This window comes from Stegodyphus dumicola, chromosome 3 (genome assembly GCF_044657685.1).
Source record: "Stegodyphus dumicola isolate Sdum_Otavi_A_Nest chromosome 3, ASM4465768v1".
In the NCBI taxonomy this organism is placed as follows: Eukaryota; Metazoa; Arthropoda; class Arachnida; order Araneae; family Eresidae; genus Stegodyphus; species Stegodyphus dumicola.
The window spans coordinates 153,182,892-154,336,324 of record NC_140770.1 but is presented as its reverse complement, the minus strand read 5'-3'; the positions used below and the strand labels follow the sequence as shown (position 1 = coordinate 154,336,324).

At 33.6% G+C, this 1,153,433-nt stretch overlaps 3 protein-coding genes across 18 annotated transcripts; 1 reads left to right on the top strand and 2 right to left on the bottom strand.

Annotated features, from left to right (window-relative positions):
- Positions 1-13,016: 13,016 nt before the first annotated feature.
- Positions 13,017-152,526, bottom strand: LOC118194378 (uncharacterized). 7 transcript variants are annotated; one of them, XM_085813509.1, is made up of 14 exons: positions 152,238-152,517; positions 151,373-151,432; positions 151,219-151,278; positions 132,364-132,468; positions 130,710-131,243; positions 125,752-125,831; positions 116,922-117,702; positions 109,124-109,256; positions 97,415-97,550; positions 96,934-97,055; positions 90,988-91,975; positions 59,178-59,301; positions 36,921-37,011; positions 13,017-14,753 (listed from the first exon to the last, which is right to left on the bottom strand). In XM_085813509.1, the coding sequence occupies exons 1-14, from the start codon at positions 152,320-152,322 to the stop codon at positions 14,738-14,740; spliced, it is 3,315 nt and encodes a 1,104-aa protein (XP_085669635.1). In that variant the 5' UTR covers positions 152,323-152,517; the 3' UTR covers positions 13,017-14,737. The 7 variants fall into 7 exon arrangements, with proteins under 7 accessions (XP_085669635.1, XP_085669636.1, XP_085669638.1 ...); XM_085813513.1 differs by lacking the exon at positions 13,017-14,753 and adding an exon at positions 41,628-41,691 and having other exon boundaries at positions 36,922-37,011; positions 152,238-152,526; XM_085813510.1 differs by lacking the exon at positions 59,178-59,301.
- Positions 152,527-152,961: 435 nt separating this feature from the next.
- Positions 152,962-308,771, top strand: LOC118188176 (uncharacterized). Of its 4 annotated transcripts, XM_085813507.1 has the most exons (16): positions 152,962-153,276; positions 227,707-227,847; positions 255,222-255,489; positions 266,515-266,638; positions 270,349-270,530; positions 272,512-272,612; positions 274,333-274,548; positions 281,659-281,722; positions 288,501-288,657; positions 288,993-289,242; positions 293,088-293,310; positions 295,590-295,881; positions 300,473-300,838; positions 303,252-303,819; positions 305,948-306,034; positions 306,960-308,771. In XM_085813507.1, the coding sequence occupies exons 3-16, from the start codon at positions 255,327-255,329 to the stop codon at positions 307,023-307,025; spliced, it is 2,859 nt and encodes a 952-aa protein (XP_085669633.1). In that variant the 5' UTR covers positions 152,962-153,276; positions 227,707-227,847; positions 255,222-255,326; the 3' UTR covers positions 307,026-308,771. The 4 variants fall into 4 exon arrangements, with proteins under 4 accessions (XP_085669633.1, XP_085669634.1, XP_085669632.1 ...); XM_085813508.1 differs by lacking the exon at positions 227,707-227,847 and having other exon boundaries at positions 295,602-295,881; XM_085813506.1 differs by lacking the exon at positions 227,707-227,847.
- A 43,086-nt stretch (positions 308,772-351,857) lies between these two features.
- Positions 351,858-1,080,694, bottom strand: LOC118188177 (uncharacterized). Of its 7 annotated transcripts, XM_085813502.1 has the most exons (11): positions 1,080,518-1,080,694; positions 878,417-878,443; positions 816,272-816,387; positions 801,154-804,073; positions 702,777-702,826; positions 456,514-457,154; positions 437,680-437,845; positions 373,429-373,553; positions 372,041-372,208; positions 363,685-363,823; positions 351,858-354,058 (listed from the first exon to the last, which is right to left on the bottom strand). In XM_085813502.1, the coding sequence occupies exons 6-11, from the start codon at positions 456,569-456,571 to the stop codon at positions 353,938-353,940; spliced, it is 777 nt and encodes a 258-aa protein (XP_085669628.1). In that variant the 5' UTR covers positions 456,572-457,154; positions 702,777-702,826; positions 801,154-804,073; positions 816,272-816,387; positions 878,417-878,443; positions 1,080,518-1,080,694; the 3' UTR covers positions 351,858-353,937. The 7 variants fall into 7 exon arrangements, with proteins under 7 accessions (XP_085669628.1, XP_085669629.1, XP_085669625.1 ...); XM_085813503.1 differs by lacking the exon at positions 816,272-816,387; XM_085813499.1 differs by lacking the exons at positions 801,154-804,073; positions 816,272-816,387.
- Positions 1,080,695-1,153,433: the final 72,739 nt, after the last annotated feature.

Here is a 1,153,433-nt window from a genome sequence, read left to right as displayed (position 1 = left end):
TCTCTGATTTTTCTTTAAATGAAAATAGATGGATGAGCACATGGACACCGAGTTTGTGGAATTCTTTGATGTTTCTCGAGCGAATGCTGATCGTTGTGTAAAAGGAAAAACGAGGTTGGGTGTGATGCCGAGCAGGAATGTAACTTTATTTATGTTCAATGTTTAACATATCATTTGTGTATTTTAAATTTGTATTGTTGTTTTAATTGTGAAATCATTTTTCATTTAAATTGTATTTTTAATTTTTTGTTTTTGATATGTTTATAACGCTTATACGTATATATCGATAGCCCGACGATCTACTCAACAGTAGCAAAATTGTAAATTTTAACTCTTTAAGTAACGTTTACCGCATATTTTAATACGTAGTGTTTGGTATCGTAATTGCAGTTGATAATATGAGTTCATTGATAATATGTGTGTGTGTGTGTATGAAAAGCATTGCTTAGTGTTCCAAGTTTGTAGTATTTATTTTATTATATTATTTTCTTTCATTCTGAGAAATTAGAATTTTTTTATTTATTAATGCGTAGAATTTTAGTATGCCTACATAGAATATGGAGTGATTTAGGAATTTTAGAAACTGATATGAAAGCTGTGTAATGATGTTGATATGCAATAAAAAATATTCTTCTTTTTTTATTAATGTAAAGTTCAAAAATTTTAGAAAATAATGAAAATTGTCTAATTATTGGCATGTAAGGAATTATGTCGTTACGTAGCAAGAAGGTAATTTGTAAAAATGATAAAATTGAAATGTTTTACAATATGAATTTAAATTTAAAAAAATCTTTTTTTATTTGTATAAATGCTTTAATAAAAATCTTTGAAAATATTGAAGCTCTACAAGTATTAGAGACTGCGACGTTGTTTATCGTTTTAATAATTGGCAGAATTCGCTCACTGTATCATGGTAATTTTAAATATAAACAATTTATTATACTTATTATCAGTAACGCTTAAGCTTAAATGTTATAAATGTAAATTAAAAGTAAAGAATTTGATATTAATTTACAATAATAAAAAATATTATTGTTATTTTTAAGAGAAAATAGAAAGTACGTGTAGTGTAAATGCGAGACTACCATGGACATGGGGACTACATTGTGAGGTCACAAGTTTAGTCCCACCCATTTATGGAAGTCACACAGCTCTGCCTACTGAACTTTGTTGATGCAGCCTATTCTGCGCTTTTACCTGAGTTTTAATAAAATTTGTAGTAGTCCGAATTTTTATAAGTATTCAGAATTACTGAAATAAAAAAAGCTAAAATTTTTAGAATTTCTTTATCAAAGTATTACATCTTAGGCCAGCAACACCTGATTAGTAAAATCTGGGAAAGGATTCTATAATTGTTTAGTAAGAAGTAGAAAAAAAAAAGTACTCTAGGTCTAAGCAGGAAAAAAAAGCTTGCCCCTCTATCGAAAATTGTTACGTATGTTAGAAAAGATTTTGTTAATATTTTAGATCAAACATGATTTTTTTAAATTTAGTCTCTTGTTTTGCAGATGGTGTTCAAGCATTTTACCATAATTTTGTTTTCACATGTGCAGAATTTTTATATTTTTTATTGATCGCTGTATTTTTAACTTCCATAGCATAAATTAAAGAAGTACACATAGCAACTTCAGCCATAAACAGATGACTTAAGAGAAATTTGTTTTGACATATTATGCGAAAGACTAAATAAATATTAAATGCTTTTGCATTTATGTTACATGACAGTAATTAGAAAACAATAACTGTAGATGTGCAAAAAACCTGTACTTATAACGTTCTGTATTTTTAAAGTACAAAATAGTTCAGAATAGCAGATGGCTTTGAGATCATTCAGTAATGTCATCGTAAGTATATTCTCTTCACGTTTCGGAAGAACTGCAGTAGTTCAGATTTGTCGTAAAAGAGTAATTACACCCCTGGGGATTGGCGTACTTACGGAACGGAAAAACAAGCTTTGAAACATACTCATACAAAAGTCCTACCTTTTCTTCGACAGATAAAAGACTGATGTGATAATTTGATCACATGCTTTCAATCAGTTGTTTCCTTCTAACAAAGCGTCTTACCCAGCTAGCAGAATCCTAGCAAAGTGTTGTAACATAGTCTCTTGTTTTAAATATGCTGTGTTCGAACTCAAATTCAAAGACAGGCATTTAAAGATTTTATTAATGCTTTTCTTTTTTACATTCGACGATTCAACATTTGTTTAAAAAATAAACACATAAATAAACTTGAATAGCAGATCAAAATTATGTTGCTGTGAAAATGTTTCATCAAAAGTTATTAGTAGTTATTAGTAGTCCATGGAGCTGATATTGTAAAAACAAATTTTTTTTTAAATTTCTAGTTTCTAGTGAGAAATGTTTGTAAAAGATTGGCTTCGCGTTAGATTCTAGAGCTAAAAGTTTTCAACAAGGTCGTTTTAGACCTCAGTTTCAAACTAATTAACTCTGGCGGGAAGTATGTAAGGATCCTAAGTTTTACTAACGTTTATTCTATTTTAAATCTTTACTATCACTTCTTATTTTCTACTTCCGGCCAGAATTATAAGCGTTAACGTATTTATGAAAAGTTTGTCTGGCGAACGCCAAGTACTTAAGTTGTGGCTTTTTGCCAAGCGAAAGAGAGGAAGCAGTTAGTCGAAGCAGGCCGCTTACCTTAGAAGTTTTACTCTTGCTGGTTGCCTTCCAGGCCAGAGGTTTAATCCTCTTGATAGTTTTAAACGTATCGTAGTTTTAGCAGCTCTCTGTACTACATACGGCTTTTTGTTAATTAACGGCCAATCTTAAAGTAGACACTTGTATATTAATCCAAAGTTAGTTTAGTTAGAGCTTTAGTTAATATTTTTATATTCTTACGTTCAGACCACAAGTGGTTGGTCTCTGTATTCCGAAGTCCGGAAATCTCTGTAAAGATAGAAAAATAAAGGGTTTCGTATACCCTTCCTGTGTGTATTGTCTACTTCACAATTTATTGAACATAGCTTTAGTAAGCTCCCTGTTTCGAGTCAGAACAGTTCATGTTTCCGAGGCAAGTAAAGAGGAATACCAGTCCTGATAATATTACTTGAAAACAAAATTAATACTGAGTAATAATACAACAATAATAGCACAAAAATTAATCATAATAACTCAAAGACATAAATTACATTATTCGTGATTTTACAACTCTACCACTACTGGTGGTGAAAGGAACTTGCTCATTTTGAGTATTATCTATTATATTATCCAGTTCCAATCTAAACAATCTCTGTATTGGTCTCAAGAACTGTGATTTATTACTTTTTACAAGAGCAACTCTTATGTTGCCATCTTGACCAGGGATCACTCGAATAACGCGTGCTAAATTCCAATATGAACGGTTTTTATTTTGATCCTTAAGCAAGAAAATTTCTCCTACAGAGAGAGGTTATTTTTGTAATTTCTGGTAGACTGCTGTCTTAACTGCCCTAGATACTCAGAGCGAAATCTCACTCTTAACAATTTTCTCATTCTCTGGAGATACTTCGCTCTTCTACTCAATTTTTCTTTGTCCACATTGTCAATATCAGGTACACCCGACTGTGGAGTTTCGTGCAGAAATTTTTCTGGAGTTAAAGGCAAGAGATCTTCAATATCGTCAGACACGTACGTAAGTGGTCTTGAGTTGACAATTCTTTCACAATCACACAAGACAGTGAGTAACTCTTCATAACCAAGAGAAGCACGACCTAAAATTTTTCTTAATATTTGTTTTACTATTTGTATTAAACGCTTCCACCATCCACCCCACCAAGCGGCGGATGGAGGATTAAATTTCCATTGTATTCTCTTTTCAGCAGCCTTAGAGCAGAGGCTGTCCCAGTCAATGGTTTGCAGAACTCTCTCTGCACCCACAAAATTTGTCCCATTATCGGAATATATGGTGGTAAGGCGTCCACGACGTGCGATAAAACGCCTTAAAGCTTGAAAAAATGATTCAGTTGTTAATGAGGTAACCAGTTCCATATGGATAGCACGATAAACCGCACAGGTGAAGAGCACAATATACGATTTTCGTCCATCCTTTAAATGCAAGGGTCCGGCAAGATCACACCCTACGATTTCAAAAATGGCTGAAACACGAACCCTATCATTTGGTAAAACGCCTGGGACTGTCTCACCTCTTTTAGCCTTAAATCTCTGACATGTTACACATTTTCTTATACAGTTCCTTATAGTTTTACGTGATTTTAAGATCCAGTATCTTTCTCTTAAATGCGACATCAATAATGTAGTACCTGCATGCAACAAATCTTTGTGTGCACTTAATATCAATAATTTGACTACTGGATGCTCAGAAGGTAATATGATGGGGAACTTAAAGCTGCTAGAGTCGTCACGATAAGCAACATTAGACTTAGCTCTTATTAGACCCTGACTATCGACAAATGGTCTGAGTCGTCTTAGCTTATCGTCTGTTTCACCATTAAACGACTCTTTTTGTATTAATAGCATTAAAGCTATTTCTCCCCTTTCTATTTCAGATACAGTCAAATCCTTAGAATGGTTGTTATTATTATTCTTACGTACATTATTATAAAATCTGAATATCCATGATAACATTCTTACAATTTTCTTAAATGATGAGAAATCCTTATAGTACCATCCAATACAATTATCACTCTTTCCCAACGTAACAATAACTGTCTTACGTATTTCTGAATTAACCAAATCCTCATCTGGTTCATCATTAGATTTAGGCCAAATTGCCTCATCTTCCCGTAACCAATCAGGTCCCTCCCACCATTTTCTTTCTATTAATTGATCTGCATAACAACCTCTAGAAAGTAGGTCAGCAGGATTTAGACTACCAGGGACATGTCGCCATACAGTGGGGGAGGTCAACGACCTGATTTCCTGTACACGATTAAAAACGAATGCTCCCCAACGTTGATTTCGCCGTATCCAACTTAAAGCCGTCGAGGAGTCAGTCCAACAATGAATACGAGCTTCATGTAGGCCAGTATCATTAATAACTGAAGACAATAACCTAGAACCAATATTACAAGCAAGAAGTTCTAATCGAGGAATCGTAATAGGTTTTAAAGTAGCTATTCTCGATCTTGCGTGTATCAAACTAACCTTCACCTTTTTGCCACTCTGTACTCTTAAAAAGACGCATGCACCATACGCACTTTTACTACTGTCACAAAATAGATGTATACTCACAGTTTCATTAATAGATTTGAGACCTACCCATCTAGGTATTTGGATACTGGATAGCTAGTACAACTTTTTCAGCCTAAACCTAAACTTTTTGGTTAATTCATCGGGAAGAACATCGTCCCATTTAAGCCTTAAATTCCAAGTTTCTTGTAAAATTAGTTTTGGAATCAACATTACAGGAGCCGTATACCCTATAACGTCAAACACCTGATGAGCTACTGCTAAAACTAGTCTTTTAGTAACTGGGTCATCCAATTTTATATCTTGACTTATTTTGCAAGATAAGGTATCTGTAACTGTATGCCATACAAAACCCAAAACAGACACATCTCCTTCCGTGGAGGAATCTTCCTCTGGCACAACACTTCTTATATTGGATTTCCAGAATCTTAAATTAAAATGACCCGAAGCCACAATTATTTGTGATTCATTTACAAACTTTCTCATTTCTGAATCCATACTAGCCACACAGTTATCTACCTAAGAGGATGTTTTCAAAATCTCCGCTGTATGACTTAAGCTTTCGGGAACTACACTCAAATGATATTGTATTCTAGCGGCCAATAAATACGGACTACACGTAATAACAAAAACTACCCTTGCATGCCGATACAGATCAACTTGTTCTTGATTATCCCTACTGAAACACATAAATCTCAAAAAGTCTCGAACTTTTTCCCTTATTGATATTTGCAAGAACGCTTTTTCTATATCTGAAGTGACACCAACGTAATTCTTGCGAAACCGATTAAGAATCGAAGGTATAATTTCTATTAAATTTGGTCCAGTAGATAAACAATCGTTCAATGATGGGTAACCAGGCGAATGAGAACTTGCATTAAACACCGGTCTTATACTCGTGCTACTATTTTCTTTAACAACTGCTCTATGAGGTAAATAATGTGCACCCTTATATTTATTCTTATCCAGTACTTTTTCAATTATCCCGAGTGCTAACCAGTTACCAGTTCTGGAAAACGTCTCCGTAAGCGTCAAAATTTCCCGTAGTCATTAATTTTCTTTTAGTACTTACAAGACATTTTTCTGCTATCCTTTTGTTTTCGGGTAAAAGCGAGCTATCCGACACCCACGGTAATGCTACTTCGTACCTTCCCTCTGAATTTACCGTAAGAGTCTCTTCAAAATATTTTTGCGTATCCTCCTGTAACTGAGTTTTGGTTTTATTTACCGAAGGTTCACTAATACTCAAAACATCTAACTTCCAGAGATCACTTATACATTGACCCTTCACTAACAGAGAAGAAATTAGGAGGGATGCAGTATTTATCGTAGTTGGCTCAGTGCCAGTGTATTTACCCATAACAATCCAGCCTAACTGCGTATGCACCGCGCTGACGCCGCACGTAAGGGGAACAATTTTTCCAGTTAGCAACTTACCAGCAAAATCCGCACCAATTAGTAATTTTATCCCTTTATCTACCTTATATGTACCATTTTCTAAATCACTTAAATTGATACCATGTGACTTAAGTTCGCGTAACCACGAACCAGATGAGAGTTGCTTAATTTCAGAACAAATTTTGTTTTGACCAAGTACCTCTAATTTACACTTATATTTACTATATATATTTCTTACTTCAATAACATAGTTTTTATATACATTTTCTGAAGTCTCAACTCCACCAAAAAGAAATTACTTAATTTTTGCTTCACCAATACACTTCAATTTAACCTTTGAGCAACATCATTACATAAATATGATTTCATAGAACCACTATCATAAATTGCTCGTACAAACATTTCTTTAGAACCATTCTGAATTTTTACAATTAAAGTTTGAAGACATACATCTGATACCTTAACATAGTTATTAAGAATGCCTGTTTTATTTTCGTCATTCCCTAACTTTGTGACACTTTTTGTTTTGTTAGAAGGCAAATCAGGGCACATAATCACAAAATGTCGATTTTTACATAAGGTACACCTATGTTTAGCTGTGCACTGATTTGCTCTATGGTTTTTCTTAAGGCACACAAAACAAACATTCTTTTTCTTAATAATATCTTTCTTACATTCTAAACTCATTAAAGATGCATCTTTACAACTTTCAGACAAATGGGATTTTTCACAAAAAATACAAGTATCAGACTTTTTAGACTTTTGAAAATTATCATTACACTTACTACTATTTGCAGTAATTAGTTCACATGCAGTTGGAACAACAGGTTTTGTGTCAAAAAACTTATTTTTCATATTATTTACTTTATCAGAACCCAAAATATCACGTGTAAGTTTAACTCTAAATTCAGTTTCTACTTCCCTTTTTAGAAAATAAATTAATGACTCTAAATCACTCTTACCTGTTGTTTCAGGAGACACACCTCGTTGTCTTTTCCAAATTTGTATTAAATCAGCAGGAAGTGCTGATTCCACTAAAGGAAATAAAACAACTGCAAATTTATCTTTAGTTAAACCGAGTGATTCCAATGCACGTAGTTGAGTTTGCAACTTGTCATAAAGAGTTAATAAGTCTATCTTTTGTTTGTCATTGATTACCAGTTTTAATAGCTCTCTAACATAAATATGAATTAAAACATTTTCATTTCCAAATCGTTCTTTGAGATACTCCACGGCTTTTTCGTAATTTTCTTCCGTAGCAGGAAAACTCTCCACTATTGCTCTAGGCGCAGTCTCAAGTTTCGTAGATTGTAGTAGATAATGAAACTTGTCTCTCTTGTCGATGCGAGTATCTTCATGTATTTTACTAAACCTCGTCCAAAATGTCAACCACTTTCGGGAGTCTCCATCGAACTTCACCAGTTCGATCTCTGGCAATTTCTGTTTTGCGGCTGTAACTATTCCTGATGTAGAACCGCTATTCGTTGACCCAGTAGAAGGCTGTGAACACTTATCCTTTTTCCTGTTGGCTTTTACTTTCAACGTAGATAATTTATCGTAATATTCTTGAGCTGCACTAAATACTCTTTCGTATTCTTCTTCAATACAGCCTTTTTTCTGTAGAAGTTCCAAAAAAGAGTCATCCGTATTTCGTAAAGTTTTATACTTCTCTGAAATTTGATCTAAATAAATTTCTAAATCGTCCAAATCCGGAGAATCTGATCGTATTAGTTCATCTAACTTATTAGCTGTTTTCGTAAATACACTCCTAATTGCTTTCCGCTTCTGTTTTAGTGTTTCTAAATCATCCATGTTTGCACCTAGGAACTTCTCTTATTTTCGTAAATTATCAAGTGTCGAAATCGATAATGTCACCCTGTGACATCAATCCTGGCTGGCTCGCCAAATTTGTTGCTTAACAAGTAAATCATAGGTTCGAAAATCTGAGCCGACACTTTTTAAAAACACCAACATTTATTTTCACGCCATTTCTAATTCTACAAAATCTTAAATGCAACTACCTATCAAACAGAAAAGCAGACGTAGACGTAACGATGCATCATCTGGGCACGTGATCCTCGTGACAGACGAATTCTTTAGGGTTGCCACAGAAAGGCAGTGTGTCGCCACACTATAAAAGCCGAACTGCCTGATCTCATTCATCAGCCACTTCATCTATTCTGCTGTTGAGTTATGCGATATACATGCAAAGATACGTACGGACATACGTCGCACTAAAAATAGTCATAAGTCCCAAATATAAAATTTCAATATCTTACGTTAAGTTATGCGACATACGTACGTGTAAACGTCATGATGGAACTATTCAAAATGGAAATTTCCTTTGAAATATGAAAATCGAAATGTTTCGCGATTACAATACTTTATTTCTCACAAGTCAAAACGGTGTCATAAATAACTAACTACTAATAAATTTATGACGCAATCTAAAGAATTACTTAAATCTAACACTTTAAACTGGAATAAACTTATAATATTTGAAAATTAAATATAAACATAATACAGTCAAAAGTTCTTAATCCGGACTCGTCGGGACTTCCGCGATTCCGGATTATAGATAATCAGTTTAAATCTGGGAAGGTGGCATGCAGAAATTACAAAATTAAAAATATGAAACCATAATTTATGAAATAAAGAACAATTATGATCTAAAGGGTATCAAAATTTACAAAAAGAAAAAGCTTAATATTTATTTGTTTACTTTATTAAACATTTATTTCAATTTCAAGTTGTTTCGTTTCATGTAATAACTTTCTCTTTAATTCTATTAAACAGACATAATTTCTTGCTTAGTTACAAAGTTCCGCTGTTTAAGTCCTATAATTGCTGTGTCGAGAATACCGACTAATTTGTCAATCAAAATTTTTTCGTTTTCAATAACCTCTGTTACTTTCTTCACTATCGGAAGCGAATTATAATGACGAGGAACTTGTTTTAAATCATATCAAAGACGGAGTACATCGAGATGAACTACTACATTTGGTAAGGAATTATAAGCCAAATAAAATAAAAACATCTGCCCTGAAAATAAGGATAGTGCTGACAGATCAACTTCCAATTCATTGCGCGGCGCCGCGTCCCCCCGCCGAAATTGACAAACAGATTTCGGATTTCGAAACATACTTTCGCTTTAGATCCTTTACATGTTAACAAATATATATAGGAAATTATATTTGATATAATCGAAAGTTTAAGCTTACTTTTATAAAATTGCTCCAACAGTCTTCAAAAAATAATAATCCGGATCCAATTCGAAGATTAAGGAACAACGCAATCTGCAACATTAACTGAATTAGAGCATTTTAGCTTAGCTTACATCGTCCGTTATACATTAAACGCGCATGCGTAAACGTTTTATGAGCATGCGCACAAGCATATTCGCAGCCGTAAAGGTCTTACGCGCACACGTAAACGCCTATGCGCATGCATCAACGCGACACACGCGCAGAAAGTGTGTAGCTTTGAGGTCCGGATTATAGATCATTCTGGATTATGGGTGTCCGAATTAACGACTTTTGACTGTATTAAAATAAGTTGCGAATAATTTCTATTCGAAAAATTGGAACACGAGAGAAAAAAAATTCTCAAAAATTCCCTTTGTATATTAAAAAGTATTTCCTCAGAAAATAAGGATAAAAAAAATGCAAGATTAATTTTTCGCCATTATCGAAGCAATTCCTTAAAGAAACTGGAAATTTAAAGCATTTTACGTAGTTTCTCTTACTGATGTATATTGACTAACTTTCTGTATTCAGCACATATCTCTTGATTTAAGGTACGAGTAATATACAGCATATGTGTTAATTTGCAAATTACAAAGTAGCCAAATAGGAGATAAAATACTATTTTAGCAACCAGTCTTGTGACAAAGATACCATAGATAGAAAAACTAATCTCACTCGCTAAATTCAACGGAGGGGAGAATTAGCTTAATTATATCCACACGGTAAGGGGGGCCCGCTTTTGAAGTAGTTTGAGTAAAAATGCTTGACGTTTTTAAGACAGATCTGGTAAGAAAACACGATATTTTTACATCGTTTCCTGAAAAAACCCGTAACACTCCGGGGGGGGGGGTTAAATAAAATTCTGAACATTTTCTAAATTTTCACTGTATAAACAGTTTTCCCTTAACAGATATTGCAATAATTTAAGTAAAAATAATTTAACAAAGGAACATTTTTGAAATCAGAAGATGGGAAATTGCTTCATGCAATCATCCTTTAACAATAAAAGCTTAACTAACTGGCATACTCGGAAATTGCCGAATATCTGAAAATTCCGGATAGTCGAGCGCAACTGGAAAAAGAGAAGGGGGTAGATTGTAGCCGTTCTTTAGATTTTTCTGGTAAATAATGCTTTTGACATTTCGTTATGTGCATCATATAAAAATAGCTCAATGGAATTGAAAAATGATCCACTTAACAAGCACAGTAAAACTTTTTTTATCTCTGCAAAATATCACAAACGCTATTGCACAACATGCAAACCTTCATTCTTCGGCAAGTGACCAATGGAACCAACAGCTTGCGGTATTCGGAGAAAGGAAAACGCTCCTTTGCTTTGTCCGGTTTTCACAGTCGTGTACCTATCTGGCATATTTATCATTGAGCAGGACACGTCACGCTCCGAACGATATCCCTGCCATACTCATATTGATTGAGAAAGAGACTTACAAATCTGGGGCGTTTTTTATTCTAATTTTGAACAGACTGCGTTAAATTTCCGGAATAGAATCATTCTTCGCTTGGGTTGGTAGACCACAGAACTTTTAGTCCTATTCAATCCAGATTGGAAAGTGACAAAAAAAAAAAAAAATGTCCATTGCTTGCTTTGTTGCGAACTGCAATGGTTTTAATATTCGAGATTTTGCGGAAAAAAGGGAACCTCCAAACTTCTGTACTGTATAATGCATCTGAAAAAAAAATTTTTTTTCATTATTCGATTACTTTCCCTTATTTATGCCATTCCGAATATTATTCCTTAGAAAACTAATCTGTGTTAAAACACACACATATTTAAAGTTTATCTATACTTCAGCAGTTTCTGCAAATACATTATTATAAGCATTCATACATATGTTCATAATATATGCATAACAATAATAATAAACACAAATATGAAACGAAACACGTGGAACGAGAATGTAAATTATTAAAATCTTGATAGAAATTCAAACGTGTGTAGTATTGGGCGGGAGGAAAAGAATATGGAATATACCAGAATTTTCTACTGTTTTTGCAATTCTTTGACCAATAGAACGACGTGAACTTGTCTGTACTCGTGCGCACCAAAGGTTACGTTAATGCAGAGAAACGAGCGAAAAGCCATTTCCGGGAGTATGATTCACCATCTGACGTTCCATATAAGGAAGAAAAGTTGTTTATTTAATTTTGGCTCTGGTATGAGGAAAAAATGTGCGTTGGTAAAACAAAAAACACTGAAAGCAAAAATATAAGCACCTTAGAGAAAAAGTAAACACCTATGAGGGCCTTTATATTTTATTTTCAAATATAAGGACTGCTATGAACCCTGTTTAAGTTCCAATGAAAACTGCTGCACATCACTTTAATTCTTTTAGCATGGACTTTCGGTATAGTTTTCTGCAATATATGGAATATATAATATTTATATCAAATATGGAATATATCATTTATTCTCTCTTATCTCTCGTCTTTGTCAATTGAGATGATCAGATGAATGTGGTGGGGACTTAAATGCATCTCTCTGTCCCATCTAGTGTCTGCAAATTTGCACCCAAGCAAGCTATACTTAACTAATCCCTAGCTCATGTACATATTATGCAACTGATTTCTCAAGTGAACATATTAACTTTTTCAATATCACACCTCATGAAATAAAACTTGTTGAATAAGATCTTCCCATACAAGGTTGCATGTGTTTCAAATTTATATTACAAAGATTTACTGGATGTTGTGTTGCAAACTCACACATCCATTTACTTTATATTTAAGTAATGTTCTCAAACTTCAAATAATACTTTTCAAATAACAACCTTGAGCTAGCCAATTTGATTAACTGCCATATGTCAAATGTTCATTTTAAAGTCATGTTAAGTAATGACATCTGTTGAGAGGAAAACATACTACATAACAATATCATCATTCAATCCAATTTTAAAATGGCCCACAAATATCATCTGCTAAAATATGAAAATGCCCTTTTGGAAGACTTTGCATTAACTCTTGTACTTGAAACCGCTAAAATTTTTTTTACTTAGAACACATCTATGATCCCTGTAGTTACCGTTTTACTCTCTTATTTGAAACCACTTTAACAAAATTTTAGTTAGAACACATATATAAGCCCTGTAGCTACGCTGTACAATCTCAGTCACTAAATTATCAATATTTTCCCAATTTTATAAACAATTGTTATTTTGTGTTGCAAAATGTTATGTTCTGCTAGTTAGAATACTAAGAGAGGCTAACATATAGATAAATAATATTTATTATGTACAGAGCATTTACAAAAAGTTTTTTCCTTTCTTTTCAATACTAACAATATTTTAATCATATAATACATTTTTAAATTATATATAGCTAAACTTTGAGTAACTTACATACAAACCATCCATCAGATGAAGGTGAAACAAATAACCAACATGAAATGTGCAAAAACTGACAGACAATTGCTCTGGTTGAGAAAAAAAAAAAAAAAAAAAAAGCAAACTGTCCATCTGTTTGTAAATATTAAAATAAATAATTACCTAAAATTTACAAATGTCTGTTTCTCATCGACTATCATGCACAATACAGATATAACATAAGGGCTTTATTTTTTAGAACATTTCATCTTTACAAAATAAAAACAACACAGACAATTTATTTAATAAATTAATCAATTAGTATTTGCAATTCATATATTTTTTCCCAATAGAACTAAACAACTGCAGCATCACAACTGACAAAAATATTGTAATAAGATACGTAAGTACTATACATATTTATAAAAGTTTCGAACATAAAATACAATACTATGAATAATAGTCTATTGACTTTTTCTAAACTAATGCATACATAGGAAGGTCGGGAAAAAATATACAGTGCAAGTACTTCTATTATGAGGAAAAAAAGTATCTATCTTCATTGAGCAACTGATACATTCTCAGTCATTTTGAACTTAAGTATCTCTCTACTGCTAACCACATAGTACTTATTAACACAGCACAAAAATTAATTTACACAAATCTGTGATTATATCACAGCAATAAAACAGGCAGCAAATATCACAACCGTAAACTTAATTAAAAATTAGTTGATACTTTTTATGAGCAAGTAATTTTTCAACACAACAGAAGTAATCACTTCAGTCAAAAAATAAAACAATAATGCATAAATGAATAACTTAACATAATTTATTACAGCTCTAATACTCAGTTGAAGTCAAAATGATTATGTTTCCTATTTTCCCTAAAGCACTTTGACACAAGGCAAGGAGATTAACCTGGAACAAATGTTTACAAAAGATATAAAAGCCCTGAATAACAACTATGACTTTATGATAAAGGCATCTGTGTAGTAAGGAGTACACTATAAATTACATCACACCAGTTAGTGGTTTTTCTCATTACATGTGTCTATTACAAGAAAATTATGAAAAAATTTATGAACAAGTATATTATAATAAAAAATTTATTTTCTAGTATAAAAATTATCAAAATATTACTTTCACCAAAAGAGACAAGCTAAAAGTAACTTGACAATACCGTTGAAAACAGATTTTGGATTTAGAAACAAGTTGGCTGAAAAAGACTCCCAGAAGTTATGTTGTCTTAATATTTTATATAGCTCCAAAAACAGACAATACATAATAATAAACCTGACTAATACAAAATGTGTGATGCCATTTATAATGACTTCTAATATGGGAAGGAGTCGGAACAAATGTATACAGCCTCATACAATTTAGTATCCATTTTTCCATCTAGTTCACAGTTTTTTGTAGCATTTGGTTGCTGCTGAAAATATCTCACGGCTGCTAGTAAATTTCAGCTGTGATTTCTTTTATTATGGAACACCATATTTTTTCTCACTCTTTCTAACGGAAGACTGACTGCTTTTAACTTCCATTACAGTGGAGACGGACTTTTAATAATATTCCACATCTGCAAAGCTGTGCTATTTTTTGCAACATTAACAAGGAGCAATTTGTCATTGGGACTTATTCCTAGAGAAGAGAGATATCATGATTACACCTTCAGATATTACACTAAAAACACAAAATATTCTCAAATGGATAATTGAAAAACTCTTAAGAATCACATAAAACACAAATCAGCATTTCTCAATGTGTGGTTCTCAAAGCCTGCTCTTCTGGTCCTCCTAAAAAAAAAAAAAAAAAAAAAAAAAAAAGAAAAGAAAACTGCATATACCACCCTACAGCTGAAAAATCTCAGAATTTTGAAATTAAGTATGGGAATTGTAAGGCTTTTTCTTCAAATTCTAATATTTTATGAAATTTATTAGTGGCTACCTTATCCACTGACTTCCTACTCTAGTCTTACCAATAAAAGAGGGATTTAAACACTATAACTGTGGTGTTTCTTGCCAACAGACATGCAAATAAAGAACAGCTATGCAAGAATTGGCAGGAAAATCCATCTCATTAATATGAACACGAACATTTTTAAAACTTTTTCATAAGATAAATATTATCCTACCTAACCCTAAGAGCTTTGAATTATTAAACATAAATGTAAACTTTCTTCTATTAGCTTAATTACTTAATACTAATACAAAATTAAATGAATTTTAATGAACTATTTTAAAAATACAGGTACACTTGGACTAATATATGCAGAAAAAATTGCTTTTCAAGGGGTAGGAGTAAGGTAACGTTTTCCATTATAAGACAAATTCTTGCCTGAAAAAAATTTGAGAAATGCTGGCATAAACAATAATAAGTTTGATCATGTTGCAAGCTTAATGAATTTTGGCAATTCAATTTATGTGAATATGGAATACATAAAAGAGAATTTCCACAAAATTAACCCTCCTAAAACTGACTGCTATTCTGATTAAATTTAAAAGATACCCAAAACAAATTAGGTTACCTTCACATTGCATAACTAGTGAGACATAAAAATGGACTATACAGTACAAAGTCTCAGATCTTGAATATTTTCTGGACTTTTGATCATCAATTTAATCTAGTAAATATTATATGCTGAAATTATATGATTAGAAATATGATACGTGTTTGTGAAATAATAAATCATATAATCATAAGAAAACTAAGGGGCCTATGCAATGTGCCAAGCTCTGGCAAACATGCACATAACCATTTTTCTGGCAACCATGTTCATAATAGTCCTTCAATCAAACAATGCCACCATTTTCATATGTGTTCTATTTCGTTTTTTTACCTATATAGCTGCTATTTGCATGAAGCTCAGTCTCTGCAGTTCTCTGATATTTTTTAAAGTGAAAGCAGATTGCTGTGCTTGTACGAAATTTCTTACCTCAGTACTTATTATTCTGTATCACAGTCACTTCACAATCCAAGTTGTCTTCCTCTTCATCAGAGGAAATAATCAAAGATTTTCATAAATCTTCAATCAAACCACTTTTTCCAGTAGTCATTTTCTATATGAGTGCAGTGCTTCTTCCATTTTTCTATCATTACGCTTTCAAAAGTTTCTTTTGCAATTTTTAATAATTTATTCATTTCCATGTCTCCAGTTCCGAACAAGTCGCTTTATTTCACCCCATACGAATTCAATTGCATTAATGTTGCAGTGGTATGGGGGCAGACGTAGAGCCGTAAAACCCAGTTTTTCGAGCATTGAATCAAATTTATACGACTTTTCTTTAGGAGCATTTTGTTTGACAAGCTCCATTAACTCACTTTCCGCAAAACTGGAGAGAACTGTACATTTTTGTTAAGTAACCAATGAATAATTTCTTCTTTTCAGCTTGCCATAGTTGGACATTTATTTACTTGAACAGTGTGGTAGGATGCATTGTCTAGAATCACTACAGCATTTAGTGGAAGATTTGAAATGAGTTTTTCGGAAGTCCACTTTTCAAAAACAGTAGAATTTATTTGCACACGATAGTCCCCTTTGCTTTGTATACTAGAGACGTATCAGGTAAAAATCCCATATCTCCTCCAGCAAATAAAACAATTCTTTTCAATACACTGCCACTCTGCATGATGCCAAAAACTGCGTCAAATTGCCAACACTTTGAAAAATGTTATATTGTTATCCACCCAGGTTTCGTAAAAGTAAATGAGAGGTCTTCTTTCACAACGAAATTGCCTCACTTTTCTAAGATACTGCATTCTTTTTAACACAATGTCACTTCTTTCAATTAAAACTTTTCTCTTGTTTAGGCTTTTTCTCCATACAAATCCAATACTATGCAGTACATTTCTTAATGTTTCTCTTTTCCATTCAAAATCAATCTTTTCCCCCTTAATATAAAATTCATAAACAGTTCTTTGAATCACATCACATTCAAAACCATCTAAACCAATCCTGTTTAATACTTCTTTTTTTGGGCTTTTTCAAGGAACAAAAACTGGCTCTTCCTCCCTTTGTGTCGGTGAAATTTCTTTATTGCCATCAGCGATACTCCTGCAATGCTGCTGGCTCTTTTCGTGGGCTGCGAGATGGGAATGCTAAGTTCTCCATTCTCGGCTTCGATGTCACAAAATGTAATGACATTATGCAGCAATTTCTTAGGATCACTGTGAAAAGCTTTTTTTTACCAACAGAACTCATTTTAACAATAAAAGCAAGCTATTCCCAATGCTTACATAAAAGATCGCAATATTGACAAATGTTAAGTAAACAATCAACCATGATCTAAATAAATTCTGTGTAAATGCGGTGGAAACCTATTGATCGTTTTTCTTTCTTTATGACAAAATAAAATACATCCACTAAAGGATATAGTTCCTTGATTTTAGTGACCTTATCTTTAACCCTTTGCACTCGAGGTGCTTTTCTGTCGGGTGAACCAGCAACTCGAGAGTAATCAGCCACTCCCGCTTATATCATGAGTTCCTTATTGTTAACTTAAAATAATTAATTTAATAATAATTTAGACACAATAAAACACTTTAAACTCGTATATTTTAACATTATACATATTTTTTTAACTTAATGAAATATATGTATTAAATATGTTCTAAAATTAATTTTGCTTTGTATGATATTTTACAAAACAATCTCCAATATGCATCCTTGGCTTGCCGGGGCATGTGTCACAGTAGTATACAGTTTGTCGCTTTTGGGACGTTCTTTGGGAGCAAACCTTGCAATCTTTTTTGCCTCATCAAAATAATATGCAGCTTCCCATTTAGTCAGATCGCTTCAGAAATGCTGTGTGAAGTAGAAGCTTTGCTGGGTTGTTTTTGTCGAAAGTCTACTCTCAGTTGATCCACTAAAGTTTTCAAATATTGTAGGTGACTAAGCGACCGTTCGTTTCTCTGCTTCTTTACTGATTTATAAAGAATGTATGAATTGATGGAGCAGATCTCCAAACCTCCCAAAAATAGTTTTCGCCACCATTTTACGGATTTTCTTCAATATGTCGAAGCCAGTTGGTCAGCTCGATCAACACTGCTTATAAATTTGATGTAATTTACAGTAACATTGGGGTTTTTCATAACGACTTCAATACTGCCTTGTAGAGTTCTTCTTACAGGAGTTATTCCCGCATTATTCCAAGTAGTCAAAGCCGTCACAATCCTCTTGTCCTTCCATGCAAGAACCAAAATATTACCTTTAAGATATGCACATGTGGTTCGATTCTCAAATTTTGGCATTCGTATTTCACATGGCAGGTGCTTTCTATTTGTCATGATCGTCCCAATTAAGTGGCACTTTTGTTTGCATAATTCTTTAATTAATTTGTTTGCATAAAACATTCATGCACATTTTTCATTATTTAGTTTCTTTAAATATAATGCAGGGCTTTAATATTTGGTGGCAATAATTTAAAAAGTGATACGCCATTTATAGCGATTCAACTCAAAATGCCAAAACGAAATTAATAGCTCTTCTGGGCTAAAAAAAAAAAAAAAAAAAAAAAAACACTATCAACATTTGCTTCAGTCAATTTTTTTTCAACATAAGTCACTTAAGCAATTTCAGTCTATGCATTAATATTTTCTCTAATTTTATAGACATATACTTTTTGTTCAGTTACAAAGCTTCTTTATTTAAGTTCTATAACTGCTGTATTGATAACTGATTCTGAATTCGACCGCTGAGCTCACAGAGGTCCAATTTTGCTTGCCTTAGTAGTTAGTGTCTTGGGGATTACTCGAGAGGATACCTGGATATTTCATTTGTGCGAAGATTGGTAAGCTCTTTTCTTTTGTTCATCTTGCAGCATGCACTACCGAGCCAAAGGTTAGGTTTTAGCAGCCTGTAGTGAGCATGGAGGATAATATTGCAGCATTCGCTGAACAGATACGCGAGAGCTAAGTACGAAGCTAAGTTAAGCTGTAGACTTATAGGTTTACAACAAGAGATTGCAAACTTGCGCCAAGCAAATACCCCTGAAAATGACCCATCATACGTGGAAATGTTAAAAAAAAAAGTGAGGTTTTTAACTTAGAAATGAATAAATGAAAAATCAATATGGATGAATTAATAAGTGAGCAAGTTAGTAGTTCACAGTCAAATTATGATAAAAATCACTTCTTAAAACCAAATAACCCAGAAAAGGAAGAACACAGAACTAACAATTTAAAACGCACATCCAGTGGGAAAAGCAGGAAAAAGAAAATCATTGATAATGAGGGATTTACCTCACCTAGGAAAACACATAAAAGAAATAATTCTCAACCCGAAATTAAATACTCAACCCAAAAGAATACTTTTGAGCCTCTCGAAAATGAAGTTAATATGGATGAGGGAAATCAAAACGAAGCCCCATTCGAAACACCTAAAAAGACAGCTGGGCATATACTGTAATATCTTGTTATTTAATAAATAAGTATAATTATTGTTGAAGTGGCAACGACATATTTGTATCAAACCGTTACTCAGCAACGAGATATATTATTTAAAAAGATTAGTATTTTGAAGATTTTGCAGCTAGGAGTAGTATTAAAATTTTGCCACTTAAGAATTGTATAAAATTTGTCTATCACCGAGAACTAGAAATAAAATTTATGTTCTACCAAGAAGATTGTCTGTTTTGTAACTTACTGCAAAATACATTACAGTCATTAATAAATTACCTCTCCCCCCTCCAGATAAACTTTAATTTATATTTTTAGAAATTAAAGTTTACGTTTTTTTTTTTTTTTTTCTTTTCCAAAACAACAATATCAGCACAATACAGAATTGAAATACAAGATATAACATAATAAGATACACTGAGGAAGAGAGGAAGGAACAAAATATTTTTTTTATCTACATAGAGAAACAAATTATTTAATCAGGCCAGGGAGTACGACTTAATGCGTCTACATTTTGATGGTTTTTACCACTTCGATGAACGATCGTGTAATTGTAGGGTTGTAGTGCCAGTGCCCATCTCATAAGTCGTGGATTTAGACTCACATTATTTTTGAGCCAAACTAAGGGATTATGATCGGTCACGATGAGGAATTTAGTATGCCCGTCTGAATAACATTAAAGTTTCTTTACAGCAAATATTATGGCGGCGCATTCCTTTTCTGTGGTACAGTATTTTTTTTCAGTTTCTGTAAACTTCTTACTGAGGTATAATACTGGATGTTCATTGTCTCGTTCATCTTTTTGAGCTAAAATGACACCCATACCAGAGTTTGACGCATCAGTTTGCAAAATAAACTCCTTATTGAAATCAGGTGCATGTAGTATAGGCCTTTGAGACAGTCTCTCCTTTAGCTCTTCAAATGCTTTTGTGCACTCTTCTGTCCAATTTATTTTCCCTTTCTTTAAGTTTCCTTTCAAAGTTTCTGTTAAAGGTAGATGAGGGTGCGATAGATGAGAACATGGGAATGTAATGAATATAATATCCCGCTAACCCTAAAAATGCTCTGACTTGACTTTTTGTGGATGGCACTGGAAAATAAAGAATAGCTTTTACTTTCACTTCACTTGGCATTCTTATACCACAACCTACAATATGTCCTAGATATTTTACTCTATCCTGAGCAAATTTACATTTTATTGGTTTAATAGTTAAAGCAGCGTCCTTTATTTTGGACAAAACGGCTTTCAGGTGACTTAGATGTTCTTCCCAGGTGTTTGAAAAGATTGCCACGTCATCTAAATATGGAACAGCAAAGTTTTCACAACCGTGAAGGATTTCGGCCATCATTTTACTAAATGAAAATGGTGCATTTTTAAGTCCGAAAGGCATCCGTAGAGGTCTAAATGTGCCAAAACTTGTAACAAAAGAGGCTAATCTTTGAGCATTAGGTGTTAAAGGTATTTGCCAGTATCCCTTTGTTAAATCCAAAAGAGTTATATATTTTGTGCCTGCTACCGTTTCTACTCGTTGTTCGATGTTAGGCAAGGGGAAGAATTGTGTTTTAGTCAATTTATTCAATTTTCTATAGTCGATACAAGGTCTTGGATCCCTCCCTGCTACTTCTACTAAAATCATAGGAGAAGTGTAATCTGAATCTCCTATTTCAATTATTTTATGCTGAAGCATTTTATCGATTTCTGTTTTTAATATATCCGTTTGTCTAGGAGACATTCTGTATGGTTTACAGTGGATTGGGGTGTCTTCTGTCAATTGAATATCATGCATTATTAAATGAGTTTTTCCAGGTTTATTAGAAAAGATTTTTGAAAACTTCAGCAGCATATCATGCAATTCTTGAATCTGTTGTTCATTTAGCTTATCACTTAAGGAGCTGTTTTCTTTGATGTCCTCAAAATCGAACAATGTTGGTTCAGAGTCAATTGTTGGGAAATTTTCCTCCATATCATCAATTTCAGACTGATCTTCTGTAATCATAAGGTTAATCAATTCTGCTCGTCTATGATAGGGTTTTAGCATGTTAACATGGTAGACTTGGTTAAAGTCATTTTTTTCTTTGAAACTCACAACATAATTAGTTTCGGATAATTTCTTCTCAACCTTCCCAGGACCTTTCCATTCAACTGTTAGTCTGTTTGGTTTATTTGTTGATACAACTAATACTAAATCCCCTTCAGAGAATTCTCTTTTTATAGCTTTACAATCGTATCACACCTTTCTTTTGGTTTGCATTTCCAGCATTTTATCTGTAGCCAGCTCTTTGCATCTTTTTAACCGATTATCAATTGAAAAACGTGTTCAACAACATTATTTCCTTCGTCTTCAGGATTCATCTATTGTTCATACAATAATGTTACAGGTGTTCTAAGATTTCGACCATATACTAATTCTGCAGGTGTAAATCCCGTACTCTCGTGCGTTATTGTTCTTAAAGCAAATAGAGCTGCGGGAACTTGCTTCTCCCACTCAGGGGCTGCTTCGATACATAAAACTTTTAAAATTCGTTTGATTGTTCGGTGAAATCTTTCAACAGGGTTGCTCTGAGGATGGTGTACTGAGCTTCTAGTTACTTTTATTCCAAATTTTTCTACAAATTCTATGGCTAGATTGCTCATAAAGGAGGTACCTTGATCAGTTTGTATTTCTTTCGGGAAACCCATTCTACTAAATATTTGTAACATGGCTTCAATTACTGACACTGTGCCAATATTAGGAACAGGTACAGCATCCGGATATTTTGAAGCTAAACAAATAGCTGTAATTAAATATCTATTGCCATTCAGTGTTATTGGTAAAGGACCGCATGCGTCAAAGTTAATTTTTGAAAATACTTCTGCAATAATAAGTACTAAAGCCAAAGGTGCTTTGGCTTTATCATTAGATTTTCCCACTCTTTGACATGGATCGCAAGTTTTAACATACTCTTCTATTTCTTTACAGCAATTAGGCCAGTAAAAGTATCTTGTTAATCTATCTTTAGTTTTGATGACACCTAAATGTCCAGATGTGCTATCATGACATAATGACTTTATTTGATCCCTATATTTTTCAGGAATAACAATTAATTCCCTTTCATTTCCATTTTTATCTATTTTCCTTTTCACCAACAATCCATTTTCTTTTACTTTGAAATCATTTGTCTTGCTGGAATTTTCATTTTTAGCTTCGTTAAGCAATGACGCTAAATCTCTGCTTTGATGCTGAGATTCAATTAATTCCTTTGAATTAACATTAATCACTTTCTTAAGTTCCTTGTCTTTCTCATCAGCTTGAGGTAAAATATCTTCGTCAGTTTCAATAAACTTCAGTTCTTCTAGTTTCTCCATTTCAATTTCTCTGTTTCGATCATCTTCATGAGATCTTTTTACTTGAGATCGTGTCAAAATTGCATTTATTTTTTCTAAATTTCAGAATGATTTACTTTTGAACAATTGGGCAGTTTTGTTACCCAATACATATCTGCCTGGATCATTTGTAAAAACAGCTGCCTTTGTCTTTATATGACCAAGTTCGCAATTAATTTCAATGGTAGACACACTAAGTGGTCATTTAAAAGATATTGTACCCAGACATGTTCTCCAGTCATTTTTGCGTTATCTATGTATTTCCGAGAAATAACATCAACAGTGGCTCCTGTGTCTCGAAGAATAGGCATTTCATGCCCATTAACTAAACCGTTAATTGTATATGTCTCTAACAAATCATCATTCGAAGATATGCAATTTACCTTTTCATTTGGTTTTAAGCGAGGACACTGAGGCTTAAAATGTTCGTATGATCCACACTCGAAACAACGTGGTCCATACCTTTTGTCATATAAATTTTCTTGGTTCTTGTTTTGAAATTGACTTCTTTGTCGGTGATCTTTCTGGTATTTTGAATCGTCCCATTTATCAGAATGCTTAAAATGAGGCGGATGCTCTATTTTTTTCACAAAATTATCATAACGCGGTTTAAATGATCCTTTGTTAATTTTCTGAGTCTGATTGACAGAAAATTTCAGTTTTATTGTTTTCCTCACATCTTCAAAATCTTCAATTTTCTTAACTATTTCAGTAGGTGAAATGATGATTGTCCATTGATCCATAAAATGTTCTTTGAAATCAGGAGAGGTACGTTTTTTTATTTGATCAACCAGCATGAGATCTTTTAGCTGTTCAAAAGTTTTAATGTTTAATCCGTTAAGCCATCCTTCTAAATAATTCTTTAATTCATAGTAGAAATCATACCAAGTACTTTCAGTAGATTTTTGGTGTTTATTAAACAGTTGTCGAAATTTTTCCGCACTTAATTTAAATCGTTGTAACAGTAAAGTTTTTACATATTCATACTTTTTCGCGTCCTCTTCTGGTTCTCTAGCAATAAGCTGAACAATGTCGGGAGGCAGCAACGAAATAAGTTGAGTCACTTGATTTTCAGCAGGTATACAGTCAAAAGTCGTTAATTCGGAATGATCTATAATCCGGACCTCAAAGCCAAAAACTTTCTGCGCATTTGCCGAGTTGACACATGCACATAGGCGTTTACGCGTGCACGTAAGACCTTTACGACTGCGCATAGGCATGTGCGCAAAAGCAGAATACGTTTTTACGTGCGCGTTTAATGTATAACGGACGGTATAAGCTAAAATTATCTAATTATCTATTTCAGTTAATGTTGATGATTGCGTTGTTCCTTAAACTTCGAATTGGATGCGGCTTATTATTTTTTGCAGACTTTAAGTAAAGTAAACTTGAACTTTCGATTATGTCAAATAGAATTTCCTATGCTGGAGCTCCCAAAGGATCTACAAAACGAAAGTACGTTTCGATGTCCATCAAACAAAAAGTGGAATTGCTGCAAAAAATGGATACAGACATGAAGAAGGTGACAGAGAGGTTAGTGAAAACGAAAAAATTTCGATTGACAAGTTAGTCTGTATTCTCGGCACAGCAATTACGGGACTTGAACAGGGGAACTTTGTAACTGAACAAGAAATTATGTCTGTTTATAGAATTAGAGAGAAAGTATTATCACATAAAACGAAGCAACTTAAACGACTTACATTGAAAGAAATGTTTAATAAAGTAAACAAATAAATATTTAGCTTTTTTTTTTTTTTTTTTTTTTGTAAATTTTGATACCCTTTAGATCCTAATTGTTCTTTATTTCATAAATTACGGTTTTATATTTTTAATTTTAGAATTTCTGCATGCTATCTTACGAGATTTAAACTGATGATCTATAATCCGGAATCGCCGAAGTCCCAACGAGTCCGGATTAACGACTTTTGACTGTATTCATTATTTTAGCTTGACGCTCAAATAACACCAGAAATAAACTTATTTCATCTTCTTTAGGGTTGAAACGTGGCATGACATCGTGAAGTCTGACTTTTAAAGCCTGCTCAGGTAACTGCGTAGTTTCTACCGGCTGTGCTGTTGCAGCCATTGCTTCCAACTGAAGTTTCTGTAGCTCAAAGGCTCTAATTTGCTCTTCTCTCTCACGCTCTTCTTTTCTTTCCCTTTCTTCTCTTCTTTCTCTTTCGCGTTCCTTTTCTCTTTCTTCTCTTCTTTCTCTTTCGCGTTCTTTTTCTCTTTCTCTTTCTTCTCTTTCGCATTCTTCTTTTCGTTCCCTTTCTTCTCTAATTGCAGCCAGTAGTTCTCGAGTAAACTCCTCACCATAATCGGGACTTTCAGTAATCAGTTTATGCAACTGAGCAATCTTAAATTCAGGTTTCACGGTTAAACCTAATTCTTCTGCTAGTACTTTTAAATCCTGTTTTTTACTCCTAGCTAAGAATGACATGTTGACACAAGTTACTTTTAATAGGCTTCCTTCTGAAATTCAATCTAAAAGCTCGTACTTGTATTAAAAATATATAATTTCTGGCGAGATTTAATTTCTCGAATACGAAATTCACACTAACCAATTGGAGAGAATTATTTAAACAACTTTGCCAGGTTGGCACAAAATAAGTTAATACTACATCGGGTTGACGTTTTAACTCACTATTCACAAGCCTCGTTAGCTATAACTATATAAACACCTTTGCCAGTTAGGCAATACAATGGAATTTTACCAACGTCAGTTTGACGATTTTACTATCTATCTCCACGCCTGGTTGGCAATAACAAAAACAATTTTTGCCAGTTTGTCAATACAACTTTTAGAATATACAATCTGTAATACGCCGGGATCACGTTACTATCTACCACACGCCTGGATGGCGAGAACTTAGACTTTGCCAATTCTGCAGTATAATCAATTCACTCTACGTCGGTTTGACATTATTACTTATTTTCACGCACTTGCTTGGCAACAAATTCAAAAACTCAGCTAGCAGTTTTATATATATATATATATATATATAAACGCCGGGATGGCTTACACATATCAATTACTAACATAAAAATTCAATACAAACAAAAGTAAAGCATAAATAATAATTTTAAAGTACTTCTTTACCACAAATATCAATTATAAATTTAAGCTGAATATTTTTAGTGTCAGTTATTTTAAACAAAATCTTACACGATAAACTATAATTCTGAAACAAAGTATTAAAATTCAATAAAAGCTTTTTTAAGAAAACTAAAAGTTAATCTTATCTTCAGAGATCACCAGTATCCTGTTTTTGACAATTTTTTTCTCGGATGAAAGTTATAGAAGCACAGAAGATAACCTTAATGATTCGCTTCAAATCTTTCTTTAAAACGGCAGACTTCTTACATCCATTTCTCCTTGAAATAAACAAAATCGGCAATTGGTATTAGCAAACTTGTTCTAAAAAATTCAGCAAATTTCTGGGATTAGGAGACTAGCATCATCGAATTGATAATTGCACTCCTAATTTCCAGTATCTCGGTGGAACCTCCAATTTATTAATGACTGTAATGTATTTTGCAGTAAGTTACAAAACAGACAATCTTCTTAGTAGAACATAAATTTTATTTCTAGTTCTCGGTGATAGACAAATTTTATACAATTCTTAAGTGGCAAAATTTTAATACTACTCCTAGCTGCAAAATCTTCAAAATACTAATCTTTTTAAACAATATCTCTCGTTGCTGAGTAACGGTTTGATACAAATATGTCGTTGCCACTTCAACAATAATTATACTTATTTATTAAATAACAAGATATTACAATACCGTCCATAGTGTTAGCCGACTTCAACGAGAATTGGGATAAAATGAAGGATAAAATCGAAGAAGTTTTAGGAATCAAAAATTACACAGGAGACTTAAAGTGAGGGAGACTAACAATTAGAGTCTTTGACTCTGACCATTATAAAACCATTACTGCTTACTTCCAGGGGAAAAAAAAAAAAAAAAAAAAACTGAAATGTTTCAGATTTTAAATTACGTCCAAAGGGGTGTTTTTTAACATTTTGTGTGTTACCTTTCTTTATTAAATATCATGTTCCTCGCACTTAACCATAAGATCCAGTGCAACAGCAATATCGCAAAATAGTTTTAAAACGAGCATATCTTTAGAATTTCTGATACAGAGACTCACGCGCTGGAGATAAAAATGTTTTTTCTGCACAACGTTGCCATTGCTCGCTTTGAAATCCTTGAGTTTGTTAATCAAAAATTCGTCAAAGTTTTAAAAAATAGGTAATCGATCATAAAACAAATTTCAAATTTGGTCTTCCACATGCTCATATTCGTTGGAGGATTACGTTATTCAAAATTCGATGACTCTATGTACCGTTGTTTTATCACAATACGAGAAATATACATACGAGGGCTATCCAGAAAGTAGATTACGTTTTGGAACAAAAAAATAAACAAAGTATAGGAAACAAATTTTATTATATACAGATGAAAGCCACACTCAAATACTACTTTTCTACATAGTCACCATACAAATTAAGGCATTTATCGTAGCGATGTACGAGCTTGGAAATTCCTTCGTCGAAAAATTCGGCTGCCTGCGCCTTCAACCACTTCGTTACCTCTTCTTGCCTTCCATCTTGCACAAAACTTGTGGTAACCAAGCTTTTCGCTGATGATTTCGTGCAACAAACTTAGCGAAATTTGTGGAAAACTCAAAGAAAGTTCCGTTATTGTGAAATTTCGATTTTCACGGACTTTAGCATCGACTTTTTCGAGAAGTTCGGCGGTCACTATGCTGGGTCTCCCACTTCGATCTTCGTCGTGAACATTGGTTCGGCCATTTTGAAATCTTATGACCCACTGACGCACTCCACCTTCAGTGATAATGTTGTCCCCATACACTTCACGAAGCTGCCGATAGGTTTCTATCGGTTTACAGATTTTTGCAGTCAGAAACCTTATTACTGAGCGCACCTCGCGGGATTTTAAATTAACGCAGACATTTCAAACCGTCACAGTATCTGAACGGAGCACAGCATGAACCTCTCACTAGCACGGCTAGATGCAGACTGAGCTGCGCAACGCTCTGACCCCAAGATGGCCGCGCTAGCCCCGCCCCTAGCGGACACAGACGGAAACGTAATCTACTTCCTGGATGGCTCTCGTACATTTATGCAGATTTTTCATTATTTAATTTCTTCAAATATAATGCAGGACTCTTAACATTTTGTGGCAACAGTTTGAAAAGTGAACCGACATTTATGAGTCCGACGCAAAATGCCAAAACGAAACTAATAGTCCTTCGGGATTCAAATCCCTTTGGACTAAAAAAACATTCTGTATCATACCTTCCAAATGAACTCGAAAAAACCCATCCAGGCAGTGATTAAAAAACTTGCAGCTACCACTAATATTGAAACTCTCCAAAAGGAGATTAAAGACATAGGAATTCCTGTTGAGAAGATAAGACAAATTACTGCTATCAGAAATGGAGAAATAGTCAAATTACCAGTTTTTCTGGTTGATGTGAAATGGAACGAAGACGGTAAAGATTTTCAGCGTCAAAAAACTTAAGACTTAATAACTTAAGACTAAATATCCTAATTGCTAAATACAAATCACGGCCAGGTCCCATTCAATGTCATAAATGCCAAATGTACACGGGACCTGTGTCATTACACACCTAGATGTCCGAAATGTGCTCAGATGCCTGAAACGTATCTGTGCAAGTCTAAAAAAGAAACCAACCCACCAGTCTGCATGCTTTGTGGTCAAAGTCATGTTTCTTCTTACAGAGGTTGTAGTAAGAACCCTGATAATATTAAGAAAAAAATTGCTGCGCAAAAAGCCGAACAAGAAAGAAAAAGGCCTCAAATCCCGAATTTAATTTGCAAAGCAAAGAATTCCTGAGTTTCCCTATGCGCAACCTGCAGAACATTCCAAACCCTCCCACGGCGTGGAATACTGGCAATTCCACCAATCAAGAGACACCCAGCTTTTTCGAAGGGGTAAAAAATGCAATTAATACAAGCCAAAGCATTTTTCACAAAATTTATGCCCGCTAAGACTTTAATGGAAAAATTTGAGATCGGTATGTCAGCGATCAACTATTTTATGAACCAAAATTATGAATTTTAGAGCAAATACTTATAATCCTAACTTGATAGCAAATACCAACAGTTTTCTCAAAAATGCATTTTTTAATGCAAATGGAATTAATAAACAGAAGCATGAACTTGCAAATTATTTGAAGAAACATGACATTGAAGCTATGTTACTTAATGAAACTCATCTGTATCCGAACTTAAAATTCAAAATCCAGGAATATAATGTTCTGAGGACGGATCGCACCCATAACAGCGGAGGCGGCACAGCCATTCTGATTAAAAATCGCATAAAATTTACCAAATTCAACATACCAAGCACAGGAAGAGTGGAAAATACCGCTGCTTTAATTTACACTTGTTTTAATGACCCTTTCCTCTTTATCTCGGTGTACAACCCTCCTCAAAATAATTTAACCAACGCTAATCTGGACAATCTCATAAAATCTAATTTTCCGACTTTATTTGCCGGGGATCTGAATGCCAAAAATACTAATTGGAATTGTAATCTCAACAACCGTAACGGAACTACTCTTAATAATTACGCACTCGGCAGTAATATCATAATCATCGCCCCTGAAGTCCCTACAAGATATCATTACGACGGAAGAGTCGACATCCTTGACATTTTAATTCTCAACAAAATTTATTCCACCTCTTATCTTGAAGTGACAGAAGAATTATCTTCACATCACCTGCCTATTAAATTTGATTTTTATGGGATTTACCCACCCCTCATGCGGCCAAAAATTAAAGTTAACCGGAATATCTACAAAAACGAACTTCTCACCGTGTCGAGCAGAGTTATCATGCGCCACTCTGAAGAAATTGAGCAAGAAACCCATAATTTTAATATTAAAATTCAAAAGCTATGGCTACAGCTTCCTATGTCCAGAAGAATGGTAATAATTAAAATCTTCCTCAAAACATTCTAAGTTTAAACCAGGAAAGAAATAGATGCAGTAAAAATTGGCAAATGAAGAGACCCATGTTAATTACTTAACAAGAAGGATCTCCAAAAAAATTATTACTTATCACTCTAACAAATGGGACACTCTCCTAGAAAATATTGATTTACACTATTTGGAAAATTGCAAGTTCTATCAGATCAAAACGTTCTAACCAACTTCACCCTATTATGCACAAGTGGCATACACATAACTCAGAACAGGAAATCGCAGAAGTAACGGCGAATAGTTTAGAAGTTTTCGAACCGCACTCAGCCCTTTCAATTACACAATTAATAATGAGACTGAAGAAATCAGACTTCGAAGAAACAGAAATTTCGTAAATTTTACCTCCCCCAGAGAAGTGCGTGAAATTATCAAGAAACTAAAGAAAAAGAAAGCACAAGGTCATGATAAAATTAATAATGAAAACCCTGCAAGCTCTCCCCAAGAATTGTATTGTTCTCCTCTGCAATATTTTCAATGCATGCAAGAGACTCTCTTATTTCCCAAGAAATTGGAAACACTCCATTGTCATTTTGCTCCTAAAGCCAGGAAAAAATCCTCATAATGTCACAAGTTATCGCCCTGTTAGTTTGCTCCCTGCTATTAGTAAAGTTTTTGAACGTATCATAGCAGCAAGACTCGGCACCTTCACTGATCAATTAAAAAATACCGATGACCAGCAATTCGGCTTTAAAAGAGCCCAATCCACTACACATCAAATTTAAAATTTAATGGAATTCATCGCATTAGAATTTCAAAAGTAGAAAGGAATCGAAGCATGCTACCTCGATATCGAAAAAGCATTCGATCGAGTGTGGCATGCTGGTTTCATTTATAAATTATCTAAATTAAAGCCTCCCGACAGCTTTCTGAAACTCACGATATCCTACTTAGCAGATCGCACTTTTCAAGTCAGATGCGGAGATGCCCTTTCAAATAAGAAAAAAAAATTTAGAGGAATTCCTCAAGGATTGGTTATCTCTCCAGCAAATTTTAATCTGTATGTGAGTGACATGCCTAAACCCATAGATGCAAAAATTTTGAAACATGCCGATGACACAGTAATTTCATCTAATTCACTGAACCCTCAACATGCAATAGACAAGCTTAAAAAATCATTGAATTATGGTGCAAAAGATGGAAAATTAACCTTAATCCTGAAAAATGCTACACTGTAATGTATCAAAGATACAGAAAATATTTCCCCGTCAACATTGACATTAGAATAGATAATGCACTCACCCCTACCACAAGTTCCTACAAATACTTAGGTATTTTCATTGACTCGCAGCTTACCTTTCCAGAACACATTAATTATGTGACAAACAAAGCAAACGCCACCTTTATAGGTTTGTATCCACTCCTCGGAAGAAAATCCAAATTAAATGTACACACAAAATGGACTCTGTACTTGACTTTAATTTGCCCAATACTTTTATACGCTGTGCCTGCTTGGGCTACTGCCTGCAAGACTCGCAGGATAAAATTAAGTGTTATGCAGAACAAAATACTCCACTCTATGACTAATGCAAGTTGGTTCATCAGGAACACTCAAATTTATCAGGAAATGAAGATCCCTGAAATACAAGAACAAATCTTAATTTTCTCACATAAATTTTTCAACGTCATTAATTCGCCGCATAATGCTATAAAAATTTAGCAAACTACGACTCCGTAGAAGAGAGTATGGTTAAACGACCACGATCTATTCACCACAATCCAAAGTTGTGAGTATGTAAATATTTCTTCATATTTCTTGCATTTACCCGCATTTATTCATCTTACCAAATTTCAACTCTGTGTTGTGTTTTGTGTATGTATTTTTATCATATTATTTGCTTTTGGCAAAGCATCAGACTATTGTGAACAAAAAGGCTTTTTAGCAGATTATGGACTTTGCTTTATTGTATAAAAAACTGTTTTCATAATTCAGTGTATCGTTGACTGACTCTGCTTAAAAATGTGTCTCTGCGATCGGCCCATGTGACTTCACGCCCACTTCTGTCAGTTCTGAAGATTTATCAAGTTCTTAAAGTATTTATTTAAATTTAGTGTTTAAACTCAAGAAATGCTTCCCATTTATGACTCTTTTTAATTGCTATTAAGGGATTATGGACTCATTTGAATTATTTAAAAATGATTTATTACTTCTGTATGATCGACCAATCAGATTGAGACTCTCGGTCACATGTACGTTAACTACTCTCACGTATCCATGCTCATTCTCAGTCGACGAAGTTCCTCGTTAAGATAAACTGCTCCAGCACCTACACATAATTTTTACGACCATTTACTGATCTTTTAATGTGAATTAATTCAACAATTACGAATTTCTTCCCCGTATGACTTGCCACCTCTTCAATTTCACCTGCGGGCACGGTGCACCCTTACTAAACATAAATTTTAAAATGTGAGCTGCCACCGGCCTTACTTGAACTATAGGCTAAAACTCTTATGTAGTTGTAACCTAAAATATGAAATGACAATTTTCATTATCATTATTGATAATTTCCATAATCAACGGGAATCTTTTCATTCTAAAAAACCTCTTTATCTCTTCATGACTGTCAGTGAGACTTACAAATTTAAAACTGTAGTACAGGTTTTGGGGGACCACTAACTGATTGATGACTGGGGCAATGCTATCACAATATATACTTCAGCTACATCATCATTTCCCCCATTTCTACACATTTCATTAATTGGAAAAATGTATACTTCTTTTTGTTTGTAGCATGCCTGGTACCAGTTCGTAAGGTGCCTCAACGTTTGCAGCAGTGTGACCATTACTTCGGCTTCCCTTGACAATGCAGCATAGAGAGAGATAGTGACTCTGGCCCGTCAAACGAAAAAGCTGGGTACATGAGTGGCATAATGTCGGCTTTTTTTAAAACGAGTCTACATGCAAGTATTCTGATGGCCGTAGGCTAGAGTGTCCGACGAGATTGCATGTTGCCTGCTTGCATCTGATATTGGCATAGGGCCCTGCACCTGCTGTGATAGTTGCAGCCATTGGGCACACAACATGTTTGGATTGACAGTCATTTGAACTCAGATGGGTGCATTTCTGACATCTTACATCTCTATTTCCGAGGCCCCCAAACACCATGTTCCAACAAGATAATGCAAGACCACATGTTGCATGTCATGTTCTGACCTTCCTCGATACACTGGTATTTGATTGCTGGGCTGGCCCGCACTGTCTCCAGATCTGTCATCCATTGAAAACATATGGTCATGGGTTGCTGAAAGACTGGCTCACCACCCTTCTTCAGCTAATACGGTTGATGAAATGTGGGATGGACGTGAAGACACATGGAATGAGTTGCCCATTTCTGTCATCCAAGCCCAGTTTGATTCCATGACTAATGGTGTAAGGGCCATGTTAGCTGTCAGGGTTGACAGCTATTTCTATGAATTTCACACCCCTGTAAACCTCCAAAAATGCTTACAAATTTAATAATTTTGTTCTCATGCCGTACTGTTTACATGCAATAAGTATCTTTTTTTATTTGCTTTCCTTCATGGAGTTGCAGGTTTAATGGCCACCAGTGTATAACGAGGAAGCTCCGATTAATTTAGAAGTCAAATAACAAAAAATAGACATTATATTTGCGAATTTTCACAGGACTAGTTTTGATGGTTTAACCAAACCATCAGCCTCAGCTGCCAAAGTGCAAATACAGCTCTGAGTTTTGCTTGTTGATAATCTGGGCGATCTTTGCCACCAGATGCCAGTGTTTTACCATAAACATGCATAAGGTTTGTGTATTGTTATTGGGACGATTTCCATGTGTATGAAATATTGTTGCTGCATTAGAAGCTCCTGCAAACACTAAATACATATCTTTCAATACCTCAACAGCACACCAGCAGCCAAGCAGTAATGTCGCTAACACTTATAGTACAACCTTAGGTCGATTCCATGCAAATTGGGTGGCTGCATTTCCCTTATGAAGCATTCCTCCCCTTAGGCAGAGAGTGCTTGTTTGCTTTGCTGTAATCAAATAAACTGAACAAAACTAAATTTGTTAGTCTCAATGATCATAGATAATATATACATTGCATCAGTATTGTGGCAGCACAGTTAGTTTATATTTCATTTTAATACTATTTATACCTTCGAAATGACCTATTTTCAAACAATTTCCATTGAATGGAACTGATGATCTTTAACATATTTTTCAAATAATAATTATACTGTTTTACAAAATTGATGATTTAAAAGCAATAAATGCATTATTTGATAACTTAAATCTTTATTTTTTAATCGTATATAATTGATATAAATTAAAATACATTCATAACGCATTCAGCTAGAAATTATGAATATCTGCAGCTTACTGTAATGAATAAATGTGCCTATGTATTACATATTACATAGTTCGGCTCAGAATCCATTAAGTTTTTATGTTTCTGATGACAGACATAATTTTCAATGCAGAGTTGACTTTCTCTAGCATTTAATATTCTTGACAATTAAAGGATTTAGTGCATATGGACTCATCATGTCTCATGTAAACTCTAAAGAACCACCTTACATCACTAATGACAGTGGATTTGCAGTTTTACAACTCATCATTTATTCTTCAAAAATATATGGCTTTTCTAATGTATTCCCATCTATAAATTTATAACCTTTAAAAACCACCTTGCTGATACTGTGGTAAGAAAGCCAACTACCATAACTCTGGGCTTGAGTATGAATCCCATCATAACTCTGGGCTTGAGTATGAATCCCATCATAACTCTGGGCTTGAGTATGAATCCCATCATAACTCTGCGCTTGAGTATGAATCCCACAGAAAGGATAAACGTTTGCAAGTGTATAGTGTTTTTGGATCACAGTAGCACTTAAAATACAGTTAAGCAGATAGTCTTTTCGAAATCAAGTGGCAAGAGAAGAGTATGTAGAAGACTCTTAGATTCATCAAAATTCACATGGAATTGATAAGTACCCAGGATTTAAGCCAATGACAGGTACAATCTTGTTTCTTTCACACAGTGAATTTTTGGAATCTATGTTCAGATCAGGAGGATTAGTCAGAACAGCAGACTATCCACACCATTTTTTTCCCCCTACAGTTATTATTAAAATTAAGACAAATGTCACAAAAAGGTAAAAAAAAAAAAAAATTAATTCTTTTAGAGGATCATTAAGTGATTAATTTTTGATTTCAGTTCGCTAAGACGATTATCAGTGGCTTTATTACACAAAATAGCAGCTTCAAGGTCAGTCAACAATTCTTCATCTAAATTAACACTGTATTACATATCAAAAGCAATAAAAGTTATTGCTTTTTTACAAAAGCTTTACAGTATCTATCATGGTGCAAATAATATTCACATTATCAGTATTTGATTCACTTCATTTCACTGTTTACCTGATCAAATAGTGTCCATTAATACACACATTTTTTGCTGGTGAGATCCCATAAATTTGAAAATAATCTACTTCTTGTTATTCTGTAGAACGCAGGTCCTCAGTTTTATTCATTTTTTTTCCAAAGATGCAATGAAAAAATACAGTAATAACAATTAATTTATATCCTTGTTCATAAAAGTAAAAAGTGGCCTATCAAGAATAAACCCAGGTAATGTAAAATGAAAGTGGAGGTGTTACGAGTGTGCTGTTATGTTACAGGTATCCATAAATGATGCTAAGCTGCAGTGTTTGGCAACAATTTTGTAATCAAAGGGATAATACGCAAGCACCTAAGATATCCACAATTATAACAAAAATAAAAGAAACTTAAATTGAGTTGCAGCAAGATGAAACAAAGACTAACCTATACAAGAAATTAGCTGACTGTATCTTTGAAAGAATTCAAGCCGTTATTAAGGTACAGAACAGTCTAATGTGACTTTTAAATAAAAATGTATCATAATTATTAATTTGACTGATCAGTTTTTAATTTTCAACAGGGTGATGGCACTGAATATTTACATTTTAAATTATTTGCAAGCTTACATTCTTTTTAAAGATTTAATTTTGTTTACAATTAGTAAAATTTCTACTGATTTTATGTTTTGAATGTTCATTAATGTATTTTTATTAATTATATTCAGGATTGATAAGGATTCAAAAAGTTATTAATTCTAGATTAATGCTGTTTATGCCATTTTCATGCATGTACCTAAATAGTAGCTAATTTTGCCAGTACACAAATATATAACCTACTTACTCAAGCTGTGGTACACATACTTTTATATTTTCATAATCCTCAATGTTTAATGTACAATGTTTCACGAATTTATAAATTAAAAAAATCACTAATATATACAGTAATTTAGAAGTTACTTGATAAATTTTATAAGATTTAATTCTTTTACTCTTTAATTATATTTTATTATTATTTTAATAAAAAATTAATGCACAGTTAAAATTTTCCCATATGAATGGAAAGAACTGTAATAAAATTCATGCTTCATGAAGATACAGAAAATCAATAAAATTAATACATTATATTTCCATATATAAGCTAAATATTTTAGCAAATTTTTACTATTAAAGTTTAGGGGTCACCTGATACTATAGACATTTAAAATTATTTATAAATAATTCAATAGCAAAGTGAATAATTAAAAATATTTTTATCTTTTTAATCCTAATATATATTAGTCAAATCTCTAAATATCACTATTAGATTATGAATTAAACAATTTTTGGACTACAGCCAAGTCTGGATGAATGGCATCATCCTGTGTTTTCCAATTAACATCCTGACCTCCTTCTTAGGATGCTATCTTCAATTCTGTCCACTGAATGTTTTTTTAATGTCCATACAGTTGTTTCTAGCCTACGTTTTAAATGGATGAGTAGTTGGCACTTAGGTGTTAAGTTAAATGACTAATTTACTTGAAATGCCAATGTGTATTTGAATTTAATTAATGGACAATTTAAAATTCGGCATATACGAGTTTATACTCATACCATGTATTTGAAAATACATGGTACTTAAAATTATTAATATTCAAAGTATATATGGCTATGTAATGTTTAGATACTCACTGCCCATTATTTCTTTGTGCATAACGAATGACACTGGGATCAACTTGACCATACTTTTGTGACAATGTCCAAGTTGCACTTTGCCCCAAAGCTATCATAAAAGGAAAAAAAGACAATGGTTTACAGTAACAGTTAATAAATTATAAGTAACAATATATTTTTAATATAAATGATATATATAAAAATATTATCCAGTTTAGTTTTATTAGTCTCTTGAATATGAGTTATTCTACTGAGCCACAACACTGGATAAAAAAACACTCTTTTGTGATGAAATAATGTGCATTATATTGTGATTAACAGAAAAATAAAGAGATCATGTTAATTAAAATGAGTATAAACTAAGTATGAAAAATTGGAAAAACATGAAATGACGACTTAAAAACTTTTGGAATGACATAAATTAACTTTACCAATTCTTGCTAAAATTAAATGTGACTCATAATCAGCTTATATTTGAAATCAAATTATGTATGGTGAAATTCTTAGAAGGTTGATCAGTTATCTGCATATGAAATGAATTTCACACTACATTCATCCATTTATTTTCAGGATTTATGTCTATCGAAAAAAGTACATACAGATTTTGTGAATTTATCTAATAAGATAACTATTCCTATAGTAATGTGTTCACCAAATGAGGGGCATTTTTACTATTATTTAAAAAGTAATAACTTGCTCAATGTCTTCTGTATATATCCCCTTGTAGGGAAATCATGGCTCATCACTTACATGGACAAACTTCCATCCCAACTTAGTGTTTTAACAATGACTTTTTAATTTGAGAATAACAAGAAAGCAGATTACTAGTTATCTTGACATCCTTTACATAAAAGATGCAGGTTCACATTGATGGTTACACAATGATCGCAAGGAATACCTCAGTACGGTTGGGATGACTACTTAGTTCCACCGAGTGTATAATCACAGATATCATATCTGTTGCAGTTGTAGTTTTATATTTTCCTCCTTTGCAGCTCCTATGTATAATATGATAATTATGAAATCATTTTTCAAAGTTTATGAACTGAAGACCGCCTTGTATTCAGCCCTGACCTAGACCGTCTTCTTAATTATGCACATATTTTTAAAATCAAAATGCAAAGATATCAAGCTAAAATGTTTTTAGCTCAAAATGACTTTTCCATAGTTTCAGTTGCAGATGAACATATAATTCTGAAGAGGCCCCTCTTTGACATAAATTTTCTTGTAATAATAGTGCCACTTTCTAACATACAAATGCACTGGTTTAATATCACAATTTACACAACAGGCTGATTCTTAATACCTGTGATTATATTTAAAATCTTTGTTTAATTTCAAATCATTTTCCAACGAATAAAAATTTATACATGCAATTTTCAATATGGTTGTGATTACTATCAAAATTTCATGCAAATACTTTTGGTTAGGCAACATGGAACATCAATTCAGTTAGTTGCTGGAGTAATTTCTTAAACTTTTTCTATATATTAACTCCCTAAATATGACATTTTTTTCCTAGAAATTTTTAAATGCATTCACATGGGAAATGATACTCAAATCTAATGGGACTGTCACATCCAATGGCACATGAGGCTAAAAGAAACTCTTCCGAACAACAAGCTTGTATGTAACTTACAATTCAAAGGTTCTTAGCTGAAACATGTTTTGTAGAAAACTATGTTCCTGCTAGCAATGTGGAATTTTTTAAACTGAGCTGAAAATGTTTCTTTTGAAGCTCCATTACTTACAAGATTTCTCCAAAGAACTAGTTTTCACATAAGTCAACTAATCTGATGTGCTGTTGAGAGTAGCTCATAGATATGATACCATTTTTAAGTAGCATATAATTATTTCTATCAAACTGCAAAATATAATAGGCCTAGCAGGAAGGTGTAAAATCTTAACAAGCATAAATCACATCTGAAATTCTTTCTTCATATCAGGAGAAACTTTTTGTAATTGTTTAACTTATTAAGAATTTCCTGGCTTATTTAAAACAGTGAAGTGATTTTCTTAAACTCAAGTTATATTTTTTAAAATTTAATGTTGAAATGACATTTTACACATATCTTTATTTAAGAAACAAACTTAAAAATTTCAGAATTTTACTGTTTGCACCATCAGACAAAGTAGCATATATTTTTAACATTATTTCGGATTGTTCACAAAGCTTCAAAAACTGTTCAGTTTTTTTAAACTATCTGACATCTATTAATTTAAAATTTCAACATCTAAAAATGAATCAGTTATAGTTTTAAAATTTTCGTGATTACAAAACACTTAATTTACCTTCTTTTAAAACAAGAATGATAAAAATATATCAACTAGATGATTTTTAATAATATTTATATATATATAAACTGTAGCTTGAAACAGAAAAGGGAGGTACTAGTTTTTCCGTTGCCATCATTTCAAAATAAACTTCAATGATGATGATGTCATTCTATCACTTCCCTTCCAATAAATAATTACTTGCAAAGATATTACGCTTACTACAGATGCCTTCTGCCATTTTAAAAATTCTATTTCTTTCTCTTCTTTTATTATATACAAATTCTGTTTTTATAGAATTCATTTCATTGATTTAAAAATACAACAGAGAGACTGATTAGTGTTTAAAATTATTTGCAAAGACATCTGCCATGTCATAACTTTATAAATATTTCCCCCAGCATTTCATTTGAAAAGCTGATTATATTATATTCTTTGATGGTACTTTAAAACTCTGACACTCAAAAATATATCTGTTAAAAAAAATTGAACTTTTTAACAGTTACAAAACCAATTCTTTGTTTTGTTCAGGATGATACAAAAGTATTAATTTCTAGACTTTATAGAATATCTAAAAAATAAGCAACATTTTTATAAGTTTTTATTTAACTCCCTTATGCTTGTCACTATGGTCAAAATGTTGCCTTGATTCTGAAATTATTTCCTGATAAGCTATTACGAAAATTTTGCATGCACACTCATCATAGATTAGAATGTACTTTGATGTGGGTGTTTAAACAATAAAGTCTATTAATTGAGCTGAATTGTTAAAAGCCCTTATGTTTAGAAATTTATCAAGGATATCCCATGCTTTTATTATTCATGATATAAAACTGTAGATGAATTTTGTAAAGAGAATAATTTAATCTATTGCTCCCATTAAACTATGACAAATGAACTTTCTTTTTAATTAACAATAAGTTTTATATAAAAGATTATTTTATGAATAAAATATTTTTATTATGTCTGTTGCTGCATTACATTCAGTATGAATCACAAGATCACTCATACATTTCAATTGTTGCTTGTAGGAGCAAATTAATTTTTACAGTTTTTCAATCTTAATCTTTTTAGCCACTGTGACATATTTAATTGGTTAATAATAAATTGCCTACTGACTGGAGAAAGAGATTTTTGACTGACTTATTTTTAGGCTATTTCAGCATTTGCTTTTTAGAATTGCAGATTATATATTAATCTCTTGAGGTAAGACACTTGCATCATCACTAGCACACATTCGCTTCTTATTTTTAATAACTTTAAAGCACAATTTAAAAATTCAGTTAAAACATTGCAAAATCATTTAAACTTTGTTCAGTTTTAGAACTACACTAATTTTATGAAGTAATAAAATGATTCAGTTGAAAACTCATATTTCTGTGATAAAAATAACATAGGCCTCAACTCTTATTATTTAGATAGCGTTTCACAAATTGGGCAGCACATATTGTGAATTAATAGGCATTTGCAAGTTTTGCCAAATTTCTAATTTTTATACTGTCACTGTGAATTTTCATTTGCTTTTTGGGTTAAACAGAAATTAATTTATAACCTTTCTTAATCTGATGCTTTTAATAATATCTTACAATGGGAAAAAAAATTAAGTACCACATGAAATCTCGATGGATTAATCTTTTTATCCTCTCTATTTCAGAGAAATAATTTAATAAATAAATTACATTCACATATTAGATTTACACAGATGAATGAATCACTCTATAGTTTAACTGCTTATCACTTTTATCTGTAAACTAACTACAGTGTATCTAATGAGAATAAAGGATTATCATTTTGTTATTTAAATGTTAGTCTCAAGTTTAATTTGTATTATTGCAAATCTGATCTCAGAAACAAGCAAAGCAAGAGATGGCATTATTGATAAACTTAAAAAAAAAAAACATACAGTGTGTACATACGTTAATTGAGAATAACAATAGTATTTAAAAGTTATAAATCAAAATGAAGTATAAAACCTTAGGATTTAGATCTTATGTATATTTTATTCGGTCTTTTAGATAACTTCTGAATTAATGTCTTATACATGCACACAACACACAGATTACATGAAGTTTCTATTGATTATATTAATAATAAATATGTTTTTTTATCTGTATGCATTTGCTTAAATTTATGGGCATGAATTGTGCAATGCATATATATATAATTATAAATTACTTGGCATTAAGTAAATGTTTCATAAGGGGGAAAAATGTGTTTAATAATAAAAGTAAGGTATTTACAAATCACCTCTAAAACAGGTTAAATATGGAAATTTAGGAAGCATCTAGAAATGCATATATATAATTTACATATACATGCAAGCAGCTTTTAAAGAACAGTTTTCCCTGAATAAAATAAAAAATTACGTATTATATTATAAGTTCATAATAATAAATTAGGTACGCCTAAAACAAAAAGCACAAGATATAGGTTTACAATTAGGATGCATACCTAGGACTTTGTGAATTTTCAGAATTTTAATATGATTAAATTTGTAGTTATTTGATCCTGCAGACTGAAAAACAGAAATGCCACATTTAGAAATTAGTAACTGATTTATCAGAAAGACATGAAAAATTAAATGTAGCATTACTGCACTAGGCAAAACCACTTTAAAAATGTTAGCTGGATAAAATTTTCCAACTACCTCAATTACTTACAATAATAATTTGCAAAAAGTAAAAAAAAAAAAAAAATTATACATATAAAAAGTAACTGCACACTTGCGTGAAGAAAATAATCATGGAAAGATATAAACAGAGAATAATCATTTGGCTGTGAAATGCTTCAAAGCAAGATTCCCCTTTGTGTAACATAGTACACACACATATATATAAAACAATTGAACATACACGCTGTTCACAACAATCAATTTGTTCTCGGCCAGCCTTTAGGTTTTTTTTTTTAATGTGGCAAAATTTTTCATCAGGCCACTATTTTAAGCCAAAGGATTAAATACAAACAGAAAATAAAACTATATTATTACAAAAAAAAAAGCATGTTTTTTTTTTTATTTTTTTTTATTTTTAAAGCTAAAGAAACGATTAAAATAATACCTATATAATATATATTACAATAATATTTTATAACCGAAAAAAGAACAATTACATTCAAAACATATATGGAAATAAATGGTGCATTCAAACAGAAAACACATTGGGGGAGGGGAACTACACGTGAATGCAGATTATGATTTTAGCAGTTACATTATTACAAGACACTACAGCAAATACTAGAAAAATGTTATTCTCGCTCCCTGCTTTGCCCTAAAACAGGCCATGCCTTTTTTGGACCTTCAATTCAAGTTTAAAATTTTTTTTAGATTTAGAAAATACAGTCAAAAGTCGTTAATTCATACACCCATAATCCAGACCTCAAAGCTACACACATGCATATTACGGCTGCGAATATGCATGTGCGCATACCCAAAATACATTTACGCATGCGCGTTTAATATATAACGGACAGTATAAGCTAAGCTAAAATTATCTAATTCAGTTAATGTTGCAGATTGCGTTGTTCCTTAATCTTCGAATTGGATTCGGCTTATTATTTTTTGCAAACTGTTAGAGCAATTTTATAAAAGTAAGCTTGAACTTTCGATTACGTCAAATAGAATTTCCGATATATATTTACTAATATGTAAAGGATCTACAAAGCGAAAGTATGTTTCGAAGTCCATTAAACAGAAAGTGGAATTGCTGCAAAAAATGGATAAAGGCATATCCTTTGATTATCTAATCATTCTGAAATATGTTTATCAATTTCACGCTGCTCTGCGGGGGAAAGGAAACGACGCGGCGCGCAATGAATTGGAAGTTGATCTGTCAACACTATCCTTATCTTCAGAGCAGATGTTTTTATTTTATTTGGCTTATAATTCCTTACTAAATGTAGTATTTCATCTCAATGTACTCCATCTTTGATACTTAAATCAAATTCCTCCTCATTATAATGCGCTTCCAATAGCGAAGAAAGTAAACAAATAAATATTAAGCTTTCTTTTTTTTTTCAAATTTTGATACCCTTTAGATCATAATTGTTCTTTATTTCATAAATTACGGTTTCATATTTTTAATTTTATAATTTCTGCACGCCATCTTACCAGATTTAAACTGATGATCTATAATCCGGAAAAATCGATAATCCGGAATCACCGAAGTCCCGCCGAGTCCGGATTAATGACTTTTAACTGTATTCATTTTTGTAAATCACAGCTAAGTACATGAAAGTTTTTCACATACAGATCAAACATTTATTAATTAATTCAACTATATAGTAAGTTTTAATTTCTTCATTAAAATATGTACATAATTCTACAATAACCTTCATCAACAAAACAAGCAGACATGAAAATCTCATTAAGAACCATCTACCTATCAAAAGATTAATAAATATGTGATTTATAAACAGAAAATTAATTCTCATAACTTGCTAAATTTAAGACAGTAATGGGTAAATAGCAAAAAAATTCTGAATTTGCACCATTTTTGGTACAGAAACACATAATATGCAACAAGAATGCATACTGTTTTTGATATGAATAATAAATTGTTTCATTGCAGGTGAAATAAAGATAAATAATTCAAGAGAAAACTGCAACATACAGAACTTGTAGTGCCATTTTAACATTTTTTTGTTTCACCTCTGCTAAACAGCTTCAGATTTTGCAGTAGTAATCAACATATCTTAAATAAGTTTACTCACTGGAAAGTCTGGTGGAAGAGCTAATTAGGGTAACATACTCAACACAGTAAGAATTTTCAGGATATTAAGATATTTTTGCTAATGAGTAGACAAGAACAGTCTTACTAAAAAACATACCAAATTGCTAAGCAATTAGAGCAGTGGCCATCAAACTTTAAAAATATATTAAAATAATGCAGATTATCTTAAACATTTTAATTTTAAATGATATTCATACATTCTAAATCATCAGACATATAAAATGTTCTTATGTAATGATACTACAGACACTGATACACATTTAATTACAGTTAATAAAGAACTATACTTGCGCCTACCATCAGTTTGCCCAATGGAAAAATAGAAAAATTACTGCTTATTATTGCCAAATGCTCTATTTTGTTCCGATTTCACATGACCTAAAACTGCTTTTTCTCATGGCGAATGATAACATTGAATGGATCGCGAAACAACAAGGTCTTAACCCCTAACCAGCAAGGTTGTATACATGCATAGCCTAGAATATTTTCTATGATGTCTATATGTTCTACAGACATGCATCTTAAAATATATTCTTGCATTTTAACATATGTTCAAGAAATTAAGGCAATATATTAAAAAACATAAATCCATCCATAAAGTACCAGAAGCATTTCGACATTAAAAAGGAAAAATTAGTTCTTTCTCATGCAATTTTAGGAAATTTGCGCTTTCTTAGAGAAAATCTGGGCCAATCAGAAGGTTCAGAAGTGTTTAACTAATTGTCAACAAGTTTGAATAGTTACAACATGTGCTACATTTAACAATTTAAGTGCTGCTAGCTTCAACATGAAGATAAACTTAATATTTTATTGTCACTTTCAGGAAATGATACGTTCTCATACCATGACAGACTGTGAGCTGCTAATTAGTTAAGTGATAGAAGAATAAATGTGTTGCAGCCATATTTTCTGTGTCTCTGTACAATAATAATACTTTATGAACCAAAAATAACACCACTTCTGTATGTTTAATAATTGAAATACCACAGTAAAGACATAATGGATTACCATACTAAACGTCAAAGTGACATTTCAGTTTAAAAGATCTGCCCGATTTTTTTATACACTTCCACAATTTGCAATATTAACATTATTTCACAATAAAAAGATCAGTAAACTTTTAATCACTTGTACATTAGTAATCACAGCCAGGTTTCTGAAATTACACTTATGAACTGGTATGTTAACTGAAAGGATACGTATGAACAAAAGAAATTTGCAAATATGCGTAAACACTGTATAAACAGGTAAATGATTAACAGTGCATAACATGATAGATAATACCCTTTCAAAGTGACGTAACAGGAGACAAATATAGCAAAATTGAAGCATCAGAATAGTATTCATTCATAAACCTTCCATATCGATGGCTAGAAGAGGTTCGATCAAAGGCTACAGAAGTGATACAACTAGGTTTCAAGCTTTAATCAAACAGAATTGCTTCCCCCCCAAAAAGGTTTTTTTTTTTTCTAATAAAATACCATCATTTGTGCTGAGTGAAATCAGACTACAATAATAACAATATAATATCAGTGGTTTGGTAGTAAAACTGACACGAGGGACTGCAATGGCCATGATATACAAATGAAGGAACAAACATTATACGTACATGGCTATAAAATGTGATAATTTATTCAAATCAAAGATTATAATTCAACAGGTAGAATCTGCTTCAAGTAAGATTAAATGTCATTTGCAACAGCTTCTCATCTTTGCAAGGTGGCTATTGCTGTAACTAATATGACTAAGTACTTATTACCGGCAACGACGACCTTTTTTTCACAATGGGTTCAAATTAGCAAAAAGCGTGTACAGTCAAAAGTCATTAATTCAGACACCCATAATCCGGAATGATCTATAATCCGGATCTCAAAGCTAAAAACGTTCTGCGCATGCGCATAGGCGTTTACGCGTGCGCGTTTTATGTATAACAGACGGTATAAGGTAAAATTATCTATTTCAGTTAATGTTGATGATTGCGTTGTTCCTTAATCTTCGAATTGGAGACGGCTTATTATTTTTTGCAGACTGTAAGAGCAATTTTATAAAAGCAAACTTGAACTTTCGATTATGTCAAATAGAATTTCCAATGCTGGAGCTCCCAAAGGATCTACAAAACGAAAGTATGTTTCGATGTCCATCAAACAAAAAGTGGAATTGCTGCAAAAAAATGGATAAAGATATGAAGAAGGTGACAAAGAGGTTAGTGAAAACGAAAAAATTTTGATTGACAAGTTAGTCGGTATTCTCGGCACAGCAATTAACGGGACTTGAACAGCGGAACTTTGTAAGTGAACAAAAAATTATGTCTGTTTATAGAATTAAAGAGAAAATATTATCACATAAAACGAAGCAACTTAAACAACTTACATTGAAAGAAATGTTTAATAAAGTAAACAAATAAATATTAAGCTTTTTTTTTTTTTGTAAATTTTGATACCCTTTAGATTATAATTGTTCTTTATTTCATAAATTACGGTTTCATATTTTTAATTTTAGAATTTCTGCATGCCATCTTACGAGATTTAAAATGATGATCTATAATCCGGAAAAATCGATAATCCGGAATCGCCGAAGTCCCGACGAGTCCGGATTAACGACTTTTGACTGTATTAAAAAGATGCTACAAGTCAATGGTATTTTAATTTTAGAACAGTCTTTCTTGGTGAATAATAAGATAAAATTTACTAAGAAAACTACATTATGCTTTAAACATGAATACAGTCAAAAGTCGTTAATCCGGACAAATGGTACCAAAATTTCATTTTACAGCACCAAACTACTAACTCTTAATTTGAACTTGCGCCGGACTTTCAATTGATTTTTCATTACTACAGATGCCAGACAAGCAATTATTGGTATTAATTTCTTGACACATTTTCACCTTCTAGAAGATGTCAAGAAGGATTGCTTAATTGATGCTACAACTCAGCTGACATCAAAGGTCCGAGCTTCTCACATATCCAAGCACACCAATGAACAAAACTGTTGTGTCAGATATCACACAGTTTCACCAATTATTAACACAAGCTTTTCGCATATCAAGCGCACCAATGAACAAAACCGTTGTGTCAGGTATTGCACAGTTTTCCCAATTATTAACACAATTCCCCAGCATTTCAAACCAAACTCAACCTGGGCAACATACTTATCATCCAGAGGTGTATCATCACATTGAAACACATGGCCCACCAGTATTCTCCAAGTTTCGTCGCCTTTGTCCAGAGATGCTAAAGGCTACCCGCAAAGAATTTGAATTCATGCTAGCACAGGGAACCATTCGTCCATCAAAAAGCCCCTGGGTCAGTCCACTTCTCATGGCCAAAACTTCAAATAGAAACTGGCAGCCTTGTGCAGTCTACCGTCGACTTGATGCCAGTCCCCGACAGATATCCAGTGCCACATATCCAAGACTGTATTCAACTCTTTCATCGAAAACACATATTTTCCATGCTCAATCTTGCAAAAGCATATCATCAGATGACAGTGTATGCTGAAGACGTGCCCAAGACTGCAGCGACTACACCATTTGGTCTCTTTGAGTACTTGTACATGCCATTTGGCCTTCACAAATGCTGACTAAACATTTCAATGATTCATACACCAAATACTATCTGGTCTTGATTTCTGCATTTTATATCTGTGCCAGATTTTTACTCCCCTTGAAAGGCATGGATAAAACTAAACCTATCCAAATATGTACTTGATTAGCTCTCAGTTTCCTTTCTTGGATGTTTTATCACTCAGAATAGAGTCACGGCCTTTACCTGAACGAGTCAAAGCAATCAATGACCTGCTTCAACAGAAAACCATCTCTGAACTGAAGAGTTTCTTAGCAATGTTGAATTTTTACAGATACTTTCTGCCCTGCAAAACACAAGCCTGCCTGTATGAGTTTCTAAAGGATGTGAGGGAGGAGGGATCAAAGAGCTATCCCTTGGACTGAATCTGTGCATATACAGCATTTGAGCAATGCAAAAACAATCTGGCAAATGCAGACACACTTTATCACTCACCTAGTGATAAGCTCTCTATAATGGTAGATTCAGTTGACTCATCCACAGAAGCCGTGCTTCAAGCCCATACCACTAAAGGATTTTTTCCAATAGCATTCTTCTCCAGAAAACTTACTACCACCACAGAAAGGAAATACAGTACATATGACAGCAAGTTGCTTGCTGTGTACTGTGCTATTAAATACTTCTAGCACAATTTGGAAGGACATGACTTTTATCATTTTCACTGATCATCGACCATTAATTTTCGCTTTTAGAAAAAACTTCATGTTCTCCTCGTCAGCTTCGACAGTAGGATTTCATTGCTCAGTTCAGAACAGACATCAGATATGTCTCTGGTACTGATAATTGTGTCACTGATGCTTTATCTAGGGTAAACAATATCAACCTTACCACTTCAGATTTTTCTGAAACTGAAATGAACCAAGACATCACAGAATGGACTCGTTCATGCATTGGATGTCAATTGTATAAAGTATCTCGGCACACTCACAGTCCTATTCAACAATTTAACCTTCCAGCAAGACGTTTTGATCATGCGCACATAGATTTGGTAGGCCCATTGCCTCCTGCAAATAGTTACACTTACCTTTTCACTTATATTGACAGTTTCACAAGATGACCCAAAGCTACTCCTATTGAAGATATCTCTGCTGAAACTAGCTCGAGCCTTCATCTCCCATTGGATATCAAGATTTTGTATGCCTACTACCATCACTACTGACCATGGCCGACAATTCGAACCTCATTTATTCTCCTTCGACGTTTGCATGATACTATGAGTAATATCTCGGCAACCCCAGCATCCACACATAACAAGGCAAGCTATTTTGTACATCCCGCACTTGAGGCATCTTCTTATGTATTCATGCGAAATCGTGTCATTAAGCCATCTTTGAAACCTTCATTATGATGGCCCATTCAGAGTTGTCCAAAAACATTTCACTATCATCTGCAACGGCAAACAATCAGTAATTGAAATTGATCGTCTCAAACCAGCGTTTCTGATGCAAGATCCAGTAACTTCCCTATCAACACCCACAGAAGAAGGCTTAAATCCCATTAAAGACCAACTTAAAACTACCAGATATGGAAGAATGATTAAATTTAACCCAAAATATTTATAACATACCAATGGTACTTGGGGGGGGACACTGTGGTGTTCTCACAGATACTTTAACTTCTATTCAAAAGATGGTGCCACTTATCAAATCCAGTTTGTAATCTGAGCAGTGAAGGAACATCAGTGGTCACGCAGACTTCTCATGGGAAAATTGTATGCAAAGGTGACATGAACTGTGTCTCAAACCAGTCTTCAGTTTCAATGTATTTTTGATTATAATTTAGTGCTTAATATATGCCTCTGCTATAGTTAAGATGACTACTCTTGTTTCCTTAAATTATATTATGCAACATAAACACAACCACCAAACATTTCTATATATACAGAATTTTAATACTGCCTATTGCATTAAAAAAGGGAGGTGCACAACCAGATGTTATAAAATTTCAAAGCTCTACAGATAGTATGTACACAGAAATGTCCAACCCAAAAATATCTTTTGAACCCATTTTGGGACGGGGGAAGAGTCCTTTATTGTCCGTAGGTATAAATGTCAAGTAAAATAATTATTCAAATGTATTTTTGAGCGGTCAAAATGGATACTGCCATTGACATACCATACACGAAATGTTTCGCAACTGAAATACTTCCTTTACTTCATACAAGAAAGTAAAAACATTGCATATATTTAACAAAAGATCTTTGAAAGCTCAATATGAAATCTTTTGAAGTTGCAGCTCTTTCAGATGTTAAAACAGTTTTGAAAGAATATTACGGAAATTTTATCTAATCCACATGGATTATCAGTTAGGTTTTAGAGAGACTCGCATAACTTTTAAAAAGTGAATAAACATAAGTTTGTTTAAAAAATGTTGACTATTTTGGCTATAAATTTCGAAACAAATAACTCAAAAACCATATGAAGCTTGCAAATATTTTGATCATTTAAGTACTATACATTATTAGACACTGATGACTATGGCAATACAAAAACAAAAGGTGGTGAAAAAGCATAGTCCAAGAGAATATTTTTGCATTTCAGTCTTCTTATGCAACAAGTCAAAGCATTTAAAATTGGCTTCTTCGATGCTTGTTTTAGAAATAAATATGTAACAAAGCATGTTTTTTTATATAGGCAATGATATCCACTTGTTTCATATATATGTGGGATATGTACAGATGTAAATAGATATATTAAAAAACTCTGAACATTAATTTAAAGATATAAGATATATCAAGCAAAATTCGAAGTTTAATTTACAGCAATTTTATATCTTCCCTTTCTGCCTAAAACTGCTTATAATAAAACTCTCAGAATTGCACCACTGCTAATGAAGCAGCTCTTACATCAATAATTTAGTTGCTAATAACTTTAGAAAATAATAATTAATTGACAGAAATTTAAATTGTAATTGAAACTAAATCATCTTGACTGAGGCTTCCTCTTGAACACATTCCATTTGCTCTCTACTTTTCTCGCTAGATCTGCTGCTAGCTGTTACTGTAACATCTCCAAAATTGTACAAGTGCTTATTATGCCACTTTATTTGTGTTAGCTATAAATTGTTTGTCAATGAGAATAAAGAATAGAAAATCGGCCATGACTGCAAGCTTTGTTTTTATGTCAATATTTTAAATTACTATATATATACATGTGCACGCGTGTGCATGTATGAATGAATGTTCAGCACATAAATGTCAAATATAAATTAACATTTGAGAGAAGATATAAAATAATTAAATGAGGCCCTTTTCTATAGTTATTACCATTTAGTTCCAAATTATTATCGTGCAACAAAAATCTCGTTTTTAAATATATAAAATCGGCAAATACATAAGTAGTAATCATTTTTAGTATTGCTCAACAGCTACTTAACTATGTTACTAAGAAAAATAATAAATTTTTGCAAGAATACAATTATTGCAATATTTCATAAGTACTTAACCACCTTTAACAAAAATATACCAATAATTGAAAGTACATTAGGTTTTTTTTTAAAAATATAAACTAAAACTGAAAGATTTCAGGAGGGACTATTTTAAAATAATCTCATCAATTCTACACAATTTTTTTCACATGCTTACAATGAAAATACTTACAGCTGTAAATTACTAGCATCCAATCTCAAATTTGGAGTAGACTTTCTTTAAACACCCATGCATACCACATAATAAAATAAAATGATCTTACCATCTCAGTTTTTCTCCTCAATGAAACGTATTAAAACAAATTTTTGACTAAAATTAATAATGCTTACCAAATGGAATATAAGATCATCAGCTGATTGTATAATAGACTATGAGATTTAACGAATGTTTCTAAGGAGTTAAATTTCAACTTAGAAAGCACAACAAAACATGTCCTGCTTAAGGTTTCTGCACCTAATTTAGAATCACATGCAAACTAAACACCCAAACTTTTCTTTCGTAAGTCAGACATATTTATTAAAAAGGAATCAATAATAATCAACAGATTAACTTCCCTGCAAATAACACAGATAGGAGTTACATAGTAGTACATAAATTTCCGATAAGAATATGTGGCAGATATTCTGACATTCATTCACACATGGTGATTCTATAAGCCAAGTTTAAGCAGTTCAAGGTTTAGTTTAGAATGCAAATAAGATACATAACAAATAAGTTAACAATAAATATATTTTTCCGTGAAATTTGACATTTTTCATACAGATAAAATAGCTAAAAAGATTGAATCAAGATAATGGTTTATCTCAATGGGTGGTGTGAAGATGTTTTAATTACTGACATTTAAGTCTAGACTGAAAGATTAAAAGAAAGATTCATATGCTCAATATGATGAAAACAGGTAAGGCTTATCAGTAAAAGTAATAAAAACAGATACTGGGACTGCTATAAAGATAAAACAAGATCTTAAATTTATATGAGCTTTTACAATACTCAGGAAAAAAACTTTTATATTAGTTTTATGTCAAAGCACTAAAGTAAATTAATATAATAATTTTAAGAAGCCATGTCAAATTCTTCAAAAACTTTATGGCAGTAAAATTACTCTCTAATAAATACAAATTTTAACATGGAGTTTTTATTTCAAAAATTTTACCAAAAAGACAAAAATTGGCAATAGTTTAAGATGAAGCAAATTAAAAATTGATACATTAATCAGTGATATATATATATATATATAAAAGATTGAATTAATTATTTAAAATTCATTGAAATTGAAATAAATTTCCTAATACTTGCACAATAGCTGCAAAGTAAGATAATAATAATTTATTTACTAAAATAATATTATCTCCTACTACACTGACTACCAATAAGTATTTCGACACCTATGCAAATGACGATATTTGCGGTCCTAAGGTATGTCACGAATTCGCCGGTATATATCGTGTCGGAAACAGCATTGGCTTTAGTCGCATGCAAGATGCCTAGCAGTTCGGAGCTCTCTGATTTCGAGAAAGGTATAATTATTGGGTATCACAAATGTGGCCGATCCTTAAGGGACATATCTAGCGATCTGAAGTACCCAAAATCGACAGTGGCCTATGTGATTAAGAAGTGGAAGGTGAGCAGTGATTGTCGGAATGTGCCCCGAGTCGGCAGACCAACGAAACTGAAAGATAGAGACCGACGAGTGCTGTCCAGAGAAATTCGGAAGAACCACACCCAACCGATGGCCCTCATCCACGAGGAGTTTCAACAGGCATTCGGGAGTACTGTTTCAATGAATACCATCCATAAGGAAGCACATCTGCTTGGTTTTCATCGTCGTGCTGCTGCCCATAAGCCTTTGATCACGAAGTCCAACCGCGCTGCTTGGTTAATGTGGTGCAAAGCACATCGAAATTGGACCGTAGATCATTGGAAACGGGTTCTTTGGAGTGACGAATCAAGGTTCACCCTTTACCGTTTGGATGGCAGGGTCTGAGTCTGGCGTCTATCTGGAGAAAGTCTCCTGCCAGAATGCATTGTGCCAACAGTCAAGTTCAGCGGAGGTGGAATTATGGTCTGGGGGTGTTTCTCCTGGTATGGGCTGAGGGTCTGGGTCTGGCATCTATCTGGAGAAAGTCTCCTGCCAGAATGCATTGTGCCAACAGTCAAGTTCGGCGGAGGAGGAATTATGGTCTGGGGGTGTTTCTCCTGGTATGGGCTGAGACCCTTGGTCCCCATTCATGGTAAGCTCAACTCCGATGCCTACTGCACTATTTTTGATGACAATGTGCTTCCTACGTCGTGGCAGTCTTACGGGTTGGACCCCTGTTACTTTCAGGACAACAATGACAGTTGTCATGTTTCGACGTTAACCAAGGCTTGGTATGGTGCCAATGGAGTTCATCGAATGGACTGGCCTGCCCAGAGTCCAGACCTGAACCAAATTGAGAACCTCTGGGACGAGTTGCATAGCCGAATTCAGGGGTTCACTACCCGTGCAAAATCGGTGAGGGGACTTCTATGTCTTCTCCAAGCCGAGTGGAAGAAAATACCACTAGCTGTCATACAAAGACTTGTGGAAAGTATGCCCCGGAGGGTCCACGCTGTAATTACCTCTCATGGAGGCTCTACCAACTATTGATTTTAAATAAAGTTAGTTTTTCTTTTCTATCACAGGTGTCCAAATACTTATTGGTAGTCAGTGTATAAAGTTAGTAGAATATATCTGAATGAAGTAACCCAGAAACATTGAAATTTAATCCTGGAAATAATATTTTTAAAGGAACTTGAATTTAAATCATGAAAAATAGAAATGGAAACTTTTAAAATGAAAATTAATAAACCAAGTAATTATCGTCATTGATCGGAAATTGGTTGACTTTTCAAGGGGAACAAACCAACCCCCATTAAATTAACAATAATTAATAGTGCTTCTAGGTTACTTCATTCAGATACATTCTACTAACTTTATATTAAGAGATAATGTAGTCAATATTACTTTAGTAAATATATATGTACACACACACACATACATATATGACTGATTAAATGCATCAAGTTTTAATTTAGTTTAATTATCACATATATATTAGTATTCAAACTTCAAACATTCAACACAATTTAATAAGATAAAATAATGGCAATACACAAACACATATACAGATGGCAATACAGTATTTGAAGCAAACAGACCAATTAAATGGTGACCTCAAGGAGCACAAAAAGGAAAAATCTTGGAAATTTTTGCAGTGTAAGTGCAGGTGACATGCACCAGTTATATGAAAATAGGGAAGGGACACATTTTATAGTTACAGTTAGTGCAACAGTATGACAAAAACTTCCAATACAAATACTGGGATTTTTAAGATGGCATCACAAAATAGCATAAGTGTGCATAAAATAAACAGAAAATACATCAGTTTCTAAATAGTCACATGGAGGTACTATTAAAATAATAAAAGATGAGCAAAATAGGGAAAAAATTACCACTAAAAGTGAGGAAAAACTATAGTAGATGAGAGTATAAATGTTTATTATGCCCATCACTGTTATTAAGGATATACTGCATGTATCTAATAATGGAGAAAGAAGTTGCATGATGCATATTAGCTGACATATTCAGTGCATTCCTCATAATGCTTTTCTTTTTCAACCATTCATTGACATATCTTCATAGACCCTAGAATTAAGATAACCTAAGAGACTGAAGTTCATCAACATTAATTCAGGAAAGTGGAGATGTCACGCAAATGGAAAATCTTGAAACTGTTTCCCACATGCATCTAAATATTTTACAGAAAATATCTGGAGATAGGTAGAGCACCGTCCTACATCAAATATTTTCTGTAAAACATTTTATATTAGCAATTCTATATAGATAGCATTGATTAATAGCTTACAGCTACAGCCACTGTGAGGTGCATAACAAATGGGTAAGTGGAATATTTTTAAAATAATAGGCCTAAAAAAAGTCAGCTGTCACTCTAATCTGTGCATAGTATTGTGCAAATGCACTGAAAACAAGTGGTGAAGATTAGTGTCAAACCAATAAACAGTTTTTTATTTTTACTTGTTCTATTAATGTAAAATATCACCCATTGGGTTTTAATTTGCTGCACTTCTGAAAAGCAGCTAGCTTTCAATTTATCTGCAACTTCAGTTCCTTGACCACAGACCCTAGTGCAAATTATCTATTCAATATAACGCTTCCACAACATAGCATCACGAGTTCATCATAAAAGTTATGCCAGTTTCCTTTTCTGTGACATTTTAAACCACTCAAAAAAAATAATTTAACACACACTATGATTTTAGTTATGCTGCTGCTACATTATCTGAAAATTTGTATTTTAAACTTTCCATCATTTAAAATATGATATCTCTATTTTTTTATTCTATTCTTATTATTTCAACAACTCATTTTTTTTCTGACAGGTTGATTTGTAATGTAATTATATAAACTTGTGAATTCAAAGAAAAGAAATCATTCAATAACAATTTTATGCTGAAAAAAAAAAAAAAAAAAAAAAAAAAAAAAAAAAACTTTTTTTTTACATTATAAATTTTTAATCATGAAAAATTATTTGGTATTTTCTATTTATTTCTTTAGCTATTACATTTAAAATCAAAAATACAATAATTCTGAATATTTAAGCACTGAATAATGATTTAAAGTCCCAACTTACATTTATCTCTTAAACTCATTAATCTTTATGATACTTAAAATGTTCCAAATCAGAGTCCTTTTTAATATGAATGTAAATGCTTTATAATTTATTAAATAAATGTATTAATTTCAAAACAACCTATACCATACACAATTTTTATTGTGTATGGTATAGGTTTTTTCAACAAAAAATTCCTCATTGAAACAAGTGAAACTATAAGGTATTCCTCCCACTTCCCTAGCGTGCCTTGATGGTGTAACAGTAGCACGCTGGGCCGGTATTCCAGAGGTCCGTGGTTCGATTCCCGGCGAAGGCGTTTGCTCATTTTTCATTTTGCTTGCTTCCCAAAAAAAAAAAAAAAAAAAACCCAATGACTCTACAAAACAAATATGTAAAAGTAATGGCAGCTAATTACTGTTTTATTCTTGTTTAATTAATCAGTTTTAGAATATCAAAAATCTTTAAATTCATAAAATTTTTTAATAAATTTAATAGCAAAATGTAAAAACTTGAAGAAAGTAAATGCATTATTTGCTGAATTTTCTGTGATTAAAAGTTGTCAAACTCTTACAATAGCATATGAACTGAACAACTAGTTATTAATTGTTAATTAAATTACAGTAAACAAGTGAAGAATTTCAAAGAAAAAATTAATGCAAATCAGGAAAAATTTATCGCTGATTACAGTCTTATTGGAAAGTCAGTCCAACTTTATTTATTAATGTTACAGTGGTGATGGCAGAAGTTATAATGCTTGAAGTGGAAGTCTTAGCAACTCATCTCTTTAAAACTCCCACTATTCTTTCTCCTTCACCAGCTTCTACTGCATTAACCATCAGAACGGTAGCATTCTAATAAAGTTAGACCGAACTGAATTGAAACTGCAATCAGCAATAAATTTTTGCTAATTAAGTTGCTATAAAATTTTGCTAATTAATTATAAAGTTAAAACTCTTCATCTGTTCACAATTCAGCTGCACAAAACTATTTTCCTCATGCAATATCATATAACATTCAATCCTATGTTTTTTAAAATGGAAATTAAATTCTTTTATTTTTCTAGTTACATAATTAAAAGAGATGCTAGAGAGAGAAACAGTAGTAATTACAAAAATTTGAACAACATTAAATGATAAGCTGACCTATCTGTCTAAGAGGATAGATGCCTTTGTGGGCGAACTTCCGAGGGAAGCTGACTCATATTTATGTTACATACAGGGAAAATCGCAAAAACCAACCACGACACCAAGCCAGGTCGAACTACCAGCATTCACAGCAGTGTTAACTATCCAGAAACTGGTGAAGTCCAATTTCACAAGAGAATGGAAGGAAGGATTTTATAAAGAGCATGAACAGTTTGAAAACTACAAATCAATGATAAAATGACTTGGAAAAAGGCTCAGGCTTCCATGATTGGACTGTATCAATACTGACTTTAACATTATTAAAATTACCAACTGGTAAACTATAGCCAAATTGAAAGAGGACAAAAAATTATTAAGATTTTAAAGAAGGCTACGGCCTACCCTGGAAAGGTGCTATATGCTAATAGAAGAATAATGAACAATTTGAAAAAAAAAAAAAAAAAAAAAAAAAAAAAAAAAAAACCTTTTTTTAAACTTAAATATCTCAAATTCTAAATAATCATTCACAAAAGCCTCAAAAGATTTTATAATATTGCAGAGAAAATATGAAATTACTCACTTTAATACTCATACCTTATGTATTTTTTTTCTATACAAAGATTTTTAATATTTCAGTATCCATAAGCAATGGAAGTTATACCTCCTCGAACAACAGGAAAACAAATTTTACAAAAATGAACTAGATTTTGTTTTATCATTCCATGATTTAATCTAACTGAAGATCATTGCTGATTGTGAATTTTCAACTCTATCGCTTTTAACTTTGTAAATATAAAATAACCAAAAAATGCAAAAAGAAACCACACAGAATACAAAACATTAATTTGTTGCACATAGCAAGTTCAGAGAAGAAAAACTAATGCTACAAATTAGATACAGCATCTAATTTACACATCCCCTCTCCCAGTATTCTGATTAAAGTTACTCTAACAATGTATTTATTTAATTGATTAAAATTTTAATCATTATCACCAAAATAAAGGAAAAAATGGAAATATGCTTCCAGGACAGTACTTTGTTAAAATCAACAATTACTTAGATTCAAGGAAAAAAATCATACATTTTTATTTCTTGGAGCCTTATAGTCAGTCATGCATGTATTGAGTCCTTGTAACAGTCTTCTCATTTTCTTAACAGATGTGAATAGAATTACTTTCATGTAGTTTACAGTGGCAACCATATTTATAAAAAGTATGCTAAACAAGCTTTAAAGTTTAGTATAATATTTATTTCTTGCTTAAAAAAGTTTTATTTCCTTATTTTATGTACGAAATAAAACTAAAAGTCATCATTTGCTTGTGAAAGGTTATCATGGACACATTCCAATTGAAAGAAGTTTTAGAGATTAGTTTCAACTAAAAAAATGAACGTGGAAGGCAAAGGATTCTTTTTTGGTAGACTGAAAATATTTGAAGATGAAGAATTTAAAAAAAAAAAAGTCAAACTTAAAATTTAGCATTTATTATTGAAACGTTGAATATTCATCAATTCTATGTTAGATGATATTTGAAAGCAAAAGTAATGATTTAGAATTAAGGAAATTGGAGCTTACAAGAACTGAAAGTGGGGAAGGGGGAGAAGACACTGTGAAATGACTAATCGCATAAGAAACTTAACTTTAAGGACCAAAAATGAAAAGGATGTTTAAATCGAGATGTATCGGTGATGAAAAACGGATTCGCAATAATAATCAAAAAAAAAAAAAAAAAAGACATAAAACTAGATGAACAGATTCACCTGTGCCAAAACAGAATATTTAAGAAAGCACAGTTATGCTGTATATCTTTTGGGCCAGAAGGATGTAGTCTATTATAAATTCTGCAATTTAATCAGCTCATCAATGCTGAATGTCACTAATATTAACTGAAGAATTTAAGCTGAACATTAAGGCAAAAATGTTCAAAATATGTCAAAAGCCATGGCAAGTTTAATTTTCGGCATGACAATGCCAGGCTATATATTGCAAAAGCCTACCAAAGAAACACTGGAAGTTTTAGCTGGGAAGTGTTATCTTACCCACTATACTCATTTGATGTTGCTCCTCCTTATTACCCATTTGTACCAGTCTGTGCACAGCATGGCCTTGCTTCCATTCTTATGAAGACATCAAAAACTGGCTACATAAATGAATTGCTTCAAAAGAACAATCACAGAATGCACTTACTGCCTGAAATATGGGCTACGGTTGAAGCTTTCAAAACAGTACACCCGAGAAAAGTTTCTTTATATCATAATATAAGAAAGGAAATTTTTATTTATCTAAAATTCTGCAAAGACTTTCACAAGGATACAATACAATATCAGAATATCAATGCCAAAAAGATCTTCAACCCATATACTCCACTTGCTAAATATTTTGCATACCTTACCTTTTCAAGTCCTCAAACATTTGCAGCCCATAAATGAATTAAGTATAAACCTGAAATATATGAAAAAATAAATATAAAATCAAATGAATAATGTTACCTGCTATGCTGACTTTATCATCACAGGATTTCTCTGTTGTGCTGAATGAACAGTGGGGTGGTGAAGGCTCTAGAGAGTGATCAAATCCATTGAAAGTATGATAGGAACCAATCGCGGTAGATTCCTGTAGATCCATTTGTCTTGTTTATTAAAACATATATAGATTATAATATAAAGAACAGAATAACTTCAAAATAAGATATATAAATACAAATAAAAAATCAGAGAATACAACTTTGTGCTCTAAAATTCCTCTCCCCCCCATACTTGAAATTATAATATTTTGTTCAAATAAAGTGCACATTTGTATTTCTATTTACTTCTCTACTCAAGTCCTGAGAAAATACAATGGAACAAACAATCAATAATTTTGCATTTCAATAACTTATTTCATTTACAGATTACATTACATATATATTACATCTATGCAAGAAATTTTACCTGTACATAAAGCTTACTAGTTCTTCATATCTATTATTTTTAAAAATGCAGTAAATCAAAAATGCTTTGATTTTGACAATGATTCCTTAACATAACAAGATGTTTTCAGCTTCACTGAAATGCAAAATGAATTTAGTGGCCATTAGGAACGTTTATTTTGCCGATACTGCTTCATTGTCAGGTGCAGAAGGAGACTTTTTGGAAGTTTGAGTTCCACTTCAACTTCCATATCACCAGAACTTCAAACTTTCAAGTGAGCTGCGATTTTGACTCCTAGGTTTTTCAGAAGGACTCTTAGATAATTTCATTATATTATGCTGATTTTGTTTGGTACTAATTACTGGCATTTATTATTTCTGTTAATTTGCACCGAGCTGCATTAGTTTCACTTTGTTCTTAACCATATTAAATTCTATTATTTTGATTTTAGTAGTATTTTAGAATTCATTATTATTATATTTTTTACAGTGAATATTTAAGATTGGTTTGCATTCCAATCACATTAAATGTTTCTGCAGCATTAGCGTATGAAACTTCAAATATTTTGGCTCACTGAACAGGACTGCAAGTTTGTGTATGAAAAAGGGTGACATCTTTTAAAATTATGCCTGCTGTGATATAATGAGAAAACAAGGTAGCAATTTTCTTTCATTCTCCTTATTAGCATTTGCAGATTTTAATATTTTTAAATCACTCCGTTTAAAAACTGAAAAGCAAAACTAGGAAATGTTATAGCTAGCGCAATAATTTTGTTGTGTTGCAAATTTCCTTAATTTATGTCTGTTCCTCAATACTACTTCAGTTAGAATTTCTCAGAAATGAAATCCTAATCCAAAGTTGAAATCAGATGACTGAATTTTGAATTTCAGCAAGTTTTGCGTATTTCTGTTACTTCTGGAATACAAGAGAAAAGAGTTTCCAAAAAGTTAGATAAAGTCGCTCTTCGTTATCAGTCAAGGATTTTGTTGCTGAACTGTTAAGTTTGCATTATTTTCTGGGATGCAAGGTTCAAAGTAGCCACAATGAAAAGAAATTTAGACTCAGCAGCCCCACCCACTACAGAGTCCAACAAAGAGGATGCAGATTCCTGCACCTGGGCTAACTGGGTCTATACACAAACTGATGTCCCACAGATGGCATCCAAAAAGCTTAACCCAAAGCTACCAACACAAGGACTAGTGACTAGCCAACTGCCTTCTGTTTTGATTGAATCAGAGGCCAAAGAAGTATGTTGGGGATAGTACCTTGCCCTGAACTACCAGGTACCTTTTTTCCAGCCATACGGATCACCATACACAGCAAAATTGTAGGCGATTTTCTCTCCGTGAGAAACTAGAAACAAAGGGCTGTAACAGCATCTTATTACGAGACCCAGCCTTAGAAAAGAAAGACTACAAGGGAGGGAAACAAAAGGGGAAAAGGAAAAGAGGAAAGATCACTAGGCCCCTTGATCTGATCCTCATCTCACCAAGAGGATGATCTCTTGAAGGGCTAGATTACCTCAGGAATGTCACATCCACACTTGCATGTCATCTGGTCAGATTGCTGTAGTATTATCCACAAAGAGCATTAGGAGAAAGGTAAAAACCCTTGACAGTAAGGTGTATAGAAAGATGCTAGTCTGCATTGACGCTGCTATCACGGAAAACCGTCAAACTGAGTTCTAGGACAAAAAAGTAATGTTCCATCAAGATAATGCAAGACTGCATGTGTCTGCATTCACCTGCTGGACTTGAATGGGATCTTTTGCCATACCCTCCCTGACATCGCTTCTTCGGACTTCTACCTTTTTTCATGCCTGCAGCTACATCTTGCTGGTGCTATCTTCATTCTTCATTAAATAGGGGTTGGGCTGCGAAACTGGCATCGAAAATATGCGATAAGAGGTAAAGAATAGGACATTTTTCTTGTCTGTGTATGCTCTAGTAATCGTGAAATTGTTTTCCCGTTCTGTAATGAAAACCTGGCCACTGGGTGGTCTGCAGGAAGCGGTGTTTTCACTTTAACCCCTTGAGTACATTTGACGTCTGAGACACATCATTCACTTTTTTCCCCTAGGGGCGGATGACGTGTCTAAGATGTCAAACCAAAAATTAAACTCTTGGATACATTTGGCGTCCGAGAGACGTCATTGATTTGTTTTCCCTAGGAGCAGATGACATGTCTAAAATGTTATTTGAGGTTAGGCACAATTCTATTTATTTCATTGTAGCTTGTGTCAGTCATAATAGAAGAGGCAGTTGCAGTATTTCGGTTAACATTATTTGCGATACACTGCCCCATTATGCCAAAAATAACGAATATATTTTATGATAGTGATAGCAAAAGTGACTTTGAGAAATCTAAAGAAGAATTTGTTTAGTGATTCTGAAATTGACAATTATAATGAAATACAAAGCGAAGGTGATGAAGACGATATTGAACTAGAAAGTGATGGCAATTGTAATATAATATGAAGGTTTCGAAGATGTACAAGATGTAGATCGAGCAGTGATAGTGAATCTTCTCATGAACCAGAAAATGATGACAATTTTAATACAAAACCAAGGTTTCGAAGACGCACAAGACGTCTATCGAGCAGTGATAGTGAATCTTCTCGTGAACCAGTATCAGACGAACGGATTTGAGAAGAAGAAGAAAATGTAGCTGATATAAAAAAATTTTCTGAAATATCCGGAATTAATCATTTGAGCCTGCGTAGACCTGGTGGTAACCTTACGCCAATAGATGTTTTGAAAGAGGTTTTGAATAAAGATTTTTGGGACACTATAGTAGAAGAGACGAATAGATATGCCAGACAAGCGACAGAAAAAGAAGGTTGTGTAACAAAAAAAAGTTGCATTCTTTAAAGGGAACTACAACAAGATGTGATATTTGTGAATTTCAGGAAGGGCTTTAAACTTTGAAAGTGCCTATAACAAATATATGCAATATTATGATCGATGGAGCACCAAATATGACAGGGAAAAAAAATCTGGATTTCTTGGACTTTTTAATAAAAACCATTGCGGGAACAATGTTATTTTTCTACATTGTGTCAAATATCAAGATGCTCTGTGTAAATCTGCATGGAACATGAAACCTGAGTTTGATGCAGTCGCGAAGCTTGTAAATACTATTCGATCTCTAGGCTTACTCACATGCAAATTTCGATATTTTCTTCAGTCTGTGCAATTTAAATACTCTGATGTACTGTATTACACAAAAGTAAGATGGCTTAGTGCAGGATGTGTTTTTGAGTGAGTTTGGCAGACATTGAAAAGATGACATTGTGTTGTTCTTCCATGAGAAACAAGTGTTCTGAAGAGTGCGAAATGTTAGAAGATACAGCATGGCTTTTAGACTTTGCATTTTTCAAAGAGCTTCTTTGTTATATGAATAAACTTGAATGTCAAGATGCAAGGGAAAAATCAATTTATCGACGATATATGGGCTCATCTCAAAGTTTTTAAACTAAAACTTAAATCTGTTTGCTGGGCAGGTACTTATCTCACTTCCTCAGCTTAAATTCAGTACCCTCAGTAAATGAAGAGAAGCTTAAGAATTATGATTATGGAATGAAAAAAACCGCATCTTGAGTTCGAACACAGATTTCAAGATTTCGGTGCCATTCAAACAGAACTGGATATTTTTACCATGCATTTCAACGTAAATTGTGAAGCAGCGAGGTCAGATTTGCAATCTAACTATCATCAAGCAGCTGTTCCTAAATATGCCAAAGTTAGAGTTTTACAAATCATTATCGAAAGTAAGTTTCCCAAATTCAATTTTTCATGCCCAGAAAATCAGTGCTATGTTTTTTTATTTTATATATGTGAAAAAGCGTTTCCACCTGTGAACCTTAGAAAGAATTATTTCAGAAATAGACTGACAGATGAGCATTTAACCTTGTTCCTTGGAATCAGTACTTCTCACTTCGAACCTCAATATAAGGAACTTTTAAAAATAAAATAGGAAGTTAATTCATCTTGTAAGATTCCTAAGTGTTTTAATGTAAAGTTGAGAAATCTTAAGAACTGGTAAGTGAATAATCGATTGAGTTCGTGATACAGAGAACAAAACGTAAGAAGGGTGAAATTGCCCTTTATTATTCCAATAAAGTTTTACCAGACGACTCTTTTCTTGAAGTTACAATAAAGCCTCCACTTGGGCTTGAACTTAGGAAACTAAGAACCAAAACTTAACTAATCTTAACTAAAAAGATATAGCCGAAGCTATCAAGATTCTAACAGAGTTGGCTCCTTAACGCTAATAACGGCGAAGCTATCAAGGACCTAAAGTGCGGCCAAGCGTAATTAATAGCTTAAGAGAGAGAGTAGCCTGAAAAGATGAATGCGAGCTAGTCTCTAGCTATTTAACAAAGTTAGTAGAACTTCATATTTAAATACTTCTCCTCATTTGCATTCAAACAAGATAAAAAAAATACGTTCTGGCCAGAAGTTGTAAGCTTGAAATTAAGAAGAGACAGGAAAGTAACTTTAACCTTTAACTCAAAATTTAATTGTTAGATAAATTAAGATAATCATTACAATCTCATTAACATATTTGAATTATAATACTTGTATATTGTTTTTAAAATTTTAGAAAAATTTATCTTGGCTCGCCAAATTTTTTTCTTCTTATTTTTAGCCTGCGACCAAAAAAGTTTGCCCCTCCCCATTCCAAAGTCTAATTCTGATGTTTCCTGGCTCGCTACAGATGCAGCTGGCGATGACATGCCCTAAGTGCAGGAACATGCTTGTAGGCCCATATAGCAATGTACACTGCACAGTGTGTTGAGAAACACTGTCTGTGTCGCCATTGTTGTAGTTTTTGGGCCCCGGCAAACGATGCATTGCAAACTCTGCTCTCCTCTCGAATTCAATGCACCGTCGACGACATGTTGCTGCCCAGCGACTTGGCGTTTCATCATCCATACACTACTTTCAATATGCGCTCACAACAACTGCATGTGAACAGCCTACTAAATGCACCATTTTGAATACTGCCGTTCCCAATCGCAGAGCCATAACGATTTGACCTTTATCGAAGTCTGAAAAATCTGCTTTTCCCATTATGTCACTAATTGTGCTATGTTTGGAAAGACAATGCATAGCCACTTTATATACTCCAACATCAGACACGCATGCACAGTGGTTTTCTCCTGGGTGAGCCCATTGTTATAGATGGAGGGTGGTCATACAGGGTTCGTACACATTTCTGCACATGGAAATTAAGTACTTTTAAGGACCATTAATGAAAAAAATTAAACAATGATGAGCAAATGGAAACTGAATAAATTCAATTAAAAATATTATTCTACGCTTGAATTTCACTTATGTAATACCATCCTAAAAATAAAATAGATCCCTAAGTAGTATGCATTATTACTAAACATGAATTAACATAATAATTAATAAGTTTGAGAATAAAATAAATTTCATGCAGTTTATCAAGTAGCATTAAATATTTTACACTTATAATAGTTGGACATATTTAAAAGAAAATAAGTGACATTTACATTTTACTAATAGCTTTATGCTTTTTTTTTTTAATGTCTAATTTTGTCACATACTTGGTCAGTCTAGAGGTTTAGAAAATAGTAGGGAGATTTTATGTCAAACAGCATAGGTTAAAATGAGAAGTGAGATCATAATCAGCACAATTCATAACAAAAGACTGAATGTTGTCCCTCTGCCGCTTGTCTATAGAGAGACCTGCTGATTGGAACAAACCTGAAAGGCCTGATGTAGGCAAAGTTGGCAAGTGTTGAAGTTAGTCAAGCTCTGCTTAATGCAGTTAATGTCATAGCTTTGTGTAGAGTTCCAGGGGTTGTAACCCAGTTAATATACACTCATGTCCATAAAATAAGATAATGCAAAATCAGGCAAAGGAAGAGTTAGAAGCAAAACAAATTTCACTTATTTGTAAAGCTTATTTATTAAACAAAAGATAAAGAGCAAAAAAAGATGCTATATATTTGATATTATTAAAAAAATCAGCGATTTTTTCTCCCTGGAGCAAATAACAAAAAACCAATATTACATGGTTGGTATGATTGTTAATACATTGTATGTCTCCCAGACGATGCAAAACAGTCCGTACAACGCCTAGGCATGCTGAGTATCAAATTATCGATCAGATCTTGGAGGATGTTTTCTTGGTGGTTACACCACTCAAAAAGCAATGCTCTCCGAAGTTCCAGTAGACATGTAGGAGGAGGTTGAAGGGGTGCAACTTGTCGGCCAAGTATGTCCCACACGTGCTCTACTGGATTCAAGTCCGGTGAGAATGCTGGCCAGTTCATACGGGCGATATCCTCCGAATGAAGGCTATCGCTTACGACATTTGCACGGTGAGGACGGGCGTTGTCATCCATAAACACAAATTGTGCGCCCATGGCGGCCCAAAACAAACATACATGTTGTTCCAGAATGACATCCCGATAGATTTGGCTTGTCGTGGTTCCAATTTGAACATGCAGGTCAGTTCTGGAACCCAGAATAATTCCACCCCAAACGAGCACTCCTGCACCACCATAATGGTGTCGTTCAATGATGTTTTCTTGGTGGTAACAGGCACCTGGAGCTCTCCATATGAAAGTCCGGCGAGAATCAGACTGCAAGCTAAACTTGGACTCATCGGAAAACATCACACAAGCCCACCGTTGCGGTGTCCACAATGCACGCTCTCTACTCCAGGCTAACCGCAGGCGACAGTGAGTTGCAGTAAGTGGAACGCATCTGACAGGTCTACGAGCATATAGACCAATCTGCCCTAAGTGTCTGTACACGGTCTGCCTTGAAATTGTCGTACCAGTGGCTGAAGAGAGCTGACGAGACAGGTCTGAGGCTGTGCTCCGCCTGTTTCTTTTGGCAGTAACTGCCAAATACCGGTCCTCATTCGGCGTTGTAACTCTGGGGCGACCTGTGCTGTAACTTCTACTTACATTACCATCATCCTGGAATCATTGCTAAAGGATGACACTCTGGGCAATTCCAAGTTCGTCTGATACTTCCAGTTGGGTAGGCCTACATTCCAGAAGGCCGATAATTCTACCACGTAAAAAATCATCCAAATGCGTCCTTTGTGTCATAACTATTCGGTTATTGCACTGAAATGCTTATAAAGCGCCTGCGAACAATTTTACTTCTTTGCCTGTATTCCTTATATATCAGTCTCGTCATTGTGACGTACAATCGGTGTCATCTGGTTACTTCCTGAAATTTGCATACGATTCTTGAAGATGTGTGTAGTGATTTTACAGGTGATATATTTATTTCAGAGTTCGATTTCCATGCGACTCCGAATTATCCTTAATTTATGGACATGAGTGTACATTAAGGTTCCAATAAGCCATTAAAGCGACAAAGGTGATAAGTTGTTTTATATGCAAGTCTCAGTAGATGCAAAAAATAAATTTTACTTGATGATGTTGTTGGTTATTTGATGGGTGATGGTTACTTGATGGGTTCTCCACACAAACGATTTGGCGATTGGATTCTCTAAAAACCCCAGTTGCCATTTAAAGGGGAAGTATATAAGGTATATTTCCCACCTTCTTGGTGACCCTTCGTGGTGTAGTGGTTTGCACACTGGTAGCGGTATTCCAGAGGTCCATGGTTCGATTCCCGGCCAAGGCATTGTTAATTTTTTATCTTTCCTGCTTTCAAAAATACCTAATGTCTCTACAAGCCTTTCCAAACATTTTGGCTAGTTTATATCGATTTTCTTCTCTTTAATTATTGATCTTTCCTGACAATAATTGGAAATTTGTCTCAATATGCAAACCAATGTTCTCGCTAGTTTCTGTGTGCTTTATCTCCTAACTTGCCTCTCCACAATGTACCTATGAGGGTTTACTTGATCTGGTAACAGTTAAATAGTCCCTCCCCCCCCAATAGACGTGAAGCAAATTATCACTGTATCTGAAAGTAAACTACAATATCAGACAAAGAACTTAGAACATAAAGGCATGTTCTGATGCTAACAGAGTCATTACAGCTCACGGTGACATAATTAAACAAGAACAGTCAAATTCAAACTAAAAATGTGGAATAGTGGTCAAAGATAATACAATTTAATTTAAATTTAATCTGGCTCAGTAACTCTATCATATGAGAAAACAGAAATGGGAAATTATAGTAAAGGCTAAAATGATAAACAATTGGGTAATTTACATAATAATAACTGCACATATCTTTGAAGAATAATTTTCTTTATGTATTTGGTTTCTTTCTTCAACGTGTTTCCTTTTAATTTTAGAATTTTTGGATTTAATTAAGGATTTCTGTTATTCTAAAAAACACTAAATGCATTTACAATGTACAGAAAAAGCGGCTAATTTAATTCTTTAGTAATATGAACATTCAAAAGAAATATGAAATATATAAGGTAAAGGCCGGTTACAGAGCAGGTGTGGCAGAATTTTTACAATTTAGTGACACACAGAACAACAAAATCTAAAAATTGCAAAATTTTTAGAATTTAGAGCAGGCATTGGAAGCAGAATTTAGATAGGCACTAGGCAGCAGAATTTAGGATACACAGAGATTGCATCAGGTGGGAAAATGCATAGCACTAGCTCTGTGTACGATGCATTTAGACACATTAGATTAATCTTTTAAATTGTAAATTTTCAATTTCTTTATTAATAAAAAAATCTCTTTCTATAATGCCTGCCCAAGTGATAAGATTAAAAGCATTGTTACGTTTTGACTAGAAACTTTCACTATGCCGATGTTCCGGTTTGATTAGGAACAAACTTTTCTCTGCCTCAGAATGGCAACAGTGAGAACTTGACTTTCGATTTGTTACGACGCAGCTAGAACGCTGCTCCTGAGATGTAACATTAGATTCGATTCTAGATTAGATTAATTTTAATATTTTAATAAATCCTTTTAAAACTAGATTGAGTGTTTGATCATAGAATTATAGCTGAACCACCGCTTGCAGAAATTTAGATGTGGCATTTAGATACGTCGTTAGATAGTTACATGCGTAGGCAGGGACATTCATGATTCGAATAGTGTACATCAATGCGTATATAAACATTTTTTTTTGGGGCATCGGCCGGAAAGCCGGCTAATACTCGAAAATATGGATTCGTAAGTATGGATGGCACGGTGTGAAGTCTGCAAAGCCTGCAAAAGGTAGGATAAGTTTTCTATTTTAAAGTAATTATGGAAGATCCTGTCGCTAAGCTTAAATCGAAATGCAAAGTAGTAAGGGCCGCAATGTCCAAGGTACTAAAGAAAATTGAGACAGAATTAAGCAAAGATGACGTTGGTATAAATGTAATAGAAGACACTTTAGACATATTAAACGAAAAGGCAAAAACTCCGAGTGTTTTAAACACTCAAATAGAACAGGATTTGAAGGTCCGAGAGGATGAATTTGAAGTTTCATCCGCTCTAGAATATGAAGAAAAAATCCAACCGTGGCAATTTAGAGCAAGAAAAAAATTGAGGGAATTACACAAACTCGAAAATTCGGATAAGGAAAGTATGAACATTCCTAATGAAACCGTTATAGATTCCAAACTTGAAAATAATAAAATTATTCGCCTTCCAAAATTGACTATCGCTAAATTTTTTGGTGATTCTAGCAATTGGCAGGAATTTTGGAGTCAATTCGAGGCAGCTATCCATAACAATGACTCATTATCGAAAGTAAATAAATTCAGTTACTTAAAGTCATTACTAGGCGGGGTAGCTTATAATGTCGTTTCCGGACTCTCGCTTACAAATGAGAACTACGATTCGGCTATAGAACTGTTAATTAACAGGTTTGGGAGAAAAGATTTGGTAATAAATACTCACATGAATAAAGTGTGAAATCTTTTCCCTTATAGAAATGTAAGGGATATAGAAAATCTTAGGAATTTATATGATCAGTGTGAAACTCAAATTAGATGCTTAAAGTTAATGAACGTCGTATCAGAAACTTACGGTAGTTTACTTTGCCCAATATTGTTAAAATTAATTCCATCAGAGATAACATTAGAATACAGTCGCAGTAGAAACAGTGAACAAACATGGAACGTTAATGAATTAATGGAATTTATTCGTAAAGAAATAGAAAGCCGCGAAAGAGCTACGCAGTTAAATGAGAGTAGAGAAACAAAAACAAAACACCGAGCGGAAATGATTCATAACTGGAGGCATAAATCAAATGATCCTCTCCACTCCGCTCATGATAATGTAAACAACAAGCGCAGTAAACAGTTTGAAAGAAGTTCGCCTAAAACGTATGAATATGTTGCTCCAGTCGCTAGCAGTAAATGCATATATTGTGATGAACTACACGATTCGGAGCGCTGCAAAATTAAAACCGTGGAGGAGAAAAGAAATATTTTAAAATCTCAAGCTCGATGTTTTTTGTGTCTTAAATCTCAGCATAAAATTAAGCAGTGTAAGGAAAGAAAAATGTGCAAAATATGTAATAAAAAACACAATAGGTCTATTTGTTTCCAACTCCAAACCAAATCGGAGAAAAACAAGGTCGTGTCGACAATTCCATCCAGTAAAGAAGATGTTCAGATTAGTCAATTAAAAACAGAAACTTTCCGCAGTGCATTGCTACAAATGTGTACTGTGATGATACGTCCATTTTCGGAGAAAGATAATTTAGAACCAGTTCGTATTTTATTAGACAATGGATCGATGAGAAGTTTTATAATTCGGGACATTTCAGAGAAGTATAAATTACCTGTTATTCGAAAGGAGACTTTGTCCGTATTTGCCTTTGTGGTTAACCAGGCAACAGAACAAACTTACAATGTTGTGACAGTCAAACTAGAAAACAGAAGTAAACCATCCCTAAATATAGAAATTGAAGCTTTAGAAACTAACCAAATATGTGCAACTAATTTACCTTTCCCTGATATCCCAGGTTCCAAAATTAACAAAGAGTTAATAGGACTACAATTAGCTGATTCTTGTGAATTCAGTGACAAAAATATTGCTGTTTTGATCGGAGCAGATTACTATTATGAAGTAATAACTGGTAGACTTAAACGTTTTAAAAATAATCTTATAGCTTCCGAAACAATATTTGGATGGTGCCTTCAAGGCCGGACTGATTCTAACGGTGAATTGTTAAACATGGACATTATTGTTGACGACAAATTGGTCTCAACACGGTTAAAGCAGTTTTGGGAATTAGAAACATTGGGAATAGAACAAGGGAAGTAAATTAGTAAAATAGATAATGACATTTTAGAGAATTTTAACAGAACTATCAAATTTAAAGAAACGCGATATGAGGTTAAACTCCCTTGGAATGAAAATTCGTCTGAATTAAAAACGAATTACGTAAATGCAGAAGTTTGCTTTAATAAACTGATTAAAAGGTTGAGAAATGATCCACTGCTCCATCAGCAGTATCAGTCAGTTATAGAACAACATTTAAAAATGGATATAGCTGAGGAAATTGATCCAAGTTCTGAAGAAACAGGAAGAATTTATTACATGCCTCACCAGCCAGTTATTCGACCTGACAAACCCGTGAGAGTTGTATTTGATGCATCCAGCCATTCGAAAAGTGAATACTCTTTAAACAATTGTCTCTATTCCGGTCCTAATTTAAATCCACCATTGTTAGAGATATTAATACAATTTCGTACACATAGCATAGCATTTACTGCCGACACTGAACAAGCCTTTCTTCAGATTTCTCTGTCACCTGAAGATAGGGATGTTGTAAGATTTTTGTGGGCAAATAACCTTACCGATAAGGATGGGAAACTAAACACGAAAATACTTAGGATGACTCGCGTTTTGTTTGGAGCTACATCTAGCCCATTTTTGCTTGCCGCTACTATCAAACATCACATAAATACCTTTAAAGAAACCAATCAGAAAGCAGTTAAACTATTGAACGAATGTTTATACGTAGATGATTTAATAGGTGGGGATGAAGACTAAGCCAAACTCATATATGAAGATATTAGATATATTTTGAAGGCTGCTGGTTTCAACATGCAAAAATGGAAAACAAATTGTGGGAATCTGCAGGAAGTTTTTGACGAATACGAAAATGGTGAAATCCAGAAAGTTCTGGAACAGAAGGTATTGGGATATAAATGGAATTACAAGGAAGACCTTCTGAAGATAGAATCACAAAATCTAACTAATCAAGGAAAAACAAAGTTAATCACAAAAAGAGAAGTTCTTAAAGCCATTGGAAAGCTTTACGATCCTATTGGATTTATAAGTCCATTCACTGTTAGGGCAAAAATACTAATGCAGGAAATTTGGTAACTTGGAGTAGATTGGGATGATCCGTTACCATTGGACTTTGAAAACAGAATGAAAAAATGGATTAATGAAATGTCAGCGATTCAGGATGTAAACATTCCGCGACATTACTTCCGAAAGACTTAACAAGTCTGAATTGAGAGATATTCAAATGCATTGTTTTACCGACGCAAGTCAGAAGGCATATGGAACTGTGATATGCCTGCGATACATCACGACGGACAGTGAAATAGGAAGTAGTTTTGTCATTTCCAAAACCAGAGTAGCTCCACTGAAGAAGCTGTCCCTTCCAAGATTAGAGCTGATGGGGGTGCTCATCGGAGCAAGATTAGCCTGAAATGTCAAAGAACAGTTAGAGAAAAGACTCTAGATGAATGTATATTTTTGGTCAGACTCTTCTGTTACGTTACATTGGATAAAGGGCAATTTAAATAACATCCAACATCAAGTAATGGTAATACGAGAGAAAACATCACCTGAGTTCTGGAATTATTGCCCTGGAGATGAAAATCTGGCTGATATGCTGACCAGAGGAACAAAGACAAATTCCACGAAAGGAATAATGTTATCTGAACTACGAAATAGTGACATGTGGTGGCATGGACCTAAGTGGCTATTACAGAGCATCGATTCATGGCCTAAACTTGCAGAATCAGTAAGAGATTTCAAGGATCATGAAGAGCTTGAACTTCAAAGGGGAGCTGTAGTGAACTCAACAGTCACAGGTGAAAATTCCATTGAAAACGAATTCATTAAAAGGTATTCGTCATTCAGCAAATTGATTAGAACTACTGCATGGTGTTTAAGGTTTGCGAACAACTGTAGAACCAATCCATCATTAAGAAAAAGTTTTTTTGAGTGCTTCTGAACTACAGAATGCAACAAAGGTGCTAGTCAAATGTGTACAGCATTCTGAATTTCAACCTGAAATTAAGTGCCTGCAGTCGAATCGATCACTTTCAAGGAATAGTAAGGTTTTATCCTTAAATGTATTTCTGGATGAAAATGAACTTTTACGAGTTGGTGGGAGACTACGTTACTCCAATCTTTCAGAAGACCAGAAACATCAACTTCTTTTACCCAAAAGACATTTTACTGAATTACTCATAGATTATTATCACAAAAAATCTTTTCATTCGGGCGTTTAAACAACACTTTCTCTTATTAGACAATTATACTGGATAGCTTCCGGACAAGATAGAGGAGTTAGACGCGTTATAAGTAAATGCATGACATGCTTTCAAACAAGGAACCAAACCATAAACCAAATGATGGGAAACTTACCTAGAGATAGTGTTGTAATAACTAGACCATTCGAAAAAATAGGACTGAACTTTGCAGGTCCAGTTATCACCAAGCCTAATTTGAAAAGATCTAGAGTTACGTTAAAATTATACATAGCGATATTTATTTGCTTTAGTACAAAGGCTTTAGACAAGTACGATACTACTTCATCTAGAAGTAGTATCGTACTTGTCTACTGAAGCCTTTCCAGCATGTCTTAGAAGGTTTATTGCCAGACGATCTAAACTATCCATTGTTTGGAGTGATAACGCTACGAACTTTAAGGGAATGAAGAATGTTCTTGATAAACTCTTTAGAATTTGTAGATCGGATCCTATTCAACGCTTTAGTTCCGAAGAAGGTATAACATGGAGATTTATTCCTCCTTCTTCCCCACATTTTGGCGGATTATGGGAGGCTAATATAAAATCAATGAAGAGAATTTTGACAAAGGTCGCGAAAACGACAATTTTGAACTTTGAAGAGCTGTATACATTAATTACGCAAATAGAAGCCTGCTCGAACTCTTGACCTCAGTCACCTATTTCGGGTGATCCAACAGATCTTCAGCCTTTGACTCCAGGTCATTTCCTAATAGGAGCTCCACTTTTGTTGATACCAGAACCGAATGATTCTGCAGATTCTTTGACCTTGTCTTCTAGGTGGAACTAAATTAAAAAACTTAGAGCTAATTTCTGGAACCTTTACAGTGTGGAATATCTTAATCATTTGCAGAACCACTCAAAATGGAATCAAGTGAGGTCCAATCTCAAGGCAGGACAACTAGTCTTGTTAAAGGATAAAAACAAGGCACCCATGAAGTGGACACTAGCTCGCATCGAGGAGACCTTTCCTGGTCCAGATGGACTAGTACGAGTCGTAGACGTCAGAACTTTAGATGGAATCTTTCGTTGAGCCGTCTCCAATATCAGTCCACTCCCATTTCCAAATGATGTTGGACAATCGTTTAATGGGGGCCGGGATGTTCCGGTTTGACTAGAAACTTTCACTATGCCGATGTTCCGGTTTGATTAGAAACAAACTTTTCTCTGCCTCAGAATGGCAACAGTGAGAACTTGACTTTCGATTTGTTATGACGCAGCTAGAACGCTGCTCCTGAGATGTAACATTAGATTCGATTCTAGATTAGATCAATTTTAGTATTTTAATAAATCCTTTTAAAACTAGATTGAGTGTGATCATAGAATTATAGCTGAACTTGCAGAAATTTAGATGTGGCATTTAGATACATCGATAGATAGTTACATGCGTAGGCAGCGACAATCGTGATTCGAATAGTGTACATTAGTGCGTACATAAACAAGCATTTTTGTTATTTTCCCAGCTTTTGTCTAGTGAAAAGTAGAGAAAATAAAGGGAAGATAAACATGTTAAGAAAAAATGATTCTAGTATCAGGAGTAAAACATTCAAATATTACGTTTCCATTGTTCTTGCAGACGTTCTCCAAAAAGTAAGAAATTCATCGCAAACTTTCTGTAAAATGCATCCATTATGTGTTGATATGTTCATACCATGGAGACATTTTTCATTTTGTCACATATTTCTCGAATCTTCTAGAATCGTGGGTCTATAAATCTTGCCTTCAAATCCTTCTAAACTTTCCATGCTGCAATGTTAAAAATACTAAAGAAAAATTATCCCAACCAATTCTGTAACAGCAAAAAGCCAGAAATATTTTGAAAAAAAAAAAAAAAAAGGGGGGGGGAAGGAAAAAGTGTAAAATTAATTTTATGGAGAAAACTGATGCATATTCTGATAATTTTGAATAATCTGAGACAATTACATGGGAAAAACGCTTACTATGAAAAAATTAAAAAGAAGACATTTTAATTAATTACATAGCTAATTTTGCTTTTACTAAGAGCTGTTTCGTAAATTATGCTTTATAGCTATATAACAAGTTGCCAAATTGAAACTTTATAATATGACAGCGAAAAATAAAAATGTTTTATTTTAATGTTATTTTTTAAATATAATTCTAATATATTACCATTATTTCAATGAAATTTATCAATGTTATGATGTTTTAAAAAAACTGCCGAAAAATTCTCAGATCTCGGAATTAAAAATTTTCTATAGAAACTGATCTTAAAATCGCCAAAATGTTGACAAATTGTCAAATTTAGAACCATTTAATAAAAGAATTTACAACCCCAAAAGCGAAAAGTTGTTTAAGAGCTCTTTATTAGAAAAAATGAATTTTGAAATGCTTATGTTTCACTTCTTGCTTAGGAACTCGAGTATCCCATCATTTATGTTAGAAATAGAAACAAATTATAACCCATGAACCCATTCAAAAGATAACCATATACGCCAGTGATTTGCCAAAAATATTCCTCCAAAATGCTAATTCACACTCAAAATGGCAGTCGTAAAAACAGAGAGAAATTTCAGATGATTAAAATTAAGGACCTTCTACTGATTTTGGCCAAAATTAAGGACTTTCAAGGACCAAAAATCGATTTCAAAAAATTTAAAGACTCTTAAGGACCGTACGAACCCTGTCATAATATAATGGCTTTTCACTGTATATGTTTGCCACTCAAATCATTTGTTTTTCTTTGCCAGTCAGTTATACTGCACCCAGACACATAAATTTCCTACAATCTACAATTTTAAATAATTTCTTGTAATATAAATTTTATTTTAATAATTTTTTTTCACGATTTAGATGAAATACTTTAAATGCTTCTTGATGATGATGATACTGACTTATTTGTGGAACAGATTAAAAAATTTTTTTTTAATGAGGAATTTCAAACAACCTTTTAAAGAGAAAAGGGAAATAAACATAAAATTAATCTTTGGCTATGGAAGAATAAAAAGAAGTAATGCAACTGCTCAATTGCCAAGTGTAAAACAAATGCTCATTAATTGATATACTTTGAGCATTGATGAAACTGAAGAATCTATTTTTGCTACAGTATTTAAAAGTTTGATAAAATTCAAGAAGAGGATTAAGAACAGTCGATTGTTGGCAGATAAATATTTGATAAATTTGTTGAAAATCCCCCACCCCCAAATTCTTTTGGCTGTGAATGTAACCATAATTCAGAAACATCTAAGATTTCATAATAAATGTGATTTCAAGCAACATGCATCACCAAACTTGCAAATATATGCTATACAAAATTAAGTGAAGGTATTCACAATTATGGTGTATTGTAACGTGGAGATATATGCTGGAAAGCAATTGCAAAGTTTCCCCACATACCCTAAGCAACAAGTCACCAGTCCTGCAAAAAAAGTTTTTATCTCATACAGGGTTCATAGCCACATTTTAGTTAAAAAAATAAGCACCTATAAGCACTTTTCAAGCACATTTTAAGAAAAAAAAAAAAAAAATAAGCACCCGTTTAATTGCATTATACACAACTGCATAACCTTAAAAATTAGACTCTTAATTTAAAATATGAGAAATGCAGTATTTATTAAGAGAGAATAAGCATTACCTCAACCATGGAAAATAATTACTTTTTTTTTTTTAAATTTTAAATAACAGTTCAATTTACAGAACTAGTTTACAATGAGAGGGAAAAAAAAAAAAAAAAAACTATGCAGAACTAAACTATATTACAAGATTTAATGATGAAATTTCAGTTCAAAATAGAGGAAATAAATAATAATAAGGCATATTTATTCTATTCACTTGGAACTTAATAATAAATACAATTTATTTTTCCACTCTTATTGATATTTAACTAATTTAAATCTAAATTCTGAACATTTTCTAAATTTTCATCGTATATCAGTTTTCCCTTAACAGATATTGCAAGCAAAGTAATTTAAATAAAAAAGAGGAACATTTCTGAAATCAGAAGACAGAAATTTGCTTCATGCAGTCATCCTTTAACAGTAAAAGCTTAACTACCCGCATACTTGAAAATTGGCGAATATTCGGACAGCGGAGCGTAACTTGAAAAAGAGGAGCGGAGGGGGATAGACTGTAGCCGTTCTTTAGATTTTTCCGCTAAATAAATGCTTTTGACATTTCGATATGTGCAAGTTCCATTCAAACAAACCAACGGAACAGAAAAATATTCTGCTCTGCAAGCACGGGAAAACTCTTTTAAGTGTTCATAAACAAATCTGGGACCGAACATCAAAATTAATTATCTCTGCAAAATATCGCAAACGTTATTGCGCAATACGTGCGCCGTAATTCTTCCCTACATGATATTACGCAATCGGATTCAACAGCTGCCGGTATTGGAAGAATAAAGAAAGAGACTAATCATACTAAAGAAAGATACATTTCTTTCATACTAAAGAAAGAGACTTACCAGTCTGGGATGTTTTTCATTCTGATTTTCAACAGACTGCGCTAAATTTCAGGAATAGAATCATCCTTCGCTTGGGTTGGTAGACCGCAGAACTTTTAGTCCTATTCAATCCAGACTGGAAAATGACAAAAAAAAAAAAAAAAAAAAAAAAAGGCCGTTGCTTGTTTTGCAGCGAGCTATAACAGTTTCAATATTCGAGATTTTGCGGAAAAAGGGGAGAACCTCCCAACATTCGTACTGTATAATGTATTGGCCAAAAAAAATGAAATTATTTTGACTATTAAATTACTTTCCCTTTATTTAAGCCATTCCGAATACTATTCCTTAGAAAGCTAATCTGTGTTAAAACGCAACCATTTTTGGAAGTTTACTATACTTCAGCAGTTACTGCAACTATGTTATTATAAACATCCATCCATATGCTCATAATATAAGCATAACGATCATAATAAACACGAATATGAACTGACCAAGCGGAACGAGAATGCAAATTATTAAGATCTTGATAGAAATTCAAACGTGTGTAGTATTTGGGTGGGAGGAAAAGAATACCGAATGTACCGGAATTTTCAACTGCTTTCGCAATTCTTTGACCAACAGAACGACGGGCACTTGTCTGTACTCTCCGTGCAGACCAAAGCTTATGTTAATGCAGAAAAAGAGAGAAAAGCTATTTCCGGGAGTATGATTCACCATCTGACATTCCATATTAGGAAGAAAAGTTGTTTATTTAGTTTCGGCTTTGGTACGGGGAAAAATTACGCTTTCATTTAAAAAAAAAAGCACTGAAAGCAAAAAATAAGCACTAAAAAAAAAAAAAAAAAAAAAAAAAAAAAAAAAAAAATAAGGGCTTTAAAGAAAAAGTAAGCACCTATAAGGGCCTTTATATTTTATTTTCAAATATAAGGACTTATAAGCACTTATAAGGACCGCTACGAACCCTGTCATATACATAACACATTTCATACTAGAGTATAATAAATACGGAGAGCTGACTTTGAATGCTCAACTAACTGAGGATTTTACATGACAAATTATCAACTGTTCTAAAGTGCTGTCGTGTTCTAGGATTGGGTATTCCTTCTTGTGTGCTACATTCATGCTCCCAACACCCCAAACCCAACTCAATGTACCAAACCAAAACTCAATGTACTGACTAGTGCTTTAGGGAGGTTAATACAAACTTCTTGAGCTCATCTACAAATAGCTTAATCCCAGTATCATTATTGCACCTAGCAGAAACAAAATAAAACTTCAAACATGAGTTTTTGGCTTCTTTTCTAATTAAATAAACATTAACAAAAACGTGCTATACAATCACATCTGAATTGATATTATGCCAAAAAAGCAGACAAAAGGAATTATAAAAATCTAAAAAAAATATACAGCATAATAATACAGTAGAAGTCCAGAAATCCGCAAAGCTTGGGACCAGAGGTTGTGTGGATTTCAAGACAGAAAAGATAAATCATAATATTCAGACTAAAAGTGCAAAATAAATAACGTGTATTAGATGCATTTAATTAAATTATTATATACATTATTACAATAATTCATTGCATGCATTAAATTATAATTACACATATAAATTGATTATATTATATTATTCATTTATATTAGGCTCCTCTGTTTTTAAATCAGCATGAATCTGCTTCCTCTTTTCTCTCAAGAGCGGTCCTGAAATTAGTACCCCACAACAATAATCACTCCTACAAGACAGCAACCAAGGTTTGCCGATTTTGCCTCATGCAAAGATTTCCGGTTTTGGATTCCGGTGTTAGAATCATTGTTGCTGTAAAATTTCAACAGCTTTTCTTTATTTTTCCGTATATCACACACAGACTGTGTCACAATTCCATACGATTCTGCTATAAATTGAGGAGTAGCACCTGCCTCTATCATTCGCAGAATTTCCACTTTTTGCATTACCGTCAATGCAACGTGTTTAAGTTTTTCAACGTTGCAAGCAGTAAAACCACGAGTGTTATCTTATCTGTTAATGTATTAAACAGCGCTGAAATTTAAAATATTCATAATTTATCCTCAAAATATCCGGATAAAAAAATGGCAGTACTAAGCAATCTCGTGAAATAAAAAAACTCAGAAAATACAAAAACGTGAATCATGAACTTGAAAGAAGAGTTGAGTAAATCATCTGCTTTTTTACCTTGATGCAAACTGGAGAGGAAAAGACCTTTTATCCTGATGTCAAAAATTTTATATTTCCATTATGACTCATTATTATTCGGTAAGTATTTTTTCTTCGATATTTCGTACTCCATGTTGCGGTTTCCGCATCCTATAAACTGAATGTTTATATTTTGAGAGGCAACGCGGATTTCAGGTCGGCGTATTTTCAGTATTTGACTGTAATAAAAAAGAAGACAAATTGGGAAAAATGACCAGACAAATACAATTAAATGTTGTTATTTTACTTGTGACATTTTACAGCATATTTCTCCAAAATAAGGTGATCCAGAAAACTTCTCAAATAATGTTATAAATATTAAACTCTTTAACACTGCAAAAGGCATGACTTATTGCCTAAATGTTTGCCACATTTTTTGTTTTATACTTTCACATAACATTTTGCTCTCTTAATATTTTTAAGCAATATCTGAAATCCAATGTCACATATCCAGGATAATCTAATGTCCTCACCAACAGTATGAATAATAATAAGAATAAAAAAAGATTCTCCTCTTCACGAAGTCTAGGGATGAAGAATATAACAAAGCAGGTATGCTGTATATGCAACTTTTCTTCCCACCGAGATTCCTATATGCCACTTTCAAACACATTCTGCCTAGGCAGACCCATGATGGCTGCTGACAATACACTGATTGACATTCTGATGCTGGTCAAGATCCGCAATGCCTACATGTCATCTTACAAGATTTAAACCGATGGTCTATCCGGAATCACAGAAGTTCGGACGATTCTGGACATGACTTTGTGCGGTATAAAATTACTCTATAATCAGTAAGTCATGGGGGGGGGAGGAATTATTCATTACAAGGGATCATACACAAACGAGAGTTGCAAAATTTGAAAACAAAACACATAATCTTGAATACTGCCTGTGAACATATTGCGTAAATAATCTTCACACCAACAAATTCAATCAACTATCATATCATTCATTCAAAAATGATACATATAAAATTTTAAATTCCAAATTTATTTTCATTTTCAGGTTCAATATTTATTATTTATACATTGCTAACTTTCTCCTTCATTACCACATATTTCAAAATTAATGGAGATATTAATGTGTGTCATTTTTGATGCACGATTAAAAAATACAAAGCAAGCAAGTATGTAATTTTGGCTTTCAGAGAGACAAGAGTTCTTGAAACCTGCACCGACCCACTTATTATGCAAAATTTGAATTTATTGGAAACAGAAACAAACCTGACTGAAGTGACTAATATCCTATGTAAAGAACATAATCTTTCAGTAAGTAAAGAACATAATTTTTCACCTTTTGATGAAAACTTTTTAAAAAAATGTCAATGCTTGTACTTACAAAGCCTTATTCTAATATTTTCTTAATACCAAGATTCTACATATTTTCTAACACTGAAGGAAGTATCATCCAAATTAGTAAGCACTCAAATTACCTTTGCCTTTATCTCAATAACATTTTAAATAAAAATAAATTAATTGATAAAGCCATTTAAAATGTACATTCAATACAGTATTTTTTATTCTATACCTCAAGTAAATCAAAAAAGGTAATAATCTTCTTCAATTATATTAAATTTTGTATTTGTAAATATTTTTTGTTTTAACATATATAATTATTATACCACATTGTATCACATAGTTTCATGCATATTAAAACTTTTAAATAGTTTATAATACTTAAAATATATTTATTTCAACATTTGGTAAAATTTTGAAGGATCTTAAGAAACAATCATGGGTTGTTTCACATGTTGATTTTTTACATTAATGATCAATCGCTTCTTGCTCATTGCCCATTAAAAGAGCATTAGGCATAACTAATCAGCTTACTTTGTGGACTGCACTGATTTTTTTTCCAATGAATATTTTAATGTACTTTTGATATTGGATAATTTGAAAGCAGTAATTATAGACAATGAAGTGAATTTTGAACAGATGGAAGCTGCAATCCTTCACAGAACTTAAAACAACTTTAAAAGGATTGGTAGAATTCGCAGAAATATACAAACCATTACCTCCAAACCTGAAACAAACACCTTCAATAAATATCCTGAAAATTTGAATCAGGTGCCTGAAAAATTTCTTAAAGAGACACATACGAATGATTTCAATGAAATACATATCTAACCCATTATCTTATTCTGGAAATATTTTAGAAAATTTTATTTGGATTAACAATGCCTCAATGATGCAGAAAAGCTATATTTTGCGCAAGACCAACAATATACTGGACACGAGAAAGGTGTAAAAACAGGTATCCTCTTTAAAAAACAATTGCCGGTACGGAAAGACAATTTATTTGAACGGGCACAAAAAGTTATTGTTTATCACATAAGAAAAATTGTGATAATCTACAATATACTGTTTTTAGTAGTGCAAGTTCAGTAGTCAAGTTTCCATTCTGAAAATATTTTGACAAGACTGTTTTATAAACCTTAGGACTCAATGAAATTGATCTCTTTTTTATCAACAAAGTATCTACTCAAAAATAAATTCCAACAGAATCAGCGTAAATTTTTTAAATTATCGAAACTAGTACTGCACAAAATTTAAGCCGATTCTTAATGTTGGACTTTATTTTTGGATTGTTATTCAGTGTGATATTTAAATTAAATTAAAATATCTACTCTTAAGATTGCAAGCAACAAGTTAATGCTGAGAATTTGAGAAAAATTACAGATTTTACTTGTACGTTACAAAAGATAGCTCAGCTGCAACAGGACCAAGGAAGCTAAAAGTCTTATGCTAAAGCATACTTTATAGCAGAAGCAGCTCCATTAAATAATTCAGCCAAAATTATCAATGCAATAAACAGATAAAAGATTTATTAAACAACTACCAGCGCCTCTGAATAATGGTGAATACTTACAGAAACTATAAACAGCTTAAATAAAGTTTAGCCAAAAAAATTTTTTAATTTTAAGTGGAACTGCCAGTCAAGGAGAGGATTTTTCATACGTTTTTTAATTTTGTGTGTACAGACTAAAAAATAAGAAAAGATGTAAATATATATTTTACTATTATATTTTTTATTATATAATATAGGTTTTTTTAAAATTTTTTTCTTTTCTTTAATGGTGGGCCCCAGCCATTTATAAGCATTGGTCACAACTAAGGCCAGAAGCAGTGGTCTCTTCATTATGGAGGCACCTAAATAGGTGAACTACTTTTGCCTTGTATGAAGGATCCATGTCTTCTCTGAGATTCAAACTTGGGCCCTTTAGTACAACAGTCAGAATCACTAACCACTTTTTTGGACTATAAATTTGCATCATGATTTCCATGATAAAAGGGCTTTTAGTAACATTTCCAGGGATATTGATCTCCATTCATCTTCCACTACTTTCCAATCATGATAGGTTTGCTTTAAAAAAGAGCTCCTTTCAAGACACCATAACCACAATAGTCCATAGGCGAAACATCATGGAACTTTGCAGGAATATGTTGAAAAGGTGTATTTGCTTTCTGGGACAATTTTTTCAAGGAATGCAGTGGTGTTTTTGGAAATATGACTTGTTGCTTTGTGTTGATAAAATTTCATTCTTTGAAAGCAACTTGGATTTAAAAAAATGGAATTTCTTCATTAAATATCGGGCATAGAGCATTTTGTTGATAGTACACTGATTTTAAAATTTTTTCCACTCTTATTATTTTAAATTTATATTGTAAGGAAACCTGCAACAATTATAAGTCTCTTATTGAAGCTTTCTTTGCTTTGAACTAGGTTTGTACATCTTTTCTTTCTCTCCATTTTTGATAATAATAGATTCTGTTGTAGTCATTTAGGTAAGTCCATCCTTTAAGAAGACTCACAATGTATTTTTATTTATCTTCAGCTAAATAGCTTTCATATAGGGTTTTACATATTGAGTTGAGCCACATGACTGAGGAAAAGCTGGTGAAAGTTATGTTTTTTACACTTTTCTTTTCTTTAATTTGCAAATCTTGGTTTACTTTTTTTTTTTTTTTTTTTTTTATAATTTACTGCTATTACAGATGTAAAGACTTTGCAACTGATTTCTGCATTGGAAAATTATCTCTTGTTAGCAATGATTTAACTTTAGAAACAGTACATATGTTTTTCAGGAATTCTTTTGAAGTCTTCTTTTCATGTAGAAGTGTAATGACCAACAGTTTTCACCTTTACGATTAATAACGTTGCTTATTTTGCACTTAGAATTGCTAATACCATGCATTTAATAATGTTTTGAATTATGGAATATTAATTCAAAAAGCACAAAAGCTAACCCTTCTGCATATATGCGACATTTTGAAAGAAGAATACAATTAAAAGTAGCAAGTGATATTTCTCATTTCAAATAATAAGCTGTAGCCTGAAATTTTTATTCCATAACATTTAAAATTCTTTATCGAATTCCTTCTAAAAATGGGTAAACACCCTCTGTATACTGACTTTCAAAAGATATTATTACATTGACTAGTCAAAATATTGCAAAGTTTCCAATAAATAAATAATAACAAAATCATCAAAATTGGTCAAACATACATTTCAGTTATCTGCACTAAATGGGTAAGAGGCTGAACCGAAAAGTTCAATAACCTTAATTCGAAAACCAGCTGGCCTTGAAGTACTTTTTTTTTTTTAATCAAAACTAATTTTGAATAATTATGTTATACAGTACAAAGTCCGTAATCCGGACGTTCATTATCCAGACCTCAAAGCCACAAACTTACGCATGCAGGTTTGATGTGTGCGTTCGCTACGCGTGCACATAAAGCCAGTAAAGCATTTACCCATGCGCACTTCCGATAGTGAAGAAAGTTAGTGAAAGATATGTTTAATAAAGTAAACAAATAAATATGTTTTTTTTTTGTAAATTTTGATACTCTTTAGATCATAATTGCTCTTTATTTCATAAATTACGGTTTCATATTTTTAATTGTATAACTTCTGCATGTCAACTTACCAGATTTAAATTGATGATGTATAATCAGGAAAACCCCTAATCCGGAATCGCCGAAGTCCCGACGAGCCCGGATTACGGACTTTGTACTATATACAATGTGTCCACAAATGTCTTAACAGCCTTTATTTTGAAAGCCATTGGTCATACACTTTCAATTACAAATGTTTTACATGATGCAAAGATTCATATTTGGGCATTTTTAAATTTAAAAAAATGATTTCGTAAAAAATTATAGAATCTTTATATAATCTTCCAATCCCTATATTTTTGTTCAGAAAAATTTTATAATAGTAATAATAATAAAAAAGGTTAGATCAACAAATGATGAAAACTGATCGAGATATTTAATTTCAGAATATTTGACATCATTTTCAACTTGCTTTTTAAGGACTAACAAATTAATTGGAATAATTTGACGTCTATCCCCCTCTTAAATGCCATTCAGCAAGATTCTTCTGTGATTTACTACTATGCAAAATTTTACTATAACTGGTATGCCAAAAGAATTTTCACATTGGAAATTTATAAATTTTTCAAATATTAATAATTAGCTAATTTTCATACCAAAATTTCATTAAACTAAAATTATTTTTAATTTATGCAAATAATGTTATGAGTTAATTATGTGGCAATATCTGCTGTAGTTTTTTTCTACAACACAAAGTTTATAATTTTGTGAACACTATCTCCATTTTAATAAAAAGTAAAGTAAAGATGGGAATGTAGTATACAAAATTACATTTCATAATTTTCTAAAAGTGACAAAACATGGATATTTGCATCATTTGAGATATTTCTGTAATCAGAAATGCATACCTATGACCAATGTTTGCAAAAATAAAGGCTGGGTAAGTACTTACATGGACACAGTGTATATAACAATCGGATTAATTAAGTATTCAAATATATGTTTAAAAATTAAATTCTGAAACAATTCAAAAAGCTAACAAGAATGTCTTTTAATTCAAATTAATAGCCGTGGAGAGAATTAATAGCAGTGGTATCAAATTTTACAGTTAAGACTTAATTTTAGATTAAAGGAATATAAGACAAAGCCACTAATATATAAAATAAGCTTACTCAGCTACAGCCATCTTGTTATAAAACTATTGACCATATTCAGGCACAGAAGGGTAGGCATATACCAATAAGATATAATTTCAGTATCTAGTCATATTTCAGTAAAAATGAATGATTTTGAACACATGTGATAACTTTTCATACTAAGATAAGATGCTATCAAAAAAGAAAAAAAAAAAAAAAAAAAAAAAAAAAAAAAAAAAAAAAAGGCAGAATGAATTTGAAATGTTTTTTTCCAACACAGCAAAGTTCCTTCAACAATGGTGCAACAGCACTGCATGGGCTTGATCTTCCCAAGACTCCTTGTAAACCTGACACTGTCTTCCAGTTTATGATTTCAGGATATTAAGGTCTTTCAAAGCATCTCACTGTCGAATCTTTTAAATTTTATGACTTTTTATATCTGATTCACTGTATATTTGATAAATTTCTAAATCTAAAAAATTCCTGATATTATTTACATTCTACTGAATGTTCTTCACAAGATTCTTCTATGAAGGATTCCAAGGGCTATTTAATCTCTCTAGCTAGTGTTTATTATTTTGGATAAAATAGAAACACACATATGATTAAACTTTTAAAAATTATTATTATTTCTAATAAGGGAAGCACATGACCTCAGTTTCACAAATTCAGCCCAAATTTTTAATAATTATGGGGAATTTAAAGATGGATATACTAAATACATTAAGGTTATATTTAACAAAATTAAGCAAAATACCAAAGCTAAATTTCTCATACTATTTATATTACCTGAAATTCCTCATCTGATTATTAATGTACAAAGCTACTAACTTCAAGAAAATTCCAATCTAACTGCTCCCAATACTATTTTTATTGGCATTAAAAATTTTTAAATGCTACTTTATTTTGCAAGAAAATTTCTCCATGAAAAATATTTTTAAAATAAAAAAGAATATATGCATTAGAAAAACATCTTATAAAAATGGTTTTGGTACTATTCGGTTTTGAGGGCCGTAAAAAATCGCCAAACTATTGTTGATGCCAATGCTGCCAAAAATAATTGCGGCAACACTAATGCAAGAAAGGAAGTATAATAGTAAATAACTATTTAAGATTGATGCTTTAACTTAGTTGAAAAGTTACTTTAATATAGTACTTTTTTATTAATATAATTTATATAAAAAAGGCTAAACATGACTGAATGGAAGCATAAGAGTAAATAAATGTTTCAGATTATTATTTTATTTTAGATAAAAAGGTTAATTTCACATCTTACAATTTTTTATTATTATTATTTATATAAAAAAATTTGATGTATACACCACGACTTCCTTGTATTGGAATATTAAATTATACACATTTTTTCTTGCATTTCATTTAAACTTATTGGATTGAATTAAATCTACTTCGCCAAAGCGCATAAACCACAATGGAATAAATGAATTCTTTAAAATTCACTCTAGTATTTGTTTACCATAGCGACACTCTGGCGCTAGATTCACTTAACAGTATTAATAATTATATAACAGTTAACTTATATAATAATTATACAACGGAAATTAAGTTAAATGTTATATAATCCAATAATTATATAACAGTTAACTTATATATTTCGTTCATATTATAACTCATTATGCACAAAATTTATATAATTTAAAAAATAGAATTATCTAATCGTTGCCACATGTTCTATTCAAATACCATAATAAAGCTAGAATGATGTATAAAAGAAATTAAGCAAAGAAAACAAAAAAGAAACAGTTTTTCACAGACGATTGAGTATTTCTCATTTAATTAATTCAGTTCTCACTTCGCGAGAAGGCAAAAATACATAAAAACTCAAAATATCTATATTAAAAATTACGAAGTAAATCTCAAACGCTTATTTCCTCGAAAAAATTCCAGAAAGAATTAAGCATGATTTAATTGGCAATAATAAATGAATGCGTTATCTTTGTTGTTGCGAACCTAAGTTTCTCTAGATTGGCAACAAATCCACTAGTCTCCTGTTTCAAATGTAAACATCAATGGCCGCCATAAAAAAAGGCTTAGCAGCAATTAAACAACTTTAAAATTGCTGATAATTCTAAAAATATTGCAAACAGATTCATTAAAGACATAAAATCCTTAACCGGAAGATAAAAACAACATAATTTAATCATTTTTTAAAGCAAAAAATGTACAATTTACAAACATATAAGAGTAAAGAAACTGAGATCATGGAGCCGGGTAATAGAGTGGATATATATATATATAAATATATTTATATACGTTTGGTGCGGCTGATTGCAACCAAAATACGAGGTGCACAACTACATGTTATTGCAGTCCTATATACAAAATTTCAACGTTCTGAGGCTACTCATTTTTTAGTTATGCGAGATACGTACGCACGTACGTACATACGTTCATACAGACGCCACGAAAAATTCTCTTCGGAATTAATTTTAAAGCAGTTTTATAATTTTTTTGAAGGAAAAGAGTATTTTATTTTGTCCTTACGTACAGATATCACGCAAAAACATCGTTAAATTGCATTCGATAGCGGTCAAAATGGACATTTTCGTTGAAATATGCTGCCTGAAAATTTTCGCGATTACAATACTTCCTTTTTACTTCGTACAAGGAAGTAAAAAGGCTAAAATAACTGAATGGAAACATACTCATTACAGGTTTCTTTCCTGCACCGCCATTTTGCTACCGAGTTATCGATAAAGCATAATTTCACCTCCTGATTGTTCAAACATAATTTTCTATCATGAATGATGCCTTTTTTTTTTTTTTGAAAAAATTCTATTGCAGACTTTTCTTTACTCGGCAAATCCCAAATTGTAAAATCCGTAGTTTTATCAAAAGAGAATTAAAAAATTAAACTAGTATTTCAATGGCGACTTACAAATATAGAACTATCTAAAACTTATGCAATTTGAAATCAGTGTGTTCGCGAGATTTGGCGTGCTGTTTAATGGGCAAGTTTGCTAGATTTGGCACTTTTGCGCATGCATTTTCGCTGCAATTTTTTACGGTCTCCGAAACTGAATTGTACCATGGTTTTTAATCCATTTTGTTCTACCAAATTTCATTTTTAAAAGTTTTTTTTTTTTTATGAAACACATAAAATATGGCTCAAAACATAAGTGTTTTACAATCCTTAGGTTAGAGATTTATTAAGTTCTCTATGAAGAAAATGACTCATTTACAACTGATGTTTATTTAAAATTAATTTACAAATATAGCAATTAACAGTAGCAGTATTACACACTTTGAAAGATATTTAGTGTATTTGAAGAAGTACGAATTAACAGTACAAACATGCTTTATGATACAGACCCAACGCTCTAATTGTAACAGAACAAAATTCCTACAGTGCTTGCTACTAATTAAAGTACCTCAGAAGAATAATCTTCCCTTTTACTTACAAACCAAGGAAAAAAAGGTTGCAAAAAATATAACACACAGAAGCATTCAGTCTACTTGATCTAGAAGAAATTAAAGAACAGTCCAAAAGCTGAATGCTTTTGTTAATCATGAGGATTTGATACCCAATTAAAATAAAATTTAAGAATTTTAAATAGAAAGTGACCTTAGATTGAGAGTTTCGATTGTTAATTTATTGTCAGCACAAAATAAACATGGAATTTTGTAGACATTATAGAGTATTATTTTATTATAATAAAAATCATGTAAACAATATTTAAAAAATATTTTTCAATTAAAATTTTCCCAATTAAACTTGAGATTACCTATAAAGTGATACTTCGAGTTCATGAGGTCATAAAAGAATGTCTATTATTACATTATACTAAAGGCAATTACAAGTTCACTTTTAGTAAAGCATGTCTAAAAAAGAAACAGATTTTATTTCCTTATGCAACTGTTATTTCTCATAATACAAAATGTGCTGTAAACTGGCTGATAGATAAAAGGAGTCTGCTGGGATATGTGGTTCTCATACGGCCAATAAATATTACAGAAATAGCAAATTTTAAGTTATGGATATTTTGGCTGCATTAGAATGTGCTATTGCAACAAAACATTGCAAAGTTCTAAAGTCGTACACTGGAAAACAGAAAAGATTCCTAGAAAATATCTTTGGCAAATCACCAGAGTAAAAAAGTCTGTAAAAAGTAAAAACATAAAAACATTGTTTCATTGAACCAACATTTGTTTAACCCTTCATCACAAAGCACATGAGTGATATTTACCTAAGGGACACATGCTTTCATGAAGACTTATTAAAGGAACTGATTTGTATTTACATTATGTATAGGGAAAATTATAAAATTCATGCACCTATCAATTTTCAGTGATCTTACCCACTTTACTGCCAGTGGATGACCTAACACCAAACATGAGTTATATTCATATCCAATTACTCTGGGATAATTATGTTCAAATAACATATATTGAATGTGGGAACATAATCTTTTCTCTTTCAACTGATGGAAAACACAATTTTGTATTGCAAGTAATGTACAATTTTGCAAGCAAACAAAATTTGCTCCATTTTTTTTTTTTTTTTTTTTTTAAGAACATTTAGGTATTTAACAGCCACTGAACTCACATTTGCTGCTGAATTGCCAATACAAAAGTTTTGAAAATACAAAATTCCTTGAACTTTTAATTTATGCAGTTTCATGAAATACATAAAAAGATAGTAGAGTTACCTGGATTGAGTAACACAGAACGATTCTCCATATTACACATCAGATCTGAGATTTTTACCGCATTCAAAAGATGCAAAATCAAGTTGCTCCTATTACATAAAGCAAGGACTAAGGGTATATAGTATAAATATTTTTGTCTACAAATATTTTAAAATCCATTCTCTACTCTAGTAATAGCAAAATAACACTGCAGATAACAAAAATCTCTTATATAAATGTTATACAAGATGTAAACTGTATTAAAAATGATGGTGAAAAGGAGATAATAAATAAAGAATTTTCACATATAAAAGACATTATGCTTAAGTAAATTACTAAATTATTTAATTTTTGGAAAAAATGTAGACTTTTTGCTTTTAAATGTGCAAACACAGTGAAAGAAACACATGAATAAAAGAGATAAAATCTATGACTTAACAGCGAATACTGTCTTTAATTTTAATATAAATATGTAACTAAATGAATGTATTAAAAAATTTCAGTTATTCTTAGAAATTACGTTAGATTCATTCTAGTTTCTGAAATGAAAAACGACATAAAAATAAACAAGAATCATTATAAAAAAAAAAAAAAAAAAAAAAAAATTGTTACCCAAGACCCAAATGTTTAAAAAATGCACACACAAGCGTACACACACACACACAAAAGAAGCATGTCTGAAATAACATAACACAAACAAGATCCAAGTATAAGGGATAGGAAGCATACTTACTGAGTGCGTTTTATTTTCAGATGTTAAAACAACAGATGACACAGAACTACGATTATATGATTTAGAAGGAACCGAAGAAAAGGATGAATGATTTTCGGAAGTCCTAGAGACTTCAAATGAACATTCTTCTGTCCTCTCAATTTCTGTATTTTCACACATATTTAATGTTCTCCTTGGTGAAGTTACATTAACTTTTGTATTTTCTAGTTCACAGGGACCACTAAAACTGCATACAAATTGATTTTTATTGCTAACTGGAAATCTTGACTTAAAAGAACATATAAAACCTGTATGATCCTCTTCAAACCCACCTACGTAAGTCAACAGTGACTTACGGGCAGAGTTTTCTTTTCTTTCATTATTGAGCTTATTTATTTCAAAATTTGGAAAACTTTCTTTAGGATGAGTTTTGGCATGCACAATATTATTAAACGTGAGAGGTGCTATTAGATGATTCAGAGCCTGAGAAGAAAAGGTAGACGCACGAGTTAAATGTCTTGTGGAAGATTCTGCAGCAGGCTCATAAATTTGTGGCAAACTGAATCTTATTCTTTTAGATGGAGTTGCATTTTCTGGACTTTTGGCAGAACCTGTAACATAAGAAGGATTTATATACCTCTGCACAATTTTCGGAGTAGTTCTATCACTATTTTTTGATATGCTTGAAATTGGAAAAGCTTTAAGGTGACTATTAACAACACTAGTTCCAGATGAAGTAACAATATTCCTAAGAGTCTGTAATTTATTAAAAGACACATGTTCATTTCTAAAGGCAGATGTGTATGACAGAATATCAGATCCTGTAGTACATATTATGTCAGATGGTTTAGATGCAAACGTCGATACAATGTTTTTTTCAGGAACATTGCATGATAAAAGCTCACTTTTGGGCACAGCCTTCCTGTTTGTTAATGAATGCGTAAGCTCTGAAGACATGGCAAGTTCACAGGCAGGTTTAGACTTCATGCTGAGGTCAGAATTTTCTTTCCTAAGAGAGAAAAAATTAAAATACTGAATTAAACTGACCTAAAATGGCTTCCCTCCCCCCAATAAAACCTTGAAATTTGTGAATTTCAGATCACCGAATAACATCTTATAGAGGAATCTGCCATTAAAAAATTAAATAGTTATATATATTAGCCAGAATATTATGACCATCTTAGACCATGAGAATGCGCTTACCAGAAAAATGCAGATAACATGTGACAAGATGTTATTTAATGACTGCCAGGGATAAGCGGCACAGTGTGTCTGGTCTAGACACACCTAAAAATTTCCTTCTGTATGCACAGAAAAATTGAATGAAAAAAAGTTATAGGTTACTATGAACCTTCTTTATTTATAGTAGATGGAAGCTCAACATAAACTAGTCCATATATTTTAGCCATGTTTAGTTTTTTAAAACCCTCATTTTTCAAAGAAATCTTCCAGACTTTTTTTGAAGGGTGTAAAAGGAATTGTTTGAAAAGAAATTTTGATGTTATTTTTATGGCTGAATGCTAATTTCCTTATTCTATATTAGTTTTAAATTTTTACCTTGAAATCTTGCCCAAAATCAAATGGCGAACCCTAGGTGTGCCCAGACCGGGCTTGCTCACCGATAATCTAGGACAACTGAGAGTCTGTATTCTTTGTTTCTCCGCATCTCATCGGTCAGTTCATTGACAACAATGCTCGTTTCAGCATTCTTTTTTGAAGCTCTATTCAAACCCACAGAATTAAAACGATAAGTGCTATCTTCACAAATTTTTACTTGTGTACTCCTCTAGACCTAATTAGACTGCCTATCTTTTTTTTTTTTTTTTTTTAAATCAAAACTCCGACTTTAAAAGGTAGCGTGCCAAAAAGGCTTAAATGAGAATCTTCGAAATGGGATTTTTTGTTTAGTATTCGTAAACTTCCACTCTCGATAACGGTGTATTTGTGTACACTGTTCACTGTTGGATAAGTGACATGACATGCATGTCTGTACGTTACAACATTGCATTTACTCTACATTTATAACATTAGTAGGGCTGTGAACTTTGTGAATGGACCATGCAACAATAGAAAACAGCTGAAACAATCGATTTATCATGATTTCTTTCATATCACATTGATATCTGTGCTAGGTATGCAGTCCTATACGTGAATAGTTGGCCAACACATGTTCAGGAAGTAAACAGGGCAATTGTCGAGGTACGCCCTGGGAAACATTCTTCTGAGTGTTTTTGGGATCAATGGTTATTATAAAACATACTATGACTTCTGTGAGCTATGTAAACATCATCCCTGACCATTTTCATGGCTTCTGCCTTCTTCAATAATATATGGATTCTTTCAGAAGGACAATGCTTTTGATAACAAAGTGAGAATTATGCTAAAGTGGTTTGAGGAACACAATCTGTATCTGCAAATCTGACATAAATTTTCTCTTGACATTTATCAAGAACTTACAGAATCCATGCTATGATGGGTTTTAGCTGATCTGCACATCAAACATGGTTATTAGGAGGTTATATCATGATATTTTGGCTGATCAAGATAGATATATGTATGAAAAATCTTAACGAAATTTCCTCTCCCCTTAAATTAATAATGTAATATTTAATGTTGCCAATTTATGAAAATAATTTTTTTACTCTTGAATATAGAGCAACTTAAAAAATTTAATTTGAAAAGTTTCAGCACTTGTTCTTGTATGTAATAATATAGTACAAAATATTAAAAAAGTGTATTATGTATGTTGAAACAAAATTAAAAAATACATATGGCAAGATATAAAATATGAAAGAAAACTACTAACTTTAATTTAGCCATGATCTTTTTTATTCCTCCTTTTATTTTGGCTATTTCTCCTATCCCAGGGGTCGGCAACCTGCGGCTCTTTAGTTCCATACGCAACTATTATTTATTTTATTTAAAAAAAAAAAAAAAAAAAAAAAAAAGAAGAAGAAGAACTGAAGAAGAGCATCGAGAATTCAATCGGGATTGGACGCAGTCGTTCGCTTTCATATGCAACTCAGATGGCCTTCCAACTTGTCTCATTTAACTCGCACACAATAATAAATCAAATTTAGAGAGACACTTCACTAAAAAACATACTCAGTTTGCTAGTAAATATCCAGCCGGTGAAGAACGGAAAAAAGGATGTTGACGAGCTCCAAAAACAAAAACAGCAATCAAGTTCCATGTTAAGTAACTGGACGCAATCCACAAGTAATGTTAATCTGGCAAGCTTTGCGGTATCATTAGAAATTTCAAAAAAAGGCAAACCATGCACAGATGGTGAGTAGTCAAAGATTGCTTCATACGTGCATCTGAAGAATTGCTTTGTGATTTCAAAAACAAACCAGAAACTTTGAAAAAAAATCAAAGATTTGCCACTATCTGCTAAAACAGTACAAGATAGAATAGCTAAAATGTCTTCAAATGCAAGATATTTGCAGGTGGAAGATATTCAGCCTTCCTATACTTGCTATAGACGAGTCTTGCGACATAAAAGACACGGCACAAGTTGCCCTTTTTGTGAGCTTTACGTCTTCCCAATGCTCTCGGGACAAAATAGAGCGGAAGATATAGCGAATGCCGTGCAAAAATGCCTTGAAGACAATAAGATCCATTTAAATAAAATCGTTTCAATAGCAACTGATGGAGCCAGAAGTATGACAGGGAAAAATAAAGGGGCAACAAAGATTCTTCAGAGAAAAATAAACCATAAAATTCTTATGTTTCACAGCATAATACACCAAGAAGCGCTTAAACATTTTTGGCCGAAATAGTTGAGGTCATGAATTTGTTAATCAAGATTGTTAACAGCATCTTGTCAAAAGCACTCTACCATTGTCAGTTTAAAGAATTCTTAAACGAAATGGAGACTCAGTATTCTGACCTTCTTCTTCACAATAAAGTGCGATGGCTTTCAAAGGAAAGGTGCTGAAACGTTATGCTTTGTGCTTGAATGAAATAAATACATTCCTAAATGAAAAAGGCATTAATCACCCTGAATTAGAGAATGACAAATGATTGCAAAAATTTTACTTTATGGTGGATGTCACAGCGAAATTAAATGAGCTGAATCTACAACTGCAAGGAAAAGGAAACACAGCCTATGTTTTGGTAAAAGAATTGGTTTATTTTGAAGAAAAATTAATTCTTTTTGCAGAAGATATTCACAGCGGTAAATTGCTTCGTTTTCAATTTCTAAAGCAATATCGCGATAAAACCAGTGCAACTGTTGACACGAACTACTTCAGCACAGTTATAAAAAAATTAAAGATGAATTTGCTGACAGATTTGAGCAATTCAAAACCAACAAAATCACTCTAGCATTCATAGTAAATTCTCTCAACACAAATAGTAACGAAATTGACCCATTTGGAATCGATACTGGATCTCTAGAAATGCAATTGATTGATTTAAAAAGTAAAGCTTTGTGGAGTGGAAAATTACAGAGATGAAAAGCAAGTTGGAAGAGTTGGAGGTCCAGAAATGTATATACATAACACAACAAAAAGCTTTAAAAGACAGCTTTAAAAGAAATACCGCGAGTTGAGGGACTTGTATTCAACATATAGAATAGTCTTCCAGATTGCTACAGTGAGGTGAAGAAGTTGGCATTTGGAGTGCTGACTATTTTTGGATCGATATTATTCCTGTGAGCAAGCATTCTCTTGCATGAATATAATTAAAAGTAGAGTAAGAGGTCAACTAACAAATAAAAATTTAGAGTCGTGTTGGAAACTTAAAACATAACGCTATGAGCCAAATTTATTCAAACTTTCTAAAACTATGCAAAGCCAATGTTCCCATTGAATTTGTTTGCTCAAACGTTTTTTTTATTGTTTTTTATTGTTATTGTTTTTTTATTTTAAGTACAAGTTACATTGTTTTGTCAAGTTTAAATTTTCTACTTGAATAACCATGCAAAGTCATCTCTCCCATTGAATTTGTTAGCTCAGTTGTTTGTTATAGTGTTGTAAGTAAATGTTTAATTTTTTACTTAAATAATAAAAAAATTATCTAATAATGCCCTACATATATTACCTAATTTGTTGTGAAAAACACTATTTATATATGAATAAATAAATATTTTTTTCTTATGAATAAATGGATTAGTTTTTTTTTATCAAAAAACTTTATGAGAGTAATATTTATTGTTGGCAATAAAACATTTTGTGGCTCTTTAAAAACTTTGAAATTTTTGACTCTTTCGACTCAAAAGGTTGCCGATCCCTGTCCTATCCTATTTAATCCATCATCTCAAAATTAATATATCACTGTGGATACTTTTTATACAATCAAAGATAAAAGTTTCAACAAGCAACTGGCAGTATATATTTTGCTGCTTCCAAATGCATACTTACTTTCGGCTTTCGTCTTGCTTTGCCAGCACATGCCATTCACCTCTCTGTGTCCTCTATTAACTAAAGATGTAATAACCTATATAAAATTGTGGGGGTGCATATCACACTCGCAATGACTGCTGATTGAGGACGTGTATTCTGTGTTGCTGCAAGTTCTAATGTTTAATGAAGTAAAACTAGCATTACAACAGCAACTCTAAGCTAATTTACTTTACACAGGAATAAAAAGGAATATTGCCAAATTAAAGTTAGTAGTTTTCTACTAACGGGATGCACACCATTAGTGTACACATGAAATATAAATTTTACAATCAACCAATTTTTTTAATGTTAGAAATCTATTTTATTTATGACATTTATGGTATAAAATAGTTGTAATTAACACCCTAAAAAAGATTATTTCTTCAAAATGTAAAAAAAAAAAAAAAAAAAGAGAGAGAGAGAGAGAGAGAGAGAGAGCGAGAGAAGAGATATCCTCTTGATATAAATTTCTGAAATAATTTCTTTATATGAGTTTTAAGAGACTTTTTGTTATGAAAATAAGTTTCTTTTTAAAGATCCCCAAATTTTTAAGACTTTTCAGCTATATATAAACACATACCGTCTTTGCAGATAGAGTTTTTCTTCTTCAATAGCTTTTTGCAAGGCTTCTCTCACAGAATCAGAGCGGTAACTGGTCAAAACTAATCCATGTTTAGTTTCTCTCATGCCATATGTGCAAATCTAAAAATCAAACAGCACAACTTAAAGACATTTACAGTAATTTCAAAAAGATGAAATGTGCTTCCGAATGTACACAGGGTATACCAACCTCAGTATTCATCCTGCAACATCTTTAGCTAAGAAAAGTGACTACCCATTTCTAACATTAAAAGACAATATGCGTATAACTTTATAAAAAAATGCACTTACTTTTTCTTTTTAACAGAACTCAACACTTGTTTATGAAAACTTACCTTAGAATTTCCATCCAAAGGAACTGTTATTTTTTTAAGATATACACATATACAAGAGGTGTTTGACGAAATTAATATAAGTCAACTGTAGAGGTATGATAAACATATAGATAAAACAATACATACAGCGCTAGGTCTCGGATGATATATAATATGAGGCATTTGTGATGGTTTCCGAATTAAAGCTGCTTTCGTTTCGGGACGATCCTTGAGCATGCACGAGTCAGTGACAGACTCACCTCCTGCTGAAGGTGACGATGTTCTACAAAGAAAAGGATTCCCTATGTAATTATCACACTTTCAGGCGATGCCACTACATAAAGAAAAGGATTTCCTACACAATTCAAAAGGCTACTAAATGAAAAATCAATATATTTTTCTTTTATCAACCAGTATGGAACTCAAGCATGATTTAATAAAAAAATTTCGTATTAAATACTTCAGAAATAAACTTCAAAGGAAGAACTGTGATGGAAGATCAGCACCAATGATAATATTTAATGTGAAGTTAAAGCAACATTTATTTTCCCTCAAATAAAACCAAATGCCAAATTATTTAATGGAAAACCATTTACAAAAGACCTAAATATGTGTTGCTTTTATCAGAAAAATAAAAATATATCATCAAAATTTTATTAGGAAATACAAATATAAGTACAAAAAGATTTTAACAATATTAAAAAAAAATAAGGGGGAAAACTAATAAAGTAATGAATGCCTTAAATATTAATTACATAATGACCTTAAGAGAAATTGAACTTCTAAATATGTCATTAACAACTACACTTAATAAAACTTAAATAATACTAATCATAAAATGTTTTAATGATAGCTCTAATAAGCTCATCAAATTTTAGTACATGGTATGCCTTTACAGAAGATTCTAAAGGAAATGAAATCATACTCAGGTTATACATGGGAAAAACACAAAGATGAACTACTAGCATGCAATGATTTTAGCAGGTAGAATGACAATCAAGAGAAATTTTGTAATTTTAATTACAAGAGCTGTTAGAGAAGTTTTCAGGCTCAAGTCTTTTATTCAGAATCGCACGAATAAATAGCTCCATATTCTCTTATTTCCAGACTAGAGTCCTTCACAATGAACTGCATTTTTTATGGCATTTTATTATTCAATTCAGAAACAAATAAAAATTCTATTAGTACTGTAGCTATAATGTTTTCCCAATTTCTCCTCTACACATGACCTTTTTTAGCATAATTGGTTGTCTTTTAATGTTCAAAGTGCCCAGAAATCTAGAGGCACTAAACCCTCCATGTGCCGTCCTATAGATTTCATACAATGATAGCAATACAACAGTAACTAAGCCTGGGTAAGCTTTGTCTTGGAGCAAAAGTCATTGTTTCCTGAGCAAAGCCAGTTTCCCACCCCCCTTCATGTATTTATGCAAATGAAATTTCAGGACATTTACTGTCCATGTGGTAATACTGTTAACCATAACAGTAGTGGACGATGTGTAAGTACATGGTTCATTCAGCACCCATATATTTACATTTTTTGAAATGGCATCATTAACATTAGGATGCCACACATTTTGAATGTTACATTATCACCCTTCTAAGTTTAATTTAATACTTAATCACATCTCTGACAAATTACGATTTATATATATATATATATATATATATATATATATAAACCCACTAAAGGGTTTTCAAGTCTAATATCAATAAGAGAAATAACGACAGTCTTTAAACTTTTCAATCCATGCACGGCAGGAAAAAAAATTAGCATTCAAAGAGGAATTGAATGGATACACAGGAATACTCCAGCATCCACATTCCAAGACTAATACAATTATGTAAAGCAGCAAATAATGCAAATGAAACATGATACTAGGACATATAATCGGTCTACTAGAAAGTTCTGTCTGTTTCATGACAACAATTTTTGACATGCAAACACATGTTTATTTGGCGCATGTTGGCTCTGTTTTTATCGTTTAATGTATATATACTGATGTACCAAATAAACTAAAACAAAGTTGATTCATGTTAGTACTAAGTGTGAAGCAATAGTATACATATGGCGACTGATAAAGTTTATTTGGGCCACTGTATTTTATACAAATTTCAACAAGGAAGAAATGGTGCAGAAGTATGTAGAAATTTATTGAAAGTATTTGGTGAAAGTATAGTTTCTGATAGGACTTGCAGAAGTTGGTTCGAAAAGTTTGAAACAGTTGATTTTGATCTTTCTGATAAGCCACATTCTGGGTGAACATCTTTGATTGACAACGATGCTTTTACGAGCATGCTGGTGCAAGATCCTTTTCTGACAACATAAAAGATCGGAGAAAGGCTTAATGCTGCTGATAAGGGGTGATCTTGATCAAAGTTAAAGTCTTTTCTGCTCACAGTGTGTAATTCTAGCATGTGCTATGGCATAATATTTCAGTGCAGTGCAAAGAAATCAGAAACCAAAACTTCATTTTCATCATATTAAGCTTTTATATTAAAAAAAAAGAAAAAATTCTACTGAGACTGCTTGTAAAATTTATGCGATATATGGACAACACAGTTCTAAAGTGGTTTCAGAAACGTGGAAATTTTGGCCTTGAAAATGATGTTTTCATCAGATGAACATCCTCTGTAAACAATACAACACTGTTATACAGTTCAGGAACTATCAACAGGTTAAATATCTAAAACAGTACAGTACATTTCCATTTCAAGATTTTGCATGCAAGCTGCTATGATGTATGCATATCGCACACTTTAACAGAACAGAATACGTTTGCTGGAATTACAGCATGAAATTCTTTGCTAAACGGAAAAAAAAAAAAAAAGCTTTTTTTTTAAATGGCTTATTACCGGAGATGAGAAGTGGATATTAAAAATAACGTTACAAAAAATATCATGGCCTAAGCCAAAAGAATGGTAATATTTAGAGAGCAGCTGCAACCCCCAAAAATAATTCTTGTGTATGATAAGATAATAATGAAATCATATACTCTGAACTGATGCCACTAAATTAGACAATAAATTTTAAAAAAATACTGCTCTCAAATGGCAGTTCTAAAAGTATAAATAAAAGAAAATCACACAGAATTGACGAATTCTTGAGGTCTTATCTACTTCCATGATGACACTAATTGGCCCCACATTTTGATGAAGATCTGGCAAAAACTTTTTGAGTATGGTTGGGATGTTTCATGCCACTCCTCTTCATATTCATTAGATCCTACCCCCTTGGATTTTCATCTCTTCAAGTCATTTCAAAATTTTCTGACTTGCCTGGAGTTAATTTTTTTTTTTTTTTTTTTTTTTGCACTGCCACATGGCATACAATAACTTCTTTACAAACAAAGATAATGGCTTTTTTAAAAGAAGAATACTGCAGTTGTCTCGGAGATGGTTTTAGAGGAATTTTTTGGTTGTTGGGGAGGTGGCAAGAAGTTATATAACAAAATGCAGCTTATATGATTCACTGAAATTATACCTTTCAATGCTGAAAGGCACAAATCCATGATATGTAATGAGATATTTATGTTTTGAGATTATACCAACAGCTAAAATTTACTGATCAACACCTATAAAAGTGACCATATGGACTATTTTAATAACTTATTTAATAATTACTTACACAAGTTACTAAAATAAAGAAAGAAAACACTGATATTTAGCCACATATCTTACCAGTATTTTTAGGATATGATACAGGAACTTGATTTATTCCTAAGATCACTCCTTACAAGAACAAACAATTTTTGTAATTTCTTAGATTCATAATTTTTACAAATACATTTCCAATATCCATTGAAAATGCACTTGTTTGTCTGTTGAAGCCTCAGAGTCTAAGCAAAGGCCAAAATTTTTGCTTTTCATGTTGGGAAGGGGGGAAAGAGACAGAATTTCAAATTACAGTAAATTGCTACATGGGTAATTGGGCAACATTTAGTCCCATTTCCATACTTGCCAACCTACGACACTCAAAAATCAGGAGATTTTTTCCCAATGTTAAAAAGACTTTTTAAATGATAAAAATATAGTTTTTAATAATGAATTAACTTTAAATCGTAACTAATTCTTAAATGCAAGTAACACAAAAATACCTTCACATAAAAAACATTTTTATTACTTGCATGGTTTAAGGGAAAAAAAAAAAAAAAAAAAGACACTTTAATCAGTTTTCGTACAAATGTTATAAACAGTGGCAGATTTTGCTTTCTTTAAGAAAGAAACTTCATAATTTTGTTCACAGCAATTGCCAAGTAAGCCTGCTTTCACTAATAAATTTTTTCTAATGTGTCATCACTAATATTAGATCTAAATTTAGTCCTCGTTTTCGCAACAACACTGAGAATCCTCTCACATTCTACATTACTATGGGGAACTGTCAAGATGCCCAACACAATTCTAGACAGTTCACTATATTGTAAAATTCCATCAGCACCTTTCAGCTTTCCAATTAAACTCCACTGGGTGTCGATCCTAGCTGATTTTATAATTTCATCCAAGTTTTCTAATTGTAAACTGCTGTTATGCAGCTGTTGGAACTGTTTCAATTTTTCCTTCCTTTTAGAACTCCTTTCAAGATAATAATAAATATCAACAATGTGTTCATCCACATTTATTGGTAAAGAAGCTGCCCCTTTTTCAGCTGCTAAATTTAAGAGGTGACAAGTGCACCTCATAATCTGAATTTTCCTTTCTTAAGATGCCTGCAACACCAGTCTTCCAAGCCTACCAATACTGGTACATTATCGGCACCAAGTGCTAAGCAATTATCCAGAGGGCCTGCATTTTCTTTTTAAGTTTTAATAATTAGCTGTGCTATATTAAAGCCTGTCAAATGTCCTTCTAAAGTGGGAACATGAAGTAAACTGCATTCAATTCTGAAGACTCTGGATCAAAAAAAGAAACAACAATTGGATACAGTTTTGAATCGGTATTATTGCTTCCATCCATAGAGAGGCAAAACGGAGCTGTTTCAATGCAATCAATAACTGAAGATTTACTTTTCAAACCCATTTCTTTAACAATTGCTCCTGTTTTGATTCTTGCACCTTGAGTATTTCTTAGTGATTTCACTATCGGGAAAACATTTTTCTAAATAAAGCTGCAGTGTGATCCGATGCATTCAGTGGCAGGTTGTGTTCCAGTAAAACGGCAGAGCACAGACATTCTGCATTAATAACTTTTTGGTCCTTTGTTTCCGATGAAAAATTTAATTTTTCGTTTTTTTAAAAACAACTCATGTTATCCTTGTGTTTTTGTGTACGCACATGTTTGAAAACATCCGCCCTTACACCACGCGAAATCGAAAAATCGCAACGACAGGCGGTACACATTGCAAATTTATTACATTTTCTTGAGGAAATAATGGAAGGAAAGTCAAATGCGTACGATTTTTGAAACGTACACGAATATTTCACCTTTCTCGCAGATGTAACAAAAGATGATAATTTCTAAAACTATTTCCCTAAGGCATGTGTACTCACACAACTCAGGATAAAATGAACGAAATAGCTAAAGAATGTCCAAATAACAGCTTGCTTTGTCCTCATTGGCTAATATATGCCAGCTGACACGCAGTGGAGCTCGAAGCCCATTGGAGAACTAGAGAACGACGTTTCTGGATACGTATAATGCTCTCACTCACAAAGCAGAAGCTATCTGATTCGCAAGGTTTTTCTTTAGATATAATGTAGAGAAAATTCAATTGCTTTCAGACATCCAAAAGCACTTTTTTTTATTCATATAACAAAGTATTAAGCCAAGTTGCATAAAAATCGTGAGAAATTTTAAGAATAAGAAAAAGTTGGGAGAAATATATTGTAAATCGGGAGAGTTGGCAACTCTGCATTTCCATCTAGCGAGTCAGATGGTTAAAGAAAAACAGTAGAATAACAAAAAGCGTAAACTGGTTGTTTGGAGATGAAACGATGGAATGAGTATAGCAAATAAAGACTGCATTCTCTAGAATGTATTCAAAATGACAGAAGAAAATAAGACCTTTATTTTCTTAATCTTGCTCTATTTTGTAATATGTAGAATGTATACCACTCTTTCTGGCCAAAAGTGCTAAGCAGTTGTAAATATCAAATGTAACTATTGATCTTCGGATCTATTTCTAGCACACACAATATTATGGGTACTAGTGATACAATTTTCAGCTATTTCTACAATATTTGTATCTTATTTTTATGGTTAATTTTACGTTCAGACAGTATATTATTTTTGAAAATGAAACTGTTAAGTTAGTCAATGTACTTTCTACCTTTTTTCTGCCAATGAGAAGATGAGGGTGCTCAGAGTTATGATACAGATCTAATATAATTAGTATTAAAATATGCTGAAACGAATGAGCAATGTTAAACCTAGTGCAAGTCAGATGAAATGAACAAATCTCAATATAACTATTACAGGAAACAAACAAACAAACAAACAAACAAAAAAAAATCAAAAAGAAGAATTTTTACAAACCAAAACTAAAAAACATCTGGAGACTGATCACGAAGTGTTAAATTATGCAGCATCATAAAATATAGAGTAATAATAATATCAAATTTACTTGCATATATTCCCTATAATGTCTTTAGCAAATGATTCAGAAGCTTATGATTTATAAAAACAATGTCAAAATTATTGACAGATTAATAAAAAAAAGCGGGGGGGGGGGGGGAGGTTCGGGGATGCGAGTAAATATGGTAACAAAAACAAACTAATAAGAGTAATGCTAGTACATTTGTTTATATATTTTATTAATCATTAAATTCTTCCTTTCCCTCCCTTTAACTGCAAGTATAAAAAAATTTATAGGCTGTGAAATTATATAAAAAAAAATGAAGACTACATAATTAAATATGGTACGTACCATCAATGATTAAAAATGCATTTAATTTCCTATAGTGATTTGAACTTATTTCAAACCTCTTACATTCTAGCTTAGTTATAACAAGGAGTAAGGTATATTTAAAACAGCTCAAGATATCAAATATTTGCAGTGACTAGACTATTTACAGCCTACTGTTTTCATATCTTTCAATAGCATGTTATACATTGACATAAAAAATTTTGTCTTTTTTTTTATGATTAACTTTGCTAAACCATTTAACATATAACTATCACTTACTATGCTATATAAAAAAATCATGCTAAATATCTGCTGTTTATATTAAATAATAAAATGCACAAAAGATCTGCAAATGAGACCAGCTGATGTTATTGTCAGACAAGTTAGATAAGTCACAACACGCATAGAGAATTAAACTTGTTTCAGCTCATTTTTACCAGTTAACACTGACCAATACTACAGGTGCCACAAATTGTTAGCGAAGGTCAGAAGTTTGCATATTTTGTCTAATAAATGTAGATCCATTTACATTTCAGATTTTCAGTACATGGCATTGGTAAATGTCAGGACATATTAGAAAATTGTTAAGCTTCATTTATTCAGTACGATGTACACTTCAACAGATATAAAAATTTTAAACTTTCATAGTTACTAGAAAGCAAAATATCATTAAAAAATAATTACGTAATTAAAAGTTAATGTTCACATGAAGGAACACAGGTGCTTATTAAGACAACATTAATGCAGTTTATTAAGATAATGTAGTATAACTTATGAATAAATATATGTTGCAGATTTTTTTAAATATTTTAGCAACTTAGAATGATTATAATAAAATACAAGCATACGGACAAAAGACAATTTCAGTTATTGAAAATATAGTAACTTCATAATGCTAGCAGTAATTACAAAATTAAATCCTACTAAATTTAAAAACTAAATACTGCTAAAAATAATGCAATAATATATTATTTTTTTTTACATGTTCATATCAAAATACTTTATATACACTTTACCCTGAAAAGGACACACACTTAAAATGCTGTATTCATAAATTATATTTATAAGATAGACGTAACTAGTTGATATAAGCACATGTATTTGCAACTGATACAGCTAACACGATATTCCACATCATACATGTAATATGTGCAAGAAATAGTTAAAATAGCAGTTTAAATGAATTATACAACTCTTTAGGAATGAGGGAGTTTACCAAAGAAATGACTTTACCATTTCATGTTTTAACAGATTTCATTTGCAGAATAAAATGCTTTTAGTCACGGCCAATTTATAAAATTGTAGGCTTGGGGTAAAACTCTTATGGGGACTCCTCCTTCCAGTTTTTTTCAATGTTGTAAAAATTACTGATATAAATTGTATAAAGTACTTCATGAAATAGCCTTATAATTCAATACTTTTCTTTATAAAAATTAATTTAAACAAACAAAAAATTCCTTTTTTTGTATATGTTTTGTTTTTTTATGGTTTCAGGTTACTTAGAATGTATAAAATACGAGTTTATACATTTTAAACCATCGGATGCGTTTTTGTGGAAGAAAATGTCAAAAAGATGAACTCAATGAATTTTTCTGGTTTTGTTCCAATTTTAAGGAATTAAATTACAAAGATAAGACAAATTAGAAAAGACAAAAAGAAACTGTTTATCAATATAATAATTACACGAATAAAATGTAGAATTTAAGAATTAAATTTGTTTTCCTCGTGAAAGAATTTCTTTTGCAGATTTATTTTACCATCCAGAGAAGCTTGCCTTTCTTGCTTTAAAAATTGTGAAAATACATATGAATTTAATGATATAAGCCCATACTTGTTTTTTGAAGAAAGAAATGAAAACTAAATCAAGATACTTAAAATTTTGTACCTGTTTTTGGTTAAAAGTCTGAAATGAAATTTAAAAAACATAATAATAAATATTAAAAGGACTATTTGGAGGCCCTTCAGACTTCAGAAAGAAAAGACTCGGGCACGCCCTGCTTGTCCATACATAAATCAGATATTAAGCACATCCAAATTTTAGCAAACGAAGCAACAAACACAATTTGAGTATAATAAAAAACCTGACTCAGTATTCTTAAGGAAACATGAAAATTTTTCATAATATTTAAGTAAAAAAATAATCAACAGAACATAACACTGTAGATATAACACACTCTGACCAATTTACTTCAGAGTTCATCTACTACAGTGCCATGCTAAAAACCACCTGCTCAAAAAATAAATTACAATGTGTTTAGTAAACAACTATTATAAAGAGGTTGCCATCACAGAAAAATTAAAACCTGTATATTAACAACAACAATAATGGAACAAAAACGCTAACTTATGTTCCAGTGCCCATTAATTTGGTAACCAAATTTAACTTTAATAGGGAATGAGATAATCTTGCCCCCAAAATCTTGGTTAAAAAAAAGAGTCACTATTTTAAAGATTTTATAAATACGACCCGCATGTGCACATGCACACATGTATAAAATAGAGAGGAAAAAAAACATGAATACTAAAAATAGGGGGGAAAAAACTAATACTGAGATATTGCCCTAATCTATGGCTTCAGTTGATAATCTTTAAAAAAGCTGCCAATAATTTCTGCTTCTTTAAACCTCAACAGAAATGAAGTGGACTGGCAATGCCAGGAATAAGAACATACATACTTACCTACATGATTTACACAAACTGCATCAAGTAATTGATGCAAAAATAACTACAAAGTCATAGCAGATAGGAATAAATCAAAGGAAAACTATCTTTACTGTAATAAATTAATTCGAATATTGCATATCTTCAGTCACCTCTAAATTAATTAATATCAAGAAGAATATAAATACAGAAAAATTCTAAATTCTTCAATAAATTCATAAATTAATGAAAAAATCTTATTTTCTTTAAAATATCGAACGCAGTACACCTGTGATAACAAATGATATTTATTACCTTAATTTTTTTGATGTTTTATGCCGTTTATTTTAGCGTCGAGTATTTGCCAACATTTCATGTCTGCTCGGACCATGAAAGCTAATTTTAATCGACCAATTAAAAACAGAATTAGCGAACTTCTGTTTTATCAATTTCAAATAGATCTACATCAAGGATGGTTTATACTGAGACACTATCTTACAATGTACTATAAAGATATATCAGGAACTATTTCAAAACCATATATCACTACAAAACTCCTGGCAAAATTTTTGGCACATTTAACTAAACATGTGTAGCTCTTAAAAACATCTTCATATTATGAGACATGTTTGGGAGATCCAATAATACCTTTTTGATAGGACAAATCTATATTGCATTCTCATCACACAGATAACAACTTCTCAAAACAACTAAGGACATAAGCAAAACTCATTTAAAATCAAAAGACAGTGCTCTCTAGCACAGATAAGATGTATTAACACATTAAGCACTGAGTCTGCTTTGTCTACATTTAGCCTGCCATATCTGATTTCATTGATATGCTGGGGTCTAAAGATATGTGTAGAATTTGATAGAATATAATTTTAAAAATTATATATCATCAATCAGCAGTGTTGAATGTGATCTGAATGAAAACTACAATATCAGCCACCAGCGACTGATGTAGCCTAAAGAGAAAGTATACTGTCAGTTACTAGTGACCCACGTAGCAATCAACATGTTAATGCCATGTCACCCATTAACACATTATAAACTTGCACTGACCATTGATTACCACAAACAAAAGCTTATCCTCCAAAAGTCAAAAGTAAAATGCTACAAACTGTTAACTGTGAGCAAGGTAGAACAATGTAGATTTACCCATTTCGCATACTTGCCAACCTACAACACTCAAAATTCAGGAGAATTTTTCAATAACAAGAAAATTATTTAAATAATAAAAATATGTAGAAAGAAAAAAATATTTTTTAATGATGTATTAACTTTAAACAGTAACTAATTAATATCTGAAAATAAACACGTTTAAAAACTTTATAGTTTTTAACTTTAAACAGTTTTTGTCCTTGCACTTTTTTTTGCGGACAAATTAACGAAGTATTAAGCCAAGCTACATAAAAAAAAACGTGAGAAATTTTAAGAAGAAAGGGAAATTCATTAATCAGATTGGCGGTAGTATGGTCAGAAATCGGAAGAGTTGGCAACTCTGCATTTGGATTTTAAATAACCACATTCATTAAAATTTTTATAACCATATTTTCCATCATCTAAGCATATTACAGTAAATTAAGCCTAATTTAAAATATAAATTTATTTATGAATCTGCTCTTAATTTAAAAGAACACATCTATTGTTACACAGTAATTTCATTTCTTTTTTATTCATATACATTCAGTACAATATGTACGATAATAGTATAATGCTAAACATTCATTTACAAAGCTTTTGACATTCTGTTTAATTTTATAACCTAAAAATTCAAGGTTCTCTATCAATACTGATATAGAGTTAAGAAATGACACAGCTGAAATGCAAACATGCTAAAACATCAGCTAAATAGTCACCTCCATAGTCAAAGTTTAAAAAGTTGACAACTGCATGTGATTGATATGAATAATATGCAAAATAACTTCAGTTTTTAATAAATTAGATACACACTATATTTTACTATATAAAGTAGCTTTTAGCACAATTACAAACAAGAAAGTTTTATATTTTCAAATTAATTCAATTTAACATTGATTATAATAATTTATTGAACTAGTATGAATTGAAGGGGAGGTGTAATGATTTGCAAGGGTATAAATCAACTCTCAAAAACTTGGATCACTTAAAATAGCTTTTACGTTTAAAAATCAGTTTTTTTTTTTAAATCTACAGTTTAAATTTAAAAAAATATATATATATCAGTTTAACTTTATCTATCTAAAACAGCTGAAATAACACTTACCAAAATCATTTATACTGGGGGCTGAGTCAGAAGAGATTGGTGCAATACCTACCAATGTTTGGAGGACATTCATTGTTAATAATTGAGATTAATGTTAGAACTAAAAAAAATGCATAAATCAACATACCGGTTCCAGGAAGGGGCAGGGCTTGGAGATTTAACATCAGCTTGTGAAGAAACTGTAGGTTCTATTTCTGGTAAGTTTTCTATTTCAGGTATTTTAATACTATTTTCTGTACAGTTGTTTAATTCACAGAATGCTAATAATAAAATTTACAAGAATAATTATACATAAAAAACTACATTTACAAAAGTATTTAAAATATTTACATACTGAAAATAAAAGACAATTTATAAATCTGATAAAGGTATGCTTAAAAGTTAAATAAAATCTTAAACTGGCACCAGCAGATGTGTCAACCTACCAAACTAATTAAAAAAAAATTTTTTTTAGTACTTTCTGATTATTCTCACCACCATGAAGATGTGAAAAATCATTGCCAATTTTGGAGGGCATTCCCAAATCATTGGAGACTATTATTTTCATTTATGCTAATGTGACAAAACAAAAGTTATTTTCAAAATGTCGCCGCACTAAGAATTTGACAAAAAAGCAATTAATAAAATTAAAATACGAGAAAATTCAGTAAAAAAAAAACCCTTTGAGAAAACCTGTAATCTTCTGCACTGTTGTTCTTCTCATGCACACAAGGATCAGTTTTCACTAAAAAAATATCAGAGAACAGCATAACTTTATTGCTGCACATTAGTCAACTATAAATAAGTAAATAGCTGTTATTAAAGACATATGGTTATCTTTCAAACAACTTCCAATTCGTATTATAATACTTACCGTTTTACACATTGCACTTGGCGGTTTAAGAAATACAAATATGCAACTTCATAGAATGTGAAACCCCCTTTTTTTACACTAGATAAACATTCCATTTTCCTTATTTACACACACACACACAAAAAAAAAAAAAAAAAAAAAAAAAAACATTATATAATCATATAATTGATGCAAGAAAAGAAACAATCAGAAAAATAAGGGTTGAATTTTGAAAGTGCACATAAACAAACTTGTGGTATGCACATACCTGAATTGCCATTTAAATATTTTCTGGCACCACTCTATTTGGGTAGGATATGTTGCCCCATGAATATTTTCCACCGAATATCAATGATGGATATGCAGTGGCTCCCAAAAGTGCTCGTACACTTATGGTTTTCATTGAAATAGGGCTCTATCCTTAATTTAAAGTAAACTTTCCGAATGAGATTTTAATAATCAGATCTATACTCTATTCCTAACAAAATTACATGAAATATTTAAAATACAGGGAAACTTTATTTTTAAGAAATTAATAATAAAAAAATGACAAACGTTTTATCTCACAAAAGTCTTCATACACTGAAATATTTTTGGATAAAATCAAAATTGGAATTACCGTTTGCCGCTTTTTAAAATTTTTGCATTGTGGTTGCATTTAAAAAATCATTTGCTTTAATTTTTTATTGTTTACTTCATAATATTCTATTTATTATTGAAAAATGGGTCGCAGTCGTAAAGAAATTACAAACAGCATTCAAAAATTGATAATTTTTCACCACAGTAGTGTTAAATTAATTCGAAATATCGCTAAATTAGTTAATTTATCCTATTGTACAGTGCAGTATGTGATAAAACACTTTAAAGAAGAAAATCGGATTGAAAACAAGGTAAGAAATGGTCGACCGAGAAAGTTAACTAAACGTTATAAGAGATTTATTATTAGAAAATTTGTGAAAAACCCATATTCGTGTGCTGTAAAAGTTTCTGCAGAATTTAATGCAAAGTTTTCTACTTCAATTTCACCTGAAACTGTTCAACGAGTTCTCAGAGAAGCTGGATTACATGGGCATTCTGCCTGTAAAAAAAATTTTTGTTGGTGAGAAAAACAAAGCTTAGGCTTTCATTCGTAAAATCAATGATAAATACACCCGAAAACGTACTGGAATAATGTCCTATTTGCTGACTAAAGCAAATTTAACATTTTTGGTTCCGATGGTCGAATAACTGTATGGAGAAAAAAAAAAAATGAGGAACATCATTCTAAGAACTTAATTGGAACAGTTAAGCATGGCGGTGGAGGTGTTCTTGTGTGTGGATGCATGGCAGCATCAGTACTAGGTAATATGGTATTTATTGATGGCATAATGAATCATTCTCTTTATTTAAATATTTTAAATAAAGAGACAATTTAAAATTATAAGCCCGAAATTTGGGTATTGGAAACAACTTTATTTTTAATCATAAACTTTATTAATGAATTTAACTTTATCAACTTTATTAATGAATCATTCTCTTTATTTAAATATTTTAAGAGACAATTTAAAATTATCAGCCCAAAACTTGGGTATTGGAAACAACTTTATTTTTAATCATGATAACGATCCTAAGCATATGGCTCTCAACGTTCACCTGTGGTGTCTCTATAATTGTCCACAGTTTTTAAAAACACCACCTCCGTCGCCAGATTTAAATCCCATAGAACACATTTGGAAAGAACTGAAGGTTAGAGTATAAAAACACGACATCAAAACGAAAAGCGAACTCAATGGATGAACATTCATTCTTCCATCATCTTTTGAGAGATAAAATGTTTGCCATTTTTTGATTATTATTTTTTAAAAATAAAGTTTTGCTATATTTTAAATATATTTCATGTAATTTTGTTATGAATAGATTATAGATCTTATTAAAATCTCATTCATAAAGTTTACTTTTAATTAATGTATAGAGCCCTATTTCAATGAAAATCATAAGTGTACGAATACTTTTGGGACCACTGTAGGTAATCAGAAAGTACAAAATTTTTAACTTACAAAAGCATACAGAAAGAATTTTTTTTTTTTTTTTAATAATGAACTAACACTAAATACTATCTAGTAAGTAATTGAAATCAAAATTTATGCTGCTATACTTTTAAAACTGCAAAAATAATTTTTAAAATAACTCTGTTATCGTATATTTAATATTTCTGCTTAGATCATGAAAAAGAATTTTCAGATTTTTAACATAATAAAATAATACCCATAAGGTTACCAAAATGGCTGGTGTCATGGTTAATCTTACATTCATTCTTAAACATCGGCTAATTTTGCATATAATGGTATAGAACATTTCATATTTAAATTATCAAAGCCAAATGAATATTTACTGACTGGAACTTTGCTTAATAAAGAATATATAAAAAGATGAATTTTAGAGGCACAGAGCTATCTTGCTCACAACAGTGAATATGCAGTGTCACAACAATGAAAATATTTTCATAAAACTTTCTATATTGTTTCCAGTAACTAACAGTACACATGTAGGATCAATACTTAAAGAAATAGAATCTGCAGACACCTTTTTTAAACACCTTGTACAGGAACGACAAACCACTCTCATTAAAATTTCTCATTTCATTTATTTTAAAGATACACAACAGGATAAATCTAAATCGATATTGGTACTCATGATTATCCAGGTTCAGATTTTTTGGGTGACATTTTTCTTGCCAACAAACAAAACATCAGGAGTAGGTGCCAAAGTGAAAGCAAACAAAGTAGTTAAGCAAACTTGAGTTTACTTCAAAAGATAACATACAAGAAGAAAGGATGATTCATAACATTTATACTTTTGCTATCACATGTGAATGTAAAAATGAAAATAACCATGCTGGAAAGTTATAATTCAAACAAATGGATTATTAGTGGCATATATTGTAAAACAAATGCCAAAATGTTTTTTGAAAATAGCTAAAAATAAAACTGAAAAAACTTTGATGGAACCAAATACAGAAAATGTGGCTGTCAACTCAATAATATTCACAAATTTGTTTGAAAGAATATTAGATGCAACTGTAAATGAGGATTGCCAAAATACCACTGAAGATGCCAAAACAGACTTAGTGTCAAGCAAATTATTGGCAATAAAACATTAATTGGGATAGCTGGTAAGTACCTAGATGCTTATATTTGATGCAGTGATGGCAGCTTATATCTAGATAAGAAGAAATATATCCCCAAATGTTTTCATTCAAATTCCTCAAAACTTTTATTTAAAAGGGTAAAAAGACACTTTTGTAGATCTTAATTCTATGTATGCAAAAATACTACTAATAAAGCTTTTACTAAAAATCTGTTACTTTTTAAATAGACATTTCAGTGTTGTAACAACCCTTCATGATTTACAATCATAACAGAAATCATCACTACACAGAAAAAATTATAGAATTTGATCTTTTTTTGCAGTAGTCACTCCTATGGTTGAGTCATGGTTAGAAGAAAGAAACAGCACTGAAGTGACTATTCTAAAATAACACACTATAGCAAATCATGATGAATAATCTATTCATCAAATACTATGAAACTACTGAAAGATATGCTACATTTATTTTCTAACCTAACTGAATATAAAACTCATCTTATTCCCCACTTCTTAAATGAAATTAGGAATATTATAGCCCATACTAATCAATGTTGAATGTTTCAATCGTATTCAGAATCTTTAAAGTTTTATTGGGTAAAAAGGGGATAAATATTCACTTACTTGAATTATAGTGCATTTAATATCTACTGTACAACTTTCGCCACCTCACTTGTAGGACATTTATTTAATAGCTCATAAGTGTGTGTGTGTGATTATGGCAAAGCCTCGAGGGCTATCAGCCTAAAGGGAGGGATGCCTTCGTGGAGGACTTTCTAAGGGAAACTGGCTCGTATACACGTTACACATGGGGAAAACCACGAAAACACCCATGCAGCCAGCCCGTTCGCGGGATTCGAACCTCGGACCGAACTACCAGTGTTCAGCGACTTTACCTCTCGGCCGCTGGTGGGCGCTTAATAGCTCATAAGTAATATGAATGAAAGTTTACAAGGGAAATTTTACTACTACTACTGTAAAATACATTAAAACTAAAATTATAGTCAAAATGCTGTGTTAAAAATGCCTTTTTATTCTTTAACAAAAACTAACTTGACGGCTCAATAACTTAACAATAACTAAGTACAGTTCTACTGTACTACATAACTCAAAAGCTTTTTTGCTTCAAATTTGACATGAAATACTGAAGTAAATTAAAGTAGCAAGTTGGATATAACATTCAGAAAAATTTTGATAAAACAGTATAAACTCGTCAGATAAAAAATTGTACCATCAAGCAGAAGAACATTTATTAAACTCCTACTTATGAAGGTGACATAACTAGCAAAGGAAATTCTGCATTGTTGCAGAATTCACTTATATAAAGTAGCACTCAAGAGCAAGCGACCATTATTTTATTTGGTTATTTTTTTGTTAAGATGGAGAAGTGGTAAGATGTGACTAATAGAAATGGGCTGTGATGATTACTACACAGTCAAGTTGCCAGATCAGTTGGAGTTTTGATGCAAACTGTTCAACATGTCTTCAAGAAGTAGTTTAAGACTCATGACTATGAAACATGACAGAACTGTTGTCAGAAAGAGATTCTGAGCCAGATGGATCAAAGGCAAATTGTATGGCTTGTAGATGCAAATAGCTTTCAAGCCAGGATAACATTTGCAGCATTCTATGAGTAGAAGTCCATCCCAACATATTTCCAAGCAGACACAGCAATTGGAATTGCATGCGATGAATATGTGGAGAGGCCCTTGCTCCGACAGACACACACAGATGCACATCTTGAATGGGCTAGGAATCGCTGATCTTGGACATTCAGTGAATCACGATTTTGTATACTTTCAAGTGATCTATGACACTGAGATTACTGAAAGTTCAATGAAGCTTTTTATTCTAAATGTGTCTAAGACTCAGTTCAAGCCAGTGGTGATTCTGCAATATTTCGGGAGTGTTTTTTGTGTCACGATGTGGACCCACCTGTCAAGTTAGTATTTGCATAGATTATATTAGCATGTTTATTTAAACATTCTCAAAGGTCACATGTTGTCCTCAGTCAACACCTTCATGAAGAGTATGCTATTGACATTTTTTTGCTTCTAGATAACAGAGTTCACAGAGCTGCACAAACATGTGACTGGCGCATGATGAACTAGATGATCAAATCTTCAGCAAGGGATATAAGCTAGATCTGATATACATGAAGAAACTCGTAAACTCCCTTCCCAAATTCAGGTTATCATGGCCATAGGCACAGGTCATACATTATAATGGAATTTTGCTAGGGTTGACTAATTTTTTAATCCAGTGAATTTATATAAACCCAGAAATATGTTTATATACTTGTATGAATGTACGAAATGTTATAAACCATATTCTAAAATATTACATCTCAACTACAGAGAAATGACAATTTACACAGAAAAAACAGTTAATTTATGGGTTCTAAGGTATATTATAGTTAGAACCCAACACAGTTTTCTTAAAAATGCCCAAATACAAACTTTTATACCAATGTCTTTTTTTTGTACATTTTTTTTTAAATATGCCCAGTTTAAAACCAACTTTCAGACCTTATATATAAAAATATAATAGCAAAGAAAAAAAGTGATTTTACCATAATTTATGATATTACAAAATATTTAAGTTACATAAGCATTTTAAAACTGTTCATACAACTAACAATACAGTGATGTACAGACAGAATTTACAAGACAAAGAGATATTTCATTTATCTGAATTCTTAAATTACAAATTGATTAAATTTAAAAGAGAAAAATAAATAAGCTTTTATGAAAGCTGCCCAAAATATACAAGATCAGCCTAACAGAAACATATCAAGTACTATTTATAAAGAGAATTTAAATTTATAACCTATTATTCTTGTTTATTTTCATGGTACTGCATGAGCACTCTTGACATCAGTTGAGCAATATGGCTGCTAGCAAGATAGGAAAAGCTTTTTAAATGCTTGAATAGAGAAAAATCCTTTGCTACTGTTGCACAGCATCACTTTGGAATATGCTATGGATCCAAATCTGCCTTGTTTTGGACAACTTGTTCAACAGATCAGAATTTGGATTTCACCCCCAATGACTACTTCATGTGGGCATACACAAAGGACCAAGTTTTTGCAGTACTTGCATGTTAACAGGAGGAAAAAGAAAATTTGCCAAAGAAGAGTGAGTAATTGCCAACTTTGGCACCATAACGGAAATGAATCACTACTGCAACTGTCTACAAGTTTTATGAACAGACCTTTTTTTGGAGGGGGTGAGGAGGGAATTGATAATTCAATCATTGGTCTACGAGATTTATCAAACAATGAAGTGATGCTAACTGACAATGTTCCACTTTGCATGAAATAACATTTTATTTGAGTCAATCAAAGAATGCATGGAAATGTTAGCAAGACACACTATCGAAAAAAAAAAAAAAAAAAAAAAAAAAAGAGAGAAGGGGGTGACAACCATTTATTTTGATTTCTCAGTCCCATATCAAACAGAAGAATTTCAAAATGCCAGTTTTGCACTTTTCGAAGTGAACTATAAATTAAATTTTGGCGATCCACATTTTAGAGTTAATACTCAAAATATTAAGTGGGTATGGGGTTCTTCAAAAATAAAAAGGCTTAAATGAAAATTTTGCTGCTAATGTGAAATGCCCTAAAAATAAAATTATATTCTTTAATAAAAATAACTGTGCTCAATAACTTTATATATAACCTTTTAAATAACTGACTATAGCACTGATATCTGTAATGCTACAAAACAACATACATAGAATGTTTGAATTTCGCGATGTAAACTTCGGGAAATATTCTAATCATGTAAATATTACTTCCATGCTATTAAACTCTTATTTCCATAAAACACCGGAAGTATCTCTTCGGTATTCTCCTTGTATTATGTAAACCACATATTTACAAAACATTACCATTCCTTTAATGTAAATGAGAAAAATCAATTGGAGGAAAATAGTTTCCATAATTAAAAAAAAAAAAAATACAACTTACTATCACATGTCTCAATTTGGCTAGCACATGAAGAAGCTAAACAACCCGTTTTAAAATCTCCACAGTCTAAAGAATTTCTCAGTTCTTCTTGAGGAATGGAATTTGGCAATTGATTTGTGCTTTCAGTTTGACATATTGTTGGCTCAACAGAAGATTCATAATGTATTATTGACTCTGCAAGAGGTCCATAATCTATTTTAGGCTCTGTAGGAGTTTCATATTCTATTGCTGGCTCTACTGGACATCCATAACCTATTGCTGGTTCTGCTTGACATTCATAACCGATTGCTGGCTCTGCAGGAGGTCCATAGTCTATTGCTGGCTCTGCAGGAGGTCCATAGTCTATTGTGGGCTCTACACAAGGTCCATAGTCTATTGTGGGCTCTACACAAGGTCCATAATCTATTGTGGGCTCTACACAAGGTCCATAATCTAAAGGCTGAACACTGTCTAGAGCACTCTGATTACAACTGTCTTCAGTAGGCAACAGCAAACAACTTTCATTCCCATTTCTAGAAAAAGGAACACAGTTTGTCCTTTCATAATTTTGAAGTTCACTTGGTTCAAGACAGATTTTAATGCAATTATTAGGTATGCAATTTAGAGACTGAAATTCCATTGATGTCCTTTTTTCATTTTGAAAATTTACAGAGTTTGCACAAGAATTATTTTGCATCAATTTAGTTGAAGCCACCTTTCTCCGAGCTTTTTGTTCTTTGATGAGAACATCTAATTCTTTTGATCTACCGGGAACAGCTCTTCGCAATGCACTACGGTGTTGCTGTAAGTTAAAAAAATAAAACTATTTGCAAGGCTATTTACTTATAATAAACAAAGTGCCATTTTCATAAAAAACAGTAAAATATGATTGTTGAGTAAAAAATATAAGTGATAAAAGGAAAATCATATGGAAATGAGAATTTCATTACAAAATATGGACAATTTGCATCGATTTCAAGAAAATGGTATTTAATGCAAGTTTACTGTAATTTTGTTAAAAAATACAGCTGACTTTCATTAGCAATTGAAAAATTTTTGCCATGTGATTTTTGATGGTTTATATTTTTCCCAGACTATCTTTTACTTCCCCAACTTTCCAGGTGAGTGAGAACTCTACATTTAGCCAAAAGAATTATTATTAATATTATTATTTAAATTTCATACTTATAAGTTTTATTTCAAAGTTTTAGAACAGGCTGCTGAACATTCCCTTGATGGTCTTTAAATTGAACTCTGATTGATGAAATAATTTCAGAGACACTTTTTTTTTAATACCTTTTAGAGTTTGACAATGTCATTAATGTCTCATCAGCTGCTTAGAAGAAATGTCAGAATCGTAATTTCATTTTTCTCATCTGTCAAGAATTTTTAAATTACAAGGTGAAACTTGTAAAGGTAAATTACAAGGTGGAGGTTTTATGCACACCAGAAATTTCTCTTCAAATGGTCATTTTAATTTAAATTTTCTATTTCTGACTGCTGTGACAAGAAATACGCTTCATTATTAGCATGTCTGATTCTCCAATAAGAGAAAAGCTACAGAGCAGCAGAATCTCCATACAGTGTATAAAGAGCAAAATGATATGTATGTATTACTTTAAAACAGTTTCAAGCTTCCTTAACTATTGGTAATGAATTTATGTATATATTTTAAAAATTTAAGTACAGCACAATGACTTACCTGCATCTTTTGTTATAAAGTTGTGTGATAACATACATAAATAGTTTTTTCTAATGATGCTACTTTACATTAACTTTCAACACGATTAAAAAAAAAAAAAAAAAAAAAAAAAAAAAGACGAGGTGCTTTAATTCAGCCTGTATAGAAACCATAATTCTTGCTTCAGGAAGAATAAAATGTAGCACTACATGGAATAACATTCTGTATTTATAAAAGAGTTAGAAAATCTCAATTCTTTCAAATCTTTTTGCAGCATTATGATATATATATATATATATATATATACACGAGTTTAGGTAGTAATTAGTAGTAATACAGATGAACTGCATTTATCACTTATTTTGTTAATAAAATTTGAAAATCTTCTGTTATCAAGACTGGATTCAGAAATGCAAATTCTGAGTATTTTGATTAAATTTCAAAAAATACTTTATATTTTGCCAAAATGGAAAGACACTGCTTTTAAATGGTTGATTCTATTAATTAAAAAAATCAAAATTCAGGCTTCAAGGTACACATGTTTAGAAGGTAAACTTTTCACAATCTGGTGGCTTTCGTTACTACTGTTTTTTTCCCAGTACAAAAAACATACATAAATGTAAATAGATTCTTTATTATTTAACAATAAATATAATAACTACACTTAACACGATATCTCTTTGAAATCAGAATTGGAAACGTTAAGAAGAAACCTATCCAGATTAACACAAATAATAGAATGAGTAATAAATAATATGAATTTCATGAATTAAAGCTGAAATTTCTTCTATTTCAAGAAAGTTTATATCCTGCATCTTTGCTTTTATATGCTAGCACCTTTCTTCCCTCACAAAATATTTTGATTTAAGAAAAGGGGAAACAATATAAGGAAGGAAAAAGAATTAATTGCACGAACAGGACAGACACAAACGATTTTTTTCCTCCTTTGTGTAAACTTTAAACTGTTTTTTGATTTTCCCACTTCAGATTAAGTACATTACACATAAAAATGTATTAAAAAATGTACAATTGTTAGAATAAATTAGTGTCACTTTTGCACAATGAAACTCAGCAGAGTCAAAAACAAATAAGTGCCTAATGATATATTGGCGAGAAAGGATTCTACCTACGTTTTTGATGAAATGATCAAAATGAATCTCTTATAAGTTTTTTTTTCAGCACTTCAATTTAAATTTTTGTGAAGACTGTTAATTTTAATTTGTGTTACACTTGAGTTAACCCTTTGGGTACACATTTATTTGAAAATTGTTTTCACTTGGAGCATATTTTACCCTTTGGCTACATTTCACGTATCAGTATGCCATGCAGTGTTTGGGCAAAGATGCACATGACGTTCTGATACATCACTGAAACCGAGACGAGAGTTAGCTAGTTCATTCTGGTTTATTTCAAAGTAATGTGTATCTGCTGTAACAGAACAAATAATTTCAGTACTTTGGTGAACCTTGTTCGGGATACACAAACCCCATAATGATAAAAATAGAGAATATATTTTATCAAAAATGATAGCAACAGTTTTAATGAAAGTAGCAATCTTGAATCTGATAAAGAATTTTATAATGATCCTTTAAGCAATTAAGAGGATGGAGTTGTGTATCCTAAGCATGGTTCATCAAACTACTGAAATTATTTGTTCTGTTGTAACAGACACACATTACTTTGAAATAAACCAAAATGAACTAGTTAAATCTTTTCTCAATTTCAATGATGTATCAGAATGTCATGTGCATCTTTGCTCACACAAATGCATGATGTACTGATATGTCAAATGTAGCCAAAGTGTTACGCAAACTCTAACTTGTTAAATAAAGATTTTATAGTAATTTTAACAAGATTCCTTTATAAAACTGTGCTAAACAGAGGACAATGTACTTAAACACAACTGTTTTAAATGCACGACATTATCAATATTTAATATTTTTATGGGTTTTAGTATTTAGATTTTATGCATCATTCAACAGTTTACTAGCCGGTTCATTTTCTAGCGATGAGAATGTTCAAAACATTTTCCAATACAAAGGAATGGCCATATTTCTTCCTTGTGCCATAGCTTATGAAAGATTTCACAAAATGCTCTACATACATACTTCCTACCCTAAATAATTTATGAAACTTCACTTGCATTTGACAGAATAGAGTATTATTTTATATACAAATGTAAACTAGTGTGTAAAACTTGCACAACTTTACCGATTTTGATCACAATTCTGAAAAAAAAATCAACTGGGAGACATGAAATTCATACTTCAGAGGTACGATGTACTGCTTAAAGATGAAGGTATAACAGCAAAAAATGGACAGTATATGTACAGTATTGAAATGAAAAAAAAGAATTCATTGAGACAATGACAAAGAAACTGTCTGGCCAAGAGGAAGAACAACAAACCAAAGAGCTTAGTAAGGGATATAACCTTTTTTAACTCAAACTTGCCAATCATTTTACCACATGTAAAGGCATCCTGATGTTTCTTGTAGCCATGGTACACATACAATCTCACTTTCACAAGAATGCCTGGAAATGAGTCTTGCTTCCTTCTTTTCAAGTTGTTTATACTGAATGTGCGAACTCCTTGCGTTTTGCATGCCCTGATATATCCTCCAATGTCATGATGGTGGTAACTGCATATGCTTCATCTTTCTAATTGAATTTGCTTCATACTCAACGTTAAAAGCCCCTTACAATAATTTCCTCGCTGCATGTTGAGAAATAAATTTGTTGCTTAAGTTTTGCACACCAGTGTACATTCAGATGATTGAAAGGTTAGTCAGATTACAAGTTGGTTAAATTTCAATAAGAATTCTTTAATTATGCTCTGATACTCGAATATTACTTTATTAAAAAAGGAAAAAATATGTTATTGTTAAATCTTTATTCAGTAAATAACCCTTCAGTATAACACTGAATTTTAAAATGATTTTCAATTTTTGGACTTAAATTTTTTGAAAATTCATTTTTAAAGTTTTAGTTTCAGAAAAGTTTTAGAGAAGAATTTTAGTTTTTTTTAAGAAGAGTTAAGTAAAGAAGAAAAATGTTAGGGTAATCTTGGAGGTGAAAGAAAAGATTATTGAAAAGTATGAAGATGGCATGCATATCCAGAACATGGCTGTTGCAAACCATATACAGAGCGAGATGATGTCCATGATAGTGAAAAACAAAAGATGTTATTAAATCAAGTAATGTTCCAAAGAGTGTAAAATCAATTACCAAACAAAGATCAGAGATATTACAGTATGATAAAAAATTGTGTTTGATCTCGATAGCAGAAAAAAATTATGTACAGTATATATTTTACTCATTGCATATGTTTTTAATATTAAACAGTGTTATAACAACAATGAAAATAGGATTTTTTAAATAATAACAGATTAATTAACTTCTTTTTATTTCTGATTGGAAAAGTTTATTTGGAATACATCAAAGAATCGAGAACAGATTAATGAAGTACAGCCATTTACCAATGTACTCAGATATTAGCTAATATCTGTCGATACCTCACCAAAATACACTATCCCTGTTTCTGAAATCCAGAGTCTATCCAGATTCATCTATAAAGACCGGATTTTTCATTTTTATTATCTATTTTTAGGAGACGGAATACAAAGAAAAGATGACAATGGATTCTTCTCTCTATTTCCAATAATGATATCAGCACTGCATCAACTTTTTCGATAACCTTATCACCAACAAAAAAGTTCTTGGAACAAGCTTTGTTCATTCTGAGTTAATTTTTACTCCATCATACATTTTCTAGTTTGCTGAGAAATGAAGCAGGAGCAGTTCATTTGGGAAATGATTCGACAAAACTCATTTGCCTTCTTAGTCAGCAGAATTCATATAAAGTACAGACTGCTACAGAGAATAAAAATCTGATGAAATTTTAAATTGCCAAATAATACTAGTAAAATAAAAACCTGCCTTATTGATCTGCCAACCAGGGTTTGGTAAAGCTCGATGATTTGAAGCTCGGTTAAGCTTGAGCTTGATTATTTTTTCAAGCTTTCGAGCATTTGAAGTTGACATACATTATCAAAAGACTTATAATGGGCTTATAATTAAAATAATATTTTTTAGAAATTTAAAAGAAACTTTTTCTTCACTTATACATTTATTTATGCATTTACATTAATGAAAAAATATTTTAAAAACACAAGTGCATGTAGTGATATATCCGACAGCTTCGACCTAATTTTGGTGCAAAAATTGTTGGCCATGGAAAATACCCTCTCAGAATCAAGCGACGTTGGTTTTATACTGTAAATAGCTTCAAGTAACCGCTTTAAATTTACAGTCAATTCACCATTACTTTTTGACAAATTCTTGACTTCATATTTTAAAGTGGTCACTTTCCGGTAGTTTGCTACTTGGAGCTTCTAATAGTACTCTTAAGTTGTTCTTCAAGAGAAGCACCAACTTTGATAGTTGTTTCTGCTTCACTGCTTGATTTTTCATTTGATGAATAGGGTGATGAATCTGGTGACGGAAATAAATGCTTCATCAAAGCAGCTGCTAGTTCTATAGAAGCTTTTGATGATGTTTTATTTAAGTTGTTTAATGAATCCATGAAATCTATGATATTTTTGTTGATCCTGCTATTGATGTAAAAAATCGATATTTAGAGAAAGAGAACTACTTATTTCAGATTCTTGTTCAGTTAACTTCTCTCGTATAAAGTTGACAGGAATATACACTGTTCGTAAAGCGCTTGTTTTTCACCCATAGCGTTAAGTGCCACTTCAATTGGTTTTAACGTCAAGACTATGGATTTTATTAATTCCAGGTTTAAATTTGTTAAAAGACGTTCAGGTCCAAGTTCAATGAGTACATCCTTTGTAACTTCATACAATTTTACAAATGTTTCAAGCATTTTCAGCATTGAATTCCATCTGGTTTTACAATCCAGAGAGAGTTGTAGCTCTATCTGCAATTTTTCTCTGCATTTAGACTTGAACAAATCTGAACACACAACAGAATTTTTGAAAAAAATTGCAACTTGTCTCACAATATTTATGTTTTCCTTGAACGATTAATTCTGTAATTCAGTTTCAATAATGCTCAAACCATTATCAACATCATCAAAATCATCAGTCTTTCCTGAACTTTTTTCCATCCCTGATTTTTCTTTATAAAAAGTTTTTGTAACAGCCAAATGCAAAGCATGTGCAAGATATGTTTGATAAAAAGCAGGTGATTCTTTCCCAAACTTGATCATAACACTTGCTCCATCCCCAATAGTGGATACAATATCGTGATTAAATGATAGACTAAAAGATTCGAGGTGCTCATCTACAAGTTCTTGCATTTTTTTTTTTTTTTTTTTCCATTACAACTTTCAAAAATTCTTACCAGTCCAAGATTGATGCTTTTTTGGCAGGCAGTATGCAGATTTATATTCAGGAATCTCTGGTTACCGATGCTGGTCTATTCATCTTTGTTAAAGGATAATTTCTTTGATTCGGCAATATCTTTTTTAATATCATTTTTGAATTTTTGTTTCACAGTTTCCATATGGTTATGAACAAGAGTATTAGATTTTTCGTTGGCTAGAAGCTTCATACCCCTTAAGGCCAATGATTGTCGAATAAACTCTGACCGAGTGATTTGACGAATTGATAAACCATATACTGCAGCCATTTTTGCAACAATTTCTTCAATTGATGTTTTGATTATGAAATTATCCAAAGTATATGTTTTTTTTTAGCTGTCGTTTCTGCCTCTGCTTTGTCAACATCAATGTTATGAATGCCACTTAGATGACGACGCATTGTTGACTTATTTCCATTTAAAATAGAAATTTTTTTATTGCATTCATTGCAGCATGCATAATTTTAGTCTGCCTTGGTGAAATGACTCCAAACGGTTGATCTTTTGTTTTTCGGCATGATTACTATTCTAGAAAATACCATTCTAGAATATGCGTGTATTCACGGCTGTAACTCCAATAATATTAACCATTTTTACCAAAATATTGCTAAAATTTTGACTAAATTTGTGTTGAGATGTTAGTAATCGCATTCTTATTGGTTAAAAAGAAGCATAGCTTTCTGTCAGGTCTAAAGTATTCCGAAACTTAATTCCATTCTATTTGCTTACGATTTGTTAAAAAATGATCTGCTTGTATCTCTGCGTGTATTTCTCTGTAATAAATGTTTGTTTTGTGAAACACGACATTTTCAATGTTTAACAATTTGTAATTTTGTTTTTTTACCGATACTAAGAAAATAAATATTTAATATTACATACACGTTACTACTTAAAAGTACATTGCTTCTATCAATAAAGATTAAAAATTCTTGCCTTTCTGTGTACTGTATTGTATGTACTGTAGGTCGCAACAAATTCATCTCTTTACCAAAACAAGTTTCAACACTGTTAAGGTATAAAAGTACTGGTAAAAGTAAAAGCATTATTTTACTGTATACATTTATAATCCTTTTATTGTTCCCACTTTACTTATCCGTAATACAATTACAAAAGTTTTGGTTTTTATATACTTAAAAAGGAGCAGTTTTATAACACCAATAAAATGTCTTCTAGGATTCTTAAGAAATATCTTGACAAATAAATAAAATGCAGAACGAAAAACATTTTGTATGTACAGACCTTGAAAGCCCATCGGGCTTTGATTCAAGTATCAAGCTCGAGCCTAAGCTCGTTCCAAACCCTACTGCCAACATCTTAAATACACTCGACGTCAAAAAATGCCAACAGATTATTGATCCAATATAGGTACCAGTTAATACCTAAGTGCCAATATAACAAACATATTCTCAGTTAAGAAGATTTATAAACACACTTTTTATAATATTTGTAAAATTTCAAATTAATTACAAAACAAATTACTTCTTTGAACAATATAAATTAAAATTTTTAAATACGTCTACTCATTTGTATATTTTAGAGGCTAAATACATAACATGGAAAACATCAACCAGTTAACAGACATAACCACTTTTCAAAAAGATCTCTTTTGCAATTAATGGCATATTAAAAATAATAAAATTTTTAAAGATATCAGAGCATTCTACTTTTCAGCATTCAACTGTTTTATATATAAAAAAGCACACTATTTTTAATGACTAGAGATTAACTATAAAATTTATATTTCATAATTATACAATAAAACAGTTTAAATAAGCAAAAAAATTTACTTTGCAAGTAAGAGCTTTCACACACGGATTTCCATCTGCCAAAGGAACTCCACAGTGCTGATCTGGATTGAATTCTTTGGCTATAAAATTAAAATAGATTAAAATATTTATATGAGCAAGTAAGTGTTGCAATGATGAAATTTATTACAACTATTTTTTTTTATTCACAATTATATATTCCTTTTAAAACCTTGTTTTAAAATTTTTTTAAAAAATATTTTATCATAATATTCTGTTTTAAGATTAATCAGGTATATGTTTTTATGTAAACATAACATACTACTTTAATAATATATATTGATTAAATTATTTTTAAAATATCATGCAAATAAAAAAATAAGATGTAAAAGATATAAGTGTTTACTTCAACATGCATTTCTAAAAACAATGCATACTTTATATGTGCAGCCTAATATAAAAAATTAGTATTTAATTTAGATCACGTGACAGAATTTTGCAGATCATTTATAAAATGAGAAGTTTTTATGCATAAGCACTCTTTTTCCTTATAAAAAGCCTTTAAATAAGAATTTTTTTGAATTACTGATATTTCAAAAGGAAATTAATTACGAGCATAAATGTCTTAAATACATAAAATTAGGAACTACGCGAGTTGAGTTCCTACAGTTTAATTAAATACTCATTACGCGTTAATTCCATTACAGCGGAAAAGATCAAATACATAAAAGTGACCAACCACATAAAACATCTCTAGCACAACACTATCACTATATAGCTTTTTCAATTTACCTGCATTTGCAGTCAGCAGTTGTTTTTGGCCTTTGAAACTTGTTAATTTCGAAAGACAAAACATCCTCCTTTTATCAAATACATATTTTTAAGCAGTATATTTATTATTTTATTAAGTATATACTTTTTTGCGTAACTATTTTATTATTTTGAAGTATTTATTTTTCAAAAGTATGTATTATTCATTATTACATTTCTATAAACAAATACTTCAATAATTTTTCCTGTGCACACGTATTTCCGATAATTACCACATACATTGGCAGTTTTGTACGCCTTACATGTGCTCATTTAATATCTGTAAACACTTCTGGTTGATGAGGTAAAATGACTTCCAATTCACTTAGTAGCAAGAGTGGTGTTTTCCGTAGAAACATACTTTACTTAGCTTACAGGCCACATCTAAAACAAAATTCTGCTATTCTGCTTTTATAATTTACACTTCCTTTACAAAATATCTAGTATTATTCAGTCAAAATCCACTCCATATTCTACTGGTTTTTTCATCTGGTGAAACTTGAGTAAACAAATTAATTTAACTAAGTGAACAAGAATTTTTTTATTCCCAATTTAGCAATAAGGTTAATACAGTCCTAGTTAAAAACTTACAGAAATATATGTCTTTTTGTTTGAAAGAGTTCTTTCCTTGCATGACTGATTTTTCCAACAAAACTAATTACCTTAGTTTACAAAAAAAAAAAAAAAAAAAAAAAAAAAAAAATCAAGTAAAGAAGCTGTTTACCATGATATTTCGTCTTATTTTATAACAAGGCTTATAATATTCCATTCAGGTTTGTAAGTATCCAGATGAGAGAAACTTATTTTTTCAGCTTAAAAACTGGACTATTTTAAAAAGAGATTTAATAAAAGAAGAAACTCCTTTCTCTATTAGTTTCAAAGTTTTGAATGAATTTAATGCACAGCAAAAAGGTTTAATGAAGGGTGCGGTAAGACCATTTCAAAGGGGAGCACCTGGTATAAATATCAATAAAAATTATGGATTTCAGAAAGCTTTAATTATACAAATATGTATATTACTATGTTTCTTATTTATTACAGAACAGTTTGCATGAATCAATAGCATACACAGCAAATTAAAATGTTGGTTTTAATTTAAAAACAATTTTCAATGAAAGCGTTCCATACCTCCAAAGAATGACGAATCTTAACAGATCTAGGCGATTTCATGCCAAACTACAATTATCTCATCATTTTAAACGTGCCTGGAGCTTTTGTTTCACGGTCAAATTTTGAGCCAATCCCATGACACGACACAAACTCAAAACAGATAGGTCTATAGGATTTTTTAATTTCTGGCTCTTATGCACATCATACTTTTCATGTGTATGTGATAAAATGTAACTGATATAAAAACCTCGATAAAGTACATGGATTTCCAACAGTTTTTTTATTCACTGCATAAGATGTTAGTCAAGCTATTTCTCATACAGTATTTTAAAGTGGAAATTTACTTGAAGAAACGGAGTCCTCTCTTCCGCAAGGAAATGATATTTTGGTACTTTTCCATTTCGCCAGCGCAAATCTCGCCAAGCAGACTTTATTGGCAACAACATAAAGTATGCACATAAAAAATGTTAACAAATGTTAGTTCTAAGAATTTTTTATTTTAAAGGCATAAACATTTTAATAGCATTTAAAATTTTGTAAAAAGCCAATAAATTTGTAAAAAGACATTAATTTAAGAATTTACTATGCTTTGATGATTCAACATCCTGAGATGCCGGTTTGTATAATGTGACCCCAAGTGATCTCATTCCACGTAAACTACGCTACAAAAATCTAATTCTCTCAGTAATTATTTACATTAATTTCAAGTTAAATCTTAGTTTGGAATACAAGTTCCAGCAAGGATATTCCGTTTGGCACCAGTTGTACCATTATTGGCGACTTTATCACCTGCGCCAGCAAAACGGAAAAGTACCGATTTTTTTTTCTTCTTTTAACTCTTTTGATTACATTCTCTTCATCCTCAAAGTTTTCTTAAAATGCAGTAGCATAATTAATCTTTTGTCTGGAAAAAACTGTGATCAAAAGTTTATGTTCTAAATTTCTTTTGTTTCTTTAATCAATTTCTCGAATTCTTAGAATCAATTCAAGATATAAGTAAATAAGGAGCTTCTTGTTTCCTTTTGAAAACAGATGATAGAATGCTATGCTGATTTTTCACTGGATAAATAAGACGGCAATTATGTACTAATTCAGATTTACTCTTGATAGGTGGAACAATCCAATTATCACTAGATGAACACATTTCTTCATCACAAACAGCTTCCAAACTAGAATTAATATCTGATTATGGTTATAAAACATTTTAAAATTTCTTCTGCTGATAAATATTGTATTATTCAAAGATCTATGCAGCATACTTATATAAGGATATAACAATCTTTAAGAAAAAAATAAAATAAATAAATAAATAAATAAAAGAGGCATTAATTTTATGCCAAGTACTTTAACAAAATTCTATCTAAAATAAAATATTAAAAAGTGGTTTGCACATATAGTAGTACTATATTCCTATTTCTCCCTCAAACCAGTTAACAGGTTTCTTTATGACTGATGTTACAAGAATTGACCTACCATCACGGACAAAAAAGCTAAAAATAGACAAAATGAGAAATTTTCAGGAGAGTCTGAAAGATCACCAATTTCAAGTAAACAAAACTGCAGATACAAAAATTACTGTTTAAAATGGGAAACTATACTATTCCACTAAAATGAGAAATTTAGGAGGGGTGGACTTAGATGTTTAAAAGGAAAATATGTCAGTAATTTAAAAGTAAAATGAATAGTAACTAAAGTAATATCCAGGCTTCTCTCTAATATAGTTCAGAAGAACATTTATACGAAACATGCAAGAATGTCTAGTAAAAGTATCATTCTGCAATATGACAAACAGGACTACCATATAACACCTATACAGCAGCAACTACTGACCAACTGCATTGACAGAAATTGCCACATCTACCCAATATCCTCAGATTAGTTTCCTAATAATTCTTCGTTCTCTGTCTCCCTCCAGTGAAGAAGTATCTAAGAACAGGAAAGTTTGCCATTCTTTAAGGATCTGCTAACAAAATTCTACACTGCTGTAATATAGAAACACGCTACTAAACGGTGGCAATAGCAAGGAACTTTATCAAAATGGATGTCCCTTCCACCATACATATGTAAGTGCATACGTTTTTGATTTTACTCTGCGTTAAACCAATTGACACATTGCACATTTTAATATATTCACAGACACTATTCAAATCAATTTCCTTTAAGCTCTGATACACTTTTCCTCTATTTATGCCAATAACATCCATAAAATTATGGCGATTCTGTAATTTTTTGATTCCTCAGTTTAAATCTAGGTGAAGACATGTAAGCATGGCAAAATTGGAGCCTCCACAGAGCTGGCACAAACTGAGAGGGGGATGGCATATTTATTACATTTTTTGGGGACTGGTGGTCTGGATATCAGATTTTGGACTATATATATATATATATATATATATATATATATTAAGTAAGAGGAATGTTAAAAGGATAATGCTAAAAAATACATTTGACACTATAGTTCCTTAGCAAAAATGTAAAATCATGTAACAACTAGAAACAATATTATAGTAAAAGCTATCTTGTAAAAACTAAATGTAAAAATTACAAATTAAGATGACTTCAAAATTTAAAACGGTGAGAAAAAATTAAGAAATTTTAACTCTCAAACAAATTTAAAAAGAACTCTTGTAAAAATTAAATACATTTCAAATATACAGTAAATATGTACAAGAAATTGCAATAAATGTTAAAAAGCTCATGTGCATGTGTGTGTATACGTACATAAATTATATATATCCATATGTATAAGAATTTCATTACTTTCATACTAACACTGTGATTACATTAATAAAGACTTATTTTTTACACATGTGATGGTACAGTTTTAAAGACCATGGTCTCGGAAATGCTTACTAATGAATATGTGAATCCTGGTAAAAATTTATTTGATATTCTAAAATGCAAGTGAACTTACTTCAGAGTTAATAAAAAGTATAAATGAGAATTTTTCATATCTATTCATATGTTAACAGATGATATACAATACACACTCGTAAGAATTACATTAAATTCACAGAAAAAATACTAACAAAATATAAGCAGAGTCTATACATTAAACAGATTATTAAGTAAAAATTTACCTTTAAATTGTTTTACCAAATTTTCTGTTTTTATTGTTGTTAATGCAGAATTAATAGGAATCGTGTTATTCAAAACTACTACTGGTGAAATATTTGATAGAGTCTCTGAACTAAAGTTTTTTATATTCACATATGAATCTGATATAATACCAGAATTGGAAAATCGAAAAGTTCTAGAAATGGAATGATCCCCAGGTCCTGGACCTGATGTGGAAGGCAAGTACTGATAATGAGGCAGAACAGATGAATTGCTTCTAATACTTTCTTCTATAGGACTCAATTTCTGAGAGCTATTTTTAATACTTTCTCCTGTAGGGCTTAATTTCCGAACTACAACTTTTGCTGAGAGTATTTGGTCAATAGAATGATTAAAAGGAACGCCATTATTAGATGATGATGAATAAGTGTCCTTCTTATCATTCCTTCCTGTATTTGAAAGTTTGGCCCCTTCAGATATCCTGCTGTTGATTTGATTGATTTGAGTTAATGATGCACTTGTTTTATGTGAATCAGAAGAGTTTGTAATACATTTTTCTGCAAAAGAAGAAACTGCTTCAGTAAATAAATAATATTAATTACATTTAGATACAATATGAAATTTTTAAGCATAAAGAAAATTTGAATTAAAAAAAGCTTTCTTTCTGAAACAGCAAATTTGAATCCCACTTTCTTTCTTTCTTTTTTTTTTTTTTTTTTTATTAAAACAATAATCAAATATTGGCACTTGTCTTCTGTGGCGGCCTGGTGGTACATACCTGCACTGGCGAGAAAAAAAAAAAAAAAAAAAAAAAAAAAAACAGTTACTGGTCTGCATATGCGCTAGAAACAAGCGGTAGCCAATTTACACACGTACAAGACACAGACAATTATCGATATGCACGTATGCAAGAAACAGTTACCGATCTGCTGATGTGCGAGAAACAAAGTTATGATTGACCCATATGCGAGAAATAGTTAATAATCTAATTGGTTTTTCATATATTGCTTTATGCCAATATAGTGCTTCACTGTCAAATAAATACTCATTCTTCCATCAGCCAAAACGGAAAATATATTTGATGGCTGAGGTACTGTTAGCAGTAACTACTGACCTGTTACCTTTCTGCTGGCCACCAGAATGATTCTTTAAAAAAATATTTTTGGATATATTTATATACGTTATTTTTTTTTTCAAACTTCTAACAAAACTGCATTAAATAAAAGAATAAATAGAATTTTCCAGTGTGTTTAGAATTTTGCAGCACGTTTATATATGTTATTATGTTAAATAACTTGATTATACGTAACTGTATTAAGTACAATAATTAATTTACATATTAATGAAGTTCTATTAAATTATGCTATTTTAAACAAACTACATGCAAAATTGTAAAAAAATAAATACAAATTCATATCAAATTCCTTCTATATATATATATTAAATACCCGTTGTGTGTAATTATTGAACGAATTACTATTTACCATAGCCAATTTCATTTTCTTGCATGCTTTATATGATTTGGTAACAAACTGCTCTATCTTAATCCTGAATTGCACCAACAGCTTTCTCTCACCAAGGCTCCCACAGAAGACCAATACTCAAAAAAGCAGATAGAAGAAGTAAAGAAAAATTTCTCTGAATTAAAGAAAATGAGCAAATATAGCAGAAACATACTTCTATGCGACTCTATAGCTTGAGGTTTTATGCTTCTACGGCAGTTATTACAGATGACTAGGCAGACATCGTCATACACAGGACAGTAGCCAAATAAACCCATATCTGCAAATATTAAGCAGGAAAAGGTATTAATATAATTATTCAATCTACTTTTTAAAAATTTCAAAAGAAGCAATATAAATTAAATTTCAGTAAAGAACGCGTAAGATAGTAAGGTACTACCATTCAGGACACACATCTTCATTTCAGGTATATTTCTAATACAAGATGAATACATTTCACATTATGTACTATAATTTATCAATTTGAGCAAATTTATTATTTAAAGTAAAATTTAAAATACACAAAGAAAACTTTCAAATAATATCAGTAGTTAATAGTATTAACATCATGTGCAAGGTGAACTATACTAGAAATGAAAACCACCTATACATAATTTAAAAAAAGCTAAAAATGCTTCAACAATTTATCCCATTGCAAAATATGCCCTCTAGCACATGATTCAGTAAGAAGCATTTTCTGCTCTAAAAGACTAAGTTAAGAGACTACTGGAGGAGTTAAAGCAACAAGAATCAGTATAACAGTCATAAATTTGCAGGACTAATTTTTAAACCTTTGTAATTAGTCCAACAAATTTATGAATATTACTACAATTCTTGTTCCTTTAACTCCTCCAATAATTGTTATTCAGCGTGTTATTTTAACTCAAATTCCACAGGATACTGACTGCTAAAGGTTAATCTGCATTGATTAGGTTAAAAAATGGAAATCATAGCAATAGAAGATATATTTTTCTTTCTTTACCCCATAGTGCTACCCTCGACGCATATTGTTTCATGTTTAATGATTAGAATACTATTTGAAGAACTGCCATCCTGACAATACAGTAGCTTTCTGCTAGTCTGAGGAGGAAAAAATACTGGATCATTTGAAAATAATTATGAAGTTATCTACAAGCATGTAAAGTGTCATAGGTTTATGGCAAAATCACAAAACACTGTGCCTATTCACTTACCCTCCTTCAATACAATACGAGATGCTTTGCATTCAAGATTGTTGGGATTGATATTTCTGGATATCTCTTCCTTAAAAATTGGACTAAAGTCTGGACTTATACATGGGTGTTATTTATAGAGCTGTGGATTTAGAACTTATTGCTGTGTTATTTAGAGCTGTGGATTTAGAACTAAGTATACAAGCATTTACTCAGTCACTGAAATTTATAGCCCAATGTGACAGACTGTCTACCATATGTTCAGATAATGGTACCAATTTTGTTAGTGCTTATAATGTACTGACAAATATAAATTAGAAAGATATCAAATGTAATGAAAACTTGAAACCCCACCAGCACTACTGAAGTTTGACTTACTGCTGATGGAAGGTGGATGATGAAAGTGCTAATTTACCTAGGTTTGAAAACACTCTGATGTGTCTTTCCCATATATGCATGCATATACAGTACAGTCTTTAATCTGGACTCGTCGGGACTTTGGCGATTCCGGATTATAGATCATCAATTTAAATCTGGTAAGATGGCATGCAGAAATTATAAAATTAAAAATATGAAACCATAATTTATGAAATAAAGAGCAATTATGATCTAAAGGGTATCAATTTACAAAAAAAAGCTTAATATTTATTTGTCTACTTTATTAACCTTTTAACTGTCATGCCTGAAAATAATCTCGGGCACAGCACTGGTATTCCAAAATGTCACGCCCGAATATTACTCGGGCTAATTTTTTTTGAGTGCATCGTATTGTTATACCCAAATATATATCGTGAGAAGTTTCTTTCAGCTTCAGTTCAACAGATGGCAGCATTTTACTGAAGGTTTCAAAGGATAGAGGTTAAAGTTCAAAGTGTGCGGCATTTTTTTAATTTTTTGACTGCAAGGCAAACATTTCATTTTTGAAATAAATAAATAAAAAAATTTACAATTTATGCACCCAAATCATCAAAATAACTTGACAGTTAAAAGGTTAACATTTCTTTCATTACGCATAGTCGAAATTAGAAAATTGCAACCAGAAAACTATTTGATGCGTATTCGTGATATTTATAATGACGAGGAAATTTATTTAAATCATATCAGAGTACATAGAGATGAAACACTACATTTAGTAAGGAATTATAAGCCAAATAAAATAAAAACATCTGCCGTGAAGATGAGGATAGCGCTGACAAATCAACTTCCAGTTCATTGCATGCTGCGACGTTCAATTCAATCTGCCATTTGAATTGAATAAAGATGTGGAATCAAAACAGCTAACTTCTTCTTCGTCGTCACTGGATTCCACATTACATTCAGCCAACACAATATCTGGATTTTGATGGCAAGCATTGTCATCCTTGTGCCTGACTGCCACAATATGACATTACAAAAATCATTACAGTACAAAGTCCGAGATCCAGACTTGTTGGAACTTTGAAAATGTGATTTATGAAATAATGAAGCATTTATGATCTAAAGGTTATCAAAATTTATAAAAAAAGCTTAATATTTATTTGTTTACTTTACTTAAATTTTTTTTTTTCAATGTAAGTTATTTAAGCTGCTTCATTTTTCGTGCTAATTTTTTCTTTTTAAATCTATTGCCTGTCACTTCCTTCACTATTGGTAGCAGTATTTTCTGCATACAGAATCACACAACAGATTTCGCTGTCCATTTATTAATTGGATGATTAGGGCATTGTCATCGCTAAGAAAAACTTCTATCATATCACCTTCATTTACTACAGCTTCTCCACAATTCGTTACAAAATCCATTAATAGGAAAATTTCATCTTTGGTTTGCGATATCCAAAAACCTTTAAATTTGTGGCTATTATTTTCATCATTCTCATCATGAAATATGGTTGCTGGCCATAAATTATGCAAAGAATTTTTTAAAGTATCTGGAGACATCCTCCCATGACCTTGCGATGCTCCACACAGCAGATTTTATGCTAAAATATTTCAAAAATTCTTGAACAGCCTTGCCATTATTCAAGAAATTTAACGTGGATTTTAAAAATGCTACTTTATATTTGCATTTCAGTGCATAATATTTCAATATCCATAGGCTAAATGATAGACATACAATTTGGAGAAAAGAATGATATGGATACATTACCTTTGATTAAAACTTTAAGTGAAGTACGAGCCGAACAATTGTCTATAATCAGGACAATTTTTGCATCATCGGGTAAACTGAAATGTTGCCGAATGTCGGGTATGATATGATTTTAAAACCAATCATTCATTAACGCTGGTGTTATCAATGCTCTTTCATTTGGACGATATATAACGGGGATAATCTTTACTCTTTAATGTTGTGTATTTTTTCTAATTATGAAAAGTTTACATTCGTGTGTTCCTGCAGCATTTGCGCATGCCAAAATTATTAGTCTCGCTTTTGAATCTTTGACACCAGTTGGAGGCTTTTCTGTAGATGTTGCCAAGGTATTTTTTGATACATACTGCCTGGAAAGACTAATTCTATCAACATTGTAAATTTATTCTGAAGATACCTTTTACCTATTAATGAATTCATCCGCAAATTGTTCAGCAGTTTCAGTATCAGCTGAAGCTTTTTTACCTGAAATTTTAATTTGTTTATTTTTAAATTTGGTTAGCGAACTTGTCAATTATATGCACTCAGTTTTTAAGTTCATTTCTTCATGAAATATTTTGGCTTCAGTCATTAGCACTGGACTTGTCAATGGCATGCCCTTGCTGCAATGTTGTTTGACCCATTCAATCATCATTTTGTCATGATTGTCACTCTTAGAATAATGGATATTTTTTCTGTTATTCACTGCTAATGGGGTGTCAGAATCCACACACACAGAAGAAAAGAAAAGAAAAAAAAAGAAAAAGTTTCTTATGTCATAAACAGTTGACTGTCCAATGTTTCCAATAACTTCCAAGCCATTCTCCTTTTTGAGACGGGTATACCTTTATCCATTTTCCACAGCAATTCCACGTTTTGTTTAATGGATGTCGAAACAGGCTTTCACTTTGTAGATACTGTTGCAGCTCCAGAATTAGAAATTCTTTTCAACATAATTAAAAGTTCAAACTTTAATTGCTATAAAATTGCTGTAATAGTAATGGCCTGCAAAAAATAACAAGCTGGATCAAATCAGAAAGATAAGGAACAGCACAATCTGCTATATTAACTGAAATTCCTTTGGAATCAGTAAAGCACAATTTTAGCCTAGCTTAATAGCGTCCACTATACATTATTAGCTATGGATCATGAGACTGGCGACAAAAGACAAGTTGTTCTGCTAAATTTTGTTTTGTTTCTTCGCCCATCGAGACAAGTAAGCCTGAAGTGTATTAGTTATTTATTATACTTACATCTATATCTTACACATGCTTAGGCTTACCTGGGTCCTGAATAAATACATTCCCACATACACTAAAGGCTTATCAAGTGCTGGCATTAGATATCTCAGTGCCCCTGATGCAATCTCTATGTGTCTTAAATTCTGCTATCAAGTGCCTCTTAAAGTTCTAAATTTTTGCCAACATACAAAAAATCAATTCATACCAAAAAAAAAAAGTTGGAAATTGCTTTGAGGTCCATATTTTAGATCATTCCAGATATTGGATTTCTAGATCTTGGACTTTGTACTGCATAAATGTTAGAAATTATTTGAAAGGCAAACACTTGGCAACATATTTTTTAGCCTTATTAGTATCCATGTGTTATTTGAAAGATGATACGTCATAAAAGCAAGGGAAAGTTATAAGCATTATTTGAAAAGCGATACATTACAAAACTTATTTGATACAAAAGTAAGGATAAGTTATAAAGCACTATATGTTACTGTTTGAAATGCAAACATTCAACAAGAACACATTTTTTAGCATCACAAGCCTCCATGCATTACAAAAATATACATACCACAAAAGTTCAGATAACGTCGTTCAGAGCATTGCAAGTAATATGTGTTATGTTTTGAACATTTGCATGTTGGACGATGACATTTTTTAGCATCATAAGGATTATGAAAATAGAGGTAATTTCCGATTACCAGCAACACCACTGAAAAGTTTATGTACTCAGCAACTTCAAAGAGCATTTCCAAATTTAGTGAGTACTTTGGAACTGAAACTTTGGTTTCTGAACACATTATTGGCTTTACAGAAACACTTGTTTGGGTATCTTTACATCTATTTAAAAGTTGCATCCTGTGTCTTTGAAAGCGAGACTTCACCAAAGATAACTGAAACTGCAAAACTGGTTCATCGCTCTGCTAAAACACCGAAATTCTCGTAGGAGAAGATACAATCTATAGTCACACTGCCAAAAATACTTGTGGGCAGCAATAGGAAAGAATGATACATGCAAATGTAAATAAACATTACTTTCTTGTCACATAGTGGGTTATCGCAAAAATACTGCTGATGTGGTAGGTTGGATCAACAATACTTTTTGCGACCTTTTGGTTGAGGTGCGCATAATCAGAGCAGGTGAGTTATAAGCGCCACTGATATAATTTAAATATTTACAGAAATTTACTACAATATTCTATAAGCAATTTTATAGCACAAGTATGGCCAACTTCTATATATACAGTAAGACAAATTATAAAGAGATAATTAAATTAAAATCAATTGCTTTTCCTTTAACATTAAATCCCTTTCTTGATTATACAGTGGCTCAAACAACTGAGAATACATACCTTTACTTGATAAATCTAACTTTCAATATAAATAACACATTACCAAGAAATGAAAACATGTTTTTATTTTTACACAAAACAAATGGTTCAATTTAAAGTGAAAAAGAATAATCAACCAAAAAATTCTCAAATGAAAAAATTCAGAAGCATTTTAAATACACATATGTAGATTTTTGCCTAAAAAAATTAAGAATACACCAATTAAATTTTTGCGATAACACATTAAAAAAATGTCGAAATTTTTTTCGCATGTCCTTTGGTTTTAATGATCCATTCCAAACGTCGAGATCATTTCACTTACATAGCGGCCTGAACTACTAGGAGTTATTGCCACAACAATTTCAGTGTGCCCTAGGGCAATTGCAGTTGTAAAAGGTTAAGGGATCATTATCTCGCAACTAAGGCGAAAAACATGAAGCGAAGTAAAGTCAAGGGTGGAGTAAAATTCACAATTAGCGAAAATCAATTAAAGTTCTAAGATTTAGGTAAAGAAGAAAGATTATTTGTCGAGGCCAGTCACCCACCCAAGTACTGCCCCCGAGAGCGACTGCTGCATTTTATCATTCAAGTCCAAAGTAAGTGAAGATTTTCAGCAAAATAATCTAATTGTTCAAAAATAGTTCTCTATTCACTTTCTGCGAATTTCATTAGTATGAGTGCGGCATTAAATCCAGAGGTTTACTTCTCTGCTGGAGATTTTACATTACAAGTTTTCTGTATGTGAGAAATTATGTTTCCAAGGAAATTGTTGATAGTTAGGTCTTGTAACTTTTATCTTACCCTTTTTTTCCCAGTCTTTGAAGAAATCCTCTTTTTTTGCCTTAGATTGCGTCCATTTATTCGAGTATTCAACCAATCTTTTGTCGTATCTGAAGATATTAAATAACAAGCTGGATCAAATCAGAAAGATAAGGAACAGCACAATCTGCTATATTAACAAGTTTATCCCATTCTTTTTTTAACACGTTTTAAATGCACTTTTTATAAAAATTTTGAGTTTTTGGACCCGTTTCGAGTGTGGCCACAGATTTTTTACAACATTGATGTCTGGGAACTGTGGTGGTGTATGTAACTGTTTACAATGAAAAAGACATCCCATTTTGACGTTATGTGCCATGTGCTTGGGATCATTGTTGTGTTGGAATATGAAATTTTGATCTAAACCTAACTTTTTAACACTTTCTTTTAGATTATTGTGGAGTATATTCAAGTAAACCATATGATTCATAATGCCATCTTTAAAAACTAAATTTCTTATCCCAGTTGAAGCCTTATAACCCCAAATCATGATGCAGCTAGCACGTTTAACTTTAAGACTTAAATTTTTTGGATCCAAAGCGGTGTTGGGCTTTCTCCATACAGTATAATGCCAAAAATGTTGAATTTACTTTCATCATCGAATATAACTTTCTTTCAAAAGTTATTCATCTTCAACTGATAGTTTTCGCAAATTCTAAATGATTTTTCTGATTTTCCAAGTCGATAAATGGTTTCTTTCTAGCAATTCTACTTTTATCTCCAGCTTGCCTAATTACATTTCAAGCAGTTTCAGCACTTCTGCCAATGATTTGAGAAGTTTCTGCAGCAAGTTTAACTGCACTTACTTTAGGATCAATCTTCACATCTTTCAAAATTTTTCTTTTTTCAACATGAGTCAGAATACCTTTTCTTCTTCTTCTACTTTTATTTTCAATGAATTCACCACTTTTAAATTTTCCAATGATTTTTCTGGACACACGTGTGACTTCTACCAACAATTTTAACTATTTCACAATAAGATTTTCCTTTTTTATATAATCTTAGTAGGAATTTCCTTACATCGATACTGGTTTCTCTTTGAGGAGCCATTTTCTATTTAAAAGTATGGCTTTAAGTTCATATAACAAACCTCATCACAAAAGTGAAAAGGTTTAAGATACGATTACATAACATTAGAAAAAACACAAGCCATATACAAAAAATGCAGTAGTAGTTAAACATATTTTTTATTGGTGTATTCTCAATTTTTTGAGGCAAAAATCTGCATATATTTATTTAAAATGCTCCTGAAATTTTTCATTTTATTATTTTTTCATGAGAAAATAATAAAATGGGATTTAACCCCTTAACTGCGGCGGGCGTATATATATGCCTTGCTCAGCCGATGCGTTAACTGCCCCAGGCGTATATATACGTTCTTCCAAACTGCTATCATTTGCTTTGCGCTGCTACACCTAAAATTATTCGCAAAGTTAACGCATCGGCTGCGCATCTGGGGCAGTTAATGCATCGGCTGAGCAAGGCGTATATATACGCCCGCGGCAGTTAAGGGGTTAATGTAGCAAGCCTCCATGTGGTGGACCCTGAATAATGCAACGTCTGCTACTGCCGCTTTCCTCGAATCTTGCGATTCATTCGAACTGTAGTGCCAATAAAGGATAAGGATTTGCAACGACCGAGAGTTCTCCAGTGAAATGCTGGCAATATTTCTCACGAAAAAGAAAAATTCAATTGCTGACTATTCTAAACTTTAATGATATAGATGGTTTTATTATTGAGGCTAATTTATCTCATTGTAAGGATTATGTTAATTTTATTAACAGTTAAACTTTAAGTTAAAGTTGCTTTCCTGTCAAATTCTTAACTTCAACTTACTACTTCCAGCCAGAAATTAGTTTTAGAATCTCAGCTGAATACATAATGAGGAAGAGCAGTATTTAACCGCAAAGTTCTTTGGTCTTAGCGAGAGAGAATCAGAGTTTCCGATTTAAAAGCGTCTGCCTTTTGGCCACTCTCTCTTTCAAAGCTATTATTATGCTCGGCCGTACTCAGGCCCTTGCGAAACTTCGTAGTCAAAGAAGTTAAGGGGCCAGCTCGATTTGAATCTTGATAGCTTCGGCTATATTTCTTTAATTAATCTTAGTTTTAGTTCAATTCTTAGTCTCTTAAGTTCAAGCCCAAGTGTCGGCTTTGATTGTACACTCCAAGATGGAGTTTTGTTAAATCTTATTGGAATAATAAAGGGTTAATTACCCTTCCATCTTGTTGTTTCTTGTCACACGAACTTAAGCGATTATTCGCTAACTAGTTCTTAAGATTCATCACTTTAATAAGTAACTGAGAATTACACAAAGTGAAAATCGGATAGAATAGACTTTAAGGTACCCCTTGTATTATGGCCCTTTCTTTGATTTATCGCCAAGTTGTTGTTTCATTTATGGTAGCTTGAGTAGTTGAATGTTATAGAAACCCTATTGTGACGTAATCGGGTGCACGATTCTGGGAAATTTTGAATCATAGGATGTTTTGTAAGCATTTTTGTGGTGTGTGTTGGTTTGATTCTTTAGACTGTAGAATGGCCGAATGTGGTAAGATAAATTTAAATTTTCTGTACGATTTGGAGCGAAAGGAGAAAAGAGCTTTAATTGACTGCTGTGTAAATGAAAGTTTACTTAGTAGCCATTATAAGTGTCCTGTATGTTGGAAGGATATGCGTCTAGTCGAACGTAAAAACCGTTTAGATGGATTTGAATAGGTTTGTAGGAAGAAAGGTTTAGATGGTCACTACGTGAAGCATTCGATCAGAAAGAGTACCTGGTTTGAAAAAATGTCATTTGAGTATGATTGATATTTTGATTTTTACGTGGCTCTGGGTGTACGAAGCAAATTCGAAAATCATGGTAAGTGAATATTTGCTTTTGGTAGTGTTGTAAATATGTATAACATGTTTTTCCTTTTTTATGTTATTTTATTGCTTGGTTTAAAATTTATTTTATTGAGATTATGTATTTTTTGTTTGCCTACATTTTAGAATTTGGTGCTCCTTTGACGTTTTAAGTGAAAATATATCGATGTATACGTGGACAAAGTAAAGGGAGTGCGCAATGCAAGTTTGTGCAATTCTGGGATTTTTTTTTTTTAAATGAAAATAGGTCGATGTGTACATGCATAAAGTTAAAAGAGTGCACAATGCCATTTTTTTGCAATTCTTTTTTTTTTTTAAGTGAAACTAGGTCGATGTGTACATAAATAAAGTCAAAGGAGTGCACAGTTTAATTTTTGTGCAATTCAGGGTTTTTTTTAAGTGAAAATAAGTCGATGTATACATGGATAACGAGTTTCTGCAATTGTTTGTCTTGTTATTTTGGCTTTGTGTAGCGGCGATGTTTGGTGCAAAAATCGCCGCTTCGCAAGCCAAAATAACGAGTCGAAGAATTGCACAAAATCGGTATCCATGTACCGCCAAAAATCGCCAAGGGGTACCCTAAACTATACTTTTACTGTGAAAATCTTACATCATGAATCACTGAAATTCCACACTTTTGGACCTTATTATTTTTAAATTGTTCCCAAATCCAAGAGAATCGCTAGTGGTATTTTGGTTTGTGTAAAAAATGGCCAGATTTCTGATTTTCATGAAGTTAGCGATCTCTCCTCATACAATGGAGCCGAAATAGTAAAACTGGATGTGTGGAAATTGAAGAAACAATTTAAAATTAATGGCTGTTACAGTCCACCGAGTAACACCAAACTTGACTGGCTCCAGTAGAACAATTCTTTGTAGCGATTTTAATGCTGCACTTTCAATTTTACATCTATGAAATCACTAAGGAATTCTGTTACACACAGATGGAATTTTACTAACACTAATTGGAATGCCTTTACTCTACATCTTGAATCTATTTTTGGATCTACTTCTAGTTTCTGTGAAGCAGGTGAGAGTACTGATTGCACCTTTTCTAAATTTTTTTATCAAGACCATAATACAGCAGAACTTATAGAAGCTTTTAGATGTGTCAGGAGTGGCAAGAGCCCTGGTTCATATATTTTCCATTAAGATTTCCTGAGGCACTTGGCAGAAATGCACTCTTTATTATTGGAGCTTTACAACTACAGTTGGAAAAAGGCGATCATCATTCCTATACTTAAAAGTAATAAACCTCTGGATAATTTAAATAGCTTTTGGCCCATTTCTTTAACTAGCAGTTTATTTAAGGTCATGGAAAAAATAATTATACCTCGTCTAAGTTGGTTTCTCTCTAATAACCTTATTTCTCCAATTCAGACCGGATTTAGAAAATGGATGTCCACAAACCAACAAGTTATCTTCCCGAGTCAGTCCATAAAGGATGCTCTCGATCAGAGATATTCCGTTTTGGCTGTGTTTGTGGACTTTGAGGCTGCTTTTGATAAAGTCTGACGACTCAAATGTATCCAGAAATTATAAAACCTGGATGTGTGCAGTATGGATCAGAAGTTTCTGCGCCACTCGCTTTGGTGATTCTGTGTCCAACTTCAAACAAAGTGAGATTGGCTTCCCACAGGGCACGATGATCAGCCCTAAATACCTTTATTGATGACCTACAGAGCATCTTTACTTCTGATGGATTGGCTAACGCTGGCCTTTTTGCAGACGATCTTGCTATTTTGTGCTACGCAACTGAAGATGATTAATCCAAGCTAAACACTGTCCCGAATAAGACTCGAATAAGTCTAAGAATAAGACTCTCGAGAGGCTAGAGAGCTGGAGTTAGAAGAAAAGACTTACTAGACTTCCAAATATTTCTTTATGGCGTGAATACGATTGTAACGAAGTACATAATCTAAAGGCTTAGAAGGACTTCATTCAATGAATCCAGGAAAACAATATAATGTCATTAATGACAAGGCTTACGAATTGTTAACTCATATCAATCCACTGGAGTTTATGGCTCCCGATGTCAGATTGGACTTTGAATGAGAGGAAAAACAACCTATGCACAATTGCTCTTCAAGACATCGCTTTGCAAACCCTTACAACTTACTATTCTGTTGGTGAATGGCCTCAAAATTTACACTGATGGCTCCCTTTTAGATTTCACAAAGGGTGCTTGTTTCTTCTGTCATCTGTCATCTGTTTTCCTTGTACCTACATTTGGCTCTCGTACAGATTTGACGATTTTGATGATGAAGTTGAGGCCATCCGTTTAGCCCTTCAAAAGCTTTCTGCCCATCTCTTTCCTTTTGATAAGGCTGTAATTTTATCGGACTCGTTCTGCTCTTCAGGCCTCAGCAAGTAACCTAGGAAAACAAAGTGCTTGTGTCCAGAGCTGCAGGGAGCTATTGAGCAGAATTCAGACAAAGGTTGCTTTCCAGTGGGTGCCATCACATTATGGCCTTTGAGGAAATGAGATGGCAGACCTTTCGGCAAAAAAATGGGACAGATAACTCTCCAAAGGTTTTCCAAAGACCTATATCTTCACTCTGCTAAACTTGAAATCAATAGGATTTATAAACAATTCTTTAATAATGCTGCTGTTAGTGCTACTGAATAAGTCACAGAGGCTGCTATTAAAAACTGACTCGTGTCTTGGACTCTCTTTGTCTTACTACTGTGGCCGAGTTTAGACTATTCACTGGACATAATTGCCTTGGCGCCGGTTTGTTTCGTTTTAATCTGACTGCCTCACGTTTATGTGCTTTGTATGATTCTGGACAAGTTATGGATGCTGCTCCTCTGGATGTATGCTCTTTATTTAAGAGTTTAGACCATAGGTGGGGAACCTGCGGCCTCCGCGAGGTTCTTGTGCGGCCCTTTGCGACCTAGTACAAAATGGTAGAGTTCGTTTCAAGCAACTATTGTACATCAACACCATGACAGTTACGTGAAAAATCCCACCAAAGACAGTCATATTGTAACATGACGTCAGAATACTAGTCTGAAACGGACTCTAACACGCATGAGCGAGGCTCTGGCCCACAGCTAGCAGCGCCAACTACCTTGTCTAAGAAGTAAACAAAACTTGGTTTCAGATCTCCCATTTGAGTGTCACACCTTGCTTTGGCTTCTCTGACTCGCATCTCTCAACGCTTCCCCATTGCGATCTTCAGCTAACTGTAGTTAACAGTGCGTGCTTATAACAGGTACACGGTTTTATTGTATTTCTAGAAAGTACACACTTTGTTAAAGATATTATGTGATATTCGTTTTTTTATCCATCATGTCAAATAGTAAGAGAAGAAAATTAGGTGATGAAAACAAAACATTTAATGTAGAATGGGAGTTAGATTTTTTCTTTACTGCTGAGAAAGATAAAATGATGTGTTTATTGTGCAATACAGTTTTAAATACTTTAAAAAAAGCGAATGCAAATAAACACTATTTGACTCATAAAGAACATAAATATTTCACTTTAGAAGGTGAATCACGAAAAGCTGCACTTCAAAAGTTGAAAAATGAGAAGCATCATCAGCAGGCATCTTTTAGTGCCTTTGTAAATCAAAATTCCGCTGCAGTTGCTGTTACGTATAAAATAGCACATATGCTTAAAAAAAGGGGCAAACCATTTAGTGACATTTAAATAATTAAAGAATGTATTGTTGAAGCAGTGAGTATGTTAGATCCAAGAAATGTCGACAAATACAAACAATTACCTCTTTCAAGAAGAACTGTAACAGATCGACAGCACGAATTAGCGCAAAATGTAACAGAGCAACTTCATGCAATTATACAAAATGAAGATGTTTATTTTTCAATTGCTTTAGATGAAAGCACTGATAAAACAGATTCGGCACAAGTTTTATATTTTATTCGTGCTATAACTAAAGATTTTAATAAATAAAAAGGATCCCATAGAAATCTGGAAAAATGCTGTTGAATATCCATGCCTTCGAGAACATGCTCGCCGTTTATTTTCCTGCTTCAGAAGTACCTACTGTTGTGCGAGACAACATTTTCTCTCAAGTCAAAAATAAAAACAAAATTTAAGAATGCAAATTACAGATGCACATTTAGAGGATCAATTAAAGCTGTGTGTTACGAAGCTTGATCCAAATATACAATTACTGTCAAACAAAAAACAAAGCCAAATAAGTCACTAAGTGAATAAAAAAATATTTTTTATTGTATTTTTTTATAACATTTTTATATTATTTTATATGTATATTATATTTTAAATTTTGTAGTATTATATTTTATTTTTTCTATATAATGCAATAAATTGTTAAATCTATAGAAAAACTATAATAATTTCACAAAAGTCACTTTCTTAGGTCAATCAGCTTATGCGGCCTCTCTTATTGCTGCCTAATTTAAATGTGGCCTCTAATGGTAAAAAGGTTCCCCACCTCTGGTTTAGACTGTATTGTCAAGACGTATTAAAGAGCTCATTGTCTAATGACCTGATGGTCATGGCCAGGCGTTTTATAAAAAATAAAATCAATTGTTATGTGTAAAAGTAACATGTGTTGGCTTCTCGGTAACGTGTTATTTATATTGAAAGTTAGATTTATCAAGTAAAAGTAAGGTGCATTCTCAATTGTTTGAGTCACTGTATCCAGAATCGTCTGGTGATAAAAATTTTTGGTTGATCTTTGGATTACAGTAATTTGGCGACCAACTCTGCTACACCAACACTCTATTTTTTTTCGCCACCATTTTGTCTTCACGAAGTAAAGACATGTTTCTTTTCTTTTTATTTACTGAACACTTTTTCCAACAATCTACTAGCCGAATTACACTTATGCTAGAAATTTTATGGAACAAAACTGCTTAATCATGACAAATATTAACTGCAAAATTGGGAAAAAAAAACAATCGCAAACTCCTTGCACATTTTTCAGAATAGCACATACACATTAAACCATTTACACGTCGACTTATTTTTACTTAAAAAAAAACATCCCAGAATTGCACAAAAATGGCATTGCACACACTCTTAGTTTTATCCATCTACACTGCTATTTTCTCATAAATTACAAAAATTTGCAAGAAAATGCAAAAAAATTCTGTGAATCTTTAAACTCGGTAAAAAGCAAATAAATGAAATTACCTGATCGCGAAAAGGTATATACCCTTTCCAAGGATGAACATTTCTACGTATAAAATAAATAAAATATCCAAAAACTTTTACCTATAAATTATCTATTATATTATAAATGTCACCAACGAATTCATACCGCAAACATTACAAATACTTAGTGTCAAATATTTAAATTACTTCCATGCACGTTTACTTTATCTGAAACGTATACCAAATTCCTACAAACATAAAATTCACAAAATAACTATCATTTAATTAAAATATCACTAAACCATGTACACGTCGACTTATTTTTACTTAGAAAAACTTCGCAGAATTGCACAAAAATGGCATTGCGCACACTCTTCACTATATCCATGTACACTGCTTTTTTTCTCATAAATTAGAAAAATTTCATGAAAATGCATGAAAATACTCAACGTATTCTACTCAAATGTATTCCAAAACACTACAAACATATAACTCACAAAATCATGATCATTAAATTAAAAAACACTACTTAAAATATAAATAAGCACATACATTAAATTAATAAAAATTAGATTACAATCCTAATTACTTTAAACTAAATCATTGCTAACAACAATTTTCCAATAATATCATATTAATTTATTTACTCCTTACATTTAGAACAATGCATAAAAATAATATCCTCAAAGGATTAAAAATACTAACTTAACTAATCTTCAGAATCTTCATTACGTGGCATGCACACTTCCACTATTTCACACAACACACAATGAAGCTTAATACAAAATAATATAGTACTACAGTTTTCCAAATTCCCCCCTTTTCCGATTAAAGAACTGTAATTCGTCCATTAATGTCACATGACATATCTTATGATCTCTCATTTCCCTCACATAAGATAATGCGTAATCAGAACTAAGTACTTCTCACATTATTACCAAAGTCCTAGGTAGTAACCTTTATCGCCTCCAAAATGTCGGCGAACTACCAGTTACCATATTCCAAAGATCAGACAAATTTTCTATCTGGGTCTGCTATTTTTAAAAAGGACAATTAATCAGCAACCAATTTAAAAAAAAAAAAAAAAAAAAAAAAAAACTATGACTGTTCAGTATGCTGTACTAATAATTCAGTACAAAGGGATCTGAATGTACGCTTACAAGAGGACTAACAGGAAAAACTAAGCAATATCATTGAGAAATGAATTTGCAAAAAGATAGTTGTTTGTTTTCAGACAGCTCACTTTTTGCTAATTCATTTAGAAGGAGAAGGAATCTATAAAACAGGACAACAGTCAAACAAACTTATTTGAAAAAATTTCAAGCACTGATAATAATGATTTCAAAACAGAAACTTACTAAATACAATTTATTTAATAATGAGTTTGACTCGAATTTGCTTGCAGTATTATATACAAGTTTTTCGGCACTTAGAAAGTGGATGTTCGGCAGAAAAAGAGAAAATAGTTGCCAACTTTGGCACCATGAAACAAAAATCACTACTGCAACCACACGATGGTGTTAAGTTTTAAGAATGCCTATATGCAGCAGTTTTAAAAGTGTAGTTTTTTTTTTTTTTTTTTTTTTTTTAAACAGAGTTTATAATTTGATCATGGTTCTATGGAATCTACTAATCAATGAAAGTGACACCATTAGTTTCTTACAAGTATGCATTATATTACTGAGTAATTGTCAGTGTTTCAATTTGCACATTCTGGAGTTCATACACTAAATATCAAGCCTGTATGGAATTTTCGATATGGCAGAAGGAACACATGGATACCGAAAGGCACCATTTGAATTTGCGCTTAGTGAAGTGCATTTAGAGGCAGAAAGTTGTAACACAGGGTAAAAAACCCTCCAAAGCTACAGCCAAACATTTTCCACCCGAAATAAAAGAAAAAATAATAGTATCAAATTACTGCTGAAGTTAGTCAATCATTCTCTAACATATATATAAAGTTTTTTTCTCCCTTTCATATAGAGTAACATGAAAAAAATCACTGCATACTATTTTACAATTTCAGCTCAATAATCCAACATAACCAAACCTTGAATATTCAGAATTATTGAAATTTAAATGCACAGTGCACAACATAAAATGGTGCTTATAAATTTTCTCAGAGACTGAAGTTTAGCAAGATCTCACAAAACTTGTAACAACAATTTAGCTAAATATATGGCTCTTTGTTCAGTTAAATAATCAACAAATACAAGTTACAGATATAACATAAAAGAGGAGTAAAATAAAATCGGATCGGAAATCTTAAAATTTACGTGGAAATAACCCTTTTTTGATGAACAAGAGAAATTTCCATTACAGAAAATGCTGAAAATGGCTACCATTGACATCAATGTAATACTCTGCTCGATTTATCAAAGATGCATATATAGCAGCAATAGGATTTTCAGTATTCTGCTGCAGTTTTTCTACTGTCTGTCACCTGACCTTTCAATCTGACCCACAGGTAAAAATCACAGGAGAAGAGATCAAGCGATCAAGTTGGCGAGGAGATTGCACTGCCTTTGCTGATTATCATCTCCTTAACCAAACATTTCATGCACTCGTGACAAGGTGGTCATGGCAGTGTGCGATGTTGATCGAGATTATACAATGGCTCTTCAAAATACTGAAGGGGATTTTTCTGATGCATAATAGTGCAGGTTATGCTAGTACACATACCACAACAGGCTGAACCTGGCATCATCTGCAGAAATGAAAAACTGAGGAATCATAAAGACTACAACAATTCAAAAAAGGAACAATGCTATTCTCACCATAAGATAGCTTGGATTGACATCTCATCATTTCGTAACTGGTTTCTTTGTTTCAGTCGTCGAATGATTGCTCAGAATACATATCTCCTTATTACACCAGGCAGGTATACAGACCATAACATACTTGACCTGAACTTAACCGACATAAAGGTTAACACTTATACCTAAATACAACAAGCAGTCTTCAGCTTTTGAATCAAGGCATTATTGCAAGCAACTTGCAAGAGCTGCAATTCCCGCTGTTGAAAAGGTGACGGAAATGCCCACTTGGAGTGAGCTTGATGCGACAAAAGCTATTGTCACACTCTGGAAATCCAAGTCATCACAACACATATAAAACTGTTTTAGCAGAGCCCCGAGACATGAAGCTGCTAATCCTGTTAATGAGTTTAGACTACGGCACTTCTAGGTCACCACACAAATGGAAAAGTCTACAAGACATTGTGAATCCTGATGTTAGTTTATGAGGAGTTTGTTAATGCAAACGACGATGTTGTTTTATGTGTGCTCTATTGGAATTCCATGTATAAGCTGTTGTATGCGAGGTACAAAAAATGTCACCAACAGATAATGAGAAGAATATCATTTGGGCCCCCTTCCATTGAACACTGAAGAAAGTTTTGCTGTAACCTACAAACTGACCACTGATTTTAGAAGCCATGAGTGATGCGACAAAAGCTATTGTCACACTCTGGAAATCTAGGTCATCACAACACATATAAAACTGTTTTAGCAGAGCCCCGAGACATGAAGCTGCTAATCCTGTTAATGAGTTTAGACTACGGCATTTCTAGGTCACCACACAAATGGAAAAGTCTACAAGACATTGTGAATCCTGGTGTTAGTTTATGAGGAGTTTGTTAATGCAAATGACGATGTTGTTTTATGTGTGCTCTAGTGGAATTCCATGTATAAGCTGTTGTATGCGAGGTACAAAAAATGTCACCAACAGATAATGAGAAGAATATCATTTGGGCCACCTGCCATTGGACACTGTAGAAAGTTTTGCTGTAACCTACAAACTGACCACCGATTTTAGAAGCCATGAGTGCAGTTACCAGGTGCTTTTGTTCTGTCTGTGACAGCACAATATACAGGAATTTTTTCTCACAAAATGATCTGTGAGTGTATTTTTTCAAGTTACAGTAATTAATGTAGTACTGTAGTGCTTTCTACGATGACATACATAATACATTGTAGTAATTATGTAACTATGTACTATAAATAGACAATGTGTTAAAAAAAAATCAGAAATAAAATGTAGTTCACAGTTAACATCAGCTTTCGATTTTTCAGATTTTTGTAATGAGGGTCTACTGTATGTTATTTGATTTGGTGACATTCATTGAATAACCATGAAAGAGAAGCCCAAAACATACAAAATGTACTTACAGTGCACAGAAATGGAATTTAAAATACTGAAAATACTAAATGCAATATACATTATATTTGAGCTTTAATATCTTAAAAAATCAACTTGTACTGACAAAAGAATTAAACCAGGAAAAATTTCGGAATTTATATTCTTGCTTTCAACAATGAGATAACAAATACATAACTAAATAAAAAATATAACAGTACAATATAAAGTTATCATAAACATGATAATCCCACAATTAAAATAGTTAAAGACAGGGTCTTACCTTTTGTTGGAAGCTTCATAATCTCAGAGTTATCACATTCTTCTTTAACTATAGGAGAGGCTTTATGGAGGAAAGAAACATCAAAATAAATCATAAACATGATATCATAAACATGATAATCCCACAATTAAAATAGTTAAAGACAGGGTCTTACCTTTTGTTGGAAGCTTCATAATCTCAGAGTTATCACATTCTTCTTTAACTATAGGAGAGGCTTTATGGAGGAAAGAAACATCAAAATAAATCACAGAAGAATGAACTTACACATGACAAATGCATTAATCAACAAATTAAAATGGTATGCGATTAGTTGAAAATTTCTCCTATGAAACACAAGCATACAAACATGTAACAATACAGAATGTTAATCTTCTCACAACTTTTACCATGGAAATACAGCTTATATAATATTCATTTAATGGGTTTCTGTCAAATTGCCTTCAAATATTCAATAAAATATTGTACAATTCCTTATTTTTCGAGGCAAACATTAAACAGAACAATATATTTATACACTTATCATCCATCATGAAACTTTATCGTAAAGAAACACTGCGTATAAACGATGTAAACAACTCACGATATGCGAAACAAAAATTCATTTTGAAAGACCCGAATTTTTAAAAAATTTAAAAAATAATATTAACCACATCGCTCTTCTGGCTGGTTTCTGCTATAGCAAATCAGATATCGTTTAGTTCATAGTTACAAAAAACAAGGAAAAATTAAAGATGCAAATTGTTTTAGAACGTTGTCCACACATCTCCGCACACCTTCATTATAATATTAAGTGTTTGACCATAAACGCTTCACTTGGAGTGTCCCAGTATTTGTAAAACATAATGTAAGCAATGGAATTCATACAATAAATTTACTTTGATTAATGCACAAAATTAACATGATCGACAGATATAATTGTGTTGCTACGAAGTATTACGATTTTAATGAAAAAAAGATATGAATACTATAAGCGGCATACTAAGGACCATCACTATGCATTCATGAACTTCAGCACTTACAAATTAAATCTTCAGTTCCAAAAAATGAAGTATACGGACTAAATTTCAGCTCCTCGACCATCGCAGTTCTCTCATCTGTCGCCATCTTGTAAGCTTCGTAGCCGTTTTTTCACGAGCTTGGCCATAGGCTTCACTTATTCTCAACCTACAACCTGACGTCAATTGTGAACTGAAAATCCCGTTCTTGGCAAAATCAGCCCTCTGGATATGACATGTAAATTTCTTTGATAAACTTTATGCAAAAAATAGTTTTGCTTCTAATTGCATGTACAGCAGCTTGAAATATAAAGACATTTTACATTGTTTCATCAATCACATCAATTCACATTAGATAGTTTGACATTATCTATTTATTAAAGAGATATTAAGCTTCAGAGTACTTCATGTGAAGGGAAAAAAGTCAGAAATCAAGATATTAAAAGCAAATAACTTAAAATAACAAAGAAAGTTCTTTTACTATACATGAAATGGATGAGAGAAAAAGAAAGACGATATTTTAAATATTTTGTTCGACATTAGGCATATTCATATAAAATTTTCCTTCAATGAAATTGAAAAAAAATTCTTATCATCATATTTATATCAAAATCTGTCTATAAATATAATCTTCAGTTCCAAAAAATCTGTCTATAAATATGTTGGAAATGTAGTTATAAAACAAACCTCTTAAATTACATTGACTGAACCGAATATTTATTTAACTGTAACTGTGGAAGCAATATTTGTGATTTAGACAGGGTACGTCATGTTGAGCACGTAAGTTCATTGCCATCTGATCGATTGATAGAGTTTTACCTCCGAATGTCTCACATGTATCGACTGCAGTTTCATTAGAAAACGTTGCAACAATCAGTTTGTACACTCTTTCTTCAAAGTTGTGTGATCCGTTTTAAAGAAGCTTCACTCATATTACAAGGTTCTTCTTCAGTCATTACGTAAGGTAAATTTTAAGTCTTTGTGGAAGTAGGGAAAGAGACTGTTGTCAAAGCGGTATTTTTTTGCTGTGTTGATGGAAGAAAAAGTGGCTGAAATTAATGAAGTAAATTTATAATTTTTCTTCTTAATTGATGTTTATTTTCTAGTATGGCCAAGCATTAAAAGTACTTTTAATTCTATAGATTTTGAAGATGTTATAGGTTACATGTTATTTATTTATTTGAATGTAAGTTCGATACAAAACTTTGAAATTTAATTTTTTAATTATTTAGTTCGATTTCCATTCTTAAGTGCATCAAATGTATCCAGTAGCCTACTTAAATGTTTTATAAGAAGAATGTTAGTTAAATTTTATATGTCATTTAAATGTCATAAATGTAATTACTTTAAGTTTCCTGTTTTAAATGTTATATATTAATGATAAATTAATATATATTAATATTTAAATATTAAGTTGTTTAAGATGTATAATTCTTAGCTTAATCTATCATGTTAACTGTCTAATAAATTATTTCAATAGGATTGATTTTAATGTTCAGTCAGTGTTTTAGAAGGAATAACTCTATTTTTTTTTTAGGAAAGATGCTGTTATAAAGGCATTGTATTTTTATCACATAGCAAATTTTAGTAAGAAAATGTGGTACTTCCGTACTATAGGGGCCACCAAGTTGAATTACTGATCCTCTGAGATATAATTGGATAAGAACATGTGGAACATATCTCGGTTGATTAGTGATTCAGTCTTGGGGGACACTATGGTTAGAGTAGACTGAAGGGTACCCCTTGCATTATCGTGAAGTTGTTGTTTCGTTTATCTCCAAGTTGTTCTTTCGTTTATCTCCAAGTTGTTGTTTCATTTATGGTAACCTGAGTAGTTGAATACCCTATTATGACATAACGGTTGCATGAATGTGGTAAATTTTGAATTATGGGATTTTTTAAGGGCTTATGGTGTGGGTTCGTTAAGAAGTGCATTGCTTGTTTTGTTGTTTAGACGGTAGAATTTCTGAATGTAGTAAGATTAATTTGAAGTTTCTGTACGATTTGGAATGAAAGGGGAAAAGAGCATTAATTGACTGTTGTGTAAACAAAGGTTTACTTAATAGCCATTTTCCGAACAGTCCCGAACTACAGAGGATATATTTGACTCTTATTTATGTGGCAACGCTGATATACGGATTTGAGTTCAGATAATTTTAGAAAGTTTCTGGATGCTGTTAAAGAATTATGTGTGCCACAGACTGAAGACAAAGAAATTTCTAAATAAGGGAAGTGGATATTTGCTTTGTGTAGTGCTTAGATGCATAAGAGGTTTTTCCTCTTTTATGCTGTTTTGGAACTACTCTTATATGCACCCTCAAGTCACCAAATTAGGCAACAAATTTTTCGCCAAACATTTTTGGCAAGAAACTCCACAGTGCCATATTACTATGTAAATTTTTTGTCTGCATTTCGAACTTTAAGTCAGAAATGTCTCCAAAAATGCTGTTTTCGCACATGCGAAAACCACGTTTTGAACACACAATTTAAGCTAAAAATTCGAAACAAAACCCAAAAATTTAGATAGCAAAAACGTAAAATTTCTAACCAAAGATATTTGACAAGAATCCATGTACACAGCAATATGTTTTAACTTTAAAAAAATCTACGAATTGCACAATCTAGACAATGAATGAATCTACAAACTACGCACATCTCACTTTAATAAATTAACATAACAACAATAAATTTCAAAGAATACCATGTACACAACATTCTGTTTAAACTTTAAAAAAAAAATATCTACGAACTGCACAATCTAGGCAGCGAAAGAATCTACGAGTTACGTACACCTTGTTTTAATAAATTAGCATATCAACAATAAATTTCAAAGATTTTCCATGTACACAGCATTCTGTTTAAACTTTAAAAAAAAATCTACGAATTGCACAATCTAGGCAGTGGAATTTACGAACTACGCACACCTTGCTTTAATACATGAACAAAACAACAATAAATTTCAAAGAATACCATGAGTTTAATCCTAGTATCTTGTGCACAAGGGATTTGGCTACTTTTGGCGACTTTATGATGAGCAGTAAACGGGGACATGTATGATGAGTAGTTAAACGAGCCATTTTGGCGTTGGCGATAATTTTCAAAATCGTGCCAAGGCTGCACCATATACTAGGATTTTACCGATACCATATACACAGCATTTTGTTTAAGCTTAAAAAAAAATCTACGAATTACACAATCTAGCCATTGCGCAAAAATCAGCAAAATAAACTAAAATAAATTACAAACAATTCAAATAACGACAGAAATTGGTTGATCTTTACAATATGGTAACTGGTAGTTTGGCGACATTTTGGAGGCGATAAAGGTTACTACCTGGGACTTTGGTAATAATGTGAGCAGTACTCAGTTCCGATTACGCATTATTTTGTGTGAGGGAAATGAGAGATCATGGGATATGTCATGTGATATTAATGGACGAATTACTGTTCTTTAATCGGAAAAGGGGGGAAATCGGGAAAAAATCTGGAAATTTTGTATTTGGCTTTATTCTGTGTTGTGTGAAACAGTGTTCGTGAATTTTTGGATCCCATGGCCGTAACTAAAGTGAATTCGAAATGGGTATTTATGTATGTATTAATTTAATGTATGTGCTCATTTATATTTTAAGTAGTGTTTTTGAATTTAATTATATTTTAATTAAATGATAGTTATTTTGTGAATTTTATGTTTGTAGGAATTTGGTATACGTTTTAGTAGAAGTAAACGTGCATGGAAATAATTAAAATATTTGACACTAAGTATTTGGAATGTTTGCGGTATGAATTCGTTGGTGACGTGTATAATATAATAAATAATTTAGAGGTAAAAGTTTTTGGATATTTTATTTATTTTATATGTGGAAATGTTCATATTTGGAAAGGGTAAATACTTTTTCGCGATCAGGTAATTTCATATATGTTCTTTTTACTGGGTTTAAAGATTGAGAAAATTGTCATGTATTTTCGTGAAATTTTTCTAATTTATGAGAAAAAAGCAGTGTACATGGATATAGTGAAGAGTGTGCGCAATGCCATTTTTGTGCAATTCTGGGATGTTTTTTTAAGTAAAAATAAGTCGACGTGTACATGGTTTAGTGATATTTTAATTAAATGATAGTTATTTTGTGAATTTTATGTTTGTAGGAATTTGGTACACATTTAAGTTGAAGTAAACGTGCATGGAAATAATTTAAATTTTTGATACTAAGTATTTGTAATGCTTGCGGTATGAATTCATTAGTGATGTGTATAATGTAATAGATGATTTAGAGGTAAAAGTTTTTGGATATTTTATTTATTTATATGTGGAAATGTTCATATTTGGAAAGGGTAAATACTTTTTCGCGATCAGGTAATTTCATATATGTTCTTTTTACCGGGTTTAAAGATTGAGAAAATTGTCATGTATTTTCGTGAAATTTTTCTAATTTATGAGAAAAAAGCAGTGTACATGGATATAGTGAAGAGTGTGCGCAATGCCATTTTTGTGCAATTCTGGGATGTTTTTTTAAGTAAAAATAAGTCGACGTGTACATGGTTTAGTGATATTTTAATTAAATGATAGTTATTTTGTGAATTTTATGTTTGTAGGAATTTGGTACACATTTAAGTTGAAGTAAACGTGCATGGAAATAATTTAAATTTTTGATACTAAGTATTTGTAATGCTTGCGGTATGAATTCATTGGTGATGTGTATAATGTAATAGATGATTTAGAGGTAAAAGTTTTTGGATATTTTATTTATTTATATGTGGAAATGTTCATATTTGGAAAGGGTAAATACTTTTTCGCGATCAGGTAATTTCATATATGTTCTTTTTACCGGGTTTAAAGATTGAGAAAATTGTCATGTATTTTCGTGAAATTTTTCTAATTTATGAGAAAAAAGCACTGTACATGGATATAGTGAAGAGTGTGTGCAATGTCATTTTTGTGCAATTCTGGGATTTTTTTTAAGTAAAAATAAGTCGGCGTGTACCTGGTTTATGTGTATGTGTTATTTTGAAAAACGCGTAAGGAGTATGGTATTGTGCACTTTTTCCCAATTTTGCAGTGAATATTTGTCATGATTAAGCAGTTTTGTTTGATAAAATTTCTAGCGTATGTGTAATTCGGCTAGTAGATTGTTGGAAGAAGTGTTCAGTAGATAAAAAGAAAAGAAACATGTCTTTACTTCGTGAAGACAAAATGGCGGCGGGGAAAAAAATAGAGGGTTGCTGTAGGAGAGTTGGTCGCCAAAAAATCGCCAAGTTACCATAATGTAAAGATCAACCCAGAAATTCATCTAATGAGGTTTATCTCCAATAAGGTAATAATGCCTTTCAAGAGATTTTGCAGCTTTCATAAAAGTGTAAATGAAGCATTCTTTTATTTTTTCTCTTGTGTGTACCTTAATTAAAATTATGTATTTAGAAAATTTTAAAAAAGGAAGAGAGTTTCAGGTTTAGTTCAGCATTTCAATTCTGCAAGCTAACTATTAGTATTTGATATATTGGGAAATTTGTGTTGTTTCATTGCTTTGAGAGCTTCTGTTTAGTACTTTTCTTCAGTAAACAAAGCAGAACAATCCAAATTGGTTGCTTTGTAAGCTTAACAAATATGTATAAATTATCTGCTATCTCATCAATATTGAAATATACCATGACCCATGAGCAATTTTGAAAGCTATGTTCTTACATATTTTTAGAACGCCATTCTGAAATTTGCTCTCTGAAGTTGAATAAGGCAATAAGAATCTTTCAGCTTGTGGAAGGATATTCTTGAATTTAAATTCAGATTGATATAAAACTTTGTAGCTTCAGTGATATTAAAAACATACCGTTGCTTGTGATTTTGGCTGTTATATATAATAAGTATTCCATGAGTTATTATGTTACCACACTTGCATCCATATCTTTGTGTTTTTTTCATGTATCTGCCTGTAATTTTTATCTCAGTATTTATGAATATTATTTTTATATGTTAGTAAGAAAATAATCTAATTGTAATATAATAGGTATTTTATTTAATATACATATTTTAAAAATTGCAATAAATTAAGACAACGAAGCATTGTTTATTTAACAAGAATTTGTAATATATAGCAATTTTATATTTGCACTGTTTTGGGGTGACTTCTGTAGAGGAAAATTTATTAAAATTAATAAAATTATGCTGTTTTATTGTATCAAATGTAGTTATAATCAACACAGATATCAGATCACTTATAATGAATGAAAAAAGTACGTATAATTTCTGCATTTTCTAAGTTTAACACATCACAGATATAAGAAGTAATCATTGTAAAGTGAGAGTTTTTTAGTTTTCTGCTATAAATGTGTAATGACAATGATTTTAACTTATTCCCTTGTAATGTCCATCTGTTATAATAAAAGTAGAAATGGGTTTTTTAACAATCCCAACTGTTGTAGTCATACTTAGGGAACTTTACAAACAATAATCTTTCTGCTATCGAGGTAATTTTTTAGGCACTTCACTGTTTAGGTGGCCATTGTGCTGAGTTGTTCAAAAGTGCAAACTTAGTCCCGAATCTGTAATGTCTAAATTTCAGATGTTACTAAAGACTTTATATAGTGGCTGTTTTAACAAGAAAGTACTATTTCGCAATTAAGTCTAAAAATGGTAATAAAAGACTTATTTTTGCTCTTTCATTACATCAGAATTCTAATATATATGTACATTTTTATTACCCTTGATTGAAGCCATGCCTATGCAAAACAGTGTTAAAGGATGTGTATTTTTTCCTGACAGTCAGAATTCATTATAAAAATTCAGAAGCATCTGAAAAATCTGAAACATAAGAGTTGTTTTTTTAAATCAAATACCGTTGTAAAGTGAATGAAATAACATTGATTTAACTAAAACGTTTATGGTTTCTTAATTTACTAAACAATAATATTTAAGACATTAGTCAAAAATGGTCTTTTTAGCACAATTCTTTTCTTTTAAGATTAAAGTACTTTTCTGCAGATTATCAGTTAGAGTGAATAAGCTCACAATACTAGTAATTTTATACAGTCAAAAGTCGTTAATTCGGACACCCATAATCCGGACCTCAAAGCTTCAAACTTTCTGCGCATGCGTCGCATTGATGGCTTGATTCTCAACCGTAAGGCCTTTACGGCTGAGAATATGCTTGTGCGTGTGCACAAAATATGTTTACGAGTGCGCGTTTAATGTATAATGGATGGTATAAGCTAAGCAAAAATTATTTAATTATCTATTTCTGTCAATGTTGCAGATTGCGTTGTTCCTTAATCTTCGAATTGGATCCGGCTTATTATTTTTTGCAGACTGTTTGAGCAATTTTATAAAAGTAAGCTTGAACTTTAGATTATGTCAAATAGAATTTCTGATCTATATTCATTAATATGTAAATGATCTACAAAGCGAACGTATGTTTCGAAGTTCATTAAACAAAAAGTGGAATTGCTACAAAAAATGGATAAAGGCATATCCTTTGTTTATTTAAAAACTTTAACGTTTGTTTATGTAAACTTTGTTTATCTTTAACGCCGCGGCGCCGCCCAATGAATTGGAAGTTGATCTGTCAGCACTATCCTTATCTTCAGGGCAGATGTTTTTAGTTTATTTGGCTTATAATTCCTTATTAAATGTAGTATTTCATCTCGATGTACTATATCTTTGATATGATTTAAATCAAATTCCTCGTCATTATAATTCGCTTCCGATAGCGAAGAAAGTGACAGAGGTTATTAAAAACGAAAAAATTTCAATTGACAAATTAGTCGGTATTCTTGACACAGCAGTTATAGGACTTGAACAGCGGAACTTTGTAACTGAACAAGAAATTATGTCTGTTTAAAGAATTAAAGAGAATGTATTATCACATAAAAAACGAAGCAACTTAAACAACTTACATTGAAAGAAATGTTTAATAAAGTAAACAAATAAATATTAAGCTTTCTTTTTTTGTAAATTTTGATACCCTTTAGATCATAATTGTTCTTTATTTCATAAATTACGGTTTCATATTTTTAATTTTATAATTTCTGCATGCCATCTTACCAGATTTAAACTGATGATATATAATCCGGTAAAATCGATAATCCGGAATCGCCAAAGTCCCGACGAGTCCGGATTAACGACTTTTGACTGTACTGAGTTTCATTTCTTATTGCTGAATGAGTGTTTCTACGCTTTTCCTGCATGTAATTTAAATTAGTTAAGACAAATAAATACAGTTATATGTAGGAAATCTTCTTTGATGGGATAATCAATAATATATTTTTGAAGCAAGTTAAATCTAAGCAAGATTTTTAAAGTACAATAGAAAAAATCTGAAGTACCGTATACTTCAAAATGTAAGCCGAAAGTGTATTTTTTCTTCAAAAATTTACCCAAAATTCAAAACCCATATGTAAGCTGAAATAAAAAAATATCCTGGAGCATTTAAACATGGCACTATGATGGCAAAAATGCCATTCAGCAGGTATTGTGGGTGGATAAATCGTTGTAAGTAAAAAAAAAAAAAAAAAAAGAAATTGTAAGATGTTTAAGATGATGGTTTTAACTTTAGCAACGTACCTAAAGGTAGCACATGTATTCTATTCCTTTGTTTTCATGTATATGATGTGTGGTATCAGCTATAGTCTTATCTTCTGTGCCGTATTATTTTTGTCTGAAAGATGAGCGGGGAGAAAATTTCTAATATGATGAATTTCAAACTACAGATGATCACATTTGATGAAATTTCTAACAAAAGTACGACTGCTTGGTATTTCTCCATAAATGGAAAACAAGTTCAAAAGTAAAAAGTTGGGCACAATTTTTGCCAACAACGGATCTTTCATTTTGGTGATGACATACCAAACCATTGTAAACAATTTCGAAAATAAAACAGCATATTCTCATAAAATGAGTAATTTATTTCATTTTAAAATTAATTTTTATCATAAACTTATGAAATACAAACTAAAGAAAAAAAGTGATATTTAGCGATTTATTGCTTGCTCCTGGCTAATGGAAAAGTGCCTGCATTTTTGTGAGATGCTGGTTTTTAATGCTATATGAATGAGGTTATTGGATTTATATATAAGCCAACTCCGTAATTTAGCTTTAGAAAAAGTTTAAAAAAAAAATTCTCGGTTTATAACCGGAAATTTACGATATACACTACTAGCTTAAGTTTTACTACAGAATATTTCAAATTATAAGGTATAAATATTTCTGCATGTGAATTACTTTTACATTTTGCTGATAGAAAGTACAGTGAAATGATAAAATACACAGGGTAATTTTCTGTTATCATTACCAGATTCAGAGTGTGTATGTAGGCATATTGGATGTATGTCGTGATTTTTATGTATGTGTATACTCATACACACACACATCCATAGACATTTCTGAATCTGGTCCAAATAATAGAAAAGTGCTAACACATTTGAGAAACTAAGATTATTTAATTATAGTATATCAGATGAATCAAAATATATTTGGAATACAGTTTGTGAATCTTAAACTGAATTATGAAATGAGGTAATATTTGTATATGAAAATCTCTATTAAATTATTAATTAGTATTATAAATAAATATTCGGTTGATCTTTGGATTATGGTAACTTGGCGAAAATTTGGCGAAACTCTGCTACAGCAACCCTCTATTTTTTTTTTTTTTCGCCGCCATTATGTCTTCACGAAGTAAAGACATGTTTCTTTTCTTTTTATTTACTGAACACTTTTTCCAACAATCTACTAGCCGAATTACACTTATGCTAGAAATTTTATGTAACAAAACTGCTTAATCATGACAAATATTAACTGCGAAATTGGGAAAAAGTGCACAATCGCAAACTCCTTGCGCGTTTTTCAGAATAGCACATACACATAAACCATTTGCACGTCGACTTATTTTTACTTAAAAAAACATCCCAGAATTGCACAAAAATGGCATTGCACACACGCTTAACTTTATCCATCTACACTGCTATTTTCTCGTAAATTACAAAAATTTGCACGAAAATGCAAAAAAATTCTGTGAATCTTTAACTCGGTAAAAAGCACATATATGAAATTACTTGATCGTGAAAAAGTATATACCCTTTCCAAGGATGAACATTTTCACGTATAAAATAAATAAAATATCCAAAAACTTTTCCCTCTAAATTATCTATTATATTATAAACGTCACCAACGAATTCATGTCACAAATATTACAAATACTTAGTGTCAAATATTTAAATTATTTCCATACACGTTTACTTCAACTGAAACGTATACCAAATTCCTACAAACATAAAATTCACAAAATAACTATCATTTAATTAAATATCACTAAACCATGTACACGTCGACTTATTTTTACTTAAACATCCCAGAATTGCACAAAAATGGCATTGCGCACACTCTTCACTATATCCATGTTCACTGCTTTTTTGTTATAAATTAGAAAAATTTCACGAAAACGCATGAAAATTTTCTGAATCTTTAAATCTAGTAAAAAGAACATATATGAAATTACCTGATCGCAAAAAGTATATATCCTTTCCAAAGATGAACATTTCCACGTATAAAATAAATAAAATATCCAAAAACTTTTACCTCTAAATTATCTGTTATATTATAAACGTCACCAACGAATTCATACCAGAAACATTACAAATGGTTACAAATACTTAGTGTCAAATATTTAAATTACTTCCATGCACGTTTACTTCAACTGAAACGTATACCAAATTCCTACAAACATAAAATAAATAAGCACATACATTAAATTAATAAAAATTAGATTACAATCCTAATTACTTTAAACTAAATCATTCCTAATAACAATTTTCCAATAATATCATATTAATTTATTTACTCCTTACATTTAGAACAATGCATAAAAATAATATTCTCAAATGATTAAAAATACTAACTTACCTAATCTTTAGAATCTTCATTACGTGGCACGCACACTTCCACTATTTCACACAACACACAATGAAGCTTAATACAAAATAATATAGTACTACAGTTTTCCAAATTCCCCCCTTTTCCAATTAAAGAACTGTAATTCCTCCATTAATGTCACATGACATATCTTATGATCTCTCATTTCCCTCACATAAAATAATGCGTAATCGGAACTAAGTACTTCTCACATTATTACCAAAGTCCTAAGTAGTAACCTTTATCGCCTTCAAAATGTTGCCAAACTTCTAGTTACCATATTCCAAAGATCAGCCAAATATTCATAAATTTTATGAATTTAAGATTTATACTGTAGTTCTCTATTGTATTTTGCCTAGCAGTAGTATAAATAGGTACTTCCATATTAAAATGGGTAACCACATAGACCTTTGTCAACATATGAAATTTGCATGTTATTATTTGGGCATATACTATTTTGCAATGCTACCAATCATCTCTTAGTCCTCCTCTCAATTGATTGCTTTGTGAAAATTTAACAAAAAAGAATTCTGTGACGAAAATTCAGTGCTATTTATTATTTTTTTTTTATTTTTATTTTTTAATTATAAACCTTTTCCCCAAAACAAGTGAATAAAAATTTGATGGAAGGTAAACTTTTCTTTTTGTGTAAAATGAATGATAATTTAGATCTGCTTATAAATGTGGATGGTTATAAAATGCTGCAAAGGATTTATTCTGTAATGATTTGCCGAAATTCTAGATTAATTTATGGCTTTGAGTATTAGAGGATAAAATGTTGTGTTATAAAAGCTGTTTTTAATTTCTACATTCCTAATTCACTTTTTGTTTGATTTTATACTTTTTATTTTAATTCTGTATTTGTGAAATGAATCAATGCCCAAGAGTTTTACTTCTTAAATTAAAATAAATAAATGAATAAATAAAATAAATATCAGATAAGGAACTTTGCAAGTTACTCAGTAACATAAGTATATATTCTATGCATAGCTTAACAGTTTATCAGCTACTGCAGCTATATTTAATTGTTTTCCTGTTATAAAGCTTTGATTTTTTATTCTTCCTCATAAAGAAAGTTGTTATGTCATGTTTTTGACATTAAAACTGCTTTTTTTTTTTTTCATTCTAATATTGCCTTTACTGCTTTCATGGATAAAGATGCATGATTTTTTATGGTTGCTCATAAACTCTTTAATGCTATTTCTAAATAGTTTAAGAGATATGGTATTCATGCTTAATACAGTAGATATAGAATATTATAATAGATCTCCATCTGTTTGCTTGTTAAGGTTATTATGAATAATTGATTCTTGTTGGTGCAAATAGTTGATTATAAAATGAAAAATTAGATTATTTATGTGATATAAGGAACAGAATACTGAACGAATTTCGATTTACTAGAATCCTTCTTGTTTTTTAATGAAATGGATGTTTTCGCCGTCCTTAGTAGCCCGGATGCAGCAAAATTGGCATAAACATATTTTATAACCATTACGCTGATGACTATATTATGCATTCGCTTAAATTCGAAACAGTGATTATATGCCTTTAATTTGTCCATTAAATCATCTTATAAAAGGCAAATATACTTTGAGATTATGAAATTAGGTCTCAGGCAGATCGTTTGCTCTCGATTCTGAGACTTAAAGTTATAATCTTTTTAATTTGTTTTTATGGGCTTAGCGAAATTCTTAAATCGTCGAGTGGCGTAGCTTAAAAGCACTTTTCTTCGTTGATCATAACTTACTTACCTGTAAAGGTTTCTTTCTTACATTGGTATCGAAGTTGCAAGGTAAACCGTTCTACAGTAGTCGTTGCAGTAGTGGTTCTCAACCTTTAGGCTTTCGCGTACTCCTTAATGAGAAAAACTGTAATTATAAAGTACCCTAACCTCTTCTTTAAGAGCCTGTCACTCCTTAGGTATTATCGTAATATATCTTAGAATGCTTTTACTTTATTACCGGAGAATTAATAAATTGCAATGGATAAAAATCAGAAAAGTTAAAATTTCTCCCCCCTCCCTCCAGAGAACGTTAATTTTGAGGATACTTTAGAGGGATCCAATTGCCCTTCTCGTTCCGTTTTTTCCCATTAATGTTAAGAAGTAATTTCTTTATTTATCCATTTTTTTTTGCATAAATAGCACTTCACAATTCGCAACTTTAAAAGAACACGAATTTAAAACAAAGCTGAACACTCAAACTGGTTTGAAAATCGATGTTTAAAGCAAGAGAGTTTTGTAACTGATTTGATTATTCACTAAATGCTGAAAATATAATAAGCCTGTATGGCATGTTATGTCAGAACAAGAAAATGAGTGGCTAGATATGATGCATACTAGATCGAGTAATATGACAAATGTGAACGGTACCAGTGAAAACTAATTACATAGCTTTTTAAACGCATTTCGAACAGTATCATTCACATCAGAATTAGTCAAATTCATTTTCTTTCTAATTAATGTTAAATTAAAATTTTTTGAATATTTTGATTTTATCAGTATTTATTACAAAACTTTGTTACTTTTTATGTAATTTCTTAATTTTTTCACCCAAAAATTCCCTTTTCCATCGACGGTAAACAATTCGATCTCCCTTTGATGGTTTTCTTTCTCTCTCTTTCAAGTCCTTAAATCTGTTATGCATCCCATAATACTTGCTTCTGCCTCGTTCGCTCCAGAAGAAGGATTGTTCATTTACAGTAGGGCGAACATAATGTTATGTTATAGCAGGGACGGCCAAATTTGTTGCCGAAATCGAACTTTTGAAGAAACATTAGTGGCTACCTACTTAATGAATTTGAGGAAATTAAAATATTTTTCAATGTCTTCCCTACCTTAGAAAAAACTAAACTCAGTGGCTCAACAGTGCTAGTGGGCCACGGCCTGCAGTGCCCTTTTCTTCTGCTTTCTTGACCTTTGGGCCCCTAGGTGCATCAGCATATGCCTTGGACAAGTGGTCAACTTGTCGCAGGACCTCCCCCCGGTGTTTAACCCCAAGCGAACTTGGTACTCATTTTATGAAACCAATTAAGCGATAAAGGCTGAGTCAACCTTGCGAATTCCGGAGAGCGAACCCTGGACCTGTGGTGCAGCTGCGCGACGCGCTAGCCACTTGCCCACCGGCGGTCCTTCTTTAAAAATCGAACATATTAATTTCAACCGCAATGTTGGCACAAAAAACCTAACGGTTTTGCGTAAACAGTTTTAATCATTTCGTGATTCTCTATTGTTCATTTCTCTCATTTTTAACAAACGTTGATATTATAAGGTGTTTCTCCCGCCTTCTTGGCATGCCTTCGTGGTGTAATGGTCAGCACGCTCGGCACGTATTCGAGAGGTCCGAGTCCCGGCGAAGGCATTGTACATTTTTCATCTTTCCTGCTTCAAAAAATCCTAATGACTCTACAGTGGCACTCGAACTAAAAAGATGGCGGATCATGATTCTCCACCACCAGGATTTGGTTCCCTAATCCCCAGTCGCCCTTTAAATGGGGGAGTGTGTAAGGTATTTCACTCGGCGCTTTTTAGGGAGGTTCGTAGTTCGAGTCCCGGCGAGGGCATTGCTAATTTTTCATGTTTCCTGCTTCCAAATAACCTAATGTCTCTACAGTATTTATTCTTTAGTCCAGCATTTGTCAAACTGTGCTCCGTTGAATACTGGTGTTCCGTAAACAGTCACGAAGTGTTCCGCGAAAGATTATGAGACTGAGGTTATAGACCAACGAAGCATTGCCTGCTTTATATTTTTAACATATTAAAATAACTCGTAAAAGAAATTGAAAGGGAAAATATAAAACGAAATGGTTTAAGTCGCACGCGTTAGAAATTTAGTAATGTAACAACACTAGAGATGATTTACGGTGGTACTCAAATACGTGCAAAATGCATATCAGTTATGTGTTCAAAAGTAAGGAAGTGTTTCAGTGTCAGTTTAGTATTTTAAAAGCGTTAATGTTGTTTAGACATTTTACTTTTTTATTTTATCTTCTGTTTGAAATTATCTTCTGGCCTAATATTCTTTTCGGAAGTATTGAAAAATGAATTATATAACATTGGTTCATGATTTTCAGAAGCGAAAATCAGTTTGCGCATTTTGTTTTCATATTTGAAACGGTTCTCAAGAGTTTTAAGAAAGTATTTTGATTTTTGAAGTATTAAAGTTATTTACAAGTTATCAGATGTTTTCAAAAATTTGTATTTTGTTTTCGTATTTGAAACGGTTCTCAAGAGTTTTTGGGAAAGTATTTTGATTTTTGAAGTATTAAAGTTATTTACAAGTTATCAGATGTTTTCGAAAATTTGTATTTTGTTTTGGGGGATATTTACGATGTTTGAGAAGATAAAGATTAATAAAAGTAAATCATTTGTTTAATCAAAAAGTACTTTTCGCCCATTCATTTCTATTTCAAAATAAAGTTATACCTCAAATTAATACTCTGCGAGATCTAGGGAAAGGGGTAAGAGTTTGGCTTAAATGCTAGTTAATTTTTTTATTTTTCCAGTTATAGTTAAGGATGAAAGTTTCAATGAAATTCTCTTCATCTGTAAAGGTATAATCGATCGTCGTGTAACTACATCTTTTCTCACGCATTCTGTGTTGCATGAAATCAGTGAAATCATCCCTTCATTTGTCCTTGCTTTCCAGAAAGTGTGTCATTCTATTTGAAACAAGGTCGTTGTGCAGTCTTTTTCTTTCCTGTTTTCTCACGAAGCAGAAGTTATTACTTTGAGCTCCGTATAAATGTATCTACCTAAAGTTTTGGTTGGCGTGCTCGTTTGCTTCTACCACTAGACGAGCAGTTTGCAATTATGTGTATCGGTTTCGACGCCACTTTTTGTGTCAGTGTAATCTAACTGACAGGAAGTAGGTTATGCACTCAATTTATGGATTTTGCTAGTTTTGAAAAATCCGAAATAGTTAAAAAAATTCAGTTTGGTAAATTAGATCTTTAGTTTGGGAACTAACCCTAATTGTTCCTAATTAAGAAAGATTTTTTTAAATTTTTTTTTAAGGAAAATGTTTGAAGTGAGTTTTTGTCTTATGTTTAAGTAATGAAAAATGTGAATTATTTATATCAGAGCGCACATAGTCCTATGGTTGAAACAAGATATAAATTAATTTATTAGTTACACTTGCTAACATTTAAAATTGCTACAAAGTTTCGATAATTATTTCGATTTTAGATGTTAAATTACTTGAAGAAATTAAGAGTAAAAAGTGGAGAGATTCGGTTTGTAATATCCAGGTCTTTCTCAGAATCATCGCAGTTGCAGCGTTCCGTTTGCAGACCGGACATGATTTCCTCGCTGAATATCTGCAGCGCACTGAGAGCCCCTTGTGTACTCTGTGAAACCAGAATTTTGAGATGGACAGACATTATTTGCTAAAATGTTCCTCCTTGAAGGGAGAAAACATATGCAGTCGATAATTGGCGGGTTAGAGATTTAATGCAGTTGACATTCAGCGACTAATTTTCCTTTTTACATTTTCTAGTTATGATGTAGTTACTGTGATAAGGTTAGTTACTCTTTTGTCTTTTTGTAATTCTATTTTTGTATTCTTTTTCATGCTCCAGTCTCGTGCATCTTTGATGCATTGGGGCTAATGATGTATAATACAGTTAGGATTCGTACGGTCCTTAAATGTCAGGTTCTTTGAAATCGATTTTTGGTCCTTAAAAAATCCTTAATTTCGACCAAAATCGGCAGGAGTTCTTTAATTTTAATCATCTGAAATTTCTGTGCGTCTTTACGACTGCCATTTTGAATGTGAATTAGCGTTTCGGAGAAATATTTTTGGCAATTCAAAGTCAAATATAGTTATTTATCTTTTTAATGGGTGAATAGGTTCATGGATTATAATTTGTTCTATTTCTGATATAAACGGTGAGACACTGAAGTTTCTGAGCAAGAAGTGAAACATGAGCATTTCAAAATTATTTCATTTTTTCTAATGAAGAGCTCTTAAACAACATTTCGCTTTTGGGAATGTGAATTCTTTGTTAAACGGTTCCAAATTTGGCGATTTTAAGATCAGTTTCTGTAGAAAATTTAAAAATGGGAAATCTGGGAATTTTTTTACGATATTATTTTTAAAGCATTATGACATTGATCAGTTTCATTAAAATAATGCTAATATATTGAAACTGTATTCAAGAAATAACATTAAAATGAAACATTTTTATCTTTCGCTATCGTATTTTAAAGTGACATTACTTTCCATTTTTGCCCTTATTATACACTATTTTGATTTTGAAAAATTAACAAGGTAGTAAATGCATAAATTACGCTTTAGCACAATTTACAAAGTTTTTCCGCGTAATTGTCTCCATATGCATGAATTTTCTCTATAAAATTCATTTTACACTTTTTTTTCAACATATTTCTGGCTTTTTGCTATTACAGAATAAGTAGTGATAGCTTTTCTTTAGAATTTTATACATTGCAACTTGGAAAGTTTGGAAGCAGTTGAAGGCAAGATTTATAGAGCCACGAATCTAGAAGATTCCAGAAAAATGTCTTCATGGTATTAACACATAATGCATGTATTTTACAAAACGTTTATGATGAACCTTTACTGTTTGGAAACATGTTTATCTTCTCTTCGTTTTCTCTACTTTACATTAGACACAAGCATATATACAACAATATAAAAAATGCTTCTAATCTTATAACATGGGCAGACATTTATAGAAAGGAATTTTTCTATTAATAAAGAAATTGAAAGCTGAGAATTTAAAAGATTCATCTTGCATCATCAGTCCTATAGCTAGGGGGGACATCTGTCCCCGGGCGTAGCATCCATGGGGTTCCAAATTGATATTGCAAAACTTTAGAATGACATGCTTTTCATTCTTGGCATACAGAAAAGGGGGGCGCAAAATCTTCACTTGTCCCCGGGCTCTGAAAACCCTAGCCACGGCTCTGTGCATCATACAAAGGCCTGGTGCTACGCATTTTCTCACCGGATGCAATCTCTGTGGATCCTAAATTTTGCTGCCTAATGCCTTCCTAATTTTTAAAATTTTGCCACTTCTAGATTTTGTTGCTCAGTGTGTCACTAAATTCTAAAAATTCTGCTACACCGGCCCTTACCATATATCATTTCATATTTATTCTGAATTTTCATATTACTAAAGAAATAAAATTAGCACCTCTTCCTATACATTCTAATCTTTTGAATAGGTGAACAGGTTCATGAATTATAATTTGTTCCTATTTCTAATATAAACGGTGTGATACTCAAGTTTCTAAGCAAGAAGTGTGTACAGTTGCGCGCCTCCAACCTGCTCGCAACCAAGTGGTGACAGCTGAAACTGGAAATTAGACAGAGTCTTGCGAAGGGTTTAAGTCCCTTTTTATTCAACTTAAGAAATTACAATTGCGTGCTCTTGACGCTCACAAACTACGCCGATCCGGCGGTAAAATAAAAATAAGAACCTGAAAAGAAATAATAACAAGATTCTAACTATGAGGCTCTCTAAACGTAACTAATCTCACCGCGTTTTACAATACCGCTGCTAATTCAGCAAACTTTGAATATCACGTTGAACGATTAACAATTGGCCGAGACAAGCACAAGCCGAAACGCGTGGTTCTTCAATTTCTGGCTAACTACCTCCGCGCTCGTGAAGTAAGAACAGCACATCTCGAACTCGTTTCCTTTCTATTTAACTCAGAATACTTCCGCTGATAATTTGAATCCTTGCGCGTTCTACTAACATTTACATACTCTGGCATTGGCAGTTCCAGGGGAAAGATAGTTTAAACTTAAGATAAATGTTAGTTAAAATAAATATAAACCCTACATTTGCCACCACCATGATTTGTTAGAATTCAACAACCAAATAGACACACCTTACTCGACATTCTACAACTCGATGAGCTACTTTAACATTCTTAAAATTCAGGTGTAGGTGGAGAACCCTACAAAACACATTCATTCTAACTTCCCCCTCATTCATCTTTAGACATGCAGGCTTTCGCTCTAAAGCATGATTTTATCTACAGTTTAATACTTAAATTTTGAATTCATTGCTTTTGAGCATTTACTTTTAGCATCTAAAATTTTATGCTTTTAGACTAAATTCTACTTTTACATAACTTTCAAGTATTTACGTATATTTACAAAATTTTAATACATATGATTTTTACAATTTACCATAAAATGAATAAGAGAAAATAAATTTTTACTTTACTTATTCTTCGCCAAGCTGGCGGCACTGAAACTAAAGTTTTTATTAATACAAGAATTCGAAGTTATTTTTATCTTCGGCCAAATTTTGGCTCTAACATAACAGAATTAGTCTTTCGACCAACAGAAACTGCTTGTTCTTAGATATTGTACTTAAAGAAAATAATACTTTTGCCTTAGCTAAATAAAGTAAAACAAAACTAAGTCTCAACCGAGACATATTGACTTTCGTCAAAACATAGAACTTCGTACTTACGCATAACATTTCGGAACAAAAGAAAAATTTTATGGAAGATTTTAACTTATCTTTGAGTGTTCGATGATTGAAACTCCGTCATTCTTTTCTGGCAGAATTGTTCCCACGTTATAGGTTTCATGGACGTCAATCTTCTCCTTACTGACCTCCGAGTGTCCTCCACATTAGTTTTTCTTTTGCGTCCTCTGCATGCTGGCCTCTTGGCGTAGCAGTCGTCGGGTTGCTGTCTTTTTCGTTTTTCCCTTGGACGGCTGGTCTTGACGTCCTCCGGTCTGGAGTCCTTCTTGAATTTCTTCTGTTGTTGCTGTTCTTTTCGTTCCTCCTGTTGTCTTTTTAGTTTCCGGAACGGCGGCCTTGTTTGCACCTGACTCTCTGGCCGTAGGAGCGTTCTCCTTGATGTATAATTTCTACTGCGATACGTTGTAGGTGGTGTTTTCCTTTTTACCAAGGTTTCTTTACGCGGTGGCTTTGCATTCTTGTTTTTCTTAAATGCTGGAGTCTGAAAATTTTCGTTTTTTCTTTTCGGTACCGTCGCCTGGGTTGTAGAAGGGCTAGGTCTCTCTTCAGTTCTCTGCTTCTCGGGTGGTGGAACGGGTGACGTTATTTCGGGACCTTCTACTTCTTTTACGCTTGAGTCCTGCAAGAAACTTTTAAGGATTTCAAAATCATTTTGATTATAGTATTTTTTCACCTGGTCGGGACTTTCTTTACAGATTTCCCCTCTCTCGTTCTTAAGACATAATACTACTCCTTTGATTTCCTGAATTACATAGGGACCTTCAAATTTTGGAGCTAGCTTTGCCGTAAAATTGTCTGGGGCACTTGATAAAGAAAATTTCCGCTTCAATACTTTATCCCCAACTTTAAAATCTGCTTCACGGCGTTTTCTATCGTAATATATTTTTTGCTTATTTCTTGCCGTATACGAGCTTTTAAGCGCCTGATCAATAAGTTTTTGCACATCTTTCTGTTTAAACTCTTGCTCTCTTTGTTGCACAAAGAATAATTTATCTAAAGGCGTAATTAACTTTCGGCCTAAAAATAATTCTGCTGGGGTTTTTCCCGTAGTATTGTGATTTGCCGTTCTTAAAGCATAAGCTAATTCATTTATGTAGCCATCCCAGCGCTTGTGATGTGTGCTAATGTAACTGCGAATTATTTTTACAATGTTTTTGTTCACTCTTTCTGCTATGTTTGCCTGTGGTCTATACGGAATCATTTTGATATGGCGTATGCCAAGTCCAGTGCATATGTTTTCAAATATTTGACTAATGAATTGTTTTCCGTTATCGCTAATGACTTTTATCGGTGCACCATATTTTAAAATGTATCTGTGTAAGAATGCATCTGCGACTGTTTTGGCTGACGCGAGTTTAAGTGGAACAATTTCTGTCCATTTTGAAAAATGTTCTACAATTACTAAAAGAAAACGATTTTTATTTAACTCGCTCTGGGGGAAGGGACCAAGCAGATCTATGCCTAAAATTTCATTCGGAAATGTAGCGTGAATGCTATTTAAGTACCCGGCCGGGCTGTAATTAATATCATTTATTAACTGACATTGATTGCAGGACCTGACATACGCAGTCACTATTTTGTATAATTGCGGGAAATATACTGCCTCGCGTACTCTTTTTAAAGTCTTTCTGACCCCTAAATGACCCGCTGTTTTCGCGTCGTGTAATTCCTTCAAAATGCTTAATCGAAGCGAGGCTGGGATGACTGGTTTGTACTCGAGATTTTCGTTTGTTGTTTTCGTATAAAATAATAAATTATCTATTATTTCATAGTTTTCTGCTCTATTTCTTATCGCATCGATATCTGTGTGCTCAAAGCTTTCGGGGTCTTTCAAATATGCATAGATACTTCCAAATTCAGGATCAGCTTTCAGTTCAGCGATAATTGTATCTCTAGAATCTAAAATTTTTGAAGTCAACACAGCACATTTAAGTTCGTTACCTTCATCGTCCAGTTTTATACGAGAAAGTGCATCAGCTACATTGTTTTCCTTACCCGGTATATATTTTATTATTAGATTATATTTTTGGAGTTTTGAAGCCCATCTTATTAACCTGGGCGTTAGGGTTTTCCCCGAGTAAAGTCTACCAACAGCCGCATGATCCGAAAAGACTGTTACTGGCGCTTTAATACGGCTAATGTTTCTCTCTCTGTAGCTGTATAATTCCTTTGTGTAGGGTTCAACGGTTTACTAAAAAATGCCAAAGGATGGCCATTTTGCATAAGAACCGCACCCACAGCATAGTCCGACGCATCTGCTGCAATTTCCAGGTTTTCGTCCCCCTCCGGGAATTTCAAAACAGAGGCATTGATAAACGCTTCTTTTAACCTTTCGAATGCGGTATTTGCTTCTGCTGTCCAAGTGAATTTACTTTTCTTTCTTTTAATTACTAACAAGGGTTCAACAATATTAGCAAAATCTTTTATGAATGACCGATAATAAGAACATAACCCAAGGAAAGAAAAAAGTTTCTTGGCGGTGTTGGGAGGTGGGAAATTCTTGATTGCTTTTATTTTTGAATCTTGAGTTTCTATACCCTTTTGCGAAATTTTATAACCCAGATATTTAAGTTCTTTAGTTGCGAACTTGCATTTTGAGGCGTTAAGGCCGACCTCTTTTAATAATTTAAACACTTCTTCTAGATCTTTAATATGTTGTTCCAACGTACTACTCGTTATAATTATATCATCTAGATAGATTAATGTCGATTTTCCTAGGACAGGCTTTAGAACAATGTCGATAGCTCTCTGGAATGTTGATGGGGCCCCACACAACCCAAAGGGCATGCGTAAAAATGCATAAGTGCCCGATTTTGTTATAAACGCGGTTTTATGTATGTCTTCGGGTTTCATAGCTATTTGATAGTAGCCAGACTTCATAGCTATTTCAAAGTAGTCATGTATCTAGTAGATTTAATGTTTCTAATAATTTCCTCTATAACCGGCAAAGGGTAAACTGGGAATTTAATAATACTATTCAGTTTTCTGTAATCGATAGCAAACCTCCAAGCCCTTTTATCCGGAGGAAACTCGTTCTTTTTCTTACATAGTACGACTGGACTCGCGTACTCACTATTTATGGGCGTTATTATTTTGTTCTTTAACATTTCCTGAATATGTTCTTCGATGATTAGGTCTTTTTGTTTATACGATACGGTTTAGTCCTACAAGGTTTTTCGGCAGTTAACTGTATCTGATGCGTAACTATTTGACAGCTACCAGGCTTTTCTGAAAACAAGTTAGAAAAATTACTCACCACTTGCTGGATGGCTTGACTTTCATGGTCATTCAAATGGCTAATGTCAACTTGCGGTTGTTCCACAGGTTCCACCACCCTCTGGTCCATCTCCAGCACAATAGAACTGTCCTGATAATTCAATTTGGCTCTCGCGGCCCTTAAAAACTCTATACCTAAAATCAGAGGATTTTGCAGATGTTTTACCACAAAAATCAATACTTTGAGGCTTTCCTCTTTTACTTGTATGTTTAATGATACTTTCCCGATGCAGTGACAGGTTTTTCCTTGCGCCGCTATAATTTCTGTGTTATTGTTTTTAAATAATCGTAACCTATAAAAATTCTTTTTGAAGAATGTATTACTCATAAAATTACCTTCTGCTCCTGTATCGATGAGGGCTTCTACTGTTACATCGCCAACCAGGACTTGTATAATTGGTAGATGTGAGTTTTTTACGATGACCGTATTTAAATGTCTTTTTGAGGGTTTTTTTAAAACTTCCGGGGTCTGGACCCTCGCTTTCACAGCCCCCTCTACTCGTTTAAAGTTTTCCTTTCAACTTCTGCCTTCTGGGTACGCGGATGTTTGTTTTCGAATTTCGTTTTTGGGCCCTGACCTTCGAGGTTCGATGAGTTAGCTTGATAGCTCTTTCCCCAATAAGAGCGGTTTGCATTTCTGGTTTGCTCATTTGAAGATTGTGTTCGGGTACTTTGAGAATACGATGCCCCTCTAGCTTTTTCCGCTATTAAGAGCGGTTTGCATTTCTGGTTTGCTCATTTGAAGATAGTCTTCGGGTACTTTGAGAATATGATGCCCCTCTAGCTTTTTCCGCTATTCTGCGATTTTGAAACTTCACCTCCAATTCGAAGAGCTCCTGCAATGTGCTTGGGTTTCTAATTTCGAAGTAGTCTTGAACAGCAGGTAACAATCTTGGTAAGATTATTTCAATAATCTCCGCGTCGGGTTTCTTCCCATACAGCATATCCGTCAGCTTAATTTTTCGCAGAATAAAGTCCGTCAACTCTTCTATATCCCGTTGATAGAAACTATATAGTTCGGCTTCTAGCCTTGCTCGATCTTTCACTATAGGGCAGGCCTTTACTAACGATTTTTTGAAATTTTCAAATGTATATGTCTGGCCTCCAAATTACCCTAATAAAAATTTGCCTATATTCTTCCACCATAGCGCGGCCTGTCCTCTTAGTGCAGATGTGGCGATGGCAACTTTTTGTCTTTCAAGCACAGGGTAGAGCTGGAAGTGATTTTCTAGGCCTTCTAGAAATATCGCCACCGAATTTTTTCTGTCGAAATTGACGTTTGGCTTAATTGACGCTCTCGACGTCTGGACCAGGTATCCAAATCCTTCCAATTGGCTTGCCATTTCTTGTTGTCCAGCAACTTCCATCCAATTTTCGGCCATTTCAGTTCGACAAGTGTTCGGGCGCCAATGTAATGTTGCGCGCTTCCAACCTGCACGCAACAATAGTGGTGACTGCTGAGAACTGGAAAGTAGACAAAGTCTTGAGAAGGGTTTAAGTCCCTTTTTATTCAACTTTAGAAATAACAAATGCGTGCTCTTGACGCTCACAAACTACGCCGACCTGGCGATAAAATAAAAATAAGAACCTGAAAAGAGATAATAACAAGTATCTAACTACGAGGCTCTCTAAACGTAACTAACCTCACCTCGTTCTAAGATACCGCTGATAATTCAGCAAACTTCTGAATATTACGTTGAAAGATTAACAAACTGCCGAGGAAGCATACAGGCCGAAACGCGTGGTTCTTCAATTTCTAACTAGCCACCTCCACCCTCGTGAAGCAAGAAAGCACACTTTCGAACTCGTTTCCCTTCTATTTAACTCAGATTACTTCCGCTGACAATTTGAATCCTTGCGCGTTCTACTAAAATTTACATACTCTGGCATTGGCAGTTCCAGGGGAAAGTAAGGCTTGACAGGAAAGATAGTTTAAACTTAAAATAAATGTTAGTTAAAATAAATATAAACCCTACATACTTACGCCTGCCCTGTCTGGGGGTATACTAATGATACTGCAATCAAAAGACTCCAAGTACCGCAGAATGTTGTATTAAGACAAGCTGTGGATTGTCCGTGGTTTATTAGGAACTCGGCAATCCACAGAGAATTTAAAATACCAGAAATTCATGTCTACATGGCAACTCTTGCCGAAAGATTCTTTAGTAAAATGACATTAATTCAAAACCCCAATATCCAGATGTGGAATTATGACTATAATGACGGGGCAAACAGAAAGCGACCGCTTGCGGTACTTAGGCATCTTAATTAATCAATATAAACATCATATGAATGAGAATGAACTAAAAAAAAAATGAAAAAAGAAGAAAAAAATCAATAAATATAAATATATTATCTCTATGAATACCTCATATGCCTCAATTATTATTATGCATACTTCATACTTTGTGCTTATATCCATGTACCCATCACTTTACTATGTACACTTTGTATACACTTACGTCACGCCATTTGTATTTTATCATATATTTCCCATATCTTGTTTTTGCTTTGTATAATGTCGTTAGTTAGATTTATTTATATATGTATATCACACATCTGACTCTCTGACCCTATCGCAATTACTGGCATTTCTTTTACTTTGCACGGTACCGTTGTAAGGATCCTAAGTTTTACTAACGTTTATTTTATTTTAAATCTTTACTATCACTTCTTATTTTCTACTTCCGGCCAGAATTAAAAGCTTTAACTTATTTATGCAAATTTGTCTTGCTAACGCCAAGTACTTAAGTTGTGGCTTTTTGCCAAGCAAGAGAGAGGAAGGAGTTATTAGAAGCAGGCCGCTGGCCATAGTAGTTTTACTCGTTTGCTGGTTGCCTTCAAGACCAGAGGTTTAATCCTCGTGATAATTTTAAACGTATCGTAGTTTTAGAAGCTCTCTGTACCACATACGGTTTTTTGTTAATTAACGGCCAATCTTAAAGTAGGCACTTGTATATTAATCCAAAGTTAGTTTAGTTAGAGTTTTAGTTAGTATTTTTATATTCTTATGTTCAGACCACAAGTGGTTGGTTTCTGTATTCCGAAGTTCCAGAAAGCTCTGTAAAGATAGAAAAATAAAGGGTTTCGTATACCCTTCCTGTGTGTATTGTCTACTTCACAATTTATCGAACATAGCTTGAGTAAGCTCCCTGTTCCGAGTCAGGACAGTTCATGTTTCCAAAGCAAGTAAAGAGGAATACCAGTCCTGATACCGTTATGTACTTACTCACGCCTTTCTCCGCCTGGATTGGTTGAGCGGCTACAGCCGTAGCACACTGGTCTCTGTCGTCTCGCATATTTTTTCGCCAAGGACTATCCGTAAGATTATGCCTATTTTTGCTACATCTAAGCCTGTCATCTGCAACTATTTTTTAGGAATCTTACTCACGTTCGAAGCATCAAATAATCGAAAATCGGCATCTAGATACTCCGGGGTAGCGCCAAGTTGCCCGGGTACCTACACTGCGAACGAAATGTTTGCCTGAGCCGACGGTAGCGAGAGCGAAGGTTGTTAACCCTAACTCAGTAATAGAAAGGGTTGTTAATAGTTCACCAGCAAGAGAATAATTTGCAAGTAATAATTATCAGTTACAAAGACGAGGTCAATCTGTATGAATGGTAATGTTCAGGAAGGGATTAGATAAAATAGGGATTTAATGATAGTTCTAATTGCAAGCGAGGACGTGTAATTAGTTAAAAAATTCTTTAATGCATTGACAAAAAGGCTACAGAAATTACTTAAATTCTTTGATTTAACTGAGGAATTTTTATGCAAACTTAGACTTTAGTCTAATAGCATAGGACTGTCAGAACTTATTATTCAATAAGAAAACTTACTGAACATTATAATATTCTTATATATTCGTCACTTTTTCAGTATCCACACATGTTTATAGGTTCAAATGACATATATCAAAATCAAAGTTATTTATGAAATAAAACCCTAGAAAATCTGATAAATCATTTGTATGTGCAAATTTTTAAATCAAAATCTTTGACATTAAATTATTTCTGTCTTTTAAATTACATCCCATTATTTATTTCAATTTAATTTAATAATGTGTTTGTACTAATATTTCAAACGTCTTTGAAATACCTTTTGTGTCCTGAAAATGCCAAGTATTTCCATAAAAAAATAAACAGGCTTACGATATTGTTAATAACCAGTATGATATGATTAATTATTCATTTTGTAGTTGATTTAATCGCTTTTAACTTATTTCATGTCTAAATTTTCTACACAGAAATCCTCTGTCTAATTTTTACTATATTTTCTTAGACAATTTTCAAAGAGGAATGAATTAAAGTCTTGATTGTACAAAACACATCTTTGACACTAAATGTATTCTAAGAAGTAAAAAGAAAAAAAAAAAAAAAAAACATGTAAACAATATTGTTGTCCCCCTCCCCAAATCAATCATTTAAACTATTCCAACCGTTCAGGAAAACGATAAACTTTGTGAACATAAAAATCTGCCTTTTTTATATATATATACTTTAATAAAAGGAAATGTGTTCCTTCTTTTAATATATATTACATTAATAATATATATATATATATACATTATTAATATAATATATATATATTCATATAATATATAAATTTAAACAAATTTAAATTTTAACAAACACGTATAAAAGTAAAAAAAATTTAAAGCCAAAATTTAAAAAAAAAATGCCAAAATAATTTAAAAAAAATTTTAAAAAATGTGCAACGCTTGCCTGCATGAATGACGAAACACGAATTGAATAATTGGAGAGTTAGGTTTGGAGGCAACTTTCCCTTGATAAGTCTGTCTCCTGCCTACTCAACAGTCATTCACTTATGCATTTTAAAAAAAAATTGTTTGGATTAATTTTAATTTGCTAAACTAGTGAATTTATTTTCATGGATTAGTTTTGCACTTGATTTGCTTATGCTTCTGAATTTAAATGATATTGTAGATTAGTTCGAGAATTAAATCTTTTCTATGTTTGCACATTTTAAAAAATTTTTTTTAAAATTATTTTGGCTTTTTAAAATTTTTTTTTTAAACTTTTATACGTGTTTGTTAAAATTTAAATTTAAATTTGTTTAAATTTAAATTTCATTCCTTGCAGGAATTCATAAGGAATATTTAATTAAATTTATTATATTTCGACGGGACAGACCCTACAAGTGAAACATTAAGTATTTCGAAATTATTTAATTTTTTTCTGATGAAATGTTCTTAAAAAACTTTTTTTCTTTTGTTAATTCTTTTATTAAACGGTTCTAAATTTGGCGACTTATCAAAATTTTGACGATTTTAAGATCAGTTTCTATAGAAATTTTTAATTCGGAACTCTGGGAGTTTTTCGACGATATTTTTTTAAAACGTCACCAGCAATGATAAATTTTATTAAAATAATGCTAATATATTGAAATCGTATTCATGAAATAACACTGAAATGAAACGTTTTCATTTTCGCTATCGTATTATAAAGTGACATTAATTTCCATTTTGGCGATCAGAAAAATAAATAAGGTAATAGATAAGACACAATAACACGCCGAATAAATACTACTTCAGAAGTCAAACAACAAAAATCAGCGTTATACCTACAAGATTTTGTAGGTATAACGCTGATTTTTGTTGTTTGACTTCTGAATTAGTAAAGGTAATAGATGCTTAAATTGTCTTTTTAGCACAATTTGCGAAACAATTCTTAGCAAAAGCAGAGTAGCTATGTAATTAATTAAAAATGCCTTCGTTTTAATTTTTTCATGGGAAGAGTTTTTCCTCAGAATATGCATAAGCTTTCTCTATAAAATTGATTTTGCACTTTCTTCCCCTGATTTTTTTTTCAACATATTTCTGCCTTTTGCTGTTACAGAATTGGAAGTTTTAACTTTTCTTTAGGATTTTAGACAGTGCAACTTGGAAAGTATAGAAGGATTTGAAGCCAAGATTTATAGACGAACCTAGAAGATTCCAGAAAAATGTCTTTGTATTAACAGGTGATGGATGTGTTTTACAGAATATTTGTGGTGAATTTCTTACTGTTTGGAGAATTTTTGGAAGAACAATTGGAAACATAATATTTGAATGTTTTACATCTGATACTAGAAGTCTTTTTCTTAACAGGTGTATCTTCCCTTTATTTTCACGACTTTTCACTCGACACAAGCATGGAAAATATCGTAAATTCTTTTCTATTAATAAAGGGATTGAAAACTGGCAATTTAAAAGATTCATCTTATATATCAACAAAGGGCTGGCGCTAGTGATGCAGTATTTGTGGATCGTAAATTCTGCTGCCTAGTGCGTTCCTAAATTCTAAAAGTTTTGTCATTTCTAGATTTTGTTGCTCAGTGTGTTGCTCAGTCAGTCAGAACACACAGTTTAGAATTTATAGCTAAATAGTGTGTTTTACACCAAAATCGTATTATGGATATTCGAACAACCTAAATCTTGCATTATAAAGTGAATTTAGGCATAATTAGTTGAGTTCTTTTGAAATGGCACTGCCGTGCATCACGAATCTCCCGGAAACTTCGGTTCTGGGGAGTGAGAAACCTCCCAGTTTTTCTTATTTTAATGTTGACTGCAGTATGCTTATTGCAGTCAGCGTTAAAAAAAATTTAAAATAGTGGATAAACTAAATGATTTTTAAAGACACTGCAGAGGACAAAAAGGAAAAGCAGTCTAAAATTACTTATTTTTTTTTTTCCCCATTTGGAAAGTTTGCTTTATGCACGGTAATTTAGGTAATTGTTCTGTATAATATGAGGCAAATTACTATTCATAACATGTTAATGTACAGTAAAAAATAAGGAATTTTATAAATCCTTGTGATTGTTGCTATATAGCTTTTATCAGCCGAAAATAAATATTGATCAAAGAATCTATTTTGGTAACAGTATTTTTAAAAAAAGGGGGGATAAATCAATTTTAGTAAGACTTTTTTATGCAAATTTATATTTTTTTTTGGGGGGGGGGGAACCTGAAAGATTTTAGATTTTAACGATCGCCCAAAGGGCTTTGTTAAGGTTGCTTACGTTCTCGTTGAGCTCGCAACCAGTCTGCTGTTGCACTCACTCCAGATAAACCAGTTTTGTCTTTTTTAGCTTTATTATTAAGCATAATTTTCTTCGGACTTCCGCCATATACAATTCAACAACAAGATGTTAAAATCAGCATAGCAGTTTACTTTTAGAATTCCTGATGCAGCATTAAGTGTTGGCGTACATTTTTTCCCCAGTCTTTTCTCAGTTTATCGTATTAATGTTGAGTTTCGTACTAAGATGGCTCAACAAAACGTTTTATTATTAATGCTTATCTCTTTTTTTTTTTTTTTTTTAATTAAATAACACGTTCTTGGCGCTTACGCTACATGAAATTCGATTCAACAGCAAAATTACAAAATATTTAAAAACAGCTTATCTTTAGAATTTCTGAGAGACAGTCTTGTCCGTTGGAGATAAAAATGCTACTTTCCGTACAGTGTTGCCATTGTTCGCTAATAAAAAATTCCTACAGTGCCGATATTCGTTTGGAGGACTACGTTATTCAAAATTTGATGGCTCTAGATAATGTTGTTTTTTCACATTGCGAGAAACATACATTCATGCAGATTCTTCATTATTTAATTTCTTTAAATATAATACAGGGCGATAGTATTTGGTAGCAACAATTTGAGGAACCGTGGCAAAATGCTGTTTCGAGGTTTATAGCCATTCCGTGGTAACGGCCCTTTGGGGGGGTGGAAAGAAGAAAAAAATTGAACGTTCCTTCTCCCCTTAATTGTCCAAAATAAGGAGAATTGGTTTGCGTTGGAAAAATTTACTAACATTTAATCTCCTCTCATTGCATTTACTTTTTTGCATTTCTTGCTTTTCGTAAACTCTGTTCCCGGATTTCTACCACGTTTTCTTTCAGCTGTTATTCCAGACTTTTATTTCTTTAATTCAGTATCTGGATTACATACGAGTAAAAATCTCTTTTTTTTTTTTTTTTTTTAATTTTTTTTTTATTATTATTTTTTTATTATTATTATTATTATATCATTCCTAAATACGCCATTGCCGCTAAGCATAAAAGATGTGTGCCTGCAACTGAAAAAGAAATTACACTTTAAATACCTAATAATTGTTGCATATACGACTTTGCGCAATGTTTGAAGCCATTTTTTGATTGTAGTCGTACTAAGGCCCAAATTCCCGATGTTAACTTCATTTAAATTGATATGGGTATTGGTAATGTACCTGTTACAAAAGTTGAAAAAATTATGCTGACACCCACATGATACCAAGGCATTTGAATCATGACCTTTTGCGCTTTGCTTTTTATTTATGAATGAGATTTATGCATATATGGGTGTAGATCTCTGCTATGTATTTCCCAGTGAGATATGTTGCTTTGAAAGTATGCGTATATATCGTGAAATATTATTTTGTATTATTACCTGCTATTTATCACAATATACAATGCGTTTATGTTTTATTATATTATGCTCACTTACGAATGCTATTGAATAATTAAATTTAATGCGCTTATTCTTTGATCATAAACGCTCCATTTAATCGGAAAGCGCTTTGATGTTTGGTACATATGTTTTTCATTCTTGTTTATGTGGTGCAAAATTTAAAAAGTTTAAGAAAACTAAGGAATCTTAGTAGAATTGAAGAAGTGATACAGATGTAAATGACTTTCCTCTCATGTTTTAGCCATGGAGTAAGGTAATAGACACGTAGGATGGATATCGGAATTAAAATGAAATCGAACATAAAAGCCTCATTCGTTCTAGGAGAAAGTTGCTGGAGTTTTAAGAAAGCAGAGGAGAAACAAAAAATAGTGAAATAGTAGACTTAATGATGAAATTTTAAGTTGCGTAGAATGTATTCATGGTTATATTGGGAATGGAGGGGGCAACATTGAAAACTGTTATTTTTCAGGAGATGGTAAAATGTTTGCCATTGTGGAACAGAACGGAGAGATCAATGAAAATGGATCAAAAGACTAAGAAAGAAGTCAAAGGTAAAGTTAAAAAGACGATTCACAGTCTGAAGGACTAAAGGCCGCTAAAGGAATGCTCAGTTACTTCAAAGTGCATCTTACTGTGGATATTTTGTTTTCTCGTCACCCACGGAAATAAGTTGACGAAAAACGAAATGAATTTGAAAGACACTAGATTTTTTTTTTTCCCTTACAAAGAAATGTTTGTCATTTTTTCTTTTTAAATTTCATGTGTAATTTTTTTTAAAAAAAATCCTTTAAACAATTATTTTAGGCTGTTTTGTATTTCACCTGTTATTTTCGTTATTCCGCCCCTTATTTCTTAAAATTCGACATTTTTTGGTAACTCGTCTTTCTTTCAGTCCACATTAGGTCGAGTTTGCAGGACTCTTCTGTAATTTTTTTATCCACCCTCCCCAAGCTGGATTATGACGACACCACTGGATATTGCGTCTTCACTTTTTTTCGCGTTGTATTAATTGAATTCTCATTAGGCGGTTAGTTTCCATCTTCATACTCTTTTTGCTCATAATTTAATTCCGACATAATAAATTACTTGACGCAAAAAAAGTAATTTGCCTATGATGTATTTCTCCTGCCTTCTTAGCATGCCTTCGTGGTGTAACGGTCAGCACGCTCGGCGCGTATTGGAAAGGTCCGTGGTTCGAATCCCGGCGAGGGCATTTCGCATTTTTCACGTCTCTCAGCATAAAAAATCCTAATGTCTGTACCCGCCATTGTGCACAAAAATTATAGGTAGGTGTTTAATTATGTTATAAGGTATTTCTCCCGTCTTCTTAGTGTGCCTTCGGGGTGTAGTGGTCTCCACGTTGGGCGCGTATTCCAGAGGTTCGGGGTTCAATTCCCGGCGAAGGCGTTGCTCATTTTTCATCACTCCTCCTTTAAAAAAATAACCTAATGTCTCTACAATGTAATCACAGGTTTCTCAAATCTAACAAAATGATGCGTATTAAACTTAATATAATCGTCTAGCTTCGAAGCGTTACAGATTCAAAGAAACTCAGTACGTTTACTGACTACAGCGAATGAAAGGTCCCCGGTATCCGCACAACACTCACAGCCCCACTCTCGTCCAGTCATTTCGCTTCGAGGTATTATATATTTCGTAACGCTCTGAAACTGAGTTATCCTTACTATAGCAATTTCGCTTCAGAAACATTTTACGCTGCATGGCTCATCAAAACGATTTTATCAGCTTCACATCAGACGGACAAGAACCGGATAACATGCGATTTTAAGCGCGAAGGAAGGCAAAATGTTGTAAATAAGTTTTGGTGTCAAACGCGTGAGTAAATTTCGGACAAGAGGAGAGGGGGGGGGAAAGAACCTCTTACGAATTGAAAGACTGGCATTTCTTCTTGATTGCTGAAACAAAGTCTTTGTGATAAAATACTATGACACCTTTAGCCCCTTGAAATGGATCTCTCTCATCAAAGCACAACAAATTGAAAATTGAGAAATCTGGCCAACCACGACCAATTTGCAAATAAATATGTGCCATACTTTACACAAATCATTAATCACACCCATTTTGTTGACAGTGTCAGATGAGTATTAAAGAGTTTGAGTTATTTTAATGTAGTTTGTTATGTAGAGTAAAGTATAATCGAATTTTAATAAGTCGACTATGTAGCCTCACCGTTTGGCGGGATTTGAACTGCGGTCTAAATTGCGGTCTCTTATGCATTTGGCCACAGTTGTGGACTATCATTTAAAAGAAGCAAGGAATCGACAAAAGTCAGATAAATTCCTTGAAAGGATCGACATTCAGGCAACTTTGGAGATCTCCTGTTTGATCTTTTAATGATATTTAAAAAAAGTTAGCTTACATTGTAAGAATTTAATAGAAATATTTTCTCCACAGCGATCCCATGTATTAGTATAGCTACTGTATTAGGTGAATCGACTTTTGTTTCATTCGTAATAGTTGGTGTTAGGAAAGGACCGTATTGGTCTTAATGATTAGCGTAATTTCTAAAGCCTATTTTCTTGCTTTTTGGAATAAGATAGTAATAATAAGTAGAATTATTAGATTGCGGCAAAAGCGGGTGGAGGCTATCTGCCTAAGAAGAGAGATGCTTTCGTAGGGGCTTTTTCAGAGAAGCTGTTGGTAGTCATATTACACATAGGATAATCCACGGAAACACCCATGCAACCCCATTTGCCTGGGTCGAACTACCAGCTTTCACTGCTACGTCATTGGTAGGATTATTGCTTTCTGAGTCAGGATCGAGAAGTGTCATGTTCTCAGTTCCTCACCTAACAAATAAATCCGAATTCTTATTTAAACAGGGTCCCACCTGCGGCCCAGCGGTAAAGTCGCTGAACGTTGATATTTTCTACCAGGGTTCGATTCCAGGCGAACGGGCTAGCTGTTTCCGTGGTTTTCCCCAAGTGAAACTTGCATCCGAGCCAGTTTCCCTTAACCGCTTCCCTTACAAATTTTTTTGAAAAAAATTGCAAAAAATCATCACATTTTTTTTAATTTTATTATTAAATACATCAAAACGAAACAAATCAAAATATGTAGGTTTTAAGTTGAATTTTTAATTTTTTGAAGGTGTAAAAGCATTCATTTTTAATATTAGTTTACTATCCCGAGTTATCTCGGGCAAACGGAAAAAAGTGAAATATTAATCTTTGTATGATAGTTTTTGAAACAAGAGACAACACAGAGTGATGCCTGACATTCTACACTGGTATCTGGTTTCTTTTCTTACTGGCTTACCGCTGGAATCTCATTCACGGGAGCACAGAGTACACTGTCTCGTTGGATTTTTTTTTTTTTTTTTTTTTCCCACTTTTCATAATCACTATCTGAAAAATTATCGCTTTTGCTATCTTGCATCATAGCCATCATTTTATTTTTTTCAACGCATGCATCCTTTTTTATACATAACTAATCCACAAGCCAACATACACTATACAATAGGGAAACACGTGACCAGTTCCTCCAAAAGAATCGCGCAACCAACAAAATTTGGCAAATTGTCAATAAAAGCTGAATATTTCCTTTCATTTCCTCCAGACTGAATAAAACCGTGATAAAAGAAATCGTACTAACAAATTCTGCTTCGCCCGAGTTTTCTCGGGATAATAATTAACTGCAATATATACGAACCCGAGATAACTCGGGATAATCAGGCAAGCGGTTAAAAATCCTCCACGAAGGAAAATACCTCTTATGTGCTTTGGAGCCCACCAGCCGCCGAGCGGTAAAGTCGCTGAACACTAGTAGTTCGGTCCGAGGTTCGAATCCCGCGAACGTGCTTTCTGCATGGGCGTTTTCGTGATTTCCCCCATGTGTAACGTGTATACGAGCCAGTTTCCCTTAGAAAGTCCTCCACGAAGGCATCCCTCTCTTAAGGCAGATAGCCCTCGAGTGCTTTGTCGTAATCTAATAAACCAAACCAAAACCAAACATTCGAGTTCTGAGGAAAGAGTAGAAGTTGATAAATCGTCTCTTTCTCCAAAACGACAAGATAAAAAGTTTTCTCCAGCCTTGAAAAACTTTGAAACGAAATCTGGTGTTACTAACTGCGACATTATGTTTTAACGTTTATATCGGATCGGTTGAAAATAAAAGCAGTCGTCTTCCATTGTGAATTAATAATACAGATATGTAGTAATGTGATTAAGTTATTGAAACGTATTATTGAACTTTTATTTAATTCGCTGGAGGCAGCGAAGTGCGAAGGGAGCTGGCCATTTCTGTATTCGGATCATGTTCTTACTGCGTTTCCACGAAACTTTATTTCCCCCCCCCCCTGACCCGCACTGACAACTTCTTTATTACTTTCAAGGCCTGTTCCCACAAGATTCTTTATTTATTTCCTCGCTTTTCTTTTTTCTTCCCCCCTTTTTTTAGCATGGCTTTATCAATTTTTATTTATTTATTTTTTATTTTAAGTGTTCGTTGAACTCTAAGAAATGTAGCCGATTGCTCAAGAAAATGATGGCGTTTTCTCTCCTGTTCTATAGCTGCTGTTTATGTTCTCACCATTTCTTGCTTCCATCATTTTTGAAACGAGCTTAGTTCATAAGTGGAAGCTGACTATAAAAAGTGATATTTTAATTATTAATTTAAAATTATAATGAAGGATTCAGAGATGGTCGAATCGGATACTAAAAACAGTTAGGCTTTGTGGTTTTTATTTGAGGATGTGAGAAGGATTTTATTGTGACTTAGGATTTTAAAGGATTTTAAGAAGTGTATTATTTAAGTTACAAAGCAACTGAAAGCTACTGTTATTATCGTAATACGCCTGATTTATGTCTTGATTCGATTTTAGGTAGCCGAAGTATGTTGATGCATCCCTCTCCCAGACTCAGTGTTAAAATATGAAGGTCATACGGAGCAGTTGATTTTAGCTGGGAAAAAAAAAAAAAAAAAAAAAAAAAAATGCATTTATTAACTTAACGAAAATTTTAAAATAAAGAGAATAAAACTTCATTGCTATTGTTGGTATACAAATATTATCGTACTTACAAATATGTATAATTTGCTTCATAATTATGAATTAAATGATCATTTTTCAATGAGAGAGAGAGCCTTTGAAGGAAATATTTTACGATGAAATCTCGGCTCACAGACTATCTCTTACTCCCCTTTAAAGCTTTTTTAGCAGAATGGTGCCTTGAATACAATGTAGTGGACTTTGCCCAGTTTCAGTTTTAAAAGAGAGCATCCGGGGGCGAGTCTGAGAGTCTCCCACCTCTCTACCTCTACCACCCCTGAGAACTTTTGGCTTGTCGTATATTTTGAGTGCCTCCATGCCTATACATTTAAAAACATGTATGCATTCTACGGGATTAGAATACCAGTTTCTACCCACTATGTCCGAGTGGCTAAGACGAACCAAAGAACTTATACATGCTTTGGCTATACATAGTTTGATATAGTTTCAGATCTTGGCGAGCGAACTGATTACATAGCGTTTTCATATTTTCTCTTGCCTGTTGTGAATACATGCCAGTTTTCCTTAAAAAAAAAATCCTCCGCGAAGCCATCTTTTCCTTTAGAGTAAGGGATAGGCAAAACCCGACTTGGGTGCCGAATGCGGCTCTTCTAATTGCTTATTCCGACCCGTAATGAATTCCTGTGCAGCGATATTTTGAAATTTTTCCTACCCGATTTCGTACGCAAGCAACCAACATCAGCAACATGAGTGCGCATCTGTTGATGCGGTGTATATGCGCATATATACGCATGACTATACTAGCGATCAAACGAAGCTGAGAATGGTAGATATAGAAATCATGTGCTTCCGAAGAATATAGTCTTATCATTTCTGGCAACTGTAATTTAGAAACTGAACAACGAAATACGGAAGTGGTTGAGATAAAAAACACTAATTAGAAAAAAGACTTTTTCTAGGGAAAGAATATTTCACCTCTAAATTTGTATGTGAAAATGAAACAGCGTACATTTCAGTCATTTGATGACCAGTAGGAATAGAACTCGTTTCTAGCGTATTTGCAATTTTTTATAAAAATTATTTTCTACTACTGCGGATTGCTATTCCTCCCCCCCCCAATAGCGTCCTGCAAACTTGTATAGGTAGAAGTGGTCGAGATGTTGGAATGTCATCAGGTATAGTTTCGTCACACGAAATGTGCAGTCCCGCAGAGGGACACTGCACATATCGTCACAGCCCCTGCCGGCACGATGCACTAAGATCTTTTCGGACCATGGTTAAAAGTATTTGCGCACCCCTGCTTCAGGCATATACTCTTTGTGTGCTAATCCAATCTTTTCTTTACTGCACCAGGCACTAAAATAGTCCGAGAGATAAATTTCTTAGTTTTTATTTTACCGGAGCATACGATTGTTTTTTCTGTATTTATTATTTTTTTATTTTTTAAAAATTTTTTATTTATTTATTTATTTATTGAATAAATGGCTAAAATACTGTTTATAAGAACACCTGCAGTATTGCATTCACAAACAAAACTATAGAAACAAAATTACTATCAAAATTATGTGATCCCGTATCAAGCTTTTTTATGGATAAATTATGTGGCAGTCTGTAAAATTTCAGGTATTAGTATTAGAAAATAATTCATTTCGGATGTACTAATAAGAATAAAATTGAGATAAAACAGTGCAATTCAAAATATTTAATGCTTTTTCGGTATTTGATGTTATCATGTAAAACATATTTGATATTTTTGATATCTAACGTTATCATATTAAAGATATCTCTCATTTTTCATCTGTGACGTATCCAGAGTTTTGGATTTATTTAAGTTATACAGTAAAATCTCGGTTCTCGAACGCCTCATGTCGCAAGCAATTTGTTTCACGAACAGTTTTTTGAAAAATAATCACCTCGGGTGACGAAAGGTGTCTCGAATTACGTGATTATCTTAGGTTATTTGAATATAGCAAAACCACGAGGGCTAGCTTATCAGGATCAATGTTCCATCTAACCTTCTTCGGGAACATGCAAGGACCTGACTCGGAACAGAGAGCTTACTAAAGCTATGTTCAACAATTGTGGGAAGTAGACAGGATACACAAGAAGAGAATACAAAACCCTTTATTTTTCTCTATTTACAATAACTTCCGTACTTCGGAATACACAGACCCGCTACTTGGGGTCTAACGTGAAAATATAAAAATAGCACTAAACTTTAATTTAACTTTAAAATAATAAACGTGGAAGATTGGCCTTATATTAACAGGAAGCCGTATGTAGTACAGAGAACTGTGAACACTACAATACGTTTAAAAATTATCAAGAGGATTAAAACCTCTAGCCTGGAAGGCAACCAGCAACTGAGTAAACTTCTAAGGTAAGCGGCCTGCTTCGACTAACTGCTTCCTCTCTCTCGCTTGGCAAAAAGCCACAACTTAAGTACTTGGCGTTCGCCAGACAAACTTTGCATAAATACTTTAATGCTTATAATTCTGGCCGGAAGTACAAAATAAGAAGTGATAGTAAAGATTTAAAATAAAATAAACGTTAGTAAAACTTAAGATCCTTACATACTTCCCGCCAGAGTTAATTAGTTTGAAACTGTGGTCTAAAACGACCTTGTTGAAAACTTTTAGCTCTGGAATCTAACGCGAGGCCAATCTTTTACAAACATTTTTCGCTAGAAACTAGAAATTTAAAAGAAAGAAATTTGTTTTTACAATAGCAGCTCCCAGGACACAATTTTTTCATCTGTACTGCATCTAAACAGGAGCTTTTATTCAAATCTGGTTCCTTCCAGAGAACTAGTTTAATGAAATGTTACACAATGAAATGGCAAGTAACATGTATAATTATATTTCTCTTAACATTCTTATTTCATTCATGACTATTTTAATTATCTCTCCCCGTGCTCTCTGACATGTGTTGTAAAAGAACACCAAACACGAATGTGTTTATGTCTATGTGTTCAACACTTCCTCCTACAATCAAAACACTAACGTGTTAAAATTCAACATATCAAGACCTCGTAACACACCCTAATTTCAACTCTAAACCCTGAGGTACTATTCTGAAAGTGGCTAACTCTGAAGTGTAGCGTCTGAGAGCCTAACTACATCATTCAACCTTTAACACATATTCACCATGATTTAGTCTTTTTACAGTCACACGAATAAAAAAATTTTAACATTCACTTTTACCATATCACGGTATTTCTTAACATTTAAAATCACAGTTCATATTGTATATAAGAACATATCAACATGCCGTTAATTTTACACATTTGAAAACATACGAGTAGTACATTGTTAACTTCTATTCTTTTCAAAGCAAGTGCCAATTCTTTCTACATTGAAATAATACATTTCAAAAAGGCTTTCAGACTAAAACTTCTTTCTTGCCAGAATGTTTTAAATAATATTTATACAATAACTTTTTACAATATTTAAGTCTTTACACAACGCTATTATACATCAACTTTAGTTTTACGCGCGAGTAATTGAAAAACATAATACCAAAATCGGTAACAACTCATTTCTCGCCCTTTTGGCGATAAAGGTAGACCTCGCATGAGGTAAAACTTCTTGAAATCTGCCACTTGCAGTAAGAATGAAAGATTAACTTAAGTTTGCAAAGTAACATAAAATTTTACTTATCTTTATGATATTCGGACATTCTTTTCTGTGCCCAGTCCTGAAAGGTAGTGCAGATTGTTGTTTGATTTATCCTTCTTCTTGTACGGGCTCGCCCTTCAGTGCCTTCCTCTAGATGCTTTCTTTTTTCTCCAGTTCGGTCACCCTTGAATACCTTCTTTTTCGCTTCTGCCTGTGGTCTTGGTCGTTGAAAAAATTTGGCAGTTTTATCTTCTGGTGCTGAAGAAAGTGAATGCTTAATTTTTAAAACTTCATCCCCTACTTTATAAGTTACTCCCCGTCGTTTCAAGTCATAATAGAGTTTTTGTTTTCTCTATGCTACTTCAGTATTCTTCTTTGCTTCCTTAATTAGTTTTTCTATATCACTCAATTTAAATTCTGGGGCTCTTTGTTGCACATAAAATAATTTATCTAACGGCGTTATAATCTTTCTGCATAAAAATAACTCAGCAGGAGTTTTACCCGTTGTATCACGTTTTGCGGTCCTAAGGGCGAAAGCAAATTCATTGACATAGTTATCCCAGCTTTTATGAAAATTTTTAACATAACTACGGATAATTTTCACTATATTTCTATTGACCCGTTTCGCTATATTTGATTGCGGCCTATACGGGACCATTTTTAAATGACGTATGCCCAGTTTTTGGCACATGTCTTCAAATACATTACTTACAAATTGAGGACCATTATCCGATATAACTTTTAGGGGCGCCCCGTATTTTAAAATATATTTATTTAAAATAGAATCAGTAACTAATTTCGCGGAGGCTCGTTTTAAGGGAACAATTTCGGTCCACTTACTAAAATGATCAAACATAACAAGGAGATAGCGACTTTTATTTAACTGACTTTTTGGGAAAGGGCCCAATAAATCGATGTCAATTATTTCATTTGGAAATTCGGATTTATTACTATTTAGAAACACGGCCGGGCGGAAATTAATATAATTAACTGCTTGACATGTTGGGCAGGACTGGACATACGCCTTTGTTAACTTTTGCAGTTCAGGAAAATAGACTGCCTCGCGTACGCGTTGGATAGTTTTTCGAATACCAGCATGAGAAGCTAACGGGCTGTCATGGAGCTCCTGCAGGATATTTAATCTAAGACTAGCTGGGATAACAGGTCGAAATTCGTTGTTGGAATTCGTATTTTTTGTATAGAATAATAGACCATCTATTAGTTCGTAATGGGCCGCCCTATTTCTTATCGCCACAATATCTTGGTGGCTAAAATTTTCAGGATCCTTTAAATACTCATAAATGCTTCCAAACTCAGGATCCTTACCCAGTTCGGTTATTACAATTTCTCGGGAATTTATTGTACATGCTGTGAGCATTGCCACCTTTACAGTATTACCTTGTTCATCTATTCTAATTCTTGATAGGGCATCTGCTACGATATTTTCCTTTCCGGGGGTATGCTTGATTACCAGATTATATTCTTGTAGCTTGAGTGCCCATCTTATTAACCTTGGGGATAAGTTTTTCCCTGAGTACAATCTAGTTACCGCCACATGATCAGAGTACACTGTTATTGGCGCCTTTCCAAAATAGACTCGGAACTTTTGCACTGCTAACAGAAGTGCAAGTGCCTCTCTCTCGGTCGCGGAATAGTTTCTTTGTGTTTGATTTAAAGTTCGGCTAAAAAATGCCACGGGCTGCTGATTTTGCGAAAGTACCGCTCCTACCGCATAATCCGAAGCATCCGCTGAAATTTCTAAATTCTCATCCTTTTCAGGAAATTTCAACACAGGGGCTTGCGTTAATGCTTGTTTTAATTTTTCGAAAGCACTATTGGCTTCGGCCGTCCACGAGAATCTTTCCTTTTTAATTTTAACAATGGCTCAGCGATAGCTGCAGAATCTTTTATAAAGGACCTATAATATGAACAAAGTCCTAGAAAAGAAGAGAGCTTCTTCGCCGTGTTTGGAGTCGGATACTTTTGTACAGCAATTATTTTTGATTCGTTTGTCTCTATTCCTTTCTGAGATATTTTGTAACCTAAATATTTTAATTCAAGGGCTGCAAATTTGCACTTTTCGATATTAACTTTTAGACCGGCCTCATTTAATAAAGAAAACACCTGTCTTAAATCCTGTACATGTTGGTCGAGATTATCACTAGTAATAATGATATCGTCTAAATAGATAAATGTGGACTTTCCAAGAACAGGTCTTAACACAATGTCCATACATCGCTGAAATGTTGCCGGGGCCCCTGAAAGGCCAAACGGCATACGCAAAAATGCATAAGTGCCAGACTTGGTTATAAAAGCAGTCTTAGGCACGTCCTCAGGCGTAACCCCTATTTGAAAATAACCAGTCGTTAAGTCTAAAGTCGTCATATATTTGGTGGATGTTATGTTAGAATCTCCTCAATAATAGGTAACGGATATACCGGATATTTAGTTATGGAGTTTAATTTACGGTAATCAATCGCGAATCTCCACCTTTTTGGATGTGTCAACGGATAGTCATTATTTTTTTACATAAAACCACCGGGCTAGTATAACTCCTTGAGATGGGCGTTATGATCTTTTTACGTAGCATATCGGTGATATGCCATTCTATAATTTTTTCCTTATTCTTATCATACCGGTATGCTTTGTGGCGAACTGGCATTGAATCTCCGGTGTCAATACTATGGTTAGTAACCTGAGTAAATCCTGGAATATCACTAAATAACGAAGCAAATTCACTTACCACTTGTCGGATTCTTCCTTGCTCGTTATTAGGCAGGTGGTCAAGATTTAAGATCGGCGGTTCAGCCTTTTCTGCACGAACTGGTTTCATTGTCAGCTTAAGGGACGCTTCATTAAAATCCAGTGTTGCTTGTGCTTCTGAAAGAAAATCTATTCCTAAGATTATATGTGCTTGCAGATTCTTTACTATAAAAAACATCACCTTTACTTGTTCGTCCTTGATACGGACATACAATGGTACTTTACCTATACACTTACATTTTTCTCCTTGCGCCGCTAACACTGTTGTATTATCCGAATTATATATGCGGTATTTCCGAAAATACTTCCTAAAAAAATCTTCTGCCACACAGGAACACTGCGCGCCTGTACAGGAGTGCGGTGGCTGGGATATTATTCACCAACACTTCAATCTTCGGAAGAGTCAAATTTTTCACCATTACTGTATTTAACTTGAAGGAAGAGGGGTTTTCTTGGCCTTCGGATTTCCGCACCCTCCCGTCAGCAGAAATCCGTTTTAGTTTAAATTATTTTTCATTTCCGTGCTTTCCTTCTTTTTCCCCTGGCCTTGAGACTTTTTTCCTGGATTGCTATTGAACTGTCGACGTTCGCCGGCTGTTTTTGAATGCTCGGGTTTCCTTGCGCACTGATTCGCTTTGCTTCCGTAGTCGTGTGCTTGAGTTTGCTGTAGTCTTGGCGCACCAAATTGGTTTCGCTGTTGATATTGGCGTCTTCTTTCAATGTCCGCCGTTCTTCTACTTTCAAACTGGATTGCTAGCTCAAATAACTTTTCCAGTGTAGTCGGATTTCTTAATTCAATAAAGTCTTGCACTTGGGGCAGTAACCTCGGCAAAATCACTTGAATTATTTCAGGATCCGGACGGTTTCCATACAAGAGTTTGAAGACGTGAATTTTTCTTAAACTAAAGGTTGAGAGATTTTCGATTCTTTGTTGATATATGCTGAAAAGTTCCGTTTCTAATTTCGCACGATCCCTTACGACAGGGAAGGCTTTTACTAGAGCAGTCTTGAAATGTTCGTAAGTATAGGTGGGACTTCCTGCTTGACCCAAGAGACTTCTGCCTATACATTTGAACCAGTTAAGCGCTTGGCCCCTCAAAGCGCTGGTAGCTAAGGTAACTTTTTGAAATTCGTGCACGGGGTAGAGCATGAAGTGGTCATCCAATTTTTCCAAAAAACTGGTTACCGGTGGGTTTCCATTAAATGTTGCTTCTGGTTTCATCGAAGCGCGCATGGTCTGGACGATGTAACCAAATCCTTCCAGGGCGGCAGCTGGCATTTCTGGATTCTGAGTCGCTTCTGCAGGCAGCACAGGTTCTTCTTGAAACTCCGGCATGGTTATTCTTCGTTGGGCGCCACTATCAGGATCAATGTTCCGTCTAACCTTCTTCGGGAACATGCAAGGACCTGACTCGGAACAGAGCTTACTAAAGCTATGTTCAAAACTGTGGGAAGTAGACAGGATACACAAGAAGGGTATACAAAACCCTTTATTTTTCTCTATTTACAATAATTTCCGTACTTCGGAATACAAAGATGCACTACTTGTGGTCTAAACGTAAGAATATAAAAATAGAACTAAACTCTAACTTTGAAGAAATAAACGTGGAAGATTGGCCTTATATTAACAGGAAGCCGTATGTAGTACAGATAACTGAGAACACTACAATACGTTTAAAAATTATCAAGAGGATTAAAACCTCTGGCCTGGAAGGCAACCAGCAACTGAGTAAAACTTCTAAGGTAAGCGGCCTGCTTCGACTAACTGCTTCCTCTCTCTCGCTTGGCAAAAAGCCACAACTTAAATACTTGGCGTTCGCCAGACAAACTTTGCATAAATACTTTAACGCTTATAATTCTGGCCGGAAGTAGAAAATAAGAAGTGATAGTAAAGATTTAAAATAAAATAAACGTTAGTAAAACTTAAGATCCTTACAAGCTATCTAGCAGGAGGAATGTCTTCGTGGAAGACGTTGTAAAGGAGGAGAGAAACTAAGCTTGCGTTCACATTACACATGAGAAAAACAAACCATACAGTCAACCCGTTCGCCTGGGTTCGAACGCAAAGCGAGCCGAATTACCAATATTCAGCGGTCTTAGCCACTGGACTGCTAGTGGGGGGCCTCTAGTTACGAGCACTGAGGGGGGCAATCTGTTATTTTTAAATGTGTTTCGAGGAAAATTATAACACATAATTAACCTCAGGGACTTCTGGAAAGCCCATTTTAATATTTTTGTTTACTTAGGTCTCATTAACAAAGCCTGATAGCAAGCGAATTAATTGCAGGACCACGAATTCGGTGTGAAGAAAATTATGGCCAAGTTAGACTGAAAACAGACACTTTAAGGGCTTTGACACTTATGACGTCTTTAGTTATCTGTGCTATTGTGTCCGAAGACAAAGCCATGGGCTAGGAGGATAACAATAAAAACGAGAAGTTACTAGAAGATCGTAAAACATGAACTTAACAAGAAATACAACTTGAGAAGCAGTAACAAAAACCGACTGTGGAGGAAATATTTTAAGAGAAAGAAGAAAAAAGGAAAATGATTCTAATTTGCTTATCTGCGTAATTATACAAAATTTGAGGATCATCTAATGATATCACCCGATAAAACACTAGCAAGCTACAATATAAGTATTTTGAATAAAAATGTTTTGTATCACTGTGCCAACATTTTAAAACGCAAGGTACAAGAAATCACGTTGGACAAATTTTGAGGGAAACAGAGGCTTAGTGAGTCTCGAGGAAATTCAAATGGCGGGAAAAAAAGAAATAAAATTACCGTAATGAAAATGAATATTTTAACATACAGGAATATTATATGGAATAGGAATACTCAGTTATTAGATGCTTTTCGTATTCATTATTTATTAAATTATTACTATTGTGTACATTTCCCATGTTTTGGCAAGTTTAAGAATGCAACTTGCAAATAAGAAGAGGGGTAGGAGAAAAACATTCACAATGACATTAATGTCCAGATCTGAATTTGCTAGTAGTATGTAATATAAAAAATAACTACAATAATTTGCCCATTGTGTTGTTTGGCTGTTGATTGTCATATACCACTCACTGTCTTATAGCTGTTGCCAAGTTTCCTGCTGAAATCAGGTTTTACTTCGCAATGCGCAATGCATTGGTATTATTATTATTGATTTTAACTGGAATGTTACAAAGAAAATCATTTTAAGAATATGTTTGGCATAACAAAGTTGGAAAGTTTAAAAAGATTTTATCGATTACCCCCTCCTTGATTGTAATCTTATGTGGGAAAATTGTTTTTTATTTACTTTTTAGCTGATTCTCTACAGATTTTTTCCCCCTTCATTAAACACACACAGGGAAAGAAAAAAAAAAAAAATACCTTTAAGAAAAGGACTAAAGATGGAAAAACAGAGCTTAATTAGTGTTTTCAAAATGTTATCATGAGCGTAAGTTGCTTTTACAAAGAGAGGCGGCATGTCAATGACCTTTCCTAACGTTATTCCGGCTGTCAAAGAAAAATCTTTAAATTCGTTGCAGATGGAAAGAGGTGGAGAATTCGCGCATCGAACCTCGATGAATTGGAAGCATCACTGAATTCGCCTTTTTCAACTGGCAAAAATCATCAGTATTCCAATTTTTGTAAGGTATTTCGCGTAAACAAAGCTAAATAGAAAGCTTTTTAAAAGTAAAGTACAAATTATATGTTTTACTCTTTCTGTATACAAAGTTTGAATTTAATGAGAGAATTTCGTGGATCTTTTTAAAATCCCCCATTTTTACTTCCTTGTCCGAAGTAAAGGAAATATTGCAATAGCGAAGCATTTCAGGTGTGCTATTTCACAGAAAATATCGTTTGTCTGCCGCACCGAACATCTCTTTCTCTCTATATATATAAAAATAAAAGCAAAATGGAAAGTATGATTATTTTTAGAATCCTGTGCCTTGGCTGCAAAGATTTAGTTAATAATCAAATTAATGAAATGGACAATCAATTATCGCCAGACAATTTTTCTTTTTACTTCCATTTTTGATGTTTTTTCTCTTTTACAAATTTTGGTTCTATTAAAAAATATTTTTTTCAGTTTATTTTTGTACTTTTTGGAATTGGTAGTTAAATTGCTTTGCTGATTGTAATTGGAATTCCTAGTTTTGGCTAAATTTGCTCTTTTGATAGAGTATTTCCATTTCATTAATTTGATTATATATATAATGAAATATATATATTTATACATATATACAAAACATTTTACTCCACATATACCTACATACAAAACATATACCAAACATTTCATTTATTTCAGTGTCTTTTTACCGAGTGGGACAGAAAGTAAACTTGCAAGTTTGTGCACCGAATAATCTGTCTTTCTGCCCACCAGCCGAAATGCTTGTTTTGGCATAGCATTTGGCATTTTAAACTGTTTTTAACTGTATTTTGTGTTTTATATTTTTCTGCATTTTACAATTTTTAGTGAAGATTTTTTGAATTTTTAATGTATTTTTACCTCGCCGTAAACTTAGAACTGAATTAATTGAATGAGAAATATATCTCTAATGAAATTCAAGGAAATAAGTTTAAATGAAATGCGGCAAAAATGTGTATAATTTAATAAGCCGTCCGAGGAAGTCATGCGATCTCCACATGAGATATTTTTTTTTAGCTTGTCTTAGTATGTTACTTTTTAGTCAATTCCAGAATGACTAAAAAATTGACGATTAAGGTAGAATTTGCTTAAAGAACATTTTATTTTTAAATCGCTCTAGCGGATTTAAAAAAGTAAAGTACATTTTTTTTTTTTTTTGTCTGTATTTAAAGACCATTTTGGATTATAGTTTGCAATCCTAGTTTTTAATTTAAAAGATCATTTATGGTACAAAATAACATTTATGACAAATTTTTCTTTTTCTCAGATAACTTTGCGAAATCATCAAAATTCTGACCAACGAACGATAAAATCATACCAGCTCCAACTAGTTTCTTCTTTTGTTATCACTACTATAAATCACTATAGTTCCTTCCCACTCGACCACATCGTATCCTGCCGTAAGGTTCATTTTATGCCTTCTGCGTTCTATACATCTCCGAGAAATAAGAGGCACCAAATTTTAACAGTTACAAATGAGGATGTTTTTTAGAACGATGTTAGAGGAAAACTTGTGCGAAAACCGCTTTCCTTGACACAGAATTCTATTTCTGTAGACAATTTCTCGATTCGTAAGAACTCGACAAGTTCAGCTTTATTTATTACAGAGAAATGTTATCAGGTTCAATGTTCCGTCTTACCTTCTTCGGGAACATTCAAGGACCTGACTCGGAACAGAGAGCTTACTAAAGCTATGTTCAAAACTGTGGGAAGTAGACAGGATACACAAGAAGGGTATACAAAACCCTTTATTTTTCTCTATTTACAATAATTTCCGTACTTCGGAATACAAAGATGCACTACTTGTGGTCTAAACGTAAGAATATAAAAATAGAACTAAACTCTAACTTTGAAGAAATAAACGTGGAAGATTGGCCTTATATTAACAGGAAGCCGTATGTAGTACAGATAACTGAGAACACTACAATACGTTTAAAAATTATCAAGAGGATTAAAACCTCTGACCTGGAAGGCAACCAGCAACTGAGTAAAACTTCTAAGGTAAGCGGCCTGCTTCGAGTAACTGCTTCCTCTTTCTCGCTTGGCAAAAAGCCACAACTTAAATACTTGGCGTTCGCCAGACAAACTTTGCATAAATACATTAACGCTTATAATTCTGGCCGGAAGTAGAAAATAAGAAGTGATAGTAAAGATTTAAAATAAAATAAACGTTAGTAAAACTTAAGATCCTTACAATGTTATCTAAGCGTTAAATTGTAAATTTTTGAAAAACAATTTGAGTAAAATTGTCTCAAACTGAAAAATGAGATTCGAAAAATATTTGGAAAACGCCAAAGAACTCCTCCGTAGTATAGGAATTAGATTAGTAAACATTATTTAAAAAAATATAAAAATATACATTATACGTAAGTACACACATACGCATATACACATATATATAATCTGAAAATAATTTAAGGCAGAATTCAGTTAAAAATTCAAATATCAACAGTAGGAAAGAGATTACACTCATTTATTTATGATTGATTTCGGTTGGAATTGTGAACCTTATTATTTATGAAATCTGTTCTTTGAAGACCATCAAGTAACAACAGTTTGGATATTCAAGTAGAGAAAAGTTTCAGTTGTTCTTGTTTGTTCTGCAGAGAAAGGTTATTACAATATAACTGGTGTGCAGTTGTGTATTTTGTCATATTTAAAGTACAATAAATGTATCAGTCGCATTCAAGAAAACAGTCGTTGAAAAACCTAAGAAAACGAACAGGGTTGCTATTAGTATTAATATTTTCTTTCGTATGGTGAATGGGTAAGGCAAGTTAGTTGAAGAATAAATGAGTTCAAACAGTTTTGCTTGTTTAAGGGAACAAAGTCACAAGAAAAAAACTAGGAAAAGGCTGAAAAAGAGTAAAATATCTGTTGGTGACGGGAGGTTAAAAAATGTGTACACTAGAGAAGCAGAATTTTATCTAAGGCTTTCAAAGATTCATTGGGTGTAAAAATACCATTACTCTTAGTTCACAAGAGTGATTAAAAAGAATATTATTAGGCTAAAAGATTCGCGGAGGGGGTCACGGAAGCTATATCTTAATCTATAGAGGCACAGGGAATAAGTGCATTGGGTAGAATAACGCAAAGAATAAATAGAGGATCTGTAGGCAGTAATTTATTTGAAGTGTTATTTGAGTTTAACGATAACGTAATTCCATAGATCAAGCTGAGCAGCCATGAGAATAAGGATTTTTCAGAATCTACCATGTAGCCCATGAGTAGTGGATCTCGGTTTGAATCGCCATAATTTTTAGTGGAAGTGCATTCTCTTACGATTTAATAACATGTAGCAGTGTCATACTGAAATGCTCTTTGCATGTTTAAACAAATACTTCGATGCTACTGACACTGTACGGGATATGATGCGGACACAGAAGAAAAAAAAAAAAAAAAAACTGCCAACACGTTCGAGAACAAAGAGCGGCTGCAGCAGGTATTAACTTCTTCACCCCTAATCCAAATCAACACGCCGTCTGTCCACAAAACTGCCAATTTCGAGAACATCATTACAGCAAATGCTCTAACATATGAAATTAAAATCATATCCGAAACTCATTAGTAGGCTTAAGATCCTTATAGCCACCTGCAGTTTGCTAAAGAGTGATTCATCAACATCAACGATTAGAGCAGAATGTGGAAGAGCATCAACGATTAGAGCAGAATGTGGAAGAGCGTCAACGATTAGAGCAGAATGTGGTGGGGACTGATGAATCCTAGTTTTACCTATCCGGTAGTGTTAACTCTGCAGAGGTATTACCTATCAACATGTCAATGCCATTTCTTTGAAAATGGTGTCAATGTTGAGAATTATCTCATTCGTCAGGGACACCCTTTACTGCAATATAAAAACTACTTTGATCAGTTGTGCGGGCAACAGAGTGGAGCACCTGCCTCATTATGCCACAATTGGTTGGAGAAGCATTCCAGAATCGTTGTATCGGACGTCACGGCCAACTGAATCGTCGTCCTAAACTCCTAACCTCACCCCCACCAGACCTTTTTCCTGTGGGTGTGTGTAAAGGATAATATTTATTCTTACAACATCAACACGCTACAGGTCCTGAAGGATGTGATTACTGAGGATATTGTGTGAAAATGTGTCTTTGCGATTACAGGCCTATATTGACGCTGATGGCATGAAAGATGACCACGTAATGCCGAACCGATATTAAAGAATGTTTGTGTTGTAGAGACATTAGGTAATTTTTTTTTTTGGAAGCAGGCAAGATGAAAAGTGAGCAATCGCTTTCCCCGGGAATCGAACCACGGACCTCTGGAATACCGGCCCAGCGTGCAGAACCACTACACTACGAAGGCACGTTAGGAAGGCGGGAGAAATACCTTATAGTGTTACAAAATAGTCCATCTTTTTTTTTTTTTTTTTTTTTTCCCATTCCGACTGTGCTAGAAGTTATGGCGCGTTAGGTTAGGCTATTTAATTACGGCAAAGCCTCGAGGGCTATCTGCCTAAGGGGAGGGAGGCCTTCGTGGAGGACTTTCTAAGGGAAACTGGCTCGTATACTCGTTACACATGGGGAAAACCACGAAAACACCCGTGCAGCCAGCTCATTCGCGGGATTCGAACCTCGGACCGAACTACCAGTGTTCAGCGAGTTTACCGTTCGGCCGCTGGTGGGCCCTACGGCGCGTCAGAGTATGGTGTACAGCTTATAAGTTCACCTTGTATTTCTTCTGTGGACTTGATAACGATCACCTTTCAGAAATTAACAAAAGTGCACTTTTTCATTATCATTTTTACCTTTAAATGCATTGGACCGTCTTTAATATTGCTTTTTCAGACTCGTTTATAAAGAACTTTGAAATGCATTTTATCAACTAAACTAGTTTTTATTTAAAATGGCGCCTTGAATTACTTGCACGTTATTCTTAAACGCTGTGAATACGAGCAGCGTTTAATGATGACGCGGAGCATTGTTCCCAGTATTAGAATAGTGAACGATCCCTAATATGTTTCCAACATTAGGTGCTTGAATATAGGCTTGGTTTGTTGAATTATGGCAAAGCACACGAGGACATTTGCCTAAGGAAAGGGATGCCTTCGGGAGGGCTTTGTAAGGGAAACTGGCTCGTATACATATTACACATGGGAAAAACCCCGAAAACGCCCATGCAGCTAGTCCGTTCGCCTGGAATCGAACCCAGGTCGGAGTTACCCAGTATTCAGCGACTGTACCGCTCGCCTGCTGGATTTGTATGATTGAAGCGAGTTACCATTTATTTGATTTAGACATTATAATAAATATTTGTTATCGTTAATTTTCAAAGAGTTTTTATTATGTAATAGTATGGAGGAAACTGAGAATTGTAATATCTTTAGTTAAATAATTTCAGTTCTAAATGTCCTAAGTTTACACTTTTTAATTAGCTTACTGAAGTATTTACTCTTATTTACTGAATAGTTCGTAACCGCTAAATGGAAATTTGTCTTCAAAAATTTTAACTACTACTAACTACTTGTTATCCTGGTGCTTGAAACCTGTTTGACTTGTAAAATTAGATTATTTTAGATGCCACAGTAAGACGTAATAACTCGCATTCTTCATAATGAAATTAAATTCGCCGTCGAAAAATTTTTACGCCAATATTTTATGCATATCGGTACAGTCCATTCTGATAATATGTGCTCCTGATAATTTTTGTTGCTTCAATAAAGTAAAAGATTGCGGAAGATTTCGCTCTTGGAAGTAGGTCAAAGCGGTAATTGCAAAAGACTACCCGTATTCTTCCTTCTGTATTACTACTTTTAAATCGATTGCCTTAATTTGTTCGTGTGTTCGTAGGCGAGCTTTAGGCATTGTTCACAGAAATGAAAAAGGGGGGGGAGATAGATATAAGGAGGTGAGCAAGCGCAGGTGACGTCATGAAGTGATTCCCCCCATACCTAAAATCATTCTATTCTATCTCGTGATGTATTTCCTGCTGCTTGGAACTCCAGTCTCGGTATGTAGACTCGCAACTTCAAACTCCTTGCTTTCATTTTGATTATATAAATTACCAGAATTTTCAATATTCAAATCTTTTTGCTATGAGGTGTCAGAATCCAATCACTCTAATATTTACGTAGGTCTGACAACAGAGTTGGGAATGATAAAATTTCCCATAATCACTCGATTTTTGGTTTACTCTTCTTCTCCTTCTACATTTATAATACTTTCAAAAATCCACCAAGTTTTTATCACAATGGAGTAAGAAAGTTTTTTTGTGGCGAAAAAAGGTAACTGTTGGGATAATTTATAGGATTTTATGTTAACCAGTTATTATCATTTAAATTTTTACTATAACTATTTCTTTATGTTAGAGTATTTAAGTCAAGGGTTGAAATGGTTTTGAATTAAAACTTTTGGTAACCTTGCTTTCAGTTTACATCCTATCGCCAACGCTGACGAAGATTATTTCGGCTTTAGCCATTTTTCTAGTTGACGTTAATTATTTCAGCCAGCTTTAGATCACTTTGTATAAACTCCGACTACATTATTTGAATTCACACGCGGCCGATTGCAGCAAAAAAGGGAGGTACACAATTCTCGTTTTTGAGTTTTGCGAGTTATATACGTTCGTACAGACGCCACGAAAATTTCTCTTCAGAATTCATTTTAAAGCAGTTTTATAACTTTTTTGGAGGAAAAGAGCCTTTTATTTTGTGCTTACGTACAGATGTCACGCAAAAATATCTTTAAATTGCATTCGATAGCGGTCAAAATGAATATTTTCGTTGAAATATGCTGCCTGAAACTTTTCGCGATTACAATACTTCCTTTTTACTTCGTACAAGGAAGTAAAAAAATGAGAGAGTCCTTTATTTTCTCCATACATACCAATATCACGCAAAAACATCGTTCAGATGTATTCGAAAGCAGTCAGAATGGGTATTTTCGTTGAAATATATACCCGAAATTTTTCGCGACTGCAATACTTACCTTTTCCTCGTACAAGGAAGTAAAAAGAGGGAATGCCACAAAATTGAAGTGTAATGAATTAAATAATAATGTGAAAGTGATCAAAACAATATTTTAACTATGCAGCTTTTTAATTTTGCTGTAAGTAATTGCTTCATTTCCTTTTAGAATGCTCATGTTAATTAATTTTAATATTAATTACAAGCACTAAGAATGTCTTAGTTTCCTCTTTGAAAGCCGTTTCTTACATTGTATCGTTGTTTGAAAGCTTAAAATTGTAAAAAGGAAATAACTTCAGTTATTTTTTACAAGTATTAAAGTTTAATTTAGAAATCGAACAACAAAAATCAGCAATATATTGACGCTGATTAATGTAACGCTGATTTTTGTTGTTTGCTTTCTAAATTAATACTTGTTCGGCGTGTTATTGTATCTTAAGTATTAAAGTTATTTAAACTTTTCAGGAAAATTAGTGTTTTTTAAAAATAATGAATACGTATTTTATGAATGGACCCATTGTAAAGATTGAGTGGATTAAGACATAGGAAAAAATTTTAATGGTTTTAAAATGTCCATTGGGGCAGACTGTTATGACATCAGTTACAGAAAAAATTAACCGTACTGAAATTTTTTGAAACTATGCATCTAAATATCCAGATTGCCGCAATTATTAACTTCTGTTAACTAACAAAATTATCCATTCAAGCTAATTTATGCTCTGTTTTAGTACGTCATGTTGCGAAAGATAATAAATTAAATTTGTGTGGAATTCCAGCAGTTTGCAGCAAATTAGGTAATGAATATTTTATATTGTTCCCATGGAAATAATGATATTAACAGTTTCACTTCTGTAGCGTTTATTTTTGCTTTGGAAAAGCTGGAACTCTATATTTAGAGAATAACTGAAAGCTTTTAGTTAAATTAAATTGCTCATTGAATTTCTTTTCATATTAAGTTAATCATTCTCGCAAAAAATATTTCATTCGAAATACGAAGATTCAAATTTTTAATTTTGAAATGATAAAATAACACTAGTGTGTACTCAGCATTGTAGCATGAAGGTAAATATTCTTGTTTTATATTTCGACCTCGATGCTCTTAGTACTGTTGAGGGATCGGGTACAGGAAAAGGGTGGGAGACTATCGGATTCGCTACTCCGAGTGTTCTACGAAACTAGGACGAGGCTGCACACTTTTACTGCGGTGGGACTAAACGGTGAAGGGAAGAAATTTTAGTATCCTTGTATGGTTTGAAAATAATTAAAACTTTTGTGAAGAAATTTTAATTTGAAATATGCTGATTCATATTTAAATGAATGAAATGATCACTGAAAAGTATTTTAACACAATGAACGTGGATATGTAAGAAAAGTAAAAGCTATCTATGCATACAGTGAAAAGAAAATGAAGAGAAAAATTATTCGTTCTTATAACATCATATCAAAACAAAGAAAAACGTTCTAATACCTAATGCAATATCCTTTCGCAATAATAACGGCTTGAAGGTATTGAGGCATTGAATTTGCCAAATTCGAACCTATTCCTTTCTTAACTTTTTTAAAGCTTAAACTAAATTATGCGTAAGGTTACGCGTATTTAGTTTTGAGCCCTTTTGAAGTTTTCTTTTCATTTTTTCCAAATATATTTGATTGGGTTATCAGGACTTGTATTTTGTCCACAATATTACAGGTGCTCCCGGCACTTCGGGATTCAAAGACCAACCACTTGTGGTCTGAACGTAAAAATATAAAAAACTACTAACTAAAATTTTAAATGAGATCTAACTTTGAATTAATTTACACAAATGCCTAAACACTAAGACTGGCCTTTTAAATTATTACGTATGTAGTATGCAAACTGCCGAAACTGCAATGCGTTTAAAAAAGCAAGAGGACTAAACCTTTGGCCTTAAAGGCGGACAGCAGCTGATTGGAAAATCTCTTGCTTTTGACCGCGTCTGGCATGAAGGCCTCATCTATAAGCTCATACAACTGCATATCCCGAGATAACTCGTCCTCATTCTGAAGTCATTCCTCGAAAATCGTACCTTCTCAGTTAGGCAAGGTGATTATTATACTAATCCATATCCTATCCTGGGAGGGGTCGCCCAGGGTAGCATTTTAGGACCCATTATCTATAATATTTGTGTTCATGATTTTCCAACCTTCCCTGAAGATGACAACTTTCAACTGGCTTGTTACGCGGATGATACCGCGCTTATACAAAAGTCTAGAAAGCCTAACAACGCTATCGCTCAACTACAAAATAAAATGCAACAGGCGGAAGAATGGTGCAAGAAATGGAGAGTAAACATAAATGCGGACAAATCCCAAATTCTACTCATCCGGCTCTACAAGAAACTGGATAATATCTCCGCCACAGTGACTTTATTTGGAAAAACAATCCCGCTTGTAACCCAAGCTAAATATCTTGGCATCACATTTAATCGAACTTTCACCTGGTCAACACACATAAACATTACAAGGGGAAAATTCTTCGGAATTATGTGCAAGCTTTTTCACCTCCTAGCTGAATCCTCAGGTCTTAGCCTAAATAGGAAGAAGAGAATTTATACGGCGATCATAAGACCTATTATTACTTATGCATCTCCAGTCTGGGCAAATACCAAACCGAACGACATTAAAAAGCTACAAGTCATCCAAAACAAGTTCCTCAGGATTATTATCACAGGAGCCCCGTATTACATCAGAAATAAAAACTTGCACCGCGACTTAAAAATTGAATATGTGAAAACTTACATCAACAAGCTGAATGAAAATTTCTACAGAAAAGCAAATCAAAATAGCATAGCGGACTTTTCAAATATTTTAAAGTACGAAATCATAGAGGATGACTATTACAATAGGCCTTTCACTGCCCACACCATCAATATGTTGAATTTGCACACCTAACTCAAGCAGCATCCACTCAGGTCAACTTTCGGGAGGGTGACCACCCACCAACCAGCGACACTTGCTCTCCTCTGCCAACGCTGCCTCCTGATTCGCCAGCTCCTGATCCCGGCTTTCCACCTTCGGACTTCGAATATCTTTTAGCCTACATCACCGCCGGGGAGACGGTATTTATCAGAGGGCGACACATCTGATTGCACGCTATTTTCTTCTTTTCTTTTCCTTCCACTCACTGCTCCCTCCAAGGAATTTATTCAGGAAATTATCATCACCATGCCCATTGCGGACTTACTTCAGGTTTACAGGGAAGTACTGCGAATGCAGTAGAACCCCCTGTATAAATACATATGTATCAAAGTATGGAAAATCTCGTGTAATACAGTGGCAAGACGGCTCACTTTCTCCCTCTCTAACTCTTGGCAGAAAGCCACAACTTAAATACTTGGGTATTAAATACTTTAACTCTGGCCGGAAGGGGAAAATAAGAGAGGATAGTAAAGTTTTAAAATAAAATAAACGTTAGAAAAACTTAGATCTTTACAGGGTTAATGTATGGTGACTGTTGTGAAATCTCCAGAATATATGGTTGGCAACCATTCCTTTATTGTTCAAGCTTTATATTCGGGATCATTATTTTGCTGAAAGTATGGATTTCCGGAAAGACTGAGTTTCTGTGGTCTTTGTTCCAAATTGATTTTTAAAGTGTTCAGGTAACCGTATTTTTTTAAAACATCAGCAACTGTACAAGTTTCCAAAATCACTTGCAGCTATTTGGTCCATTATGTATCCACTGCTGTCTTTTGCCTTTACTTGTATATTTTCCTCGTTCAAGGCTTCGCCAGCTTTCTTTGGTACTAATTTACGTCTATCTGATTGTCGAACGTTAAAATGACTTTGATCCGAAAAAGCTATTTGATGTCAGGCTTCTTTGAAAAATATGGATATTGTGCTCGAATACTCGACGGTTTTCGCTTAGCTAGAGCTGGACGACAGTTGTTCATAAGTAAATCTAACAGAGAGAAAATATTAGAAATTTCAAAAGCAGTTAAATAATTTTCTATTTTTTGTATTCGGCACCATTTTATCTCCACCGTAATGCTTTCAGTGAGGGGCGAGGGGGAAAAAAAGGCCACTCCTTGGGAAGCTGAAGCAATGGGAATGGAAAGGAAAATACAAATTACTTTTATGTGTGAAAAACAATGTACATATTTTGTGTTGCATCAGCTCTTTCTGAACACCCAGTGGCAGAACAACAAACCATTGTGTCATTTCATTTCATTTATTTTTATTAAAATATCAAAATTATTGTGGAGAGTATCATCGACGCTCGTAGCATCCCATTGTAATGAGAGACTAGACGACGGCCAATAAAAGAAAGAGACTGCGGTGTGAAAGTTGGGTCGTTTCCGACCTGAAATTGGGGGCACGACGTTCCACTCCATCAACTTCTTAGTAATAAAGGCCGTTATTATCATTTAGAAAGCGTACTAGAATTTGTTTAAAAAATAATTCCTGAAATTTTGGAGACGCGCTATATAATTATATAATAACCCGTTTTTATTTTGTGTTTTAATCTATAACTTAATAATGTAATACTTTGAATTTAACCTCGACTTTTAAAATAATTGTTTATTTCATACGTTGACATACGGGGGACATGAGTAATTAAGTTTTTCTAAGTACTTTGCAAGATTTATAAAAGCGAAATAGGTTTTTAATGACATTCCAAAATTCAGATGTTCCGGTAGTGAAGGCCTTACTGTATTTTACGTCTTTCGTTAAAAGCAAAAATAGTGGAACATGATTTTTAGAATGTGTCGCAAAAAAGGTCTTTAATCTTAAAAAATCTTGATTATTTGGCACAGCGCTTCTCTGCATTCGGAGCTCTGGACGTTTGCCTTGCCCCCTTCCCTTAAAGTCTCGTTTGTGAGTTCAGGCAGGATGCGTAGCTTGTATCCAAAAATTTATGTTGCATTTACATACCTTGATAGAAGAACTTCAACCTATTTCGCTAATTATCTCAATATTGCTTTATTCTACAATTCTGAAAACAGAAAAATATTAGTACGAATCCCAATCATTTCATAAACAGTGGTTGCGGTTTCCTTTGCTAGCAACGGAATCAACAAATTGTTACCAAAAACATAAAACCGGAGCACTTAATTTCGTGGAATGTGTTAGGTTCTGCCAAGCTAAATAGCTGCATTTACTCGGAAATAGTTGTAGGGGGGTTTATGTCATACGCCTCACCGGAATTTCATACGTGCCTTTAATGGCAATGGACCGAAGATCGTTTGTTGAACAGCGCTGATTGCCTTTTGCCAGCGTGATATTAACAAGAAATGGTACTTCCGCATTTCGAGCAATAGTAACGTTGGTTTAACCTATCACTTTATTAATTATCTGATGAATAATACATGCCTAAACAAGCATTAATGGAATTGATCTGCGATGTTTATAATCGTTTTGTTGTGCGAAGCGCCGTTTTGATTTATTATTCGTCTAGATTTTTCCCTCTTTATTACTGTATGCTGCTGTATTACCTAAAGATGGATAAACAGCTGAATAAATTTTCGATCAGGAGCTTTGAAATTTAAATGGGTACTTACGTATTAGGCCAACGATCCTTTGAGCAGTTTGGCGGGTTTTTTTTTGCGAAAGCAAAAGAATAATGACCAATAATGGCGAAAAATCGTTTGTTACATAATACAATATATACATTTTTGGGTTTTAATTGGGTATTTATTTCAAAATTTAATCAATAAAATTACTTTTGCTAGTTTTGTTGTGTGAAAACTTCATGGTGATCGCTTTAAGAATTGATTCAAATTAATCCACTCTAGTGAATATGGGACGAAATACTGTATTTTTACAGAAATTTTTCCGCAATTCCCTTTACTGGAAATACAGTGTGCAAATTTTTATGTTTTTGAACTTTGTATGCTTATAGAAAATGTTACGTTTCGCAAAATGCAAACTTGTATATATCATTTTAAAGAGAATTTATTACTGAATTCAATACAAAACACAAAATTCAATTATTTGCAATACAAAAAAAGTTATATGTACTTTAATATAAATAAAAAAACACAGTTATGAAGTGGTTGTAATGTCTAGCTTTCCTGGCCAATCACTGTTCTTGTTCTGAGAACCAACCAAATGATAGTAACTGCCAGTAGAAGCTGACATCATGTTTACATTTGAAACAATTCATTATTTTGCTTTGTTCTGTAGAAGGAGGACCTGTTTCTTATACACTGCAATTACAAGTATGAATTTTTGTAAAAATTTTTAATATTTAGTCAAGAAGCAATGACATCAAATAAAAGATTATATTGGACACATAGAAAGAGATGTAATATTATTGTGTTACGAGAAAGGGGTCTTTCCTATGCTGAAATTGCAAGACAGATGGGTGGTTCAGTGACTACATCTGGAGTTCGAAAGTTTTGTTTACGATATCAGGAGACAAATTCAATAAAAAACAGAGAAGGAAAAGGCCGAAAAAGGTGCACCACATCTATTGATGACAGAAGAAAAAAAAAAGACTATGTCTCCAAGATAGAAAAATGTCATCAGCGGCCATCAGCAGTGATTTGAATGATGCTGGTGTTTCTGTCAGTTCAAGAACAATCAGGAGAAGATTAACAGATGTTGGACTGAGAGGTAGAATTCCACGAAAAAAGCCTTATCTTAATTTTCAGCAACGAAAAAAAAAAAAAAAAAAAGACTTCAGTGGGCAAAGGAACACATTAATTGGACAGATGATCAGTGGTCACAATTTATATGGAGTGATGAAACTAAGATATCGTTATTCGGTAGTGATGGGCGAAAATATGTAAGACGTAGAATAGGAGAAGAGCTACATCCTGACTGCATTCAAGCAACTGTGAAGAACCCAGTTAGTGTTATGATTTGGTCATGCATGTCAGCAGATGGTGATTCAAAATATTCTAAGATCTATAAATCGACATCAATCACTTTTTAAATGTAACTTTTAATATGTACAATATTTACAGATCATAGATCAAACATGGTGGTTCAGTTGACAAATAAATCTATATGCTTTCATAATCGAAAATCGAAATCAAATAGGAACCGAAGTGTTCCTAATCAAATAGTGTGCGAACCATCAGACATCCATCTATCGAACTGCCGGTGGAGAGTCTATGGAAATTCAGAAGGCACGTCGCGTCGCCTTAACACGCTACGCTAGCGCCATCTATCAATTAATCAAAATAATTTCCACACACTCCCCACCTGAACTCTGTCAAGAGTTCTCATCAATCTAACAAGAATCAAATTTATAGCAATAAGTATTTTAACACATAATTATAAAACAATTGATAAGTATATTAAATGAACAGAAAATATATTCAAACTATAATCACTATACTAAATTCTAAAAAAGGTATGTTATCATCAAATATAATTTGACACTCAGTAAATTTAAACGATTTTTAATCTAATCATATGAAACTAAATTATCAAAATAAACAATTGCATAAAACATATTCAATCTTATTCATATTATTAAACAATAAAAATTTTTTTTTAAGTTCTAAAGGATATAATAATTGAACTGGTCGTTTTATTATTGTTCCATCAGCAGTTTTTAGTTCACAAGAACGAACTTTGTTGTCACGACCACGAAAAACGTTTATCACTCTACCACAATTCCACAAAAGTTTGCACTTATTGTTGCCTTCAATTAATACAAGATCATCAACTTTTAGATCATCATAAACGTTAGAATTTTTTAATTGATGAGCTGTCCGAAGATCCATCAAATATTGTTTTTTCCATTTAGTCTACAATTGCTTAACCAATAAATCTTGATAAATCTTTCTTTTAGTCAGAGAGGACTTGGTAGAGCCATCTTTAACAATGGAATTAAAGTTGATAGGTAATGTAGAATCTTTGTTTCCAAAAATCAAAAAATTGACTGGCTTCAGTGGCAACGGTTCCTTGTACACATATGTCAAAGGACGAGAATTCAAAACAGCTTCCACTTGTGCTAAAACTGTTGACAATTCTTCAAACGTTAGTAAAGCTTTACCGAGAATTTTTCGTAAGCACTCTTTCACTGATTTTACTAATCTCTCGTAGAAGCCTCCCCACCAAGCCCCTCGTTCTATTATAAACTTCCAACTGATTCTTTCATTCGACAGAAAATCTTGGAATTTCTCATTCGACAATAGTTTAGAGAAATGTTCGAGTTCTTTTTCTCCCTTTTTAAAAGTTTTTGCGTTGTCCGAATAAATTACTCGACAATTGCCTCTCCTAGATGTGAATCTTTTGAATGCCATCAAGAAAGAATCTGTAGAGAGATTCGGTACAAGTTCCAGATGTATGGCTCTAGTGATAGCACATGTAAATAATGTTAGATAGGCTATTTGACTTCCTTCGATGTTTTTTACGTAAATCGGTCCAGCAAAATCGATGCCAGACACGTAGAATGGTGATGTCTCATTGATTCTGTCTTCTGGAAGTTGAGAAGTGGTCTGGTCAGCAGACTTCAATGAATATCTTTTACAAATAAGACACTTGTTTATTATTTTCTTGATAAATTGACGTCCTTTTGGGATCCAAAAGCGACTTCGAATTTCAGCTAAGGTCGTTGCTATTCCTCCATGCATCATTTTAACATGTGCGCTTTCTACTATCAAATTTGTTAGCCAGGAGTCTCTTGAAAGAATTGCCGGATGTTTTTCATCATGTGACAAACTAGAATGTTCTGATCTTCCACCTGCTCTCAGTATCCCGTTCTGGTCTAAAAATGGGTTAAAAAGATATAAAGCTGATTTCTTTTCGACTTTATTCGCTTTCTTCAGAGACTCAACTTCTTCGGGATAAAAACGTTCTTGTTCAGATCGAATCCAATAATTTTTGGCATCTACTATTTCTTCTGTCGTTAATGGACCTGTCAAATGGTTTGTTTTCCTAATTTTACCGATGAATCTCTTTATCCAACCAGTTATTCTCAACAATCTTCTTAAATTACTATATTTTGAGATGTCTATTACCCTTTCTTCAACTGCCGTGCATACAAATTCATAAATATCATTAATATTTTTGCGGTATTCTAATTCTTCTTCAGTGACAGGTTTCTCTTCATTCTGTCGAGGCCACAACTCAGACGACATTGTAAGCCATTCTGGTCCTTGAAACCAGATAGGATTGTTTTTCAAATCTGGAAGTTTAGCTCCTCTCGAAGCCAAATCAGCGGGATTACATTTACCGGGGCAATAATGCCAATTTTCTGGGGATGTCAAATTTTGTATTTCCTGAATACGATTTTTAACGAAAAGCTTAAATTTCTTTGCACAGTCTTTTATCCAGAAAAGTGTGATTTTCGAATCAGTCCAGAAAAAACAAGAAGGTTGTAACTTCAAAACTTTATTGATGCTAGTGCCTAATTTGGCTGACAAAAGAGCTCCCATTAGTTCCAACCTAGGTAAGGTGAGCGGTTTTAAAGGCGCTACTCTAGTCTTTGAAGCAACAAAAACCGTAAATATTTGTTCATTGCTAGAAATTATACGTAGATACGCTACTGTACCATATGCCCTTTTGCTAGCGTCAGAAAAACAGTGCAGTTCAATCCTTTTCACATCACTATTACCGATTGCAGAAAAGTAATATCGTGGAATACCGATTTCGTCCAAATTGGAAACTTCTTTGCACCATGTTTTCCATACAGAACATAAATTTTCTGGTAGTTCATCATCCCAATCTAAAGCAAGTGTCCAAATTTGCTGCAATAAGATTTTGACTCTAAGTACAAACGGTGATAATAGACCTACAGGATCAAAAATTCGTCCTATTGCTTGTAGGACGAAACGTTTAGTATTAACTTGTTTTGAGATAAATGTTATCAAATTTTTTACATCAAAGTAAATTATGTCACTTTGGTTGTCCCAAGCGACTCCTAACACTTTCAATGGAGGATTTCCAGCTTCCGAAACATGACTAGATTCCTCGGATTCAATACCTTCTTTAATCCATAATTCGCGCCGTTCTTGAGAATTGGTGTGCCATTTATGTAGAATCATACTAGCATCTCTAAAAATGCTGACGCATTCTAAACTGGTATTGAAAGCAAGTTCAACGTTTTGGTGTCCTCCAATGATGTCATCTACATAAATGTGATCATTTAGAAATTCGCAAGTGGCAGGGTAGGTTTTCTCATATTGTTTCAAATGGTATTTAATGGTTGCAGCCAGTAAAAACGGACTGCTATTTACGCCAAATAACACACGTGTGAACCGATAAGTTATAAAATTTTGTGGATCATCGAATGGGTTTTTAGTAAACAGAAAACGCGTTACATCTCTGTCCTTCTCATCTACTTCTATCTGAAGAAAAGCCTGCTTTATGTCACTTGTAAATGCTACAGGGTGAAGCCTGGAGGCCAACAGAAGTTCAAGAATGTCAGGATACAAATTTGGACCAATATGTAAGCAGTCATTTAACGAGATTTCACCAGGTCCATGTGAAGACGCGTCGAATACGATACGTAGTTTACTAGTAGTTCGATCACTACGAACGATTTCTCTGTGAGGCAAATAAAACGTGATTTGAGATTCACTATCAACAGTGTCTGGAACTGGTTCAATGATGTTTTGTTGTAAATAATCTTGTAGAACTGTTTGATACGAATAAGAGTTCAGGGTTATTCTGAAATCGCTTTATAAGTTTCTCAAATCGTTTCAGTGCAATCGCTTTATTGTCATGTAACTCATATTGTCTATCAGACTTCCATGGCAGCCTAACCTTGTAACGGGAATTTTTGTATAAAATTTCCGATTCGAATTTTTCCATTATAGTATTGTCTAATGGGGTCGGATGATTCATTTTCAGGTTTAATTCCTAAACTTTCAAGCTCCCAAAATTTCTTCATCTGATCAGATATTATATCTTCCTCAACTACGATATTAAAGGCTGTGGCATTATACGTTGTACCTTTAGTGTAACCTAGCAGAGACCAACCGAATAACGTTTCAGCAGCTACTAAATATTTGTTTAAACGCTTAAGTTTCCCAGTTACTACATCATAATAATGATCAGCTCCTATCAAAAGAGTAATTTTTTCTTTGCAATCCCAAGAATCTGCGAGTTGTAAACCTTCTAACTGTTTGCCTAAAATGTGTCTATCCAGATTAGGAGGTGGTAAATCAGAACTTGAAATTTGTTCAGTCACGAGAGCTTCAATTTCGATTTTCAAATTCGGTGTTTCCTTGTTCTGTAATTTTATCTTAACAACGTCAAATGTTTTTCTAATGGGTGTTTTATTTCCAAACGTAAATACCGAAAGAGTCTCTGTTCGAATAACAGGAAGCTTCAATTTATCCGCGATTTCTTTTCTTAGGAAGGAACGCATACTACCTGAATCCAGTAGAGCTCTAATTAAAACCGACTGCGTAGTTGTTCGAAGTGTTACGCAACAAGTTTGAAGTGAAATAGTTTTAATTTTACTGCGTGAGAATGCTGAAAGAACATGCGAATCTTCTATACTTTTATTTTTTTCATTTCGTTCTTTCTCAGCGCGAAAGCATATTGAACGGTTATGTCTTTACGGTTATGTCCTGATAACTTTGCACTTGGAGCAGACGAGATCGCTTCGACACTGCTTTAGGCGGTGGTTTAATTTCAGGCAAAGGTAACATCGGGAATGTTTACGTAATAAATTTCTCTTCTCATCAACTGTCAGTGATTCACAGTCTTCAGTAACATGTTTGGATGTATTACAAAACAGACAGCAATTAGTAGTTTTGTTTTCTTTAACCGGCGCCAAGAGCTGGTAATTGGAATGAACGATACTTCCCTTCCCACCCTTCTCTTTATAAACACAGGAAGTGCTTTCTGATTTATGAGTGCAGAGCAAAAGATGGCTTCTCTCGCGACTTTCCAATTCTAAACGAACAAACTGCAATAATTCGTCAACATTAAAAAAGGATGACGAATCCGTTTTACGATTGAATTCTAAGGTTATATCAGACGGCAGAGTTTTCATTATGGCTGGAATCAACATATAACTGTATTTATCCGATGTGACTTCTAATGATTTCAAGCTGCGTATTTGAGTTTCGATAGTGTCACAAAGTTTGCGAAGTTTTAAAGTGTCACTGGATTTGGTTACTGGGGTAAGATTCAGGAGTTTTTGCTTGTGTGAGTTTATAATTATATCTTTTCTGCCAAACCTGTTTTTAAGTATTTCGACAACTTCATCGTAATTTTGTTCCGAAATGCAAAAACCTTCTATCGCGTTTGCAGCGTTGCTGCATAAGTACGATTTTAAATAATTAAATTTTTCGATCTTTGTTAAAGATTCATTATCATGGATTGCTACCTTGAAAGAGTTCCAAAAACTTGTCCACTGGGTGTAATCTCCATAGAATTTAGCGATGGTTAATTTTGGCAGACGCGTACATTTATTGCTTTCGATTTTAGAATTAGTTTCGTTAAGAGAGTTTTCATTATCCGAATTTGTTACTTCATTCAATTCTTTCAATTTTTTATTTGCTCTGAATTGCCATATCTGAATTTTCTCTTCGTATTCGATACAAGATCGAATTTCTGTTTCAAACTCTTCTGCCTCTGATTTCCAGTCACGCTTTATCTGAACATCTAACTCACTCAGAGCTTTTGATTTCGTGATTAATTGATCTAAATTTTCTTCTAATGTACATGTATCAATTTCTTCTTTATTCAACTCCGATTCGATTTTTTTTAGAATCTTGGACACGGTGGTCCTGATAACTTTGCGTTTCGATTTTAATTTAACAACAGACTCTTCCGCCATAGTTACTCTACAAATTAGAAAGTTTAGCCTTACCTTTTTTGCCGACTTCGCACACTTGCAACGTGCTAAATCCAATTCTTGGCGGCCTAATGCACCAGCTGGTTCAAAATATTCTAAGATCTATAAATCGACATCAATCACTTTTTAAATGTAACTTTTAATATGTACAATATTTACAGATCATAGATCAAACATGGTGGTTCAGTTGACAAATAAATCTATATGCTTTCATAATCGAAAATCGAAATCAAATAGGAACCGAAGTGTTCCTAATCAAATAGTGTGCGAACCATCAGACATCCATCTATCGAACTGCCGGTGGAGAGTCTATGGAAATTCAGAAGGCACTTCGCGTCGCCTTTACACGCTACGCTAGCGCCATCTATCAATTAATCAAAATAATTTCCACAGATGGTATTGGTCGCCTTCATGTCATCGATGGGACACTGAATGCCATAAAATACATTGACACTATTCTAGAACCAAAACTTCTACCTTCCATCAGAGATCTCTTTCCCAACAATGCTTCGTTTATTTTTCAGCAGGATTCTGCTCCTTGCCACACGGCCAAAATATCCAAAGAGTGGTTTCGTACAAAGAGCATTAAATTGTTGTCATGGCCAGGAAACAGTCCTGACTTCAATCCTATCGAAAATTTGTGGCACCGTTTGAAAACTCTTGTCCGAATGAGGTGCCCATCAAATAAAAGGGAACTAATTGAGGCTATAATTATTTCCTGGCATCATATAATAGCGAAAGAAGAGCTTAAAACTCTTGTCAGTTCAATGAAACGTCGATGTGAAGCTGTAATAAAAAATAAAGGGTACCCTACTAAGTACTCATAACTCACTGCAATCATCACTATCTAATGTATATCGATAACTATTATCGTTTAATTTTTTTTTTGTATTGCAAATAATTGAATTTTGTGTTTTGTATTGAATTCAGTAATAAATTCTCTTTAAAATGATATATACAAGTTTGCATTTTGTGAAACGTAACGTTTTCTATAAGCATACAAAGTTCAAAAACATAAAAATTTCCAAGTGTCCACAATTTTGGCCACCACTGTAAATACCGCAAGCACATCTTTTAAAATCGAGTTAAAGTGAGGGTGGGAGTATTTAAGACGATAGTGACTTATAACTGGTACTGTCTGTAGGCAGTGTTAGAAGTGTTGCGAATGCATTCGTATAATTCGTTCATAAAGCATTCGTTCGTAAAGCCTTCTAATTCTGATGGGTGTTGCTTGCCCATGCATAGTGGATGCTGACTCATATGAAATTATATTGTTTCACGGCAGTGGGTACATAATAGAGTCATTTACCACTCCACAAATACACTGCTTATTGTTCTAGAGGCGTCCAACAGTGGGCGAGCTGTAAAGTCGCTAAACTTTCGTAGTGCGGCCGAAGTTCGAATCGCAGCGAACGGGCATGCTGCATGAGCGTTTTCGTGGGTTTCCCATGTGTAACATAGATACGAGCCAGTTTTCTCTGTAAAGTCTTCCTCGAAGGCATTCATTCTCTTATACTTGGGGAGGGAGGTTCGCCTTTCTTCCCTGTGCTGCCCGCCACTGAGCGACGTGAAAACACAGAAAAACTTTGAATTGAAAATTTTGAAATTCAGTCCTTGAATGTTTTGCCATAACCAAACAAAAAAATCTGATGTGTATACCACATGACTTCCTCGTACGGGTCGTTTGGAATCCTTTTACGGAATATTAAATCATTTCGCAGGGGGACCGTGGTGAGTGAAGGTCGGGTCTTATTTCGCTCTTCAGTCAGGTTTCCGTGTAACGTCCGATTACGAGGTAGGCGGAGTCTAACTCGTGTGCCTCGTGCTTCTGGTTAAGCCTACTTTGGTTTTCGCCGCGATTGCCTATAATTGTCTTATCACATGCCATTAATTGCTGGTTTTGGTGATTGATTTTCCCGATATGATTGCTTATTAAATTCATTTTTAGTAAGTAATTAATTCCGTCTTTTCCAAGTTATTCTAACTTTAAGACTCAGTGATTTGTCTGGATTTTGGATTGCTTATTCCCGCATAGTTACCCCCAAGCTTTCGCTTCAGGTGATTGTCAGGGGCCTTGCGGGAATTTTCGCCAACACATCCGCCTGTTAGGACACCATCGAGTGGGCCTAATTCCGGGGTGTTGTACTCCTATGTTCAGGGCGCAGGTTTTTGTTTTTCGATGCGAAGATGGATGCAGTGCTAGGTGCAGTGAAAGCGCAGATTAGCGAGCTCGATCATGTCAAAGAGCAAAATGGAGAATTCACTGACACAGAAGGCAAACTTTACACATTCTTGCATAGTCTTGTTGATATGTTGAAAGTGTTTAATGAGCAAATTATTCATGAAAAAGGAAACACTAACGAAAACACTAATACCTTAGTGGATATTAGAAATACGAGTCAAACTTTAGAGGATAATGATAGGGGCAGAAGCCCAATCAAGATTAATTATTTCTCACACCTAAACTCAGATAATGAAAAACGCTTGATCAAGAAACTAGTTCAGAAGACGAAACACAAAACAGGCGTAGAGGAGATCAAACTGTAAGGACTAGAAATCACAGATTGCAGTATAAAAAGCAAAAGATAAGTGATAGTCAAGTTATCACGTCCAATGTCACCACTGCTTCAGATAAAAATGCACAATCAAGCACAGATAGCTCAGTTACGAAAATCACAGAGCAAATTAACAAAACTCATATAGATAATCATGATATGGACACAAATGACGCAGATAGTGTTCAAAATGACACTACAAATATTGCTAAAACCTCAAATAATAGTGTAAATTCATCTCGTACTAAAATCCCACCCATTACTCTCAGGGAGACTGATTTGAACTGGGGAGAAATTAGTAAAGTTTTTCACAGAAATAAATTAAAATTTTTTGGTCGGCAAATTCCAGATGGAATTAAAGTTATTGCAGAATCCCCCGATAATTACAGAGGTATGGTAAAAATCTTAAATGATCTAGGAGTTGAACATCACTCATTTAAACTGCCAGAAGAGCGCAACTTAAAAGTTGTAGTGAGAGGACTAACTTACAGAACTCCAATTGAGGATATTAAAAGAGACCTGGTAGAATTACACTACAAAGTAGAGGATGTTAAACAGATGACCCGCCAAAGGGAGGGTATTGTCACAAAACTACCTCTGTTCATTATCACGTTGCCTAAGTCGGAAGACTCAAAGAAGATTTATCATGAGCAATTTCTTTGTGATATGAAAATTAAAATCCAAGAGTATAAAAGACGTCAGGGGCCCTTGCAGTGCTTCCGATGTCAAGGTTTTAATCATACTCAGGAAGGCTGCAAGTATCCTCCAAAATGTGTCCGATGTGCTAAGGATCATTTCTCTAGAGATTGTCCTGATAAAGGAAAACCAGATGTACCATTATGCTGCGTAAACTGCGGAAAAGAACACACCTCAAGTTTTCGCGGATGCGAAAGGTTCCCTAAACCAAAAATAGTCAAGGAGAAAGTTTTCAGCAACAGAGTTGTAGAAAATAAATCTTATGCTAAGGCTCTCTCAGCTGGAATCTATCAAGAACAACTCACCGAGGCTAAAAAAGTCTTCGCTGATCTGGCGGAATTGGTGACCGTCATCAAAAGCGCAGGCTTCCAACTTACTCAACAGGTCAAACAGTTATCGCAAATAAGTCAAGAAAACATTCCCTCCAAATCTTCTAACAATGGGGAAAAATAGGAATTTAAAAGCGCCTTTAAATGTGATGATATGGAATGCTTGTAGCATTCATGGAAAATTATTGGAACTCACCGACTTTATTCAAAACAATGATGTTGACATTGCTATGGTAACAGAGACACATGCAAATCCTGGTATTAGTATTAACATAATGAATTTCAGATGCTATCGCACAGATACTTAGTCACCGTGGTGGTGGGGTAGCGATATACGTAAAGAACTCTCTCCAATCATGCATGATTTAAGCAGTACAGAAGTAATGGGCAAGAATATGTCACTGTCTCCGTGTTTCTTCCAGGTTATGGAAACACATATTTCACAGCCTTCTATAACCCACCCAGATACCCTTTAGAAGCTAAATTGTTAAAGGACATATTATTTAAAAAATTTCCTGTTATATTAGCAGGTGATTTTAATGCGAAACATGAGGAATGGAACTGTCGTAAAACAAACCCAAATGGAGAACAACTCTTTGAATTTATAAACAACGAACCTGTTTATTTCTTTGCGCCTGAGGAATACACTTATCTTGCACACGACCCGAACAGAGGGGACATTCTTGATCTACTACTTACCTCCGCTTCAATTCCAGTATAACTTGAAGTTGTTAATGATCTAAGCTCGGATCATTTACCTGTAATGGCCACACTTGGAATCCTAAAAGACAAAATGACGCAGGAGAAAAAGTTCACGGACTGGAAGCAGTATAATCTAATCTTAAGTAATAGTAGCTTCCTGAACACAGCTTTAAGAACCAAGCAGGACATAGACTTAGCTGTGCACCTGTTTACTAATAGTATCATTAATGCAGTCAATACTGCCACCAAGAGCATTCCCATTAAACAGACATCTGGCAGACTTGCCCCCCCCCACATCAAAGATAAAATCAGAGAAAGAAATAGATTAAGGAAAGCCTGGAATCGAACATGGAACCCGAGTACTAAAACGGAAATTAATAGACTGAATCGTGACATCAAGCAATCAATTCGTCAGCTCAGAAATGACCTTTGGGACGAGAAAATCATGAATTTTAATGAACCAGACAATGCTTTCCGGTCATTTGTCAGAAATCTAAAAGGAAAGGCTGTAGCGAACAAACCACTTCACTTCAATAATTGCGTGGCTCTCACTAATAAAGAAAAAGCAAACGCCTTTGCAGAACATTTTGAAAATCAGTTTAAACCAAACGAGAGTCCTTGTGACATAGCTTATGATGTAAGATACTGCATTAATGACTGGTTTACCTCACAGGAGGACTTAGAAGACAATCTGGAACTCACCTCTCCACTTGAAATCCAAGAAATCATACGAAAACTAAAAAACAGGAAGGCTCCAGGCTATGATGCAATAACCAACCTAGCGATCAAGAACCTACCGAAAAATTGTATTGCAAGATATGCCAGTATTTTAAATGCTTGCTTAACTATCAGATACTTTCCGCTTGCATGGAAAAGAGCCAAAATGATTGTCTTACCTAAATCCGGCAAGGTTACCACTCGCCCATAAGGATTTAGACCTATCAGTTTGCTTCCCATTTTGGGGAAAATTTTTGAACGCATCATTTATCATAGAATCCATCCATACTTAGAGAAACTACCAGAAGAACAGTTTGGTTTCCGAAAAAGCCTTTCCACCACGAAACAATTGGTCAGACTTTCTGAGTTCATCGGTAGCGCATTACATAACAGACAAATTGTGGCTTTACTCATGCTAGACGTGGCCAAAGCTTTTGACCGCGTCTGGCACGAGGGTCTAATTTTCAAGCTCCGTTCCCTTGACTTCACCAAAACTTTAACGTGTCTCATCTATTCATTCCTGAAAGGCAGAAGTTTTCATGTTTCTATTGGAAATGAGATATCTGAAGTCAAAAGAATTCACGCCGGCGTCCCGCAAGGGTCTATTTTAGGTCTGATCTTATATCTTTTCTTTGTGAATGACTTCCCTAAAACAGGCTTTAACTACAATTACTTCATTGGCTGTTATGCAGATGATACTGCGCTTGCTGTAAAATCTATGTGTCCTAATCAAGCTGTCAGGAAATTTCAACAAATCATGCCGCAAATAGAATTTTGGTGTACCAAATGGCGTATTTCAATTAACGCAGATAAATCCAAGCTGCTCATTATCCGAAAGAACTCTGCCACTGAAATCACGGAAAAGCTTAAACTATTTAATACAGAAGTTCCTAGAGTACGCAAGGCGAATTACCTTGGCGTTATTATTAATGATAAATTTTCCTGGAAGGATCACCTGACTCATGTCAGGGGATAAACACTAGGAGTCATTCAGAGTCTCAACCCACTTATTAACGAGCACTCTAAACTAGACTTAAGAAGAAAACGGCACTTACACATCTCTGTTATACGGCCAATCTTCACGTATGCTTCCCCTGCGTGGGCATCAGTTAGAGACAGGGACATATCTAATTTACAAATTACACAAAACAAGTTGCTGCGCACCTTCACGAATGCGCATTATTTTGTATCTAATAGGACTTTACACAAAGATTTGAAAATTGAAACTGTCATAGAGCATCTTCATCGCCTAAACTCCAGCTTTTTCCAGAAAGCAGTTACATGCCCTCACATGACAAAATTACATGTATTTGACTACATTCCACTACCGGAAGATAAAGAGTTACGACCGCTGGCAGCCCACCTAGCCAGAGATCTGAACTTTCCTACATAAAGTAGAACATTCCTGTATATACGTAGTTGCACATATTGTATATAGCTTTTATGAATACTTTTCTTATTATTTCATCGAAACTTCTATATGATTTCTGATCTTCCAAACTGCATTTTTGTCACTGTAACTCTATATTTGCAAATGTATGCCTTTGAGAGTTTGTATTCTTACAAACTCGTTCTGTCATGTAGTATACTTTCACAGTATCTTATCTTAAAAACGGTGTCCGCCGATAACATCGCGGCAAAAACATCGCAGACGAAAACGTCGCGGAGAAAACAACGCAAGGAGAAAACGTCGTGCTACAAAACATCGTGGGAGAAAACATCGCAAAGAGAAAACATCGCAGTTCTAAAACATCGTGGTACAAAACATCGTCGTCGAAAATAAAGCGGTTCAAAAACTTCGCAGTTTAAAAACATCGTCGTTGAAAATATCGTGGTAAAAAATGAAGTATCTACAAATCATCGCATGACAATAACATCGCAGACATTTTTTTTGCAGGTTTTAATAATTGGAAATGGATATTCCCATAATGATTTGTGAGCGCAAGATGTAAAGAAGGATAATTTTTACTTTCACAATTTTTTAAATAACTAATAAATTTTTGCTGAAAAAGTAAAAAGGAAACTTAAGCATAGATAATTAAATGCAACTTATAGCTTATACTTTTCATGAAAAATGACCAGTGAAAGCATTACAAAAATTATTTATTAATGGCCTTTGTTAGTTAACTATGTCGGTTTAAAATTCCATTAAGTGCTATAAGTTGCATTAATTTTCTATGCTTAAGTTTCCTTCTTATTTTCTCAGCAAAAATTTATTAGTTAATAAAAAAATATGAAAGTAAAAATTATCCTTCTTTCCATCTTGCGCTCACAAACATTATGGGAATATAAATTTACAGTTTTTAAAGAATGTCTGCGAAAAGCATGTCTGAAAAAAGCATATCTGCGATGTTATCGTCATGCGACGATTTGTAGATACTTTATTTTTTACCACGACATTTTCGACGACGATGTTTTTAAACTGCGAAGTTTTTGAACCGCTTTATTTTCGACGACGATGTTGTGTACCACGATGTTTTAGGACTGCGATGTTTTCTCCCACGATGTTTTGTAGCACGACGTTTTTGCCTTGCGTTGTTTTCTCCGCGACGTTTTCGTCCGCGATGTTTTCGGCTGTAACCCTTAAAAACTCATTATTGCTTTACCTTGCACAGCTCCGTTTGCGGCGCGTTTTCTTGTCTGGCCTAATTCATAGGCTTGCGGCATCTTGTTCGCCCCCCTTCTGCCTCACCTCATTCTCTTAACTCCTACCACGTCAGACTTCCTACCGTCATGTGCCTACTGGCCAAAGAATCTTAGAGATTCTTTGTACTGGCTCTCCTCATGAGCTGGAAACAGCGCGCTTCGCGCGCTACTTGAGCCATACTTGTTCGGATCGGAATATTAAATTAAATGCATTTTTTCCTGCATTTCATTTAAATTTATTGAATCGAATTGAATTAAATCTACTTCGTCGATAGCGCATAAACCACAAAAGAATAAATGCACTTTAAAAATACACTATTTTTATTTACCATAGCGACACTTTGGCGCTAGGTTCACTTAACTGCATTGCATCTCATTTATTTTATAACTCACAATGTACAAAAATGATATCATTTGAAGAATTATCTAATCGTTGCCACGTGTCCTATTCAAATACTATAAATAAATCTAAAACTATGTATAAAAGAAATTAGACAAATAAAAAAAAGAAACAGTTTTTCCACAGACGATTCAGCGCCGTGCAACTTGTAAACATTCTCCTCTGTCCGAGACAGACTGGCAACAATATTTCCTCCTAATACGAAACATTTTTTTTTTTCTCGAATTTCATTCGAGATACATTTCTCATTCAATTAATTCATTTCTCACTTAGCGGCAAGGCAAAAATACATAAAAACTCAAAATATCTTCATTAAAAATTGAAAGCTATAGAAAAACATAAAACACCAAATACAGTTCAAACAATTTTTACAATTAAATTTATAGTTTCTGCGCAAAAACAAGCAACTCGGCCAGCAGGCAAGAAGGCAGATATTTCTGTGCACAAAACTAAAAGTTTCCTTATGGTCCCACTCGCACTATTCGGCTCAAATATAAACAAACTAACAGCTTCGCTGCCAGCCTTCGTCTGGCTTTTAAATGTACTGTAAGAAATTTTATGTGGAAATATATTTTAATCTCCAAAAGAGGGCGTAAATCTTTCATGATGTATATATACTTCTTGTTCTTGGATCTGGCACAGCCAGTTGAATGTGTGTTAGACGTGAAGAAACTTGGCAGTTTAGAAACCTGATTCGTAGTGTTCATGTATTTTGATGTTATGTGTGATTTGAATTAGTGTTTTTTTAACCAAGATATCTTGCAATTCTTGACAAAAAATATGGTACAGCTTGAGTATAGGACCCCATTGGCGATTTTTGGCTTGGCGCACTTTTTGGATGGTTGTTTTTCTGGTAACCCAGTAAATTCTAGAATACTCCACTTTGGCAACCCTGTCGCAAGTGTCATTTTCTTCGAAGGAGCAAACTATTGATGTATTCAACAAATTTCTAGAAATTATAAGGGACATATATTGAGCAGAGTATAGGATTTCTTTATAAATTTACTATGATTTTTTAAACTTTACTAAATTTCCAACATTTCTTTTATTTTTAATTTAAACATTTATTCTGAACTCCTGTTTTCAGTTTTATAACTAAAAACTTGCATTTTCAATATTGCTGCTTAAAATATGCCTCTATGTACTTGTGTATTTTCAAACTTTCTCTACTTTTAATTTAAACATGCATTCTTAACTCCTATTTTCATATTTTTAATTTAAACATGTATTCTGAGTTCTTATTTTCAATTTTACAGCTTGTAATTTGTATTTTCAGTATGACTGCTAAAAATATGCCTCCATTTATTTATTTATTTTCAGTTTCACTGTTTAAATATATATTCTAAATTTGTATTTAAAATTTTTCTTGTTAAAATGTGCATTCTAACATCTATTTTCAATTTTAACTGCTTTTACAATATGCAATAAAATATAATAAATTTACAATTTAACTTGCCAATATATTTTAAAATATGCCCCTACTTAGTTATGCACCTTCAAATTTGCTGTTTAAACATATATTCTGAAATTGTTTCTGGTTAAAACGTGCTTTCTAACTTGCGTTTTCAATTTTAACGCCTTTTCCATGGCTTGGCGACATTTCTGGTCGCCAAACCAAAAAAATCACCAATGGAGTCCTATACTCAAGCTGTTCCAAAAATATAATATTTTTGCTGCCCAACAGTTGCGCACGAACAATTTTTTTTTTTTTTTTAATTTAGACTGTGGTGTTTTTCGTGTTACTGAAAAATTATTCCTTTGCACTGAACGTGGCACGATTAATGTTCAGAATACTTGTGAATGTGTTTCACCAAGAAAGTGAGTTACTAAATTAGGAATTAATCATTTGAAGCCTGCACCAGGTAAGAGAATAAAATTACTTTTGTTCTTATTATGGCAGACGATATTATTAAATTGAAATCTGCTAGAAAAGTTCTGAGACAAGCTATTTTTATAATAAATGTTGTAGATTCTGAAATTAAAAAGGGACATTTGGGATAAGAATATGGTAGAAGAAAATGTGTTTTTACTTACCTATAAACAGTCTGCGTTGAAAGAAATTAATGAAAAAATATTGGATTGTTTTAAAGGGGATGAGTCGGAAATTGAGAAAGAATGTAATACTGTGTTAGAGTATGAAGAAAAAATAAGTTTATGTATTTTTAGGGCTAAAAAGAAAATTTAAATTCTCAGAGAGTGAGCATTGAAAGTGAATCGCCTGGTAAAACCATACTGCTGCTGTAAAGGTCGAAAACAAAACTAACATTCGATTACCTAAAATTTCAATTCCTAAATATTATGGTGATCCTAGTTTATTTTTGGAATTTTTATAATTCCTTTGTAAATGCTATTGGTAATAATAATGAGTTAACAAAGGTCGAGAAGTTTACCTATCTTAAATCCTTACTCGCAGTACCTGCTTTAAGTGCAGTATCCGGGTTTGCACTATCTAATAAAAATTATGACGCTTCTGTAAGTTTAATTAAAGATTTGGACGAACAGATTTGGTAATATCTTCGCACATGAGTAAACTCTTGAATCTTGAACCGGTTAGAAGTTCGTCCAATGTGAAAGCACTAAGAACTCTATACGATTCCAGTGAAATCAATATAAGAAGCTTAAATTCATTAGGTATTGTGTCGGAAGCTTACGGAACCCTTTTAGGACCTGTTATTTTACAGCTTACGATGTGAATCTGGAGTTTAACAGAAAAAGAAACTCTAAACTGCAATACAGTCAAAAGTCGTTAATCCAGACTTGTTGGGACTTCGGCGATTCTGGATTATCGATTTTTCTGGATTATAGATCATCAGTTTAAATCTGGTAAGATGGCATGCAGAAATTATAAAATTAAAAATATGAAACCGTAATTTATGAAATAAAGAACAATTATGATCTAAAGGTTATCAAAATTTACAAAAAAGAAAGCTTAATATTTATTTGTTTACTTTATTAAACATTTCTTTCAATGTAAGTTGTTAAAGTTACTTCGTTTTTTATGTGATAATACATTCTCTTTAATTCTTTAAACCGACATAATTTCTTATTCAGTTACAAAGTTCCGCTGTTCAAGTTCTATAACTGCTGTGTCGAGAATACCGACTAATTTGTCAATTGAAATTTTTTCGTTTTCAATAACCTCTGTCACTTTCTTCGCTATCGGAAGCGAATTATAATGACGAGGAATTTGATTTAAATCATATCAAAGATATAGTACATCACATCGAGATGAAATACTACATTTAATAAGGAATAATAAGCCAAATAAAATAAAAACATCTGCCCTGAAGATAAGGATAGTGCTGACAGATCAACTTCCAATTCATTGCTGCGCGTTAAAGATAAACAAAGTTTAAATAAACAAACGTTAAAGTTTAGATAAACAAAGGCTATGCCTTTATCCATTTTTTGTAGCAATTCCACTTTTTGTTTAATGAACTTCGAAACATACTTTCGCTTTGTAGATCATTTACATATTAATAAATATATATCAGAAATTCTATTTGACATAATCTAAAGTTCAAGCTTACTTTTATTAAATTGCTCTAACAGTCTGCAAAAAATAATAAGCCGGATCCAATTCGAAGATTAAGGAACAACGCAATCTGCAACATTAACAGAAATAGATAATTAAATAATTTTTGCTTAGCTTATACCGTCCGTTATACATTAAATGTGCACTTCATCCTTGCGAATTGTGTAATGGTTTAAATCATAATAAGCTATTTTGTAAAAATATTCTTCCTAAAGTGGAAACAGTTTCAGATGTTAAACAGAAAGTGGTTACAGTATCAGATTCTAAGCAGAATGTAGTTGCATCCCTGTTGTTTAACTCTGGGACTGTTTCTGAAACTGCTGATAAAGGTGTATATTTACAAACTTGCACTGATTACGCTTCAGATACAGATAATACTAGAAGCCAAATAGTAAAAATCTTAATTGATGGTGGATCACAGAGGTCATTTATTAGATCTGATTTGGCTAAAGAACTAAAATTAAGGACTTTAAGGAAAGAAAGGTTATATATTTATTCATTTGGGTATAGCCAAGGTAGACTAATAGAATATAATGTTGTTCAAATTACCCTGAAAAGTATGCATTTCCCTAATGACTCAATCACTATTGAAGCTCTTGTTACAGATACAATTTCTGGAGCGATCATAAAAATTCCCTCCAAAAACATTTTAGAAATATTAAAATTAGAAAATCTAAAATTAGCTGATAATGGTGAAGCAGCTGAAATAAAAAGATTGTTAGGATCTGATTCATGTTGGGAAGTGCAAACAGGCGAAAAGAAAAGAGTAACTAATAAATTATTTGCGGTGTCTTCTATATTTGGTTGGTCCTTAGTTGGATCTTTAGAAGGTGATCAGTCTAGTGCCTGTATTTTTACAACTGGTGCTTCTCATTACTTGAAGGAAGATAATAATTCAGTTAATGACTGTTTGTGAAAGTTTTGGATTTTGGACCATTTGGGTTTAGAGGAGAACAAGAATCCTGACGATAAATCAGTCATTGAGAAATTTGAAAAAGAATTGCATTTTACTGATGGTAGATATGTAGCTCATTTGTTATGGAAATCACATCATGCAAACTTGGATATTAATTTAGAAAATGCCGAGCGACGTCTAGTATCTTTGGTTAATAAACTAAAAAGTGATGAATGGCTTAGGGCGAATTATGATAGCATAATAAACGACAGTTAAAAAATGAAATAATTGAAGAGTGCGAAATTGAAAGTTGTGATAGTAGTAAAGTGTATTACATGCCACATGCTCCAGTTGTAAGAAAAAATGTATCAAAAACTAAAGTCCATATCATGTTTGATGCATCTTCGAAGTGTAATGGGGTATCTCTGAACAATTGTTTGATGTCTGGTCCAAATTTGAATCCTTCTGTTTTGGGCTTGATATTGCAGTTCAGACAATACAAACATGTGTTCTCAGCAGACATTGAAAAGGCCTTTCTCCAGATTGGAATCTCTGAAATTGATAGAGATGCATTACGGTTTTTATACTTTGATAATAATTACAATTTGAAACATTATAGAATGACTCGCGTTCCTTTCGGTGTATCATGTAGCCCTTTCATTCTTGTGTACACTATAAAAAAGCATATAAAGAAAATAGAGTTAGAAAATCCAGATATTTTTTAGATGTTGAACTGTTCGATCTACGTAGATGATGTTTTCTATGGTGCAGATTCTGTGGAACCGGCTTTTAAGTTAAGTACTGGAGCCTATTGCATGATTAAAGATGTCGGAATGAATTTGCTTCAGTTTAATACAAATTCCGAGAAACTAAAGAAACTTTGGGATGATTGTGGAATAATTAAATCAGAAATGAACTAAATAGTTCTTTAAAAGTATTAGGGCTTAATTGGTGTACGAGTAAAGATGTAATTTCCTTGAACATAGACAACTTGTGCGAAACATTAAATAGTTGTAGAAAAACCACAAAAAGAAATATATTAAAGGTGACTGCTTTTAGATCCAGTAGGTTTCTTGGCGCCATTTGTATTACATGCAAAATTGATAATGCAAAACCTTTGGCAGTTTGGTTTAGAATTTGAGGATGTAGTTTCAACTGAATGTAAGCAGTTGTGGTGCAAGTGGAGCGGTGAAATTGAAAAGTTAAAGAAATCTGAAATTTCTCGAGAATATTTCCCCGGCAAATTGAATTAAAATAAGGATATCGAACTTCATTTATTTTGTGACGCATCTATTAAAGCTTATGGTTCAGTTGCATATTTTAGGTCAGTTGAAGAAGAACAGGTAGCATTCATTATGGCAAAATCTAGAATTGTGCCAATAAAACAAAAACTCACACTTCCAAGGTTAGACTTGCTAGAAGCATTAACATCAGCAAGACTTGCTAAACATTTAAAAGAGCTGTTTTCAATTCATGAAGAAAATATTTATCTGTGGACTGACAGTATGATAGTGGTTCACTGGATTCATAGTGGTCCTGAATGATGGAAAATGTTTGTAAAAAATCGAGTATCTGAAATACAATCTTTAACTTGCCCAAATAACTGGAGACATTGTAATGGGAAGTCCAATCCAGCGGACATTTTATCTCGAGAATGTTCAGCCAAATATTTGTGGTCTTCAAGATTATGGCAGTTTGGGCCAGACTGGTTGGTTAGTTGAATCAGTGAGTGCTTGGCCTAGTAAATTTATCGTGACAGTGGAGTTTTCTGATGCTGAATTAGAGCGGATAAAGTGCATAAATGATATGACAATACTACCGTCTATTGCAAAAAATCTAATTCTGTGTTGAATCTTGAAAATTATACTAAATTAATTAGAGCTATTAGAGTAACTGCATGGATATTTAGGTTTATTCACAATCTGAAAAATAAAACTGACAAGAAAACCGGACCCTTGATAGCAGAAGAACTTTTTGCCGCAGAATTATATTTGATAAAAGAAGTTTAATATGAACATTTTCCTGATGAAATTAATAGTTTAAAGTCTGGACAGTTGATTTCAAAAAGCTCAAACATTTATGAACTAAATCCTTTTCTAAGTGAGGAAAGGGTTTTGTTAGTAGGGGGAACACTACAAAAATCAACTTTAAGTTTTCATGAAAAGCATCCTATAATTATTCCTTCAAAAACTCATTTCACAGATCTTCCAGTACGTGATGCACATGAACGAGTTCTTCATACATGTGTAGCTAGTAGTCTCATGTTCCTCCGTGAAAAGTACTGGATAATTAGATCCAGACAAAATGTGAAACGTGTTATAAGAAACTGTGTACTGTATCAGCGTTATAACTCCTGACCAATGCGACAAGTTATAGCACCATTACCTCTATCTAAATTCCGAGTGCTAAGAGTATTAATATTGCTTGTATTTCTTACTGAAAATGTAATCGGAATGCTACTAATGTTGTATCTATTTTATTTAATTGCTATTTAAAGTACTGTATATTTAATATTTAAAGAAAATTTAAATTCTTAACAAATACATATAAAAGTAAAAAAAGCAAATTTAAATTCTAAAAAAAAAAAAAAAAGCCAAAATAATTTTAAATAATTTTAAAAAATGTGCAAACATGTAAAAGATTTAATTCTCGAACTAATCTACAATATCATTTAAATTCAGAAGCATAAGCAAATCAAGTGCAAAATCTATCCATGAAAATAAATCTACTAATTTAATAAATTAAAATTAAATTAAACAATTTTTTTTTTTTAAAATGCATAGTAAATGATCGTAGAGTAGGCAGGAGACAGACTTATCAAGGGGAAGTTGCTTCCAAACCTAACTCTCCAATCATTCAATTCGTGTTTCGTCATTCATGCAGGCAAGGGTAAAAGTCAAAACCAAAAGTAATTCCAATAAAGTGGTACCCTTAGAAATTAACATTTAAGAATTAAAGTTCAAAAAGGAAAATACTAATGAAGTCTTTCGAGTAACAAGCAAGTAAAGTCAAGAATTAAACTTTTTCTTAAAAAATTAATTTTTTATAAAATAATAAAAAAAAAAATCTAGAAACCAATGTATTTTAGAAATCCTTGTCTACAGAAACTTCCCCTACACGAATATGCATATCAATAAAAAGAAACTATAAAAGAACTATACATAATCCATATAAACCAATAAGAAACAAAAAGAACTAATTCACAATTTTTAAAAAACAAATATATATTTAAAAATATAATTTCATATTTAGAAAATACTTAGATACTACATAAAAATTTTAAAAAAAAAATACTTAAAGCAAGTAAATAGTAAGTTTTAATTCTAACTTACCTACTATATGAGTGTTGGGGTCTGCAAAAGTGTTGTGAAAGAGAAATAAGTGTGTTCTTCAAATTATATAGATGGCACTTATTAAGGTAAAGTTGAGTGTCAAGTTGCTATCTTTGTTATAGTAAAAAATTTTTTGTAAACATTAATATTAAAAATTAAATTAAATTAAATTAAAAATCCTAAAGGTAGTAATATCAATTATTTAGGGAGTTAAGTAACTGAGCCAATCAAGAGATGTAAGTTTGCTTGAAGGAAATTAAAGTGAAGTGGTATGTGAAAAAAAGTAAACTGTTTGTAATTTGAAATGTGTGTTCTGTTGAAACATTGTGAAAATTGTTAAAAAAATTAAGTGAAAGATATTTTGTGTGAAAATTGTAAAAAATTAAAGTAATTAAGAAAAACTGAAATGTTTTAATATTAAAGTTTTAAAGTAAAATTTCCCAAAATTTTTTTGAAATGAAGTCCTTAAAAAACCTCTAAAAATTCCCAGAAATTTCTCAAAAATTCCTTTAGGAAGTTAAATAAAACTTAAATTTGATGAAAGAAAATATTAAAAGTTTAATGAACTTGATTTCAATTGGTATATCAAAACTTAACTAAATACTGGCTAAAGTATGGAAAATTAGAAGAAGATTAAAATCTTCACTCAATTCGGGCTATAATTGAGACTTTTGAAAAGAGTTGGCCCTTTATTAGTAAAAGGAAAGAATCCAGCATTGATTAAATATACATATTTACAAAATATTTACAATAAAAATTTACAATAATTTCTCTACTCTTTTATATCCTTCATTACCCTCCAGCTAAGGTTTAAGGTAATGTTATCATATCCAAAAGAGCCAAAAAATTATAAAGTAAAGTTAAGGCGTGCCTTTTTAATATATAAATTAATAAATTTTGGTGGTACTTGGTTATCAACTTGTACATTAATTAGTTTTATGATTTCTTCCTTTAAATCATCATTTTCAGTGCATATATTTTTTATTCTGATAATTTGGCTATGAAACGTGTTTTCTATTACTTTTCTAGAGATATTAGAGTTCCAATTAATTAGTTTAATAGTAGGAAAATGGAAATTCCTTCTTTTATCAAATAATTTAATTTTGCTGTGTTTAATAATTTGCAGGTCTAGGAATTCAATAGTATCTTGATTCGTATTCGTTTTATTAAGTGTTAAACTATTTGGGTAAATTGTGAATTGCTCGAAAGTAGAATTATTATTGAAAGTTATAATATCATCCATGTATCTAAAAGTATGAGCAAATAGCTTTAATTCATTTTTATTTAAACTGAGTTGGAATTTATATTCAAATGTAAAAAGAAATAGGTTACAAATTTGTGTAGAACTGTTTGCTCCCATAGGAATTCCTCTAACTTGCTGAAAGTCCTTGCAGCAATGGCGCAAAGAATATTTAATTAAATATGTATTTAAATTTAATTTTTTTAATTAAATTCAATTTATTCTTATGAAACAATTTAATATTTAAAGAAATGTATATATTAGAAAATTTAAAGGTTGTAGAAATGTATAAGTGTATTTAAAAATTTTAATATAATTCTGAAAAAAAAAAGACAGGTTTCTTGTAAGAATTCTAGTATTTTAGTTGAATTATGATAATCTTGATTTTGAAATCATTTGTTTAATATTATCTTGAGTTATATAAATTCTTGATTTAAATCCTGATGCTTGAATAGGAATGTTATGACAATAATTCTTGATGAAATTTATTTGAAAATTTACTTGATATTCTTGAAACATATGGTAAGTTTTACATGTTCTTGATATTTATGTGACATTTCTTTATTACAAAAACTTGAATTTGTATTGAAATGCATAATGATTCTTGAAAATAATTCTTGAAAATGTTCATGTAACACTGATAATCTTGATTGTTCTGAACTACAGTTCAGCCAGGCCAGTGTGTAAGAAATTTTACGTGGAAATATATTTTAATCGCCAAAGAGGGCGTAAATCTTTTATGATGTATATATACTTCTTGTTCTTGGATCTGGCACCGTCAGTTGAATGTGTGTTAGACGTGAATAAACTTAGCAGTTTAGAAACCTGATTTGCAGTTTTCATGTATCTTGATGTTATGTGTGATTTGAATTAGTGTTTTTTGAACCAAGATATCTTGCAATTCTTGACAGTTAATATAATATTTTAAATGTACCGGAAAAATGGCTGAAGGGAATACCAAACGTTAGATTTAAAAACTGCATAGAATTTTACTCTGTAGGAAAACTTCATAAAAAAAAGCTATTACGTATAACAAAATTACAATGAAATAAGCAATATCCCTTAATACAAATATTAATTATCCTAATAAATAAATTAACCAACTTCCCTTTGCAAAATCTTAAGAACTCAAATGGTATAAAGGAGGTTAAGAACTTTGTTTCCTAAAAAAAATCACTCAAAACTTTTCAATATCTTAGAAACAGTGAAATGAGCAATAAATAACATAAAAGAATACAAAAAACAAAAAATTCTGAAAAGCAAATTATAATTAATGATATTTTATGTTATATTTTCAAGAGAAAAAAAATTAGGTGCTACTTTGGTAGAGGGTTGCACGGATTTTTGGCGATTTACATTGGCGCAATTGTTGGTGCAGTTTTTACAGTCATCAGCCATCTTGAAAAATGCTGTTTTTATGTATTTTACGCATATAGTAAAGTATTCGAAACTTTAAAAAAAAAATATCGTTAAAAATAATGGATTAATTTTTTGTTGAAAACATTGTTTTTTAAGATGGCTGGCAAATGTAAATAAATACATTTACTAAGATTATAAAATGCTAAAGTAAAGTTAAATTATTACTTTCATATAATAGAATAAAAACACCGCTATAAAAACATTGCAGAACATTTAATTGGATTAAAATATTACTTAAATTGAATATCGAATTAAAAACATCATACCAGCGTTTAAAAGAATTAAAATATTACTTAAAGACTTTAAAATAAGTTTTATAGGAATTAATTATTTAACATTAAAACATATGTGGCAATAAATATCTCAGGAATTTTTGAAAACATTGTATTAGTTTTTTAATAAAAGTTGAAGTATACAATTATAAAGTGAAAGAAAATTATCGACTTACATTTTTTAAAGTATTTTACCTGTCGTATATTGATAAGTACCACAAAAAAAGGGAGGGTCTTCTAACGATCTTTCATCTGTGATCCACATCTCTCGCACTTCATCGAAGAAGCAATTAGCGAGGTTTTCTCAAAAAATTTTAAATAAATTTCATCTGACGTTATTAACAATTTATAAATAAATCTTTGATTAGAAAAGCCAGGTTAGCCAAAATAAGGTCTCGGAGGTCAATTTTTTTATTCCAATACCACTAATTCTTGGTAATTACCAATAACAACATTCATCTTCGAAACAGACATATCCATTCCATTTGAAATCTGAGGAATTCGAAGAGATGAATAATAAAATTTTAAAATGGCACGGTAATGCACAAATATTCAGTAACCAATCAGGGAGCTGATTACATCATGCATAGAATTAAAATTATTTAAATAATCATTCATAATAAAATCATTTTGCATTTATGCATTGTATTCATTTTTGCGCAATTATGCTTTTGTCATCGTTTAAATACAAAATGCTGTCTCTTATTTCTGAATTTCATGTCTCTCAGATGATATCTCGTGGATTTATGTCAAAAAGAACACCTGTTGCTTAAGTTTTGCACAACAGTGTACATAGGGTGAAGTTCTAGGCATTGAGCTTAGTTCAATTCCTAGAACATAAAGATGCCTGTAAAGGTTGTTTCTTTGCTGTTATCATAATGTCAAACAGAAATCAACTTTACATTAACTTTGAGGTAATTTATTAGCAAAGAGTGAAAACAATTTATTTATCAAACACTAGCAGCTAAGCTGCCAGCCTTAGTCTTAACTGAACCGGAAAAGTGCCTGAAAGGAACACCAAGTGTTAAATTTAAAAACTGCGCAGATTTTTACTCTGGAGAACAACTTCATTAAAAAAAATTATTATGCATAATAAAATTACAAGGAAATAAGCAATATCCCTTAATGCAAATATTAATTATCCTAATAAAAATATTAACCAACTTTCCGTTGAAGAAAAAAAATCATTCAAAACTTTTCAATATCTTACAAACAGTGAAATAAGCAAAAAATAACATGAAAGCAACTCAACAAAAAAATTCCGCGCAGAATTTTCCTCTGCAGAACAACTTTATAAAAAACAATCATTAAAAATGTATTATATAAATATAAAAAATTACAAGGATATATGCCAATCTCTTAAAAACAGTGACATAAGAAATACGCTGAAAAATTGTTGCCAAACCCATATTTCTAAAAGAATCAAACTATTGAAAATGATGCGATTTCATCAAAAATCTATCAACAACGATAAGCCGGGAAAATTGTTGCCAAAATCCTTTTTTAAAAGATGTGAGGTGTGAGAAGTGTACTCGGAAGCTCCATTAAAAAAATCTTTTAAAAATACTAAATATTATCATTTTTCCAAAATTCTTTTTGTAAAAGCAGTCGCAAGGATGAAAGTTTAGCTTGTCCGAAAATCAAAGAAAAATAAACTGTACAATTTTAAAAATAAACTTTTTTAGAAAAAATCCCGTTGAAAAGGAATTAAGGCTCCCTTTGTTAAATAAATTCGTATTGAATCGATTTATTGAAACACGAAATTTATTTTAAGTTCGTAAAATAGCTAAGTGCCTACGTTTCATGACGATATGAAAATGGAGTGTATAGAGTAAAATCTCGCTTTCCTATATACAGCCCATTATGTCTCAAAATGACGCAATTTCGTCACAAAACATAAAATATAAAACTTCTAATTCGAATTTTGAAAAAAATTCCTTCGAGGTGCACTGTCTCTTGTCTAGATGTACCTATGTACCAAATTTCGTAGCCGTGGGTCTATTAGCTTGCGCGCAGCGTGAACGAAAGACACACACACACAGACTCTTTATTTTATTATATGTAGAGATTGCACACTTAATGCACTACGTTTTAAAAATTCACTCATCGCTGAACCGATCAGAATATGCTTTTTGAAACTGCTAAAATCGTTTTTTATTCCGGTATTGATTTAAAAATTGCCATACTCACCAGTGGAATTTTTGGAAAAACTGATGTTTAAGATTTCTGCATTAAAATTAAAATTTCATCTAGAAAAGAAAGAAAGAATCCATTAGGGAAATTTAAGGCTTTACCTTCCAGGATAGAGCCATACCTCAGTATACGTCTGCTGTAATGTAAACGTATCGGTTCTTTAAAAGTAACTTTTACTATATACACCTTCCTGTAATTTCGAGAAATGGAAGTTACTGAAAATTCCTTTGCGGGTGGAGGGAAACTATATAAGAATAGGGACAGCATCAGCTCTCAACTGCTCTTCTGGGTCAGAGTTGACTTCAGAATATTAAGAGATCTCTGGGAAGGTTTCACTCTTTAGATGCTCTTCGCATCGGAGAGGAGGTTCTTACTAGTTTGATGTGATTACTACTGATTGTGCTCTGTCATACTCAATAGATCTGTGAGAATACTTTTGTGGAACGTTCCAGAACTGTTATACGGTATTTCTTCCGTCTTCTTAGCGTGACTTCGTGTTGTACCGGTCTGCACGCTGGACGCGTATTCCAGGGTTCCGTGGTTCGATTCCCGGCGAACGCTTGCTCATTTTTCGTCTCTCCTGCTTCAAAATAACCTAATGTCTCTACAGTAACGCCAGAACTATAAAGGGGGTGGATGATGATTCTCCACATCCAGGATTTGACGATTGGTTTCCCTAAAAGCCCCAGTCGCTGTTTAAAAGGGGGAGTATATAAGGTATTTCTCCTGCCTTCTAAGCGTGGCTTTGGGGTGTAGTGGTCTGCATGTTGGGCATGTATTCCAGAAGTCTGTGGTTCGGTTCTCGGCGAAAGCATTGCTCATTTTTCATTTCTCCTGCTTCGAAATAACCTAATGTCTCTACACTGTAAAGTGTTTCTTTGGGGAAATTAAATTTTATCTGCTAAATGTCATCAGCTTTGGCTGTATTCAATCCATTACGAATCAGTGTGCAGGCAACACTGTATTTCACTTATTCTGTCATTTGATTTTATCTGTCATTTGAAGGTATTCTTTCAATTTAAAAAATCCATTCTATAATATGTAGGTATCCTTATGCAATCCAGTTGATCACCATGAGGGATATAATTCCCCTGTTTTCGTATACGAAAGAGCGGATCTTCGGAATTCGATAACAATATCCGAATGATAACATTAACCGCAATTACATTAAGTGGCGCATACTGTATAAATGCATAAATAAAGAGGCCAACAAGTAAAAATAATGAATATGCCGTGCCAGTGTGTTATTATTTTAATCACGCTTAAGAGATAATACATATTCATTCCGAGAGACTAACTGTAATCTTTGTAAATGCCCGATCAACTGTACCTTAGTCTGTGCAATAATCTAACAGACAGTGCCGAAGGCGGCGATTTCTCGGCTAATATCCATGCAATGAACATCACGAAATGTGTGCAGCAAGAGAATTTTGACAAGCTTCATAACTCTTAGTAGATAACATGCCCTACTTTGCCTTACGGGCTGCATGTTGATCCTTAGTCCGATGTTATCGGATAGATTGTGATTGTAATATGGATTCTCACTCAGCGTAGAATAACTCACACCATGCATAATGTAAGATGGAAGGACAATTCAGTTGGTTCTCTAGTTTGTATGGCTATTCTTATACGCAACGGAATCATTTACGAACGAGAAATTTAAGTTATTTATTCCGATAAGTGAGGAAATGCAGAGAAACGTTAAACATTTTGATACAAAATGAAATAATTTGCTGAGATTTAGCTATCATCCTGTTTCAAATTCAGTAACGGATGTTTGTTCAAGTTTGAATACTGTTGTAAATTTGTAGTGATGTTTGCTTTTATTTCAGTGCGTTTTGCTTTTCATTTACTTTGTGGTATTATATATTGGTTCCATTTCCTTATTTCTTTATGTGTAGGTTTTTATATAATTTCTTAATTGCGTATTTTTTGCTTAATAGGATGTGTGACCTTTTATTGCACTAGGAATTCTTTGAAAGTTCTACGAATTTAGGTAACATTTTTTTATTTCGTCGGTTTTCACCAGAATTACAGGGAAGCTTTCCAATATTATCCTGATTTAATCAGATATATTTATCTCAACGAAAAACTAATTTTTTTATCCTTGGAAAAAATATTTTTCTGATATCATCTCAATCCACTTATTTATGTCATCTTTCACAGTTGTAAAAACAGTGCTATAAAAATGTGAGGTTATCAGTCAGAAAAACTAAAACATTTTACTTGGGATAGTTTCATAAACATGTCAACACTTGTCTTTGTCGATAGCGTTGCCTATATACATACTTAAGTTCACATAAGTTCCAAGAACAGAACTAGAGCTCAATTTATTCAATTCCGAAAACATCCTAATTAAGAGTTCGTTTTATGTAGGGTACTACAGATTTTGTGATTCTGTATCAATCATCGTTACAGTTGGGAAAATAGCTCCGTTAGAAGCCAGCCCAGACATAGATAAAAAATCACCTGACTTTTCTTGGCAACACTCGGCAGTTTATTGCTAACTTAAGGACATTCTGGAAGATTTGATAAAGGCATTTTTGAAGCCGTAGGAGAGATTTTTTCTGAAGCTTTGAGAAGGCTGACAACCTATACATATGGCTATGTTTGAACCATGCGGTTCCATAGTAAGGCCGGAAGTGATGGTCACTTTATTATCGTGGCACCAGATAGTTGGGCCATTGTTGCCTCCTATAAAAGGACAGACACTTTATATCTATTCCTTCGGTACGGCAGGCAGAATTACTAGCCATTTTGTCAGCAAATTGTGGAACTACTGTCTTAGTTTAATCTGTAAGTAATATCGGTGATCCGGAAGATTCCTTTTGAGATTTCTGAATCAGAAGTTTTTACGAGAGGGAATTGGCCTTGCGCTCACCCCCAACCTGCAGGGCCAGACCTCCAAATTTATAAGCATTCTGGAGGCAGGGGTGCCCCCCGGACACTGGGTAGCAATTTTGTCGCCTTTCACGACATTCATGAGCTACATTGGGACTATTCTTTCACACCTGCATTTCCAACCAAAAAGATAACCTTTTAGAGAATTGAGGGAGTAAGATGAAAAGGAAGACCACCCACTAGGAGGAGGATGGACAGATGATGTTGAGCAAGATTTGAGGTTAATTTAGAGTAACCGATGGAAGGCTATTGCGCCGAATGGAGTCAGGTCGAGAAAACTTGGAGAGACAACCATTGGCCTGTAACAGGCTGTGGAGCTTATGAAAAAGAATATCGGTGATCTGCGATATTTCATACGTAGTAAGGGTGATTTACTTTTGAGCTCTTTCTTCTGTTTTAAGCTACTAATTTGTTTTGAGCTGTTATTTATTTCAATAAAGGGTCCACTTCTTCCTATTCATCTGTCAGGGATATTAAATGGTCTGCACGAAGGCATAACTCTTAATACACTGCTCAAAACAATTAAAGGATATTGCGGTTTTAGGTGGATCTTGTGGCTGGGAAACGTTTTAGCTGATTGGTACAGGGTCGACAGACGTAGTAGGTTATATGAGAATAAATTACACATGTTTGGCAGAAAAAAATGCATTTTATTGCGCATTTGTGTACAAAAGGAAAAAACACAATTTGTGCATATGAGAAAAAAAAAAAAAAGAATAAAGAAAGGTGTTTTCTTCAAAGGAAATCATTTTCAGTAGGGGGGATGGTTTCCACGGACGGCCAGCAGCGTTGAACACCTTTGAGGCATGGAGTCAATGAGGCTATTAATCACAAGTTGGGGTATTCTGTCGCAATCTTCCAGAAGAGCTCTTTCCAGTTCTTGGAGAGTTTGTGGGGGTGGTTGGCGGCCAGCAACTCGTCTTCCTAGAGCGTCCCAAACGTGCTCTATTGGACTCATGTCTAGAGAACATGCTGGCCATTCCATTCGTACGATTCCTTCCTCGAAAAGGAAATCCTCCACCAGGTTAGCACGATGTGGCCTGCAGTTATCGTCCATTAAAATGAAGTCATCTCCGATTGCTGCAGCGTAAGGGACTACAATAGGTCTGAGGATCTCATCCCTATATCGGCGACCAGTCAGAGGTCCATCTCGAATGATGTAGAGGTCTGTGCGCCCGTCAATGGAGATGCCACCATACATCAACACTCGCCCACCGCCAAATCTGACACTTTCGTGCACGAATGCAGGATTATTCCTACTGCCATGGTCCCTCCAGATGAAAATACGCCTATTATCAGGATGAACAGAAAAACGGGACTCGTCAGAAAAAAGAACATTGCTCCATTCATTTCTCCTCCAGTTTACATGCTCTGTTGCCCACTCCCTGCGGTCACGATGATGCCTTGATGTTAGTCTAACACATACCATTGTTCAGCGAGCATACAGACTTACACCATGGAGCCGGTTTCGGACAGTCTGAGTTGAAACCCCGGTGCCAGTAGCCGAGTGAAGGTGTTGTTGGAGAAGAATAGCATTCATATTTCGGTGTCTCCGAGCCGTTAACACTAAATAACGATCTTCATTGGATGTTGTTGCCCATCTACGACCTTGCCCTGGTCTTCGGCCTGCACTTTCAGTTTCCAAAAAACGGTTCCAGATCCTGGAAATCACACTTTGTGACACTCAAATGGCTTGCGCTACTTCGGCTTGAGTTTGGCCCCCTTCTAACCTACCAACAACTCTCCAAGCTTCTGAATTGGTTAAATAAATGACTTCGCTGAGACATTGTACTCATCGAAACAAAGCAGTCACTGAATGTCGATCATCCTTGTCTTCATTGTCGTTTATTCAGTTGAAAGTCAAATTTCATTTGCTGCCGCTGAAGCGACGTTATTGACGTCAAACTCAAAATTAGCATACTCCACAGTTTGAAAATCAGAAAAATTTGCATTTGTGATTCTTTTCTTCCATTTTTGGCAAAATAATTTCGCTTATATTTTTATTTTATATAAAACTTACGATATCCTTTAATTGTTTTGAGCAGTTTAATACCGAGTTATGTTAAAGGAAGAATAAGTACCATAAATTCATTAATATGTCAGCTTTTAGATTCTCTTAAGACCAAAACATTCTATGACAGGAAAGAACAAAGCCGGAATTAATTCCTGTCTTAAGTCGTACAGTTTAGCATAATGATAATGTAAGGAGTTAGAAATTAATTTAGGGGATGAATTAATTTGATTAATTTTGAGGCAATTTATTTTTAGCTTTGTAGAGTTATTATATTACTTTAAATAACTAGTTATTTACAATTCCATCTGTACTGTCACTTTTATTTTCTGCTTCCTCAGCAGAATACAAATCTGATTAGATAGTATTTAAGATTTTACTCTCATAAAATCCCCGAGGCTAAACCGGGACACCAGGTCATGTCTCGGAGACCATCAAGAGGCAATGCAAACTACAGACACCTGGGGGTCTGACCTGTCGTCTAAATGCTCGCCTCCAGTACTATGCAAGTTGCTCATACCAGCTGAATTACCAGCGCCATCGGTACTAACACTTATGGCACTCCTTCTCCCTCGAACTGTACAGAAGATCTTTCCTCGAGTTCTGGAACCACATGGCTCTTTTTTTTATTCCGCGGTTCCAAGACTGCCTGTTGCCGAGGTACAGATCCAAGCCAGTACAGTAAACGACTGCCGGTTGGGTTTATATAGCAGTATGTCTACTAAATCATTACTTGACTACTACATTTTCTTATCGGAAATTTTAAATGCTTTTTGGTCAAGGCACATTTTTTCCCTATGCGCAATGCATTTTAGCTTAGAATTAATTGACCAATCGATTTCAAATTTCACACAGATGTTTTTTTTACTTATTATTAGTACAAGGGAGCTTTTTCCCTGAACGACTATTGTTTTCGTTTTGCGATTTTGCGTTGAATCACTATAAATGTCCATTTCACAGGATGTCACAGATCCATGCATACACAGATTGGACTTTTTAAGGAAATACAATTTTTCCTTTATATTGTTTATTATTGTAATGTAATGCTTATTAATGCATTTATGCCACAGTTGTAAGTTTAGCTTCCTGTCCAGGGATTGTACTGCCCGGGACGTGCAGTCCTTGGGAAGGGGGCAGTGTTACGAATTTGGTATTTAAAAAGCTAATGTTAGTTCAATTATAAATTAAATGGTTTTATTTCTCGCGCAGTGCAGCGCGTGACGAATATTAAAAGAAAGCTAAGCCGGAAAATTGAAAATACAAGAGCGCGTGCATTAAATAAATAAATATCTCTTTTTGATTTCGAGAAAGTACTGGAAAATTCTAGCGCGTGATTTTAAAATCTTATAAAAGGAGGAAAACATCTCAGTTTGTAGTAGTTGCTTAGTTTGTTGTTGTTTAGAAAACTACTGTTGTTGATTGTAGCGAATTCGCGGATTAGCGTTCTTTAGCTGTTTTGAATTACGTTCTATTGGACATTTGAGTAGTTAAAAGAAAACTACTGTGAGATATTGTAATACTGCATGATAATTTGAGAAAATTTAAGCATTTTTGTTGTGATAATAATAAATTTTTGTTCATTTTTCTTCGGACTTGTGCATTCATTTCATAACGAACCCCTAGGCACGCAACAATATATTGGTTCTATTTCCTTATTTCTTTATGTGTAGGTTTTTATATAATTTCTTAATTGCGTATTTTTTGCTTAATAGGATGTGTGACCTTTTATTGCACTAGGAATTCTTCCAAAATTCTACGAATTTAGGTAAAATTTTTTTATTTCGTCGGTTTTCACCAGAATTACAAGGAAGCTTTCCAATATTATTCCGATTCAATCAAATATATTTATCTCAACGAAAAACTAATTTTTTGATCCTTGGAAAAAATATTTTTCTGATATCATCTCAATCCACTTATTTATGTCATCTTTCGCAGTTGTAAAAACAGTGCTATAAAAATGTGAGGTTATCAGTCAGAAAAACTAAAACATTTTACTTGGGATAGCTTCATAAACATGTCAACACTTGGCTTTGTCGATAGCGTCGCCTATATATATACTTAAGTTCACATAAGTTCCAAGAACAGAACTAGAGCTCAATTTATACAATTTCGAAAACATCCTAATTAAGAGTTCGTTTTATGTAGGGTGCTACAGATTTTGTGATTCTGTATCAATCATCGTTACAGTTGTGAAAATAGCTCCGTTATAAGCCCAGACATAGATAGAAAATCACCTGACTTTTGTTGGCAACACTCGGCGGTTTATTGCTAACTTAAGGACATTCTGGAAGATTTGAGAAAGGCATTTTTGAAGCCGTAGGAGAGATTTTTTCTGAAGCTTTCAGAAGGCTGACAACCTATACATATGGTAGAGAACCAAGCCAGTACAGTAAACGACTGTCGGTTGGGTGTATAATAGCAGTATGTCTAGTAATCATTACTTGAGTACTACATTTTCTTATCGGAAATTTTAAATGCTTTTTGGTCAAGGCACATTTTTTCCCTACGCGCAGTGCATTTTAGGTTAGAATTAATTGACCAATCGATTTCAAATTTCACACAGATGTTTTTTTTACTTATTATTAGTACAAGGGAGCTTTTTCCCTGAACGACTATTGTTTTCGTTTTGCGATTTTGCGTTGAATCACTATAAATGTCCATTTCACTTTTCAAACTCTTGCCACCAAATGCTAGAGCACTGCATTATATTTGAAGAAATTAAATAATGAAAAATCTGCATAAATGTATGTATATTTTCCACATTGTGATAAAACAACAGTACATAGAGCCATCGAATTTCCTACTGCAAATCCAAGCCATGTTGAAGCTGAAATTTGGAATTTGTTTTATTATCGATTTCATATTTTGTAAAACTTTAATGAATTTTTGAGTAAAAAACTCAACGATTTAAAAGCGAGCAATGGCAACAACTATACCGACAATGTCAAATTGGGCCATTTTCATCAATGTACCTTTTCTCAAAATCTGTTGTAGATACAAGCTTGAATTTTTTTCTGTAATTGAAGTATACCTATCTGATTATACTGAAATGAGCTTTTGAAGCATTTTGAATTTTAGAGTAAATTACAGAATATTTTGTTAGGCATAGTAAATTTTTCTCACACAAAAAAATAAAAAAAAATTTTTTTTCTAAGTTTACTTCAAAAAGCTCATTTCAGTAAATATTAGGGAACCTAATAAATAAGCCATAAAAAGTTCAGATACCTGTGAGCAGTAGTTCCTGAGAAAAGGTACATCGAGTATAAAAAAATCACGTTTGGAGAAAAACGCGTTTTTATGTAAAAATCCTCATTGATCAAAGCAGTAGATGTCAAATTAAAACTAGATTTTTTTTACAGTTCTAATTTTCATAGAGATTAAAGAATGGCATTTTTAGAAAGATTAAAGTGTAAAGAATTTGAAAATGCAAAAATACAAATTCACAATTTTTTGAAGATTTTGGAGTTTCAACACCCCTTAAAAAACGCCCCTTTGGACTTAATTTAAAATCAGAAACCTTTCAGATTTTTTTTTTGTTTTTGTTTTTTGTTTTTGTAATATATCTTGAAACTAAAGCACCATTCAAAAATCAGTAATAAATATTGTTTGCAATAAACTGTTTGTAAAAAAATAATTCGATTAAAGAACCTTGAATTATTTTTGTTTTAGAATGTTAAGTTTAGCTTCAAGGTCTGTGCGAGATCTTATTTTAACGGAAACATTTTGAGTTTTTCATTTCAGATAATTAGAACGATCTGTAACCAGTGCGGCATAGGAAAAAAAATCAAGTCAACTTTGAACAACTGTAATGTTGCGTTATTTTCATATCTTATGACACAAAAGATCAGCTTTTTATAGAGTTTATCGTCAACATTATAATGGGTTTTACCAAAATGTAATAAACCTTTTCATATTTTATAAATAAATTTGTAAAAGATGCCTGCTTGCAAGGACCCTTCTTTCTGAAAGTCTTTACGAAAGAAATGAATTACTGTTATTTAATTCAAAACATTTAAAGTGTTATATATCTTTGAAACACAATTTTTCACAGACATAAAGCAGCATTTCAACACGAAGATAAGCCTGAGAAAATGCAAATAAAGGGAGATTATTTGAATTTCATCGACCTTTGCGAATTTCCCTTTTCGCAATATCTAATAATAAGAGCGTACATCCTCCAAAAAGAAAAAAAAGAATTTCCTTTCAATAAATTGAGAAACGCTTCCTGTAATAAATTTCTGCTAAACTCATTCATGCTATTATCCTTTGGAACAGAGCCAACAACGTGAAAAACAAATGTATGAATTGCAAATATATATTATCCTTTGGTTCACTTTTTCTTCTTTTTCTTGAGGAATGAATGTATTTTACGCGAGCATTAATGAAAGGATTGAATGAGCTTTATTTTGAATTCAAAAGTTGTTCTATACAGCATTTAAATATTGACTTCGCTTGCAAACTTCTACGTGTTGTTTTTGGATCATGAGGGATGGTTTGCTTATGTAGCATTTCTTTGTTTCTGTTATTTACAAAAGAGCTGTCTTTTCATTGCTTACAAGAATCCAACATATTTTGAACTATTTTTCTTAAGCACTTAGTCTCACTTGTTTTGGCAGCATACACTAAATATTTAGCCAACCATTTACCTGGAAATTTGGACATTTCTTATATTGTTCTCTACAGACACGTCTTTCTTTGTCTTAATTTTCACCCTACAGTTGAAGTGAAGGTTTTATTACTTCCTTGTGGGAAGCACAAAAAAAAAGTATTGTAATCGCGAAAAAATTCAGGCATCATGTTTCAACGAAAATATCCATTTTGACCGCTATCGAATACAGTTTAACGATGTTTTTGCGTGACATCTGTAAGTCCTTAGTCAAATTAGCCCTCACATGCTTTGGTGTAATCATATGACGCGAACCAGAAGAATTATTTTGGCTTCTCTTTGAGAGCAGCTTTTTGCTAATCTGATATATATTGTCTGGATTAAATTCAGAAAAATTCTACACGAAACTGCAACACTGTCAACCTAAAAAGCTTCTACACTTATCAAATGTGCCTAACAAAACGGCGTTCAATTTCTATTCCCATATGTAGATTTTTAGGCAAGAAGGCGACACAGCATCACCTACGCAGATTGCCGAGAAAATTTCTTTAAATCTGTGGATTGACGAAATATGGGCTGCAGAAAAGGTAAAGGAAGGCAACTGACATAAAATTTACCGTTAAAACGTCCTGAATCATAAACTCCTCAACGTAAAGGAAAACAATTGTCGTTATGCTCTTTGTTTTAGTTGAAAGAGCCACTAGTGTTTAAATGCGTAGGATTATTCACGGAACTATGAGGATGTTATTCAACAAATAAAACACACATATATTTTATTTTGTTTTCATTTATTGCATTGATTTATTCAAAATGACCAGTCGATGATATGAGAAATAGAATACATAATTTAAGATGACTGCACTTATGTTCCTAGTGAATGTTGATCTATGACTGATTGCCGAGTGTCCTTCGATAGTTACTTGGCACCCTGCTGAGATTGAAATATTTTATGAAATCAAATGCCTTTTTCATTTCGTTTGACGTCTAGATTGAAATCTCTCATCAAACTAATAGGAACTTCTTTATCTTCACAAACGCTTCATCAGTAATAAAGTACTTCAGTAAACCCTTCATCGATCAATTAGTCTCAAAATATTTCATGAATAAACTATGATCTTCAAATTTCCTGAATTAACAGCTGGATGAATATATACAGATGCTAAATAAATCTGGATTGTGTGTTAACTCTTTGCGGCACAGTGTGTTCGGTCTGCACACACCTTAAACTTTTCTTCTGTCGCACAGAAAAATTGAATGAAAAAGGATTTATAGGTTACTTTAGGTTACTCAGAACCTTCTTTATTTATAGTAGATGGCAGCTCAACACAAACCAGTCCATATATTTTAGCCATGTTTAGTTTTTTAAACTGTATGAAAAATGTATGTAAATGTATATATATATTTACATACATTTTTCAAAGAAATCTTCCAGATTTTTTTAGGGTATAAAAGGAAGTGTTTGAGAAGAAATTTCTATGTTATTTTTTTTTGGCTGTATGCTAATCTCCTTATTTTATATTAGTTTTAAATTTTTACCTTGAAATCTTGCCTAAAATCAAACGGCGAACCCAGGTGTGCCCAGACCAGGCTCACCAATAATCTAGGACAACTGAGAGTCTGTATTCTTTCTTTCTTCGCATCTCATCGGTCAAATCATTGACAACAATGCTCGTTTCAGCACTCTTTCCGAAGCTCTATTCAATCTGTATGCCACTTTGGGCACACCCACAGAATTAAAACGATAATTGCTATCTTCACAAAATTTGACTTGTGTACTCCTCTAGGCCTAATTAGACTGCCTACCTTTTTTTTTTTTTTTAAATCAAAGTTCCGACTTTAAAAGGTAGCGTGCTGGAAAGGGTTAAAAATTACATCAACCGTACAATTATCGCTGCTTCTGAATCCTGTATTATCTTACGTTGCTTAACAGTAAATGTGTTTGGTACACAATCAGCTATACTCGTCAACTTTCTATTATTCGCAACACCATTAGCTCGGCCAAATAAAATAAAATAAGGCAAACACCACCTGAACACACTGAAACACACTGACTGTCTCTGCTCGACTGTCTACCAGACGAACGTGGCACTCACAAGCGCTCGCGCATGCTCATGGAGCTTTGACTTTACCAAAATTTTGACGCGTTACTATGCGTATACCTTACGTCCAATTTTGGTTTTTCCTAATGTGCTTTTCATCTATCTAATAATGTGTTTAGACTGATTGTTACATTTGTTAAATAAATTCGTATTGAATCGATTTATTGAAACACAAAATTTATTTTAAGTTCGTAAAATAGCTAAGTGCCTACGTTTCATGACGATGTGAAAATGGAGTGCGTAGAGTAAAATCTTGCTTTCCTATAGCCCATTATGTCTCAAAATGACGAGATTTCGTCACAAAACATAAAATAAAAAAAATTCTAATTTGAATTTCGAAAAAATCGCTTCGAGGTGCACTGGCTCTTGTCTAGATGCACCTATGTACCAAATTTTGTAGCCGTGGGTCTATTAGCTTACGCGCAGCATGAACGAAAGACACTCACAGACTCTTTGTTTTATTATATGTAGAGATATGGCTGCTATGGTAAGAAAAATTAAGCTTAGCCATACTTAACCAATTTTTAAATTGTTGTTAATTCTACAATTTTTGCATGCAGATTAACTAAAGGCATAAAACCCTTAACTAGAAGATAAGAATAACATAATGCAATCATTTTTAAAGCAAAAATACACAATTTACCAACATATAAAAATTTAAAAAAAAAAAAAAAAAACTGAGCTCACTGAGCGGAATAACAAATTGGGCATATATATATAAATATATACCCAATCTGTTATATGTATAAATTATATATATATATATATATATATATATATATATATTTACATACTTTTGGTGCCACCAATTGCAACCAAAATAGGAGGGGCACAATAACATGTTATAGCAGTCCTATATACAAAATTTCAACGTTTTGAGGCTACTTGTTTTTGAGTTATTCGAGATAACATATGTACGTACTCACATACAGACGCCATGAAAAAAATCTCTTTTGATTCCATTTTAAATCAGTTTCATAATTCATTTGGAGAAAAGGAGTCCTTTATTCTGTGATTATGTACATATGTCATGCAAAAACATTGTTAAAATTGCAATTAATAGCCGTCAAAATGGATATTTTTTTGAAATATACCTAGAATTCTTTGTGATTACAATACTTCGTACAAGGAAGTCAAAAAGGAATCATATCTATATAATTAAATCATAAAAAAAGGGAGGATTTATCTATAAAGATTTTAGAACGTTGAAATACAGCAAGAAAACATGTAAAAATGACAAATTATTTGTGAAATTGGATATCTTGCACATTGTTGCCAGATTTTGGCGTGCATTCTAAAAATTTGGCAATTTCTATTAAGGTGGTTGCGCTAATATTTTGTAAGTGCATTTGGATCACCTTTTTAACATGTGTAATGGATTAACCTTTGAAGTTAGTAATGAAACTGAATTTTGGATCAGAGCTCATTTTTTGAAATCAAAATTTTGGAGTCCTAGTGGGTCATAGAATAAAAGTCAATAATAGAAAATAATAATTAAATATCAAAGATCAAGTAATGTAATGCTTAAAAAAATGCTACTTTCAAATTAAAAATTGGTTAAAAATCAGTCATGTTATAACATAGGCAAGAACTGTATGCATTATATGAGGCATTATATAATTTGTTATTAAAGTATTCTCTCTTCTTCGGTAAATAAAATCCTTACTGAGTTTAAGTTCTCAGGAATTCTATGTGCATCTTCTTTCACATAAATGCAGTGACCAGATAGTACTAAGGTGGTACTAAGTTTCTATAGGTGGCAGAATATTTTAAATCTTGAAAGAAAGAGAGAAATCTGTATCTGCCTCTTCTGAAATATACAGAATTTTTTTATCAATCCTTGTCAGTCTAAGGCTGTTTTGTTTAATTTTCAGTTGTAATCATAAATCATGGGAAAAAAAAAGCAGCTCTTTTTTTATTTTATTTTATTTGCGAAAGTAAGGTAAGTTCTGAACAAAATGTAATATCATGACTTGTAAAAATGCAAACATTTTTATAATTTCTTTTAATGTAGTCATAGTCTTAACGCCAGTCTGATTTTTTAATAAAGATTAAATTATGCCTCATTTTTTGTACAAATTATAACATTGATAGCAATAAAAACATTGAATTTAATCAATATATGCATTAATTAAAAATTCAACTTCATTTTTAAAGAAAATATTGTTGTGGGCTACGGGTTCATTGAGACCTCTTTTAAATAATAACTTCAGGTAAACATTAAAAAATTAACAATTTGTTATTAAAGTTAATTATATATAGTAAAATAAATAATAGCAAATAGCTTAAGGAGAATCGGATATACAAGACATTTCATCAATTGCCATTATCACGTACGAAGCAAACTTTAAATTTACAATTAATACCATGTGGCGAAGTCGAGATTGGATAATTTCTCTTCATGAAAGATATATGGATGCAAAGCAAAATTGAGAAAGTCAAGATGGTTCATCGTGATTCATGGAATCTATAATATGCCAGTGACTGGACAAATGCTTCAGACAAAGATCAATGAATCTACCAAAAATGGGAAAGATTGTCTTTTTGCTCTCAAGTAACTGGCTGGACTGGTTTAAGGAGTAAAATGTTTCTTCAGAAAAATTGTTGGAGAATCATAGTGTTTCAGAATCTGCTTTTGAAATATGCGAGCAATTAAATTTAGTTTGATGTTCGTATTTGTTACAATCGAAAACATAAATTCTGCGCACATGAAGCTACGGCGTGTTTTGCATAATGACGCCATTTTCGTCAGGCGATGAGAGTGATGTTAGAAAAAAATGTCATGTCTTATGTAGTCAGCTTAGACATATAAGAGCTAAGTGACAATGGATATGATGTCGCCTTCATGCTGGATTCATGTAACGTTTGGGACTGATATCCACACCACCACGCAGAACATATAGCCGACTGTCTAGAGTTGGCTGTGGCTGAATGGCACAGTATATTTTTCACAATTTTGTTTTCTGCTATGGCAATGCCCCCCCCCCGCCTTTTTTTTTTTTTTTAATTTCACTGTAAAATCTTGACAGTAGCTATCTAAATCTAATTATTTTCCTGCCCTCTATAAGGCAACGTAAAATGCCAACATACTGCCAGAAATTTGAGAAAATAGTCTTTGCTCTCAGGAGCTTGTTGGCCTATTATCTTTGTTGGAATACCCGCTTATAGAGAATAGCATTGTAATCAATTTTGGATAATTGCTGTTAATTTTTGCAGTTGTTTCTGTTCACTTTTTCCATTTAGTAAATTTGCCGTTTTATTTTTCATCTTGTATGACTGTTGAATAATGATAGCAAATGCAATATTTTGTCATAAATTTTTCAAATGCTTTGAGTAGTTAAAATTAAAACAGGAAAAAGCTGAGACCCCCTATCCATAATAAATACACGTTTTCTCAAATGCAGAACAAATCTTTAACCTGGTGAAGACATGGATGTAAATTTTCTGTCCCTTCATAGGATGTAACAGTGGCCTGTAGGCCACCATTACATCTTTTTATGGATGCACCTAATAGGTGCCTCGATAAGACCATCACTTCCTGCTTTGGTAGTAGTAATAGTAGTAGTACATAAGTAGTGGCCAACACCTTACCAGTAGTACTTAAGTAGTGGCCAACAATTATAATGGCTAATGCACGCTATTGGAGGGGGGTAATTAACAATTGTTAAATGTGTTTTTAATTATTTGTATAAATTAATGAAATTAAATATTAATTTGTGAAATTAATAAAAATGAAAAATTATGAAAAAATTAATGAAAAAATATTTGAAACTTCATTAAGCATAAACTGATACTAAAAATATTTCTAAGTGTCTACAAGGTCACAAGAGTGCACTTCTTAAACTTTCATGAGAATGTAATCATAATTAATAATAAAGTAGTAAATTTTATGGAACTGGAAAAAGTTTAAAATTCATATTTGAAGATTTTGTTGTTAGCTGAGAAAAGAGACCAGGCGATTATATGTGAATGCTCATTTACATTTTTGCAGATAATGAAAATAAAGAATTTTAGGAAATATTCATATATTTTTGCAGTATTAATATGTAAAGCAGTATTAATATGTTGCGGTATTAATATGTAAAGCAAATTTTCTGTACTAAGTATATGGGACATACAAAGTGCACTGAAAAAGCAAAAGTTGGTATTCATTTTAGATTCGATTTCAAATTTTGTAAGCAAGTAATTTTTCTATTGACTGTGGAATTGATTAAATTTGGATTATTTAAGTCGTAGTCTGTAAAGTAATACGGTATAGAATATTTTAAAACAGTGTGATTGATTGTATACACATAAAGCAGAACTATTTAAAAAAGAATTAACTTTCAGTACTATTCCAAACTCAGGACTTTAAAGGGAATGTATATATTAAGAGTTATTTCAAATCCAAAGGATCAAAATAGAAAATTTATCTAGGTATTGTGTTCTTCATCTAGTATTATTTTACTCTAATTTTATGCATTTCATGTTCATAATTTTTTCTGGCATATTTTATATTAATTTATGAATTGTATATAGAAATTTAAGGATCAATTTTTGAAAGCAAAAATCAACTTCTTTTCCACTTTCATTTATTATTAATATTAAATATATTTTTTAACTGTATATCGGTGCTAATATTAGTAGTAGAAATTTTAATTGATAACTTGCTAAAATTAAATTACGTATTACGATTGAATGTGTGCAATTATTTTAGTAAAAATATTTATTACTAAAATTTTGATAAATTTCAGGTTGACAGGATGGGATTTAATGAGGATTTAAATATGCATCATTGCCACCACTTCATTTTAAAGCAGCTGTAAAGTTGTGAGATTTTAAATATGTGATATTTGAGAATGGTCCGTCCTACTGGAGATGAATCAAGACAAGTGCCAATTGCTGAAGTTAAACCTGACAGCTGGGGACACACTATTTCTCAAGATCTCCAAAAAGATGATACAGTAACTCTTACCAAATCACAGTTTCAACAGATTTTAGAAGCTATTGGACAAGCCCATGGTAAACAATATTGGCACCTTGTTAAACAATATCTTTAATATACTTTGAAATGTTGTGTATTGTATGAAAAAATTTAAAGAAAAAAAAATCTGTGAAAAAATTGATAAAAATGAAGAAATGTAAAATTTAATTTGTTGATGGCAAGATGCCTATGAAAAGTGTGCATTGTAAAATTCATTATTTTTCATACTTATGTGTTATTGCAACCCCTGTAATAAAAATCTTTAAATTTTCAGAATGTGAAAAACGATGTGTATAGCCATTTTTAAGGCAACCATGCTCGTAACAATCCTTCAGTCAAGCAATGTTCCATTTTCATATGTGTTCTTTTTGTTGCATCCAGAGTTAGAATGGCTTTTATCAACAAATTGTGATATTTTTAGCCTTGAACTTAATTTTAAAATAGCTGTTTGTAGAACTTGGTAATAATGTAAGAATTTGGGATAAAATGTTTGCAAGAATACAGAACTTTGCAGCAATGTCTCTGAAGGGAACAGAAAGGACATTTGTTTGCTGATGTTGTTGAGGTTTGTGGATGCTGAATCTCTGCAGTTGTGTGATTTCTTTTTAAGTGAAAACAAACCACTGAGTGCTTGTAGAGTAGAAGAACACACACACACACATACACACACACACACACACACACACAAAAAAAAAAAAAAAAAAAAAAAAAACTGCATAAAGATTTGGTGAGGAATGAGTTTTAATTTTTTAATGTGTCACATAATAAATAATAAATAATCCTAATAATCATAATTTGTATTTAATAACTAAAATTGCTAAAGTATGTTTTTTGGTACCTAAATATTATCTTGTCGACCTTGAAATTGTCACCAAGCAGTGGAATTTAGGTTCAGTTATAGATAAGCATGACATAACAGCACACTCAAATACATCTGGGCTTTCGTTTGATGCAACCCGATTGATTCTTGATTTGCTACCTTTTATTTTTATGAACAATGATATGAATTGACTGTTAATACTCTATTTTTTACTTGCATTTTTTTGGGGGGCAGAAAAATAAAATTTGGCAAGTCTTTTCTGGAAAACAAGTAGTGGTTTATTTTTAAAGGTATGAGATTCCACCATTAAAAAAACAGTGCATTCATTTATACGATATGGTCAGCTGAATATGACTGACAAAACAGTAATAGATTGAAAATTACCTGCAGAAGGTTTGCCCTCTTAGTGCTCTGCAAGAACTCCCTGTAAAATTGGAAGGCTTAACATAATAGTAGAAATTGATGGAAGCTATTTATGAACTGGATCAAATATTGTTTGCTTATTAAATAAAGAGTCATTAGTTCCTTCAGAATTCCCCAGAAGTGATTAGGGCCATCCAGTGAGTGAGTGGTAAAGTCGCTGAACATTAGTAGTTCCGTCCAAGGTTCAAATCTCGTCAAGCAGGCTGACTGCATTGGTGTTTTCTTGGTTTTCTCTGTGTGTAATGTGTATACAAGATAGTTTTCGTTATTAACCTTCTAAAATCGGGCCGAAATTCTCATAATATAGCCTTAAGACCGGCGCGATCTGAAACAGTTTTGCCCCCTCTTTGACATTTTCCTAATGAGAAAAGTCGTTAGTCCCCCCTCCATGGATGAAGTAAAATTTACATGTTTGTCGGACGCTTACGTCCCATAGTAGAGGGGTTGCTAGATTTGCAATTTTTTCAATGATTATTTTGCTTTCATTTTAAATGAGGTTCTAAATAAATAGTGCATAAATAAATATGCAGTACTGGATGCATATCCAGTGCACAATTTATTTACAACAAAATGTATGCAATGTTTATATTTCACTCACTATTTCTGATCAATCTCGTAAATAATTTGTGAATTTTTTAACTTTGTTTTCACTTTTCATTTATATTTGCGTATTTTCATATTAGAAATTAGAAAACCAGAACAAAATTTAACAAAATATAGTAAATACGGACTAGCTTTGTAAGTCTGCAGGCTGGAATGCAATTTTTAATAACATATTTTCATTAACAAAATAATGGTAATGACTAATTTAATGAAATAATAATAATAATATTTATTACCATTAGATGATTAGAATGAGATTCAATACAATTAGATTCTAAGATGAACTTACAGCAATAATAAAGCTTTACATAACAATAACAGAGATTTAAGTCTGCTTTTTTTGATAATTTTGTTATTATAATATAAAAATCAAAATCCGAGATACATTGGTTGCGCTTCATCATTTAACTTTAACAAATATTGCATTGGACTATCAGGCAAAGGAGGTATATCTTTAACAAGAATTTTTCTTTGTAAAATTGGCTTTTGTTTATGTTAGCAAAGAAAAAAAATCCGTGACCTACACATGCAATCATCAAAAGAATTTTAAGAACAGTTTTAAATGTTCATGAAGAATTAATTATACGTCAATTTCTTTTCATAGGTAGAAATTTCGTCTAAAACCATCATTATATCCAAAAGTTGAAGTCTATTTCATTTTCAACGAATATTCTATTTGCACATAATATATTTTCTAATTTATTTTAGAAAGAGTAATCTTTCACGTTTTCAAAAGAATAAGGAAATACTGGGTGTTGACCCAATGTAGTAAATCTGTTTTTCATATTTCTTCCAGTAATGAAAACGATTACCCTGAAATATTTTCAAAGCAAAATTAAGAAAACCGTTGATGCCAAATTTTGCATAAAGTATCTTCTTGTGTATTTTTTTATTTAAAGTGTGAAATTTTCTCTTTGAAAATATAAAAAATCATGAACAGAGCAAAATTAATTCATGAGAAATAACTTTGAAATGCAATAATTCCATCGTAATATGAAATAGTAGAGAAAAGTGCAATACAGTTTATTTATTCACAAATAATCCCCTCATATGCATAATTTGTGTACTGTTGATTGAGAAATATAGGTTAGTAAATTAAACGGTTATTTCAATACTTTTCCTTTATCAATATTTTTACGGGCTCTTCAGTAGAGCGGTAAAGGTGGCTGAACACTTGTAGCTCACTTGGGTTTGAATCCCGGCTAAATAGTTGGATTCATGGTTTTTGTGTAACGTAAATGCAAGCCAACTTCTCTTAGAAAGTCCTCCGCGAAGGCATAACTCCCCTTATACAGATAATTGTTGTGTGCTTTAATGTAATTCAGTAAACAAACAAAATTAATCCAATCAAACCCGAAGAACGGCGTGATTGCATGTGGAGTTTTCCACCAGGAATGTAAATGCGAGCAATTTTCTCTTAAAAAGGTTTACACGAAAGCATCCATCCCCTTAAGCAGATAGCGTTCGCATGCTTTTCCGTAATCCAATCCTAATTTTCATACATTTAATAGTAAGTTGACATACACCTTATTACAGACAAAATAACAACCTTTTTTAAAGATATTTTTTATTAACTTGTCTGAATTCCCTTTAGGAATCTCTTGAGGAGTATAAGAATTTCAGCAAATAAAACTGCCCAAAATTTTATACAATGTAACTGATGTTTTGATTCAATTTAGAAGTAACGTGAGCTTTACTGATATTTAAATACTTTTTGGCAGATCTCATCCTAAAAGAGGGTTTAAAGATAAATTGATTTTATTTAATTTACAATTAGTGAAAATCATTGAAAGCAATCACTGAATGAATGAAAATCACAAAAACTATTATGCGTACAATTGTCTCTTATTTATCTCCTGATAAATCAGACAAAATTGCCCACATAATAGAAGCACTTTGAAAGAGTTAACAGTTCTTAAAGAGTTTTATGCACTCCACAAAAAAATGTCAAAATAAAATCTTATTATTCATAAGTATGAAAAGGAAGTAAACGATAAAAGCGGTTTTACCTATTTTCTAGAAGGATATTAAATCTAAAATATTAACCTATTCTTATTTGCTATGATTAAAAAACATTAAATATGGTAATCTTAAAGAGCGTGCAAAATCGCTGACGTTTTAATCATAGCAAAAGTCAGTACTAAAAAAAATTAGCATTAAAATATGAGACAGATTGAGAGAGAGATGGCCTCTATTTGATTTTCAAGTATATTGGCACGAGACGAAACCTGCGGTTTTTGCCAAAATGTAGCCAAACTGATAAGAAGAGGGAAATAATGCGTAGCCAGCAGCTACTCTGAGCAGCAACAATGGACCACCCAGACAGAGATCTACAGATAAGCGATTCTCTAAAATAGGGAGGGCATGGATGGTACGACAGTTGTACCAACGCCGGCGTCTGAGAAAGTCATTCTCTTGGTACAACTGCTGTACCAGCCGGCTTCAGAAAGTTAACACCCCCACAAAGGCATGTCTCCCGTTTGGCAGATAGCTCTTGAGTACTTAGCCATAATCAAATAAACTAAACCGTAGAAGCAATTAGCATAATTTTGGCAAACTTCTGCCAACATTTATGGTTTGATGGTAGCCAGCTTTCACGGTCGAAGGGATAATATATAAGTACCTTCTTTTCATATGTTGATAATGTCTGTTGTTGGACTTCTAAATTAATAATGTCTACTGAATAATAAATATTGATAGTTTGGGAAAGCTTCTAAAAAAATTCAGGGAAATCACCAGCTTGCACCTATAAGTAACTTTTACCTTTTCAGTCTTGGTAATGGTAAAAATCACCAAATTGCACCTAGGTAATCCCATAATATGTATACAGTCAAAAGTCGTTAATCCGGACTCGTCGGGACTTCGGCGATTCTGGATTATCGATTTTTCCGGATTATAGATCATCAGTTTAAATCTCGTAAGATGGCATGCAGAAATTCTAAAATTAAAAATATGAAACCATAATTTATGAAATAAAGAACAATTATGATCTAAAGGGTATCAAAATTTACAAAAAAAAAAAAAGCTTAATATTTATTTGTTTACTTTATTAAACATTTCTTTCAATGTAAGTTGTTTAAGTTGCTTTGTTTTATGTAATAATACTTTGTCTTTAATTCTATAAACAGACATAATTTCTTGTTCAGTTACAAAGTTCCGCTGTTCAAGTCCCGTAATTGCTGTGCCGAGAATACCGACTAACTTGTCAATCGAAATTTTTTCGTTTTCACTAACCTCTCTGTCACCTTCTTCATGTCTTTATCCATTTTTTGCAGCAATTCCACTTTTTGTTTGATGGACATCGAAACATACTTTCGTTTTGAAGATCCTTTGGGAGCTCCAGCATCGGAAATTCTATTTGACATAATCGAAAGTTCAAGTTTACTTTTATAAAATTGCTCTTACAGTCTGCAAAAAATAATAAGCCGGATCCAATTCGAAGATTAAGGAACAACGCAATCATCAACATTAACTAAAATAAATAATTAGATAATTTTAGCTTATACTGTCCGTTATACATTAAATGCGCATACACATATGCGCAGTCGTAAAGGTCTTATGCGCATGTGTCAACGCGGCGCATGCGCAGAAAGTTTTTAGCTTTGAGGTCTGGATTATAGATCATTCCGGATTGTGGGTGTCCGAATTAACGACTTTTGACTGTATATCTTTTTTTCTATTTTATTTATGTATGTCAACAGCAGTCATTATTATAATTTGAAATGTATTATGAAGCCATGAAACGCAATAAATTCCTTTTTAAAGTGTGTATCTTATTTTCTTTCAAAATATATATGCTTGGTAGAATTAGCTGTAAAGGTTAAATGAAAATTGCTAGAAAATAGAATGCATGCAAAATTACTTTTGAACATTTAAGCTTTATTAATGTCATCATCTTAATCATCAGCAACATGAAAAATTTGCTTTTTAGCCTTTTCTGGCTTCTAAAAAGTGTCGAGTATCTTATCTGGGGTCTGTCACCATCTCTTTTCCTTTTAGAATGTAATAAAGATATCTTGAATGCCACTTTAATTTTTGTATGTTTATCCAGTCTGGACAAAGGTTATATATGTAATTATGCTCTTTATTTAAAATGGAAAATTGGTTATTCATAGTAATAAAATACTTACTCTAAATTCTAAAGATAATTGAAAATGTAAATATGAAATTTTATTGTTGTTAATTGTTCTCACACTCTTTTCTAGAAAATAGCATTTTTTAAAAAAAAATTCCTTTTTGTGTAATATATTGAATTAATAATGGTTGCGATTTCAAGGCTTGCTTTTAATAGACAGTAAAACTGTTAAATTAATGCCTATCTGAAATTTAGAAATATCTTTGTTGCATAGAAAAATATTTGTTGCGTTCAGAATGGGATTCAGCATTGAGGAATATAAAGACATGCTTAGGCCATCAAGGGAAAGAGGCATCACAACATAGTCTTTAAATATCAGGAAAGGAGATGCTAAAATATTTCCCACTACCATGTTTACCATCAAATGCATGGTGCAGCTAAACCAAAACCAAGAGATAGAAGAATGAAGAGAAACTGGCGTAAACATATGTGGGAGCACCAAAATCTTTTTTAATACTTTAAGGACCTTTAAAGATCTTAATCTAGCACTGGTTGCTTGCATAATAACTTTGATATGAAGATTTATAGTAAATGTGCTAATCTTTATAATTAAAATATATTATTTTTATTCACGTCTAAAAATTTCAAAAATATATTAAAACATTTCCAGAAAAAATGTGTAATAATAATAAATTAAATTAAAAAAATTATTTAACCCAAAACCTCATACAGTTTTCACCAGATTTTATCATATCTCTGCCATCATCAAATCAGCATACTGTTTAAATTTTTTTTTGTGTGTGTGTGAAGCGAGTAATTTATGTTCTGGTTGGTCAAGATAATGGTAGAATCAGATTAATATGATGATGATGATGATGACAGTGAATTTGTCTTTTTAGGATGTCTTGGGTAAACTTTGATAACTTTGAGTCAGGTGATGTATGTATTAAAGTATTAGACTGTGGAATGGTCCCTAAGTGGATTCCATGTCTCAAAGATTGAGTAATGAGATGTCTTGAGAGGTAACTAGTTGTAAATTACTCATATTATTAGTTATTTGCAGCCACTTTTGATGTTTGGAAAGTTTCCTGAATCAAGTATCTACATGAAGCCAGTGAGTAATTTCTAAATCTCCCACTTACAACAGAGAAAAGAGCACTCAAGCACATACAATTGATTGAAGACAATGGAAGTCTGAGCCCTTTCCAGATGATTCTTTATTTTGCGTACAGAACAGTTTTGGGTATTGTTTGTAAATGGAGAAAATCAGATGTCATTTATATCAGTAATCTCAGTCACATCAATAATATATATTAAAGTAATTGCTATCATCCAAATTTCATGTATATTTGAGAGTTTCATGTACATTTTCTCAGATAAGCGAAATGGCTGTCCAATGGAAAATTTAATGTTAAATTATTTAGCTAAAATTTTTACACAGATACTGTAAGAAAAAAATTATATTACAAGAAATTGGCATTCATTAGCAAAACAGTGACCATGGCATTTAAAATGATGATGATAAGATTGTAATTTCATATTATAGCTAATTGAACATTGTTGTGAATAATTAAATCTATTTGAATTGTATTGATGTTTCATTATGTCATTATTATGCTATGCAATGTTTTATTTATTTATTATTTATTTGTTGAAATGTTTGTGATAATTTTAGGGTGTATTTTGTGTAATTGAATTTGCAGCATATATTTTACTCGTAAGTGTTTGTTTCTTGTATGAAGTTGTTGGGTTTTCTGATTTTGGACCCATCAGATTTAAACCATAAAAATAGCACAACTAGAAACTAAAATGCAGACAGATATGATCCTAAAAGGCCTAATAGGATACAAGGGTAAGACACAAAGGAGTTTCATATATTTAAATATTTTTAATAGGTTTCAGAAGTTAAGCATGCAGAAATGAAAAAGTAAAATTTTCTTAAGCACCAAATTGTACATGAATGTAGCAAAGGTATTCATGATTGAAATAAAACAAGCATTATGTAATGTAATTAAAATAATACTTACATTTAATAAATTATATAATGATGTTGCATTTGGATCATTAACAGATTGATATTTAAAGCTAAAAAACAAACAAACAAAACTTAAGGTTTCTGACCATCCCAAACCTTCACACAAACTACAATTGCTGATGCTTTCACTGAGGTGATCAGCCTCCACAGATGCTACTAATGGCCATTTCTCCATTAGGTCAGTTTCCAACAATCTGAGACTTCTGAAGAGGTAAACATGGAGAGCCAGGCCCAAGGCATCCTAAACATTACAACTGGATTAAGGTTGGAAAAATATGGCAGCCACTCTATACAAAAATAAACTCACTCTCCAGTTATATGCTAACAATGTTGGTTCAGTGGGGATGGGCATTTTCTTCCACAAGAAGGAAATTTGGACCAGTTAAGAGAGGTATAGGACTTCATCCTGATGCTGCACAGCTGTCACAGAACCCTCTTTAAAGATGTGCAGCTGGGTGCAACATCCTATTAAAATGCTAGCTGATGCTGCACAGCTGTCACAGAACCCTCTTTAAAGATGTGCAGCTGGGTGCAACATCCCATTAAAATGCTAACCCACAGCATGGTTACTGCCATTTCTGAATTCATGATATTCTGCTATGTTCTAGACCTGGTACAGTGTGCCTCATTCTCTCCAAATAATTACATACTTAACATTTTGAATCCATGGCACCTGTGGCATAATTAGGTTGAAGAAGGGGATACATCTGCCCTGGCTGCAGCATTCCAGAAAGCCCAGAAATTTTAGAATGAAATGGTTTTTGTTCTTGGCAAGCAGAAGGGGAGAGTGAAATCTTCAGCTGTCTCTGGGTGAGCTACAGCTCTGCAGACCAATCTGGACTTGTCTGTAAACAAAACATCATCCCAGTCTGAGAGAATCCATTTGATATGTTGATAACACCACTTTAATCTTGCTCCTCTGGGATGAATGGTTAATGGAACTCAAACGCTTGGTACTCAGGTGTACAGCCCAGTTCCAGCATCACTCAGTAAGACAATATTTGTCAGGTGTACTGACAAATATTGTCTTACTGAGTGATGCTGGAACTGTGCATGTATTAGTTGTAGAGGTCATTTTCGTTGATTCTGCTTAGCTACTGTAGAAGATGTACTCAGAAGGGATGTAACTCTTGATCAACCAAGCACAAGTCTCCACAGAACTGTTTTGGTTTATGTGGAAATATTTCCACATTCTAGAAATTACTGAATAATCAGTGTCAAAGAAAAAAGGAACATCTTTGATCAATTGTACTGCTTTAATGGATCTGACAGTATGATATTGCTCATAGTTTGCCATTGATTTTTTTCAGCCATAGAAACATGAAAATCATTAACGATTATCCTTTGAATATTATAATACTCCTTATTAGCATTTAAAGGAATCTCCTTAAAGCTTCATAATACTTCAATAATCTCCTTAAACCTGTAGCAAAAGGTTTACTGATATGGAAAAAGGAAAAGTCAGGGATTTAATCAAGAAATGATAAATGAAGAATTAGATGATCTTAAACACTAGCTGACAGTAAACGCAGAGATGATGAAGAAGATAAAACACCTAATTGCAATAAGTTAAACAAATTATTAAGATCACTTAAGAATTGCCTGAATTTGTAGTGAAAATTAGTCTAAAGGAAGAAACAGAAGGACACTTTATGAAAGGCATTCAAAAACATGGTGCTGCTTTACCATGAAACTTTGAGTCACCTTAGTCATTGTTTCAAGCAAAAATCAACAGCTTCATAAAAAAGTAATTGTGTCACACATTTATCAAGTAGTAATAAATATATTTTCTATTAACATTTCACTTTTTCTTTTAATTACAACTGTGTTTAGGTTTGTTTAAATTACACATAATTTCTTAATTTAAATTATGCCTAATACATTTTATCCATAGAAAGTTAACTTTGTAGAATGAGATTTGAAGTATGGGCAATATATTAATAACTATGGTTATTTAAGCTTTGCAGTTAGTTATAATTTTTGGAGGAAAAATTTTAAGTTTCAATAATAGGTAAGGTTCCACTGAGTATTTAAAAATGAATATTTAGGAGTTCAACCTGGGATCAATTCCAGACAAATGGATCAGCTGCATGGTTGGTTTTCAGGGTTTTTCCCATGTGCAAAGTGACTATGAACCAGTTTCCCTCGTGAAATCCTCCAGAAAACAATTCCTTTCTTTAGGCAGATAGTCATTATGTGATTTGGCATATTCAAATAACCTAACCCAACTTAAATAAAAGATCTTTGGGAAGGAAATTTTTTCCTAATCTTTTGTTCACAATTATAGTATTTTGCTACTGTTTAGTAATCATTTGTTCTTATTGTAGCTAATTGTCTTCGTTTTGGTTGAAAACTAGGAATTTTGATTTCGATTAGTTTTAAACATGCCTCTGAGTACCGTAGACTGTAAGCTAGATAATTTCCTTTCAAAGAATTCCTTAATAGTTTAAAAATCAAAATATTGTACATGTTGAAAAAAGTGTTAAAACTCGAAATGATTCTATAATTTTTTGTTGCAATTCAACATCAGTGATGTTTTTAATTTTAAGTGTCTGATGTATGAAAACTAATGTCAGATGGAAAAGTATTCTAGAAAAAATATTCACTTCCTTTCACATCAGTTTATAAAAATGCATTGTTTTTATGTAATCTAAATAAAACTAGCCTGTATGTAGCTTTTAAAATGTGTTTCAAAATTTTGATTTTGATTTTCAAAATGTGTGATTTATTATATTGTAACAAATTAAGCTTAGGATTAAATATATCCTTATGCTGAGATGCTATTCTAGAAAAAATATTCACTTCCTTTCACATCAGTTTATAAAAATGCATTATTTTTATGTAATCAAAGTAAAACTAGCCTGTATTTAGTATTAGCTTTTAAAATGTGTTTCAAAATTTTAATTTTGATTTTCAAAACGTATGATTTATTATATTATAGCAAATCAAGTTTAGGATTAAATATATCCTTATGCTAAGATGCTCATTGAAATAACTTAATGCATTTTAATCACTAATGCTAAGTTTTCTTATATCATAGATTTTTGTGTAAAAGTACATTTCTCTCAACCTCTCTGAATTTTTTTCTTGATTTTATTCTTTGTTAGGTGTAAATGGCTCTGAGAAAATATATCCTTGCCATGAAAATGAAGATCAACTTCATGCCAAATCTGTGTCTGAAAATAATTGCATTGATTCTAGTCCAAAGAAAAATATGTATAATAATGTAAGGTAAGTAGTTCACTTTAAATACATTTGTTTTTACATACATTAGTTGTTAAGTAAGGTCCATTTTGTGAGTAGCATTTGAAATTTCATGCATGTATGATAACAACTGTGTGTGCAGATGCATTCTTTACACAGAATCTGATGCCAATTTCATTCATGGCACTGGCTTGTACATATCATGTTCAAGTACATATCTTGTTCATAATGCGAAAGATATTAAGGAAATCTTTGGGCTTCATAATCTTGCCCTACCAGCTGTGTAATACAGTCAATTCAATTTTTAACAATAAGAAATCTGAAAGCTGCAGATATTTATCAACGTATATGCGAAGTGTATGGTGACAACAATTTGTTAGCTTTTTTTGCCTTCTGAAGATCTTCCTGACCTGCAAGTATTTAAACACTGATGTGAAAACGAAAATGATTGCAAGTGGTTTTAATCACAAGTGGTTGGTCACCATACGGAGCGTATTCAGAAATTTGTTGTTCATTACATTAAATATATAAAATGACAAGAAAATTATGTAGAAATATAAAGAATTACGTATAAATTCAGAAAATAAATGTTTTTTTGAAGAAAAAATTGATTCATTTTTTACTTTACATATGAAACCTCGTATTTATAAAAATTTTGGTGTTAAAGATGTTGCCTTTTTGTAGTAAACAATCATTCAATGAATTAAAAAAATAACAAGCTGATATTGTTTAAAGTTCTTTAGAAATAATACATTTGAATTTCACTTCAAAAAGTGGACTTCATTTTTAAAAATTAGTGTTAAAAATTGATATAAATCGTAAGCAATTTTTTAAATGTTTTCGTGAAACTATTAAAAATTTTCACTATAAATATATGTCAAATGCATTGAATCCTCCCTAAGGTGTCATTGATGGCTGCAGATGATTTTGATCTTGGTTATATTTATTTTATGTTCTCCGAAATATTCATTGATTTCGATTTATTTCGTTATAGTAAAAGCTTAACTATCCAAACAGCTTGTGAAATAGCATATTTCGTACATGCAAAAATTCGGGATATTAGGGCATATAAAAAATTGGAATTTGGGCTAGAAAAGTCAAGTGAAGAAATTTACGGTCTGAAATTATAAAAGCAGTCACCTTTGTATCTTACCGGCCTGAATATCAAAACACACTTAAGCCTATGTATTTCATAGGCCTTAAATATGAAAGTAAAACATATCTGATTGTGAAATCGTATTGAATATGAAAGCCAATGTAGATGTCACCAGATTTGCACGAGTTATTCTGCCAGAAGTTTAATAGATCATTCTTTAAACAAACTGTGGATATAGCTTAGGGAGACTTAAATTGCTTAGTGCAGTTTTTCACCTTGCATCACCATCATTCATTCATTTTCAAATAAAGTTGCACATCGTCCCTTTTTTTTTTTTTTTTTTTTTTTTAATGCCACTATTCTGTAACTTAGAAACTACCCTATTGCATGCTGTCTCATGAAAGCTGACCTTAAATATTAATCATTCTCCCCCCCCCCAAAAAAAAGGGCAGAAGTTTTTTTTTTTTTTTTTTTAATTAAAATGGCTTATGAGGAATTAATTGGATTTGTATGAAACCAAGGCAAAATTCCTTATAATTGCATTACAACATCATGCTTATCCATATTTGGCACTAAATCACAGTATTTGGTGACCCAATGTGTACTAGTAATATAACTAGCTCTGTAGTGCTTTTACAAATTTTATTTAATTTTTTGGGGGGAAAATATATTTTTTTAATCCTAAATTTTTAATCCTGTTTGCTTGAGCTTTCTGGTTAGTTGAATGGCAGATATTCAGACTTTTATGTATACTACTGTTATATTTTGTTAAACTGAATTTTATTTCATTTAAGAAATAAATTTCATTTTTGTGATGTTAATTATTTTAAAATCTTCATAGTGGAATCTCTGTGAATGATATGCAGTACAAAATCCTAGATTCAGACTCAACAAGAGTTTGGCAGTTCTAGATTTGAGAATTTTCTCGACTAAAGATCATCAGTTTAAATCTAGCAAGATGACATGTAGAAATTATAAAGTTAAAATTCTGAAATAGTTGTTTATGAAAGGATGAAGCATCATAGCCTTAGGGAAATCAAAATTTGCAAAAGACAAACCTCAGTATTTGTTTGCTTTATAAAACATTTCTTTCAATGTAAGTTGTTTAAGTTGCTTCTTTCTTTTGTACTAATACTTTTCTGTTTTATTTTACAGATAGATATAATTTCTTGTTCAATTACCAAGCCCTGTAATTGCCATATCGAGAAATCTCACTAAATCGGGAATCAAAATTTTTTTCATTCTCAGCAACCTCTGTCACTTGACTATTGGTAGCAGTTGTTCAGGGTTTGAAACTATATTATAGATTTTGCCGTCCATAGGTTGATAAATTATTGGGGCATTCCCTTGTAAAGAATTTTTATAAAAGCTGATAGAACTTTATAGGAATTCTGGAATACTTCTGTTATACCATCTTCATTTATTATCAGTTCCCCACATTTCTTCACAAATTCCATTAATTGAAAAATTTTGCTTTTTGTTTTAAATATCCCAAAACCTTTCAATTTGTGACTATCATAAAGCTTAGTGAGCATTCACAATACATTACTGGGGATGTATTGTGAGATTGGCGACTGAAGCCACATTGTTTCACTAAAATTTGTCTTCCTCTTATTGCATGCTGAGGAAGTTAAGCCTGAATTATATTAGTCTGATTATTTACTTTTTGAGTTTCATTATACATCTATTTCTTGCATATGCAGGTTTTTCAGAGTCCCAATGAAATAAATTCTGACACATATTTAAGGCTTTACTTTTCCATTATATACCTGCCATGTCTTTTTAATTGTGCCATGGATTTTTTAATCGTAAATAATTTCCAGTTATAAGAATAGTTTATATAAGATGGCAAACACATACATACACACACACCATGTGGTAGGTGATTGGAACAACAAATCAGTTTTTCATAAATCAAACAGCACTAAATAGCTTATGAATATAATTTACAACATCTATTTTTATGAATGCCTGCTAAATTTCTCCTCATCAACATATTTCACACTTTGCAATGCAGTAAGTTGAAGTTTGCAATCCAAACACAAAATCAGCATAAAAGGTTAATGTGCTTTTTGGTATTCAATTACTGATATTTAAACAAAAAATGTTTTAGACATTGCTGTGTGAGGCATTTATCAAGCTGCGTGAGTTGATAGTCCTGGTGACTGATTTGCCAGGTTGGTGTAAGGCTTGTATGATATTCACTAAAATCAACAAGCTTTTCTAGAATGTTTTGGTTTGAGATGTATGCCAAGTAGTAACGACGTTACAGACCCAAATCATTGATCATGGAGGTTAATGCTGATAAATGATTATTTCTTCCATCTTAGAATAGTTTTATTTTGTGGTGAAGTGAAATTAAGAGTCAGAATCCTCCACATGCTTTATGAAGAACTGCCTACTTTGCATGTGTGAAACATTAAGCATATGTTACTCTCAAAATCTAATTTCCTTTTTTTTTGCGAAAATTTTCTAAAAATAAAATTGCTGGTGGTCAGGAGATCCAAATATTAGATCATTCCGGATACTGGATGTCTGGATTTTGGATCTTGTACTGCATTGGTAATTATTTTTCATAGTTTGTTTTACATTTAAAAAATAAATACAGAATATGGTATTTAAAAAATACTTTTTCATTCAGTACTTGTGTGCCATCATCTGAAGAAAGCAGTAATAAACTTCATGTGCCTTGTCCTCTTGATGTTGTTATATCTTGCCCAACTTCATTAAGTTGGTCTGCTCCTCAAACTGATTTATCACCATCAAAGTTATCCCCACTAAGTAAAGTTGAACAGAAACGCCTTCAGTGGGAAAAAGAAAGAGGTAAAATTAAAATATATTCTTTACTGAGTTGCTAATTTATTGGATATGTTATCAGTTATTGCTTTGATACAGAAGTGCATACAAAATATAAAATGTTGAGATTTTTCACATATTATAAAACTATTCTCTCGTAATGGAAAGACTGGAAATGAGAATCATACCAAAGGATAATTAGGTCATTTTCTAGAATTTTCTATTAAACTAAAAGTAGGCTGGCCAATTGCAAGGCCAGCCTTCAGTCTAGCATCAGTAACTCACCAGACTAAAAGTTGAGCAGCTAGTGTTAAGAATTAGAAATGTATCTCCCAGTTTAATAAGTTTTCTAGGTACTTTTTCATTTCACCAGCGCAAATCTTGCCAAGCAGACTCTTTATTGGCAACAACACACAGTATAGACATAAAAAATGTTAACAAATATTAGTTCTAAGAATTTTTTAAATTTACAAATGGGTCTTTCATTTCTCTTCTCCAAATAAATTTGAGATAACTTTTCACATAAAGGCGTGCCATTCCTCTGTGTTCCTGATTTGGCGTTCTCATAGTCTTTCAAATTTTTATGTGTGCATTCCAGTTTCCAGATCAACAAAATTGTATTTATAGTTCACTTTGAAATGTTCGAAACTCCCGGTTTTTCAATGCAGTATGATTTCCACGAATCCAAATATATTATAGCTCCTTTTCCGATATTTTCCTTAGTTAATATAATGCTCATGGATCAGTTTGCCAGCTTCACAAAAAAACATTTGTTGTTTCATTGCAAGCTCTACCAAATACCCACTGCTGCAATAGAATCTGCCCCACATTGTTTTTGTGCTTCGGGATCATACTTTCATCCACTTTGACGATCATACCAGGTCCTCCAATTTTCTGCTGTTTACATTTAAGCCAAGAATCCACACAAACCTCGCACATGTAGTTATTCCAGTCCACAATTGTTTTGTGACCGATTTTTAACCAACTGATTTTTCACACCATTTAACTAAATTCTTCACTCCAGCCATAAATAAACTTCACACACTTCAAGAAATTCAATTTCAATGACTCAAACCATAGGTCTTTCCAGATACTTCTTTTACTGGCGACAAAGTGAAAGGTTGCAGCGCCACTGAATTTGAAATACAATTTCATTTCATGATTATTATCACAAGCAGCAATTTTAGGCAAAATTCCTTTCCCTTGAAAGAATTTGACTGATTCTTCCTCTGCTCTGGGTAAATCCAAAATTTTCATTGGTTTTTCATATCAGTTCTATAATTTTTGGCGATTTTACCATCTGCGCCGGCAAAATGGAAAAGTACCATTTTCTGGCACCCTAGTGATAATTTTGTTCGTGTCCTTGAACAGAGTAACTAACTCTTAAAATGATTAAAAAAATGCTACTGCTATAAGACAATGTAAAATAATAACTATGTAAACAAATAACTGATAAATTTGTATTTATCCCAGAAGTATCATCTGCTTTTTTATTTGTCATGTTGCAGTAGTAAGGTTATTAAGGCAACCAGCAAAATGTCTACATACATAATGGTCTCAGGAGGTTAGCGAGTGATTATCTTAGAGAATAGTATTATAATTATCAGTACCCATGTTTATTTGTGTTAACGGAAATGCTGGTCACTTTCTGAATGATCACCAAGTAAAACTTCTTTGTATTTGAGAAATATTTTTATTTTATTTATTGATATTTTTATTTATTATCTATTGCTTTGCTAGCTTTAAAGATTTCAGAACTAAATGCATTTCTTGGAAAAGCAATACATTTATTTACAAGTGTTAAGTATATTCTTTTTTTTTTTTTTTAATAAAGTTGAATTATTTACTTTCCAGTCTAGAAGTTAAATCTTTTAAAATATTGGGCAATTATATTAAGAAATTCTCGACAGATATAGCTCAGTAAATCTTCATTTCTATTTGCTTGGAATGTTCTCTTGAAGATACATCATATTTCTTAATTGAATGAATATGTTTTGTCATTAATTAGCTGAAATGATTGATTGGAATCCCTGGGGAAAACCTGGTGCAGGTGCACCAGCAAAGAAAACTCAGATAGTTGCTCCAATTACTCCTAGAGCAAATAATCAGGTATCTAACCAGATTTTGTTTTTAAAATTTAGTATATTTCATTTAAAGTAATTTTTAAAACACTTATTAATATACAGTTAGTTTAAATTGTTAGGCCTAGAACATCTATAGAAAGTTTGAGTCTATTGTTTTTACCAAACTGGATTAATTTTTTAAATACATCTCTAATTCTTTCATATACTTTGAAGAGAGCTGAAAGATTTATATAAAATACAGAATTTTTATTATTGGCAGGAAAAGGAGTAATTTTGTTTAATTATCTATCACAAAATGAAGAAATTGATTTTAAGGTATAAAACATATAAATTTGCTCTTTTTATTGTTTCAAATTATAAAAATAATGTGATGATTTTAAATGATCATTTTCAAATTTTATTTACTTTGTCAATACAAGAATAACAGTAATAAATAATAACAGATGATATTTTTTAGTATATATGAAAAATATTTGTTATTGGGAGTACAGATAAGTCTCCACTGTTTGACAAAAAATAGTGCCACTAGTAAGTTATGGTCAATTATCTGAAGTGAAATGTCATATCGTTAGCAGGTTGGACATCTGCTAACAACATAACTTTGAAATATTAGCGATTTTATAGTAGCTTCATATATTTGTTTTGTCAAGTTTTAAGTAGAATGAGCATCATTCGTGGGAACTTTTGATTTATTACTTTAATATGAAGAATTCTGCAGCTAAGGCTCATTGTTTGTAGAAACATATGGTAAGGCTGTCTTAAGTGAGAGAAGCTGTCTGAGTGGTTTTTTTAAAGTTTTAAGATTGGTGAATTTGACATCAAAGACATCGACTGTAGCAGAACGATGAAACTGTAAGAAGACGCAGAATTGAAAGCATTATTGGATGAAGATTCCTGCCAAAGACTAGTAGAACTTGCACTTACATTAGGAATGACTCAACAAGCAATTTCACATCGTTTGAAATCATTGGAAATGATTCAAAAGCAAGGAAATTGGGTTCCATACGAGCTGAAACTGAGAAACATTAAATGTTGATTTTTTACACGCATAAAAAAAAGAGTTTTTTGCATTGTATAGTTACTGGTGATGAAAAATGGATCTATTAACATAACCCAAAGAAGAAGAAGAAATCATGGGGATCACCTGGCCATGCTTAAACGTCAATAGCCAAGCCAAATATCAAGCTGTGCATATGGAGGATCAGCTTGGCATCGTGTATTACAAGTTGCTCAGACCATTACAGGTGCTCTCTATCAAACACAGTTGATGAGACTGAGCCGGGCACTAAAAAAAAAATGTGCCTACTACTAGTCCAGATATGACAGAATTATTTTCCTGCATGATAACGCTTATGCACATGTTGTGATGCAGTCAAAACCTACTTGGAAACACTTACATGTGAAGTTTTCCTCCCCCCGCTGTATTTAGCAGACATTGCTCCTTCTGATTAGTACTAGTTTCGATTGATGATACATGGCCATTCTTAGCTGCTTCACATCATACGAAGATAGCAAAAATTGGGTTGGTTTGTAGATAGCCTCAAAAGATGAAGCATTCTTCCAATGTAGTATCTGTATGCTGCCAAGAAAGATGGGGAAAAATAGTTGCTAGCGATGGACAGTACTTTGAATAAAACTTAACAAATGTCCAATTTTTGATGAAAAATACTGGAGACTTATTTGTATTCTTGATAATATATATGAAAAATTAAATAATTACTTCATTATTATTTTTTAATACTTAGTTGCTGATGGTTCAGACTTCTGCTGCCATGCCCTATACCAGTTCTGTGCCTGCTGGAATTTCTAGTTGCCTTCCATCTCCAAATGTCTACCGAAACTTACCCAATGCATTAGAACATAATAATTTTCTGCCCAATAAAAATTTCACAAATTACAGTTGTGTTGCTCAACCAATCAAACCTGTGCCACCTGTGTTTAAAAGTTCCATTGCTTTTGGCGTAAGAAATTATTTTGGTTTTATAAGTTAAAATTATGTACTATAATTTATTTTCATGATTATATTCTACGGAGATTTGAACTGTTGATCCCTGTTTCATATTTAATAATGTTAACACTTCCAGGTTATGATGATATTTCATGTATATTTATATTTTATTTTGCCATATTGAACATTAAAAAATTATTCATATGTTTTGGAAGATTAAATATCAGGCAGCAACTAAATTTAAGCACACATAGAATTTTTATATGAGCAGTTTTTATGCTGAAAGTGTGAATTGAAATATATCAGAAATGCACTGCATGTGCAAGAAATAAAGACCACAAAACTTGCAAAAAATTAACTGAATCATGCAGTGAATGATCTTGCCAAGCTGATTATCAGAATTCATATTAATGTTATTTTATACACACACTGGCCAATGAATAAGAAACCTTTGAGATTTTCATTTGAATGCGTGCTAGGAATGAAGTATGCAAATTTTTTTTTTTTTTTTTTATGACATGGGCTACACATGGTTAGAATGCTAGTATAAGGAAGGTGTAAGAGTGTTTTTCACAATGAATGAAGTAAAATGGGAAAAACGTCGGATATTTTACCATCTGAGAAAGGGCTTATTGTTGGTACCTTTTTAGCGGGGGCCTCGATTTTGAAGACAGCAAATCTCACTGGGTTCTCAAAAGCAACCATATCAAAGGTTTTTCAAAAGTTGGAACCAGAACCCACAGTCTTTTTCTAGAAGACGTAACTGTGGTTCGAGCACAGTTTTCCAAGAGAGTGATCAGTGTCGTCTCAGACAAATAGTATGGTGGAACGTGGACTCTACTGTGGTGCAACTGACACAGATCATCAACCAAGTCTCCTCCCAATAGATTTCAGCTTGAACCACGCACAGATAATTACAGAGGATATGAATGCATAGTTGAGTGGCTGTGAGAAAACCACTCATTTCACCCTGGCATGCAAGAATTTATTTGCAGTGGTGTTCAGAAAGAAGATGCTGGACATCTGAGAATTGGAAACGGGTAATGTGGTCAGATGAATCATGCTACACCTTATTTTGCACTGATGGGAGACTTTCCTAATACTCGTATTTCAGAGAAATGTTTGAAACAAAATATTCCGAGAAATTAATTGTTCACCTCTACAGTTCATTTCAAATTAATTCTTGGAATTTATCTTAACTAGTTCACCGTTTGCCTTGAGAGAGATAGGTTCACAGGAAAGGCATCGTCATCCGTTAGCGTCGACAGACTCTCGTCGGGGTGGAATTTGGGCTGAACCGTAACCACCCCCCCGAGACACATATGAGGCAGCGACCTTTTTCCAACCCCCACAGAATGAGTCAAAAATCAAAAGGGGTGATTGATGGGTTACTTATCTTCTCAGCGGTGTCGCATTAGGTTCACAGCGGGGCTGTTTCAGGAAAGTAAAAGATGGGGGCACTTTCTTCGAATAGCTACCCCCTCAACATATCTTATGAGATCCACAACAGCTTTCTCCCTTTCTATTAACGAACAAGGGGATTTGAATGCTATCTTTTCAATTCTTAAGGATTCAATTCTTCTCTTTTGTTACAGGCCATCAAGAAAATAATAAAACAAAATTCAAGGACATCTCAAATACTAGCTAATACCCTTATTTTTACTTTATATAAAGCTTTTTCTTGACAATTAAAAATTACATTTACATTGTAATGGATTGCAATAGATTTAAGGTTGGGTGCAGGAAGTGGAAGTGGGGTTGGGTGCAAAGGGAAAAATATCTGCTCTAAGGACTACACCAGTCTTTATGTTTTATGTTGCCCCTTAGGGGGCTGTTATTCCCCATCCTTCAGTGTGAGAAGTACACTGTTCAATCTGATTTGAACAGAACTTCTAAATAGGCTTTCACAGGTGGTGAAAGGGGGAAAGAAATACTCTGAGCACAGTTTTAGACACAAATTCCTCATACGTAATTTTATTTTAAAAAAAAAAAGTGAATAATTTTAAAACCCAGTTAAAATGAGTACAAAACGAAAGAGCTATTCCGTCGAGTACAAAAAGGGAATTGTGGAAGACTCCGGGGGTGTAAATCTTGTAGCATTCTGTAAAGAGAAGATGCTGGATCTCCGTATGGTTCGTAAATGGCGTGCAGACTACGATTACCTGTGTCAACTGGTGGACCAAGGAAATGAGAAAAAACGCAGAGTTGGATTAGGTCGGCAGCCGTTATTTTCTGAGTTGGAAGATTGCATCTGGGAATGGATTGCAGGCGGGAGAGCAATGGCTTTGGTTGTGCGCAGGGCTGATATTCAAAAATTTGCCCTTGAACAGCAATTGAATTTGATATATCCACAGAAGAATTTAAAGCGTCGTCACACTGGTTGGACAACTTCCTTAAACGATATGAAACTGTCTCTAAGGAGATCAACAACATTGTTTAAGCTGGAAGACAATGAAGTTGTTAAGCGTGCACTTGCATTTAAGCTTTTTGTTGATGGCATCGATTTTTCTAAATACCAACTCTCCAACATGATTGCTATGGATGAGACCGCGGTATTCCTAGGCCAAAGAGCTCAAACGACAGTTCAACACAAGGCTTCTTTGTCAATTTACGTTCCTTCTACCGGTTACAATAGTGCACGTGTTACCTGTATTTTGGCGATTTGCCTAGATGTCAAGAAAGTATCGCCATTTTTAATCACTAAAGGTAAAACAGACCAGATTCAACGTGTTTCGGGAATTTATGTCATTAAAAGTGAAAAAGCCTGGTGCATCCAAGCAGTTATAAGAAAGTGTTTTGATTTTATGCTGTCACCACTGTTGAGGGATCAGAATAGAGGTTTACTAGTTTGGGATTTAGCCAGTACTCACCGCGCTAAAGACATGAAAAACTTTCTTGCTGAGAGGGGAAGATTGATCAAATAATGATTCCGGCAGGAATGACTGGTTACCTCCAGACACTTGACATTGCAATTAACAAGCCATTCAAGGATCATTTGCAGATGGAAATCAATGAATATATTAAAAACAGAATGGTGAGAAATCATCGAGGTAATTTTGTAAAACCAGGCTTATAAGAAGTTGTGAATTGAGTAAAAAATTCATGGAACAAAATAACTGATAGTGATGTTTCCAATGCACTACGAACAGGCTACTTAGACAAGAAGTATTCATTTAACGATAGCTATATCGCAAGACGAGAGATTCGGACCAATGATTCAACAGGAAACTGATTTGGAAGAAAATCAGGGTACAACTTGAGTATAGGACCCCATTGGCGATTTTTGGCTTGGCACACTTTTTGGATGGTTGTTTTTCTTTTAACCCTGTAAATTCTAGAATACTCCTTCGGTCTGACGGAGCCACATTTGCCCGGGAACCTTTACTTCTTCTCCTTAGAGATTCTTTGTACTGGCTCTCCTCATGAGCTGGAAACAGCGCGCTTCGCGCACTACTTCAACCATAATTGTTCTGATCGGAATATTAAATTAAATGCATTTTTTCCTGCATTTCATTTAAATTTATTGAATCAAATTGAATTAAATCTACTTCGTCGATAGCGCATAAACCACAAAAGAATAAATGCACTTTAAAAATACACTATTTTTATTTACCATAGCGACACTTTGGCACTAGGTTCACTTAACTGCGTTGCATCTCATTTATTTTATAACTCACAATGTACAAAAATGATATCATTTGAAGAATTATCTAATCGTTGCCACATGTCCTATTCAAATACTATAAATAAATCTAAAACCATATAAAAGAAATTAGACAAATAAAAAAAGAAAGTTTTTCCACAGACAATTCAGCGCCGTGTAACTTGTAAAAATTCTCCTCTGTGCGAGACAGACTGGCAACAATATTTCCTCCTAATACGAAACATTTTTTTTTTCTCGAATTTCATTTGAGATACATTTCTCATTCAATTAATTCATTTCTCACTTAGCGGCAAGGCAAAAATACATAAAAACTCAAAATATCTTCATTAAAAATTGAAAGCTATAGAAAAACATAAAACACCAAATACAGTTCAAACAATTTTTACAATTAAATTTATAGTTTCTGCGCAAAAACAAGCAACTCGGCCAGCAGGCAAGAAGGCAGATATTTCTGTGCACAAAACTAAAAGTTTCCTTATGGTCCCACTCGCACTATTCGGCTCAAATATAAACAAACTAACAGCTTCGCTGCCAGCCTTCGTCTGGCTTTTAAATGTACTGTAAGAAATTTTATGTGGAAATATACTTTAATCGCCAAAAGAGGGCATAAATCTTTCATGATGTATATATACTTCTTGTTCTTGGATCTGGCACAGCCAGTTGAATGTGTGTTAGACGTGAATAAACTTGGCAGTTTAGAAACCTGATTCGTAGTGTTCATGTATCTTGATGTTATGTGTGATTTGAATTAGTGTTTTTTGAACCAAGATATCTTGCAATTCTTGACAAAAAATATGGTACAGCTTGAGTATAGGACCCCATTGGCGATTTTTGGCTTGGCGCACTTTTTGGATGGTTGTTTTTCTGGTAACCCAGTAAATTCTAGAATACTCCACTTCGGCAACCCTGTCGCAAGTGTCATTTTCTTCGAAGGAGCAAACTATTGATGTATTCAACAAATTTCTAGAAATTATAAGGGACATATATTGAGCAGAGTATAGGATTTCTTTATAAATTTACCATGATTTTTTAAACTTTACTAAATTTCCAGCATTTTTTTTATTTTTAATTTAAACATTTATTCTGAACTCCTGTTTTCAGTTTTATAACTTAAAATTTGCATTTTCAATATTGCTGCTTAAAATATGCCTCTATGTACTTGTGTATTTTCAAACTTTCTTTACTTTTAATTTAAACATGCATTCTTAACTCCTATTTTCATATTTTTAATTTAAACATGTATTCTGAGCTCTTATTTTCAATTTTACAGCTTGTAATTTGTATTTTCAGTATGACTGCTAAAAATATGCCTCCATTTATTTATTTATTTTCAATTTCATTGTTTAAATATATATTCTAAATTTGTATTTAAAATTTTTCTTGTTAAAATGTGCATTCTAACATCTATTTTCAATTTTAACTGCTTTTACAATATGCAATAAAATATAATAAATTTACAATTTAACTTGCCAATATATTTTAAAATATGCCCCTACTTACTTATGTACCTTCAAATTTGCTGTTTAAACATATATTCTAAAATTTTTTCTGGTTAAAACGTGCTTTCTAATTTGCGTTTTTAATTTTAACGCCTTTTCCATGGCTTGGCGACATTTCTGGTCGCCAAACCAAAAAATCGCCAATGGGGTCCTATACTCAAGCTGTTCCAAAATCAGAATATAATTCAGAATTTTATTTATGACGATGTTCTAGAAGATGACATGACTGTAATTGAAAAAATTTTAAATTTCTGTATTCCGTGTAAAATAAATATTAAATAAAAATATATAAATATATTTTAATTTTTGCCCTCACCCGAAAATAATCCCTAGCGCGTATTTTGTACCAAAAAAGAAAGTAAGACAGTGTCTTATTTTCGGAAAAAGATGGTAAACCCATAATTTATGGATTGGAATTTTCTATTAAGATTTTGGTTAAAATTTAGAGTTAAATCAATTTAATATTAGGGAAATTATTTTCAAAAATCGTAATTTAAGGTGAGGTATGTAAGTTCAGAAAAAGATTATGAACTGCAATTCATTGTTAAAATATCCATTAATATTTTATACCCATGCAAAGCCGGAGCAGATCGCTAGTCATTCCTAATTCTCTCGTCACAAGAATAGAAGTATTTCATATGTTAAATGTATTTTCTTACACCCCCCCCCGAAAAAAAGTAAAAAATATTTTATTTACCAAGAAGGGAGGAAGATGTTATATCTTTCTTTCAAAAAAAGGTGAATTTTAGTTTTCGTTCAAGTATGCAAAAATAGTCACTAAACTAAACAAGGAAAGTACTTGAAAGTGCTGTGAAAAAAGTTGTAAGGAGTGTATGTTTTCACAACTGCTTTGGTGGTTTCAGGAAACTGTTAGTAACAGCCCAGTAATATATTATCTGTTGGTCAGAGGAATTGATATAAATTAAGCAGTGGGAGAAGCAATTCAGCCTTTTTTCTAAAAAAAAGAAATATCTGTATATTGAAGCAGTTCTATGAGGAGCAGGAAAAACAGGTTACAAGCATTTTATTGTGAACCATAAATTTCAGTCTCTTGATCCAACAGTAGCTGCTGATAGACAAAATATTGAAAGACTGTAGTGCCTAGCGAAGTGGCAAAAGAAAAGACAACAACAACACACTCTCATTTATCTGGAATTTTATCTTATGGAATTCATGTGTAAAAGTCCTTGGGATGACAAAATGCTTCTGATGCCGTATTAAAAAGCAATCAGGGGAACATGGCAGCCACAAAGTGTACGCAAGAAGTAAACATGAACTTGACAATAATCTTGGCACCAACTTGGCATTTAGAAAATACAGGCAGTAATACTAATGAAGCACCTAAAATGCTTATCCTGTGCCCATGTTGCAGCAGCACATACTAATGCTTGGCAGAATATGGTCCACAAGTATTTATATATCACCTATTCATTCCTTTTATTTGACCTTATTACCATCCCTTTCATTTGGCTGACTGTGCAGAGAATTTCACGTGCATAATAATGCATAGTGGTTCAGATATTTTCACTGACCACTGTATTTGCAGATGTTCATGGTAGGCTTAAGCATGACATGAGAGATTCGGACCAATGATTCAACAGGAATTACTTAATTTTTTATATATCACCTATTCATCCCTTTTATTTGACCTTATTACCATCCCTTTTATTTGACTGACTGTGCAGAGAATTTCACGTGCATAATGCATAGTCGTTCAGATATTTTCGCTGACCACTGTATTTGCAGATGTTCAAGATAGACTTAATCATAGAGAGTATGATTTTCCTTCACCTGGTTTGGAAAGGGTTGTCTCCTAAATGAAATTTCTGTGCAGCTAAAAATTTAGTAATCTAAGATATTTATACTTGGTCATCTTTAATGAATGAAATTTATGTTACGAGTTTTAAAATATCATATAATATTTTTATGATATAATAAACTCTTTTCATTTGATTTATAGAATGATGTTGGTGAATCTGGGACAAGTGAACAATACAAAAGACATCAGTGGCTGCGAGAAATGGGTGAGATTAACGGCACTATTTATATTGAAAATTAAGTTTTGTTATGGATTTTTCTGCTGCATGTTTCTTATGTTCTGTATACTTACAAACTTTATAAAAAATTATAAAAGTAGAAATAAAAAAAAATTATATAGCTGGGGAATGTAAAAAGAAATGAATATATTCCCCCCCCAAAAAAAAAATTAAGTAATATGAGTAAATAAGGGGAAATAGAAAATTGTTTTCCAACCATTGAACTTAAAGTTAAAACAGTATTATTAGTTTTTTTTTTTTTTTTTTTTAAAGCTTGAAAGTAATTGACAGAAACTGCTTGAATTTTCATTATATTTGGTAGAAAGCAGTATTTATTTAAAAATTAGTATTATATCCTTTTTTACTAATGACATTTGTGATTGGAGAGGAGGAAACATAATTTTATCACTTGTGGGTTCATAGAGGCAGTAAAAATGTTATGTATGCTTTCGTTTAGATTTTCTCTGGGCAGATTATTAAAAATATGTACATTTGAGCAGTCTAGTTTGTAGGGTAATATTTATAATTAATTTTATAGTTTATGTCATTTTTTACCATTTTAGTTATTTTTTAAGCAAAATTTATATTCAGGTCATGTAACTTAAAATTTTAATGTGTTGCACATGCATGCATGCTGTGTTTCGACTTATCTATGTTAGTTTCTCAATAATCAACTTAAAAAAAAAGGGGGAAAGGAGGTTGTTTTTCCCTCTTGGTACTGTAATTTAATTGCTACTAAACTAGGATTTCACGTACACTTCCTGAGTTGTCCATTTTTTATAACTAAATCTTTGGCAAGGTTTTTAAAGTGTACCAAAATACCCTGTATTTTTACTTTTCCCTATTTTATGATAAAAATATGTAATATAAAAGAGAAATTCAAATAAAATTTCGTTTTTAGCATCAATATGTTTGAAGTTAATGGAAGTGGAGAATTGAACAGCTGCATGTCTGAATTTTGTGAATTATATGTATGTTGTTGGCATTTTATGATCTTTTTTCTTATTATTTACATTTAACAACATCAATAAGTGAATTTTTGCTTACCTTTCTTGATGAATATCCACAGGAAACGCTTGGAATTCCTTTTCATTTTTTATCACACGGAAGCTTTATTTACAGCTATGTACAACAATTGTCTGCTTACATTAGAACTTCATGTTTACTTCATGTTTTTCTGGTTGCCACTACATCTATCTCAAAAATCCGCAATGCTGTAAGAAAAATATAACAAGCTAAAAGTAAAAAACGCTGCGCCCTCTCGTGGCCAGCTACATAAACTGTAACATCCTCTCCCTCGATGAACTCTTGGTTCATTAAAGGATTGGATTCTGAAGTTATCTTAAACACTAAATGTTTTTAATGTTCTACAAGTTTAAATGTTCATAGATGCAGTGTTTGCAATTTAAGTTCATTGTATTCAGTTCAAAGAGTTCAAAGAGAAGTCATTTCTAATGGGTACAATAACTGCACAGGACAACGAAGATGAGTTCCATTAGCTAAACGGACAGTGCAAGCCCTTATTTTCCCATCTCGTCCTGGATGACACTCCTGTACAGCTGAATATATTATTCGACATACTCCTCTTCTTAAAATAAATCTTCTAAAGGACAGAAGAAAATTGTTTGCTGTTTGGCTAGACACTAGTTCCAGATGCACTGCTCTGGTTCCAGCGCATGTATACAGAGCAATATAAGCTTTTCCAGTTTCATCCTTGGTACTCATAGCACCAGCAAAATCAAGTCCTACAACTTCGAAGGGATTTGCCTCTGTTATTTTTTCGATTGGTAAAGGAGCAGTATCCTGACTTAGTGGCTTAGCTTTAAATCTGTAGCAAATCACACACTTGTTAATATTACTCTTTACACACTGTCGACCCTTAAGTATCCAAAATTTTTCCCTAATTTGAGTTAACGTTTCAACTACACCAGCGTGTCCTTGCGCTTTGTGACAATCTTTAATGATATGATCTGTGAAATGAGACTTCTCAGGTAGTATTGCTGGGTATGTTTGATTATAGCTTAACCCAGCATTTTGAAGCCTTCCTCCTACTTTGAGTATTCCATTTGAGTCTACAAATGGATTTAATGTAAATATTTTTGAACTATATATGCTTTGTTTCATCTTTAATTTCCTTATTTCTTCTCTAAAATTTTCTTCCTGAGTTTTCTTGATCCAGAAATTCTCTGCTTCATTGATCTCTTCAGCCTTAACAGGTCCAATTCTTCTTAGTTTTGGGTGTTTCACATTATTGATAAATCTGAAAACATAAGATGTTATTCTATATACTTTCTTTATGTTACTAAAGTTCTCGATAGGAATGATATTTTCAACAATACAGTTTGCTGTTAAAATTTCTTGCTTCTTTCCTTTTCGTTTCTGAGGATTTGTTATTTTAACTGTAGGCTCAGTAGAGCCGGAGGTGTAAATCTGAAGTTCTTCTTCCCCCACAACACTTAATTTTAATTGTTTTGATACTTCTGTCAGGATGAAAGGTTTATGAGAGGCAGAATCGAAAATGAGTCTTACATTTTTTCTTCTATTCTGACCTAAAGCTATTGCATTTGCAGTTTGTAAATAAACCCTATTTTTGTTATCTCTTTCCGAAATTGACGCCACCACTGTGTCTGTTTTAAGCTCACCTTTATTTTCCCGTTTATTTTCAAATTTGTTATCATGTAAAATAGTATTATGCCTTAATGAACATAAATCACAGCGTATATCCGAGCTGCAATGGGCAGATGCTTACGAAAGCATAAATAAGCATCTGTTAGCCAATTTTAATTTTTTTTTTTCCCCTCAATTGGAATTGCGCAATTTGAAGTAGAATGTTTCAAAGATTCATTTTCTATCTTCCCACGATATATACAATCGGCTTTTGATGTATTCATATTCAACGACGCAACTGCTGGAACAAAATGTCTGTTTTTGAAGGCAGTATGATATTTCTCACTTTTAATAAGGTCTCGCGATTGATGTTTATGTTGTTCGGCTCTAATGTTAAACTCGGAATAGTTTAGAAATTCCAAAATGTTAGTCACTGTGGTTTCTGTGTCGGGGTTAAAGATCGATTAAACTCTAAAACTAATTCGCTAGGAAATATCCTCATTAACAGTGAGCATAACAAATAGCTGTAATAATTTGAAGTAACGTTAAGGGAATCAAGGCTTCTAATTTCAATTTCTAAGCTATCATATAAGTTACGTAATGTTTTAATATCATCCATTTTTTTTAACTGGCTTTAAATTCAGCAGACGATTCATATGTGCGTTTATTAAAATGTCCTTTCTACCAAACCTTTCTTTCAGAATATTTATTGCCTTAGCATAATTTTCGGCAACTAACGGTAATCCCTTTATTGACATTAAAGCTGTGTCCGTTAGTAAAGATGTGAGGTTATTAAATTTGTCTACATCCTTTAAAGCAGAGTTATTATGTATAGCAGATTCATATTGAGCCCAAAAACTTTGAAATTCACATATTTCGCCTTTAAATTCATTTATAGTTAGTTTCGGAAGTTTAGCGCCATTTGTACTTGTGTTCTCTACCGTATCTATAGTAGCAGAATTAGATGGCGACTCATTTAATTTAACACATTTTCTATTTCTAAATATTCTACTGATCTTCGATTTACACAAGGTAATTTTATTTTTATATTCCAAGCTATCCTGTATTTCAGTTTCGTACTTCTTTTCATCTGTTAGGATAGATTCGATTTCAGTGTTCAGTATTAGTATATTGTTTTCATTTTCATTTAAGATGGATAAATCATTTTCTAATAAATCAAATTTAATATTATCCGGTTCTATTTCCTTTTCCATTTTAGCTATCAGTCTTGTTACTGATGCTCTTAACATTCCTCGCTTCTTTTTTAGTGCTTTTAACTTATCCATCTTAATAATCAATATTCAATCACTAATCGAACAATAATAAATACTTAAATCACAATATATCTAAAGATCACTGTTATCTTGGAATTTCGGCACCATGTTGCCATTTTATGATCTTTTTTCTTATTATTTACATTTAACAACATCGATAAGTGAATTTTTGCTTACCTTTCTTGATGAATATCCACAGGAAACGCTTGGAATTCCTTTTCATTTTTTTATCACACAGAAGCTTTATTTACAGCTATGTACAACAATTGTCTGCTTACATTAGAACATTCATCATGTTTTTCTGGTTGCCACTACATCTATCTCAAAAATCCGCAATGCTGTAAAAGCTAAAATTAAAAAACGCTGTGCCCTCTCGTGGCCAGCTACATAAACTGTAACATATGTCTTGCATTATGTCATTCACTTAATTCACGTTCAGTGTCATCATTTTTGCAATCTTATATTTTCCTGTGCTTACAGGATCATTTACTTTTAAGTATTATTCATGCATGTAATTAATTGATTAATTATGTTCTGATTTTATAGTAAGACTTCAAGTAAAGTTGAATGGAAAGAAAATAAGATAAGATGGCTAATGAAATTAGGTACATGATAAGCAACAAAATTATTTTTTGTGTGTTTGGATAGTTTTACTAAACTGGTAGTCATGAATGTGTTGTTAAGAGTTGCTTTTTACTTTTACTTCAAAATCAGTGTCATCATAACGTAAATAAATCATGCCTAAACAAAAATACAAATACAGTTGAAAACTAAGTATCAAAATTTAGCATTTTAAAAATGATTGAATCACTAGTCTTCTATTTGCAAAACGTAATTTCAAAAACATTTCTCTTGAAAATTTCATAGTTGTTTAAAAATTGCATTTCTAGGACATGCATTTTTAGAGAAATATAAGTGGATCCTAGAAGAAAAGTAATGAAAGCTATAAATACTTGTAAAAGTGGATTATATCATTTTATTACTTAGAAGTAAAACATAAGTTAGTTCACTCTTATATATATATTCTATCTATTCGCTTTTCTAATCACATGAAAATATTTGATGTGTCATCAGGCTATGACAACTCTACTTACACTAAACTGATTGTGTCTATTTACCAAGATTAAACTAAAGTATTATTAAAATATTAAATTGAAATACTCTTATTAAAACCATGTCTAAGTTCCATAGTATTTTCCAATCTTCAGATAATAAGGAAATACACTGCAAGCATTTATTGTACATTTGCTTGGTTGATTTCTTAACTGCAGTATAAGCAGGTTATTTAATTTAACAAAGTTCTGAAAACTATCTGCCTGAACCTAGGAAGGATATCATACAGGTTTTTAATTTTTTTTTAAGTCATTAAAGCCAAATAATACTGAACAATTTTTTACCTAATATTTTATAAAATTGTACTGTGTTAATGTAATTTTGATTATTTTTTAAACCATTACTAAGATAAAAATTTGTTTATGTAAAATAAAATAAAGCATGTGTGTATATATGCATATATATATATATATATATATATATATATGTGTGTGTGTGTGTGTGTGTCTATACATATATGCCAGCAAAGTTCTATTTCATAGATTTTATAGGCTATTACTGATAAAAGAAGGCATTTGTTAAAAACAATGAATTCTTTATTTCCATGTAATCAGTGTAGCATTAAAAGTTTAATACAGTCAAAAGTCGTTAATCCGGACTCGTCGGGACTTCGGCGATTCCGGATTAGAGATCATCAGTTTAAATCTGGTAAGATGGCATGCAGAAATTATAAAATTAAAAATATGAAACCGTAATTTATGAAATAAAGAACAATTATGATCTAAAGGGTATCAAAATTTAGGAAAAAGAAAGCTTAATATTTATTTGTTTACTTTATTAAACATTTCTTTCAATGTAAGTTGTTTAGGTTGCTTCGTTTTTTATGTGATAATACATTCTCTTTAATTCTTTAAACAGACATAATTTCTTGTTCAGTTACAAAGTTCCACTCTGCTGTGTCGAGAATACCGACTAATTTGTCAATTGAAATTTTTTCGTTTTCAATAACCTCTGTTACTTTCTTCGCTATCGGAAGCGAATTATAATGACGAAGAATTTGATTTAAATCATATCAAAGATATAGTACATAGAAATAAAATACTACATTTAATAAGGAATTATAAGCCAAATAAAATAAAAACATCTGCCCTGAAGATAAGGATAGTGCTGACAGATCAACTTCCAATTCATTGCGCAGCGCCGCGGCGTTAAAGATAAAGTTTAGATAAACAAAGGATATGCCTTTATCCATTTTTTGTAGCAATTCCACTTTTTGTTTAATGAACTTCGAAACATACTTTCGCTTTGTAGATCATTTACATATTAATAAATATATATCAGAAATTCTATTTGACATAATCTAAAGTTCAAGCTTACTTTTATAAAATTGCTCTAACAGTCTGCAAAAAATAATAAGCTGGATCCAATTCGAAGATTAAGGAACAACGCAATCTGTAACATTAACAGAAATAGATAATTAAATAATTTTTGCTTAGCGTATACTGTCCGTTATACATTAAACGCGCACTCATAAACGTATTTTGCGCACGCGCACAAGCATATTCTCAGCCGTAAAGGCCTTACACGCATGCGTAGAAAGTTTGAAGCTTTGAGGTCCGGATTATGGGTGTCCAAATTAACGACTTTTGACTGTAGCTAAAAAAAATGCAAAACCCTTCAAAAGAGAAATTTAAAGATTAATTAGAAATAATTTTTGGAATTCCATATATATTTCTCAATTTCTGAACACTGGAGCTTAGTATAAGTGCAAATAATATTTTTCCCCAGAATTTATCCTGATACAATATGCAAACATATGGTACATATTTTAGACTACCAAAGGGAAGAACACAGAAGATATCAAGAGCAACTGCACATGTCTCAAGTGTCTGATCCTAGTTGGAACAATCATTTAAAAGAGGATATAGAAAGTATCTCTGTATCAGTTGATGGTTCTGTTCTTCCTGGTGCTACTGAGTTATCTAAAAGGTATTTGACTATTAATGTACCTGCTATGACATTTTATTAAAATAAAGGCTATTTATAAGTTAATAAGATGCAAATTATTTTAATATAGATGTAAGTTAAGGTTTTAGAACTGCATATTTAATTCATATGTATACATAAGGTCAAGGTACATTTCATAACTTTTTCACAATGCATCTAAAGAAAGCTAAATTTATAAATATGAATAAAATTCCTTTCTTGTAACTTTAATTCAGATTTTGATACTTGGTTTTAGAAATATTTTAAACAAAATTATTATTAAGTGAATTACTATTTCTTACCACTTTTTTCTCCCTTTGTATGTGTCATGAATATAGAACTTACATGCGTGGCCAAGGCTTTCAGTTAGACCCTGTATCAGCTGCTTTGGCAGAGGAACGTCGGCAGAAGGCTCAAGAATATCAGCAAGCAATTCGTCTTCAGATGGAAGAAAAAAAACGAAGGCTGCAGGCGGAAAGAGAACGAAAGAAGCGTGAAGAAGAAGCTGAAGAAAAGCGGTTGGAAGCAGAAAGAGCTCGGATACAAGCTGAATATGAAGAAGAACAAAAAAGAATAAAGCAAAAAGCAGTAGGTATTTTCTAAACAGAAGAAAAAAGAATTGAAAGCTACATATTATATTTATTTAGAAAATATATTAAAACATCAAAGTAATTGCTAAAAGAAATAAGAAATGTGAATTCTCCTGAGGTCTATTTCATATTGTTATTAACTTATAAAGTAATATTTATGCAATTTAATTTGTTTAATTTATTTAGATCAAATATTCAAGCTGATTTTTTATCCTTTTTCTATTTTTCTGGTTTTCTTGAAATTTTGCATACGTATTTATTTATGAAATCAATACAGTATTCCATATGATTTCTTTAAAATTTGATATAGTTTTTAATGCTGAAGTTGTTTTATGAATTTTTTTCATGTATGTTTTATTTTGCTTAACAGTTGAACTAATCAATGAAAAAATTTGATTTTTGCACCATCCAGTTGATCAGAAAATAATCTTTTAAATTTATTCAGCTTCTCCAAATTAATATTCCAATTTTTTTTCAGTTTCTCAAAAATCTGTTAATATTGTTCCTTTATTTGTGTTAGAGTTATGTGCTATCACTTGAGAATCATAGGCTCATGAATTTTTATCAAATTGATTTGAAACATTGTGGTGTCATCATGAATAGTATGTATGGGAGCTAAAGTTCAAGAAAAACTGATTTGTTAGAAAGAAAGGTCATAGTACATTTCAGTGTTATGCTGGTAAGAGAGAATATTTGTCTATGTTTAGAGGCAGGCAGTGATTATTTTATTATTTTCCCCTTCTGTTGGTCAAAATGTGGGAAATAAAAAGTATACGAAGAAGTCTGTAAGTTATATAATTTTATTAAAATATATGAAAAGTAAGACCCTTTTTTTAGACTCTCACAATATTTTGGTTCAGTTGGGATGAAATATTATGAAATATATATCGGATAAACCATGATAAAGACATTAATAGAATTTTTAAGAAACAACAGAAATGGCAATTGAGAAATGATGCATATAAGAATAATAGTGTTTACTTCATTTAAATTTTCATCTGCGAATATTATTTTAAATGTACATTATTATTTGTAATCAATAATTTCATTTTAAATTTCATAAGAATGTTGGGATAGCTAAAACATGTTTTATCACTTTTTAGTTCATTTTACTAAAACTATTTAATTAAAAAAAAGTATGTATTTTGTATCCCTAAACAACCTCCAATCTGTTAGAAACTTATTTATTTAGGTAATAGTGAGTAATTATATGTATTTTCTCCCTCTTTACTGTGTATCTTCATGATGTTATTTGAAAGCATGTCCAGGTGGTAGTTCAGAGATCTGGTGTTCAAATTCTGATGAGGTCATAGCACATTTTACATGCTTTCTGTTTCAAAATACCTAGTGCCTCTCTAAGTAATGTCCAGACTAAAAGGTGGTGGAAGATAATTTGTCACCACCAGGATTTGGAGATTGGGTCCCCTTCTTTCCATTTGCCACTTTTAAAAAGAGTATATGAGATATTTTATCCCTCCTTACCTAGTGCCTTCATGTTGTAACTGGAAAGCACATCTGGCTAGCAATTGGAAAGTCCAATGTTCAAATCTCAGCAAAGGCATACTGTGTTTATACTATCTTTTCTTCAGAAAATCTAATGACTACAAACTCAATAAATGTTCTATATTTCTGGCCAAAGTTTACAGAATATGTTTCATGATATATTATGGAGGGGGTACTATTTCTATCTCAAAATTAGCTTTAAAGAACATTTTTTCCCCTAGTGTTCTGTGTAAATCAAGTGATTTTTATCAAGTATTAAGAAATTCGTTTATTCGCGTAAAATAAACTACTAATGAAATGTGATTATTATATTTTTAGAAGTTTTGCAACAATGTGGTTGAATAGGAATAATATGTTCTCTTTGTAAAAGGTATTTATAAAGCAGCTGGCAAAGACCATAATTTGAATGCCCTGACACTAAATAAAAGACCGGAATATGGTCACCCAAAAAAAGGTAAAAACGTTATTCATGGTGCTACAGAAAGAATGACTGATAATGAGTTTAGTGATTTCTGAAATTAGGTTGGAGGGAAACAGCATATATGAAATGAAATAAGGCATTTTTATGATGGCCCACTCTGCTTGTATAGAGAGTTCTGCTACAAAAGAATTCTGTGTTTCAAAAGAATTACACTCTGAGATACAACCTGTTGATTAGAAAGAAATATTAAGATTTAGAAATGTGCTTGCCAGAATTTGAACTCCTGACTTATCGATGGTAGTCAAAAAAAAATTTTTTTTTTTTCAGTTATTCCACGAAGGTATGCAGTAGGGAATGAGAAAGTTCCGTATGTACTTTTTGAATGGGTGAGGACTTGCGATACCTTCGGCATAATAGTTTAGCTAATTTAGATGGTCAGTTATTTGAATTTTTGATGACATACAGGCTAAATTTATAAGACAATCAGAATTTGGGAAGTTTGGAAGTTTGAATTTTTAACTTTTTCTTGACTTTGAGATTTCAAGCATTTATATTGTGTACTGCCAACTAGAGCATGGCATTTTGATTTGAATATATTAGTAATTTGAGTTTTATGCATGTTTTGAGATAAGATGGTTAATACTTGTTTTGTAAGTACTCTGTTACAATAAACATTGCATCAGCTATAGAAGTAATTCTAAAAATATCCCTTTCATTCTCAATAAATAAATAAATTAATAAAATAAAGTAAATAATAAATAGTGTACCAACTCATGCATAATTGTTATTTTATTTATATTAGGGATGTAATTTTCTCTTCTCTAAAGGAATTGGTCATGTCAAAAAGCAAAGATGATGCAAAATTTTGTGATTGTTCCTTAAATTTGAAATTTTAATGACTAGCTGCTCTCATGGCCAGCTATCTGATATAGTTATCACAAAATGGAAAATTGTGTAATAATTTCAATGAGTCCAGTTAGTGTAATTTCATAAAAAAATTAACTAGAAATATTATAGTTAAATATATCATGATTTAAATGCATTTTTGTTGAAATTGATGATTCAAAAATATTCTTAAGGAACTGTATTTATTGCCTTTAAATCATTTGGTTTGTTAATCAGTAATAGATAGATTAAATCTGAATGTTAAACATCATATGCTTTACTGAATGGCAACATACTGGAGTGCTGAAGGTATAAGAATTTTATTTCAGATGGTGGCAGCACATTGCATTTAGAAATAGTTAAGTTTGTAGATTAAAATTGTAATGTAAATATTTTTCATTTTGCCTAAGCGCAGTAGTTTGGCATTGTTTTATTTCAAGCAAAATTCCTACTGCTGGCTTTCAAATCACTAAATTTGTTAATTAAAATTTCATTAAATTCATACCCCTCACCAAAAAAAGAAATAAAAACATTCAAAATTCTGGCTTTGAGATGCACATGCTCAAGTGAAGGACTATGTGTGTTCAGAGTTTGGTGGCTCTGGGTGCTGCTGTTTTTCCACAATGCGAGACATATACAAATATAAATACAAACAGATTCTTTATTATTTAATTATACAGATACATGCAATGTATCAGATCAAAGTATAGCATTATATTTTCATGATGTTAAATTAGTTCTTACTAATTAAAATCTTTATTTTATTTTTTAATGTTATATATAACTAATAGTATTAAAAATGCATTTAATTAATATTTTTTAAATTAATTAAATTCTAATCATTAGATTAGAATTTAATTAATATTTTTTAAAACGTTTGTAGCATTACATTAGAAACACATCTTGCTAATTACAATATTGTAATTAGCAAGATGTGTTTCTAATGTAACAGAATATGACTCATGCAGAGTTATTAGATTTTAATTGGATTAAATTATAATAAATTAGATTTTTAATTGTTATGGGGTTTCCAGGAAATTGAAGAAAAAAAGCATCAGGCATTAGTTACAGCTGTACAACAAGCTCAAGCTCAGGCAGAGATGGAGAAAAAGTCTAGAAAAATTCAAAAATTATTGCCACTGAGTCATGAAAATCAAGAAAGTAATATTTCAAGTGATCAGAAAGATGGAAATAATGATGTATTATCTCTAACAAACAATTTGGACTCCAATCTAGTCATCAGTACTAATGCAAATGGTTTGTATTTTGAAATACTTAATTGCAAATTTTAATCCAAATTATGAAATTTGTTTATTTTGTATGTAATTATATAACAGTGTTTTAATGTGATATTTATCCAAGATATGAAATGCTTTTAAAAATGTGAGCTTATCTAGCACATAAACAAAGTTTTAGTTACTCACAAATATGTATTACACTTTCGTTCCACTTTATTCAAGTATTTTTTTAGGAAACTATTGCTTTGTTCGAGTACCTTATTATTTACACATTCAGATTCTTTTCAACATGCAGTAGGGAGCATATTTAGTTGATAGTTTAAAAATTTTAGATATGTATCTCAATATCTTATTTTATTTTAAACTGAGAACCCTTGATACCAGATTTTTTAAATTGTTTCCCTTCATAAAAATATCAGACACTTTTAAAAGTGTGTTTACCTGTAAATAATACAGTAAAACCTTTTGTAACTGATACTTAAGTAACCAGTAATGTCAAAATAACAGAACTTTTGAAGGTCTGAATTTAAATTTGAGATTTAGGGCTATGAAATAAAAATATTATCGTGAGATAACGATATGAAGATTTAAATACGGAAGGCATTTGTTTTATGTGTCTGTCACCCAATATAACAGGCCTTATTTATCCTATGGAACAAGGAATTATCCAGAATATAAAGACAAACTAATAGTTCTTTTTTATCCTTTGATGTATGAACTTTGAAGGCAATGCCCATGATTTTAAGAAGCAATTTCCATTGAAAGATGTCATATTTATTTAGTCTATTGCCTGGAAAGATGTAATGAACATTGCTTTTCATTACCATTGGCATAAATTGTGATCTGTGATCATATTTGTGATGATGAGTCGAAAGATGTAGTCTCTTCATTTTAAAGCATGTCCAACACCTTTGGCCAAAACTTGGATTTAATTGCATGTTTGGAGAAGGTTAGTTTTGGTTTAGTTTTATGTGATTATGACAAATTCTTAAGGGCTATCTGCCTGAAGGGAGGCAAGCCTTCACGGAGGACTTCTAAGGGAAACTGGCTTGTATACACATTACACATGTGAAAAACCACAAAAACAGCCATGCAGCCAGTCCGTTCGTGGGATTTGAACCTCAGACCAAACTGCCAGTGTTCAGCAACATCACTGCTCGGCCGCTGCTAGGCTGCTGAAGCTTAGTATTAGTAAAGAAAAAGAAACTTGAGTCGATGCAGATAATTCTGTTCCTGTCTCACTTTCTCAAGATGATTCAAAATGATTGGATATGTACTGCAAAGGAAAAGGATGATGAGAAGAATAGAGATGATGACACTCAAAGCAAGAAGCTATATGGAAGGAAGCTGATGAAGGATTCTACACTTTCATTAGCTTTACCAAGAAATTTTCATCTATGTCAGCACATGTTGTGAAGCTTTTTTTTATACATATCAAATTTTTGGAGCTATGCATATAATCATGTCAGCTGGCAGACATTCTATAAATTATATGCCATTATAACTTAAGAATTTCATAACTTTATTATAAGACTATGTATGATAGTTTTTAAATGTTTAATTTTGTTTTTCTGAAATATAAAGTCATGTACGTGTTTTAAATTAAAAAAATCTTTTAAAATTTTTTATATTTTTTATTTAATTGTGGCTGATAAATAAAAAATATTTTAAATGCTGCATTTCTTCTGATGTCATCCCAAAACATGAGCAGGTAAATTCTAGAAATATGTATTCAATAGTCTCGAGAAAGCTTTTATCTAGAATTCTGAGAAATTTTCTTTGAAATAAAGGGAATTATCTTACTTGGAATTTTCTTATCCAAGGTTCCATTGCTGCTTATTTAGAGAGATTCCTCTGGATTTGAAATTTGTAATTTCACGATTTATGTATTATTAAACAGAAAAATAAGCTATTAGGCTATATGCCATATCTAGTATTCATCTAAGATTTTTAAGAATTTATGTTTCCTGTTTTTGAAAATTTTATAACTTTACAAATTTTATAACTTTTATTTTTACAGTGGAAAAAGCATAAGTATTATTTCTCATGTCAGTAGATGTACTGAAAGCCATTATATCATGTCAATAGATGTAATGTTAAATAGATAAATGATCATTTAATCATTTAATAGCATTTAATTTCTTTTACATGTCATTCTTGAAATGCTTTTTCAGAGCAGAAGATAAATTTTCCTGCTTGAATTTAAATATTTTAATTAAATGAAATATTTTATTAGATGTCAAAATGAATTAGAAAATATCCTAGATTTGTGAATATTAGTATATAACTTATATGCAGTTTTATTTACAGACAGTAAAGAAAACATTTCAACTTGTTCATTAAAATCAAGTAATAGTCCATTGAAAAATGAACCAGAACCAAAACATGACACAGATTGCAAAAAAGAACTTGGTGTGCAAACAGTACCAGTTTCTGATTCTGAAAAAAGTTCAGTTTATGTAGTAGATAGAGTGTTAACACCTTCCATATTTAGAGTTAGAGCTAAAGCAGGTCATAGGCGAGACTTTGGAACTCAGACTGATATTCACTATGGAAAGTATTCTGTGGATGATGCTGAATCGACAGAAAGGTTTGTATATAATTGTCATGTTTATTTCATGCTTATCATTATATTAGTAAAAACAGCGAATCTTGAACAGGGTGATCTAAAAGTCATGTACATCAAATTAAAAAAAAAATTATGACAGTTCCATAATGAACCTAATGGCAAATAGTTTCAATGGTTGACACCTCTATATTGGTATAAGTAGTATCTCACTTGACGTTTCATTTACAGTTTATGCTATTAACTTTAGAGACTGTTTATTTGGTGTAGTTCTTTATTTGTTTTATTTATTATGAATTTCTTCTAGTTAGCATGAATTTTTATGAATGAGCATTATTTTGCAACATATTCTTACTGAAAAACTGTTGAAGTGTTTAGACGCGTTCCCAAATGTTTGTGAACCTAAAATAAATAAAATATATAAAGACTGCTTTTCTGATTGGTAATCTGATTTTTAAAACAGGAAGTGTCCAATTTAAGAAAAGATATTGTTGCCTCTCTCTTCTGAGTTTAGTCAAAATGCCCGAAGTAGAAATAAAATATTGCAGTCAAAAGTAAAGAGTGTGAGGAAGATGGCATAACAATCAAATTTATACTTTGGAAAGTAATATTCAATCATAAAAATTCATTCTGCTATAGAAAAACTCATCTCCAGTCTTGCACCAAACAAAGAGTATTTAACACTAGCATTTTGGCCTTTTTTAGTTTACCTCTCTCTATGGTATGTGGTCATTTTGACTGCAACTTAGTTAAAAAATCTATTAATTTTTTATTTTTTTAATAATGTTAAAATTTAATTTGTGAAATTAATTTTGTTACAGAGTTAAATATTCATTTTTTTTTTTTTTTTTAAATTCTACAGGAATTGCATGGCATCGGTTTCTCTTTTACAATATCAGTCATTAATATTAATTTTATGTGCTCCACAATTTTTTTTTTTTTTTTTTTTTTTTTTTTTTTAAATTTAGATATTTGTATAATTAAGTATTGCTTTTTATTTTTTTTAAATAAAGTATAGATGTACAGAGTTTTGAAAATGAAATAAATTGCTTACAGTATATGTTTTTGAAATTAACACAAATGATTAATTTAGTAATTTTCCCTATGCGAGGCCCACACATATATTTATTGCATCATGCACAAGCATATACAGTTTTATTTTCCTTACATTGATTATGTGACATTGTTTACACTTATTTGTGAAAGGCATATCTTAACCTTCGGAAGTTCTTTGAAGAAATGTAATTTTCTCATATTATTCAGCCAGATCTAAAATAAAATAATGATGTCTAATGTTTGCCTTGTCAGCAATCTTTTTATAGATGATCCATCAATATCATTGATAAATTGAGATGTTTAAAATCACATGTGCTGGCTGAGATAAGCTGAAGACTTGATGGAATATTTTCAGGCCATTTCGGGCAATTTTGGGTGTTTTCTTCTTTATTTCATTTGATGCATCTTTTAGAATTGAATGAAGTGTATTCACAAGTACATTTTTGTTCATTTTACCTGATATGGCATGAGAATATTGTTAAAAAATGTACAGGCGCGGTAAAATGGCTTCCCCGCAAAGCAGTTTTAGGGTTGCCATAAAATGGTAAGGGAAAGCAGGGTTGTCACATTTGGCAAGAAATCGTTTTTTTTTTTTTTTTGTGACAAAATTGGCAATATGCCATGGACGGATGGGAAACCTTCTGGAGCGAATTCTTATCGCTTTAGTCCAGAATGTTCTCGAACACAAGCCGAAAGCTGTATAAACCCTGCTGATCCACAGTCAGAGTAGTGTGTGCCTCGTCTAGAGTGCGAGTTAGTTAGTATCAAGTTGGTGTCTCGTCTAGCGGATCGATCCCTGCAGAGTCAATCCCGAGTTGACAGCCGGGCAGTGAGTGCTGAATGGGTCATCGAGTTCACCGAAGGAGTCTCTTAGTATATCGCTGTTAGTGCATCGTCGAGAGAGTGTGTTGAGCTCCAGGAATGACTGAACCGAAGAGCCAGGAGCTGTGCTCTGTGTGTCGTCGAGTGCATCGCGAGTTTTAGCGTGGAGAGTCTCGAGAGTATGTGGAGCTCCAAGCACGACCAACCAGAGTCGGGAGCTGTAATCTAGTGCTTTGCCCTGAAGCTGTCTCCACCGTGATAGCCTGGTAACCTGGAGGCTGTGTCACTGATCATGTCAGCGTATTTATAGTAGTTCATCGACAATTGTAAAAGTGTTTTGGAGCTGTCCTGATTAATATTGGTAAATAAATTGTGTTTCGATACTTCATCAAGTGTTGTCGTTATTCACTCCAAATCCACACAAACCACCTTACGAATGTCAAGGAAGAAAATAACGTAACAATATCATACTTGATAACGTTCCTAGACTGTAACTCATCTTTCCTAATTTGAATGAAAGAGATATCTTTTTTGTATGATTGACTTTGCCAACATAGCTAATTCTTTTATTTCTAATTTTTTAAATTCAAAAAAGTAAAAAAAATGCCTGTAGTGACGTTTTTTTCCATTATCATAAAAGGGTTCTGTAAGCCAATAAATGGCTTGCTCCTCAGCAGTTTCTTCATCTGGTCTTCTTTCATCTTTTTGCAAATGAGGATATCCATTTACTTTGATTTTACATCAGCTAAAAGCCATAATTTTGTGCTGAATTTATCACTGCTGTGTGGCATATACTGAATAAAGAGTCATCTTAACTTGGAAGGAAACAATTGTTCATCAATTGTAATATTTTCACCTGTTTCTTAACACAATAAAGAGTTCTCATTACTGGTACTTCCTGCCCCTAAAGCAAGAACAAATCGATCAGTTTGTAATCTTCATGTTTAGTTAACTTTAAGTCAAAGCACACATGTTTCATTATTTCCAAGAATCTGTCCGTAGGCACTGTTTCATTGATAAATTTTGGGACCCAAGATTTGGACTCAAAACAGGAAGTCCTTTGGCAGCCAAAATGCTGTAAGCATGTAACAGAGCAATAAAATTGTCTAACTTAACAAGTCACAAGCTCCAGGTTAGATTTCCCAACATTTGATGCAGCTGTTTTATTTCTGTTTCTTGCACTGTGGTATATGATGCTGTATTTTTTCATTTATCAAAATTTCCCATGTGTTGTGTTCTTATCAATTACTTTTCAAACAGAAAAGTAACTTGCCTACCTGTTTCTTACAAAACATTTTAAAGAGGAAGTCTTTAAATGAATTTGCTAAAATAATTTTTTTTTTCCACACTGTACCATCATTTGCTATTTCTTTTCTTTTGTTTCATTTTCTTCATTTGTCTTAATTTTTGTAACAGACTGAACCTTGTTCCTTATGTTTTTTGTCTTCTTGAATCATAGACTACATCCTTGTCCTTGATTAAATTATCATTCAAGGTTAAATCCTTGACCTCCACAACTTCCTTTTGCTAAAATTTTATGTTCAATATGGAAATGATGAAGGAATGTCTTTTTCTTCCTCAGAACCAGATGGTGAAATGTTTTAGAAAAAAATAGAACTGCTACTTTATTAATTGGATTCACTTGTTATAGTTGGATTAATCCAATCTACATCAGATGAAATAGAATAAATTTTGATGCATTTGATTCTTCATGAGAACTAATTTCAGGAGCAGAATTGTCTGTAGATAATTCTTGAAAACTTATACCATTTCTTCTGATAGATATTTTCTTCCAATGGCTGTATGTGAAATGATTAATAGCATAAAGGAAATTACATATCAGAAGAAGCCTTGAACAATTGGAAATGAAATTATGTACACTGAGGACACAAAACAAGAGGCAAAGAATTTACTATAGCTTTCAGACAGAAAAAAAATATGAATCACGTTTGGGACATTACCACGTTAAGAAGGGGACATTACATTGGTTCCAATCAACTTTCAAATAACACCTGGTATGAAAATAAAAATGAAACCAAAGCAAATGGTGTCAAGATGCTGATACACCAAGCCATGTTAGCCTTCTGTTAAACAGTGAAGAACTATTGAAATAACTTCCAGTCATAATGAAGAATTTAATTTTATTTGTGGTCAAAATGACTGCTTTCATAATTATAGTGTTAAAACTAACAGTGAAAGCTGCAACTAAACTTTCAAGTGATATATTACATGTACCAGTAGAGGGGTGTCATTCATTGAAACAATTTGCCATTAGTGTCCATCGGGGAATTTCCAGTTTTTGGTTGTGTGTGTTTGATGTGTGTGACTTTTGAATCACCCTCTTTATTTATTATAGTTTCAGAGTACTATTTTTTGTTTGTAAATGAAATGCCAAAATTTATTTATTTTATTTACTTATAAGGAATGTTTTCAGTAGTCTTTCAAATTCTTTGGGCTATTATATAATGTTAAACTACTGTGCTATTTATAATCCACTTTGGTTAGCAAATAACCTGTTTCCACAGTATTGCATTTGATATCACATAAGACCTTTAATTTATCTTCCAAATTATACACTAGGGAGCAAAACTTAAGCAGTACAGAGTTAATTGGTTCTTAATTAGATTAAATTACTTTTAATCTGGCAAACATCAGGCTAAACTGAGTTTTATTTTTATATTTTCTTTATAAATTATACATTATTGAACATTAATTGTGTAAATTTCTTTTCTTTTAGCAATTCTAGTTCATTTCACAGTCCAGTTGCGAAACGTGTAATTCGAGTGCAACATAACAAACCTTATAAAGCACAACGCCGTCCTCAGTGCAGTGACGGTTTAACAGTCAATGATCGACCCAAATGGGGAGTGAATCAACCATCAAAATCTTATGTTAGAATGACCGAAAGGGATCCACATTTTACCAAACGCAAAAGAATGCAAGAGTTAAGAAAGCAGCATTGGGCTCGGGAACTTGCTGCTCAAAAAGCTAATCAGACATCAAGGCGCTCAACTGTTACGTCTTATCCTAATTTATGTTCGAGAAGGGCTGCAAGCAGCTCTGACTGTACACTTGGCTACAGTAGCTCTGATTTTGAAACAAGGTAAGTTCTCAAAGATTTTCCCCAGTTCCTATTTAATATACTTATTTTGAATTTACATTGATAATGTAAAACATTACAATATGATGCTGCCATCTTATGTTCTGAATGAAATTGAAGAGCTGAATTTTGAGTAATAATTAGTGGCATCATTTGTTTTTTCACCACTTATTTTTATTTTAAGAAACTTTCCTTTCCCTTCTGATTTCAAGTTTCTGCCAGAATGCAAATTTAAATTATGTATGTGCAAATGTAAATGAGTTGGAAATAGTATTTTTAAGAGCTTTAAGTAGGAGAGTTAGTTTCGAGTTTATGCCGCATAGTTGAAGTGGCTCTATCTATACCTGAGTATTTTTGTGCTATCCTTGTACTAACTTTAGATTGTATTGATATTTTAGGCTTGGCTTTGCTGTGTGCAGCTGATTAAGAAGTTAGATTGAGTAAGAGCCAGTCGTGTAGCTAAACTTTATTTCATTGTGATTGTACATACTATTTTGTGTTCAAGTTACTTAGCCACAAGTGGTGGTTAGTTTGTGAGCACCAAGTGAATGCATGTTCTGTTCCATTTAGTTAAAATGAAAAGGTTGTTATAACCTTCATCTGCAGTCATTTTCTCTTTCAAGACATAGTGAGAATTTGCTGCTTTGTCTTTCAGTAGCGTCTACTTTTTATGCTTCCAAAACAAACAAGAAGATTCTATAAGCTAATGTTATCTGTGTGATTCTTTGTAATTTATTTTTTAAGTATTTGATTCAGTCTGTCATGCTGAAGTGTTAGTTTGGCAATACATGGTTCCTCTATTGTTTTAAATTTTAACAATAAAAAATCTGTTTTTGTCATTTATTCATATTATATCTTCAAGCATTTGTGATTTGATTTTTGTTGGATATAAACTGATTGTGTGACAAAAATGAGACCACACATCTTGCATAATCTCAAATTTTTAGCCATTTTTCCTATAAGCTGCTGAAATTACAATTTGACAATTCACTTTCATATTATTACTTTAATATGCATAACACTTTTTGATAAAAATTGGAATTTGAAATTCCATTGTAGAGGGCATGTAAATTTGTTCATTTTAAGTGTGACCATTTAGGACATTTCACTAAATAATCCTCATAGATAACTACTTATATTATTTGCTTAACTCATTACAGAAATAAGATATGTTACTTACAAATGAACCATGAAATTCAGCATTCATTACTAAAATCTTCTCACTAGATGACTCTTTCTGTTGGGGCAGTGTATGCATGTTCTAGAGTCACTGATTGTTGTTTGGGATGGTTGTATATGCTGTTGCAGAGCAGATGTTTGTTTTGATATTTTATATAATATAATCTATAACAAGATCAAGGTATGAATTATTAGAAGTTTATGGGAAGAAAACCACATAATGTCGAACAGCTGGACATTATAAGCAGTATTTTAGACTTTTGCTATGACTGGCTGTCTTTGATGATCAATAAATCTTCATTTAATTCCAGTCAATTCAATTCTCATTTGACTTTTCTTGATTTTCCATTTTGGAATGCTTGAAATGTCATGCATACTAAGATAAGTTTCACATATTAAAAGATTTAAAAAGGAACATTATAGGAGCAATCCAGTATATTAATAGGGAATGCTACAGGGAACATTTGTAGCACTTTTTGCATGTGGTTCTACATCTCCATGTTATCCTATTTTGTAAACTTCATTTTATGCTTCTAAAAAAATATGTTTGATTGGAGATTTATCTTGTGAAACACTTTGTATTATGAAAACTTGAAAAATGCTACAGGGAACATTTGTAGCACTTTCTGCATGTGGTTCCACATCTCCATGTTATTCTATTTCGTAAACTTCATTTTATGCTTCTAAAAAAATGTGTTTGATTGGAGATTTATCTTGTGAAACACTATGTATTATGAAAACTTAAAATTACTTTGAATATACTTATAGCAAATTTGCAATCACCAGTTGAAAATAAGAACAAGACCAAGATACCCGATAAGTATCACCAGTTGCTCTTTGTTTTTAGTTATTCAATAAAAATACCTAGCAGAATTCTTCTACAAACTATATTAGCATGTAAATATTGGATATTTTATTATTATAAAAAAGATGATTTTCATTTAAATATAAAATTTATAAATTTTCCCAAACCATTAATATTATTTTATATTTATGTCTGAGAAGTGGTTATGTATGCATCTTGATTAATAAACCTAATATTGTATGGTCTGAATATTGAACAGTTTCATTCAGGTTATATTATTCTCTTTCAGTTTTCCAGTTTTAATTAATATATAGTAATAAACTTTTCTTTTGTTTAAAAGTGTGCAATATAGAAAAATAATCTTATATAAAATTAGAATTATTAAACAATGATTATAAATGATATGTTGATAATTACTCATTTTGCCTTCAGATCCTATCGACCATTCAGGAGTAATTCAACACCTCGCTATCATCAACCATCTGCTTTCCGTTCGGAGTGTGGTTCTGCTGAGACTATAGCATATTTTAGTTACAGCCCATCACATAATAGTCGTTTGCCTAGATCATTACTTCATCGAAGAGAATCACAAAGTTCAGATAATCTTCCATCCATCATTGGTGGTTCTGAACCATCACCTTCCAGAAGGATTGACAGTTTTCCTTTACCTTCTTGTGGAGGTGCCAGCCTTCCACCAATGCGCCGTAAATGGCACAGCCAAGAAACATTTTATCCTGTTACTAACTGTCATACATTTTCACCTCCTCATGTGCCTGGTGTTTATCCTAGAACACTTGGAGAATCATTTCATTATGAACTAATACCACCGCATCCACCTCAGAGACGTAAATGGAGTGACCAAGAAAGTTTTGACCTAGAAAGTGTAGTCAGGTCTCGAGTAGCTGAAGGCAGTCGAGCTTCTTCGGCTGAAAGTAGTGAGAAAAGTGAAGCAGCATCTGCTTCCTCTGCTGGAAGTTCAAGGGGTAAATCTGCTAATCAGGTATCTTTCTCATTCATACATATTTTTATGCATTACTGAAACATGATACATGGTGTAAAATTTCTTAGTTAAATGTCTAAAAATGTAATTAATATTGTTGAAGTATTAGTCTCAACAGTAGTAGTTACCGTATTTGACGGCATATAAGACGCACTTTTTTTCCTAAATTTGGTCTCATAAAAGTTACCTGCGTCTTATACGTGAAGGACACAGGTTCAGGTTCAGGTGGAAATGTAGTGGGACACCCAATGTTTACTATAAGTAATGTAGGTATAGTCCCACTACACTTCAGTTTATTTTTAAAGTAATATTCAAAATAGTACATAGTATAATATAACACATAATATAAAATAGTATATCGATATTTTGATTAATATATCTATTAGATATAATTATAGTAGATATAATAGGTATAATAATAGTAGGCTAACAGTGACACACGTGAAGGACACAAGTTAACTTTCAATACTGAATGCTATTTTTAGTCTGGATAAAGGTCTAGACACACATAACTTTTTCTACATCTACATGTGTGTGGCCTTCTAAATAAGGGTGCGTCTTATATGCCGTCAAATACGGTACTTCATGTAACTAAATATTGTAACATTCATGTAGCTAATATTGTATAATGGTAACAACCATGTAACATGTACAGTGACTGCTGCACATCATCAGTTTATTGTCATTTCTCATGCAACTGCTTATGTCTTACTGCTACTCCAAAAATTTAAGCTATAAATATGATATTATAACTGCTTGGTTTGTATGGTTTATTGTAGTTCTTCCTCTAATATAAATTATTTAGTTATTTTTAAATATGTAACTAATATTGTTGAGAAAAATAACTCTAAAAAAGGGATAAATGTTCTGATTACTGTAAGAAATAAGTTTTAAACAAAAATTCTTATAATATTTTTGAATCTAGATTTAATTATTTCAAAGTCATAAATTTTATTAGTTTTATATATATTATGGAAAAGCATACAAGTATACGTAAATTTTATTGCAGACATAGTTCCTGTCAACTTATAAAGTGAATATTTCAATAAAGTAAATCCCTAGGAAAAACTTCTTGCATACAACATACATTATAATTAATACAGACACAAGGATGTTTCATTATCTTGTCATTTGTTTCTCCAGTGGAATAGCACTTATTTTCTGCAAGAACCTTTTGCGTTCACAAGTTGATTGACTGTGTGATGCAAAATATTTTTTTCTGATATGTTTTTGCTTAAAATAAAGGATGAATTATTGCAATAATTGACAATCTATATATGAAATTTATTGAAAAACTGTAGTATTTAGAAAAGAAAGGATATCTGTGAGAGGAACAGTTATAACAGCAAGCAAGGCAATAGATTTTGAAGGTATAAACACAGTTTTTAAATATTTGGAGGCCATCATGTAACTAGTACTTGATCTAATTTGATTAATACCAGTGATATTCAGATACAAACAGGGACTTTCATGCTCTATTCATGTAAAAAGGTCAATGTAATCATGACACATTTTGCAAACACATGCATCTTTGAACTTGTCAATATTAGTGCTAATTTATCTTTTCATCACATCTGTTAGTTGTAATTAGCGTGTCAGAGCAGGAGGCTCATAACAGTGAATCATCATTACATGTTTTACTAACAAAGGTCTCCTCCATAGTTTAAAAAATCAGTTTGAAAGTGCCTATCTCTCGCAAAGTACGGAGTAAATGATTAGTGCTTGCCTTTTAAAGGTCATGTGAAAGTTGAAAATGAACTATGTGCATGAACCTCAGCTGGTGAAGGCAATGACAATTCCATGTCCACTCATAATATACATAAATCTGAACTATGTTGAGATAAATTTGCTTAGTGGTTGAAAAGCAAAAAAAATATGATTGGTTGACTGAAGCGTATTATTCCAAACCTTAATTTTTAAAAATCAGAGTATCTGCATAGGGCAATGAAATGAAACATGATGAAAAGATATATCTGTGTGTGGAAAATTTTGATATTTAATTAGTAACAGAAAACAATATTTCTCTGTGCTTTTAATTCTTAATAATGTTTATGTTGATAGTTAATTGATGTTTAAATTATTTTATATTTAATCTGTATTTAAAAAAAAACTTTAATTATATTTTTAGAATCCTCTAGTGTGTCCTGAAGTTGTAACAGGCAGGCCCACACCACGACAGGACAGGATTTTACAAAACTTGTCATCTTTGAGACAGGTAAACTTTGCTTACTTTTGTCTATTGTCTAATCTGTGTTTCTGAACTTCGTTTATATTATCATATTCCATACTTTAGTAGTCCATATTTTCAAAGACAAGTCTGAAAGAAATAATACTTTAGCTACTTTAAAATTTTGTTTTACAGTCATAAATTGTTTTACAAGTGTTTGAATATAGCCCTTTAGTAATTAAAAATGTATTTTTATGTAAAAACTAGTGAAAAATTATATTTCAATTTTGAATTTATTTAATACTGGCCTTTAAACATAGCTTTAAATGCATATTATTAGTTTAATAATAATTTTTATTGCATATCATAAACTATATGAATTATTTAAAATATTCATGAGGATGTTAAATTATTACCAAAAAATAATATATAATCTATTCATTATAGTTTTCCTTGTAAATTCATAACAATCTTTTTCAGAAGTTATTTATTATATTGTTACAAGCATGCACTTTATAGTTGGGAAATGTAATGAGTCAAATGTTTGAAATTACAGTTGAGAGTTAAAAAATGCTGAAAAAGTTGCAGATGTAATCTGAAAGTTCTTGAGAATTATGTAAAAATGAAATGAAAACAAATATTTGACGTGACAAAAATTTTTTGAATTATTCTTTTTATGCTTATCTAAGTATAATTATTTTAAAAACTTAAATTATGTAATAATAATAATATTTATTATTTGAGTCAGGAATGTTAAAACTTATTACAAATCACATAGATAAAATTTATCATAGCCATTTTAAAAAATTTTAAGTATGCAAATTACTTCAATTAATACAGTTATTATTTAACAAAAATTAATTATGATACTCTGCTTATTGTGATATCATAAATGAGAATCATTGAAATGTGCAATGTGTACAAATTGATAAAATAGTTTTGAACTTTTTTTATTTTTCTTTAAATCTCCTAGGGACTACTAAAGAAACAGAAGGAGTTGGAAAATTTGATTCGCCGTCCACCTCCTTATTTATCTTAATACATTTAAAATTCTCATGTGTGTAGTCATGTTTTGTATTTTAATCAGAAGACTGTAATTATCATAAACAGTCAACAATATTTTATCATATTTTAAAGTAAAAAGTATACAGTGCCACATATGCGTTTGAAAGCTGTGCCACATTCATCTTTACGCACTGATATTCTTTTCTTTCTGATGTTAATTTATTTTAAATCCTTAAGTTTAAGAAATTTTTATGAATTGTTGAATTCTATATGAGTAATTTAAGTTTGTTGATGCAGTTTTTAGAAGATATAAATTATTTGTAAAATACAAATTTCTGATGTTGTATAAAATAATATAGGAATATATTCAACTGTTAGCATGAAATTTTTTTGGTGTGTTATATGATATTTTAATTGCATCTGGCTGTTTCCTTTATATTATATTTAAATAATATCAATGCATAATCATGCCTAGTCACTCTTAGAACATATAAAGTGCAATTCACATGAGAAAAGCTTTGAAGTCACCCATATTTTTACATAATTTACATGTAGTATTATTTTTATAGTTTTCTAAGAAAAATAGAATCATGCATTGTGAGTGCTGTTAATTAAAAATTACTTATATAATTGTGATGTTTCAGTTTTTGAGATATTTATGATTGGAAGCAAATGTGTGTTTTAAACTTTCCATGATAAGACAATCAAATTAAATTCTCTTGGACTGTAAAGAGAATTTTCGTTAAATGTGTAGTGCTTTTAAGAGTATCATTCCATGAATGGTGATAAATGTACTCTGTAGATATATTCTGTATATATTTTATCTTAACCAGAGCATATTTAATATTATCTGCTTAAAAGAAAATTCTTCACATACACAATTAAATGCACAATATTCAACTGCAATTTTAACATTTTCCGGTTTTTTGTATTCATTTTAAAATATAAATGAGAATTTGAATGTTGAATGCATAAAATGATTTATTAAATTTTAATTAAAAATTTTATTTGAATGTGTTGAACTTTTTTTGCCCCCCCCCCCTTTTCCCTAATTTTTTACCCAGCTGTTTTGTTTTGTCTTCAGTTCAATTTAGATGTTTGGCATATTTATTTTTTGAGTACTGTAAACTCTATTTAATATTTAAAAATATTTTTATTTCTCTTCTGTCAATTCAGTTAGCAAATGTTTGTCATATATGTATGTATGTATTTTAAATGCTTCCACTAAATAGCTATAGAATTTCATTCTTTCTTTAAAATTGCTTTTTAATGTTCCATAATTTCTTATTACCAACATTAACAAATAAATTATTATGTTTTATTTTGTAAAAAAATTAAATATATTTAAGACATACAAAATTCAAATGCATGTAGATTGTGTTCTGCATTAACACTAAAAAAAAGTGGAAAATTTTTATGAGGGTATGATATTTTCGATTTGAAAACTGTGGTTGGTTCACATTTTATATTTTCATGTAAACCACACTTTCAAATGATCAAAATTAAAAAAAAATTTTTTTTAGAGCTTTCTAATCTTGTATTGTAGTTACCTTGATAATAATTTTAAATTATATTTTGTATTGATGGTGAATTATTTAAAAGAACAGAAGGGAAAAAGAAACTATTACACTTTTTATATATTTATGTTTAAACTTTTCTGTGATACATTTTCTAGTCTATGAATGTCTTGTCACTTGTGTAATACTTTTGTTTGCTAAGAATTTTGTAATGTAATCCACTGCTTCTAAATTTATTATTAAAAATTTGAATACAGAAAATGTTTGATTTGTATTGTCTTTTTCAAAAGCAGAGCCTCTACATGCAAACTTATAATTTTAAGTTTATTTATACATTAACATTTATAACATTGTCCACTGCAGTTTTTCATCACAGCTTAATTAATTAATTTTTTTGAGATCTGCTTCAAAGTTGCAAGTTTATATTATTCATTACCAATCTGGAGGTTGAATAACTTATTTTATTATCTGCAATAGGCAAGAAATTTTGATGCATCCAGTTAATTATTTTAAGTTTTTGTGTCAAATATTATAAAACAGTATTTTACATATTTCAATTTATAAATGAAAAGCTGTAAAACTTATTATAAGCAAATGCCGTTTTTTGTGCTACACACATTGCCCAAATTGTAATCAGATATATTTAATTATTTAGTGGAAATGTAGGCTATTCTATGACACTAAAATCTCTCCTTGATTTTAGTAATTTTTAAAATATGCAAAACTGACTTTTAAAAAAGAGATTATCACTTTCTTCCATTATTAATTTTTAAATCTGAAACTTGAAACTAAATTCAGACCATTTAAATAAACTTCATAATAAATATAAAATATTTAATTAAATAAACTTCATAATAAATATAAAATATTTAATTATCTCCAAACTGGACACAGTTAACACTTCGGAAAAGGGCTATTTGCAAGGGCATGAGGAAGCTAAATTAAAGATTTTATGTTTCAAATGACATAATATTTACCTGGTCACACGAATTCTAAATGATTTTAAACTGCTTTGAAAAGATTGTGTTAAAGTTCAAAGTTTTGATTTCAGGGACTATAATATCAAAAATTCGTTTAATTTGAAATTTGAAGATGCCAGGTTTTATAGATTTTCTTTAATTATTATTGATTTCTTCACTCTTATAAGGAATTAAGTTTGTGACAAAAAAATTACTAATATTACTGATTTGATTAAATATTGCTGATTAATTCAGTTTAGTATTATTGATAGCTCTCTTCAAAAGTTAGCATCTCCAGAATTTACTCGTGGTAATTTCACTCTTGGTTTATTCAGAGCCCTCTAATATCACATTCTAATTTTAGGCAAATTCTGTACTTTTTTGCATTTAGAAATCATTTTAAAAATAGATACAATTGATTTTAAAAAGTTTTTATGCAGTTTAAAATACATATTTTACTATCTCCATAGTATAATGTTGTAAATGTGAAGTAATCATAAGTTTGTATGTAGTTATAAAATATTGAAGTATTGGAAAAGGTTATATAAACCTATATTTTGATAAAATAAACTATATTATTTATAATAAATAATGATTTTGAAAATTTGTAAGAATGTTTAAGATTTGCTACATGCATATAGAGACAGAATTATCAAAATTGAGGAAAAGGAAACTAATATTCAAAACAGAACTTCTCAACTTTTTTTTTAATTATTTATTTTATTGTTCTGTACATCATTTTCACCATTGCTAGAATATCATGCCTCCCATCCCTTTCCAAAATTCAAAAAATGCACGTACATTTATTTAGATCTCAATCATTTTTAGGGCATAGCAGGAAGGAGGTGGAGTCAGGCTGACTGCATCCTCCCTATTCAAAATAACAAGAAAGAAGAATCAAATAAATTTATGGGAAACTTTGCAATACTATTTCCATATTCTGAATTCAAAATTTAAGGCTCAATTAAGACTATTTAGAGCCTTAAGATGCAACATTCTTTGAGAAGACGGCTTTATTAAGAAATTCAAAGAAAACACATTTTTATCATAATTGAACCTCCATGCTGTAAAGTGTGGTGGTATTTTGGTGTATATCGGCTTTGAAATAGGTCTTAACGTGGTTTACATTCTGTTTGGATGTGAAATTGTTTAGTATATGTATTGGTATTAGTATTATGTTTAGTAATGCATTGGTATGTGATATTTATTTAATTTACACCTCCAGTTCAATGAGTCGCAACTGTGCTCACTACACTTGTTTACTCCTTTCGAAACAATGCTACAACTGTCCACGAACATTAGTACATCATTTGCATCATGTTCAGTAAACAACTTGCATTAAAACTCGGAATTTGCATGTTTTTTTTTTTTTTTTTTTAAAGCCCAAAGGGGCAATTTGCATAGAAGGACTATTAATTTCATTTTGGCATTTTGCATTCATTCACTATAAATGGCGAATCAATTTTGAAATTGTTGCCATCAAATATTAGAACCCTCTATTTAGTTAAAAGAAATTAAATAATGAAGAATCTGCATAAATGTATGTATGTTTCTCGCATTGTGATAAAATAACGGTACCTAGAGTCATCTAGTTTTGAATAACGTACATCTCCATCCAAATATGGGCATCTGTAAGCCCAAATTTGGAATTTGTGTTATTATTTATTACATATTTTGTACAGCATTTATGAGGTTTTGATTAAGAAACAATGATTTCAAAGTAAGCAATGGCAACACTGGAAAAAAATTATCTTTAGCACGAGAGACTGTGTATCAGAAATTCTAAAGATATGCTCTTTTAAATAGTTTGTGATATTGCTGTTGCACTGAATTTTATGCTTCAAGTGCGAAGAACATGATATTTAATAAATAAAGGTAACACACAAAACGTTAAATAATGCACCTTTGGGTGTAATTTTTTTGTTTGTTTCTTACTGATTGTGTTTCCCCCCCGAAATTTTTTTGTGAATTCATTTACAATGAGTTTTAGGAAAGTTAGTGAGAAGAGTCAAGTAATAAAAAAAATGGTTAGGATCGCCACGGAGACGAAGGGTAAAAAAGAAGGTTGTTGAAATAATGAAGATTGCATCTGGGACTTGGGGTATTGCTTACTATATACCAAGTATGATGGTGTCTACAGCTCTGAAAAACCAAAGGTGGTATTCAGTCAACTAATGTTGCAAAGGGAGTAAAATTGATTACCAAAGCTCATAAACATCAGAAATTATGAAAAAATTGTTTTGATTTGGACAGCAGAAAAACAAATACGTACTGTATCACTCGTAGTGCTTCTCTGTGCAGTATATATTTCATTTACTGCATTTGTATTTTATGAAAGTTTTATAATAATAACAGTAAGATTTTTTATAAGAATGAATTAATTATTTTCCCTTTATATTTCTTAGTGGGAAAGTCCATTTGGTACATGTACAAGGCCCTGGAATGGATTAATAAGGTTAACTGAAGTATTACTATACTTAATAAATGTATTAAAAATGGAATGTTACACATAAGTAACAATCATGTCCAGGTCACCACTGTAGCGATCACGTAGTGGTAGAGAATTTGACTCGCATGACACAGACCCAGGATCAAATTCCTAGGTCATTATCACCTTCAGGGCATGTGAAACTCATGTGCTACTGCTCTTCTCATTGGTACTAATAGTTTTCAATAATTTTTGCATTTCCAAATCAGATGATGATGGTTCAGTGAATTTACTAATTTTAACACTTTTACATTTTTAATAATATTTTAATTCACTATATACAGAACGTATTCTTAGGCCGCTGCCTTCAACATGAAGAAACTTTATCCTTTTTTTAACTATGCGAGCAACAGCGCCCTCTAGCCCTTTCCTTCAAATTACACAACACTCCCCACTTGAACTCAGTGGAGAGTTCATCTTTCAATAATATATTCTAATATTCAATTAATATTTCGACAATCAATCCTAGAGAAATGGTTAAATATAAAAAACATGCATACATAATTATAAGCATATAAATTTTACAAAGCATTAAATGATACCTATCAGCAAGGTCAGGAGAATCAAACCTAAAAATACAAACATTAGTTAAGTTCCATATTATATAACAATTATATAGGCCTTTTTAAGGTACCAGTAGGTGTTTTAATTATGCAAGATCTTATTTTACCATCTCCACCTGGCATTAATTCCAAAATTTTCCCTATTGTCCAGAGATTTCTGGGATGTTTATCGTCATGAATCAAGACAATATCGTTGATTTTAAACTGAGATGCGTTAGAGTGTGGAGAACAAATATTGGCAGACCTCAGATTAAAAAGATACTCTGATCTCCAACGCTTCCAAAAATTATTTAAAATATCTTGATGGTATTTATATCGTTTAATAATTGAATTTCTTGATCCAATTAAATTATTTGATGTTATTTTATTAGCAGGCAGAGATAGAATTGTCTACCAACCAAAAAATGAGAAGGTTCATTGGGATCGGTAAACACGTAGGTAATTGGTCTTCAATTAATCATTGCCTCTGTTTCAAGCTCTTTCACAGTAAGGGATGATCGACCAATAATTTTGCGTAAGCTGGATTTTATGGTTCGTACCATACGTTCCCAAAACCCTCCCCACCATGGACCCCTCTCAATAATAAATTTCCAATTTATGCCTCTAGCAGAAAATAATTCTTTCACAGATGAGTCACTCAAAGTTTTAAAAATATGTTTCAGTTCTTTGTCAGCTCTTTTAAAAGTCTTGGCATTATCGGAGTACACGGTGGTACACAGTCCTCGGCGAGCTAAAAATCTTCGGAAAGCTAGCAAAAAAACTTTCAGTGCTGAGATCAGTTACTATCTCTATATGTAAGGCACAAGTGACCGCACACGTTAACAACAGCATGTAAACTTTACCTTGCCTATCTTTCGTAAAAAATGGACCGGCGAAGTCCAACCCAGTCACAGCAAGTGGAGGCGACTCTTGGATTCTGTCTTGAGGAAGTGGAGCGATATTCTGTATTTCTGTAACACGATTGGCGATGAATGGTTTCCAATTATTTGGCGAATCTTTAATCCAAGTAATGGCGGTTTCGGAATCACTAAAAAAATAAATATCTTCAATTAAATCACCAAACAATTTTTTTTAATATTTATACATTCAAGCAGCCACGAGTGCTCCCATTAACTCTAAACGAGGAAGTGTGATTGCTCTTATTGGTGCAACCCTGCATTTCGACATGATAAAGGAAGTTTTAATTTCTGAATCACTCGTATGGTATCAGAAATATGTGATGGCCCCATATGCTTTAAGACTAGCGTCCGAAAATAGGTGAAGGCTTATATTCATTGGATTGTCATCAAAGAAATTGTATCGATATTTCAGTTAAATCACTAAGTTCCTCCCGCTAAATGTTAAATTTGTCCTTAATCTTTGTAGGAAGGACCTCATCCGAGTTAGAACCGGAACACCAGATTTCTTGCATAATAATTTTTGCCCGAATAACAAAGGGTTCAATAAATCCAAATGGATCGTATATTTGGGCGATACTTTGCAAAAGTTTCCTTTCTGTAGCAAAATTATTTCTAGTAGAAAAGTCAATTTTTTAAAATTTAACTATATATTGTCCTCAATGGAATTCCAAATCATGCCTAAGAAATTCGATTCACTAGTTAATTTGTTATCTGATTCCTTAATCCCATTTGAGACCCATAAATCGTTTAATGCTTTAGAATTAGTTCTTAATTTTCTGAAATTCATCCCAGCATCCTTAAATATGTTAACCGCATCTACAGATAACCGATATGCATCTTCAACCGTTCCTGCTCCAAAATATAGGTCGTCTACATAGACAGAAGAATTCAACATTTGGAAACTGTCTGGCATTTTATCTTTATATTTCCGAATGTGATATTTTATAGTGGCGGCCAAAATGAAAGGAGATATAGTCAAACCGAAAGCTACGCGACACATTTGCATAATCTTAAAGGAGTCATTATTTTCATTAAACCAAAGAAATTTTAAAAATTGTCTATGACCTTCAGCAATTTCTGTCATCAAAAAGGCTTTTTCAACGTCTCCACAAAACGCTATCTTACGAAAATTTAACATAATGTCTAGTATACTTGGATTTAGATTAGGTCCCGATTCAAGGCAGTCATTTAACGCATTCGTGTCCTCTGTCCTTGAGCTAGCATCGTACACATTTCTTACCTTAGTAGTTTCACTAGGTCGTATCACTGTTCGATGCGGCATAAAATATCCTAAATTTGTATCATTATTCGGACATTCTTCCACAATTCCTTCTAATATTTTTTTCTCAATTATATTTTTATATTCCTGAAAAATCTCCGGAGTTTTACTCAGTTTATTGTGAAGGTTTGCGAATCGTTTCTTAGCTACCTTAAAATTATTTCCTAGATTATTCGGACTGTATTTCCAGATTAAATTTGCCTCATATCTTCCGTTTTTAAAGTGGAAATTTCTTTCAAACTGGTCTATTATTTCGCAGTCAATATCGGAATAATCATCAGAATCATTTATTCCCATATGCTCTAATTCCCCAAAACCTCTTAAATCTTTTAATATAACAGTGTTTGTCATTACCGCTAAATTTTCAGAACAGTTTTTATTTGTTTTATTTTTCTCAGTTCCTGCAGCAACACAACCAAACACAGAACTGACTGCCTACAACCCTTCAGATATTTTAATTCTTTCTGAATAAACTACATTTCAGAATTCATCCTCGCCAATTAATATCTCAACATCTATGTTATTTTTCCTTGAGCAATCGGCGATGTGCAACCCCAGATGCTCCATGAAGTCTGCAATTTGTTTACTAGGCACACTGATGGGTGCCGAGGAAATAACATCCGAGATCAAACATTCAATTTTTATTTTATTATTTTGTTTCCAATTCTGAATTTCGATTTCAACGACCGGATGATAGGAATGATTCATTGCCTTGGTCGCACCAAATGAATAAACAGAAAGTCTTTCATAACGGATTGGAGTAAGTTTTAAAAAGTCAGCCAATTTTTTAGTTATAAAGGATCTGTGACTGCCATGATCAAGAATTAATCTAGTTAATTTTGATTTATAATTAGAACAAGCATAAACTGTACAAGTTTGTAATAATATTTCCCTGCCATTATTATTATCACCTTGAGGAACAGAAGCAATCAATTTTAAGTTTTGAACTTTATTTCTTTCCTCAGAATTCAAAGTCAGAGATTCAGTTTCATTTTCGGAATGACTTGTTCCGACTTTTTGTTTACAAGGGATTTATTAGTACAAATCGATTCATTGTGATACATACCGCCACATTTATTACATTTAGTTTTATTTCTACACATTTTTGATGTATGAAATTTTTTAAAACAAGAATAGCAGCGGTTTTCGGATCTCAGTTTCTTTAATTTATCAGAAACATTCACTTTGCATTTAAATGACTCGTGCAAATTATCACAAAAGATGCATTTTCGGTTAACTGCAGTATGAAATGCAGCCGTTGGTGTATTTTTTACAAATTTTCTAGTTGCATATTTTGATTGATCGACTCGCTTAGAGGCACAGGAGTTTTCCTTTCATTTAATAGTAGATTTGAAACTTCTCTGCTTTCTATTTCCGTTTTAATAAATTGTGTTAATTCCGAAACTTCAACTTTATCTTTCGATCCTGTTTGCCGATTAAATTCCAAAACTAAATCGTCCGGAATTAATTTTAATAATATTGGAATTAGTAAATGTCCATATGAGCCAGAAGTTACTTCTAAAGTTTCCAAATTACGAATCGAAACTTCTAATTCGTCATACAATTTACGTAAAGCTATTAAGTTAGCAGAATTTTTAACGGCTTCTAAATTGAGAATTTTATTCATGAATGAATTAATGATCAGGTCTTTTCGACCATATCTGTTCTTTAGTGATGCTACACAACTTTCATAATTACTTTCTGTTAACTCAAAGCCTGACACAACATTTGAAGCTTGTGCCGTTAAGAATGTTTTTAAGTATGCAAATTTTTGTATTTTTGAAAGCGTTTCGTTTTTATGTATCGAATTTTCGAAACTATTCCAAAATTCATTCCATTGTTTGGGGTCTCCCCAAAATTTATGAATCATTAATTTTGGTAATTTCAGCGTACTACTCCCACTAGAACTGGAACTTACATGCAAAATTCCATTACCACTAGAATGGTTTAAATCAGAACTTTGAGGATTCCTCGCTGGTGGTACTGCGGTAACCGCACCTAGAAACTGCTTTTACAAGCAATTATACATTTGTCATTGTATTCTTCGCTTATACTATAATCTTCTTCAATTAAGCTAATATCAATTATTTCTTGTATTTCATCATCAAAGCGTTCTCAAATTATTTTTCTTTTCGGTTAATAATTCAAACAATTCCTGTAATTCTTTAATCGAATTTTCCTCCCCTTCAATTTTTAATTTATCTTCAAATTTAATTAACCTAGTAGCAGACGATCTCAATGTGGAACGTTTACGTTTCAACCTATCTAACTTACCTTGCATTTTATTTAATTTAAATACACCCACGACAGCAATAATAAATACTTACTAATTTACTACAAAATAATCATTAAATAATTAATTTAAGATTTCCCTACCTTTATTTGGAATTCCATTGTCCCTTGAATATGAAATATCCATTGTTAAATTCAAATCGAAACACTTAGATGGAACACCTAAAATCTTCACAAAGCCTTAATTTACGCCATATGCACCATTCAATAATTTTTGCATTTCCAAATCAGATGATGGTGGTTCAGTGAGTTTACTAATTTTAACACTTTTACATTTTTAATAATATTTTAATTCACTATATACAGAGCGTATTCTTAGGCCGCCGCCTTCAACATGAACAAACTTTATTCTTTTTTAACTATGCGAGCAACAACGCCCTCTAGCCTTTTCCTTCAAATTACACAACATAGTTCAACATGAGCGAGCAACTACATATCAGGCAGCACCAGGTGAACATACCACCGAGTGATCGCTACACATACATGTAAGTCAGTAAATATCATTATATTAAAAGTATTTTTTTATTTTCACGCAAGAAAAAAAAATCAAGCAGTATTTTTGATTCATTAATAATCTTTAATAATAAAAAAATGATTTTACTTTATGAAATCTTCCTTAACACTACTTGAAGACCAGTTTGTGGTGTGAGAGTCTGCATTACTTTTGTCCTGTAACAGGTTTCAGTTTCTTTAGTATCAAATTTGTGACGTATCTTTGTCATATATTATGTTTTCTAAAGTTTTTTATTGTTTGTTGAGGTAAATTTTTAATAAAAAATTATTATATTTAAAATGAAAGTCATTATTATGCATCTTTTTGTTTTCCTATATTACTTGCCAAACTGTCAAATTTACATCTACAAAATTTTAAAGAATTCCGTTTCAAATTCTTACAATAAGCTATTGGTTCATCAGCATTTCATACTAAAAATGAATTGCTTTCAATTTCTTGTGGATCATGCTATATCAGAGCTTTTTAAACATTTATTTTCGTTTTCATTTGTGTTATCTAAATGTTAATTTTATAAATTTTAATAAATTTTGTTCATTTTAAAAGGTTGATGATTGATCCAAGATTGATGTCTGTATTTATCAGCTGTAATTCTTTCTCATGGATAAAGCTGAAGAAAAAGCAGCAAAAAAGAATGCCTTTCATTTACTCAGATTGACATAGAACAATTATCAGAAAAGACAAAATAATCAAAGTTCTTAAGCAAATTTACCCATTCGGAAACAAAGCAGAATGATAATTTATAGCCATTAAGATGTAGAAAAGTTATTTAATGTTTACTTTTAAGGGATTATTATACTGAAATCTTTGCTAAGACATGCTTCACAGCTAATGAGATTTATAAGGAGTCACTCGTCTGTTTTGGATGTAAGTGTCTCGTGTGTGAAAGCATCTGATATGCATTCGGTGCAGATTAGAATTTTGCACCAGTAAACTCACTACCATTACCTCTACCACTTAAAAGGAGTCACACTGCGGCCAGTGCAGAAGCTGGAAGGCCCTCAAACTACCTAGCAAATAAGTTGATTATTATTCACAGTATGAGTGCTGTTGACAATGGATCTAGAATGCCAATCAGATCGGAAGAACATGATCGAAATAAAACAGTTAAATGACTCAACATATGGATTGGCATAAACAAACATTCGCTTCTACCAAGAAATGAGTTTTGATAACGATAATTATTAAATCTAACGTAAATTAGATTTAATAATAGATTAAGAATGAGTAGTAGATCAAAACAGATTAAGCTCATGGTGACAATTATTAATTCATCACTGTCAAAACCTGTTACAATTGGGTCACCAGTAAAGTGACTGTAACTTTTATTTTCAATGAGAAGCATTAAATATATTTGAACTTAAGACATTTACATGTCTGGTATATAAATAGTGAGTGTCAACATTCTGTCTGAGCTATGAATGTGAGTTGCCACCTTCTTTCTAAAAAGCTGTGTAGGTGCTTTTATTCTGCACACTTCCTTTTGCAGGATATGAACATTATATTTTGGACGTAATATTCAGATGTTTCAATCATGTACCATGCATGCGCTGCCTAAACATAATTTCATTCCACACTCCTGCAGCTTTATCATGTGCCTGTAAAATTTAAAGGAAACATTGATGAGCACCCATTTTCATTATAACATGACAATAATGCATGGTATTGTCATGAAACATCTGCCAATTTAATTGTTGCATTGTCATTATAATTGCTATTTGACAAATATTAAATTGCTATTTGACAAATATTAACAGTTGTTGTTTGACAAAAAATTTGATTCTTTCTAATTGTCAGTTTTTGTTTCTGTTATTTGACAAATTGTCTTACAACAATTAGAATACTTTGAATTGGGTCAATATGTTAGAAACATATAAAAAATTGCAAAGTCTTGATTTAGGAGAACATAGTGTCAAAATAATACAAGCAAAATTTATGTAAACTGATGTTTGAAAACGTGCATGTGCATATTTGGCACTGTGGCTCTCTCTTTATTTATTTATTTATTTATTTATTTTTTGGTGTGTGTGTGTGTGTGACTGTACGAAATTTCAAACCACCGTCAAATTTTTCCTCAAAATTCGTCTTTGGTGATCTAGAACTTCTATTTATTAATATTTGCTGGATTACCTACATATATTTAGCAGCTGTTTTTACCTGATAGCGTTTTGTTTGAAAGTACGAATTTTTTTCCAAATCAGTTTACATTTCAAGGCTAGTAGACCTTCCTTGTGGACTTAACAAAGAAATAAAATTCACTCTGAAACAACTATTTTTTTTTTCTCTGTTATGCTTTACGGGCAGACTACATGGTTGGATTTCATGGGTTTTCCCTTGTAAAAGTTGATAAGTGCAATCCAGTTTTCCTCAGAAAGTCCTTCATGAAAGCATCCCTCCTGTTAGGCAGATAGCTCTGGTGGCCTTGCCATGTTCAAGTAACCTAGCGTAACTTATTTATACTTTAATCATAGAAGGGGAAAGGAGAAACAATTTTTTGGAATATTGTGATGCTCCATGCTTTATTTTGCGGGGGGGGGGACATTTCTCAAAATCTTTCAAAACATTGTCAAATTTAGCGAAAAAAGAAGGAAACGTCAGTTATCATAAACATAGCGATAATATCTGTCATCAATATTTATTCACGAACAACTGTATATACTATGAAATGAAACTTAATTAAAGAGACAAAAGTGCAGCTATTACAAAGAAATAAAAGTACAACTGGAATTTTCATTTATAGGGCAAAAAAAGGAAAGTATGAACAAAAATATGTAGGCAATAATATGAAATCCCGCAAAAAATATTACATAATAAAATGGAAATAAATAAAAATAGTGTTACTTGAATATATATTTAAATTTACAAAATTATATTGCAATGTAATCAGTTTCTGCAATTTGATTTGTGATCTTTGTATCTTATTTTAATATGCATTTGGCAGAAAAATGCGGCGAAAAGTCACTAATGAATCAAAATCATGCCGTTGTCACATTTGAGGGTTTGGTTTATTAAATTATAGCAAAGCATCCTAGTACCATCTGCCTAAGGGAAGGAATGCCTTTGTGAAGGATATTCTAAGAGAAACTGTCTCGCATCCACGTTACACATTTGAAAATCACGAAAATGCCCATGCAGTCACCTGTTCGCCTGGAATCAAACTCATGTCAAATTTCTAGCGTTCAGCTATTTTTCCGCCGCTAGTGAGCATTGTCAGATTTGAATGCTTAGGGAAACTGTTAAACTTACTCCACCTAAATACCTTTTTAGCACTTTCACATTATTTCACTTTAATTTTGCACCTCTTTTCATTCTTATAATTTTGTGCTCTTACATAGGTCTTCACCCACCATTCGCTTTTATGGCTGGACCCTCCCAGTGGCTGACTGGAGAAGACTGCTGGAAACTGGGAATTCGACCTAGGTTCCATACCACCTGAATGGGCTGGTTGCATGATTGCTTTGTTGTATTTTGCAATGTGAATACCAGCGAATTCCCTTAGAAAGTCCTCCATGAAGGCATCCATCCTCTTAGGCAGACACCTCTTGTGTACTTTGCAACATTCGAATAATGAAATGGCATATCTCAATGAGACATCTTTCTTTTCAAATGTATCTTTCTCTACACGTATAGTACAGGGTGTCCCTAATTAAACTTGAAATTTGAGAGCAGTCTGTAGCAAAAATTATACAGCAGAATTGCATGAAAATTGGGTAATGGCAAAATGAAATGCTGGGAATTTTATTGAGGAAAAAAAAAATAAAGAGTTTCAAAAACCACTCCTAGGTGGCGTATTATAGTTTTATTAAAACATAAATAATCTACAAAAATTTACAAAACATGCTCGATATGATGTCCACCATTGTCTACTACCATCTGGAAGCGTAAAATCGCATGTTCGACTTTTGAAAGCAGTATGAACTGAGGAATGTTACGTGCATGGCGTTCTATGCATTCTTTAAGTTCGGATACAGATGTGATGGGATCACCGTAGACCATGGCCTTGAGATATCCCTATAGCCAGAAATCGCAAGGATTCCAGTCGGGGGATATCTAGGAGGCCAATCTGTAGGAAATTGCCGGCTGATGATTTTGCCGTCACCGAAATGGCGGCGGAGTACTTGTTTTACACAATGGGCGATGAAGAGCCGGAATAACGGATTGCTCTAATAATGAAGCGTATCGTTGACTGGTGACGGTGCATATCACAGGCCCTGCGGCGCTGTGTTCTTCAGAAAAAAAAAACGACCCACAATGAAGGTTGTAGTAAAGCCTCACCAAACAATTACATGCGAAGAATGTAATGAAATTTGTAGCAATTGATGTGGGTTTCTAGCAGCCCAAATACGGCAATTGTGCTTCTTAACCGCACCTTCCATATGAAAGTAGGCTCCGTCGGTTCACAAAATGTTTCATGGCCATTCGTCCTGGAGCTCAACTCGCGCAAGAAACCGGAACGCAAATTTTATCGACTATTCAGATCAGTTGGTAAGAGCTATGCTACACTAGCAATAATTTATAGGGATAGTAGCGTAAGACCTTTCGAAGAATTTTATGAATCGTGGAACTGTCTGTCCCTTCATAGGAGGCACTGGTGGTCCATCTATTAGGTGCCTCCATAATAAAAGAGACCACCGATCTGGCCTTAGGAGTGGCCGATGCCGGCACAGGCAAGTGCCCGCCATTGGGGAAAAAAATGAACCGTGGAACGAGGTTGGTCAACAGATGCTGCAATAAGCTGAACATTAGTGCTGCCGATGGTTTGCAATCTGTCTTTTCTCCACTTGCGTCGCTTCATCATCCACTACCTGTGCTGCAGCATACTTTCGTGCCCTTCCTGGCTGAATCCCCAATGCTGCCCTTGCTTCATATTTCCTAATCATGTTTGTTAGTCCTTGACTAGTGAGTGGACCTTTTCGTAACCGCTTCAGATACCGAAATTTACGCAAAGCTTCGGTAGCAGAGTCTCCGTTTTGGTAAAACAATTTCACCAGTAAAGCACGTTCATGGAGAGTGAACGTCATCTTCCTTGACTTGGAAATGAGTATGACAGCGGTTCGCCTCTCGCATCTTTATAAGGTTGCTGTGCGCGCACAGGATGACTATGGTTACGACATTTGCAAATGTCAGTAGTTTACATTGCACAACGCCGTCTAGTGGTGGTTTTAGAAACTCGTTGTTCCCCCCCCCTCGATAAAATTCCCATGATTTCATTCTGCCATTACCCAATTTTCATGCAATTCTGCTGCATAGATTTTGCTACAGACTGCTCGCAAATTTCAAGTTTAATTATGGACACCCTGTATATGTAGCTCTCGAGTTCTCAATGAGACATCTTTCTCTACATATGTATCCTTCTGTACATGTATAATATAAGTAGCTCTCGAGTTCTTTGCTCAAATCGCCACGCCAATCATTGGTCCAGCTTTGCCAGTATAGGTATCCCTCCTCTTAGGTAGACATCCTTTGTATGCTTTGCAGTATGGGAATAACTAATGGTATGCTTTAGGAGGTCCTCAGGGCAGACATTCATTCCTTATACAGCACTCGAATTCTTTGCCCGAACCGCCAGACCAGTCTTTGGTCCAGCTGTGCTTTTGTAGGTATCCTTCCTATAACATGGTTAGAAAATACGTATTTTGTGAAACCATGTTATAGAGACTAACGAACTAATACAGAGTAGAGAGGTGCCTTCCGAAAACTTTTAAGAACAAAACTTGCTTCATTTGAATTTAGACTTTTCGCAACGTTTAGATGCCGTTTCACCTTTTAACAAATGACCCAAAATTTTTATTACAATCCCAAAGAAATAAATCAAAAATAATAAAGTTAACTTGTAACGCATACCCCAAAATTAATTTTTTGTCAAATCACGATTACGTAAGTTTTGCAGTCTTTGAATTGAACAGTTGGAGCACAAGTTACATATTGTGTAAATGATGGGCAGGATTCAGTTTCAAAAGAATTTCGATGTGAGAGAATGCCGGTATTTCCGGAATTCATTTCATTTTTGCATGTATAAAAGAATAAAAAAAAGGTTGTTATTATAGTATACACTAAACACACGTTACAATTGTGTGCTACACACGATGGCATGGTACATAACTTAATTTTGTAAATGTTTAGAATAAATTTGTAGAACAAATTGAAATATGTACATATGTAAGAGGCTTTACGGTGTAAGGATCTTAAGTTTTACTAACGTTTATTTTTATTTTAAATCTTTACTATCACTTCTTATTTTCTACTTCCGGCCAGAATTATAAGCGTTAAGGTTTTTATGCAAAGTTGTCTGGCGAACGCCAAGTATTTAAGTTGTGGCCTTTTGCCAAGCGAGAGAGAGGAAGCAGTGAGTCAAAGCAGGCCGCTTACTTTAGAAGTTACGCAGTTGCTGTTTGCCTTCCAGGCCAGAGGTTTTAATCCCCTTGATAAATTTAAACGTATTGTAGTGTTCACAGTCTCTGTACTACATACGCTTCCTGTTAATATAAGGCCAATCTTCCACGTTTATTATTCTAAAGTTAAATTAGAGTTTAGTTTTATTTTATACTTTTACGTTTTGACCCCAAGTAGCGGGTCGGTGTATTTCGAAGTACGGAAGTCATTGTAAATAGCGAAAAATAAAGGGTTTTGTATACCCTTCTTGTGTATCCTGTTTACTTCCCACAGTTTTGAACATAGCTTTAGTAAGCTCTCTGTTCCGAGTCAAGTCCTTGCATGTTCCCGAAGAAGGTTAGAAGGAACATTGAACCTGATAGTGGTGCCCAACGAAGAAGAATAACCATGGCCGAGTTTCAAGAAGAACCTGTGCTGCCTGCAGAAACGGCTCAGAATCCAGAAATGCCAGCTGCCGCCCTGGAAGGATTTGGTTACATCGTCCAGACCATGCGCGCTTCGATGAAACCAGAAGCAACATTTAATGGAAATTCACCGGTAACCAGTTTTTTGGAAAAATTGGAAGACCACTTCATGCTCTACCCCGTGCACGAGTTTCAAAAAGTTACCTTAGCTACCAGCGCTTTGAGGGGCCAAGCGCTTAACTGGTTCAAATGTATAGGCAGAAGTCTCTTGGGTCAAGCAGGAAGTCCCACATATACTTACGAAAATTTCAAGACTGCCCTAGTAAAAGCCTTCCCTGTTGTAAGGGATCGTGCGAAATTAGAAACGGAACTTTTCAGTATATATCAACAAAGAATCGAAAACGTCTCGAGCTTTATTTTAAGAAAAATTCACGTTTTCAAGCTCTTGTATGGAAACCGTCCGGATCCTGAGATAATTCAAGTGATTTTTCCGAGGTTACTGCCCCAAGTGCAAGACTTTATTGAATTAAGAAATCCGACTACACTGGAAAAGTTATTTGAGCTAGCAATCCAGTTTGAAAGTATAAGAACGGCGGACGTCGAAAGAAGACGCCAATATCAACAGCGAAACCAATTTGGTACGCCAAGACTACAGCAAACTCAAGCACACGGCTACGGAGAAAAAGCGAATCAGTGGGCAAGGAAACCCGAGCATTCAAAAACAGCCGGCGAACGTCGACAGTTCAATAGCAACCCAGGAAAAAAGTCTCAAGGCCAGTGGAAAAAGAAGGAAAGCACGGAAAGGAAAAATAATTTAAACTAAAACGGATTTCTGCTGACGAGAGGGTGCGGAAATCCGAAGGCCACGAAAACCCCTCTTCCTACAAGTTAAATACAGTAATGGTGAAAAATTTGACTCTTCCGAAGATTGAAGTCTTGGTGAATAATATCCCAGCCACCGCACTCCTGGATACCGGCGCGCAGTGTTCCTGTGTGGCAGAAGATTTTTTTAGGAAGTATTTTCGTAAATATGGCATATATAATTCGGATAATACGACAGTGTTAGCGGCGCAAGGAGAACTATGTAAGTGCATAGGTAAAGTACCTCTGTATATCCGTATCAAGGACGAACAAGTAAAGGTGATGTTTTTTATAGTAAAGAATCTGCAAGCACATATAATTTTAGGAATAGATTTTCTTTCAGACGCACAAGCTACGCTGGATTTTAATGAAGCGTCCCTTAAGCTGACAATGAAACCAGTTCATTCAGAAAAGGCTGAACTGCCGATGTTAAAACTTGACCACCTCCCTAATGACGAGCAAGTTAGAATCCGACAAGTGGTAAGTGAATTTGCTTCGTTATTTAGTGATATTCCAGGATTTACTCAGGTTACTAACCATAGTATTGACACCGGAGATGCAATGCCAGTTCGTCAAAAACCATACCGGTATGATAAGAATAAGGAAAAAATTATAGAATGGCATATTACCGATATGCTACGTAAAACGATCATAACGCCCATCTCAAGTAGTTATGCTAGCCCGGTGGTTTTATGTAAGAAAAATAATGACTATCCTTTGACGCATCCAAAAAGATGGAGATTCGCTATTGATTACCGTAAATTAAACTCCATAACTAAATATCCGGTATATCCGTTACCGATTATAGAAGAAATTCTAAGGAACATAAAATCAACCAAATTTATGACGACTTTAGACTTAACGACTGGTTATTTTCAAATAGGGGTGAGGCCTGAGGAGGTGCCTAAGACTGCTTTTATAACCAAGTCTGGCACTTATGCATTTTTGCGTATGCCGTTTGGCCTTTCAGGGGCCCCGGCAACATTTCAGCCATGCATGGACATTGTGTTAAGACCTGTTCTTGGAAAGTCCACATTTATCTATTTAGACGATATCATTATTACTAGTGATAATCTCGACCAACATGTACAGGATTTAAGACAGGTGTTTTCTTTATTAAATGAGGCCTGTCTAAAAGTTAATGTCGAAAAGTGCAAATTTGCAGCCCCTGAATTAAAATATTTAGGTTACAAAATATCTCAAAAAGGGATCGAGACAGATGAATCAAAAATAATCGCTGTACAAAAGTATCCGACTCCAAACACGGCAAAGAAGCTCTCTTCTTTTCTAGGACTTTGTTCATATTATAGGTCCTTTATAAAAAATTTTGCAGCTATTGCTGAACCATTGTTAAAATTAAAAAGGAAAAAGGAAAGTTTCTCGTGGACGGCCGAAGCCAATAGTGCTTTCGAAAAATTAAAACAAGCATTAACGCAAGCCCCTGTGTTGAAATTTCCTGAAAAGGATGAGAATTTAGAAATTTCAGCGGATGCTTCGGATTATCCGGTAGGAGCGGTACTTTCGCAAAATCAACAGCCCGTGGCATTTTTTAGCCGAACTTTAAATCAAACACAAAGAAACTCTTCCGCGACCGAGAGAGAGGCACTTGCAGTTCTGTTAGCAGTGCAAAACTTCCGAGTCTATTTTGGAAAGGCGCCGATAACAGTGTACTCTGATCATGCGGCGGTAACTAGATTGTACTCAGGGAAAAATTTATCCCCCAGGTTAATAAGATGGGCACTCAAGCTGCAAGAATATAATCTGGTAATCAAGCATACCCCTGGAAAGGAAAATATCGTAGCAGATGCCCTATCAAGAATTAAAATAGACGAACAAGGAAATACCGTAAAGGTGGCAATGCTTACAGCATGTACAATAAATTCCCGAGAAACTGTAATAACCGAACTGGGTAAGGATCCTGAGTTTGGAAGCATTTATGAGTATTTGAAGGATCCTGAAAATTTTAGCCACCAAGATATTGTGGCGATAAGAAATAGGGCGGCCCATTACGAACTAATAGATGGTCTATTATTCTATACAAAAACTACGAATTCCAACAACGAATATCGACCTGTTATCCCAGCTAGTCTTAGATTAAATATCCTGCAGGAGCTCCATGACAGCCCTTTAGCTTCTCATGCTGGTATTCGAAAAACTATCAAACGCGTACGCGAGGCAGTCTACTTTCCTGAACTGCAAAAGTTAACAAGGGCGTATGTCCAGTCCTGCCCAACATGTCAAGCAGTTAATTATATTAATTTCCGCCCGGCCGTGTTTCTAAATAGTATTAAATCCGAATTTCCAAATGAAATAATTGGCATCGATTTATTGGGCCCTTTCCCAAAAAGTCAGTTAAATAAAAGTCGCTATCTCCTTGTTATGGTTGATCATTTTAGTAAATGGACCGAAATTGTTCCCTTAAAACGAGCCTCCGCGAAATTAGTTACTGATTCTATTTTAAATAAATATATTTTAAAATACGGGGCGCCCCTAAAAGTTATATCGGATAATGGTCTTCAATTTGTAAGTAATATATTTGAAGACATGTGCCAAAAACTGGGCATACGTCATTTAAAAATGGTCCCGTATCGGCCGCAATCAAATATAACGGAACGGGTCAATAGAAATATAGTGAAAATTATCCGTAGTTATGTTAAAAATTTTCATAAAAGCTGGGATAACTATGTCAATGAATTTGCTTTCGCCCTTAGGACCGCAAAACATGATACAACGGGCAAAACTCCTGCTGAGTTATTTCTAGGCAGAAAGATTATAACACCGTTAGATAAATTATTTTATGTGCAACAAAGAGCCCCAGAATTTAAAATGGGTGATATAGAAAAACTAATTAAGGAAGCAAAGAAGAATACGGAAGTAGCACAAAGAAAACAGAAGCTCTATTATGATTTGAAACGACGGGGAGTAACTTATAAAGTAGGGGATGAAGTTTTAAAAATTAAGCATTCACTTTCTTCAGCACCAGAAGATAAAACTGCCAAATTTTTTCCACGATTTGAAGGACCATATGTTATAGAAAAAATAACTCACGCTGTAATAGTGTTAAAAGCCAGAAATGGTGCAACCTGTTCCGCAAACATTGATCAAATCAAGCCCTACTTCGATCATAATAAAATGCAAATATTTTCAGATCTTTTGCAGGATCCGGCACGGCAGACACCGCAGGCACAAGCTCCAGAGGTGGAAAAACGACAAGTACAAGAGGCAGGAGCAAGTGAAAAGAAAATTGCCCCGCGGAAAAATTGAAGGTAGCAAGAAAAAGAAACCGTTCCACCGTCCAGAAAAGAGAGTTCACGAACACATCCAGAATGAAGAAGGGAGAAGGACGACGTATGTGAAGAGAACCAGGAGAAATGACGGCAACTATAACCCGGCTCTAAAACGGAAGATCTACTCATCCGACAGGACTCTCCGCAGCAAATGTCGCCGAACTGCGGAAGGGCCATCAGCGGCGGAGGAAAAAGTACAAGGAAAATTTGAATGGCCAGCAACGAGGTCCAAGCAGGAACACGACAGAAGTTTCCCGGTTCCGCCAAGACCAGCTGCCATCAAACGGCCAAGACCACAAGCAGAGGAGAAAAAGAAGGTATTGAAGGGTGGCCGAACTGGTGAAAAAAGGAAGCTTCCAGAGGAAAGCACTGAAGGGCGAGCCCGTACAAGAAGGAGGATAAATCACACAACTATCTGCAATACCTTTAAAGACTGGGCCCAGAAAAGGATGTCCGAATATCACAAAGATAAGTAAAATTTTATGTTACTTTGCAAACTTAAGTTAATCTTTCATTCTTACTGCAAGTGGCAGATTTCAAGAAGTTTTACCTCATGCGAGGTCTACCTTTATCGCCAAAAGGGCGAGAAATGAGTTGTTACCGATTTTGGTATTATGTTTTTCAATTACTCGCGCGTAAAACTAAAGTTGATGTATAATAGCGTTGTGTAAAGACTTAAATATTGTAAAAAGTTATTGTATAAATATTATTTAAAACATTCTGGCAAGAAAGAAGTTTTAGTCTGAAAGACTTTTTGAAATGTATTATTTCAATGTAGAAAGAATTGGCACTTGCTTTGAAAAGGTTAAGGTTTTTATAAGGTTTTTATGCAAAGTTGTCTGGCGAACGCCAAGTATTTAAGTTGTGGCCTTTTGCCAAGCGAGAGAGAGGAAGCAATGAGTCAAAGCAGGCCGCTTACTTTAGAAGTTACGCAGTTGCTGTTTGCCTTCCAGGCCAGAGGTTTTAATCCTCTTGATAAATTTAAACGTATTGTAGTGTTCACAGTCTCTGTACTACATACGCTTCCTGTTAATATAAGGCCAATCTTCCACGTTTATTATTCTAAAGTTAAATTAGAGTTTAGTTTTATTTTTATACTTTTACGTTTTGACCCCAAGTAGCGGGTCGGTGTATTCCGAAGTACGGAAGTCATTGTAAATAGCGAAAAATAAAGGGTTTTGTATACCCTTCTTGTGTATCCTGTTTACTTCCCACAGTTTTGAACATAGCTTTAGTAAGCTCTCTGTTCCGAGTCAGGTCCTTGCATGTTCCCGAAGAAGGTTAGAAGGAACATTGACCCTGATAACGGTATACTAATAGAGAATTAGTTCTAAGAAAGAAGTAATTATATGAAGTATAGTTATAAGAGTTGTATATAATAGAGAATAGTTATAAGAGGCTTTATGAGAGGTTGTAAAAGGCATATCTATTAACGTGCTAGAAAGAAACAGTGTTACTATGTAATACGAAGGTTTCCGGAATTTTCGTATCACGTAAGACTGAAACTGCGTTTTTTAAACCGTGTTATAAGAGAAACAGCTATGTAATAAAGTGGATCAAAGCGTAACATTGCATAAAAAAAACCACATGATGTAAAATAAATCTTGCTTAATGATAGGACTGGATTATTTGCTATGGCAAAGCACAGGGTTATTTGCTTAAGGGAAGGGATACTTTCGAGGAAAGTGGCTTACATTCACGTTACACATAAAAAAAATCAAAGAAACTTCTTAAAAAAAAAAAAAAAAAAAAAGAGCAATAAACGAAAAAAAAAAAAAATAGGTGGTTTCAGATTTTAAATAATTACGTCCAAAGGCCGTTTTTTCAACGTTTCCTGTGTTACCTTTATTTATTAAATATCACGTTCTTTGCACTTAAAACATAAAATTCAGTTTAACAGCAATGTCGCAAAATAAGTTTAAAACGAGCATATCTTTATAATTTCCGATACGCATTTCCGCACGCTAGAGATAAAAAGGTTCCCCCCCCCCTCGTAGAGTGTTACCATTGCTTGCTTTTAAATCGTTCAGTTTGCTAACCCAAAATTCGTTTAAATTTGACAAAGTATGAAATCGATCATAAAACAAATTCCAAATTTCAAATTTGGGCTTTCAGATGCCCCTATTCGCAGTAGGATTACGTCATTAAAAATTGGATGGCTCTATGTACCGTTGTTTTATCGCAATGCGAGAAACATCCATACATTTATGCAGATTCTTCATTATTTAATTTTTCCAAATATAATACAGGGCGATAGTATTTGGTGGCAACGATTTGAAAAGTGATACAGCCTTTTAAAATTTTCAGCGCAAAATCGCAAAACGAAAACAGTAGTCCTTCAGGGTTATAAAACCCCTTTGGACCTGGAAAAAAAAAAAAAAAGGAATAAACTATTGTTTCCGAGTTACCTAATTTAGAGGCTGTTATAATAAAGCAGAGAATTAAAATTTATTACTTAATGAACTGTTGCTGCAATTCTGCATCAGAACTAAATGGAAGAAGCCAGAAATAGTTAAATATACTTGCAATCCTTTATTCCTTCTAAGGTCATCCTTTGAGTAATAGGTTGGTCCCCAAGGGTACTACAAATACATCTTGGCGGCCGAAAGTTCCGCCCAAATCCCTGGGCTTAAGTTTCCCATTACCAGCAATCTTTGGTCTGTTTCATCTTCTCATATTTCGGATTTCATCGCTCCCTGGCGAACGAAAAATCAATTTCCTTTTCCCTAACCGTGGGCGAAAGTTAGGTACAGCAGATTTAGCGGCTGATCCTCGCGCAGCTTTGATAGTTACTTTAGATTTTGCTCTTCTACAACCAAACTTAATACTTCAGCTAGTTTGTTCACTGAGTTTCGTTGTGTTATTAAGCAAGTTTCTTACTATTTCGGAAGTTTTACATGAAACTAAAGCTCTTTATAAAGGAATACGAAATTCTGTTTAGATGATGATTAGGCAAATTTATAGACCTCACTGACATAGGTTGTTAAAATGTTTGAGTATTGAAATAAATATCCCGAAATTTATAGTATTCCCCCCTTTTTTCTCCGTTTATCATATGAAGATCGAGAGCGGAAAATTATGAGATCAGTTTAATTTCCGAAGGACACAGTTACAGCAAGAACATTACAAATGAAAAGTAGTTATGGATAAACTACGGGTAACGATAGCAATATTATTTTTTTAAAAGGAACCTGCATTGCTAAGATAGATGGGTTCTTGTACGAGGCTGGTATGAAGTTGGAGAGTTGGAAAGAAAAGTTTCTGCGTGACCTTCGCAGGTAGTTGCGAGAGTTTGTCTAGGATAGTAGGATGAAAACAATCACTACGCGGACGAATTCATTGTAAAATTTAAGGAAGCTGGTTTTAATTTTTCAGAACCTGGCGCTAAAAGGCTAAAGGGAAAAGTAAGCTAGGAAATACGGTATATAATTTCCAGTTCATGCATTTTATATGCCTTGGCAAAGTGGAAAGTATTGAAACTTGAAGGAAATGTTTGTTGTTGGTTCTTACACAAGCCAACTAGTGAAATAAATGCACAATTTACGTCTCAAATATATATATATATATAAATTTAAACAAATTTAAATTTAAATTTTAACAAACATGTATAAAAGTAAAAAAATTGAGTGAAGATTTTAATCTTCTTCTTCTAATTTTCCATACTTTAGCCAGTATTTAGTTAAGTTTTGATATACCAATTGAAATCAAGTTCATTAAACTTTTAATATTTTCTTTCATTCAATATAACTTTTAATTAACTTCCTTAAGAAATTTCTGGGAATTTTTTTAGAGGTTTTTTAAGGACTTCAAAAAATTTTGGGATTTTTTACTTTTAAACTTTAATTTTAAAACATTTCAGTTTTACTTAATTACTTTAATTATTTGCAATTTTCACATAAAAAAATTTTTCACTTAACGTTATGTACAATTTTTACACAATTTTTCAACAGAACACACATTTCACTTTACAAACAGTCTACATTTTTTAATTCACAATACCACTTAACTTTATTTTCCTTCAAGCAAACTTACATCTCTTGTTGACTTAACTCCCTAAATAATTGATAATTACTACCTTTAGGATTTTTAATTTTTTTATTTTTAATTTAATTTTATTTTAATATTAATGTTTACGAAAAATTTTTTAATTTAACAAAGATAGCAGCTTGACACTCAACTTTACTGTTGCATCAGGTTCTTCTATTTACAATAAAATTAATGTAAAATTCCTTACCTGCTGCATCTTCAGTGTTCGCAACGCCAGGCTTCTAATAGTCAGATTTTCCAGAAAGAGTTTCTATTAGAATTAACAGGCCATCTTGTCTTTTTCTTATTTATTCAAATAAAACACTATTATACACTATTTACAAGGTAGGTGATAATTATTTTAAGACAGTACATTTTAATTCTCTGAAATTTCGTCTTTACGCTCCTCAGAGCGGTTCCAATCTAGTCTCGTTCCCGGAACTTAATTACAGAAAAAGTAAAGTAAGAGATGCCTGCCATCTAGTGGCAAGAATGTGACATCCTCCCACCTTTTGATTTTACCTCGATAAGATGGGAAAATCAAAACAAAATTTATCAATAATCAAACAAAAATTCAAGTACAACTTTCACAAATGTGAAAAGTAACTAATGCTCTAAAAATTAATACTTACAAAGAAGGATTACACATCTAAACATTTTCTGCATTACATTCATACCATATCCAGATAACATGTTCCATTTGACTACTGTTAGGACAATTAAATTTCTAAAATACTGAAAAGAAACAAAAATTAGTATAGCAATTTAAAAATATGTAACAGGTTTTACAGTTTTACGTCCATATCTAGTTTGATAGTTCATATCACTGTCACACTTATCGGCAGAGCTCTTTCTGTTCATGGTGAAGTCACTAAACAAGTTAGGTCTATCAAGTTCGAGAGGATAAATACTTTTCACAGGTCATAGGAGTTCACCCGTTGCGATTTTCACTTTGACAACACGTACTTCGTTGTCTTTCCCAGGATATAGTTCTACAACACGACCTATTGGCTAATCTATTCTCTTCTTGTTGTCGCTGCCGACAAACACCAAGTCATTTTCGTTGATAGTCTGAGTAGATCGTTTAGATGGTTTTTGCACTAGGATAGCTAAATATTCATCACGAAATCTTTTGCGAAAGTGTTCTCTTAAGTTCTGCAACAACTTGTATCTTTTTGTCAGATTGATGGTATCCAGGTAGTCTAAGTCAGACACTCCGATGTCTTGCACATCGTGTAGAAACATTGAAGGAGTTAGTGCCGTAAGATCATTTGGATCTTCTGAAAGTTACGTAAGGGGTCTTGAGTTAATCACTGATTCGATATCACAAAGTATAGTCAACATTTCCTCGTAAGAGACACAGGACTTTCCGAGAACATTTCTCAACATCTTCTTCACTGTTTCTACCAACCTCTCCCACCAACCGCCCCACCATGAAGCAGTTGGGGGATTAAACTTCCACTGTATTCTCATACTAGTTGAATGACATTCTATTTCTTTCCAATCTATCGATTTTAGCAGATTTTCAGTTCCAACGAAATTAGTGCCATTGTCGCTGTAAATAATACTTGGACGACCTCTTCTGGCAATAAATCTCCTTAATCCCAAGATGAACGCATTTGTTGATAAACTTTCTATCACCTCAAGATGTATCGCGCGATAGACTGCGCAAGTAAAGAGCAAGATCCATGCCTTTTTTTCTTTCCTTAAATAAAGAGGACCGGCTACATCGACTCCGGTCACTTCAAACACCAGAGCATCTCGAACTCGATCTTCAGAAAGAGGTGCTGGAGCAGTCTCTATATTCTTTGCGCTATATCTTCTACAGCGAACACACTTCATAAGAACTTTACGTACTGTTTTTCTTCCTCTCAGAACCCAGAATTTCTGTCGAATATTGGCTAATACGAATTGCACACCAGCGTGAGATAGTCGCAAATGGTAATCTAAAATTAACATATGAACTAAGTCATGATTTGAGGTCAATACAATTGGACAGAGAAAATTTTCTTTTTCCTCTCTTCTAGTAATCTTGGTCTTTAACCGAATAAGGCCATCTGAGTCAAAAAAGGTACAAAGGTTTCTAACTTTAAGTTCTTTGCCAAATGCTTCTATCTGTATTATCTTGCAAATTTTCTTTTCTACAGTTTCTATTTCAGTTCTCCTGATTGTTTAGAATCTGGTCTTCTGCAGTTGTTGATAAATCTGCATATCTAAGAGTTATTCTTAACATTTTATGGTAAGATGAATATTTCTCAAAAAAACGTTCTACCCTTTGCGTATTTAGTGCAGAAATGACTGATTTCCTTTTTTCTGAATTCACTATTTCCATATCCGGTATTTCCCTTTGTCTAAGCCATTCTTCCTGATTTTTCTTCAGCCAATCGGGGCCCTCCCACCATCTAACTACTAAAAGTTGTTTAGCGGTGCAACCTCTTGATGGGAGGTCAGCTGGATTTTTTGTTCCAGCAATATGTTTCCACGTTTTTGGATCTGTGAGTTTTCTAATCTCTCTGACTCTGTTTTCCACAAAGACAGCCCAGACAATCTCTTCTCTTTGAATCCACGTCAAAACTGTTGTAGAATCCGTCCAAAAATGAGTTTCCACATTTTGCCATTGTAAACCATTTAAAACAGAAGAGCATAGTCTGGCACCTATCGTGGCAGCTGTCAATTCCAGGCGAGGGATCGTAATAGATTTCACGGGAGCTACTCTAGAGTTCGATGCCAACAGATGAACTTTAACTCCAGAATTCGTCACAGTTCTCAAGAAAACTGCAGCAGCATACGCATTACTACTGGCATCACAGAATGTGTGAATGCTACAGAACTTCCTATTGTCCTTGCTGGAATGTATCCAACGTAGGAGGGATATTTCTTTTAAGAGAAAAAGGCTTTTATACCAATTCACAAAATTTTGTTTCTACCCTCGTCGACTTCAGTATCCCAAGAAATTCCTGTTTTTCATAGGTTCTGCAATGATATTTTAGGATACAAGAGAACAGGACTCACAATCCCAATAGGATCAAATGTTTTGTGTGTTACAGCGAGAATTGTTCTCTTCGTTATTATACCTATTTCAAAACCTTTTAGCCAATTCAGATTTAAATTATCTTTCTGAGAGTTCCATAACAGACCCAATACGGGTGAAATAGTTTCCTGTTTGAAGTTATCTCCGTTATGTAACCAACCTCGAAGATTAAACTTTCCTGCACACATTATTTCTCGAGATTTTTCGATAAACTGGATCATCTCGGATTCTTTGTCAAAACTGGCAACAACGTTATCTACGTAGAAGCTATGCAAGAGTTTAGCTATCATCTCCGTATCAAATGAAGAATTTTTCATGTACTTTTGTAGATGGAATTCTATAACAGCTGCCAAAAGGAAAGGACTACTCTTAACCCCAAATACTACTCTAGTATGACGAAATATTTTCGTTTTCTTTTCTTCCACATCATTCCACTAGAAAAACCGAAGCCAGTCTCTATCTTGAGACCTTACACTGATCTGTAAGAAAGCCTTCTCAATGTCTGCTATAGCAGCAAACTTGCCTTCCCGAAATCTCAACAAAAGAGAAGGAATTAGTTCTATCAAATTTGGTCCACACTCCAAACACTGATTTAGAGAAGGAGACGATTGCTTCCTCGCAGACGCATCAAAAACCGGTCGAATTGGTGTTGAGCTATTTTCTTTGATCACCGGTCCTATGTGGCAAATAATGTCCATAGTCAACCGCTATATTTTCTTTAACTTCTTCGATCACTCCTAAGTTACACCAGTCATTAAAAACTGCATTGTATGAAGAAAATAAATTTTGAGATAGAAGTTTCTGGGTGGTAGATTGTAGACGTTTCAAAGCTAAATCCTTGTGGGTGGAGAGTGGTACATAATTCTCCGCCCACGGAAGTGCGACTTCATAACGCTCCTCTTCGTTTAGAGATACAGAATTTTCGAACTGCAATTTTGCTTGCAAATCCCTTTCCTCTCTAGCCTTCTTTGTAACTGGATCTGTTATTCCGATAACATCAAGCCTCCACAGTTCTGACAGCGTGGCATCAGAAATATGTAAAGATAACGAAAGCGTGGAAAAGGAATTTTCTATTTCATAATTGTCAGTGTTCGCTTTCCCCATGACTGTCCACCCAAGTCTTGTACTTACAGCAACTAATCTTCCCCAAGGAAGAGCTTCGATTTTACCTGTAAACAAATTTGCACCAACATCTGCCCCTAACAACAAATGAATCTCTTGGGGGTTCTCCTGGAATAATCTGCAATTTCCATTTTCAAAAACATCACTGACGTAAATTCCTCTTCTTCTAAGTTCCCTAATCCAGTGTATATTTTTGATTTTAGGGACCGAAGAACATATTTTGCTTTCATCCAATACATTGATTTCGCAATTATAAAGTTTATCTACGCTACCCAATTTTATTCTATGACGTTTATGTTTTTCCGAAACTTCTATACCACCGAAAATTCCGTGGGTTACACTTTGTTCACCTAAGTTTCTTAATTGTAACCTTTCTGCTGCATACCTGCTTATGTATGAGTTTTGACTTCCGGTGTCAATTATCGCTCGAACAAATTGGTTATTCCTTCTTCTATATATGCGAACAACTAAAGTTTGCAAATATACTTCTGGACATCCTGCTTGATTTGAAAGTACTTTATTTTCCATCTGTTCGTCTTTTTTAATTTCCGAAACCTCGACAGAAGGATTTTGTTTATTACACATAATAGTTGCATGTTGTTTTTTACAAATAGAACAAGTTATTTTTGTTCTGCAGTTTCGCGCCAAATGGTGTGGTTTTAGGCATTTATAACAAGCACATTTCCTTTTTAAAATGTCCCTTTTTTCTTGTAATGATAAGCCGGAAACGAAACTACAGTCATAAATCTTGTGGAATTGATTACAGAAGACGCAGTTCATATTTTCCTCCCTGCATTCGGATTTTGTAAACAAATCTGTAGCGGACAGAAGACGCAGTTCATATTTTCCTCCCTGCATTCGGATTTTGTAAACAAATCTGTAGCGGTCGGAATCTTTGGTTTATTATGTCTATTTAAGAGACCATATGCGCTTTTCGTTGCAGGGGGGGGGGAAGAAGACTGTCGCCGATCGGATACTTTTTGCTGTTGCGAAACCGTTGACCTTGTGCTTTCGCGGGATGAAAGTTCTGCGTGTAAAAATGACAATAAATCTTTTATGTTATAATCAGTGCCAGCATTTTGTGTTCTATGAAATTCAAGTATTAATTCTGAAGGCAATAACTTCAAAATCATCGGACACAGCAAAGCGCTGTAAGATTCCGATACAACATCTAACGCTTCGAGACATCTACTCTGTTTGTACTTTATCATACAAGTTACGAAATGTTTTTATGTCATTCCTATTTTTTAACGATTCAACATTCAGCAAATTATTCATGTGCGCATTAATAAGAATGTCTCTACTTCCAAAACGGTCGTGTAAGATTTGAATTGCTGAATCATAATGTTTCGGCGATAACGGAAGTCCTTGAACGCAACTAGCAGCTGTTCCTCCTAAATATGCTTTCAGGTAATTAAATTTGTCTACTTTGTTAAATGATTCGTTATTATGTATTGAGGACTCAAAACTATTTCAAAAAGTAAGCCATTGACTATAGTTCCCATAAAATACGGGAATCGAAAGTTTTGGTAATTTAATATTAGGTGTATATTTTATATTTTGCTGAGTGTTTGGTGCATTTAAGTCAGGATTAAGTTCCTTAATCAGTTTCTTAAGCCTGAATTTCCAGAACGTTATCTTCTCGCGATATTGTTCTGTAATTTCGAATTCATTTTCGAATTCATCTACGCTTAGAATTGGTTCAACTTCTACATCGGCATTAGATAGTGTTTCAGCTTTAGCATTAAGCTGTTCTAACAATTCTTCGAGCTCATTAACACTACCTTTAGATTTATTTAATTCACTTTCGATTTTCTTAAATAGTTTTGTAATGGCAGTTCTTAAGATACTTCTTTTCTTTTTTAATTTATCTACTTCTGCCATTATCTTTTTTAGATTCAAACACTTACACAAAAAATATACGTCTCATAAAAAAGAAATATTTAACTCTTACTCAGAAAACAAAATTATTCTTCTGCTGAATACTTCAAGAACAAGTATTAAAATCTTCAATTTTAATATTCAGCTTTTGAATTCACTTTATTAGAACTTTTCAAAAAACCTGGCGTCCCTGTTCGGGCGCCATAAAAATGTTGCATCAGGTTCTTCTATTTACAATAAAATTAATGTAAAATTCCTTACCTGCTGCATCTTCAGTGTTCGCAACGCCAGGCTTCTAATAATCAGGTTTTCCAGTAAGAGTTTCTATTAGAATTAACAGGCCATCTTGTCTTTTTCTTATTTATTCAAATAAAACACTATTATACACTATTTACAAGGTAGGTGATAATTATTTTAAGACATTTTGATTCTCTGAAGTTTCGTCTTTACGCTCCTCAGAGCGGTTCCAATCTAGTCTCGTTCCCGGAACTTAATTACAGAAAAAGTAAAGGAAGAGATGCCCGCGATCTAGTGGCAAGAATGTGACATTTACCTACATAAGCGCCATCTATATAATTTGAAAAACACACTTACTTCTCTTTAACATCACTTTTGCAGACCCCAACACTCATAGAATTAAAACTTACTATTTACTTGCTTGGTAAGTTAGAATTAAAACTTACTATTTACTTGCTTTAAGTATTTTTTTAAATTTTTTATGTAGTATTTAAGTATTTTCTAAAGATGAAATTATATTTTTAAATATATATTTGTTTTTTAAAAATTGTGAATTAGTTCTTTTTGTTTCTTATTGGTTTATATGGATTATGTCTAGTTCATTTTTAGTTTCTTTTTATTGATATGCATATTCGTATTGGGGAGGTTTCTGTAGACAAGGGTTTCTAAAATACATTGGTTTCTAGATTATTTTTTATTTTTTATTTTTTATAAAATTAATTAAAAAAAAACTATTTTTTTTTTAAAAGTTTAATTTAATACTTGACTTTACTTGCTTGTTTCTCAAAAGACTTCATTAGTATTTTCCTTTTAGAACTTTAATTCTTAAATGTTAATTTCTAAGAGTACCACTTTATTGGTATTTCTTTTTACTTTTGGTTTTGACTTTTACCCTTGCCTACATTGAATGACGAAACACGAAGTGAATAATTGGAGAGTTAGGTTTGGAGGCAACTTCCCCTTTATAAGTCTGTCTTCTGCCTACTCAACAGTCATTCACTTATGCATTTTAAAAAAATTGTTTGGTTTAATTTTAATTTGCTAAATTGGTGAATTTATTTTCATGGATTGGTTTTGCACTTGATTTCTTATGCTTCTGAATTTAAATGATATTGTAGATTAGTTCGAGAATTAAATCTTTTATATGTTTGCACATTTTTTTAAAAATTATTTTTGGCTTTAAATTTGCTTTTTTACTTTTATACGTATTTTTTTTTTACTTTTATACGTGTTTGTTTTAAATTTAAATTTCATTCCTTGCAGCAATGGCGCAAAGAATATTTAACTAAATTTGTATTTAAATTAAATTTATTTAATTAAATTCGATTTATTCTTATGAAACATCTATCTATCTATCTATCTATCTATCTATCTATCTATCTATCTATCTATCTATCTATCTATCTATATATGTCTATATATATATATATATACTTATATAGTATATGTAATAATAAAATTCCATAGTCATGAATACACTTAAATTTCTAAATGTTTGTTCTTTTCATTTTTAATGGCGACGGTCTCTTATTTGAAAGTACGTGGAATTAAATCCACAGCTCCGTAGTCAAGTTGTTTTCCCGCCTTTTTCTACACGTACAATTATAGAATGTTCTGGAGATATTTAAAGCTAACTGAAATGGCTGACGTAATTTATTGGAAGCTCCGCCTTTCCAGAGGCTATAAAAGGACTCGCAAAGGAATATCGGGGTCTTTTCTTTAATGTAACGATGCAGTAAACTTCATACAAAAAGTTATTAGTAATTCCTTTTTATTTACTCCGGAGATCAGATTTTTGTAATTGCTATTTCTCCTGAATAATAATAAATGGATCCGGTTTTTTAAACTTATCGTCTGATAATTTAAGCTACGACTACATTTATGATTCTTCACCAATCTACTTATTCCGGGCAAAAGCTGGTACATCACATATATATATATATATATATATATATACTTCTATATATACTATATATATAGAAGTGTATATATATATATACACTTCGTAACTGCGCAAATCTACACGCGACGTTAAGTGATTACAAATTATATTTTTCGCTTTTTGGAGATTTGAAGGTAAACTCAAGTTTTTGATATGTTAAAGTATAATTTGAAGCTTTCAGATTGCAACTTTTTACTTATATGACTATATTATGTTACGCTTTTATGTAGCAAATAATATTAAGCAAGATTTTTAATGTGTTAGCTTTCATAACTGTGTTCTTTACACTGAGAAAGTGTTGATTTATTAAAAAATTTAAAACCGCTAAGTACTGAAAGTAATTCCTTTGTTCAAGTATAATGCATACCTCAGAGAATTCGACTCACAAAAAAGTGATTCCTTTTCTTCCACAATTTTTCGGTGAAAAAGAGAGATATTTTAATAATATTAACGTTGCAGACGCTGCACATAGTACGCTTTGTGTAATGTAAATAAGTATATATCCATATATAAAAACCTATCCATAAACATATATAAAAATATATATGTTTATGATATGAAATATCAACTTACTGAATTCCCATGTCACACATTTTCGTTTTAGAAGAATCCTTTCATTGAAAATATAATTTGATATAAATATGTAACTATACATTAATACATTCTAAATACCTTCAAGCAAAGTAAACATACATTAGAAAAAATACCTTTATTTGATAACTGCTGAATAAGTTATATGTCTAGCTGAGTACGCAAATTATTATAATTACCTAGTTACATTGAGCTAAATATATATACTAAGAATTCTAAAACGACTTAATTTTAAAATTCTTTTTGAAGTTAATTAAATTTTTTTTCTTGGGCTTTATATCTTTTGAAAAGAACTTTTAATGATTTTGAGGTAACTATAATTTTTACTTTTATTCCATTTCCCTGCAGTAATAAAAAAATATCAGCTGCCATTTACTAATTTTTTTTTCTCAAAAAGGCTAAAGGAAAAGAAATGGTGTTACTTACTTTCTCCCAAGCGCTTTTCTCAAGCTATGAATAACTGAATTCATTAGGCACATAAATGTATTTATTCTAATGATACCCTTAAGGGCATGATTACTTTTAAATGACGCGATGTCTCTGCAAAATAAATATCGTTCAATTCCCTAAAGATGTAGCTAAGTTTAATAAACCATCACACGTTTTTAAAATTAACGATAAATAAAGTTGTAACTTTGAATGGTAATTATAGTAATCGTTCATTAAACCAAAATTTTGCAAGTCGTGAACTATTTTTTAAAAATGATTATTAATATTTTGAAAGGAAGACATTTATTAACGGATGCCTCAAAACCTTAGCAAAACCTGTGCGTTTCATGAATTTCAAACAATGTACTTAATTTATGTTATCGATTTTACTACACTTCGCTTTGAAAAGTTAAGCACGCGATGATAAAATCAACAAAAATGGAAAATCAAAGCTTTGATTAACTTTGTATTGCCCATGTGGGTAACAAATGTATTTATGCGTGAAAGAAAACAAATATTATGTACAAAGAAGAAAACAGTGTTAAACTTTTTAAAATTATATGATGACGTCACACTTTAACATAAGGAAGTCTGAAGACAGAAACAAACAAACAAAACTTAATTAATTAAGTCGATTACCTTTGCTCTTAGTCAGGTGACCATCATCGTAGATGCTAGCTAGCAATGGCCATTTATCCATTAGTGTAATCACCAATAGTCCGAGACTTGTTGGAGCAGGTAAATTTATAGAGCACGCCCAAGGGAATTTCAGAGATTTTCCCAAGATTTTCAATTCAAGTAATGGGCAATACGAGAAAATCAGGACCAAATGCTGCAGAGTAGAATTCTCACAAGCGAGTGTAGAGCTCCGTTACGAAACTTCGGAGCAGTTTCAGAACATTTAAGATGCGCAGCTGGACGCGACATCCCATTGAAATTTCATTCCAGGCAATGGTGCTGATACCACTGAATGCGTAGTTTTCGATGTCGTTCTGGGCCTGATTCCATGTGCTTCGTTCTCTCCAGACCCTTACACGTCTATCGTCTGATTCCAGGCAAAATCTAGACAACAAGAAGTGATTCGTGAATAAGAAGTTGCTCCTATCTGAAATAGTCCAACCGAGATGTTAATAACACCTCTTTAAATTTGCGTCTATAAATTGGGCTGCCAGTGAAACAGAAACACTTAGTGCTCGGGCATACACTTAGCGCTCTGTGCTAGTATATACTGTCTTACGAAGTGAGGCTGCACCAGTTGTGTAGTTCGCTCGTCGATTCCGTTTAGCTTCTATAATAATATACCAATCTTCAGAAGTGGTAACCCTTGGTCGACTGGCTCAGGTCTCCGGATGATTGTTTTGCCTTGCTTGGAACTGTTCGAGAAATTACCGAATGATCAATGCAAAAGAAAGGAGCTACATCTTTGATGGAACGTCCTGCTTCGATGAGTCCCATAGCACTCCGCGCCATTCTTCTTCTTTTAGCCATAGAAACGTGAATACCATCGAAAAGTATCATACAAAAGGTAATAACACTTTGTATCAGCATTTAAATTAACTTTCTCAAACCTTTCAAACTGCTGGCGTCTTCAACTAGTTCCTGATTGGTATATGTTCGGGCAATCAGTAGCGATCGGTTGTGTTCTTGTTGTTGCTTATACTTGAAAGATCTGACATATGTCAGATCAGCTCCAGAAGGTTGTTGACCGTCAATAATAGTGACGGGATCGGATGCTAAGACCTCCTTAGAAAGTCCGATGCAATCCAGTACGTGAAGCTGGATTGTCACAGCATTTTTTACAAGCGAGGTGGATTTTTCTGCTACTGTCAAAGGAAAGACATTTAAGGTGGTCACTTCTTAGTCTAGCCCAGTGTTTCTTAACCTGTGGTTCATGGACCCCTTGGAGGTCCATGGGTCATATTTTGGGGGTCCGTCGACTGCACCTAATTTTTAAAATGTTTGCATCAATTTAAAAAAAAAAAAATTTTTTTTTTTGTCACGGGCAAACTCTATAAGCCGTCTGTCTGCCATTTCCCAATAATAGAGACCTCCACAATACGAGGAAAAGAACATTCGCAAACCATATAAAATTTGAAATTTTTAAAACACAAAGTAGCCTTTGAATTTTACTTCACTTGGAAGTAAAGTGACGTTAAAATCAGTTCCGCAAAGTTCTTGCAAATTTTTAAAACAAAATATTTGTTTTACTTTTTCATAAGTTGTAAGTATTTTTTTCAAGTTTTTTTTTTTTTTTTTTTTTTTTTTTTTGTGTGTGTGTGTCTTAATGTTTGTTCTTAATGTTTCATTTGATTATTTGATTTTTTTGTAGCATGAAAATGCATCTAAAGATCTAGAATTTTTTACAAAAAAGAAAGTCCAGTTTTCGAAATTTGGAACATTAACCAAACTTGGATTTGGTATTTCACAAAAACCTTTGGTTGAGGCATATTTCAGAGTTGCATATCGTATTGCCAAAAGTAAGAAACTGCATACTATTGGAGAGACGTTAATTAAGCCATGTGCGCTGGAAATGGTTGAATTAGTTTGTGGATTGGAACAGAGAAAAAAACTTGAGGCTATTCCATTGTCCAAGGATGTGATACATTCGAGAATAGTTGAAATTTCTTGCAATATCTTGAAACAGATCATCGATGAATTGAAAGCATCGCCATTTTACTTTAGTATGCAACTGGATGAAACTACAGACATCTCGAATTGTAGTCAACTTCTTGTTTTTGTTCATTACGTGTCTGCTGATACTATCAAAGAAGAATTCTTATTTTGTGAGCCTCTTTTGCAAACTACAAAGGCAGTTGATGTTTTAGCGATTTTAAATGTTTTCTTTTCCAAACACGACTTCGACTGGAAACAAAAACTTCCCTTTGTACGGATGGAGCACCTGCGATGCTTGGCAATAAATCTGGTTTTGCCCATTTGGTAAAAAAAGAGGCTCCTAATTTTATTGTTACACATTGTTTTTTACATAGATATGCACTGGCTACAAAAACTCTTCCAGCCAGCCTAAAAGAAGTATTGTCAATAGTTATTAAAGCTGTGAATTTTATTAGAAGTAGAGCTCTTAATCATCGTCTTTTTAAAACACTGTGTCAAGAAATGAACGCAGAACATGAGGTACTTTTGTACCACACGGAAGTGCGCTGGCTGTCACGAGGGCAGATTTTGAAACGAATTTTCATGCTGAAGACAGAAGTATCACTTTTTTTACAAGAAAACGATAACTCACTCTTCGAATATTTCAAGAAAAAAGATTTTATATGTAAATTGGCTTACCTGGCAGACATTTTTAACCACATGAACGATATATGTCTTTCAATTCAAGGGCCTGATACAACAATTATGGATGCCACTGAGAAACGACAGGCATTTTTATTGAAAATGTCACTTTGGAAAATTAGAATTAAAAATGGGATATATGCAAAATCTCAAATGTTGGACGAAGTGCTTTTTGAAAATGGATCTCGGAAAGATAGTTTGTTATTGAATAACTTGAAAAATAAAATCTGTGAACACCTGGAAGTACTTCAAGTTTCATTTGAAAAATATTTCAATTCGGATGGAATAAATATAAAAGATGAGTTGTGGATTCGTAATCCTTTTCTTTGTGATATTGACTGTATCGATGACATGAACCTTGCCAAAGATGAGCTAATTGATTTGAAAACAAAGTCCTTGTTAAAAATGGATTTCGATTCAAAAACTCTTGGAGAGTTTTGGTCTTCTTTAAGAGAAGCCTACCCATTGCTTGTAAAACGAGCTATGGCAGCCATTATTCCGTTTGCTACAGTACATCTTTGCGAAGCGGGATTTTCCACACTTGTCACAATAAAAACAAAACATCGAGATAGACTGAATGTCGAACATGATATGCGCGTTGCTTTGTCGAAAACCATCCCTCAATTCAATCTGTTAATCAAAGAAAAGCAGCAACAGCCTTCACATTAAAAATTTTAATTTCTTCAAATTTTTTATACTATTGAAATAAAAATATTAAAATAATTAAATAATAAAACAGAATATATTTTGTAATAAATGATGTTTAAGCAATTTTTTTCACAAAGGGGTCCGTGACATATTTAAAATTTTTAAATTGGTCCATTGTGCCAAAAAGGTTAAGAAACACTGGTCTAGCCAGAGCAGTCTGGGAGCCACGGTCACATTTACTTTCCAGTAGGGAGCCAGGAGATGTTCCTCTGTACCATTGGTGCGTAGGTGGAATACGCCATATTACATTAAGTTTAGATCTTTCATTTGAGAAAATTCTTGGTAAATAAGAGAGGAGCCAGTGACCGTTTCACTTTCACTATCCTATTTTGCCAGTTTATCAGCGACCTAGCGATCGGTTATAATGTAAGATTTTGTTTTGAGTTTTGAGCACAGTTTTGAGATATTTGCGATGGCGTAGATGGTTTGCATCAGAAGCGATTTCGGACATTCAAATTTAGCTACACTTCAAAATTGCCAAGTTACATTAAATGCTTAACTTTTAAAAACCTGCGTATTGTTTCTTTACATTTCTTCTGTTTACAGAAAATAATCGAATAACCATAAACTCTGAATTAGTTGATTTGAAGAAACCATCTTACTGCACCTTTTTAAATAATCAAGATTAAATACGTATGTATTTCAAAACCGTGAAAAACAACCTTATATTTAGCGTAGGTATAATGAAACACTCAATCGATTTCGAGGGCAGTTAAAGGTCCCTCCTCATCAGGAGAAAGAAATACATAGAAAGAAGAAAATAGGAATCACAGAAACACGTGGTGCTTATCAGCACTGCACGTCGTTATAACTAGATTTTTAATCAGAGTTGCACTGGCCGCCTACTTTTACTGAGCCAGGCTGTCTGATCAAGCATAAAGAAATATTAGCGAAGTTAAAATAGGGAGCGAGGGGCAAATGCACATTACGCTCAAAATCTGAACTTCAAATAATGGAAAGCAACCACTGAACGGATTTTTATACCCTCTGGTAGTACCAAGTGCGAGGAGGTAACGCCATCTATCGGCAAAAATAATTGAATTAAGACAGTAGAATTTTAAAGGCATTAGGAAGGACTGGATTGGACTTCAAATCATTAACTAAACTTTCTAAATCTTTGTGAATGTGAAAAGCCTCAAGAAAATCCAATTCGCCTATGGAAGAAGCCTTTTGGATGATTTTTGCAGACCCAAAATCAAAATTATGGTTAAAAGTCCAAAAACGTATGTATTTGTTTGTATTGAAGTATATACGTTTTCAGGAAAACATTTCTATATTAGAAAGGAACTTGTAGCTGCTCATAATTAAACACATTAAAAAAATGTGCTATCTCAATCTGCACATTTTTTTACTGTAACATGCACATTTCAATCTGTACTGCCGTGGAAACCAGATCATCGCAGATGACGATACCGCCGGTGCATAATTCGTAAGTGTATATCGGTTTTGCAACCGTGGGCGGGGCTTCTAGAACGGACCAATGGGTTTCCAGTAATAGTGTTTGTTTTGTCACATGACCTTGGGAATGCTTAAAGCAAAACGGTTGGAAAATGTTTTCCGCCTAACTTCCTCTACAAAATAATTAAAAAAATTGTGGATTTCTAATGAAAATTTCCAGTGCAAAATCAGATGAAATATAAGTAACTGCGAAAATTTCCCTGTTTGGTTGAAAAAAATTTGAAAGGAAAACAGTTACACGATGGATACTGGAAAACAAATGTAAACAAAAAATTCAACTTCATAACAGTAATAAAAACCTATTCCCTCATATTTGAAACACTTCCCGCGGTTGAGATACAGATATGCATTTAAGAATTATGCGCCCCGAGTTTCTGCTGAAATTCGTAATTATCAGCAATGTACAGTAAAATTTAGTTCTTCCTTATTAATTTTACTAATTGGTTCTGTGAAAAGTGCTTTTCTGCTAATACGAAAATGTTAATGTAATAGTACGCTTTTATTTGTCGCCTATTGCCCGTAATGGGAGAACGTTATGATATATTACAAGCATATATTTTTAGTGCTTCATAGAAAGGTGTTACTTCATAGTTTTGCTTTTTTCTGAATGCTTTCAACAAATTATTTTATCACGAAATTTTTATTATTTATGCTTTTCTGCTGAAACGGAGAATGACTAGAGAAATCACATTTTCCTTTGTAATGTACGGCCCATCAGCGGACGAGCGGTAAAATCGCTAAGCACTGGTAGTTCGGTCGTGAGCTCGGAACGTGCTGGCTGCATGGGCGCTTGCAAGGCTTTCTCCATGTGTGACGTGTATACGAGCCAGTTTGCCTTAGAAAGTCCTTTACGAAGGCTTCCTCCCTTTGGCAGATATGCCTCGCGTGCTTTGCCATAATCAAATAAACAAAACCAAACCTTCATAATGTGTGGAGCAAATTTATCCATGATTTCTAATTGTATTTTAGAATTTTGCGAATAAAATGCTTCATATGCTGATTAAAACAGGTGTTTTTTTTTTTTTTTTTTTTTTTTTTTTTTAAATTTTTGTTAGTATATGCGCATGTCTTTATTACGTTATTGAAGTTGAAAATGCTAGGCAATTTTGCGATCATTTAATCGACCGACTCTATTTTTCTAGCTGCGTTTGCAAACTTCTTGTCTGTGTGCTCTCATTTCACTGATTTTCGTAGTACTTTTAATTATCTATTTAGTTCTATATTGAAAATAAGAAAACTAATATTTGAACGATAATTTACTAACTGAAGTATTCTCAATATTACTAACATATTCCGTACACTGGATGTTCAGTAATTAATATTGTATTTATTCGAATCGAGAGGGTCTATTATTTTAATTTTTTATATTGTTAAAATTTCCATCTCATCAAAGTACCTCCTTTACGTAAACATTTGTTGAATATTTTCCGACTTTGAATTGCGTTTCTAGCTATATTTTATTTTGTAATGTAAACAAAACTAATACAATATTAATTGTAAATTTATTTAAATATTTATGTGTATTTGCATTTAGGTTTTCAGGCATTGTTATAATGTTATGCATTACGTTTACTTATTTACTTGTTGTATTTTGTATAATAATTTTAGCTTATATTTTAACTTGTTAAAATTTGTGAATTTATTCTTTCGAAGTACTTATTTCATATACAAATGTTGTATAGGTTATAATTAATAATCGATCAGCTTTTAAGAACTTAAAACCGTAATGAAGCTGAAATTCTTCCGACGGGCACTATCCAAAATTTTTGTCGCTAATTTAGGGAGGTTTGGAAAGTTTCTTGTCTATTTGCGACATTCTGAAAATTTTCGGAAAAAAGTATTATTGAAATGTTAAGAGCAATTTTTCTTGAAGCTTCTAGAAGCCTGGGTAACGCTATATCCACCGCTACGTTTGAACCTTGAGAGTCAGTTCTATTCAGAGATTTATTTGAGTTAAGTTTTGAACTGCGCAATTACTGTTTTAGAGCATACTTTTCGAATAACATCGGTGAGCATATTTCACAAGTGCATATCTGTGTAGCTATCGAGGGAGTGGCTTCTAGGGTGGACCAATGGATATCCAGTAATATTTCTGTCATATCACATGACCTTTCACATGTCTTTAAGATTTAAGCAAGATAGTTAAATCTGAAAGCACGCGAAAGGTCATGAAGATAGTTGAAAGTATTTTGCCACGCAATTTTCTGTACAAAATAATTAAAGCATCGCCGATTTCTTCTGAAAATTTTCATTGCGAAGTTAGATCAAATATAAGCAATTGTGAGGATTTCATTACTTGGTTGAAAGAATTTGAAAGAAATAAAAACACGTGCTGGATACTCCTCAAAAATATCTGTGTGGAATATTACTTAATAAATGGTTAATAAGATGAAGAAAGAAATATGTGATAAACAACTGAGCCCAAATGCTATCTTTGCATAAAATTATGCATATGAGAAAAATATTTACCCCAATTATTGTATATGAATAGAAGTCAGCACTTTTTATTGCTATCTATATGAAAAAGATGTTCTATAATAATAGCCAATGCAGAATTTTATTCAAAATGAACTTTACTAATTTGCATTCGTATACATTTAGTGTGTAAAATTTCACAATTAATAACTGTCTACTTTTAAATGTACTGGCTACACAGAAAATACTCATCAAACAGAATGAATTTATCCTATTCACAACGAATATACTCAATTTATTTACATTTAACTTATGCTAACAATGAATATAATCAGATAATACAGAATATGTATTCTGAATCTTACACTTTAAAAATCAAAAGAATGCAGTCACTGAAATAAGAAAACACTAGATTCATTGCAACATTTCCATTCCTTCTCAGCTCAATTAAAAAATATATACAATTAAATTCTCTTAATCCACAGGTGTTAGTAAATGCATAATACTCGAGGCTAACTGTAGCTTGAGTCCTTTTGTCGTTGTAAAGAGCGATAATATGCCGTGGACATCGATCCAAATATACAGTCCAGTCACATTAATGTGACCATCTGTCAAAAGCCAGAATAACCACCTTTCGCAGAGCGGACTGCTGCGAGACGTGCAGGAAGAGAGTCACATAGGTCCCTGAAGGTGTTCTCTGGGATGTTGAGCCATGCCGACTCTAATGCCGTGGCCAGCTGCGCTAGATTACGCGGTTGAGGATCCATGGCGCGAACAACTCGATCGAGATGGTCCCACAGATGCTCGATTGGGTTTAAGTCAGGTGAGTTTGCTGGCCAGGGGAGGACGGTAAACTCATCCTGGTGCTCTTCGAACCACGCACGTACACTGGCAGCTGTATGGCACCTCGCATTGTCCTGCTGGAAGATGCCATCATCCTGAGGAAAAACAATGCTCATGTAGGGGTGAACATGGTCCGCAAGGACAGATGCGTACTTGTATTGATCCATTGTGCCTTCCACAATGATCAGTGAACCTAGAGAATGCCAGGAAAACATTCCCCAGACCATAATGCTCCCGCCTCCAGCTTGGACCGTTCCGGCAATGGTTGCAGGGTGGTTCCTTTCAGAGGTTTCACGCCTTATACGCCAACGTCCATCTGTCCGATGGAGCATAAAACGCGATTCATCCGAAAACGCAACCTGTCGCCACTCAGTGGACGTCCAGCTGCTGTACTGGCGTGCAAATTCTAGCCTTCGCCGTCGATGAACAGCAGTCAGCATAGGTGCACGAACCAGGCGTCTGCTTCGGAGGCCCAGACGCAGCAATGTTCGCTGAATAGTATTTTGGGAGACACTTTTGGTAGTCCCTTGGTTCATTTTGGTGGTCAGTTGCTCAACGGTAGCCCGTCTATCTGCCCGAACGCATCTCCGCAACCGTCGTTCGCCTCTGTCATCTATGGCCCGTGGTGCACCACATTTGCCACGTCGCTGATTTTGGACAGTCCCATTTTGCCATGCACGGTACACTTTTACCACGGCGGCACGCGAACAGTTCACAAACTCAGCCGTTTCGGAAATGCTTCCACCCTTGGCCCGAAAGCCAATGATCATGCCCTTTTGGAAGTCGGATAAATCGCTTCGTTTCTGCATTACGCCAACGATTGAAATGTTTTCCGAAGCCCTCACACACCCTTTATATACGCTCAACTGCACTGTGCTGCCACCTGCCTTCTGTGATTGGTTATTTAACTCTGACATGGAAAGTACGTGGTGGTCACATTAATGTGACTGGACTGTGTATTAATGCGTGATTAAACACAATTCCTTTTCTGTGTTTAATTAAACACAGAAAAGGAAAGCACGAAAGCAGATTTTCTACTATTACGTCCTATATTTATAACTGCAAAACAAATGCAATTAAAAATGTAAACAATATACGCTCACATGCACGAAGATTTAGCTTCACAAGAGCAACAGAAGGTCATTGGTCCATTTTCTAAGCCCCTCCCTCAGTGGCTACGCTGATGTGCACTTGTGAAATATGCTATCGGTGATCTGCAATATTTCTCTTGTGTTCAGGAGCGTTTGCTTTGTCTCTCGATCTTCTCGAGCTATATCTTCATACTTAACCCGCAACAGTATTGCAATATAACATGCAATAATATTGCAGCTGTTCAAATGTTCAAATTGGTTTGTATTAAGAGTTAATAAAATTTAGAGCTTTATTTGGAAACATTTAATACAAAGAGATAAAATTGAAACAAAGGAGAATTCAAATCTTGATATAATATAAATTTAATTTTCCAATTTTACATACGAAAACATACATATATTATATATTCACTCGCAATCAGATACAAGTATTAGAAGGATGATTGACACTTGATTTGTTGCCATTTAGCAAGATGAAATGTTGCACGAAACATGGACAATAAATACAGAGTAAGTTAGAGTTCTATGGCAGTAGTAAAAAAACAAATTATAAAAAGATTTTATTATTATTATTATTTAATTTTGAAGTATAAATATCAAACTATCTTGAACAACTCAAAATGTCATCGTCGATTTCAGTATTTGAACTAATGTTGTAAAATATATTATTATAATTACATAAAATTAATAAATTACATAAAATTTAATATCAAAACAGCAGTACGAAGCAGAATGGGATCAATACGGATGATTGACTCCAACAGAATGGGATCAATACGAAAACGGGGAATCATTAACATATAATTTCAGCACACTGTGACATATAAAAACTTAATCTTATGCAATTTTAATCTTTTCCGAAGTCGTCACTGAAAATCTCACTTATTTCTTTATAATAAATTCTAAAGCCTGGAAATTTTGTTGTTTGTTTTTTGCCTTTAGTCAAAATTTTTATAGAAAACATCTATGAATGTCTTGATTAGTTGTTTCTTATTTTCATAACCGTTTGTTAAAGACATATAGTTCTAATCACAAAATGTTTTAATAAGGTAAATGTTAATGTTTTGCATTTTTAAATTAAAAGAATGGGTACTTTCGTAGTAACGCGACCACTTTAGGGTAGTTAGGTGAATTTTACGGCAGAAAAAGAATAATGACTTTTTGTTATAAGCTTATTTATTACATGCATATTTTACGTTTCAACTATTCCAAAAAACAATCAATAAACTATTTATAAGCGTATATTTATTTATATTTTGTTTCGTTTGCTCTAGTAGAAATTCCACGGTCATTAGTTTGAGAGGAAATTCGAATTAGGGATTTTATTACAAAATACTGTATTCATGCAAAACATTTCCCGCAACTTCTTCTACTGTAAGCAAATCCCATAAGTACATATTTTTAAATCGAGTTTTAGACAAGAAAGAATCACATAAAAACGTTTTGAAATTGAAATACAGCTAAAAGAACGGGGAAAAAATGGCGATGGTGGATATTAAAACTGAAGATTTGTCACGTTCATGGTTGACAGAATTTGGCGCAAGCTGAAACTCTGACGATTTCTACTAAGGTGGTTGCGATAATACGTAAGTACCGAAAAATCAGTTTTGTACAAAATATGATATTTATTTTTGTCTGGTCCGTATAGTTATATTTACTAAAATATTTCTAAAGGATAAAACGCAAAAAGATTGACGTCCATAAGACGGAACTGACCGAGTTATTTAATTTTAGTTCATATTTTCTGAAAATTTAGAAGTTGTACACAAACTAATAGGTCATCTGCAAAAAAAAAAAAAACCTTAGTAAAATGTGAAATAAATTCTAATTTTTCAAATGAAGTAAATAACTTACGATTACTCTAGACCGTTCATTAATTATACTAACGTTCTGGAATTTATGAACGATCTCAAAAAATGAATTTCACACTCACTTACTAACGCTCTGGATCAATAGCACTCTGTGATGAAAATAAAATTCATAATCAGAATAAGTATGAACAATAATTTAAGCAACGAAATGGACAATGAATTCAGTCTATACATTTGAACGACAATGAATTACCAAAAACAAGATACATATATCTAAGACATTTTCTTTCACATATAACTAAACAAAAATCGGAAACATCTCATTAAAACGCATTTGTTTTCATTATAACATTTTCCAGTGAATATCTTTACAAGTCACTTGTGAATAGGATAAAAATTGCATCTTTTTTTAATTACATCTCGATTTCAGACTGGCAGCAGCTTCACTCATTATTGAGTTTTAAGGTCAATTTCGAAAATTCAGTGATCTTTGTAGCACCGCACAATGAAAACATTTCACTGATACCCAACCATACATCTCTCATAGAAAAATATCCATATAATTCACACAAATCTGAAATTGCTATATTTTCTGCCGCTTCTTTAAAATTCTATCAGAATTTGGTAGACCAATATAGATTGTTTTGCGCGGAGCTCGTGTTATTCACTTGTCTTCTCTGTTGATGATTGGTTGAATGACGGACAGTTCCTCCGCTTGAAGCTCTCAAGTCAAAGCTGTTGAAGAAAGGAATGTTTAAGTAATTGAACGGTCTAATCAATACATTACATATCACAAAAACCATGACTGTTTTTCAAGAAACTATTTATATTTAACTATGCTGCAACATAGTTTTAGCATATACCCTAATAAGATATGCTACCATATCTTTATCAGATATACGGACGGGCTGTTCGCACATTTTTTAGACGATTTTGCTTTACTGTAAAAAAAAATCATCTGCTTGGAAGTTATTTTTTAACTGCATCTTTATTTTTGAAAGCATAAATTATCGTTTGCTACTTGTCAGTTTTTGTTTTCACGAAAAATGGCGCTTTTAAAGAAGCAGTGGATGGAAGACTATGTTTGCGCTCTTTCCGAAGAAAATTACTCGTACCTAGATATTAAGAAACGCAGTGAAAGCCATGGTATTTCGATATCTAAAGCAAAGATAGGTAATATTGTCAAAAAGAAAAGAAAGAAACGTCAAAGTTTGGCTTCGAGTGGAAAAATTGTTCCAAATACGTATCCAACACAAAAACGGAATATTTCGAATGTTGCAAATGTAAGATCCTTAATGCTAAAAGACAATCCGCTAAGTCAAAGGACAATTGCAAAATCATTAAAATGCTCAGTGTCAACTGTAAAGTAATTTATGTTGATTTGAAACATAAAAGGCCGGAAAAACATGATGTGCATCGTCTTTCTTCACGGCATATAGCCGAGTACAGAAAGCGCTGCAGAATTCTTTATGAGAAACATTTATCCGGATAAAAATAGAAAAATGTTGTTACAGTAGATGAATCTTGAATGCATTTAAAAGGCTGTCATAATAGGAGATCCATTTATTATCATTAAAGAGAAGAAAAAACCTTAAAACATGGTTCAAAGAATCTAAAGAACGTTTTCAAAGGGATTGAAGATTATTGCTGGTCTTTCATATAACGGCAAATTTAAAATAAAGAGAGTGGAGAAAAATATTGAGATCAACTTTACATATTATCAAGAACATATTTGATACGCAATTTTTAAATATGAAATAACTTACAACCCTTTGTGAACTTTGGAAAGCTGTTCAATAGGAATGGGATAAAATACCTCTTCCTGTATTACAAAAGACATAGAAATACTACTAAATGCTGTATAAACTGCTATATATAAATGTAATATATATATAATGCTATATGTATTACATTTATATATAGCATTGTTCTAACATAGGTATTTTGACACAAAATCGGACTTTTTTTCTGAAATAACATTTGTTTCCCATATTTCCATTCTAAGGCTCAAATTACGCCTAGATATTAAATTTTGTAAAATCTGATGCGAAATTTACGGACATTTTTTTCAGTTTGCTCCAAGAATAATTCCCTTGACGAACTTCTGAATATGTGGCAACCAATTTTCCTTTCTCTTCTATTATGCCGGAGCGGGAAAAAAGACACGTTGTTCCGTTGTCACATCGTTCCTACTATCAATAATTTTAACAAAGTGTCTAAATCACATTTGATGTTTTACCGCTTTCGACAAATATGCCCAATTTCAAAACGCGCCCATATATAAATTCACCTATATCTTCCGAAATTTTGATCTCTCGCAGATACAGGAAAAATATACCAGTGAATATAAATATCCGACTCAATAACCATGATATTCCTGTTGCCAACTCCTATAAATACTTAGGTGTCTATATTGACAAAACCCTAAATTTCAAAGATCATATTCAATATGTTACAAATAAGGCTAACGCTGCTTTCATTGCTCTCTACTCATTAATTGGAAGAAACTCTAAGTTAAATCTCCGTACCAAGAAAAATATCTACATCTCACTTATTCGCCCAATAATCCTCTATGCAGTTCCAGCCTGGGCTACTGCCCGAAAAATAGACAGACAAAAATTAAATGTTCTTCAAAACAAAATCTGACGTAGCATCCTGGTTCGTGCGAAATTCTCAAATTCACAATGACCTGGATATCAACCCAATTCACAACCAAATCCTAATTTCTGCACACAACTTCTTTGACGATATGAGAAATTCTCACTATGAAGCTATTAAATCACTTACAGACTATGACCCTACTATTGAGCACGTAGTGAAAAGACCTCGAACGATCCACCACAATTCGAAGTGATGGTAGTGTATATATTGTACAAAATTTTATTTTACTATTACTCTTCAGTTACTTTTCAAGAAAGATGAACTTTGCAAAGTTAGGACTTTATTTTTCATCGATGAATTCTTCATTTTACTACTAGGACTTTATTTTTCATCGATGAATTCTTCGTTTTACTACTTATTTAGCCAAGATTTTTACTTTTACTTTTTATTTTTACTATTTCGTATCGTGTGTTTTAAAATCAAAGTTCGTGGTCAACACCAAGTGCTTACTCTCACTCATTAGCCCTAGTGAGCCACATGGCCTCATTTTCGCCTCTTACAGTTTCCTATTCATTTAATGATTATCTCGCAAGTTTAGATGATTTTTCAAGTGTTTCAAAAGACATAGGACTCTTAAATTCACAGATAGATGTTGCTTTTACTATGTTCGAACTTTATTTATTTCCAAAAACTACAAAAAACTTCATTTTTCGAACTCTGTCTCCTCGACCAATCTTAATGCCGGAAACTGATCACGTGTTTCTGCTCTTCTAGACTCACCCAGAAGCTTAAACTTTCATTTCGCCTCTCACCGCCATTGATATAATCACCCATTATATGCCATGCTATGCAATTTAGCAAAACTTATTTTGTGAGTTCTCTCGTTTATTGATCTCGCCGTCGGGCGCGGTGTATTTTTAAATACAGCTCTTAAATTTTTAACTTTATGGCCTATGGTATAATGATAATATATTGGTAAGAGCTCCTAGTAGCTAAAGCCAGCAGTAAAGATATGATCCAAGATCCAAGAAATTTTGAATAAAAACTGTAATTTTTGGCAGGTATGCTTAGAAATACGTCTACTTTAAGATGATGGTAAAAAATTTATAGATTATAATACAAAAGTTTTTTTCGAAAAATTTATATAAATGGTTTTAAAATACAAATTTTAAAAATAAATCATAAAAAATGGCCGAATTTTATTTGGAATGAACCCGAATTTTAAAATGTGAAAGGAAGAGTCGAATAAGTTTAATAAAAAAAGAGATATTAATAAATATATACCAAACTCAATTAACATTGAGGAGCTAAAATTTTGAGAGCTAATTTCTGAAAAACGACTCATGCAATTTTTACAAAACTTGGTAGTTTGGCGGAGTCGTAGAATTGAAATATGTAAAAAAATTGGCATGTCATTTCAGAAAATTTCCGATACTGTGTCAAAATACCTATATTAGAACGATGCTATATACAAATCTAATGCGTATCCTAAGTCGCGCTTTTAAGACATGAAAAACGCAAGTTGAATTACGTCAATCGGTGCAGTAGAACGGGAGATATAGAACTGTCGCCCCTCGCCCCCCTTTTTTTTCGCAGTGTACTTCTATTTAAGAGGCATATTTATTGCGGATTTCGCGAAGTGCTCTCGTAAAATAAATGCACAATTGCTTTTTGAATATTTAAATTTTTCTTTATTAAAGAAACGTAGAAATCTCCAAGTGGCGATAAACTGATGATAAAATATTATCACAGAAAATTTTTATTTATTATTTGGCACTGTTGTAGTTAACAGTTCGTTTTAAATGCGTTATTTTTATGTTCTTTATGATTTTTATGTTTTTTATTTCCTGGGGGAGGGAGGGGAGATTAGTTTTGAAACTATAGTCTTCTGCTTTATAATAGGCACTTCAGGGTAATTTCCTCCACACGACTTTCCTCTTAACCATGGTAACGACAGCTGTGGCTGTTTCCTCATTTCATTTCCGTTTAGTGGGCTTCATTAGGCTTTGTTAAAAGCGCACGAATGGACGCTCATTTATAATATGTTTTCAAATGGGGTGCAGAAGTTACGTGGTGTGCAGTGACGACGACACACATTACGATTGTAACTGAGGGAGAGTGAGAAGACTTTGAAGCACCTATTTTAGAGGAACATACTATGGTAAGCGAATGAAATGCAAATGTTTACATTAAAATTATTTATACGTTAAAACAGCAAGTAGCATAATAATTTGATAATTTAAGAATTTAAAACTATTTAAATATTTTATTAACTTTCCGTAATTCTGGTGACAATCTCTTCGAGACTTTGGATTGTGACATGAAATGTTCAGCTTGCGATAGTCTAATTTAATTCTTAAATTGAGGATAGGAATAATCGTTAAAAAGATAATTAGTCCCGAAATATTTTCGCAACACTTGAATTATCATTGTAAGACTCAAGAACTGGAAACTTTATGTAGATATAAATTCTTCTACTAATGACTTTTGAATAGCTCGTATATGTCTTTTCATAAGAAGAAAACTCAATAACTCTTCAGATTTCAATATTGGCTTTTCATTATCGCATCTGACAAAATTCTTTGAAATGTTTATCTTATGAAAATAAATTTAATTTTGCTCTGAATTATGTATGCGTTAGAAAAATCTTGATCGAAAACATATTTATTCTAGTACCGCCATTTGCTACACTGGCGTAAAAAAGCAACAATTAAGCAAAGCGAAAATTTCAGGAAGTTAGTAACAAAGAAATTGGGAAATATGCTTTTACGATTTTAGAAGAGGTAGATAATTTTGTGCAAGCTTGCATAAAAAAAGTACAATTCAGATCGTTTTAATATGATTATTACGACTGTCATGAACAGAACAATGTCAGAAGTTAAAAATCTGCAAAACGTGTAAACAGTTTCAGTTTGCACAGTAGAAACAAGTACAGAATTCCAAAGATTCATGCAAAATCCAAAGTTGAAAGAAAAACCAACATTCCTTTTCATAGCCTTTCATGTAATCTTTGTAAGTGTTTGCTCAATTAGAACATAAAACATATTTTCGAATAACGTTTTAAATTTCTTGTTAGGTTTCCTAAATCTCTTCTGTAAGCAACTCATTTAAAAATAATGTGTATGAAGAGAATGAGTATTAATTCCTGTTGTACAGCAAAATTTTATTTCTGTTCTTTGCTTAGCTTTTGAATCCATAATAGCATAGAAACATAACGGATTAACAGCATAGACAAATTCTTTCGGTAAGGAGACGGTTTTTCAGTAAAAGGACGTTGATGTCTTAATTTATGTGAATTAACATTTGGCATATTTGGTGGAATTTGTCAAATTTTTTGCCCTTATACTTCCTAGAGGCACTTTCTACATGCTCAATTAATCAATTAATTAATTACCGTAAGTAAAAAAAGTAAGTTATTTTCATAACCATGTTGCAGTGCATGTATGTTTTATATTAAGAACTTCTATTTTATTATAAGGGTGCATTTATTATAAATCAAATTAATTAACATCGGAAGCATTAATTAACTTAAAGGAACTTTTATATACATTTCTATTAATCTGCATAGCTTTCCTGATTTTTGCATAAAAGTGCGCAGTATTTTTACAGCTTTCAGTTATTTTAGTTTAAACATTTTCTAGTTCATTTGATAATCTTAACGGAATCGGCTTTGGTGATAAAGAAATTATTAAACGCTGTAGAAGATACGTTTCCTTAAAAAGACAACCCTAGAGGGCATATGTGCTCGTAAGTTTAATAAATTGAATTCCTTCAGATACAAGAATTAAGTAAGAAGTCGTCTGAGCTGTAGTGAGTTAATTATTACATTGATTATTTTCTCATCTGCCTATTTACAAGCTCTTGTTTTGAAATGATGCGGAAGGGAGTACCCAAAAATAACGGGATTTATTTTCAAGAAGTTTCATTTTACTTTACGCTTACACATTTTAGCCCCTTTGAAAGCGTTCTTAACAGCTTTCAACAGTTCTTAACAGCTGCACGCTTTCAACGTTTAGCCTACCGCTGGAAACATAAAAACATTTCTGGAACACAGACATATCAAGTAACATACACATGCATTAACATATCAATCATAACATATCATATGCATAACATATCAATCACGCATTAACACATTCATTTCAAGTAACATATCAATCATGCATTAACACATTCATATCAAGTAACATACACATGCATTAAGCAAGTACGATGCAAAATTAAGAGAATTTGCATATTACGTGGAATTTCTGAAAACCTAATAAACAGATTTTAATGAAATTTGATATGAATATACGCTTACTTCCAAAAGTTAAGCACGGAGAGAAAAATGCTAATTTCCGGAAGCCAATCAGAATTGAAAAGGATGCAATTCGCTGCAGAGGTAGATGGAAAATATGTTAGGAAACAGCCAGTCGCGCTTTCATGTCAAAAAATATGCAAAAAAGGCAGTCTTATAAGAAGCCAGTTTTATGAAGGTTTACAGAAGTTGATTGTAAGTGCTGATGGAAGGTGTGTAAAACTTTCGAACAATTTGTTTTCAAGACATACGTGTTTCTATGACTTCCAGAAGACGAATGGAAGCTTCTGAGCGCTGGCGTGTTGTGGGGCGTATTGAAGCAGGACAGTCGATCACAGATGTTGCTCTTTTCTTCGGCATTCATCATTCTGTAATTTCACGTTTATGGAAACAATTCCAAACCACACAGACAGTAGCCGGTCGCCTAAGGGTTACAACCCTCGCGGAAGATCGATATATTGCTATTGTAGCCAAGCGGAATCGCAGAGCGACCTCCACACGTGTGACATCTATGGTTAAAGCGTCGATTGGTAAGACGATATCTGCAGCTACTGTACGCCGAAGATTACACATGAGTGGACTGTATGCCTGGGTACCTCAAGTTTGTGTTCCTCTATCCATCCAATCAAGAGGGTCACGATTACAGTGATGCCGGAAACATGTCAATTGGAATGTGTCTGACTGGGGCAATGTCATGTTTACTGATGAGTCAAGATTTGCTCTGGAGCCAATTCACAAGCGTATAAAGATATGGCGGGAACAACGAACACGCAATCAATCCCAAAACATCATCGAATATCACGCATTCCGAGGCGGAAGCATTATGGTGTGGGCAGGGATTTCATTAGGATACCGCACCGACCTGCAAATCTTTAAACGGGGTTCTTTAATGGCTGTCCGGTATCGAGATGAAGTTCTAGAACAAACTGCGAGATTGTACGCTGCAACAGTTGGCCCTACTTTTGTTTTAATCGACGATAACGCACGTCCCCATAGAGTTGACATCGTCGATGACTACCTGGAGAGTGAAGGGATTGCGCGTATGACGTGACCAACATATTCGCCCGACCTTAATCCCATTGAAAATCTTTGGGATGCTCTCGGCCGTGCTGTATCTTCACGTTTCCCACCTCCAACCACACTTATTGAGCTCGAAACTGCTCTACAAGAAGAATGGCGATTGCTTAATTCTGCGGTGGTTGACCACCTAATTGAAAGCATGGTCACAAGGTGCAAACTTTGTATACAGATAAGGGGGGATCACATACCCTATTAATGTCCTTTTTTCATTTTATGCTGTTTATTTTCACTTTATACATAATTCTGTTTAAGTCTCCAGTATGTCATTATCTGAAATTTAATATTGTTTTCATTTCTGTATATAATTATTGATTTTGTTTTATGCATAAATTTATATGCTACTTTCCTGCCGAATTTTGTGTCAATCAAAGCAGTATTTGTTGATTTTTTTGCATTTTACATCTTCGTGCTTAACTTTTGGAAGTGAGTGTACATTTGCAATAGAGAAAGAGATTTACCATTCAAGAGCCATTTTATGATTATCAGTCAAACTTATAGTGCTGAGCTACCTCAAATTCACACCTGCAGCAAGGTAGTTTTAAACTTCGGGAAGGCTTTCGGAAGAGGATGGCGAGATGGAATTGCCCTACCAAGATCGTCTCAGACATGTACTATAGGATTATTGTCAGGAGATGTAACTGACCAATCCATGCGGCGAATATGCTTACTTTGCTTACTTTCCAGGTAATCGTGACCAGCTGAGCTCTATATGGACGAGCGTTCTCGTCCAATATCAGGAACCCGGGACAATTTGCGCCTCTGAAAAATCAAACATAGAGTTCTAACATCACCTCTCTATATCTCACAGCAGTCAGAAAACCTTTGATAAGCACATGCAGGGGTGTGCGGCCATCGAACATAATGCTTCCCCAAACCATTACACATGTACCATTGTAAAGATCGCTTTTCCCAATGAGGAAGGGATGCTATCGTGTTCCAGATTCTCTTCAGATACAGGTTTCCCGAGAATCAGTGTCCAGTATGAATCTTGACTGATCTGTAAAATGCATGGTGTTCCACTAAAATCGGATCCAAGGCGCATGTTAAATGCTTTTTCTTGTGTGCTGCGCTAAGCGGAACGCAAATAGCGCAAAAATGGCGTACAGCCCTATGTGAGGAAGCCTTCGGGCAACTGTAGAGCGTGAAACTAGGTTCTAAGTAGCAGCATAAAGCTCACTGAGCTGTGAAACTGTAGGAATCGTGTGTCGCCGCGTTGAAATTGCCAAACAACGATCCTCATTCATCAACTGGGTATTGATAGACCTTGTCCAAGAGCAGTAAATCTTGTCTTCCCAGGTCTTCTCGATATGGATCCAGTATCCTAAAACTGTTTCCACAGATTGTAGACAACACTGGGCGTCATACTGAGCTCTATAGCTACTTGATTGGCCTACTTTAATTTATCGTCAATCCTCAATCTCATTCCGTCCTCCATCCGTTCGCAGCTACTCATTTTATCTCATACCTTTATAAAATTCAACCAACTCTTGCGAGAAACACGGCGAATTTCGTGAAGGAGAACGAGCGCAAAAATCGCCCAAAACCCCTCGTGCGCAAATATCCCCTCCACAATCACAGTTCTACAGACACGCACATGTATGCATAAATATTCGACTCTAAATATTTGTATAATTCTTCGGCGGTATAATTCGTACCTTTGGTGTAATACTCTTCGTGAAAATAGACATAATTTGAAAATTTTCTTAATTATGCATATGAGCGATTTCACGGCACTTAATCTACAGCACGTAATTGCTTTTTTCCCTAATCACGTCTTGAGACGTTGATTTATCTACGGAAATATGAAAAAGTTAGACTGAGTAAGAAGAAGATTTAGTTATTAGGAACAGTGTTATAAAATGCACCATGATATTTTTCCCTAGAAGTGTCGGATAGAGAATGTTTCTTTAGAAAGCTGAAAAATGGTATCTCAACAACCTTCATTCGTAGCATTTGTCACATTACCTCAATGTTTTAGTTCCGCTCACAAGTGAATTTAGAAGTGGTAGCGGTCCTCAATTGAAATGCCGCCGTTTTTGTGCCTCGAAAACCACTCGTACACTAGTGATTTATTAAAAGTAATTTGGGTAAAGATTTTGCAATGCATAACAACGATCTCAACCGCAGTTGTCCTTACTACCACCGCCACCACCAGTAACATAAAACACTTCACTCACATTCTTTGTTCTTTATGGTTGCAGGTCACCAAAAATGGCAGGATGCCACTTTTGTGCAAGATATAATAATAGTGCAAGATATCCGTAGCTCTCAACATCTAGCAGCACAATTCATGATTTGAAATGCTAACTTGTAATGTCGATATTCCAGTTGTTTTTAAATATCATATGTATTTGAATATCACAGATCTGAAGTTATGTACCTGGTTGGTGTAGGTGAACTTCCATGTATCATTTCCCCTCCAGCGTTCGCAGGATTTGCCTCGTTGTAAGGAGGCGGAGGATCTGAAGGAGTCTCGCAACCCACTGCAACACTGCCAGCTGCCATATGCCTGCTTATACCTGAGTAAAAAGGAAAAGAAAGGTTGAAAATTTAGTCAAAATTAAATTAAGTAGGCATATAACATTCAATCAGAAATCTTTAAAAAAATTATGTTCGTCATTCGAAAACTCTAATCTTCACAGTTTTCCCATTATTTGAATCTTTCAGATTTTAATTTTGAAAACGTGTTAAACATTTCATCTTAAACTTCGAAAAGATTATTTTTATTGACGTCTAAACGAAAAATTTTTTTAAAAAAGAAGGGAATAAAATAATATTTTTTATTTTATTAAAATAAATTTTTTATAAAATAATTTTTTTTAAAAGAAGAGAATTTAAATTGACCCGCATTATTAATTTTATTCTGCAGATGTTCTGAGCTCCATATTCCTGCATTTTTGGAGTGAAATTTCGATGTTCCATGTTTTATGTTTGTCAATTTTAATTCTTGAAATAATTCAGAATATTCCACTCTTTTGACTTAAAAAAATTACAGAAAGTGTAAAAAGAAATTAACTGAAATATATTTTGTCAAATTATATTGAAAAAAGAATCCTTAGACACAAAATTTTTAATTATGAACTTCTTTCACTAAACTTCCCTTTTCCCTCTTAAAAACACAGATGTATTTTTAAAACTGTTTTCTTAATTTTTTTTAATAAAACTCAGATTTTTATGTTTGTTTTAAATAAAGAATTTTAAGTAATTTTTTTTATTTTAATTTAAACTTTTCTTATATGAAAAATTTCAAGGATTTGAATTTGAGTAAATAAGATTCATTTTACGATTCGAATTGAAGCAAAATTAGGATTCATATCATATCTAAAATAATGTAAGTTATTTTAAGCCTTATAGAGTCTTACCTAGACTCTGGAAGAGATAAACGACTTATCACTATGTCTTGCAAAGGACAACATAGACGTGAAAGGGTATAAAAGATCCTTTTATTACAATCAGTAGATTATTAGAACTCGCTGCTCGTGCTTACAGAACCAGCTAGCATTTATTGCGTAAACCAAAAGTAAAGAACTGAAATTAATTACACTGCTGGCCATTAAAACTGTAACACCAGGAAGGAATGATCTGATGAACGTCAAAATCACATGAAAAGAAGTTGGGATATGCAAATGATTAGTATTTTAGCGCATTTAAACGACGGAGGGATAAACGATGTCTGAAGTACTGCATTAAAGAAAAGTTGTGAAAAGATGTCTGAAGTACTGCATTAAAGAAAAGTGGATTTCTCATTCGGAAAGCGCTTTGTAAGGTTGGAGTTTGCTCAAAATATCTTGTTATGTCTCGAATAAGAAGAGGAAATGCTTACCAGCAAGTTTCAAATTCGATAGAGGTAGGATCGTTACTTACCGAAAGTGTAGATTATTGCGGGTCGCACTGGTCGACACTCAGCCACTGTCACGCGAATATGGAATCAATGGATTGCTGAGGCTCATACTGAACGGCATGCAGGATTTCAACGCCCTCCCATGATTAACGCCAGAGAAGACAGATATATTATGAGGTCATACCTGCAAAACCGTACGACCACATCACGGACCATTAGTCAGGAAATTGGCATGCTTTCATCTGCTCGTAAGGTGAGTCGACGTTTGCAGCAGCGTCGACTATCAGCAGGGTGACCATTACTTCGGCTTCCCTTGACAATGCAGGACAGAGAGAGACAGCAACTCCTAGCCGCCAGATGTCAAAGCTAGGTCAGGAGTGGCACAATGTCGCCTTTTCAAACGAGTTCCGGTTCTACGTGCAGTATTCTGATGTCCTTATACATGTCTAAGGGTCCGAGGAGATCGCATATCGCCTGCTTGCATTCGATATTGGCATAGGGGACCTGCACTTTGTGCGATGGTTTGGGCAGCCATTGTGTACACGACACGCACATCTCTAGTTCGGATCGACAGTAATTTAAACGCAGATGGGTACATTTCTGACATCTTACATCCAGTGGTTGTGCCTTATCTTCGAGGCCACCTAACTGATGAGGCTGATACCAACAACTGCAGTAAATTAAATTAATGGTTTTTTGCACAATAAATGTGTAACTGCATCGCACATAAAGTGTATAACTTATTTACAGCATCTTCAGCTACTTTGCGGCATAGTTTGAGAAGATATTAGGAATTTTTTACTCGGCCAATACATGCGACATCAGAATATTAATTCAAAAGACTTTTTCGTTGTCCTATCCCCTCTCATTCTTACTTCCTTTATCTCTATTTTTAAAACTTAGTTATGCAAGGTATTTTCTTCCTCCTTCCAGCATCCTTCGTGGTGTAATGGTAGCACACTCGGCGTGTATTCGGGAAGTCCAGGTTTAAGTCCCGGCGAGGGCATCGCTCATTTTTCATGTACTCCTGCTTCAAAAAACTCTAATATCCCTACAGTTCATTTTTTTGAAACAATTTCCAAAAGAACTGAAAAAAGAATGAATCCCACAAATTAACGAACATTACGAAATTTTTTTAATAGTTAATCTAACTGCAATAGAAATCAACAGCCTATTATTGCACTCATTTTCAGGCACATTATGTGAAAGTACTGCATACAATTTCATGCACTTTTATCTAAAGGGACATTTTATGTACTTTTATTTAAGAAATACCACGTACAGTCATCGCATAAAATCCGATTTCCTTTTAATTATTACTCAAACATTTTCCCAGATCTGAACGAAGAAAATACAACACCGAGACACTAAAGACTACATTAAAGAAAATAAAAAATATTCAGGCGTGTACTTACAAGTTTATTAAAAATGCATTCAAACTTAATATAATTCCGATAACTTTCTTAAAATACAGTTAGCGATTGGAAGGATAAAAAAAAGCAAAAATTTTTCTTTTTACTTTTATCTACTTCTTTCTTAGTAAAAAGAAAATAAATATATATATAATTCTCTAACCGCTTAAAATAAGCCTCCGAAAATGTAAAAAGCTCAAGATAAAGAATTTTATTTATTTATTTACTTTTAATGCTTTCTATTTAAAACCATAGCATTAAAAGTAAATAAATAAATAAAACTTTTGCTTTTCTTGTTCGTTATGTGCGATAAAATTCTCAAAGTATTAAAAATAAACAGGTACAAAAATAAACGTCCATAGGCGGATCAATTCCGTAATGAAGTGGAAGTTTATCTAAAGATAAAGAATAAACTGTTTTTACAAGCAAAATCGTCTGAGAATCAATGGAAAGAAAAACGTGAGGAATTTCACTGTAATTCGAATTTAATGACCTAATAAGCTCAGCTGAGAAAATGGCAGGCAATATATAGTCCACGGGAAAGCTTATGATAGCAAATGGAGCTCGGTAACTGATTGCTTGTTTGTTTTTGATCGCAAAGACAGAAAATCTGTTTTGCCGTTCCGTTTATTGTCGGCAGTGTTTTACGATGTTTTAGTGTTATTATCTTACGACGACATTAATTTTCAAAACTGCACAAAGAATAGCCGAACGGCATCCCTAATTCGTTTCCTCGAAAACTGATATTGTTTACAGAAAGCGAAATAAAATGCGTTACGGTTGGAGCAATAACGCATTAATCTCCAGGCGAAAATCCGAGCAATATGAAAGTTCTATACGTAAGAAATGACGTTAATCATTTATGTTGTCTTTATAGCCGTAGACGCGTTGCTATTAAATCTTCTGCTGGAAATTTCTCAAATTTAAAAGCTGATATTGGCAGCAAATGTAACAATAATTACTGTATGTATATCTTAAATAAAATTAAAAATGACTCGTTTACGTGAATTCTAATTTTCCTAATTATTTATAAACAATGCTTTACAAGTGCAATAAATTTGATTCGACATACTTAAAAGAAAGCCATTAAGTGAAAATTAACTGCTAAATTCTTAGAAAATAATAAAAAAAAATACACGAATAAAAAGGAAATAAAGTTTTTGGTCACCAAAAACAAATTTTCTCTCAGGATTTGCCTTGCTTTAAAGGAATTTTGCTTTTTTTGATAGCCTTAGATCAAGGAGACACTTGCACAAAGTTTCGCCCTAGTAAAACGTTGCGGGGGTTGTTCAGCCTTTCACGGGCACAGAGAATGATTGATTTGCGAAAGCTATGTAAGTATCATAACAGTTAACTTTTATAGTTAAGTAAGCATTCATTAAATGTGTCAATTTATTACAAAAGTTTTACATACCGTTAGTAGGAATGTTTAAAGAATTAAGTAATTTTTTTTTTCTGAAGGCTGCAAATTCGGCAGCTCTCTCCATAATTTCGCCATTTTTTAAAGTAGTTTCGCATAAATAGAGGAGGCCGATGTTTGTCATTCCAAATAGCATACAGCCATTTCCAGTGCTTTTTCTCCATCTGTATGTGATATGACGGAGGTCGCATCGCCATCGATATCGGAGACATCGTCATCGTAAACCACGATGCGACAGCTCCGATGATGTCCTCAACTGGCAAAGTTTTTAGCTGAAGATCCCTGTTAACAGTCAACCACCGCTTCACGTCTTCAACATCGTGGCATCCACTAAGATACTTGAATGACTACCCGAAGTTGTTAGTAGAAATGATTGTCTCTTCAACTGCCTCTCCTTCTGCGGTTCTTTGATACGGTGATAAAAGTTTCCGATAAGATTTTATCATTGTAGATTTCTTTTTTTTTTAACTTTATTATTTATTTTGTACTTCAAATACATAGTTATGGAACTTTCAATTTTTTATAATTTTTTGATTATCGTACTTAAATTAATTACGACCGGTTAAAGTGGAGATCAGGTTAAGCAGAAGTCGGTTAAGAGGGAGGCTATTGTATTTGCTTGTGAGCCTTTGCAAATTACTGAATGTTTTGTAACATCGTTAAACATCAATGAAACGCTTTCCACAATCAATTCCATCATTGCTGAAATTATGCTACTATAACATTTAGGCTTTGATTAGTGTTGGCAAGAAATGCTATTTAGAATGGTACGGCTGAAAATTGACTGAATGCAGTCACAATACGACTTGAATGAATTGAACTCTTTATTAAAATTTCAGATGTTAATCTACATGAGCATAATAATAAAAATCGTATATCTGTTGCTACGTTATTTCCATTTTCATGCAAAGATATTTTCCTTTTAAAATACACAATAGATGGTTAGATTTTTATTGAAATTTATATTTTTTTATGTTAAAACTTTGGAAGTGAATGGATATAAAGTATTTCAGTAAATTCTAATTTTAACATAAATTATAGTAGATTGTTTGAAAAACTTGCCATTAATTTTTATCCATCTCCTGGGATGTCGTCATTGATCTACTAAAGTTTCTTACTTTATCTCTTAATTTATAGTCTGATTATTAAAGATAAGAAGAGTCTATCCACTTCTTAAGGTAGTGCTTAGTACTAAAGATAAGAAGAATCTAACCACTTCTTAAAGTAATGCTTAGTGCTATCTTTCACCTCTTCATCATCGTTAAACTGATATTATTCTGTATGCTAATTTAAATGATGGAACAAAAAAATGTAACTCGAGGCAAGGTTTAAGAAAAGGAACAGAAAATGGCAACTTTAAAACTACATTTTGTAAGTCTATTCAAGATAGGATGTATGCGCAAATATATTTTCTATTTTCGTGGAGCAGAACAATTTTCGAACTGAGTTCATCCTGGCGCTTTTACTCAATAACATGGGGAAGTTCAAAAACTACTTTGCAGTAATATACGTCGCTAATTGTAATTAATTTCAAAAGATAAGAAATTTCAAATCAGCAATGTAAAACTTTTTATGGTTCTTCAGTTTAGGTCAAAATGTAGTAGATTACATTCATCCTCAAAATACTGATGATAACACTTTTCGTGCAAATGATTATGTCTTCATTTTCTGAACTGCCAGTAAATAGTGGCGTTTTTCTCATATGTTTTCTTCTTAAGTTCAGAATCCAAAAGTACATACAAGTCTAAACTCAGTTCATACGATAAAAGACTTGTTCCTCAATGTTAACTATGCCAGAGGATCTAGAGTTTATCTGTTACGGTACATAGTGTAATCCCACCTTACACACCGCATCCAGTATTTATTAAAAACAAGGATAAAGATATTATGATATAATTTAAATACAATTCGAAATTCACAAATTAAATTGAAAACATTTGTTTTGATGTAACAGAAATAACAGCTAAACATAATAAGTAACAGATAAACATAAAACGTTTGAGAATAATATCAAAAAACACTGTAAATAAGAATCTGAGAGTTCAAGGATCTGCAAATATAAAAACTGGGAATACAAAACTTAACCTTGACAAGAAACCAACACAGTTTTATAAAATGGTACTTAAAATGGTATGCTAGATATAGACACTGACTCTCTATACAGCTTCGACGACGATTATGCACAGCCTACTTCCTCCTGAATGAGGAGCAGTTCACCTTATCCACTGCGCTCTCTTAATCGCAGACAGTCACAGTCACCAGTATAAAGTTCCATCCGCTCCCCACGCCGACCCAATGAGGAAAATTAACTCAAGCGACCTGTGCAGGAGATTAAGCCTCGGATGAAGAAAATCCTCTGACGTACACAACAGCCATGTTAAAAAAGAAACCACCTTTATCAACATGACCGAACACTGTGTAAAACATTCTTGTTGATTTGAGTGTCGATTATTTCGTCATATCCGAAGAATTACACTGGCAGTTCTGCTATGCTTATTGAGGATAATAATTATAAAATGCTCCTATGATTATTCAGAATGGACCTATACTGAAAACTGCTTGTGCTAAACCTGGAGCCGCCTCGGGACGCTGTATTTTAAAGGTTGACTTGAACTGGACTAAGAAGCCGTTTGAATTGTGTTTCCGTAATGTAGCCATTAAATGATACTTGGATGGAACTTTTTCAATGACACCAGTGCCAATATCGATAGTGAAAATCAAAAATCTCAACTTGTAAAAATCCTTCCAGACAATAAAGATTTAAATAAATGGCAACAGATTGTTGGCAGCGGATTTCTGACATGCGAAAGAAGTCTATCGATACCAGATTCAGTTGTCATCATTGAGGATGATTGTAATAAAGTTTGGCCCCATTTGGATCAACATGGGATCTATTACGATCCACAAAAGATAAAGGTTGTAGCAAAATTCCCTGTTCTATTAAATATCACCTATGGCCGAAGTTTACAGGGCTTGTACTTCTACTACGACGATTTATAAAATTTTGCTGATATCGCAAAAACCCTACCTGCATGACTTATTGAAGAAAGATGCAAAATTGTTATTTAACATATTACAGAGGGAATCTTTTACAACACTCAAAATATTACTGAGCAATGGCCTTGCTTTAGGGGATTTTATTCCAAATGCAGAAATGAGGTACACATTCGGATTTTAGCGGCTATGGCATCGGTGCAGTACTGATTCAGATTCAGGATGGCAGAAAATGTACGCATCCAGGTCCCTTACTGCAGCTGAAAGGAACTATTATATGTTCGAAAAGGAATGTCTTGCCGTCATCTGGGTGATCAGAAAATTCAGATCCTATCTCTATGGAAAACCCTTCACCGTAGTCGCGAATCACCACAGTTTATGTTTGGCTGGCCAGTGGGTCATTCATCTGGAAGACTTGTACAGTGGGCTCCCATTTTTCAGGAGTACGGCATCAGTATCTTAGAAAACTTGAATACAGATTCACTATCAAGGAAGCCCCTTGTCAAACAAATTATTGAGAACAATTACGATATCCCTTTCTTTGCAGAAACCGCAGATTACGAAAAAGAGCAGCAAAAAGGATAAACAGTTGAAGTCCATCATTAAAACTCTCAAAAGAAGCGAGGCGTGCTAAAATTATCAAATAACTGGTACATTTTACAATAGAAGCTATGATCCTATGGGACAGCAATGGCTTCTGGTAGTACCAAGATAACTTCGCAGCCGTGTTCTAAGAATTTTTCATGATGCTCCAGCCGCCTGCTATCCCAGACGTGCCAAAACGTACAACCGAATAAGAAGGAAGTAGGATTGGCTAGAGCTATATGAAAGCACACAACGGTATATCACACTGTCGAGAATGGAGACGGAGACCAAAATTTCCACCAGCACATCTTCATCCGATAAAACCCTCTGACATGCCGTTTGCCGAATTTGGAATGAAAAAAGGATAAATCGGTGCCCGTAAAAATAATGCTCATTTCTTGTTTGTTTTCCTATGTACTTTCGATAAAAATAAATGAAAAATGGATTGTTAAAGGGTGACTAAAGTCATATAAATGTACTTAACCTCTCTGGTTGTTCATAGGTACGGTATATGCATGTTCGGGATTATCTAAGTCTACTAAAACGTGTGGACCATCCAAAGGAGTTGTAACTGCCGTGGTTTGACCGGAGAAGGAGTACATGTTCGCCATACCACTCGTTGTGCTGCTGCAATGCATAGTATATAAAGGACCTGAAATTGAGGAAAGACAGAAGATAAATGTTACGTTATGATATCTTCGAGGTCACTCATAAAAGAAAATGAATTTATATCAACGGTTAAGAACAATATTTCTTACTAGAAAATCTTCATTTAATGCCGAATTAGACTGTGCATTTCTGATCATAAATAGTTCAAGGGAATAAGTATATCTTCTATTTTAATTAAGATTACCAATTATTTTCGATATTTCTATTTAAATTGAAATCTGAAAAGGATGTAAAGAAACTTTACCTTCTGCGAAACTTTACCTTTCTGCAGTTCGTATAGTTAGAGATGTAATCTATGTAATACTAGCGTACTAGGTAGCAAGATTGCTAGCTGATGTTTGCCACGAAAGGAAAAAAGCATTTTGTGAGTCTCCAAATAAATCCTGAAGCTGATAAAAGAATAACTATTTATGAGCACGAAAGTTATTTCTAGAAATGGAAGATACTAGAGATTTCTCTGCAGCCGAGGAAAAACTGTATAAGACCGAAGAGAGAGTATCAGTTTTCGGTTTCTCAATTAGAGTCGACTACGGAGAACTGAGATATGTCCGTGTGAGCTTCGTTGTTTAGATGCGCTTGGCATTGCACGGTGTTTAACGTTCTCAGTAATTTGAAGTGTAGTTACTGATTGTGCACTGCGATACTAGTGTTTTTACCGAAAATTACAGAATTCTAAAGCATTCCTTTTAGTAAAATAAATTTTATCAAGCCATCATCGGTTCTGTGTGCATAGAATATATTACGAACCTGTACGCACGCAACAATGCTAATATTATATACTTATGGGATAAATTTGTTCTAATGGGCTTTTTGAAAGGGTTTGTATACATTCTACTGGTATTTTTCTGTATGAGCAAGAGAAACTTGGCTAAGATTCGAGCTCTCTGCAGTTAAATGGGACGAAGTAGATGTTCAGTTGATTCTAACTATTCAGTAAATGGGTCCAAAAGGGTTAACATTATAGGCTAGTAAGATTTAAAAAATTATTTTAAACATAAAAATAGTTATAGAAAAGAAAATTCTAAACTTTTATCTGCGCAAATTTGCTGTGGATATTGGAACAAAATGCCCTTCTGACATGGATAATTAAGGAAGAGTTTTTGTATTGTTGAAAGTTAGCAAGCATGACACGATAAACAAGATTGGTTTCTGTGTGCAGTTAAATGAAAACTCATAGAGGAAAATACTATTGGCAAGACTTACCTCCATTAAGAGAGGGATGAGCTCTTCTGTAAGGGACGCATCTTCGGCATATTAAACAGGAAACTAAAGTGACAAGAATGACCATCAGTACTGATCCTAACGCGGATCCGAGGAGAACAGACTGGCTGTGGAGAAAATAGAGATAATTTACTCATACAATTTATGCTTAGATGAATATGTGTAAAATTATTGGTTGCAACATTGATAACAACAGCATGAAAGTCATAAAAATAATTGAGATATTTAGCAGTTAATGTTTCAGGTTTAAAACCGATATTCTAAAAGTTATTTACAGCATTTAACAAAAACTTGGACTCAAGCGAAATAACCTTATAACAAACTTTTAAGAAAAAATTATTTCTTTTACTAAATAAATTAATTAGTTTATTGCTTCTTCACATTTTGGGCTATATTATTAGGTCTCAAATTGCTGAACTAAAATTCATCATTAATAATAAGATGCTACAACAACTTAATCATCGCTATTTATGTTAAGTAGAATGGTGTTAGTGTGACCATATTTTGTAGAGCAACCGTAGCTAGAGCTGCCAACTGTTTTCTATATTGACTCTATATTCATATGAAGCGAAGGCTGGTAATTTTTATAATTTTAAATCTTATGAAATTTCTTTAGCTGTAGCTCCAATAAAAGTAATCACAGAAATTATATAACATTATGTAAAGATTTTTGAACTTCACAATACAGTAATTTCGATACTGTTCTGTTTTGAGGGCCGTAAAAAAATTCCAGCGAAAATGTATGCGCAAAAGCGCCAAATCTAGCAAACACGCCCATTTAACAGCGCGCCAAATCTAGCGTTCGCGCTGGCTTCAGATTGCGTAAGTTTATATAGTTCTATATTTCTTAAGATGCCATTGAAATGCTAGTTTAATTTTTAAATCCTTTTTTGATATCCTATGGATTAAACAATTTGGGAATTGCCCATGATGAAAAGTAGGCAATAGAATTTAGGGTAAAGTGCAGAATCACTTACTGCTTGACGCGTTTTTAAGAATTGCACATACTCGGTATCCATGTGCACATCGACCTATTTTCACTTAAAAAAAAAATCCCAGAATTGCACAAAAATGGCACTGCGCACCCCCTTGACTTTATATATGTACACATAGATCTATTTTCATTTAAAAAGTAAAATCAAATTGACAAAAATTCAATTGTTTTTACCCTTGTAAAAAGCGGCAAACAAATAAATGAGCGATTCTGCACTTCTGAATTCCGATTCTGAATATTTTCAAAGAAAAGGCATCATTCATTATAGAAAATTACGTTTGAACAACAAACGAGATGAAATTATGCTTTAGCGATAAGTCGGTAGCGAAATAGCGATGCAGGCATCCATTCAGTTATGTTTAGCAATTTTGGCAATGTTTAGCAATTAGCCGAACAGCTGATGGAACAGTTTTTTTTTTTTTTTTTTTTTTTTTTTTTAAACAGAGTGAAAATTTTTTGTCAATAAAATAAACTCAACTGAATTCGAAGTTCACTTACTAAATATTTCTCAAAACCTATAAGAAAAGTAATAATAATAATAATAATAGTAATGATGATAGAGTAAAGAAAAAAATTCAAATTTATATTTATTTTCTATCTGAATTCTTAAATTTGGTATCTGCACGGCATTTTTGTTCGCAGCCTTTAGAATTCAAACATACTGACAACTAAATATTAAATTTTCAAAGTGACATTTATTTCAAATCCTTCAATGTGTTGTATTAATCATAATAAAAATTATTCTATTTAAATAAATAAAAAAAAAAAAAAAAAAAAAAAGAAAGAAAGAAAGAAAATGTGTCCAAGTTGGGGAAAATTTGAGAATAAATAATGAAAATTTATTCATTTTCTCTTATTTATTCAATTTTTCTTCAACACTTATAAATATACATATGTTTGTATGTAAATAATTACAAACTTCTTTACTTCTCACTACAGCATGTGACATTTAATGGCATTTGCATTCTTCCGAAGTTTGTAGGCTTGAAGAAAAATTGCTAAAAATTATCTTCATCACGGATTGTAGATATTTATTTTTCAATCGGGTTCCTTTTTTATTAAATTTCAGTTGTGAAAAAAGAAGCTGTTCACATATAAATGTGTTCTTAAACAAAGCAATTTGGGGCAAAAATTCGTTATTCGAGCGTATTTATTAAGTACAAATAAGAGTTAACCAAATTTGTATCTTCAAATCTTTGAAAACGATTTATACCGCAATTATAAATTAGTTAGTCTCACTTACATTTATTTTGTTGCATTATTCACATTTGTTTTTAATTTTAATGGAAATAATGTAAAATTGGACTTCTGTAACTGAAATCTTTGCAACAAATACATAATTGAAATAAATTTGCGGACCGCATAAAATTGCTTATGTGCCGCATGCGGTCCGTGTCTGCCAGTTTCAGACTATTGGCATAAGATAATGATTCGTTATAATATTAAAAAAAATTATGCATAAATTTTCTCAAGTCAAATAACTTACACTGTATATGTTAGAGTTGTGTTATGAATTTCCCTAGGAGCAAAGAAATCAATAATAAAATTACTTTTATAGGGGCAGAAAATCCCTGTTTAGATTGATAAACAAAGAAAGAAACCTCGGAACAGCATCAGCAGTCAGATATATACAATATTCGATCGAAAAGTTATGTCATTTCATATCAGACACAAATCTGTCTGCTAGATGGAGGGGATTGTTTCCGAAGCATATTAAAATTCAAAAGACTTGCTCCCTGCGTTTCGAACAACACTTTCAGGAATGTGTTCCGCCATCCGCCTCGATGTCATCCGAAATATGCAAGGGACTTCAGCCAGCCGAGGCTTTTAACTGCAAGTAGCGATCGAAATGAAATTCCAAAGCTTGTCCTATTACATTTCGTATCGACGAGGAATTTTGATGCCTATCCCGCTTCGATAGGTGCTTTGAATTCGAGAAGCTGACATGGCAGTTTACGCTTTGCTGTTTTTTCAATGTTTTATTGCTCCGTTAGAATACTACATTCTAGTCTATAACTTAACTTTCAGCTAATATATATTGATTCACGCAGTGGTAAGAAGCCACCGAATGGTAAATGCAAGTTTTAAGTTCAGTATATTAAATTACTGAGGTTAAGGATAATTTAAAATGAAAATAGAAATAAAATTATAGATCGTATCTCCCTTATTTTCTCGTGTATTCCTCTCCCCACCTTTTTTAACGCTAAGTTCCGAAAATCATAATAATAATAATAAACCATTTGCACATATTTTCCTTTTACATAATTTCATAACATAGCAAAATATAACTTACTGTAATAATTACATAACGGAGTAATTAACTAATATAATTATAAGGATTTTGAGTTTCTACTAACGCTTATTTTATTTAAACTTTGCTATCCTCTCTTGTTTTCTATTACCACCCAGAATAAGCGCGAGTAGAATTTTTTTGCTAATGAATTGCAAAACGGTAGAAGGTATTTAAGAAGTGGCTTCTATCCAAGAAGAGAGAGAATCTTCTTACTGCAGTACTACGCGCGTGGTTTTCAGTCAATTCGTGTCCGCCTTTAGGCCGGAACTTAGTTCCTGCTGACGTACTAGACATATTGTATTATTTGCATTTAGCTCACTACATGCGCAGTGTCAAAAGGCCAATCTTCGCGTTAATAGTCTCTGAGAAACATTTAAGTTTAATTCTTATTTAGTTAAGTTAGTTGTTAAATGAGTATTTCTCATTTTTTACGTTTTAGACCAAAAGTATTGGCCTCTGGTAAGTATCCAGAAGTGCAGGAGCACCTGTGCGCTGTGTGAAATAAAGGGTAAAGTTAAGCCTTCTTAACTTGTTTCTCTATTTATCGTACACACAAACATAGCTTAAGTAAGCTTCCGGTTACCACGCAGGATTCCTTTTGATGTTTCCCACATCAATGAGAAAGAACAGTAGTCCTGACATAATATAATAATGGAATAACACTGTGTAATAACATAACATAATTACGTAATTTATGCTGTTCCTTGCTATTAGATTCAAAACAGAGTAGTGGAAAAAATAACGTTCACATAAATATAAATGTAAATAAAGAAGCAAATGCATATGAAAAATTAACAAGTGCATAAAAAGTTAAAGACATCTGAAGAATATAATTGAAGCGAGAAGAATTGTTATCAAACAGAACAAATTTATGCGCAAACGCATTTCAATCTTCTGATAAATAAATGCTAGGAACCTTCACCCCTCCGATTCTCTAATGAATCAAATAAAGGAACTTGTTAAACTCGCTACGGTATGAAATGCCTGAGAACAAGACTGGAAAAATTAAAATATAGAGAAAAAATATAACTTTGAAGTTGTATATATACTTTAAGACTTGATGATATGATTGAACAAAGATTAAGGGAGATGAAATAATAAATAAATAATATTAAATAAAGGTTAAACAAAGGTGAACCTATTATTTTATTGTTTATTTTAGAACATAACTCTACGCAATAATGATCCGTAAAGTTAACAAAATAAATCAACTCACGAAATGATTTAAAACTTCATCGTGCACATGTTTCGGGTAAAGTACTGGTAAATAAATAGTAATGTCTAAACGTAATAATAATTTGAGCCCAATTTAATGTTAAATGAATGGAGTTCCCGTGATGTGATAAGCGCATCTCATACAGGAAGGGAAATATTTGACCTCTGTTTTCCACTTTGCAGGAGGACAGGAGGGAAGAGGTCTTTTGGTTGAAATTGTAAGCTGAGTGCTTCTCCGGCATACATATTTTTTCCTTTTCACCATAAGAAATTTTTTAATAGAAGATATAAAAATTAATTTAAAATTTAAAAATCGAAATCCTTAGAGGTGTTAAAACAGCTCGTTTCAAGAAATTAATAATGTTTTCTATAAGCATACAAAGTTCAAAAACATAAAAATTTCCAAAAGTGTCCTCAATTTTGGCCAACACTGTATATATAAATTCATTTTACAATCTGTTTTGGAAAAAAAGAGTCCTTTGTTCTATTTGTACTTGCAGATGTAACGCAAGAAAAAGTAAAAAATTCATTCAAATGAATTCGAGAGGAAGTAAAAATGTATGCAAGAAAAAATTCTTTTTAGACATAATTAGAATATTCAGTTCATTTCTTGCAGTAAATTTATTGTTTACTATTTAACTACCGAATAACGATATCTTAGTTTCATCACTCCATATAAATTGTGACCACTGATCATCTGTCCAATTAATGTGTTCCTTTGCCCACTGTAGTCTTTTTTTTTTTTTTTTTTTTTCGTTGCTGAAAATTAAGATAAGGCTTTTTTCGTGGAATTCTACCTCTCAGTCCAACATCTGTTAATCTTCTCCTGATTGTTCTTGAACTGACAGAAACACCAGCATCATTCAGATCACTTCTGATGGCCGCTGATGACATTTTTCTATCTTGGAGACATAGTATTTTTATTCTTCTGTCATCAACAGATGTGGTGCACCTTTTTAGGCCTTTTCCTTCTTCGCTTTTTATTGAACTTGTCTCCTGATATCGTAAACAAAACTTTCGGACTCCAGATGTAGTCACTGAACCACCCACCTGTCTTGCAATTTCGGCATAGAAAAGACCACTTTCTCGTAGCACAATAATATTACATCTCTTTCTAGGTGTCCAATCTACTCTTTTATTTGATGTTATTGCTTCTTGAATAAGTATTAAAAATTTTTACAAAAATTCCTACTTGTAATTGCAGTGTATAAGAAACAGGTCCTCCTTCTACAGAACAAAGCAAAATAATGAATTGCTTCAAGTGTAAACATGATGTCAGCTTCTACTGGCAGCTACTAACATTTGATTGGTTCTCAGAAGAAGAACAGTGATTGGCCAGGAAAGCTAGACATTACAAATCACTTCATAACTGTGTTTTTTATTTATATTAAAGTACATATAACTTTTTTTGTATTGCAAATAATTGAATTTTGTGTTTTGTATTGAATTCAGTAATAAATTCTCTTTAAAATGATATATACAAGTTTGCATTTTGCGAAACGTAGCATTTTCTATAAGCATACAAAGTTCAAAAATATAAAAATTTCCAAAAGTGTCCACAATTTTGGCCACCACTGTATGTCCACCTTCTTACCCGTCTCGTTGAGCTAAGTTTTTTATTCTTATAAGTTGATAAATTGTGCAGTTTTTGCTTGTTCTTATGTTCCGGTTGAGGTTATCATGCTTTTACTTAATCTGCATGCAGTAGTTGCAGAATTATCAGCAATTAAAACTCTTAATAGTAAAGTAAAGGAAGTCAGTTGGTGGACCAACTTAGTGTCTTTTTGCACTGTAGGGCAAGTTTAAATTTTTAAGCACCGAACATTTTCTCCTTCTGCCGGTTGGGCAAATTGCTTGTTTTGGAATACAAATTCTAATTTTAAATACGAAATTTTTTAAAACTGTTTTTAACTGTACTTGATGTTTTTATTTTCCTGTATTTTATAATTTTGAAGATATTTTGAAATTTTATGTATTTTTGTCTTGACGCGAAGTAAGAACTGAATTAGTTGAATGATAAATATTCTAATGAGATTCGAGGAATACGTTTAAATGAAAAAAATGTGTATAATTTAATAAATCGTACAAGGAAGTCATGTGGTGTCACACATAAAAATTTTTACTTTAATGTTTGCTAAGAATAACATTAAATTTGTGATTGCAGTATATCAGTGAGCAACATTTGTATGTCTTATTCGATATGCAGTCTTTTCTCGATGATCAGCCACAACTATTTGATCTATATTTAATATTATATGATATAAATTTATGGAAATTATTTATTGTATTATATATATGTAATGTTTTAAGTACGTAGTAGGAATCCGGTACTTTAACTTCTGGATGAGACATGGCTGGGTGGAAAAGGCAGGAATAAGACGTTGATAAAACTGAATTGAAGAATCACCATCTTTATTTTTACACATTTCAAATCATCTCCTTGGAAGACAAATTGCTTTTCAAACGTCGTTCAATACAGTAATTTTTATGTAACAGAAAAAAGAAAAAAAGATACGACGCCATTTTAGGCAGGGATGCATAGCGCCACAGCGTTGTTGGCATAGCAGAAGTCATTAAAAAAGGAAGGTAGTTCCTCGCTAAAGTAGCATTTATACTGCGTCGGTGCATAGGTGAATCTAAGCCGTGATTGGTTAATTTTACTTTTAGTTACCTTTTTCAAGCAGTATTATGTAATTTGAAAAGATCTCGAATTTGGGAGAAAGGATAATATTAGGGGGAGAGTATAAAACCTAGAATCGTTAATTTTGAGGTCGCCAATTATTTCTAAAAGCTTTCATCGTATTTTATTATATATACATACATGAAAAATTGAGTTTCATGGAACTTAGGCTTGAAACTTCCAGATTAATGAATTACTAAAGAACAATATTTCAAATTTCGAAGAGCCTATAACGATTTCTTTTCGAAATTCCAGTATTTATCTGATAAAGAAAAGACACTTTTCCTCTTATTTTTTTTTTTGGGGGGGGAGGGAGTATATTGATACACAGCCCTGGATTAGATGTGTTCTTTTTAAACCACAGCAAAAGAAATTAGGTAAATTAGGAATTTTTAGTCCAAAGGGGCTTTGTCCCTGAGGGACTATTGTTTTTGTTTTGCGATTTTGCGTCGAATCACTCTGAACGTCCGTTTCACTTTTCAAGCTGTTGCCACCAAATATTATCGCTCTGTATTAAATTTGAAGAAATTAAATAATGAAGAATCTGCATAAATATATGTATGTTTCTCGCATTGTGATTAAATAACGGTACCTAGAGCCATCCAGTTTTGAATGACGTAATCCTACTGCGAATATGAGCATCTGGAAGCCCAAATTTTAAATTTGGAATTTGTTTTATTATCGATTTCATATTTTATAAAACTTTAACGATTTTTTAATTTACAGACTCAAAGATTTCAAAGCGAGCGATGGCAACATTGCATAGAAAAAAATTATTTTTTTTTATCTCCAGCGCGTAAGTCTGTGTATCGGAAATTCTAAAGATATGCTCAATTTAAAATTATTTTGCGATATTGCTGTTGCACTGAATTTTGCGGTTTAAGTGCGAAGAACATGATGTTTAATAAATAAAGATAACACACAAAATGTTTAAAAAATGCCCCTTTGGACGTAATTTAAAATCTGAAACTTTTTAGATTTTCTTTTTTTATTTTATATCTATTTTTAATATTCAAAGAATAAATGTTAAGGTATTAATTATATCTGCAATAAAAAATAATTTAAATTCTCATACGAGATTTCGGATTTTGATGAAGCTTAAAACTTTCCTCTCAGTCGTGAAAGAAATACCCAGAAGTGACAAAAAATTTAAAATTATATTGTAACGTTAAAGGGAAAAAAGAATTGCCTGATACAGCAGTCGAGAAATGCAACGTTTATACTCAACTTGATTTAAAAAAAATCGGTTTAAGTAATAAATCCAGTTTTCCAAGATCAGCAGAAGTGGGGAAGAAAAAGCGCTCTATAGTAGAGTAATATTTTCTAATCGAAGATGAATTTAGATGGATTTAGTTAAACCGCCACACTAGTTCTTTTATTTTTGTCACTGAGATTGCCCTGTCGAATGAGAAGCCAAAAAAATAATTCTTGAATAGCAGTAGCTCTGGAAGTGAGATATCAGTACTTTAAATTAATCATGCGATATCGCGCAAGACTGAAAGCATCTCAATCAATAAAATATGAAACTTGGTACTGCATGTGTCCAAAAAATGATCGTTTTCTTCTAATCAAGAAATCAAAACTCTTATCCTGTCAGAAGATCAGCATCAGGAGTATTTTAATAATTTGAAGATAATATAAATTTAATTCTAGACAATAAAGCACTCGTTCTTAACATAAAACATATTTTATTTCACACTGCATACAACTACACAGTTCTGCCCACAAAGAGATTGGGGGTTACATTTCGACACGAAGCCGCGAGGGAAAGAATTGAGTTAGAAAGTTCTAGAGCATCATCATTTAATGAGAAACAGCAGTTTATCGAAAGGAATGATGAAAGTAAAGAACACGTTTAAAACACTAGACTTCGGCAATCTCATTCATTGCAACAAGTCATTTATGAATCTTTTAATTTACTGCACTTCAATATATCAGTAAGTTTCATAATTTGTTCAATTTTCTGCTGAAATTTCGCCAGTTTTTAAGGTACCAAACTTATTCAGGCCGCAATTATTTGACTAATAACTATTTTGAAGCAAGGCTAGCGCCTTAAGTATATATATATATATATATAATCCCTTAGGTATTCATTGCTAATTTTTAAGCTTGCGCAGCAGTTTTGAGGGAGAACACCCTGAGGGTCGTTGAAAAAAGATTACACCATCACTCTTCCCCTATCATCAAATTCTGGAGAGAACTTTTGGTTCGTTGCATGTTTTGAGTGCCCCGTTGCCGCACAGACACTATACTCTTACAAACAACCATGTCTTTGCCGGGACTTAACCCGGGCTCATTTGTATGGTAGTCGCCGTCATTAACCTTATACCGGCTGGGCAGATAAAAAACATTTGGCACTTATTTTGTAATGTTTGGCGTACTTTACAGTCATTCATTGGTGACCCAGCTCTTGGTAGACGTCTAAAATAACAAGTAAACTTGAGAAAGGTGTGAAAAATCCTTTATTTAAAACTAAACGAGAAAAGAAGGCACACGTTTTCCTTAACTCGGCCAGCCCCTTGTGGCGAGATAAGTGATATTAAGTTCAAGTGTAAAATTTCAATTCAAATAAACTAGTAGCCAAAAGCTGCAGAAATCAGTTAACGCGAAGTTGGGTAAAAACCTAACCGGAGGGGATATTCACTAGCGGCAATTATAACGCAAGAACTAAGACTACAAATCTTATCTTATCTAGCAATTCTAGTAACGTGGCCTCGAGAGGCAGACGACGTTCTGTCTTACAATTCAAAATCTTATTTGTTTGAGTAGTTTGCCTAAATTCAAATAATCTTTAGTGGGTTTAAAAGAAAACAGTGTGTATCAATCTTGAAATATCCCAGCTTTAATCGCAGGCTAATGTTTTAGTCCAGAGGGAAAATTTTTCCCTGAAGGACTAATATTTTCGTTTTGGCATTTTGCGTTGGTCACTATAAATGTCCGATTCACTTTTCAAATTGTTTCCATGAAATATTATCGCCCTGTACTATATTTAAAGAAATTAAATAATGAAGAATCTGCATAAATGTTTCTCGCACTATGCTTAAACAACGGTACCACCCAATTTTGAAGGACGTAATCCTATTACGAATATGGGCATCTGGAAGCCGGAATTTGGAATTTGTTTTATTACCGATTTCATATTTTGTAAACGTTTAACGAATTTTTGATTAACAAACTCAAGGTTTTCAAAGCGAGCCATGGCAACGTTGCACAGAAAAAACATTTTTATCTCCAGCACGCGAGTTTGTGCATTAAAATTATGTTGCGATATTGATGTTGAACTGAATTTTATGGTTTTAGGGCAAAGAACATGATATTTAATAAATAAAGGTAACAAACAAAACGTCAAAGAAATGCCCCTTTGGACGTAATTTAAAAATCTGACACATTTCATACTTTTAGTACAAAGGGGCTTTGTCCCTGAGAGACTACTGTTTCTTTTTTTTTTCTTTTAAAGGAAGAATATGAGAAAACTGATTTCTTTCCCAGATATCTCTCAAACCAAAGGAACACTTTTCTAGAAAACTGTAGTAAAAAAGGTACAGGAAAGACAAAGCGTAAAGCAGAAACGTTCGAAAACTGATTACTCTGGGGACTCGACGAAATATACTATATTGATGTCAGCGTGAGGACAAAAATGACGGCTGAAGCGAGCTTGGCGTTTGGCAGGTGTCTGGGCGATAATTGTGTCATGCATCACACAGACAGAATATGACCCCGCATATTACGTTTCAGAAAGGCGCAATGCATAATTCAAACAGGTGCGGATTTGCAGTTGCAAGCCGAGATTAAACTCCCAGGTCATTTCTCAAGCGGAATTCAACCTCCCTTCCTCTCAGAAATATGTGTTTTAAAGCGCCATTTAACGCTCGGACTATCCAGCGATAAATCACGCGTTTTGGCAGTCTGCAAAGGGTGATTGCTGAAGGGATGGAAGAGCAAAATATCTTCCTCCTCTAAAACCGCTTTCCAAAACGTGTTACTTGCGATATTCAAAAATATATCGCCGTGTCAACTTTGAATGCCGGAAAGTAGGACAGTGAATTCTAAATTATGTTGCTGGTACAGGCTTCAGTGATGGCAAATAAAACACGCCGTGGAGCTTGATGTTCCTAAAAGACAACATTAATTTAATATCAAGAAATTTTAAAACCATTCCTACATGAGGTTCATTATCTAATTATGCTGAATTCAAGAAGTGGAATACTTTTTATAAATGAACGATTAGCTGGCACGAACCTCCAGCGGTTATTGTTTTAGTTTTCAGATTTGGTTCTTTTAAAATGGAACGTATGTCGACGTATGAGATCAAATGCATTTCTGATAAAAACAGTCTTATACGAAATTTGATTAGAGAAATAAAGTATGTAGTTTCCAGCGTAGCAACGTATATTGAATTAGATTTCACGAAATTTAAAGTTGTAAATGAAAGTCTATAAATATATCGATTAATACTTCTTAAATAAACAACGGATACTTACATTCAGTATATATACTTCCAGTTACAAAAGTATTTTAACTTATAAAGTATTTCTTCCGCCTTCTTAGCATGCCTTTGTGGTGTAGTGGTCAGCACGCTTGATGCGTATTCTAGAAATCCGTGTTTCGAGTCTCGGCGAGGGCATTATTCATTTTTCCCATCTCTTGCTTCCAAAAAACCCTAATGTTTCTACAGTGGTGCCCGAACTAAAAAAGATGGTGGATGATGATTATCCACCACACGATTTGCGATTGGGTCCCCTAATCCCCAGTCGCAATTAAAAGGGGGGATATATAAGGTATTTCTCCCGCCTTCTTAGCATGCCTTCGTGGTCTAGTGGTCAGCACGCTCGACGTGTATTCGAGAGGTCTGTGGTTCGAGTTCTAGCGAGGGTATTGCTCATTTTTCATCTTTCCTGCTTCCGGATAACCTAATGTCTCTACAAACTAAGACAAATATTCATGTTACAGAACTTTTTAAATGACGCAATATAATTTTTTATATGATATCCCAATTCATTGTGGAAATTTCATATTTCATATATATTGTAGGGTAAAAAAAAACATGAAATGTTTGGTAGTTTTAAGACAAAAATTGACTGTTATATTTAATTTCAAAGTTTATAATTAAGGCTTTCACAGCTACGTTTCAGTTTTCCCTTAGATGTCGGTTAAAACAATTAAAAGATATTTAAGTTGAGTGATTTACCCCGCCCTTTAATTTCATCCAGTGATATCAATTTGTGATTTATTGCTGTGTAACAAGTATAACTTTGTTAAATTTTTCATGCCAGAATTATTTTCATGCAAGTTTTCGAATGTGTTTATAATATTCTCTTTCAATTTTATTAGTGTTCTAATGACGAAATTATAATAGATATATACACCAAAATCGATTCAATTAGAAGTATTTTTATTTATGCGCGGAAATTGCTACGAGTCGGCTAGATGCCAATACTCAAGAATGCCGGATTTCAAGAATACGAATTCTAGATGATTCTGTGGATCTGGAAAAGATCTTCGAGTTGCGAAAATTTCAAAACCTGAATGTCTATAAATGTCTCGTCTATAATGTCTCACCGCTTAACGTCTTAACATTAGAAATCGTTTTGTAAACTGCTATTTCGCGTTTAGGTTTTGTTTAATCTAAACATTTCGCCCGTTAGTTTGTGTATGACCTCTGAACCTTTTAGAAAGCATAATTTTAAGACATTAAACATCTTTGCCAGTTTCTGAAAGGAATCAAACGTTATGCATTTTATTATTTAGAATGGCTTGGATTGGCTTATTAGATTACGGCAAAGCACTCGAGGGCTATCTGCCTTAAGGGAGGGATGCCTTCGTGGAGGACTTTTTAAGGGAAACTGGCTCGTATACACGTTACACATGGGAAATATTACACTCATGTCCATAAATTAAGGATAATGCAAAATCAGGCAAAGGAAGAGTTAGAAGCAAAACAAATTTGACTTATTTGTAAAGCTTATTTATTAAACAAAAGGTAAAGAACAAAAAAAAAAAAAAAAAAAAAAGATGCTATATGTTTGATATTATTAAAAAATTAGCGATTTTTTCTCCCTGGAGCAAATTACAAAAAATACCTATTTACAAAAAACCAATATTACATGGTTGGTATGATTGTTAATACATTGTATGTCTCCCAGACGATGCAATACAGTCCGTACAACGCATGGCAAGCTGAGTATCGGGGAATATTACACCACTTAAAAAGCAATGCTCTCCGAAGTTCCGGTAGACATGTAGGAGGAGGTTGACGGGCTGCAACTCGTCGGCCAAGCATGTCCCACACGTGCTCTACTGGATTCAAGTCCGGTGAGAATGCTGGCCAGTCCATACGGGTGATATCCTCCGGTTGAAGGCATTCGCTTACGATGTTTGCACGGTGAGGACGAGCGTTGTCATCCATAAACACAAATTGTGCGCCCATGGCGCCCCGAAACAAACGTACATGTTGTTCCAGAATGACTTCCCGATAGATTTGGCTTGTCATGGTTCCAATTTGAACATGCAGGTCAGTTCTGGAACCCAGAATAATTCCACCCCAAACGAGCACTCCTGCATCACCGTAACGGTGTCGTTCAATGATGTTTTCTTCGTAGTAACGGGTACCTGGTGCTCTCCATATGAAAGTCCGGCGAGAATCAGACTGCAAGCTAAACCTGGAATCGTCGGAAAACATCACACAAGCCCACTGTTGCGGTGTCCACAATGCATGCTCTCTACTCCAGGCTAACCGCAGGCGACAGTGAGTTTCAGTAAGTGGAACGCATCTGACAGGTCTACGAGCATATAGACCAATCTGCCCTAAGCGTCTATACACGGTCTGCCTTGAAATTGTTGTACCATTGGCTGAAGAGAGCTGACGAGACAGGTCTGAGGCTGTGCTCTGCCTGTTTTTTTTTTGGCAGTAACTGCCAAATACCGGTCCTCATTCGGCTTTGTAACTCTGTTGTGACCTGTGCTGTAACGTCTACTCACATTACCATCATCTTGGAATCGTTGCCAAAGCCTGGAGATGACACTCTGGGCAATTCCAAGTTCGTCTGATACTTCCAGTTGGGTACGCCCACATTCCAGACGGCCGATAATTCTACCACGTAAAAAATCATCCAAATGCGTCATTTGTGTCATAACTATTCGGTTATTGCACTGAAATGCTTATAAAGCGCCTGCGAAAAATTTTACTTCTTTGCCTGTATTCCTTATATATCACTCTCTTACACTCTCGTCATTGTGACGTACCATCGGTGTAATCTGGTTACTTCCTGAAATTTGCATATGATTCTTGAAGATGTGTGTAGTGATTATACAGGTGATATATTTATTTTAGAGTTCTATTTCCGCGTGACTCCGAATTATCCTTAATTTATGGACATGAGTGTGTTTAGAATGAATGTAACATTTTACTAAACTATAACTGTAGGAACCATGCGATCGTATAAAAATTTAAGTTTCGTAATATTTACAAAATTGATTTCTTTAGTATCAAAATGCCATAACATAAATATTTGTCATACTTAGAATACTTTTGTCAATGAGAATGTACGTCTACGGCTAACTGTTGTAAAAATAAAAGCCATGTAAAAATGACGAACAAGATGTATAACAGTGTTTCTCAAACTGTGGTTGGCGGACTCCAAGGGGTCATCGAAGCTCCCCAGTACTCCCCTTAGATTTGAAAAAATGCCTCGTTATTTGTAAACTATACTAACAGGATTTTACATAACTTCTTGTTAATGACATGTGATTAAATATATTGGCATTTCTTTCATATATTATGTTCTCAAAACTGAATGAACTAAATATCTATCTATAAGGTTATAAGGTATTTCTCCCACTTTCCTAGCGCGCCTTCTTGGTGTAGTGGCTCTGCATGCTGGGTCGGTACTTCAGAAGTCCGTGGTTCGATGCCCGGTGAAGGCGGTTGATAATTTTTCATCTTTACTGCTTCCAAAAATCCTAATGTCTCTACAAGGTAATTCGTTTTTGTTTTCAATTTCCACAAGAGAAATTAAGGAGTTTATGAAGGAATTTATTTGCTGGTTAGTTGTGTAAAACAGAGAACATTTCACGGTTTCTGACCTTGCAATAATTTTTGTTAGAAACATATACCGTTATTGGAACAGAGTTATGCAATGATATACGTTCGCCTCTTGAAATTCTGAGAACACAATTTGGAAATGATTTTCCAAGCGGTATACATAATAAGTTTTCAATAACAAATTGTCACTGAATGAAAAATAATATTTTGCTGAACTCTCGAATGATCACGAAATTAAAATGAAAATCCGAGTACGAACTATGGTTAGTTTCTGGACATTATTGTCAGTGAAAATAGCATGCAGTGAAATGTACAACGGTACTTTAAAATTTATGATCAGTTCGTTTCCACGTATTTGTGTGAGAAAGGGTTTTCTTCCCTCATTCAAATAAAAACAAAGAATCGAAATCAACTTTATATAAGTGCCGATCTCACATTTAAGCTTCCCAGCATACATCCAAACACAGAACGCCTGTGCAAGAATGGGCAGGCTGATCTATTTCATTAATGCGAGTACGATCATTTATTAAAGTTTTTGTTAATAAGAAAAAGATTATCCAGTCTCTAATAATCTTAAATTATTAAAAGTGACTATAATTTGAAAATAAGCGAATATATTTTCTTCTATTAATCTTTTTGATTAATATCAATATAAAATAAGATTAATTTTAACTAAGTTTCAAAAATAGAAGTGTCTGGTAGTAAATTAATAAATACAAAGTAAAAAGCAGTCTAAAACTTAACCCGTTTGTGCACTCAAAGCATCAACAAGTGGTAGTAAAAATGCAAAATGAATTAAAAATTAGCACCTTTAAAATTCATCCCATATTCAGTTGGGAATAAACATACGCGAAACCAAATACCAGAAACGCACTGGTAAAGTACAAGAAAAGGGAACAAAATATACGAAAACCAAAACTGGAAAAAGAAATTTACATCTGTCACTGCATTGTCATCAGGATTTGGTGCAAAAAAAGAAGTAAGTAAATAATTCTGAATCAGTAAAGATATAAAATAAAGATTAACACTTAAAATAGTCAAAATAATCAAATTAATTCGGTCTTTGTCAGTTCAAACCCTAGAGGTGGAAGTAAGCAGTGCAAACAACTGTAATATTATAGCATTAAAAACATAAAAAAAAATTAAAAAAGATTAAAATTATTATTTTGTGAAGATCAAGTTCGAAAACCAAAACCTGCAAATAAGCAATACAATAAATCAAAAACAAAACTAGATCTAAATTCTGAAATCTCATCGTGATAGGGTAAATTTTAAGCACACAAAGAAAACCAAAAAGTGTTTAACCCGTTGAACGTATTTTAAAAATTATACCATCAAAATCACAAACAAGCAAAAAAAGCTTGGAAATCTAATAATAGTAATAATTTTCAATTTAAATGAACCGAGTTAAAAAAACATGCTAAACAGAAGCTATCCAACGCATGAAATATAATAAATGAAAGTTGGATCCAAAATATAAAGTAAATAGAAGAATCTGTTCTTAAAATCTGTTACGTTAGAGTAACGAAAGTTTTGAAACGAAAAAAATATTAGAGCAACAGAAGTTTAAAAAGAATATATTCGACCTGTTTATTAGCCAAGCTTAAAATTTGCTAAGAAATGAATTTAGATAAATTACGAATTAAACTGATTTTATGGGGTGAATCTTTTAAAGTATTATTAGTCCAAAGGGTTTTTTGTCCCTGAAGGAGTATTGTTTTCGTTTTGCGATTTTGCGTTAAAAACTTTGCGTTAAAAAGGCTGCATCACTTTTCATACCGTTGCCACCAAATACTATCGCCCTGTATCGTATTTGAAGAAATTAAATAATGAAGAATCTGCATAAATGGATGTATGTTTCTCGCATCGTATTAAAACAATCGTACCTAGAGCCATCCAATTTTGAATTCGGAACTGTTTATCCGGAAACTCCGGAAGATATGCTCATTTTAAAATTAATTTGCAATACTGTTGTTGAACTGAATTTTATAGTTTGAGTACGTAGGACATGCTATTTAATAAATAAAGGTAACGCACAAAACGTTAAAAAAACGCTCCTTTGGGCGTAATTTAAAATCTGAAACCTTTCATATTTTTAGTTTTTTTTAGTATTTTATTTTTAAATTTATTTTGCATTATACTGGTAGTAACATGTACTATAAATTAATTTCGAAGGGAAAAACAGTCAGGTGCTCCTCAGAACATTCAACTGTACAAAAGTGGTTCCCACTTGAAGAAAGATTTGAGATACACTGGTGTGTAATTTAATAATACGGAAAAAAATTCTATTTTTAAACGAGAAAACGGAAAAGAGAAAAAAACTATTGACATACTTATAAACATATAAAAAAAAAAAAACAGAATATTCCGGTTCTTTTCATTTTCTCTACGCGGGAGGGGTACATTTACTTCATTGCAAATGCAAATTACAAAATAGATACCATCAGCGAAATGCATACATTTAGCTGCCATCTTTGTTAAGGCATTAAGCAATTCTCTGGCAATTTTACTTTGCACAATGGTCACAGTTCGGAGTAAGAGAAATTCTTCATTCTTCCTCCATAGCAAGGCGAACTGTAACCCTTGCCAAGACATATTGTTATACCCAATCCCATTGGAGCAATTTTTCATGCCCTTTCGAGCACGCCTGCTGATTCGAGGCGACATTTATGCATCCAATATGTCTTCTGCAGTGACAGTTATGTTTCCCAGAACGTGGAGAATACGCGTTTAGACGATCAGCGTTCAGCGGGAATTACACCATAGGATCGGTATTACTGAAGAAGAGCTAGCTAATGGTTTAATTCTGAAAACTTATTAAAGTGCCAGAAATTCAACGCAGTATTTGCTTTCGAATATCTTATCTACCCAGAGAAAGAAATAATAAGTAATATTTTGTGAGGAGAAAGGACATAGAAATATGTTGGAAGCATTAAATGTAAAATAAAGGATTTGCAACAAAATGATAGAGAAAACACAAAAGTAGCAGATACGAATTTTTATGGTCATGATTTATAAATAAAGTAGCACAGATGCAATTTTATGGGGATGATTTTATTTGCTTAATTTTATGCTAAAAGAAAAAGAGTGGTTTTTCAAAATGTATTCGATTTTGAATTCCTGAATGAAGAATAATTAGTATGAGTAAAGCATTTATCTGCTGGAAAACAATTTTTATAGACTAGGAGTTTTCAACCCTATGGGAGTTCCCCCCCCTCATAAAAAACTACCTTTTTCAAGCTTTGGTATTTATCAATATTTAGCACACTATTTATTGTTTAATTGATAAAGCACTTTGAAAAATCATCTAAATCTAGATAAATATATATATATATATATATATACATTTTTCGAGTTTTGGATAGAAGGAGGGGAATGATCTTGCAAAGGTAAGAGGGATGAATGGGGTAAAAAATTGAGAGTTTCTCGTATCAACCACCAAAATGATTGTTAATATGTATAGGATAAGGCTAAAGATATTTCATTTCGAACGTATGTTATTCACACGATGAAGGCGTGCACTTGAGGAGATTTTCTTCAAATTCGGTTTAGATTTTTTCATTTAATACTAAAATAATTTTTATCGATTTTTCGCACATATCTTCGCTTGATGAACAAACTTAACATTTGAAACTTGTTTTCTTTCTATCGTCGAATACAATGAAATAAATATTTTATATTTAATTTATTTCACGGAATTCTTAATATAATTTACGGAATTTCATGGAATTCTTAATATAATTTACTGCCTTTTGATGATTTTTTTAAAACTCGCTCGAAGCTTTGGACTATTTTACGTCAGTTATTTTAAAATATTAACATTCCAAAAGTCTCTGCATACACAATTTATCCCTAAAAGAATGAATCAGCGAATGCTAAGGTCGTTTCGTCTACAGTTTGTACAGTTTGTGTCTATGGTTATGATTCGAATGCAAAATGGAATCAAACTAATCATATTTTGCTGTGTACTGTACTGATAAAAGCTCAAAATTCCGAACATTCTATTTCTGTATCTCGTTTAGGAGAATATAATACTGTAAAGAAATGGGGAAGACAATTTATTGTTCGCTTCTCATTTTAAAAGTGATATTCGCGTATCAATATCAGCGTTGTTACTGGATAAGGTGACAGATAATATTCCTATGCATCCCTTTACCACCAATCATTTTCGATAACTTAAGTGATTTGGAGATTAGCTAATCCATTACTATACAAGTCACAACCAACTGATATTTTATATGGCGTAAATATGTTTCTTCATTTAATGACGGGAGAAATTGTCAAACGTAGCCCAAAGCTTCCATTCGAGGATGGTATGGATAATTTCGGGTACTCAAAATTTTAGGTCCTAGGTAGCTGAGTCAATATATGAAAATCATCCTGAATTCAGATACAGATGAGTTAATCAGTTCTTTTTGGGAGTTGGAAAAATTTCCAAATGTAAAACTGAACTTTAACAGATGATAAAAACATTTACGAAGAACATTTGAAATTTTAAGAGACAAAACAGGCCGTTATTAAGTTCCATTACCATTCATACATAGAGATGTTTTAAGTGATTCCTGCAAAATCCTGCATCCTGCATCATTGCATTCCTTCATCATTGTTAAGAAAATGCTGGCTTAACAAAGAGATAGTGGCAATATTCCTCGTCTGATAGAAAGTAAAATATGAAAAGTTCTAGAATTGGAATGAAATTCTGATACTGATGGATTCGAAAGCAATTTCGGTGAAGAAAAGCTCGCAAAGAAGATTTTAACATTTAGAAAAAAGACTGTTATCCGTGCCAGAAATCACAATCAGCATATTCATTTTAGAAAGAATATTTCCCACTGGGACGCGTAGAACTAGTATCAGGCACAGATCGCGAATTAAAGATATAGAGACATTAGGTTATTTTTGAAGAAGGAGAGGTGAAAAAGGAGCAATGCCATCGCCGGGACTCAAATAACGGACCTCTCGAATACGGCCTCTCGCCGAATGTTCTGACCACTACACCAAGAAGCATGCTAAGAAGGCGGGGAAAATACCTTATATATTCCCTCTTTTAAAGAGCGAGGCCCACCAGCGGCCGAGCGGTAAAGTCGCTGAACACTGGTAGTTCGGTCCGAGGTTCGAATCCCGCGAACGGGCTGGCTGCATGGGTGTTTTCGTGGTTTTCCCCATGTGTAACGTGTATACGAGCCAGTTTCCCTTAGAAAGTCCTCCACGAAGGCATCCCTCCTCTTAGGCAGATAGCCCTAGTTTGCTTTGCCATAATTAAATACACACACCACTTTTAAAGAGCGACTGGAGGTTAGGGGATCGAGTCGCTAAATCCTGTAGTGAAGAATCATTATCCACCACCTTTTTTGCAGAGACTACTGTAGACACTTTTTGAAAACAGGAGAGAAGAAAATGAACAATGCCTTCGCGCGGGACTCGAACCGTGGACCTCTCGAATAAGCGCCGAGTGTGCTAAATACTAGACTACGAAGACATGCTATAAAAGCGAGAGAAATACCTTATGAAGAATAAACACTATTCTATCCCTCATCACTTCATATTGAAGGAATCTAGCTTAACCACAAAATTGAAAGTCGTCTTTGATGCGCAAGCTAAAACAACCACATGTGTTTTTTTAAATGATACATTAATGGTAGTCCCAAAAACACAAGATGATTTAACTTGTATTTTACTAAGATTTAGACTTCAAAACTTTGCAGTAACCGCTGATACTGAATGATGTATAGCTACATAAAAGTTTATAAAAGAGATCGAGATTTTCAGAGAATATTTTGGAGAGATAGCCCAGATAAACAAATATAAGTTTGTCATTTAAAACAATGTCATATATTTGGAGCAGTCTGCTCCAAATTTCACAAATTTTACAACTAAAATTTTGAGTCGGTTAGCGATGCCTTCGCGCGGCTTCGTGAAATACCTTATGAAGAATAAACACTATTCTATCCCTCATCACTTCATATTGAAGGAATCTAGCTTAACCACAAACTTGAAAGTCGTCTTTGATGCGCAAGCTAAAACAACCACATGTGTTTTTTTAAATGATACATTAATGGTAGTCCCAAAACCACAAAAGATGATTTAACTTGTATTTTACTAAGATTTAGACTTCAAAACTTTGCAGTAACCGCTGATACTGAATGATGTATAGCTAGATAAAAGTTTATAAAAGAGATCGAGATTTTCAGAGAATATTTTGGAGAGATAGCCCAGATAAACAAATATAAGTTTGTCATTTAAAACAATGTCATATATTTGAAGCAGTCTGCTCCAAATTTCACAAATTTTACAACTAAAATTTTGAGTCGGTTAGCGATGGATGAAGTACTGATTTTTAAGAAGGCACCAACGCAGTTTTAAGAGATTTTTATGTTGGTGATGTACTAACGGTTATTAAGAATAGTCCGGAAGGTATTGCAATGATAGAAGAATTGCTTTGTTAAAAAAAGGGTACCTTTGAACTTCTTAAGTGGTAGACACGTGAATCATCATTGTTAAGAAAATGCTGGCTTAACAAAGAGATAGTGGCAATATAGAGAAGTGGCGTCAATAAAGAGATAGTGGCGTCTGATAGAAAGTAAAATATGAAAAGTTCTAAAATTGGAATGAAATTCTGATACTAATTAATTCAAAAGTAATTTCGGTGCAATATATTATCAAGGTATTTCGATTAAAAGGGCTATTTTATCATTTGTATTAAATCTATTGAGTTCGTTGAAGTGAATAGATCCTATGTTATTCTCACTAAAAGGACCCTTCAGCAACTGTGGAAATCGCATTTATGATCATGGGATGATCCTGGACATGAGGAAACCGATCAAAATTAGAGAGGTTTTGTGTAAACTTTTGAATTTATAAATATATCTAGAAAAGTGCTGTTACCTAATTATTCTCAATGCGAACTTCCCGAATTTTATGTCTGTGCAGGAGTTATTTACGTCAAAATTTGTAACAACGCTAACATTTATGTAAAACTTTTAACAGCTAAAACTCACGTAGGATAACTGTAACTATCACCTATCCAAGACTGAAACTATTTGCAGAAGTATTATTGAAACGCTTGGGGATCCAGGTTGTCAGAGCTGTATTAGGTTATAAAATTTACTTCAGTGTACACGTGGAGGGATTCGTGCATCGTGTAGTTAAAGTCAGATCTTGAAAGGTGGCAAGTGTTCGTATCCAACAGAGTTTCTGAAATACAAACCATCTTACCAGCTGAAAACGAGAGTCATATTGACGGAAAAGAAAATACTGTTGATTGTGCTTCATGTGGGTTATTTCGTGCAGAACTACTGACTCATGAATTGTGGAAGAATGGACCTTCTTGGGTAAAGTCAAGTGAGGTTCCTTTGTCTAACCATATCCCTATCGAGGAAAAGGTATTACAGGAAGCACCTAAACCAGTACCATTTTGTATTTTCTGAACCTGTAAAAGAATTTAAACGTAATATCAAAGATATCCTGCTTTCGAAGTTACAGTGCATATTTGTTTGGATATTAAGTTTCATATCAAATTCAAGGGTAGTTCATCTAGAGAGAAATTCATCGTTTTTGTCTATTCATAAAATTCGAGCTGCTAGACTCTATTATTCGAATAGAACAACGATTGAACTTCATTAAAGATATTCAGGGTACCTTTGAATAAGTGGTAGACACGTGAATCATCATTGTTAAGAAAATGCTGGCTTAACAAAGAGCCACTGTAGAGACATTAGATTTTTTTTTAAGCAGGAGTAAATGATGAGACTCGAATACACGCCGGGTGTGCTGAACACTACACCACGAAGGCATACTAAGAAGACGGGAGAAATACCTCATATACTTCCCATTTCAAAGGGCGACTGGGGATTTGGGGACTCAATCGCCAAATCCTGGTGGTGAAGAATCATCATCATCCATCCTCTGTTTTAGTTCGGGCGCCACTGTAGAGACTTTAGGTTTTTTTTAAAGCAGAAGTAAATGAATAATGAGCAATGCCCTCACCGGGACTCGAACCACAGAATACGCTCCTAGTGTGCTGACCACTACACCACGAAGGCATGCTAAGAAGGCGGAAGAAATACCTTATAGTGTCATAAAACGAGCTGTCGTGAAATTGTGTCTTCTTCAAATGCAGACTAAAATCTGGGAACAGCGTCGCATCTAATATTTTTATGTTAGTTTTATTTTATGTTTTATTTTTCTTTTCAGGATAAGAAAATTCCTTAGGATATCAACGGGGAGGTGGATGTTTATTAGAGCATTGCGAGTAGTATATAAAATCTAAAGGTTGCTTAATTTGTTTATCTGATGGCTGAATCGTCATTCCTCCCCAACCAGAAGCTGACATGACTGATCTATGATTTATCGCTGCAGACTCTGTGTAAGATTTCTGTTTCTACTTTTTGCATATAGCAACAAGGTTGATAGAAAATAGTATGTGTGACAGCCATGTTGGATGGCTATGTTGAATGGCCATACTGAATGGCTAGCTTATGCCACTTATTTTGCATCTTTCTTTCGTATCTGCAATCTGTGTAACTAAATAAAAGCGAAGGCTATATAGCTCATGTGGTATGAGAGTTATTCAATGAACCAGCCGCAGTAAAACATGTAAAGGAACGTGTCAACATTAAAATATCATTAAATAATTCTAAACCTCTCTTCTAAACTGTGTGCTTTAAATTTTCAATTATGTTGCGTATTAAATTAGGTATAAAATTTACTTGCATTACAAAATAAAATTCAAAGTTCTCAATATGTACACAGTACTCTGCGAAGTTGTATTTTGATTCGAAAAATAAATAACACATAGAGATTTTTGAAACAAAATAAAGATAATGGATATTTATAATATATTTAGAGCTATGCATCCGGAATACAAATGTCTTTTCTTAAAAAGAAAATGTACAAAACTGAACAAAGAGACAAATAGCTTCTAGAATTTAATAAAAGAAGATCCTAACTAATTTTATATCCAATTTTTACAGCTCCTTAACCATAGCTTCTGAAACAAAATTCTCTTAAGTGAAGCCGATAAAATGTGAAACAGGTAATTAGTGCACAAGGGTAAAAGCGTCTTTTAAGCTAATGTTCTAATTTCAACCTGATTACCGTTTTAGTGGTTAGTTTCAGCTTTTAAGAGAGCGCTTTCATATAATGACATACCTTACTTTTAGTGTGTAGCATAATAATTGTAAAAATATACATAATAGAGTGTAGAATACTAAAATATGTATAACATTTAGTATAAAATATTAACTGTTATTATAATAAAACTTTTCATATTAATAATTGTTTTACAACATCTGCTTGATTCAAACGTGATGCTCATATATTCATTTAAAATTATATTACGATAATTTATGTCACAGTCCCAAATGCATATTTTACAAGTGCACATCAGCGTAGCCACTGAGGGAGGGGCTTCGAAAATGGACCAATGACCTTCTGTTGCTCTTGTGAAGCTAAATGTTCGTGCATGTGAGCGTATATTGTTTACATTTTTAATTGCACTTCTTTTGCAGTTATAAATGTAGGACGTATTAGTAGAAAAATCTGCTTTCGTGCTTTCCTTTTCTGTGTTTAATTAAACGCTGACATTTCACTTCATTTATTTGGATTGATGTCCACGGCATATTATCGCTGTTTACAACGACAAAAGGACTCAAGCTACAGTTAGCCGTGAGTATTATGCATTTACTAACATCTGTGGATTAAGAGAATTCAAGTGTATACTTTTTTTAATTGAGCTGAAAAGGACTGGAAGTGTTACAATGAATCTAGTGTTTTCTTACTTCAGTGATTCCATTCTTTTGATTTTTAAAGTGTAAGATTCAGAATACATATTCTGTATTATCTGATTATATTCATTGTTAACATTAAAAGTTAAATGTAAATAAATTGAGTATATTCGTTGTGAATAGGATAAATTCTTTCTGTTTGATGAGTATTTTCTGTGTAGACAGTACATTTAAAAGTGGACAGTTATTAAATGTGAAATATTACACACTAAATGTATACGAATGCAAATTAGTAAAGTTCATTTTGAATAAAATTCTGCATTGGCTATTATTATAGTACATATTTTTTTATACAGACTGCAATAAAAAGTGCTGACTTCTATTTATATATACTAATTGGGGTAAATATTTTTCTCATATGCATAATTTTATGCAAAGATAGCATTTGGGCTCATTTGTTTATCACATATTTCTTTCTTCATCTTATTAACCACTTATTAAGTAATATTCCACACAGATATTTTTGAGGAGTATCCAGCACGTGTTTTTATTTCTTTCAAATTCTTTCAACCAAGTAATGAAATCCTCACAATTGCTTATATTTGATCTAACTTCGCAATGAAAATTTTCAGAAGAAATCGGCGATGCTTTAATTATTTTGTACAGAAAATTGCGTGGCAAAATACTTTCAACTATCTTCATGACCTTTCGCGTGCTTTAAAATTTAACCATCTTGCTTAAATCTTAAAGACATGTGAAAGGTTATGTGATAAGACAGAAATGTTACTGGATGCCCATTGGTCCATCCTAGAAGCCATTCCCTCGATGGCTACGCAGATGTGCACGTGTGAAATATGCGTCCCGAATTTTTAACTTAAAGATACCTATTCTTTTCAGTAATTCTTTTTTTTCTGTGTAAGAAGTAAACGAATTGCGATGCTATTGTAATAACGAAAAATTTTGGGTATCCTATTTGAAAGGAAGTATCCATTTTGAACATTCCCGAATCCATAAGGACTACGTTTTTGCTTGACGACTGTACGTGTGGACAGAATAAGCACACTATTGTTTCCAAAATGGATTGTAAAAGCATTTAAAACGGATTCAAAAGGGATTTTTTTGGGTCTTCTGTAAATACGTACGTGTATTTATCTCATGCTCGTATGTTTCTCTCATAACACAAAAAAGATTAGCGCTAGAATGTTGAAATTTTGTATATGAGACTCCTATAGCATCTAGTTGTGCATCTTCATTTCTTGTTGCCGTGTATACGAGTCAGTTTCCCTTAGAAAGTCCTTCACGAAGGCATCCCTCCCCTTAGGAGAGAGACCTCGAGGCTTTGCTATAATCACATAACCACATAAACCAAACTTTTCTTGTTGCAGTCGGCCGTACCGAACATATAGATATATAAACTATAAACCCATCCCCATACCCGGCGTTTAATTTCCCAGTCTTTGGTCGTAGTCATAAATTTCTAAATACAGAACTGTTTTAAATGACGAAGATATTCATGTTTTGGCAATGTCAAATATAAAAAAAAAAATTTCACAGTTAACGGAATCTAACTTTTAAAGCGATATCTCGTTTGCTATACATATATTTGGGAACGTTTTAGTCGTTATGAAAAATAATACTATAAGAAGTTTGATTTCCGTATGACAAAAACTGAGCGCGATATTCAATTAAAAAATTTACAATTTTTGATGTCATTTTTAACTTGACTTGAGTAAATGAAAGAACACACATGAGTAAATAAAAAAAGTATGATCCGAAGTCGATCACACAGTAAGTGAATTTCACGTATGTGGAGATAAGAGGAAGTAGAAAATATTAATACGAACCTAAAATAGCACAGGACGATCGTGAGATAGAAGAGTCACAAAAGCACTGCTAGAGTACAATACAGAAAGCGGTAGAATGCGCTCGATTAGGCGAAACTTAACAGTAAAACAGCTGGTAGCTACGTAATACGGCTTCATAAGGAAATTTCAAAAGCTCTAATATTTCGTAGTGATGCGAGCCTGACACTGGCGCCACATAGATTTAAGAATATTTTTAAAGGTACCTGTAGTTTCGCGAATATTAGCAGTAGCGGGGCGATTTTTGCCACGACGATCATGCCAAAAGGAACAGTTTTAATGATTGTTACAGAAATTAGCTACGCTGAATGCCATGTCTTTGGCTTCGGGTTTGAGTCCCGGAAAAGCATTGTATATTTACAAGCGTATAGTGTCTGTGCGGCACCGGACATTCAAAATATTGGACCGGACATTCAAAATATCGGACCCTTCTCCTTCAAAACTAGGATGGAGTTGTTCAGTTGGTGCAGTTCGAGTGCTACCTATAAAAGCATTGATGAAGTTCTGGTGTCCCTTCCAACTTCTTTTTTAAATTACTACTATTAGCTCACCCTCTCCCTCTATCTTGTTCAAGTTTTCAATCGTTAATAAAATATTTTTTATTCGTGCACTAAAGTTCAAATACTTTTTTTGAACTTGTTGTGGATGACACTTGATGTTAATACAATTTTTCACATTTTTTATATTTTTAATTTTCTTTTCTCTTTAATTTTTTTTTTTATTTTTAAAATTTTTCTTTGTGTACATAAGTAGGAATTGACTTAATTTTTTTTATATTACTTATTATCCTGTCAACAGGGCTTCGTAGACCATGACTTGAAGTCCGTCTCAGATAAAAAAGTCGCTGACAGATAAATCAGCTGAACATGGGGGATCATGAGACGGGTCCACCATGCCAAAAACATGGAGAGCTGGAGTACAGCGTCACCTATGCATTTTCTGAAGACCTTTACATTGTTATTTTTTTTCCTCCTCTCAATGTCTGTACCAGGAGTTTTGGGTTACTCTGCATACATTCTAGTGAACACTGCTTAGTAAAAGAAAAATCTTCGGAATATAGACGAAAGCGATGGCTTTCAGGGTTCGTACGGTCCTTAAGAGTCCTTAAAAGTCCTTAATTTTTTTGGAATCGATTTTTGGTCCTTAAAAGTAATTAATTTTGGCCAAAATCAGTAGAAGGTCCTTAAACTTAATCATCTGAAATTTCTGTCTGTTTTTACGGCTGCCATTTTGAATGTGAATTAGCATTTTAGAGAAATATTTTTGGCGATTCACTGACGTATATGGTTATCTTTTGAATGGGATCATGGGTATTAATTTGTTTCTATTTCTAATATATTAATGATGGGATGCTCGAGTTTCTAAGCAAGAAGTGAAACATAAGCATTTCGAAATTCATTGTTTGTAATAAAGAGCTCTTAAACAATTTTTGCTTTTGGGGATGTGAATTCTTTTATTAAACGGTTCTAAATTTGGCGACTTATCAACATTTTGGCGATTTTAAGATCATTTTCTATAGAAAAGTTTTAATTCCGAAATCTGGGAATTTTTCGACGATTTTTTTAAAACATCAGAACTTTGATAGATTTTATGTGTAATATATTGGAATTATATTTAAAAATTAACATTAAAATAAAAATTTTTATTTTCGCTGTCATATTATAAAGTTTCATTTTGGCAACTTATTATACAATATTTTGTATCTGAAAAATAAACAAGGTATAATGCTATAAAGCATAATTTACGAAACATCTCTTAGCAAAAACAAATTAACTATGTAATTAATTAAAAATATCTTGTTTTTAATTTTTTCATAGTAAGCATATTTCCCATGTAATTGTCTCAGAATATTCAAAATTCTCAGAATATGCATCAGTTTTCTCTATAAAATTAATTTTGCACTCCCCCTCTTTTTTTTTTCCAAAATATTTCTGGCTCTTTGCTGTTACAGAATTGGTTGGGATAATTTTTCTGTAGTATTTTTGACATTGCAGCTTGGAAAATTTAGAAAGATTTGAAGGCAAGATTTATAGACCTACGATTCTAGAAGATTCGATAAATATGTGACAAAAGGAAAAATGTCTCCATGTTATCAAAGCGTAATGGATGTAGGATGTATTTTACAGAAAGTTTCCAATGAATTTCTTACTTTTTGGAGAACGTCTGGAAGAACAATGAAGACATAATATTTGAATGTTTTACTCCTGATACTAGAATCCTTTTCTTAACATGTTTATCTTCCCTTTATTTTCTCTACTTTTCACTAGACACAAGCATGGAAAATATCAAAAATGCTTCTAATCTTATCAATTGGGCAGGCATTATAGAAAGGGTTTTTTTATTAATAAAGAAATTGAAAACTTACAATTTAAAAGATCCATTTAACATGTCTTAATGCATAATACACAGAGCTGGCACTAAGCATTTTCCCATATGATGCAATCTCTGTGGATCCTAAATTCGACTACATCCTTTCTAAATTCTGCTTCCAATGCCTGTCTAAATTCTAAAAGTTTTGCCATTTCTAGATTTTGTTGTTTGGTGTGTCACTAAATTCTAAAAATTCTGCCACACCAGCTCTGTAACTGGCCTTTACAATATATATTTCATATTTCTTCTGAAATCCATATTACTAAAGAAATTAAATTAGTCACTTTTTCTATACATTCTAAATGCATTTAGTGTTTTTTAGAAAAACAGAATCAGAAATCTTCAATTAAATTCAGAAATTCTAAAATGAAAAGGAAACATGCTGAAGAAAGAAATTAATACATAAAGAAAATTATTCTTCAAAGATATGTGCAATTATTATTATGTAAATTACACAATTGTTTATGATTTCAGCCTTTAGTATAATTTTCCATTTCTGTTTCCTCATATGATAGAATTACTGAGTCATATTAAATGAAAATTAAGTTTTATAATCTTTGACCACTAGTCCACATTTTTAGTTTGAATTTGACTATTCTTGTTTAATTACATCACCGTGAGATGTAATTGAAGCACCAGAACATGCCTTTATGTTTGTTCTTTTTAAATAAGAGGCTTATTTAAACCTTTGTCTGATATTGTAGTTACTTTCAGACATAGTGATAATTTGCTTCACGTCTATCGAGGGTTTTGGACTATTTAACTTTTACCAGATCAAATAAACCCTCATAGGTACATTGTGGAGAGGTTGACAAGCTAGGAGATAAAGCACGCAGAAACTAGCAAGAGCATTGGTTTGCATATTCAGACAAATCTCTAATTGTTAGCAAAGATGCTTAAATAGAGAAGGAAATCGATGTGAACTAGACAATAGTCTGGGAAGGCTTCAAATTAAAATGATGGATAAATATTTTGTTGGGTGTTGTTGTTACAAAACATAAATGTTTTGTAGCTTTCAATGAGTAATTATTCTAATATCCTTTAAGAATCAGTGTCGTAAATTACATGCATTTTATTAGATTTTGATTTTAATAGGCCTTTTTTAACAAATACTGTTAAAAAATTTAATAGTGGCCATGTAAATCTATAATGACTAAGGTTAACTATTTACCTAATTTAATTATTTATAACTAACTGCTTACATCTGTACATATTAAAGCGAGTTATTGCCTTTCATTAATACTCACTGTGATCACAAGATAAAACACAAAAATGTAGAAATTCAAGTATAACTTATTCTTTGCATCTAGTGAGACTTAAAATAATGCAAAACAACTTAACACCCCTGGTGCTTTAATGGCTTATTGGAACCTGAAAGTATATTAACTGGGTTACAACCCCTGGAACTCTACACAAAGCTATGACACTAACTGCATCAAACAGAGCCTGACTAACTTTCAACACTTGCCAACTGTGCCTACATCAGGCTCTTCAGGTTTGTTCTAATCAGCAGGTCTCTCTCTAGACAAGCAGCAGCGGTGATAACATTCAATCTTTTGTTATGAATGATGCTGATTATGATCTTGCTTCTCATTTTAACCTATGCCATTTGACATAAAATCTACTTGCTATTTACTAAACCTCTAGACCAGCGGTTCTCAACCTTTTGACTAACGTGTACCATCTATACAAAAATTGAAAACCTTTAGTACCACTATTACAAAGTACTGCTACCACTTACTGTTTTGAAATAAATAGCTCAAAATACTTTGCTTGTTTGTGTATCACCTATTTTTTTCTTTCGTTGTATTTTTTCCGGTTGAGAACCTCTCCTCTAGACTGACCAAGTATGTGACAAAATGAGACATAAAAAAATCAACATAAAGCTAACTATTAGTAAAACGTAAATGTCACTTATCTTCTTTCAAATATGTCAAACCCATTGTAAATGTAAAATATTTAATGCTACTTGGTAAACTGCATGGAGTTTTATTTTATTCTTAAACTTATTAATAATTATGTTCATTAATTCATGTTTAGTAATAATGCATACTACTTAGGGATCTATTTTATTTTTAGGATGATATTACAAAAGTGAAATTCAGGCATAGAAGAATATTTTTAATTAAATTTATTCAGTTCCCATTTGCTCATAGGTCCTTAATTTTTTTCATTAATCTTAAAAGTCATTAATTTCCGTGTGCAGAAATGTGTACGAACCCTGGGCTTTATCGAAGATTTCAACGTAAACCTATTTTGTCGTCTAAAACTGACATGGTCTTACCCCGAGATATTCAAAGAAACTGATATAATCAAACGGCTAGAAAAATCCAAGCAACATTCCTGAGTAACAAAAAATTTTAAAAACATTTTGTATCATTAAATTAAGCACTTGTTAAAAAACTAGCTACATACTACTGATCGTTTACCTGATTGTCAGAAGAAGCATAATTTAAAGTTTATTTTATGATATAGGTGAAGATGTTTTTGTGGGGTTTGATGAATTTTATTCAGAAATCGCCAAATCGTCAGGTAAAGTTGATCAAATCTTCCAAACTTTCACTATGATTAAACTTTTTATTATCGTCAATACACTTTTTGCCAATTCGAAACTATACCTTAGTTCCTTAAATACTAGCCAGTAATTTTCATAAAAGTATCATATTATTGAACAACACATTTTCTTATACAAAAGTCTTTTAAATCTAGAATAAACTCATTTATATTGACTGGAAGCTTGTGAAAAATTTAATCCCTATAATCATTTCAGAGGTCATCCATTCGCTTAACTATTTTGAGTAACCATACGTCTGATAATCCTTTACTTTTTATTACACTCTAACTTTCAGACAGCTTATGGAGCTCAAGCCATCCAGCAAGAAATGCATTCTTGGAAAAAGAAATACACAAACTTTATTTTAAAAGCTCAGACTTAATTTTCAGAGTTATGGAAGCCATTTTCTAAGGGAGGAAATTTTTCTCAGATCAGGACACTTTATCGGAAATGTTTAATTTTTCGGTAAGAAAATGAAGAAGCTTGTTAAGTAGAAAAGAGTTTACGATGCAAAGAAGTCTTGATTAGTCTTTTTTACATAAAAGTAAATACGGGCATTTTGATAATGTCTTTTGCTTGCCGGTAATTGCTAATGAACAAAATTATAAATTGATTTACAAAGAAACATTAAACATTTTCACTCTATAAAAGTAAACTATTAATTTTGGTATTAGGAATATGAATATTAAATGCAGGAATATAGTTATAACCTTCTGCATGAAAAGGCATTCATTCTGTTTTTATTTCTTTCTTTAAATATAAAAAACTTGTACGCCTTGTTAAATTACACGGATTTTTTGCTGCATTTCATTTAAACTTATTTCCTCGAATTTTCATTACAGATATATTTCTCTTTCAATTAATTCAATTCTCACTTCGCAACAAGACAAAAATACATAAAACTTCAAAATATCTTAGCAATAGTTATTGGGTACGACTTTAGATATGAAGGGATATTTTTTTCTGCTAAAGAAGAAGGGTCTGTGTTTAATCGCTTTTGAAATTTATAAAGTTTTATTCAAAATCTAAGCCAAATTAAGAAGGCTTTTTTTCCTAGTTTAAAATTTTATACTGGTGTGTTTCTGTTCCATTTTGCTACAGATATCACAGCTCCAATTATCCGAACTCCGACTATCCGAATCGCTTTCAGAACTTTTCAGAATCAACTGAAGAAGAGAAAGAAAAGGAGAAAAAGGAAAAAGAAGCTCAAGAAAATGTAAAGACAGTAGAAGACGCTCGACTTGGCTGCCGGGAAACGGACGAACATAGTCAAACAGCTTGCTTTGACAGAGATTTTCAGCAAACAATGACTTTCCGTATTTCTAAATACTGTACAGTACGCTATACAGCATGTACACTGCTCAAAAAAAAAAAAAAAAAAAAAAAAAAAAAAAAAAAAAAAGGGGGACAGTGCTATATCTCGCGTTCTACTGGGGCGATTCACGAAATTCAAATTGCGTTCTTCATGTCTCGAAAGCGCGACTTAGGATATATATTAGATTTATATATAGCACTATTCTAACATAGGTATTTTGACACAAAATCGGACTTTTTCTGAAATAACATACCAATTTTTTTACATATTTCGATTCTACGACTCAAATTATGCCAGAATACCAAGTTTTGTAAAACTCGTACGAGTAGTTTTTGAAATATTAGCTCGCAAAATTTTAGCTCCTCAATGTTAATTGAATTTGGCAAATATTTATTTATATCTCTTTTTTTTATTAAACTTTTTTGATTTTTTCTCTCACATTTCGAAATTTAGGTTCATTCCAAATAAAATTTACCCATTTTTTGTGTTTTATTTTTTAAATTTCTATTTTTAAATAATTTTTATAAATTTTTCGAAAAAACTTTTGAATTATAATCTATAAAATTTTTACCATCATCTTAAAGTAGGTATATTTTTAAGCATATCTGCAAAAAATTAGAATTTTTTATTCAAAATTTTCTAAGATATACACAAATTTACATATTTTCGCGTTTTGAAATTTGGCATCTTTTTTTTGAGCGATAATAACGCCAAATGAGGTCTGTGGATTTTTGTTACACTGTATTGCCACAGCTATTTTTAAACTTAAATTTCAAGTAAAATTTTACGGAGAAATAATTATATGACATTTTTTCTCTCAATGATGCGTAATAAATATTTATTAATACTATATGAAAAGCTATTTTTTTAAATAAATTTTTTAATATTTTTTAATTTCTCTCTATTTTTTTTTTTTTTTTTTTTTAACAAGAGTAAATTTTTACCTTCGGCGTTTTATCGTCTGCTACTTTACTTCGTTTAAATCGAATTGTCTAAAACTGAGAGTTTTCGTTTGATGTTTATTTGAATTTTATGACATTAACTGCGCAATTTATTTCTAAACAAACTGATGCTTTTGAAGTGGCTGAAAGAGCGGCTGGTACTATCATCCATATTTTTAAAGCACAGTATATTTTTATAGAAACATAAGATTTAGAATAATCATTTTTTATAAAAGTCAAATTATGATATAAATATACAACCCACTAGAGACTAAATTAATGGAAGTTCAATGGTTATGTAGAAATGATCTGCAGCTACTTAATCGCTGGATAAGTCAGCAGATTCCGTGGACAAGTAAGAATAATTATATAAACGACACCCAACATTCTGAATTCAATTAACAACGAGGATACGATGTTTATTAAATGAATTCAAGAAGTTTTAAAACATAAAAAATCAACTCATTTTTTATCCTAAAATGTATTTTTGTGCGTAGCGTATTCTCATTATTCTAATTTAAAATTCTAATAATTCTTAAAATTCTAATTTAGAATGTAATTGTCAAGAACTGATTCCTAATCATCAGTAATATAATAAGTAATTATTACGGTTATTAATAAATCCTTCTTATAAAGTAATTGCAAATATTTCAAAAAACTTCCTGTCTGAATGTAAATATTTTTCTGTGCAAATATTTTAAATTTTATATTAATCAAAATTGCACACGATATTATTTATTTGCACTTCAATTCTTAACGTCAGTTCTAGTAGAAGTTACAAATCAATTATATTTAATTAAGGATTGGATTGGATTGGATTATTTAATTATGGCAAAGCACGCGAGGGCTATCTGCCTAAAGGGAGGGATGCCTTCGTGGAGGACTTTCTAAGGAAAACTGGCTCGTATACACGTTACACATCGGGAAAACCACGAAAACGCCCATGCAACCAGCCCGTTTGCGGGATTCGAACCTCGGACCGAATTACCAGTGCTCAGAGTCTTTACCGCTCGGCCGTTTGTGGGCCTTAATGAAATGGAAGGCGATAACTTTATTTAAAATGATTGTCAGAAATACCAAAATGTTTCGAAAAGTTGGATACTTTTTAATATACTTTCAGAATGCTTATAGAAAAAGAGAAGAAAAATAAATTTTTTCGTAAAATTTAGTATTTGTATTTTTTAAAACTTTTCAATGTTATGATATTTGATTCTTGCGATTTCAAAAATAAAATATTTGACTAAAATATGAATAACATTTTAAGAAACCAAATGTAGGATAAAATTGTGTAAAGCAATGGGCACCATGATAAAACTGTTTAAAGCAGTGTATGCAAGTCATCCTAAGTTAAAATGTCGGTTATATATCTCTCTTATTTATATATATCTTAACTGAACGGAACATTGAAAGGCGTGTAAAACTGTGCTTTACTGTATTTTCTCTTTTAATATAGTATGCAGTTTTCAAACTCATCGTAGTCATCGTGGGTTACAAAGTATTCTTCCGAAAGAAACGCAGTTCAAATAAATAAAATCAAATTCTGGAAAATTGATATTAATAAATATATTTAAAATGCTCAGTTCGAAGGAATAAATAGAAAATTTTAAAACAATTATCTGAAGAGACAATGCAACACAAACAATTAAAATAAAAGTATAAAATTTTAAAAATTACCTAAAATAATAACTATGACGAAAAATATATATAAAGAAAACTATTTGAAAAAAACTAAACGCTGCACCTTTATTTACGCAGGTCGAATAGGTAAATAGAAATTTTTAAAACAGTTATTCGGAAAAAAAAAAAAAAAGTGCAACTTAAACAATTAAAATGAAATTCGAAAAAGAAAAAAATTACTTAAAATAATAAGTTATAATTAAAAATATAATATAAAGAATATTATTTGGAAAAAAGGAACGATGGTGACTTTTTTTCCTCTCACGGGAAAGGAAACTAGGTTGCCATATATTAAGAAGTTGGCCAAGTGAAGTATTCTTGACGCAAACTGACAAAAAAGTGCCAAAAATTTGTGAATTTCTCCGTAAATTTCGCTTCAAATTTTACAAAATTTCATATTTAGGCGTAATTTGAATCGTAGAATCGAAATATGTAAAAAAAGTGGTATGTTATTTCAGGAAAAGTCCGATTTTGTGTCAAAATACCTATGTTAGAACAGTGCTATATATAAATCTAATATATATCCTAAGTCACACTTTCGAGACATGAAGAACGCAATTTGAATTTTGTCAATCGGCCCAGCAGATCGGGAGATATAGGACTGTCCCATTTTTTTTTTTTTTTTTTTTTGAGCAGTGTAGGTATAAGTGTTGCTTTTTCTATTTAATTAATTAAAATCTATTTTCCTTTAAAAATAAATTTTTTTTCTTTCATTTTCAACATACAGTAGATACAGTAATTAATTAAAGTGTGCATAGACCCTTTCTTTGGAAAAAATCTAATTATCCGAATGGGGTCCGGTCCCAATTAATTCGGAGGATTGGAATTCTACTGTATATAGTTTAAAGGTTCTACCAATTTATCACACGGGATTTCTTGTTTTTCTTAAGTCTCTTCCTACAAGAGATGAAATGATGTTAACAAGGATGATATCGACAATTCTATTGTATCCAATAAGAGTATGCAGTCACTTGTTTAGACAGTTATCAATGGTACGTTTCTTTTACCAGTCTTCACTTGTGATTGATAAAGCGTTAGTTTCAATAACAGTTCTTCAGCAAACAAATGTTACAAATAGATGGATAAAGAAAGATGTTTCGGCGATTGTTTGGAAGAGTTGAAAATAATTAGTTTCACTGATAGTTCTTCAACAGTAAAATTGAGTGTTACGAATATCTGGATAATAAAGGAAAGATGTTCTTGCGACTGTTTGGAAGAGTTGTAATTGTAAATTGTAAGCCGTATTTTTAATCATCATTTTTGTGTTTTAAAATGTTTTCTTTTTATGTGATGACAATATTTGACGAATTACGATAAATACAGATGGTTTGGCGATCTTTTTGAAAAACATCTCGCCAAAATCGACCCTTTAAGTAACTTTTACTTTTTAAATTTAGTTGAATTAAAAATTTAATGGATTATTAAATTAATTAATGGAATCATGTTCATTCATGCTTTCATATTTATTTCTCTATTTAAAATAGCGTTTCAGTGGTGCCCTGTATAAAATAACTAACTAACTAAAAGCGGTCGATAGCATACTACATGAATGCTAATATTTATATTTCCTTACTACTGTACTTTGAATTCTATATTGAAATAGTGAAAGGAGGAGAAATAGGAATGAAAATATTAGTTACCACCATAATGCTGACTCATATGGGCCAAAGCTGGAAGTGTTATCTACCATTTAATTAGCAAACTAAAAACTTTCAGACCCACAGATTTTCACCTGGGAAACGAATAGGTCGCAAAAATAATTTTTTAGAAAGCATAGAAGATAAAAATACTTTGTTAGTTTAATCAACTAAATTAAACCCTTAAATTGATCAGGTTTTCCAAATGAAACTTTAATTTAAATTTCTAAATTAAATCCTAAATGTATAGAAATTAGCTATATATTCATGTAATTAAATATCAAGTACAGCTATTATTTCAAACACTCAAAATGCCCATTATGTCGCACAGAACAAAAACCAGCCAATCGATGTATGCTTTAAATTTGCATAAAATAACCATTCCTAAGAAATAAAATTAGTGCCAAAGAATCTCATTAAATTCAACTTCACTGACTTTAACTACTTGCAGCAGTAATATTCCGCAGACAATCCAGGTTCGAGGAATAAGAAACGTAAATACTTTAAAGTACATTTCAGTACCTTAAAGAACGTTTCTTAAATTCGTTGTGTAATTGAGAATTTTCTGAGGTTAAACACTGGTATTTTAGCCGAATAATGATTTTTTGTAGGTTGTTGACGATAAAAGGGCATAGTAAATAAATGCGAAAAAGGAAATGATCAATACTCCATTAACTTGCTAACAACTTCATATTATTTTATTATAAGCAAATAAAAATTGCTTAAAGAGTTATGTTTTGTTAGAAGTAGAATATTCCAATAGTGTTCCTTAATAGGAAATTACTGCTAAATTAATGTATAGTAATAAAGAGGAAAACGTGGGAGATGTAATCAGAGCTTAATAATCAAAAATAATTTTATCGCCTTATGAGAAAGTAATCAGTGCGGTTTTTACTTCCTTGTACGAAGTAAAAAGGAAGTATTGTAATCGCGAAAAGTTTCAGGCAACATATTTCAACGAAAATATCCATTTTGACCGCTATCGAATGCAATTTAACGATGTTTTTGCGTGATAACTGTACGTAAGGACAGAATAAAAGACTCTTTTCCTCCAAAAAAATTATAAAACTGCTTCAAAATTAATTCTGAAGAGAATTTTTCGTGGCGTCTGTACGAACGTATGTACGTAGCTACGTACGTACGTACGTATCTCACATAACTCAAAAACGAGTAGCCTCAGAGCGTTGAAATTTTGTATATAGGACTGCTATAACATGTAGATGTGCATCTCGTATTTTGAATGCAATCGGCCGCACCAAACGTATATAAATATATTTATATATATATCCACTCTATTACCCGGCTCAGTGATCTCAGTTTCTTTACTCTTATGTGTTTGTAAATTGTGCATTTTTTGCTTTAAAAATGATTGAATTATGCTGTTTTTATCTTCCGGTTAAAGTTGTTATGCCTTTCGTAATTCTGGAAGCAATATTTGTACAATTATCAACAATTTAAAAGCTGTTTAAGTGCGGTTAAGTTTTAAATAACATAGCGGACATATTTGTTTACATTTAAAACAGCAGAATTGTAGATTTGTTGCCAATCTAGAGAGACTAAGCTTCGCAACAACAAGGATAACGCCTTCATTTATTATTGCGAATTAAATCATGCTTAATCCTTTCTGGAATTTTTTCGAGGAAATAAGTGTTTAAGATTTACTTCGTAATTTTTAATGCAGATATTTTGAGTTTTTATGCATTTTTGCCTTGTCGCGAAGTGAGAACTGAATTAATTGAATGAGAAATACTAAATCGTCTGTGAAAAACTGTTCCTTTTCTGTTTTGTTTGCTTAATTTCTTTCATACATCGTTTTAGCTTTATTAAAGTATTTGAATAGAACATGTGGCAACGATAATTCTTCAAATGATATAAATTTTGTGCATTCTGAGTTATAATATGAGCCGCAATAGGCCGATTGCCTCTTACACGAAGTTAAGACATAGGACATAAGTTATAATATGAACGAAACATAACGCCGTTAAGTGAACCTAGCGCCAGTGTCACTATGGTAAACAAAAGTAGTGAATTTTAAAGAGTGCATTTATTTTATTGTTGTTTATGCGCTATCGACGAAGTAGATTTAATTCAATAAGCTTAAATGAAATTCAAGAAAAAATGCGTATAATTTAAAATTCCGTACAAGGAAGTCATGTGGTATACACATCAGATTTTTTTATAATTTGAAAAGGCCAAAAACATTGCATACGGTTTACCAAGAAAGCTCTAAGTAGAAAATTTCAGTAGTAGGAGCTTGCTGGAATAAAATTTGAGGCTACTGAGAAATAAAACTGTCCGTTGTAATACATACATACTACATGAATATAGTATATATTATAATATTATTTCTGAAATAAAGAACCTTTTTTTCTATTAGAAATGTTTTGCGACATACAAATACTGTGTATGTACGACACCAGTCCAAGCTACGGCATATATTCGACATACGTCTGAGGTCAGTCAATTTAAGTAATTTTTTCTTTTTCGAATTTCATTTTAATAGTTTAAGTTGCATGGTTTTTTTTTCGAATAACTGTTTTAAAAATTTCTGTTTACCTATTCGAACTGCGTAAATAAAGGTGCAGCGTTTATATTTTTTTCAAATAGTTTTCTTTATATATAATTTTTGTCATAGTTATTATTTTAGGTAATTTTAAAATTTTTATACTTTTATTTTAATTGTTTGTGTTGCATTGTCTCTTCAGATAATTGTTTTTAAATTTTCTATTTATTCCTTCGAATTGAGCATTTTAAATATATTTATTAATATATATTTTCCAGAATTTGATTTTATTTATTTGAATTGCGTTTCTTTCGGAAGAATACTTTGTAACCCACGATGACTACGATGAGTTTGAAAACTGCATACTATATTAAAAGAGAAACTACAGTAAAGCACAGTTAACACGCCTTTCAATGTTCCGTTCAGAAAAGATATATATAAATAAGAGAGATGTATAACCGACATTTTAACTTAGGATGACTTGCATACACTGCTTTAAACAGTTCTATCATTGTGCCCATTGCTCTACACAATTTTATCCTACATTTGGTTTCTTAAAATATTACTCATATTTTAGTCAAATATTTTATTTTTGAAATCGCAAGAATCACATATCATAAGATTAAAAGGTTTTAAATTTAAAAAAAAAAAAAAAAATACAGTACCAAATTTTACGCAAAAATTTATTTTTTCTTCTCTTTTTCTTCAGGCATTCTACTTTATTCTTGCTCTTCTTCTTTAGGCATTCTGCAAGTATATTAAAAAGCATCCACCTTTTCGAAATATCTTGATATTTCGGACAATTATTTTAAATAAATCATTTTAAATAAAGTTATCGCCTTCCATTTCATAAAGGCCCACAAATGGCTGAGCGGTAAAGACGCTGAACACTGGTAGTTCAGTCCGAGGTTCGAATCCCGCGAACGGGCTGGCCGCATGGGCGTTTTCGTGGTTTTGTCCATGTGTAACGTGTATACGAGCCAGTTTCCCTTAGAAAGTCCTCCACGAAGGCATCCCTCCCTTTAGGCAGATAGCCCTCGTGTGCTTTGCCATAATTAAATAATCCAATCCAATCCTTAATTAAATATAATTGAGTTGTAAATTCTACTAGAACTGGCGGCAAGAAATGAAGTGCAAATAAATAATATGGTGAGCAATCTTGATTAATATAAAATTTAAAATATTTGCATAGAAAAATGTTTGCATTCAGACAGAAAGTTTTTTGAAATATTTGCAATTACTTTATAAGAAGGATTTATTAATAACCGTAATAATTACTTATTATATTACTGATGATTAGGATTCAGTTCTTGACAATTACATTCTAAATTAGAATTTTAAGGATATAATGAAAATACGCTACGCACAAAAATACATTTTAGGATAAAAAATGAGTTGATTTTTTTTGTTTTAAAACTTCTTAAATTCACTTAATAAACATCGTATCCTTGTTGTTAATTGAATCCAGAATGATGGTGTCGTTTATATAATTATTCTTACTTGTCCACAGAATCTGCTGACTTATCCAGCCATTAAGTAGCTGCAGATCATTTCTACATAACCATTGAACTTCCATTAATTCAGTCTCTAGAGGGTTGTATGTTTATATCATAATTTGACTTTTATAAAAAATGATTATTCTAAATATTATGTTTCTATAAAAATATACTGTACTTTAAAAATATGGATGATAGTACCAGCCGCTCTTTCAGCCACTTCAAAAGCAACAGTTTGTTTAGAAATAAATTGCGCAATTAATGTCATAAAATTCAAATAAACATCAAACGAAAAGTCTCAGTTTTAGAGAATTCGATTTAAACGAAGTAAAGTAGCAGACGATAAAACGTCGAAGGTAAAAATTTACTTATATTAAAAAAAAAAAAAAAAAAAAGATAGAGAGAAATTAAAAAATATTAAAAAATTTATTTAAAAAAATAGCTTTTCATATAGTATTAATAAATATTTATTACGCATCATTGAGGGAAAAAATGTCATATAATTAATTCTCCGTAAAATTTTACTTGAAATTTAAGGTTAAAAATAGCTCTGGCAATTCACTGTAACAAAAATCCATAGACCACATTTGGCGTTATTATCGCTACAAAAAAGATGCCAAATTTCAAAACGCGAAAATATGTAAATTCGTGTATATCTTAGAAAAGTTTGAATAAAAAAATCTAATTTTTTGCAGATATGCTTAAAAATGCACCTACTTTAAGATGACGGTAAAAATTTTATAGGTTATAATTCAAATTTTTTTTCGAAAAATTTATAAAAATTATTTAAAAATAGAAATTTAAAAAATAAAACACAAAAAATGGGTAAATTTTATTTGGAATGAACCTAAATTTCGAAATGTGAGAGAAAAAATCAAAAAGGATTAATAAAAAAAGAGATATTAATAAATATTTGCAAAATTCAATTAACATTGAGGAGCTAAAATTTTGAGAGCTAATACTTTAAAAACTGTTCGCACGATTTTTACAAAATTTGGTATTCTGGCATAATTTGAGTCGTAGAATCGAAATATGGAAAAAAATTGGTATGTTGTTTCAGAAAAAGTCCGATTTTGTTTCAAAATACCTATGTTAGAATAGTGCTATATATAAATCTAATATATATCCTAAGTCGCGCTTTGGAGACATGAAAAACGCAATTTGAACTTTGTGAATCGCCCCAGTAGAACGGGAGATATAGCACTGTCCCTTTTTTTTTTTTTTTTCTCTTGAGCAGTGTACGTTTAGTTAAAACGAAGCAAAATCAGATTTGTTTTCACTTCTTTTGTAACGTAGTGCATTTCATTCCATTATAAAACATACTTCAGTAAAAGGACTTTTTTCCATTATAAGTCAACAGCTTTATGTAGAATAATAATATATTAGTCCTACTTTACTGAATCCTTTTTTAAATGAATTTATGGGGAGATGCCAGAATAATAAAATAATAATAATAATAAAAAAAAAAACTGAATAAATCTTAGTTAATACTGTTAAGATAGTATTTTTTGTAGAATAGTTTTTGTAAGATAGTATTTTGCGTAGAAAATGATGCTTAATAATAAAGCTAAAAGCAGAAGTGAGTGTAACAGCAGATTGCTAGACTGCGAAGGAAGAGTGTAAAAAACATTAAAAAATCTTTTTGTGCGACCGTTAAAATCTCAAATCTTTTAGATTTTATATTAATTCGTTTATCTCTTTTAAACTAATGCTATAGATTTGTTCCGGAATGAATTTCAGTTTTTACCATCATCTTCTTGAATTATTGCGGAACACAGGCAATCTCAATTATCGAGAGGGAATGAATTTGATTTTGAGAAAGAAGTTTGTGATTTGTCGAGAGAAGATTTCGTTTTAGCCAACTGGAATGCTTTTCGCAGAATATCAGCAATTAACTTTAATACTGCCCATAGAAATTAAACGCAGTAGCTTATCAAACCTGAGAATTATGGCAATCTGGAGCATAGTATTAACTATATTGTATTTATAATTATCAGTAACTTAGAAACAAGGCTGATAAGAAAATGGGGCAAACATTATTTATTTTTTGATGGATTATAAAGCATCTTTCCCTAACTTCTGAAGAAAAGAAATTTATTCGCTTGAATTTGGGTACAATTATTTTATTGTTTTCGCTCTCACCGAGCTCATCAGAACACAAATCCATAAAATATTTCCCGCGTGATTCATTTCTCATATTTCTCAACAACGTCTGAGCTTCATCCAACCGAAACCTCATAAAAAGGGTTCTGGAAATTAAACTTATTGCAAAACATCGAATTACGGCAGCGAACGCAGTTCCTCCTCCCCAACCAAACATAATCCCACCAGTAATGCGTTTCCATTTTTCTAGAGTTGCCCGAAGCCCAACATCTTCTCGGAGGCGAGGAAATTTATCACGGCTGATTTTGTTTCCCAGTAAATAAGCCGAAAGCACCAAACGTACGAGAACATTAATAACAATCCCAGAAAAGCCTCCAGAGAAAGTCTGGTCATTGGATGAAAACTTGGCGCTTTGCCCAACCCGAGTCTTGCACAGCAATTTACACTTCGTTTGACGCTACTCTCTCTGCGGACAGTTGGCAGAGACATTCGAGTCAAACCCACAGACTTAAGGGTCAGATAGAATTTCTTAGACAAGGAAGTTCTAAGATCCTAATTTTTTTCACTTGAGTAATTTGGATGGATGCTATTCAGTTTAAGCTTCTTTTCAGTAGACGTAATGTTAAAAATAGTTCAAGTGGGACTGTAAGGTGCTTTTCTGTAGAAACGTTCGAGTCGAAATTGTATTGTCTCGACCACTGTGTCAGAATCAACACACTTAAACTTTTGCCTTTGTTTGGTTTGCTCTTTTTAGTTTTATCTATTTCAGTTACGAGCATTCTTAAGCACCTCAATTATTTACACATACAGGGTGGTCATAAAAATCTTCACCGATGTATGAAATCCTAGCGACCTAGTAGAGACATAACGTTTTTTTGGAAGCAGAAGATTTGAAAAATGAGCAATGTTTTCACCGGAAATCGAACCATGGACCTCTCGAATACCCTCCGAGGGTGCTGACCACTATACTACGAAGGCACGCTAAGAAGGCGGAAGAAATACCCTATATACTCCCCTTTCAAAGGGCGACTGGAGATTAGAGGACCCAATCGCCAAATCCTGGTAACGGAGAATCGTCGTCCACCACCATTTTTAGTTCGGGAGCCAGTGTAGAGACATTAGGTTTTTTTTGGAAACAGGAGACTTGAAAAATGAGAAATGCCCTCGCCGGGAATCGAACCACGGACTTCTCGAATACGCGCAGAAACGTGCAGTCCACTACACCACGAAGACACGCTAAGAAGGGGAAGAAATATCTTATAACTTATCTTTTTAAAAAATCGACATGGAATTTCAATCATTGCTAATTGAAGGTATCCGCTCGAGAGTGTGATGATCTAAAAGGATAGAGCTCTCACTGTTACGATTACGTGAAAATATTTCAAAATTTCCGAATGGCAATACCTACGTTTTCCGTAACCGTAAATGGCGTTGGAACGATACAGGTATAACGACAATTGACGGCGTAAAACGGCAACAAACTTGAATAAAGAGTGAAATGTTGCATTTATGGTGATTCGACGCTAGTAGCCTCTTTTGGGCTAAAAAAAAAACATTTTCGAAAGACGTTTCGTTAATCATAGTAAAGAATGCATTAATTTTGCTAATAATGACTTCAGAACCTATTAATTAACTCGATTAATTATTTAAGGTCAACCTTTTCAAGGTGCTTTGCCATCTACAAAATGAATCGTTTATCAGAGCAGCATTACGCGGTAACGTTTTGCGTCAAACTGGGTGAAACTGCGAATGAGACACATGGCATGATCGAGACTGCTTATGGAAGTGATGCCATGGGTCGATCAAGTGTTTTCGAGTGCCATAAATTGTTTTGGGAGTGAAGAGAGCAAGCTGGAGATAAACTTGATGTTGATCATCTTTTTTTGACTGCAAAGGAGTGGTTCAGAGAGAGTTTGTACCGCCTGGTCAGACAGTGAATGCTGCATTCTACATAGAATTACACGAAGGCCTTAGAAAACGAGTCGCCCACTTCCGTCCAGGAACAGCTGGATCATGAAGGCTCCATCACAACAATGCGCCGAGGCACACCCGGCCTTTGCTGTCATGAACTTCCTTGACCAATCATGGCATCACACAGCTCCTCCACCCATCCTACAGCCCAGATGTCGCTCCTTCAAACTTCTTCCTCATCCCTCGATTGAAAAGGGTCATAAAAGGACGGCACCACGGTTCAGGCCATTCAAGACGCTGTAACGATGAAGCTAAAGAGCATTCTAGTTTCTGCTTTCCACGGAGTTTTCAGTGATTAGCAGAGTCGCTGACAATGCTGTGTTGATGCCGAAGGGGCATAATTTGAAAACTATTAAGTCCATGTGTCAAAACTGTGAATAAATGTTTTTTTAAAATATCCAAGTCTACTTCTTTCCGGACAAACTCTGTATGAATACCATACTAAACTTCTTTAGTTACATAAATAAATTCTTCACATTTTAGAATTCTATTTAAAAATTTGTATTCGTTTATAATAAGAATATACATTAAGCAAATATTCAAAATTTAAACTAGGATGGGAAGGATCGACTCAATCAAACGTTCAAAATTTAAACTGGGATGGGAATAATCGACTCAATCAAACGTTCAAAATTTAAACTGGGATGGGAAGAATCGACTCAAAAGATGGGAAAAATCGACTCAATCAAACGTTAACTCCCTGAACTGATTTATTTCAACTCTAGTTTCGAGGTTGTCTCCTTTCTACACAAAACTAACAACTTTAAACATAAACGTATTAAAATATTTGGGAAACGACGAAAGTTTAATTTAGGGATTTTAATAGGGATAGAATAATAGGATTTTAATAGGGATACAAAATTTTTATTGTAAGTAAAATTTTAAAATCCCTAAAATTTTTCATTTAAGTTATGGTGTTAAAAAAAGTCCGTATTTAAAAATATTTTGATTGAAGTTAAATGAAAAGACGTCTTTTAAGGGCAAATAAAATGAAGTTAATTGTCATCTTAAAAGAATTATGCACTACTGAGTTGTAGGTCAATGAAACTTTTTATTTTACTTCTTTCCTGAGAATGAATTATAAATACACAAGCGGTAAACAACAAATGCTAACGCATAATATTATTTAAAATAAGTAGTAATTTCTAAGTATTTTCAAATTTATTCAATCACATAAAAGAATGAACAACAAAATATAAGACTCGGCTAATGCTATTACTTCTAATTTATACACTGCATGATGGCCATTTGATTTTCGATGAAGTTTTCTTCCAAAGGAATTAACTGCAACAATCAAAGATCTCCTCAAAGAATAATTCCCAGACTAATCGCCGTACATAATTTCCATAAATTTTATATTATTTTTTCTTTTTATTCGAATTTTATTCATTCTTTTTTATCATCAGCGAAAGCGAATGTCTCTTCGGCGAGCTTTCATTTAAAATTCAATATTCCATCTACCACCCCTTCTGACAAATGAATCCTTCCTTTCGACTCGTTAAGCGGTAAGAAATGTTCTTTTTATTCACTGAAAACTGAAATGAATCACCAGACGGAGAAAGTCAAATTAATGACACTTTTTACAAAATAACATTCCATCATATTTTTCTGTAAACAAATAAGTACCAGTTTTTGCCTTTCTTCTAGCGATACTAGCGACATAATAATGCAATATTTTTATTTTTTTAAAATGGAATTTAGAAGTTTTGTTTCTTTTTTGTTTATGCTTCATTGAAATGTATTCGTGGTAAGTTGTGTCATTTACTTTTGATTTTAGTTTTCCAGCTTTGCATCAACAAATGAGACGAAGGATAAAGAAAATGGTCGACGTCATTAAATATCCTTTTATTTTGTAAAATATTGTCATTTATCTTTCTTAAAAATAATTCATTTCTGTACATTTGAAAGTAATCAAAATAAGAGTACATAATACCGTGGGCATTGGGCCATTTACGATTTGCCGAATAAGCTATCTGAAATAGGGAAGAAGTTTTCATTTTTTAAAGCTTTTACTTATGTAATCCGACGTTTTTGAAAATACCCCATTAAGCGCTACTTCATTTGCTTAGAGCCAGTGAAATGTGATACTAGAAAGTACGTGTCGTACATGTAACTAATGAAGACTGCGAGCAAGTAAGTTAAAGCAACTTTTCTACCCCTATTACTAAATAAAATATGGCGCAAAGTTTTTTTCTTGTTGCAATGAGCCATTTTTCAACCAATCAGCAGTCAGTGCCAAAACTTTTATAATCATCTACTAAACCATGATAATGAAAAAAAAAAAAAAAAAAAAAAAAAAAAAAAAACATCGTGATACACAAAAAATTCTGTCGTGAGCTTGCAATCGAACAAATTATCATTCATTATACATGCAGCAATGCTACCAATTTCTGTCTATCCATTCAGTATCATCAGAACTCTGTTCTCACATTGTGGGACACATAAACTCTCATTGTAGGGACTCAATAAAACTCAGGACCTGGAAACTCATAACCTCAAAACTCTGCTGATGTTTAGAGACATACACGTAAAACTGCACTGCTATTTTATGGGATTTGATCAGTACCGTTCGTTCACTGTTATTTTTAAGACTAACTTCTCACTGACAATAACCTTGAATTAAATCATTGGGAGCGAAGAGGAAACAGCGGTTAGCAAAGATGGGGCGAAGAGCTCACTTCTTCCTAATCGTTCTTGGAGTGAAGGATTGGATTGGATTATTTAATTATGGCAAAGCACACGAGGGCTATCTGTCTAAAGGGAAAAATTCCTTCGTGGAGGACTTTCTAAGGGAAACTGGCTCGTATACACGTTACATATATTGAAAACCACGAAAATGCCCATGCAGCCAGCCCGTTCGAGGGATTCGAAGCTCGGACCGAACTACCAAGGTTAAGCGTCTTTACTGCTCGGCCGGTAGTGGGCCTCTTGGAGTGAAGAGCGGAATAGAACGAGCGGTAGGATCAGGAATGGTTAGGTAGGTAGCAGAAAAAAACGAAAAGTATCGCTCCAGCAGTAGGATGGGAAGAATCGACTCAATCAAACGTTAACTCGCTGAACTGATTTATTTCAACTCTAGTTTTGAAATTGTCTCCTTTCTACATAGAACTAACAATTTTAAACATAAACGTATTAAAATATTTGGGAAACGACAAAAGTTTAATTCACGTTTAACGTCGCAGTTCAGCTCTTTTTGAAGGACCAGGCGTTTATCCGCTGATTTGTCAATCAATTTCCTGGAATCAACTATCTTTTCTCTTAGTAATGTGGGTCTGTTGGCATCGGCTCCGGAGCAGACTGCCCAAATCTAATTTACATAGCTTACCATCTAATTCCGATAAAGTATGCTTCATGGAACTTTCTCACGAGTTCGTACAGAAACCTTTGATCCGCGATTTCTTCTTATCTGCCTGATGAATTGAAAACAGAAACATTTACATCATGCAAAACAGATGGGCTTTGCTCCTGGCACTTGCAAAATCATAGTATCCAGCAGCTTTGACACTGTTGTGTAGCGAATTTAATTTAATTAAGTGATTCATAAAAATCAAAATTTTAATTTGTAATTATTCAAAATTTGAGCTACACAACAAGCTTGGTTATATTCTTTTTTGGCTTATTAATTCTAGTGTAATATATTTTGGCTTTCCGAGTTTACGCGAACTGCGTCTTCAATCTTGTACACGCAAACAATGGATTTAGGTGGACTTTTCACGTAATAAACTCAGTTTTTCATGTCAAAAATTAATTTGATTTCTTAGTATTTAATATATTAGTTGCAGAAAAATTAGCTCTTTAATTTGGCATATCTTTCGTTTTTCTAACTTTAATTGCATTTCAGTTATGAGCTTTAATTAGTAGATTTTTTCCGTTGTGCATTCTGATTTCTGTTATGGGGAAAGAAATGCCCTTTTCCGGTAGAAAAGTCACTTTTTGCGAGTTTCAGCATTCTTGCTGAACTTCTCGTTGGGACTGCTTGCAGGGTTGTTGAAATTCCAGATTTCCCCTTCCAAGGCGTGGTTATTTTGGAAAGGGTTTGGCGACATAGAATTTCCGTTGAGGTTTCAAAGTGGTGGATTTGGCGAGTTTGCTAACATGAGGGAATGCTGTTGTTGCAACTATTTTAACTTTTGGCGAAGAGTGAGCTGTGCCAACTTGGCAGTCCAGCGTCCTCCCTTTTAACGGGTTGTTTTGGGGGACGAACACACTTTTTGACTGTTTTCACTTGGCGTGAAGTAGGAGCTAGCCGACAGCTGATTTTGCTTCTGGAACCATGTTCGAGATGAAAATTTCTGAAGGGCCATTGTTAGGCCATTGCTTTCCGATATTACCCTAATGATGTTGGCTCCAGTAGCCGTTTCTCGTGGCACGCGGCCCGAGAAAAATGTTCGGCATCTTTATAAGGTGAATTCCTACTGCAGCGATAATAGCTCTTAAAATGTATGATCTGCAATTGCTAAATACCTTCAGCATCGATAATAGCTCTTAAAATGTATGATCTGCAATTGCTAAATACCTTCAGCATCGATAATAGCTCTTAAAAATGTATGACCTGCTGGTGCCTTCTTCAAGATCCCTACAAAGAAAAAAAGGAAAATATTAGTTGATAACTGAGTGCTGTCCTTATCTCCGGAATGTCAAGATTTTTTTTCCGACAACAAATTTCTTCAACAGATATCAGTGCGGTTTTTTTTTTCAAGAAAATTTTAAAGCTTCTAATTAAGGACATTCCATGCCCATAGTATCCAAGAACTTTTCTATTAGACTTTTAGGACTCAAAAAATTTTAAAGTTACTATTTCAAGAAGTTCCGTGACCATAGCCTACAGGAACGTTTTCTTAACGTCTCTTTTGGTGTGTTAACAGTTGGTTTCAAGACACTGGTTTGGAGTTCCACCGCCTCTTACTCACCAACCAGGCTCCTGTGAAGTTTCAGCTAAGTGATTTTTTTTTTTTCCTTTTCTAATAGTTAATGGTTAGGGAATTGATTCTGTTTGTTGAGTTGAAGTAAAGTATTAAATTGACTAAGGATTTAATTTTTTTTAAATTATTGTAACTTAACTTAATTGTAAAAGAAAAATAAGTTCTTCATGAAATTATTTAATTGAACTTTTGGAGATCCCTCATGGTGACGATAGATTTGTAATAGTACCACTATCTGAGCACTTTTGCTCCTCTCAGGGATTAACTTTGTTTGTTAAACTGTGATAGCGTAACTACTTGACTTTTATCCGGTTAAACTATACTTAAAAAAATAGAAAATTATTATGTGCAATAGCAGTATCTTAACTGATGTGATTGAGTGCAATAGTATGCAATGTATTTTTTGTATTGATTATTCTGTGTGAAGTGTTTCTTTTTTTTTTTTTTTTTTCTTTTCTTTTTTTTTTTTTTTTGGAAAGTGTAACTTGTTAAATTTATTTTTTTTTGTTCCCCGGGGAGGGTATTGTTCATTTATTCATAGTTTATTTCTGATATGCTTACTAGATTGTAAAGGTAAATTTTAATAGAGATTCTAAGGCTAAAGTAATATTACTGAGTAAGAGCATGGATTGAAAACTCAATAGTACTGAACTGTTTGAATTTGTTTTGATTTTCTAAGAAATGGATATACTAAATGCATAAGAATTAAATAAATAAGTTTTTCTAGATCATTCAATGGTTAAAACTGTTTTTAATGTGCTCATGATTTTTATCAGTCTTTTACTCAGATTGATTTAAAGGTTAATCCGGAAGAAACACAACGCAAAATTTTCAACTTTATTGTTACTAGTATCTTATTGCTGAATTGAGTTTTATTTTATATGTTATGGTCAACTTGTAGGGTACCTTTTGGTAACTTTGGAAAATTTAAAGGTAAATTCAAAAACGCCATAACAACACCATGCGACAAAAGTAGGATCAAAGCGTTGGTTGTCCTAAATTATGCTTTTTGTGTTACAGAAATTACTAGTAATAAACATGTTCAAAAATAGACAAATACATAAACCTAACTATGTAAATATTCATTATTTTAGACATGTCCCTATGTACCACATTTTTTCCCATTTCTTGTGGTGGGCACTAGCCGTTATGTACGGCAGTCAGAGTCACTAGCTGCTTTCCCGTTTGGATGACTCCTACGTATCACATATTAAACTCACAATAAGCCCAAGAATAAAACATAATACTATTCTTGGAAATAAACTCCCGAATAAATATTAACGTACTGACATTCAAAAATTCAGATTTACATAATCATCTCTATAACTTAGAAGAGTGAAGGAACACTTACATGAGCAGATTTCTGGAATCTAAAACACACTTACGTGATACTGAAGGATAACACACATAAGGTGTGGCTACAAATTAATTAATGTAACCTGGTCTTAATAATTTGCGGCACAGAATGTCCGGTTTGGACACACCTAAAAATTTCCTTCTGTATGTACAAAAGAATTGAATGAAAAAGGATTTATAGGTTACTGTAGATTACTCTGAACCTTCTATATTTATAGCAGATGGCAGCTAAACACAAACCAGTCCATATATTTTAGCCATGTTTAGTTTTTTAAGACCCTCATTTTTCAAAGAAATCTTCCAGATTTTTTTTAGGGTATAAAAGGTGTGGTGTATTTTATTATGGCAAAGCACACTAGGACTATCTGCCTAAGGGGAGGGATGCCTTCGTGGAGGACTTTCTAAGGGAAACTGGCTCGTATACACGTTACACATGGGGAAAACCACGAAAACACCCATGCAGCCAGCCCGTTCGCGGGATTCGAACCTCGGACCGAACTACCAGTGTTCAGCGACTTTACCGCAGGGTATAAAAGGAATTGTTTGAAAAGAAATTTCTATGTTATTTTTTTGGCTGTATGCTAATCTCCTTATTCTATATTAGTTTTAAATTTTTACCTTGAAATCTTTCCTAAAATCAAACGGCAAACTCTAGGTGTGTGGCTCACCGATAATCTAGGACAACCGAGAGTCTGTATTCTTTGTTTCTCCGAATCTCATCGGTCAGTTCATTGACAACAATGCTCGTTCCAGCACTCCTTTCGAATCTCTATTCAATCTGTATGCCACTTTGGGCACAGAATTAAAACGGTAATTGCTATCTTCACAAAATTTTACTTGCGTACTTCTCTAAACCTAATTAAACTGCCTACCATTTTTTTTTTGTCAAAACTCCGACTTTAAAAGGTAGTGTGCCGGAAAGAGTTAACACAGTCACTTGCAGTTTTTAACAGTGATCGTTATTAATCGTAGAAGGGAGTCTCCTTATACTTGAGAGAAGAACACAACGCAGGAATCGCACATCATTATTCGGAGCCAGAAGCCGATATTGTATTAGTCTACAAGAGTCTATTATATTTCGGAAGCAGAGACACAACACTCGGATTTTCGCACATCATCAGAACGGAGGCAGGAGCAGTTTCCTTATAATACATCGTAATCAGAAACAACACTTCCGAATAATCACACATTGCCAGTCGTTGCCAGAAGCCGACTTTCTATGTCGTTAATCAGGAGTTTGAATGCTCACTTACATTTTTACTTCCTTCGTTCGTCTTGAATTCTCCCTCAAAAATTTCTCCTTTTCGGCAAAATCTATCCTATTTAACTCCAGATCTTATTATCAGTTGAAAGACATTTTCTGATACAAGCACGCTTCACTTGAACTTTATTTGTCAGTCCTAGTGCGCCACAAACTTTTTCGAACCCATTATAACTATGCAGCAATTAAAACTAGGGTCAACATATTTTTCTGCACTGCCCTAAGAAAAGGCAAGAAGGGCATTTACCCAGCTCAACCACCAGAGAATGTCTACTAATATTTTCACATACCGACGTAATGTCTCTGAAACAATAATAAGTCTAGTAGAAACTCGTTTATCTGTTCTTCCGCTATACAGTCTAAGGGCAATTGAAACTATAAAATGGCGCTATGTCTTGAGCGCTTAAGCCTTTTCTTTCTAAAGTTGCCGCATCCGTTTACCTCCTAAAATGAAATAAATTTGTAACCTTCCTCTCGACGCTCCCTTAGGTTCTTCAGATGCTGCATACTAGTTTATTTTTTTATTTTTGTACACATAAGAAGGATGAATTGTTTTGAGCTTCATACGGAAGTAATATTAGGTAGTTAAAATTTTGTAAAATGTTTGTTATAAGTTTCATGATACACTATGTAAAATTTTATGAAACTGATATGTTTTCATCTCTGTTTATTTCATCCTAAAAATTAATACAGTGGTTTTTAAGGCCATGATTCGGTACCTCTGTCGAAAAGGGTCTCCTGAAAAAAAAATTCTGTAGAACTTGCTATCATTTGCAACTGTTAAACGGTAAGTCGCCAACTTCAAACGTGAGCGCGGAAGATTTTTTTAAAATGTGAAACGACCCTAGAAAATCTAATTCACGAATGGAATAGGCTTTCTGAGTAATTTTGGCTGCAGAAAAATTGAAAGAGTGATTTTCGGACCAACAATGCTGAGCAACAGAGGACTCCCGTGTTTCCTTTTTTCTAACATATGCCTCATGTTCTTTAACGCGAAATTTTAAGGCTATCTTATTTGGATCAATGTAAATTGAAACACACTGGCAAGAAATACCTGTAAATACCTCATGAATGCGTATCCGGAATAGTGTTCTTGAGTATGGAACTCGGATTATTCTGCTATCAATAAAATCCTTTATGTAAATTACATAGTTTTCCCCAACAACTTCAACTTGAATTTTCTAGTTTATTTTACTAATAGTTTATATGATGGAATTTCAGTTTGAAATTAAACTGAATTTTTTAAAATATAAGTAAGCTTGGTAAGTAAGCGAAAAAAAAATTTTGATTGATGAAGAACTAAAGGAAATAAAGTGCCGTCTGGCAGTGAAGATGATTTTGAATTTCTGGAAAGAAATGATGATAATGATCCATCTCTACAGAATGGAGCCAATCCCAAGGATTTGCTAAACCTGGCCGCCCTTCGGGTTGAGCTATGCTTTGAACTGTGCAAAATGGGTGAAAGTTCATTTCCTAAGCGTGGAAGACCGAGCGGTGTTTTGCAAAATTATTACAATGTAAAACGACAGAGAAGCCCTGCATCAAACATTCCTCCAACATATGTCACACACGATAAAATTCAACATGGTTCCATATGGAGCGAAAAACGTATTCATTATAAAAGGCCAAATTGTAAATTCGAAACATTTATCCGATGTGAAAAATGCGCTGTAGCATTATGTCTAAATAAGGATAGAAATTGGTTCAAAAGTTTCTATTCAAAGTACGAGTAAATTTCACAATAAATGTACATGTACAAAATATTTGATATGTCATTTTTATTTAAATTTTTATCACAGTTTTAATTTTTATAAAGTCTGAAGATGACTAATTAGAATTAAATTTCAATAAAATTGTAATTAAAGTGAGTATCTTCTAAAAACAATAAATAATTAAGTATTTTATCCCAATATTTATTGATTATATTATTGTAAATGATTTTTTCACGTGGTTTATATTCTAGTGCTAAATGCAGGACGATGCATATATGCATCAAAATTAAAAATTAAAAAAATAACAAATAAAAAAATGCTAAATCATTTTTAAAAATATTTTTTCATGTTTATTTAAGCCATGACCATGAAGAAAAAAAATGTTTAGTAAAAATATAAAAAATCATGCATTGAAGGGTTAAGAAAACAAAAAGTAAAGAAAATTCTAACGAGACAGATGTATTTGTTTTCTGCGGCGTAACAAATTGAATATTGGTGCGATATTTGGCATCGCTGGATATAAAGCATCTTCGATATGTTTCAATTTTGAACGACATTTGGTTTTAATTAGCGTTAAAGCTGAAAAAGTCGTTTCATAAAAATATGTAGCACGGAATGAGAGAAGAACAATTAATGACATTTCAGAAATAGTGAGAAATCTAGTTCTAACTCCGATCCGAAATTCATCAAGGATTTTTGTGAAAACTCAAGTTTTAAGCTTGAATCACTGAATACAAATTCCATTTGCACTTTATAGACAGGGTATAATCTCATTAATGTCAATTAATGTAACTTTATTTAAAAGTCTTATGTATACAGTTTCTTTAAATTTAATTATCGAATTGAATTTTCGTTCCTCCAAAATTTCGATTTGCGACCCTATTTGGGATTGCTACCCATAGTTTAAGAAACTCTGCTTTAGACCAATAGTCTTCGTGCAAGGAAGTAAAAAACATTAAAAGTATATCATCTTTGTTTACATTTTATGTGGATGCTGGAAATCAATATTTGATTGAAATTTCTTATTGAATAGCCTGAATCCAAGTTTCATAAACCTTTTGTTTTAACAAAATCTATTGAGTATAAGATATAATTTACATCGAAAGCCATACACGACAATGATTATCATTACTATCTTTTAAATTAAAACACAGAAATTCAGAAAGCAATTACGAAAGTTCATCAAAAATGCATCTTTTAAGATTTCTGTTTTGGGACCTCAGAACACTCATGACCAGAAATAAAAACTTTGCGTTAAAGACCTGTTATAAATGCAATTCAACCCCCAAAAGAAATGGGATAAGATCCAAATACGATTGCAGATTTTCCTTTCTTCCAAAATGCGTGTCATAATTAAAAGAAATGGATAACGTAAACCAATATGACTAATTTCCATTTTATTCGAGGCGTACTAAGAATTGGAGAATATAAAAATTTAAAAGAAGATATTAGTCGGGCGAAGCCGGCTAAGATATACTGAAGTGAATGTTTATGAACCGTTTGGAACTGAGCCAATTAAGTTGCTTTGTTTTCCTTATACTCCGGCAGTTGTAATGGTTATTATTATTACTCCTAGCAATTTTCTCCCGTTTGTTTTTGCTTTTTCACTTCCTACGCGCTATGTGTTGCCATTTGCTTGTGGTTTACTTCAGCCTTTCATATTTAAAACCGTTTGATTAATGCACTCCGGAAGGCAAAAATGCTCTTCCAAACGAATTTTTTTTGTTTGTTTATTTTCCCATTCTAATTGAGGTAGCTGTAATTGCTTACATTGAAAATTCAGGGATCTACGTCAAATTCAAAATGTTTATTTATCGGTGTCTAACTACTTTTTAATTCCTGATAAAATTTCATGTATTTTTGTTAGTCTTATTAAGTGCTGCATCGTGTTTTCTTCTTTCATTGTCTGATCGTAAACAAGGAAAAGATTAAGTATATTTTCAGGCTTCTGCTATGTGGGTAAAAAAGTGGTTCTCGACCTTTCGTGCCCCATTCACTCCTGTCACCATTGTTGTAAGATATTCCAATCTCGTTTCTTACCCAATCTAAAAAAATTCAGACATACATTTGTTTAGATTTAAGTTATTTTCGAACGCATTTTATAAATTAAAAAGAAAAAGTAAAGAAAATACTGGTGAATTCCAAAACTTGAATAAAAATAATTTTTATTATTCTTAAACTGAAACTAAATACTTAACAGCTGACTAAAAAGCTAACTGCATTCCCTCCCTCTGAAATTGCGAAATTCCCCCATGGTTGAGAACAGTGGTCTAGAAGCTTATCTCAATGTTCTGCAGCCCCTATTAGACTGCAAAGCGAGTTGCCGCTTTAATCTCAAACACATTATCAAGTTAAATGACTAAGTTAATGACCAAGAAGGTTAAAGCAGCCTTTTTTGTTTGACTCATAAACCAACATAGCCCTTTGTCTTATTCCAGTAACCCAACCTAACCTGATGGAATAGTAAAGCACTGTTACTACTTTAGATGACCAATATTTCTTCGAATAAATATTCAAGTTCTTTAAAATAAATCTTGTACAGGACTTCTAAGAATTGCTAGAGAGAAAAACGTCAAAAGGAATTAGGAACTTAAAATTCGAACCAATTGGATCTTACAGTGTTGTTTGGATATGGTAACTCCTTACAACCTGAACGAGCACATGGGAGTAATTTAATAATACCTTTCATTATTTCCGCTTAAATAACGAACGGAAAGAGACACGAGACCCAGCTGACAAAATCCAAGTTACGAGATAGCAGACAGCATCTGACGCGATTGAAGAGACTTTTTACGAAGTAGGAAATGTGGACGTTGCTTACCCCACAAAAGCATCCACAGGAGAAACCGGTGATATTTTATAATCAAATGTAAGTTTTGAATTTTTAAAAACTATTAGGACTCGGAACTAGGTCTATAAGAAGTAGGAGCATTCTATTTCATACAGGTGTTCAGTTTCTATTCTGATTAAAAACATAATGCAATTTTATCCACTTATTTTTTTACGTTCATTTATTTAATGTTTCTATAGAGAACATTGAAAATTAAGTAGTTTCTTTCAATATTTATTTATTACTTCTATTTTACGAGTTTATTGAGTACTCTGATTTCTAATCTCTTTTAAGTGAATGAAACGAATTTTATTTTAACACCAATTGAGACAGAAGTTTCCAACTAGATCGACACTTCAACTTTATAAAATTATCCGAATTCATATTTTGATCCTACGCGTTTACATCCACTTAATGTAATAGCATATGAATACTAAAACCATTTCTCGAAACAAAATGAAATCAATATTTTTTCTTTTAAAATTCGCATTACTAGCAGGTATTTATTTCCTTGGAATTTAATAAAGCATCAGACAATCCTTTCAAAACGGCGACAGTTCTCCTCATCAATTTTTGTGTAAAGGAGAGAAATGAAAATATGTAGCTTAAAGGATATAAAAGAACGTCAAATAAAATTTCCATGAAGAAGTGGACTAGTTTCAACAAGCGTACGGATATCATTCTGGTTTTTCTCCAAGTAGGAATATGCATTTTAAACGAATTCAAATAGCATTAGAATAAATCCTTTTTTAATCAAGACGTTTCGCGTAAAATAAGTAAAAGGTTTTTAGATACATATTATTTGACACTTTAAATGATTTAACCATTCCAACAAATTGTTGGAGAAACATTTAATAGGACAACATAAAATGAAGGATTCTGAGAACATGAGTTTCTTATGCATGGCATAACTAATCTAAAATTTTACTTTATAGAGCTATAGAACTCCATTATGCTTTTGGGTAAGATTAATGCACAATGGTATCATTTTTCAACACTGGTTTTCATATCACTGGTACAACAATGGTACCATTTTTTTCTTTTTACCATAAATGCAGCAGTTAATTATAAATTAAAAAAAATTACTTGCTTACATTGTAAAATTAAAATTTTCCAAGACAAGGAATGTGCAAAACAAATGAGAGTTTGAACTTTATTTGGGAAGACTTAGTGTGCTGTCAGTACTGATTGATATTTGAAACCAAAAACCTACTGTATGTAACTAAACTATGAGCAAACATATTTACTAACACGTTTTACGCATTGAATAAAATCATAGAACTTTCATATTCAAATTTTTTCTTTCATGAATATTTTCAATCTTATGTATTAATCTGATAGTCCGGCATATCTAAAATCTCGAATCCCTTAATACAAGTATTATTTATCCTAATAAATAAATTAACCAACTTCCCAGTTGCAAAATCTTAAGACTTCAAATGGTAATTTCAAAATGGATTTCAATGGATGAAATTTACAATGAAATAAGCAATAAATCTCATATTTTCAAGAGAAAACAGTCAGCACTCCAGTATCCAAAGCAATGAATGAAAAACTTTTGCCAAAACCACATTTCTAAACGAATCAAACTGTCATCAGAAAGCAATAACCAATCAAAATTGTGCTTTGTGGATGACATAGTTCAAAACATACAAACCTGTAGAGAGAACAAAAAAGGAAATTCTTTTTGTTGTGCCTCGCGAGACACATGCGCGTCAGAATAAGAAGATTGCGATGTGCGTGTTGCTTGTCCAAAAATCAAAAGAAAATAAGCAGCATTTTGTCTCATAATTTCAACAGTCAGCAGTCCAGTATACAAAGCGTTGAATGAAAACTGTTGCCAAAACCACATTTCTAAAAGAATGAAACTATTCAAAATGATGCGATTTCATCAAAAAAGACAAAATAAAAAAAAACCTGATTCGAATTTTGAATAATTCGCTTCGAGGTGCCCTGGCTCTTGTCTAGATGCACCTAAGTAGTACCAAATTTCGTAGCCCTGGGTCTATTAGCGTACGCGCAGCCCGAACGACAGACACACAGATTCTTATTATATGTAGAGATTAGCGAAATGATTTTATTTTTTTCCTCGTATACTACTATTGATCACCATTTTTGAAACTTGCTTTTCTTTTAAAAGCTTTTCCAAACGCTTTTGGTTAAAAAAATTAGTTTATTCAAAAACGTGGTACACGTGAAAATAAATTTACATGATTATTCGAACACATTTAACAAACAGTTTATATTTAATAAAAATATGCAAATAGCGGGACCTCAATATTTCATTGGATAGAACTCTAGTTAAAATTACACTTTTCATGCAGTTCTGCATGGATTTAATTTTTTAGTGTAAGAATGTTGAACTTTTTCGATTCCTCCGTAAGAACTTCTTTTAGTAGAACTTTCGAAGAAATATGATATTTTCATATTTTCTCCAGTTCACTCCTCGCATGTTCGATAGGATTTAAGTGCAGAGAATATGCAGAAGTTTTGATAACTTCAATTGTACAATAATCACAAGCGAATATTTAGAGCTGTATGCTTAAGATCATGATACTGAGAAAATGTGAATGTATTTTGCATTCTAAGTTATCACGCAGACTGTTTTAGGTTTGCAAGGCTCATTTCAACTATCTAACCCTTTATTTGAATTTAAATTAATTTTCTATCAAGCTTTATTTCATTTCTCTACCAGAATGTAAATTTTCAGTACGCGCGATATTTAAATTAGGTAGAAAGAAAGGAGTATTTAAAGAAAGGTTTTGGAGGGTAAAATCAGAGCTTGTTCCGCCTGCTTGAAGGCCACGTTGCTAACTTCGATCATCTAGCGATTAGAATTCTGCGGCGTTGAGTTATCCTTGCCATTAGGCTTATCTACGCCGACTTAAAACTTCATTAATTTTGAGTTTATCAATTTTATTTGATTTTAAGCCAAAAGTGTTGGTGTCATGTTGTAGCTAATTTGTAGGGTTTTGCCATGTTAACATTGGATAGAGCTGCTTATATATTTTGCTGAATTAGTAACAATTTCCAAATGCAGACGGCACGTCTTGTGATGTATATTACTTTAAAACGAAAACTCTCGACAATTAACATCGCCTGTTAAAATATATCAGCAAAACCTTCAAATGTCTGAATTATTATGTGAGTTACTGACTAATACGTTTTAAATAAATTATTGCTAGGAATGTTTCGATTATACTTAATTTGTAATAAGCAAGGCTTAAAAAACGAAAAATGTTATACTATAAAAAAAAGTCTGGAGTCTATGCTTCAGTATTTAGTAACAGATTTATGCAAATGAATTTAAAAAATAAAATGTCTGAAAACAAAAGTGAGCCATTTTATAACTTATTTAAACGAAGAACTTTTCAAAGTTTGAAATTCTACGTAGTTAGCAAATTTAATTTGTAACTTTTATGTCATATGACATTCAAAGCTGCAAATCTTTAAATTTAATCTAGTTTTTCACTTTCGAACTATAAACAGCGAACACTATCCTGACTCAAATCGCATTAAACCTAATACAGCCTAATAGTGAGACGCGAAGCGTTAGCTTATATGGATCGGTATTCCAGTTTCGCTAGCGAACGTGCTATTTCGAGAATGTTTGAGAAACTCTGCCTTAAATAAATAATCTGCGACTTCCCAGAAACTACTTCTCTTTCATCGAAAAACAAGATCTGCATAAAAAAGTGGAAAAAAAGAAACTTTTTCCGTTTTGTTTATCTTCAGTGATGGTTTTCGAGTAAGTCTCGGAGCAAACGATTTTAACAGCACAACGAAATGAAGTGAAATGAGATTTTCGTAATGGTTACGGTCTACCGGGCGAGCCATTAGAATGCAATTTATTACGAGGATTATCTGTATTCGCTCTCTAAAGATTTGCTTAAACCGAGTGACTAAGAATGCATTTCGCAGAAAGCAATGAAGGCATGAAATTAGCTTGTTTGCAATTTAGGAAAACAACGTTAAATTGCCTGAGAGAAGATTCACTCAATTGAAAATATTTAGATTACGGCTTGCAATAAAGTTTTAGCATCTTATTAAAGTTTAATACTACAGAACATTTATACATCACAGAATGATACGAATTATTCCTTCCAAAATGACGAAGGAATATTTTAGGACTTTTATTACTCGTCTTTTGACAGTAATAAAACTTCTAGTTTCTTTTCTGACTCGTTCATTTCAAATTATTTTAGGATTCAAGAAGTTTACAATTTAGTCGTAAAATTTATTTACTCATCTATTGTAAATGGCTGATTATAAGTGATTATTTGTTTTTCAGGTACTCTTTGACTCAATCTAGTCTTAACTAAGCACGAAACCCTAAATGCATTAAACAATTATTTTCTCTCATGAATAAATATGAATGTCATTGCTGTGAATAAGCAAGAAGAATAAACATCGATTCAGTAAGTTTCATTGCAAAGATTTTCAGTTGCTTTTCCACTGAAGTGCTAAAATTGTTTGTAAGACGAACAGTGGCACTTTCTTCAAAAAGAATGGCAGAGCAGACGTTGGATCGAAGATTGGTAAATTTGTTTTCTAACAGATATTTGATTCGTTTAATACTGGTGTCAAAAGCTCACCTTAGGAGAATTCTGTCAATTTCCACTAGAAATTAATCACTGTCGACTGGAATAATTACATGAGTTCCTATTTTTGATTTTACACATTTATCTTTTTTCCTTGCATTAATTTTATATTTAATAAAATAACCATTTTTACATGAAGTTATATGTATATATAATAAGTTTTGTTATTATGAACATAGATCTGGTAATACAGAATTAGCTGAGCCCGACTTTCCCCATACTATAAAAACATCTTCGGAATATTTTAAAGATGTTGCTCACGAGATCAACAAACATCTGAGGACATCCCTGGATATATATTGGACTTCCCTGATACGTCCTCCAGTGATCTTACTGTCATGTCCCTGTATTTGCCCAGGACTCTTGTTAGATCCCATTATGAACGCATAGGATGTTGAGAACATTTGAAGGTTTACTTTCCATATCCTCTAGACATCCTGGAATATCCACTTGACCTCCTAAACACATCCTCCGAAGTAACTGATGTGAAATGTCCTCCAGGACATAGACAGTATACGGGATCTCACGAGGATTTAAAAGTTCTCCTTAACGCGTGCTCAAGACATCCCGGAATATCTCCATATTCTTCTAAATATATCCCTCAGTGCTTAATGTCTCATCTCAGTATAGCCCTAGGTCATCTTTTCTAGATCTCATTATAAAAGCACAGGATGTTATGTGGAGATACTAAGTCTTACTTACCATATTCCCAGGACATCTTGTAATATTCCCCTAACCTCCTAGATGCATCCTCTCAAGTACTTCATGTCTCATCTCAGTATATTCTTAAGGTATCCTCATAAGTTCTCCCAAACAGCGTACGAAATGTCACGAGGAATTAGAATTCTAGTTAACGCATCCTACAATATACGGCTAACCTGCTAAACACATTAAGTGCTTAGTGCCACATTCCAGTGCATCCCCAGGGCATCCTTTTTTAGATTAAATCATGAATGCACAGGATGTTATGAAGATGATATTGTACCATATATCATACCAAATATATTGTACCATATTTAATATCTAATATAAGTCTCATATTCCTTAGCGAGAAATTTAAAGGAAACTTTCGTCATTTACACTGCTGCAGCTGAAGAAGCAAAGTTCTGTCTTTAAATCTTTGAAACTAGTCATGCAAGTTTATGAATTTTACGCTGAATTTTTACATCTTAGCACCTTTAATAATCGTCATTCGACGTGTTATTTTAACTAAACCAAAGACTGTAGATCTGTAACTAACTTTTGAGTTAATATTTAGCAGTTCAGTTTGTTTTGAACATCCTCTCTAGTACATTACATTTGTAACGTAATACCATACATCTAGCAACGATGGAATATTTTATATTTGAACGTTAATATAACATATTGAAAAATATGTATTGTAGGAGTTAATTTTAATTTTCTAATATTTATTTTTATTATGGAAAAAGCCTTTCCTTTACTTTTTGGTATTCCACCTACGTTTCCTACCAGAATGAGTTTTTAGGATTACGTTTCATGTAAATGAAGTAGAAACAAGTATTTAAACTGAAGTCTAGGTCACTACAATAGAAGAGTTTAGAAGAGCGTAGAAAAGAGTGTCTACCTTTCGGCCACGTTGTTGCTGTTAGTCTAATCTTACTGCTATTCGGCGTATTGCTAAGTGACAGCTAGTATTCACCGGTGATCTTAAATAAGGGCCAAATCTGTTAGATAATTTCGTGCAGCTTCATGTGGTTTTATTTTAGTTACTATTCAATTTGTTTCTTACTTTCTATCTTGAGTTAAAGCCCAAATGAAGGCTTATTGTAAGCCCGAGAAGGGGCCATCTGTTCAATTATTTTGAGTTGGAATAAAGGTAAATTTAACCCTTATTTGAACTCTTACTGAATAGAATTCTGCAATAAGTTTTTCGATATTCTACTCCCGTCCAAATTGCCCGGGTCCAGTGTTTATTGAATCTTCAAAAATAGCATTGGACATGGCTAAACAAGGACAGATATACATTAGTAGTTATTTACATGCTTCTGTTAATACATATTTGCTGACATACAATCCAGTTCTGTTACATACATATACTTTCTAAATACATACATGACATTACCTTAATTTGCTTTGGAATAATAATTTGTGATAATATGTATTAATTATATACTGAAATTAATAATTATTTCTAGAACTCATAATATACTAACCTGATTCCTGAGCCAGTATGTTGGTCACGGCGGGTGCAACAGTACTTGTATGTGACGGTTCCACAGCAGTAAACGGTCTCTCCGTTGCCCATTCTGGGACAGTCGAAACCGGTATTCCATTTTCCAAATATATCTGTATAACCAGAACAGAAATCGGCACCCAGAACTGGAAAAGGAAATCATTGTATTATAGAGCAGCTTTTTTAAATTTAAGCACTTACATGTTATTATTTCTATCAAACACAATTTTGAAACATGTCTCAAGCTGCAAAATATTTCATATTTTATTTCGCAGGCAATTCCAGTTCTTTATGCTAGCGCTTCTTAAACCGTGGGTCGCGAAAATTTAATTCAGATACACGAATTGAAATTAATTGCTAATTGCAATTTTCTCATTACCTTAACATCATAATACTGACCAAGTTGAGTTGTAAATTATTTATTTAACATATTGAAAAATAGCACTAAACACATCTTAATGGCGCTTCAGCGCATTTTCAGCATATGAGTAATTTCAGAAACAAAATATCACGGCATTTAAACGTCCTATGAGTTTATATACCGTGGCCTAGGTTTATTTAACTATGGTAAAGAACGCGAGGGCTATCTATTTTAAGGGGATGGATATCTTCGTGGAGGACTTTCTGAGGGTAACTTTCTCATATATATGTTGCAAATGCAGAAAACAACGAAAATGCCCGTGCACCCAGCCCGTTAAAAATCAAGCCCAGGTCGGAACTACCAGTGTTCAGCGACTGAACCGCTCGGCCGCTGATGGGATCATCGTCACGAGAATAAGGTAAAAATATTCGCTGGACTAGTGTAATAAAACGTTTTTACAATATAGGTAGTTTTATCTGCTTCATCGCAAGACCAATACAATATTTATCATACGTGCTATTTATTTATATTTTAGTATAAAAATATTGTCTACCATCGAATAAATGGTTAACCTCGAATAACAAAGGCCAAAGGCAAAGAGGCAAATGGCGATGCTATGCAGTATACTCAATCAGGACCCATTAATCAGAAAGAGGGATCTGTGATGTGAAAAGTAAAATACCATGAGACAATTATCCAGTTGGCTTTGCTTTCAACAGCTGTAATAGTAAGGAATGAACTTTTTGTTTAGTTTTGACTAAACAAAATGTTTTGACTATGAATATGAAAACATATTCATATATGCTGTGAATTATGAAAAGAGAATATGAAATCAACAAAATTAAAAAGGCATCTTAAAAGCAAACATGCATCGCATTTGAGTAAAGGAAAAACACATTTCGAGCGACTGCAAAAATATTCGAAGAAAAGAAAATATTTTGAGTCATTTACGATGGTTAGCAAAGGTGTTTACTGCGAAGCCCTTAACTTATGGAAAGTATTTTATACCTAGTTGCATATCTGATTGCGAAAAATAAATATCGGATGTGGATACCACATGACTTCCTTGCACGTCTTATTTTGTTGGACTTCATTTAAACGTATTTCCTCGAATATTCAATCAGTTCAGTTCTCACTTCCAGGCAAGGCAAAGGTGCATAAAAACTCAATTTTCACTGAACATTTTAAAATACAGAAAATCATAAAACACTAGATAGAGTTTAAATAGTTAAAAAAGCTTTTTACAATTAAAATTAGAAGTTCTACGCAAAACAAGCAAGTCGGCAAGTCGGCAGGAAGTCAAAATTAAAAGTCAACAATGGATCCCTCTAGGCAAAAGACACTGACATTGGTGCACCAACTGACTTAATTCACTAGTCTACTAAAGGTTTCAAATGTAAACAAACATGGGCCTCGTTAGAAGCAGCGCCACTTTTAAATTTTCTATAATTCTGCAAATATTGCATGCATATTAACTAAATATTTTAAATGGAATAATAACGTTAACTGCAACATAAGAAGAACATATTAAACTACTTTTAAAGCAAAAAATGCACAATTTACCAACATACAAGAATAAAAATAACTGAGCTGATCTGGCCGGGTAACAGAGTGAGAATATATACACAATTAGTGGGGCCGATTGCAACGAAAAATGGACCGGCACAAATAGATGTTATAGTAAATCTCTATACAAAATTTCAACTTTCTACGGCTACTCGTTTTTGAGTTATGCGTGCGTAAGTACGTATAGATATCCCGAAAGAAAATCTCTTCTAATCTATTTTAAATCCATTTTACAATCAGTTTAGGATAAAGAGTGCTTTATTCTGTTCGTGAGACGCATAAACATCGTTGGCATGAACTCGAGAGCAATCGGAATGGTTATTTTCCATGAAATATGGTACCCGAAATTTTTCGCAATTACAATGCTTCTTTTACTTAAGTAAAAATGCATTCGCCATTCGAAAACACCTTGTATTGCTTGTCACGATTAAAAAGCAGAACTATTTCACGGCAATAACTATAGGAATAAAATATGCAAAATTCCATTTTCAGACAACATTGCTGTCACTAGAATTTCTGAAGTTTGCAACACTAACTCGAGGAACATAAAGAAAGCCCGAAATTTACAATTCATTTGGACGAAATAAATGATATTTCATGAATAGCTCAGTACGTAAATTAGGCAAATTTTTTAAAACTGTAAAATGAAAAAACTGGTTTTTAATACGCACAGATAGTGCAAAGCGATGAAAACATTCATTATAAAATCATTTGTGAAAATTCATGCTAATGATAATGTATTCATGGTAATGATACTGATTCATGGACAAGCCTTTGCAGCAGAAACATTAGCAACGGAATTGAACGATATGCTTCACGATCCTATCAAACTTAAGAACTTTATTAAAAACCGTGCCCTTAATAGTTAATTTTCAAATCTCGATCATTCAACTAATTTTCAAATGGACTCCGAATTCAAAAATACAAAAATGTGTTATTGCAAGCTTTATCAAGTTATCAAGCAGAAGAAATTTATGTAGATAATTAGATTAAAGGACGTATTAAAGTATTCGAAGTGCTACCTACCATTTTAACTGAACAAATACATGATATGGATGCTATTTTTCAGAATGATTTATGGTTAACAAACTGTGCTATTTTTAGGATATTTTTGAGAAACGTAATAAGTTTAAGAATACATTTACTTCGATTGATAAAATTGTAGGTTTTATTAAAAAGATCAACATGTCAAATCATGCATTCGAAATGTTTTCGACTATCGAAAATTTTGTAATTGAAACTATTAATTGCAAAACTTCAACTGCATTCAATTATTATAGACCACATAAAATTTCAGAAGCACTATTTTTCAAATAGTATTTTGATACTATTTAATTTCACAAAGTTATCTCGGATTCAAAAACCATTTATTATTGATTTAATGATATTATCTACCACATAAAGCCCAAGAAGAATTTCCTGACCTATCTAGTGGGGAAAAAAAAAAAAAAAAAAAACAGGAAAGACTGTGTTCCCACAAAAATATTTGACTGAATTCTGGAGAACTGAATGTCCCAGAATTTCTGAAGTGAATGGACTATTTCAACTTTAACGCTTATTAAAATCCAAATAAGGCTGAAAAACGTTGCAACGTTGCAGATGTCCACTGTCAAATCAAATATTGGACCAAAAATACGCAGAAAAAAAAAAAAAAAAAAAAGAGTCTGGGAAGGTCTTATTAAAAGATATTTTCTTCAGTTCATTTCTGTATGTTTGAAACTATTTCTAAAAATACTTCTTTTCTTATGTTTATATCAAAGAAATAAGTTATTGATGGTAAAATTGTGAAAAATCTTCTATTCTGAGAATTTCAACTTTCCCCCCCCCCCTGTTTCATAATTACATTTCATAAACGCAGTTAAGTGTCCGTTTACCAATAATAACAAGAATTATTAGCTTCTTTAATTAGTATCGGTAAATCGAAGTGAATGTTGTTAATAATAAAAACAAAACTCTCAGTTAAATTAAATGGAAATATCAAAACTTTTAACTTCCAAAAAATTTATATTCACTACACTAGTCTCAAAAAATTTCAGTTAAATATAAACCTTAATAGTAGTAATTAATTAAATACCCTTAGCAGAATTAAAATTCGCGATAGAACAAAATTTTTGGGGCCACTTAAAAGAAAGTACCAAATTTTTGAGGTACAGAAAATTTTCAGTTTGCTTTTTGTTTCAACGAAATGTAACTTTACAATAAGATCAGCGGATAGAAATTTCACGGAATTATGTTTTTTATCATTTAATAAATTAAAAAATATTTTGATAATACTATTTTTGGAATTTGATAGTTGCATGCATATGTCAGTGATCTCAAAACGGCTGCTCGCTGACCGCATGTAACCCAGGAAGATATTTTATTCTGTTCAGTTATACATCTTTGCAAATATGGTTTGCAAAAATTTCAAGGTTTTAGTTACCTTGTAGGGTTTATATTTATTTTAACTAACATTTATTTTAAGCTATCTTTACTGTCAAGCCTTTACTTTCCCCTGGAACTGCCAATGCCAGAGTATGTAAATTTTAGTAGAACGCGCAAAGTATTCAAATTTTCAGCGGAAGTATTTTTGAGTTAAATAGAAGGAAGACGACATTGTAGGTGTGCTTCTTGATTCACGAGCGTGAAGGTTGCTAGGTAGAAATTTAAGAACCGCGCGTTTCGGCTTGTGTGCTTGCTCCGGCAGTTAGTTGAATCTTTCAACTTCTTATTCAGAAAGTTTGCTGAAATCTCAGCTGTATCGTAGAACGCGGTTAAGTTAGTCACGTTTATAGAGCCTCGTAGGTAGTGACTTGTTATTTATTCATACTGTTACTTATTTTTAGTTGTACTTTTCTATTTTATTTAACCGCTGGGTCGGCGTAGTTTGTGAGCGTCAAGTGAACTCATCTATAACTTCTAAAGTGGAATAAAAAGGCAGTTAAACCCTTCTTAAGAGTTTGTGTACTTTCCAGTTCATAGCAGTCACTACTATTGTTGCGGGCAAGTTGGGGGCCACGCAACACCACATTGGCGCCCGAACGTTTTTCGAACTGAATTGGCCGAAAACTGGATGGAAGCTCCTGTACAAGTCAACAACAAGAAATGGCGACCCAATTAGAAGGATTTGGATACCTGGTCCAGACGATGAGAGCATCAATCAAGCCAAATGTCAATTTCGTAGGAAAAAATTCGGTGGCGATATTCTTAGAAGGTCTAGAAAATCATTTCCAGCTATACCCTGTGTCTGAAAGACAAAAAGTTGCCATTGCCACATCTGCACTAAGAGGACAGGCCTCACTATGGTGGAAGAATATAGGTAAATTTTTATTAGGGGAATTCGGAGGCCAAACATATACCTTTGAAAATTTCAAAAAATCATTATTAAAGGCCTTCCCCATAGTGAAAGACCGAGCAAAGCTAGAAGCCGAACTGTATAGTTTTTATCAACGTAATATAGAAGAGTTGACGGACTTTATTCTGCGAAAAATTAAGCTGAAGGATATGCTGTATGGGAAGAAACCCGACGCGGAGATTATTGAAATAATCTTACCAAGATTGCTACCTGCTGTTCAAGATTACTTCGAAATTCGCAACCCAAGCACCTTGCAGGAACTCTTCGAGTTGGCGGTCAAGTTCCAAAATCGCAGAATAGCGGAAAAAGCTAGAGGGGCATCGTATTCTCAAGGTCTCCGAAGGCAATCCTCAAATGAACAGACCAGAAACACAAATCACGCTTGTGGGGGGAAGAGCAATCAAGATAACTCATCGAAGCTCGAAGGTCAAGGCCCAAAATGGAAATTTGAAAACAACCGTCCGCGTACCCAGAAGGCAGAAGTTGAAAGATTCAACTAACTGCCGAAGCAAGCCCACAGGCCGAAACGCGCGGTTCTTAAATTTCTACCTAGCAACCTTCACGCTCGTGAATCAAGAAGCACACCTACAAACTCGTTTTCCTTCTATTTAACTCAAAAATACTTTCGCTGAAAATTTGAATACTTTGCGCGTTCTACTAAAATTTACATACTCTGGCATTGCCAATTCCAGGGGAAAGTAAATGCTTGACAGGAAAGATAGCTTAAACTTAAAATAAATGTTAGTTAAAATAAATATAAACCTTACAACCTGATGTGCGAGTTTACCTTATTTGGATTTTTATTAAAAACAAACAAGAATCTATAAATAGAGCTAATTAATTTACAATGGGATATAAATCTTATTCAAAGATTTGAAGATACGGATTTTGTTAACTTCTATTCATACTTGTCAAAAAACAAATAAGCTCAGTTACGACTTTTTGCACTTATAATAACCGCTTTGTTTGGGAATATATTTACGTGTGAACAAATTTGTTTCGCACTTGAAAATTAAAAAGAAAATAATCCGAATGATCGATGAATATCTACTAACCGTGATGAAGAAAATTTCTAGTAATTTCTTTCCAAGACTAGAAACTTTATCAGAATCGAAATGACACCAAGTGTCAAATTTTAATAAGAAATAAAGAAGTTTGTAATTACTTACACACAAACATATGTAATTATATGCATTTTTATTGTGCGTCCAAGAAACATTTAATAAACAAAAGAAAGAGACCAGACTGTTATTATTTATTTTCAAATTTTACCTGACTTGGTAAATTTCCTTTCAAAATTTAGACGGTTTTTCATAATTTATTAGTCCAAAGGGGCTTTGTCCCTGAAGGACTATTGTTTTCGTTTTGCGATTTTGCGTCGGACTCATAAACGTCGGTTCACTTTTCAAACTGTTGCCACAAAATGTTAGAGTCCTGCATTATATTTGAAGAAATTAAATAATGAAAAATCTGCATAAATGATTGTCTATTTCTCGCATTGTGATAAAACAATGGTACATAGAGCCATCGAATTTTGAATGACGAAATCCTACTGCGAATATGGGCATCTGAAATCCCAAATTTGGAATTTGTTTTATTATAGATTTTATATTTTGTAAAACTTTAACGAATTTTTGATTTACAAACTCAATGCTTTAAAAGCGAGAAATGGCAACGTTATATAGAAAAAAATACTTTTATCTCCAGCTCGCGAGACTGTGTATATCGGAAATTCTAAAGATATGCTTAATTTAACATTATTTTGCGATATTGCTCTTGAACTGAATTTTATGGTTTAAGTGCAAAGAACATGATATTTAATAAATAAAGGTAACACTCAAAACGTTAAAAAAACGCCCCTTTGGACGTAATTTAAAATCTGAAACATTTCAGTTTTTTTTTTTTTTATATTTTTATTTTAAACTAGCGGGAGTACTCGATGCCAGTTAAGTTAGGTTGAGAGTAATGCATCTAACAACAGAGAGAACGATACCGCTGTAATCCTTCTCTAAAAATGATGCAAAAATTACGATTCATAGTTATACATTTTTCAGTCTGATGCGATATGGAACCAACATAAAAATATCAATAAAAAATAAGCTAATTCTTTCTCTCATTATATCAGCAATAATGGCACGCAGTTTTAAATGGCTTTCGTCTTTCTAATCAGACGGTCGTAAAACCTCAAGTTCTATCCAATATTTCACGTATATTCAATTTTAGTCGATAAAATGTGGCAAAACATTTATCATAATTGATCAGAAATCAATAACGCGAAGAAACAAACACACAAACAGACATTCTTTTTTATATATATAGATTTTGCAAACTTACAAATTTTTGATTAACAAACTCTACGATTTGAAAGCCAGCAGTAGAAATACTTTTCGAAATAAAGCATTTTTATCTCCATTGCGCGAGACTGTTGCCACTCTGGAAAATGAGTGTGAAAGCGCTTTGAGTTTTTAATTAATATTTCGTCTGATCTAAGTCTACAAAGATGGGAATAGTTGAAATGGCTTCCCACGAATTTTTGGAATCCGGAATAATGTATTTAATGTTTGGAAATGCTATTTTTATTTCATCGTAAAACTGAGAAATTTTTTATTAACAAACTCTAGGATTTGAAAAGCGAGCAGTGGCAACAACTTTCGAAAAAAGGCAGATTTTCCTCTACAGCTTGCGAGACTGCTGCCACTCAGAAAAATGAGGGCTAAAATTCTCGTTCTTCCGAGTTTTTAACTTTATCTTTTTTTTTTTGAAAAAAGTGGACCCCGACCTTTTAAAGAATCCAGAAAAGAATTGCAGAATTGGTGACGATAGCCATAGTAGAGACTGAGCTACTAGAGGACAAACAAATATACTTTCTTCTTTATATATATAGAGTAATAGATTAATGTAACTTATTTAGTGATCGATTAAATATGTTAGAATTGTGTGTAATCAACAAAATGTCTTTATGTGTACAAACAAACTTTAGACTTCAGGTAGAAAGCAAATACAAATTTGAATTTTTTCCTTTGTAACATTATTATTGATTTTAATGTATATTTAAATAAATATTTAAGAAGCGAAATTTTTAAAAATATTTTAATTTTATTAATAAAACTTTTCATTGTGTTTGAAGAAATATTATGATCCGTCAGCTGATTTCGGATGATGCATTAGGCCCGCATGCAATACGAATTCGAGACCACTGCCATATATGATATAAATAAGAAGGGAAGTTAATGATAATATTTCACATTACTTTCCTCTTTCTGGTCAAACAAATTCCGTAAAACTATCCCGAATTTTAGGAAAACTTTCATTTATCTTTTTATATAAAGTCAAGAGCGACAAGTCAGAAAAGAAATTTACTTGATGCTACGAACATCATGATCTCTCAGACAGGTTTCTTAAAAATTCATAGCGAACAATTTAGAGTGTCCAACTACATTAATTTTTCTATTTATAGGTTCCAAAACAATGAAAACGAAAAGAACAACTCCGTATCCGCTCGAGCAGCTGCATCTATCTGAAACATGATACAAAAAACAACTTTATTAAGAAGATGGCCGCCTATCGAGAAGGAACGAAAATGTTGTCCAATAAGCGAACGTGTTTACTTCTTGAGCCGCATGACGTCACTACGTATGACAGTAAGGCACCTGACATTGATGGATGACTTCGGTCCAGCGATCTAAATCCTTTATACTGGAACATTTTCCATGCCCTCATAAAAGGGAGGATTCTCCTTTCCTTCTTTTGCTTCTGATCCTTTCCTGGATCAAAGTTCTTTGCTCTTCAGAAAGAAAACGTTTTAGCTCGTGATAGCAGAGGGGATGGTTGAGAAAATAGAGTCAAGACAAAATCATTATTAGCATTGAGACAGCGAGGCTGAAAGTGTATGGAAGGCGGATTTTGCATGTTTTATGGCCGCTTGAACAATTTCGCATCAGTCTTTAGCATACTTCAGTTAAAAAAGATCGTTTTGATGCATAAACCTCTTTATAGTACTGAGAAAACTTAAAATGCGTATTTGAATATCTTTATTCTATCAATAACAAACAGTTTAGTGGAAAGTATATTCATACACTTTTGAGAATACGAAATATCTTTGACATTTACATTATTAAAAGTTGCTTCAACGATCCACACACTCAAATACCGTATTTACTTTCAAATTGGGCTCTCTTTACATTTTAGGATAAATTCTAAGGTGAATAGCTAATAACAGCGTGCTTCTGATTAAAATTCATTCGATTCTGATTAGAATGAAAGATAAACTACTGGAGAGACATAAAGTTCTTTATAAGCAGAAGACATGAAAAATGAGCAGTGCCCTCATCAGAACTCGAACCTCGGACTTCTCGAATACGCGCCGAGTATGCTGACCGTTACACCACGAAAGCATGATAAGAAGGACAGAGAAATGCGTTATAAACTCCCCCTTTTAAAGGGTGACTCGGGATTAGGGGACCCAATCGTCAAATCCTGATGGTGGAGAATCATCATCCACCACCTTTTTTTCGTTCGGGCGCCCCTGTAGAGACAATCTAGAATTTTTCGAAGCGAGGAAATCGAAAAAATGAGCAATACCCTTTCCTGGTCTCGAACCTCGGACCTCTTAATACACTCCGCCGAGCATGCTGACCATTACACCACGACGGCATGCTAGAAGACGGTAGAAATACCTTATACTACTAATTAGAAGTGTCTAATTGAACAGAATATTTTAATTGACATAGAAAGAAAAATTAGGAAACGGCAGTGATAATATTACATGTCAACCTACCTCTTTTCAGGCAGACCAGTAACCAGTATAGTCAATGCAGGTAAAAAATGAAATCTCTCAACTAGACACTTATGTTAAAGAAATAAACTACAAGTGTTAAAAGAAAAGATATGAATACGAAAAGGGGGAAATATACAATTTATGTATCATATAGATTACGTATAAGGTTGCATCGTTGAATGCAAATAGGCAAAATAAATTAGGACTTATGCATCAGTACCGAACCTATGTATCAGTTCGTAAGCAGTGATTGTTCCGTGTAATCCAAGATAGACAAAGCGGAAAGCATAAGCCGAAGACACCATTTGCACGAAGAAATGAGTTGGAGAGCTGACGAGATGTTGCAAGCTGGTGCAAGATAATCTGTTGTTGTGAGAGCATGGGCGTCGTCGTATCATTAATAGGTTGTAGAAAAATTTCTAAAGGGATCAAAACCCCTGTAGAAGAGGTGGGTTTGGACGCTGGAGGATTACCAGAACGGCAGATGATAGCTTCCTGTTGCTATGTGAAGACACCGTATACATCGCCAATAGAACGAACATCTGGCGTCGCAATTCTCTGCTTCGGCAGCACGGCTCCACGTCGACTGCATGAATGTGGAATGTACGCCTTGGAGGCTTACTTGTATGGGCTGCGATAGGAGCGGACAGCAGCACCGACCTTTACGTTATTCCTGAGGTTCCGTAACAGCCGTAAGGTATTGCGACGAAATTCTACACCCTCTTGTGCGTCCTTTTGTCGCTGCAATAGGTACCGATGCGATATTTATGGCGATAAAGCTCGAGTAGTGTGGAGTTATTTGGAGAGAGAAATTATTCCACGTCTGCCGTGGCCTGCTAAATCACCAGATCTAAATCATATACAGCATGTGTGAGGCACGTTAGGACGATGGTTAGCAACGACACTATTGCGAGCTTCTATCGCTGTTGTCAAGCGTGCATTTTTGCTATAGGGTATCTTACTCGCTATTAGCGTGATGTTTCCAAAATATATTCCAAAATATATTCAAAATATATTCTTCCGACTTATGAGGTCTTTCATGATGTGATGGTCATAATATATGTCTTTTTGTATGTCTTAGCTTTATTGTTAGTTATATGGTCTAGTAAATTTTTAACAATTTAAAAATAAGGCAAAAAAGAAAAAAAATAAGAGGTGATCGTCTTGTTTTCGGTTAAATACAGTAACATAAAAAGATTAAGATTTCAGTCGAAAATTCCGCGGTATTTCCAAATACAAAGAACTGATCCTTATAAAATGTGTTAGCCAAATTCCAGGAAAATCTTGTATTATAAATAATGTGAGCCACATTTCATACTAGATGTAAATTAATATTCCATTAATGATTCTCTCTAGCATAATAAAAATCGCAAAGACTATTGCGTGAACGAGAAACCTGAAACATCCGCTGTGTGCACACCGGATTCGAGCTACAGATCATCCATTTGTTAGCCGGATAAGTTTCCAAATAGCTAATAATTGACTTTGCCTTCAGTGTGAACTGAAACACAGATCATCCAACTTTATGTACTAAACCCCGCTTAAGCACATGGAAATGCAATAATTTCATAAAAATAAATTTATCAAATGAAGAAACGGACACTTTTATTTAATTCAAGAAATTTAATTAACACTGGCATTCCAAAATTTATGGAATAACTCTTAAATATTATGTGTGCTTTCTTCTATTATGTGGACGTCTGATGAGGCATGAAGTTAATAATCGATGTTATTCCCGAGGAAAGATTTTCAGCTATGTTGTTCCGATGGCTGTCCGTTGTATTATGCTTATGGTAGGTACTGGATTTTGTGAACGAATGACTTTGTTGATCGCATCCCAAATATACTGTAATGGAATTTATACCTGGTGGCCAAATTATGGGCTGAAATTGTCTCGAACTCTACTCAAACCATCTTGAATAATTTGATATAGTATATTTGCATCCTGGAAGATTCCTTCATTATTGTGACCAAGTGACAGTATAAAGTATTTTCTTCCTCCTTTAAGCATACCTTCGTGATGTAACTAGAAGCATACTCGACGCTTATTTGAGAAGTCCATGGTTCAAGTCCCGGCGAGGGAAATGCACAATTTTCATGTCTCCAGCTTTAAAAAGAAATAATAATGACTCTATAGCTGAACATAGAAATTTCTTGTCAAGGACGGTTTTATTTAATTATTAATACATCTCATATCATGCCAGGTAAATACGATCCTCTATATCTTGGAATTACAATCGGATTGCAGAACACTTTATTGATAAATCGGATCCACAACCTCACGGAGTTCCTATAGCACCCATGCCTGACTGTCAATTTCTACGAATTAGAAATGTGACTAATTGGAACAAGCTACCTTATTCTAATGATCTACGATTCAGCGCATGTTTGTGCCTTTCCAGGTGAGGCAGATAAGCTAATGTTGAGATTTGAATAATTTATGTTTTCTGCTGCTATATTTGCCCATTGCCGACAGTATTCAGAGACATATTTAGTAGCATAAACGCTTCTACTTCAAAAATATCGCTAATCGTGATGATTCAGCAGACATGGCCGACTGATGCACTATCTTTTGTGAGAGGTAATGCTTCCCATGAGGTACTGCATTCTTATGTGGAGCGAGGAATTCTAAAAGTGTCAATACTTTCCGAAATGCTATGCTCATGTTTTAAGCTCAGACAATTATTCCCCCTTTTATACTGGGTAAATTTTGTCGGAAAGCCATTACCACTTTTTTAAAAGTTTTAATTGACATAAGAGCCCAACAAACAGGATAACAATAATCTTATTCTTTATAACGTGATACAAGCTCTATTTGTAATTTCGTATATCTCTATCCCAAAGCGTTTGATAAACAATTTGCTATAATCAGTCAAATTTTAGAAAAATTACTAACGTTTCTCCGACTATAAACACACAAAAACAAAAGTATCTGATGTTGACACCATATGACTTCTTTGTACGACCTAATAAATTATAAAAATTTTTCGCTACACTTGTTTTAAGTTGCACTTGTTTCCTCAAATTTGATTGGAAATTTATTCTTAAGTCAATCAATTCAACTCTCGTTTTGCAGCAAGGCAAAAATCTTAAAAACTGAGTCTTCAAGATAAAAGAGAAACACGCTTCAAATAAATCATAAAAGTGAAGCAACAACCTGTGTTAGGCGTAGATTTTTAGCATAGCTAAATTTCTACGCCTTACACAGGTTGTTGTTTCATTTTTATAAACTCAGTCTTCATAAAATATAAAAAAATACAGAACAACCTAAAACACGTAATATAGTTAAAAACCGTTTAAAAAATTTGATGATTACAATTAGAGTTTCAACGCAAAAACAAGCAATGCTGCCAGCGGGCAGAAAGACAAATTTTTTGGTGTATTACAGTGAAAGCTCACTGTTGGTTACACTGGAAAAAAGACACTGAAGTTGGTGCAACAACTGATTCTACGAAGAGTTTCAAATGTAAAAAAAAAAAACCTACAACTATTTGCATGCAGATTAACTAAAGGCATAAAATCCTTAAACAATACGTAAGGTACCATATTTTTAACTGTTGTAGTAAAATTTTGAAATAACCCATGAAGGGATTATTCGTTTAATCATTCACAAGAAAGTTTTCTAACCCACCTAGACAGAAATTGTCTGCAGGACCTTAAGAAGCACTCAGCCAAATAAAGGAAAGCTTATAAAAAGGTAAAATATGAGAGAAACAAACATATCCTTTTCATAATTAAGATAAAATAACAGGCCGAACAAGTATTAATTTAGAAGTCAAACAACAAAATCCAGCGTTTATTTGCAAATTTTCAAAGGACTAGTTTTGACGGTTTTACTGAATCATCAATCCTCAGCTGCTAAAATGCATTTGGAAATATAACGCTCATTTTTGTTGTTTGACGTCTAAATTAATAATACTTGTTCGGCCTGTTATTTTATCTTATCATAGGACTCCCAAACAGGCTTAGGTTTTTGCTTCCTTTTTTCCTCGTGGTGTGTTCGCCATTTTCTGATTGCATGAGTTTCGGTAAGTGTTTTTCCAATTTTTTAAGTTTTATTTACGTTTTACACATTTTAATTTTTCTTATTTGATATTGTGCTTTGCTTATTTGATTTCAAGCTTTTTAGTTGCAAATGTTTTGTTTCGTAATCATTTTCAGTGTGAATATTTTCTAATGTTTGGAATTTTATTATTGGTTAGTTAATTTTGTTTGATTTTTCTGCATAGTTTATTATGCCTTCATCCATTAATCATTTCTCTAAATTACGCGTGAAACGGCAGAAATTTCTGAATTACTTTGACTTTTTACTAAAGTGTAAACGTAAAAAATTGATCCCCAATTTCTTTCAAATTTAATTTAATCAAAAATCTTCCATTCGCGTTTCAAGAATTTTCGTGAACTGCAGACTTGCCTTCTTCGGTCCATCATAAGGGATACACGTGAACAGTTAACCAAAATTGAACATGAGCTATATAAGCTTCATCTGGAACTCGCTAATTCATATTCAGAATTCGCTAATTCATATTCAAAAGTCTTAGAAAGTGGTTAACCGTCCTAAAAACACCCTTGCATTTAAATTCGAAAACCTTCTTTTACATCGAAACTAGTCGTGTGAAAATTTGCGCTAATTTTTGTTGTTTGACTTCTAAATTAATATCCTTTACATATTATTACCTCATAGTTCGTGATTATCATTTACACAAAATTTAGATTTCTACAAAATAATTGAAATAATTGAATTCTATAAACTACAAAAGCATTCTTTACTACATCTATAAGATATTTATCTCTAGTTAATTAAATTAATAGACATGCCTCCAGGAAGTTCGGCAATCACCTGTAACTTTTCAATGGTTACATTCATTTACAAAGCAGTAAATGTAAACAGGGAAATTCCTATGACCAATCAAAACCTTGATAACATCAGTATCAAAAAATATATCATACGAATTTTTTCTAAAAATTGAGATTCTCTCCATCTTACGAATCTTCGCAAATACGAAAAAATTGTTCTCAAAGAGTGAAATGTCTTTCTTAACGAAAAGAGTTTCAAGCATATTTCTTCGGACAACCAAGACATAAATTCCTCCAGGTCTGCTAAAATCTGATGCCATTCAGCTTATCTTATTTATGACGGGGAAAAATTAACCTATTCAGACAAGTATGGACACTTGTACTGTAAAGAAAGATGCATCAAAAGTCGGTGTTGCTGGCTTTAATACAGAAAATCCTTTCGCGTCTCAAAGAGCTCTCTCATCACAAATGTTCGCTTTCCGTCTCGATAAGCTTTCAGAGGGCAATTCAGACATAGAATTATCTTCTCCCTTGTAAAGATCTGCCAGACTCATCCTCACTCCAACCATATATGCCTCAAAAATGACAATCCAAGGTACGTACCGTATAGTTAAGTAATTCGTTATTTCTTTATACTTTTTTATTTATTATGCACTGTATTTAAAATATATTTTTTGTACTCTTATTGTTTATTTGATAGGATTTACAGCTCTCATCTGACGAATATTGCTATGAGATACACATAGCGAACGTAGTAAAGCTTTTTGAACAAACTCAGGGTATGAACGGTTGTTCGGAAATTAAGTCGTTGGTTTTGGCACTCTTTTGCTTGGAATCAAAGGTATCTATTAACCTTACCAAAGTCGTACACCTCAAAACTTCCTACTTTAATTTCTACTAATTTACGAATACAATTTTGATACATATCATTAAAACTCCACACCATATATTTGAGCAAAATATTTTAAACCATGTCCGTTCACTTCGGTGTATCTTTTATGAACCTCATAATATCGAGCACATTTTATACAAGACTGTTAACCCTCCTTATTGAACAACAGAAATATCAATAAGATGATGATTTTGAAAGTTTCCTAAATTGCATCCTTCAGTTATATGTATACTCAGTGAATACTTTTCATAAATAAATTACGTCCTTTAAAACACCAGCTGTTTATGTAGGTTATACCAACGAAAGTACTGGATTTAATACATCCATAAAAAGTTCTTTATTTTTAGAAAAGTATATTTAGATATTTGCAGAAGGCAGGTGTTCTCATTTAAGAATAACGAGTTTGATTTGTCCTGGAAAGATTGGTATTTTATGATTGCCAGTTCATTTTGCAGCTTCGCTGGGGCTTAATCAGCTTGAAGCACTCTACAAAGGAACAGCGAGTTTTGATTGTGAAAATTCATTTCAAGAATGGCAAGTGTTATGTCCAGACTATTAGGAAGCTATATTGCAGTCGGAATGGACTATTCGACGTCGCCATTTAGACGTTATGCCATTTTGCCGTCGGACCGATCCAACGCCAAGACATATTTTTCCTTAACCCTTTGCGACACGGTGTGTCCGGTCTAGACACACTTAAAAATTTCCTTCTGTACGCACAGAAAAATTGAATGAAAAATGATTTATAGGTTACTATAAGTTACTCTGAACCATCTTTATTTATAGTGGATGGCAGCTCGACACAAACCAGCCCACATATTTTAGCCATGTTTAGTTTTTTAAGATCCTCATTTTTCACAGAAATCTTCCAGATTTTTTTAAGGTATAAAAAGCATTGTTTGAAAAGAAATTTCTATGTTATTTGTTTTGGTTGTATGCTAATCTCCTTATGCTATGTTATTTTTTTGGCTGTATGCTAATCTCCTTATTCTATATTAGTTTTAAATTTTTACCTTGAAATATTGCCTAAAATCAAACGGCGAACCCTAGGTGTGCCCAGACTGGGCAACTGAGAGTCTGTATTCTTTGTTTCTCCGCATCTCATCGGTCAGTTCATTGACAACAATGCCCGTTTCAGCTCTCTTTTCGAAGCTCTATTTAATCAGTGTGCCACTTTGGGCACACCCACAGAATTAAAACGATAAGTGCTATTTTCACAAAATTTTACTTGTGTACTCCTCTAGGCCTAATTAGACTGCCTACTTTTTTTTTTTTTTTTTTTTTCAAAACTCCGACTTTAAAAGGTAGCGTGCCGGAAAGGGTTAAATGCTTGTATTATACCTCGCCACATCATATTTAGTTTAAAACAATTTTGTGATAATTCTAATCAGCAACTAAAAGCATTCATAACTGAGATGAAATATAATATAATTATAAATATAATGTACAATAACAAAATAATGCATACTATTACAGTTAAACCTAATATAATATAACGTTCATAATAAAAGAAAATTCTTTTAAGACTTAAACATAAATCGACCATTTTTAAGATACTATTTCATGAGCACAGTTTTCATATACTTTAAAAATTTTGTTTTTGATTTTAGATTAATACTCGATTTCTTGCAAGCATTTTAAAACAAACAGCATGCGAACATTTGCTCTAAAAAAGTTATGAAAAAACATCTTTGTAAACGTTTGCCTTAAAAGAACCAGATGTTTTGTTTATAAGGTATTTCTTCAGCCTTCTTAACGAGCCTTCGTGGTGTAGTGGTCTGCACGCTCAGCGCTTAATTGAGAGGTCCGCGGTTCGATTCCGGCGAAGGCGATTGCTCATTTCGAAGACACGAGAAGGGTTAAAATACTCTTTAATTCACTCACAAAAATGATAACAGATGACCCCTTCTGGGGCTTACAGGAAAGCCCCACTCGGGCGTTCCTGTAAAATGGACCAGATTAAGTCAGGATAAGAAAATAAGAAACTAAACTAATGCTAACTGAAATAGACTTAGCCGAAGCTAGACACCAATACCTAACTTAGTTGACTCTTAATTTAAACTAGCCGGCGATTATCAAAAAGCATGTACACAAAGGCCGAACGTAATAGATTAAAGAATGAAATACCCAGAAGGACCACTAAGGACTCCTAAAAATTCTCACTTTCGAAGTAAGTAGAGCTTTCTTTAAATACTGCTCATAACTGATTTGCATTGAACGCGCTTCTAAAAACGCATTCTTGTAAGGAGTGGTAAGTGGAAAACAAGAATTGAAAGGAAAGGGCTTCATAACAGTTATATTGATTACGAAATTATGAAATGTGATAATTTTGTTTTATTTGATACTGATATAATTTCCTAACTAGCTATGTGTAATGTCTTTACATCCCATATTTTTAAAGAATTATGTACTTATTATAAGCAACCTTTATTACGTATTTCACTTTTACTTGATGGCGAAATGGCCGAAGGTGAATCAGCTGCTGACGGACTGTCCTGTCAGTGAAATGGCGGCGGCCAAATGGCTACGGCGAAAAGTCCTAAACCTAAATGTGCAATCTTTGGAGGTGAAAATGAACCTAATGGATCAAGAAATCGCAGATTAATAAAAAAAATTTGAGGACACAGGTTCGGTCAGCCGGCATTAAATCACAACTCTCTGGATACAGCTCATTTGTAGAGCCATCGCTAATTTTCATGGCGCTATTATAGTAAGTCCCGAAGAATCCGAACTTAAAGAGTAAGAAAAAAAATAAAGTGGAAATTGAACGCATCATTAGTCACCTAGGTAGGCAGATATGTGAGAAAGTTATTGGGAATTTTATCGAGAGAGTGCCATGCAGTAGAAAAAAAAAAAAAAAAAAAAAAAAAAAAAACGAGGACTTATGCCAGACATTAATTTTCATTTCTAAATCGGAAGATTTACTTGTAAGTATTTCCTATTGCCTAAAAATAAAGTATTTCTTTGGGCATATTGAATCCGGTACGAAACACATCAACGTTTTAACATAAAAGCTTAATTATAAAAGATATTTCTTTTTCCTATTTAATAAAATATTTGAATTATATAAAAATAAATTGTACTTACTCGTACCTTCATGGTCGTGATTGGTCAATTCTTTAACATCAGTCTCTTGAAAATTCATTACGAAAAACTTGCTTTACGATTTTTTTTTTCTGAATATAAGCAACACGACTACAGTGTCAGCAAAATAATGTGATATGTTTAAAAGTAAAATGTAATTTTAAGTTCTGTTAAGATAGAACTGCAAGCTATGATATTCTTTCGCACGCTGACTTTCTGAAACTCTTAAAAATGTTTATGAGTATACTGAAGTTGTCATTTACTAAACTGCTTTCTGGTTGCGATTCTTGCTAAACTCCTCATAATGTTTTAACAAAATAAAACAAAATTAAAGAATAATTAATAAGAGCATTGCTAATATTTGCATACTTTTAGTAGTAACTCTATGAAATGATCGGATTAACTTCTCAGAATTCTTAGAAACATGTCCAGTAAAACGGAACAAAAGATTTTTAAAACCACTGATTATTCAAGTTTGACATAAACACCAAAACACTAACAATACACGTATGTATTTTGATGCTAAAGAGTTAAGCTCTACAAAAGACTTTCACGAAGTGCATAATAATTCCTTCTTTAAGCATGCGTTCTTGAAGTTTTCAAATGTTTTGAAGAAAGCAACACTGCAGGTGTTTAAATCATTCCTGTAAAAGGAAAGAAAAGAGCATTTAGAAGCATTCATAAAGTGAGAGATTTTGTATATAAAATATAATTGGAAATTAAATAGATAGTTAATAATACCAAAACTTATCATACTCGGAGGCTACATACATTTTACACAACTTTCCATTGTATTTACAGAAATATTTTACCTAAAACTTTTGTGTTTTAAATGTTCTGTTCGATAACCCCTTATTCTTCAGTATCTTCCTACCTCGTAATTTCAAAGACAATAAAAATAAAGCCTTTTGTAGTATCAGAAGAGGTAGCTTTACCATTCCTCTTCAACAGCTTTCCGAATGTGCAGGCAAGCCTCCACATTATTCAGCGTCAGGTGTGCTATCCACAACCGCTCAAGGACAACAACGAAAGAGATTGCAACAACCGGTTTCTCGTTCTTCTTCTGCTGGCGTTCGAGGGTGTAGGACGGGCTTCGGTCTGTCCTCTCCCTGGACGATGCGATGTGCCATTTTCCTGCTTTTCTTTGCTGTTCCTTCGATGCTGTCTGCCACACATGAAAATTCTTTTAGCGAGATTGTTCCTTTTACACCAAGGCTTTGTTTCGAGCCGATGAAGAAAGATTGACTTTATTCTGAGTGCAACGTTAATTATGGTGATGCGCATCACTCGTGCTTGATGTTCAAATTTATTCGTCTGTCTGGGTGATAATTTTATTTATATTAATGCTCATTTCAATATCAAAGATGAAGAATAAAATATAATTGATTTGGTAACATACAGTTGTCATACTTTGGGGTAAGTACTTCGATTTCATATTCCTTTCTAGATCACACATTTTAATCTGCACGTGAGTAAGTAATTATGGGTTATTGCTACACAACGCGATTAACTAAGTAAGCAATTCATTTGATTTACATTTGCTAATCCTTTAATTCAACACACCATTTATTATAACATCGAAGACCAATGAGTATTGTCATTCGACGTTTGGACAATCCTCTTCTTAAAAGTCTAGAAGGGCGAAACTCAATGAGTGATACATCAGAACATTTATTAGGGATATGATTTCGTACGGCCTTTGATACCCGTTTCTTGTTCCACTTTATCCAGGAAATAAACAGTGGATTTTGACGTGTGGCTGCTTGCTTTGTCTTGAAGCATTTCTACTGATGGATGACACCGTGGCTAAAGAGAAGGTATTTCATATTTGGAAACCGGGTAGAAGATGTGTTCCTGATAATATGTGGAGTTGATCTTAACATTTTGCTCCAATCGGTTTGTTTTTAATTTGCCGTTATATGAAAAACCGGCAAAAATCATAAATCCCTTTGAAAACCTTTCTTTAGATTCTATGAACCATGTTTTAAGATATTTTTCTGCTCTTTGATGATAATAAATGGATCTCTTTTTCTTACAGTCATTTAAATACACCCAAGATTCAACTATTATGACAACACTTTTTTCTCATTTTTTGTCCGGATAAATGTTTCGCACAAAGAACTCTGCAGCGTGTTTGTCATTCGGTGGACTAAAATCAGCATTAATTACTTTGTTTACAGTTGACACTGAGCATTTTTAATGATTTTGCGATTGTCATTGACTTGGTGGATTATCTTTTAACATAAAGGATCTTACATTTTCAACATTCGAAACATTCCGTTTCGTCCTTGGATATGTACTTGGAACAATTTTACCCCTTGAAGCCAAACTTTGACTTTTTCTCTTTCGTTTGACAATATTACTTATCTTAGCTTTAGCTATTGAAAACCCATGGCTTTCATATCTTTTTTTAATACTTAGATACGAAAAATGTCTTCATAAAAGTGCGCAAATATAGCCTTCCCTCCACTGCTTCTTTAAAAGCGCCATTCTAAATGAAAACAAAACTGTCAAGTAACAGACAATTATACTTTTAAAATTATAGTGACAGTTAAAACAATTTCCAAGCAGATGATTGTTTTTTAATAGCAAAGCAAAATCGTCTAAATATCTGCGAACAGTCTTCGTAATTAGTAAAATATTCAGATATAGGAGAAAAATTTCAACAAGTATTATTTTAGGTAATAAGATGATTTTTGCCTTTCCAGAGCGGTTAGGTAACGATATAAGCGTTGGTTAAACGTTATGCAACAGTTTTAATTTGTAAAGAATTATACCAATTATTACTGGTTTTATTCTTGTCATTAAGAAATTGTAAATGGCCTAAGTTCTAAGTTTAAAAAAAGTAAGTTTAAAAAAGTAGCACGAAGTTCTTGCTAAAAAAGTAGCACGAGTTCTAAGTTTAAAAAAAGTAGCACGAAATCCTTTTGCTTTAGATTCATCTCATTCAATAATATCTAGCTACAGCTAACGAAAGAATTTGCATCCGGGCCCGTTAATCTTGCCCGAGTAAAAAATTAAAGGTTACAGTTTTCGCCAATAAGCGGTGGAATTTTAAAACGTCCGTTTATTTATAACTAATACCGTATTTGACGGCATATAAGACGCACTTTTCTTCCTAAATTTGGTCTCAAAAAAGTTACCTGCGTCTTATATGTGAAGGACACAGGCTAACTTTCAATACTGAATGCTATTTTTAACCCGGAAAAAGGTCTAGACACACATAACTTTTCTACATCTGCCATAATTATTTTGCGCATGCGTGAAATATCTGTCATCAAAAAGCGCCAAAGCTCGAAGCTGATGTCGAAGTACGAACAGGTTCGACGGTCACATTACGTCTATGTAGCCTTTCCTTCTTTACATACACATTCTTTGACTCAGCCGACACACGTGTCGGTATCAGTATCGACACACATGTCGTTCAAAATTACCGCCGTTTTTCATATTCAAAAGAAAAACTCATCCGAAAGAAAAACTTCCAACGGGTGTAATTGTTCACGTTCATCCGAAAGGCTGGATGGACGAAGCTGGAATGAAACTGTGGTTACAGAACGTATGGGCGGGACGACCTGGTGGACTCCTCTTTTGAACCTCTCTTTGAAGAAAACCCTTTCTTTTGGTTTTGGATCGGTTTAGCACCCATCGAACTGAAACCATAAAGAATAAAGCGAGAGAATTAAAACCCCAGATAGCTGTCATTCCTGGTGGACTGACTAGCCAATTGCAGCCTTTAGATGTATCGGTGAATAAGCCATTTAAGGAAAAAGTGCGAGAACGATGGAACAAGTGGATAGGAGAGCCACATCACGCCCTCACACCCTCAGGTAGAATGAAGCGGTCCTCTATTTCACAAGTGTGCGAGTGAGTAAAAAGATCTTGGGAGGACGTAAAGGCAGAAGTAATTGTTAAGTCCTTTAAGAAGTGCGGAATCAGTAATGCTCTTGACGGAACAGAAGACGACGCATTATTTGAAGAAGGTGATACTAGCGATGACGGAAACAGTAGTGATGACGATATTCTCGTTTTCGATGATGATGATAGTGAAAAGGATTTTTATGGTTTTGAAAGTGATTAAAGTCTAATTTCATGAGAGGCAACGTTTTCCTTGAATCTGTGTTTTTTGTTGTTTCTGCTTTACTTTGTATTATGTTTGATTGCTTGCCGTTCATTCATTTATTCATTATTGAAATTTACATATCATATTCAAAATAGCTTGCCGTTTGTTCATTTTCCTAAATAAAAATATGTTTGGTAATTGCATTCAATGATTGTTTATTTGGCTTTTACGAAACGTGAGAACTAAAAGAAACCACATTTTAAGTTATTGTGATACCGCGTTGTCGCGCGGACTATTGAAACTTTTTTCCCTTGTATGTGGCCTTCTAAATAAGGGTGCGTCTTATATGACAGTGAGTCTTATATGCCGTCAAATACGGTATTTTTCTTTTTGTTTCAAAATAGAGGAATGCATTCAATTTCATATTTACACTTCTTGAAAGAACATTGAGTTTTAAAAACAATGCGTTCTGTTAAGGCAGAAGTGATCTGGCAACCAGGATGAGAGAAAACAGCAACGTGGTTAGGTAGCGGCCATTATTGTTCTTGATTGCGTGCTGGGAGTTGCACCTATGCGATGGCAAGAGTGTCCATCCCAACAGAAGTTAAAAGAAATAAAGCTACAGTCCATTAAATCCTAGTGTTTGTATTTTATGAGTGCTTTTATTCTCGATTATTGTGGTCCGTGCAACCCGGTAGGAAGATTAGTGCCTGTGGATAAAGTGCTGGTTAAAAAGCTTAAAGGTGAAGTGTTAAATTGATAAAAAAGTGTGATATGTTACTTCGCATTCGACAAGATAATTACAAACTAGTGTGTGTTTGGATTTAGAAATTTCGGTTTACCTCAAACGGAGGTAAGTGAATTTGCTCATATATGTTCGGTATTATTAATTAACGTTAATTATGGAAGCATTTTTAATTAAGAAGAAAGTCAAGTATAACGAAAGCAACTTCAGATTTCGAAAAAATACTTGTGATGAATTTCAGTTACAACCTTTTGAAAATAAATGTGCAAAATTTAATAATGAGTGGTTAGAGATTTTTGGTAAATTATTTGAAGTAGTTGATGAAAAAGAGTTTGACAAATATGTAACTGAACAGCAAACTGTTCAAGACAGCATTGATACTTTGTGGGTTAAGGTTAAACGGCAAATGTCAAAATTTAGTGCTAAAGATGCAAGTAATGTAAAGATAGAAAATACCAGTGCACAAGGTATGAAATTACCTAAATTAAACTTGCCATCTTTTAGTGGAAATATTCAAGATTGGTTAAGCTTTCGGGATCTTTTCATTTCAAGCATTCATAATAATAATTAATGTATTATCGGATTCCCAAAAGCTCTCGTATTTGAAGTTATTGTTTCATGGCGAAGCAGCTAGGATTATTCAATCAGTCACAATTTGTGACAGTAACTATAAAATTGCTTGGGATTTTTTAGAAGAGAGATACTCCAATAAACGTGATCAGGTTTTCGCCCAGATAAAGCGTTTCATGTCAATTTCTCCCATTCAAAATGAAAGCCCGTTTTCTATTTTAAAATTAGTAGACACAGTGAATGAAATTGTAAGGTCTCTGGAAATATTAGACCAAAAAATAGAGGGATTCGCAAAAACATTTCTTGCATATATTTTGCTGCAAAAATTGGATGTTTCCACTCGTCTTTGGTGGGAAAGAGATTCAAAAACAAGTGAGTTACCTAAATTATCTGAGCTTATTACATTTCTAAAAAATCATGCTAGAACTTTTCAGTCATCAAAGTCATCTAATGTGTTTAATGCAAAAAAGGGTCAACCTATTTAAAAGGTGACTGACTGCCTTATTGTCAAATGTTAAAGGTCAAGATTTTAAATGTATTTGTTGTAAAAGTAAAAATTTTCACAAGTTGTATAAATTTAATTCTTTCTTGAAAATGACTGTAAGTGAACGTCTTGAATTTGTTAAGAAACATAAATTATGCTTTAATTGCTTGGGTTTTAATCCGACTCATTCTGCAAAGAACTGTCGTTCAGAATTCAGCTGTTCAAAATGCATGAAAAAACACCATAGTTTACTGCATTTTCCCAATCAAGACATTTCGCAATCACCTGCTACCATAGCGAGTTGTGTGGGGAGGGAGAAAGCACCGGCTAATAATTCTGACCCCCCTTTATTAGACAACTCGGAGCTGAACGCTGATGCCAGATGTTTTGAAATATTATCTAATTGCAACCAAATAATCAATTCGGAATTTATTGGTTCGTCTGTAACTGCTTCTCAAGTGATTTCGAAGGAGGTATTACTATCTACTGCTATTATTTATGTTAAAGATTCTTGCGGGAATTTTATTGCTTGTCGAGCTTTACTTGACTGCGGAAGTCAATGTTCGTGTTTTACCTATGATTTCGCTAATAGGCTTGGAATAAAAGGGAATAAAATTAACATATCAATTTCATGTTTAAATGGAATAGCTCTATCGGTAAAATCCAAGCTTACTGCTGTGATATCAAACAAGCGTGATTACCACAGAGCTCTTGAATTCTTTGTTGTACCTAAAATTAATGATTTAGTACCAGTGAATTATTTTAATTTTTCATTTTCACAGCTTCCGCAAAAGATCAAACAAGCGGATCCTCATTTTAACAAACCCCAGAAAATAGATGCCTTGTTAGGTGCAGAATGCTTTTATGAACTACTGAAGGCTGATCAAATTCATCCACGAAATTCTAATTTAACTCGGTACTTACGTATTAACTCTTCAAAATTCCGTATTTGGATACATTGCTATCGGTGTAAATGTTAGTTCAAATTCAGGCAATACGATTCAGTGCGGATTCGTGAAAGTCGAAGAAGACTTAAATTCAATAATCAAGTCCTTTTGGGAAATTGAGGCTGTTACAGAATCTCTCAAAATAAAAAATAAAGAAGAAGTAGAATGTGAGGAGCATTTTGTGAAAACCCATCAGAGGGATATTGAGGGTAGATATGTAGTGACTCTACCATTAAGGCAAGATGTTCATTTGGGTGATTCTTCGCAATAGGCCACCCAACGGTTAAATAATTTGTGGAAGAGACTAGACAAAACCCCTGACATATCTAGGATGTATTGTGAGTTCATGAGTGAATATGAAGCGTTAGGGCATATGCAAAAAATGCAGGGTGTGTCGGAAACTCCTAAATACATAATGCCTCATCATGGTGTTTATAAAGCAGAGAGCAGTACAACTAAGTTACGAGTGGTATTCGACGCATCGGCTCCTTCATCGTCTGGTTTTTCATTAAACGACTGTTTGATGAATGGAGGTGTAGTTCAAGATGACCTGTTTTCTATCTTGCTACGATTTAGAAAACACAAGGTGGCTTTCACTGCTGATATATGTAAAATGTATCGGCAGATTCGTATAGATCCTGAGCAACGCAAACTTCAATGCATACTTTGGAAAAATACTTTGAATGATGCATCTAAACTTTATCAATTACTTACGGTAACATATGGAAAAAAATCAGCGCCTTTTTTAGCAACAAGACTGTTGAAGCAGTTAGCCTTAGATGAAAAGGATAAGTACCCATTGGCTTCTAAAATGACACGATTTTTATGTTGATGACATTTTGTCTGGTGCAGAAGATGTCACCTCTGCTGTAGAATTGCAGCGGCAGTTAATAGCCATGCTACAATCTGTGAAAATGGAATTGCACAAGTGGTGCTCAAACAAAAAAATTCTTTTAGAACAAGTTCCATTCGAAAAACAAGAGTGTCGTTTTGGAGAATCTTTACAAAGCACCGTAAAGACTCGGGGTTTAAGATGGAATCCAGAAGAAGACTCTCTTAGTTTTACTGTGTCTAGTTCGTCACAAATCTGTACAAAACGCACGGTTTTGGCAGATATTGCTAAACTGTTTGATCCTTTAGGTTTCCTAGGGCCTGTAATCATGCGTGCTAAGATATTCTTGCAAAGGCTATGATCCACTTTCTTTCAAAGAGCGACAAGAGTGGGAGACATTTCAAAAGGCCCTACCAGAGTAGAAACAAATCAAAGTACCTCGTTATACTCTAATAGAATCAATTAAAGAAACTGAGCTCCACTGTTTTGCTGATGCTTCAAAGTTTGGATATGGTGGAGTAATTTACTTGCGTTGTGTCTATGAAACTGGCGAAGTTAAAGTGACTTTACTTTGCAGCAAATCTCGAGTATCGCCTATCAAAGTAATAACCATTCCTCGTCTAGAGTTGTCTGCAGCAGAGCTCCTTTTCAAACTTGTGTGTAAGGTAATAACATCTTTGAGTTTATATTTTGACAAGGTTATTCTGTACACAGATTCAACAATTGTGTTAGCCTGGATTGCTACATCTCCTTAACTTCTAAAAGTGTTTGTGTCAAACAGAGTAGCTTGTATCCAAAAGCTAACTAAGGATTTCTGCTGGCAACATGTCAGAACCGCAGACAATCCCGCTGACCTAATTTCTCGTGGTCTGAGACGGAAATTATTGCTGACAACTATTTGTGGTTTCAAGAACCAAATTTTCTGCATCAACAGGTCATTAATTATAATAATGTTAATAACAACTTTGAAAATTCAAATGAGAACTATGTGCGCGAAATGAAACTTATTTCTAATATAAATGTGACAGTAACTATTAAAAATTCTCTTTTGGATTATGGTTTTAGTATTACTAATTGTTATGCTAAATTAATTAATGTTTTTGCTTATGTTTTAAGATTTATAAGAAATTGTAGATCCAAAGAAAAACAAGTAGGTCATCTGACAGTAGATGAGGTTTCGTTAACCGAAAGTAAATTACTTTCCTTAGTCCAATATCAAAGCTTTCCTGAAGACTTCAAGAACTTAAGCAAGAAAAGGGAAGTATGTAAAAATAGTCAGTTAACTTTTTATGTCCCTTTTTAGATGAATCTCAAGTTATTAGAGTAGGTGGTAGAATGCAGGAAGCTAACTTACCCTTTAACACAAAGCACCCTGTTATCCTGCCAAAAAATCATAAACTGATTTAATTATGTTACACTACCATATTCGAAACTTTCATACTGGAGCACAAGCGCTCTTGCATAGTGTTAGACAAAAATTTTGGTCGATAAGTGGACGTAATCTTGCTAGAAAGATAGTAAAAGAATGTGTTACGTGTGCCAAGGTAAAACCAGTATTGCTGGATCAAAAGATGGGAAATTTACCATTAGAGAGACTAAATCCATCTTTTCCCTTTAACCATACTGGTGTTGACTTTTGTGGCGCTTTTGGTATAAAGTATACAATTCAGAAGAAGAGCGTAGTGCACAAGATTTATGTTGCAATTTTTGTTTGCCTCTTGACTCGTGCAGTCCACCTCGAGATCGTTTCAAGTTTGTCTGTAGAATCATTTATTGCAGCTCTGAAGCGATTTACTTCTAGAAGGGGTAAATGCGCGTCCTTATTTAGCGATAACGGTCGAAATTTTGTTGGGGCTAGCAATGAATTGAAGCGACTCTACAATTTGTTGAAATACCCTGATGAATTCTTAACCAAATATCTGACATCTGAAAGAATTCATTGGAAGTTTATCCCTCCCAGGGCTCTTCACTTTGGAGGTATCTGGGAGGCAGGTGTTAAGTCGTTTAAGTTTTATCTTAACCGTGCAGTTGGGAAATTGATTTTTACATTTGAGGAGTTTCTTACAATTTTGAACCAGATTGAAGTAATTTTAAATTCACGTCCAATATTCCCTTTGTCAAATGACACCAATGATTTAGAAGCTCTTACTCCCGCACACTTTCTAGTCGGGCGACCTTTAACATCAATAACAGAGCCTGATTTAACTGATTTTTCTGATAGTTCTTTAAAGCGCTGGCAGCGCACTACTAAAGTAACGCAATATTTGTGGAAAAGATGGCAAAATGATTACATCAGTCATTTACAGCAACGATTTAAGTGGTATTTATCTAAGGATAACGTTAAAAAGGGCACTATAGTTTTAGTAAAGGAAGACAACATGTCCACTTCGACTTGGTTACTGGATAAAATAGAAGAGGAAATTTATGGTAAGGATAAAAAGGTTAGAGTTTGTATTGTAAAAACCAAGTCAGCTTTTTTAAAAAGACCAATAACTAAATTAGCTGTACTACCAGTAGATGTTACATAATTTCATGTATATTTCCTGAGTTCAAAAAATTATTATATATGCATTGTATTTTAATTTAGATGTTGTGCATTTCATGTTCTGTGTAAATTATGTTTATTGCTTTTGTTCATGTGTATCAATTTAAATTTTGTGATATATGATTTGGACTATATGGTGATTTAAAACTGTTTAATTTTGATCATTGTTAATTATGTAACAAATGCCCAACCTGGGCGGTATGTTAAGGCAGAAGTGATCTGGCAACCAGGATGAGAGAAAACAGCAACGTGGTTAGCTAGCAGCCATTATTGTTCTTGACTGCGTGCTGGGAGGTGCACCTATGCGATGGCAAGAGTGTCCATCCAAACAAAGTTAAAAGAAATAAAGCTACAGTTCATTAAATCCTAGTGTTTGTATTTCATGAGTACTTTTATTCTCGAATACGTCCTATAAGAATTAATTACCCTACTTTAAGGAAATTAGATTTAAATCGTATAAGACAAGTTTTTTTTTAAAGAACAGATAAAATGCGATCTCGGATATCAGCGATAGAAATATAACGGAGAAAAGAAATGGGAAGACATGAATTAGAAGAAAACAAGCAGCATTAAGCTACAAGAGGTAAAGTCCATTAAGGAATAAGACGTTTTAATTTTTTCTTCTCTTTCCATTGTACCCTAGGGAAGGTTTGAGTCATCAAACACGAAAACATATTCAATTCCCATACTATCTGGACATAAATTGTAATGCGAGTAACACAGAAATTTCTTTTTTAGGATCGAATAGAATAATTTTTTTAATAGAGAGACCTTATGTTAATTTTAAACAGCTTGTATGATTAAGATGAAATATCTCAAGAAAAAAGGATTTTAGATAGCTATTCGAAATTATGCAGAAGCAACGATTATTAAAAATGTCTTTCATTCTTTACTTGGATAATCAGACTACATAAACCGATTAAAATGCCAAAATAGAAAATGCAGAACATATTGGAGGAAGAAATTGCACTAGTTTGATATAGAAGTGGGGGACTTCGAAGGTCAGTTAGTACACAGTACGACCGAGAGAAACAATTTGTGTGCATATTTAAATGAAATGTCATTAAAATGCTTGCTCTTTCATGTCGAAAACTACAAGTTCATTATTCAAACTGGAGCAACAATTTGCACTTGAGACAATATTATCGTTAAAATTTAGTTTTCAAGTTATCACTGTTAATAAAATAAGAAATTTTATTTCAAAATAATTCACTATCTGAAGGCAAATTAAAAATGATCTATACTTTTGGCCGGTATGTTATTCTCCAAATATTGACTACAATATTATTAAACATACCTTAAAAAATTTGTTTATGAATTAAGACATTATAAAGTATTTCTCCCGCCTTCCTAGCGTGCCTTCGTGGTGCAGTGGTTCTGCACGCTGGGCCGGTATTCCAGAGGTCCGTGGTTCGATTCCCGGCTAAGGCGTTTGCTAAATTTTTCTCTTTCCTGCTTCCAAAAAATACCTAATGTCTCTACAACATCATATAATATTATTCCAGAGATGTACAGTGAGGCACTGTTTATACATCTTTCATGTGTATTAAGATTCATTTCTATTCAGATTATCAGTAAAAGGCTTGATTTAACGGAATGCGAGACTTCGATTTTACATTGTTTTAACGTAGGATTCCATTCTTCCATAATGATCTGATGCGAAAGCAAAAATCAAGACGCTATTTGAGGTGTGCACGTAAGCTTATATCGTCAAAATTACAAATGTAACAATCAGTCTAAACACATCATTAGATAGATGAAAAGCACATTAGGAAAAACCAAAATTGGATGTAAAGTATATGCACAGTGACGCGTCAAAATTTTGCGCCAAATTTTGGTAAAGCTCCGTGACCATGCGCGAGCGCTTGTCAGTGGCACGTTCGTCTGGTAGACAGTCAGTGTGTTCAGGTGGTGTTTGCTTTATTTTATTTTATTTGGCCGAGCTAATGGTGTTGCGAATAATAGAAATTTGACGAGTATAGCTGATTGTGTACCAAACGCATTTACTGTTAAGCAACGTAAGATAATACAGGATTCAGAAGAAGCGATAATTGTATGGCTGATGTAATTGTTAACCCTTTCCGGCACGCTACCTTTTAAAGTCGGAACTTTGATTTAAAAAAAAGGTAGGCAGTCTAATTAGGCCTAGAGGAGTACACAAGCCAAATTTTGTGAAGATAGCAATTATCGTTTTAATTCTGTGGGTGTGCCCAAAGTGGCATACAGATTGAATATGTTATGTAGAGAATTTGTCTGATAGCGTTATAAAAATTATGTGAATGATTTTCTGATTTATGGAAAACTTAATTTTTATTTGATTATGAATTATTTATTTTAAGGCTTTAATTTTGGGGAAAAACAGATGCTTCTGGAAATATTATTTAGTTTAAATGAATATTATTTATTTTCTTTTATTTGCAAATCTTGTACAAACTTTTATTCATTGTGAAAGAAGCAGGGAAAGGGAGGCAATTTTTGCCAAGTCATGATTTCGCGCGCTTTGTCCTTTAGAATGTTCGAGAAAGAATTTTCATTGTTAGTTGACCTTAAGAGAGGAAAGTACGTGACGGAAAGGTCAAAGGTTGCTACTTGTCTTTCGATGTAAGTCATTCAGGTTTTGGCGATTGAGGGTCCGGTTGTTGGCTAAGTGAAGAAAGGCGCGCATGCGCGATCACCCTTATTTCCGCATTCTGGAGTTGAAAACGAAGATTTTGCCATAATTAAGGGGGCGATAAGTGAAGCCATAGTGGGAGCCCGCGTTTGTGAAGGAGACGAAGGAAATTCGAGTTGGATTCACACTTACTCTGGACTCACTCACTTCTTGTACCGACTGACTCTCGGACTTTCGGGTTTGCTGGACTTGTGGACGTTGCTCTTGAAAAAACCGGCTGGAAAGAGATCGACAATATGTAGTTCACTACGAGAGATGTTTTCCGGCGGGGAGCGGCAAATATGCTCCCCGGCCGCGTTTTGGGTTAAGAGGCGACTCTCTCTTGCTGACTGGCGGGTGGAACTTACTTGAGACGGTACTCGTGAAGCTTGCTCTTGGGATGAGTAAGAACAGGCGAGCCGTAATTGCCTAAAAAAAAAAAACGTTTCTGGCCTAAAGCTGAAAACTCTCTTCCTTGCGGCGTGCTGGTAAAGAGGCGAAATTTGAACGAGTTACCTGCGGTTGACTGAGGACTTTCAGGACCAAGCGGATAGCCGTCCTGGGTAGCAGTGCTCCTGTTTCTGTTCTACAGTGGTGAAGTGGCGTCGACATCATGAGAACCAGTGTAAAGATGAGCCCGGCCGACGTCAACGCTTATTAAGATACAAGATGTCTACATCAAGATGTCCACTCAAGATAAGTTTTATTTTTTTGGTGTGTTTGAACTTTAGGCAAGCTTTTCAAAAACGTCCTTAGCAGTAAAAAAACAACGTCGGATCTAAAATTTAACTCTCATGCCTTAAATTGTTTCCCTTTCCTTTCTTTTAAATTACCAGACAAACCTTAAGTTTTTTTTTGAATTTTAATGAAAAGACTCTCAGATGAGGTTAAGATTTTTCTTATTGTGATGTAATGGAATAAACTGATATTTAATCTGGAACCTCTTACAGTATGTTTTCTTTATATATTTAATATGTTTTTCCTATATTTCTTGTATATGTTTTTCTTATGTTTCGATCCTCTCACGGCGCGGTCCCGGGATGCATTTTTTTTCACAACGCAAAAATGCTGTACACGTTTCACTATACGATCACAAAAATTTTGTTAGTTGGCAAATTCTTAATAGTTTAGTTTTCCTCCCTAAGAGGAAGTAGAAACCTTTTCACGGCAAGTAGCTTCATATTTAACATTTAACATAATATGAATTTAAGATATAACATTGGTCAAGAGGTCTTAACAGATAAGTTTATATTTTTTTTTTGTTTGAACTTTAAATCCTCTCACGGCTGACCAATGTTATATCTTAAATTCATATTATGTTAAATGTTAAATATGAAGCTACTTGCCGTGAGAAGGTTTCTACTTCCTCTTAGGGAGGAAAACTAAACTCTTAAGAATTTGCCAACTAACAAAATTTTTGTGATCGTATAGTGAAACGTGTACAGCATTTTTGCGTTGTGAAAAAAAATGCATCCCGGGACCGCGCCGTGAGAGGATCGAAACATAAGAAAAACATATACAAGAAATATAGGAAAAACATATTAAATATATAAAGAAAACATACTGTAAGAGGTTCCAGATTAAATATCAGTTTATTCCATTACATCACAATAAGAAAAATCTTAACCTCATCTGAGAGTCTTTTCATTAAAATTCAAAAAAAAACTTAAGGTTTGTCTGGTAATTTAAAAGAAAGGAAAGGGAAACAATTTAAGGCATGAGAGTTAAATTTTAGATTCGACGTTGTTTTTTTACTGCTAAGGACGTTTTTGAAAAGCTTGCCTAAAGTTCAAACACACCAAAAAAATAAAACTTATCTTGAGTGGACATCTTGATGTGGACATCTTGTATCTTAATAAGCGTTGACGTCGGCCGGGCTCATCTTTACACTGGTTCTCATGATATCGACGCCACTTCACCACTGTAGAACAGAAACAGGAGCACTGCTGCCCAGGACGGCTATCCGCTTGGTCCTGAAAGTCCTCAGTCAACCGCAGGTAACTCGTTCAAATTTCGCCTCTTTACCAGCACGCCGCAAGGAAGAGAGTTTTCAGCTTCAGGCCAGAAACGTTTTTTTTTAGGCAATTACGGCTCGCCTGTTCTTACTCATCCCAAGAGCAAGCTTCACGAGTACCGTCTCAAGTAAGTTCCACCCGCCAGTCAGCAAGAGAGAGTCGCCTCTTAACCCAAAACGCGGCCGGGGAGCATATTTGCCGCTCCCCGCCGGAAAACATCTCTCGTAGTGAACTACATATTGTCGATCTCTTTCCAGCCGGTTTTCTCAAGAGCAACGTCCACAAGTCCAGCAAACCCGAAAGTCCGAGAGTCAGTCGGTCCAAGAAGTGAGTGAGTCCAGAGTAAGTGTGAATCCAACTCGAATTTCCTTCGTCTCCTTCACAAACGCGGGCTCCCACTATGGCTTCACTTATCGCCCCCTTAATTATGGCAAAATCTTCGTTTTCAACTCCAGAATGCGGAAATAAGGGTGATCGCGCATGCGCGCCTTTCTTCACTTAGCCAACAACCGGACCCTCAATCGCCAAAACCTGAATGACTTACATTGAAAGACAAGTAGCAACCTTTGACCTTTCCGTCACGTACTTTCCTCACTTAAGGTCAACTAACAATGAAAATTCTTTCTCGAACATTCTAAAGGACAAAGCGCGCGAAATCATGACTTGGCAAAAATTGCCTCCCTTTCCCTGCTTCTTTCACAATGAATAAAAGTTTGTACAAGATTTGCAAATAAAAGAAAATAAATAATATTCATTTAAACTAAATAATATTTCCAGAAGCATCTGTTTTTCCCCAAAATTAAAGCCTTAAAATAAATAATTCATAATCAAATAAAAATTAAGTTTTCCATAAATCAGAAAATCATTCACATAATTTTTATAACGCTATCAGACAAATTCTCTACATAACAAATAGAGCTTCGGAAAGAGTGCTGAAACGAGCATTGTTGTCAATGAACTGACCGATGAGATGCGGAGAAAGAAAGAATACAGATTCTCAGTTGTCCTAGATTATCGGTGAGCCCGGTCTGGGCACACCTAGGGTTCGCCGTTTGATTTTAGGCAATATTTCAAGGTAAAAATTTAAAACTAATATAGAATAAGGAGATTAGCATACAGCAAAAAAAAAAAAAAAAAAAAAACATAGAAATTTCTTTTCAAACCCTTCCTTTTATACCCTAAAAAAATCTGGAAGATTTCTTTGAAAAATGAGGATCTTAAAAAACTAAACATGGCTAAAATATATGGACTGGTTTGTGTTGAGCTGCCATCTACTATAAATAAAGAAGGTTATGAGTAACCTAAAGTAACCTATAAATCCTTTTTCATTCAATTTTTCTGTGCGACAGAAGAAAAGTTTTAGGTGTGTGCAGACCGGACACACTGTGCCGCAAAGAGTTAACGCACAGTTCAGATTTATTTAGCATCCGTATATATTCATCCAGCTGTTAATTCAGGAGATTTGTAGATCATAGTTTATTCATGAAATATTCTGAGATTACTTTAATTGATCGATGAAGGGTTTACTGAAGTACTTTATTACTGATAAAGCGTTTGTGAAGATAAAGAAGTTCCTATTAGTTTTGATGAGAGATTTCAATCTAGACGTCAAACGAAATGAAAAAGGCATTTGATTTCATAAAATATTTCAATCTCAGCAGGGTGCCAAGAAACTATCGAAGGACACTCGACAACCAGTCATAGATTTAACATTCACTAGGAACATAAGAGCAGACATCTTAAATTATGTATTCTATTTCTCATATCATCGACTGGTCATTTTGAATAAATCAATGCAATAAATGAAAACAAAATAAAATATATGTGTGTTTTATTTGTTGAATAACATCCTCATAGTTCCGTGAGTAATCCTACGCATTTAAACACTAGAGGCTCTTTCAACTAAAACAGAGAGCCTAACGACAATTGTTTTCCTATACGTTGAGGAGTTTATGATTCAGGACGTTTTAACGGTAAATTTTATGTCAGTTGCCTACCTTTACTTTTTCTGCGGCCCATATTTCCTCAATCCACAGATTTAAAGAAATTTTCTCGGCAATCTGCGTAGGTGATGCTGTGTCGCCTTCTTGCCTAAAAATCTACATATGGGAACAGAAATTGAACGCCGTTTTGTTAAGCACATTTGATAAGTGTAGAAGCTTTTTAGGTTGACAGTAGCCCCGTTCACAAGAGCAGATTCGACCGGTAGCGAAAACCGGTTCTTCCAACGTGTCCCGTTCACATGGGACAAGCATTAACTGCCTCGCCGAATTGGAGGTAGAACTTGGTTGAATGTTCCTTACCTCTCGGGAGCAGGGCAAATGGGGAGATTTCCCGTACTATACTGCGCGGTTCACTTAATTTTATTTACTGTTCGCTGGACTGTCAGCGAAGCAATCGCGCTGATAGATGTCTGGGGATGTGATAGCATCCCCCAAAAAATTAGATAGAACTGTACAAGATACGGAAATTATAGGCAAATACAGACAAGGTTATCTGATGCTAGGTATTCCAGAAATATCGTTCAAATTAAAACTAAAGTTAAGACAAGTGCATATCGGCTTCAACGTGAAAAGGGACTCGGTACCTTTTGAATGATTTAAAAAAAAAATTAAGCATTTTCATCTACTTTTTATGAATATTATTAAATGGTTTTGTGAGACAAAATAATTTTAAGCTGAAAAAAAGTTTTTGCTAGTATTTTTTTTTAATTTAAATTTTTGTAGAAAAATTTTGCAATTAAAATGTCTTTCTTCTTCTACAATTTTCAATGTCTTCTCCCCCAGTTTTTTTATTGTATTTATTAGAGTGTTTTTAATAACTTCAAGGAATGATTTTGCAATTAATGAATTAGTTTATGAGGAAAAAAAAATACACTTTTATCTAAAATCTTTAAAACAAATATGATCTCAGTCACATTTTATTTCAAATAATTTTTTCCTTTCAGTGTTTTGCAAAACCCATTCTTGTTTCTATAAAATATATAATTTTATATAAGCAGTAAAAGTAATAAAAAATTTAGTCCGTACCTGTATATGTTTTAGAACTTTAAGTAAAAGGATTTATTGAAGAAAGTGCAAAAGGTTTCTCTTTGCATTTGCAGTTTAAAGAATACAGACTGTCTAAATAGACATTTTATCATTTCAAATCTTTAAAATTTTATTACTGAATTTCAATACACACATATGTATATAAATCAAACCTAGTGCTATTTATTCAATTGGTAAATATAAACATAAATTACAAACCATTTTTAAAAACCTTATGTGGCCAGAAAAATTGCAAAAACTCATAAAACGCAAGTAGAATTTTTCTTTACCTGTTTTTGTTTTGTAAAACGCGTTCAAAACAATTTTAATACATTAATTAATTATAATATTGTTGCGTGCGTACGGGTTTGTAATAGATTGATTATAGTTCGTAAATGATTGTCATTGCACTCAAATCCGATGATAGCTTAATTAAATTTATTTTATCAACATAAACACTTCAAAGTTCTGGAATTTTCCTCAGAAATACTAGTACAAGTGTTTAGAATATCACCAAGTATAATCAGTAGTTATGCTTCAATCTAATAAGAACGTTAAATAATGTCATAAAAATAGTGTGGTATAATGAGATTATTACTTTAAAACCGATGTTTCGAATTGATGCCCAAGAAGAACCAATATTTCCCATTCTGCTTCATTGCATATCTTTCAAAAAAGTAAAAGAATCATCCAATTAATTTCCTTTATCAACTTTTTTAAATGCGAAAAGTTTGTTTTATAAGCTGCGAAAATGTCGGAAGTTTGTAACCGATATATTTTTAGATATGAAATTTTAAAATTAATGGACGTCAAAAAGTCTAAAAATATGAACGATTTTCAAAAATTCTCCCAAAATATTTTTTAAAAAATTACGCTAAAAATTTCATTTATTTATTTATTTTATTTATTTATTTTTTTTTCTTCCACAGTGTGTTATGGTGCAAACTATAATATTCTGAGATTCTCAGTTTATTTGTTAATATTTGCAAAACGTCGTTTCAACTTTAAATTTGAAAACAATTCCTCTAAAAATCAAAAGCGTGACACCACATCCACAAGCAGTGTATGTACAAAGTTTGAGTTCTATATCTTATCGAGAAGCAGTTTAAAATCCATTACCATCTTTTAACCATAGCGACAAGCACCAAGAGTGAACTAAATAATAGCTTATAAAATAATAATAATAATTAAAAAGCATATATATTTCAGGAACCATTACGAAATTTCAGGTACCAGTTGCGAAAGTACAGATTACAAAATTAACAGCAGTAAACCACGTTAAAATGTAAAGGGGAAGGAAGACGGTGGTCTTCTGAACGGGTCCTAAAGACGAAACTCTTTCATGTCTCCTTTTCTCCCCTTGCTAACGGCAGCTGTGCGAAGGAGCGTTGCATGTGAACGGAGCTAGTGTTGCAGTTTCGTGTAGAATTTTTCTGAATTGTAATCCAGACAATATATATTAGATTAGCAAAAAGTTGCTCTCGAAGAGAAGCCAAAATAATTCTTCTGGTTCGGTTCATATGATTACACCAAAGCACGTGAGGGCTAATTTGACTAAGGACTTACAGATGTCACGCAAAAACACCATTAAATTGTATTCGATAGCGTCAAAATGGATATTTTCGTTGAAACATGATGCCTGAAATTTTTCGCGATTACAATGCTTCTTTTTTGTGCTTCCTACAAGGAAGTAATAAAACCTTCACTTCAACTGTAGGGTGAAAATGAAGACAAAGAAAAACGTGTCTGTGGAGAACAATATAAGAAATGTCCAAATTTCTAGTTAAATGGTTGGCTAAATATTTAGTGTGTGCTGCCAAAACAAGTGAGAAAAACAAGTGCTTAAGAAAAATAGTTCAAAATATGTTGGATTCTTGTAAGCAATGAAAAGACAGCTCTTTCGTAAATAACAGAAACAAAGAAATGCTACATAAGCAAACCATCCCTCATTATCCGAAAACAACACGTAGAAGTTCGCTAGCGAAGTCAACATTTAAATGCTGTATCGAACAACTTTTGAATTCAAAAGAAAGCTCATTCGATCCTTTCATTAATGCTCGCGTAAAATACATTCATTCCTCAACAAAAAGAAGAAAAAGTGAACGAAAGGATAACATATATTTGCAATTCATACGTTTGTTTTTCGCGTCGTTGGCTCTGTTCCAAAGGATAATAGCATGAATGAGTTTAGCAGAAATTTATTACAGGAAGCGTTTCTCAATTTATTGAAAGGAAATTCTTTTTTTCTTTTTGGAGGATGTACGCTCTTATTATTAGATATTGCGAAAAGGGAAATTCGCAAAGGTCGATGAAATTCAAATAATCTCCCTTTATTTGCATTTTCTCAGGCTTATCTTCGTGTTGAAATGCTGCTTTATGTCTGTGAAAAATTGGGTTTCAAAGATATATAACTCTTTAAATGTTTTGAATTAAATAACAGTAATTCATTTCTTTCGTCCTTGCAAGCAGACATCTTTTACGAATTTATTTATAAAATATGAAAAGGTTTATTACGTTTTGGTAAAACCCGTTGTAATGTTGATGATAAACTCTATAAAAAGCTGATCTTTTGTGTCATAAGATATGAAAATAGCAGGACATTACAGTTGTTCGAATTTGACTTGATTTTTTTCCTATGCGGCACTAGTTACAGATCGTTCTAATTATCTGAAATGAAAAACTCAAAATGTTTCCGTTAAAATATGATCTCGCGCAGACCTTGAAGCTAAATTTAACAATCTAAAACAAAAATAATTCAAGGTTCTTAATCGAATTATTTTTTTTACAAACAGTTTATTGCAAACAATATTTATTACCGATTTTGGAATGGTGCTTTAGTTTCAAGATATATTAAAAAAAATCAGAAAGGTTTCTAATTTTAAATTAAGTCCGAAGGGGCGTTTTTTAAGGGGTGTTGAAACCCCAAAATCTTCAAAAAATTGTGAATTTGGATTTTTGCATTTTCAAATTCTTTACACTTTAATCTTTCTAAAAGTGCCATTCTTTAATCTCTTTGAAAATTAGAACTGTAAAAAAATCTAGTTTTAATTTGTCATCTACTGCTTTGATCAATGAGGATTTTTACATAAAAACGCGTTTTTCTCCAAACGTGATTTTTTTATACTCGATGTACCTTTTCTCAGGAACTACTGCTCACAGGTATCTGAACTTTTTATGGCTTATTTATTAGGTTTCCTAATATTTACTGAAATGAGCTTTTTGTAATAAACTTAGAAAAAAAAATTTTTAATTTTTTTTGTGTGAGAAAATGCTAAATTTTACTATGCCTAACAAAATATTCTGTAATTTACTTTAAAATTCAAAATGCAAAGCTCATTTCAGTATAATCAGATAGGTATACTTCAATTACAGAAAAAATTTCAAGCTTGTATCTACAACAGATTTTGAGAAAAGATACATCGAAAATGGCCAATTTAACATTGTCGGTATAGGGGTTTCCGATACTCCCGTTTTGTGTGTTACATTTATTCATTAAATATCATGTTCTTCGCACTTAAACTATAAATCTCAGTTCAATAGCAATGTCGCAAAATAAATTTAAAATGAGCCTATCTTTAGAATTTCCGATCCGCGCGCTGGAGATAAAAAATTCCCCCTTCCCCGTAGATTGTTGCCATTGCTCGCTTTTAAATCGTTGAGTTTTTTACCCAAAAATTCTTTAAAGTTTTACAAAATATGAAATCGATTTATAAAACAAATTCCAAATTTCAAATTTGGGCTTCCACATGCTTGGATTTGCAGTAGGAAATTCGATGGCTCTATGTACCGTTGTTTTATCACAATGTGGAAAATATACATACATTTATGCAGATTTTTCATTATTTAATTTCTTCAAATATAATGCAGTGCTCTAGCATTTGGTGGCAAGAGTTTGAAAAGTGAAATGGACATTTATAGTGATTCAACGCAAAATCGCAAAACGAAAACAATAGTCGTTCAGGGAAAAAGCTCCCTTGTACTAATAATAAGTAAAAAAAACATCTGTGTGAAATTTGAAATCGATTGGTCAATTAATTCTAACCTAAAATGCACTGCGCGTAGGGAAAAAATGTGCCTTGACCAAAAAGCATTTAAAATTTCCGATAAGAAAATGTAGTACTCAAGTAATGATTACTAGACATACTGCTATTATACACCCAACCGACAGTCGTTTACTGTACTGGCTTGGTTCTCTACCATATGTATAGGTTGTCAGCCTTCTGAGCTTCAGAAAAAATCTCTCCTACGGCTTCAAAAATGCCTTTCTCAAATCTTCCAGAATGTCCTTAAGTTAGCAATAAACCGCCGAGTGTTGCCAACAAAAGTCAGGTGATTTTCTATCTATGTCTGGGCTTATAACGGAGCTATTTTCACAACTGTAACGATGATTGATACAGAATCACAAAATCTGTAGCACCCTACATAAAACGAACTCTTAATTAGGATGTTTTCGAAATTGTATAAATTGAGCTCTAGTTCTGTTCTTGGAACTTATGTGAACTTAAGTATATATATAGGCGACGCTATCGACAAAGCCAAGTGTTGACATGTTTATGAAGCTATCCCAAGTAAAATGTTTTAGTTTTTCTGACTGATAACCTCACATTTTTATAGCACTGTTTTTACAACTGCGAAAGATGACATAAATAAGTGGATTGAGATGATATCAGAAAAATATTTTTTCCAAGGATCAAAAAATTAGTTTTTCGTTGAGATAAATATATTTGATTGAATCGGAATAATATTGGAAAGCTTCCTTGTAATTCTGGTGAAAACCGACGAAATAAAAAAATTTTACCTAAATTCGTAGAATTTTGGAAGAATTCCTAGTGCAATAAAAGGTCACACATCCTATTAAGCAAAAAATACGCAATTAAGAAATTATATAAAAACCTACACATAAAGAAATAAGGAAATAGAACCAATATATTGTTGCGTGCCTAGGGGTTCGTTATGAAATGAATGCACAAGTCCGAAGAAAAATGAACAAAAATTTATTATTATCACAACAAAAATGCTTAAATTTTCTCAAATTATCATGCAGTATTACAATATCTCACAGTAGTTTTCTTTTAACTACTCAAATGTCCAATAGAACGTAATTCAAAACAGCTAAAGAACGCTAATCCGCGAATTCGCTACAATCAACAACAGTAGTTTTCTAAACAACAACAAACTAAGCAACTACTACAAACTGAGATGTTTTCCTCCTTTTATAAGATTTTAAAATCACGCGCTAGAATTTTCCAGTACTTTCTCGAAATCAAAAAGAGATATTTATTTATTTAATGCACGCGCTCTTGTATTTTCAATTTTCCGGCTTAGCTTTCTTTTAATATTCGTCACGCGCTGCACTGCGCGAGAAATAAAACCATTTAATTTATAATTGAACTAACATTAGCTTTTTAAATACCAAATTCGTAACACTGCCCCCTTCCCAAGGACTGCACGTCCCGGGCAGTACAATCCCTGGACAGGAAGCTAAACTTACAACTGTGGCATAAATGCATTAATAAGCATTACATTACAATAATAAACAATATAAAGGAAAAATTGTATTTCCTTAAAAAGTCCAATCCGAGTATGCATGGATCTGTGATATCCGCCACATATGCCGTGTGATGGTAGGCGGCACTTCCAAACGTGATGCTTACGTTTAAATTCCCAGTTATGTCGATCTTATCACCAGACGCAGTCTGAAGGGTAACACAGGATGGCGTCCAAATAAGTTTATCTTTCAACTGTTCAGCGAAATCTTTCCTAATGATGGTAACATTAGCTCCTGTGTCAATGATCATATTGCCAGGAACTCCATCGATATTCCCATTAATGGACAGTCCGTTACTGTTGCCACTCACTGTATAAATTTTAAGCGCTTTAAAACAAGGTTTTCATTATCTGGCAACCTCCGTTCCTCGATATGGTCACTAATTTGTTTACTGCTTCGTTGCTGGGAAATGGTCTTATTTTCCGTACCTCGGGGTGTTCTGCAGTTTCTTCGTATGTGGCCTTCCACTCCGCAGTTCCAGCACTTTAGAACTACTTTCTTTTCACTTCTGTTCCGTCTCAAGCCACTGACTTGTCTGGTAAAATCATCTGCTTTATATTCCGTACCCTGGGGTGTTCTGCAATTCCGTTTTAGGTGACCTTCACTACCACATCTCCAACACCTTAGAGCCACTTTCTTCTCGCTCCTACTCCTTATCAAAGCGTCCACTTGTCTGGCTAAATCCTCTAAACGAGCCATCAGTTGATCCACTGGCTCATGGACTGGCACAGCTCTAACTGGGTAGCGATCTCTATTAGTTGCTTCCTGGGCTGCCTCGAACTTCATGACGTACAACAGAGCGCTTTTCAAATCTTTAACATCCGCCATTCGCAGTGCTTTCTGTATTTCAGGGTCCTGGATGCCATCGATGAAATATTGCAGCGACAGACTTTCCCTCGTTTCTCTCGGGCACTCCGTAAAGGCGAGGTGGGACAGCCTTTCAACATCCGTGGCGAGTTCCTGGAGTGATTCTGTGGGCTTTTGTTCACGGGATTTTAATTGAAGCCTGCTGTAGTTTTTTAAACATTTCTCGCCGAAGCGCAGCTCCAAGGCGCCGGACAGAGCTCCGAAATCTAGCCTTTGATTTTCGGGAAGCGTCTGCAGGATATCCGCTGCGTCTGCTCTCAGAGAAGCGGCCAGATGACAGGCCTTAACTTGGCAATCCCATCCATTCGCATCCGCAACGATAGAAAACTGGGTCTTATACACTTGCCAGGATGTCTTCCCATCATATGTGGATAGCTTCAGAGATGGACGAGCAGGCATCGGTAAGAATTTAAAATCATCACTCCCGCTCCCTGCCGACGCTACGAATTTCTTTAAAGTATCCATTTCTTTGACAACTGCAGAAACTCTCTCATCAATTTGTTGTTCGATTTGTTGTTTAACGGAACAAACTCTTCCTTCTATTTCTTCTTTGACTGAATCAACCTATTTGTTGTTCCACGGTCGAAACTCTGTCTTCTATTTGCGCTTTCACAGAAGAAACGTTTTCTTCAATTTGTCCAACTTTAATTTCAACCGCGTCTATTCTGCCTTCCATTGCGTCAAATTTATTTTCTATTGCGTAGGTAATTTCTCTTTTCATTTCGTTCTGACCTGCTTTCATCTCGTCTTTAAGGGATTTCATTTCTTCCTTAAAGGATATTTGACCAGCATCCATTTTCTCTTTAATTTCTTCTTTAAATGATGTTTGGCCAGCTTCCATCTTTTCTTGTACAGCTTTTATATCTTCCTTAACGGAGTTGACGGCTCCTTCCATCTTTTCTTGGAAAGCAGCAAATACAGTCATCATTTGCCTGAATTGTTCTTCCATCGCTCTTGTTATTGGCATTCAATATCCCACTTCTGACACCAAAAATTGTTGCGTGCGTACGGGTTCGTTATGAAATGAATGCACAAGTCCAATGAAAAATGAGCAAAAATTTATTATTATCACAACAAAAATGCTTAAATTTTCTCAAATTATCATGCAGTATTACAATATCTCACAGTAGTTTTCTTTTAACTACTCAAATGTCCAATAGAACGTAATTCAAAACAGCTAAAGAACGCTAATCCGCGAATTCGCTACAATCAACAACAGTAGTTTTCTAAACAACAACAAACTAAGCAACTACTACAAACTGAGATGTTTTCCTCCTTTTATAAGATTTTAAAATCACGCGCTAGAATTTTCCAGTACTTTCTCGAAATCAAAAAGAGATATTTATTTATTTAATGCACGCGCTCTTGTATTTTCAATTTTCCGGCTTAGCTTTCTTTTAATATTCGTCACGCGCTGCACTGCGCGAGAAATAAAACCATTTAATTTATAATTGAACTAACATTAGCTTTTTAAATACCAAATTCGTAACACTGCCCCCTTCCCAAGGACTGCACGTCCCGGGCAGTACAATCCCTGGACAGGAAGCTAAACTTACAACTGTGGCATAAATGCATTAATAAGCATTACATTACAATAATAAACAATATAAACAATAAATGCAATAACTAACTTAAACAAATCAAATGCTATCAAATAATAAATACAAAACAAATACTAAATACAAATCAAATACTAAATGCAAATCAAATACTAAATACAAATCAAATAAACATTTAAAAACAAAAAGGACCATGGTCTTACACTACTTACAATTATTTACATTACGTACTATGGCCATAGTAATAAGCTAACCTGTCGTAATGAACGACTTTAGGTTTAGAGTTCGAAGACTTACGAATCCGAACCACGACGTCATTCAGCCTTTTTTGGGACTGTATATGGACCATCCGAAGGTGACTGTAATTCAGGCCTGACTCCTTTTCGCCGAATCGGGTTCCACAACCACACCTTGTCTCTTTTGTTGAATCTATGTCCAGTAGCTCTCGCGTTGTATCTGGTCTTCACTTTCTCCGTCGCCAAGTTCACTCGCTTTCGTGCGGAACGGTGCATCACTTCAAAACGGGCCTTGACATCTTGGATGTGTTCCTCAGGCGATGAAGGCGCATCCGTACGGCGATGAAACAGGCGGTCACAAGGCAGACGAAGGTCTCGACCGAAGAGCATCTGAGATGGAGAATAGCTGGTAGTCTGGTGTTTCTTTTCGACCCTAGCATGATTTCGGCTGTTTCTCGAGCTGGTTCTTTCGGATAAAGCGTCGGCATTTCCAGGTGAGGATCCCTTCTTAGGATGGATAGTCATGTCTTCAGATCCTGAAAGCAGTTTGTTGTTTTTCAAGTCTAAGGAAAAAGTGTATTTCCTTAAAAAGTCCAATCCGAGTATGCATGGATCTGTAATATCCGCCACATATGCCGTGTGCTGGTAGGCGGCACTTCCAAATGTGATTTTCACGTTTAACTTCCCAGCTATGTCGATCTTTTCACCAGACGCAGTCTGAAGGGTAACACAGGATGGCGTCCAAATAAGTTTATCTTTCAACTGTTCAGCGAAATCTTTCCTAATGATGGTAACATTAGCTCCTGTGTCAATGATCATATTGCCAGGAACTCCATCGATATTCCCATTAATGGACAGTCCGTTACTGTTGCCACTCACTGTATAAATTTTAAGCGCTTTAAAACAAGGTTTTCATTATCTGGCAACCTCCGTTCCTTGATATGCTCATTAATTTGTTTCCTGCGTCGTTGCTCAGAAATTTTCTCAATTTTCGTACCCTGGGGTGTTCTGCAATTCTTTCGTACGTGGCCTTCAGCTCCACAGTTCCAGCACTTTGGTTTCTTGTCAGTCATTTTCCTTCCCGTGGCATTTAATTGTCTGTTTAAATCGTATGCCTTATTTTCCGTGCTCTGGGGAGTTCTGCAGTTCCTTCGTAGGTGGCCTTCAACACCGCAATTCCAGCACTTTAGGGTCGGTTTTGTTTCACCACTATTCCGTCTTAAAGCATTCACTGGTCTTGTCAACTCATTCGTTTCATTATCCGTGCCCTGGGGTGTTCTGCAATGCCGTCGTAGGTGACCTTCAGAACCACATCTCCAACATCTTACAGCCACTTTGTTCTCACTGCTACTTCGTATCAAAGCATCGACTTGTCTGGATAAATCATTTAAACGAGCCATCAATTGGTCCCCTGGGTTGTGGACTCGCACAGCTCTGACTGGGTAGCGATCCCTAAGAGTTGCTTGCTGGGCTGCCTCCAATTTCACGGCGTACAAAAGAGCGCTTTTTACATCCTTTACATCTGCCATTCGCAGAGCTTTCTGTATTTCAGGGTCCCGGATGCCATCGATGAAATATTGCAGGGACAGAATTTCCCTTGTTTCTGTCGGGCATTCCGAAAAGGCGAGATGGGACAGCCTTTCAGCATCCGCGGCGAGCTCCTGAAGTGTTTCGGTAGGCTTCTGTTGACGAGATTTTAATTGGAGCCTGCTGTAGTCTTTTAAACATTTCTCGCCGAAGCGCAGCTCCAAAGCGCCGGATAGAGCTTCGAAATCTTGCCTTTGATTTTCGGGAAGCGTCTGCAGGATATCCGCTGCGTCTGCTCTCAGAGAAGCGGCGAGATGACAGGCCTTAGCTTGGGAATCCCATCCATTCGCATCCGCCACGATAGAAAATTGTGTCTTATACACCTGCCAGGAGGTCTTCCCATCATATGTGGATAGCTTCAGAGGTGGACGAGCAGGCATTGGTAAGAATTTAAAATCATCACTCCTGCTCCCTGCCGACGCTACGAAGTTCTTTAAAGTATCCATTTCTTTGGCAACTGCAGAAACTCTCTCATCAATTTGTTGTTCGATTTGGTGTTGGACGGCACAAACTCTTCCTTCAATTCGTTCCTCCACAGCAGAAACTCTCCCTTCTATATGTCCTTTTACAGAAGAAACTCTTTCTTCTATTTCTTCTTTCACCGAAGAAACTCTTTCTTCAATATGTCCAACTTTATTTTCAACTGCGTCAATTCTGCCTTCCATAGCTTCAAATTTATTTTGTATTATGCAAGTAATTTCTTTTTTCATTTCTTCTTGACCAGCTTGAACGGCTTTCATTTCGTCCTTAACGGATTCCTGGCCCAATTTCATTTCTTCCTTAACGGATTCCTGGCCCAATTTCATTTCTTCCTTAACGGATTCCTGGCCCAATTTCATTTCTGCTTTAACGGATCTAATCTCTGTTTTAACACAGTCTTTCATCTCTTCTTTAAATGATGCTTGGCCAGCTTCCATCTTTTCTTGGAATGCAGGAAAAGCACTAATGAGCTGTCTCAATTGTTCTTCCATCGCTCTTGTTATTGGCATTCGAATCCCACTTCTGACACCAAAAATTGTTGCGTGCGTACGGGTTCGTTATGAAATGAATGCACAAGTCCGAAGAAAAATGAACAAAAATTTATTATTATCACAACAAAAATGCTTAAATTTTCTCAAATTATCATGCAGTATTACAATATCTCACAGTAGTTTTCTTTTAACTACTCAAATGTCCAATAGAACGTAATTCAAAACAGCTAAAGAACGCTAATCCGCGAATTCGCTACAATCAACAACAGTAGTTTTCTAAACAACAACAAACTAAGCAACTACTACAAACTGAGATGTTTTTCTCCTTTTATAAGATTTTAAAATCACGCGCTAGAATTTTCCAGTACTTTCTCGAAATCAAAAAGAGATATTTATTTATTTAATGCACGCGCTCTTGTATTTTCAATTTTCCGGCTTAGCTTTCTTTTAATATTCGTCACGCGCTGCACTGCGCGAGAAATAAAACCATTTAATTTATAATTGAACTAACATTAGCTTTTTAAATACCAAATTCGTAACACTATAATACCACAAATTAAATGAAAAGCAAAACGCACTGAAATAAAAGCAAATATCACTACAAATTTACAACAGTATTCAAACTTGAACAAACATCCGTTACTGAATTTGAAACAGGATGATAGCTAAATCTCAGCAAATTATTTAATTTTGTATCAAAATGTTTAACGTTTCTCTGCATTTCCTCATTTATCGGAATAAATAACTTAAATTTGTCGTTTGTAAATGATTCCTTTGCGTATAAGAATAGCCATACAAACTAGAGAACCAACTGAATTGTCCTTCCATCTTACATTATGCATGGTGTGAGTTATTCTAAGCTGAGTGAGAATCCATATTACAATCACAATCTATCCGATAACATCGGACTAAGGATCAACATGCAGCCCGTAAGGCAAAGTAGGGCATGGCATCTACTAAGAGTTATGATGCTTGTCAAAATTCTCTCGCTGCACACATTTCGTGATGTTCACTGCACGGATATTAGCCGAGAAATCGCCGCTTTCGACACTGTCTGTTAGATTATTGCACAGACTAAGGTACAGTTTATCGGGCATTTACAAAGATTACAGTTAGTATCTCGGAATGAACATGTAATATCTCTTAAGCGTGATTAAAATAATAACACACTGGCACGGCATATTCATTACTTTTACTTGTTGGCCTCTTTATTTACGCATTTATACAGTATGCGCCACTTAATGTAACTGCGGTTAATGTTACATTCGGATATTGTTATCGAATTCCGAAGACCCGCTCTTTCGTATACGAGAACAGGGGAATTATATCCCTCATGGTGATCAACTGGATCGCATAAGGATATTTACATATTATAGAATGGATTTTTTAAATTGAAAGAATGCCTTCAAATGACAGATAAAATCAAATGACAGAATAAGTGAAATACAGTGTTGCCTGCACACTGATTTGTAATGGATTGAATACAGCCAAAGCTGATGACATTTAGCAGATAAAATTTAATTTCCCCAAAGAAACACTTTACAGTGTAGAGACATTAGGTTATTTCGAAGCAGGATAGACGAAAACTGAGCAAGCGTTCGCCGGGAATCGAACCACGGACCCCTGGAACACGTGTCCAGCGTGCAGACCGGTACAACACGAAGTCACGCTAAGAAGACGGAAGAAATACCGTATAACAGTTCTGGAACGTTCCACAAAAGTACTCTCACAGATCTATTGAGTATGACAGAGCACAATCAGTAGTAATCACATCAAACTAGTAAGAACCTCCTATCCAATGCGAAGAGCATCTAAAGAGTGAAACCTTCCCAGAGATCTCTCAATATTCCGAAGTCAACTCTGAACCAGAAGAGCAGTTGAGAGCTGATGCTGTCCCTATTCTTATATAGTTTCCCTCCACCCGCAAAGGAATTTTCAGTAACTTCTATTTCTCGAAATTACAGGAAGGTGTATATAGTAAAAGTTACTTTTAAAGAACCGATACGTTTACATTACAGCTGACGTGTACCGAGGTATGGCTCTATCCTGGAAGGTAAAGCCTTAAATTTCCCTAATGGATTCTTTCTTTCTTTTCTAGATGAAATTTTAATTTTAATGCAGAAATTTTAAACATCAGTTTAAATTTTTTCCAAACTTTCCCAAAAATTGCACTGGTGAGTATGCCAATTTTTAAATCAATATCGGAATAAAAAATGATTTTGGCAGTTTCGAAAAGCATATTCTGATCGGTTCAGCGATGAATAAATTTTTAAAACGTAGTGCATTAAGTGTGCAATCTCTACATATAATAAAATAAAGAGTCTGTGTGTGTGTGTGTCTTTCGTTCGCGCTGCGCGTAAGCTAATAGACCCACGGCTACGAAATTTGGTACATAGGTACATCTAGACAAGAGACAGTGCACCTCGAAGGAATATTTTTCGAAATTCGAATTAGAAGTTTTTTATTTTATGTTTTGTGACGAAATCGCGTCATTTTGAGACATAATGGGCTATATATAGGAAAGCGAGATTTTACTCTATACACTCCATTTTCATATCGTCATGAAACGTAGGCACTTAGCTATTTTACGAACTTAAAATAAATTTCGTGTTTCAATAAATCGATTCAATACGAATTTATTTAACAAAGGGAACCTTAATACCTTTACAACGGGATTTTTTCTAAAAAAGTTTATTTTTAAAATTGTACAGTTTATTTTTCTTTGATTTTCCGACAAGCTAAACTTTCATCCTTGCGACTGCTTTTACAAACAGAATTTTGGAAAAATGATAATATTTAGTATTTTTAAAAGAATTTTTAAATGGAGCTTCCGAGTACACTTCTCACACCTCACATCTTTAAAAAATGTGATTTTGGCAACAATTTTCCTGTCTTGTTGTTGTTGATAGATTTTTGATGAAATCGCATCATTTTCAATAGTTTGATTCTTTTAGAAATATGGGTATGGCAACAATTTTTCAGCGTATTTCTTATGTCACTGTTTTTAAGAGATTGGCATATTTCCTTGTAATTTTTTATATATATATAATACATTTTTAATGATTGTTTTTTATAAAGTTGTTCTGCAGAGGAAAATTCTGCGCGGAATTTTTTGTTTTTTGAGTTGCTTTCATGTTATTTTTTGCTTATTTCACTGTTTGTAAGATATTGAAAAGTTTTGAATGATTTTTTTTTTCAACGGAAAGTTGGTTAATATTTTTATTAGGATAATTAATATTTGCATTAAGGAATATTGCTTATTTCATTGTAATTTTGTTATGCGTAATAATTTTTTTTTAATGAAGTTGTTCTCCAGAGTAAAAATCTGCGCAGTTTTTAAATTTAACACTTGGTGTTCCCTTCAGGCACTTTTCCGGTTCATTTAAAAGCCAGACTAAGGCTTGCAGCGTAGCTGCTAGTGTCTGATAAATAAATTGTTTTCACTCTTTGCTAATAAATTACCCCAAAGTTAATGTAAAGTTGATTTCTGTTTGACATTATGATAACAGCAAAGAAACAACCTTTACAGGCATCTTTATGTTCTAGGAATTGAACTAAGCTCAATGCCTAGAACTTCACCCTATGTACACTGTTGTGCAAAACTTCAGCAACAGGTGTTCTTTTTGACATAAATCCACGATATATCATCTGAGAGGCATGAAATTCAGAAATAAGAGACAGCATTTTGTATTTAAACGATGACGAAAGCATAATTGCGCAAAAATGAATACAATGCATACATTATGGAATTAAACAAAAACAGGCTTTATTGAACTCATAGTATCGTTACACATGATTGTCTGTATAAGAGGAAGAACAACAAGCAGATGTTCCTTAGTATGCAATATGCCCTCCACTTACTGCAATGGTTGCTTCTCACCATCTTCTCATACTCAGCACCAGATAGTCCAACAGATCTTAAGGTGAGAGTGCCCGTTCCTCAATCAGTATCTGTTTCAGTTGTTGGGTGTTCGCCGGAGGATGAATTCGTGCCTCAAGACGTCTCCCTAAAGCATACCATACATGTTCTATGGGATTTAAATCAGGGGAGTACGCTAGCCAATCCATTCGAGTGATATCTTCGCTTTTCAGTAGCTTCTGAACAGCAGGAGTCCGGTGTGGCCGTGCATTGTCATCCATAAAAACTAACGAAGTCTAGTCCAATTGCACCTCGGAACAGACGCACATAGGGAAGGATCACCTCCTGACAATAGCGATCTCAGGTTACAGAACTTCTGTCGAAAACGTGGAGCTCTGTCCGCCCATTCAGCATGATGCCTCCCCGGACGAGATCTCCAGGGCACCATAATGGTCTCTTTCCGTGATGTTACTGAGATTAAACCGTTTCCTTACCTGTCTCCAAATAAGTTGGTGTTGAGAATCGCTTGGGTCACTAAAACGACTCTCATCCATAAGGAGCACACGACTCCATTGATGAGATGCCTAGTTTTTGCGCTCCTTGCACCACTTTAAACGGTGGCGCCGATGTCCAACTTTCAAAGAGATGCAGCGCTCAGGACGGCGGGCGAATAGGCCCTCTTTGTGAAGGTGTCTGAACACAATAAACCACGACAATTGTCGCCGGTTTCTGTACACAGTTGCTGAGCTGTGGAGCTTGCTGACTGGTTTTGGGCTTTTTTTGCCTGTAGGACGATATATCGGTTATCTGCTGCAGTTGTTGTCCTGGAGCGGCCACCACCAACCTTTCTAATAGCTGTACCTATGGTTTGGAAGGCTTTCCAAGCCCGCGAAACGACACTTTTGTTGACTTCGAAATCTTCAGCCACACCGGTCACTCTACGCCCCTCCTCCAGCTTTCCGATCATTCTTCCATTCGTGATGTCATCCAAATGATTTCTTCTAGCCATATTTCACGAAAGATTTCACTTGAACTTGCAGCGAATGTCTTTAATTGCGTCTTCGTTCTTCCTTTTATGGTAGTCTTGAGTGGAGCGCACGTGTTTTGCGTACGATCACGTAGCCTGTGATGTTTTTATCCGGACATTTGCATATGCATGACCTTTCTACTGAATTGCGTGTTCATTGTACCGATAGCAAGAACTCCTTTTCTGCAACTGCATGGTTATCTGATTAAAATTTGCATTGTTGCTTAAGTTTTGCACACCAGTGTATATATTATCTCTGCATGTATGTGTCCGTATGTTTTATATTTTCCGTGAAAAATACTAGAATGTATATGAAGACTGAAATTTGACCGAAAGATAAATTTGAAAACTATGTACTGTCGTTCATCCCGCTCATATCAATCAGTCGGTCCAAAATCAAGTAAGAATCAAAAGACAGAAATCAATAAAAGGATAAAAATGCTACTATTAACAATTCGATAGCATTTTTTTTCTTTCTATCAAAAATGAAAATACAAACCTTTCTGCTACTTTAGAATAGAATTTCAGGCCGTTTCGTTTCCCGAAACTATGACTCGTAACCATGCAGCTTCGGAAGAATGGTCGATCCCTCTAATATACTAAAAGCCCTTGATTCCCTTTGCGCGGCGATGGCGACACATGTTATAATCAGAAAAAAGGGGAGGGTCGGTTTGACCTTGAAATACCTGTTTTAAAGGAGCAGACAACACTATGTTCGCAGCCTTGCATCGAAAAGTTTTTGCCCCAGTGGCAAATTATTTAATACATATAAACAGGCTGTTTATTTCATTGATACGTTATTCAGTTTTATCTCTTGGAACCTGTTATTAAAAATTATGGAATGTATTTTTCAGAAAGACTAATGATTTCACAAAATTTAAGAGTTTTCACTAATTTTTTCTAGGAAGTTTCGCAGGCTTTTTAAAATGAAAATTCTGCAATTTCTTTTTACTTCTGCAGCTTTTATATTGAAAATTCATAAAAGCATAATAATTATAAAAGCATTATACCTTGTAATAATAATAACGAAACATATAACTTTATATATATTTGTTTATACAGAATTTCAAGAATAATTTTACTTGCAGTGACCTTTTCTAAACGCAACTCAAAGAGACCTATCTATTTTAGTTACTAATTTCTCACTGTATACCCAAAGGTTTCGCGCTATGCAGGTAAATAGCTAAAATAATTATTATAACTAAAGTACATAGTTAAGTTAAACACCATGATTGCTGTTTAATTCCTTTAAACTTTCATTATAAGGAGACTAACAGAATTTTAAGCTTTTAGGAGTGATTACCAATGGTAACAAACTTTTGATGAAACATAGCATGCTGCCATGAATTAAAGATTTATTGTATTTGGGTATCGGAAAACTACAAACGCACTTGTTGCATAAATTTCCCAAACCAGTGAGAAAAACAAACAGACACTGAATCAACCAATACTCTAGACCATCAGAGATAGTCTGTTGCCCCATGAGAATTATAACATCAGGCAGAAATAGTTCATATACTTATTTCTATTATTCGAAGACTCCCCAAGGTATTGTATATTATTTACGTCCCATCTTTTAACGTGGGATGTAGCATTTGGATGAGATAGTTAGGTGAAAGAAATTGTTTAGGTCATATGTCAATCTAAAGGTTGGAACAACATTCCATTACTAGTTCAATTTCCTTCTCGTTTTCTATGACGAAGTGTTGCTTTATTTACTTATTTGAGTAAAATAAGAGAAAGAGTAAAGATAATCATCAAAATTTCTCCTAATAATACGGGGGTAAAGAGAAGTAATAACTAATTGCATCAGAACAGAATTTCGCCATTGAATTGACTATAGGTGTCATATAGAATATAGTATGTTAGTTTTTATGTAAAAAATTCATAGCACATGTAACGAAATAAGTAACTAGAAAAATAGCCTGCTTCTGAACCGACAAAAACAGAAATTAAAACAAAGTTTTAAAATTTGAAAATAGTTTTTGAGAAACATGGTAATATATGCCTTTATCAGTCCAATCTGTACAGCCAAAGAAAATAGTGAAAAAAAAACTGCAAAATTATAGCATCAAAAACACAGAAGAATTGCGAGAACACTAATAAAATATTTTGAGTAGATCGAGTCTAAAAGTAAAACTTGCAGAAAAAATAACAAAATCGTAAACAAGCAATAAAGCTTAAAAAATAAAAAAATACGATTTTATTGAACCGAGTCCAAAATCATGTAAAAAAGAAGTAATCCAACGTATGAAAAATAAATGAAAATTTGATCAAAAAATAAAAAATAAAAAAAAAACAGAGGAGTAAATTCTGGAAATTAGTAACACAAGAACAGCAAAAGTTTTGAAATGAAAATACATATTTGCTTGCATAGTAGCAAAATATGCAAAGTAATGAATTTAGAAATATTAATTTTAAACTGATAAAACTCGATAATATCTCATACGCACTCTATTGAGGAAATAAAAATATTTACTCTTTAAATAATGCCAGAGAATACCATATCTAAGTAGCAAATAATATAAATAGACTGACATAATATAAATAGACTGAAATTATCAAAAGAAATCTCCCTTAAATTATAAAGCAAATAAGTTGAATACCCCGATATTATTATTTAAAATATTCGGATATGTTTGCAGGGAAAACAGCCTACGATAACTCCTTGAGATGAATGAGATTTCTTTATAAAAATGTTCATGTAAATCTGTCATTTGTAACAGTGGGATTCATTGGAATGGGGATATTTTTATTTTGAAAATTGGTCGTATGTGACTTATGGTACAAACATTCCCTAGAAGTTATAATAAGCAGAAGTTTTGCGAAATGACTCTGCCAATTTTATTATTTCAAACAGTCAACTCCTGAGTAGAAGAATAAATTTAAACCGAGCATTTTCTGTTTTCCATTTTTCAATCCGTAACACCATTTCCATCTAGTTGAAAAGGGTATTTTGAAATAAAAATAAATCAAAACAGATGTGCTTTTCAGGAATTCTAAATGAAAGCAATTTCAGTACCATTGCCTATATTTTTCTTCAAAATATTATAATAAATAGGGCTTTCGATACGATAGGAATGCATGATTTATCATTTATTGATGCTTATTTTCCTTCAGTGTTATCAGTTTCCAAGAAGGGAATATTGTTAGCACTAACTCATTTTTACCTTTTTAAAAAGAAGCAATTGTTTTTCCGGGAATGTTTATTTAAAGAATTACTGCTGATGACACAAATTTCTTACCATTTCACTAACTGTTATGAATAAACGTCTTCTTTAGTAAATCAGATTGATAAATAGGAAATAGGACTGAAGATCAAAAAACTTTATTACATAAGAGCAACCAGTATCAACAGTATGACAATACTGCCATTGTATTTAATAATACATAGTGCATCTAGGAAGTTTTAGGACTCAAAAGTATTTATTACAAAACACCTACACCTGCTTTTTTAAAAATAAATATCATTTACTATTGGTTAGAATTTTCTAAGCATTTAATGGTTTGCTTTTATTCTATATATATGGTATGAAAATAAATTTCTGTGAATGTGCTAACAGACAAAAGATGCTTACCTAAATAGAGTAGAATGTTTTAAACTTCTTCGAAGTATGTCGTCGGTAATGAAATTTTAATACCGATTGTGCAGTTCGTGAACATTTCTAGCAGGAATACGATACCGAAAATCCTCTTTCGGTATCGTACGGATGATCCTTGTCACATGGCTCTGAATGCATAGAATATACCAAACGTATTCTCGTTCTTGGGCTTATTTCAGATGCAGGAACAGAAATACATCCGCTGAAACAAGATCAGGTGGATGGGCGAGAGCTGAAACTCTTCTAAAAGCTATAAATTGCTTCACAACGAAAACTGAATGTGGCCGGATATTATGGACAAGAAACCAAGAGCCAACGTCAGTACATTCTGGAAATGCAAGAGAGATTCTTGCAATAAATTTGCTAGAAATTTCTTGTGCCTGCTAATATTCATTGGCACTCGTCAAACAACATCTTCAATGAAATCTAGTCCATACGTAAAATGTTTAAACAGTTCTTAAACACACTTGTAATATATCACTGCATCTACGTAAACTTGATTCAGCATTTTGCGACTTTCTTTCGAAAACTGACGAGCCTTGAAATAGAACTTTGTTTCCTGCTACATTTTACAGTTACTGATATCCCTTCGTACCCTGGCATTATTACTAACAAAAATCCGTAATGCCTATGCGCAATCACGTTTAAACACGCTATCGCTTCTGCACTTTACCTTTCGCTCATCATCATGGGTGCGAATCCCATAACGTTATTCATCAGCCTTTATTTTAGTACCAAGTAAATTTTCTGTTTTACAAACTCGAAAGTTAAGCGAAGAATAGCAATAACTGTTTTCTATAAAGCGGTAAACACCAAAAAAGTGTACAAACTGTCACTGGTGACGAAACGTGATACTTTGCGAATGATCTTGATATAAAACTACAATCTTGGGCTGAGGACGGCTCTCTAAGGCCACAGAAATTTCCGTTTCAGAAATCTAGTGTAGTCATTAACTGCCTTTGTAGGCTTTTTGACCGGGAAATCTCGAAGCCAAGATGCTTAAAAATGCGAAAACTGTTCCTGTTTAATACTCGTATAAACCTTCTCGTAATCAATGGATGACATCAAAACTATTTGAAGATGATTTACGAATATGAATATGGGATGAAGATCGTTCGCTTAAAAAGCGAAAGATTTTAATCTTGTTTGAAAATTGTACCATACATACAGAGGCGCGACACTTAGAATGTATTAAGTTTAGTTTCTTGTCACCAAATGCAGTCACGATACTCCAACTTGAGCCAAGACTTGATCAGGAGCTTGAAATGTCATTTAAGGAAGCACCTCGTTTAGAATATTTTGAAATAGCGTAGAATCACATTGATTAGAATGATTCGTATCTTCATAGAATACAAACGCTAGAAATGTCTTAGCGACTTGGCAAAGAATTAATTTTCTAAAATTATTTTCGGTATGCTTGTTTACCAGTGATGAAAACGCAGATTTGCCTAAGTTTTGGGACAAAAGTATGGATAAAATGTTAATGTTCCTGTAATCTTCATCACACCAGCGAAAAACAGAAAGAAGTTCAGATAAAATTCGTCTATATTTTGTGTTATTAATTTGTAGTGTTTGTACATGTTAACAGTTATTACAAATGGGTATATAATATATCTAACAATAATTATAAAAGAGTAATTCTAGGGAAGAATCAGAATCATGATATTTATGATAAGTAATTTATCGTGTGAAATTACTAGGTATTGTGAAATTGGGGAAGAATGATCAACAACTCTGTGCTTAATAATAATTGAAACTGAATCTTAATGCGGCTTTTTAAATCTACATTTATTATTCACAGTCGATAGATAGTGATATGACAATCGTAAACAATTTTTGTGTGTCCCTTTAGTACATTTTTACAGGTTTCTGCATTTTCCTTATAGTATCGGATATAGAGAATCACCGGTTATTGTGAGCCTAAACTTCCACTCCCTCCCTTTCTCTTATCTGAATAAACCGCGCATCTAGCTTAGCCTTCTTCTTAATTGTATAAAATGTAAACTAAGTATATTGAAACTGTGGGGCGTGTTTAGCACCCCTAGTGTTGTATTAGTTTTAACGAGAAGTATCTATCTGAATAAGCATTCCTATAAAAAAGTAAAAATGATGTTTCAACCAGCAAGCCAGTTGTAAATTTCGCACCAGTGTTAAGAAACTATTTTAACGGTCATGCTTCAGGCGTGAACTGAGTTTCATCTTTCCCTCAAAATGCACATCATTACACATATATGTATGCTATAATGATCTCCATTCTTTCATCACTTGTGTACAATATTCTTCCCTTTTTCATCCTCTAAATCTTACAGCAGCATTTTCTAACGAGATGCATCATTTACAAAAAATGTCTTTTTGTTCTAAAATACAACAAAACCGGTGGTTACATTTATTATCAATTTTACAAGAAATATCCAGAAAATTAAACACTTCTATAGTAAATTCTTATAGATAAAGATTGGAGTCCTTCACGGAATATTACAAATGAACTGAACAATGCAAGAAAGCGTTCCCGCCTTGGTTTCAACTATCTCTATTAAAATTGGTGCAGAAATTATGGCATCGAAACCTGGCGCCAGCTCATCGCTTGGAGAAATCTATTAATACTTCTGGTTACAGTAATTAAAACAGTACCTTAGAGAAATCAGCTGAGTTAAGGTTCGACTTTCCTTCTAATTAGAGAACGAGTTTCTAACTCGCAATAACATGGAGAGGAGAACTTCAGCATGCATTATTAGCATAATACGCTAATAATGCAATACCGCAACAGACTATCATGCATTATTAGCGTATTCTGCTAATAATGCATGATAGTCTGTTGCGGTATTTGAAACTTAAGTGTTACAGAAACTGAATCGCTAAATACATATAGTAGAATATTTTTCTTCAAAACGACAAAATATATTATAAAGTATTTCTCCCGCCTTCTTGATGCCTCCGTGGTGTGTGGTCTGCACGCTGAGCGCGTATTCTAGAGGTCCGTGGTTCAATTCCCGGCAAAGATATTGGTCATTTTTCATCTTTTGTGCTTTTAAAATATACCTAATGTCTCTACAATATAATCAAAAGCAGTAAATATGGTGAATCTTTACATTATGGTAACTTGGTGATTTTTTGGCGACCAAACCTGCTACAGCAACCTGCTAGTTTTGTTTTGGACGCCATTTTGTTTTCACAAAGTAAAAAGTTTTTTTTTTTTTTTTTTTTTTTTTAAAAACTCAACATTTTTTCCAACAATCTACTAGCCGAATTACGCTTACACTAGAACTTTTATGGAACAAAAATGCTTAATCATGACGAAGATTAGGTGCGAAACCGGGAGAAAGTGCAGAATCGCGAACTGCTCCCGCGTTTTTAAGAATTGCACATACACGATATCCATGTACACGTCGACCTATTTTCACTTAAAAAAACATCCCAGAATTGCACAAAAATGGCATTGCGCACACTCTTGACTTTATCTATGTACACATCGACCTATTTTCACTTAAAAAAAATGACAAAAATCCAATTGTTTTTACCCTTGTAAAAAGCGCCAAAGAAATAAGTGGGCGATTCTGCACTTTAGCAGCGAAATTGTTTCTAAGTGCTTATTTGCTAAAATCACAATCGGAATTTTCCGGAAAATGTCACATGACATGTCTCATGATCTCTCATTTCTCTGAGACAAAATAATCTGTGATTCGAACTGTGTACTTCTCAGATTATTGCTAAAGTTCTAGCTAGTAACCTCTACCGCCTTACCAAAATGTTGCCAAACATACCTGTTACCACATTCTAAAGATTAGCCGCAAATATAAACAGAAAGACGATAAAAGGGTTACAAAACAAATGAAAAAAAAAACAGACCAATTTTGGTTAATGAAAATATTTTTGAAGACATAAATATTAAATAAATTTAGCATCAAGTCTTTTATTAATTGAAGATTAAGTTTGAAACAAATTGATAGCTACAAGCTACTATAATTGCTAAAAGCTAAATAAATTGATAGCTACTTGTGTGATAACATACAAGTTTTATCACCTGACGAAAATAATGAGAGTTTGAATGAAAGGTATTGCCACTGTATCATACTCGCCTAATACTATGGTCTCAGACTTTCCCATATTTCGCTCTCTTCAAAATTTCTTTCGGGGTACAACATTCAATTCAAATGAGGTCGTACATCAGCAAGTTGGTCAGACATTTGCTGATAAATCTATGTTCTTTTACGAATGAGGAATTACGAAGCTTATTAAAAGAAGCAAATAGTTATCGAGAGAAATGGGCAACATACAATTCACTGATCATTGTTATTTACACAAATAAAGGACCTATGGAGAACATAGAAAAAATGAGTCATGATTAATTCCAAACAACCCAATAATGTCTAGCTGTACCCTGCTGCAATGATTTCTAGCCTTGTGTACGCTCATTTCTATGATCATGCCAAAACACAAGTATGAAAAAAGTGAATAACGATACTAAAAAGGCAGAGAAGTCATTTCTTTAAGAGGAAATATGAATTTGAAATTTATTTACTATTGTTTATTAATTTAAATTTGGGATATTATTGTGATATGATTAATCGATGATTAAATGTAACGTGATTAACTGGGAGGTATGATTGTGACAATTATTCTTATACTTTGACAATGCTCAAATAGATAATATGATAATGCTCCAAATTAAATTTAAACTGTGGCTTAAAACTGAATCGTTCGCCGCATAACCTCACAACTAGAAGCGACTCACCGGCGACCGAGTGGTAGAAGTCGCCGAATCTTAATAGTTCCACTTAGTTTCGATTCTAGGTAAAGTGGCTAACTGCGTAGGCGTTTTCGAAGATTTCCCCTTATGTGACGTGGAAATGCACCAATTTTCCTTGGAAAGTCCTTCACAAAAGCATGACTTCCGTTAAGGAGAGAACCCTTGTTTGTTTTACCGTAATCTAATAACACGAACCAAAACATACCGCTGAGAACCAGATTCTGATGACACCATGAAAGGCCGAATTTGTGATAGCATGTGCTGCTGGTAAGATGTTTAAAAGTTTTCTTCTAAGATATACGGACGAGGTGTTAAATTTGAATTAGAACCTTATCGTATAAATATCTTGAAAATGGGTTATAAGGCATGTAGTCGCATATTGTAGTACTTTTAATACGACAAGTTACCGTTTTCAGTTCGCATTAAAATTTTAGATATGAGCCAATTAAAACAATTTTATGTGTTTTAATTGTATTTTGTGTTAAACGTTTACACTGCAGAAACCATACGATAAAGAAAGCAATAGAACATTTTCTGAAACTAGTAGGCTTATCGTAGGGTTCATCTTAAAATCCTTTTAAAGATTATACTCAAATCCGCATGATAAAATTAGAATGGGAATTTAAAAATCTTTTTGAGTATTTCTGCTAACCATTTTATTCTTTAAGTGCAATTTTTTAAGCTAGGAATCTGTAACATAAAGTTTTGTGAGTGCATTTTTAAACAATTTTATTCTTTGCAGAAATAAAAAAGACATCAGGTTATTTTAAGCAAGGGATGTGACAAATAAGCAATGTTCTTGTCGGGACTCGAACCTGGACCTCTCGAATACGCGCCGAGTGTGCTACCGTTACACCATGAGAGCATGCAGAAAGGAGGGAGAAAAACCTTATTGTATTATTATCTCTTTTATAGTATATCATTGTGTGCACAATTGTGTTATATATGGTAGTACAGTGTTTTAATCTGTATTTTAATACGTTAGTATAATTGTGTCTGCATAATTGTACACCATAACTGTTGTATAAAGTACTCTAGTGTCTTATTTCGTTTGTACAATTGTGCTCAGTATAGTTTCTAATATCTAATGCTTTACAAGCATAGTGTATCTGTTTTTACATTGTGTATCAATTCTGTAAGTATTATGTATTTAGAAAGCGCTGCATATGTATTCAAATTAAATAAGTATTGTGTACCTGATATAATGTATTGCATAATGTATTCTATTCTGCAGCGTAAAGTTTCATCTGTAATTACTACAATCTAATAATAAAATTTAATATTCTACAGTGTGTCTGCATACTTTATATCTGTTTATATGCGCATTTTGCATGTGATCTATATGTGTCTTTAGTGTAAGTGTATACTATATATTAACTTAATTATGTTTCATTATAAGTATGTGTTTTACTTGTATAAGTGTGTGCAAACTAGTATCTAATTTCTATTATTCTATAATGTGCTTACATGTTTTATATGTGTTATATATGTGCTTTTATATGTGTTTTACAAGTGTTTTGTATGTATCTTTATACGTGCAAGTGTAAATGTATGTGTATGTATATGCTGTAATTGGTGTCTAACAAACCAAGATGTAACAAATTATTCGCCTATCGATCAAAACTAATGTATTCTTAAGACGCCTCTGTATAGCCATGTACAATTACGTAAAATTCTTCAATAAACTCCCGAGGTGGCCTCATGAGGCTCCTGGGAGTTGCTGCCACTAGATAGGGGAGGGCGCAGGACATATGCCTGTTTACCTCTGTTAAACATCAGGCGTCCCCGTCCTCCGTCACCTATCACATGTATTATTACTTTATTCTATCTATGTATCGATACTTAATGTATTGTATTATTGTATCATATCTCCTTTGTACGTTTAATTACTTTTTTATGTATGATTTTGTTATTATTATCAATATAATATTATATTCTATATTATTATTATTACTAATACAGCTTTATTACTTATAGTATATTTTAGTATTCTTATAATAGTAGTATACATATTATTACATATTTTTACGAATTTTGTTGTACATATGTAAACAAGTTTAGTAAAATTATGTGTTTATTGCAGTCTATAGTTCTGCAGACTAATTTGTGTCACCAAATTGGGCTTGCCGAATTCGGTAGAAATCCCCAGACATCACTAGAAATCACCAGACGTGGCCACCGTTTTGCAACATTTCAGTGCAATTCCTATGGAACTATAACTCTGTAACTGTAAGCGCATATACCTTCTAGCGATTTCGGGAAATCGAAAGTACTGCAAATTTCTCGGCGGACGAGAGAAAACTATATAAAACTGGAGAGAACATCAGTTTTCAGTTTAGTTCAGATTTTAGCTCAGCGTACTGAAAGTACTGAGAGATCACTACGGGAGCTTAAGCATTGTTCCACATCAAGTAACACCGAATAAGCAGTATGAGTACTTTTGTGTGAAAAGGTACAGAACTGTAATTTTTTTTTAAATAAATTTCACTGTCAAATTTCATTTCAGATACAAATGTTCCCATTTAAAATAAAAAAGCTGTCATCGGTTCTGTGTGCATTCAGTCCATTACGAGCCTTACACACGTATCAATACGTATTATTCTTGTATTATATCTCCTTCCTATTATTAAATAATTTACTTCTCTAAGTATCTTATGGAACAGCAATAATAATAATAAATATCCCTTCATCTAGGCGTATAGCCTGAGTGTGTTTCTCCATAATCAAGTAATCAGTTTTGTCCTTTACAAACAAATTCACTCTACATTTCTCGAAAATTGACTTCAATAAGTGCGAAAACGATCAAATAAATAACGAGACCCACCGATCTACAACAAAGTGCACTCGATACGTTTACGTAGCACTCAATAATAAAACACGATAAGTTTGCGTTACATATCAACTTACTGTACGGTGCTCGACTAAGGAATTCGGAAAGAAACCGCTTAGCGAAACCGACGAGCACGTCTAGCGTAAAGCACACTTAAAAGCATTCCAAAGGCCATATTCCTCTTGCATTCCTAGGCTTCCGATTCATGGAAAAGCCATATTGGATTTCGCGCACGTTCGCTCTTGGAGGCCGTCGGCCATTCCCACTTCTCTCACCCCCCGTACCCCTCAGGAGCAGAGTTTCGGAAGAGGAAACGTTGGCCCGGCGACAACGTTATACAGCACCGAAATTGGTAACAGGAGAACGGTTTTAAAACTGAATTCCCCAGATGACGATTGAAGGCAAGAATACAAATGGATGCTCGCCGGTTCGAAAACTGTAAATTGTAACCCGCCAAGCGTAAAAAGCATACAGTAAAAATAGGGAAAACCTTATTTAAAAAAAAGAAAAAAGAAGAAAGGAAAGAACGAGAGAGAGAAATGGAGGCCGAGAGAAAGAAACTCTTCCTTCTTCTTGATGAATCGTAAGCTCTGGCGGCGTTGGCTAATGCACTGGGTATGAAAACAAATGATGCTTTCTATAGGATGCAACGACGGTCAGCTTATGATGGTAAAAAATGTTTATGCCCTTTTTCGTATTTATTCAGAAAAAGTATGTATTTATTCAGAAAAAGTATGTATTTATTCAGAAAAAGACATTAGGTTTCTATAAATAGGTATACTTCACGAATACATATGTGCAGATGTCATGAGATTGTCATTTTGTTGAAATAGAAGCTAAACAAGCTTCGTGGCAAATTAAAATTAGAATAACAAAAGTTCTATCTTCTATTTCCACAAAAAGGAAAAGCTTTATTATTGTTGAGTTCCAGATTTCATTAGATCGATATCTCTTAAAGCGATTTTTATTTTCAGGGGACCTTTCGTTTCATAACTCACAAAAATACGTTACAATTTTATCGCTGAACACTGGTAGTCCGGTCCGGGGTTCGAAATTCGGCGAAAGGGTTGGCTGCAGGGTCGAGTTAGTGGTTTTTTCCATGTGTAACATGTATTACAGGAATTTCTATTTATTGGAAAACCAATTATATTTTTTTACAAATGATCAACTAGATGCGATATTTTATGTAGAGCTCATTGTTATTTAAAACATGGAATTATCGGGAGAATTTATTTATTTAATCACCTCAAAATAAAGATTGAAATTAATACTTTTCTTCTTTGTGGAAACTGCCCTCGGAAGTCTATCATCGTCAACAAGAAAATAATTAGTATCAAGATGTTTTATAGAAGTAGTATGTGAAATGTGTTAATAAATCTCAAAAAACATTTTGCAATACTTCCAAGTAGTTCACGCTAATTTATCTCTAATGAAAACATTTGTATTGAATATAACTTTCAGAATTTTATAGTATACAGCGGAACTATACATTTTAGACTTCTATAACACACAGTGGAACTTCAAATTACGAAAGCCTGTCAATATAAGCAAATTATTGGAAAAACAAAACACCTCTCGGATGCCGAACTGTTTCTTGAGTTATAAACACGCAAGTCGGAAACAAATGGTTTTCAAAAGTCTTGGTGTTGAATAAACTCTGGTCACAAAAGTAACACTTGAAAGCGACTTCTAAAAATACCATTTTGATATTTTAACGTTGCTTAGCTTTCATTATTAAGGCTTGACAGGAAGTGATTTAAGGGACCCTATATTCGGTCTGTAAGAAATTATGGAACATATTGGATTGCAGGCAGAGATTTCAAGGATTTGTTTTTATCAGTGACATTCTGTCTCTAGGCAAAATCATGATCTTCAAAGGTAACAGTAAAGAGTAATTATCAGAGAGCCTTACGAACGAACTAAACAAGAAACAACTAGTACAACAGCAGCAACAAGACGGAGAAACGACAACACGCGTATAACGAAGTGCCTTATATGAGAACTGAACTTCAGCTGCAGGTTTAATTTAAGCTAAACTCCATGCTATTCAGGAATGTGGTAAAATAATTATAACGAAAAAAATCGTTCAAGTTGGAACGCCAAATTGATTTCAAAATACAGCTACTTTAACAAATAATAAAAATCATAGGATTAAAAATTAATACTTGGAACCTGTAAATAACTTGGATAGAAATAGATAACATAAATTCTTGTCTATTAAGTTTGTAGAATCATTAGATTTATCGATGCAGGAGACGTGAAAAATGTGCAATGCTCTCGCCGGGATTCGAACACCGGATCTCTTAACAATTAGTCGGATGTGCTATCCAGTTACACCATGAATGCACACGGAGAGGAGGTAGAAAATACCTTATACACTCGCCCCTCTTGAAGAGAGACTGGACAGGAGGAGACCCAATCGCCAAATCCTGGGTGATGGTGAGTGACCGTCCACCCCCTTTTAGTTCGAGCGCCACTTGTAGAGTCATTACGTTACATCTATGCACGAAACATGAAACATAAGCAATGCCCTGGCCGAGATTCAAGCACTGGACCTTCCGACTGCTATTCGGACGTGCTGTCCAGTTAAAGCTTGAAGACAAGTGGAAATGGAGGGAACAAATATCTTATAAATTAAATAGTTTGATAACATCTACCGTGTTTAGCTTAAAATCGCTTTACGATAATTTATCGGAAAGGTTTTTCTCATCGCTTCTTCGACTTTACTATTTATATTTCGAAATTAAATTATTCAAATATTAACATTTTACTCTGGTAATGATAGTTCATTAGACTTCAAAAGAAAATAAACTGTTGTTGGAATAAAATTTACATTTGTACACAAACTGAACTTTCATAGTTGAGAATTGAGGGCAGACGAAGATACTAGTGCTTTCCTGTGAGGGCAGAACGTCAATTCAATGAATTCAATTGAAATTGAAACTTCAATTGAAACTTCTGTGAGATCAACACTGTTTGAGGGTATAATACCTCTCCAGTATCAGTGTTTAAGAAAATTTGCAAGGACGAGTAAGTTTTATTGCGGGGCCCTTTCGTTTATGGCGACACAGTGCTTGTGATGACTTAAGTTAGAAGAGCAACCTGTAAAATGGTAACTAATGACTTAATGCGTTTTGTATATAAAGGGAACTTGAAGACATTAGGTATAACATATATTTCTGCCTATGTTTGCACTGCAAAAAAGATCGAGTCCTTAACCAACGTATTCATTACGGAATGAATATCTATGTTGCTTTAAAATGACATCAATTTGAGGTTAACAGCAACGAAAAATAATGACGGCAAAATTTTAATAACTCTGTAATCTGAAAACTTCAGTGATGTAAATGTTTTTGCTCATGAGTCAATTCCAAAAATCCTTGCATTCTGACTAAAGTTTAAAAAATTTCATAGATAATTTTCTGTCACTGCGTATTTTTAGACGAGTGCAATGCTAGATACTGTTTCAAAAATAATTTATATTCCATACTGGAAGGCCCTACGTAGTAAACAAATTTTGCAGGGCAGTATGCTCACAAAATTGTATTAGTTTACTGAAAAATTGGTTGTCCAGTTTCATATTGGTTCTGAATTTGTTTTGTGAAATAGAAGTAAAATATGCATCCCATCCTAAAAACTGTGGCAAGAAAAGCAACTATTTTTGGATGTTAATTAATTAGTTAGGTTAATTTATTCCAGTGATATCCCGCTTCGTTCATTATGATTCAGTAAATTATTTTTAATTAGATAGAAACTCTGTGCCTTAATTGACAAACAAGCAACAGGTAATTTGAAGGCCCTAAAAAATTAATTTTCCTCAGAGACTACTAAATTGGATTACGATGTAATTGCAGTAAGTCTTTTACAAGGCGGAATTTTGTTGCGACATTGTTTCTCTCTTCTTCGGGTGCCGCCAAATAAGATTATTTTTCTGCGCTTATCTTGTTTCTTAGAATTATAATTACTGATGATCATACACATACAAAAGGGAAAAAATACTTATAACAGCTATTTTTTTACTATTATATTTTGGTTCGAAGACGTTACTATTCTCTAGAAATTTATAAAAATCTGTAAAACGTCGCATGTGCTTAAATATTGTCCTATTTGTACTTTCATTAAATCTTTGAATTATAGCGTCTTGTCGAATGCAAGACATCGTACATTAGAAAAGTAGAAAAGAACGAAATGTATGTTAATGAAGCGCTGGGCTCATAAATGTTTATGTTTACAGAGTATTAAATGTTACCATACTTTATGCGTGCACTATAGTAGTTATATCTGGGAGGCAAATTGGTGAAAATATCTGGATTTCTTCACCTATAAAGCTTTTGTTGTTTTGTTACTGGAGATGTCAAGAAAATTCTAAATTTTTGGTTAATATTTTGCTTTTCTTCCAAATTTATTCTCAAGTTTATACGAACGCTTAAAACAAAAAATAGTAACTTCGCATCCAAAAACTCCAGAAAATATCAAAATGCTTAGTTTAATTAGAGTCGAAGCTGTGGAGGGCAGCAATTTGTAAAGCAAGTTAAAACGGAATGCTAAGTTTTAGAATTTTATTTTGAAAACCGGTAAGATGTTGTTTCTGTACACTTAAAATTGGGAATTTAAGATTCCAATAACACAATCAATAAGATGTTATAAATCGTATTGTTATGATCTAATTTTACGATTTGTCTTCTGCCAATTGCTTTCATGCTGATTTTGAGATATTATGAAATGGATGAGCCTATGAAGCCATGAGTTGCTAATTTAGTTATTGTTTATTTTAGCTATCCAGCGTTAGGAGTGACATAAGCACCTTGTTTAATATGATTCAGAAAGGTTATGGGAAAAAGAGAAGGACCAATTTCGTTTAATCTTAATTCTTATACTAAGTCTCAAAATATATATACAGTTTTAAATTTGGATTGATTATGTGCTTTTTAGTTCCTCCCATTCCTATTCCCATGCAGTTCATTCCATAGCAAATTTCACGCGTTCCCTTACCGACTTCTGGAACAATTAGGGCTTACCAGCATACGCGAGTGGTCGAATATTTTCTACCTTAAATATTCATTACAAGACATTAAGTATTCTAGCAAGGATGGATGATGTGAATTAATAAATCTATTACTATATATAATCAAAGTATTTTTTATTCATGTAAATTATTTGAATAATAGCATAGAACAATATAAGATAACAAAATATAAAAATTTGGAACTGTATGAAATAACAAATAAAGAAAGGAAAATTCCGATGATAATTATTTAAAATATTTGAGGAGATAAGACTATTTTATCTTCATTAGATTTGGATTATTTTAATTACAACAAGATACATCGGGTCTGTCTGCTTGACTTCAAATTATTTTGGTGAAGGGTACTTTGCGAGATGGAATCCTGTGCAGTCATAACCCTTCATCTCTACTAGCAACCTCTTGAAAGGACCTTCTGATTGACAAATTTTAAACTCACTCATTTCTCAAAGACACTACATTAATGTCCGTGTCTTATTCGTGCAATGCTGTTGTAGCCGACATTTACTAGCTATCGTACAGACAGGGTTGGCAATTTTATTAGCTAACATTGAAAATAGGGGTGTAGGTAAATGATAAATTTTGCCCCTGAACTGATGAACAGATGTCTTCCAAGCCTGATAGACTATATATATATAGACTATATATACACTCCTGGTTAGATATTATTACCAATATCTAACCAGGAGTGTGTTGAAAAATTGAACAGATTCTGGATTTAAGGAATACATAATCTGTTAAAGAGTTTCAAGAGAGTATTGCTGTATCATTTTTTTGCGCTTATGGGAAATATAATTAGTATATTACTACTTTAAAACATTTTTGAAAAATCATCTTTCCTCCTAATATTTAAATATTAAACAGTGCTTGAAAATGTATTACGATGATGTGCGAATGGGAAGAAAGAAAGACGCATTTTATGTTTCTTAACGTCAAATTTCCCATTACACCATTTCCAGATTTCTTGAGAACTAAATTCGCATTATCAAGACGTTTAGATAAATATTATTACGATATACTCAGCTGCGGTAAGATAGCCTTCCCGCAAAGCGGGGTTATGGTTGCTAGAAAGTGACAAGGAAAGGCAGAGTTGCCAGATTTGGCTCAAAATTGCCATTTGACGACAAAACTGGCTATACGCCATAAGTCAAAAGCTATATATACTCTGCCTGGAAACAGAGCAGCAGTGTATCATGAGAGTATCTAGAGTTTGTTTGAGCTCAGCAGTAGTGCTTTGAGTTCAAGAGCAATCGATTGCTTCGGAAGCTGAACATTAGTGCTTTGCTGTGAAGCTGTCTTCACCGTTATAGTCTAACAGAATGAAGGCTGTGCTGCTGATTGTTTCAGCGTGTTTCTCGTAGTTTTCCAACGGCTGTAAACGTGTCTTTGGAACTCTTCTGTGTAAAACTGACGAAAAAATTGCGTTTTGATTCTTTATCAAGTGTTTTCATCAATCACTCCAAATCCACGAACCCGTAGAACAGAACAGTATGTACGAATTATGTGTCCAGTACATACTGACATTAGGTTGTGCTTGTAGGAAGTCCCTGAACAGCTTTACCCTATTATTGTGAACACACTGAAAGAGGAAGAGCTGGTGTTATTACACGCATATCAGTATTTTCCTCCAACAATTTGTTTTGGTTTAATATGTACATAATGTGAAAATTTGGAGATCGGAAATTCCCAATCCACAAGGGAGTTGAGTGCGGACAGCCCGAAAGGGAATGATGTGTGCTGCATGAAAACATTTTTGGACTATTTCTTTCAATGAACAAAGAATAACAGCCAGAGCTTATCTCAAGATTGATTAATTACATTTGCCTAGAGCTGGAGGACCGTCAACCAGAGGTCACGCAAGTCGAGGTTGTGTAATTTGTGACAAATTGTTACAGAAACTTTGAACCTTGTTTATGAAAGTGAAAGCAGTACCAAAGGTATAAGTTTTTCCTTTCAAAAACTACAAGCTGTTTGTTCTGGGATTTTGTGGATTACCTATATATTTTGGAGAACTGAAACCAGAATTCAAGCTTGTTAATCTAAAGGCACGTCAGATTCAGTATCTCAATTGGGCCAAATAGATATCCTGTTAAAATAGAGTGGGCTGGAAAAAAAAAAATGAGGGAAAAAAAAAAGGGCCATTTTTACACTTAATGATACAATACATTTAAAAAGTGATGAAATGCATGAAATTTTAACCTAATACTGAAAGTCTTTAACAAATAGAGCGAACGTAAGGAAATTCTTACGTTATGTTCGATACTCATTATTTCTTTTGCGGCATCTAGAACTCATTTCCATGCATCTAGTTTTAAGAAGTATGGATACATGCTGCTCCATCTGGCGATTTTAAGAAGTCAAATAAATGCCAACTGACTGACATCTCATTCCCTTTCATAAGTGAGAAAAGTTGCTCAAGCTGATATTTATTACTGAACATGGAAACAAAGTACAAAATTAGAGGCTTACTAGAATCTACGTAGGAAGGGACATAACATAAAAATTATTTTCTCGAGGTTAATCGAGGGTCGAAGAATCATGAATCAAATGCTGCACATTTGCCCTAAACAAATAAAATAGTACATTGCTTCATATATACCGAATTTTCTCAAGAATGATTCTCTTCTAAATTTCTCACGCCAGGTTCTTAAAATTTAAAAAATATTTGCGTAATTTTTCCCTTCGTCAATGTGTTCAGAGAAGCTCTCCTAAATTTTAAAATGAATTCTTTCAGCTAGAGATTTATTTTGTCTTATTAACAAAGAAAAACCCTGGAATGTATATCTACGAAAGTCATTCAAAATCTTTCCTTTCTAACTGTTATGCCAGCCTAATACAACAGCCGAGCCATCTCGGAAAAGAAACCACGAACTGATATTCAGCCAACTAAAGTTTTCTTTTGGTCCCACTGAGCCAAAAGACACGGAAGTTGGTGCACAAACTAACGTAATTCACTATTTTACTAAGAGTTTCAAATGTAAACAAACGGCTGACTCGTTAGGCTTAACCCCATTTTTCATAATTCTGCAACTATCGCGTGTATATTGACTAAAGGCATAAAAACCTAACCGGAACAAAAGAACAACATAATCAATCCCTTTTAAAGCAAAAACTGCACAATTTACCAGCATATAAGAACAAAACCGAGCCGGGCAACAGAGTGGGTACATCGTTCGATGCTGCCGATTGCAACCCAAGTGTGAGGCGCGAAACTACATGTCTTAGCATTCCCATACATAAAATTTCATCAGTAAGCGAGCCAGGAGCAGGTCGTGTTTCTGCAGCTCCGTGTTTTTTCTCCGTAGTAGCGGAAATTTTTATTTTCAGGTTCTGAAACAAGCAGCATCGGATAGATAACAGCTCGATGAATACGCGAATACCGAATTTTTGGATATACGTCAAATGGTTAATTAATTACGAAGCAATTAATATTTATAGCAATACGTTCAGCGTGGTGATTCCAGCTAGCAGTCTTCAAGCGATCACCGAGCAGCCATTGGAAGCCAACGCTTATTAAATTGGATATCATCGGAAAGAGGATTTCCCAAGGAGAATTTTGATGCTAATTACAAGCCCGATGGACAATTAGAACGAGAGTAATTAATTCTTAAATTAAGCGAATTTACAGCCACGTGGTTCCCATGACCCCTGACCTTTCGAACGTTTCAACACCCGTACAACGGTCATCCGCATTCCATTGACCCCCCGTCGAAGTCTTTCATTCTTCATCTAACCAAGGAAGGAGAAAGGACTGGGACTCCTTGCCTAATTTTGCTAATTAGTCAACTAATTAAAGCAGCTAATTGGAACTAACGGATTCGGATTTCTGAAGTGACAAGGATCACAGAGACATATCTTTCTTAATTATCGGACGTGTATAACCCGAGATAACAATTTTGTGCTAATTCCGGACTTTGAAATTTGATAACTGCGCGCTATTGTTTATATGCAAAGGTGTGGTGAATATTATGTGCGTGTGCTATTTGTTTGGAGTACGTGTATATAGAAGCAGACTAAGACAACAGAGAAGCGATATCGGCCAAGGTAGGCTTTAAGCGCTGATTAAGTAACTAATTAATTTTAATTACAACCTACCTAATCTTAACTTCTGGTAATAATTCTTAACTAGTACTTTAGTAATACTGTTACAGACCCAAGTTTGATCTAGGTACTTTTAGACTCTTAATTCTTGTCGTTCAGTTCTCTATTCTAATTAATTACTGTTAATTAACTGACCAAATAACAGTATCCTTATAACAGTTCTGGTACTCTGGCCAAATTTATCAAGTATCTGTTACCATGTATTTATGTGTTTTCAGGCTACAGATTTAAAAGTGTTTCACCGTTCATTAACCGCCTCTAATTAAGCTAATTAACAGTGCTGATTTTGATTATTGTACTTCATACCTATATAACTCTGATTTTTGCATCTTGTATTCACTCAGATTTTACAGTATTCAAGTTACTGTTTACCAGATATTCGGTACTTTAATTTAATTAGTATTAATTGGTCCTATTAAATTAGCAATCCTCAATTAAATTGTAGTAATTTTCTAACTCTTAGTGCTATTTACATGTTTACTTTGTGTTATCAGTAAATATTTAAGTATACCATATTGTAATTTCCTGTGAACCAGACAAACTATCACATAGTGTACAATTAGAGTCTCCACGTTGGCATAAATAAGATAATACGTGTAATTACACAAGGTATTTAAGTGTCATTCTTTTTACAAAGTTATTACAGTGCTGAGTGAAACAGAGTTCTTTACAGTGAAAGTGTTTAATGTACTGTGTGTGCTAACTCAGTGATTAAACGTCAATTTACAAGCGTTATTTAGAGTCACATCCAGTGTTACAAAGTGAGCTGATAGTGCATAACCACCAGTCTTCAGTTCACGATAAGTGTGTGCTATAGCTCAACGATTCAAGCTTCGTTAGTGCTTATATGTGCAAATTGTGTCAACAACAGTGCTAATAAGTCAATTAATCGTGCCCAGCCCCTAGTCAAAGCGTCGGTAAAGTATAGTGCGTGATTTAGTTCAGTGTTCAAGCAACGTTAGTGCATCTCAGTGAAAGTTATTATACATTTCAGTGCGATACAGTGTATCACAAGTGTAAATACGTGCAAATTGGTCCAATATTAATTTGTGTCTTTAAGTGAATAAATAGTGCATGGCCACTAGTTAAAGCCCTCAGCTAGAAATATAGTGTTTGTTGCAGTGACCAAGCAACGCTAGGCTTTGTTTCAGTGAAGTTAGTTTTCTCTTCAGTGATTTAAAGTGCGACACTAGTGTCATAGCTAGTGTGAATAGTATCGTACAGTGTTTTTAAGTGCATACAACGCTGAAATAAGCGTATTTTAGTGTACACATCAGTGTCAAGAGTGATTTCAATAGTGCATTATACGTGTTACCCAGCGCCTCCATAGTGTCAATTTAAAGGATCACGCTTCTACTTGTGACATGACACGCCAGTCCAAGCTCCCAGAGGAAGCCAGTAATTCAACACAGCGTAATTCAGCAGAATTGTTATAGTCCGATCGGACAACACCAGAAAAGATCGCTGCACTAGCCAACGAGATCCGGAATATCACCGATACAAGCCGAGGAGGTAGATACCTTCTCCCTCAAGATTTAAGGAATAGACTGAAGGACGCATTATCTGTGCTCCAAGGCCTTGCCTTAGAGGGTCCAGAGTATCGCCCCAAACCGCCAGCAATAGAGGCAGGTACCAATACCTCTACTTTTGTTTGCTGTGGTACAGTGCATACTCCCTCTCCATCTGCGCAACAGCCCGCCTGTGAGCAGGCCCCTCCGCAAACAGTAAACTGCAAAGCTTTGCAGAGCCGTGCGCAAGAACAGTAAGCCCAGTCTCGTGATTAAACCAAAGACCAAAAGGCCAACAGACGATTTGCGGAGAGCTCTACAAGATAAGGCCCCGTTGGACAAAATCCCCGTAGCAGTACGGAGAATACAGCCCGCCCCGCAAGGAGGTCTGGAAGTCTATTGTGATACCTCCGAAGAAGTTGACAAGTTAAAGGACCATCTTCAAAAAGCAGACATCGATATAGATATATACGATATGCGATATGCGACGGGGGACGTGGGCACCATCCCTTTACCATTGGGTTAATTGGTACAGCGCCACGTCCACCTTTATCTAGAATTTGGCTATTAGTATAATGGGAGATTACATACATATTTGACATTGGTATTAAGGAGTGCACTACATACAATACTTATCGGTAATAAATATAAATTATGGGTTAAGGTACAGTTGGCCTGTAGATATACATAAGATAATGACATATTCGTGTATGGTGTGATAGATTCACATAAAAGCTGCGCCATATATATCTGCGCATTAGCACATACATTACTGCATTGCAAATATCTAGCGGTAATTAACACAGACAGAGGAAAGTGGACAATGATTATGACATTACAACATTCATATTTACAACACTAATTAGATCAGCATAGGGGAGTGAATAATACTGTACCTTGATTATAAACATATACAGTTTTTATAGCAACAGATACAGGCTATTACTATTACATTGTCACATTGTCTCTATGACAACTGAAGTTCATTATTATAAATATATACAGTATAACAACAGATACAGACAAATATTAATAGGATTAGTTGTGATACACTACTAAGATATGATATTACCCATGCAATGCGGCTTAGGCCACATATCAGACTTACAGGTATAAATGCTAAGACAATTATATATCATATTTAGCACGTACAAATGCAAGGCATTTAATGTACAGTTTAACGGGAGATAGCAAGTAGTGGTTATTTAAAACATTATGACACTGTCACATAGTTGCGCTGCAAATAAAATTTATATTGACATACACTAAGCATAATATACATTTATGCAAAAAGGGAGTATTAATATTCACGGTACAAACATTGACATTTATAAGATGCATTCAGTTTGACATTAAATGTGTATTATATACATTAAAAAGGGGAATAAATAAATTGCGGTTCTAAAAATTACATTGCTACAACATCGCTGTGACAACAGATATTCATTATTATAAACATACGCCGAGGCTGGAGTATTTTGTATGTTAGATTATCTACATGCACCTCTGTGTGTGCAGTTTCTAACGCTTTTGATGCAAGTTTGTCTGCGCGGTGTACTAGTTTTGACATAAGTTCGCCTTCAGTTCTGCAAGTTTGTCCATTATGCGTCCGATTTTCAGGACTAAATGCCGCTGTTTGATTAGGAACTTGCAAAAGGCCTGCCTGCTGGCGGTCGGTATACGGATGTGGTGTCCCTCTGTTAATGGACATGTTGTTAGATAGTGCTCCGGGGAGCCGAGGTGACCACATGTACACTGGTCTGTGTGCCAAAGTCCAAATCTTTGGAAATATACCGGAAAGGGTCCATGACCCGTGACATACCTTATCAGCTGTGTGTTGGCGACATTCCGTGCTGTGTCCATATAGTTGATATGGTAATGTACACGTCTGCCAGTGGTGCTGCTGTCCCATTCCTGCTGCCATAGGCCGATTGCTTTGAGTCGCAGTGATTTCTTTAGTAATGACACCGGCCGTGTTATTTCAATTTGTATGTTTGTCGGCCCTAGTGCGCTAGCGAGTAGATCCGCCATCTCGTTACCGAGATGGCCTACATGTGCCTTTATCCACTCCAGTTTAATGTGCCTATTGCTTTGGCGCAGGCTTTCCTGGATATCCTGTATAATTCTTGAGGCGTGGTTAGGGTTCATTATCGCATGTAAGGACGATAAACTGTCGGTTTTAATGGTAGCGTTTTGAATGTCATGGGAGAGCAGGTAGTTAACTGCTTCAGCAATCGCTACCGTTTCTCCCTGAAAAACGCTATTATGCGGCCGTAATTGAGCCTTCCATTGTGCATGAATTGCATCCTGTCGCATAACAACGTATGCGCTCCCCACATTTTCGTCGATTTTAGATCCGTCATTGAAGATGTTATAAAACGTATGAGGGTTTGTCGTGATGGGATTGATGGTAACCTTGACTCCCACACCTTTGCTTGCTGGGTGCACATGTAGTGGTCTATTGGTGCCCTCGTATTCTTCCGGATGATAATAATCCTCGTCAAAAGTAATTGGTTTTTTGAGTTGCAGCACATTTTGTCTGGCGGCCTCCTCTTCGACACGGATGTGAAGTGGAAGCAAGCCTGCGAGAACATTGAGCGCGTCTGATGAAGTTGTGCGGTAGGCACGAGTTTTACCCAACGCGAAGAGTCGTTGTATTGCATGTAGATATTTGATCTTCCTACCCTGCATTGGGTGGGACCAAACCGCTGCCGCGTATGTTGCAATTTTCTCCACTACTGCTGTATACAATACTTTTTGAATGTGGGGGTTTAGTCTCCACTTGTGTCCGTAGAACTGCCGCATTTGCTTGGATATGGCATAGGTACGTAGCTTAAGATCTTGAATGTGGGGGATCCAGGCCATTTATTACTCCCAGGTCATTTATTACTATTATTTGTTACTCCCAGGTATTTTAAATTATTAACTATTTTAATTCTTTGGCCGTTTAATTTGATAGTGGGGCGTCTTGCGAGTGAACCACCTTTCTTTGGAATCAGGAGGATTTTGGATTTGTGGTCCGCTATTTGTAGTTTTAGATTTGTGCATCTAACATAGAAGAGATGGCATACTTCATTGCAGTGCGACTGTAGCTCTTCCCTGGTGCGGCCCTTGACAATCATTGCGGCGTCGTCAGCATAAGCGTAGATTTGGGTGTGCGCCGGCCATGTGGCGGAGAGTACTTCATTGAAAGTTAAGTTCCACAAATGCTGCCCGGCGCACGACCCCTGCGGGCAACCTCTCGTTTGTTCAATGTCCAGGATTCCAGCATTATGGGCGGCTAGGAGTCTCCTGTCCTTTAGGTAGTGGAAAACGATATTATAGATGTTACTAGGACAGTTTGAGTTTCTAAGTGCACTTTTAATAGCCGGTCACCATAGAGTGTCGAAAGCACTCTTTAAATCTATGCTGACCATTGCTGTATGGTGGCCGCTATTCCGATTTTCTAGTATTGCATCTCTGATGTTAGTTAGTGCATGTATCGTTGAGGTTCCTGGTCGGAATCCGTATTGTCTGGGACTCAGGAATTCATTCTTTTGCAGATGGTATTGTAGTCTATTCATTATTATCCTTTCCAGTACTTTGCCCATTGCTGACAGTAGGCAGATGGGCCGATAAGCAGTCATATCATCAGGGTTCCTATTTTTATTAAGAAAAAAGATAACCTGTCCAATTTTATGTGGCTTTGGGAAGGTACCCGTATGTAACAGTTTGTTGAAGAAGACTACAAAAAACATTGGGTGAGCTAGGATTATTGTTTTGGCTATTGCATAGTCGACGCCGTCTGGGCCGGGAGCTTTTTTCTTTGGGAGGTTGTGTATTATATGCTTCAGCTCTGCTATTGTAATATTTCGATCTGCATCGGTTTCTGGAATAGTGGTGTCCGAACGTATGTTAGCTTGCAGCTCTGTGTCAAGCTGTGCGTCGTCCTGGCAAAATACCGTATTAAGGATAGCCCGAATAGTATCTGCTGTGTGACTCTCCACGGTGGTCTGGGTTGAGGGAACTTATAGTTGAAACGGTTTAAAGATTTTTGCTGTGGCTATTTTGTGATGGATATCGTACACCTCTTTGGTTTGAGTGCAGAAGTCTCGCCAAGATGCAATTTTCGCTTGAATTATCATGCGCTTACATGCAGCCCTCTCCTGTCGGAAGACAGTCAAGATATTTGACTGAATTCCCAGTCTTCGTTCATTTTTAAGTCTCCTTCGGAGTGCCCGGCATTTTGATTGTTGGGTTTTAAGTGTGCTAGACCACCAGTTTAGTCCCTGAAGTTTCTTGGGCTTTCGTAGAGGTAAGCATTCATTGCATGTGTTCTGAATTACGTTTGCAATTTTATCGTGAATTCTTCCAGTTCAGATGTTGTGGTCAGTTGCTGTAGCGTCTGGTCTAAATGTGTTAGCTGGTCTTTTATTTTCTTAGAAAATGTTTTAATCTTCCGTCCTGAAAGATTATAGCGTCGTATCTTTGAGACAATGGTCTGTTTCTAGAGTGAAAAGGTGATGAACTTGTGGTCGCTCAGACTTTCATCTTCTTCGACCTTCCAGTTTTATAGGTAGAATGCAGTGTGTGGAGTAGTCAGTGTTAGATCTGGCCACCCCTTTGCGAATGATCTATCAAAGTTGGCGGTGCATCCGTCGTGTTCTGAAGAATCAAGTTGTTGGTAGATATAAAATCCTCCAATTCTTGGCCTTTGACGTCAGTTGTGCGGTATTCCCAAGCTGTGTTGTGGGAATTAAAATCCCCTGCGAAAATCTTGTCTGGCATTCTGAATTGCTGCATAATTCTATTTAGAAATCTTGTAGTTGGTTCTATATCTGCCGTGGGTGGAGAATAGTTGGATGTTAGGAGGATCGACATCGAATGGACCTGGAGTAGTATTGCCACGTTATCTCGCTCCAGTGCTGCTACTGTTGGAGACCAGTCCGGATTGCAACATGCAATTAGCGCTCTGGGCGGATGGTCATGACTTGGTTTTTGATAAACCGTCCATTGCATTGGGAATCCGACTGCTGCCCCTTCTCTAGTGTACGGTTCTTGACCAAGGATAATGTCTATCTTATTTTCAATTGCGTACTGTATCGTCTGAGCGATTGATGCTTGATGCCCTTGCACGCTGTAGGTTTATCTGTAAAAGTTTTATTGGGTCCACTCTTCTAATTAGTTCTTTATTGATCATGGAAATGTTATGCATCTGTAGAAGTCGTGCATCTGTAGAAGTTGAATTAGGTCGTTGTTCCCTAATAATCGGTTGTGCTGCGGATGGTATCAACTTCCCGTTGATATATGGCACATTCTGGGGCGTAGGCTGGGTGGTTAAAGTTGTATCGCGTTCCAAATCTGCTGTTGGAGTCTCCACAATTATTACAATTGGGATGCTCGGCGGTGCATTCTTTGGTATGATGTGTTCCAGAGCAGTATCCGCAGAAAATTTTTGTGGATCGACACGCATCTTGGTTGTGGCCAAATCGTCGGCATCTGTAACATCGACGTATGCCGATGAATTCGGTAATGGCGTGTGATTGCCAGCCAGTGAAAAATCGCCTGATGTTGATAACAGCAGCAAATCCTTCTGCGGTACATTCAATGACCCACTTGACGATTTTGTGCCATCTTTCCCGCAGTCGGAAGAGTGGTTGGAAGTGCTTTGCTGAGGTGCCAGCCGTTGTACTGAGCTCTGATATAAGATCCTCTGGCTTCGTTCCCTCCGAGACATTGTGAATGGCAATTCGTGGTCGACGGCGCTGTCTCTTTTTAATATCTATATTAATGTCCGCTTTCTGCAGGTGTTCTTGTAACTGGTTTATTTCCCTTGTCGTTTGGCAGAAGACCTCCAAGCCTCCTTGTGGTGTCGGTTGGCTTTTCTGGACTGTTACTGGAATATTTGTAAGAGGGACTTTGCTTTGCAACTCCCGTCTAAGATCACCGGTTGGCTTCTTGGACTTAGATTTAATTACAATGCTTGGTATACTGGATCTGCGAAGAACCTCCGCAAACGATGGGATTGGTAACGGAGAGTGTGGTACTATTTGCTCAATGAGAGGCTGGTGCGTAGGAGGTGGAGGGGTGTGAACCGCAGTACAACACACAATGGTGGAAGTATTTGTGCCTATCTCAGTACAAGCCGGTTTCTGTCGAAACTCTGGCCCCGCGAGTGCTAAGCCTTGTAGCACTTCTAGAGATTTTTGCAGACAATCTCTGAGATCTTGTGGTAATAGATATCGTCTTACTCTGTAAGTATTTGAGATCTTATGTATTTCTTGTGCTAAGGCAAATATTTTTTCTTTCTGTGCAAGATCTGAGTCAAGTAAGGCAACCGGATCAAAAGCTCCTTGGGAAGATGATGCTTCTGCGTTTTCCGGAATGGTAGAATGCCGCGACATGTCAAAGTGTATCCCGGCTGTGTGATATGCACGAGGAATCACAACTTACAGGGATCTTCAGAACTATGTCACCAATCACTAAGAGTGAAGCACTAATTTTCACTATGATCACTGAAGTATTTCACGAAGTAGCATTATCCTGAATATGCACTATTGATAACACTGAGTAGATACTGTTTATCACTGAACATACACTGGTTTTGCACGGGTTTATACGTAAGAACACTATATGCACAAAAATACGCTTTGCTGTGACACTAAATACTTATACACAATTCACATGTATACTATTTGCTGATAATATGCACACTTGCACTACTCACATAAGCCTTGATCACTAATCACTTGCACTATTCACCAAATGCACACTTTTCACTTGCACTATTAATACGCGCTAATGACTTGCGCTGTTCACTATATACACGATCTCACCTTGCACTTTTCGCTGTAAGTACACTATTCACTGACACTATAAATATGCACTTCACTTGCACTGATCACTATATGCACACTATGTAATTGCACTATAAGTATGCACCATTCACTTACACTATTATTATGCACTATTCGCTTGCCCTATGGGCTCACTATTCACTTGCGCTTATACAGAGGAAACAGCGACGGCGACCAAGAATAGCAGTACATAATGTCGGGGAGCATACCAAGCCAGAGGAGCTCATCTCTGAGCTCAGCACGACAGCAGGAATCTCCGCCCTGCATTTCAAGATTCTCTTCCGTCTGCGTGAGCGACGTCCACAGAGGGTCAAATAGATCATCGAGTGCTCCACAGAAGGATTTGCTCCGGCAATCAAGACAAAGCGCATATTCACGGCATGGCAGGCGCATGGCATCGCCGATTTCCTTGGAGTACGAAGATGCTATCGCTGCCAACAGTTTGGACACAGCCAGGATGTGTGCAGGTCCTCCAAGATGTTCTGCGGTTTCTGCTCCGGCGCTCACGCAACCAAAGACTGCACTGGAGACCAACCATCATGCATTAATTGCGGAGACGCAAATTACAGGTTGGGTACCAGATACAATTTCCACCACGCTGCCTATGCAGCAGAATGCGCAATTTATCAACGGACAGTTGACAACGTCCGTAGCGCAACGGAATACTGAAGAGAAAGTGTCTGTGAACACCCATACAGAAGCAAGTATGTCACAGCCTTCAGTTACTTCTGCACCTCATACCAGTAATAGTCTAACCCAGCCACCTCAGCAACTGGACGCTGCACTGACAACGGACATTAATATGGACACGATCCCAGTTCAAACACCAATAAGGTGCCTTCAGCTTAATCTGCAACATGCCAAAGCAGCCACGGCACAAGCTGCCGCATATGCCGCAACCGAAGGGGTTGATCTAATATTTGCCCAAGAACCATACTGCTTGAAGGGAAAAGCGGTAGGCTATCCTCTACAATGGACAGTGTACCAAAAAGAAGATGTTAACGATTCACCCCGTGCAATACTGATCAATTGCAACCCAGCGTGGACACCGGTTATCCACAGAAAGAGACTTCGTGGCTATTCTTCTTGAGATGCACAACATAACGGTTCTCCTGGTCTCACTATACTCCCCTCCGACAGCTAATATAGATACAACTATCCAGCGAATGCAGCAACTACTTCAGCGGTACAGGTCCCATAACATCTTATGCGCTGGGGATTTCAACGCCCACAGTTCCATATGGGGATATGCCAGCACTGATCCTAAAGGCCGGATGCTAGAAGATTTCTTTTCTAGTCAAAATATGAGCGTACTTAATCATCATGATGCTGCACCCACCTTCGATCGCGTCCACTCACAGGGATGGCCCGACCTTACAGTAGCAACATTGCAAATTGCGCAAAAGATTCAGGATTGGACGGTCGTGGAAGGCTTAAGCCTTTCAGACCACAATTATATTAGATTTTCTATAGCCAGTGAGACAGCCACCTCGATAATCAAGAGGTATAACTTGCCAGGTAATAAAGTAAGGACATTTGCTGCAGCCATTAAATCCCAACTTGCCCACTTCGCAGAGTTGATCGAACAAGCAACTACCACCGAAGCCTTACAAGTTATCACGAGTGACATAATGTCGACCATAAGAACAGTTTGTAATGAATTGTTGCCAACCAGAACAACCAAAAAGATCTCTAATTTAAACTGGTGGAGCAGTCATCTCAGAGAACAACAGCAGAAATTTCGCGCCCTTAGACGCCGTCTTAAGCAGGAGCGGCGTCACAATATTTCTTCTAACACGCTCATCACCTTTCAGCAGGAAAGAGCAAAATATAAGAAAATGATCCTACAAGCCAAACTGGAAAGCTGGAGAAAATTTTGCACGGAAAATACCGAAATATATGGCATACGCCACAAGATTGCCACGTGTAAGCTTTTCAAACCCGCCTCCTTCCATCTGCTACCTGTCCCAGAGATCTGCAATAAACTCACAGAGACCATGCTTGCAGAAATCGTGAAGGCGGTCTTCGCGACAGACGACCCCTCCGAAGACACGCAAGCACATAGAATAATCCGATATGACACCTCGGACATTGATACTGCAGAAGATGCTTGTTTCACAAAACAAGAAATATTGCACGTCTTAAAGTGCCTACCGCAAAAGAAAGCACCTGGGCTGGACGGAGTAGACTATCGTATAATTAAACTCATTGTGCGTTCGAATATCAATCTATTTCGACAGCTATTCAACAAGCTACTAAGTACCGGCACGTTCCCCAGGTGCTTCAAGATCGGCCAAGTAATTCTATTCCTTAAAAAGAACAAGGATCCGAGAAGAGCGGATGCCTACAGACCAATATGCTTACTATCAGCGCTTGGTAAGACATTTGAAAAGTTGCTAGTGAACAGGCTCCGACATCACTTGCACTCTAGTAATTACCTGAGCGAGGATCAATATGGGTTCCGCACAGGCAGATCCACCGTCCATGCTCTCATGAAGGTTAAAGAATGTCTCCTACAAAACAGATTGTCCGGTCATCACACCGCGTTCATCTCAGTCGATCTCAAAAGTGCCTTTGACACGTTGTGGTGGCCGGCAATCCTACGGGCACTAAAGAACTCACTCTGTCCACGGAATATCTATCGGACACTGGAATCTCGCAGAACGAAAACTAATTCTGCAGCATAATAGTGGCATACTACAAAATAATCAAACAAGGGGATGTCCGCAGGGTTCCTGCGCGGACCCTTCCTATGGAACTCAACGTACAATAGTATACTTACACAGCCGTGGCCAAGTCACACGAAAATAGTTGCATATGCCGATGACACGACACTAATAGTGCAAGACCCCACTAGAGAGCAATTGCAGAGAAACTGCCAAGAATCCTGCGACCTCTTTCAGGAGCGATGTGCAACGCTGAAGTTGAAGATTGCCGAAGAAAAATCCCAAGTTTTATTGATTCCAAAAAAGGGAGGCTCCCTAACACGACAACCACGCATCACGCTCAATGGGAAACGACTTGCAATCAAGCGAGAATTCAAATACTTGGGAATAATATTTGATGACAAACTGAATTGGATAGCGCATGTGCTCTCTCTAAAAGAGCACACAGCAAGCATCGCTCAGCAGCTCAAGATGATGAAAGGATACCACTGGGGTCTCAACCCCCATATCCTCAAGATCCTCTATAACACAGTCACTGAGAAGATCGTGTCATATGGAGCAGCTGTCTGGGCCTTACCGATGCAGGGCAGAAAAGTAAAGCATTTGCAAAGCATCCAACGGCCGTTTTTATTAAATATCACGAGATCATTTCGAACTTCCCCGATCAATGCACTGACAGTCCTGCTGGCATACTACCCTTGTCCATTAGTGTCGAGAAGGAAGCTACGTACCAGATAGTCAAGCAACTCGGCCAAACAACGCAATTTAGGGAAGAGGTGTTTACTGCAAATAACCTCGAAAGAGCAGTTATCAGCCTTGACAGGCACCCGTCTTTGCAAGGACGGGGTGTTAATGTCAACCTAAAGCAGACCACAAGATACACGAACATAGATGTTACCTATTATACGGATGGATCTAAAATAGACGACAGTGTGGCCTGTGCATTTGCAGCACTTAAAGAGGGTAGAATAGTAAGCCAATGGAAGGGGCATTTGGGAGCGCACAATAGTGTCTTCCAAAGCGAGGCCACAGCTATAAGCTATGCACTGCAAGCAATAATTCAGCAGAGGCTATACAATAGTTACATAATAACAGACAGCCTGTCTAAGTTATACGCCATCCTTAACCCCACCCACAGTTCTTTAATAATAGCAGCTATTCAGGAATACCTCCGTGCTCATAAAGAATTAAAAATTAATCTAGAATGGACGAAAGCCCATAACGGGAATCATGGTAATGAGACTGCAGATCGGCTTGCAAAAGAAGCAGCCCATAACGTCGAAGCAGTTCCAGTACAAATCCCATGGCCGGTTTCTCATTTAAAACGGAATCTGCGCGCCACAGCTTTAGCACTCTGGCAGGCTGCGTGGGACAACGAAGACACAGGCCGCAGAGCGCATACATTTCTGCCTAAAGTAGATAGGCAACTACTGGTTGCACGGCCACAAATGGTGTATTACATCACAGGGCATGGGCCCTTTCCAGTATATTTTGAGAGTGTTACGTATATATATAATATAATATTTTTCATTTAACTTTTATCTCTTTAAAGCTGACTCCTTGGTGCCGCGACAAAAAAAAAAAAAAAAAAAAAAAAAAAAAAAAAAAAAAAACTACTCTAAACAACTAAAGTTGTACATACAATAATCAAAACTTTTAAAATCTAAGAGACATCAAAGAAATATATCCCCCCTGGTGTTTTGGTAGAATCACGATTAATTGACAAAAACAAAATTCGAAAATGCACTTCCACAACAAAATCTTTAACACGCTATCTCTCACTAAATTAAAACTAATTTATATCTCCAACCTGAAAACACATAAATTTCAATACAAAATCTAGAGATAGCCTTAAACCTTTAACATTTCAAATACCACACAGATCTCTTCAAACACCGGGGAAAGATACAAACTCACAATTAAGAAGTTTACTCAACATAATCAAAATAAATTCTGTAAACAGATCGTATAGTCTCCAACACTAAAATTGATTTTTTTTCTACTACCGCAATATAATTACCCAGGTTCGGTTGAAAAACCATGTTTCCGTAAGGATCACATGGGTGACCTACAGTAGACCACAATTAATACACACAAAAAAAAACATACAATATTAAAGATAATAAACACATTTATTGAAAATTCCCACACATTATAACTTAAGGTAGCTGGCCAGACTACCCCTACAAAATCCTTTAAAGTTACTCATAGTTTTTTTTTTTTTCATATCAATCTCATATTTAACATTTATCCATTAATACAAAAATCATCGTGAAACACGTCACAGTTCTTAATCATTTTAAGCAGGAACTCAAGAAGATTAAATTCATTTAAAAAACTAATTTAGAATAAAACATACTGAACATAGCACTTAAACATTAAAACAAAGATTCACTTCCTCCAATTAGTTCAATTGACTTCTGACTATTAAACATTAAATAAAAAATTACTATCTCAGCTAGAAATTTGGTAAAAATATTCAATTTTTATCTACTTAACATATCAACTCTTGCCTTAGTATTAAACATTTCCAAATTTAAAAGGATTATGCATCAAAATAAAACACCAATGAAAATTAAAAAGTCACTCACGAAATCGCCGTACCACCTTTGAGAGACTCAGGGAGCTGCCCCTATCTAAATTACAAATCCCGAAACAATAACTGCCAAATCTTCATCGTTGTTTTCCGGAACCGGAGCCTTTTCATAGTTCCAGTTTAAAGTTTTCAAATTCCTCCGTTAAACAGCACTTTCACTCAATCATCTTCCCGTTTTCGAAGTTCCACTGAAGATAAGAGAAAGAGGTCAAAACTGGAGACAAAAGACCAAAGCAGACCTCAGGCGATGACGACTTTTCATATTTCCATCTTTTCTAAAGCAAAATAGATACTCCAGCACGAACGAGCAGTTCAGACTGTTCCACAAATGGGAAAAAGAAATCTCAGCGACGAAATTGAAAATAATAGGCCGCAAGAATTGCCGCCGTCAAACATGTCGAGCACCCACACTGTCTCGGACCCTCTAAGGCTCCAAAAAAAAAAAAAAAAAAAAAAAAACTGCTAAAAGGGTCTTCTCTAAAAATCTCCTTTTCAGTCCAAAAGATCCCCTCCTGCCTTCCGTGCAACGGCTTAAGAAACCTCGGTTTACACACATCAAGAAACGCCTCAAAATTACTATTGGTTCAAACTACACTAAAATTAAAAAATTTAGCCAATCTTAAGGAAAATGGACTCCCTTTCGCCAATTAGAAGAAAGGAAATAAATCGCCACTGAAATTCTCAGAAATTCAGAACTTTCAACAAGATGACAGACCCTTTCTTTCCCACGCAACAGAAGAATGTTTCCAACCTATAACTCTGTCAAAAAATCGCTGCCCCTTAGAACTATTCGCCTCTGAACGAGAAAAACACGTGTTTTCAAACCCCGCGAAAAAAAGGGAAAATGCAGCTGGACAGTGACCTCTAACCTCCAAGGAAGCCGAATCGTGAGAAACGGAAATACACCCGCGCCCTTTTAACTGTAACACAATTCTGCCAAACTTAAAGGAGCTTTGCCGTAAAGTTTAACAATATTAAATATTATACATTAATTTAAAATAAGCTCAATATAAATTCATTAATCACAGTAAAATATTATAATAACTAAGAATACATTATGCACAGTAAAATAACACGCAATAATTATACACAACAAAAAATACATAAGAATTTTCCATAACAATTCCCCCACGGTACGGAAAAAGAAAAATTTTGAAAAACAAAATTTTTCTACCCACACCTTAATAATTACACAAAAATTATGCACAACTGCAGAATATTATTACACACCTGGAAGTAGTCACGGAGAACAGTGATAAGTACACACAACTATTAAAAATTTACCTACACTTAAACCAACGAAAAAGAAAATTCAACTAAAACATTTAAATATAATTCAATTTGTAACTACAAAGACAGCAAGAGTGAAGTGTCATTGATACCTTTAATTACTAACTTGGTAACACAATGCTCATAACCAGATACAACCAAACAACTAGTGAGTAAATAAATAGAAGCATTTAATATCCTAACCAACAACAGAAGCAAACAACAAGAACCAGAAAAAATTTATCAGAAATAACCTCTGAACTGAAAGGAAGTACACACACGCAGAGAGAATCTCCAGAAACGGAATTCAGTAACTTGACCAAAATCTAAACCAAAAAACGTCTAGCGCGTAACTAGAAACAAAAGGGGAAAAAAAAATTGAAATTTTAACTTGAACCAGGAAATGAAAATTCGGACCAGCCGAATAATTCTTTAAACGCAAACCACTATGGAGTCACGCACTAAAACCGAAACTAAGAAAACTCTCAACAAGCGCATACCACCAACAGAGTGAAAACCAACTAAATAAACTCGGAACTTTAAAAAAAAAAAATCTTCAATGAGCCAAAGAAAATTCAAGACAAATGTAAGGAATCAAAACTCAATAATAAATCAATTACCGAAAAAAAAAAATTCTAGACAAAAATTTGTCACCAGGGCTACGTCAAGACCGAACCGAAGCAAGTTAAAGAACACATATAAAAATCTCAAAATAACAAAAAGGTGTTCAAAATACCCTTAAAATTTAAACCGTATGAAACATAAAATTTGTCTACAAAAGCTGTTTAGGGAATGTGCACTGATTTGAGAAAATGCAGTATTGAGCAACATCTATACAAAAACGCCCAAAGTAAACAAAAAATGAAACATATAAAACCCCAATTTAGAAAACGAGACAACAGTCTGTTCAGGACAAAAGTGCATGCTCTGCAATTGTGAGATGCAGACTTTAGCATAAACACAAAAAATCTACCAAATAGACTACCAAAAATACCTGCAAGGAATAAATGTGAAAATCTCAAACAAGGAGGAAGTGTTTTAAAACTCAAAATCTCCAAAATAAACTGAACTCAACTCAAAATCAATAACTCCACAAAATGCGTACACTAAGCTCCAAGTAATCTACACTGAAACCTGGCAGTGTCTCTACCCAAGTATAAAAGCAACAAGAAGTCTTGTGAGTTTAAAACAATGGCAATAAACTGAAAATGCATAGCATAATACTAATGAAAAAAACTCATAATGTCAAATTCACACAAAACCTGCTCCAGCAACCTGAAGTCTCCCGTATAAGTATTCATTCTCATTTCACACCAATGATCCAAACCAGCACAAAACTCAGATACCGAATTATAATTAAAACCATAAGTTTGCAACAAATTCAATCAAGGACCGAAATCCAGTGACAAAAAATAAAAACTAAAAAAAATCAAATAGATTACTCATTAACAATTTAACTCACAGTTAAAAACAATATTACACAACTCACTATTAATTTCCTCACCAGACTAGCATTTAAACAACCTGAACACCTACACAATGAGTAAAGAAGAGTAATTATCCTAATTTCATAAATTTCACAACACAACCATATTCTACCTTGTCACACAAAATTCTCACAAAACAAATTGCCACAAAATTCTTATAACTCGCAATTCTAAATTCTCTTAAAATACTACACACTTCTACTGTTTAATCATTTCTCACCAAAAGTAATCACTAATCATCAAACTACAAAACTCAGAAATTAGGTGGAATCTCAATTACTACTTGTCCAACTCATTAAACCAAACAAAAACCAGAGAATAATTGAACACACGCAAAAGCTAAACACCTTCACTCAAGCTGATAATCTAAGCATTTCCCTAAAATCTAAAAACAAATTTCAGTCAAATTTCTAAACAGACTATCACTGGTCCCTCGCAACTTTACAAAACTAACGCTCATTAAAGTTAACAAAGCAACTCAAGTACTCAAAATAAAATCAACATTTCTAATCCAAGTCTGTTCTACAAATTCCCTAATCCATTAACACCATTTACGAACTTAAAAAAAACTTCACTGTTAAATTAAAGCAAACAATTGTTCTGACATTAAAATAATTCACAAAAAATGAACTAACCAAATCAAACAATTAAAAATTGCAGTTAACACAAGGAATTCAGAAAAATTCCATTACCATACATTACTTTAAATTAAGTAAAAGGTGAGTCAGAGAGCTATGTAAACGCAGACATAAAAATTCAGTTCTACTCAAAACACAGTATAAGCATACACAAAATAGAAATTCAATACGTAATTCAAAAATACACAATTACATACAGTGGTCTACCAGTCGCGAGGTCACGGCACCATTTGTTACGTAGTAAAAAATAATAATATTTTTCATTTAACTTTTATCTCTTTAAAGCTGACTCCTTGGTGCCGCGACACACACATACACACACACACACACACACAAAAAAAAAAAAAAAAAAAAAAAAAAAAAAAAACTACTCTAAACTACTAAACTACTAAAGTTGTACATACAATAATCAAAACTTTTAAAATCTAAGAGACATCAAAGAAATATATCCCCCCTGGTGTTTTGGTAGAATCACGATTAATTGACAAAAACAAAATTCGAAAATGCACTTCCACAACAAAATCTTTAACACGCTATCTCTCACTAAATTAAAACTAATTTATATCTCCAACCTGAAAACACATAAATTTCAATACAAAATCTAGAGATAGCCTTAAACCTTTAACATTTCAAATACCACACAGAACTCTTCAAACAACAGGGAAAGATACAATCTCCCAATTAAGAAGTTTACTCATCAAATCAAAACAAATTCAGTAAACGGATCGTATAGTCACCAACACAAAACTGATTTTTTCTACTACCGCAATATAATTACCCAGGTTCGGTTGAAAAACCATGTTTCCGTAAGGATCACATGGGTGACCTACAGTAGACCACAATTAATACACACACACAAAAAAAACATACAATATTAAAGATAATAAACACATTTATTGAAAATTCCCACACATTATAATTTAAGATAGCTGGCCAGACTACTCCTACAAAATCCTTTAAAGTTACTCACAGTTTTTTTTTTTTTTTTTTTTTTTTTTTCATATCAATCTCATATTTAACATTTATCCATTAATACAAAAATCATCGTGAAACACGTCACAGTTCTTAATCATTTTAAGCAGGAACTCAAGAAGATTAAATTCATTTAAAAAACTAATTTAGAATAAAACATACTGAACATAGCACTTAAACATTAAAACAAAGATTCACTTCCTCCAATTAGTTCAATTGACTTCTGACTATTAAACATTAAATAAAAAATTACTATCTCATCTAGAAATTTGGTAAAAATATTCAATTTTTATCTACTTAACATATCAACTCTTGCCTTAGTATTAAACATTTCCAAATTTAAAAGGATTATGCATCAAAATAAAACACCAATGAAAATTAAAAAGTCACTCACGAAATCGCCGTATCACCTTTGAGAGACTCAGGGAGCTGCCCCTATCTAAATTACAAATCCCGAAACAATAACTGCCAAATCTTCATCGTTGTTTTCCGGAACCGGAGCCTTTTCATAGTCCCAGTTTAAAGTTTTCAAATTCCTCCGTTAAACAGCACTTTCACTCAATCATCTTCCCGTTTTCGAAGTTCCACTGAAGATAAGAGAAAGAGGTCAAAACTGGAGACAAAAGACCAAAGCAGACCTCAGGCGATGACGACTTTCCATATTTCCATCTTTTCTAAAGCAAAATAGATACTCCAGCACGAACGAGCAGTTCAGACTGTTCCACAAATGGGAAAAAGAAATCTCAGCGACGAAATTGAAAATAATAGGCCGCAAGAATTGCCGCCGTCAAACATGTCGAGCACCCACACTGTCTCGGACCCTCTAAGGCTCCAAAAAAAAAAAAAAACTGCTAAAAGGGTCTTCTCTAAAAATCTCCTTTTCAGTCCAAAAGATCCCCTCCTGCCTTCCGTGCAACGGCTTAAGAAACCTCGGTTTACACACACCAAGAAACGCCTCAAAATTACTATTGGTTCAAACTACACTAAAATTAAAAAATTTAGCCAATCTTAAGGAAAATGGACTCCCTTTCGCCAATTAGAAGAAAGGAAATAAATCGCCACTGAAATTCTCAGAAATTCAGAACTTTCAACAAGATGACAGACCCTTTCTTTCCCACGCAACAGAAGAATGTTTCCAACCTATAACTCTGTCAAAAAATCGCTGCCCCTTAGAACTATTCGCCTCTGAACGAGAAAAACACGTGTTTTCAAACCCCGCGAAAAAAAGGGAAAATGCAGCTGGACAGTGACCTCTAACCTCCAAGGAAGCCGAATCGTGAGAAACGGAAATACACCCGCGCCCTTTTAACTGTAACACAATTCTGCCAAACTTAAAGGAGCTTTGCCGTAAAGTTTAACAATATTAAATATTATACATTAATTTAAAATAAGCTCAATATAAATTCATTAATCACAGTAAAATATTATAATAACTAAGAATACATTATGCACAGTAAAATAAGACGCAATAATTATACACAACAAAAAATACATAAGAATTTTCCATAACAAGAGATTTGGAATCTCCAATTCGGATCAGTGCTGCGGCTGCGATCTGGGCACAGCAGAACACTACGTTCATGAATGTCCTCTCACGGAGGGAATGCACATTCCGTTCCCGCAGACGAACAGGGAGGCATTCAACAGATTTATGGTCAAGCAGCGACACCAGACCAACAGAATTACTCATATAATTGATAAGCTAATGGACATGGGTCCAGACTTATGCCATGTGTATATATAACTGGTCAGTATGTCAGCAAATTTCAATGTAAATCAGTATCATTCAAGCATAAGTAATCTAGGTATGTCTGCGATGTGTGTATATAGTGTGGGCAAGCGTGTCCTAATGTTTGTTATTATTATTATTATTATTATTATTATTATTATTATTATTATTTTATTTTTATTGTGCTAGGTGTATATACTAGCTCTGTCTTATTATTCCAAAGCAAATTAAGGTAATGTCATGTAGGTATTTAGAAAGTATATGTATGTAACAGTGCTGGATTGCATGTCAGCAAATATGTATTAACAGAAGCATGTAAATAACTACTAATGTATATCTGCCCTTGTTTAGCCATGTACAATGCTATTCTTGAAGATTCAAAAATCACTGGACCGAGGCACTTTGGACGGGTGTCAACCCGGTGGCATTTGGTTCGCGGAACTGCCAACCGGATGATCCAGGCGTTGGGTTTGGGCGCCCTGTGCAAGCCTCCCATGTGGCCTCTCTGGCGTTACTCTGTATAAGGGCGGACGTGGCCCTATATGCTAATTAACTTAATAGTAAAGGGATGGTGGCCACGTCCTCCGTCACTATCACTATCACTACACAAAATTTCAACATTCTGAGACTCCTCATTTTTTAGTTATTTGAGTTACATATATAAGTACATACAGACGTAACGAAAAAACAATCTGTTCTGAATCCATTTTAAATCCATTTTGGAAAAAAAGAGATTTTTATTCTGTTTGTAAGTAGCGATGTCGCGCAAAAGGATTGCTCAGATGGATTCCAGAGTGTAAAAAAGAATATTTGCATTGAAATATGATACCCAAAATTTTTGACGATTTCAGTACTTCTCTACTTACAAGGAAGAACTATGTATATGGGAGGAAATACGATATATAGATTAATTTGTTAAAATATTCATTATATTAAGAGTATATAAGAAATTCGTAATTGAAGGTATAGTCCTGTAAATAATAACAGAACGCATCTGCAAACTGTAAACAAAACGTAGGTACTTTTAATACTACAATAATGCATCAATTACTCGAAGGCATGTGGACTTGATTGGACACTTCACGTTGATACCCCATTGAGCTCCCGTGGACATTTAAATTCCAGATTTTTATAATTAAAATAAATCAGTATTTCAAGTACGCTATCTGTTTTTGACCATTACGTTATTTACTTACTTATTTACTTCTTTGTTTCGTTACTGAAGGAAAATTTCTATTTAGTTATACCATATATAACTAAAAAATTTTCTTCTAAGTATTATTCAATTTTTTTAATCCCTATTGTTATGTTTTTTTAATCCCTATTGTTATGTTTAATTCCTATTTTGGTGTTATTAAATTATTTGTCATGTTTGAATTTAATTATACTTTTTAACAAAATGATAGAAATAAAAAATCCGTATTTGTTAATTTTCTTGCATTATAATTCTCAGCTAAAGCCCTTGATGTCTCATCTTTGTTCAAAGAATTAATAATTCTTAGCTTGTTTTCGATTAAAAGTGGAATTATTTTATGTTTAACTATGACAGTCAGAAAAAATATGCTTCATAAACAGATTTTTTTTAAATAATAAATCATAAATTTTTAACCTAAATAATAAAGCATATTTAGTAAAATAGACTAGTCTTGAATAACAAGTTCGCATAACTGTTTGACAGAAAGAATGAATCGCAAATTAAAATTGACTCTGAGAAAACCAGCGAAAATTAGCTTAGAGTTAACTTTAGCAGACTTTCTATTCAACATTACGGTCTTTTTCATCTGTAACTAAATGAAAGATAAATACCATAAACCGAAAGAGAGCTTGATGAATTTTCGAGAACATGCTTATAAATAACCACATTATCCTTTAAAAATAATGGCAAAAAAGCGAGGAAAATAAATAAGGCAATTCATCCTAGCAACAGAGTGAAAATGGAATAAAACAATTATCTGTTTTAAGGAGAGTTTAAAAATCAATTAGAAATCAAATCATTGACTGATCCAGAGAGAGAGACTTTATTGAAAACTAGAAGCTTCGCTGCCAGCCTTCGTCTGGCTTTTAAATGTACAGGAAAATGGCTGAAGGGAACACCAAACGTTAAATTTAAGAACTGCGTAGAATTGTACTCTGCTGAACAACTTCATAAAAAAAGTTATCACATATAACAAAATTACAATGAAATAAGCAATATCCCTTAATACAAATATTAATTATCCTAATAAATAAATTAACCAACTTCCCTTTGCAAACTCCTAAGAGCTCAAATGGTATAAAGGAGGTTAAGAACATTGTTTCCTAAAAAAAAATCGGTCAAAACTTTTCAATATCTTAAAAACAGTGAAATGAGCAATAAATAACATAAAAGAATACAAAAAACAAAAAATTCTAAAAAGCAAAGTATAATTAACGATATTTTACCTTATATTTTCAAGAAAAAAGTTACAATGAAATAAGCTACATTCCTTAATACAAATATTAATTATCCTAATAAAAATTAACTAACTATCCGTTGAAGAAAAAAAATCATGCAAAACTTTTCAATATCTTACAAACAGTGAAATAAGCAAAAATTAACATGAAAGCAACTCAAAAAACATAAAATTCCGCGCAGAATTTTATTTTGCAGAACAACTTAAAAAAATCATCAAAAATGTATTATATATATATATATATATATATATATATATATAAATGACAATGAAATATGCCAATCTCTTAAAAACAGTGACATAAGAAATACGATGAAAAATTTTTCCCAATTTCTAACAGAATGAAACTATTCAAAATGATGCGATTTCATCAAAAATCTATCAACAACAATGAGACAGGAAAATTTTTGCCAAAATCATTTTTTTTAAAGATGTGAGATGTGAGAAGTGCACTCGAAAGCTTCATTTAATAAAATGTTTAAAAATACAAAATATTATCATTTTTCCAAAATTCTTTTTGTAAAAGCAGTCGCAAGGATGAAAGTTTAACGTGTCCAAAAATCAAATAAAAAAAAGTCTGATGTGTACACCACATGACTTCCTTGTACGGAATATTAAATTATACGCATTTTTCTTGCATTTCATTTAAACTTATTGGATTGAATTAAATCTACTTCGCCGACAGCGCATAAACCACAATAGAATGAATGCATTCTTTAAAATTCACTCTACTATTTGTTTACCATAGCGACACTCTGGCGCTAGATTCACTTAACAGTATTAATAATTATATAACAGTTAACTTATATAATAATTATATAACGGAAACTAAGTTGACTGTTATATAATTCAATAATTATATAACAGTTAACTTATATATTTCATTCATATTATAACTCATAATGCACAAAATTTATATCATTAAAAGAATAAAATTATCTAATCGTTGCCACATGTTCTATTCAAATACTATAATAAAGCTAGAATGATGTATAAAAGAAATTAAGCAAACAAAGCAAAAAAGAAACAGTTTTTCACAGACGATTGAGTATTTCTCATTTAATTAATTCAGTTCTCACTTCGCGAGAAGGCAAAAATACATAAAAACTCAAAATATCTATATTAAAAATTACGAAGTAAATCTTAAACGCTTATTTCCTCGAAAAAATTCCAGAAAGGATTAAGCATGATTTAATTGACAATAATAAATGAATGCGTTATCTTTGTTGTTGCGAAGCTAAGTTTCACTAGATTGGGAACAAATCCACTAGTCTCCTGTTTCAAATGTAAACATCAATGGCCGCCATAAAAAAAAAGGTTTAGCGGCACTTAGACGACTTTAAAATTGTTGATAATTCTAAAAATATTGCATACAGATTTACTAAAGGCATAAAAACCTTAACCGGAAGATAAAAACAACATAATACAATCATTTTTAAAGCAAAAAATGTACAATTTACAAACATATAAGAGTAAAGAAACTGAGATCACTGAGCCGGGTAACAGAGTGGATATATATATAAATATATTTATATACGTTTGGTGCGGCCGATTGCATTCAAAATACGAGGTGCACATCTACATGTTATAGCAGTCCTATATACAAAATTTCAACGGTCTGAGGCTACTCGTTTTTGAGTTTTGCGAGATACGTACGTACGTTCGTACAGACGTCACGAAAAATTCTCTTCAGAATTAATTTTAAAGCAGTTTTATAATTTTTTGAAGGAAAAGAGTATTTTATTCTGTCCTTACGTACAGATATCATACAAAAACATCGTTAAATTGCATTCGATAGCGGACAAAATGGATATTTTCGTTGAAATATACTGCCTGAAACTTTTCGCGATTACAATACTTCCTTTTTACTTCGTACAAGGAAGTAAAAACTGTACATCCCGTTGAAAAAATCCCGTTGAAAATGTGTTAAGCTCCCTTTGTTAAATAAATTCGTATTTAATCGATTTATTGAAACACGAAATTTATTTTAAGTTCTTGAAATAGCTAAGTGCCTACGTTTCATGACGATGTGAAAATGGGGTGTGTAGAGTAAAATCTCGCATTCCTATAGCCCATTATGTTTCAAAATGACGCGATTTCGTCACAAAACATAAAATAAAAAATATTCTAATTCGAATTTCGAAAACATCGCTTCGAGGTGCACTGGCTCTTGTCTAGATGCACCTATGTACCAAATTTCGTAGCCGTGGGTCTATTAGCTTACGTGCAGCGAGAACAAAAGACACACACACACAGACAGACTCTTTCTTTTATTATATGTAGAGATATAGAAAGCCTTGAAAAAATCTGAGTCCTGAAAGGAAGATGTTTTTTGGATGATATTGGAAGAATCAACATTGAATCTGCGGTGTGCAGTACAATAGTTGAAGACAATATATTGTTACGAATTTAGTATTTGAAAAGCTAATGTTAGTTCAATTATAAATTAAATGGTTTTATTTCTCGCGCAGTGCAGCGCGTGACGAATATTAAAAGAAAGCTAAGCCGGAAAATTGAAAATACAAGAGCGCGTGCATTAAATAAATAAATATCTCTTTTTGATTTCGAGAAAGTACTGGAAAATTCTAGCGCGTGATTTTAAAATCTTATAAAAGGAGGAAAACATCTCAGTTTGTAGCAGTTGCTTAGTTTGTTGTTGCTTAGAAAACTGCTCTTGTTGATTGTAGCGAATTAGCGGATTAGCGTTCTTTAGCTGTTTTGAATTGCGTTCTATTGGATATTTGAGTAGTTAAAAGATAATTACTGTGAGATTTTGTAATTCTGCATGATAATTTGAGAAAATTTAAGCATTTTTGTTGTGATAATAATAAATTTTTCCAGTACTTTCTCGAAATCAAAAAGAGATATTTATTTATTTAATGCACGCGCTCTTGTATTTTCAATTTTCCGGCTTAGCTTTCTTTTAATATTCGTCACGCGCTGCACTGGCGCGAGAAATAAAACCATTTAATTTATAATTGAACTAACATTAGCTTTTTAAATACTAAATTCGTAAAAAATTGTTGCGTGCGTACGGGTTCGTTATGAAATGAATGCACAAGTCCGATGAAAAATGAACAAAAATTTATTATTATCACAACAAAAATGCTTAAATTTTCTCAAATTATCATGCAGTATTATCTCACAGTAGTTATCTTTTAACTACTCAAATGTCCAATAGAACGTAATTTAAAACAGCTAAAGAAAGCTAATCCGCGAATTCGCTACAATCAACAAGAGCAGTTTTCTAAGCAACAACAAACTAAGCAACTGCTACAAACTGAGATGTTTTCCTCCTTTTATAAGATTTTAAAATCACGCGCTAGAATTTTCCGGTACTTTCACGAAATCAAAAAGAGATATTTATTTATTTAATGCACGCGCTCTTGTATTTTCAATTTTCCGGCTTAGCTTTCTTTTAATATTCGTCACGCGCTGCACTGCGCGAGAAATAAAACCATTTAATTTATAATTGAACTAATATTAGCTTTTTAAATACTAAATTCGTAACAATATGATTTATTTATTTACTTATTTTTTGAGTCGCTGTAAGAGCTTCTGCTGATAGGAACAAATGCACGGCAATTATCGTTGGTGTTCTTAGAATCGAGACAGCATATACAATAAACACAGATTTGATTAAAAATTTGCTCAAAATAAGCGAAAATTATGAAATGTTTTTCATAAACATAAAATTACATAATGCATATGTGTAAGCAAAGCTGATTTAAAAGCATATTTATCCTGCTGGCAGGCTACAAAGGAAAGAATATCTTTTTTATTAAAGATAAAAATAAAATCATAATTGGCGAAGCAAATTACATTCAGGGAAGGACATAGAACTCAAAGTGAGGCCTGAACGCTATAACTAACATACGCACCAGAAGTGACAGCACATTTGTATGCATCAATTTGCGTAATTTAATCTGTGTCGGTGCCTCCAGCAGCACACGCGAACAGTGTGAAATATCTGTTGCAATGAGGCAACGCGTTGATGAGGCAGATGATATTAATTAGACTCCATTAATGATACCTTGCTGTGCGGTTGTAGCTTCATTGATCAACACAGACAGTGGATGAATTTCCCAGCGAATGAAATGTCTAGCAGTTAATAGATAATTCTATGTAAAGTCTTAATTTTTCATTCTTTCATTTGTTTTCATAAATTTATATTTATATTTGTGTCAAAAATTTCGCTTTCTGATTATTATATTTAAATCGAAGTACAGCAAAAAGAATAACTGATCCTTGAAAGCAAAGTGGTATTTAGTCTTCTGCAAAATATTTCTGCCTCTATGGTTTTAAAAAAAGGAATAAAAGCCAAAATAGGTTTAATGATAACTCATTTAGAACACAAACAGCTGCTATGATAAAAGGAAAAAAGTGATACATTCGTTTTGCTACATTTACCCAGATCGTAACTGTTACGTGTTCTTCTAAAGTGTTGCCTAAACATCACATCTACTTGGCCATCATTTGGTTAGACCGTTCTTTTTGACGATATTTTTCACTGGCCAGCATATTAAATAAATTAAAATTAAAAATTAGACAGACAGCAAAAATTTAATTAAAATATATTTGTAACCGGAATCTTCAGGAACACAAAGAAATTCAAAGTTTTTATCAATAAGCAAGAAGATTTGCCAATACATTGTAACTGCTGATTATTCAAAATACAAAGAACACAATCCAGTACTATCCTACACTGGATTTAAATCTCTCTTTCTTAACCGGATGCAGATGAAATTAAATTCTGTTAGCGTGATAATTCCAAATATGCATATTAAACGAATATTTTAGCACTTCCGCATGTATGGTAAACAAATTTAAAAACAGCAAACTGACCACAGTCATCTAGAATGAATTACCCTTTTCTTGAATTATGCTCATGGACAGTTAGTTTAATTCCTTAAATCCTGAAATCAGCAATGTTCTAATTATCTATTCGCCGCCGTACTGAAAAATGTCATCATGAAATTTGCTACATAAGTGGGAACAAACGTGCTCCCTATTATGCACATTCTGTGGGATTGGCTTCCTTCCCTTTAAATTTAGTAATTATATGATCAAAAAAAGACACATAGGCAGGGAAGTTACAAAGGTAATGAACAAACTATCAGATATAGGCACAGATCTGTGTCAAGTGCACTTATATCTCAGGACTTTCTTAGAAGTCAGTCTTAGAAGAAAATATTATATTAGGCATTACTGTCAAATATTAGGAAGTATTAAGACAGTATTGTATTATGTCAAGTATGTATTTAATATTGTATTATGTCAAGTATTAGCTACCATTATGTCAAGTATGTATTTAATATTGTATTATGTCAAGTATTAGCTACCATTATGTCAAGTATGTATTTAATATTGTATTATGTCAAGTATTAGTTACCATTATGTCAAGTATTGTGTCTAGTATTATGTACAGCTTAGAAGCAAATATTATATACGAACCTGCTTAGAAACAAATATTTACACAGTTAATTAATAAACTATTAGACCTAAACACAGATTCGTGTCAAGTGCACCAACATCTTAGGATCGACTTAGATGCAACAGTTATATGCATAGGATTATTTATATATTAAGTACTTTATGTGTATAGCATTATTATGCATTTTATGTGTATAGGTCTACTATATACTTCATGTTTATAGAACTATTAAGTACCTATGTGTGTAGGACTATACTGTATGTAACTTTCCTGCATTAGTACTTTATGCATTTTTAAATTTTATCCAATTATTCATATTTAATATGCATATCACATTATATGTAATTTATGATCAACATCAAAACAATTCCCAGTGGCCACCGAGGTTTAATAGGCAGCAGTGGGAATGTTTTAGGCGCTGTGTCTCAGCGGTCGGGGCGAGGCCCATATGTGACTCCTCTCGATTTCACAAGGTGGTATCTCTAGAGAATGGTGGATGTTGAGCTAAACCGATTAACCACAATGGTAGAGGAATGGTGCCTACGTCCCCTGTCACTCACTCCTTCCCTTTAAGGATACTCTGTTGGATGCCTTTCGAAGCGAATCTATAAGATATTCCTACTGAGGCATTAGAAACTCTATATTCTTAGCTCCTATGCCAGATTAACTAAGGTTTCTGAAAGGTTAAAGTCCCGTTTCGAGTTTGAATCCTTAGACTGAATATCCCAACAAATGTTTCAATATCGACGACTAGCTAAGTTCTCAAGTAACTAACTTATGTACTCTCAGTAACTAACTTATGTACTCTCAGTAACTAACTTATGTACTCTCAGTAGCTAACTTATGTACTAATTTATGTACTACTTTTGTACTATGTAACTGCTTTCAGTAACTAACTTATGCGCACAAAGGGTGTGTTATGTGAGCTCTATTTTTCTGTGAACTCGAATTTCAATCATAGAATCTCAATTGTCTAAAGATATAGACATAAGTTTTGTTATTTTTATTTATTATTGTTTTTTCTAACAATCAGTATCGTTTAAATCTTACTTAAAGTAAATTTCTAGAATAATACCTGACGAAGATGAAAAGCCTAGAATTTTCATCATCTTCGATTAGTTGAAAATCTCGTTGTCGAAATATGGAATGAAAATAAAGTTGAAGGACAGTTCATACCTGAAAGATATAGTAAAAGAGGAAGTTTTCTACCCATTAAGGTATCCGCCCTCATTGAAACAATATCTAGAATTAAGCGTTTGCAGATGGTATGTGAAAAAAGTCATTGAAGAGTGACTGGAAGCAACCAAGAATGGAATTGCACTACTTCAATCAGAAGAGAGAGAGAGAGAGAGAGCAGAGGAAAGGAAAGAAAAGAAAGAAGGTGAAAAAGAGATGGTATCTCAGAATTAAAGAGCTGTTCAGCTGTTAATAACTGTTTCTACTTTTTTAAGTATAAGCTTTGTCATCGCGTTTTGTGTCACAGCGTCAAAATTTATATTATGTTTATATTGGAATTCGTAAAAAGTTAAGCAAATTAAGTACCCTCTTTAATAAAAAATTTTCTATAAAATGCACCGTTAAAATGTAAAACAATGTTTCTCAAAATGCAACAAAACGCTCCTTATAGAAGCATATTAAGAAATCATGAAGAACATTAAATGTGTTGGTTATTACTGTAACATTTAAAAACAGCCAAATAAGGTTAAAGCCTCGCAGGTTACTTATACCGTGTTTTCCCCTCCTTTTTACTAGTTTTATCGTCAAAAATCGAGGGGAAAAGTATGCGCAAATTCTTTAATTTGCGAAGCACCCGGTTACAGTAAGAATATACCAATTTAAAAGTACTGATGGATAAACTATAAATATCGTAACATTATTTCTTTAAAAGAAACCTACATTCTAATAAGAATACATAGTAATATTAAAAAATACAATATAAGATATCTTTAGTTCTACTTTTTTAAACTTGAATTGGTCTGTTCTAACTGTTGTGTCTGCTACTCCTCAGACCTCACATCATTCACAAATAATTAAAGAAGGTGAATATGCAGCGCAGTTATCGAAATGGTAATGGTGAGCTGAATGTCAATTCGTGCTGGCTTTGCTGTGATGGGTCGGTTATTGTTTTGTTTTGTTAGGGCGTAGCTCGGTCCACCTTGCAAAACAAAGTTTGCCCTATGACCTCGGCATTGAATTCAACAGTTAGAAGGGAAAGTTTCGACGTGACGTTTGCATATAGTTTGCAAGTGTTTGTTAGCAAGGCGGAAACATCACTACGTGTGCGAATCCATTTTAAAATTTAGGGAAGCTAGTTTTGTAACCACATTGAGGAAGGAGAAAATTAAGCGAATATTTTTTAAACTTTAGGAACTTGGTGGTAAAAAACAAGGGGGAAACATAAGAAAACACGGTATATGAATAAACTGTCTGATTTACTCCACACAAAACTCAGTACAAAAATGTATGCTTTATAAAGTCCGAGTTCGAAAAGGAAATACTTAAACGTAATCGCTTAAGCAATAGGAAATTCAATAAAAATAATGAATCACCTGCGAAGTTAAACATGCTGAGGTTACATGTTCTGTGTATTGAAATAAACGCCTCTAACTTCCATACATAATGTTTTAGGCAATAATAGCATTAATCTGAAATATTTTTCAAATATTAATACGGAATATAAAAAAGGTAAAAAATATACTGTTTTAATTTTTATTTTAGTTCAGAATATAATGAGAAGTCAAATGGTATTCTTGACACAGGGTTTCATTAAAAGACAAAACTCTGCCTTTTAATAAAGCGACCGTGCATATTTGCAGTAGAATATTATTATTCTGACCGTGTCCTAGATGATATTAAAACTAGAGAGAATTCATCTCGGGGAAATATTGCTATACTCTGTCGCTGTTTTCTCTCCTTTCTATAGCTACACACATCCCCAAAACCTCATCATTTAAAGCTCAACAAGCGTTTCGGCCATCCTTGCAAAGTGCTTCGGGGCTTTTGAAAGTTCTGGAGCTGCGACGTCATTTCCGGTCGTTCACCATTTGCCAAACGACGGAAATGGAACTTGCTTCCGGCTGTCTCTATAGTTGAGTTATGACGTCATTGCTTTCTGGGAGTTCAGTTGGATGAGGATGGAATATGACAACCTAGTCGCCACCGGCCAATGAAACTTTCTGGCAGCTGATGCCACGTAAAAAAGACATTTTAAAAATTGATCTCTGGGGCGGAGCGACTCAAATGGTTAGAAAGACGTGCCAAAAATTAAAACCGAAGATAGACGAATGAACAGCATATGTGTATTAACAAACGCGCATCATTAATTTGTTAATTTATTTTCGCGTTCAGAGTTATTCAGACTGCTTTTAATAACTGTCACGTTAGACACGCATATACCTTTTGCGTAAAAATTTACGCTGCAATAAGAAATGTTTTTATTTAATATATACATAAAATGGCTTGCATTAGAAATGCGGGTGAGATTGAATAATAAATTCTCTACATATGGCTTCCTAAAATGGATGAGCCAAACCTCTGGAAGGGATGGTAGCAGCAAAGGTATTTTAAAATTCATTTCAAGAAACGATTATACATTTAAAGTTACAAACTGAGAGAAATAATACTACCTACTACCAGTATATTCTTAGATGATTCAATGCTATTCACTGTTATTTTCTGATATTAGAAATGGTGCCAGTTCTTCTCATTTCCGACATCACGTTATATTTCATCATCTAGATTATTAATCATTAGTGTAGTCTGAGGAACGGTTAATTAGACACTTTCCATCATAGATTCTTAATTATAGAGTCTTAAATTTAAGTCTGAGGAATGGTTAATTAGACACTTTCCATCATAGATTCTTAATTATAGAGTCTTAAATTTAAGTCTGAGGAACGGTTAATTAGACACTTTCCATCATAGATTCTTAATTATAGAGTCTTAAATTTAAGTCTGAGGAACGGTTAATTAGACACTTTCCATCATAGATTCTTAATTAGAGTCTTAAATTATAAGTTTGTAGAATTATGAAGTTATTTTCAAGCAGGAGACAATAAAAATGAGAAATGCCCTCGCCGGGACTCGAACCTGGACCTCTCGATACACATCCCCTTCGCACCGCAAAGACACCCTGGAAGGAGGGAGAAGGCATACCTTAATATACTTGTAAGCAATTCAAAACATTACTCCTACGAATGTTTGGAGTCCAGCAGCCTGAAGGTTATAGAGAAAACAATAAGAACGGCGGAGATTCAAGTTACGGAGAAGCAGAAATGAAGATATTTTATTAGGTAATATAATATTTATATTACTATGGATTCTTATCGGAATCTTGGTCTCTTTGAAAGAAATAATGTTTTTGATAGCTACCTGTAGTTTATCCATGGCTACTTTTCATTTTATTTTATCTCATTTGTTTTGTTCTCATTGTAACCGCTTACTGTGAAGATTTAATTATTCGCATAATTATTCCCTCCCGGTATTCGGACGATAAAATTAGTAAAAAAAAAATGGAAGGAAAGATATGCAAGGAAATATGGTATATTATAACAGTCGACTAATGATTCTTTAATACTTTTCCACGTGCAATATTTTCACATTGCATAGTGTAATAATATTGGTATTATATTCCTCTTTTATATCATATGTAGGATGTAATACTCCTGTTATTCGTACTTTTTGGATTTATATTTATTTTGCAAGATTTAGGAATCTACATAACAAATTTAACTATACAGATGATCCAGTTTTGGGCCTTAAGGTTATAAGGTATTTCTCCCGCGTTCTTAGCGTGCCTTCGTGGTGTAGTGGTCTGCATGCTGGGTGCGTATTCCAGAGGTCCGTAGTTCTATTCCCGGCGAAGGCGTTGCTCAGTTTTCCTCTTGCCTGCTTAAAAATATATATAATGTCTCTATAAGGTTTCTGCGTTAGCTGTGCGGGTAAATGAGAGTTGATTGACTGAATATACACGGCATAAACATCATTCAAAATACCAAAAATGTGTCTAAAATAATGCTATATCAAAGCAATGCATTCTGTGATCAATTCACAGATAATGGCACAGAACTATTATTTATCATGCATTAGTGAACTTTTGGATGCTGATTCACACTAATTGGATTTCCTTGCGCTGTTAGAGACTTAGATTTGACAATTTCTATATTTGCCGGATATCGGCTTTGCAGTCATTTTTATTCGATTAGGCTTAATGTGCATATTCGCGGAAGTTTCAGACTAAGATAAAACAGGCGTATATCTTTTGGATCTCGTATCTTTCCTACTTTTCATCAGAGTTTGATAATGAAAAATTCGAAAATATAAAATAGATCCTGAACATATGTTATTTTTAATTGATCGTAGTATATGTTTTACTCATAACTTTGTCGAAGTCAATTAAACATATATAAGGTTTGGTTTATATGATTACGGCAAAGACTCTATCTGCCTAACAGGAAGAATGCTTTCGTCTAGGACTTTCTAATGAAAACTGTCTGATATACCCATTACACAAGGAGAAAAACATGAAAACGCCAATGTACCCAATCCCTTCCGCCGGGATTCGAACTACCAGCGTTCACCGCCTTTAATGCTCAGCAGCTGATGGACCTAAGCACGTGCAAGAGGCAGTCAAGTTTTATAACTTTCTGGTATTTGTATAGCGTAAAAATATCCATTTTTGGTTTTATTCGTATTTTCCTCCACTCGTAATTTCATAAAAATATAGCAGCAATTCTAAGTCTAGTGTCATTAATCATTTACCGATATTATTTAACACACTGTTTTAAATCAAAAAGGTGGTTTTGTTTTCCCAAGGGAAAATCCCTATCTTTGCAGTGATTATAAGTACTCAAAATCTGGAGGCATTTCAATACGACTAATGCTCTCCTGGATGTGTCGAAAAACCTAATTTAATTTTCAGTGTATGAAAATGCGTTTTAAGAAGTAGCTGGGTAACTAGGTACTTTACACTTTATAGATTTATTCTGGAATATTTACTCTACTAAATTTATCCTGAAACATATGGATGTAATTTAACCGAACAGGAACAAAGTATTTTATCTTCAGAAAGCGTAAAATGCACTCAGCGTTCATCGTCAATTTTGAATAATATTCAGTTAAAAAACAACATGTTGCTGCAGTGCTTATTTAGTTGCAATATATATCAGAACTTAATATATTAAATATTTCTTTCTTTAGGATGTAACTGGAAGCTCACTCGACGTATATTCGGCAGGTCTGGCGAAGGCACTGTACATTTTTCATGTTCCTGCATCGATATAACCTAATGACTGTTTAAGTGGCGCCCTAAACTAAAGCGCGAACTAAAAGGTAGTGCGTGATAATTCCCACCAAACAGGATTTGGGGACTATGTCTTCTAATCTACAGTCGCCCTTTAGAAGGGAGATTATATAGGGTATTTTCTCTCTCCTTTCCGCATGCCTTCGGGGTGTAACTGGAAGCACACTCGACGCATATTCGAAAAGTCCTGAATTCGAATCCCGACAAGGACGTTGCACGTTTTTCACGCTCCTGCATCGTTAAAACCTAACGGTTCTACAGAATCAAATATGAATAAAAAACTAAATAAGACTATAAAGACGAAATATAAATTAAGGAAAAGATACAAAGCCTTGAGGCTAGCAGAAAAGTAAATGTAAATGTATCGTCAGTTAATATAGCTTAGATTCCTGTTTACATCACTGTACTGCAAAATAGCGAATACAAATTTTTCTCTCCTACTGCCTGCGAAAGTTCATACTCCATATTACTCCATATATAATAGTATGAAAAGTGATAAATCTCGTTCAGATCTTTATCAGTTTTGCGCTTGCTGTCATACCATTTTTAATTTCTTTCAAGTACACTTCGTTTACTTTTGGTTATTTGCCTGAATTGGTAATCTGACGCAAGGATGGTAGTGTTCGATGCATTTTTCTTTCTTGTATTTACTACTTTTCGATTTAAAATGAGAAAAGCCAGACTTTTCTTTGACCTGGAGCAGCTCTTTGATTATTAATATGGAAAATTTGAATATTTTATTTGTTTTAATCTTTCAAATTTTGCGAGTATCACACATAAATATGCTTTGTGTAATGAATTCTCGTATTCATTGGTAGCATCAAACATAAGAAACTTTTAAGACTTTAAGTGAGTTATCACTATATGTCTTGAAAATTACCACAAAGACTGAGAAAGTTGTAAAGGACCGTTTTTAACTCAAATTAAAGTTAACCAAAGGCTCCTTTCGTGCTTACAAAATAGCCAGTTTTTACGAATTAAAAAAAATATTATAATAAATTTGACTTAATTAAGTAATTGCTCAACAGTTACACAAATAAGTAATTGCTCAACAGTTGCACAAATAAGTAATTGCTCAACAGTTACACAAAAGGCGCCTCTCGTGCTTACAACATAGCCAGGTTTTACAGATTAAAACAAAATATTATAATTAATTTGACTTAACTAAGTTAATTGCTCAACGGTTACACAAATAGAGAAAGATAACGCAACTCCGCAGAATATTACTCTCAAGAGAATCAAATTAGCGACGAGGCCTTCAGCAGGCATAACACACTCTGACTATACCCTCTAAAATTCTTCTTTATATACCATCTTCTTTCTACCTCATTTGAATGCACGCGAACTAGAATCAAATTCTGTCAGAAAAATGAGAAACGAGAAGGACAGAAAAGCGAATTAACATAAAATGACTGGCTTATAAACTAAACGAAACCTTGTGGTATATTACTTTGAATTGTCATATAGAATGTTAGGGGCGAATGTCACACATGTTTGCGATTAACTTTTCATTTCTTTTTAACTTCGCATTAGCCGCTGAAAACTTCTAGATTTTTTCAGAAGTTTTCGCAATCAGGAAAGGTTAGCTAATCCAGTGTCTTAGGTGGCATTCAAACTCCAGATCTTTCGACTGCCAATCGGATGTGCTTTCAGTTTACACCACGAACGAGGTAAAGAGGAAGCAAAACCTTACAAACTTAGAGGCTTTTTTCGGCTTATATCTAACTTGTTTTAGTACAATAACAGCGAAATCGCTGCAATGTATTGTGGAAATCACCCATATTTGGTACAGTGACCATAAGTAAGTGAATGTGATTTGCCAAATGGCGATCGAAACACAAAATGATAGAATTGCCCCCAATTTTAATTCTGTAAAATTATAAAATACCTGTAAAAGTCAATAAACGAAGCGCCATAGAAAGAAATTTGTCTGTCTAACATTCGTAGAGACATTAGGTTAATTGGAAAAACCGGAGATATGAAAAATGAGCAAATCGAATCGCGGACATCAGGAATACGCGTCCAGCGTGCAGACCCCCATACCACGAAGGCATGCCAAGAAGGCTGGAGAAATACCTTATATACTCCCCCTTTTTAAAGGGAGAGTGGGTTTTTAGGGGACCGAATCGCCAAAGTCTGGGTTGGGAGAATCACCATCCATCACCCTTTTAGTTCGGGCGCCACTTGTAGAGACATTAGGTTTATTAGAAAAGCCAGAGAATTGAAAAATGAGCAACCGCCTTCGCCGGGAATCTCTGGAATACGCGCTCAGCGTGCAGACCACCACACCACTAAGGCATGCCAAGAAGGAAGGAGAAATACCTTATGCAGTAGATTAATAATTTAACATTTAGTTTATATAATCGAACACACTGTGTATAATTTCAAAATGAATAATAAGACACACTAAAATAGGATTAAAGGAAGACTAAATACTTAAAATTAGCATAATGATTAACAATCGTTGAAAGTTTTAAGTAACAAGGAATTGTTTTACGTGTTTTAAGATGTATTTTTGGATGATTTAACACCTACACTTACGCGAATACAATTATGTATCTTGCATAATGACTTTTCAGTTTACTTTCTAAAGCCAAATTTATTCAAAACATCAATTAATTTCTCTTCCAAGCTTAAAAGCATTTAATGTATGATACCAATAAACGTTATGTTGACAAGTTCTATACTTATTTCCTGTAACGAAATAGTTCATCGCAATCGTATATCGGCGAAGTAATAAAGAAAAACGAAAGATTGGAATTTCTCAGTTAACTGCCAATGGCTGTCGGATTCGTTCTTGGAATACCATCGACACATTTATTTGGGACGATTGGAATGCAGTTTGAATACATTTGGACTTTCTCAATTAAATTTTGTCGCGAAAAAGAAGTAGATTTTAATGTATTGTGGCGATTTGCAAACATAGAATGGTATTTATTCGATTCGTTCCGAAATACCTCATTAAGACGGAAACATTCTTGAAGTTGAGTTCAGCAGAAGTGGAGACTGCGAAGAGTAAATTGAGTTTCTCCTTTACCAGTTCGTCTACTTTTATGTAATTGGCTTATAATTTCAGTGCTTAAAAGTAAATAAACTTTATTACGTGGCATAATAAGTATTTTTTTTTAAATTGAGAACAAAAATTTCTTCAAAGGAATTTGATTTTAGAAAAATTTTATATTCCACAATTTCTCAAAGTATTCGAGAAGAGCTGAAAATGCCTGTTTAATAATATATATTATAAGTTATTTCTCCCACCTTCTCAGCGTGCCTTCGTGGTGTGGTGGTCTGCACCCTGGATCGGTATTCCAGAGGTCCGTGGTTCGATTCCCGGCGAAGGCGTTGTTAATTTTTCATCTTTCCTGATTCCAAAATACCTAATGTCTCTACAGTGGCGCCCGAACTAAGAGGGTGTTGGATGATGATTTCTCCCCACCCAGGATTTGGCGATTGGGTCCCCTAAAAATCGCAGTCGCCCTTTAAAAGGGGGAGTATATAATGTATTTCTCCCACCTTCTTGGTGTGCCTTCGTGGTGTGGTGGTCTGCACACTGGGCCGGTATTCCAGGTGTCCGCTGTTAAATTCTCGGAGAAGGCGTTGTTAATTTTTCATCTTTCCTGCTTCCAAAATACCTAATGACTCTACAATATATGTAATTAAATATTAGAGTATATTGATAAATATATGATAAGCCTATTAGTTTCACAAATCACTCCAGAAATTAAAGAATAGAATAGCAAATTTTGAATTTAATTTGAGCTGTTTCAACGTTAAAGAGAAAATGTTACCGTATCGTTTCATCATGAATGAATGCTTCGTGAAGACGTATTCAACAATGAAATTATGAATTATTTAAAACATAGATGTACGTTTATTTTGCTTCATCGCTTGGTCATGAGGCTCTCAATGAATGATTCTTTTAGGTGTGGCAATATTTCTTATTCTGTTAAAACTAAAATCCAAGAATTGAACACAATACACTTCTAAGAGGTTTTCTTTGATATCCGTAGTAAGGATTACATATAAGCCTCAAATAAACATTAAAATTATGACTTCGTTATTTTAGTAAAGTGCTAAGTAAAACAATATTTTCATCGAATTTTAAAATACGATTCTATATTTCGGACTTTCTTTGTTAGAAACAAAGGATACCTGGATAAAAAAATTTTGTTATTAAATAACCAATGTAAGAGAATTTAAAAACCTGAATCAATATTGACTAAGTTGAGAGAACTGAATCAAAATACTTGAAATAAAGCTTCTTAAATGAAATGCGTTTGTAAAAACAGTGGAATTTTAAGTTAAATATTATTATAAATATAGTTGAAAAATATGTTACATTTAGAAACAAAAATATTGTCAGTGTTTCAGATGTCAAGATTATAAGTCACTAGACAATATTTGAGTTTTTACGTTGAAAACATATCTTTTTATATATATCACATTTTTAAAAAAATCTAGAAATGATCGAAGGTTTTAAACTGGTACATCTGAATAACTCAAACACACAATATTTATTTTATTTCGTGCAATTTTGATTAATAGGTAATATATGATCCAAGTACGCTGAAAAATCCTATTAATGGATATCGAAAAAGCTCTGAGTTTTTTCCACTAAATAGAGGTATCCTTTATTGGATGGGATGGGGAATTACAAATTACAAACTGTCTCTTAAACAGAAATTTTGATTTCACGAATTGTTAGTGCTACTATTTTATGTAGCTTATGTAAAAAGATTTCTAATAAATATATTATAAAGATTACTATATAGAATAAGAATTTATTTGTATATTCATGGCATATTTTTAAACCATTGATAAATTTTTCAATCAATATACATGCCGATACTTAAATGCTTTCGCATAACTGTGCAATAAATATTAATAGAAGAAAAGATTTTTTCATATAATCTTAAATTTTGAGATGGATAAAAATGTGATAAATAGAAAACAACAGAAAGGTAGTTTTATGGAAAAGAAATCAGTAGCAGATTAATGCAGCTTTAAAATTTTGTTGAAAACTACCAGATAATGGAAATTGTTTTACTATCCCAAGAAGATGTTGCTTGCTTTAAAAAATGTTTAATTTAAAGGTTAAAATTAATCTTTCATAATTTCCTACATTGAAAAAGTATTGATCAATGCTCAAGTTAGTCAGATGTAATTTAATGGTTTATTAAAAATGCGTTTTTGTCTTTCAACACTCTTCTTCACATTCTGAAGCTTCGATAACACTAGTTTACAAACTATTATTTTTAAAACTAATTCAAGTTTCTATGTCCTCGTGAATTACTTCCTTTCATAATGTATTATCGAATAAAAGTACCATTCTTTTTACTAGCTGGATGAAATCTATAATTCAGTTGCTTCGTTGCATTAAAAACTTGGAAAGAGAACCTTAAGAAACCAAATGTTTTACCAAATATGACCGAATGCTTTAAAAAAAACCGCTGTGAACATCACATGACTTCTTTGTATGGCCTCTATGCTCTAAACTATGCTAAATTTTGCTGTAAGTCGTTTAAACTTATTTCCTCTAATTTCGTGAGAGAGATATTTCTCATTCAATCAATTCTCTTCTTCCTTCGCGACAAGCAAAAATACATAATAACTCAAACATCTTCATTAAAAATTGTAATGTACAGTAAAACTAAAACACCCAATACAGTTAAAAACAATAAAACCTTATTTGAAAAATTAAAATTAAAGTCTGCGCAAAAAAAAAAAAAAAAAAAAAAAAAAAAAAGAAGAAAAAAAAAAAAAAAAAAAGCAATTTGACCAACGGGCAGGAAGAAAAAATATTCGGTGTATAAAATTGAAATTTAAGTTCCCTTGGGCAAAAATTCATTAATTTGGTGCACCAGCTGACTTAATCCACTATACAACTAAGAGTTTCAGATGTAATCAAACAGCCTCCTCGTTAGACAATCTTCATTATTAGGGGTCCCATTAGGGGCCACTTACACTTTTGAATTGTTTATAACTTTACAAATATTGCATATAAATTAACTAAAGGGATAAAAACCTTAAGAACAATATAATTCATAAGAAGAACACAATTCAATCACAAGCAAAAAACGCAAATTTTACCAACATATGAGACTAAAAATACAAAACTCAACAAGCTGGGTCATAGAAAGGGTGTACACATGTTTGGAGCGGCTGATTGCAACCAAAAAGGGAAATGCACAGCCACGTATTATAGCAAACCCATACACAAAATTTCAACATTCTAAGGCTATGTAGGTACAGATATCGCTAAGAAAATCTCTGCTGAATTTATTTTAAATTCATTGTGTAAGCCATTTTAAAAATGAATCTTTTATTCAGTCCGTACATACAAGTCTCACTCCAAAACATCGTTTAAATGGATTCTGGAGAGGACAAAATGGGTATTTTCATTTAAGTAGATTTTTTTGCGATTACAATACTTACTTTACTTCTTACAAGAAAGTAAAAGAAAATTTATCTTTATCCTCATTATATTCTAGATTCTATATTATTTTGAAGTAAACAGATTTAGCGTTTTCGGTTTCTTAATGTAAAACAAACTGATTAGGATTTCTTACTTATATAACTTAACTCGCTCTTAAAAAAATATATATCATTTTAAAATGGTGTAATTATTCAATACTTAAAGAAATGATGTGATCTGTTCTATGAATGATTAGCTTGGATAAATATTATGAATTTAGCTCTAGCTCATGATTCCTTTTACAATTATATTTTTTTCAAATCAATAAATTGCTCAGAATTATCTCTGAATGTTTAGTTACATATATATTCAGACCAAATATGAAAAAGACTAAAAATTATAGAACAATTTTAAACGAGTTTTCCTTATTCAGAATGTTCATTAAATTAATTAAGGTGAAGAACATTATTCAGTTCTATAAGTAGCCGCTATAGTAAAATTATCCTCTAAGTAGACATTTTATGCGGAAGTTTCTGTTATATAGAAGGTGTTTAGAACTAATTCAAGGTCATTTAATTAATATTTAAAATGTAAAGAGTACTTTTTAAATTTTATATCCAATATTTTTTTCTGGACTATAAGCCTGACCATGATTTGCATGATAGAAGGAATTTTCGTAAATTTTTCAGAGTTACTGATTTACATTCTTTCAGTGCTTTCCAAAGTCCATCCATCAATCGTGATGGGTTTCCACTTGAAAATAACCTTTTTCAAGTGACCTTTGGTCAGGGAACTTTGCAGGAATATTTGTTGAAAATGTATATATGCAATACTTATATCAATCTTCCTTTTTTCAAGGAATGCAGCGGTACTTTTATACGAGTCATTTCTTTCTTGCTTTGTCTTAATGAAGTCTCATTCTTTAAAAGACATTCGGATAAAGAAATGTAATTTCATCTGTAAATATCGGACGTAAAACTTCTTCGTGACGATACGTTGAGTTGCTTTTAACATTTTGTTCCATTTTTCTCACTTTAAATTTGCCATTATAAAAGAATCCTGTCACAGTCATTAAGTCCATACTGAAACGTTCTTGTCTTGTTGGAACCAGATTTGTACATTCTTTCTTCTTAGTTACCTATAATAAGTAGAGCTTTTGTTGTTGCAGTCATTCAGTTAAACACATACTTCATCAAGTGAGCAATGTATTAACTCTTAATGATTGGCTAAATAGCTTTCATACAGAGTTCTACAAATTATTATGCGTCGAGCCACATGCCTCGCCAAAGGTGGATGTACAACACGGTTTTTAGAGTTTTTTATTAAAATTCTTGTCTTATTATTTTCTATATTGTTGCTACAGATAGATTTTAATATGTTGAAACTGATTTCTGCACCTCCGAGGTTTTTTTTGTTTTTTTTGTTTTTTTTTTTTTTTTTTTGTACCAGCAAGTTAACTTTAGAAACATTAGAAATAGTACCTTCCTTTTTCGGGTATTTGTTCGGAGTCTTCTTTCCATGTAGAAGTCATGACGGACAGTTATTTTCCTTTCGAATTAAAAATCTTGGTTATTTTGCATTTAGAAATTTTAATAGCATGCATTTTACAACAGTTTTGAATAATGGAGAAGGAATATTTCTCTCTGGGAACCTCAAAAATATATCCTTAAATCCACAGCTAGTTTACATGCGACAGTGTGAAAGAAGAATAAATTTTAAAATAGCAGACGGTATTTCTCATTTCAAATAATAAGCTGTTGTCAGAAAGATTTATTCCAAAACGTTTGCTTTTTAAAGAAAATTCGTTACATCATCCTAAAATGTGCGAAAATACCCCTGTATATCTTACACTATCCCATTCTTACACTCCAAAGTTAAAAGGTATGTATTGGCTAAATCATGTCTCAGCAATTCGGTAAGTAAAATTTAGACTTTTAATCAGTTAGAAAACTTTTGTGTTTTATAAGAATCTCAGGCTAAGCAGCCCTTGACAATAAGATTAGTGTTCCAAATATTTTCATTCATTTGAATTGCATATTAATTTAATGTCACTCTGAATGTCGCAATGAATCACGATTTGTATAATGTGTTAGTTTGTATCTCTCCCAGTCTTAGACTCCAACAGAGTATTTTAGACTTTTATTTCTTAGTTTTCCTTTCATACCCAGTAATATATTTTAGGAATTATATTAAAGATTTCACAAAGTAGAACTTTTGAAATATTTTAAGTGGTAGCTAACAGCAAGCACTTCAAATGCGTCGAAAGGTCAGCAGTATTCTACTATTGTATCAAATATGAGTTCATATGATGAGATCAAAATGTTTCTTAGATACCTTATCCTTATCCAGACATATTTAAAATTAGGCAAAAGAGTAACCTGAGTTCTGGATATATTTTAAATATAGATTTCGAAGACTATTATCTATTAGTCTGTAGTGTCCAGCTGCTTTAACCTCTAGTTGGATACAGGAGTAACAGGAAACTACACAGAAGAAAGGGTTCAAACCCTTTATTAACTCTTTAAAATTTACACGGCGTCAACTTGACGCTAACAAACTTCGCCTCCACTTGGGTGGTAACTGAAGAGCAGATAATTTAAAAATCAAAAGTTGAAATGTTTAACAAGTGCTAAACTAATCTACAGGGCTCAGCGAGATACCGACCTTCGACCTCCTCTATAACTAGTGGCAGCAGATAAATGCATTTTAGCCACTTAAACCAGCAATCAGCAGTTGTACCTACGGCAGAAACGGCTGCGCGAGCCCAACTCTCTCACTTCCCTTCTAAAACCTCAGTATTTAAACTTTTCTCCTCAAGGTAGAATTTGCATTCTCAACACGCGCGCTACCCAATTTAACTATTCTGACACTGACACTTAGGGGAATGAAAGCTTATAGGAAAGTCTGAACTAAAATTTAAATTATTAGTACTAATAATTTAAAGTATTAAGACACAATAACACGCCGAATAAATACTGATTCAGAAGTCAAACAACAAAAATCAGCGTTAATTCACAAAATTTTCACAGGACTAGTTTCGATGGTTTTACCGAACCATCATCTTCAGCTGCAAAACCGCAAATTAACAAGATAGGAAATAATGTTTAGATAAGATAAGAAAGCCTGGACAAGAATAAGCAAGTGGCGCCATCTGTTGGCGAAACCAGAACTAAAACATAATTTCTCTAAAAGCCGAAGGCAAATTTGGATTGGAATTAGGATCGTTAACTAGAACAGAAAGATTTTTATGAATGTGAAATGCCTCTAGAAAATCCAGTTCTCCAATGGAAGATGTTTTTTGAATGAATTCTATTGATCCTGCTATTCAGTTCACTTTTGAACTTGAGACTTGCAATTCTCTTCCGTTTCTCGACATTCTGGTCACACGTAACACATCCAACTTCAGTACTACAGTTTACCGTAAACCTTCATCGGTTTGCCTTCCACCACACTTTAAATCATGTCATCCGACTAAACAAAAGTTAGCTTCATTTTATTCCTAAGTTTTCCGTGCTCTTCAAGTTTGCTCCTCCAAACTAGCCCTTGATGAAGAACTAAATTATTTAAAAGCAATAGCTATTGACAGGGGCTTTTCACCCAACATTATTAATCAAGCAGTTAAAAAATTCTCATCTCAACACACTAAAAGCCACACTCTTATTTTAGGAGATTATAAAAATTCTGTTGTCATTCCCTTCTTTCCATCAATTAGCTATAAAGTTGCACATATTTTGCAGAAATTTAACTTTCGGGTTGTTTACTCTCCCATCAATAAAATTCCAACTTCTATACTCAAGGACCCCATTCCAGATATGAATTCCTGGGGTATTTATAGGATTCCCTGCCAGTGCGGTTTAATTTACATTGGCCAAACTAAGAGAGCCTTAAAATTTCGCGTCAAAGAACATGAGGCATATGTTAGAAAAAAGGAAACACAGAAGTCTTCTGTTGCTCAACATTGTTGGTCCGAAAATCACACTTTCAATTTTTCTGCTGCCAAAATTATTCAAAAAACATCTTCCATTGGAGAACTGGATTTTCTAGAGGCATTTCACATTCATAAAAATCTTTCTGTTCTAGTTAACGATCCTAATTCCAATCCAAATTTGCCTTCGGCTTTTAGAGAAATTATGTTTTAGTTCTGGTTTCGCCAACAGATGGCGCCACTTGCTTATTCTTGTCCAGGCTTTCTTATCTTATCTAAACATTATTTCCTATCTTGTTCATTTGCGGTTTTGCAGCTGAAGATGATGGTTCGGTAAAACCATCGAAACTAGTCCTGTGAAAATTTTGTGAATTAACGCTGATTTTTGTTGTTTGACTTCTGAATCAGAATTTAAAGTATATTACTAGTTATTTAGTACTAATAATTAACTAAATACAAATCCCTAGAGTTGCCGATGCCAGAATTTAGCAGACTTGAATAAAGGTCCTTAAAGACCTGTTACAAACTGTTAAATTCTAGAAAAACAACCCTGAGCCCCGTTTACATACAAGAACTGTTTACAAATTACAATACAAATAATTCGTTTTCCTTTCGTTGTAGACTGCATAGTTCTTATTCATTACGGTACTGAAACTTGTCCTGGAAGGAATGACTATGAATGCATGTTTCTGAAGATACAATAAAGAACACTTTTGAATTTACAAGCATTGAACTTTTTCTCCAGTTTCTAACTCTTTAGACTTTTAATGTAATTTTCTTAATTTTACCGAACATTGCGGTTTTTCAAGAAAGACAAGTATTCGTTCACCTTCATGCTTAATTTTAGCTTATTCTTGTGGCTCTTGAAATATGCAAGCTTTCACTCAGAAACGTACGATTTAATTTGACTAAAATTTCCTCGATTCACGATTTCCTTTCATTAACTTTTCACTTTAAGATTTTCTTACAGTTACTTTACCTTAGTAAAATAGATATTTTCACATTTTACAATGACATACTTTTAGCATACTGGAGAATAAAATGAGAGGAAAAAAAATTTACTTGACTTCTTTCTTCTCGCCAAAAGGGCGAACCTAAAACAAATTTTCATTAAGAAGTAAAAATACGAAGTTGCTTGTATACGGCCAGAACTTTTGTCGTGTCTAAAATAAATAGTCTTCCGACAAACAAAACCTAAACTAAATTTAGTCTTTCACTGAGACAATTAACTTGAACATAAAAACTTCGTACTAAAAGATTAACATGTAATTTTACCGACAGATAAGATTTATTGAAAATTCACTTATCTTTTGTGTTTTGTTGACTGGTACTCCATCATGCGTTTATTACAGAATTGATTCTAAGTAGATTTGTTCACACTTGCAATCCGTATTCTTTGTTTTCTCTCCAGTGGCTGGGGTCGATCCTTTCTGTTTTCTCCTCTATGCATCCGTTTTTTGAACTGGACTCTTGGTGGCTCCTGGTTTTTTCGTTTATTAGCAGGAACGTTGATCCTTGGAACATACGTTGTAGAAGACTGTTGCATGGACATTCTTGCTTGTTTCGGACCGTGTTGCGCGCCTTGCGCCACGGCAGATCTCTTTATTCTACCTAGAGATGGTCTTGTCGATCTTTCCGTAAATCACGGCTTTGCTGTCTTCCGTTGTTGTCTGCTGCGAGACCTTGTCCTGGCACGGCTATCCTTGTTCTTGGCTGGGGGCCTTTCTTCTGGCAGACTGCGTATTCTTAACTTTCTTCCTCGCTGGAGCCTCCATCTGTCTTGGCGTTCTTTTCTGTGGCACACTTCGAGTTGTTTCCGGCCTTATTTCCTCTGTTCTCCTCTTTATCTCAGGGGGTGGAAGCGCCGCTGGAACTGGAACTGCTGTTGTTACTGCCGCGTCTTCTGTCTCGGAAGCCTACAAAAAACTATTTAATACATCAGAATCTTTCCGGTCATAATATTTTTTTAACTGATCCGGGCTGGCCTTTATTTCTCGCCTGAATCTGAAGTGATATAAATGACTGCCCCGACGATGTGTTGTACTATATAAGGACCGTCAAACATATGTGCAAACTTCGACACAAAATGTTCTGGAGCACTAGACAGGGTGAATTTTCTTTTAAGAACTTTATCCTTCACTTTGAAATCTGCTTCGCGGCGTTTACTATCGTAATATATTTTTTGCCGCTTTCTTGCTACATCTGAATTTTTCAATGCTCCATCAATTAGTTTTTGGATATTCGCCTGCTTAAATTCAGGTTCCCTTTCTTGCACGAAAAATAATTTATCGATTGGGTTAGAATCTTTCTACCCAGAAATAATTCAGCGGGTGTTTTTCCCGTCGTGTCATGCTTGGCTGTTCTCAAAGCATATGCTAATTCGTCGATATAGCTATCCCAGCGCTTGTGATAGTTTTTAACATAGCTTCTAGTTATTTTAACTATATTCTTATTCACTCTTTCAGCGATGTTAGATTGTGGTTTGTAAGGGACCATTTTCATATGCCGTGTGTCCAGTCCTTTACATACAATCCTCAAAAATGTGACTTACAAACTGTCTACCATTGTCACTTATTACTTTTAAAGGTGTTAACCATATTTTAAGATATACCTGTGCAAAACCTCATCTGCGACTACTTTAGCCGATGCTCTCTTTAACGTAATAATTTCTATCCATTTAGAGAAATGGTCAGCAATTACTAAAAGATATCGATTTTTATTTAACTCGCTTTGGGGAAAGGGGCCAAGGAGATCTATTCCCAAAATTTCGTTAGGAAAAGTCGCGCGAATACTATTTAGGTATGCGACTGGGCTATAATTAACGTCGTTAATTAGCTCGCATAATTTACAAGATCTGACATAAGCAGTTACTACTTTCTGTAGTTGCGGAAACTACACTGCCTCGCGTACTCTACGCACTGTTTTCCTTACACCGAGGTGTTCAGCAGTCGGGATGTCAACTCTTTCAGAATGCTTAGCTGTAGTGCGGCTGGGATGACCGGCCTGTATTCAAAATTTCTTAGACCTAGTATAAAACAATAAGTTGTCTACAATCTCGGAATTTTGAGCTCTGTTTCTAATTGCAGCAAGGTCTGGATGTTCAAAGTTATCTGGATCCTTTAAATAAGCATAGATGTTACCGAATTCTGGATCCTTTCTCAATTCAGAAATGATAGTTTCTCGGAAATCTAAAACTTTAGTTGTTAAAATTGCGCATTTTACTTGATCCCCATTGTCATCTATCTTGATTCTTGATAGTGCGTCAGCCACAGTGTTTTCTTTGCCTGGCGTATGCTTAATAATTAAGTTCTATTCTTGCAACTTTAAGACCCATCTAATTAGTCTAGGAGTTAAATTCCGTTCTGAATATAGTTTATCGACGGCAGCATGGTCTGAATATACAGTGACGGATGCTTTTCCGAAATATACCCGAAACTTCTGAACTGAATTGAACTTCTGAACTGCTATTAACACGGCTAATGCTTCTCGTCTGGTCGCCGTATAATTTCTCTGTGTGGTATTTAAAGTTTTACTAAAAAATGCCAGAGGATGTCGATTTTGCATTAGTACTGCACCCACGGCATAATCTGAAGCGTCGGCTGCAATCTCTAAATTATCATCTCCCTCCGGAAACTTTAACACCGGGGCGTTAATTAAAGCTGCTTTCAATTGTTCGAAGGCTGTGTTTGCCTCATCTGTCCAAACAAACTTCGAATTTTTTCGTTTTAACACTATTAAAGGTTCAACAATGTTAGCGAAGTTTTGAATAAACGTACGATAATAAGAACATATTCCAAGAAACTATGACAGCTTCTTCGCTGTATTTGGCGGAGGGTAATTTTTAATAGCTTTGATTTTGGAATCCTCAGTCTCAATGCCTTTGGCTGAAATTTTGTAACCTAGATATTTTAATTCTTTGGCTGCAAATTTACATTTTGATGCATTTACAGTTAATCCCGATTCTTTCAATAATAAAAAAACTTCGTGAAGGTCTATATGTTCATCAATAGTACTACTTGTTATGATGATATCATCTAAATGAATTAAAGTGGATTTCCCAAGAACAGGACGTAAAATGATATCCATGGCACGTTGAAAACTTGAAGGTGCCCCGCATAGTCCGAAAGGCATACGTAGAAACGCGTAAGTGCCTGTTTTAGTGATAAAAGCAGTTTTATATACGTCTTTTGGTTTCACGGCAATTTGAAAATAACCGCAAGTGAGATCAAGAGTAGTCATAAATTTTGTAGATTTTATTTTCCTAATAATCTCCTCAATCACGGGTAAAGGATACACCGGAAATTTAGTTAAACTATTGAGTTTCCTATAATCTATAGCAAAGCGATATGATTTGGTATCCGTAGCGGGTAAATTGTTTTTTTTTTCTGCAGAGCGCAACAGGGCTTGCATATTCACTATTTATGGGGTTATAATTTTATTTTTTAACATTTCTTGTATATGTTTCTCAATGATAGCCTCTTTCTCTTTGTCATACCTGTACGGTTTGGCTTTACAAGGTTCATTAGATTTTAATTCAATAGAATGAGTTACTATCTGTGTGTTCCCAGGCCTATCAGAAAATAATGATGAAAACTCACTTATCAATTCTTGCAGCTTGACTTTTTCATCTTCCTTTAAATGCTGTAGGTCGATTTCTGGAATCTTCTCAGGAGCTTTCGCAACCTTTGAATCCATATACAACGTAATTGAATTAGCTGAAAAATCAATTCTCGCATTTGCGGCCCTAAGGAATTGTGTTCATAGAATGACTTTGCTCTGCAAGTATTTCACTACGTAAAATAATAGTTTAAGGTTTTCATCCTTAACTTGCACATTAAGCGACAGTTTGCCAATACATTCGCATACTTTTCCTTGAGCGGTTAATATTTCCGTCGTGTTTTTTTTAAGTAATCTAACTTTTCTAAAATATTTATAATAAAAGTCTTGATTTAGAAAGTTTCCTTCTGCACCGGTATCTAGGAGTGTTTCTACAGGAACATTATTTAAAAGGACCTGTATTAAAGACAATTGAGAATTTTTCACTACCACAGTATTCACATGCACTTTTGAGGGATTTTTTGATGCTTCAGGAGTTTGAACCCTCAAATTCTCAAACCCCTCTATTCGTTTAAAGGCGGTTTTTGTCTTTCTGTTTTCTGGTTAAGCTGGCGGGTTTTGGCGTCATCCTCATCATTGTTGCTCTTTGACGGCTTAGCTAAAAACATTTTTCCTCGGTAGTATTTATTTTTTTCCGCGGTCGGCTGTCTGGAAAAATTCTGATTATATCTCTGGGCTTCTGCTATCCGCCGATTTTGAAATTTTACTGCTAATTCGAATAATTCTTGCAGCGTTTGCGGATTACGGAGTTCCACAAAGTCTTGAACGGAGGGTAATAATCTTGGCAGTATGATTTCGATAATTTCATTGTCAGGTTTTCTACCGTATAGCATATTCACAAGCTTAACTTTTCGTAGGATAAATTCGGTTAATTCGTCACACCTCCGTTGATAGAAGCTATATAATTCGGCTTCAAGCTTGGCACGATCTTTAACTATCGGGAACGCTTTTAGGAGTGCCTCTTTGAAATTGTTGAAAGTATAGGTGAGTGATCCAACTTCGCCAAGTAGGAATTTCCCAATTGCTTTCCACCAAGCTTCCGCCTGTCCTCGGAGAGTAGTTGAAGCAATAGCTACTTTCTGCCTTTCTGGTACTGGATATAATAGGAAGTGCGTCTCGAGGGCTTCCAAAAATGAAGTTACGGAGTTTTTGCCTTCAAATACCACTGCTGGTTTAATTGCTGCCCTCATCGTCTGTATCAGGAAGCCAAATCCATATAAATGGGAGGTCATCATTGGATTTATTAATTCTGAGTCTTCAGGAGATATTTCTTTGTTGGCCATTTTTTTCTGGTTGGTATAACTTCGGGCGCCAAATGTAGTGTCCAGCTGCTTTAATCTCTAGCTGGATACAAGAGTAACAGGAAACTACACAAAAGAAAGGGTTCAAACCCTTTATTAACTCTTTAAAATTTACACTGCGTCAACTTGATGCTTACAAACTTCGACTCCACTTGGGTGGTAACTGAAGAGCAGATAATTTAAAAATCAAAAGTTGAAATGTTTAACAAGTGCTAAACTAATCTACAGGGCTCAGCGAGATACCGACCTTCGACCTCCTCTATAACTAGTGGCAGCAGATAAATGCATTTTAGCCACTTAAACCAGCAATCAGCAAATTGTACCCTATGGCAGAGACGGCTGCGCAAGCCCTAATCTCTCACTTCCCTTCTAAAACCTCAGTATTTAAACTTTTCTCCTCAAGGTAGAATTTGCATTCTTATCACGCGCGCTACCCATTTTAACTATTCTGGCACTGACACTTAGGGGAATGATGGCTTATAGGAAAGTCTGAACTAAAATTTAAATTATTAGTAAAACTAAATACAAATCCCTACAAGTCATTCTTCTTGATTCATCATTCTTCTTAAGGAACAGATTTTATGTCAAGCTAGATTACGTTTTGTATGATTTAAAATTTTTACTTTTACCTGTTTTTTTCCTATATAAAACATTGAAACGCTATTTCCAATTTCTTCTGTAACTTTTTTAAATTGCTAATAGAATGGAAAATGTACACTTAATTAATAGAGAAATTATTCAGCAGAGAAAAATTTATTATTTTATTACCATTTTGTTCTGCACCTTAAGTTCGCTAATATTTTGTTTCTATTGTATTTCCTAGTGGTAATAAAATGCATGCCCAAGTTTCATGCATTTTTCACTTCCTTGTACAAAGTAAAAAGGAAGTATTGTAATCTCGAAAAGTTTCAGGCATCATACTTCAATGCAAATATCCATTTCCATCGCTATCGAATGCAATTTAAGGACGTTTTTGCATGACATCTGTTCATAAGGAGAGAATAAAGGACTCTTTTCTCCCAAAAAAATTGTAAAACTAATTTAAAATGAATTCTGAAGAGAATTTTTCGTGGCATATGTGCGTACGTACGCATAGACGTCACGAAAAATTCTCTTCAGAATTCATACGAGATTCGTACGTACGTATGTATCTCGCATAACTCAAAAACGAGTAGCCTCAGAACGTTGAAATTTTGTATATAGGACTACTATAACATGTAGATGTGCACCTCGTGTTTTGGTTTCAATCGGCCACTCCAAACGTATATAAATATATTTATATATATATCCACTCTGTTACCCGGCTCAGTGATAACAGTTTCTTTACTCGTATATGTTTGTAAATTGTACATCTTTTGCTTTAAAAATGATTGAATTATGTTGTTTTTATCTTCCGGTTAAGGTTTTTATGCCTTTAGTAAATCTGTATGCAATATGTTTAGAATTATCAACAATATTTAAGTTGTCTAAGTGCCGCTAAGCCTTTTTTTATGGCGGCCATTGATGCTTACATTTGAAACAGGAGACTAGTGGATTTGTTGCCAATCTAGTGAAACTTAGCTTCGCAACAACAAAGATAACGCATTCATTTATTATTGTCAATTAAATCATACTTAATCCTTTCTGAAATTTTTTCGAGGAAATAAGTGTTTAAGATTTACTTCGTAATTTTTAATATAGATATTTTGAGTTTTTATGTATTTTTGCCTTCTCGCGAAGTGAGAACTGAATTAATTAAATGAGAAATACTCAATCGTCTGTGAAAAACTGTTTCTTTTTTGTTTTGTTTGCTTAATTTCTTTTATACATCATTTTAGCTTTATTATAGTATTTGAATAGAACAATGTGGCAACGATTAGATAATTTTATTCCTTAAATGATATAAATTTTGTGCATTATGAGTTAAAAAATGAATGACATGTAACATTGTTAAGTGAACCTATGCCGCTATGGTAAACAAATATACTGAACTTTAAAGAGTGCATTTATTTTATTGTGGTTTATGTCCTATCGTCGAAGTAGATTTAATTCAATCCAGTAAGTTTAAATCAAATGCAAAAAATGTGTATAATTTAATATTCCGGTACAAGGAAGTCATGTGGTGCACACATCAGATTTTATTTTAAAATAGGAAAGGCAAAAAAATCTACACACTAGCACTTGTTTTATACAGAAATACGTAACATAGGACGCCGGAAGACATATTTTATTAATTATAACAATGTTACATATTTATAAAAATTATGTATATTGGCAATTTATAAAAATTGCGCACTGGCAACGATTTATAAAAGCTATGCATTGGCAATGTTACAATCTCTACATACAAGTATAAAAAAAGAAAGAGTCTGTGTATCCTTCGTTCGTGCTGCGCGTAAGCTAATAGACCCAGGGCTACGAAATTTGGTATAGAGGTGCATCTACAGAAGAGCCAGTGAACCTCAATGCGATTTTTTCAAAATTCGAAGCAGATTTTTTTTTTTTTTTATGTGACGCACATGTGTCTCGAAAAAAACAACAGAAATAATTTCCTTTTTTTAAAAAACTCTTTCTCTTTATTAGCTAATGGCAAAGAGGTTTGTGCATTTTGAATTTTGTCATCCACAAAGTACAATTTTGATTGGTGATTGCTTTATGATGATAGATTCATTCTTTTAGAAATGTTGATTTGGCAACAGTTTTCCATTCATTGGTTTGAATACTGGACTGCTGACTGTTTTCTCTTGAAAATTTGAGATTTATGGCTTATTTCATTGTAATTGTTTTTCATTATGTTTTAATTATATAAAATATTTTGCGTTATTTTTTTAGGAAACGAATTTCTTAACTTCTTTTATACCATTTGAGTTCTTAAGATTTTGAAACGGGAAGTTGGTTAATTAATTTTTTAGGATAATTAATATTTTTATTAAGGGATATTACTTATTTCATCGTAATTTTGTTACATGTAATAATTTTTTAAATTTTGTTTTTGATGAAGTTGTTCTGCAGGGTAAACTTCTGCGCGGTTTTTAAATTTAACGTTTAGTGTTCCCTTTAGGCAATGTTTGGTACATTTAAAAGCCACAGGAAGGCTGGACGCATAGCTGCTAGTGATTTATAAAATTATGAACTTCCAATAAATAAGTTAGCTAGTTAAAGTTAATAAATTTTTTAGCTTCGTCATACATGACTATAAATACCTTTTAAAAGATAAAATGATGAAACTGGAAAAGAACTCTGAAATTTAAATTATAACAGAGAATTTTAAAATTACAAAACTAATTTCATGTTACTGCGTTAAATTGGAAAGAACATTAAAAATATGGCCAGCTAGACATCCCTCATAACAGTTCGCAGTTTTCTTTAAATGTGTTATGAAACAGGTTTCCATTTCCTAAGTATTATGACTTCTTTACTAAATTAGTTCGCCAGATGTTTCTGGATGGAAGGAAGGAGTGGCATTTAAATGGCTTCGACTGTTAAGTATATTTTGCCATTCCCAGGTATGACTTACTGAAGACAGATAGAAGAAACACGCAACTGTAGTTTCTGGATGATGTGTAGCATATATAATCAATAAAGGCGTCCAAAGTGAATTAATGTATACACCATCATTATGATTTAAATTATAGAGTTCTGACTCTTCCGGATTCTGAACATTGGAGGAGAGACACAAATAACCACAAATAACAAAAAAAGTTAGCTTAGATTTCTTATTAGAATAAAATATAACCTTTGCTCATTGTTAAATTCTTTCTTGAATATAAAGAGCAAATTCTTGTACTGGAGTTTGAGAATAAAGATACGTGTGTCCAAAATTTCCTGTTATTTATCTGACATGCATTTTTCTGGATACGTACACAGATGTACAACTATTACTCAAAGGAAGAATATAATTTCTTCTAAAATTCTTAATATTTTCAGAGAGATTCTGGCGGAGGTTTAACCTAAACAATATTAGTACAAGAATAACAATATACCATCATTACTTCCAACTTGCATTTTCTTCCGGCTGAGCAAAAGTAGCTTAATTAATAAAGGACTAAGTAACTATTAGCAAGCTTACGGAGAGCGTGAAGCTTAAAGGAGGACATCAACAAGATAGCCCTCTTCGCCAAGAAAGAAAAAGAAGAAAAACTTCCACAAAGACACGTTGACAAACGACCACCGGACGCAAAGAAAGCTGAAAGGACGTGACTGCGGCCCAAGTATTTAAGCTCCTCCGAGATGTTAATTTAGATAATCCCCATTCGTTTAACGGGACTAGTCTTAGTTGCCATAGCAACGAAAGCTCTCGGATGGCACATGCATTCATTCCTTCGTAGTCGCTCATTAAGGTTTGGGACAAATTGCAATACAGAATGTCTGGACTCACGTTAGAGGTAGCGAGAAAGTGCACTCGAAACTAGCAAATGGGCAATTATTTACGATAGATGGTGTTAACTAACTACCTGAGAGTGACATTTAACTCCATCTAATGTAGCAAAGTAGACAACTCAAGGATCGGAACCGTATATTCAAGCCAGGCAATTGCTTTTATATTAAAACTAATTCTTTATCAACTATTAAAATAGTATGATCTTCAAATTCAAGATGTGAAAGTACATAAAAATGTAATGGATTTATAAACTTTTTACGGTTTTCTTAATTCTCTACTCATTTCCATATTCCTACCAAAATGACAACAAACACACTAAAGTTCAAATAATAAAATAAATTAGTAATTACACAAACTCTTTCTCATTAACCATTTTCTCACAGCAATGGGAGAAAAGAACGGCAATGGTGTGAACAAGACACTTTGGGAGAAAAAGTCAGCAATTCCTTTTCAAATGTCTCCGTTTTCTACATTAAACATGTTCAGGTTCTGAAAAATAGCAGATTTATAAGGTATTTCTGCCACCTTCTTAGCATGCCTTCGTAGTGTAGTGGTCAACACGCTGGGCGGGTATTCCAGAGGTCCGTGGTTCGATTCCTGGAGAAGGTGTTGCTCATTTTTCATCTCAATGTCTCTACAGTGGCGCACGAACTAAAAGGGTGGTGGATGATGATTCTCCACACCCAGGATTTGGCAATCAAAATTACAGTTTATATTTTAGTGACTAATATAAAGAGTACATAATGTAATATAATGAGTAATATATAATATAGTATAACATAGTATATATACAAGGTGTGACACAAGAAAATGAGACTGGTCCAATAAATCATTGTTCTTACAGAATCAGTTCTAAGTGACATTCGACATGCGACGGGGAACGTGGGCACCACCCCTTTACCGTCGGTTAATTGGTGTAGCGCCACGTCCACCAATATCTAGAGTTGAACCTTGAGTCTTTCAAAAGAGCAATTACATGGCCATACAAGGGCTGTTAATATTTAGTATTACATTCTTGTTTGCTGGTTAACATATTCTATGGATAACGTGATTTACAGAGTTACATACTGACTTTGTCTCTCATTTCCGGCATACAATGCATATGCATTACCTGAATTACATTAATCTTACATTGCGTTGAATTACTTTTGTGTACAGTTACAGATTTTAGCTGTACATTTCAATAAATATACCTACATTACTTGTAGATTGCATATAAATACAGTTTGCATGTACAGTTACATATGCCAATATTATATGTGCCTTACGTTACATTATTTTTATATACATACATAGTCAGGCACGTCTGCTTCACATATTACTTAATTTTACCTACACTGCTTAACCTTAGGTTACATATACTTGCAGTTGCATACAGATACATGCAAATACATTCTGATTAATTTTTAGATACAAATATTTACAAACATAATAGTCTTACAGGTTACTTACATTACATGTTATTTGGGTACTTATTGCATAATTTTCCAGTACATGAAATAGACATTCCAATATATACATTGCTTTGCGTTATACATCCTATATCCCTTATTCATAATACAAAACATATATGCTACCCATGCATTTTTATTAGACATTTCTGCATTTATATTGCATTACTTTAAATTGCATAACTTACTTATACATAGCTTACTGATACACAAAAATATTTACTTATTTACATATATTACACTCCCTTACATTACTTTTGCTTACAGATATATGCACTTTCATACATTCGTTATGCCTACATTATATATCGGTTCGTTATATATGGTCTTACGGTATAATTTGCCGAAATTTATTTACACAGTACATGCACATTGTTAAATGCAACTAACTTTCCAGGTATGAATACAGGCAGTCTTTATACTGTGAGTTTCTAGTCTACATTATAGTTTCTTACAATTCACTCAGTTTTCCTACATTGAATATATGTCCTTTTTAAAATGCTTAAGTTGTTTTTACATGCTGAGTTGTTCTATGGCTGACACAAGTCTGTATCTAAGTCGGACAGTCTGTCCATCAACTGTAGCAGCTTTTTAATAAAGTGCCGCTGTTTTATCATATATTTACAGAACGGCTGGCGATTTGTTTCAGGGAGATTGATATGCAGTCCTTCTGTTAATGGGCACGACGTTAGATAGTGCTCTGGTGAGCCTGAGTCGCCGCATGCACATTGACTTGTGTGACTTATGCCACGCTTGAAGAAATATTCCGGGTAGGGTCCATGCCCGGAAATGAACCTTACCAACTGTGCGTTCGCTACATTTCGGCCACATTTCGGTTCGTTACATGCCACATGCCAGTGGCCCTTAGGCGTAGTGTCTTCTTTAAATACGAATGCGGCCATGGGATGATAATTGGTGCATCAGGCGAGTCAGTTGTTGCCTCTTTGGCGAGTTGGTCGGCAAGCTCATTGTCATAGTGGCCAACATGAGCCTTTATCCACTCTAATTTTGTGCGGTACTGGGGGTTGCTTCTAAGATCTCTCTGGATTCCCTGTATAATCTCCGAGGGATGATCTGCATTCCAAATGGCATATAACGATGATAAGCTGTCCGTTTTAATGGTGACATGGCTATGCTGGTGCGAGTGCAGGTAGCGAATCGCTAGTGCAATTGCCACTGCTTCGCTTTGAAAGACACTGCTATGTTGTCTTAACTGTCCCTTCCATTTCTCGATTGTGTTGTTTTGTTTCGTGGCGACATAGGCGCATCCCACTCTTTCGTCCAATCTAGACCCGTCTGTATAGATGGTCATTTCCCTTGAGTGATGAGTTGCAGTGAGTTCTAAGTGACATTATCACCTAGCAGTTCCCTTCCCCTACTCACTTCTGTATTCGGTGCTGCCATTAACAGTTCTGGAACGAGGTTTTTGGAAGGCCCTTCAGGAGATTCTTGGTTTTCGCCTGAACTTGTTCAGCTGAGGTAAAATGTGTTCCCTTTAAGTCAGATTTAACTTTAGGAAATAAAAAAGTCGCATGGAGCCAAATCAGGTGAATAAGGAGGATGCCCATCACAGTAATGTTTTTGCTGGTCGAAAACTGCTCAACAGATAGGGCAGTGTAAGCGGGTGCATTGTCCTGGTGTAACAGCCATCCATCACCCAACAACTGTGGCCTTTTTGTCCTAATCTTTCAAGTTTCCTTTTTTGTACTTCACTGTAGTAGTATTTGGGCGCCCAGCACGTTTCTCATCTTCCCCACTGTCTCTTCTCCCTAAAAACCGCTTATGACATTCAAAAACAAGTGCATGAGACAAAGTTTCATCTCCATAAGCCTTGGTTAACATTTGAAATGTTTCCTCTGCGGCTGATTTCTCAAGGTTCACTAGAAACGTGATGTTCATTCGCTGTTCGGGTTTTACATTAGACATTTTTTTGGTAGAATGGCAGAGTTGCACGTGTTTACTCAATGATGCAGTACTCCCCACTATCAGGGTCGGTTAAGTCGAAACTGGCCGCATGGCCGCATGGATAGAGGAAGTGTGTGGCATGACGTTACCAAAACAGTTGTTGCCAACCCCACTCTGTTTTACGCAATCCCCTTTTTTTGTGTCACATCTCGTATGTATATATATATATATGTATATATATATATATATATATATATATATATATATATATATATGTAAGATAAAAATATGAAAGCAAACTTCTTCTAAATTTAATTCACTATAACCTCTTTTATTTTCTATATCATTTGGGAAGTTCATCTATCTGTCCTAAATTAGCGCTTTAATCTAAACTGCGTCATTCAAATTAATCATGCGAGCTTACGTAACCCTTAATGCAGATGCCTCTTGACCGATCATCAAATTGTAAACCAAAACTAAAAAACTGACTCCCTCTCTTCTTTCTATGAACTAATGCGTCACTTTTGCTTCTGCTCTCCTCTTGGCTAGACGTCTTTCCGTAATTATGTGTGTGCTGCTACTTTCGCTTCTATGGGAATAATATCAAAATTGAAAATGTTCTTTAATAGGCACGAGTAGAGTGTCAAGTGAATCGTGGCAACAGGTGAATTCAAATAAATAAAAGGAATTTAATCCGGGCCGATTGCTTATTCTTGAACATGGATGGACGCTCTAAGCTTCAAGTATCTACGCTATCAGCATTTCTGGCATAGTGCTTCCAAAATTTGTGCTTTCATTACATACATATATATAGAGTATAATATAGTATGTATTCTCCCTGGAGCAAATTAAAAAAAAAACTATTTACAAAAAAACCAATATTACATGGTTGGTATGATTGTTAATACATTGTATGTCTCCCAGACGATGCAATACAGTCCGTACAACGCATGGCAAGCTGAGTATCAAGTTATCGATTTGATATTGGGGGATATTACACCACTTAAAAAAGCAATGCTCTCCGAAGTTCCGGTAGACATGTAGGAGGAGGTTGACGGGCTGCAACTCGTCGGCCAAGCATGTCCCACACGTGCTCTACTGGATTCAAGTCCGGTGAGAATGCTGGCCAGTCCATACGGGTGATATCCTCCGGTTGAAGGCATTCGCTTACGATGTTTGCACGGTGAGGACGAGCGTTGTCATCCATAAACACAAATTGTGCGCCCATGGCGCCCCGAAACAAACGTACATGTTGTTCCAGAATGACTTATAGATTTGGCTTGTCATGGTTCCAATTTGAACATGCAGGTCAGTTCTGGAACCCAGAATAATTCCACCCCAAACGAGCACTCCTGCACCACTGTAACGGTGTTGTTCAATGATGTTTTCTTCGTAGTAACGGGTACCTGGAGCTCTCCATATGAAAGTCCGGCGAGAATCAGACTGCAAGCTAAACCTGGAATCGTCGGAAAACATCACACAAGCCCACTGTTGCGGTATGTATGCTCTCTACTCCAGGCTAACCGCAGGCGACAGTGAGTTTCAGTAAGTGGAACGCATCTGACAGGTCTACGAGCATATAGACCAATCTGCCCTAAGCGTCTGTACACGGTCTGCCTTGAAATTGTTGTACCATTGGCTGAAGAGAGCTGACGAGACAGGTCTGAGGCTGTGCTCTGTCTGTTTTTTTTTTGGCAGTAACTGCCAAATACCGGTCCTCATTCGGCTTAGTAACTCTGTTGTGACCTGTGCTGTAACGTCTACTCACATTACCATCATCTTGGAATCGTTGCCAAAGCCTGGAGATGACACTCTGGGCAATTCCAAGTTCGTCTGATACTTCCAGTTGGGTACGCCCACATTCCAGACGGCCGATAATTCTACCACGTAAAAAATCATCCAAATGCGTCATTTGTGTCATAACTATTCGGTTATTGCACTGAAATGCTTATAAAGCGCCTGCGAAAAATTTTACTTCTTTGCCTGTATTCCTTATATATCACTCTCTTACACTCTCGTCGTTGTGACGTACCATCGGTGTAATCTGGTTACTTCCTGAAATTTGCATATGATTCTTGAAGATGTGTGTAGTGATTATACAGGTGATATATTTATTTTAGAGTTCTATTTCCGCGTGACTCCGAATTATCCTTAATTTATGGACATGAGTGCAGTTTTGCCACCGACAGTAATTTAATTCAAGGGAAACTATGACCCAACTTAAATATTTACGATTGCAAAATGTTTCATTCAAGCGTTCTAATAAATACGGTTATAATGCTGTATAATTCAGTTCTCTGAAAAGCCTGTTTTATAATAGTAATTTCTGGCATGTTAACTAGTGCTAAACGTTTACAAATAAATTTGTAGCTGAATATGATCTAACTCAAATTTTTACAATACCAACATTTCATTCAGTCGGAGGGATGAAAAGAGTTTTGTTGCCGTATAAATTACGTTACGAATTTTGTGTATGTTTATATAATTTTAGTGAAATTATATGTGAAACTGAAGTGTCTTTTATACAATGTAACATGAAAAATCTGAAGAGACGAAGCTTTCTCGAAAAATAAGATTACAAGGTCAATTAACATTGAGGAAAATGACTATCCCGCTAAATTGGCGAAATATCAAAGCTGGAGATGGTTTTGGCGACCATTTGGCCACATATGGATTCGGTCCCCGTGCAATTGTAATTGGTACTGTAACGGGATAGCTCTAATTGAGCTCTATATGTAACTTTAACCGTATATGTTTTCCATTCATTTCGAGAAATGGAAGGCCCTAGAGATTTCTCTGCGGCTAGGAAAAAACTATAGAAAACCATAGAGACCATCAGCTCTCAGATTTTCAGTTGAAAGTAGACTTCGGAGTATTGAGATCTTCCTGCGTGCTTCGTTTTTTAGATGCGATTTGCATTGCGCTGAGTTTAACGTTATTAGTACATTCGTGAAATGAATTAAGAGAATTTGCATATTTGATGTACGATCCCCAGAACTACTAGACAGATTTTAATAAAATTTGGTGTGAACATAGGTTGATATAATACAAACAAAATAAACATTCAACAGTTATAATAGACACACATGTTCGTGTGTAACACTCATGGGAGTCTGAAGGTCTGAATCAGCGGTTGCAGAAGACACAAAAGAAATGGGTTAATAGGGGGTATGGTTCCCTCTTACAGCCATACAGGCCTCGCAGCGTGATGTCATACTGGAAATAAGGCAGTTTATCAGTGCCTTTGGCAACTGGTTCCACTCACTGAGCAACGCTGTTTTCAGTTACTGGATGGTTCTCGGAGGGGTGTTGCGAGTTGCATTTGTCCCCCCCAGAGCTTTCCAGACATGCTCAATAGGGTTGAGGTTTGGAGACCTGGCTGGTTAATCCATCCGGCAAATTTCCTCACTCTCGAGAGATTCGTCAACTAGAAGAGCTCTATGTGGCTTCGCGTTATCGTCCTCTAAGATGAACTCGGGGTCCACTACACCCCGGTAAAGGTGAGCATAGGGCTCCAAAACCTCATACCTATACCTCACACCAGTCACACAGCATCTGTTAAAGACACTGAGACATGTGCGGCCATTCAACATGAAGCCTGCTCAGACCGATCACCGATCACCACTGTAAGGGCTTCCGACCTAACAGGTTATACCTATCAGAATAATGCCCATACAGCGGAAACAGAACTCCATTACGCAGCCCGGGAACGCATAAAAAATATTTAAGATGTTACAGAGTCACAATTTTTGTATACATAAACGTCTTTGCACTTTCGTTCTACAATGTGCATTCAGAAATTACAGAACATGATTGCATAATGTAATTGTATATCATTAAACATAAGTACTTGATTAGGTATAATAGTAGTGGATAAGTAAAGCTGACATTAGTACAAACCGTGTATAATCAAGTGCAGTGATTATATATGATATTCAAAGCAATCTGTACAAAGCTATTTGTGCATACATTATAATCAGAAAGTAGTGATAAATATTAGTGGTAAGTAATGACATATAGTAAAGTACCGTGTGCAAACAGAGAGTAATTACAAAATTACATATAGTACAGTACCGTGTACAAACTGGTGTAGATACGACATTCGATACAAACTGCATATTGCTATTTGTGCTTACAGTACAATCCGTAGATGGTAGTATATTAGTGGTGAGTAGTTACATACAGAGAAGTGCCGTGTATAATCTGATGCAGAGAGTACATACAATATTCGAAACAATCCGTACATAGGTTTTCGTGCATACAGTACAGTCAGTAAATGGTTATACGCATTAGTGGTAGATAATTACATGACGTACCATGTGTAATCAATTGCAGAAAGTAAATATAATATTCAAAAATAATATATTCATGGCTATTTGTGCTTACAGTACAATCAGCAGATGGTTATATAAATGAGTGGTAAATATTTACAGGTAGCTAAGTGTCGTGTGTAATTAAGTACAGTGAGTAAATACACTCTTCGATACAATCTGTACATAGTTTAGTCATGCTTACAGTACAGCCGTGTAAAATTAAATGCATAGAGTAAGTACAGTCAATGCATGATTAGTATTAATAAAAGTGAATGAGTAAATATGAAAAATATTATAATATAAATTAAACATAGTGATTGAGTACATTCATTCAGTACCATAAACAATGCAATTAGTAATTCATAGCATATTTACAATAAAGATTATTATACCGCCACCTGCTCAGACCATTACACCGCCACCGCCATAATTGCGATTTCGCGGACATTGAAGGGTAGGTAGCGGATTCCTGGCTCTCTCCTCACGAAAGTACGGTGAGAATCAGTGTTTAGGCTGAAACGGGATTCGTCGGTGAACAGAACGGTCTCCCATTGCTCCATATCCCAATCGGTATGCTGGCTGTATCATGCTAATCAGACTCTCCTATCCGTAGACGTGAGCGGGACGCAAACAGCCGGTCGTCAGAGCCAGAGAGCTGAGAGCTGACAGAGACCAAACAGCCAGAGAGTTGAGAAGCTGTGGCCCCTTTGTTACGCTTCGCTAAAATGTACAAATAGCGATCTTCTCTGGCCGTCGAGGTTCTTGACGATCTTTCTCAGGCTTTCTCTCGATGGATCCAGTATCCTGGAACTGTTTCCATAGATTACACACGATGCTGGGCGTTAAATTAAATTCTCTGCATATCTGGATTTGCGATTGGCCTGCCTCTAACCTCCCCACAATTCGTCCACCTCATTCCATCATCTAAACGTTGGCGGTTACTCAATTTTACTGTTCCGATGTGAATTTAACCGATTGCCGCAAGATAACACCAAGAAATTCGCCGAGGTGTGCTAGCGAACGCATTTTGTGTTACCCTCCACGCGCTTATAAAGCCTGTTTTTCTGCTGGCTTCGCCTACAGACATGTGTACGCTTACGTATTTGCCGTACAAGATTTTCATTATTATCTAGAAGCAGTGGTTTTTCCTTCAGTTCAGTTCTTTTCATGCAATTCGATAAAATAGGCAAATTCTGTTAATTTATTTCACCAGATTAGTTTGAAGTGTAACTACGTATTATGTTCTGAGATAGAGAGAAGAGCTTTTGTACAGAGTAATTTGGTGAAAATTTCCAGTTTTTGGAGGGGGGAATAAATTTTAACAAGCTGTCGGTTCTGTGCGCATTCAGTCAATTAAGAACCCATAAGGACCCAACATTCATTTTTCTGAAAATCCAGCTTTATAGTAGCAATTTAATGACACGTTAACTCACACTAACTTTTCCAAATAACTTTGTGCCTGAAAATGATCCTACCCAAGGGAGACTATAATCTAACTTAAATCGTTACGATCGCAAAATTTCGTTCTGTCATTCTAGTAAAAATAGCTTTGCTGCCGCGAAAGACGTTTTACTGAAAAGCCAGTTTTACAGACGTACAATTTCCTGGCGCGTTTTCTCGTAATAATCTTTAAAAATTATTTTGTCGCTGAATAGATAAAACTCAAGAGAAAAAAGTATTTTTTGTAAACTTTTACTCAGTCGTTTAAAATTTCGCCATTGTTTTTTAGGTTGTTCTAAATTTCGTTATTTTTTATCCACTAGCTTTGAAAACATTTCACAGTTTTGAATACTGAAGGATTAAGGCATTTGGCAGCGGTCAATGCATTAAATAAAACAAGATAACGTTCCAGTGAGTCACAATTAATTTTCTATTTATTGTCGTCTGGAAGAGCTGCTATTTGTTTTCAGTGATCAGGTTTCGGTCCTTGTGAAACAAAAATTATTATTGCCCCAAGAAATTGTTTGCTGCAAGTCTTTTCAACAAGCAATCCATTTTACCGTTTAAAGGAATTATTTGCTGCAAGCCCTTTCTACAAGTAATTTATTTTACAACTTTACCATCTTTAGTCATTAAGACTTTTCCTTATTAACTAATGCACGTATTATCAAAGACATTAATTTGGGATAAAATAATGAAAACATTTTCCCTATTCTTAGGCTTTGTGATTTTTAAGATGTTCTTTTTTATATCTTCAATTTCTCTGGGATTGCACTTAAATGAGTAGGCGCACACCAATTATTTACCTTAGAATTGTTTTGTGTGCTAAAATGAAATCTGCTGAGCGTATTAAGATCAGATTTGGGTTTCTTTTAAATCTTGTGAATTCTTATTTTTGAATTTAAGAAATATTTTAATAACATATTTCGAAACTTTAAAGATGAATTATTTGAGGAGTTATATAGTATAATCTGATATTCTTAGATTGCAATTTTTATTTGGATTATTATTACCTCAGAAAATAGCAGAACTAGTAGGAGAAAGCATTAAGTATTGTTTTTGATCTTAATAAAATATTAATAATTATTATATACAGCGAATTTCTTAGTGCGAACAGGAAAACTACACCAAAGCTTAAGAAACAAAACTTATTTTTAGAATCGGAAGAAAAAATTTTCTTATAAAATAAATCTGAAAAGTAATTCAGGAGGTGTAAGCTCATAAACCAAGTTATAAGGAATGATTAATATGTAAGGAATAAAATTTCTGAAGAGAAATGCAAACGAAATTTTAAATATCTAAGAATGTTTCACACTTATGCAAATGCGATAATGAATATAATATTCATGTAAGGTATTAACGATTTCTACCTGAACAGAAAAATGATTTCGTTGTTGAGAAAAATTGTGTTAAATATTTCCTTTCGTAAATCAAAAGAATGAAATTCCCACTGATCATTTTACAGATTTTGTTCTTAAGTTTCGTTATATTTGCATTTATTAAATCAACTAAAGTGATTAAATTTCTTTTAAATTTGTAATTTTTTATAAAGCACTGTAAATGTAACACTGTCGAGCTAAAAATGTATTAATTTATTACTACATGTTACATTCAAAATGAATTTCTGTAATTTTCTAATATCTTCCTAAAAGCCTTCCTATTCTTATATCTTCCTAAAAGCATATAAAATTAATTTAAATTTAGGTTTGAAAAAATGAATAAAAATATTTTTTTTCAAGTTTTTTCCTCTCGTCAGATTAAAAAAAACATTTGGAATCCCAACCGGGATAATGTTTAGCGAAGTTGATTGCCGCACCGATGGGCCCTGGTTCGAGTCCCGGAGAAGGCATAGATGTTTGTAAATGTATAGTGTCTCTGCGATATGGGGCACTCTACATATGCGACGTTGCGAAAGTCCTCCCGAGTGGTTGGTTGGTAGTACCGGGAATACCTTCGGATCCGTCCCCCCGGGTGCTCTCCATCAAAACTGGGGCGGAACTGAGTAGAGTCGTATTGTCGTACCTATATATAGCGCATAAGGCCAACGACAGGCGCAATCTTGCACTGCTTTCCACAATGAATTTCGTGGGCTTATGCTGACATTACTGTGAGACAACTGAGATAAGTCACAGCAACAGCAAAAAAATTTGATTCAATCCTTCGTTACTTCTTATCTTTCAAGAGTTTTTGTTATATAAACTTTGGGTTTAAGCTATCACAATAACTTTCGAAATTATAAAAACGCTTAAATATTACGTTTTCTTCTTCCTTCTTTCACTTTTAAATTCTTTTATGTTTACCATACCAATTTTGATCTCTCTTGTTATCACTTTTCATTCTGAAATGCAATTATTTTTTAAATTGTTTTTTAGTTTTTCGACAAAGAAAAGGCACATTTGAAGATTCGTAGCAAATGGTAGCATATAAAGTAAGACAAATATAAAAGTCCTGAGATTTTTATGGGAAGAGAAAATGGACACTCATAAAAGCAAGATATTCAGCCTCTTTAATACAGCATTTATAAAAAATAAGAAGACGAAAACAAAATCTAAATCTAATTTCCTTAAATACTTCAACTGCAGTCATCATTTCCTCATACGGGTAATAAAGACACAATTTATGTTTTTTCAACTATACAAGACTCCTAGCAAAAACTAAAATGAAAGAGCCTGCACTGCTCCCTTTTATATATCAGTTAAATTCTGGTTAATATTGAATTTCTAGCAATTATAAAAATCTGAATTTCTGGGTTTAATTCTTTTACAAAAAGAAGAACGTTTTTATTTACAAAACATTGTTAATATTCTAAAAATCTAAAATGAGAGAGCATGGACTCACTAGTCAGAAAAAAAAAAAAAGAAAAATGAGATTTGAATTAAAAAATACAAATTCTGACATGATAGTTAGGTTTTTATTACAGTTTGCTTGAAAAGAATAAAATGTTTTGAATTGCGTTCTTTAATTTCAACATGGTTTAATCATTACCTGAATAAATCCGAAAAAATGGTGAAAGAGAAAAATATTATGTTTGGTAGGGATCATATCAAAATCCAAGCAATCAAATTTCATTACAATCATTTTCTTTAGCACTGTTATTCTCAACTTAAGCACGTGTTGCTGTTAATTTTTAAATTTAAAATTACTTTGACACTTTAATTAGTTGTGGACGCAACTAATAGTGCAATTTCTCTATGGTATAAGTTGCAACACGTCTTACAAAGTTTATGTATACAAAATTAATATATAATCTTTGAACTCTTTCAAAAGGTATGTATTTGTAAGTAAGTTGTAAGTATTTGTAAGCGAGTATAGCATTCAATATTGATGGCGTAGAAGGTAGAACGTTGAATCTGTAATGAACAGCAAACTTGGCAGTTGAGGCATATTAAATAGTCATCTTTATTTCAATTGGCAGTTGAAGCCACAATTCACTTGGGACTCTAAGCACACCTATTCGTGAATATGTATAACCTTGAACAAAAACAATGGGATAGTTCTATCTCCATGGTTCCACTGGCGAAATTTAACGTTTTCCATTTCTCGAAAGCACGACTTTACTTATATATGAGGGTTGGGGCAAAAGTCATGGCAACTATTTTTTTCTTGTCGATATGTGAACGGATCACAAAACGTAGTTCTGCAGGCATAGTGTGTATGCAGAACAACAGATGTCTCTGTGATAGTTGGCTCTGTGGTAGCGAGGGTTCTGAAATCAGTCATTTGGTGAGTGCCGTGCGAGATGGAAGTAACCCGTGTTGAGAAGTATGCTTACATCAAAATAGCCGAGAGAGAAATGCGATGGAATGTCACAGTGAATTAGTAGAAGCCCTTGGGAATAATGCCCTACCATATCGTACAGTAGCACGTTGGGTACGAAAGTTTTAGCAAGGACGTGCATATACCAGTGATGAGCAACATTCGGGACGACCGGTGAGTGTGCGGACCGACTTGGCACGTGCCGTCATCGAGCACGTCATGGATGAAGATAGACGATGGACATTACTGGAGTTAGAGAGGGCAAGTGGCATCCAGTTGAGAATAAGTCCACAGGATATTGCGTAATGAGCTAGCGTCAGAATCCTTCCTCAGTCAAATTGATGGTGATCTTCAAGGGTGTTATTGTTTACCACTTTGTTCCTCGTGGCAGAACAGTGACCGCACAGTACTACAGGGACATCCTGGTGCGACAGCTACGACGTGGCGTTCGGGATAAACGTCTGGATCTTGTGGATAGTGCAATAATTCTGACACGACAATGCAAGACCCCGTAAAGCGACCCGTAAAACGACAATGCAAGACCCCGTAAAGCAGAGTGTGTACGGCAGCTACTCCGATGTTGGGGATGGGAAGAATTGGAGCACCCACCGTACTCTCCTGACCTTTCGTCCTTTGACTTTGATCTCATTCCCAAGATTAAGGAACCAATACGTGGTAGGCAGTTTGCAACACGAGAGGACATTGCTGTGCGCCAACAGATGACTCGATTCACACATGGTGCGGCAAATGCTGAGGCTGATAGTATTCAACGCCTCCCATATCGTTAGCAGCGTGTGGTGACAGTAAGCAGGGGACCCCATTGAGGGTCTTTAGGCCCAGGGTTGTCATGTCAACTTTATGTGTATTGTGTTATCTGTTATCATTCTTTTGCACGGTGAAGGCTATATTGCCCTCGTATAAATTCGTAATAAATTCGTGTAACTATCGTAATAAATTCGTGTGTTACGATATTTCAGTGCTATTCATTGTCCACACATGTAGTTAAGACCTTGTCCTTTCGTCTGTATCCTTTCAACTGTCCTTTTGTCTGTGTCCTTTCAACCGGACTGGTATCTTCAAGAAAAAAAATAGTTGCCATGACTTTTGCCCCACCTACGTATATTAGATTTATATATAGCATTATTCTAACACAAGTATTTTGCACAAAATCGGACTTTTTCTGATATAACATACCAATGTGTTTCCATATGTAGATTTTATGACTCCAATTATGCCACGTTTTGCAAAACTGACACGAATAGTTTCTAAAAAATGAGCTCTCAAACTTTTAGCCCCTCCATGTTAATTGAATTTGGTATACATTCATTCATATCTCTTTTTCTTATTAAACTATTGATCCTTCCTTTCACATTTCAAAATTTAGGTTCATTCCAAATAAAATTAGCCCATTTTTTATGATTTATTTTTAAAATTTGTATTTTTAAATAATTTTTATAAATTTTTCGAAAAAACATTATAAATTAAATCCTATAAAATGTTTACCATCATCTTAAAGTAGAGGTATTTCTAAGCATGCCTGAAAACATTAGAGACAGTCATTCAAAATTTCATAATATACATTAATTTATATATTGGGTCGTTTTGAAATTTGGCATATAAGCGATAATAACGCCAAATGTGGTTTGCGAACTTTTTAAAAATGTTTTGAAAGTATGAAAGGTGACTTATTTTTCCGTTCGTTTACAGTGAAAAAAGGGAAAGGAAAATAAGTTGCTATAAATTAAAAAGTTCGCCTAGTGAATTATTCTTGGCGCATTCTGAAAAAATATGCGCCAAGATAAATTTTTAAATTTCTTTATAAATATCTCACCAAAAATTACAAAATTTAATATCTAGGCATAATTTGAGTCGTAGAATCGTAATATGGGAAAACATTGCTATGCTATTTCAGAAAATGTCTGATTTTGTTTCAAAATAATTATGTTAGAACAATGCTATATTTAAATCTAATATATACCCTATGTCATGCTTTCGAGACATGGAAAACGCAAGTTAAATTTTGACAATCGGTTTAGTAGAACGGGAGCTATATAATTGTCCCATTTTTTTGGTGCAAAGTGTACATTTCGGATACTATTAGGATAGAAAATAAGGAGCGAGGCAGTGTCTTAGCGAGAGCACGGGTAGAATCCCGATAAGTGCGCAGTTATCCAGTATGGCAGCTCATTAAGAGAAAGTTTCGGTTTAAGTTCCGAATTAGTTAATCATCAGCGTTATTAAGTCTTAAGCATGAATTGATCTAGAAATGACGTAATCGAGAGAAATTTTGATGGATTGCAGATGTTAAGAAAAGAGTATATAAATATCAAAGTGAAAAATTTAAAGAGCCAATGCTAATAAAGTTAGTAAGTTATTTAATTATATATCGCATCACATATGGCACCTTTTGAAATATATCTAAGGTACTCAAACGAATAGTGCTGGTACAAGTAATTCATACTGCTGTGTGAGTAAATGTGTACCTTTGTGTCATATGCTAAAATAATAAGTAAAGAAATTTTGATTGGAAATACTGAACAGCTATTTCCACACCATTATATAGAAAGTGAAAATATTCAAAATGAGGTCTCCAAGATAAGTTACAAGTGGCAGGTTGAAGTATGGAAGCACCCGTTACTCACCAAGGTGTCACTGGGTAACGTCTCCACACACTAGCAACCTAACACAAAGAACATCTTCACTGAAGCCCATGTAACCATTCCATAGGGCACCATGCGAAGCTATTCACTTGGTCTAGTAAAGACCTAAAGGACTGGTCCCTCTGTGGGACATTTAGCAACTCAATCTTCAGTTTGGAATGCAAACCGATCATTTATTTTAAAATATTTCCTACATTTGGTATAAAGTATTTAATTTTATATATTTGTTTTCGTAAAATATTTCTCAAAATTTGACTTTCTATTAATAATTGTGATTAATTATTTGTTTTATTGAAACATATTCGGTTATGCGATGACTGTATAATATTGACAGCTGCCAGACTGCTGCAGTTTGACAGCTTCCATTTGCTGATTAAATTCAATAAATGATCAAAACTATACCCAAATTGATTTCCTGGCTGATAATAACATTACAAAAAGTACCTGATAAAAAGATGTTTTGGAGAGGGAACATTTGGTTGCTTGGAAGGGATGATGACAGCGTATGACAGACGATGCTGTCGAAAACGACAGGGCGTCTTGCGAACGTACTATTAAAATACCAGTACTGCAGAGCCGCCGGGAACTACCACGCATGAGAAAGTGGAAATTTCTATGAAACTGTTTGTAAACGAAGCTATTCCGTCTCCAAATTTTGTATACTCTGACAATGAGATGATGCAGGCAACACCAACTTCCAAATGGAAATCTAGAAAAGAATAATGGTTGATGAGGATTCTTTTATGGGCGTTATTGTTGCGAGTGAATCAGCAATCAATATTATTTGATAAAAGAAAGATCACAGCTTCCGTATTTGACGAAAAATTATTACAAGATACAACAGTCTTGAGCTGTTTCAGTTTGGTTCTTGTCACAGCACTTGCTGCAGAATGGGCTACAAAACACTCTTTTAGAGTAGGACATTCCATCCCTCCCATTATTTACATTTAAAACAAGAATACTAGATGTAGTTTGTTTCGCATTACTGAATCATTTATGAAGCCCCGAATGGGCACAACTACCATTCTGAGGCCCTACAAAACTTGGGACGCCCTCCTGTGATTTTCTTTCTGTATAGGTACGTAAACGATCTGGTTTATATAGGATTTATCTGGTTTATATTACGCGGTATATTTATTAGAAGGTACATTTACTGGCACACTCAGTATACTGTTTAGGAGGCTACCTGAAACAGAAATAATGCAAGTATTACATCTAACATGTATTAAGTTCAAAAGGACAAATGTGCCATGTAACAAAACATGGGCATAATGAACCTCTGAAAAGACGAGTTGAATATGGGAAACTGGTACTGTAATATATATATATATGTACACTGCTCAAAAAAAAAAAATGGGACAGTCCTATATCTCCCGATCTACTGGGCCGATTGACAAAATTCAAATTGCGGTCTTCATGTCTCGAAAGCGCGACTTAGGATATATATTAGATTTATATATAGCACTATTCTAACGTAAGTATTTTGACACAAAATCGGACTTTTTCTGAAATAACATACCAATACTTTTACATATTTCGAATCTACGACTCAAATTACGCCTAAATATGAAATTTTGTAAAATTTGGAGCGAAATTTACGGAGAAATTCACAAATTTATGTTGGCACTTTTTTTTTTTAGTTTGCGCCAAGAATAGTTCACTTGGCGAACTTCTTAATATATGGCAACCTAGTTTCCTTTCCCGTGAGAGGAAAAAAAGTCACCATCGTACCTTTTTTCCAAATAATATTCTTTATATTATATTTTTAATTATTATTTTAAGTAATTTTTTCTTTTTCGAATTTCATTTTAATTGTTTAAGTTGCATGGTTTTTTTTTTTTTTCGAATAACTGTTTTAAAAATTTCTACTTACCTATTCGAACTACGTAAATAAAGGTGCAGCATTTATTTTTTTTTTCAAATAGTTTTCTTTATATATATTTTTTGTCATAGTTATTATTTTAGGTAATTTTTAAATTCTTAACTTTTATTTTAATTGTTTGTGTTGCATTGTCTCTTCAGATAATTGTTTTAAAATTTTCTATTTATTCCTTCGAATTGAGCATTTTAAATATATTTATTAATATAAATTTTCCATAAATTGATTTTCTTTATTTGAATTGCGTTTCTTTCGGAGGAATACTTTGTAACCCAGACTACGATGCGTTTGAAAAAGAGAAAATACAGTAAAGCACAGTTAACACGCCTTTCAATGTTCCGTTCAGAAAAGATATATATAAATAAGAGAGAAATTTAACTTAGGATTGCGACATTTTAACTTAGGATGACTTCCACACTGCTTTAAACAGTTTTATCATCGTGCCCATTGCTTCACACAATTTTATCCTACATGTGGCTTCTTAAATGTTATTCATATTTTAGTCAAATATTTTATTTTTGAAATCGTAAGAATCAAATATCATAAAATTAAAAAGTTTTAAATTTAAAAAAAATACAAATACTAAATTTTACCGTAAAATTTATTTTTTCTTCTCTTTTTCTTCAGGCATTCTATATTATTCTTGCTCTTTTTCTTTAGGCATTACGCAAGTATATTAAAAAGCATTCAAATTTTCGAAATATCTTGATATTTCTGACAACCATTTTAAATAAAGTTATCGCCTTCCATTTCATAAAGGCCCACAAACGGCCGAGAGGTAAAGTCGCTGAACACTGATAGTTCACTCCGGGGTTCGAATCCCGGTAAACGGGCTGGTTGCATGGGCGTTTTTGTGGATTTTCTCATGTGTACCGTGTCAACGACTCGGGCCATTACAAGCCATTTGCAAGTCAACGACTCGGGCAATTGCAGAATCGTTTTGATCCTGAGCTTGTAAGACAAACCTAATATCACTGTATTTAAACCCTTTTCTAATCTTCCGAGAACGTTCCTTCTTTAGCTCATATTCCAAGAATATTAAGTGAATACAATTATTGCAAAAGAAATTGAATATTCATTTGCACTTCGGTTTAGTAGTTTACTAACGAGTTAACAAAACTTAAATTCTGCTTTTTGTGTCTAAGTATACAACAATATTTTAAATATTTACAAATAAAATATTAAATTAGAGATTTAATTGGAGCCTCACCAGTTGCCTAGCATTTGAAGATTGTTAAATATTATTTGTTTGTTGCGAAGTCTAACCCAGGCTGTATGGTTGGTTTTCGTAGTTTTTTAGGTTCTCTCTACAAAGGTTCTCTATGAAAGCATCTTAACCAAATAGCTCCCATGTTCTTTCTATGTTCAAATAACCAACTAACCTAGTTTAAGCGCGATTTCCAAGTGAAGTTACTAGCAAAACCCGAATACTCATTAAAAATCATGTAGCTTGCCAATCGGGAGTAACATGAAATATACGGCGCCAGTAATTAAATTGCTGTTACGGTACGCTGTTTCTAAATTTAGATGGTCATTCCTTAATTAAATAGCCCACCAACAGCCGAGTGGTAAAGACGCTGAGTACTGGCAGTTCGGTCTGAGGTTCGAATCCCGCGAACGGGCTGGCTGCATGGGCGGTTTCGTGGTTTTTCCCATGTGTAACGTGTATGCGAGCCAGTTTACCTTAGAACGTCCTCCACGAAGGCATCCCTTCCTTTAGGCAGATAGCCCTCGTGTGCTTTGCCATAATTAAATAATCCAATCCAATCCTTAATTAAATATAATTGATTTGTAACTTCTACTAGAGCTGACGGTAAAAATTGAAGTGCAAATAAATAATATCGTGTGCAATCTTGATTAATATAAAATTAAAAATTTTGCATAGAAAAAGATTTGCATTCAGACATAAAGTTTTTTTAAATATTTGCAATTACTTTATAAGAAGGATTTATTAATAACCGTAATAATTACTTATTATATTATTGATGATTAGGATTCAGTTCTTGACAATTACATTCTAAATTAGAATTTTAAGGATATAATGAAAATACGCTACGCACAAAAATACATTTTAGGATAAAAATGAGTTGATTTTTTATGTTTTAAAACTTCTTAAATTCATTTAATAAACATCGTATCCTCGTTGTTAATTGAATCCAGAATGTTGTGTGTCGTTTATATAATTATTCCTACTTGTCCACAGAAGCTGCTGACTTATCCAGTCATTAAGTAGCTGCAAATCATTTCTACATAACCATTGAACTTCCACTAATTCAGTCTCTAGATGGTTGTATGTTTATATCATAATTTGGCTTATATAAACGATTATTCTAAATCTTATGTTTCTATAAAAATATACTATGCTTTAAAAATATGGATGATAGTATCTGCCGCTCTTTCAGCCACTTCAAAAGCAACAGTTTGTTTAGAAATAAATTATGCAGTTGAGGTCATAAAATATTTTCATAAAATTCAAATAAACATTAAACGAAAATTCTCAGTTTTAGACAATTCGAATTAACGAAGTAAAGTAGCAGACGATAAAACGCCGAAGGTAAAAATTTACTCTTAGAAAAATGTACTTTTATTTTTTTAAAAAAAGGAAGAAAGAGAGAAATTAAAAAACATTGTTAAAAATTGAATAATATCATCTATAATTTAAAAAAATAGCTTTTCATATAGTATTAATAAATATTTATTACGCCTTATTGAGGGAAAATATTTCATATAATTAATTCTCCGTAAAATTTTACTTGAAATTTAAGTTAAAAATAGCTGTTGCAATTCAGTGTAACAAAAATCCATAGACCACATTTGGCGTTATTATCGCTCAAAAAAATGATGCCAAATTTCAAAACTCGGAAATATGTAAATTCGTGTATATCTTAGAAAATTTTGAATAAAAAAGTCTAATTTTTTGCAGATATGCTTAAACATACACCTACTTTATGATGATGGTAAAAATTTTATAGGTTATAATTCAAAATTTTTCTCGAAAAATTTATAAAAATTATTTAAAAATAGAAATTTAAAAAATAAAACACAAAAATGGGTAAATTTTATTTGGAATGAACCTAAATTTCGAAATGTGAGAGAAAAAATCAAAAAAGTTGAATAAAAAAAGAGATATTAATAAATATTTGCCAAATTCAATTAACATTGAGGAGCTAAAATTTTGAGAGCTAATATTTTAAAAACTAGTCGTACGATTTTTACAAAACTTGGTATTCTGGCATAATTTGAGTCGTAGAATCGAAATATGGAAAAAAATTGGTATGTTATTTCAGAAAAAGTCCGATTTTGTGTCAAAATACCTATGTTAGAATAGTGCTATATATAAATCTAATATATATCCTAAGTCGCGCTTTCGAGATATCAAAAACGCAGTTTGAATTTTGTCAATCGGCCCAGTAGAACGGGAGATATGGCACTGTCCCTTTTTTTTTTTTTTTTTTTTGAGCAGTGTACATAAAAAGAATAAACAACTGTATATATAATTTTGGCAAAGTTAATGTATGATGTAAACAAATGTAAATAATATAAATAAACTGATTCTTGATGATTCCACCTTTTGAAAAAAAAATGTTTCTTTTGCAAATAGGACTGCCACTTTCTGCTAATTGAAATGTTACCCAGACGTAAACAGTTATAAGGTATTTTCTCCCTCGTTCCAGCATGCCTTCGTGGCGTAACGGTAGCACACTCTGCGCGTATTCTAAAGTTCCAGGTTCGAGTAATCGGCAAGGTTTTTGCACATTTTTCACATCTCCTACTTCAAAATAACCTAACGACTCTACAGCGGCGCTCGAACTAAAATGTGGTGGACAATAATTCGTGACCACCAGATTTTGGTGATTGGGTCCCCTAATGCCCAGTCGCCCTTTAAAAGAGGAAGTATATAAGGTATATATATATATATATATATATATGCAATTAATTATATATTATGCAAACGGATTAAATTAAAAAAAAGCAGCAGTTGAAAAAGAAGGATTACGTAGAATTCTATATCTTTTGTGACTTGCAATGACTTAAGTGAACATTTGTAATCTAAAATGCAGTTTTTAAGGAAAACGCAGATGTGTATCTCTAAAACATTTCGCTCTAGTGAAATATGTAGGCATATTCTGATTCATGCAATTTTCTTCTTATAGTTAGTTTTATCTACAGTGTTTTAAGAAACCAAAAGTTACAAATAATAATTGCGTTTATATTGCACTCAGTGTAAATTTTTTTCTAGTTTCATTAATTGAGAAAATTTGAATTATACAGAAGATTATTTGCTAACTAGAACTGTTCTTCCGAATGTATGAAGAAAACTAAACTTATTTGACAAGATTAATTTTAGTTTCAAATTCCTCACGATGTTTCTTTCAGTTGCATTGTATGAGAAGTTAAATGCAAATGCATAAGTAAACATATGAGCATTAAGATAATTTTCGTAATGTTTAAAGTAAATATTTTCTTTTCTGATTGTTAGATTCATTTTCTGACAGTTACTCAAAATCAAAAATAAAATAGATAAAATATTGTTCATTGTGTTCTGTACTGCTGATTGCTCAGATGTTTTGAAAACCTTTTTTGTTTTTGTTTCGTTTATAATTTATTTCATTCTTATCATTTAAAACGTACGCCTTTTTCTAAACACATGAAAGTAATCAAAATACTAGATTTTCTTCTATATCGAGAGTGATTCTGAATTGCAATATTTTTGGCAGAAATTGCGATTGTACATGGCCTTTACTTATTCATAGCAATGAAATTTCATAAGGTTTTATTTGTTAATATTTTATATCAGAAATTCTCAACCAGTGGTACGCAAAGAACAAAGCATTTTTACTATTAAGTTCAAAAATCTCGTGAATTAAAAGAACAATTGATATAAATTTCCTGTGATCGAACTCAACAAAATAACACACTTGTTAACTTTTGGCTGAACCGAAAAAAAGAATTTAAAGGCATCTCAAATAAAGCTATAAATTTTTATTGCCTTTTTGTACAACCTATTTGTATGAACAAGGATTTTCTTCCGTGTTTTATTTGAAAAATAAATACTACAGAACAAATTTTAAAGTGGATCCAAATTTATTATACATTTAAATCTAAGTGAAATAAGGCCATGTTTAAAGAAATTGATCTAAAACTCAAATTTCGCACTAAATTTTAGATTTTGATCTCTTAAACATATCCAAATTTCGCACTAAATTTTATAATTTAAGTATTATAACTTAAATTTTGATAATTGAAATAATAATCAATTTTTAATCTAATATTTTTATGTGTGCATATTTAATACAAATAGCGAATAAGTTGTGCAAATGGCAACATATATATATTTAATATTTCCATTGAGAATTTGAAAAATAATCATTGTAAAATGTCGGGGTGGTACTAAAGTTTTTCAATTTTTGTTTAGATGTACGCGTTAGTCGAAAGGTTGAGAACCGCTGCTTTATATCTCATATAATGTAGAACGAAATATTGAAAAATTTATCTCTAGCCCTTTAACTGCTTAAGACGTGTTTAAACGTTTTTGGAATTTCTTTAAAAATGCTTAAGACGTGTATACACGAAGCCCGAATTTCGCGAAGATTGCTTAAGACGTGTTTAGACGACGCGATCTGGTCTTCCTTCCCCTACCTTTCTGCAGGGCGGCTGTCAGTTGACACAAAGGTCTTAATAGGATGTGAAGTCTCTTTGAAAAGAGCACTTTAGGAAAAAGTCCTTAGAGTGAAGTATCTTTGTCAGACAGCAGGTATGTATTATCTGTGTGCCGACTAAAAGTTTGCGAAAGAAGATAAATCGTTTTACAACTGTTTGTCTTGTGGTACTTTATACAAATGAAAGTCAAACAGGATCCGACGTTGTTATAGTACATTGCCGAATTTTAGTAGAAACAAGAAAAATAAGAATTGTAACGGAGGACGCCTTTATGCCTATATGTTATAGAATCAAATATTTTATTTTTCTATTGAAAAATGATTACAATTTCTGATTCGTCAGGAAAAAATATAAAATGTTGCAACCAGCTTTCTTGTTTGCCTTCGTATTTCAAATGCGCGTTATTATAATGGTATATTCTTCTTTTTACATTCTTAAATGTTAAAACTGTGCTTTCGGCATGCCTGAGTTTTGTACTCGTATGTGTGGCTCTATGCTCCGTAGAAATGGCGAACTGACATATAAAAATTATATGAATGTTGAAAGGAGGATATTCTACTTGAAGCTTCAACTAAATGGAATAAATGAATACGCCGAAGGAATTTCTAGAAATATTTGTTTTAAAAATTTTATTATTAAGATTTTAAATCCAAAATGTTTTGAAATCTAAAGAAAAAAATATGTAATCCTTGAAACATTTTTGGAAAGAAATCTATCGATATAAAATCTCTTAAAATTAATGGAGTGTAAATTATATAAAACAGTTAGTGTACGGAAGGGTTAGATATACTCCGCACAAAAAATTACAGTCAGAAGATCAATTATTTAAAGATATAAATTAATTACATTAAAAGAATTTAAAATAAATTAACATCTGTCCAAATGTCAATGCTAACAGCAATAGCACGAATGAAAGTTATTCTTTAAATTCCGAACTTAATTCATCCGTCGGTACGCAATGATTGTGTCTTTGCGATTACTTTTCTTATAGATACTACAAAAGGCCACCAACGAAGTAGCGGTAAAATCGTTGAATACTAATAGTTTGAAGCGGGTTCAAATCCTGACGAATGGATTGCCTGCATACCAGTTTTAGCGAATGTTTGCTGCCCATGTTTGATGTGAATATGAGCCAATTTTAGTTAGCTTTTCATGATGACGTGCCTTGACTACGAGTCCTCGCTCGGGTTGTGTTTGGTTTGGCTTGTTAGATTATTAAGCAAGTGAAGGCGATCTTTCTAAGGAGAGGTACGCTTTCGTGACAGATTTTATAAGGGAAACAATCTCGCACTACAAAAAGTTAAAACCATAAAAACGCCCATGCAATCAGCTTGTTCACGGGGGTTTGAATGCAGGTCAAACTACCAGTATGTTAAGAAAAGCGATTTCAAGAATGTTTAATTATTTTATTTAGTTTGTCATAAGCTAAATAAAATAATTAAACATTCTTGAAATCTCTTCACATTACTGAAATGGCAATAACTTCGAATTATACTATGCTACCACTTTTTCCTCTAATATGAAATTTTGAACTTTTCCGTTATCGGACAGCCCACCAGCGACTGAGCGGAGTCTAACGGAACAACTGGTGGTTCTGTCCGGGGTTCGAATCCCGGCAAACGGGCTGGTTGCCAGGATAATATTCTTAGTTTTCCATATGTGTAACATGTATGCAAGCCAATTTCCGTTATGCAGTCCTCGAACCTTAGGCAAATAACCATCCTTCACCTTAGGCAAATAACCATCGAGTACCTAGCCATAATCAAATAAACCTTTATCCATAACATGCTTCAAATATTTTTTATGTTGAAAAGTTCATGCGCCAAAGTTGGTCCCCGTTGAATGAAATATGTTGTTTGTTTTTTCTTTGTTTTTTATAACAACAATGTTCTTGTTTTCAGAATCTGAATTATCAATAAAATTCTTTTAATAATATGCGATTCTATTTTTTTTTCCTTTTTTTTTTTTTTTTTTTTCTTTTTTTCTTTTTTTTTTTAATGAAAAATTAATTTAAGCGACAAATCTCTTACATTTAGAAAAATTTTCGGTTTTCGAAACGAGTTGTTGTCAAAAGCGCATCTTCTCGTTGCTGCATATATTTATTTAAAGCAAACTGCTTGGCGCGTGTGCTTTTATATTTGAAAAGATTCAGAGAATTTTCAACAGGGAAATAAAGTTATTAATTTTACTGAATTTTGTGGATTCTTTGTGTTTTGAGGTAAAAGTCAAACCATCAGATATGTGATAACCTTAAAATAAGGGTATATATAATCAGGATTTTGCGGCCAGACATTCCCAGCGAAATACATTACAAAAAATTATCTATGTAGAATTAATGTATATTCCGTTTAGTATTTTAATTTATCAGTGTTATTACACATCAGTTTATCAGTGTAAGTTATATCGAGTTTTAGTTGTGTTCGATATAAGAATTTTATTTGGTTTATATAAATCCGATTCGTTTAATAATATTATATTTATTAAATACTATTTATTAGGTTTCCAAATCTGTCAAACCCAATCAATGGCCTCCTGGCTAAGATATCCGATTATCGCTGTTTCGACTCATATTCGAACCCAAACAAACGAACTGGTTGAATTTTGTGATTTCTTCTATGTGTAACATGAACATGAGTACGTTTTACTTAAAAAGTCGTCCATGGAGACATTCATTGCCTTCGGCTGATAGATCTCGTTTCCTTTGCCATACTAAAAAAATCTAAAAATTTTTCAAAAAGACTAACAGATGCATATAACAAAATAAAATTAAGTAAATGCATATAAGAAAGTAATTAAGTAAATGCATATAAGAAAGTAATTAAGTAAATGCATATAAAAAAACTGAAGTAAATGTATATAACGAAAAAAAAAAATGAGGTAAAAACAAATTTTCAATAATTTTTCAATACAGTAGTTTTTAAATTGCTTGTTTTCAAATTTTATTTCATTTTTATGTATGTACTAATATACAGTGTATGTGTGCGAAAGTGTGCTTGTTCGGCATATCCATATATATTAATTAAATAAATCTGATTTGAAAATGCATGCACTAACGCGCTATTCTCGTAATTTAATAAACACTAAAGTATTGTCTGAGAAAAATATTTATAAAGAAAATTAAATTTCGTCTCCTTACTCGGTGCTGTGTAAAAAATTTAAATAAGCTTATTAATTTTTTTCTTCTTTATTAAAAACAAATTAGTTTCTTTTCATCTATATATGAAAAATAACAAAATCTTGCTGTCAGAATGGAAATTCTTAAAAATATAAAACTCGTTTTCTTCGAACAAAAGTTTCTGAGAAATTTCTCTAGGTCAGCAGGTAGTAACAGGACCACTGACTGCTTTGTTTGAAAAAACCCGATGAAGTGGATGATTTTACCCCCAAAAGGTTTTCTTTAACAAAGAAGATGCGCACCAAATGGCTTTGCTGAGAAGCGTTCGCATTTGAATAGCTTGAAGCTTGAAAGCTTGAGTTGGAAGACTTATTGTTCCCGAAGCAATCAGTCAGACAGCAATAAAATTTGTTATAGATATTTCTCTCTCTCTCTCTGTGAGTTCTTAAAATCTTGGAATGGGTGAAAGTTTATTTTGTTTTACATATATAAGGAAACTGCGTGTAAAGCAAAATAATTCAAGGCACCCATTGTATGTTAATCATTGTACGTCCCCTCAGCTCGTCGGTTGGGTATTAAGAAAAGAAATTCCTATACTGCTTTTGTATTACTTATATAGTGAAAGATTTGAAAAAAATAGCTTCATATGAAAAGTTTTTCTCCGATGAACGAATACAGCTGAAACATGTTTCTGTCTTCAAGTATATCCACAAAACATGAAATAGTATTGTACTCTTTTATATTCTATTGCATTTTAGTTATCGCATACTTAGTGGTAAATTTTTTAATTCTTAAATTTCTCTCTCTCTTTTCTTATAATACACAAGTACTCTTTCAAATATGGCTGACCTATGAACCTAAATTTTTATACTATAAAATTTTATATAAAAATTAGCCGTAATCATTAGACACAGCTTTGTGTACATTATATTCTTGAATACATGCCTGCAATTAATACTAAGAATACTATTGATAAAATTCGTGATATAATTAATAATGAAAATACTGTTTACGCTAAAAACCGATTTGAATCTTTTTTCCATTATAGGGTAACATGAGCCAAACAATTTTCGTTAGAAATATACAATTATGCTAACTTGACACATCAGATAGAAAATATTTTATCGTCATCATCGGCTATGATAAAAGATTTTTACGCTTAAGATTTTGGATTATGATAAAGCACACAGGACCTATTTGTCTATGGGAAAGGAAGTCTTCAGGGTAGATTTTTTTTGTGGGAAACAAACTGTTAATTCACAATCAATTGTACTTATGAAAAACCCCAAAACCTCCCATGCAGCCGCTAGAATTTACCGGTGCTCAGCTATCTTAGCGCTTGGAGACTAGTTGGCTTTCTGAACTTACGCAATATCTATCTGAATTGGAATATTTGCATAAAAAACGAGCAAAATAAAATGACACATTAAATAGTACATTTTACTGAAATCAAACTTTCTTTGAAAAAGGAAAATTAATTTTAAGGAATAAGATGGATGCATTTAATTAAACGTCGGGCAATAACAGCGCTGATCATATGTTTCGTATAGGAAATCATTTTCTTCGTGTTATCGCATAACACAAAATATCCACAGTTTATATTTTACAGTTTTTAAGAAGTCATGGGTTATCTGCTTTAATAGAACACCTTCGTGGGCCATTTTCTAAATAAAATTGGCTTGAATTCACGTTACGCATCTGGAAAATCATAAAGATCACAAACAGCTAAACTATTCGGTTGCCAACAACAAACTACCAACATCCAGCAATCTTATTCACTCAACTATAGTGAACTTAAACTAATGTTTGTATATTATTAGTAGTATTAAAATAACGAAAATATTTATTCTAATAAAAATTTTTGTTTGAATATCCTCCCTAGTAAGGTATTTCCTTTGGTTGGAGATTTGTCAACAATAAATGCTATGTTCAAACAAGACTTTATTTAGAGCATAATGCTTCAAAAATGTATGCTGGGATCCCTAGAAAAAAATATCGCCGGAAAATACATCTCCGAAAAAATATTTAATTATTCATATTCTTATGATTAATTATTAAATAATTAATAACTTTTATAATTATTAAATGAAATGCTTATTTATACTTTACCAAATGTACAGCAACACTCTTTCTTTACAAAAATACCATATTGAATAAATTATATTGTAAGCTAATAAGTAACAACATTGCTTTGTTTAATTAAGATACAATAACAAGCCGAACAAACATTAAATTGGAAGTCAAACAACAGAAATCAGCTTTATATTTTCAAATTTTTACAATCTAATTTTCATTATATCTTATCTCGTTCATTTGCGCTTTTGCAGCTGAAGATGATGGTTCGGTAAAACCATCGAAACTAGTCCTGTGAAAATTTGAAAATATAACGCTGATTTTTGTTCTTTGACTTCCAAATTAATTGCTTTGTTTGTTATTAATATGTCTCATCCTTCCTATTTCAGATAAAATTTACTAGTGTTTCTTGGACAGGAAAGCAAGAATTTTTAATTTGAATCAATAAATTTATGATACACTGAAAACGGTTTCAAGTTATAATTCCCTTTCTGAATATCTTGAATATGTATGAAAATGTAAAATGCAAATTGAATATTAATATTATCACCCTTAAAAACACCCAAATGTTTCGTTTATTACTCTATTAAAACTACCTAATAATTAAGGAAAAAAGAAATTATTTAAAATAATTATTAGTTGCCTGCAGTTGAAGAATATAGGAAAATGCTGAAGGTTTTAAAGATTTTTAATTAATGACAAAAATACAGAAAATCGGAAAATAATACGAAATGTTCCAGCAATATCTCAGAAGGAATGAAATTTGCACCATATATTTGTCAGAATATAATTTTAGTGATAACAGTTTAATCAGTCTGCATTGAAATTCCGGTGATTATCAGTGACATACAGATTTAGGTTACTTAGGTTAAAAATGCGTAATAATTTAAAATTTAACCGGATAAATTTTAAAACCAATTTATTTGAAAACTAGCAGCTTCGCTGCGAGCCTTCGTCTGGCTTTTAAATGTACCGGAAAAATGGCTGAAGGGAACTCCAAACTTTAAATTTAAAATCTGCGTAGGATTTTACCCTGCAGAACAACTTCATAAAAAAGTTATTACGTATAACAAAATTACAATAAAATAAGCAATATCCCTTAATACAAATATTAATTAGCCTAATAAATAAATTAACCAAATTCCCTTTGCAAAATCTTAAGAACTCAAATGGTATAAAGGAGGTTAAGAACTTTGTTTCCTAAAAAAATCAGTCAAAACTTTTCAATATCTTAAAAACAGTGAAATGAGCAATAAATAAAATAAAGGAATGCAAAAACAAAAAATTCTGAAAAGCAAAGTATAATTAATGATATTTTATCTTATATTTTCAAGGGAAAAAATTAAAATGAAATAAGCTATATCTCTTAATACAAATATTAATTATCCTAATTAAAATAATTAACCAACTTTCCGTAGAAGAACAAAAATCATGCAAAACTTTTCAATATCTTTTAAACAGTGAAATAAGCAAAACATAACATGAAAGCAATTCAAAAAACATAAAATTCCGCGCAGAACTCCCCAGAACAACTTTATAAAAAAAATCAATAAAATATATTATATTTATATAAAAATGACAATGAAATATGCCAATCTCTTAAAAACAGTGACATAACAAATACGATGAAAAATTGTACCCAAACCCATATTTCTAAAAGAATGAAACTATTCAAAATGATGCGATTACATCAAAAATCTATCAACAACAGACAGGAAAATTGTTGCCAAAATCACATTTTTAAAGATGTGAGATGTGAGAAGTGTACTCGGAAGCTTCATTTAAAAAATCTTTTAAAAATACAAAATATTATCATTTTTCCAAAATTTTTTTGTAAAAGCATTCGCAAGGATGAAAGTTTAACGTGTCCAAAAATCAAAGAAACATAAACTGTACATTTTTAAAAATAAACTTTTTAGAAAAAATCCCATTGAAAAAGTGTTAAGCTCCCTTTGTTAAATAAATTCGTATTTAATCGATTTATTGAAACACGAAATTTATTTTAAGTTCGTAAAATAGCTAAGTGCCTACGCTTCATGACGATGGTAAAATGGAGTGTGTAGAGTAAAATCTCGCTTTCCTATAGCCCATTATGTTTCAAAATGACACGATTTCGTCACAAAACATGAAATATAAAAAATTCGAATTCGAATTTCGAAAAAATCGCTTCGAAGTGCACTGGCTCTTGTGTAGATGTACCTATGTACCAAATTTCGTAGCCGTGGGTCTATTAGCTTACGCGCAGCGCGAACGAAAGGCACACACACAGACAGATTCTTTCTTTATTTATATGTAGAGAAGATATTGTTGCGTGCGTACGGGTTCGTTATGAAATGAGTGCACAAGTCCAATGAAAAATGAGCAAAAATTTATTATTATCACAACAAAAATGCTTAAATTTTCTCAAATTATCATGCAGTATTACAATATCTCACAGTAGTTATCTTTTGACTACTCAAATGTCCAATAGAACGTAATTCAAAACAGCTAAAGAACGCTAATCCGCGAATTCGCTACAATCAACAAGAGCAGTTTTCTAAACAACAACAAACTAAGCAACTACTACGAACTGAGATGTTTTCCTCCTTTTATAAGATTTTTAAAATCACGCGCTAGAATTTTCCAGTACTTTCTCGAAATCAAAAAGAGATATTTATTTATTTAATGCACGCGCTCTTGTATTTTCAATTTTCCAGCTTAGCTTTCTTTTAATATTCGTCACGCGCTGCACTGCGCGAGAAATAAAACCATTTAATTTATAATTGAACTAACCTTAGCTTTTTAAATACCAAATTCGTAACACTTACCCCTTCCCAAGGACTGCCCGTCCCGGGCAGTGCAATCCCTGGACAGGAAGCTAAACTTACAACTGTGCCATAAATGCATCATACAACTGTGCCATAAATGCATTAATAAGCATTACATTACAATAATAAACAACATGAACAATAAATGCAATAAATAAAACAAATCAAATACTAAATGCAAATCAAATACTAAATACAAATCAAATCAAATACACATTTAAAAACAAAATGGACCATGGTCTTATACTATTTACAATTATTTACATTATGTACTATGGCCATAGTAATGAGCTAACCTGTCGTAATGACCGACTTTAGGTTTAGAGTTCGAAGACTTACAGAGACGTCATTCAGTCTGTTCAGCACTGTACATGGACCATCCGAAGGTGACTGTAGTTTAGGACTGAGTCCTTTTCGTTGAATCGGGTTCAACACTCACCTTGTCTCCTTTGTTGGATCTATGGCCAGAAGCTCTCGTGTTGTATCTGGTCTTCACTTTCTCCGTCGCCAAGTTCACTCGCTTTCGTGCGAAATGGGGCATCACTTCAAAACGGGCCTGGACATCTTGGATGTGTTCCTCAGGCGATGAAGGCGCATCCGTACGGCGATCAAACAGGCGGTTACAAGGCAGACGAAGGTCTCGACCGAAGAGCATCTGGGCTGGAGAAGAGCTGGTAGTCTTGCGTTTCTTTTCGACCCTAGTATGATTTCGGCAGCTTCCGGAGCTGGATCTTTCGGACAAGGCGTCGGCATTTCCAGGCGAGGATCATTTTTGAGGATGGATAGTCATGCCATCAGATGCTGAAAGCAGTTTGTTGTTTTTCAAGTCTAAGGAAAAATTGTACTTCCTTAAAAAGTCCAATCCGAGTATGCATGGATCTGTGATATCCGCCACATATGCCGTGTGATGGTAGGCGGCACTTCCAAACGTGATGCTTACGTTTAAATTCCCAGTTATGTCGATCTTATCACCAGACGCAGTCTGAAGGGTAACACAGGATGGCGTCCAAATAAGTTTATCTTTCAACTGTTCAGCGAAATCTTTCCTAATGATGGTAACATTAGCTCCTGTGTCAATGATCATATTGCCAGGAACTCCATCGATATTCCCATTAATGGACTGTCCGTTACTGTTGCCACTCACTGTATAAATTTTAAGCGCTTTAAAACAAGGTTTTCATTATCTGGCAACCTCCGTTCCTCGATATGGTCACTAATTTGTTTACTGCTTCGTTGCTGGGAAATGGTCTTATTTTCCGTACCTCGGGGTGTTCTGCAGTTTCTTCGTATGTGGCCTTCCACTCCGCAGTTCCAGCACTTTAGAACTACTTTCTTTTCACTTCTGTTCTGTCTCAAGCCACTGACTTGTCTGGTAAAATCATCTGCTTTATATTCCGTACCCTGGGGTGTTCTGCAATTCCGTTTTAGGTGACCTTCACTACCACATCTCCAACACCTTAGAGCCACTTTCTTCTCGCTCCTACTCCTTATCAAAGCGTCCACTTGTCTGGCTAAATCCTCTAAACGAGCCATCAGTTGATCCACTGGCTCATGGACTGGCACAGCTCTAACTGGGTAGCGATCTCTATTAGTTGCTTCCTGGGCTGCCTCGAACTTCATGACGTACAACAGAGCGCTTTTCAAATCTTTAACATCCGCCATTCGCAGTGCTTTCTGTATTTCAGGGTCCTGGATGCCATCGATGAAATATTGCAGCGACAGACTTTCCCTCCTTTCTCTCGGGCACTCCGTAAAGGCGAGGTGGGACAGCCTTTCAACATCCGTGGCGAGTTCCTGGAGTGATTCTGTGGGCTTTTGTTCACGGGATTTTAATTGAAGCCTGCTGTAGTTTTTTAAACATTTCTCGCCGAAGCGCAGCTCCAAGGCGCCGGACAGAGCTTCGAAATCTAGCCTTTGATTTTCGGGAAGCGTCTGCAGGATATCCGCTGCGTCTGCTCTCAGAGAAGCGGCGAGATGACAGGCCTTAACTTGGCAATCCCATCCATTCGCATCCGCAACGATAGAAAACTGGGTCTTATACACTTGCCAGGATGTCTTCCCATCATATGTGGATAGCTTCAGAGATGGACGAGCAGGCATCGGTAAGAATTTAAAATCATCACTCCCGCTCCCTGCCGACGCTACGAATTTCTTTAAAGTATCCATTTCTTTGACAACTGCAGAAACTCTCTCATCAATTTGTTGTTCGATTTGTTGTTTAACGGAACAAACTCTTCCTTCTATTTCTTCTTTGACTGAATCAACCTATTTGTTGTTCCACGGTCGAAACTCTGTCTTCTATTTGCGCTTTCACAGAAGAAACGTTTTCTTCAATTTGTCCAACTTTAATTTCAACCGCGTCTATTCTGCCTTCCATTGCCTCAAATTTATTTTCTATTGCGTAGGTAATTTCTCTTTTCATTTCGTTCTGACCTGCTTTCATCTCGTCTTTAAGGGATTTCATTTCTTCCTTAACGGATATTTGACCAGCATCCATTTTCTCTTTAATTTCTTCTTTAAATGATGTTTGGCCAGCTTCCATCTTTTCTTGTACAGCTTTTATATCTTCCTTAACGGAGTTGACGGCTCCTTCCATCTTTTCTTGGAAAGCAGCAAATACAGTCATCATTTGCCTGAATTGTTCTTCCATCGCTCTTGTTATTGGCATTCAATATCCCACTTCTGACACCAAAAAATTGTTGCGTGCGTACGGGTTCGTTATGAAATGAATGCACAAGTCCAATGAAAAATGAGCAAAAATTTATTATTATCACAACAAAAATGCTTAAATTTTCTCAAATTATCATGCAGTATTACAATATCTCACAGTAGTTATCTTTTAACTACTCAAATGTCCAATAGAACGTAATTCAAAACAGCTAAAGAACGCTAATCCGCGAATTCGCTACAATCAACAAGAGCAGTTTTCTAAACAACAACAAACTAAGCAACTACTACGAACTGAGATGTTTTCCTCCTTTTATAAGATTTTTAAAATCACGCGCTAGAATTTTCCAGTACTTTCTCGAAATCAAAAGGAGATATTTATTTATTTAATGCACGCGCTCTTGTATTTTCAATTTTCCAGCTTAGCTTTCTTTTAATATTCGTCACGCGCTGCACTGCGCGAGAAATAAAACCATTTAATTTATAATTGAACTAACATTAGCTTTTTAAATACCAAATTCGTAACAATATGTAGAGATAAGATTGTTTAAGGGAAGGAAACGTTTACGTTTCGCAGCTGTACCCTGCGGCTTTAAGACGGTCATCACGGAGAGTCTAGCCTTTTGCAATTCTCTTGAGAGCTCACATCTACCGAACAATATATAGTAATCAATCTCACTTAGCGGAATCATTGAAGTAAAATTCTGGGAGGGATGGGAAGTAACAAAAGAACTGCTTGACAATTTTCAGAGGTTTAGGGTTATTTTCGCGACATTTTACGGGAAGTCGGTCCAAAACTAGCTACAGTTTTAAAGGGATTCGCAGAAAATCACTCGACAGGCTAAGGGCTAGACGACTTGTGAAAAATAGGGCAAAGAATAAACTATTATAACTATTGGTAGCTGAATCAGTGAGAGTAGCACAGTATACAGTAATAACGTACTCACTTGGGGCAATAAAAACATACTTTCTAGTAGGGTTGTATATAGTGCATCAAAAAATGTTTAGAATTAATTTGTAACTTATTACAGCAAACCTGCCAAAAGATAATTGACAGCTCTTATTACATATCAGCTTGATGTCCCTGAAATATCTCCTGCTTACGAACAGAATTTCTTATGCAATTAATCACTTGCGTTGAGAACATCTTCTGTGATAGATTTTGAAACCTGAACATAGAATACCGATAGCATTTGTCTATGAAGCGAAACAACTGCAAGAGTTGCCCTGTCTATTTCGGGTGGGCAGAGTGGCAAACGGGGTTTGAAGAATCGGTCCTGTGCCGCGTTTTTTCTTAACCAACGCATGCCCTATTCACCAAATTGGATACCTGCAGATTACCTTTTGTTCCCTAAAGTGAAGTCTCACCTCGAAGATCTTATTTTAGCAGAAGTGAAAAGACTCAGCAATTGATTGTGCACTTATCCTTTTTTGTTAAAACTTGTGTATAAAAGGTAACTTATATTGAATTGCCAAACATCGATTAACCATGTTGAAAACTATTTATGATTCTTTTAAGATCTCTTTAAGAAAACCCATTTAAGAAGAAAATAATGCTCATAAAAGGTCTTTGATATAGTAAATTTCATTGCAAAATTTCTAATGATGTTGATAACTTGGAAGGAATTTACTGTTACTGAGTTAGTAAGTTGACATTATTTGATACCTAAGATAATTGATCGGCAATTCCAATTCACTACAATAGCAGCAAGAAAGACAAATCGAGATGAAAAAAGGAAAATGATCCTTTGGAAAGATAGTAATTAGTTAGCCGACAGATTTAAAATGAGTCATAAACTGTAGAACGAACAAACAGTGACGACGTTAATGACGTGCAGACTTACATTCTCAACATTGTCCGAAAACATATAAACCTCTTCTTGAAAAAGCGAATGTGAAAAAAGGTGAAGATAAGTTTCATTATTATTTAAAAGACGAATATGTGTTGGAAATTGACATAAAATAAATTCATAATGAAATAATCAGGCAGCCGTCGGTAAGCATTGCCATTGCCTTTAATTTGTCTGAATAGTGCCTTTAATTTATCTTCCGTACGCTCTTGCATATAGGCGATTTTAGGCCTGTTTCTGTTTGGCAAAGATAGCTCTTAATTTATCTTCCAAATTTTATCAAATTATTATTGATTACTTTAACAATTTGAAGACAATGTTTTACCACGATCAAGAATTTATTTTCTATTCCTCCACATTCAGAACTGCTTCTGAAAATATTGCCATTCGGTAAAAAAAGAAAGATCTTTCATATATTTGTAATATATCAAATAGATAATTATTAAGCTTCGTAAACTTTTAATGTAATTTTTCTTTGAGGGGTAGATTTTAAACCCAACCTTTTGAATTGCAGTTTTTTTTACTTTATCCTGCCGTATATGGAGCATAATTCCTTTGAAACATTGGAAGAATAATGTCACATTTTTTTTAAGCCTCTGGAATTAAATAAAGTGTAAAAAACATTTTTGAATTATTTCTGCTTCCTGCTATGTGTACACTCAGTTGTCCATACACAGGATTTTAATGCATTGCGATTATGTAATATTTTTTAAAAGGATTCATGTTTTATATAATAATCTCAATTAACTGTTGAGTAATAAAGATAATTCTTCAACGTAATGTTTCAAATTAAACTTCCACAGAATAAATTGAAACATGTGACATTATTTGTTACACGTTACACGTATGAAATTAATTTTCACGAAATGGAAAATCGTTTTTGATATTTTGTGCAGTTCTAATTGTTCCTTTGATACTCTCATCCATTTGAATAAGCTAATCAATGTCTGACAATGTACTGAATTAACTTCCGAAGAATGCAGCTCTTTTAAGTATTAGTTTCCATAGTGATCTCGATGCTTTCATTTGAAAGGTCAAAAAGATTAAAAATAAGCAACAAATGCTGAAATGATAACAATATTATCTTCCTTGGGCCCGAGTAACTGAATTAGAGTGAGAATTAATGCAAATTTTATTCATAACTTTCACCAATTAGATGGCGATAATTCTATTAAGATCTTTTATGTTTTCAACATTTGCAACTGCGATAAATTATAAAAGAATACGAAAATATTATAAGTGAATTATTTCTATTTGAAAAGGTTAAAAAAAGTTATATAAACCTTCGTGCAATTTAATGCATTTATTTGTAGTTGGAATGTTTGAATTTCTAAACATTTGTTATTTTTTATTGACATCAGAAATGGTTTTTGTGAAAAATTTCCAAAACTTTTGAAGCACTACATTAAATTACGTTTTATTACATAATAGAAGAAAGTACTTATTATCCATTTTCTGCAAGTGTTACCGTGCATGAACACTGCATTATCTTTCTCTGGAGATTGGACACCTCACAAATGACTAGTGCCTTATTCCACAGTAAATAGGTCAACAGTGACTAGTAATTTCGAAGAACACAGATGGCCTCCGATTCAGTTTTATTTTTTAAACTTATTCGGACTTACTCTAGTCTCTCCCACATGACTTATGGAGTGACCTCCATTAACCGCCTCCCTGAAGGCCATTCAACAACTTTCACAGACAAAGATGTGCTTCACTTTTATTTTAATTTTAAAATCGAAATTTACTGCACTGCCCCAGTGTGATATTGCTTTGTTTACTGGTGGGTGATAGTGGTCATAAGTCTCTAGTTCATTGCACAGTGACAATCAGCTTTCAGTTCACTGGTGGCCGACAGCCTTCTCTGCTATTAATAACATTCTATATAATTACAGTTTAATACTGTATAAACTTAGTGTGCTGTACGACACGGTTAATTTATTGGTTAACTCATTTTTTAACCTCAACTTCCAACTCATTGGTTAACTTCAACCGATCCTTAACGAGTAGCTCTCAGTGACTTTGACAGGCACTGACGGTCACTTGTGATAATAATAGGCTTGATGTTATGATTGTGCTCAATTATAAATTTTAATAGTTGCTTAAACGTAATGCATCCTTCCAAATAAGGGATCTACAAGGTGATTCGAAATGATCTTCAAACTGTAGATTGCCAGTGATCTCAATGCTCACGATAAACATTAGTTACCAAGTGATCTCAAATGACACCAGCCTTTAGGTATTAGAGATAAGCAGGCTTGAAAGACACCGTTTTGCCTTAGATTTTAAAGCTTCAAAATTGTCTAAATTTACTGCACTGGCTAATATCAGTGGTGCAAGGCGATACCTATTCCGGTACAAAGAACAATAGCGTTTGTTAAATCTAAAATTTTCAAAAATCTGGAACTAAAAAGAAGAACAAAAGAGAGAAAAATTCGTGTAGGTCTTTACATAAAGTAACTGATGAAGGTTACATTATTTAATAGCAAATTAAAAAACATAAAATGCTGCATAGGTATTTTTCAAATGGAGATATTAAACTTTCTGGGAAACTACAAGTTTGAGAATTACAGGTAACTTGCAATTAAATGCTTCAAAACTATACAGACATGAGATGTAACACATATCTTAATATATATTTTTCTGGACTCTCATCTTTGCTTTTCCTAATAAACCTGGACAATGTACCTAATGAACATGTGTATTATTTCCACTAAGGCATCGTAGAAATTTAAAGATGCTGCCAAGAAAAATGGTATCCAAACTTGTTACCTGATTATTCCTTGTCACTCAAAATAGACATTCTTAAGCAAATTACAGCTATTTCTCATTCACTTTATGCATGTTAAGCTTCGACTGAGTTGTTTAGAATATTAGTAACCAGCCGCTACGCGGCCAGCCTTCGTCTGTACCGGATAATTGCCTAAAGGGAACACTAAACATTAAATTTTAAAACTGCATAGAATTTTACTCTGCAGAACAACTTTATAAAAAAATGTATTACGTATAAAAAATTACAGTGAAGTAAGCAATATCCCTCAATACAAATATTAATTATCCTAAAAAATAAATTAACCAACTTCCCGTTGCCTTCTCTCAACAATCGTCCAGTATTCAAGAGAAACATTTTCCAAGTGGCAACAGTGCTGATTTTCAACAGTCAGCAGTCCAGTTCACAAAGCATTGAATGAAAAACTGCTGCAACTACATTTCTAAAAGAATGAAACTATTCAAAATGATGCGATTTCATCAAAAAGGATAAAATAAAAAAATCTGATTCGAATTTTGAAACAATCGCTACGAGGTGCAGTGGCTCTTGTCTAGATGCACTTATGTACCAAATGTCGTAGCCCTGGGTCTATTAGTTTACGCGCAGCACGTACGAAGATGTAACAGATCCGGGCTCGAATCCATATGTCATTACTATCTTTCAAGAGCATATAAACTTATTGCGCTGCTGTGCTTCTCGTTGGTGCTAACAGATGGCTACACGAGCCAACCAACTACATACCATGCAGCACCAAGCGACCGTACCACCCATGCATAGAATCTGAAGTAATGGAAAGTTTATAAACAGATCTGAAAAAACTTAAAAGATTTTCTTTCATTTAAAAAGCGAAAAGTTAGGTTTTGTTAGTTAATGTTATCAATAAATAACATAAAAAATATTGATAAAAATATGTAGTATACAGCTGCTGTTAAATAATTATAATGTTAGATTGTCATTATTACGATGTAATAAATAAGAGAAGGTGATTTAAAACCTATACATCTCTAAAAGAATCTGCTGCTTGAGTCTGTGATAATGAATTCTGGCCTTTCTTAGAAAATGCAAAATGATAAAAATGTCTATGAATAAATTGTGATTCCATTTAAACCCGTATCATACGGTTTATGCAATAAGGGGCACACAAAAAAATCTTTTTATATTGTATAGTGTTATTATATATTTTTGTCACTGAGAATTATTATTTATAACATAGAAAACGGATTATCAGTGCATTTATTAGAATTTGAAAATCATTTAAAAATTTTATTTCAGATACAGACGTATTTTCTGACATCAGTTTTAGTGCGCTTCGTTTTTTATATATGTTACCGTGAAAGACCGAAATTGGAGAATGTCGACTTTCACTGGAGAATGTCAACATTCACCAAATACGTCGGTGAAAGATCGAATATTACATTACATTCTTGTACTTTCGGATCCTCACCGGTGTATGTCGACAATCACAGATATGCTCTGGTGTAGGTCGAAAAGAGAGGTAATAAAGTGTCATAACAGTTTAAGTTGTTGCAATAAATAAGATTTAAATCAAATAATTTAGTGAGTTTTTTAATTACTATTATTTTATTTTCTCATTTAGAACGTACTGTATAATTCAGTAAGATTTTAACTTCAATTATTTTCCTTTTTCATTTTGAATGTACTGTGTGCTTTAAGTTCTTATATTCTTTAATAAGTTTTAAGTTCTTATGTTATTTTAAGTCTCAAGTGCGTTTTTTCGCGACTGAATTACGAAGAAGAAAATATAATATTCTCATATGTTCAACATTCACCATTAGTACATGGTGAATTTCGACATTTACCGGCGTAAGTCAGATATAAGAGTATTTGGAAAATATTTCGGACATACACCAAACGACTAGGTGAATGTTGACATTCACCGGTGAACGTCGGCATTCTCCAGATTTCGGTGTTTCACCGTAACATACACATACCTCATGTAATGTTTTTAGGATAGCATAGTTTGTAAGAAAAATTCTGGACGAAACAATTGATCAAACAAGCAATTTCGAAAAATAAAATTAAAACGTTCTAAATAAACCTTCTACAAAAACCTCATCATCAATATTCTCCTCGAAATGTGTCATCAGCAGCTGCTAGTCTTGAGACGTAACGATACCACTGAACAATATTTAAGAATGATTAGTGGACAATGAAACACTTTCGGACACGATAACAAGTTAAAGCAATTTATTAGAATTACGTTTTAAGTTCCTTTACATGCAAAATTTAAACCTATCAAATAGTTTTTTACTTTTTTGTAATAGTAAAAAAAATCACTTTCAAGGATCGTGTTTGTATTACTACTGTAATATGATGCAACTCAGGTGAATAAACCTGGCTAAGTGAACTATTTGCATACAATGAAAGATTTATCAAAATGATGTTTTTGTCATAAGAAACGTACTACGCAAAGTTATTATTCCAAATCTAAACATTTTTCAATGTTTTTTGTGTCTGAATACCATGCTAAATTTATAATCAGGGATAAAGTTTAATAATACTAATGAACAAACGAAATATTTTAAATGCCTTGTGTCTTAGTACGATATTAAAGCTTTTCTTTATGGCGGGCAGTAGACATTTTAGGCTTTGGCCACTGCTAAGATCAGAAGCGGTGGTCATTTTATGAAGGAGGCATCTTATAGGTGAACGCCGTTACTTCCTATGAAGGGATAGACAATTTACATCCCTGCCTTCTCCGGAATTCGAGCTACAGACCTTCAGAATCACTAACCACTTTCCCGTCTGGGCGGTATATGACAATAAGGTAAGAAAAGTATTGTTGCGGCCGTATGGGTTCCCAATAGATTGAATGAACACAGGTCCAATGATAGGTTGATATAATTTATTTTATTCCATTTTGAGGAACGTTTTGAGGAACCATTTTGAGGAACGTTTTGAGGAACCATTTTGAGGAACGTTTTGAGGAACCATTTTGAGGAACGTTCCAGAAGTCTGAAACATTTCAGACTTCTGGAACGTTCCCCCATAATATTCCTATAAATCTTTACAGTATCACAAAGTACAATCTGCAGTTACAGTAGTTTTCGGAACTCAGGCTGACCTAACAACAACTAACAACAACTGACAACAGATGCTTTCTCCGGCTTTATATAGTTTTCACTCGGCCGCCGAGATATTTCAAGTACTTTCTGCTTCTCGAAATTACTGGGAGGCAATATGAAAATCGAATTGCGGTTACAGTTAATATAGTGATCAACTACATTTAATCAACTACATTACCGCTTACGATGATATAGGAAGCGAACTAAAATGCCGCCAAATGTTTGGCGAGTTTTGGCGATTTTTCGCTAAATTTGAGGCAAAAAATTAGTTGCCAAAACCCTGACCAACTTAGCGATATTTCGCCAAATTACCGAGACATCCATTTATTCAACGTTAAGTAGACTTCTCCCTGTATTCTTACGTTTCCGGCATACCTCGTGTCTCCAAATGTTTCGTGTTACATTACACAGAAAATACAACAACTCACGTATAACTGCACTAAAATCATCTATCTATGTGCAAGATTCTTAACATTGCCCCCTTTCTAAGGACTTTATTTTTAATCAATTTTAAGGTTTTTCGATTTCATTCAGTTCACTATATGGCATGTAAATAAAGTATTTCGTTTAAATTTCTTTCAAATATTTATCTGAAAGCTTTTGGAATAATCGCCAGCGCTTCGCTGGTTGACCGTTCAATCAGTCTTAAGGTCGTACACATCCAAAACATTTCCGAAGACGAACCCTTCATTGAAAATTTTCTATTTTGTCTTTCGATATGAAACAGACAATCGCCGCAGATAGTTTGAGGATTACCATGTAGAGAGGAAACTAGTTCCCCCTTTCAAATCATGGTTGATGACGAAGGATTCGATGCTGATAGCTGATTGTTTATCGAAAATGAACAACTTTCAATTTTTGCAAAGAAGGGGAAAAAATTAGGTATCTTTCTTTTGGTGGTAAGGCAGGTAGTGAAATTGTTTCAAACAATTGTTCGTCTGAAATGAATGGATGAGATATACCAGCCTCATTGTTTTCGTTTTCGTGTATTGTTATAGTATGACTACTCTCCCTCCATTCTTCTACCATAAAACTGGTCGAGAGGACTTTCAGGTCGCCAGTATTTTGAGTGCCACTATGAATCGCAGCGGAGTTTTGGGATTCTTCTCTGGGATTTGAAACCAGAGCCGTTAGTACGGTGTCATTAACTACTATAGACAGGTGTACAAGAGATCCCAAAGCGACTCGAATTCACTAACATATGTATACAAAATTCCAGACTTATTGAATGACAGAAAGCTTCAGATCCCGCAGAAACTTTACAAGGTAAATTACATTCACATCAAAAAATACTGCGGGCGCTTTAGCCGCTCTTTATGGCCTCTTCTGAGGATTCCTGGAAATTATGAAATGCACCACTTTGCACCTGCATTTCATTCATTTGTTGGATCACCTATGAATGTTTCGTTGCGACTGTGCTCGGTAGTGAGTCCGATAACATTAAGCTAATAACAAATGAAATTTTTTCAATGAGTTTATATGAAGTATATATTATAATTACTGTGATTTAATTCCGTTTGATTCATGTCCGTGGTCGGAGGCCATCATAGAGGTGCACTCACTCTACTTACTGTGAGAATGAAAGAATAGTGTTGCCTAGTGTATGTCGTTAAGTATTTGATATAAATCAAGGATACCTGTCAGCTATTTCCGCGTTCAACTACTAATGTTAAGTACCTGAATGCCTAGAGCACATCTGAGAGTAGGAGCTGGCTCTCAATGTTAATTTACTCTGATCAAACGTTAAAGATATCATTCTAGTCATAGAAATACAATTGTTGGGTACTCTCTTTATTTCTGTTTTATCTGAATTTCTTAAATGACTTCCGATATTAGCCGAACACCGTACCTTCCGATATTAGTCGAGCGTGCTTCATCTACGAAGGTATACGGCAAGGAGGAAGCAAAATCTTACAGACGTAAATGAGGAGTTCTACACAAGCGTCTAATGGGTTTCGAAATGATTAAGAACGGCATGAAAATAAACGTGCTATTCCTTTAATTCGTATTATGCACTTAAAGTTAACTAGTTAGAAATTTCGAATAAAACATTATGACGACACGAAAGAGAAAAGTTTAAATACAAGGCATATTTTTCAGCAAGAGGACTTCGAAAGCTACTCGCATATCCCAAGCAGAAGACTTACTTCGGATTATTTACGTGGCAGGAAAAAAGAACAAATAAAACGAATATTTCTTAAATAAACACTATAATAGAATAAGTACGGTACGTGAATTGGCTCTTACTATAAAAGCTACCTAAAATAATACAGAATTTTTGCTTTGTGTCCGAACTACTGAAATTCTTACCCTCCGAAAACACAGAAAAAGGGAATAAAAATGCAGTTTCCATGTTGAGGGAAAAAATCCCTTCCAGGGAAAACGGACGTGAGAAAAATGTTTTTTCTCTGAGATTTCCAGTCTGTATTTTCATTCCATTTCTCTCGGAGATCTGCCGTGTTTCAAGAACGTGGTCGGAATCATTTTTACTCGCTACCCGGGCACAACATTTGAGACGGGTATGCCATTTTTAAAGAAAGGAAAAAAAGTTCTTGCGAGGGCTTCTTTGCAGAATAAATACGGTGATCTAGCTCTCTGTAGCACATACACGACTTGCAGGATATCTAGAAGTTTTCACTCCCGTTGCCATAATGTTAGAGAAAATAAGCTGAGAAGATCTCCTTACTCGCGTACCTTTATATGAACAATTACAAATTCAAAACTCAAAATTATTAAGACTAAGTGCAATGCATGGCAGTTAGAATCAGGCAATGCATAAACAAAAGTTTTCGTCTATTTTTTATTATATGTTTTTTTCGGTGGAAATATAATTTTATTTATACTTTCCTTGCTGTTGTTCCTAGTCCTCCTTATCCGAATTTACAAGCTAATTAGGTTCACGAATTTTATTGTGACCAAGAAGCAAAGGTTGCTAATGTCATTGGCTTAGAGCCTTGAGTTATTGGCTTAAGCCTTGAGTTGTGTAATTGACTTAGGCCTTTTATATTTAATGGTAAATATTTGCGAGACTCCATCTCAGTATTGAAAGAAAATCATCTTTTTTAGTCTGCTGACAGGCCAGCTTCTGAACCAATTTCTGAACGTACAGTCATCCTCTCCTAACAACCACTGAATCATCCTTCATTCCTGTAAGAAGGAAGGTACCAGCTGAGGCAAGAATTAAAGGACCTCGGTAAGGATCAGTATATTACAAAGCATAAGTGAACAGATTAAGATACATTATTATGCTACGGTGCAAAGCACCTTAAAAGATCAACGAAGAGTGCACAGCGCAAACTACTCCTAAAATAAGGTGTAGAATAAAAATCAATAAGGAGCAATATACTGCGGGCGCTTTAGCCATAACGTAACATAATGATATATTTGGTCTAATACTAGTACGTACTTAATACGTACTATAAACCTAAGAGATATGAGGTGAGTTATTGATATGTCTGAGATTGAACGACAAAGTTTAATGACGGTTTTTAAAAAAAATCTTTTTATTTAAACAAAAATTTGAAAAAAAAGGCATGATTTTGTACTACTATAACTACAGCTCGTGACAATGGAAATTAAAATAAGAACAGTCAATTCAAACTTTGCTCCTTTTTCTAAGACTACACAGTTAATGCTAGGATATCAGCTGTCTCAATAAATTACCTGTGTGTCAGATCAAAGTATCGGCGGTGAGAGAACGCAAAGCTAAAATAGTTACATTTAAATAGACGTAGCAGAATCTAAGCACGTAGCGCGGCACATGTCAGAAACATTCTCGACACCCAACGGGTAGTGGTTAGTGACTCTGACTTCCGTACCGGAAAGTCTGGTTTTGGAATCTCGGATAAGGCATGTATGCTAGTAAATGTATAATGCCTTTGCGGCATGGGGACACTCTAAAGGGCCGTTCCCACTTGGGTTAATCTGAGCTAACGAACATAACTAATGTAGTCGACCCATCTTCAAAACTAGTTTTTCTCCATAGGGCAGCAAGTTGGAAAATCTGAACTGCAGGCACAGCGGAGCTAGTCGACACATGCAACCAACTCCGTTAGCTCAGGTAAACCCCAGTGGGAACGGCGCTTAAGGGGGCTCATTTAAACCCCTTATGATCTTCGAATATGTGATTGTTGCAAGAATTGGGATATTTTATTTATTTTAAAAGCCATTACTTCCATTTTGTTTACAGCTGACTCGATAATATAGCTGCTTTTGGAACTAGTAATCAGAAAGTTTGTGTTACCACAAATATTTTTGCAATTTAATCCGCTCTGGGACAAAATTTTTCGTCATGTTTCCACCTTGCGCGCATGATATTTTAAAAATGGCTAATGGTACATTCTTGAAATTTGATGAATTCTTTATACGGGCACAATTTTTTAACTGAACCCAAAATCTGATAAATATTTTAATATTAAAAAATTTCATGCACGAAAATATTACAGATTTTTTTAATAAAATACATTTTATAAACTCGATTCTGAATAAAATAAAAATTTAGCATGAAATTCTTAGAATTTTTGGTTCACAGTAGTTTCCAAATGTTTTAAAAGCTATATATTAAATATGAAATTAAATTATGCACAGAATGTTTTAAACTGTGCGCGCAAGGTGAAAACATGACGAAACATTTTGTCACAAAGCGGATTAAATTATAAAAATATTTGTGGCAACACAAACTTTCTGGTTACTATTTCAAAAAGCAGCTATATTATGTAGTCAGCTGTAAAAAGATGGAAGTAATTGCTTTTAAAATAAATGAGTTATCCCAATTCTTGCAACAGTCACATATTCGATGATCTTATGGGTTTTAAGGTGTATGAGTCCCCTTAAATATAAGGCGAGTCGAAAGCCCTCTAGTGTGATTTGGTGGTAGGGAAAGAAGTGTGTGATACCCTCGGACCCAAGCCCAGGGCTGATCTCTCTAAAAACTGGGGTGGAACTGAGCAAAATCTACTGTCACGCCTATGGAGGCGAAGGTTCTTGGTAGCGACATTTTGTACTCCTTGCGACGATAAATTTCTTGGGCTTGTTCGGACGAGGTCAGACAAATGAGATTAGTCACAATAGCAGCTAAATTCTCTCTCTCTTTCTCAAAATCCGAAAACCTCAGTTTAAATACACAACGAAATTAATTTGTATTTTAATGAGAATACGCAAAGAAGAAGTTAAGGAAGAGAATTGAATCATAATAGCTGGTTAGTTTAGAATAAACACCTTACTACGAAAATGTGTAGAATGTCAATTTAATATGCATTGCGTACAAGAAAATAGCAAAATGATGATATCAGCTACAGAAGCGGTGTACGATGAGATGGTGCGTTTATTGGACTTTAAAGCCGAAGTGAAAGAATCCTTTCATTTTTCTATGATTATTATCTAATGAAACGTACTGCCCGTCCTTCTGTCCTTCTTGCAAGCATTAATAAAAATATCTTTCGCGAAATGCTGTAGAGGATTAAGCATAATGTATTTGGCTATGTGAAACAAGAAGTGTAATAGGTTTGAAATGAATCTCTGTTCGATGTCACTACGGATATGTACTTGATTCCACAGGAAAGCGGTCTATGATAATGAGGATATTCTCACAATAGCTTGTCTTTGTATTAGCAGACCTAACGGAGGGAGGGCCGACAGCGTGCTGTCGGCCCTCCCACAGCAGTTTTAAAGCAGTTTTTAAAGCAGTTTTGGTTTCGTACGAGATTCAGAATATATCTTGAAGGAGAGCGTTTGAATCATGTATAGCGCTGGTGCATATGAACATTTTAATATTGGCTTCCATGAACACCCGTTCGTCGATTTGACTTACAGGTATTTAAATTAAAAAATTATTGATAACTCTCAATGTTGGTGCGCGGCCCCGACAACATCCTTTACTAAATTTCTATGCAGCCACCATTGAGCCTGATATCGATAATTAGTGCCTATACACTCAGTTCTATAGCTGCCGAATTTCCTACCAGCATGTCAATAAGCAGCATTTATACTTTTACAAATCCTCAAAGCAAATTTTGATGTTTCATGAACACGTTCATGGCAAATTTTGATGTTTCATAAACACGTTCATGGTACTTTGATTTGAAGCTGAAGCTAGGAACATATTTTATGGTCTACTGAAAACCATTAATTTTTATAACTTTGCAAGAAAACGTTTTCGAGAATTTTCCGTCAACAAGTATTACACATTTTAAGTACTGAAGCAACCTGATCTATTATATATCAAGCCATGACCTGCTTGATACATTTTCTTAATGTTTGAAATTCTACTTCAAATTGGTTACAAATTAAATTTTAATAATTTTAGCTTATTTAAATATTTTTCTCCTCTGCCCCTTTCTTTAAGTACTTTCCGATCTACGACACTTGTTTATAGAGTAAACACGTATCATTGTTACTCTGCGAGAAAAGACTTCTAAACGGAAGCTGAAAAACGTTTGTCTCCAAGTAATTTATTCGATGAAGTTTTTTAAACCAGAAAATGATGGTCTCTTCCTACAAAATAAGTAATTGCCACCCAAAGAAGCGTGCTTTTAATAATCATTAATTATGCAGTTTTTGATTCATTGGACTATTAGCTTTTATATGACATTAATTAAAGATATGCTTATGACACAAAGATTGATTTCCGATGATTTTTTCCAGTCAGTTTTAATTACTAATTCTTGCAAATCTCACATTCGATCGGCTTCACTTCATTATATTAAAACGATTTTTTACCACAATGCGTTTATCGGGGTGTACAATTTTAGTATAGAAATCACACTCAGCACTAATAGATTTACCCAACGTTGATCTGTATAATCATCGATACATTCAATCACAACTTACTATCGATCAAACAGGAATTAATATATGCAGGATAGTTTCGTGTTATTTGTGTACTTTAATGAGGACAGCTGTGTCTGAAAATTTATAGAGATTGAGATATTATACTTTCGTTAACCACTATATCATTATTCACATTATTTTATGCAAATTAAGCTCCAAACATTTCACTGATATTCTTAGTTTGAGTTTAGTTTTAAATGTCTATATCAAAATTACCGTACAAGTTCCATTATATTAATTCACTGAAATTTCAGACATATTCTCTGCAACAAAATACTAGAAATCTACATTCGCTTAGCTGTACAAAATTTTGTTGAAAAATAAATTATCTTAATTCAATGATTTAAAAATTTTATTGTAAATGCTACTAAGTGTACAACAGGAGCTTTTTAGTATTTCGTAACATTTGATAGTCTAAAGCATTTTACATTACTTTTATTATTTAATATTTTACTAATCCCGACTATCAAATAACTACTGTAATCCCGACTACTGTGATAAATATTAAAAAGAGTGAATTCTTAGCTAAATGGTTAACGTTATTTTGTTAACATTACATATGGAATTTTTATTGAAATCTCGTATACATATTAAATTTTATCTACTAATATATACTGCATGTATGTGCTTCTTTGAAATGTTATTATCGCCAATTACACAATCATGTAATCGGTTTCAATTCGGGAAGAAGCTCTTTGGGCTGTCTTTGTTGGTTTCCAGGGAACCTATGACACAATATGGAGGAGGAGATTTCTAACAAACTTCACGCTTATGGAATTGACGGAAAAATGCATAAGTGGTACAAATACTTTTATCCCAAAGATGGACGAAGACAGGAGCGAAAGAGAAGGAATAAATTTACAAAAAAAGCAAATTAGGTCTACCAATATCTACATCTTCTTTAATATTTATATAAATGATTTGGTAGTTAAGTTATAAGGCATTAAAGGTATTAATGTCTGTATGTTCGCAGACGATGTTGTTACTTGGAAGAAGCAAAAAATTCCAAAGGAAAAAACCTAAAATTATAATGAATAATGCACTGAAGTCCTGCAGAACTGGTTAAAAGAGAACAACATGATTATAAATAAAAACAAAGCAGTTTACCAGTTCTGCTCTCTGAGACACGTGAATACAGACTTTGAATTCAAAATAGACAACGCTACTCTTCAAAAATGCACTAGTACCACATATTCAGGTGCAGCGCGGACAACAAATTAAACTTTGCTAATCATGTGAATGCTGTTATAGAAAAAGTAGAGAAGAGATCCTCAATTTTGAAAAGACTAGCCGTTACCAAATGCGGAACCTCACAGACTCTTGTAAATAAAAGTTACAATACTTACATTAAACCCATTTTCAAATACAGAAGTGAGGATTTAATCTCTACCACATAAGGGGGAAGATTGACTCTTTGGAAAGAGCCCAAAGCAAAGCTCTCTGGATCATCAAAAGTGGGGTGAAAACTACCCCGATTACATTTATGCCAAACTGTACTTCCAACCCACCAATTGTTAGTGAAATCAAGAAACAAGCAGTTGGAATTTTCGTTAAAATGAAAGCATCGCATAGAGCACAATTAATGAATGAATGCAAACTAAATACCATGAGGACCCACATGTCTTCCCTAGAGGCTTATGAAAATTTATTTCAAGAATTAGATGAAAACAAACCAATGAATTGTTACAAGGTCAATATACTGATATCAAATACCAGCTAGATATTAATGACTTGGAAAAGAAAAAAATTCCTGATACAAAATTAAAAGAAAACACATTATTTCACTGCCTCCAACAGTTAAGGAACAGCTTGTTTTTCAAAGCTCGCCATTACAAAAATGTCAGTAACGTTTAAATTCACAGTTCATATGCTAACAGTAACGAAGTTTAAGAAAATATATACAAAAGCAATAGCTACCATTTTTATATTATTAGAAATGAATGCTTATTGTTGTACTTAGTTGGGGAAAAGCAAAAATTGTAATTTTTGCTCATGAGTGTTGATCTTTAGTTGTTATTACAGTTTCGAGGACAATATCCAGGAGGAAACGTTTCCCCGATTCGTCGAGGTGGCTGACGATCGGATGGATGGAAATGGGATTCTGACAAGTTGATGCTGCTATATTTCTCGATGTCTCTGGTAGTGTGGTCCACCGACTATAATTACATGGCTTGAATCCAAGGATTATGTGTCTAGAAGATATGTTTCAGGCAGACCTAGAGTTAAAACACCTGCGGAAGACCTTTATTTAGCTATTTCGGCCCGAAGAAAGAGTAACATTACTGTGCCTCAGCCCATGGCAGATCATTTAGGGGCAATAGGAATAAGAATCTAAGCTATTCCAGTGCGCAGAAGCCTGCGCAATACAGGTCTGTATGCAAGACGACCAGTTGTTTGTGTCCCCTTGACCCAGGAACACAGATGCGGTCGTTTATATTGGGCAAGAGAACACGTCTCCTGGACCAGTCAACAATGGGCAAATGTTCTCTTTACAGACGAGTCCAGGTTCACATTGAAGTGTGTTTCAGATCGTCTGCTAAACTAGAAGGAACAACGCACCAGAGCTCGAACAAGGATTACTTTGTGTCTAGTCGTTGCTTCCCATTTCATTGATCGATAACTTAATTGACAGCATGGAACGTCGTTGCCGCTAATGAATTGCAGCTAGCGATGGTCACACTTCTTATTAGAACTCATTTTTGTAATGTGACTACCCCAATTTTTCCACAAAATACTGTGATATGGTGTTTCTACAAGACTGAATTTCTCTGCCAAGAGTGAAATGTTTTGTTGTATTTCATGTTTGTGTTGAACTTTAGAAACTTTATATATCACATTCATAAAAGAACTGTTTAGTGAACATGTCCTCTAAATTTCTGGTTGCTATGTAGCTCTATTCTTAAATTAGACACAAAAAATCTGCTGTACCTTAACTTTTGGAGGGAAGTGCATATGAACAATACTCTGAACCTGAATGAACTAGAGTATACACTGATAGCTCTAAAATACAAGACAACTTAGTAGCTGGTGTATAGAGTAAACTCTTTTCCCAATGTACTCCTGTGGCACACTTTATGCCTAATTTTAATGCAGAGATCCTTGCAATCTCACTTACTCGGGAAAATATCAAGATAAAGATCGATTGTTTCTCTAAAGCAATTATTGCAGTTATTGTAGTTATAAATCATGATAGAGATACCCAGATTATCACAGAAATAAGGCAAACTTTGAACTTTCTTTATAAATACAAGAAAACAATCGTTTTTCAATAAAATTCCTTCAAGTGTTAATATCGATGATAACAAAAAGGCAGACTCACTGGACCAAAAGAGGAACACTTGAACCCCAAGACAGCTAACCACTTCCTCTAGAGTCATGTAAAGTGGATATTCTTAAATCTGACCAGGCAGGAAAATCAACAGGCAAATCCTAGGCTAACACCCAAGACACTAGGAAAACGTTTCGTCATAAACCCCGTAAAGAGGCTGTGGCAAACTTCAGACTGCAGACACACCACGATTGCATGGCACATGATCTTAACAAAATAGGCATCCTTCCATCCAGTATATGCCAAATTTGCAAATCGGGCATCATGAATGCAGAGCATCTCCTCATATGCCCAGAACTAGATAAAGAATCTTAGAAACATGATGAGATAAGCAAACTATACTGGAATGCAAGAACGTTCATGAACTCCTTGTAAAGACTGTATCTCTTATGTTCCTTTAAATTTTTAACTTTTTATTTTTATTTCCATGTTAATTTTTTATGTTTTTACTTTAAATGTTTGTTCTTTTTTTATTATATATCATTGTTCTTGTGTGATACTTGAGCTGTTTTGTATGTTTGTATTGATCCTTCCAGTAAAGCCATATATAACAACATAATCATGTATGGAATTTATGCGGCTCTTCTATTATTGCAAAAACGTGAACTATTATTATATGATTATACAATAGATCTACTGTAGACATAATTAAATTCCTTGATTTAAGCACTTCTAAAAGAACAAATGTAGGGAAAATAATTTTAATTCACTAAACTTACAATCAATTACACAATCATGCGTAGAATTTCATATCACTCTACATACTCTACATACGGACGAAAGCAGCAGTTCAATAAGCAGAAACACACTGAGATCATCATAAAAGACTATAGTAGGATTGAAGGAAAAGAATTAATTATATATATATATATATCAGTAACACATTACCTTCCTTGATTTAAATATTTCTAAACGAATAATTGTACGAAATAAATATTGATTTATGAAAGCCACGTATTTCATATGTAGGTGACCATATCACAAAAGTTTTGAAGTGTATGGCAATATGCACCGCAATTATAAAAGATTCATTCATTTTCAAAACGCAATGTATTCAAAAATGATACATGTACAAACATGAGTGGTATTTGAAAATAACTGAAAGCTCACCAATTTTGTATGCTAGTTTGTGATTGATGCAAATTACCTGTTGCAGTTTTGGTTGATTCCGCACCTGGTTGCTGATTCCAGAGATTTTATCTGCCAGCAGGTTAGGGCACCCACTCATTGGAACATTCATATTCGTCGGTACCTGAAAACGTAATTTCCGAATCACCGGACTGGGCGTGTTGTTGAGGGTGTCCTTGTTGGTTTCCCTTGGAACCCTAAAGTCACCTGATATAACGTTTGTGACTTCATTCTTTGGGGCCACACTGTTTAGGTATCCATACTGCCAAAAACATTAGAAGAGATCAGGGAAAGGAACAATGCTGCAATGATGAGCATTTACAGGATGACGTTACAAAGTGTGTAGAACAATTCAACTGCCACCTGGAGGTGTGTTCTGTGACCCAGGAAAGCTCACATAGAACATTTGTAGAGTGAGCAGAAAATTTGATGAATTTTCCCTTAATTTTCATATATCACGCATATTTGTATGTGTAATACTTTTCAACACACACCATTTTGAAAATGAATGAATACTTTACAGTAGCCCTATATGAAAGGCTAAAGACAAAAATTCACGTCATTTATCAGATATCTAAAAGTTTAACAGTAAGCTTTAAAAAAACTTCTAGAAACACATAAGACACTACTATTTCCTAAGATATAAAGAATTGTCAGCTCTCTCTTTCCGAGTGCCACATCGTAGTATAAGTGGTAATACGTACAGATGGCAATTAGAAAATCGGTGCTTTGAGTTCCTGAAAGTGCATAGGCTGCTATCGTATGTCCCTTGCACAGATTTTTAATTGCACAGATATTTAATACGTTGCACAGATATTTAATTCATTCAAAATCTTAACGCTCCAGTTACAGTGAGTATTTTCGGTCAATAATGCTTAAGTTGATAAATAGAAATAAATGCATGTTAATTTACTTTAGTATACTGCCTGCTTATGAAAGCTTGCATAAAGATTCTACCAAGATTTCATTATCTAGGACTGATTTTGGTCACGTTGGAATCGCTCAAAATTCAATGGTGGATTGCATGGATTAATGACAAGAAACGCCAACCAAGGATATTTATATGCAATTCTTTGTTTTAATTATGAATTCTCAATTGCCATAAGCTTACAGACTGAAACTGAGAATCAGTTACATTTCTTCACTCAAAAAGTGTAATTTTTCATGATCATCCTTTTACTGATCAGTTGGTAAGCCTAATAGCGGCCGAGCTGTAAAATTGTTGAACACTGGTACTTCCGACTTGGATTCGATTCCAGGCGAGCGAACTGAAATCGACTAAATGAAATACCTTACTCAATAGTTAGACATTTGCGAATAGTTAATATTAGTTATTAACTTTTCGAAAATTAGGACAGTATTCTTTAATATAAAATCTCATCTTAAAGGCATATTTTATAAATTCAACAAAGCATGTATAAAAACTTAGAGCTTATTTCAGCAGTTGATTTCTACGAGAAGAAAAATACCTATAGCATTAAGTACAGATTTATATCAGCTATAAATATATCTATAGATCTTGAAGATTCCGTGAAATCTAATGTTTTAGAATTATTCGCTATAGCTACTACCGTTTAGGTACATTATAAATGGAATTTGGTTTTATAAACACCATTGCTTAAAAATCTATAGTATCAGAATAACATAATTTCATAAATTTCCAAACAGTGATATTTTATCAAATCTCGATTTTTCTAACGATTCTACGCTTTGTTGACGCTTTGTAGACTTCTTTTGTGGACGGGGGTCTATCTAAAATTCGATTTAAAGCAAGCTTTCGAATTTTTTGAGTTGAAATCATAATGAGAAGTATATTATTCTTACACGAATAACACTTACTTCCTTTTTTTTACAATATTTTAAAATAAATTTGTGTGTACTCGCAAGTTTATTTCCTATTTTAGTAATAACCTAATAAAAGTTTCACAAAAGAGCATTAAGAGCAAAGTACATTACTCACAAGTATGCTTTCTTAAATTGACCAGTAAATCATTTCATATAACTTTTCTCAATTTGTGTTTGTGCCCTTACACGCTTGCAGACGGGACGTATTAAACTGAGGGATGGGTGGGAGTGTATGGGAGTAAATTTCATTATATTTCCCTCCTTTTTTTCTAGAAAAGCGTAGTTTTAAGCTCTCGTGAAAATTCCTTTTCTTTGACATTTATGTAATGGATGGTGGCATCATAGCGGGTGTGAAATATGACTGGCTAACAACTGAAAAGGGAGACGCATGCGCCGTAGCAAGATTGCAGCAACTGATAAATTGCGTGGGCTGTCATGGCACGGGATAAACACTGAGCTCGAGTTGATTAAGCGCGTTGAATAGCTGTATTGACAAATTCCGACACTAGGAGAACAAAATACTTTTCAGGGCTTGCTTTATTCCTCATTGGGAAAGTGTGGATCGATAAAGTATAATACATAATACAATATATACGGTAATATATAATACATTATCGCGAAATACTAGACAGAACAGTTTACAAATGCTTTGCAAAAATATTACGAAAACTAGAATTTTGGATGCATGAAAGATATGTAGAAAGCATATATTGTGAAATTTTTATCAGTTACCAAAATACTAATCAAAACTTTGATTATTACAATTTTTAAACAAGAAATACAGAACTAGTTATTTAAACAACTTTTTACCTGGAAATGACGTCTGAAAGAACAGAGTAGTGCTTTTCAAGCTGAAGCATTAGCTATTACAAAAGCCATCCAATATATAATTAATGTAGCATCAGGAAATGCAATTATCTATTCTATACCGATAATATATCTATTTTATTCTCTATATTGAATCACAGGCATACCTGCCCCTTAATTTCAAATATCCAACATTATTCAGAACACAATAATCAAATATATATACAACTTATATGCTTAAAGCTCATGCAGGTCTTACAGGTAACAAAGCAGCAAACATAATAGCTAAAGAAACAAGCAGTAATTCTGAAGCAGAAGAACTAAATTTCCCGGCACCTTCCATTCACCTACAAAGAGTTCTACATTAAAGGGCAGTACAGCAATGGCAAATAGAATAGAATCTAGGAGAAACTGACGGACGCACATATATTTCAAGTCAGCATAGATAAATACACAACCATCTCACAATTAACTAATTTTACTACGGGTTGCGTCCCCTTTTTAACCTATTTTCATCGCTTTTACATCTCAAATACAAGTGCATGTGTCTGCGGATTAGAAGCCTCACCTGACTTATGCCTTTTACAGCGAATTCTCGCTATGCCTTTGAAGTTCAGATACTGCAAATGAAAGTTTAAACAGCCTTTTTATTTGAACTAACTTAAAAAGATACACTCACTTGGTGCTCACAATTCATCACCACTTGTGATTAAAAAACTCGAACGGAAAAGAAAAATGTAAAATCACAATAAAATAAAATGGCTAAACGAGAGGTATCCATAGATATCTAAACCGCTAAATCGGCTGCACACAGCAAAGCCCAGCTTAGAATATCAATATAATCTGAAGAGGGTGGCTAACACAACTAGAGCTGTTTCAAACATGCAGTATAAACGTGAAAATAACTCCGCTCTACTCCTCACGTCCTCTTGAAACCGCAGCTTAAATACTGCTTCTGAACACACTTCGATTTTGCATTTCGACGTCATAAAAATTTACATTCCGACAGGAAACTGAAATCAGAAAGGAAAGGAAAGTCAAACTAAAAATACTCATTCCCTTCAACAGGCCTGCAGCATGAACTCTTTTAAGAAATTCACTATCAAAAACCGTGGATCAATTAAAAACATCTGCAATACAATCAACACTTTTTCAGATATTGGTCAAGACAATTTGGTAAACAGTATGAAGACATCAATAAAATGCAGAAATGACAATTACATTAGAACAAGTGCTGAAGAAACCAAACTGTTTATTATGTACCAGAAAGAATTCTGTAATGTATCATTTATGTACTCTCGCCCTTATCTGGCCAAGACATTTTTTTAAATAACCTCCTGATAATGAGGGTGGATGTAATTCCTGCTAACCTTTGGTAGCCTCTAGGAGTCTTCACCCTCCGTCACCTGTCAACTGTTTGGATGATCTTAAACGAAGCATTACGATAGCTACTGCGATTGTTGACATGGACATGCTGAGGCACCATTGAGAAGAACCTGATTATCATAATGTCGTCTTACAATAAATACAAATGTTTACGTATTATAAATAGATCACATATAAAACGTCCGTAACATAGCCATGTAAACTACAGAACATATTCTTTACATACCTAAGTATTTCAGTGGTGCTATTAAAATTCTAGTATATACAGAATTTCGAAATTACCTATTGCTTTTACGCTAATCCTGTATTTATAATCGGCATTGATTTAATGTGCAAAAAACGTACAATATTTTAAGATTAAAAGCATCAAGTGCATAGCATATGAAACCTTAGTAAATAAATTATCATTTCTATTCTCATTTAAGCAGTAGAAACTAATTTACGAATAAATTAGAGAGCAATGAGCCATTAATTCAGATTTTATTAAGTTAAATGAATCTAATTTGCAGACTTGATTTATAGTTAGCGAGTCTTACTCACATGTTTAGGGTATTAAAGCTTCTAAAAATAATGAGAAAATATTGATCTTTTCTATTCAGTCAGAGCACACGGTGAATGCTAGTTTGAGTTAAAGATGTTTACAAATCCATAAAGGATAGCTGTAGTTTAACTTTGAGCAAATTAAAACTAAGATAACACAATTACCGAACAAGAAAAGTGGTAACATACTGTTATGAACCTAATGCATTGTTTCAAATGTTACTCAAACAGTTGAACATGTGTTTTCTGAAAACGTTTCCATGATTAGAAAGACTTGCAAAAACAAAACTAACAACTGAAATTATACTGGTAATGCATGCGGAAATTCCTCGAAAATAAAAAATAATATAAAAAAATTTCAGAAAAGAACATTCATTAGAACTAACGTTTTTAATTTTCTCAATTCAAGAAAATTTGATGCAGAGAATCTGTGTGTACTGCATACATAAAATTCATTATGCGGGTTTATTTCAGCAATCATTAGTCATATATATGCATTTACAATTACAGAAAGGTTCTAATGATGCAATATCTGAGCCTTTTAAAATTTAAAAAATAAATTTTCTGAAAATTTCAAAACATGAGTTTCTATCAGATCTCTTAGCTATTAGCTATATTTACTAAAGGTTTACGTAGATTCTAAAAAATAAAATACAAAACATTTGGTTATCGTACAATGATAAAAAGGAACCAAGATGTTTAATTTAAAATTTTGAGATCATGTTTTCTGAAAATTCAGAGGTTCTACACAAACTGAAAACTAAAATACAAGGTTAAGAAAATAGAGTTCTGAAGGGTTACGTTTACAGTGAGAAAAACTCCGATTTTTTCAAAAACATTTGCAAAGAAAAGCATTGTATATGACCTGTCACAACACAGGAGAAGGAAATAAAACTTTATTGAATTACAAATTTTCAACGTGTAAACGTTTCAAGAAAGAGTCATCTCCTGTAACTTTGCAATTTTGTGACCATCGCGATCCTCCTACCTCACTTCGATATACCTTATGGTTCTGGGATTTATGGTATAGAAATCTAAGGTGTACACATCAAATCCACGAGATTTGTCAGAATGGAAAAATGTCATGAAACGTGATGTTACGCTGGTTATTACTGTCAACAGTCTCCGACAAGCTATCGTCTGCTTGAGGAGGTTGAAAACATTTTAATTCCAATAAAGGTTTTTTTTTTTTTTTTTTTTTTTTTTTTTCGTCTCCTCTCAAGTTGCTTTTTGGTCCTTTACAATGCTCTTCTTTGCAAATATTTTAACACCGGCAGATTTCGTCATACGAAATTACAGAATACAGTTACGACACGGTTATGTGTATCATTCCAGCGCCTTTTATGGTGCTTTAATGCGCGTTTATTAAATATAACTACAGTGACAAAAGCATAATATAAAAAGAAAATTTTGAAAAATTTAATTTTTAAAATTTAAAGATACAGAAAAGTGAATATTTTTTCATTTCGAACACTTTTATAACTGGTAGATTTTTGTAACTCTAACTGTATATGCCTTCAATGAACATTTGCAAAACTAAAGGCCACGTAGGAATTTTCATGACACGGTACATAAAACTTCCCGTTTAAAACACAGTCACGCCCATCTGTCTAAGAAGACGATAGTTCGCTTTTCTCTTCTCCTTTCCGCAAACATCAAGGGTAAAAAATCTTCCCTCTTGAAGGGTTATTTCTCATTTGATTGCAAGTCATTGTTACGAATTTTATAATTAACTCCCAATGTTGACATTATAGACCTACTTACAAGCTGTCATTTTCCGTATGATATGATACATTAACATTTCATTAAAAATGACGTTAATATTGTCAAATAATAATGATGCAATATATTTTTGGCATCAATATCCTTTTTATCAAAGCAAAGGTAAAGGCTCCGATAATAAAGTGATTCTCGGTGAGTGCTAAATTGCATGTCTTCCTCGTTTAATCAACCTGGCAAATTATAAAATGTTTTCTTATAATTTTTTTCCTTCAGGTAAGTGTATTCTTGATGATCACAGAAGGCTTGTTTAATTAATGACAGATAAAATTTTACACATGAATTTCGCTTTACTACATTGCGCCGATATATTTAAAAATTAAAGGTCTGGGGATTTCTAGCCTTTTGTTGTCACCATTTTGCCAACAGTCTTTGCTTCTCGTTTCGCTATTTTACAGCACACGCCGCTCAATATGATTACGGTAAATGATATTATGTAGATATTATTATCAATTGCTGAGATCTCCCCACGTTTGCATACGAAAACATGGAAAATACTTCGCTTATTGTGTTTGACAATGCGATTAACATCACCGAAGTATTACAGAATAATTTTTATAACTGAAATAAAGTAATCAAGCTAGATTACAAAAATTGTCGAATGTCATCAACTAAGTGTTAAAACGCCGAATATCTTGTTTTCGATTTTAGTGAACCATTTAAAATTTGGCAAAAAAGCAACCTTAATTTGACATAGGTTTCGAACACTTCGATCATTTTGAGAGTGATCAGACACAGTTTCATCTTCCTCAAGAGCAAAAAATCTTTTCAGATTTTTTCCCCGATTCCTGGGAAAACAAATTCCGTTGAAAGCATCTACACCAAACTAAGGCTATTTTTTTTGCCTAATTTTAATTTTCCATATGCAGATTTTTCTTCCAGTGAAAGGGGAATGCCCTCCGAATATGAAGATGAGGCGAATAACATATGTTAAATCATTTATACGAGTGTTACGAACAGTTCCTGAATGAAAATTGGAATTTTTGCGTTAAAGATATTGCGTCATAAGCAAATGTTTGTATTTTATTATTTAAAATTCTATGAAAGTACTTAAGTGTACTCTTTTCGTTGTATTTATATTAAATTGGTTAAATTCTATTAGTGTTTTGAAGGATATTTTTCCTCATCGTTTAATATCATCATTCAGTTAATGTTAATGTAAGTAAGTATTAAAAGCAGCCGCGGACAAACGTAATAAATAATATTAAGCTGCGCCTACTGTATATCATTTGTTGAGTTTGAAGAAACTCCAAAGTAACAAACAGTGAACTGCCTGGCCATCCAGCAAATAGTAACGTCTAAGACAGATTCATTAGACCGCGAAAACTCATTTCAAAAAGCACTTCATAAGCATATTTCAAGAAAGACGGAGTTCGAGCGAAATAGGAAAGTTCATATAAAATCTTAAAAACGTTAGCATCAAAAGAGTAATAAAAGATTATTTCAATTCGAAATTAGCTACTATTTATGAGAAACATGTATTGTTTTGGAAACTGTATTGCAAACAATGCATTTTCTAATATGCCTTAAAAAATGTCAAATGTTGCTGTGGAAAGATGAACGTTAAAGAAGATTTTCTTCACTCTACGGGAGAAGCATTTCAAAAAAATTTAGTATGGGCACCAGATGACATCCTTGTAAAACCTATTAAATTATACACATTTTGGCTGCATTTCATTTAAACGTATTTCCTCTAATTCCGTTATAAATATATTTATCACTCAATCAATTCAGTTCTCACTTCACGGCAAGGCGAAACTATGTAAAAACTTAAAGCATTTTCATTAAAATTTGTAAAATACATAAAACCTAAAACACAAAATATAGTTAAAAATTTTTTTCAATTCAAATTAGAGTTTGTAAGAAAGAAACAAGCAACTTGACCCCTATTCTACTAACATTTTCAAATGTATACAAATGGCACCGTCGTTAGGATTAGCCCACTTTTAAATTGTATGTCATTCTACTTTTAAATTGTATGTGATTCTACAACTATTGCATGTAGATTAAATAAAGGCATGAAAACCTGAACTGGAACATCGAATAACATTGTTCACTTATTTTTTCAGTTATACATACATATAGTTTCAGTTATACATACGGTATATACGAAGGTTGCGAAAAAATCTAAAGGCACTAAATAATACATATACATACACATACGAGACACACAATTATGTACGGGCGTTACGAAAAAAATCTCTTCTGGATCCATTTTAATAAATAGACTTTAGAATCCGTTTTGTAAGAAAGAGTCCTTTTGTCTGTCCGTACGTAGAAGTGTCGTGTAAAACCATCGTTTAAACGAACTGTAGAGCAGTCAAAATGGTACTTTCGTTGAAATATTATACCCGAAAATTTTCCCGACTGCAATATTTCCTTTATTTTGTACAAGGAAGCAAAACTAAAGTAGAAAAAATGTTGTCGCGTAGGCTACTGAGAAGTATAAGTATACATATGATGTTCCAAACTGACCCAGGAGATTTATCATACACAAGCAAGCAAAAAAACAAATGTTTTATTACGTCTGGCAGCAGCTCATTATTTGAAATAAGAAATATCGTCTACTACTTTTAAACATATTCTTCTTTCATATTATCGCATAAAAACAAGCTGTAGATGGAAGGATATGCCTTTGCGCTTTCCGAAGGACGTATTCCTATTCCATAATTCAAAAACGTTGTGAAATGCACAATATTGTTGTGGCTTGCTGTCTTGTCCATATTACATGCAACAATGGTTGCCAGAGCCTACTCCTAAGAGAGGTTGGACATCTATTTTCCACCTTCAATTTTGAGGGAGAGCACCCCGGAGAGGAGGGAATCCGGAGGTCTCCCACACCTCTCCCCATCCACACGAGATTACAGTATCGTATTTTGGATCCATAATCGTATAAAATGATCCATAATTCAAAAGCGTTGTGAAAGCGTTAAAATTTTTAAGTGCGAAATAAGCAGCATTATTAATTGGAAAGAAAACCCGTCAATATTACCTTCTCCGTGGAAAGAAGTCTCCAAAAGTGCACCTGAAAAATGTAAACACTATTTTTAATGTTTTTATGTTAAATTGTTGATGACAGCAGAAAATCCAGCGAAGGAGAAATCAGTTGTAAAGCATTTAAATACAGTTGTAGAAACAATAAATAAAACAATAGACTAAAATTTATAGCTTAAAAAGTCTGATATGGACACCACTTGACTTTCTGGTACGGCGAATTAATTATAAATATTGTTTGCTGAAGTTCATTTAAACTTATTCCCTCGAATTTCATTAGAGATGTATTTACCATTCACTAAATTCACTCCCTTCTGAATCCATTTTACAATCAATTTGGGAATAAAGAGCCTTTATTCTATCCATAAGTACAGAGATTACGCAAAAAATAGTCAAAATGGATTTCGGAACGGTCAAAATGGATACCGAAATTTTTCGCGATTATAGTACTTCCTTCACTTCGTTGAACCTAGTTCCGTCAATCCGGTTTGCCGATCAGTCGCGCGTGAGGAAGCTTACACACACGCACTCACTATAAGTCGTGTGGACGGGCCCTTGTGCTCGAGACTGTGTGTAAACAAACACGCACAAGTCTGAGCATATCTTAAAAACCACTGATTTACGTCTTTAGGCATAGTTTCAATGGTTTTTAATTTTAGAACTAAATATAAATAAATAATATGTTACAAGTACTAAGTGCAAAAAAGTTTTTAAACATTTAAACAAAAACTTATACTAATATAAAGATTTGAATATGGCGAATCGACAACTGAGCTCGCCGAAGAATTTGGATTTGGTGCGCAAGCTGTTCGTCATATTGTTAAGCAAACTATAGCAATTAAAAAAATGTGCGCTGTGAAATTCGATAAATGTTTAAACGATCTCGGAAACAAATTAGAATTACTGATTTTTTAAAAATAAACAGATACAGTATATGCGAAAATTGATAATTTGAATTATCCATGTTTTTCAATTATCCGTGACATACACTAGTTCAGATAACCGAGAATATTCTCTACTGCTAAGAGATGGGACAAGCTCCCTGGGGAAAACTAAAATCTGAAGTTACTAACCAATTTACTTTGAGACTGTTTTCAACTTGTCAAGTGGTAATTAATCCCTGTTTAACTTTAATGTAAAGTTAAACAGGGATTAATTACCACTTGACAAGTTGAAAACAGACAGCCAGCGTTAAAACTAATTTCTTATGTACGATTGCGAGGTATTATTCTAACTTTATAATAAACTGGTTGCCACTGAAATCTGCATAAATTCTCGACTGAGCGAGCTTCGTGGCAAAATGAGGTAATAGAAAAGATGTAAACTAAAATCAATTTGGTTAGTGAAGCTCAGATATAATGCTACAACTCACGATGTAAATTTTATTAAAATTCTTGATATTCTGCATTTGAAACGTTCAGGAAACACAAAAGCCTCCAGTCCTGCCTCAGAACCTGCTGTTGACAAGAAAATCGGGACCTATCAGATAAGACATTTAACGGAAACGCTTGCTTGCCTAGTAAGCAAGGTGGCTACTCTGCTCCAGAAACTTTCTTGCTACAGTGGCAAAATTTTCTTTCTCCTATCCAAAAAATATACAAAGCTTAAAATTCTTACGAAAGCGAGGCACATATATTCCGAATCTCAAAATCGATGTCGCCCGAAGTTTTACCCACACAATGTGTTTTCTATGCGAGAAGAAAGCGAGTAACAGGTTTGGATTCATGAAGGAAAATCTAGAATATCGAAAAATGTATTTTTCTTTCCCAGCTTAAAATACGAGTATAACAATCGGATAATATGATTTGTTATTGAACTAGTATAAATAGTTGTTTTGTTTTCAATTAATGTCAAAAAAGATAAATATTTATTCACTATAAAGTAAAGTTGCATTTTTTGTTAATTATATATTTATATTTTCGCACCATGGAAGGAAACTTTTGGCGGGGTATAGACACAAATATTTAACACATAAATGCATACCATCATTCCTTCTTCGTTTCATGAACCCGAAAAATATATATACATTTATTTAAATTTAGGTGACTTTTTAATGTGCTTTATGTATTAATTAAGAAAAAGTATAGGCAATGTTTATAAATACCAAAACTTACGTGAAGTAGGTTTTGCAATAGAGAAAAAAAAGTAATTTTTTATATGTATAAATTAAAACTAAATACTTAACACTTAAATAAAAGGCTGACATCATTCTGCTCCCCTTAAAATATACAATTTCTCTCTAGGCGGGATTTTGATCTTGTTTGGTAACCAATGTCTACAGTAACAGCTCCGAGTTTCTTCAAAATTTGTATATATAAATGGATTTCTATAGTAACAGTAGTCCGACAAATTGTTTCTTTCTAAACTTCTTGAATTTTCAATTGGCCTTTTAATTTATTTTAAAGTTCATGAAAATAAAATCGAATCCAGTAAATTATCTTTTCTAAAGAGCTCGAGTTTTTAATCTACCTAATAAATTAATGATAAGGTCCACGAGAATAAAACTTTGTTTTTATATGGAATTTATACGTTTTTCGTATAAGACCCTAATTAGAAATTAGTAGGATTTTTTTAGTCTGTTATAAAGTCTTCCACGAGAGCATCGTTCCTCCTAACTGTGAATCATAACTGCGCTTTGCCAAAACCAAATAATTCAGTGCAATCCTAAGTCCATTTGCATAAGACATAATTTTTTCAATGAGGGTAAGATCAATATATTTAAACTATTAAGTTAATAAGAAATATGCTGTGCACATCTTCATGATTTTAAAAGCTATAGTTTTCCGGTGGTGATATTACAGAGTTTGGTGTGCTTTGGTATCCCAGACTAAATCCAAACTAATTTAGAAGGAATTATCGTGTGTCTGAAAAGAACTGCAAAGTCTTAAGAAGGTTTAACAAGCCTTTTCATTAAATTAGAACTTGAATGCAAACTCACGACTCGTGCTTACATATCAACCGTCACTTGTGTCGATGAAACTTATTGTGGCAGTCAATTTCAGGATTTAAATTTAAATCTAATAGCCAAAGGCTACACAATTGGTTTAATGGGAAATTGGCTCAAAACGTCTCCCCTGCGTAACAATTTAAATGTCGGCAGCAAGATCTCATAGCCGAATAATACAATTTTACCTTGTAGAGACATTAAGGTTATTTCGAAGTAGAATATGTGAAAAATGAGTAATGCCCTTGCCGTGACTCCAACCACGGGCCTCTCGAATACGCTTCAAGCGTGCTGACTACCAAACTACGAAGATATTCTAAGAAAGTGGGAGAAATACCTTATAACCTGAACTAGCAGAAACCTAGTAACGTGGTCGCGAAAGGTAAAAACACACCGTGTCTCGCAATCCCGAAACCTTGCCTTAAATACTCTCAAGCGCGATTGGCATTCTAGTGGGATATGGAAAGGAGAATCCACAGTAAACAGCTAGCTCATATAAAACTGCTTAGATAAACATGATGGAACTTTACAATAATTTACAGAAATATTCGTAATAATATTCAATTGAAGAAGATGCACATTGCTCTAAAAATTAAGCTTTTAAAGTTCCATTAATAATCCACTCATTTTCAGTTTTTAAATGCTGAAGTTCTTCAGTTCTACTGGACTGATAAGCGAGCTATCGACACAATCTAAATAAAGATCGTAAAGTCCTGCGGAGTTTGAAGCAACCTTTTTTATTTCGACTTTAAAAGAAGGCACTACTTGTGCTAAAAAACAAAACTTCGCCACTTACGACAATTTAAAATGACATGAGTTGAAGTCCACTTGAAGTAAGATAGTCGGAGACAACACAAAATACTGTACTAAAGCTGACTCAGTTATTTTAAGGGTGAGTTTTGCAGTAGGCTAACGAATAGGGGTAAGTCGGAGTAATCACTGACAGTCTCGGCAATAGGACATAAGCTGCAAGTAAGATTGCCAACAGCCGTAATACTAAAACATTAAAATCCCTCGGCATAAATACTCTAACAATTAATTTGCTTTGTGGGGAAGATTACGTAAAGGAGAAGTTACACCAAAGTTTTAAATCATAGTAATTGATTAATTTAACGTAAAATATTTATAGCTCTAGAATGGAGGTTGTTAAAGACCAGTAACTAGTTCTTTAACTTTTTAATGCAACAGTGTTAAACAGTGTTAATATTTTCTAACCTCTTTCTTTTCTTTACTCCGGGAAAAACGGGGACTGAAAAGCAAATGAAGAGGACGAGAAAGTTACAGCCGAAAACATCGCGGAGAAATCAACGCAAGGAGAAAATATCGTGGTACAAAAATTGCGGGAGAAAACATCGCAAATAGAAAAGATAGCAGTTCTAAAATATCGTGGTACAAAATATCGTGGTCGAAAATAAAGCGGTTCAAAAACTTCGCAGTTTAAAACATCGTCGTTGAAAATATCGTGGTAAAAAATAAAGTAGCTACAAATCATTGCATACATGCGTTCTTCAAATCGCATAGTGACATATTATGTAACTTACTTTGTATCATAACTAACAAATCGATATTCAAATAATTGATTGCACGCTATACATGAAAATGTTAACGACACTTTACAAATAAACGGAAACAAAACAATGTGTAATTTTCATTAAAACAATATCAAATTAAGAAATGTGAAAGAAAATAATTTGATCATTAACTAAGCAATTCTTATACAGGTAACTTCATGAAGTTATTTATCTTCCTTTTTCTAAGTATATTTAGTCGGTATTTTTCATGAAAAATTATGAGTTAAAATTTTAAAAAAGCCTAGTTTTTTAATGACTTTTGTTAATTAACTATATAAATGCAAAAATCTATTAAGCTTTTTAAGTTGCATTAATAATCCACTCATTTTCAGTTTTTAAATTCTGAAGTTTCATTCTTATTATTCAGCAAAAATTTATTAGTTCGTTCAAATATATCAAATATAACGAATGCCTCTTTTCTTCTTGCTCTGTTTGATATTTATATGAACATGCACTTAAAACTTTCAAAACCTGAAAACGTATGTGTGCGATGTTATCGCCATGCGATGATTTGTAGGTTACTTTATATTTTATCACGATGTTTTGGACGACGATGTATTTAAACTGCGAAGTTTTTGAACCGCTTTATTTTCGACGACGATTATTTTACCACTATTGTTTCAGAACAGCGATGTTTACTTCCACGATGTTTTGTTCCACGACGTTTTTCTCCTTGCGTTGTTTTTTCGCGACGTTTTCGCCTGCGATGTTTTCGGCTGACACCGGACGAGAATGCTGCAGATCGTTTTGCTTTCTAACTCAGAAGCGTTTATCATTTGGAACAATCGCTGAAATTTCAAGGCAATTTTTAATCCCAGTGATGTTAAAAATCATTCTAGATAATGGTTGCATAAAATACAGGTAAACTGAAAACTCCCATTCGAACCACAGAAACCTTTTTATCACATACAGGGAATCCCAGAAAAAAGTGCGATAACGATAACATAACATAGCGTTTAAAATACAAAATATCGCTGTAATAATTCCTTTATACCACTAGAAACGTGAGATTTGAGAAACATGAGACAGCGAGTTGTTATTTTCAGATAACCTGATAAAAGGACACCATGACGTATTCTCGGTAATGCTTTCTCTGTCCGGAGATCAGGAATTTGAAACTCGTCGATTTCCCATTACGAAATCACGTAAAGTCGCTTATGTGCAGGCAGTTTGTGAATGTTACGAAGAAGTACACTGTGTTTATACAGTTAGATTTCGACTATGGAAACTGCAGGCCCACGGCTACATCGTGATGTCCTTTATTCGTCTGGTTGTGAGTGACTTCAGACTTTTGAATCTCCAGAACAAAGAGATGCACCAAATTTCTTCCAATGACATTTTGTTTCTTAACTGTCCACAGTTTTTTCGCTAGAAAGGACTGACCAGTCCCAGCAGATTCAATTTCTAAGCCTGCACTTTTCATGTAAAAGGTAAGTTTATAAGGATTAGTAATAGGGATGGTCAAAAAAAAAAAAGAAGATTTGGGATTTAATGGGTATAGCAATACACATACTAATACCGTAATCTTCCTAAAGGAAAGGCTAGTTAGAGGCCTGCACGAAGGAAATTACAAACTGGTACTTATTCACGTCACGAAAGAAGCATTAGCTCGAAATGACGTTCCACCAAATAAAATCACGAAAATCACAGCGAAATTTCAAGAGTTTCTTTCTCTTGCCTGCGCTTAGTCCATCAAAACATTTGAATTAAAAACGCGAATATCAACTAAATTATAATCGCAGTTATGTAAATAAGGAAGATTTCTTTATAGAGAAACAAAATTTGCAGAGATTTCTTTCTAGAACTAGTTAGGAAAACGAACACAGAGCTTGAAAGACGGTCTCTTTGAACTTCAACTCATTAAAGTATAGTCTCCAGATGACAGTTCAAATACTTTAATACTACCGCTCCTTTTCCTTCATAGTATATACATTTATTATTCTTTACGAGAGAATTTTTCCAAAGACAAACTTACAAAAAAGAACCTAAGATCTAAGAATGCGTACCTTGCGATTACGAATTCCTACTATACTGTCTATCGAATGGAAACTAGAGTAATGATAGGAGTTTCTAGAATGCTATCAACGATTCCGCGAACAGGAAAACCGAACAACGTAGCACTTTGTGATGTTAGAACCAAGTTTATATTTTAAAAATAAGTACAGAAAGTTTATTTGTTTTCCAATATTACATTTTGAAATTTTACATATTTTTATTGCCGCCCAACGGTTAACTGAGTTTTATTTGTAAGGATATTAAGTTTTACTAACGTTTATTTTATTTTAAATCTTTACTATCACTTCTTATTTTCGACTTCCGGCCAGAATTATAAGCGTTAACGTATTTATGCAAAGTTTTTTTGGCGAACGCCAAGTATTTAAGTTGTGGCTTTTTGCCAAGCGAGAGAGAGGAAGCAGTTAGTCGAAGCAGGCCGCTTACCTTAGAAGTTTTACTCAGTTGGTGGTTGCCTTCCAGGCCAGAGGTTTAATCCTCTTGATAACTTTAAACGTATTGTAGTGTTCACAGTTCTCTGTACTACATACGGCTTCCTGTTAATATAAGGCCAATCTTCCACGTTTATTATTTTAAAGTCAAATTAGAGTTTAGTTTTATTTTTATATTTTTACGTTTAGACCACAAGTAGTGGGTCTTTGTATTCCGAAGTACGGAAGTTATTGTAAATAGAGAAAAATAAAGAGTTTTGCATACCCTTCTTGTGTATCCTGTCTACTTCCCACAGTTATTGAACATAGCTTTAGTAAGCTCTCTGTTCCGAGTCAGGTCCTTGCATGTTCCCGAAGAAAGTAAGACGGAACATTGAACCTGATCGTGGCGCCCAACGAAGAAGAATAACCAAGGCCGAGTTTCAAGAAGAACCTGTGCTGCCTGCAGAAGCGGCTCAGAATCCAGAAATGCCAGCTGCCGCCCTGGAAGGATTTGGTTACATCGTCCAGACCATGCGCGCTTCGATGAAACCAGAAGCAACATTTAATGGAAACTCACCGGTAACCAGTTTTTTGGAAAAATTGGATGACCACTTCATGCTCTACCCCGTGCACGAGTTTCAAAAAGTTACCTTAGCTACCAGCGCTTTGAGGGGCCAAGCGCTTAACTGGTTCAAATGTATAGGCAGAAGTCTCTTGGGTCAAGCAGGAAGTCCCACCTATACTTACGAGAATTTCAAGACTGCCCTAGTAAAAGCCTTCCCTGTTGTAAGGGATCGTGCGAAATTAGAAACGGAACTTTTCAGTATATATCAGCAAAGAATCGAAAACCTCTCAAGCTTTATTTTAAGAAAAATTCACGTCTTCAAACTCTTGTATGGAAACCGTCCGGATCCTGAGATAATTCAAGTGATTTTGCCGAGGTTACTGCCCCAAGTGCAAGACTTTATAGAATTAAGAAATCCGACTACACTAGAAACGTTATTTGAGCTAGCAATCCAGTTTGAAAGTAGAAGAACGGCGGACATTGAAAGAAGACGCCAATATCAACAGCGAAACCAATTTGGTGCGCCAAGACTACAGCAAACTCAAGCACACGGCTACGGAAGCAAAGCGAATCAGTGGGCAAGGAAACCCGAGCATTCAAAAACAGCCGGCGAACGTCGACAGTTCAATAGCAATCCAGGAAAAAAGTCTCAAGGCCAGTGGAAAAAGAAGGAAAGCACGGAAATAAAAAATAATTTAAACTAAAACGGATTTCTGCTGACGGGAGGGTGCGGAAATCCGAAGGCCAAGAAAACCCCTTTTCCTTCTAGTTAAATACAGTAATGGTGAAAAATTTGACTCTTCCGAAGATTGAAGTGTTGGTGAATAATATCCCAGCCACAGCACTCCTGGATACAGGCGCGCAGTGTTCCTGTGTGGCAGAAGATTTTTTTAGAAAGTATTTTCGGAAATACTGCATATATAATTCGGATAATACGACAGTGTTAGCGGCGCAAGGAGAAAAATGTAAGTATATAGGTAAATTACCGCTGTATGTCCGTATCAAGGACGAACAAGTAAAGGTTATGTTTTTTATAGTAAAGAATCTGCAAGCACATATTATTTTAGGAATAGATTTTCTTTCAGAGGCACAAGTAACGCTGTATTTTAATGAAGCGTCCCTTAAGCTGACGATGAAACCAGTTCGTGGAGAAAAGGCTGAACCGCCGATGTTAAATCTTGACCACCCGCCTAATGAAGAACAGCGAAGAATCCGACAAGTGGTTAGTGAATTTGCTTCGTTATTTAGTGATATTCCAGGATTTACTCAGGTTACTAACCATAGTATTGACACCGGAGATTCAATGCCAGTTCGCCACAAAGCATACCGGTATGATAAGAATAAGGAAAAAATTATAGAATGGCATATCACCGATATGCTACGTAAAAGGATCATAACGCCCATCTCAAGTAGTTATGCTAGCCCGGTGGTTTTATGTAAGAAAAATAATGACTATCCTTTGACACATCCAAAAAGGTGGAGATTCGCAATTGATTACCGTAAATTAAACTCCATAACTAAATATCCAGTATATCCGTTACCTATGATTGAAGAAATTCTAAGGAACATAACATCCACCAAATATATGACGACTTTAGAGTTAACGACTGGTTATTTCCAAATAGGGATTAGGCCTGAGGACGTGCCTAAGACTGCTTTTATAACCAAGTCTGGCACTTATGCATTTTTGCGTATGCCGTTTGGCTTTTCAGGGGCGCCGGCAACATTTCAGCGATGTATGGACATTGTGTTAAGACCTGTTCTTGGAAAGTCCACATTTATCTATTTAGACGATATCATTATTACTAGTGATAATCTCGACCAACATGTACAGGATTTAAGACAGGTGTTTTCTTTATTAAATGAGGCCGGTCTAAAGGTTAATGTCGAAAAGTGCAAATTTGCAGCCCCTGAATTAAAATATTTAGGTTACAAAATATCTCAGAAAGGAATCGAGACAGACGAATCAAAAATAATTGCTGTACAAAAGTATCCGACTCCAACCACGGCGAAGAAGCTCTCTTCTTTTCTAGGACATTGTTCATATTATAGGTCCTTTATAAAAAATTTTGCAGTTATTGCTGAACCATTGTTAAAATTAAAAAGGAAAAAGGCAAGATTCTCGTGGACGGCCGAAGCCAATAGTGCTTTCGAAAAATTAAAACAAGCATTAAAGCAAGCCCCTGTGTTGAAATTTCCTGAAAAGGATGAGAATTTAGAAATTTCAGCGGATGCTTCGGATTATGCGGTAGGAGCGGTACTTTCGCAAAATCAGCAGCCCGTGGCATGTTTTAGCCGAACTTTAAATCAAACACAAAGAAACTATTCCGCGACCGAGAGAGAGAGAGGCACTTGCAGTTCTGTTAGCAGTGCAAAAGTTCCGAGTCTATTTTGGAAAGGCGCCAATAAAAGTGTACTCTGATCATGCGGCGGTAACTAGATTGTACTCAGGGGAAAATTTATCCCCAAGGTTAATAAGATGGGCACTCAAGCTACAAGAATATAATCTGGTAATCAAGCATACCCCCGGAAAGGAAAATATCGTAGCAGATGCCCTATCCAGAATTAAAATAGATGAAGAAGTTAATACCGTAAAGGTGGCAATGCTCACAGCATGTACAATAAATTCCCGAGAAACTGTAATAACCGAACTGGGTAAGGATCCTAAGTTTGGAAGCATTTATGAGTATTTAAAGGATCCTGAAAATGTTAGCCACCAAGATATTGTGGCGATAAGAAATAGGGCGGCCCATTACGAACTAATAGGTGGTCTATTATTCTATACAAAAACTACAATTCCAACAACGAATTTGGACCTGTTATCCCAGCTAGTCTTAGATAAAATATCCTGCAGGAGCTCCATGACAGCCCTTTAGCTTCTCATGCTGGTATTCGAAAAACTATCCAACGCGTACGCGAGGCAGTCCATTTTCCTGAACTGCAAAAGTTAACAAAGGCGTATGTCCAGTCCTGCCCAACATGTCAAGCAGTTAATTATATTAATTTCCGCCCGGCCGTGTTTCTAAATAGTAATAAATCCGAATTTCCAAATGAAATAATTGACATCGATTTATTGGGCCCTTTCCCAAAAAGTCAGTTAAATAAAAGTCGCTATCTCCTTGTTATGTTTGATCATTTTAGTAAGTGGACCGAAATTGTTCCCTTAAAACGAGCCTCCGCGAAATTAGTTACTGATTCTATTTTAAATAAATATATTTTAAAATACGGGGCGCCCCTAAAAGTTATATCGGATAATGGTCCTCAATTTGTAAGTAATGTATTTGAAGACATGTGCCAAAAACTGGGCATACGTCATTTAAAAATGGTCCCGTATAGGCTGCAATCAAATATAGCGAAACGGGTCAATAGAAATATAGTGAAAATTATCCGTAGTTATGTTAAAAATTTTCATAAAAGCTGGGATAACTATGTCAATGAATTTGCTTTCGCCCTTAGGACCGCAAAACATGATACAACGGGCAAAACTCCTGCTGAGTTATTTTTATGCAGAAAGATTATAACGCCGTTAGATAAATTATTTTATGTGCAACAAAGAGCCCCAGAATTTAAATTGGGTGATATAGAAAAACTAATTAAAGAAGCAAAAAAGAATACGGAAGTAGCACAGAGAAAACAAAAACTGTATTACGACTTGAAACGACGGGGAGTAACTTATAAAGTAGGGGATGAAGTATTAAAAATTAAGCATTCACTTTCTTCAGCACCAGAAGATAAAACTGCCAAATTTTTTCCACGATTTAAAGGACCATATGTCATAGAAAAAATAACTCACGCTGTAGTGGTTTTAAAAGCCAGGAATGGTGAAACATGCTCCGCAAACATTGATAAAATAAAACCATATTATGATCGTAATAAAATGCAAATATTCAAAGATCTTTTGCAGGATCCGGCACGGCAGGCACAGGCTCCAGAGGTGGAACAACGACAAGTACAAATGCAAGCCATTAAGAGGCAGGAGCAAGTGAAAAGAAAGTTTCCCCGCGGGAAAATTGAAGTTAGCAAGAAAAAGAAGCCGTTCCACCGTCCAGAAAAGAGAGCTCACGAACACCCCCAGAATGAAGAAGGGAGAAGGACGACGAATGCAAAGAGAGCCAGGAGAAATGACGGCAACTATAACCCGGCTCTAAAACGGAAGATCTACTCATCCTACAGGACTCTCCGCAGCAAATGTCGCCGAACTGCGGAAGGGCCACCAGCGGCGGAGGAAAAGTTACAAGGAAAATTTGAACGGCCAGCAACGAGGTCCAAGGAGGAACACGAAAGAAGTTTCCCGGTTCCGCCAAGACCAGCTGCCATCAAACGGCCAAGACCACAGGCAGACGCGAAAAAGAAGGTATTCAAGGGTGACCGAACTGGAAAAAAAAGAAAGCTTCTAGACGAAGGCACTGAAGGGCGAGCCCGCACACGAAGGAGGATAAATCAAACAACAATCTACGCTACTTTCCTGGACTGGGCTCAGAAAAAAATGCCCGAATATCACAAAGATAAGTAAAATTTTATGTTACTTTGCAAACTTAAGTTAATCTTTCATTCTTACTGCAAGTGGCAGATTTCAAGAAGTTTTACCTCATGCGAGGTCTACCTTTATCGCCAAAAGGGCGAAAAATGAGTTGTTACCTATTTTGGTATTATGTTTTTCAATTACTCGCGTGTAAAACTAAAGTTGATGTATAATAGCGATGTGTAAAGACTTAAATATTGTAAAAGTTATTGTATAAATTTTATTTAAAACATTCTGGCAAGAAAGAAGTTTTAGTCTGAAAGACTTTTTGAAATGTAGTATTTCAATGTAGAAAAATTGGCACTTGCTTTGAAAAGAATAGAAGTTAACAATGTATTACTAATGTATGTTTTCAAATGTGTAAAATTAACGGCATGTTAATATGTTCTTATATACAATGTGAACTGTTATTTCAAATGTTAAGAAATACCGTGATATGGTAAAAGTGAAAGTAATGTTAAATTTTTTTTTTTATTCGTGTGACTGTAAAAAGATTAAATCATGGTGAATATGTGTTAAAGGTTGAATGAATGTAGTTAGGCTCTCTGACGCTACACTTCAGAGTTAGCCACTTTCAGAGTAGTACCTCAGGGTTTAGAGTTGAAGTTAGGGTGTGTTACGAGGTCTTGGTATGTTGAATTTTTAACACGTTAGTGCTTTGATTGTAGGAGGAAGTGTTGAACACATAGACATAAACACATTCGTGTTTGGTGTTCTTTTACAACACATGTCAGAGAGCACGGGGAGAGATAATTAAAATAGTCATGAATGAAATAAGAATGTTAAGAGAAATATAATTATACATGTTATTTGCCATTTTATTGTGTAACGTTTCATTAAACTAGTTTTCCTTCCAGATCTCTGGAAGGAACCAGATTTGAATAAAAGCTCCTGTTTAGATGCAGTACAGATAAAAAAATTGCGTGTCCTGGGAGCTGCTATTGTAAAAACAAATTTCTTTCTTTTAAATTTCTAGTTTCTAGCGAAAAATGTTTGTAAAAGATTGGCCTCGCGTTAGATTCTAGAGCTAAACGTTTTCAACAAGGTCGTTTTAGACCTCAGTTTCAAACTAATTAACTCTGGCGGGAAGTATGTAAGGATCTTAAGTTTTAATAACGTTTATTTTATTTTAAATCTTTACTATCACTTCTTATTTTCTACTTCCGGCCAGAATTATAAGAGTTAACGTATTTATGCAAAGTTTGTCTGGCGAACGCCAAGTATTTAAGTTGTGGCTTTTTGCCAAGCGAGAGAGAGGAAGCAGTTAGTCGAAGCAGGCCGCTTACCTTAGAAGTTTTACTCAGTTGCTGGTTGCCTTCCAGGCCAGTTGTTTAATCCTCTTGATAACTTTAAACGTATTGTAGTGTTCAGAGTTCTCTGTACTACATACGGCTTCCTGTTAATATAAGGCCAATCTTCCACGGTTATTATTTTAAAGTCAAATTAGAGTTTAGTTTTATTTTTATATTTTTACGTTTAGACCACAAGTAGTGTTTCTTTGTATTCCGAAGTACGGAAGTTATTGTAAATAGAGAAAAATAAAGGGTTTTGTATACCCTTCTTGTGCATCCTGTCTACTTCCCACAGTTATTGAACATAGCTTTAGTAAGCTCTCTGTTCCGAGTCAGGTCCTTGCATGTTCCCGAAGAAAGTAAGACGGAACATTGAACCTGATATATTAACATGTTAAAGTTTTACTAACATATTAAATTTTACCAGCGTGTTAAAGTTTCGAAGCTTAATTTTCTTTTCCATATGGTTAATTTTTGTCTCTGGTTTTTTCATTCCTGAAAATCTGTGCAGATTTTAACTACAAGCAATTTAGTATAAAGTAGGAAAAGAATTCATACTTGCATAGGCCTTGCTTGTGAAGAAAATGGAATTCTAAATACAGTTTAGCATGGTTGGTTAGCTAGTATTTTTTTATTTTTTTAGGTTTAGTTGCCGATCCATAGCTTGTAGCCTTCTACAGAAAGTATTCAGATTTATGTATTACTGACAGCTCAATGCGATTGGTAATTTCGTGCGTAACGTTTTACTTTGCGGTTTTATTCATCTCCCAAGTGGTGAATTAGAAGAAAACTGAAGTTTTAGTTTGATGTTTGTGTTTGTTTAATTTCAAAAGTTAATTAAGCTACTAGTGTTAACTCACCAATTAGCTTTTGCACTTCAGGGATAAGAGCTGAAAGGGAACTATAACAGTTAAGAAGTAGAAATAGTCCCTTATAAGTGTCACAGGTTTCACACTCACTTATTGAAGCATTTTTAATTAGTCACGAACCACAGTTATCTGCCGTTTTGAATGCAAAAAGTAACATATGTTCACAACCAGATGACAAATTCTTAACAGAAAAAAAAAAAAAAAAAAAAAAAAAAAGAAGGTAAGTTGTTAGTTATTCGTTAGGACAGTGTAAGTAACGATTGAAAATCGAGTTCCATTAAAAATATATATACCCTCTTTTAAGAAAAATGGAATTAAAATGGATTATTTCAGTATCAAAGACAATATTTACTTGCAACAGCTAAGAATTTTTTAACGCTTGGGTATTCTGGAGCCGAAACATAAGTTCTTTAAATAAATCACAAACTAACAAAGTACACGTTGAAAATCAATTATATCAAAAGTAATAATTTGCATACAATATTGCCAAATACACTTTTGATTTGGATTATTTAAATATGGCAAAGTACACGAGGTCTATTTACGAAACATAAAGGATGCCTTCGTGAAGGACGTTATAAAGAAAACTGGCTCGTATTTACATTACATATGAGGAAATCCAGCTGCGCTTTGGAAGAATTCCAAGAACGAGAATGAGAATGATTGTATATTGTGCGTTTTTAATTCAGAAAGACTCATGAAGAATTTGTAAATAATACTTGATGGAACGAATGCTTAATGCACGTGACGTGATGGTTCAGAGACTAACTAAACTGTATATGTTTGCAGGTTTTCAAGAAGTTACTGAATCTTACAATATTACCGTAGATAAGTAAGTGAACGCAGACACTCCGAGACGTATGGTGGAAATCAGAGCCAGCTGGAATAAATCATCCTGGAATGGAAACAAACCTTACTCAGTTAACCCATTAGCCGCTGGTGTTGCGTTGACGCGAGGGTCAAAATCAATGCGTATATAAATATAACTACCTAAGATATTTTATACCAGCAGATGATTTTGTGTAGGGAATATTATGAAGATTATTTCTGTAAAAAAATATTTGCCTTCAACAATCATTTTGTTTATAATAATTAACCTCATATTTTAAGCAAAATTTAAGCAAAATTTTCGACCGTGTATTTTTACTGAAAATATTTAACGAAAGAATCACCGTCTTTATGAGTGATCTATTTTTAGTCAAGGTCACCATTTATCAGAACATTACATCAGTCAGATGTTTATATTTGTGTTGGGAAGGAAGGAAACACAGGTGTTGCGTTGACGCAACGTCAGCAGGAAACGGGTAGTCAATCTCCTTTTTCACTCATTCCTTTTGATGCCCTAAGCGGTTAAATCGCTGAACACTGGTAGTTCGATCCGAAGTTCGAATCCCGCTAACGGGCTGGCTGCATGGGCGTTTTCGTGGTTTTCCCCATGTGTAACGTGTATGCGAGCCAGTTTCTCTTAGAAAGTCCTCCACGAAGGCATCCCTCTCCTTAGGCAGAGAGCCCTAGTGTGCTTTGGCGTATTCTCAATACACCATACACCACCTTTCGAGGTTCTGGTTGTTTAAAAATGCCTAGAACGAGGTATCTTACATTAGAAGAAGCCCTTCAAAGATTTTTTGATGAAGAAAGAGATGATGATAATGTTAATAATGACTAGAATGAAACTGATAATGTTGATGTTCCCCCAGAAATTGCAGAGACTGGTGACGAAGAAGAAAGGAATGGCAATGTTTTAAATAATGATAATGATATTTTACCAAATGATACTGCTGGGGAAGTTGAATTCACGCAAGAAGTAAGTTTCAGCCTTCTAAATGCATTTATAGTCATACTAAAAAGTTTAAAAAGCAGAAGACTGAAATCTTGAAGTGGATAAAAAAGGAACTGTTAGTTATGTCTCAGGAAGACATGAAGAAAGAGATAGAAGAGAAATTATAAAAGACAAAACACAAGGTAAAACTAGTGCACGGATTTTCGATTTTCTTTTTGGTTTAGACATTTACTCTCTTCTCGTCGTTGAACAGACAAATATATATGCTCAGTAAAAAAAAAAAAAAAAAAAAAAAAAAAAAAAAAAAAAAAAGAATTTATTGCATCTGAAGCCTATATGAGAAGATTTATTGGAAAATTATTGCTTACAGGATATCCTTCTTTACCTCAAGAAAAAATGTATTGGTCTTTTGATAAGGACATTTCTGTTCCTGTTGTACAAGAATTGATATCACGTTTGCAGTACAGGAATATGAAGCAGAATTTGCATTTGACAATAGTCAAATTGACAATAATGATAAATTATATGAGGTGAGACCGTATCTAAACTTACTAAATATCACCACTTTTTACTAGTGGAAATATAAAGTCTCTTTTAGATTTCAGACGGGAGAATGCATTATTCCTTTTGCAAACTCCTATTGAGAGTGTAGAATTAGCCAGAAATAGATCAGCAACAGGAAGACCTAGTAAATTCAGCATTCAAAAACCACTGCATGGAGATGGTAGACATTTTATCGTAAAGTCCGTTGATAACAAAAGACTTTGTTGTAAAGAGTACCATAGCCAGACTGTTTATAGATGCAAAGTATGTAATGTAGCTTTACATCATGATTGTAATCAAGCTTTTCATGCTTATATCTTTCAAATGAAATAATCTGTATTTGTAAAAGAAATACAATGTGTATTTTAATATTAAATTAATTACAAGAAAAGTGATTTGTAGATTTATAAAACGTTATATAGCTTAAACGTAATCCTGCGCTCCACTCAAAAGAAACATCACACGAGTACAATCCTACTCTTTCAACATCCGTAGTCTTATTCCGCTGACGTTGCGCGAACGCAACACTCGGTTTTTCCACAGGTAAGAGCATTTTTTTTAAATTTTCAATGTAAATTTATGTTACAAATGCTTAATTCAATATTTGTTATTATTTTCATGAGAAAAGAAACATTCTTTGTAGTTTTGACGGTTAATGGGTTAACGAACGTATGAACTAATGCTAGGTGACCTGATAAATTTCTTCAATTATTCAATCTCGGTCAGTCATTATACTTTAGAAAGAGCTATGCAGTTCATTATAAAATTTCTTTCAAGTTTTCATATAGAAGTATTAATAATAACCATTGCAATTAATAAAAAGTATGTGATAGGAATGTTATGTCGCGAATTTTAATTATTAATATTTGTTTTACGTTATTATTATTCTAATATTTTTATTTGTATTCATGTATATTTTAATCTGGAAAAAAGTATTCTTAAATTGTTAAAGCTTTATTTAGCTGGTAGTTCTTGAAAGTGTAGTGTAACAACGACAGGAAATGGTTGCAAGAGCCATCTGGTTTATTGGTTTATGGCCTTTTTACTAACAGTGGAGGCAGTAGGGTGTTGTATTGTCGCTTTTTACTCATGGCGTTTGAAATGAAAATCGTCTTCCTTTCGCTTTGTTATAGTTTCAAGTTTGCTTACTTCAAGAAAATGGGGGGTGTACAAAGTTTAGGTAATTGGATTCTCGTAAAGCTTAGTTCCGCTTGTTAGTTGGGGGTCCATTTTTTCTCAAGTTGTGTATACAGATGTTTTTGGACTGCATTGTCAGATTTCTGGTGTTTGATTCGTCATGGGTGTGTCATCTTCTCAGTTTAGAAAACGTAAAATTCTGGCATTGGTGTGATTTTAATTTTATGATTTTTGAAAGCCTATGAACTCACAGAGGGGGAGAAACCGAGATTTCCTGGGTGCCTGCACCAGGCTAGAGTAGATTCTGATTTTGATTTTCAAGTAAGAGAAAGAGTGGGGGCTTGACCCCTTGCGGGTCTTGCTCTCGCGAGCGCCGGCTATTGCGTCGGATTTGGAAACATTTGAGTTGCGGAGATGTAAGGCAGTAAAAGACAAATTTCGGTGCGCCTCGGTCTGAGGCGAGGTTCTCATGGCTTTCCCGCTGATGAGAATTTGTTCGGACGGAGAAAGTGCTCTACGCAAAATTTAATTTCACCGTTTCATCGTGTATTTTGAGATCCTTGAATAGGCATGTTAGAGGCTTTCCAGTTAGAATTGTTCGTCATAGACAGAAGAGATTAGTTACAGCTAAGAAGTTTGTGCCGAAAGTGCTCTACGCAAAATTTAGTTTCGTCGCTGTATTTTGGAGAACTTGAATAGTCATGTTTGAGACATTCCAGTTGAAGAAATTTGTCATGAGGTGCAGATTTTTTCCAGAAGGAGGTATCATGCTCCCCTTGTTCCTGAGATCAATGGACGATTCCGAAAGTGTTTTGACAGAAAAAAGATTGGACACCAAAGATCTTTCCGTTCGGAAAAAGTCTCTCTCTTAATGGACATATTTAAAGCGGTTTCTGAATCAATGGACGCTTCTGAAAGTGTTTTGAAAAAAAAAATGTTTTAGCTCATTTCCAAGTAGATTGGACACTAGAGATCCTACAATCCGGAAAAACTGTCTTCCATCTGTGAGTGATTTTTAAATTTGTGTACCTCTCTATCTTTTCAAATTACGTAAACGAAAATTATTTATTTTATATAAGTAAACTACTAAATGATTAGAATATTTTGAATAATGACCAATTAATTTAAAGTCTGTAAATGAAGGTTTAAAGATTTGTTTTACCAGCTTTATTAGTGAGCTATTGAATGTCAAAAATAGTAAACTTACAAACTAATATGAGTGTGTTAATTTTGGAATGAGATATGTGTTATTTTCCATCTTAAGGTATATTAATTTTTGTAAGCTGTAATTGCGTGTGACATTATGTGTTACTTTTCATAGTAAAATAGGTGGTAGGATACTGATCAGTTATCCATTATTTAGTAATATAATAATATTCAAGAATTTAATAAATGTGTGTTTAAAATTTAATTGCATTTGTGTATATATCTAGTGTGTAATTTACTGTGGTCTGTCATGTCCCTCCATTTGTTTGAGCCGGGAGGCTTTTAAGAAACATGGAGTTTAATTGAATTTGGGGTTATTGATTTTCCCTAGTGGGCTTCACAACGCGCCCTATTGTACTAAACCAATACCACTATACGATCGATTAATAGATATGATATACAGTTGTTTATTCGATTGATCTTTGATTATTATGAATTTGATTTTTATTTGATTTGAGTTATTATTTTTTTTGTCGCGGCATTAAGTAGTCAGCTTAAAAGATAGTTAAATGTAAAAAGTAATTTTTCCTTTTTTTTTCTACGTAACAGGAAAAATCGCTGACAAGTCCATTTCGGTCTTTCTCACTTCAGACGTATCCGAGATGACACCAAAACCGCCATTTTAGGCTGTTCCTTTTCTTTTGGAGGTGTTTTCGGCGGAAGCATCAGAATTTGTACGTTTCAGCATTTTTTCGATACTTTACACTTCATTGTAGCTAGCTGGGAGACGTTTGGAAGGGAGCAAGTGTTCAAAGAGACTGAATGAGAACAAATGTGCTTGACCACGTATTATTATTTCCTAAAACAGTTACGTTTATAGTATTTGTACAGATACCTGTGACTTTAATATTGTATGTAAAGAATGACTAAACACATAATTTAAAGGGCGACACTTCATTATATCGACACTTCATACATACTTTGGTATCACATACAATGGAGTTTTGGCTTTAGCAAGGAACGTAAATGAAAAACTGAAATTTAAACCCTATTTGATACTCCATACTAAGACGACGAAGAGCGGGAGATTTTCCAAAAATGTTTGATCTCGGAGTGTTACTATGGAATATAACAGCAAAAACTTTTACTCTTTTTAATCAGCATAAAAATCATTTGGAAACACCAATAACATTTCAAGTTCAGTACCATCTCGGTATACGTCATTAATCTATTTCAGATCTTTTCGACGTATACCAGATGGACATATATCAAGCAAACGTTTCCAGTAATATATAAAAAGGAAATAATTAATCGTTCTTATTAAAAAATTCTATTGTTATTATTTTAATACAGTTCGATAGCTTAATGCAGAGGGTGAAATATCTACAATACCTAAATGAAGCACTGCACATGATACTGTACTTAAATTGTTTTCGTTTATCTATACATAAAAACCATTTCTCAGCATGCTCTAACTGTCTTGATCTTCGTGTGGCAATCTAGTCTATTTCCTTCGCCACGTTAGCTAACTTAACAGCGTCTTTGTTTTCCGTATTCCTAGACACGATCGTACTCGACATACAGTATTCAATAGCCAAGTCCTGGATATTCATGCCGGGACGCATTCCATTTATGAATTCATTGAATTTCTGAATACGTTTCAATAATCTCTTTTTTTTTCCATCTCCACGTGATTCTAACAATTTTCTTCGTTCCTTGAATCTTCTTATAAGCATTCCCGAAACTTACTGTTAATAAATTTGCAAAACATTTAGTTGCGAAAAGAGAGAATCACTTGGAAGTTCGGAATTAAAGCGATGGCTGTTTACTGAATTATTGTCTCGAAAGAGGTAGTGCGCATAATAGTGACTGGTCGAACAGGAGTCGAATTCCAGACAAAACATTCGACGTCCAGACAGGACGCCGCGTTTCAAAGCGGACGTATACCGAAGCACCATTGCATTAAAATGCATGAAAAACCAGCATTATATTCTGCTATTCATTTTACTAAAGTGTCATTTTTTTATTCTATTACCTCTCATTCTTTTTAGAGTAGAGTAACTATTTTCACTCTCCCCATTCTACCGTGAATTCTGTATTATCTATCTTCGATTGCATTATTGGAGTTACTGCCACTATTCCAAATAAAGCTTGGAAAATAAACTTTAATGCATGTTCCATAACTTCAGCTAAAAATGCTCTTCAAATGGAATAAATTATAATCTCCATGGTTAAACCCTTCTTCAGATTATAATCCCCCCGTACATATTGCAAACTTCAAATAAATTAATAGAAATAGTTCCACTGTCAAATGGTACTTAATGCTGATTAATGTGCGTTAAATTACGTATTATGATTACAGCGCAGATGGAATATTGAGCTTTTAAATCCTTAATTAAAGGCTGTCAATCATTACTTAAGCTCCTCCCTTTCGATCGGTAAAGTTCCAAGAAGCCCGAATTTTGGGTGAGTGGAGGGAAAAACGAAGGGATCATTTTGAATGTACCATTTTACGACAATTTAAATCAGCGGAAATGAGTCCCTGTAATGACGTGGAATTAAATTAACTCCGGCGGTCACAGTTCCACGGGGGTCTTTTAACGGAAGACTTTAATTAGATTTTTAATCGCTCGTCGGGTGCTAGTCTTGATGACAATAAGGATTAAACCGGATGAACAGAAATTCTGAATTCTAATTTTTGTTCAGATTTTTTTTTCTTTCAGCTGAAACTTAGTTAAGTTACTCTTTTGAAACTGTTTAAGTTTATTAGCAATAACAGTTAAACTGCTACATAATGAATAATAACGCTTTTTTAGCGTTATGCTTATTTTGCTTGCTAATTTTTGCCACATTTTTTATGTGGCAAAAATTAGCAAGTAAAATAAGCTTATTTTGCTTGTTTTGCTTATTTTGCTTGCTAATTTTTGCCACATTTTTTATGTGGCAAAAATTAGCAAGTAAAATAAGCATATATACAAGCCTTTGGGTAGAATAGCAATTTAAACATTTAGTGCCTCTGTTACGACTACGTACTTTTATAGGTTTAAGGTTATAAATTTCGCGTTTTTGAATGTATGACCTTTAGAACTCTTTCTATCTTAATAATTCGTATTTTGTTTATGTTTAAGTTTTACTAACGGAATGTTATTTAATTTTCTTCTTTCGTTTTTGGCTGTTACGTGGCGAGGTTAAAGTGGGAAGCAGTTTCACTATAAAGTTTAGAAAATTACGAATAGGAGTGTAAGAATTTGGCATGCAGTCCGCTGCCTTGCCCATTTAAGCAAGTTTATTGGCGAGTCCAGTGCTGGTCTTGCTTTGACTATTGTAGACTGAAGTTGAATGTTAACTTGGTAATTTATGTGTTTGAATTGCTGTCATAGTCTAGACAAAGCTTGTAGTAGGTAGTCAATTAGTTTTATGTTGTTGAATTTATGCCCATTGGGAAGGAAAGCTTCGAGTTTTAAAACAGGTCTAGGTTGGCTGGTGAATTTATGTTGTATTTGCATATTTTAAATTAATCATTCAGAAGCGGTGAGAACAAATAAACTTTAAGGTGTTTTAATTCTTAATTCTGTGTCTGCTTATTTGCTGGTTAGATATTCTGACGATGATTCTCTACCTCACAGAACATAAGCAACACCTTATTGGTATTATAAGTTACCTGAGAACCTAACAGCAAGAGTTACAATGGAACCTGATCTCCTTGTTGGAATGCTAAAATTATTATTAATTAATTATTTAATAATTTTAAAATATTTTCCACGATACGTATACAAAAGTTTCTAATTAAGAGTTACCTAAATTGTTTTATATATGTTAGTTACTTCGAGATAAACTACGAAAATAACTATTGGCGTCTTGTTTGGTAAACCTTCCAAATTCCCACATACTTTACATCCATTTTGATTTAAAATTCTAGAATCGCACGATTAAGAAAGAAGATTTCAAGTTTTTTTATATTTATTAATTCTTTTGGGGGGGGGCGCCCAGACGTTATAGTGTTTAGGGAAGCCTGACTGCGATACCGAAGGGCCTGGGTTCGAATAACGGAAAAGGCATGATTGTAACTGTCCGTTCGTTCATAGGAGGCGGTGGTGACCCACCTATTAGGTACCTCCATAATAAAGAAACCACCACATCTGGCCTTGTATAGATTAATGGACTGTGTTATACTGTAACTGCTCACAATTTGCCATTGGCAAAACAAAAGGTTTTTTTTTTTCTTATTTATTTGCAGAGGGCACTGAGAATATTCTGTTTTATCGTCTTCAGGAAAGACCTCATCAATAGGCGAGTAGTTAAAAACCATTGAATACTAGTACTTCGACCTGGTTTGGGCTCCAACCTAGGTAAATGGTCTGCCCGCATGGTTGCTTTTGTGATTTTTCTCCATACGTACTGTGAATGCGAACCAGTTTTCCTCAGAAACTCAAAGCCGCAAAGCTTTTATACAGTGCATAAAAATATTCACAAAAACAAACAGCAATGAAATTATCTTCGTTCTTACTATAGCATATGCACTTCCACTTCCGAAATATAGTCATTTGCTATATGACAATTATTACATCATGTACGTACTGTTTTAAAAAACAGCATTTATCAGATTAAAAAAATTCCAATGCATGTTTTTTAGATTTTATTTCCACACAATATTTCAAGAATTATTATTTTTGTTTTTATTTTTTTTCCTTTTTCGATTCTCATTAATTGCCAAGAAGAAATAAATAGGATACAAGCTTATAACAGACTTATAATTCTTTTAGGCAAGTTCACAATTACTCAATTTTTCTTAAATGAAGACATATATTTTATTGCATACCTTATGTGCATTTTATTCCAATATTTACTTTATTGTAGACCACAATTCATTTCATAAACATTTAGAACTACAAAAATTCATAGGTTTTTTTATATTATTTATATCTCATAATCTGGAAATATTTAATAAACATTTTAAGAGTAAATAAGATGAGAGCAGGATAAAAAATTTATATTAAATTCTAAGAGTTCTATTAAAATTTTTCGTGTCTCATTACACGCCATAATATTGTAGTAACGATTTGTATTACGCATTTCTCAACCATGAGCTTCACTGTGAAAAATGATAAAAGCAACGGAGGTGGTAAAAAGCATATCTCACAGAAATTTAGTATTATAGGAAATATTCTGCACACTCAGATTCTCTGACTTCATTATTAATGTTGATATTTCAATTGCTCTTTCATTCAAAGCACTCAAGGGCAAAGCCCTCAAGGGATAACTACCTAGGAGAACAGAATACTTTCGGAGGATTTTCTGAAGAAAATTGGCTTTCATTAACATCACAAAAAACAGAGAATCTTGCAAAACTTCTGTAACTAGCCCCATAACTAACTCCTATAACTAGCTTCTGGAACCCAAGTCGCATGAATTGTAAGAATACATTACTGGTTTAAACGCTTGAACACTGAGAACCAGATAACATTTAGAGCATTCACCTTAAATTTCGTAAATAAAAAAATATTTGTACAAATACTAGAAGAAAAATTCGAAAATAATATGCCTTGTGTTACTCCAAAAGCTCAGCAACCGTATGTATAGGGTCACCCAGCAATATGGAAACCTCGTGAAAAATAGCTCTTATTTATTTTTAAAAAAACTTCCTAAATGGTTTCCAAATTAGACAGAATTCCAGTGGCGGAATGATGCCAAGAAGATGCCACAAATTATCGCTAATAACCATCTAGAAAGTTTACGATTATAAATTCAGTTAGTTTCAAAATTTAAACGATGACAGATTCAAACTGCACATAATCGTTATGAAAAACACCTAAATATATCATAAAACTGTTTTACATAAAAATCTGAAATGCAATAAATTATTTTAGTAGATTTTGACAAACATTTATATTTAAAATTGTTTTGTTACATTTGATAAATCTTTAAATATTTACATAAAAGTACAACAATATTTAACTCCTCTTCCCATGGTGTATCCAATTAAAAATAAATAGACATCACAATCGTCAACAATATCTGGCCCGTTTGTTTCTTATAATTCGTAATCTGTTATATATACAGCCTGAAATTTCGTAAACCATGAAAAAACTGTTCAAATAGAATCAATAACAAGTGTAACTTATCTTAATGGGGTGAAAGCATAAAGCAAAAAAATCTGTCTTCTCAAAAAGAGGGGAAAGGAAAGTAACAGTTGGTATAAAAGTTAGAGATATATGAAGTATGAGGTAAATTCTGACTTCACAGGCTCTAAGCTGGAAACAAAGAAAAAGCTCGAAAACAATCTACACTCTTTGGGAGGAAGAAGTGAAGGAGAAGCTATAAAACCGTCATAAAAGAAACAGTTAACTTTCGCTAAGAGAGGAAAAAATAATTTTTACGATCCTTTTTTTTATTAGATTTTTATTTCTAAAATGCAAGAAAAATATTTCTTACTGTTAAACTAATTTTATAAGTATACATATATATCTATAGATGCAATAAGTTAGTGAATTTATTAAAAAAAAAAGCTACTTTTCCGTTTCGCAGGCACAAATCTCGCCAAGCAGAATTTGTTGGACTTTGACTACGCATAAAAAATATTAACAAATGTTAATTCTAAGTATTTTTTATTTTGAAAACATAAACGTTTTAATATGGTTTAAAATTTTGTAAAATGCCAATAAATAAAGGCAATAAATTTGTAAAAAGACATTAATTTAAGAATTTACTATGCTTTCATGGTTCAGCATCCTGATTCGCCGGTTCGTATCACGTGACCCCCAAGTGATCTCATTTCACGTAAACTACACTACAAAAATCTAATTCTCTCAGTAATTATCTACATTAATTTAAAGTTAAATTTTAATTTGGAATGCAAATTTAAATGCAAAAATTATTTCAATTCGTACGAATAACTTACTCAGAAATTATGTAAAACCGCAGTGCTTTACTTCGCTAGTGCATTCTCATTAGAATGGATGAATTTAACACTTGATTTTGCCTTTTCTATATTTTCGCCTTTGGGTGAGCGGTGTGATTGCATCCTAATTGACTTAATTACCGCCCGCGAATGGTCTTAGGGCATAAAATGGAACTATCTAGTCTAAATGCTATGTAATTGTATGCCAGTATTGAAAGAAACAATCAATCTGATAAGAAATGGCTGCGACTTGTTTTGAAAATAAGGCGCAGAAGGTTACCAGCGAAGATAATTCCGTTTCGCATCAGTTGTACCATTATTGGCGACTTTATCGTTTGCGCCGGCAAAACGGAAAAGTACCAAAAAATATATTTGATATCTCTACATATCAGAATCACATTAAATATCAGCATCCTTAGCAGCTTTCTTAAAATCTATGATTTTCGTATTTTTTAAATGAATTATGTAACAGTGCTTCCCCAAAAAGTAGTAGAACGTGTAGTTCAGTTAACTTGATTATTAAAAACATCCTGCAAATACAGAAATGTTTTTTGGACTAAATGTGAAATATATATTTAAATCATAATTTGAAATAAATAAAAATCATAATTTGAATTGGTTTAGATATATATTACTGGAATTTCAAGTTTAGACATAGAAAATTAATTATTTGTGATCATTATATCTCGCTTACGAGAGAAACAATTTGTTTGCAAGAAAATCTTAGATTAACTTATAAGGTAGTTCTCCCGCCTTTTTAGCGTGACTTCGTGGTGTAGTGGTCTCCACGCTGGGCGCGTATTCCAGAGGTCCGTGGTTCGATTCCCGGCGAAGGCGTTGCTCATTTTTCATCTTTCCTGCTTCCAAAATACCTAATGTTTTTACAAACTAACAGCAAAGTTTTAAACAAATTGCTTTTAAATACAAATTCTTTTCCGAAAAATGATCTCGAATAAATTATACCAACAGAAGGAAGAGTTATTAGATATTTTACTTTAACTAAATCGTGTAAGCTTATAAATTGGAAACTGGTATAAATAAATAAATATTATAATTTTTCTTATCGTTACAAATTTGTGCCAGAAATTAAAACAAAATTCCCAGTTTTTCACTTACGTAGTCCAATATTTGCTCAAACGGAAAATTATATTTCGCAAAAGCATTTCGAAATGGTTCATCATAATTATGATTTATGGGTATTAGTGAAGTTAGAAATATCAGAGCTTCTGTTATGCTTCCCACTGCTAATGACTCTTTTAGTTAATAGCAAATAAAAATGAAGAAAAAATGCGTATTAGATATTTGAATTATTACATTAGCGAAACTGTTCAGTTTAATGGTAAAAGTATTGTTTTATTTCCTAATTATTATAATTTGAAGGTATTACACCCTAGAGTTATAAGAATGTTATGGTGTTCTATGAGAATGTTAATCATGTCTCACAGCTCATGAATGAAAAAAAAAATAATATTTATTAAATATATCTACAATACAAATAGCACAGCGAAGCAGATAAAATTCATCAGAATATAATTAAATATTTAAGAAACATTTTCTGCTATCACCGAAAGCAGAAAGATAATTGCATGCAGACTAATCTTTATTGTTCTGTCTATCTAAGAATGCTTCCAAAATATTAAGACAAGCAGTCATTCGAAACTTCTTTTAATGTAATAGAATATTTCTATAAAAGTATCATAAGAGCATTCTTGAAATTGCAAACGATTTTATAGATATTTAACATTTATATTAAAATTGGAGTTCACAGATTTTCTAAATGGGTCCATAATTATTTACTTTTGTTTATACAGAGACTCTTCGCACATCTTTCAGACGATTTTCACTGTATTTGCAGAAATATGTTAACTAAAATTTTGTGTTTTTAAATATTCTGTTTGATAACACTTATTCTTACTATACTTCTACATCGTAATTTCCAAGACAGGCTTTTGTAATATAAGAGGTCATTTATCCTATGAACTGCTTTCCGAAGTCCAAGGAGGGTTATAGTCCAATCCATTTCTAAAGTCCAAAGACGCAAACAATCCACGGGGGATATTTCAGGAGATTTAGCAGAAATATAACTGAAACGTATGACCTTGCTATCCATTTTCTGTTCTAGTTTTTCCGGAAATGAACAGTGGATTTTGACTTGTGGCTGCTTGCTTTGTCTCGATGCAGTTTTACTGACTGATGGCCCTGTTGGTAAAGAGAAGGTGTTTCATATTTAGAAAGTGGGTATGAAATACGTTCCTGATAATATGTGGAGTTGATCTTAATATCTTACTCACGCTCTTTATTTTTAATTTTCCGTTAGATGAAAAACCAGCAACAATCACATATCCCCTTGGAAAACTTTCTTTAGATTTTTTAACTATGTTTTGAGAACTTTTCTCTTGTTTGGTGATAATAATTTAAATGACTATATAATACTTTTATATAGTCATTTAAATACACCCAAGATTCCACTATTGCGACAATATTTTTTTTCATTTTTGTCCGGATAAGTGAATTTAGCAGGGCATTCTGCGTTAAGCGATATGTCGGGGAGAAAGACAATGCACATTATGTTTTTCCGCCTTTTTAAGAATCAAATCACCATTGATCACCTTGTTTACAGTTTGATGCAGAGATCCTTACAACCTCACTGGCTCTGGAAAAACTCAAGATAAAGATCTATTGTTCCTCTAAAGCTGCTATCCTAGTCGATTCGAAAGCAGCCATCTAGGCTGTATTTATAAATCATGATACAAATACCCAGACTATCTCAGAAATAAGACAAACCTTGAACTTTCTTTATAAATACAAGAAAACATTCGTTTCTCAATGGATCCCTTCACGTGTGGGTAACTACGGTAACGAAAAGCAGACTTACTAGACCAAGAGAGAACACTTGAGCCACGAGACAGCAAACCACTTCTTCCAGAGTCACCTAGAAATCATATTTTTGAGAAAGTAATAGATACTCTCAAATCTAACCAGGCAAATCCTGGACTAACATTCAAAACACATGGAAAAAAGTTTGTCAAAAATCTCGTAAATAGGCTGTGCCAAACTTCAGACTGCAAACAGGCCACAATTGCATGGCACATCATCTTAATAAAATTAGCATCCTTCCATGAAATTTATGCCAAATTTATAATTCGGACACATCATGGTCATCACAGTATCTTCTTATATGCCCGAAACTCTATAAAGAATCCCAGGAATGGGGAGAGATAAGGAAACTATACTGGAATTCCACAGCTTTCATGAACTCCTCGTAAAGACTACATTTCTTATGTTCCTTTCCTTATTGCTTTTTTTTTAACTTTTTACTTTTGTTCCCATGTCCATTTATTCTGATTCGTATTTTAAAGGTTTGTTCTTTTTTTTAATATATATCATTGTTCTTGTGTGATACTTGAGCTGTTTTACATGTTTGTACTGATCTTTCCAATAAAACCATATGTAACAGCAATTTTGTTTACAGCTGAAATTGAGCATTTTAATTATCTTGCAACTGTCCGTTTAGTTGGCAGATGTTTTTTAACGTTAAAGATCTTACTTTTGAGACATTCCAAATATTCTGTTTTTCCTTGAATATGCATTTGGAACAATTTTTCCTTTGAAGCCAAACTTCGACGTTTTTTTCCTTTCATGAAAATACTACCTGTCGTAGCTTTACGTTTTGAAAAAACCTGTGGCTTTCACAGAGTTTTTAATAACTAGATGCAAATAAGTTTCTTCGGAGTGAGAACAAATATAGCCTTCTACCCATTGTTTCCTTTAAAAGTGCCATTTTGCATAAAAACAAAATTGTCAAGTAGAATACGATAATTTATATCCTCAAAAATACAGAAAAAAATTTCAAAAAACTTTCCAAGCAGATGATTTTGTTTTAAGCAAAGCAGAATCGTCTAAAAGGATGTACGAAGAGCCTCTGTACTTTCACTTACTGGGTGAGTGCGCCTCTGTGAAAATCTACAGATTAAATACAGATGAGAAGTTTGTGAACATGTGATTCACATTCAGACTTACTTTACATTTCAATTGAGTATGAATTTAGTGGAACTTAAAGGAAATTCTCATTTTCGTAGTAATAATATGATATTTGTAAGCGTATTATCTTACCTTCTTTCCTGTTCGTTTAAATATTTTCGGCATCCAACCTGACAGAGAATTTTCATTTTTACTTTCTGCAGACGCAGCTGACACTCCCTACTTCCCATAGAGAACCTGGCTTATAGTGAACGAACCTTTTAATCCCTTACCCTTCCCTATACACTTTATATTATTTTGGTACTAGTCTGTTATCGAGATCAGAATCGGAAATGTATGTATGTATGTATGAATGTACGTATGTATGTTCATGCATGCAAATACGCATGCAAAAACAGTAAGTTTGTATTGTATTATGTATACCCATCAAGAACTTACATACATATATTTCTGATTCTGGTCCCGAGAACAGGAAAGTACCGTTAATTCTTATCGTTACATATTAGACCTTCTAGATTATGAATATCGAACGAACTATATAGATATCTTCGACTGAATCTTTTTGCCTTTTTTACAGTGTTTATGAAAGTTTTAACGAAACAATTACTAACACTAAATTCATCCATGTTTAGAATATTAGAATCAACATTTCCTCGGTAAAGGAAAATATTTTTACGTTATTTTGTTATGTTCCTCCTCACTGTTCGGTGTGTTCTTAGCAAAGACTATGCGAGACAGCTTTGAAACTCTAGAACGGGGATGCAATAAGCATATACGAAAGCATCATAGGGTGTACATAACCATTGATCTATAAAATATGAATGGATTCTCTGACTCCATTCAAGTTCTTTGACTGAGCTGACAAACAAAATTCCATTCAAATCTAATGCTATGATGAAAATTTTGAAATTTTTTCTAATTCGGCAAACAGAAATTAGTGAATAATACGACCTTGCAGTTTTACAGTTGATTTTGCTTAAAATGAATGAAATTTTTTTATCCTTATCGGTTTGTTTTGCTTGAATATAAATGCTGTTTAAGTTCTACCTTCCTAATGGGAAATTCTTTAGTTCAAGACACTAGGGTTATAAGGTACTTCTCCCACCTTCATGGTGTAGTGGTCAGCATCTTGAGCCGGTATTTCAGAGGTCCGTGGTTCGATTCCCGGCAAAGGCGTTGCTAATTTTTCAAGCTGCCTTGCTTCCAAAAAAAAAAAAAAATTCTAATGTCTTTAAAAGTATTTTTCGTAAAATTTATCGAATTTTCATGTTGCATTTATACATATCTCGGGAAAAATTATTATTCTCTCACTGAATATTAGTTACGATATGAGGATCGCGAAATTATGTTCTTTTTCATATTTTCCACAAGAACAAAACTCTGATATATTTTTTTAGCAAACTCTGTGTACTCTCTTTTGTGTCAGAAATTCCGGAATGTTAGAATTTTAATCTGAACTTACAACAATGCTGAGAGAGCGAATGAACGAGACCAAAAGTTGCGCAATTAGTTTAGTGAAAAACTCAGACAGAGTGCACAAAACAGACAGAACCGAAAACTTGGCGTTCGAGTGTTATTTCAAGCTTAGACTTTGCTGGCAAATACTCAAATGCACATCTTTGGTTCGCAAGGTCTCAAACTCGCAAACGATTGCAGCAAGTTAATTATATAATCAAGGGTTGAATATTATCAACTAACTCCAACTTCCGCTGTATGCCGATATTAGAATGAAAAGTTCATGCTGTGTTCCGGCTTTTCAGTCTTTAATTAGATAATTAACTTGTTACAATCATTTGAGAGATTGAGACCTTGCGAGCCAAAGATGTGCATTTGAGTGTTTGCCATCAAAGTGTGAACTCGAATTAACACTCGAACGCCAAGTTTTCGGTTTTATCTCTTTTGTGCACTCTCTGTGAGTTTTTCATTAAACGTATTGCGCCAATTTTTAGTCTCGTTCATTCGTTGTCCCAACACAGTTGTAAGTTCAAGTTGGAATTCTAATATTTCTTTTTTCTGCCTTTCAGGGTGGAATACGATCCTTTGTTCTATGGTCATTATTGCTCATCTGGATGAGTACTATCACCCCTCTTAATTTGTAAAAACAATTTAGAATCATCCTGTAGATAAAATGAATAAACACAGATATTTACATATTTTTTTTAAATTACGTAAGGGTTCTTTAAATGCGAAATAAATAATTTGCTACATATTTCCACATATACAGCATAAAGGTTCATAAAAATTTGATTTCAAGACTGCATGCCAGGGATTGCTTCATTTTAAAAAATTGTGTAGCGATTCGGAAAGTGATTCCAAGGGATTACGAACTCCAGCAGTTATATAAGTCCAATTTCCAAATAACATCATTTGGAATCAAATTTAAAAAAATTTATCTTTTCGCAACAAACGCAACTGCTGACATTTTCTCGCAAATCCCCGTTGAAATAAATCTCTATCTGTAGAAGTTTAAATGAGACAGGAAAGAAATTATTACGTAATTCAATTTTCGCGCAGCTCTAAGAAATGAGTTTTAGCATTTGAACTTCACACTGAGTTAAAGTGCAGAAGAATGAACTAGAAAGTGTTCATAAAAATGTACTTTTCACTGCGCTCTTTCCAGTAATGAAATAAGAAATAAGTGACTGCAGTATCTTATTTCTCCTATAATAGATTTAAGTTTCATTTATGAATCATTTATCCGACTGAAAAAAGTTTACGTCACTACGAAACGTTTCATCAATACAAATTATTCTTATCTAAACCCAAGTAAATGATATTATTACTATATTTTCTCATGTATTTTTCTTTCAGAGTTTAAGAGCCAGATACTGAAAATTGTAAAGGTATTCGTGGAATTTTCCCCTTCCCCAAAGCTTTCAGGGAATGAGCAACCTGGATTCATCCATGCTTTATAGTTTTCCTCTTGCTAACAAAGACAAACCTTTTCAAACTACCTCTGATGGTCATGCCAAACCTTTCTCTTGAAGCTCTCGAACTTTATGCTAGAGAAGTAGAAATGAAAATTTGTCGTTAACTTTTGTAATGCTAATATTACTACATATTCTTATTTTAATGCAGATTTCTTTTAAAGAAATAATATTATGATAGTTACCTTCAGTTTATCTGTGACTACTTTTGTTTGTTATGTTATTACTGTTACATTTGTTATGTTATGTTATTACCTTTGTCGAAATTAAATTAGTCGCGTAATTTCCCCCTTTCGATCTTTTAACGATAAAATTAGTAAAAGAAAGGCGGGAAATTCGGCGATGAACAGCACAGTATTTATAATTATATAAAATGTGAGATACTACTTATGCAACGCATAAAATTCCAATAACTCTCATTTTATTTGCTAATATTATATATCCGACATAAAATACGAGTAACATTTTACGTATATGGAAGTTAGAATGAATATCCCAAGGTCCATGTAACTCATTAAAATTTACTGAGAATAATAATAATAATAATAATAATAATAATAATAATAATAATAATAATAATAATAATAAACTGCTAAAGAATTTCAGATTTTAACTGTCGACTAAAAGTCTCTTTTATAAATTTTAATATGGTTTATCGGCAGAGATTGCCATTTTAGATGGACCACGTGCCAGGTAAAACACTTTATACGATACCAGATAATTATGCATTTAAATTGATATGGGAAACATTTTTTAAGCCGTACGTATTTAAAAAGTAAAAAAATATATAATTCTATAAAAATATTTAATGTTTTTAATTAGATATATCATGAATTTAATGCATTTTAATTTCAATTAAACAAATTAAAAAGCAAACAATTATTCTTAAGAACTGCATCTATTGCTTTTAAATTGCATAGTTTGCTGATCATTCACAGACAAATTAGGATAATATTTTACGTTTCTCCGATGGCAGCAATGTTGAATGGAAAGTAGAACAAATAAAAAAAAACGCAAAATCGTGTTTCGAGACGAATATCTGTTTCGGGTTAAATTATCACCGTCTCTTATACGGGGATTAGTTTTTATTATTCGTACATCCTTTAATTTCACATGCCTTGGAAAAAAATCAGTTTGCACAACTGCAGTAAATATTCCATTTTTGAACTGCAATTCTTTTGAAGTTATCGGGACATGAACGTATAACGAAGAAAGCTAAATTTGATGGGAAAGGTAATCAGAAAACAAACGCATTTACCGATGATTAAGCGTAAGTTTTGAGATTTTAATTTATGAATGTTGCACTAGAAACACAAAAAGAAACATAGAATTTGATTAGAAGAAATTTAGAGTTAGTTTATAAATTATTAATTAATTAAATAATAGTCTCTGCATGATAAAGACCAGGAAAGAAAACTTCGGTGCAATGTAATCTCTAATTGGCCGAACGTATTTGAATGATACGGAGTCCAGTATGTCGGCTGAGTATTACTGTGGGTAAAAAAAGTATTTGCACACCTAAATTTTTGTTTGCAATTCATAAAAAGAAGCATTGAGAAATAAAAAAAATTGTATTGCCAAATCAGAATAAGTTTAATCATCCAAAACAAACAGAAAAATTATAATAATATAAATAACAATGCTTTTTTGTAACAAAATTAAAATATCTCGTATCAAAAAAGTATTTGCACACCTGCATGCATACAAAAGAAATAAAATATGTAAGCAAATTTCAAATAACTAATATTTAGTATGCATTCCTTTAGCATCTATTACTGCTTGTAATCTTGCTGGCATTGATTTAATTAAATTTTCTGTAACAGTAGGGTCAGTATTCGACCATTCTTCAATAAGGGCTTGTTTAAGGGCAGATTTGCTTGAAATCTTCATTTTTCTTATTTTTAAATCCAAAGAATTCCACAAATTTTCAAAGGATTTAAGTCTGGTGATTGTGGTGGAGTGGCAAGTTTTCTGGGTACATTATAAAGCAACCACATACGTGTTATACCGGCGGTGTGCTTGGGATCGTTGTCTTGCTGAAAATAGTACGAATTACTGATACCTAATTTTATTGCACTTTGTGGCAAGTTATCTCGCAACACATCAATATAGATTCGAGCTGTCATATTCCCATCAATGAAACACAAATTACCAACTCCTTTGCTAGCTATGCACCCCCAAATCATAACAGAACCTCCTCCATGTTTAACTATAGGTAACACATTTTTGGTATGAAAATCACTACAAGGTTTTCTCCAAACTAATTTCCTGCCATCCTATTTAAAGATATTGAACTTACTATCGTCGGAGAATATGCCATTTTTCCAGAAATCAATTGGCATATTGATATATTCCTTAGCGAATTCAAATCTCTTCAGTCTATTTCGTTCAGTTATGAGAGGTTTTTTCCTTGGAGATCTCTCATAATTCAGGACATTTCGAACACTTTGGGCACAGATTTGAACTCCAGATGTTGAAGCGGCATCATTGGCTAAAGTAATGGCACTAACAAATGGACTTTTCGATGCTTCTCTTATAATTTTTCGCTTTATTCGCAGTGAAAGTTTCCTTGGGCGTCCAGAGCGCAAGTTATTTGATGTAGACCCTCTTTCTTTATGACGTTTTATAATATACCGAACAGTAGAGAAGCAAACATTTACTTTTTTACCTATACATTTATATACAGGTGTCAAAGGTATACAGAATACTAGTAGAAAAGTGAATGAACTACCAACAAGGGTCACGATGATACTCATTGTTTCTGTTTAGTTTTATCTGATTAAGGCGAAGCACTGGAGGACTATCTGATTAAGGGAAGGGATGCCTTTGTGGAGGAACTGGCTCGTATATATATTATACACGAAGAAAACGATGAAAACGCGCATGCTCCCAGTCCGTTGCCTGGATTCGATCCCAAACCGAACTACCAGTGTTCACTTATTTTATCGCTCGGTGACTGTTGGGCCAGATACTTATGGGCATCCCCAGATAAACCTTCAGACAATCATTCGGTGGCTCGTAATGGCATCCAAGATCGCGCTTCGACGATGTTTGCATTCCCGAAATCTTTCGCCTGTCACTTCTCACATTTTGATATATTTTAAATTTCCTAATAATTTTAACTGGCTTAAAGTCTCTATGACGTTATCTGTGAAACTGCCTTTTGGACAAAATCCAGCGAGATAGTAACTTGGCACCATTCAAACTGATGTGCACAATAACTTGTACTGAAATGCTGAAAGTACACCGCCTTAGTTCATCGTACTCTTTTCACACATCCATGGAATGTCACTCTATGTATTAGGTTGTCCGGAAAATAATTATGGTTTTTAACCTATATCTTTGAAGTATCATAACTCAACTCAAAAACAATTTTATTAATCAAAATAAGCACCAGCCGAATCAATGCATTTTTGCCAACGAGATATAAGTTTATTTATGCCGGTAGAGTAAAATTCTGGAGTTGTGGACGCGATAAAGTTTTCAAAGGCGTTTTTGACCTCTTCTTGGTTTCTGAAGCATTTCATCTGCAAACTGTTATCCAGATGTTTGAAAAAGAGGTAATCGGTCGGCGAGAGGTCAGGCGAATATCCCAATTCGTTCATTTTCTGTAGGGTCATTTGCACGACATGCGGCCGAGCATCGTCATGGAGAAGACCTGGCCGCTTTCTGTTGACCCATGCCGAGCACATGCGTTGCAACTTTTAGAAGTTGTGGCCGATGGAACCGGCCGCAAACCAACAAACAGTCACCATAATTTTCTTTTGGTGCAAATTTGGCTTTGGAAAGTGTTGCGGTGTCTGATCGCGATCCAACCACTCAGCCGAATGTCGCCAATTGTTAGAGAGAATCCAATTTTCATCGCACGTAACAATTTGATCAAGAAAAGGATCGTTTTTGTTGCGGAGAAGAAGAGCAGACGGCACTTCAAAACGGTGATTCTTTCGATTTTCGCTCAATTTCGTGAGGCACCCACTTATCGAGCTTCTTTGACTTTCCTATTCGATTCAAGTGATCAAAAATCGTTGTTTTGTTTACGCCAAGCTCTTTCGCAAGCTCTCGAACAGTTGTGCACGGGTTTGTTTCAATGTAAGTCTTCAAATCATCGTCATCAACAGCCGAAGAGTGTCCACGACGCTCTTGATCTTCCAGGTCAAATTCTCCATGACGAAACTTGAACTGGTACCACCGTTGGTACCACCGTTGAACTGTAGATTCATTAACACTTTTATCGCCCCATACTTTGTTGATATTTCGAGCCGTTTGTGCTGCGGTGTGGCCTACCTTGTACTCATAAAAGTAAATTTGCAGAAAATCCCGTTTTGACATCTAAACAAAAACACCTAGTAAATATTTTTTTAATTATTTTGGAACAAAATGATTATTATAGAAATATATACAGAAAATAGAGCTTCAAAATTATATATAAACCAGTGTAATTCTAAATATTTGTATTGATAAACATGTACAGGAAAGATAAATAATTGCAAAAACCTGCATTATTTTCCGGACAACCCGACATATGAGTATGACTTCTTGCAGCGGACCCTAGGCGATTTCTTGACTGGTCTTGTTGCCCAACCCCTTATTACGTTAATTACTCCACTTCATTCTCAATTTTTGCAGACCTCTAGGATTACGGTAACGGGTATCAAATTTATCTCAGAAGTAAATATTTGTGGAAGAAGGTTTGAAAGAAAACTTACATTATATATGAAGAAAACCGCAGAATAGATATATAGATCGATTTCCTTCAAAACATAAAGTATTTTTCCATGATAAATTATAATTTTATTTCACCAAGGTATCTATTATTATTATTGTGTTTCGTTTCCCTTTAGCATCGTACTCAATAATATAATTTAATAAAATTGTCACCTATTATTAGCCTAAAAAAAAGACATCTAAATTTCCTAGTAAACTCTGGTACTCTATAACATCAGTTAATGAAAGCTGAAAAGTTATCTTTGTATGAAATTATTAATACTTTTAACTTCTGAAGCATAAAGAAATCCATAATCTTATTACGAATGCAAATCTAAAATTCTCAAAAATATCTTCATTCATCTCCTTGTCTCCAAAAAAAGTAATAAGTAGCGATAAACGTCAGCAAAGCATTCAATTTCTACAGACTCCTGGTTTCATCAGGAATTTTCGATTCAATTAACTTTTCTGAGAACAGAACAATGTCGTTGTTAATGAATAAGAAAGGGGAACAAATTGAATGGTTAACTGGGAGATGTTGCATTCGACGCCGGCTTTGGAAATTTAAGTCTTTTCGTAATCTTTTTATCTCTTAATCCTTCTTTCTTTGTTCACGTGCAGAATTAACAAAAGTTTTCTTTCCCATGGAGGAATTTTGCTGTAATTTCCTCTTCGAGAAAAGAATTCGAGACAAAAGTCCGAATCACTTAGCTTGCGAGACATTACAAGATTTGAGTGCGTTGTCTTTAATTATACTTTTAAGTCAGCGGACTCTGAGTTTGTCTTGGCGAATCGTTTATATAAAGATTAATCCTTTGTCAACAATTAGTCCTCTTCTTTTTGGAAGATTAATACCTTTAGGATACCCCGTCCAAAAAAAATAAATAAAGATCTGCATTTATCTGTAAAAATATATGTAGTTTGTTGGGCGCAGTCATCAAAACAGATCTGAAAATCCCCGAACTGCTCAAAAGCGTCCGAGCGATAAAGTTGCTGAATACTGGTAGTTTGATTCGGATTTAAATTCTGAATAATGTACCCTGGCTTCATGGGTATTAAATTTTTTCTATGGGATTATAGCATACTCATAACTGAAAAACTCAAGATACTTATGTTGTTCTTTTAAATGCAGGCCAAAACTTCTTTCTACCCACCATCGGAGGTTCAACGCAAAGTCGCTGAAAATTTATAGCTAGATATGTGTTCAGATTCTGACGAATGGGCTGGGTGTATCGTGATTTCGTGGCTTTTCCCAAGGTTAATGCTGGTAAGAGCCTGTTTGCCTTAAAGCATCCTCCCTGAAGGCAAAACGTTCCTTGACGGATGCCCTTACGGACGTCAACATTATCCCTCTCCCACCCGTAAAAAATATTCTTTTTAATATAAGTGAGAGAATTTCTTTTTTTTTTTTTTTTTTTTTTTTTTTTTCGGGTAGAGGAGGGAGGATTTTGCGTATTGCAAAATACAGGGCATATTTTTAGCAAAATTAAACAATAAAATTGTTAAATAAAGAACTCGTTTCTGTTTCCCCTAAAATAGCTGACGAAATATGTTTTTACTTATGAAAACATTAAAAATAAACACATCTTGTTTCGGATCTATTGTATTAAAAAGATGTATAAAAATTATTTTTATTCCCCTGAAATAAAATGTATATTTCATTTCTTATACAATTGCAGTAGTTATGCATTATTTTATTGACTTACATCAATACCATCAATAACATACACATAGCATCTATAAAGTCATCTATAAAGTTTTAAGATTCAGTTTTTAACAAATACCATCATACGTGATGAATATCAACTGAAAGCTGTTATTACTATCACAATCTGAATTCGCTTTTCCTAAAATTTCGTCCACTTATGGAGAGAACGTTCTCTGCAATTAATCGTTTGCTTTGATCCAATGAACATCTGCTGTCACGGGTTCGAAAGCTGAGCAAAGAATAGCAGTAATGTTTTTAGTCCAGAGGGGCTTTTTCTCTGAGGGACTATTGTTTCCGTTTTGGCATTTTGCGTTGAAATCTTTATAAAGCTATATCACTTTTCAAACTGTTGCCACAAGATATTATCGCTCTGTATTACATTTGAAGAAATTAAATAATGAAGAATCTGCATGAATGTATGTAAATTTCTCGCATTGTGATAAAACAACGGTACCTAGAGCCATCCAATTTCGAATGACGTAATCCTACTGAGAATATGGGCATCTGGAAGCGAAAATTTGAAATTTGGAGTATGTTTTATTATCGATTTCATATTTTGTAAAACTTTAACGGATTTCTGATTAAAAAACTGAAGGATTACCAAATTTAAAGTGAGTAATGGCAAAGTTGTACGGAAAAAGCATTTTTATCTCCAGCGCAGGAAACTGTGTATCGGAAATTCTAAAGATAGGCTCAATTTAAAATTATTTGCGATATTGCTGTTGAACTCAATTTTATGGTTTAAGTGCGAAGAACATGATTTCATAAATAGGGATAACAAACAAAATGCAAAATGTTAAAAAACGCCCCTTTGGACGTAATTTAAAATCTGAAACCTTTCAGTTTTTTTTTTTTTTTTTTTTTTTTTTTTTTATGTTAAGGGAAAAACAGCAACGACGACATTTAAAAAAACGAGAATCAAACATTAACATGTATCAATGTTTTTCGTTGATACGGACGATTTGGTGGCGGAAGAGAACATACTGAGGATGAACCCAGCAATGCTCACTCAAGTTTCTGCCGCACGACAATGCGTCGTCACCCAGTACCTTCTCGTCTAGCAATGTCTAGAAAAGAAAAGTGACACATTTTACTTAGCCGGTTGCTTTATTCATGATATTTCGTATTTGAAGACCGCTTTGTTAAAATGAAGTCTTATCTCAATGGTCATAATTTTAATAACACTACCGATATATAAAACTTTAACAACTTTACCGAGATATATGAAACCGTAACAAAAGGCTCTGACAGCACTGAATTCTACGAAGAAATCAAGTAGGTGTATGAGCGGGTTAAGACTGCATATTTTCTTCAACTTTTGATTTTATATGAACTTAGTCCTAAAAATTTACAGACGTACTGAGTATATGTGAGTAACTTAATATTTTCAATTTTTTAATTTACAATTTAAAATTAATTTATTACTTTAACGAAATACGTAAATAAAAATTTTAAAACATGCAATAAACTAACACCAAATTTAAATTTATTTAATTCAGAAAGAAGAAAGAGAAAGGTTAGGTTGCTTGAATATGGCAAAACAAACGATGTCTATCTGTCGAAGAGGAAGGATGTCTTTTGGAGGATTTACCAAGGAAAATAGACTCATATTCACGTTATGCATTAGGAAAAACGCCAAAAGTCTTACTGCAACCATCTTATTCGCCTGAGGTGGAAGCCAAAACAAACCACCAATACACAATTGTCATAACTATTCCGCCACTCATCAAGCCAAGGAGACAAAAAAGAAAGATGCGGATATCTGTATATAAGATAAGCCAAGTTTACCTTAATTAACTGAATACATGTGTATTTTATTTTTCGGATTTTGGGACGTAACTTTAATTGGGATACATTCTTGTAGTCAGAATTACATCTTTTCCACATAACTGATAAATTAACAAAGTAGAACTGCGTTAACAAATAATGTCACATTCCCGCAGCTCACTCTATCTGATTCGCTAAAAGGATTATACACTTAACTTTCGATTACACGGTACTCGTTTTACACGATTTCGGTTTTACACGGTTTAAAAATGAACGAATTTCAAAAACTTAGTAAAAATGTATATTCGGCTGCATATACGCAATTACATATATTTGAAGTCATTTTTGAATCTCATTCCTTTGGTAACACTGGTGGCAACAACAAGGATGGGCATTTCTCGTGTTGTAAAAGGGGAATCCCCGTAGTAATGCATATGTATTTCACAACATTAAAACTTTATGGTTCATGTGAACTAGTGCAGTATCAGTATTTTAGCAGCAAAGCTTACATCATTTTTATCTACATATTTGAATGTTTACTGCTAAGTTTTCAGCATTTATACTTTTTGTGTCATTTTTATAATTTACGTAAATTTTTTAAGGTTTTATAATGCCAAAAGATCTGAAAAGAATCAAATTAAAAGAAAAGTTATTTTAGAAATAAAAATTAAAATATTAGATCGTCCACGTACCAGAGAAAGAGTAACATGTGTTTCTAAATTTTACTCCATGAATGAAGCCAGAATAAGGACAATTAGAAAAATTGAAGACTCTATTATTAAAAGTGCAGCAGCTGGAACTTGCAGCAGTAAAAACACAATTTCATATACAAGAGATGATGCAATAAAAAATATGCAAAAGGCATTAGTGATATGGAAAGAAGACCAAAATTAAAAAAGATTCCAATTGATACTAATGCTATTACAAATAAAGCTTTAAAGATTTATAAAGCACTTAAGAATCAGCCACCGTCGTCTTCATCAGAAGAAAAAAAAGATATCTTTTTCCGCAAAAGTTTGAGAGTTTATGGTTGGTTTGAGAGATTTTAACAAATATATTTTTTACATAATCTAAGATTGAAACCAGAAATTGCATCTGCTGATTCGGATGCAGCACAACAATATCCAGCAAAATTTACTGATATCATTGCCCCCAACTCCTAAACTTCTGATTAGATCTTCAATGCTGACGAGTACGAGTTGTTCTGAAAAAAAAAAAAGTCTGAAAGTATTTATTTACCTAACGCTTGCAAATCAGCTAGTGGTCATAAAGTAGTAAAATGTTGTATAACAATTCTTTTCTCTTGCAAGGCTTCAGACGATTATATTGTAGGGTTTATATTTATTTTAACTAACATTTATTTTAAGTTTAAACTATCTTTCCTGTCAAGCCTTACTTTCCCCTGGAATTGCCAATTCCAGAGTATATAAATTTTAGTAGAACGCGCAAAGTATTCAAAATTGTCAGCGGAAGTAATCTGGGTTAAATAGAAGGGAAACGAGTTCGATAGTGTGCTTTTCTTGCTTCACGAGCGTGGAGGTGGCTAGGTAGAAATTGAAGAACCACGCGTTTCGGCCTGTGTGCTTGCCTCGGCAGATAGTTAAATCTTCCAACGTAATATTCAGAAGTTTGCTGAATTATCAGCGGTATCTTAAAACGCGGTTAGGTTAGTTACGTTTTAGAGAGCCTCGTAGGTAGTCACTTGTTATTATTCATTTTTAGTTTCTTATTTTTATTTTACCGCCGGGTCGGCGTAGTTTGTGAGCGTCAAGAGCACGCATCTGTAATTTCTAAAGTTGAATAAAAAGGGATTAAAACCCTTCTCAAGACTTTGTGTACTTTCCAGTAATTAGCAGTCACCACTATCGTTGCGTGCAGGTTGGAAGCGGGCAACATTACAATATAATGAAACCATTGGTTATTAACAAATCAAAAGCACCGCGCTCATTTAAAGGAATAAACATAAATAACCTTTCCTTTTATTGGATGGCTAATAAAAAGCATGGGTCACTGTAATAGTTTTCAATGAATGGTTTCATAACGTTTGTCCCAGATGTAAAAAATTAATAAAGTGAAAAGGGATTGCTTTTTAAGCTCTTCTATTAATTGATAATACACCGGATGGATCATCCTCAAGATTTACAACACGAAAATGAGCAAGTTGTCTTTTTACCGAAGAATACAACTTTCTTATTATAGCCGTTAGACCAAGGAATAATTTCGATTTTTAATGTATTGTATATCAAACAAACCTTCAGGTATATAGTAGAACAAATGGAGAATAATGAATCTCTTACTCTTATGGAATCTTGGAAGAAATTTACAATCTTAGATTGTGTTAAGCATGTTGGACTATCATATACTCAGATTGAACAATCAACGCTCAACTCATGCTGGAAAACAATATGGCCGGATTCTGCTAAAGATGAGAATGATAGATTAGAGCATGGATATTCTCAGATCACTAAATTGGCCCAAACTATAGGAGGAGAAGGTTTTGGGGATTTAGCTCAGGCAGATATTGAAGAAATAATGGCTGATGAAGAACTAAATCAAGATAGGTCAGTTAACATGATTCATGAAACAAATAAACATGATGAAGACAATGAATCTGATGAAGAGCAATCTGAACCAGTTGTGTTCACAGCAAGAGTCATATAGGACTTGACTTGGGAAGACAATTAGGTAATCGTTTTTTACAATATCACACGAATGTTGAACGAGCTTTCCGATTCCAACGGGAGCTTAGTAAGTGCTTAAATCAATATGAGGAGATTTACAGGGATATAAGAAAAAAACCTAGGCAATTTTAATTACGGATTTCACTTGTCTCGGATTGTTGATCTTGTTGATCTGGGATCTTCAGTAATTCGTCAACCATTGAAGCAAAATCTTATCAAGAATGCTCAAGGTATGAAAGTGTCATCATCCCAATCAAGAAGGAAAGACAGTAGACAAGAAAATACAGGGCAATGCACGTGAAAATTGTGCAGTGCCCTCCTGGAACTCCGGACTTTCCGATGGATAGCCGGGCATGCTTCCCTATTACAATGCAAAAGCATTCGGTAAGGAAGGAGAAAATACCTTGTCTGCCTTTTCGATTAAACCAATAATGATAAAAACTGCTAAGTAGGCAAAATTCTAGAATGTTTTAATATCCTGGAACAAGACTTTAGGGAAAAATGTTACTTTTCATATTTCGCTACGATGATTAAAAGTGTTACCACGAAAATGAGGATTCATAAAGCGAGTTTCAACCATATGGCGTCATTACAGTCACACTATTTTTTTCTTCTGAATTTCTATTACAATAATTCTTCGCTTTTTAATATTAATTTTATATATTTAGCTACTGAACTATTTTCCCCTCAAATTGGAAGGAATTACTTACAAAGAAATTAGATTACTATAGAAGTTGTGAAGGTTCATTTAATTTATCTTATCAGGTTCAGTGTTTCTCCTTACTTGCTTGGGGAACATTGAGGAACCTGACTCGGAACAGGGAGCTTACTAAAGCTATGTTCAATAAATGTGGGAAGTAGACAAGATACACAGGAAGGGTATACGAAACCCTTTATTTTTCACTCTTTACAATAATTTCCGTACTTCGGAATACAGAGACCAACTACTTGTGGTCTGAACGTAAGAATATAAAAATATTTAACTAAACTCTAACTTAACTTTGCAATAATACACAAGGGCCTACGTGGAAGATTGGCCGTATATTAACAGGAAGCCGTATGTAGTACAGAGAACTGTTAACACTACAATACGTTTAAAATTATCACGAGGATTAAACCTCTGGACTGGAAGGCAACCAGCAACCGAGTAAAACTGCTAAGGTAAGCGGCCTGCTTCGACTAACTCCTTCCTCTCTCTCGCTTGGCAAAAAGCCACAACTTAAGTACTTGGCGTTCGCCAGACAAATTTGCATAAGTAAGTTAAAGCTTTTAATTCTGGCCGGAAGTAGAAAATAAGAAGTGATAGTAAAGATTTAAAATAAAAATAAACGTTAGTAAAACTTAAGATCCTTACAATCTAACAGTTATTTTTTATTTTAAAGGAACTTTGCTTTGATCCTCATTTTCAACCACTCTTTTTTGCCAGAATGTTTATAAGCTGGCGCGCGTATATACGAATGAGGTAGAAAGAAGTAGTATTTTAAAGGAAGGTGTGGGAAAGTGATTCGAGGCCACTTTGATGTCTTAAATTACTGGCGATTAGATTTCTTTGCCGTTGAATGCTTCTACTCATTAGGCTTGTTTGCGCCGACTTTTATGAGTCAGTTTTCTTGCACGTTAATTATCCTGTGAGCCGTTAAGATAAACTTTCTGCATTTAATTTTAAAGTCACTGCTACCTGTTAAGTCAGAATTATTGGTTTTTGCGCACGCCTAAGTGGGGCCATCTGTAAACCTATATTGAGTAAATAAAGGTTTCTTTGCACCCTTCCTTGAACTTGTCATTAAAACTTGATAATTCTTCGCATAATCTTGTAGGTATCCATGTTATAAAGTCTTTTTTCTGCTATTTAATCAGAACTGCTGCCTTTTTCTACAGGCTACGTTTTTCAGTTAGCATTCGTTTTATTAATCTCATTAGCTTAAAAAGGTGATTAGCCCAAATGGGTTGTTACTATAGAGCCGGCATTTGGCGTTGAATCACTATAAACGGCGTATTATTTTTCAAATTGTTGCCGCCAAATATTATCGTCCTGTATTACATTTAAAGAAATTAAATAATGAAAAATCTGAATGTATTCCATGTTTCGCGCATTGTGAAAACAAACAACGGTACCTAGGCACATCCAGTTTTAAATAGCGTAGTGCTCCACTCCAACATGGACACCTGGAAGCCCAAAAATTGGAATTTTGCATTTATTTTATAATCTATTCCATATTCTGTAAAGCTTTAACTAAATTAACAAACTTAACGATTTGATAGCGAGCAGTGGAATGAGTGTACAGAAGAAAAAATTTTTATCTCCAAAGCGAGAAACTGTCTATTGGAAATTCTAAAGAAATGCTGTTTCTAAATATTTTGTGATTTTTGCGATTGAATTGAATTTTATATGGCTTAAGTGCGATGACCATAATATTTAATGTATAAAGTTAAAACACTAAAGATTAATAATGAAAAGACCAAAAAAATGCTTTGCAAGCCATCTTACAAAGAAAACTGAGCATTGATACTGTGAAAAGACTGAAAAACCAAAATGAAAAAATATATGCCGTATATGCTAAGTATATGATACTTAGCACACCATTTAGGAATTCTAAACATTTGTTACTATGCTGTTTTTAAACTTCTTATAATTTTGCTGTTGAGTTGTATATAGCGTACGTGCGAAGAAAATGCTGCTTAATAACTAAAAAGACAAAGAAAGGAGATTAGCAGAGGTGAGTGCAACTGCAGAGTGATAGGCTACGAACGTAGTGAGAGAGTAAAGAACCTTAAGGAATCATTTTGGGCGACCAGTAAAATCTGAAAACATTCAGTTTTTTTTAACGTCATGAGGGGTAATAGCACAGGCAGTGAGTATTTCAGAAAACGTTATAGTAATTTTTTTCTGATGAAAAGGTAATTTAACATGAACAAGAAAGTTTTACAGAAATTTTAGTTTTTAGAAAAGTAGGTAGTCTCCCAAAATTCGCTTTTTACATTCTACGAATTTATCAAAGTTGAATAGGTATAGAAAACTTTGCTCTGCTCCGTAGATATCCAATAATAGACTCAAAGAAATTTCGAAATGCACTAAATATTCATTTAGGAAAAATTTCTTTACGTGGATCTTTATGAATAAAATTTGAATACCAGAGAGAAAATGTAAAATATTTGGAAATGAATAGTAGTCGATAGGAATTCCTAAAATAAATTGAAAGAGAAAACCTAGAGAACGCAAACATAAATAAAGAAAACTGATAGTTGAAAACATTCTCGGCTACGAGAGGTAACCTAGGTCCTAGACATTTTACATGGAATACATTTACAAATGCAATCCATAAAATTCTTTTTTAAAACAAAATATAAAAGTGTGTTTAAAATACGCCCCCCCCAAAAAAAAGAGCTCAGTTTGGATTGCTTTCGCGCATTTTTCTTAGAAATATGCTCTAAACCCTGAGTATTTTCTAAAGTGGGTATCATAAAGAAAAGTGCATTTTCCTTAAAACATCTTGTGTGCAGCAGCGTCAAATAAAATACGAGAATCCTTACTAAAATGCTCACTTTTCTATGTTACTGGCACAAGTTTCACAAATATTTTACTTTAAAATGAGAAGATCCTTACCAGGGTTTTACAAGATATAACTTTATGTTGATTTTAGAAACAGTTTACTAGGTTTTTCATTCTGTGAGGGAAAGTCAAAAACTATCCGCACTCTTGAATTTAATTTTTTTTTATTTTGCGCAAAAGTAGGGTTTGAACAAGTATATCATTATTCTATATAGTCTCCAATCTGTCTTATGCATTTGGTCCTTCGGTCCACAAGTTCCCGTATTCTCTCCAAGCAGAAGTTGGACAACCATTTATGCAACACCACCCGTTCTTCTTTACTTGTAGAAAAAGTATATTTGCACAGTCCAAAGAGATGGAAAATGAGGAAAAGAAGGATTCAAAGAGATGACAGTTCTGGGCTATAGATCGAGTACTCGGCATATCAAAATTCCAAAAGATTAGTGTTTCTCAAACATTTTGCATCACGGAGAAATTTGAAGTTCTAAACGTTTTTCTAACCCAAGCAGATGATTGCCATTTGGTTTCAGGATCATAAGCGAAACACCGAATTTTATTTTCAGTCACAATTTAATTGAAAAACCTCAGGATTAATGTCTGCTGGTTGGTCAGGATTCATGATCAGATAATTTGCTTAGATTTCACATCCTTAGCAATACACGTTTACTGAATCAAAGCCAACGATTCAATGCACAGAATATTCCAGGAGTAAACACATGATATTTTAAGAAACACAAGTTGAGATGTCTTATTACTAAACTATGTCAATTATCGTTTTGCTAAATGGAAAAAAAAATAGACATGTGCGGTAGATCTAAAGCTATGCAATTCATTTAACTCAAATGTAATTTTTCTTCAGTTATTTGATATTTATAACGACGTCCGACAGTGAAGGTGACATAGCCTCCATCACCTAACTTCTATTTAACTAATAAATTATCTAGCTGCCCAGTTCAGTTTGAAACTAGAGCCTACTAGGAACGCAAACAAGTGTAAATTAACCTGCAATTACCGTCGGGACGAGATCTCGCGAGAGCGACAACAATCTAGCTGCTAACGAGCCTTCCGCGCGTTGCTATAACCTAATCGATAAATTAATTAAGCGCGATGTTATAACTCGCCGTCCACTGCCTGGGCTATAACGACAGATCTCGCACGAGAGATATGGTGACTCGCGGGTAGTTGCACTTCCCTACAACCAGAAACTCTAGCTTCGAGCTAACGGTTAAACATTTCAAGACGAGTTTTAAGCGATTTTAAATGACAGCTCACAGTATTTCCAAGGTAGTTTGTTCACTACAATACTTATTTGAAACTACCAACTTTAAATCTCGGATAGAATTTTGCACTGTTTTTACCTTGATTAGAAGGCTTTAACGTTGCAAAATATAGGGTTATCCTTGACATATAACAGGGACTATGGGCTCATAAATATTTCATTTATAGGAATGTTTTAAATTCATTTATATTAGTCTAAAGTTATAAAAGCCTCAAGGACAAAACAGATACGCAAGTGACTATTTTATGATATATTGCTATTAATTAAGGAATTTTGAACCCAGCAAAGATACTTTGAAAAAGGTTTGTCTGCATTTGAAATGAACTTAGATGATGAGTCTAAAACGTTCCAGAATTGAAATCACAAGAAACAAAATTTGAAGAAACAGAGCCATCAATACTTAGTTTTCTGAACTATTTTTTCTAACATTTTACGATATTTAATCTTTCAGAATCTCTGGAACCTTTTCCTGAAAGCCAGTTATAGTTTTTTTTTAATCAAAATAAGAGCTTTATGGCTATTATCCGCTGACCGCTTCCACTTGTAGTTAGGGGAATAACAATTGCAGAAAAAAGGTCGAGTTGCTTAACATTTTCCCTCCATTGCCGTTTAGCTTGTTCAACTTCATAAAAAACGAGCGAATGAACTCTGATCTAACTATGGCCTCACATGACTAAAAAAATAAACGCTGTGCGTCATACCGACAAGAGTTAAGGCCGCGAATGGTGGGATAGCAACTATCTTGAACTGCCTATTTTAAAAGTAAGAGACTGCTGCTTTTGGCATGCTTGTGGTATCTTACAGCTTTTCGTATGTTCATTTACCAGTTACGTTTCAGGGATTTCTAGAAAGAGAAGTGCTGCCAAAATCGCGTCTGTAATGTAAAATTTCGTCTTATAAATAAATAAAATATAGTTCGCAAATAAGGAAATAATTAATATTTTTTCTCTTAAAAAACTTGATGGTTTGCCATAAAAATATAACAAAGACTTTCAGCTGAACCAAATTTTAGTCAGTCTTTTCTGACATAACGAAATAAATTCTTTCGTGAAGTCATCATTATTGTTTCTTAGGAGAAGAAGGAATCTATTAGATTCTCTTCAAGCAAAAGTTCCTTATGAATAAAAAATTCTTTGCCAATCAAATCATTTCGCCGATCCAATCTTCATTTGTTATTTTTATTAACAAATTTCTCAAATTTTCTCTTACTCGTGTAAATGGTTGTCGATTTGCACAAATTATAAGTAAAACACAGGCTTTTACTACTACCAACAATCTGCGTAAAACTTATTGTTACGAAGCATTTCAGACAATTCCAAGAAATTTTTCATTTCCTAGCCCTCGAGTCCGTAACAACAGCTGTAAGAAGTATAAATACAAAAACAAAAATTCCTTATAAACTTCAAAAACGGTATTTCGGCTGGACTAAAAGAACTGGTTCAAAAAATTTAGGCATTCACAATGTCATACGCCACTATCACACACGATGTAATTTCACTTTTGCCAAGAACGTAATTTCGGTTTGCATAAACTGATAGCATTATGTTCGTTTTGATATTCTTCTGTTAATCGTATATTTTTGGAGGGGGTGGAGGCTTCACAACTCACACTCTTAGGTTGCTATGCAAAATAATTCTGTGCATTTCTGTTTAAAACCGTTTGTTTAAGGTCAGTTTTAACATGGGGTGCAAAAATAAATATTTTCGACATATTTTACGTTTTTATTTTCATAAATCCAAGAAAGCGGCTAACGAAGAGATAGGTGAAGATTACTGCGTTGGTTGCTTAACATAACGCATGTGTCAAAATTGGTTTAGAATATTCCCTTCTGGAGATTTTTCACTTAAAGATGACCAACGTTCTGATGATGACCAACGTCGTAACGTAAAAACGTTAAATGTATCATACACAACATTTGATAGCACATAAAATATCTTGGACTCGTTAAGGAAGCTCGGTTTGGGGATTCCGCGTGAAATGAAAAAAATTCACTTCTCACAACGAATTAGTACTTGAGATACTCATTTCGAACGTAATGCAAGTGACCCCATGAATTATCATTGGTGATGAAAAATGCATCATCTACAATAACATTAATCGAAAAAGACCAGAGTCCAAGCATCATGAATCAGAACAAATCGTATCTAAAGCTAATTGCGTCAAAAAAAGATCATGCATTCAATTTGATTGGATTACTAAGTTGTTGTGTATTTTGAGCTGTTCCCAAGCAATCAAACGATCAACTCAGATGTTTATTGCCAAAGCTTACAAAACTGAAGTAAGCAATAGAAAAGAAAAGAACAGAATTGGCAAATGGAAAAGGAATCGTGTTCCACCACGACCAATGGGATGCCTCACATAAATCCATAGCAACATGTGCGAAAGTACTGGAGTTTGGCTGGAAAGCGATGTCGTATCCCCGCATAGCCCGGAACATTCACCATAGGTTTATCATTTATTTCGAAGTTGACAAAACGTTTTAAATGTTAAAAATTTCAGTAGTAACTATAACTTCAAATCGCACTTGGTTGATATTTTGCTGATAAAGGCCAGAAGTTCTATGAGCGCGGAATCAACAAATTACCAGAAAGATGTCAAAAGATCATCGAACAGAATGGAGGATAATTGACTGATTAAAGTTCATTTTTTTGTATAGAGAAAAACTCAATTTTATTTTACACTAAAAAACCTAAATTACTCTCATACTGACATAATAATAAACAATCATAGTATATAATATTCTACTTAGTTGGTTAGTGAGTTGAACGCTGGTAATTCGACTCAGGTCTCGGTGACTGTCGGTAATAGCTTCACTGTTTGATTATTCTTCTGCAAGATGAATATAAGGCAACAGTTTTCTTATAAAGAAATTAGACTTTCAGTGTCAAAAAATAATTTTTCATCCTTGTAATTGCATAATCAGGATTTATTCTCTCCTTTTACAGTGATAAAGAAACGAGATATTTCAAACATTCACATGACTGAATTTACAGTAAACGTAATTCTGATCAGTATCCGACATTTATATTTAGAGCAATGTACAGCAAAATTCTTCGAAACCAGCAAGATAAAAAATACTTAATGGGTTAACAATATAAAGATTTAAATACGGAAGACATTTGTCATATGTTTTTGCGTTCAACATTAAAGCTTCATTCAACCAACGAAGCAAGGACAAACCTAGAATTTAATGATATAGTATCGACCCCATTTTATATGTTGAACTGTGAACTTTGAGAGTAGTTTTCATGGTTCTTAGAAACAATTTACATTGAAAAAAAAAAGGCAGATTTTCTTTGTCTCCCGTTAAAAAAGATGTAAAGAATATTACTCTACGTCGCATTTGGAGTAAAATGTGTTCTATGATCGATCATGTTCGTAGATCATGAGTCGAGTGACGGAGATCCTCTTGGATTTTAAACACGTCCTGCGACAGTATCCGATATATTGGATTTAGTTTTATGTTCGAAGAAGGTTTTTATTATTGAAGAAGGAATGCAGATTTAGATGGATGAAGACAATCCTGTTTCTGTCATACTCTCTTAAAATGACGACGAAATAATCGGAGAGATACTGATAAATCAGAAAGATGACGAGAAGGAGGATGCAGGGTTTCTGTATGTTAATTAACCAGGTACTTTATGTTTTAGATTTTTACTGTCAATTCTCCCTTCCATTTTCCTGCTAGAATGCAAATTCGTTAGAGTGCATTTTAAGATGAAGTTCGTGTAAGATGAAGAGCGTGTTCTGCCTCTCGAGGATACGTTACTAAGTTGCTAGGTTCATATAAGATTTGTAGGCTTAGCCGATAGATAGGTAGTAGACGTACTGCCGACATATAAATATACATATAGGCTGAATATTGCGCCAACTTCGCATTATAAAACTGAAGAAAGCGCCAACTTCGCATTATGAAACTGATATATGTAGCCTTTGGCTACTAGCTTATCTAAATTAAATTTTATATTTGACCTATTGTTACCTTAAGTTATTTCCCACAAGAGTTTAGCTGATTTTGAGCACCTAGTGTGCCTTATGTTCTTATTAGGTTTTAAATAAAGGGTCTTTTACATTCTTCTGAAGTTTCAGTTGTTACTTTGGACTTAAAAATCTGCTGTCCTTCTATCTAAAGTTTGGTTACAATTTATGATTAAAAAAAAAAGAAAATTACTAAACTTTATAAGGGGAAGGAGAATGATGAAGACAATATGCAAGAAAGCTACTTGGAAGGAAGCTGGTGAAGGATCGCGAAGTTTCACATGATTTGTCGGCAAATGTCATTGGAAGATGTTAGGAAGCTTCATTGTATTCGCAACGAATTATTAATCTTTGCTGCAATATTTTATCAGGTAGACATTCAGTGCTTTACGTCATCACAATAAGAATTTGTAACGTTAATGTGATATATGAATAATTTTTCTTTCAACGGCAGGCAGTAGCCATTGTAGGCTTTCGCCATTAAGATTGGAAGCGTGGTCAGTATATCATGAGGCACATAATAGTTTAGCCACGGTTACCTCTTAAGAACGGACAGACAGTTTACAACCATTCCTGCTCAGGGATTCGAATCCAGGCTCTTTGGCATGGTAGTCAAAGTCACCAACCACTTTCCAACCCAGGTGGCGATATAGAAATAATTTCAAAATGTTACTTAATTGGAAATAGACCTTTTAATTCCGAATTTTAATTTAAATAAAACCCCTCCAAAGACTCTTTACTTTCGTGTTTGCGTCATTAGTTCTCCAGTAATCCGCTATGCTGCAAGCTCTTCCCCAGTTGCTGTTCAGGATTCAAACGAAGTATTTCGAACTTATTTATAGGCCCTGCTGAAATACGCAGTCAGTTTGAATATGCTTGCCTGCCTGAGTAATGTACAGCTCTTCGCTTATCAGTATCTTTTACTATGTAAAATGCAATCAATGTATATATAGAATTGTAGGGGTGCTTGTAGCAAACACAGTGATGTAAAGAACGGGAAATATGTCTTAATATAATATTCGTCAAGAAATAAAAATATTTTGCGATTATCCAGTGCTTTGTAACTTTTGCAGAAATTCCGGTCATATACGCAACAGTTTCATCCTGGTTGTCTGGGAGCTACATCTCATTACAACATTTAGGATATGACCGCTAGTTAATTGGTTTCATGTTCTTGCAAAATTATTACATATTTGTGCTTCGATTTTAAATAATTTGTACGACTTTCGATATTATTTATTTCATGGTGGCTGATTGATAAAAAATATAAATTGCATTTGCATGCTGCAGTTTCTACATGTTTCATCACAAAACATTAACGGCAAAATTTCAAAAATACATATTCCAGAATATAATTCTTATTCAGTTATCCGGAATCAATAGGGTTCTATTTCTGCCGGTTAAGAGACGTTCTACTGTACTGTAACTGCATAGAGTTAACACTTTGCAACTACACGAAGTTTGCAATTTGTATTTATGGAATATTGTTCTATTTTCAGCTTCACTTAAAGAATATTTGACATTTTACGACCGTATGCATCAAAATTCATTTTGTACCAGGTCTGTCAAATGAACAGTATTTCAAAGTCAAGGCCTAAAATAAAAGGTTACTTCTTTTTAAAAAAACTGCAAATGAATGCGAAAGAATGGCTGTGTTGTGTTTTATTCACGGTACAAAAAGTAAAAAAAACAAAGCCGATGTTTTATTCAAGCGCATAATATCTTTGATATCCCCAATAAAGCTTTTTGATCTAAATTCTATCTTTCATCATTCTCCGCAGACATCGATTTACAGTTTTCTCCTGCAAAGCAGAGTTGAACATAGGAACTAATATACCTACAAATGCGCGATTAGAAAAGATATCCATAACTTAACTAGATGATATATCTGAAGATTCGCGTCTTAAAGTTACTCACTGTACTCTGTCTTAAGTTACTCACTGTTCCCCACTGTACTCTGTTGAAGGTCCAACTCTTGGACATTTTTTGTCTGATGATTATAATGTTTTACCCAGATATAGTTTTTTCAAAGTAATTCTGTGTTAAATAGAGGAGGTTATTTTAAATATTTTCATTTACTAGCTGTACTTTAGTTTATTTGTATTTTTAAAATGTTATATTTTATTTACGTGCTTGTCTATTTGGTCTATATGCTTCTACACACTATTCAGCACTTGTATGATTCGATTCCCAGGCGAATCCAAGCTGTATTACATGCCAAAGGCGGTCATACGCCATATTAATGAAGAATTCTTTAAAAATCGAGAGTGTTTCCATTATTTTGATAACCACATGTATATGAAATTCACTTCTTGAAATTCGAGTTCCATACTGATGCAAAGCATTTAATAGATCGCACGCATTACAAGATTAAAAATTTGATGGCTTATTTTACAATACAAGTGCATCATTTCTTGCTGATGATATGTGGCTAAGTACACTGGCATATCTTTCTCAAATCTCTGAATCCAGTTAAATCAAAATTCAATGTATTCTCCAAACTAAATTCCGTCAGTAACATAATTCTTTAATTCTTCTTAATACCCATGAGAAATTAAATGGGATTGAAAGGAAACTTATTTTTGGGTTTGTTGTGTAAAACAGAGAAATGTTTACCATTTCCAATCTTCCGATTATTTTAAGTAGAAAATTATATGGTTATGGAAAAAGAATTCTGAATGACATATGCTGGCATCTTGAAGCTCTGAAATTATAATTTGAAACAAGTCATAATTTCAGACTTATCTTCCAAGTGGTAAATATAATGAATTTTGATGCATTCTTGATTTTTTCTATTGCGATTTTGAAAATAACAATCTGCAATAAAATGAAGAAGAGAAGTTTATAAGGTATTTCTCCCGTCTTCCTAGCGTGCCTTCGTGGTGTAGTGGTTCTGCACGCTGGGCCGGTATTCCAGAGGTTCGTGGTTCGATTCCTGGCGAACGCGATTGCTCATTTTTCATCTTGCCTGCTTCCAAAAATTACCTAATGTCTCTACAAGTTAATTGAATTCTTCAGTGAAAGCAGATTTAAAATTTCCAAGCAAAAGATATGGTTAACTTCTGGCCTTCATTATCAGGGAAAAAAACGGAATATATTGAATTATATAACGCAGCTATAAATAATTCAGTTTTCTTCAATGACAAATTGTCACTGAATAAAGAGAATATTTTACTGAACTCTCAAACGGTCACGGACTTAAATTCCAAGCACCAAGTATGATTAATTTCTGGACACTGTTGCCAGTAAAAACGGAATTTAGTGAAATGTGCTACGGTACTTTAAAAATTGTAAGCAGTTTGTCTCCACGTATTTGTGTCAGAAAGGGTTCTCATCACTAACTCAAAAAAAAAAAAAAAAAAAAAAAAAAAAAAAAAAAAAAATAGGGGACCGAAATTAACTTGATGTATATGCCGACTTCAGATTAAAGTTTACCAGCCCACATCAAAACAGCAAAAAATCGACAGGTTGATTCATATCATTAATATATCAATATTTATTTAATGGCCCTGAATTAATAAAAACAAGCATGACTATTCTTCTATTAATTTAATTTATTAATATAAAATTAAACAAATTTTAATTTTTTCATTTTAGAAATATAAGTACTGGTAATAACATATATCAAAAAATTGAATTCGAAGGGGCAAGAGTAAAGTGGCCTGAGAAACATTCTAATTTATAAAAAAATGTCCTCACTAGAATAACGTGGGTATCCTGGCATGTAATTTCGAATGTATGTTTGTTTATAAAATTGTCGGCATAATTTTAAAAATTCGCTGCGTATACAATAAAGCTCCATAACATCACGTATGGACATAGAACATTTCTCGGAAAATTTCATGAAAGACTATAATTCTTCGCCAGCTTCCCTAGAGGTAGGTTTTTTTGTTCTGCATATCATCTCCATTTTCTTCAACCTCCTTTTCATCTTCTCCCTCCTTTCCCAGTACATGCCCCATTATTTTGTCACTATCTTGAAAGAGTGTAAGTTGAATAGCATTGCCTAAAAGAGTTTTAATTGTCTAAACTGAGTTTGATTTCTGTATTTTAAAAATATAAGTACTGGTAATAACGTATACCAAAAAAAATTGAATTCGGGGACAAGAGTAAGGTGGCCTGTGGAACAATCTAATTTACAAAAAAGGTCTCCAATAGAAAAAGACGTTAGAAACATTGATCTAAAATAATAACTAGTAATGGGAAATGCTACAATATTTATGGCAAACATATTTCAGATGCAATATCTTGTTTTACAAGACGTTATTTCAATATTCACATTTCAAAATTTTAAATCAAATAACAGTAATATTCAGATAAGTTTACTAAAGAAAATTAAACCCTATCCCGAATAAAATAGGTGCTCGTTAAAATTGCAGATATTATTAATTAAAATCGCTGAATAAAGTCCTTTCCTAAGCTTTCAAGGAGTCTTACCTGTTGCAAATCAGTCAAATTCTAAGACAACTCTTCGGCATTTTAAACGTCATCGCGTAAGGGAAAGAAAGCGAAATATCTTCGAGAAATCACCGCACCTGGCCACAACGAATCCAGACATGGTTACGGACATCTCCGTTGCAGCTGCGGGTAAAAGAACAAAGAAGCCGCTGACAAGCAGAGAGTTTGGGGAGAGGATTTGTGAGTTGTGAGTTCCTTCTCAAAGGTGACGTTGAATAAGAAGACTTTGTGGAGGCGTGTGGTAAAAATAAAAGCTTCTTTCATATTTCCTTTTTCCTTTTTGCGGAGTGGTGGAGAGGTTGCTAAGAATTGCCTGTTTAAGGACTTTTTGAAGATAGGGAGAGGGAGATGAATGAACGTTTTTTTTTTTTTTTTAATTTTATATTTTTTTAAATTTTAATTTTGGTTGAAATTGTCTTAGAAGAAATGAAATAAAATTATTTCTGAAATCGTTGATTTTGTCGAAGTAGGAATTCTCCGTATTTATCTGAGTGATTGTAACGTATACTACATGATTGTGAAAGAACAAAACAATTTTGATTTTACTAAAAGATAGCTTTATATAATTAAATTAATTGCATATTTGCTTAGCGAGGGAAAATAATTAAAAGTAAGTAAAAAATTAAAAGTTTCAGGTAATAAAAAAATGCTGTATTTACAGACTCTCATTTATAACTCATATGGAGTAAATTTTTAATAAGGTTTATAATTTTAGCTAGCAGAGATACTTTCTTACTTCACACCGTAAACACTAAAGCTATGAAAATTATTCCTGAGTTTTGCTAGCAATTAGTTTTGAATGAAACTCTGTCTTACATTTCTTGGCACAATACTCGCTCAGACCGAAATGTTAGGCAAATTCAATGGCAAGTAGCAATGTTTGTTTACAGATCAGAAGTTAATCTTGGCAGTAAGTCCATGTTTCTTGAAGTAGTGCAGTAGAATCCCTTCTAATCTGCAGCAAGGGACGGTGCCGATTCCGGATAAGAGGTTTTTTTCGGAAAATTGAATATATATTTCTAGAACTTAAGTTTTGTGATGCCATGTGTAGAAATTACCTCTTGTGAAGTCCGTTGATCGTGTTTTTTTTATGTATAGGTCACTAATAAATTGAAATTCGTGCACGTTACTTAAAACATATAACACCATTTTATATTTTTGAAAAACAGAATTAACTATCATTTTAAAATTCCGATATTTATTATCAAAAGAAAATGTCGAAATTCTTAGTATGATGGAATATAATTTCGAATGTTTGTTTGTTTATAAAATTGTCGGCATGGTTCTAAAAATTCGCTGCGTGTACAATGAAGCTTGATGTACGGACATAGATGAACATTTCTCGGTAATTCTCACGAAAGACTACAATTCTTCGCCAGCTTCTCTCTACGTAGTTCTTCCGTTCTACGTGTCATCTCCATCTTCACCAATCTCTTCATCATTCCTCCTTTTCCAGTGCATGTGCGATTATGTTTTCACGATCTTGAGAGAGTTCGAGTTGAAGGATATTGTCTGCATCCATCGAAGCCTGCATCTTCGCTTCACTAACACTTATCTTCTCTAAATATGAGTATATCCAAGATGTCAGACACGGAAGGACGTGTTTTAAAACCAAGAGAACTTTTTTCATTCGATTCGCTATCTATGAGCACTACAGGCCACAATTAGCACTAAAAACGACATATAAAGTAACGAGTAATGCTCTTTATATCTCCCAAGGAAAGAGACTGTAGGGTTTTCTTTATATTGATAATGCTAAATAGTCCAGCACCCTAATAGACGTAAAGCAAATTATCGGTACGTCTGAAAGTAACTTCAAAGACTTAAAAGGATGTAAACAAACCTTTTAATTTACAGAACTTAGAACATAAGTGCAGTTTCTTATGCTTACAGACTCAAGTACACCTCGTGGCGATGCAACTAAAGTAACATGCAGTTTCAGTTTGAAACACAGAATTAAGGCCAAAAACTACACATATAAATTTAAAGCTAAGCTGGCTCAGAATTTCTAACGCAGACTAAAGTGACGTGCCGCGAAAGGCAGAAACATGTTCTGTCTTACAATTCAAAAATCACAGCTTAAATACTCTCTGATCTGTTTACATTATGGTGAGGAAATGAGAAGGAAAAGTTTTAGTAGAGGCTTAAATTATAAAATAACTGGCCAGTTTATATAATAATATATAATGTCTTATAAGAGAAGACAAAGTAAATATGGCGTCCTTCAGGGTGAATTTGTTTCTGAAAATCGTGGACACTGCCTTCAAAGTTCATACATCATATATAAATAGGGATTAATAGTTCATCTTTATATTCTTGTTAATTCCTCCATTCATTTGTGGTGTTGCGTGGCCCCAACTTACCCGCAAAAATAGTAGTGACTGCTATGAACTGGAAAATACACAAACTCTTAAGAAGGGTTTACTCCCTTTTTATTCCACTTTAGAAGTTACAGATGCGTTCACTTGACGCTCACAAACTACGCCGACCCGGCGGTTAAATAAAAATAAGAAAGTACAACTAAAAATGAATAATAACAAGTCACTACCTACGAGGCTCTCTAAACGTAACTAACTTAACCGCGTTCTAAGATACAGCTGAGATTTCAGCAAACTTTCTGAATAAAAAGTTGAAAGATTCAACTAACTGCCGAAGCAAGCACACAGGCCGAAACGCGCGGTTCTTAAATTTCTACCTAGCAACCTTCACGCTCGTGAATCAAGAAAGCACACCTACAAACACGTTTCCCTTCTATTTAACCCAAAATTACTTCCGCTGACAATTTGAATACTTTGCGCGTTCTACTAAAATTTACATACTCTGGCATTGGCAATTCCAGGGGAAAGTAAAGGCTTGACAGGAAAGATAGCTTAAAATAAATGTTAGTTAAAATAAATATAAACCCTACACACTTGTTGGATACAGCTTGATACATTGGGCCGCAGAAACATAAAAAACAAATGTTTTCAATATATAAAATCTCATAGACTTAATTTTGGAATCTAAATCTAGACTTCCAAAAGTGCCTTTTTTTATATTTCCCCTTAATTAGGTGCTGCTTACTAGGGATTTTACTAATTTTGCCTTAAGCCGTTGCAGCTTGTCCTTGTTGCTGCCATGCTGACATGGTAAATCTTCCTACTATTGTTGTGGGTGTTTATAATTAGTAATATTATGCCTAGATGAGCTGTTTTACGAATTTAGATGCAGCATATTCAACACAGATATTATAATTTTGAAAGTAGGACACTCTTGTCTAAATCCATGGAGACTTCTCAGCCAGGGAGGCAGCTTCAGATCGTAATTTTCTTGTGGGAAGCATTATTATTTTAAATATGAAAATCTTTTAGTGTTCTAGTAAATTGTTTTGAGGATTTAAATATGTATCTGTTCTTGTATTACATGTTAAACATTTGTAAAAAGTGATAACTCGTTAAATCAGTTAGATAAGTCTGTCGTTAACCATTGGACTTAAAGGCCTGCTTTACATTAGTTGTATATCACAGATGTTAGATTAGTTGTGGTGCACCTATTTCACATCATAACCAAATCAGTCAATTAAAACTAAATCACATGAATCTTATCGCTAAAAATGGAGCTAATGACTACATTTTTCAATATCGTCTTCTAAGGCCAGAGATTCGTACATTAAAAGGAAAGCTATGAACTTCCAGACGATATTCAGAAATAAACTTTCTAGAATGGTAAAGCACGCGAATACGTGAAAAGTGTAGCAATTTGAAATCCTTCGCAGTTCCCTGCCCTTGCTTGGCAGAGAGTGGCATACATAAACTATCTACGAGTTACAACATCGTTGCTTGATATGATGCATTCTTGGCAGATGCACGCCATCTGATAAGAAGGCGTCGGCATGATAGTGCTATTGCTTGAACAGTAAGAAACAGTGGGATGCAAAGTACGAGCGCTTTCTGCCGCTAACAAACAATGTCGCGGAGTAATACGTATGTTGCGCGATGACCGAAATGCCCAGCAGTCTTCATGCTTTGATATAGATAATAACGGAGGGGACTTATACTGACAAAAGTGTTTTGTTCAGAAGTTGTTTAGTCTACTTGAGTAATAAAAATATTAAGCAGCAGTTGCTCGAATCACAAGATAAAAACTGATCCAAGTTCGGCAAACTGTCACGGCTCTCTACACAAGCTATCGAATGAAACGCGAAAAGGTGCGAATTCGCTAGTGTTACTACATCAGATTCCAAAAGCTGCGTAGCCTGGGACTCGTTCACGATACAATGCTTCAAATCTCACTGACACAATATGTTTGACAATCCGTAGCAAAAATCAATGATGATCAATGAACTACTTAATAGATCATTTTCTGGGGTTGCAGGCGATTGCGAAGTGTCATACATTGCTTATGCTGCTTTGTTTACCTGTGCGATCTCACCGGAAAGTTTCGTGACGACTATAATCACGAAGTGCCATAAATCTCTTTGTCAATTGAAACTAATCGCCATTGTGGCACTCAATTAAGAGTCCTTGGAGAAGTAAGGGCACTCTTCCATCATTACATTTGATTGAGACATGCAGCGTAACAAACGAAATGAAAGAAAACTTGGTCACATCGAGATTAGTTATCAGGCAAAGTCATATCGTTCGAGTCAATCTTTTAAGAACAAATTATAGGGAGTTGATAACCGGCTACAGTTATCAGCAATTAAAAAGTATTTTACGATGATAAAAACTCTGAAGTTCCACTAACGAGACGTGCTCAAAACACATACATTAAAAGTTATTTCAAAGCAAAGTGATAATTTTCTTTTTCATGCGGTCGTAAATATACTTTTCACTTTTCGTGTAATCATTAATACTGATATCTCTAAGTAATTCAACTCAATGGATCAAATCGATCAAGGCTTCTCAGCATCTTCATATTGTTGCTAAAACAAGGAAACAAAAATGAAAAAGAATTACCAAAATTCTGTCAAAAGCCCATCCCGCAATTTTGCGCTCATGAAACATCCAAAATTTTAAAAAACATTTCTTCAGATTCCAATAGATTTTTAACAAGCTTTCGAGGACACTAGCCAAGCTCTAACAGGCTTTTTTTCCTTGCTTCAGTTTCTATTTACCAAAAATGTGATTTACTGTTACACAGTGAACGGGTTAAAAGCATAATAATAAAAGTTGTATCCACACAAAATTAAAAATTATATAAACGAATAGACATAAGGAAACACACAAAATTTGCATAAACTAAGAATGAAACACTCTCAAAATTTCAATAAACTAAGGCACAAAACGGATAATAAATATATTATAATGGAAAATATACAGTGTCTCAAAAAGTGATGGGACACTTGTGCTTTACAAAAGGAAACTGCAATAAAATAAATTTAAAAAACATGTAAAATTTGTTGTGGGTGTGTTTCATACTTAAATTTAGTAACAATTATTACATAACATACATTTTCTCAAAATATTAAAATATTAATTTAATAAAAATACAATTGTTTAGAACGGAGCAGAAAATGGCTCACTTAAGTGATGGGACACTTACTTTTCCATCAAATATTTATCCAAAAATTTTACTTTTTAAAAGGTTTTAATATTTTGTTGGATTTCCTTTTACTTTTAAAACATGATTTAATCTTCTTGGGATGGTTTCGACTAATTATTTTGTGATTTCTGGAGTGATTTTACCCCATTCTTCTTGAAGCACCGATTTTAATTGTTGTTTTGAAGAAATGGTGTATTTGCGAATTCTTGATTCTAATTCTTGCCAAATATTCTCTATGGGATTTAGTTGTGGAGATTGTGGGGGTGTTTTTATTATTTCAGGACAGTTATACAGCAGCCAGAGTCTAACGTTCAAAGCACTGCGCTTGCGGTCATTGTCCTGGTAGAATTTAAAATCGTTGTGAAGGTTCAATTTTCGTGCTGAAGATTTCAAATTTTGATTTAAAATGTCAATATACTTGTACTGATCCATTATACTGTCAATAAAAACAAGATTACCAACTCCAGCGGACGACATACACCCCCATACCATAACTCCTCCTCCACCATGTTTTACTGTTGGCACCAAGTTCTGTTTGCGAAATTCTTCCCTGGGTTTTCTCCACACCAAGATTCTACCGTCAGAACCAAATATATTAAATTTACTCTCATCAGCAAATATAACTTCATTCCAGTAATCAGAATTCTTATTTATGTTGGATATTGCGAAAGCCAGTCTGAGATTTCTATTCTTTTCACTTACGAAGAATTTTTTCTGGCTGCTCTACCGTGATATCCAGTAGATCGAATTACTCTTCTAATAGTCTCAGAATTAACAATTACTCCATATAATGCTTGTAAATCAGCCAGCAACTTTAGGAGCACTCATTCTTGGATTTGTTTTAAATATTTCGAACGATAATTCGCTTTATTCCATTGGATAGCTTTGATGGTCGGCCAGGTCTTCTTTTATCCTGAATCATATGATTCTTTTTATATCGTTTAATGATATCGAAAACTGTTGAATGACTGAAGTTAACTGTTTCAGTAGTTTCTCTAATAGATTTTCCACGTTCAATATGCAAATTAATAACTAATTTTCGGATTCCAGGCAAAGTTTCTTTTCGTTTAGCATTCATGGCTGCACAGAGCTAAAAAAACACAAAAATTCCAAAACAAACTGGTGAGAAATACTGCAGACAATTTTATAAATTATTGGCAATTGCTTTTGAGTAAAAATAAATACCCCAAAAGATATTTTTATTGCTTACTTCAGACGATTTTTGTTGCATAGTACGTAGTGTCCCATCACTTAAGTGAGCCATTTTCTGCTCCGTTCTAAACAATTGTATTTTTATTAAATTAATATTTTAATATTTTGTGAAAATGTATGTTATGTAATAATTGTTACTAAATTTAAGTATGAAACACGCCCATAAAAATTTTACATGTTTTTTAATTTATTTTATTGCAGTTTCCTTTTGTAAAGCACAAGTGTCCCATCACTTTTTTGAGACACTGTAGATATAAGCATAAGCAAATAAATATGCACAGTATCCTTGAGTCAATAACAGAAAAAAAATCTGTGTATATTTCTCTAATAAAGGAATGTTAGATACACATATCTTTGAAAAATAATATCTTCAAATTGTTGAAAATGCTAAAATCCCCATATAATTTATTTATAATTTTCAGAATTTTTAAGTTTAGAAATTAAATCATAAGCATAAAACTTTTTTTAGATTCAAAAGTTTTACATTTACTTAAATAGCTTTGATAGATATGCGTATTTTAAGTGTTGTTCAATAGCTTTTGTACTAGGAAGCTTACATACTGTAAGCCGTTGTACGCTGTTTCTTAGATGAGAAAGAATATTCTAATTTATTCTTCGAGCTTTAAACTCCGTCCGATTTCATTTTCTTTTGTTCAGTATTCCTGCAGCTGAAAGTCTTGATGAAAAACACTTTAGTTTTGTTAAAATCGTCTGAACTGAAACAACAACCACAACATTTCGGTTGATTCCAAGTCTGCTAAATTAATTCACTTGATTATAAGACGTTAATACGTCTCCATCTACAAAGAACTATTTCGCCGTTAGTGAAAATTTACTGTCCCAAACTAGCAGAAAATATTTTATTCCTCGTAGGCGAAAAGAAAAAGTCTGAATCTTATCTTCTTCAACTGCTAACCACCATTCGAGTTAATTGGAAATTTTATTTGTGAATAGCAAAAGAGAGAAAGTACGTTCTCCCAAATCACTGCTTAAGCCGCCAAGAACTTCATTCTTTACGACGAAACTATAGCAAATCTCTTTTACTTCCTCGTCTATTTATTTCCCAGATTAATCCCTATCGAAAGTGAAAACCATTCTGAAAGACAACCCTTCAGAGTAGAAGGCTGGAACAGACATTCCTATCTCTTATTTTCTTCGTTTTTTTATCCTTCTCTCTCGCACTCTTTCCTTACGCCGGTCCTGAGTCAAAGGTCGCCACGCAATCACCGACGAGGCGTGAAAAGTCATCGTCGCTGCAGTCTGTTCGATAATTGGCTGTCGCGCGTCACGTGGCTCTAGGACATTTTCCCATTCTTAAAAGTTGTCCATTCTGGAAGAATGAAAAAGACCTAAGAAATTTGTTCTCTAGATATTTTTCATCTCTTTTTTTGAAACCTGTTTGAGATTTTATCAGTTGAAAAGATGTATGTTATGTCCTCCACGGAGCCTTAAGGAATATACTTTTTGTTTTTAAGAAGCTCGAAAGGTTTCTAGAAAACTTTTCGTTATATGACAAGCGAAGTATGACAACCTTTCAGAGGTGTAGAAATGAGCTTGTGACGAAACAATAAAGTTTATATTTCAAACTGATAAAGTAAAACCTACTCATTTCTTTTTCTTCTCCATCTGTTGGAAACTTTCAACAATAGCATTTGGTTTATGGATACAATTAGAAAATGATGGCGGAGAGAGTTTGTTGAAATAACAAAAAAAAAATTAATTTCTATATTAGGCCTGATTTATGGGGCATTTGCAAAACTGTTAAAAAAATATTTTATTGTTGATGAAGAGGTAGTTTTGTACTTGCAATCGCCCTGTTTTCAGTTATTCAGAAATTAGGAAGGACAGAAAAGTAGGGTTAACTAAAGATAACTGTAAACCTCACAATGTTAATACTACTATGCATTATTACTTAATTGTGAGTTTATTACTTAATGTGAGTATTTAATGTAATTATTACTTAATGTGGGTTTCTTTTAAATAAATAATAGTGTGATAGTTACTGCAGTTTATCCATGTCTATTTTTCATTTATTTTCTTCATACTGCAACTGAGTTCGTGGGATATTAAAATAGTTGCATAAATTTCTCGATTTTCGAACGACAAAATTTGTAAAGAAAAAGAGAAAAATAACTTGGGAAATGCGGTACTTACATATCACACATTAGTTTCTATTCTAGTCATTGGCTCAGTTACTTTCACTTAATATGCAAAGGCAAACAAAAACTCACCAACTCACAGACTTCCATTAGAACAAATAGAGAAATTAACTTTTAGTTTTATTACTTCAAAAATGCAATGAAATCATCATGCAAGAGATTAATTTAGACTAGAAATAATTTTTCATTCTTAATTTATGAAAAGAATGTCACGAATTGTCTTTTATTGCAATACTGAAGTCTGATAATGTTTTCTAGAAAACAAATTTTGCAAGATTTTGTGAATTTTGCAAGTCTCCTTGTTGAATATATAGAATATATGTAAGATAACAAATATGGAAGCAAACTCCTAAATTTAATTGGCTATAACCTCTTTTAGTTTTATTTAATTTGGGGACTTCATCTCTATCTTAATAGCGCTACAAGTCTAAGCTCCGTCATTCAAATTGATCATACGATCTTAAGTAACGTTTAATGAGGATACCTCTTGCCCAATCAAAATAATTGTAAACTGAAAGTTTCGACTCCCTGCCTTCTTCCTCTGAACTGATGCATCACTTTGGCTTGTACTTTCGTTCTGACCAGACGCTTTAATGCAATCATCTATGTGCTGCTATGATCGCTTCTATCGCCATAGTATCAAAATTGTAAATATCCTGGAATTATGCACGATTGGAGTGCTAAGTGAATAGTGGCCACAATTGAAAATTTAAATAAATATGGAATTTAATCCGGCTGGACTGTTTCTTCTTCAAAATGGATGGAAGTGCTAAGCATCAAGTAACTTCCCAATCAGCATTTCTACGCATCTACATCTTAGTGTTCTTACATCAGTGCTTCCCAAGTTGTGCTTTTATTACACATACACACACACACACACACATATATATATATATATATATATATATATATATATATATATAAACTTAAAGCATCTAAATTAATTAGTAAATTGGAACAAAAGCAAGCCAATTAATATAATAATTGCAACCGTGTATAAGAGTACATGTATACAGACATATATACACACGCACATATATATATATATATGTGTGTGTATAATCACGTGTTGCAGCTTTCAGTGCACAACTTCATTAGGATTTGAATTGCTTTGTACTTTATGCTTATTCATTTTTCGCTAGTAAATAGAACGAATATATTTTTATTTCAAAAGTTTTATTGCTCTAATGTTACAGATTTTAAGAACTAATTCATCTCTCTCTCTCTGTTTAGTTTTTTTTTTTTACTTCCTTGCACGAAATTAAGGACGTGTTGTAATCGCGAAAAATTTAGGATACAATATTTCAATGAAAATATCCATTTTGACCGGTCTCGAATCCATTTGAACGATGCTTTTGCGCGACATCTGTAAGTACGGAAAAAATATAGGACTTTTTTTTTTTTTTTTTTTCCAAAAACGTATTGTAAAATGAATTTAAAATGGATTCAGAAGTGATTTTTCCTGACATATGTACGTGCTAACGTATGTATTTATCGCTCATAACTCAAAAACGAATAGCTTCAGAAAGCTGAAATTTTGTACATGGGACTGCTGATATAGTTGTGCACCTACCTTTTATATATCCATCATATCTATTCTGTTACCCGGATCGGTGTGTTCAGTTTTTTATTCTTATATGTTGGTAAATTGTGCATTTGTCGCTTTAAAAGTGATTGAAGTACGTTGTTCTTATATTCCGGTTAAAGTTTTTATTCCTTTAGTTAATCTACAGGCGATACTTGTGGTATTATTATTATTATTTTCGTTTTATGTTTTTTTATCACATTTTCATTTATCATTTTCTCATATGTTGGATTGCTTCTGCTTTACATATTTTCTGGACTCATTGCACTTAAAATTATTAGATTCTAACACTTTTTGCTTGCTTATGATTTTGAAGCTACATTTAAAAAAATTTATCCAGTATGTAGGATTTTAAAATTTACATATGTTTTTATATTTTTTATCTATTAGATTGTTTTTATTTACATGTTTATTTTTTTGAATCAACCTGCTGAAAATTATTTTTTCATTCCTTTCTTTTTTGTTCCTCTGGTGTTCCTCCTGGGAACTGCGGTGAAGACACATTCATATGAGTTGCACCTACGGCTTTACAAAGTCTGGCTCACTTACTGTCAGATATGAGTTCAATAGTTGCCATGCACTATGTGTTCTTATTAGAATGTAGGTTTCTTTTAAATAAATAATATTGTGATAGTTACTTAGACCATGACTACTTTCAATTTGTTATGCTCTTATTGTAACCGCATTCTTTGGAAATTGAATTACTTGCATAATTTCTCACTTTCGAATTTCGGATGATAAAATTAATTAAAAAAAGAAAAAATGAGCCAGGAAAAACTGTGTATTTAATATAAATAAATTGAACTAAAATTTCAGCATTCTGGATTTCTTTCAAGCAATAATTACCTATTTTAATTTCCAGTGAACATTTTTATACGGCTTTATCAAAAAGGTTTATTATTTTTGTCACAAAACGAATGAAAGATAAAGAATTTCTTAAGACAGGAACCTCATACATAGATTTATCCAAGAAGGAAGAATCCCATTAGATTGCGCCAGCAGTCCAATGTCAACTAGTTTTAAGACACGTGCCCAGAGAGATCAATATACATCATCCTCCGCGGGAATACTCCGAAAATATTTTCCACCATCTGCATTTTAAATGCGGATGGGGTAACGTTTTCAGTAACTTGGCGCTTTCTTTGAATACATATATGGTGTAATTTCAGAACCTAGATCAAATTTGTATGATATGTTTTCATCTTTGCTATTAATCTTACGTCGCACGGATTTAATTTTTATTTTGAAATGTATGCTATTACAGAGTTGCCAACTCTCCCGATTTAGGCGGGAGACTCCCGATTTTCGACCGCTCTCCCGCCAACCCGATTTACAATATATTACTCCCGACTTTTTCTTATTCTTAATATTTCTCACGATTTTTATAGAACTTGGCTTAATACTTCGTTATATGAACAAAAAAAAAGTGATTTTGGACGTCTGAAAGCAACTGAATTTTCTCTATATTATATCTAAAATGAAACCTTGCGAATCAGATGAGAATTTCTGCTTTGCGATTGACAGCATACGTATCCAGAAACGTCGTTCTCCAGTTGTTCAATGGGCATCGAGCTCCACTGCGTGTCATCTGGCATATATTAGCCAATGAGCACAAAGCAAGCTCAAGGCCGTTGGCCGTTCTTTGGATGTTCTTTCGCTATTTCGTTTATCTTGTCCTTAGTTGTGTGAGTACACGTGCCTTTAGGAAATAGTTTTAGAAATTATCGTCTTTTGATATGTCTGCGAGAAAGGTGAAATACTCGTGCACGTTTCAAAAATCGTACACAGTTGACTTTCCTTCCATTATTTCTTCAAGGAAATGTAATAAATTTGCGAGGTGTACCATCTGTCGTTGCGATTTTTCGATTTCGCTTGGTGGAAGGGCAGATGTTCTCAAACACGTGCGTTAACAAAAACACAAGGACAACATGAGTTGTTTTGAAAAAACGAAAAATTAAATTTTTCTTCGGAAACAAAAGACCAAAAAGTGATTAATGCAGAATGTCTGTTCTCTGCCTTTTTACTGGAGCACAACCTGCCACTGAATGCATCGGATCACGCTGCAGCTTTATTAAGAAAAATGTTTCCCGATAGTGAAATCGCTAAGAAATACTTAAGTGCAAGGACCAAAACAGGTGCAATTGTTAAAGAAATGGGTCTGAAAAATAAATCTTCAGTTATTGATTGCATTAAAACAGCTCCGTTCTGCCTCTCTACGGATGGAAGCAATAATACCAATTTAAAACTGTATCCAATTGTTTCTTTTTTTAATCCAGAGTCTTCAGAAATTGAGTGCAGTTTACTTTCTGTCCCCACTTTAGAAGGACATTCGACAGGCTTTAATATAGCAGAGCTAATTATTAAAACTTTAAAATAAAATGCAGTCCCTCTGGATAATTGCTTAGCGCTTGGTGCCGATAATGCACCAGTAATGGTAGGCTTGAAAACTGGTGTTGCAGGCATCTTAAGAAAGGCAAATTCAGATTTGCAGATTATGAGGTGCACCTGTCACCTCTTAAATTTAGCAGCTGAAAAAGGGGCAGATTCTTTACCATTAAATGTGGATGAACACATTGTTGATATTTATTATTATCTTGAAAGAAGTTCTAAAAGAAAGGAAAAATTGAAACAGTTCCAACAGCTGCATAATACTGAAATGAGAAAAATTTTAATTTTTTGTAATTTCTGCATCATTCAGCAATTCAACTGGCAGTTCTGAAAATAATACTGCAAAATATAAGCGTAAAGCTGATACAAATTTCTCTCAAAATAATAATAAAAAAAAAATTGCTCAACACACGAAACATTTTCCGATTACTGTAAGTTTATCTTGTGAAGAACGAATATTTATGTTTTTTTCTTCGGACCTTAACAAAGCTTTTTGCTTTTTTTTTTACAATTCATTTTGCCATCATTCGGTGTTCTGAACACAATTATACAAAGCAGAATTCCATTAATTCATGTTTTGCAATCAATGATTTATGATCTGTTTAAAGACATTTTATCAAAGTTTGTAAAACCAGTCTGTGTTTTGTCTTGTAATTCTATATATGATGTGATTTATGGTGAAACAGAAAATCAGAAGGAAGATGAAGATTTGGTAATAGGAGCTGCAACTAGAAAAGTAGTGGAAGAACTTTCAGAAGACAAAAATAAGTTTTATCTTCATGTTAGAAGTTACTTCTGTCGAGTATGTGATTACACACTACATAAATTTCCAGTTAACGATGAAGTGATTTTGCATGCTAAAGTTGCTGATGTTTCTGCTCTAGCAAATGCATCTTTTTTTGATATAAGGTACTTTTTGAACAGATTTCCTGTGTTACTTCGTTTAGTCATGAAAGATGATGATATTGATGTTGCTACTGATATACTGCAGTCGCAATTTTGCAGTTTACAATTAGAAAACTTGGATGAAGTTATAAAATCAGCTAGGATTGACACCCAGTGGAGGTTAATTGGAAAATTGAAAGGTGCTGATGGAATTTTAAAATATAGTGAACTCTCTAGAATTATGTTGGCCATCTTGACAGTTCCCCATAGTAATGCAGTGTGAGAGGATTTTCAGTGTTGTTGCGAAAACGAGGACTAAATTTAGATCTAATATTAGTGATGACACATTAGAAAAACTTTTATTAGCGAAAGCAAGCCTACGTGGCAATTGCTATGAACAAAATTATGAAGTTTCTTTCTTAACGAGAGCAAAATCTGCCACTGCCCATAACATTTGTATGAAAACTGATTAAAGTGCCTTTTTTTTTAAACGATGAAAGTAATAAAAATGTTTTTTATGTCTAAGGTATTTTTGTTTTGCTTGCATTTAAGACTTAGTAAATATTTAAATTCATTATTAAAAACTATATTTTTATCATTTAAAAAGTCTTTTTAACATTGTGAAAAATCTCCTGATTTCTTAAAAAAATCTCCTGATTTTTGAGTGTCATAGGTTGGCAAGTATGCTATTAGAATTAAAATGGAGGTTGTTAGTTCAGAAAGTGTCTGCATGATGCGTAGATTAGTCTGAACATTTTTTAAACTTTTATCCGTGTAGGGAAATTTAACTGATGTGAAATATTTCACTACCACTTCTAGCAGACAATAATACAATGCACATTATGTAGAGGAGCTTCCGTTCTTTTCTATTATTACATTCTTTTAAATACTAATTTTGAACATTTTTGCGAATGTATCGATAGTTTGCACTGTTTCAAGAAGAGTATAAAAACAAATCATAGTTTTTCCAGCACGCCTACGAAACCCAATCTGATGTGGACACTACATGACTTCCATGTATGGCCTATTAAATTGCAGAGATATTTTGCTGCATTTCATTTAAACTTATTTCCTCGAATTAACTTAATTAACCGATCTCTCAAGGCAAGTTGAAAATGACTTCAAAAACTGAAAATTGCATTTTGACATTTAGAATGTTTAGGTCACTTTCAACACGTCTCACCGGGGTCTACCCGGAAGTCTGGTTCCCAGGAGCTCTGCCAGAAAGATTACAACACCGATTTTCATGCATTCTGGCCAGAGGACCAGCCCATTTAAGCCTCTGTAGATTGAAGGATTTTACTACATCATCTTGTCTATAAATACTGAACAGCCCATAAATTAGATCTTCTTCTCTACTGTCCGTTCATACGGACCTCAACAAATGTGCTCAAACAAGTAAGTACGTCTCTCAAAAGTCCCCAGATCTTCCTCATCACATAAAGCCAGCGCCCAAGTTTCCGACGCATCTTATAAAACTCTCGTAAAGAAGTAATCTAGATCTTAATTTAAAAAAGCTGGAGTTCAAATAGCGATTTAGGCCATGAAAACATGTATTTTCAAGAGTGAGGTTTTAAAGTATTTCAGAAGTTATCTTGTTTTTAGAATTCATTTCTCCTCACAGATAAATAAAACTACGGACCTCTTCAAGTCTATAGCCATTGATTTATAAATGACTAAGTAGTAATTCAGATTTTAAGCATGTCATACATTTAATTTCATTCTCTTTAACAGAAGTATTAAATCTTTTTGCTCTTCTTTAAAATGCCATTACGTCTGTTAAAAAGCAGGAACGTACGGGCTACTATGCAAATATCATCTGCATAGGCCAGTAACTGAATAGTTCTGTTAAACATATTTCCTGTAGTATTGATCGTAGAAACTCTGATAACTTTTGCGAGCTGTCCCCTTGTAACCGAATTTGTATCTTAGTTTCCTTAGAGTCAAAGCTACCATTGCAACAAGTTTTTCTGGAATATTTAGTTTCACGCATGGCCTTAACGGATAATTCCCTATTAATGCAATCATATGCAGTTCTGAAATCGATGAAATTATCGTGTTTTTGGATTCCAAATTTTTTGCATTTTTCAAAAATCTGCCTTAGGTTGAAATTCTGCTCAGTAGATGATCTTCCCCTCCTAAAGCCGCAAGATAATCGCCGATCGCGTTATTAACATAACGTAAAGTCTGTTAAAAAGAATAGTTAACCGTAACTTACAGGGAGTGCACAGAGACTATAATTCTTCCATAATTACTGCAAAATAGGACACGTTTACTATCTAATTTTTTTCACATTTCCTAGAAGATAATTTTATATTTATATAATTCTGTATTAAATTATACGTATATTCTATATAACTATATTCTATATATAAATTATATGTATATTCTAAGCCTTATAAATCGTATATGCCGATATCATGGCTGTGATGAGACACAGCTTTGATATCGGCTATGTATAGAGATAAACCTGAGGCATCAGAAAGATGCAAAACGATTAGAGACTCATATATGTAATCGTGTGAAAAGTATCCTTAACTAGAAACATTGAGCTTATGAAGAAAGAATATTCTGAGAGTATAAATTCAGATGACAGCAGTTTTACAGTAAACTGGCATTTAAAAATAGTGCTTAATAACATATGCGTTAGGATAATTATGGGCTAGAAACCATTTCTGAATTGGAACCGTGTCAAGACACAATTTGAAGGAATAATATCAAATAACTTCGAAGAAATTTCAGTTTCGACATTGAATTTTAATCAAGATTTTAACGTCTATAAAATGATTCTGATTTGAATTACTAATTGATAATTTATTTAAATTAAGAGATTGAATTGAAAATATACTTTGATTTAAAATTTATTATTCTATTTTTTACAATTATTTCATATTACTGACTATAATTTCATTAAATTTTACACTGAATTTACTTTGAATTCGACATTTTACTTTGAATTGTCGATTTTTATTTGCGTTTGCATGATTACATTGAATCGTGAATTGACAGATTATTTGAATTAAGAGTCTGAATTGGCAGTTTACTTCGTTTCAAATTCTCTATCTTTCCAGAAAGTACGACGGAATAATTGAAATCACAAAGAAGAATGGGAAAAACAGGAATCTAAAACAATAACAAAATTAATTCTGAATGATTTCACTTGGAATTTGACAATTCACATTGACAATCTATTTTGCATTTCAAATTTTAACGTTGAATTTTGAATAATGACTTCGGCACTAAAAAAATACTTACCTCTAATTTTATTTATTGAATGACTAATCTTTATATATAAATCTACATATTAAGATTAATTATGGTTAATATAATGTGAAGAACACGGCTGTTTCCACATTTTTAGACGCTTTTCGTTGTATTTACAGAAATATTTTACCTAAAATTATCGTTTTTTAAATGTTCTGTTTGATAACCCTTATTCTTCACTATATTTCTACACTGTAATTTCGAAGACAATAATAAAGCATTTTGTAGTATCGGAAGAGGTATTTATACCATTCCTCCCTAACAGCTTTCTGAAGACAAGTGAGGATTGTAGTTCGACGTTTGGACAAGCCGCTTAATGAAGTCCGCAAGCGCATTATTCCGTAGGTTACCCTCCAAAATCCGCATTAACCCGTAGATAATGAGGAGATTTAGCAGGAATATGATTGAAGGATATGGCCTTGATACACGTTTCTTATTCCATTTTTTCCAGTAAATTAACAGTGGATTTTAATGTGTGGCTAGCTGCTTTGTTTTGATCTCTACTGATTGATGACAGCTCTTTACCAACAATGTCATCAATCAGCTCTACTGATTGATGACATTGTTGGTAAAGAGAAAGTATTTCATATATGAAAACTGGGTTTAGAACATGTTCCTAATAATATGAGAAGTTTGTCTCAACATTTTTCTCCACCCTCTTTCTTTTTAATTCGCCGTTGTATAAAAATACAACAATAGCCATAAATCCCTTTGAAAAACATCCTTTAGATTATTTAAACCGTGTTTAAATACATTTTCTCTTCTTTGATGATAATAAATGGATCTTTTTATTTCGTGCATTTAAATACATCCAAGGTACATCCCTTACAATAACATTTTCCCAATTTGTCTGGTTAAATGATTCTCGTAAAGAATTCTGCAGCGCGTTCTTAATTCGGCGATATGTCGTGGAGAACGACGACCCCCCCCATTAGGTTTATTCGCATTTTTAAGTTTCAAATCAGCATTAATCACTTTTTTTACAATTGACACTGAGGATTTTAACAATTTTGCAATTATCCTTTGAATTGGAAGATTTTTTAACATTAAAGATCTTACTTTTACAACATTCGAAACTTATTTTTTTTTTTATATGCATTTGGAACCATTTTTTTTCCCTTGAAGCCAAACTTTGACGTTTTTTCCCTTTCTTGTTGACAGTATCACCTATTCTAGTTTTCGATATCAAGAGACTATGTTTTTAAAGTGTTTTTGTTAACTAGACACGAATATTTGTTTTCGAAAAAAGAGCACCAATATAGCTTTCCATTAGTTGCTTCTTTAAAAGTGCCATTTTGCATGAAAACAATCTGTCACGTAGCAGACGATAATTTATATTTTCAAAATTATAGTTGCTATTAAAAAGAGGTCTAAGTAGACGATTTCTGTTTCATAGCAAAGCAAAATCGTCTAAAAAAATTGCGAACAGTCTTTGTATCAATGCACAAATCATACCATCGTTCGAAGCATAAAACTGAAACATGTCTCAGGAACTGTAATCAAGTAACTTTATTCAAATTTCTAAATATCTTACTAATACTTAGTTACGATATAGATATATCATTAAAACGACTTAATCTGTTCAGTCTGCATAAGAACGTCAGGTCTTTAGGTTCAGTCTAAAGACATAAATGTCTTTAGACTAAATGTCTTCAGTCTAAATATCTAAATGTCTTTAGACATTTAGATCTTTATGTGTCTTTAGACATTTAGACTTTAGGTTCGGCCTGCATAAAGACTTTATGTCGGTGAGAATAGAGCAGAGTTGTTGAAATGAAAAAGAAGATTTAAAGTCGTTATGGCTTTTAATCTTTGACATGACGATTAAAATTACCTTTAACTGAAAGTCGTACATCGATCACTAATATATTTTTTAAAGTTAGCAATCACAGCCATACATTTGCACCAAGCCTATTATGTCGGTAATGACCTAGCCGCACTCTTTTAATATCTGAAATTGCTGAGATGTTACATCTGTTAGGCTGTCACTCTTCTTGCTACCACAAAGACACTTATTTTATATTTAATATTTTAGGACTATACAGGTATCTTTTTTAATGGAAAAATAATACTTTTTACATTTTTACATTTTATTTAATATCAGAATGTAAATTAAAGTATTTTTGCACAACTCACCACTATATCAGCAATACTTGCTTGAGAATCAGTTGCATCGTCCAAAGGAACTGCAAGAAAAGTAATACATAAAGTTAATGAATGAAAAAATATTTAAATTCATATACCAGTTTTTCTAAATGCGTTCTACGTAATACTCATTTTATAATTCTCCGTTAACCTTCCTGTCCCTTTAAATGGAAAGAAAATGAACGGGATTTAATAGGTAGAAAACTTTTACCTTACTTGCTAAATGCATTACTTGACTCGTAATGCCTTCCTTGCATTATTCAATTACATTAAAACGAAATGCAGGCGAGCTTTACATTATTTTTTAAATACATTACTGATTAAATTTTGTTTGACGTTTTTCTAATATTATTCGCTTTTCAGAATCATTCTATAAAAGGATTATAAATCGTGAATTACACAATTTATAAACTTTATAACATATTCATGACTAATTAGTCATGCAAAAACAAAAGTACAGCACTAAAACAAACTGATCACTATACACATACGAGACTGAGTTGATTTCAAGTGACTATGTGCCACGTAGTCTTTTTTTAACTTACAAACAGAGAACAAGTTGTGGAGAAATGATTGATAGCCCTCGTATGTGTTTATGGTATAACAGTCACAACTATGACTATTGTATTACAAGTAGATGTGAGGAAAGCCTTTGTACCATAGTCTTAGTATGGTAGTATAGTTTTAGTAGTACACAGCCTTAGTACAGTTCATAGTCACAACTATGACTATTACATCACAAGCACATGTGAGGAACGTCTTAGTAGCATAGTAGGTATTATCGTAGTCTTAGTACGGTAGTATATGTTTAATTGTATAGTATGGTTGTATATATGTTGTCTTAGTATAGTAATCACAAGTACGTCTACTGCACCACAAGCACACGTGAGGAACGTCTTAGTAGCATAGTAAGTATTGGTATAGTCTTAGTATATGATTCAGATTATATGTGAGACAAAATTTGCCAGTTTTGTAAGAATAAAAGTTGAAAAGAGAGTAAGAACAAGTTATTGAGTTTATTTTTAATCGAAGAATGTTGTTGATAATGCTAGGGAAAAAATGGGTTTTGCAAGATGGGTACAGGGTGTCTCAACAAATGCGCACGCTGCATTTAATATGTCTCCCCCCCAAAAAAAATTATTTTTATAAAATGAAGAATATTTTTCCGCACTAATACAGGTAAATGATCCGATTTAAGAATGATGAGTTTGATTTAACTTGGCAACACTAGTATTTTATTACTATCAGATCATTTAGTAGCTTTATTCAGCTAATGAACGTGAGATTTGATTGTAAAAACTTATTACGAGAATGGAAACTGTCATGCAAAACTGTTAGGAAGCTTCGCGCTGTCCTTGGACGTGAACGTGCACCAGATGAAACAGCATTTCGCAGATCAAGAAAGAAATTTGAGGACTCAGGTTCGACAGCAGACTTTCAGTCACCATTTCTCGATCCAACACCGCTATTGTGAGTGACAGTTTTATTGACAGTCTTAAAAAACCCGAACTCAAAGACAAACGAAAGAAGAACTTACGAAATTGAAAAGTGTAATTAACCACTTTGACCAGTGAAAAAGGACCCGGAATTTCATCCAGAGAGTGCGCTGCTGCACAGCAAGTTCTGAAGAATATATGCCATCGTAATTTTAGATTATAGACATTATTTTTCATCGTTAAATCGTAACATTTACCTGTACTAAACATGTTAAATATTGTTACGAAGTTTCTATACTGTAACATGAACGAACTTAAGGCGACGCTTTGCCGGAAAAATAAGATTACACGGGACTAATTTTGGTCTCCAAATTTGACCAGAAATCACAAAACGTCGCCAGACCTGGGGACCATTTGGCAATATTTGGGTATATAATAACTGAATAACTGTAATTGATCACTATACGTAACTCTAACCGTATACGGCCCTTATATGAAGTTTAACCAAATATGTCTTCCAGCAATTTCGAGAAATGGAAAATAATTGCACTGCGTTAAACGTTCCGAGTAGTTTGAAATGATAACTACTGATTGTTCTCTGTCTTACTGAGGAGAGGGGTACGAATACTTTTGGGGAAAGTTCCAGATTTTTAAAGTGTTTCTTTTGCAAAAATTAATTTTGTCAAACTACCATCGGTTCTGCGTGCATTCAACCCACTATCAACTCCTACCCATAATAGTATTGATTAAACCGAAACTCATTCATAATACATATTTGAGTTCCTATCTTTTTAACTTTATTAAGTATCCTACTTATATTAGGGGCTCCAAATGGAGTCAGTCCGTAATGACCGACTGAGGGTGGATGAAATTTTAAAGGAAAACTGTGATGATCAAGGAGTCAACTGGACGTCGATGGCCGAATATGCACGGGCAATTTGTTGGGCGTAATTAAGATCCCACTGACCATAAAAAATATTAATAAAATCGAAAATATTGTTTATTGATATAACATTGTATCATGCGATACATAAGAAATCATATCAAATAAATACAAGGCTAAATACATTAAATACATAAATTTAATACATTTTTAAATTAATAAAAAAATTTTAACAAAGATAAATTTTTATACAATAAAGTGCGATATTAAAAGAAAATTAACATAGATAAACATAATTAAGAAAATAAAGCAAAACAAGAAAGAAGGGAATATTTTTAACGAGGGGATTTAAATGTTTTTTGAAGCAGCAGACATGAAAAATGTGCAATGCCCTCGCCAGGACTCGAACCTGGAATTCTTGAATACGCGCCGAATGTGCTACCATTACGCCACGGAGGCAAGCTGTAAGGAGGGAGAAAATACCTTACGTATTTCCCCTTTTAAAGGGCGACTGGGGATTAGGGAACCCAATCGCAAAGTGTGACGAATTATTGTCCGGTCACTGGTAGTGACGAATTATTGTCCACTACCTCTTTAGTTCGGGCGCCACTGTAGAGTCATTTGTTTATTTTGAAGTGGGACACGGGAACAATGCGCAATGCCCTCGCCGGGACTCGCAACTGGATCGCGCGAGGGTGCTCCCATTACACCACGGAGGACCGCTGGAAGGAAGGAAAAAATACCTGATACAATTTTATGCCAAATGGAAAAAAAAGTTGCATCAATACATCAAGCGCAACATTCACGTTAATTATAATCGAAATTTTGTGCAATTAGTGTCTGTGACTTTGTCTCTAAAACGTTGTTTTTGTTTCTAAAATTAAAAAGTAAGAAAGATAACAACAAAAAATCAGTAAATAAATACACGTAAATCTAATAAGTCCTTTTTTTTTCCAAACTTTTGTTACTATTCTAAGTAATGTCTTTAAATTATTTATATTATAATTACGCTGTATACTGTATATTATAGAGAAAAATGTATAAGGCGGTCGATGAAGGAGACGATTCCTTTAAAAGTGGTGGATAAAAGAAAACGTTTCGGAAACTCTGATGTATATCAAATGCATCGTGACTAAATCTAAAATAATACACACCAAAACGTAATAGAGCCTTACGACGGTTATTCTCCTTAAATTGCTTTCTTATCACATCGAAACTTGACGGCAAACCCCCTAAAAGTATTACGAATGTTGACATCTGCCGACGATCATATCACTAGATTGCCGGCAATAAAAGCAGAATGCGCCTTCGATGAAAAAAACGTTGCCACTAGATGGCGCTATTTCATTTATGCTTCTGGCATCCGGTGATATAATTTCGAGGCCTCGTTTTTTTCCCCTCTTGCAAAAGAGAGAGCGGAAGAAGACGAATTGCTGCAGTTAGGTGTAGAAAACGTCGGCTGTTGAAATGAGATTTGACTCTCTGACGAAGATGAAATGCTCTCGCACTAAGAAATATCACACCTTTGCTTTGCCTTCTAGAGGTTGTGACACCCTTTGGAAGATGAATTCTTCTTGTGTTTGAGATAACGACGAAAAATTAAAATTTCGCCCTCTCTCTTCGCTATTTTTGAAACTTTTCTGATTTATCTTCGGTTCTTCTTGCTTTTTTTTTATTCGGTTCGGAGAAATGGAGATAGATTTGAGCTCCTGCTCCGCGTTAATGCCGATCGCTGTCCAAATTCTTAATGGAAATTGATTTCGGCAGTTATTTTGTTTTTACTAGAGTTCTATTCATTTTTAAATTTTGTCTTTTTCTTCTCCTTCTCCCCCGCGCACTAAACGCTTTTCGTTTAACGACATTTTGAAGAATAGTGTTGTTTGAAAGAAATAGCCTTCGAAAAACCTAATGTGGTTGTTGCAGTTCTTTGAACAGATTTATAAGCTTGATTAGGTTAAGGATTTCGTTTTTCTTTTATCTTACTGAGACTTTGCAGACAAAAAAAAGCCACTTTAAATTCTAAAAAAGTACATTTCCAGTAAATAGAAGTTTTAAAAATTTCCTCAAGCATTTTCTTAATTCCTTAGTTTTCATGCGGAAACTTGCAGATATTGTTCAGTTGATGATAGTTAAATAAAGTCTCTGTTGGCAATAAGAAAATTTCAAATCAAATAAGTATTTTTTTGTCATTTATAATATTTGTTTTATTTAACTTATTGGCTACTTATTTATGCCCGCTGTGTGATTGAGCGTGAAGGACCATCATATGCATTACTGTAAATGCTATTAATTTGCAATTCATTCAAAAAAATGCTCGGAATATGAACTACCTTACTCTAAAATCAGAGTCTGTTACTTTAAAATACTTCAAGGTCGTACAGAACTTTCCCTTATGAACGACCGTAACGTTTGTCGTCATCACCGCATAGAAAGAGTTAGAGGATTTTAATAGAGGAATCGAACATTTTTCCCGCCGCAATCGTTGTCATGGTTACGAGTGACGGTTAGGGGGAAAGAAATTCCTTGAAATACCTATACTAAAGTAGAAGATTATAGCAAGAAGTCGAAATGATTTAATTGCTATAATACAACGAAGGATGTCGGATTAAGAGGTTGATTTGTTTTGAATAATAATTGAATTTTATTTGGATATTGTAATAAACATAAAATCATTTATCGATCTATCTCTTTGATTTGAATTGAATTTTATAACACTTCAAAATCATTTATCAATAGTTTGTTATAAAATTTAAAAAATAACGCTTGAATTTTATTATAAACTATTTGATTTGATTTTTAATTCGAAGTATGCGAGAGTATTAGAAATATTCGAAAATGCGAGCAAAAACGCTTGGGATAAGGATATCGGTTTTCTTCTAGCGCTTCCACACCGTAAGTCAGCTGAGAGCATGTCTGTTACGTGAATAGACACATCCAACGGATCCTCACTGATCATTTACGATAGAGGCATGTATTTCAAACAAAATTCATTATACTAGGAGACGTTCGCCACTACATTTTTTTTTTTTTTTCGGTTCAATTCAAAACTTTTGCTATTTGCTTTCGTTATTTATACATTTATTCTTTAGTTTCGCTGTAAGACCATATACTATTGTCGTTTATAATATTTCACATCTTATATATATTTTACTAATTTGCTGGTAAAAAGTTAGTGTTTTCGGCTTTTATTCTGAGTTTAAGCAGCAGTTATATTTATACAGTTTATGAGCTATGTCTCGAAACTGGTCGTGTTTGAAGTATTGTATCAGTTGCAAGAATTTTCTACTCTCGTATATCTATTCTTCATCGATAGGTTGTTCGAATGGAATAGTAATCCCTCATGTGCCCAAACTAATCATTTAACTTAATAAATTTTTCCAACAGAATTTAATTCTTCCTATTCTAAGTATACATACATGGAGTAACTGAAACGAACGCTACATATTCTACTTCCTTTTCTCCTTTAGCGTACTTTTCTCCTTGGTTAATCTTTGGATTATGCTAACTTGGCGATTTTTTGGCAAAAATTTGGCGACCAACCCTGCTACAGCAACCTGCTAGTTTTTGTTTGGAAGCCATTTTGTTTTCACGAAGTAAAGGCATTTTTTTTAACTCAACCTTTTTTTCCAACAATCTGTTAGCCGAATTACGCTTATGCTAGAGCTTTTATGGAACAAAAGTTCTAAATCATGACAAAGATTAGGTGCGAAATTGGGAGAAAGTGCAGAATCGCAAACTGCTTGCCGCGTTTTTAAGAATTGCACATACACGGTATCCATGTACATGTCGACCTATTTTCACTAAAAAAAACATCCCAGAATTGCACAAAAATGGCATTGCGCACACTCTTGACTTTATCCATGTACACTGCTAAAGTCCTAGCTATTAACCTTTATCGCCTTACCAAAATGTCGCCAAACTACCTGTTACCATATTCCAAAGATTAGCCTTCTCCTTTTGTTTACCAATTTTATCATCCAAAAATTGAGAGTGGAAAATATGCGAATAATTTAATTTCTGAAGGACGCGCTTACAATATGAACAAAATAAATGAAAATTAGTCATGAATAAACTATAGGTAACTATTGTATATTTTTTTTTAAAGGAAACTATATCCCAATAAGAATCCGCAGAAATATTAACTTTACAATACCAATAAGATACCTTCATTTCTACTTTCCTATAACTTGAATCTGGATTATTGTTGTACGTGCTACTCTTTATGTCTCTATCTTCCATAAATAATTAGAGCAGGTGAATGTGCAGCCGACTCGGCGAAATCGTAAACTGAATATCAGTTCCTGTTTGTTTCGCTTTGATGTATATGGATGTTTTCATTTTGAAATTTAGGGAAGCTCTTTCTCTAAACGCATTGGAATATTACGCGAATATCTTTAAACTTTCAGAACCTAGTGCTGAAAACTTAGAGGGAAAAATAAGGGAGTAAATATGGTATTTTTCAAAATAAACAGCACTGTTAACAACTTTAAACAGACATTAAGATAAAAATTCTTAGTAATTCATGAAACCGCGACATAAATATCCGAATGCATGCCGAATGCGGAAAGGTAAAATTTCAGAAATATCACATTCACCGATATTACACGTTCATTACATCACTACTAAATAAATACATTGTTTTGAATTGCAACATCCAGAAACAATGCAGTTTTGTTAGAATTTGTATTTGCAATAACACTCATGTTATTTATATCAATCTTTAATGAAAAAGCACGAAAGTTTCTGTTAGCATTTTATTGAAGGACGGAGACTACTAAAATAGCAAATCATAAACTGTTATCACGCTAGACCTTTCACTAATTTCTCGAGTATAAAATGAGATTGAAGAAAAGCAATTTTCTTTTCTTTTCCAAAAGAAGCACCAGGTGAAAGGAAGTTCAAACCTTACGTCGTATAACAAATCGAATTCATTCAACGTTAGAAAGTATTGCCAGAAGCGATACACTAAATTGGACGCCCCTAACGATAAGAGAACCTTATCTTTTTCCGAGATAATTTTTATTTTCGCTCCTTTTACGTCTGCCTATCAGAGATAAAAAAAACTGCGTTTACAAACTCGAAATTCTTTTCCCCATATATTTTTGCTCAACTTTCATTTTTCGGTATTTTCATATTTGCTCCCAAGCCTCGAGAAAAGAAGTTCTTTTGAAGTTGGAACTCAGATAAATGGATGGCAGATCTAAATTTACTGGCTGAACTATCATCGATCAAATGCTGCACAAGGTCCCAAAATCCGCGGATAAAGGAAACTGAGTCAGAAATCACCAGGAAAAAAAAAAGAGCTTAAAACTCTCGTTTTTATAGTCTTAAGGGCCTAATGGCTTTTTCTTGTACTCATTTCTTTTCGTAAAATTTGGAATTAATTCTGATTTTGCTGTTCGTCAGGATCAAACTCCTGAGTTCTGTACTAGATACTCGACATTTAGCTTGAAAATTTTCAATTACCCTTCCTTGTTTCTTTCTCATGTATTAAACAATAAGAAATTTCACTATTCTCTTTCTCTTTTATGTTAGTAAAACTTTGATGAAAATACATTCTTAATGTTACAGATTTTAATGACATGCTTGATATCCTTGTGTAGTTTCCAATTGCGATACTTTCCAATTGCGAGTCAGAATGCGCAAATTTTGTAACAAAGACCTAACTAATATTCTTAAAATTGGATTCTTAAAATAAAACCAAAAGCTCCACACCATTACTTTCTTAAAATTTTACATTGAATGTTATTATGATTAAAATTATAAAAAAGTGCAAAGAAGTATAAAATATTGCATTACAGTTTTAAGGCAATTTAACTTATCCCTAAAAGTAGAACTGGACTTTTAAATAATGTTTCTTCTTTTATTTCTAATCTATATACTGTAGATATAATGGGATATGTATATATTCATATATGTAGAGATCATCGACGACCGATGCTGACTTAGTGAATAACGAGCGAGGTGACGTCATCCCAGCTTAGTGCGGAGCATTCCAGACAAAGTGAGGTAGCGTCCAGACGTGAAAAGAGGAGCAGAAGCAAGCAGATGGCTTGTAAATCCTCCAGGAGTTGGTGGAAACAGGCGGTTTCCTTTGAAGTTCCTTGTAGACATGCTGATCACATTATCTAAAGCTAGCCATGGATGTCGCGTGTGTATAGGACTGAAATGTTCATCATTACATGAATCCTGTGTGGACTGAGTATAACTATCACCTGCAATATTAATTTTTACTTAACTTACCTTTTATTACTTTTATCTACTTCTTATTAGTAAAATAAAGCATTTAAGAATGCAATATCCGTGTTCTCCTCATGTTTTGAAAGTAAATTCTACATATATATATACATAATACATATATATATGTAATAATAAAATTCCATAGTCAAGAATACACTTAAAATTCTAACTGTATGTTCTTTTCATTTTTAATGGCGACGTTCTCTTATTTGAAAGTACGTGGAATTAAATCCACAGCCCCGTAGTCAAGTTGTGTTTCCCGCCTTTTCTACACGTACAGTTATAGAATGCTCTGGAAATATTTAAAGCGAACTGGATTGGCTGACGAGCCTGACGTCATTTCTTTGAAGCTCCGCCTTTTAAAAGGACTCGCAAAGGAATATCGGGGGCTTTTTTGTAAATGTCACGATGCACTAAACTTCATTGTGTGTGTGTGTCAAATATAAAAAATACGATGGCTTTGGCTACGCGAACAGGCAACGTCTGATTAACTTTCCACAATTTCCGGACCTTTCCCCTAGACCAGTACTTTCCAGAACATTCTGGCATGTTATGTAACAGCTAGTATAAATGCAGAGTTCGCACCATTTTTCGTCAGACTGCTTCCTACTATAGCTGCTACAAGACTCTGCGCTGCTCTGTCCATTAATCTTCCCTTTGTTAGAATAGTTATGAGGTCAAAAATCTAAATTTAACCTTATTTTAATTTAAACCATTATTGGATATGTAATTTGGAGAATTTCGTCTAAAAGAATAATGATCTGCCATTTGCATTGAATAAAGATATGGAGCTGTGAAGTTAAATTCTTTTGTGTCATCATTGGATGCCTTACTTACACTCAGCCACAATAATGTGCGGATTTGGATGCCAAACTTCATCATTCCTGTGCCTGACTCCCAAAATAATTATATATATATGTATATATATATACATATATATATATATATATGCACATATTTACTGCCTATTGTAATAAAATTCAGTTTTATCTCACTAATAACGACATTTTCTGGTTTGGGCGAAAACTCAAAAATAACTTAGTAAAAATTAAAGAATAAACTTCAGAGCGATTTTAAACTACAGATATTTATATAAGTGAAATTAATGAACATTATAAATTAAAACAAAATAATAAGAAAAAAGAAAATAATGTTTCATAACAAGGAAGTCCTCAAACATGTTTATTCCTGATGATTAACCAAAACCAGAAATGTATTCTAAGTCGATTACAGGGACAAAGGGTTACCTAAAAATGAAAAAAAAAAAAATCTTTCGAGCTTTCAGATGTATTTCTTCGAGCGCCATTTTGGGACGTATTATTAAAATTATAAAAGAGTTGGGATACTTCAAGAATAAGTGCTTTCGAAAATACAGAAGAAACAGAATTAAAGGTCTTTATAGGAGCATAAGTAATGCGAAGAACACGGCCGAAAAAGTCAACATGTCACTTTGCAGAATTTATATGAAGTAAACTGAAACAGTAATAAAATTCAGTTATTAAAAAATAAGTAAAAGCTCTTATAGTGAATTGAATTATCTTCATAAAAGGAAATAATTTAATAAAAATTATTAAATAAACTTTCTACCATATAAACAATATCCTATAACAAATAATTACGTTGCGCATGAAGAAAAGATTTCATGTATACATGTATTACTTAAGAAAATGATTCATTTAATGAAACATTTCATTGAGTAGAATATTTTTAACTGCTTTCAACACAAAGCTTTCTTTAAAAAATGGATTGAAAAAAAATGAACATTTTAATCTATCCTAGGTAAGGACTACAAGCTTACCTACATAGCGACAGAATTTCGAACACCCACACTTACCAAAGAGGATCCAACCTCAGCCTAAAGTCTTCCCAGCAAGGCCAGCTTAGCGTCGCCAGTAGTCTTATAAGGTATTCCTCCTGTCTTTTTGGTGTGCCTTCGTGGTGTGGTGGTTTGCACGCTGGACGCGTATCCAGAGGTCCGTGGCTCGATTGACTGCGAAGGTGTTGCATATTTTTCATCTTTCCTGCTTCCAAAATTGCCTAATCTCTCTACATTCTTTTCTTCTTACGGCAAGGCAGCGTACCGCAGGCCAAACTCTCGCATTCCTATTCTTAAAATCTACATTTTATATGTTTACCCTTAAAACTACATAAATTCTAGAACGAGCGTACGTCGTTGCAAAAAGAGGTAGAAAGGAAAGAATGAAATTAAATAACATTTCGTTATTGAAACTTTGAATAACCTTGAATATTTTACAAAATATTAAATTCTGGAATTAGGATTTTTACTGCAAAAATTATCTTAAAGACAACTATTGGAAAATACGATGCAACAGCTGGCAGAATGATGTTCTTTGACTACAAAATTTCATTCTTTATTTGCCCATGCAAGCGGACACGAACCTCGGAGAAAACCTAAAAATTCAGACTTTTTAAAAACATGCACTTCCGAATGATACCGTTACAAAATGTTAAAAACGTAAAGCACTAGAAAACAACAAACAACTAAAAAAACTCTTTACTTAAAATCCCTTGAGCGCAAAAATTGGACTTAAGCGTTGAAAACTTGCAAGCGGATCAGAAATTCTCACGCTTTATGTATGAAAAAAGCAGTTACGTCGAACGTAAACATAGAATGGAAAAAAAATTGCTCCGTATATGTAAAATATCAAAGGAAAAGAAGTGTCGCAACATAAAAAAAAATTCTACTCCCGGAGAAAGTTTGGTAAATGATAATACGGATGAAAGGAGAACTTGGAAGGAAGAAGGTAGGAGCCGTAAGCTATAAACTACTAAAGAGAGAGAGAGAGGAGAAAAAAGCAGCAGCGAGATGTAAGACGAAAAGCTTCGATAAAAGAATTTAAAAAAAAAAAAAAAAGAAGTTGTTGTCATAGGATACGAATCTATTTTTTTTTTTTTTTTTTTTTTTAGTTCCGCCTTTTTACTTGCCATTTCTTTCTGCCATTTTATGATTACAAAACCAGCGATTGTTTAGAGATGGGAATATGGATTCTGACAAAAATAGGAAGACGAACTTATTCATAAGGTTCATCTCTGAGTTATATGTGTTACTATGGTAATCACCTAAGGACACACTTCAAAATAGGAATTCAACTCGGTATATTTACTTTCAATCATTTCCATTTACAAAACTAGCGTTCTTTATTCGATGGCTAAAACGTTTTCAAAATAGTTGAGAGAAAAAGTGCAGTTTTCGACATGTTTCAAAACTCTCCAGGCTGGAAATAGTACTAGATGTTTGAACGTAAACCAGATATAGTAATCTTTTTCATTTCAGTTCAGTCCCTTCAGGATTTTCACCAGTTCTATGTGATTAATTTTTATTATGTCGCTTCTTTATATTTAGTCTGAAAGAAACCCTTTGAGTCAGACATTAATGTTTCTTCTAAATGCATACTAATATCGTTTCTCGCAACTTCGTAACATTTAAACTTTTATTTTTATGGTTGGTTTCGCTATATATAGCGTAGAAACGCTTTAAAATATGTCTTTCCAGGAAACAGCAAGGAAAAAATATTATTTATTTACTTACAGGGAAGACTCATAAGCTAAACCAAAAATATTATCAAATAAATCATTCTAAATTAAGCATTAAATCTGAATAGTATAATAAAAACAAATATTATGAACGCCTGACCTACCTAAATCTGTATATAAAAAATTCATCAGTGACCCGAAAGGAATTTTTTGTGCTTTGTTTTTCATCTGCTCTATAATTCTAGTTCTGCTGCAGCATGTCGAGTTAAATTCGCTAAAGGAGTCTATTTTTCAAAATACCGTTCATTCATTAGCAGGACAGAACAGGACAAGTACAGGGGGCATCACGCCATTTCTATTGTCAAAAATGGTATAGTCCCCATGCACTACCTCTCTAGCGTACCGCCCCTTCCACAGAGGACCTGATTACGGTAAACATAGGACATAGTACTAACAACATATAAGGACATAGCACAACATACTGTTACAACATACTTCGACACATAGGACATAGCATTAACATATTGTTACAGATTATTTACTATGCATGAAGTTATGTTCATTATAGAGCTTGTTGGTTTTGGCACAGCATATGCTTTATGATACTTAGGGTGTTATATCTGAATTATGTGTTGAATGTTGTAGTGCCGTAATTAGGTAGGTAGTGTTCCATTTGGTCCAAGTTCAATGTTCAGAGTTTAGCGATCCATGGGTGCACTACTTTAACATGTAGTTTGATGAATTATTGCATTTGATGCACTGGTCAGCTGTTTCAGTTCACATGTAAAATTGGTACGTTCTACCTGGTGTAGATTCTGCTTCCTGTTTAAGGTGGTGTTTGACGAGTTGAAGGTACCCCTGTGACGATACACTTCTCCTCTTGTAGAGTATGTGAACGCTTTACCAGTGACAATGGTATAGTACCAGTGTACGCAGGCACAGGTACAATATAAATTGATAGCTCGCATTATAGCTAGTCCTTTTGAAGGACAGTTATTGTGAAGTTCCTTCCCCTGATGAAAGACGAAGAACGGAAGTGACTTACCCCGGAAAAACCGGTCGAGGCAGGCTGGTGGGGGGAAGAAAGACTGGACGGAGAGGGCACTGGGAGTTGGACCGGCGAGCATGCTGTGTGAGAACGTAGAGAAAGGAAATATGTTTTAATTTCTTTTGCGCGCCTTATATATATATATTGTATATAGTTTATTTTACAGTGTATTCGTTGTATGGTATATCAATAGTGCAGTTTGTGTAATAAATTAGTGAAGAAAATGTCAAAGCGGACAAGTGTTATTTTTCCACTATGGTAAGTTTACACAGAAGAACCCACCTCGTGTTTGAACGAGCGCGAGGCATGACAAATGGCGCACCCATACAGGATAGTGGGAAAAAAAGAAATCACCAAAAATACGAAGGAAGTAAGATCTTAAAAAGTGATTTGAGTGAACGTGGTTTAAATGAAGGAAATAAGTCACGAAAGCAAGGAAGATGACAAAAGATGGTCATGAAAGACGGAAAGTTCCACGCGTAAGCCTACACGTGCAAATAAACGAAAGGGTATATGAAACCTCGTCGTGTGAAAAGTGATCATCAGTATTACCGTGGTGATATTATTAATTGAAATGTTCGTGCAGTGTTGAAACAGTGGTTGGTAAAAGTGATCATCAGTATTACCGTGGTGATATTATTAATTGAAAAGTTCGTGCAGTGTTGAAACAGTGGCTGGTAAAAGTGATCATCCGTATTACCGTGGTGATATTATTAATTGAAATGTTCGTGCAGTGTTGAAACAGTGGATGGTAAAAGTGATCATCAGTATTACCGTGGTCATATTATTAAGTGAAGTGTTATGCAGCGCGATGAGGAAATTGTACAGAATTGAGCACAACTCGTCATTTTCTACTATCGGGGGTCAAAGGTAAGTCCCTCTTAATTTCTTGGAAAGCACAATATATAAATGAAGAGAGCTCCCTCCCTATAATTACTATAGTAACGGAGAAAATTAAAATTGTGTTAATGTCGGTTAATAACATGATGAGAATGCCAGGCGTTAAAGCCAGTAGACACTTAGAAAGTATATTTTATATGCAAATAAGGAATTATGATTAATTTTGTTATTAAGGAGATAATGTATGCTAAATGAATGTTAAAATAGTTCAAAAATATGTCAGCAGTAATTTCGAAACATTTAATTGCGTGCTCGTGTTACTAATTAAGGTAGAAATGATTATCTATTTTTGTTGTTGCCGTATTTTGACAAAATGTTTTAATCATTAAAGTTAATAGGTTGATTAAAATTAATTAGTTAAATGATTTGAGAACAATAAGTAAATGTTTGTTTCATTTCCAGAATACGTAAAGTATTACGGCGTAAGGCCAAAGTATTCAGAACTATTTTTTTTGTACTAATTCAAAAGCTAATATAATTTTTTGGTATTTATGTGTTAACAATATATGGTGAAATATATGTTAATAGAAATATATGTTAAATATATGTTGTAGTAATATATGTTAATAGTAATATGAGAAAGGTATTCATGATTGTGTTCACTAATGATAATGTTTGCTAAATGAATAATGGTAGTATTCAGGAGTAGTGAAATATGTATGTTTGCCTGTAAAATTAAGTGTTATTTATGTGTTGTATGGGTAAAGCTGTAAAAAGAAATATCAGAAGTTAATATGGGTCCTAAAAGAAGAAATAGGGTGTCAGAAGAATCTGATGAAATTATTAAGAACATGCAGGCTCAAATTAGGTTAAAGGAAATGGAGCTGCAGCTAGAAAAGTGTAAGTTAGAGGCAGATGCGGCTAAAGACCGATTAAAAGAGATGGAATTTCGGGAAAGGCAATTAGAGAGAGAACATGAGATAAAAATTAAAGAACTAGAAATTCAGAGTAGGAAAGAAGATAAAGGAGGAAATAAATCGGGCTCAGAGGATGAAGGGGTTTCAGATGCTGAGAGCAAGGGAAATGATTTCTTGAAACATTTAAAAATAATGAAAGGAGTTATGATTGACCCGCCATCTAAAGCTGAGGAATGGCCGTTCTTTTTCCATCATGCGGAAATGATGTTTAATCTCTATAAAATTCCTGAAGAACATAAGGGGAAAATTATTTTGCAGAGTTTAAAAACTAAAGTTAAAAGTTTGATTTCAACTCTGGGTGAAAGGGATTTGGATAATTATATTAAGATTAAAGATACAGTATTAAAAGAATTCCAGATTACCCCATTGCAACATAAAAAGAATTTAGAAAAATGTGTAAAAAGATATGAGGAAACGTATACTCAGCACATAGCGAGGGTTGAGGCAGCACTTGATTTCTACTTAGAATCCAGAAAAGTTAAGACTTTTGATAAATTAAGAGAACTATTGATTGTCGATCAAGTAAAAGATCAATTACCCGCAAATGTTAAGGCGCATATACTGTTAAAAGAGGTAGAAAACTGGTTATCTCCGTCAGAGCTTGCAAATGATTTGGATAATTACGTTGCAGCAATGCCTAGAAATTACAATACGAGTGCTCAGGAAGTAAATAAAGTGGGACCAAAACAGGAACCGATAAGACAAGGGGAAAAATTAGGACGACCAAATAAGAGTAAGGGGAATTTCAGTTCTGATTACAGGGTTGATAAGGAGAAGTACAAAGGAGTAAAAACTTTAGAACCTCAAGGAATGATGCAGGCAAATAAGAAAGTTCTAAAATGTTTTCAGTGTCAGGGTGAAGGACACATAAAGCGTTTTTGTCCAGCGATAAACCTGATAGCGAAACCCAAGAGAGGAAGCGAAAAAGAGGATACGGATGAGGTGGAAGCAAAGGGATTAAATAAAATATGCGTAGGGTTGAAGTTAGCTAACTATGCAGAAGAAATTCCGTTAACTAGGGCAAGTGGGGAATTACCTAGGATAGAACTGCAGATAGGCAACGCTAGATTCAAAGGAGTGATTGATAGCGGAGCAGAAGTTACTGTAATCCGGAAATCGGTCGTTCCACAGAAATATTTGGAGTCTGGAGGGAAGATATGGTTACAACCCGCCGTGGGACCCCAGGTAGAAGCCCAATTAGTTACAGTACCTATCAGTATCTGGTCAGGAGAAGAGGAGGTACAGCCTTATGTAAACGTTCATGCAGCAGTAGTGCATAATTTGAACGAGGAGGCGCTGGTGACACCTCGAGATTTTAGACTTCTCAGGGAACAAGGAGATATTTATTGGGGAGAAAATAAGGAAGAAAAACCAGTATTGGGAGTTGGTCAGGTATCGAGTAACTTGGACGGAAAGGAATCGACAGAAAAAGCCAGTCACGAGGTCGAAGGTGAAACGGAAATAGCTCGTACTACACCGTTGGTAAGGAGTAAAGATGAGGGGGAAGTAGAAGTGGGAGGCAGTGAGCAAATGTCAGCTGATAACCCCTCTTATCGCAAACTCAACGTTTTAGACAGGAGCAAGCGGAATGTATTTCGCTGAAAAGCGCGTTCATGGATGCACGTAATAACAAGAATGGGTATTGGCTGGAGTCAGGAATTTTGTACCATACGGGAAGTGTCAATGGGCAGCGATGTAGTCAGTTAGTTGTTCCTCAAAGCCGCAGGAAAGAAATTGTGAAGTTGGCTCACGAAAGCTTACAAGGGGGGCACTTCGCAGCAAAGAAGACGGCGGAAAGGATTAAAATGTCGTTTTGGTGGGAAGGATTGTCAAAGGAGGTGCGGAAGTGGTGCGAAGCTTGCAAGGAATGCCAGCTACGAAGGAAAGTTAAAGTGAAGGATAGGGCTCCAATTACAGCAGTAGGGAGGCCAGAACTTCCATTTCAAGTGGTTAATGCGGACGTTTTAGGGCCGATTGAGCCGAAATCTTCAAGAGGGCACCAGTATGTGTTATGTGTTGTTGATCAACATAGCAGATGGCCGGAGGCAATTCCACTAAAGGCGTTAACAGCGAAAGCTACATGTGACGCTTTCATTGATATTTTCATGCGAACAGGAGTTCCGAGAATGATAGCCATGGATAACGGAACGAACTTTAAGGCTAAGCTAACACAAGAATTTTTAACTAGGTTAGGGGCATCGCCAAAATTTTCTACGCCAGGGTATCCGCAGTCAAACGGGCTAGTGGAAAGGTGGATAGGAACAATGAAGTCAATGTTGCATCACGCGATAAATACTCAAGGAAGAAACTGGGATAAGCAGCTACCATATTTGTTATGGGCTTATAGGGAGATACCGAATTCAATTACCGGAGTCTCACCATTTTTGCTGATGTATGGTCGGGTGCCAGTGGGGCCACTGGCGATACTTAAATCAAGTTGGGTAGATGAGACGGTATTACCACAAGGAGTTGGGGAATCAGTTACTGAATATTTAATTTCTCTTCGAAATAGGTTACAGGAGGCAGAGAAATTCGCTAAAGAAAATTCGGAAGCTAAACAGCAGAAATATGTTCATCATCATAATTTGAGGTGTAAGGAAAATGAATTCGAGATAGGAGATGAGGTAGTAGTACTGATACCAACGTCAACAAATAAACTTTGCTCGAAATGGACAGGACCTGGAGAAATAGTTGCGAAAAAGTCTCCACATTCATATTTGGTAAAATTGCCAGATGAATCTGTTAGACATTTGCATCAAAATAAGTTACGGAAATATATGCAGCCTATAAATGCAGTAGGGATAATCTATGAGGCTGACACAGAATTTGGGGAGGTGCAGCACGCGCCTATTCAAAGAAACCCTAAAGTAGACAAACTTTTAGATAGGATCTGTGTTTCAGAGGAATGGAAACATTTAGATAGGTCACAAAGGAATCAGTTGAGCAGATTAATCAAATCTTTCCATGTAGTGTTTGACGGGGAGATTAAATGTGCGAAGGTAGGATCCCACAGTATCAGGTTAAAAACGGGAGTTGAAAGAAAGCAACCTCATGTTTATAAGGTACCTGAGGCGTTGAAGCCACAGGTGGAAAAGCAAATTGCTGATTTGTTAGAAAGAGATTTAATTGAACCTTCCACAGCAGAGATAGCTTGCCCTATTGTGTGTGTAGCAAAACGGGACGGAAGCGTACGTTTATGTTGTGATTATCGAGGGCTTGCGGAAAGTCAGATTGTCCCATTTCCTATGCAAAACGCAGAAGAGCTTCGATATAAGGCAGGGGCAGCACGTTATTTGTCTACGCTAGATATTCTTAAGGGGTATTGGGAAATCCCTATGGAGAAGGAAAGTAGACATCTGACGAGTTTTGTTTCTCCGAAGGGTCAGTATCAGTGGAAAGTGATGCCGTTCGGTTTGTCAGGTGCTGCCGCAACTTTCCAAAGAGTTATGAATCAAGCTCTTAGACCACATAGTGATTATGCTGAAAGTTTCATCGATGATATAATTGTCTATTCGTCAACGTGGGAAGAACATCTTAAACATTTAAGAGCCGTACTCAGTACTTTACAGACATTGAACTTTACGGCTAATTTAGAGAAATGCTCTTTTGGCAAGTCGGAGGTAAAGTATTTAGGTCACATAGTAGGCTCAGGCAGACATGGCCCAGATCCAGAGAAATTGCAGGTCATTAAAAATTTGAAGCCACCTAGAACCAAAAAGGCATTAAGATCAGTTTTGGGGTTATATAATTACTATCGAGAGTATGTTCCGAATTATGCAAAAATAGCTAGGCCGTTAACTGAGCTCACGAGAAAATCTATACCTAATGATATACCTTGGGGGTCTGAAGCCGAGAAGGCATTCAAAGAAATAAAGGATGCATTGTGCACGGCATCGTCTTTATATACGCCGGATATACGGAAACCTTTTGAAATTAACACAGACGCCTCACTGATAGGTATTGGAGCGTGTTTACTTCAACGAGATGAGTATGGGAAAGCTAGACCGATAACATTTGCTAGCCAGAAATTAACTAGCGCTCAGTCTAAATGGAGCACTATAGAAAGAGAGGCGTATGCAATTATTTGGGCTCTCGACAAGTTCGAAACTTGGACATACGGAAATAAAATTTTGTTGCATACAGACCATAACCCATTAAAGTACTTAACCGAAGGGATACCCCGGAATGCTAGATTACAGAGATGGGCATTAGCTCTATCCCGCTTCCAAGTCACTGTAATGCATAAACCAGGAGCTAAAAACTCCGATGCAGACGCATTGTCGAGGATCCCTCACGAATGTATAAGTGACCAATAATCTGAACTAAATTGCAAAAAAAAAAAAAAGAAACTAATGTTGGTATCATATATATATTTTTTTTTTGTGTGTGTGTTTGTTTATTATTGTAACACTAGAAAGCATAATGTTCAATGCTAGTATGGCAAAAAGTATATAGATATTGTAATTTTCATTTATTATTTTTTTTGTATTATTGTGGTTACTCTAGAAAAGATTGTGTTATTAGGGTATATTAGTAAACGAATTATTCCTTACAGAAGTGTCAGTGAGTTGATATTGCAATGTTTTGTTTGTATCGCTATAGAAATTTGGACGTGTGCAGTTTTTATGTTTAGGTGTTTTAAGTGTTCTTTTTTGTGTTAGTGTTTATAACTGTAGCATGACCCTTTTTTTTTTGCTCTCTGATTTTACTGTGATTCCTTGTGCTGTGTCCCGGAAAAGAGGGACTACCTGGTAAGTGCCAAAATAATATGGGTTTCAAATTTTTCGACTCAGTCGTAAATATTTACAAACCAGAGGGGAGGTGTGAAGTTCCTTCCCCTGATGAAAGACGAAGAACGGAAGTGACTTACCCCGGAAAAACCGGTCGAGGCAGGCTGGTGGGGGGAAGAAAGACTGGACGGAGAGGGCACTGGGAGTTGGACCGGCGAGCATGCCGTGTGAGAACGTAGAGAAAGGAAATATGTTTTAATTTCTTTTGCGCGCCTTATATATATATATTGTATATAGTTTATTTTACAGTGTATTCGTTGTATGGTATATCAATAGTGCAGTTTGTGTAATAAATTAGTGAAGAAAATGTCAAAGCGGACAAGTGTTATTTTCCCACTATGGTAAGTTTACACAGAAGAACCCACCTCGTGTTTGAACGAGCGCGAGGCATGACAAATATGAGATACAGTCTTTGAGATCACGTTGCCGTTAGCTGGTTTGTGCTTGTTTCTCATTCTGGGGTGTCAAGTGTCATTTTCTCATTCTGGGGTGTCAGATCAAGTCCATATTGGTGTAGTGTGTCTGTTAACTTTCGAAGGTTGTCAGACTTTCTCCGCTTCATTAGTAGCCTTAGGAATTCTATTCCGGGGTTCGTGGGATGGAGCACATGGTAAGTTGTAGTTAGGGCATATTGTAGGATGTAGTGATCAGGGTCGCCCATCTCCCCACATACACACACATTTATTGAAGAGAGATTTCTTTCGCAGAGGTATGTGGGGAATGGACCATGTGTGTGTGTGTGATTATGGCAAAGCCTCGAGGGCTATCTGCCTAAGGGGAGGAATGCCTTCGTGGAGGACTTTCTAAGGGAAACTGGCTCGTATACACGTTACACATGGGGAAAACCACGAAAACGCTCATGCAGCCAGCCCGTTCGCGGGATTCGAACCTCGGACCAAACTACCAGTGTTCAGCGACTTTACCGCTCGGCCGCTGGTGGGCGGGAATGGACCATGACTGGAATTAAATTGGGTGAGGAAATAGTTGGAGATTATGCGTTCTTCATTAACCTTGGGTAGCAGAATGTGTGTCCAACGTCCAGTATGTCCATTCGTCCATTCCATTTACCAAGCCTCTTTGGCAAGTTCTTTCAGCTTTAGTTTGATTGCTGATTGGAGCCATGGGACGCGGATAAGGTCTCCTCGCTGGTCTATCGCAGCTTGTTTTGCAAGGTTGTCTGCCCTCTCATTGCCCACGCAGTTGCTGTGACCCCTTGTCCATGTAATGATAAAAGTTTTATTGCTGGATGAGATGATATTTTGAATTTCATGTGCTATAAGCGAGCTGGTAGATTTTATTGCATATATTGATGATTGACTCTCCGTAATAATATGAATTACATTGGTATGTGCTTGGAGATAGCTTATGCTGTGTTTTATTGCTGCCAGTTCAGCTTGGAATACGCTACTGTCCGGTCGTAGATGTCCTTGCCATTCAGTAGTGGTTATTGTTCCAGTCCGAATGGTCACGCCGCATCCAACTTTGTTGTCTATTTTGGATCCATCTGTGAAGGCAATGAGAATGGCGTTGGAAGGTGTTTGGGTTAGGTTACATTTCATATTATCCAGTGTTATTGCTGGGTGGGTATGGAATTTACGTGGCTTGGTTTATTATTTATCTGGTAGGAATACTGTCCCGTTGAATTCGGCGGGTTTTTTAAGCAGTAGGACTATTGTTGCAATGGCATCTATTTCAGCTTCTATGGATAATGGACGTACTCCCGCAAGTACTTGAAGTGCGTTCGTTGAGATTGTGCGAAAGGCTCTTGTGATATTTATTAAGAATGGTCTTTGTATTAAGTTCAGCATTTTGGCTTTTCTTACAGTCATTGGAAGTGCCGATATGGGTGCTGCATAGTTTACTATCTTATTGATAACAGTCTTTAGAAGAATCTTCATAATATGGTTATTTAGGCCTCATTTATATCCTCTCATCGATTTCAGCACTTTGGCAATTTTTGATGTTTGGTTCCTCTCTTCCTGTAGATGTGGAATCCAGGTGAATTTGGAATCTATTGTCAGGCCCAGGTATTTGACTGTTCTTAAGCACTTAATTTTTTGGTTGTCTAACTTTATTATCGGATTTCTTGTTAACTTGTGGTCAGGTTTGTGGGTTATTAATGCTTGTGATTTTGTGTGTGAAATACGGAGTTTTATTTGTTGTCACAGAGAGTGAAATATTGACAGAGTACTTTTAGAGGACCCCTGTGGGCATCCTCTCGTCTGCTGTTTGGTAATTGTTATATTCCTATAATTAATTATAATTTTTCAGTTGTTTAGGTACTCTATTGAAAGGAGAAAGAGATTTTTAGGACAGTCCATCTCTCTGAGAGCCTGCTTGATGGCTGGCCACCAGAGAGAGTCAAATGCGTTCTGAAGATCAAGACATAATAGTGTAGAGTGAAGCTGGCGGCTCTTATTTTCTTGAATGTGCGTTATGACATCATCAATGGCGTATGTGGTGGAATTACTGGGCTTAAAGCCATATTGGTGCTGACTGATCCTGTTATCCTTGTAAATATGGTATTTAATCCTAGTGATAAGCACACGTTCTAGAAGTTTGCCTATGGAGGGTAGCAAATTGATGGGCCTGTATGAGCGAGGGTCCTCTGGTGACTTGTTTTTCTTCGCAAACAACACTATCTGTACGACTTTAAAACAGTCTGGGAAGCAGTGAAGTTCAAGGCATTTATTGTAGAGGGAGAGCAGTATTTCTGGATTTGGTTTGCAGATGATTTTAAGCATTTGGTTAGAGATCCCATATGTGCCAGGGGCTTTGCTGTTGTTTAGACTTTTGACGGTATGACTTAGTTCATTCTTGGTACAAGGGCGATCGTCGTGGGTATCTGGTATGCTCGTGTCTTCTCTTCATTCATTAGCAAAGAATCCTCCATTAGTTATGAAATAATTCAGGTAAATTGGACCCTAAGAAATTAACCCTCTTTGTCGTCCGCAACGCGTCTAGCGCGTTCAAATGAAATTTCTGTAGGGCGCCCGTAATGCGCTTCAAGCGTTCTTCTACATTTTTTAAAACTTTTAAACGCTTTTTAAATGTTTACTTGTTTGAATTTTTATTTTTGATTGTTCTAATACCTCCTAGAGGGCAGTACTAATCAGGCATTATATTTCTAATTGAATTCCGACCCCGGGTTTTATAAATATTCGCGCCATTCTACATAAGATAGAAGACAGTGAGAGATCTTCAACGTCTACTCACCAGAAAATGAGAAAAAATGAGGTTGTTGTCCCATTCTTGCCAGTAGATGGCGGGCATCCCTTCCTTTTCTTTTACTCTAATTGAGTTCTGAGAACGAGGCCAGATTGGAACAGCTCTGAGGACCGTAAAGACGAAACTTCAGACTCAGAAAAACAATTAAAATGTACTGTCTTAAAATAATTATCAAATACCTTGTAAATAGTGTATATTAGTGTTTTATTTGAATAAATAAGTAAAAGACAAGATGGCCTGTTACTTCTAATGGAAACTCTTACTGGAAAACTTGATTATTAGAAGCCTGGCGTCGCGAACACTGAAGATGCAGCAGGTAAGGAATTTTACATTAATTTTATTGTAAATAGAAGAACCTAATGCAGCATTTTTATGGCGCCCGAACAGGGACGCCGGGTTTTTTGAAAAGTTCTAATAAAGTGAATTTAAAAAGCTGAATATTAAAATTGAAAATTTTAATAATTGTTATTGAAGTATTCAGCAGAAGAATAATTTTGTTTTAAGAATTTTTTTGTTTTGTAATAAGTAAAAGTTAAATTAGAATAATTTTGTATTTTGTTTTATAATAAGTAAAAGTTAAATATTTCTTTTTCATGAGACGTATATTTTGTGTAAGTGTTTGAATCTAAGAAGATAATGACAGAAGAAAAAGTAGATAAATTAAAAAAGAAAAGAAGTATCTTAAGAACTGCCGTTACAAAACTATTTAGGAAAATCTAAAGTGAATTAAATAAATAAGAAGTTAGTATTAATGAACTCGAAGAATTGTTAGAACAGCTTAATACTAAAACCGAAACGCTATCTAATGACGATCTAGGAGTTGAACCAATTCTGAGTGTAGATGAATTCGAAAATGAATTCGAAATTACAAAACAATATCGCGAGATGATAACGTTATGGAAATTCAGGCTTAAACGGAATTCAGAAACGTATTAAGGAAATTAATCATGACCCTAGTGCGAAGATTTCAGTAGTTTCGGTCCAGGATAATGACTTAAATGCACCGAACACTCAGCAAAATATTAAAGATACACCTAATGTTAAATTACCAAAACTTTCGATTTCCGTATTTTATGGAAAGAGTAGACAATGGCTTACTTTTTGAAATAGTTTTCAGTATTCAATACATAATAACGAATCATTGAACAAAGTAGACAAATTTAATTCCCTGAAAGCATATTCAGGAGGAACAGCTGCTAGTTGCGTTCAAGGACTTCCGTTATCGCCAAAACATTATGATTCAGCAATTCAAATCTTACACGACCGTTTTGGAAGGAGAGACATTCTTATTAATGCGCATATGAATACTGAATGCTGAATCATTAAAAAATGCGAATGACATAAAAACATTTCGTAACTTGTATGATAAAGTACAAACACAGATTAGATGTCTCGAAGCGTTAGATGTTGTATCGAAATCTTACAGCGCTTTGCTGTGTCCGATGATTTTGAAGTTATTGCCTTCAAAATTAATGCTTGAATTTGATAGAACACAAAATGTTGGCACCGAATATAACATAAAAGATTTAATATCATTTTTACACGCAGAACTTTCAACCCGCGAACGCACAAGGTCAACGGTTTCGCAACAGCAAAAAGTATCCGATCGACTACTGCCTTCTTCCCACCCTGCAACGAAAAGCGCATGTGGTCTCACAAATAGACATAATAAACCGAAGATTCCGTTCGCTACAGATTTGTTTACAAAATCCGAATGCAGGGAGGAAAATATGAATTGCTTCTTCTGTAATCAATTCCACATTTATGACTGTAGTTTCGTTTCCGGCTTATCATTACATGAAAAAAGGAAAATTTAAAAAAATGTGCTTGCTATAAATGCCTAAAACCACACCATTTGGCGGGAAACTGCAGAACGAAAATAACTTTTTCTATTTGTAAAAAACAACATGCAACTATTATGTGTAATAAACAAAATCCTTCTGTCGAGGTTTCGGAAATTAAAAAAGACGAAGAGATAGAAAATAAAGTACTTTCAAATCAAGCAGGATGTCCAGAAGTATATTTGCAAACTTTTAGTTGTTCGCATATATGGAAGAGGGAATAACCAATTTGGTCGAGCGATAATTGACACCGGAAGTCAAAACTCATACATAAGCAGGTATGCAGCAGAAAGGTTACAACTAAGAAGCTTAGGTGAACAAAGTGTAACCGGAATAATTGACACCGGAAGTCAAAACTCATACATAAGCAGGTATGCAGCAGAAAGGTTACAATTAAGAAGCTTAGGTGAACAAAGTGTAACCCACGGACTTTTCGGTGGCATAGAAGTTTCGGAAAAACATAAACGTTATAGAATAAAATTGGGTAGCGTAGATAAACTTTATAATTTCGAAATCAATCTATTGGATGAAAGCAAAATATGTTCTTCGGTCCCTAAAACCAAAAATATACACTGGATTAGGTAACTTAGAAGAACAGGAATTTACGTCAGTGATGTTTTTGAAAATGGAAATTGCAGATTATTCCAGGAGAACCCCCAAGAGATTTATTTGTTGTTAGGGGCAGATGTTGGTGCAAATTTATTTACAGGTAAAATCGAAGCTCTTCCTTGGGGAAGATTAGTTGCTGTAAGTACAAGACTTGGGTGGGCAGTCATGGGAAAAGCGAACACTGACAATTATGAAATAGAAAATTCCTTTTCCACGCTTTCGTTATCTTTACATATTTCTGATGCCACGCTGTCAGAACTGTGGAGGCTTGATGTTATCGGAATAACAGATCCAGTTACAAAGAAGGCTAGAGAGGAAAGGGATTTGCAAACAAAATTGCAGTTCGAAAATTCTGTATCTCTAAACGAAGAGGAGCGTTATGAAGTCGCACTTCTGTGGGCGGAGAATCATGTACCACTCTCCACCCACAAGGATTTAGCTTTGAAACGTCTACAATCTACCACCCAGAAACTTCTATCTCAAAATTTATTTTCTTCATACAGTGCAGTTTTTAATGACTGGTGTAACTTAGGAGTGATCGAAGAAGTTAAAGAAAATATAGCGGTTGACTATGGACATTATTTGCCACATAGGACCGGTGATCAAAGAAAATAGCTCAACACCAATTCGACCGGTTTTTGATGCGTCTGCGAGGAAACAATCGTCTCCTTCTCTAGTGTTTGGAGTGTGGACCAAATTTGATAGAACTAATTCCTTCTCTTTTGTTGAGATTTCGGGAAGGCAAGTTTGCTGCTATAGCAGACATTGAGAAGGCTTTCTTACAGATCAATGTAAAGCCTCAAGATAGAGACTGGCTTCGGTTTTTCTCGTGGAAGAAAAGAAAACGAAAATATTTCGTCATACTAAAGTAGTATTTGGGATTAAGAGTAGTCCTTTCCTTTTGGCAGCTGTTATAGAATGCCATCTACACAAGTACATGAAAAATTCTCCATATGATACGGAGAGGATAGCTAAACTCTTGCGTAGTTTCTACGTAGATAACGTTGTTGCCAGTTTTGACAAAGAATCCAAGATGATCTAGTTCATCAAAAAATCTCGAGAAATAATGTATGAAGGAAAGTTTAATCTTCGAGGTTGGTTACATAACAGAGATAACTTGAAACAGGAAACTATTTCAGCCGTATTGGGTCTGTTATGGAACTCTCAGAAAGATAATTTAACTTTGAATCTGAATTGGCTAGAAGATTTTGAAATAGATATAATAACGAAGAGAACTATCCTCGCTGTAGCACACAAAATATTTAATCCTATTGGAATTGTGAGTATCTCTTGTATTCTAAAATATTGTTTCAGAACCTATGGAAAACAGGAATTTCTTGGGATACTGAAGTCGACGAGAGAACAAAACAAAATTTTGTGAATTGATAAAAAAGCCTTTTTCTCTTAAAAGAAATATCCCTCCTACGTTGGATACATTCCAGCACGGACAATAGGAAGTTCTGCAGCATTCACACATTCTGTGATGCCAGTACTAATGCGTATGCTGCTGCAGTTTTCTTGAGAACTGTGACGAATTCTAGAGTTGAAGTTCATCTGTTGGCATCGAAGTCTAGAGTAGCTCCCGTGAAATCTATTACGATCCCTCGTCTGGAATTAATAGCTGCCACGGCAGGTGCCAGACTATGCTCTTCTGTTTTAAATGGTTTACAATGGCAAAAATGTGGAAATTTATTTTTGGACGGATTCTACAATAGTTTTGACGTCGATTCAAAGGGAAGAGATTGTCTGGGCTGTCTTTGTGGAAAAAAGAGCCGGGGAGATTAGGAAACTGACGGATCCAAAAACGTGGAAACATATTGCTGGAAAAAAAATCCAGCTGACCTCCCATCAAGAGGTTGCACCGTCAAACAACTTTTAGTAGTTAGATGGTGGGAGGGCCCCGATTGACTGAAGAAAAATCAGGAAGAATGGCCTAGACAAAGGGAAATACCGGACATGGAAATAGTGAATTCAGAAAAAAGGAAATCAATCATTTCTGCACTAAATACGCAAAGGGTAGAACATTTTTTTTTTTTTTAGAAATATTCATCTTACCGCAAAATGTTACGAATAACTGCTTCGATATGCAGATTTATCAACAACTGCAGAAGACCAGTTTCTAAACAATCAGAAGAACTCACTGTCCCTGAAATAGAAACCGTAGAAAAGAAAATTTGCAAGATAATACAGATAGAAGGATTTGGCAAAGAACTTAAAGTTAGAAACCTTTGTACCTTTTTTGACTCAGATGGCCTTATTCGGTTAAAGACCAAGATTACTAGAAGAGAGGAAGAAGAAAATTTTCTCTGTCCAATTGTATTGCCCTCAGATCATGACTTAGTTTATAGGTTAATTTTAGATTACCATTTGCGACTATCCCACGCTGGTGTGCAATTCGTACTAGCCAATATTCGACAGAAATTTTGGGTCCTGACAGGAAGAAAAACAGTACGTAAAGTTCTCATGAAGTGCGTTTGCTGTAGAAGATATAGCACAAAGAATATAGAGACTGTTCCAGCACCTCTTCCTGAAGATCGAGTTAGAGATGCTCTGGTGTTTGAAGTGACCGGAGTCGATGTAGCCGGTCCTCTTTATTTAAGGAAAGAAAAAAAGGCGTGGATCTTGCTCTTTACTTGCGCAATCTATCGCGCGATACATCTTGAGCTGATAGAAGTTTATCAACAAATGCGTTCATCTTTGGATTAAGAAGATTTATTGCCAGAAGGGGTCGTCCAAGTACTATTTACAGCGACAATGGCACTAATTTCGTTGGAACTGAAAATCTGTTAAGATCGATAGATTGGAAAGAAATAGAATGTCATTCAACTAGTATGAGAATACAGTGGAAGTTTAATCCCCCGAACTTTGTGGGGTTTCATGGTGGGGCGGTTGGTGGGAGAGGTTGGCATAAAACAGTGAAGAAGATGTTGAGAAATGTTCTCGGAAAGTCCTGTGTCTCTTACGAGGAAATGTTGACTATACTTTGTGATATCGAATCAGTGATTAACTCAAGACCCCTTAGGTACCTTTCAGAAGATCAAAATGATCTTACGGCACTAACTCCTTCAATGTTTCTACAAGATGTGCACGACGTCGAAGTACCAGACTTAGACTGTCTGGATACCATCAATCTGACAAAAAGATACAAGTTCTTGCAGAACTTAAGAGAACACTTTCGCAAAAGATTTCATGATGAATATTTAGCTATCCTAGTGTAAAAACCATCTAAACGATCTACTCGGACTATCAACAAAAATGACTTGGTGTTTGTCGGCAGCGACAACAAGAAGAGAATAGATTGTTTAATAGGTCGTGTTGTAGAAATATATCCTGGGAAAGACAACGAAGTACGTGTTGTCAAAGTGCAAACCGCAACGGGTGAACTCCTAAGACCTGTGAAACGTATTTATCCTCTCGAACTTGATAGACCTAACTTGTTTAGTGACTTCACCATGAACACAAAGAACTCTGCCGATAAGTGTGACAGTGATATGAACTATCAAACTAGATATGGACGTAAAACTGTAAAACCTTTTACATATTTTTAAATTGCTATACTAATTTTTGTTTCTTTTCAGTATTTTAGAAATTTAATTGTTCTAATAGCAGTCAATCGGAACATGTTATCTGAATATGGTAAGAATGTAATGCAGAAAATAATTAGATGTGTAACACTTCTTTGTAAGTATTAATTTTAGAGCATTAGTTACCTTTCATATTTGTGAAAGTTGTACTTGAATTTTGTTTGATTATTAATAAATTTTGTTTTGATCCTTTAGTTATGAAATAATTCAGCTAAATTCGACCCTAAGAAATTAAACCTCTTCGTCGTCCACAACGCGTCTAGCGCGTTCAAGTGAAATTTCTGTAGGGCGCCCGTAACGCGCTTCAAGCGTTCTTCTACATTTTAAAATTTTTAAACGCTTTCTAAATGTTTACTTGTTTGAGTTTTAATTTTTGATTGCTCTAATACCTCTTAGAGGGCAGTACTAATTAGGCATTATATTTCTAATTGAATTTCGCCCCCGGGTTTTATAAATATTCGCGCCATTTTACATAAGATAGAAGACAGTGAGAGATCTTCAACGTCTACTCACCAGAGAAAGAGAAAAAAATGAGTTTGCTGTCCCATTCTTGCCACTAGATGGCGGGTATCTCTTCCTTCTCTTTTCCTCTAATTGAGTTCTGAGAACGAGGCCAGATTGGAACAGCTCTGAGGACCGTAAAGACGAAACTTCAGACTCAGAAAAACAATTAAAATGTACTGTCTTAAAATAATTATCAAATACCTTGTAAATAATGTATATTAGTGTTTTATTTGAATAAATAAGTAAAAGACAAGATAGCCTGTTACTTCTAATGGAAACTCTTACTGGAAAACGTCATTATTAGAAGCCTGGCGTCGCGAACACTGAAGTTGTATCAGGTAAGGAATTTTACATTAATTTTATTGTAAATAGAAGAACCTGATGCAACAGTTGTGAATTGGAAAGACAAGAAGGATATACGTTTGATGAGTACAGTCCATTATAACTCTATGATTGATGTTGAAACACAGAAAAGAATTGTAAAAAAAAAAAAAACAATATCTGTAAAAGATTACAACAACAAAATGGGAGGACTGGACCGCCTGGATCAGACGTTATCAAATTAATTCTGCTGTTAGAAATAAGCAGAGTTATTATTCTTTTCCATGTGCATATATTTGCAGGACTATTTTCGAAAGCTTGATAGAAATTTCAAACTAGTGCTGCAGATTTTTGTAACTTAGCTGAGTTTTGTTGCTTTAGTATCTTCGACATTTGTTCTTCGATGTGTTATTTTAGTTAGTAAAAGAGTTGCCCTTTCTTCCCAGGATTCTTCGACTTATAATTTATAAATAGTTTTATTTCAGGTCCCAGGAACATGTAAATTCTTTTCTTTTTCTGCGCCCAGAAAATTTTTCCTGATGAAGAAACACTTTTTCCTATGCTTCACTTCCAAACGAGTCGGAAACAGAATATTTATGTTATATGGAACTTGACCTCTCACGAAGTCAGATTGTTATACAAAAATATGCCATACTTACATCCCACTTTACTTTTCGAAATTAAATAAACAACGAACACGCGAAATCTCAGATATGATTTAATTATGGCAGGTTGTGGTCATGGACGATAAGAGGGAGTGAAATTTAGAAGAAAGAGAAAGATCCATTAATAATCTCGTCGTCCACTGCGGTATTTATGGGAATGAGATGGCTTGCGAAAAAGAGCACTACGGTTCTCCAAAAGCCAAAAACGAGTGCAAACCTCCATTCTATTAAGCTTCTGACATCGCTAACGTATCAAAAGACTTTTAGAGATTTTGCCACTCGGGCTTGTGAGGGCAAGTGGAGCGTTCTCTCATCAAACCCAGCTTTTGTTCCTGACCACCCGCGAACAGTTGCGGTTGCATCTTTTAGACTATTGACGGGACATGACTGTCTACAGATTAATTTATATCGCATTGGACTAGCTGATTCGCTGTTGTGTGTTTTATGTAATTGTGGACGGCCAATGACGGCGGAATATTTGGACAAGTGTGAAGCACTGACAAATTTTTCTTGTACATTTAAGCTCTATTGGCAAGCAAGGAGTTTAATGGCCTAACGGCCAATGTAACTGGAATTTGACAAATAAAATTATCTCGCCGTGAGCCGAATTCATCGAGGAAGGCAGGTCATCTAACTTTTACAATTTCTGAGGATGTATAAAGTCAAGACATACACCATGCCTATAAAAGTATTTATGTGTGTTTTATCTTCGTAATCATAGGTAGACATGTACTTCGAATTGCAGAAATATTTTAAATCAGGCAACAAACGAAAAGGGTTTAGCTGTCGTCTGATAAATATTGCCCGAAATAATCAAAGAAGTCGATTCAAAAATAAACTAAAATAATTCCTAGTTGACTTTTATCTTAATTTCAGTCAGAGATATTCTTCGTAATTTGCTGCTGTATGACATTCTTATAATTATAAGTATTATTAGCCCAAAGGGGCTTTGTCCGTGAAGGACTATTGTTTTCGTTTTGGCATTTTGCGTTCGTTCACTATAAGCGTCGTTTCACTTTTCAAATCGCTGACACCAAATGTTAGTGCCCTGCATTACATTTGAAGAAATTAAATAACGAAAAATCTGCATAAATGTATGTATATTTCTCGGTTTGTGATAAAACCACGGTACCTAGAGCCATCGAGTTTTGAATTACGTAATCCTATTGCAAAAATGGGGATATGGAAGCCCAAATTTGGAACTTGGAATTTGTTTTATTCTCTATTTCATATTTTGTAAAACTTTAACTATTTTTTGATTAACAAACTCGAGGATTTCAAAGAGAGCAATGGAAACATTGTACAGAAAAAAAAAACATTTTTATCTCCAGCGCGGGACACTCTGTATCGGAAATTCTAAAGATATGCTCAATTTAAAACTATTTTGCGATTTTGTTTAACTGAATTTTATGGTTTAAGTGCGAAGAACGTGATATTTAATAAATAAAGGTAATAGACAAAATGTTAAAAAAGCGCCCCTTTGGACGTGATTTAAAATCTGAAATCTTTCAGATTTTCTTTTTGATTTTATTACAATTATTTTGAATATAATATATTATTATTATAATTATTACAATATAATAAGTTTATTACAGAATGCCAAAAGAATTTTTCCACTAGTAATTTGTGAGGTATGAATGACTAAAAATACGTTATTAATATTCTTATGCAGTTAATCATATAAATTAGTAATACTGAGGAAAATCTAGAAATATTTTTCAGTTTTAATTTATGTAAATAATATTACAATTTCCAATACTTGAAACTGCCATTGTTTTCTTAAACACGAATTCTCAAAAAGTCTAATATAAGATACTCTTCACTAAAACAAATTGCATCGATCAAACCTTTCCACTACAGTCAAAGAATAAGAAAATCAATTCCCGCCACGTAAACTATTTACATCACAAATGTTTCTGAAATTAACACCTTATTTTCAGTTTCTAATTTTCAGAAGTATCACCTGAAATTTGAAAATCAAATATATCGGTTAAGTTTTATCATAAGAGAGTCAAACATTTTGTGCTTTATTTTTTAGACTGAATATGCATTTTTATTAAATATACGTATAACAACAAGGGAAGGAAAAATGTATTGAATTTTAGATGTCATAATTTTAACAGAATTCATTTTTTGAATTTAAAAATGCATCATCTATAATATTTCCATTATTTGAAATCCTTAAATTTCCTGCTATATGTTCTAATTAGAAATAGAGAAAATTTTAAGTGTATTTTCCAGCGTGATTTTCACGCACCTCCATGGAGTCTTTTAGAATTTTTTGTAAAACAAAATATGAAATATGAGCCAGGTTTCGAGCTTTAGACCTCTCAACTGTTTGTCGGATGTGTTTCTAATTGCAACACAAAGGCACGCAGTGCGGAGGGGGAAAATACCTAAGAATCTTCCTCGCTCATTAGCCGATTAGGAAGAAGAGGGAGCCAGTCGCCAAATACCAGCACTGACAAATTATCATTCACCACCTTTTAATTCGGAAGCCACTTGTGAAATCTTGTAGGACTTTTTAAAAGGTAGGCATGAAAAATGATCAGTGTCCTCCCGGAATTTGAATCCCAGACCTTCCCATTGCTAGCTCGACATGCTTCCAGCTACACCTGAGAGGAATACCTTACACCTCGATAAACTCAACTTTCTCAACTCTTTTTCCCCCCAATGGCGGTCACTTGCCTATGTTGGCATCGGCCACTCCTAAGGCCAGATGTTATGGTCTCTTTATTATGGAGGCACCAAACAGGTGGGGCACCTTTGCCTCCTATGAGGGGATAGACAATTACATCCATGCCTTCTCCGGAATTCGAACCCGGGGCCTTCAGTATCGCAGTCAGGCTCCCCTAACCACTATACCGTCTGGGCGACACTTTTCTCAACGTTTAGTGGGCAATTCTGTGCCTTTGAAAGGTTAATTTGACAGTCTGTGCCCAAAATGTTAAATAACTGTTCTTTTCATTCCACTATCATCATTAAATCTCTTTTCTTGGTTGTTAGACTTCAGTTTAGAGAGCAGATTATAATCACTTGGTGTTGATTCTGGAATGTAAGTGGGGTTATGTAAATCCATATTGTTGTTTTTTAATTACATCGAAACAATGCTATTTCTAAATTGTTGAAAGGGGTCGGAGTGCCCATTTTGCGGTAATTTTGTTTAGTCAAAAATGTTCAGGAAGAATACTGAAAACAATTGTTTTAGACAGACCTAATCTTGCTACGTATCTCCTTGACTTTTAATATGTTACCACGCAATATTTTCTGAAGTCAAGGCCTGCAATAGCCGAAATGTACGATAATCAACGATTGCCAATTGTTGGTCCATGTGAAATTATTTGACCCATTCTTTCACTGCACTATAAGAAGCAGACGGAATGGCATACGCGTGATCTAAGCTTTGTTTTATTTCTTGGAGATAAACACCTTATTGAGCCAGAAATTTAATCACAAACCAATTCATACCTTTAAATACTTCAGAACAAATTAAAGCATCACTTCATATAAGAAACAGTCAAAAAAGAGCGCATACGATTTCTCTAAAAAACATTCAGATGCATTCATTTAGTTTTGCTATTATGTGTCTTTTGGGTTTGATTTATATAATTATAGCAAAGCTCACTAGGGCTCTCTGCCTAAGGGAAGGAATGCCTTCGTGAAATATATTAATAAGCTTGTAAATGAAATACATTGATCTTTGGTTTCATGGACCTAATTTGCACCTGAAAATGGTTCACAATCCGAATATGTTTTAAAATAGGAAGTAGTGTAAAACGAATTAAATCGTTTCAGGATCGCAGTTAAAAAACCTACTTAGAAAAGTGTACTACTTTGTACGTAAGTTCGCAATGAAAAAACAATGGAATTCATTAAATCTAATACGTACGCAATATTAATATACACGCAATGTTTAACGCAATACTAAACATTTAAAATAAGAAAAATTAAATTTTACCGTATCTCTACGAAGGAAAATTGACGGCATACATAGGAAACGGTGAAGACGGGAATGACGCCAAAGTTATTGTTTGAAAGGAAAGTCCTGCTCAATAAAAGCATCGGGTAATATCCTATATCCCATTAAAACTTTTGCGACTGTTATTTGCTTCTGTATAAGTTTTAAAACGTTATAAAGTGTTTCCTCCCGCATGCCTCTGTGGTGTGACGGTAGCAAACTCGGCGCGTATTCGAGAGGTCCAGGTTCGAGTCCCGACGACGGAAATGCTCATTTTTCATGTACTCCTACTTCAAAATAACCTAATGACTCTACAGTGTTCCTAAAGCAAGATGTTGTATTATCATCGCTTACATTTCTGCTACGACTGCTATTGATTTATAAAGATGATAGTGTTCTATGAACCTTAGCATCTTATCCTGTTTTGCACAAATTTCGCCAATCAAATAACTAGAAACATTTTCCTTTCCGTCGTCTAAAGACATTTTCTCCACTGTGATTATTGCATTTTTGTGTATCAATTGTTGTCTTAAACGTTAGTATCTCGAGACAGCTTTCGTCATCGGAGATATTTTTTATTTGGAAAATTCCTTCGTGATCCAAGACGTTCGTGAATGAAAGTTCCACTGTAAACACAATTTCTGAAAGAAAATAATATTATACCAAAATGTTGAACAGATGTAATAAAAGTGATTTTTTGAAACCCTATCTAACATATAAAAACCAGGATAAAAGTAATTTTGCTTAAAATTTTATTTATTAAAGTCCTTCTGAAACTTCTTCAAGAAAACTTCATCTAGCTCTCTCGAGAAACAAAAATTGGGTGGATGAACAAAACATCTCAACAATAGTACTGTACCCTCCGGATACAATCATATCAGCGGGACAAGTCTTTGACAGCTCGGTTGCGAAATGTCTTTCAACGTGAATGACGCTAGAAAGCTAATACATATAAAGAACGAAGAAAAGCACGACAGCCCATGCACAGAACAAAGATGAAACAAAGTCATATAAAAGAACTGTCAGAATGTTTCTTCAGCCGAACCTGCAAGTTCTAAAGATCTATTACTGAAAATTATATCTTGTAATATATCCACAGAACCTTTTACTGCATTGTAATTCTTTTTATTGTCACCTTTGGCAGGAAAGAATTAAATGTAGCTGGATAAATAAGTTTAATCATAAATTATTACAATTAGCTATTGCCTATAATTATTAATAAGTAAATAAACTGCATGAGCTCTTTACTTTTTCATTCTTTTCTTTTTAGTCCTAAGGGGCAATTTGCACTGAGGGACTATTAATTTCGTTTTGCATTTTACATTAGTTCGCTGTAAATGTCTGTTCACTTTTGAAATTGTTGCCACCAAATATCAGAGCCCTGCATTATATTTAAAGAAATTAAATAATGAAGAATCTGCATGAATGTTTGTATGTTTCTCGCATTGTCATAAAGCACCGGTATCTAGAGCCGTTTTGAATAACGTACATTTCCAACCGAAAATGGGCATCTGGAAGCCCAAATTTGGAATTTGTTTTATTATCTTATACATAACAACAAACTCAACGATTTCAAAGCGAACAATGACAACACTATATTAAGAAAAAAAAAAAAAATATTTTTGTCTCCAGCGAGCGAGACTGAGTATCAGAATTCTAAAGATTTGCTCATTTTAAAATTATTTTGCAATACTACTGTTGAACTGAATATGGTTTAAGTGAGAAGAACATGATATTTAATAAATAAAGGTAACCCACAAAAAGTTAAATAAACGACGGTTTGAAAGTAAAGTAGAATTTTTTTTTTTTCTAAGAATTTTTGCTTTGGCGATTTTTTCAAATGACGAATGAAAAAAGAGTAAAGGATATAAAGAAATTTCTGCTTTAAAGAAAAAAAGAAAAGAAAAGATTGCGAGGAAATACTTTATTGGGAAAAAAACATTTGTCGGTGGTTTAAGATGTTTAAGGAAGGAGAAGCAAGCGTGGAAAATGAACCAGGCCTTGACAGACCATCTACTTCAACTATTGAACAATATATTGATGAAATCAGATACTGTAAATTTATCTGCGCCTACAACATGCAGCAACATAAATTGTTGAAAATGATGAACTTTTCAAAAAAAAACAAGGTGTTTATAAAGTCTCGGACCCATTTTGATGTTTAGTAACTCATAAAATAATGAAGATATAAACAAACTTATTGATTTATTGATGGAATAACTAATATATTTTCCTTTTCAGGTTTGAATATCTTTACTTTTGTAAACATCGTCTGCGCGCGTGGTTAATTTCAGATAATTTCATTTTCCAGTCTAAATATCTGAACTTTTTTAAATATCGTCGGCTTATTAATTGCATTTTTCTCCCTTTTGTTTTTTGCAACTATTGCAATGTTATGTTTACTTTTGATGTGTTTGTTCTAGTACTTTTGTATGTGATGTTTTATTCGCCCGGATATTAAGGAGAATGCATACACCACAATACATGCTTGCCGGTACCTGGCGTGAAATTGAATATCGACTTGATATTCTCCGTGCGACGAAGGGGGCACACGTGGAAGTTTATTGACAAGAGTCATGAACTTTCGAATACACATTGAGGATGCCGACCATTACACTCTGATGGCATGCTAAGAAGGCGGGAGAAATACCTTATCATCCACCGCCTTTTAGTTCGGGTGCCACTGTAGAGACATTAGATTTATTTTACCTAATATATCTTCTATCAGAAGTCACATACAGGACGGTTATAATTAAATTGACCCTATCAAACCGATAGAGGACCGTTCTGATTGACGCATTTCATTGGCACTTGAATGTAGGTTATATGGATCACATGGTAAGAAAACCTTCAATAAAAATAATACACCAAATTTTGACTACAAGCTGTAAATATGATGTAGAAAGAATAAGAAACACAAACTCGAAACCTAACATTCCAACAACTTTTTCAACATTCCAAAACGTTTTTAACAAGCATTCCATTTCCATCAATAACCAATATCATATTCATAATAAAGTGTGTTTAACAGTAGCGCAATGGATTTCAGATAAAATAAAAAAAGCACTTGCATAACATTGCAGAAATAATTACCAATTTTTGAACTCCTGTTTGAACTTCATTTGAAAGCCCAGGTAGTAAGAATATTCTATAAGGTATTGGTATGGAAAAATTCTGGCACAAACTATCATAAAAAGATACATAAAACGTTAATTGTGTCACTTGTATGAGCGTATATTAGTAACGGAATTCAGGTTTATGTTGACGACAAATTACACTCGAAAACTTTGAGCTGGAAAAAAAGAAATCGGAAGAAAAAATAATACTAAACAAATATAGTTTGAGCGAACTTTCACGGTTTAAGAGACATTAATTAATGTTTAGCTGTGTTAATTAAATTCCTCTCCTTGTCAGCTATCAGCCATTTTTTTACCTTTCTCTTTAATCAACTTTTATAATCAATAAACCAGACAGCACCTTACACATATTTCTATAATAGCCGTCGTTTATTTGATAACTCCGAGAGAAGGACATAACGAAAGCTATTAAAAAAAATTACTCTAAATCACCCCATGTGGAATTCGTTCGACCCCTCAATAACATCGTACGGTCAACAATAAAACCGCCATCTTTCCTTTTCGCTGTTATTACCCGTCGTCCTTTGCGCTTTTATTCGCTGCTTTTGTTTAGTCTTTACTTTCCGTTTCGGTGCACAGGCATTTTTCAAAATCTTTTCCTGCCCAAAACCTGTCCGCCCTCTTTTCACCAAATTCCGGGGCTCCGTCGGCAATTTAATTTTCATGTTGATATAGATGCGTTATTTGTTCCTTTTGGCTAAAAGCTGTAATTTACGTGTCGCCGTGGCTTAACAAGTTCGTTTTTTTTCCGGTATGACTTTTTTTTGTTTTGTTTTTATAGTTTTGGCTTTTGTTCGTTGGGTTGTTAGGGTTAGCGAATGTTCTTACTGTTGTCGTTCTTACTGTTAGCTGTTGTCGCAATTTGCGTAGTGCCACCCATTTTTTTAAGGGATATGTTTTTTAAACTCAAGAAAGACGTATTAGATTAAATATATCATTTAAGATTATCAAGTGTGTTCTTCGCTTTTTAGTATTCGTGCCTTAAGTAGGTTTATCATGTATTATGCATTTCATTTATTTTGAGGAGGATCATAAATGAGATTATTGATCGTTATTTCTTATGATATGTTGCAAAACACTGCTCAAAATTCTGTGGATTTCTTTGAGAACTTACGGAGGACTTTTTACATGCAAAGAGAAGAACAATTATGGTTATAAATCGTACGAATAAAGCTATTTTATTCTGAAAAATACCTCAGACATTTTACTTCATATTAGTCTGATAAATTTTAGAATAAAAGTAAAAATCTGATGTAGACATCACATGACTTCCTTGTACGGTCTGTTAAGATATACATATTTTTCTGCATATTATTTAAACTTATTTGCTCGATCCATTCCAACTTAATTAAGCTAATCTTCAAGGCCAACTGGAAGCGACATTAAAAATTGCAAATTTTGAAATTAAATATGCCGCTTAAATTTTGTCGTAAGGGTAACTGAAATATTTCTCAAACTTCTTACAATTTTATTTTTACATAAACAATATAAAACTTCAAACTAACTCAGAAATATAAGTATAGGAACCCAGAGATAGCATTAAATGTTAGATTTCGTTATTTTTCGAAAATTATTTTTTTTTTAATTTGAAATTGCCAAAATATGAATATTTTCGTCTTTTAAAAATTAAAATTTAATCAGTGACTTTCTATCCTTAAGATTTAACAACATTTAGATTAACATTGGAATAATATCATTGGGCAATAACATTGGAATTTGTTTTATTATCGATTTCATATTTTGTAAAACTTTAAGGAATTTTTGATAAACAAACTCAAGGGTTTCAAAGCGAGCATTGGCAACGTTGTACAGAAAAAATATTTTTATTTCCAGCGCGTGAGTCTCTGTATCGGAAATTTTAGAGATATGCTCATTTTAAATTGAACTGAATTTCATGGTTTAAGGGCGAAGAACGTGATATTTAATAAATAAATGTAACACACAAAATGTTAAAAATAAAAAAAGTCCCTTTGGACGTAATTTAAAATCTGAAACATTTCAGTTTTATTTTTTTTTTATTATTATTTTTTTTATTTTAAAAATTTTTCTTTGTTGATCTAAGAAGGAATTTATTTCAATTTTTTTTATATTACTTGTTTTAGTGACAGTATCCCGTAACTTCGATAATAATCCGCTGCTTACTGTTCTGTAGAAAGCAGGTCTCTAAATTTATTATTTTTTTTTCCTAAGTGCAAGAAAACGTACAGAAGTAGCATTTAATTTGTAACCTTCTTCATAAAAACAAAAGGTGACTTATCTAGAATCAATCGGGGTGATATAAACGAAAGTGCATATGTTACGTGTGCACAGAATTAAAAGTAAATAATTTATTTTAAATTAATATAGAAAATTCGAGAAACTTTAAGCTTAGATATATTTTAAAGAAAGCCTGTCTATTTATTCGTCTATCGAATTTAAATTCCTCAGAAATAGATTTCTTTAAAATGTTACTATATAAAAGTAATCAAAAATTTAATTTAAATCTAAGTTTCCATCTCATTTACGCCCTTAATATGCACTTAATGTGTGTGAAAGTGGAATCAAAATCCATCTGCAAATATCTTTCTAAGCAAAGTCTTTTTGCAAAATGTTATTGATATATTTTTCAATGAAGTGGCAACAACGATGCGTAAGTAATGACATCCTCCGCGTTACATTTACTTGATGATTAACTTTCTATTTTTGCTAAGGCAACAGGTCGTAATGGTAGCTTGGTGAAAACTGTCAATAAACCTAGACTTCACATGTTTAGCTAGTGAAACTTAAGACTCTTTTTTAATTTTCAGCAAAAATGATGTAACATGGCAAGTTACAGAATGCTAATTTACTTGTGTTCATAAATATTATAAGACGTTATTTTCCCACACGGATGAATAAATCTAAAACTCATAAGTATCGGAAGAAATTAAAGGAACCGTAAAAAAGGTTTTCGACGGATATAAAAAAAGGGACGAAAATTAAACAGACAGTCGAAAAATTTTAATAATGCAAATATTATGCATAATTTCCTTAGAAGACTACAAGCAGTTTCTTTTGCGTGTCTCCTAAGCAATAAAATAGCCATTACGTTTAGTTTATTAATTATCTTCGCGCTTCATCGCGTTTCTTTGACGTCACAGGCAATTAACCACTTACGTCATGCTATTATTCTCTTATGCAAAGCTGCGTTCGCTAACGAAAATGTTTGATGAAACGTCGAATATTTCGTGATAATTTTTTTTTTATATTTCGAAGAACAAAATGGCAGCAGAAGCACATTCGATTATTTGTTTCGATTCGCTGCTTTTGCTACATTTCCGAATTTTGATTTGAATTCGCTGTGACGATAATTATCTTCTGGAGCATTAAAAAACTTCATCACGAAAACTTTTTGTAATAGCTCATCAAGAAGGATAAGAGAAAAGTTCTGTTTTTATTTTGTTTTCGAAATAGAAATTGGGCCGAAGGCAAATTCGTCTTATTTCATCTTAACGCTTTTTATGATGGTTTCAATCAGAAAATTCATGAATTTATTTAGAAAAGGCCTTAGGCTTAGTAAAGACCATTTAACGTTTTCATCAAATTCGAGCAAACTTATTCAATTGTGCGTTGGAAGAAATCTGAAAAAATGTTGTAATTTAAATTGTGTTCATGAAAGTTTTAAATTTACTACTACGATGCACCAAATGCGTTATAAAGAATAAAATAAACAACAAAAATTAACGCCCAAACAATCATAAATTATATGTGACTTATATGTGTTAACGCCTTTAAATGTAATTTTGCTTAGGTCAATGTTTCTTAATGGTATACAACATTTTAAACCGTGTAACAAAAGGTTAAGTTAAATTCCGACCTTTATTTCGTTTAACAATATTGCATACAGCGCCATTTACGCCCTGGAGTTTTTGATTTGGATAACGTTTTTGAACTCTATTTATTGTAGCGAAAAATAAACTCCCATGACCTTCTCTATACGATTATCAAGTTTGATAACATTTAGTCCAGTAGTTTTCTTTTTATGACCATTAAGTTTAATTATAACCACCCTGTATAAGGCGGGAACATCATTGTAGCATCTTTTTCACACAAGTCCTCCTCCTTTATGTCCCATCGCAAATTTCGTGGAACGGGAATGGAAATTCTGAAATAGTAACCTCTGTTACCTGGCCTAAAGAAGGTGGAATAGGATGGTTTTCAGAAAATCATCGACTTACAAATCCTGAAATGGAAGATAATCCTATTAACATACGATCTGCTAACTTAAAACGGAAACTGTATTTTTTTTAAACAGAAATTGGGACATGTTTTACCAGTTCGGCTTGACATATTTTAGACGTTATCTTCATGAACACTTTCATACTAATAGGGAATATTTGACCCTGAAAATGGAATAATTTTCAGTGACATTTTGAAGCCGAGAATGACGTAAATTAACTAAAGATTTATCGTGTCTACCCGCGGCTTAGACTGCTTTCAGTTATGAAAGGTTCACCAAATCGGTGGTAAAGGAATTTTCTTTGTTGATAACATATAACATCACTTTCGAAAATGTGTCTGAATATTTTAGAATAAACATTTATTAAATTTTTTAAACATATTTGGATGACTTCACGGCAATATACTCATAAGACTTGAATTCATGTGAATGCTCTTTCCTAAAATGAATCACATATCAACAGTTTTAAAAAAGAATTTAATTTAAATTATATGATTAGAATATCTTTATTAGCAGTATACTTGAAAGAATTTTTTTTTTTGTTTATTCCTTAATACCGTACTAAGGATATGACATTATGAGTCATTTATTTATTATTAGATCATTAAACAATTCAGCTTCCACTAAAAAATGCTGCTAGTTTACACAGTCTGAACTTGAATGCTACTATAGTATCTCCAGCAAAGATTTCCATTCACACTTTTCTTTCAGGACATTACATATCTAATACGTTCAACCAGCAGTATTAATATACCCTCTTAAATCTTTAAATATAATTTTTAAATTCTCAAGTGCATTTTACTTCATTGTACGAAGTAAAGAAAGTGTAATCGCGAAATATTTCGGATATAGTATTTCAACAGAAACATTCATTTTGACAGTTCCCAATTCAATTTGGACGATTTTTTTGCCTGACATCTCTGCGTAAGCACAGAATAAAGGAATCTTTTTTTCCGAAACGCATTGTAAAATGAATTTAGAATGGGTATTTCTGTGACGTCTGTACAAATGTAAGTACGTACGTATGTACGTATGAGTGAAAGTATGTATAGGTTCCTTAGGTACGTAGGTAGATAGTATGTATGTATGTGTATATGTATGTAAGTGTTTATTTCGTATAACTCAAAAGCAATTAGCCGTAGAATGTTGAAATTTTCGATGTGGGATTACTATAATATCTAGTTGTGCCCCTCCCTTTCTTATTGCAATAGACCAGGGGTGGCTAAGCTCCTTGATAGTCCTAGCCATTTTTCAAAATTTGAAATATTTCGCGAGCCGCAATTAAATACGTATTTAAAAGGTATGCAAAAAGGGTAATAAAAATATTTTTACAGAAATTATATTTATTGAAAACATATAAATAAAAGTACAAAATATGTGTACTGAATTATATTAAAAATTAAAGATATTTATTTTACTTCTCTTGATAATTCTTTAAAATTTGGTGAATAATTGGTGACAGCACTTCAAAGTAATTCTTTGAGATGCTGGTTACTGATCGGTGTTTGGATTTCACGAATTTTAAAGTAGAATAAAATGATTCACATAAGTACGTTGTTCCGAATTTTAAATAATTCGACAAGCAGCCTTTTTTAATTCAGGATACTTCGATTCTGGTGCAAATTTCCAAAATTCAATAATCGGTGTCGATTTATATTTTAATTGTAGAGCTTGATCTTCTTGCATCTCTATTAATTCTAATTCTCCAGGTGCTTTTTTGGGTCATAATTATATTGAAAATGGAAAACTCAACTTGAATTATGTTAATTTCAAATGGATTCAGAAAAAAATCAAGAGAAGGTGAACGGAAATGAAATTTGTGACACTTAGTCTTGCACATTTGTTGTCTGTAATTTAAAAGACATTTTGAAACACATACGGAACGATAATACTTTTTAAAAATATAATAACACAAAAATGAAAAGGGAACTGGGGTACATTTATCGAGAGCCACAAATAATCCTTCAAATATATATATATAATATGTATGCCCACCCACTTACCCAGCTTAAAAGTCCTTACCAGGCATTTATATTCTCAACCGTTGGTTGTATTCATATTCTTCCAAGTTCAGAAGTGTTTTAAATAGCGAAAATATTTTTGTTTTGCGAATGCCAGTTAAAGAAAATTAATTTTCGTCAAATAATGAAGCCTATCTTTTAATGAGATCTCCGCGTTCATATATTCATATTTGGGAAAGTTTTATATTCGTTATTAAAAAATGAAATTGCAAGAAGTTTGTCTTCCATACGACAAAAATTGACCAGGATATTTAATTTCAAAATCTGCAATTTTTTAAGTCATTTTCCACTTGCCTTGAAGAATCAGTAGTTCAAGCTAGAATAATTCGAAAAAATAAGTTTAAGCGAAGTACTGCAAAAAATATATATAATATAATAGTGTGTAGAATGTAGTCATGTGATGTACACATCAGATTTTTTTAATTTCTATAAAACAAAACATTAATCATTAACTGTGCACTAAATTGTACTTGGCTTAAAACGAAGAGCAAAGAATTTGGATAATTATAACTCCGGACACTCTGAGTCCAGTGGTATTCTACCGTGCTTCGATATTTCAAAATATTTAAAAATAATTCTCGCATTTTGCTTTCCGTTCTTTAAACTATAGATGGCAAAAATAAAAACAGAAGAAAATCTAAAAGGATTAAAATTTTGAACGTTACACCAGAGAGTATGATAATTTTTAGATATTTATACTTTTGCTGTTTATCAATCTTCTGCTGGGCTCAGCCCTATTGAGACAGATTTTTCTGTCTTTTTAGCTTTATTATAAAACATTTTTTTTAGCACTTACACATATAAAATTCAACAGTAAAATTACAACATTTTTAAATGCGGTATATCTTTAGGAATTCCCAGTAGAGTGTTCGATGTTGCTCTACATTTTTATATTCGATATCAGATTTATCCTAAATTTCTAACAGTTAATTTTAGATAAAGCTACTTTCCTGTCCTTCCTAATTTCAGCCTAGAATCTCCTACCAGAATGCGATTTTAGAATCGCGTTTAATGCAAATGAGTAAGAGTGGTATTTAAGTCGAAGTTCCACTGACTTCGAGAGTGAGCCTCAGAGTTTCTGATTAGCGCGCGTTCCTCCTTTCGGCTACGTCTCTCTCTAAGCTGTTACTACGCTCGGCCGTATCTCAGGCCCTTGATAGCTTCGCGTGCTTATTCGATATTTACGGGCCAACTACTTAGAATTTTGATAGCTTCGGCTCTATTTTTTTAAGCATTAGTTAAGTCTTACTTCTTATTATTTTGAGTTCAAACCCAAGTGGAGGCTTTGCTGTACACCCTGAGAAAGGGGCCGTCTGTTTAATTCTTATTTTGAGAAATAAAGGGTAATTAAGCCGAGTTTAAGTCTGAGTCCCTGAACTAAAGCGATTATTCGTTTAGCTGTTCATTAGGTTCCTCCACATTTAGCTGCTAGATAAAAGGGTGGAACCCCACATCCCTATAACATTTTTTTTTTAAATATAACGCATGGCGATAAAATTTAATGATAACATCCATTATTTGGAAAGTAGTACTACAAAAAAGAGATTCGAATAAAAAATGTGAGAGTCGAAACAATTATAATAAACTGAAATTTATGAATAGTCTTTTTTTGTGTCTTGTAAATTTTCCTCCGGTAATATTTATTTTCTGATTTCTTGACTCTCGATTTCTGATTAATTCATTTCCATATATTCTTTACTATTGCAGACGGTTAAATTTTAATACAAATTCCAAAACCTTAAGCGATTTCATCAATTATTTAAATTTTAACAAGTAATAATCAATAGCTCATCAATAAGCACAAATGTTTTCAACAAATAAATAACATTTTGGCAATTTTATCTGTGGTGATGATCATAAGTTTAACTTCATGAAACTCATTTATCAACTGTTTCAGTTTGTAACAAAGAATAGCAGTTTTGCAGTTGACAACGGTTCGTGATAAAGTACAGAAGAGAATATTAGCCAGCACGTGGTCTTGAATTTTTATGGATGAGTTCATTCAGAGTTCATTTATTTGAAACGGAAAATTTTAAATATTTAATTTACAGAAACTGCTTTTGCACTTAACTGATTCGAAATAACAGCAATGAAGAACTATAACCGTGACAGTCTGAATATTAATTACGACGGAGAATGATACACGTGAAATTTTCTTCTGATTGTTGTTGCAAATCGAAGTGCCTTAACGTTTGTCAGAATGTATAGCACATGAAACAGTAAACGTGACAAAATGGTTTCATACATGAGTGTAATTTCTACATACTGAGTCCATTTAGTTTGAAATATTTTTATATATATTGTTGAAAAGATTCATTAGTTATTTCTTCTAAAATTTATACTATAAATTACTAGAATAGCTCCGATTCTCTAACGGATCGAATAAGCAAACACATGAAACTCTCTATGAATTTCAAGTAAATGACAAAGGGAGAAGTAAAAATTAGAGAATAAATCCTGCTTGAAAGTTGTATAAACGTTTTGAGACTTGAGGATCAGGTTAAAAGACGATTATATGAAATTAAATAATATACAAGTAATAATAAAAATATTAAATAAAAAATTCTCAAAGGTTTCAGGTTTAAATAACTTCCAAAGGAGCGTTTATCCAACATTTTGTTTGTTACCTTTATTTATTAAATATCATGTTATTCGCACTTAAATCATAAAATTCAGTTCAACGGCAACATCGCAACATAATTTTAAGATGAGCATACCTTTAGAATTTTGGTTACAGTGTAGAGTCATTAGGATTTTTTTAGAGGCAGAAAAGATGAAAAATAGCAAACGTCTTCGCCGGGAATAGAACCACGGACCTCTGGAATACCGGCTCAGTGTGCTCACCACTACACCACGAAGTCACGCTAGGGAAGTGGGAGAAGTACCTTATAACAGAGTCTCGCGCCCTGGAGATATAAGTGTTTTCCTGTGCAGTGTTACATTGCTCGCTTTGAAATCCTTGCGTTTGTTAAACAAAAATTCGTTAAAGTTTTAAAAAATATGAAATCGATAATAAAACAAATTCCATATTTCAAAGTTGGGCTTCCAAATGCCCATATTTTCAGAAGGATTACGTTATTCAAAATTTGATGGCTCTAAGCACAGTTTTTTTATCACAATGCGAGAAACATACATTTACGCAGATTCTTCATTATTTAATTTCTTTAAATATTATACAGGGCGATACTATTTGGTGGCAACAATTTGCAAAGTGAAACAACGCTTGTAGTGAATCAACGCAAAATGCCAAAACGAAATTAATAATCCTTCTGGACAAATTGCCCCTTTGGACCGATAAAGATTAAACGAAGGTAGATCAGTTATTTTCCCAAATGGTCGTTAGTCTCGAATGGGGTATTAGTCATAGTGACTCAACGCGAAACGAGATTTCGCGTTGAATCACTACATAAATGGCGTATCACTTTCAAATTGCTGCAGCCAAATATTATCGCCTTGTGCTATATATTAAGAAATTAAATAATGAGGAATCTGCATGAGAATGTATGCATGTTTCTCCCATTGCGATAAAACAGCGGTAGCTAGGGCCATTCAATTTTGAATAACGTAGTACTCCACCCGAACATGGACACCTGGAATCCCGAAGTTTTAAATTTTGAATTTGTTTCATTATCTTATTCTGAAAGTAGGCTGTTTTTAAAAATTCTGTGATTTTTGCCGTTGAATCGCATTTTATGTAGTGCAAACGCCAAGAACGTAATATTTAATAAATAAAGTATACATGCAAAATGTTAATAATAAAAAGGAAAAAAAAAAGTTTTGTAAAGCCACAAAAACTGAATTTTGATATGATAGACTGAGAAAGAATGAAAAAAAAGAAAAATATATGCCAACACTTAAGCTGCGTAGGAATTCTATGGCGTAAGTGCGAATAAGTACGTAAGAGCGCCCTGAAAAATGGCTTTAGGAGTAGAAAAGAAATATTACAATAAGGCGTTCACAATATTTACATGTAAAATATTTCAATGAAGCAAAATGTCCATTTGAGGAAATTTATCACGCTAAATTTTATCCCCTTGAAATGTTTTTCTGTAAACTATAAACTTCCTATTGAGATATCCGAATCCTCAGAAAATATAATTCAATTATTTATTACCTATCTTTAACATTTTCTTCGAGAGAAAATACGTTATCTTCTTAGTTTTGGTTCAAGACACTGTGTATTGGGAATATTCAGTTACTTGTTGAGAAACACCTTGAAATTATTGAGGTCATGTGTACGAAGTCATCTCACATGCGAGCCCTCTGTTTTCTCTATTTTAGGTGCCTAAACAGAAATAAAATTCTTAGATTGGCAGTGCATTCTCTTCAGTATAAAGCAACAAATAAATAAATTGACTAATAAAATAGCAGTGACAGCAAGGAAAAAAATAAATGCAGCTGTGTTTTGGAAATTATCTATGAAAATGTAAGCTAGTGGAATGAGAATATAAATGAACGTACAGAGAATGTTCCATGCGTAGAGTTTGTATTGATTGCTAAATTATTGAACTAGGACTGTGTGATTGATGAATATTGTAAAGAATGAACTTAGGCAGCAAATGGAAACAGGAAACTTAAGTGATTTAATGGTGATAAAATGATCGATGCTCGAATCATTAATCAAACTTAGAAGTGATGACACATCCGAAACAGTAAATAAATAGGTAATACTTCGTTTACGAAACTAGAAGAAATTTTCGATAGTTATTAAAGGTAATTAATTAAATTATATTTTAAAATATTATTTAAACTTTACATATTTGTACTAGTTATTTTATAAAGGAATAGGATGCATAAAAAAAGCATTTTTATTATGATGGGAGCCAATATGAGTAAAAATTACAATAAAGGTAAAAAATAATAAGGTAACTGGTTATCAGACATAAAATCAATACAGTACGCTATTAAAAATATTTTTCAGAACGTTCAGTTTACGCCTTGTGTCATTAAGAAAAGTCAATTAATGATGCTTGTGTAATAATTAAGATCGTGTATCCTTCAATATGTGGCATTAAAAAACAGGGAAAAATTAAGCAAGATGAATATATGTGTGGGTAGAGGAAAATAGTAGACAAAAATTATAGATCAATTTAATAGCCAGTGAAACTCAAAAAACTTTCAAAGAGCCCTCTCTCTCTATCTATCTGTCTAGTATATACTACCGTGACAAAGAATATTTCTATTTATTTCAATAAACCTTTCGCTGCCATAAACAAATTGTCACTCTAATGGTGCCTTTTGAAAACATTTATATTTTTCATATTATTGCGATGGAAAGAATTCAGCGAGGAATTTTATGAAGCACAATAAGTAGCAGACGCAGCAAAACAATAGCTGGAAATTACTCAAAGAAATGTAGATATTAAATATTCCTTCTTAGTATGCAAAATATATTGTGAAGTTTCTCAAATCCCTGTCAGGGTGGACCCTAACTTAAATTTCAGCTAACTGCTAAATATCATAGCTGATTCATGACTTTACTTTCAGTCTAGTCATAGCGAGAACATAGGTAGAAGCAAAGAGTGCAGTTATCCAATGTGGCAGCTCTTTAAGAGAAAGGTTTCAGTTCTCGAAATTTTGAGTTAAATTCCGAATTAGCTACGTCATTATCGGTATGTAAAAGGTCATATGTTAGGATCAATCTGGAAACGACACAGTTCAGGAAAAGTTATTGATAATTTTAGAATGGAGAGGGGAAGTAATTAAATTAAAGAGGCCCTGCTAGTTTAAATTATAATTTACAGTTACACATGTTTTTATCTTATATACACTCGTGCTCAAAAAATATCCAACAAGTGCTAAACGGAAAGGTAAGAATGTGAAAAAGGGAATTAATACATGTAATTTACATGCGAGGTAGAAGTTGCATTTATTGTTTGCTGTGTAGTCTAGTAATGCAACAGTAACCTCCCGGATCAGTTTCACGCACATATTAGCTGTCGGTGTTAGACACCCGTCAGATTTATACTGATATTCCAGGCTCGGATTTGCTGTGTAACCCAAAACCCATAATCATGTGTGATCCATAATCATGTGAATTACCTTTAATCATGTATGAATCAAATATTGCGTCTTCAGAAATCCTTCATCTAATAGTAAAATTACTTTGAATTCGCTCACGTCTATCTGAATCTACTAAATCTATTACATCTATATAGTATTTTTACCAATTTTGTAGATATATAAATAATTTTAGTGAAACTATACGTGACATTGTAGATTTTTTTTAATAATATAACATGAAAATCTAAAGCGAAGCTTTGCCGGGAAAATAACAATACAGAGATAGAGAGGCAAGTCTATTTAACATTTAAGTAAATGGCTATCTCGTTAAACTGGCGAAATATCACCAAGCTGGCGATATTTTAGAAACTGATTTTTGCCGCTACGTTTAGCGAGAAATTGCCAAACTTGGCGATTCCCCATTTGCCGACATTTTGGTTTTGTCCTTGTATAACTGTAGTGGGTATGTAACTGAATAACTGTAACTGCACCTTATGTAACTGCACTGTATCCGTCTCTCATATACCTTCCACTAATTAATTTTTAGAAATGGAACTGACTAGAAATCGCTCAGCAGCCGGAAGAAAACTATACATAAGACCGGGGACAGCATCAGTTTCGGAGTAGTAGTTGTTAGTTCAGATCTGAATTCGGAGCAAGAGATATTAGTGACAGCTTCACTTTTTAGATACGCTTAGCGTTGCGTTATGTTTAGCGTTATCAGTAATTTGAAGTGTAATTACTGATTTTACTCTGTGATACTATGAATAGATGTTATTTTTGTGGAAAATTCTAAAACTGTGAGGTGTTTCTTTTCGTAAAATAAATTTTATCAAGCTATCATCAATTCAGTGTGCATTCGATCTATTACGAACCCGTATGCACACAACAGTGTATTACTGTAAATTTCATGAATTGCTTTGTATTAAACATGACATTTATTATTCAAGATTTAGAATCAAATAAAAGAAAGTTTTCTTGGAAAAACATCACTTCAAACTTTCAGCTAAATGAAGTTCAGATTTTGCATCGGTATGCTTTTCAAGAGCTTTTTATATATTTGATATACATATGCATATTTTCTGTCTCAAGCTTTAATTGTGAGAAATTAGTACTAAATTTTGAAATTTCGATTTATGCTGCAAGAAATTATCGATTCCTTAAATAAAATAATTAAGTACGGAGAGCATTGTTGTACATGCACATAACGTGACAGTTAGAAGATGAAAATAGTTCCCTAAAACGAAAAAAAAAAAAAAAAAAAAAGGTTTGACACTCATATGTACAAAATTATTTTTTAAATTTTTAATAAGATATACTCGTGCGGAAAACATAGTTACACGGATTTGACTTCTTCACGTATGTTACTAATTAAAAAACGAGATCCATTGTTCACTTTAGCGAATGAGGTGCTCTGATTATTCGTTTCAGTTGAAAAGAAAAATGAAGATTTCAAAATTAAATTTCGAAGTACGTAGATTTAATTAAAGTGCTTGTTTTCTTTATGTGGCATTATGTTTTGGTGCCATCTGACTTTTAATAATTCTTTCTGCTTTTTCAAAATAAGTTTCCATAAAAAATGAAAATAAGATTATTTTGTGCCGCATTATTTATATTTAATGTAAGACATTTCCAAAACAGCCCTTATGTATGAATATCAAAAATAAAGGACAGGATTCAAAATGTCTTCTCCCAAGTGAAATTTTCGACTGATTACATTTGTTTAACCCAAACAGAACGTGCACATTTTTGCTAGACGGTTATTATTTTTCGACCATACATGAAAGGAAATCAATTTCATAGCCCAGAATTTCTACACAAGGGCAGTGAGTACAGAAAAAAAGTTTTATCGAATTTATCAGGTACATTTCAAAGTTGAAAATGTATAGCTTCTCTTATGAAGTATGTACTATAGTTTGCAGATACAAATAAGCTTATGCTTTTTGCTTCCTTGTACGAAGTGAAGGATCATGAAAAATTTCGGGCGTAATATTTCAACGACGTGAAAAATTTCGTGAAAAATTGTGAAAAACTTTGGGCATAATATTTCAACGAAAATATCCACTTTGACCGCTCTCGAATCCATTTTAACTATTTTTTCGTGACTTCTGTATGTACGAACGGAATAAAGATTTCTTTTTTTCCAAAACGGGTTGTAAAATTGATTTGATGGATTCAAAAGAGACTTTTTCGGGACGTCTGTACTTAAGTATATATGTATGTACCTGGTATAACTCAAAAACGATTAACCGTATAATGTTGAATTTTTTAAATGGGACTGCTATATCATCTAGTCGTGCATCTCCCTTTTCTGTTGCGATCGGCCACACCAAACATATAGATATATATGCACCCACCATCTTACCTGGCTCGATGAGTTCTGTCTTTTTATTTTTATATATTGATAAATTGTGCATGTTTTGCTTTAAAAATGATAGAATTACGTTGTTCTTATGTTTGGTTAAGGTTTTTATGCCATTAGCTAATCTGTATGCAATAGTTGTAGATTTATCAACAATTTAAAAGTGTTGTTAGGTTAACTGTAACTTTGAGACAACTGCAGTTTGTGATCTTAAAGAAAAAACGTTATTTATCTTTCGGAATACATTCAGCTTTTTCGTTTGGAATCAGTACCAAGTAAACAATGAATTTTAAATTTCGTGCTGTTCCATTCCTGAGAATATATTTTATCAGAAATGTTGCTGAAAGACAAACATTTTCACACTCAATTATTAAAGAAACGTAACTAAGAACAATTAAAAATATTCGAAACTTCTTCTAAGCATAAATCAAAAAATGCAAATAACTGTAAGCATCCGTATGATCAAAATAGGTTGATTTTGAATTTATAATATATCCGTTTATCTGTTTTTTTCTCTGATCGTATTGCCCAGTAAATATTGATTTTCTTTGCGAGCAGTTTTAGTGGCCTGCGATATTCCTTGCTTAGTAAGGAGAAATTTTATTCATCTACGCTGTTCTCCTCCACGAATCTGTTACCATGACAGTCATCGTTAATATTTTATTCAATAAAATTTCAAATCTTCTACTTCATTTAACCTAGTTCTTTAAGATTCCTGTTACTGCTGCTACTTATTTCATTTGTCTTATACAAACATCACATCAAATTCACGGAATTTATCGTGGTGAGGAGCGTAAAATTGCACCTTATGAACGGCAGTACGACATTGCCCAGTTAAATGAAAGGGTTCAAAGTTCTCTAGACTCTTTACCTCTACCACCAAACCATTTGGTAATTTTAAATGGATCATGCTGCAATGACGTTATACAATTATACATCTAAATTTTCTCTGGAATTCGAGACCTGACCAACTATAGAACAAACGGCAATGCTAACCAATATTCTGAACAATAGAACTGACGATCTGGTTCGGAACTGATTCAATGAAAGGATTCACTTTACTGAACGAAGTAACACTGATTCTAGAAAATAGAGTTATAGCTCTTTTATAGTTCAAGGATGGCTCTTGCTGGAAACGTGCCAGGAATATTCGTTCACGAACTGATTCATTCTACAGAGTGAGCGAACCCTTATTCGTGAAACAAAAAGCAAAATTCTTGTTGGAATCTTGCCAGGAAAGTTCGATTTCCATTTTAGGGAAAAAAAGAAGGTTTGTCTTCCTTAGTTAAAAGTGAGTTTTTATCATTTCTCAACCTTTTGAAAATATTTTATTCTATAATTTTATTGTTAGACCTGCGTAGAAAGGAATTTTTAAAGAATCTCCAGACAAAAACTGATAGAAACCAATTCACGTAGTTACCGTTTGATTGAGTCAATTTTTCCGATTCCACGATTCGTCCGATTCTTTTCGCTCTTCGCTGCAATGTCGCTAACCGTTCCTGATCACACTGCTCATTCGATTCTTTTCGGTCTTCAATCTACGAGAGGATAACGAGAACGAACCTCTTCGCTGATCCTCGCTAATCACTTTTGATTCACCCATCGTTTCCAATGTTTTTCATCGAGGTATTTTTCGTGAACGGTTGTGTGATATAAAAGAACTAATTATGCTCAGTGAGAGAACGGTTCTCCCCCGATTCCATACAAGTGCCCATCTTTGCCGAACAGAACGGCAAGGAAGATCTCTACAGGAACCAATATAGATATCAACATAGCTAAAGTTAATGCATAGGTGTAAGGATTTCCTTGTAAGAGATGCCATCATGGATATAGGTTTTAAGAAAAGTGGTTCAAATTTACGTTACATTAGGCAGAAAAAAAAGGCCACAGAATCCTAAGCAAGTTTCTCGTTCGATCACCAGAAAATAAACTTACGAAAAATTCCGAATGTTTTATTACTTTAACCTAACCTGAGAAGAACTAACATATTAGCAGTCATATAACACAACAGCAAGGGCTGAATTGAGCTTTTTATTTCATCATAGCATCTTGTATTAGAAAAGTGAAAGAAAAAAATATGTGTTCCGTGGACACAGTCAGACAATCAATTAATTTTAGTTGTTTAAATTTGGGAAATTTAATGTTCCAATAACACAAATCAACAGAATGTTATTCGTATTATTGTGATCTAATCTTATGATTCGCATTCTGCATATTGTTTTGATATTAATTTTAAGATAGCGTAACGGGGATGAGTTTTAAGTCAATAACTGTCTACTTTAGTTATGAATTACTCTACTTATCGTTTATTCTCTAGCTATTATTTCTAGCGTTCGCAAAGGCATCCGCATCTGGGTCAATATCACTCAAAAAAGCGAAGAGAAAAAAAGGTGCGAAAAAAGAGACACAATGAGGAAAAAAAAATGTTTATGGCGTGGACGCATTAAACTGATCAATGTTTACGTTCACTAGCAATGTTTTCCAAAATGTGCGCAATCAAAAACAATCTGAGAGAGATTATTTAGCAGCCAAAAAGTTTAGTTTTTCTTCGTGCGCTCTATGAGTTAAAATAAACCATGAGTAGTCAAAAACGTTTAGTTCCTTGCACTCGACGAGTGAACATCAGTATTAACCATACTTGCCAACCTATGACACTCAAAAATCAGGAGATTTTTTTAAGAAATCAGGAGATTTTTCACAATGTTAAAAAGACTTTTTAAATGATAAAAATATAGTTTTTAATAATGAATTTAAATATTTACTAAGTCTTAAATGCAAGCAAAACAAAAATACCTTAGACATAAAAAACATTTTTATTACTTTCATCGTTTTAAAAAAAAAAGGCACTTTAATCAGTTTTCATACAAATGTTATGGGCAGTGGCAGATTTTGCTCTCGTTAAGAAAGAAACTTCATAATTTTGTTCATAGCAATTGCCACGTAGGCCTGCTTTCGCTAATAAAAGTTTTTCTAATGTGTCATCACTAATATTAGATCTAAATTTAGTCCTCGTTTTCGCAACAACACTGAAAATCCTCTCACACTGCATTACTATGGGGAACTGTCAAGATGGCCAACATAATTCTAGAGAGTTCACTATATTTTAAAATTCCATCAGCACCTTTCAATTTTCCAATTAACCTCCACAGGGTGTCAATCCTAGCTGATTTTATAACTTCATCCAAGTTTTCTAATTGTAAACTGCAAAATTGCGACTGCAAAATTGCGACATCAATATCATCATCTTTCATGACTAAACGAAGTAACACAGGAAATCTGTTCAAAAAGTACCTTATATCAAAAAAAGATGCATTTGCTAGAGCAGAAACATCAGCAACTTTAGCATGCAAAATCACTTCATCGTTAACTGGAAATTTATGTAGTGTGTAATCACATACTCGACAGAAGTAACTTCTAACATGAAGATAAAACTTATTTTTGTCTTCTGAAAGTTCTTCCACTACTTTTCTAGTTGCAGCTCCTATTACCAAATCTTCATCTTCCTTCTGATTTTCTGTTTCACCATAAATCACATCATATATAGAATTACAAGACAAAACACAGACTGGTTTTACAAACTTTGATAAAATGTCTTTAAACAGATCATAAATCATTGATTGCAAAACATGAATTAATGGAATTCTGCTTTGTATAATTGTGTTCAGAACACCGAATGATGGCAAAATGAATTGTAAAAAAAAAAGCAAAAAGCTTTGTTAAGGTCCGAAGAAAAAAACATAAATATTCGTTCTTCACAAGATAAACTTACAGTAATCGGAAAATGTTTCGTGTGTTGAGCAATTTTTTTTTATTATTATTTTGAGAGAAATTTGTATCAGCTTTACGCTTATATTTTGCAGTATTATTTTCAGAACTGCCAGTTGAATTGCTGAATGATGCAGAAATTACAAAAAATTAAAATTTTTCTCATTTCAGTATTATGCAGCTGTTGGAACTGTTTCAATTTTTCCTTTCTTTTAGAATTTCTTTCAAGATAATAATAAATATCAACAATGTGTTCATCCACATTTAATGGTAAAGAATCTGCCCCTTTTTCAGCTGCTAAATTTAAGAGGTGACAGGTGCACCTCATAATCTGCAAATCTGAATTTGCCTTTCTTAAGATGCCTGCAACACCAGTTTTCAAGCCTACCATTACTGGTGCATTATCGACACCAAGCGCTAAGCAATTATCCAGAGGGACTGCATTTTATTTTAAAGTTTTAATAATTAGCTCTGCTATATTAAAGCCTGTCGAATGTCCTTCTAAAGTGGGGACAGAAAGTAAACTGCACTCAATTTCTGAAGACTCTGGATTAAAAAAAGAAACAATTGGATACAGTTTTAAATTGGTATTATTGCTTCCATCCGTAGAGAGGCAGAACGGAGCTGTTTTAATGCAATCAATAACTGAAGATTTATTTTTCAGACCCATTTCTTTAACAATTGCACCTGTTTTGGTCCTTGCACTTAAGTATTTCTTAGCGATTTCACTATCGGGAAACATTTTTCTTAATAAAGCTGCAGCGTGATCCGATGCATTCAGTGGCAGGTTGTGCTCCAGTAAAAAGGCAGAGAACAGACATTCTGCATTAATCACTTTTTGGTCTTTTGTTTCCGAAGAAAAATTTAATTTTTCGTTTTTTCAAAACAACTCATGTTGTCCTTGTGTTTTTGTGTACGCACATGTTTGAGAACATCTGCCCTTCCACCAAGCGAAATCGAAAAATCGCAACGACAGATGGTACACCTCGCAAATTTATTACATTTCCTTGAAGAAATAATGGAAGGAAAGTCAACTACGATTTTTGAAACGTGCACGAGTATTTCACCTTTCTCGCAGACATATCAAAAGACGATAATTTCTAAAACTATTTCCTAAAGGCACGTGTACTCACACAACTCAGGACAAGATGAACGAAATAGCGAAAGAACATCCAAAGAACGGCCAACGGCCTTGAGCTTGCTTTGTGCTCATTGGCTAATATATGCCAGATGACACGCAGTGGAGCTCGATGCCCATTGAACAACTGGAGAACGACGTTTCTGGATACGTATGCTGTCAATCGCAAAGCAGAAATTCTCATCTGATTCGCAAGGTTTCATTTTAGATATAATCTAGAGAAAATTCAGTTGCTTTCAGACGTCCAAAATCACTTTTTTTTGTTCATATAACGAAGTATTAAGCGAAGTTCCATAAAAATCGTGAGAAATATTAAGAATAAGAAAAAGTCGGGAGAAATATATTGTAAATCGGGTTGGCGGGAGAGCGGTCGAAAATCGCGAGTCTCCCGCCTAAATCGGAAGAGTTGGCAACTCTGATTAACGTATCCAAAAAATTATCTGAGCTAGATCATTGGGGACTGAAAAGAGTATTGAAAGTTGGACAGGATACAGGCACGTTTGCTGGTCATTTTAATTTAAAGCATATTTCGTTTCTTTAAAGTACCGTTGTAGAGACATTAGGTTATTTCGAAGCATGAGTCATGAAAAATAAGCAACGCCTTCGCCGGGAATCGAACCATGGGCCTCTTGAACACGAGCCGAGCGTGCTGACCACTACACTACGAAGGCATGCTAAGAATGCGGAAGAAATACCTTATATACCCCCTTTTAAAGGCGACTGGGATTTAGGGGACCCAATCGCCAAATTGTCGTAATGGAGAATCATAATCCACCACCTTCGTTTTAGTTCAGGCTTCACTGTAGAGACATTAGTTTATTTGGAAGCAGGAGAGAAGAAGAATAAGCAACGTCTTCGCCGAAACTCGAACCACGGGCCTCTCGAATACGCGTTAAGCGTGCTGACCACTACACTACGAAGGCATGCTAAGAAGGCGGGAGAAATACCTTATACCGTGAACGCACTATTGTTCAATAATATAGATAAATTTTAGTAATGAAATAAATAAAACAATTGAAATGTTAAACTCTTTAGTTGCCTTGAACTAAAAAGCATCAGCTTTGTATAATAACTTTATTGCTATTCTAAAAGATGAAATATTTAAGAGAAAAATTGCCTGCAGCGCAGTGCGGCTAAGAACGCTATTCTACTGAAACATAAACATGAACAACTGTTGCCACTCACACAAACTTAATAGTAAATAAAGCACGTTGCCAGTAACAAGATTATTGCAAAAATCATAACATAAAATTAAGCAGTGAGGAAATAAAATATAAAGAAAAAAAAAAGAAATGCAAATATTAAATATGCATCCAACATTAACTCCCACCCTTGCTATTGCAATAACAATAGATCATTCCCGATGCAATGGCAATGGTAAAAGTTTTACTATAGGTCTTTTAAAATAACCATAACCATGAACAGTTTTTACTGTAACAACTCTAACATTGCCATCCTTTCCTGGATGGATTTCAGCAATGCGACCTAAAGGCCAAACACCAGGAGGCATGTTGTCCTCCTTAATTAATACAATATCACCTACAGACAAATTTGGAAGTTGTTGCTTCCATTTGTATCTTTGTTGTAAGGAATTTAAATACTCCTTATAATATCTCTTCCAAAAGCCTTGTTTCATTTGCTGTAATAACTCCCATGGTTTTAATAAAGTGGGTTTGGGAATATTAGAAAAATCCTGTTCTGGGATGCTAGTAAGAACATCCCCAGTTAAAAAATGTGATGGAGTCAAAGCATCTAAATTACCTACATCATTGTGATTAGTTTTAGATAAGGGGCGTGAATTTAACACAGCTTCAGTTTGAGTTAGTAAAGTAGTTAATTCTTCAAATGTTAACTTTGTCTCTCCTATCGTTCTTTTCAAATGAAATTTTATGATCCCTGATGCCCACAAACCACCAAAGTGGGGAGAAGCAGGTGGAATCATTTTCCATTCCATAGTATTTTCAGCCAAATATAAAATCAATTCATTGCTGTTAAGTGAAAGTAGCAAAGTTTGCAATTCGGACAATTTTCTTTTTGCGCCAACAAAGTTCGTACCATTGTCCGAAAATAAGTATCGAGGTGTACCACGCCTCGATACAAATCGCCTAAGAGCAGCAATGAAAGAATCTGCAGTTAAGTCGCTAACTACCTCAATATGGTAAGCTTTGGTAGCTAGACATACAAACAAAGCTATATAACCTTTAGTGGTCTTAAAGCAACGACCTCTGTAACATTTCAAAATTACAGGACCGGCATAATCAATACCTGTGCTAAAAAATGGTCTCTCAAGTGTTACTCTTTGTTTTGGCAAGTTTCCCATTAACTGATTATTAGATGACAATTTATATCTGTAACAAACAATACATTTATGGATAAAAGACTGAATAAGTTTCTTACCATTTACAATCCAATAGCTTTGCTTTAAAATGTTAGCTAGTAAACTGGGCCCTGCATGTATATAAGTTACATGATATTGTTTAACAAGCAACAAAGCAATCCTGTGTTGACCTGGTATAATTATGGGATGCTTAGCATTGAATGACAAGTCAGAATTTTGCAGCCTACCTCCCACCCGTAAAACACCATCATCATCTAGAAAAGGAAAAAGTGAGCTTAAAACACTTTTAGGACTTAAAGATGAATTATTTTTGAGATCCTTTATATCTTTATGGAAGTGCACAAACTGGATCCATTTAATGATCAACTTCATAGCTGCTTGCCTTTCATTAGATGAAGGTACTACTGCAGGACATTTTAACCTATTATCTTCAGAACCAAATACCCGTTCTTTGCACCTAGAAATAAATCTTAAACAAAAGGAAATTACATTAACTATTTTAGATAAAGAAGAACAGTTCTGAAATAAATTGTCCAGAGTGTCATTAGTCAAATAAGCTGTTGTACAAAAAATTGATTTTGTCCTTTGTTCAGTTAAGACAGTTGCATCACTGTTAGTCTCATTACTGACAGAACATTGTAGAGGCCACTTTGAACTGTCGAACGCTAAGAATGATGGCCCATGCCACCATAGGGATATGTTCGGTAGAACTTTAGGATCGATTCCTCTAGAAGGAAGATCGGCAGGATTCTGTTTCGACGAAATATAGCTCCACTGTTGATAGGGAATAGCATCTAATATTTCTGAAGTCCTGTTTGCCACAAAAAGCTTCCATTTTCGAGGATGAGCTGCTAACCAACAGAGAACAACCTTAGAGTCAGTCCAAGCGTGAAAGGAAATTTCAGTACTGGAGAAGGCTTTACGGACAGCTTTGATTAATCTGGCACGGAGCAATGCACCTAGGAGTTCCAGTCTAGGTATGGACACTTGTTTAATGGGAGCAACATTGGTTTTAGCAACCACCAAATTGACTTCATTTCTGTCGTGAGATGTTGGTTGAACACAGCAGATAACAGCAGCGTAAGCAGATTCTGACGCGTCACAAAAACCATGCAGATAGATGTGGTTAGACGTAGTTTGAAGCCACCTTGAAATTTTAACATTTTTGAGAGCCTTAAGATCTTCTTGAAGTCGCTGCAACTTCTCTTCCCATTCTTTAGGCAGTGGGGCATCCCTGTCAAGTTTTAAAAACCACAATTGCTGATAAAACATTTTCAACTTGACTGTGCATGGTGATAGCAAGCCAAGAGGATCAAAGATTTTAGAAGATTGAGAAATGAACCTTCTTTTAGTAATTTCAGTCCCAAAATCCATAGAAATGTTAAATAAAAATACGTCTTCTGTAGAGTTCCAAAACAGCCCTAAAGTCTTGGCACATTCATCTGAGTGAACTTCCAGGTCATCTTCTTCATGATTATCAATGGATAAATTTTCGAGAAGCTTTGAGCAGTTTGATCTCCATTTCCTTAAATTAAATCCACCTTTCTCTAATAGCTGTGAAAGCTTAGAACATAGGTCAACTGCTTCCTCTAAATTGTTTGCTCCAGATAAACAATCATCTACATAGAAATCATTTTTAAGAACGGAAGATACATGAGGATGATCCTGTTCTGCATTCAAAGCAATTTGCCACAAACAGCGTGTTGCTAAAAATGGTGCAGATGCAGTGCCATATGTAACTGTACATAATTTATATGTCTGCATTTTTGAATTAACAGATTCTCTCAAAACAATTCTTTGTAAATGTTGATCCTCATTATCTACTAAAATCTGGCGGTACATTTTTTCTATGTCAGCAGAAAAAGCTATTTTATGTATACAAAAGTTGAGCAATATTGAAAATATATCTCGTTGTAGTGTTGCACCTACCCCTAAAACAGAGTTCAAAGAAACTGAATTTTTAGGTTTACATGAACCGTCAAATACTACACGAAGTTTAGTGGTAGAGCTACTCGGTTTAACAACAGCATGATGCGGTAGATAATATACTTGCTTATTTTCTTCATTCTCAACAACTGGAACCATATGATTTAAAGTTTCGTATTCTTGCATGAACTCCTTGTATTGCCTACCAAGTGCTTTATCTAAATCAAATTTTCTTTCCATGGATAGAAGACGAGAAATAGCCAAAGGTTTGGAGTCGCCTAACTCTTCAGCATTACTGAAATTGGGCAGTCGGACAACAAATCTGCCATTTCCGTTTACTCGATAATTTTCTTTAAAATGCTTCTCACAAAACTCTTCTTCAATCGTTGATTTATGATTTTGGAACGTTAATTCTTCCAACTCCCAAAAACGCTTAAGTGTTGCATCGACGTTATCCTCAATATGTAAACTAATGCGATTAACACTAATGGGATGCGGAGTATTGCCTTCTGTTTTAATTCTGCCTGATACAATCCAACCAAAAATAGTATTTTGCGCAATTACATTTTTATAGCCAACAATCTACCCTGGCTGAAGCAGAGAAAAGAAATAGTCAACTCCAATTATCATGTCTATTTGTTTGGGCGTACTGAAATTCGGATCTGCAAGATAATTTGAATTCAAATAATCAAGGTCCTTGCTATCAATCTTTATTGAAGGCAAATGCGAAGTTAATTTTTTAAGAATATATGCTTGTATTAAAACACCATTTTTTTTCAACTCAGATTTCGGAAACAATTTTACATTTACATAACCACGAGTCAAAGCTGCTTCAGAATCACCAAGTCCCTTTACGCAAATACGGGCATTTTGTCTGCGTATATTTAATTGTCGAATAAATGATTCACTGATGAAAGAAGCTTCACTTCCACTGTCAAAAAGAATGATACATTCGTGACCTTGACCAGCAGAATCGTAAATTATTACTGCCGCCGTTGGTAAAAATGAAGTACTCTGAATAGAAAACTCGAAATATTATTTTGTTCGTCTGAATTAGAAATTTGTTCATCAGATGGAGATGAATTTGACACAACTACGTTATTACTTTTAATATCTTCATGCAGTAAAGTATGGTGTTTTGCTTTGCAAATAGAACACACATTCTGCGATGAACAAAATTTTAATTGATGATTTCCGAAACAATTGAAGCATAATAAATTCTTGCGAATGATATTTTTCCTAGTCGTAATATCTGCACCTTTAAATTTATAACACTTTGATAAAAAATGAGAACCATTGCAATGCTGACATTTTAGAACAGAATTTTTATTATTATGTGAAACATTCTTCGAAACAGAGCACTGATTGTTATGCGATACTCGCTTTTCATTATTATGAGTGTTTAACATTTCAAGTGAAACACATCTTGAGTTTAAGAATTCCAAAAAACATTCTAAGGTAGGAAATTCTTCTTCACCATTTTTTGTGACCATAAATGGCGCGTTTCCGGATCGACTTTTTCTAACAAAAAATAAATTAGCCAAACATCTCTAGACGAAGCCTTTTCGCCAAGAGATTTTAATCCACGGATAACTTCATCAGATGTATCAGATAGTTTTCTTAGATTAACAGAATCAGCGCTAGTAATTTTGGGTTGCTCAAGAAATGTTCTGACAAGCGACATTACAATTTGATTTTTTCTATCATAACGATTCATCAATTTGTCCCAAGCCTCATCGTATGTAGTTTCGGAAATCGGAATGTGCTTAATAATAGCAGCTGGTTCGTCTTTTAAAAGTCCTATCAAATATTGGAATTTCTGAATTTTCGCTAATGACTGATTGGTATGAACTGTCGCCATGTACAGATCTTTAAAATTAATATTTACCATTGAAACTCGGAATGTTTAAACGCGGAAGTTTAAAGCTAGCCTCAACTGCAGTGGGATTTGAAATCAAAACATTTCTGGCCGTTATGGATTCAATGGCGGATTGATACATTACTTTCGTTTCAAAATATTTAGCTTCGAATTCAGCAATTTCAGAAGCTTCTTCGGGTAAAGCAGCATCATATTAATCAAATTCTTTAAATATTTGTTTAATTCTTTCTAATCGTGCTTTTAATTCCGTTAAACTTAACTGATTACTGAAACTATTGTGAAGCCGCGTTAGGGTAGATTTCGTTCGCCCTCTTAATCTTTTAAGATCAGATTCACTTAATTCTGTCATTATTACCATGAATAATGATTAATAAGCACAAATAACTTCAACAAGATACTTAAGCAGCAAAAAATATTTCCGCTTATCTTTCTGACGTCACGCAGACGATTCGCAGTACCAGTACTTAAAAGTTCGTTAAACACAGTTCTAAAGTATATAATAATAACACATTAAATAGCATTAAATGCCTCACCTGGGGAACCAAATAGTTGCCTTGAACTAAAAAGCATCAGCTTTGTATAATAACTTTATTGCTATTCTAAAAGATGAAATATTTAAGAGAAAAATTGCCTGCAGCGCAGTGCGGCTAAGAACGCTATTCTACTGAAACATAAACATGAACAACTGTTGCCACTCACACAAACTTAATAGTAAATAAAGCACGTTGCCAGTAACAAGATTATTGCAAAAATCATAACATAAAATTAAGCAGTGAGGAAATAAAATATACAAAGAAAAAAAAGAAATGCAAATATTAAATATGCATCCAACACTCTTAGAGAAAATATTCTGTTACTCTAGACATTTAAATAATTTTTTTCAATTTTTGAAATGAAATTCCTTTTAATGACTGAAATTTAAAGCATAATTTATAATTAGCTTACACTTTAATGCGAACTTCCTTTACATATGCAAAAGAACTATCTTAAGTTGCAGCATTTAGCTATAATATCAGTCCTCTAACTGTAGGTGTAAGAGAAATATTTTCATTGCTAAATTACAAGTGAAACATTTTAAGGATTTTAGTATATTTTGGCAGTACATGAAGACCGAATAAAAGAAAGTAAGATTTTGTTTAGCTACTACTCTTTTCTTAATTGCCATATTTTCACTTTTGCTTATAATTACTTAAAAGTTTCGAGGGATTCAAGAAAATTGCTCTTTAATTTTGGATTAATTCAGTTATAAAGTTTCCCCTTTCTTGGTCTTCATTTCAATTTAGAAGCCTAGGAAACGTGCAAAAGAAAAATTAGAGTTCAGGTTTTGATCTTCTGCATGTTTAATTTGGAGCGCAATTTCATTTTTAGTTCAGCACACGCAAGGTCGAAGATTAGTTTCCAAGAAACTCGCGAAGTAAAAAAATGAGGTTATTACTTATTTTTGATAAAAATGTATTTCTCTTGTTTAATTAAAATACGAGCACACACAAAAAAAAATTATTTCCCCCCCCCTCGCAAATTCTCTTTCTGAATTTATTACTGTGGCACATAGAAATATGAAACAATGCATTAAAAAGATAATTTTAACACAGAAGTCTAGAATATTAATATTTCAAGCTATCTAAATTCTATCCTCCTCTAAATGTTGGAAATAAAAAGACAAGCACAAGAGACTTATATTGAAGCAGAAAGCATAAGAGAACAGTTTTTCTATAAACTTACAGCGATACACAAGAGTTCAGAGATTAATTAAAGAGATCTGCTAATTTTTCGAATCGTAAAGTGTAAAACAGTTACTGATCTTCGCTATAATTTGTATCGCAAAATATATGTGCAATTCTTTATAAGTAATTAAACATAAATTTTCTGAAGTACCAGAAGAACTGGTAACACTGCTCTGATATACATGTCCTTCATGCACGGTTTTTATGACTTTCACGAGAGCGCAAAACTACGAAATTGATATGAGACACAGATTCCACGAATATGCAGAAATATTTCCATTAAGTTTGCTTGTAGAGACATTAGGTTATTTGGAAGCAGGAGAAAGGAAAAGTGAGCAATGCTCTCTCCGGTACTCGAACCACGGACCTCTCGAACATGCGTCGAGCGTGCTGACTATTACACCACGAGGGCATGCTGAGAAGGCCGGAGAATGACCTTATATGCTATTTTTAAAACGTTTAAGATTGCTTGTGATCCACAAAATGTTGCATAGTATCATACAGGATATTTTAGAACTATTGTTGAGGAACGTGCATGGAGGTGTGAAACTCGATTGCAAGCAAAATCATACCGGAAAATATGATCGCATGTGCAGAGCAAGAAGGAGCTGAAAGTCGGAATGAAGCGACAGAAAACGCCATTTCGATCTCCAGACCTCTTTCTTATTGATGCCTTTTTCTACGGCTACGTGAAAAGCTCAGTGTACGAAACTCTTGTGGAATCGGATATGCACCAAGTGGACATGCAGCAATTGCCGTAAGCTGTGTTGTTGTTGATACTCCGGACATTCTTGCAAATGTGCTTCTGTGAGACATCTGCACGTCGCTACGTCGAACACCTACTTTTAAAAGTTTCTGCTTTAATAGTTTTTTTCAGTTGCGTATACTTTTCTTTGTCTGATAAATCCCCATTATTTGTGACCTGTCTTGCGTCTTTCTGTCTCGGTCTCTGTGTACGTGCAACTCATCCAGATTACTATATGTTTATTCGCGTCCAGATTACTATATGTCGGCGTTATGGTCTCTCGAACCTCAATACATTGATCTGAATAAACGTTGCGTCATAGATTCATTACGGATACTCTCATTGCATGTATCTGTTCATAAAACTCCATGCTATGAAGAGGACATTCCACAGGCCCCAGGCTGATGATTATAGAGCTGCAGCATTGAAGTATAACTTCGGATATTGTTGCATCTTTTCTGGTGAAAGGATTCTTGGCAGCTGATGTTTTACATTTTCATCCAGAATCTTTGCGCTGCCGCGTATTGTTGGTCGTTCACAGTTTAACTAGAATTCTTCCAGCCATGGCATATTCTTCAAAGTGTCATATGTAAAAATTCAATCATCTTTCTATAAAATGCTATGACTCTCATTTTTAGATCACATTCGGAAGGATCCATATCTTAAAACCTTGCTCTTTTCAAGCTGGGAACGTCCATAGAAGTTTCTATTGATGCATATCATTCTACATGCATACTGGAGACGTAACAAGTTACATGCTTATATAGCAGTGTTCCGCAACCGGTGTGCCGCGGCACACTGGTGTGCCATGAGTAGGATATAGGTGTGCCGCAATCAAATACATGTATTTTACATTTTGCAATTTTTTATCATGTATTTAATACACAATGACAATTTTTTTCCCCTTAATAATGTCTATTTTAAATGTTTTTATATATTTCACTGTTGTGTGGTTGTGTGTGTGATTGTAAGTGTGTCAGCATTTGAATTTTTTCGGCACTTCCTTGATAACTCGAAACTCTGGTGTGCCACGAAATTCCAGAAAGAATTTTTGTGCGTCGCAGGTGAGAAAAGGTGGCGGAGCACTGTTATATAGCATTGTTGTAGATTGTTTAGACTCATCTGCACTGCACTCATCTGTACTTCAATTTTATTCTTAGTTTCCGTGTTTGTAAAAGGGAGTAGCGGAACGAAAAGAATAACAGCACTTGAATGAAGATCAAAGTAACAGATCAAAGCATTTATTTTGCAATACGATAATGACTAAAAGGAAAAGAATTCTTTTCTCGTTGTATTTTAATATCATTTCTTGAGTTTGAGCATTATTTTAGTTAACGAATCTATTTACTGCACAATTTTTATTTCCTTTTACGAAGTAAAGGAAATATTGTATTTTCGAAAAATTTCGGGTATCATATTTCAACGAACATTTCCATTTTGACCGCTCTTGAATCCATTTGAATTTTTTTTTTTTTTTTTTTTTTTGTGTGTGTGTGTGTGTGTGTGTGTGATGTCTTTACGTATGGACAGAATAAATGACTATTTTTTTTTCCAAAAAGGATAGTAAAATGGATTTAAAATGGGTTAAGGAATTTTATCGTGACATCTTGTATGTATATCGCATAACTCAAACACGTTAATGTAAACATGTCAATGTATGCTTGTTAGTGTATGCATGTATAACGCATAACTCAAACACGATTAGCCTTAGAAAATTGAAATTTTGTATATGGAAATGCTATAACATCTAGTTGTGAACCTATTCTTTTTTGCTGCAATAGGCCCCACAAAATGTTTATATATAACACCATCTTATCCGGCTCAGTAAGCTCAGCTTTTTATTCTTATATGCTGGTAAATTGTACCATTTTTTTTCTTTAGAAGTGATTGAATTATGTTCCGGTTAAGATTTTGATGCATTTAGCTAATCTGCATGCAATACTTGTAGACTTGTAAGCAATTTAAAAGTTTAAATGGTGTTAGGTATAAATAGGTCGCCATTTGTTTGCATTTGGAACTATTAGTAGAATGTTGAATTAAGTCAGTTGGTGCACCAGTTTCAGCGTCTTTTTGTCCAACGGGGTCAAGTTTCATTTAAAATTTTTTTCAGCGAAAATTTTATGTTCTTGGTCGAACTGCTTTTTTTTAGCGAAGGAACGCTAATTTTAATTACAAAAATTGTTTTTCTTTAACTGTTTTTAACTATATTTGGTGTTTTAGGTTGCTCTGTATTTTAGAGTTTTTAATGGAGATGTTAGAATTTTTAATGGAGTTTTTACGTAATAGGCTGTACAAGGAAGACAAGTAGGGCCCACATCACACTTTTTCATGTAAGTAAACCTTCATTTTATAATTCTAAAAATCTAAAAGGTAAACTTAGCATTATTTGATCATTCTCAATATAAAATTGATAAACATATTTCCAATGAATATGCTTAAAGCAACTTTGAATTATACAAAAAATATTTTAAAGTTCATGCAGTATATAAAAGTATTTTATAGGACTTACAGCTGATTTAAGTCATTAAAAAACGGCGTTAGCAAAGTGACTAAAGTTAGCTGACAGTTGTACGTAACTGGAATCTGAGGCTGTCAGATGTTCTAATTTTAAAACATTCAAACCCTCGGTTTATGTATACAACAATTAATCTGGTGAGCACTACGGAAAGAAGAAATAAAGATTCTAATCATAACCTGTTTAATTAACATAAATTCCTACACACAAATTTAAATACTTTTTGGAATAGAATTTGAGTTTATAAAGTGATACATACAATATAGTGCTCGATGTTTTTTACTATTTCAGAACTGAGAAAGAATTACCAGCGATTTGTTATAGAAATGTATTTTTTTCGTATCTTTGATTTTATTTCTGAATCCTCACACAGTTTTGAAGAAAAAATTTGAAGCGTTACGCGTTTCATATTTTTCATATTTTTGTGAAGCGTTATCCTCTTCATATTTTCAAAGGGGAAAAATAACAAAGAGAGTTTACCACTCTCTTTCTTATTTTTCCTTTCAAAATTGAATACTTTCATAAAACATAAAAGAATCATGCAAAGAATAACAGTTTACAATAATTCAATAAATTTGGACTTCGGCAACACACGAGTAAATCGAAAAAGGGATTGAAATCAAATTCATGAAAACAGATCTAAACAAATAATCAAAGATAAGCATTGTCCGAATGTATTTGAATTCAGTCTATCGGCACCGGTGAAAAAGAAAACAAATTGTAAACGGAAGCACAAATTGAAACCAAATAAGCGTCTTCCCTTATGCTGCGTTACAATCTTTCTGGAAGACAAAAAAATATCAATATTGTAAACATTTCTTTTCGTACCGCCCTGTACTTTCGTTTTCGAAAAAAAAGCAAAGCATGATATAAAAATTTGCTAATATTTTTCGCACAGACATATTTATTTATAAATGAATATACACGATTCCCTTTATGATCAAACACTTTCATTCTCTAAACATTTTGTAAATGGTGAATAAATATGCAAAATATACAGAGAGACAGGTAATAAAATTTTTTTTGAAGTTTCCAGTATGGGTAGTACAATAAGTCTTCTTAAGTTTCGAACGCGAACAATATTCTTATATCAGTCAGAAGCAATAATGTTTTGCTAATTAACGGGGAAATGTTTTTATGTTTTGTTTATTACGCATTTAATTTATTTAATTTGCCTTTTGTTAGTGCAAATATTTTTACTTGGCACGATTGTACGTACATTTTGCATTTCTTTTAAAATCTTTTGTATTGTTTTGCAGATATTTTTATTGTAATTTCGTATATACCTCTTTTAAATTTTGCATTATTTTTCATGTATTTTGCGTAATACTTTAATGTAATTTTGTGGATACTTCTTCTGTATTTTGTCTAATTTTAACATGCGTGCATTTTTATGAGAGCAAGTAATTCCTTAGACTGCTGTTAAATAATTTGAAGATAAACTCTGAAATTTTATAAATAGTGAGTAGAACTTGGCAAGCTAAGGACGTGGAATATTGTCTGTTAAAACCAACAGGGTCTCACAAGGAATTGTATTGATGAGATTAGGTAAATTATTTCCAACTTCAGGGACATTTCAGATGCTTTATAAATGTAATTTGGAAATCGCATATAGCTATTCTAATGGATTTTACCAGAACATTCCTAAATCCTTTTCCTCTCAACCTACCCACCAGAAAAACTGTAAACGAAAAATTGTAATAATTCAGCTCATTTTTTAATTTTAATTTTAATTTTGTGTTCAGATTTTCAATGTTTTATACTTAAGCTCATTGAATGATATTGCAGTTTTCTTGATTATTCTGAGGTTATTTTTACAAATTTTTGACGGCAAGTGATATTGTATCCAAGTGTCCTTGATCCTTTTTCACGGAAAGTTTATGCAGTACTATCGGCGTATTTTACTCTTTTCCATTCTACATTAACATAACCTCTTTAAAGCTGTAATTAAAGATAAAATTTACTTGCCCATTTCCTGATTTGTGCAAGAGTTTAAACACAATAAACTAGCATGCAAGAGGAACAAACCAACTCTAAGAGTGTACAAACCACCGTTGATTTAGATAAGTCTGTTCCAATAACATAAATAATATATTGGTTGAATAGTTTGTGTTTGTAACTCTTACTTAGCCACTAGCCACCTGAAACGATGTGGCATATAGAAAAGTTTTGCATGATTCATTTTTTGCAAACGAAATATATCCTTCCTTTTTCATAATATCATAATCCCATATCCTATATCACGCATCGTACCGTTAATGATGCAGTACCTTAGTTACTCGATAGATGAGTAGATGAAAAAATGGGGGAGACGAAGGTTTCACCTAAAGAATAGGTATCAAAGAACACAATAGAAGAATCAGGAGAGGGCATTTTCAGAAATGTAAATATTAAGAACTAAAGAAATATTTTGAACATTGCCTTAAAGTTGCTGTTTCATTTTGGTGTAACCCAAAGTATTGGTGTAACCCAAAGGTGGAACATGTTTACTGTTGACAGTACTGGAAATCATTATAAATGTTATTCAATTTCTCAAATTTTTGATGAAAATGAACTTTGGAATAGCTTAATTTCTGATGAAAATGAACTTTGGAATAGTTCCCTGCTTAAAATGCTCCATAGAAACCAGTGATATATTTTATGGGTACCCATAAAATTTTATGAGTTTCTACTGACTTTTACTGTTTTCTGTTGGTCTTTGTGGGTTTTTCTTACTGGTTTCAAAATACCCCATAGGAACCAGTAAAACTTTCTACTGGTACCTATTGAATTTTTGTTGCTTTCTACTGACTTTTACTGGTTTCTATTGACCTCTGTGGGTTTTTCTTACTGGTAACCATTGACACCCATTGCAAACAATATCAATGTTAGAACTTTCTACAGGTTTGCATTGGTTTATATTGACTTTTATTGGTTTTCTTACTGGTATCAATATAATAATAAATCTTTTGTTGGTTTATATGGGTTTATGCTAATTTTCTATATGACGTTAATAGACTTCTTGTAAGCAATAAAATTAACAGAATGAAAATATGATCTTTTTAAGACCATCAGAGTAACCTGGAAACGCAATTTGGACGTTTCAGAGAGAAGTTTTACTAATATTCTTATTTATTTGATTTCTAAAAGGCTTTTGTCGGAAACAATAACAGTAATCATATACACCACACACAACGAGGTCTCTCTAAGGAGACTAGCCGCAAATAAAAATGCATCTTTACAAGTGGTCGCCTTAGAGAGGTGATGCTCAATACCAATATATACTCACGCTCTCAGAAATACGCTTATCTTTTAGAGGTAAAAGGAAATTATCTGAACAGAGACGAAAACGTTATTTCGAAAATGGCCTCCACTTTCGAATGTTTGTTTTTATATGGGAAAGGAACTGCAAAACAAAATCTAAACTTAAAGTGAAACACTGTACGATCTCTCATTTTCTATGTTAAATTCTTCTTATACAGCATTATGAGATGGCCTTTCAATATTAATGCGAAATCACACAGTATTGATGAATTCTTTTTTGCTCGAATATTTACATTTATTAAATATTAATGAAAGCATCTGTACTATCCTATCCAATTTCAATTTTCCAATTTGACAAGGATGTGTAGCGAAACACATATTTATTCTACTTTATCTTCGTAAGCATGAGTATTATATGAAAAAAAAAAAAAAAAGGAAATGAAACAGCACTTCCCAAACTGTTCAGTGTTCAGTTACTGAAATATTTTCGAAATTAAATAAGAAAATACATCTACGGCTACTAAACTTAAAAGACAAGTCAGTAGTGCAGAAACAGATGTGACATGCATTCATAAATGCAGCTCATTTCGCTCGAATTTAAGGAAGTTAACTGACGTCAGTTGCCAACAACAAAGAAAGATTTAGCAAAACGTCTGTATTTATTCTTCTGAATTTGGAAGTACAACAAGACAGTCAAATGACAACTTAGCACAGAATATTCAATATGAAATAAATAAATAAGAAAAGATATAGTTCTCCTCTCTTCCCCACACTCACAATAAAAAAAAGATAAAAACTTTACGTTTAAAGAAGGCATTTATGTTGAAGAATGTGGGTGAGTACAAAAGGGGGCTGAGAGAAAAAAGCGATCACTTCGTGTTCTCCTATAACAAGTTGAAAGAATTTCTTTTGAAAAATGGAGTAACTTCCATAAAAGTCGATTCTCCATGACAATGGTGACCAACTTTTCGCAAACCTTGAAAAGGATTGAGATGATTCTTTTGTCGGAATTGGACGGAGCTGTCGTCTGCGCTGCGGAGTGAGAGTTGTAGCTTTTTATCTGATTCCTTTATCGCGTGGTCTTTTATTGGGCGGTCTCAGAAGATATTCGAGATCGAACATTTCAGTTTGACATTTTATTGGCGTATTTGCAAATGGAAGATGACTTTTACAAAAGCCCGAATTTTTTCTTTGCGAATAGAACAAACGTTTTCGAATGATATTGTAAATTTTAATATTTAAAAATAAAGAATGAATATATAAGCAGGAAAAGATGTCTGAGTTTTAAGAGTATATCTGTAAATCTACGAAGTGTAAAATATCCATATATTTGCCAAATTTGTTCATATATTTTTCAAATTATTTCTGGGAAACGTCAGAAGAATATCAATAAAAGAACAGTTCTTTGTAAAGAGATTTAAGATACATACGCACTGCATTTCTATCAAGATAAAATCGAAAGTATACATGGTTATCAAAATGTATACGAAAACAAAAGTATATGTAGAACGCTACTAAAGTTTTAATCTTAAGTGTGGTCATAGAAAGGCCAAAAAAATTTCATTGTCTTGTAATTCCAATCAGTTTCATGAATGAATAAATATGCATGCACGTTTAAGAAATAAATTTCATTTAAAATTAAAACACGCATTACAAATTTTAAAATATTTCACAAAACATTTGTGTTTTAGAAATTATGTCAAAAAGACTAGACAATGTTTCACAAAACATATTATATTTCAGAAATGAAATTAAAAAAATGCTATTACATGATCAGAAGATGTATTGTGGAACAAATACTTTCCAATAATATTGACTAAAACAGTGCATAATTGATTTATCTACACAAAAAAAAAAAAAAAAAAAAAAAAAAAAAAACTAATATTTAAAATATGACATTTATGCAAATAAATCTGTTAATTTTCTTAAAAAACAGATATTATATGAGCATACTAATAATATAAAATAGATACATAAATTTACTTTTTATCCTGTAACTTTCGCATTAATACATATTTAATTAGTTTTGCCATAAAGAATGATAATGAGTTCATTCGTTTATTCAATGCGTTTACCAAATCAAGCCCATTTATACGAGGTAGTCTTTACTTAACTGTTTGTATCGCATCTGCCTTTGAAAGAATGTTTGTTAAATGTTTCTGTTTTGCATCTGCCTTTAAAAAGAATGATTATTTAATGTTTTTTTTTCCTTGCATCTCCTTTTAAAAGCATGCTTGTATAATTTGTTGAAATTAAATTACTTTATATCATTTATTATATTACTTATTATACTATATTACTACAAAATCGGTATAAATTGAATTACTTTATATCAGCAATAAGAAAATAACTTTTTTTAAAATACCCTCATCTATAAAGATCGTACACAGAATTTTAAGTAATCATAATGCAAGTCAAAATTGCTTCATTAGTCCAATTACCGGTTCTGTAAGTTTTTTACGGTGCTATATCCGAAGTTTAGATTTGCCACCTCACCAGAGCCCAGCTGCACGACGAAAACCGAAAATGACCTAAATATTTTGGCACTGTTTTCAGTTTGTCTCGTACAACTCGAAACCTAAGCATTTTTTGAAAATTATCACTGTATTAAAGCAGAAAACTTTCATGCAAAATGCTTTAAATCCGAACATTAAATTAAGTTTAAAGTTCGGATAATCTGCGACGCCGCTAAAGCGCTTTTAAAAAAGTCCACTTTTTGGCTTTCCATGAAAAACGCAAAAAAATGCGTTAATGTAAAGGTGTAAGAGTGATTATCTGAATAGTTTTTAGTGTCGATTCTGTACGATGCAGCGGAACCAACTGCTTGCCGTAAATAATGGTTTGAGCAAACGTTTACTCCAATTATTCTCACTCTCCAAACCTTTTCGAGGTTACTTGGTCTTGCAAGCAACCATTCAGTCGGGGTCCGGCTGTAATCGCATACGGTTAAATATCGCGCGCCTTTTTCAATCATTATGTGCTCAAAATGTCTATGGAGTGTAGTCTTTGAAAGTGGAACACATAAGGCTGCAGAGAAGCCAAACGGGTTGAAATCTTTCATTGAAGCATGTACAAAGCGACAGAATGGAAACTTAGTTCTGTTTAAAAGGTGTTAAGAAGTTGAGGCCCAAGAAAAATGTAGGAATCAGTACACTAAAGAAACGTTAATTATGCCTTATTTTAAGAAGTGTTAAGAGGGTTCTAATGAAGCTACATTACATACCTGTTTATCTGAGTTAAAATTCAAAACCCACTGCTGCCTCACCAAAAACAGGCTCTCCACACAGCCAGATAAACGCAATCCTGTGTATCCCTTGAGGAAATTATGCGTAGCAGGAAACGTATTGAGGCTGGTGAGAGATCAAAATGATGCCCATGGACGTTCCATTGTACACCATACACAGCAAGTGCGATTTGCCAGCTCCTGATGCCCAATACCATTTCTTTTGCGTGAAAGCTTTATACTAACTACCACACAAAGGAGAAAAACAGATACTGGCTGACCTAGAGATAATGTGGAAGCAACAATGCACTCAGCTTTCACTCTTCTTGAAAAAAAATATAAAGGGACGCCAATTCAATTTGACGAAATGATGAATCAGATAGAAGGTGACTTTCGTCCTCATTCAAAAGAAGGAAAGGCCCACCAGCGGCCGAGCGATAAAGTCGCTGAACACTGGTAGTTCGGTCCGAGGTTCGAATCTCGCAAACGGGCTGGTTGCATGGGCGTTTTCGTGGTTTTCCCCATGTGTAACATGTATACGAGCCAGTTTCCCTTAGGAAGTCCTCCACGAAGGCATCCCTTCCCTTAGGCAGATAGCTTTTGGACAGCGTTGAGGATCTAATTCCACAGTCTCTTCAAGTTTCTACAGATGTAGTCATGAACAAAAAGGAAGAAAAATATTGACAAATGGAAGAAGAAATCACTTGCAGTAGACTATTGCTTACTTACAGCCGTGAAGCCAAAGTCATACACATTTCCTCTTCAAGTACGGGTTGCAGAATTTTTATGTAGAAAGTTCAGATTGCTCAAGTTACTCGATGAGCTGAGTTAATTAAGATTTTGCTCGTCATACATGGAAGCCACACGTTTTGAAATATCCTCTATCATCCAACCACCTCTGACTCTTAATCAACAAACACTTTTTGAAATACCGCATGATAACGCAGACTTCAGTGGGCGAACTATTGATGTTTACAACATATTCCATCCAAATTGATGTTTATAACACATTCCATCAAACTCCATGAGCACAAGACATACAAGACAGAGCAACCTAAAAGACGATATACTAACCCTCAAGATGACAAGCCTAGTCTATATGGAGGAAAAAAACGAGAAAGCACGCCTGAGTCTAATGCAGATATTAGCTTCATACACTAACTAAATCCATCACATTCTGTCTTTTACATCTCCTTTTCATAGGGTTCTGCTCAAACTGACATTTTATTCAAATAATATTTATCTAAAACTTCACTCTTTCTTTTCCACATGAAAATAATCGCGGAAATGTCAGAAACCAGTGAAATATTTTATATAACCTTTAATTACTGTGATCTAAGAACTTGTTCTTTGTAAACAAAATTTTATTATAAATATATATTCCTGCATCAGTATTTCACTCTTAACTCTACACAACAAATTGTGACCTGTAGTGTAGAACAAACATACACTGAAATGGTATCTCATTGACGGCAGTTTAAAATATATAATTAGTCTACTGTATCATTCAAGTTTCATTTGCAATATGCAGATGTAGCAAGGATAGCAGTAGCGCGATTTCCCACAAACTAGCTGCTCCCCCGAACATGCACCTCACTGAAACTCTTTAATTCCATTAATATGATCTAGGCATACAAAGCATTTATAAAGTAATTAGTTTCAGGCATATGACGTTGATATTAGGCGCCACCACATAGTTAGAAGGGGGTCATTTACGTTTTCCACGGAGAGCCAAAAAGTGCCTTTTTCAACACGTTGTAACAGCACCGCAGTTGTCTGAACATTAAACTTAATATATACATTTTTTGAAACTTTTACCAACTTTAATTTTGTATAGAGTGGTCATCTTCGAAAAATGCTTAATTTTTAAGTGACAAACGGAAAAAAGGGCCATAATTTTAAGGTTCTTTTCGATTTTCCTTGTGAAACGTGCATTTGGCGAGGTGGCAAACCTAAAATTCGGATTCAGCACCACAAAAAAAAAAAAAAAAAAAAAAAAAAAAACGTATAGAACCGGTGAGAGAAATATTTTTATCCTTTTTCTTCGGCAAACCCTTAATTAACTGGACTACGTATCAATAATAATGGAAGAGAAAATTTAGAGCACTTTCTGCGTGTTTCTTGTATATATGAATGGTTACAAATATATTTGCACAAATAATGAAAACCTGATATTCGGAAAGAAAAATAATGTAATATATTAGATACGTAGCTGCGTTTGGCAGCTCATTAATAATCTCACATATATTGAACACATTCCTATAATTTTGACAATTACCGGTATTTTCAATAATATAAAATTAGACAAGAAAGCAGCTTTAAATTAGCAGCGATTTTAAACATAACTCTCTTAATTTCGAATGCGAGCCAGCACACAAAGGTCCTCTGTCTCAGAAGGCTTACCAGCGCCTGAAAAGTAAAGTGGCTGGAAACTGATAGTTCGGTGGGTTCATGGTTCAAATCCCGGCAAATGAGCTGATCGCAAGGGCGTTTTCATGATTTTCCCCATGCGTAACGTGCATATGAGCAAGTTTACCTTAGAAAGTCCTCCATGAAGGCATCACTTCCTCAGACAGAGAGCTCTCGAGTGCTTTGCTATAATCAAACAAACCAAACTTTTAACTTTGGGGCAAGGAGAATTGCAATGATGCGAACAGCAGCAACCGTTTTACATGAAAAGTAATGGAAGAGCGAAGTTCAAACAAATGTTGTTCAAACAAAAAACATATCTGTTGAGGAAAATAGTAAATACTATTATTTAGAAATTTTAAAGTTTTAAAAATACCTAGATAGGAATTACTGTCCTTGATAAATTTTCGTGAACGTGAAATCCAGTTGAGTTACTAAGGAAGCTTTAGGAATAGTTTTTGCAGAACCGAAATCAAAACTGCGATTAACTGCCCAACTATGGCTAGCTATCAAAGATTTGCTTATTTCTCCTTTTCGAATGTAACATTCGTATTCTTTGACGCGAAAGTTTACGCGTGCTTACTTTGAGCGATATGGCAAATAACACTGACAAGATATGCTATAGAATTAAAATGAGATGAATTAAAATCCGAATTAAATCTTTAAGAATTAAAATCAGAGATGGGATCTTTAAGGATCGAGCAAAGAAATTACTTGTAAATTGAGCTTCTAAAAGGTCAGAGCAATTTTGTAACAAATAAAAGGATAAATAAGAATGAAGATAGGAAATTACGGTTATTCATAATAGTAGAATGTCTTTTTTGATGGCAAGTCGAAATTTTTAAAGGCTTAATCAACGATCGTAAGAGAAAGTCAGGTGTTAATAGTAATTGATTTAAATACCGATTTCATAAAAAAGCAAAAATTTTGAAGAAAAAATTTTAAGTACATAAAAAGGAATAAATTATAAAAAGGAGAAAAGAAAGTGTAATGGAAAATTGCCAAAAGGAGCCATCTTTTGATTAAGGACAGTAGGGTTAAACAGTAGGGCTGAAATCAAATTTTTTGTGGATAATTGAATTATCAAGGAAAGAAAGAAAATTATTAGATTCATTTTCCGAAGGGAATCAAGTGGATGGATTAGTTGGATGCATAACAGGTAAGTTCTTGATTAAACCACATCTATTACTATAAAGAAGCCTGAAAATGTCACATTTTAAAATAGTTTGACTTCAGAATATTACACATAAACGTCATCAAGTACAAGATCAAGAGGATTGTCCATAGCTATTCATTTAGTTTGGCAAATGTACTTATCTTAGAAAATGAAGTGACTCTTAACTCCAAGAAACTTTAGTATGAGAAAATTTATCATTCGCAGATGTAGCAAGAAGCTATATCTGCAAATGGTAACATACCGTATTAAAAGTTCAATAATTGTAAAATGACATTTTCAAAGTATGGTTATATAATGTTTTCTTAAACATTCCTTCTCTCCAATATAACGCCTTATCTTAAATATAACTTATTATTAAATATAACTTATTATTAAATATAACGTAGTATTTCAGTTACTTAACCACAATTGAGCGCTGGAGAGAAATATCCCTAAGTTTACAGAGGATTTAAAAAGTGTTTTTGATATTGTTAGAAGTAATAGAGAAATATAGAGACCAAACATTTGGCTGCAAGGTACGATGAAGCTCTTCAGTTCTATAGAAAAGAGATGGAATTCAGATTTTGTAAACACTTTTTTTTTTTTTTTTTTTTTTTTTTTTTGCATTCGTGCTGATTAAAACTGCATCATATCTTTAGAATATTGATAATATTTAACAACGTTTTCAAAGGAAAGTTTCATTTCCAAATTTAATGTTATCATAATATAATGCAAACAAATATTTTTAATGTCATATATTATTATAAAGTTATACCGCAATACCTGATTTTCTATTTTGCATTAAAGTAAGGGCTATACACGATTCGGTGCTTAATATCCTCAGGTAAACGAAATTCTAATTTTAATGAACGCAGGAACACAATACTTGACTGGAAACGTTTGAATAAATGTATCAGTTGTCGAAATACCCAGTAGTTTTATGGAAGCAAGCAATCATTTTCTGATTGTATGGATATTACTTTATTGCCTCCAAATTAAGAAAGACAAAATTTACAAATTTACCTTATTAATAAAAAAATTCAAGTTTGCCACAGTTTAGGCAAATTGATCTCAGAGATATAAGTCAGTGTTCTCTATGTATCCTTTCAAAGGAAGTGAAATGATTATTTGTTACCAATAGTGGACTGTATGAAAAATGCTGAGAAATAATGTATTTTTGTATGAAATCCGGTTTTAAAGCATATCCACACGTCTGAAAATTACAGAAGATAGTAATTAAATAGAAGATAGAAGATAGATTGATTGGGCATAAAATTCTTTACTGTTCTAAGACAAAATTAAGAAGATTAATTTATGGGAAATTTGAAAGATATAAGAAATATAGCTTTAAATTATTGGGATTTGTACATTTAAAGGTATTTTTGTTTGTGATTAAGAAACGTAATCAGGAGTATGGCTGGAAGAGAACAGCAGCCATTCTAAGACCTTTCGAAAACTCTGATTTAGGAGATTCTAATTAGTTTTGTTACTATTTAATGAGAATATGGCATTTTACTTCAATCAGCATAAAACTGTTTACGAACAGGCAAGCCAGTATTATTTTCTTCGCATTCAAAATTGCTTGTTTATATATGAAGAAACTGCTACAGCACTCATGAAATACATCGGTCATTTAAGCCACATCACATTTAACATACATCACATTTAAGCCAATATTATTTTCTTCTCAAGCAAAGGTATTTGTTTATGTTTGAAGAAATTGCTAATAGCGCTGATAAAATACATCGATTATTAACATTCAAAGCAGTATTATATTCTTCTCAAGCATAATTGTTTGTTTATGTATGAAGAAATTGCTAATAGCACTGATAAAATACATTGGTCCCTCACATTTGCATACTAAAATCATTTAGCACATATAACTTCTCCGTTATGCTACGATTTTAAAATCCGTTATTCTTCCTATTCAAGAAATACTACATCGTTAACTTGGTAAGCATACCACCAGGGAGTGCTAACACTTATCTCAAAAACTTGTGCTTTTAAGTCAGTTGCAACAACAGCAAAATCACGTCTCCACACTAATTAAACATGCAGACGAACGCGCCGTTTCCTAATAACAAGCGAACGACTTCTACCAAAGACTTCCAAGAAGACCTCCTAGGAGGAGTGTGAACGATTCAAACAGCCCTCCCTCTCCGCTTTTAGCAGTCTTACCTCTTTTGCACCCGCTGAGAGATGGTCTCTGTCATCGCACGCAAGTCACGTGACAGAACAAGGATCTCCTGGGGTTGATGAATTTTACACAGCTCAACAAGTTATAAGGCTTTTAGTGTTTCGAGATGGGATTTCTTTTGCTTGCATTGGAAGGGAAGGAGATCATTATACAAGGCTCGTCAAGTCTACCCTCTCTTTAGAATAAAGTTTCCAGCGGGTAAAAAAAAAAAAAAAAACGCTGAAGTACATCAACATTGTCTAGCTTTTCATGTGAAGTAATGGGCGCTTTTCTAATTTAGGCCAATGATACTGGATCATAAACCTATACAAAATTATATATGGTGTAACGCAATTGTACCAAATCATTCGAAATCTCTTTGAATTTACTGAGGAAATTGAAATATATAATTATTAATCGTTAAAGTTCCCTAAGGTACAAAATGGGAAAACATTCACTTGTATTTTCACAACTGAATCGGAGTTTCGAATTAACGAACGCGGAAGAAGAAATTTAGCACTTCTGGTTTTGGGTTTTGTATTGTAGAGATAGTAGAAAAGTTGAAAAATGATCAACGCCTTCGCCGGGAATCGAACCACGGACCTTTGGAATACGCGCCCAGTGTGCTGTCCATTACATTACGAAGACATGCTAAGAAGGCGGGAGAATTACCTTATATACGTCCACTTTTAAAGGGCGACTGGGGGTTAGGGGACCCACTCGCCAAATCCTGGGGTTGAAGAATCATCATCCAACACTCTTTTAGTTCGGGCGCCCCTGTAGAAACATTAGGGTATTTCAAAGCAAGAGAGGGGGAAAATGAGCAACGCCTTCGCCAGGACTCGAACCACGGGCCTTTCGAATACGGGCCGAGCGTGCTGAGAACTGCACTACGAAGGCATGCTAAGGGGAGAAATACCTTACAGTATAATAATCTATAAACATAAAGCTTGTAAGGTTCTTATTGTTATGAATTTGGTATTTAAAAAGCTAATGTTAGTTCGATTATAAATTAAATGGTTTTATTTCTCGCGCAGTGCAGCGCGTGACGAATATTAAAAGAAAGCTAAGCCGGAAAATTGAAAATACAAGAGCGCGTGCATTAAATAAATAAATATCTCTTTTTGATTTCGAGAAAGTACTGGAAAATTCTAGCGCGTGATTTTAAAATCTTATAAAAGGAGGAAAACATCTCAGTTTGTTGTAGTTGCTTAGTTTGTTGTTGTTTAGAAAACTGCTCTTGTTGATTGTAGCGAAGTCGCGGATTAGCTTTCTTTAGCTGTTTTAAATTACGTTCTATTGGACATTTGAGTAGTTAAAAGATAACTACTGTGAGATAATACTGCATGATAATTTGAGAAGATTTAAGCATTTTTGTTGTGATAATAATAAATTTTTGTTCATTTTTCATCGGACTTGTGCATTCATTTCGTAACGAACCCGTACGCACGCAACAATTTTTGGTGTCAGAAGTGGGATTTGAATACCAATCACAAGAGCGATGGAAGAGCAGTTAAGACAGTTGATATCAGCGTTTGCTGCATTTAAGGAAGAAATGAAAGATGATATGAAATCTGGTCAGGAAAAGATGGAATAATCCGTTAAAAAGGAAATGGAATCCGTTAAAAAGGAAATGGAAGACGTTCACGAAAAGTTGGAAGCTGGTCAAGTAATTTTTAAAGAAGATATAAAAGCTGTACAAGAAAAGATTGAAGTAGGTCAAGACGAAATGAAAAGAGAAATAACCTGCGTAATAGAAAGTAAATTTGAGGCTATGGAAGACAGAATAGGAGCTGTCGAAAATAAAGTCGGGCAAATTGAGGAAAAGATTTCTTCTGTCAACGATGATATAGAAGATAGAGTGTCGGCTGTGGAGCAACGAGTCGAAGGAAGAGTTTCGGCCGTCCAACAACAAATAGAAGAGAGAGTTTCTGCAGTTGCCAAAGAAATGGAAACTTTAAAAAAATTCGTAGCGACGGCAGGGAGCAAGAGTGATGATTTTAAATTCTTACCGATGCCTGCTCGTCCATCTCTGAAGCTATCCACATATGATGGGAAGACATCTTGGCAAGTGTATAAGACCCAGTTTTCTATCGTTGCGGATGCGAATGGATGGGACTTCCAAGCTAAGGCCTGTCATCTCGCCGCTTCTCTGAGAGCAGACGCAGCGGATATCCTGCAGACGCTTCCCGAAAATCAAAGGCTAGATTTCGAAGCTCTGTCCGGCGCCTTGGAGCTGCGCTTCGGCGAGAAATGTTTAAAAGACTACAGCAGGCTCCAATTAAAATCCCGTCAACAGAAGCTCACCGAAACACTTCAGGAGCTCGCCACGGATGTTGAAAGGCTGTCACATCACGCCTTTTCGGAATGCCCGACAGAAACAAGGGAAATCCTGTCCCTGCAATATTTAATCGATGGCATCCGGGACCCTGAAATACAGAAAGCACTGTGAATGGCGGATGTTAAAGATCTGAAAAGCGCTTTAGTGTACGCCATGAAATTTGAGGCAGCCCAGCAAGCTACTCGTAGAGACCGCCATCCAATCAGAGCTGCTCATGTCCAAGAACCAAGGGATCAAGTTACTGTTCGTCTAGACGATATAACCAGACAACTCAATGACTTAAGAAGAAATATCAGTGAAAAGAAACCGACCTTAAAATGTTGGAACTGCTGTGCTGGAGGACACATACGACGAAACTGCAGAATACCCCAGGGTACGGATGTTAAGACCGCTCCTAACAAACAGCAAGGAAACTAATTAGTGGCCATCTCGCGGGGCGGAGGTTGCCAGATAATGAAAAGCCTCAGTTTAAAGCGTTTCAGATTTCTGCAGTGAGAGGCGGTAGTAATGGAATTTTCATAATAGGACATATTAATGGAGTTCCCTGCAATATGACGATAGATACAGGAGCCAACGTTACCATCATCCGAAAAGATTTGGCTGAACAACTGGGAAACAAACTTATCTGGACGCCGCCCTGCGTTACCCTCCAGACTGTGTCCGGTGAGAAGATCGACATCGACGGAAAAGTAAATGTTAACATCACGTTTGGAAGTGCCGCTTACTATCACACGGCATATGTAGCAGAGATCACTGATCCTTGCATACTCGGATTGGACTTTCTAAGGAAATTTAATTTTTCCTTGACTTTAAAAATAACGAATTGCATTCTAGATCTGAGGACATAGCGTTATTTAAAGTTAATGATGAAGAAGTTAAATCTGTCCATAAAATCATAGCACAAGACAATATCACAATACCGGCAAGAACAGAAATTTTACTTCCTGGATCCATAGCCGAAAACAGAAATTTCCGCTACGGCATCATAGAATATCCCAATAACTGTAATAGCCCAAAAGGAGTACTAGTAGCCTCAACACTCGTCGACCTATCCAGAACGGTTATCCCGGTGAGAGTCGCCAATGTAACTGAGAAGGTGAGAATTATTAAGAAAGGTGAAGTGGTTGCAGCATGTACTCCAGTAACCACCTTTGAAAGAAAGAGTAACATCCAAGAATTCGTGTCTTCAGAAAATATTACATCAGAGTTACTTCAGAATGCGAAATTAAACGATGAAGAGAAGAATGCTGCCGATCGCGTCATTAAAGATCTTCAAGTTGTTTTCTCCCGCTCGTCTTCTGATGTGTGTCGAACCAGTTTGACACAACATAGAAACAATCGATACCGGCGATCATCCCCCGATCAAACAACATCCAAGACGTCTACCGTTTGCTAAACAGGAAGAGGTGCGAACACTGTTAAAAGATATGGAAGAAAGCGATGTCATCGAGCCTTCAGTAAGTCCATGGGCATCTCCCATCGTTTTAGTCAGAAACAAAGACGGCTCAACACGATTTTGCGTCGACTATCGCCGGTTGAATGAGGTTACGAAGAAAGACAGTTACCCTCTTCCTAGAATTGACGACATTCTAGACACTCTTTCTGGAAGCAAGTGGTTCTCAATACTTGATTTAAAGAGTGGGTATTGGCAGGTAGAAATACAGCCTGAAGACCGAGAAAAGACGGCATTTACTACTGGACAAGGGCTGTGGCAATTCAAGGTAATGCCGTTTGGACTGTGTAATGCGCCGGCAACATTCGAACGTCTTATGGAGACTGTTTTGAAAGGCCTTTCCTACGAAGCCTGCCTGATATACCTGGACGACATCATCATCGTCGGAAAGAATTTTGAAGAACATTTAGAAAATCTTAAGAAGGTGCTTCAGAAACTGAAAGAAGCCAATCTGAAGCTGAGTCCTGCTAAATGCAAATTGTTCCGAAAGGAAGTGACTTACCTGGGACATATCATCTCTGCAGAAGGTGTGGGCACGGATCCTGAAAAGGTATCAGCGGTTAAATCCTGGAAACGTCCGGAAAATGTCCATCAGCTGAGAAGCTTCCTAGGGCTTTGCACCTACTATAGGAGATTCGTGAATGACTTTTCTTCCATCGCAAGACCCCTTCACAAGCTGACAGAGAGCAACCAAAAGTTCTTGTGGACAAAAGAATGCGAGGATGCATTTAACAACTTAAAGGAGGCTTTAACATCTGCTCCAATCCTGACGTATCCTCAGCACGACCGACCATTTATTCTCGACACCGACGCGAGCAATGAAAGTGTCGGTGCTGTTTTGTGCCAAGAAATAAACGGCTAAGAACGTGTAGTGGCGTACTGGAGCAAGTGCCTGTCTAAACCGGAGAGGAATTATTGTGTCACCAGGAAAGAGTTGCTCGCCATAGTCAAAGCTGTAGAACAGTTCCATCACTATCTATACGGCAGAAAATTCTTGCTCCGCACCGATCATGCATCATTGACCTGGCTTTTAAATTTCAAGAATCCTGAGGGTCAAATAGCCAGATGGATACAGAGACGCCAAGAATATGACATCACTATCCGTCATCGTAAGGGATCATCACACGGAAACGCCGACGCCCTGTCTAGAAGACCTTGCCAAGAAAACTGCCCATATTGTTCCAGGGTGGAAGCGAAATACGAGCTGCTGACTCCGGTCGCAAGACAAATTACAACATCAACATCGGCTGATCGAGAACAGTGGAGTGATGATGAAGTCAGGAAAGACCAGCTAGAAGACCGCGACATTAAACCCATAATTGATTTAATGGAGTCGTCTAACAGAAAACCTACCTGGCAGGACATTTCTATCTGTAGTCCTACAACCAAACAATATTGGGCACTCTGGGATTCACTTCACATTCGAAACGGCGTCTTATACCGGAAATTCGAATCGAATGATGGGAAGACGTTCCGATGGCAGCTGATACTTCCAAGATCCCGCATTCCTGATGGGAGGTCACTTTGGAATAATGAAGACCTTACGGAGAGTTCGTGAGTGCTTTTACTTGAATAATGCAAAGGATGACGTGCAAAAGTGGTGCCGATCCTGCGATGCCTGTGCAGGTCGGAAAGGACCGAAGAGACGCAGCCGAGGCAAACTGCAACGTTACAACGTAGGCGCGCCTTTTGAACGTATCGCCTTTGATATCTTGGGACCTCTGCCACGAACTGCTGATGGCAATAAATACATACTCGTTGTCGTTGATTACTTCACCAAGTGGCCTGAAGCGTATCCTATTCCTGATCAAGAGGCTGTTACAGTAGCTGAGGTGATGATACAGCACTGGATTTCCAGGTTCGGAGTGCCTCTTCAGTTACGTTCCGATCAGGGAAGGAATTTTACCTCGGTAGTAATCAAAGAACTATACAAACTACTCGGCATTGACAAGACCCAAACGACGCCATTACATCCCCAGTCGGACGGCAGGGTAGAGAGGTTCAATCGAACCATCCTTAATAACCTCTCATTAGTAGTTTCCAGAAACCAGCAGGACTGGGACAAGAAATTATCGCTGTTTTTACTGGCTTACCGCAGTGCTGTCCACAAGACTACCGGCTATTCTCCATCAAAGATGTTCTTCGGTCGTGACCTTCATCTGCCTTGTGATCTATTGTTTGGCCGCCCTCCGGATGCTCCTTCATCGTCTGAGGAATATATTCAAGATCTCCAGGCCCGGTTTGAAGTGATGCACAACTTTGCACGAGAGCGAGTCAACTTGGCGATTTTAATGCTAATTAGCGAATCATACAAATTTTGGAGGTATTCTTTCAAATACCCATACATGTTCAAGTACAAACTTTTGGTTTCGAAATTTTGAGAGGAATTTGCAAGAATTATCGATTTCTGAACCCCAGCATATTTAATAACGCCTGCCTCATATTCCTGTTACACATGGGAAAAATCATGAAAATCAAACATGCAAACAATCCTTTAGCCTGAGATGGAACCCGAGACAAATTCTCAGTATTTCAGCTGTCTTAACCAATCAGGAACTTATGAGGCATAGCCGTTAACTCGTAAGCTTAATTTAACTCACTTCATAGAAGAGAAACTATTATGCATAACGATAAGGTGATCTCCACATTAGATTACGTAATATGCTTGGTGGTTACTATTCATTCAATGTTATAACATCACTTATCATGCGTGATGATGGTGATGCCTTTTTAGATGATAATGCCAATTTATGTGAATAAAAGTATTTTACATAAAGATTTTTAAAAAATGTACTTTCACATTTTATCCATAAAACTATTTACCAAGATCAAAACCAGGGTGGACAAACACTTTTAACTGTGGGCGAAAAAGGTCTTTTTAGTGTATTATGCGGTAAGACCGTCTTGATCCTTTGCGATGCCCGCATTGTTTGATGGCTAGGATTATGAAAGTCCTACCGGTGGAAACTTTTTTAATATTACAATGCTAAAAAACGGGCTTTTTCCTATTAGTTATCAAATGGTTGGTGTATATAATTTTTATTTTCAAACCATTCGAGAGGTGAAATGTTCATTATGTAAGCTCTCTCTTCTGATCATTTTTTATCTCAACAATATTCATATGTTATTATTTAATTTCTAAATTAAAGCTGCTAGAAATGAAAGGACTATATCTTTTAGAGAATGTACGTGCTTTCTAGCATATTTAATATCCCCTACTGCAGTCGTGTATCTATCTATCTCTCTATATATACATATACATGCATATAAACAGTGTAACACAAGGTGTGCACATGTGCAGCTGATTTCGAAAGTTTGTAAACGAATTGGGTAGGAAAGATATGAAAATATCGTTGTGGAGAATTTCATGACGGACTGAGTTAAGCAGCTGAAAGAGTCGCATTTGGCCGTAAGATAGCTTTTGCCCATCTTCGATCAAAACGAGAGCTTTTAACTGCTTTTTGGTAATTAAAATGAAATAGCGAGAAATTCCTAGTTGAGGTTAGCTTGCATTTTGCATTGTTCAGCAATAAATGTAAGCTTCTTTTTTAATCTTAAAAATATTGTCTTTCCTACTTCCCTCCCCCCCCCGGGGGTTGATGATGACGTCATAAAACTTTATGATTCCGACCGGAGCCACTTTAATCAAAATGATTTTCATATCTTAAAATTAGCGATTCTTGTGTTTTCCATTGTATGATGCTTCAATGCCGTCGGTTCCTGTGTGAGGTTTTCTTACCAGTAGATTGGGTTTACTGGCTCGTCCTTGTGTTGAATATTGCATGACTGTTATCCGGATCATTTGGCAAGACGTAAAAAAAACCGTAGCATTGTCAACATTGTTGTCCGAGTCCCTAAATGGAAGAGCGATCTTGATCAAATTCCAGAGCCGACAAATAAAAATCAGCAAGAAGCTCCTAGTTGGTTTCATCTTCATGTTATTACTATGCTAAGACCCTCTTCGTTACGGCCTAAGTTAAAACGATCGTTTTTAACTTTTTATTTATCGTATATTGCAAACCAGCTCTGCTAAAGTTAAAAAACTATAAATATTTTATTTTAGAAGGTATCTCAGTATATAAAACAATAAATTAATTGAACCTCACATATGAAATATTAAACGCGATTGTAAAAAAATTGCAGATTAAGTTGAATATATACCATTTTAATTTTTCAGTTTATGTGTCTGTACTAAACAAATTTACTTAAAACTCGTCATATTTTTAATACATTGATTTAAGAAATAAATATATTTAACAACATCATTGAAACATTTAATTGGCTGCATTGGTTAGGAATGTTACATAAAAGCGCAAGCATTTTTTAATTAGACACATTTTACGCTAAATCCATAGCATCACAGTAATTAATTTTCCTTGTCATGCAAATGTAATAACTTCATCTATTTCAAATACTGAACAGTATAACACAGCATAACTCAAGGTTATATTTAATGCATACATTGCTAAAAAAACTTTTATAAATCCTTCAGTTCAGAAAAACCTTAAAAGGAGGAAAAGAAATCTGAAAATATTCCTTTCGCTTTGAACTCGTTGAATAAATTGTCCAGAATATCGAAAGGAAGTAGATACTATCATGGAAATTTTGGCCAGGAGATGAAAAACGCAATGAATAATTTCCAACTATAACCTGTTCTTTGATTCAGAAGTTATGACTATTTATACGTCAATATTTACATCTATACCTACATATTTCAGTTTTTATTTTGACAGCAAGAGCAGCACTTTAACATTGGACTTGTGCAATACTTCTTACAATTTCTGCCCATTGCAGTAAGATATATGGTAGTCGCAATAAAAGATAATATTCCAAATCTCCTAGGAACGCCATGCACTGGTCGATCGTGAATTTTACTCGACGAATTTTTAAAAGCGTTTCGTGAGACACATTTTTTTACAAACTGCATCGACAAATCGAGAAGGTTTGTGAAGTCAATTGGGAAATTCTTACCAAATAGGCAGCCTCTATGTCTCTCAGTGAGTCGTCATCTTCAGTGATTGCTTCGGGGTTAAAATGAGCATTTCGAAATAAGCACATGAGTAGAAACTCAACCACTAAACCCCATCAAACCCGCTATTTGAATCTGTATGAGATAACGTAACATAAATGAATTTACGTGAGTGGTCTTCTGTAGCGATTTTGGCGAGAGGAAACGGCGTTGGCTTAGTTCTTGCTTAAAAAAGCATTTATTTCCAAATGAAATTGAAATATAACTCCTTCAGTATCAGCAAACGTAAGTAATTTAATATACATATACAGAAGGAATTTAATATAAATTTGGATTTAATGCATTATTTAAGAATTTTGTAATTTTTATAGTATTTAATTCAATAAGTAAAAAAATGCTAATATTCTCTGATACATAACATTACGGCCTACTTGTTGCCTGAAATGCCAAATGTTTTCTTATCTTACATATGATTGCATACTGTGCCCAATTTTCTCTTCGATTGGTAAAATGCATTTTTCGATACTTGCGTGCTATCCGGTCGACCAGGTATGTACAGTCAAGTGTGGATGACCTTATCCTTTAGAATTCAACACTGGCGACCATTGTCGAAATTCTGTCAACGGTCGACGAGATAATACGAGTTGAAACTCTCACCGAAAGATTTGTATCAAGAGATTCGCGTATAGCCGTCAAGACGAAACCGGGGCTTTTTTAGAACTAGTAATCGACGAATGAAAGAAAGATATAACTCATAACTACTCTTCTGTGTGTTGTATATATACAGAGATCCTGTACACAATTTAAGTAAAAATATGCAGTGTGAATTTAAATATATTATGATTTTAGAAGTGCATTTCGTCTTATGAGTAGATTGTGTTCAGTTAATAAAAATATTCACGGGGATATTTGGATTAAAAAGAAGAAGAAGATTGCTAGCCACTTGCGCTTTCTAAGGACGTTAACTACAGCGCAGATGCAGAGAAAAACAGCAAAACGAATCACATAGAACTCTCTGAACGGTTCAAACAAAAAGAAAATCATAAGAAGTGATTTGTGAGTTATATATAGAAGATATAGTTGTTGTGTTGTATTTACTATGAATAAAAACGTTTACTAAAAAATACAATTTGATGTTTGATGCCAAATAACGGATGAAAAGAACCCACAATCATTAGCGACGACAAACTGGTGTCAAAAAAGTGAAATAAAATAATGGCGCAAGTATTTTGCATCAATTATGTTCAAATGGATAAAATGAAAACACCTATTAAAAAGGGTGGAGCTTTCAGAATATCAGTAGCTGACATTGTAAACAAAGTAGATTACGACGTAAAAGATAATAGTGATACTGAAAATTTACTAGAAGATCCTTTAGTATTATTAATTGAAAAAAGGAAAGAACTCTATAATTTAGAATGAAGAAATTGTATCTTTGATAGATGATGAAAAGAAACTCGAAACGGAAATAGAAAGTTACATCAATTATAAGAATAAAATAATTTTATGTAAATCTAGAATAAACAGATATTTAAAATCCAGTCTGGAACAATACAAAAAACCTCGGATATTAGGTTAACTGAATGCAAGAGTGAAAATCATCGAGTTTGCATTCCTAATATTATAAAGGATAGAGTCATCGACAGTGGCGACTCGTAATAAGCACTGTGGAACTGCAGCATCCCCTATTTCCACTTATTATTATTTTTAATATTTAATATAGTGTGCTCTTTAGTCTTTAATTCTTTCTTTATACTTTTACAATACATAATCCTTAAGGTTAATGTCAGTAGCTATCACCCACTTTGTGAAAATGGTACGAAAGTCTTTGTTTGGAACTGCGTGCTTCACAGTTCCAGCAACGTGGTGTTTGGCTGTTCTGCGCATGCGCACACAGAAAGCAGCACGCGAGCCGGGTAGAGAGAAGAGCACTGTCGCTCTTGCAGTGCCGAAATTGTGGCATGTTGCTGAAAACGTGATTTATTTTTACTCCGCGCGTGTGGTATTCCTCCACGAGGTGGAGCTTCATCATACGGACCATAAACAGAGTTCATGAAAATTTGCAACTTTTAAAAAATTGCCTTACTGAAATTCAGTCAACATCAAATGCAGATCAAACTATTGCAAAAGCAACAGGAATTTTAAAATATCTAAATGATGATAATTTCAAGTTTTGGTTAGAGATTTTTTATCAGATATCTCATTTCGAAATAATATACAACTAAATGCAATCCAGAGAAATTAGTATGTTTAAAGTTTTCAAAACTGCTATTTTAGAATTAAGAAACTCAAAGTACTGTAAGAATTTTTCTGTAGAATGACACTGATGGCAGAAGCTAAGGAAATATGTGACTTTATACTATGCATTGATATAATGCATAGATATTCTTCCACTAAACACTTAGCAGCTGCTAAATTGTTTAACAAGAAATGCTTAGTTTTAGGAATGAACATTCTACAGAAGAAATAGTACTGACCACTGAAGCATATCCAATGATTGGAAAAGAAAAGCTTGTAACTGAACTAAAAGTATTTTATTGTAGGTCTGATATCCATGAATGCTGCAAATTAATTGAGCTACTGAAATTTATCTTCGAAAATAATCTAGATGATGTTCTTAGTGAAATTACGAAACTGATAAAAATTCTCTTGAGAGTTCCCATGACTACATCAGAGGCAGAAAGCTACTTTTCAACATTGAAAAGAATGAAAACTTTTCTAAGAAGCACTAAAGATTCGGAAAGACTAAATGCGCTTGCATTGCTTTCAATAAAGAAACATTTCCTCAGTTGTCATTCAGAGATCAAGGAGAAAATTATTGATCTTTACGCGCAAATTAAAACAAGAGGAATGGATTTCATTTTTAAATGACTAGACAAAGATTGAACTGTAATAATTTTGGTTAAAGTAATTAAATGTTCAATTTTTTTTCTTGTAACATTTTATGAAGTTTCAAAAGAAATTTTCTTTTTATACATGTTTGTTTCCTTTTACATAATTTTAAAACAAAGATTAAATTTTTTTGAAACAGCACCCCCACTAATTTTAGCCACGAACCGCCACTGGTCATCGATAACTGGCGCTGAATCGCACTACTTATCCGGTTGACGGATAATTCGTCAGTACCTTTATAAGTTTTCAAACTCTAAATATGCGTTATTAATGTTTTCATTTTTTTTACTCTAGAAACATAATTTGGTAATTTTAAAAAATTCATTAAAGTATAAAGATTTTTCATTTTGGGTTATCGCAAATAATATTACGTGTTGGACATGTACCGATTCCGAAGCTTGCCTGGGCTTTCTGAAACAAGAATTTGTAAGATTCTGCGAATAAGATCTCCATTTTGAAGAAACATTGTATTGATCGTTATTTCTCACAGATAAAATGCTCGCCACGTAATCTCTTAACATCAGAAATATTTTTCTAAACAATATTTTATTTTTATTCAATTTTTGCTCTTCAATTTTTGTTTGGCCTATGAGTATGATTCCCGATTTTAATACTCAGATACCTCGATCAGTTTAAGTTTTACGCGAGTCAAACCTTTCGTGTTTCATTTTCATAACAAGTACAATATTTCCATAAATATTAAGATAGGGAGTGAAGGAATGTGTAAAATGTTAAGTTTCATTTTTATACAAAATTACTTCTTTTAATTAAAAAAATATGAAAGCATGATTCTTGGCATCATTTAAAAAAATTGATTCTAGTATAAGAAAGGATGCCATTTTATTTATCGCGAAATACCGATGCTGTTACCGGTTTACTGGTTACCCATAATTGATTTTGTTTCCCTAATGTTATAATAGCTGTTTTTTGTTAAAAGCCAAAGTTTCTTAACTTTAATCTAAATGGAATTTCGTAGTTTAGTGACTGAGGGCTGCGCGGTTTGTAGGACGCGTATCACGTACTACAGATCACGAATTTTGAATTACTATAATTGTAATTACCGTTAATTGACCTTTGGTTTTGGTATCTGGCTGGTTCTAATTAATCACTGTCAATTCTACAAAGAAGTATATTTGGTAAGATAAATAGTCGTTTTTCCTGCATGATTTAGAACGAAAGGGTAAGAAAACTATATCCTGATTATTGTGTAGAAGGAAGATTTAATTAGTTCTCGTTGTGAATGGCAAGTCTGCAAGAAAGATATGTGTCTGGTCAAGCTCAAGGATAAATTTAATGGCTATAAGAGGGTTTGTCGCGAGAAAGGCGATCGAAATTGGCCCGCATACCAGCATCACTCAGGACAAGAGGAGACACATTAGGCGCGAGATTTCGCAAGCGGGGTCTTCGACACTCGTTGGGTGGCATTTTGTATTACTACTTTGCGGAGTTTATGTAGCGTCAGCAATACCGGGATCAGAAAAGGATCAATTACGGGAACTACATGATTTGCATTATGTATGCGGAGCAGTAATCCGCCGCTGATGATGAGATGTAAGCCAAGAACACACGAGGTGAGCACTTTTGTTGTTTTTGCAAAGTTATCGCGTTTTTTTTTGGATGACCGTCATCTTGGAAACATCACTTTTTTAATACCATTCTTGGCATCATAAAAATCCCCCATTATATCAAGGGGCATCCTATTGTAAACTCTTAACCAAATGATTTTGTAACTGGAAGTATGCAATTCTACGACTAACAGCTACAAAAATAAAGGCTGGGTAAAGACTTTTGTAAAGATAGTGTACGTATGAACATGAGTTCGTATAAATAATAATAAATTTACATAAATATTACATAAATTTATGTAAAAAGAATGAATTTATATAAATTCAACAATAGTGTTTTATAGTCTGATAACTCACAGAAAAACATGGCTTCGCTACATGTTACTTTAAGATAGCTATTAACTAGAAACCATACAGAAACACTTTCCTTATATAACTCACTAGCGAATCATAATTAACTGCAGTTAATTAACTCCAGATCACTTGCAATTTTCTGCCAGCCTCAGCAAAGGCTACCACTAACTCCAGCAATACTGACCTTGCCACAGAAAAGCAGGGCAATATTTCTTATATACAGTGACGCAAAAGAAGTATATATGGAAGTAATGTCATGAAATATGTAAGAATATATATTGGAAAATATATTGTTCGACGTACACAACACCTACTGCTAAGCTTTTGCTTAATATCACAGTGGCGAATATATGAACAATAGACATGAGAAAAAGTTTGAGCAATGGCACTTGAAACTGAAACAAATACATCGGAGATATATTACATTCAAAACTTGATACCATCAGCTTGCCAAATTTTCCGTGATAAAATTTTCCGCTTTCGCATTTTGATTGGGCTGTTCCGAAAATTTTTCCTACATTAGTGTAACAGTAATTTTCTATACAGTGTTAACAGTAAAAGGATTGTTGAATATCCAAGTAACAATCTTGATTTAAACCCAACTCAAAACATTTAACATTGATTAAAGAAACGTGTAAATTAGAAGCAAATACAGAAAAAAATACAAGCAAAAGATACAGTATCTTTATCTTTTATAGCAACTAATGAGTTAATGAATATAGCAACTGATGAAATAAATTCCTTGATTAGCTCCAAGATACAATGTACGTCCAGAAAGTAAGTTCCGTTTGGTAATAAAAGTAAATTGTGTACAGCTACAGAAAAGTTATTTATTGCACAAAATTCAACAACTCTTAAACTACGTTTCCACATACCTGCCGAAATATTGCAGGCATTTGTCATAGCGTGGCATAAGTTTTGGTATACCTTCTTCATACAAATTTGCCGCCTATGTCTTCAACCAGTTGGAAACAGTTTCTTTCAGCTCGTCGTCATTGTTCAAGTGTTGACCGCCAAGGAAAGACTTAAGATGTAAGAACAGATGAAAGTCGCTAGGAGCGAGGTCAGGGCTGTACGGAGGATGGTCAAACACGTCCCAGCCAAATCCTTGTAGGAGGTTTTTCGTCACATGTGCAGTGTGTGGTCGTGCGTTGTCGTGAAGAAAAACAACACTTTTTGGCAGAAATCCTCGGCGCTTATTCTGTATTGCGCGGCGCAATTTCCGAAGTGTCTCGCAATAAGCATCTGTTCTGATTGCTTGACCACGCGGTAAGAAATCCATGAGTAAGATGCCTTTCCAGTCCCAGAACACTGTGCACATCATTTTTCGAGGTGTCAAGATTTGCTTCGGCTTAACCTTTGCTGCGGATGAAGTGTGCCTCCATTCCATTGATTGCCGCTTACTTTCAGGGGTGTCGTAAGAAACCCAAGTTTCATCTCCTGTGACTATCTGTGTCAGAAATTCTTCGCCGCTTTCAGCATAACGGGTCAAAAACTGAAGTGCACTACCCATCCGTTTTGTTTTGTGTTGCTCAGTAAGAATCTTTGGTACCCAACGTGAGCAACGTTTACGAAATTTCAGTTTTTCGGTAAAAATTTCATGCATTAGTGATCGTGAAATTTGGGGAAATTCCATAGCGAGAGCACTAATTGTAAACACTCGGTTTTCATGGATCTTGTCATCAATCGCGTGAACCAGTTCTTCTGTAACCAAAGATGGACGCCCACTTCGTTCTTCATTGTGCACATCACTACGTCCGTCATTGAACTTTCAAACCCATCTTCTCACCATTCAATCACTCATCGCTTTTGGTCCGTAAACATCGCAAATTTGCCGATAAATTTCACTAGGTTTCACTTTCCTCGCATTCAGAAAACGAATCACAGATCTGATTTCACAAGCGGCGGGATTTTCAATCAACACCGACATTGTAAACAAGCACAACAAAGCGTACGTGACGGACAGCGATCTCCAACTGGCGCGCGTTTCTTCTCCTTGATACAGAGCGTCTACTGCGCATGTGCGGAACTGCCATCGCAGAGCTGCAGCGGAGATAAATTGAAACGGAACTTACTTTCTGGACGTGCCTCGTATTTTGTTCTCAGGCAGTACTTATAACAAAAAGACTTTCGAAAAAAGTATTATGGAAAGTGTTATAATTCCAATATCACCAAACAATTTGCAGCAGTGAAAAATGCCACGATTCTCTGCTTTCTTTTATTCATCACATTTATTATCCTCAGATTATGCTATAATGTGCAATTTAATTCGGACACAGCAGCGAATTTTTCACAAAATTTTAAGTTGCGGTTAGAGTAGATTGAAGGGTGCCTCTCGTATTATCGCGAAGTTATTGTTTCATTTATTGCCAAATTGATGTTTCATTTATTGCCAAGTTGTTTCATTTATGATAACCTGAGTAGTTAAATGTTATGGAAACCCTATCATGACGTAATCTATTGCATGATTGCGGTAAATTTTAAATGATGGGAAAAGATTCATAAGGGCTTGTGGTGTGTATTGGTTAGGAAGTACATTGCTTGTTTTGTGGTTTAGACGGTGGAATGGCTGAATGTGGTAAGATTAACTTGTAGTTTCTGTACGTTTTGGAACGAAAGGGGAAAAGAGCATTAATTGACTGCTGTGGTAAAGGAAGGTTTACTTAAAAGCTATTTAAGCGTCCTGTTTGTAGGAAGGAAATGGAACGTCGGAGGATACCGGCACGCATATAAGCATTCTGTACAGCGCCACGCGCATGGGGAAAGGTCCGTATTTATGATTGGGCATAATATCCGATGACATCATTTTCTCTTAGTGTAATGGCGTTTAAGAGGGATTCTTATTTTTTTTCTCGTTTAATGACACGCATAAGTGACACGGAAGCGTGAAAACTACCGTTTGTTTTCTTTGAAACGAAAAAAATCAGTCGCAGCGTTCTGCACATAGCTTCCTGTTTCATGTAATAATAAAATTATAAAATCTTTCAAAGGTGATGTTAATATCAGAGGCAATCTTAAGCGCTGAGATTATATTACAAACAGCTGACTTCATGAATTTAATGCAAAAACAAAAACACGATGATCTCGATCCAATTGTAAGGGCATTGTGTGCCTAGTAAATATACTATTATTATTGCAGTTTGGTTGAATTCTGTTCGTTTTCCATTCCAGAAAATGTGAAGTTATTTCCATGTTAATGTCCATGTCTTTCTATTTCTAATATTCTGTTGCCTTAAAGAATAAATCATTCAATTAAAAATACGTATATCTATTTCTCTGTTCCAAATCTATATTGGTCTCAATTCAGGAAATTTTTATTTTTTCAGACTGATTTTGAATATTATGAATTTACTGTATACTATGTTTTTGCATCGTTTTTGCTATTTCCAAAACTGACTTGTCTCATGCTTTCGGAGATTGCATCTGCAGAGAATGGTATATAATGAACATGAAATATTTATCACAACACATTAAATATGAAGGATTTTAAATTAAGAATACATTTATTAAAAATCTTTGCAATTAATACATATTTACGAAGCTAGCACATGAAGAAATAATACTTTTTCTTTCTAGGAAAATAATCGCTACTTTTTTTTTTTTTTTTTTTTTTTGTATTAAATTCACCACACTGCAGTGTTGTAAGAAGTATAACAAAAATACAACACACATAATAATCTTTTCGGTACTGCTATTAAAACGTAAATAAACGGTATGGAGATGTACCATCGAGCCCAAGCAAAGTCAAGGCCCTCTTAAGTGTAGACGAAATAATGTCATCGGAAGCCAAATCCAATCACAAAGAGGGATTTTTCCCCATGTGCATGGCGCGGTACAGAATGCTTATATGCTACAGGCACTACGAAGGATATTTCTGTGAATTTATGTGGCGACGCCGATGTAGGGATTCTAGTTCATATAATTTTAGGAAGTTTTTGGATGCTTTTAAGAAACTTTATGAGTGTTACATAAAAAACATAAATTCATACTTAATAATTACAAATGAACACCATATTTGTGAAATATCTAGAGAAAAAAGTTCATTCTGTGTTATGCGGTGGTAGGTAACTGTGTGTATAAGTCACTTAACTGAACATATCAATCAATATTGTAACAATAACATACTAAGTATTGTGAGCAGTCATAGTGAAACATAAATGCAAGATAAGTAAACAATTTTAAATTCCAAGAAGTTGCGTTGTGTTAAACAAAACCCATTCTAAGTTTAAGGTCCAGTGTAAAAGGTAATTACAATAATTACAAACAGGAGAATAAAATCAACTTACGTTTATTTAAGGTAGGAATATATTATGATTACAAAACATAAAAAGAGAGTCATGACATTCACTATTGTGTTACAATTAAAATGTGGTGGCTGGTTATTGAACATAGCTGAAGAACACTAAATAGAACATACCTTTAAACAAACAAGGTTAGTGGGGGCCCCAACACCATAAAGGAAATTTCACACAAAAATCTTGAGACTTAGAAGGTAATATGACTCGGGATATCTTTACAGGCATTTCGGCATAACTATGGGAAGGAAAAGATAGAAGTTAGCGTAACTGAAAGTAAACAAGATATGATATCAACATCGTCGCGGTCTGGCTCCGTTCTGCCGCTCAAACAGCAATTCCGTCAAGAAGGTTCGTTAAGGTTATCATCTGTAGTCACTTCAGTTTCCCTTCACGGCTTTGCATATCGAGTATGATGTACATTTCCCGAACTCTCGGGGTCTGCCAGGCAGAAGATAGAAGAAGTCGCTGCAGCTGCCTATTCTTTGCTCAAGCCTCAGAAAAAAATGTCAGCGTCGATCCATTCCTCCTCTCCGTCTCTCTTCTGTCGTCTCCGTCTCTCCCTGTCTCCTCAAGCCTCCCGAAAAACACTGCGCCGCCGTTTTAGTAGCTAGCGCGTTTTTTGAAAATTTGGCGTAGATGGTGACTAGCAGGAAGCCAAAAAAAGGCAACCCACACTCTGGATCTTCACGGGAAACACAGCCGACTGTATCATGGCCTTGAAGCGAAATCAGTTTCGGAAGGTCACGTGATCGAAATAGTCGATTTCTTTCTCTTTACCATAATCCCGGTGTTAAACTTTACCGAAAATAGTAGTTTGTATTAAAATAAATATAAGTAAAATTAATAAACGTGAGTAGGTCGTATGATTAACATTAAATTTTTCATAGTGCAATATTTTTACAGGCGGTAAAAATGCATATCTTCAATAATTTTTTAAACAATTTGTCCTTCGTTTATGTAACTAAAAATATCATTGAGAATCACCTCATGCGAACTTTATTTATGTAATTTTGATAAAAATGAAATTCATTTATGTAATCTGAATCAAATTTATTGCCAAAATAATATAAAATCCACATAAGGGGGGGAATTCAATAGATTTATGGATGCAAATTTTAGATTTTCATACTAGTAAATTAAATATTAAGGGAAGAATTATTTTGTAAAACTCCATGCCGCTACCATCGCATCAGCTATATAAATTTTTAAAAGTCAAATACCCATAGTCATCTCTCTTCACTCCATTCACTAATAAAATCTGCATATCTCAATTTTATCAAAACAGGAAAATGAATTAAAATTCCTTAGATGCTAGAAAATTTGAATATAAAGATGAAATTACATGCACGTTATACTATAAATAAATCTTTCAAGATAATTTCAAAGAGCTAAATGCTAATTGCATTCATAAAAAAGGATAGCCATTTGTACCAGTTCCAATTTTATGTTGAATCACTTTTTCCAAAGCATCTAAGAGATAAGTGATTAGGCTTGGTTTTTTTTAAAGTGATTTCCCCAAATTACAGGCCTATACCACTATTAAAATTAAATTCATAAAACTTGGAGCTGTACCATATACATACATGCTACATATTATACATAATCTATGCAGAAACAAAGCATAAATCAAAATAAACAATTGAGTTATTAACTGAAATTAATTAAATTTTTTAACATTTTTATATGAACATTTTATATTAATTTTGTCATTTTTATATTTTGTATAATTATTTAACATTATTTTACAAATTATCAAACATATTTTCTAACCGAGTTTGTAAAGTCATTCCACAAGTGCAAGAATCTGTTAAATTAAAGTAACTGTATAGTGTACTAACCGTATGCAAGATAACTTATATAAAATATCCATTTGCTTTACTGACATAAGAAATGTGTTTTCCATGTTTTTAAGAATTTCACCAAATAAGAAATATACAATTGAAGATTTTAATAGAGTAACTTCAGATGGAAAATTTTTAATTTCCCCCTTATCTAATTCTTTAAGAAAACCAAAAATATCATCTGCTGTATCTACTGAATGAGTACTTTGCAACAAGTCCTGGCAAATATTGCATTTTATCACCCTTAATTTTTTCATGGCATCATAACCTGAAACATAAACTAGCACTGCTAAAATATCAGAAAAAACATTTTCTATAAAAAAATCATTAATAAGTAAATTTTAATAATCAATTAATATTCGCAAAAGTCAAGATAGAATCCTTATCATAATCTGGTAAAAGAGACATTCATATTTGATGATGAAATTATAAAACGAAGCTTCTTCTCATTTTCTAATAATTGTAGGTCATTTATTTAATAATCTGAACCTGACATTTGCCGATACGTTTCAAAACGTGATTCAGGAACATCAGTGTGAAATTTTCCTAACAATATGTATTCAGCTTCATACTTTTGAAACAAACATGGAATCAATTGAATGAATGCATCTATAGTTGTTATTAATGCCTGAAATGTTTGTGGTGATAAAGTTTATTTTATTGAGACAGAATGTCAAATATGCCATTAGAAAGTAATAATCAAAATAAGGAATTCCTAATGTACTATTCCAAACAAATATTCAAAACAACACTATGCAAAACGTCCAAACTAATGTATTCGATGTTATGTTAAAACGAAATTACTTGAATAGGATTGAGAACAGCTACAAATTTTCCCAAATAAATCTAAAAATTAAAAAAGTATAAAACAAAGTATAGATAAAAATATTATTTACCTTAGCGTAAGTGATTTAAAATCGCTTAATAGCAAAATATACATCTAAAAAATCCGCCACCACGGATTCACAACCATACACTACCACAACACATCGACCATCTCGATCACGTGACTTTTGCGCTTCAAGACCATTATAGAGTTGGCTGTGCCAGTGCCTCCTAGATTATAAAGCCAATGGACAGGTTGTAGAATCAAGTGTGACGTCAAAGTTAGTAGGCCCACGTGATGTTCTCGAGGTTTGGATTCTCAATTGGGAAGCCATTGCTTTGCGGTGTACATAGACTGGAATGTTAGCACGTGCTGTCGGGGAGAAGAAATACTTGGTAAGTTCGTATTTATTGAAATGTAACTTTATATTTTGTTCATTGAAATAAACGCTTGCTATTACTAATGTTGAATTAAATTAAGTATTAATTGCTTAATTATTAGTAACACACGTATACTTATTATGTTTATCTCCGTATTGATTAGCCATTATTATTAATATTAATCTTATTTCTGAATTTACTTAATATATTTTGTTTAAGTGCATCACCGAAGTTTTAATTTTATGTGTGCAGTATCTAATGTTACGTATTTTCTTTTATAAAAGTTTTTTTTATTATTTCATTACTGTTTTACGAATTTTTAACCTAATCATTTATACAAAGCTTAACAGTTTTTAAAAATGTAATTGAAAGTAAACCTATACAATAAATCTAGTTAAATTAATAATTACGTATATCAGTTAACAAACGTATGTACGCTAATATGTGAGTGTGTAGAATAAATATAATAGCTAATATGTATAGCTAATATGTGAGTGCATTGTATAATGAGTGTAAGTATAAGTGAGAATGGCAAACTTTTAAAGTTATGTGATCAAAGCGTTCAGTATTTGAAGAACAGTCTAGTAAAAACGTTTGTTTTATTGTGAGTTTAATTATGTATTAACTTATCACTATTGAAAGATGTATTTTATGTGGTTTCTAAATTTATACTGTGTATTTGCATACAATGTATTTAAATATTAAAGCAGTAAATTCATCTTAACATTCCATAAATAGTGTTTAGTTTACCAAACAAAGTCTTTCTTCAGATTTCACGTATATATTTTACTGTTCAATATTCTAAATATTCTAAACATGATTCGCCTGAAGTTTGATATTTTCATTTGACTGTTTCAGCATGTTTTAAATATCAAAATTATCATCATTGATGCAAGTAATAATTTCAGTATAATAATAGATATCTTAATAGAAGCTTAGGTGTTCTTCAGATACGAATTTCTTGAAGTCTCATTTATTCAAATGTTTGAATGACATTTGAAATTTTCCACCGTTGGTTTATGGTGTATCGAATTTCAATGTATAATTATGCAAATTAAAATTTTTATAACATTTAGTATTTATATAACTGATTTTTGTACTGTTTTTACAGAAAATATGCCATTTAAATGCTGTGTAACTGGTTGTCGGGGAAATTATAAAGGTACTGAAAAGGTGCATACATTTTCCTTTCCCAAAAATGATGCTCTTAGAGAAAGGTGGCTAAGAAATATACCTAGGAAGGACTTCTCAGCAACTCCATATTCTCGGGTAGGTGTAATCCTAATTAATTTATTAAGATTCAATAAATTGTTGGTAGAATATTCTTAGTCTGCTATGGAAACTTTCTGCAAGCTATAATTTTTACCTCCCGCCAACATGTATAAATAGGTTTCAGTGTATAGTTTTCTATTTGATGAATCAACAAATTACATTTAATTTACAAACAATCAAGGGCTAATGATACTTCGAAGCTCGTTGCTGTATAAGCCATAGAATAGGCAGGAGGTCGTATGCTGTCATGATCAGATTTTTTATATGTAGTGTTAACTGATCCTTAAATATTCGAAAAAAAATTTTAATTTGCATATATGCATTTAAAATTTAACCTGCCCAAAGCATTGCCAAAGCTTGAATGTTTTTATTTATAAGGAAAGTGATTCAATCTTGCTTTACAGTTGGTTGTTTTAAGAAGTTAATTACATGATGTCTTCCTTTTACTTAATAGGTGTGCCATAAACATTTTCAACCTGATGACCTCATCTGGGAAACATCAGCTTTCGATGAAAAAAATGGGAAAATCATTAAAGCTTCACTGTAGAGACCAAAACTAAAAGAAGGCGCTTTTCCTAGCATATTTGATGGCTGTCCATCGTATTTATCTTCACAAGCTGGTAGTTCGAGAAAAAGTCCGAATGAGAAAAAAATGGAACGAGAAGCAAACCTCATGATGAAAGCTATTGCTCATAGTAAATTATCAGCTGCTGAGTATTATAAATCGAGGACATTTTCAGACTTTAATGAACTTTTAACCTGTTGTATGCAATATAAATTTTCTACATTTTGGAACGTTGTGCACAAAGACAATATCTTGATGTTTTTGAATTTAAAATGCACTGATGGATGTGTAAAATTGCTTTATGCAGTCCACATTACTGCAGATCTTTTATTATCTGTATCGTTTCAAAATAAGTTATTGACTCATATCAGTAGTAAGTATAATGAGTTACCTATAAAAGTAAGTAATATTAATGAAATTCATGAAATACTTGATCATATTGAAATGTTAGAAACTAAAGACTTAATGAATTCGATTGAAATTATAATCAACCTGATGAAATCTTTAAGTTTCACAAATGAAGGTGATAAAATTTTATTTGAGTTCATGATTGAACAACTTTCTCTTGTAAAATGTAAGCCCCAAAATCGTCAATATTCATCCAATACCTTAATTTTAGCTTCTATGTTTTATTTGTTATCGCCCCAAGCATATAAATTTGTCCGACAATCTGGTAATTTAATTTTGCCTCATCCAAGTACTATACATAAAATAAATTCTAAATTAAATGTAAATCCCCAAAAGGAAACAGATGATATGTTGTTTTTGGCATATGCTAAGCAAAAAGCTTGCTATCTGAAAGAGCATGAATTATATGTTTCATTAATGATGGATGAAATTCACATCAGACCTTTTCTTGACTACAAAAGTGGAGATATTGTTGGAATTGGCCAGGAAGTTGATAACTTAGCTTCTAGTGCACATGTATTTATGATACAGAGTATTTTGTGCTGCTTTAAAGATGTTGTCCATATATTACCATCGAAGAAAATGACAGCGGAAGTTTTGTTCACTGTTTTGAAAAAAATAATTGTTGGTCTTGAAGCAATAGGTTTCAAAGTAATTGTTGTTGTTAGTGACAATAATTCCATTAATAGAAGATGTATATCTCTGTTTAATAATCCATTATCAAATTTTGTATTTCCTCATCCTGTTGATGCAACTCGTCCATTGCTTTATGCAGTTGATTCTGTTCATATTATTAAAAGTGTTCGTAACAACTGGTTAAACCAGAAAAACCCTGAACAAGCTATATATTTTCCAAATTTTGACTTGTCTTCAAATAATGTATGTACCTCTTCATTTCTTACTTTAAAAAATATGTATGAAGCTGAAAGTGGTAATTTGTTAAAATATGGATATACAATATCTCGTAAAGCTCTGTGGCCTACAAATTTAGAACATCAAAGTGTGAAACTGGCTTTACAAATTTTCAACGATCAAACATCACAAGGCCTGAAAGAATTAGGAGTAAAGCATAATTTGTTAAATTTTCACGAAACATCTGCATATATTAAAATATTTTCGTCGTGGTTTTCAATAATGAATGTTAAAACACCAAACAAGGGGGTACATTCTTGTGATGACTTCTGTAAACTATTAGTATGGAATGAATCAGACAAGAAGTTTGTATTTTTAAATAATTTTCTTGATTGGTTGATGAAATGGAAAGAAATGAAGACAAGAAGTTTGTATTTTTAAATAATTTTCTTGATTGGTTGATGAAATGGAAAGAAATGAAGAGTGATACGGGTAGGTTGACAAAAGAGACACTTTCTGCTCTTATATTAACAACAACGTGTATGATAGAAATGTGTAGGTATTGTCTAGGTGAACTCAACATGTCGTATTTTTTGCCCGGTAAAATTCAGACAGATGAATTGGAACATCGTTTTAGTTTATATCGCAGGATGGCTGGAACAAATTATCATATATCACTTCGACAGGTTTTTGAAGTAGAAAACAAACTACGTGCATGTTCTGTATTAAATCTAACTATGATATCGAAAAGTAAAGGGACAGTTGTTATCGATGACTTTTCTAACTCTTTTGATTTGATTAATGATAGTTCCCATGAATCTCTTGTAAAATATTTTCATAATTTCAAGCATATTAATGTCACAGATAATGATCTTGAAACTATGGTTGATAAATTACCTTTAATTGCATACTTGGCTGGATATTGTTGCCACTCAGTTATGAATAGGCTAAAATGTGATGACTGTGGAGGTAATTTAGTTATTGAAAAACCACTAATAATTCCTCCCAATTTCAAACCTATTCATAATTGTGATAGAGGTGGGTTAAAGTACCCATCTGCCAGATGTCATTAATGTAATACTGCATAATTTTATTGTCATACAGAAGCTCATAAGCCCTGAATATGAAAATAGTTTCCTCCAAGTATGTAACCAACGTAATTTAATATCCACTATGACATTAGAAATTCTTATGTGTAAGGAAATTAAAATTATTTCCTGTAAAAACCATTTGTCACGTAAAATTATAGCTGAAGTCAGGTAAAATTATAGTCACGTAAAATTATAGCTATTAAATATATACTCATGCACAAATACTCTTTTAAACAATTATTGTAAATTCAAAAATGATAGCTTTTCTAAATATTCAGAAAAAAGAAAACTAAAAACACTTGCTATGTAAGCATAACAAACAAAGAATATATTAGAAATGTACCAATATAATTTTTTGGCCTGAAAATAATTTTAGTGCATTTCACTTTAATTTTAATTGCTCTCTAAACATGCATTAGTAAATATATGTGTAATTCTATTATTTTTGTAATTTAATTTCTTGTTTCTGTATTAAAATATTAAAAATTATGGAATTGTATTTAAATATGTTATATAAATAAATAATTTTAAAGACTTCATTTGTTGTACTGTATTATTTTATATAGGTAACAGCAATAGTTGTCCATTACATACCAGCAATTAATTTAGATTTATGTTAATGTTTTTCACATCAAAATATTTTTTTATTTAAAATATAAACTGTATGCTTGGATGTTACTTTCAAGTAATCTTTGTATATTATTATATATATGTGATATATTAGAAGTTTGTACGATGAGAAAACTTAGTAGGTACTATGTGTATATATTTACATGCATGATATTTTAATCACAGGGTTAGAAATATGGATGCGTAAACCCAGAAATTCGGAAATATAATTGAATAATTTGGAAAGATCTTGAATTTGGGAGAACAGATGAACTTGGGGAGGGGGGAGAAAACAAAATTTAGGATAGTCAATTTTAAGGTCGCCAATTATTTCTTAACATAGCCATCATATTTTATTATATCTTACATATGTAATTATGTGTTTGTAGATGCATCTGAAGAAGCTGTTGGAAGCACCAGGATGGGAACCTACATCCAAATTGGTTTTCATTCTAGAAAATTAAGGTCTTATGAGCAAAATTATGCAATTACTGAATTAGAATGTTTTGTATTGGTGATGCAGATAAATTTTATTAATACTTACTCAGTAATTATTTTACTGTACACACTGATCACGCTGCTTTAGTTTGGCTTAAGAACATTAAAGATCTTACAGGTAGGTTATTTAGATGGTCTTTAAAATTATCTATGCATAATTTTGATATAAAATATGAAAATAGTTCTACTAATATTGAAGCTGATATGTTAACTAGAAATCCTATTTGTCAACATTTAAGTTTGGAAGTTAATTTATTCTCATTAGAAGAAATTAAAGAGCTTCAAAATTTAGATAATGTATATATTATCCTAAGTATAAAGAAATTAATGATGTGTTAACTATTAAAAAGCAAGGATTATACAAAATCATAATAGCAATCTCTCTTTGTACTAAATTACTTTAAAAGGCTCATATTAATCTTGTCAATATTATTGGTCAGGAATTGTCTGTCCAAGATGCTAAAATTTTTTGTAAACATTGCGAAGTATGTCAGTTTAATAAGAAAAGTAAACAAAAGAGATTTGGTTTAATGTGAACCTTTTGAATTATTATCTATTGATACTGTTGGTGGTTTAAACTATTATAATTATATTAAAATGTATATTCACTTAATTATTGATCATGCTACTCATTAAATATGGATTTTTTGCTTCTAAAATTGTAACTACAGATAGTTACATAAATAGTTTAAGACAAATTTTTCAAATTCAAGTACCAAAGAAAATTTTAAGTGATAGAAATGCTGCTTCTTCCAAATTTAAGCACTTTTTAAGAAATCATAATGTAAAACAATTATTAACTACTAACAGGCATCAAACTAATGGTAAAGTTGAACGAGTTACTCAAACAAATATAATTAAACTGTAAATTAAATTCTTATCAGGCTAATATTGCATGGACAAAATTGTTACCTCAAGTTACTGAATAATGTAATAATACACCTCATTGTGTAGCAAAATTCCCGCAATCTTATTTAATGTATGGAAAATTGCCTTATGATCCTCTACTTGAAAATCAAGAAGTCTGTCCACCAATCCTTTCTTAACATAGCCAGAGTATTTAATTATATCATATATATATATATATATATGTTATAATTTTCACACATTTGAGAGTATATTTAAGACTAATAAATGTAAATTTTCCTTGATGAAATTTTAAATTCTGATTTTCAAGGAATATGATTTTATGAAAACATATTATGTCTATAGGTGAGATAAAAACAACATATCAGAAATTTTTAAGATATTGAGGAGTTTTGGTTTTCAGAACTAATTTTTAATTGAATGATTTGAAAATTCAGCATCTACTAATCGTTTTATAAAGCCAAATTCGATATTCAAGATCAAGTTTTGCTGGACTAAGTATCAAATCTTATTACATTACATATGAAATTTTAATGCATCTTTAATGAGTTTTATTGCTCTTGCATTGTAATGTTCAAAGATATTCCGATAGTAAAATAAATTTTTTATTGCGGAAATATAGTTTCTGGATTATTCTGAGAGTTCATTATTTAACGCAAATTCATACTCGTATGCACGGAGAAATCGCTATCGGAAGTTCCGCCGTTTCATATTATACGGCCTAGTGCTCGTGACGTCACAGACCAGTCCGACGGCTTTATATCTAGGAAGCACTGGCTGTGCACGGGAAAGGGTTTCCCGACTACCAAAAGGAGCCGTTTCTCGCCATTCCATCGTTCAACTTCCAAGGCCACACCAATGTGTCATCATAACTGCAGGCGGAAACAAGGGGGAAGAAACTAGCCTCGATCCAGGGTCCCAGTCGATAATGCAGATCTTCTGTCTCAACTTATATTTTCCCCCACCATAAGTATGCTGTAGAACATCACCCTGCTAGCTTTGTCCAGCAAAACATGGTCCTCTTTTCGTGAAATCCAGATGGTAAAACTATCAAGCACTTTCGCCCCCCCCACATAATGGAATGCTTAGCCGAAAGGAATTCTGGGGTGCAGTACAACTGCTGATAAGAATTTCCGCTGAAGGAAAGAGGGCAAGGGGTGAAAATCTCTGAACTAAGTTATTACAAAATGACTTTGGTAAATTAAAAAAAATGAAGCTTCTAATTACACAACATTATAATACATAATAAAAATGTCAGCACTGTAATAATTGTTTCCTCAGCCACCAATTGAGACTAAACACAATTTATCCAAAAGAAATACAAATAGAATCAAATTATTTTTCTTCTACCGACAGTCAGAAAGTATGTATTCGTTTAACGTTAAAAGAAAGAGGGATACCAATTAAATTACTCAAAGTTAAGAAAAAAAAATTAACACACAAAGGTGCAACAGCAAAGTTTTAAAATAAAAATTAAAGTTAATAGTTAAACAACCTTAAGGGTCAAAACAACTAGAACAAAAACAAAAATCTTAAGTCCCTAAACTCAAATTAAAATTAAACAAGTTCAACTCAGAACTTTTAAAAGCAGCCTAACCAAAAACTTAAAGTTTACAAAAGTTACAATTTAAACTTACAACCCACTTTAAACAACTACAAAAAATTAGAACTTCAATTACAAAACAAAACTGAAATAAGCAAAACAACTTAAGCTTAAATATATATATATATATAACGATTAATACATAACAAATCCTCCCCTGCCCTCTTTCCTTCAGCGGAAATTCTTATCAGCATTTGTACTGCACCCCAAAATTCCTTTCGGCTAAGCGTTCCACCATGTATGGGGGGCGAAAGTGCTTGATAGTTTTACCATCTGGGTTTCACGAAAACCCAGATGGTAATCACCCTGCTAGCCAGCCTTGTCCAGCTGTTTTGCTGGACAATTCTAGCAGGGTGATGTTCTACAGCATACTTATGGTGGGGGAAAATATAAGTTGAGACAGAAGATCTGCATTATCGACTGGGACCCTGGATCGAGACTAGTTCTTCCCCCTTGTTTCCGTCTGCAGTTATGATGACACATTGGTGTGGCCTTGGAAGTTGAACGATGGAATGGCGAGAAACGGCTCCTTTTAGTACTCGGGAAACCCTTTCCCGTGAAGATCCAGAGTGTGGGTTGCCTTTTTTTGGCTTCCTGCTAGTCACCATCTACGCCAAATTTTCAAAAAACGCGCGAGCTACTAAAACGGCGGCGCAGTGTTTTTCGGGAGGCTTGAGGAGACAGGGAGAGACGGAGACGATAGAAGAGAGACGGAGAGGAGGAATGGTTCGACGCTGACATTTTTTCCTGAGGCTTGAGGCAGCTGCAGCGACTTCTTCTATCTTCTGCCTGGCAGACCCCGAAAGTTCGGGAAATATACATCATACTCGATATGCTAAGCCGTGAAGGGAAACTGAAGTGACTACAGATGATAACCTCAACGAACCTTCTTGACGGAATTGCTGTTTGAGCGGCAGAACGGAGCCAGACCGCGACGATGTTGATATCAAATCTTGTTTACTTTCAGTTACGCTAACTTCTGTCTTTTCCTTCCCATAGTTATGCCGAAATGCCTGTAAAGATATCCCGAGTCATATTACCTTCTAAGTCTCAAGATTTTTGTGTGAAATTTCCTTTATGGTGTTGGGGCTCCCACTAACCCTGTTTGTTTAAGTGTTCTTCAAATGTATTAGAAGCTATAACTATGTCATCAATATAAATACCTATCTGTAAAGGTGAAAGATTTGCCAACACAATTGACATAAGTCTCTGAAAAGGACTAGGAGCGTTTCTCAAACCAAAAGGAACACGTGTCCAATGATAATGACCAGAAGGTGTAGTGAAACCCCTTTTATAGGTGTCTTCAGGGTGTATTTTCATTTGAAAGAAACCTGAGTTTAAATCCAATGTAGAAAAATAAGTAGCATTCCTTAAACCCTCAATAAGTTCAAACATGTTTGGCAGAGGAAACGTATCTTTAACAGTCTTTTCATTCAATTTTCTAAAATCTGTAACCAAACGATAACTACCATCTTGTTTCCTAACCAAAATAACAGGTGCAGAATAAGCACTATCACTTTCCTCTATAATTTTAGCCTCTAACAACTCAGCAATTTGTTTATCTAACTCTTGTCTTAAATGATAAGGAACTCTGTAAGATTTCTGTCTGACAGGAATATTGTCCTTTAAATTTATATTATGCAAAATAGTATCACAACCAGTAAGTTCAGTAACTGAAGAAGCAAAAATATGCCTATACTTGTCTATGAGACTCATAAGTTCATGTTTCTGTTGTTCAGGTAAATGACTTAAGTCAAACTGACCTCCCCAGGGTTCAAACTGATCACCAGTCTCAAGACTCGTTGAAAATACTGGCTGAATATCAGGTGTACTGGCATTAACAGGAGCCAAAGTGGCTAATTTCATACCTTTGTTGATGTGTATGAAGTCAGGAGAAAAATTTGCAACCTTAATGAAAAATTCATTACTATCATGTTTACTATTGACTGAACGTGCTACCCAAAATTTAGAGTGCTGATGGTGAGTGAGAGGTTCAATAAGAACAGAAGACTGAGAAAAGGGTAAAAGAGAAGATGAGACTTTGAGAATATTCTCAGAGAAAGGAGGAATTTTATGCTTTGTCACAGAGTAGCAAAAGATATCATTAGGAGGGTTAATAGGAGATGAAGCACAATTATTAGAAACATCAGCATTTGACATAGACTTGTGAAGGTGCAAAGGCACTAAAATGTGTTGACCTAGCAAATTAGATGTATTAAAATCAATACACAGTTTGTTTAAACTTAAAAATGTAGTTCCTAACAGTGCAGCATACTGATCAGACAAACTATCAATAATGAGAAATTCAGTTTCAAAGATCTGATCTTGAACTTTAACAGGCAAAGTGGCCTTCTTGTTAACTAACACCTTGTTGCTTGAAATCCCTTTTAAATAAATTTCACAAGGTTGAACTTTTAGTTTCTTTCCAAAACACTAACAGTATTTAGCATTTAACAAGTTAACAGTAGCTCCTGAATCCAAAAGAAGTTTATTTCCCAAAATCGAGCCATTCACTACTGGAAGAGGTGCTTCACCTAAAGAAACTGAATACACTGAAGGTACCTTCAAAAGGGCTTCCTGGGATGAACTGAAGGTTTTGCTCTCCCTACCCCCTCTCCCTACCCTAACTAGTTTAAATTCTGGCTAAAAACAGGAGCCTGAGGATTTAACTGAGTCATGTTGCTTGTATTAGCCTGACCTGGAACCTGTTGTGTGTTAGGTGTTACTCTAGCATTACCTTGCTGGCTAGCAATGTTACGTGAAAACTGTCTTGCTCTGACATTGTTGTTAGGAACCTGAGATAAATTCACCATACAATTTCTAGCTATGTGACCTAACCTATTACATCTGTAACAATGAGGACCTACTTGTCTACTATTAACTGTAGACTTAGACATCAATGACTGTACTTGTGTTTGCAAATTTCCTAACATGTTAGTCAAAGTAATAATGTTCTCTTGCTGTGCCTTGATAGCTGCAGTTAGTTCGTCTTCTGAACTATTAACCTGTGCAGCCTTAACTGTGACACGAGGAGTGGAAACTGCATTAACTTCAACAGTGTGCACATTGTTAAGCTCATCTGCATGAGTCTTAACCCAAACCTCTTCTTCAGCTATAGCATGTCTTTTAGCTGCTGCATATGTTTTGTGGTTCTGAGGTAACAACAATCGCCTCAAATGTAAATGGAGACCTTCCAGAAAAACTGACAAAAGTAAATCAAGTCTCTGACTCTCCACAGTTGGATCTTCCATTTTATCCAATGGCACAGTTTTACATAAAAGTGCCTCTATTCTAGCAGCACACTGCCTAACTGTCTCTCTAGGCTTCTGAAAAGCCTGAATTAATGCTCTAATATGAGCATGCAAATTGTGCACTGTCGAGAATCTGTCATTTAAGGCATCCACTACAGCAACCAAGTTGCTCTCATTCTTGAGACGAGGATTACTGCGAATAAAAGCAGCCGCCTCACCCTCCAATTTTACTGTAATAGCAGTCAACTTATCAGAATCAGTCCAGCCAACATGTGCTGCAACTAAATTAACTCTGTCAATAAAATCACTAAGCTGTGTAGAACCTTCACCTCCACTAAAAGTGGGAATAGACACAAGGGGATCAGCCCCCAAAACTGATATTCTACTAGTAGTAGGCTGTGTAGTCTGATTCCCAGTAGAATTGTTATTTACCGCCATTCTGGTAGGTGCTCTGGTATTCTTCCTTACTAATTTATGAATTACAGGCATTGTGAAAGTTAAACTGATAAACCATGTAAAAGTGTAACAGCAAAATAATATGTGTAATCTTAATTAAACACAATTTTCATCACAACGCATAACAGTAATCAAAACAGTAAACATAAGCAATTATGAAAATCAAAACTTAACTAATTAAGCATTTAATTAAATTTACTGCCACCACTACTAGCACAGAATTTTTTAAACACACTGGACCAACTAAAAGCACGGTACCATTTTTATGTTATATAAAAAACATAAATTCATACTTAATAATTACAAATGAACACCATATTTGTGAAACATCTGGAGAAAAAAGTTCATTCTGTGTTATGCGGTAGGTAACTGTGTGTATCAGTCACTTAACTGAACATATCAATCAATATTGTAACAATAACATACTAAGTATTGTGAGCAGTCATAGTGAAACATAAATGCAAGATAAGTAAACAATTTTAAATTCCAAGAAGTTGCGTTGTGTTAAACAAAACCCATTCTATGTTTAAGGTCCAGTGTAAAAGGTAATTACAATAGTTACAAACAGGAGAATAAAATCAACTTACGTTTATTTAAGGTAGGAATATATTATGATTACAAAACATAAAAAGAGAGTCATGACATTCATTATTGTGTTACAATTAAAACGTGGTGGCTGGTTATTGAACATAGCTGAAGAACACTAAATAAAACATACCTTTAAACAAACAGGGTTAGTGGGGGCCCCAACACCATAAAGGAAATTTCACACAAAAATCTTGAGACTTAGAAGGTAATATGACTCGGGATATCTTTACAGGCATTTCGGCATAACTATGGGAAGGAAAAGATAGAAGTTAGTGTAACTGAAAGTAAACAAGATATGATATCAACATCGTCGCGGTCTGGCTCCGTTCTGCCGCTCAAACAGCAATTCCGTCAAGAAGGTTCGTTGAGGTTATCATCTGTAGTCACTTCAGTTTCCCTTCACGGCTTAGCATATCGAGTATGATGTATATTTCCCGAACTTTCGGGGTCTGCCAGGCAGAAGATAGAAGAAGTCGCTGCAGCTGCCTCAAGCCTCAGGAAAAAATGTCAGCGTCGATTCATTCCTCCTCTCCGTCTCTCTTCTGTCGTCTCCGTCTCTCCCTATCTCCTCAAGCCTCCCGAAAAACACTGCGCCGCCGTTTTAGTAGCTCGCGCGTTTTTTGAAAATTTGGCGTAGATGGTGACTAGCAGGAAGCCAAAAAAAGGCAACCCACACTCTGGATCTTCACGGGAAAGGGTTTCCCGACTACCAAAGGAGCCGTTTCTCGCCATTCCATCGTTCAACTTCCAAGGCCACACCAATGTGTCATCATAACTGCAGACGGAAACAAGGTGGAAGAAACTAGCCTCGATCCAGGGTCCCAGTCGATAATGCAAATCTTCTGTCTCAACGTATATTTTCCCCCACCATAAGTATGCTGTAGAACATTACCCTGCTAGCTTTGTCCAGCAAAACATGGTCCTCTTTTCGTGAAACCCAGATGGTAAAACTATCAAGCACTTTCGCCCCCCACACATGGTGGAACGCTTAGCCGAAAGGAATTTTGGGGTGTAGTACAACTGCTGATAAGAATTTCCGCTGAAGGAAAGAGGGCAAGGGGTGAAAATCTCTGAACCAACTTAATACAAAATGACTTTGGTAAATTAAAAAAAAATGAAGCTTCTAATTACACAACATTATAATACATAATAAAAATGTCAGCACTGTAATAATTGTTTCCTCAGCCACCAATTGAGACTAAACACAATTTATCCAAAAGAATTACAAATAGAATCAAATTATTTTTCTTCTACCGCCAGTCAGAAAGTATGTATTCGTTTAACGTTAAAAGAAAGAGGGATACCAATTAAATTACTCAAAGTTAAGAAAAAAAAATTAACACACAGAGGTGCAACAGCAAAGTTTTAAAATAAAAATTAAAGTTAATAGTTAAACAACCTTAAGGGTCAAAACAACTAGAACAAAAACAAAAATCTTAAGTCCCTAAACTCAAATTAAAATTAAACAAGTTCAACTCAGAACTTTTAAAAGCAGCCTAACCAAAAACTTAAAGTTTACAAAAGTTACAATTTAAACTTACAACCCACTTTAAACAACAACAAAAAATTAGAACTTTAATTACAAATCAAAACTGAAATAAGCAAAACAACTTAAGCTTAAAAAATATATATATATATAACGATTAATACATAACATGAGCCACAGACTAAAGACGCAGAAATATCTAAAAACGATAAGTGGGTATTTGCTTTGTGTAGTGCTTAGATGCATAAGATGAATTTCCCCCCCTTTTTTTTGTTAGTTTATTGTTTGATTTAAAATGTAGTTTATTGAGATTATGTATTTTTTTGTTTGGCTGTACTGCAGAATTGGGTGGTCGTTTGATTTTTTAAGTGAAAATAGATCGATGTGTATATGGACAAAGTCAAGATAGTGCGCAATGCCAAGTTTGTGCAATTCTCTGATATTTTCCTAAGTGAAAATAGGTCGATGTGCACAAAACTCGCAGCTACACAATCACAAGTCAAAGAATTGCACAAACTCGGTATCCATGTAGTACCTCCAAAAATCGCCAATTTTCGCCAACGAGCACTCGTAAACATATTTTTACCTAAGTTGCTTGCAAGGTGGCCCTACCAGGTCCCTCAAAGCCATTTTATCTGCTTTAATGTCACCTCGATATATACCTTTGACTACTTAGAACTGTTTTAGGCAACAAATTAGGATTATTGCATCATTCGTGCATTTTTTTCTATTAGATGAAGTTACTTTGCATGCTTTTTAAATATGTTTTGCATTCATTCATTGTAATCTGTTAAAAATGGGTATAATGCCTAGAAAGAAAGATTATTGCACTTAAAAATCACCTATCCACGTCTGACACAAATATTGCTTCGGTGGATGGTGTTGTAAAATCGAGCTTTTCTCGAATTCTAATGAGACACAATGAAACTGGACCATTTTTTCCAGAAGGAAGGGAAAATATGGAAAGAAAAAAAGCTCTAAAACTTGATCGATTTCTACTTCAAAATGGCATTATTAATCCAGTAAAAACTAGCAAAGACCTTAAAACAGATCTATTAATCCATCAGTATTGATAATCATCCTTCAGACTTTCGGCGTAGACTTCTCCCAGCTAGTTGGAAGGTGAGAAAGTAAAACAGCTTTCGACACATCAAACGAAGCAAAGTGATTATTGTTTGCCAAAATAATGGAAATCTTGGACCATAAATGGCTAGAAGAAAAGGTCATTTTCAGCACTGAGACTCATTTACTTGTTCATGATCAAACACCTAACGTTGTTAGATGGGGCAAATGTGAATCAATAAAACCTCAACATATCTAAGAAATAGTGAAATACTAGTCTCAAAATCAAATGTTTTGCGGTTATTGTTCATTGACGATGGCATTGGAAATCTAGTTCCTGTTGACAGAATGATAAATTAATCGAAGTATATAGGCATTTTAAAACGTAGGATTATGCAATTCTTGAAAACCTTTGCAGGGATTTTTCATCATAATTTAGGTCTATACCACAATTCGAAATCTGTCAAAAGATTCATAATGGAAATTAAAGTTATGGTTGTGCTGAATTGGCCCTTTGGAAATTCACCGCATTTAAATCCGCTCGAAAACTTGTGACACAATCTCAAGGAAAAATATAGTAAAATGGATTCTACGACAAAAGGAAGCATGATTGAGAATACTGTAAAAATGTGGTTGGATGGTAAAGAACTAAAACATAAAAGCATTAGACCAAGAGTCAATGCCTAGACTAAGCCTAAGTGTGCAAATTATCTCAACTAATTTTGCCCACTATATATTCTTCCCTAAACCTTTAAAGTATTTTATATTAAATAACCAATTTCTATGATTCGGAACTTTACTGTGAATTCTCATTTCCGGTAGTGCTAACAGGAATGCAAATGAATTAAAAGCGTGTTTAGGATTTTAAATGTTTTTTGAGATGAACTTTCGGCAGCTGAGCTTCGAGCTTTCCTTTTCTACCGCCCATTAAATTCCGGCATTAGTCATTTTCTAGCCGACATTAAATAGCTCTTATGAGCCAGCGTACCTCTGGCTACGATACTTTTAAATTGTAAATTCAACTTACGGCGCAGTTTTATTTGTACGCACATGTAGTGCCGTTTATTTGAATTCGAATTTAATAAAATGGCTTCGCAGAACTTTGTCGTACTTCCATTAAATACAGCGATAAATGACTTCTCAATCTAATAGGGTTATGAAGGACATTTTAACATTTTAATTTATATTAGGCGAATAAGACCAGATAAAAGTGAAATCTCATCTCATAGCTCATTATTTCAATAACATTTAAAAAATTCAGAAAACCATAACAAGAGATTAAAGCAGCATTCTAAAAGATGGTTTATACCAAACCATCCGACAGCTGCATAAGCTTGCTGCCTGCTTTGTATGAAATAAAAAAAAAATGCAATATTAACTGTTTAAACTATTTATTTATAAGCCTAGAATATTATATACTACAGAGCACTGTAATACTAACATACTTCTACTTTTTGCATGATTCCAAACTGTTGCCACTTACAAATTATTAAATAGTAAATGTAAGATGTTGCTACTTACAAATTACTCAGTACTAAATGTTATAGTATGTAGACTTAAAGGATTGTATATTTAAGCCTGATAAACAGGAATGCTGATTTCTTCAAATTGCGCTTTTATGCGCATTAAGCCCTGAAACTCTGCAGATGCAATGCCCGCGCTCGAACAAATTATACATTAGATGAAAGTTTTATTTCTATCCTTCAATCAGCTTATTAAAAATAAGCATTACTTCCAGTGAAAAAAAAATCTTTCCAAGGAATTCAATATCTATGTACTACACTATCTTGCTAGCTTAAAATGAAATTAAATTGATTTCTTCTGAGTGGCAGTAGCCAAATTGCACGTCATGTTTCGCTTATAGAATTTAAGCCCTTTTCAAAACTTCAAAACAAGGTCCCAGAAGAACAAAAATATTTCCTTAATTTGAAAACAAATTAGCATATTTCTTAAGCTCTAATTAAAAAAGGAGAAAGTTAATTTTCTCACAAAGTAAAAATTCTATCATGGAAGTCATTAAGAAACGTTTCTTTCAAGGCAAGAAATGGAAAGTCAAACAAGCGTTTTATTAATTGGGAGAATGATAGCCTTTAATCAAATGGTGAGCCACTAATTAATGAATAGTAATTAGTTTCATTATCATGGTGCGTATACTTTAAATGGGACTCATTTTTTCTCTTTCGGATCTTTCATCCTCTGAATAGAACTACCGTAAATGAGCTTAAAAAAAGGTGCATGTTAATGTGATTATGAGCCGGGATTTTGATTTAAGAACAGAAAAAAAAAGGAAATTAAAAACGGAAAATTGAAGTGCTTTATAGTTAAAATTCTTACATTTGTGCTATATCAGTAGCTATGAGAAAGACGAAGAAATGAGGGAAATGATTAAGGGTAAGTGCAGAAACTCAATTGTAATCAGTTGTCTAAAAGAAGGAGAAGTAGATACTTATACGAGGTATATTTGTCACCACTTAATGTGATCTTAGGTAATGTTATTATCCAAGATCCCAGGTATTTTTAGAGCATTGTCGTAACCCTGGTAGTCTATGTACAAAGAAACCAAAAAATTTATCGGTTATTAAATTCAGCAAGTGCTTTAGTGTGATCCAAATATTATTGATTGCGTGTTTGTTCTAACTAAAATAAAATTTTCAAATGGGATGATTTTTCATTTAAATCAGCTATGGGCAGACGTTAATCAATTTGCATTCTTCGAAGAGTTTTAAGTCAGAAAGATGCATATTACCAACGAAATGCTCCATAAATTAAAAAATGCTTGCTTTTATGAGAAAGCTTTTACTACTGTTTTGCAATGGAAGACTTCAAATCACATATGCCCTCTTGAGGTCAGTAGAGCAATAACGCCCGCAGATAGGCAGAATAAAAAATAACAGAACAGAATGTAATAACAGAAAACATTTTGGGGAGTTTGAATGTGAATATCAAATTCTGTTATTTCTGTACTACGTAGATTTAGAAGACTTGTAGGGACGAAAATTTGTCTCGATGTTGAGTTGACCATTGCCATTCAGCAGACTAGAATATACTCGCATTTTTGGCATGTTGGCCACTGAAACGTCAGGATTACTTACTTCGTATAGATAAAAATACCGCGTAACTACTTCTTGTGAACGCATCAAGGATCGAGGTTTTATTCCTACAAGTTTGTAGGAATAGGTTTTATTTGTAGGAAGAAATTCCTACAAGTTTGGGCAGTCTTAAACTACGCATGGATTGAAACTTGTTTCGGAAGAAATTGAAGGAAGAAAATTAATATCTGTAGTAGTATTACAAAAGGGTAACAATTATAAATTTTGTAATTTATATAAACTTGTTTCGGAAGAACTTGAAGGAACAAAATTGATATCTGTAAAAGTATTACAAAAGGGTAACACTTATAAATTTTGTAATTTAGATATGTAAATTCCAGATCATATTCTTCTAATCGAGTAAATATTTTAGCCGTTCTGCCGTGATATTAAAAATCTCTTGTTGTGGAAAAAAAATATTTTGAAACTGTCTTTTTCTTTTATAAGCTAACCATATGTGGTCCTAAGATAGGATAAAATGATATAGATGCTTCGTAGCATAAGAATATATGATACAAATGTAAATGAGAAAGGAATACAAATTTCTTCGATACGCTACAGATGCTGAATATATATGGAACTGCTTCTCAGTAAAGACAGTAAAGAACACTTTTAACATGTCAGTCTTTCGGATGAAACAACGAAAAATAAAAAAACAGAATGTAATATTTTTAAATAATGTGACATTTGAAGAATTTAAATGGATGGATGATTGATAAGAGAATTCTAGTTACAGCACTGGATATATAGGTCTAAAAATTTTTTACTTAAACGTATTGTTGCGTTTTACAGGTTCGTGGATTTGGAGTAATTGGCGAGAACACTTGACGAAGAATCAAAACACAATTTATTCACCAGTATTATACAAAAGTATTCAAAAGACACGTTGACAGTCGTCGAAAAACTACAACAAACACGCTGAAACAATCAGCAACACAGCCTCCAGGTTACAACAGTGAAGACAGGCTCACGTCAAAGTACTAAAGTAGAACTCCCGACTCTGTTCGGTAGCTCTTAAGCTAATCTCTAAACTCAAACTACTCCTACTCTTCTCTGCATATAGGCAGGGTATATATAGCTTTAACCTACCTTCGAGAGCATTCTCGAGAATACCGCTAAGAATGCGTTCTAGAATGTTCTCGCTTCGTCTACGGCATATCACCAATTTATAGTCAAATGGGCGATTTGGCGCCAAATCTGGCAGCACAGTCATTTTCTGGGAACCCTAATCCCGTTTTGCGGGGAAGCTAGTTTACCACGGCTGGGTATCTCGACACAGTATACAAGCGCAATATGCAATAAACATGTTGGAAAAGATATTTTATCTATATGGAAGAAAAAAAACCCGCCAAAATAATGAAGAATAATTTTAAAGAAATTCTTTTCAAGTTCTGAGATAAAGAAGTGTTCCGCGTGATGTGCTTAGGGGTAGAACATTTGTTCAAAAACTCAGTCTGAAAATTTAAGTCTGAAAAGAAACAATTTATTAACGAACTTTGTACAACTAGAGGCAAACTATTTATTATTCATTTTTAACTTTCTTATAATTTATATTATTCTATAATATGTATTTATATGCATTTTAATACTATATTACACATTTACTGTAATATGCATTTACATGCATTTAAGTAAAATTTTACTATCATATTTAGGAATATTTTCCCCTCTCTTCATGTTATCATTCGACTGGTGTTATTAAAAAGCTATACAACGATTACAATAAATAACGCTTTTATATTATTATTAGAGTGATTTAAAGAAGTTAAAAGTTTTTTAATGCATAAATAGAATATATAAATTATAAAGCTGCGTAAAGTAAAGCCCACATATTAGTGTAGAGACATTATATTTGTCGGGAGTTTAAAATATAAATAGATAAATAGATTATGACTGCCGTACCGAAGGTTCCAGGTTAGAATCACGAAGAAATCATGGATGTAATATGTCTGTCACCTTTGCGGACGTGACGGTGGTCTATCTAATATGTACCTTCATAATAAAGATACCACCTTTTACGGCCTTTGTAGTGCCCGACGTCTGTAAACGGCTACAGCCCGCCATTCGAGGGAGGTGGAAGCTAAAAAAAACGCACTTCTTGTTTTTGGCAATATCAATCACCACTTGTGGTGACGGGATTTGATAGTTGAAAGCAAGGTCCGGACAATTGGGCAGCTATCAGAGACTGCTCGGGTAGAGTACAGAACCCTCAACAGTCTAGAAAAACATCCTCTGGGTGTCCCCACGACAGCGGAGGGCATCTAAGTATTGCGTTCCGTGCCACGCGCATCGGGAAAAATCCATCCTGATGACTGGATACGACTTCCGATGACATCATTTCCGCTATGCTTACAAATAGAAACGCCTTGACTTTGCTTGGGCTCAAAAGTACACCTCCATACTCTTTGTATACGTTTTAATAGCAGCATCAAGAATATTATTACCGTTAATGATGTGTGTTATATTTTTGTTGCCATGAGATTATACTTATTAGGGCATTGTAGCGTGGTGATTTTTAATATGGAAAATGTAGTGCTTTTTTTTTTCATCGAGCATTATTTCTTCTGGTGTACTTCTTCTAGCGCCTACATTAGAATTTGTTATGCTCTATGATACATTGCATACATAACATTACATACCAACATCATTATATCAGATATTCATTGCATCAAATACATTGCATAAAAATATATTGCATACGGATTAGCTTAGTTCTGTGGTACATTACAAACAGATCAAAATCATTAAATGCAGATACATTACATACAGATCAGATACAATTGAAACTTGGATTATTATTTTGTCGCATGGGACATTGATTATAAAAATAGCACTGTGGGGCATTATTTTAGCAGAGGATTTCGCTGCCTTGCCGAAAGTATATTTCGTAATCATTGATTTGCTCAAGATTATAGATTTTCAGGATCATGTATAAATATACATATATACACACTCTTAGACAAAAAAAAAAAAAAAAAAAAAAAAAAAAAAAAAAAAAAACGACGCACCACGGCGCACCGAGAAGATATAAAGCAAATTGGACACAAATTGATATGCATACAGGTTTCAACAGAAAATGCAAAATTTTACATTTTGGCTGCCAATGAATGAACGGTTGTCGCTACAGCGCATCTGATTTGCGCAACTGTCAGGATATTTAAGAGGAGAAATTACAATTCCAGGTCATAAATTCTTCACGAATTTCATTCCGTGTACTCTGCTAGACAGTAACTATGCCTCGCATACAGGTGCGCGACCACTATTAGACGATGTTGGCAGAAATGAGTGAACCATGTCCGCACACAAGAGTCAAGAAGGAAGCGGTAGGCTTAGAGAAACGACAGAACGTAATGACCAAGCAAGCGTCACAACGGCACTAACAGCCCCAGATGCATCATTATCATCGATTGTACGTGCAACTAGTGCTTCAGTGACCGCAAGGACCGTTCATAGACGGCTCACAGAAAGGGAGCTAAGGTAACGGCGATTCTTGCGCCGACTACCATTGACCTCTGTACTACGTCAAGCCAGTTTGCAGTGGTGTCGGGCTCATTCGCACTGGAATGTCACTGTGCAGGCAAGCCTCCACATTTATTCAACGTCAAGTGTGTTCACTGCGACCACTGAATGACAGGGCGAAATTGACGGTTACAACCGGTTTCTCCTCCTACTGCTGTTGGGTTCCGAAGGTGTAGGACGGCTTCTTCTCTAGAAGGTCCAGTGGAGGGATACCTGCCAGCACTTGCAGTGCCGCAGTTGAGGATGTTCTATAAACTTTGCATATGATCAAAAGTTTCATTCTTTGTATGGTGAGAAGCTGCCTCCTTATATGGGCAGTAAACTTCCTTCCCCATATAGCAGCCCCATATAATATGATCTTTTCTGAGATTGTTCTGTACCAGCCTTTGAGCACAGTGATTGGAGTGCCCCAATGAGGTCCTGTTGTTCTAACCATGGAATTACTAAGCTGATTTATTTTCTGCTTAAGCTCTTTAATTGAGGTACCCAGGAAAGTCTATTGTTAATTATAATGCCTAGATATTTAAGGTCAGTGACCTCTTTTATAGAGACTCTATATAGCTTAATGTTGGAATTCCTATTTCGCGCTCCGTGCCTACATATAAACAGTTGTTTAGTTTTATATGCTGCGATATTTAATTTGTGCTGATTTGCTCAGCTTGCAAAAATATTGATTGCGTTTTGTGCCTTTAACCTAATGTCCGTGCTACCAGAAATGACCAATAAAAAGTCGTCCTCGTACGCCTGGATACCTACTCCTTGATGTTGGTCAAATGCTGTGTTCCCTACAAGATTCCAAAGTGTAGGTACCAAGCAGGAACCCTGGGGACAGCCTCTTTCCAACTTGACTTTGAGTACATTATTGTCCGTTTTAACCTATATCAAACGATCCTGCAAGTAGCTGCGTATAAGATTCAGGATTTCCTTTGGGCATTTGATAATGTCTAGGCATTCGACTACGTCTGGCCACCACAACGAGTCGAATGTCCCTTTGATGTCCAACGAAATAACCAGCGTGTCCAAATTGTTGTCTTTGTTCTGCTCTATGTTATCTAGCAGTTGTTTTAAGGCATTGTCTGTGGGCTTTCCTGCGCAGAAGCCATACTGTTTTTCGTTTATAGACTTGCTCCTGTACATGTGGAAATTAAGGCGTTGTAGAATTACTTTTTCTAAAATCTTACTGATTGAAGGCAGTAAGCCTATGCAGTAAGACTATATGATGCCGGGTCTGACGAGTCTTTGCCCTGCTTGTGAAAGAATGCAATTTCGGCTTGTTTCATGCTTCTAGGGAAGTGGCCGAGTCGCCAGCAGGCTCTGCATAGTTTTGGAAAGAAACCTGGGAATTCTTTGTGAATTTCTTTAACAATAATATTATCTATGCCATCGGAACCTGGTGCTTTTTTGTCTGCTAAGGCTTTGATGATATTATGAACTTCTTGGTCTATAGGAAGAGTGATATCTCTGTTCCTGCTTTTCCGGGTTTTCCTATTAAACTTCTGCCTTATTTCTGTGAGTTACCGCCTAGGACAGCGGTGTAATACCAACCTGACTGTCTTCTGGCAGACAGGCCAACATCCAGGAGTGATGGTCTGGGGTGCCATTTCATTTCATAGTAGGGCCCCTTTGGTTGTCATCCGTCGCAACTTTACAGCACAGCGGTACGTCGACGAAGTTCTAACGCCCGTTGTGTTGTCCTTCATGTCACGCCACCCTGGGCTTACATTTCAGCAAGATAATGCCCGCCCCACACTGCACATGTTTCTACTGCTTGCCTTAGTACTTGTCGAACATTACCTTGGCCAGAAAAGTCGCCGGATCGCTATCCTGTTGAGCACGTTTGGAGCATTATGGGCACGGCCCTCTAACCAACTCGGGATGTTCACGATCTAACCAATTGGACAAAATTTGGCACGATATCCCTCAGAAGGCCATCCGCAACCTCTATCAATCGATGCCAAGCCGATTAACTGCTTGTATAAGGACCAGAAGTGGACAAACGCGTTACTGACTTTTTCACTTTGTGAAGCTCTATCACTTCAATAAATCATCCAATTTTTCTCAAACTGTAATCATTTGTTTTTCTGTACATGTACACTGCTAAAAAAAAAAAATCTCCCGTTCTACTGGGCTGATTGACAAAATTCAAACTGCGCTTTTCATGCCTCGAAAGCGCGACTTAGGATATATATTAGATTTATATATAGCACTATTCTAACATAGGTATTTTGACACAAAATCGGACTTTTTCCGAAATAACATACCAATTTTTTTACACATTTCGATTCTACGACTCAAATTATGCCAGAATACCAAGTTTTGAAAAACTCGTACGAGTAGTTTTTAAAATATTAGCTCTCAAAATTTTAGCTCCTCAATGTTAATTGAATTTGGCAAATATTTATAAATATCTCTTTTTTTTATTAAACTTTTTGATTTTTTCTCTGACATTTCGAAATTTAGGTTCATTCCAAATAAAATTTACCCATTTTTTTGTTTTATTTTTTAAATTTCTATTTTTAAATAATTTTTATAAATTTTTCGAAAAAAATATTGAATTATGACCTATAAAATTTTACCATCATCTTAAAGTAAGTGTATTTTTAAACATATCTGCAAAAAATTAAACTGTTTTATTCAAAATTTTCTAAGGTATACACGAATTTACATATTTTCTTGTTTTGAAATTTGGCATCTTTTTTTTGAGCGATAATAACGCCAAATGAGGTCTATGGATTTTTGTTACACTGTATTGCCACAGCTATTTTTAACCTTAAATTTCAAGTAAAATTTTACGGAGAAATAATTATATGACATTTTTTCCCTCAATGATGCGTAATAAATATTTATTAATACTATAAGAAAAGCTATTTTTTAAATTATAGATGATATTATTCAAATTTTTAACTATTTTTTTTAATTGCTTTCTATCTTTAAAAAAAACAAAAAAAAAAAAGGAAATTTTTGAAAGAGTAAATTTTTACCTTCGGCGTTTCATCGTCTGCTACTTTACTTCGTTTAAATCGAATTGTCTAAAACTGAGAATTTTCGTTTGATGTTTATTTGAATTTTATGACATTAACTGCATAATTTATTTCTAAACAAACTGTTGCTTTTGAAGTGGCTGAAAGAGCGGATGATGCTATCATCCATATTTTTAAAGCACAGTATATTTTTAAAGAAACATAAGATTTAGAATAATCATTTTTATAAAAGTCAAATTATGATATAAACATACAACCCTCTAGAGACTGAATTAATAGAAGTTCAATGGTTATGTAGAAATGATCTGCAGCTACTTAATGGCTGGATAAGTCAGCAGATTCTGTGGACAAGTAAGAATAATTCTATAAACGACTCCCGACATTCTGGATTCAATTAACAACGAGGATACGACGTTTATTAAATGAATTTAAGAAATTTTAAAACATAAAAAATCAACTCATTTTTTATCCTAAAATGTATTTTTGTGCGTAGCGTATTTTCATTATATCCTTAAAATTCTAATTTAAAATGTAATTGTCAAGAACTGAATCCTAATCATCAGTAATATAATAAGTAATTATTACGGTTATTAATAAATCCTTCTTATAATGTAATTGCAGATATTTCAAAAAACTTTCTATCTGAATGCAAATATTTTTCTATGCAAATATTATTAATTTTATATTAATCAAGACTGCACACGATATTATTTATTTGCACTTCAATTCTTGTCGTCAGTTCTAGTAGAAGTTACAAACCAATTATATTTAATTAAGGATTGGCTTATTTAATTATGGCAAAGCACACGAGGGCTATCTGCCTAAAGGGAGGGATGCCTTCGTGGAGGACGTTCTAAGGGAAACTGGCTCGTATACACGTTACACATGGGGAAAACCACGAAAACACCCATGCGGCCAGCCCGTTCGCGGGATTCGAACCTCGGACCGAACTACCAGTGTTCAGCGTCTTTACTGTTCGGCCGCTGGTGATCTATTTAATTAAGGAATGGCCATTTAAGTTTAGAAACAGCATACCGTAACAGCAATTCAATTATTGGCACCTTATCTTTCATGTTACTTCCGATTGGCAAGCTACATGATTTTTAATGTGTATTCTGGTTTTGCTAGTAACTTCACTTGGAAATCGCGCTTAAACTAGGTTAGCTGGTTATTTGAACATAGAAAGAACATGGGAGCTATTTGATTAAGATGCTTTCATAGAGAACCTTTGTAAAGAGAACCTAGAAAACTACAAAAACCAACCATGCAAGCCTGGGTTAGTCTTCGCAACAAACAATTAGTACATAACAATCTTCAAATGCTAGGCATGTGGTGAGGCTCCAATTAAATATCCAATTTAATATTTTATTTGTAAATATTTAAAATAATGTTGTATTCCTAGACACAAAAAGCAGAATTTAAGTTTTGTTAACTCGTTAGTAAACTACCAAGCCGTAGTGCAAATGAATATTCAATTTCTTTTGCAATAATTGTATTCACTTAATATTCTTGGAATATGAGCTAAAGAAGGAACGTTCTCGGAAGATTAAAAAAGGGTTTAAATACAGTGATATTAGGTTTGTCTTACAAGCTCAGGATCAAAACGATTCTGCAATTGCCCGAGTCGTTGACTTGTAAATGGCTGTAAATTCAGCAGATGACTTTTTCAGTCAGAAAACGTATTCCAAATGTTTTGTATTGCATGGCAATGCATCTTTTTATTATTCAATAACCAGTCCAGAACCGCTTGTGTTCCGAAAATAAGTATGTGTACTCAATCGTCCTGCATGTTCTTCAAATTTGTCTTCTTGTGATTTTTTTTTTCTTTCCCAAAAACTAAAGTTGCCTCTCAAAGGAAAGTTTTTTGACATTGAAGAGACAAAAGGAGTATGACATCTACTTTTAGAGGCATGCCAAAAACAGATCTCTACAAGCCTTCTCTTACATTACAGGTTGTGCAGTCAGACAAAAAGTTGCATCAGCGTAAATTCTATTATCTATTTTTATTACAATCTGATTACTTTATTAACATACAGTGAATATATACTAAATATTTTACTTTAGCTTAAGTAATTCGGAATTTTTGACGGCATTATTGTCGGAACTAGAACTTAGAAAATAAGTCATATTAAATACTTCGATAACCCAATGAATTCAAGGTCGTAGTTTCAATATTTTATTTTTGGAGGGAGGGGAAATTTTTTCAGTTTTGGTCCATTATCCTAAGTATATTTGCTTCGATTCTTTATTTTTCTATAAAAGCGAAACATTTCCGCATGGTATAGATATAACTCATAGCTTCAAATTAAAATGTAATAATATACAGAGTGGTTATAATTAAAGTTCCACATTGAAACGGTCATAAAAGGAAAATTACTGGATCAAATGTTTATCAAACTTGGTAATCGTGTAAAGGAGGTCATGGGAATTTATTTTCCGCGAAAAAAGGGAAGTTCGAAAGGGGGGAAATGGCACTGTATGCAATATTGTTAAACGAAATATGGGTCGGAATCTAACTTAACCTTTTGTTACACGGGTTTAATATGTTGTATACCCATAAGAAACTTTGAAGTAGGCAAATTACCATTTAAAATCGTTAAATTCGATAAAAGTCGAGTGCGCCATCCATGTAAGTGAGAAATTTGTCCCTGAAAACCACGAATTAGCGATTAGAAAATGTGTGATCTCAAATCACTCGCACATGTGCGTACAATCTGGAAATCGTTTTCTTACAGATCGCTAATTTGTAATTTTTGAAGCCTCAATTCGGCACTAAAACATGAAGATACTGATTCAAAACGCTTTTAATCGATTTGGTCCAAAGAAATCCCTTATGTTATCTATCTAGTTCCATTGCATTCTCCTACTGCATTCGATTGCATAGCAGTCATTCCACACCGTTTGGTGTCGAATGACAGCTAATTTTATAACTGAACCATTTTTCTCTGAAGAACAGTCGACAGCTGGACCACTGTGATTTCAGCTCACTTAGAGTCAATGTTAAAATGTTTCGTGATACATGAACTGCAGTAACGTGGCATTTTAGATACTACGATTTTTATGCAGGGCTGGGCCCCACCTCACGTGTGTCGCACAGTTACTTAGGCAACATTTCACGCATGAAACACCTCAACCTCTGTGACTTTTGGCTATGGGGTTATCTCAAAAGCACTGTTTATGGTGATAATCTAAACAATTTGGCAGAAATGAAAAATGTGATACACTGACATGTCCGTAACATTCCTCCCGATATGCTAAGAGCTGCTGTTGAGAATGCAGTAACAGGTTTTAACTTACTTTCGGAAAATGCTGGAGGCTACATTGAACATGCTTTGTAACACGCTTCGGAAAATATTAAACACATTTTAAACATATGTTTCCATGTCTTATTTCATTTAACAATATTGTATACAGCGCCATTTTTCCCTGGTGGTGAGTTTTTGAACATTTTTTTTTTTTTTTTTTTCCCCGCGGAGAATAAATTCCCATTACCTCCTTTACACAATTTCCAAGTTTGATAACATTTGGTCCGGTAGTTTTCCTTTTATGACCATTTCAAATTGAAACTTTAATTATAATCACCATGTAAATTAAACTTTAAAAGTTTGACAGTTTGGTTCAAGTCCCAGCTTTAAAAAAATATATATAAATATAATCTTTTATATTAATCCTATTAGAAAGAATGCTTTAAGAAGCTAATTTTTCTCTCGTATTATGGATTATATAAAAAAACATGATCTTTAATATGATTTAGATTGTTTCAGCAGATATAAGAATCGGGTTACTCGGTGGTACAGAATAAACCCTGCTGGACTGTTTTATTTCTTTGTCATTTAGCAAAAATCTTTTAATTAAAATATTTATTCTTTGGGCTTCGCTTTAAACTTTATTTATACTTAAAATGAAAATGAAAAGCTGTCTTCAGCTGAAACGCAGTTGATGTAATTGATATTTTAAAAAATTGACAAGAATGCAAAATTTATGGAAGTCTAGCAATCGAAAAATCTTAATTTTCTTGTGTGAGCACTGAAAATAACTGTAGAAGGAAAGAAGAAAATTAGAGAGAAAAGTAAGCAAACATTTGCACGGAAATTTGGCTGTCAGACATACCAAGATGTTTCAAAATGTTGGACGCTTTTGAATATACTTTTAGGATACTTCAATGAATTTAGGCGTTCAAAGAGAAAACACATGGACATGTACACCGAATACCATCAATTGAGCTTGTGTTAGCAGAAAAGACAAAAACGATATCATTGCAGATTAAAGTGAAGAGTGACTGGTTTCAGACTATATGGTTGTATAAATTTAAATTACGTTATAGAACATCATATCGAATCATAAATGAAGAATCCCATGACTTTCTCAGTCGAATTATTTGAAGATTCAGGAGTTTATCCCGTATTGTATGTGGATGTCACCTAAAGGCGTTTTTTTCCTTCCTGATGAAACAGCGGCCGAGCGGTAAAGTCGCTGAACACTGGTAGTTCGGTCCGAGGTTCGAATCTCGCGAACAGGCTGGCTGCATGGGCGTTTTCGTGGTTTTCCCCATGTGTAACGTGTATGCGAGCCAGTTTCCCTTAGAAAGTTTTCCACGAAGGCATCCCTCCCCTTAGGCAGATAGCCTTAGTGTGCTTTGTCATAATTAAATAAACCAAAACCTCTTGATGAAATCAGTCTTTCCTTTCATCTCATACCTTCAAAATGTTTAGCCTCTAAAGACATAAAGGCTCTGACAAAATACTTCGTGAAGAACTTTCTAAGGGAAACCAGCTGTCACACACGGTACACATGAGAAAATCCACGAAAACGCCCATGCAACCAGCCCGTTTACCGGGATTCAAACCCCGGAGTGAACTGAACTACCAGTGTTCAGCGACTTTACCGCTCGGCCGTTTGTGGACCTTTATGAAATGGAAGACGATAACTTTATTTAAAATGATTGTCAGAAATATCAAGATATTTCGAAAAGTTGGATACTTTTTAATATACTTGCAGAATGCCTAAAGAAAAAGAGCAAGAATAAAGTAGAATGCCTGAAGAAAAAGAGAAGAAAAAATAAATTTTTGCGTAAAATTTAGTATTAGTATTTTTTTTTTTATTTAAAACCTTTTAATCTTATGATATTTGATTCTTGCAATTTCAAAAATAAAATATTTGACTAAAACATGAATAACATTTTAAGAAACCAAATGTAGGATAAAATTGTATAAAGCAATGGGCACAATGATAAAACTGTTTAAAGCAGTGTATGCAAGTCATCCTAAGTTAAAATGTCGCAATCCTAAGTTAAATGTCTCTCTTATTTATATATATCTTTTCTGAACGGAACATTGAAAGGCGTGTTAACTGTGCTTTACTGTATTTTCTCTTTTAATATATGCAGTTTTCAAACGCTTCGTAGTCTGGGTTACAAAGTATTCTTTCGAAAGAAACGCAATTCAAATAAAAAAAATCAAATTCTGGAAAATTTATATTAGTAAATATATTTAAAATGCTCTGTTAAAATTTTAAAACAATTATCTGAAGAGAAAATGCAACACAAACAATTAAAATAAAAGTATAAAAATTTAAAAATTACCTAAAATAATAACTATGACAAAAAATATATATAAAGAAAACTATTTGAAAAAAATAAACGCTGCACCTTTATTTACGCAGTTCGAATAGGTAAATAGAAATTTTTAAAACAGTTATTTGAAAAAAAAAAAAAAAAAAAAAAAAAAAAAGCAAAATCGGAAATGTTTCAGATTTTAAATTACGTCCAAAGGAGCGTTTTTTTAACATTTTGTGTGTTACCTTTCTTTATTAAATATCATGTTCCTCGCACTTAACCATAAGATCCAGTGCAACAGCAATATCGCTAAATAGTTTTAAAACGAGCATATCTTTAGAATTTCCAATACAGAGACTCACGCGCTGGAGATAAAAATGTTTTTTCTGCACAACGTTGCCATTGCTCGCTTTGAAATCCTTGAGTTTGTTAATCAAAAATTCGTCAAAGTTTTAAAAAATAGGAAATCGATCATAAAACAAATTTCAAATTTCAAATTTGGTCTTCCACATGCTCATATTCGTTGGAGGATTACGTTATTCAAAATTCGATGACTCTATGTACCGTTGTTTTATCACAATACGAGAAATATACATACATTTATGCAGATTTTTCATTATTTAATTTCTTCAAATATAATGCAGGACTCTAACATTTTGTGGCAACAATTTGAAAATTGAACCGACATTTATGAGTCCGACGCAAAATGCCAAAACGAAACTAATAGTCCTTCGGGATTCAAATCCCTTTGGACTAAAAAACATACAACTTAACCAATTAAAATGAAATTCGAAAAAGAAAAAATTACTTAAAATAATAATTAAAAATATAATGTAAAGAATATTAGTTGGAAAAAAGGAACAATGGTGACTTTTTGTCCTCTTACGGGAAAAGAAACTAGGTTGCCATATATTAAGAAGTTCGCCAAGTGAACTATTCTTGGTGCGACCTGAAAAAAAGTGCCTACATAAATTTGTGAATTTCTCCGTAAATTTCACTCCAAATTTTACAAAATTTCATATTTAGACGTAATTTGAGTAGTAGAATCGAAATATGTAAAAAAATTGGTATGTTATTTCAGAAAAAGTCCTATTTTGTGTCAAAATACCTATGTTAGAATAAGGCTATATATAAATCTAATATATATCCTAAGTCGCGCTTTCGAGACATGAAAAACGTAGTTTGAATTTTGTCAATCAGCCCAGTAGAACGGGAGATATAGCACTGTCCCTTTTTTTTTTTTTTTTTTTTTTTTTTTAGCAGTGTACATCACTTCCACCGATTTTCGTCCCATTCGGATACCTCCTTCTTAGTGCGCCGTTTTTTTCCTCTGAGAGTGTATATATGTTTGGTTCCGCCAATTGCAACGAAAAAGAGATGCACAATGGCACATTATAGCAGTCCCACATTCAAAATTTCATTGTTCTGCGGCTACACCTTTATGAGTTATGCGATATTAATACGTACGTACGGACTTCACGCAAAATTCTCTTCTGAATCCTTTTTTAATTTATTTTACAATTCGTTTTGGAGAACACCGTCCTTTAGTCTGCCCGTACTCACAGATGTTACTCAAAAACATCTTTCAAATTGATTCGAGAGTTGTCAAAATCGATATTTTATTTGAAGTGTGATACCCGAAATTTTTCGTAATTACAATACTTCCTTTACTTCGTACAAGGAATGAAACAGCTGAACCCATAGCAAAAATGAACTTTTTGAACCTATTAGCCCGAAATACACTATCTAATAAGCTGTGATTTCAAATCGCTTCTTCCTAATTAGACTACACCATTACTCTCTGTCAGCCAAAATAATATTGCAAGTTTTACTCGAGTGATATTATTTTTCCATAAACTTTTAAAATAGAGAATTATAATAATCTACAACTGCAAAGAATCATAAATAAAATAAAAATTGTCCTTTCTGTCTAAGCACAAAATTCTTCTTTCGCCAAGGAAAATTTGGAAGACTCTTTCAGATATTTTACCTTCATATCTAAATATGTGAAATTAAATAGACATTAAATTACTGTTTAATTTGGAATCACGTGAAAATATTATAAATAAATCTAGTTTATTACGATATAAATGCACTTATAATTTTTAGCAGTCTATAATGATGTCTAATTTTCTTAGCACTGATTAAAAGCATTATTCCGCCATTAATAGTGACTCCATATCCCAAACCTATGGCATAATAATGTGTTACAGCATAATTACAACACCCCACTAATAAACCATTGCAGCATCTGGCATATAAGATAAACCACTGGTCCGATTCGCGCCAATGTATTCGTGCTCATGACCGGAATATGAAAGAACAGTTAGTGAGTGCGCCCGAGCTTGCTATACTTCACTCTGTTATAATCCTTTTCACTTGTCGTAAGTCTTTTTAAATTAATCTTTTAAACATTTTGGTTGTTGTATATGTTAAGGATAAATAAAACTGTAATATACCGAGTAAATTAATGGACGGGGGGTTACAACAATGTTTAGCAATCACGTGAGAAACTGGCCATCCAAAGTGATTTGCTATCTTTCGCTTAGCAATTACTATCTCGGTAATATATTTTAAGAATTAATGTAGTGAAGTATATCGATTAGAATCTTCAATCTTAATTGCGTTTGTGAATTACTATTATTCCTATGCAATGGTTCTCATTCAAGCATTGATGTCTGCCGCTCACATGCAATAGTACACAAAATCGAACTTTTTCTGAAATAACATACAAATTTTTTTATATATTTCGATTCTACGACTCAAATTACGCCTAAATATGAAATTTTGTAAAATTTGGAGCGAAATTTACGGAAAAATTCACAAATTTATGTTGGCACTTTTTTGTCAGTTTGCGCCAAGAATCGTTCACTTGGCGAACTTCTTAATATATGGCAACCTAGTTTCCTTTCCCGTGAGCGGAAAAAAGTCACCATCGTTCCTTTTTTCCAAATAATATTCTTTATATTATAATTTTAATTATAACTTATTATTTTAAGTAATTTTTTTCTTTTTCGAATTTCATTTTAATTGTTTAAGTTGCATGGTTTTTTTTTTTTCGAATAACTGTTTTAAAAATTTCTACTTACCTATTCGAACTACGTAAATAAAGATGCAGCATTTATTTTTTTTCAAATAGTTTTCTTTATATATAATTTTGTCATAGTTATTATTTTAGGTAATTTTTAAATTCTTAACTTTTATTTTAATTGTTTGTGTTGCATTGTCTCTTCAGATAATTGTTTTAAAATTTTCTATTTATTCCTTCGAATTGAGCATTTTAAATATATTTATTAATATCAATTTTCCAGAATTTGATTTTATTTATTTGAACTGCGTTTCTTTCGGAAGAATACTTTGTAACCCAGACTACGATGAGTTTGAAAACTGCATACTATATTAAAAGAGAAAATACAGTAAAGCACAGTTTTACACGCCTTTCAATATTCCGTTCAGAAAAGATATATATAAATAAGAGAGATGTATAACCGACATTTTAACTTAGGATGACTTGCATACACTGCTTTAAACAGTTTTATCATTGTGCCCATTGCTTTACACAGTTTTATCCTACATTTGGTTTCTTAAAATGTTATTCATATTTTAGTCAAATATTTTATTTTTGAAATCGCAAGAATCAAATATCATAACATTGAAAAGTTTTAAATTAAAAAAAAATACAAATACTAAATTTTACGAAAAAATTTATTTTTCTTGTCTTTTTCTTTAAGCATTCTGAAAGTATATTGAAAAGTATCCAAATTTTCGAAATATCTTGATATTTCTGACAATCATTTTAAATAAAGTTATCGCCTTCCATTTCATAAAGGCCCACAAACGGCCGAGCGGTAAAGTTGCTGAACACTGATAGTTCACTCCGGGCTATAAATAAAAAAAGCGAAGTCCAAAGGATAAATATTTTAATTAAAAGATTTTTGCTAAATGACAAAGAAATAAAACAGTCCAGCAGGGTTAATTCTGTACCACCGAGTAACCCGATTCTTATATCGGCTGGAAAAATCTAAATCATATTAAAGATCATGTTTTTTTATACAATCTATAACGCGAGAGAAAAACTAGCATCTTAAAACATTCTTTCTAAGAGGATTAATATAAAAGATTATATTTATATATATATTTTTAAAGCTGGGACTTGAACCAAACTGTAAAATTTTTAAAGTTTAATTTACATGGTGGTTATAGTTAAAGTTCCAAATTGAAATGGTCATAAAAGAAAAACTACCGTACCCAATGTTATCAAACTTGGGAATCGTGTAAAGGAGGTTATGAGAATTTATTTTCAGCGAGGAAAAAATAGTTAAAAAAACTCATCACGAGGGGAAAAATGACGCTGTATACCAGATTCTTAAATGAAATAAGACACGAAAACATCTGCTTAAAATGTGTTTAATATTTTCCGAAACGTGTTACAAAGCATGTTCAATGTAGCGTCTAGCATTTTCCGAAAGCAAGTTAAATCCTGTTACTGCATTCTCAACAGCAGCTCTTAGCATATCGGGAGGAATGTTACGGACATGTCAGTGTTTAACATTTTTCATTTCTGCCAAATTGTTTAGATTATCACCATAAACAGTGCTTTTGAGAAAATCCCATAGCTAAAAGTCACAGAGGTTGAGGTCTGGTTGGAAGAGGGGAAGTGTTGGCGTATAAGACGTTCATTCGTGAAATGTTGCCTAAGTAACTGTGCGACACACGTGAGGTGGCGCCCAGCCGTGCATAAAAATCGTAGTATCTAAAATGCCACGTTACTGCAGTTCATGTATCACGAAACATTTTAACATTGATTCTAAATGAGCTGCAATCACAGTAGTCCAGCTGTCGACTGTTCTTCAGAGAAAAATGGTTCAGTTATAAAACTAGCTGTCATTCCACATCAAACGGTGTGGAATGACTGCTATGCAATCGAATGCACTAGGAGAATGCAATGGAACTAGATAGATAACATGACGGATTTTTTTGGCCCAAATCGATTAAAAGCGTTTTGAATCAGTATCTTCATGTTTTAGTGCCGAATTGAGGCTTCAAAAATTACAAATTAGCGATCTGTAAGAAAACGATTTCCAGAATGTACGCACTTGTGCGAGTGATTTGCGATCTCACATTTTCTAATCGCTAATTCGTGGTTTTCACGGACGAATTTCTCACTTACACGGATGGCGCACTCGACGTTTATCGAATTTAATGCCTTTAAATGGTAATTTTCTTACTTCAAAATTTCTTAAGGGTATGCAACATATTAAACCCGTGTAACAAAAGGTTAAGTTAGATTCCGACCCATATTACGTTTAAAAATATTGCATACAGCGCCATTTTCCCCCTGGTGGTGAGGTTTGGAACTTCCCTTTTTTCGCGGAAAATAAATTCCTATGATCTCTTTTACACGATTACCAGGTTTGATAACATTTGATCCATTAGATTTTGTTTTATGACCGTTTCAATGTGGAACTTTAATTATAAACACCCTGTATATTATTAAATTTTAATTGAAGCTATGCGTTATATGTATACCATGCGTAAGATTTCCGCTTTTATAGAAAAAATAAAGAATCGAAGTAAATATACTTAGAATACTGGAGCAAAACTGAAAAAAATTCCCCTCCCTCCGAAAATAAAATATTGAAACTTCGACCTTGAATTTATTGGATTATCGAAATATTCAATATGACCTATCTTCTAAGTCCTAGTTCCGACAACAATTCCGTCAAAAATTCCGAATTACTTAAGCTGATGTAAAAGATTTAGTATATATTCACTGTATGTTAGTAAAGTAATCAGAGTGTAATAAAAATAGATTATAGAATTTACGCTGATGCAACTTTTTGTCTGACTGCACAACATGTAATGGAAGAGAAGGCTTGTAGAGATCTGTTTTTGACATGCCTCTAAAAGTAGATGTCATACTCCTTTTGTCTCTTCAATATCAAAAAACGTTCCTTTGAGAGGCAACTTTAGTTTTTGGGAAAGAAAAAAATCACAAGAAGACAAATTTGAAAAACATGCAGGACGATTGAGTACACATACTTATTTTCGGAACACAAGCGGTTCTCCGACTGGTTATTGAATAATGAAAAGATGCATTATCATGCAATACAAAACATTTGGAATACGTTGTCTGACAGAAAACGTAAGATTAAAAGTCATCTGCTTAATTCACAACCATTTACAAGTCAACTAATGGGGCAATTGCAGAATCGTTTTGATCCTGAGCTTCTAAGAGAAACCTAATATTATCAGGTTCAATGTTCCGCCTTACTTTCTTTGGGAACATGCAAGGACCTGACTCGGAACAGGGAGCTTACTAAAGCTATGTTCAATAACTGTGGGAAGTAGACAAGATACACAGGAAGGGTATACAAAACCCTTTATTTTTCACTCTTTACAATAATTTACGTACTTCGGAATACAGAGACCAACTACTTGTGGTCTGAACCTAAGAATATAAAAATATAACTAAACTCTAACATAAATTTGGAATAATAAACGTGGAAGATTGGCCTTATATTAACAGGAAGCCGTATGTAGTACAGAGAACTGTTAACACTACAATACGTTTAAAATTATCACGAGGATTAAACCTCTGGCCTGGAAGGCAACTAGCAACTGAGTAAAACTTCTAAGGTAAGCGGCCTGCTTCGACTAACTCATTCCTCTCTCTCGCTTGGCAAAAAGCCACAACTTAAGTACTTGGCGTTCGCCAGACAAATTTTGCATAAATAAGTTAACGCTTTTAATTCTGGCCGGAAGTAGAAAATAAGAAGTGATAGTAAAGATTTAAAATAAAATAAACGTTAGTAAAACTTAAGATCCTTACAATATCACTGGATTTAAACACTTCTTTAATCTTCCGAGAACGTTCCATCTTTAGCTCATATTCCAAGAATATTACGTGAATACAATTATTGCAAAAGAAAAAGAATATTCATTTGCACTACGGCTTGGTAGTTCTGCTTTTTGTGTCTAAGTATACAACAATATTTTAAATATTTACAAATAAAATATTAAATTGGAGATTTAATTGGAGCCTCACCAGTTGCCTAGCATTTGAAGATTGTTAAATACTAACTGTTTGTTGCGAAATCTAACTCAGGGTTTTGCATGGTTGGTTTTCGTAGTTTTCTAGGTTCTCTTTACAAAGGTTCTCTATGAAAGCATCTTAACCAAATAGCTCCCATATTCTTTCTATGTTCAAATAACCAACTAACCTAGTTTAAGCGCGATTTCCAAGTGAAGTTACTAGCAAAACCCGAATACTCATTAAAAATCATGTAGCTTGCCAATCAGGAGTAACATGAAAGATACGGCGCCAATATGGCATGCCTCTAAAAGTAGATGTCATACTCCTTTTGTCTCTTCAATGTCAAAAAACTTTCCTTAAAGAGGCAACTTTAGTTTTTGGGAAAGAAAAAAAAAATCACAAGAAGACAAATTTGAAGAACATGCAGGACGATTGAGTACACATACTTATTTTCGGAACACAAGCGGTTCTGGACTGGTTATTGAATAATGAAAAGATGCATTGCCATGCAATACAAAACATTTGGAATACGTTTTCTGACTGAAAAAGTCATCTGCTGAATTTACAGCCATTTACAAGTCAACGACTCGGGCAATTGCAGAATCGTTTTGATCCTGAGCTTGTAAGACAAACCTAATATCACTGTATTTAAACCCTTTTTTAATCTTCCGAGAACGTTCCTTCTTTAGCTCATATTCCAAGAATATTAAGTGAATACAATTATTGCAAAAGAAATTGAATATTCATTTGCACTACGGCTTGGTAGTTTACTAACGAGTTAACAAAACTTAAATTCTGCTTTTTGTGTCTAGGAATACAACATTATTTTAAATATTTACAAATAAAATATTAAATTGGATATTTAATTGGAGCCTCACCACATGCCTAGCATTTGAAGATTGTTATGTACTAATTGTTTGTTGCGAAGACTAACCCAGGCTTGCATGGTTGGTTTTTGTAGTTTTCTAGGTTCTCTTTACAAAGGTTCTCTATGAAAGCATCTTAATCAAATAGCTCCCATGTTCTTTCTATGTTCAAATAACCAGCTAACCTAGTTTAAGCGCGATTTCCAAGTGAAGTTACTAGCAAAACCAGAATACACATTAAAAATCATGTAGCTTGCCAATCGGAAGTAACATGAAAGATAAGGTGCCAATAATTGAATTGCTGTTACGGTATGCTGTTTCTAAACTTAAATGGCCATTCCTTAATTAAATAGATCACCAGCGGCCGAACGGTAAAGACGCTGAACACTGGTAGTTCGGTCCGAGGTTCGAATCCCGCGAACGGGCTGGCCGCATGGGTGTTTTCGTGGTTTTCCCCATGTGTAACGTGTATACGAGCCAGTTTCCCTTAGAAAGTCCTCCACGAAGGCATCCCTCCCTTTAGGCAGATAGCCCTCGTGTGCTTTGCCATAATTAAATAATCCAATCCAATCCTTAATTAAATATAATTGATTTGTAACTTCTACTAGAGCTGACGGTAAAAATTGAAGTGCAAATAAATAATATCGTGTGCAATCTTGATTAATATAAATTAAAAATTTTGCATAGAAAAATATTTGCATTCAGACAGAAAGTTTTTTGAAATAATTGCAATTACTTTATAAGAAGGATTTATTAATAACCGTAATAATTACTTATTATATTACTGATGATTAGGATTCAGTTCTTGACAATTACAGTCTAAATTAGAATTTTAAGGATATAATGAAAATAAGCTACGCACAAAAATACATTTTTACAGATTAAATTGACATTAAATACAAAAATACAGAATGTTGGGTGTCATTTATATAATTATTCTTGCTTGTCCACAGAATCTGCTGACTTATCCAGCCATTAAGTAGCTACAGATCATTTCTACATAACCATTGAACTTCCATTAATTCAGTCTCTACAGGGTTGTATGTTTATATCATAATTTGACTTTTATAAAAATGATTATTCAAAATCTTATATTTCTATAAAAATATACTATGCTTTAAAAATATGGATGATAGTATCTGCCGCTCTTTCAGCCACTTCAAAAGCAACAGTTTGTTTAGAAATAAATTATGCAGTTAATGTCATAAAATATTTTCATTTAATTCAAATAAACTTTAAACGAAAATTCTCAGTTTTAGACAATTCGATTTAAACGAAGTAAAGTAGCAGACGATAAAACGCTGAAGGTAAAAATTTACTCTTAGAAAAACGTACTCTTATTTTTTTAAAAAAAGGAAGAAAGAGAGAAATTTTAAAAAATTGTTAAAAATTTGAATAATATCATCTATAATTTAAAAAACAGATTTTCATATAGTATTAATAAATATTTATTACGCCTTATTGTGGGAAAAAATTTCATATAATTAATTCTCCGTAAAATTTTACTTGAAATTTAAGGTTAAAAATAGCTGTGGCAATTCAGTGTAACAAAAATCCATAGACCACATTTGGCGTTATTATCGCTCAAAAAAAAGATGCCAAATTTCAAAACGCGAAAATATGTAAATTCGTGTATATCTTAGAAAATTTTGAATAAAAAAGTCTAATTTTTTGCAGATATGCTTAAAAATACACCTACTTTATGATGATGGTAAAAATTTTATAGGTTATAATTCAAAATGTTTTTCGAAATATTTATAAAAATTATTTAAAAATAGAAATTTAAAAAATAAAACACAAAAATGGGTAAATTTTATTTGGAATGAACCTAAATTTCGAAATGTGAGAGAAAAAATAAAAAAAGTTTAGTAAAAAAAGAGATATTAATAAATATTTGCCAAATTCAATTAACATTGAGGAGCTAAAATTTTGAGAGCTAATATTTTAAAAACTACTCGTACGATTTTTACAAAACTTGGTATTCTGGCATAATTTGAGCCGTAGAATCGAAATATGTAAAAAAATTGGTATGTTATTTCAGAAAAAGTCCGATTTTGTGTCAAAATACCTATGTTAGAATAGTGCTATATATAAATCTAATATATATCCTAAGTCGCGCTTTCGAGACATGAAAAACGCAGTTTTAAATTTGTCAATCGGCCCAGTAGAACGGGAGATATAGCACTGTCCCATTTTTTTTTTTTTTTTTTTTTTTTTTTTTTTGAGCAGTGTACATATGAGAAAATTCACTTTCTTCGCAGGAAACAAGCTTTGCTTATAAAAACTGAATTCAATAAATGTATTCAAATTGGAGGTCTTTATTATCTTTCACCTAAACATAAAAACGTAAAGTTGAGTGGTATAGAAATAAATGAATGAGGCAATCTCATTATTAAGTAGTATATAAGTAAGAGACTATAATAAACATGTGTATCTAAATACTTAACGAGTTAAGAATCTAGTGAAGGCACATTTCCAAATAATATTTGTTTGTGTTTATTATGACTTATGTCTGGAATTTGCAGTTTCTGCCATCCGTCGGGCTGACTGAATGTTAGCATGCCTTCTTAGTTTGGTGGTCTGCACTCTGGGGGCGTATTACAGAGGTCCGTGTTTCGATTCCTGGCGAAAGCGTTGCTCATTTTTCGCGTCTCCTTCATTTAAAAATATCTAGTGTCTCTACAAGGCTAGCAAAAATATATCTAGACACCGCTAGCTGATGCTATACTGTACCATTTTAATAAAGGCTGTTCTATAGAAATGAGGCTCATTTTGAAAAATATTCCTATAGAATTTATTTATCACGTATTCTTAGATGCAAGGCAAGAAATAAAAAAATAATATTAACTTGTAATGAAGAAATCTTGCAGAAAATCTGTCAAGGAGTCGTCAGATGAGTTTGTTAAATTTTGTGAAGTTCCAATTAATTTCAAAACATAGCGATTATTCCTAGTGATAAAATTCGTAACTGAGCTTACTTATTTTCTGACAAGTACGTATAAAAGTTAATAAGATCTGACACTTCAAGTATTTGAATACAATTTATATCACACTAAAACAGAAATTAATTAACTCCATTCATACATTTTCTGGTACTCTTCTGTTATCACAAATGTATTTATATACGCTTGTGCGTAGATATGTATGAGCGTATATGTGTGATTGTAAACACACACATACAATGAGTACGCACATATATACATGCATACATGAACACATACATGCATATATGAATACCCTGCAGAATCCTGTCACGAAAACATAATAGAATCGATTTTCTAGTTTCTAGCGTCGCTTTTAATGGTAGTGAATATAATATAAACTCGGACATCAAAGTAACTAAAATTCCGAAATCTTTGCAACAAATACACCTGTTGTGTGCGTACGGGCTCGTAATAGATTGAATGCACAACTCCAATAAAAGGTTAATAAAATTTATTCTTATCACAACAAATATAACAGAACTCCGGATTTTTCCTCGGAGATATTAGTACAGTATCACCCTATATAATCAGAAGCTATACTTTAAACTACTGAAAACGTTAAAATACAACGCAATGCAAAGAGAAAGAAAGCTAATCCGATCTCTCTCTGAACTCTAAGCAATAACAACAGCAGCTAACTAAACAACTGAACTGAGATGTTTCTTCCCGGCTTTTTAAAAAGAGTTCTATTAATTTCTTTGCTTCTCGAAATTTCTAGAAACCAAAAGAGTATAATTATGGTTACAGTTAACATAATGTCATTGAGTCAATCACATTTATTCAGATTAAACATAAATTACCCATATAAACTTTTATTCAATATTAAATGCACGTGCTACTGTATTTTTTACTTTTTCAGCGTAGCGTTCTCTTAAAATTTATCACGCGCTGCATTGGACGGGGAAATAAAACAATTTTAATTATAAGTCTACTAAAAATATCTAACTAAATACAAAGTTGTAACACATTTGTGATTCACAAAAATTGATTATGGGGTAGCATGCGGCTCGCATGTAGCCATTTTGTGACTACTAAATGAAAGAAATTCTATAAGACATAATATGCTTGTATAAAGCTTCGAATAACAGTGAAACCTCCCAATTCTTACCAAACCTAAAACCATTGTACGCAGGAAAACGGGAAAAATATAGAGGGATGGGTGGATGATACTTTGATTCTTAATCTTTTAATTAATTCACAATTGTGGCAGTAGCTTTACTTATATTACATTTTAATTAATTGAAAATGTTAAACATTTATGTGATTCCATTAATTTAAAAAGCTAGAAAAAAATAACTATAACTACTGAAGCGCGGAAGTTCTTTAATTGAAAACAGAAGATTACTTAACAGAAAAAACGAAAAATTTTGAAGACGTAAGAAAACTAGGTATAATTTTTAAAATAATTTTCTTAATTAAGAAATACTGAATATTTCACGAAAGAAAGAAAAATAAACCATTAGATTAACGAAAACTTGCATAAGAATCGAATGATTTTACTGTATTTCTTTTGCTTTTAATCATTCAACTAATTGTAATACATTTGCTTTTCAATTCTAAATTAAGGAAAATGTTCTGTCTTATAGCACAAACGTTTTTCGGCACTTTTCATTTGTAAAACTGCACATAAAACTGCAAAAAAAAAAAAACGCATATTTCCATAAGTTTCATTAAAAAGAATTTTTATTACATAATTTTGAAGTCTGTTGCTTAAACGCCTTGTGTAATAATATTATAGTTATTAGTAATTTAGTATGTATACAATAGTTATTAGTAATTGACATTATTTCTCATGTAACAATTTAATTTTTGCTTCCATGTACAAAGTAAAGGATGTATTATAAACCTGATAAATTTTGGGTATCTTATTTGAATGAAAATATCCATTTTGACAGCTCCCGAATCCATTCTGCCTATTTGTTTTGGTGACGTCTTTACGTATGGGATTTTCTTTTCCGAAACTGATAGTAAAATGGATTCAAAAGAGATATTTTCTTGCCATTTGTACGTACGTACGGTCTTACCTCGCATAACTCAAAAACGATAAGCCACAGAATGTTGAAATTTTGCATATGGGACTGCTATAACATATAACTCAGCACACACACACACACACACACACACACACACACACATATATATATATATATATATATATATATACACACACACATATATATATATATATATACATATATATATATGTGTGTGTGTGTGTGTGTGTGTGTGTGTGTGCGTGTATATATATATATATGCGAGATATAAGACGATAAGATAGCTGCTTTAATTGGCAACCTTAAAATTAACGATTTTAGATTTGGTGCTCTTCCCCTAAATTCATTGTGATCCCAAATTCAAGGTAATTCTATGTTATGAAACAACCTCAAATTAACCAATCATAGCTTAGAGTACTTTCTGCTTGTACTTAGTATAAATACCGCTTCCAAATAAACTGTGTCAACTTCTTCTCCTAGCTTCCGGCACGCCAACATTCACGCTGCTTTTCTTGTCTGTCTAAAATGATATCGCCCCTTAAGCTGTGCCTACAAGAAATTGTTGTAATTGTTTTGAAAAAAAAAAAATATATTGTCTACGACGAATTATTCTAATCTTCCTGAAATAAATTGTATGTTGGTAAATTGTGCATTTTTTGCTTTAAAAATGATTGAATTATGTTGTCATGCTCCGGTTAACGCTGTTATGCACTTTGTTAACCCGCATTCATTTTTCAGAATTATCAACAATTTAAAAGTAGCGCTAAGCCTAATTATGCACCATTTGTTTTCATATGAATCTCTTAGTAGTACAGTGAATGAAGTCAGTTCATGCATCAACTCAGTATCGCCAAAGTTATTTAAATTTTGGTGCACCTATAATTTTGTCTTTCTGACCGCTAACGGAATTGCTCGTTTTTGCGTAGAAACTCTAATTTAATTTTAATTGCAAAAATTGATGTTTTTAAACTGTTTTTACTACATTCGGTGTTTTAGATCTTTTTATATTTCACAATTTTTAATTAAGATGTCTTGAAATTTTATATATTTTTATATTGCCGCCGAGGGAGAACTCTGATAGAATAAAAAATATATCTCTAATGAAATTCGAGGAAATAAGTTCAAATAAAAAATATGTATAATTAACGTGTGGATAATTTAATGCAAAAAATATGTATTATTTATTAGGCCGTACGCGAAAGTTATGTGGCTTCCAGATCAGACTTTTTTTTTCCTTACGGATTTTAAATTATTGTTCGCTTGTTACTCTCATAAGTTTTCTCAAGAACGCATTAGTTCCTTTTCCATTTAATAAAGGTTATCATAAAATGCTTTATTTTCCTTGCTGATGATCTGCACTTGCTCTTCAAGCATAGGTATGGAATCGGTCAACCCATTTGTCATTTAGCGATTTCAACTCCGGTATTCTTGCATAAGGTTCACTGCAAGGATACACCGATATTACACTCGCAACAAAGACGAGAAACGACAAAAACATTTATGCTTTTCTCTGGATTTGAGCCCGAATCCAACTATGTAGCAGCTGGCCAGCTACCAGCAGGAATTTGGTTGGCAGTACGATTACAAAATTATTTTACGCGTACCGGTTTCCGGAGTTTAAGGAACAAATTATTTGTTGTCCAGATGAATGTATATTCTAAATGTCTCTTAATAATTACATTCATTTTTATAAAAATTATCGATAAGATGTATTAAAAATTGTGTCATATAGTGTTATACAACGAAAAAATAAAAATCAAACTTAATAAGGAAAACGTTTATAATTTTTTTTAAATCGTTTTAGTTGTTACATTCATAAAAACATGTTTTTTATAGAGAAAGTAAATTTAAGGTTTCTAAAGATCTTGTGCCATAAGGAATGACTAATGCAAGTTTAGGAATGCAAAAAGACTACAGGAATATCTGGCCCAGGTGTTTTCAGTCTTTCTTACCCAATGCAACACTTTTATCATTGCTGAACGATCCACCTTTCCAAAACATGAAAAATACATTATTTGTCAATTTTTACATTATTTTTAGTCTGTTTTATAAATTAAAGAGGAAAATGCATAGAAAATATTGATAAGTATATAGTTCCGCATGTTCAGAAGATAAAACTAAATGCTTAACCCTTTCCAGCACGCTATCTTTTAAAGTCGTAGTTTTTTATAAAAAAGGGGACTAGGCAGTCTAATTAGGACTAGAGGAGTACACAAGTAAAATTTTGTAAAGATAGCAATTATCGTTTTAATTCTGTGGGTGTGCCCAAAGTGGCACATTGATTGAATGGAGTTTCGAAAAGAGTGCTGAAACGAGCGTTGTTGTCGATGAACTGACCGATGAGATGCGGAGAAACAACGAATACAGACTCTCGGTTGTCGTAGATTATCGGTGAGCCCGGTCTGGGCACATCTAGGGTTCGCCGTTTGATTTTAGACAAGATTTCAAGGTAAAAATTGAAAACTAATATATAATAAGAAAATTAGTATACAGCCAAAAAATTAACATAGAAATTTCTTTTCAAACATTTCCTTTTATACCCTAAAAAAGATCTTGAAGATTTCTCTGAAAAATGAGAGTCTTAAAAAACTAAACATGGCTAAAATATATGGACTGGTTTGTGTTGAGTTGCTATCTTCTATAAATAAAAAAGGTTCAGAGTAACCTATAAATCCTTTTTCATTCAATTCTTCTGTGCGTACAGAAGGAAATTTTTAGGTGTGTCCAGACCGGACACACTGTGCCGCAAAGGGTTAACGAATAAACAAAAAGGACAGCAGCAGTCTTCCTCTGAAACTATGAAATTCCCCCTCCCCAGAGGTTCTTGATTGAGAACCCTTTAAAGAAAGTCAGTTTTTTCCAGCCCAAAAGGGCTATTGGTCTCGAATCTCGAAATGGGATTTTGCATTGAATTGCTATAAATTCATCGTTTCACTCTTCATTTGGGTCTGTTGCCATTCGGTAAAATGTAAGATATTTATCTTTCAAACTAAATCTGTATATCGTGGATTAACAAACCAAGCTGTTTGAAAGCATTAGATAGAATTCAAAAGTATTCGTTTCTTACATTTGAATCGAACTGATTCAAATATTAAAAAAGCATTTAATTCATGGTCTACTTAATTAAAAATATTTAGTCTTTACATAGAATGACGTTCTATGCTTTTTTATTATTTGTTTGGTATTTTGTAAATATTTTAATGAATTTTTGATTAACAAACTGATCGATTTGAAAGCAAGCATTGGCAACACTATACGGAATAAAAAAATTTTATCTCCAGCTCGCGAGGCTGTCTATCGGAAATTCTAAAGATACTCTGTTTTTAATTATCTCGGCAACTGAATTGCGAAGAACGTAATATCTAACAAAAAAGACAAAATAATAATACAAATAAATAAATAAAATAAAAACATTTAAAAATTTAAAAAAAACCCTGAAACTTTCAGATTTTATATTACTTCCAAAGGAGATTTTTAACGTTTTCTGTGTTACCTTTATTTATTACATATCATGTTCTTCGCACTTAAACTATAAAATTCAATTCAACAGCAATATCATAAAATATTTAAAAGAGCATATCTTTAGAATTTCCGATACACAGTCTCACGCGCTGTAGAAAAAAAATGATTTTTTTTTTTACATTGCTCGCTTTTAAATCGTTGAGGTTCTTAATCAAAAACTTATAAATGTTTTACAAAATCTGAAATAGGTAATAAAACAGGTTCCAAATTTGGGCTTCCGGTTGCCCATATTCGAGTGGAGACGTACTTTCAAAATTAGATGGCTCTAGGTACCGTTGTTTTATCGCAATGCAAGAAACATACATACATTTATGTAGATTTTTCATTAATTTCTTTAAATACAATACAGGGTGATCATATTTGGTGGGAATAATTTAAAAAGTTATTCGCCGTTTATAGCGAATCAACTCAAAATGCCAAAACGAAATTAATAGCTCTTCTCGGCAAATTGTCCCTTTGGGCTGAAAAGGAAAAAAGGTTTCGTAAGCCATCTTACTTAGGAAATTTAACAATGATACGATGAACTGAGAAAAGATCGAAAAAAAAATGGGGGCAAAAGTGTATACCAACACTTAACACTACATCGGGAATTCTGAACATATGCTGCTGGGTTGCTTTTAAACTTTCTGTGATTCTGCTGTTGAATAGTATATGGCGTAAGTGACAAGAAAATGATGCTTAATAAAGAAGCTAAAAAGACACAAAAAAGGGAAGTTTAGTAGAATTGAGTGCAGTAGCATAGAGGTAGACTGGGATTTCAGCGAAAGCGTAATATACCTTAATAAATGCTTTTGGGCGACCATTAAAATCTGTAACCTGTCAGATTTGTTTTAGCTTTATTAAAAAGTTTGACTTTATTAAAAAGTCATTCCAGACATAGTAAGACTGTAAGTGGTTATACAATCTTCCATGAGCATTATCGATGGAGAATGGTGTTTAGTTGCAAAAGTAGCAGATTATCCATGAAATTTTGTATTTAACTGTGAAATGATTTTAAAAAAAACTTGAAATAAAATACTGTATTACATGCAGGATTCTAATGCTGTCGAAGAGCAGAGATAAATCTACAGTTCTTTAAAACACCTCATGTCTTAATCTCGGTATTTGAAATTCTCGTTAGGCGCTTTCGAAAGTTATTCACCGACATCTCGAAAACAAACGAAAGAAGCTTTATAATCGGGAAGGAGAGGAGTTTTCCTTAGTTTTTCGAATATCATCTTGCGTGACTCACATTTCTTGAACGACAGGAACATATATAAATACGCATACGTGACTACTTTGATCTCAAACTCCGAAAAATCTGAGAGGTTTAGCAGCACAAAAGAGGAGAGTCTTCTCCCCCCCCCCCTCCTCGATGATACAACGACGCGTTATTCGAATTTAGAGAATAAACAAGATCGTTATTTTTCACCACAACCGTGACCGAATGACAAGATGTCAGACAATGTCCTCGACGGTTCTCTTCTAAGCGTAAGCCGGAACCATCTTCCCTCAGATCTTAACGCTTTTATTTTTCTGCAGTCATCTATATTTTCTCAGGGAAAAATGGTAGCTTCTTTTTCTTCTAGTTTTCTTCCAGAAAGTTCTCTCGAATTTCCTAAGTTGAAAGATGAATAGGCTATTTTGAAAATGCCTTCTTCTTTTTATCAGATCTTTGCAGTTTAAAATGGGTATTAGGTACAATATTACTTAAGCCTGTTATTGTGTAGAATTTAGAAATATCTCGCCGCTGTAATGAAGATTTCGTTAATTTATTCTAACTGTAATATAAGCTTATAGACTAAAGAATCATCAATAAACATCATACCAAAAATACAATTTAAAACATTGCAGTGAAAGTCCTCGCCCTCGGATAAATTTAAATAAAATTTCTTTTAAAATTCAAGGGAACACAGTTTTAAATTACTTTGACCTTCGTGGTCCGTTTTGAATTCTATCAAGTGTTGATTCCATTTTAATATTTGATTGTTATTACTTGCCAATGATGATTGTTTACTATGATTATATATAGAAATCCTCTCATTCTCTAACGAATCCAATAAAAGAACAGGTGAAACTCGCTAGTCTATGAACTGCATGCAAACGAGAATGGGAGAATTAAAAAGTAGAGAATCAAAGTATTATAAAAGTAGAGAACTTTAAAGTTGTACATATATTTTGAGACACAGCGATAAGGTTGTACGAAATAAAACAATAAATGATATTACATAAAGATTAAATGAAGGTGGATCTATTACTTTACAACACAGCTCAGACTTAAATGAGCCATAAAATAAAGGTGACAAAATAATCACCTTGTGAAATTTATCAAAATCTTCATTGTTTATTACTTTACTGTTCACTGTCCTTATAATATTTCAGGTAAAAATATTGTTAAACATTAATTTCTAACATAAATATTTGTTACCTTTTAGGAAGTACTAAAATCTAACAATATGACTTATATGTAATTTGCATATATATATATATATATATATGTAACACAAAAGAGAAAACTATACGTGAATATTTTACAGCTGATAGTTTCCTTATCCAAAAAGAGATATGGACAATATACAATGAGTGGCCAAATTATTATGACCACTTGACACTTGTACATAGATCGGCCATAACTTTATGTTGTTGGCGCTAGAGGAGGAGGTAGCTATAAAAATGGAATGCAGGACAAGTGAAGCATCAGTTGCACGTTAATGTTTACAGAGAGTGAATTAGCAAGCAGGGAACTGTGTCAGGCGTCTGGTCTCACAGGCTACTGAATGCTCACTCCGAAAAAAGAATTTCCAGTCCAACAGTAACAGTGCGACAAACTGCGAAGAATTTTAATGAAGGAGCAACTGCGAACGTCTCTGAATGAACCGCTCTTCGTACATTACACTGTATAGGCTATGGAAGCCGACGACCTATTGGAATGTCTTTGTTGTTCACTTTGAACAAGAGCAAACATCTTCAGTTCGCAAGAGCGCAATGACTGGAAAAGTGTCATTTGGTACGATGAATCGCGTTTTCAACTGCATCATGCAGATGGCAGGTTGCGACTATGGAAAAAGCAGCACGAAAGCATGGACCCCAGCTGCACTACCCCAACATTTCAAGCTGTTGGAGGCAACGTTATGCTTTGGGGGATCTGTTCTTGGCATTGTATGCGTCCTCTCATTCGTGTGGAACAATGTCTGAATGCCCAAGGGTACTTAAGTGTTATCGCAGAACAAGTACATCCTGTTATGTTAATGATGTACTCTGCCGGGGATGGATACTTTCATCAAGACAATATTCCCTGTCATAAAGCTGGCATTGTCCGCAGATGGTTCAAAGAGCTTGAAACAGATTTTGCATTTTTCGTTGACCTCTAAAATCACCCAACCTCAATCCAATTGAGAATTTATGGAATGAGATCCAAAGAGGCATCAGACAGCTGGCAGCTGGATCAAATCTTAATGAACCGGAAAGTGCAGTTCATCAGACATGGTATCAAATTCCTCATACCATCTACCAACATCTCATGGACTCCATGCCAAGAAGAATCCATGCAGTTTTAAGGGTAAAAGGTGGTCCCATATTGTATTGAAAGGTTGCTCATAATAATTTGACCAATCAGTGAGGACAGAAGACACAAATAATCGTAATCATAGCCGATGGTTATAGATGATACTGACGTAGTACACATAGTATGCTTAGTATAAGAAGAACTCGCAGACATAGAATACTTTGTAGTTAAAGAATATAATTTTATTCCTTGATTAATAATTTCTTCTGACACATATTCTCCCTTTTACCGCACTGTGGATGACATAAGCATCCCATAAATTTATATACGCTTATAACATGAAAAACCAAGTAAAGCGCAGAGGTGAGATACGCCTTCGTAAGGCAAGCTAAAGAGAAAAGTGAATGGACTCCACTGCGTCATTCAAATTAATCATATAAAATCGGAATCCTTTGTTTACGTTTTGAAGGGAGATTGGCCAAGTTCTCTAAGCAATGCAGGTGACGTTAATGAATTTAGTTTTTTAAGTGACGTAGTTTAGTTGCTGGAAGAGGATGTAGAACGAAACATATTTCGAAATATATTACTCGACTTTTATTTTATAAGCTTTAATTCATTTTTCCTGACGAGTTCTGAATTGGAGTTTCAATAAAAGGAGATTAATTTTTGATTTGTATAATTTTGTATATTTTCCCTTTCGTATTTTTATTTTTAGAGATTGTTCTACTATGAATTCCCTCTTTAATTCTATTAGTTTTGATATTATGTTATAATTCTTATACACGGGTTCAATTATTATATTATAGGGGAACTGCCTTAATTTTATTACAATTTACTAATTAACTTAGATGCTTTAAGTTTATTCTACTTCAATCCTGCAGCTATAGCGAAGACGGGTTTTAAGAAAAATTATTCTACTTTTTTAACTCTAATTTTAGCGTATTTATATATTTCTTTATATATATATATGTAAGATAAAAAATATGAAAGTAAACTTCTAAATTTAATTCGCTATAACCTCATGTATTTTTTACTTTATTTGGGAACTTCATCTATCTGTCCTAAAAATAGCACTTAAGTCAAAACTGCGTCATTCAAATTAATCTTGCGATCTGACGTAACCCTTAATGCAGATGCCTCTTGACCAATCACCAAATTGCAAACCAAAACTTTTCTCTTCGCGTACTTCCATCTTGCATAACTACGCACTTCAGCTTTTGCTCTCTACTGTGCTAAGATGTAATTTCGCTGACTTGCTTTCTATCTCAACAATATCAAAAATGTAAATCTTCTGTGGAAAGGCACGACTAGAGTGCCAAGTGATTGTGGCCACAAATATCAATTGCAAATAAAAATGAAATTAAAACTGCCTCGACTGCCAAGTTCTTTAGATATTACCAAGTAAACATTATTAGCATACTACGCAATCAAAATTCTTCTTCTTCAATATGGATCTAAGCAAGCATTAACACTGCTCCGGCTTTTCCATGTGGCCTTATTATTTCAGATATATATTTGAGGTCATCAAAATAGTAGAAAATTTTAAAAGATATTGGCTTATATATTTGATAAGTAATTAAATTAATAGGTTTCGTTATTTAAGCGTCGCACGCTTTTATTGTTCGCAATATAAAATTGTAGATGAGTTCTGTAAATAGAACTATTAATCTATCATTCTCGTTAAACTATGCGATATATTATATTTCTCCTTTTAATGCATTTATTATAATATCGATTTTAAATTAAAACTTTATCGTATAAAGCCTTTTTTTAACTTCTTTTGTTTGGTGGGGGTGTAGATGAAATTAAAATCCTATCTAAAAGACTTCTCAGCGAGTCGAAAATTTTGTATCTTAGCTTTTTTTGCGGTTAAAATTAAAATCATGTTAAAAATATAAGCAACGCGATTTCTGCAATTGAATAGACAACAAATTATAAGAAACAGAAACATTTTTTTCAGTTTCCTTAATATTAACAGATCTCTACATGCGTATACGGAACATTTTTCATAAGTTTATGTAAGTCGTTTCGGGTATTTATTTTAACAAATTTCAATAAAAATTTAACTCAATTAATAGAATTAATAAACTGAAATAAGGATTTTAATTAAATATTTTATTACTACCTTACTTAACTAATTCGTGTGAAATGTATTAGCATAATATCCTTACATAAAATAATTAATAAGAATGACGATTAGATACCAAGCATTAGATTTATATATATTTATCTTGCAAATTTGAATGAAATCATTTGCAAACAAAAAATGGCTTTTCCCATGCGTAATAAAAAAGAAATATTTCCCTTAAAAGTCCGCAAGAAACCATGCCTTTCCATAGGTACTTAAGGAGATTCTTCTAAGTAAATAGGAGTTACCTACCTTATCTAGTTAAGTAAAGAGGAAACATCGCATGGTTTACCGTGATTAAACAATCCAAAGACTTGTATGGAAAAGATGGATGTATTCAGATATATTATTATTATGAGGGTAGATATTTTGATTTATTGGTTAGAGCAGTTGATACAGACAAAGCTATCATCAAAGCAGGAAGTTTAATTTCACTAGATCATTACGGGAAATATATCGTTTTTAACCCAAACGTGAGTCTCGAAATGAGATTTTGCATTGGTCACTATAAAAGGTGTCCACTTTTCAAATTGTTGCCACCAAATATTATTGCTTTGTATTTTTTTAAAGAAATAATGAAGAATCTGCATGCATGCATGTATTTTCCTCACATTGTGAAAAAACGACGATGCCTAGAGCCATCAAATTTTGAATAACGTAGTCCTCAAACGTGAACATGTGAACCTGGAAGACGGAATTTTGAATTTATTTTATTATTTATTTTGTATTTTGTAAAGCTTTAATGAATTTTTCATTAACAAAAATTAACGATTTGAAAGCAATCTGTTGAAAATAAAACATTTTTTATCTCCAGCTCTCGAGACTGCTCAGTTTAAATTGACAAGCCCTGCCCTGTGAAAGAAATGTATTACAGCGGATGGTAATCAGATACTTTTATCTTTCATACCCCAGCAGGTTGGTCATTCAGCAAGGCCTAAGAAACTTTCAAATTTAATCTGGAAGGCTACGGTGTGCTAAATTGAACGATTTAAAAAGCAATAATGACATTTCGTATTTTTTTTTTACTTTCTAATATGATTAATTTTAATGAATATGCGTGAAAATCATGAGATGGCTGATTAGAAATACTGAATGCTTTTATGAAATCACACCAGCTAGCCTCATTAAAACCATTACAGATTTTATTCTTTATTATAACTATTTTAGGCGGTTGGTCATGTTAGCGGCTAGTCTTTAAAGAAATAATATAGCGAATATAAAAATATATATGGAACCTCTAACAACTGATCGGGAATTCGAAAGATATACAGTTTTTAAGTATTTTGTGATTTTGCTGTTGAACTGAATTTTGTGTGATGTAAGCGCCAAGAACGGGATATTTAAAAAATAAAGTAAACGCTCGAATTAACAATAAGAGGGAAAAAATTGTTGTTAGCTATTTTGCTAAGAAAACTGAATATTGATATTATCAGCTGAAAAGAGGTATAAACATTTATGCACACACAAAGCCACATCGGGAATTCTAAACATATGCAGCTATGCAGCTTTTAAAAATTCTATGATTTTGGTATTGAACTACATGTAGTGTAAGCACAAGTGAGTTTAAGAGCAGACTGGTAGACTGGGAGTTCAGCGAGAACTTAAAAATGCATTAACAAACCCTTTCGGGCGACCACTAAAATCTGAAAATTTTCAACTTTTTATTCCCTTCACATTCCTTTAATAAAGACGTCGGATATGTGTGCATTAAATATTTAAATAACTACTAACAGTAAATCAGAAGAGGAGCACGCCAAAGTGAAACTTAAAATTAGCAAAGAAACAACCTTGTATTTCGATACAAGTAAATCTATTTCGAGGGCACACAAGTTTCTCTTCATCAACAGCAAAGAAATTTGCAAGTGTGAAAAGCAACGGGTGTAACGATCCAATTTATACCCTACTGCAGTAAAGTGAACAGGAAGGTAACACTACCTGTCGGAAAAATTAGTGACGAAAATTGAAAGATGAAGTTAGTTAGCTATCGAAGACTTGTTCAATATCCCTTTTCAGACATAAGATTCATGTTCTTTGAAATAGAGCTTAAACGCTTTTTTAGTTTGGCCGATGTATCTCGTACCAAATTGACACAAATGATGTAAATTTATTCAGAATTTAAAGTCAGAAATGGAATCTTTAAGAAATGAACGATGAATTTTATTCGCAGACGAGAAAATAACTTGAAAATTGAACTTCTGGAGAATCCAAGCAATTTTATAACTAACAGAAGGAGGAAATGGGAATACGCCAAGGTTATTCAAACTATTTCTAACAGCAAAGCGCCTTCTTTGATGGCAAGTTGAAAATTTTTTAATTTTTTTAAATTATAAAAATGAATGATTTTAAATCAGTTGTCATTGACCGAGGATTTAGGATTTTTCTCCCATAGTCCTTGATAAAGGCCTTTAAAAGATTTTCAACTTGCCATCAAAGGAGACGTTCCGTTGTTAGAAACGACATTAAAAACCTTGTCATACTTCCATTTCATCCTTCTGTTAGTTATAAAACTGCAAGGATTCTCCAAAAGTTCATTTTTCAAGCTATTTTCTTGTCTATCTATAAAATCCATGGTTCATTTCTTAAAGGTTCCATTTCTGATTTAATTCTTGAGGAATTTATAGCACATCGTGTCAATGCGGTTTGAGATATATCGGCCAAACTAAAAGAGCGTTGAAGTTTTGTATCAAGGAACATGAATCTTATGTCCGAAAAGGCGAAATGAACAAGTTTTTTATAGCCTATCATAATTAGGAATTTAATCATAATTTTGACTTTGGGTCTGCAAAAACTATCCCAAAAGCCTTCAGCGAATTAGATTTTCTTGAAGCTTTTCACATTCAACACAGATTTAGCTGGTTTAGTTTATGACTTTAAGTACAATCCAGTCCTACCTAACTCTTTCAAATTAACTGATTTTTTCAGTTTTCATTACTAATTTTGCCGACAGATGGCGTTACATTCCCGTTCACTTTACTGCACTAGGGCATAAATAGGACCATTACGTCCGTTACTCTCCAACCTTGCTAATTTCTTTGCTCCCGAAGACGAGGGTGCCTTCGAAAACGATTGAGTTTTTTTTTTTTTTTCCTTTTCTTTTTTGTCTAAATATAGCCAAATCCAAGATTGTTTTTCGTTATTAATTTTTTACTAAGAGTAAGTAATTTTCTAGCAAAGTTACAAAAGATTGACAAGTTATAATAATCAGGAACTCTTTATTAAAACGAAATAAATAGTGCTGCGCTTGAGAAGAACAAAATAAGTTGATAACTTCAAAACCATTTAAAATGAATTTATAATTCAAGATGTTGGAAATGCACTTACGTAAACTAATTCCTTTCTAAAATTTAACACCAGTTTTACTTTTAAATGACGTTCTTGCTGAAAGATCACTTCCAAAAAAGGCGGGTAGCAGAGATGGCTAAAGCACCCAAATAGCACCCATGTCTTATCAATTTTGCCGCTCATTTGATTGAGGTCTCTGTTTCTCATTTTTCAAAAAGGAACTAAATTCTTTGAAGTGTTAAAGTGTACTAGTTTGGCTTACTTGATTATGCAACGTGCTCGAGGGATATCTGGCTAAGTGTATGGATGCCTTCGCGAAGGACTTGCTAATGGGAACAGGCTCGTAAACATGTTACACGGAGCAAAAACGCTCGTGAGCCAGCTCTTTCACTTTATTTGAACTTCGGACCGAACTACCAGTTCGAACTGAAAGGTTTCAATTGATAAAAACCTGAAAGGTTAAACTGAAACTTAATTTTCGAAAGATTAGTAATTAAACTGAAAGGTTTCAGTTGATAGAAAAATAATTAAAGCCTTAGGCAGTTATAAAAATGTTACATTTATTTGGCTAAAACTAATTTTGCTGTTTTAAAAAATTGAAAAAATTTTGGCATGACGAAAACTTTCATCATCGAACGTTTTTCTTACACTCCGAAGCGGCATTTAAGAAAAAAAAAAAAAAAAAAAAAAAAAAAAAAAAAAAAATTAAAATCTCTTTAAAAATGTAGAAATTTGTTTTTCAATAACTAAGCTTTTTTTCTTGCTTGCTTCATTCATAAATTCTATCTGGAAATTAAGTTGATACATTTAAAACAGATTATTTCCGTTAACTAATGGCATTGGAGCAGAAATAATTTGAAATAAGACAACCTAAGTAAGGGCTAATTAATCATATTAAATGCTACTAGGGAAGGATTTTCATTAAACTTTCTTTATAGCGTGTATTCTTTTCAGATAACTAATAAGAATTTCTCAACTAAAGGAAAGTTAATCCGAGGAAAATTTCAGCACACAACCTCATATTACAGCTCTTCTCCAGCTACATAATTCTCGAAAGGCAATAGTGAAATTGTATTGTATAAATATTTAACATTCCAGCTTTTGTTTCATTCCTGTATCCAATTCCGGTTAATGGGATGGTTCTCATGCAAGTGATGTACCACGAACCGGAACTCGGAATTCCACTCACGCGCGGCGCATACTTAAACCAGAAAGCCGGCTCCGTCTTTTAATCCTGTAACCGGACCGTTCTTAGCCTGGCGCAAATTGTTGGATCAGACCTTTCATTTCCTTATTAAGCGGTAGCTATTCCCAAGTGTGTACTTTTTATTAGTTTTACTCCTCGGCTGCATCAGGTCCGTTGTCACAAAGGTGCGAAATCTAAGGAATTAGAAGTACGTTTTGTTCTTTTGCGTTAACTTGCGTTACTTTTGTTTTCGCTTTCGAAGAGGGAAGCCTTGTCGATACGTGAATCTCTTAAGAGGTTTGATTAAGGGGTTTCATACAAATGTAAATGTGCAAAGAACTCACCTTACATCAGAAGTTGAAGATTTTGACCAGAAGTAAATCTTTCTGAAGTAAAATACCGTAAAAACATATAGAATTGCTAAGGGGCATATCGAGGTGACAGAAGGAATTCCAAGCGTCTGATCAGGGATGTGGCTCCAAATAACTTTATTTTTTAAATATATGCGCATGTATGTAAGAATTTAAATAAGGAAGAAGGTACAAAGTGGTCGCTATTCAAAATATTAAAGTTTACTTTGAAAATAGACTTTCAAGAATCAGTTTTTAATTTCTATATGGCGTTGAAGACACTGTGTGTTTCAATTGCTTTTTGCGATAGAAGCTTTCCAAAGTTGAAGATCATTAAAAGCTGTCTTCGATCAAAGATAGACCAAGCAAGGCTTAACGGATTGCAAATCTTTTGTATTGGAAAGCAGTAGATCAAAGCATTAATTCTGACTAAGTCATAAAAAACTTTTGGAAAAAAAAAAAAAAAAAAAAAAAAAAAAAAATTCAGCTTTTTTAAAATAACAGAACAGTTAAAAGCGGTTTTTTAAATCGTCAAGAATGGAAGGTTGATAAGCTTTTTTTCAACATATGTTTGCCTGCTATAGATGTGTTTTCTTTTAGACTTCAGATTTTTTTTTCAAATAATTTTAACTACTTAACTTTAGCTAACTACATGTTACTTATATATTTGTGTTGATATTCCAATAAAGAGCACTCCAGAAAGATTTCCGCCACGGGGCTCGATAACAGTAGGTCTGCCACTGGGCTTACTGCTTTCGATATATCGATGGCTACATGAGATGTTTTTTACTATCGATATATATGGCGATATAAGGTATTTCTCCTCTCTCGCTTTCCTAGCGGGCCTTCGTGGTGTAGCGATTCTGCACACTGGGCCGGTATTCCAAAGGTTCGTGGTTCGATTCCCGGAGTTGCTAATTCCATTTTCCAATTAACCTAATGTCTCTACAGTGGCGCCCTAACTAAAATTGTTGTAGAATGATGATTATCCGCACCCAGATTTGGCGATTGGGTACCCTAAAAAAAAGCCCCAGTCGCCCTTTAAAAGGGGGAGTATATAAAGTACCTTCCTAGCAAGCCTTTGTGGTGTAGTGGTTCTGCACACTGGGCCGGTATTCCAGAGGTCCGTGATACGATTCCCAGCGTTGCTAATTTTTCATCTCTCCGGCTTTTCCAATTAACCTAATGTCTCTACAACGATAATAACCAAAATAAAAAGTTACTGAATCTATTTTACAGCGTATCTCAATTTCCTACAGAACTGGTGTTATTACTGCATTTTAGTACTTCATCGTACATAAAATATTCTTTTCGGGGCTTTAAATTTAAAAAAAAAAAAAAAAAAAAAAAAAAAAGAGTTTCAAAAATTAAAGCCGGGTTTTAAATGCCCAATTATTCTCAGCAAGAAATATTTTAGGTATTATGGGCAATCAAAAATGTAAGCGTAAATGAATGTAATTCATAGAGTACCGAAAAAAGAGACAGACCGCAGAATATCCTGTAAATCCAGAAACATACAGGTTAATGAAGTTTCATCTCTAGTTTCCAAGATATTAGACAGCTTGCTAACAAATCTTTGCATATATCTCAAGCCTCAAACATAACACCGTATCATTTTCATGTAAAGGGGCATTTACATACTTCATTTATGGCTGGATGCCCAGATGACTTATCTATAAGAAATAAAATTAAGATTCCATCATCTGTGTTCTCATATTAATTCTATGGTCGAACACTATGTGCTAATGGGATGGTGTCATCAACTGGATCTGAATATTTTATATAAGAGGCATTTTGAAGGTATTGCAAATTTATGTAAGTATTTGTGTTTACCAGCCCCAAAATATGCAATTAATCTGGAAATGGGATTTTCCGTCGAATCACTGTAAATGCGTCGTTCCACTTTTCACTCGAGTCTGTTGGCATTCAACAAATATATGATAGTTATCTTTCAGATTGAATCTGTGCGTTATGGATTAACAAACTAAGCTATCTGAAAGCAATAGATGCAGTTGTTAAGAATATTCGTTTCTTATTTTTGAATCGGGTTGATTTAAATAATAAAAATGCATTTAATTCAATTCATGACCTACGTAATTAAAGATATTTTTAAAGATATTTAATACTTGCATAGAATAACTTTTTTATTATTTATTTCATATTTTGTATAGTGAATTTTTGATTAACAAACTCAAAGATTTCAAAGAGAGCAGTGGCGACACTGTACGGAATAAAACAATTTTATCTCCAACCTAAACAACTGTCTATTGAAAATTTCAAAGATATACTATTTTTAAATATTTTATAATTTTGCTGTTGAATTGAACTTTATGGAGCATAAGTGGGAAGAACATGAAATTTGATAAATAAAGTTAATACACAAAATGTTAATGAAATGACCAAAAAAACGTTTTGTTAGCCATCTTACTAAGAATACTGAATACTAAAATGACAAAATCAAAAGAGACTAAAAAATAGAAAAATGTATGCCAGTACTTAACACTTCGTCAGGAAATCTAAATATATGTGCTACGCTGCTTTTAAAATTTTCGTGATTTTGTTGTTGACTTGTATATGGTGTAAGGTTTAATAATAAGACTAAAATGACAAAAATTAAAAAAAATGGGTTAGCGGCAACGAGTACAACAGCTACCGGATGCTGCGAGCTCAGCAATAGCATCAAAAACATCAACAAAGCTTTTGGGCGACTGTTAAAATATGAAACCTTTTAGATCTTTTTAAATTTTATTGTGCTTTGTTTTTATTTATTGTTTTAATTTATTTGTTGCATTTTATTTTATTTTTAATAATTTTAACATGTGTCTTTTTTCAATAGAATATTTGGTCACTTATTACGTTAATGAATCAATATAGTAGATCTTGGGATTATAAATGGATCAAAGTTTGAATTGTAAAAATAGCTCTATTAGAAATTGCGATATGGGCAGAAACGCTCTTGTTTCTGCTTTTTATTCTTTATTAGCATCAAAAAATCATAATTTTTAATGATTTCTATAGTAATGAATCTAGTGAACATGCTACGAAAAGTTACCATGATAACATTTAAAAGTTCTTCTTTTGAGTTAATAGAAATATTTCTAATTTTTTATTTTGCTTTAATTCTTTCGAAACCTACATTAATTCAATATGTTTGCTGAATATATAAGAATTCTGCATGGAACTCATCGTAGTGAGAGCAGACATGACATTCTAAAATTGAAAAACTGCACATTATTATATAAACTCATTACTGACGAATATTTAATGTAAAAGCTTCCGACGCTATTTACTCAGGTGTTTGGGTTATAAATAGAACGACAATAGCAAGCATGTTGAAAGCAGTTAATTAACAGTAAGATGAGAAAAAGAGCAGGCTGCTGCCATTCGTCTGCTTAAAAAGAAAGACCAGAAAAGCAAAACGATAGTTTTTTTTTTTTTTTTGCTTCTGTTACTTTTTGGTGAATGGGAAATGTTTCCACGTAGTGAGGAAAGAACGAAAACAGAAAACCAAAAAATAAAAACAAAGATTGTAGGATCGGTTTTGTTCCTGCGAAGACTGCATAACGAAACATTCTGCGAAGAGTTCTTTTTATCTGATCTTGCTCTCTCGTTCTGTCTACTCTGCTGTCATTTTCGTCCGACTCTCATTATGAGAGTTGCAAACCCAACCATTGTTCAAAAATGTTCTATTTTCGCCTTTGTTCTCTCCCGCTGTGTAGTTTTTATCCTAGCAGATAATGTTCAGTTTTATTTTATCCCCTATTTTTCTTTTTCTTCCTTTTTTTTAGCTTGTCATTTGTTTTATTTTGTATTCGAATTTATTGTTAATTTAAATTCTTTCCACTAATCCTCAGTCGTGAATGGAAACAATAGAAAGAAAAAAAAAATGAGTCAAAATGTTGGAGATTAAATTTAATTTTGAAACTTAGTTCGAGTTACTTAATGCACTTGTTACAAATCCCAAGCAAAATGTTAAAAAAAAAAAATGAACATGTTCTTTGCTTCGAATTTCCCCTTTCCCCCTCCTCCGCCGACTTGTTCTTTTCACTAAGCTCCGTATTTTATTCTTTGTGCTCTTTAAAACCCAAAAGGACCGAAAGGAATAAAAATATAGATTTAAAGAAGAAAGAACAACATTAAATGCGCAAATAATTTAGAAAAATAATACTGGTTTTCTCTTTTATTTATTCTTTTTTTTTTTTTTTTTTTTTTTTTTTTTTTTTTTTTTTAAATTTCTAGTGAAGACTTTTGGCTTTACAGTGGGAATTTAAATGTTTTCCAGCCATTAATTCCAAATGCTTACCAACACGCAAGTACATTCAACTTGTTTCAGGAATATTCGATTCAAAACGAAGCAGAGCATCATTTTCTAAGCCTGTTGTTCTCCAACAGAGCGAAATGTCGACTTCGAAAGTAAGAGAAATAACAGCAGCTTGAAAAATACATATTTACAAATATAAATGAAGCAAGCAAGTTATTTTTATTCTGTAAGATGTTTAATATATTTTATAATTTTAAAAACATGCAATTTTTCTTTCGATACATTAGTTTCATTTTTCAGTTTGTTGTTCCCAGTTTGTGCCACAGCATTCTTCCGTGGATTTTAATGCAGTAAAGGCTGTCGTAATGTATTAGGCACTGCCCGAGGGCGTAAAATTAATGAAGCCAAGAAAACCGAAAATATAAATTTCATGTTTATATACACTGCATAATTCATTTTCATATTAACTTTGATGTCATTGAGTAGTAATACTTATCAGACGTCCATTCGTAGAATCATTAGGTTTATCGATGTAAGAGGCATTAAAAGTAGGGTCTAGGACTTTTCGCCGTCGGAATGTTTCGCCGCCGAGATGTTTCGCCGTCAAGACACATTTTTCTTTACATGACTGTATTTTATCTTGCGTATTATACTCGTATTAAATTTATTTAGTTTAATAAGTCTGTTTTTGTTTACTTAATAAAGTTTACTTGTAATATATATATATATATAGTTATATACAAGTATCAGATATAAAGAAATTACACATATTTGGTTGGAAAATTATGTCAGTATCAAAGAAAACTGAAGCTGAACTTTTGTTATAACAGAAGTTATATTATCGATTTTAAAATTATACGGGTACAATATTTACATGATTGGTCAAACTTTCTTGAAGTTTTAATCGGCTAGTTCAGAGAAATCACTCATACAAGCAGGCGATTTACATTTTTATGAAATCTGAATGAAAAAAAGAATTACTTTGGAATCTTGTCAATACCTCACTCTTTTAAAATTAATATGTCACGTGTAACGGTGTATTTGTATAAAACTGTACACAAAAACCTTATATATATTATTTTATATAAAATGTTTATCAAATTAAATTATTAAACCAAACAGAGTTATTAGTTTAAATCAACTTAATATAATACTGCAAGATATAATACAGTCGTGTAAAGAAAAATATGTCTTGACGGCGAAACGGCCACGGCGAAATGGCCACGGGGAATAGCCCTAGTCCCTTAAAAGTATACAATATCCTCACCGGGACTCGAACTTCGGACCTTTCTATTGATAGCCATATGTGCTTATGCGTCATACCACGGAGATATATGGTTTAAGGTGGGAGAAAATATTTTACATACTCTCCCTCTCAAGAGGCATCTGGAGAGGAGGGGACACATTTCCTAAAACTTAACGTTCGAGAGCCCCTTGTAGATCCATTAAGCAATGCAGGAAACATGAAAAATGTCCAACCCATTAATGTGAATAGCAACATTTATTTAATTTTTAGTTAACATGTTAAAGATTCTAATGCTCTTGAATTATTAATAACCGATATAAATTTTCTTTTTAACGAAAATACTTAATACTAATGTTTCGGTTTGAATAGACACTTATCTGTACCTCTGGTAACGTGAAAATTAGCAGAAGCGCACTGATTTAGAAGAAAGCAAAGTGGCAAGTGTGTGAAATTGAGCTATTTTTCGATTTATTTTTACGCAGCTTCCGATTTATTTATGTGATTACGGCAAAATCTCGAGGGCTATCTGCCTAAGGGATACCTTCGTGGAGGACTTTCTAAAGGAAAATTGGCTCGTATATATGTTACACGTGGGGAAAACCACGAAAACGCCCATGGAGCCAGCCCTTTCGTGGGATTCGAACGTAGGCCCGAACTAACAGTGTTCAGCGACTTTACCGCTCGGCCGCTGCTGGGCCCCATCCAGCTTTAATGCTGCTAATGTGATGTTGGATTCGTTATTAGATATATTTGTTCTGATATGCTATTAAATTCCCTTTAAATACAGATCGAGTGTTGATTTTAGGTAGAAATATTACTGAACCACTAGATGTAGAAATTTTATACGACATTTAGATTCATCGTAGAACTTATTAGATATGTCGAGCCATTATCATAAAATGATATAAAATTAAAGAAATTTTAATTTAGTTATATTTTAAAAATAAAATTATACTGGTAGTAACATATACTAAAAACCCTTTCGAGAGGCACAAAAGTGAGATAAACCGCAGAGCATTCTAATTTTTTTAAGTAGTTAATGTTTGCGAAACGTCGAGTAAAGTAATTGGTGCAGACTGTTTTTTTAGAATGTTTTGAAATTTCTATAAAAGTATCAAAATATTTTTCTAAATATTTGACTATAATCTGAAGCTTTCAGATTCAAATTCCTTTTTTTCTTCCCTGCTTGTCTGAATTTTTACGTATACAGTCGTTTGTGTCTATTTTTTTTTCTCAATATTTTTAAATGCATCAGTGTCTTTCAGTAGCAATAGTAATAAAATTTTCTGTGAGATATGTAAAAACACGAAATTTATTCATGCTTATTTAAGAAGTAGAAAACAATCCTATAATTAGTTCGAAATCCTGTGAAAATATTTTGGTTTCACGCAATAAACGGCAGTTTTTCTCAATCCTCACTTCATCCCACGAATAAAAAGGAATCCAGACATGTATAAAATCGTCTAGACAGAAAGCAAAATGGAATGACACAAAACCTTTGAATTCCTTTAATAATAAAATTTTTTGTGTACCTCGAATTATATTTCAGATGTTCATTAATATTTATAAACTAGGAGGAAATAATTATTTTCTTAAACAGTACTAATAATGATTTTATCTTACAATTCATTAAGCTATTCGAAAGCAAATGAAATGTATTCAGAAGCGTTAAAGTTTCAGTATTTACTCTACTTCTCTACGACGATTAGTATACCCAGTATTCAATAGAATTGAAAGTCATCTTGTTTTGTCTTTTTTTTTTCTTGCATTGTTATCCTATGAAGTTACCATTTTCCTAAACTTCTTTAGACTTTCATGCAGATTAAGAAAATGAACCTGAATTTGCGTATCATATTTCAACGGAAATATCCATTTTGACGGTACCTGAATCCATTTGACTACTTTTTTTGCTTGACATCTGTACGTAGGGACTGAATAAAGGACCCTTTTTACTTCCTTATACTAAGTAAAGGAAGTATTGTAATCAGGAAAAATTCCGGGTATCATATTTCAACGAAAATATCCATTTTTACCGCTATCGAATGCAATTTAACGATGTTTTTGCGTGACATCTGTACTTAAAGACAGAATAAAGGACTCTTGTCCCCACAAAAATATATAAAACTGATTTAAAATGGATTCTGAAGAGACTTTTTTTTGGCTTCTGTGCGTACGTACGTGCGTATGTACGTATGTGTGTATCTCGCATAACTCAAAAACGAATAACCTTAGAACGCTGAAATTTTGTATATAGGACTGCTATAACATGTAGATATGCACCTCCTATTTTGATTGCAATAGGCCGTACCAAAAGCATATAAATATATATATGTATGTATGTATATATATATATATACAGTTACTCTGCTCAGTGATCTCAGTTTTTTTTATTCTTATATGTTGGTAAATTGTGCATTTTTTGCTTTAAAAATGTTTGAACTATGTTGTTCTTATCTTCCGGTTAAGGTTTTTATGCCTTTACTTACTCTGCATGCAATACCTGTAGAATTATCAACAATTTAAAACTTGTTTAAGTGCTGCTAAGCTTAATTTTTTTTATCATAGCAGCCATATTTCTTTACTTTTGAAACTTAGCAGAATAGTGGATTTGTTGCCAATCTAGAGAAACTAAGCTTCACAACAACAAAGATAACGTCTTCTTTTATTATTGCGAATTAAATCATTCTTAAACCGTTCTGGAATTAATATTTAAGTTATTAAATTATCTCATATATTGACTCAGCATAGCGCCCACAAGAATTAGGAGAGTTTCTACGCTTTCAGTGTCTTTTTTTACTACTGAGACCAAAAGTAAACTTTAAGTTTTGTGCGGCGAAAAATCTGCTTTCTTGCCCTCTGGCCGCATTGTTTGTTTTTGCGTAGAAACTCTAATTTTAATTGTAAAAGTTGTTCTGTAAATTATTTTAACTGTATTTATGTTTTATATTTTTCTATATTTCTCAATTTAAATAAAAAATATTTTGAAGTTTTATGTACTTTTCCTTGTAGCGAAGTGAGAATTGAATTAATTCAATGAGAAATATATCTCTAATGAAATTCGAGGAAATTAGTTTAAATGCAATGCAGAAAAAAATGCGTATAATTTAATAGTCCGTACAAGGAGGTCATGTGGTGCACACATCAGATTTGTTTTAAAAATGTATTGTAAAATGGATCTCAAATGGATTCCAAACTGTTTTTTGTAACGTCTTACATACGCATGTATCTCGCATAACTCAAAATTTATTAGCGGTAGAACGTTGAAATTTTGTATATATGAGACTGCTGTAATGTGTAGTTGTGCAGAACCGAAAGTATGTGTAACTATAAATACCCACGTCGCTCACCTGGCTTAAAAGTCCTTACCTGGCCTTTATTTTTGGAACAATTGTAGAAGTATTCGGAACAATTGAAGAATTTGGAATTAAGTCATATAAACTTCCAAATACAGAAATGTTAAAATGACAAAAACATTCATGTTTTTGCATTGTCAGACTAAAAAATAATAATTTTGGACAAATAACGATGTCTAACTTTTAATGCGGTAACCGCATTCCTATACTTATATTTGGGAAACTGTTAGCATAAATTTAGGTATTTTGCATAATGAAACTCGAAAGGCATACGAAACGAACGTGCACCAAGATATATATTGGCGAGAGAAAGTAAAGTTCGCGTGCAATGCAGTATATTTAACTTTCACCTTAGCTACGTGTAGTGTATTCGATTTTCACCCTAGCTACTTATATCACGTCCAAAGGTATTCAGTTAGTACTTTCTCTTTTCAGGTACCGTTTCAAAGTATGTTCCTGTTTTTTCTTATTGCCTAAATAGGTATGCTTGAAGATGTATGACTTATATTTGTATGTAAATTATCTCCTTTTCGATAATTCAGTGTTTTAATGTCTGTGAAGATTATTATTTTTTGTTATGCTGAAGTTAAGCAAAATTCTCCTATTTTATTAAATAAAGGTTTCGTAGTTAATTTTTTGACTTAGATTCTTTAATGAAAACTGCGCCTGAGGAAACTTACTCATTACGCCTTCAGTGCTAATGCACAAACCAACAGAAACTTTTATACACGTTATGAAGAAATAAAATTATAAGAAGTCTGACTCCCTTAAGTCAAACATTGACTGGGAGGAAATAAGTTCAAATGAAGTGCAACAAAAAATATATATAATTTATATATTGTGGAACAAAATGATGTGATTTTTTAAATAACTGTTTTTTTAATTTATTCTGGGAAAAAATGCACCGAATTAAATATGAAACTGGGAGTTTCACAAAAATGCTACAATGCTGTAAAAATGTTACTTTCGGTATCATAACACTTCGGGAGCATTGCTTCCCCCTGTACCTGCAGAAACGTTTGAAATTTTGGCAGCAAGAAAAGTGAAAAAGTATGTTCACATCGGAGTTCCAAGCATGGTTCTTCGAACTCTAGTTATTAGGCATGCTACCATTTACTGCTGCATGAAGGAATGCGATAATCTCTTATAAATTTCGCCCACCAGCGGCCGAGCATTAAAGTCGCTGAACACTGGTAGTTCGGTCCGAGGTTCGAATCCCGCAAACGGGCTGGCTGCATGGATATTTTCGTGGTTTTCCCCATGTGTAACGTGTATACGATCCAATTTTCCTTAGAAAGTCCTCCACAAAGGCATCTCTTCCCTTAGGCAGATAGCCCTAGTGTGCTTTGCCATAATTAAATACACCACACCACCTCTTATAAATTTCGTATAATATGATTCGGTTACAGTCACATAGCTTATGTATTATAAGTCATTAAACATTCCAAAATGGTATTGATAACTGTCGTATGCAGCATTTATCTAATCTTGTGCACAAACTTGTCTTATATTTAAAGAGAAACATGTTTTAAACTTCTGGAAAAAATATTTTCGGCTTCTTTTTTCGATTTCCGTCATTAATCGTTGACAAGAAATTTCAGAAATACCCTTAAGATCATATTTTGTACAATATTATGGCGCAAGCAAGCGTTTTAAAGTTTATTAGGAGAAACAAGCTATAACTGAACTTTACGTCAATGATCTATTATATTTGCTGAAAATTATAATGCTCATACTAAAAGAGCTATAATTACTTTGTAATAAATTTCCGCTTAAAATAAAAAAATTTAACGCATTTCCAATTACCATCCTTTTAGTCTACTAAATAATATTCCATTTTATTGTTTGAAGAATATTTTCAGATTTTTAAGCATCTTTATTATTCGACTTATCCAAACTTTATCTAGAAATAAGGTAAACATCTCAATGCTATGAATTTGTTAACTTTTGGGATAAAAACGTTCATCGCTTTTGTAAACAAATCTCCGGAAGCTAAGTCTCCTAAAAAATGAAATTGCTTATGAAGGGTCATATAACATTAAACACTTCTTCTACGTGCTGGAGATACGATGAGAAAAGTAATAGAGAAAAACCGTTTTCCGAGGGAAATGCTTTCCCTTAAAGATCTTTAATAATAAGTGCCGTGAGATGCAAATTTTAAAAGCTTTAAAACTTGGATTAAATTTAAGCCTTGGGCTATTTATGGATTCTAGATGGAATTTTGTGACGTGATTAAGAACTTCAGAGGAAAAGATGAAAATATATTCCTTTCTTTATCTCTTGTGATCTTAGAATATTTTTTGAATGCAGCGAATTTTCTAAATATTATGACAGTTCATAAAATATTGCATTTTCTTCGACAGCAGTTAAAGCGGAAATTTCCATATTTAATCCTGAATTTGAAGAATAAGATTTTTATCTTATAAGATCTTGTTTTTTTCGTCAGTGCTTCCTGTAATAAAATGTCTCGACTGTATTTATTTTGCTGCTTGAAAGAAGCTTTGATTAAGATTGTGTGATGTTAAGTGTAGGTTAGGAATATTAACTTATTTCTACATTATCTGAAATGCAACGCTTGAAGTTGATAGAGACGAAAAGTTAATTTCGTACGATGAGATATTATTGCAAGATTTGTGTTGTTGGGTGAAACTGGATTGCTGCGTTGTAATGAATCAAATTATTTCGTTATGTAATGTTTGGCGTTTCTGCTATGTCTGAAAAGAAATTAGCATAAGGATTAACACAACGAGTCATTTTTTCGAACCTCCGTTGGTCGATTCGAGAGGCTTAGTTTATTCTCATGAATATTCTCACTTCCAGGTTCATAAAGGCTCACCAGTAGCCGAGCGGTTTCGCTGAACACTGATCGTTCGACCTGGGTTCAAATCCCTGGGCTCGGCTGTATGGGCGCTTTTATGATTTTCCTCATGTGTAACTCAGATACGAGCCAGCTGCTCTTAGAAAGCTTTCCACAAAGACAAGCAGCTTAGACAGATAACTCTCATGTGTTTTTCCATAACCTAACAAACCAAAACAAATTAATAAAAGATATCCACAATACGATCTCATAACATTTATTTTAATTAACGTGCTAATAAGCACGACTTTTTCTACATAAAATCTATTCTATATTCCAACTGTTTTATTTACTTCCCTAGAATACTGAAATGAGACGAGTTTTAAACAAGGGTAAGAATGGGAATAAAGATGGGCAACTTCAGCGGACCGCAGTAAAGCGCCTCTATTGTTGTCCGATGTGAGGCATATATCTACCATTAGGTGATTTCTCCTTTGACTGATTTCGAGCTTCATCTAAGAATGAATATAGCTTAGTTTTAAATTAAAACTAAATCAACTCTCGGATAAATCAACGCTTAAATTGAGAACTATTAATTTTAGTTGTTTAATTTCTGCTATAATCATTTAATGTTCTGATTTTGATGGTTAAGCCGGTAGGTTAGACTAAATCTCAAAGTGAGGGAATGTCAAGATCTCTCTGCATTAAGACAAAGATTTATAAAAACGTATTTCTATAAATTCCTTTCGTTCATCATTGAAAAACGATAAGGGACATCAACCAATAATAGACTTTATGAAAAATGTTTATGATAACGAATCTCAACTGTACTCTAATAATTATGGTTGAATAATTCTTATTGTATTTTATATTTTCTGTATGTTCAATTCATTCCATTTTATGTTTAAAATAATCTCAACATTTTCAGTGGAAAATCTGTACTCTGTATAACAAAACATGTAAAATGCATATCATGAGCTATATTCTTTGTTATTGTAGATAAATAATCTGTCTTATGTTGTAGAGACATTAGGTATTTTTGGAAGCAGACAAGATGAAAAATGAGCAACGCCTTCGCCAGGAATCGATCTGCGGACCTTTGGAATACGCGCCCAGCGTGCAGACCACTACGCAATGAAGGCACGCTAAGAAGGAGGGAGAAATATCTTATAATGTAATATATTGCAAATAAATAAAGAGCTTTGGTGAGACCAACAAATCTTTCCAGACATGGGTAGAAGACTTTATTATGATTCGGCTCTTTCTTTGATCTCAAAATTTAATGGAGTTTTTTTTCTGAATTCTTTAGCCTTTTGGCTTATACGGTGATATCTCTTTAAAGAGGTGAGGACCGTTCTCCATTTCTTGTCGTAATACATTGTGCACTAATCAAAAGAAGAAAATCTTTCCACGCAAATGGTAACTAGCCTCACAGCATCAAACATTAATACGATCATTATATGGCATTCCAATATACACTTTGCACCAAGTTCAGAATATAAACGTAAATGTTATACTCTGATTTGATCCGTGAAACACAAGCTGTCGTTGAAAGTATGTTTAGGCTTACATTGGCATTATTCAGCTGGAGTTTCAAAGCATTTCAATAAATACTAAAATACAGTGATGCAATTTTCATACATATTACATGTATTTATTTCTTAAACTATGAGCATTTTACTTTCGTTTTCACAGCATGTAAATATTGTCGAATTTCGCGGCGTATTTTTCGAAAGGCTATTTTATTACTGTATTCGAATTCATTTTTTCCGACGAAGTTCAATAGAATTTCAACAGCAATCATTGCTGTTTCGGGATTCATTTAATTGTCAGTATCTTCTTCGCTTGCATTTTGAGTATCGCTCTCAGACTCTTTCTTTCTTGTGGCATTTGAAATGGCATCCGCATCATTCAAGCTTTGATAATCCGGCTCAGTCAAGTCGCCGTCGAACTATTCTTCGGTGTTTTCCCCATCGGCATTTTCGAAACATTTCACACTTTAAATTCTTTGGCGTAAAAACTACAGTTAATTCATACAACAAATTCTAGAATCCCTCTTAACACAACAAATTCCTCTTAATATAGAAACTGAACATCTTAATGCAGAAGATGGTGAATCCTCTTCATCAATGTTCTACGTTCGACCAAACTTTTGAAACTCCGTATTATGGCATTCAATCCAGTACTAATCTCAGTACGAGCCAATAATCTACAAACCGGACAGTCAGAATAATCGAGAGTATTGTATCATTAACAGAATATTCGATGAGAAAATCTCATTTTCACTGTCAAAAAATATCAATCTTTTGCGTTAAAATTAACTCTAAACTAAAGTTTAATTTGGCATTCATCTAAGAATGAATATAGCTTAGTTTTAAATTAAAACTAAATCAACTCTCGGATAAATCAACGCTTAAATTGAGAACTTTCCTTAAATATTAAACGTCAGTACTATTTTCTTAAAATGATAGCCAGGTTTCGCTTTCTCTTAGTCATTTTTGTACAGATGCCAGCTATAATAAAACTCATTAAATTTTTGGAATACTATCGTATAAATTCTTCCATTTAAGGACTTTTTAAACACTCTTTAATTTTGTTTAATGTGGAAAGTATTAAACTTATAAAACAAGTCATGAAACATAAAGTACAGCTAAAACTGTTACCGAAAAGTTAGCTAACATTTATTCGAGCAACAATAGCAAGTTTAAACACTAAAATCAGTTGAGAATGGAACGCTGCAACTAAGATAAACTAAACGTGAGTCGCAATAATGATGCGAGAGGAATTCCCAAATGGATAAGGCCGGAAAATGAGTGTTTTTTCCTTTTTCAACTCTTTGTTGAAATTAGTTAAACTTCTAACACTTACAGCAAAAACTTTTAATCTCATTCAACTTTTCTTTAACTGTAGTAGTTGTTCAAATGACAAATACTACTTTCCTAGCTGGAAGTTGTTCAAAATTCTTCTTATATTATTGGAAAACCAAATGAAGAACAACACAAGTAAGTTCCAATCTTTTTTTTCCCTCTTTTACCTGCTTCATTTTTGGGAGGGGGACAAACATTTTTCGCTCTCCCTGCATAAAACATCAAGTCATGAAGTAAAACGTGCGGGTCATAGAAGCCTATTACCCAAAAATGTTTCAATTTCATAGAAAGGAATTCAATGTTTACTTTGGCAAGTGCACAGTGTTTTCGTTTTCCTTAGTAGGTTCCAATATGTGCTTCATTTTTTGTGCGGCAAACCTTTTATGCAAATTCGCTAAATTAACAGAGACACACTTTTGATGGTTAGCATAATCCCGTGATAATCAGCAATCAGTGTGTATACGACGAAAGGAAAACACCGGATGATTATGTAAGCGACTGTTCCCTGACAAGTAATATGCGTAGCAAAAAATAAATAAATCAATAAAAGACACCAATCTTACGACATAGCAGAAAAGTATGCTGAGAATTTTCTGCCTTTTCAACAAACCTTTGGCATACCGTATTGCCCTCACTTCTAAAGAAGCGTAAAATACAGCAAAATTTTGAATGTCGCTTACTCACAGAATAAGACGGATTACGTACGATATAGATAATCAACTAAATCAATACAAATGAATAAAAATAAGATGTGGAGACCACATGATATTCTTATGCAGCCTATTAAATTATACACACTTTTTTGCTGCATTTCATTTAAACTTATATCCTCGAATTTCATTAGGGATATATTTCTCATTCAATTGATTCAGTTCTCACTTCGTGGCAAGGCAAACATAAAATATCAAAGTTAAAAGCAGTTAAAAAAACAGTTGTTTTGCAATTACAATTAGAGTTTCTACGCCTAATAAAAAGCAGTTCGGATACCGGGCAGGAAAACATATTTTTCGGTGCACAAAACTGAGAGTACTTTTGGTCACACTCAAAATTGGTGCATAAACTCACATTATTCACTATTCTACTTAGAGTTTCAACTATAAACAAATGTGGCTTTCTTAAACTTAATACCACTTAAACAACTTTTAAATTGTTGACTATTCTATAACTATTGCATACAGATTAACTATTAGAAGCAAAAAAACTTTAATCAGAACATAAGAACATCATAATTCACTCACTTTTAAAGCAAAAAATGCACGATTTACCAACAAAACAAACTTAACTGATGTCACTTAAAAAAAAAAAAAAAAAAAAAAAAAATTCTCTCCTGAATCTATTTTAAACCCACCTTTTTAATTCCTTTTTGGGAAAGAAATCTTCATTTTGTCCGTTTATACAGATGTCACGCAAAAACATAGTTTAGATGGATTCGAGAGGGATCAGAATGGATATTTTCGTTGAAATATGATAGTCGAAATTTTTCGAGATTGCGTTATTTACTTTACTTTGTACAAGGAAAAAAGAAGAAAGAAGGAAATGGTTTAGCAAAAGTGAGTGCAGCAAAAGTGAAAGTTAGAGCAGACTGGTAGATTGATAACCAAGAGAGAGCATAGAAAACTGTAAAAATATCCTTTTGGGTGACCGTTTAAATCTGAAACGTTTCAGATTTTTTTTAAAGATTTTTACTTCTGTTTTTACGAATATCTGAAATACTCGTAAAAACTTGACATAACTTGTTTAATGACGTTTTCATGCTAAATGTACATGAGTATGTCACTCTTGCAGACAGTGGTGACTGCATGGTGTCGCATAGTCGCTTTTATCAAAGTATTTGCGTGTCCGACTCCTCATCATGCGAAACAAGGTATCTTTACTAAGTTTTTATTTTATCTGAAGATCTGGGCGCCCCTCGGAATTGCGACATATGCGATCCTTTAGATCGGCAACGAGCCTGCATATAAATATCAAATAAATGAATTTTTAGAAGAAAGCTAATTTTCTTTATAAAATTAAAATGCGAAATAAATTTGATTTAAAACTAAAAGAAAAAAAAGAGTGAAGATAAGTCGACAACGTACGCCTAAAATCGATGGTAGAAGCAAGAAGTAACGGAGAGTGTATCTGCGAAATCAATAACAGTATTCTTTCACATGAATTGCATTTATCTGCAAGAATAAATTTAATGTTCCTTATTTGACTTCAGATGTATCTAATAAATGATAACAGTTACATTTTATAAATGAAATCGACCGTAAAAAGTGAATGATAATAATTGCAGTGATAAGATCATAAGATCATATCTAAATTTTTATTCGAAATTAATTTATGATTGAAACTTTTTCGTTCGTTTATTTTTATACTTTCTTTTTCTTTTCTAATAAGACTAGAGATATGAATATTTTGTCTGTGATTTAAAATGTTTATACTTATTACATGCTTCGCTCTTAGGCACTATACGGAAAGGGTGGGAAACCCTGTGGATGTTCTTTTTTAAGGAAAATTGGCTAGTATCCACGTTATATATGAGGAAAACCATGAAAACACCCATGCAGACAGCCCGTTCGTCAGTACTAGAACCCCGGACAGAACTACAAGTGTTAAGCGGATTTTACCGCTCAGTCGCTGGTGGCCATTTAAAATGTTTGATCATAAAATACTTGATTTCAAATTTGTCAGTTCCATACATATATTTAATGAAATGCCGGTAAATCTGTTATTATTTATTATTTATTGCAAATGCTTGCACGTTTTCTTGTACCTCTTTTGAATGCGTTCCGTAAATATTGTGAATTTACTTACTTAATTATTTTGGTAAATCAAAGCTTTTCTATAATTTTGTACAGAAGCAATATACATCGGCGCCATTTTGCTAAACAACTCATTCTCTCAGAGACCCATTCTGATAATTCTTACGATATTTCAAAAGTTTTTATCATTCTGATGTTAAAACTATTCTGAATAATAGTCAATGCTACTGTATTTATAGCCCTTTTATTGAAAGAATTTTGTAGAAAATAAATACAATTCTTGCATATAATTCATACACTATTCATTCTTTCTGTATATCAAGCTCATAATTAAGTCTTCAATCTTAAAATTTAAGAGTATTAACAATCGCACATTTCAGGAACTGTCTTAACATAGTCAATGTATAGAAACAACGAAACAACACATGAGTAAAAAATACATGAATGTCAATAGTCTTATAAATAAATATCACTGACTTACCCAACAGGACATGGATCATTGAGAAATCTGAAAAAGATAGATAAATACCTGTTATCCTACAATTAATACATTTTCATGCATCACACGATGTGTTCAAAAAAGACTCTCGAGTATTAATAAAATCTTAATCTCAATAAAAAAAAGTAGAATGATTTTCTGGCACGGAGCCATAAAACACATTTTCTATTGCTTTTTCATATTAGCCGCAGATAATGTCAGAAAAGTGTTCAAGCAGCTAAAAAACCCATAATTTACACAGCCTTGTGGCTGAAGTTAATAGTTTCTAAAGCGAATGGGTCGTCCTAATTATCGAATAACAAACCCCAGCTGTCCATTAAAAGAATCGAATTCCTTTGACTTATTTCTTAACTACTTTAGAAATGAGTTTTAACAATTTTTAACCCATCTTCTTTAATGGATAAATTACATTCTCCTGTAACTTCGTTTTTCCAAGATGAAGAAGTGTCTTTCAAAAACAAGAAGTAAATTAGATCGAAAACAAAAAGGAAAGTTCTTTTCGGAAAAACACGTGACTTTAGAGATATTGCTATTTTGGGGATTATCGAACTTTCTGATACTACTTGCTGTGAATAAATGAGCTTTATCGAAAATCCATACTAACTTTCAGTGCGCCATTTTTTTAATATTTTCAGATAGGAAGATAGAATACAAGGTAAAGCTTGTATTCTCTTGCCGCTAAGTTTTGGAACATGGACTTGCTAATTATTTTCTTAACACTAATAATATATTAATACACACATACTCTAAAACTCGGTTGAAAATTTAAGAAAACACTACTTTTTTAGAGGTGAGTTTGAACGTTTAATGATATGAAGATAATTCTCTTCTAGCTTTCTAATTTTGACACAAAAATAGAATCCGTACATGGGATATTTTCAAATATGTTATTATTACACAAAAAAGTAGGTATTCTGATACGTACAGCAGGCGCGGCTTAATATGATTACGTTTTTCCACAGCTATTTTGATACATTTAACAAATGATAACATTAAGCAATGAGAAAAATAACCCACAAAATGACAATGGAATTTAACTAATTTAACATAAACAGCAGCAAGAAACATATAAACAAGTACTTTCATAGAATTTTAATTACTCAAATGCACAAATTTCTTTAGAAACTCTTCATTATGTCTTTAAAGCAATAGTTCAATTATGACTTGTTCATAACATTTCAGGAAACTATTTGACTGACGCTATACACCTAATCTTAATATTCGGAGGGCATCCCTCATTCCCTGGAAAAAAACATGCAAATATAAAATATTTAATTAGGCAAAAAACCAATATTACTGTAGATATTTTCAGGGTTTTTTTTTTTTTTTTTTTTTTTTTTTTTTTTTTTTTTTGTGGAGGAGAGGAAAATATCCGCAGAAACGGTTTTGCTTCTGAAGAAGAGCGATCTTTGTCTGATCATCTTGAAAATCGATAGATTTATTTAAAATCTAAGGCATATTAAGACTAATGTTTTACTAAGATTTTCTGCCTAATTTAAAATGACTAATTAAAAACGACAATATAATTTTTATAGTCTTTTTTAACCTTATTTGTCGACTTTATTTAAGTTGAAAAATTACTCAGTTATACTTTTATCATACTAACGGAATTGTTGATCACAGTAAACGATGTATTTTCTACACTTTCGTTCACAAACGGGTGAGACTTCGGTAATTCGCTAATAATATCCGAATGATAACTTTAACCACGATCACATTAAGCAGCACTTACTATAGCTCATTAAACTCCCGTCAAAATGACCTTTGATATAATTCGGCGGAGAAAAATTTCGAGCAGTCTTCTATAACAATAGAATGATTATTTGCTGTAGCATTTTTTTTTTCATAATATCCCTGCGGAATCGCTATGATGAGAGTCAGAAGGGGTATACAAGGCAGGGCAAGATAAACCGAACCGGACACGGCACGAAGCTGTGCCTTCAGTTTTGATACCTGACAGAAATGTCTGGAAGGATCTTTGGCTTTCATGATCATCTAGTCTATCATGTTCCTAATTTTATTTTAGAGGTAACCTGGAGGGCAAGGTTTGCCAGAACCATCCACTGATGCACAGGAACAGAATCATCCAACGAGTCCACATCCAACGAGTCGAAGTTTAGTCCGCTCACTAGGAGAACAGACTTGGCCACGCCTACGTCATGATATCAAATCAAGTTTAGTTTTATTAAGCAGGAGATGGGTTGAATCACTCAAAAGCACTTTCATCGAGGGCAATAACTGTGTTACTTGCCGCAACGTCCATGAAAGTCCACTTCACGGACAACGAACTTTTAAATTTTGAATTCTTTCTTCTCACCCAACTTTGAACCTGCTTTTCCGGGTCCCCACTCCCGGGCGCACGAAGACCAGGAAGAGTAAGCCGGATAACTAAAGGACTGTAATCTGGCTATTGCGCTAAAACCTCGTATGGCTTGTGCCACTAACCCTCTGGGACAGCGTAAGCTACCCATTTGGGCAGCAGGAACCAGGTCCGTATATTTTATGCCCCCAGAAATGCCACTATCAGAGTACGACACTAAGCCAATATTTGTATCTCCAGGGGATTCCATCACGATGTATTGGACGATCCCAGTATTTTATTTTAGGTAAAACGGGAGTAATGGCTTATGCTGTGTAACGATGGAATTTGGATTAACTAAGTCGCAACCTTTGGTGGGTTCTGTGGGTCTCTCCCTGCAGTCAAATGAACTCCACTTCCTAATAAGCATGATCAAGTTTCGTCTGGTCGGGGACAGACTACACAGAAAATCGCACTGAACATAATTCATTGACCAAACGGTGCCTTGAACGTGAGGACTGATATTATCAACAGTAATTGTACAGACAGAGCTACCTACGTAAATAGGCTTTTGTATGTCATCTGCTTGCATAATATCACTTTATAGTTCATGTGATTTCCACTTACTTTGGGCTCGGTTTATCTGGGCCCCCCTACAATTTGATCTTACTTAATTATCGATATGTAATACGAAAATAATTTCAATTTAGTTCAGATGGGCTATAAAATTTGACCTTAAACTAATTAACTGACATTTTGAGTATCATATAGGTAGTCAGCATAGAACAATTTCGCTTTATATTTTTAAAATTTTATTAATCTGTGAATTTATTGTAACTAGGCTGATTATATATTTCCGTGATAAAGAAATGGGACAACGAATTGGCGCAAACGAGACGAAGACTATAGTTAGACTGTAGAGTAATTAGCTTTGTGGAAGTAAGAAATACGAAAGATTTACAATACCCTCACCAGAATTCGAACACTCTCTTTTCTTAATCTAATGGAGGGCACTTGCCTATTCAGCATTGGCCACTCCCAAGGCCAGAAGTGGTGGCCATTCTACTGTGGAGGCATCTAATAAACGGCCACCATTGCTTCCTATGAAGGAACGGACGGTTACAACCATGCCTTCTCCGGGATTCTATCGTGGGTCCTTCGGTACCGCAGTAGGCTCCCCTAACTACTATACTGCCTGGGCGGCAAGAACTCGTACTCTGTAATTTTGACTGCTAGCCGGATGGGCTTCCAATTATAACTCGCAAGTTACGCAGTAAGGAGGGAGAAAATAACTTCATATTCTTTCCCATTTAAAGAGCAAGGTGGGTAGGTTGGAACCAGCAGTAACGGTAATCCAGGTAGTGACGAATTGCTGTCCACCACATTTTAGTTCTTGCTCCACCGCAGAATTAGTCTATTTGTTGGAACAGGAGGCATGAAAAATGTGCAGTTCTCTCGTCGATCTTGAAATCCAGACCTCCCAGTGCTAGTCAGATGTTCTTCCAATTGCACTACGAAGGTACGCAATAAGAAGGAAGAACATATCGTACAACATAACCTACATAAAACTGCAGGTACACATAATTAATAATCAACTGTAATTTACCAAGATTCCACCATGTATAGTTCTGTGGTGAAATTATCATGCATGATATATTTTGGTAAAGGAATAAAATTATTATTACAAAGTTTATAAAAGGTTTGAAAGTTTAGGTGCTTTTCGCTCATTTCAGAAAATGCCCGTACGCATTCTGTCAGATATAAGTACGTTATTTTTATTCCACGTATCCAGCTACTACGCACAATTAGAGATTTTTATGTTTCGAATTCAGGAACTTCTCTTCTTTAGTGGGTGAGCAGAGTTTCTCGTCGGGCTGCATTCTACATCTTTCCTTGTGTGTCTTTTTCTCAGTCGAACTCACCACAGTTTCTCGTAGGCGCAACAATACCTCGCATATTCCAGAATTACTATATCCCAGTTTGAAATTTCAAAACAAACTGAATTTGAATACAGCAAAATAAAAATAAATCTTATGAAATTTGTTCACAAAATTATTTTTAATACATAAATAATCAAAGAATATTTTGTTTTCTTTATGCAATCAAGTTTTTTTGTACAGTTTGTGGAGTTTTTATGCGGTTTTAAAGTTACGCGATTCGTAACACATTTAAGTTTTTCTGAAATTTTTCCATTGTAAATGCACGCACATGAAAAAGTTCATTTTAAAGCCCGCACGAGAATTAAGAGCTGAAAAACAGTAAAACTTTATCGGAATGCTTGAAGTCTTATTAGAACACATCATGAAAGTTGATCTGTAGTCTTAGAATTAGACAAACGAAAACGATGAATTTTACAATTCATTGTTACAAAGTAACGTATGGAAAGAAAAGGCCAAAAAATAACAGTGTGCAGGCATCGGTAATTGCAGATTTTAGAGAATAAAAAATGGATTACAAAACACGCATTTTTTTAAATTGTTTGTAATAAGTTCATTTGAATTTTAAAATCCCGTTTTGTTTATTGAAAAACGTGGGACGGATGTTTTTGGAACCATTTAGATACACATTTAGTTTCTCGTACTTTAGGTATGTATTTAGTCTGATTTCAAAAAGTTTGACATATTGGCGGAACCGATTAACTCGTATTATGAGAGATACTGCTGTATTTCCACTTGATAGATTCTAAATTGGCTTTCGAGAAATCCTCGCCTACCTAAAATCTATCTAATCTAATTTTTTCAGAATGCACTAATACTTTCTTTTGCACCAGTAATAACAAACGCCTCAATTCTTTTGTGGATTCTTAACATTTTACAAAATTTGCTACTTTTGTACTTGAAATGTTATTCTTTTAGATAACGAAAACATATTTGTAACAATGCTTATAATATCATGCAAATGACAAAGACTTGATCATTCCAAGTAAGTCATGATCAAATGACAAAATCTTGATCATATGCTCATTCCAAGTAAGTGCTCTAAACATTTCGTATAACATAAACAGAATATTTTTCTTCAGAAATAATATATAAACAAAGCCATTAAACAGACTTAAATTTTTTATATGCGTTGCATTGTATGAATGCTAATTTATAACTCGGTAGTAAACATGCATAGGTATAGCTTTTATTTAAGATGAGATGAAACGGGTGTACTTATCAAAACGACGGTACAACCCGAAAATGTACAAAAGAGTAATTTCTCTTTCAAAATGGTATGTACGGTTAGTATATTTCACAAGTGCACATCAGCGTAGCCACTGAGGGAGGGGTTTCGAAAATGGACCAATGAGCTTTTATTGCTCTTGTGACGCTAAATCTTCATGCATGTGAGCGTATGTCGTTTACGTTTTGATTTGCATTTGTTTCGCGGTAAAAAGTGTATGGCGTAGTAGAAAAAAATTTCGTAGAGCATTCGTTTCATGAGTTTAATTAATCGCTGACATTTCACTTTCGCAATTTTTTATCACGCATTAATATTTGGATTGATGTTCACGGCATATTATCGCTCTTTACATCGAGAAAATGACTGTATAAGCTATAATTAGCCTCGAATATTATGCATTTACTTAACGCCTGTGGATTAAGAAAATTCGAGTGTATAGTTTTTTTAAAAATAATTTTTCATATAGACTGCAATAAAAAGTGCTGACGTCTATTTACATATATAATTGGTGTAAATATTTTTCTCATATGCATAGTTTCACGTAAAGATAGCATTTGAGCTCAGATGTTTATCACGTATTTCTTCCTTCATCTTATTTACCACTTATTAAGTAATATTTCGCATATAAGTAAGTTTATAAGTAATATTTTGGATATTTTTGCGGAGTATCCAAATTGTGTTTCCATTTATTTTAAATTCTTTCAACCAGGTAGTGAAATCTTCAGATTTGCTTATATTTGATCTAACTTCCCAATGAAAATTTTCGGAAGAAATCGATGCTTTAATTATTTTGTATGAAAAATTACGTATCAAAATATTCTCAACCATTTTGCTTAAATCTTTAGCACGCAAAAGGTCATGTGACATGACAGAAATATTACTGGATGCCCATTGGTCCATCCTAGAAGCCACACCCTCGGTATCTACACGGATGTGCACTTGTGAAATATGTGTACGATTAGCCTATTTTTATTCATTGTTGAGTTTTATCACCTAAGCATAATAATATAATGCTTATGCTCATTCTAGAAGATGGAAAGTAATTTAATCGAGTTAAATCTAGCGAAGAAGACAGAATTACTATAATTAACAATTCAAAGATATTTGAACTATTTTGAACAACATTGCAGTCATACCCTTTCCTTTTGTCTGTTTTGTCTTTTTTTTTTTTTTTTTTTTTTTTTTTTTCGTGTTAATTTATAAGGTTTCAATTTGAAAGGAATTGCCAACTAAATAATCCGTTTCGTGATTTTTGTCCTATGAACATGACACAAATACTTTTAATAGTCACTTTTAATGATTTTCTTATAAGCAAATAGTTCTGGCATATATTGTTGAATTAAATACGCCATTTAATCCCAAAAAGGGGAGATTGTTACATTTATTAAAATAAGGTTGTATTTATCCTTGTGATGTTTTCCATGTCTTTAGCGAAAGTAGTTAGAGTGCGAAATCACAAGAAAAACAATCAAAGAAATTATCGTATTATTTAGAGTAAATCAGTATATGTCCACGTTTAAATTTTTACTAATTAGTATTAAAATTGTTAACATCTTTCTAAAAATATTACGGGCCATCTCGAATGGTTTGACCTCTCTCTGTAGATAGTCGTCTTCCAATATCCATCTGGTATTGCAGTACTAATATTATTATGTATTCTTATTGAAATGTAACTTTTTTTAAAGAAATAATATTGTGATAATTACCTGTAGTGTATCCGTGACTACTTCTCTTTTTTTTTTATCTTTTTATTAAAACTGCGTTCTTCGGAAATTAAATTACTCGCATGATTTTCCCCTCTCGGTTTCGGACGAAGAAATTAATTATAAAGTGCGGAAATACAGTATTTCTTTAAACTCGGCATAAAAAGTTCTGTGTATGAATAATAGATCTACATTCATGAAGATGATTTTTCATTTGTCAAACTAAAAGCATAATGCGATTCCTAATCCTCCTATCTTATGTACATATCAAAGTTAAAGCAAATATATCTAATAAATGTGAATAATTTTAACGCAAACAACAAATGAACAGAGAAATGTTTATGACGAACAAATGAACAAAATACTGTTAAAAGAAATCATTGTGCAGCTCAGATTTTCAACGAATGAAATACAAAGCGCAGACCGATTAATAAACATAAAAATTAAACACTATTTAATATTTGAAAATTTCCCAAAAGCCTCCAAGCAGTCTCAGCTTGTCATTCTTTTTCCCAGCTGTACCACTCTCATTTATTTCCTCTCCGCTTGTTTAATTGACACAAGAAAGAGCATTTTTAATGGAACGATAAAACCTATCATTTCTGGCATGACAACATAACACCAAGTCTAGAAACTTTTTCTTAGAATGGCAACACTATATTTAATCTAACTGGCTGTTAATTTATATTTCGTCCGAAATTATAACTAATGAATGTCGTTTTAAAAATGCTTACCCACAACTCAAAGATCTTTTTATACTGGATGTAAAATTTTATTACATTTCATCCTGTAACGATATAAGTACTGATAATGATAATTTTAAAACGATTTCCCTTTACTTAAAATATCTATATCTTTTTTACTATACAGTGCTCTTAAATTTAATATTAAGAGCACTGCATAGTAAAAAGTATGATTTTGTCATTTCATGAAATACTTTGACAATTTGATTAATCACGGTTTGGCTGCGACTGTGATAACAAATGCCTCTAGCTGATGTTATCTTTCTGCACTGACCATAATTAGCTGGTTTTTTTCTGCTAGAAACAGCTAAACTTTCATAACAGAGAACATTATTTTGTTCTGTATTAGGTATGTCGTTGAAACGTCATTTATCTTGCATCTGATGACTAATTTATTAACTAATGTGTTTTAACTTGGATTATATAGGACGGCTTTGAAAATTTAGAGTACAGCAACCGTAACAAATGCAGTCAAACAATGTATTTGATTACATAAGGAATCTTTTATAATTTTTATTTACCTTACAGGTGTTTGATAGGTGCATCCCTCGTAATGAGGCAGACATCACTGTCGGTTTACTTTCCTGGTCGGTTGTGCATTTGGCATCACCTATTAACTAGAGAGGAGCAAACCCGCTGTTTTATGGGATCAGATCAGAACCGTTCGCTCGGTAAACCGAATCAGTTCCTTTTTATAACTCTTTGCTCATTAACAACAATTTTGGTGAGAAATATCGGGAATGAGAAGTGCATCAACAGCGATTGGCGAAGATCGACTGAAGAGTGAAAAGAATCGACGGAGCCCAGGGGTCAGGAACGGTTAGCGAGGTTGGGGCCAATAACGAAAACAATCGAATGAGCAATGGGATTGGAAGAATCGACTCAATCAAAACACTAACTATGGTTTTAATATTCCGTAAAACTTCCTTTCTACACAGAACTAACAATAAAATTTTAGAATTTAAAAATATTTAAAATGTTGGAAAATGATAAAAATTTTATCTAATAATTTTTTAATAATTTTTAATAAAAATTATAATTAATAATATAAATATTTTTTTTTACATTTTTTTCTTCCCTAAAATGGAAATCGAACTTTCCTGGCATGCTTCCAATAAGACTTATCGGTGCCTGAACTCTAAAATAGCTCCAATGTTTTTCGCAAATCAGGCATTCCCTCGCTCAGTAAAAAGAATCAGTTCGTGAATGAATAGCACATATCTTTTTGACACGCTTCCAATAAAAGCTCTCCGTGAACTGTAAAATAGCCTCCACATCATTTTACTATAAACTTTGGCTATCTCGGAATTAGAAATTACCGTACATTATCATTATTTCATCTGTTACTTTTACGCGGTAGATTATTAAACATTAATATGCTAACTGTAATCAATTTTACGTTCTCAGTGTTGGTAAATCTTTGAAATACTGTAAGTTCATAAAAGAAAAATGTGATATTACTCTTTCACAATTTAATGGATTTCAACTAAGAAATTAACAGATAAGCAGTGCTGCTCAAAAGGGCTCATTGTCATAGTTGATGATATTTACAAATATTTTTATAAAATGATGGTGGTACTTCGGCATACGTCCACTTCGAAATACGTCCAATTAGGCAAATTTAAAGTTAGGTTAAAAAAAGTTTAGTGTAGAGTTTGATTAACTCTCTCGATTTTTATGGTGATTAGACATAGTTCCCTTTCCTTCAGAAGCAAAATAACTTCTGCAGAATTTTGTCTTTTCCTCCTCCTCTTCAAAACAAAATTTCCTGAAAACATCCAAGCCAAACTAAGGTTGTTTTTTCACCTAATCTTAAATTTTATATTGACATGTTCTCGTGCAGCGAATGAAGGATGCTTTCAGAGCATGAAGTTTAGGAATATAGAATGGGCCACATAATTTCTAGAAGCGTTATGAAATCTTCATAAATGAACTTTTGCATTAAAGATGTTATGAAAAGTTCGTAACAAATATTTCTATTTTCCTAATTGAAATTCTGTGAAAGTACTAATTTATATGAAATCAGTTAAGTTCCATTGCTATTTTAAAGGATATTTTTTCTCGTCGCCTAATGTTTTCATTCGGTTAAATATCAAAATAGTGGCGGGTAAACGTGATCACATCAAGCGGCAGTTATTATAAGTATGTGCATAAGTTAATATCGTCACATGAAGATACTTTTAAAGCGAAGCAATATAATAAATAGTTTTTTCCTCCCTACCATCTGGGAACGCTCTTTTTAACAATTCTATTTTAAGTACTTGATTTTATATCTTGATCTATATCTCTAATTTCTGAGGAATTAATTCTTAAATTAGCACGTTAACTGTAACTGTTTAACTTAAAATTCTTTTAGGTGTTATACTGAAATCAACATATGAAATTCGACTGTATTTTTAAATTTTATGAATCTTTTATTGTTCGAATTTTAAATGATTTGTTAACTTACATCATTTAAAGGTGACTAACTACTTAAATGGAATACCTAACTGAAGTTACTTGCTTGTACCTAATGGCTACTGTTAGAAATTACCTTTATTGTTTAATAAATTATTGTCTCCCTCACTACTATTATGAGTACAAGATAATGTTCAAAATGTAAATGTTAGCATAAAATTCATTCCTCAAGTTTTGTGGAATAACAACTGAAATGATACAAAATAATTAACCCAGCTTCTCAATGGAAGCAATGCGCTGTTAATCAACAATCTATTGACTGTCTTATGAGACCAACAGACTCTACGGGAAGACTAACCACTGTGTGAATCGGAGAAAAAAGCACAACTAAATTTAACAATATGTTTAACTTCTACTCAACTGACTGTATATTAACAAAGATGAAGGTGGACGAGGCTTAATACCAATTAATAATAAGTTAGAAGAACGGTGTCCGCGTTCTTCTGTCATTCACTCATTTTAATGAGCTGTACGACTCTCTTAGGCAAATGTTAGCAACATGGGCCAGAATTCTTCTCAAAATAATCTCCTGTAATTTGCTCCTAACTTACGGCTCTTCCCATAAACTTTTCCGTAATTCCCTGAATCGAGCAAGCACGTAACGAAATAAAGCTAAAGGAAAGAAATCAACATTAAGCTAATTGCTACTGAAATGTAAACAAAATGCCACAGACTTACTGGGTGTTCTAATGGTCAATGTATAGCTTCTTTGATGCAAAATAATTTTACAATGCAAAGGTTGTAACCAGAAGTTAATGAAACACTCGAAGAATTAACGTCCTGATACTATTTAACTATCAACAAAACGTACAGATCATTTGTAAAGTATAACTTTATTGCTTCTCCCGGTGAGTTTTATTAAACTTAATAGTGGTAAAGCAAATAAAATTAGTGTTTACTCACAAAAACGTACAAAGCAGGCCTCTTACATGGATTCTAAGATTCCGATTATATGCATCTAATAGTGACCTAAATCTCAAACAGACTTGATTTAATCAACATCTAAAAGAAATTATATAGCACACCCAATAACTCGCTGCAAACTGCTTCACAATTACTACAGGCAACTTTAGCAGGCAGAAGTAGCATTGACTTACGCACTGAAAGATCTGTATCATGACAATCTCATTTAAAAATGGCAAGACGAACGGAATTTTTGTGAACAGGCAAACGCACTTTTACCTATCTGCGATCTAAATCATAAAATTTCTATTGCGCAGTTATACATAATAGGACAATTTAAGATACATAATAGGACATGGTCCCTCCGCAATAGTTGACTATTATCATGGATTTACTGGTACTGATAACTGTGTTCGGGGGGACATTAGATCTCCAGATAATTATATAATGGAATGTTAATTAACGAAATAATTCCATATTACATTTTTCTGCAGCTGATGTTTTTTCTTTTAAAATATTCCTTCTTAAGCAAAGTCATCTTATCCTTAAAATTTGTAAATTTGTGTCTCTACTTTCTGAAAGGGGAAAAGATACTTGTCATTCCGATTAAAAATATGAATGAAATAATAATAGGATACTTCTTTAAACTTTGCTTATTTTATTTATAAGCTCGCGCACAATAACTCTATTTTATGAGCTTAAGGTGTAAAAGCTTATTTAAAACATTTTAATTTTTTGTATGATAGATTTTATGAATGTTTTATCGAATTTTATGGACTCCATGAACTGTAGAATTTATGAACGTTTATTTTTGATGAAACTGCCTTTTATTTTTAGGCTTTTGTTCCTTTTTCATGCAAATATGTTTCAAAATTTATACTTTTAAATAAAGTTCCATAATATGAAAAATGTAATTAAACTGGTTAATATTATTTAAAATTAATACAAATTTAGTTAATGATGAATGTTAACCGTTGGTAAACACCAAGTGTCCACATTCAATGTCAACTGAACAAGTTCGCAATTAACATCCTACATTACACTATGCCGCTTGCCATACAATTTGCATAAACTTTCGGGTTAAAGCGAGTATTGTGACGAGCCAAGAAGAATAAGGTAGAATTTAACTTAAAAATTAACATTTAATGAAACTTAAGGAACCGCTGTTACAAACTCCTAGAGATGTTAGAAATATGTACTGTAGTATGAAAATTTAAGGTTGCAATTTATGTTTTCAGAAGTATAGAATTCTTATGGACCAACAATAAGGAAATTAATTCAAAAGCAGCGAGTCATACAGCATGTTTCTTTTTCTTCTGCTTTTTAAGAACAACTGATTATCAAACATAATCTAACAAACAAGCAAATGAACATTGAAATACACTGAACTATCTTAAAGAAAGGAATTCTCTAAAGTGTTCATCAGCGAAATAAAATTACTTTCGGCGAAGTAAGAAGTTTCGCAAGGAAGTCTGCACGAAGATAAATTCTGGCTGACAATTCTTACGTCAAAAGATCATGCCAACCCCAAAACACATGAAAAATGACCCCACACGTCAGCTGGTCGTCCTTTAGGTTGATGATTTTCGGCAATGAGACACAGCCGGCGACGAGTGTCATCTCTGGTGCAATAAGATGGGAAAGGACGAAGATGAATAAGGGAGAACAAGATAACGTAAAGCAACGTATTAAGTAACAAATGAGTGATGCTCGCCACGCCATCTGGACACAGATATCAGTCGGAGTTGACACAGCTCATCGTGAATTACTGCACGGAGAGTTCTTTTTTCGTTTACACTGCCTAGCGGCAAATTTGAAACGCTGCGCTTTATAATGAAAAATTAAAAACCCGATAGAGCGTGAATAGTATCAAACGGAATTATAAATTTATCTTATTAATCTTTCTCCTTCCATCTTTAGTTAATTTTCCATGTCTATCAAAGAACACAGACATTAATTTAGTTCACGAAAGTAAATGAATTTGGAGTTTTTGTGATATTATAATATACTTGAAATATGTTACTAAACTGAAGCGGGTATTAATTGAAATTACATTCCTGTTCTTATAGCTGAACAAATAAATTAGATTAAACGATCTGAGGCCGAAAGGATGAGACTAGGGACCTAATCTTCTATGTTTCATTTAGGTTCGAATTTCGGTGAATGAGCTGGCTGAACAGGAATTTAAGTGGTTTCTCCCGTGTTATAAAAACTTCCCGATAATTGTCTATCAACTTTCATGGATGATCAAGCGTGTAAATAAAAAAAACAATGCGTCGAATGGCATTTCGCAATTGGAGGCAAACCTCTAAACAAGGCGTCTAAATTTAATCGCCGGCTTTCAATATTCGCAACCATAAACTGGCAAACGTAATGTATCTATCAGTCACAAATATGCTTGTGTAATCCATCCTTTCGTTCCTGGTAGGTATATGTTTGTCATTTAGCATTAATTGTTCCTTGAGTAGTACATTATAAAGCACGGCCATGTTCAACCACTAAAAAGGGGACATTTTGGTATAATAAATATGTCATCCAATTAAAAAATCTCTTACAATCATCGTGGTGTGGAACAAATATCAGTGACAGAGGTGACGTAGAAATGTTCAAACGATGACACGATTCTAACTTATATTTACAAATAGGGAAGCTGTTTTGTAGGGGAGATGTTAAACAACAAAATTGCTTTGTAGCAAATATCCAAAAGTACAATAAAGAAAGAGAACAAGAATGGTAAATTGCCTCAGCTCTTGAAATAGGATGTTTGGTGGAATAAAAAACAGTGCTATGGATTGACTGAAAAGTGTACTTCAAATTTCCAAAGGCACTTGAAATTTGACTTGTTGATGATAGAAAGAAATCATATATTGTATATCTCAAGCATTATAGGCGCATTACGTTTCTCAATTTCATGCTGCCCAGACAGGAAAGTGATTAGCGACATTAGCTGCCGTACCGAAGAGCCCGGTTTCGAGTCCCGGAGAAGACATGAATGTTTGTAACTGTGTAGTATCTATACTTCATGGGGGGCACTCAAAAAAATACGAGGCGAGCCGAAAGTCCTCTAAAGACGTTGTGGTAGGAGAAGAGGGTTGGGAGACTTTCGGATCCGCTCCTCTCTCGTGCTGTAGCTAAGAAAGGATGTAAGCTATATATATATCTAAGATATCTAAGAAAGGAAGGGGTGCTTTCCTTCAAAATTGGGGCGGAAAAGAGCATAAGACGGACTGTCACCTGTATGGTGCTAAAGGTTTTGGCCAAAGACAGACGCAGTCGTGTTCTCCTTGAGACGATAATTATTCGTGGACTTGATCTGATTGCATCAGACAAGTGAGATTAGAAACAACAACAACGTCAATTCCATGGCTACAAATATTGTGGACATGCGAATGCCTTATTCTGATAGTTGAGCGATTACGAAGAGGTTCACTTTGTTATGTTTTGTTCGGATATTTGATCAGCCCTGAATGTTTCGTAGCAATTATCGTAGGAAAGCCTGACAGCTCTCACTGTTCGCATGAAGTATCCGTATCTTCTTCATGAAGGTATCCGTATCCTTAGATATACAGCCTCTGAGTTTTTGATATAGTATATTAATATTTCGATGAATTATTATTTTGATTTTTCCATATATTCTATAAAATGTTCCTATTATACCTGAGACAGTATGTGTTTCTATGAAATGAGACAGTATAGTGCTTCTATGAAATGAAACAGTATGTGTTTCTATGAATACTCCTTCAATGAGTAGTACGAGAATACTATAAAACAGTATGTTCTTCTATGAATACTCCTTTAACTTATGAAATACAACCTTTAAGCTCTTGATTTGCAGCAATGCAGCATTCCAATGTGTTTCCAAGTATGGCCAAGTAACTCAACAACATATGTTTAAATTATATCGCCTGTCCAGATTTCCGTGTCCCACTGCTACTACGACGCATTGCGATATATTTCCTTCTCAAGAAGGCACATAATAACAGTTTAACACTTTGACTACTGGTAACGGCAAAACTTGTGATCAAAATCTGAAGATGTTATTTTGTTTACAATTGTCTTTCTGAAAACTCTCGACTGTTTCTCATCTGTACTATTCGAATTTTTGTAAGCCTCACCACTTCTTCACCACTATATGATTCACTTAAAAATTACTCTTTCATTTTTCTGTTAGATATTGCAAGACGTTGGGGCAACAATTTGAACACAAATTAAATTTCAACCATTTGTCACTACAGAAAACATATTTAGAAAAGAAGAAATAATTTTCGCATCTCACACCCTATTAGATACTTCGTTCTTAAGGGAAGATTTTAAGCTGAAAGTATGTCCCAATACGTTTCGTTCTGCACGTTCTAAACTCCTACGATCTTAAACAACTGACGCATGGTATAGCAGCGCTAGTGACTTAAAGGAGATTTTCTTACAAACCCGTGTCGTACTTCATGCGTTAAATATAACAGCAGGTGTTGTCCTCATGGGACTGCAGAGTGAAGAAAGAGTGCTGTGCCGTAATCTGTTAAACAGATTGTAAATTGCACTGTTTAAAATTCATCATCAAAGCATTAAACAAAACGTTTCACAAATGCTGTCATGTTCTAATAAATGTTTGCATAAAATTAAATGACTATCAATGACAAAGAAAATTTACTAAACTCTTTTCGTTCACATTATAATATCTGGGTTCGCCAAGTCCAATATAAAATGATTCAAACTTTGGAACATATTTAATAAACGCATTTTTCGTTGTTTTACGAATAATATGAGATGCTCATTATGGCTTCATTTCAAGTTTTAAGGTGCACATTATGCCTTCATTTGAAGTTTTTTATTAATTTATGAGATAATTAAATTTTCATGAAGAGTGTCAGAACATTTGCTCAAAAACTGGAAAGCCAGGTATGAAAAACTGATATTATGATATTGAAGATCGGAAACAAAATGTAATTAAAATGGATTTTTATAGTTTCAAATATTTTTCTTTATATGCATAATAAATGTGTGTGTAGAGAAAGCAAACACAATTATTGTTCTATTAGAGAAAATAATTTTATCGATTAAAACATATTATCAAACGAATTTGAGGGAAACTGTACAATAAAATGGCATGTTCCATAAATTCAAAACCGAAACCGTGTTTTATATCTTAAAAAAAACCCTTCAAAACTGCGCTGATTTTCAATACAGACAAGATTTGAATGCAGGTTCATTAAAGAAGGTTAAAATATTTGAGTACATAAATTTTCGGAACACTCCGTTCGATGCGAAATTATTACAGTACGGAACAACTTAAACCAGAAAATAGAGAAGGAACTGCTCTAGGATCTCATTAAAATGACTAATAAATGGAACTCTTTGTGATGGATGAATAAACTAGAAAATGAGTAAACAGATTCATTCAGTATCTTCAGCGTTTATCTACATAGTGCCAGAGTCCAAGGAAAGATTCATCTAATGGTATTGCACTCCTAATTTAAAAATTCCCAACTGTAAATTGTCCAGCATCGCCCTAGATTTGATGCTTAAAGGTTTAGCAAGTACTGAAAACTTTACAAACAGATTTTTAGACTTTATCGCAAACGTCTAATAAAATTTTAACGCCTCTAACCTTCTTCATTGAATATTGAGGACCATTTTGAAAGATTAATTAGCAATACCTTCCGTTTAAACTGCACAAATTTGCATATAACATTTCAATTACTAATCGCAAATGATAAATAATTAAATGTAAAATCTGTTCATACTTAAATAACCTCACGAAGATCATTTTTACTTGCGTTAGTGTCTGAATTTCTTGAAATATTAAGAAAAAATTTAATTACGTACAAGTTAAATATTCCTTATAGTCTATCTTCTGAGACTGGGAGAAACTTCCAAAGCTATAAGATTAAATATCATAATTTAAACAGTTTAAAAGGCATAACATTTTTATAATATTACATAAAATGTTCATTATTTAATATAATTTTAAGCATGTTCATCATCGAAAAAATTAGAAAATTACGAAAAGTACCGAAACATAAAATACAAATTTCTTCACGGTTAATTTCAAATGCATTGCGCGTTTCACTGCGGAAAAATCGAAAAGTTAACTAGTGCTAATTCTTTTTTATATTAAAGGTTGATAAATAGACAATAAAGTGTAATAAGCAAAATATGTACACAATGAAACTACATGTTTTGTCTATTTTGCAGTATAAGAATCAAGGCTATCAAAAAATGTTTTTAACATTGTGGCTTCAATTTTAGCTCACCTTGTTCATAAAATTCAGTCTTTTAGCCATGCTTGTATAACAGTGATCTTTACTGATTGCATGCTAGCAAAAAAAATTAAAAACCATGTCAGACTTCGATGAACGGAGGAAAGTTTCATCTTGACTGGTGCAGTTACGTGCAGGAAACATCATTTTCGTTACTGAATGCACGAGTTCACTTCAAATAATTACCATAGTCAGCAATATTTATTCCTCTTTGTAATGTGATAATTGGACCTGCTGCAAACCACTAAATGACTCCTTAAAACGTGAATGAAACACTCTTTTTTTAATGTAGAGAGCATAGAGTCTGGATCATAAGCTTCTGCTAGTGTTCTTCATGTACAAGTTATTTCCTTAGGTGGGGAATACTGTGACTTTGGTTCATTAGAAGTCAGTACTTGTTTTTCCTCATCAGCAATCAACGTTTTATATTCCTGGCAAGACTGTAATGTTCTTCTTGCATTTATTTGAGAAACAAAATGTTTCATGATAACATCTTTACACCTTTTTGTACTTTATGTGTCAAGATGGGTTTCTGTAGATGCAAATTAACTCGGCATTCACCTTTGTTGAAGTTGTTTTCCTCATCGATCCTCATCGACATAATAATTCCCTTCAGTGCCCTTATAGCTCTATCAGTAAGTTTCGTTTTCCTCCCTCAATTGTGTCTTACAGAGAGTGTTTTGTCATGAATATTTTTTGACCCCATGACAAGACACATAACCTCTGTACAGCCCCAATAATCTTCCAGTCGATGTTACAGATGCATCAACGAGCCAGGCACAAATAATCTGTCGTCTTTGAAACTTTGTCAAGTCACTTACTTTCCTTCACTCAGAACTAAGTTTTATGAAGTACGTACGGAATTTGCAGTTTTACGCAACATGTGGGATATACGTAAAATAATCAGAAAAAAATATGGAGCTATTTTAAATCTTACTAAGCATTCGAAAGTAGTAGTATTAATATTTTAAAGCAGAGTGTTTTCATTGTTTGGAACAATCCCATAATTATTGTATTCACAACACACATAAATATAATTTAGTATATGTTATTATTTTAAACTGGGACATACATATTTTACGACTCTATGTCCATGGCTATTCTAACCATTTCCATCAAATTATCTGCTCTTGAAAAGTTTTAATTTGTTTTGCAGAACAGTCAGTGAGGTATCATTACTCTCCTTCTCTTTATTCAATTTGGAAGTTTCAATTACACTTAGATTGTGTTGTAGAGGATGCTTTTTTATCCGTTTTCCAAACTCAAGCAGCATGGCTGTTTGCACCAGCAGGCGAGGGATCCTTTCATTCAATTAACTCACGGGGTGATAGCGAGTAGAATTCTAATTGGATACAGGCGTTAATCGTGTTACACAGCAGCCGATTCTAATCGGATTATACACACTAATCGGCCGGGATCGCCTGGGTCGTATAACCAGGATGATGGAAACGGTAATGACAGGACTGGCCACAGAGGTGAGGAGGTCGTGCTTAGTCGGGTCTGGTTACTGTTAGCTCAGTAATGAATATATCATGCAAATGAAACCTACGTGTATAAAAATTATCTGGAAGCTGTGTCTTCGAAATTACATTGCTATTAAAGATGGAATGCTTTCGCAGTATGATTTAAGGATTATAATTGTCACTGCCAGAAGTTTTGAATATTATTAAAGGGTACTGATGTTAACAATAAAATTCAGATATTAAGATTTAGGTCATTGATAATATAAGAATTGTAACATTATGCACACCTGATTCTTGTAAAAATCTATTGCACAAAAATTTCGGTTAATTTATCAAAAGAAACAGAGGAAAACAGGAATGAAAAGAAATATTGAATGCATGAAAGCAATAAAACCAAGAACTATTAGGTATCGTAAACACTTAACGTCTCTATCATATTTTTACGAAATGGAGAATATTTCAATATGTGAGTTTATCACATAGCGAATACGCAATTTGATAAATACATTGTAAGATATTTATTTATTTAAATTAACTAATTATTTTATGTTCAGAAACTGCACTGTCGCTTCCTCCTTTCTGTTTTCCTGCCAAAATGAAAATTTTAGCTCGCGCGTATTTAAGTGAGGGTTTGAGATAGTTTAGTCAGAACGTGCTTCGCCTGCTGATGGCCATATTACTAGTTGATATTCTATGATAGCATTACTGTCTACGGCGTTGCTTTATTCTTGCTCTCACGCCGGTGTAGGTTGGAGCCAAAAACGTGCTCTTTAAATATTTCTGTGTAGCCTTTGGCTCACTGAAGTCTTAAATTTAGTTTAAATTTCAATTTACTCTATTGAATTACTTTTTAATTTCACGACATAAATCCTGCCTGGTTTTGTAAGCACCAGGAGTGCCTTCTGAACATCTTCTTTGAGTTTTTAATAAAAAGGGTCTTTTACACCCTTCTTATTTTTCTGTTTAGATCCTAGACATAGCGATAAGACGCTCAGTTCTAATTAGAGACTTGTCTTAATATACGTTATCAAAAGGAGTGAGAACTCTACAACATTATACCGATGGTGAAAGTGTGCACTTTGAAGAGATTTGGTTTACGAAAGTCGAGTAACTTTTTTTTAAATTTAAATTTGGAAAAATTTTTATAGATTGTTTGCAGGTATCTCTTTTTATGAAGGAACAAATAATTTCATTGTCTACATCAGCGAATAGATGGGGGGGGGGAACCTTTCAAAAGAAGTTTGCTCTGAACTTCTAACTTAATTTACAGCAGGCACCGCTTAATGATTAAGTTAGTCGTAAGCTATTTTGATAACATTAAACGATAAGAAAAACTATCCTTCGAAATAGCAAATGGAATTGAACTAATTTAATATAAACATATCAAGAAACATACAGATACATACATACAGATTTTTATTAGGAAAAGGCAAATGTATGTTTATGAGATGTTGTTCACTATGACTTCAAATCAAAATTTCGTTTATGGACTGCTCATAATATTTCTGGAAATTATTTGACCGATGCTGTACGCCTAATCTTAATATTCGGAAGGTATTCTTCGTTGAAAAAGAAACGTGCGAATATAAAATTTTTAATTAAGCAAAAAAGCAAACTAAGCTTGACATTTTGCCTACTTTTAAATGATTGACTGTAATCAAAACCAAACTATTTGGTGACATTTATCTGTCACTTAGCAATTTTTATAATCTATTTTGGTGTTAATTGGCAAATTTAACTTTTATTTAGTGACTTTAAAACATTTTCATGATACTTACTTATTATCATGCATCATGAACGCTTCGAAACAGTTTGGAGAATTTTACGGAAGAAAATTAGTACTTTTATTGTTAAAAATTATATATTATCTACCATACATATTATTATAACATATTCTGCGATTGAACTACGCATTACTCCCAAAAGCCAATCATTAAACCTATTTTAGAAACGGATTTCAGTTTTTGTTGTGGTGGAAATTTCATAGCGATCGCATTGAGAAAGATTTCATTAAGCTATTTTGCGGCAAATTTCACTTCTATGGGGTCTATTATTGGAAGATACTGCAAGCACAAATTTTAAAATGGAGTTTAAGACAAAAATAATCATAATTTTTTATAAAAGCCGTTGGACCTTGGAATATAACAAAAAGAATACATACGAAAATGGCCACGTTGGAAACTGAATTATGCTCATGGTTATCAGAGTTTGTGATGCTCGTGGTTATCAGAGTTTTTGTATTCTGAAGCTCTGACGATTTCTACTAAGATGTTTGAGATAATACGTAAAATAGTTTTTCATAATAATCGAAATACTGCTATACATAAGCGAAGTATTTTCCATGTTTTCGTATACAAATGGGCAGAACTTCCGCAAATCGATAACAAGATGCGAATGATAGCATTCACCGCGATCACATTAAGTGGTTTCTACAGTACCAATTTCTCGCTGTGTTCCAAAAACTAACTCAATTATATCTCTATAGATGCAAAAACTTGCTTCTTAAAAAGTAATTTTCACGTAATCTTGAGGTTTTCAAGGATTATGACAAAAGAAAAATTGTAAAAAAGTATAAATTAGGTGTTTTTTTTAGAATTTTTAATAATATTCTTTAATCAGAAATTTCCGTTTTTCGTGACCTTGGCTGGTCCTTAAGGTGATTATAGGAGCAAGATTTCAACCGTGTCAACATCCAGGTAGCTAAAACATTTTTTTTTTCTTTTGCGTTTCCGTCACGCTAGGTTTCTTCTTTTAATGTTCATTTCATTTCTTTACTTATTAAAGCCGTTTTCTTTCGGTGAAAAAATTATTTCCAAAGAAATTAAGCTTATTACAAAAGCCCTCTGCCATTTTATAATTACTGTTTTCCCTCTCTGCTCTAAATATCATTTTAGTAAACTCATTTTTTCTTTTCTGTATATTATCTGAATTACGCATGCAAACCGAAAGCTGACCACGCAAACAGCAAGCTTTGTAAATAAATTACATTTATAACTTTCAATATTACACTGCATTAAAAATTACATTCTATATTAGAAAATATTTGCTCGCACTTATAAGCTAAGTCGAATGCGGGCAATTTCGGGGGAATTTTGGATTACGGATCATCTTTCCCAAATTCTTCAATTACTCCTTGAAATGATGTTACAATTTTTTAAAATGTGTATTCGTTGCTGCAGCTTTGTAATCAAACAAAATGCAATGGTTATTACTTATTTTCGATTTATTTATTATTCTTCAGGAGTTCGTTTTATGTCTGTTCTGTAATTTATATTTGTATATTATGCTTTATTTTCAGAATTGAAGTGGGTCATTTGAAATTATGAATTAAGTCACTCGGTGACCCGTGGGTCATAGGTTGTCGAAGCCTGTGATACTTAATCGTTAAAGGCGCCAACGGACTTCCTTGCCAAATCTGACAAACTTAATAGCAGAATCCTTTAAGTGAAATTTCAAATGCCGCCGAAAGTTGAGGCGGTGAACGCTTTTGCGAAGAAATACCGTTTATTTTCTTCTGACATTCACCGTGTGAACCGAAACTGAAACTAACCTTAAAATGCTCTGAAAAATAACAGAGGTAAATTAAAGAAAAATAATGTAAATAAACGTATTGCAATTTGCATTGTGGAATAATATTCCGAAATAGTATCTCTACTAGCGCGGAAGAGGAACTGTGAGCTCTAACAACAAAGAGGAAATATGCAGACTATTACTGTGTCACTTTAATAACTAGATCTATAATACAATGAAAAAGTAATGTAAACATTATTTTACTTCAATTTTTCTGTCAAACAAAAAAGTAAGGAAGAGTTTTTTTTGCGCAGAAAATGCACCGTTGGGAACACGATTTTCGAACCATTAATGTGGTAAAACTGTAGTTCAAGCAAAGATGAATGTCAGAATCAATAAATTTATCTATTTAAAAGCTTAAAAGTAGAAGTAGCGCATGATAATGCGGTAAAACAGCCGTTTCAGAAACTATAGCTTGAGTTTCTACTGTATATACTTCTTACGCAAATTTTAAATTCTTTGTCTTTAATTTCATCAGTTGTTTTCAAAGCTTGCATCATTGTTTCCAAAAAAGAGCTTTTAGCATGACGAAGCATTTGACGTTCACGCATTTGATACAATAAACAGAAATCAAAGCATATCATCAGAAGATTTTAAGTTCTACATTGAAAGCAGCTTAGCCATTGAAGCCTAATATGGCGGAATATGCAGTTCCTGATGGAAGAGAATAATCAAATCATCTGCTTTATTTTTAGTGATTCTGTTTGCTTTACCCTGAACTCGTCTTTGACTTATAGACATACATTTCAATATTATAAATTGGCAGTTCGCAACCTTTTTATCACATAACCCAGGGGTACGCGTATCACATGTCGAGAACCGCTGCTTTAAAACATAGGTTTCTCTACCGGGTCCGTACTGACACCCTGGGGGTGGATCGAATTCTATAGGGAGTCAGTGATAATCAAAAGATTGATACCAGAATATACACTGGCAATGGATCGGCATAATCAAGATCCAGTTGATTGCTAAAAAGAAATTAATGAAAAATCTGAAAGAGCTCAGATTTTTAATGATCGACTAAAAGGATTTATTAAGATTTAATTATTATAAAAATAATACAGGGCAGTTAACAATATTTGGTGGCAACGGTTTGAAAAGTGGCACAGTCATTTATATTGGGCGACATAGCCTTTTGAACTAATAAAATTAATAATTAATTGTTTTATGATATAAAGCTATACTATGCAGTAAGGAAGAAATCATATGAAATAAATAGAAAGAGAAAAATATAAAAGTGTACCAAGAATTATAATGTATTTTAATTAATTAATAATACTTTTAATAAATAAATTTTTATGCAAAAAGTGCAATGAAGGAGAATGCGCTGAAGGACCGTTTCTGTGCAAACTTTCTTTGAAAGTTCTTTTCAAGCGCAAACCTTATTCAAAACACATGGACACGCTACATAAGGGAATTTAAAAGTCCTCGGACACACATAAACCAAAATTAAAAGCTGTTACCGAACCAACATTATTGCCAGTTGTTCTTAACTAGTGGATGCAGCTTTAGACAAGTCAATAATTTACTACGCAGTGCAAGAACTACGTTCAATAGTTTAAGTCCGTTGATTTAAGAATCAAGTTAAGCAATTTTATGTCAAATATAAAAAAATATGTATCAATCAGACGCAGCCATCACGTTAATTAAAATCGACTTTTTGTACGATAAGAATCTGATTTTGGTTCTGAAAACTTGCTTATATTTTAATTTTTTTTTTTTTTTTTTTAACCAATGGCCGGCCATTAGCAGTCTTCGACCTGTCCACTTCTAAGGCCAGAAGTGGGATAACTTTATTATGGAGGCACCAAATAGGTGGGCCACATTTGCCTCCTATGAAGGAATGGACAGTTACAACATGAAGGAATGGACAGTTACAACCATGCTTTCTCCGGGATTCGAACCTGGGCCCTTTGATGTCGCAGTCGGCTCCCCTAACCACTATACCGTCTGTTTTTAAAATTAAAAATAATGAAACATAAATTTAACCCATTTTTTTTTAAAACTTTCATTCATATTCTTAGTCTAATTGTTGCCTGTAAGTTATTTACATACAATTATTTGCATTATGATTATATTGTACACTGTATAATGCAAAACGTTTTCAGAAATTTAAGATTACAGGAGCAAGTCTATTTAGCGTTGAGGTAAAGGAATACCTCGCTAAAAAGGCTAAATGAGGCCAAGGTGGAGATAATTTCGGTGACTGATTTTTGTCTTCTAATCTGTCGAGAAAGCCAAATTTGGAGAACATTTTATCCAGACCTTATATAACTGTAATTGGTACTGTGACTGAATAACTGTAATTGATCCCTATATGTAATACCACCTCCAGCTCTTATATGTAATTTCGACCGTATATGCCTCCCAGTACTTTCGAAAAATGGAAGGTAGAAGAGATTTTCCGGCAGCCGGGAGAAAACTATCTAAGACAAGAGGTAGCATCAGCTGCCATTTCTTTAGTTGAACTTTTACTTTATTGAGAGAGTTCCGCGAGAGCTTTGTCTTCTCGATGCGCTTTGCATTACGCTGTGTTTAACGTTTTTAGAAGTTTGAAATGCAACTACTGATTGTACGCTGTGATACTGAGAAGAGCTTTTCGAGTATTTTGATTGAAAGTTCCAGAACTATGAAGTATTTCTTTTGGTAAGATAAATTTTATCAAGCCATCATCGGTTCTGTGTGCATTCAATCCATTACGAACTCATACGCACGCAACTATATAAGTAAACTATGTTAGCAACTACCAAATAGCATTACATGCTTTTAAATAAAATATTTTTCTTTTCCGAATAAAGCTATTTATTTACACAAGGGGTTTAAAATCAAAGCTTGTATTCTTTTTAAATTTATAGCCTGCTTTGAAATGTAAATGGGGAAATTCCTTTTATTTAATGGTTATGGTAACACTATCCTTTTAGATATTCGATTCACGAGCGAATTGCATGTTTATATTTCGAATAAATGTAGATTTATCCATTTTACTCTGCAGCGATTTAAGGTTTAAAATATGTCATAGTGCTTTGATTATTACTCTTCTAAATATTACCATAAAAGTAATATTTTCTTTTCGAATAAAAGTAAAATTCTTAAAAGAAGAAGTTTAGAAATCATAAATAAATTTACATTTTTTACAAGCAATATTTTGCCTAATATTCTAATTATGACTTTAATTTTCAGTTAAAGTGGTCAGGCAGAATTAGTCCTAATCAAGTTGTCATGTATCTGGCAGCGGTGAGCCAATCAGCTGCCTGGCAGAGCCCAGCAAGTGAGAGAGACAACAGTTGCATATTAGCCTCAGAGGAGGCAGGTGGTAGATTAATTATGTTGTAGGAGCGAGGTAGTGCTCCGAGTTTGCCATTATTCTTTAAATGTTAATTTTTTTTTACCATTATTCTTTAAAAGTTAATTTTTAATAAATGTTGGTGTCGTTTTCCTTATAGTGCCTTATTCATCCGTAAGGTCATTACACAAGTAATTGCATATCTACCCGAATTTAAAGTATAAAATCATAAAGCTAATGTGTGCTAAATGATATATGGGGGGATTTAGATCAGCACATATTTTAAACGACAGTAATATTTTTTCCATCTAAAGGTAAGGGACCTATACGTCAGTTTCACTTTAGAAAATGGTAGACTAATACTATTAAAATGTATAACTAGTTAAAATAAAAATGTATAACTAGTTAAAATAAAAATGTAACACAAAATAATGATGGTTTGGTTTTGGTTTATTTAGTTATGGCAAAGCGTTCTAGAGCTATCTGCCTAAGAGAGGGCTCGTCTTCGTGAAGGACTTTTTAAGGGGAACTGGCTCTTATACACGTTATACACAGAGAAAACCATGAAAACTCCCATGCATCGAGCTCGTTCGTCGGATTCGAAACTTAAACCGGTGTACTAGTGCTCAGCAACTTTACCTCTCGGCCACTGATGAGCCGAATATTCATGGAATGGGCAACAAATATATCTAGGTAAAATAAGAATAAAAATTCATTGCGTTGTGTCAGTGTAATAATCAAATACTACTGATATTTAAAGAATAAAAAAAATTTTAACCACAAGCTTAAAGGAAAAATAGTATTAATACTTTCTCTAAATACTGCATAGTGCCAAGGAAAAATATAACTACATTTTACATATGAATTTTTATTGGCTTGTAGCTAATGAATGTTGATTATTATGGCCGTGTAAAGGTTGCCAATAAACCATAATTAATAATACAGGAGGAAAATTCTCTAACCAAGGAAAGGACTTAATCGCAGACGCTGGCGTTCAGCAAAATGAAGTAGCGAATTGCATAATATTTCACATCTCGAAAAACAAAATTGTTCCTTTCCAATTTAAGTGTCTATCGTATGATTATGGATGGTACATTTGTCCGGGAATGTAAAAGAATGACGGTCGCATGGTCTGTGTGGACGATAACCGGGAATTTCTCAAAATAAACCCGAAAATTTCTGGACCGCTAAAAAGAACTACTAACGTTTCTTTCGCGATAGCGGTATAAACTCTTTGAATGGGCTAAGTGTTTTGCTAAAATATGCAACTGGCTGTCCGTCTTGCATAATCACGGGCTGTACCACAAAATCCGATGGATTTTTCCGACCACTTCAAGAAGTTTTAAGACGGGGGTTTGTATTAATTCCACTTTACACCTTCCAAACGCTCTGTTGGCTTCTTCTATCATAAGATCACATGCCCAAAAATGAGGCCGACCTGTTTTCCGTATTAGGTAATGGTTAATGTTTTATTGCTACGATTTTAGAAGCTTCCGTTTCAGTTCTCCTTTGACATTTTATAACACAGATAACGAAGTTTTTTGACCGCGAATTTACATTTGGCCGCATTCGCCTTTAAACCTACTTCGCTTAGAAGTGAAAACAGTTTGTGTAAATCCCGAATATGTTAATTGATTGCGTCGCTAGTGATTATTATATTATCCATGTAAATAAACGTAGATTTTTCGAGACAGGTCTCTTTGGTGTAAGGGGTAAACCGGATATTTTGTTATGCTATATATTTTTGTCTAGTTCATAGCAAAATGCCATGCTTTGAAATTAGTGGGTGACAGATAATTTTGCTTTCGGCGTATTCCTACAGGGCGAGTGTAAACAATTTAGTCTTAGGTATGAAAAAAATAATCATAACTTCTGAACATACAAAATGTATTTTTTTATACTCTGATTACATTCAAGTAACGTACCATTGGGATAATTTAAATTTCTGTTTCAATTAGGAATTTAATTTCATCTTGAAATCACTGACTTTTTCAAAAAAGGAGTTAAATAGCATCTTGTTTTAAACATCCATTGTTGTTGGCAACTGCAGAAATATTAAACATTATTAAGTAACTTTTTAAAAAATAGGCACACTTCCACAAATTATATTAAAAAATTCGAATAACATTTTTTTTAAGTCTATTTTATTCCGTCTGTGTAAATAATGTAAAGATAAAAACTTTTGACTGTTAAGTTAGTCAATATCTTGATCGTTAACAGGGTTTTTTTTTTTTAAAACTTCGACACTAAATTTTATTTTTTTTTAATTACAAAACCTTTTTATACAGAACGGTATTGTTATTATATATACACTGCTGGCCCAGGAAGGAATTATTTGACAAACGTCAAAATTACATGAAAGGATTTGCAAATTATTAGTATTTCGGCGCATTTAGACGACGCAGTACGGAGAAACCACATCTGAAGAATTGCAAAAACAACAGTTGTGTTGTGGATGTCTCATTCGGAAAGTGCTTTGTAAGGTTGGAGTTTGCTCAGAATATCGTGTTATGCCTCGAAAAAGAAGAGAAAATGCTTATCAGCAAGTTTGCAAATTCTACAGAGGCAGAATCGTTGCCTGTCGAAAGTTCAAATTATCGTTCCGTGATATCGCCCGTCGCACTGGTCGACATTCAGCCACTGTCATGCGAATATGGAATCAATGGATTGCTGAAGGTCATACTGAACGGCATACAGGATCTCAACACTCTCCCATGACTAACGCCAGAGTGGACAGACATATTGTGAAGTCAGCCCTGAAAAACTACATCACACACCATTAGTCAGGAAATGGGCATGTATGCAGCACGCCCAGTAACAGCTCGGTACGTCGACGTTTGCAGGAGGCTGACCATTACTTTGGCTTCCCTTGACAATGCAGCATAGAGAGAGATGACGACTCTGGTGCGCCAAACGACAAAGCTGGGTATAGGAGTGGTACAATGTCTCCTTTTCAAACGAGTCCCGGTTCTACGTGCAGTACTCTGATGGCCGTATATGTGTCTGGAGTATCCGAGGAGACGGCACGTCGTTTGCTTGCATTCAGTACCAGCATAGGAGCCCTGCACCTAGTGTAATGCCATTGAGTACACGACACGCACATCTATAATTCAGATCGACGGTAATTTGAAAGAAGATTGGTATATTTCTGACATCATACGTCCAGTGGTTATGCAATATCTTTGAGTTCCCCAAACGCCATGTTCCAACAAGATAATGTAAGACCACATGTTGAATGTTGTATTCTGACCTTTCTCGATACACAGAGTATTCGATTGTTGCCCTGGCCTGCACGGTCCCCAGATCTGTCACTCATTGAAAACATCTGGTCATTGGTTGCTGAGAAACTGTCCCGCCACTCCTCTCCAGCAAATACGGTTGATGAAGTGTGGAATAGACTTGAAGCAGCATGGAATGGGTTGCCCATTTCTGTCATCCAAGCCCATTTGACTCCATGCCTAATGGAGTAAAAGCCGCTTTAGCTTCCAGGGGTGGCAGCTGTTTCTACTAATTTCGTACCTCTGTAAACCTCCAAAATGCTAACAAATTTAATCATTTTGTCTTCATGCTATACTGTTTACATGCAATAACTATCTTTTTACTTCCCTGTACGAAGCACAAAGGAAGTATTGTAATCGCCAAAAATTCGGGTATTATATTTCAACGAAAATATCCATTTTGACCGCTATCGAATGCAATTTAACGATTTTTTTGCGTGACACCTGTACGTGAGGACGGAATAAGGGACTCTTTTCCCCCAAACGAATTATAAAAACTGATTTAAAATAGATTAAGAAGAGATTTTTTCAGTGGCACCTGTACGTACGTACGTAGGTACGTATGTATTTTGAAATGAAAACTTAACCTTTTGAAAGAGAAACTCTGTGCCAGATAAACTGCGTGGATAGCTAAACAACCGTTAAACAATTTGAAAAGCCGTTATCTAACTTAATGAAGGTAAAAGAATGCAGAAAGTGCCTTATATGAGTTTTATTAAGCTAGGCCTAGAGGATTAACCTAAAAGAAATAGAAAATTATTGCATTTTAATCGAAAAATGTTTGCTTTTATCAGGAAGGATTTCAGTGGCGTTTTGTAGAAGATAATGACCTACAGCTTTGGTTGTTTTCGTGATATCAACATCACGTGAACGCCACTGATATCAGTCCATCAATACAGCCGTTAATTACGTATAAAACATTTTTTGTATACCTAAGTATGCAAAAAAAAAAATATTTGTTACTGTCATACAAGACAGTTGCTGGGTTCGGAATACACCCGAGTAGTCTGTTAAAGGCTCCCGGGTGTCCGGATTCTGCTCTCCCCTGTCACCTGTCATACAGCATTAGCGGCCCAGTTGGTATAGTGGTTGTTGTGGCTGACGGATGGACACGGGTTAGAACTCTGGAAAAAGCATGAATGTTTGAAAGCGGATAGTGTTTGTGCGGCAAGGGAGTACTCAAAAATCTATTTTGAGTCCTTAGACTCTCTCAGAGTCTCTCGGGTCCCTGTCTAAATCCTTTTGAGAGGTTACTAGTAGGGAAAGAGCGGTATAAGACCCTCTGACCGGCGCCCCCCATAGTATTCGCTCTCAGAATTGCGAAGCCTTAACTTTTAGAACCATGTTCAACAGCTCCTCAGTTACTTGTAGTACTGCAGAAGTACTAGAACAGCTTCTACCGGTATGTGTGGTATAGCACCGTTTTAGAAATGCGGTCGGAAATCTGCCTCGCAGTTGGATTTGCCTTTCAACAAATGAAACATGGCCACCACGAAGTCCGAATTGAACACAGTATGATTATCTCTTGTAGAGATTCATCAGAGATCCAGTTTTTTTTAATTTACTTTCCTAAAAATTTACAAGATTTTGCGAGTATTGAGAAAAGCATCGCTGAGAAGCGCTTGAGAAGTACTTAACTATCGCATTGGTATATGTCAACATAGAATGTTAAAATGCAGTACGCTTAATCTGATCATATTTATCCAGAGCTATTTTGATAACATTAAAAGATGAGAAAATAAATCTCTTCAAAGTAGTAATGTAATTTAACTAATTTAAAATAAATATAACTAGAAACATATAAATAGGTAAAAACGGAAGAGAAATACGCCAAACTGAACGTAAAACTAACAAAGATAGAACCCTGTGTTTAGCTTAGATTTTAGTCAATACTCTATCGATTTCGAGGACAAACACGTACTCATAAGGAATAAAGATATCTGCAAAAGATAAAGCCATTATTAAAAATCTGTGTCAACTTTAACAAAGGCCATTTTTCCTTAATTTTAGATGATTACCCAAAATAAAATTTAAGCACTTTGATGCCCTTCTTTCCATCTTTCTAAAAAAAATAATTCTGTTTTAAATTAACGACCCTAAATCCAATCCATCTGTACACTCAACCCCTAAGAAAATTATCTTTTAGTTTTATTTGTTTCATCAATAAATGGCGCCAGTAGCTTGATTTCTTTCCAGTCATTCTTATCTTTTCACGATAGTCTATCTCGTTCATTTGCACTTAGGCAACTGAAGAAGATAATTCTGTATTTAAAATATCGAAACTAGTCCTGCGAAATTTACATACATCATGCTGATTCTTGTTAACTTCTCCATTAACAGAATTGTTGATCACAACGGGCGATATATTTTCCATGTTTTCATATACGAACGGGTGGAACTTCAGCAGTTCGATACCAGTATCCAAATAAACAAGTTTTTATAAAATGGCAAAAAAGATGGGAAGAGGCAGATACAGGAAGATTAACTCACAAATATTTCCCACAAGTATCCCTAAAAAGAATAAAATCAAATTTCCTACTAGTGCAATAAGCAACAAATCTTGGAAGGTTTCCACCTTACTTCCAGCGATTCTTAAGAAATTTAAGCTACTGTTGCGGAACACCAGCACATCTGGAAGATGCTAAGCCAAAGAATATGTATTGTTAAGAAGGACAACTTCTCAGGAGCAGAAGTGGCTTCCTTCGAACGAAAAGGGAAACAGCTGCGCATGCGCGAAATATCTGTCGCTAAAAAGCGTCAAAGCTCGAAGCTGATTTTCAAGTGTCGAACCTGTTCGACAGTCACGTTTATCAAGAGTTTCAAGCTGTGTGACACCATTTTTTCCTCCATATTGACGAAATTAAAATCAGACATCAAACTGCGATATGAATAATGCAATGAAATTCAGTGAAAGTGAAACTTCACCTAATTTTCTTATTCATCTTAACCCGTTTTCCTCAATTTTCTGTACACGTGGCGGAGGAGGAAAATCTCCTCTAGGTTCGGTACATCACAGAGGGGAAAATTCTCGCCAACAGGTTCCGTCGCCAAATTCCATGGCGAATTTTCCCTCTTCTTTCTAGCGGAGTAGAACACAAACTGGTTCACATCACATCTATGGAGCCTTTACTTCTTTACATAGACGTTCTTTGGCTAAGCATGATACTTGATATTGCCCATTATTTTCAATTATTAGAGCAAAGCAATTTACCAGGATTTGCAACAAAATTTCCATCGATATTTATTCTAAAATACATAGTGGGAGTCTGCACTTCAACAAATTATGAAATATATTATTGAAAATGAGTACACGGTCATTATAAACAATTAATCATATTACATGAGTAAAGTAGCCAGCATTTAAGAGCAAGTAAAGATTATAATAGATCCTACCTTCATTTGTAAAGAGCAAGAGAAAATTATATCAAGTCTTCTTTCCATCTATACATGTTGTATATATTTTCTTTCCTTACGCTATTATTTTATTACTTTATATGTTTAACAAAGGACCAACAGGTCCCGTTGATGAGGTTAACCAAATTCCAGTCGTGCGAGTTAATCAATGTTATTTGCTCTCGCAAGTAAACCTTGTGTTCTTTGATACCGGTTTGCCGGAAACCCATATATTTTCTGAAAGCTTATGCCACAAGTAAAAAAACAAACGGAATCTTACGGGCATAAGAACAAGCGCTTAAGAGCTGTAGGACCGACAAAGTATCAATAAAGAGTTGGAAACACGACACCAAAACTCGCTAAAATGCTCATTTCACGTATTTATATGAACTAATAATATGTGGTAAATAATTATACTAATAATATGAAGGTGGAGATCTGAATAGTATATAGGAAGAAACAACTCGTTGGAAAGAGTCTTTTAAGAAACTTTGAGGGTCCTATAGCTCCTAAACGCTTGTCCCTCTTCCCCTAAGACTTTCCAGTTTTTCTACTTGTTACAGAAGCTTTCAGAAAATATATGGGTTTCCGACAAACTGGTATCAAAGAATAGAAGGCTTACTTTACAGCCTTATGGCTGCATATGCTGAGCGGATGAATGTACAATTGCTTCGACAATTTCGGCACAGGATTCGAAATTGTCTTCTCGCAGGGTTCTTCATTGAACGAGAAAAGAGTTCAAAATACACTGGTGAAATAAATTAAGAGAATTTGCATATTTTATCGAATTCCATGAAAATAACTGAACTGAAGGAAAACCACTGTTGCAAAAACCACAATGCAAATCTTCTACGGCAAATACGTAAACGTGCACTTGTGTGTAGGCGGAGCCAGCAGAAAAAGCAGGCTTTATAAGCGCGTAGAAGGTAAGATGACTTGCGTTCGCTAGCATACCTCGGCGAATTTATTGGTGTTATCTTGCAGCAATCGGTTAAATTCACATTGGAACAGTAAAAATGAGTAACCACCAACGTTTAGATTATGGAATGAGGTGGCGAATTGTGGGAAGGCTAGAGGCAGGCCAGTTGCAATTCCAGATAAGCAGAGAGTTTAATTTAACGCCCAGCGTCGTGTGTAACCTAAGGAAACAGTTCTAGGATACTGGATCCATAGAGAAAGCCTGGGCACGGTCGTCCAAGAGCCACGACGGCTACAGAAGATCACTATTTGTCCATTTTAGCGAGGCGTAACAGAGGGGCTACAGATTATCAGCTCCCCCGGGACCTGTATGCAGCCACAGGAACCATCGTAACAAGGGTAACTCTTTCCAAAAGGCCAAATGAGAGAGGGTTGTTTGTCAGAAGACCGGCTGTTTGCGTCCCGCTCACGTCTATGGACAGGAGAGTCCGATTAGCATGGTGCAGGCAGTATAGTGATTGGAGTACTCGGGGTGCAGTGGGCCCCGAGTTCATCTTACAGGACGGTAACGTGAGGCCACATAGAGCTCTTCTGGTCGAAGATTTCGAAGAGTGAGGATATTCGTCGGATGGATTGGCCAGTCAGGTCTCCAAACCTCAAACCAATAAAGCATGTCTAGGGAGGACAATTGCAACTCGCAAACCCTCCGAGAACCATCCAGGAACTGAAAACAGCGTTGCTGAATGAGTGGGACCAATTGCACCGGCACTGATAACCTGCCTTATTTTCAGTATGACATTACGCTGCGAGGCCTGTATGGCTGTAAGAGGGGACCATACCCCCTATTAGCCCATTTCTTTTGTGTCTTCTGCAATTGCTGTTTCAGACCTTCAGACTCCCATGAGTGTTACACACGAACATGTGTGTCTATTATGACTGTTGAGTGTTTATTTTGCTTGTACTATATCAACATATGTTCACACCAAATTTTATTAACATATGTCCAGTAGTTCTGGAGATCGTAGATCAAATATGAAAATTCTCTTAATTTCTTTCACCAGTATGTAAAATGATACATAGATCACATTAAACGGCGTCTACTTCATAGATCTTTCGTACTTAGTCAAGTAAATTCAGAGCATATTTTATAAGCATCTATGTGCTCTTAAACCTGCAACTTTTGTATTTGCATAAAATTTTGAAAATGCGTACTTCATTTAGTCAATCTTATATAATGCTTTTCTGAATAAAATAAAACTTAGGAATTTAGAAAACTGGTTAATTTTATGCACGTTAATTCCTTTTTTCAAAAACGTGTTCGCATAAAGTTTGAATCGGAGCAGAAATTCGTCGGTTGCCTTTAAATCGATATTTCTCTCTACGTAGATATGAAACAATGAAACATATGCTTGCACTAGACTGCAAGTTACGAGACACACCAAATGGATATCGAACATTCATCTTGAATGTGTCCCTTCCATTTTCAATTCAGAATTCAACAACTCTATTGATATCATTTGTCTCATTGCCAGTCGATGGCGCCGATGCTATTCAGTTACATGCCGTTGCCAGGTTCCTATATATCGAAATGTGGGTCGCTGCAAAGAAGGGGTTTAAATAATCGACGTGCTTTTGTAGTTTGATGAGTGAAGCCGAGAGAATTTATTTCGCCTGAATCTATAATGGAGAATGTTTTATCTGTTCCGAGGTACTGCTTAATCTTTTGAGCTCCTTAGATGAAGCTGCTAGGTATCTTCGTGTACTTCTGGAGATAAAACTGGAAAAATGTGCATTTTATTCTACGTTCATTTTGTCTCTCAAATATTTATTTTGGCTGAGAATAAAACAGTGAGTAATTAAGAAATGTTAATAATGAATGAACTTGTAGATAACGGTCTTATTTTTAATATAACGCACGTGTTCATGTATTAAAATCAAAGTAAACTTTAAATCGGAAAAAAATAGAAATAGAAATAAAGAAAAAGGATTTAAAAAAAGGTAGGAAAAAGCGTAGTGCTGCGGTTAATGCAACTAAAGCATTTATTTATTTATATATTTTTCTCTCATTTAAGATCATAAAAAAGTGCTTTGGAAGTAATTTCGGTGATAGGCAAACAATTTCTTTTTACATAAAATGCTTGAAACCGTTTTTACATACAAATTCCTTGTTTCTCAATGCCCTTCCTTTCCCAAAATTTTCTCATTTATTTCTTCCTTTTTTCTCCTCACTGCGTTTTCTTCTTATACTCTATTATTTTCTTTGCGCTTAAATTAATTTTAGAAAACTGAGTAACTTTTGATCATTTATTTATTACTAGCAGCTTCGCTGCCAGCCTTCGTCTGGCTTTTAAATGTACCGAAAAAATGGCTGAACGGAACACCAAACGTTAAATTTAAAAACTGAGTAGAATTTTACTCTGCAGAACAACTTCATAAAAAAAAGTTGTTACGTATAACAAAATTACAATGAAAAAAGCAATATCCCATAATACAAATATTAATTATACTAATAAATAAATTAACCAACTTCCCTTTGCAAAATCTTAAGAACTCAAATGGTATAAAGGAGGTTAAGAACTTCGTTTCCTAAAAAAATCACTCAAAACCTTTCAATATCTTAAAAACAGTGAAATGAGCAATAAATAACATAAAAGAATACAAAAACAAAAAATTCTAAAAAGCAAAGTATAATTAATGATATTTTATCTTATATTTTCAAGAGAAAAAAATTACAATGAAATAAGCTATATCCCTTAATATAAATATTTATTATCCTAATAAAAAAATTAACCAACTTTCCGTTGAAGAAACAAAATCATGCAAAACTTTTCAATATCTTACAAAAATGTGAAAAAAGCAAAACATAACATGAACGCAACTCAAGAAACATAAAATTTCACGCAGAATTTTACTCTGCAGAACAACATTATCAAAAAAATCAATACAAATGTATTATATATATATATATATAAACGACAACGAAATATGCCAATCTCTTAAAAACAGTGACATAAGAAATACGATGAAAAATTGTTGCCAAACCCATATTTCTAAAAGAATGAAGCTATTCAAAATGATGCGATTTCATCAAAAATCTATCAACAACAATAAGACAGGAAAATTGTTGCCAAATCATATTTTTAAAGATGTGACATGTGAGAAGTGTACTCGGAGGCTTCATTTAAAAAAATTTTTAAAACTACAAAATATTATCATTTTTCCAAAATTCTTTTTGTAAAAGCAGTCGCAAGGATGAAAGTTTAGCGTGTTCAAAAATCAAAGAAAAATAAACTGTACAATTTTAAAAATAATTTTTTTAAGAAAAAATCCCTTTGAAAAGGTGTTAAGCTCCCTTTGTTAAATAAATTCGTATTCAATCGATTTATTGAAACACGAAATTTATTTTAAGTTCGTAAAATAGCTAAGTGCCTACGTTTCATGATATTATAAATATTTGAATAATTTTTAAAAAATGTATTTAATAAATCTTAATTTATATGAGTTGCAAGATATAAGTAACTTTTAATCATTTATTTCAAAATAAATATTTGAAATGTAATGTCAACATTAGGAAAATGTTAATTAAACTCCGGAAGGCATAATCCATAAAATTCTGTAATCCACATAATTCATTGTTTCAAACTACCCATGTTATCGGAATTCTACCATATTTGATATCATTATAAACCATTGAATTATTATCTATGCCGAATATGCCTAAATTTTTTTACCCTCTCTATAATATTCACAAAAATCCTTGAATCTTTTCACATCCTTGTACGAAGTAAAATGGAAGTATTGTAATCGCGAAAAGTTTCGGGCAGCATATTTCAACGAGAGTATCAATTTTGATCGCTATCGATTGCACTTAACTATGTTTTTGCGTGACATCTGTACGTAAGGACAGAATAGAAGACTCCTTTCCTTCAAAAAAATTATAAACCTGCTTTAAAATGAATTCTGATTAGAATTTTTTGTGGCGTCGGTGCGTACGTATGTATGTACGTATCTCGCATAACTCAAAAACGAGTAACTTCAGAACGTTGAAATTTTCTATATAGGACTGCTATAACATGCAAATGTGCACCTCGTATTTTGGTTGAAATCGGCCACACCAAACATATATCTCTACATATAATAAAAGAAAGAGTCTGTCTGTGTGTCTTTCGTTCGCGCTGCGCGTAAGCTAATAAAGCCACGGCTACGAAATTTGGTACATACTCGTATGTGTATCTAGACAAGAGCCAGTGCACCTCGAAACGATTTTTTCGAAATTTGAATAGAATATTTTTATTTAATGTTTTGTAACGAAATCGCATCATTTTGAGATATAAGGGGTTATAGAAAAGCGAGATTTTACTCTACACACGCCATTTTTATATCGTCATGAAACGTAGGCACTTAGCTATTTTACGAACTTAAAATAAATTTCGTGTTTCAATAAATCGATTAAATACGAATTTGTTAAATAAATTCGCTTAAAACCGCTTAAAATGAGCTTAACACCTTTTCAACGGGATTTTTTCTAAAAAAGTTTATTTTTAAAAATGTAAAGTTTATTTTTCTTTGATTTTTGGACACGTTAAACTTTCATCCTTGCGACTGCTTTTACAAAGAGAATTTTGGAAAAATGACAATATTTTGTATTTTTTAAAAAAATTTTTAATTAAGCTTCCAAGTACACTTCTCATATCTCACATCTTTAAAAATGTGATTTTGGCAACATTTTCCCTTTCTTATTGTTGTTGATAGATTTTTGATGAAATCGCATCATTTTGAATAGTTTCATTCTTTTAGAAATATGGATTTGGCAACAATTTTTCATCGTATTTCTTATGTCACTGTTTTTAAGAGATTGGCATATTTCATTGCCATTTTTTTATATATATAATACATTTTTACTGATTTTTTTTTATAAAGTTGTTCTGCAGAAGTAATATTCTGTGCAGTTTTTAAATTTAATATTTGATGTTCCCTTCAGGCATTTTTCCGGTACATTTTAAAGTCAGACGAAGGCTGCCAGCGTAGCGGCTAGTTACCAATAATTTAAAAGCTGTTTAAGCGCGGCTAATCCTAATTTTTAAGTAACATGGCGGACGTATTTGTTTACATTTGAAACAGCAGAATAGTAGATTTGTTGCCAATCTAGAGGGACTTAGCTCCGCAACAACAAGGATAACGCCTTCATTTATTATTGCCAATTAAATCATGCTTAATCCTTTCTGGAATTTTTCAGAGGAAATAAGTGTTTAAGATTTACTTAAGTAATTTTTAATATAGATATTTTGAGTTTTTATGTATTTTTGCCTTGTCGCGAAGTGAGAACTGAATTAATTGAATGAGAAAACTAAATCGCCTGTGAAAAACTGTTTTTTTTTATTGTTTTGTTTGTTTAATTTCTTATATACATTGTTCTAGATTTATTATAATACTTGAATAGAACATGTGGCAACGATTAGATAATTCTTCAAATGATATAAATTTTGTGCATTCTGAGTTATAATATGAGCCGCAATGGGCCGATTGCCTCTTACCCGAAGTTAAGACATAGGACATAAGTTATAATATGAACGAAACATAACGCCGTTAAGTGAACCTAGCGCCAGTGTCACTATGGTAAACAAAAGTAGTGAATTTTAAAGAGTGCATTTATTTTATTGTTGTTTATGCGCTATCGACGAAGTAGATTTAATTCAATAAGCTTAAATGAAATGCAAGAAAAAATGCGTATAATTTAAAATTCCGTACAAGGAAGTCATGTGGTATACACATCAGATTTTTTTATAATTTGAAAAGGCCAAAAACATTGCGTATACGGTTTACCAAGAAAGCTCTAAGTAGAAAATTTCAGTAGTAGGAGCTTGCTGGAATAAAAGTTGAAGCTACTGAGAAATAAAACTGTCCGTTGTAATACATACATACTACATGAATATATATATTATAATATTATTTCTGAAATAAAGAACCTTTTTTTCTATTAGAAATGTTTTGCGACATACAAATACTGTGTATGTACGACACAAGTCCAAGCTACGGCATATATTCGACATACGTCTGAGGTAACAGAGTTCGAGCCATTGCTTCTGCATTATTTTACTCTGCACTAATGCGTTATCTGAACTATAGCAGTGTTGCTATCAATGGGATTGTGTACGAAAATTGTTCTTAACGTGATCCCAAAACCATGGCATTAAATCAGAAGGCACTTGGCGTTAGATCACTTCAAATACCGCGGAACTTTGGATCAGGAACATATCGGTTGAGCAACAAATTTTCCAAACGAAAAGTGTCTTGGATGACGAATGATCTCTCGAGATACGAATAACTAAACCATCAATACATGATACACCAGGGTAAAATTGATGCGCTGCAGGAATTGTCTTAAGAAGAAAAAGACGCAGGAATTCGCGAATACTGTGCAAAATGCGGTAAGGTGCAAAGTTTTATAAAACATTATCAGCATGATAGAGGAGTATCTCTGTTTCATTATGTTCAACTGCACATAAGTGGGAAGAAAATGATGTTTTATTATAAACCTAAAAATACAAAAGAAACGGGTTAGCAGGAGTGAGTGCAACGGCAGACTGGTAGACTGCGACCTCAACAAGAGCATAGAAAAACCTTAACAAACCCTTTCTGGAGACCGCTAAAGTCTGAGCCTTTTCAGATTTTAAAATGTGTTTAAATTGAATACACAAATTTCATTAATATGACACAATATTCATAATTTTATAGCAACATTGTATGTTTAATATTGTGTTAAATATTTAGTATAGTATTTGTTAATATTGTGTATACGTTAGATTTAATGAATTCCATCAGTTTGGCATTATGAACTTACATTAAAAACATTTTTTCTTCCTAGGTAATCATTTACATTCCCGAAACGGAATTATTTATTTGACTTTAATTAATATGGGAAAAATTCTTTCGGTTGACAAATATTTTGAGTGATGAACTACATTCAGGTTCTTGAACCAAGGATTCACTGTATTTGTTAATAGTCGTATGGATTCGCGTATTCATATTTCTCGCTCATTTTTATTCATTATGTGTATGTGGTTTTTTACTTTCAAAAGTGTGCAATTCTAAAAAACGGATCGCAATTATATAAAAAGACTTATTTGCTAGGCTGTTACTTCTTCGCATAAAAATTTAACTCATTTCTGCGTATACGCTCAGTCAGAATCTCCCCTTTTTCCCCCACCCATCCCTCTTCAAATAATGGTTTCCTTCGGCAACCCCTCTTGCACTTTTCTCTATAATATACAGCAGGAACATAATTATAATGCAAATATCTGCGTCTAAGTAACTTAAAGATAACAATTAGACAAAGAATATGAATAAAAGCTTTGAAAAGAAAAGAGTTTTAGATTTATCTATTATTATTTTTTGTAATTTTACAAATATAAAAAAGTTTCCAGATACAAAATCACAAATTCTAATAGCACAAAATTTTGATTTTAATGAAAGAGATGATAGCGCTTGATGCGTTGATGTAATTGTTTTAATACTTTGGCATAAATTGCTTAGCATTATTCTTAAATCGCCCCCTTATAAAATTATTTAACATGTTTCTTGCTTTTCTTCGTAAATTATTGTCTTGACTAATATGCCGGCTGCCTTTTAAATTCCAAAACGTAGCTAACACATGAATAAGACTTGTACTTGAACACTGTAATCTATTTTGGAACTATCTTGAATTATTTTGTAATCAATGAGATCTTATTTATGCCAACGATGAATTACCGATGCATAATGTCCTATAGAACCCTTGATCATCGCTAACGTCCTTTAAAATCTCATCACCCCAGGGAGTCAGCATCGATCCCGCTGGAAACCCTTCCACTAAATCAACAGTATGATCAAGCCTACTTATTAGTGAATCTCGTAAGGTTTTTAGGGGCTGAAAGATATTTTGCATCCTTCGTTTCTTTGATTCGCTTTATTTAGATACGAATACTTTACATTTCTAAATTAGAAGAAAATACATTAGCTTTCCTTTCCTCAAATATCTAGTAGTTTATTTCATATTCTTAGAAAATGTGCGAGAAGGCAGCCGGCATATTAGTCAAGACAATAATTTACGAAGAAAAGCAAGAAACATGTTAAATAATTTTATAAGGGGGCGATTTAAGAATAATGCTAAGCAATTTATGCCAAAGTATTAAAACAATTACATCAACGCATCAAGCGCTATCATCTCTTTCATTAAAATCAAAATTTTGTGCTATTAGAATTTGTGATTTTGTATCTGGAAACTTTTTTATATTTGTAAAATTACAAAAAATAATAATAGATAAATCTAAAACTCTTTTCTTTTCAAAGCTTTTATTCATATTCTTTGTCTAATTGTTATCTTTAAGTTACTTAGACGCAGATATTTGCATTATAATTATGTTCCTGCTGTATATTATAGAGAAAAGTGCAAGAGGGGTTGCCGAAGGAAACCATTATTTGAAGAGGGATGGGTGGGGGAAAAAGGGGAGATTCTGACTGAGCGTATACGCAGAAATGAGTTAAATTTTTATGCGAAGAAGTAACAGCCTAGCAAATAAGTCTTTTTATATAATTGCGATCCGTTTTTTAGAATTGCACACTTTTGAAAGTAAAAAACCACATACACATAATGAATAAAAATGAGCGAGAAATATGAATACGCGAATCCATACGACTATTAACAAATACAGTGAATCCTTGGTTCAAGAACCTGAATGTAATTCATCACTCAAAATATTTGTCAACCGAAAGAATTTTTCCCATATTAATTAAAGTCAAATAAATAATTCCGTTTCGGGAATGTAAATGATTACCTAGGAAGAAAAAATGTTTTTAATGTAAGTTCATAATGCCAAACTGATGGAATTCATTAAATCTAACGTATACACAATATTAACAAATACTATACCATGAAACGAGGTTGAATTAACTTTTGAGATGAAAGAAACATATTTCCTATAGCGGACGAAATAGATGTGAATATGCTAGACATATTCTTTTATTTCATCTGACGTTCTGACAATATTACGTGCAGCCCAAACGTCATCCCAGTGGTCCTGGAAATGCTATTTGCTGACAGTAAAAAGCTCCGCCCACCTTTTCCCCTCGTGAGATTGGCAGACCATCGGCAACCACAGACAGAAAAATGGCACATACATCAGACGGAAAGGGGCAGAAGAGAAAATTCAGTTTTTGTTCGCTTTCTTATATTATTTCTTTCTGAGAGTAGAAGTTTTCTTTTCTTTTCCTTCAGTCCTGTTCTTGAATATATCAGTTTTATTTCCCGAATATTCAAATCACAAATGTCAAAACAGCGAAGGAAAACGTAAGTGAAAGACGCAGTGAAAAGGATTGCAATCTCAAGGTGATATACAATATGATGACTTCAGCGGAAACAAAATATTTTTCCTCGAGAATAGTCATAATGGGAAAATGCAATTTACGCATGAGAATTTAGATCAATATGAAATGCATGGATTTTAGATATAATAAAGGACCTCGATGTACGTCATTATTTCGTTTAAGATCTTGCGACGTACACCGGACGAACTTTGAAATGACGGAAAAATAATTAATCCCTACTTCTAAAAATTTCCTATTACTATTATTAGAACTAAAATACAAATGCAGAGGGCGAAATATATACTGTAAGTAAATGAAGCTGTGCCTTTGATTCTATACATAAATGTTTTTCTTCTATTCTGATCAAAAAGAATTTTTTAATATACTCTAACGTCTCTGATCTTTAATGTATTCCACCCCCTTCACAACATTAACCGATTTAATCGCGTCATTATGATTCACAATCGTAGGCACCATCGTACGCCGCATAAGGTATGCAATAGCCAAGACCCAGATATACATGCCATTTTCTTCAATCTCTTTTCCCCATCATCACCATGGCGATCCTAACCATTTTCTTTGTTGCTTGACTCCCCTCATTAAATTTTCTAAGACTTGTTGTTAATGAATTTACAAATATTTTACTCGAAAAGCACAAAAGCGCTTGAAAATTCAGAGCTACAGCAGGAGTAGTTTTCTTGTAGCGTAATTAGGTTATTTTTGAAAGCAGGAGCTATAAAAAATGAGCAATGCCCTAGCGGAGACTCAAACATGAACCCCTCGAATACGCGCCGAGTTCTTTACCTTTACACTACTAAGGAATGCTGAAAGGTGGGAGAAAATATATATACTCCCCCTTTTCGAGGACGACTGGGGATTAAAGGACCCAATCGCCGAATTCTGGTGGTGACGAATTATTGTCCACCATCTTTTAGTTCGAGCACCACTGTAGAGTCATTAGTTTATTTTTTGAAGCAGGAGACGTGGGAAATGAGCAATGACCTCATCGGGACTCGAACCTCGACCCCTCGAATATGCGCCGAGTGTGCTACCATTACACCAGGAAGGCATGCTGGAAGATGGGAGAAAATACCTTAATTTTGAATAACAGAAACAGATCGAATTCGAGTCGTATTCCGAACAAATGTCGCATACCAAAATTTTCTTATCCAAACATTATATATCAAGTAGAAAATATTTCATAACGAACGTATACTGATGTACTACTGTATACTATGGTAGTACTTCGGTCTACGAGTATACTTTAGTTATTCAGTTTATAAGAATGAAATATTAGGATACAATTAAATGAGATTAAATAATCTTTCGCAATTTTTTCCTTAGATTTTAAAGTAAATAAATTAATTACCCCCTTTTTTTTTGTGTGTAAAAAGATAAGAAAAAGTTTTCGTCAACACACCTTCAAAGAAAGCATTCGGAATTTTCGTCAAAAATTGACACAGAATTTTTAAGAGTGGTCAAGCACATAAACGGAACAGCAAGGAAAAAATGAGGCATTTTACAGTTTCTCGTAACCCCAAGAACAGTGCGTGTAAAGTGGCCCATGCAAAAACCCGCTTCTCTTCTAACTCTCTTCGAAGAATGTTTTAAATTCTTTAGTGGTGACACTTCTTCCTCTAATTCCTTTCTTTATGGTTTTAATCACTGATGCCAATTACGTGAAGTAGTTAGAAAAATAGCTCACTAATTTTCTATTTCATTGTTATTATTATTATTATTATTATTATCTTTATTATTATTATTATTTCAAGATATTGAAACAAAAAAAGCATCTGCTTCCACGGTTTCAACTTACAATACGTTGTGTAAGATAAAAAGATACACATTTTAATCTAGGGTTCACTTAAAACAAATTACGATGATGAGAAGAATGTAAAGAATTCTGCCTAATTTTATTATAAACATTAATTAATTAAATTACAAGTATAAAAATTAAGATAATGTAATTAAAATTTTATCATTTTAATGATCAAATACATGATTAGTTTTATTACCAGTTATGCCACTAATTTTATTATCAAATACCAAATCTCGGATAACGAAGCAATTTTTCTAATCCGTAAATCATGTTAGACGAGATGAAATAATAACGTAATAAAAAAGAAGAAGATCATTGATTTACTTTTGGAATTAAAACTGTTTTAAAAAGCAGTAATTAACCAAAGGAGAAGGTCAGGTAGGCATAAACAATACAAGAGGCTGTTTGCACATTTTTTAAACGATTTTACTTTGCTATAAAAAATTCATCTGCTTGGAAATTTGCTATATTTTTGAAATCATTAATTATCATCTGCTACTTGACAGTTTTGTTTTTATACAAAACGACGGTTTTAAAGAAGCAGTGGATGGAAGGTTATGTCTGTGCTCTTTCCGAAGAACGTTATTCGTATCTGTTTATTACAAAACACAGTGAAAGGCCATGGGTTTTCGATATATAAAGCTACAACAGATAATATTGTGAACAAGAAGGGAAAACAACGTCAAAGTTTTTTTTCAAGTGGGAAAAGTGTTCTAAAGGAAAGAAAGGAATCCAAGGAAAGGAATGCTCTAATTCTGCAAAGATAAGATCTTTAATGTTAAAAGAAACTCCGCCAAGTCAAAGGACAGGTGACAGCAGGGCCGGACACCCGGACGGCTTTCAAAGACTAATAATCGGGTATAGTCCGGGACGCGTAATGGCAGACCGCACATTGAGTTGATCAGTGTTAAACGAATGTCGCATACTGCGCATGCCCAGAAAAAAATTTGGCGTAATTACTATGTTGGCGCGATTTGAAAAGAGGATAAATACGGTATATGGTAGTTGTACCGCCATATGATTGTAAACAAATCTGGCGTTTAAATCTTCGTAGAGTATACTGTAAATGTATAGTAATTACTGTATTAAAATACAATTTTTTGCTTTGCTGCTCAAACAACTGGAAAGCTGAATGATACGATCAAGTATAAATTCGATTGAAGAGTGCAAAAATGGGTAAAGGAAATCAGCGTAAATACAAATGCCCCAGCGGATAGCGCAAGAGCTCCAAACCAAATGCTATTGCAAGATTGCTTTCAGGTATGTATATATTTTCCCATTTCAGTAAATTTGATATATTTATAAGTGCAAGTATGTTTATGTACTATGTCACAGTATCATCTTTCTTAACACACATACAGTTCAATAACGTTTTTTAACATTTCCTAAATTTTTTATAATGTAACATTAAGAAAAACGTTTTAAGGAATGATTTGTTTCATTACTGTTCTAATTTTTTCGAAAAGAAGCATCATTTTTAAGAAACTTCAAGAAGAAAACTATTAGTATTTACAGCGTAATTTTATCACAGGTAAAACTGATGCAAGGTACTTGGGTCTTTTATCTCCAAATATGTTGAAATGTTTTAATTGAAGTTAATATGATATAAAGTAATGTAATGAACTCGTAATGAAATAAAATGTGGTATAACTGTAAAGAATTGGTAAAAATAAAATATAATTGGTTTAAATTTACTTAACTCTTTATATTATCAAATATCTATTGAATAGAAAAATCTGATGAAATATTAAATGTAACAAGTTCTATTTTTAAAAGGCAGATGATTGTACAGCATGTAGGAATTGATGATGATTTTTAATAATCCTAAAGTAATATTAAAGTCAACAATAAAGTATATTTTGATGTATGTAATTTTTCGTCAATGATTACATAACATTGCACTTTAATATTATAAAGTATGCTTAGATTGTTTTCATGCGCGCTATATATTATTGCAAATTATTTCTTCATAAAATTGTATATTTCTGCAGTGAAAAGTATGTATGCCATTATGAAAGTTATAGGAAAACATGTACATGTACTGCACATGTAGCAGGAAGGCAAGATAATAATTATGACTGTCAGTCATGATTTGCTTGTACCTGTCAAGCTGGCTATACAGACTATAGTAGCCAAAGATAATTTGTAGAAAGTGTGTACCAGAGATGAATATATGAATTACAGTTAGTAGATAATCATTCTTAACTAAATAGTAAAATTTAAATACAATAACCCCTTATTTCATTTTTTATAAATTTTCTTATTATTATGATGTGATTTCACAACCATTGACACTCTCGTGTTAAATAAGTCATTCAGCACAGAACAACATATCATTTTATTGGTATAAAAATAATAAAATATTTTGTGTGTATGACCATGTTATGATCTAAGATTTTTCAATACTTGAATCATCATTTTAAAGATTTTTATAAAATGATTTTAATTTCAGGCGCTGGCACAGTGAATGGCAGCTGAAAAATTTTGACCGTTGTTTCTGGAAGTGGAATTTTAAGATGTAAGTAAATGTCTGAGTTATAGTTAATAATACTGTGAAGCACTTAATTGTATGCTTTGCTAATACAGTTAATGAAAGAGGTGAAATTTCAAATACAATTGTTTCAATTACAATTATTACAGACATTATTTAATTTTGTAATAATGCTAATTAAATATATGAATTAAGAAAATGCAAAAATTAGTGCATACGCATACTAAGTAGTTCAGAGTAAGATTTATACTTAATTTATAGTAAGCACTTATTCACACATACGATGACTCGCACGCTGATATAAATTTGGCGTGCTTTTATACTATTTACATGTCTCTTATATTCAGATTTGAATCATCATCTGACGACAAATTCAGTTAATCAGGCATTGTTGACCTTATTAGTTTCTTGCAGATGTGTGAAATTTGGGAACATTTTTAGATTTAGTGTAGTTGTTTGCTTTTCAGGTTTTCGCATAATATCAACCAGAAACATTACCTCCATTTTAAAGGTCAAAGAGATAAAATTAAAAAAATAATTAGTTAATATCATATCTAAAATGTTCTTTTATTACACAACTATTATTTAAAATGGGGGCAATATTTTTATAATACTTTTATTTACTTTTCCATTATATGTTATTGAAGCCATTCAAATCCCACTTGGGCATTTTCAAGCATACTAGCTGTTGAGTATTACGTCTGACTGTAAACACACAATCAAAGTACGTATAATTATTATGTAATTTAACCTATCTTTTCTTCAAATATTTCTTCAAAATTACGGGAGGCAGGGATACATTTGAGCCTTGATTAACTGTCAGTGTAGTCGCCATGACGGATAAAAAAACAGGTGAATAAAATACTACCCATAATCACCAACATATAATGCAGGAATTTGAAAATAAAGATTGCTTATTAGCATAATAGTGCACTGTATATTAGATATAAAAATTATAGAACTGAAAATTTGACACACATCATCTTTGCTAACATTGAAAATAAACAGTATGCTTCTGCAACAGAATAAATATCACGTGTATTAAAATTTTTTGTATACATGGAGCTTTACTGTTCAGTACATTATACAAAGAACAGTATATATAATGATTATCAGGTCTGCACAGAAATTTTAAATGGAAAATTCTTGTGTATAGATTTAGTTTATATTTCGTATCTTGTGTACAGATTTAGTTGCTATTTTGCAAGACATGGCAATATTTCAAACTTTTATTCTAAATACTGTGACAAAACAATTGTAGTAGATTACATTATGTAACTTATAGTAATAGCTTTCATACTTATGTATGTAATATTTTGGCAGACAGGCACAGGAAGGACAAAACTTGACGATATAACTACATCATAATCCGGGCATTGTTATGGCTGAGTAGAAGACTGCAAAATGACGACAAAGAAGGATTTAGCTTTTTAGATCCCACATCTTTAATTACAGCAGATCATTTTGCCTTTAGATGAAATTCTCAAAATTACATATTCAATATTGATTTAAACTAAGTAAAATTGAATTTAGATTTTAAGTCATAACTGTTTTAACAAAGGAAAGAACAAGATGGGATGAGCAGCTGCAAGGTCTTGTAGCAGCGGTAGAAGAAAGAAGTCTGACAAAAAATTGCACGTACTCAGTACTTATACTAGCGGTTATATAACATGCCAGAATGTTCTCGAAAGTACTGGTCTCGGGGGAAGATCCTGAAATTGCGGAAAGTTAATTATAGGTTGCATGCTCGCATAGAACAAAGCCATCGTATTTTTTATATTTTACAGGTATGTAATACACATTCTTTGTGTCTTGGTGAATACATTCTGCCTCACTAGCAGGTAATAGAAACTGACGATCAAAAGATTGATGAATATTTAATAATTTTGATAATATGGATGAAACTTTATCTCTGAAAGTAAAATAGTTTAAAACGTATTAACACGTTGATTGCCATGGGTGTTAAAATAACGCCATTGTTACTATAATGGTTTGAAGAATAATAAATTGCAAAAATTATCTACAGCGCCTCGAGGGTCACCGGTGACCCCCTACCAGGAAAAATACATTAAACACATTTATATAACTCATATTATCTTCCGTAGATAATATTTCAACATAATATACATCTCATAATAAAAAAAATCGAATGGACGCCATGAGCAAACCACGTAAAATGCACGCGGCAGCCAACGTGTTCAATATGGTTTTCCAGAATGTTTCCTAGTAAAGTTTTTAATCTCAGACTAAATGATACACATTATATTTAGCCTGGAAGTTTATGTTCTTTTGTCAAAAGTATGTTTTATTGTAATTCGGCTTAGATTGTAAAGTAAAATTTATGAAAATATAACGAGTTAAAAAGGTATTGCGGATATTAAACTAGATTTTAATTATATGCAATTTTGAAATTTTAGAGATCTTGCTTCATGTAATTATTTTTAATGTTTTTATTAAATTCTTAATTAATGGTATTATGCATGCATTAGAAAGTGAAATGAAAGAATACTTAGGGATATAATTTGGTCGCATTCTGTTGTTTCTCAGTTCAATTATTCTGCTTTCAAAAAATTACTCGAGGATTCTCACGAATACCAGCTCAAACATTTCCGAAGTATTTCTGCAAAATATATGTAATTACTTAAGAATTGTATCTTTTTGATAATATTTTTTTAGCCTTTACAAGTTACTGCCAAAATCATTTTGTATATCAGAAATCTTCGAGGGGATTAGTGTGTCTCGCATAGTTATCCTGGTGCCACACTATAACACTGAAATTGGTGGATGTATAATTGAATGTTTAATAAAAAATGTCTAATTCCTCTTTTATGATATTTCAAGAATGAATACTACTGAAACAAGAAATATTAGTACATTAACATTTTCTTAATTTTCATTGTGTATTTGTTATGATGCATTTAGTAATGTTTGTTTCAATAATATAGGCTTTGATCAAGTTCCACAGAGATTATCACTCAAAGAATGGGTGCAGGCCAACCACCAACACAAGATATTAAAAGAACAATGAAAATTAAGATTTAACTATAAGGAAAAATCTGAGTAATGTTATTAGTCATAACACTTAATTGTTTTATATTATTGTGAATTTATGCGAATATTCCTGTATTCTGCTTATTTTGCAGCTTATGTTATTGTAAATTCATGTATATGTTTTCATGTTTTGCTCTGTTATACATTTCATATAATAATATTTTGTTGTACATATTAATTATATGTGTATATTACATCATTGAATTACTGTATTTGAATTTTAATAAACCTTTTTTTAACATTCAGTAGTACTTTTCCATAAAACCCTGAACATTCAAAACACCCACATCACTAATCCTTGATTCTAAATAATACTTGAGTTTACTTAATTCATATATTAGTAAAGAATTTAAAAAATAATACAACTGTGATGTATTTTGAGATTAAAAAAATACTGCTCAATTGGGCATTTTAAAATGTTCTTCCTTTTAATAGGGAAAATTTTTTAAGGATTTAATTATTAGTATTTGAATATTGTATTACTATATGATTAATTAGTATTTGAATATATTGTGTGTGTAATGAATAAGTAAGGCAGTGAATACATTTTGAATAATAACTTCATACGAGGAAATATAATCTTTAAATGCTATTTATGAGATTATATGGCTGAAATCTGTAACCCATAAGCAGTTAAAGCAACCCCCCCAAAAAAGAAGACATTTTAAATAGTTTCCTCAGAAACTTTAAATATTTAAACATTATATGTCCCTAAATTTCTAGGAAATATAAAATATGTTTAATTATAAATTTAAAATACTCTTTTCATTCAATTCAGCTACTGCCCATTATATGAACTTTTCCTATATTATTAAAATGTTGCTCATGGATTTTGCAAGATGAAGACTACAATGTTCTTCCCTTATAACTAATGATGATATAATAGCATGAAGTAGACTTCAGCATAAGGAATATTTAATTATATATTTTGGTCTTTGTTTATTAATTAGCTCACTTTAAAAAAATTCATATCATACAGTAAGTAGTATTCATAATTTTTTCTCATTTTCTTGATATTTCATTGAAGTATTAAAATGTTAATTTAATTAGTAATATCTAATAATGTCAAATGCATATATTATTATACAGAATGGGATTCTGATTATAACACTAGGACAAAGTGATATACATGTTAATTTTTCACCACGTTTCTGCGTTATGCTTTTTACTTTCCACACAGTATTTGGTTTTAATTATTACTTTTTATTATTTGTAGGTCCTTAGGTCCTACAAATAATAATACCAGAAAGTGTGACTTTCTTATATTATCCAACAGAAGACCTGTGTTCACATCTTATATTTTAAGTTTACAGTTTTCTTTTGTAGATGAGAGACACCATATATTCAAAAGAAATTAACATACTGCTGGATATATGCATGTGTTTTTCATATTTACAGCTGTTGCATGTGATGTTATGTAATTGGGTAAAAAATGAAAGAATTAAGTTTATTATTAACAAATGTATATTTCGACATACAGGCTACATAAAAATGAAAATGGCTAAATTAAAGTGGTGAATTGAGGTTGTAGAGTTTTTTTATTAACCAGTTATTTTATGTTATTTAGCTTTTTTTCTCGCTTTCCATTTTCCTGCCAGAATACTAATTTTGAGTATATTCGAACGAGATAGAAATCAGTAGTATTTAAAGGAAGAGCTTTTAGGTGGTAGAATCAGAATGAAGAATCTACTTGAAGACCACAATATTAGTTGGGTTCTCTTGGGAGCAGGTTATCTGCAGCATTGCATTTTTCTCGCCATTAGCTTATCATGCCAATATTAGATCTGAGACAATTTGTGCATTTTCTGTCTGTGTAGCCTTTGGGCTAACTAAAATTTACTTAGTTAAATTCATTTCGTTACTTTTGATTTACGCCATAAATGCTGGCTTATTATGTATGAATACGCTTTGCACTCTGTTAATTTGTCTGAGTTTATAAAAGGGTTTTTTACACCTATTCCAAACCTCTGTTGTAATTTCCAAAACATAACGAGAAGTCGCTTAAGTTTTCCAGAATTCTCACACAGTATATATTGCCAAAGTGGGTGAAACTCTTATAAGGTGTAAGAAAGACCAAAAGGAGATTCATTAAAACAAGAAAAGTAATCAGTGGAAAGGGCTTTTAATCTTAATTATGAAAAGTCGAATTTTACACTAAATATTCAAACTTTTGTAAAGCATTTTATATTTAATTAGCGATAGTTTAAAAAAAAATACCTTTATATTCATAATATATGTTACATTCTGTGAATTTTCCATAAATAAACATAAAGAATACATTGACAAAATCATCGTACTAAGCTATTTTGGTAAAGTAAAATCTACTGTTTTCATTGTTCTTCAAAATTAGGTTGTTTTCATGAAATCCTTTTATTAAACATTAACTTACATTTGATAATCAGTCTTCAAGTTCAAAAATCAGTTAACTGTAATTACATTTGTTTTATGATCAAATATTTTAATTTGGCATTTGAGCATTTCTAATGGCATTTTTTTTTTTTTTTTTTCTGTTCAACATCTGTGCTCTGTTAAGTTTATAACCAGCAAAATTGTTACTGTGTCTCTGAAAAATCAAGAGCATTCTTAAACACCATTTTAAAAATATTTCTGTGTGCAGTATTTTATCAGCAGAATTTTTTCTAAATAAATACAGAAGTTGTTATGAAATAACTGAAAGTACGTATCTTGAAAGAGAAACAGTATTCGTAATGTTTGGTCAATTATGATAAATTAACAGCTATCATAACTTTGCACAGGCCCTCCAGCGGCCGAGCGGTAAAGTTCCTGAACACTGGTAGTTTGGTCTGAGGTTCGAATTCCGCGAATGGGCTGGCTGCATGGGCGTTTTCGTGGTTTTCCCCGTGTGTAACGTGTATACGAGGCAGTTTTCCTTAGAAAGTCCTCCATGAAGGCATCCGTTCCGTTAGGCAGATAGCCCTCGACGCTTTCTCATAATCACACACATCATAAATTTGCATGCATGTTGTATACATTATATATATGCATAAAGACCAAATTTTGGCAACAAGTATAGTTGTCACAAAATAATCACAAAGTCTAACGGAACGTACTCATCACACGTACGTCCAAGCTCGTCACATGTAGTTGAGGGGGGGAATCAAATTTATGTACAACTAAAATTTCTGTAAGTATTTGGCAGTCTTTAAGAATTTTTTTTCGGGGGGGGGGAATTACAAATGTATCAATTTCTTATTAATATAAAATCATTTGTTGATAATTATTTCAAAATATTTTTTAAAAATATTTCTTAACTTTCTAAGCCATCTAAATCATAGACCAAAATGTGTTTCTGCAGATATTCAGAACTTCAGGAAATAGAAATACATCCACAGTTACATAATATGTAAAATATATTTCTTTTAAATGCTTGGAATATTTGAAAAAAATATCTAAATTCAAAGAAATAGTAAAATATGTTTCAATTGCAAAGATTCTTTGTTATTTATTTGATTATCTCACCATTAATAACAATGTTAACCCCCCAGAATAAAAAATATATTGTTTATGTACTGACGTCTTGGTTTGTTTCCCTTTTATGAATGGAAGCAAACCAAGTCAATTAATCTATGATCAATGACAAAAGATACCTTTTAAATACTTTTAATTCTGCTTCTTAAAATTTTTACATTTCAAAATAATATTTCTACTCAGCTTTTAAATAATTTTTAATGCAACAGAAATCTAAATAACATATTTTCCACTGCAGTAGAATTCTAAATAACTTCAAATACTAACTAAAATTCATTCCAAAAATTCATCGCTTTAATTGATTTCCTGTTCCTTGGAGATGATACAGGAAAAACCTTTTCTAATAATATATATATATTTCTTATTCTACCAGGAGTTATTGATAAATAATCCGATGAATCAATTGATACAGGCATAGAGAGATAAGATGTAAATCATTATTACAAAATAATGTGAAGCAGTGTTTGCATTCATTATGCAAGATGTAAAACTTATGAAATTCTGCACATTCCTTTGGAACTGTACAAAGTTTCGTCCAGAAAATGAAATTTAGGATATATTAGTTGAAAATTTATTCATTATACTTTTAAGCAATAGAAACAATTCAGGATTTACCATACTTTCCATTCGTACATAAATAAAGAAACACTGAGGAATATAGCAAGTGTTTGTAAATAACACTGAAGAAATTTTACAATTCTTTAATGCGGTTTATTAAATTCTTTGAAATGAGAAAATAAAAACGCGAATATACGCTAACAAACTAAGCGAGAAAATCCAGTTTACATTACTGAATTATAACATGTAAACAAATTACATCTAAGTAACGAATTATTACGGACAACATATGTTAACAAATATTAAATGCATTGTTATTGACAAATTAAAATGAAATACATTTTAGAAAAATAAGCAAGTGGAATCAGTATGGACGTTAAAATAAGTAATAAACAAAGTTCCAAATTTGAAAAAATTTGAAAAGAGGATAAATACGGTATATGGTAGTTGTAACGCCATCTGATTGTAAAGAAATCTGGCGTTTAAATCTTCGTAGAGTATACTGTAAATGTATATTAATTACTGTATTAAAATACAATTTTTTGCTGTGCTCTTCAAACAACTGGAAAGCTGAATGATACGATCAAGTATAAATTCGACTGAAGAGTGCAAAAATGGGTAAAGGAAGTCAGCGTAAATACAAATGCCCCAGTGGATAGCCCAAGAGCTTAAAACCGAATGCTATCGCAAGATTGCTTTCAGGTATGTATATATTTTCCCATTTCAGTAAATTTGATATATTATTTATAAGTGCAAGTATGTTTATGTATTATATCACAGTATCATCTTTCTTAACACACAAACAGTTCATTAACTTTTTTTAACATTTACTAAATTTCTATATAATGTAACATTAAGAAAAAAGTTTTAAGGAATGATTTGTTTCCTTACTGTTCTAATTCTTTCGAAAAGAAACGTCATTTTCAAGACACTTCAAAAAGAAAACTATTAGCATTTACAGCGTAATTTTATCACAGCTAAAACTGATGCAAGGTACTTGGGTCTTTGACCTCAAAATATGCTGAAATGTTTTGGTTGAAGTTAATACGATACTACTTTTAAAAGCAGATGATTGTACAGCATGTAGGAGTTGATAATTTTTAATAATCCGGAAGTAATATTAAAAGTCAACAATAAAGTATATTTTGATGTATGTAATTTTTCGTCAATGATTACATAACATTGCACTTAAATATTACAAAGTATGCTTGGATTGTTTTCATGCGCGCTATATATTATTGCAAATTATTTCTTCATAAAATTGTATATTTCTGCAGTGAAAAGTATGTATGCCATTATGAAAGTTATAGGAAAACATGTACATGTACTGCACATGTAGCAGGAAGGCAAGATAATAATTATGACTGTCAGTCATCATTTGCTTGTACCTGTCAAGCTGGCTATACAGACTATAATAGCCAAAGATAATTTGTAGAAAGTGTGTACCAGAGATGAATATATGAATTACAGTTAGTAGATAATCATTCTTAACTAAATAGTAAAATTTAAATACAATAACCCCTTATTTCATTTTTTATAAATTTTCCTATTATTATGATATGATTTCACAACCATTGACACTCTCGTGTTGTTAAATAATTCAGTTAGCACTGAACAACATATCATTTCATTGGTATAAAAATAATAAAATATTTTGTGTGTATGACCAAGTTATGATCTAAGATTTTTCAATACTTGAATCATCATTTTAAAGATTTTTATAAAATTATTTTAATTTTAGGCATTGGCACAGTGAATGGCAGCTGAAAAATTTTGACCGTTGTTTCTGGAAGTGGAATTTTAAGATGTAAGTAAATGTCTGAGTTATAGTTAATAATACTGTGAAGCACTTAATTGTATGCTTTGCTAATACAGTTAATGAAAGAGGTGAAATTTCAAATACAATTGTTTCAATTACAATTATTACAGACATTATTTAATTTTGTAATAATGCTAATTAAATATATGAATTAAGAAAATGCAAAAATTAGTGCATACGCATACTAAGTAGTTCAGAGTAAGATTTATACTTAATTTATAGTAAGCACTTATTCACACATACGATGACTCGCACGCTGATATAAATTTGGCGTGCTTTTATACTATTTACATGTCTCTTATATTCAGATTTGAATCATCATCTGACGACAAATTCAGTTAATCAGGCATTGTTGACCTTATTAGTTTCTTGCAGATGTGTGAAATTTGGGAACATTTTTAGATTTAGTGTAGTTGTTTGCTTTTCAGGTTTTCGCATAATATCAACCAGAAACATTACCTCCATTTTAAAGGTCAAAGAGATAAAATTAAAAAAATAATTAGTTAATATCATATCTAAAATGTTCTTTTATTACACAACTATTATTTAAAATGGGGGCAATATTTTTATAATACTTTTATTTACTTTTCCATTATATGTTATTGAAGCCATTCAAATCCCACTTGGGCATTTTCAAGCATACTAGCTGTTGAGTATTACGTCTGACTGTAAACACACAATCAAAGTACGTATAATTATTATGTAATTTAACCTATCTTTTCTTCAAATATTTCTTCAAAATTACGGGAGGCAGGGATACATTTGAGCCTTGATTAACTGTCAGTGTAGTCGCCATGACGGATAAAAAAACAGGTGAATAAAATACTACCCATAATCACCAACATATAATGCAGGAATTTGAAAATAAAGATTGCTTATTAGCATAATAGTGCACTGTATATTAGATATAAAAATTATAGAACTGAAAATTTGACACACATCATCTTTGCTAACATTGAAAATAAACAGTATGCTTCTGCAACAGAATAAATATCACGTGTATTAAAATTTTTTGTATACATGGAGCTTTACTGTTCAGTACATTATACAAAGAACAGTATATATAATGATTATCAGGTCTGCACAGAAATTTTAAATGGAAAATTCTTGTGTATAGATTTAGTTTATATTTCGTATCTTGTGTACAGATTTAGTTGCTATTTTGCAAGACATGGCAATATTTCAAACTTTTATTCTAAATACTGTGACAAAACAATTGTAGTAGATTACATTATGTAACTTATAGTAATAGCTTTCATACTTATGTATGTAATATTTTGGCAGACAGGCACAGGAAGGACAAAACTTGACGATATAACTACATCATAATCCGGGCATTGTTATGGCTGAGTAGAAGACTGCAAAATGACGACAAAGAAGGATTTAGCTTTTTAGATCCCACATCTTTAATTACAGCAGATCATTTTGCCTTTAGATGAAATTCTCAAAATTACATATTCAATATTGATTTAAACTAAGTAAAATTGAATTTAGATTTTAAGTCATAACTGTTTTAACAAAGGAAAGAACAAGATGGGATGAGCAGCTGCAAGGTCTTGTAGCAGCGGTAGAAGAAAGAAGTCTGACAAAAAATTGCACGTACTCAGTACTTATACTAGCGGTTATATAACATGCCAGAATGTTCTCGAAAGTACTGGTCTCGGGGGAAGATCCTGAAATTGCGGAAAGTTAATTATAGGTTGCATGCTCGCATAGAACAAAGCCATCGTATTTTTTATATTTTACAGGTATGTAATACACATTCTTTGTGTCTTGGTGAATACATTCTGCCTCACTAGCAGGTAATAGAAACTGACGATCAAAAGATTGATGAATATTTAATAATTTTGATAATATGGATGAAACTTTATCTCTGAAAGTAAAATAGTTTAAAACGTATTAACACGTTGATTGCCATGGGTGTTAAAATAACGCCATTGTTACTATAATGGTTTGAAGAATAATAAATTGCAAAAATTATCTACAGCGCCTCGAGGGTCACCGGTGACCCCCTACCAGGAAAAATACATTAAACACATTTATATAACTCATATTATCTTCCGTAGATAATATTTCAACATAATATACATCTCATAATAAAAAAAATCGAATGGACGCCATGAGCAAACCACGTAAAATGCACGCGGCAGCCAACGTGTTCAATATGGTTTTCCAGAATGTTTCCTAGTAAAGTTTTTAATCTCAGACTAAATGATACACATTATATTTAGCCTGGAAGTTTATGTTCTTTTGTCAAAAGTATGTTTTATTGTAATTCGGCTTAGATTGTAAAGTAAAATTTATGAAAATATAACGAGTTAAAAAGGTATTGCGGATATTAAACTAGATTTTAATTATATGCAATTTTGAAATTTTAGAGATCTTGCTTCATGTAATTATTTTTAATGTTTTTATTAAATTCTTAATTAATGGTATTATGCATGCATTAGAAAGTGAAATGAAAGAATACTTAGGGATATAATTTGGTCGCATTCTGTTGTTTCTCAGTTCAATTATTCTGCTTTCAAAAAATTACTCGAGGATTCTCACGAATACCAGCTCAAACATTTCCGAAGTATTTCTGCAAAATATATGTAATTACTTAAGAATTGTATCTTTTTGATAATATTTTTTTAGCCTTTACAAGTTACTGCCAAAATCATTTTGTATATCAGAAATCTTCGAGGGGATTAGTGTGTCTCGCATAGTTATCCTGGTGCCACACTATAACACTGAAATTGGTGGATGTATAATTGAATGTTTAATAAAAAATGTCTAATTCCTCTTTTATGATATTTCAAGAATGAATACTACTGAAACAAGAAATATTAGTACATTAACATTTTCTTAATTTTCATTGTGTATTTGTTATGATGCATTTAGTAATGTTTGTTTCAATAATATAGGCTTTGATCAAGTTCCACAGAGATTATCACTCAAAGAATGGGTGCAGGCCAACCACCAACACAAGATATTAAAAGAACAATGAAAATTAAGATTTAACTATAAGGAAAAATCTGAGTAATGTTATTAGTCATAACACTTAATTGTTTTATATTATTGTGAATTTATGCGAATATTCCTGTATTCTGCTTATTTTGCAGCTTATGTTATTGTAAATTCATGTATATGTTTTCATGTTTTGCTCTGTTATACATTTCATATAATAATATTTTGTTGTACATATTAATTATATGTGTATATTACATCATTGAATTACTGTATTTGAATTTTAATAAACCTTTTTTTAACATTCAGTAGTACTTTTCCATAAAACCCTGAACATTCAAAACACCCACATCACTAATCCTTGATTCTAAATAATACTTGAGTTTACTTAATTCATATATTAGTAAAGAATTTAAAAAATAATACAACTGTGATGTATTTTGAGATTAAAAAAATACTGCTCAATTGGGCATTTTAAAATGTTCTTCCTTTTAATAGGGAAAATTTTTTAAGGATTTAATTATTAGTATTTGAATATTGTATTACTATATGATTAATTAGTATTTGAATATATTGTGTGTGTAATGAATAAGTAAGGCAGTGAATACATTTTGAATAATAACTTCATACGAGGAAATATAATCTTTAAATGCTATTTATGAGATTATATGGCTGAAATCTGTAACCCATAAGCAGTTAAAGCAACCCCCCCAAAAAAGAAGACATTTTAAATAGTTTCCTCAGAAACTTTAAATATTTAAACATTATATGTCCCTAAATTTCTAGGAAATATAAAATATGTTTAATTATAAATTTAAAATACTCTTTTCATTCAATTCAGCTACTGCCCATTATATGAACTTTTCCTATATTATTAAAATGTTGCTCATGGATTTTGCAAGATGAAGACTACAATGTTCTTCCCTTATAACTAATGATGATATAATAGCATGAAGTAGACTTCAGCATAAGGAATATTTAATTATATATTTTGGTCTTTGTTTATTAATTAGCTCACTTTAAAAAAATTCATATCATACAGTAAGTAGTATTCATAATTTTTTCTCATTTTCTTGATATTTCATTGAAGTATTAAAATGTTAATTTAATTAGTAATATCTAATAATGTCAAATGCATATATTATTATACAGAATGGGATTCTGATTATAACACTAGGACAAAGTGATATACATGTTAATTTTTCACCACGTTTCTGCGTTATGCTTTTTACTTTCCACACAGTATTTGGTTTTAATTATTACTTTTTATTATTTGTAGGTCCTTAGGTCCTACAAATAATAATACCAGAAAGTGTGACTTTCTTATATTATCCAACAGAAGACCTGTGTTCACATCTTATATTTTAAGTTTACAGTTTTCTTTTGTAGATGAGAGACACCATATATTCAAAAGAAATTAACATACTGCTGGATATATGCATGTGTTTTTCATATTTACAGCTGTTGCATGTGATGTTATGTAATTGGGTAAAAAATGAAAGAATTAAGTTTATTATTAACAAATGTATATTTCGACATACAGGCTACATAAAAATGAAAATGGCTAAATTAAAGTGGTGAATTGAGGTTGTAGAGTTTTTTTATTAACCAGTTATTTTATGTTATTTAGCTTTTTTTCTCGCTTTCCATTTTCCTGCCAGAATACTAATTTTGAGTATATTCGAACGAGATAGAAATCAGTAGTATTTAAAGGAAGAGCTTTTAGGTGGTAGAATCAGAATGAAGAATCTACTTGAAGACCACAATATTAGTTGGGTTCTCTTGGGAGCAGGTTATCTGCAGCATTGCATTTTTCTCGCCATTAGCTTATCATGCCAATATTAGATCTGAGACAATTTGTGCATTTTCTGTCTGTGTAGCCTTTGGGCTAACTAAAATTTACTTAGTTAAATTCATTTCGTTACTTTTGATTTACGCCATAAATGCTGGCTTATTATGTATGAATACGCTTTGCACTCTGTTAATTTGTCTGAGTTTATAAAAGGGTTTTTTACACCTATTCCAAACCTCTGTTGTAATTTCCAAAACATAACGAGAAGTCGCTTAAGTTTTCCAGAATTCTCACACAGTATATATTGCCAAAGTGGGTGAAACTCTTATAAGGTGTAAGAAAGACCAAAAGGAGATTCATTAAAACAAGAAAAGTAATCAGTGGAAAGGGCTTTTAATCTTAATTATGAAAAGTCGAATTTTACACTAAATATTCAAACTTTTGTAAAGCATTTTATATTTAATTAGCGATAGTTTAAAAAAAAATACCTTTATATTCATAATATATGTTACATTCTGTGAATTTTCCATAAATAAACATAAAGAATACATTGACAAAATCATCGTACTAAGCTATTTTGGTAAAGTAAAATCTACTGTTTTCATTGTTCTTCAAAATTAGGTTGTTTTCATGAAATCCTTTTATTAAACATTAACTTACATTTGATAATCAGTCTTCAAGTTCAAAAATCAGTTAACTGTAATTACATTTGTTTTATGATCAAATATTTTAATTTGGCATTTGAGCATTTCTAATGGCATTTTTTTTTTTTTTTTTTCTGTTCAACATCTGTGCTCTGTTAAGTTTATAACCAGCAAAATTGTTACTGTGTCTCTGAAAAATCAAGAGCATTCTTAAACACCATTTTAAAAATATTTCTGTGTGCAGTATTTTATCAGCAGAATTTTTTCTAAATAAATACAGAAGTTGTTATGAAATAACTGAAAGTACGTATCTTGAAAGAGAAACAGTATTCGTAATGTTTGGTCAATTATGATAAATTAACAGCTATCATAACTTTGCACAGGCCCTCCAGCGGCCGAGCGGTAAAGTTCCTGAACACTGGTAGTTTGGTCTGAGGTTCGAATTCCGCGAATGGGCTGGCTGCATGGGCGTTTTCGTGGTTTTCCCCGTGTGTAACGTGTATACGAGGCAGTTTTCCTTAGAAAGTCCTCCATGAAGGCATCCGTTCCGTTAGGCAGATAGCCCTCGACGCTTTCTCATAATCACACACATCATAAATTTGCATGCATGTTGTATACATTATATATATGCATAAAGACCAAATTTTGGCAACAAGTATAGTTGTCACAAAATAATCACAAAGTCTAACGGAACGTACTCATCACACGTACGTCCAAGCTCGTCACATGTAGTTGAGGGGGGGAATCAAATTTATGTACAACTAAAATTTCTGTAAGTATTTGGCAGTCTTTAAGAATTTTTTTTCGGGGGGGGGAATTACAAATGTATCAATTTCTTATTAATATAAAATCATTTGTTGATAATTATTTCAAAATATTTTTTAAAAATATTTCTTAACTTTCTAAGCCATCTAAATCATAGACCAAAATGTGTTTCTGCAGATATTCAGAACTTCAGGAAATAGAAATACATCCACAGTTACATAATATGTAAAATATATTTCTTTTAAATGCTTGGAATATTTGAAAAAAATATCTAAATTCAAAGAAATAGTAAAATATGTTTCAATTGCAAAGATTCTTTGTTATTTATTTGATTATCTCACCATTAATAACAATGTTAACCCCCCAGAATAAAAAATATATTGTTTATGTACTGACGTCTTGGTTTGTTTCCCTTTTATGAATGGAAGCAAACCAAGTCAATTAATCTATGATCAATGACAAAAGATACCTTTTAAATACTTTTAATTCTGCTTCTTAAAATTTTTACATTTCAAAATAATATTTCTACTCAGCTTTTAAATAATTTTTAATGCAACAGAAATCTAAATAACATATTTTCCACTGCAGTAGAATTCTAAATAACTTCAAATACTAACTAAAATTCATTCCAAAAATTCATCGCTTTAATTGATTTCCTGTTCCTTGGAGATGATACAGGAAAAACCTTTTCTAATAATATATATATATTTCTTATTCTACCAGGAGTTATTGATAAATAATCCGATGAATCAATTGATACAGGCATAGAGAGATAAGATGTAAATCATTATTACAAAATAATGTGAAGCAGTGTTTGCATTCATTATGCAAGATGTAAAACTTATGAAATTCTGCACATTCCTTTGGAACTGTACAAAGTTTCGTCCAGAAAATGAAATTTAGGATATATTAGTTGAAAATTTATTCATTATACTTTTAAGCAATAGAAACAATTCAGGATTTACCATACTTTCCATTCGTACATAAATAAAGAAACACTGAGGAATATAGCAAGTGTTTGTAAATAACACTGAAGAAATTTTACAATTCTTTAATGCGGTTTATTAAATTCTTTGAAATGAGAAAATAAAAACGCGAATATACGCTAACAAACTAAGCGAGAAAATCCAGTTTACATTACTGAATTATAACATGTAAACAAATTACATCTAAGTAACGAATTATTACGGACAACATATGTTAACAAATATTAAATGCATTGTTATTGACAAATTAAAATGAAATACATTTTAGAAAAATAAGCAAGTGGAATCAGTATGGACGTTAAAATAAGTAATAAACAAAGTTCCAAATTTGAAAAAATTTGAAAAGAGGATAAATACGGTATATGGTAGTTGTAACGCCATCTGATTGTAAAGAAATCTGGCGTTTAAATCTTCGTAGAGTATACTGTAAATGTATATTAATTACTGTATTAAAATACAATTTTTTGCTGTGCTCTTCAAACAACTGGAAAGCTGAATGATACGATCAAGTATAAATTCGACTGAAGAGTGCAAAAATGGGTAAAGGAAGTCAGCGTAAATACAAATGCCCCAGTGGATAGCCCAAGAGCTTAAAACCGAATGCTATCGCAAGATTGCTTTCAGGTATGTATATATTTTCCCATTTCAGTAAATTTGATATATTATTTATAAGTGCAAGTATGTTTATGTATTATATCACAGTATCATCTTTCTTAACACACAAACAGTTCATTAACTTTTTTTAACATTTACTAAATTTCTATATAATGTAACATTAAGAAAAAAGTTTTAAGGAATGATTTGTTTCCTTACTGTTCTAATTCTTTCGAAAAGAAACGTCATTTTCAAGACACTTCAAAAAGAAAACTATTAGCATTTACAGCGTAATTTTATCACAGCTAAAACTGATGCAAGGTACTTGGGTCTTTGACCTCAAAATATGCTGAAATGTTTTGGTTGAAGTTAATACGATACTACTTTTAAAAGCAGATGATTGTACAGCATGTAGGAGTTGATAATTTTTAATAATCCGGAAGTAATATTAAAAGTCAACAATAAAGTATATTTTGATGTATGTAATTTTTCGTCAATGATTACATAACATTGCACTTAAATATTACAAAGTATGCTTGGATTGTTTTCATGCGCGCTATATATTATTGCAAATTATTTCTTCATAAAATTGTATATTTCTGCAGTGAAAAGTATGTATGCCATTATGAAAGTTATAGGAAAACATGTACATGTACTGCACATGTAGCAGGAAGGCAAGATAATAATTATGACTGTCAGTCATCATTTGCTTGTACCTGTCAAGCTGGCTATACAGACTATAATAGCCAAAGATAATTTGTAGAAAGTGTGTACCAGAGATGAATATATGAATTACAGTTAGTAGATAATCATTCTTAACTAAATAGTAAAATTTAAATACAATAACCCCTTATTTCATTTTTTATAAATTTTCCTATTATTATGATATGATTTCACAACCATTGACACTCTCGTGTTGTTAAATAATTCAGTTAGCACTGAACAACATATCATTTCATTGGTATAAAAATAATAAAATATTTTGTGTGTATGACCAAGTTATGATCTAAGATTTTTCAATACTTGAATCATCATTTTAAAGATTTTTATAAAATTATTTTAATTTTAGGCATTGGCACAGTGAATGGCAGCTGAAAAATTTTGACCGTTGTTTCTGGAAGTGGAATGTTAAGATATAAGTAAATGTCTGAGATGTAAGTAAATGTTAATAAAACTGTGAAGCACTTAATTGTATGCTTTGCTAATGAATATATACTAGGCAATTGTGGTTATTATGAAAGAGGTGAAATTTCAAATACAGCTGTTTCAATTACAATTATTACAGATATTATTTAATTTTGTAATAATGCTAATTAAATATATGAATTAAGAAAATGCAAAAATTAGTGCATAAGCATACTAAGTAGTTCAGAGTAAGATTTATACTTAATTTATAGTAAACACATACGATCATTCGAACACACTGGACAGCCATAGAGATCACGAATAAGCTAGCGTAGGGTTGCTTAGTCGCCAATATTTCTCCCCGCGTCAAAGGTACACCATCAAGCATGCGCAGTAAGCGAAATTCGCTTAACACTGTTCAACTCAATGTGCGGTCTGCCATTACGCGTCCGGGACCCGCTCCATCTAGAGCAGAGTTTCCCAACGTGGGGCCCACGCCCCACAAGGGGGCAATGCGACTCTTAAGGGGGGCAATTCGAAAATGGACTCGTCCAGATTTTAAGGGGACAAAGGACGTAAAATTTCTAAATATGCTTCATGAAGTCAAAATTTTTCAAAATTTCATATTTTATTCCCCAAAATAAAGAAAAATGTAAGTGATGTATATATAAAAAAGTTTTTAATCTGCGGTGTATTTTAAATATTTTATAAAGAATTCGCTGTAGACATGGACATTTAAATGCTTTTAAAGGCATTTAAATAACTGATACATTATGCTTTCTAGACATTTCTCGCACAATTCAGACAACGAATTTATTTTATTTTTTACTGTAGGAATGGCAACTGGTATATTATTCTTCCCTTGAATGGCAACAGCAGATACTTTCAGCTTTGTTTATATTATCTTATATTTATTTCTTTCAGCCCTTAGTGAAATGAGGGGTGCAAGCAAGAAAAAAAGTTCGTCCGTATGCGGAGGCATATTGAAAATTTGGTTTCATACCCGGTGCATAAACGGTCAAGTTCTGTCTTTTATGCCAATAATGCCTGATCAACGAATCAATGAAACTAGGTCGTCTTAAGGCACATTTGAAGGCGAAACATATTGCTGATATTAATTTAGATTTGAATTATTTTCACTCTTTAAGAAAAAATTTTGAAAAAAGAGTAATATCAAAGTCTCTATTCCGCTCATAATACTGCTCATAATGCAACTGTTAATATACTTATATACTGCTCATAATGCAACTGTTAATCGTGCTGTTGGGGCTGTTTATCAAATTTCATTACTCATCGCTTAATCTGGGAAAAGCCGTACTACAGCGGAGAATTTAATCAAACCGTAAATATCAGCATTTAAAATTGCTCTAGAAAAAGATGACAAAGACGTTAAAGCTATGCCACTAAATAACAATACTGTTTGCAGAAGAAAGATGAAATGCGTGAAGCTATTGAAAACAACTTGTTGAAAAGCTGAAAACAAGAAAATTTTCGGTGCAAATGGATGAACCAACTTTGAGAGACAGTGAGGCCGTACTTGTAACTTATGTAAGATATATTCATAAACACCGATTTTGCCGAAGAAATGTTCTTCTGTAAATCATTAAAAAGGACCACTACCTCTAAAGATATTTATAGTAAGCTAAAAAATTACTTAGATATAAAAATATACCAATAAAAAATATAATACGTCTTGTACTGCAGATGGTGCTCCTAATATGATGGTTGAAAAATAAAATAAAGCACGGACTAAGAGAAAAGGTTGCTTAAATTGATAAAATATGAGAATCCAGAAATGCTTCTTGTGGATTGTGTTATTCATAGAACAAAATTGGTAGCTAAAAACAATTCGCCGGTTCTAAATGAAGTACTACATTCAGAATAAAGTGTATCAGTGCTATTAAAGCTAGGGCCAAATGTGAGCGTATTTTAAAGTTATTTTATGAAGAACAAAAGGAAGACTATATGAGACTTGTGCATCACGTTGAAGTAAGAAGGCTTTCGAAAGGGAACTGCTTGGAAAGATTTATAAAACTATTTGACACTCTTAGTTATTTTTAAGCGACAAACCTGAAATGAAAACTCCATTAACGGATGATAACAAGACAATTGTGAGTTATTTAGCCGATATCTTTGAAAAATTAAATATATTAAATAAACAACTTCAAGGACCAAATAAAACTTATTTCGATGCAAAAGGAAAATATTTGGTTTTATTATCTTTGTTGAATTATGTCAGGCATATACTATTTATCACAAAAATTTTGAAATGTTTCATTGGCTCCAAAAATGTGACCGGACCACCGCTATACTTGTTATTGGTGATCATCTGAAAATTTTATCGGCTGATTTAAAAGATTTTGTAACTTAAAACAAATTTATTTCCCAACTTGGATGATGTAGCCAATGCTAGTGGATTTGGCTGATATTTAAAATATGCAGTAAAAGGAAGACCTCGCAGAAATTCAAAATGATGAGTCAATTAAAACTTTATTTAACATAAAAGCAGCGACGACATAGCTCTGTGAGGAAACCAGAATCAGATATCCAAATGCAACAAAATTTGCAAAAGAACTATTGTTACCGTTTCCATCTTCATATTTTGCTGAATGCGGATTTAGTGCCATAAATGATTTGCTGCTTAAAAAAAAAAAAAAAAAAAAAAAAAAAAAAAAAAAAAAGTCGGTTGGATATAATGAAACCGGAAGACTTGAGACTCAAGTTATCTAAATTGGAACCTGACATAAAATTTCTTTGCAGCAAGTATCAAGCTCGCTAAATTTAAATAATAAAAATATCTAATACTTAAAATAATATTAAAAAAAAAAAACTTTCACTAAAATGAGTTTGTTCTTGAATTTCAGTTCTCCATGTTTTGAAAGTTCACTGACCGAGTTTGCTCAGAAAATTTTATAGTTATTTCTTCCTAAAAGCTATCATTCAAGTTTCTTTCGTGAACATTTCAATTTTTAAATATTAAAAATTATGTATATGCTAGGGGGAGCTTAAGAATTTTAGAGAGGATTAGGTGGGGCATAGCACAAAAAAAGGTTGGGAAACACTGATCTAGAGCATAACATGTTTACAACATAAAGTACCTAGAGTTGCATTACCTACACGACAGGAGAGCATTGCATGGCGACATAACATAGCATTCGACGGGACATAGTATAGAATACAGTCATTGCATAGTGACATAACATATTTACAACATTAAATATACAACATAATGTAACTTACATGACAGGTGGATATAGTATAGCAACATAACATAGTTAAGCATAGATAAGACATAGCGACATAACATATTGTGGTTACATATTTACAACATACAATTCGCAGTGTGGCATGACCTATGCGACAGGTGTACATTGCATGATGACATATTATAGCTTAGCGTAGACATGACATGACACAGCATTAACATTGCACCATCATGTGACATAGCATAGAATAAGGATTACATAATTACAGCGTTAAATACACAACATAACTTAACTACATGAAAGATGGGTATAGCGTAGCGACATACCATAGCATCTCATAGACATAATATACATAGTAATGCGACATAACATATTGGCATCACAGATTTACGACATAAAATACACAGCGTCATATAGCCAGCACGGCATACAGAACATAGCTTTGCATATGAACATAGCTTAGAGGCATATATATTGACAAAACATTTTTATAATAATATATATCTATCTATATATATATATATATATATATATAAACAGCATAACATGACCTATACAGCAGGTGGGATAGCATAGCATATACAAATGTGATTGAACATAGCATAGCATATTGTCATAGTATACATGGCTTACACAACATTGCATACAGCAACATGACTTTTTGTGAATTAGTACAAAAAGACAAAAACAGGACGTCAAGCAGTACATATGTAGTGATACCAGGCATATAAATATAGACTTACTAAGCGAATATTTTGCTGCACATAACTTAGCTCAAAATCATTAAAATGCTCACTGTCAACTGTAAACAAAGCTATTAATGCTGATTTGATTCTTAAAATGAAGCATAAATACAGCGTGCGAAAAAGAGTTCTTAAAACATGCTTCAAAGAATCTAAAGAAATTTTTTCATGATTGTTGCCGCTTTTTCATCTAACGGCAAATTAAAAATAAAGAGAGTGTAGAAAAATGTTAAGATCAATTTTACATATTCTCAGGAATATATCTGATACCCAGTTTCAAATATGATATACCTTCTCTTTAGCCACGGTGCCATCCATCAGCAGAAATGCACCCAGACAAAGCAAGCAGCTACGTGTTAAAATCCCCTGTTAATTTCCTGGAAAAAATAGAACAAGAAACTGGTATCGAGCCCCAATCCTATTCTTCTATCCCTACTAAATATTTTGATGTATCATCCATGGAATTTTGCACTTTTGGACTTTTAAAAGCGACCTACAGCCCAGCTTGGACAGCTTGGAAAGCTGTTCATGAGGAATGGGATAAAATACCTCTTCCAGCACTAAAAGGCTCTTTCGTTTTTGAAATTACAATGTAGAAAGATAATGAAGAGTAAGGGTTATCAAACAGAACATTTAAAACACAAAAATGTTAGGTAAACTAATTCTGTAAATACAAGGAAAATCGTCTAAATGTGCGAACTGCCTCTGTAAGCTCTCCCAGTCTTTAAACATAACATTTGGTTTTTCTCGTATAAACTATTATTCGCTCGTCATTGTTTAAGAAAATTAACAATAAAATAAATCATTTTCTACGATTTTATGCTTTGCTGCGTTTTTCTTTTGTGATTCATCTGTAATGTTATTCATACGATATGTTAAACCGATATGCTACATTTTTACTTCCGTTCTTTTCTGAAACACAATTCGAAACATTTGAATCGAATCAATCCAATAAAACTACCCTCATCGATCGTGGCCTTCTGTATGACGAACATTTCCCGAGGAAACTAAAATTTTTTAGAACTGCGAATGGTCGTCTTAGAGAGTATTGACTACAACATATTGATAGACTTATTATTCCATCTTAAAGGGAAAAACTCCTATAGTTCGTATTAAGATATAAGCCATAGTCTTATTCAATTTATCTTGCAATCATGATTTAAGGTGTTAAGTCGTCTATTTTTCTATAACATTTATTTTTTCCTATCCTTAATTAACACTTCATTAAAGAAAAAAGAAACATTTCTTGGCTTACGTTTAAAATTAACGAATTATTTGTTGAAAGAACGTTTTATTCACTTTTGAGTTCTCTGAAAGTTCCAGAAATATAATTAATTTGACAGAAAGTGAATAACTATAGGCACCTGGATATGGAGCACACAGGAAGGGCTCTCATGCATCAAATATTCTGCAAATGAAAATTTATAATTCATAAATTTACATTTGGAATATTCGGAATCAAATATTCTGCAGTTAATTAACATTAATGTACTACGATTTAGGAAAGGGGGCACAAACTGCGAACGAAGAATATGAATGATTTATAATGAGAATATGTAATCAATATTCTCTGATTAATTCAAAGGAAAATGAAACTGAATGAATTTCAATACGAATACATTTAAGTTCTCTGCACACACACACACACACACACACACACATATATATATATATATATATATTCATTTTTTTAAAACTTATTTTCACATTAAATCGTTAATAATATAAAATATGATATTAATATATTTATAAAATACAAAATGTCCAAAGTATTGGCTTAGAAATTATTGTATTTATTTCATAACATAAGTATAGTTATCCATTTCATAGCATAAGCATAGTTTTTAAAAACACAAGAAATCTCCATGTTTTTAAAACTGAATATTTCTTTAAATGAATCCGTCATGAAATATGTTCGTAATGCTTTCATCTGGCATGTGTCATTTGTACCAAGCAAGTTCGACCTTTTAGATACTCTTTTGCTTTCAGCATTAAATCACGATTCATAAATTTTGGAAGTTTAATACAAAGAAATGATTTTTGAAATATATAATTATCACTGCATCGTCCAGCAAAGCGTTCATTGCTCGATTTCATTAAAGTTTTTTCTGTCCCTGAATCAAAATATTTACAGTAAGAATAGAAATAACTTCCCAACTTTATGCACAACAATATTTTGAAAACTTGTATAATTTTTATTGGAGATTTTAAATTGCAATATGCTTGAATGAAATGAATATTCTAAGAGACAAAATTTCAAAATTGTGGTTGGAGACTTAAATCAATCAAAATTTCTTTTCGACATGGGGGAATACGGCAATCCACAGAATACCTGTAGGTTGAATTAAGAGAACAAATAACATTTGTTGTAGTAGTAATGAAAATGTAGATCTTCTGTGGCTGCAAAAATATGATAGAAGAATTTTACAGTTTTTAGATTTAGTGATGAAATGTTTTAAACACAAATCTTTTCAAATCCTAGAATGAAATTTGAAACGTGAATTTTCTTAAATTTTATTTCTTTATTTAAGCTTATTTGCAGTGATATTTCATATGGATATGGAGAAGTGTGGTGGATACCTATTGGGGTTGTCCAGCTACACTACAGAGGCTGTTCGCACATTTTTTAGATGATTTTTGTAAGCGGTAATAAAAATTCGTTTGCTGAAAAAGAAGTAATTGCAACTGTACTATGCTTTTAAAAGTCAAAATTATCGTCTGTGGCTTGAAAGTTTTGTTTTTATTCAAAATGATGAATTTAACAAAGCAGTGGTTCGAAGGCTACATTTACGCTCTTTCCGAAGAGGAATATGCATACTCCGTTATCCAAAAACGATGTGAGAGTCATGGTTGTATGATATCTAAAGCGTCGATAGGTAATATCATCAACAAGAAAGGAAACAAACGTCAAATTGGAGCCTCAAGTGGGACAAAAATTCCAAACAAGTATCCAAGGAAAAAACGGACATCTTCGACTGTTGCAAAGGTACGTTGTTTAATGTTAAAAGAAAATCCCCCTAGTCAAAGGCCAGTTGCAAAATCATTAAAATGCTCGGTGTCCACTGTAAACAAAATGATAAACGTTGATTTAAATCTTAAGAAAGCGAAAAAACGCAATGTGCATCGTCTTCTCCAAAGCATATCGCTTAACGCAGGACACGTTGCAGAATTTCTGTATGAGAAACACTTATCCAAAGAAAAACGGAAAACGATTGTCACAATAGATGAGGCATGGATGTATTTAAATGATTGTGAAAGGGGAGAAAAAATTTAAGTACATGGTTCAAAGAATCGAAAGAAAGTTTTTCTAAGGGATTCATGATTGTTGCTGGTTTATCTTATAATGGCAAGTTAAAAATAAAAAGAGTGCAAAAAATGTCAAGATTAACTCCAAATACTATCAGAAACATATTTTATCGCCAATTTTTCTGAATGAAATACCATCGCTTTACCCACAGTGCCATCAATCTGTGAGACTCCATCAGGACAAAGCTAGCAGTGACACATCAAAATCCACTGTAAATTTCCTAAAAGCAATGGAACAAAAAACTGGTATCAAGGCCATAACCCTTCACTGATATCCCTACTAAATCTCCCGATGTGTCACCTATGGATTTTTGTACTTTCGGACTTTTAAAAACTGCATTATCCAAACGTTGTCCTCAAACCCTAACAAGACTCTGGAAAGCTGTTCGGGAGGAATGGGATAGAATACCTCTTCTGCCACTTCAAAAGGTATTATTATCCTGGAAATTGCGGTGTCGAAAGATAGTTCAGAATAAGGGATGTCAAATAAAACATTTAAAACACAAGAATTTTATGTAATTTAGTTTTGTGAATACAATATACATCGTCTATAAAATGTGTGAACAGCCTCTGTAGTTATCCAGATAATTACACCCCACAGGACTTAAGAAGAACCTGCCAGGCGTTACTTGCAATGCTTTGTATTTTACAACCCCGCGAGCCGTGCCTTTCCTTTTCCCTTAAATATAAATTGATGTTTTCACAGTTGGTGCCTTTCCCACTTACATGCTATGGAGGACAGCTCCAGGTCTGCTTACATACAATGTTTTAAGTAATAGCTTTGTAATGTTACTCTAGGCTGTGTTGCATAGCTCAGTGCCTCTTGTGGACAGGAATTATGATCTTAATAATTATGATCTTTTTCTGAGATTCCTGTTCTTGGTAGCGTATCTAATAAAATGAGTCACTTCACTTTCTGAATTCGGGACTTTGATTGATATTCATCTGTGAGGGGGCATTTGAATAAATAATGTTCGGGACTGCCTCTTTCTACACATACGCACTGGTCAGATGTAGCTAAGTTCCTTATATAAAGGTATGTGGGAAAAGGCACATGCCCTGATAAGAACCACGTTATTTCTCTTGTTATTACACTGAGTGCTGTGCTTACTTTTGTGAACAACTGCTAAATCCTTATTCCTTGTTCGGCGTTGTCCCGCCAGTTCTGCCATTCAGCTTTAGATTTGTTGCTTATGATTTTTAAGGTGCGAGCTAGGCCATGGTACCGATAACTTTTGTGCATTTTGAGGCCTAGCTGCTTCTTTGGCTAGGATGTCAGCCTTTTGTCCCTGCATGTGCCTTCAGCCAAGTGACAAAGAAGTGCTGATTTTGTGATGCTGAAGTTATGTCTGTAATCTCCTGGATTAGTTTTGATTGGTCTTGCGGGTTTGCGACGGCATGCATAGCTGAAAGACTGTCTGTAAAGATATGTGCTGTTTTAAGGGAGTTTGGTGATGCTGTATTTTATTGCTTGTACGAGCGCTACTGATTCCGCTTGGAATATACTATTTTGTTGATCTAAGTGGAACTTCTGTTCTTTTGTCGAATTGGGATCTAGGTAGATTTTGATTGCGCTGCCTTTACTTTGTTCTAGGCCGGAACCATCTAGTTGGAGGAATTTCTAATAGAGTTTGGGGAATTTCTTTTAGTTTACTTCTTTTGTCATGCTTAATGTGATATTATTTTTCTTTCCTGGGTGGTGCTGATATGCGTATGCCCGTGTCTCGTAATTCTTTGCTAAAAGTTCTAATGATTTGTAATTTCTCTCCTTTCGTAGTTGTAGTTCTGTTGTCTTATGAAATTCTTGTTCAGCGCGTATAAAAAGTGGTGTGCTGTTAGCGATTTGGAAGAATGCCGCATTTGATGTTGTTCTGTAACTTCCTGTGTAGTTAAGAAGGAAGGGTTGCTGGATTGTATGAAGCTTTTTTTGCTTTCTTTTTGTCATTGGTTCTGCCCATATGGCTGCCACGTATAGGGCAATCTTCTCGATTACTATATGGTAGATGAGGTTTTGGATTGGTCTGCTCATTCATCATCCTATTCAGTTCATTCGCTTTAGATTGGTTGCTATTTTGAAGGTCTTGCTTTTAATATAGTGTAGATGGTCTAAAAAGTTAAATTTTTCGTCGATGATGACACCCAGGTATTTTAGGGAGTTAACAATTTTTATTTTAATTCCTTCTATTTCGAATCTTGGAAGTCTTGTTATCTTCTGTGAGGGTTTGTGGATAATTAAGGCACGTGATTTTTCTTGAGAAATTATTAGTTTTTGTTGTTTGCAAAGAGGGTGGAAAATTTCTAATGTGATAGTTACATTTCTTTGTAACTCATCTCTGGAACTACCACTCACAACAAAAGCTACATCGTCCGCAAAAGCGATGCAGTGATATTTCATAGAAAGCCCCCCATGGATACACGTCTTTTTTAAGGCACATAGATCCTGCTGTGTTTCGCTATTAAAATTCTAAATAATGACTTTAGAACTGAAAAGGACTACATCCGTTTTCAAAAAATGAAAGTAATTCCTCTCGCCTTTCCTGAGACTGTATACGTCATCATACCCACCTACGAAAGGGAAAACTTTAGGATCGGTTCCAGGTTAACTTTAGGCACGGTTGTTTTTCGGAGATTTGTGCTCGCAAAGTATCTATAGATACTACAGTAACATCTAACTAAAATATGTTGGACGAAAACTCGTTACCATTTTAATTTGAAAACTATCTCTTGCCTCTTTCTCTCCGCGACCTTTTGATGAAGGGAACTGGAATGTAAGAAATTAAAAGCATGCCAATGTGCTCTTGTGGCGTAGTAGTTAACGTATCAACTAGCATTTGAAAACATTTCCAGTTCGATTTCCGATGAGAATGTAGTCGATTTTCCAACATTTCCGCACACCGGATACCTAATGTAAAGATCTATTTCTAGAATAGCAACAGGTTGTAATAAAAATTCTTTAAACTGTCATTTCCAAATTAATACGTGTAAATATATCTTAGATATCATCAATGATGCAGGTACCCATATAAACGCTGTAACCAATCACGATTATTGGGAAATAAAACTCAAAATTGCAAACAATAATCGCTCCAACGCTTTCATTTTGAATGCGTTAAATTCCTGCTGCTTGCTTGTTACTGAAATGTCTCTGCTCACTTCTCACTTTCATCTATCGTATTAGTCGTAAGATATAACGAATACCGAAAACGTTACAAATATGATTAAGAATGGGCTCGTGGTTTGCGGAACAATATCGTGCATAATTCATAGCCAAGACGTAATTCCCAAAAATAGTTTTGTCTATAATGTATGTATTTATACATATGTATAAATTTGAAATAAATATATGGTGGTATTAATAGTTAAAAGAAATAAAATACACTACAATCATATAGGCCTAAGATAACTAATAATGTTCTTATGTCTTCTGACAACAAACCCCATCCAAACACAGCTAAATATTATTAATTCGTCTCGGTTTCAAATTCTGGCGAACGTTTTGTGTAAGTATTTTATGGTTTCTGGTTTCCTTATGTAAAACACGAATATGACCCAGACATCCTTTACGCAAATAGACAATCCTCGAGTGCTTTGTTTTAATGAAAAAAATAAATAAATAAATGTATACAAATTTTCAAACTATTACTTGTTGTTTAAGTAATCTTATTCTGTTGAGATCAACCTCGGAGTTTCAAGCAAACAATATGACACTTAAGTTCTGAATTAAAGTGGTCGTGAAAACTGCTTTCCCTTCCGATGCGTTCATGGAAAAAAAATGGTGACTGCAAAGTAGCCTCAAAATAGAACCAGAGCAATTTTCCCATCTCATTTGGCTTGAAGCAAAACGGAAATTTCCGGAGGAGAATGTGTCGTTGGTTAGATTGCTTTAGATAGGTTATTTCCTCTAATCCTCCAAAGACCAATCTTCTATCAGCTGCCTTTCTCTATTGTAACGACCCAAACAAACAGCTTTGCGTTGGAACCAATTAATACATACTGCATTAACCTCCTCCAATACGAACACGTGCCACGAATTGAGAACCGATCGGAAGCATTCGCGATGGCAACATCCGATCTGGAGGTTTTTCTCTTTCTTTTTTCTTCCTTAGATTCGTAGGCAAGCAAACAAAAAACACAAAAGGTGCCGTAAATCTCCATCTTGGATGTAAGCCATTTTTAGAAGGCGGCAAACAGACACTGTAGCCAAGCAACTTGAGCCAGACTTACTGCACCTTAGGGATATGGAAGCAGGGGAAGAATGGGATTACTAAATCTTTAAGGCTTTTCCGGGAAAAAAGGAGCCAAAATATCGCTTTCCAGATCTCGTAAAGCATTTTCTCTTCTTCATCTTTATTCATGAGTTAGCCATTTAAATGTTCTCCCAGTGCAGGACGTTTTTCTCTCTCCTTCCAGCTCTTGGTTCTAAGAAAAATGTTCTAAACTACTTTAAAAAGTTCCATAAAATTCCCAGGCGGCCCCACGCTTTTGTGACGTTCTCCCGTTTTGGATTTTCTATGCTTAATTTAAGAACGGCAGTGGTAATGCATTTACGAAAATTTTTATGTACTCTTTTTCTTTTAATTTTGCGACATGGGCTGGCGTTGAAAAGAAAGGAACATTTCACATAAAATGTTAGATATTTCCTTTTAGAAACGGTTAATGCTTTTCGTGAAAGAATGTAAATAAGTATGTAGAATTCGGGAAATGATGTACATCTGTCTTTATATCTGTCCTCTCTCTCTATGTGTGCTTTTACTGCAGGAATATAAAATTATGGTCGTCTTTATGTGCTTTTTAGCTGCTAGTAGCGCAAAAATGCAAAATATGGGCAATTTTGCAAGTTTTTTTTTATAATAACTCCTTTTGCTACTGTCCCTAAACTGACGTCTTTTGTGTAAGGACAGTTTCGGAATGAAACATTGCTACTGAAGTCGTACTAAAATAAATATTACTTTTTTTGTCGATCATGAAAATTGCTTTTTACTACAATATTTTACGGACTTTTTTTTTACTCTGCCAAACATTCTTTTAGTTTTAATTTTAAGAAAAGCCCTTTTTAAAGAGTTGTTTTTAGAAGGCTAGTATGATCTAAAAGCTTATTTCTCTAAAAAACACTTTTTACTAATGATACTTTCTTAATTTCAGAAAGGCTATTTCTTTTATTCTTTCAAAATAACTTTAGTTTAATAGTACCATTTACAATGAAAGCTTATTGAATCTACTCATTAACAAGTATTTGAAGTAAATATAATTCACTTATATACTTGATTAGTTATACTTAAGATGTAATGAAAGGAAATGTTACACATTGATATCCATATTGAACAATCTGATATATTTATTGTATAATAGTCTACTATTTTTACTGCCTTGACAACATTGAATGAGCACTTTCAATGATTTTCCATTTTTTAATGCTTGTAATATTCTGGGCAGTGATTTTCCGTTTTTTTAATGTGTAAATGTAATATTTAAATATAGATTTATTTTCTTGCTTTTCCTCTAAACCTGTCACTATGCTGTTCATATTGGTGATGCATATATAAAATCATATCAGATAAGAGGCTACGAATTTGTACACAGATAGATGATTTAGTGCAATTATACGTTAAATTGTTGTATTTTTCTGTGTAGGGTAACGCGAAAAATAATTTAGTCAGAATATAGGGGCAAGTCCATTTAGTATTGAGTAAATGTGTATCTCGGTAATTTGGCGAGATATTGCAGTGTTGGCAATGGTTTTGGCAACTTGTTTTTGTCCCCAAATTTGACAAGAACTTGTCAAAAATCGCCAATCTTGGTGGCCATTTGGCGACATTTTGGTCCATTCCCTGTGTCACCGCGATAGGTATTGTTATTGAATAAATGTAACTGATCACTATATTGTCTGTAACCTTTATTCGGCCCTCATATTGCTTTCCAGTGATTTTGAGGGGCAGAGAGTACTAGCGATGTCTCCACGGCCGGGTGAGGGATATACGGGGCCAGTGAGAGCACCTGCTATCAGCAGTTGTTGTTGTTAGCTGCTAGTTCAGCGTTAAGTTCGGAGTACTGAGATATCTCCAGTTTAGCTTTCTCTTTATATATACTTTGCACTGCATTGTGTTTAACGTTCTTAGCAGTTTGAAGAGGAATTACTGTTGTACTCTGTGGTACTGTGAACTCCTATATGAGTATTTCTGTGGGAAATTCCAGAAGTCTGAAATGTGTCTTCCGATAAAATAAATTTTATCTACTTATCATCGGACTTGCGTGCATTCAGTCTATTGCGAACCCGTGAGCAAGCAACAGCATTTTCTCCATCCTTTCCTCAAGCCTCCGTGGTCTAATCAGAAGCATACTCGACGTGTATTCGGGAGGTCCGGAGTTCGAATTCCTGCAAGGGCACAGCATAATTTTGACATCTCTGACATCACAGAAATGCCCGAACTAAAAGGTGGTGGATGATAATTCATCACCACCAGAATTTGGCGATTGAGTTTCCTAATCCTGAGTCACCCTTTAAAAGAGGGAGTATATAAAGTATTTTCTCTCTCCTTTCCGCATGTCTTCGTGGTGTAGTTGGAAGCATACTCGATCCGCATTCGGGAGGTCTAAAGTTCGAATCCGGGCTAGGGCAATGCACGTTTTTTACGTCTTCTGCTTCAAAATAACTTAATGACTAACTTATAATTTAATATTCTTAGGATTTGTTGAATCGCAGTAACTTAGTTTAATTAAAACTGTAAATTTCGAATTTAACTAATTTAGCTTAGAAATCAATATCTGATGATTGATTGGAAATTGATATTCTTACTAGTTTTCATCTTTCAGCCCAGACGGTATCGTGATTAGGGAAACCTGCTGTGGTACCGATGGGCTCGATTTCGAATCCCGAAAAAGGCGAGTTTTTAAGTGTCCGTTCCTCCATAGCAGACATCGGTGGCCACCTATTAGGTGCCTCCACAATAAAATGGCCACCACATTCGGCCTTAGGAGTGGCCAGTGCTGAACAGGGAAATATCCGTCAATGGATTGGAAAAAAAGCAACTAATTTTGATCTTGAAAGCAAATTGAATCCTTTTGCACTCAGACCATAAATATTACTCCTTCTAAATAATTCTAATAAAACTTCTCAAAATGATATTCTGTTTCCTCACTCATTCATAAAACTTTCTCCTCATTCATTTCCCTTATTTTTAAATCTTATAAGTTGCATTAAATAATAAACAAATATAAGTGCCCTAAAATTTCACGAATTTATGACCTTTTTCAGGAACATTCCGGCCCATTCTCTGCCATACAAAATCCGACCATAAAGCTGATTGAGTTACCTTCTCATTAATAAAATAAAAACTTTACTTTCGAAAACAAACTAAAAAACAAAAGGCTATAAATAGCGAACTCTTCTGAAACTTTACAATGTTCGAAAGACTTAAGAAATGAGAAAAAACAAGGGAACGCTAGAAAATGAATGAAATGTAACTTCACCTAAATAAAAGAAAATACCATTTAAACAACCAAATATTTTAATATTTCAGTGCTAGAAATTTTAATATTTCAGTAATGTGAACTACAATTGATTAAAATTACGAAATTCCTAAAGGACTCGAACAAATTAAATTAAATAGACATAATTTTAAAAACACCACACATATTAAAATTAGGAATTCTGCTCCTAATTCGCCTGCATTTATGACAGCATTTGACAAAATGCTGCAATTATGACAGAGTGTAACTTAAGTATACGATTGATGACTATAGATAAATATTTGCTGCTTAAATATCGATGAAAGACATACCTGATTTACAGAAATCATCACATTCAATAGAATTCATAACTTTTTATTTCAGAGCTTTTAAATAAAGAATCCGTTAACTAAAACTCTCTAAACGAAATGGCGCATAAAAATAAAGTACGTGAATGAAATACCTTAAAATCATCAAATAAAAGAATGACGCTAAAATGAACATTTCTCTATGAAAAATGTATAGCGTTTTCAACTTGAAGCACTTTATGTACCGAATAAAAGGGATTTTTATTTTCGTAAGAAAATTTTCTTTTTATATTAGATTGATGTTCGTAAGCCGCAGCTTCTACTAAAATATCTATCAATTTTAGCCAAGCAAGATCTGCAAGTAATAAATCAAATCTTCCTGTTCACTATGCAACTACCTGTATAGAACGAAGCATTATTTCCTCAAGCACTTACACAAATATAATCACAAGATCAGTCCGTTAGCTGTTTGATCATCAAATTACGATATGAATGGAACTGAAACATGGTTTCGCGACCTGTTACGCGATGGTAAGTTCTCTTAAAAGCTTTTAAATCTAAGAGATTCGGGTACTAGGAAGCAAGCTTCAAAATTCTGATATGTTGTTATGGAATTACTCTTATTTATTTATAGGATGCTAAGTGAAACTATTGAAAGAATACTTAACCCGTAAAGAAATAACAGTTTAAATGAGTCTACTCTTTTAATGGCAGAATGTTTAATTTTAGGAATCTAAATGCTTATCATATTTGATAAAACAAACTTTTTTTTATAAAAAAAATTTTTTCTCCTTGATTTACCAAAAGCAGATTAATATACTGTATTTTCTCGAAGATATTCGCTAGGCATAAAAAATTTTAAAAATATTCGTATAATTTTCCACATTCTCTATTGTGCATAGATTTTCTCTCTGAGGGATAGTGTATTGGTAAGTTGTATTCCCTTGATCATTTCATTTTATTCAGTGTATTCAATTTTTATTAGTATTTAATCTATTTTATTTCCCTTGCATTTATTATTTGAAATGTATTTTATGCATATTCTTCATTAAGCAACCCGAACTTGGCAGGTGTTCTCACACTTAACCTTTTAATTGTCATGCCCGAGATTATCTCGGACACAGCACTGGTGTTCGAAAATGTCACGCCCGAGTATTTTTCGGGGTAATTTTTTTTTGAGTGCATCGTATTGTCATACCCGAATATATATCGGGAGATGTTTATTTCGGCTACATTTGGTTTTTCCAATAAAAAAATTTGACAATTTGTGTACCCAAATCATCAAAATAACTTGACAGTTAAAGGGTTAAGAAACTTTCCAAACATGTGTTTTCACCTTACTTCTGTTATTTATGTTCCAGCTCATAGTAGTCTTATCTATTGCTGATGTTTTTGATTTTTGAAATCCGGGTCTTTTGTTCGCCCCATTCGTTCCTCCAATATCTCTCTTGGGAGATGCGTTTAAGACACATTCATGTGAGGTGCCTCTGAGGTTTTACAAGGTAATTGAGCCGGAAGCGCGAGGCATCCAGCTCAATTACTCTAAGATATTGGCCGAATATGTGTCAGATATTTTAATGTTTATATTACTGTGCATTCTTATTGGAATATAGGTTTCTTTATAAGAAATAATATTGGGATAATTACCAGTAGTTTATCCATGTTCTTACTATAGCCTCGTATACTGTAATGTATTTGTCTTTCTAAAATTAGAAGATTACAATGTTAGTAAAAAGGCCATTACAAGTGCCTCATCTCCTGTTATATTTGCTATAATTAGTGAATAAGTAACGAAAAACCAAAAGAGGCTAACATCTCTCTGACGGCATATCTATGATTTCATCTATTCCATTTACTTACAACTCAAAAAGTTTAAGTTCTTCTTTCTGGTATGCAGATAAAAAAAAAGTTACAAACATCTCCTTTGAAACTTTCGTAATATCCCAATTACAGTTAATCTCAAAAGAATTTAATTTGTAAACATTGAATGAAAGAAGCTGAATGTATGCTAAAAACGGTTTGTTGGCCATACTTGTACAAAAGAACTGTGAAAGAACTAGACATCAAAAGAAAAGAAACTGAATACAAATATTTAAGCGAATCATCTACTAAAATAAAACTGCTACACCAGAGCAATTCCATTGTTTTTTACGAATATATAAAATAAGATAAGAAGGCGACAAAAATTGGATCCGGAAATTTGTTATGCGTTTAGGGATTTAATAAAAATCATTTTATGATTATACTGTGTTATATAAAAGGAAATGCATAAAAGACTAGGAAAAACTTCAGAGCATTTATAACGGTACGGTGCTAGAAACTATTTCTACTTTATAATTTCGGTTATTTCTATTTTATAGTTTCTGTTAGTTGGAAATTCTACATGTTAAAATTCTTTTTAGAGCGTCAAATCCTAACAATGGGATTTTATATAGACCTCTTAATTAATAATATTAATTTTATTCTACATTTACAAAGTTTAGTAAAAGTGTCCGTCCAAAGACTCTTCGTGCAGTTGGAATGGCCACTTTTAAACTGTTGACTGGACACGACTGTGTCCATGCCCATTTATTTTGTTTTCATATTATTTCCTATTCTGTACGTATTTTGTGTTCAACTAGATAAGATATTACCACTTGTCACACTGACGAATGCACTCTCGCATTTTATATGTCTCGTGAAAAAATAACTGGAGAAAACGCAATTTAATGACCTTGGGGTACAACTGGCTGGCATTTGTTAAATAAAATATTTGCACATTTTTTAAATATAAAAATTTCACATAACTTCTCTTCACTTTTCCGGAAGATATGGATTTAGTACCTCTTTTCGACCATTATAAAAGCCCAAAGGGGATTTGGGATTTAAAAAAGTGCAAAATGCCAACAGTTTTCGTAATTCTTAAGCAGTGCTTAGTACAAATATTCGGTTTTTAAAGAACTGAAAGTTAAAGCACAGCTTGAAGACTACATAGAGAACATCCAAAGTTTTAATTCGAGAAAGATTGTTTCGAGAAAGAAACTCTTTCATTTTAGTTGTCAAAACGGAGTTTTATTTTCTTCTTTTTCAGGCTGCATTTTTAGTCATTACCAAAATGTTGTGATCAGGATGAAAATTTTGCGCATTATTAAAAAGTATTTCTTTCAAGTTATGGAGTGCTTTCGATTGATTGCATTAATTATCTTCGTTAGTTATGCAACATATGATGACATATTAACATGTGATTATCTCATTGATGATGACATATTAACACGTATGGTCTACTGTATTGCAATCTTCTGTACTGGTTATCATTAAATTAAGGAAAAATTAGAAAAATGAGAATTACTCAAAACGTTTAATGAAACTGAATCACAAGATACAACACATAGTAAGGTATAAAATTCCACGAAAATAAATTACCAGAAAAATATGATGCTATAGAAATTAGCCTATATATAAAATGAACAAATCGGATATGTCAGTTTGGTATAGAAAAATGACCTTCAATACGGAGTTTTATTTCCCCCAGCAGTAATAGAGCATATACAGCGAAGTGCGATGCTGTCAATTATACGATCTATCAGTTCCGTAGAAAGAAAGAGCTGTTGTTCTTACAAAGCAGCTGCAACCGTGGAAAGGGTCTGGAGAGGTAGAATGATAGCAGCTATACATCTTCCTAAAGCATCCCAAACATGCTCCATAGGATTCAGGTCCGGTGATCGAGCTGGCTACTCCATGCGCTGAAGATAATCATCCACGATGCGAGCCCTGTGCGGTCTAGCGTTGTCGTCCTGTAGCAGAAAATCATCACCTGTTGCCCCTCATAAGGGCGCACATAAGCATCTACATCTCTATAGGCGTGATCATTCCCAGTTCCACTTGGACAGACATGGAAGTATGTGCGTCCATCCAAAGAGATACCACTCCGAACACAAACACTACCTCCTCAGTATGTATCTCTTTCACAAATATTTGATGGATGATAACAGGTTCTCCAAATCAAATAATGCCTGTTATTCCTTTGGAGGCTAAACCTTGACTGATCTGTAAACAGAACAACCTTCCACTGATCAGCCGTCCAGTGAATATGTTTATTTGCCGTCCTCAAACGTTCCCTTCTATGACGTGACGGGCTCACCAGCGGCCGAGCGGTAAAATCGCTGAACACTAGTAGTTCCAAACTGGGTTCGATTTCAGGCGAACGGGCTGGATGCATCGGCATTTTTGTGGTTTTCCCCATTTGTAACGTGTATACGAGTCCACTTAAAACGTCTTCCACGAAGATATTCCTCCCCTTAGGCAGATAGCCCTAGTATATTTTGCCATAATCTATTAAATATATGACGTGACGTGAACGGCACGCAAATGGCTGGTAGCCTCGCGTACAGACCTCCTTCGTGAAGCCTTTTAAGGCACAGTTGGCATTGATACCAACCTTCTGGTGACTACAGCAAGGGAGGATCTAAGTTGAGTCGGAGATTCGGTTCTATTCCTTCGGGGTGCATAACAAATATCGATCATCAGTGTTCGTCGTAGAGGTTAGCTATCTTTGGCTGAACCACTTGGATGCCGAACCTGGGATTAGAAATTGTTGCCAAAGTCTATGACTTATAGAAGGACTCACATTTAGCAATCTTGCTACTTCTGTCTGACTTTGTCCTCTCACTAGTCTCCCAACAGCTCTCCATCGCAATTCTCCGGCCAAATGATTCCTGGAGGTCATTTTTACAAATTGGCTATCCCAGATTTTTTATCTCAGTATTGTAACGAAATTTCTCAAATATTCGAAATGCTTTCTCTCAGATATGCAATTTTATGCTTCTGGCAAATGACGCATTCCGATTAAAGCTCCATTAATATGCACACTTGAGTTTTACTCAATAACTCTTATTTGACAATATATTGTAATTTTTTACGAATTGGCTTATTATTGGACGAGTTATCGGTATTTTTGTTATCTTTCCTTAGTTTTTGGAAAATCAGTGTATTTTAACACCCGAAGATTAAATCATCTGTGAGTCGCTAGCTGGTTCTCGTCTCTTCATAATTACGGGAAATGAAACCACATTATATGTAAACTATTTCAACTTAATATAGACTGCATATTTATCCTTTCATATCTGCTTTTAGTAGTCATGAGCAGTATTTTCAGTTTCAAGACTTTTCTTTTTGCACGATTTAGCTGATTATATTTTAGGCTTTGGAAGTGTCAATTATTTTTCGGTGTAAAATAATGGTACCTGCTTCTTCAGTTTATATAAGTTTATCAAAGGTCTTACAAGAATATTCCAATCTTCTAAAAGTTAGGAAATCCTGCCTAACTAAACACTGTATAGCGTTTCTCCTTCTTTGGTAACATCCACTGAGTGAGAACTGTGATGACTTGAGCAACTTTTCACTCTGTCTTGGAAATTACACAGACAGGGAAAGGATGTAAAACACCCTTTTATAAACTCAGATAAACTAACAGAAGGCACGTCATGTGCTTACAGAAACAGCCAGCATTTAGGGCGTAAATCAAAAGTAACGAATTAACTTAACCAAGCGAAGTGTAGTCAGCCCAAAGGCTATATAGAAAGAAACGCGCAAGTTGGCTCAAACCTAATACCGGCATGACAAGCCTAATGACGAGAATAATGCAACGCCACAAATAAACAGCTGTCAAGAGAATCAACTGGTAACGTGGCATTCCGCAGGTGGAACATAATCTGATTCTACCACCTAAAGCCCTCCTTTAAATACTATCTCTCTTCTACCACATTTGAGCGCGTGCAAGAAATTAGCATTCTGGCAGGAAAATGAAAAGCAACAAAGGCAGAAAAACTAATTAACATAAAATAGGTGTTTAAGTGAATACTCTACAACTGTTTAAAAAGTCGCTAAAACCGCAATATAGGGAGACGCATATTGGGCTTATAGGATTAAATTGACAGTCTTCCAGAATGCACTTCCCAGAATGCACTGTGCATATGTGGAACTGGATATGTTTTATTAATATATCTTTTTTTATTAAATATTCTTGATTCCATCTTTCAGAGTTCGAAATTTAGGTTCAATTCAAATAAAATTTGTAGATATTTTTTTATTTATTTTTAACATTTACACTTTTGGTAATTTTTACAAATTTTTCGAAAACATTTTTAATATCACCTTAAACTAGATGCATTTCCAAGCATACCTGCAAAAAAATTAGTTTTTTATACAAAATTTCCAAAGATATACCTGAATGGCGAGTTTTGAAATTTAGCATAATTTTTATAAGCGATAATAACTCCAAATGTGGCTTTCTCTTTTAAAGTTATTTGAAACAATGAATGATGCATCTTTTTTTATTCTGGACAATGAGAAAAAAGAAAGAAAAATAGGTTACTCTAATTTGAAAGGATAGAAAAATAGGTTACTATAAATTAAGAATTTTGCCAAGTGACTTTTTCAGGTGCGCCAAGATGCGCCAAGATAAACTTTTAAATTTCTCGGTACTTTTCCACCAGAATTTACAAAATTTAATATTGGGGCATAATTTTTGTCGTAGAATCGAAATATGAAAAACATCGATATGTCATTTCAACAAAAGTCCGATTTTGTGTCAGAATACCTTTGAACAATTTTATATATAACGCAGGAAAGGATTTTGGCGTTATTTATATGTTTAAACGCCTGCAAGTTGCAACGTACTTTGTACCAAATTACCTATAAACGTTTTGAATTTCGGTTACTTTTTTCGCAGGGAATGAATTTCTTGAACTAATAGATTTTATTTCCAAAATTTGTACATAAAATACATCTTTTAAAACGTTCTATAATAATTTACTGCTTTTTCTAATAATTTTTAAATTTTATATCTATTCATAGTTGCCATCAGCTTCGAGAATGAATTCACTTAATTAAATTATATTAAAACTTTCTACCTGTTTCGATTTTTTTGCAATGGAAAGCAAATCTCTTTAATTTGGGGGAACAACTTCTGAAAACATATTCTTTGCTTCAATTTAATGAAGAAGCGAGAGCATTAGATGCGGTTTAAATTTTGTGTTTCCCTTTTCCCTCAAAATTCTGAATTGAATTAGAAAGAAACCATGTATTACTTACCGCCCGGGTGCTGGTGGATATCCAAATTCAATTATGCATAGCAAATAGCATATTTTATTTCGTTAACAGATTTCTAAACATGACAGATCTGTATAATAAATTTATTGCAAGAATTTAAAATGTTTATATGTGCGCTTGATAGGTAACGAAGGAGACTATCATCATTTCGTGGAAAGTGATTTCCGCAACTTTCAGAAATTTGCAGACTTCATGCAAATATAAAGAGAACAGGGGAAGAATACAGCTAAATTATGAATAATTGTTGATGTCCTGTGAAATGAAACTGTTCCCTAAAATGAACATGCTTGCGCACAAATGAATCTTAAATGAAGCGTTTCGCAAAATTCCCTTCTGTAAACATTCAATTTCATTAGTACCTAATCAGATTTCTCTTTTCACGCTTAAATGTACTTTACTTTGCATTTTGATTGAATATTACTATGCTTTTAACAGACCGAATACACCGAGAAAAAATTAAAGGAATAACTCTGAAAAGTTATATTAATTTAAGGATTTTACGAATATTTGGAAAAAATTTTAAAGTGAGAAAAGGGAAACATATTTTTAAAAAACTATTTGACGGCTTTTGTGAAATGGCATTTAAGTAAGACAGTAACAGGACGCACAAATCTATAAAGACTCACACGTAGCCAAAAGCATTACGTTAGAAATCTGGAAACGGTTGAAATACACTGGTTATGAACTTTTCTAAACATTTTGATTTCATCAATAAACAAACAGGCATTTAAATAAATATAAAAGAAATTTTGGTTTGGCTTGAAAATTAAATTACATGTATATTCTTTAGTAACAAGAACTGCTTTCGAGATATTTAATGCAGACTTGATCCATTTCATGAATATTACATCAATTCCTTTTGTTAAGATTCTTCCAGAAATACATGAATTTGACATTTGCACTGACGGCTCTGGATCTGGAGAATACATAAGAGCAGCTTTTGTTGTCTAATTTTATGTTGTAGAGATCATACAAGGATTAAATTTCGAATGTATAATTTAGTATATCAAGTTGAAGTACAAGACGTTCTTTATGCCTTGAAATGGATAGCTAGAAACTTGAAAGGTGAAAATCAAATTTTATATACTCTGATTGACCTGACGGCTCTGGATCTGGAGAATACATAAGAGCAGCTTTTGTTGTCTAATTTTATGTTGTAGAGATCAGTAATACAAGGATTAAATTTCGAATGTATAATTTAGTATATCAAGTTGAAGTACAAGACGTTCTTTATGCCTTGAAATGGATAGCTAGAAACTTGAAAGGTGAAAATCAAATTTTATATACTCTGATTGACTTTCTGCGCTTCGAGCTCTTTCTTACACCGATAACTATAATCAGGCCTTCCCTGATATTAAGGATTTATAAGTAAATAGTACAATGATATTATTCAAATTCATGGGTCAAGACACACAGAGGTTTCCAGCGCAATGACAGATAGGATATTTTAGCCAAGGAGGCCACATACGCTGTCAGTGATTATGTTCTGGGTTCAAGACAAAAGGCTAATTTCTATTATGTTTAAAAATATACTGTTAGATGAAGTCTAACAGAAACAAAGATCTATTACATTTTTAAGAATGAAAAAGAAAATGAAAATCATGAACGATCTCGACTTCAATCAGCTTGGTACGGGCCATAGCAGCTTTTCACAATATTTATAAGGATTTCATGTCCAGGACAATCCATTCCGTAAAACTTGTAATTTAATAGGTGATAATATGCATTTTCTAGAATCATGTAAACTAACTGCTGGTTTCAGAGAAGATTTTAAAATTGCTGGTAAACATGATTATTACTCGTAAACGAAAATTATGAACAATGATAAAGATAAAATCAAAAGTCAAAACTAGGGGTCCCTTCCTTTTTTTTTTTTTTTTTTTTTTTGGTGTGGGGGTGTGTGATTTGTCCTTGCTTGCGATTATATGTTTTCATAATATTCTTTTTTGCGTTTTTTCCTTACTGCCTATGGTGTGTGTTCCCTCGGATGCAGCACATTCTAGGCTATAAAGTGAATTCATATTCGCTAGGTAGGCTAGGCTGCCCCAGGTTCTAACTAACTGATTACATACGCAAATAGCCAGGTCATTGTCAAAATGTGCTGTAACAAGCACTTAAGACTGTTAATTTGACAAGGATTGCTATAAGAAATACCGCGCAGCTTGCAAAGGAATGCATTGTAGCTATAGGAATTGAACAGTCAAGATATATAGCGTAAGTGACAGGCTACAGAGAAAGAAAGCTATATTTAAAGAAATAAATTATTTATGCTAGGATTCCAAGACGTTTCTGGTTGCAGTTGTACAGTGATCATCGTGACTGGAGTATCATGAATTGGAGTTGAGTTCCTTTTACAACTGTCCCTCAATTTAAACTGATGTGGATACTAATTCGTCACCACCAGGATATGGCGAATGGAACCGCCCCTTCCCGTATGAGGAATCCCTCCTAGGGAATAATAAGTGATTTTCTTCCACTTTGCCACATGTATTCATGAGACAACTGAAAGTAAATTCGGTTAGCAGTTGGGAGGTTCAAGTTCGAGTGCCGTCGAGGGCATTGCTCATTTTTAATGTTTTCAGCTTCGATAAGCCAAATGACTCTACAGTGTTATGTGGAAGATTTCGCTGTATTAAATAAGAAGAAAATTCGATTTCCTTCAGATATATTGTTAAACTAACCAACTAGATTTTTTGCTGTCGGAGTGCGGCTGGATTTTAGTTCTATTCGAGGTTTGATGGCCTTTATTTAAACTTAATATCAGACACAAACAAAAATATTTAAATGAGTAAGGACTTATTCTGAGTACATTTTTAATTTATTTCTTAAAACATGATAAAATTTTTGCTAAAATGACTATCCTTGGTTCAGCTGGATTTTAGCTTTCTTATGGAGAAGATATTTTAAAGAAATAATGTTTGGCACTGAATTATACTTCTTAAATAATGGTCATTTCTGGAGGTGGTTGCTTATAATAGGTTTCACTGTTTTTGCCTTTGGTTTCTGCTTTAATTTAACTTCATTTAGCTAATTATTTAGATCTTTGAATCTTTGAGAGTGAATAATACTCAGATGTGTTTCAAAGAGGTATCTGAAATAATACTGCAGTTTTAGGGAAGCAGTATCAAAGATCTCTTCTGATGCAACAGCAAAGGTCTCTTCTGCTCATGGAGAAGGCTCTAGGTTAGATTCCCGGTTGAAACCTATGTTTCTGCTCTATAAACCTTATTACAAATTACTTATTTTTACTAAATTATTTAACTTCTTATCTTTTATTAATATTTTAGGAACGCAACAGACATAAAATTATAATAAAGATCGGTTGTATTTATAAACAAAAGATCTTTTAATAATCAGAAACAAAAATCTTGCATTCCTTCGATGTAACGCCCGTCGCCTGCAGTGCATTTTTCACAATAAATGTTTTTGTTGTTTTTGATTATTCACGGATGACTGAGGCACTGTCTATGTATTCTAGGTTAGTCGATTTTGCCCCACATCTGCCACTATCGATAAGCAGAGCGGCGGTAAAAAGGCAAACCACCGCAGTAGACGAGCAAATAGTACCGTATATTTGTATTGTTTTTGACTATGACTGCATAATTCATGAAAATTGAGTAAAATTCCCTCTTTCGGTATTGCATACCATACCTTCATCACATGGCTTTGATTTACAGCAGTATCCGAAACTCATTCTCCTTTAGGGGCTCTTTTAGATTCGGGAGCAGTAAAAATTCTGCTGGAGCAAGATCAGGTGAGTGCGGTAAATAATCGAGGTATGTAATATCGAGATTAGGTACTAATGAAATGATCGAGTAAATATCGAGATTAGGTACTAATGAAATGAACAACTTCTCTACAAGTCATAAATTATTATTCTAAGACTACCGCCGAATATGGCCGGACAACTTCAGGGAGTAGGAATCAAGAGCTCGCGTTGGCTTACTCTGGACGTTCACACTGGATCCTTTGCAATGAATTTGCAGAACATGCTTTTGTAGGTATCAGCATTTATTGTTTCTAATATTGTTGTACCTATGAAAATCGTAGGCCTACCACTTCCAGTAACATCTTCAATAGAATCCATTAGTCTCGAAAACGTTTAAACTATTTTTAAATGAGCTTTAAAAATGTGTCTTCATCTCCGTAAATTTGCTTCAACATATTATGACTTTCTTTCACATATTTATTAATCTGGAAACAGAACTTTAAAATCGCTTAGTGCTCCATTTTACAGCCACGGCGCTACAGTTCTGCGCGCAAGAATAATGCTGCTAACAGAAATCTGTAATATCCATTCTTATGGTGCACTCAGACATGCTCAGATACTTTATGATATCCGATCCTCATTTCGTCGTTTGCCTACGACCACGTCTGTGCATCTTATGAAGCCAATCTCCGAACTTTGTTGTCATGTCTTCTTGAAGCTTTTGCTGATTAGGATAATATAAAATAATTAACAAGAACTGAATTATGGAAAAATATCTGCGAATATAAAATATTATAGCCACAAATATTATGTTACTACCAATAAGAACTAACCTGAACTTTACTTTCTAATATGAATCATGTCCTAAAAAGTCGTGAAAGAGAAGTTTTGCTCCGAATACACATGCTTGGAATTGCCACGCAATTTCATTTCATTTTTAATTACGATTTTCCTTCTTTAAATTTTATATTTCTTTATATTACTTAAGTAAAAGAAATATAAAACTAATTTAAGAAACAATAAACTAGTCTTCAGTTTGTCGCCGACACCTCTTTGCATTTTATGGCACTGAATGTAAGCCCGCGGAATTTTCATTACGTTTTGGGTAATCAAATCGCACCTTAAACCAAAACATAAAATCTTACACTAAATTAATCATGGATAGCTGGCGATAACTATTTCAACTATGTCTAGCTAAAGCATACCTCAAACACAAAGTCAGAAATTCCAAAAATGTTTCCGATCTCCTTAAAAAAGGTTTGGCGCTGTTCTTCAAAGTCAACTCAAATAGGGGTAACACGAAAAACAAAAGGATTTCTAGCCCGATGTACGCATTTCACCCTTAAAAGCACTCAAGAGGAATTTCGTTCGAAATCCCTTTCCATTTTTGTTAGAAGGCCTCCCTCATAAAACGAGATTCTCTTGGATTCGATTGCGGAGTAGTAAATTTTTCCTCAAGAAGATTTAGTTCCAGTATTTACACTAGCCTGGAAAAAAAAGGGTATTTTCCAATATATCTAAGAAAATAAAAAGAAAGTAGGATATGTTGAGAGATTAAATGAATTCTCTCGGGGCATAAGAAATGTTAGTTGTGAAGAATATTAGTCAGAAATCTCGATAAAATAAACAAAAGAAAAGAAATCTCGGCAGTGTGAGGATTAGGAAATCCTGTACACATCTCAAAATATTATTTTTCTCTGCATCATTTTATTATAAATAGTTAAATCATAACTTTATATCAAGAAATTATTACTTTAATTTAGATCCGTTAAAGATAGGTAATTTCGTTCTAAACAACGATTCGTCTGCCCCCTTGCAAAACTGGACTTTTGGTGATTAGACATGGCCAAAGAATAGCTGAAATCATTGGGCATTCCACTGTTTTAATACTGGTAACTTTATATGGAATACACATGTGGAGGAACGATACTGTACTCGCATGGAGGGGAGGTATGGTCGCATAATATTCTAATGCCTTACCTGTGATTCAAACCAAGGCAACACTAGATGTAAATTTATCAGTTTTATTAGTTAATAAATTGACTTCATTACCTATTAAGTAAAACTGCTAATTAAAATCGGTTTACTGGTAATTTGCTAGTACATTACTTTTTTAAAATTTGTTGAAAATAAATAAATTCTTGATATTGTGTATTGAAAAATACTTAAACAGAAATAGCTTCAATTTTTTTATAACATAAAATAATTTTCAGCATTATAATTTCAAAGCTTAGAAAGGCATTTGGAAAGAGAATAACAATAAAGGAGAATAAAATAAGATATAAATAGAATGTTAACAGTTAACTGTTGTTTAACATTTAAATAAAAAAATTAAGCCATACATATTGTTATGAATTTTTGTATACATGTAAATAATTTTAGTGAAATTATATGATTTTTAGTCCAAAGGGACTTTGTCCCTGAAGGACTGTTGTTTCCGTTTGGCGATTTTGCGTTGAAAACTTTAAAAAGGTGTGTCACTTTTTAAATCGTTGCCACCAAATACTATCGTCCTGTATTATATTTGAAGAAGTTAAATAATAAAGAATATGCATAAGTGTATATATGTTTCTTGCACTGTGGTAAAACAACGGTACACTGCTCAAAAAAAAAAAAAAAAAAAAAAAAAGGGACAGTCCTATATCTCCCGATCTACTGGGCCGATTGACAAAATTCAAATTGCGTTCTTCATGTCTCGAAAGCGCGACTTAGGATATATATTAGATTTATATATAGCACTATTCTAACATAGGTATTTTGACACAAAATCGGACTTTTTCTGAAATAACATACCAATACTTTTACATATTTCGAATCTACGACTCAAATTACGCCTAAATATGAAATTTTGTAAAATTTGGAGCGAAATTTACGGAGAAATTCACAAATTTATGTTGGCACTTTTTTGTCAGTTTGCGCCAAGAATACTTCACTTGGCCAACTTCTTAATATATGGCAAGCTAGTTTCCTTTCCCGTGAGAGGAAAAAAAAGTCACCATCGTTCCTTTTTTCCAAATAATATTCTTTATAATATATTTTTAATTATAACTTATTATTTTAAGTAATTTTTTCTTTTTCGAATTTCATTTTAATTGTTTAAGTTGCACTTTTTTTTTTTTTTTTTTCGAATAACTGTTTTAAAAATTTTTATTTACCTATTCGAACTGCGTAAGTAAAGGTGCAGCGTTTATTATTTTTTTTTTTCAAATAGTTTTCTTTATATATATTTTTAGTCATAGCTATTATTTTAGGTCATTTTTAAATTTTTATACTTTTATTTTAATTGTTTGTGTTGCATTGTCTCTTCAGATAATTGTTTCAAAATTTTCTATTTATTCCTTCGAACTGAGCATTTTAAATATATTTATTAATATCAATTTTCCAGAATTTGATTTTATATATTTGAACTGCGTTTTTTTTTCGGAAGAATACTTTGTAACCCAGACTACGATGCATTTGAAAACTGCATACTATATTAAAAGAGAAAATACAGTAAAGCACAGTTTTACACGCCTTTCAATGTTCCGTTCAGAAAAAATATATATAAATAAGAGAGATGTATAACCGATATTTTAAGTTTGGATGATTTGCATACACTGCTTTAAACAGTTTTACCATTGTGCCCATTGCTTTACACAATTTTATCCTACATTTGGTTTCTTAAAATGTTATTAATATTTTAGTCAAGCCCACCAGCGGCCGAGCGGTAAAGTCGCTGAACACTGGTAGTTCGGTCCGAGGTTCGAATCCCGCGAACGGGCTGGCTGCATGGGTGTTTTCGTGGTTTTCCCCATGTGTAACGTGTATACGAGCCAGTTTCCCTTAGAAAGTTCTCCACGAAGGCATCCCTCCCTTTAGGCAGATAGCCCTCGTGTGCTTTGCCATAATTAAATAATCCAATTCCAATCAAATCCTTAATTAAATATAATTGATTTGTAAATTCTACTAGAACTGACGGTAAGAATTGAAGTGAAAATAAGTAATATGGTTTGCAATCTTGATTAATATAAAATTAAAAATATTTGCATAGAAAAATGCTTGCATTCAGACAGAAAGTTTTTTGAAATATTTGCAATTACTTTATAAGAAGGATTTATTAATAACCGTAATAATTACTTATTATATTACTGATGATTAGGATTCAGTTCTTGACAATTACATTCTAAATTAGAATTTTAAGGATATAATGAAAATACGCTACGCACAAAAATACATTTTAGGAAAAAATGAGTTGATTTTTTATGTTTTAAAACTTCTTAAATTCATTTAGTAAACATCGTATCCTCGTTGTTTATTGAATCCAGAATGTTGGTGTCGTTTATATAATTATTCTTACTTGTCCACAGAATCTGCTGACTTATTCAGCCATTAAGTAGCTGCAGATCATTTCTACATAACCATTGAACTTCCATTAATTCAGTCTCTAGAGGGTTGTATGTTTATATCATAATTTGACTTTTATAAAAAATGATTATTCTAAATATTATGTTTCTATAAAAATATACTGTGCTTTAAAAATATGGATGATAGTACCAGCCGCTCTTTCAGCCACTTCAAAAGCAACAGTTTGTTTAGAAATAAATTATGCAGTTAATGTCATAAAATTCAAATAAATATCAAACGAAAATTCTCAGTTTTAGACAATTCGATTTAAACGAAGTAAAGTAGCAGACGATAAAACGCCGAAGGTAAAAATTTACTCTTACAAAAACTTACTCTTAAATTTTTTAAAAAAAGAAAAGATACGAGAGAAATTTAAAAAAAATAGTTAAAAATTTGAATAATATCATCTATAATTTAAAAAAATAGCCTTTTACATAGTATTAATAAATATTTATTACGTATCATTGAGGAAAAAAATGTCATATAGTTAATTCTCCGTAAAATTTTACTTGAAGTTTAAGGTTAAAAATAGCTGTGGCAATTCAGTGTAACAAAAATCCATAGACCACATTTGGCGTTATTATCGCTCAAAAAAAGGTGCCAAATTTCAAAACGCGAAATTATGTAAATTCGTGTATATCTTAGAAAATTTTGAATAAAAAAGTCTAATTTTTTGCAGATATGCTTAAAAATACACCTACTTTAAGATGATGGTAAAAATTTTATAGGTTATAATTCAAATGTTTTTTCGAAAAATCTATAGAAATTATTTAAAAATAGAAATAAAAAAAATAAAACGCAAAAAATGGGTAAATTTTATTTGGAATGAACCAAAATTTCGAAATGTGAGAGAAAAAATCAAAAAAGCTTAATAAAAAAAGAGATATTAATAAATATTTGCCAAATTCAATTAACATTGAGGAGCTAAAACTTTGAGAGCTAATATTTTAAAAACTATTCGTACGATTTTTACAAAACGTGGTATTCTGGCATAATTTGAGTCGTAGAATCGAAATATGTAAAACAAATTGGTATGTTATTTCAGAAAAAAGTCCGATTTTGTGTCAAAATACCTATGTTAGAATAGTACTATACATAAATCTAATATATATCCTAAGTCGCGCTTTCGAGACATGAAAAACGTAGTTTGAATTTTGTCAATCGGCCCAGTAGAACGGGAGATATAGCACTGTCCCATTTTTTTTTTTTTTTTTTTTTTTTGAGCAGTGTACCTAGAACCATCCAGTTTTGAATGACGTAATCCTACTGTGAATATGGGCATCTGAAAACCCAAATTTGAAATTTGTATTTTTTATTATTATCGATTTCAAATTTTGTAAACCTTAAACAAATTTTTTGTTAACAAACTCAGCGATTTAAAAGCGAGCAATGGCAACACTATGCGGGGAAAAAATCCTTTTTATCTCCAACGAGCGGAACTATGTATCGGAAATTCTAAAGATATGCTCATTTTAAAATTATTTTGCGACATTGCTATTGAACTGAATTTTATGGTTTAAGTGCAAAGAACATGATATTTAATAAATAAAAGTAACACACAAAACGTTAAAAAAACGCCCTTTGGACGTAATTTAAAATCTGAAACCTTTCAGATTTTTTTTTTTTTTTTTTTTTTTTTATTTCTACTGTGAAACAATATTTTTCTGTATTTTTTTAATAATGTAACATAAATATCTAAAGAAGCGAAGCTTTGCCGGAAAAGTAAGAATACAGGACCAAGTCTATTTCACAATGAGTAAATGGCTATCTCCCTTAACTGGCGAGATATCGTCAAGCTGTCAATGGTTTTGACGACTAATTATTGTCAACCAATTTGGCCAGAAATCGCAAAAGATCGGCATACTTGGCAGCATTTTGGTCCGATCCCTCTATAATTGTAATGTATATTGTAATAATAACTGTAATTAAACAACTGTAACCGTACCCGTCCCTTAGATGTATGCCCTCCGTGTATACCTTCCAGTAAGTTCGAGAAATGGAATTTACTAAAGATTTCTCGGCAGCCAAGTGTTCCAGAGGCCATGTAATTCCAGAGAAAGCACCTCTTCTCAGGAGTTATTGTTTAGTTTAGCATGAGTTCGGGGTATTGAGATACCTCCGTGTGGGTTTCGCTTTTTAGATTAGCTTTGGATTGCGCTGTGTTTTACGTTCTTAGTAGTTTGAAGTGTAATAACCGATTGCCCTCTGTGATACTGTGAATAGTTGTACGAGTACTTTTGTGGAAAGTTTCAGAACTGTAAAATCTTCCTTTTCGGCCTTCAGATCGTCTGCCTGTCTGTGAGATCTTATTTCGCAACGCGCAGTTCGCGTGCGCAGCTCGCATTTTATTTTTGCATTCTTGCAAACGCTAACTGTAACTTTCACGCTTTGCCTTTTGTTGTGTTGTGTTCTAAAGTTGAAATCGCTGAATAAAAGGTGAATTAAAGTCTACTTCCGTCATACGCCGAAGCTTCGAGAAAAAGGCGCGCTTGTGAATAAGAATTCTACGTCTTCATGATATTGCTGATAATGCACTTTCGGTTTAGAATTCTCAAGAGTTACGCAATGGATACAGTGTACAAGGTGAGTGAAAAAACGCATTTTAATTGCATTTCACATTTCTTTATTGCTGCTCTATTGTGATTAAAGCATTAGTAAAATCGAGAATTTAGAATATTTTCAAAATGTCAGATACAGAAAAGAAAAGGAAGAGAGTTTTGAAAACTCATTTAACGAAATTCATCCCGAGAAAATAGATTATGATAGTTTGAATAATGCTGCAGCTAAATTAGTCTTAGGAAAATGTAAAATCTTTAAGGAAGATTTCAAATCTCTGTTAGCGAAATTTATACAAATTTTGATGATGATAAAACAGACACTTTTTTTGAGGAAGAACAGTCGATTTTAGAGAAAGTTGAAGAGGTTTACTTAAAAATTATTCGCAAGTTAAAGATCGAAGAGGTCGTAAATGCAAATGGCGACAAACCTGTCGTGAATCAATCGCTGAAAGTTTAAAGTTATCAAAATTATCTTTACCCACATTTAGCGGAAACTTGACAGCACAATAATCCAAATCTTTCTGCAGCTCAAAAATTACCATATTTAAAGACTTCTTTGAAAAATGTTGCTTATCGCATTATTCAGTCAATTCCCATAGCTGATCAAAATTTCAGTGTTGCTTGGAATTTACTAGAAGGGAGATTTTCTAATGAAAGAGAACAGATATTTGCTTTTATCAAAAGAATTCTTAACGTTTCACAAATACAAACAGAATCTGCATCCTCGATATTAAATTTAGTGGATAATTGAAACGAAATAAATCGCTCATTAGAAATATTAGATCAAAAGATAGATAATTTTTATTTGTTGATGTATATTATTTTGCAAAAACTTGACGTTTCGACAAAGTTGTGGTGACAGAGTCAATTAACCCTTTGCGGCACAGTGTGTCTGGAAATTTTTAGGTGGTCTGGACACACCTAAAAATTTCCTTCTGTATGCACAGAAAAATTGAATGAAAAAGGATTTATAGGTTACTATAGGTTACTCTGAAACTTCTTTATTTATATTAGATGGCAGCTCAACACAAACAAGTCCATATATTTTAGCCATGTTTAGTTTTTTAAGACCCTCATTTTTCAAAGAAATCTTTCAGATTTTTTTAGAGTATAAAAGGAATTGTTTGAAGAGAAATTTCTATGTTATTTTTTGGCTGTATGCTAATCTCCTTATTTTATATTAGTTTTAAATTTTTACCTTGAAATTTGCCTAAAATCAAACGGCGAACCCTACGTGTGCCCAGATCGGGCTCACCGATAATCTAGGACAACTAAGAGTCTGTATTCTTTGCTTCTCTGCATCTCATCGATCAGTAGTTCATTGACAGCAATGCTCGTTTCAACACTCTTTTCGAAGCTCTATTCAATCAGTATGCCCACCTTGGGCACATCCACAGAATTAAAAGATAAGTGCTAAAGTGCTATCTTCACAAAATTTTACTTGTGTACTCCTCTAAGCCTAATTAGACTGCCTACCTTTTTTTTTTTTTTTTTTTTTAATTAGAACTCCAACTTTAAAAGGTAAGAAAGAACACGTGCAGAAAAGGGTTAAAAGAAACGAAATACCAAAGTTGAATGACTTGATAGAATTTCTGAAGAATTACTCATTTACATTAAAACATTACAGAACAATAAACCTTCAATTAGTAAAACGCATAAATCAGATAAACCAGTGTATAATAGGGTTACTTCTCTGATTACTACTTCTAATTTTGCAAAGAAGATCATTTTTACTTCCTTGTACGAAGTAAAAAGAAAGTATTGTAATCTTGAAAAGTTTCAGGCAGCATATTTCAACGAAAATATCTATTTTGACCGCTATCGAATGCAATTTAACTATTCGTGATATGTGTACGTAAGGACAGAATAAAAGATTTGTTTCCTCCCAAAAAATTATAAAACTCCTTTAAAGTGAATTCTGAAGAGAATTTTTCATGGTGTCTGTACTTACATACGTACGCACGTATGTATCTCGCATAACTCAAAACCAAGTAGCCTCAGAACATTGAAATTTTGTATATGGGACTGTTATAACATATAGGTGTGCACCTCGTATTTTGGTTGCAATCAGCCGCACAAAATGTATATAAATATATTTATATATACTATATCCACTCTGTTACCCGGCTCAGTGATCTCAGTTTCTTTACGCTTATATGTTTGTAAATTTTGCAATTTTTGCTTTAAAAAGGATTGAATTATGTTGTTCTTATCTTCCGGTTAAGGCATTTATGCCTTTTAGGTAATGTGCAAGGAATATTTGTAGAGTTATCAACAATTTAAAAGCTGTTTAAGTGCGGTTAAGTTTTAAATAACATGGCGGACATATTTGCTTACATTTGAAACAGCAGAATAGTAGATTTGTTGCCAATCTAGAGAGACTAAGCTTCGCAACAACAAAGATAATGCCTTCATTTATTATTGCGAATTAAATCATACTTAATCCTTTCTGGAATTTTTCGAGGAAATAAGTGTTTAAGATTTACTTCAAAATTTTTAATATAGATATTTTGAGTTTTTATGCATTTTTGCCTTGTCGCGAAGTGAGAACTGAATCAATGGAATGAGAAATACTGAATCGTCTGTGAAAAACTATTCTTTTTTGTTTTGTTTGCTTAATTTCTTTTATACATCGTTCTAGATCTATTATAGTATTTGAATGGAATATGTGACAACGATTAGATAATTCTTCAAATGATATAAATTTTGTGCATTCTGAGTTATAATATGAACGAAATATAACGCTCTCAAGTGAACCTAGCGCCAGAGTGTCACTATGGTAAACAAATAGAGGGAATTTTAAAGAGTGCATTTATTCTATTGTGGTTTATGCTCTATCGATGAACTAGATTTAATTCAATCCAATAAGTTTAAATAAAATGCAAGAAAAAATGCGTGTAATTTAATATTCCGTACGAGGACGTCATGTGGTGTACACATCAGATTTTTTACACAAGTGTTCTAGTTTTTTAAACTTACCACTGCAAAAACGAATAGAGTTTGTTAAGACTAATAAACTTTGTTTTAATTGCTTTTCTAATAGCCATAAAGTTAAAATGTGTAAGAGTGCAAATACTTATCAACATTGTTTTAAGCATCATCATAGCATTTTGCATTTAGAAAATAATTTCAAATCAAAAAACGCCTCTAATTTCTCTTCACCCAAAGCACAACTGTTTGTTCCGAAATCGAAAATAAAAACAGAAAACAACTTGAGTGATGTTTCTCCAACTGTTTGTGTAAATAACTATGAAAATCACCATTTTAGAGCTCACGCTCATGGTAAGAGTAAGTCATGTACTTTTGTGTAATGCTTTAATTAAGGTTCAAAACTCAAAAAATGAATTCATAAATTGTAGATGTTTACTACTCGTACATTCAGGAAGTGAAAAATCATTCATTCGTAAGAAAACCGCTATCAATTTAGGACTGAGCATAAAGGATTCAACTATCTTGTCTTGTTTAGGAACTTTTAATACAACTACTACTGGAGAAGTTGACTTGTTGTTTACACCTCATTTTAATACTAGTTACAGAATTTCTACGTTCGCTTACATAATAGACAAAATTACAGGAAACATTCCAAGTGTAACATTACCTTTGAATGTACATGAAAGTTTCCAAGATTTAGCTTTGACAGATCTTATATTTCATGAATCTGGAGAAATTGATATTTTTCTATTATTGATATTTTTTGCGTATTCCTTACTTTAATAAATGGAGAAGTAATTAAAAGGGACAAAAATCTTCCATTTGCATTTTGTTCTAAGTTAAGATGGGTAATTGCTGGAACTACACATTTTGAATTCCCAAACCGTAAGCAAGTTTCCGTCAATACGCTAAACGTAAACACGGAGGAATTAGTTAAATTATTTTGGGATTTGGAACAAATTCTCACATCGAAACCTTTAACTAAAGAAGAAAGATTGTGGGAAAAACCATTTAGTGGAAAATCACGTCCGTAGCGAAAATGGTCGTTACTCAGTAAAATTGCCATTCAAACCTAAAAGAAATGAGTTAGGTAATTCCAGACCATCAGCCTTTCGAAACGTTCTTAGTCTCGAACAAAAACTAATAAAATCTCCTGAAGTTTATCAACAATATAAAGACTTCATGTCGAATTTTTATTACTTAGACACATGGAAGAATTATCCGATGATAATCTAGACAAAGTAAATGAGCATTATTACATACCTCATCATCAGGGTGCTAAAGGAATCGAGTCTTACCACAAAACTAAGCGTCGTTTTCAATGCTAGGGCCAAAACTACATCAGGGATACATCGCTTAATGACACGCTTAATACTACATCGCTACATTGTGAACTACATCGCTTAATGACACGCTAATAAATAGTCCAAAGGTAAAAGACGACTTATTTACTATTCTTTTGAGGTTTAGATGCTATCTCATTGCCATCACTGGCGACTTATTGAAAATGTATCGACAAGTTCAAATTTATGATAAAGATAGCGATTAACAAAACATATTGTGGAGAGATGATCCATCGAAGCCGATTAAAAACTTACAGGTTGTGCACAGATATGTACGAGAATACTTCAGCTTCATATCTGGCTACTCGTGTACTCAAACAGCTAACAATTGACGAAGGAGTTAAATTCCCAAAGGCAGCTGAAATAATATTACATAATTGTTATATTAATGATGTCCTATTTGGTTCAGACACAGTAGAGAACGCGGTAGAGTTAATTTCAAAACTGAGTGAAATTTTAAAAAAAGGTGGTTTTCAATTTCATGGTGTACAAATGATCGCTCGATTTTAAAAACTGCATTGAATGCTCAGAACGCTAGTTCTTCATGCGTAATTGGTCATACTAAATCAATAAAATATTGGCTTTCGAATGGTATACAACGCAAGACGAGTTTACTTGTCGCTTTGAAAATCTTGAAAACAGAGAGCATTCTGCTAAAAGAATGTATTTTGTCTTCTATTTCGAAAATCTTTGATCCACTGGACTGGTTAGCAGCTTTCATAATTGCAGCAAAAATCTTGCTTCAAGATATATGGAAATTACAAATCTCGTGGGATGATTGATCCTTTACCAGATGAAATCAATCAAAAACGTAAAATCTATTGTGAAGATATCGTAAATCTTGAATGCATTCGCATTCCTAGATGAGTATTATTGCCCAAAGCTACAAATGTAGAGCTTCATTGTTTCTGTGATGCATCAGAGAAAGCTTATGCCGCAGTGATTTATTTAAGGTCTTCAAATAATTCTTCAGTTTCGGTGCAGCTACTAACATCAAAGACGCGTGTAGCTTCCCTGAAAGTAATTTCTATTCCTCGTTTAGAACTCTTCTCTGCCGTTCTGTTAGTGCATTTGGTTCAAGCTGTGCAGAATTCGTTGCATATTCATGTTGACGATATTTACACATGGAGTGATTCAATGATAGTTTTGTCATGGATACAATCAGAACCCACACGCTAGCAAACCTTCGTAGCCAACCATGCTTCAGAAATTCAATCAGTTTTACCATCATCGCATTGGAATCACATAAGAGGAAAAGAGAATCCTGCTGATTGCGCATAAAGAGGTCTTTTGCCTTCAGAGCTTTCTACTCATGACTTACAGTGGACACGTCCTCAGTGGCTTAATTCAAATAATATTCCATTTTCTATCAGACGATACTTAAAACTTACAATTTTCAGAAGAAGCTTTAAAAGAACAACGGGAAAAGTTTCTTGTTCAATTGAAACAGTCGCTTCGCAAATTCCAGTCCTTAATGAAGTTTCATCATTCTTGAAACTTAAAAGAATCATCGCATAGTGTTTTCGGTTTGCGAATAATTAAGCTAAATCTGCAATGCCAAGGATTAAGGGTTACTCTAAAACCCAAGAATTGCAATACGCTAGAAATGCAATTGTTAGAGTAGTTCAAAGAGATGAGTTTTTGAATGAATATAGTCTTTTGAAGGAGAACCAATTGTTAAACTCTTTAAGTACGATCCTTTCTTTGAATCCTTTATCGATAAGAATGGACTTATACGCATTGAAGGAAGATTAAGACTAGCCAACATCGCGCAGGACCAGAACATATCCTATTTTATTGCCCAAGAAACATCACATAACCCAGATTATAATGAATTAATGAATTATTTTCATGAATCCCATCTTCATACTGGCCTCTGCTTTTGCTATCGGTAATTATAAGAGAATATTGGATAATCCACGCTAGGTCAGTTATAAGACAATAGATTTGGAAATGTGTGAAATGTCATCGTGTACGTGCTAAAAAATCTACCCAGATAATGTCTGACTGACCATTGTCTAGAGTCGTTCCATCAGAGGTTTTCTTTAAGGTTGGAATTGACTACGCCGGACCATTTCAAGTGAAGCCCAGGCAAAGTCGAGTAGTAAAACCAATGAAATGCTACATTTGTGTATTCGTGTGCTTTACTGCAAGAGGTATATATATTGAATCAGTAGGTAATCTAACATCAGAATCATTTATTGCCGCTTTGAAGCGCTTTGTATCTCGAAGAGGAAAACCAATAGAAGTGCATAGCTATTGTGGCACAAATTTTATTGCTGCAGAGAAGAAGTTGAAAAGAGTAATAAATTCTTTGAAAGAAAATGAATTGGTTAATAAATATTGCTCTACTGAAGGTATTAAATGGATATTTAATCCTCCCACAGCGCCATATTTTGGAGAATTATGGGAAGCTGCAGTCAAATCTGCAAAGTTACATCTCAAGCGAACCATTGGTGAAGAACTTGTAAGGATTATGTTAATTTTATTAACAGTTAAATTTTGAGTTAAATTTCCTCTCCTATCGCTTCTTGATTTCAACTTACCACTTCCGGCCAAAAAGTAGTTTTAGAATCACTTTTAGATGCAAATCGAGGAAAACCGGTATTTAACCGCGAAGTTCTACTGTCTTAGGCAGAGTTGCGTTGAGAGCAGAATCTGGACACCCGTGCGGCTTACTAAGACTATTCGGGTCTAGTCCAGGTTTCGCAACTATCCGGGGCAACACCTCATGGGGCCTATAAGGGCATACATTGGTCCTGTATACATGCTTACATAGTTCATAACATATGCTTATAGTTACATAGTTCATAATATATGCTTGCCCACCAGCGGCCGATCGGTAACGTCGCTGAACACTGGTAGTTCGGTCCGAGGTTCGAATCCCGCGAACGGGCTGGCTGCATGGGTGTTTTCGTGGTTTTCCCCATGTGTAACGTGCATACGAGCCAGTTTCCCTTAGAAAGCCCTTCACGAAGGCATCCCTCATCCTAGGCAGATAGCCCTCGAGGCTTTGCCATATTCACACACACACACACAATATATGCTTACATAGTTACATAGTTCATAGTACATGCTTTTATACAAGTAAATCATAATACATAGATTTTTCATAATACTTGCTTACATAGTTCATAATACATAGATTTTTCATAATACTTGCTTACATAGTTCATAATACATAGATTTTTCATAATACTTGCTTACATAGTTCATACATATACGTGCTTACATAGCACATAGTTGCTTACATAGTTCATACTTGCTTACATATTTCATAATATATTGAGCCTGTTGCATAATACATACATAGTTCATAATAATTTTCATTGGCCATAGTACATACATGTTTCATAATTTATTGAGCCTGTTACGTAATACATACATAGTTCATATAATTCTCATTGGCCATAGTACATACATGTTTCATAATATATACAAGAAGAAAAAAGAAAAAAAAGGTAGAAGAGAGATTGACAGGGAACTATTACACACTACACAAATCTGTTCCCAATTTCTCCAGTTTCTGCATTATTTTGCATATTTTGATGCGAAATGCTGGCTGTTTGATCAGATAATGCTTATGAGATGTTGCCTGTTCCGGAAGCTGCACATGCCACTGTGCAGTTAGAGGGCATTGGGTCAAGTAATGGTCTGGTTTACCAATGCCTCCACAGACACAACTTTCGGTATTTGCAATTCCTCTCTCATAGTAATAGGAGGGGAAAGGCCCGTGCCCCGTCACAAATCTCGTTATTTGTGGGGATGACTCGAGACGATCGAGCGAAACTTTATGGTAATATTCATAGGTCTTCCTGCTTTGTTCGGTAGAGTCCCATTCCCATTGCCACTGGTGCTGAGCTGCTGTCCTTGTCACTTTTTTAAGGTGAGACCACAGGAGTTAGTTTGGTAATTACGCATTGTGCATCGATATTGTGAGCTGCTTCTTTTGCTAGCCTGTCGGCTTCCTCATTACCTTGAATGCCGGCATGCGCCTTTATCCAAGATATGAGGATATTCATTGTCGACGAACGCTCCTTCAGCGTGTCCTGAATCTCTGCTATGATAGGAGAAGGATGTCTGGGATTTCGCAAGGCATATATGACCGAGAGGCTGTCTGTAAGAATATTAAGAGTGGATCCTACTGGGGGGCTTGTTAACTCGATAGCTTTGCGAATCGCAATTGCTTCAGCCTGGAAAACTGAATTATTCTGTCCCATATGACCTTTCCATGTTATCAGCGTTTCCTTGTTCTTAGTTACTATAAGGCCACAGCCTACTTGTCCGTCAACTTTTGAACCATCCGTATAAACATAATATTGATCCTTTATGTCAGAGTCATCTTTCCATGATGTGTGGGCCGAGACTCCTTTTCCGTAGTTAGACGAATGGATGACATTTACTGACCTTATTTTTTAATGGGGGCTCTGCTGAGAGGTGGTGTATGCTACAACCCCTTTTCCATGGTGTGAAGGATGGGTTGCATTTATGAGACGTTTTGTTTCATACTCCTCTGGATAATAGCATAGCGGTCCAAAAGTAGTGCAGAGATGTAATTGAAGAACAGTCGTTACTGCTGCTTCTTGTGCTGCTCTAATATTTAATGGCAAAAGTCCGCCAGTATTGTGGCTGCCGCTGTTGATGTTGTACGGTATCCTTTTGTAATAGCCAGAGCCAAGGGGCGTTGTATTCTACTGAGCAATTTCCTTTTCCTTTCGTTCATTGGATTTGCCCAGATTGCCGCTCCATAGAGGGCCATTTTTTCCACGACGGACTGATAGAGGATTTTTAGGATATGTGGTCTAAGACCCCAGTCTGAGCCTTGAAGCCTCCTTAAGGTATTTCAATTGCGTGTGTCCTCGCGCAGACTGCTCGGAGATGAGGCAGCCAGGAGAGCTTTTCATCGATTATAAGCCCCAGCAGTTTTAGTTCCCGAGTTCGTTTGATTGTACGGCCCTTTAGTTTCAAAACTGGATTTCTTGCAAGAGTTTGACCTGGTTTGTGTACGATCAAATACCTTAACTTTTGCTCCGAGATGGTGAGTTTCTTGCCTTCACAGAGCCGTACAAATTGTGCTATGGTCTCATTACTGTTACTTTCCAGCTGGTCTCTCGATTTGCCTCTGATGATAAATGTCGCGTCATCAAGAAAAGCAATCACCTTTGTGTGGGTTGGCCACAGTGCTTTGAGAATGGAATTAAAAGTTGCATTCCATAGGTCAGGACCTGCACATGAACCCTGAAGGCAGCCCCTGGTCTGCTTTCTCTCAACAACTCCTCCGTCATTCACTGCTACAAGAGTGCGATCAGAGAGATAACTTTTGCACACCTGCAGCAGATTATCAGGGATCTGAGCGTCGTGAAGTGCCTCCAGGATTGCTGGCCACAACAGGGAATCGAACGCACTTTTCAGATCCAGACTGAGTACGGCTACATGGTTGTTAGAGTCATACGCGTCATAGAATCCCTTTTGTATGGCACTAAGAGCTTGGATAGTTGAGCGCTGCTCTCGAAAACCATACTGAGAGTCCGTGATCTCACCCTTAATCTCCAAGTACTGCTTTATTCTCTGAACTAAAAGTTTCTCATAAATTTTCCCTATGGCGGGCAGGAGACAGATGGGCCGGAATGAGGCCGGATCGTTGGATCCTTTTCTTTCTTTTGGAAAAGAATAACTTGCCCTGTCTTAAAGGGCTTGGGAAAATAACGCAGTTGGAGCAATTTATTGTAAAAATTTTTAAGAAACGTTTGCTTTGCCTGATGCATCGCCTTGACAATGTTGTAGTCCAACGAATCGGGCCCTGGGCTTTGTTCCTCGGTAGATTTCGCAAAACAGCGCAGACTTCAGGCTGCGTGAATGACACGTCATCTTCTGTTGTGGAGTGTAGAAGATAAGCTGGATGTTCTGGATCGGAAGCATCCAATGTATTGTCGTCTTGAAAGACTGCATCAAGAATCTTGTTGAGTGTTGCCGGAATAGTGCTCCTGTGCTCCTCTGTCGGTTGCGGATTATTGGTGCCGTCTACGTAGACCTTGTGAATTGGAGGGACAAAGACCTTATTCGTTGCGATTTTATGCTATACCCCATAGGGATTTTTATTGTTTGTGTAAAACGCACTCCAGCTGTACAGCTTGGCTTCTAGAATGGCCTTTTTATACCGGGCTTGTGCTTTTTTGTAGATAATACTTAGTTCTCGGCGTTCTGATTTACGCTCCGACTTCATCTTTCTGCGAAGAGCTCGGGGTCTTACTCCTTTGTATCCTGAGGCTTTTAGTTCACCAGTTGGCAACATAGTGTACCTTTGGAGATTTGATCTGGAAAGTCGAATCACAAATGGCCTGAAGCTCTTTAGTTAGGATACTAGTGAAGTTATCAACATCATCTGTATTGTGGCAGTGTTCTAAATCTTGTTCTGCACGTGTGAGTGTACTACGGGCCTTTTGGCTGAAGAGCTTTAGCGTCCTTCGCTTGAGTTTCTACCTCTTGATTGAGAATTTTTTATTATGGTGTCCTATGCTGTACGTAATGTATTTATGGTTCGAGTTATACGGGATATCATCAACCATCCAGGAATGCAATTTTGATGCAAAGGCCGCTGCTAAGAAGGCCGCTGAAGTTAAATCTGGCCAACCCTGTCCGTTAATTGTTTCATATGTGGGTTGACTGCCTGGAACATTATGCAGGACGAGATCGTTACAGGCAATGAAGTCCTCTACCTGTCGTCCTCGAGCGTCAGTATCTGAGTAACCCCACAGTTCCGAGTGGGCGTTGAAATAGCCCGCTAGTAGATGGTGTGCTTTTGGATACGCTTTCAGGATTTCTTGTTGCTGATCAAGTGAAGCTTGCACGTCTGCTGCAGGGGGAATATAAACGCTAGTAATTAATAGGTTCAGTCCTATTGTTTCAATTGCTATAGCGATTATGTTTCTTGAGCATCTGATTATATTGGGAGATCATCTTTGGCGGCAGCAAATGGTGGCGACTCTGGGTGTCCATGAAAGTGGAAAGTTGATGACTCTATTGCCATGCTAATAAGGTTCCTGAATGAGTATGAAGTCAATTTCATGCTCCATTACGAATTGTGTGAGTTGGGCCGTTGCTGCTCGTGCTCTTTGCAAGTTTATTTGCACAAATTTGACACCAGCAATATCCGTGATCAGCTCATTCAGGTTCCCGTTGCTCAGTGCAGCAGGGTTTGAGTTTTGGAGCGTATCATAACTTGAATGAAGTAAAACGGTTTCTTCATCAGGAATGGGTACTCGGCCTGGCCCATTAGTATGCAGTGATGTTACGGATGTAACTTGCAGCTCGTTGGTATTCCGGACATTGCGGTGAGTAGGCAGGATGCCTGAAATCGTATTTGGAGCTGTGTCTGTGATTTGAGTCACTGCAGTTGATGCAGATAGGGTGCTGTGAGTGGCATTCTCGTACACTATGGTTGTCTTCATAGAAGGAGCAGTCGCTACTTTTGCTTTTACAGACATCTTGGGTATGTCCCAGCTGTTGACATTTGAAGCAGCGTCGTATTCCGAGGTATTCTGAGATGGTGTGCACATTCCACCCCGAGAACACTTTTTTGACTCTAATGATGGCAGCAAAACTGGAAGGCTCACATTCAAAGATACACTTAAGTTTGTTATTAGACCTTCTCTCCTTAAGCTTAAAGAGTGCTCTAATTGCATCGTGTGAGACGTTTGCTGCGCTGCTGAGTTCAGCGATAATATCCTCTGGCGTGAATGACTCTGGTACGTTGTGAATGGCACATCGTGGTTTTCTTCTCTGCCTTCTATGTAGTTCGGCATGTACATTTGCATGTTCCAGGTGTTGCTCGAGCCTGTTGACATCCTCTGTGGATTTGCAGAAGACCTCTAGCCCTCCTTTTTTGGTAGGCAATATTCTGGCAACTGTCACCTGAAGTTTCGAAATCGGAGCTTTCTCTTAAAGTTACTTTTTCAAGTCTGCTTGAGAGATATTGCCCTTCGGCTGTATAATTAAAATTGGCTTGCTAGACTCTCGTAATAAGTCTGCAAAGGTTTTCGGTTGTATGTACTGAGGACAAGGAACGGGAAAAGCTGTTGAAGTGTCCAGGTCGCTCCTGTCGTCGGTGTTCGTTGCCACGTGCACAGCTGGTTCTTTAATCGTGTTCGTTCCAACGTCAGCAAAAATCGACTGAACTGTGCAATCTGACCCGTGGAGTGCCAGACTCTTGAGTGCCTCAAGAGTAGACCACTCAAGAGTAGACAAAAGTCGTACTCTCTCGTCCTGAGAAATAACAAATTTTCCACTTCTTTTCCGTTTTGCGATAGCAGTGCATTCGTTAATCAAAGTTGTAATTTTGCCCTCATAAGTTGTTTCATATGAGTAAGTTGGAGGTGCCCGCAATGCTGACTCCGACACTACTGAGGAGGATGATGAGGTAGGGGCAAAATCCTTTGCATTTGCATTGGCCATTGGTACAAGATAACGGGAAATAAACAGTGGGGTCGTAGGCACATAAAGGAGTCACAGAGTAATAAGTACAAAAGTTAGTATCAAGGGTCGCTGAGTACGATGCAATAGTGAGTAAAACACAGAGAAAAATACGGTCAACTTAATAATAACTAAAATGAGATATTACTAAAGCAGTGCGCATAAGGAGCACGTGGAAAACACTACAGAATCAAGTGCGTAAGAAAGCGTTACACACAGAAATACTTTTGGCATTAAAATCTGAATGTGCTGAGAGTTACTTAAAAATGTAAAATAATGCTAATTTTTACACCATAACAGTTCTAGGCAATAGTAACAAAAATAATACTCCTAGCCACAAAAATCACTGAACGGAAGCATATAAAACAATCGTGAGTGAAGGATATGAGGATAATAAAACAGTTATAAATAGCATATAAAACAATCGTAATTGAAGGAAATGTGAACAATATAACAGATATAATAAAAACAAGTGGAAGTTATTGCATAACCTTATTACGAAACAGAATTTCAGAGATTAAGAATTATATAACACATTTGTGGGAGTTATTACAAATCATAAACACAGTGCACAATACAAAGGATTTAAGGCGAGCTACGCTCAAAACAGCAAAGTACTAAACGTAAACAAACACACGTGCAGTGCGACTGTCAACCACACTCCACTAGACTAGACGCGCATGCGCTCTAGAAGGGTGACAGGAAGTCGTCAGACAACCGCGATAAGTGACCTGTCCTGCTGGTCCGACCCTGCGCCCCTACGACGAAAAATCAAGTTGGGTCTGTGGTGCCGGGGACAGAGATTCTGGTTAGCACGCGTCCGCCTTTTTAGGCTGCTCTCTCTTAAACTATTATTACGCTCGGCCGTACTTTAGGCCCTTGATAGCTTCGCAGTCAATTAGCGTTAGTGAGCCAACTCCGTTAGAATCTTGAAAGCTTCGGCTATATCTCCTTAGTTAAGATTAGTTTAGTTTAATTATTAGTCTCTTAGTTTGAAGCCCAAGTGTCGGCTTTATTGTACAACTCCAAGACGGAGTTCTGTTGAATCTTATTTGAATAATAAAGGGGCTTTTAACACAAGTTTATTTACTGTCTCACAAATTCAAGCGATTATTCGCTTACTAGTTCTTAAGATTCTTCACAGTATAACTTAGAATTACACAGTGGGGAATCATATAAACGTCTAACACAAGAAGAATTTACGACATTGCTAGCTCAGACTGAAACTTGTTCAAATTCACGACCTTTGTGTCCAATGTCTGAAGATCCATCAGATGTTTCTGCACTTACCCAGGCCATTTTTTAATTGGTACCCCGCTAACTGCATTACCTGAAGAAAGTTTACACGATCGAAAAATTCCCATATTACAACGCTGGAAGCTTGTTGAGAAAACGTTTTAAAAGCTTTTGGAAAAAATGGTCCAATGAATACATTTCTAATTTACAACGATGTTCAAAATGTTTTAAAGTGCAACCTAATTTAAAGATTAATTATTTAGTTATCATAAAGGAAGACAATTTACCCCCGCTACGATAGAAATTAAGAAGAGTGCTGGAATTTTTTCCTAGCTCAGATAATATTGTGCGTATCGTGAAGCTCAAAACTGCTAATGGAGTTTTTAAAAGGCCAATTCACAAACTTAGTGTTTTGCCTATCAGTGATTATTTTTTCTTCGTAAAACGTTATAGCTTTGCTTAAATATAATTAAATTCCTGAATTGTATCGACGCTTCTGAGCATCTGTTTTGAGAACAATTTAATTTCATTTCATAATTTCATATTATGTTTTCTAGTGAATATTTTAATGACAAATTTTTGCATAATTTAATATTGTTATGACAATTTCATTTTGTAAAAGGTATTTAGATTTGAAACGATGTTTCAATGCCGGGCGGAAAGTTTCGGCCTTCAGATCGTCTGCCTGTCTGTGAGATCATATTTCGCAACGCGCAGTTCGCATGCGCAGCTCGCATTTTCTTTTTGCATTCTTGCAAACGCTGTAATTTTCACGCTTTGTCTTTTGCTGTGTTATGTTCTAAAGTTGAAATCGCTGAATAAAAGATGAATTACAGTCCGCTCGCAATGATGTATCCTTATGTTTATTAATTTAAATTTAAGATACCGCTACGCAATACTTCCTTTCGGTAACATAAATTTTATCAAGCTATTATCAATTCTGTGTGCATTCAGTCTATTACGAACCCATGCGCACACAACAGTATATTCTACATGAGATATTTTTGACAAAAATCTTCGAATTGATTCATTGGTTGATATTTTCAAGAAGAAGCTATGCGGTTTAATTTCATATTGATTTAGTAATCACTGTTAGCAAAATTTCAAATGAATAATTCGTGCAATAAATAATAACAACAATTGTTGTTAGATTTTATAGAAAGAGAAAGCTGGGTTTTGTAAAACCTGATTAAAAACGAGAAATTAAGTTCTATGCATGCAAATTATTTACATTAATGGTACAAAACAATTTAAAACATAAAATAAGAATTTTAACATCTTTTATACAATAAAATAAAAATACAGTGGGCAAATTATTTTTAAAACTTATATGATTTTCCAATTTTCAAGTAAGAAAATCCGCCATTTTTGCTAAAAGTACTTTAAAAACTATTATTTTAGTCTATAAATGCAGCAAAACACTTTTAATTCGACTTTGTATAAGAATAAAACAGGTGGTGAAACAGCTAAAAAGATTTCAAAGTAAATAAAAAAAGGAAAAAAAACTTACTACATTTTTTTGAATGTAGCAAAAATATAAAACTTGAAGAGAAAAAGAATACTGAATGGAAACAACATATCCAAAGTTTTATCATTAAAAGAAATTCTTAACTTTTAAAATAGCATATTCATCATTTTATATCTTTAACACATATTTGATACAATTCACGATATTTTAATCTAAAAATATAACATAGGTTATTTTAAAGAATACAACTTACCGAACAATAACGATAGAACTCTAACTGAAAAGAAGAAACTTTTCAGATATTACTACTCGGGTATATCTTCATGGTTACAAAAAAGCATTAAATTATATTGCCACTCGGAAAATCTTAATAGTTACAAAAGAACACTAAATTATGTGTGTGTATGTGTGTGTGTGTGTGTGTGTGATTATGGCAAAGCCTCGAGGGCTATCTGCCTAATGGGAGGAATACCTTCGCACTAAATTATGTTTCCACTTTATTCAAAATAATGAAAATTCGAAACGTTTCTGATTAAAATGCTGCATCTATTTTAACATTCAGACTAGACTGTGAACGTGGTATGGGTGTTCAAAAAAAAAAAAAAAAAAAAAAAAACAGAATACTGAATCAAAATAACGCATCCAAAGTTTTATAATTCAAAGAAAAAATCTTCGTCGATATCGCATAAACCATAATAGAATAAATGCACTCTTTAAAAATTCTTTTAACTCAGAATGCACAAAATTTATATCATCTTAAGAATTATCTAATCGTTGCCACATGTTCTATTCAAATACTATAATAAATCTAAAACGATGTATAAAAGAAATTAAGCAAACAAAACAAAAAAAAAGTTTTTCACAGACGATTCAGTATTTCTCACTTCGCGACAAGGCAAATATACATTAAAACTCAAGAGGAAATTGCAAATTATGAATTTAAAAATTGAAAAATTGAAAATTATGAAGCAAATCTTAAACACTTATTCCCTCCAATAAATTCCAGAATGAATTAAACATGATTTAATTCGCAATAATAAGCTTACTTTTTCTACATTGCCAACAAATCTACTATTCTGCTGTTTCAAATGTAAACAAGCAAGGGCCGCCATCAAAGAAAAAAAAATATATATATATTAAGCTTAGCGGCACTTAAACAACTTTTAAATTGTTGATAATTGTAAAAATATTGCATTCAGATTTACTAAAGGCTTAAAAACCTTAACCGGAAGATAAGAACAACATAATTCAATCATTTTTAAAGCAAAAAATGCACAATTTACAACTATATAAGAATAAAAAACCTAAGATTTCTGAGCCGAGTAACAGAGTGGATATACGTATATAGATACATACATTTATATACTTTTGGTGCGGCCGATTGCAACCAAAATACGAGGTGCACATCTACATGTTATAGAAGTCCCTATATACAAAATTTCAACGTTCTGAGGGTACTCGTTTTTCAGTTTTGCGAGATACATACGTATGTAAGTACGTACGTACGCACAAACGCCACGAGAAATTCTCTTCTGAATTCGTTTTAAATTAGTTTTACAATTTATTTTTTTTTGGGGGGAAAAAGAGTCCTTTACCCTGTCCTTGCGTACAGATGGCACGCAAAAACACAGTTAAATTGCTTTCGTTAGCGGTGAAAATGGATATTTGCGTTGAAATATGATGCCTGAAATTTTTCGCGATTACAATACTTCCTTTTCACTTCGTTCAAAGAAGCAATATTTGTTCTTTTAAAAATCACCGAATGTTTTAGCTTGGGATGTAAATACTGTATATAAGATTTTTCATTTTTCATTTTCTTTTTATTTTTAGTTTTGTCTTTAAATGCTCAAACGGTCATACGGAACTCTCACTTGAATTCTTTAGTTTCTAATGAATTTTCAATTTTAATATTTTTTAATTATATGTATTTCTTTTTACTTTATTAGGAAAATTGTTATTATTAGTTTTACTGCATTTAAATTTGTTTTTATGTATTATTGATTGAGAACTGCTGTGTTGAGGAGATGCTCAAAATATTTGGCTGAACTATAATGATTAATAATTTGAAATGGTTCATTAGTTAATTTTGGATGAACAGAAACACAGCTTTCCTAGGAAAATGACTCAGTTGAGATCTGATCGGCCTCCTTTTGATAACGTTGAATCAGATTTTGTTTGTGTTCCTCTTTCTTGTCGTTTTTATATGTTTTTGCATTTCTGTTGTTTAAGGGGTTTCTTCTGGTTTAAATACACAGAGCTCATATTGTCTTTTTACATTATTTACATATTTATTGTATACGCATATTTAGGCATACTTGGTCGAATATGAACCTATATACCTCTTCCGAAGGTTGTATGACATACGAGTATAGTCTAACACGAAGGGTATTTCATTAAGAAAGCATTACTCTTCGCGTAAGCTTCGAAAAACTAAAAGATGAAATTTTCTTATTTAGTGCATGCCAAATAAACATGCTATTAATAATTATTGAATTACGCTTATCTTAAATCGGTTCATCAGTGGAGCGGCGATTGCGCCAGGGTGCCTGGGCCGAAGGCCCTACCCCAGATCGAACACTTGTGTTCCTTTTAATGATGTAGAAACAGAAGGTAAAAGTTATGGTAAGTCGAATAGTTGAAGGTGATAGACTTTGGCATAACAGTACATAACAGTATGAGAATGACTTGATTTAATGAGTGACACAAAAATCGAATGGTGTCAAAGCAAAAGTATCTGGAGCTGGTGACATGAAGTACTTGAGTACAGTTATTGTAAATGACTGAGTATTATTTTGTTTTATAAAGTAGAAAGAATAATAATTGAAAGGTCGGATAATATAACTAAGTGAAATTTCCGTATGGAATTATTATATATTCAACTAGATTATTATGCATCCAATATAATTGAAATACAAAGTTATCGAATCCGCCGTGATCAGTCCAATGTCAAGAGAGCGTTTTATCAAAAAATAATAAGACCTTCTACATAAAATTTTACGGACATTCGAAAACCAGAAGATGTCCTTTCTCTTCTGATGTATATCAAATTAGTTTACAATTAAAAGTTATGGAATTGTGCTTATCCGAATTCGTGTTCAATCATTTCGCCTAACTTTGTAAACAGTTATCGCATTCCCTGTGCGTACTGTCTTGGTGTAAGTGGTTAATAAATACAGCCAGCAATTAGAAAATCCGTGGTCCGAATATTCCAAAACTCTGATGTCTCTGCAGTGGTATCTGAACTAAAATGGAGTGAAGAATAATTCTTCACCACCTGGATTTGATCAATCGTGTCCTGTGCTCCCCAGTAGCTTCTTTACAATGGGAAAAATATAAGGAAGAACAGCATTCCCTAATGCCTGCTGTCGTGGTGTAATTGATAGCATGTCCAGCTGGTATTCAGAAGATCAGTACTTCTGGCGAGAGCATAGCTAATGGTTTATAGTCTTTGGTACAAAAAAATATTGCTTCAACACTCTTGTTTTATTTTATCTTTAAATGAGCAATTTTGATTAAATTAATGATTGAATGAGGACTTGATACTATTAGTCACAGATAAGGGAATAAATCTTTTTTGTGCAGAAACACCTAAAATGATAAAAAATAAGATTTTTCTGATGACGAAAAATATACAAATATTAAGAATAAGTTTTTTGTACTCTTTTAATTTTATTAATCATTGTTTTCCTCTGGCATAAGCTCTCAAATTATTTACATTTACGTCAAAATTTGGATAAAAAATTACTGATAAAGAAAGGTAACAAAATGCTTTACTTTTTCTGGAATTACCTGATAAAAAAAAATTTCCAGTTATTTAAACTACGACATGCACTATGTAAAAAATGAAGAATTTCGTAAATGTCGATCTTAATAAAGTACTTAATTAAGTAAGGAAATGGAAGTTAACGCGTGAAACAAATTTTGTAGGAAAAGAAAAGAAAGAAATTTACTCGGCCATGATGGTTAAATAAAATTAACTTCCGAGTTTACTGCGCTTAATCCATCGGGGGGGGAAACATATGATTCTTAAATAAATTCTTATATCATCTCTTTCTTTCTCTCTCTCTGTTTAAATTTATATATATATATATATACTTTCATTTGTTCTTTGTTGATTAAACATACATAATCTCTTTTTGAAATACAAACATACACATACACATATAGCGTATAACATGCATCTGTAATTTCAAGCTACATCTTTTTAATTTTAGGTATATTTGCCGTATAATATGCACCCAGTTCTTTCCGAAAAAATCTAAAAGATACGTGTGCAATGCTTTTATTTTTTGAGCACTCTTATTCGAACGTTTGCTCTTCCCTTTCGAACAATGGTATACTGAATTGACAAGCCATAAGGGGAACAATATTTGTGGAAATTAAATGCTTGAGAGAGTAAGTATTCCTACAAAGAAGGTGTATTGTATTCAATGCAGATGCCCAAAAAATGTTATTGTAGAGTTTCGAGAAAGGTGGGGGAGGGGGTATAATATTGAGTAAGAATGCAATTCCAATATGAAGGAATTCCTTGATTTAGGAGTTAGATGTTTTCTCTTTCTGTAGTCATTTAGAAGCCGTGATTTTGAAGTCAAAATCGAAGACTTTAGTAAATTGCATTTGCTTTAGTTGAAATACAGTTGATCTAATGTTCCTTTCAGTAGTAAATATGGCTCCCGCGAAGAGAAACAAACGCAGTGCTTGCTTTAAATGCAAAGCTATTCATTTTGTGAAAGAAAATGAAAATCGTGCTGCAGCAAGGGATTAGTGAAACATGGCAGGACTGGGATGTAAATTGATGAAAGCCTCCAGATTTGCTCGCGTTATCATCACTATTAAAATTTATTACTGCTTGTAATTGTAAAAAAGGTTCACAATTTTTGGTTAATTTCTTTTTTCTCTTTTGGCATGGTTGTTCACAAAGTTTATAAGAATTGTTAACGCAGAAAAATACTTAGTATTTAAAAACACGGGAAAATATCAAAACGTTTAATTTAATTTTCTTTGTTTTGAAACTGTGGTTGGCGAAAAATTTTAAAGCAATTTAAAATATAATTTTAAAGGCAGCAGAAGCTATCTAGAAATCAGAAATGAAAAGTGGCATAATCTAAGATGGGTGTCTAGTTGAAGAGAAGAAGATTTTGGTTTGAAACATTTTGACTTTCTGTTCCAGTTTACTGCGTCATCCGACGTTACAAAAAGGATGGAGAATGAAAATATTCAAATTAAATTAGAATGTTTAAGAAAGTATAATGTTAAGAAACTAAGAATGCCAATTAAAATTAGAAGATTTCTTTATATTTTTTTATCTTGCATATATATATAATAAAAACATGTAAATCAAGATATATACACACACACGCATATATATATATATATATATATATATAATAAAAACATGTAAATCAAGATTATAATTTAAATTAGCAATAGCCCTGTACAGACATTAGTTTATTTCGAAACGAGGAGACATAAAAATGAGCAATACCCTCTCCGGGACTCGAACCATGGACCTCTCCAATACGTGTCGAGCGCACTGACCACTACACCACGAAGACATGCTAAAAAGGCTGGAGAAATACCTTATGTACCCCATCTTTTAAAGGGTGACTGGGGATTAGGGGACCCAATCGCCAAATCCTGGTGGTGGAGAATCATCATACACACCTTTCAGTTTGGTTGCCACTGTACAGTCATTAGGTTATTTCGAAGCAGGAGATGTGAAAAATAAGCAATATCCTCTCTGGGACTCGAACCACGGACCTCTCGAATACGCGTCAAGCGTGCTGACCACTACGCGACGAAGGCATGCTAAGAAGGCGGGAGAAATACCTTAGCCCTTTTGAAAAAAGTAACAATAACATCATCAATAGAAAATTAAGCGAGATTCTCGAAATACCGTGTTGTCAAGTTTTTGTAATTTTAATTCATAACACATCTCGTACATAATATATTAGACTGAATTATAAAGCAAGTATAATCAATCAGGTAATTCTAGAAAAAGAATAAACTAAACCTAGTAAGGCAAAAAAATATGTTACAAAAAAATTCTAAAGTTTTATTTTCATAATTTTCATAAACATTTGCCGCAAGGCCTGCCGGGTAAAGAGTTCAGACGACTGTTAATCAAGCCGTTTGATCACATGATCATTTTATTTTTAACATTCGGCGTGATTAACAGTCGTTTGATCACATGATCATGTTATTTTTAACACCTTTAATTCCTAATCTTAATTTATTTACCTTTCTAATCTATAAATAGTAATAACTTTTTCTGGACTGCGTCATTTTTAGACTAATGCATATCCTATGACTTTTACACAATGATGATGACATAGCTAATTCAAAACTCAAAATTTCGAGAATTGAAACCTTTCTCTGAACGAAGTTCCGTATTGGATAACTTCTCACTTACTTTCTGCACCTTGGCTTAGAAAGAGGACTGCTTGCTGCTTCTCTTTTTACAGCAAAGCTATTAAAAATGTAAATGTTTTGAAATAGGCACGATTAGTGTGCCAGGTGAATTGTGCCTTCAGATCTATATAAAATAACTTGCAGAAATTGTCATTAAAAATTACCAAACAGAGTGGGATATTTGAACTGCTTTGAATTTAATTAGAATTTTATTATAAATGTATATGCAATGTAAAATAGCAAATAATTTTCATAAACTGTCTGCATCGGATAGAACTGGATACATTAATTTATAAGAAAAAATATAATCAAAGGAAATCAGAAAATAGAACTCAATATATCCCATGATTAATATTTTTACTTTTGTAATTTCCATTTGAAAATTAGATTACATTGATGAGCAATTAGCAATTCTATATGCAAAATTATAGAACTTTGTTGTTTTCAACTGAATTTAATTTTTTGCGTTATCGCATATTCCATTATGTAGTTCAGGAATATAGCTATTTTCTCAGGGTGCTTGGCCCGATAGTGATGCTGTAAGATATTGATAGATACTGGTTTTCTGGCTTTTGTATATGTTTATTCCGAATTGCGTATGGAATCAATTTGAAACGCATTGCTCATTTTAATTTATTTTATACAGGCTATTGCTTTAGTGCTATATAGGTACGCCACTTGAATATAAAAATAAGTGAAAACATGAAAGTAAGCATGTGTACGCTTAAAGAAGTGCTAAAGCATGAAGACCTGAATAGCTAGATTTTCATGCTTTTTTTAAATCCGTTCTTTTGTTCCAGAAGTATATTTTATGTATAGCCATGCAATGAAAAGCTTGAGCGATTATTTCTCACCATCTCATTCCTTTCTGGACTGGCTTCATACAATCTAAGAGGGCAAATAAAACTAAATCTTTGGTTCGTATTCCCCATTTAAGTATTGTTTCTTTCTTTCCGCCGAACTAAAAAACCTTAGCGAAACTAAAAAGGAAACAACAAAATATTTAAGAGTAGCAAGCTGAGAAGGAAAAAAAATGGCAGAGGAACGAAGCCGCCCTAAATTCTTCACCCCATTTCCCCTACTGCAACAGACTCGTTCAATCTTCTTACGAAGTCTGAGATGAAAGACAATGAATATTTCATGAAAAACATGGTTAGCTTCCCTTCGTCGTTCCAGGCCTTAACTTTGGCTCCAAATTTCCCATTGAATGGTCACCCTGCACAATTCCCAGCCGAGGAAGAGATCTTCAAAAAAGTTTTCTTACTTTCTCTCAATCGTATGCTTGATTTTCTCATCATTTATGTAGTGCTTGGAAAGGCGAAAGTATCGAATTTGCTAAGAAATTCTAACCCGCCATTTTCATTTGAAGGCAAAGCTTTTGGCATTTGAAGGCAAAGCTTCCACGCATCGCTGGATTTACGCTGTTTTCAAAAAAGTATTCTTTCACAGAGACAGAATGAGGAAGCTTTTCACCTATGAGTTTAGCACTTTTAATTTTAGCAACTTTTTAAAACCAAGAAGGAATCCATAAATTTTTCCATATGAAAGAGACCATATGAAAGATATTTTTCCATATGAAGGAGACCATAGGAAAGGTATTTTTCCATATTATTGTAAGAGTATATGGGTATATAAGGTATTTCCTCGCGTAATCTTCCCCCTAGCATCTCAGAATTTAAAAAATAATGGCATAATTTGTGTTTCCCTCTGAGGACTAATTTATTTGCGTATACAATTGATAATTTTTATATTTATTTAGTGTATTCAAATTGTATTTGCAATTTTGTAATAACATTTCTTTAATTTTATATTCCTTTGCATTTATTATTTGAAACGTATTCTGCGCAGGCTCTTTGTTATGCTTTCGGACGCGGCAGGTGTTCTTCACTCAAGAAACTTTCAGAACATGTGATTTAACCTTATTTTCTATCATTTACGTTCCAATTTATTGTAACCTTATCTATTTGTGATGCGTCTCCTCTTTCGAAATCCGCTCTTGTTTGCCCCCTTCTTCTTCGTTCCTCTATTATCCCTCTTGAGAACTGTGGTCAAGACACATTCATGTGAGGTGCCCATGGGGGCTTTACAAAGCTATTGAGTCGGACACATCACGCTGGTGCATTTGCCGTCAGATTTAGGCTCAATATCTGTTCATATTGTAATATGAATTTTACTATATATTCTTAATGGAATGTAGGTTTCTTTGAAAATGATAAAAACCTGCGAAAACTATGTAATACTTTAAAACACTGAAAATAGGCTATTGGTTATAGAAAATCGGCAAACGTTTTCCAAATAACTGCAACTGTAACTAACCCCGCCCATAAACGTAACCTATGCTTCGCATGTTGACAAAATCCTTTCTCCTTTCGTTACCTAATAACGTACAAAACGATTGGCTGCCATTCGTATTTTGAGTATTGAGAGTATCATGAAATCAGTTATATATTTCTCCATCTTTACAACAGTGACATTCTAACAAATCTGAGTATGAAGTTTGTTTCGAATTAGTCTATCTTCTTTTAATGTTAAATGTAAAATGTTTTCCAAAAGAATGTATGTACACTGCGCAAAAGAAAAAAAAATTGGAACAGTTCTGTATCTCCCGTTTTACTGCACTGATTGAAGAAATTTAAATTGCATTTTTCATGTCCCGGAAACGCGACTTAGTATATATATATATTAGGTTTATACATAATATTGTTCTAACATAGGTATTTTGACACAAAATGGGACTTTTCTGAAATAATATACCAATTTTTTTTTTCATAATTCGATTCTACGCCTCAAATTGTGCCTAAATATTAAATTTTGTAAAATTTGGTGCGAAATTTACGGAGAAATTAAAAATTTAACTTGACGCATTTTTTTCAGCTTCCGTCACGAATAATTCAATTGGCGAACTTCTTAACATATGGCGACCTTTTTCCTTTCCCTTCCATTGTGCAGGAGCTGAAAAAAAGCCACAACGTTCCTAGCATTTTACATTGTGCATGAGCGGAAAAAAAGGTCACATCGGTTTAACTTTCAAATAATTTTAACAAAATGCCTAAACCACATTTGATGTTATTATCGCTTTCAACAAATATGGCAAATTTCAAAACGCTACAATGTATAAATTCGCGTATATCTTCGGAAATTTTGAATAAAAAACTGTAGTGATTTTCAGCTATGCTTAGAAATACATCTACTTTAAGATGATGGTAAAAATTTTATAAATTATAATTCAAATTTTTTTTCCAAAAATTTATAAAAATTATTTTAAAATACAAATTTTAAAAATAAATCATAAAAAATGGGAGAATTTTATTTGGAATGAACCTGAATTTCGAAATGTGGAAGCAAGAATCAAATAAGTTTAATAAAAAAAGAGAGATTTATAAATATGTAGAAAACTCAATTAACATGGAGGAGCTAAAATTTTGAGAGCTAATTTTTTAAAAACTACTCATGCGATTTTTACAAATCTTGGCAGTCTGGCATAATTTGAGTCGTAGAATCGAAATATGGAAAAGAATTGGCATGTCATTTCATAAAAAGTCTGATTTTGTGTCAAAATGCCTATATTAGAACAGTGCTATATATAAATCTAATACATATCTTAAGTCACGCTTTGGAGACATGAAAAACGCAAGTTGAATTTCATCAATCGGCCCAGTAGGAACAGAAAATATAGAACTGTTCCCCATTTTTTTCCGCAGTGTACCATCTAGCAATCACACTACACACGTATGATCGTGGAAAATGTTTTAACAAGTGTAGAAATATGCAAAAAAAGGCTACAAGACCGAATAGAAAACGAGACTAACAAGTACTATATTCCTCTATGAAAACCATACAGCTTTCACAACGTAACTTCATAATGGAAAGGTGACAGTTTGTGAATCCTTGTGAAATTCGATTCCACACCTGCTCTGTGCCTTTGCCACCACCAAGGATGACCACTGTCCTGACTTTTGCTGTAAAAATCTTTCACAGTTTAGTCATCCTAGTAGATACCAATTGATGCTAACTAGACTCCTCCAAGAGAAGGTTTAGCAGGCACGACGATATTTAGTGCAGTTTCGAAAATATATACACTTACAGTTACACTGAGACATATATATTACAGTTACACATATGAAATATTTTACATCATAGAAGCATAATTGCATGGCATAAAAGTCCATGTTACGCAAGTCCATGATTTTAACTATAATACGTATCGAGAATAATTGTGATACGCAAGTCCATGATATGTCCATGATACAAGGTCGACGATATATAAGTCTGTGATAAATTTATAAATCATAATCCTGCAGTAGCCCTGTATCATAAGTCCTGATACGTTTTAGAACTCTATCTAAGGCTGCCCTTTGTTTAGCCGTTTTCATTGTATTACAATTCCATTATATTGCGTCTGTTAACTGAAGCATACTGTAACAGTGGCTTTCTGTCTACTGCAGAGTACAAGAAAATGATCTTAGTTAGTTTTTTCAGGCCTGCAGTTGGTCCTCAATTAATTTTGATTGACGTAAAATCTCGTCTTTTGGTGTAATCTGGTATATGATCTCTTGGATAGTGATGTATTATCCGGATAAACTGGCTATCAAATTTTCAGATCTAAGTCCCATAAAATATGTCTGGGACGCTTTTAAGAAGTTCTAAGAAGGAAATTGCAAACCGCCTGCCTGCCCTTCCACGATCGTCCAATTCTGCAAACAGAGGTGTTATAGGATTGGGATCAATTCTCAAGGGGACTTTGCTCCTAATAAGCTTATGACTGATTAAACTTCCTGTACCGCCATTAGAGGTTTAACAGGGCTTTGGTGCTATTTAAATATAGAAACATTGAAATCTAAATCAAGACTTAAATCAGGCCCAATAAGCAACAGAACAACCACCATACCACTTGAAATAACTTTAAATAGAATTAACAACTAAAATATGAACTTAAAGTCTAGAAGCTGGTGAGATTTACCAGCTACACAGACAAATAACACATTATTATATACTTTTTAAAAAAATATAACGCATGTTACTTACATGCATAAAAATATGTTACTAACAGAGTATCATTAACATCATAATTTTTCTTAAAACAGACAAAGAAATTTTTAAACACAATCAATATATAAATTCGTTTCATGTACAGATACATATTTTATAAAATTTGATAATTTCAATTTTGTCACTGTATTTTTACATAGGTCCTTTTCAGTTTTAAATTTAACAATATCTGAAATAAACCTTAGAACAATATTTTTCATAGAAAAACATCTAAATAACCAGTGCTCAAAATCGATTCATGTCACAAGGACAGGCACAACTTTTAATCAGAAACCTATTATAATAAAATGGGAAATGTCCATGATTAGTTAAAGCTTGGTTAAGATACCTGTCACTTAAGCATCTTCTCTCACTTACAGTTGAAATTAAATTAATGTGAATTTTCCTTTAGATTCTGGGTCGTTCCACTTTGCTTGCCAAAAAGTCAAACTTTTTCTTTTCAACAAGGATTTCAAACTCTCAAAGGATGGCTTTACTTCAAAATCAGTAAATTGATTTTCAGTGGCAGCCTTTGCCAATCTATCTGCTAACTCGTTACCAATAGTCTCAATATGACTCTTCGTCCAAAAGAGTTTAATATCTCTGAAAGCGCTAAGAAAAATGAGCATATCTTTTATCTGTTTAATTAAATAGTCACTTGGACAAACATCCGTGATTGAAACAACTGTGCTTTCGCAGTCGCTATAAATTTCTGCAGGATATAGCGTAGAATTAGAAATAAGCCAACATAAGGCCTCTCGCAGAGCCGCCAACTCTGCCTGATAGACAGAGGCATTGTCAAGAAAGTCTATAAAAGTCTATATTTCCTTTGTATGCTTAGTTGCTCGTGAGAACGCACAAATGTTGTGTAGAAAATTTAATATAATTAAATGAATCACAGAAATCAAAATTTTAATTTGTAAATACTCAAAATTTTAGCTACACAACAAGTTTGGATATATTCATTTATTTGGCTTATTAATTCTATTGCAATCTATTTGGGTTATTTGGTTTTACGCGTACAGCGTCTTCAAACTTGTACACTCAGACAATGGATATAGGTGAATTTTCATGTAATAAACTCAATTTTTCATGATAAAAATTAAGTTAAACTCTTAGTATTTAATATCAATAGTTGCAGAAAAATTAGCTCTTTAATTTGATATAACTTTTGTTTTCCTAACTTCAATTGCATTTTAGTTATGAGCTTTTAATTAATAGATTTTTACCGTTGTCATTGTGATTTCTATTCTGGGGGAAGAAATCTCCCTCTTTCTGGTAGAATGGTCGTTTTTTCGAGTTTTCAGTGCACTTTTTTGGGACTGCTTACAGGGTTATTGAAATTCCACATTTCTCCCCTCTGCTAGGCGTGGCTGGTTGGCGATTTGGAAAATCCGTTGGGGTTTCAAAATGGTTGTTTTGGCGAGATTGTTAGCATGAAGGAATGCTGAGGTTGCAACTGGTTTCATTTTTGGCGGGGCGTGAGCGTTGCCAAGTTGGTATTCCCGCGCGTTCCTTTTTAACGGGCGGTTTTGAGGGACAAGGTCACTTTTTTTGGACTATTGACTTGACATGGGAGGCTGCTACTCGCAGGCCGCGGAGTAAGCTGGATTTTCGGAAAGATGAATTTTCCAACAGTTGGATATACGGGCTTCTTGCCCCTGAGCATTGAACGATGGGCATAGCTTCGGCAACATGTCTTCGCCGGATTTATTTTCTCTTCGGTGTTTTCTTGAATCTTTAACGTTTAACTAATACACAAAAATATATATATATATAAATGGAAAGAAAAAGGGCCTCCTAAAATTTGTGCCGTTAAAAAAAGAAATATCAGTTTCTACTCTCCATGTTGAAACGTCATCTGTTACGAGGATATGCTACTACGCCACTATGTAATTAATCTTCACAATGCAAGAAAATTTCTCTGTTATCTCCTGGGTCGCCCCTGCAAAGCAGATGCTAATTAAATTCAGTAAAATAGGATGCTTCTACTCATCGATTCCGCTAACCCGTCTTCCTTCCCTCAGCTATCTAATAATTCTTCTCTATGTTGGAACTTAAGGACTTGTAACTTCAATAGTGTGGATTTGAGTTCAACTAAAGACAATAGCTTCATATAATAATTCGGCTGATCTTTAGAATATGGTAACTGGTAGTTTGGCGACATTTTGGAGGCGATAAAGGTTACTACCTGGGACTTTGGTAATAATGTGAGCAGTACTCAGTTCCGATTACGCATTATTTTGTGAGAGGGAAATGAGAGATCATGGGATATGTCATGTGATATTAATGGACGAATTACGGTTCTTTAATCGGAAAAGGGGGGAAATCGGGAAAAAATCTGGAAATTTTGTATTTGCCTTTATTCTGTGTTGTGTGAAACAGTGTTCGTTAATTTTTGGATCCCATGGCCCTAACTAAAGTGAATTCGAAATGGGTATTGAGTGGGATTGAAAGGCGTAGTAATAAGTGTTTCTTTAAGGTTGTGCGAGATAGAAGTAAAGATGTTTTATTAAGTTATTTATTTTACCTGGTACTGTAACAGCTTTAAATAGTATTAAAATCTTGTAGTTTAAATAATTTAAATAGATGAACATTAAGTTATTTGTGAATGGCAATATTCGAAACCAGACTCGAGTGCCACGTGCGACTCTCGCACGAAGAATGTAATTTATTTTTAAATCTTAGAATATGTTTTCTCTTCTTGTTTGTATGTCGCCATTTTTTTGAGTGTTAAATAAAAGTTATTGCTGTGTTCCATCATTGGAATTGCTTCATTTCGTCAAAGAAGTATCACAGTCATAATTATTTTGGAGGCACCGACCAAGATCGAATAATCGTGCGTATTTTTATTTTATTAGTTCATCACTGAACATAATATTAGTGATACCAGATTATTACTTCCTGTTCATATAGAATTGCTTTATTTTATTAGTTCATCACTGAACGCAATATTAGCGATACCAGATTATTATTTCCTGTTAATATTAAATTGTCTTATTTTATTACCGTATTTGATATTATATTTAATATTCATTTTAGTTGTGCAGACGGTAGACATATATATATATTGCTCTATGTTATTATTCTTATTTTAATCACAATTAATGTGGTAGAGAGAATGAACTTCATATAATTTAAATATTTCATTTTTGAGGTATACGTACTTAAAGTGCATTTAATTTCGTGATTCCTGACTGCATTAATTAATTAAAGTAATTGAATTGAGCTATTTTGAGGAAATATAAAGAAAACAGTGTTCGTTAATTTTAAACATAGAAACAATGTCTTACTTAGGAAGAACTCGTAAGGAAGATTTGCAAAATCTCGCGGCTGAACTGGGAGTTCATGTGACTGCAGATTTGAAAATAGTCGATTTAAAACAGAAAATTGTTGAAAGTAGAGATTATGATGAAGTATTCGTCAAAGGAGTCTTAGACACAATAATAGAAGAACGGAAAGTGAGGGAGGAAAGGGAAGAACGGAAAGAGAGGGAGGAAAGAGAAGAACGGAAAGAGAGGGAGGAAAGGGAAAGAGAAGAACGGAAAGAGAGGGAGGAAAGGGAAAGAGAAGAACGGAAAGAGAGGGAGGAAAGGGAAAGAGAAGAACGTAGGAGACAGGAAGAAGCGGAAGAGCGGAGAAGGAAAGAACAGTATGAATTAGAGAGATTAAGACTTGAAGCAGAGACAAAGTCTCAAAATACCGGACAGATCCGGCCGAAAACGGAGCTGCGTCACCTTATGCAGAAATTCGATGACAAGAAAGGAGATATCAGTCTATATTTGCTATTGTTTGAAAGGCAAGCAGAATGGGCTAAAATTGATAAAGAAGAATTTGTATCTCATTTACTAGGACTACTTCCTTACGAAGTAACCCAGTTAATAGCTAGAGAACCCTCCGATAAAGATAAAGACTATGAACACGTAAAGAATTTATTGTTAAGACGGTTTAAACTAAGCCCGGAAAAGTTTAGGCAGAAACTTATGAAACATCAAAAGAGTACCGAATCCACATGGGTGGATTTCAATTATGAAATAGAAAATTATTGCAAGGAATGGGTGACTGGTCTAGGAGTTAAGACTTTTGATCAGTTGCTAGATTTGATGGTGATTGACCAACTTAAGCGTCGAGTTCCTCCTGAAATTCGAGATCATTTTCTTGATGAGTGGGTAGAGATGATTTCATCTAAAAAATTAGCTGAAAAACTTGATGCCTATGAAAACGTTTGCGGAAACTTTAAAAAAAAGCCTGTAGTGGATAGGCAGAAAGAAAGATACAATGCACTAACTCAAGGTAAATTGAGTTCAGATAATAAAAATAAAACTGAAAACAAAATGTCATCAGGATTTAATACGCAAAGCTTGTTTCATAGACCTAGAAGTCCACGTCCAGATGATAAATATGAAAAACGAAAGACGCCACAATGCTATCAGTGTGGGTCCTATCAACATTTAAGGCCCCAATGTCCAAAACTTAAGAATAGTACTGAATCTCCTGCTAATCTTAACAGAATTAGTGCAAAACCAGAGGATAAATTTCTATTACCTTATACTAGTATGGGTTACGTAAATGGTCATAAAATTCCTATATTAAGGGATTCAGGTGCTAGTATTGATATAGTTTGTCGCAAATACATCACACCGGAAATGCTGACAGGTGAAAATGTGTGGGTGCAACAGCCATTAGACTTGAATCCAACCTGTTTACCATTGGCTGAGATCGAACTAAATTGCGATCTTGGGCGAGTAATAACTAAGGCTGCCATTATTAGAAATGAACTCGACAAAGGAAGGTATTTATTAGGCAATCGAACTTTTGCACTGTTGAATAAACAAAGAAAGGAGCCTGATAGTTGTCCTCACCAGGTTAATGCTGTCTCTACTAGAGCTCAAAGGAAAAGAGAAATAGCTGAAGAGAAGCTCTTGGAACCGATGAAGGAAGAAAATAAAGCATCCAGATATGTTTTTGAAGAAGAAGATAATTTACCGGAACTAAATACGGAAGATGAAGCTCTCATGAAACTGGTAAAAATTGACTCAGAAGAAATTGCACAACTTCAGCTTGCTGATAAGGAACTGTCTAAAATCATCCAAGAAGTTAAAGAAGGTACATGCAAAAATGAGAACTATAGTCTGACAGGAAAAGAACTTTTAGTTAAAAAAACGACGGATAAAATGGGCTTTGAAAGACAGCTTGTCGTTATACCTGAAAACCTCAAGCCGTCAATTATAAAGATGTGCCACGAAGGAACTTCTGGTCATTTGGGTGTCAAAAAGACCAAAGACAGACTTGCTAGATATTTTTACTGGACGAGGTGTTACAAAGAAACTGAAGATTTTGTAAGAACCTGTGATGCTTGTCAGCGCGCTGGAAAAGGAAATGACAAAAAGAAGGCTCCAATGACATTAGTACCAGTAATTTCCGAAATATTCACTAAAATAAATGTCGATGCCGTTGGTCCGCTACCTATTTCAAAGACTGGAAAAAAATATATTATTACAGCTCTGTGTATGTCGTCCAAATATCCAGATGCTGTAGCGGTGACAGACATTTCTTCGCCATCTGTGATTGATGCTTTCTTACAGATTTTCAGTCGTATGGGTTTCCCAAAAGTGTTCCAAACAGATCAGGGGACCTCTTTCGTCAGTGCTTTGACAGAGGAATTTTTGGAGCGTTTCGGCATTAAACATGTAAGAAGCTCTGTGTATCATCCGCAGAGTAATCCCGTTGAGCGATTCCATAGAACGCTAAAAAGGGTGTTAAGAGTCGTATGTATAGGAGCGACTTCGGATTGGGAGAATTATCTACCATCAGTTCTTTTTGCTCTCAGAACAGTCACACACGAAAGCACTGGTTTTACACCAGCAGAATTAGTTCATGGCAAAAACCTACGAACGCCAGTCACTTTACTTTATGAGCAGTGGCTAGAACCGATTGAAGAAAGTAATAATGTTGTCAGTTACGTTTTCAAACTTATTAATCGAATGAAGAAATGCCAGGAACTTGCCGTGGAAAACATGAAAGAAGCTCAACAACGGAGGAAAACATGGTACGATCGAAACGCAGTGAAAAGAGAATTTGCTAGAGGAGATTTAGTTCTTGTTTTATCAACGAATCGTCAAAATAAACTAGAAGTACAGTGGAAAGGACCTGGAAAAATAGAGCAGAAAATTTCAGAAACCAATTATATTGTAAGTTTCGAGGAACAAAATGAGCCAAATCAAGTATATCACATTAACATGCTTAAACCATATTACAAAAGACCAGAAATGATTAATATGATAACTGAAGTGGAAGGAGACTTAGAAATGGACATTCCTCGTTTACCTTCCAATCCAAGTATATTAAATTTCTCGGACATCATAGAAGAGAATGAACTCGAGAAAAGGTTGAAATCCGAGCAAATAGAAGATTTACGAAAGATTTTATGGAAATATTCTGGTTGTTTTTCAAATAATCCTGGACTAACAAACTTAGTTTGTCACGATATTGAGCTATTAAATAACGAACCAATACAAATAAAGCCATACAGACTGTCACCCCGACAGACTGAAATTCTCAAAAGGGAAATACAGAAAATGCTCGATCTTAAAATTATAGAGCCGGGAGAATCGGACTATACATCTCCCATGATTTTGATAGAATCTTCATCAAAGGATCCTCGGCCTTGTATTGATTATCGTAAACTCAATGCTGTTACTAAAACTGAATACTATCCTTTGCCTAATATTGAAGAACGTATCGAAACTGTAGCAAAAGCAAAATATATTACCCTATTAGATTTATCTAGAGGCTACTGGCAAATTCCGTTAACAGAAAGAGCCCAAAGATATGCAACATTTGTAACTAGTTTTGGAAGTTTCAGGCCTCTACGTTTACCCTTTGGATTAAAAAATGCCCCATATTTTTTTAGCAAAGTTATGACTAAAGTCCTGGCTGCATGCGAAGGTTTCGCTGTACCATACCTGGATGACATTGCCATTTACTCAAAAAACTGGGAAGAGCACCTTAAAAACTTAACTTCTGTTCTAGAGAGAATACAGAAAGCAAATTTACGACTAAAACCATCAAAATGTAAATTTGCACAAGATCAAGTGAGATACCTAGGCCATGTTGTGGGACAAGGACAACGAACCCCGGATGAAGTAAAGATCCTGGCTGTAAAGGAGTATCCTACACCTAAAACCAAAACAGAAGTACGTGCTTTCTTAGGACTGGTAGGGTATTATCGCCAGTACATACCGAGATTTTCGGAAATTGCTTCACCCCTCACGGACGCTTTGAAGGGGGTAACAAAAAAAGGAAATATACAATGGTCTGAAATATGTGACAGAGCTTTTAAAAATTTAAAAGAGTTGCTATGCAAGAAACCAATTCTGTATGCTCCCGATTTTGATAAAAGGTTTATTATACAAACCGATGCCTCAGACAATGGCATGGGTATAGTACTATGCCAATTAGATGATGAACAACGTGAACATCCTATCTTGTATATAAGCAAAAAATTTACTAAGTTTGAAAAGAATTATTGTACTACTGAAAAGGAGTGCGCTGCTATCATCTACGCTATCAAGAAACTGCATTTTTATCTGGATGGTCAGCAAGAATTCTTGATTCAAACTGATCATAATCCTTTGGTCTGGCTACAATCCAACGCCAAATGTAACTCTAGATTGATGCGCTGGGCACTCTCATTACAACCTTATAATTTTAAGGTCATTCATCGCAAAGGATCTTTGCACAAGAACGTAGATGTTCTGAGTAGAATTAAGTAATGTAACTCTTAGTGTATGTAACCACGTTTAGAATTAATTTTATTGTTTAATGTATGCTCAACTAATGTATTTGAACGTTCTCCATTTCTTTCTTTTTAAATGTAGTGTAAAAGTATTGTTTAAAACTTAAAATTTTTTGGCCTGAAATTTAGAAATTTATAAGAGAAATAACCTTTGCTCTTTAAGCAAATGAGCAAGCCGAGCTTATTAAACTGTCAAATTTTACAGAACTTTTCCCTTCGGAAAAAGTCTCTCCGTTGGGGGAGAGGTTGTAACAGCTTTAAATAGTATTAAAATCTTGTAGTTTAAATAATTTAAATAGATGAACATTAAGTTATTTGTGAATGGCAATATTCGAAACCAGACTCGAGTGCCACGTGCGACTCTCGCACGAAGAATGTAATTTATTTTTAAATCTTAGAATATGTTTTCTCTTCTTGTTTGTATGTCGCCATTTTTTTGAGTGTTAAATAAAAGTTATTGCTGTGTTCCATCATTGGAATTGCTTCATTTCGTCAAAGAAGTATCACAGTACCTTGCTGTGAACTATATGATTTTAAAGATCCTGAAACAGAAATAAGAAAAGTTTATCGGACACGTAATCAAGATTCTGAAGAAGATTAGGTAAGTTAGTATTTTTAATTATTTGAGGATATTATTTTTATGCATTGTTCTAAATGTAAGGTGGAAGTAAAGTAATTTGGTATTATTGGGAAAATTGTTATTAGCAATGATTTAGTTTAAAGTAATTAGGATTGTAAGCTAATTTTTATTAATTTAATGTATGTGCTTATTTATATTTTAAGTAGTGTTTTTGAATTTAATTACATTTTAATTAAATGATAGTTATTTTGTGAATTTTATGCTTGTAGGAATTTGGTATACGTTTTAGTTGAAGTAAACGTGCATGGAAATAATTTAAATATTTGACACTAAGTATTTCTAATGCTTGCGGTATGAATTCGTTGGTGACGTTTATAATATAATAGATGATTTAGAGGTAAAAGTTTTTGGATATTTTATTTATTTTATATGTGGAAATGTTCATATTTGGAAAGGGTATATACTTTTTCGCGATCAGGTAATTTCATATATGTTCTTTTTACCGGGTTTAAAGATTCAGAAAATTGTCATGTATTTTCGTGAAATTTTTCTAATCTATGAGAAAAAAGCAGTGTACATGGATATAGTGAAGAGTGTGCGCAATGCCATTTTTGTGTAATTCTGGGATGTTTTTATAAGTAAAAAATAAGTCGACGTGTACATGGTTTATGTGTATGTGTTATTTTGAAAAACGCGTAAGGAGTATGGTATTGTGCACTTTTTCCCAATTTTGCAGTGAATATTTGTCATGATTAAGCAGTTTTGTTAGATAAAATTTCTAGCATAAGTGTAATTCGGCTAGTAGATTGTTGGAAGAAGTGTTCAGTAGATAAAAAGAAAAGAAACATGTCTTTACTTCGTGAAGACAAAATGGCGGCGGGGAAAAAAAAAATAGAGGGTTGCTGTAGGAGAGTTGGTCGCCAAATTTTCGCCAAAAAATCGTTGAGTTACCATAATGTAAGGATCAACCAATAATTCTTCTCAATATGAATGTTTTCACCTCTTCCAGCTCGCCGTCCAGACATCCTTCTTCCAGATAAGTTTTTTTTTTTCTTTCTTCGATAGTCTGTTAAAGAAATACTGCAGTTGATAGTGATAAATTAACTTAATTAGATTGAATTAAAATTTTGAAGTTGAGTAAATTAACTTAATTCTAATGAAATAATTTTTGCTTGTCGATAAAGTAATTTATTAGAATGGCTAAGGACATATATCTTTAATTAAATTTTTTAATTGAAACAGTGAATGTAACTTAGTTAGATTGGTTAAGGGAGTATATTCTTCATTAAATTATTTAATTGAACCAGTGAATTTCTTTCATGGTTAAGATTGTTATGTAAGGTGCCATTAATTGAGCTTCTTTGCTTCGCTTAGGGACTAAATTGTTTGTAAGATGTAAAAGCCTGATTTCAATTAATATTTTACCCGGTTAATTTTTTTTTTTTTGAAAATAGTAGATTACAATGTGCAATAACTTTAATTCCATTGGATTCTTTACCCAGTTCATTTATTGATTATTCTGTGTGAAATGTTTCTTTTTTTGAAAGTGTAAATTGTTAATTATTCTTTTTTTTTCTTCTCGGAGAGGTTATTGTTAATTTATCCCAAAAGTTTTATTTGATTATGCTTACCTGAATGTAATTGAAATAATAGTTTGATACTGTAGAGTCTAAAAGGAAGATGTAAGATTATTTGGTAGGGGTATACATTTCGCAGTAATCTATATATTACAGTTCTGCTTGAATATAAATTGCATACAAATTTAATTATACATTTTGAAATAATCAATATGTTACAGTTCTGCTTGAATATAAATTGCATACAAATTTAATTAATTAACTGTTTAAGAATTTAATAAATAGGCTTACTTTTCTGGATCAGTCAATGTTTATTTTTTTGTGTGCTCATGTCTTTCACCAGTCAACTACTTAGATTAATTTCATGGTTAATCCGAAACACAACGCAAATGTACAGGTTTTATTGGTATTAGTATATATTACTGTTGTTAGAAAAATTTAAGTGTTACTGTCAACTTAGTAGGCACAAACTTTTGGTGCCACTCAAAAGAACATAACACAAAAGGCTGTCCCCACATGACCATTTAATTTAAATCCATGTATCAAAACAGTGTAGCCTATCATATTAGGGAGGCCTTTATGCCAATTCAACCGTTTTAATAAAGCTGGATGAATGTCTAAGCGTTTCTCAAATTCAAAATCTCTAAGAGAAGACCTCACTGAAACAATCGACAGTTTTATTACCAGCTTTTAATTTAAAGATAGCATATTCTTTTTCGGCTCAAATATCGATCGGAAGAAATCCAGACAAAATCTGTAGAGCTACTGTGGAAACAGTTCTAAAGCACTTAGTAATCCCCAATAAAGCGATTCTTTGAATTTGCAAAATTTTGTTATGCATTCGGACCAATCCAGTTCACCATGCGCCACATGCATACAAGATCTTTCTCTCTATAGCTCTTTTATATAAACTCTTAAGAACTTTACCTTGGAGATTCATTTTATTAAGTCTATTAAGAACATGAGTGCATTCAATCTTTATTTGATCTAGGTGAGGTATAAAATTGAGCTTTTCATCGATCGTAATGCCCAAATATTTGATTGTCTTAGAAATTCTAATTGGTTGTTCATACAGTTTGCACCTAGGACGTATTGATCTAGTATTTGCTTTAGAAATACCCCAAAAAAAGCTCTTCTTTGGATCAAATTTAAGTTTAACTTGGAAAGACCACTTCTCAAATTCTTGAGTGGCGAAACTTAAAGCTTTATCAGTAGTAGGACGACCACTTCCCGTGTCCAATAAAACAAAATAGTCAGCATAAGCTTGTATACTAACATTTTGTGGTAAAGTTATGTTTAGAGCAACCCTTTGTTAATTTCTGTAGTGCCTCTTATTACCATCACATAAGGAAACTTTTCTTTCATTCAGAAAATCACGTATCAATAAGAAGATGTTTCTTGGGCATTTCATGTGTTTTAATTCCTTTAATAAAATTGGCCACTAAACGTTGTTAAAGGCACTCTTTACATCTAAGGATAAAATTCCAGTATGTTTGCCATTCCTTCTATTTCGAAGAATGTCAGAAAATAAATTATCTATAGCCTGGGTAGTACTTTTACCCGGCATAAACCAAACTGATTTTTATTTAAAAGGTTATTTGATAATAAATAATATTGTAACCGTTGTGTCATGAGTTTATCCAGCACCTTGCCCCAGGAAGGCAGTAGGCAAATGCTTCTAATGCTAAGCCTCTGTTTTACACCCTCCTGGGCCTATGAGCTTTGCACGGTTTACTAGCAAAAACCCTGCCTTTTCTTTGCTATATTTTATGCATTATATCAACTTACGTCCGCACTAATCTGTTCATCAGTTTTGGAGATAGTCGAGCAAACGTGACAATTCTCTTAATTTTGAAACACCAACTAGTGTAGAGTGTTGATGTTCGATATTAGTATCTAAATAAAAGTTGAATCTTCAAGCATAACTTATCTAGCATGAAGCTACTAATGTGTTTATGCAGCCTCATGCAGCCCCGTTGGCATAGTTATAGACTTGTTGGACTGACTTGTCTTCAGTCGGTCTGAGAGTTACTCGTAGGGATTTTAATTAAGAAACTGTTTTATGATAATTCCCTCATAGCCAATACAATAAGGAGCACAATAAACAAGCTGGAGGTCGAGCATTTGGCAACTTTATCCAGCACAGCACTGGTGATCCATGAGTATTTGATGTGTAAAACAAATGAGAATTAATAATTTTTAAAAGTTTTAAAAATAGAAATTAGTGAAGTCATTTTAAATTTTGATTCCTAAAATAATAATCTTACTCAAAATATTTTTCGATTTTTTTTCTCTTCAGCATATACAGGATGGTCCTAAAATTTTCTATGTAAGAACTCCTAGCCGCCTATTCGCTTAACCAATCGAAATGGAATTTCAGATATTGTTATTCGAACGTACGCGCTGAAAATTATAAGTATTTAAAACAACAGAACTCTTACGGTTAACTTTACAATCAAAAGATTTCGAAATTTACCATAGGCAACACCTACTTTTTCCCTGCTTAAATTGGTCAACGCATCGAAAAACCATAAAATTCAAAAATTGAAACGATTTGTTGGCGTAAAGCCATAGCAAAGAACAGCATTATAAAAGGCCAATCACAACGCAAGAGAGGAGAAGGGGAGAAACTTCAAATTAGTTTTAACTTCAAGTTTTCAATGTGGCCACTGTCTCAGACGATAATGCATTGCATGCAGGTTAAAATATATAATTCCAATAATGGCGTTGTCACAGGTCATTTACATTACTCTTCTATGCAAATGTTTTAGCCGGCAATGTTTTTCATACCTGTATCGCTCTAACGCCATTTATGATTTCTCAATGCGATGATCAATTTGCGCAGCAAACACGTGTGTATTGCCATTCGAAAATTTCGAAATGTTTTCACTGTAATCGCATCGTGAGAGCCCTGTTGTTTTAAATCGTCACAATCTCGAGCGCATACCTTGAGATAACAATATTTCAAATTTCATTTCGATTCGATGAGCGGATAAGCCGCCTAGGAAATTATACATCGAAGACGTTTTTTGTGATCACCCTATATCTGTACACTAAGAAACGGTTGTTGAGTCATCAGGCCTGTTTTGAAGCAGGAGATGTGAAAAATGTGCTATGTCATCACCGGGACTTTAATCTTGGATCTCTCGAATATGCATCGAGCATGCCTCAGCGAGTACACACGAAGGCAAGCAGGAAAGAGGGAGAAAATGCCTTATATACTCCCTCTTTTGAAAGGTGACTACGAATTAGGGGACCCAATCGCCAAACCCTGGTGGTGACGAATGATCGCCTACCGCCTTTTAGTCATTAGGGATTTTGATGCTAGAGACGTGAAAAATAAGCAATGCCTCCGAGATTCGAACTTCGTAACTCCCGAATACTCCTCGAATATGTCTTCTAGTTACACCACGAAGGCATGCGGAAAGAAGGGAGTTAATAACTTATACAGTTTCCCTAATCGCTCGCTGTTTATTGTTTAAATGCCTTCCTTTACAAAATTGTTTTATTCCTTCAAACAATAATGCAAAAACTCATTTTATTGCTCGTAAATTATTAAATTATAAATAACCAAAATGCGCTCCTGTTTCGATAAATTCCCAGTAAGAGCAAATATCTTTACGCATGTCTTAATTACCCAAATCGGTGCGCGAGAAATACCATTAAGGTAAGGGGGCCGCGCTTTCCTTTTCCCGCAGCCGACTATTAGTCGGAAAAGGAATGTAATTACTGGATGGCAGTAATTATGCGCTTTTTATTCTTTTAACACTCCATTCGAAACTCATCAACAGCAACTTGGAACTTTCAATGAAGTATGTTGAAGCCGTTGCTGTTATACCTTGAACCAGGATATTAAATTAGATTACAATGTGTCTAGAATTATAGGTGTAACTATTGTGTATAAAATTCCTCATTTATGCAAATGTGATGTGTGATGTTTATAAAATTCAATAGTGAGAGAAACTCGCTCTTTGTTAGGTAAATTGAAAATATCTTGGATTGTGTTTGTGCTGGTACACCAGAGAGTTAAGAGTTCAATTTTTGAGAGTTAGTACTTTCGAATAAAAAAGTTTCGAATAATTTGAGTATAATTTTAAGAAATACTTGAAATAGCTCTTTAACAAAAAATTTAAAGTTTTAGAAATATATTTTCAAGTTTTATGCAATTCTAAAAATCATTTTAGACAACTCAGCACAAAAAAAGACTTTATCTCTTAGACCGTCAAATTTGGCGACGAAAATTGACGGAGTGAACGAGAAAAATTCACGGAGATCCTGTCAATATTGCTCAGTCGTTGCTGCAAAATTCTGAAGAAACGTTTGTTTCTTCATAATTTTAATTCTTCAGAATTGTGAACTTACAATTACTTACAATTACTACAGAACTTACAATTCTGAAGAATCAGAATTCTTCAGAATTGTAATTTGTTTTAAATACTACCGTTTCTTTATTTAATGCCCACAGTGGCTGCGGTAAAGTCGTGGCCCCGCCAGTGTCCGAGCGATAAAATCACTGAACACTAGTAGTTCCGACCTGGATTCGATTCAGACGAACGGGCTGGCTGCATGGGCGTTTTCGGTGTTTTTCCCAAGTGTAACGTGTACACGAGACACTTTCCCATAGAAATACCCTCCACGAAGGCATCCCTACCCTTAGGCAGCTAGCCCTTGTTTACTTATCTAGGCGAACGGGCTGTCTGCATGAGCGTTTTCGTAGTTTTCCTATGTGTAACCACTATACGAGACAGCCTTCCCTTAGAAAACCCTCCTCTAAAACATTCCCCTCCTTAGGTAGATAAGCCCTCGAGTGCTTTACCGTAATCAAATAAACCAAATCAAGCTTTGTTTAATAAACAATCAATATTCGACCCACTTCATAAAAAGGCTTTCGTCAATTTCTATTTATTAGGACCTCCGATTTTACGGGAAGCTCTGTTTAAACCGCTATTAGTACGAACCTCCGCTGATAATTGTGCCAGTTTTGGACAGGGTTTTGATGAGAGGATCAGAAACATTGAAAATAATCCACTTCTTTCTGCTCCGTAGAAGAGCAAAAGTAGCAACTCACAATATCGATGTTCAAAGCGTTATAATCAAACTCTCGTGGTCTCACCTTAAAAAAGTGACAAGGACAGCAGCTCAGTACCAGTGGCAATGGGAATGTGACACTACCGAAAAAAGCAGAAGGACCTATGAATACTACCATAAAGTTTCGCCCGACCGTCTTGAGTCATCCCCACAAATAACGAGATTTATGACGGGGCACGGGCCTTTGCCCCCCCCCCATTACTATGAGCGAGGAATTGCAAATACGGAAGGATGTGTCTGTCTAGCCATGGGCAAACCAGGCCATTACTTGACCTAATGTACTTTAACCCCAAAGTGTCAGGTGCAGCTTCCGGAACAGGCTGTTTCTCATAAGCGTTATCTGATCAAACAAGATCATTTCGCAGAAAAATATGCAAGAAACTGGAGGAATTGGGAACAGACTTGTGCAGTGCAGAATAGATCCCAGTCAATCTCTCTCTCTCTTTTCTCTAAAGATTTAGTAGAGATTAGCGTTGCGTAAGTACTGTATATATTACCAAACATGTGTGTATTATGGCCAATAAAAATTATTATGAACTATGTAAACATGTATTATGAAACAGGATCAATGTATTATGAACTATGTAAGCATGTATTATGAAACAGGAGCAAAAGGGACAAAACAGGAGCAAACAGGAGAAACAGGAGCAAAAGGGTATTATGAACTACTTGTATGTAAGCATGTACTATGAACTATGTCTATTACGAACTACGTAGCTATGTAAGTATATATTATGCACTATGTAAGCATGTGTATATATGAACTTTGTAAGCATGTATTATGAAACAGGATCAATGCCCTTAGGGAGCCCAGGATCAATGCATGCCCTTAGGGAGCCCATGAGGTATTGCCCCGGATAGTTGCGAAGTCTAAACTAGACCCGAATAGTCTAAGCAAGCCGCACGGATGGGATGTTCAGCCTCTGCTCTCAACTGTCAACTGCTCCGTAGAAGGCACATACCAAATTTTAATCATTTTCTTTTCAAAATCCGAAAACAAATACAGCGTTAAGAGTTCATTTATATCCTTGTTCGTAAAACTAAAAGGTGGCATATCGAGAATCATTCGGGGTTACATCAAACGGAAGTACAGATGATATGAATGTCTTGTTACGTAAGGCTTATTCATAATTGGCGCTACATCATGTTGTTTGGCGACTTTCACGGTCGACAGGATAATATATAAATATTTAAATAGGCGATTTTGATTTAAAAGCTAGTGCAAAGAAATTAAAAGATTAGGTAAAATCTGCAACAAAAAAGTGAGGGGGATAATAACCCCCATTCTACTGGCCACATTGACGAAATTTAACGCGTTTTCATATCTTGAAACTGCGACATAGGATATATATTTAGATTTACATATAGCACTGCTCTAACATAGGTATTTTGGCACAAAAGCGAGTTTTGTCGAAAGCATATACAGAATTTATTTTTCAAATATCGATCCTACGACTCAAATTATGACAAAGTGCCAAGTTTTGTAAAAATCGAACGAGTAATTTTTAAAAAATTAACTCTAATTTTAGCTCTTTCATAATAATTGAATTTGATATTTATTTATTAATATCTCCTTTTTATTAAACATACTTGATTCCTTCTTTCACAGTTCGAAATTTAGGTTCAATCCAAATAAAATTCGCAGATGTTTCCTGATTTCTTCTGGAAATTTGTATTTCTTTCTTTAAATTCTATAAATTTTTCGAAAATATTTTGCGTAATAACCCATAAAATTTTTACCATCACCTTAAAATAGATGTATTTCTAGGCATACTTTCCAAATCTTTCTTATTCAAAATTCCGCAAGGTATACGCGAATTTATATATATTGCCGCGTTTTAAAATTCGTTATATTTTTTAATTCACAAAATTGAATATTTAGACATAATTTGAATCGTTGAATTCAAATATGAAAACAGATCTGTATGCTATTTAGAAAAGTCCGATTTTGTGTCAAAATACCTATGTTAAAACAATACTATATATAAATGTAATATATATTCGTAAGTTGCGCTTTCCAAGTATGAAAAACCCGAATTAAATTTCTTCAATCTGCCCAGTAGAACGGAAGATTCAGAAGTGTCCCTTTTTGTGTGTGTACATGCTTAATGCTCTTTCTTATTAAAGTGATTGCTGGCTTTAATCGACAAGACTGGCAAATTTAATCACAGATTTTATAAATTTCTCAAGAAAAGTAAGATTTTATGCTTTTAAACTGAACGTAATTAACCGTTGTTGTTGTTGCCTTATTCTACATGATCTAGGCTAGACCAAGTCCACGAGCCCAGGAATTTTCACAAATCATAAACAAGAAGAAGAGTATTGATAAAATTCTCAATCCTATTAAGACCTACACAATTTAATATGTAATCGGGAGAGGCCTGCACAGAGTAGCAGTTAGTGCACGTCAGAAAGTTCTTTTGCCAATGATCAAATGAGGGACACTTTATGTGTCCACTTGCGATCCTATTAATGGTGGACTGAATGACTCTTATCGGCCTTGACGGCCTTGACTGGAGTCTTCCTATTAAACATCTTCTTAACGTTCATGTGTTGTTAAAGAACAGCAAGGTGAAACACAGAGAGCTAAGTATTACATGGTTCTTTCTAACATTTCTAATCATTTTAAGGTAAAGAATAGAAAATAAAAGTCACAAGATTGATAAGATAAAAATCTGACGTGTACACCACATGACTTCCTTGTAAGGAATATTAAATTATACGCATTTTTTCTTGCATTTCGTTTATACTTCTTGGATTGAATTAAATCTACTTCGGAGACAGCGCATAAACCACAATAGAATAAATGCATTCTTTAAAATTCACTCTATTTGTTTACCATAGCAACACTCTGGCGCTAGGTTCACTTAACAGTATTATATTTCGTTCTTATTATAACTCAGAATGCACAAAATTTATATCATTTAAAGAATTATCTAATCGTTGCCACATGTTTTGTTCAAGTACTATAATAAAACTAGAACGATGTATAAAAGAAATTAAGCAAACAAAACAAAAAAGAAACAGTTTTTCACAGACGATTGAGTATTTCTCATTCAATTAATTCAGTTCTCACATCGCAACAAGGCAACAATAAATAAAAACTCAAAATATCTGTATTAAAAATTACGAAGTAAATCTTAAACGTTTATTTCCTCGAAAAAATTCCAGAAAGGATTAAGCATTATTTAATTCGCAATGCTAAATGAAGGTGTTATATTTGTTGTTGCGAAGCTTCGTTTCTCTAGATTGGCAACAAATCCACTACTCTGCTGTTTCAAATGTAAAGAAGCAATGGCCGCCATCAAAAAAATTATTAGGCTTAGCGCACTTAAACAACTTTAAAATTGTTGATAATTCTAAAAATATTGGATACAGATTTACTAAAAGCATAAAAACCTTAACCGGAAGATAAGAACAACATAATTCAATCCTTTTAAAGCAAAAGATGTACAATTTACAAATATATACGAGTAAAGAAACTGTAATCACTGAGCCGGGTAACAGAGTGGATATGTATATAAATATACTTATATACGTTTGGCGCGGCCGATTGCAACCAAAATACGAGGTGCACATCTTATGTTATAGTAGTCCTATATACAAAATTTCAACGTTCTGAGGCTACTCGTTTTTGAGTTATGCGAGATACGTACGTACGCACGTACGTACATAGGTTCGTATAGACGCCACGAAAAATTCTCTTCAGAATTCATTTTAAAGCAGTTTCATAAATTTTTTGGAGGAAAAGAGTATTTTATTCTGTCCTTACGTACAGATATCACGGAAAAACATCGTTAAATTCCATTCGAAAGCGGTCAAAATGGATATTTTCGTTGAAATATGCTGCCTGAAACTTTCATGATTACAATACTTCCTTTTTACTTCGTATAAGGAAGTAAAAAATGAATGAAACTCAACGTACCTTACCAAAACATTACTCGTAACAGAAGCATTACCTATTCATTTTGAAGGGAGAGGGGCGAAATTAAGCAAAGTTTTTTTGGAATAGTATAGACAGCCCTTCTTCTGCGTTACATTACTGTCGAATTGCAATTGTTTTATTTTCTTCAAAAATTATGGTTTGATATAATATTCAAATTTGTGAATTACATACAAGGAAGGGAACTGCACACCTGAAATTGTATTTTCTCTACGAAAATACGTGAAATCGAGCTTATGAAAAGTTAGTAAAAGTTAATATTAATTGTTGCCTCACGAGACGTTTACTGATGTAGGGCTGCGAAGAAGCAATGAAGTAGATGAGAGTGAGAGAGAGGCCGCCAAATGCCACGCCAAATTTGTAGTATTGGTAGTCTACAACTCTCAGGATGGTAAGTTGCGGTCATAAAAATTGCAATAATTGCAGTATAACAGCGCATGTAACCTGCAAAACACTAACTTCAACGATAGAATTATAGTTCATCTCTATGTGATGGATTCCAATTCATTTTCGAACCAACACACGTACAACGGAACATTAATAATCATCCATAAAATTGCCACTCGTACGATATTTTTTATGATAATGTTTCTTTAGAAAATGTATCGCTGGATTTGTCTTTTAATAATGCAATGGGCACATATAAAATGAACTGATCTATGAATTGCTATCTTGAATAATTTAAGTAACTATACTTCCATTTGACACTTAATATTATGTTGACGCAAATTTTATGACTCAAATAAAAATAGAGCTACTCGATTCAGAAGCTTTATCTCGCACAGAACACTTCTTCTTTCCCAATTGATTTTAAGCAATAGCTCCGTAATCACACTCTGCGATGTTAGAAGCCCTGAAACTCATCCATTCTTCAGATCGAATTCCGATAACAATAAACACTCCAACACTTCTTTTTCTCTTTATATATGTACATCTTTTAGTGCAGAGACTAGAATTCGTTTTTCTTTCGTGAGAAAATCTACATCTTCAAATCATAAACGACAGAGTGGGAGAAAGGAATTTAATTAAAAGAATCTACAGTAAAATCATTTTAGGGGTCATATCCCTATTAAGAAATGACATTTGTAAATAAATGAAAGTTTGATATATAACCCGATCCATGCAAATTGTGAAAACACTGAGAATTAGTGACATTTTGATGCTTAACCTCTTTCTGAATTCTTCGAAAGAAGATTTCTGACTCTTAACAAATTGGTACAAATTCATACAAATTTTTTTCTTATACAGTATTTCCTCCTGTATTTTTCCTCCTCGCGTTTTAGCACCGGGTTTTTGAAAATTTAAAAAGTATTTCAGTATTTTCCCACCTTCCTCAGTGCGTTCAAAGCTTCCAAAAAATTAAAAATGGATTTATCCACATAAGGATTATTTTTCGTCTTACTCACATACACCAACCATACCAAACTAGCTGCGAAAGTCACGAAACTCCTTTCCATTCTAGAAGAAACTTTACGCCAGCCTAATACAAGAACCGACCTATCACAGTGAAGCAAACACGAGCTAATATTCAATCTGCGATTTCGCCTAGTCAGCTTTCTCTCACCTTCTCTAATGCATATGGATAATTTGAAGCCTAAGGAGTAGCCGAGACAATATTAAGAACGGGCAATATTCAAGTTACAGGGAAGTACGTAAATATGAAGCTATCGTATTAGATATTCTAACGACATCGGAATTAAGTTCTTAAGAAATAATATTGTGATAGTTACCAGAAGTTTTTATCCGTGACTGCTTTTTCACTTCGTTTGTTCTTATCGTAATCGCTTTCTCTTGGAATTAGGCCCACCAGCGGCCGAGTCGCTGAACAATGGTAGTTCGGTCCGAGGTTCGAATCCCGCGAACGGGCTGGCTGCATGAGTGTTTTCGTGGTTTTCCCTATGTGTAACGTGTATACGAGCCAGTTTCCCTTAGAAAGTCCTCCACGAAGGCATCCCTCCCCTTAGGCAGATAGCTCTAGCGTGCTCTGCCATAATTAAATACACACACATCTCTGGGAATTAATTTTTCGCATAATTTTGCCCTCTCGATTTTTCGGCGATGAAATTAGTAAAAGGGAGTGGACAAATTTTACTCACTCTTCTGTTGTAAATTATGTGCATTCATTTTCATACAATGCTTTAAATTTTTTATGCATCGTTAAGCTGTTCTGTATAGTTTTAAGTCTTCATAAATGTTCTAAAATATTTTTTAGCCCAAAAGGGACTTTAGTCCCGAATGAGATATCAATCTCGAAAGGACATTTTGCGGGGAATCACTAAAAGCGCTGAAACACATTTCAAATTGTTGCCACCAAATATCATCGCCCTGTATTATATTTAAAGAAATTAAATTATAAAGAATCTACATGAATATACGTATGTTTCAAGAACTGTGAAAAAACAACGGTACCTAGAACCATCAAATTTTAAACAAAGTAATCCTCCACCTGAACACGGGTCTCTGGAAGCCCGAATTTTGAAATACGAATTTGTTTTATTATCTATTTCATATGTTGTAAAACTTTAACGAATTTTTGATTAACAAACTCAACGGTTTAAAAGCGAGCATTAGGAAGACTGCTTAAAATGTTTCCTCCCTCCTTTCCGCATGCCTTCATGGTACAATGGTTAGCACACTCAGAGAGTATTCGAAAGATCCAGGTTCTAGCCCCGGCGAGAGGATTACTCATTTATCACGTCTCCCGCAATCAAAAACTCTAATGTCTCTATAAACATTTTTATCTCTATCTCGCGAAACTGCCTATCGGAAATTCCAAAGAGGTTTTTAAATATTTTGTGGCTTTGCTTTTGAATCGAATTTTATGTGGCGTAAGCTCCAAGAACGTATTATTTAATAAATTAGATAACGTTACGTTTAAGAGGTATTTCTCCCGCCTCCCTAGCGTGCCTTCGTGGTGTAGTGATTCTGCACACTGGGCCGGTATTCCAGAGGTCCGTGGTTCGATTCCCGGTGAAGGCAGTTGCTAATTTTTCATCTTGCCTGCTTTCCAATTAACCTAATGTCTCTACAGTGGCGCCCGAACTAAAAGGGTTGTGCATGATGACTCTCCACACCCAGGATTTGGCGATTGGGTCCCTAAATTATAACACCCCAATGGCCCTTTAAAAAGGGGGAGTATATAAAGCATTTCTCCCGCCTTCCTAGCGTGCCTTCGTGGTGTAGTGGTTCTGCACGCTGGGCCGGTATTCCAGAGGTCCGTGGTTCGGTTGCTCATTTTTCATCTTGCCTGCTTTAAAAAAATACATAATGACAAAAAACATTTTTGCTAGCCATCTTACTAAGAAAACTGAACACTGATATGATAAATTGAGAAAAGAGTGAAAATATATAAAAATGTAAGCCAACACTTAACGCTGCATTGGGAATTCTAAACGTATGCTGCTATGGTAGTCTTAAATGTTTTGTAATTTTGCTGTTGAACTGTGTATGGCGCAAGAGAGAAGAACATGATACTTAATAATAAAGCTAAAAAGACAAAAAAGGGGGGGTTGTACAACTGAGTGTAATAACAGACAAGTAGATTGCGAGTTCAACAAGAGCGTAAAAAACCTGCACAAACCCCCTTTACGCGACCGTTAAAATCTGAAGGCTTTCAGATTTTATTTTTTTAACATAAAATGTATCTTGCTTTTTCTTCAAATAACACTGATGGATTTCTTTGAATTTTTGCATCCCAATTTAAAACATTTAATCAAAAAGTTTCAAAATAACTAATTAGCTTAATTATCTTAACTAATTACATTTTAAATATTTATTAGTGCATTAGGCCTTTTTCTTTTATGTATGCCGCTTTGTGTATATATATCACAAAAAGATTTTTATTAAAAAGATAATTATTCAAAGTATTTTCCCGCTAAATACTGCTGAAAATTAATCAGTATAGACAAAAAATAAGAAATTTAAAACCCATTCTACACAAAAACCAAAAAAAGAGTGAAATTCAATACTAATAAATTTCAAAATTCAATCAACACAAAATGAGAATTAAAGAAATATAAAATTAAGTATACCAGAAAAAATTAAATGTGGGAAGTGGATTGTAATTCGCTCTGATGTACCCTCCTCTTGATAACATTACATCAGGTCTTATTAAATGCCTTTTCTTTTTAATTTTTTTTTCTGGTATTGGTATATTGAGGTATTTATTATATTTAGGTTTTAATTCCATATTTATTTTATCCTCATTTTGTATTTATTGGATTTTAAAATTTATAAGCATTGAATTTCACTCTTTTTGGTCTCTGTGTAGATCGGGTTCTAAATTTCTTACTTTTTGTCTTTAATTAAACATTATTTAAACAGTTTTAATCATTTTAAAACGCTGAAATAATTCATAAAACTTTTATTACTAAATATTTTCTTTTTTTATGCAGCAGACCGTTTAAGACTTAAGACCGCTTAAAGAAATTTTTAACATTTGGTTCAAAACGATAAAAATAATTTCTAATGTTATGGCATTTTATTTGCTTTCTCATCAGCATGAAATTTTCATTTCTTTTTCGACTAAATATTAAAAGAAAAATACATATTTTATTAATTTGACCATACAGTGATGACATTTCAAAATAGTATGTTTTCTGTTGCTTTTTGAAGATAGAACCTAAAGTAGTCATATTTTATTATTTTTCTAACTACCTTAAAATAAATTACTGCATTCGTCCATATGTGCTCCCATGGTGTAAGTGATAACACATCCAGCTAGCACTTGAAATATCTGTGGCTTTAATCCCGTTGAGACCACTTTAAATTTCTGCTGTATCTTGGCCTCCGAAAAAAACCTAATAATATCTCTACATTGACATCTAAACTAAAACCTGCGATAAGCAATATTACGTCCGAACTAAAAACTGTGAGGGACAAATAGTCACAATTGTAATAATAGTTAAATTGGACTTTACCAACTGGGTCTCGAGCTATTCCCAGTCTTTCTTTAAAAGGTGGAGGATGTAAAGAGTTATCTCATTCCGGCTAATCTTTAGAATATGGTAACAGGTAGTTTGGCGACATTTTAGTAAAGCAATAAAGGTTACTAGCTAGGACTTTAGCAATAATCTGAGAAGTACACAGTTTGAATCACAGATTATTTCGTCTCAGAGAAATGAGAGATTATGAGACATGTAATGTGACATTTTCCGGAAAATTCCGATCGTGATTTTAGCAAATAAGCACTTAGAAACAATATCGCTGCTAAAGTGCAGAATCGCCCACTTATTTCTTTGGCGCTTTCTACAAGAGTAAGAAGAATTGGATTTTTATCAATTTTCTTTGACTTTTTAAGTGAAAATAGGTCGATGTGTACATGGATAAAGTCAAGAGTGTGCGCAATGCCATTTTTGTGCAATTCTGGGATTTTTTTCAAGTGAAAATAGGTCGACGTGTACATGGATACCGTGTATATGCAATTCTTAAAAACGCGGCAAGCAGTGGGCGATTCTACACTTTCTCCCCATTTCGCACCATTAAAAATAAAACGGTAAATAATACATCTCCACCTGGATTAGGTAGACTATCGCATTTTAAGTGGGAAAGAGCATAAGGAATTATCATATTCCGTCATGCGTGCTTTTATGATGAAAGTGCTAATACGTCCAGTTAAGTAATTGGACGATCCGTGGTTCAAATCCCAGAGAAAGAATGGCTTATTTTTCGTATTACCTTCTCCGAAGAACAAAAGTTAACACTTTTTATAATGTTATATATATAACATAAGCTACTCTACCAGAGCACCTTGCCACCGGTTTGATTATTCGAGAGGAATAGCAAATTACTAGTTTTTGGAGGTGTTACCATTCAGTGGAACATAAGTTTTTGTATTTACATTGTTTTGTATGTTGTAAGTTACAACAGAATTTTTAATCAGCGATTTACTTGGGTATTATACGACTGAACTCCCTTTCTTTCTCTGAAGAAAAGAATGAATTTAGATGAATCTCCCTTTGTTTCCAATTTAACTCTATCAGCGCAAAATTCATCCAAAAAACGGAATTCTGCAAAATTTTAAAAACAATAAACATAACAATCCTCCTCCTAACTCCTAACAGAAATATTAGCGAAAGTATACGGCTGAGTAAGGGGCTAGAAAAAAAAAAGCATCAACGAGAAAAGAAAGCAAAAGAGATTTGAAATTGCGTCCGTCCGTCCAAGGCTAACACCTATCCTGGAAGCATATGTCACATGGGATCAAGTGGGATTTACTACGAAAAGAGCAAGCATTGGATCTGGCAACAAACATCTACGTTCCTTCGAAAGTAAAGAGAGTAAAAGAAAAAAAAGAGTTTTTTAGACTTGATGGAAAGGAGCATTACTTTTATTTTTATTCCTTACATAGATTTTGTTTACAGAAATCAGATTTTTCTTCCTCGTAAACACTGTCATGAGTCACCATAAATTAGATCCCCAAATGTTATACAGGATAGAATTTACGGTCTGATGCATATATGTTTGCAGTGCAGAAAAAGTAGATTGATTTTTAAAAAATCCTCTTCTGAACTGATGAATATCTGTGCAAGAAAGGCATCTGCTGAATTTTATCATACTTACCAAAAGCAGAGTTTTTATTAAACGCATATTAAAAGCTTACCAATTTTTCTCAGTAAACTTAAAATTTTTTTTAAATAAAACCTTATGGTATATATTAAAATTTCAGTAATTTTCATTCATTTGTATACTAAATGTAAAACCAAAGGCTATCTTATTTATTATTCTCTACAATTTCGAGAATGCAGAAATGCAAAAAATCAAATGGTAAAAAAATACTAATTAATTTACGTTTAAAAAGGGATGAAAATGAATGTTTAATAGTGAACTGAAAACTGCTCTTGTCGATTATAGCGAATTCGCGGATTAGCGTTCTTTAGCTGTTGTGAATTAAGTTCTATTGGACATTTGAGTAGTTAAAAGATAACTACTGTGAGATATTGTAATACTGCATGATAATTTGAGAAAATTTAAGCAATTTTGTTGTGATAATAATAAATTTTTGTTCCTTTTTCATCGGACTTGTGCATTTATTTCATAACGAACCCATACGCACGCAACAAATTTTGGTGTCAGGAGTGGGGTTTGAATGCCAATCACAAGAGCGATGGAAGAGCAGTTAAGACAGCTAATATCAGCCTTTGCTGCATTTAAAGAGGAAATGAAAACATGTCAAGAAGAAATGAAATCTAATCAGGAAAAGATTGAAGCGGGACAGGAAGAAATGAAAGCGGGGCAGGAAGAAATAAAAGCGGGACAGGAATCCGTTAAAGACGAGATGAAATCTATTAAAGACGAGATGAAAGCAGGTCAAGAGGAAATGAAAAGAGAAATTACCTGCGTAATAGAAAACAAATTCGAGGCTACAGAAGGTAGAATAGACTCTGTCGAAAGTAAGGTTGGAGAAATTGAAGAAAGAGTCTCCTCCGTTGAAGAACAAATAGAAGGGAGAGTTTCTGCTGTGGAGGAACGAATTGAAGGAAGAGTTTGTGCCGTCCAACATCAAATCGAACAACAAATTGATATAGGGTTTCTGCAGTAGCCAAAGAAGTGGATATTTTAAAGAAATTCGTAGCGACGGCAGGGAACAATAGTGATGGCTTTAAATTTCTACCCATGCCTGCTCGTCCCTCTCTGAAGTTATCTACATATGATCGGAAGACCTCCTGGCACGTGTATAAAACACAATTTTCTATCGTGGCGGATGCGAATGGATGGGATTCCCAAGCTAAGGCCTGTCATCTCGCCGCTTCTTTAAGAGCCGACGCAGCGGATATCCTTCAGACTCTTCCCGAAAACAAAAGGTTAGATTTCGAAGCTCTGTCCGGCGCCTTGGAGCTGCGCTTCGGGGAGAAATGTTTAAAAAGACTACAGCAGGCTCCAATTAAAATCCCGTCAACAGAAGCTCACCGAAACACTTCAGGAGCTCGCCACGGATGTTGAAAGGCTGTCACATCACGCCTTTTCGGAGTGCCCGACAGAAACAAGGGAAATCCTGTCCCTGCAATATTTCATCGATGGCATCCGGGACCCTGAAATACAGAAAGCACTGCGAATGGCGGATGTTAAAGATCTGAAAAGCGCTTTAGTGTACGCTTTGAAATTCGAGGCAGCCCAGCAAGCCACCCGTTGAGACCGTCATCCAGTCAGAGCTGCTCAGGTCCAGGAGCAAAGGGATCAAGTCACTGCTCGTCTAGACGATTTAACTAGACAACTGAACGCCTTGAGACGGAATATTGGTGACAAGAAACCGACCGTAAAGTGCTGGAACTGCGGTGCTGAAGGACACATACGACGAAACTGCAGAACACCCCAGGGTACGGATGTTAAAACCGCTCCTAACAAACAGCAGGGAAACTAATTAGTGGCCATCTCGCGGGGCGGAGGTTGTCAGACAATGAAAAGCCCCAGTTTAAAGCGCTTCAGATTTCTGCAGTGAGAGGCGGCAATAATGGACTTTTCATAATAGGACATAGAGTTCCCTGCAATATGACGATAGATACAGGAGCCAACGTTACCATCATCCGAAAAGATTTGGCTGAACAACTGGGAAGCAAACTTATCTGGACGCCACACTGCGTTACCCTACAGACTGTGTCCGGTGAGAAGATCGACATCGATGGAAAAGTAAATGTTAACATCACGTTTGGAAGTGCCGCTTATCATCACACGGCATATGTAGCAGAGATCACTGATTCTTGCATACTCAGATTAGACTTTCTAAGGAAATACAATTTTTCCTTGGACTTTAACAATAACGAATTGCATTCTACATCTGAGGACATAGCGTTATTTGAAGTTAATGATGAAGAAGTTAAATCTGTTCATAAAATCATAGCACAAGACAATATCACAATACCGGCAAGAACAGAAATTTTACTTCCTGGATCCATAGCCGAAAACATAAATTTCCGCTACGGCTTCATAGAATATCCCAATAACTGTAATAGCCCAAAAGGAGTACTAGTAGCCTCAACATTCGTCTACCTATCCAGAACGGTTATCCCGGTGAGAGTCGCCAATGTAACTGAGAAGGGGAGAATTATTAAGAAAGGTGAAGTGGTTGCAGCATGTACTCCAGTAACCAGCGTTGAAAAAAAGAGTAACATCCAAGAATCTGTGTCCTCAGAGAGCATTACATCGGAGTTATTGCAAAATGCGCAATTAAACGATAAAGAGAAGAATGCTGCCGATCGCGTCATTAAAGTTGTTTTCTTCATCTTCAAGTTGTTTTCTCCCGTTCGTCTTCTGACGTGGGTCGAACTAGTTTGATACAACATAGAATAGATACCGGCGATCATCCCCCGGTCAAGCAACATCCAAGACGTCTACCGTTTGCTAAACAGGAAGAGGTGCGAACACTGTTAAAAGATATGGAAGAAGGTGATGTCATCGAGCCTTCAGTAAGTCCATGGGCATCTCCCATCGTCCTAGTCAGAAAGAAAGACGGCTCAACAAGATTTTGCGTCGACTATCGCCGGTTGAATGAGGTTACGAAGAAAGAGAGTTACCCTCTTCCTAGAATTGACGACATTCTAGACACTCTTTCTGGAAGCAAGTGGTTCTCAACACTTGATTTAAAGAGTGGGTATTGGCAGGTAGAAATACAGCCTGAAGACCGAGAAAAGACGGCATTTACTACGGGACAAGGGCTTTGGCAATTCAAGGTGATGCCGTTTGGACTGTGTAATGCGCCGGCAACATTCGAACGTCTTATGGAGACTGTTTTGAAAGGCCTTTCCTACGAAGCCTGCCTGATATACCTGGACGACATCATCATCGTCGGAAAGAGTTTTGAAGAACATTTAGAAAATCTTAGGAAGGTGCTTCAGAAACTGAATGAAGCCAATCTGAAGCTGAGTCTCGCTAAATGCAAATTGTTCCGAAAGGAAGTGACTTACCTGGGACATGTCATCTCTGCAGAAGGTGTGCGCACGGATCCTGAAAATGTATCAGCGGTTAAATCCTGGAAACGTCCCGAAAATGTCCATCAGCTGAGAAGCTTCCTACTATATTCCTTGCACCTACTATAGGAGATTCGTGAAGGACTTTTCTTCCATCGCAAGACCCCTTCACAAGCTGACAGAGAGCAACCAAAAGTTCTTGTGGACAAAAGAATGCGAGGATGCATTTAACAACTTAAAGGAGGCTATAATATCTGCTCCAATCCTGACGTATCCTCAGCACGACCGACCATTTATTCTCGACACCGACGCGAGCAATGAAAGTGTCGGTGCTGATTTGTCCCAAGAAATAGACGGCCAAGAACGTGTAGTGGCGTACTGGAGCAAGTGCCTGTCTAAACCGAAGAGGAATTATTGTGTCACCAAGAAAGAGTTGCTCGCCATAGTTAAAGCTGTAGAACAGTTCCATCACTATCTATACGGCAGAAAATTCTTGCTCCGCACCGATCATGCATCATTAACCTGGCTTTTAAATTTCAAGAATCCTGAGGGTCAAATAGCCAGGTGGATACAGAGACTCCAAGAATATGACATCACTATCCGTAATCGTAAGGGATCATCACACGGAAACGCCGACGCCCTGTCTAGAAGACCTTGCCAAGAAAGCTGCCGATGTTGTTCCAGTGTGGAAGCGAAATACGAGCTGCTGACTCCGGTCGCAAGACAAATTACAACATCAACATCGGCTGATCGAGAACCGTGGAGTGATGATGAAGTCAAGAAAGACCAGCTGGAAGATCGTGACATTAAACCCATAATTGATTCAATGGAGTCATCAACCAGAAAACCTACCTGGCAAGACATTTCTATCTGTAGTCCTACAACCAAACAGTATTGGGCACTCTGGGATTCACTTCACATTCGAAACGGCGTCTTATACCGGAAATTCGAATCGGATGATGGGAAGACGTTCCGATGGCAGCTGATACTTCCAAGATCCCGCGTTCCTGATGTCCTTAAAGAACTACATAACAGCCCTACGGGAGGTCACTTTGGAACAATGAAGACCTTACAGAGAGTTCGTGGGTGCTTTTACTTGAATAATGCAAAGGATGACGTGCAAAAGTGGTGCCGATCCTGCGATGCCTGTGCAGGTCGGAAAGGACCGAAGAGACGCAGCCGAGGCAAGCAGCAACGTTACAACGTAGGGGCGCCTTTTGAACGTATCGCCTTTGACATCTTGGGACCTCTGCCACGAAATGCTGATGGCAACAAATACATACTCGTTGTCATTGATTACTTCACCAAGTGGCCTGAAGCGTACCCTGTTCCTGATCAAGAGGCTGTCACAGTAGCTGAGGTAATGATACAGCACTGGATTTCCAGGTTCGGAGTGCCTCTTCAGTTACATTCCGATCAGGGAAGGAATTTTGCCTCGGCAGTAATCAAAGAACTATGCAAACTACTCGGCATTGACAAAACTCAAACGACGCCATTGCATCCCCAGTCGGACGGCATGGTAGAGAGGTTCAATCGAACCATCCTTAATAACCTCTCATTAGTGGTTTCCAGAAACCAACAGGACTGGGACAAGAAATTACCACTCTTTTTACTGGCTTACCGCAGTGCTGTCCACGAGACTACCGGCTATTCTCCATCACAGATGCTCTGCGGTCGTGATCTTCGTCTGCCTTGTGATCTACTGTTTGGCCGCCCTCCGGATGCTCCTTCTTCGTCTGAGGAATATATTCAAGATCTCCAGGCCCGGTTTGAAGTGATGCACAACTTTGCACGAGAGCGAGTCAACTTGGCGACGGAGAAGATGAAGACCCGATACGACACAAGAGCTACTGAACATCAATTCCACGAAGGAGACAAGGTGTGGTTGTGGAATCCGACTCGACAGAAAGGACTTTGTCCGAAATTACAGTCACCTTGGGATGGCCCGTACACAGTCCTAAACAGGCTGAATGACGTCGTGGTTCGGATTCGTAAGTCTTCGAATCTAAACCTAAAGTCGTTTATTACGACAGGTTAGCTTATTACTATGGCCATAGTACATAATGTAAATAATTGTAAATAGTATAAGACCATGGTCCATTTTGTTTTTAAATGTGCATTTGATTTGATTTGTATTTAGCATTTGATTTGATTTGTATTTAGCATTTGATTTGCATTTAGTATTTGATTTGTATTTGATAGCATTTGATTTGTATTATTTATTGCATTTATTTTTCATGTTGTTTATTATTGTAATATAATGCTTATTAATGCATTTATGCTACAGTTGTAAGTTTAGGTTCCTGTCCAGGGATTGTACTGCCCGGGACGTGCAGTCCTTGGGAAGGGGGCAGTGTTACGAATTTGGTATTTAAAAAGCTAATGTTAGTTCAATTATAAATTAAATGGTTTTATTTCTCGCGCAGTGCAGCGCGTGACGAATATTAAAAGAAAGCTAAGCCGGAAAATTGAAAATACAAGAGCGCGTGCATTAAATAAATAAATATCTCTTTTTGATTTCGAGAAAGTACTGGGAAATTCTAGCGCGTGATTTTAAAATCTTATAAAAGGAGGAAAACATCTCAGTTTGTAGTAGTTGCTTAGTTTGTTGTTGTTTAGAAAACTGCTCTTGTCGATTATAGCGAATTCGCGGATTAGCGTTCTTTAGCTGTTTTGAATTAAGTTCTATTGGGCATTTGAGTAGTTAAAAGATAACTACTGTGAGATATTGTAATACTGCATGATAATTTGAGAAACTTTAAGCATTTTTGTTGTGATAATAATAAATTTTTGTTCGTTTTTCATCGGACTTGTGCATTTATTTCATAACGAACCCGTACGCACGCAACAATATTTTCAGAATTTTTCATTTTTATAATTTAATAATACATGTCTTAGCGTAGAATTGGGGGACGCCCATGTGCTGGTCATATTAGGCATTTTTTCCATAGCTCTAGCTTTAAATATAAGATTATTCTATAATGTGTAGAAATACACAGTATAATCACAGCAGAAATTAAAACATACAAAATGAAACTTCAAATGCCACAAATTTTAAGATAAAAAATTGGAAACACACTAAGAGGAACAAAAACATCAGAGCACATTAAAAATATTCAATTAAAATTGAAAGCATCTGAAACTTTTCAGCTAGTCCATTAGGCTTAATTGATCTTCCTACAAAGTCAGTATATTTCAGAAATATTTCCAGCTAAACATGGATAGTTTTTGATGGTTTTGTATTCATAACTTCAGCTTCATATACCAAAGAGTTAAGACTAGAATGAAATCTGTACCTGCACTGAAGTGCAATTGTGATTTTTTGGAGTCGAGAAAAGTTGGAAATAAGCAATCCCCTCGCCGAGGTCGAACTTCCAATGCCAAGACTGCATCGTCAAGCCTTCGTTTTACATTATTTAATTGTTTCTCTTCAGTTTGGAATCGGATTGTTGGGAACAGGAGTTTGTAATGTTATTAGCTACTAGTTTTGTCCATTTTCAAGACTAATCGATATGGAGTGTCAAACAGAGAAAGCTGAACGCATCCGACACATTTTACTGTCCAAGATTAATGGAGGATCTAATGCTGCAGAAGCTACGAGAAGAATTTGTGGTGTGTACGGGAATTAGCAGAAAACTATCGAATAGGCTGAAATTATGGAATACGATCGTGCAACCATCATACGCCATTTATAGAAATTACATTCATTGAGTAAGGAGAGGCAGGAGAAACATTGAACTCCTACCTGAATGCTGGCAGGCGGTCATTGACTAAGATAGTGATTACACCACTGAGTGAACGAATGAGTGATTATTGATTTACGACGTAGCGTATCAGTGTCTTGTTATTGTATAATGTACTGTATTTTGTACTAAAACAAAATTATAGCATTATAAAAATGGCACGGACTTGTGCACTGACCCACTATATAATGGCGGGCAATTGCTAAGAACGGATAGCAAATGGCTATTTAGCGCACACAAACGTAAGTTTGGTCGGATACCAAGTGAAATAAAATAATGCCAGAATACTGGAACATATGAATAAAGGTAATTTATTCTGCTCTGAAATCCAGAAGGTTTGAAAAGTGTTTAAGGAACAAAAATCGTCATTTTGTGTTGAACATGTAAAAGTGAAAAAAAAATGCAGTTCCGTCCGTAGGCATTGTGGCGTAAGATGTAAATACGAGATATGGCCACGCATGATTCCACACGTCGTGTCATGCTTTCAAAACATTATCCAGCAGTTGTTAGAGTAGTTTATCCCATTCCTCTGTCAGTGTACAGATGAGGCTGTCTTTGTTTATTGGAGGTCATTGTCGACCAACAAGCCTCCTTCCCAAAGCATCTCAAACATCTTCAATGGAATTCAGATCTGGAGAACGCGCTAAACATACACGGCTTTATAATAAAGGAAGTAAAAATGTTCTCGCTCTCTAGACATGTTCTAGACTGTTCGATGACATATTTCATTGTCGTCCATGAAAACAAATTTATCTCCGATGGCACCGGGGAACATGAGACATCATTAATATATCTTTGGCCAGTCATAGTCCCAGTTGGAAGCACACAGAGCTACGTCCGGCTGTTGATCATGATCCCAGCCCTTACCGTGACACTACATGTAGGATATCGGTCACTTTTCCTGTACGTTTACCGGACTATATGGAGTACCACTCTCACGCCTCATCAGTTGTTGTCAACACTCAGACGATAGGCTGAACCTACTTTCATTTCAGAATGCTACACAAGCCCAGTCATTTTCCTTCCAATGGCGGTGCTGACGACACCATTGCAAACGGGCGGAACAGTGAAGTCTAGGCAACGGAATGCACGCAACAGATTACGATTTACTTAATTAAGTAAAATCTTTATTTTTGAGGTACGATATAAGAGCTAGCTGGCTCTGCAATCACGAGGAGTGCCTTCTGTCACGAGGAGTGCATTCTGTTAATTTTCTTATTTTAATAAAAGGGTCATATATACCCTTTCTCAAGTCTCTGTAGTAATTCGCTAGGAAAGTGAGAGAAAACCCTTATATACTCCCCTTTTTAAAGGGCGACTGGGGATTCAGGGGACCCAATCGCCAAATCCTGGGTGTGGAGATTCATCATCCACAACCCGTTTAGTTCGGGCGCCACTACAGAGACATTAGGTACATTTTTGGAAGCAGGAAATATAAAAATAGCAACCGCCTTCGCCGGAAATCGAACCGCGGACCTCTGGAATATCGGTCCAGTGTGCAGAACCACTACACCACAAAGGCACGCTAGGAAAGTGGGATAAAACCCTTATAACTCTACAAAATTAAAATCCTTCAGTTGCTGTTTGTTTGCGAATATACAGGTGACAGGTGACGAAGGACGGGGACGCCTGGCGTCTAACAGAGGTAAACAGGCATATGTCCCACGCCCTTCCCTATCCAGACGCTACAACTCCCTGGGGCCCCATAAGGGCGCACCGGGAGTTTAATGATACTTCACAAAAGGTGTACTTGGCCGTATAGGGGCTATTTCTTTTCAGAGTGACATTGGTTTACATGTTGGTTGGTTTACATTAGTTACATTGTTGATATGACATAAACATAAAACTTGCATGATATACGATATTTGACACATAACATTAACCTAAACTTGAGCATAAGACTTGCTACTTTACATAATATATAAATTACTACTTACTCATAAATTGCTGCCTACTGATAACATATAAATTCTGCTTATTCGTAAATTATCGCATACACATAAGTTACTTTTGCAAATATACATATGTCATATTCTTAAGTTCATTATTAATGAACATTTCGTGTGTTTTAGAATCAGTGATACTTAAATCTTAAAATTATTTTGTATGCGGTGCTGCAATACGCAATACCTGAGATCAAGGAAAGAAAACAAAATTTTTCGAAAACATAGATTTCGTATTTCCGGAGGCACATTCTTCTTATATAAAGAATCTGTTTGCAAATAAATATTCAGTTCTTGTTTCGAACAACAAACAGTTAGAAAACACTGCACAACTTGGGATCTCACGAAGCCTTACCGACGTAGGATATTGCAAGAAAATTTTGTCCAGTACGATCTAGAATACAGTAATTTCCTTCTTGCTGATCGCCCATTGCATCCTAGTGCGAATAGAAATTCAGAGAGTGACACAAAATAAAATGAAACCAAAACTGAAATAATCTTAACCAAACCTTCATTCTGAAAGTAAGAATCCTTCTATGCTTTGTCACCTTGCTGCCGCAAGTCTTCTTGCTTACAAACATGTGAAAATTCGTTACGGTATAAGGTATTTCTCTCGCCTTTTTAGCGAGTCTTCATGGTGTAGTGGTCTGCACGCTAAGCGCGTAATTGAGAGGTCCGCGGTTCAATTCCCGGCGAAGGCGTTGCTAATTTTTAAATTCTCCTGCTTCTAAAAATACCTAATGACACTACAAGTGGCGCCCGAACTAAAAGAGTAGTGAATGATGAATCTCCACACCCAGGATTTTGCGACTGGGTCCCCTATAAAACCCAGTCGCCCTTTAAAAGGGAGAGTATATAAGGTATTTCTCCCGCCTTCTTAGCGAGCCTTCGTGGTGTAGTGGTCTGCACTCTCAGCGAGTAATTGAGAGGTCCGAGGTTTGATTTCCGGCGAAGGCGTTGCTAATTTTTCAATTCTCCTGCTTTCAAAAATACCTAATGTCTCTACAACGGGAGCAGTGCACTTACTCCAATTCATCTACACCTACTATATGTAAAACGATTGTTTACAACATAAGCATTGTTTTGTTACGAAATGAAGTGTGTCCAACAATGAATAGTGCTATATCTTAATATGCCATGAATAGCTAAATGATCTAACATCATAATTAATTAATGCTTCTCATTTGGACCAAGTGATGATGTGCTTACATTTTAAAGAAAAAAAGATCAGATATCATAAAAATCAATACTGTTAATTACCGTTTGCCAAGTTTCATGGAAATCTTTTAACAAAACTATCCTAAAATTTTTATAAATGCATCATGTAGATTCCATTTTATTTGAAATCATTACCGAATTGCATACTTTTGAGGAACACCTAAAATATTTAGAACAAGAATTTTAACAAGAATATTCTGCCAGAATCCTAGTTGTATTTTAGAATAGAATACTAAATTCATATCCGTCTGGGATAATTCCGTCGGAGAAAAGATGTTAGCCTCCCATATGAGCAGATTGATATTTAAATGAATATGTATGGAAATATACGAAGTTATCTAATTTATATTTACTACAAAATTCCCCGATTGTTTACTGTATTTAAATTCACCGGGAGAATTGCGTTTGCTTTGAACTGCCACTGGAGATAGTGAAACTTTTGACCAGATGTTTCCATCTTAATCTTCCTCGGAGAGTATTACCATTTTGATTTCCTGCTTGAGTGTATTCCCACTTAAGTGGAATTTATCATTCAATGTCATTCCCCCTGAGCAAACGTAAAGGGGTGTAACCATAGTAACATTCAAGCAATTAGGAAAAGGCTTTTCTTGAAACTGTAGAGGGTACTAGCATTAAATTTTACATTGCTATAAAACTGCGTGCTGATTATTTTTCTATATAATAGTAATGTTATCATGAAACTACATATTATACATTACATTTAATTTGTATTCGATTTAATTCTAGAATTTATGTATTTAATTATGATGAGACTTATGCTCTCATACCTCATTAATTATTTTAATTTTACGAACGACAGCTGCCTATTGTAAAATAGGAAAATATATATTAATTTTAATCTGGGTAATAAGGGTAATTTCATTCAACTCATCTACTATTATTTCTTAAATGCATTTAATTATTTTAGCACTAATTTAATTATTTTAGTATAAAGTATTGCTTTTTTGATTACACTAATTTTATGACTCATTTCAATCCAGCAATACTAGGCTTTATATCGAGGATTGGCAACTCTTCTGTTGCATGATCATTCTTCCTTTCTTGCTTTTAAGAATGCTTTTAAAAGAAATTTTTTGCTTTTTGAAAAGAATGGTTTTCTTCATGGACCTCCTCACAGGTTTTTCTATGATGTGCAGCATACAAAATAATCCTAATACAGATAAGTGAGACAAACATGCATAACATACTACAAATGAGCATTTAAAAATGTATGTTTAGAACCATTATCCTGACAGAATTTAAATGCATTTTTCATTCCAAGTTTTCTTGTTGATGCTTCCAGGCTTTCACTAAGAATATTAATACTGTAAGATTAATAATAAAGTATTTAGTCTAATTGTAACCACAGAGCTCATCGTGATATTTGAAAAATTAGTATAATTAAGCTGCGTTTTTGTTTTTGTACGTCGAATTTGTTTAATTATTGCAGTAAAAAATTATTTAAATTAATGCAATAAAAAACTGTGAAACATACTCAAACCATTATGCCTTTACTCCGTACTTTAATAGCAGGTTCAGTGGAATCTCAATTATCCGGGTGCGGATAATCCGGTTTGAGGACTATCTGTGCCTGCGCGAGAGTATGTAACAAAATACGCGCGATTCCGAGCATGTTCTAAAAACTGCTGAATGGCGCCTTTAGGTTCAATTTCAACGATTACCTCGTACTATTCATTTTGCATGTGCATAGTCGAAGATATCGTGTAGGTCGATCACTGGTACGTTTTAGTTTCGTTCATATTTTCTCCTTATTCTTTTAAAAATTGATTTAAAACTTTAGAACTAAAAATGGATAAAGAGCATGCTACAAGCACTAGGCGGAAGAAAGTTGTTTTAACATTAAAACAAAAACTTAATATTAATCGAAAGATTTGAACATGGCAAATCTGCAATGAAGCTCGCAGAAGAATATGGAACTGGCGAGCAAATTCTTTCTTCGTTCGATAAAACTCTACTAGACTTCGTTGATCGAAAGGGATTCGAATACAGTGGTAAAAAACATTTCGAAAAATACGTAATGAAATTCGACAAATATTTAAACGTTCTTAAAAACAAAGTAAAAGTGCTGATTTTAAAATACATAAACGCATACATTACGCCTAAAAATTCATTTTTTGGATTATCCTTTCAGTTATCCATGGTTTGTATTCTCGGCATTAGCCCGGAGTACGCTGAGTAGAGTAGTACGTTGTAATAGTTTTTCGGAATCGATTTTTCGTTCGGATTTTACCACACAGTTATTCGTTCATCGAAACCAAATATATTAAATTTTGATGCTTTTTAAAGTATAGCATTATTTCAATATGAGAAATCCTTGCTTACTATTGATGTTATGTATTTTCTTTGTTTTCTTCTCAAAGAAAAATTTTCTTCTTGTTCTCACCTTTGTAGTTTAGTGACTCTTCTAACAGTTTCAGAGTTAACTTCTACTGCAAGCCGTTCTTCTAAATACGCTGCATAGTGTACAGAATTAGTTTTGGGGGTTTGTTAAATTTTCGTACGATATATCTCCAGTTCCTTGGTGTTATCTTCGAATGTGGTCCAGACTTCAATGTATTTTAAAACAATTCTATGCAGTTTCCATCATTTTAATACACTAAAGATAGTTGAACGCTTTGCACCAAGAATTTTTTAGTATTGTAATCACAAAAAGTTTCAGACATCATATTTCAAAGAAAATATCGATTTTCACCGCTATCGAATGCAATTTAATAATTTTTACGTGACATCTGTACGTAAGGACAGAATAAAGGTCTCTTTTCTCAAAAAAAAAATATAAAACTGATTTAATAAAATGAACTCTAAAGAGAATTTTTCGTGGTGTCTGTGCTTACGTACGTATCTCGCATAACTCAAAAACGAGTAGCCTCAGACCATTGAAATTTTGTATACAGGACTACTATATCATGTAGATGTGCACCTTGTATTTTGGTTACAATCGGCCGTACTAAAAATACATAAATATACGTATATATATATATATATATATAATGTTGTATGAACTTAAATCCATTTAGTGCGAATACAAGTTATTATATATATATATATTATTATATATATATATATATATATCCACTCTGTTACGCGGCTCAGTGATATCAGTTTCTTTATTTTTATATGTTTGTAAATTGTGCATTTTTTGCTTTAAAAATGATTGAATTATGTAGTTTTTATCTTTCGGTTAAGGTTTTTATGTATTTAGTGAATCTGAATGCAATATTTGTAGAATTATTAACAATTTAAAAGTTGCTTAAGTGCAGTTAATTCTAATTATTTTTGCCATGGCGGCCATATTTGTTTACATTTGAAACTTGACAGAATAGTAGATTTCTTGCCAATATAGAGAAAATAAGCTTCGGAACAACAGAGATAACACCTTCTTCTTTTATTATTGCGAATTAAATCCTGTTTAATCCATTCTGAAATTTATTCTAGGAAATAAGTGCTTAAGATCGTAATAAGTGTTTAAGGTGGTTACTATTTTAAGCAAATATAGTGTATTTTAAAGAGTGCATTTATTCTATTGTAGTTTGTGTGCTTTCGAAGAATTAGATTTAATTCAATCCAATAAGTTAAAATGAAATGCAAGAAAAAATGCGTATAATTTAATATTCCGTACAAAGAAGTCATGTGGTGTGCACGTCAGATATTTTAGTTTGTAGCGTCTTACAGATTAACAAAAGCCTCGTCTGGCATCTATGTTCACGTCAGATAAATATGGATACCTTATCTATCTTATATGTTCACTTCGGGAATGGCAAATTAAACAAGTAATAATTTCCAAATGCAGACCATAATTCCTGTGATGAAATGTTTTTTTAAAACACAAAATATAGAGAAACATCGTCTTCTAAAACATCTCAACGAAACTTTCGAGTAACCGAATTACTAATGTGAGTTACTGATTAACACTTTTGGAAGGAATTATTTTATTACAACGAATGGTTTGATGACATTTTCTTGGTAGCAAACAAGTCTTAAAACAGAAGAAATAATACGTGAGGAAAACATTTGAATTCTATGTTTCAATATTTAGTAATAATGCAAGTCTATGCTATATTTATCCCACGCAAATAACTTTCAAAAACACAATTATTCGAAACCAAATGTAAGCCACTGCAATTTCTTAAATTAAATACAAGAGAAAAATAGAAAGGAAAATTACAAGCGATATTTTATGACTCAGACAAAGTGAAGTAATGTAGACAGGTTATGATAAATTTAAAACGTTGCAAAAGTACGTTTGACTGTGTAAAATAAACCTGCGAACTACAGAAAGGAAATTTTGCAATCTTGGTGAACTGAAGCGACTTCCATCATGTGATTCCTGCTGCAGAAAGATCAAAATAAACTTTACGTCTCGTAAGACAGATTCGCTGAATCCTCGTGCGATCAATTTTCGGGTGTTTGTTTTATTTTAGCCATTCCACAGAGCAGTTTTCATTTCGATCTTCTCCCTCTTCCTCCAACAAACTCCGGACATAGTTTGTTCCGAAACGAGAAAGAACTAAAAGCCCCTAAAAGTTGTGTTGCCATTAAGGCAACAATAAAGATGAGAATGAATGGAGAAGAAGTCCCCAAAGCAGTGCGTGAAAAGGGGTCGATGAAAACTAAGAGGAACGGGAAGTTCCATCCCTTCTTTTAAGTGCTTCCGTTGAAGTAAGACCGCGCTCGTTCCGGAACGTGCTCACCGCGGTTGAGTTCTTTCAGTTTCACTGCATAGTTCTTCTCGGTGCGGTTAAAAGTCGAAGAGTTCTCAGAATTCATGACAAAATTACAAACTTCGCCGTTAAGTTGATATGTGTGCAAGAATATGCAAGCTTTCAGCTGAAATACTACGCATTTATTTTACTATTGCTATTTTACTATTGCGTAGGCTTTTCTACGTGGTAAGTCCTCGCGTATTTTGCATTATCGTATAATTCACGTATCTGAATATTTTTAACTTAAATTTCTAATGTGAACCCCACAAGACTTCCTTGTACGGAATATTAAATTATAAACACTTTTTCCTGCACTTCACTTGAATTTATTCCTCGAATTTCATTAGAGAGATATTTCTCATTCAATCAATTCAGTTCTCTCTTCGCGGAAAGGGAAAAATACATAAAAACTCAAAACATCTTCATTAAAAACAAACATAATTTCCTTTATTTTAATCCTAAAAACGTCATGTCTTTTACTTTGTACAAGGAAGTAAAAATGCAGTCACGAAGAATTATGATTATATTTTTCTTATTCAAAATATTTTGTAAATACGATGCCAAAATTTCTTTGGCGTTATATTTACAAAAGAATTTTAATGAATAATTTTAATGTGTCTGTTTTTAGGATATCTTTTTGGAATTTAAGATTGTTAGACGTAGAACGTAGATCCATATTTAAGAGGAAGAATACTGATAGTGATAGGCGTAGAACGTCGATCCATATTAAATAGGAAAAATACCGATTGCGATAGGAAGAAAACACCGCAAAATGAAATGGCGTCCAAGCAACAAGAGAGATACAAGCAAAGTAAGCATTTATCCAATAAAGCAGCTCACCAAGGAGGAGGATTTTGGTTTAGATTAGAAAAGTTTCAGTTCTTAGAGTTTAAGTTCCGAACTAGCGTCATAACGTAGTAGGCGTTACGCAAGCTCGGGCATAGATTTATCTACAAAATAACGCAGTCCAGAAATGTTGTTATTTTTAGAATACAGAAACGAAATATCCAGGTTAAAAATAAGGAATTAAGAAGCTATTACTATTAAGAAGTCAAACAACAAAAATCAGCGTAATATTTGCAAAATTTTCACAGGACTAGTTTCGATGGTTTTACCGAACCACCATCTTCAGCTGCAAAACCGCAAAATGAAACCGCAAGATGGTGGTTCGGTAAAACCATCGAAACTAGTCCTGTGAAAATTTTGCAAATATTACGCTGATTTTTGTTGTTTGACTTCTGAATTAGTATTTATTCGGCGTGTTATTGTGTCTTAATTAAGCTATTACTATATTAAATTATAAAGTTGATTTATATATTTTTAATCTTATACAGCAAATTTTAGAAGAACTGTGAGCTTTTATGGTTATATCTTGAAAACATTAGGGCACTTTTTACAGAAAAATGAACTTGCAGACTTTCAAAATTTCAACAGCATTTTCAGTTTGCATTTATTGTTAAAAATGATGTCTACAAGATTTTGCTATTTTAAAACATTTAGATCAAAATTGTATGATTATTTTTTTCAAAATTGTCTTTCCCCAGTTTCGTTACTGATTTAACGCTTTTTTCTAAAAAGGCTTTTCTGCCAAGCCTTTTTCTCTTTGAAGGGGGGAATCTCTAAGGTACAAAACTATGTAAATCAGCTTTATAATTTAATTTATTAATAGCTTCTTAATTCCTCATTTTTACTTTGGGTATTTCTTTTTTCTATTCTAAAAATAACAATATTTCTAGACTGCGTCATTTCGAGATTAGTCCATGTCATAGGATTCTTACATAATTCTGATGATGTTAATAGAACTAAAACTCAAACAACCAATAATAATTTTACAGCAGTAATAATTTTCCAATCAAAATGCATTGAGAACCAAAACTAACTGTCTGAATTAAATTTTCAGCCTGAACATAACACGCTCGCTCGCTACTCTTCGGAATAGCTAGATTGCTGTCTGTGCTTTCTTCTTAGTGCAAAGTTATCAAAAATGTAAACCTCTTGAAATAGGCACAAATAATGTGCCAAGTTGTTTGTGGCCGCAACATGTTTGCTAAAATAAAATTAAAGATTTTATCTGCCTATCGTCTGTCAGTTTCATATTCATTGTGGATTAGCATTTCAGCATTCTACGACATCAACATTTCTCGCTACTCATTACAGATTCAACCGTCTGCGTTCTGCACTATCAATATTGCAAATCCCAATTTTTATATTACATATTAACATATACCTACTCTTCTCACCTGGCTTAAAAGTCCTTACCCCGCATTTATTTTCGTAATGATTCATCATAGTCATATACTTCCAATTACAGAAGTGTTTTAATGGAGGAAATAGTCAGGTTTTGGCAAATTCAACTTTTTAAAAGAAATTAATTTTGGGAAAATAACGAAATCTAACTTTTAATGCGGTCTGCCAGTTCCTGGACTTATATTTGGGATACTCGATATGACAAAAGTAAACGATGTTTGACTCCCACGTGGCAAAAATTGACCGAGATACAGTGGAACCTCGAGAGACGAGCACCTCTATATTTGAGAAATTCGAGATACGAGGACAGTATGAGCGAAACCTTTGTCTCTAAATACGAGCATTGACTCGAATAACGAGCAAGAAACCAGGCTGTTCGTATGCGTGGCGCCACTTCCCGATCCGGCTCGACTCGAGGAACCCCCTCGTGAGATCACTGAGTGTTCATTGATCTACGTGTTTATGCGCTTGTGATTTAATTGTTTATTACAGTTAACCTGAAAATAATTATTTCACGATGCCTTCCAAGAAGATTGTGGCCTCAGATAGTGCTGCAAAGAATAATAATTAAGCCATGGTTGCTGAAATTAAGAAAAAATTCATAGATAAACATAATCATGGTATAGGAGTGACGGAATTGGCGAAGACTTACGGCCTTTCGACATCTACGATCTGTACTGTTCTGATGCAGAGGAAAGAAATTAAAAAACGTGATGTAGCCAAACGAGTTACTGTTACTTCCAAGTACCGTCCAAAACTCCTAGAAGCTGTTGTTGGTGTGGATTAACGAGAAGCATTTAAAAGGTCGGTGTCGGAAATTATAATTTGTTGGATATATTATTAAATAGTGCTATTTATTAGAAAAAATTATTTTTATGTTGATATTTTTGGCGGTGCGGAACAGATTAACTGGATTTCCATTCTTTTCAATGGGGAAGTTTGTTTGTAGATACGAGAAGTTCGCTATACGAGCTACGAGCTCAATGCTGGAACGAATTAAACTCGTATCCCGAGGTTCCACTGTATTTAATTTCTTTGTAATTTTGGATGTCCTTTTCAACTTGAGGAATCGGCTAATTAAGTTAAAATAATTCGAGGACATACATTTGAGTGAAGTGCAGGAAAAAATGTACATAACATGCAAGAAACCATATGGCGTCCACATCAATTTTTTTATTGTCGGCCGAAAACAATTTCCGTCTTCGAATAAGAAACGTGAAAAGTAATGGAAAAATATAAAGAATGTAAATAAAAAAACTTTAAGAAGACTAGTTTTTTGGTGTATGTGATCTCGGGAAAAAATAATGTTCTTAATACATTACTTTTATGCTTCGGCCTTCTTGGTTCTTATACTGTTTCTTCCGCAATAGTGAATAAAATATTACTATCACATCATACATATTTGCTTTGTTCTAAAACTCAATCTCAACAGGGAATGGAAGAACTCAATTTAGAATACACCATTCCTTACAGCTGAAATATCTTCAAAAACAAACAATTTTTTGGAATCGTGATAACTTGAGCCAGCTTCTCTTTATATCTTCGAATGTGTCAAACAGCGCCCCTACAAAACTCATCACGTACGCTGCCAGATATGTAACAGAAATACCAAATACCAAAACTCGAGAAAGTAAATACGAATAAAAAAAAAAAAAAAAAGAAAAGAAAAGAAAAGAAAAAAGGATGACGCCCGTAAAATCCATACCGAATCCGGAGGAAATATACGTTTCAAGAAGTTATTCCTCGGAAAATATCAACGACCCTCTATTTGCTTTGCAAATTGAACTCTCATCCCAAAACAGAAGCCTTCGAATACCAACATTCCCCAAAGGAATCTTTGCACGTGACGTAAAAGAATGCGATGGCACTTTTCCAATTTTCCGGAGTTTGTGCAATTGTCTCGCTTCATTGGATCGGTAAATTCAATTAGCGCGACGCTGTTTATTGCGATTACTTCCTCAAGTTCAAACAGGATGATGATATTACATTACTTCTATTATACGAGAATAGAAAAAATGCAAATGTCAGCGAAGAGAAACCTAGTTACTTTTATTGCTGTTTAGTCAGATGAATATACCACTAAGTGAAGTGGTTACTGCCAGATTTAAGAGTTTGAGAAATATGTGTAATAATATTTCGTATATATCCCAAACTTATTAACAGACTCAAAATCATTACAGTTCGTAATAAAAAAATTCTCTTAACTATAAAACGTGACTTTGAAAAAATTTATTACCGAAATAAGTATTATATTTTTAATTGAGAAAACCCTTATATTAAACATTTTACCCGTATCGCTATAAATTGAAGAATACATTGAGAATCTAAATGACAAACTCATTGCAATATTTAAACTGTGTATCATATTTTCTCTTCTATTTTCCTTTCTTTTTACTTTCCTTGTACGAAGTAAAGGAAGCATCGTAATTTCGAAGTTCAACGAAAATATTCATTTTTTACTGTTCTTGAATTCATTTGAAGGATGTTTTTTGACATAGGTACAGAATAAAGGATTCTTCTTTTTCCAAACAGAATTGTAAAAATGGATTTGAAATGGATTCAGAAGAGATTTATTTTGTAACATCTGTACGTAAGTACGCATATATCTCGCGTAACTGAAAAACGAGTATCCTAGTAACGAGTAAATTTTGTACATGGGACTGCTATCTAGTTGTCCATTTCACTATTTCCTTGCAATCGGTCGCAAAAAACGCATATGAATATAAATATATATATATTGTTTTAAAAGAAAATGGTAAAGTTAAATTAAATTTAAATAATTCTCATGCGCCATAATTTTTATAATTTTTTAGGATTAAAACATTTTTGGAATTATATATTTATTCATGTATTTTGATACTTACACTTGATTTACATATGCTCTCAGAATTTAAATGATATTGTAGAATTGTGTTCGCAGCAATATTAATCATTTATTTGCTTGCAATTAAATTTCATTATTTAAAATTATTTAAAACATTTTTGGAATTATATATTTATTCATGTATTTTGATACTTACACTTGATTTACATATGCTCTCAGAATTTAAATGATATTGTAGAATTGTGTTCGCAGCAATATTAATCATTTATTTGCTTGCAATTAAATTTCATTATTTAAAATTATTTAAAACATTTTTGGAATTATATATTTATTCATGTATTTTGATACTTACACTTGATTTACATATGCTCTCAGAATTTAAATGATATTGTAGAATTGTGTTCGCAGCAATATTAATCATTTATTTGCTTGCAATTAAATTTCATTATTTAAAATTATTTAAAACATTTTTGGAATTATATATTTATTCATGTATTTTGATACTTACACTTGATTTACATATGCTCTCAGAATTTAAATGATATTGTAGAATTGTGTTCGCAGCAATATTAATCATTTATTTGCTTGCAATTAAATTTCATTATTTAAAATTCATTGACTTTAAATTTGCTTTTTACTAATAGAGAATATTTGTTAAATTTAAATATATATGTGTGTGTTCCTATATTGTGGTTAAAGTTTTTATGCCTTTAATCTGCATACAATAGTTGTAGAATTATCAATAATTTAAAAGTTTGAGTGGTGCTAGGCCTCGCGAGGCCATTAGTTTGCATTTGAAACGCTAAGTAGGATAATGAGTTAAGTCAACTGGCGCATCAACTTCAGTTTCATTTTACCCATTGTAACGGAAAGTTAAGTTTAAATTCTTCTTGCCCGTTGGACGAATTGCCCCTCTTTTTTCCCCTTAGTAACAAGTTTCTTAAGGGATGGGACAGACATGTGAGATGCCACAGAGGCACATGAATGCGTCTTGACAGATGTTTCCGAACGGGACTTCGGAGCGATTAAGAATGCGAACTAAAGACCGTAATTTCGAAAAATGATACACATCAGTAGCAGATAAGGCTTCAATAAGCTAGAACGTAAATAATAGAAGTAAGGTGAAATCACATATTTAGAAAGTTTCTTAAGTGGGAGAACACGTGCCAGGTCCAAGTAGCTTAATGAAAATATTCAAATAGTTTATTTTATTTTATATAGGTAAATTATGCAAGTACTTTTTTTAATTTTCAGGGGTAAGGGAGAGAATATGGTAGGAATTAAGGTCTTATATTTTTAGAATCATCTGAAATTGAGCCATTGTTGTATTTAAAATGGAAAATTCAGAAATCATTTGAACAATTTTACATTTCATGTACCCTAATACGATGTAACTGGAAGATAAAATGGTGCCGATGGAACATCTCCAATGCAGGCTGACAGCAAATCTTGCATTTGAGAAAATGCAAAATGTCTAAAAAACTGCGTAACATGAAGTATGACTAAAATAAATCACGTTAAAATTATCATTATGGTATGCACTTTGCTATAATCCGTATTTTTAATCCAGAGATTCTTTTGCAACTGAATGCTTTTCGGAACCCCAGAATCCATAAACGATGAAAAATTTCGGACTGAAGCTGAAACATCTGACGATGGATTCTGCCACCTTTCGCTCGTTCCCCTGTAACGATGTTTTCCCCTCGTAGTTCTTCTGCCATTGAATCCATTCCTCGTAAATTTTCATTTATCTGACATCCCCTCGCTCTCTCGTGTGGAATTTATAGCATGTCCATGATGGAGGCTACCCTTTCCTTATAGACCCGCTCTCGTAAAAGGGTTAGTGAATTTTTTATCCCAGTTCCTAAGTTTCCGCTTGTTTCCGGAGCTCGTCCAATTTTATACCCGCATTCAAAACGGAAAAAGCTAGTAATGAACTTGTGCTAGAACGTGTACAAAGTGAAAACATGGAAGTCTGGTTCTTTGCATTGGAGAAATCTAATGCATAATTCATCGATTTTTTTTTCTTTTGAAAGTTTTTCATAACATAAACAGTACATCTACTAAGTCTTAGAGCTAGTTATTTTTAACAAGTTCCAGGAAACTAACCAAACGATAACCGACAGCATTTATTACTATGATGTTTTAATAAGTGATGTCCCATTTTGGTCTTTCCCTATTTAGAATTTCTATTGGTGGCAACAAAAATCGGGCCATTTCAGACGTCCCCTTCCTCTTCTGTAGGTGTTCTGAATGAGAACATAAAATATCGTGATATTTCAGCCTTTCTGTTTTAATCTCTCATTATAGTTCCATAGCTGCTGTGAAGACACTGGAAGGGGAAGAGCAAGTTTTCAAAGAAAAAGGCTGGTCTAAATGAAGTATGCATTATCATTTCGTTTAGAATTGTGCTCAGCTTTAAATATATCTGTCAAAAAGAAGAGCGGTACTTTCATCCAAATGACTAAAATTTTTGAAAAATACAAAATATAAGCTTGTCTTTGCTTATGAGGGTACTTGGGTATTGATACCTTTTATTTTAAATGATATACTTATCGTTTTAAACAAAAATATACATTTTAAATCTCGAGATGAGTGCGCTGAAAATCAATTTTTTGCTATTCAATAAATACAGAAACACATTAAAGGAGAATAAACATTGAGCCCCAGAATGGAAGTTCTAAAATGCTTTGATGCAAGAAGCAAAATGCAAAAAAAATACAAAATGCCCTAAATGAAAACTAAACTTGAAAGAAAAGGCTGAAATGGGAATCCTCTCGAGAGCGGCTGAAATAGCACGATTTTTAAAAAGGCCTTGTAGGGAATCTTATGCTAATTAAATTAAACAGTTACTTATAATTTCAGTCTTTGCTATAGTTTCTCCTTTCCGTATTCCTCACCAGAATGCAAATCATTAGAGAGTATTGAAACTGAAGCAGAGGTTTCCCGCTGCTGATACCTCACTTCTGACCCTCCGGTAGTGTTAGTGAGCCACCTTCTAGTAGTATTAAATTTTCAGTCCTTGACTCTGTTCGACATTTGATTTAAATTATTTCGTTTATTTTCATCACCACGATTTTCGGTTATACTGCAGCTAAAGAAAGTGTCCTTATATTCTAAACTCTGTTAAAATAAAAAGGTTATTTTAACCTTCTCAAGACTTTTTATGGTTGTTTTCAAACTTAGCGATTATTCGTTCCACTATGTTCGGGTTATAGGACTAAATCAGCAATACCAGATGACGAGTAAAGCCTGAATTGGGAAATCGTGAAACTGGACTTAACTATTTCAATTTGCTTTTCCTGAAATATCATCGTCTTACGAATAAACTTTCATATGCAATTAATCGTTTTCTTTCATCCAGTAAGCATTTAATTTCTTTTGTAGTGCGTCGCTCTTCAAATAACGTGAGTAAATTTTAAGTAACAAAAATTATGCTTACGACATTCAGAAATGCGTTATTGAATTTTTGTTGTACGGATGGCAACATATGTTAAGTTATAACCTTATCCTCACTTTTGTGGAAAGTCACTTCAAAGGTTTTAAAAACCATTGGTTGAGATTTTAAAATCTGAATCTTTACAGAAACTTCTTTTAGCTTTCTTCAAAACTGAGACACTGAACCTTTATCTATCACTCCCATTGGAGACTAACATCATTTAGAGAATTTTTCTATTCTACATGCTTTCTTTTTTCACACAATGTTTTGCATGACGACGTTTTAGTCCGGGATGATGATTGCCATCATGGATTCAAAATCCAAGCTACGATGAGCAAATAATTTGATCCTAAACATACATTTAATCCTCACTTTTCTTGCAAAAAAATGTTTATTCAAGAATAAATGTGGGGCTTTGTTTGTAATCCTTAGATAAAACGGCAATGCTTTGCTAAAAGAAACTTAACAAACCCTTTTGGTCGACCGTTAAAATATGAACCCTTCCAGCGTTTTCCTTATATTATTATTATTTTAATAACTGGCTTATATACAGATTATTTGCTACTTCTAATTCCTTCGTGTCAACACAGTACAGTTCATGCACTTACAACTCGAACTTTCCGCTCAGAATCCCTTTCTTTCGAAAGGTTTGATGTACTAGGTTAAAAAAAAACTACAAGTAGGCTTCTTTAATAGTCTCGTATTCAACTTTTTTTGTTCTTCTTATTTAAGTTTTTTTTTTTTTTTTTTTTTTTTTTTTTTTTTTTATTATTATTGTTCTTAGTTGAATGACAACGATAGAGTGAATTGAATTCACTTCCTTTTTCGGACTTTGCTGAAGTTTCTTTTCTATTTTTTTCTCGTAAGTATTCTTTTTAAATTCTACCCGTTAGCTTTTTTTTTTTTTTTTTTTTTTTCAGAACACTGCTCTCTTAACTACTTATTCAGCTGACGTAATGCAGTTCTTGTTAGCAGTGCACGCTTTGTCGACACAATGTTCAGGTTAAATTAAATTCTTCTAATCAAAGTTTCAAGTAGTAAAAACAAAAAGAAGAAGACGCTTTCCGCACTTTTTCTCTTCTCTTCCTCTTGCAACAAAGCACCCAAATTTACTTTTCCAAAACAAAAATTTAAATTTGAAACATTCGTAATTACCCTTTGGCGTCAAGGTTTTTACAGCAATGCTACATTTTTCAGAAGTTTTTAGTCATCGCATTCGTTTAATGGCATTATGTTTCCAGAACAATCTTCTAACAAATAATAAATGTCGCTTTGTTTCATTATCTTCTTCTAAGTTTATTAATAAAGAGTTCTTTCGTCGTACATCATTTTTACAGATTTTCAAATCTTTTTGAATAAATCTCTTGGAAATATATTACAATATAAAAATCCCAGTAAAAAAAATTAAAAAAACACTTTCAGTTTGAGTTTAAATCTTGATTTCACATTTGAGATTGACTTGCACAAGATTCGAACATAAGTTATTCAAACAATCAGTCATCAGAGATCATTAATATATATTTGTATGAGCGGGGAATAAATTTCAGGTTTCTTATACCATGAAACTCCTATAAACCGAACATAAATTTTGAGGGTGAAGTTTTACAAAATCTTCCTGTGACTATTATTTTACTATTTGGTAATTTAATCTTTTCTAAGATTTAGAATAATTACTTTTTTCATAATCACATATATAGGGTATGTGTCTACAGAGTTTCAGAACCAATTTTGTTTAGCAAATTTCCAGAAAATTTCGAAAAAGATAATTGACAACACTTCTAATTATGACATTTAGAACTAGACAATTCACTCCGGAACTGATTTGAAGAATCGATTCATTTTATTTATCGAATGAACAGTGATTCCTAAAAACGGAGTAGTGGCTTTTTACAATTCCCTGAGAGTTCCTATTGGAACCGTGCCAGCAATAGAGACGCGTTATTCGTTCATGAGCTAGTTCACTATAATGAGTGAGCGAAAGCCTGATTGGAGAACAGTACAGATGAGAGCTCGTGTTGGAAGCGTGCCGGGAGGTTTCGATTTCCATTTTACGATAGAAAAAAATGTTTATTCTCCCATGTTAAAAGTGGAATTAATTTTTATCACTTTTTGAAAATTCTTTATTCTAGAATTTCTTTGTTATTTTTTAGTAGAAAGGAAGTTTTAAGGAGTCTGAAATCTAAACTTAAAAGAAATCAGTTGTGAGGATTATGGTAATTTTATTAACAATTAAATTTTGACTTAAAGTTCCTACCCTATCGGTTCTTAACTTCAACTTACCACTTCCGGCCAGAATGCAGTTTTAGAATCCTGTCTGAATACAACATGAGGAAGAGCGGTATTTAACCGCGAAGTTCTTCGGTCTTAGTGAGAGAAATACCAGATATTCTGGTTGCACGCGTTCGCCTTTTTAGGCTATTCTCTCGTAAGCGATTATCACGCTCGGCCGTACTTTAGGCCCTTGATAGCTTCGCAGGCTATTAAAGTTAAGGGGCCAACTCTGTTAGAATTTTGATAGCTTCGGCTATACCTCTTTACTTTAGATTAGTTTAGTTCAATTCTTAGTCTCTTAAGTTCAAGCCAAAGTGTCGGCTTTATTGTACAACTCCAAGACGGAGTTCTGTCAAATCTTATTTTGAATAATAAAGGGTTATTTTACTCTTCCATCTTGTTATTTCCTGTCACACGAACTGAGGTGATTATTCGCTTACTAGTTCTTAAGATTCTTCACTTTCAATAGTAACCTAGAATTACCCAGTGAGCAACTCTACACAGTTCAAGAAGTTAACGTTTGATTTAGTTGATTCTTCGGATCTCACTACTCGTTCGATTGTTTCTGCTTTCCCCCCATCTTTGCACACCGCTCTTGATCCACTCTCATTCCGAGCGTGTCATCAAAGTCATCTTTAGTGAAAGGTGAATCGTATAAAGGAACTGATTCACTTCAGCGAGCGAACGTATCCGATCTGATCTCTTAGAAGAAGTTTTGCCCGTCTCTACTGAGAGGTATTATCTGTATTTGAGAAGGAGTTAGCTCTTCGCTCCATCCTCGCTCGCTAACCGTTCGCGACCCACTGATGGTTTGTTTCTTTCCGATCTTCGTTCCATCCTTGCTAACCGCTCATAATTCACTCCTCGTTTTCGATATTTTTCTTCAAAGTTATTGCTGTAGTGAGCAGTGAATCATAAAGAAGTTCAATTCACTGTAGGAGCTATTCTGATCCGATCCCATAAAAGAGCGGTTTTGCCAAGCTCTAATAACATTTCAGCTTGATTGTCCTAAAATATCATTTGCTTACGGGCAGAATTCTCTATGCATCTAATTGTTTGCTTTGGTCCAATGAACATCTACTATCCTGAATTCAAAGCTTGAGTAGAGAACAGAATAATGTTTTGCTGCAAAGCATCAAAAATAGCACCGGAGACATTTGAAACGCTATACGAAACATACTAGGATTAAAGATTAACACAATCCAACGTCTTTTATTGGTACAAGCGATATCAAGATGGACGCAGAGATATTGAGGTTGAAACCAGCATTGGCCCCGCTTTGTAGTTCAAAAGGATGAAACCAGCAAAAACGTTCGACCGTTTTAGTAGAAACATTATCTCCTATCTTTCCGATTGATAGCTAATGAGCTTAACATTAGTAAAGGTCACAACTCAAAATATTATTGTTGGAAATATTGAGAAAAGAATGCTCTCCTTTTCGACCTTCTCGCATTGACAGAAGAAAGGAAAAGATAGATTTTCTAGAGTAAAGCGAAGTCATTAACGAGATTATTACGTATGAAACATTTGGAATATATCACGAAATCCAATTTAGATTCAAACAGTGATATCAGAAACGTGGGAAAACGTTTTCAGAGCTCCACCATTCTTCTTCCGGTTAGTACTCCGACTTCTGATTGAGGCAGTATAACTTCAACTGTGTTTACGGACAGTAATAGCACAGCTTCGGTAAAACTGTACTAAGACCCTAAGAAACTATAGTTAACGATATTTTTCAAGTTTTATTTGTTTACGCTAAGTTTTACTCTGAACCTCTTCCTTTGCTTGCCATTATGTTACACAGTTATTTTTCTCAAGTAGACCGATGTAACTGACATCACCTGGTTTCAATTCCCACGTGGGTGGAGGATTATCTGATACCTTTTAAAACAGTATGAACTGCGTATTTTAAAATATAAACAGTCTATTAAAATCTTTTTCACAGATAGATCCGATTTCTAGTAGCCTCTTCAAATTCAACTCCAGATTCCACACTTTTCGACTCTGAACTCTTCACTTTGAAGTTTAATGTTCCAGATTTGCTGTTTCTTGTTCAGGATGTTTTGCTTGATAACCTTGATAATATTTCTAAAGGATACGAGTCTACTGTGTAAATTCACAGCAAATTTTGTTGTGATGTCTACCGGTTAGTTACCTTTTACACACAGATGTCTGGAAACCAGGCGTAATGACTTCTTAAGTTTAAATTTATCTTTTAAACTTCAACAGCCACCGGATTTCTGGTGTCGGGAAATGTTTCTAAAACTTTTAATGTTTTGACGAGTGAGAAGGGTAAGGTTGTGCAAGTCTTACCACTGTTATGTCGAGAATTTCAATTATTAATATGTGTTTCAAGTTATTATTATTCTAATAGGAATATGTTATGTCGCGAATTTCAATTTTTAATATGTGTTTTAAGTTATTATTATTCTAATATTTTTATTTGTATTCATGTGTATTTTAATCTGGGAAAAAGTATTCTTAGACTCTTAAGGTTTTATTTAACTTGTACTTCTTGAGTAGGAATTGTAACTAAGGCGGGAAACTGTTGCGGGAGCCATCTGGTTTATGGCCTTTTCCAACAATGGAGGCAGTAGAGGGTGTGTATTGTCACCTTTTAGCTAATGCGTGTGAAACGGAAATCGTTCTTCCTGTCGCTTTGTAAAGCTGGCAGTTTTGCTTACTTCAGGACAGTGGGTGGTTAAACTAACTTTGGGTAATTGGATTCTCGTGGAGCTTATTTTCCGCTTGTTAGTTGGGGGGTCTACTTTTTCTCACGTTATTTGTACAGATGTTTTTCGGATTGCATTGTCAGATTTTCTGGTGTTTGATTCGTCATGGGTGTGTCATTTTCTCAATTTAGATAACATAAAATTCCAGGATTGGTAAGATTTAATTTTATGATTTTTTGAAACCCTATGAACTCACAGAGGCGGAGAAACCGGGATTTCCTGGGTGCTTGCACCAGGCTAGAGATCATTCTGTTTCCTTTCTTTCAAGCTAAGAGTAAGAAGAGGAGTGGGGGTCTTGACCCCTTGCGGGTCTTGCTCTCGCGGGCGCCGGCTATTGCGTCGGATTTGGAGACATTTGAGTTGCGAAGATGTAAGGCAGTAAAAGAAAAAGTTCGGTGCGGCTTTACCTCCTGCGGGGGGCTTGCGACTTGGTCTGAGGCAAGGTTTCTCGCCGCTTTCCCGCTGATGAGAATTTGTTCGCACGGAGAAAGTGCTCTACGCACAATTTGATTTTACCGTTTCATCGTGTATTTTGTGATCTTTGAATTGTCATGTTAGAGGCTTTCCAGTTAGAATTGTTCGTCATAGACAGGAGAGATTGGTTACAACTAAGAAGTTTGTGCCAAAAGTGCTCTACCCAAAATTTAGTTTCGCCGCTTCATCGTGTATTTTGGAGAACTTGAATAGTCCTGTTTGAGACATTCCAGTTGAAGAAATTTGTCATGAGATACAGATTTGTTCCAGAAGGAGGTATCATGCTTCCCTTGTTCCTGAGATCAATGGACACTTCTGAAAGTGTTTTGACAGAAAAAGGATTGGACACTAAAGATCTTTTCTTTCGGAAATTGTCTCTCACTTAATGGACATATTTAAGGCGGTTCCTGAATCAATGGATGCTTCTGAAAGTGTTTTGAAAAAAAAAATTGTTTTAGCTCATTTCCAAGTGGATTGGACACTAAAGATTCTTCAATCCAGAAAAACTGTCTTCCATCTGTGAATGATTTTTAAATTTGTCTACCTCTCTATCTTTTCAAATTACTTAAACGGAAATCATTTATTTTATATATTTTAACTACTAAATGATTAGAATATTTTGAATAATGACTAATTAATTTAAAGTCTGTAAAGAAAGGTTTAAAGATTTGTTTTACTGGCTTAATTAGTGAGCTATTGAACGTCAAAAATAGTAAACTTACAAATTAATATGAGTATGTTAATTTTGGAATGAGATATGTGTTATTTTCCATCTTAAGGTATATTAATTTTTGTAAGCTGTAAATGCGTGTGACATTATGGGTTACTTTTCAGAGTAAAAATATGTTGTAGGATACTGATCAGTTATCCATTATTTAATTATATAATATATTCAAGAATTTAATAAATGTGTGTTTAAAATTTAATTGCATTTGTGTACTTATGTAGCGTATAATTTACTGTGGTCTGTCATGTCCCTCCATTTGTTTGAGCCGGGTGGATTTTAAGAAACATGGAGTTTAATTGAATTTGGAGTTATTGATATTTCCTTTTACATAGGTTACTCACAACGCAAACCTTAAACGTTAAATTGTACTACCACTATACGATTGATTGATAGATATGATATACGATTGTTTATTTGATTCATATTTTAATATATTATGAATAAGAATTGTTTTGAATTATTTGATATTTGATTTTTGAGTATTTTGTCCGGCACCATGAGTCAAAGTTTAAGTTAAAAGTATATTACAAACAAAATTTTTTCTATTTAACACCACCGCGTAAATCATACCTTTTAAATATTAGGCGTAATATCACGACAACTTCTCCTATTCCGGAAAAACGAGGTACTCCCTAGTCAACCATATTGTTTCACACAGTTTTTTTCCTTGTAATGTTTGTGAGGAAGACCGCGAAGAGAAAATGATTAAGTGCCTAAAATGTAAAGGATGAGTGCACGACTTATGCACTGGAGTTGACAAGAAAATGAAAAAGTATCTTTGTGATCATCGTTGTAATTAATAGTATAAATAAATTAATTGAGAAAAATTGCATTATAATTGTCCAATTTTAAACGTAGGACGACTTGAGCTGTACGTTGTACTACTTAGACTGTTGGTTGTCTAAGTGTTATTAAGTTCGTAAATGAGAGTAGACTGCATGGATATGATATGATATGAGGCCCGACTCAGCCCGACCCTCCTGGCAGACTTTACGTCGCCCTATGACCTTTTTGCGGGCTGCGCCAGAGCAAGCTAGAAACAACACCTTCAACAAACAGACATAAAGAACATAACTAAAAAACAAAATTAAAATTAAAATCCCTACAGCAGGCTTATCATGATTAATCTTCTCCGTCATTCTCCTGGCAAATTAGACTGTATGGATTTTATTGTAATAAGTATCAGCAACGACAACACATTATTTTAAATTTTTTCATGTAGCCTACGATTTATAGCTATTTTTTCTTAGAGAATACGGCTTACGCAACTTTACCCTATATATTTTAAAACTTTCTTCAGCATAACTTAAATGTGAATGAACGATAATAATATACAGCAGTGAATTCTGAGGTAAACAAGTATCATATAATCGTCTACCATCCGTGTGATTCTCAATTGAAAATGACGCATAGCTTGACCAACTGCTTTAGACACGCCTGTAAATATAGAAATGCATATATAACTGTGCACTTGTATTTCTGCTCACATTTTCTGAATGGAGAATTTTGCATTCTTTAGCTCTGCAAGATTAGGTATTCATTATAAAGGCTCTTTAATATTTGCTTTATAACAATAAATACCTTGAGGAAAACAAATTTTTCCTCATTGGACATTGGATAGAACAAACTAATGACGAAATAATCATTCTTTTTCATCTTTTCCAAAAGGGGGGGGAATAAGGTGAGCATTTCGAAATCTTCAGGCCGTTTATTCAAATCTGCAGTTGGAAATACGTGTGCAAACTGATGCTCAGAAATTTCTGCTTTTTGAAAAATTTGGAAAATTAGTAAAATGTTAATCGAGCGTAAAGATATTGAAGAAAGCATTGCTGAAATGAATCCCCATTCAAAGAAGCTGTAATCTGCGAATATCTGGAAAACGCTTCAGATGAAAACCAATGACCTTTGTCAGAGACGTTAGAGAGACTACCATTTTGCGTTCAAAGAATTAGAATCAAAGCATTTAAGAAGCGGAATAACATTTCTGCAGGCAAAATTATCGGAGAATCAGGAAGCGTTTCAAATTTTGATGTTGCAAAATGGAAAACCTGTGTTTGGAATAATGCCTCTTGCAACAGTATAAAAGAAAATATATTTTTAATGCCGATGTCTTGGCCTATTCTAATGTTAAAAAATGCAAATTCATCCAGTTTCCTGTAAAGCCAGGATGAGTTAAAACTGTTTGAAGATAAGTTTAGAAAAACGAGGTAAAGAAATCTCGACCAAAAAGCGAAAATTCCTATTGTTGATAGACAACTCTATTACAAACACTGATGTTGAAAACTTAGAATGGATTACGATTGCTTTCTTGCACTTCTCCCCCGACCACCTGAATGCAGCTTTGGTGCTACAGCCTATAAGCCAAGAAATGTGCCGGAACTTGAAGCCTCATTACCGAATGCAGATCGTTTTAAGCATTCTGTAGGTAACGATTGAATGCTAATTCCGTCATCCAGAACTGTTTCAGTATCCAGAACTGTTCCAGTCATCCAGAACTGTTTTCAGTATGTTGGTCTAGCTGACGCTGTTGACGAAAACAAGGATTTTCTTTCGCTAGGCGGTCGGGAAAAAAAACCTAGGTTAATCTTTGGATTATGGTTTTTTGGAAAATTTGGCTACCAACCCTGCTACAGCAACCTGCTAGTGTTTTTTTTTTTTTTTTTTTTTTTTTTTTGACGCCATTTTGTTTTCACGAAATAAATGCATTTCCCCCCCCCCTCAACATTTTTTTCCAACAATCTGCTAGCCGAATTACGTTTATGCTAGAACTTTTATGGAACAAAAGTACTTAATCATGACGAAGATTAGGTGCGAAATTGGGAGAAAGTCCAGAATCGCAAACTGCTTGCCGCGTTTTTAAGAATTGCACATACACGGATACACAGTATCCATGTACACGTCGACCTATTTTCACTTAAAAAAACATCCCAGAATTGCACAAAAATGGCATTGCGCACACTCTTGACTTATCCATGTACACTGCTAAAGTCCTAGCTAGTAACCTTTATCGCCTTACCAAAATGTCGCCAAACTACCTGTTGCCATATTCCAAAGATTAGCCAAAACCTGGTATTTCAGTAATTCCAGAATGAAATGAGAAGCATTTTAAGCATGCGCTGATGATGTTTTTGCATCATCAGCGCGTGATAGGTATTGTAACAGAAATTGAAATGAAATATGCAATCGTTGATTATTCTTCTGATGCTAATGAAATGTAGAAGAAGTATAGCGGATTTCTCTAAGATAGTATGTGCCAAAGCACGAGACCTTTCACTAATAAGAATAAGACCCATCGTATACCCGAAAGTGATGGAGTCGTTTCAATTTTTGGAGAACAATATAAATAAAATTTTCATGCGAACTGCATCATGTCAGAAAAAATTATGAATTTTTTAATCTGAACTTTCGTAAAAGTTAAAGGTAAATTCGTCAATATTTTCCGTCGCCCATTTCTAGTGCCTTCACATTTTTATTCATAAAATAATTATTCGTAGTCATAAAAGAGTATTTTAGAAGAAGTTTTGCAATTATAAGAAAAGTTGGGAATCGGGACATTTATATTAAGCAATATATAGCATATAATATTTGACGTGCTGTAAAAATAGAAAAAAAAAAAAAAAAAAAAAACAGTAAATTTAATTATTCCGCGTAATAACAATTATAATTAAACTTCGCATAGTTTTTGAATTAGTGTTATTATTTACTGCTTTTGGTAGACGTAGCAATGTTAATAAGATCGGATATAACAAATCGACGGATAGAGTGAACCAAACTTCTCGTCCTTCAAGTTCCATATGGCGGGGTTCGACTGTACTTGAAATAAGAATATTAATATAGTGGACCTCAGGATTTAGCCATAGATAATGTGGATCTAATCCATCTGCACTAACTATTTATACCGCAATAGATCACAAAACTCCGAGAGACCGTCCGAGTATCTTGAAAACTATTTTGTAGTTGCTGCTTTACGCACTTACAAAAGATTTAGATAGTTTGTGCTTTCACATTTACAAATATTTAGAAATGTTAGTGTCTTTCGTACTTACAAAAGCTGAGAACATAGGTGCGTTTAGAACAGCTGGGGTCTATTATACTAACAATGATTTTGAATAGTTGATGCCTTTTGCATTTACATAAATTTAGAACAGCTGCCGCTTTTCTCATTTACATATACTGAAAATAGTTAATTAATGTCTTTCACATTTACAGAAATTTAAAACGATTGATACGTTTAGAACAGTTAGTGTTTTTCACACTAATTAAATAGAACAGTTGATTCATTTTGTACTTATGTAAATTTATAACAGTTGATGATTTTCTCACTTACATAAATTTAAACAATTGGTGATTTTCGCACTTATAAAATCTTCACTTACAAATCTCAGATAATTTATGTGAAATGTGAATTAAATGTTGATTTGTTACAAAATATTTGGGCATAATATGAATTATTTACTAATTTGTTTATGCAAGGATTAATAAAGCAAAATTTTTTATGTAAAATTTCTTAATACAAAGTTCTTTTATCCTTTGTAAAGTTCTTTGCTATGTAATTTTTTTTTCATTTCTTTTATTCAAAGTTTATTTGTGTAGAAATTCTTTTGTTAAAATTTCATTTATGCGAAGTTTGTTAATGCAATGTAAAGTTATTCTCTGCAACGTTTCTTTACATAAAGTTCTTTTGCGCAAGATATGAGTTCTTATTTAACGCATTGTTTAATAACACACAATTATTAGTATGTGGACATTTTTGTGAATATATGATGTAGCTTTTTTCTTAATATTAATACAATCCAAATAAGCTCATGACGAAATTTACACTTCTCGTTTAACGTATCAGGTTGGCATTCACATCCTTCTAGTCATAATCATACAGAGCATGACGACTTGTGATAGAAAAAGATCTTTCTAAGTTTTTAATAAATGCTTTAATTTTATTTATTTCGATATAGTGTTGTTTTGTTAAACATACGCCTACTCAAATTAGGTACTCCAGATACTGGACGCTTAGAGGTTATTTAAATAGAAGTAACAAATTTCGAGGCTAGGAGTTCATGCTTCTGTTTTACACAGGAAACATTGAGCGAAATTGCATTTGTCTTACCAATGTAATTGGGCACCTAAAGGTTTTATTTCCGTAAATAGAAGTAATTAACTTCGAAGCTAGGAATTTATACCACTTAATTACACAGTAAACATTGTGGGACATTTCAGTTGACCTACCAATGTAATTGAACACCGATTGGTTTGAATTAAATAGATGCAATTAACTTCAAAGCTAGGAATTTATACCACTCAATTACACAGGAAACATTGCGAGAAATTGCAGTTGACCTACCAATGTAATTGAACACCGAATGGTTTTACTTAAATAAAAGTAATTAACTTCAAAGCTAGGAAATTATACCACTCAATTTCACAGGAAACATTGTGAGAAAGTTCAGTTGACCTACCAATGTAATTAAACACCGAATGGTTTTAATGAAATAGAAGTAATTAACTTCAAAACTAGGACTTTATACCACTCGATTACACAGGAAACATTGCGGGAAATTGCAGTTGACCTACCAATGTAATTGAACACCGAATGGTTTTACTTAAATAGAAGTAATTAACTTCAAAGCTAGGAATTTATACCACTCGATTACACAGGAAACATTGCGGGACATTTCAGTTGACCTACCAATGTAATTGAACACCGATTGGTTTTAATGAAATAGATGTAATTAACTTTGAAGCTAGGAGTTTATACCACTATATTACACAGAAGACTTCACGGGAAATTGCAGTTGTCTTACCAGTATAATTGATTACCAAATGGTTTTACTTCTCAAAGCTTTATATTGGTGAAGGATACAAAATTTATTTCTATAAAATCAAAAACAATATCAAAAATAAAAACAAATATTTCTATAAAAACAACTTTTTGCATAGAACAAGGTGCACAGAGAGGATAATTGATGTAACAAAAAGTGTTTTTAGTTTATTCTTTGAAGTGTGAGTAAAACATTTTGGGAGGGGGGTTATTCTGCTTTTAACTAGTTCTCTTCCTTATTTATAAATTTATTTTCCTGCTTTTCCTCGGTCGCATCATACCTCTAATTTTCTTCTTTTACCATGCATATCACTGTTGCGAACTGTTTCGCTTCTTAAACCACTCTATATTATTCCTCTTACCCTCTTTTTATATTGACGTTTTCCCTTATTTTCCGTTTACTCAGTTTTTTTTTTTTTTTTTTTCCAGAACCGATATTTTTAAATTTAGTCTTACGTTGTTCATTCAATATATAATCGGGGAAAAAGGAAAAACGATGAGCTGGAGAAATTGTTTTGGAAATGTTCTTGTTAAAGAGCTGGTTTTGCTATACTTTCATTGTAAAATATACTTTAATAACAGCATTTGAAACAGAAATTTTGAGCTGGTATTTCTCGGGTAAGCTACTTATGTCGGCACCTGGAACAAAATATGAGTAATGATGTTTAATATTTGATTCAGAATTGTTTTAAACAAACGCACACACAGTGCTCTAAGATTATTTTGCATTACATATCGAAGTAGAGAACAAAGCTTCGAAAGAATATTTTCTCTTATATGATCTAGAATTTATTCTACAAACAATACTAAAATTATCATGTAAGCCCGACTGTATAATGTATTTTTCTTTAAAATTTTCTTTTTAAAAACACACTATCTTTTAGGCACAATAAACGTTATGATAAGATAATTTGCGATATATGTATTATATAAATGTTTATTTTTTACATTAAAATAAAATACTTTTTCCTTATTTTTTCATTCAGAATGTGTCATTTTAGTCCATTAAAATATTTTGTTTATTAGCTTTATTTTCATATTTGAGCTCTGCTTTTTGGGATGTGAAAAACCTTTTAATCATTATTATTTCAAAATTAAGTATTATAATTTTGAATTTCTTTTCTTTTTTAGAATAAATTGAAATAAAAAAAAAAAAAAAAACAAAAACAAAAACAAAGAGAGCAACATAACATGGTTCTTTTAGGCTAAAAGCTACCACCGGAGACTTATTCGTGTTATTTTTCTTTTTGACACATTTCCTTAGTGCCAATCGCCAGATTGTTTGGCTAGGTTTTTTTCCGTTAAAGCCGCACTACATGACGCACTTTTTCACGTATTTCCTTCGCGCAAAGCGTTGCTAGTTGGGTGTGGTTTCTTTCCTGGTGATATTTATCTTTGTAACCCTGCAATCACTTTTCTCATTTAATCCTAGTCCCTCCAGCCGCCGAGCGATAAAGTCGCTGAACCCTGGTAGTTTGGTCCTTGGCGAACGGGCTGGTTGCATAGGTGTTCTCGTAGTTTCCCCTTGTGTATACGAGCCAGTTTTCCTTAAAAAGTTCTGCACGTAGGGATCTCTTGCTTTAGGCAGATACCCCTAGAGTGCTTTACCATAATTAACTAATTCGAACCATTTTAATCATATTTTTTCTTCTTACCTGAAATGGATGTTACTATTTAGGATTTGGAATATACCATGGTCATCTGGACACTAGGTGTCATACCTAGTCTATTAATTACTCATGGGGTAGTTCAAATGATGGGATAAACGATAGAAGGGGTTGTCCATCAACGTTTAGATTCTTATTAAATTGAATGCATGAGACATGGTGCACATTCCAAATCAGAAATGGACAGAATTCCAAATCAGACATGGTGCACATTCCAAATCTTTTCAGTGCAATGTTTATTAATTATGATTATTTTTATTTAAATTTGCATATTTTATTCAATCTCTTAAGAAATAATAAACATAGCTGCATTTTTTACACTTTGATTTTATTTTGTATCTTTTATTTCCGGTGGGGGAAGGAGGAGGAGGATCATTCCATTTGAAAGGAACGAAAATTTAAAAAATAAATAAATAAAAAGTTACCAAAGTGCTCAATAAAATGTGCTTCAAAAAAGGAAAACGAGAAGTTTGGGGAAGAGAGTCTAGTTTTAAGCCAAAAAAAAAAAGGAGCAAGCATAGCATCAAAAATGTATGATATGGCTACCGCGAAAAAATAAACTTACCCCTTAACTATACATTTTATTAGACGCAACCTGTTACTTAACATGTTATTGCAACCATCTTAGTAGAAAGAAGTCTTCAAAATTTCAGAAGTGGCTGAAGTCTGGCAACCATGTACATAGTTAATCTTCAGAAAGTTATGCTCATGACAATCTTTCAATCAAGCAACGTCGCCATTTTCCTATTCTTCCTTTTTGTAGTATTCCAACGGCTTTTATAAACAAACCGTGATATCATTTTGTCTGAAACTTATTTTAAAATATAAATTTGTGTAATTTGCGAATAACGAAACTGCAGTAAGATTTCTGTTGGAATACAGAATTTTGAAGCAAAATTTCTAAAGGTAAAGAAGAGGCGACGCCTTTTACGATACCGGGTTAGTATGATGCAGAGTCTCTGCAGCTCTCTTATATTATTTAAGGATAAACAGATCGTTGTGCACTTGGGAAGAAGAATAGCACAAAAAAATTACAGAAAGATTTGATGCAGAATGTAAGTGTTTTATTTTTCAATGCATGACATAATATTTAGTAATTTTTATTTTAAATTCATATGTATATTTTCTTTTAATGTGTTGATAAAATTTGTCGACTTACGACAAATATCGATACTTAAGAAATACTTTATTGAGCTTATATTTTACGGTGCCCCTTTGATTATCGCCAAGCTGTTGTTTCATTTATGGTAACCTGAGTAGTTGAATGTTATGGAAACCAAATTGTGACGTGATTGGTTGCGTAATTGCTACGAATTTGACTGATGAGAAAATATATATAATGCTTATTTATGTGTTGGGTGTTGGTTAGGAAGTACGTTGCTTATTTTGTGCTTTACAACGTAAAGTGGCTGTGTGTTATAAGATTAAGCTGAAGTTTGTGTACGATTTAGAACGAAGAGTTAAAAAGCATTTATTGACTGGTGTGTAAAAGAAAGTTTACTTAGTAGTCATTACTAGACGAATTACAAGTCATTATAAGACTATTTGTACAAAGAAAATGTGTACGGTAGAACGTAAAGATCGTTCAAATGGCTTTGAATGGGTTTGTCCGACACTACGGAGGATTCCTTTTATTCTTATCTTTGTGAATTTATGTGGCAATGGCAGTGTACTAGTTAAGATAATTTTAGAAAGTTTTTGGATGCTGTTAAGGAATTTTGTGCACCACAGACTGAAGACACATATATTTCTAAATAAGGTAAGTCGATATTTCCTTTTAGTAGTGCGTGGATGCAAAAACATTTATTTATTTTTTTATGTTATTTCCTTGTTCGGTTTAAAATGCAGTTTATTGAAATTATATATTTTTTTGTTTTAATTATTTTTATTGCATTACGTTTTAGACACCATTTTACTAGGAAGGGCGTTTCACGCAAACAGAAATGGAACTAAAAAATCGCCAATTTTCGTCAAGGGGTACACTGAAATATATTTTTACAAATACTTTAAAAAAAGTCGCGAAAACCGCCAACTTCTTCTCAATAAGTAACGTTCACTGTTTCAGCTGTAAAAAAACCGCCATATTGCTCCAAGGTGGTTGCATTAATAATAGGTAGGTATCCAAAATATTTTGTTCTTGTTCATGCAGGAGTCATAAATGAAAAAAGTACAATTTGTAAGAAACAAATAAAATAATCTAGGATCTAAACTAACCATATTTTTCAAAAAGAAAAAAGTGGTAGAAAGACAAGCACTGTGCGGTTCATTATTAAAAAATTACACTTAGATAAAGGAGACTGCGTGGCTGATCTTTACAATATGGTAACTGGTAGTTTGGCGACATTTTGGAGGCGATAAAGGTTACTACCTGGGACTTTGGTAATAATGTGAGCAGTACTCAGTTCTGATTACGCATTATTTTGTGTGAGGGAAATGAGAGATCATGTGATATGTCATGTGATATTAATGGACGAATTATGGTTCTTTAATCGGAAAAGGGGGGGGAATCGGGAAAAAATCTGGAAATTTTGTATTTGCCTTTATTCTGTGTTGTGTGAAACAGTGTTCGTTAATTTTTGGATCCCATGGCCCTAACTAAAGTGAATTCGAAATGGGTATTTAGTGGGATTGAAAGGCGTAGTAATAAGTGTTTCTTTAAGGTTGTGCGAGATAGAAGTAAAGATGTTTTATTAAGTTATTTATTTTACCTGGTACCTTGGTGTGAACTATAAGTATGATTTTAAAGATCCTGAAACAGAAATAAGAAAAGTTTATCGGACACGTAATCAAGATTCTGAAGAAGAATAGGTAAGTTAGTATGTTTAATTATTTGAGGATATTATTTTTATGCATTGTTCTAAATGTAAGGTGGAAGTAAAGTAATTTGAGTAAACGTGCATGGAAATAATTTAAATATTTGACACTAAGTATTTGTAACCATTTGTAATGAAGTAAAGGTATGAATTAGTTAGTGACGTTTGTAATATAATAGATAATGTAGAGGTAAAAGTTTTTGGATATTTTATTTATTTTATACGGGGAAATTTTCATATTTGGAAAGGGTATGTACTTTTTCGCGATCAGGTAATTTCATATATGTTCTTTTTACCGGGTTTAAAGATTCAGAAAATTGTTATGCATTTTCGTGAAATTTTTCTAATTTATGAGAAAAAAGCAGTGTACATGGATATAGTGAAGAGTGTGCGCAATGCCATTTTTGTGCAATTCTGGGATGTTTTTTTAAGTAAAAATAAGTCGACGTGTACATGGTTTAGTGATATTTTAATTAAATGATAGTTATTTTGTAAATTTTATGTTTGTAGGAATTTGGTATACGTTTAAGTTGAAGTAAACGTGCATGGAAATAATTTAAATATTTGACACTAAGTATTTGTAATGCTTGCGGTATGAATTCGTTGGTGACGTTTATAATATAATACATGATTTAGAGGTAAAAGTTTTTGGATATTTTATTTATTTTATATGTGGAAATGTTCATATTTGGAAAGGGTATATACTTTTTCGCGATCAGGTAATTTCATATATGTTCTTTTTACCGGGTTTAAAGATTCAGAAAATTGTCATGTATTTTCGTGAAATTTTTCTAATTTATGAGAAAAAAGCAGTGTACATGGATATAGTGAAGAGTGTGCGCAATGCCATTTTTGTGTAATTCTGGGATGTTTTTTTAAGTCAAAATAAGTCGGCGTGTACATGGTTTATGTGTATGTGTTATTTTGAAAAACGCGTAAGGAGTATGGTATTGTGCATTTTTTCCCAATTTTGCAGTGAATATTTGTCATGATTAAGCAGTTTTGTTAGATAAAATTTCTAGCATAAGTGTAATTCGGCTAGTAGATTGTTGGAAGAAGTGTTCAGTAGATAAAAAGAAAAGAAACATGTCTTTACTTCGTGAAGATAAAATGGCGGCGGGGAAAAAAAGTAGAGGGTTGCGGTAGGAGAGTTGGTCGGCAAATTTTCAAAAAAAAAAAACGCCAAGTTACCATAATGTAAAGATCAACCGAATGCATATAATTTCCGAAAAATACTCACACAGGCAAATACACGGGATGTTTTATTATTTTTAAATCGATTTCATTCTATTTATTATAAATATTTAAAACAAAAAATTGCTAATCAATAACTTCCGCAATAAACTTAAGTCAGTTATATTAAAGTCAAATTGTATTCAATAGCTTAAAATTCTTGGGAAATTTCTTTTTAATTACTTATAATTTAGTTGCTTAGTATGGAATTTAAATCTGATTAAATATCCGGTGAATCTTCGGATTATGGTAATTTGGCGATTTTTTGGCGAAACATTGGCGACCAACCCTGTTACAGCAACCTGCTAGGTTTTTTTTTTCCCTTGACGCCATTTTGTTTTGACGAAATAAAGGCATGTTTTTTTTTTTTTTTTTTTTTTTTTTCCCCGCAGAATTTTTTCCAACAATCTGCTAGCCGAATTACGCTTATGCTAGAACTTTTATGGAAGAAAAGTGCTTAATCATGACGAAGAGGCCCACCAGCGGCCGAGCGGTAAAGTCGCTGAACACTGGTAGTTCGGTCCGAGGTTCGAATCCCGCGAAAGGGCTGGCTGCATGGGTGTTTTCGTGGTTTTCCCCATGTGTAACGTGTATACGAGCCAGTTTCCCTTAGAAAGTCCTCCACGAAAGCATCCCTCCCCTTAGGCAGATAGCCCTCTAGGCTTTGCCGTAATTAAATAACATGACGAAGAGTAGGTGCGAGATTGGGAGAAAGTGTAGAATCGTCCACTGCTTGCCGCGTTTTTAAGAATTGCATATACACGGTATCCATGTACACGTCGACCTATTTTCACTTAAAAAAACATCCCAGAATTGCACAAAAACGGCATTGCGCACGCTTTTGACTTTATCCATGTACACATCGACCTATTTTCACTTAAAAAGTCAAAGAAAATTGATAAAAATCCAATTCTTCTTACTCTTGTATAAAGCGCCAAAGAAATAAGTGGGCGATTCTGCACTTTAGCAGCGAAATTGTTTCTAAGTGCTTATTAGCTAAAATCTCGATTAGAATTTTCCGGAAAATGTCACATTACATGTCTCATGATCTCTCATTTCTCTGAGACAAAATAATCTGTGATTCGAACTGTGTACTTCTCAGATTATTGCTAAAGTCCTAGCTAGTAACCTTTATCGCCTTACCAAAATGTCGCCAAACTACCTGTTACCATATTCCAAAGATTAGCCAAATATCCATTTAACTGGTTTCGACTTTGAATAATAATATCAGTTTCATCGAGGCGATTTTGTTCAGGTTTTTCTGGTTTTCATTTTTTCTAATTTTAGCAATTCTTAAATTTCTTATTCTTACGTTTTATTAGTTTCATTGCTGAATCATTTATCATTGGTAACGTAAGTCCTAAATACCATAATCAAATTTAAAATTTAGTTGTTACACAACAGTGTTATTCTGCATTATTACAAAAAATTGGCCAAATCGATTTCAAAACCGATCAAGGCATCTATTCCAAGTAATACGTGAATTTTAAAATTTTGAAATTACGAACAATCTTTACAAATTAACAGTACTGTTTCAGTTGCTAAATTTGTTTAATTTAAATGTGGTTATCGCTTTAAACACTCTGAAATAATACTTTTCTCATTGACCCTGTATTTCAAAGAAGCAGTAGAATCATCAAGACAGAAGAATCCTATTTGTAAATAAATAAAATCCTATTTATAAATATAAAATTTTTAATTAAAGAAAAATAGGCATTTCTATTTCATAAAGGATTATCTTCCATTCAATATATTAACATTTCATTCTCGGTTTCCTTGACTACAACTAACCCCATATTTAATAACTGAGTATAAGCAAGAAATTTTAAGAAATGTCATTAAATTTCGCGTTATGAAGTAATTTTTACAAGTATAAAATTTTACGATTCGTTCCTACAAAATCAAAACTTAAAGAACATTTTTACTTCTCAGATTTAAAAATATGATCTTTCCAAGTCTATGCGATCTTCGTTACTTTCATATAACTTTGATTCCTCCGCAGACCTCATATTTGGAAATGCTGTTTAAATCGCTTGTTACGTAATTCTAAATCTTTTCTTGGCTAATACGGTAATAATCTTCGGAGTGAGACCGCATTTTAGATAAGAGAATAGTCTGCAAGTGCAAAATTTGGTTAAGAAGCAGGTGTGAGAGTTAAAATAAAAAAATGGCTTGGCTTCTTAAGTTATTCTTTCTGATTTCATCTAATTTTCTAATAGTGCGCTTGTGTAGCAAATCAGTTTTCCTATTGAGCTTTTTCATGCCTAACATTCTGAATTTGGTTCAGAAGTCTGTCCGTTACCTCATTCTAAAATATGCTATTCAACGTTTATCCCTTAGGAATAAATTCTTTCCTAATTATCCTCTTCCAATGAAAAGGCTGCCAAAATGGTGTTTACTTGAGATTTTTGAAACCGAAGTTTCTATGACATGGTGGACCTTCTCCGATCCAGGAGGATGATTTGCAAGAAACGTCAAGAATATGCTCCAACAAGATGGCTTGCTAAAAAGCTCCAAGAATGTGCTGCAGCAAGATAATTTACCAAGAAGCTTTAAGAATCTGCTACATCAAGATAATTTACCAAGAAGCTGCAAGAAACAATCCAGGAAGATGACGAGCCAATAACCCAAGAACATTGTTTGATGATCTAAGAAGATGATTGCCATTTTTTCACAGGATCATAAACAAAACAGTAATTTTCCGCTCTTGTAAAATTTATATGGAAATTCGGGATTACTTACCGCTTTACTGCAAAACTTTATTGCTATTCATTGCTGAGCTACAAAATTCATTACAGTAGATCTTCCTAGATCAAAGCAAATTATTAACGGTACCAAATTTTCTGTTTCCAAAAAGATAATATTTTAGGAAAAGCAAGTTCAGATTCAATAGTAATAAAAGGCAGTCGAATATTATTTGGCAGATTTGCTGGAATTTGCTAAAATATGTTAATATTTTAACTATCATTGACACACATTCTATCATTGACGATGAGTTTATTAATCTGTACAGTATTTGTCACAGATTATTCTATTTTCTTCGATAATTTAACAATGATAAGATGAGTTTAACTTTATTATCTGTAAAGATCTTTGTCACAGAATATTCTATTTTCTTCGATTATTCAACAATGGTAAGAACTTAGAACTTTGAAGAAGGTTCTTCAATGTTATCGTCGCAGACATCAAAGCGCTATTCGACCGTCTGTTATATTTCCCATAAATATATGCCCGCAAGGGATAAATGTTTGCTTCAGGTTTTGATTAATGTTTCATGAATGCAGTTTAATATTATAATAAACTCATAAAGTGCAATTTTAGGAAAGACTGTCTTTGGAAGAAAAGTTAAATTCGTGATCAAAATATATGTAAATAAATACGTAAATTAGAAATAGCACGAAACTAAAGCATTTCAACTTACTGAAGATCATATAATAAGGTTTTTATTAATTTTTCAACTTTTGAAACTTTAGTTTATTCTTTCCTACAGACTATCTCCCTTTTAAATTAATAACGTATTGAAGAGTTATATAAATAACTATTTAAATAGCGTGAAGAATGGTCCAAAATTAGGCTGATTTACTTTCGCTACTGATAAGACCACTTCAAACCTTATTTTCCAGCCCTCATATCATATTTATCATATTTATCATATTTATGCTCTGATTTGGATCATTACCTATGCTTGATTTATCCGAGGAACTTTATGTTTGGGTTATATAAGCTTTATTTGCTTTCAGAAATGAAAGTGTGTGTTTCCAACTTTTGATCAGGGAATTACTTTATTATATGTTATCAATTTTTTTTTTTTTTTTTGCTTTTATTTGTAGACAGTAAATGAGCAGTTCTTTAGCTTGTATTATTTTTTGAACCCAAGGCCATCTCATAAATCTAAAATTTCCGTTTATTACCTTTATTTAGTTCTAAATTTTTTTTTTCTTTCGTAATGTAAATAAGCAGCATTTTTATTGGTCTTGTTTGTTAGTCTAGGCTGGGTTTCCTAAATTTTATTTCTTTGAATTTTGTCAGTAAACCGTACATAAGTAGTATTTCAATTTGTATTATATCGTAAATCTCCTTCGTAAGATCTCATGATTTGGTTTCAGTTCTTTGCATTTATTTAACTTAAAACATTAAGCGGAATTTTGTTAGTAAACTGCAAATAAGCGTCACTTATGTTTGTAATGTTTTATAATCCTAGGCTCTTAAATTTATAATTTCAATTTTTGTATTTATTTAAGCTATCTGTACAAGTTGAAGTGGAAACTTTTGGTCCAAAATGCCAATTTTATTTTATTGCTTTGTTTCATAAAGTATATATTTAGCTTTGCAGTTTATTTTTAGCTCTGAGCTAATCAGAAAAGGATACTGAAAATGTTATGAAGTGGGCAAATCCAAAGGATTCAGCATTTCAATCCCAGAAAATTTCCTTCTTAAAGCTCTGGGAATCTCTTAGAAATTAATTTAAAGTTTTATAAGTTATATTTTCAGTAAGGTTTTGAGATAAAAATAACGGCTTTAAAAAGTCCGTGTAATCAAATACGGATATATTGGACCATTCAAAAGCATGATGATTCTAGGCGCCGAACGAAATTGCAGAAATTCAACGAATGTTCTTATTTATTAGCTACAAAATTACAGCAGTATTCGAACTCCGAATAATCCGCAAACTATGAAAAGCACAAGAATTTCAACAATATATTGTTGAGAAATGCGACGCTGCCGTAAGATAGCTTCCCCGCAAAGCGGGTTAGGGTTGCCAGAAAGTGGCAGGGTTGCAATATTTGGAGCGAAGTTTCCCATCTGACTACAAAACTGGCGATATGTCATAGACAAAGCGAGAACATTTTAGAATGCATTCTTGGCGATTTTTCTCGGGAATGTCTTCTAAGATAGGTTAAAGCGATATAAATACCCTGCCTGAACGCAGAGTTAGGTATATCTTGAGTGTAGTAGTAGTAGTGCTTTGAGTTCAGAGATTAGGTCGAGAACAATCGACCGAGTGGGGAGCTGTACTTTAGTGCTGAAGCTGTCTTCATCATTAATAGCCTGAAGGATGTGTTGCTGATTGTCTCAGCGTGTTTATCCAAGTTTTTCGACGACTGTAAACGTGTCCCTGGAACTTTTCTGTGTAACAGTGCTTACGGGCAAATAAATTGCGTTTTGCTTCTTCATCAATCACTCCAAATCCACGAACCCATAGAACGTAAAAATATAATCGCTTTTAAATGTAAAGCAGTTGACGCATGCTTAACCTTTGTAAGCTCCAACAGCTACTGCAAAGTTTTAAGCTACAAAAGTCAGGAATAAGTCAAAAGAAGACCGAAATATATAATTATCATATATAAACATTGCATGTATAAGAGTCTGCATTAATAAACTTTATTACATTGTTTATACCTGAGAACACAGTGCGCAAGCAAGAGCTTCAAAGGTATTCCATGAAAGTTATCTCCAAAGATATATTTGTTTGAAGAACAAATTCTAAATTTATGGTATAATGGCTTTCTTACTATTTAAAAAAGGTTAAAGGGTTTTAAAGGATTACTAGGCATTCCTGAAACTGCTGATATTCATCCTGGTGATTACATACTGGAAGAAGAACTCATCAGCCAATCCACGCGTCCTTCCAGTTGAAAATTGCCAGTGGGCTGAAAATAAAATATTGGCTAAAAGAGAAAATTGGCTAAATTTGATCATGGAGAGGGTTGTAATATAAAAAAGAGTAAGTTTTTTATATATTAGGTCACTTTTAGTATAAATACAATAGTTGCAAGTTAAATTCGCTTGATCAAAACTGAGTTTTACACATAAATGATAATTCCAAAATTGGGGTAGCTCAAAATACTATTATTTCATTTTTATGAAAAACTACGTACTTTGGCTTTCATGTACTCAATGAAACCTGCTCATAATAGCATTTTTATATACATTTTCTTTATTTATTTGTGTATTTATGTATACGTCTCACCAACCCATAACATAGCACGGGAGACAATGTTTTCGGCCCAAAGATTCATGGTGAGTTTTTAGTGAATAAACACGAATTAGAGACCATACACAATTTTACTATTTTTACAACGATGTCTGTGTGTATACGTGTGTGATATTTTTTCATCCATGATGACTCTTATAAACTTTCAAAAATTTCTATTTTCCGTATTTAAGGTTTCTGCTTTAATATAAAGGGTTCATTAGATTTAGGGTAAAACTGAACATCCATAAGTGATGTTTTACTTAAGCTCATAACGGTTTCACAGCAATCCAAAATAACATAATATGGCATATTATAAACCATAGCATTCGAGCATTACTAACAGATTCAAAATATCGCGGGAATATAAGTGCAGATCAAAACGAGTTTCAAATTGTTGATAATAGAAATAACATAGAAGAAAATTAAATTATGGCATTCTTTTCGAAGTTTTTAAATATATTACAAACATTTAATAAAATATAATCCAGAATTTCTTATTACAGAACTTTCTATTTACTGGAACAGCAAATTAGATTTTTTTTATTACTGGTCAACAGGAAGTGATACTTTATTTAAAACACTTTGCTGTTTAAAACGTAGAATTGGCAGATGGTCATGTGCTGGCCACGAAATGCTTTTTTAGTTATAGCATGGTAAATATCCGAAACCCTATTATTATTTTTCGTTGATCTTGAAACTTTTTGTTTTTAACAACATCTTTTAAATAATAGTAGAAGCAATCGAACGAAATATATGATTGTTGCAAAATAGTAATTTTTAAATTGTTTTATAAAATAACAATAATTTTCTTCAAATATTTCGTCTTTCTTTAATATTTTTCAAAAACAATGTTAAAAGCATGATTAAAGGGCTTTATATTATACTTTAAAGAAATGCGTTTCAAATTTTTTCTGATATCTTTACTCACACTTTTATCAGCTGTTAAGGCCAAAAATGTCAACTCATGATCAAATATGTTGCAAATTTCTAGTTAAATATACTAAGGAATTTGATAAAAGCTAGACTTTAAACCTTAACTCTTCCTCACGAACAAGAATATTATTCTACACTCGAACTTAGGAAATATAGTACTAAATATGAACTAATCTTTATGATAATTATATCAATAAAGGTATTTTATACATGTCATTAACTCATAGCAAAATGGTAACTTATTAATAAATTACAGTAAAATGGTAATTTTAATAAAGCAGTTTCGTTATTCATTCTGCATCTCTATTGAAACTCGAGTTTTCGGACATCAGATTATATATAAAGTATTATTATTTAATTTATTATTTCAGTTCTTGTTTGATGTTTCTAGAAAACTATAATTTTATAAAATTTATTTCAGCTCACTCAAGATATTTTTATCTCGAAAAACTCAATATGAAAGCCGAAATGGTGTTTAAAACGATACAGTTTTAGTATTTTCATAATTATCTTCAACCAATTAAAACAGTGTTCCTTCCTAAAATAATCGGTTCGCTTCGATTTACTCTTGAAATCTGTAACTGGTTCGAGTTTTTTCTAATAAAGAACGAATTTCCCTAATGAGAAGGAATTATTTCCTTAATTTTGGTTTCAAAATGTCCCTGGTAATTATACCTGGATTTATGTACTTTAATATATTGCCTCAATTTATTGGACATATTTTGAAGATGCACGTCTATATACGTTTCTACAGACATCACAAAAAATATTCTAGTCCGTATATATCCGGCCTTGCTAGTCAGAAGGTTTAAACGTTTGTTACTATAACATAAAGCTACGAAAACCTTCAGACTCTCCGCAATGATAGTCCTTCAAACAATGATCAATTAAGGTATCTGCCTACGTCAAAAAAACGATTTCGGCGAAAGAATTCGATTTTTTTTAATTGCCCAATTTGAAAGGTCAGTTTTGTAGGATTCCGAAAATGGTTCATTTTTACGTTTGTGATAATTAGAGGAGAAAATATAGCCAATTAACTGCACTTGGAAGTGAAAGCAGAAAGACCGGAAGTGCCATTTAAAAGGCTCAACTTAAAGGTAAACAATGTTGTTATCCGTGTTTTTTTTTTTACCTGTTTGTGTGTAAAATTGTGCTAAAAAATTTCATTTTAATTCTGGGTACGTTTTTCTGTTTCTGGCAATAATTATTTGGCTTAATGTTTTGAACTGGGACTGGCAACATTGCGGTTTTTTGAACTTGATCTGGCAACATTGCGATTAGGTATAAAGACTATGTTGCTGGGTGCATATATAGCAGTTTTAATTTTTAATTCAGGGTATCTTGGATTACTCCCTGTGTTTGAACATTTAGGCATATCAATTGGACAAGAAATGATTAAAAATTACTTTGGAATTGATAACGAAAGAATAAAGAACTCGAAACGTCATTCGTCGCTCATTTCGAAAATAGCCAGAAAAAAATTAAAATCAAATAGGAAATCAAAATTACTTAAGTATAAAGATATGGAGGGTGTGATGTACAAATTTAAGTGTGTAAATACAACAGAACAGTTTTTCTGTTAATGTGAAATCTTTAAATGCGTTTTCTGGAAAACTAATTTTTCTAGTGTTTTTACATACAAGAAATGTAATTACTCAAAATGTTCTAAAGGTATCTCTATTAAATTTCACTATAGCGTTTTCTATATTATTTACTAGGTTTTAAGCTACAATCTAAGTTATATTTATTAATTTGATTGTTTTATAAGTATTTCTATATAAAACGATAAGAAATATTTTACAAAAAACTGTTTTTTTTCATGTAATTACACATATTTTAGTAAATTTTAGAAATATCATAAACATTTTAGTTCATAACACAGATGAGTGTTGCAGTAGTATAGAGTATAAATAAAATAGAAATATATGCTGTGGAAAAAAATATACGACATTTAACGCAAGTGTTAAATTCTCCTAAAAATATGCATAAAATTGCATATATTTCAAAAATTTATGAAAATATTCCTAAAAATTTACCTATTTTCATGATTTGATATCATATTTTGACTAAATAAATATATATTTCATCAGAATTCCATGTTTTAAAAAAAGTGCTCCGAACGTAGGCAGATACCTTAACTCAAATACTTTGCTAAAACTATAAATGAGCTGTGAAATAAGATTTAGGTACTTTTCCGTTTTGCCGGCGCAAGCGATAAAGTCGCCAATAATGGTACAACCGATGCCAAACGGAATATTCTCGCTGGTAACCTTTTACGCCTCATTTTCAAAACAAGTCGCAGCTTTTTCTTATCAGATTGATTGTTTCTTTCAATACTAGCATATAATTACATAGAATTTTTATCAGATAGTACAATTTTATGTCTAAGGCCATTTTCGGTAATTAAGTCAATTAGGATGCAATCACAGCACTTACCCGAAGCCGAAAATATAGAAAAGGTAAAGTCAAGGGTTAAATTCATCCATTCTAATGAGAATGTATTAGCAAAGTAAAGCACTGCGGTTTTACATAATTTCTGAGTAAGCTATTCGTACGAATTGAAATATTTCTTGCATTTAACCTTGTGTATCAAATGAAGATTGAACTTGAAATTAATGTAGATAATTACTGAGAGCATTAGATTTTTGTAGAGTAGTTTGCTTGAGATGAGATCGCTTGGGGTCACGTGATATGAACTGGCGAATCAGGATGTTGAACCATGAAAGCATAGCAAATTCTTAAATTAATGTCTTTTTACAAATTTATTGTCTTTATTTATTGGCTTTTTATAAAATTTTAAGCGATATTAAAATGTTTATGCCTTCAAAATAAAAAATTCTTGGAACTAAAATTTTTTAAATATTTTTTATGTGTATACTATATGTTGTCGCCAATAAAGTCTGCTTGGCGAGATTTGCGCCTGCGAAACGGAAAGTACCAAGATTTATTTCTATAAAGATACTATATTAATTGAGGTATTCGTTACTTACACTGCTAATACAGCCCTTTAAATTTTAATACGAACTGTATAAAACGGCTGTTTGCTGTTTTATATTGATGTCAAAAATATTTCCCCTTAATTGTGTACTTTTAAATTCACAAAACATTAATTCTATACCAAGATCAAATTCTTAATTGCAGTCGCATTTGTAACTGTTTACGAAATGGTAAACTTTCTAATCGTTTTCTCTCGCTGTTATACTACGAAATATTTCTTTGCAAACTATTTAATGTGAACCTTAAATTATTTCAGGTTAAGTATCTTAGTTTTAAGTGGTAGTATTTTGACTTTTGAATATAAAGTATTTAAATATCTTTAAAATGCATCTAATAAAATGCTTGAAAACTATATCAGCAAAATATTTATTTCCTAACGATGAAAAATTAATGGATTCGAAACATTTTCCTTATCTTCTAAGAGTTGTTCAGTTTTAGTTAAATCTGATTACAAAGTTTAGTTTGTTTATTTTTACATTTCTCTTTCATTAAATTCAAAGATATGTCTCAGATCAGACTATTATGATTTCCATACATTGAATTTTAATTTGTATTGGCTTATCTTCCTGAATCATGGTATTTGATAAAAACAATGCATGAGTATTCTTCCAATTCAATAATAAATTAACATCATTTCAAATTTTTAGTCGTGAAATTATTTATAAACTTTCACTTATATATTGTCTTAAAATATTTCTGATGAAATTGAAAATGCGGTTTTATTTTTCAGAATTACTGACGAATTATTATTTCGAAATGCATATCAAAGCGAACATTACCTTTTGCTTCGTTTTAAGCTATTGCACGGAATTCATGAAAAATTAAATCCTTTTAAAACGATATCCATTCTGTTGATTAAATTTCTGATTTAAAAAATATATATATAAACCTAAAAGCTAATAATTGAATTTAAAACAAAGAAACTTACATTTCTTCTTCACTGTGCTAATTGCCTTCTTTTCCTGACAAAAAATATGAGATATAGATATATTTAACAATCAAGAGTTTTAAATATTCTACTCAACTCAGCTCAGCTACTCTTTTCGTAGCCGAGTAAATTATACTCAGAACAACGAAACAGTCGTCTTTGCTGTTCGTCTGAATTCGCATCAGTGAGGGCACTGGTTTGCACGACAAAACCGCAACCGGTGACCGAGCCGTTAACGGGAACCACGTGACTCGTCGTTCTCCAATAGCGCTTTTCCTCTCGTAACCATGGCAACCTCGTATTTACTACCGAGAGTAAGAGATGCCAGGGAGCAAACGGATGGAAGGTAGCAGTAATAATATGAACTGTCCGAGTTTCGCGAACTCCTTTAGGATTATTAGTTTCAAAACCGATTAAATTACAGAAATAAAATAGTGCGATATACTCAGGGATAACTGAGTACTGAATGGAGCACTGAGTATAGCTTTTCTAATTTAAAATAAATCTAATCTAAATTACAATAATTTAATTGTTTAAGACATATTAATAACTTAAATCACCTGCAATTATTATATCCGCAATCATACAAAAATTGGTATAAATCAGATGTGTCCAATTTTCTAGCTCTTCTGCGCCACACTGGAGGATGACGAGGTACTTTGAGCCATACAACTTACTTCTAATACCAGTGGCAAATTACCTTGACCTCCAAAATAAGTGAATCACGCAATTGTTGCGTAGGTTACATTGGAAATTTTCGGGTTACCTCAGGTTTGGCCGCAGAGAGAAATTTTTTAAATTTCACCTCTAGGACAGAAATGTGAGGGATGAGAATAAAGAAGATTTCGGAAGGGCCTCCATACGAACTAAGGCATCCATATGAAACTCCAAACTGATTTTTCACCTGCATGTTCAGGTAACACACTGCAGAAACGATATAATAAAATGTAGGAAATATTTCCGCTCACAGCTTGAAACAGGGTTTGAGAACACCACGCCACTTTAAGACACCTTGAGGCACTTGAAACTATAACACTGCTGGAATCCATTGGAGCTTGAAGACAAACGCTGGGTACTGTGCATCCCTGTAGATAACCAGCCTCGAATTCGATTGCGAAAGTAAAATATATCATGTCTTGATGATACTTTTGTGCTTCTTGGGCCGCATTGATCTTGCTTTAGGCCGCAAATCCATATATATACGGTCTAGACTATTTTTTGCGACGTCTGTAAGAACATATATATACGTGCATCTTGAAATATGTCCAAGAAATTAAGGCAATACACAGAAAATGCATAAATCCGGGTATAAAACAACAGGGACATTTTGGCATTAAATTCAAGATAATATCTTGAATTTAATGCCAAAATTCATCGGGCTAATTTTCGGAAATCTGGGCATTCTTAGCCAAACCCCTTGCCTGTCAGAGTGCTAACAGCTTTTTCTGAAAAGAAGTATTGCTTTAGTCCTCTAGCCTGAAAGATGAGTTTTTGTCTTGTCTTGTGTCACAGTGTCAGAACACAACATTTAGCAAATTTCGCTTTAATTTTCTTTTCAGATTTATTGATTCTCATAACAGTACGATAGAAAAGGAATAGAGTGTTTCATGAGACTCAAGTGGTTTATTGCGAAAATTCACATTGCTTTCCTAAAGGCGTTTCTGATATCAGAGCCTGCCATAGTAAGAAAACTTTTTAATTTACCCTCGTAAATCAGTTATCTCATTTTAGTTTTTAGTTAGTTATTCAAAAGAATTTAAATTAAACAAATAGGAAATACTATTTCAGAAATGTAAGGTAAATAATAATAATTTTATCTTTTTTTTCCTCCTGAAGTTTTGCTTGAAATTAAATAGCAATTCTAAGCATATGATGAAATTTCTGACCATAAATATATTGAATCTTTTCATTTAAATATTTCATTCCCACAAAAAAACGTATGCAATTGTTATATGACTCTTACAAAATCGAATTTGAAAACAAAAATACGTATGCATTTTAGAATTTTGTGTTTTAAATTTTTATCGCCATCAGCATAAAAATTTATATTGAGACAGCTATTATTATAAAATGAACGTTCTGAGAATGTGTGAGTTTCTCGCACAGTTCAGAAAAGAATAAGTGCGGAAGTACAAAGGCATTAATATTATGCGGACTGTGAACGTATGTACACTCAAAGCATCTGCCACTCTGCTGGCCGATTGACGAAATTTAACTTACGGTTTTCATGTGTCGAAAGCGTGACTTAGGATATAGTATATTACATTTATATACAGTCTTTACTATAGCCCGTGATATGAAATCCGAAAATATCGTACTTTTACGGCATACACCGAGAATATGATTTCATACAATATATTCAATTCACAGGTTACTTCACCTTTACTACCTTCAATTTTTACTTCTTTGTACGAAGTAAAGGAAATATTGTAAACGCAAAAAGTTTCCGGTATCATATTTCAACGATCCATTTCCTTAAATTATTTCAACGAATTTTTTTTTTTTTTTTTTTTTTTTTTTTTTTTTTTTTTTGTATAAAGCTATGTTTCGGCTGCATGGGATTTTCAGGCCTTATCGCATGTGCAACGTGTGAATATCAGCCAGTTTCCTTTAGGAAATCCGCCCACCAGCGGCCGAGCGGTAAAGACGCTGAACACTGGTAGTTCGGTCTGAGGTTCGAATCCCGCGAACGGGCTGGCTGCATGGGCGTTTTCGTGGTTTTCCCCATGTGTAACGTGTATACGAGCCAGTTTCCCTTAGAAAGTCCTCCACGAAAGGCATCCTTCCCTTTAATGATACGAGATAGCCCTCGTGTGCTTTGCCATAATTAAATACACCACCTTTAGGAAATCCTTCACAAAGGCAGTCCTCACCTTAGACAGATAGCCTTGATGTGCCACAAAGTAATAAATAAACTAATTTAAGAACGCTACCCATCTTATGTGGCAGAATGGAATTGGTTGATCATTAAAGCTAATTCATAGTTATCACGAAAAGTTTCGGAATTACCATATTTTAATAAAAATATCTCTTGTGATACTTCCCGAATTCATTTGCGGCCAGAATTATGGCACGTATGGCCAGAAAAGGACTCTTTGTTGGAAAATGGGTTTAAAATGGATTCAGAAGGGATTTTTATGACGTCTGCACGTACTTTTAGTATGTATGTATATATGTTATAAGGTATTTCTCCCCCTTTCCTAGCGAGCCTTAGTGATGTAGTGGTTCTGCACGCTGGGCCGGTATTCCAGAGGTTCGTGGTTCGATTCCCGAAGGCGGTTGCATATTTTTCATCTTTTCTGCTTCCAAAAAAATACCTAATGTCTCTACAGCGGCGCCCGAACTAAAAGGGTTGTGGATGATGATTCTTGATTCTCTGCACCCAGGATTTGGCTACTAGGTCCCCTAAAACCCTAGTCGCCCTTTAAAAAGGGGAGTATATAAGGTATTTCTCCCACTTTCCTAGCGTCCGTTGTGGTGTAGTGGTTCCGCACGCTGGGACGGTGTTCCAGAGGTTTGTGGTTCGATTCCTGGCGAAGGCGGTTGCTAATTTTTCATCTCTTCTGCAACCAAAATATCCTAATGTCTCTACAATGTCACATAATGCAGAACGTTAAAATTTGGTATATGAGACGGGCTATAACTTCTAGCTGTGCCCCTCCTTTTTTTATAGCAATCGACAGTACCAAATATATATACATACACACACACACACACACATATATATATATATATATATACATTCACCGTATTACTCGGCTTTTATTTCACAATCATTGGTCGTAGTCATATACTTCGAATTACAGACGTATTTAAAATGACGAAATTTCTCATCATCTGGCAATGTCGAATTTTAAAACAAATTACAACAATTTTCGACAAGTAATGAAATCTAACTTTTAACGGTCTTTCGGTTCCTTTATTTATACTTGGGAAAGTTTTATACTTTATGAAACAAACTTAATAGAAGTTTGACTCCCGAGCGAGAAAAATGGGCATATCATTTTCAACTTGCTTTGAAATACCGGTTAACTGAGTCAAAATAATTCGAGAAAATAAGTTTAAATGAAGAGCGGGAAATATGTATATAATTGCAGCCGTACAAAGATATCGTGTAGTATCCACATTAGATTTTTACTTCCTTGTACGAAGTAAAAAGGAAGTGTTGTAATCGCGAAAAGTTTCAGGCAGCATATTTCAACGAAAATATCCATTTTGACCCCTATCGAATGCAATTTAACGATGTTTTTGCGTAATATCTGTAAGTAAGGACAGAATAAAAGACTCATTTCCTCCAAAAAAATTATAAAACTGCTTTAAAATTAATTCTGAAGAGAATGTTTCGTGGCGTCTGTACGAACGTATGTACGTACGTACGTACGTATCTCGCATAACTCAAAAACGAATAGCCTCAGAACGTTGAAATTTTGTATATAGGACTGCTATAACATGTAGATGTGCACCTCGTATTTCGGTTGCAATCGGCGGCACCAAACGTAAACAAATATAATTATATATATATCCACTCTGTTACCCGGCTCAGTGATCTCAGTTTCTTTACTCTTATATGTTTGTAAATTGTACATTTTTCGCTTAAAAATGATTGAATTATGTTGTTCTTATCTTCTGGTTAAGGTTTTTATGCCTTTAGTAAATCTGTATGCAATATGTTTAGAATTATCAACAATTTTAAAGTTGTTTAAGTGCCGCTAAGCCTAATAATTTTTTTGATCGCGACCATTGCTTGCTTACATTTGAAACAGCAGGATAGTGGATTTGTTGCCAATCTAGAGAAACTTAGCTTCGCACCAACAAAGTTAACGCCTTCATTTATTATTGCGAATTAAATCCTGCTTAATCCCTTCTAGAATTTTTTCGAGGAAATAAGTGTTTAGGATTTACTTCGTAATTTTTAATACAGATGTTTTGACTTTTTATGTATTTTAGCCTTGTCGCAAAGTGTGAACTAAATTAATTGAATGAGAAATACTCAATCGTCTGTGAAAAACTTTCTTTTTTGCTTTGTTTGCTTAATTTCTTTTATACATCGTTCTAGCTTTATTATAGTATTTGAATAGAACATGTGGCAACGATTAGATAATTCTTTAAATGATATAAATTTTGTGCATTCTGAGTTATAATATGAACGAAATATAATCCTGTTAAGTGAACCTAGCGCCAAAGTGTCGCTATGGTAAACAAATAGAGTGAATTTTAAAGAATGCATTTATTCTATTGTGGTTTATGCGCTGTCGGCGAAGTAGATTTAATTCAATCCAATAAGTTGATTAATGAAATGAAATGCAAGAAAAAAGGAGTATAATTTAAGAAGGAAGTCATGTGGTGTACACATCAGATTTTTTCTTTTGTAGAAGCGACCAACTTTATAGTGTATTTGCTTCAGTCGAAGTTATTCAGCCTAAATCCTTTTGAAATTTTCTGTGATAATTTATTAATAGTATCTCGTATTATCACCAAATTGAATATATTAGCGTATTTCTGAATGTCAGAAACCGTTTCAAACGATATATTTGTAAATGTGTAGATCTTTAGTTTTATTAAATGGGTTATCTACGGCTTCAAAATGCAAGCTTAACTGAATTCGAAAATTCAATTATTAATTTTCGGTTATTTCATTAATCAATCATTCCTGGAGGAAAATCTGATGTAATTTATGGTACAGCTTTTCAGAACAGAACTAGAACATAATTCTAACTATGCAGTTTACCTCAAAACATTACTGATAACGATGCCATTTACAACTGTCTCGGAACATATTTAAATATATTACTTACAGTTCATACGTTCAGCTATCATTTGTAGTAAAGATATCTAGAATTCGCTTTCAAGCAAAGTGTCAAATCATAGAAGCAAATGAATGAAAGAAATGAAATAAAGAGTGACCGGAAAATCCAAAATAAGTTATTTCAAATAATGCGTAATAAAGAAACTGATGGGTATAATGGGGAACGATTATCACGGAAAAGAAGCGGCAAATATTCGGTTCTTAAAGGGTGTCCCACTAAAAGCGCAGATTTCAATATGCTCAGTAAAATACTTTATTTTTAAGAAAAGCTAAAATATTTTTACATACTTAGACCAAAAAAATTGTTTCCCTTTGTTGTTGTTGTCTTGTCCATATTAAGTGGAACAGTGATTGCCAGAGCCTAATCGGAAGAGAGATTGGACTTCTATTTTCCAACACCAATTCTGAGAAATAGCATCCCAGGATCCCAAGGGGGATCCGGGGTCCTCCACGCCTCTATACTCCCACCAGTCTACACGAGAATACTTTCTGCTCACCACATAGAGTACCATGCTGTACCGACATTATACATTTACAAACATCCGTGTCTTCTCCGGGATTCTAACCCTGGCCCTTCGGTGCCGTAATAGGCTCCCCTAACCACTAGACCGTCTGGGCTAAAATGTTTTCATTTTTAAGAGCAAGAAATGTTTTTCTTCACTACTTGCTCTCGAGCAATGCATTTTTTGAATGGAATTCGCAATCACTTTTTCACTGTTACGAAATGCCCATCAGCTCGGAAAAATAGCTTCCCCGCAGATCTGGGTTAGGGTTGCCAAAAAGTGGCAAGGAAACACAGGGTTGCCAGATTTGGCACGAAATCGTCCATTCGGCTACAAAATGGACGATAGGCCATAGACGGAGAGAGAACATTCTATAACGAACTCTTTCCGGTTTTCCCGAGAATGTTCTCGAAGGTAGATCAAAAACTATACCCACATAGCACAAAAACATCCTTGGGATATCCCGAGGATGTTGCTCGCGGGATATGCGCACATCCTCAGGACATCCCGGAATATCCCGCGAACCTCCTTAACACCTCTTCCCGAGTGCTTAATGTCACATCCCGGGATATCCTCAGGACATCCTAACTAAGTCCCATTGACAGCGTGCGGGATGTTATTAGGATATGAAGTACCTACATCCTCAGGACATCCCGGGATATCCCACTAACCTCCTAAACACATCCTATCTATGTCCCATCGACAGCGTATGGGATGTTATTAGGATTTAAAGTCCTGCTTACTACATCCTCAGGACATCCCGTAATAACCCAGTTTCCTCCTAAACTCATCCTCCCTAGTGCTTAATGTCACATCCCAGTATATCCTTAGGACATCCTATCTAGGTCCCACCGACAGCGTATGGGATGTTATCAGGATTTGAAATACTAGTTACAATATCCCTTTAACCTCTTAAATACATACTCTCAACTGCTTAATGTTACATCCAGTATATCCCCAGAAATCTTCTTTATATTCCAGTGAAAGTGTGTGAAGGTGTTGTGATAACCTGAAACTTGCTTATTTTCCACAGACAGTCTCAGGTCCTCCATCTGTGGTTACTATGGAAAAATAAGAAATGTTAAGAATATTTATACAATTTATTTTCTAATTTGAATTTCAATTTATTTAATAATTTGTAAATATATCTAAAACTGAGCAAGAGACTTGAAATGAATTATTAATACAAAATATTATAAGAGAAAATTTTGCTTTAAAGTATTAAAAATCTTTTGATCATTTTTAACCATTCAATAGCCCAAAACTGAATTCTTCGATATATTCATAATTAAATTATTCTACAAATTCAGTTCTGACTTCAGTTAATTTGTATTCAAAATTCAATAATAAAATTAAGCATTTAATAACCTTTAAGTAGTGGACCAGATGTTTGTAAATTTTGAAATTCTGAACTTAAGTCGGTTATGTTGATTGAATCATTATTCATGGCTACAATATGATTAAACAGTTCATGAGTTCGTCTTGCTATTTGCTGTAATGGAGCGGAAACGGCCCAAACATTTTTACATCTTCGCAAATATGCAGTAGGCCGTGAACATTATGGGCAGTATACTGTTTTTCATAATAAAGGCCAAAATTTACTACGAAGAGTTTTAATAGAGACTGTGCGTATTCATCAATTGCCGTCTGATTCTGTATTTTACATAAGAGTCTAATCGAAATATGAAGTAGTAAAAAATGATCATGTAGCTTTTTGTTAAATAAAAAAAAATAAATAAATAAAAAAATAAAAAAAAAAAAAAAAAGTGGGCTAGTGTACAGTAAAAATTGACGGTATTCTGTAGCTTTCTAGTGTTTCAATTCTTTTAGGGTTGGTTCCTTGGTTTTCTTGCAAATTCAATTGGTACATAAGGCTTTAAAAACTGGTCATTTAAAAAAAAAAAAAATTAGTTCAACATTTTTATGTGGTAATCGTGCTTGTAAGGTGCCTCCGCCTATCCTAATAGTAATCATTTTTTGTACTAATCCTAAGCACACAAGGAACATAAAGTCTAACGGAATATTTATTAGTCCTATATTTGGAATATTCCTTAAAATGGGATAATCGTTTTGGTAATCGTCATTAGTCAGTTCTTCTTGAGACATAAAAGTTCATATTCCGAATCACAGTTTGAAATCGAACTTAAAGAATATTTGCTAGCGCGAAAACTCGACACAGTCCTTTTTCATAATTAAATACTACTTCATCTTCTGACGAATCCGATAATATACGTTGATTTATTCTGCTGTAAATCCGTCTTTTAGATATCTGAGATAATTTTTGTTATAGTTCTGATCATTTTTGTAGAATAAAGGAAACATTTAGAAACTTACTTTTCACACTCTGTCAATGTAACGCTTGCAAGTCAGTTCGTAACTGAAACAGAATTTGGAACGACGGCTATTAATGTTTAGCAGAATAGCTGAATTCTGGAAATCAGAAAGTAAGTACGTCTACTTTCCACTTTGTGGGGTTCTTCAAGGATATCACTATTACGAAGCAATTAAAACCGTTGGGGGCGTTTTGCGACTTTGTTGTGAAGGGGGAAGGGATGTGAAGGGATGTTTCCCTTGTAGGGGATACAAAAGAAACCCTTTCCTTGTAGGGGATACAAAAGAAGGGAAGGTCTGACACATAAATCTGCCACGTTATCAAAAGAGAAATCTTGGGGCATCGGCTACAGAAAAAGTGCTCAGAGGTGTTACATTCTGAGCGGAGCTCGGTTTCTCAAAAGCAAAGAAAATTTGAAAAGCGGTTTTACTACCAATGATAATGATGATCAAAACTTTAAGATTATCAACTTCAATTGTTATTTATAGTATAAAATAAAGTAATAAAACTGCTGAGTTTAAAGAACGCGTTTAATTTAAAAATTAAATCATTTTAATTTAAAGTTTGAACATCTATTTAATCCATTATCTAATTTTGAGTTTTCATAACAACATTTAACTTTGTGTTATATACCTTGAAGAAACGTGTTTACTGCATTTTCTGGATGTTACAAATAAATTAATAAAGCAGCAATTATTGTTAAATTATGAGGAGTCATGTAGCATTGTCGGCATAACGTATAAGACTGCAGAGCGCTGGATATATTTTTTTCGCGCTTTGTTTAGCAGAGACCGAATATTTGTATGGTTAAAGAGGTAGCAAAGTGAGGTTTGAGGAGAGTAAGAACTTAATGTTAGTTCTTCCCATTCTCAAACCTTATTTTCCTATTACAGAGAGGTAAAAAATAAGTTACTTCTTACCTCAGTTGCTTTGAAAAACTAATTCTCATTATTAAAGAACTTACCAGAATATGAACGAAGAAACTGCAATGAATTTTTTAGCCCAATAAAATTATTCTTCTGTTTATAAATTCAAATTAAAGCAAGTTAAACCTCGTACAGACTAGTTTTTAACTGCGTCTGTAAACTAAAATTTCGTTTGTTAAAAAAAAATATTGCTACTTATTACTGCACAGCACTAAACATCATTCATTACTAATATAATAGTGTAACAGATCAAAAAGTATTTTTTTTTCTTTTGCAGTTTCAAAGTATAGTTATTTCTATGCTAGGAACTATCGATGAATTTAATAGAATACTTTTCTAACTTGATATTTCTGATTAGTGCCTCAGAGACGGGTAAGTGATTATATTGACCGATTGCCGTACAGAAGGGCTCAAGTTCGAATGCCATATAAGGCATGGATGCACATCATGCCCATCTGTTCATAGGATAAATGTCTTCGTAAAAGATTTTCTGAGTTAACCTGCAACGTACATAATATTTGTGTTCAAAGATATTAGAAAAGTATCTAAAATAATTTTTACAAAATATATTATGTAGCAATTAGAATTTAATCGTAAACACACTTTCAATATGAAACTCAAAAACAAATGAAAACACGTGCCTATAACTTGTAAGAAAGTTCTCTGATCAATAGGCACTGTGAAACAACAACAAAAATTTGAAAATATTATTACTTAATATTTACAGCCAATATATACAAGACGAAATCCAGTGTAAGCATAACAATTAAATTTTCATATGCAGAATAGGTAATGCATAGAGTAAGATTTCGATTCTTATAACATGATTTGCGTGTGGTACAAGGTTACTTTAATATTTTCAGATATGAGCTTCCATAAAAAAGTAAGTACTGAAGATATCTGAGAAACAACATTCTCAGGAGATCTTCATATATCCCGGGACATTACGACTTGAACAGGACATCCTTAAGATGTTGATTTACGATGTCCTCAGAATATCTGAAAATCAACATCCTGAGGAGATCTTCATATATCCCGGGACATTGAGACTTGAATAGGATATCCTCAGGATGTTGACTTAAGAAGTCCTCAGGATATCTGAGAATCAACATCCTCAGGATATCCTAACTGATTCCCGGGAGATTGCGACTTAAATAGGATATCCTGAGGATGTCTTGTGTTATGGGGGTATACATCCTGATTGTTCGTGGAATAGAGGAGTATCGAGAGTATGTGTAGTTCAATAATAGCGTATTGAGCTCATAGATTAGCTCCAGAGCAATCAACTGAGTCGGAAACTGTACTTTAGTGCTTTGCCGTGAAGCCTTCACCGTTATGGTCTGCCAACCTGGATGCTGTGTTGCTGATTTGTTTCAGCATGTTTTAAAACGAATACAAACGTGTCTTTCGAACTCTCCTGTATAACACTGGCGAATAAATTGTGTTTTGATGCTTTATCAAAGGTTGTCATCATCACGCGAAATCCACGAACCCTCAGAACACGACAATATATTTGCTTATTGAGGGTGACTAATGACATATTGAATTTCCTCTTCAAGTTCTTTCTTTGTCAATCTTTCTAGGATTTTAAGTTCGGATTTTTTTTGATGTACTGTGCCCTACAGTAGCGATGTTTCCAACAAACCGACTGGATCGAGAGCCGTGGTGATTTAATATTTGTTATCGAACCTGCTTCCTCAAATTTCTTTATCAGTCTGCGAACTGTTGTTTTATTAAGTGCACTTTCACGTTCGCAAATTGCGTGAACTTGCATGAATGACGTGCTCCATTCTTTTAATGAATTTTCATAATCAAACTTGCTGTTCCTTTGCGAAACGCTCTATGTCTACTAAGCTGTAAAATGAACTGACAGTGATAAAATACCAGTCTTGCCAGGTCAAATCAATCTGGATATTCTTAAATTTGTAAGCTATCCTAAATAAATACTTTTTTGATAGGTAACAGATTTCTAGAGTATTATGTGAATATATCGTTTTTATTTTATTCTGTCTATAATAGTTATTGCTCATGTACATCGCCATCTGTTAATGTATGTATCAAATTTATTCTCTGGCAAAAGCGAAAACAATTCTCTCATCGCAAGACATTTTGGAGCAAATTTTACTCCTTTCTTTAGCCAATCTGTTGGAATTCATAACTTTTTTTATATCTTAATAGGTTTTTTGTTCATCTTGTATTTTATATGGTTTTACGCAGATTCTGGAAGCTTAAAAAAAACCTGACTTCATTTTCGAAAATGCATTTTCCGAAAACTTCCAAGAAGTTGCCATATTTATTCCTTTTTTCAACCAATCTGTTGGAATTCGTAATTTTTTTAGATCTTAATAGGCTTTTTGTTCATCTTGTATTTTATATGGTTTTACGCAGCTTCTGGAAGCTTAAAAAGAACCTGACTTCATTTTCGAAAATGCATTTTCGGAAAACTTCCAAGAAGTTGCCATATTTACTCCTTTTTTTAACCAATCTGTTGGAATTCATAATTTTTTTAGATCTTAATAGGCTTTTTGTTCATCTTGTATTTTATATGGTTTTACGCAGCTTCTGGAAGCTTAAAAAGAACCTGACTTCATTTTCGAAAATGCATTTTCGGAAAACTTCCAAGTTCGGAAAACTTCCAAGTTGCCATAATGGAGGAAAATCTGCAATTCGAGCTATTTTAGCAATAACCGCTGATGGATTCAGACTATATAGTCTAAGATCCTATATAGGAAATAAGTATGCATATGCAAAATAAGAGACTACAAGTTCAGTTATACACAAAATAATCCCTAAGAGATAAACAAATAAATACTTAAAAAAATGTACAAAAGCCACAGTGCAATGGAAATACTCTAAGTACTTGTAAGAAATTTATAACAACACCCTCGTAATGAAACTGATTAAGAGAGGAATATTAATGATAGCAAATTACAACAACGTAAAGTTAGACATTTTTGTTTGGTTTATTTCTTTCACTTTTATTTTGCAATTTAGTTGTTGATTTTCTGTACTTGTAATATGCTACATACATATCGCGTGAAGAAAGTTAAAATCATTTTTTGTGGTAACAGTTATTTTGTTCGGCATCGCATGTTAAGCGATTTAATTTTAAGAATAGAATTACATTCAGTAAATGTTCAAGAATTCAGTCGACCCAAAAATGTAATATAGCTGTAATGGGAATTAAAATACGAAAACAAAATGACTTATAGTTAATGTTTAAATAAAGAAGCATAGCTGAAAGACATATTTCATGAAATGAAAATAATATCAGTTTAGGAAATGTTTGACAAAGATTTCACAACAGTTTGTAACGTTAAATTATCACGTTAAATCGAATTTAAGATTTTTTCCTTAAACGGCTCTTTCAAAAACTAGGCACATCTTCTAGAAGTATGTACGATTTTAAAAAACACATTAAGAGATAATTTAGACTGCCTTTTGAAGTTTAGGGAAAATATATTTACTTGTTTTTATGTCGAGGCATGTTTAATATATTTCTTGTAGATGTCTTCTGTATATCGAACACACAGTACATGATGATGAAAAGCTTTTCATGTATTATAAAGCCTCTTAAAAATATAAGGTAATCTTATATGTTAGGCCATTTTATGTTTGGACCAACTAACTGCGTTTATTTCTCTTTAAAACATTACAGAAAATCTAAATCTTAAATTTCTGCGAAAAGTGTACTGTTGATCATTAAAAATTATTGCACCTTGAAAGAAAACAGTTAGCAGAGTCATAGTTATTTTACAAATGCACTGTAACAGAAGAATGAGATAATTAAAACTTTGAGGTACAGAACATGGAGAAAACAGTACTCAAACACCCAACTTTGGCAACAATAGCAGCTTCTATATATATTAGTCGACGTCGACTTGGCAAGAGTCGAAGAGACTTTGGACTTAATCATATGTTTTAAATTGGTGAGAGATATGAAGAAGGTGCCTGTCAAGGCTGAAATCTAACAACTTGTATATTGAGAAAACTTAAGACAACGTGAGAAATGTGCGGTGTCTCTTCTGAAAGATGTTGAAATATCTACCAAGAGATTGAGCGGTAGAGGCTGTGGAGATATGGCCCTATTACAAACATTTAATCTTCAATAATAATAATAATAATAATTAGTCAAATTATTTGATATGCGAAGTAGAAGTGAACGGGCTGTGGCATCCCATGACATCAATCTAGGTGCTGGACTGATAAGACGATAAAAATTATAAGTTTCTAACGTTCGTTCCCTTCGATGCCTTCATACATGGATGGATACGGCCATCATGATGGTGTCAGCGAAAACGGGATTCGTCCAGAAAAACGGCTCACGCCACTGAAGCGTCCCTGTTCCTTGCTAAACGCATCACTGTAGATGCTGATTCCTGTGCTATATATCAATCATCAAAGGAAGCCGAAGCAATAATCTCCTTGCTGACAATGGTGCTGCAGACGTCATTGCAGCATTCGGGCTGATATTTCGTGTTGTGCGATTCCGGAGCTTCCACGATGAGGCTGTATGTTTTCTAGCAGCGAAATGAACAAGCTGCCTGTCGTCTCGGGCGTTGGGGCTTAGGGACCATTCAGAACTCGTAATTCGGTTTGCATAGTCCTCTTGGACCCACCGATTGAAAATTCCTATAACAATCATTTGATCTCAACTACAGTTAGAAGTAATTGCTCCGATACACTGATTTGTGGTCACAATAAACTATGATGCTTCCACGATCAAATTCTAATAAGTAATTTTATGTGTTTCTTCTGCATACGCGATATATAACGTGAGCCGAAAACACAACAAACAAGAATTAAACACGATTTCCGATGAAAACCTAGCATTCCAATCTACCCTTCTATAACGCTTTCATGTGCTATTCCTCTTTCTTTGTGATTTTTGTATTGTGCATTTGCATATCTCATCCTATTCCAATTTTCTTGTAATTTCAGGTTTTTTATCAGCTTTTTTCATAGGTAACGATTTAATAATAATATTATCTTAGTAGTATCAAAACTGAAGACAGACTTGATTTATTTATTTATTTTGTCGTCTCACATAATCAAATCGAAAACCAGAGCCTATCAACTGATATTAGGAATTTAATATTCAAGCCAGATAGTTATCACACTTTATTTTACAAACCAGACCTTCTAGTTTCTTTTAACTGTATACGAAGCATTTCCTTTTCATAGAAGTTTTAATATTAATAAATCTTTAAGAGTTTAGTGTGATTTAAACTAGTGACTTGAAAAGCTACAAAATGTACTTAATGAGCTTGTAAGATTAATAGTATTATTTTACATAGCTACTAATTTTATGATTTAGATCTTTACTATCAATTCTTCCTGGCAGAATGCAAATTTAATTTGAGGAGTAATTAAGCCGAGGTTTATGGATTGTAAGACGGAGCGTGTTTCTGCCTCTCGAGTCTGCATTACTCGGTTTCGCTTACTCAGATAAAATTGTATTAATTAAATTTGCATTATAGTTACCGACATCTAAATTGTTATGCCGGTAAGACGTCTGAGCCAGCTTCGCGTTAAATGAATTGTGTAGTTTGGGGCTACTAAGATTTAAACCTTTTATTTTCATTTTCTTTAAGATACCTCTCCCCAAATGGTGGCTGAGCTTCTAAAGCACGAGTTTTGAATTTATGTTAAAGATCTGATTTAGTAAAAAGATTGTTTCAAACCTTTTCAATATTCTATCGTTAATTCAAACCAAGTTGCAATTCGCTCTACGTCTGCACGGAGTTTGGATTTATTTTATACTACCAAGAAAACCAATCTCTATAAACTGCGAGACATACTTAACCCTACTTTATGACATTAGAATATCTCGCTTTAAAAGCAATTACCCATGTCACTTGACTGTTAGATTATTCACTTGACTGTTAGACCTTTTCTTTTCATAAATATCTTTAAAAAGGAGCACTTTACTTATACTTCGCTTCGTCTTTCTTCAAATATGTACTCTTTTATACTCGTAATTAAAGCTACTGAATTATTTATGTTCAGAACATAAAAAAATGCCTTCCGTGTCTGAACTGCCTCGAGATAAAACTTCAGACGTAATTATTTACTCTCATCAGGGAAGAATTATTTCAGCTACTTTCTTAACAAACAAGAATTATTTAATAAATTCCTAAAAGATCTTAAACCCATAAGTGATGTGTAGATTAATGAGTTTCATCTCTAACAATTCCCTTGCTAAATGAAAGTGAGACAAGCAAACGATCGTTCGTTACAAGTACCTTAGAAGTATCTTCAGCGTGTTTTCCAATAAGACACTGAAATTACTCAGGCTTGCTTTTTTTAACAAAGTCGAGGTATGAGTCTTTAAAGTACTGTACCTCGACTGTGGAATACTCAGGACAAAGACAGGGAAAGGCTTACTTAAATATATTTGCTTTTTAATTGCAATACAGTTGTAAGGATTTATTTATGTTATTTAACAGTTAATTTTAGTTTGGAGCAACTTACCCATTACTCTCGCTTTCAACCCACGCTTTCTTGCCAGAATGTAAATAAGATACCACGCGTGTATTCAAATGAGGTAGAATGAAATTAATTTATAAAGGAAGCTTTTGTAAGGTGAATTTAGAAAGAGAGCATGTTCTGTCTGCCTGAAGGCCACTTTGTTACCTTTGAGTTACTAGCGATTACATTTTTGTGGCGTTGAGTGCTTCTAGCAGTTAGGCTTGTTTGTGCCGATGTTTGCGGATCACAGTCTGCCTGCCCATTAAGTACTTTGTGAAAGACCCTTAGGCTAACTTAATTCTATTGTAATATTTACCGTTTGAGTTAAGCCCAAAGTGTTAGCTTTTGTAAGCACGATTGGTGGCGTCTGTAAATATAATGAGTTAAGTCCTTTACACCTTTGCTCTGGACTTCGGACTCTGGTACTTAAGGATAATTACTTATACAGTCTATTGACGTCTAGTTAGTTTATGCTCGCTAAGAAGACCCAGACTCGCACAGTTAATTTTCATTTCGTAAATCTTTAGGATAGTAAGATTTAAAAAATATTTTAGCTCCATTTTCTTTGTGTCTGAAATGAAAGAAACATAAAGCACTTATATATTTATGCTAATCGTTCAGCTGCTTAATAATTTTCTGTAGTTTTCCCTTTGTTCTCCTAGTAGAAGATTTAGAACTAATTTAGAAGACTTTAAAAAAGACTTCTATTGAGATACTTTTGGGAATTTTATTGGGATCAATACATTGTCTGTTTACCTAACTCAAATGTAAACATTAAACTTGGAACTAATTTACATCGTTTTTTTATAATTATTAGATATAGTTCATTATTTTATTTTCTCATTGCGGTTTCTGGTAGTTTTCGACATAGCAATTAACTTCTGCTTCGGAAATTTTTAGGTTCTGTTCCATCTAAGTGTTTATTACATTCTTCTTCAGCTAGTACTTCTTTTACTTATAAACTTTTATGTAATTTCTGTCCTCTCAGAAAATTAATTACACCTGCTGTTGTTTAGAAGCCGTACCAGTAACATAATAAATTAACACCTATTGTGAGCGTTCATGTGTATTATAAACGTTATTCTTATATAAAAGGCCCACCAGCGGCCGAGCGGTAAAGTCGCTGAAAACTGGTAGTTCGATCCGAGGTTCGAATCCCGCGAACGGGCTGGCTGCATGGGCGTTTTCGTGGTTTTCCCCATGTGTAACGTGTATACGAGCCAGTTTACTTAGAAAGCCCTCCACGAAGGCATTCCTCCCCTTAGGCAGATAGCCCTAGTGTGCTTTGCCTTAATAAATCAAACCTAAACCATTCTTATATAAAAATAAACCACAAAAAAAAAATTTGCGATAAAATCATTAGAAAGCAAAAACACATCTGTATTACTGCATTGTATCCATATCATACGCAGATACGCATGATATGGGGTACGGTTCATAGTGGATTGAATGCACACAGAACCGATGATAGCTGGATGAAATGTCTTTTGCCAAAAGAAACACTTGGAAGTCCTGGAAATTTCCTCAAAAGTACTCGTCCAGATCTTCTCAGGATCACATAGTACAACCACTATATATACTTAAAACTACTAATAACATTAAACACAACGCAATGCAAAGCTCATCTAAACAGCGAAGCTCGCACGGAGATATCTTAATACTCCGAAGTCGACTCTGAACTGAAAAACTAAGAACTAATACTCACGCCGGTTTTATACAGTTTTCCACCGGCCGCGGAGAAATCTCTGTTTCTGAAATGACTGGAAGGCATGTACGGTTAAAGTTGCGTCTAAAGGCCCGATACGGTTATAATTACATATAGGGATAAGTTACAGTTATTCAATTAGAGTTATACAGGAATCGGATCAAAATGTCGCCAAATTATCACCAAGTTTGGCGACTTTACAAATTCGGGGACAAAAATTAGTCACCGAAACCATCGCCAGCTTCGCTTTGCCAGTTTAGGGAGACAGCCATTTACCTCAATGTTAAATAGACTTGCCCCTGTAATCTTATTTTTCCAGCAGATATTTTCTTTTTCAAGCATTTCATGTTATATTATACAAAATTCGTAACAACACGTTTAGATTGTCTATTTTAAACATGAATTAGCCATCTGGCAGAGCCACATTATTATTGTCTTACAGATTTTAAAATACTGAAGATGCTGACGTATTACTAATACAAGCCATGAAAAATTAAAAGTTTCGTCTCTAATGAAATGTCTGAAAAATCTATAACACATACCAAAAAATTCAACTTGTTCTTCAAATAGCATAAGGTTCATACGCCTCTTAAGAACAATGCCAACCTGTGTACGAGCACCTTGTACGCAAATCGTTGTGTTATTCAAGTTTAACTGTATTATTGAAGGTTTGCCATACTGAACTAAGTACTACTATAGAAACTGATTGGGAATTTCGGAAAATGGCTTTATTATAAGAGCTCAGTTTATGGAGCTTACGAATTGTTCATGAGGGAAATGACTAGCATCATGTAACATGCTTTCAAAAAATTGTTCATACACACCTGAGCTGAAACCAACAGCAGTTGATGGCTGCAGAACTATTTGAATAACCTTATAAATGTAACAGTTAATATTTGGTTAATCTTTGTGCTTGTTTATATACCATTCACTTCGGATAGAATTATCTAATGCCTGCAAATGCTACTGTGCTAACCTTAACAGATTTGTGTTTACTGTCTGATAAAAAAGATAAGGTAAGTGAATAGTTATGGGCATTTTACCCACGTACGGAACGACTGCCCTTTTTTAATATTTATGAATTATAAAATTTGTTGATTTTTTTAACTTCTCGAATTTTCCAATATAGAACATATTTATAGATATTATAGCATTGTTAGTACAATTATTCATTATTCCCAAATGACGATATACAAAAGCTTAAAAAGTGTTTTTCAATGTTCAAATATACGAAATGTTTTTTCTAGCTGCCTCACGGCCACATTTGCTGCCGATGTCACAAAAACGAACTAAAGAAAAAAGTTCGTAAAGACATCTTCTACAAAACGATGCTAAATGCTTACCGATGAAAATATCTTATAAATATTTCATGTAATTTTTTCTTCCTTGTACAAAGTATTGTAATCTCGAAAAATTTCCAGCATCGTATTTCAAGAAAATATGCATTTCAACTATGTTTCTGAGTGACAGCTGTACTTAAGAATAGAATAAAAGACTCTTTTTTTTCCAAAACGGATTGTAAAAAGGGTTTAGAAGAAATTTTTTGTGACGCCTGTATGTATGTATCTCGCGTAACTCAGAAATTACTAGTCATAGAGCGTTGAAAGTTTGTGTATGGGACTGCTATAGCATGTAGTTTTTTCTTCCGCTTTTTACGCATATAATTTCATTAAAAACGTATTTCTCATTCCATCAACTGAATACATAAAATCTCAAAAGATCATCATTAAAATTTATAAAATACAGAAAAACCTAAAACAACGAATGCAATTTAAAAACAATATTTTGCAATCAAAATTAGAGTTTCTACGGAAAAACAAGTAAGTTGGCCAACGGGCAGAGAGACAACATTTTTGATGAAACAAATTTGTCAAAGTTAACTTTTGGTACCACTGGGTAAAACACACTGAATTTAGTGCCTCTACTGGCTTAATTCACTATTCTATGAGTTTAAAATGCAAATAAATGGTGGTCTGATTAGGCCTAACGGCACTTAAACTTCTAAATTGGTGATAAGCCTAAAACTATTGCACTCACATTAACTAAAGGTATAAAACCTTTAACCGTAACATAAGAACAACAGAATTCAATCATTTTCAAAACAAAAAATATACAATTTACCAATATAATAAGAATAAAGAAATGGAGCTCACCGAGCCAGCTAAAAGGGAGGGTATATATATACGTTTGGTGAGGCCGATTGCAATAAAAAAGAAAGGTGCACAACTGCATGTTATAGCAGTCCCATATACAAAATTTTAACGTTCTACGGTTCATCGTGTCTGAGGTATGTGAGATACATGTATACGTATGTACAGACGTAACGAAAAGAGTCTCATCTGAATCCGTTTTAAATACATTTTACAATCCATTTTTGAGAAAATTGCCCTTTATTCTCTCCGTAAGTGCATATCACGCAAATATAACGTTCAAACGGATTCCAGAGCGAACAAAATGGCTATTTTCTTTGAAAGAGGATACCCGAAATTTTTCGCGATTACGATACTTCTTTACTTCGTGCAAGAAAGTAAAGAGAAAGAATTTGCAACTGATTTCTGCATCAGTGGATTTTCTGTTGTTAGCAGAGGTTTAACTTTAAGAATAATAAATACAATACGTACCTTTTTTTTTTTCAGGCATTCGCTTGGAGGCTTCTTACCAGGTCTGTTATTTTTTTTTTTTTATTTATTTATTTAAGTTATGGCTGACATTTTTTTTTCTTTCCGATTAATAATGTTGATTATTTTTAACTTCAAAATTTTAATAACGATGCATTTCACGACGTTTTTTAATTACAGAATAGACATATTTCTCTTCGGAAGACGCAAAAACATACCCATTAATCCACAGTTTGTTTACATGCGACATTTTGAAAGAAGAATAAAGTTATAAGTAGCAGACGACATTTCTCATTTCTAATAATAAGCTATTGCAAGCAATTTTTATTCCGAATCATTTGCTTTTTTTTATTTCTTCATAAAAATCGTTCTAAAAATGTGTAAACACTCTACGTACTTTTATGTCTTTACGGTCATAATACACGCGTTTAATGGCAAAAAAAACTAAGCGCAAACGATAAACGAAAAAATTCAGAATAGAAGAAACTCATTTCCTTCCAGTTTTTTAGCTCCCCTTCCCACTCCTAGCTAGGAAACGAATTACGAAAATTGGGGAAAAAATGCTCTTCCTCTGTTCAATATTATTCGAAATTTCTTTTCTTGTAACGCCGCTCGGAATTAAGAGATAAGAACATAAGTAACTAAACTTTAATGGAACCTAGGAGTTACTGAAGAGGAAACTTATTAACTTTCTTTAGATGTTGAATTTTGTATGATGTTATTCAGAAATGAGAATTAAATATTAACTTAAGAGAATATTTTGTTACCGTGACCTTCTAAATGCTTTAATGTTCTTCTGAAAGAGATTCTAGAGGATATAAAATTTACTTTTATGGCTTATTGTTAAATATTATGAAAATTTATTCATTATCTATTGTGAAGCATCTTAAGTTTAACATGATTCTTAGCATTTGCGACAAGTTATTCCCACTACTATACATTGATTCATATATATACATATAATGAACTCATTTTTACTCCTTTTTTTTAAATCAACACATTTAGTGAAAATCTCGATGCCTTAGCTGTCAGACGAGACGATAAGAAAGAAGCGTGTTTTTGCCTCTCTTACTCGCAGTTCAAGAAAGGGAAAAGCTGGTCTAACGACTTCATTTATACAATACATCACTGCTTCGACAGTGAATAAATATTGGAAGTTTACAATGTGATGCTTTTCTTCACACAATAATTTAGAAACATTTTGCAGCTGAATGGCAACAAGAGGTAATCTGTTGGGTTAACAAGGGATAAAAGTGAACGGCTGAATGTTGAGAAGATTAAAAAAAATAAGACAAACAGAGATTATTTAATCAAATATAGTTTTCTAGATAATCTAATTTAAATTATTACTTTTTTCGGCATAAGAAATCACTGATCAATGCTTGAATAGGAAACAGATGCGCTTCAAAGTGCAGGATTAAAGCAGAAGTGTCCCAAGGTTCAATCTAATCACCTTAATATATAACATATATGCATTGGTTGTCATTAATTAAGGAAAAATCACGAACAAGACGGTTATTCTAAAAGTTACAAGTAGAATGACCCACAGTATGCAACACATAGTAAAGTATAAAACAGCATGAAAAGAAATTACCAGACAGTTATAATGTTATAGAAATTAACTTATCTATAAAATGAATAAACCGGATGTGCCGGTTTGGTATAGGAAAATTAATTTTAGCATGCAGTATGATCTTCCCTAGAAACAATACAACACATATAGAGATGTGCGATGTTGTCAGCAGTCTATCAGTTCATGGGAAATGAGATCCATTGCTCTTGCAAGCGCGGCAAGAGTCTGAAGAGAAGGACTGAGAGATGCTATGCTTCTTCCTAAAGCATTCCAAACATGCTCGATGGGATTCAGATCCGGTGATCGAGCTGGCCACTCCACGCATTGAATTGTTTACTGCTGAATATAATAGGAGCACATAAGCATCAAGGATGTTGGGACAAGTTTTTACGCCCGCAGCAATGCAAAATGAGGATCGGTATTTAACACTAACGCCCAGAAGAAACCCCACTATCAATGCCTCTTTCTTGCAACAGCGTCTTCAGAGGCTACTAGTACCAGAGTTTTGACTCAGATTGTTCGAAACTGACTCCACCAAGTGGGTTTGTATGCTCACAGAACTATGGTTTTTTCGTGACACAGGACCAACGTTCTGACCGCAGAAGGTGGACACAGGAGCACCTCAGACGGGAACGAGAGGAGTGGAGCAACGTGCTCTTCCGTGACCTTCGAGAAACAAAGCTGTCCAGCTCTCTCGTGACGTCACGATGAGGAGTGCGAAGAAATCTCTCCTGCATTCGAGGCGAGTGAACCCACAGTGCGCTAATTTATCAGAGAAGCTAATTTTATGTTATTCCGATGTAAAGTAAATAGGAGATTATTAAATAAATGATTACACATTTAAAACATTTAACCATATTAAAACATTTATTATATTTCATGCTTTAAGACTTCAGATATCTGAGCTTATTTTTCTTAATACTTGATAAAAATTTTCACCTGGATGATCAATAATTATTTATATTAGTCTCATTTTATTTTCCATAGATTGGATAAACTTTCCAACACTTCATAACTCGAAAATGTCAAGCTTTCGAGCTGCAAACGAAACATTGTATATTATTTTTCATTCATATGTAAACATGAAAAATATGAATAAAAAAGAGCATTTTACGAGAACCAACTTTTTCTTACAGACTTTTTTAAATAATATTTAACTTTCTTCAGTATGGCCATAAAAGGAAAGAACTAGCATTTTCGGTTATTACATTTATTTTTTTAAACAAATTTTAGTGTAGAAGATCTTTTATAATAAACTAAATATTAAAAAGAGATATTTCATCATTGATTTATCGATATAAATATATTAAAATTTATTTTTTAATAATGTCAACATTAAACTAGAAGAGAAACACGCTAATGTGACAATCAAAATCGTAAAAAACAACCTTGTATTTAGCGTAGGTATAATGAAACAATCGATTTCGAGGGCAGCTAAAGGTCCCTCCTCATCAGGAGAAAGAAATACATAGAAAGAAGAAAATAGGAGAAGGAGTCACAGAAACACGTGGTCCTTATCAGCACTGCACGTGGTTATAACTAGATTTTTAATCAGAGTTGCACTGGCCGCCTACTTTTACTGAGCCAGGCTATCTGATCAAGCATAAAGAAATATTAGCGAAGTTAAAATGCACCTTACGCTCAAAATCTGAACTTCAAATAATGGAAAGCAACCACTGAACGGAAAAATCCGTTCTCCTTTAACTTCGCTAATATTTCTTTATGCTTGATCAGATAGCCTGGCTCAGTAAAAGTAGGCGGCCAGTGCAACTCTGATTAAAAATCTAGTTATAACCACGTGCAGTGCTGATAAGGACCACGTGTTTCTGTGACTCCTTCTCCTATTTTCTTCTTTCTATGTATTTCTTTCTCCTGATGAGGAGGGACCTTTAGCTGCCCTCGAAATCGATTGAGTGTTTCATTATACCTACGCTAAATACAAGGTTGTTTTTTACGATTTTGATTGTCACATTAGCGTGTTTCTCTTCTAGTTTAGTTTGTGCTATCAACCGGCATTTTCGAGAATATTTTACTGTTTATTGTTTTACCACGTGCACCATTTTATTTACTTCTTTCCACGTGGCCATCATTTTTTCGGATTTGTTTATGCTATCAACCGGCATTTTCGAGGTAATTCTATTTTTTATCGGTTTACCACGTGCACGATTTTGACTTTCGTTGCTTCTTTCCACGTGGCTATTGGTTTTCTGTATTGGATGTTTCTCTCCTTTTGGAATGTTTTTGTCATATGTTGATGAAAATTGTCTTCATTATTTATTGGTGTTTTTTCATGTTATAAGTAATTACTTGTTTGGACTTTCGGAATTACATTTCTTTTGTTCACTTGTTTCTTGCTTGTGCCCTTTTCACAATATGTCCACTGACAGGAACCGATTTTGTAAGTTACGCCTTAAGCGTACGAAATTCTTGAATCATCTACAGTTTCTACTTAAATGCAAACATCAAAATTTCATTCCCAAATTTATACATGTGAAATGTAGCCTTAAAGCTTCCGTTTACGTTTCAAAAATTTTGCATAAATTCAAATTGGCACTTCTTCGTCACATTATAAGGGACACACGCAAACGTTTATCTAAAATTGAATTTGAATTATATTACCTCCATTTAAAAATTGCTAATTCTACTGAAAATTTTTCCTCATTTGAACATACATCCTGGTCTAGAACCGATACCGTTTGTCAACGGCATAAAAATGTGCTCATTTCTAAATTCCTTAAACTCACACACCAGTCGGATATTCCCAACTATCTAGCTGATCTTCCCACTGTAAACGTTAACAACATCGTTAATATCTCCAATAGGAATCTTTCGGAGGATCAGTTAAAAGTATTAAAATATAATTTCAACTTTTCAAAGACATCTAAACCTTCAGTTCCTCAAATCATCGCCCCTATAGAGAAAGCCTTTAAATTCTCCAAAATTTCGGAAACGCAGAAGGGTACAATCCGCCACCTAATTACTCATAACGTTAATTTTAACAATAAATCTTTGGGTTCGAATCTTAGCAAAAAGGAAAATGAGATCTTACGTGAAATTCATTCTGATACTAATATCATTATCTCTAAAGCTGATAAGGGCGGACAGATCGCTGTTATGGACAAACACACATATATTACTGGAGTCTCTAAATTGATAAATGAAGGCCCATACTGCTCGATCCCTAAAGATCCTTCAACTTCGGACCTCACGAAAGTAAAAAGTGCTATTAAATCTTCCCACATTCTGCCAACTCAGTTGAAGAAATCACTTATTCCACCTATTACTAATTGCTCTAGACTTTATGCTCTTCCAAAAGTCCACAAAACCGGTATTCCTTTTCGACCAATTGTTTCCAACATAGGTAGTGCTTCATATCCTTTGGCCAAATATTTAGTTTCCAGATTTTCTCCTCTACTTGCTAACAATATTCACACTGTAAACAATTCTGTTGAAGTCATTGATAAACTTAAAAATATTTCTCCACTTCGTTCCATTATGGTTTCATTTGATGTCAAATCACTGTTTACTAATGTTCCGGTCGAAGGAGCACTAAATTGTCTTGAAACTAGGCTTCGAGAATTTCACTTCACACATACTGAAATTAATGAGTTGGTTTCGCTTACTAAAGTTTCTCTAAGTCAAACCCACTTTGTTTTCCAAAATGCATATTTTCGTCAAGTTGAAGGATTGACTATGGGTAATCCTCTCAGTCCGGTACTTGCTGACATTTATATGCACTATTTTGAGATGAAATTATTTGATAAATTATCTTTGGATTCGGTATGTTGACAACACTTTCGCACTTTTTGACGGTTATAAAGAGGATTTATCCGAGATTCTATCTATTATGAATTCAATTGATCCAGCCATCCAATTCACTCTTGAAATTGAATCCAACAATTCCCTCCCCTTTCTCGATATTCTTATAATCCGCAATGAAACCGATTTTAGCACCACTGTGTACCGTAAACCCTTTGCAGTTTGTTTACCACCCCATGCCAAGTCATGCCACCCTGTTAAGCAAAAAATGGCTTCTTTTTACTATTATGTTTTCCGCGCGCTAAAAGTTTGTTCCTCTGAATCTTTGCTTACCAATGAACTTAATTATTTGAGAGCAGTTGCGATTGACCGTGGATTTTCTCCCGTGATTATTGATAAAGCCGTTAAAAAATTTTCAGATTCCCATCAAAGTAGACATTCCACTGTTAAAAATAATATTAATGACCTTGTCGTGCTTCCATTTTATCCTTCTGTTAGCTATAAAATTGCACGGATTCTCCAGAAATTCAATTTTCAAATCGGTTTCTTCCCTATTAATAAAATTCACCCTTCGATTCTAAAAGATTGCGTTTCTGTCTTGAATTCTTGGGGAATTTATAGTATATCGTGTTAGTGTTGTTTAAGATATATTGGCCAAACAAAAAGAGTGTTGAGGTTTCGTATCAAGGAACATGAATCTTATGTCAAAAAAGGCGAAATTAACAAGTCTTCAATAGCGTATCATAGTTGGACTTTTAACCATAATTTTGATTTTGGGTCTGCAAAAATCATCCAAAAGGCTTCTTCCATAGGTGAATTGAATTTTCTTGAGGCTTTTCACATTCACAAAGATTTGGCAAGTTTAGTTAATGGTTTGAAGTCCAATCCAGTCCTTCCTAAAGCCTTTAAAATTCTACTATCTTAATTCAGTTATTTTTGCCGATAGATGGCGTTACCTCCTCGCGTTTGGTACTACCAAAGGGTATAAAAATCCGTTCAGTGGTTGCTTTCCATTATTTGAAGTTCAGATTTTGAGCGTAAGGTGCATTTGCCCCTCGCTCCCTATTTTAACTTCGCTAATATTTCTTTATGCTTGATCAGATAGCCTGGCTCAGTAAAAGTAGGCGGCCAGTGCAACTCTGATTAAAAATCTAGTTATAACCACGTGCAGTGCTGATAAGGACCACGTGTTTCTGTGACTCCTTCTCCTATTTTCTTCTTTCTATGTATTTCTTTCTCCTGATGAGGAGGGACCTTTAGCTGCCCTCGAAATCGATTGAGTGTTTCATTATACCTACGCTAAATACAAGGTTGTTTTTTACGATTTTGATTGTCACATTAGCGTGTTTCTCTTCTAGTTTAGTTTGTGCTATCAACCGGCATTTTCGAGAATATTTTACTGTTTATTGTTTTACCACGTGCACCATTTTATTTACTTCTTTCCACGTGGCCATCATTTTTTCGGATTTGTTTATGCTATCAACCGGCATTTTCGAGGTAATTCTATTTTTTATCGGTTTACCACGTGCACGATTTTGACTTTCGTTGCTTCTTTCCACGTGGCTATTGGTTTTCTGTATTGGATGTTTCTCTCCTTTTGGAATGTTTTTGTCATATGTTGATGAAAATTGTCTTCATTATTTATTGGTGTTTTTTCATGTTATAAGTAATTACTTGTTTGGACTTTCGGAATTACATTTCTTTTGTTCACTTGTTTCTTGCTTGTGCCCTTTTCACAATATGTCCACTGACAGGAACCGATTTTGTAAGTTACGCCTTAAGCGTACGAAATTCTTGAATCATCTACAGTTTCTACTTAAATGCAAACATCAAAATTTCATTCCCAAATTTATACATGTGAAATGTAGCCTTAAAGCTTCCGTTTACGTTTCAAAAATTTTGCATAAATTCAAATTGGCACTTCTTCGTCACATTATAAGGGACACACGCAAACGTTTATCTAAAATTGAATTTGAATTATATTACCTCCATTTAAAAATTGCTAATTCTACTGAAAATTTTTCCTCATTTGAACATACATCCTGGTCTAGAACCGATACCGTTTGTCAACGGCATAAAAATGTGCTCATTTCTAAATTCCTTAAACTCACACACCAGTCGGATATTCCCAACTATCTAGCTGATCTTCCCACTGTAAACGTTAACAACATCGTTAATATCTCCAATAGGAATCTTTCGGAGGATCAGTTAAAAGTATTAAAATATAATTTCAACTTTTCAAAGACATCTAAACCTTCAGTTCCTCAAATCATCGCCCCTATAGAGAAAGCCTTTAAATTCTCCAAAATTTCGGAAACGCAGAAGGGTACAATCCGCCACCTAATTACTCATAACGTTAATTTTAACAATAAATCTTTGGGTTCGAATCTTAGCAAAAAGGAAAATGAGATCTTACGTGAAATTCATTCTGATACTAATATCATTATCTCTAAAGCTGATAAGGGCGGACAGATCGCTGTTATGGACAAACACACATATATTACTGGAGTCTCTAAATTGATAAATGAAGGCCCATACTGCTCGATCCCTAAAGATCCTTCAACTTCGGACCTCACGAAAGTAAAAAGTGCTATTAAATCTTCCCACATTCTGCCAACTCAGTTGAAGAAATCACTTATTCCACCTATTACTAATTGCTCTAGACTTTATGCTCTTCCAAAAGTCCACAAAACCGGTATTCCTTTTCGACCAATTGTTTCCAACATAGGTAGTGCTTCATATCCTTTGGCCAAATATTTAGTTTCCAGATTTTCTCCTCTACTTGCTAACAATATTCACACTGTAAACAATTCTGTTGAAGTCATTGATAAACTTAAAAATATTTCTCCACTTCGTTCCATTATGGTTTCATTTGATGTCAAATCACTGTTTACTAATGTTCCGGTCGAAGGAGCACTAAATTGTCTTGAAACTAGGCTTCGGGAATTTCACTTCACACATACTGAAATTAATGAGTTGGTTTCGCTTACTAAAGTTTCTCTAAGTCAAACCCACTTTGTTTTCCAAAATGCATATTTTCGTCAAGTTGAAGGATTGACTATGGGTAATCCTCTCAGTCCGGTACTTGCTGACATTTATATGCACTATTTTGAGATGAAATTATTTGATAAATTATCTTTGGATTCGGTATGTTGACAACACTTTCGCACTTTTTGACGGTTATAAAGAGGATTTATCCGAGATTCTATCTATTATGAATTCAATTGATCCAGCCATCCAATTCACTCTTGAAATTGAATCCAACAATTCCCTCCCCTTTCTCGATATTCTTATAATCCGCAATGAAACCGATTTTAGCACCACTGTGTACCGTAAACCCTTTGCAGTTTGTTTACCACCCCATGCCAAGTCATGCCACCCTGTTAAGCAAAAAATGGCTTCTTTTTACTATTATGTTTTCCGCGCGCTAAAAGTTTGTTCCTCTGAATCTTTGCTTACCAATGAACTTAATTATTTGAGAGCAGTTGCGATTGACCGTGGATTTTCTCCCGTGATTATTGATAAAGCCGTTAAAAAATTTTCAGATTCCCATCAAAGTAGACATTCCACTGTTAAAAATAATATTAATGACCTTGTCGTGCTTCCATTTTATCCTTCTGTTAGCTATAAAATTGCACGGATTCTCCAGAAATTCAATTTTCAAATCGGTTTCTTCCCTATTAATAAAATTCACGCTTCGATTCTAAAAGATTGCGTTTTTGTCTTGAATTCTTGGGGAATTTATAGTATATCGTGTTAGTGTTGTTTAAGATATATTGGCCAAACAAAAAGAGTGTTGAGGTTTCGTATCAAGGAACATGAATCTTATGTCAAAAAAGGCGAAATTAACAAGTCTTCAATAGCGTATCATAGTTGGACTTTTAACCATAATTTTGATTTTGGGTCTGCAAAAATCATCCAAAAGGCTTCTTCCATAGGTGAATTGAATTTTCTTGAGGCTTTTCACATTCACAAAGATTTGGCAAGTTTAGTTAATGGTTTGAAGTCCAATCCAGTCCTTCCTAAAGCCTTTAAAATTCTACTATCTTAATTCAGTTATTTTTGCCGATAGATGGCGTTACCTCCTCGCGTTTGGTACTACCAAAGGGTATAAAAATCCGTTCAGTGGTTGCTTTCCATTATTTGAAGTTCAGATTTTGAGCGTAAGGTGCATTTGCCCCTCGCTCCCTATTTTAACTTCGCTAATATTTCTTTATGCTTGATCAGATAGCCTGGCTCAGTAAAAGTAGGCGGCCAGTGCAACTCTGATTAAAAATCTAGTTATAACCACGTGCAGTGCTGATAAGGACCACGTGTTTCTGTGACTCCTTCTCCTATTTTCTTCTTTCTATGTATTTCTTTCTCCTGATGAGGAGGGACCTTTAGCTGCCCTCGAAATCGATTGAGTGTTTCATTATACCTACGCTAAATACAAGGTTGTTTTTTACGATTTTGATTGTCACATTAGCGTGTTTCTCTTCTAGTTTAGTTTGTGCTATCAACCGGCATTTTCGAGAATATTTTACTGTTTATTGTTTTACCACGTGCACCATTTTATTTACTTCTTTCCACGTGGCCATCATTTTTTCGGATTTGTTTATGCTATCAACCGGCATTTTCGAGGTAATTCTATTTTTTATCGGTTTACCACGTGCACGATTTTGACTTTCGTTGCTTCTTTCCACGTGGCTATTGGTTTTCTGTATTGGATGTTTCTCTCCTTTTGGAATGTTTTTGTCATATGTTGATGAAAATTGTCTTCATTATTTATTGGTGTTTTTTCATGTTATAAGTAATTACTTGTTTGGACTTTCGGAATTACATTTCTTTTGTTCACTTGTTTCTTGCTTGTGCCCTTTTCACAATATGTCCACTGACAGGAACCGATTTTGTAAGTTACGCCTTAAGCGTACGAAATTCTTGAATCATCTACAGTTTCTACTTAAATGCAAACATCAAAATTTCATTCCCAAATTTATACATGTGAAATGTAGCCTTAAAGCTTCCGTTTACGTTTCAAAAATTTTGCATAAATTCAAATTGGCACTTCTTCGTCACATTATAAGGGACACACGCAAACGTTTATCTAAAATTGAATTTGAATTATATTACCTCCATTTAAAAATTGCTAATTCTACTGAAAATTTTTCCTCATTTGAACATACATCCTGGTCTAGAACCGATACCGTTTGTCAACGGCATAAAAATGTGCTCATTTCTAAATTCCTTAAACTCACACACCAGTCGGATATTCCCAACTATCTAGCTGATCTTCCCACTGTAAACGTTAACAACATCGTTAATATCTCCAATAGGAATCTTTCGGAGGATCAGTTAAAAGTATTAAAATATAATTTCAACTTTTCAAAGACATCTAAACCTTCAGTTCCTCAAATCATCGCCCCTATAGAGAAAGCCTTTAAATTCTCCAAAATTTCGGAAACGCAGAAGGGTACAATCCGCCACCTAATTACTCATAACGTTAATTTTAACAATAAATCTTTGGGTTCGAATCTTAGCAAAAAGGAAAATGAGATCTTACGTGAAATTCATTCTGATACTAATATCATTATCTCTAAAGCTGATAAGGGCGGACAGATCGCTGTTATGGACAAACACACATATATTACTGGAGTCTCTAAATTGATAAATGAAGGCCCATACTGCTCGATCCCTAAAGATCCTTCAACTTCGGACCTCACGAAAGTAAAAAGTGCTATTAAATCTTCCCACATTCTGCCAACTCAGTTGAAGAAATCACTTATTCCACCTATTACTAATTGCTCTAGACTTTATGCTCTTCCAAAAGTCCACAAAACCGGTATTCCTTTTCGACCAATTGTTTCCAACATAGGTAGTGCTTCATATCCTTTGGCCAAATATTTAGTTTCCAGATTTTCTCCTCTACTTGCTAACAATATTCACACTGTAAACAATTCTGTTGAAGTCATTGATAAACTTAAAAATATTTCTCCACTTCGTTCCATTATGGTTTCATTTGATGTCAAATCACTGTTTACTAATGTTCCGGTCGAAGGAGCACTAAATTGTCTTGAAACTAGGCTTCGGGAATTTCACTTCACACATACTGAAATTAATGAGTTGGTTTCGCTTACTAAAGTTTCTCTAAGTCAAACCCACTTTGTTTTCCAAAATGCATATTTTCGTCAAGTTGAAGGATTGACTATGGGTAATCCTCTCAGTCCGGTACTTGCTGACATTTATATGCACTATTTTGAGATGAAATTATTTGATAAATTATCTTTGGATTCGGTATGTTGACAACACTTTCGCACTTTTTGACGGTTATAAAGAGGATTTATCCGAGATTCTATCTATTATGAATTCAATTGATCCAGCCATCCAATTCACTCTTGAAATTGAATCCAACAATTCCCTCCCCTTTCTCGATATTCTTATAATCCGCAATGAAACCGATTTTAGCACCACTGTGTACCGTAAACCCTTTGCAGTTTGTTTACCACCCCATGCCAAGTCATGCCACCCTGTTAAGCAAAAAATGGCTTCTTTTTACTATTATGTTTTCCGCGCGCTAAAAGTTTGTTCCTCTGAATCTTTGCTTACCAATGAACTTAATTATTTGAGAGCAGTTGCGATTGACCGTGGATTTTCTCCCGTGATTATTGATAAAGCCGTTAAAAAATTTTCAGATTCCCATCAAAGTAGACATTCCACTGTTAAAAATAATATTAATGACCTTGTCGTGCTTCCATTTTATCCTTCTGTTAGCTATAAAATTGCACGGATTCTCCAGAAATTCAATTTTCAAATCGGTTTCTTCCCTATTAATAAAATTCACCCTTCGATTCTAAAAGATTGCGTTTCTGTCTTGAATTCTTGGGGAATTTATAGTATATCGTGTTAGTGTTGTTTAAGATATATTGGCCAAACAAAAAGAGTGTTGAGGTTTCGTATCAAGGAACATGAATCTTATGTCAAAAAAGGCGAAATTAACAAGTCTTCAATAGCGTATCATAGTTGGACTTTTAACCATAATTTTGATTTTGGGTCTGCAAAAATCATCCAAAAGGCTTCTTCCATAGGTGAATTGAATTTTCTTGAGGCTTTTCACATTCACAAAGATTTGGCAAGTTTAGTTAATGGTTTGAAGTCCAATCCAGTCCTTCCTAAAGCCTTTAAAATTCTACTATCTTAATTCAGTTATTTTTGCCGATAGATGGCGTTACCTCCTCGCGTTTGGTACTACCAAAGGGTATAAAAATCCGTTCAGTGGTTGCTTTCCATTATTTGAAGTTCAGATTTTGAGCGTAAGGTGCATTTGCCCCTCGCTCCCTATTTTAACTTCGCTAATATTTCTTTATGCTTGATCAGATAGCCTGGCTCAGTAAAAGTAGGCGGCCAGTGCAACTCTGATTAAAAATCTAGTTATAACCACGTGCAGTGCTGATAAGGACCACGTGTTTCTGTGACTCCTTCTCCTATTTTCTTCTTTCTATGTATTTCTTTCTCCTGATGAGGAGGGACCTTTAGCTGCCCTCGAAATCGATTGAGTGTTTCATTATACCTACGCTAAATACAAGGTTGTTTTTTACGATTTTGATTGTCACATTAGCGTGTTTCTCTTCTAGTTTAGTTTGTGCTATCAACCGGCATTTTCGAGAATATTTTACTGTTTATTGTTTTACCACGTGCACCATTTTATTTACTTCTTTCCACGTGGCCATCATTTTTTCGGATTTGTTTATGCTATCAACCGGCATTTTCGAGGTAATTCTATTTTTTATCGGTTTACCACGTGCACGATTTTGACTTTCGTTGCTTCTTTCCACGTGGCTATTGGTTTTCTGTATTGGATGTTTCTCTCCTTTTGGAATGTTTTTGTCATATGTTGATGAAAATTGTCTTCATTATTTATTGGTGTTTTTTCATGTTATAAGTAATTACTTGTTTGGACTTTCGGAATTACATTTCTTTTGTTCACTTGTTTCTTGCTTGTGCCCTTTTCACAATATGTCCACTGACAGGAACCGATTTTGTAAGTTACGCCTTAAGCGTACGAAATTCTTGAATCATCTACAGTTTCTACTTAAATGCAAACATCAAAATTTCATTCCCAAATTTATACATGTGAAATGTAGCCTTAAAGCTTCCGTTTACGTTTCAAAAATTTTGCATAAATTCAAATTGGCACTTCTTCGTCACATTATAAGGGACACACGCAAACGTTTATCTAAAATTGAATTTGAATTATATTACCTCCATTTAAAAATTGCTAATTCTACTGAAAATTTTTCCTCATTTGAACATACATCCTGGTCTAGAACCGATACCGTTTGTCAACGGCATAAAAATGTGCTCATTTCTAAATTCCTTAAACTCACACACCAGTCGGATATTCCCAACTATCTAGCTGATCTTCCCACTGTAAACGTTAACAACATCGTTAATATCTCCAATAGGAATCTTTCGGAGGATCAGTTAAAAGTATTAAAATATAATTTCAACTTTTCAAAGACATCTAAACCTTCAGTTCCTCAAATCATCGCCCCTATAGAGAAAGCCTTTAAATTCTCCAAAATTTCGGAAACGCAGAAGGGTACAATCCGCCACCTAATTACTCATAACGTTAATTTTAACAATAAATCTTTGGGTTCGAATCTTAGCAAAAAGGAAAATGAGATCTTACGTGAAATTCATTCTGATACTAATATCATTATCTCTAAAGCTGATAAGGGCGGACAGATCGCTGTTATGGACAAACACACATATATTACTGGAGTCTCTAAATTGATAAATGAAGGCCCATACTGCTCGATCCCTAAAGATCCTTCAACTTCGGACCTCACGAAAGTAAAAAGTGCTATTAAATCTTCCCACATTCTGCCAACTCAGTTGAAGAAATCACTTATTCCACCTATTACTAATTGCTCTAGACTTTATGCTCTTCCAAAAGTCCACAAAACCGGTATTCCTTTTCGACCAGTTGTTTCCAACATAGGTAGTGCTTCATATCCTTTGGCCAAATATTTAGTTTCCAGATTTTCTCCTCTACTTGCTAACAATATTCACACTGTAAACAATTCTGTTGAAGTCATTGATAAACTTAAAAATATTTCTCCACTTCGTTCCATTATGGTTTCATTTGATGTCAAATCACTGTTTACTAATGTTCCGGTCGAAGGAGCACTAAATTGTCTTGAAACTAGGCTTCGGGAATTTCACTTCACACATACTGAAATTAATGAGTTGGTTTCGCTTACTAAAGTTTCTCTAAGTCAAACCCACTTTGTTTTCCAAAATGCATATTTTCGTCAAGTTGAAGGATTGACTATGGGTAATCCTCTCAGTCCGGTACTTGCTGACATTTATATGCACTATTTTGAGATGAAATTATTTGATAAATTATCTTTGGATTCGGTATGTTGACAACACTTTCGCACTTTTTGACGGTTATAAAGAGGATTTATCCGAGATTCTATCTATTATGAATTCAATTGATCCAGCCATCCAATTCACTCTTGAAATTGAATCCAACAATTCCCTCCCCTTTCTCGATATTCTTATAATCCGCAATGAAACCGATTTTAGCACCACTGTGTACCGTAAACCCTTTGCAGTTTGTTTACCACCCCATGCCAAGTCATGCCACCCTGTTAAGCAAAAAATGGCTTCTTTTTACTATTATGTTTTCCGCGCGCTAAAAGTTTGTTCCTCTGAATCTTTGCTTACCAATGAGCTTAATTATTTGAGAGCAGTTGCGATTGACCGTGGATTTTCTCCCGTGATTATTGATAAAGCCGTTAAAAAATTTTCAGATTCCCATCAAAGTAGACATTCCACTGTTAAAAATAATATTAATGACCTTGTCGTGCTTCCATTTTATCCTTCTGTTAGCTATAAAATTGCACGGATTCTCCAGAAATTCAATTTTCAAATCGGTTTCTTCCCTATTAATAAAATTCACCCTTCGATTCTAAAAGATTGCGTTTCTGTCTTGAATTCTTGGGGAATTTATAGTATATCGTGTTAGTGTTGTTTAAGATATATTGGCCAAACAAAAAGAGTGTTGAGGTTTCGTATCAAGGAACATGAATCTTATGTCAAAAAAGGCGAAATTAACAAGTCTTCAATAGCGTATCATAGTTGGACTTTTAACCATAATTTTGATTTTGGGTCTGCAAAAATCATCCAAAAGGCTTCTTCCATAGGTGAATTGAATTTTCTTGAGGCTTTTCACATTCACAAAGATTTGGCAAGTTTAGTTAATGGTTTGAAGTCCAATCCAGTCCTTCCTAAAGCCTTTAAAATTCTACTATCTTAATTCAGTTATTTTTGCCGATAGATGGCGTTACCTCCTCGCGTTTGGTACTACCAAAGGGTATAAAAATCCGTTCAGTGGTTGCTTTCCATTATTTGAAGTTCAGATTTTGAGCGTAAGGTGCATTTGCCCCTCGCTCCCTATTTTAACTTCGCTAATATTTCTTTATGCTTGATCAGATAGCCTGGCTCAGTAAAAGTAGGCGGCCAGTGCAACTCTGATTAAAAATCTAGTTATAACCACGTGCAGTGCTGATAAGGACCACGTGTTTCTGTGACTCCTTCTCCTATTTTCTTCTTTCTATGTATTTCTTTCTCCTGATGAGGAGGGACCTTTAGCTGCCCTCGAAATCGATTGAGTGTTTCATTATACTTACGCTAAGTACAAGGTTGGTTTTACGATTTTGAAAGTCAACATTGTTTTAATCTGCAAATGGTGCTATTGTTATTATTAACATAATTATTAAACTTGCAGTGATCCAGATTTTTACAGAATAAAAACCAAACATCTATTTTTAATCTGTCAGAGAAAATCATTTTACTTTAATTTTGCCGACTGTCCTTATTAAACACTTTTTTAATTGAGATATGAATTCTTACTATTACTCTTGAGCGAAATCTTGATATGTCCACGTTAGAGTTTTTGATCATAATAGTTTATTTCGTAGCTCTCTAGATCGAAAGTTGTACCTGCAACTATGTCTGAGTTCTGATTTTTTGGATCACTTATGTGTATCCTTAAGGAATTGTAAATGGGAAAAAATAATAATTCTCTGAAAATTTAATAGACAACATTTTGAAAGGAACACACTGCAGAATTATGTTTTAAATTTTAAAATATGCGAGGCAGTTAGCTGAGGTTCCCACATCTCGTTACCGAAGTGCACGTGGTAGAGCCTATATCAGATCAGGAAAGTGCAATGATAATATAGGATACCGGACGTCCCTTGCAAAAGCACTTCATTCTCCCAGTATATTTAATCTTTTTTAATTGTTTATTCTGTCGTATCCATTTAAAACATCATGTACTCTATAGTTTTTCAAAAATGTAGAATTTTGCTAACGTATGAAGTTTAATTTAAAAAACGTAACAGCAAAATTTTAGGGGGGGGGAATTATAAGCTTTATAAGCGACTGGTGTAACAATATTGTTTTCAAGTTTTGTTTATATATTTTTAAAAATATAATATTAATTACAATTTTCACAATAATTTTGAAAATATGACAAAAAAGTTTAAAAAAAGGGTAATGTGAAAAACACAAATTTGAATTTTTAAATGAAAAACGTCATTACTTTTAAATCTTTAAATCTATAATGACAAGTACATTAAAAATAAAACTGAAATAAATTAGATATTACAAATCATTTAATGCTATATGATTAATATATAATCATAATGCACAGCGTTTCAGCAATACATGAAACAAAATTTACTATACATTAAATAATCCTGTAGTATTATGGATTTAATTAATTTATTGTTTACCTTTATATATTACACTAGTTATTTTTACTTTTTTAATATTTTACACTAGTTTTTCAGTAGAAATCACTTTAGCTTTAAAACCAGACGTATTAAACGTATCGAATATTTAATCTAGTTTTCTTTAAATATCAATAAAATCATTGTAATGAAACCTCACCCTGCTGTTTTTAGTCCGAATGAAGTCCTTCCGTTTTATTGCACGTATCCATTTGCACATCTGCATCAACAGGAAAAGCGAAAATATGTATTGTAATTTCAGTTACATCGCGGCACTGAACACATGTAAGACATTATATTGTTTCTGGAACAACACACAAATTGCAAAAAAACTCAAATTTAAAGTGTCCGACTACGAAAAAAGCACGGTATATACCAAGATTTTAGGTCAAAAATTGCAGTTCAGACACTTCTCTCGTAGCAATGGCGACTAACAATAACCTTTGACCCAACGCTAGCCTCAAACCCAAAGAGGGGTGCACTCTCTGTACTGACGTCACGCGCTCTACGTCACTGAGCTGTAAGGCCTTGTTCTCGAGGGACACGGCTCTTCACGGACGAGTCCTGCTTTACTGTACAACCTGACAAAGAGCGATTATCATCCGGAGAGAACCTGGAATGTGAAATACTTCTGCATTTGTGCATAAAACTCTCCGATTTGACTGAGACAGGATGATGGTCTGGCCAGTATGTCACCACATATAGCCACACCGATCTGCATATTATCAGGAATGGCCACATCGACTTGCATATTACCAGGAATGAAACGCTAACTGCTGAGCTATACAGCGATGAAATTCAGACTTGTTGTGATCCTTTACACTGCAGCAATCGAAGATGAATTCATTCTCATGCAGGTAAAGCCAGGGTACATCGTAATCAGCTAGTGAATAATTTCCTTTTCAACGAAGGAACCTTTCGAATGGATTGGCCAGTTGTTTCCTTTACTTATCACCCTCAGAAACAGTTTGGCTGCTTGAAGGCTCTTTTCTACAGGAGTGTGAGAGAATATCCCAGTTTCTCATTCATCCCCCCCCGGGATTGACTCAGGCGAACGCCTGGGAAGTACTGGTTAGGATCTGTACCTAGGCAGTCTCAACCACGGGGGTATGTAATTTGACTTCATGGGACTAGAGCCCGAGTATTGTACTCAGGTTGGTTCAGGCTTGGCAGGGACCGTACTGGTACTGTTGTGTCTTTTCCTCCGGCTGTGATGGAGCTATATATAGTACATTTTGTCGACTAAGTTCCCGGGGGTTTGACCGCATTCAGTTCTCGTGGCGGGGACTGACAATGCGGACAGTGCACCTTTTACAATGTAGTTTTGCCAACGGAGTGGTGCCCGGCGGCAAGGTGACAGCGTGATTTATTTGCAACGATTATGGTGCTGCCCAATGCTTGTAAAAGCCGGGCGGGGCCTGCTGGGGTTGCGCCCGCGAGAACGAGGTCCCACGGACGGGGGATACCCCAAACTCTGAATGGGTCCCACATAATTAGGACCTGGGACGGAGGTCCTTCGTCCGGTGTGTCAGTCTCTCATTCATAACCTCATTTATTCCATACCTCGTAGGTGTGCAACATGACTGACAGAGAAACTTACGAATGTTTTATTGTTAGAGTTGCAAACAGAAATGCAGCGCAGAACTGCTCTGTTATAACTGACGCAACTTTAATGGGATGTTCGCCAATCTTTACGGTCGACGGGATAATATGTAAATACCGCTGATACATAAGGTAGTTAAATTATGGCCGGTTCAACATCGTTTTATTTTTGATAAATACTCTTGAAGTAAACATACATAATTAAACTTGCATATGATACGCGTCCGTTCTTTAATACATACACTAAACATTAATCTTCCTAATCACACGTGCGCTTTTACAATAATATGACCGGAGTAAGTAATTTTAACATCCGAAAATCGAGAGGACAAAGTTAGGCCAATAATTTAATTTTAACTACCACAATATTATTTCTTCAAAAGAAACCTTCATTCCGATAAGAATACATAGTAATATTAACATTATTTTAACTAACAAGCTATCGCATTTCTACTTCCCTGTAACTTGAATCTTGTTCGTTCTTACTGTTGTCTGTTCTAATCTTAGGCCTCAAATCATCCGTAAGTAATTAGAGAAGGGGAATGGGCAGCTGACTCAGTGAAATCGTAGACTGAATTTCAGTTTGGGTTTGCTTCACCACAATGGAGCGTATCTTTTATTAGGTTTACATTAAGTTCAACAGTTAGGCAAAAAAAGGTTCGGAGTGACTTTCGCAATTAATTTGGCAGGTTTGGTCTTTGTTAGTAAGACGTAAGCGATCAATAATTGGAAGAATCCATTTTAAATTTAGGGGAGCTCGTTCGTTGAATGCATTGAGAAAAGCGAAAATTACTCGAATACTATTAAAATTTTCAGAATCTGGACCTAAATGTTGGAGGAGATGGAATACGTGAAGAAACAGAGTATTTCTTTTGGTTGATTAAGGTTTAATCAAAATTAATATTGTTACGAAATGTACAGGCGCGGTGAGATAGTTTCTCCACAAAGCAGGTTTAGGGTTGCCATAAAATGACAGGGGAAGGCAGAATTGCCACAGTTGGCGAGAAATCGCCCATTTGGCGATATTTGGCGAAAAAATTGGCAATATGCCATGACGGATGGAGAACCTTCTGGAACGAATTCTTACCGAGTTAGCCTAGAATGTTCTCGAACACAAGCCGAAAGCTATATAAACCCTGCTGGTCCGCAGTCAGTTGTTGGTGTCTTGTCTAGCGAGTCAGTCGGTGCGGAGTCGATCGAGTTGACAGCCCGGCAGCGAGTTCCGAGTGGGTCGTCGAATGCAAGGAAAGAGTCTTTTCGTATATCGCGGTTAGTGCATCGTCGAGAGCCAAGTAGAGTCGGGAGCTGTACTCTAGTGCTTTGCTGTGAAGCTGTCTCCATCGTTATTGCCTGACAGTGTGAAAGCCGTGTTGCTGATTGCGCCAGCGTGTTTATAACTGTTCGACGACTGTAAACGAGATTTTGGTTCTGTCCTGATTACTATTGGCTAAATAAAGTGTGTTTCGATACTTCATCAAGTGTCGTCGTTATTCACTCCAAATCTACACGAACCCCGTACGAACGTGAAGGAAGAAAATAACGTAACAACTTGTGTCAGAAAAAAGAACGTAACAATATTATTATTAGCTAAAAGGCTCGCTTTTAAAGTTTCACTTTTCCAGTTATGCTAGTACATGAGTGATGAGCGTTATGTAAGAATCATGCAACAAAGATAATCGTGAAGTGACAAACTCTAGAAAGAGTGTATCATTTCAAGCATGTTTTTTAAGTCTAAAGCATGTTACTATTTCTAGGGCATAAAGAGCATTAAAAAGAGACTTATAGGATCATTACAAATTAAAGTTAATTTTTTTTTTTTTTTTTTTTTTTTTTTTTTTTACATATCCATTACTTTACCAGTTACTGGCTAAGATTTCTCTCCTCTAAATTCTTTATCCGAAATGTTTGTGATCGATCATGTTAACTGAGGTTTTAGTGGTTCGAGGAAATATTGGTTAGGATAATCAATCCACGTGATTTTGGATAATTGAGACTGTGCTGTAATGAAAAGATATTTTGTGCGTCATAACCATTTTGTCTTGTTCCAAATAACGTCCTCCAATTAGGAAATCTAATTAACTGTGGTAGATTGCTTATAGAAATTATTCCAGCAAAGTTATTGAAATAACCTGAATTGTCGTCAAATTACGATTCTAATTTGAAAGATAACTATTCTTGCACAAGCCAAAGAGTCGATCAGACGAACATTGCATGAGAGGAAGTCACCACTTTAGCGTAAGCTTGAATAAATTCTCCGAACGCTCCAACTTTCAAACAACTCTATTCCGAACCACGAACTTTTAACTAAAAGGGCATCTCATCTGAAAGTAGTTTCGATTCAGGCTTCGGAGGTACTTAAATTCAAATCGAATAGAAAGCAAGCAACTTCAATTTCCTTCTCTTCTTAATCTAAAACCTTTCCAACAGTGTTTTTCTCTCTGCTTTGAGTCGCAGTTTCCAATTTTAATTTTTCCTCTTTGCATGCTCTTAGTTGAATAGTATTTTGCTTTTTGTGGATTTTGTTTCCATCTGTAAAATTCGCTACAGAGTAACTTAATCTCCGATTTATATTGCATGTATTCGTTGAAATCATTTGAATTTAAAGTGTTTTTCATTTTGTATCACACGTCTGTGAAACAAATTAATTGAAATTTAAAAAATCTGATGTAATTAGCACATGACATCCTGCAAATTCCATGTTTTAAACAGCAACGACCTTTAAGTAAAATATCACTTTCGGGTGATCGTTTGTGAATAAAATTTAACTTGTATATAAATTTTATGGCTCAGTGTTAATGTTAATCATAAACGTTACCTCATTCTCCCATACCGTGGACTATGATAACCAAACGTGAAGTACACATCCATTCTCAAGCTTTCACTTTAAAATATCAAATCGATAGTAGTACATCCTCACATCGACAGTAGGTCATTTAATATCTCGGATACACAAATCAATTACTTAACAATCACAAATTTTTAAAAAGCAGCATGACTCTAGATTTCTTAGTAAAGTGTTAAATGCAGCTATACACTTATTTTATATTCGCCATATTGTTTATAGTTGCCGCATCATTTCTTAAAAATAATACACAGTGATAATATTTGGTGGCAGCACTTTTTGATTTGAAAAGTGGTTCTACTCAAGACAGAAACGACACAAAATTGAGGACTAGGGTTAATAAATTAAGTTTATTTTAGCTGCATTTAGCATAATTTCAAGAATATATTTTCCAAGCATATATGCTTATAAATGTAATATGTTGTTTTCAATCATATATCTTTTCAAATACGAATTTTCAGAAATTTTTAATTATCTCATAATATTTTTTTTATTCCAAAGGGGCAATTTGCCCAGAAGGACTATTAATTTCGATTTGGCATTTTGCGTTGATTCACTATAAGCGTTGTTCAACTTTTCAAATTTTTGTCACCAAATATTACCGCCCTGTATTATATTTAAAGAAATTAAGTAATGAAAAATCTGCATGAATGTAAGTACGTTTCTCGCATTGTGATAAAGCTACGGTACCTAGAGCCATCCAGTTTTAAATTACGTAATCCTCCTGCGAATATGGACATCTGGAAGCCCAAATTTGAAATTAGCAATTTGTTTTATTATCGATTTCATATTTTGTAAAACTTCAACGAATTTTTGATTAACAAACTCATGGATTTCAAAGCGAGTAATGGCAACGTTGTACAGAAAAAACATTTTTATCTCCAGCGGTGAGACTCTGTATCGGAAATTCTAAAGGTATACTAATTTAAAAAATATTTTGCGATATTGCTGTTGCACTGAATTTTATGGTTTAAGTGCAAAGAACAGGATGTTTGTTAAATAAAGGTAACACACAAAATGTTAAAAAAAGGCCCCTTTGGACGTAATTTAAAATTTGAAAACTAAGATTTTTTTTTCAATTTGTTAGCCCTTTTTCCTTTGCGTTTAGAGGGTGGAAGGATTACTAAAATGTGGAATGTGTAAGAGTACCAAACCTAGTAATTATAAAAAACATTCAAACTGAAACTTACCAACTTTCCAGTCCGAAATAAGAAAGTATTGCTTCCGGTCATCAGTTTAAGGCAAAATCTAATATGTTGTTTCCATTGATATAAAAGTTTCAAACGCTAAAATTGAAAAGTTTGGATTATATTTTAATGTAGTTTTTCATTAACAACTGTTAGGGCTTCAAGTGAAATACAATTTCCGGTTGTCCATTAAAAACTGTTCTAAGCTTAATATAAAGTAAGACTTCCGATTATCCAATTTTACTCGAAATCTAATCAGCTTTTTATATGAATACAGGAGGAATAAATATGGAATACGGAAGTTTTTGGAAGCTTCATATGAGATTTATAACAGACGAAAAACACAAACACACAGACAAGCATCACTTTAAAATTAGTCAAAACATGTTCTGGGGACCTTAGTCCGTGCTTATTTACTGAACTGACGGGAGGTTAAAAAGAGCCATTTTAGAGATACTGTTAAGTCTCTTTGTTGGATTTGAAATAAGTACACTCTTATGAGGTATATTTCTCTGCAATCAATCGTCTAAATCATAAATTCGAGTTGACTATTCTAGTCGATACCATGATGTAAAAATTCTGCAGCAGATCTTGAAAGCCTGCATTCTGAGCATATAATCACATTTTCAAAAACAGCTTCAATTTCAGTTTAATAATTTATACAACATTTTTAGGCTAATTTTATAAAGAATTCAAACCTTTCTTACCCTTTAAAAATAGTTGCTTTATAAATTTGGATAATTATGTAAGAACGCTCATAAAAAGAACCATTAATTAATAAAAAATAAAACCTGCTGATACAATATATTGTAGTTCTCTCTCTCTCTCTGAAGTCTGAATTCTGCTCCTGAGAGAATGATTAAAGTTTTGCGTCAAACTATACACTCTGCACACACACACACACACACACACACACACAGACAAAAAAAAAAAAAAAAAAAAAAAAAAAAAAAAAAAAAAAAGGACAGTTCAATATCTCCTGTTCCACTAGACCGATTGACTAAATTTAACTTGCGTTTTCCATGTCTCGAAACCGCGACTTGAGATATAAATTAGATTTATATATAGCATTATTCAAACGCATGTATTTTGACGTAAACTCGGACTTTTTTGACCAAACATGTAGTACACATCCATTCTCAAGCTTTCACTTTAAACTATCAAATCGATAGTAGTACATCCTCACATTTATAGTAAGTCACTTAATATCTCGGATACACAAATCAATTGCTTAACAATCACAATTTTTTTAAAAAGCAGCATGTCTTTAAATTTCTCAGTAAATAAATGACATACATTTTTTTTTTTTTTCATATTTCGATTCTACGACTAAAATTATACCTAACTATATAATTTTGTAAAACTGAGTGCGAAACTTACCGAGAAATTCAAACTTTTTTTCTGTGCTCACTTTCTTCAGTTTGCGCAAGGATAATTCACTTGACGAAGTTTTTCATTTATAGTAACCTAATTTCCTCTCCCTTTCATTGTGCACAAGCGGAAAAAAAGGTGTATCATTCATTCTTTCAAATAATTTTAACAAAGTGCATAAACCACATTCGGCTTATAACAAAATATGTTAAGGCTTATAACAAATATACCTCCCGGTGTTCGACGCAGGAAAACCTGCGAAATTACTGGCTCGGATGTGTAACTTGGCAGTCCCGGCTACGGGGGCATAATCACGAAACTGGCGGTTTCACTTGCCCAGCTGGGAGGTACGGGAGGCAGCTTGAGAAGAAATTTCATTGGCCTAGTCTGGGTGGATTGGAGTAAGCCCTGTGTAGGACCAGCGTAGCCTCAGGTTTCCTATTTATTATTCATGGATAGCTTTTTCGACGACCAGTCAGATCTCGAGGCGTTCATGCTACATGCCACTGTGATTTTTGAGACCGGGAGTCTGATGACTGCTCGCACTCGGAGAGTAGCAGTGGTTATAGAGTAACTTTAAAGTCTGCCGTCTGGGATTGGGGACCCCGAGGGGTAGCATAAACGTTGACCACTATCCTCTTAGGGAACTTTGGCTGGTGTGCCTAACTCCTGCCTAATATGGGGATTTTCAGTTGGAGTCCAGTCTGTGTAAAGTCGAACAGGTGGAACTCACAAGACAAACATGTTATTATAACGAATATGGCAAATTTCGAAATGCGCTGTTATATAAAATCCCGTATATCTTGTGAAATTCAGAGTAAAAAATTCTAATATTTTGAAAGTATGCTTGAAACTATATCTACTCTAATGTGGTGGCAAAACTTGTTTAGGTTATAATTCAAAAGTTTTTATAAATTTTAAAAATAAACCAGAAAATATCTGCGAATTTTGTTTGGATTGAACGTAAATTTCGAATTATGAAAGAAGGAATCAGGTATGTTTAATAAAAAAGAGAGAGATTAATAAATACTTGTATATACCAAATTCAATTAACATTGAATACCTAAAATTTTGAGAGCTTAAAAACTGCTCGTGAGATTTTTACAAAACTTGTCATTTTGGTATTATTTGAGTCGTAAAATCGAAATATGGAAAAAAACTTGACATGTTATTTCAAACATATGTGTCAGAATACTTAAATTAAAGCAATGCTATATATAAACCTAATATATAGCCTAAGGCATGCTTTCGAGACAGGTAAAACGCAAGTTAAATTTCGTCAATCGGCCCGGTAGAACAAAAGGTATAGGACTGCCCTCCCCCTTTTTTTCGCGTGTGTGTGTTCAAGGTGTACATCGCAAAAGGCAATTTACCCTTCGTAACACTGATGCTGTCCAATCATACTTTAAATTATCACTGAAACTATTTTTGAAGTATTCTTATTCTTCTCTCATTTTTTAATTCAACAATTCTTTACTTCCATTTAATTATTTAATTGATTTTCCTCTTACTTATTTTGTTAAATAAATAGTTAAACAAAAAATAAGCACATTTCCAGAATACTTCATCATAATTTCAATAACAGAAAAGGAACAAACTTCTTATGAAATATAAAAATTTCCTTAGAATGAAATTATTCAACGCATCCTTGACATTTCAAACAACACAAGTCGGATAAAGCTTCTTTTCCCTTTCACAGAAATCGGAGTTTCAGTAACGTGGTCATATAAACAATCAGTTAATTATTCTTCAGAAGTTAATCATACAAAAAGAAAATAGTTTAATTACACTTTATTCTTTCGAACTTTGCACTTTTTTAATCACTGCGGAGTATTAAACCTTTTCTTTTTTAAGAATAATATTTACGGTGTGTGATTTAATCTTCATTTCTTCGACGAGCTTAAACAAAATTCTAATTACAACATAAATAATGCTATAAAATTATTTGCAATGCATGTAATTAAAACAAAAAAATATTAATCTTATTCTTCCATAATACTTTAAATTATTTTCTGCTAAAAAAATGGGACTTAAAGATTCTCAGGAACTACTTTATATTTTTATAAAAATTATGAGATGATTTCCAATCATTTAAATTTATTCAAGTAAAAAATGTTAAGCCATATTTATTCAAATGGGTACTCTTTCATAATCAAATCACAACATGATCTTTTTATTTGAAACTATAATTGCGATCAGCATAGCGGGTATCCTCTTAATAGATAGGTAATTATTTAAAACTAAACGATAATTTTACATTTTGAAATAAACAGTTAGACATTCATTTTAGAAGTCATCACACTTTATATTATCTAATAAAATAATATTTTATGATTAGCTTTATTACATTTCTTTCCTGTAATTTTATAGAATATCATATATCATACCTTTGTTAACGGACCACCCATTTTAGCTAATAGTTCCTGAATTCCCGAACCCTCGAAATATGAAATAAACCCAGTCCCTTTAATAGACCTTACACCTGGTCATGTTAATATCTGTTAATGAGAGGTTCGAGGTACTTCTTATTAGTTTAATACAATAAAGAATTTAACAACTGTTGTTTAATTTCTGTTATTTAAAAAATCTCATCCAATTTATTTCATTTTAATTAAAATTTTAAAGATAAATATTTATAAAGGTATAATATTATAAACTATTTGTGTAGGTCTTCAGGAACTGTTTCTCGGCGGGGGAGTATGCACTAAAGCGGAATGTTCGTTAATGGATGTTCGACAGTATAATATTTTTTCAAAAATTAAGTAAAATATCTGGGGGTTTAGTCCATTTATGCAGTTAGATAATTTATTAGCCGAAGTTAAGACCAGTAGGATTTGGGGAGCATAAAACTGGAAAAATTACCTATCTCTTGACTGAGATTAAAAATAAGGATCTTTATCTTTCTAGCTGCATGTGCTATCCACCTACACTGCGACAATGCGAAATGAGTTAACTCTTTGCAAAGAGAGAGGAAGAATTTATTCAGGCAAAATGCATTTTGCAAAGCAAACTCCTTTTTCGGAATATTTCTAAGGAAAACTATCTCCTCTTTGAATTTCGCATAAAGAATGCCACATGAGCATCCAACACATATTACGGCTTCGGTGATCTTTCGACCGTGAAAAACACAGCACTTTGCAACTACTACTAGACCATGAGAAACTAGGCTGAAATTTTCATATTATTTGCTTGATATACTGCTGTTGTTGTTAATCCTCCTGATCTATTCATAATCCGGATCAGATCCACGAATTCATCATGGACAACAGACAAAGGTTTATGTCGTTGGCCGAGGTACACTTTATGTATGACGAAATAGTTTGCCCAATCCCTGCCCGGTTCTAATGAAAAGTTCCCCGAGATCAACTCTTCTTCCGCTACCAATAACCTCTCGAGATGACTTTCAGTTAGACGATATTTAAATATCCAGATGCCACAAGACCATTATATTTCTACAAAAATCGAAGTCGGGTCCAACAATATGGTTGCCAGTCCTGCTAATAGCACCCTTCGATACATGTTACCTAATTATCCAGAAATTAAGGCAATATATTAAAAATGCATAAAAACCAGATATAAAGTACCACGGGCATTTTGGCTTTAAAATCAAGAAAATACCTTTTTCTAGAGGCAGTTCTCGGAAATTTGGGTTTTCATAGCGAAACCCCGTGCCAGTCAGATGGTTTATATCAAGTATCTTCAAATAAACTATTGTTTATCTTGAGGAAATCCGATATCTGGTAATAATTCTCCGAAGAAATGGAAGGAAAGATAAGAAAGGAAAGAAAATCGATTTGACCATGGATATAATCTGCTTGGTGTTCATAAGAATCATTTGTCTCGGATTATCTGCTATGGGTTTTATCTACAGTTAGGACTGAAATATTGCAGTTGCTGTTATGTATCTATCAATTAATGATCGTCTATACCTTCATTACCTACTTGGTACACACGTCAACTTTGCTCTCACACTGGCTTCTACAACGCCGTAACCATGTCGTGGAGTGCCTTATATGCAACTTTTTCAGGGGATGCATGATCTCTGATGACAAACTGCTTCAAACCTCGTAAACAGATTTTATTTTTTAATCAGTTGCATCAAGTATCTTGAGCTCACTGTTCACTTAATAAACCCCATTCTGGAAAAAGCTGGCGATTGTGGCTTGCTATAAATCACACCTGGTGTTCTGTTAATATGCACCTGAGTGATTTGTGATGATTGTAACGATTTGCACCAATGGCTAAATAACTGCGACCACTGGATACTAGTAGTTCGACCTGGATTCAAAAGTAGTCAAGAGGCTGACTTCATGATTAGCCTTTATTTCCCCCATGTATAACGTGAATACCAGCCAGTTTCGTTTATAAAGGCTTCCATGAAAGCATCTATTTCCCTTAGGCTGATAACCCTCGCGTGCTTTGCCATATTGAATCCTTTATGCCCTTTTGTTTTGCCTCGCGTGCCATATTGAATCTGTCAATATTCAAAAACCAACCTATCTCGGAATTTAAAAAATAATATCATAAATTTGGTAAATAAGAGTCTTGAACTACATTTTACAGAATCATTTTTTTAAAACCATAAGTTATCTTTCTGCCCTACAAACGCTTTCTGCTTACCCTACGGAAATTTTTAGAATCAGTTTTTTTTAACTTACAAACATCATTTTCGCTTTTTTCTCAAATTAAATCTAAAATGTTTTGTATGTTTACAACTAATGGCTATTTTTCTGAATAGTAATGAATGCGGTTTGTTTTGATTTATTTAATTATGACAGAGCTGTCGAGACGAAAACCTAAGGCGAAGAATGCCTTCATGGAGGACTTTCTAAGGGGAAGTGATTCGTATACATGCCACTTCCCCTTAGAAAGATCCCCAAGAAGAATAAATACATAGGAGAAGCACGAACATACGTTACACATGGAGAAAACCATGAAAACGCCCACGCAACTAGCCCGTTCGCCGGAATTCGAACCCCGAATCGAACTACCAGTGTTCAGTAATTTTGCCGCTCCGCAGTAATGAATGCGGATTCTGTAAATCTGATCATTTTATATTCCAAAAGCATGTCAAGTAATGAATGGAAATGTAATTTTCATATGGTGTCTTTATATATTGCAATTAATAAGTGAATCATCGTATATCATGTCTAACAATCGCCAAATATAAAGATATTTCTTGTTCGTAATCCCTGGCGTCTAATGTTACTGGAAAAGGAAGGATCTGCCAGAAATTCATTACAGAGTTCTGATTTCTAGCTCTTAGAGCTACGAAATTTGTGCGAACGATGAGCGTGTATATCTTGAAGTGCATTTTTCAAAATTCTACTCACGCATTTTTTTTAATATTGGATGCTTTTATGTCTATTTTTCATATTTATTTTTGCTTTATGAATGAACGTTTTACTGCATGCATCATCAGACAGAGCGGAAATAAATCATTAATATAAAGTTTCTTCCGAATACCTTATATAATTTACTTATGTTTAGCAACTTTTCCAAAACATCTGGACTTTTTTTTTTTTTTTTTTTTTTTTTTTGTAATTATACATCTATTCGATTTAAACTCTCGCATCCTAATATGGAAGATTTGTACCTACTCAAAATTTTCACGGACTGTATCAAAAAGTTTTTTAAACAAAAAGGAAGAAAGAGATTAATAGGTAATTTTCTAAAAATTTTCCAAATAATATGATAGAATACTATACTAACCAGGCAAATACTATTCTTGGCGATTTTGGTTAGTGATAGTTTGGTTAGTGATGCGAACATAGAAATGTGGTTTTTAGCCGAGGCTAATGCGGAACATTTTCGTCGGTTTCAACGATATGGTGGCATTATACTTCCCACTATTTGTTTTCACGCTCCCGTTACTGTAATTTTTCCGCTTTTAATATTGATTTTATTTATTTATTTATCTAATTTTTCCCCTGTCTGGAAAAAAAAATATTTGCAAAGAAATTAGACTTACTGTAGAAGTATCTGCCTTTCCTTAAGTATTATTTCCTTCTTTTTTGGGGGGAGGGGGGTGCAGGGAGCTACGTTTTGCAATGAGTGTCCACTTTATTTATCTCGTTTTTTTCTTTGGCAAATGTTTTACTAGTTACGCAAGGCTGATTGAAGAGTGCTAGTACAAGCAGCATGTTTCAATAAACTGCAGACATGAATTAAATATTTAACTTCATAATGTACATTAAAATGTTAAGTAATATTAGGCAAGAAATATATGCTAAAACAACTTCTACATAAATCTCAAAACGCAAATACAAACCAATGCCCTTATTCTTAAGAATCACAAAATTAATTCAGAAGAAATGGGGGGGGGGGACTTCTTGTTCATCTCCTAGAATAGTGATCTCAAACTGGTGACTTGCTGAAGCAAATTTATGCAGCCTGCGAATACATACCTAGCATGTTAATTAGCATTTTGATAACATTAATTATAATGGCAAAAGTTACATTTCACATTGTTCTCACTGCCATTAAAACCGAACCTAAAAGGTTTGAAAATGTAAAAGATTTGAAAATATTTTCATTTTAACTATTTAAATAGAAAATAAAATTGAAACACCACGGTTGGTTGAAATTAAGTTTCAATTAGTTTACTTTTTCTTTACTAATAAAAGATAATGAAAATTACAAAAATTACTTATTTTAAAATTATCTTTGTATATATTCGGAACTGATTCTCTTTCATAACAGGACATCGAAAAGATGAATTGAATAACAGTTAACCTTAAGAATAAACTCTGTTTATGATTGAGCTTTTCATTAAAATATCTGATGTGAACATCACCTAACTTCCTTCTACGGCCCATTAAATTATACACATTTTTTATTGAACTTCATTTAAACATACTTCCTGAAAGTTTATTAGAGATATATTTCTCATTCAGTTAATTCAGTTCTCTCTTAGCGTCAAGGGAAAAATGCATGAAAACTCAAAGCATCTTCATTAAAAGTTGTAAAATACAAAAGAACATAAAACGTCAGACTTATAGAGACTTAAAAACAGTTAATTTTTTTTTTACAAGTAAATTTAGAATTGGTACTTAAAAACAACCAATTCGGACAGCCGGCACTAAGACGGATTTTTCTGCGCAAAACTGAAACTTAACTTTTGGTCCCATCGGCAAAAAGACACTGCAGTTGTTGCACAGACTGACTTAATTCAGTATTCTATTAAGAGTTCCAAATGTAAATAAATGGCGGCTTCGTTAGGGTTAGCACCAATTAAACTTTTAAATTCCTGATAATTCTACAACTATTGCATGTAGATTCACTAAAGGCAATTAAATCCTTAGCCAGAACATAACAGCAATATAATTCAATCACTTGTAAAGCAGAAAATGCACAGTTTACCGACATATAAGAGTAAGAAACAGTTACCGACATATAAGAGTAAGTAAGAAAATGCACAGTTTACCGACATATAAGAGTATACACCGAACCGGGTAACATATATATATACGTACGTTTTGTGCGGCCGGTTGCACCTAAAGAAGGAGATGCATGTCCCATATACAAAGCTTCAACATTCTTAGGCTACTCGATTTTTTAGTTTCGTGAGATATTTACGTACATACAGATGTCGCGGGAAAAAAATCTTTCCTGAATCCATTTTAAATCCATTTTACAAGCCGTTTTGGAAAACTGAGCATTTTATTCTTTCCGTATGTACAGATATTAAATAAAAACATCGTTCAAATTGATTCGAGAGCCGTCAAAATAAATATTCTCGTTGAAATATGATACCCTTTTGCGATTACAATACTTCCTTCGTAAAAGGACGAAGGCATCTCTCCCCTTAGGCAGATAGCCCTCGTGTGTTTTGCCATAATTAAATACACACAAACGCTAAGCTAAGCTTCGTAAAAGGAAATAAAAAAACTCGGCCTCTCAGCTGCTTTTAGATCGTAAATTCTATCAGCATGCGGTTAAATCACTGAGCACTGGTTGTTAGGTCCGAGCTTCGATTCCCACAAACGGGCTATCTGCATGGGCGTTTTCGTGGTTTTCCCCGTGCGTAACGTGTATTTTTCTTAGAAAGCCAGTTTCCATAGAAAGTCTTCCACGAAGGCATACCTCTCCTTAGGCAGATAGCCCTCGAGACTTTTCCGTAATCAAATAAATCAAACCAAACTACCCGCATGCATTATGAGTTTGAGATCATTGTCAGTTTATTTACGTTAATCTCCAGATAATGGTGGGACGTTAAATTTAATATTTAATCCTTATTGCCTTTAACATTACACAAAAATATTTGCATTATCTGAAATAAAATAGGTTTCAAAATTTATTTTAAAAGTACCAGTAGACATTTTTATCTTTTGTTATTAAATTTTAATTTTTACGCTACATAAATAAATAGCCATGATCCTGTCATATTGCTCAATTCGCGCTACGTTAAATACTTTAACAGAAAAATGCGCTCAATGAATCTGACGAAATATTTTTCCAAAACTACACGAGATACGATTTCCATTTCATCAATGTTCGCAAACTATCCAATTAAATTCTTCTCGAAGAAGTTGGCCATGTGATAATCCAACTAAGCAAATTCTTTGTTTAGTTATCATTATCCCTCAAAGTGTTCACAGTTTCACATTTTCTGTGCTCTAAAAATTTTGATGGAAATTTTTAAAGTGGCCCGATGTTTAAACTTTTTAAGTCAATTTAAAACCAGCCATCTGATCTTAGTGGCGGGCAGTACATTTTGTTATCGCATCATAAAATTTCAAGATCGTAATGTCTTAGAATTTTACTGGAATACTTAACAGAAATTACTTTATCCAAATAAATACTCTAATAAAATTATATTCGAGTTTGTTCAAGATCCATCATTCTAATTTAGCTCATAACTGCTTTTATTTTCAATATTACGTGACATATTTTATGAAAATGTCGCCTCTTACACTCCGAGTGATTCTGTGAAAACATAAATAAAATGTTGGCTTCCACTTAAATCCCACATATATGTTATGTTATGTAGAAGTGAGGGGGTCACTTAATATTTACCCTAAGTAAGCAGGTATTAGCCCCACACACTAACTAGAAAACTAACAACATTTTGGCATCATTCCTCGAGTCGTGATGGAAAATGTGACTCCAGTGTGTACTATAAGTACTGCCACCGGTGGCGGCATCAACGGTACTCCTTCCTTTCAGCGTTAAATTAGCTCAAGTAAAAGGGCTTGAATTACATGATATACATTGCCAAATACATAGTTGTGCAGGTGCATATTTTGAAGATGTTATCTATTGTAGTGGGTACAGGCAACATGTTTCAGGACATTATATATTGCATTAGAAACAGGTGGGATGTTCCCACGTTACTGTTACAAATCATTTTTGTAAACATGATCTGTTTACTATCAGAATTAATTAAGAACTATAAAATTGCTTACAAAGCTTACATTTAAGTACTGTTGTAATGTTGTGCTGAAACTTTAACAGCTCAATTTTGACGATTCATTATGCGCTGTTACGTACGTTTTCGTGTTAATTGATTTTCAGAAATTACATTATTGACTAGCAGTATATTGTTATTTGCATGTAAAAATTGATCATAACATTATAAATTGAGGTGGCTAGAAGCAACTTATTTCTAGTATATAGATCATGCCTACAATCATGACTTGTTTACATAAATCCCACATATATCTGTGAAGTTTTTTTATGATAGTGTAGATGGCACTGAAAGTTGCTTCTTGTTATCAGCTTGAAAAGTATCGTAAGTATTTCGGCGTATAACGCGTGCCTATAACTTTAAACTACATTTTTTAATTTTTATGTACTGTATTCGCTGCATAACTTGCATCCTTTTCTTTACGAAGAAACTTGAAAGATACATATTATCTTTGGAAGTCATTCATTTGAAAGTCTTTCCAGGCCTTTCGAACAGCGGTATATTGAATTGACAAGGGGTATGGGAACAATACATTAGTGGGTGGAAGTGCTTGAGGGAAAAAAATAATTCTACAAAGAACGTGGATTGTACTCATTGCAGCTGTGCACAGGAATGTTATTATGGGATTTCGAGAAAAATGGATACAATTTGGGGTAAGAATGTTCTTCCGACCAGAATGAACTCGAAAAATTAAGAGTCAGATATTTTCTCTTTCTGTAATCATTTGAAGCTGTGATTTTGAAGTGAGCATCGAAGCTTTCGTAAATCGCATTTACTTTAGCTAAAACGCAATTAGTAGCAAAGATGGCCCCTACCAAACGAAACAAACACAGTGCTGGCTCCAAATGCAAGATCATTCACTTTGTAAAGAAAATGGAAATTGTACTGCAAGAAGGATTTTTTCGTGTTGGTGAAAGTTCTATACATAAGTGGAAGGCAAGTGAAATCACAATAATTCATATTCCAAAGAATAAAAGTGCTTTGCGTAAAGGGGTTAAAAAAATGTCCTCTCCTAAAAGAAGGTGTTGCGAATCGGGTGCTAGAAAATCTTCACAGTGGATTACTTGAAACAAAAAATAGCGTATGTTTGTTTGCCTTAAAGTAGTTTTGCCTCATACCATTTTACCCAATAGAAAACTAGATCTTCCATTTGGCCTTTATTTACTTCTTTCACATTCTAACAAGTCTGCAATAATATATAGTGGTCCTCTTACAGCTGTAGCTCACATTTCAGCCTACATACTGACACAGTCAAAATAGAAATTAAGGAATATCCACTTTTCTTTACGACCGTCTATGCTCCACCATGTATCAATCTTCAAGATATACTTCAGGAACTGGACAATATACAACTTCCGCCACAGTCTTGCCATATAATAGCCAGAGACTTTAATGCTCAAAGCCCAGTGTGGGGTGCCTCCACCGATAACAATAGACGCAGACTGCTACTAGAATACATATATGAGAAAAACTTAATTATTCTTAACCATTCCAATAACCCACCTACCTTTAATACAACTATTGTTCAAGGATGGATAGACCTCACACTAGCTACACCAATCATTGCCTTTCTAATAACCAACTGGACAGTATCTGATCAAGAATTTCTATGCGATCATAGTTTCATCACATTCCAACTTCAACCAAAAATATCATATACAATGAAACGAAGATTTAAAACTCAATATGGAGAACATAGCAAATTTAAATACTAGCTTCAAAATAATTCTCAAAACATATCATCTTTCAACTCAGCATCCACAAAATAAAAGTTAATAATAGTGTCGAAAAATTTATACATACATAAATATATGCAAATCAACATGCAAACTAAGTTCTCTCACAAATAATCTAAAATAAACTGGTGGAACAAAAACTTATCCATAGAACGAAGTAAAGTCAGAGCACTTCGCAGCAGATACAAATCAAGCCGAAATGACGACGAAAGAACTTTTTACAAAATTCAATATCAAAAAGCTCGAGCAATATACAAGAGAAACATCAGACAATCTAAAATCAACAGTTGTAGATCCCTTTGCAATAATACTTTCAATATATTTGGTTCGGCATTTAAAATAGTATATGCTAAAATGTTAGCACCTCCTTCCTTATATCAATATCCAATTTCTCCACTGTTTCTTCAACTGAAGTAGCGTTTAAAATCTTATCATAACTATTTCCTCAAGACGACGTATCATCTGTTTCAAACAATTATACAAACTCTTCAAGAACATCTTCCACTAACTATCCAAAATTGGATGAAATAGATTAAATTATAAAACGACTCATTAATAAAAAAGCTCCCGAGCCAGATGGGATTGATAATATAATTCTCAACCAAGTCCTTCTATACAAACAAAAATGTTATCAAAACTTTTATTATGGCATGCTGTATATTCCATACTTCTCCTTCAGTTCTTAAAATATCTGACATCGTATTATTTCACAAAAAGGACAAACTATTGGACAATCCACTCTCCTATAGACCGATATGCCTTTCACCTACATTTGGCAAACTACTTAAAAATTTAATACTTTCCAGGCTAATATGCCATCTTCACAAAAACAGAATAATGCATAATAATCAATTCGGCTTCATCAAAAATAAATCAATAGACCATGCATTTCAAAAACATCAAAAAGTTATCCATAATAATAAAACAAATAATCAGCATTCAATTTTAATATCCTTGGACATTCAATCTGCATTTGATTCTGTCAGATGGAAAGACATTATCAATATTCTAGAAAGCATAAACTGCCGAAATGACATTCTTCTCTTCATAAAAATTATCTAAGCAATAGTGGTAACATTACTTATAAATTCAATATACATTCAATAGTGGTAACATTACTTATAAAATAACCAAAGGCTGTCTCCAGGGCTCATGCCTGGGGGCGACTCTCTGGAATTTCATCGCAAATATTGCTTTACAATCTTTCGACAATATTCCTCACACACACGCATAGGCATATGCCTATGATTTCCTTCTAATAGTTGTAAAGCACTTTATATACCTAAATCAAGGTCATCACTTAAAAACTTAAGAAATTCGATTATTAAAATATCTCAAAATAAAATAAAATTAGACAAGAATCTCGTTTATCTTGGCATTGTACGAGACCCAAAAATGTCATAGCATCTTCATATTTAATGTATAAAAAATAAAACCATTATTCTCACCAATACTCTTCGTCGCACTTGTTCAAGCACTTGGAGCATCAACTCAAATCTACAAAAAAAAAAAAAAAAAAAAAAAAAAAAGGTACTCTTCAGTCATCGAAAAAATAATATTAAATGGAGTCTCAGCCTGGGGCAATTACTTAAATAGTCACGCAAAACGTCATATCTCAACTATTCAAAGATCATTTCTCCTTCTAATCTCAAAAGCATACAGAACCACTCCTACGAATGCATTATAAGTAATAACAGGAATTCCACCTACTTATCTTTCAATTATAAAAGAAGCTACAAAAGTAGTAGTAACAAGACTGCGTCTCCATAGAAGTCTGAACAATAATCAATATTTCCCGGATAAATATGAGCAATGGCTTCGCAATATTGATTTAAATCCATCCGACTTTCATATAGAATCACTTATTACTACATCCCCATCCTACTGCTTCGCTCTACAAATATTTACTGATGGATCCAAAACTGATCTAGGAGTAGACTGTCCATAATGTGTCTTTTATAATAATAAACTAATCATTAAATGGTACCAACGACTCTTTCATACAAACTCAGTCTTTCAAGCAGAGTTATTTGCGATAAAAGAAGCCGTCACCTTTGCCAAATACTTTTTCTTTCCTAGCTTAATAATTACAGACAGTGCATCCAACATCTATACAATAATTGGTCATAGTCAATCTCCAGTAGCTTGCAATATGCATTATCTTCTCTCTCACTTTCCCCACAAACTACTACCCAAATTCAAATGGACAAAAAGGTCATCCTGGAACAATAGGAAATGAAGTAGCTGATTAACTAGCCGAATATGCAGCTAATATTCCGTTTCTATCTCAACATTTCCTTCCAAATCCTTTATCTTACGTAAAAAAAAAGTAGAAGAAGATCTACTTGACCTCTGGAAACAGCAATGGACATTGGAAAATGCAAGTAGAAGAACTTTCCTATTCCTACCAAGTACCCTCAAGAAAATTATTATCCTTCAAATAGAGCAATCACCATCTTTCTCACCTCACATGGTCCTTTTCCAGAATATCTTAACAGATTCGGTCTCCATCCCTCAAACCTATGTATCTGCATTGGCACTTTCGCTCACTACCTCTTTAACTGCGAAATCACAAAGGATCTCCACCTCAAGCCATTTACCACAACACCAACCCAACTCGGGTTACAACTGGCTTAATCTTTTAAACATAAAGAGAATATGAAACATTAAATACAATATATCTAAGTTTAAATTATGTTATTTTAAATGCATGACTTTTCAAATTTAGAGAAATAATAAATATCTTTTAAAGGTTATGGGAGGAAAAAAGGAATATTTTTAAAATACTCAGAATATAGTAAAACAAATTTTATCTACTCAGATCTTCGAAACAAAACAAAATGATGTGATATCAAGAAATCTGAAAAATTATTCTTTCCTTTAAAGATCAAGTGAAAAGCTCATAAGTAAGACAATATACAAATAATTTTAGAACACGAACTAAATTTACTGGTCCACGTAGAAGCAAAACTGGTTTTAAACTAAAGACTTTTAAGCAATTTAATGTGTTATTTCTCATTTTCGTGCTGAATACAGAGTTAATAAATAATGGTGCTCATGATGAACTTTCATATTTATGCAAACAGCATACAAAAGTTTATTCCAAAGTCTTCAGCTAATGAATTAAAGCAAAGAAACTTGAAAATAAAAGTATATACGTTTAATGATATACATTATCCTAGCAACTGAAATTGAAATAATAGCAGTGAATGAAACATAAAAACTCTTTCTGAAAAATAGTTGTTTTGCGTTCCAAAAGTTTCTATGCAGATTCTGTTGAAGTATTTCAAGCCCTCGTTGGAAAAGTTGAACATTACACACGCATCCAAAACAGAAGCAGAAATATTTGATCTCCGTCTCATTAGTTCACCCTCGTCAATATTCTTTTACAATGAAAGCAACCAAACTTTTTAAAGATTCAGATTCTAAGTAGGCGCACATCTGATTTAAATCATTTACAAATGCACCATATGCAAATAAAATATAAAAGTTCATTCCAAATACAGAAATTGCTCATTTCTAATGCGAACACAAAGAAAAAAAAGCAACAAATCGAGACACCAGTAAATGACTAGCGACGCCGTGTTGCCACTCTCTTCTCAACTAAATATTCAAAGGCACGAACAAACTTCCATTCTTTCGAATAAACAGTTGCGAATCTATTATCTTCGGAGACGCCAAAACTCAAGGACTGCGCTTCCCATTTATTTCAATATCTCTTCAATCCCCTCTTGGGGGTAGTATGCAAATAAGATTCTAAATCTTTCCTACTTCTAGGCTTCCACCCTGTCGAGAACAAAGAAGGCCAAACGATATTCATCACAATTAGTTACTCTTTCTCCCATGGGCCGCAGGGTGGCGTTAGTAGATGCCAAATCCTGACGAATGACTGCCAATTAGGACGGAAAGGATAATATAACGATGTGCACATAGCGAAGAGGAAAGGAAAAATCACGAAAGGTTTGTTCAGAGAACAACCGAGTGTTGTTTGCGCGCGGGTTTGAAAAGTATTTCCATTTAATGTGTAAATAAGCTTTTGAAAATTACACATTTGTAAAGAATAATAATTATATGCATACACTTGAAACCAAAATACCCGACAAATTAAATTTAAATGCTATAACATTAAATTAAAGACGTATTTTATAACATAATTATTATTTCTAATGCAGCAGTGTTGAGGCAAATCGAATAAAACTAATATTTTTTATTTAGTTTATCGGCAAAATGTATTGAAAAAAAATCTGATGTGTATACCACATGATTTCCTTGTACGGAATATTAAATTATACGCATTTTTTCTTGCATTTCATTTAAAATTATTGGATTGAATTAAATCTACTTCGCCGACAGCGCATAAACCACAATAGAATAAATGCATTCTTTAAAATTCACTCTAGTATTTGTTTACCATAGCGACACTCTGGCGCTAGATTCACTTAACAGTAATATATTTCGTTCATATTATAACTCATAATGCACAAAATTTATATCATTTAAAGAACAGAATTATCTGATCGTTGCCACATGTTCTATTCAAACACTATAATAAAGCTAGAACAATGTATAAAAGAAATTAAGCAAACAAAACAAAAAAGCAACACTTTTTTCACAGACGATTGAGTATTTCTCATTCAATTAATTCAGTTCTCACTTCACGAGAACGCAAAAATACATAAAAACTCAAAATATCTATATTAAAAATTACGAAGTAAATCTTAAACACTTATTTCCTCGAAAAAATTCTAGAAATTTAATTGGCAATAATAAATGAAGGCGTTATCTTTGTTGTTGAGAAGCTAAGTTTCTCTAGATTGGCAACAAATTCACTAGTCTGCTGTTTCAAAAGTAAACAATCAATGGCCGCCATAAAAAAAAAGACTGAGCGGCACTTAAACAAGTTTAAAATTGTTGATAATTTTAAAAATATTGCATACAGATTTACTAAAGGCCTAAAAACCTTAACCGGAAGATTAAAAACAACATAATTCAATCCTTTTTAAGCAAAAAAATGTACAATTTACAAACATATAAGAGTAAAGAAACTTAGATCACTGAACTAGGTAACAGAGTGTATATATATATATAAATATATTTAGTATATACGTTTGGTGCGGCCGATTGCAATCAAAATACGAGGGGCACATCTATATACTATAGCAGTCCTATATACAAAATTTCAACGTTCTGAGGCTACTCGTTTTTGAGTTATGCGAGATACGTACGTACGTACATACGTTAGTACAGACGCCACGAAAAATTCTCTTCAGAATTAATTTTAAAGCAGTTTTATAATTTTTTTGGAAGAAAAGAATCTTTAATTCTATCCTTACGTACAGATATCATGCAAAAACATCGTTAAATTGCATTCGATAGCGGTCAAAATGCATATTTTCGTTGAAATATGCTGCCTGAAACTTTTCGCGAATACAATACTTCCTTTTCACTTCTTACAAGGAAGTAAAAAGGACTTACTTTTATCCCAGCAACGTTAGTAGATGTTGTCAAGTAATCAAAGTAGGCCGAAATCTGGCAATCATGCGCATGAACAACACGTAACAAAATTCAGACAACCATACACATAACAAATTTTCATTTAAACGATGTCGCCATTATGTATGCGTTCTTTTTGTTGCATTCCAAAAAACATGGCCATTTTTATGTGCCATTTTGTATGTTTTTTTGTATTCCAACTTCTAACGGTTTGCATAAACAAATCGTGGTATTTTTTGGCCTGAAACTCTATTTTAAAATATTCACGTTCGTAATTTGACAGTAATAAAAGAAAATGTTATAAAATATCTGCAGAAATACAGTATTTTGTCGCAAAATCGTTTAAGGGAGCAATGGTGAGATGCATACTTGTTATGCCGAAGTTGTGAATAATGTCGATTGATGTTTGTGCAGTTCTTTGATTTTTTTAAGCGAAAACAGATTGAGAGAAGAGAAGAACATAGCAAAAACTTACAGAACGATTTCGCGAAAAATTGTAAGTGTTTTTATTTATTTTTTATGATATTTAATAATTATAATCTGTATTTTATTTTGCTAAAGTATGCTTTCTTCCAATTAGTTGATAACAGTAGCCGCCTTACGATAAACAAAGATAGTTGAGAGTCTTTTTAAAAATAATATCGCGAAAATCACCAGTTTGAACCCAATAAGCAAGTTTTAATTGCAATAAAGTGGTTTCGTTAATACATAAGAATCTTTAAAATTTCCTTGTGTTATTGTGATATGAAATATGTAAATTTCATACCACAAATGGTGTATGATGAAATAACAGATTATTTCTAATGTAGATATACTCTTAGACAAAAACAACGACGCACCGAGAAGATATAAAGCAAATTGGGAAATAATTGATATGCATACAGGTTTCGACGGAAAATGCAAAATTTTACATTTTGGCTACCAATGAATGAACGGTTGTCGCTACAGCGCATCTGATCTGCGCAACAGCAGGATATTTAAGAGGAGAAATTACGATTCCAGATCATTTTCGCAACCTATTTAGGTGTGCGATTTAAAACCCCTCTCACCTGGAACCCCCATATATCAACTGCTGTCGGCAAAGCAACTGGTATTGCTCGCAAACTCAACCCGATCTTCAATGCATCCTCAAAACTTGATGTCGCACGGAAAAAGCGTATTTATACTTCAATTCTTCGCGTTGTACTCACGTATGCTTCACCGGCCTGGTGTACCGCATCTAAGTCTGATTTTCAAAAACTCCAAACATTCCAAAATATCTTCCTCCGAAAAATCACGGGAGCGCCCTGGTTCATCCGTAACGAGGATTTACACAAAGATCTTAAAATCGAAGATATCAAAACGCACATTGGACATATTAACAATAAATTTTTCAACAAAATGACCAGCAACGACACAGTTCATTTTGCCGATAACTTTCAGTATGAACGCTTAGAAGATGATTTCAACCTCCGCCCATATGCCACCCATCTATTAACATTTGATATCTGATTCCTGTCCTTTGCACAGTCACTTTTTAATTCTCATCTTTTCATATTCACAAAGGCCCTAAGGGACAATGTTGGTTTCACGTAGTAATTTCACACACAAGCATCATACCTAGGACATATTATGACACCCACACATCTCCGTGTTCTTGCAACACAATAATTACAGGCAAGGGCCTATATTTGTTCTCCTTAATCTAGTTCACCTATTAGTGGCAATCCAAATAAAGTCTCGTACGCGTGGAATCCCCATTAAGGGGCACCTGAGATTCTGGTAAGAGCGCGATGAAGTTCGCGCTGAGATCAGCCTAAGTAACAGTATCACAGTTCCAGGTCATAAATTCTTCACGAATTTCATTCCGTGTACTCTGGTAGACAGCCTTGCATATAGGTGCGCGAACGATATGCGCAGATGTCAGAATTTGAGATAGGTCGTATAGTTGCGCTCAAAGAAGCCAGTTGGTCTTATCGGCGAATAGCTCGACATTTCAGCAGGATTTAACATAACATAACATTTTAATATAACATTTTAATAATAACATTTTACATAACATTTTATTTAACATAACATTTTAATAATAATTTAACATAACATGGATATAGACAACTCAACTTTTCTCATGTAATTTAATGTAACATAAACATTAAAAATAAATATTAATTTAACATCTTTAATCCTTATATATATATTTTGTTTTACAACTGAACTAATAAAGTATTTAAAATAAAATAAATAAGATTTACACTGATTTACTGCTTGCAACCCTATAATGCATAACTCTAGATCTTCAAGTTTAACATCACTTGATACCTATCATTCCACTGATCCAACGGCTGTTCTTCAGCGTTTTAAACTTTCAAGGATTTGCAATACCAATGGTAATTCACAAAGCACAATTAATGATATTGATAATATGGATCAGAAAATTCAAAACGCTTATGAGGAATGCATTTCATTACTACAAACTCGAATATCTGGCAAAAGAGGTCTCTCTAAGAATTTATATCTGAAAGTCAAATCTTGACTTGATTGATTTTATAAAAGATTCAAAACTTGCTGCAAAAAACATGCATTCATCTTCACTCTCATGTGAAGATAATGAAATGAAAAGTTCTAATAATATTAGTCATCATATCAATTCTAAGAGATATATGGATTCAGCAACTTCACCTATTAGCTATCATACAAGAAAATTCTATAATGACGCAGCTCTCTCACCATTCAGTTCTAACTATGAATACGAAACCAATTTACAAAATATATCTTCACACAAGCAAAGGATTTCAACATCAAATCAAAGTCCTTCTCTGCAACAAAATTATATCCAGGATGCAAACAATAATCCATCCATAGGTTACAATGGCATGCAGATTTTACCACCAAATGAAGAAAGTTTTATTTATCATCAAAATATCAATAACGCATTTATATCTCCTATATCTCATGACCAAATACAAAAGGAAAGATCCAGATCTAATGCAGAAGTAACCAAAATTAATAAAAATCCAACTAAAAGACAGACTCCAACACTTCTTATTATCCCAAAGGCACAAATGACGAATCGTGAATTGCAAGATAATTTAGAAAAATACAATCCAGTTTCCAAAATGGGTGTAAAAATTCAAAAGATTTCACTTATCCGAAAAGGTGGTATTGCGGTTTCATGCAATACCAAAGAAGAAATACTCAAGATTAATTCCATATTGGAAAGCAATAAAAATATCAATAATTTAGTTTCTTTCAAAATACCTTCCAAAAGGAAACCTAAATGCACAATAAACAATCTACCTAACAATACTGGTCCAGAAGATGTCACTGAAATAATTAAACAAGCAACTAATTTGGAAGAAAATGAATTCATACCCTCTTTTAAAATTAATGACAAAAGAAACAATGGAATAAAATGGGTAACTGAATGCTCTTCTCTAGCTTTCAAAATACTAATGAAACAAAATATTATAAACTACGGCTGGAGAAGTCACAAAATCGCAGAATATTTTGGATTACGTCGATGTTTCATATGTCAAGACTTTTCACACTCAGTCAGAAATTGCAAACATAGAAACTATTGTGCATTCTGTGGCGGCAATCACAATATCAAAGAATGCCAAGCAGAAAGTCCCTTACTAAACTGCAAATTACATAACGATGCTAATAATACGGATCTTAATACATATCACCCTGCTTATGCACCAAACTGCTCAATATATCAAAACGAAGTGACCAAAGTCATTACAAGAACCGAATATGACATCTTAGATTAGTTTCATCCTTACTACTAACAAGTTAATACCACTTCTTCACTTTAATTCCCCAAAACAATATAATTAATATGTCACCAATACTAATTAAAAATAAAGAATTTTCGACTCTCAAAATACAACAAATTAACCTTCAAAGAGCCCACTCTTCTATGACAAATCTGGTCCAAATTTCAACCGAGCTCAATCCAGACATAATCCTCATACAAGAACCTTACTGCGTCAATGGAAAAGTTAGCGGAATACCAAACTGTTGGAATTGTGTTCAATATGAAACTTCAGATAAATCTTCAGTCAGATCAGCTATCATCATCAATAACAAATACTTATCTCCATAATAATCTTTACAAGTAAAGATATAGTTTCCATATTATTAAATAATAAAGAAAATCAACTTATCATCACCTCCTTCTACGCATCGCCATTAGAAAATTTAGAAAATAATATTACAAGCCTTTCTTCAATAATAAGGAAACATTCAAAATATCAACACGTAATAGCAGGCGACTTTAATGCCCACCATACAATATGGGGATATAATAATATTGATACAAGAGGTGAGCATGTCGAAGATTTTATAGCAGAACATAATTTAATTCTTCATAATAATGATAACAGCCTACCTACGTATGGAACAATACATGGACGTGGATGGCCTGACTTAACTATAACCTCATATCAAATCGCTAACAAAATTTTATCATGGGAAGTTTTAGATACCATATCGCTATCTGACCATAAAATAATCTCATTCAGAATAGATCTTAATTTTGAAATAACCTTAGCTCATTGGTTTAAAATTAATCCAGGATCTATTAAAACTTTTATTCAGCTCATGAAACAAGATCTCTTCAAGATCCATCGAGAAATCAATAATTCATCTGATAAAATCACACTCAATAAATCAATGGAAAACCTTACAATATTCATACAGCACTGCTGCAAACAATCATTTATAACCCAAGAACCAAATAATAAACTTACCTTAAACTGGTGGACTAAAGAATTAAGGATACAGAGAAACAAAACAAGAGCATTCTATAGGAAAATGAAAAAAGCCTCCCTTCAAGAACTGAAAGATAAATTTTACATTACATACTCACAACAAAAAGCAATGTATAAAAAAAATGATACTATGAGCTAAAAATAAATGCTGGAGAGATTATTGTACCAAAAACACAGAAAGATATGGAAATATTTACAAGATCTGTATGAACAAAGTTTTTAAACCAACCCAAATCTCCATTACTTCAAACCTCAATCAATCTCAATATCAAGATCAAGATGCAACTTTAATAACTCTTTCTAATATCATGCAACAAGTTTTTCTACAAGACTCCTCTCAAGAAGATACATCAGAAATAATAATACAGCTCCAGATACAATGGATGACTTTCCATTTACATTAAAGGAAATCTCTAATATAATAAAAAATTTAGCAAGAAATAAGGCACCAGGACCAGATGGAATACCTAACAAAATAGTCCAACTTATTCATTCTATTGATCGAACTATTTTCTTAGATCTCAGTAATAAGTGCCTACAATTAAACACATTTGCTACTCATTTCAAAACTGGTCAAGTCATTTTGTTTAGCAAACCAAGCGCAGATACAAATACTCTAAAGTCATACAGACCAATCAACTTATTACCGGCAATAGGAAAAGTCTTAGAAAGAATAATAGCAAATCGCCTACGACATCATCTAACAAAAATAGAATTTATCAGCAATAATCAATTTGGATTCATCCCGAATAAATCGACAACGAATGCCATAGATTCAGCTTTAAACCAAATTCATATCAATAACTCCAATAATTTGCATTCTGCTTTTATTTGCCTGGATCTAACCAAAGCTTTTGACTCATTATGGTGGCCATCTGTACTTGAAGCATTAAGAAAAGCAAATTGTCCAAAAAATATATTTAACTTACTTCAAGATTATCTATGTGAAAGAAAAAGTTTTATAATATACAACAATAAGATAATAGAATATGCCCAACAAAGAGGTTGTCCACAAGGTTCCTGCCTTAGTGCTGACCTTTGGAACCTTACGTTTAACTCAATAACATCTTTCAAATGGCCAACCCATACACAAAGTGTTGCTTTTGCTGACGACGCAGCTTTTGTGATCAGTGGTAGAACAAGAAATATTCTGGAAAATAATGTAAATTAAACTCTTCATCTTTTTAAAACTGAATGCAACAAATTGAAACTGACAATAAGTGAAGAAAAATCAAAAGCTATAATTTTCCATAAAAAATCTCAAAAAATCACTCGACTACCAAAATTTTCAATAGAAAATAATAGAATAAAAATAGTTACAAAACTTAAATTTCTAGGCATAATCATTGACAAAAACCTCAACTGGATTGAACATCTCAAATATATCAGAACTAAAACACAAAAAATAGCAAACAACTTACGTTATGTCCAAGGACTAAATTGGGGACTAAATCCTCATATTCAAAAAAATATTGTTCAATACAGTAATAACAAAAATAGTCTTATATGGTGCAGAAATTTGGGCGCAGCTTATGACTGTTCGGAAACAAAAACAACTGCAAACCATACAACGTCAATTCCTTCTCCGGATCACAAAATGTTATAAAACATCATCAAATGCTGCCCTATGTGTACTTTCAGGAATAGCACCTCTTCATACTTTAGCACAAACTGAACATGCAAAAGCCACAGTTCTCAAATTAAAAAAATCCTGCATATTACATGATGAAATATTTAGTCCAAACAATTTTGAAATTTCAGTCAATCCCTACAGAAAACATCCTGCCTCTAATCCTAAAATATATAGCACAGTAAAACCTCCAACCAATCATATATCTCCACCAATAATATATACAGATGGATCGAAAATGGAGTTGGCTGTGCATGTATAATACAAATTGATCAAACCCAGAAAATAACTCTCCAAAATCGTCTCTCCAAGGAAAATAGTATCTTCCAAGCAGAATTACACTCAATTCGAATGGCAATAGAATACTCTATCGATAACAATTTACAAAAAATCAATATTTTCTAGGATAGTCAATCAGCAATACTAGCTCTACAAAATCTCAAACACACATCTGAAATAATTCAAGATATTTTTAACAAAATTATCCAATATCCTCAAATATCACCAAACATTTATTGGATAAAGGCTCACGTCGGAGTTCTTGGTAACGAAGAAGCCGATTCAGCAGCCAAATCAGCTACTACCAACAATAATATCCCTTCAAGAAAAATCTTCTGGCCGAAATCATACCTCAAGAAATATCTACATAAAATCAGCCTCCAAATGTGGGAAGAAGAATGGATAACAATAAATACAAGAAGACAATTACATCAAATAGCACCTCATGTAAATGATACATGTACAATGGTCAATGGTTATATAAACCGCTTTTTAACTGGACATGGGCCATTTCCCACATACTTCTTCAGATTCAACATCTCTAACTCTGAGCAATGTGTATGTGGAAATAAAGGTGATCCAATCCATTATATTACTCAATGTCCCTTAACAAAGTCAACTCATATTAAATTGCCTAATTCAAATATCAATGCCTTCCTTCGTTTTGCAATTACCAACAAACATTTAAAAAATAAAATAGAAAATACAATCAAATATCTATCTTCAATAGGCAAAAATTTATGTGAGCACTAATGTAATTAATGTCAAAATTCATTTTTGAAGCTGCAATTCATCTAAAACTTTTATTATCTAATTATCTTAAAAACAAACCCTTGCAATAATTATGATATAGTAAAAAAGGGAAAAAGAAGAGGAAGAAGATACAGATTCATATAATAAACTTTATCTCAAGGAACTATTAAGAACTGTTATAAATTATGACTGTTAGCCTACTATTATTATAGCTATTATAACTACTATAATTATATCTAATAGATATATCAATCAAAATATCGACATACTATTTATACTGTTATGTTATATTATACTATGTGTTATATTATACTATGTGTTATATTATACTATGTGCTATTTTGAATATTACTTTAAAAATAAACCGAAGTGTAGTGGGACTATACCTACATTACTTATAGTAAACATTGGGTGTCCCACTACATTTCCACCTGAACCTGAACCTGACATTTGAGCAGGAGCGATGCCACTATTAGGAGCGATGCCATTATTATGTGGGCAAGAATGGGTGAACCATGGCCGCACACAGGGTCAAGAAGGAAGCGGTAGGCCTGGAGAAACGACAGAACGTGAACACCGAGCAAACGTCAGAGCGGCACTCAGAGCCCCAGAAGCATCATTATCATCGATTGTACGTGCAACTAGTGCTTCAGTGACCGCAAGGACTATTCATAGACGGCTCACAGAAAGAGGTTGAGGTCACTGCGCCCCTTGCGCCGACTACCATTGACTTCTGTACAACGTCAAGCCCGTTTGCAGTAGTGTCGGGCTCATTCGCACTGGAATGTCAGTGACTGGAGTAGAATAGTCTTCAGTGATGAGTCCCGCTTTGAACTGAGCCCCGATGACCAGCGAAGGCGAGTCTGGAGACGCCCCGGACAGCGGTGTGATACCAACCTGACTGTCTTCCAAGAGACAGGCCGACAACCAGGAGTGATGGTCTGGGGTGCCATTTCATTTCATATTAGGACCCGTTTGGTTGTCATCCATCACTATCGCAGCCTTACAGCACAGCTATACGTCGACGAAGTTCTAAGGCCCGTTGTGTTGCGCTTCATGTCATGCCACCCTGGGCTTACATTTTAGCAAGACAATGCCCGCCCCCACACTGCACATGTTTCTACTGATTGCCTTAGCGCTTGCCAAACATTACCTTGGCAAGTAAGGTCGCTGGATCTCTCTCCTATTGAGCACGTTTGGAACATTATGGGCAGGGCCCTCCAACCAGCTCGGGATGTCACTATCGCAGCCTTACAGCACAGCTATACGTCGACGAAGTTCTAAGGCCCGTTGTGTTGCGCTTCATGTCATGCCACCCTGGGCTTACATTTTAGCAAGACAATGCCCGCCCCCACACTGCACATGTTTCTACTGATTGCCTTAGCGCTTGCCAAATATTACCTTGGCAAGTAAGGTCGCTGGATCTCTCTCCTATTGAGCACGTTTGGAACATTATGGGCAGGGCCCTCCAACCAGCTCGGGATGTTGACGATCTAACGCACCAGTTGGGGAGATTTTCGCACGATATCCCTCAGGTTGACATCCGCAACCTCTATCAATCGATGCCAAGCCGAATAATTGCTTGCATAAGGGCCAGAGGTGGACAAACGCCTTGCTGACTTTTTCTCTTTGTGAAGCTCTATCACTTCAATAAATCATCCAATTTTTTTGAAACTGTAATTTTTTTTTTTTTTTTTTTTTTTTTACATGTGCATCACTTCTACCCACTTTCGCCCCATTCGGATAACTCCTTCTTGGTGCGTCGTTTTTTTGTCTAAGAGTGTATATACCAAAACGAAATATTTTAATAACTTGTTTCAGCTATAATGATTAAAAATATAATTAAAAAATATATCAAATCATATGTAATGTGTTTTCGGAGTTTAAGAAACAAATTTTTTAAAACTTTCCAGCAAACTTGTCAAAAGATAATTCACAACAATTTATTACCTGCTTATTATCTGCTTATCTTAAAGTATCGTTATCTTAGAAACAAAATCGTTAGCTTACGAACAGTGTTTTGTATACTTACATATTAACCGGAAAAAGGCCAAAATTGTCCAAAAATGAGTAAATAGTTGCCAACTTTGGAAGCATAACATAAATAAGTCACTATTGGAGCCTATATAACATTGCTAAGTTTTGAGAATGTCTGTAAGCCGCAGGTTTCAATAAAGTAGTAGTAGTAGTAGAGGTGTTTTTTTTTCCCACAGAGTTTATTTGTTGGTCTAAGGATCTAATACGAAATGAAGGTGATGCTATTTATTTGTTACAAGAGTATAATGTATTGTCATGTCAATGTTCCAATTTGCGCAAAATAAAATTAAATTCGAGTCAGTAGAAGAACTTTTACCGATATTCGAAAGATATGGAATCGGTAGGAAAGCGAGTTCGCAAATAGTTTGCAGCAAATAGACTACCATTTGTTAGTGTTATCAGATTCATCTTCTGTAGGCCAAAGGAAACGACATCAATAAAACAGCGCTGGAAGAACTCAACATAGCTGATGCTCGTATTGACGCTTTGAATAATTATTTGAGAGTTATATGCATCTACGAGATGCAGAGTAAAAACAATAAGTGATGAAGTCTTAATCGTAGAGATGGACGAAAGACTGTTCTCAAAAAGAAAAAATAATGTTCGCCACTTTCTGCCGCTTGCATGGATTTTTGACAGTTGCTGAAAAGTTAAAGAAACATTTTTTATTCCAGTATCCAACTGAAAAGCCATACTAATTCAGAAGTCAAACAACAAAAATCAGCGTTATACCTACAAAATTTTCACAGGACTAGTTTCGATGGTTTTACCGAACCATCATCTTCAGCTGCAAAACCGCAAACCTTTTTTGCGGTTTTGCAGCTGAAGATGATGGTTCGGTAAAACCATCGAAACTAGTCCTGTGAAAATTTTGTAGGTATAACGCTGATTTTTGTTGTTTGACTTCTGAATTAGTATTTATTCGGCGTGTTATTGTGTCTTAATTATGAAAAGCCATAGTTTTGTTAAATGGAGTCGAAGTAAATATCAAAAAAGGAACGACCAATTTAATCCGACTCTTGGGCCGCCTATAAAACAGAAAAATTTTAAAAAGGCGGTTTTGAGCTTTTCAAAGTGGACCCTAAATTCAATTTTGTCGATACACATTCCGGAGTTCACATGCGAAATATCGGCGGTTAATTGGGTTCTTTAAAATGACGGAACAAGGAGTACTGTAAAACACCGGAATACAACAAGACACCATCTGAAATCGTTCTTAGTGGAGTACTCGTGACGGTAGAAAGTTGTAGCACAGAGTAAAAGAGTAAAAAAAAATAGAAGCTGTTTTAGAAACGATTGCTAAACATTTTCCAACCGAAATGAAGAAGAACTAATTGTATTAAAATACCACCAAAGTTATCCAAACCTTCTCCTTTAACACGTAAACACCGAATTTCGTATGCAATTAATCGTTTGCTTTAATCCAGTGAACATCTGCTATCATAAGTCTCAGAAAAGTATAGCAGTACAGATTTGCTGTACAGCTGAGACAATTACGAACGCATTTGAAATGCTTTCCAAAGCATCGGCTAACAAATATTACACAATCCAATATTTTTCGCTGGTACAAACGATTTTCGCTGGTACAAACGATTTTCGCTGGTACAAACGATTTTCGCTGGTACAAACGATTTTGAAACGATTTTTTATGATTGCGAATATGTTCGAGGCTGAACCCAACATTTCGCAATCTCAGATGGAAGAGAACATCGAGAAATTCGACAAATGCTGTTCAAAAATCATTACCTATCTCTTCGAATGATTTCCGTTGAGCTTAACGTCAGTAAACTCTGTTTACAAAACGGTCGCGAAAGATCTAGGAAATAACCAAAAATTTGTTCTTTCTTCTGGTTTTGTTCTTCGGTCATTGACTACAAAAGGAAAGAATATCCAATATCTATACTTGATCCGAATAGCAGGCATTAACCCTTTGCGGTACAGTGTGTACCGGTACAGTACACCTAAAAATTTCCTTCTGTACGCACAGAAAAATTGAATGAAAAAGGATTTATAGGTTACTATAGGTTACTCTGAACCTTCTTTATTTGCAGTAGATGACAGCTCAATACAAACCAGTCCATATATTTTAGCCACGTTTAGTTTTTTAAGACCCTCATTTTTCAAAGAAATCTTCCAAATTTTTTAGGGTATAAAAGGATTTGTTTGAAAAGAAATTTCTATGTTATTTTTTGGCTGTATGCTAATTTCCTTATTCTATATTATTTTTAAATTTTTACCTTGAAATCTTGCTTAAAATCAAACGGCAAGCCCTAGGTGTGCCCAGACCGGGCTCACCGATAATCTAGGACAACTGAGAGTCTGTATTCTTTGCTTCTCCGCATCTCTT

What these genes read in the sequence shown, in the direction of transcription:
- LOC118194378 (XM_085813509.1), bottom strand. Translation starts at nt 152,322, where the DNA reads ATGGCGACAGATGAGAGAACTGCGATGGTCGAGGAGCTGAAATTTAGT. An exon ending in TATGAAGCTTCCAACAAAAG is followed by an intron (nt 151,279 to 151,372) that starts GTAAGACCCTGT and finishes TCCTCCATAAAG; the next exon opens with CCTCTCCTATAGTTAAAGAA. An exon ending in CTGAAAATAAAACGCACTCA is followed by an intron (nt 59,302 to 90,987) that starts GTAAGTATGCTT and finishes ATGGATCTACAG; the next exon opens with GAATCTACCGCGATTGGTTC.
- LOC118188176 (XM_085813506.1), top strand. Translation starts at nt 255,327, where the DNA reads ATGGTCCGTCCTACTGGAGATGAATCAAGACAAGTGCCAATTGCTGAA. An exon ending in AAAGTTCCATTGCTTTTGGC is followed by an intron (nt 274,549 to 281,658) that starts GTAAGAAATTAT and finishes TTTGATTTATAG; the next exon opens with AATGATGTTGGTGAATCTGG. An exon ending in GGGGTAAATCTGCTAATCAG is followed by an intron (nt 303,820 to 305,947) that starts GTATCTTTCTCA and finishes TTATATTTTTAG; the next exon opens with AATCCTCTAGTGTGTCCTGA.
- LOC118188177 (XM_085813502.1), bottom strand. Translation starts at nt 456,571, where the DNA reads ATGAATTTTCAAGAGACTGATGTTAAAGAATTGACCAATCACGACCAT. An exon ending in TCACGACCATGAAGGTACGA is followed by an intron (nt 437,846 to 456,513) that starts GTAAGTACAATT and finishes TTCCTTTTCCAG; the next exon opens with TTCTGGGTGCCGATTTCTGT. An exon ending in AGTTCACCTACACCAACCAG is followed by an intron (nt 354,059 to 363,684) that starts GTACATAACTTC and finishes TTTCTTCAACAG; the next exon opens with CTTTGACTTGAGAGCTTCAA.